At 52.2% G+C, this 1002907-nt stretch overlaps 307 protein-coding genes across 307 annotated transcripts; 153 read left to right on the top strand and 154 right to left on the bottom strand.

Annotated features, from left to right (window-relative positions):
• Window positions 1-630: 630 nt before the first annotated feature.
• On the top strand, window positions 631-1028 carry sft1 (Protein transport protein sft1; the record flags this gene model as incomplete). Its single annotated transcript, XM_032035358.1, has 2 exons — window positions 631-765; window positions 870-1028. 2 exons carry the CDS (start codon window positions 631-633, stop codon window positions 1026-1028), a joined length of 294 nt encoding a protein of 97 aa, XP_031885805.1.
• A 657-nt stretch (window positions 1029-1685) lies between these two features.
• On the bottom strand, window positions 1686-3473 carry CGGC5_v002357 (Uncharacterized protein; the record flags this gene model as incomplete). The annotated part of the gene is made up of 2 exons (XM_032035359.1): window positions 1686-3283; window positions 3353-3473. The coding sequence occupies 2 exons, from the start codon at window positions 3471-3473 to the stop codon at window positions 1686-1688; spliced, it is 1719 nt and encodes a 572-aa protein (XP_031885675.1).
• A 1595-nt stretch (window positions 3474-5068) lies between these two features.
• Window positions 5069-5844, bottom strand: CGGC5_v002358 (uncharacterized protein; the record flags this gene model as incomplete). Its single annotated transcript, XM_066150950.1, has 3 exons — window positions 5069-5130; window positions 5198-5398; window positions 5472-5844. The coding sequence occupies 3 exons, from the start codon at window positions 5842-5844 to the stop codon at window positions 5069-5071; spliced, it is 636 nt and encodes a 211-aa protein (XP_066009809.1).
• serA-1 (D-3-phosphoglycerate dehydrogenase) lies at window positions 5479-7182 on the top strand (the record flags this gene model as incomplete). The annotated part of the gene is made up of 1 exon (XM_032035360.1): window positions 5479-7182. The coding sequence occupies one exon, from the start codon at window positions 5479-5481 to the stop codon at window positions 7180-7182; it is 1704 nt and encodes a 567-aa protein (XP_031885803.1).
• A 2095-nt stretch (window positions 7183-9277) lies between these two features.
• On the top strand, window positions 9278-11721 carry MAM3 (the record flags this gene model as incomplete). The annotated part of the gene is made up of 4 exons (XM_032035361.1): window positions 9278-9513; window positions 9582-9808; window positions 9864-10533; window positions 10584-11721. The coding sequence occupies 4 exons, from the start codon at window positions 9278-9280 to the stop codon at window positions 11719-11721; spliced, it is 2271 nt and encodes a 756-aa protein (XP_031885808.1).
• Window positions 11722-11958: 237 nt separating this feature from the next.
• On the bottom strand, window positions 11959-13187 carry CGGC5_v002361 (Carboxy-cis,cis-muconate cyclase; the record flags this gene model as incomplete). The annotated part of the gene is made up of 3 exons (XM_032035362.1): window positions 11959-12797; window positions 12856-12964; window positions 13041-13187. 3 exons carry the CDS (start codon window positions 13185-13187, stop codon window positions 11959-11961), a joined length of 1095 nt encoding a protein of 364 aa, XP_031885676.1.
• A 1620-nt stretch (window positions 13188-14807) lies between these two features.
• Window positions 14808-15794, top strand: HQD2-0 (Catechol 1,2-dioxygenase; the record flags this gene model as incomplete). Its single annotated transcript, XM_032035363.1, has 3 exons — window positions 14808-14992; window positions 15052-15487; window positions 15546-15794. 3 exons carry the CDS (start codon window positions 14808-14810, stop codon window positions 15792-15794), a joined length of 870 nt encoding a protein of 289 aa, XP_031885806.1.
• Window positions 15795-16589: 795 nt separating this feature from the next.
• Window positions 16590-19901, top strand: CGGC5_v002363 (putative ankyrin repeat protein; the record flags this gene model as incomplete). The annotated part of the gene is made up of 9 exons (XM_032035364.1): window positions 16590-16807; window positions 16855-17345; window positions 17536-18592; window positions 18654-19050; window positions 19103-19366; window positions 19418-19498; window positions 19551-19580; window positions 19639-19761; window positions 19815-19901. 9 exons carry the CDS (start codon window positions 16590-16592, stop codon window positions 19899-19901), a joined length of 2748 nt encoding a protein of 915 aa, XP_031885807.1.
• A 142-nt stretch (window positions 19902-20043) lies between these two features.
• atnG-6 (ABC transporter atnG) lies at window positions 20044-25262 on the bottom strand (the record flags this gene model as incomplete). The annotated part of the gene is made up of 14 exons (XM_032035365.1): window positions 20044-20269; window positions 20327-20701; window positions 20758-20838; window positions 20891-21625; window positions 21672-21743; window positions 21796-21919; window positions 21979-22314; window positions 22370-22532; window positions 22587-23368; window positions 23425-23658; window positions 23714-23999; window positions 24095-24324; window positions 24415-24952; window positions 25038-25262. 14 exons carry the CDS (start codon window positions 25260-25262, stop codon window positions 20044-20046), a joined length of 4407 nt encoding a protein of 1468 aa, XP_031885809.1.
• Window positions 25263-27298: 2036 nt separating this feature from the next.
• CGGC5_v002365 (uncharacterized protein) lies at window positions 27299-27578 on the bottom strand (the record flags this gene model as incomplete). The annotated part of the gene is made up of 2 exons (XM_066150951.1): window positions 27299-27523; window positions 27576-27578. The coding sequence occupies 2 exons, from the start codon at window positions 27576-27578 to the stop codon at window positions 27299-27301; spliced, it is 228 nt and encodes a 75-aa protein (XP_066009614.1).
• A 2091-nt stretch (window positions 27579-29669) lies between these two features.
• CGGC5_v002366 (uncharacterized protein) lies at window positions 29670-30663 on the top strand (the record flags this gene model as incomplete). Its single annotated transcript, XM_032035368.1, has 3 exons — window positions 29670-29877; window positions 29944-30404; window positions 30469-30663. 3 exons carry the CDS (start codon window positions 29670-29672, stop codon window positions 30661-30663), a joined length of 864 nt encoding a protein of 287 aa, XP_031885696.1.
• A 1801-nt stretch (window positions 30664-32464) lies between these two features.
• Window positions 32465-34397, top strand: CGGC5_v002367 (uncharacterized protein; the record flags this gene model as incomplete). The annotated part of the gene is made up of 3 exons (XM_032035369.1): window positions 32465-32748; window positions 32808-34005; window positions 34059-34397. 3 exons carry the CDS (start codon window positions 32465-32467, stop codon window positions 34395-34397), a joined length of 1821 nt encoding a protein of 606 aa, XP_031885665.1.
• Window positions 34398-37175: 2778 nt separating this feature from the next.
• CGGC5_v002368 (Heterokaryon incompatibility protein 6, OR allele) lies at window positions 37176-38202 on the bottom strand (the record flags this gene model as incomplete). Its single annotated transcript, XM_032035370.1, has 2 exons — window positions 37176-37188; window positions 37490-38202. The coding sequence occupies 2 exons, from the start codon at window positions 38200-38202 to the stop codon at window positions 37176-37178; spliced, it is 726 nt and encodes a 241-aa protein (XP_031885667.1).
• Window positions 38203-38867: 665 nt separating this feature from the next.
• Ube3a (Ubiquitin-protein ligase E3A) lies at window positions 38868-42876 on the bottom strand (the record flags this gene model as incomplete). Its single annotated transcript, XM_032035371.1, has 3 exons — window positions 38868-40336; window positions 40388-42621; window positions 42686-42876. The coding sequence occupies 3 exons, from the start codon at window positions 42874-42876 to the stop codon at window positions 38868-38870; spliced, it is 3894 nt and encodes a 1297-aa protein (XP_031885666.1).
• Window positions 42877-44116: 1240 nt separating this feature from the next.
• CGGC5_v002370 (Cytoplasmic 60S subunit biogenesis factor REI1-like protein) lies at window positions 44117-45916 on the top strand (the record flags this gene model as incomplete). The annotated part of the gene is made up of 2 exons (XM_032035372.1): window positions 44117-44268; window positions 44377-45916. The coding sequence occupies 2 exons, from the start codon at window positions 44117-44119 to the stop codon at window positions 45914-45916; spliced, it is 1692 nt and encodes a 563-aa protein (XP_031885669.1).
• A 348-nt stretch (window positions 45917-46264) lies between these two features.
• Window positions 46265-47824, top strand: engB (putative GTP-binding protein EngB; the record flags this gene model as incomplete). The annotated part of the gene is made up of 1 exon (XM_032035373.1): window positions 46265-47824. The coding sequence occupies one exon, from the start codon at window positions 46265-46267 to the stop codon at window positions 47822-47824; it is 1560 nt and encodes a 519-aa protein (XP_031885668.1).
• A 309-nt stretch (window positions 47825-48133) lies between these two features.
• On the bottom strand, window positions 48134-49826 carry zc3hc1 (NIPA-like protein; the record flags this gene model as incomplete). The annotated part of the gene is made up of 3 exons (XM_032035375.1): window positions 48134-49038; window positions 49086-49169; window positions 49226-49826. The coding sequence occupies 3 exons, from the start codon at window positions 49824-49826 to the stop codon at window positions 48134-48136; spliced, it is 1590 nt and encodes a 529-aa protein (XP_031885672.1).
• A 742-nt stretch (window positions 49827-50568) lies between these two features.
• CGGC5_v002373 (uncharacterized protein) lies at window positions 50569-51741 on the top strand (the record flags this gene model as incomplete). The annotated part of the gene is made up of 1 exon (XM_032035376.1): window positions 50569-51741. The coding sequence occupies one exon, from the start codon at window positions 50569-50571 to the stop codon at window positions 51739-51741; it is 1173 nt and encodes a 390-aa protein (XP_031885670.1).
• Window positions 51742-52093: 352 nt separating this feature from the next.
• On the bottom strand, window positions 52094-52780 carry CGGC5_v002374 (uncharacterized protein; the record flags this gene model as incomplete). Its single annotated transcript, XM_032035377.1, has 1 exon — window positions 52094-52780. The coding sequence occupies one exon, from the start codon at window positions 52778-52780 to the stop codon at window positions 52094-52096; it is 687 nt and encodes a 228-aa protein (XP_031885674.1).
• Window positions 52781-54118: 1338 nt separating this feature from the next.
• On the bottom strand, window positions 54119-55984 carry CGGC5_v002375 (uncharacterized protein; the record flags this gene model as incomplete). Its single annotated transcript, XM_066150952.1, has 7 exons — window positions 54119-54584; window positions 54641-55204; window positions 55259-55283; window positions 55345-55367; window positions 55448-55544; window positions 55602-55699; window positions 55761-55984. The coding sequence occupies 7 exons, from the start codon at window positions 55982-55984 to the stop codon at window positions 54119-54121; spliced, it is 1497 nt and encodes a 498-aa protein (XP_066009826.1).
• A 1719-nt stretch (window positions 55985-57703) lies between these two features.
• Window positions 57704-58915, bottom strand: CGGC5_v002376 (uncharacterized protein; the record flags this gene model as incomplete). Its single annotated transcript, XM_032035380.1, has 1 exon — window positions 57704-58915. The coding sequence occupies one exon, from the start codon at window positions 58913-58915 to the stop codon at window positions 57704-57706; it is 1212 nt and encodes a 403-aa protein (XP_031885814.1).
• A 1225-nt stretch (window positions 58916-60140) lies between these two features.
• CGGC5_v002377 (RING finger protein ETP1-like protein) lies at window positions 60141-62327 on the bottom strand (the record flags this gene model as incomplete). The annotated part of the gene is made up of 2 exons (XM_032035381.1): window positions 60141-61352; window positions 61404-62327. The coding sequence occupies 2 exons, from the start codon at window positions 62325-62327 to the stop codon at window positions 60141-60143; spliced, it is 2136 nt and encodes a 711-aa protein (XP_031885815.1).
• Window positions 62328-63308: 981 nt separating this feature from the next.
• ubi4 (Polyubiquitin) lies at window positions 63309-64283 on the bottom strand (the record flags this gene model as incomplete). Its single annotated transcript, XM_032035382.1, has 2 exons — window positions 63309-63988; window positions 64046-64283. The coding sequence occupies 2 exons, from the start codon at window positions 64281-64283 to the stop codon at window positions 63309-63311; spliced, it is 918 nt and encodes a 305-aa protein (XP_031885816.1).
• Window positions 64284-68004: 3721 nt separating this feature from the next.
• CGGC5_v002379 (uncharacterized protein) lies at window positions 68005-70493 on the bottom strand (the record flags this gene model as incomplete). The annotated part of the gene is made up of 2 exons (XM_032035384.1): window positions 68005-68105; window positions 68159-70493. 2 exons carry the CDS (start codon window positions 70491-70493, stop codon window positions 68005-68007), a joined length of 2436 nt encoding a protein of 811 aa, XP_031885817.1.
• Window positions 70494-80207: 9714 nt separating this feature from the next.
• On the top strand, window positions 80208-82331 carry Fntb (Protein farnesyltransferase subunit beta; the record flags this gene model as incomplete). Its single annotated transcript, XM_032035387.1, has 5 exons — window positions 80208-80869; window positions 80983-81110; window positions 81278-81395; window positions 81672-81989; window positions 82079-82331. 5 exons carry the CDS (start codon window positions 80208-80210, stop codon window positions 82329-82331), a joined length of 1479 nt encoding a protein of 492 aa, XP_031885820.1.
• Window positions 82332-90545: 8214 nt separating this feature from the next.
• On the top strand, window positions 90546-91350 carry CGGC5_v002381 (uncharacterized protein; the record flags this gene model as incomplete). The annotated part of the gene is made up of 2 exons (XM_032035388.1): window positions 90546-90576; window positions 90986-91350. The coding sequence occupies 2 exons, from the start codon at window positions 90546-90548 to the stop codon at window positions 91348-91350; spliced, it is 396 nt and encodes a 131-aa protein (XP_031885812.1).
• Window positions 91351-96261: 4911 nt separating this feature from the next.
• MPG1 (Mannose-1-phosphate guanyltransferase) lies at window positions 96262-97631 on the top strand (the record flags this gene model as incomplete). Its single annotated transcript, XM_032035389.1, has 4 exons — window positions 96262-96268; window positions 96363-96406; window positions 96526-96672; window positions 96735-97631. 4 exons carry the CDS (start codon window positions 96262-96264, stop codon window positions 97629-97631), a joined length of 1095 nt encoding a protein of 364 aa, XP_031885813.1.
• A 680-nt stretch (window positions 97632-98311) lies between these two features.
• Window positions 98312-100524, bottom strand: gk (putative glycerol kinase; the record flags this gene model as incomplete). Its single annotated transcript, XM_032035391.2, has 4 exons — window positions 98312-99731; window positions 99793-100026; window positions 100272-100355; window positions 100433-100524. 4 exons carry the CDS (start codon window positions 100522-100524, stop codon window positions 98312-98314), a joined length of 1830 nt encoding a protein of 609 aa, XP_031885689.2.
• A 2084-nt stretch (window positions 100525-102608) lies between these two features.
• CGGC5_v002384 (uncharacterized protein) lies at window positions 102609-104393 on the top strand (the record flags this gene model as incomplete). Its single annotated transcript, XM_032035392.1, has 1 exon — window positions 102609-104393. The coding sequence occupies one exon, from the start codon at window positions 102609-102611 to the stop codon at window positions 104391-104393; it is 1785 nt and encodes a 594-aa protein (XP_031885688.1).
• Window positions 104394-105995: 1602 nt separating this feature from the next.
• CGGC5_v002385 (Fumagillin beta-trans-bergamotene synthase) lies at window positions 105996-106955 on the top strand (the record flags this gene model as incomplete). The annotated part of the gene is made up of 3 exons (XM_066150953.1): window positions 105996-106034; window positions 106120-106661; window positions 106904-106955. The coding sequence occupies 3 exons, from the start codon at window positions 105996-105998 to the stop codon at window positions 106953-106955; spliced, it is 633 nt and encodes a 210-aa protein (XP_066009685.1).
• Window positions 106956-108041: 1086 nt separating this feature from the next.
• On the bottom strand, window positions 108042-109888 carry sor8 (FAD-linked oxidoreductase sor8; the record flags this gene model as incomplete). The annotated part of the gene is made up of 3 exons (XM_032035394.1): window positions 108042-108324; window positions 108378-108657; window positions 108709-109888. 3 exons carry the CDS (start codon window positions 109886-109888, stop codon window positions 108042-108044), a joined length of 1743 nt encoding a protein of 580 aa, XP_031885686.1.
• A 1658-nt stretch (window positions 109889-111546) lies between these two features.
• Window positions 111547-112611, bottom strand: CGGC5_v002387 (Fumagillin beta-trans-bergamotene synthase; the record flags this gene model as incomplete). Its single annotated transcript, XM_032035395.1, has 1 exon — window positions 111547-112611. One exon carries the CDS (start codon window positions 112609-112611, stop codon window positions 111547-111549), a length of 1065 nt encoding a protein of 354 aa, XP_031885685.1.
• A 2020-nt stretch (window positions 112612-114631) lies between these two features.
• On the bottom strand, window positions 114632-115899 carry CGGC5_v002388 (Satratoxin biosynthesis SC1 cluster protein 4; the record flags this gene model as incomplete). The annotated part of the gene is made up of 4 exons (XM_032035396.1): window positions 114632-115103; window positions 115156-115529; window positions 115590-115694; window positions 115747-115899. 4 exons carry the CDS (start codon window positions 115897-115899, stop codon window positions 114632-114634), a joined length of 1104 nt encoding a protein of 367 aa, XP_031885684.1.
• Window positions 115900-117895: 1996 nt separating this feature from the next.
• Window positions 117896-119051, top strand: citE-4 (Short chain dehydrogenase citE; the record flags this gene model as incomplete). Its single annotated transcript, XM_032035397.1, has 4 exons — window positions 117896-118012; window positions 118129-118413; window positions 118479-118764; window positions 118873-119051. The coding sequence occupies 4 exons, from the start codon at window positions 117896-117898 to the stop codon at window positions 119049-119051; spliced, it is 867 nt and encodes a 288-aa protein (XP_031885683.1).
• Window positions 119052-119220: 169 nt separating this feature from the next.
• CGGC5_v002390 (Tryprostatin B 6-hydroxylase) lies at window positions 119221-121149 on the bottom strand (the record flags this gene model as incomplete). Its single annotated transcript, XM_032035398.1, has 6 exons — window positions 119221-119405; window positions 119467-119568; window positions 119623-119906; window positions 119955-120435; window positions 120496-120678; window positions 120732-121149. 6 exons carry the CDS (start codon window positions 121147-121149, stop codon window positions 119221-119223), a joined length of 1653 nt encoding a protein of 550 aa, XP_031885682.1.
• A 779-nt stretch (window positions 121150-121928) lies between these two features.
• Window positions 121929-123738, top strand: citC-4 (Dehydrogenase citC; the record flags this gene model as incomplete). The annotated part of the gene is made up of 2 exons (XM_032035399.1): window positions 121929-122135; window positions 122197-123738. 2 exons carry the CDS (start codon window positions 121929-121931, stop codon window positions 123736-123738), a joined length of 1749 nt encoding a protein of 582 aa, XP_031885681.1.
• A 1338-nt stretch (window positions 123739-125076) lies between these two features.
• brc1 (BRCT-containing protein 1) lies at window positions 125077-127656 on the top strand (the record flags this gene model as incomplete). The annotated part of the gene is made up of 3 exons (XM_032035400.1): window positions 125077-125705; window positions 125760-126975; window positions 127030-127656. The coding sequence occupies 3 exons, from the start codon at window positions 125077-125079 to the stop codon at window positions 127654-127656; spliced, it is 2472 nt and encodes an 823-aa protein (XP_031885680.1).
• A 252-nt stretch (window positions 127657-127908) lies between these two features.
• vps25 (Vacuolar protein-sorting-associated protein 25) lies at window positions 127909-128627 on the bottom strand (the record flags this gene model as incomplete). The annotated part of the gene is made up of 2 exons (XM_032035402.1): window positions 127909-128021; window positions 128087-128627. 2 exons carry the CDS (start codon window positions 128625-128627, stop codon window positions 127909-127911), a joined length of 654 nt encoding a protein of 217 aa, XP_031885583.1.
• A 471-nt stretch (window positions 128628-129098) lies between these two features.
• CGGC5_v002394 (uncharacterized protein) lies at window positions 129099-129972 on the bottom strand (the record flags this gene model as incomplete). The annotated part of the gene is made up of 4 exons (XM_032035403.1): window positions 129099-129431; window positions 129489-129632; window positions 129687-129798; window positions 129857-129972. The coding sequence occupies 4 exons, from the start codon at window positions 129970-129972 to the stop codon at window positions 129099-129101; spliced, it is 705 nt and encodes a 234-aa protein (XP_031885584.1).
• A 141-nt stretch (window positions 129973-130113) lies between these two features.
• CGGC5_v002395 (uncharacterized protein) lies at window positions 130114-131069 on the top strand (the record flags this gene model as incomplete). The annotated part of the gene is made up of 5 exons (XM_032035406.1): window positions 130114-130128; window positions 130336-130431; window positions 130549-130661; window positions 130715-130789; window positions 130853-131069. The coding sequence occupies 5 exons, from the start codon at window positions 130114-130116 to the stop codon at window positions 131067-131069; spliced, it is 516 nt and encodes a 171-aa protein (XP_031885579.1).
• A 663-nt stretch (window positions 131070-131732) lies between these two features.
• On the bottom strand, window positions 131733-132814 carry CGGC5_v002396 (uncharacterized protein; the record flags this gene model as incomplete). The annotated part of the gene is made up of 6 exons (XM_066150954.1): window positions 131733-131828; window positions 131882-132064; window positions 132128-132276; window positions 132342-132380; window positions 132440-132451; window positions 132772-132814. 6 exons carry the CDS (start codon window positions 132812-132814, stop codon window positions 131733-131735), a joined length of 522 nt encoding a protein of 173 aa, XP_066009623.1.
• A 396-nt stretch (window positions 132815-133210) lies between these two features.
• CGGC5_v002397 (uncharacterized protein) lies at window positions 133211-133690 on the top strand (the record flags this gene model as incomplete). Its single annotated transcript, XM_032035410.2, has 3 exons — window positions 133211-133259; window positions 133318-133558; window positions 133612-133690. The coding sequence occupies 3 exons, from the start codon at window positions 133211-133213 to the stop codon at window positions 133688-133690; spliced, it is 369 nt and encodes a 122-aa protein (XP_031885576.2).
• A 5779-nt stretch (window positions 133691-139469) lies between these two features.
• Window positions 139470-141025, top strand: ERG27 (3-keto-steroid reductase; the record flags this gene model as incomplete). The annotated part of the gene is made up of 3 exons (XM_032035411.1): window positions 139470-139540; window positions 139603-140122; window positions 140180-141025. 3 exons carry the CDS (start codon window positions 139470-139472, stop codon window positions 141023-141025), a joined length of 1437 nt encoding a protein of 478 aa, XP_031885577.1.
• Window positions 141026-141105: 80 nt separating this feature from the next.
• On the bottom strand, window positions 141106-142884 carry EF102 (MFS-type transporter EF102; the record flags this gene model as incomplete). The annotated part of the gene is made up of 2 exons (XM_032035412.2): window positions 141106-142323; window positions 142474-142884. The coding sequence occupies 2 exons, from the start codon at window positions 142882-142884 to the stop codon at window positions 141106-141108; spliced, it is 1629 nt and encodes a 542-aa protein (XP_031885574.2).
• Window positions 142885-145194: 2310 nt separating this feature from the next.
• Window positions 145195-146020, bottom strand: qcr6 (Cytochrome b-c1 complex subunit 6; the record flags this gene model as incomplete). The annotated part of the gene is made up of 4 exons (XM_032035413.1): window positions 145195-145259; window positions 145343-145459; window positions 145657-145768; window positions 145934-146020. 4 exons carry the CDS (start codon window positions 146018-146020, stop codon window positions 145195-145197), a joined length of 381 nt encoding a protein of 126 aa, XP_031885575.1.
• Window positions 146021-146693: 673 nt separating this feature from the next.
• Window positions 146694-147741, bottom strand: CGGC5_v002401 (UPF0664 stress-induced protein; the record flags this gene model as incomplete). Its single annotated transcript, XM_032035414.1, has 3 exons — window positions 146694-147200; window positions 147257-147431; window positions 147731-147741. The coding sequence occupies 3 exons, from the start codon at window positions 147739-147741 to the stop codon at window positions 146694-146696; spliced, it is 693 nt and encodes a 230-aa protein (XP_031885785.1).
• A 5648-nt stretch (window positions 147742-153389) lies between these two features.
• CGGC5_v002402 (4-hydroxy-4-methyl-2-oxoglutarate aldolase) lies at window positions 153390-154143 on the top strand (the record flags this gene model as incomplete). Its single annotated transcript, XM_032035417.1, has 2 exons — window positions 153390-153803; window positions 153868-154143. 2 exons carry the CDS (start codon window positions 153390-153392, stop codon window positions 154141-154143), a joined length of 690 nt encoding a protein of 229 aa, XP_031885839.1.
• A 2179-nt stretch (window positions 154144-156322) lies between these two features.
• rid1 (GTPase-binding protein rid1) lies at window positions 156323-158943 on the bottom strand (the record flags this gene model as incomplete). The annotated part of the gene is made up of 2 exons (XM_032035418.1): window positions 156323-157286; window positions 157337-158943. 2 exons carry the CDS (start codon window positions 158941-158943, stop codon window positions 156323-156325), a joined length of 2571 nt encoding a protein of 856 aa, XP_031885748.1.
• Window positions 158944-160218: 1275 nt separating this feature from the next.
• Window positions 160219-161336, bottom strand: APD1 (Actin patches distal protein 1; the record flags this gene model as incomplete). The annotated part of the gene is made up of 2 exons (XM_032035419.1): window positions 160219-160962; window positions 161022-161336. 2 exons carry the CDS (start codon window positions 161334-161336, stop codon window positions 160219-160221), a joined length of 1059 nt encoding a protein of 352 aa, XP_031885853.1.
• A 1200-nt stretch (window positions 161337-162536) lies between these two features.
• On the bottom strand, window positions 162537-165074 carry CGGC5_v002405 (putative acyltransferase; the record flags this gene model as incomplete). The annotated part of the gene is made up of 2 exons (XM_032035421.1): window positions 162537-164597; window positions 164850-165074. 2 exons carry the CDS (start codon window positions 165072-165074, stop codon window positions 162537-162539), a joined length of 2286 nt encoding a protein of 761 aa, XP_031885850.1.
• Window positions 165075-170528: 5454 nt separating this feature from the next.
• Window positions 170529-172719, bottom strand: FAAH-1 (Fatty acid amide hydrolase; the record flags this gene model as incomplete). Its single annotated transcript, XM_032035422.2, has 4 exons — window positions 170529-171643; window positions 171693-172291; window positions 172340-172417; window positions 172550-172719. 4 exons carry the CDS (start codon window positions 172717-172719, stop codon window positions 170529-170531), a joined length of 1962 nt encoding a protein of 653 aa, XP_031885849.2.
• A 2180-nt stretch (window positions 172720-174899) lies between these two features.
• On the top strand, window positions 174900-176642 carry CGGC5_v002407 (Smr domain-containing protein; the record flags this gene model as incomplete). The annotated part of the gene is made up of 3 exons (XM_032035423.1): window positions 174900-174932; window positions 175008-175647; window positions 175696-176642. The coding sequence occupies 3 exons, from the start codon at window positions 174900-174902 to the stop codon at window positions 176640-176642; spliced, it is 1620 nt and encodes a 539-aa protein (XP_031885851.1).
• Window positions 176643-177776: 1134 nt separating this feature from the next.
• On the top strand, window positions 177777-178751 carry CGGC5_v002408 (uncharacterized protein; the record flags this gene model as incomplete). Its single annotated transcript, XM_032035424.1, has 2 exons — window positions 177777-178504; window positions 178568-178751. The coding sequence occupies 2 exons, from the start codon at window positions 177777-177779 to the stop codon at window positions 178749-178751; spliced, it is 912 nt and encodes a 303-aa protein (XP_031885838.1).
• Window positions 178752-178966: 215 nt separating this feature from the next.
• CGGC5_v002409 (uncharacterized protein) lies at window positions 178967-180106 on the bottom strand (the record flags this gene model as incomplete). Its single annotated transcript, XM_032035425.1, has 2 exons — window positions 178967-179841; window positions 180058-180106. 2 exons carry the CDS (start codon window positions 180104-180106, stop codon window positions 178967-178969), a joined length of 924 nt encoding a protein of 307 aa, XP_031885645.1.
• Window positions 180107-180679: 573 nt separating this feature from the next.
• CGGC5_v002410 (NADH-ubiquinone oxidoreductase 51 kDa subunit) lies at window positions 180680-182287 on the bottom strand (the record flags this gene model as incomplete). Its single annotated transcript, XM_032035426.1, has 3 exons — window positions 180680-180852; window positions 180928-181915; window positions 182015-182287. 3 exons carry the CDS (start codon window positions 182285-182287, stop codon window positions 180680-180682), a joined length of 1434 nt encoding a protein of 477 aa, XP_031885644.1.
• Window positions 182288-182686: 399 nt separating this feature from the next.
• On the top strand, window positions 182687-183316 carry dctn6 (Dynactin subunit 6; the record flags this gene model as incomplete). The annotated part of the gene is made up of 2 exons (XM_032035428.1): window positions 182687-183076; window positions 183125-183316. The coding sequence occupies 2 exons, from the start codon at window positions 182687-182689 to the stop codon at window positions 183314-183316; spliced, it is 582 nt and encodes a 193-aa protein (XP_031885796.1).
• A 1729-nt stretch (window positions 183317-185045) lies between these two features.
• Window positions 185046-186365, bottom strand: nas-5 (Zinc metalloproteinase nas-5; the record flags this gene model as incomplete). Its single annotated transcript, XM_032035429.1, has 3 exons — window positions 185046-185804; window positions 185866-186012; window positions 186066-186365. The coding sequence occupies 3 exons, from the start codon at window positions 186363-186365 to the stop codon at window positions 185046-185048; spliced, it is 1206 nt and encodes a 401-aa protein (XP_031885679.1).
• Window positions 186366-193896: 7531 nt separating this feature from the next.
• Window positions 193897-194853, top strand: CGGC5_v002413 (Fumagillin beta-trans-bergamotene synthase; the record flags this gene model as incomplete). Its single annotated transcript, XM_032035430.1, has 1 exon — window positions 193897-194853. One exon carries the CDS (start codon window positions 193897-193899, stop codon window positions 194851-194853), a length of 957 nt encoding a protein of 318 aa, XP_031885797.1.
• A 7072-nt stretch (window positions 194854-201925) lies between these two features.
• CGGC5_v002414 (putative ankyrin repeat protein) lies at window positions 201926-202628 on the bottom strand (the record flags this gene model as incomplete). The annotated part of the gene is made up of 3 exons (XM_066150955.1): window positions 201926-202108; window positions 202217-202357; window positions 202458-202628. 3 exons carry the CDS (start codon window positions 202626-202628, stop codon window positions 201926-201928), a joined length of 495 nt encoding a protein of 164 aa, XP_066009838.1.
• Window positions 202629-203711: 1083 nt separating this feature from the next.
• Window positions 203712-204380, top strand: CGGC5_v002415 (uncharacterized protein; the record flags this gene model as incomplete). The annotated part of the gene is made up of 4 exons (XM_066150956.1): window positions 203712-203758; window positions 204028-204063; window positions 204117-204220; window positions 204319-204380. 4 exons carry the CDS (start codon window positions 203712-203714, stop codon window positions 204378-204380), a joined length of 249 nt encoding a protein of 82 aa, XP_066009839.1.
• A 1203-nt stretch (window positions 204381-205583) lies between these two features.
• CGGC5_v002416 (uncharacterized protein) lies at window positions 205584-208798 on the bottom strand (the record flags this gene model as incomplete). The annotated part of the gene is made up of 5 exons (XM_032027485.1): window positions 205584-206884; window positions 206932-207412; window positions 207485-207810; window positions 207859-208628; window positions 208680-208798. 5 exons carry the CDS (start codon window positions 208796-208798, stop codon window positions 205584-205586), a joined length of 2997 nt encoding a protein of 998 aa, XP_031876136.1.
• Window positions 208799-210569: 1771 nt separating this feature from the next.
• Window positions 210570-212190, top strand: ZEB1-8 (FAD-linked oxidoreductase ZEB1; the record flags this gene model as incomplete). The annotated part of the gene is made up of 2 exons (XM_032027486.2): window positions 210570-211007; window positions 211090-212190. 2 exons carry the CDS (start codon window positions 210570-210572, stop codon window positions 212188-212190), a joined length of 1539 nt encoding a protein of 512 aa, XP_031876138.2.
• Window positions 212191-212565: 375 nt separating this feature from the next.
• On the top strand, window positions 212566-214092 carry ataH (Acetyltransferase ataH; the record flags this gene model as incomplete). The annotated part of the gene is made up of 1 exon (XM_032027487.1): window positions 212566-214092. One exon carries the CDS (start codon window positions 212566-212568, stop codon window positions 214090-214092), a length of 1527 nt encoding a protein of 508 aa, XP_031876137.1.
• A 392-nt stretch (window positions 214093-214484) lies between these two features.
• On the top strand, window positions 214485-217209 carry bglI-1 (putative beta-glucosidase I; the record flags this gene model as incomplete). The annotated part of the gene is made up of 5 exons (XM_032027489.2): window positions 214485-214616; window positions 214661-214708; window positions 214756-215728; window positions 215777-216450; window positions 216502-217209. 5 exons carry the CDS (start codon window positions 214485-214487, stop codon window positions 217207-217209), a joined length of 2535 nt encoding a protein of 844 aa, XP_031876123.2.
• A 1041-nt stretch (window positions 217210-218250) lies between these two features.
• CGGC5_v002420 (uncharacterized protein) lies at window positions 218251-219543 on the top strand (the record flags this gene model as incomplete). The annotated part of the gene is made up of 2 exons (XM_032027490.2): window positions 218251-219321; window positions 219379-219543. 2 exons carry the CDS (start codon window positions 218251-218253, stop codon window positions 219541-219543), a joined length of 1236 nt encoding a protein of 411 aa, XP_031876124.2.
• A 755-nt stretch (window positions 219544-220298) lies between these two features.
• Window positions 220299-221093, top strand: gno (Gluconate 5-dehydrogenase; the record flags this gene model as incomplete). The annotated part of the gene is made up of 1 exon (XM_032027491.1): window positions 220299-221093. The coding sequence occupies one exon, from the start codon at window positions 220299-220301 to the stop codon at window positions 221091-221093; it is 795 nt and encodes a 264-aa protein (XP_031876146.1).
• A 242-nt stretch (window positions 221094-221335) lies between these two features.
• STL1-7 (Sugar transporter STL1) lies at window positions 221336-223166 on the bottom strand (the record flags this gene model as incomplete). The annotated part of the gene is made up of 4 exons (XM_032027492.1): window positions 221336-221458; window positions 221517-221625; window positions 221685-222577; window positions 222636-223166. The coding sequence occupies 4 exons, from the start codon at window positions 223164-223166 to the stop codon at window positions 221336-221338; spliced, it is 1656 nt and encodes a 551-aa protein (XP_031876147.1).
• A 1401-nt stretch (window positions 223167-224567) lies between these two features.
• On the bottom strand, window positions 224568-225878 carry yrbE-0 (putative oxidoreductase YrbE; the record flags this gene model as incomplete). Its single annotated transcript, XM_032027493.1, has 5 exons — window positions 224568-225101; window positions 225156-225217; window positions 225268-225369; window positions 225422-225533; window positions 225594-225878. 5 exons carry the CDS (start codon window positions 225876-225878, stop codon window positions 224568-224570), a joined length of 1095 nt encoding a protein of 364 aa, XP_031876125.1.
• A 589-nt stretch (window positions 225879-226467) lies between these two features.
• Window positions 226468-227695, top strand: gar1-1 (D-galacturonate reductase; the record flags this gene model as incomplete). The annotated part of the gene is made up of 6 exons (XM_032027494.1): window positions 226468-226525; window positions 226591-226675; window positions 226737-226902; window positions 226960-226989; window positions 227048-227345; window positions 227406-227695. The coding sequence occupies 6 exons, from the start codon at window positions 226468-226470 to the stop codon at window positions 227693-227695; spliced, it is 927 nt and encodes a 308-aa protein (XP_031876149.1).
• A 350-nt stretch (window positions 227696-228045) lies between these two features.
• Window positions 228046-230026, bottom strand: YUC4 (putative indole-3-pyruvate monooxygenase YUCCA4; the record flags this gene model as incomplete). The annotated part of the gene is made up of 2 exons (XM_032027495.1): window positions 228046-229679; window positions 229735-230026. The coding sequence occupies 2 exons, from the start codon at window positions 230024-230026 to the stop codon at window positions 228046-228048; spliced, it is 1926 nt and encodes a 641-aa protein (XP_031876127.1).
• A 642-nt stretch (window positions 230027-230668) lies between these two features.
• Window positions 230669-232305, bottom strand: CGGC5_v002426 (uncharacterized protein; the record flags this gene model as incomplete). The annotated part of the gene is made up of 2 exons (XM_032027496.1): window positions 230669-231438; window positions 231486-232305. The coding sequence occupies 2 exons, from the start codon at window positions 232303-232305 to the stop codon at window positions 230669-230671; spliced, it is 1590 nt and encodes a 529-aa protein (XP_031876128.1).
• A 3079-nt stretch (window positions 232306-235384) lies between these two features.
• CGGC5_v002427 (Glutathione hydrolase proenzyme) lies at window positions 235385-237136 on the bottom strand (the record flags this gene model as incomplete). Its single annotated transcript, XM_032027498.1, has 2 exons — window positions 235385-236705; window positions 236760-237136. The coding sequence occupies 2 exons, from the start codon at window positions 237134-237136 to the stop codon at window positions 235385-235387; spliced, it is 1698 nt and encodes a 565-aa protein (XP_031876148.1).
• A 1022-nt stretch (window positions 237137-238158) lies between these two features.
• On the bottom strand, window positions 238159-243332 carry fsa4-1 (Methyltransferase fsa4; the record flags this gene model as incomplete). Its single annotated transcript, XM_032027500.1, has 15 exons — window positions 238159-238276; window positions 238344-238606; window positions 238669-238753; window positions 238813-238915; window positions 238975-239084; window positions 239133-240415; window positions 240469-240583; window positions 240635-240734; window positions 240784-240847; window positions 240910-241245; window positions 241308-241450; window positions 242021-242278; window positions 242335-242804; window positions 242860-242986; window positions 243044-243332. The coding sequence occupies 15 exons, from the start codon at window positions 243330-243332 to the stop codon at window positions 238159-238161; spliced, it is 3864 nt and encodes a 1287-aa protein (XP_031876143.1).
• Window positions 243333-246596: 3264 nt separating this feature from the next.
• Window positions 246597-247802, bottom strand: FCK3-2 (putative glycosyl transferase FCK3; the record flags this gene model as incomplete). The annotated part of the gene is made up of 1 exon (XM_032027501.1): window positions 246597-247802. The coding sequence occupies one exon, from the start codon at window positions 247800-247802 to the stop codon at window positions 246597-246599; it is 1206 nt and encodes a 401-aa protein (XP_031876142.1).
• A 1668-nt stretch (window positions 247803-249470) lies between these two features.
• Window positions 249471-250503, top strand: CGGC5_v002430 (uncharacterized protein; the record flags this gene model as incomplete). Its single annotated transcript, XM_066150957.1, has 2 exons — window positions 249471-249839; window positions 249895-250503. 2 exons carry the CDS (start codon window positions 249471-249473, stop codon window positions 250501-250503), a joined length of 978 nt encoding a protein of 325 aa, XP_066009854.1.
• A 2933-nt stretch (window positions 250504-253436) lies between these two features.
• CGGC5_v002431 (Secondary metabolism regulator LAE1) lies at window positions 253437-254413 on the top strand (the record flags this gene model as incomplete). Its single annotated transcript, XM_032027504.1, has 3 exons — window positions 253437-253851; window positions 253919-254123; window positions 254170-254413. 3 exons carry the CDS (start codon window positions 253437-253439, stop codon window positions 254411-254413), a joined length of 864 nt encoding a protein of 287 aa, XP_031876132.1.
• A 454-nt stretch (window positions 254414-254867) lies between these two features.
• On the bottom strand, window positions 254868-259155 carry Ankrd44 (Serine/threonine-protein phosphatase 6 regulatory ankyrin repeat subunit B; the record flags this gene model as incomplete). The annotated part of the gene is made up of 4 exons (XM_066150958.1): window positions 254868-257727; window positions 257923-258203; window positions 258579-258996; window positions 259046-259155. 4 exons carry the CDS (start codon window positions 259153-259155, stop codon window positions 254868-254870), a joined length of 3669 nt encoding a protein of 1222 aa, XP_066009855.1.
• A 1430-nt stretch (window positions 259156-260585) lies between these two features.
• ATR9-2 (Short-chain dehydrogenase/reductase ATR9) lies at window positions 260586-261386 on the top strand (the record flags this gene model as incomplete). The annotated part of the gene is made up of 1 exon (XM_032027506.1): window positions 260586-261386. One exon carries the CDS (start codon window positions 260586-260588, stop codon window positions 261384-261386), a length of 801 nt encoding a protein of 266 aa, XP_031876134.1.
• Window positions 261387-265067: 3681 nt separating this feature from the next.
• On the top strand, window positions 265068-266442 carry CGGC5_v002434 (Satratoxin biosynthesis SC1 cluster protein 4; the record flags this gene model as incomplete). Its single annotated transcript, XM_032027507.1, has 4 exons — window positions 265068-265268; window positions 265325-265429; window positions 265486-265889; window positions 265944-266442. 4 exons carry the CDS (start codon window positions 265068-265070, stop codon window positions 266440-266442), a joined length of 1209 nt encoding a protein of 402 aa, XP_031876144.1.
• A 562-nt stretch (window positions 266443-267004) lies between these two features.
• ivoB-2 (N-acetyl-6-hydroxytryptophan oxidase ivoB) lies at window positions 267005-268518 on the bottom strand (the record flags this gene model as incomplete). Its single annotated transcript, XM_032027508.1, has 7 exons — window positions 267005-267198; window positions 267346-267436; window positions 267493-267704; window positions 267766-267816; window positions 267871-268109; window positions 268163-268176; window positions 268234-268518. 7 exons carry the CDS (start codon window positions 268516-268518, stop codon window positions 267005-267007), a joined length of 1086 nt encoding a protein of 361 aa, XP_031876131.1.
• A 4099-nt stretch (window positions 268519-272617) lies between these two features.
• On the top strand, window positions 272618-276569 carry CGGC5_v002436 (Transposon Tf2-6 polyprotein; the record flags this gene model as incomplete). The annotated part of the gene is made up of 5 exons (XM_032023698.2): window positions 272618-273414; window positions 273730-274532; window positions 274587-275889; window positions 276349-276458; window positions 276517-276569. The coding sequence occupies 5 exons, from the start codon at window positions 272618-272620 to the stop codon at window positions 276567-276569; spliced, it is 3066 nt and encodes a 1021-aa protein (XP_031879601.2).
• Window positions 276570-280705: 4136 nt separating this feature from the next.
• Window positions 280706-282109, bottom strand: CGGC5_v002437 (uncharacterized protein; the record flags this gene model as incomplete). The annotated part of the gene is made up of 1 exon (XM_032027509.1): window positions 280706-282109. The coding sequence occupies one exon, from the start codon at window positions 282107-282109 to the stop codon at window positions 280706-280708; it is 1404 nt and encodes a 467-aa protein (XP_031876139.1).
• A 925-nt stretch (window positions 282110-283034) lies between these two features.
• Window positions 283035-284568, top strand: CGGC5_v002438 (putative succinate-semialdehyde dehydrogenase; the record flags this gene model as incomplete). Its single annotated transcript, XM_032027511.1, has 3 exons — window positions 283035-283502; window positions 283567-284098; window positions 284231-284568. The coding sequence occupies 3 exons, from the start codon at window positions 283035-283037 to the stop codon at window positions 284566-284568; spliced, it is 1338 nt and encodes a 445-aa protein (XP_031876129.1).
• A 272-nt stretch (window positions 284569-284840) lies between these two features.
• Window positions 284841-286737, bottom strand: acr-2-1 (Acriflavine sensitivity control protein acr-2; the record flags this gene model as incomplete). The annotated part of the gene is made up of 6 exons (XM_066150959.1): window positions 284841-284875; window positions 285144-285253; window positions 285387-285870; window positions 285949-286361; window positions 286432-286612; window positions 286698-286737. The coding sequence occupies 6 exons, from the start codon at window positions 286735-286737 to the stop codon at window positions 284841-284843; spliced, it is 1263 nt and encodes a 420-aa protein (XP_066009856.1).
• Window positions 286738-288039: 1302 nt separating this feature from the next.
• On the bottom strand, window positions 288040-289472 carry CGGC5_v002440 (uncharacterized protein; the record flags this gene model as incomplete). The annotated part of the gene is made up of 6 exons (XM_066150960.1): window positions 288040-288061; window positions 288120-288208; window positions 289101-289106; window positions 289152-289184; window positions 289252-289264; window positions 289405-289472. 6 exons carry the CDS (start codon window positions 289470-289472, stop codon window positions 288040-288042), a joined length of 231 nt encoding a protein of 76 aa, XP_066009637.1.
• Window positions 289473-291851: 2379 nt separating this feature from the next.
• On the top strand, window positions 291852-293381 carry POGZ-3 (Pogo transposable element with ZNF domain; the record flags this gene model as incomplete). Its single annotated transcript, XM_066150961.1, has 2 exons — window positions 291852-293124; window positions 293176-293381. The coding sequence occupies 2 exons, from the start codon at window positions 291852-291854 to the stop codon at window positions 293379-293381; spliced, it is 1479 nt and encodes a 492-aa protein (XP_066009636.1).
• A 4586-nt stretch (window positions 293382-297967) lies between these two features.
• yeaW-1 (Carnitine monooxygenase oxygenase subunit) lies at window positions 297968-299321 on the top strand (the record flags this gene model as incomplete). Its single annotated transcript, XM_032026692.1, has 3 exons — window positions 297968-298277; window positions 298336-298631; window positions 298710-299321. 3 exons carry the CDS (start codon window positions 297968-297970, stop codon window positions 299319-299321), a joined length of 1218 nt encoding a protein of 405 aa, XP_031876801.1.
• A 632-nt stretch (window positions 299322-299953) lies between these two features.
• On the bottom strand, window positions 299954-300822 carry CGGC5_v002443 (uncharacterized protein; the record flags this gene model as incomplete). The annotated part of the gene is made up of 4 exons (XM_032026693.2): window positions 299954-300046; window positions 300111-300221; window positions 300274-300594; window positions 300655-300822. The coding sequence occupies 4 exons, from the start codon at window positions 300820-300822 to the stop codon at window positions 299954-299956; spliced, it is 693 nt and encodes a 230-aa protein (XP_031876803.2).
• Window positions 300823-301556: 734 nt separating this feature from the next.
• warA (Homeobox protein Wariai) lies at window positions 301557-303957 on the bottom strand (the record flags this gene model as incomplete). Its single annotated transcript, XM_066150962.1, has 3 exons — window positions 301557-301841; window positions 301989-303749; window positions 303799-303957. The coding sequence occupies 3 exons, from the start codon at window positions 303955-303957 to the stop codon at window positions 301557-301559; spliced, it is 2205 nt and encodes a 734-aa protein (XP_066009638.1).
• An 834-nt stretch (window positions 303958-304791) lies between these two features.
• On the bottom strand, window positions 304792-305640 carry CDH-1-4 (Cellobiose dehydrogenase; the record flags this gene model as incomplete). The annotated part of the gene is made up of 1 exon (XM_032026695.1): window positions 304792-305640. One exon carries the CDS (start codon window positions 305638-305640, stop codon window positions 304792-304794), a length of 849 nt encoding a protein of 282 aa, XP_031876859.1.
• A 4432-nt stretch (window positions 305641-310072) lies between these two features.
• Window positions 310073-311164, top strand: CGGC5_v002446 (uncharacterized protein; the record flags this gene model as incomplete). Its single annotated transcript, XM_066150963.1, has 2 exons — window positions 310073-310450; window positions 310787-311164. 2 exons carry the CDS (start codon window positions 310073-310075, stop codon window positions 311162-311164), a joined length of 756 nt encoding a protein of 251 aa, XP_066009639.1.
• A 254-nt stretch (window positions 311165-311418) lies between these two features.
• On the bottom strand, window positions 311419-313218 carry MIMI_L696 (Uncharacterized protein; the record flags this gene model as incomplete). Its single annotated transcript, XM_032026697.1, has 1 exon — window positions 311419-313218. The coding sequence occupies one exon, from the start codon at window positions 313216-313218 to the stop codon at window positions 311419-311421; it is 1800 nt and encodes a 599-aa protein (XP_031876831.1).
• A 6430-nt stretch (window positions 313219-319648) lies between these two features.
• FIGL1 (ATPase family AAA domain-containing protein FIGL1) lies at window positions 319649-321113 on the top strand (the record flags this gene model as incomplete). Its single annotated transcript, XM_032026698.1, has 5 exons — window positions 319649-319783; window positions 319834-320029; window positions 320090-320428; window positions 320482-320616; window positions 320701-321113. 5 exons carry the CDS (start codon window positions 319649-319651, stop codon window positions 321111-321113), a joined length of 1218 nt encoding a protein of 405 aa, XP_031876830.1.
• Window positions 321114-322175: 1062 nt separating this feature from the next.
• CGGC5_v002449 (uncharacterized protein) lies at window positions 322176-323025 on the bottom strand (the record flags this gene model as incomplete). Its single annotated transcript, XM_066150964.1, has 2 exons — window positions 322176-322715; window positions 322771-323025. 2 exons carry the CDS (start codon window positions 323023-323025, stop codon window positions 322176-322178), a joined length of 795 nt encoding a protein of 264 aa, XP_066009640.1.
• An 863-nt stretch (window positions 323026-323888) lies between these two features.
• Window positions 323889-325862, bottom strand: xptC-4 (Dehydrogenase xptC; the record flags this gene model as incomplete). The annotated part of the gene is made up of 3 exons (XM_032026700.1): window positions 323889-325579; window positions 325627-325683; window positions 325736-325862. 3 exons carry the CDS (start codon window positions 325860-325862, stop codon window positions 323889-323891), a joined length of 1875 nt encoding a protein of 624 aa, XP_031876805.1.
• A 2992-nt stretch (window positions 325863-328854) lies between these two features.
• On the top strand, window positions 328855-330460 carry CGGC5_v002451 (uncharacterized protein; the record flags this gene model as incomplete). The annotated part of the gene is made up of 5 exons (XM_066150965.1): window positions 328855-328908; window positions 328960-328988; window positions 329367-329517; window positions 329572-329706; window positions 329759-330460. The coding sequence occupies 5 exons, from the start codon at window positions 328855-328857 to the stop codon at window positions 330458-330460; spliced, it is 1071 nt and encodes a 356-aa protein (XP_066009868.1).
• Window positions 330461-330614: 154 nt separating this feature from the next.
• On the bottom strand, window positions 330615-331262 carry yddQ-0 (putative isochorismatase family protein YddQ; the record flags this gene model as incomplete). The annotated part of the gene is made up of 2 exons (XM_032026704.1): window positions 330615-330800; window positions 330867-331262. The coding sequence occupies 2 exons, from the start codon at window positions 331260-331262 to the stop codon at window positions 330615-330617; spliced, it is 582 nt and encodes a 193-aa protein (XP_031876832.1).
• A 756-nt stretch (window positions 331263-332018) lies between these two features.
• CGGC5_v002453 (uncharacterized protein) lies at window positions 332019-332458 on the top strand (the record flags this gene model as incomplete). The annotated part of the gene is made up of 2 exons (XM_032026705.1): window positions 332019-332223; window positions 332274-332458. 2 exons carry the CDS (start codon window positions 332019-332021, stop codon window positions 332456-332458), a joined length of 390 nt encoding a protein of 129 aa, XP_031876827.1.
• A 770-nt stretch (window positions 332459-333228) lies between these two features.
• CGGC5_v002454 (Uncharacterized protein) lies at window positions 333229-334041 on the top strand (the record flags this gene model as incomplete). The annotated part of the gene is made up of 1 exon (XM_032026706.1): window positions 333229-334041. The coding sequence occupies one exon, from the start codon at window positions 333229-333231 to the stop codon at window positions 334039-334041; it is 813 nt and encodes a 270-aa protein (XP_031876835.1).
• Window positions 334042-335476: 1435 nt separating this feature from the next.
• On the top strand, window positions 335477-336115 carry CGGC5_v002455 (uncharacterized protein; the record flags this gene model as incomplete). The annotated part of the gene is made up of 1 exon (XM_032026707.1): window positions 335477-336115. The coding sequence occupies one exon, from the start codon at window positions 335477-335479 to the stop codon at window positions 336113-336115; it is 639 nt and encodes a 212-aa protein (XP_031876836.1).
• A 2181-nt stretch (window positions 336116-338296) lies between these two features.
• Window positions 338297-339808, top strand: abfB (putative alpha-L-arabinofuranosidase B; the record flags this gene model as incomplete). The annotated part of the gene is made up of 1 exon (XM_032026708.1): window positions 338297-339808. The coding sequence occupies one exon, from the start codon at window positions 338297-338299 to the stop codon at window positions 339806-339808; it is 1512 nt and encodes a 503-aa protein (XP_031876828.1).
• Window positions 339809-340140: 332 nt separating this feature from the next.
• On the bottom strand, window positions 340141-341907 carry DIT1-1 (Spore wall maturation protein DIT1; the record flags this gene model as incomplete). The annotated part of the gene is made up of 3 exons (XM_032026709.1): window positions 340141-340970; window positions 341027-341440; window positions 341499-341907. 3 exons carry the CDS (start codon window positions 341905-341907, stop codon window positions 340141-340143), a joined length of 1653 nt encoding a protein of 550 aa, XP_031876829.1.
• Window positions 341908-343652: 1745 nt separating this feature from the next.
• CGGC5_v002458 (Fujikurins efflux protein) lies at window positions 343653-345132 on the top strand (the record flags this gene model as incomplete). Its single annotated transcript, XM_032026710.1, has 2 exons — window positions 343653-344552; window positions 344611-345132. The coding sequence occupies 2 exons, from the start codon at window positions 343653-343655 to the stop codon at window positions 345130-345132; spliced, it is 1422 nt and encodes a 473-aa protein (XP_031876825.1).
• Window positions 345133-346444: 1312 nt separating this feature from the next.
• Window positions 346445-348531, top strand: ptaK-1 (oxidoreductase ptaK; the record flags this gene model as incomplete). The annotated part of the gene is made up of 6 exons (XM_066150966.1): window positions 346445-346473; window positions 346546-346802; window positions 346871-347003; window positions 347055-347308; window positions 347357-347835; window positions 347893-348531. 6 exons carry the CDS (start codon window positions 346445-346447, stop codon window positions 348529-348531), a joined length of 1791 nt encoding a protein of 596 aa, XP_066009869.1.
• Window positions 348532-349079: 548 nt separating this feature from the next.
• LIP-1 (Lipase) lies at window positions 349080-351533 on the bottom strand (the record flags this gene model as incomplete). The annotated part of the gene is made up of 4 exons (XM_032026713.1): window positions 349080-350667; window positions 350740-350939; window positions 351002-351090; window positions 351182-351533. The coding sequence occupies 4 exons, from the start codon at window positions 351531-351533 to the stop codon at window positions 349080-349082; spliced, it is 2229 nt and encodes a 742-aa protein (XP_031876855.1).
• A 1174-nt stretch (window positions 351534-352707) lies between these two features.
• CGGC5_v002461 (uncharacterized protein) lies at window positions 352708-353657 on the top strand (the record flags this gene model as incomplete). The annotated part of the gene is made up of 3 exons (XM_032026714.1): window positions 352708-352733; window positions 352808-353059; window positions 353123-353657. 3 exons carry the CDS (start codon window positions 352708-352710, stop codon window positions 353655-353657), a joined length of 813 nt encoding a protein of 270 aa, XP_031876807.1.
• Window positions 353658-353818: 161 nt separating this feature from the next.
• CGGC5_v002462 (uncharacterized protein) lies at window positions 353819-355382 on the bottom strand (the record flags this gene model as incomplete). The annotated part of the gene is made up of 3 exons (XM_032026715.1): window positions 353819-354452; window positions 354518-355252; window positions 355321-355382. 3 exons carry the CDS (start codon window positions 355380-355382, stop codon window positions 353819-353821), a joined length of 1431 nt encoding a protein of 476 aa, XP_031876857.1.
• A 1482-nt stretch (window positions 355383-356864) lies between these two features.
• BOA1-6 (Oxidoreductase BOA1) lies at window positions 356865-358064 on the top strand (the record flags this gene model as incomplete). The annotated part of the gene is made up of 6 exons (XM_066150967.1): window positions 356865-356898; window positions 356951-357021; window positions 357087-357280; window positions 357331-357412; window positions 357464-357752; window positions 357802-358064. The coding sequence occupies 6 exons, from the start codon at window positions 356865-356867 to the stop codon at window positions 358062-358064; spliced, it is 933 nt and encodes a 310-aa protein (XP_066009653.1).
• A 1324-nt stretch (window positions 358065-359388) lies between these two features.
• CGGC5_v002464 (uncharacterized protein) lies at window positions 359389-361585 on the top strand (the record flags this gene model as incomplete). Its single annotated transcript, XM_066150968.1, has 3 exons — window positions 359389-359641; window positions 359694-360413; window positions 360693-361585. 3 exons carry the CDS (start codon window positions 359389-359391, stop codon window positions 361583-361585), a joined length of 1866 nt encoding a protein of 621 aa, XP_066009652.1.
• Window positions 361586-362272: 687 nt separating this feature from the next.
• Window positions 362273-364082, top strand: kojT-2 (putative efflux pump kojT; the record flags this gene model as incomplete). Its single annotated transcript, XM_032026718.1, has 2 exons — window positions 362273-362813; window positions 362869-364082. The coding sequence occupies 2 exons, from the start codon at window positions 362273-362275 to the stop codon at window positions 364080-364082; spliced, it is 1755 nt and encodes a 584-aa protein (XP_031876810.1).
• A 389-nt stretch (window positions 364083-364471) lies between these two features.
• Window positions 364472-366183, bottom strand: CGGC5_v002466 (Efflux pump FUB11; the record flags this gene model as incomplete). The annotated part of the gene is made up of 6 exons (XM_032026719.1): window positions 364472-364578; window positions 364631-364762; window positions 364820-365216; window positions 365268-365506; window positions 365553-365613; window positions 365662-366183. 6 exons carry the CDS (start codon window positions 366181-366183, stop codon window positions 364472-364474), a joined length of 1458 nt encoding a protein of 485 aa, XP_031876809.1.
• A 741-nt stretch (window positions 366184-366924) lies between these two features.
• On the top strand, window positions 366925-369253 carry CGGC5_v002467 (putative transcriptional regulatory protein; the record flags this gene model as incomplete). The annotated part of the gene is made up of 5 exons (XM_032026720.1): window positions 366925-367028; window positions 367089-367217; window positions 367287-367950; window positions 368007-368522; window positions 368573-369253. 5 exons carry the CDS (start codon window positions 366925-366927, stop codon window positions 369251-369253), a joined length of 2094 nt encoding a protein of 697 aa, XP_031876808.1.
• Window positions 369254-369367: 114 nt separating this feature from the next.
• CGGC5_v002468 (uncharacterized protein) lies at window positions 369368-369951 on the bottom strand (the record flags this gene model as incomplete). Its single annotated transcript, XM_032026721.1, has 2 exons — window positions 369368-369863; window positions 369914-369951. The coding sequence occupies 2 exons, from the start codon at window positions 369949-369951 to the stop codon at window positions 369368-369370; spliced, it is 534 nt and encodes a 177-aa protein (XP_031876812.1).
• Window positions 369952-371486: 1535 nt separating this feature from the next.
• Window positions 371487-373139, top strand: stcS-5 (putative sterigmatocystin biosynthesis P450 monooxygenase stcS; the record flags this gene model as incomplete). The annotated part of the gene is made up of 1 exon (XM_032026722.1): window positions 371487-373139. One exon carries the CDS (start codon window positions 371487-371489, stop codon window positions 373137-373139), a length of 1653 nt encoding a protein of 550 aa, XP_031876811.1.
• A 322-nt stretch (window positions 373140-373461) lies between these two features.
• On the bottom strand, window positions 373462-374881 carry CGGC5_v002470 (Secondary metabolism regulator LAE1; the record flags this gene model as incomplete). The annotated part of the gene is made up of 8 exons (XM_066150969.1): window positions 373462-373507; window positions 373560-373979; window positions 374031-374168; window positions 374242-374317; window positions 374368-374520; window positions 374571-374656; window positions 374732-374766; window positions 374816-374881. The coding sequence occupies 8 exons, from the start codon at window positions 374879-374881 to the stop codon at window positions 373462-373464; spliced, it is 1020 nt and encodes a 339-aa protein (XP_066009880.1).
• A 2479-nt stretch (window positions 374882-377360) lies between these two features.
• CGGC5_v002471 (uncharacterized protein) lies at window positions 377361-377951 on the bottom strand (the record flags this gene model as incomplete). The annotated part of the gene is made up of 1 exon (XM_032026725.1): window positions 377361-377951. One exon carries the CDS (start codon window positions 377949-377951, stop codon window positions 377361-377363), a length of 591 nt encoding a protein of 196 aa, XP_031876824.1.
• A 1249-nt stretch (window positions 377952-379200) lies between these two features.
• kojA (putative FAD-dependent monooxygenase kojA) lies at window positions 379201-380415 on the bottom strand (the record flags this gene model as incomplete). The annotated part of the gene is made up of 1 exon (XM_032026726.1): window positions 379201-380415. One exon carries the CDS (start codon window positions 380413-380415, stop codon window positions 379201-379203), a length of 1215 nt encoding a protein of 404 aa, XP_031876842.1.
• Window positions 380416-380962: 547 nt separating this feature from the next.
• Window positions 380963-382720, bottom strand: UGT2A3 (UDP-glucuronosyltransferase 2A3; the record flags this gene model as incomplete). The annotated part of the gene is made up of 2 exons (XM_032026727.2): window positions 380963-382575; window positions 382630-382720. The coding sequence occupies 2 exons, from the start codon at window positions 382718-382720 to the stop codon at window positions 380963-380965; spliced, it is 1704 nt and encodes a 567-aa protein (XP_031876843.2).
• Window positions 382721-384701: 1981 nt separating this feature from the next.
• CGGC5_v002474 (D-xylose 1-dehydrogenase) lies at window positions 384702-386000 on the bottom strand (the record flags this gene model as incomplete). Its single annotated transcript, XM_032026728.1, has 3 exons — window positions 384702-385384; window positions 385438-385881; window positions 385937-386000. The coding sequence occupies 3 exons, from the start codon at window positions 385998-386000 to the stop codon at window positions 384702-384704; spliced, it is 1191 nt and encodes a 396-aa protein (XP_031876837.1).
• A 567-nt stretch (window positions 386001-386567) lies between these two features.
• Window positions 386568-387387, bottom strand: FUS5-1 (Esterase FUS5; the record flags this gene model as incomplete). Its single annotated transcript, XM_032026729.1, has 4 exons — window positions 386568-387085; window positions 387134-387217; window positions 387269-387287; window positions 387346-387387. 4 exons carry the CDS (start codon window positions 387385-387387, stop codon window positions 386568-386570), a joined length of 663 nt encoding a protein of 220 aa, XP_031876838.1.
• Window positions 387388-388542: 1155 nt separating this feature from the next.
• On the top strand, window positions 388543-390704 carry aflT-2 (Efflux pump aflT; the record flags this gene model as incomplete). The annotated part of the gene is made up of 7 exons (XM_032026730.1): window positions 388543-388769; window positions 388829-388962; window positions 389013-389136; window positions 389189-389395; window positions 389465-389833; window positions 389883-390317; window positions 390374-390704. The coding sequence occupies 7 exons, from the start codon at window positions 388543-388545 to the stop codon at window positions 390702-390704; spliced, it is 1827 nt and encodes a 608-aa protein (XP_031876839.1).
• A 352-nt stretch (window positions 390705-391056) lies between these two features.
• On the top strand, window positions 391057-392685 carry Ache-2 (Acetylcholinesterase; the record flags this gene model as incomplete). The annotated part of the gene is made up of 1 exon (XM_032026731.1): window positions 391057-392685. The coding sequence occupies one exon, from the start codon at window positions 391057-391059 to the stop codon at window positions 392683-392685; it is 1629 nt and encodes a 542-aa protein (XP_031876840.1).
• Window positions 392686-392998: 313 nt separating this feature from the next.
• Window positions 392999-394819, bottom strand: CGGC5_v002478 (Cytochrome P450 monooxygenase TRI13; the record flags this gene model as incomplete). Its single annotated transcript, XM_032026733.1, has 3 exons — window positions 392999-393156; window positions 393213-393723; window positions 393779-394819. 3 exons carry the CDS (start codon window positions 394817-394819, stop codon window positions 392999-393001), a joined length of 1710 nt encoding a protein of 569 aa, XP_031876845.1.
• Window positions 394820-395813: 994 nt separating this feature from the next.
• On the top strand, window positions 395814-396644 carry CGGC5_v002479 (uncharacterized protein; the record flags this gene model as incomplete). The annotated part of the gene is made up of 3 exons (XM_032026736.1): window positions 395814-395909; window positions 395989-396219; window positions 396426-396644. The coding sequence occupies 3 exons, from the start codon at window positions 395814-395816 to the stop codon at window positions 396642-396644; spliced, it is 546 nt and encodes a 181-aa protein (XP_031876847.1).
• Window positions 396645-397783: 1139 nt separating this feature from the next.
• Window positions 397784-405820, top strand: alt5-5 (Highly reducing polyketide synthase alt5; the record flags this gene model as incomplete). The annotated part of the gene is made up of 4 exons (XM_032026737.2): window positions 397784-397996; window positions 398051-398195; window positions 398250-404596; window positions 404651-405820. 4 exons carry the CDS (start codon window positions 397784-397786, stop codon window positions 405818-405820), a joined length of 7875 nt encoding a protein of 2624 aa, XP_031876819.2.
• A 444-nt stretch (window positions 405821-406264) lies between these two features.
• CGGC5_v002481 (Uncharacterized protein) lies at window positions 406265-408707 on the bottom strand (the record flags this gene model as incomplete). Its single annotated transcript, XM_066150970.1, has 7 exons — window positions 406265-407208; window positions 407274-407484; window positions 407537-407616; window positions 407672-407765; window positions 407822-408253; window positions 408320-408488; window positions 408550-408707. The coding sequence occupies 7 exons, from the start codon at window positions 408705-408707 to the stop codon at window positions 406265-406267; spliced, it is 2088 nt and encodes a 695-aa protein (XP_066009664.1).
• A 939-nt stretch (window positions 408708-409646) lies between these two features.
• On the bottom strand, window positions 409647-411114 carry ARA1-1 (L-arabinose-responsive transcription regulator ARA1; the record flags this gene model as incomplete). Its single annotated transcript, XM_032026739.2, has 3 exons — window positions 409647-410435; window positions 410493-410606; window positions 410653-411114. 3 exons carry the CDS (start codon window positions 411112-411114, stop codon window positions 409647-409649), a joined length of 1365 nt encoding a protein of 454 aa, XP_031876820.2.
• A 1828-nt stretch (window positions 411115-412942) lies between these two features.
• On the top strand, window positions 412943-414130 carry CGGC5_v002483 (uncharacterized protein; the record flags this gene model as incomplete). The annotated part of the gene is made up of 3 exons (XM_032026740.1): window positions 412943-413179; window positions 413245-413732; window positions 413788-414130. 3 exons carry the CDS (start codon window positions 412943-412945, stop codon window positions 414128-414130), a joined length of 1068 nt encoding a protein of 355 aa, XP_031876816.1.
• A 558-nt stretch (window positions 414131-414688) lies between these two features.
• On the bottom strand, window positions 414689-416929 carry abfA-2 (Alpha-L-arabinofuranosidase A; the record flags this gene model as incomplete). The annotated part of the gene is made up of 7 exons (XM_032026741.1): window positions 414689-414960; window positions 415014-415146; window positions 415205-415699; window positions 415747-415925; window positions 415995-416071; window positions 416131-416707; window positions 416779-416929. The coding sequence occupies 7 exons, from the start codon at window positions 416927-416929 to the stop codon at window positions 414689-414691; spliced, it is 1884 nt and encodes a 627-aa protein (XP_031876815.1).
• Window positions 416930-418261: 1332 nt separating this feature from the next.
• Window positions 418262-419629, top strand: xynD-1 (Arabinoxylan arabinofuranohydrolase; the record flags this gene model as incomplete). The annotated part of the gene is made up of 1 exon (XM_032026742.1): window positions 418262-419629. One exon carries the CDS (start codon window positions 418262-418264, stop codon window positions 419627-419629), a length of 1368 nt encoding a protein of 455 aa, XP_031876818.1.
• A 277-nt stretch (window positions 419630-419906) lies between these two features.
• On the bottom strand, window positions 419907-422020 carry pho-4-2 (Phosphate-repressible phosphate permease pho-4; the record flags this gene model as incomplete). Its single annotated transcript, XM_032026743.2, has 5 exons — window positions 419907-420109; window positions 420162-421622; window positions 421682-421759; window positions 421833-421865; window positions 421993-422020. 5 exons carry the CDS (start codon window positions 422018-422020, stop codon window positions 419907-419909), a joined length of 1803 nt encoding a protein of 600 aa, XP_031876817.2.
• Window positions 422021-425371: 3351 nt separating this feature from the next.
• CGGC5_v002487 (uncharacterized protein) lies at window positions 425372-426351 on the bottom strand (the record flags this gene model as incomplete). Its single annotated transcript, XM_032026745.1, has 2 exons — window positions 425372-426256; window positions 426319-426351. 2 exons carry the CDS (start codon window positions 426349-426351, stop codon window positions 425372-425374), a joined length of 918 nt encoding a protein of 305 aa, XP_031876813.1.
• Window positions 426352-427090: 739 nt separating this feature from the next.
• Window positions 427091-428170, top strand: ACTTS2-0 (Trans-enoyl reductase ACTTS2; the record flags this gene model as incomplete). Its single annotated transcript, XM_032026747.1, has 1 exon — window positions 427091-428170. The coding sequence occupies one exon, from the start codon at window positions 427091-427093 to the stop codon at window positions 428168-428170; it is 1080 nt and encodes a 359-aa protein (XP_031876853.1).
• A 156-nt stretch (window positions 428171-428326) lies between these two features.
• On the bottom strand, window positions 428327-430146 carry CGGC5_v002489 (Sugar transporter STL1; the record flags this gene model as incomplete). The annotated part of the gene is made up of 6 exons (XM_032026748.1): window positions 428327-428747; window positions 428802-429440; window positions 429493-429585; window positions 429635-429806; window positions 429863-430016; window positions 430087-430146. The coding sequence occupies 6 exons, from the start codon at window positions 430144-430146 to the stop codon at window positions 428327-428329; spliced, it is 1539 nt and encodes a 512-aa protein (XP_031876854.1).
• A 1984-nt stretch (window positions 430147-432130) lies between these two features.
• aes1-5 (Acetylesterase) lies at window positions 432131-433379 on the bottom strand (the record flags this gene model as incomplete). Its single annotated transcript, XM_032026749.1, has 4 exons — window positions 432131-432556; window positions 432615-432906; window positions 432964-433224; window positions 433276-433379. The coding sequence occupies 4 exons, from the start codon at window positions 433377-433379 to the stop codon at window positions 432131-432133; spliced, it is 1083 nt and encodes a 360-aa protein (XP_031876852.1).
• Window positions 433380-434203: 824 nt separating this feature from the next.
• Window positions 434204-434834, top strand: FCF1-0 (rRNA-processing protein FCF1; the record flags this gene model as incomplete). The annotated part of the gene is made up of 3 exons (XM_032026750.1): window positions 434204-434239; window positions 434290-434382; window positions 434499-434834. The coding sequence occupies 3 exons, from the start codon at window positions 434204-434206 to the stop codon at window positions 434832-434834; spliced, it is 465 nt and encodes a 154-aa protein (XP_031876822.1).
• A 441-nt stretch (window positions 434835-435275) lies between these two features.
• On the bottom strand, window positions 435276-436637 carry CGGC5_v002492 (uncharacterized protein; the record flags this gene model as incomplete). Its single annotated transcript, XM_066150971.1, has 4 exons — window positions 435276-435747; window positions 435822-436320; window positions 436373-436409; window positions 436467-436637. The coding sequence occupies 4 exons, from the start codon at window positions 436635-436637 to the stop codon at window positions 435276-435278; spliced, it is 1179 nt and encodes a 392-aa protein (XP_066009886.1).
• A 3232-nt stretch (window positions 436638-439869) lies between these two features.
• Window positions 439870-441707, top strand: citC-3 (Dehydrogenase citC; the record flags this gene model as incomplete). The annotated part of the gene is made up of 2 exons (XM_032026753.1): window positions 439870-439947; window positions 440004-441707. 2 exons carry the CDS (start codon window positions 439870-439872, stop codon window positions 441705-441707), a joined length of 1782 nt encoding a protein of 593 aa, XP_031876860.1.
• A 1218-nt stretch (window positions 441708-442925) lies between these two features.
• Window positions 442926-444491, bottom strand: CGGC5_v002494 (uncharacterized protein; the record flags this gene model as incomplete). Its single annotated transcript, XM_032026754.1, has 1 exon — window positions 442926-444491. The coding sequence occupies one exon, from the start codon at window positions 444489-444491 to the stop codon at window positions 442926-442928; it is 1566 nt and encodes a 521-aa protein (XP_031876849.1).
• Window positions 444492-446603: 2112 nt separating this feature from the next.
• fdh-4 (S-(hydroxymethyl)glutathione dehydrogenase) lies at window positions 446604-447806 on the top strand (the record flags this gene model as incomplete). The annotated part of the gene is made up of 2 exons (XM_032026755.1): window positions 446604-446946; window positions 447046-447806. 2 exons carry the CDS (start codon window positions 446604-446606, stop codon window positions 447804-447806), a joined length of 1104 nt encoding a protein of 367 aa, XP_031876848.1.
• Window positions 447807-448245: 439 nt separating this feature from the next.
• CGGC5_v002496 (uncharacterized protein) lies at window positions 448246-448968 on the top strand (the record flags this gene model as incomplete). The annotated part of the gene is made up of 1 exon (XM_032026756.1): window positions 448246-448968. The coding sequence occupies one exon, from the start codon at window positions 448246-448248 to the stop codon at window positions 448966-448968; it is 723 nt and encodes a 240-aa protein (XP_031876799.1).
• Window positions 448969-449191: 223 nt separating this feature from the next.
• CGGC5_v002497 (uncharacterized protein) lies at window positions 449192-450110 on the bottom strand (the record flags this gene model as incomplete). Its single annotated transcript, XM_066150972.1, has 3 exons — window positions 449192-449283; window positions 449341-449721; window positions 449789-450110. 3 exons carry the CDS (start codon window positions 450108-450110, stop codon window positions 449192-449194), a joined length of 795 nt encoding a protein of 264 aa, XP_066009885.1.
• A 260-nt stretch (window positions 450111-450370) lies between these two features.
• Window positions 450371-451779, bottom strand: anmK-0 (Anhydro-N-acetylmuramic acid kinase; the record flags this gene model as incomplete). The annotated part of the gene is made up of 2 exons (XM_066150973.1): window positions 450371-451606; window positions 451690-451779. 2 exons carry the CDS (start codon window positions 451777-451779, stop codon window positions 450371-450373), a joined length of 1326 nt encoding a protein of 441 aa, XP_066009887.1.
• Window positions 451780-452471: 692 nt separating this feature from the next.
• On the top strand, window positions 452472-454216 carry STL1-6 (Sugar transporter STL1; the record flags this gene model as incomplete). Its single annotated transcript, XM_066150974.1, has 3 exons — window positions 452472-452718; window positions 452824-453921; window positions 453993-454216. 3 exons carry the CDS (start codon window positions 452472-452474, stop codon window positions 454214-454216), a joined length of 1569 nt encoding a protein of 522 aa, XP_066009888.1.
• Window positions 454217-454499: 283 nt separating this feature from the next.
• TBS1-0 (putative transcriptional regulatory protein TBS1) lies at window positions 454500-456545 on the bottom strand (the record flags this gene model as incomplete). The annotated part of the gene is made up of 4 exons (XM_066150975.1): window positions 454500-455456; window positions 455514-455913; window positions 455988-456417; window positions 456500-456545. The coding sequence occupies 4 exons, from the start codon at window positions 456543-456545 to the stop codon at window positions 454500-454502; spliced, it is 1833 nt and encodes a 610-aa protein (XP_066009693.1).
• A 637-nt stretch (window positions 456546-457182) lies between these two features.
• CGGC5_v002501 (uncharacterized protein) lies at window positions 457183-458437 on the top strand (the record flags this gene model as incomplete). The annotated part of the gene is made up of 2 exons (XM_032027141.2): window positions 457183-458182; window positions 458238-458437. 2 exons carry the CDS (start codon window positions 457183-457185, stop codon window positions 458435-458437), a joined length of 1200 nt encoding a protein of 399 aa, XP_031876459.2.
• A 442-nt stretch (window positions 458438-458879) lies between these two features.
• CGGC5_v002502 (uncharacterized protein) lies at window positions 458880-459391 on the top strand (the record flags this gene model as incomplete). Its single annotated transcript, XM_066150976.1, has 3 exons — window positions 458880-459100; window positions 459164-459265; window positions 459313-459391. The coding sequence occupies 3 exons, from the start codon at window positions 458880-458882 to the stop codon at window positions 459389-459391; spliced, it is 402 nt and encodes a 133-aa protein (XP_066009694.1).
• Window positions 459392-461299: 1908 nt separating this feature from the next.
• On the top strand, window positions 461300-461572 carry CGGC5_v002503 (uncharacterized protein; the record flags this gene model as incomplete). The annotated part of the gene is made up of 2 exons (XM_032027138.1): window positions 461300-461423; window positions 461490-461572. 2 exons carry the CDS (start codon window positions 461300-461302, stop codon window positions 461570-461572), a joined length of 207 nt encoding a protein of 68 aa, XP_031876475.1.
• A 541-nt stretch (window positions 461573-462113) lies between these two features.
• HIR1 lies at window positions 462114-465329 on the bottom strand (the record flags this gene model as incomplete). The annotated part of the gene is made up of 3 exons (XM_032027137.1): window positions 462114-462202; window positions 462258-464939; window positions 465002-465329. The coding sequence occupies 3 exons, from the start codon at window positions 465327-465329 to the stop codon at window positions 462114-462116; spliced, it is 3099 nt and encodes a 1032-aa protein (XP_031876474.1).
• A 624-nt stretch (window positions 465330-465953) lies between these two features.
• Window positions 465954-467335, top strand: NMRAL1-8 (NmrA-like family domain-containing protein 1; the record flags this gene model as incomplete). Its single annotated transcript, XM_032027136.1, has 3 exons — window positions 465954-465990; window positions 466197-466239; window positions 466294-467335. 3 exons carry the CDS (start codon window positions 465954-465956, stop codon window positions 467333-467335), a joined length of 1122 nt encoding a protein of 373 aa, XP_031876454.1.
• A 1825-nt stretch (window positions 467336-469160) lies between these two features.
• Window positions 469161-469651, top strand: RNF1-1 (Guanyl-specific ribonuclease F1; the record flags this gene model as incomplete). Its single annotated transcript, XM_032027135.1, has 2 exons — window positions 469161-469437; window positions 469539-469651. The coding sequence occupies 2 exons, from the start codon at window positions 469161-469163 to the stop codon at window positions 469649-469651; spliced, it is 390 nt and encodes a 129-aa protein (XP_031876463.1).
• A 1478-nt stretch (window positions 469652-471129) lies between these two features.
• CGGC5_v002507 (uncharacterized protein) lies at window positions 471130-473719 on the top strand (the record flags this gene model as incomplete). The annotated part of the gene is made up of 3 exons (XM_066150977.1): window positions 471130-471187; window positions 471321-471336; window positions 471406-473719. The coding sequence occupies 3 exons, from the start codon at window positions 471130-471132 to the stop codon at window positions 473717-473719; spliced, it is 2388 nt and encodes a 795-aa protein (XP_066009692.1).
• Window positions 473720-473965: 246 nt separating this feature from the next.
• On the bottom strand, window positions 473966-475226 carry CGGC5_v002508 (Zinc-type alcohol dehydrogenase-like protein; the record flags this gene model as incomplete). The annotated part of the gene is made up of 5 exons (XM_066150978.1): window positions 473966-474151; window positions 474213-474580; window positions 474635-474844; window positions 474893-475027; window positions 475181-475226. 5 exons carry the CDS (start codon window positions 475224-475226, stop codon window positions 473966-473968), a joined length of 945 nt encoding a protein of 314 aa, XP_066009695.1.
• A 1602-nt stretch (window positions 475227-476828) lies between these two features.
• Window positions 476829-477601, top strand: CGGC5_v002509 (putative epoxide hydrolase; the record flags this gene model as incomplete). The annotated part of the gene is made up of 2 exons (XM_032027132.2): window positions 476829-477377; window positions 477434-477601. The coding sequence occupies 2 exons, from the start codon at window positions 476829-476831 to the stop codon at window positions 477599-477601; spliced, it is 717 nt and encodes a 238-aa protein (XP_031876457.2).
• A 9190-nt stretch (window positions 477602-486791) lies between these two features.
• CGGC5_v002510 (uncharacterized protein) lies at window positions 486792-487321 on the top strand (the record flags this gene model as incomplete). The annotated part of the gene is made up of 3 exons (XM_032027130.1): window positions 486792-487050; window positions 487141-487230; window positions 487296-487321. The coding sequence occupies 3 exons, from the start codon at window positions 486792-486794 to the stop codon at window positions 487319-487321; spliced, it is 375 nt and encodes a 124-aa protein (XP_031876456.1).
• Window positions 487322-489139: 1818 nt separating this feature from the next.
• On the top strand, window positions 489140-492562 carry CGGC5_v002511 (Uncharacterized protein; the record flags this gene model as incomplete). Its single annotated transcript, XM_032027127.1, has 1 exon — window positions 489140-492562. The coding sequence occupies one exon, from the start codon at window positions 489140-489142 to the stop codon at window positions 492560-492562; it is 3423 nt and encodes a 1140-aa protein (XP_031876485.1).
• A 1469-nt stretch (window positions 492563-494031) lies between these two features.
• On the bottom strand, window positions 494032-495735 carry sorD-3 (FAD-linked oxidoreductase sorD; the record flags this gene model as incomplete). Its single annotated transcript, XM_032027126.1, has 5 exons — window positions 494032-494856; window positions 494909-495034; window positions 495088-495290; window positions 495350-495357; window positions 495407-495735. The coding sequence occupies 5 exons, from the start codon at window positions 495733-495735 to the stop codon at window positions 494032-494034; spliced, it is 1491 nt and encodes a 496-aa protein (XP_031876480.1).
• A 4061-nt stretch (window positions 495736-499796) lies between these two features.
• Window positions 499797-500339, bottom strand: CGGC5_v002513 (uncharacterized protein; the record flags this gene model as incomplete). Its single annotated transcript, XM_032027124.1, has 2 exons — window positions 499797-499999; window positions 500267-500339. The coding sequence occupies 2 exons, from the start codon at window positions 500337-500339 to the stop codon at window positions 499797-499799; spliced, it is 276 nt and encodes a 91-aa protein (XP_031876473.1).
• Window positions 500340-510597: 10258 nt separating this feature from the next.
• Window positions 510598-512071, top strand: vosA (Spore development regulator vosA; the record flags this gene model as incomplete). Its single annotated transcript, XM_066150979.1, has 2 exons — window positions 510598-510772; window positions 511116-512071. The coding sequence occupies 2 exons, from the start codon at window positions 510598-510600 to the stop codon at window positions 512069-512071; spliced, it is 1131 nt and encodes a 376-aa protein (XP_066009905.1).
• Window positions 512072-520809: 8738 nt separating this feature from the next.
• Window positions 520810-523672, bottom strand: vpr-10 (Minor extracellular protease vpr; the record flags this gene model as incomplete). The annotated part of the gene is made up of 4 exons (XM_032027122.1): window positions 520810-521894; window positions 521948-522730; window positions 522784-523504; window positions 523565-523672. The coding sequence occupies 4 exons, from the start codon at window positions 523670-523672 to the stop codon at window positions 520810-520812; spliced, it is 2697 nt and encodes an 898-aa protein (XP_031876479.1).
• A 444-nt stretch (window positions 523673-524116) lies between these two features.
• CGGC5_v002516 (putative amidase) lies at window positions 524117-526128 on the bottom strand (the record flags this gene model as incomplete). The annotated part of the gene is made up of 6 exons (XM_032027121.1): window positions 524117-524854; window positions 524905-524991; window positions 525042-525348; window positions 525412-525494; window positions 525885-525976; window positions 526026-526128. The coding sequence occupies 6 exons, from the start codon at window positions 526126-526128 to the stop codon at window positions 524117-524119; spliced, it is 1410 nt and encodes a 469-aa protein (XP_031876477.1).
• Window positions 526129-526719: 591 nt separating this feature from the next.
• Window positions 526720-527756, bottom strand: CGGC5_v002517 (15-hydroxyprostaglandin dehydrogenase; the record flags this gene model as incomplete). The annotated part of the gene is made up of 2 exons (XM_032027120.1): window positions 526720-527621; window positions 527678-527756. 2 exons carry the CDS (start codon window positions 527754-527756, stop codon window positions 526720-526722), a joined length of 981 nt encoding a protein of 326 aa, XP_031876484.1.
• Window positions 527757-528254: 498 nt separating this feature from the next.
• Window positions 528255-530148, bottom strand: CGGC5_v002518 (Fumonisin cluster-specific transcription factor FUM21; the record flags this gene model as incomplete). The annotated part of the gene is made up of 9 exons (XM_066150980.1): window positions 528255-528275; window positions 528462-528480; window positions 528541-529037; window positions 529115-529321; window positions 529379-529393; window positions 529449-529698; window positions 529747-529768; window positions 529824-530030; window positions 530082-530148. The coding sequence occupies 9 exons, from the start codon at window positions 530146-530148 to the stop codon at window positions 528255-528257; spliced, it is 1305 nt and encodes a 434-aa protein (XP_066009904.1).
• A 2999-nt stretch (window positions 530149-533147) lies between these two features.
• Window positions 533148-534769, bottom strand: CGGC5_v002519 (putative transporter; the record flags this gene model as incomplete). The annotated part of the gene is made up of 4 exons (XM_066150981.1): window positions 533148-533664; window positions 533717-534001; window positions 534301-534547; window positions 534601-534769. The coding sequence occupies 4 exons, from the start codon at window positions 534767-534769 to the stop codon at window positions 533148-533150; spliced, it is 1218 nt and encodes a 405-aa protein (XP_066009903.1).
• Window positions 534770-535646: 877 nt separating this feature from the next.
• CGGC5_v002520 (uncharacterized protein) lies at window positions 535647-536514 on the top strand (the record flags this gene model as incomplete). Its single annotated transcript, XM_066150982.1, has 3 exons — window positions 535647-535712; window positions 535766-535904; window positions 535955-536514. 3 exons carry the CDS (start codon window positions 535647-535649, stop codon window positions 536512-536514), a joined length of 765 nt encoding a protein of 254 aa, XP_066009688.1.
• Window positions 536515-541880: 5366 nt separating this feature from the next.
• CGGC5_v002521 (uncharacterized protein) lies at window positions 541881-543810 on the top strand (the record flags this gene model as incomplete). Its single annotated transcript, XM_066150983.1, has 4 exons — window positions 541881-541942; window positions 541996-542436; window positions 542490-542908; window positions 542981-543810. 4 exons carry the CDS (start codon window positions 541881-541883, stop codon window positions 543808-543810), a joined length of 1752 nt encoding a protein of 583 aa, XP_066009689.1.
• A 51-nt stretch (window positions 543811-543861) lies between these two features.
• MCH4-1 (putative transporter MCH4) lies at window positions 543862-545316 on the bottom strand (the record flags this gene model as incomplete). Its single annotated transcript, XM_032027115.1, has 2 exons — window positions 543862-544778; window positions 544836-545316. 2 exons carry the CDS (start codon window positions 545314-545316, stop codon window positions 543862-543864), a joined length of 1398 nt encoding a protein of 465 aa, XP_031876461.1.
• Window positions 545317-546895: 1579 nt separating this feature from the next.
• KATG2 (Catalase-peroxidase 2) lies at window positions 546896-550352 on the bottom strand (the record flags this gene model as incomplete). The annotated part of the gene is made up of 6 exons (XM_032027114.2): window positions 546896-548138; window positions 548420-548555; window positions 548667-549098; window positions 549347-549419; window positions 549840-549994; window positions 550055-550352. The coding sequence occupies 6 exons, from the start codon at window positions 550350-550352 to the stop codon at window positions 546896-546898; spliced, it is 2337 nt and encodes a 778-aa protein (XP_031876468.2).
• A 5380-nt stretch (window positions 550353-555732) lies between these two features.
• Window positions 555733-556863, bottom strand: CGGC5_v002524 (uncharacterized protein; the record flags this gene model as incomplete). The annotated part of the gene is made up of 1 exon (XM_032027113.1): window positions 555733-556863. The coding sequence occupies one exon, from the start codon at window positions 556861-556863 to the stop codon at window positions 555733-555735; it is 1131 nt and encodes a 376-aa protein (XP_031876470.1).
• A 366-nt stretch (window positions 556864-557229) lies between these two features.
• aclL-8 (Cytochrome P450 monooxygenase aclL) lies at window positions 557230-559410 on the top strand (the record flags this gene model as incomplete). The annotated part of the gene is made up of 7 exons (XM_032027112.1): window positions 557230-557277; window positions 557645-558200; window positions 558259-558442; window positions 558498-558611; window positions 558681-558951; window positions 559019-559182; window positions 559236-559410. The coding sequence occupies 7 exons, from the start codon at window positions 557230-557232 to the stop codon at window positions 559408-559410; spliced, it is 1512 nt and encodes a 503-aa protein (XP_031876469.1).
• A 734-nt stretch (window positions 559411-560144) lies between these two features.
• Window positions 560145-561737, top strand: CGGC5_v002526 (putative transporter; the record flags this gene model as incomplete). The annotated part of the gene is made up of 1 exon (XM_032027111.1): window positions 560145-561737. One exon carries the CDS (start codon window positions 560145-560147, stop codon window positions 561735-561737), a length of 1593 nt encoding a protein of 530 aa, XP_031876467.1.
• Window positions 561738-562120: 383 nt separating this feature from the next.
• Window positions 562121-563479, top strand: CGGC5_v002527 (uncharacterized protein; the record flags this gene model as incomplete). Its single annotated transcript, XM_032027110.1, has 2 exons — window positions 562121-562311; window positions 562372-563479. 2 exons carry the CDS (start codon window positions 562121-562123, stop codon window positions 563477-563479), a joined length of 1299 nt encoding a protein of 432 aa, XP_031876466.1.
• A 256-nt stretch (window positions 563480-563735) lies between these two features.
• KTXA-3 (Killer toxin subunits alpha/beta) lies at window positions 563736-568759 on the bottom strand (the record flags this gene model as incomplete). Its single annotated transcript, XM_066150984.1, has 7 exons — window positions 563736-564036; window positions 564072-564536; window positions 564605-564933; window positions 564993-566611; window positions 566671-567172; window positions 567236-567675; window positions 567736-568759. The coding sequence occupies 7 exons, from the start codon at window positions 568757-568759 to the stop codon at window positions 563736-563738; spliced, it is 4680 nt and encodes a 1559-aa protein (XP_066009686.1).
• Window positions 568760-569751: 992 nt separating this feature from the next.
• On the top strand, window positions 569752-571323 carry CGGC5_v002529 (uncharacterized protein; the record flags this gene model as incomplete). The annotated part of the gene is made up of 6 exons (XM_066150985.1): window positions 569752-569757; window positions 569869-570001; window positions 570252-570307; window positions 570551-570639; window positions 570705-571006; window positions 571064-571323. The coding sequence occupies 6 exons, from the start codon at window positions 569752-569754 to the stop codon at window positions 571321-571323; spliced, it is 846 nt and encodes a 281-aa protein (XP_066009687.1).
• A 13224-nt stretch (window positions 571324-584547) lies between these two features.
• On the top strand, window positions 584548-585200 carry CGGC5_v002530 (putative modification methylase; the record flags this gene model as incomplete). The annotated part of the gene is made up of 2 exons (XM_032025143.1): window positions 584548-584869; window positions 584929-585200. The coding sequence occupies 2 exons, from the start codon at window positions 584548-584550 to the stop codon at window positions 585198-585200; spliced, it is 594 nt and encodes a 197-aa protein (XP_031878290.1).
• A 585-nt stretch (window positions 585201-585785) lies between these two features.
• On the top strand, window positions 585786-587458 carry dotC-3 (Efflux pump dotC; the record flags this gene model as incomplete). Its single annotated transcript, XM_032025141.1, has 2 exons — window positions 585786-586428; window positions 586485-587458. 2 exons carry the CDS (start codon window positions 585786-585788, stop codon window positions 587456-587458), a joined length of 1617 nt encoding a protein of 538 aa, XP_031878288.1.
• A 4803-nt stretch (window positions 587459-592261) lies between these two features.
• Window positions 592262-593047, top strand: CGGC5_v002532 (uncharacterized protein; the record flags this gene model as incomplete). The annotated part of the gene is made up of 1 exon (XM_032025140.1): window positions 592262-593047. One exon carries the CDS (start codon window positions 592262-592264, stop codon window positions 593045-593047), a length of 786 nt encoding a protein of 261 aa, XP_031878287.1.
• Window positions 593048-593508: 461 nt separating this feature from the next.
• Window positions 593509-596372, top strand: CGGC5_v002533 (uncharacterized protein; the record flags this gene model as incomplete). Its single annotated transcript, XM_066150986.1, has 6 exons — window positions 593509-594001; window positions 594095-594207; window positions 594431-594577; window positions 594628-595106; window positions 595212-595323; window positions 595380-596372. The coding sequence occupies 6 exons, from the start codon at window positions 593509-593511 to the stop codon at window positions 596370-596372; spliced, it is 2337 nt and encodes a 778-aa protein (XP_066009896.1).
• Window positions 596373-596881: 509 nt separating this feature from the next.
• Window positions 596882-597769, bottom strand: CGGC5_v002534 (uncharacterized protein; the record flags this gene model as incomplete). Its single annotated transcript, XM_032025138.1, has 1 exon — window positions 596882-597769. The coding sequence occupies one exon, from the start codon at window positions 597767-597769 to the stop codon at window positions 596882-596884; it is 888 nt and encodes a 295-aa protein (XP_031878334.1).
• Window positions 597770-599622: 1853 nt separating this feature from the next.
• Window positions 599623-600587, bottom strand: CGGC5_v002535 (uncharacterized protein; the record flags this gene model as incomplete). Its single annotated transcript, XM_032025137.1, has 2 exons — window positions 599623-600277; window positions 600337-600587. 2 exons carry the CDS (start codon window positions 600585-600587, stop codon window positions 599623-599625), a joined length of 906 nt encoding a protein of 301 aa, XP_031878263.1.
• Window positions 600588-602524: 1937 nt separating this feature from the next.
• On the top strand, window positions 602525-603228 carry CGGC5_v002536 (uncharacterized protein; the record flags this gene model as incomplete). The annotated part of the gene is made up of 3 exons (XM_032025136.1): window positions 602525-602593; window positions 602684-602689; window positions 602752-603228. 3 exons carry the CDS (start codon window positions 602525-602527, stop codon window positions 603226-603228), a joined length of 552 nt encoding a protein of 183 aa, XP_031878262.1.
• Window positions 603229-604055: 827 nt separating this feature from the next.
• Window positions 604056-606782, top strand: CGGC5_v002537 (Beta-galactosidase BoGH2A; the record flags this gene model as incomplete). The annotated part of the gene is made up of 1 exon (XM_032025135.1): window positions 604056-606782. One exon carries the CDS (start codon window positions 604056-604058, stop codon window positions 606780-606782), a length of 2727 nt encoding a protein of 908 aa, XP_031878265.1.
• A 141-nt stretch (window positions 606783-606923) lies between these two features.
• On the bottom strand, window positions 606924-607714 carry CGGC5_v002538 (uncharacterized protein; the record flags this gene model as incomplete). The annotated part of the gene is made up of 3 exons (XM_032025134.1): window positions 606924-606966; window positions 607016-607502; window positions 607555-607714. 3 exons carry the CDS (start codon window positions 607712-607714, stop codon window positions 606924-606926), a joined length of 690 nt encoding a protein of 229 aa, XP_031878264.1.
• A 4158-nt stretch (window positions 607715-611872) lies between these two features.
• On the bottom strand, window positions 611873-613628 carry gloP-1 (Cytochrome P450 monooxygenase gloP; the record flags this gene model as incomplete). Its single annotated transcript, XM_032025132.1, has 3 exons — window positions 611873-612044; window positions 612105-613342; window positions 613398-613628. 3 exons carry the CDS (start codon window positions 613626-613628, stop codon window positions 611873-611875), a joined length of 1641 nt encoding a protein of 546 aa, XP_031878266.1.
• A 728-nt stretch (window positions 613629-614356) lies between these two features.
• On the bottom strand, window positions 614357-615421 carry CGGC5_v002540 (Ycf48-like protein; the record flags this gene model as incomplete). The annotated part of the gene is made up of 1 exon (XM_032025130.1): window positions 614357-615421. One exon carries the CDS (start codon window positions 615419-615421, stop codon window positions 614357-614359), a length of 1065 nt encoding a protein of 354 aa, XP_031878321.1.
• Window positions 615422-615828: 407 nt separating this feature from the next.
• Window positions 615829-616627, bottom strand: rhgT-1 (Rhamnogalacturonan acetylesterase RhgT; the record flags this gene model as incomplete). Its single annotated transcript, XM_032025129.1, has 2 exons — window positions 615829-616182; window positions 616241-616627. The coding sequence occupies 2 exons, from the start codon at window positions 616625-616627 to the stop codon at window positions 615829-615831; spliced, it is 741 nt and encodes a 246-aa protein (XP_031878322.1).
• A 1827-nt stretch (window positions 616628-618454) lies between these two features.
• On the top strand, window positions 618455-619480 carry CGGC5_v002542 (uncharacterized protein; the record flags this gene model as incomplete). Its single annotated transcript, XM_032025128.1, has 2 exons — window positions 618455-618686; window positions 618774-619480. The coding sequence occupies 2 exons, from the start codon at window positions 618455-618457 to the stop codon at window positions 619478-619480; spliced, it is 939 nt and encodes a 312-aa protein (XP_031878314.1).
• A 1219-nt stretch (window positions 619481-620699) lies between these two features.
• CGGC5_v002543 (putative enoyl-CoA hydratase 1) lies at window positions 620700-621542 on the top strand (the record flags this gene model as incomplete). The annotated part of the gene is made up of 1 exon (XM_032025127.1): window positions 620700-621542. The coding sequence occupies one exon, from the start codon at window positions 620700-620702 to the stop codon at window positions 621540-621542; it is 843 nt and encodes a 280-aa protein (XP_031878315.1).
• A 773-nt stretch (window positions 621543-622315) lies between these two features.
• On the top strand, window positions 622316-623512 carry CGGC5_v002544 (uncharacterized protein; the record flags this gene model as incomplete). The annotated part of the gene is made up of 1 exon (XM_032025126.1): window positions 622316-623512. The coding sequence occupies one exon, from the start codon at window positions 622316-622318 to the stop codon at window positions 623510-623512; it is 1197 nt and encodes a 398-aa protein (XP_031878316.1).
• A 220-nt stretch (window positions 623513-623732) lies between these two features.
• On the bottom strand, window positions 623733-625718 carry CGGC5_v002545 (uncharacterized protein; the record flags this gene model as incomplete). The annotated part of the gene is made up of 1 exon (XM_032025125.1): window positions 623733-625718. One exon carries the CDS (start codon window positions 625716-625718, stop codon window positions 623733-623735), a length of 1986 nt encoding a protein of 661 aa, XP_031878317.1.
• Window positions 625719-626685: 967 nt separating this feature from the next.
• GLYR1-1 (Glyoxylate/succinic semialdehyde reductase 1) lies at window positions 626686-627540 on the bottom strand (the record flags this gene model as incomplete). Its single annotated transcript, XM_032025124.1, has 1 exon — window positions 626686-627540. The coding sequence occupies one exon, from the start codon at window positions 627538-627540 to the stop codon at window positions 626686-626688; it is 855 nt and encodes a 284-aa protein (XP_031878309.1).
• Window positions 627541-628169: 629 nt separating this feature from the next.
• hbx4-4 (Homeobox protein 4) lies at window positions 628170-630899 on the bottom strand (the record flags this gene model as incomplete). Its single annotated transcript, XM_032025123.1, has 3 exons — window positions 628170-628275; window positions 628328-629291; window positions 629345-630899. 3 exons carry the CDS (start codon window positions 630897-630899, stop codon window positions 628170-628172), a joined length of 2625 nt encoding a protein of 874 aa, XP_031878318.1.
• A 1074-nt stretch (window positions 630900-631973) lies between these two features.
• DTR1-2 (Dityrosine transporter 1) lies at window positions 631974-633622 on the top strand (the record flags this gene model as incomplete). The annotated part of the gene is made up of 4 exons (XM_032025122.1): window positions 631974-632372; window positions 632426-632887; window positions 632950-633376; window positions 633429-633622. 4 exons carry the CDS (start codon window positions 631974-631976, stop codon window positions 633620-633622), a joined length of 1482 nt encoding a protein of 493 aa, XP_031878319.1.
• A 438-nt stretch (window positions 633623-634060) lies between these two features.
• ybfA (putative HTH-type DNA-binding domain-containing acetyltransferase YbfA) lies at window positions 634061-634588 on the top strand (the record flags this gene model as incomplete). Its single annotated transcript, XM_032025121.1, has 1 exon — window positions 634061-634588. One exon carries the CDS (start codon window positions 634061-634063, stop codon window positions 634586-634588), a length of 528 nt encoding a protein of 175 aa, XP_031878320.1.
• An 884-nt stretch (window positions 634589-635472) lies between these two features.
• On the top strand, window positions 635473-637052 carry MNT1-1 (Glycolipid 2-alpha-mannosyltransferase 1; the record flags this gene model as incomplete). The annotated part of the gene is made up of 3 exons (XM_032025119.1): window positions 635473-635827; window positions 635879-635982; window positions 636042-637052. 3 exons carry the CDS (start codon window positions 635473-635475, stop codon window positions 637050-637052), a joined length of 1470 nt encoding a protein of 489 aa, XP_031878269.1.
• Window positions 637053-637711: 659 nt separating this feature from the next.
• Window positions 637712-639122, top strand: aurO-1 (FAD-linked oxidoreductase aurO; the record flags this gene model as incomplete). The annotated part of the gene is made up of 2 exons (XM_032025118.2): window positions 637712-638326; window positions 638376-639122. The coding sequence occupies 2 exons, from the start codon at window positions 637712-637714 to the stop codon at window positions 639120-639122; spliced, it is 1362 nt and encodes a 453-aa protein (XP_031878268.2).
• Window positions 639123-640414: 1292 nt separating this feature from the next.
• CGGC5_v002552 (uncharacterized protein) lies at window positions 640415-640969 on the top strand (the record flags this gene model as incomplete). Its single annotated transcript, XM_032025115.1, has 1 exon — window positions 640415-640969. One exon carries the CDS (start codon window positions 640415-640417, stop codon window positions 640967-640969), a length of 555 nt encoding a protein of 184 aa, XP_031878275.1.
• Window positions 640970-641479: 510 nt separating this feature from the next.
• CGGC5_v002553 (uncharacterized protein) lies at window positions 641480-642091 on the bottom strand (the record flags this gene model as incomplete). The annotated part of the gene is made up of 1 exon (XM_032025114.2): window positions 641480-642091. One exon carries the CDS (start codon window positions 642089-642091, stop codon window positions 641480-641482), a length of 612 nt encoding a protein of 203 aa, XP_031878274.2.
• An 858-nt stretch (window positions 642092-642949) lies between these two features.
• On the bottom strand, window positions 642950-643492 carry CGGC5_v002554 (uncharacterized protein; the record flags this gene model as incomplete). The annotated part of the gene is made up of 1 exon (XM_032025113.1): window positions 642950-643492. The coding sequence occupies one exon, from the start codon at window positions 643490-643492 to the stop codon at window positions 642950-642952; it is 543 nt and encodes a 180-aa protein (XP_031878273.1).
• A 232-nt stretch (window positions 643493-643724) lies between these two features.
• Window positions 643725-645358, bottom strand: CGGC5_v002555 (uncharacterized protein; the record flags this gene model as incomplete). The annotated part of the gene is made up of 3 exons (XM_032025111.2): window positions 643725-643916; window positions 643991-644323; window positions 644759-645358. The coding sequence occupies 3 exons, from the start codon at window positions 645356-645358 to the stop codon at window positions 643725-643727; spliced, it is 1125 nt and encodes a 374-aa protein (XP_031878271.2).
• Window positions 645359-646676: 1318 nt separating this feature from the next.
• Window positions 646677-647267, top strand: CGGC5_v002556 (uncharacterized protein; the record flags this gene model as incomplete). The annotated part of the gene is made up of 2 exons (XM_032025110.1): window positions 646677-646893; window positions 646942-647267. 2 exons carry the CDS (start codon window positions 646677-646679, stop codon window positions 647265-647267), a joined length of 543 nt encoding a protein of 180 aa, XP_031878270.1.
• Window positions 647268-647301: 34 nt separating this feature from the next.
• On the bottom strand, window positions 647302-648554 carry TRM7 (tRNA (cytidine(32)/guanosine(34)-2'-O)-methyltransferase; the record flags this gene model as incomplete). Its single annotated transcript, XM_032025108.1, has 2 exons — window positions 647302-648398; window positions 648452-648554. The coding sequence occupies 2 exons, from the start codon at window positions 648552-648554 to the stop codon at window positions 647302-647304; spliced, it is 1200 nt and encodes a 399-aa protein (XP_031878331.1).
• Window positions 648555-648926: 372 nt separating this feature from the next.
• Window positions 648927-651272, top strand: MAK5 (ATP-dependent RNA helicase MAK5; the record flags this gene model as incomplete). Its single annotated transcript, XM_032025107.1, has 2 exons — window positions 648927-649166; window positions 649221-651272. The coding sequence occupies 2 exons, from the start codon at window positions 648927-648929 to the stop codon at window positions 651270-651272; spliced, it is 2292 nt and encodes a 763-aa protein (XP_031878332.1).
• A 338-nt stretch (window positions 651273-651610) lies between these two features.
• Window positions 651611-652546, bottom strand: lub1-1 (Ubiquitin homeostasis protein lub1; the record flags this gene model as incomplete). The annotated part of the gene is made up of 1 exon (XM_032025106.1): window positions 651611-652546. One exon carries the CDS (start codon window positions 652544-652546, stop codon window positions 651611-651613), a length of 936 nt encoding a protein of 311 aa, XP_031878329.1.
• Window positions 652547-652582: 36 nt separating this feature from the next.
• On the bottom strand, window positions 652583-656029 carry CGGC5_v002560 (uncharacterized protein; the record flags this gene model as incomplete). Its single annotated transcript, XM_032025105.1, has 1 exon — window positions 652583-656029. The coding sequence occupies one exon, from the start codon at window positions 656027-656029 to the stop codon at window positions 652583-652585; it is 3447 nt and encodes a 1148-aa protein (XP_031878330.1).
• A 1988-nt stretch (window positions 656030-658017) lies between these two features.
• On the top strand, window positions 658018-659271 carry CGGC5_v002561 (uncharacterized protein; the record flags this gene model as incomplete). The annotated part of the gene is made up of 2 exons (XM_066150987.1): window positions 658018-659077; window positions 659219-659271. 2 exons carry the CDS (start codon window positions 658018-658020, stop codon window positions 659269-659271), a joined length of 1113 nt encoding a protein of 370 aa, XP_066009707.1.
• Window positions 659272-660783: 1512 nt separating this feature from the next.
• On the top strand, window positions 660784-662710 carry CGGC5_v002562 (uncharacterized protein; the record flags this gene model as incomplete). Its single annotated transcript, XM_032025103.1, has 4 exons — window positions 660784-660888; window positions 660963-661310; window positions 661366-661882; window positions 661935-662710. 4 exons carry the CDS (start codon window positions 660784-660786, stop codon window positions 662708-662710), a joined length of 1746 nt encoding a protein of 581 aa, XP_031878328.1.
• Window positions 662711-663654: 944 nt separating this feature from the next.
• Window positions 663655-670059, top strand: CGGC5_v002563 (Protein MLP1-like protein; the record flags this gene model as incomplete). The annotated part of the gene is made up of 3 exons (XM_032025102.1): window positions 663655-663943; window positions 664010-669424; window positions 669479-670059. The coding sequence occupies 3 exons, from the start codon at window positions 663655-663657 to the stop codon at window positions 670057-670059; spliced, it is 6285 nt and encodes a 2094-aa protein (XP_031878325.1).
• Window positions 670060-670980: 921 nt separating this feature from the next.
• easM-1 (Cytochrome P450 monooxygenase easM) lies at window positions 670981-672835 on the bottom strand (the record flags this gene model as incomplete). The annotated part of the gene is made up of 5 exons (XM_066150988.1): window positions 670981-671402; window positions 671460-672173; window positions 672231-672330; window positions 672436-672555; window positions 672605-672835. 5 exons carry the CDS (start codon window positions 672833-672835, stop codon window positions 670981-670983), a joined length of 1587 nt encoding a protein of 528 aa, XP_066009709.1.
• A 1529-nt stretch (window positions 672836-674364) lies between these two features.
• CGGC5_v002565 (3-beta-hydroxycholanate 3-dehydrogenase (NAD(+)) 2) lies at window positions 674365-675422 on the bottom strand (the record flags this gene model as incomplete). Its single annotated transcript, XM_032025100.1, has 3 exons — window positions 674365-674658; window positions 674715-675298; window positions 675368-675422. The coding sequence occupies 3 exons, from the start codon at window positions 675420-675422 to the stop codon at window positions 674365-674367; spliced, it is 933 nt and encodes a 310-aa protein (XP_031878323.1).
• Window positions 675423-676982: 1560 nt separating this feature from the next.
• On the bottom strand, window positions 676983-678472 carry cpaO-3 (Beta-cyclopiazonate dehydrogenase; the record flags this gene model as incomplete). The annotated part of the gene is made up of 2 exons (XM_032025099.1): window positions 676983-678215; window positions 678269-678472. The coding sequence occupies 2 exons, from the start codon at window positions 678470-678472 to the stop codon at window positions 676983-676985; spliced, it is 1437 nt and encodes a 478-aa protein (XP_031878324.1).
• Window positions 678473-679941: 1469 nt separating this feature from the next.
• On the top strand, window positions 679942-681483 carry CGGC5_v002567 (uncharacterized protein; the record flags this gene model as incomplete). Its single annotated transcript, XM_066150989.1, has 6 exons — window positions 679942-680112; window positions 680181-680415; window positions 680482-680634; window positions 680695-680812; window positions 680867-680962; window positions 681030-681483. The coding sequence occupies 6 exons, from the start codon at window positions 679942-679944 to the stop codon at window positions 681481-681483; spliced, it is 1227 nt and encodes a 408-aa protein (XP_066009708.1).
• A 641-nt stretch (window positions 681484-682124) lies between these two features.
• Window positions 682125-684331, bottom strand: YUC1 (putative indole-3-pyruvate monooxygenase YUCCA1; the record flags this gene model as incomplete). Its single annotated transcript, XM_032025096.2, has 5 exons — window positions 682125-682952; window positions 683011-683345; window positions 683414-683562; window positions 683618-683877; window positions 683948-684331. The coding sequence occupies 5 exons, from the start codon at window positions 684329-684331 to the stop codon at window positions 682125-682127; spliced, it is 1956 nt and encodes a 651-aa protein (XP_031878284.2).
• A 1184-nt stretch (window positions 684332-685515) lies between these two features.
• Window positions 685516-686998, top strand: CGGC5_v002569 (uncharacterized protein; the record flags this gene model as incomplete). Its single annotated transcript, XM_066150990.1, has 5 exons — window positions 685516-685645; window positions 685793-685815; window positions 685898-686005; window positions 686055-686443; window positions 686491-686998. The coding sequence occupies 5 exons, from the start codon at window positions 685516-685518 to the stop codon at window positions 686996-686998; spliced, it is 1158 nt and encodes a 385-aa protein (XP_066009710.1).
• Window positions 686999-690651: 3653 nt separating this feature from the next.
• CGGC5_v002570 (uncharacterized protein) lies at window positions 690652-691368 on the bottom strand (the record flags this gene model as incomplete). The annotated part of the gene is made up of 1 exon (XM_032025093.1): window positions 690652-691368. The coding sequence occupies one exon, from the start codon at window positions 691366-691368 to the stop codon at window positions 690652-690654; it is 717 nt and encodes a 238-aa protein (XP_031878283.1).
• Window positions 691369-693766: 2398 nt separating this feature from the next.
• On the top strand, window positions 693767-696120 carry bglM-0 (putative beta-glucosidase M; the record flags this gene model as incomplete). Its single annotated transcript, XM_032025092.1, has 2 exons — window positions 693767-693887; window positions 693938-696120. The coding sequence occupies 2 exons, from the start codon at window positions 693767-693769 to the stop codon at window positions 696118-696120; spliced, it is 2304 nt and encodes a 767-aa protein (XP_031878282.1).
• A 763-nt stretch (window positions 696121-696883) lies between these two features.
• CGGC5_v002572 (uncharacterized protein) lies at window positions 696884-697843 on the top strand (the record flags this gene model as incomplete). The annotated part of the gene is made up of 1 exon (XM_032025091.1): window positions 696884-697843. One exon carries the CDS (start codon window positions 696884-696886, stop codon window positions 697841-697843), a length of 960 nt encoding a protein of 319 aa, XP_031878279.1.
• Window positions 697844-701827: 3984 nt separating this feature from the next.
• On the top strand, window positions 701828-702484 carry CGGC5_v002573 (Uncharacterized protein; the record flags this gene model as incomplete). The annotated part of the gene is made up of 1 exon (XM_032025090.1): window positions 701828-702484. The coding sequence occupies one exon, from the start codon at window positions 701828-701830 to the stop codon at window positions 702482-702484; it is 657 nt and encodes a 218-aa protein (XP_031878278.1).
• Window positions 702485-703141: 657 nt separating this feature from the next.
• On the top strand, window positions 703142-705107 carry CGGC5_v002574 (Lactose permease; the record flags this gene model as incomplete). Its single annotated transcript, XM_032025089.1, has 7 exons — window positions 703142-703311; window positions 703379-703504; window positions 703575-703678; window positions 703746-704329; window positions 704385-704725; window positions 704791-704863; window positions 704916-705107. 7 exons carry the CDS (start codon window positions 703142-703144, stop codon window positions 705105-705107), a joined length of 1590 nt encoding a protein of 529 aa, XP_031878281.1.
• Window positions 705108-705203: 96 nt separating this feature from the next.
• Window positions 705204-706556, bottom strand: Pm20d2-1 (Peptidase M20 domain-containing protein 2; the record flags this gene model as incomplete). The annotated part of the gene is made up of 3 exons (XM_066150991.1): window positions 705204-705561; window positions 705610-705662; window positions 705714-706556. 3 exons carry the CDS (start codon window positions 706554-706556, stop codon window positions 705204-705206), a joined length of 1254 nt encoding a protein of 417 aa, XP_066009918.1.
• A 777-nt stretch (window positions 706557-707333) lies between these two features.
• Window positions 707334-709235, top strand: CGGC5_v002576 (Sterol uptake control protein 2; the record flags this gene model as incomplete). The annotated part of the gene is made up of 1 exon (XM_032025086.1): window positions 707334-709235. One exon carries the CDS (start codon window positions 707334-707336, stop codon window positions 709233-709235), a length of 1902 nt encoding a protein of 633 aa, XP_031878333.1.
• Window positions 709236-709761: 526 nt separating this feature from the next.
• On the top strand, window positions 709762-711460 carry CGGC5_v002577 (putative transporter; the record flags this gene model as incomplete). Its single annotated transcript, XM_032025085.1, has 5 exons — window positions 709762-709904; window positions 709962-710180; window positions 710232-710487; window positions 710540-711136; window positions 711188-711460. The coding sequence occupies 5 exons, from the start codon at window positions 709762-709764 to the stop codon at window positions 711458-711460; spliced, it is 1488 nt and encodes a 495-aa protein (XP_031878356.1).
• A 140-nt stretch (window positions 711461-711600) lies between these two features.
• Window positions 711601-712634, bottom strand: CGGC5_v002578 (uncharacterized protein; the record flags this gene model as incomplete). The annotated part of the gene is made up of 2 exons (XM_032025084.1): window positions 711601-712430; window positions 712484-712634. The coding sequence occupies 2 exons, from the start codon at window positions 712632-712634 to the stop codon at window positions 711601-711603; spliced, it is 981 nt and encodes a 326-aa protein (XP_031878259.1).
• Window positions 712635-713245: 611 nt separating this feature from the next.
• Window positions 713246-716086, bottom strand: aclQ-2 (ABC transporter aclQ; the record flags this gene model as incomplete). The annotated part of the gene is made up of 7 exons (XM_032025083.1): window positions 713246-713450; window positions 713511-713653; window positions 713706-714212; window positions 714262-715177; window positions 715228-715673; window positions 715728-715817; window positions 715877-716086. The coding sequence occupies 7 exons, from the start codon at window positions 716084-716086 to the stop codon at window positions 713246-713248; spliced, it is 2517 nt and encodes an 838-aa protein (XP_031878285.1).
• A 1614-nt stretch (window positions 716087-717700) lies between these two features.
• Window positions 717701-718382, top strand: CGGC5_v002580 (uncharacterized protein; the record flags this gene model as incomplete). The annotated part of the gene is made up of 3 exons (XM_032025082.1): window positions 717701-717819; window positions 717885-718160; window positions 718250-718382. The coding sequence occupies 3 exons, from the start codon at window positions 717701-717703 to the stop codon at window positions 718380-718382; spliced, it is 528 nt and encodes a 175-aa protein (XP_031878260.1).
• A 336-nt stretch (window positions 718383-718718) lies between these two features.
• Window positions 718719-720301, bottom strand: sdnE-0 (Cytochrome P450 monooxygenase sdnE; the record flags this gene model as incomplete). Its single annotated transcript, XM_032025081.1, has 5 exons — window positions 718719-718917; window positions 718971-719557; window positions 719618-720036; window positions 720105-720227; window positions 720286-720301. 5 exons carry the CDS (start codon window positions 720299-720301, stop codon window positions 718719-718721), a joined length of 1344 nt encoding a protein of 447 aa, XP_031878261.1.
• Window positions 720302-722157: 1856 nt separating this feature from the next.
• Window positions 722158-723594, top strand: ZEB1-1 (FAD-linked oxidoreductase ZEB1; the record flags this gene model as incomplete). Its single annotated transcript, XM_032025080.2, has 1 exon — window positions 722158-723594. One exon carries the CDS (start codon window positions 722158-722160, stop codon window positions 723592-723594), a length of 1437 nt encoding a protein of 478 aa, XP_031878255.2.
• Window positions 723595-724065: 471 nt separating this feature from the next.
• Nor1-0 (Norsolorinic acid ketoreductase nor1) lies at window positions 724066-724909 on the bottom strand (the record flags this gene model as incomplete). Its single annotated transcript, XM_032025079.1, has 3 exons — window positions 724066-724237; window positions 724292-724407; window positions 724460-724909. The coding sequence occupies 3 exons, from the start codon at window positions 724907-724909 to the stop codon at window positions 724066-724068; spliced, it is 738 nt and encodes a 245-aa protein (XP_031878256.1).
• Window positions 724910-727948: 3039 nt separating this feature from the next.
• Window positions 727949-735798, top strand: Bref-PKS (Highly reducing polyketide synthase; the record flags this gene model as incomplete). The annotated part of the gene is made up of 11 exons (XM_032025078.1): window positions 727949-728351; window positions 728398-728515; window positions 728575-729022; window positions 729078-729161; window positions 729237-729360; window positions 729420-733696; window positions 733745-733822; window positions 733870-733944; window positions 734006-734346; window positions 734409-734886; window positions 734935-735798. The coding sequence occupies 11 exons, from the start codon at window positions 727949-727951 to the stop codon at window positions 735796-735798; spliced, it is 7290 nt and encodes a 2429-aa protein (XP_031878257.1).
• Window positions 735799-736573: 775 nt separating this feature from the next.
• On the top strand, window positions 736574-737900 carry CGGC5_v002585 (Protein TANC1; the record flags this gene model as incomplete). The annotated part of the gene is made up of 2 exons (XM_066150992.1): window positions 736574-736655; window positions 736735-737900. 2 exons carry the CDS (start codon window positions 736574-736576, stop codon window positions 737898-737900), a joined length of 1248 nt encoding a protein of 415 aa, XP_066009757.1.
• An 864-nt stretch (window positions 737901-738764) lies between these two features.
• Window positions 738765-739655, top strand: CGGC5_v002586 (uncharacterized protein; the record flags this gene model as incomplete). The annotated part of the gene is made up of 1 exon (XM_032025077.1): window positions 738765-739655. The coding sequence occupies one exon, from the start codon at window positions 738765-738767 to the stop codon at window positions 739653-739655; it is 891 nt and encodes a 296-aa protein (XP_031878258.1).
• A 436-nt stretch (window positions 739656-740091) lies between these two features.
• On the top strand, window positions 740092-741471 carry CGGC5_v002587 (uncharacterized protein; the record flags this gene model as incomplete). Its single annotated transcript, XM_032025075.1, has 2 exons — window positions 740092-740267; window positions 740325-741471. The coding sequence occupies 2 exons, from the start codon at window positions 740092-740094 to the stop codon at window positions 741469-741471; spliced, it is 1323 nt and encodes a 440-aa protein (XP_031878335.1).
• A 33-nt stretch (window positions 741472-741504) lies between these two features.
• Window positions 741505-742956, bottom strand: CGGC5_v002588 (uncharacterized protein; the record flags this gene model as incomplete). The annotated part of the gene is made up of 1 exon (XM_032025074.1): window positions 741505-742956. One exon carries the CDS (start codon window positions 742954-742956, stop codon window positions 741505-741507), a length of 1452 nt encoding a protein of 483 aa, XP_031878344.1.
• Window positions 742957-746741: 3785 nt separating this feature from the next.
• CGGC5_v002589 (uncharacterized protein) lies at window positions 746742-748418 on the bottom strand (the record flags this gene model as incomplete). The annotated part of the gene is made up of 1 exon (XM_032025073.1): window positions 746742-748418. The coding sequence occupies one exon, from the start codon at window positions 748416-748418 to the stop codon at window positions 746742-746744; it is 1677 nt and encodes a 558-aa protein (XP_031878338.1).
• A 485-nt stretch (window positions 748419-748903) lies between these two features.
• CGGC5_v002590 (uncharacterized protein) lies at window positions 748904-750634 on the bottom strand (the record flags this gene model as incomplete). Its single annotated transcript, XM_066150993.1, has 4 exons — window positions 748904-748917; window positions 749140-749297; window positions 750261-750540; window positions 750613-750634. 4 exons carry the CDS (start codon window positions 750632-750634, stop codon window positions 748904-748906), a joined length of 474 nt encoding a protein of 157 aa, XP_066009660.1.
• Window positions 750635-756807: 6173 nt separating this feature from the next.
• On the top strand, window positions 756808-758348 carry GPI18 (GPI mannosyltransferase 2; the record flags this gene model as incomplete). Its single annotated transcript, XM_032025072.1, has 2 exons — window positions 756808-757709; window positions 757880-758348. The coding sequence occupies 2 exons, from the start codon at window positions 756808-756810 to the stop codon at window positions 758346-758348; spliced, it is 1371 nt and encodes a 456-aa protein (XP_031878345.1).
• A 3051-nt stretch (window positions 758349-761399) lies between these two features.
• On the bottom strand, window positions 761400-762822 carry mae1-0 (Malic acid transport protein; the record flags this gene model as incomplete). Its single annotated transcript, XM_032025071.1, has 3 exons — window positions 761400-762489; window positions 762571-762742; window positions 762798-762822. The coding sequence occupies 3 exons, from the start codon at window positions 762820-762822 to the stop codon at window positions 761400-761402; spliced, it is 1287 nt and encodes a 428-aa protein (XP_031878310.1).
• A 3173-nt stretch (window positions 762823-765995) lies between these two features.
• Window positions 765996-772106, top strand: psme4 (Proteasome activator complex subunit 4; the record flags this gene model as incomplete). Its single annotated transcript, XM_032025070.1, has 3 exons — window positions 765996-766462; window positions 766661-771989; window positions 772044-772106. 3 exons carry the CDS (start codon window positions 765996-765998, stop codon window positions 772104-772106), a joined length of 5859 nt encoding a protein of 1952 aa, XP_031878337.1.
• A 1004-nt stretch (window positions 772107-773110) lies between these two features.
• Window positions 773111-773421, top strand: CGGC5_v002594 (uncharacterized protein; the record flags this gene model as incomplete). The annotated part of the gene is made up of 2 exons (XM_032025069.1): window positions 773111-773257; window positions 773314-773421. The coding sequence occupies 2 exons, from the start codon at window positions 773111-773113 to the stop codon at window positions 773419-773421; spliced, it is 255 nt and encodes an 84-aa protein (XP_031878343.1).
• An 826-nt stretch (window positions 773422-774247) lies between these two features.
• CGGC5_v002595 (uncharacterized protein) lies at window positions 774248-775931 on the top strand (the record flags this gene model as incomplete). Its single annotated transcript, XM_032025068.1, has 3 exons — window positions 774248-774806; window positions 774856-774921; window positions 774976-775931. The coding sequence occupies 3 exons, from the start codon at window positions 774248-774250 to the stop codon at window positions 775929-775931; spliced, it is 1581 nt and encodes a 526-aa protein (XP_031878311.1).
• A 1095-nt stretch (window positions 775932-777026) lies between these two features.
• Window positions 777027-778742, top strand: CGGC5_v002596 (putative transporter; the record flags this gene model as incomplete). The annotated part of the gene is made up of 4 exons (XM_032025067.1): window positions 777027-777313; window positions 777382-777465; window positions 777519-777702; window positions 777756-778742. 4 exons carry the CDS (start codon window positions 777027-777029, stop codon window positions 778740-778742), a joined length of 1542 nt encoding a protein of 513 aa, XP_031878342.1.
• A 644-nt stretch (window positions 778743-779386) lies between these two features.
• CGGC5_v002597 (uncharacterized protein) lies at window positions 779387-779749 on the bottom strand (the record flags this gene model as incomplete). Its single annotated transcript, XM_032025066.1, has 1 exon — window positions 779387-779749. The coding sequence occupies one exon, from the start codon at window positions 779747-779749 to the stop codon at window positions 779387-779389; it is 363 nt and encodes a 120-aa protein (XP_031878339.1).
• A 3862-nt stretch (window positions 779750-783611) lies between these two features.
• On the bottom strand, window positions 783612-785587 carry alt3-0 (Cytochrome P450 monooxygenase alt3; the record flags this gene model as incomplete). The annotated part of the gene is made up of 6 exons (XM_066150994.1): window positions 783612-783851; window positions 783910-783945; window positions 783999-784083; window positions 784137-784300; window positions 784359-785468; window positions 785516-785587. The coding sequence occupies 6 exons, from the start codon at window positions 785585-785587 to the stop codon at window positions 783612-783614; spliced, it is 1707 nt and encodes a 568-aa protein (XP_066009964.1).
• Window positions 785588-785926: 339 nt separating this feature from the next.
• aurL2 (Multicopper oxidase aurL2) lies at window positions 785927-787521 on the bottom strand (the record flags this gene model as incomplete). The annotated part of the gene is made up of 3 exons (XM_032025061.1): window positions 785927-786112; window positions 786168-786443; window positions 786496-787521. 3 exons carry the CDS (start codon window positions 787519-787521, stop codon window positions 785927-785929), a joined length of 1488 nt encoding a protein of 495 aa, XP_031878299.1.
• A 2301-nt stretch (window positions 787522-789822) lies between these two features.
• On the bottom strand, window positions 789823-791379 carry CGGC5_v002600 (uncharacterized protein; the record flags this gene model as incomplete). The annotated part of the gene is made up of 5 exons (XM_032025060.2): window positions 789823-790239; window positions 790373-790488; window positions 790594-790820; window positions 790885-790898; window positions 791032-791379. The coding sequence occupies 5 exons, from the start codon at window positions 791377-791379 to the stop codon at window positions 789823-789825; spliced, it is 1122 nt and encodes a 373-aa protein (XP_031878302.2).
• A 1915-nt stretch (window positions 791380-793294) lies between these two features.
• Window positions 793295-794674, top strand: ugtA1-0 (UDP-glucosyltransferase A1; the record flags this gene model as incomplete). Its single annotated transcript, XM_032025058.1, has 1 exon — window positions 793295-794674. One exon carries the CDS (start codon window positions 793295-793297, stop codon window positions 794672-794674), a length of 1380 nt encoding a protein of 459 aa, XP_031878303.1.
• A 382-nt stretch (window positions 794675-795056) lies between these two features.
• On the bottom strand, window positions 795057-795603 carry CGGC5_v002602 (uncharacterized protein; the record flags this gene model as incomplete). The annotated part of the gene is made up of 2 exons (XM_032025057.1): window positions 795057-795343; window positions 795402-795603. 2 exons carry the CDS (start codon window positions 795601-795603, stop codon window positions 795057-795059), a joined length of 489 nt encoding a protein of 162 aa, XP_031878305.1.
• A 6145-nt stretch (window positions 795604-801748) lies between these two features.
• CGGC5_v002603 (uncharacterized protein) lies at window positions 801749-802111 on the bottom strand (the record flags this gene model as incomplete). The annotated part of the gene is made up of 4 exons (XM_066150995.1): window positions 801749-801792; window positions 801848-801871; window positions 801901-801907; window positions 801962-802111. The coding sequence occupies 4 exons, from the start codon at window positions 802109-802111 to the stop codon at window positions 801749-801751; spliced, it is 225 nt and encodes a 74-aa protein (XP_066009811.1).
• Window positions 802112-803609: 1498 nt separating this feature from the next.
• CGGC5_v002604 (uncharacterized protein) lies at window positions 803610-805661 on the top strand (the record flags this gene model as incomplete). The annotated part of the gene is made up of 4 exons (XM_032025055.2): window positions 803610-803646; window positions 803703-804589; window positions 804645-805047; window positions 805099-805661. 4 exons carry the CDS (start codon window positions 803610-803612, stop codon window positions 805659-805661), a joined length of 1890 nt encoding a protein of 629 aa, XP_031878307.2.
• Window positions 805662-805873: 212 nt separating this feature from the next.
• Window positions 805874-806304, bottom strand: CGGC5_v002605 (uncharacterized protein; the record flags this gene model as incomplete). Its single annotated transcript, XM_032025054.1, has 3 exons — window positions 805874-805924; window positions 806033-806080; window positions 806146-806304. 3 exons carry the CDS (start codon window positions 806302-806304, stop codon window positions 805874-805876), a joined length of 258 nt encoding a protein of 85 aa, XP_031878306.1.
• A 635-nt stretch (window positions 806305-806939) lies between these two features.
• On the top strand, window positions 806940-808612 carry CGGC5_v002606 (uncharacterized protein; the record flags this gene model as incomplete). The annotated part of the gene is made up of 7 exons (XM_066150996.1): window positions 806940-807044; window positions 807111-807167; window positions 807221-807273; window positions 807329-807528; window positions 807591-807928; window positions 807968-808198; window positions 808250-808612. The coding sequence occupies 7 exons, from the start codon at window positions 806940-806942 to the stop codon at window positions 808610-808612; spliced, it is 1347 nt and encodes a 448-aa protein (XP_066009810.1).
• A 448-nt stretch (window positions 808613-809060) lies between these two features.
• On the bottom strand, window positions 809061-810194 carry laeA-1 (Secondary metabolism regulator laeA; the record flags this gene model as incomplete). Its single annotated transcript, XM_032025050.2, has 1 exon — window positions 809061-810194. One exon carries the CDS (start codon window positions 810192-810194, stop codon window positions 809061-809063), a length of 1134 nt encoding a protein of 377 aa, XP_031878347.2.
• A 1526-nt stretch (window positions 810195-811720) lies between these two features.
• Window positions 811721-812883, top strand: CGGC5_v002608 (uncharacterized protein; the record flags this gene model as incomplete). Its single annotated transcript, XM_032025049.1, has 4 exons — window positions 811721-811754; window positions 812249-812285; window positions 812468-812768; window positions 812824-812883. 4 exons carry the CDS (start codon window positions 811721-811723, stop codon window positions 812881-812883), a joined length of 432 nt encoding a protein of 143 aa, XP_031878350.1.
• A 719-nt stretch (window positions 812884-813602) lies between these two features.
• Window positions 813603-815183, bottom strand: CGGC5_v002609 (uncharacterized protein; the record flags this gene model as incomplete). Its single annotated transcript, XM_032025048.1, has 1 exon — window positions 813603-815183. One exon carries the CDS (start codon window positions 815181-815183, stop codon window positions 813603-813605), a length of 1581 nt encoding a protein of 526 aa, XP_031878351.1.
• A 1395-nt stretch (window positions 815184-816578) lies between these two features.
• Window positions 816579-818150, bottom strand: CGGC5_v002610 (uncharacterized protein; the record flags this gene model as incomplete). The annotated part of the gene is made up of 4 exons (XM_032025047.1): window positions 816579-817006; window positions 817082-817511; window positions 817567-817860; window positions 817938-818150. 4 exons carry the CDS (start codon window positions 818148-818150, stop codon window positions 816579-816581), a joined length of 1365 nt encoding a protein of 454 aa, XP_031878349.1.
• A 685-nt stretch (window positions 818151-818835) lies between these two features.
• Window positions 818836-820338, bottom strand: QDR2 (Multidrug transporter QDR2; the record flags this gene model as incomplete). Its single annotated transcript, XM_032025046.1, has 2 exons — window positions 818836-820169; window positions 820218-820338. 2 exons carry the CDS (start codon window positions 820336-820338, stop codon window positions 818836-818838), a joined length of 1455 nt encoding a protein of 484 aa, XP_031878289.1.
• A 331-nt stretch (window positions 820339-820669) lies between these two features.
• On the top strand, window positions 820670-821364 carry CGGC5_v002612 (uncharacterized protein; the record flags this gene model as incomplete). Its single annotated transcript, XM_032025045.1, has 2 exons — window positions 820670-821095; window positions 821149-821364. 2 exons carry the CDS (start codon window positions 820670-820672, stop codon window positions 821362-821364), a joined length of 642 nt encoding a protein of 213 aa, XP_031878354.1.
• Window positions 821365-821433: 69 nt separating this feature from the next.
• On the bottom strand, window positions 821434-822676 carry CGGC5_v002613 (uncharacterized protein; the record flags this gene model as incomplete). Its single annotated transcript, XM_066150997.1, has 2 exons — window positions 821434-822567; window positions 822656-822676. The coding sequence occupies 2 exons, from the start codon at window positions 822674-822676 to the stop codon at window positions 821434-821436; spliced, it is 1155 nt and encodes a 384-aa protein (XP_066010011.1).
• A 667-nt stretch (window positions 822677-823343) lies between these two features.
• Window positions 823344-825139, bottom strand: put4-3 (putative proline-specific permease put4; the record flags this gene model as incomplete). The annotated part of the gene is made up of 3 exons (XM_032025043.1): window positions 823344-823986; window positions 824038-824888; window positions 824948-825139. The coding sequence occupies 3 exons, from the start codon at window positions 825137-825139 to the stop codon at window positions 823344-823346; spliced, it is 1686 nt and encodes a 561-aa protein (XP_031878352.1).
• Window positions 825140-828291: 3152 nt separating this feature from the next.
• Window positions 828292-830853, bottom strand: ybiU-2 (Uncharacterized protein; the record flags this gene model as incomplete). The annotated part of the gene is made up of 2 exons (XM_032025042.2): window positions 828292-828459; window positions 828496-830853. The coding sequence occupies 2 exons, from the start codon at window positions 830851-830853 to the stop codon at window positions 828292-828294; spliced, it is 2526 nt and encodes an 841-aa protein (XP_031878353.2).
• A 4400-nt stretch (window positions 830854-835253) lies between these two features.
• Window positions 835254-836981, top strand: CGGC5_v002616 (putative MFS-type transporter; the record flags this gene model as incomplete). Its single annotated transcript, XM_032025040.1, has 3 exons — window positions 835254-835514; window positions 835568-835804; window positions 835857-836981. The coding sequence occupies 3 exons, from the start codon at window positions 835254-835256 to the stop codon at window positions 836979-836981; spliced, it is 1623 nt and encodes a 540-aa protein (XP_031878298.1).
• Window positions 836982-837211: 230 nt separating this feature from the next.
• Dclre1c (Protein artemis) lies at window positions 837212-839258 on the bottom strand (the record flags this gene model as incomplete). Its single annotated transcript, XM_032025039.1, has 2 exons — window positions 837212-839082; window positions 839213-839258. 2 exons carry the CDS (start codon window positions 839256-839258, stop codon window positions 837212-837214), a joined length of 1917 nt encoding a protein of 638 aa, XP_031878355.1.
• A 2318-nt stretch (window positions 839259-841576) lies between these two features.
• CGGC5_v002618 (uncharacterized protein) lies at window positions 841577-842640 on the top strand (the record flags this gene model as incomplete). Its single annotated transcript, XM_032025038.1, has 6 exons — window positions 841577-841706; window positions 841769-841788; window positions 841858-841921; window positions 841974-842014; window positions 842092-842445; window positions 842605-842640. 6 exons carry the CDS (start codon window positions 841577-841579, stop codon window positions 842638-842640), a joined length of 645 nt encoding a protein of 214 aa, XP_031878308.1.
• Window positions 842641-845790: 3150 nt separating this feature from the next.
• On the top strand, window positions 845791-847254 carry CGGC5_v002619 (uncharacterized protein; the record flags this gene model as incomplete). The annotated part of the gene is made up of 3 exons (XM_032025036.2): window positions 845791-846055; window positions 846118-846389; window positions 846451-847254. The coding sequence occupies 3 exons, from the start codon at window positions 845791-845793 to the stop codon at window positions 847252-847254; spliced, it is 1341 nt and encodes a 446-aa protein (XP_031878292.2).
• Window positions 847255-849901: 2647 nt separating this feature from the next.
• Window positions 849902-853630, top strand: CGGC5_v002620 (Calcium-transporting ATPase 2; the record flags this gene model as incomplete). Its single annotated transcript, XM_032025035.1, has 6 exons — window positions 849902-850566; window positions 850616-851007; window positions 851057-851487; window positions 851546-852691; window positions 852768-852983; window positions 853037-853630. The coding sequence occupies 6 exons, from the start codon at window positions 849902-849904 to the stop codon at window positions 853628-853630; spliced, it is 3444 nt and encodes a 1147-aa protein (XP_031878291.1).
• A 372-nt stretch (window positions 853631-854002) lies between these two features.
• CGGC5_v002621 (uncharacterized protein) lies at window positions 854003-854492 on the bottom strand (the record flags this gene model as incomplete). Its single annotated transcript, XM_066150998.1, has 2 exons — window positions 854003-854077; window positions 854163-854492. 2 exons carry the CDS (start codon window positions 854490-854492, stop codon window positions 854003-854005), a joined length of 405 nt encoding a protein of 134 aa, XP_066009792.1.
• Window positions 854493-854575: 83 nt separating this feature from the next.
• Window positions 854576-855370, bottom strand: CGGC5_v002622 (uncharacterized protein; the record flags this gene model as incomplete). Its single annotated transcript, XM_032025034.1, has 1 exon — window positions 854576-855370. One exon carries the CDS (start codon window positions 855368-855370, stop codon window positions 854576-854578), a length of 795 nt encoding a protein of 264 aa, XP_031878297.1.
• A 947-nt stretch (window positions 855371-856317) lies between these two features.
• CGGC5_v002623 (Thiamine pathway transporter THI73) lies at window positions 856318-857950 on the bottom strand (the record flags this gene model as incomplete). The annotated part of the gene is made up of 3 exons (XM_032025033.1): window positions 856318-856602; window positions 856656-857363; window positions 857411-857950. The coding sequence occupies 3 exons, from the start codon at window positions 857948-857950 to the stop codon at window positions 856318-856320; spliced, it is 1533 nt and encodes a 510-aa protein (XP_031878296.1).
• Window positions 857951-858697: 747 nt separating this feature from the next.
• On the bottom strand, window positions 858698-860914 carry phoD-0 (Alkaline phosphatase D; the record flags this gene model as incomplete). The annotated part of the gene is made up of 7 exons (XM_066150999.1): window positions 858698-859483; window positions 859554-859663; window positions 859716-859844; window positions 859893-859993; window positions 860053-860209; window positions 860263-860380; window positions 860447-860914. 7 exons carry the CDS (start codon window positions 860912-860914, stop codon window positions 858698-858700), a joined length of 1869 nt encoding a protein of 622 aa, XP_066009793.1.
• An 805-nt stretch (window positions 860915-861719) lies between these two features.
• Window positions 861720-863003, bottom strand: CGGC5_v002625 (uncharacterized protein; the record flags this gene model as incomplete). The annotated part of the gene is made up of 1 exon (XM_032027993.1): window positions 861720-863003. One exon carries the CDS (start codon window positions 863001-863003, stop codon window positions 861720-861722), a length of 1284 nt encoding a protein of 427 aa, XP_031875700.1.
• Window positions 863004-864246: 1243 nt separating this feature from the next.
• TRK2-1 (Low-affinity potassium transport protein) lies at window positions 864247-866820 on the top strand (the record flags this gene model as incomplete). The annotated part of the gene is made up of 9 exons (XM_066151000.1): window positions 864247-864283; window positions 864397-864517; window positions 864590-864726; window positions 864796-865083; window positions 865143-865187; window positions 865252-865590; window positions 865649-866478; window positions 866536-866568; window positions 866632-866820. The coding sequence occupies 9 exons, from the start codon at window positions 864247-864249 to the stop codon at window positions 866818-866820; spliced, it is 2019 nt and encodes a 672-aa protein (XP_066009794.1).
• A 379-nt stretch (window positions 866821-867199) lies between these two features.
• On the bottom strand, window positions 867200-867673 carry swnH1-0 (Dioxygenase swnH1; the record flags this gene model as incomplete). The annotated part of the gene is made up of 2 exons (XM_032027990.2): window positions 867200-867340; window positions 867407-867673. The coding sequence occupies 2 exons, from the start codon at window positions 867671-867673 to the stop codon at window positions 867200-867202; spliced, it is 408 nt and encodes a 135-aa protein (XP_031875696.2).
• Window positions 867674-868761: 1088 nt separating this feature from the next.
• CGGC5_v002628 (uncharacterized protein) lies at window positions 868762-870879 on the top strand (the record flags this gene model as incomplete). The annotated part of the gene is made up of 1 exon (XM_032027989.1): window positions 868762-870879. The coding sequence occupies one exon, from the start codon at window positions 868762-868764 to the stop codon at window positions 870877-870879; it is 2118 nt and encodes a 705-aa protein (XP_031875693.1).
• Window positions 870880-873501: 2622 nt separating this feature from the next.
• Window positions 873502-874500, bottom strand: RSB1-2 (Sphingoid long-chain base transporter RSB1; the record flags this gene model as incomplete). Its single annotated transcript, XM_032027987.1, has 2 exons — window positions 873502-874168; window positions 874223-874500. 2 exons carry the CDS (start codon window positions 874498-874500, stop codon window positions 873502-873504), a joined length of 945 nt encoding a protein of 314 aa, XP_031875691.1.
• Window positions 874501-875875: 1375 nt separating this feature from the next.
• Window positions 875876-878176, bottom strand: prtT-3 (Transcriptional activator of proteases prtT; the record flags this gene model as incomplete). Its single annotated transcript, XM_066151001.1, has 1 exon — window positions 875876-878176. One exon carries the CDS (start codon window positions 878174-878176, stop codon window positions 875876-875878), a length of 2301 nt encoding a protein of 766 aa, XP_066009998.1.
• Window positions 878177-878444: 268 nt separating this feature from the next.
• prlL-16 (MFS transporter prlL) lies at window positions 878445-880249 on the top strand (the record flags this gene model as incomplete). The annotated part of the gene is made up of 4 exons (XM_032027985.1): window positions 878445-878845; window positions 878928-879259; window positions 879326-879594; window positions 879653-880249. 4 exons carry the CDS (start codon window positions 878445-878447, stop codon window positions 880247-880249), a joined length of 1599 nt encoding a protein of 532 aa, XP_031875689.1.
• Window positions 880250-880698: 449 nt separating this feature from the next.
• On the bottom strand, window positions 880699-882127 carry gaaC-0 (L-threo-3-deoxy-hexylosonate aldolase; the record flags this gene model as incomplete). Its single annotated transcript, XM_032027984.2, has 8 exons — window positions 880699-880841; window positions 880912-881225; window positions 881297-881409; window positions 881461-881563; window positions 881625-881773; window positions 881840-881880; window positions 881947-881967; window positions 882028-882127. The coding sequence occupies 8 exons, from the start codon at window positions 882125-882127 to the stop codon at window positions 880699-880701; spliced, it is 984 nt and encodes a 327-aa protein (XP_031875690.2).
• Window positions 882128-882745: 618 nt separating this feature from the next.
• On the bottom strand, window positions 882746-883278 carry CGGC5_v002633 (uncharacterized protein; the record flags this gene model as incomplete). The annotated part of the gene is made up of 3 exons (XM_032027983.2): window positions 882746-882800; window positions 882851-882867; window positions 882904-883278. 3 exons carry the CDS (start codon window positions 883276-883278, stop codon window positions 882746-882748), a joined length of 447 nt encoding a protein of 148 aa, XP_031875687.2.
• A 295-nt stretch (window positions 883279-883573) lies between these two features.
• Window positions 883574-884993, top strand: tfdA-2 (Alpha-ketoglutarate-dependent 2,4-dichlorophenoxyacetate dioxygenase; the record flags this gene model as incomplete). The annotated part of the gene is made up of 6 exons (XM_032027982.1): window positions 883574-883795; window positions 883865-884037; window positions 884098-884176; window positions 884239-884625; window positions 884695-884750; window positions 884855-884993. 6 exons carry the CDS (start codon window positions 883574-883576, stop codon window positions 884991-884993), a joined length of 1056 nt encoding a protein of 351 aa, XP_031875688.1.
• Window positions 884994-885607: 614 nt separating this feature from the next.
• apdD-1 (FAD-dependent monooxygenase apdD) lies at window positions 885608-887260 on the top strand (the record flags this gene model as incomplete). The annotated part of the gene is made up of 2 exons (XM_066151002.1): window positions 885608-887001; window positions 887064-887091. 2 exons carry the CDS (start codon window positions 885608-885610, stop codon window positions 887089-887091), a joined length of 1422 nt encoding a protein of 473 aa, XP_066009999.1.
• A 120-nt stretch (window positions 887261-887380) lies between these two features.
• tdiB-1 (Indole prenyltransferase tdiB) lies at window positions 887381-888861 on the bottom strand (the record flags this gene model as incomplete). Its single annotated transcript, XM_032027979.2, has 2 exons — window positions 887381-887483; window positions 887573-888861. 2 exons carry the CDS (start codon window positions 888859-888861, stop codon window positions 887381-887383), a joined length of 1392 nt encoding a protein of 463 aa, XP_031875703.2.
• A 1029-nt stretch (window positions 888862-889890) lies between these two features.
• gedA (O-methyltransferase gedA) lies at window positions 889891-891169 on the top strand (the record flags this gene model as incomplete). The annotated part of the gene is made up of 2 exons (XM_032027978.1): window positions 889891-891102; window positions 891161-891169. The coding sequence occupies 2 exons, from the start codon at window positions 889891-889893 to the stop codon at window positions 891167-891169; spliced, it is 1221 nt and encodes a 406-aa protein (XP_031875699.1).
• Window positions 891170-891766: 597 nt separating this feature from the next.
• Window positions 891767-896971, bottom strand: ZRA1-5 (ZEB2-regulated ABC transporter 1; the record flags this gene model as incomplete). The annotated part of the gene is made up of 2 exons (XM_032027977.1): window positions 891767-893479; window positions 893570-896971. 2 exons carry the CDS (start codon window positions 896969-896971, stop codon window positions 891767-891769), a joined length of 5115 nt encoding a protein of 1704 aa, XP_031875698.1.
• Window positions 896972-898087: 1116 nt separating this feature from the next.
• avnA-1 (Averantin hydroxylase) lies at window positions 898088-899745 on the bottom strand (the record flags this gene model as incomplete). The annotated part of the gene is made up of 2 exons (XM_032027976.2): window positions 898088-898256; window positions 898346-899745. 2 exons carry the CDS (start codon window positions 899743-899745, stop codon window positions 898088-898090), a joined length of 1569 nt encoding a protein of 522 aa, XP_031875697.2.
• Window positions 899746-901690: 1945 nt separating this feature from the next.
• Window positions 901691-904696, top strand: apf12 (Cytochrome b5-like reductase apf12; the record flags this gene model as incomplete). Its single annotated transcript, XM_032027975.1, has 2 exons — window positions 901691-901804; window positions 901874-904696. 2 exons carry the CDS (start codon window positions 901691-901693, stop codon window positions 904694-904696), a joined length of 2937 nt encoding a protein of 978 aa, XP_031875702.1.
• Window positions 904697-905322: 626 nt separating this feature from the next.
• On the top strand, window positions 905323-907255 carry CGGC5_v002641 (LysM domain-containing protein; the record flags this gene model as incomplete). Its single annotated transcript, XM_032027974.1, has 5 exons — window positions 905323-905462; window positions 905520-905780; window positions 905869-906360; window positions 906427-906537; window positions 906607-907255. The coding sequence occupies 5 exons, from the start codon at window positions 905323-905325 to the stop codon at window positions 907253-907255; spliced, it is 1653 nt and encodes a 550-aa protein (XP_031875704.1).
• A 2552-nt stretch (window positions 907256-909807) lies between these two features.
• On the top strand, window positions 909808-912165 carry CGGC5_v002642 (Retrotransposon-derived protein PEG10; the record flags this gene model as incomplete). The annotated part of the gene is made up of 1 exon (XM_066151003.1): window positions 909808-912165. One exon carries the CDS (start codon window positions 909808-909810, stop codon window positions 912163-912165), a length of 2358 nt encoding a protein of 785 aa, XP_066009771.1.
• Window positions 912166-912221: 56 nt separating this feature from the next.
• Tf2-9-0 (Transposon Tf2-9 polyprotein) lies at window positions 912222-915555 on the top strand (the record flags this gene model as incomplete). Its single annotated transcript, XM_066151004.1, has 2 exons — window positions 912222-915062; window positions 915385-915555. The coding sequence occupies 2 exons, from the start codon at window positions 912222-912224 to the stop codon at window positions 915553-915555; spliced, it is 3012 nt and encodes a 1003-aa protein (XP_066009770.1).
• Window positions 915556-915676: 121 nt separating this feature from the next.
• Window positions 915677-916470, bottom strand: CGGC5_v002644 (uncharacterized protein; the record flags this gene model as incomplete). The annotated part of the gene is made up of 4 exons (XM_066151005.1): window positions 915677-916011; window positions 916063-916278; window positions 916354-916378; window positions 916432-916470. 4 exons carry the CDS (start codon window positions 916468-916470, stop codon window positions 915677-915679), a joined length of 615 nt encoding a protein of 204 aa, XP_066009775.1.
• A 2976-nt stretch (window positions 916471-919446) lies between these two features.
• CGGC5_v002645 (uncharacterized protein) lies at window positions 919447-920723 on the top strand (the record flags this gene model as incomplete). The annotated part of the gene is made up of 2 exons (XM_066151006.1): window positions 919447-919995; window positions 920046-920723. The coding sequence occupies 2 exons, from the start codon at window positions 919447-919449 to the stop codon at window positions 920721-920723; spliced, it is 1227 nt and encodes a 408-aa protein (XP_066009774.1).
• A 774-nt stretch (window positions 920724-921497) lies between these two features.
• CGGC5_v002646 (uncharacterized protein) lies at window positions 921498-923330 on the top strand (the record flags this gene model as incomplete). The annotated part of the gene is made up of 3 exons (XM_066151007.1): window positions 921498-922258; window positions 922304-922360; window positions 922625-923330. 3 exons carry the CDS (start codon window positions 921498-921500, stop codon window positions 923328-923330), a joined length of 1524 nt encoding a protein of 507 aa, XP_066009773.1.
• Window positions 923331-925442: 2112 nt separating this feature from the next.
• On the top strand, window positions 925443-926257 carry CGGC5_v002647 (uncharacterized protein; the record flags this gene model as incomplete). Its single annotated transcript, XM_066151008.1, has 4 exons — window positions 925443-925518; window positions 925569-925795; window positions 925845-925887; window positions 926169-926257. The coding sequence occupies 4 exons, from the start codon at window positions 925443-925445 to the stop codon at window positions 926255-926257; spliced, it is 435 nt and encodes a 144-aa protein (XP_066009772.1).
• Window positions 926258-937888: 11631 nt separating this feature from the next.
• Window positions 937889-939478, top strand: CGGC5_v002648 (Pro-apoptotic serine protease NMA111; the record flags this gene model as incomplete). Its single annotated transcript, XM_032028068.2, has 1 exon — window positions 937889-939478. One exon carries the CDS (start codon window positions 937889-937891, stop codon window positions 939476-939478), a length of 1590 nt encoding a protein of 529 aa, XP_031875615.2.
• A 3046-nt stretch (window positions 939479-942524) lies between these two features.
• Window positions 942525-944255, bottom strand: HET-E1-7 (Vegetative incompatibility protein HET-E-1; the record flags this gene model as incomplete). The annotated part of the gene is made up of 3 exons (XM_032028067.1): window positions 942525-943513; window positions 943562-943636; window positions 943694-944255. The coding sequence occupies 3 exons, from the start codon at window positions 944253-944255 to the stop codon at window positions 942525-942527; spliced, it is 1626 nt and encodes a 541-aa protein (XP_031875624.1).
• Window positions 944256-944273: 18 nt separating this feature from the next.
• On the bottom strand, window positions 944274-944788 carry CGGC5_v002650 (uncharacterized protein; the record flags this gene model as incomplete). The annotated part of the gene is made up of 2 exons (XM_066151009.1): window positions 944274-944397; window positions 944463-944788. 2 exons carry the CDS (start codon window positions 944786-944788, stop codon window positions 944274-944276), a joined length of 450 nt encoding a protein of 149 aa, XP_066009987.1.
• A 540-nt stretch (window positions 944789-945328) lies between these two features.
• Window positions 945329-947371, top strand: CGGC5_v002651 (uncharacterized protein; the record flags this gene model as incomplete). Its single annotated transcript, XM_066151010.1, has 4 exons — window positions 945329-945717; window positions 945776-945814; window positions 945968-947229; window positions 947316-947371. 4 exons carry the CDS (start codon window positions 945329-945331, stop codon window positions 947369-947371), a joined length of 1746 nt encoding a protein of 581 aa, XP_066009988.1.
• Window positions 947372-947444: 73 nt separating this feature from the next.
• CGGC5_v002652 (putative glutamate carboxypeptidase) lies at window positions 947445-949835 on the bottom strand (the record flags this gene model as incomplete). Its single annotated transcript, XM_032028063.2, has 6 exons — window positions 947445-947609; window positions 947665-948188; window positions 948303-948356; window positions 948409-948506; window positions 948575-948773; window positions 948932-949835. 6 exons carry the CDS (start codon window positions 949833-949835, stop codon window positions 947445-947447), a joined length of 1944 nt encoding a protein of 647 aa, XP_031875621.2.
• A 1009-nt stretch (window positions 949836-950844) lies between these two features.
• On the top strand, window positions 950845-952278 carry phlB (the record flags this gene model as incomplete). The annotated part of the gene is made up of 2 exons (XM_032028062.2): window positions 950845-951584; window positions 951681-952278. The coding sequence occupies 2 exons, from the start codon at window positions 950845-950847 to the stop codon at window positions 952276-952278; spliced, it is 1338 nt and encodes a 445-aa protein (XP_031875622.2).
• A 616-nt stretch (window positions 952279-952894) lies between these two features.
• Window positions 952895-953741, bottom strand: CGGC5_v002654 (uncharacterized protein; the record flags this gene model as incomplete). Its single annotated transcript, XM_066151011.1, has 3 exons — window positions 952895-952960; window positions 953498-953664; window positions 953711-953741. The coding sequence occupies 3 exons, from the start codon at window positions 953739-953741 to the stop codon at window positions 952895-952897; spliced, it is 264 nt and encodes an 87-aa protein (XP_066009984.1).
• Window positions 953742-955534: 1793 nt separating this feature from the next.
• On the bottom strand, window positions 955535-956047 carry CGGC5_v002655 (uncharacterized protein; the record flags this gene model as incomplete). Its single annotated transcript, XM_032028058.1, has 1 exon — window positions 955535-956047. One exon carries the CDS (start codon window positions 956045-956047, stop codon window positions 955535-955537), a length of 513 nt encoding a protein of 170 aa, XP_031875625.1.
• A 1402-nt stretch (window positions 956048-957449) lies between these two features.
• CGGC5_v002656 (ATP-dependent DNA helicase tlh1) lies at window positions 957450-961083 on the top strand (the record flags this gene model as incomplete). The annotated part of the gene is made up of 4 exons (XM_066151012.1): window positions 957450-958956; window positions 959022-960918; window positions 960981-961025; window positions 961080-961083. 4 exons carry the CDS (start codon window positions 957450-957452, stop codon window positions 961081-961083), a joined length of 3453 nt encoding a protein of 1150 aa, XP_066009985.1.
• A 1156-nt stretch (window positions 961084-962239) lies between these two features.
• Window positions 962240-964521, top strand: CGGC5_v002657 (uncharacterized protein; the record flags this gene model as incomplete). The annotated part of the gene is made up of 2 exons (XM_066151013.1): window positions 962240-963466; window positions 963559-964521. The coding sequence occupies 2 exons, from the start codon at window positions 962240-962242 to the stop codon at window positions 964519-964521; spliced, it is 2190 nt and encodes a 729-aa protein (XP_066009986.1).
• A 7921-nt stretch (window positions 964522-972442) lies between these two features.
• Window positions 972443-974709, top strand: CGGC5_v002658 (uncharacterized protein; the record flags this gene model as incomplete). Its single annotated transcript, XM_066151014.1, has 2 exons — window positions 972443-973031; window positions 973118-974709. The coding sequence occupies 2 exons, from the start codon at window positions 972443-972445 to the stop codon at window positions 974707-974709; spliced, it is 2181 nt and encodes a 726-aa protein (XP_066009989.1).
• Window positions 974710-975374: 665 nt separating this feature from the next.
• On the top strand, window positions 975375-978549 carry CGGC5_v002659 (uncharacterized protein; the record flags this gene model as incomplete). Its single annotated transcript, XM_066151015.1, has 2 exons — window positions 975375-975570; window positions 975638-978549. The coding sequence occupies 2 exons, from the start codon at window positions 975375-975377 to the stop codon at window positions 978547-978549; spliced, it is 3108 nt and encodes a 1035-aa protein (XP_066009990.1).
• Window positions 978550-981872: 3323 nt separating this feature from the next.
• Window positions 981873-982306, top strand: CGGC5_v002660 (uncharacterized protein; the record flags this gene model as incomplete). The annotated part of the gene is made up of 4 exons (XM_066151016.1): window positions 981873-981883; window positions 981937-982053; window positions 982112-982150; window positions 982216-982306. 4 exons carry the CDS (start codon window positions 981873-981875, stop codon window positions 982304-982306), a joined length of 258 nt encoding a protein of 85 aa, XP_066009747.1.
• Window positions 982307-982349: 43 nt separating this feature from the next.
• Window positions 982350-985017, bottom strand: CGGC5_v002661 (uncharacterized protein; the record flags this gene model as incomplete). The annotated part of the gene is made up of 5 exons (XM_066151017.1): window positions 982350-982355; window positions 982466-983538; window positions 983818-983935; window positions 984001-984813; window positions 984865-985017. The coding sequence occupies 5 exons, from the start codon at window positions 985015-985017 to the stop codon at window positions 982350-982352; spliced, it is 2163 nt and encodes a 720-aa protein (XP_066009746.1).
• A 1193-nt stretch (window positions 985018-986210) lies between these two features.
• Window positions 986211-988520, top strand: CGGC5_v002662 (uncharacterized protein; the record flags this gene model as incomplete). The annotated part of the gene is made up of 1 exon (XM_066151018.1): window positions 986211-988520. One exon carries the CDS (start codon window positions 986211-986213, stop codon window positions 988518-988520), a length of 2310 nt encoding a protein of 769 aa, XP_066009748.1.
• Between the last annotated feature and the right edge of the window lie 14387 nt (window positions 988521-1002907).

A 1002907-nucleotide genomic window follows, 5' to 3' on the forward strand; every position in this document is an offset into this window, starting at 1 on the left:
GATCCGAGCAGTGACACTGGACCTGACCCGTTCAAGGTTAGGTTCCCCTACGCTCGTAAGCAGCTAGGAACCTACCTAGCCGGGATTCTAGGCCCCCGTCAATCCCGCCGCCCCGTGGTGGTTTGCAGCAGCGACGAAGAGTGAGGTGCCCGTCCAGCCTCGCTCGCCTCGACTGGCCTCTGAGAACGCCCGGGCCGGCCATCGTCATTGTTTCGCCGCCAGCTAAACACCAACCACACCCGCCGCAACCCCTTTTGACGACTTCCAACCCTACAAACCTACGAACTGCGCGAAACAAACGAAACTATCAGCTGGGCAAGGGAAGAAAAGTACATCTGCGCACCGCTTCCCCTACAACACCGCCACAACCCAAGATTCCCCCAATCTGCACGGGAGGCGATAATACGTCCTGCGACACCGACGACGACGACGACGAAGCAATCCCGCCGCAGTCAACTTCCAACCCGGAACACAATCCCTCATCGCCGAACTCGACGGCAACCCGACCAGACGTCTCCGATACTCTCCGGCCTTGAACTCTCCGTGAGCGCACGAACGCCGTGATCGCACCCGCTCGACCCCCTATCCGTCCCGAAACCAAAAACACCACCAAACCAAAAAACCGCAAAAATGTCAGAAGCCTACGAGCGCGAGCGCCAGAACAACGCCCGCCTGGACGAGCTCTCCGCCAAGGTCTCCGCCCTCCGCGGCGTCACCGTCGACATCTACGACAACGCGCGCGCCCACGAAGTCATCGACAGCACTGTACGTCCGGCCCCTGCTGCTGCTGCTGCTACCCTCGCTCTCCCCTTTTCCGCACGTGAAAACCGCTAGAGACATAATCGCTAACGTTCCCCTCCTCCGCGCAGTCCGAAACCTTCTCCTCCATGTCGACCCAGCTCAAGGGCTCCGCCGGCCGCTTAACCCGCATGGCCGCCTCCGGCAACAAGGTCGCCATCCTCAAGCTGTCGGGCATCATCATCGGCATCTTTATCGTCCTGTTCTACATCTCCAAACTCTTCTTTTGAAGGAAATTACTCCGAGACGATTCTTTGGACGGGAAAAGGCGGGGCGTGTTTTCTTTGTTCTCTGGTTTGATACGATAGACCAGGGCGGGGCATGATCAACAGACCCAAGAGAAACGACAGGAGGATTACCACTGGGCGGAAGACGAAACATGGCGCCGGCTGCACTGATTTCCGGAGGTCACCGTGGGCTGGAAAGACGGACCCTCTCGACGGCGCAATGGAGACCGCGTAAGAGAACATACGGCGAGCAAAAACTTTGTTATGATGGCGAGGACGTTGGGCGTGGACGTTCAAATACCCTGCGCGCATGGATACCGGAGTTTTTCTCTTTTTTTGGACACTTTGGGGGAATAGCACAATGACTACTGACTGGCCGATTGTACTTACTGTAGCACTGCACACAATACATTATATGGTATCATGAATGTTCAACTTGGCTTGCTCAGTGTTATTTGCAAAATAAAGAAAAAGAGTATTCATCTATGACGCTTTTGCATCCGAAATACAGACATGTCACATGAAACCTCCCCGTCCACGTGTCCGTAATGCCATCCCTTACTTTGAAATGTTTATAGACTGGTGACGAAACGCTCCAGGGCTCTTGAATCTCTCGCCTTGGCCGCAAATAGCCCTTCAACTCGACTATGTTCCGTCCATCTACTGCCAGACGTTGGAAAACAGATCCTCGTTGCCGCCGATGGGCTTGGCTGATCCTGATCCGGCGGCCGGGGTTGTGCTGCTCGTCCATCCTCCAAACTCCTCGTCGGCCGCAACCTTGGGCGCGGTGCTGAAACCACCAGATGCTCCGGGAACGATGGGCGTGCTGGCAAACGAGCCAGAGGCACCCCATCCGCCAATATCGGCGCTGCCACCGAAACCACCAGAGGGCTTGGGAGCCTCCGGGGCCTTCACAGGAGCGGGCGCTGCCGCCGCGGAAGTATCAGGTGTGCTCCATGCGTTGGATCCCCACACGTCAGAACCTGACCAGTTGCCCGAGTTAATGGTGCTCGTGGCAGCCGCTGTTGGGTTGGGCGCAGGAGACGGAGCCTTTGGCTGGTTCGAGAGGTTGAAGACGGAGCTGGAAGCGGCGGCGGGAGCAGGGCTGGGGGCGGCGGCGGCGGGTTGAGAGGGCGAGGAGAGATCGAACAGATCACCCATGCCAGAGGATGCTGGCTGAGCGGGCTTTGGTTGCTGAGCGGGTGCCGGGGCAGGGGAGCTGGACCAGCCAAATCCACCGAAACCGCTGTTTGATGGTTGCTTCTGGTGTTGAGGGGCGGGAGCGGCGGCGGGCTTGGAGTCGAAGAAGCTGCCTCCGCCGAGGCCGCCAAAGGCGTTCGAGGAAGCTGGGGGCGGGGATCTGCTGCTGACGGGACTGGCTAAACTGGCGAACGGGTCGGCTGCGGCGGGTTTGGGGCTGGTGGTGTTGGAGAAGCTGAGGCTGCTGAAGGCATCGTTCATGCCGCCGAAGGACTGCTGCTGTTGCTGCTGGCCAAAGGTGGGAGAAGGCATGCTGCCAAACTGCCCACCTGGGACCTGAGGGGCTTGTTGCTGCTGAGGTTGCGGCTTCGGGGCAGAGGCGTAGAGCGACAGGATTGACTGCTTGAGGTCTGGCCTGGAGGGGGCTCCCATGCCACCGGCGTTGTTGGTGCTAGCAGGTCGTGGCGGAGCGGCGGGCTCTCCGAAGAAGTCCAGGCCCAACAGCGAATCCTTCGTGCTCGTGGCCTTGGGAGGAGCCGGATCAGACTTGGGAGGGACGACCTTTCCGGGCTGCGGGCCGGCGGTGCTTGCCCGGGGGATGGGATCACCGCCGATAAGATCGACCTGCGGCTGCGGGGCAGCGATGCTCCTGGGAGGGGCGGCGGACTTGCCAACCGAACTCTTGCGAACCGACTCCCGCCTCTCCACGTTCTGCTTCTCCTTCACGATGCTCAGGGGCACATCGTCGTCGCCGTCGGCGTCCAGGGTGGCGGGGTCGGGAATGGGACCGTCCATTTTCCATCTCTTGAGCTCGTACTTGGTGCGGATAAAGTTCTCAATCTTGGATTCGGAGGGAACGTGGCCGGGCGCCAGCTTGGCCTCCCAATACTTGTTTGCGCGCGCATTGCCCCAGCTGAGGATGCTCTGGAGTTGTTCATCGGTCCAGGAATCGAGGTCGACTGACTTGACTCTGCTGATGTGTGTGCCCATGCCGCGGTGGATGCCCGAACAACGAATGCAGATAAAGACACCGAGGTTCCAACTGGCCCATCGCGGGTCTGTCGTAGCGCGAGAGTCAGCGGACAGACTTGAGGTGGTCGGGGATCAGACGACGGGAAAAGACTCACGTTTGTTTCTCTTGCAGTCAGAGCAGACTTTGTTGCACTCCAGCTTCAACAGACTCTTGATGGTCTGCGAGTTTTGGGCCGCTCTTTCGGCGGCGGGATTCGGCGGCGGTCTTCGAGACATGGTGGCCTTTGTTCGAATGCGCGAGTTGATGGATGGGTTGTTCGGATTGAGGCGAGCGATTGGAGTTGCAAATCGGCGGGCAAGGTGTTGTAGTCGTAGCAGGTGCGATCGGAGAAAGGGGAGGAGGGCGCAAGATCGCAAAGATGACCTGTCGGTTGGGTCTTGAACGTCGTGTGCCTGGGATTAAGATTATGAGTTAACCGTATCCACGCGGCGCTGATACCAGCCAGGTAAGGGGCAACTGGGGGTCGAGACTGTACAAATCGTCCCTGCCTAAGGCAGTGATGACGGCAGTGGAGGTGGGGTCCTATTCGCTGTGGCTTTCACCTCTCAGCTTGCACTGGCCACTGGACGGCTGCGGAAATACTGCAAAGTGCCTAGCAGATGGGAATGGCCGGACAGGTGGCGGTAGCATCTGACAGGTGCCACTCAGTGGCCTACTAATTGACAATGGACCACTTACACATGTAACACTCAATGCCTTCAAAGCGTTTTATTCTCGGTTTATTTGACCTTCATACACGTCTCAATCGCAGCTCGCTTCTCCGTCTCTCAATCAGTCCAGACCAGAGGAAACACATCGTTACAACAACCCAGAAGGCGCAAGGCTTGGCGGCGGTCTTGGCCACAGCACGCTCTGACCTGCCAGCATAGTTTGGAAGACGGAAGGTTCTGTGTGGAAGAACCAAATAAACATCAGATAACAGATCTAAGATTCAATCTCGTACTCGAATCGGATTTCCTCAATGTGGTGAAATTCTGTCATTTTGATATCATCAACAGCCCAGGCACGCAGGCAACGGGATTTCCAACCCATGGTGATCAATCGCATGCTCAGCAGACAACTGTGACTGCATCAGGATTACCGGTGCCTACACACGGCCTTTAGAACTTAAAATGCTGCCTACCATGGTCAATATTGAAGAAACGCAAGACTTGCGGACCTGGCTTCTTTATCACTACAGGCAACTCCCCCCCTCAAAAAAGTGGCCAACTTTCAGAATTGGTTCATTGGGTTATGGGCTCCATGACACGTCTACGATTCTACTAACTCGCTCCAACCTCGGACTCCGAGGACCAAACCTTTTGGGTCACAATCTGCTATTGATTGAATTGTCACTGTTAGCATAAACTCCGAGCACGGCGATTTTTAATCACGCATCCTCAGTACGGTAAGATGACGATCACTGGAGTAGAGTCAAGTCTCCCATCCAGGTCCTCATCTTCTGTAGGGAAGACCCTAGAGATGCATATTGTGATTCCAGCTCACAGAAACATCCACCAATCGCGAAAACCGAGACCCTCGACGACATGGCTGGATCCCTTCCGACTGCTCCTTCATGTTGCAATGAGGCTGCTCCTCCAACGTATAGGGCACCGGCAGCGCTTACCGTAATTGACTCAGCCAGCATCAATGGCCGCAAGCAGGCCGCTGCCCCAAACATCGATCTCCCCAAGCTGGCCAGTGAAGATGCGGGGGCGGGATGCCGCTGCCGTAGTAGAACGTGGGGGAAGTGAGGGGTCGCGCGTCCTCACGCCCAACTTACACTCTAATCCGTCGCATCTTTGGTGTATCGCCGGGCGATTCTGCCTCGTCATAGGTAGGATGTGCTCTTAAACCCGCGTCTGTTCGCCTTGGGACGTGATAGTGCAGCTCCTATTAGCACATACCATTAGCTGGGGGGCTGCCATTGACTGCGTGGAGGGGCTCGATATCGCCTCACGAGTCACTGCCACCTCGGAATAGCTCTCCTCGGATCCGAACGAGACATGCAGTTTCCCGTTCTTTGTAGCTCCCTGAACATCGGACGTGGTCAACGTTGCTATGAGGGATTTTGAGGGGGTTACTCTGTATAAAAGCTTAGCGGCTGTCGCGTGTGTGAGGAAATAAAGTTGATGGCAACCCGCGATTACTGGCCTTCGTTCTGTTCTAGTCAGTATTAATCACTTCGTACCAAGCCAGCCTAATTGAACCAAATACTGCGCGCTGTGCCAAACCTTTGCCATGGCACCGTCGGCAATCGAAAAGATAGCTTCGAATATAGCCCCTTTTGCGACCGACCGTCCCCGGATTCTGGTCCCTGAGAAGGTGTCTTCTGATGGCCTTGCCCTTTTGAAGGACAAGTACGACGTTGACAACCGCACTGGCCTCTCCGCAGACGAGCTTGTCGAAGCGATTCCCAATTACCATGCCCTCATTGTCCGATCCGAGACGAAAGTGAACGCTGCCGTTCTCGCGGCCGGCAGAAAGCTTCGCGTCGTGGCCCGAGCAGGCGTAGGCGTGGATAACATCGACGTGGACGCCGCCACCAATCATGGCATCATCGTCGTCAACTCGCCTGCGGGCAACATTCTCGCTGCAGCAGAACATACGATTGCCCTCCTCCTCGCAACAGCCCGTAACGTCGGACGCGCGGATACCACGATGAAAGACGGCAAGTGGGAGCGAGGCAAGCTCGTCGGTGTCGAAGTCGGCAACAAGACGCTCGGAATCATTGGGCTCGGCAAAGTGGGTATGAAGGTTGCTCGCATGGCGATTGGCCTCGGGATGAAGGTGAAGGCGGTAGATCCGTACGCCAGCAACGAGATTGCGCGTCAAGCCAACGTGGAGCTCGTGGCCGACCTTCAGACGCTCTTGCCGGTAGTCGACTTCCTGACGATCCATACCCCGTTGATGGCCAGTACGCTAGATCTGTTGAAGGAGGAGGAGTTCCAGAAGATGAAAAAGACGGCGCGAGTATTGAACGTCGCTCGAGGAGGCGTGTACAACGAAGCAGCACTCCTGCGAGCTCTGGATGAAGGCTGGATCGCTGGAGCTGGTCTCGACGTGTTCACTTCCGAGCCTCCCAAAGCAGACTCGACGGCAGCCGAACTGACCAAGCACCCGAAGGTGGTTGCAACCCCACATCTGGGAGCGTCGACCGTGGAAGCCCAAGAAAACGTCTCGATGGATGTTTGCACCCAGGTAGCTGAGATTCTCCGAGGAGGCCTCCCAACGGCGGCCGTTAACGCCCCGCTGATCATGCCGGAGGAGTATCGCAAGCTGCAGCCGTTCGTGCGGCTCGTTGAGAAGATGGGTGGGCTGTATACGCAACACTTTGTCGGCAGCAAAGGCGGCATGGTGGGCGGTCGGAGGTTCGAACTGATCTACCAAGGCGACCTAGCAGGCACCTCCAACACCCGACCGCTCTTCGCGGCGTTGGTGAAGGGTCTCGTGTCGTCCATCACCGACTCTGGCGGGCGAGACGTGAACATCGTCAACGCCAGCCTCATCGCCAAGGAGAAGGGCATGATCATCAGCGAGACGCACAGCGGAGAGGCCAAGAACGCGGTGTATGCCAGTCTGGTGACTCTGCGGTCGCACGGCGAGGACGGCGAGCAGGTGATTGAGGGATATGTGTCGGGGCAGAGCATATACATCTCCAAGCTGGACCGGTTCAGTGCGACGTTCCAGCCGCAGGGGACGCTGCTGGTGCTGCACAACTATGACGAGCCGGGCAAAATTGGTGGTGTCGGAACGGCGCTGGGACGGCATGGGATCAACATCACCTTCATGCAGGTGGCCAGCTTGGACGGGGAGGAGAGGAGAGCAGAGGGCGGCAATGAAGCTCTCATGATCTTGGGTGTGAAGGGAGAGATTGGTGGTGGAGTTGTGGAGGATTTGCAGCGAGCCGAAGGAATCCTGAATGTGAGCTTGGTGAGGCTGTGAGGAGGTTTCGTTGGTGGTTGTGGATGTGGTGGTGGTGAGTGATTATGTGTGTAAGTGAGAGCTTGTCTCTAGGGCGCCCGCAATTGAGGAGAATAAGGTCAAGTGGGTTGCAGTTGCGAGGAGCCACTTGAGCAGCTGCAGGAGCTCTCATTGAGACGTGAGGTGGCCCCCCACGAGTTCGCGGAGCTTGGCAAAGGTTGAGATCCTATTGGCGAGTTGAGGGGCTCTCTTGACAAGTTGGAGACTGTTGGCGCAGGGCAGTGCAAGAAAAAAACGCGACCCAGACAAGGCCATTTGAATGCCTAACTAGATAGGTAGACGGGAACCCTGAGCAACAAGGTTTTTGGCAATTTCGCCGATGCAGGTTGTGCCACCATATCTCTCATCATCAAGCCCGCAATTGCGTGTTGCAGAGAGAGTTGACAAGATTGAGCTCGGGTGCCGGCAGAAGGCGGGCAACGCAACGTTGTTTCTGATTGGGTTTCGCCCGGCTCAATGCCTCCGTCGGCTGGTGCAACTCTTGCGACAACCCACAGCCCGGCAAAGGACGGGACGCACGAGAGAAGAAAAAGCAGGTGGCGCGGAGGATTTCTAGAAGGGGGATCGTTCACAGCTCAGGGTCTGTGAGGGAATGACGCAGGGTCCGAGGTTGGTGACAACTCGCTGACTCCATGTCAGTTTGGTCTGGACAGCTCATTGGGCACGTGGGCACTTTTCATGTAAGTGGACACTCAGATAAGGTCGGGTCACTTAAAGGTAGGCCACAGCATGCAAGCCGTTATGTACCTGGATTGTGGACATCTCATCCATGGATGCATAATTTGTACCCCTGCACCACGCGATTAAGGTGAGGTACCTGCTGGCAAGCTGTCCAGAGCCGCCCTCTGAAAGTCGAGAACTCGGGGTCAGGGACAGGCCACTAACAAGGAGCCCCAATCGCGCCGAACTGAATGTTAACCATGACTCCGGGTCGAAAGCTTCTGATCTTGTGTCAGTCAGCACTTTAGCTCTGTCAGACGTGTGTGTCTGTTTATCTCTCGTGTGTCCATGCAGAGCACGACCCGAGATAAGGATTAGTAGTAGGTTGGCCAAGACATGTGCTGTCTGTCTGTCGTCTGCTGTAGCTAGCTAGCTACCTTAGGTTGTCAGCTTTGGAAAAGACTCAAAGCGACGGGAGGCAGGTATGCACAGCACACTCAATTACCCCGGATTCTGCACAAATGCCTTATGACGAGACATTTTCCGTTCTTGCGCCAAAAGAAAGGCGGGGGGGGCCAAGCGAGACGAAGGATGGGCTTTTTGGGTTTCTCGCGCCAGCCGAATAGCCGTCCAGCGCAAGTCCAACAGTGCATGCCAGTCAGATTTAACCCTTGTGTCTACAGCAGAGATACGGATACATGCCACTGCCAGTGCCGGTGCGGGAGGTTGAAGGTCACTGCGGCAATGATGCATCATTCGCGCTCCTCACATCGCTGCAGCCCGCCCCCCCTCGACCGTTGATGACGCCAAGCTTGTGCGCCTCCGCAGGTCTTGATTGGCTGGCTGCCCGCCGACAGAGGAAAGCTTCCGGCAGCGAGCACTGGCAGTGGCAGTCGATTTCCACTAACAGACAAACACTGAACAGACCTCTCTGATCTTTTTTTTTTTTTTCTTAATTCTCATCCATCTCCGGTACTTACCTACCGGCCTATACCTACCTAGATCTCAAACACCCAGCTACCGTACCTACAATCCTACGATATTTTCTTCTTCATCGCTCCCCCATTGCTTGCCGACTGCTGCAATACCTGCGCCTCGAACCATCACCCACTGTTGACACCCACCTGGTCTTCCGATCTTGGCTCGTCAGTGGAGCTCACCCGCCTTGCCTGGTGCACACTTGCGTACGCACCGCAGCTGCAGGTAAACACAGAGTGGAGCCGAACCACCCTGAGTGCACCGAGAATCCACCTACAGCCTGAGGTCGTGCTGCCCCGTTTCTCTGTCGCCCGCGTCCGCCGCATAAAATGTGCGCTTGACCTTACGTCCTCTTCACTCGCACACTCCACGTCTATTACCACGACTACCGAATCTCTCTTCAATTGACGAGCCGACTATGGCCACGACACGGCCGAGAAGCTATGGCGGCTCCTTTGGCACCATCCGCACCGGCGTCCTTGGGATGTCCAGGGCCTTGACCCTGGGCATCTCTTCTGTCGCCGCTGCCCCCATCTACGCGAGAGGCGAAGGCGAATCAGAGGGTCCAGCAGAAGGCGACGATGTCTGGATTCTCTACGTTGCTTCCATGATTCTTGTCCTCGCCGGAGGCGCCTTCGCTGGCTTGACCATTGCGTAAGTTATCAATCCATCTCCTAATACTGATTGCCCCTGTACCTGTTTGCTGACCTTGGCAAAAACAGCCTGATGGGACAGGATAGCATCTACCTCCAGGTCCTGGCTGGCGACCCCGACGAATCCCAATCCAAGAACGCCAAACGCGTCTACGATTTGCTCAAGAAGGGAAAGCATTGGGTTTTGGTTACTTTGCTACTGTCCAACGTCATTGTCAACGAATCGCTACCTATTGTGTTGGACCGCTGTCTCGGTGGAGGTGTAACCGCCGTTGTTGGCAGTACCATTCTCATCGGTAAGTTTTGCAAATCCCCGACTCCGAGCTCAACATCAGCTAAGCATTTGCGCAGTCATTTTCGGCGAAGTCGTTCCCCAATCCGTCTGCGTCCGTTACGGTCTTCCGATCGGTGGCTTCATGTCCAAGCCGGTGCTCTTGCTCATGTGGCTTATGGCGCCCATTGCTTGGCCCATTGCTAAGCTTCTCGACTGGGCTCTCGGCGAGGACCACGGCACCACATACAAGAAGAGCGGTCTCAAGACGCTTGTCACCCTGCACAAGTCTCTTGGCGCGGCCGGTGAACGTCTGAACCAGGACGAGGTCACCATCATCAGCGCCGTTTTGGACCTGAAGGAAAAGCCTGTCGCCAATGTCATGACCCCCATGGGCGATGTTTTCACCATGGCCGAGGACACCGTGCTTGATGAGAAGACCATGGACATAATTCTGTCCGAGGGCTACTCCCGCATTCCAATTCACGCCACTGGTAAGCCCACCGATTTTGTCGGTATGCTCCTCGTCAAGATCCTCATCACCTACGACCCCGAGGACGCCCTGCAGGTCAAGGACTTCCCTCTCGCCACCCTTCCCGAGACACGCCCCGAGACGAGCTGCTTGGACATTGTCAACTTTTTCCAGGAGGGCAAGTCCCACATGGTCCTTGTTTCCGAGTACCCTGGTGCCGACTATGGCGCCATCGGTGTCGTCACTCTTGAGGACGTCATCGAGGAGCTCATTGGAGAGTGAGTAATCTCTGTCTGGCGCTTCTCATATTGTGCTAACACATTCACAGGGAAATCATCGACGAGTCTGATGTCTATATTGATGTCCACAAAGCCATCCGCCGTTTGACCCCTGCGCCCAAGGCCCGACCCATTAAGCGATCCACCGAGCCGTCGCCCCGGGTGATTCCTGAGAACGGCGATCTCATTGAATTCGATCGCGAAGTTCCCCACGAGCGCAATGGCTCTGTCAGTGCTATGAGCGACGCGCCTCAGCACCTGTCCAGCAGCCCCGGAAAGATGACGACCTTCTTGATGCGCAGGAGCTCCGCCGGCCCGGATGGGCGTCTGACCTCGACCGCCGTACCCGTGAAAGCCACCTTCGACGAGGCCAAGCAGCACCTGAAGCACCTTGGTCCTTCGAACCGCGCATCGAACCCCAAGAACACAAAGTCCACTACCGTCAAGATCAAGCCCGTCCAGACTGGTGCACCCCTGCACCAGGTGCATAGCCCTCCGCCTGCATCTGCCGGTCTTCGCCCTGCCTCCGTTGCTGGCGACATCTCCGAGGAAAGGCACGAAGAAGAAAACGAGAACACCCCGCTCATCCGACCCAAGCTTACCGGCAAGGGTGGCGTCCACGCCGTGCGTAGGAGCTACGGCGTCGCGGGCATGAGCGACACTCAGGCCAGGCTCGCCAGCAGCTCACCTCACCACGAAGACGACAAGGCAGCCGATCAGGTGGACTTGCCTCCGACTGTGCCTGAGAATGGCAGCAGTCCCGAGGCTACCCGCGGCGGCAGCCCCGAGGCCAGCCGCACGGATTTGACGATTATTGTTTCACCCGGGAAGGCCAGTAACTCGCCCAGCGTCACCAGCGTCATCGAGGACGGATCTTCGACTCCCAAGCGTAGGCCTCTTGTTCGAAGCGGTAGTATCAGCGAGAACGTGGTTGAGACAAGTAGTGGTGTGCGAAAGATCATCATCCAGGCCGCTAGTTCCGACTCGGAGGACAACGGATCGAAGGGCTCCTCTGGCCACCGCTCGCGTACCACTAGCCAGTCCAACATCCTGTCTAGTCAGGAATCCGAGGAACACGACGAGAATGAACACGGCGAAGCATCAAGTACAGCGCCGAGCACAAGTACTGGCGGCCAACAAGCCAGCAAAAAGAAGAACAGACGGAAGAAGAGAAAGGGTAACAAATAGAGGAAAAGTGCGTAGGGGATCGTCGAATTTCGTGCTTGTATGATATCGATAGTAATTTGAGCGGCTACCACGGTACGCCTTTTCTGTAACCTATACAACGGCACCGCGCACATTACACACCATCGCATCAATCTGGTATTCAATATTTATCATCAAATTTTTGTATTCTTATCTTATGTGACGTGTGAACCAAAGCATCCGGGGCTCTCTATATCCAAACATTACCCATCCATCTCTCTAGTCGTACCAGATGGCGTTCATGCCGAAACCAGGCTCAGGGATGCGCAACCTCGCGACGCGGCCCAGGAACTCGTCGTGCCAGCGGTAGATTTCGATCCAGCCCTCCTGGTCGTCGGTGATGGCCAGCCACTCGTCGCTCCAGTCGCACGGGCTGACGGCGTTGCTGTGTCCGCCGCTCGTCGGGGTGGGGTTCAGGCAGATCTGCCTCTCGATGTGGCCGTTGTCGTCGAGCTTGAAGGCGGCGATGTAGCCGGTCACGTCGAAGCTGTTGGAGCGCGCGGTGGCGAAGAGGTACTTGCCGCTGTGGGAGAGGGTGCAGACGTCGGAGCGGTACATTTTGCTGTTGGCGCCGGGGATGCCCGGGGGGATGAGGGGGAAGGAGCGGTGGGTGTAGACGGGCAGCTTGGTGGCGGGGTCGATCACGTACTCGCAGAGGCGGTTGCCGGCCTCCATGAGGGCGTAGAGGTACGCGCCCGAAGGGTGGAGGGCGACCCAGCGCGGGTGGTCGCCGGGGTCCGGGGCGTCGACGGAGCCGACGAGGTCGAGCTCGGGGGCGTCGGGGGCGCGCTTCTTGTGGACCCAGAGCTTGTTGGCGGTCAGGTCGGCGGAGTAGAGGTAGGTTTCCGTGGGGTCGAAGACCATGCCGTGGATGCCGGTGTTGGGGTCGTAGGGGTAGTTCTGGACGTTGGTCTCGAGCTTGCCGGTGGGGGAGACGGAGAAGATGTTGCCGTGGGAGGCGTGCTTGTAGAAGGGGTTGCAGTAGACGGCGTATGGCGGCTTTTGGGCTGCGAGGAGGAAGATTGCGCGGGTGTTTGTTGTTGAGAGGGCGGCGTTGGCTGTGGGTGTGGGTGTTAGTGATGGGGCTTTTGGGAGACGAGGTGAAGGTGAGCATACGGTCATGGGTCATGTCGTGAGAGGCCTCGTGGATAATCTCGGAGGGGCTCTTGACGGCGAAGCTGGACCACTTCTTCATGGCGGCGCCGTAGAGGTTCTTCTTGTCATGCTGTCGACGGGTTGTGTAAGCCAATTGGTCAATGGCAGACAGACACTCCGAAAGGAGAGAGGGTTCAGTCACTCACGCTGAAGGTCATCCATGATATGGGCTGTTCCTGGGGGATCTCGGTGCGCTTGACGAGCTCGAGGGTGAACTTTTCATCGTCGAAGGCGACGGTGAAGATGGCACCCGGGGGCGTCCAGGTGCCGATCATGAGGTGGTGGATGGTCATTCTGAGCGGCGTTGTCGAGAAGGACCTGGTGTATGTAGATGCCCGATGACGTGTGAAGAGGCGGGATGTTCTCGACAGGAGCATGGGCTGGATGCGTCACTGAGGCGCGAAAGGATGTAAGAGAGGAAACACGTGAAATGGGATGGGGGAAAAAAGGGAAGAAGAGGGAAAAAAGGGAAGAAGAGGGAAAAAAGAGAAAAGTCGCGTGTGGTTTTACGGTTCGGAATGACTAGGAGCGAGGGTTACCGGGTAGTCCCACCGCGGCAGCAGTACTTTGGAGCTCTGTCCTAGCTGGCTTATGATTATGAGAGGTTTCCACCTTGCATCGCAAAAGCTCTTTTGGCCCAGAGAAGGGGGAGAAGAAAGAAGCTCTCTCGTGCTGCCCCTCGTTTCCGAACCCCGGACGACGAGGGGCAGCGGTTTGGCATGCGCATGGAGAAGGGCGACCCGCTGGGATGTGGGGTTTTTGGAGAGTTGGAGGGGCCGTTCGGGAGATGTGGCGGTAATTGGGTGCTGAGAGGTCGCTTTCCGGCAGAGTGTTCTTCCTCCGCCTGAGCTGGGTTGTCTTTCGCCCAAGAGACGTTGCTGCAGTGCCGTCTTCAGGAATTATGATTTCACGGTCCGGTGGTGATGGGTTGATTATAATCAGACGAGGCTGGTTCGTTCGATTTGATCGGGGGGCTTCTCACAATGTGCATCTTGACATACTGCAGACTGGCGGTCGTCTGAACTATTTCTCTTCATGTGTGTTCAATTGTCCGATCTCGACCTTATGTCATTGGTATCATGATTCGAGATTCATGACCCAGCAAGCGGTGAGGAACCTCTTGCAAGCTGCGTTTCTCCCCGTACCCACGCCGACACGGCAGTGACACCCGGCTGCTGGACAGGAACTTGTCGGTCGAAAAGACTCCGTCAGCGGAGCCGTGGCTAGTCAGTCTTCCGAGGTTCTCATCGTATCCCCACCCAAACCCCCTGTTCCCCCGGGTTCTCCATCTTAGCTTCGCAAGTGTGGTTGAAGCCAGCCACTCAGGTTCGGGCAGAGACAAATAGCAGTGTGGTGGGGAGCAAACGCTCGTTACCTAGAGGAACTCATCTCATAAGAAGTTGTGTGCGTGAGACAAGCGAAGGCTTCGTCGTCGACAACTTCAAGCATATGTTCAACGGCATCGGCATAAACCAGCATTTGAATTGACTTTCTTCCCCTGCAACGTTGGCTCGTGTGTTTTGTCTTGGGTGATTCGAGGCTGGTTCCATTGCGACCCGCCATACAGAAAGTTTAACACACTTCACAAGTATTAATCAACTCAATGCTCCCGTTCCGTTGCCCGTTGCGATGTTTTGGTCTGTTCTATGATTTCGGTATTTTGCCTACTCTTAAGCTATTATTGCAACATGTTGCTGCCATTTTCTTCAAGAATACTCGTGCCTGGCTGCCGTCAAGTCGCAACATGTAGTCTTCGTCAACGGCCACAACTCACAACTCCCTTGTCACTAACACAAACCTGCGCAAGATGGACTTCGAGTGCGACAAAAGATGACGCCGGCAACAAACAGCCTACAGCCCATAGATTTGACCCTAACTTCACCCAGCGTGTCATTGATACCATGGGTCCCAACATGGCCCCTCGAAACCGACAGATCATGAGCTCCTTCATCCGCCACCTTCACGATTTCACCCGCGAAGTCGATTTGACGATGGACGAATGGATGACGGCTGTCCATTTCGTCAACTCCGTGGGTCAGATATCGAACAAGACTCGCAACGAAGCCCATCGCGTTTCCGACATCCTCGGTCTCGAATCGTGAGTCTGAAGTCGCTGTCCCAAAACCAGTCTTGTGATTGACGATAGACTACATAAAGACTCGTTGATGAGATTGCGAACAAAATCGTCACAGAAGGCGACCTCGACCCAACTTCGTCGTCCATCCTCGGCCCCTTCTGGTCGCCTGATGCGCCTTTCCGTGAGTTGGGCGACAGCATCATCCAAGATCCAGCGCCCGGCGGTCGGGTTTGCAAGATGCACGGCACCATCACCGATCTCAGCACGGGGAAGGGCATCGAAGGAGCGGTGTTTGACATTTGGCAGGCGTCGTCGAACGGCCGCTATGATTTCCAGGACCCGGAGAACCAAACGCCCAACAACCTTCGAGGCAAATTCCGCGTGGATGAGGAGGGAAGATACTGGTTTTATTGCTACCATCCGACGGCGTACAGTCTTCCCCGCGATGGGCCTAGTTTCAAGCTGTTGAACATGATGGATCGACACCCGATGCGGCCGGCGCATATTCATATAATGGTGAGTAGCATGTTTCCCTGAAGTGATTCAAGGTGGTAAGCTTACGCGATGGAAACAGGTCACACATCCAGAATTCAGGGGATGCACCACCCAGCTGTACCCCAACGACGATCCCTGGCTCTCAACCGACACCGTCTTCGCAGTCAAGGACGATCTCTTGTGCGACTTCAAACCTCTCAAGGGCGACGACAAGGCTGAGCTCGAACTCGAGTACAACGTCATCCTCGCTCCAAGGGATTACAAGGCCAAGAACACATATCCCAGCCCGCAGGATCAGGCCCTGGGCACTTGGCCCTGTGGTTGCTGATCTCCAATTCTTAGCCAATTTTCCAGTATGTCTTACACAAATGATTTAGCATGGCCAATAGAAACACACGAGATGTCTCCTGCAAGTAAGCCTCGGAGGAAGCCTGGGAGGCGCATGCTGCAGGCGTGTTAGACAAGGCCTCGCTTAGTGCTGCTGAAGTCGAGACCAACACGCATGTTGCCAAGTTCATCATTCTGTCCCCGTTCATCCACTTTCTCTGCTTGATTTGATTCGATTGATGCTCTCTCGTCACGATTGGCGCAACTCATGATGGAAACAGTGGAAGATACCATTGAAGGCCTTTGGTCTTTCTCAGACCACAGCGACCGGCACCATCAAAACGTCGAAGTCACGCATCCAGAGACGTGTCAGTGGGTATTTGGCAACTCGACGTACCATGAGTGGGAACAGGACGAAGGCAGAGCTCTTTTTATTACAGGCCCTCCGGGCATAGGAAAGTCATTCCTAGCGTCTGCAGTCATCGAAGAGCTCCGTGGGCTGAGATCAGTCGCGTACTTCTTTTGCGACCAGTCACCCGCCGCGACAGCTGATTCCTTTTACAAATGCATCCTAGCACATCTTGCGGGGGATATTGGCTCCAGTACAGACGTCCTGTCCCAACTGCAACTTTTGGTCAAAGAGGCTGGTGAGAGTGTTCTTGACGAGGGCCAAAGGCGATTTGCCTTGGATCTAGTAAGACGCAAGAATGGCTACCAGAAAAGTCCCTGTTTGATCATTGACGGGATACATGAGCTGAGAGACGACAGCTTGCTACATCTAATCTCGGCGGTTCGAATGCTTCAAGACGAGTACGACTTCAACATTCTGATCACTTCAAGATGCATATTTCCGCAGCTGGAGGTCCTCGATTCCGCCGGCACCCTGGAGATTACCAGTAAAGACACTGACGATGACTTGACACGATACGTCAAGCATCGTCTTGAAGACAACGAAGAGTTGTGGCATAGATCGGCAGAGTTTGTGCCCTCTATAATAGAAGGTGCGGAGGGAATGTGAGTATCCCCTAAATTACAAAGAAAAGGCAGCTAAAAGTTCGCAGATTCTTGTTCGCAACGCAGATCGTGGACTGCGTGCTAGAAACGTCGAACAACTCAGACGCCCGAAGCCCCGACGCGTGGAAGACCTTGGGCAGCAGCCTCAACACTCTCTTCGACAGGCTTCTGGACAACATCTTGAATAGACCGGATGCCAGCACTGCTTCATGCGCATTCAACTGGCTGGTCTACACTGAAAGGCCACTCTCGATGCGAGAGCTTCAACATGCGTTGGCTGCCAATGCCACAAGGCACCTCTGGAACACGAAAGAGCCTCTCCACCAGGCCGTCGAGCCTCTGTATCACACCGTCAATCCCAAGAAAATCTTATCGGCTCTGAGAGGGCTTGTACAAGTCGACAAGGGCACAGGAGTCGTTCGATTCTTTCACTCGGCGGCGGGAGAGTACTTCCGACAGCACGCTGAGCGGTTCCCGAACGCGCAGGAGATGATCACTGAGGCTTGTGTCAGAATACTGGCATTTGCGTGTCTTCCATGTGAGTAAGATTTCCTTCTCATGGTAGAGTACTTTTTCGCTCGGCTACTGTATCTTTATTGGACGACGACATTCATGACTACCTACGGAGAAGGCGACAAGGAGCAATGAGCACACTCTTCCCAATCGACTGTCTCTGGCTCGGAAACAAATGTTCTACCCAGGAAACATACTGATCTCTTCCTCTACAGCTCCGAGCGAAGCCAACTGGGTTATCGAAGACTCTTCAAATGAACCCAAAAGACCATCCTCAAAGTCATCCCACAACGAACCCGAGTCATCCGAGGCGACCTCTGAGAAGGCTTCATCCCGCAGTCCCTGGCTCCCTCGCATGATGGATAAGTTATACCACTCATCTCAGTCGTACTCTAACTCCTACCGGCCGCAGCACAACCCGTTCCAGGTCAAGCTACAGATGCCGGCCAATCAGGGTTTCTTCAGGTCAGGTAGGGAATACGAGGAGAAGCTGCATGTACAGCCGCTGCTCCAGTATGCCGCATGCAATTGGGGCTATCATGCACGATCGTGCCCCATGGATGACAACATCATGGACCTCTTGCAAGATCGGGTCAGACTTGATGGAATATGCCAGACGCTCACATACGAGCACAGTGGCTACAATCCGAAGTTCCCACGAGATGTGACTGGGCTTCATCTGGCGGCCTATTTCGGACTCAAAGATGCAGCGATCCGTCTCTTGGACGCCGGGGTACCTGCGAGCTCGAGAGATAGTTATGGCGAGACACCGCTATGGTGGGCAGCCAAACACTACCAAGAAGAAGTAGCGCGGTTTCTCAGTGAGAAGGACAAGGTCACGCTCCACCTCCTCATCCGGGCGAAGCAGACTTCTCTGGTCGAGTTCCTGCTTGACGTCGGGTACAACGTTAACACGACCGACATCGAGAAATGGACGCCCCTGCACGCTGCGACGAAGGAAAAGGATGCCCAGATGGCGGAGAGGTTGATCCAATCTGGGGCCGATGTCGACGCCACGGATGTCAATGGGGCGCGGCCACTCAGTCTAGCCATGGAGATGCGCAACTATGAGCTCATCCATATGCTGGTGGCCAACCAAGCTGACACGAAGGACCTTGATCTAGGAAAGATCCGAACAGTGTTTGGTCTGCAGGCCGGCGACTCTCTTGAGATATACGAGGACAGGCATCATGGCACGAAGATTATGAGGCAGATTCCGAGGGAGTTCTCGTGGACGTCGGATATGCAGGCCGACACTGGACGCTACTCCATGTAAGTGAACGGTGTAGATGCGCAGGTTGGATTAGGTCATGTCAGCTGACTATAATCACAGGAACCTCTCAAAGTTAAAGTTGACCAAGAAGATTCCTGGTCTTGAGGAGCTGGGGCTTAACCACCTGTTGGACTTCAAGAGAGAGCAATCGGTGCCGTTTGTGCTCCGAGTGGAACAGCTCACGGAGACCACACAGGAAGGAAGTGTTTGGATTTATTATCTCGAGATCGCGTTGCCATCGGCAGGCCGCGATCATGAGATCCATATTTGCTGGAATGTGACGTCCCACACCGATAAGAATGGGCTGCAGTCCTGGCGAACAACAGCGCACTTGAGCAACCTGCAGAGACTCTGGCTGCCTGAGAAAGGCAGCGAGCTTTTTCAGAGCTTAGTCTCTGAGGTTCAGAAGCGGTGGAGCTCCATTGTCCGGAATACCATCAACAACATAAATGGCCAGGTATACGTTAAACCACTTTCATAATATCAAGTTGGGACTTACAAGTATGTAGAGACGTGGTGAGGTGTTGGAGGCAAATGGTAGTGACCCGAACCTCTTGGGCATATTGCTGAAGGACGCTTTGAGGCCTGTCCATTATCGACGCCGGTTACAGACCACGGTGACCGAGGCACAAAAGTTTGCGACTGATTACTGCAACCGCCATGACGAGGTTGCCGACCTTGACGGGCTTCTGAAGCAGATCGAGGCGTTCTCTGAGGATGTTGGCAGCTACATCGGTCAATTGGATCAAATCACGAGAGATCTGATCCAAATGGTGAGCAGACACCAGGAGCTATACATTTGGATCGCACTGACATACATTCAGGAATTCAATCTGGTCTCCATCAATGAAGCCAGGCAGTCTGTGAAAATGGCGGCGAGTTTGAAGAGATTGAGTTGGATCACGGTGAGTAAACCGCGATACACATGGAGGCTGCGAATGCTGAGTACATTTTCAGTTCATCTTTCTACCCCTCACGTTTGTAGCAGTAAGTGAAGTTTAGTCTGGGTGTTTTATGGGCAGGTATGAAGCTGACCAACCCGTAGACTTCGTTCGGCATGAACATCGATATTCTCAGTGACGAACCCCCGTGGTACTATTATCTTCCGTTCGCTGGAGTCACCATCCTTCTCACCTCAGCCGTTTGGCTCATCTTCAAGTACAGCAGGGTAAGCATTTGCCGCTTTTTTCTTCCGTGCCTTGCTGACACATGTAAATCCAGTTGGAGGACATGATCGAGAGGTCGATGGGTAGAGTACTATCACGAAAACAAGCTGAGAGCGATGGACGGAAAACGTTTAATTTTTGAACGTTGATTCACACCCAGGGGTCATGTTTGGTATGTTCGGAGGAAGGGGTATAATTGATTATAATTACACTAATGGAGCTGCGATATCCGCATGTTGTACAGGCAAATGTGCCGCTAGTCTTACACTCTCAATATCTGCGGCTCAATCGGACGTGGTAGATGAGCGTTCATACAAAGCCTTGAACGCTGAATCCCTGTCAAGAAGCTCATGCGGTCTGCCATACTCGACCAATTCGCCGGCATCAACGACCGCAACTCGGTCAAAGTCCACAATGGATTCCAGCTTATGTGCGATGGCGATGATGGTCCAGTCCTGGAACCAGGATCGCAAGACCTCATCAATGACGTGACTTGACTCGTCATTCAAACTGTGTAAAAACGTCAGCGATTTGATAAGTTTGGAGACAAATAGCACGATCACACACCTGCTCGTGATCTCATCGAGAATCAGGACCTTGCCCTTCCGCAGCATGGCTCTGGCAAAGACCAAAAGCTGCGCCTCACCCTGCGAAAAGAACTTGTCGTCAATCAACGCATCGAGACCGCCCCGTTCCTCGACCTTGCCCCAGAGCTGCACCTTGTCGAGGGCCTCGACGACATCAGAGTCTGGCACGGTCCCGGTCGGGTCGATATTGAGCCGCACGCTGCCGTCAAAGATGTACGACTCCTGCGGCACGGCGACGAGATGAGAGCGCACGTATTCGTGGGGGAGGGTGGATAGGTCGATGCCGTCTATGGTGATGGAGCCGCTGTCTAGATCGAGCATGCGGAGGAGGGACAGCACTATGGAACTTTTGCCGCTATTGGTCGTGTTAGATACATGGTGATTGAAGTAAGGACGGGGTCAATTGCTCACCTGCCGGTTCGTCCACAAATGGCGACTTTTTGTCCAGGTTCAATAGACATGGAGATGCCTTTGAGAACAGTGCCCCCTGACCTGGAGATGAAGTCAGTGTCAATTCCATTTCGCTGTAACGAGATAGACTTACAGATACGATGCTGTAACATCGCGGAGCTCGACAGTCCCGCGACTGGGCCACACTCCCTCCGGCTCACGGAGCTCATCTGAGGCACCCTCGGGATTCGTGTTGGCAGCAAAGTTCCTCACCCTAGCCACTGCGCCCAGCGACACCTCGAGCATAACCCAAGACGTAATCAGCGCCTTGATCACGCCGCTGAAGGAGAGAACATTATTCAACGCAATGCCGATGAACGCAGGCCCGATCTGTTCTCGAAGGGTCGTCACGAGAACGATTAGGATCAAAGCGATGACTGTAATAGTCATGTCTACGGCGAAAGTCAGCCACCGCTGGAGGCAGCTGAGGAGATAGCTGGGCCGCTGCGAGTCGTCCAGGCGATGCATGTTAGCCGCCTGGAAAGCGTCTTCCCATTTGAATGCTCTGATGGTAGCGAGACCCTCCAGCGTTTCGATGAGCTGCGTGTAGAGAGGCGCCTTGTGTTCGATGTCGAGGAGGCGCATTTGGCGGGATGTGCGCAGGTAGAAGTGCTGGAGGGCGTAGAAGACGGGGACGAGGAAGGGGAGGATGACGGCCATGTAGCGTGAGGACACGGACATCATGACGAAGCGGGCGATGCCGAAGACGACGCCGACGGCGACACCGAGAGCGGCGGCGGGGAGCTCCATGTCGATGAGCTGGAGGTCTTGGCTGAAGCGGTTGACGGTGACGCCGCTGTCGACGGAGCTGTGGAATGACATGGGAGCGCTGGACGTTGTTAGTTTCACTGTGCAAATTGTAAGGGATGACTCACCGTGATGTAGTGTCCAGAAGAACGCTGTGGAAGTAGACGCCGGAGTGGTTTATGATGACGATGAAGAGGAACCTATCGCGGGAGATTAGCAGGAGCAGAAGCCACGGCGAAGAGGTGTCCGTACCACATGCTGATGAAGAACGAGACAATCGATCCCACGCCGAGAGCGGCGTAAACGCCCACCCACTTGCCGAGATCTTGGTTGGGTCTCTGCTCGTTTGCCTCTGTCCACCATTTGAGCCAGATGTCTGCAGAGCTCTGGATTAGTGATTGGAAGACGGTGGATAAATGGTGGCCAAGGCTTTACCGGGGAAGGAGTCGAAGAATGCAAACACGACCATAAAGCCGGCAAACATTGACAGGCTAAACCATCCCGCCGCTTTGGCATAGAAGCTGTACATGGCCCAGTCGCCGAGTTGACGGGTTGTATCCGCCTGTTCCTCCAGCGCGTTGATGACCGCCTCGGGGGGCTTTTCATTCCCCAGACCAGATGTATCTATGGTGGCGTCTTTCAAATTATTTGACACAACGTTTGGTTTTACTAAGCTGGAGAGTTGGCTGGCCGTAGACGCGAGTTCTGCGGCTTTGATTTGGCCGTCATCGTTGAGGAATACCACATCGTCGGCAAAGGGTAAGCGATGGGCTTTAAATTTTGTGTCAGCTAATACGTGACGCAAGGAACAGAGGCGGTAACTGACAGTCTGATGAGACTAGGATGACGGTCGTGTCATTGTTACGAAGCAAGCCGTTGCTACCAAGTAGGTTGCCGAACACGATTTCCTCTGTGCCAGAGTCAAGACCGCTAAAGACATCATCAAGTAGAAGAAGCTCTTGGCGTGCATACAAAGCTCTGGCAATGGCCTGTGATGGTTTAGCAGGGTGTTTTCACTAGTGAAAGGAAAGGAAGGAGCGTACCAAGCGATGCTTCTGACCCCCGCTCATGGAGATGCCCTTCGTCCCAGCTACTGTTCCGTCGCCATTTGGCCAGCTCGCGATGTCCTGTTCGAGGGCACATGCAGTAATCACTCTCCTGTACCAAGACTCGTCAAAGGCGCCGTGGCCGATGACGATATCACGCACCGTAGCGTTTGGAATCCAGGCCGATTGACCGCAGTAGGTAGCCCCTGAGAAGTTGGTACGGATGATACCCCTGAAAGACGAAAGTTCACCTAGGAGAGCTTTGAGTAGCGTCGACTTGCCGCACCCAACGGGCCCCAGAACTAACGTGAACGCCCGACGTCTAATGCTCCAAGATTCAATGTCAACGACAGGTTTGGCATCGTCAGACCAAGAAAAGGACCCCTTCACGGAGGCGACGACGTTCTGTGGGAGGCTTTCACTGCGTGTTTCGGATTTACAGACCTCTGCGAGCTCAACGTCCTGAATCGGCGGGGAAATTTTCATTGAGGTCTCTGGAGTTATGAGAGGTTTCGAGCGCCTCTTCTCGCTTATTGTGGCCACTCTGGTGTCGGCCCTCTCCTTTCCGTTCAGGAAGTCCTGGATGCGCTGGAAAGAAGTGACCGCAGTCGCCGTGATGGGCAGAGCCATGATGATGCCCGCCAGAGGCTGGTTCACCAGTGTCAAGATGGAAATGGCCGTGAAGGCTTTGGAGATTGTCAAGACATCGTCCGATCCAGAGGCGATTCCCGCAAATGTGCCGAGCGTGAGGATGGGAGACCATATCGGGGTGCAAATCACTTTTCTGCGTGTAAGTTGCCACGAGCAGTTCACAACTAGACAGGTGTGGACTTACTCAACATCATGGAGATGCCAAGGAGGACTCTGTACCTCTTGGACACGACCAACTCGGTGCTGCGGAGGTTCTGTATGACGGAGAATGCCACATCATTGAGGCCGGATACCTTGAGCCACTTGATGCTGCCGAGGGTCTTGGAGGTCGTCGTGACCCGGTCCTGCGAAGCCTTGATCCATTGCGCGGATGCTTTACCCGTAGGAACTGCCAAGAATCCCATCAAGATTATGGTGGCTTCAAGCCGGTTAGCTGTCACATCCGTGGAAGAATAGTAATGAAACTACTGTACCAAACACGAGAGCGACTGGCATGGCACACGCGGCGCCAAGCTGCCTGTAGATCAAGTAGATGCCGATGCCGATCTCGACGAGACCACCCCATATCTCGTGTAGCTGGTTGACGCCCTGGCTGATCTGCTCGCTATCGGTCCCGACCAACGTCAGCGCACCCGCAGGGCTGACGTTGGGCGAAGTCAAATCCAAACGCAGCGCCTTCTGATAGATGAGGGCGGTGGTGCTGCCCCTCAGCATGGCGGCCGTACGATGCGTCCGCCACTCATACTGGCCCGTCGAAACCTGCAACGCAGCGTGTTAGTTACTTACAACAGAGAGCCATCGAAGGATCCAAATTTGGACATCCAGTTCTAGAACTCCCTTCCGAACAAACTCACTGCAATACCGGTGTAGACGAGGACGTAAGCGCCTATCAAGCCAAAACCGCGATTGCGGTATTCCCGGGTCTGGGGCAGGCCGGCGAGCTCGATGGCCTGCTGGATGAGCAGCGGCTGTGCGTAGTTGAAGCTGATCTGGAAGAGTTTCGGAACGACGGCCGCGGACATGGGTCCCGCGAACACGCGGAGCCAGGTGCTGAACAGAGCGCCGGGCCTGGTCTTGTCGGGGACTTTTCATGTTGGCAGATAGATTAGCCCGCGGAAAGATCTTTCTCGGCCCTACGACGTTGACGTGGCCGTGGCAGCGGGAAATTAATTACCTTGGTCCCACGCGTCCGCCAGTTTCTTGTAGAGCGGCTCGGAAGCCAGCTTCGGGTCGAGGGGGTACAGGTCTTCTAGCTTGAGGATGTTTCTGTACCCGTTGATGAAGAGTGACGTCAGCCAGAAAAAGACGGAGCGGTTGAAGGTGCCGCTGGTCACTTCCTTGGAATATCCTTTGTGCTGCGGGACCAGGATGCGGCGCTTCTCGGTCGACTCAAGCAGGATCATCACGGCCCTCAAGGCCAGCGTGCAGGTGAAGATGGCCGGGATGGTCTGGTTCGGGCCAAGCATCCACAGAGTGCGAGCACGGGCGGTGTCCAGCAAGACGGACAGAAAGAGGTACGTCGAGAGGACGAAGGACGGCCTCACGGACCGGTCGTGTTCGAGCCATGATAGCAAGCCGACTCCCAGCGAGGCGAGCAGACCTAGAACAGCAGCTGGAATCGTTGCTCGGGTGTGCGTGATGGCGGCAGACGAAGTGGTGGCCCAGAGAACGAGTAGAGCAAGGTTGAGGGCTACCAAGCAGACGGATGCACACTTATTTTGCACGCTTTTCGTCAGCTAGAACACCCGAGGGGGAATTGACAGGAAAGTCAAATTTGTTTGCGGCGGCAGAACGAACAGCTTTGAGAGCACGCTGGGTGCTGGCAACGACCTTGACATCGGCCCCGGCGAGGCGCAGGGCGCAGGCGGGAAGGACCAGCAGCAGCAGACAATGCAGGGGAACCGCGAGAACGGCCTCCTCGAACAGCAGCGTAAAGTCGAAGCCGCCCCGGCACTCGTCTCCGGCCCACGGGCCGAGAGAGTCATCGACGCCGGCAGGACAAGCCGGTTGCGGGCCCCACATGTGCGAGCGACGGCACGCTAACAACGGGACAGCGGCTTCACCTCGTGTTTCAAGAGACTGAAAAGGGGAGGGGGAGCGAGATTTACTTCAGGAGCGGTACCCGTAGCAGATCTCTTTTTTCTTCAAACAAAACAACGACCGAATGTAACGTTTTGCTACTTCGTTTACTCGAGGTCTCTTCGTCGCGAGTAATTTGGGGTCCGTTGGTAAAAGAGAAGGGAGTGTCACAATTGCTTCACTGAGAGATGGGATTTCAGGTTTCCCTCGGGTTAAAAGGACAAAACGGCTCAAACGAAAGATCTTTTTTGAGTCAGAATCTGTTGGAACAGCATGGCAGAGAGGCAGGCCATCATGCAGCCGCCGTATTTTGCGAATTGCAATTGCATGCAATCACCGTAATCATAAAGCAGCAGCCTTAGGCAGAGCTCGCCATGTTCCGTAGTGTTCCGTCGTTGTGACAGCGCCGCTGCTCCGATGGTGTCGGGTGCATTCCAGGATCAGGATCAGGATAATGGACGTCTCGGTAGGCGGCACAGCGCAGGCTGCACAGCCACCCTGCCAATTGCCTAAAGCGGTAGCGGTCTCATCTTTTGCCTGATGGACCAGATGACACTCTCCGCCTGTCTACCTGCATACACAACGGTGCAAAGCGCGAGAGAGTCGGGTAAGAAAAGGGACGAAGAGGCTGGATGCCTAGAAACCCTAGAAAAGAAGGTAATGTTGCGTGGGAAAAATGCAGCATCAGACGAGTCGGCGTCGGTACTTCGACCTTGGCCGTCCTGTTGCGGGGGTGCAGTGCAGTGCAGTCTGGGTGACGATGACGGTGACGATGATGGACCGGCGGGCGCATCAACTGTCTGAGAACCGTCCGAGTCTTGGGAGGTTCATCTTGATGAGATGACTTTTTGGGATGACCGAGGCTGGTCTCATGTAAGTGCGGGTGGCGTGTGCAAAACGGCAAGGCGGACAGCTCTCAGCTCGCTCGAAAGATTGACATAGCAGCTTAGGCATAGTCGCTGGGCTTCGGTTCCGGTTTGGCATGTTATCGCCTTCGTCAGTCGTCTGAAGTCGTGAAGTTGGGTGGGTGGCCGTCTTTTTGCTAAATACAGACTCACACGATTCAACCCCAGACAAGCGTTTGCGGAGGATAGAGTCATTTGGAATGGGTGTCTGGTCAGGACTGCTGGCGTTGCCGGCGAACGCCAGCACCTACACGTGGGAACGACGTGAATAAGAAGGGAAGACCCAACCTATTCTGAAGTAGAGGACTCGTCAGCTCCCACGTGACCTTCGTGATGCACTGAGGCCATGGCGAGCTGAGCATCACGGCGATGACGGTCAGAGGAATCAGATAGACGGCCGCCACGTGAAGTTGATAGACACGCCAAGACGGGATCCGTTGGGGCATTCCCTTCTTCTCGGGTCAGCCAGCACAGCCTGAAAGATGGGCCTTTTCACTGCAAAAAAGAGGAGATGCCACACGGCAGCGAACTACCCTGAGCACCGCACGGCACGTCTCTCCTCTTCTCTCAGTCTCTCCGTCTCTCTCTCACATATGGGGGGGATGCACCCGGGGGAACCTGTGGCAAAGAGTGGAAAGAGTGGGAAGAGTGGACGCTGTGGATGACCCTCGACTTCATGCTCTCCTGCGTCTTGGGTGCTGTCTGATTTTCTGGCTCGCCGATCATCGCTGATGTGCTCCCGCCTCCTGATTCTCCATGATTTCCCAAACAGGATCGCAGCACATCCGTTCATCCCCTCCTCGCTAAGAAACTTGGCTTTTTTGTCATTCCCAAGCGCCCCAGTGATCCCCAGAATGTTGCTCGAGGATTTGTGGGATCATATGCCAGGAAGAGAGAAGGGGGAAGTTGCTGGCGGCGCTCGCCTCGGGCGCCGAGGAAAATCTCGACGAGGGACATCGAACCCAAGCATTTGGAAACCGAGCCTCTCTTTTCGGAGGCTGAGACTCGACAAGACCACAAATGAGGCCAGAAGCATCGCCATCGCCGGGGGCTGTTTTCTTGGCTCTTCCATTCTTAGCCTTTTTCTGTGATTCTCTTATTCAGACCGCACCCATTCTCAGCCTCTTGCGAGTCTTGGCCGTGTTGCGCGACCATCTCGACCCCCAACCTTGGTTCATTTCTTCGAGACAGCAGCCCTTGGCATTTCGATGCACGAGTTGAAACACCGTGCTTTCTTCGTTCTCTCTCTCTGTCTGTCTCTTTCACAACCTGCCAGGTTTCGCCAGGCTCGACCGGTTTCTGTCCAGGTCAGGCCCAGTGACAGGGGGGAAGGGGAAAGGGAGGGGCCCACCATTTTGCAGCGTCGCCTTTTGTTCTAGCCCTCGGCATTTAATGTAGGAAAAGGGGAATAGGGAACGGACGGGATGGGACGGAATGGCGCAGCAACCGCGGCATTGCAAACAAGCATCTCGCTAGGACTTTGACGGTTGGATGCCCGAATTTTTCTTGATTGCACCAGGCGAGCGGACAATGTTGCAGCAGAAAGGAGATGACTTGCTACGTTGATCAAGGAAGAAGGACCCCAGCAGGGGACGTCAAAGCCAAGCTTCACCGTATCGGCGCATCGTACAGTAGTGCGGCTCCGAAGACAAGCTCGTGGGGGAGCGTCTTACTTGACACACGCTATCCTACCGCGAACGGCCATCGAAGCCGGTTTACCCAGCTACCCAGTCTGTCTCTATCTCTCAATGTGTCTGTGTTGCATTCGCAGACGGTAGACGGTAGACCAGCAGGCCGCGGAATCCAGAATGTTCGCCAAAAGAGCAAAGAGCATGCCGCTTTCTTTCGCTTCTGCAACCATCTAGGGGCTTGATCTCCGTCGCGAGAGATCCCCCTGCTTGTCAAGAAACAGCCCAGGGTGCACCGTTGTAATTGTGAAATTTAGACTTTTTCGCTTCGTCCATGCCCTTCCTTCAGACATCATCCATGGCCCAATAACCCACTCTGGCGAGAAGCGGATTGATCATTGGATCATTGGATGAAGAGAGAAGAGAGTGTGTGTGAGTGAGATTGGCGGTTGCAAGAGACAGAAATGGCGTTCGCGACAGCAGCCAAGCGCTCGTGTTGGGCGTGTTTCATCCCAGGTTTGACAACCTGTCCTCCGATCAAACCGCCCAACCCCCAAACCCTTCCCTTCCCAGCAAAGTCCCATATCGCGCCCACCCCCGGTGGCTTGTCCCAGCACCCAAGCAATCGCATCATGGTATCGAGTCCCTACTATAGACAGGGCTGGAAGGGTTGCCGACCAACCAATTTGGGCCAGGGTGCATGGTTCTAAGTGCTTGTCGCCGCACCTGGGCAGCCACCGAACACCACTACGGTCTCTACCGTTTCCACCTCCATGTTGTACTGGACCACTCGAACCCCCCCGTTTGCTGCTAACCGTGCCAGAAAGAGTACATCCTCCGCAAATACACAGAGAAAGAGAATGAAGAGAGAGAGGAACCCGCTACGGCGGGGCCGTTCTGAATCACCAGCCGTCTGATCAACCGTCGCCCTTCCATGGCGGCTCTCTCACCGTGAACCCGGCACCATCAACCGCAGACGCACGGTAGCGATGCCCATCATCAATCGGCTACTTTGTCCAGCTTTTGCTCGTTGCGTCGTATTTTTGGGATATTGCCTCGTCTCCGCTTTCCCCGGCTCACGTCTCCTCCGGGGTGCTGGCGCGACATGGCGCCGTCGTGATGTTTGGCACACGCACATCCCATTCGCTCGCCAACGTCCTTTCCCTCAAACGTCCCTCTCCTCCCCCTCCGTCTCTACTTGCTCTGGGCCTTCCATCTCGTTGTCCAGACTCCCCTGACTCCACCACCCCATGGCCCCCCAGCAGACAGGCAGGCGGGAAGGAAGGGGAGTGACATGGAGGAGGAGGAGAACGGAGGAGGAAGAGGAGCATAGGCCAGGCCCATCATCTCTCTTGCACTGCCCTCCCGATGGAGCAGGATCACAAGTCTGTGACATGGCTTGACATGGTGACATTGGGCCTAGATAGTGTTCACCTCATTTGTTTGACAAGACGTCTCAATTCCTTGGCACTGTGACCTCATGGTTGTAGCCAGGGCTCGCCGTCTATTCCGGAGGGGGATCCAGGCACCAGATCCGACTGGGAGATTCGCAGGCAAGCTTATACTCTATATCTATCCCCATCCCGATCCGTTTTCCTTCCTGCCTCTTCTTCTCGGCACTCTTCAGTCCATCAACAACTTTACAATTCTGGTTCAGGTCCTTCTCTTTGGCTGGTCCAGCTTTTTCCTTCATCTCATTTCATTCTCTTTGGTTCTGTGAACCATCTTTTTTCTTGTAGATTTACCAACAAACCGTTTCCTTCTCCCTCCCTCCGCCTTTTTCACACCACACACACACACACACACAATCCTTCAAAATGAAGAGCTCTTTCATCCTCTCCATCGCGGCCATCGCCGCCCAGGTCATCGCCCTCCCCACCCAGACCGAGGAGCGTTCCGTGACCCTGCCCGTCCGCGACGTGGAGTTCGCCGCCAACATCGACGTCCGCCCCAAGCTTCGCCGCGGCCAGAGAGCCGCAGTCACCGACATCGAGGAGCGTGACGTCGCCGAGGACGACGAGACTGGTAAGCATATTGACATTTGTGGTCTTCGAAATCATACGGACAGACCCGACTAACACCTGATATCAGAGGACGACCTCCCCGCCGCTCTCTTCGCCAGGAAGAAGGACAACGCCGCCGCTGCTGGAGGAGCCACCGGAGCCGCTGCAGGCAACGCGACCGCCGGCGCCGGAGGCAAGAAGAAGGGCAAGAAGGCCAAGGCCGCGAAGGCCCAGGGCGCCAACGCCAAGGCCACCGGAAAGAAGGGCAAGAACGCCGCCGCTGGAGGTGCCGCGAACAACGGAACCGCCACCGCCGGTGGTAAGAAGAAGGGCAAGAACGCCGCCGCTGCTGGAGCCGATGGAGCCGCCGGAGCCAAGGCCAAGGCCAAGGGCAAGAACAACGCCGCCGCCGGAGGTGCTGCCGCCAACAACGGAACCGCCAACGCTGGAGGCAAGAAGAAGGGCAAGAACGCCAACGCCGCCGATGGAGCCACTGGAAAGAAGAACGCTGCCGGTGGCAACAACATCCTCAGCAGCCTTCTCGGTGATGTAAGTGACTCTTACGACAAGAAATATCTCAACTTGATGACGGATGCTAACTCTCTTGCTGCAGCTCACTGGTAACAACAACGCCGCTGCTGGTGGAGCTGGCCAGAACGACCCCCTCGCTCTCCTCAACGGCCTTCTCGGACGTGACGAGCACTCTGCTGACGTCGAGGAGCGCCAAGTCGAGGACGACGGCGCCGAGCTCGAGGACCGCCACGTCGAGGCCCGTCAAGCGGCTGACGACGCTGAGGACGAGGAGTAAACGGGAGCACATTATGCTTCCCGGGGGGCCTCTTAGGTGCCAAAGTCCAAGGACGGGGATGCGGCCGAGCCGGAGACATCTGAGCTTCGGCTGCCGACGGCCAGAGGAAAAGGCAGCTACGCTGGTAGAGCTGTTGCCCAAAAGCGTTGTTCATGTGTGTGTGTTCTAGGAAAACCGAAACACTTTTTTTTTTTTTCTTTTGTGGTGCGCGCAAATAGCCTAGCTAATTCTCAGAATGTGAGATGGACAGCGGCTGTTTTTCTCCTGTCGTTGCCGAGAACAGAGGAATTGTCATGGGTTTGAGACGGTGATTTTTTCTTTGGATAAGGCTTCTGCGGGGGATATCACTCATGGACGGGATTCTACTTCGAAAAGGCGTCATGTTCATCTCTGGGTTACAACTTTGTAAATGGATGGATTGGTGGCCTTGGAGGGGGGGAGTTTTAGGAAATTGAGTGAGGCGTGCACTGCAGTTTCAAGGGCCGGACCGTCTTGTTTTAGTGATGATAGATATGATACCAGAAAAACGGAAATCAGACAATAAGTTTTTCATACAACAGATGAGTTGCATTGTGTGAGCGCGTGCTGTTGGTGTTTGGCTTCTATTTCGGGGCTTGTGACGGAGATGGAGTCTGAGTACTGTGTCAAAGTCCATGAGGAAGGTCATGAGTGAGTGACTCGTTGAGTGAGTGAGTGCGTGAGTGAGAGCAGCAAGACAGGGGCAGCCATTAAGAATAAGGGACCAGGATGCAGCTCCGGGGTCGGCTTGCAGTCATCCAGCACGTGAGGCCAGTGATTGGCAGGCGATAAGGCACAGATTAGCGCCATAACTCAATCAATTGCACCCCTGCGAAAGCTGGTCTTTGCTCCGGCCATCTCCTGCCATCTCCTCCGCACCTCCACCGCGACAGCAACATCTTCCCACCACTCCCGGCCAACAAGAGCAACTCACCACGCGTCCACTCAACCTTGGGTTCCTAGCCAGGGAATTGGCCCGGCGTGTCGTCGAACTGGCGACTCATTGCCTGTCTTCTCATAGGCCGGGCCCAGCAGCTCCTCGGATCTCACATGGAGTCGACGGGCAGCAGTTGTATATTGCCCTGCCACCCTCAAAAGCAAATGCTTCTCTTCGCCTTGGACGTTATTTCCTTTCCCCCACACCCTTCTTCTTAGACTTAATATTTCCCCACTGGAGCTAGACACCAGCTAGGCGACTCTCCCGCGCTCGCAGCGACCCTTCACCTTCCCGATCGAGCAACGCCCTTGCTCCTGAACGGCTGAGAGAATGCCGCGAAAACGTGCCAGGCACCGCCAGCTCTAAGAGGCCAATTGATACGCCCCCTGCCATGATAGACAATGCCTGTGATGCTCCCATCCAGTCAGAGTGTCTCTCGAGACCTGCAATATCGGAGCTGGCCGTTGAGTCGTCATCGATAATCCACAGAGCACCAAAGAATGGCATCCGCCAAGACGCCAGACTCACATGCAAAGGAGGCAGCTTCCGCGATGCAAGGGCGGGTGCGCCGTAGGACCCAGCGATGCACGACTCCATTCGCGCCTTCGATACGACCTCGTCCAGGGGGGACACGAGGGGCAGATGCGGCAGAATGCCAAGAAGTTGAGCTCGATCGTTGTACATAAGGATCGGGACCCCGACGGGCAACCGCTGCGATGATCTTTTCTCTCTGCTTGGGACGCCGATCCAGAGGAAGAGCCTTGTGACCGCCTTCTCACACGCCTCTGCGCGCCTTCAATTGGGACTCTTTTGACTCGTTACGCGCCGCGCCTCGTGCCTTTCAAGATGAAGATTCCTTCCCTCTTCCTCTCCGCCGCTGGCGCCGTCTCGGCCCTCACCATTGCCGAGATCAACGGCAACAAGTTCCTGTCCCCGTACAAGGACCAGACCGTGACCAACGTCACCGGTCTGGTGCTTGCCAAGGGTCCCAGCGGTATCTGGATCCGTTCCACCGAGCCCGACGACGACGATGCCACTTCCGAGGCCGTCTACGTCTACGGCAGCTCCGTCGGAACCAACCTCACGGTTGGTGATGTTATTACTCTGGACGGCAAGGTGGCGGAGTACAGGTATGGAGCTTGCTTGTGCGCCCGTCCTCTCAAACATTCTCAGCTCACAACCCTGACAGGTCTACTACCAACTACATCTACTTGACCGAGATCAGCTCTCCCAAGAACGTCGTCGTCGTGTCCAAGGGCAACGAGGTCACCCCGCTCGTCATCGGCGTTGACACCCTCAACCCTCCCACCGAGCAGTACACCAGCCTCGACGGCGGCGACATCTACGGCGTGCCTAACGCCGTTGCTAATGTCTCCACCGAGAACCCTGTTCTGGACCCCAAGTCCTATGGCTTTGACTTCTGGGAGAGCTTGAGCGGCGAGCTCGTCACCGTCAAGAACCCCGTCGCGGTCACCCGCCCTAACCAGTATGGCGACACCTGGGTTGTTGGCGACTGGCCTGCGACCGGCCGCAACGAGCACGGCGGCATCACCATGACTGCCAAGGACTCCAATCCCGAGGCCATCGTCATCGGCTCCCCTCTCGACGGCACCAGTAACCCCGAGTCCAAGATGGGCGACCAGCTCACCGAGATCACCGGTGTCGTCACCTACGCCTTCGGCTTCTACCGCATCCTCCCCCTGACCGCCATCACCTTCGTCAGCGAGGCTGCCAACAACGCCCCGGCCACGACCCTCACCAGCAGCGGCGACTGCAGAGGCATCACCATCGGCGCCTACAACGTCGAGAACCTCGCCCCTACCTCCGCCCACCTCCCCTCCATCGCCGCCCACATCGCCGACTACATGAAGACCCCCGACCTGATCTTCGTTCAAGAGATCCAGGACAACACTGGCCCGACGAACGATGGCGTTGTCTCCTCCAACGTCACCCTCTCCACCCTGACTGCCGCCATCGAGAGCCACACCAACGGCACTGTCTACGACTTCGTCACCATCGACCCCGTCGACGGCCAGGACGGCGGCCAGCCCGGCGGCAACATCCGCGTCGCCTACCTCTACAGGCCCGAAGTCGTCGAGCTGTGGAAGCCCAACCCCGGCGGCAGCACCGACGCCAATGAGGTCCTTGCCGGCCCCACGCTGAAGTACAACCCCGGCCGCATTGAGCCCGCCAGCAGCGCGTGGAGCGCGAGCCGCAAGCCCCTCGCCGCCGAGTGGCGCGCCATCAACGGCCCCCAGAACAAGACCTTCTTCACCGTCAACGTCCACTGGGCGTCCAAGGGCGGATCCTCCTCTCTGCACGGCGACCCCCGTCCCCCTAACAACGGCGGCGTCGACGAGCGCATCGAGCAGGCCGAGGTCACCGGCGTATGTCTCCCCCATCACCCCTCACTTAAAGACAAGACTAACAAAAAACCCAGGCCTTCATCGCCCAGATCCTCGCCGAGGACCCCAACGCCCGCATCATCTCCAGCGGCGACTTCAACGAGTTCACCTTCGTCGAGCCCCTGACCACCTTCGCCTCCAAGTCCGGCCTGCTCGACCTCGACGAGGTCGTCGGCATCCCCGTCAACGAGCGTTACACCTACGTCTACGACATGAACGCCCAGCAGCTCGACCACATGTTCGTCAGCCCCGCGCTCTCCAAGGCGAACCAGACGCACTACGAGCACATCCACGTCAACTCGTGGGAGCTGTACGACAACCTCGTCAGTGACCACGACCCCTCTGTGGCGCAGTTCAACGTTTGTGGGTGCTAGACTGGGAAATGCATTAAGGGGCGATGAAAAGTATATGAGGATAATGTAGTAATGTTTGAATATATGCGCTATATCATTTTATACCATGTTGTACATACTTTTGACCTGTCAATGATGGACTGTGAATGAATATGTGAAAGAGACGGCCTAATTTTTCCTGTGATTATTTACCTGTCTACTTTCCTGTTGTCGTTGTCGTCATCGTCGTCATCGTCGTCCTCGTGATCCTCGTGATCCTCGTGATCCTCGTGATCCTCGTGATCCTCGTGATCCTCGTGATCCTCATCGTCCTCGTCGTCCTCGTCGTCGTTGCTAATTTTGAACACGCCCGGCGATCACCTTCACGGCAAGAATTTTCAGGGCCGCAAAGTCACCCTCGGCCACCAGCTCCTCAAGAACGCCGAGATTACCGCCCAAACAGTGGTCGCGCTAGATAATATTATTAATTGCTTCCTCCATGAGGTCCAAGCCGAGTTGATGGAGGCAGTAAGAGAAGGCATACCTCTCTTTTTGATGGCCTTTTGCCATGGAGACGACAGACTGCTTATTTCATGAACTATTGTCGTGGTAACCACCATCGCCGTCGTCCCTACTATTATCAATACGTCCATGCCCGGATAGCAAGACTGTTCGCAAGAGCACAATTTGGCCACATCGTCAAGTTTCTGCCAAACGAGGCTTGGCAGTTACATCACCTATCAAGTATCTGACTGTTCATTGTATTCTCGGACTTTTGGTATAACTTCACATGGCAAGAGGTGTTATCGTGTCCAAGTATGCTCACTCACCTCGATTGAATCATACAAACCAAGATCGGGGGCACCGAGTGAAGCGCCATCTGGAACATAGAAAATGGCCACGACGAGATAGATGTACAATAAAATCCCTGTAAGTTTGCAAACGTGGTACCTCGATAGAAGACTGTCTGTATTCAGTGCCTGCTTAGTTTTGTAGAAAATATTCTTTCATATTAGATGACGAAGCGATTCAGGAAGAGGTGGTTACAAGCAAGCAGGGTTCGTATTATACGCTGGAACAATTACCACAAAGCCCATCAACCGATGTATATGTCCTCCCACTTCGCCTTAGCTACAAATGGAGGGAATGCCCAAAATTCATCTGGCGTGTTTTCATCGAAGGTGTAACCCGTGAACATACTTTCGAGTGGAAGGAGGTGTTGCTCGGTCCCACGCACAACATCAAGCAGAAGATCCCACGCCTTTTCAACCCCGTTTCTAGAGTTGCCCCACAGGGCACCCAAGTCCTCTCTCAAGGTTTCTGTCTTCATTGCGCAGCCAGTGTGTTGTTTGGACTTCTCGGGACTCTTGTGTAATCCTAACATCGACCAAATACGTGAGAAATCCTCTGCCCATGTACCCGAGCCGTCAGATTTAAGTTGATGACCCTGGAAGGGATTAGAGTGTAGCTGTAGTTGCTCGTGCAAAAGCCGCGACAACTGGGCGTGCCCTTCAATTTCAGAATCAATCCTTGCCAAATGTTGCCATTCCTTAAAGTCTCGCAGGAGACTTCGATATCCCCTCGTCAGCGTGCCCAGGTCGTATCCCAGAAGTGTCTTGAGTAGATGATGTACGCCGAACCCTGCAGGTATCTCACCAGCGCGGATCGCTGGCATATGAACATTGAACAACGGGTGGAGCATTTCCCGAAAAATCTCCCATGGCAGTTCTGCCCAGTCGAACAAGTGTTTGCTAGATAGGTAGCTGCGCGCCCAGTCCCAACTGGCGTACGTGAGATACCTGCTGTAAATCGAGCTGACAGGTACCATGGATATTTGGAATGGTATTATGGGACTCGCAAGGGATCCGATCCATGTTTCCTTCGGAGCCGGTGTCCCTATCGATTGTCCCAAATCATTGTAGAGATCTACAAGTATGTGCACGATAATGGTAGGCCGCCTAGGAAGATGAACACCGGATGGGCTATTGTCAACATTCGTGTCTCCAAAATGTCTCTGATTTACTTCCATTTCTTTCGGCGTAGCTTCCGGCAACTCAGATGAACATGTAGCAGTGAAAGCCAAGTAAGATTCCTTGATCTTCTTACAGGCTTTCCTAACAGAAGCCCAAAACTCGGCGTCAAACCAACGTGCGGGATCTCTGTTGGCTAGAACCGTATTCCAAGCTGACACCATTAGGATCGCTTTCTTGTTGAGATGCATGGCCAAGCAACTAGAGAAGTTGGGTTTTGGTGGAGCGCAAATGCCCACGTACGTATACCTGGTCGAACTTGGCTGCGGCCGAAGCACCAACAGGTGGTTAGGGAGTCCCGCGACAACAAAGAGTTTATCGCCTTTTTGCGCCCATCTCGTAGCTGCAAGCTGAATCTCTCTTTCTTCTGCAGGAACGAATGGCGCAAAATGAACACCGGTGATTAGCCCGGGGGGACTTGTCGCCGCCCACAGCTGGCACTCGTCCAAGGAGTATGGCGAGAAGCCTTTCATTACGAGCCACCCATCCCGGTGAAATCTAACATAACCGTTGATGTTAGGTATTCGTATTTTATCCGCGTGATCGCAGTATAGACTTTCGTCTTCTTCTGTTTTTTCAGAGGTCCAGTCGATATATACTTTGGGGTTCTCGGGTACTACCACCGGTAGCCGAAGCGGTGCTGCCCAATCAATGTTCCAAGACGGTATGGCCTGGCCAGAGACTGAACCGCACATGGCGAAAGAATGCCACAGTGATCCGGCGTTTTCCTTGAAAACAAAGGCTGTGAGGCCCAAAAATATCTGACTTTGGTTCAGAGAGTAGTCGGGAATTAGCCCTCGACCCTGTGTCCCAGTCAACATGCCCAGCAAGGCGAATACCTTGTCCCTGGGGTCCGTCGCCTGGCAGCTCGCTGTTTTGATCATGAGGTCACAAAGCTCCTCAACACCCCTGAGTCTCGGTTGAATAGCGATTTGAACCCAAGGATGGGAGTTTACCAACAGCTCGTATGCATCATGTGCAGATTCTGACTGAAAGTCGGTAGCGCCCTTGTCAGGAGGTCTGATGAAGTCTTCCCACCTAGCCCCCCTTGATCCGTAAAGGACCCAAGCGCAACGGGCAGAGGCAACTTCTTGTATCACCCACATCCTAGTGAAGTAGGACAATTTGATCAAATCTTCTCCCAGTTCAAGAGTGTTTCCTTTCACGCTGTACTTCCACGGAACAGACGTCTGTGGCTCAGGATCTTTCGGGTCTTCACCGAGATAGATCAGGACCCTCTTGGCCATTGCATAAATGTTTCGCATGATGCCGACCTGATGAGATCTCTCGCTGTTGTTGTCTTGGTTGATACAGACAGCATCTAGCCAGAGGTCTCTGCTGTGCTGAACGTAACGAAGCCGTCGAAGGGCATTGGCACAGTTATTCGTGATGGCGAGAATGCCGTACCGTTTCCCAACGTATAATGTCCTTGGCCTAGATGCGTCTCCATTTTCGCCAGCCCAGGTGTATGAGACCGCCTCGTATTCCGGTTTGAACTGCAAATCAACGGTGCGTAGCTCGCAACGAAGCGGATCATGGTAGGAGCCAGGAAGCAGGGTAAGCAAGCGGATTCTGCGCGCAGACAGAGGCTCGTATAGGGACATGTGCGTCTCTTTAGGCATACCGTCGTTGATGCGCAGCAGTTTCGTCTCCACGCTCGCTTCCTTCCCAACGTTGTCGTCAGGGATAGGGGCCGTCTCCGTCAAGCCGCCTGTTGCGGGCATCTCCTCCACATACGGGAGGGAAGAGGGCCAACAGAGGCTGAACTCGGCTCGTGATGATGTCTCGAGAGGGTTGCCGGCGGTATTTTCCAACATGTCGTTTTCATCGATCATTCCAATTTCTCCACAGTTGAAGCACGTTGGAGCTCCTAGATCGTCTAGGAATTGAACATCCGGTCGACGGCACGTTGAAGCGTGCCAATTGATCATGTTGGTGTCGTCAGGCCTCAGACTGTACCCTTCTATTCTTTCAGCGTCAAAAGTTGATCAACGGGAAGAAGAAGAGCTGGTGTAGATAGAAGTAGAAGATTGATGGCGGAGATTCGTGTCAGACGAGACTGCACATGCTCCGACGTGGCTGTGCCTCCTTGCCAGGCTACCACAGCCAAAAGATCCAATTATCATCACTAACCCCGCTGCATTGCTCATTGGTAGATGGTTCCACCTGGCAAGCAAGCAAACAATGCCATCACAAAAAAAAAGTAAGGGCTCATGTGACTAGCATATTTTGCCTGCGTACTCGCTTTTATTGAAAAGTTGCCGAACTAGGAGCTACGATGGTATGTCTGCCGTCCCACCCGCAGGTTTATGGATTCCGCATGGCGGGACGACAAATTGGCACATCAGAGATCAAATTCTCATTTCGTCGCCTCAATCGACTTAGGAGCGCCGAGGATATCAAGCCTAAGAAAAACTCCATCCCTTCACCCATGCTTTTTACGACTGCTTCTCTAAAATACAAGTCTCCTCTCCTATCCGCTTTAAGCAAAACCAAAGCCCTGCGCATTCTCCAATGCCATAGAAAGCCTCTCTCTCAAGACCTCCTTGTCTTTGTACTCGGGCAGCAATAGTGTGCCGTAACATGTGTACGCGGTGGGTAAATGTCCGCCCTCGCCCTCTTCTTCGCCGTTTCTCTGCACGACAAATTGCAAGTTCTTCATTCCTCCCACCGGGACACGATCCGATGCTGTCACAAACTCCAGTAGCTTCCTCTTCATCTTCTCATCATAGCGCTTAACGATCGACCAGAAGTCGCGGACACTGCGGTGGCTGTTGTCCCAGCCGACATATCTAGCGTAACGGCGCAGCTCGCTAACGTCAATCTCCTGGACACCCTCAACAAGAGACTGGAGGAGTGACGGTGTCAACAGTTGCAGTGCCTTCGGGTGTAGGCACGCGCGGAAGCCACGCTCAAACGCCTTGTATTGTGGGCGAACAGAGACGTCTGTGAGGTATCTGATGTAGTCGCTCACGTAGGCGTTTCTGTTTTCGTTGGTGACCAGAGGGGCGTCCTCAGGATTTTCGCTGGTGAGTGATTTCCTCGCGGTTGCGTCAAACTGCGGCCAGCTGCTAGCCTTGGCGTCCATCTCTCTTGACACGGGCTGTCCAAACATGGATACCGAGAACTCGTAGGTGCGTGCGAAGATGTCCTCCACAGCTCCGTTGCTCTCGTCCCACTCCAGAAGAGTCGTGAGGCCCATGGCAAGGTCTGGCCAACCGTCGGCGATGTGATACAACTCGTCGACGGGTTCACCCAGAAGCTTGCGGTAAAGAACCTTGGGAAACGTGATTGGCAGCGTCAGGCCGTTGTATACGGCCAGTGACATGAGCAAGCCCAGGATTTCGAACTTCCAGACTGGTACGATGGAGCCGGGGACGAACCAGGCCATCCGCGTCCGCTCGTCGACTGTGAAGGCGCCGTAGTCCGGGTTGAGACACTCGGCCACTGCAAGTCTGAAGAACTCCTGCTGGACACCACCAGAATCAAAGCCCTCCTCGCCACCTTCCTCACCAAGATGAATTTTCAGTGGCCTGTGAAGCTCTCGGTCCTCGCGTTGCCACAACTGATCGAATGCGTCTCTGATGACATGCTTTCGGCTAATCTCGAGAATGAGGTACTTTGAAGACGCTGTCTTGAGAAGATCTTGCAAGACCAATTTATGGTGAGGGTTGGTGATGAGACCGCCAGGCGCAACTATCGCCTTCATCCTCGTCTGAAGAGAACTTGATTCTTCGTAGCTTCGGCTCATCTTTGAGAAGTTAATTGATCGGAAGTAAGAAACAAGCGTCGATGGGTCGAATATGAAGGGAAAGTCCAGGAGGTGCTTCTTTTGTCTGTGGGATGTATGGGAGAGCCAGGCAACTGGCATGTTGATTGAGTCCAGCCTGTCGGCGAAATAATCCACTCGAAAGTGGGCGTCTCCAATTAGAAGGGACTGTCGTTTTTGATCTGTCAAAAGTTAGCTGTGATGTTCAACTCGCTGGGGCATACACCACTTACACATGGCCGCAATGAGCGACAAGGCTCCGCCAAAGGAGCCATCGCAAGAGATTTCCGGCTTGCCATCCCACTCCTGGAGCAGGACGGTCTTGGCCCAGTCCAAGAGCAGGGTAGAAACCCTGGTTTCATGTCCAGCTCGTTCAAGCTGTTCCAACTCGGGGTTCGATGCCAAGTCTCCGTTGAGAGAATCCAACTGCGTGAGGAGAGGCCGCAGAGCATCCAGTTCCTGCTCATCATCATCAATGTCATCATCTTGGGCAACCATTTCTGCGAAACATTTGCGAGCGGAGATAGCTGCGAACAATCTTCTCGCTAGCCTCAGAGCAAGGTCATTCGAGAAGGCATCATCGTAGAGAAGGCAAAGCCAAGCTGGCTGCCGTGCCAGAGCACCACTTCCAGCCAGAGTGAGGCCGTTGGACCGGATGCGAGACATATCAAAGAGTGTCCTTGAATCGGTGATCAACGGAGCTGCCGCAACCAGAGCATGCAAACAGATTGACAAAAGCTGGCCCGCCTCCACATTGGCAAGTGATCGCTCGCGACGAAAGACTCTTGTGGTAGGAGAACGAAGCGACTGAAGCGATTTTGGCGCGCCAAAGAGACTACCGGCGGCCAGCCACAAACTGTGGAAGACTAGACTGGGAGCGACACGAGTAAGTCGCAACATGCAGTACCAGATAGTGTGAGAGTCCAGAAGTTCATCGTCCTTGACAAAGGATGAGACGAGACTTTGTGGGTCGCTGAGGATGTTGAACAGGGTCTGCTCGATGAACAACTTCCACTGTCTCCGCAGTCGCTTTGGGTATTTACCCCGAGATGTCCGTTTCCTTTGCATCTTTGGTCGATCCTTGAGTCCAGAGTATGTGCTAGTGATCTTGGCAGGATCCAGAAGGTGTAATTCTGAGGTGCCGTCGTCTTGCAGAATATCGCATAACAGGTCGACAACCTCCACATTCAACGACGTCAAGGATTGCGGAAGTAGACTGTCGGCCATCGACATTTCGACTGGCTCTTCGATCTTCTTGCAATCGTCGGCAGGGGCGTCAGTACCGACTGGCTCGGTTTGCGGAGGACTTTCCGACTCCGCTTTTGGTGCCTCAGAGGGAGCCTCTCCATTGGTCAAAGCCGGTTTAGATATTGACTCTGGTTCCTGAACAATCATGACCGGTCGGTTCTGTGATGGGACGTTGTCGAAGAACGATGGCGTTGACGGAATCTCCGGGATAGCGTAAGGGTTGATGTGCGATGCTTTTGGCGGCCTAGGTGGCTTCTCATGTTGACTACCATTTACCCTGGGAGACATTAGACCCGAGGTGACATCCTCCGAATACGATGACGTCGGGTATGGTTCGATAGACAGTTTCCTTTTCGGTTTTGAGTTGGCACGCACTCTCGCACTCGAGCTCCTCTTAGGTTTGCCTGGTCGCGAGTTGGGCATGGTTGGGTTCGAAGCATGGAGTTTCTCGGAGGCCTGCTCTAAGGCAGCGTCTGGCCCTTGTTCCACCGTTGGCACCGGCAAGTCGTTCTGATCCTTCGTATCGGCGTATATCACTGGCGATATCGCTTGAATCGGTGTCGACTGTCCCGACGGCTTTTGAGATCTGAAAAGCTCCTCCCTGCCAGGACTGGGCGCGGCGTCGGCCTCGAGAGCAGCAACCTTCTGGGACATGGCGTCCAGACCAGCTGGAGTGAGCCATTCCAGCATTTTGAAAGCAACGCTACCAAACACGTTGGCGGCGAAAGAGCGGTAGTCTTTGCTGATGGGTCGCTCGGTGACCTTGACGGGTAGTTGAGCGGTACCAGTGGAGGAGTCGAAATGCGACCGTTCATTGTGGGCGGATCCTGGACGACCGTTTCCCTCGGCTTCCGTGGAAGCCTTGTTGGAGTTGCTGCATTCGCCGTTCACGCGAACAGCAGAGCCTGATTTCCGGCGGCGGGGTTCCTTCGGGGTAGAGGGCCGTTTCGAGAATGGATCGGTAAACGCGGGGGCGGCGGGGTTTGGTGAGAATATCAGCGAGTTGACGGCGGCTGGTGGCTCCTTGGACGACTTGAGGTTTGGGCACAGTCCTATTTCTGGGTTGTCCTGGCTCGCCAAGTAGACAGCTAATGTCCTCGCACTGGTGGTGTTGTATCGTCTGATGGGGGCCTTGCCAGCGAGGCGCTTGCGACAGGAGAAGCAGGTGGATGTCGTACACGTCTTGGAGTCGCAGCCGTATCGCAGCTGGAGGATGTATCTGTAAAGGACCCAGTCAGCTCGTGCACCATAGGAGGGTCGCAGCAATACGTTTGGCGGCTTACATCTCGACGAGGATCTGGAAGTTGTGCCGGCGACTGGCACGGTGGATGGCGTAGACGCGCTTGGGGTTCTCGATGTTCTGGACCATGTCCTTCAATTCGGGGGGCGCATCGGGAGGCAAGCGCGCAAATGGCGCGTCCTCCCACAGACCGGCAAGGACATCGGCATCGAAGTTGTTGTCGGGCTTTGGCATCGTTTTCGGGGTTGGAGGATGAGGCGTGCCAACAAAAGGCAGAGAAATATCCCTTCTTCTGGGCCTCCTGTTGTAGGGTGAGGGTGACCCCGACGACGATGACGGCGGCGACGGCGACGAGCCTCTTGACACGGCAGTAGAGGATTTGGATGGATTATGACGAGTATAACTTAGGTATCTGTATGGCGCTAATGCCCACGCACTCGTGGAGTTGGATCGGGGCCTGTAGAAAAGGAAAGGATTAAGTGGTTGTGATGTTATGGGGAGAAGCAGCTGCCTCTGCCGACAAGCTGCGTCTGTATTCGTAAGGTAAGCCAGCGAGACTCCCTTTTGTGCACCCCATGGGTTGGGTGTAGAGGCCTCTCCACTATCCTGGTACCCAGCGCCGATGACTGCTGACCCTCCTCATCCGAAAGTCAGCAAAGCGTGCCACCGGATAGTGAAATGCTGTGCTTACGAAAGCATAACCCAAAAGCCAAGAACAACGGAGTTAGGAGAAAGAAAAGAAGAAGGAAAGGAAGGGAAAAAATGGCAGGCCGAGGATTATGAGATCGAGGTTGTTACATCTGGATGTGGTCATCCGCAGGTTTCAACAATGTTCTTGTCGGAGATAGCATTCCGTTGGCAAACAGCGAGGGAAGAGAAACGTAATCAAGAGGAGCGCAAAGGTAATTACTAAAGAGGCGACTTGTTTCGCATCTAATTAGTTCCATTGCTTCTACTTACGTGCGGTTTGCATTTGCATTTGCTGAGTCTTACCTCATATTCGGGAGGAAAGCAGCTGGACATCAGCCTTCAAAGATCCAGTGGCTCCACTGCAGAAACAGCACGCACCCGGCGAGAAAGACCCCCGCTCTCCAGGGTCCACGGCCAACTGCCAGGACGGGACGCGCTAGAGTTCAAGCCTTCCCAGTGGCCAGACTCCTCAGATCAACCCAAGCCAGGGCTCTGGGCTGAGTGACGTGCCTGAACTATCACTGCCCTCCAAACCCCCGCGCTAACCCACTAAAGCCCTGGAGAATTTTCCCTTTTAAATTCATTTTCCCCTCCGTTGCCTCCGACACCCATCACCCTTGGTCGCCCAATCTTTTGCCTCAACCTCTTCTTTTCTTGCGCGCACTCTGCAAGATCACATTTGCGTGCGCTTTCTCCCTATTGCAAAGAGCCGATCAAAGAGTCGAGAACCGATTTCAATCACCAGAAAAAAGAGACCACTTTACCTGCACGCGACAACTTCACCATGGAGGTGGCGAGCGTTGACGTCGCTGCCCTTGGTGCCTCTCCTCCCAATGGAGGGGCTACCGCAGCCTCGCACCCCTACACCTGCAACACCTGCGCCGTTGCCTACCGAAACATCGATCTCCAGAGAGGCCACATGAAGAGCGACTGGCAGTAAGTTGTCCTCATATTCCCACCTGCTTTGCTTCGTTTGTTGTTGCCGTTTTCTGTTTTCGCATCACCCCGCTATGACGCCTAGACCAACTGACATCATCCTTGCAGTCGCTACAACCTCAAGCGCCGAGTCGCCTCCCTTCCTCCCATCGCCTCTGAGATCTTCAATGAGAAGGTCCTTCAGGCCCGCGCTGCGCAGAGCGCCGAGGCCGAGAAGGCCATGTTCGAGCGCACCTGCGAGGCCTGCCAGAAGTCTTACTCCAGCGAGAACGCCTTCCAGAACCATCTCACCAGCCAGAAGCACAAGGTCCGCGTCGCTGCAATCGCCCGTCGCAAGGGCCCCATTGCCGACGATGCCAGCTCCGTCATGAGCTCCACCTTCTCCCTTGGCGAGCCCATCGCTGTCGAGAAGGAGCTGGATTCCGAGGCCGAGGAGGAATTCACTGCCGTTGTCGAGGGCCTAAAGAAGGCCAACATCGATGAGGCAAAGGACGAGCGCCCCTCTCCCGTCAAGCGCCCTTCGAACCCTCACCTGTCGTCTCAGGGCCAGCATGCTGGCGAGGATGTCAACATGAACCGCGAGTCCGAGTCCGCCACCCCTGTTCCGTCTAAGCAGGAGATCGCCTGGTCTATCAAGTCCTGTCTCTTCTGCAACTACGAGTCGCCGTCCGTTCCCCTCAACGCCAACCACATGGAGCGCTTCCATGACATGTTCATCCCCGAGAAGCAGTACCTGGTCGACCTCGAGGGTCTGCTGCAGCACCTTCAGGAGCGCGTCCACGAGGGCCACCAGTGCTTGTACTGCTTCAAGACCAAGAAGACGGCATTCGCTGTTCAGACCCACATGCGCGACAAGGGTCACTGCAAGATTCCCTACGATACCGAGGAGGTCCAGCTGGATATTGGCGATTTTTACGATTTCCGAAGCACCTACTCTGATGGTGGCGATTCAGACGATGAAGAGGAGGCTGACCAGAACGGTGGAGCGAAGCTGGGCCTGAAGCGCCCCACTAAGCTGGTTGGTGAGGACGGCGAGGAGGTTGAGGACGGAGCCGACGAGGGCTGGGAGACGGACAGCGACGCTTCATCGCTCGACTCTGAAGACCTCACTGCCTTTACCGCGGATGGCAAGTACGACCAGTTCGAGCGCTTGGACAAACATCCTCACCACTCTCGCGAGGATCCTCGTGCTCATCACCAGGTGGACGGCTGGCATTCTCACGCACACAAGCACACCCGTGCTGTGTTCTACGACGACTACGAACTGCACCTCCCGTCCGGCAAGTCAGTCGGCCACCGTGCCCACAACAGGTACTTCCGCCAGAACCTGAACAATTACCCCACTCCCGAGGAGCGTGCTGAGCGTGAGCGCCTGGTGATTGAGGCTGGCTCCGGTGACGAGATGGATGTCGACGGCCAGGAGGTGGCGAACACTGGCAACCCCAAGTCTCGCAACGCCCGCGCGATTGCTCGCAGAGATGCTGCGGGCATGACTGGTGTCTCGGACCACGCGAAGCGCGTCGCCAAGGAGGAGGCTACCAGAGGACGGAGCGCCGCCACCCGCTACGAGAAGAGAAGAGACTACAAGGTCAGCGAGAAGAACAACAACCAGAAGAACTTCTACTACCGCTACCAGGCCGGTGGTTAGACGACTCGCAGTTGGGATGAAGGGCGTTGGACGGGTTGTTTTCTTGTTTTCTGGGATGCGCGAGCCAACATGGAGTTGGCATGCATGATGAGGCTTTGATTAACCATGCATAACGAAGGTAGACAAAATAGAGGCCATTGAAGCCGAGAGTATCGTTTCTTGTGAAATGCGCACTTGTGATGGCCCAAGTTGAGTGGATATGCAAGTATTGAAACGTCAAAATTGCGTACATGCATAATTTTAGAAGTGAATCTAGCAATTCTTATCATGACTTTCATCCGTCCATTAATCCAGCTGAGCTCATACTAATCAAGAAATTCAAAACTTCAAACTTTATACGCTAAGACCATGAGGTCAGTCGCAGGAGCGCGGCGCCTCGCGTCCAGGCCCGCCACGCAAAATTTGCAGAGACGTCGAGCCCTCGACGACAGGCCTCCCACCAGCGCTCCCGCCCGGCCTACACGGTTTCGCCAAGACCAGTCCTCCTATCGCAGTGCAGACAACGATGTGAGAAGGCACCGCGGGTTTAATGAAGATGCTGCGAGGTCGCGCTTCCAGGGCGCGCGCGATGGGCCACCGACTCGCATGAACCGTCCGGACCCTAAGGGTAGCCGGGATGGCGTGCGAGATGAGCGGCGACGTCAGGACGTTGGAAGCCGGCAGAGGGTGTCATCGGATACTCTTGAAGTCCCTGAAAACTTTTTGTCCCAAGAGGAGCTGGACAAAATCAGCAAACCCGAAGACATCTGGGAATCAAACACAATGTACTACGTGCCGCCGCCCCGCGCACCTCCAAAACCACAACCGAAACCGACGAGGCCCCAACGGAAGAAGCTATCCGCAACGCCGTCATCCGACGACGTCAAGTCAGCCATCCTCGGTTTCCCCCCAAAAGACGCCGCCGCCACCCCTCCACCCACTCCTGCCGCAGACACCCCTACGGAGAGCGGTACAATCACCGCCACCAGCAGACTCTCCGCCGCCCACGCAGACGCAACCTCCTTCTTCCGCCAACCCCCGGCCTCCTTCCTCTACTCAGCCCAGTTCTGGAAGCAGCACCCGATCAACACCACCACCCCGGAACTCTGCATCATCGGCGCCTCCAACTGCGGCAAGTCCTCCTTCGTCAACGCCCTCACCGGCGTCGCCGAGCTCGCCAAGGAAAGCTGGAAGCCCGGCAAGACGGTGATGATGAACGCCTACGGCGTCGGCAAACCACCCACGCACTCGCGCAAAGTCACCCCCGACGAGAAGACCGCCAACGCCGCGCGGCAGCACGGGCTCGTCCTCGTCGACACGCCGGGGTACGGCCACGCCAGCCGCCGCGAGTGGGGCGAGCAGATCACGCAGTACGTCAACAAGCGCACCATGCTCAGTGGTGTGGTGCTGCTCCTCTCGGCGGAGAAGAAGGTCGGCGCGCAGGACGAGGCCGTCATGGGCCTGCTGGCGGCGAGCGGGCGGCCTGTGGTGGTGGTGTTTACCAAGCTGGACAAGGTCAGCGGCGCGGGGCGCGGGCGGGAGAGGAAGAAGGACGGGGGCATCATGCGGCGGTTCGCGGAGGTGGAGCGGTGCTTTGGGAGGTTGGGGGCCGGGCTGTGGGTGCCGAGGGTGTATCTTACCGCGGCCAAGATGGAGAGGGTGAAGGACGGGAGGACGTTTGCGGTGAACGCGGCGGGTATGGCAGGCGTGAGGATGGAGATTTTGGAGGTGCTTGGGTTGAGGCAGGCTGTTGCGCCGGCGAAGGTCAAGAAGGAGAAGCCGGCAGTGGAAAAGAAGGAGACGGTGCAGGAGGAGGAGAAGCGGGTTGCGGAGCCGGGGAAAGCAATGGAGAGTGATCCCAGGGCGTGGTCTGGGAAGACGATCTCTTTCGAAGAGCTGGAGAAGAAGTTTGGAGACTGGAGCTCATGAGATGGCACGTCTGTACGATAGTGTGTGGGAACCAAGATGGCTTAGATACCCTCTAGAAGACATGCAACTCACTGTTTGAATCCGAACGATGGGGCATCTATCATTTCAACGATAGGTTGGCAAACGGCTGGCTGTAGCAAGGAGCAAATCGTGAAGCATATTGTACGAGCTCCTTCATGTGGGTATTCTAGCTAATTAAGACACCGCGGATCATCCTTCCTTCGAAACCCGTCCAGAACTCCGCCCATGGTAGAAAGAAAGTCAAGTGAGTGACTTATATAATACAGTGTTACGGCCATCGTCGATCCATCAAGCCTTCTCAGTCTCCTTTTCTTGCCCCGTCGTAGCAGCGGTAGCCGCCGTGGCCACCGTCGCTGCCGATGCAGTCGAACGCGCCGTTCCCGGCCTACTGAGCGTTCTACGGATCTTCTTCGCATTCTTCGACTCGAACAGACTCTTAACCCTCCGCAAGCGAGCCCACCGCTCCTTGTCCTTTGCGTCGCGGGACTTTTCGTCATCTTCGCCAGCTGGTTCCGTAGCCGCACTGGGAGAGTCGTATGATCCGCCCGGGGTCGTGGGTGCGCCGCCGCCCTTGCGAACAGGTGTAGACGGTACTGACGCGCCTCTGCTGTGCCAAGACTTGTTCTTTGGGCGGTCGTCGAGAGCTCCACGCAGATAGGCGTCGTTCTTAAGCACCTGCGCTAAGCACTTCCACGCCGCCATGTCCGACTCGGATCCTGGCTTAGCGGTGCTGAGGCGTTGCGCGACCGGGTTCTTCCAGGGGCAGAAAAAGCGATGCTCTCTGATGGGATCGAGGTGGTCCATTGGTGCGGGGACGAGGACCTCGCCTTCGGCATTCACCTCCTTGCTCTTGAACATCCACAGGCCAAGTCTTCGCAAGCACGTGTGACACGAGGCGGAGTTTGGCACAGCACCAATACGAGGGTTTGTCAGACCCTGCCAGCCCGTCATAGCAAGGGCGAGAGCGACTTTGTTGGGTCGTTTTGGGTCTGGCGAATCTTTGGCGGGCGGCGGGTTTGTGAAGAAATCCTCTGGCAGTTGAGCAAGAACACTATCGACGTTCAACCCCTCAGGAAGTCTTAGGTTGAACTCATACGGCAAGAACGATTTCCTGGCGCAGAGCTCGTCGTATCTTTGTCGCAGCGCCTCCATGCTCAACTTGGCGTTCGTGAGAGATAACCGCAGCAATGAGTCTACACAAGTCAGCCAAGGACCCAACCCCGTATCTGCAAAGGCTTACCATCACATCCCCGTCTCCTCCAAAGACACTGATCAAGATGTGCTGTGACAATCAAGTCCGAGTACTTCTCCACCAAGGCTTCCTCTGCTTTACCAATCAGTTTAAATACCAGAGTTCAGCAAGGGATACCGTGGACCTACCAACGTCGGAAGCGACCAGTACGGGCACTTCCTTGCCATCGACCTCACGCTTGTTAAGCTTGACGACGAGCTCCTTGTTGCAGAGCGAACAGCGCACACGATCCTTTCCCTGACACACCCAGCCCCTCTTCGCCCATTCGATCTCGTTGACTCTGTCTGGCTTTGGCGTCCAGTCCGTAATCTCTTGAAAGCTTGCTAGCCTCTTGAGGAGCTCGTTTCGATCGGTCGGGGCGTATTTTGACGAGACCTGGACGACTGTCTCCTTGGAGTTGGGCGTCCATTTTTTCAGGACGACATTCGATACCTTTGTCGCGGCAACGCCGGTTGTGGTGTTCTTGATGGTGGCCCTCTCCGTCAGAGCCTGCAGGCGCCGGCGCTTCAGCAGGATATCCTCTTCAATCGACAAGGGCATCTTGGCGTTTGAATCCGTATTCGTGTTCGTCGTGTTCGATGTGCTCGCGGTCGAGGCTGGCAGGGACGTCGTCGAAGGGCGAGGAGATTCGGCCGGTAGACTGGAAAAGTCATCGCTGGACTTGGTCGACGTCGAGGACCTGCCCATCCCCTGGATCAAGGCATTGAACTTTCGTTTGGTAGCGTTCATCTTGAGTCAGTCGTTCGATGAGACAGCGGCTGTCGGCGTTTACGTCGGTTCCAGGTTTGGTTACAGAATCGGACGGATGATGGCGAGATGGATGAAGTCGACCACAGAACAATCCAGCTTGCGAGAAGGACGGTTCCGACTCGCTAGTGTTCGAACGAAGGCTGAGTCGTCATCTGCGTAGTGTTGCACTATGAAACGGGCCCCAAGAATAGGACGGTGCTTTGTCACTAGTCGCAGAGGTAGCCGCCCACATTGAAAGTCAACAAACGGCTGTTGCTGATCGGGCAATGAGCTTGCACCCCTGTCGCGTAGCACGCTAAGGAGGGGAGCAACCAACAGGCAACTGGACGTTCTGGACCAATGAGGTCCTACGTGCATAAATTCATGTATCGAGGTTCACGATAAGATAAGAGCATCTTTCGGATGAAAAAAAAAAGTCGCGGGGCAGGGATGAGGGACTGGGATAAGGAAGCCGCAAAATTTTTGGAGCGCCGACTTGCCGACATCCACAGAAATTTTCCCAGGTGAAGACCGCCGCCGTCAGTTCCATCTCTCACCGAGGAACTTGCTTCACGACTACAGACTCAATTGCTTTATTTTGGGGCTACGCCACACCACCAAACCTCCCACGAACCCGACGCACATGTCAGCCTCTGGTCCTCCCTCTTGGCTTTTCTCAAATAATTCTTCAAAAGCCTCTGCGACTACCCCCGTCACCGCGACACCGCAAACCCAAGACAAGATGGTCAAGAAGGAGAAGAAGGGTAGCAAGGCCACCGCTGCGCCCGCCAAGCAGTCGCCCCCCGACCAATTGATGGACCTCGTCGACGCCTTCCTCTCCGACAACGCCTTCACCTCCGCCCACCAGGCTTTCCAGAAGCAGCGCTCCAAGAGCGGATGGAAGCCCTCCAAGAAGCAGGCTGCTAGCCCCAGCCTGGTCGCCGTCTTCCAGTGCTGGCAGTCCACCGTTAAGGCTCCCGCGGCCAAGGAGGACGACAGCAGCGATTCCAGCTCCAGCTCCGATAGCAGCAGCGACGAGGAGGATGTCGACATGGCTGACGCCGGCGCCGAGAGCGACAGCTCCAGCTCAAGCAGCTCCAGCAGCTCCAGCTCTAGCAGCGACTCGAGCAGCGAGGACAGCGAGAGCGAGGACGAGAAGCCCGCGCCCAAGAAGGTGCTGAAGCGCAAGGCTCCCGAGTCCGACAGCGACAGCAGCAGCAGCGAGAGCAGCAGCGATAGCGACTCTAGCAGCTCCGACGACTCCAGCTCCGAAGACGAGGCCCCCAAGGCCAAGAAGCAAAAGACAAAAGCTTCCAGCAGCTCCTCTTCTGACTCCGATTCTTCTTCCTCCAGCTCCAGCGAGGAGTCTTCTTCTGACGAATCTTCCGATTCGGACTCTTCCGACTCCGACTCTGACTCCGACGGCTCTACGGCCGCCAAGGTGCCCCTCCCCGAATCCGACTCCGACTCCTCCTCTTCCGAGTCTGAGTCTGAGTCCGAAGACGACAAGAAGGTGAAGAAGAACAAGAAGGCAGACAAGACGAAGGAAGCGGACTCGGCCTCCAACTCGTCCGTCACTCTGGATAAGACCTCGCCCGAAGTTAACAGCGCCGCCGACCCTCCTTTGCCTCCCGACCCCGTCGCCTTCCGCGCGCAGAACAACCGTGGCAAGAACGCCAACGGCAAGAAGGTCCCCAACAAGCCCTTCTCTCGTATCCCTGACGTGGTCCACATCGACCCCCGCTTCGCCAGCAACGAGTACGTTCCCAACGACTACTCCAACCGCGCCCACGAGGACCTCATCGTCACCAAGGGCAAGGGCTTCACCAAGGAGAAGAACAAGAAGAAGCGTGGCAGCTACCGCGGCGGCATGATCGACATCACCAGCAAGAAGGGCGTCAAGTTTGACTTTTAAGTCTGCTATCGGCCCAGCGTTTACATCTGCTCTTTTGGCCCTGGAGTTTTGGAATCCCCCAAAATAACGTTTTCGGTTCATTGTTGCGAAGAGACGGGGTATTGAAGGGGGTGTGGTTGGTATGATTTAGCAGTTTCCATGTTAGCATTGCACTTCCGGACAAGAAGTTGCTCTTTTCCACTAAGAAGACGAAAGAGCTTGGTACGCGAAATAATGATGGTTAGAGCCGGCGTCGACTTTAGCGAGCGATGCCGTGTAAATAGAATAAAAGTTCTGTCACATTCCTCTACATTTGCTCAGTTCCTCCTCTCAGACATCCAATGTCAAGAGCGATCCATTCATCTTCCAAACATCATGGTATGCTTGGCCTTGATGCTTCGCTGATTTGCCTCTCCCGTTTGCCACAAAGCTCCTTCATTTTGCTTGTCAAGCATTCAGAGAGGACCCCCTTGATAGTCTTGCCACGAACCTCATCGATGCCCGTTTGCGCCTCGACCTGCTGTTGATTGACAGCCTGCCACTGCTCTGGGGGGCTCAGATCTATTTCATCCACAGACTGTCTGCAAAAGTACAACACCTTCGACATGATGTGGATATCAGCCAATTCCGCGTCCTCCATAGCAGCCCGTAGCGTTCGCCTGTTTGCGCTCTGAAAATCCAAATCAGCCTCTTCGAGAAACCGCCAGAAAGTTAACAAAATGCGGTCGAGATCTTTGATCGGCCAGTATTTGATGATGCGTCTCAAGACAATGCTGCAAAAGTCGATGCGAGCGGAAATCACCTTCTGTGTTGGTTCGGGGACGTCGGGGTCGGATGATAGAGTCAATTCGGCGAAGTAACAAAGGGTGGTGTAGCTGTTGGAATCATCCATGCTGTTGGCGTTTTTGTAAGCCCAAATCATATCCCAGAGCATAGAATGGTACTCTGCATTGGCAGCTGTGTAGAGAATTGGTGTCATGCCATCCACGTCCCGTTTTGTGACATCGGCGTGATGTTCGATCAGCTTACAAACAACGCTCTGGCAAGGGTGAGAGCTCATTGTAGCGTATGAGACTGCATTCCTGCCCAACTCACCTGTCTGGTTCACATCCGTGGCATACTTTCGTCCCAGCAGCTGTTCGATGAGATCCGTGTCCTCCTCGCAAAATTCCTCCTGACATTCTCCGAATCTCCTAACGCAACGTTCAGTTGAGGCCAACCAAGAAAGAGCAGTCCGGCCTGTTGCGTCTGTCGTAGTTCCTAAACATTCAACTGAAGGGGCCGAGAGAAGAATGGTAAATGCATGGATAATTGCTCTGTTGAGCGAATGATTCTTTGTTTGGAACCGGGATACCAGGAGTTCACGAGGGAGAGAACTCATCCTAGGTAGCAGCGCCAACAAGAAGCAGGGGTTCTTGTTATCGATGGCAAGTTCTGCGAGCAAAACTTCCACAGACCTAAACACATGACTATGGACCACCTCCTGATCGAGACGATACAATAGAGGATCGCAACCGTGTTCGGCTGCCTTTAGAAGAAGCCTGCGCAAAACAGTGTTGCCATCGGCATCCGCAACATGTATATCCATATTTGCCTGAATGAGAATACGAAGGATATTGTAGGTTGCCTTATTGCTGACGCTGAAGCAACCAAGAAGACGGACACATAGGTCTCGCCCGGATCTAGGGCTCGAGCCATGCTCGGTTTCAATGAGCCACTGAAGCGACGATATGCTTGGCTGCTCGTCAATTCTAAATGTCCCGAATTCCGATCTAGCATGTCCCAAGGCCTTCATTCGGAGCTTTCTCATGGTTTCCCGAGGAAGCTGCGGTATCACTTCCCAGTCCCCCTCGAGTAGATGTCATACCACGCCATCAAATCCAGAGTCAATTGCCAATGTCAGAATTCGAGTCAAGTCTTGAACGTTCGAAACCACTCTCAGGTCGTCGAATCGAAGAAGAACGTCAATGGATATTTTGTCGGCGGTTTCCACTGCTCGGCAAAGCTCGCGCCATGCAATGTTGTCAAATGAGTCCGCAGACCCAGCCTCCTGTTCAAATTGATGTAACAATCGGAAAACAGGTTGTCGTTTAACGAGATCATTGGTGGCGCAAAAATCCGGGAATACCACTTGATTCCACGAATCGGTCATCCCGCCATACTTTTCAGCTAGGATGGCAGGGAATCGTTTTCCATACGCTTTCCACAAATAGATGTGAAAATGAGCAGAGGCATGTTTCAAGAAAGGAAATTCGTCAAACACTTTTTCGGAACGCTCCTGGTAGTCATGGTAGTCATCTATGCGCTTCCAGTAGTCTCCTTTGCGCTCTTGCCTGCCACGAGGTGCAGTCGAGATGGTTGCGAGAATGGCAAGGTGCAGACTATCCTGGGAGAGGTACTAACAACAAGCAGCGGAGAGCACTTCTAGTGCGTTAGGAAGGTATGTCTCCAACACCTGATCACGGCGAAGGTACTGATCGATAGTGTCGTGGGATGGACGAAGAACCGAGTCGCCGTCCAAAACTAGGAGCCCCTGACAGCACTGAACGATGAGATCAATGTCCGGTAGATCGTCCGACTTCACATCGTAGCCGTACTCGGAATAACTAAGAGTCGCTAATGCGTGTTGAACTTCTTTCATTGCTAGCCGTGGGGTGGAGTTGTAGAAACGAGTCGACCCAAAAATCAATGAAAGCGTCTGTTCGGCTCGTTTTCTGTCAGCCTCCGGCGGTTCCCGAATCCTCTTCATCGTAAGATCGTAAGCATCGTTGACCGGTAAATATAAATAATCTGTGGTTAGAAGCAGATATCCCTTTGAATCGGCCTGCGAGAGGCTGCTCATGTAACGGCTCGCCATCAGAAAGCTATGGAGTTCAAACATTAGCTATTGCGGTCTGAAGATTCTTATGTATCTGCGTACCTTCCATTGGCCTCTTTGCTTACCTTGTGGACTATGGACTTTTCGAGCCCAGAGTCCGTGCCAATGATTGTGCGCAACCGACTCTGGAGACTCACTTGTTTCCGCACGAAGATTGAGATGTCGTCGAACGCAGCAATCTCGATTTCGTCCGTCGTTGCAAACATATGCTTGAACTTTGGTAGGCTTCTAGAGGTGCAGAAGAGACGGACGTCTTGGAAGGGCAGATTCGAGATTCTGTCAACGATCAGGTCTTGTACCTTCTCGTTCGCTTCATCCAGAACATCCAGGACTACAAAGAGTGTACGAGACATCGCAGATGTCAATCTAACAGCTGAGCGCAGCTTCTCAAGTGAAGGCGAAAATCCTCTTCTTGTGTCTCTGTGGAGCTGACGCAGCTCCTCGGGAAATGTCAGATAGTCGACCGAGGCTTGATGAAAGATACTTCGCTCGAGCTCATCCAATGTCTGGTCTGCCTGAAGTTGATGATCGCAATACAAGACTGCCACGCCCATGTTCGGGTTTGATTGAGAAAAGGTGTTGTTCAAGTAGTCAAAGACAATTGCGCTAGATGTCATCAGCAAATCCCCATAGATCATTCGAATTACAGGAGCAACTTACGCAATCACTGATTTGCCAGCTCCCGCTACAACACAGTTAGTAAGAAGGGTTCTTAGTGGCTCAAACGAAAGGTTTGGTGCACATACGCAGTCCATGACACCACAAGGTGCTAGATGGAGATTTCAGCCAATTGTTGAATTTTGGGTGACGAAGAATCCATGTGCCCGTGTTCCAGTATCCCTGTCCCACGATTGGAGAATACTCTCGTGACGTGGACCGAAATTGAGTCTCGTGATCCAGTGCAACGCCTCGCGATCTTCTCCCTGTTGTATGCTGCGTTTCACCACTGGAGTTTGATGGTTAGCCCAATGAATACACCGTTCGAAGATCCGCATCAGCTTACCGTCGATCTCCTGACACAAAGTCCCGCAGAGACCTTTGAGTTCTTTGAGACTTTCCGTGTTGTTTCCAACTTCGGACGCTACCCTATCTTGCAAAATCCTGGAAACACGTTGGTCAGCGGGCGTGAATCGTTGATGCTCTTGGATGTATACGAACTAACCTGCTGTTGTTGTCCAAGGCCAGCGACAACGATGCCTTTTGACGTTCGATCATGTCGAGAATTTTCTTGATTTCCTTCTCCTCGAAAGGCCACTTCAAGACGTTCAGGCCGTGACGAAACCCCTTGCTCGGACTAGCCTCTCTCGGAGTCAGCTTCTGATGGAGAGAAAGCAGAGTCTCCTCCAATAGCTTCAGAGGTCCTCCATCCCCCACCAGGACCTCCATCGTCGCCTGCCATACATCATCCGCGGAGGCATTCTGGAGTTCGTCAATGAGGGCTTTGCAGAACTGAATTTCTGCCGCCAGTCGGGCTCTGTCCTTGGTGGCATCCTTGACTGTCCGGTACAAGGCGATGTTATAGCTCCGATATCGCGATCAAGCTGGCCGTGAGGCCGATCGCTTCGGCAGCCATGTCGTTAGTAATGAGAGGTTGAAATGATCATGGTTCTCTGACGACTGGTTGCGAGAAAACAAGAAGAAAACACGGAGTCTGGAGATGAGGAAGAGAAATGTAGGTAGTTGGGAGAGATGCTTGGAAAAGTAGACTTAATCCCAAGCCAACGTCTGCATGCTGCTTTTCAGATATCAAAGCTCTATGTCAATGGTCACAGATAGGAGCCTTTGACACGCCGGTTATCCATGCAGTGAAGCTGCAATTTTCTGCAAGCCCAGCAAGTGCTCCACAGAAGCACCTCCGTTGTTGAATGGTGCCAACAAAGGAATGGGAGGAAAAGCACCATTGGACTGAAAACTTTCGAACAGTATGGCTGCCTGAAGCCCGGAAAAGAGAGAAGATGTGGCCGAAAGATCGTCCACTAAAGGTCAAGGGGGACCTTGAAAGGCCTTTGCCGTCAAAACTTTCAGAAGGGCCTAACACACAAGGACAACAGGCCTTTATCGCCTGAATATTTGCTGATGAGTTTTGCTATCCGAGCGGATACTTTCAGCTATTCGGGCGGGTAGTCGGCATAGAAGAAGGTGACGACGACAATAATAGGGACAGGGATAGAGACAGAGATTAGAATAGAGAAGATAGGGACGACAGGGACGACAGGGACGAGGTTGTCAGGATATAACCGGTGCACTTTGCTAAAAAGTTTAGAATGGAGAGAAGCCTGGCCGTCAGGCTGAAGCTGACTTACATGCCATTCCCGCAGGCAAATAAAGAAACCAGGCTAAGCTCTGCCTTGCTGTGCATAAAACTTTGGAGTAAATACTCGCTCGTGTATAATAAAGACCGCTTAAACTTCCTGTCCCTGCTCAGCTGCATTTCTTGTGTGCTCAATGTCTCCTATCGAAGGCGATAGTAGTAACGACAATCATAAGCACGGAGACGGGGGACGGGGGCGGGGACGGGGGCAATAACGACAAAAACGGCAACGACAACGAAGGCAAGGTAGAGTTATAGCCACAGAAAACTCAATAGCTCTAGCACGGGAAAAGACGGCGGTCTCATATATTCCACGGTATCACTGAACTACTACTGTTTTAGTAATGCCTTCTCCCGAAAACGCCTCGTGGATGCACCTAGACTCCAGCATAATTTCAAAGCTGTCACACCGCTGATAGACAAACACTCAATCTAATGATTCAAACATCTCCTCGCTTGCATCCTTGGGTGCTCAATCGTCTGACTCATCTCTCTTCCTCTTCCGCGACTCGCTCTGACCACGACTGGCCAAGATCTCGTGGAACCGCGTCAGCACACGCTCTTTAAGACCTCCATGGTTGAGATCGATGTGCGCTGCTGAAAGGCTATGAGTAGCGACCACCCGAGCAAGCGCGGCTCTGCGTTCAAGCCCCAGCTCCTTCAATTCTGGGGGGACATCCGTTATGACTTGTTCGAGAACCTGCCACAAAGCAGATCGACGATAGTGCCGGGCCTGTAAATCCTTGGCCATAATCTGATGTCTAAAGTATCCGAACATCGGGGTGATCACGCTGCTAGCCTTCCCATGGAGGTCGGCTTGGAATAGCTGGGAGACTGCAATGAGGGAATCCGCGAGTTCCTCCTTTGGCAATGAACGCGAAGGCATTTATCAAGCGGCTATTCCTGCCCCCCTTAACGTCTCTCTCAACATCTCTCAACTCTTCCCAAGTAAGATAGCGGCGTTGCTCCTTTGGTTCATCCATGAGCCCGAACTGCCTCAACATCCATGCGTCGAGCTTAAATCTGTTCTCGTAGCACCAGTCGACATCATACCAGCCGTCGAGAAATTCGAAGTCGTTGTGTGTAAATCGGTCAAACGGATGGAGAGGCTTGTCACCTCGTCGCGTGGACCGCACTTCGGTGTGCAGAGTAGCGAGCAGCACCGCCTGCGGTGTCTCCAGACGCTCTCCACGACGTCGAAAAACCACCATGACGTCTGGGGCGTCTAACATTGTTTGCCGTGCGCCACGGTGCTCATTAGTGACGACGCCGTGCATGAGCTGCATCGTGATCTCATGGCGAACTTGGTAACTGGGGTCAACCATGATTACTCCGCCATCGGTTGCAGCACGTAAGACTGGGTTCGGACGTACAGTGAGCCTGCCGACTCCCTCATCATCTTCTTCGCGTTCGCACAATCCGCGAATGCTCTCGCCCTCGAGATGCTCCCTGAGTATAACACCGATATATCTTTTATATCCGGGAAGGTTCGCCGCACTATCGTACGCCTCCAAGACCCATGCGCCATAGTATTCAGGGTTAATGGTTCCAAACCCGGTTGCAGTAGACCTGTGAAGGTGTTCGAGGGCAGCAGTCCGGCGACTAAGATGCCAGTCGGCCATGGCAGAGTCTCCGTAGCAAACTGCATCAACGACTATGGCCACGATGCATTGCTTTTTGTTGCCAAATACGGGAATAGGCGAATATCCAAGGTTTGTGCGAGGGGCCTCGTCGACCTTGCAAAGGAGGATTTGCCGGTCCTCCTTCGCTCCGCCAGAGATCGTTCCAACAATATTGAGTTTTAGTAGTTGGTCATCCTCGTACTGAATGGTCGGATCGAAGTTGGTAGGCTGCTGAGCGGTCAATTCTTCGAACGAGCGGCCGTCGGGTGTCGTTTCGTTACGCTTGTGAGAATTGGGGGCACTAGGGTTCGGGAAAGGCCGAAGTATCATGTTGTTACCTGCGGTATACTTCGCAAGCGCATCGTGCAACTTGGCGGACACCATGATGATGCTATTGCCAACACACGTGAATGAAAATGTCGGTCTGTGTCCAGCAGGAGGTGAGAGATGTCTGCCAAAATCCGAGGCAGGGAAAACTAAAGAAATACCCATACACTCTGACCGCACAAGGTGCAAACGAACCGTACCTTGGGCATCCACCCTTGGGCTGTAGCGCCACGCAGAGAGAAATTCAGGTGAAAGTTTAAACACTATCAGTTGAGAAAATGCGCACTCGAAAATTCCACTACTGGATCCCTCGAAAAGACGGAAGATAAGTGTTCTCCGACCTGGCGTTGCAGAAGACAATAGTAGCAAACAAAACGAACCCACAGACCACGCAAACGAAAAGAACCAGCAGAAGAGCGCGCAGTACTAGGAAACCTGCTATTGTATAATAAACTCGTTTCCGCCAACTGGAGCCAGCATCAGGCTGTCATTTGATACCACCTCCGTCACACCTGTTTAGCTTGACAACACTTGATCCGATGAAGGGATTTCTGCCGTAGGCACGAGAGACACGAGAAAGAGAAGTCTCCAGGTTTGGGATGGGGAAGATGGAACGAACGAGAACTGAGAAGATGAGATCTTGACAACTAGAAAGGACGCATGTCCGACAGGGGAAATAGCTACAAGGACTCGCGACCGCTTGAGCGCCCGCTTCTGAGGAAAGTAGGGTCAATCTTGCCCAACATATTGTGCCTTCCCGGGTCTTATACTCCCACCCCTTGTCTTCCAGCTTTGGATGTCGGTGTCGCTGGCCTTCATCCTTAGCTAATTGACGGCAGAATCACCGCCTCATTGAACGAGCGGAGGTTCATTTCCAGCAGAGATGCGTCCATGTAATCATTGAAGGATATTCATGCCGCGGGGGGTCCTGCATCGTAAATTCGAACCCATCCGGCCACTTGAATAGTGTCCTACCTCAACACAAGACTGCGAAACGAAGCAGCCCAAATACCTGGAGCAAGAGCAAGCACAAGTCTTCCTACCACTGACAGCTCCGTGTCAAAAGGCGTGACCGGGACGCCACTACCTAGCGTAACAGCCAGGCAGATTGCAGTGGCCTTGCAGCCAGAGTACAGAGCATGGCCAGAGACTGTGTGTAGATAGAATAATCGCTGGTGAATTCCAAGGTATCGCTGAATTAGTACTGCTGAGCTTCAATCATACCTGCCCTCGTAAACGCCTCGAAGATGCACCATAAACGCCATGGCAGCACGTTAAAGCCTCACTTCTTGGCTCTCCGCTTGCCCTTCTTCGCAACGCTAACGCTGCCTTCAGCGACCTCACCAGCCTCGAGCTGGCCCTCGTTCTCCAGTTCCTTGAGCTTCTCCTGCCCAGAAATAAACATGGTCAAGTCCCGATTCATCTCCTCCAAATCCGCAATCTGCAACTTGTACTCGCCGTCCTTCTTCTTCAACGCCTCGAGCTCGGTGTTGTTGTGCTCCACACGCTTCATCAGCCCCTGAGTGACCTCCTTTTCTTCTTGTAGAGCCTTGCCGAGGTTTCGTGCGAGTTCCTGCGACTTGGTGGCTTTGTTTCTGTCTCGCTCTGCGTCCCGTTCTAGCTGTGGGATGACTTGTGTCTTGAGACGATTGAGTTCTGTCTTGAGAGTCGCGTTCTCTTCCAGCGCGGCTGAAGCCTTTGCGGAGGCGGATTCTGCCGTTGCGGCGGCCTTTGACGCCTTGTCCGCCACCTTGCTGAGCATCTCCTCAAAGTACACCCGCTGCGACTCAAGTTGGCTCGTGAGAAGGTGGGTGTACTCCAGACCGATGTTATCCAACTTTGCCCGCGGCACTACATCCTCGTAGCCTCCTTCCGGTCGGTGGTGCTGTCCATTGCTACCTGGCAGCTCAACGACCTTGCCGTCGCCCTTGTCGCGGATGAGGCGATGGACCCAGGTATCGCCCGCATAATCCCAGACATGCTGCGTCTCGAGCTCAAGCGCGAAGCTGTGTGCCGTCTCTTTCCAGTGATCTTTTGCGTGACCACCTTTGTATCTACCGCAGCCGACGTTTCCGCAAATGAGGCAGATCCAGAGGTCGTCTGGTGAGTCGCATGAACTACAGAGATTTGACACGGAGGAACCAAACGGTTGGGTATACGGGTTCGACGGGTCGTATGTGGTTTCAGGGTTCGTGTGTCTGCAGACGGGACATCCTGAGCCCTTCCAGTTCTGGAGACAGTTGCAGTGGAAGACGTGCTGGCAGGGGATCGTCATGAGACCGGTTGTATCGTCCATACGTTCTAAGCACACCGGGCAAGTAGGTAATTCGACGAGGTTTGGTGTAGGGGGAGGGAAGGGTTTGAGGCTGCTCGACGCGGCGACAGAAGAGGACGGTGTAAACGGATCGTGGTTGAGGTCGGGGAACGTGCGGTTTTCTTTTGTCGGCGTCTCAAAAGTGATAGACTTGACGAACACGACGTGACAAACCTGGGCCTGGAACATATTAGTACGACCGCCACGTCCTATGCCGATATGACTACTCACCTCCATGCTGTTGAAGACCTTGCCGTCAAACTCCCTCTGCCACTTCCGCGCGCGCTCACTGTTGCGGAACTTGAGGAGGACCAGATACCGGTTCATCCTGGCGGTCATGACCATCCGGTAATGGCTGATGTCGTTCCGCCATTTTTCACCCACGTATCCTAGGAAATCTCCAGGTGTGAGGTAGCTCGGCACTGCCGGTATGCAGAGGGTTGTGCAGTCTACCTCTTTGACTCCATCGTCTTCTGACGGGTCAAGACCTAACTCTGGCGTCTCCTCCTCCTCGCGATAGAAGTGTACCACGCCCCAGCCAACCTCCGTGTTCTTCGTCTCTAGCGGCACGTACTTCGCCTTCGTTGACGTCCCCGCGAACGTGGGGCCCACGCCGAGCGCCGCCGACGAGCTGGCCGCTTCCGCCGTCATTTGCTCTCGCTGACGCTCGTCGTGCAAGTCGATGCTCTGTATGCTCAGCTGCCCAAATCTCCAGTCTCTAACAGCCGTTTCAGGCCGTATCGCGGCGGACGATGGCGGAGGTGGAAAGCTCTGGGTGCGCGCTCTCCACTGCCTTTCGGTCAACCGTTCGAGGTTTCCACCACTGTCCTCCTTTACAGGTGTTCTCGAGGGGCCGCAGTCAATCAGGCCAGCGTTGCCGGAGGTATTATGCGCTTGTGTGTTCGATCGGTAGGTGTCGGCGGGAAGGGGTGTTTCGTATGACTGCAACGGCGAGGGTTGCGGTCTGTGAACGTAGGATTTCTTCGCGGATTTCCTAGAATGTGTCGGAAGCTCGTCGAAGATGTCGATCCCTTTCGGCGGAAGCCAAACTTCTTTGCCAGCCGAAGAAGTATGTGTCTTGCCTTTAGATTGGCCGTCCGTTGGGCTGGGAGTCGGGTAGAGCTCAAATTTCAAGTGGTAAAAGAAGGACCGCATAGCCTTTCGCAACCCTGCGGGCTGACGCTCGTCTGTGGGTGCTGTCGTAGTGGCCGGCGTGCAAATCGGCTAGCAAGTGATGGTATAGAAACGAATTGTATTATGGAGGTAGAACGATTGTCACCGAAGCACTTCGTAAGGTTTGCTTAAGCTGCTCATAACAACGAGTGGACGGGGGTGTATTTCGGAGGAATAATTTAGGTGCAGGGTCTCTGTGGAAGGTGTTCCCCCACAATGGAACCCCACCGCGGGCACGGGTCCACTGGTCACGTCACTGATAAGGCGCCTGCGTTTCGCGGCCGAACCAAAGCGGTGCTGGACTGTCACTGCAGGCGCTGTGTTTCTTTTTCCCGATGGATACAGAACCGATCTAAAAGTAAGAAAGCTGCAGCGATGAAGACTACAACGATGGCAAATGGAGGTGACTGGCGACCACAGCACACGATAATAGACGCTAGAGACGGACGATGATAATGGGTAACGGATAACGGTAACGGACGACAGTGACGTTGAAAGACTACAGTGACAGGCGACAGTGTTAGACAATAGTGACGGACGAGGGTGACGGACGAGGGTGACGGACGCGGGTGATACATGACGATAGTGACAGACGACAATGATAGCAGACGACGAAGCAGGACGACGATGACGGATGATGACGGGCAATAAGGGCGAAGACGACAACAGATATAGACATCACGAGAGTGGACGAAGCTGCGCGACGAAGCAGAACGAAGACGCAGGAAGACGACGCAGGACGACGACGCAGGACGACGGCGGACGACGATGACGGACGATAAGAAGGGCAAGGACGACGACAATAGATACAGACATCACGAGAGGGGACAGATGTAGACTTCAATGGTCTGTATTGGCGCTATTGAGCGCGTGGTGCCTGATTTACCAGGCCCTAACTAAGATATCATCATGCCAATGCCGTAACCCATAACCCATGAACGCCGGTGAGGAAAGAGCCGCCGCTTACTGGCCTCCACGGAGGCGAAGCACCAAGTGGAGGGTCGACTCCTTCTGAATGTTGTAGTCGGAGAGGGTGCGGCCGTCCTCAAGCTGCTTACCAGCAAAGATAAGACGCTGCTGGTCGGGGGGGATGCCCTCCTTGTCCTGGATCTTGGACTTGACGTTGTCGATTGTGTCTGACGACTCCACCTCTAAGGTAATCGTCTTGCCGGTCAGGGTCTTCACGAAAATCTGCATACCTCCGCGAAGGCGAAGGACCAAGTGAAGGGTAGACTCCTTCTGAATGTTGTAGTCGGAGAGGGTGCGGCCGTCCTCAAGCTGCTTACCAGCAAAGATAAGACGCTGCTGGTCGGGGGGGATGCCCTCCTTGTCCTGGATCTTGGACTTGACGTTGTCGATTGTGTCTGACGACTCCACCTCTAAGGTAATCGTCTTGCCGGTCAGGGTCTTCACGAAAATCTGCATACCTCCGCGAAGGCGAAGGACCAAGTGAAGGGTAGACTCCTTCTGAATGTTGTAGTCGGAGAGGGTACGACCGTCCTCGAGCTGCTTGCCAGCGAAGATGAGACGCTGCTGGTCGGGGGGAATGCCCTCCTTATCCTGGATCTTGGACTTGACGTTGTCGATAGTGTCGCTAGACTCCACCTCGAGGGTGATGGTCTTGCCAGTGAGAGTCTTGACAACTGGGAATTGTTAGTACGGTACTGGGTGGTGTGGGGTCAAGGAAGTCGGTTACTTACAGATCTGCATGCCACCGCGGAGACGGAGAACCAAGTGAAGGGTAGATTCCTTCTGGATGTTGTAATCAGACAAGGTGCGGCCATCCTCAAGCTGCTTGCCGGCGAAAATAAGACGTTGCTGGTCGGGGGGGATGCCCTCCTTATCCTGGATCTTAGACTTCACATTGTCGATGGTATCGGAAGACTCCACCTCGAGGGTGATGGTCTTGCCAGTGAGGGTCTTGACGAAGATCTGCATGATGGCGACTTCTGAGTGGTTGTGATGTGATTGATGTAACTGATGGTGGATGTAGAAGTTGTCGCTGATGGACGAGTGCTTGTGTGGGATGGAAGACGGATGAATGTAGGAAGAGGAAAAGGCGTGGTGGAGGAGAGGTTGAAGTAGTTAAATAGTAGGAGGCAGAGGAGATACTGGGCAGGCAGGAGGCGGGTGGTGACTGACCGCGGCGAACGGAAGGTAAGGGAAGGCAGTGGGGGGCGCAGGCGCAGGTGGAGAACCAACCTGGAAGGTACCTTACTGCGTCCTTACCTGACGGTTATGCGGTGCACTGAGGCAGTACGGATATGCCTTGTGTCCTTGTCTGGGGGAATGGCGAATGATTCATCAGCAAGCAAGAGCGCTAAGGTAGGCAGGAGCAAGCCGGAACCCTCCAGAACCAAGTGGACCAGGAGGGTGCGGGAGGTAGCCAGTACCTTCCAGTCAGGCATGGACGGGTGCTGATTTCATGTACTCGCCACTTCTTATCTGCGCTATCGGGCCACCTCTCCCGCCGACCTGGAAAGGCTGGAACCCAGTTCTGCTGTGCCTGATGTCTCAGTTCGCAGCGCTGGACCTGCCGCTGGCCACTGACCACGACGGTTGGCCACTCGCCATCGCCGCTTCTTTGATCAGATGGCCTCGCTCATGCCGCCGTAGCCCCGAGACGCCATTCGACGAGTGGCTGCCGAGAGATCAAAGATCTGTTGTTTGTGATCAATGGCAGCTGCGAGATGCGAATCTTCAAAGAACTGGGAGGCGGGAGCGAGCTCGGGGGCCCGTCGGCAAGAACGTCTCGCGCAGGAGGGAGCCACTGTTTACTGTTTCCCCGGAGCCTTAAGCGTTAGGCAGTCTGTCACTGATGGGTCGCCGCCCCATCGCAACTCGCAACCCCTGCACCTGCTCCGCCTCTGCCGTCCACCTCGGACTGTCTTCGTCAGTCGTCATCGCAGACGACTCAGTCATGGCTGAGAAGCGTCGCCGAGAGCATTCACGGAGTAGGTCACCACAGCTGGAGGCTGGAATGTTTTCCCCCACGGACGAACCAACCTGCCAGACCGAGAAGGCGGGCGGTTAAACAACTGGCTGTCTTCGTTCTCGACGCTGGGCTAGGAATGTGTCTAACCCAACCGCACCGAGAACACCACCTTGACGATGGATGGCTCAAACTCAACCAACTCACAGACGCCAGACCGACTCAAGGCCACACACTACCATCCAGGCACTGACACTGTGAATGCAGTGGCGCCCCACCCGCCACCCGGATGCCGGCCATTTTCAGAAACACGGCGACGCCTGACTGGCAAAGCGCGTGCAATGTGTCACTACCACCACCTTAATCGCCACTCGAGAGCCTCCAGTCAATCTTTTCCTCGTCCGAAGAATCGCCTGCCAATCCCCCGATGCCTCTAAAGCTTCTCTGGACCTCATCGCTTACCTCTTCCAACGACTCCATCGGTTGTCCGTCTGCCTGCGTTGGCCTCGCCCAAGATGGCTTCGTTTCCACATCTCAGCGCGCCCGCGGTCGCCGAACAGTCACACCAGACCCCGACAGCTCACCCCGGTATCGCTATCGCTGGACCCCCGCATTTTAGCGCATGATGACGCCAGACGTCATTCCTCCCAACCTCTTGAGCGCCCGACCCTGATTTTACCATCGTTCGAGACCGACCGACAAACTGCAACCTCTTCGGCCTGCCTGCCCAACAATGTCCTTTGAATAAATTACCCGGGAGGAATGGGTGTGTGAAGAAATGTCTCTTTCACTGTTTCGGGAGCAAGCCACATGGATCATGGCAGGACGAGACCGATCAGATCCAGTCGAGAATGCTCCCCAGTGACGCATTCGTTTTGTCGGAGAAACGAGACAGAGGGATTGCGACATCGCCATTTCGACGCTCGGCCCTCGTCACGACGACTCACGGTCGGCGCCAGAGCCCGTATTGGCCAGCCGACCGACATCGTGGCACCCAAGTGCGAACGTGGCAGACTGGCAGTTCATGTCTGCAGCAGACGAACACCACCAACAGCACTCCTCGCAGCCAGCCACCGTCTTATTGGTTTGGCCTCAACGTGCCAAACCGCCAGCGCTGTCTCTGATTTGCTCCGATAAGGGTCCCCCTCCCCGACTTAACCCCGCAGGCGTTCGCGTTCTTGCGGTCAGCAGGCCATAAAGGTCAGTCAATAGTTCCAACTCAATGTCGACAGAAGTCAAAAAAATTGTTCAACGGGCGGAGATCCCGTGAGCGTCCCTGGAAACAATTCCGCGACCGGCATAGGGAGCTCAGTCAGCAGCAGTTGTCTGAATCGCATCAACCAGTGCACCGTCGGGAAGATTCGCCGCTACAGTCGGAGCAATAGACCAGGACCTCTATGATCAACGGCGAGGCCAATTGACTGAGGATCCAGGACCCAATCTAGCCTTGGAAAGCCTAATGTTGTCCTTAGATTCACAGCGTTACTTTCAAGGGCTGTGTTGACTGCAAGGGTCCCGCTAGATCAGGCCACGTGCCAGACACTGCGAGACAAGCTGCACGACCATCGTGAACCGCAGTATATGCTCAGTGGTTCGATAGAACCTATGCGGCGGCCATGAGAGCGTTGACAACAACAAGCAATCTCAGGCATCTCCCTACAGCGCTTTCTGCTCTCCGCTACTCTCATGATTGGGGCCTCTCAGTTCCTGGGACCACTAAACCTGTCTGTGAAGACATGGGCCTGGCGACCTGGCCCGTAATTGCGGGTTGGCTCACCGCTTCAACGCATCGTGAAGGGGGGTCATTGCGGTCAACTTCGTAGAGTATAAAGGGCGTATCGTCTGCCCGTCCCGTCCATGTCCGAATGCAACCTACCAGGCCCTCGCTCCTCGGACCGAGCAGATTGGCAAGACGTAGCTGTTCTGACTTGCTTGGTCAGTGACGCTGGTGTTGGGTGCTACCGTCCTGCTCTTCAAGCCTGGAGAGACCGCCGAGGCGAAGGTCATCTCTTGTTGTCTCGCTGGCTGTCACAGCCGCGTCAAGACACGTGTCCGCATGGCGTGGTCGACAAACAGGCCAAGAGACAACGAGGAACTCACGTTGGTTGCTTCAAGGTGTAACTGATGTGAAGGGCAAGAAACAATCTCTTCGATATATCGAATTTTGGCCTAACTACAACGGACATAAAAATGTCGAACCCATTCGGCCAAACAGAGCCTCTCCAAAAATTCTAGAAGGCGTTTTCATCCAAAACGTTCCCTTCTGCCACCCAGTAATTCCAAAAAATGCATATCGTAATCGTCTATGCTATGCTGTTTCATTTCCGTGCCTGTCGTGCCGGCATAATCGTCTCCGTTAAATTTGGTAAACAACAAAAAATATTCTTTATAGCGCATTTGTCGCGTCTCTCTTCGCCGCAGCGCAGCCGTCTAGCCAACGCGCAACTCCAGACCTCTCCACCACGTTGAAAGCTTCGAGTCATACATTCGTAATGAATCATGAAAAAGGGTCGTAAACACATCGAGACGAATCGTGTTGAGAGGTGACCAGCCGCAAAAAGAAGTGAAGTCAGAGGATGTGTGTGTGTGTGTGTGTCTGAGGGAGATCATGTGTAGTGTCTCGTTCAACGCCGTCGCTGTGACCCGTAACATAGGAAACAATGCCCACCCGGGGGCTTTTAAATGACCTTCCGAGAAACATATATCGCAAATTATGACACAAGATGGTTAGTTGGCGCGGATGACCAACTTCGACAGGAACTTGTTAGACAAGCAGTCAAAGTCGTTGCGGTCAAAGGTGGCCTCGGGGCGAGTGCGCAAGTACGACTCTGTGGCGGGGTTAGTATCGTCGCTTTCGGACGCCTAGTGTGATGAGACTTACCATGCTTGATGACGTGCTCGCGGACCTCAGTCATGGCCTCGCAGACGGCGACGTTGTTGTTCAACAGGTGGCCGTGCTTGGAGGTGTCCCAGTCCATGAAGGCGGGCAGCTTCTGGGAGATGGCGTGGAACAGGCCGACAATGACACCAACGGGAGTGGTCTCCATGTCGCTGCAGAACTTGTTGACGGCAGCGGGGTCGGGCACGCGGTAGTGGCAGTCGAACTGCATCTCCTCCCAGACGGCAAGCAGGATGGAAGCCAGCATGAAGATGGTGGGCCAGTTCTTGAGACGCTCACCGCTGTAGACACTGGAGTACAGGGCAGAGAGCTCCTCAAGAATCTCCTTCTGCAGCTCACGCCACATATCGGCCATGGCGCACTTGATCTGGAAGTTGATCATGACGGGGGCGACGGTCCGGCCGTAGTACTTGGAGTCCTCGTCGTCGATCTGGCCGTCAAGGCTGACCTCCTCGCCCTGGTTCTCAACAAGGGTGATGTGAAGAGTGAGGTTGTAAGCCAGGACAAGCTTGAGAGCCTTGCGGATGACAGGCATGCGCTCCTTGACGTAGTAGCGGTGAGCGGTCTTGAGGATCTCAGTGATGAAGGGGGTACCCTCAAAGTGGTCCTCAATGAAGTCCTCAAAGCCGCCGTCAATGTGCTTGTCGAGGTAGTCGGACAGAGCCTCGACGGAAACGCCCTTGGCACCAACATCAAGGTTACCGGTGCGGAGCTCAAAGTCGATGGGCTCCTGGTCGGTGAGGCAAGACTCAACCCAGTCAGCCTGGAAGCAGCTGTCGTCGGCGACAAAGACCTCGCGGACATAGACAGGGAGGGCAAAGCCATAGCCGTGAGTGATCCACATGAGAGTCTCGCTCTGGGCAAAGCCCTTGACGTTGTAGACGGAGACGCCACGGCCAAGGTGACGCTCATAGTCGGCCTTCCAGTCCTTCATGAAGTAGCCAATGTCCTTGATGTCAATGCGAGTGCAAGGAACCTGCCACAGGCGGGCGTGAGAAGGCTGGCAACCAGCGCAAGGCTCGCCCTTGTCGCAGGTCTTCTTGAGGAACTTGCAGCGGAGGCAAGCACGGAGCTTCCTGATCTCGCTGGCCTGCTTGCGCTGCTCAGGCAGGAGAGGACCCTTTCTGCGGCCAACCTTCTTGACCTCGGAGCCGTCCTTCTTACCGGTGGAGGTGCGGCGGATGACGGCCTTGGTAGACTTGGCAGTGACGGGGCTACGTCTCTGGCCCGAGTTCCTCCGGGCGCTGACAATGGGAGGCGAGGTGGCACCGGAGCCGCTGGCGGGCGTAGGCCGGGTCGGGGTGGTGGTCGTCGTCGTCTTGATGGGCATCGGAGCAACGGCGGACGCAGGGCTGACTGTGTCGTGGTTGTGAGCGTGGTTGTGGTTGTCGCCGAAGCAGTTGCGGTGGGATCCGGCGTCGACATATCCATCGGATTCGGGGGAGAAGGGCGAGATGGGGAACGGGGGAATCTCCTCATAGCTGCCGAGCTCAAACGAGTTGGCTCCATCCGACGAGTCCGAGTTGGTTCGCAGATGCAACGTCTGGCTGGGGTTGAAAATTGCCGCGTTGGGCTGGGGCTGCTGGAAGTGGTCAAAGCCGGCACCGGAACCCTGCTCGACAACCATTGACCATCCCTCTCCGTTGCTAGAGCTAGGCAGAGACAAAACCTCGAGGAAAGTACCGGTGGGCGAGTTGCTGCCGATGCTGTGGGAGAGACCCTCAATCTGCAGAGCGGAAGCGGCGGCCTGAATGTCGTGCCAGCTCTCCATACCCATGTTCCAGTTCATGGCGGGAACAGTCTCGTCCATAGGCGGCATGGTGTTGAAGGCGGATGCGAGCTGAAAGTTTGCGGCCAAAGCTTGAGTCGTCGCGGGGAGGAAGTCGATGGTATTCGCCTGGAAACCCGGGGCGTAGGGGTTGTAGGTGACGGGCATGTAGGCATCGGAGACGAACTGGGAAAAGTCCTGGACGGGGATGTGAGGCTGTTGCTGCTGCTGGTGCTGGTGTTGCTGAAGAGCCCAGTCGGTCAAGGAGTTGACGGGTTGCTGGTAGGGGGAGTGATGGGAGTGCTGGCTGAGAGGCGAGGAGCTGTGGGAAGGCGAGTGTGCTTGCTGGTCTTCGGGAGGACTCGAGACAGCGGGATTCGAGGCCATATCGAGAGGAATGGGCCAGATCCTCTGGGCGGGCATGTTTGCGACGCTCTGGGGGCTGTTTTGCGAGGAGGGGATTTGGGAGGCGTAGGAGAATCGGTCCCGCTGGTCGAACGAGGAGAGGTCGAGGAGGTCGCCTCCACTCGAATCGAAGTTGACGTTCATGATGGGTTGGGCTGGGCGGCTGGTATCAGTCGTTCGAAAAGATCGAACGGGTAGGTGTAAGTCGAGGAAACGGGACTTGGAGGAGTGATATGGGCTTGGACCCCAGGACACCGCTCTTTCGTCGGGGGCGTCTGGATGTGGATGGAGGAGTTGTCTGACCCTTTCTTCTGCGGAAGAAGGAGGTTTTGGGGGAGGAATGGTGTGGGCTGGATGGGATTCGGGTGGTAAGAAGGGCGAGAGAACAGGACGGGGCGCCCCAGATGCGGGCATGCGTGGGTGAAGAGGAAGGACGACGAGCCCGCGAAAGAAGCGGTGAGAGCTGCAGTCGAACGTCCAGCCCCGGCCGGGAGGAGGAGCCAATGAACGGGGCCGGTGCTCCTTCTGCAGCTGCACGAGTGTGGAGCGGGGGGAGGCCGGGGTGGTTGCTCCAATGGAAGCTGCTGCGGCCGGTGGTGAGCTCTTGAGAGACTGGAGTTGGGGGGGAGTCTTGGGGGAGGCATGGTGGGTTTAGGCGGAGGACGATGGAGGGGGGAGGCTTGTTCACGAGGGCCACTTTTTGCGACGGGGGCACCGGGGGGGTGGCAGGCGGACGGTGGACGGGCCAATCACCAGCCGCCACCGTGCGAGGGAGACGGTGTCTCGAGGGAAGAAGCACCGTATTTTGCCGGGCGAGTCGACGGCCACCACAGTGGCAGCAGTGAGTGGGCTGGCGGTTGCAAAACGTGTGTTAAACGTCGTGAATGGTGCCAGGCCCAGACGGGCTTGGCGCCGACGGCTACTGGACGAAGGGCCCCGTTGAAAATGGCTGGCGAGCCCAGTTGAAAAGCCCAGATATTGGACCAGACGGTACGAGAGACGAGACTAACGGACGCTAAGGGACCCATCAGATGGAGTACGTACCCCAGCCATGGAAGCCGCGAAGCGACAATGGAAACGTTCTTTCCGCCTTTGGCGAGCTTCTGAGATGTGGTTCTGCCCTTTCCGCGGTCCACCGTCCACTGAGCCTCTTCCTCCAGGTGCCTAGGTACGAAGCGAGATGCCATGCTAATGCTCTCGCTCAAGACACTCGCGGTGGAAGAATCAAGCAAACATGACTTCCGTCTTCCATCTCTGGAGTGATCGTGCAAGGTGACGATGGTGTACCTGTGCTGCTGCTGCTGCTGTTGCAGTGGGTTGCAGCTAGCTGCTAGGTCCTTTCGTCGTCTTGCCTCGTCCTCGACCAAGTCTGGCTATCGTCTCACACACACAGTCGCACTCACACCCACGCGCACCCAACCAACCTGGTCACCACTCCCACCACCACCACCACCAGTGACGACCACCACCTGGCACCACCAATCCTGCCCCTCCTCCATTGCGCAACTCGCAGCTGGCAAACCACACTCGTCCCGTCATCCACCCCGCGACTCATGGGCTTCGCGGCGAACACACACGCACGCACAAGACATCCAATTATCCAGATCGCTCCACAGGCTACAGGCGCAGCTGTCGTCGTGCTGGCCTCTGTGTCGTCGACCTGTCCCTGGAATAAGACTCCAAGACCTCAGTTGCCTACCTGATCCAGCGCCCACATTCCAGAGCCCTCCTCGTGCCTGCAGCACGCTGCCCGCAGAGTCAATCGTTTAAAACAGGAGGTTCCGGATGGCGATCTGCTCTGGTCTGGTGGGCCTTTGGTCGTCTTCCTCGTCGTCCCTCTCTTTCCGAACCAGGCACGCCAGCAGCAAGGCCTTCTTTCAAGGGTTCAATCTCCAAGGCCTGCCAGGTACCAGGCAATCAGTTCAGACCCCGAGCTGCGCGAGCTGGGACCGAGCAACCTGGGCCTGGATGGAGCTGCTGGAGGAACATCGGCAGTTGCAGGAACCGACGACCGGTTCGGATACGCGACCAGAGTGAGGTACCTCGCGAACTCGCCCGCTCGCCCTGCAAACAGCACGCATACGCTACACACGCACTCTGCAGGCCTCGCAGAGCCTGGACTGTATCTTTCGTACGCTGCTGCTGCTGCACTGCTGCACTGCTGCAAATCGACGGCGACCGCGATGGCGACTTCGCCTGCGACTGCCACCGTCTGTCCATCTTGCCTCTCGCTTCACGCTGCTGCAGCCGCCACCACCGGCCATCTCTAATACGCAGTAGCGGTTGTCACCAAAATTCGTCCGGCATCATCCATTCATCACGCTGACGAGGTCCCCCCCGATCACCAGCGGCACCTGTGCGTGCGCAGGACCGCAGACGGCGGCTAGCCCCGAGGCATTGGTCTGTTCTTGTGCAACGACACGGACGACACAGCCCACGGACGTTGGCCGGCGCCTGGCCAAGGCTCTGCTTTGCTCTACCTACTTAGTAGTACTCTACTGAGGTGATCAGCAATCGACCGTGCTCGCTACCGTACTACACACCATTCACCATTCACAGTTACGTGCTGTGGCCTGCACGGTGAGTGGCTGTCGCCGCTGCGGTGCAACCGCGACGACATGTGTGGACTGTGGACTGTGGACGTGTGCGCCATGCACCAGAGACAACGCACAGTGCAACGGCGCGGGAAAACATGCCCACGGCTGCTGCTGCTTATCAAAACGGGGGAAACGATCAGCTCACACGGCACTGGATCGGCTGTCAGCGGCCAACTCTATCTGCACCTCGCGTCAACGGCACATCGGCCCTCCCCTCTCACCTGTCAGTCAGCCTCCGCCCAGGGTCCAGTCCTGGAGCCCACTACCCGTAACGTCCGTATTGCCAGCGTTTTCAAAGAGTGGGATGATTGATTCCAGAACTGGGTCAATCGACTCAGGGAAAAACACGCACTATGGATATAATGCCATTGTTGTCCTGTTTCCTCAAGCGGCAACACCGACTACAAGCGTCCAAAGAGGACAACTGCCCGCTAGCAGCCTCGGTCGTTTGCTAAACCCTCGCCCGCGGGGAGAGAAAAACCTGGCTTCCCACTGCCCTCACCATGGTGCCAAGGCGACAGTGGCTGGGGGAGAGTCAGGACGGACCACAACTTCTCATCAGACCCTTCGGAGTTTTCAAGCCGCCCCCTACCACCGCAGAAACAGAGCCCCACGAACAAGGACCAGAGCCAGCCATTGAGAGGACACCTGTTGCGCTAGCCTTCGATCGCAAGTTGCCGCAGATCTGCCATGGCAGCATTGGCAAACGCAAGGATGAAAATCTTCTCGTACGGGCTCCAGTCGATTCTGGGTCTGGAGCCCAGACGCCTGCACCTGCCGTGGTAGTGGACGGATACCTCATGCGAGTACCTACTTGATGCCCGCAAGACGCCAGACGACGCAACCCAAGAGACGACAGCGCCGCCCTCGCGCTTGTGGTAGCCGGCTCAACAAAACCACCATCCTCACCACCACCGCCCCTTGTACACTCCCGTACAAACTTGTTTGTCGTGTACCCCTCGACCGATAGACCACAGACGGGCCCTACCTTCGCGGTCCTCGCCCCAGTCCCCGCTGCAGATAGACGATGCCACTATTGGCATTGGCTCAACCTGCCCTGCCTTGCTTGCTTGCCACAGGTGTTGCTCTCACCACGACGGCGACGCAAACTTCAGACCTGATGTTTCCGGCGCGCCTGTCTCCCCACAGACGTGGAGACGACGTGCATCCGATTTCTCCTCTTTGCAGACCCCGCCTGTTGCTGGGCTCAGGCATCTGAGCCTCGACAACGACGACTCCTGCATTGTTATTGTTGGTTTGCATCAGCCGGGCTATTTTCGAATGCAACGATGCCCTCGTCCTTGGCCGTCCCTCGAATTTAGATGCCTGGCCGAGTATTGCGACCTGGCGATACGCCGCCGCCGCCTCGATACGGGTTACCAAGTATACCGTTTGGTGGGGAATCTCTCGCGGGAATAGTTTCTTCCTGGCGGATTTCTGAATCATGTGTCCAGTGGTCCGACGGTTCGCTGTCACGGTTGTCACCCTCCCGGTGGTTGGCTGCAATCTTCAGTCTGAGCACGCGGTGGATCGCGGAGAGCCGGTGCAAAGACCATGTTGAGGCTTCAGCAGATCTCCCTCCTCTAGCTCGAACGACGATGAGGGGCACTGGGTGCACAGCCCGCAGCCTGTCAAACGAGCCAGTTGCAGATGACGAAACGGACAGTAGCACTCTGTAGTCTGTACAGGGTCCAGGCATCTTGCACGAAAAGACCGGACTTATCGCGCTGCAGCAGTGAGCGGCAAGCGGCCAGCAGCAGTTTAACACGACGCCCGATTCCCCACCCGTATCACGGATAATGTCTGAAGAGGGCCTCGCGATATTGCGAGACTGGCTAGCAATCAAGGTACATCCCGAACTCGACACACGCAACAATGTCCTTTGCCGTAACGGAGCGATCAACGTCGCAGGCGGGAGGTTCTTTTAGCCCTCGTTGCCGCGAGTGCACGTCTCCCTTATTGGCTTCGCCTGCAATTAAGGCACATCAGATCTACACCAAGATGGCCGTTCCCAGCTTCCCCTCCCTCCAATATGGGCGAAGACTACGACGACATCCAGACCCTGCACCCTGCATCGTTTTTCGGATAGTGGACGGACAAGACGATAGTTGATCCGGCGTGCCCACCCCGAGAGCTGCCATTCTGGACGACGATTCGTGCCACCTTCCAGCTCTCGGCAGCCTGCAGTCAAGGCATGAAAAATGGCACATCATCTTGCATACTCTACCTCTGACCAAGACGGTTTCTCATGAGTGCACTCGTCAGCGGTTGGCTGCTCCCCACGCCGGCCGCACGCTTGTTCGAGACCCGGGAAATCGAATTGGCGCGTGGTATGAAGCAGACATCCGCACAAGCCGACGTCGCACGAAGCCTAGAATCCCATGCTGCCAGATAGCTGTCTGTCTCGTCTGAGCTGCGAACCTCATGCTAAGCAGCTAAGGTGAATCAGTTCCATGGCCAAACCCGACCTGCGCCGTGTGGGGGGCGGCAGAGGGACAGCGAATCGTCCGGCAGCGATGCGAGCGAGAGTCATTTTTGAGTCTGCTATTGGTGCATCTCCGGTACCAGCAAGGGGTCGCTCAGGCACAGTCGCGTCTCCCCGCCATGCCCCGGGCTTTCGTGGACGGGAAAAGAAACCGGCTGCAAGCCATCCCCTGAATCTCGAATGTGCGGTGTGAGATTTTCTGTTTGATTGAAAACGCCTGAACTGCAGCATCAGCCAATGACCTGCCATATTGCCGAGTGAATATCGGCCGTTGGCGGGATTCGTCCGAGGGCTCTGTCGGCCTAACGTCTTCCTTGCATTACGTGATGCAAGTAATGCCTCTGGAGAGACAGGAGGCTAGGCGCTGTCAGATGCCAGAAGGCATTGGCGACGCATTGGGGCGATCGAGAATTTGATCGGTTCGTTGAAATCCAGCCATGGTTCTGGACTTGCCTTGTGGCAGGCTGCGAACAACTCAATTCGGCGAGACGATCTCGATGCATCTTGGAATGCGGGCGTGAGGCACTGATACCAAGCGGTTGTCGGGAGCGCCCACTAGTCCGACAAACGCGGGGCAATCCTACATTATGCCAAACCCCTCTTGACATCAGGCATGGAGGGGTTATCTCGACTGACCTCACCAGCCATGCAATATCTGGCGAGACCTAGCGATGAAAGGTGCCCATCGCCGGCCACAGGCACGGCCGATGGTGGGTAGGTCGGTCTCACTGTCCGAGCACCAGCCGGCGTCGAAATCCACGGAACCGTCCGCCCTTAGTGGGACGCTCGGAGCATGAGAAGTCTTGACCGCTTGTTCCGCGTTGAGTAGTGCTGCCCGGAGCTGAGAGCGAGGGAAAAGTTTCCTCAACGTCAGGCCTCTCTCCCATCGTCGCCCAATTCTGGGAGGAGGGGTTGGAGGGGTCGTACGAGGGGCAATTCAAGGCAAGCAAACCGGATTAAACTTTTCATTGTATCGGATTGTCCAGCTGAAGAATGGGTTCTTTGAATAGCGCTCGCCTTTCCAAAACAATCCAGGAATGGATTTTCTGGGGCCTCTTCATATGCAACCTTGATAACGATGTGTTGGCTCCAGTCGCATCCCGGGCAGGCAGAGTTGACCGCCCAGGGAGGGGGGTACATGGCCAACGCATGCATTTGGGGGCGTTTCGCAAGTCACGCCACGAGGCTGCGTCCTCTGCATTTTTCTTTCGCGATGCTTTCCCCATAGGACTCGTGGTTCGAAGAAGTTCTTCGCGCCCATGTGGATTGATGATTGATAATGCACGTTGATGGGAATCTTCAATCGGGGCGTCGTCGTTCCCCATCATTGGAATCGTTTCCGGTTGGTAGGTTGAAGGAGACACTGGAGAGAGAGAAAAAGTGTGTTGGTCCGCTGGGTCCGGAGCGGTCACGATTGCATCATGAGCTGTGCTGGTGGGTTGACGATTTGTTTGGATGGGGCCGCGGGCCGCGCGCAGGTGTCATTGCTGTTTCATGAGGGTTAGTCTTGTGTGCAGCGCGATCTCCACGCGGGACGAAGTGCGTGTTCCTGGCGATGGCTGGTGCGCTGGCTGTGGGTTATGGGACTTTGGGTCTCTTTTTTTGTCCATTTGATGAAGGTTGTTCCCTCGTGGTCGACAGCCTTACGGGCGTGTGGTGGTTCATGCCCGACGGAAGGTTTTGTGAGTCATAGGGGGAGAGAAGCAGTTCGGGGTTCTGGGTGCTGGAGTTCGTGGGAGAGGATGGGGATGTTCCTTGTGAGATGTGAGGGACGTGAGAGAGGTGTGTGCTCGTTAGTTGTGAGTGAGTGAGGTGAGTTGATGACATTTTTTTGCTTTTGTGAGGTCTCGTAGCCTTGGCGTGTAGTCAAGATTTTTGAGAGTTCGGCTCATGTGCGGTTCTCATTTCGCATGGCTTCGATGAGATGAACGCAGTGCAGGTGAGGGATCGGATGATGGGTGAGTGTGTGAAAACTTTACCTTGAGCATGGCAAGATGTTGCGTGACTGCGGTTTTCACGAACGTACTCAAGTCGGGTCAATGGTAGATTTCAGAGTTGGGTTTCTGGGTGTCAGTGATGATCGTCGATGTCCTCTTTGACTTGCGAAATCTGCTGGGTTTGGTCTGCAGTCTTAATCTCAGAGCCCGCCGTCCGTCGAGTCCCAAAATACCAGCTTTGCAGCTAGAAGAGACGTTCTTCGGGGTGTATGCACCGGTCTCCCGTCACACCGTTGGCATAATCTGCTGGTCTGCTCATCAGTTTCTCCAATGGACAACGATGTTTTCCTCATTCTCAGGGCAGAAGCTTTCTCTGTGAGGCATAATGGGCCTCACCGGGGGCGGACTCGCCTGCCACTCGGATGGTTGCGAAGCTCATTCTCCTCTGGTCCGTGAAGTTGGACGCACTTTCCAGCGGAAACACTTTATCCCTAGATTGGGAGCTTTGTACATCTTGCCGGTGGCAGTGTAGCCCATACGACGCCTGTTGAGTTTCTTGCGCGAGATTCAACCGTCGCGGATGTAGAATCGGAGTGGAACCGGAAGGCTCAACACAACCGAGGCGAGTTTTGGGATCATCGTGGGAAATCTGGTCTAAGGTGAGGAGCAGGTTTCTTGCGGCTTGGCTCATGGACGGCTTCACTCGATCATCTACAACATGAAGGCCCCATCCTGTGACCACAAATGGAGCTTGGAGTTGTCGGCAGTGTCTATCGAAGGGTCTACTTCGAGATTCTTGGCGTGGACTCTGGGTCAGTGCTAACTCACAGTTGTGAGTCTGGTGATGGCCGACAAAATGCTGCGATTGCACTTTCAATACCTTGGTTAGGAATGTGACGAATCATTGTTCAATTGTGAAAAGCACTCAAGCTGCTTTCTGGAATAGATGGCCCTTCTGCCTGCGTGTCTGCCTCGGCTTTCCTGTCCGTCCTGCCCACCTCCCATGGTACGTTTGCCTGTATCCTCAACAATCACCAACTGACCCAGAAGCTCCGAGGGCTCTTCCAGAGAAAGAGTTTTTGACCGGAGAGATACAAACGCAAGTCACTTTGTTCATTCTGAAGGATTTTCGATATCCGGGCAGTGTCCACCACACAAGTGTTCAATCCGCATGTCTTGCTGAGAGCCCCTTCTTCTCCCCTTGTGCTAAAGCGACTACGTCTCGCTTTCGTCGTCGTCTTCAATCACCTGTGTCATCGTCCTCCATCGCCGTTATTGTCATCGCTACCGCTTTAATCGAAGCGCTACGCGCGCCCGATCGAGGTATCCAGTGCGCTGCGATTGAAGAGATAGGAAAAACTGCGCTGCTAGCAAAAGTCGTCTCAGATACTGTTGTTTAATCTGTTCCTAGTCAACTGAGAACATGCCATGGCTGAAGGGGACCTGTAAGTATTCTCTGGAACTACTTATTTTCCTATTCGATACCAAACTTTCGAACATTTTGAGATGACAGATTTGTGAGTTTTGGACTCGATTACAGAGGACCGTGGCAGCCGCCGTGCAAGTACGGACGGAATTCGAATATGGAGCAAAGCTGGCGGTCTGCATCTGGACGAAGATGTCCACAGAAGTGAGCGCCATCCCCCGTAAACCTTTCGTAGGTGAACATAAATACAATTGAATCTTTTGAGGAGATTCTATTCTGAAAAAGGCGCCAGGGCATACATATTTGCCTTGAGCCCGCCTAGGACTACCTCGTCCCGCCACCTGCGGCGGTCGACGGTGCACGGCGAATACGGTGATGTTGAATCTCATTACGGCCATGGAATACCCTCTGAAAATTCAACAGTCTGACGATACGATAGAGACAGGATTGGCTGATATTCCTCTTTGTTTATTAGAAAAATGAAACCTTAGTGATACGATGAAGACTTGGCGTTTGGGGCTTTCCTTCTCAAGCCATGCGGTTATTTCGATGGTGGTTTGACTGACTTTGATGAACTGGAAGACATGCGCGGTTCAACACTCTAATTCATGTGTGTTGATTTAAAACGTGTCTCCACGTTATTGCAACAGCTATCTGCAAAACGTACTGTATATGTTGGGTGTATGTCACTAATGGGGAAGACCTGATTTCTCAAAAACCCCAACCCCATAGGCTGGCTGAGACATCAAAGCTCTCAATCGTTACCAAGAAAGCATGGCTTAAGCAGTCACCCAATTGTGATTTCCAAGCCCAGACCGATTCCACAAGTGCTTGTGATCCCTAATCCGTCTGCCGCTTCCACGGTGCTCTCGGAACCGTTCTTTTCGAAATGGCAATTATTTTCACCAAAGACCCCTTCATCTTGGAAAAGTCATTTGAGTACTAAAGCTAAGAGGAGAATGGGATTTGAACGCTCAGAATTTCACACGAACCTACACCCTCGTTGTGAACATCGTGAGATGACGTCTTGGTGGTGACAGAAGCTCAGGTCGGTAGTGGACGACAGGGGTCTAGCTCCCAGCCGAAGCAGCCAATCAGACCGCACGCGACCCACTTAATCGAACTTCCTTTCACAAGCACCAGCACTGGCAGCAGCGAGTGAGTGCGAGAGAGGGGCACGACCAAACCGCCCTCTCATCGCCCTTCACGCCGCCTCACGATCCAACAACTAGACGGCGATATACGACACTACGAAATCCCCGCCGACCATGGACACAGCATCTACCTCCTAATTTTATACAAAAAGCCTCACAAAACCACACCCCCCGCATCCTCTTCCAGAGTGAGATGAGACCCCGCATCAAACCTCTCAAACGCCGTCCCAAAGTCACCTTCAAGCGCGCAGCAGCAGACATGGCCGCCGCATCCCAACCCCAGGACCGCCCGGAGAGCGACGTGGACGAGGAATTCATCGACTACGAAAGCGAGCCCGAACCCTCGCCCGCCAGCCAACACAACCGCGCCGTCCCAGCGCTCTTCACCACGCCGCCGCCCGTCCGCGACGCCCTCCCAACCGCCACCTCCAAGCTCCAAGACGACACCCTCCGCCAGTGCCTCCCCTTCCTCGCCGCCGACCCGGGCAGCACCGCCGCCAACCTCGCGCGCAACGCGCACGGCGTGCCCGCCCTGCTGCGCGACAACCACGTCAAGTTCCTCGAGAAGCAGCTCGGCCGCTTCCCGGCGCCCTACGTCGCCGCCGACGCCAGCCGCCCGTGGTTCCTGTACTGGTCACTCAACGCGCTCGCGCTGCTGGGCTACGACACGGCCGTCTACCGCGACGACCTGATCGCCACGGTGCGCACGATGCAGAACCTGCCCGGGGGCGGCTTCGGCGGCGGGCACGGGCAGAACTCGCACCTCGCGACGACGTATGCCGTCGTCCTCGCGCTGGCGATAGTCGGCGGCGAGGACGCGTACGAGGTTATCGACAGGAGGGCGATGTGGCGGTGGATCTGCTCGTTGAAGCAGCGGGATGGGGGCATTCAAATGACGTTGGGCGGCGAGGTGGACGTGAGGTGAGTTTCTGCTTTGTTTTCTGCTGATGTTGGACTATTCAAGCTTCTCTCTACTTTTGGGTTGAAGTCCCTTGTCACACCTGCTATTTCTGACCACGCAAGGAGCCGTTCAGGGGAGCATACTGCGCCGCCGTCATAGTGACCCTCCTCAACCTCCCGCTCGAACTCTCTACCGACTCGCCGGCCTGGACGCCTGAGCGGCCCACGCTCTTCACCGGATTGGCGGATTATGTACGCAGATGTAAGTCATACCTTAGCCCGGTTGCCGCGTTTTCTTATGTGCGTGTGTGTATATGTGTATGTGTCTTGTTTGCTATGCTTTGCTTTGCCTGCCTGCCTGCCTGCCTGCAGCAGCAGGACGCTGCTTTCTATCGCTCCAGCGCTCACACCACCACCACTACTCTCAAGGCCAGACGTTCGAGGGAGGCATATCGGGAAAGCCGGATGGTGAAGCACACGGGGCCTACGCCTTTTGCGCGCTGGGCTGCCTCTCGATTCTCGATACTCCGCATCGCATCATTCCAAAGTACGTATCAATCCCCCAACCTCTCTTGTCCCTCTTCCTCCTCCTTCTCCGGCGCCCGCATAGACGCGGCCAGATGTCCGGATCTTTGCATCCCCTCCGGTCCACTGAGAAAGTGACATGGAAGCGGAAGAGAAGGAAAGACAAAAAGACCGCTCACCTTGCATGAGACTTTCAAAAGTAATAATGAGAAACTGACCTTTTTGGTGTGTGCCTGGCCTGCCTGCCCCGGTAAAGGGGAGGGGGGCACACGCACGCACATTTCTGCTTGCGAAATAGATACCTTGACGTGCCACGACTCATCTCTTGGCTCTCGTCACGGCAGTATGCCCCGGAGGGTGGCTTCAGTGGGCGCACGAACAAGCTGGTCGATGGCTGCTATAGCCACTGGGTCGGTGGGTGCTGGCCGCTGATCGATGCCGTGCTGAAGGGCGCGAGTGAGCTCGAGGAGGAAGAGACAGCGGCTGCGGATCAGCAGCAGTCGCGGACCACCCCCGCGGAAGGCAGTCTGTACAGTCGTGAAGGGCTGATCCGATACATCCTGTGCTGCGGGCAGGACTGTAGCAAACGTGGCGGTCTTCGTGACAAGCCGAGCAAGTAGGCGACATCTCCCCCCCTTTTCTTTTCCCTTACCCGAACCATAGTCGTTTGCCGTCGTTTGATTGCTGACGATGAAATGTGGCTAGGCCGTCGGACGCATATCACACCTGCTATGTGCTATCTGGACTGAGCTCGGCCCAGCATCGGTGGGACCTCACATATGTCAATGAAGACGAGACGATTCTGCCAGAGCCCAAGTGGGTGGTGTCGCCTTGCGCCGAGGGAGCACAGATTTTCGACGAGGAGGACCGCGTCGGGACGATCCACCCCGTCTACACCATTCCTCAGGAGAGCGTCGACGACATGAAGGCGTATTTTGCGGCAAGGCAGGGATTCTAGAGGGGGGGAAGGAGTTCGGACGCAGCAGGCGCCACCAGGCCGCCGGAGAGGCGACCGCCCTCCCCCTTCGATATTATAAGTCAGGAGGATGCGTCGGAGCTTCTTTGTGTCACGTGGGTTGTTAGAGATGAATAGGGGGTCGGTTCCGTGGGCGGAGGTCCTCCGTTGGAATTAGACTCCGTTGAAACGCGACGCGCCTACCGACGGCGGATCATTAAAAGGGGTGGGAATTGCGGAACGAACACGACGGGCCTGCAGCTTCGAAGGCCCGGCGTAAGAGATCTTGAACAGGGATCGTGCGCGGAGGGTTTGGACAACTCATCACGGCAATATAACGGCGCAGGCCACAATGCGCGGGCTGTACATGTCGAGTTCCAGACTGGGTCTCCGAAAGGGTCGAGGTGCATGGTAAATCCGTGCGCCATCTGCAGCACGCGAATCGACATATGATGGCACGGGAAAGGAAGAGTCTGTTGATGGCAGGTAATACAACGCAAGCGACGATTTGTGGCCCTCCGAGGATGTTCTGCCAGATTCATTAGTAGGCACGTACTGTCAATGGGATGCCCACCTTTCCTCCAGTCCCGCATTCAACATTCAACATCGCGATGGAAGAGGCTGTCTCCTCGGCGCCACTGCGTGGTGGCGGCAAATGCACATCATCCCCAGGCCGGGCCAATCTGGCGTCGCGAGTTCCTGCAACACGCCACTCTGATGCCTTGCCGTGCGGTTCTTGTGCGTGGCCGCCTACGCCTGTACTAGCTGACGGTTTGAGAACGACGTGGATGCTTGTCTTGGGGGGCGGCTGGCAAATTTGAGACACGAGGCAGACCAGCCCAGCCAGCCCTGGGACTCAGACAATACTCCCAGATAACCAGAGCGGCAGGCTGAAGAGAGACATTTTCTGCGCGCATGGTGGATGATCCTGGTAGACTGACCTAACCCATGGCGTCCACGCAAGGCTCGATTGGCGCATCTCGCTTTACAGCAACTGTGCAGGGCCTAGGCGCAGATGTCTTTGCTGTCATACATGAACAAGATGCAGGTGGCCCCTCTTTTTTCTTATTCTCTCTGTGGCTCCGATATCAAAAGACCCGGATGCCGTGTTGTGGCCGCAAAGCATGGCCGCTTTGTGTCTCAAGGAGACATAATATTTCCCACTTATCGTTGGGGAGGAAGTACGCGTTGTCGGCTGATACATGTCGACGAAGCGACGTTAGATTGGGTCCCGCCCGGGCGGACGTCGACGGCCAGCAGCATGACGCTAGACGTTCGCTGCTCTCTCTCCCTCTCTCTGGCGTTGCGTGAAAGGAAAGACTGGTTCCATGCTGGACCAGGCGATGGCGTGGCCATGGCTGCTGCGAGCAGAACGATAGAACGGCGGTCTGGTCTGCAGTGCAACGTACCAACGCGGGGTCCAGTCAGAGGAGCCAATCTCTCATTCTGTGCATCGCGTCTGGAGAAGCGTCCTCTCTTGCGACCGTCGAGGGTCTAATGGCAGATATCGAAGGAGCATGTTTGGAGCGGATGACGTTGAAAGAAGGCTAAGCATGTTTGTTTCTTTATAGCGGGGTGTGGCAGAAGTTTGGCTCGGACAGGTCCCTGATGTCTCGCCCCTCACACCCCTTATCGCCAACATTGGAACCCTAGGAGGGAAGCTCTGCGGAGGGAGGGGGGTGTCGGGGCAGGAAGGGTGTAGACGGTACACAAGAAGGGACAGCAGCGCAATCATGGGCTTGTATTCCCGAGCCACCGGATCCCGCAGGCGGTGGTGACAACAACCCGACGGTGGGTATTGGAGTCGAACGAGATGGAGACTGTGCAACGGGCGTCGAGGGACAGAGGAACGGTGAGGCCCATGATGGGGAGTCACGAGCTCTGGTGAGGCCTCAATGGGCCGTAGAGGGCCGGGGGATGATACGAGAGAGGACGAGAGTTGCGGGGGCTCGAGGTAGCGCTGGCAGTGTTGGCAGGGCTGCGGAAGAAAAGAGGCGCAAAAAACAGATGTCTCGGAAGAGGTTCCGGAAGCCGTGAGGGTATGCCCCAGGTCCATGTTCCTTGTCGGTGGTCCGGTTTGGTGATGGACGGCCGTGGTCCGGATGGGTCGTTTGATCACCGGATCTTGGATGACTGGGGGTAGCCCGATGCTTGATGAGCAGTAGAGTTTGGATCTGGTGGTTCTCTGTTGCGGTAATCGACGGCAGAAATTTGCGTTGACGCCTATTTGTCGAGGGCATGGCAATGTGTCATGGAAAAAGAGAAGCTGATGTATGTAGCCGTGAAGGTCACGTCACTCTCAGCCACCGCTGGGGCTTTGCGCAGCAGCAGCAGCAGCATGAGCAGGAGTCGAAAGGTGAGGCAACCTAGGTACCTAAGGTAGGTAGGTAGGTAGGGACGGCACTCCATCAGTGAGGTAGGTTTTGGGTGTAGCTGTCTGTCTGTCTACCTTGGGGCTGGGAAGCTGCGAGTGGGAGAGCTATGGATGAGGTCGGCGCCGATTTTGAGGGGTTGTGGGGACGGTGGGACGTCGGAGGGGCGGTCGATAGAGATGGAAGGGACCAGACAGGGTTCTGGAAGGTGCAATTGACGAATCAGAAGACAGGGCGGCGTCTACAGCGGCGCTAGTAAAGCTGTGATGGCAAACTGGAGCTCAGAGGCAGGAGCTACCCAGGCAAAGTGGAAGGAACTGGGGGGCTGCACCTGCGATGAGAGAAAAGATGGAAGTCGCAACTGCCAAAGCTGCCTCACCTCACCTCACCTCACCACATCAAGCAGGCGCCATGTCTCGTGGGTTCCTGATATCGAAGAGACACGAAGACGCGAAGACTCGGAGCCGCTGGCGCCTTCTTCAAAGTTCAATATTGTCATCCACTCTTTGACTCTGATTAGATCTCTGGCAGGAGGGCACGGGCGATTCGCTTCACGTTCCTCACCTTACCTTACCTGCCACCGTACTTTGGCGCCCCTCCTTAAGGTACCTTAAGGTAAGGAAGGTAAGCACGACCTTGAAATGCTGCACCTGCACCGCAGCTGCCGCCTGTTAAGGCAACTGCCTCGGCGCCTCCCCGACCTCTTCTTGCCTCAACGGAATATTGAACACAACTCCATCCGGACAATGAGGAAGAGTTCGTCCGCGGCAATCGCAGATTCACGTCAAAAGTACTGGTACAAGCACGTCGGCAAAGCGTAGGCGCCTCAGGTATGGATACCTTACCTACGTTACCTACCTGTGCTTTCAATGTGCAGAACAGGGTACGTTCCCGGGGAGGGTATGATGAGGTCAACGGTCAGGCAAGGTAAGGGTCGTCGTTTTATGAGAAAAGTACCGTACCTGGCTTGCCATTCGCAATCACGAATCTCACTGGAAGAGAGAGCGAGAGAAAGAGAAAAAGAGCGATATGGCTGGCAAGCTGGGTAGCATCTCGAGGCATGGAACAAACTGGACGTCCACCTCTGGCGGCACTGCCAACTCATCATTGCATGGCCTGCGTCGCTAACGCTCTGGCCCTGCGCTTCTTTGCCTAGTTCTGCCTTCGCGCGCGCACCAGTTGCAGCGCTGCATCTGCCTGCTGTCGCTAATGCTGCAGCACCACCACCACCACCACCGTCCACGACTCCTCTTCCTCAGTCAGGTACTTCTTTCCTTGGTACGAACACTCCTCGGTAGAAGTACCTCTCCATATCGCTTTCTTGCCAGGGGTACATCTCGACTCTCCACTCCTCCCCACGCTCTTCTCCTCCTCCTCCTCACTCACCAACAACGCTGGCAACAACGCTGAACCACAACCGCAACCACAACCACAACCACCATCGCGCCCACAGGCCCTCACCATGGCCACGGTTTTTCCCCCTCCACACCTCCTCACCTCACCTTGACCTCTCGGCTTGTCCCTCTCCCTCGTCCATTCAGAACGTCGCCTCCATTCGCCAACGCGATCCTCATTTCTGATCTCCCACACCTTTCGGTCCTGTCGCCGCCACGACCCCCTTTGGGCCATCCAACGGTCTGTCTTCGCGTGGCTTTTGGCTTCTTCTCTCGGCCCATCTGCGCCCTTCCCTCCGCACCCATTCCACCCATCGTCGGATGGACATCTACCTGCTACTCTGGCCTCACCTACTTACACCGCAGAGTCCATGAAGGCCTCTCTGGCTTGCCCTGCACCGCCCTGCCCTGGCAATCTGCGGCATCCGCAGTAAACAACAGACTGACGGGGGGAAATAATGGAGAGATGCAGATGCGTCTTGCAGATGGTCAACTGCCTATTGCAACGATAACGCCGCGCCCCCCTCGCCCTTCCAGGTTCTTCTGGCCATACCATGCTGCTCATCCCACCTTAAGGGCCAAGTCCAGCCAGAAAGAAGCTCGCTGTCTGTTTCCCCATGTCAATGGATCTCGCCCCCGTCGAACCCACTTCCAGTAGTCTTCTCTCGGCGCTGGCAACTGTTCATGCACGTCGTCCACCTCCCTCGTCTCTCACAGCGACAAGAGATGAGAGATGACCTCTTCACCGACCTTGCAATCTCGCCCGCGCGTCCGCTCTGCCGCCCGCCGGGGATGGGGCTACGCTCTCAGCGTTGGTTGGTCACCGCACGCCTGCCCTGAGTCCCTCATGTGCCGTTGAATTCAGTTCCCAAAGAGAACGACGCCAGTCCCGATACTCCAATCCGCCAGCGCCAGCACCGGCGTTAAACGGCACCGGCAGCACCAAAACCACAAGAAATCATCTTCAATCAGCGTCTCGCCGCCGACCGCTCCGCTCGTTCGCGTACACATCACTCGGAGTCGAAATGGCCTATTTTAGTCGGCACCCATGCTGACGCCCCGAGCCAACGAACGGCCGGCCGGGCAACAAGCGCTGATTCGCTGCTCCGGCCTTGTCCCATCACCGCAAGGAACAGCTGGACGGTGTACGGAGTACCGGTGTACATCACTCTACGGGGAATTTTCTCCATTTCCTCAGCCGCTGATTCGTCCAGCGCACGCAGGGCAATTGTCATTTTTGCCATCTCTGACTGGGCACAGCAGCTACACTTCGACACGAGACTGGCCAACAGGCCGTTTTGACTTTGATGATGCCGTGCGAATCGCCCGCCATCGCTGCACATCATTGGGAGCCACCGGCTGATCCCAAACGTGGCCCCGGCGCCTGGCCTTGTTCTTGCCCTGTCCCAGCTAGCATCATCGCATAGCATGGCGGGACCTTTGCCTGACATGGCACAGACACAGACGGACGAACCTGGGTTGTTCTGTGGCTGCCGCTTCTTCGGCTTCTTTTTCCTTCGTCCTTCTGTCATGGTCTCACAATGTCACCTTCCAACTTGCCGGCGTTGTCGTTCCAATCCCCGACCTCGCGTCTCGCAGCACAAGCGAGCAAGCGACAAGCGGGCCAGGGAACGCACAAGGGACAAGCCAAAGCCACAGGGGGAGCAAGCACTCGATCTCGACGTTGTTAGCGGGGGTCTTTTTTTTTTTTTTTTTTTTTTTTTTGGTCCCTCTCGACTCCGAGTCCGGTTCCATTTGCCCCCGCAGTAACGGTCGTAGACCGCAGTCAGTACATGCACGCAAGCCCAGCAGCCAATGTACATGGCCTCATCCGTACATACATGACGATACTGGCACTCTCTAGAATGCGAGACGATGCTCGGCCCGTGACAAGCAATTGGCGGTGGGAGTCATGAGCAACACCAACGACAACGACAGAGCAACAACACCAACGGCAAAAAGACGCACTTCTGACATGCTGCTAACGAATTGTCCACACACATGCTACGACTGCTAACCGGCCCTTTGCGCGCTGATTGATTGCAGATGCATTAGTCGCCGCTAACACCACATAGTGATAACTCGGACGTTCGATTTCACATCGAGAGGTCGTCCTTTGTTTCTTCCTCGCTCGTACCAGACAGGCATAGGGCCTCGCAACTCTAACCGGGCACATCCCTCCACGGAAGCACCAGAGAATCAAATAAGCATGCTCTGGCGTTTTGACTCGCCGTCAGCCCGAAACGATTCCATCAGTGACCAAGGAAACCTGGCCGAGGGACCAGCGTATGCCTTGTCCAGAGTTACTTGGCGCGTATACGGACATATGGCTGAGGGTTTGTCTCCGAGAGCTGCGCGCCGCGGTTACGATTGCATTCATCCATCGGGGCCAGACCGGCGCGCCAGATTGGGTCCTGACTCTCTGAATGGTTCCATTTCGCCACCGGCTTTGCATATTCGCAGCCCTCGTCATTCTCTTACTTTTTTCCCCCTTCCTCTGCAGGCTCGTTCGTCTCGAATTTGCCCTCTGGGACTGCTGTAGCCCTAGAGGAGCTAAAGCAGCCCAACCTGCGACCCAGCGGGCCACATGGTCGGAGGGACTTCGTCCAAAGTTTCGGCCATGTATGTTTGCATGTATCCGTACATGCTTCGAGAGGCGCGCGCCTTTGCTTGTGACGATGATGTCGTGGGCGACAGACTGGATCCAAAACAGAACGAAGTCTAAGTCGGCGGCATCACCGGCGGTAGGGTAACCCATATTGGCTTTACTCGACTAGACCATCAAACGCCACGAGCATTCAGAAGCCAGCAAACCTGCAATGGTATTATGGTTTCCGAGGCCTCTATCCGCTCACGGCCAACTCCCGTGCTGGACGATGTTATCGAGATACCTTTGGAACGTCTACCAGAAAGCGACTGCCACAATACATGGAGAGCAGAGCTCTCAGCCAGAGGCAGATCTTCGCCTGGGCTGCCCTGGAGGCCCTGGCCCTGGCCCTGCTCCTGGCCATGACCCAGCGATGATGCTGGTACCCCCCTCCCTCCTCCCGGTCCCCTCCTCCCCAATGTGTCGCGGTGGGGTGGCCTAGTCTCCAGCGGTTTTTATCAACTGGCAACGAGACGAGCCAACGCAGCAAAGCATGGGTCACACTCTTTCGAGAGCCGCATCGCCGCTTGCATCTCGAACCAAAAATTCAAAGAACCACCCCATTGTTCCATTTCTCGTCGAGCCCGTTTTTTTTTCGAGAACTTTCATACCTTGCCCAGTCGGCGCTTGTCTTTCCAGTTTCTCCAGTAGACGGAGCAAGCAGAAGCAAAGCAAAGCAGAGCAAAGCAAAGCAAAGCAACAGCAAGTGCATCAACCAGCAGGTCGTTCGTTTCCACGTCCCTGGTCTACTCTCCTCTTGTTTCCCTCCGAGTCTTGTCCCCTCTTCTACTAGTCTCCTCTCTCTCTCTCTCTCCCCGTTCCGGTCCAAAGTACTGCCCCCCCTCCTCTCGCCTGTCCGGTCCCTCATTTCCTGCCGCAGCCGCTGCCGTTGCCGCCGCTGCTTGTTATTACCACACGCGCTGCAACTGCACACTACCTCCATACGATCGTTGTCAAGTCCCCATGTATGATCTAATGTACCTTTACATATGTTGTTGATGTTGGCCCTGGATTGGATTTGACCTATTGCTGGACCACCCCTCCACCCCCTCCCTGCCCCCGCACTAGCTCATCGTCGAAGCCAGAGAGAAGGTGTAAAAAAAAAGGCAACCCTTTTTTTTCTGCAATAAAGCACACATGTCTCTCCGTCCATGGTTCTGATGTTTTCCTGCAACCCAAGAGACGGAAGAAGCCCTGGATACGTAGCTTAACTCACAACACCTCCCACACCCACCTGCGTCCACACACACACACACACACACAACGCACACACACACTTTCACCAGTACAACACATCAACCACCCCTTCCGCCGACTTTCTTCATCTTGTCCCCCCATACCTCATCAGGCTCAAATTCTCCCAGCTTGGAAAACCACGAAAACAGCTCAAGACTTGGTCCGGATCCCACCTCTTTTTCATTCTCTTCGAGCTACCATACATACTCGAACCCACCCCGGATTTCTGCCCTACGCCTTACATCACAACACCCCAGAGCGCTCTGGCGTGTGGTGCGTAGAAGCCCGCGTGCGAGACCCCCCGGCCGTCCTCGACCATAGACTTTTCGCTCGCCTCACCGTTGGGCTCGATTGCATCCCAAGGCCGCCTGGATCTTGGTCCTATTGTCTGGACAGCAGTTGCCTATTCTTCAGTTGCTTCACTTTCTTTTCCTTCTTCGGTCTGAGACAACATCGATCTCCCCCCTGCGCCCGAATCCGCATCTCGGGGACCCTGCACGTCTAGGACCAAGAAAAAAAGATTCGACCCGCCGCATACATTCCACCCATTGGGGAAAAAACGGTCAACATGGGAGGATTTTACATGCAGTACCTTGAGAGTAAGTGGTCAATTGACTTTTCCAGACACGTCGTTGAAACCCAATGCTTCCCTGAACCTCGTTCCCATCATCAATTGTCCGTACAAGTGGGGCTGAGCCGTGATGAGCCCTGGTGAACTGGGTCAGATCGTGTGTGCCTACCCCTGCATCTTGGGAATGACATGCGTTTGTTCCCAGGGCCCTGACGTTGCCTGGCGAGTCGGGACGTGGCCTCGTGCCCGCGGGATCGACGTCAGCTCTATGTTGCGGCTCCCAGTGTACGAGTTGCAGTGTTCAAAGACGAGGAAAACAGAAAAATGAATCGGATTGGGCTGGAATGCAGCTCGCCTCACTTCACCGAGGGTGCTGATCTTTCAGCTGCGTCATGATCGAATACAAAGAGTATCAAGGGCTAATCAATCCAATTTAGGTCTTTGCCGGCGCCGAGGATGGAGGGATCCTTCGTACGAGTGCTACCGTGATCCCAGTGGCTACACGTGCCTCGTTCTTGTCAACGGCCGTGAGTACCAGACGGACCTCGCCTACGAATCGGATTCGTTGGCGCAGGAAAACGCGGCCATGCGTGCCTTCATGGTGTGCCGTAACTTCTCCGTCAACGGCGGCATGCTTGCCCGCAACGGAATCGTCCAGGGGCTGCCCGCCACCGAGACCAGCGGCACCGCCCGCCGGTCCAAGAAGAGCAGTCGCCACACGTCTTCGAGTCACGGCTCCAGGGACAGCCACCGTCGATCGGGGCACCACTCCAGCAGTTCTTCCACGGCTTCGTTCGACTGAGTGGACAGCTTTGCTGCATGATGAGTTGGCAGCTGTAGGCTCTCGGTCTCGGCAGCGACACATGGCGGAGATAAAAGGGACTGGACGCACTCTGGTCACAGCATGGAGGACGACAACCGTCCTCAGGAGCTCGAGTGAGGAGGAGAACAGGGAAAAAAAGCGAAGAATTGGTACCAAGAAGTGGGCCAAAGGAGTGGGAAAAGCGACGCATAACTTCCATCTGCGACGACCTCATGACGACTTTATGACCTAGATTACGGCTTCCTGCGCGGCACCTCTGATTTCGATTTCATTCCCTTTGCAGCCCGGCCGGTACTCTTTTGAATTTCCAGACAAGGCCATTGGGCTTGATGACTTCCTTCTTCCCCTCCAGAATCAGCATTTCATTATTCAAGACCTTTTCTCTTTCTTCTCCTTCTTGATGACCAGGCGCTTTGGCTGGGGATTGTACAGTACCAGCCGCTTTTTCCGTTCCCTGCTTCTTTCAACCGGAACCATGCCCAGAGGCGACTCTGGCGGCCGACTTTCACTTTTTCTCATTATTGGACATTGGAGGTTTATAATCTTGCTTTCCATCATGGGGCCAGGGACGAAGGAGGCTATCTTTCTTGTTTTCTGATGACACGAATCCTCCACACAACAAAAGATTGCTACGAAAAAAGACCGCGGTGGGGGATGCTAGACTCTTTGGTTGAGCGAGAAAGAGAGAGACAGAGAGAAGGATGAGACCAAAAATTGGGAAATGATAGGAAAAGAAGGAGCGGGGGGAGAGAGCGAACGAGAGAGAGAAGAGCTTCGGACGATGCGTACGCGCAACAAGCCACTCCCCCTCTCCCCCGTCTGATGTGCCTCAAAAGCGAAGCATTTTCTATTCTGCATTTTTTGGACCAGCGTGGGAACATTGGTTTGGACTGGCATCTTGATTTTACGCCATGAGAGAAAGAGAGAGACAGGGCGGATGATGTATTGGGACGGGGCGGGATTTGCCGCCAACCTGCGGGGAGATGAGAGTGTTTGGGCCCCACGAGTTTGTGAAGCGAGGCTGGTTGGGGATTTTGGACAAGTTGGAAGGAGGAATGCAGGAGACGTGGACTTGATGAAGGGAATCACCACCGACACCCTTTCCAACGCGTTGATCTGCGGACACGCGGCTATGATGAATAATGACACCAAGACTTTACGACAAGCTTATGATGATACTTACAAGACCGAACAAAAATCAATAAACAAATAGCATTTCAGCGGCCTTTTTTGCACAATTCTTGATATTGCTTATATGCGCACGTGAACGGCGAGCGTTACATGATGTCGACATGGTCCAGTTTGTTGCCCCTTTTCTCACATCCCGCTCCTAGGTACCCTGGAACTGTCAGGTCCAGGTGCGGGATGGCGGTGGGAGGGATGGTGGACATGGTGGTGGTGTGACTCGGAAGACGCCGGACAGCCGCGCGGGTTTCGGGGGATGGTGGTGGGTTAGGGGTGGTGTCCCGGAGCCGATGTGGAGGGCGGACGGGAGGGACGCGGACGCGGGACGGGGGCGTGGGTGAGACGATGCCGCACTTTACATGCGTATGTATACACGGGATCGCACGGGGCAGATGATCAGATTGATTAGCTACCTAGGCTGGGCAACCGCGGTCCGGGCTGGGTTGGGTTAGGGTGAGTGGGCTTGAGTTTTCTAGAAATTAGATTTTAGATTCACGCTTGGTACCCGGGGATGATGGGGAGGAGATCGAAGCAAGGGGGCCCAGGCACTTTGACAGCGGGCGCGGATTGGAGACGGGTTTGGAAGCCAAGAAGTGAGGAGGACGGATGAGAAGGAAAAAGGAAAGAAGGTGTTTCCTGGCATCCCACGCGGGTCGTTGTGTTCTAGACACTTTTTTTTGATTGAGTTGTCTGTGAGACTGTTTCGCTAGCGTGATTTCACATCAAGAGGCAGCGTGTTTTGTTTGGGGATGCGGCTGGATCAGGGGAGCTTTGCTCGTTGTTTGATTTGGCGGGTGGTGCAGTTGGGATGACGGGATGTAGGTCTGCCGAGGTGTTTGTCTGGTGTTTTCCTTTGCATATGCCATTGAGTTTTATCTGCAGGTGGCATATTCGGATGATTTTACTTATTGAGAGGATCGGAAGTCGGGACACGCGTGGCAGATGGGAAGGGGGTTTTGCCGGGCGGGAGTCCGTGTGGCGGCCGGGCGGGCTGGGATTGCGGATGTTGTTACAACTTGACGGGGGTGCGATCACCCTCCAACTTGACCAGGTTTTTCGCAGTGAATTATTTCTCTGCTGGCCTTGAAGGGAAAACAGCGATAGAGGGCCATCCGGAGGGTCCCGGGATGTGGACGGCGCACGCGGCCGTGGTTTGTTGGATACCTACGGAGAGAGGACTGAACACGTACGTCATGTCGCAAGTTGATCAAGAGGGTTCCCACCTCTCTCGGTATTTCTCCCGCGCTCTTGATTGAAGGGTAGGGATCGAGGCTTTTGCGGATGTTGGGTGAAGCGTTGGCGAGACTGACGTTAAGCAAGTGTGGCTTTGCGGGTTGGACCCGGTGTTTTGGTGGTCACGAGGAGGTGATTTTTTATGGCGATGCCGGGATGGAGGGGTCCCCACTGAGGCGTTTTTGAGGCGATGGGAAACTTGGACATCCGTTGCTTCGGTATGTTGGTGACTTGTTCTTCCTGCATTGACGATGGCAATTGGCGAAGTTGTATTTTTAGGCGTTACCAATCGGAGGGGAAGGCAGAGAGGCAAGGGAGGAAATGGAAGGGAGAGGGGTGACATTGGAAGAATTCCCATGTTACGAGGAATGAGGAAAATCTCCGGGGGGGTAGTATTTTTGCGGCGGCATAACACGAGGTTTTTTTTTTTTGGTGCTTGGTTGCCTGACTGCACTGCGAAATGTGACTATGACTGCAACTGCTTGTCAGCACCGGTCCGTCAGTTCGTAACTGCCCCCATTCACGAGGTCGTCAGCAGAGGCAACCCGAAGAAGGCGGCGGTCGCGAGTTGAGTAGGGGGACGGGTCAGATGTCGGTCCCATGTAGGGAGGGACCCGGTTTCGAGGTTAGGTGCTCGGCCGGGAGAGAGTGTGTGATGGCGGATATACGCGCGGTCACCGGAGCGCGGCGGCGGTCCTTTTGGCCAGCAGAGTTGTTCAAGTGTGTTTTGAACAGTTGATCAGCTGACTGAATGCCACGGTTTCCGTCTGATTCACCCATCCATCCATCCATCCAGCGAGAGAGAGAGTCCAGACACTGAGCAGGCTGTTCAGTGCCATGGCTGGCTTTGAGGCACAAGCAAGGGGGAAGGGGAATTGGCATTAACAATTTCGCCAGGGAAATTGGGGGAGCCGTGGTCTGTCGATTTCGCAGGTCGGGGCTCCCCGCTTTTGTGTCAATTGCACATTTCAGCAGATGGTTCGGAGGGCCGAGGCGAGGCGTGTCCCCGGTGCGGTGGTACAAGGCCAGGCACGATTGACGAACTGACGACGACGACGACGACGGGACGATGACAACCGCCGCCACACAAGCCCCAGTCTGGTACTACTGCGTAGTAACTGTCCAGCGGCCAGCCAGCGTCTTTGAGAGGATGGAATTGGAAGAGAGATAGAGAGGGCCCCTGACAGCTGGGCGTAGCGTACCCTTACCTAGCCTCTTTTCCCACAAGGGGGGCCGCCATTGGGGGAAGACACGTGATTGGATCGTGAGATCACATGGGGGGACCACCGAGGGGGAGGGGAGGACGGTGATTGGATGAGAATGGGCATTGGCCTTTGGGTACGTACCGCGTGCTTGTGGCGCAGTACATGGGATATGCGAGTGGGCGGTTGAGTGTGGTGTGTGTACCTCTGGAAAACAGCAATGAACCTGTTCAGCGCACCTCGTATGGGGAGCAGAGGTGTTCTTGTTCGGGCGCAAACATCTGGACTGTCATCACCTTCGAGTCGGTGTCTCGTAAACGTGCAGCCCCTCGTCGTCTTGATTGGGACTTGTACCTGACGCTGCTCCCAGAGTCAAGGGACGGGAATGTGTCAGACATTTGGAGGCTCCCATAGTGCTCCTTGCTGCGCAGTAGTGTCCAGAAGCCCGGCCGTTAGCGCGCCTGTTCCAGGGGGGGAGACATGGGCCGGTTGGCGGGATTGGGGGTCCAGGTTCGAGGCGGTGCCCTGTGCTCTGTGCTGTGTGCTGTGTGTGCTCTTGCCTTGCTGCGCATCACCAGAGGCAGGCCACCTCGGCCAGCAGCGAGAGGATTCAGGAGACGGTACTCTCTCTCCTGTGCTGGTAGGTAGGTAAGGTATGTCGTGTCATTTTGAAAGGTACCTTTACTCTGTAGCGTACCGAACAAGTACCGCACCTGCACCTACCTCCCTTTGCCATCCATCCCAACCCGTCCCATCCCCATCCAACCCCATCCCCATCTCATCCCATCCAGGTCCCTACTAAGGTACTCAAAGCCCAGCTCTCGCAACCTCATCTTCCCGGCTTCCTCCTCCCTCGTTGACCTTACTTTATTCACTGCGCTCGCTCTTGCAACTTTTCAACCTGCTGCTGCCGCTCCACAACCCCTCTCCCAGGCTCCCGTGATCTTCACCCCCAAAGCCTCAGCACATCCTCCGGAGGAAGGCTCGCTCTTTGTACCAGCTCTATTAATTTTTCCTCCTTCCCCCCTTCGCGTCCTCGACCGTCGTTGAAGCTCGGCCCTTCGTTGTCAACCATCGTCATCGCATCGCCAATCGCCCACGCCCTCGTCGCACCTTCCACCAGCCTCGAGAACTTCTACGCCCTTTCCCCATTCGTACACTCGCTTGTTTCGCGCGCGCACCTCAAGGGAAAGCAATCGCCTCTCCCTTTCTGCTCTTCACCAACCCAGAGTCGATTCACGCATAACCACAACCCCCAAACTCCTCCGAGATGAAGGGTGAGTCTTGCCTGCCTCCTGCCCCCTTGTGCAGCCAACGCCCCAGCTGGCCTCTGCACCGGGCCATGATGCAGCATGCTGACGCGCGCAATAGCTATTATTCTCGTCGGTGGCTTCGGCACCCGTCTTCGCCCTCTTGTATGTCCTCTCTGCCCCTTTCCAGCTTGACGCGCGGCTTTCAGGAGAAGACCATCGCCAGTTCCTCCAGCTGCAAGACACTGGGCGAAAAGTAACACCCAAGCTGACCGCAATGCCAGACCCTCACCCTCCCTAAGCCCCTCGTCGAGTTCGCCAACAAGCCCATGATCGAGCACCAGATCGAGGCCCTCGCCGCCGCAGGCGTCACCGATGTCGTCCTTGCTGTCAACTACCGCCCTGAGATTATGGAGAAGCACTTGGCAGAGGTGGGTCCCATGAGCTGACGATCCCCTCCGAAGCCAGCTGTACTGACGATCCTCCCCAACAGTACGAGAAGAGGTTCGGCCTCAACATCACCTTCTCCGTCGAGACCGAGCCCCTCGATACCGCCGGCCCCCTGAAGCTGGCCGAGAACATCCTCGCCAAGGACGACTCCCCCTTCTTCGTCCTCAACTCGGACGTCATCTGCGACTTCCCCTTCAAGGACCTCGCCGAGTTCCACAAGAACCACGGAGACGAGGGCACCATTGTCGTCACAAAGGTCGAGGAGCCCTCCAAGTACGGTGTCGTCGTCCACAAGCCCGGCCACGCCACCAAGATCGACCGCTTCGTCGAGAAGCCCGTCGAGTTCGTCGGCAACCGCATTAACGCCGGCATGTACATTCTCAACACCAGCGTCCTGAAGCGCATCGAGCTCCGCCCCACCTCCATCGAGAAGGAGACCTTCCCCGCCATCGTCCGCGACGGCCAGCTGCACAGCTTCGACCTGCCCGGCTTCTGGATGGACGTCGGTCAGCCCAAGGACTTCCTCACCGGCACCTGCCTGTACCTCACCTCCCTCACCAAGCAGGGCTCCAAGCTGCTGGCTCCCCCCAGCGAGCCCTACGTCCACGCCGGCAACGTCCTCATCGACCCCTCGGCCAAGATTGGCAAGAACTGCAAAATTGGCCCCAACGTCACCATCGGCCCCAACGTCGTCATCGGCGACGGCTGCCGTCTGCAAAGATGCGTCCTGCTGCCCGGCTCCAAGGTCAAGGACCACGCCTGGGTCAAGAGCACCATCGTCGGCTGGAACAGCACCGTCGGCAAGTGGGCTCGCCTGGAGAACGTCACCGTCCTCGGCGACGACGTGACCATTGGCGACGAGATCTACGTCAACGGTGGCAGCATCCTCCCCCACAAGAGCATCAAGGCCAACGTCGACATCCCCGCCATCATCATGTAAAACCAAAACTCCACTTTGAAAAACTATACCAGGCGTCTCGGATCATATCCCCGAGGCGCCCCCCTTCAGCAAAGCTCTTTACACTTCTTGTCTGCGCGCCTGTTCTTATCGACTTTCTAATTCCAAGTTGCGACACGATTCACCACTCCACTCACGAGTCTCGAGCTTAAAGAAATGGGGGGCGGAACCAAACATTTTACATTTTTGGCTGGCGTCGGCAGGGGGAATCCATTTGGCGAGCACGAAAAGCACTTGGCTTTGCAATGTTTTTTCACACAGCTTTTTTTTTTCTTGGGAAGATGATTGTCCCATTTGCTACGAAAGCAGAGAACGGTATCGAGGAACATGCCCGTGATGGATATGCCTCGATCAGCCGTGCACGGAGGGGCCCGAATTGTGGGTTACCTCTGAGACAGATGACAATAAAGACGATACCTGTGGATTGCGCCCCAGATCTTATTGCGTTGTGTGTGTGTGTTATGCGTCTATCCTGCGAGTGTCGAACGACTGTAGGGTCTGGCGAATGACATTGCACGTTCCCCAAGTGGGCAGACCAACTGACTTGATAGGTATCCATCTAACCAAACATTCCTGATATCATCCCACGCTTTTTCTATTCTTCTATACATCCAACTCCAGTTTCCAGAAAAAAAAAAAAAAAAACATTCGAGGTCAGATTCTTACTCTAGATTGTCGCGCACCCAGCCCCTCGACATTTCAACCGCCTGCTCCCACTTTTTGAACATTTTCAGGTTCTTCTCGCGCTCGGCGGATGGCGTGAAGACCTTGCGGCCGGTCTGGTTGACGTTCTTCAGGTCGTCGAGCTCGTTCCACACGCCCAGCGCGAGGCCCGCGGCGATGGCGGCGCCGAGGGCGGTGGTCTCGCGCATGGCGGGGCGGTCGACGCGGATGCCGCTGATGTCGGCCTGGGCCTGCATGCACAGGTCCGAGTTGGAGAGGCCGCCGTCGACGGCGAGGGACTCGAGGGCGTGGCCCGAGTCCTTGGCCATGGCGTCGAGGATGGCCTTCGTCTGGTAGCAGGTCGCCTCGAGGGTGGCGCGGGCGATGTGGCCCTTCTGGGTGTGCTGTGTGATGCCGAAGAGGGTGCCCTTTGCGTCGTCGATCCAGTAGGGCGCGAAGAGGCCGGAGAAGGCGGTGACGAAGACGACGCCGCCGTTGTCTGGGACGGAGGCGGCGAGGTCGGAGATGTGGGCTGCGGAGTCGACGAAGTTGAGGTTCTTGACGAGGAACTTGACGCCGGAGCCGGCGACGGCGATGGAGCCCTCGAGGGCGTAGACGGGCTTGCGGTTGTTGCCGAAGTCGTAGGCGACGGTGGCGAGGAGGCCTGATTTGGAGATGACGGGCTCGTGGCCGACGTTGTAGAGGAGGAAGCAGCCGGTGCCGTAGGTGTTTTTGGCCTGGCCTGGGAGGAAGCCGCACTGGCCGACGAGGGCGGAGGACTGGTCGCCGAGGCAGCCTGCGATGGGGACGCCGGCGAGGGGGCCAGAGGCGAGCTTGCCGAAGGCGGTCGGGTGGGAGGAGGGGACGATCTTGGGGAGGGCGATTTTGGCGAGGTCGATGTCGAAGAAGGAGAGCAGGGTCGGGTCGTATTTGAGGGTGTGGAGGTTCATGAACATTGTGCGGGAGGCGTTTGTGGAGTCCGTGACGTGGATTGGGGGGGAGGCGGAGGCGCCGCCGTTGAGGCGGTAGATGAGCCAGGAGTCGACGGTGCCGAAGGCGAGGTGGCCTTCGTCGTAGGCGGTGCGGACGCGGGGCAGGTTGTCGAGGGCCCAGCGGAGCTTGACGGAGGAGGGGTAGGTGGAGAGGGGCAGGCCGCAGAGGGGCTGGAGGGCGTCGGCGCCGGGGCGGGCGCGGAGGTCGCGGACGAGGGGGGCGGTGCGGGTGTCGGGCCAGACGATGGCGTTGTGGAGGGGCTCGCCGGTGCGGGCGTCCCAGAGGACGGTGGTCTCGCGCTGGTTGGTGATGCCGACGCCGCGGATGGCGGAGGCCGGGTGGCCGAGGGCGGTGAATTTGGCGAGGGCGGCGGAGATGCATTCCTCGACGGAGGAGAGGAGCTCCAGGGGGTCGTGCTCGTGCCATCTGTTTGGGAAGGTGTGTTAGTGAGGATCGGGAGAGGGGGAGGAGGAAGGGGGGGAGTTACCCTGAGTGAGGATAGTGGTTTTCAAACTCGATCTGGTGCATGGCGACGGGGTCGCCGAGACCGTTGAAGATGAGGAAGCGGGTGGAGGTGGTGCCCTGGTCGATGCTGCCCACGAACCAGTGCTTCTGGAGCTCCTCGTCGGTCTCGGTGATGCCCGCGGGGAGGTGCTCGCCCTCGGCGGCGGCGACGCGGGCGCGTTTGGGGTCTCGTTGGTCGGACATTGTGTGTTTGGATCTGTGGTTGGTTTGTGTGAGTTTGGGGAAGAAGTCGTGAAAAGGGGAGGGCCAACAGAAGGGATGGGTATGATAAGAGGTAGTGAAGGCTAGGGCTATGGGGAAGGGGGGGGGTATCACGCGCGCCGATGCAGATTTGACGATGGGGGTATTTAGCTCGAAGGCGCGGAAGCAATGGACTTGGATGGCGGGGCGTGGGAATTTTACAATGGGGAAACGGGGAAGAGGCAAAGGTGAAGTAAGTACCTGGTTAAATACGCCGTCGGCCGAGGCTGGTGGTGAGAGATATTCCCGGGAGGCGTGGCCCGCGTCGTCCCGCTGGTCTGGGACCTGCGATGGAGCAGCTCGGTCTGGATTGATGCAGCAGAGCCAGAGGTCAGGGTGTGGATGGGACGGGAGCTGCTGACAGCTCGTCGTGGGGCAGAAGTAGCAGCAGCGCCGGGATGGTGGTTGTGGTAGCAATATGCGGCTGCGGTGCTAGTCGTGCTAATAGACGCATGCTTTCTCAGGATCGCCAGGGTAGTCGAATTCAAATTTCGGACGGACTGGCGCGGACGGGGGATGACGTCGGGCAGGTTAGCGGGCGGGGCTGTGTGATTGGAGGAAGAATTGAGGGGTTGCTGGCGTTGTGTCTCGCTGCATGTGCTGCTGCTGCGATTCAACGGCTGCCGCTGTCGTGGTAGCGCGGAATAGCAACGACGAGAACGCCATGGCGGGCGAGCAGACAACGGCGCTGGCGGCGTTGTCGGAGACGGCCTCGGTGAGTGTGGAGTTGGAGTAGCAGTCGTTGCCCGGGCCGGGTTTCTGGTTTTGGGGATCGCCAGGGGTCGTTGGATTCTGGGGAGTGATTGGGGAGCAGCAGTTGCAGCTGCTCTGGGGAGGCGCATATTTTTTTTTTTTTTTTGATCCCTTGTGATGGGTTTGCAGTGGTTTTGCGACTGCGGTTTTCCGAGATGCGTTTTTGGGTGGGGGTTTCGGTCGGGTCTTTCGGGGTTCTGGGACCGAGGATCCATTTAGTGTTCATGGGGTACCCTTGTGGGGATGATGGGACGGTTCACCGAGGGGTTGATGTAGCAGCTGATGACCTGTTCTCCCAACAACCGAGCAGGAGTAAGTGGCCGTGAATATGCCCAGTAATGGTACAGCAGATATACCAGCTGAAACACAGAGATCACGCTTATCCTCTCAGGACTTGGGTTCGATTCTGGGTCGGTTCACTTTTTATTTCATTTTTTCTTTTGTCTTTTTGCATTTTGCCTTCGTTCCGACAGATTTGGTCTTGTCCTTCTTCTTTGGGGCGGCACTCAAGGTCATAAAAAGGGCATTCCTTTTTATCATAAGAGACCCATAGTGATTTGTTATAACCATGTCCAGCTGGAGAGAGCGATGAAGGCTCTGCAGACGTGTGTTTCTCGCTCCTGATGTCTCAGATCTTCACCCAAGCTGGAATACTATTGGTTTTGAAGCAGTACTCTGGCCTTCCTTGCACGTCGCCCACTATGCCTGTCCCACCCCTAAGCTAAATAGCGAAATATCCTTGAACTACTGGTTCTTGACAACAAATTCATGAGTTCTGTTATCTCGCAAGCTCGTCAAACTCAAGCATGATATCTGTACGTCGGTCTGGCTCAGAGCAGTGAACAGGCCCGTAGCATTCCAATTGAAACATGATACGCCACATTAGTTCCAGCAAATTTATGACAGAACACTCAAGATTTCAATGGTTTCAGCAAAATTTTGACTCCTTTTGTAAAGGAGCCTTTCGTAAAGGAGAATCTACTTCGGCTGGCTGCTCTTCCAGCCCTCCCCCAATCCTTCTGTTACCCCTATTCCCATCATTCAGCAGCCTTCTATCTACCTTGAAACTGACCCATGGTCTTTTCTCATCATCAAATTCCTTGCAGACTATTTGAGGAAGGAAGTAACTGCTATGGATAAGACTGGCACCCGCCTCCATAGTCTATTAGGGCAGACATCGTGAGCGCTGAGCACACACCCTGGATCAACCACCCCGCGGGGTGAGGAGGGTTGTTGGCGGGTCCAGCAAGCAGTCAATGACCTTTTTGTGTTTTATCCTCTCCTTCTCTCTGGCGAGTTCGATCTTTTTCCAGAAACACGTCGCGATTTTGCCTTGTTTGCTGTCGAGGGCAAACAAACCGAGCAAACACCACCCGTTGTCTCACCAGTTGACGGACTGACAAGGTAAGAAACTCCTCTCAAACCACAGAATCTGAATTATCGAGTGATAATCTCGGCTTCAATCTTTTTTTTCGTCACGTTTTTATTGCGGTCGCGGTTTCGGTGGACGTCGACATGGCGTTGGCGGCGGCTTCAACCGTCGGCGATGCGTCTCGTCGGCTTCATCTCTGCGGTTGCTTTCATCGTCTCCATCTTCAGATTAGGCGTCAACTTGAGCGTCCCCCTGTTGTTTTCTGTGGTCAATTTTCCCACTATTTTTTCCTGTCCAAAAGTCCCAGTGCTGAGGCGAAGGACGGCGAGATCAACCTCCAGAATGCTGTTCTAACATACTATCAGACACACATTCGCTCCTTTACTTGCACAAGATTGTTCGTCAACACCAACATGCCCTTCCACAAGCCCGTTCGACACAGCCCCGGTCGCAGTGGTGTTGGTAGCGGCGTTAGAAGACACCATACTCGAAGCCAGCCAGCTTCGCCCCTCTCCCCTCGCAGGCCCGTTACTCCTGTTGCTGCTATCAAGAAGAAGGTCCGGTTCGCCAAGAGCCAGAAGACTCAGGCCAAGGCTGATACCGCCGCTATTATTGCCGAGTCTCCCTCTACTCAGCCCGAGGAACTCTCTGAGAAGGCCACTGTCGACAAGATGCCTCTTTCTCAGGCCGCCGATGGCGGTAACATTGTCAAGACCGCCGAGAAGGACAAGAACCCCGTCACTTTGACCATCAACACTGACAACACTGTTGCTTCATCTTCCGGCCTTCCCCTGAAGCAAGCTGCTTCGACAGCCATCAACACCAACGGCCTTCTCACCCCCAAGCCTTCTCATGACATCATCCAGACCGCCCAGAAGGGCGCTCCGGCCAGCCTCCTGGCAAACGGCCTCGGCCAACAGTTCGACCTTGTTGGAAGACCCATCGGCCAGTCCGACCAGACTCCTGTCGACCCCCTCGTCGTCGTCCTTGACCATTGGATTCGAAACACCAACGACGGCAGCATCGTTGAGGCCCCCAAGCTCCAAGGCTGTGGCCCCTGGGAGGTTCCTCTGCCTCCCGGAATGGACCCCGCCGTCCATGTCAACCCCCATTCGCCCCTTTTGTGCCGCTACCTCGACTGCTGGATTATCGGTCCTGAGGGAACTCCATTGCTGAAGGTTCACATTCATCCCCTCATGCGAGGCCGGCATACGGAGGAGTATGTCGCCAAGAAGTGGACCGCCTGGAAGATGATGTTTGCCTGGGTAGAGCACCTGGAGCAGTACGGCAAGAACGATGCCAACGCCCCCATGGATATCGTCTCCTTTGTCCGGAACAGAATCGTCTGGGAGGGGAAAATGGCTAGAGAGGGGGCCGCGAGAGCCATAGCGAATCGTGAGGACAGTGCCATGTTCGGCGGCAGAGACAAGTGGTATTTGCCTGCCGTCCGCAAGGGCGGACCCTTTGACAATATGTTCCGATCCATGATTGGCAGCGCTCTGGTCAAGGTTCACAATTGCGAGGCTCTGAAGAAGGCTGCCGCTCACCCCCCAGGCGACAACAGCATTGCCCACATCATTGCCAGATCGAAGTACGTCAACACCGACGCAGGTGTCAAGGATCCTGTCCTTGTTTCCGCCGCCAAGGATGTCCCCGAGCAGCCCAAGGAAGCTAACTCTACGGCTGGTGTTAAGCGTCCTGCTCCCCAGCCCGATACTGCCCAGCCGGCTGCTAAGCCCGCCCCGAAGCAGCCCCTTGAGGTCATCGTCGTCGACGACTCTGACGACTCCAGCTCCAGCTCTGACTCGGAGGATGAGCCCCTGGCCAAGCGCGCTCGCAAGAATCCTCAGCCTAAGCGTGCCACCAAGCCTGCCGCCGAGAAGACCGAGACCGAGGCGAAGCCTCGCCGCAGAGGCAGACCCGTTGGCAGCAAGAACAAGACCACTGCCAAGAAGGCTGCCGGAAAGAAGGCTGACAATACTGAGGCCAAGGCCTCTGGCAAGGAGACCGATGATGCTGTCGACAAGAATGTCGACAAGGAGTCCAACAAGACCGACGACAAGGATGCTGACAAGCCCGTCCGCAGAATGATCCGGATCAAGATCCCCGCAAAGGCCGCCGAGAAGCTCGCTGCCATGGCCGACGCCGAGCGCGAGACCGACACCAAGGGCAAGGGCAAGCCTGCAGCTGAAAAGTGAGAGGCCACCGCCGCTGGTAGCTACTTTTGGTGGAACTTTTGCGACAGAGTATTGGCAACGGGAGTCAAGGTTGGACCGAGTGGCTACGTGTTTTGATCAGATTGAGATTTGCTTTTGGACGACCAGGTTCAGGTTCGGCGTATGGACAGTTGGGCCAAGGATACCCAGAGCAGGTTGGGCTTGAGTTCCGGATTGTGTAGCTACAGACAGAAGCTTTGCTCTTTCGTAACGTATAAAAGGGAGTTTCCCACAAACCGCCGGTGTCCTTTATCGTGACTGGTGTGGTTTTGTTGTTTGGTCTTCATCCTCGTAGGTGCTCGTCGTCTTTTTGCTTGCGACGTATCTGTATTGTTTGTTTTCTTTATTATCGCCGCTGAGGTTTTGCAATTGTGTCTCAAGAGACGGTATTTTGTACCGAGGTTGCAAACAGAGTGATTATCTTTTGTGGTCTTCATCCTGACGTGTTAGGTCTTTATTTTCGTGATCCGAAGCAGATTGTCGAGAATTGCCCAACTATTCAACATCTGGTGTTTACTTGAAAAATTCGGCGTTGTGGTGAATACTGCTGCCTCGGAGGGAAGGGTACTTGAAGAGGCTTCCTTTAGGAATCTGTCACAGCAAGTAGGGAAAGTGCTGGCGGATATGCCCAGTGATGGCCTAACGTGTCAGCTGAACGCGAGATTCCATGTTACCTGAACTCAGAGCTTCTGGGTTCGAACCTCGCTTTTTGTCCTTTTTTCCCAACTCCTTCTCAAGCAATTTCTCTTTTTTTTTTAAAAAAAAAGAGGAAAAAGGAGAAGAAGCAGAAACAGACCGGGTTCCAATCTTTTGATTCCTGGTAGCCACCCACACCACTGGTCGGTTAACCAGTTGAGCAAGTTGGATCCGAGGCGAGTCCGATAGCGCCAATAGCAATCCAGGCATCCAATCTCACTATCAAGCTTCCAGGCAGCAGTGGTGGTGCAAAAGCGGAAGGTGCGAGATGAGGTGAGCTGGATATGAAGGCAACGTGAGTTGGGGGTCGATGGCCAAGCTCAGCTCACCAGACATCCGAGTTCTAGACCTCACCCGTATTGAAACTAGTCATCTGTTTGCTAGGCATTGGATTATGCAGCGAGACATTATGTAACTTGAACGTGTCTTTTGCCTCACAACTCGTCCGTTTGTGGGATCTTGTCCCGAGATTTCTCAACACCTTTTCAATAGCAGGCATGAAGAGTATCATTCATTGGGCCGGTGCCGAAATTGACAAGTCTCTAGGTAAGGCTGTAGCTGACCAAAGGAATCGACTTTACCATCTATGGCAAACACAGGTACTAGCCAAGAGAAATGCTGACACCAAGCCTCAGTGGCTGTTCCCAATCCTAGTCGAAGCTTGAACTACACTTTGCTTACCTAGGACAGGTAACCATGGAAGTTGAGGGTACAGAACAGTCTAAGATGTGTGTATTAAAACACCTCGTCTCCCCGAAAATCCCTGAAGATGGCGAACAGTGTTAAAGAAGGCCGTTTCAGATTGACAAGACCCCTTCAAGTCTTCGTTCTGCTTGAAGGATTGGCAACATGGGCAAAATCAATATCGAAAGCTGCCCCACGCTCACCATGGAAGAAGAATCAATGGGCTTCCATCTTGATGAAAAGGTAGGCAGTCGCAACCCCTTGGCGATATGTCGACCTATGAACTCAGTCTCAGTCTGACATTGCAACTATACTGACCTTCTTGCAGGAAACGCTTTCGAGGTCTCGACGATCTCCGCTTTATCACCTCAAAACGCTCTACCTCTTCACAAAAAGCGACTGCAAGACAGTCGTTCTTCCGCAAATGCTCTTCGCAATTTCCAGCATTCTCACCAACGGCTTCCGGGATCTCGACACCCCGCCCACTCTCACTTTGACCACCTTCTTCAAGCCCCTGATACACGCTGTGATTTGGATCTATGCCAATCTTCTTCTCGAGAACCTCGCAAACCAACGTCTTCCGGGATCCATGGTTGAAGATGCCGCAAACAAGCCCTGGCGACCTCTGCCATCGGGCCGGATAACGGCAGACCAAACCAGACGGATCGCGCTCCATCTCGTGCCAGCGCTCATGATCTTCGGGGCATATAGCGGCGCTTTCCGCGAGACGACGAGTTTCATTGCGTTTGTGTGGATGTACAATGATCTCGATGCTGCTGACACGAGCATATGGTGGCGGAATGTGGCAAATGCCTTGGGTCTCATGGCGTTTTCTGCGGGAGCCCTGGCGATTACGGGCGGGACGGTTGAGTATGGCCTGGAAAATGCGGCAGTAGTATGGATATTGACGACGGGTGCCGTTGTTCTCACGACAATACATGCCCAGGACTTGCCAGATGTTGTTGGCGATAGAGCGAGGGGGAGGAAGACGGTGCCGCTTGTTTGTGGGGATGGAGTGGCGAGGTGGATTTTGGCAGTGGGGGTCATTTTGTGGTCTGTGTTTCTTCCGATGTTCTGGGAACTCGGTTGGGCGGGCTACGCGGTCGTTGTAGGACTTGGGTTGTCTATGGTCTGTGGAACGCTCTGGAGAAGAACGGTGGATGACGATGAAGTTGTTTGGAAGATTTGGTGTGCTTGGGCCGGATTGATGTATCTATTGCCTTCTTTCAAAGTCTTTGGATTTTGAATGTAGATACATACCTTAGGAGGTTGTTCAGTGATGCCTCTGGGTTATGAGGGACAGATCGCATCGTTAAATCTCCATAGAGTATATGAAACATCACTAAGTCTTATTTGTTAGTGCTTGGTTGAAAAGGGGAGTAGACATGTTTCCAGTCTTGCTAAGACGTAACTTGGTCTCTTCGCTCGTTGAATACTGTGTGAAGCTTGAAGCTCAAAATAGCTAGTTGCCCTTCCCTGCCCCTTATCAACAAAGTAGGTTTGTTGAATTGGGGTCCGCTTCAATCTCGGAACGCCGTCTCTCGGATGAATGAAACCCAAAGAATATTACAGAAACTAAAGTTCAAAAAGGAAATGGGGGATGGGGGGGAGAAAACAGAATAATTCAGACGCGAAGTTCCCTAGACCGTCCAAGTTTGAGCAGAGCTGGGCGTCAGGGTGCTTAGAGGTGTTTGAAGTCCGTCTACGCTTCACCCACGACGTCCTGAAGCTCCATTACTTCCTCTAATCCGGCACGAATACTTCTACTAGTTGCACGAGACTTCAAATACACGCAAGCCATGATGGACCCAGCCTCAGATGGTGTAATAGAGAGTGCTTTGTTACGATGACAGGGAAGCAAGTCATTCGATAAGCCGAGCTACCGACATTCTCGTCTGTTGAGAGACACTTTGAAGATGAATAAGGTCATTGGCACTGGTGCCGGAAAATCTGCTGAGAATCGAAGTGAAAGTTCATGGTAGATGTCAATAGTTCCAGCTGACATACGTCTCACAAAGATATTTCTCAGCGACAGATCGACTTTGAGTCCTGAAATCGAGTCCGAACCAATTAACTTTATAACTACGTCGGGCTGGTACTTTTCTGCAAGGATGCCCGCGTATTTTATCTCGTCAAGCTGTTCGATTTACGTCTCGTGAGGCAAGAAGATTGAATTGTATTATATACGATTATGAAACGCTATGCAAAGTAACTGCCTCTTGTCATCATCACTCGTCGCCCCTCCTACATCTAGGCCTTGCAGAGACGTCCGTCGCTCTGGACGGTCCAGTCGTCGCTGCCGACACCGGTCAGAGCGTAGAAGGTGCTGCAGGGGTCGTAGATCTTCTTGATGGCCTTGAGCTTGGCGTAGTTGCCGCCGTAGAAGACGTCCTGCCAGTCGGCCTGGTTGCGGTCGGCCTCGTTGAGGTAGGCGCCGCCGCCGGGGGTGAGCTCGGCCAGGATGGGCACGATGGTGTCGGTGACGGTGGTTTGGCCGGAGACGAGGGTGGAGAAGTCGGCGCGGTCGTAGGCACTGCGTTTTGTTAGTCACTAGCTCTTAAGGGGGTAAAGATAGGGGTAACTCACGTTCCGACGACGGCGGAGAAGAGAGCCGTACGCCAGGCGGGGTTAACGGCGTTGGGGGTGGCGCTGGAGTCGCGGGCGACGTTGATGGTCAGGCCGGAGATGATGGCGCCGTTATCGAGGATGGACTTGAGGGCGGTGGTGAGCGTGGTGGCGGAGGCGTCGTCGGCGACGAGGGTGCGGGGCATCAGACGGCCGCCGATGTTGAACTCCGTGACGGCGGGCTCGGGGTTCATGTCGTTGTAGCTGTCCAGGTACGTGTCGTACTGGTTGATGTGGTAGTCTGGTTCACATTAGCCTAATGTACTCAACAAAGTTCGGCAGGATTTCTTACCGTAAGTGATGCCAGCGGCGTCGAGGGCATCGATGGTGGGCTGGAGCAGAGCCTGGAGCTCGGCCTTGGTGAGACCAGGGGCGGTGGTGGGCTGCATGAGGAACACACCAGGGCTCATGAGCCAAATGCTGACGGCACCGGCATCGACGATGTCAGGCAGGGTCTTGAGGTAGGTGGTGACAGCGCCGTAGAAGACGTCGTCGGTGACACCGGTGTTGGTGAAGGTCAAGTTGGCAGACGAGGTGATCATGTCAGGGTAAGCCTTGACGGTCATGGACAGAACAGCAGCGTAGACACCGCCGCCGCCACCGCTCAGAGCCCAGTAGAGGTCAGAGTAAGCGGTGGGAGTCGCGACAATCGTCTGGCCACCGGAAGTGACAACCTCCCACTCGAGAACCTGGTCAGCTCCAAGACCGTACTTGGAAACAAGAGGGCCGTGGCCACCGCCTTGGGTGTATCCTCCCGCGAGTCCAACAGTCGGGCTGTTACCACCGACAACAACGAGTCCCTGAGCGTGAGCAGCGGCCTGGGCCTCGCCGGCTTGAACACCAGCACCAACCTTGACAGCCTTGCCGGTGTAGGCAGTAGACTTGTAGTCAATGACCGAGATATCCTTAAGGTTGTGAGTCCACAGAGCCAGACCACCGGCACCGGTGGACTTGCCAAGGTAATCGTGACCCGTGTTACGGATGACGAGGCGGATGTTGTTCTCCTGGGCGAACTTGATGGTAGCGCTGTAGTCCGCAGCGCTGGTCGCCTTTACGGCGTACTGGACGTAGGTGCCGATGATGCAGCGGTCGGTGGGCTGGTTGAAGGGGTCGCAGCTGGAGTTGGCGAAGAAGGCGGCCATGACGGACGAGGAGGTCTGGATATGCGTCTCGGACTGGCCCCAGGCATTCTGCAGCGCCGTGCACTTGGCCTCGTCGTAGGAGCCGAAGGAGCTGTCATGGCAGACGGCGCCGATGGGCACGGTGGCGATGAGACGGCCGCCAACGGTGGTGTTGAAGGCGTCCCACTCGGCTGCCGTGGGCCAGCAGTCGTCGCCGGGGAAGCAGCGGCAGGTGGCGTTCGAGTCCTCCCTCTCTTCGAGGGGGTTGCCGAAGGAGCCTCCCGGCTTGCCGACGGAGAGGGCGGAAACGACCGCCGGAGCGAGTGTGAGGAGGTTAATGAAGGACACCATCTTGGACTGGGAGAACCGCCGCGAGCACAAAGGGGGTAGCGAGAGACTGGAGGTGAGGGAGGTGAGGAAGGGAAGGGAAGGAGACTTCACGATGCAACTCTATGTCTTGAACGCTACATATTTAACTTGGCCCAAGGACGTCTTCACTCACGAACCATAAACAACGCATACAGACAGGAAATGAGATGCCGACCAGACCGGGAGACTCTGACGATGGGTTTGATTAGCACCCATGTTAATATTGGCTCTTATGGCCCACGATGCCTACGCCTGTGCGATGTTTGGGGAAAGAAACTTTTCAGCTATTGGGACGGAATGGTCCTACGCTGCGGCGGGCCTGACTCTGCTCCCTGCCCAGGCTGGCGAGTTCGAGAGAAAGATTGACCGTGGCAGGGCCGGGAGACGGGAGCCGCGTGGCTAAGTCGTCAGTTGTGCATGCCTTGGACGGACTGAAGCGGACTGAAAGAGGGGGGAAAGGACTAAAGAGAGAAGAAGAGAGGGAGCCCGAGGGGCCGAGTAGGTCGGGCTTGCCGCAACAGACAGCCGGGCCACGGAACAGTTCCCAGATGCGGAGACTCACAGATGGTGGCTCTAGGTGGTAGGCGTACGACTGAGGTTCCAACAGCTCATGTGAGCTAATATAGGCAGGTAACATCGCAACATTGCTCTTTAGGGGTCGTCCTTGACACGCGTGTTGTGGGATGAGCAAGGACTGAACGTTATCTGCCAAGTTGACAAGAGCAGACAAGAGACTCTTTTGCACTAACACGCATCGGATCCGGGCAGGGGACCTCGCTGGTGGTGGTGCATGCGTACATACGCAGCACGCCAAGCGTCCCCAGTGGTGCGGCCGCCTCTAACTGCAAAAAGGTGTTAGAACATAGTGCTAGAGAGGAAGGAGAATGCTTGTCATACGGTTCATCCAAACGTGCAGTGTGTGTGGTTGCAGCAACAAGGTTGAATGCAGGTGGCAGTTGGACCGGGTGGCACCGCATGGAGGAGGGTTTACCCCGGGCCCTCCGGGTTGACGGACGAGACCCGAGCCCGCAACGGCGAGGACAGACCAATAGGCCGGCGCCTCTAAGCCCCGTGTGACAACTACATCCGACCGCCGATGAACACCAGCCGACTGGCACACTAAAACACCGAAGAGGAGGGGAGCTAAGTGATCCTTCCCGTCTGACAACATCGGAGCCAAATCGCATCGTATCGTCTCGTCCAAAGCTAATGCGAGTGAATTCTGTTGCTAGTCGGTGCCTTTCCTCCGGTAACTCCACACTAAAGCAGGCTGTCATGAATAAGTGTTCATCCAACGCCCCTGTTGTTGCGCTCAAAGACCCCGGCCTCCCGCGGGCCGCTCCCTGCCACTGCGTGACTCGTGACCCCTGTTCAACCCAGATCACGCACGTCAACTATTCGATAACAACCTCTCGCCCCCTCAACTCAATCAGCATTCGCCCGAGTCTTATCCGCGGTCCTGTCCATCTCCATGACTCGCACTCGACAGCATTGGCAAGGGTCACAACTTGTTCCTCCTGCCACAACCAACTCCTTCACACACGGAAGCAAAGGGCAACCCGCCGCAAGAGAGCCCGGGAAATAACGCGTTGCCAGCAGGCCCAGTGAAAGTGACAGTCCTCCGTCTCATCAGTCACTTCTCACACGTGCTCCAACGACACGAAACCGTCACCACCACCACCACCAACTGCACCGCCGAACAGCGGTAGGGAGTACAGACACACCGTCCACAGGCACCACAGCCTCCATGCCCGGGCGTCCGTTTCCGGCGTCCTCGTCCGGAGCACCCCGTCAACCACCAGGGCGCCAGACACCACCGGCAGCAGCACCCCCCACGACCGGATGCCCCAGAAGTACACGCACACGCAAGACCACGCCGGCACCAGCACCGCCAGCGACGCCCGCGACGCAAAGTCCCCGAAGAATAGGGGTATCGTGTTGCGCCCGCGCCCCGCGTCGCCCGCCTGGTCCTTGAGGTCCTGCACCTGCATCGTCGTGAGGATCACCGCGCTGATGATGCCCGCCCACAGGTACCCCTCGCGCGTGATGCTGTTGCCGCCCTCCGAGGCTGTAGCAGCAGCGGCGGCAACGTCTCCAATGGCGATCTTGAGCGAGGCCGTGTTGAAGAGGAAGTACGCCACCGCGATGATGGCGTCGCGGGCGAGCGTGTCGCCGCCGCGGAGGTCGTTGTACAGCCACGTCAGGATGAGGATGAAGACGCCCTCGCTCCAGACGCCGAGCACGTAGTTGAAGACGAGCACCGCGGGGATCGCCACGAGCATCGCCGCGCGCGTCTGCTCCTGCGTGACCTTGCCCGCGGGGATGGGCCGCCACGGCTTGTTCGCGCGGTCCTCCGCCACGGACTCGGAGCCCCTCTGGTTGGCCAGGTCGAAGATGAGCACGCTGTACCAGTTGAAGGCGACCACGAGGGGGAACCGCTGCAGCACGGCGAGCGCCGTCGCCTGCCCCGAGGTCAGGGGCGAGCCGGTCAGGCCGCCCAGGAGCCCGAAGGCGGTGTTGGGCGCCACGAAGGTGGAAAAGTTGCTCTCGGTAAAGTCCCAGATCAGACGGGGGATGCCGAGGAGGGCCTTTACCGTGCTGGTGGCTGAGGAGGAGGACGACGACTTGCTGGGAGCTGCGTCGTCTTCAAACGCAGCTCGTTTGAAGGTAAGGGGAGAGTGCTCCCCAATACCCGGTTGTGACATGATGGGTAATGTATGAGTGTATGCGAGTGTATGTATGTCTCCCGCAGTGTCTTGAGCTTTGTTCAAGGGGTGGGAGATGAGATGTGGACTGAGAGTGATCCGACAGTCTGGTACGACAGCTCAGAGAAGATGGAGATGGTTCTATTCATATGTGCCCTTTGGAAGAAGTCTCCATGGGCTCTAGATAAAGGCGGAACCTCCAACAAGTCGGGTCTGGACTGGACTGGACTGGAACCCAAGAAGGCGACTCTCTCCATCGTCGGCCATTTTGTCCCCGGGAACCGTGGCAAAACGTCCACCGCTTCATCCATCCAACCGACGTCCATGACACAGTCACGGTCGTGATGAGAGCCCGAGTCCTCCAGGAACGACCTTCATGTCTAAATTGTTAGGGGGTACATCTGGGTCGTCTTCATCCCCCCCCGGCCATGAAGGGGTCCTCGTGAGGGCATACGCAGAACCCGCGCATTCCATGGATGTGATGGGCACCGCAGCCAGCAAGCCATAGCGGGCAGGCGGCATGGCAATATGCAAGAGCCCCCTGAGCGATCATACCTCGACGAGGTGAGGCAAATAACCTCGTGGACAATATTGAGTGCAGCAGAGCCATGGGATGGCATGTGGCATGGCGGCGTGGCATGCGCATGCGCAGCCGTGAAGCAATTACCAACATGGGACACCGTTGGGAAACGTTCCTTGAAGCGGTTTCCGTTTAAGAGTTCGTCGCATTTGGCGCGTGGATTTGGGTTCGAAACTCCACCCCGTTCACATTCAACCTGGCTACCTTACGCCGGGGGCACGCATTCCCAAAGTCTAATAACCGCGGCCTTGGTTTTCTTGGTTTTAGAGTAGGGCCATTGTGGATGTCGTTGTGGGTTTCGTCCTCTTGGATTAAAGGTGCCTCTAGTGATGCGGTCAGTCTCCATGGAGATCGCTTGAGCTTCACCGGTAGTGCGACACCAATGTCGTAGCAAGCGTGATTAAACCTCGCCCCATGGATGATGCCGCGCGAAATAGTCGTCGAGAGCCAGAGAAACTCGCATGTTTCTTAGATAACACGATCCATGGACGTCTAAACTATGTTGAACAGGGCAGGTAGTGGGAACAATTTACCCAGATATGTGGAGCACAAGACACACACAGACTCAGTTCGTCTCGTTCTCGCAAGGTACCCGCGAAACGGGTATTGGTAAAAGGGACGTGTGTAGGTAAATCACACAGACGATTCACGATATGGGGGCCTTCCGATGATCTCTTGCCTCTCTCTCTTCCCTTCTCCTCTTCTCTCTCTCACCTTATCCGAGACTCTGCGCACGTGTACCCGTCGGATGCGACCATGGCTTCCATCGCCGTCCCGTTTGCTATGACTATGTAAGCGGGGGGCCGATAGCTTAACCGGAGCTGTTGACAAAACACACGCCGCACGCCCATCATTTCGATTCATTAGACTCGCAGTCGGGATATCCTGAGTGTGAGCGGAGGTGGGTTACCCCCGCCGTGGTTTTGGGTCCCTTGGGTTGCGTGTCTGTGGCCTGGCCCATCCGCGCGCCGCCCTCTTTCTCGCAAGGGAGACCATGTCCTGGGGACGAGAACCCCTCTGGTCGCCAACCAAAGTCAAACTGCCGTTCTCCGAAGCGGTGATCGACAGGACCGTGGGTGCGGTTTTTGGGCCTGCCGCTGGCTTGCTTGCCTGCTCAGGTGGCCTCTGTCTGCGGGTAATGGGAAGGGGGATCTATTGGTAAATCTCCCGGAAGTCTTTTTTGGTCTGTGTTCTTCGCGGTGTCGGTGCTTAAGGGGTTTGATGCAAGCAATCTGAGATCCTGGTTGTGAATCATTGGGTATTTGTGTGTTTAAGCAAAATAAACTACAACAGGTTGGGAATAAAAGTTAAGAAGAAACGACAAAAAGAGAAACAGAGAAAACTGTAACAAAGAAGATGAAACGTCAAGAAGTGGTAATATGTACAACATGTCTCGTAATAGAACAATCATCCCTCATATCCAGGCTATCCCGCACCGCCTCATATTTGTCTCCTCTCCCACGAATCTTGTGAAGTGGTAATGTCCTGCTGGACGTAAATCACCGGCCGGCTATCCCTGGGCGCGTCGGCGCCGGGGGCGTAGTGGCACTTTGTCGTGACGGCGGGGTCCTTGCTGCCGCGCTCCAGGTCGACGTACGAGACGTTGTCACCGAGCTTATCGTACGTCCTGCGCGGGTGGTGCACCCGGCTGCCCTGCGTGCTGTTCAGGTCCTTCAGGTGGATGTTGCCGCGGTCCGTCGACGGGTTCGTCAGCTTGGAGCCGATCTTGGAGACGGCCGGCTTCACGTAGGTCTTGAGCAGGGGGCCGAGCGTGGGCAGGCAGGCGATGATGATGCCGATCCAGAGCTCCAGCAGGCTAATGAGGCCGATGTCGTGCAGGTTGTAGACAAAGTCGAGGTCGCCGATGGTGGTGACCGTGTTGATGAGGCGCCAGACCATGATGGCGATGGTGCTGCTGGGTGTTAGTCTAGATTCGATCGATATGTCTAAGGTATGAAACTTACGTGATTCCCATGCCAAACATGGCGGTGACGGCAACCTTGTTCCGCAGGGGCATCTGGAGACCCCAGAGCGCGGGCATCGGGAGGGCGGTCATGGCGATGTCGACGACGATGTTGATGGTCACGGAGACGATCTGGTCGATGGTGATGTCGCGGCAGTGGCCGCCCTCGACGGGAGCCCACTGCTGCGACATGGGCGTGCAGCGGCTCATGAAGAGGATGAGGAACGCGACGCCGTACGCTCCCACGACACCCATCAGAATGCGCGACCAGCGCTTGAACTGGGCCGTGGCGAAGATGCGCGTGTACATCCACAAGATGGCGAACTTGATGAAGATGGTGCCCAGGAGCCAGGTGACGCCACTGGCGAGAATGAGCTAGATGATGGTGTAAGTCGAGCCCAGGCTATGAAGATGTAGATGAAGCGGAAAGCATACCTTGAACTGAACCGCATACTCGGGAAGAGTAAGTTCGTTGGTGTGCTTGCCCAGGCCGTTGTAGATGGCCCAGACGACAACACCCTGAAGCGCAATGATGTTTGCCTATGTCCAAGTCAGCCAGTACCCAACTAGACAGACAAGTGTTCCAACTTACGAATGCAAACCCAATCATTCCATCATCCCAGTAGAAGCCTCTGCGCATAATGCGCCCGGCCCAGAAGCGCAGGGCCAACGCCACGGCGTCAATGACGGTAAAGACGACGATCCATACCAACAGGGCAATGCCCCTCGAACCAGCGCCAGGCATGGTGGGCAAGCAAGCAAGCACGTATTATTAGTAGCAGCGAAAGCCGAATCCCAACCAACGGGACAAATTGTAAGGAGCGCGCTTGCGAACGTCTGTTGGTGCGAATCAAAACCTTCAAAGTTGAACAATCTTCTCAGCCGACAACCGCCGTGGCGCAAGACTTTCCGGGTGGGAGGGGGAATTCATCCAACTTATGGAGGGCGCAAGCGATCTATCTCACACACACGCACACAAGCAGGAAAAGACCCGAACACACTTAACACACTATTTCTCCCGAATCCATGGGCCACATCTCACACACCCGAGAGAAGCGATGGGGGACGGGCTGGCTTAGCCTTGCTTCGGCTGCCCACCACAACCATCCCACCAGCAGCACCTTCTTTCGAAACGTGGACTCCGTGACTATCAATCACATATCGGTAGAGGCGCAGAAAAAAGAGTGGACGAGACCGGTCGATGAGACACCAGTCGATGTGACCCTATTCGCGGTAGTTCCCAGCTTCGGATGTGGTCATATGAGATGCCAAGTACCGCACTTGCATACTGTACCTTACTTTGCCGTGCCATTAGTTCCCTAGCGCTTGCTTCTTTTTTGCCCGCCGTCAAGGTAAAGCTGCAGGAAAACACCTCCTTCCATGCCTCATCTGATCGAGACACAGCTGCACTAGTGTTAAAGAAAGATGGGATGACAGTGGGACATGAATCAAGACAGTGCATGCGCCCATCTCCACCACGCTTGCCTCGCCGACGACTTGCACTGCGAAAAGCAATGCCAGTATCTCTAGTCCTTTGGAGGACCAACCATCCGCGTGGTGTTGCTGCACGTGTGGATAATATCGATATGGGGGATCTTAGATTCCCACTCTCGACGAGGGGAGAGGGGGGGTCCATCTCTGCGTTCTCAGATGTGATCGGGAAACGCACGGCATGATGTTACGTGATGGACCTGGTTCCCTCTCTCTTGAGGCCGGGCTGGGAGAGATTAGATAGAGCAGAGAGAGGGATCACTTTGTGCAACTCCCCACAACTCTCGCAACTGACCCCGGCCCACCCCCAGGGTTGCGACGTTCAAGGCCCCTTGTCTCTTTCGTCAACTTCCAGTCTCCGCTTTAGACAGTTATTGCAGGGGTGGGAACCCATTCCAGGAAGTGCTCTCTCAGGTTTGGAGGTGGGGGGGAGTTTCAAAGTGGAGTCTCTGCGAGTTGATATATCAGAGTTTCCCACCCTTGTCCAACGAAGCTGACCGAGATCCACCCACATGTGAGAGAGGAGAAGAGGGCTGGCTGTCTGCAAGTCTTCGCATGCAGCAGCGACAGGCTAGCAGCAACACCACCTTCAGCGCGTCTGCTGTCCTGTTACAGCGAGCCATTTCCCAAAGCCTGTTCAACCGCGGTAGACCTTCTAATCAAATGCCGCGCCTTGCCTCGAAGGCCGCTGGTGGCGTCGCACCGAATCCGAACGGCCGCCGTCTGATGCGGTGCGTCTCCGGTAATTTTATGCAAGGCACAGGTGTCACTGCTGAAGAGTTTCATCAGCAGCAGCAGTGCTCCCCTCCCCTCTCTCTGCCTGCCTCGTTGGTATTGGTCTATGTTTGTCAGCGGGGATGTAGTTACTGTCGTCAACCGGTCAGCACCTTGCGTTGGCGACCATCAGACCAATCCAACAGGCGCAACGCTGGCTTATTTCGACGCCGCACGCTATCCCGCACCAAAGGCCTTCCTGTCGGGCTGTGTTCTGGCACCGTCGCTGCGTTAAGGCACCTCCCAGCTGCTTAAATCCGTCCGGCGTGGGGCTCGCCGGCTGGGCAACATGTGCTTTTGAGTTCCGTTTCCTGGGGATAAAAGACGGGCCCTGGGCTCGCGATGTTCTGTTCGATTGCATCCCATCAGTGATAGCTCCTTGCCCTCCCCCAATCTATCGACTCTTACCTGAATATCGCCACTTCCAGGATCCAGACTGCCTCGGTCGTTATCTCCGTTGAAATCAGTTAGTCAAAATGCAACCCCCTCTGCCCTCCGCCACGCCGACATGGCACAACGACACCTACGATGCCATCTCCCCCTCCCGGCCGGAGCTGAGAGCAGCGGGGAAGACGGCCATTGTAGTCGGAGCGGTACGTCCTCGCATAACCCCCCAGTTCATCCCACAGCTTTTGTCCCGATTGAGACAGCTCCAGCCCCCCCTCCATCTGTATATCATCAACTCTAACTCTTGTGTTCAATTCCAAAGGGGAGCGGAATTGGCCGAGAGACTGCCCTAGCGTTTGCTGCTGCCGGGGCGGCCCGAGTCATTCTTCTTGGCCGCTCAGAGAGCGCGTTAAGCACCACCAAATCCTCTCTGCCGCCGTCTGTTCAGTCCGAGACGTTCGTGACCGATATCACGAGCGAGGAGACGTTGATCAAGGTGGCAGCCGCGATCGGCAAGTGGGATATTCTTGTCCTGACCGCTGGCTACACCTCGCCCCCGTCCACCATCGCGGGGTCCACCTCCGACGAATGGTGGCTGAACTTCGAGGTCAGTTGCGACTCTGCACAGATCCCCACACCAGCTGCGACTCCATACTCACATGTGACAAAAAGACGAACACCAAGGGCACATACCTGGTAACCAAGTCGTTCCTGCCCACGGCTAACCCCTCGCATGCGTCTGTCATCGCTTTGACGACCGGCACCACGGCACTGCCGGTGTCCATGGTGCCCGGCCTGTCGCCGTACATGGCGTCCAAGCTGGCGCAGACCAAAATCGTCGAGTTCCTCGCGGCGGAGAACCCGAATCTGTTCGCCGTCACTCTGCACCCGGGCATGGTAGAGACCGACATCTTCAAAAAGAGCGGTGCCAAGGCGGAGGCCCTGCCGATGGATAAAGGTGCGTGCTGTCCCTGTCAGATACCCATATCTCACGACCTGGGCCGCTTTCTTTCGAGCTGCAACTCCGCTGTGGGCCGACCAGGCTAACGTCCGTGCCATGATGAAGTCCAACTCCCCGCCCATTTTGCTGTGTGGTTGACCAGCCCGGAGGCTGCCTTCCTGAACGGACGCTCGGTCTGGGCCAACTGGGATGTGGAGGAGCTCAAGAAGAGTGCGAAAGCGATTGAAGCTGGCCCGCTCTACACCAGCGGCATCAACGGGTGGCCATTCTCCCCTCTCGCTTGAACATTCAAGCCCAGGGGTTGTTCATAACTTGATTTAGATCATGTACAGTGTGTTTAAAGTGTATGCAGAATGATAAAACAAGAAAATGTGTTTATGGCAATTTGAAAATATGACAATAAGTGTACTGAGAGGCTGTGTAGTCAAGCGTTCCGTCTATTCATAGCCCCAGTCACCTCAACTCGAAACAGAGAGACAAGGGGCCGGGGTTGGAAGTAAACTGATCCCGAATGTCGTCAAAAACCCGAGTTCCAGTCTCACCGGGAGCAAGGCGAATGTGATATTTCTTGACCAACCTTGCCACCACGAACCTCATGGAGTCGGTGGCCAGGAAACGCCCGAGACAGCTGTGATGACCTGCAGATGCACGAGTTAGTCTCCATATCCGGCAACCACCACACGCGGGAGAGCTCCATACCTGTACCGAAAGGTGCGAAGGCGGATGCATTTCGGACCATCTCCGGTCGGGTGCTCCATCTCTCGGGGATAAACTCATTCGGCCGCTCGAAGCAATCCTCCCCTGAAGCAATAGTCAGTTAAAGAGAAGGCCTGAGCGCGACCAGACTGGACTCACTTCTGGAAATGACATGCCGAGGCGCAATGATGGTCGTGTTGGGCGGGATAAAGGTGCCGCCGATGGTTGCACCGTTCTCGGTCGTCTTCCTGGCTCCGCCCGTGAGCAGGGCCGGGTAGAGTCGGAGACCTTCGTTGATGACGGCGTTGAGGTGAGGCAGACTCGTCAGGGTCTTGAGGTCTGTCACGTCAACGTCCTTCAACTCTTCGTAGACCTTGTCAATGTGCTCCGGGTGCTTTGCCAGCTCGCAGAAGATACCAATCAGAGCGGCAGCAGTCGGTTCGCTGTGCATGTCAGTATTGATTGCCCCAAACCCGTCAAAGTATGCTCACCTTCCAGCCACAATAGCAAGCAGACTATCACCGAATAGCCAGGTTAAGCGGTCCTTCATCTCAGTCTGCCCATCGTCCAATTCCATGAGGTAATGGGCGAGGTCAGGGACAGATGGCTTGGGAGATGCATCGTCTAGTCTCACGCGCATCTGACGCTCGCACCAAGCGACCATGTCGAACCAGTCCTTCAGAACACCCACACGCGGAGCGAGCTTGAAGCCAACCTGAATCAACCACGGCGTAGGGCTGAACGGCCCAAGAAGGGAAAGGGCACGCTGCAGACGCACAATGATGTGGTGCCATTGCTGCTGATGCAGCATGTCAAAAGACTTGCTAAAGACGAAGTCGCCCATGACATCAAACCCGAACCAGAAGAAGAGGTCCCGCACTTCCGAAGGCTTGTTTGATTTGGCATTGGCCTCGATGCATTGATCAAGTTGCTCAATATACTTGAGAATCTTTGACTCGTGCTGGACAAGGGCTGCAGCGCGGCACGGCACGTCAGATAGGCTCACGATACCGAAGATCTATGGAGACATACCTTGAGCCGAGAAGCCACGGTTCCATTCACGACGTCGAGCAGCATGAATTGGCTTGACGCGGGTGGTAACGAGGGCGCGATCGGGATGCAGAATGTCATACCACTCTGCCTTGATGCACTCCGATCGGGGGCCATCCACAGCCATGAAGACTCCGGGGTGGAAGACGGTGATTTCACTGGGACCTTTGAAACAGTCAGTATTGAAACAAATGGTCATGTAAAGTCGTTTCTCTCACCTGTTCTGACAAAGTCTCCATATTGCTCGTGCAGGTCCTCCAGAACCAGGTGGTTCTTGCAGTCTCTACATGCCCATACGTGCCAGAGCTTCGTGATACGGGCGTACCACGGACCACGGAAGCCAGACAGACGATGAAAAAAGATTCTGTAGAGAGTGATACTGGCCAGAAGACCGGGGAGATAGCCAGCAAACAGCATCAACAGACACCGAGAAAGCTCGCCAATCAAGGTATTTTTGTAGTAGATGCTTGAAGCAATGAAGCAAAAGAGAAACCAAAAGTGGCCCAGAGCAATCTGAGGCGCTTGTACATGCCACTCTCCGTGAATGAAGAGGGCATGGTGGACGGCGAAACCGCAGAGCACTCCAAGTCCGGAGACGAGGATGCCTTGGTAACTAGAGTCAAAGAGGACACCCATCATGAAGACTATGTCGTTGATGCAACTTTCCAAGTCCAAAGTCAACAGCAGACCGCTCGAAGACCTTCTTTCATGTCTGGACTCGAGCTGGCTTACATCTGCCGCCCTCGAGCTGTGATAGAGCTCTGCATGGCTCTAAGTGCTGGGTCTAGCCCCATTAGTCGCCATCCGTGGCAATCTATCGTGAGTTACCTGAGGGGTCACAGATTCCCACGGCGACTGACTAGTGTCCAATGGCCGGATGGCAAATCACCACGATCGTGTAACGCCCATCATACCATCGAGAAGTTTGTACTGATTGATGTAAAGTACAAGCCCGTGTCGGCTCCGCGGTGATCCTTGGGGCATCCCGATAACCTTGATATCCGGGTACCTGCTGGGAGGCCCCCGGTCAGTGGTGCGCGACTCATGGACTAGGGGTCCCGGAGAAGTAGATGGGTCTGCGCCAAAATGCGTCGGGTCCATGGTGCAGAAACGTCGTCGTACGAATGCAACTCTGCGGTGGGACTTGATTCAACGGTACCTAAAACGGCTGGTCGGGGCGCCGTCGAGAGTTGGTCTAATACGGCGGCGCGGGGGAGATGCCGGAAGCATAGCGCGGCGCGATGGTGATTGTTGCTATGCACCAACGTCTGTGCCGCAATGCACACGTACCGGTCCCCTCGGGCTAATTGTTGGTTCCTTCGGGCTGATGATTTAACACTGGCTGAGCTCCGCTGAGCCAATCCTCCTGGCCTGCTGTTCACTTGTGTTGCCCAAAACTTCATATCTTTGTCAAAATGTCTGCAAAATACGACTTCGTTATCATCGGCGGTGGTGTTGCCGGCTTGGTGATTGCCTCCCGTTTGTCTGAGAACCCCGATATCCAAGTGTTGGTGTTGGAGGCGGGCGAGGACCAGACGGCGGATCCCAGAGTCAATATTCCCGCACTGGGGCCCAGTCTGGTCAAGACACCATCTGACTGGCAGTTCAAGACGGTACCACAGGTGAGTCTCTCCAACAATGTGGTGGGATGCTTCTTGCATTTGGTTCTGACTATTGATGCAGAGTGGCCTCGGTGGTCGTGAGATTGGAGTGCCTCAAGGCCGCCTGCTGGGTGGTTCCGGTGCTCTCAACGGCCTGTCGTTCACTGTCACGACTCGTGCCAACGTTGAGTCCTGGGCTAGCTTGGGCAATGAGGATTGGGACTGGCCCTCGTTCAGTGCTGCCCAGAAGAAGGCTTACTCTATTGCTTCTGATGAGGCACAGAGCGGTCCTCTCAAGCTGTCTCTGCCTGACAACGCCGATTCTTTCTGGCCCAAGGTCTGGCAAGACACCATCCGCGAGTTAGGCTTTCCCAATGTCTGCGACCCGTTGAGCGGGCAGGGCGTCGGAAGCAGTCTCACACCTGACACTGTCGACTCTGCGACAAGAACGAGGAGTTATGCCGGCAGCGCGTATCTGCAAGCCGCCAAGTCCAGGTCGAACTTGACCGTCGAGACCGGAGCGCTTGTGGAGAAGGTCGTCTTCAAGACTGGCGCTGGCGATATTGTCGCAGAGGGTGTCCAGTACACCAAGGACGGCGAGAAGAAGGTCGCTACGGCGCAAAAGGAAGTCATCCTCAGCGCCGGCGCCCTGAACTCCCCTCGCATCCTGGAGCTTTCTGGTGTTGGAAGCGCTGAGCTTCTCGGCGGGCTCGGCATCGACGTTGTGCTCGACAACCCACACGTTGGTGAGAACCTGCAAAACCATGTCATGGTCGGGGCAGCCTTTGAAACACTCCCCGAGCACGACACCATGGACGGGATCGTCCGCCAAGACCCCGCGGCGGTCGGGGCAGCCATGGAGGCGTACGGCAAGCAATCGGGCCCCTTCTCCAGAAGTGGGACTTCGGCAACGGCACAGCTTCCGCTGCCGGCTACCGAGAATGTCGGGGAGCTGTTCGATAAGCTCAAGGCGGAGGCGCCGAAGACGAGATCGACACCTGCGTTTACTGAAAAGCTCGAATCATTTATCCGCTCGGTCCTCACTTCGTCATCGGAGCCTTCCGGCTACTACCTCTCATTTCCGGGGTACGCCTTGTTCAACCCGGACGGGACGATGGCGGCGCCACCTCCCGGCGACGAGAAATTCTTTGCGTTCGGCCTGCTGTTGGCTCACCCGCTCTCGCGAGGCTCGAGCCACATCACGTCGGCGTCGTTGGAGTCACCAGCGGTGGCCATTGACCCCGGGTACCTGACTCACCCCCTGGACGTGGAGCTTCTGGCCAGACACGTCCAGCAGATTGAGAAGATTGCGTCCACGGAGCCTCTCCGCAGCCAGCTCAAGGCGGGCGGAAAGCGCGTCCCGGCCAAGCCTCTGACCGATCTGGAGGAGGCCAAGGACTTCGTTCGCAAGACTGCTGTCGGTGCTCACCACTTCACGGGCACCTGCTCCATGATGCCCCGCGAGCTCGGTGGCGTGGTCGACGAGAAGCTGCGTGTTCACGGCATTCGCAACCTGAGGGTGGCTGACGCCAGTATCGTCCCCATCACGGTCCGGGCGAACCCTCAGGCGACCGTGTACGCGGTCGCTGAGAAGGCTGCTGACCTCATCAAGTCGAGCCTCTGAGGGATCGTATCATGTTCGCGAAGTGTCATGTACGAAAGTTTGGATGCAGACCGGCATTTCTTGGTGATTTTGAAGCGAGACGAATTCGCTGTGCGAAGAGAGATGGATTATTTTGGGAATTAGTGGGGCAACATGGTCGGCGTGATTGAATCAAGCAGCAGTAAGGACGACATGATGCATGGACGATCAGGCCCTTAGAGATTGACAGCGTCCGACGAAGGAATCAAGAGGGCAGCAGATGGAGCTGTCGTTTGTAGGTAGTTGCAATAAAGTTGCTAGCGGCTGCGAGTTGTTTGATGGCCCGATCCGCGTCGGACCAGCTGCGTCAGCAAGCTGCCAGGTATCGCGACTTTGTGAAACACCTCAGATGCCACAACTTCAAATGTATCTGTACTTGTTCACCCGCAATTGCCCAGTCGTACGTGGGTTCCATATGGCTTTCTCGAACTTCTTTTTGTCGGCAAGTGTGTTGAGAACGAGGCAATAGAAAGAAGATTCTCGAGATAGATACGAGCGTCGCCATCGTAGTTGGAGAAGCAAATCTTGAAGTCCTCGAAGGGGGTGTCACCCCGCGAGAGAGTACGGCTCTCATCGTAAAGAACCACCAGAGAGGCAATAGAAGGTACGTCTCTCAATGCCATTCTAGGCATACGGTCGACGGGCAGGTGAGTGAGTGGAAATGACCTTGGACGCATCTTCTCTAATCTTAGGATAAAATTGTTCCTCACCGGAGCTCGAGCTGGTTACACTGGAGATGATGTGAATGACTGGTCTCGGTACTTTCTTCTGTTGTCCTTGCTATCGTCCGGGTCCTCGTTGTCGTCCATAATCGTCGTCCATAATCGTCGTCCATAATCGTCGTCCATAATCGTCGTCCGTGGTCGTCGTCTCAGTCGTCCTTGTCGTTGGGAGCTTTGGCTGACAGGTGTCACGCCCAGGCAGCGTCTGTACCTGTCAGACGCCCGTGCACGGGGCGCGCTTTTAATGGCCTAGAACGCGCTAGTAGTATGAGTTCAGCTAGTTACTTATTCCACTGTGGGGTTTGCATACATATACAAGTACCTCAGCGTGACAACGTCATGTGCTGCAGTGGTCAATTCGCGTGTAGTGTAGTGGGCCTCTGTTGAGCGCGTCAAGCCCAGTCGCGTCAACCAGGGCAAGAAATATCGCTGCAACCTACACAACCCGGACGGCAACGACCACGACGCCCAAGGACAACAACGCCAACGCCAACGCCAACGCCAACGCCAACGACAACGACGACGACGACGACGACGACGCCCACGGACGACGCCCACGGACGACGCCCACGGACGACGGCCACCACGCACGACAATCATGGCCGACGCCAAAGGCCTCTTTGCAGAATGCGCCTTTGCATTCGTGCCGTCCGCCTACTTGGCGCCTAAGGAGATCAGCGACCTTACGGAGATCGTTATAGGCCGCGGCGGCGAAGTGCTCGACCCGAGGCGCGACGGCTCAATACGCCTCGAGCAAGTTACTCATATTATCTCCAACACAATCGACTTCCCTCAGTTCACAGAAACCCAGGCCTTCATGATCCCTGTTGTCGAGTCCAACTGGCTCAAAGCCTCCATCCACAGGAACAAACAGGCCCAGGTCCGGCCCTACTCGCCCGATCCGCGCATGTTCTTCTCGAAAATCAACATCACCTGCGCCGACCTGCCCGAAATCGACAAGGAGACAATCATCGGGGCGACTCTTGCTATGGGCGGTATGGAGACTGCCGACGTCACCCGCCAGACCACACACATCTGCGCGCTGTCTATGGAGCATCCCAAATGTGTCACTGCTAAGGAGAAGGGACTCAAATGCAAGATCGTTCTACCCCACTGGTTCGAAGACTGCTTCAAACTCGGCAAGCGCATCGATGAGGGCCCCTATACCTTGCCCGACCCCGAAATCCTCAAAAACCCCGAGCTGCAAGCCGAAGTGCAAATGCCCAAGTACGATCACCTCCAAGGAGCAACGTCTACCATGCCTAACCAGCTCGTCGATAGCACACGCAGGGCTGCCACCATATTTCAAGGAAAGAGCGTCATGTTCTCGTGGGACCTTAGTATCACCCCGAGATCGTTGGAAATCGTCAAGCAACTCGTCATCAATGGAGGCGGCAGAGTGGTCCAGGATGTTGACGACTGCGACTACTTCGTGTGCCAATACCGCGACGGCGAACAGTATATCAAGGCCGCTCAATCGGGCAAGGATGTCGGAAACCTCTCGTGGCTCTACCACCTCATCACTCACAACGAATGGACCTCGCCCCTGCGACGACTACTCCACTACCCTGTCCCCCGAAACGGCATCGAAGGCTTTGAGGACTTCAAGATTTGCCTTTCCAATTACGGTGGCGACGCTCGTATCTATCTCGAGAACCTTATTCGGGCAACTGGCGCCACGTATACCAAGACGATGAAGGCCGAGAACACCCATCTCATTACTGCCCGCAGCAGTAGCGAAAAGTACGAGGCGGCTAAGGACTGGAACATCGAAACTGTCAACCACTTGTGGATCGAGGAGAGCTATGCCAAGTGCGAGAAGCAGAGCGTTACCGTAGCCAAATATTCCCATTTTCCCGTCCGTACGAATCTCGGCGAGGTTATTGGCCAGACCTTTTTCGACGAATCCAGGTTACGAGAGACGTCCTACCCGGGTGGAGAGGAGCATTTGTCCCCCGGTGCCAAGCGTAAGCGCAGGATTCTCGAAGCCGCCCAGGACAACTCGTACAACTACGGCCCTGCCGAGGGTGTCGTTATTGGGAGGCAAGAGGAGAAGGACGACGGAACCAAGGACGATGCGGTCGACGACAGCTTTATGACGCCTATTCGTCCCAAGAAAGGTGGTGCCCGCGGCAAGGAGAATGATACCCCCTCTGTTATGTCCACAGGAAGCGCAAGAAGTGCCAAGAGTAAGGCGCTCACCAACCTTCAACGCATCGCGCCAGACATTGCTCTATACGAGAAGGAGAAGAAGCGGGGAGCCAAGCAGGGCGGCCCCTGGGGTGGCAAGCGTGCTGCGGACCAAATTGACAAGGAGCGGGGACGGACGTCAAGCCCAGCGCAGGCGGACGACGGCGACGACGATGACGACAAGGACGACGACGAGAGACGCCCGACGAAGAAGCGGAAATCGGCAGGTCCAGAGGTGGAAATGAGGGTTGTATTAACCGGATTTACGAGATGGGTCAACAACAAGCACAAGGAGGATGTCGAAAGGGTTAGTTGTCTCAATTCCTCCATTATTCTATAACTAGGTACTAACACCCCACAGCGTAAGCTTCGCGATATGGGCATCCTCATAGTCCAGGACGACAAGCCCTCCGACTACCTCGCCGCCCCGCACATGGTGCGGACAGTCAAGTTCCTCAAGACCTTAGCAAAGGGGCCCACGATTCTCTCGTCCAAGTTCATCGACGAAGCGCTCGATAAGGGTGAAGCTCCTGACCCTGAAGACTTCCTTCTCGACGATAAAGAGAACGAGAAGAAGTTCGGAGTCAAGATAGAGACGGCTGTCTCCCGGGCTAGGGCGAATCTCGGCAAACTCCTGTGGACCGTACCGGTCTACTGTACCGAGCACATCAGCAACGGCCCCGATAGCTACAAGGCCATCGCAGAGGCCAACGGCGCAATGTTCAAGCTCTACCGCGCACGCAGCGGCACCACTATCAAGCCCACGACCGCCGAGGAAGATGGCGGCGCCGCGCCTGAACCCGTCTATCTGCTAAGCTCCAACAGTCTGCAGGAGCGCGCCCTTTGGCCCAAGTTTGAGGAGATGGCCCGCAAAGGCCACATGGAGCCTCGTATCGTCGCCGCCGACTGGCTTCTCGACGTGGCCATGACCCAGCAGGTGACGTTTGACGAGAAGTACCTCGTCAAGAACTTTTTCGAAAAGTCATGATGTTTTGCTGAATATTGCTACGCTCTTGTACATAATAGCCATACGCGCGCGCAAGGAGTTGATGGTCATTGCATCGGGAAGTAGAAACGCCGACGGTCCGTCGGCGTCGGTGCCGTTGTCGGTGTCGCTGGTGTTGATCGTTGCGGAAGTATACGGAGGTATACTGATGTATAATGTATGAATGTCGTTACGTCTTCAAGAGAATCGCATGGGAGAATAGCTACATCGTGCCGTCGTATCGTCGATAGGTAATCAGAAGAACTTGACACCCTGGGAGTCCTCCTGTCCAAAGATTTGAGCCTTGCCTCGCTTGACCAGGACCTGCAGCGCTTTTTGCAGTAAATCGGAATCGAGGCCGTGAAAATCTGTGAAAATTCGACCGTCAGCCGTGACTCTCCCCCACATCTCGGAACACCCAGAAAAGACTCACCAGTTCCCCTCGTGCCCTCGCCCTCCGTCAGCTCGTACAACGTCAACACAACCCCCTTCTGCGCCGTCTCGTCGATCCACGCCTCGATCGCCGCAGCCCACTCGTCCGGCGTGCGCCAGTACACCCAAAACACGTCCGGCGAAGCGGGCAGCTGCTCCGCGCGGCCGTCCTTCTTCATGAACTCGAGGACCTCGCGCGCGTCGGCCAGCGAGAGGCGCTTGTTCAGCGTCTTGTTGTGGAAGAGCTCCTCCGGGCCGGCTGCCCCCGATGACGCAGTGGAGGTGCCACCGAGGGTCGGGTCGGTGATTGCGATGGACGGGGTGGATGTGGTGGGCAGCGCGTGCGGGAGGGCGGCGGTCGGCGCGGAGGGGATGGCGGCGTTGAGGGAGAGCTTGAAGATGCGGTTGTGGCGGCAGTAGGCGAGGATCAGGTCGGACCATTTGACGAGTTGCGCGTGGTGTGTGGTGAGATTTGTTTGGCGGGTGAAGAAGGGGGGGAAGGAGTACTCCCGTGGGAAGGGGAAGGGGGCGGGTGTTGTCATTTTGGGGGCGGTGGTTGTGTTGTGGAGGATGGAGGTTTGAAGTCGAAGCTGAGGTGCCGGAAGCTTGGATGGAGGGGTTGGTGGGGTAAGGTAGATCTCGGTCGGGACTCGGTGTACTCGGTGCATAGGTGTGCAGTGGGTCCGATCAACAGGTGCGGGGTTATTTCACCCGCCGAAGGTCGGCGCCTAACCATAGGTACCGATGACATATCGGTACGGATTTGAATGGTATCTTGCACTGAAAACGCGTCAAGCATCACTCAAATGCGGCTCAGTCGAATGGCTTTGTTGAAAATACTAACTTGAGCGAAAGATGAGAGGATACCCTGATCGAATATTGCTGAAAGTACACCCAAAGTCTCAAACCCCGCGATTTATCAAGTTAAGCACAGTCAACCCGGCAATTAGACTGGCAGGACAAAAGAAAAGTTTCTAAATGTAAACAGATGTTTCATCAGAGGTTTTCCGATCTCATATGCTTTCCGAAATAGGTTTCGACAGATAATCGGTCGGCGTGTTGTGTTTCGGTGGTGGCTCATGAGCCTTTCGGTGATATATTGTGCTGACCCCAAGTGCCAACAACGTCATCCATGGTACAATCTGAAGGATGATATCCTCGAGCCGTATCCGAACGATTTGACCGAGCAGTACAGACAGTGTTATTCCGGCTGCAAGAATTGTATCTTGATACCTGTCATTTCGGTTGAGATGATAGATCGTGGAAGCACCTGCTCCATAAACGAGCATGGTGGTGATGAAAAGCCCTGGTGAGCCATCCCGCAGCTTCTCGTCGATCTCATAATACTATTCTTTCAGCTTCAATTCTCTCAGATAGGCTTGGTGGTGTTCACAACTGCTTACCTTGGATAATTCATTGACTCCAAGCCAACGGTTTATAAACCATGCCACAATTTCGACGTTTTCCCATTTTCTCAGATCATTTGCCCGAACAGCAGAAATGTTGAGGATTGAGGAGCTCGTTATTGCGCATATCGCAGCCAGCGCCTTCAATGGCTTGTTCCTCGCTGTTTTTCTTCTATATATCTTGGACCGACTCACCGCCGGCTGCATTGGCTCATCCCAGTCTGTCATTCTTTTGTCTTGATTCTTCGCATCATCTAACCTCTCGGCCTTTTTCAGCTCTCTGGAGCAGCCGTCATGGAACTCATAACTAGCTCCATTAGTCAGTAAACATGTTTTCTCCTTCTCTTCTTTGTGCATTTCCATACGTATCTTCGACTGTCCGCTTCTTACAGCCTGGTGTAGCTTCTCTGCCACCTATTCTTGACCACAATATGTGAAAAACGTCGTATGCTTCCTCGACGAGGCAAGTTGTCCCAGCCATGGCGTTGGGGTGTTTTCGGACACGACGGTGGCAAACAACCATCAGTAGGACTTTCGCCCGGGGGCTTGCCCTTTTAAACGTGTCAGATTCTGGGCCTGCTACTCTCATCAATAGGCTATCATCAACTGTGACAACAGAAATATGTCATCGTACATGGTCGGTATCATATGATTGGCCTACTTCTTCGGCCTGTCGGAGGCCTCTGTGGCTAAGCTGCCCAGACGCTTGTAGCTTGCCTGCTGATTAGCCTGACGGACGTGACAGGATATTTACAGACAGTGACCCCAATGCTCTTTCCCTCTTCCACCCTGGAAAACGGCCCAATTCGAACCAGAGCCGCGACAAGATCCGGAAAGAACGTAGGACTCCAGCAATGATGAGCCAGAATATTGGCCAAGGGTGTCTCCCACTCCCGGTGTAGGATGGACGAACTGGGGAGACTCGTGGCGAGGGATTCTGGTTCGTGTTTCTCCTTGATCAAATTTGGCTTTCTGCTTTAGAACAGTGCCCCCATCGCGATTTCTCCTGACAGACCTTTCGTGAATCAGGTTTGAATCTGCTAATCATCGCATCAAGCTCCCACTGAAAACAGTCCTGAGATCAACATCAGCTTTGGCGACTTTCTCAATTTCGATCTTCTTGTTGCTGGGGTTAAAGAAGCGTGGATTGAAGCATCCCCTGTGGCTTTGGTTCGTTCTTGCGATGCCATGTTCCTGTGAGAGTGAACTAAAGGGAAATCTAGGCTTTGGATCTTTGACTTCTTGGGGGCCATGATATTTTGGTGTGTCTGGTCTGCCGCTTTCAGACACTCCCATGCGTAAGCTCTCCGTTCCTGTTATTTGTTTGCAATCAAGATCATCTAACCTTTCTCTTTCTCAAGCTTTCAATTAACCGGTATTATATTCGCATTCTCTCTTCTGGCCTACGTGAGCGAAGGATTCAGATCGACGATCAACGAAATACTGTCTGCGGTACCGTTCGTGGCTGTTTCAGGCGCGTTCATGGCATCTATTCTGCTGAGCAACAAGTCTGCGTTGTTGGAAGATGGAGTCGGACAGGTTGTCTACACGACATTCATGACATTACGGGAGGGTTAAACGTCGTTCGGGGTTGAGGCGCAGATGCTTCACTCAATACCAGGCTTGAGTATGACACTATCACGACGACCCGAATTCTGAGACTACGAGGGATTGTAAAAGCATTGTCAACATATGGGGTTATAGAGGAGGCATAGAAAAGTTTCGGGAGGAAGAGTTTGCACATCACGGCGAAAGTCATGTTCTAACACGACTCAAACTACTTGTCTGAGTAAGATTTTCCATGTTATACTCTTGATCTGGATAAAATTTCTGATCTAAAGCAACATGGTAGAGTATAATCATCGAGCGTGCGAGACTTATTCCCAAGAATAATGATGATACTTCAAAGGCAGAAGTTCCAAAGCGCAATCATGATCTTCCTGTACGATATTCCCATGAATTGCTATTAAATTGACATGTTGACAAGATTCCATCGTCATCACTTTGACAAAGATCAGCTCCGCCTCCAAACCAGCTGTTCTCGGCTTGGTTTAGACACCAGACCTAGCAATCTGTGCATGCTGCGATTGACATCGAGTTATGCGTCTTCGCGACCATTTATTCTAGCCTTCTTGTCGAAATTTGCGCCCGAGAATCCTGTTGTTTCGTTAGGATTCAAGTGCAAGATGAGGGGTGAGATCAAGACGTGCGTGCCTTGCGTGACTAGCACAAAGAACGACCTCATGTTGGTTTCACATAGGCAAGGATCATATCTGTGTTTCCAATCTTCTGCTTCTCGTGAACCTTGAAGTACGAGCAAGTCGATGACCGGTGGTACTAAGAGAAAGGGCCAACAAAACGGCCCCCGGAAGAATCCGCAGGAGGATCACTTCGGCGGTCTGCCCAGTTATTGTTCCGGAGATCAGAGCAATAGCAATTCCTGCTACGAGGAAACTGTCTTGAAAACGATCGTGAAGTTCGTGGAGATGGTACATTATGGATGCACCAGCACCGTAAACAATCATCACCAGAAGGAATGCTTCTGGTGACAGATCGGTGTTGAAATAAATCACCTACTGTCAAATATTCATGATCAGTTAACATCTCCCATAAGTTTTGATCATAATTATCCAGACCTTTTTCATCATGCTTGCTCGTGCGAGATAGCCTGACCAAAACTGGCCTGCCGTCAGGTATTCCTCGTTAACGTTCGATCTTTCAAAACCTAAAGCATAGAAACTCAGGATAATCGTAGTAGCCCAAGCAACTGATTTGGTGATTGTCTCTATGGCATTTAGCCTAAGATCATCCTTATTTTCGTTTGTTATTTTTCGGTCCGACAAGACTGACGTCTCGAGATCAGCTTGAGATAAAGCAACGCTCTGGAGTCTACTCAGGTCCATATGTTAGCAGGTCGCGAACGATGAATAGGTTCATCCACTCAGTACTTCTCGGTTCTTCTGAACCTCAAAATGGTTCTGTCCCCTCTATCTCTCAAGCTGCAAGGTGGTTCGAGGAGGGCCTGGGCCAAACGAGTTGTGGTTTGTGCAATATCGACGAGCGCAATTATACACGTTGTCAGACCCAAAAGATCCATATCAAAGCCTCGATGCCTATGACTTCTGTATTGGTACCCTCGTGTCTTTTGAATGAATTACCGCGATGGTAGATTTGTGGCATCGAACAGTCTTGAACGTTGCGCACCAAGTCTGAATGCGACAGCGGACGACGACAGGGGAGCGGGGTTGGCAGCGTCAGACACGTCACCTACCTTATGTACCTGACATGCGCGCCGCCAAACCAGTGACGTCTTTTCTGTGCATACTGTTCCCTCACTCTGGGAAGCACAGCCACACACGGCCACTAGTAAACAACCACTAGTAGGTCCGCCGCGGGGGACGCTGTAGGTGTTCGTTCCATTCGCATTGCCTCTGCGCGCCATCCTCCCCTTCCACCTACCCACCTAGCTATTCTTCCACCTACTCAGCTCTCCTTCCGCCAGGTGTTTCCCCCTTCCCTCTTTGTTAATATATTTATTCTCCTTGGAGCCACGTTATTCACTGATCTTTCACCAAATATCTCAATTCGTTTTGGTATATCTTTCTTCGTTTTGGTATATCTTTCTTCGTTTTGGTATATCTTTCTCTCCGGAGTGGCCCAATTCGCACACATCTTCGTCCGCTACAACCAACTATCGATTCTCTCCTTCAGTACATACCATGGCGGGAGCCAGCTCGAACGAAACAGGTGAAATCGCCGCCGGTGAAGGTTGGTTTCTGTCTTTTCATTTGCAAACTTGACGCAATGCTCAACATGTATTCTCTAGGCGACTCAGCGGCCGATGGATCTGTCAATCTCTCTTGTGTCTCCGACGCTTCCTCAGTTACTTCTTCCCCAAACCATCATTCCCCGCAGCGCGTGAGCTATGCTTCAGGCGCTGCGACTCTCATCCGCAACCACTGGAAGGCGATCACCCGCAACATCCTGGCTATTATCACTATGGCTGCCTCCATCTTCGTCATGGCCGAGAGATCCAAACGCGGCTTCGATGATATTCTCTGGCGCAGGTATGTCTTGTTACATCCCAATGGACTCTTTGATTCTAACCCAAGCTTCGTAGCTTGTGGTGCTTCTCTATCGTCTGGAGCTGTCTACTTTGCTTCTGCTGGTCCCAGATGTTGAAGAGTCCTAACGCGTAAGCTTCCGCTCCGTCCATCTCACCCTCGCCTCCCCGTATTCATTTTCTAACATCGATTTTACCGCAGCTTTTTTTCATGGCGATCATACTCGGATTCTTCGTTTTGTCCAGACTGTTGGAAGGAACGGAGTTTATGTTCGACGACGTTCTCCCCGCCCTCCCCCTCGGCATCATATCCGGATCGTTCATGTCGTACCTGTACCTTAGTCCAACTGGCTATGGTCGATCGGGTGCGCGCCATGGACGAGGAACATGGCCACCAACTCAACGACATAAACACTGGCCCCGGAGCAACCGGGGAAACCGCCCAATCAGCAACCTAAGCAACAATGGAGACAGGGTCCAAACGGCAGACGTAATGTTGGACAATTTTTTGTCCAACATGGAAGTCTGCATTGTCCCTTTCATCACCGACAACGTCCCTCTGCAACAGACACCTTCCTGATGGCGGTAACTCTAGCCACTATTTACGAACGGCCTTTGGATATGGTCAACGACCGGCTGGTCATGATGTTGGCTGCGTGCGCCGCGTAGAAGGGATCCTTTTCTTTTCTTTTCTTTTTTTAATGATTGGTGCGAGATACCCTCTGATGGAGTTTACGGTTTGGTTCCCTCATTATGTTTCTTTTCATGGCGATCCATCACCATTACCCTCCATCTTTCATTCGTTCAAACCAGCTGCGGAGGATAAGACAGAACTACGAGCTTGGGTAAGAGGGTCAATGGGTTTGCATCAAGGGTTTGCATGCATATATAGACGGCGGTTGATCGTCCAAAATAGAGGCCCGGCCAAGTCTTTTTTTTCCTTTTTTTTTTTTTTTTTTTTTTTTTTTTGGTACACGTATAGAAACCATGATGGCGGTGTCGGCGTGGTTGAAGGCCACGCGAGGAAAAGTTCTGTTCGACTAGAGAGTCGTATCTCGCTGCTAGGTCGGAGTTAACTCCGACAAGCTACAGTAGCATTACGGCGTGGTCGGATTAGAGTTGGCGCCAACTGTACGTGGTTTGGCAAACTAGACGGCGCAACGAACTCTACCTTTGTACCTGTACCACTCTTTGAATCCTGTTCTCCCCACATACAAATGCAAGTACCCGTACATAGCAAGGACACCATACTGAAAGTCACCGCACTTGACCTTCAAAACAACCTATCACCTTCTGATTGCATCCTCTAAAGCGCTAAGAAACTATCGCCCGCTCGAATCTGACAATGAGAAGACAAACTTTCCGTCTAACTACTCAAGATACTAATATAATTGTGGACTACAAGTCAAGATGCTCGTCATTCCCTCCTTCTGCTATTCAAAGGCAACCAGGCTGCCATTGGAGACTGCCGTTGGAGACTGCCGTTGGAAGTGATTGCGTTAGCTTAAGTAGCAGTCAGAAGCAGAGAATCTCACTTTCCAGAGCTCTCCACCAATAATGCGACCTGTTGATCGTTGACGATGTACTGAGAGGTGTCGATGACGATACAGCGCAAAACGTCTTTCGGCAAGCTTTTGGGAGCGGCGGATTGTTTAAGCAAACAAAACCCACTAATTTACTCTGTACGCACATCACGCGTCATCTGCAATCGTCTGCCCATGTCATTGCTTGGACTGCTGAAGGTAGTGTTGCTGAGCGTAGCAACTTTGATCAGCTTTTTGGAGACATGACGAGCGTGGCCCACAGCTCCAAGAGCCAGCCAAACTCCGAAAAGATCGAAAAGATGGACAAGGAGCCCGACACCACTCCAGATTCATCATTCAGGGACAACACCACCAGACACGAGTAAGCACCACGGAGTCTGACTCTGCGGGACCCTCGACTCGTCCGGCACGCATTATGGGTGACGCCGCGGTGTTTAAGTACTATTGTTTAAGCGTTGGATTCGTCTACATGTGTGCGTTTGCCGTCTTCGGGATCTCGTGGCTTGTTGTACAGTTTTCCGACTGTTTGGCTCAAATTATTATGGAGTGAAGACATTACATCGACCGAACCCAAGCGATAGACACCTTTTTACATCGGTCTCTACGCGCTGTCCAAGGTCTTCGCACTCGGATTTGTGATACTTAGAGCCGTCATTGGTCTACCGGTGCCCGTCAAAGTATACGGGACGACTTTGCACCAAGCCGCGCTGAAAACGGGGTTTGCTGCCCTGTTGCGATTCTTTGCCGTGATGGCCACGAGGGTGATCATGAATCTCTTCTCGCAAGACATGACCCTCATCGATGGCGAAATACCTCAGCCTGTAATCAAACTTTGATCAACGCATCACTAGAGACTGGGATCGGGCTGGGCACTGCTGCAGTTGTGGCGACGTCTTCGTCGTATATCATCATCGCGTACCCCTTCATCATGAGCCTTTTGTATGGAATTCAGACGTTTCACTGCCGTACCTCTCGTCAGTTCCGATTGCTGAACTTAGAGGCCCTGAGTCCTTTGTGGTATGTTTACCTCCCTGGGAATTGCCGTGTCGATGGACAGCCAATCTGACTTTTCTAACCTTCTAGTCCGCGCTTCATGGACACCATCAAAGGCGTCGCCACTTTCCGCGCCTTTGGCTGGACCGAGCATGCGATTGTAGTGAAATCCCCTTGCTTGACACTTCCTACCCGCCTGCCTATTTACTGATCATGACTTAGGGCTGGCTACCTAGATTCGGTCCCAGGGATCGTGGTTGCTGTACTGGCGCTCTTCGTCGTGACCTTGTCCACGCAGCTCCGCTTATATACAGGTCTTACGGGCGCCAGTTTGATATCGCTCATGTCCTTCAGCAAAACATTGGCGAACCTCGTCCAGATGTGCACGTTGCTGAGACCTCCATCGGCGCGGTGAGTAGTCTCAAGTCGTTCTCGGACAACGCCACTCGCAAGTTTCGCGCAACAGAAGATGTCATTCCGGCTACCTCATAGCCAGAGAAGGGGATGATTGAAATCCACGGGGTCTCGGAATCATACAGGCAAATTAACCGACAACTTTAATTGAATGAGCTTTTGTTCTCATCATATATACTGTGTCGAAGCAAGAATCAAGTCTTGTCGTAAGACGATGTTGATGCCGAGTTTGCTCTCCGAGACATCACACTGAATATTGAACCTGGTCAAAAAGCCGCTCTCAATGGGCGAACTAGCAGGTCAGCTTTGACTTCTGCTGCTAAAGAGGCGAACGGCACGTATCTATTGACGAAATACGCGACAAAAGTACGATCAGCGGCAATTAGTCGATCCTCCTTTTGCTTGCTTCCTCGCCTGTTGCACTCTCTCCCATTTTGCAGCAGCGAAATGTCAATTGATGGCCACCCGCCCGCTTCACACGACTGATCGCGCCACCCTACGTGAACGTCTCATTGCTTTACCTCAAGATGCTGTCGTCTTACCAGACGGTGCATCTTTCAAGGCGAACCTCGATCCATTCTCCATTACGACTGATGAAGAATGCCAGAGTTTGCTGGAGCTATGTCGCATCGTGGTCATCAAAGCCGCGCAGAGCCAGACTTCAAGGCTAGAGGCGAAACACAACAAATAAGCTGGTGGGGTCTCAAATATTTCATCACACGAGTGCAACAAGCAGATAATCAGTGTTCTAAACCCCCAAATTCTTCAACATTTAATATGATTGCGCAAGAAAATCACCAACACCGCCCCAAGCCATATCGCCAACACGCCCTCCTCCATCAAATTTTGTACCCCTTTAGGTTAATCGCATCATTCTCAAGTAGCTGTGCAAGTCAAACAAGTCTTACAGAGCCTCAGAGATTAGCCCCGATATGACAAAGCCACCCACAACAGGCTAAAAGGGTCTGTTCAAAGTCACGATCGCTTACCACACGTCCAGCCGGTTAAGATATACAGTGTGGAGGAAACCCTTGCCAAACATATAGTAGAGAGTTAAAACGATTTGATGAGGCTCGGCTACAGATAGACCTTCATACTCGATGTGCTAGTACTTCTTATGCTAGCGCTGTTAGCCTCAGCCGTGTTCTTGCAGCTATGTGCCGACGTGGACCTCACTGCTGCCATTCGATGATATCCAGGCATTGCAGAACATCCTGCAGATTCGCACTCTGGGTATCTTAGCCAGCAGGTGGGTTGTATCCAGTCATTCCGAGGTGGTGCTGTTGTTGAGCACTATTTTCAGTAGGATGCGGGGTGCTACCTCGTGACCGAAGAAGACAGGACCAACATACGAGGCTATGAAACCGGGCGTCTGCATCATGCAAGACATTCTGCAGTCACTATCAACAGGATTGTCATAAACTGGCCATTTAGATGAGGAAACGCATAGGGGCGACACATCACCAGCGAAGTCATGCCTTTTCCGCTTGTCGCACCTCTGTGTATGCCCCAGCCCCTCACTGTCGGCACTTCCGATATGTCCGTTGGGATTGTTGCTCACTGCGCAGCCTTGGCCGACGATGTCATCAGGGAATTGTGCTCGTACTTGACAGCTTTGAGGTGGCAGGCGGGGGCTCAGAGGCTCTGTTGTAGTTGTAGCAATGCACTGCATGGGATGACTATAGAGTTTGGATTGGTGGCGGTTTCTGCGCGGACGGCTGAAGATTTCTCAGTGCCTCAGTGGAATGATTCAAGAGGATCCGGGAAGATGGTGAGGCTCACGATAGTCTTCTCGCGTGAGCAAATAGTTTGCCATGCTCTTATGGATTTGAAGCCTTCGAAACCACAAACCTATGGAACTTTTAACCTCCCGAGCAAGTCGGATCAATCAAATCAACCAATCAAGCCAATCATCAATGGACTTGCTTGAGCTTGTCGAACAAGCAAAGCAGAGTTAAGATGAAGGGGTCACCATTCTTTATGCCCTACCAGCTTGACCAAATTTCAAGAACTTTTTAGGGAAGCGTGTGCATGTTGCCGGGCAAGATTCCATTGGATCTTTTCTGGCGATCAACTGGTAGTGTCAATCAAGTCAGTCAAGTAGTCAAATCAAATCAAGCAAATAATTCGAGTACGTCCGATAACTCGGCAGCTCTTAACAAATCGAACAATCAACCAAATAGGTGGTGGGGCTTCGGACTTTTTGACGTCGGCTTGATTGATTGATTGATTGATTGATTGATTGATTTGGGGACTGATTGTCAAACAAATCAAATCGTCCTCGATTTGCCCCTCGGCGATTTGATTGATTTGATTCAGCCACAACTAACAAGTTGACTGAGAACCTCAGCAACCACAAGTACCTCGAATCCGTATTCGCATTTCTCTTATTCGGCATCCTCGGAACCAATCGCCAACGCCATCAACAGATCGGATCTGCAGGGTGAATCTGACAGGCACCGATTCCTGCGCCTCAATTCAGCTTATCTAGGGCCGGAAACCAAATGACACGACATGGAAGAGAGTGATCCCGGTATTGCGTCCTCGGTGTTGCTTATGTCGAACGACGCGGAACAGTCTCAGCCGCCGTGCGTCACCTGTTTTGACAGTGACAGTGAGTGACACATGTGATGCTTCGACCACCAAAAGATGGGGCCTGGAAGGACCCACAGGAGCATGGAACACTGCGAAAGCACTGAGCACAGCAATTCGATGCGACTTCCCAAAGGGGAAGCAACCTTTTAAAGCTCTGGCTGGCCCTGGCTGGGCGCCGCTACGTCCCGTCGCCGACGTTCCGTCCGAAATTTGGAGCGTGTGCACCGATAATTAAGACTCTCTTCTGCAGTCTCACCGCCAAACCTCAAACCCGACGACATCCATTCTTGCGCTTTTCCTTCTTCTCTTCTTGCACAATCTTTTGTTGTCATTCCATTTCTACCAAGACCCAATTGACCCGAAACAACCATGATTGCGGCACCCTGGGACAAGGTTCCGCCCCACGAACAGCTCTTCGTCCTCGTCACCGGCGCAAACAGGTGTGACATACCCCCTTTTGGCCTCCTGACTGCATCGCAACTGACAATACCCCCCCCACCAGCGGCGTTGGCCTCGGAATTTGCGAACGCCTGATCGACGACTTCCTCGCGACCCGTCCCCTCTCCGCCCACCTGATCCTCATCCCGACGACCCGCTCCGTCCGCAAGTCCCGCGAGACAATCTTCCACCTGAAGCAGCACCTCGCCCAGACGGCCACCACCTCCTCCGCCCTCCGCTCCCGCGCCGGCCCCGACTACCACCCCGACGACACCACCGCCCGCGTCCACCTGCTCTCCGTCCAGCTCGACCTCTGCGACCTGCCCTCCATCTACGCCTGCGCCACCACCCTCGTCGCAGGCCACATCGCCGACCCGACCGCCCCCGAAACGCACCCCTACAAGATCCCCCGCCTCGACTCCCTCATCTTCAACGCCGGCTTCGGCGGCTGGACCGGCCTCGACTGGGCCGGCCTCTTCACCTCCATCTTCACAAAGGGCCTGCTCCCCGTCCTCACCTGGCCGAGCTTCAAGCTCGCCCGCCCCGGCGCCGTCCTGAACCAGCGACCCGTCCGCTCCGACCTGGTACCCAACGAGTCCCCTGATAACCCCCTCGCCGTCGCCTCCGCTTACGATACCAAGCCTTCCTCCCCCGTTCTCGGCGAGGTGTTCTGCGCCAACGTGTTTGGCCATTACGTCCTCGCCCACGAGCTGCTGCCCCTGCTGAGCCGCGAGTCTGCTGACCTGAGTCCTGGGCGCGTCGTATGGACAAGCAGCATCGAGCCGCTGGCGCGCCACTTTAGGTTAGACGATTTCCAGGGTGTCGAGACGGAGGGTCCGTATGAGAGCTCGAAGCGGCTTACAGACGTGCTGGCCCTCACCTCGCACCTGCCGTCGACTAGGAGAATTTCAGAAAAGTATTTTACGCCCGAGGAGGAGGAGACTGCACAGCGCCTTCCCGTGCGGCCGTCCTTCTACCTCACCCACCCGGGCGTAGTCGCCTCGAACCTCTTCCCCGTGCCGTTCCCCTTCATCCTCTTCTATGCGTACAAGTTCGCACTATACCTCGCGCGGTGGCTGGGCTCGCCGTGGCACCCGGTGACGTGGTACGGCGGCGCGGTGGCACCGGTGTGGCTCGCGCTGCAGGACGATGAGACGCTGCAGGAGCTGGACGCGAAGAAGATCAAGTGGGGCAGTGCGGCAAGCGTAACGGGACGGGCGGAGGTGAAGAAGACGGAGGTCGAGGGTTGGGGGTGGGAGGGCGCCGTGGAGGACCGGGAGAGCCTCGCGCGGGACCCGGCGACGGGGGTGCTACGGAAGGTCGTGGGCCGGCATCCGCAGGCGCGGGACCTCACGCCGGACCAGATTGTGGACTTTGAGGAGCTGGGGTGCAAGGTGTGGGCGGAGATGGAGCGGTTAAGGAGGCAGTGGGAGGAGTTTTTGGAGATTCGCGGGGGTAGTACGGCGCAGGCTAACGGGAAAGCATAGAATTGTACAATGTTCATGACGGGGTATCGATATTACTACTACTATAATGCTAATCACACACACTCCTACTACTGTTACTGCTACGCCGCCCGCGTGCCCGCCTGGTCTGACCTCACACGGCGGAGGCTCACCCTATCACTACGCCCAAACAGGCCCAGCATCATGGGCAGCGGCACAATCAGGACGGCAAGAACAGCCTGGAAAATGAGCGCGTTCTTCATATTCCTCGGCGGAGACGCCGTCTCAGGGGCCTGCAGGGCATCAGAGATGATGATGAAGATCGCCCCGAGGAGCTGGCCACCCGCCCAGGCGATGGTGCTCGTGACCTCGGGCGAAACGGGGTGCGACAGCTCAATGAGCAGCTCAAGGGCCACGGGGACGAGGGAGAAAGACGCGGCACCAAGCACAGCAAGAACGACGTACGGCCCGGCGATGTTGCGCGTCTCGGGCATCCAGATGAAGACCAGGTAAGCGAGCCCAATCACGGGGACGGCGGTCTTGATGGCGAGGAGGAAGGCCTTTGTGCGGTCGAGGATCGGGGACGTGATGGCCGACGCGACCAGCCCGACCACGATCAGCAGCGCGCCCGCGATGCCGGCCTCCTCGTCGGAGAAGCCGTAGGGCTGCATCATCTGGTTGAGCAGCGAGGAGACGGAGTTGAAGAAGCCGACGTAGAAGGCGTAGGGGACGAGGACGAGCCACAGCTCGAGGGAGCGGGAGACGATGGCGAAGGACTCGCGGATGCCGAGCTTGAGGGTGCGCGAGGAGGGGGCGACGGGGGTGGGCGGGCGCGCGGGGATGAAGAAGGAGGGGAGGGCGGCGACGGTGGAGATGATGGAGACGTAGAGCACGCCGTTGGACATGTCCTGCGGGGAGGACACCCAGAAGGGCACGATGAGCTGGCCGAGGGCGGCGCCGAGCGGGTTCGCGAGGGAGGTGAGGGCGGTGGCGGCGACGCGGCCGCGGGTGGTGAACCAGAGGTCGGAGTAGCGGGTGGGCGCGGCGAGGACGAAGGGCTGGGCGAGGCCGGTGAGGATCTGGCCGAACATGACGACGCCGAAGTTGCCGCCCGTCGGGGACTTGGAGTGGGAGCCGGCGAAGCGGACCCAGTTGCCGATGAGGATGAGGGCGGCGGCGGTCATGAAGGAGGGTTTCGGGCCGCGGTGGAGGATCTTGATGGTGAGCGGGAAGATGGCGACGAAGGCGAACATGAAGGCGGTGGAGAGCCAGTTGATGGCGGACTCGGAGACGTTGTAGTACGTCGCGGCCGTGGAGGCGACGGGGCCGAAGGTGAGCCACTGTGATGGGTTAGTTTATGCTCTTACTCGGTTACAAGTGAGGTGAGATCTTTAAGTAGATGTGGCTTGCGCAGGCACGAATCACGATGCATCGATCCCCGTGTCTGAGACGGCAGATGAGTGTAAAGAGACAACATGAGAAACACTTACATCCCACGACACAATGACATTCAGCAGCGTCAACTGCGCCAGCCCGAACCAGCGGCGCTTGTACGTGCGGTACTCCGTCGCCGTGCCCTCCATGACAGACCCGTTGTCGTCGCCGCCGGCGACAGCATCGGAGTAGGGCTGCTGGTGGTGGTGCCCCGCGCCGGGGGCGTTGTCGCGGGATCCGGGCGTGTCCACATTGCGCAGCTCGTACTCCTCGTCGCCCAGCTTGCCGAAGCCGGGGCCGGCGGGGCGGAGGCCGCTGTTCGGCATGGCTGCGGTCTTCTTCCCCGCTTCGGACGTCGTGGTCGAGGCGTCTTGCTGCGTGATTGTCGTCGTCGCGGCGTCGGTGATGTTGTTGTCGTCGGTGGCGGGTGAGACCTTTGAGGTCTTGGGACGGAGGGAGAAGGGCATTTTTCAGGACGCGGAATTTGGGTCTGAGCCTAGGCCGCGGTCGACTGCTAAAACAGGGGAGGGGGGTCCTTTAGGGCGGTGGATTGGCGCGGGCGCGGGAGATGAGCTTAGGCTTGTCTTGGCGGCGGTGGTCCTTGAGTGCGCTTTTCGATTTCTCCCCTTGACTTTGCGTGCGTCCGATGTTGGCCTTCGTCTCAGAGTTCTGGGTCGGCGCGTCGTGGAGGGGGGCGGGAGATGGGGTTCCCGGCGCAGATGGCGATGGGAAACATGGGAGGAGCAAGCAGCCGGAGAGGGGAGAGAGCCAAGAGAGAGAGGATGGGAGGGTTGGGTGATAAAGGTGTTTAAAAAGGGCTGAAGATAGATGGACAGGGGATGGAGGGGGAAGGGGGGATGATGTGAAAAAAGGGCCCTGCAGTTGCATGGTGCTTTTGTTGGTGTTGCATCCCATCTGTGGTCTTGACTGTTCGGGGGAAGCGTACTGGTATGGGAATAGTCTTGCACATGTAGCCGAGATGATCCATGGGAGCACTGGGCAGAATAGCGATATGCACATTGACAGAGTCTGGAACCGAGACGGCTGAAGCATAGTGTAAGGTATCCATACATATCCATAGATACATACATACGTCCAGACAGGTAGACAGAAAGACAGACGGGTTGGTTTGGTTCGCCCACTCTTCCGCAGCGGCAGCACGTTCCGGACGGTTGCGCTCCAAGTTGGGAATCTGTATTTCAACCAGGGGACCTAGCGCCCGGTTCGAACCCACCTCGCGTGTCCCTCAATCAGACTGCGACTCGATTTCGTAAGTAAAAGAGTGTTCTGGAGCGGCGCTAAAATGGCTGTCATTGTAAAACAGACCACCGCAGAACCACAAGTGAGGCGGAACGGCTCTCTGCGAGCAGTGGCTCATGCTCATGCGAAAGGGGGATAGACCATGATCGCTGACACGAACCGGTGCATTAAGACACTCGAACCGCTGCCAGAAACCCAAAATGCTAGACAGCTCCTCGCAGTGTGTGAGCGGGCTGGAAGAGAGAGATAAGATGCTCACGCTTCACATGTCGTGTAATGAAACCACCTGCAGAACAATCCAGCCACCACCAGCACACTCAGGGCCGAGGAGATTGGGGCGTCAGATGGCCCCGTCGCAGAAGACGTCCGTTGGCTGGAACCGAAGTCCTGCGACGGGCCTAAACGGGCATAACCAGCTCGACATTGCGGGGAACGAGACCGGGGGGCCGGCTTGCGTGATTGGCCCGCTTCTCGGCCGATTTGATCGCTTTGGGGGAGGGTTCCGGGCGGAGGGACGGACGGAACCTGGAGGGGAGGGTCAGCAGGGAACGGCAGGCTTGCCGAAGACTGAAGTTCTTTTTTGATGTGTCTGGTCTGGAACTCTGTGCGCCGTTGCTACGACGGGAACTGCATGGTGCTGTCGATATGGAGTTGCTTGATTCTGGAGATGAGTCGTTGCAGAATCATTGATATCAGGAATGAAAATGTCCCTACTTTGAAGACATGTTGTGAAGAACATTTGGTGTGAGGGTTCTCTCGACAGAGGCCATCGTTGCGGTGCTTTGCCGCAGGGCAGCAGATGCCCTACCATCGGCTCCATTTCTTCGCTCCTTCATCGCGCCATCGATGCTCGTCTAGGGTTGCTTTGAAGGGATCTACCTTCTGCAGCCGCTCCAGGCAATCATACGAGTTTCCAGATTCGGTCTTGCGGTCGTGATATCTAAGGTTGCATCGTCTCTGATATCTCATCACGGACAACGTCTGAGGCTAAGTCAACAACTTACAAGTCGTCCTTCTCAATTTGTAGCTGATCGAGTGATCACTGATGGATCATCTCATCTCACGAAGGCGCCGAGCAACCCTGCTCCAAGCATGACAAAGAGCAACGGCCTCGGCGACGCTGCTTCTCACCATCGAAATGGCCGTGAGTAAATCAAGAGGAATCTATTGCGGGCGATGCCTATGGTACAAAAGACAAGGGGGTTCTGGCGCCGCATCTAACCAGCCAGGCCCGTAACAGAGCCGCAGGCCAAGCTCGACGCACACACCTATTGCGATACAGATTTGTCGATCCCGCCGGCGGGGGAGGGGAGGAGGCGAGACCGAGAATTGTGCTTTGCTAAAACGATCGTCTCGTCTCATCGCGGCATCCGCCACCACGTCTTCACATCGTTGCGGCCCATACCTTCTATCAAGATCTAAATGCCGATGCCGCTCCCATTGGCATCGTCATAACCGACACCGTGAGATGAAACTTCGCCGACGACCGCTGATTATCGTGACATGCGAAGGCACGTTTACTTGAGCTGGGCCCAGAGCTTGGGGGCGGCGCATTGGGTGGCGCAGTGGGCGAGGTGGAAGACTGGGCAATATGTCAGCCATGATCCTGTTTGACGGCCTCTTGATGTTTCCGAGGCCTCATTGAATATCCGCCTTGCAACTTACACTCCTCAACGCAGTCCTCCTGGACACCGTCCTCGGAGTCGGCGGCCGCCGTGACGCGCTCGACGCACTCGTCGTAGTGGTGCTTGGCCGGTGCGCAAGCCTTGGACTCCTTGCACGCTGCACACGCCCAAATGTCAGCATTTCTCATGTCCTCCATTGCGATGTGGTGTTTTCAGCCCGTCTGCGCGGTGGTCTGATGACGTCCGCGTCGATTTTACGGCATGTACGCAAAATTGCTCATATGCGTCATCGACTGGTATATCGCGATACGTAGATTCGGGTTCGACCGCGGGGGGCGGGGTAGGAAAACCGACCTTCCTCGATGGTGTCCTTGGGGTCGACGACCTCGTCATCGTCCTCCTCTTCCTCTTCCTCCTCTTCTTCCTCCTCCTCGTCGTCCTTGGTCTCCTCGGCGGGGGTCTCCTCCTGCGGACATGGTTAGCGGATGCCCGTAGCACTGCTACTGCACGAAATAGCTGCCGCAGCCTGCGTGATCGAGGTCGTTCTAGAACCGCAAGGGTCGCCCTTTCACTCCGGGCCACGGCAGCAATTTGCGCAGAAAGTTCGTCTCTGGTGTTTTTTTTCTCTCACCTCTTCGGCGGCAGGAGCCTCGGCCTCGACGGTGGCCCACGGCATGGCGGCCTCGGCGAGGTCGGTGATGGTGTCCCAGATACCCATTGTGGCAGAGGTTGTGCGGCTCACTCAATGGCTTGACGTGATGTCGTCGTAGATGGGGTGGATGGAAAAGGTCGTCGGGAGCTTTCGGCTGGTTGAGGACGAAAACTGGGTGTCTGAATCGGCTCGTAAGTTATTCCCAATTGGTCGTTTTTGATTGGCTGCGGTGGAATGGCTCATTGACGAATGACTAAGCGGGAAGTTGAGGTGCAGCCACATCACCCGCCAGCCACATCACTCGCCAGCTGCCACCACCTTGGGTGCACTGCATTTCGCGCCTCAGTTTTTGCGTGGTTCAAAGCTCCAAGCTAGGTACTGCCACCGTCACATGAAAAACGCTGCGCAGCGCGGCCCAGACAGGAGAACGTATCGCGTGGTTGCGCATGCTTGCGTACAAGCTCCAATGTTAGAGCCGGTCGTGGCGGCCCCGACCAGCTATTTCTTACAAGTCACCGTACGTACAATAGAAGTGCCCGTTGCCCCGGGGCATGCACCGTCTGCTTGGCCATATCCATTCTCTACTTTGATGTTCGTTAAGAATCACAGGTTCCGCCGCCGCTAGTGTAGATGCTGTCAGGAGAAGGAAAGTAAAACGAAAAAAGTACAATTCTGTAGGGAGCGGAATACAGCAAGGTATCGATGCAAAACGTTAGTCGTGAGCCGTCCCGGCAACCCATCATGATCTGTCCGACTCCTCGCGAATGTGATCTTCGAGTCGCATGCTGAGCGTCTGCGCCTGCGCCTCGTCGTAATCTGGTGGCGGCTCGTCCGGTCGTCGGTTCTGGCTGCCCGAGCTTGCTGACCTACTCACCGGCTGCTGAGGGGCGAGGTTGCTCGATGCTTCGGCGCCTCCGCCCTCCGTCGCCTCGTACGCCGGCAGCGGCTCGTCCGGGATGTTGACCGTTTGTCCCGTCTCCTGCTGTAGTCGCCTGACGTGCTCCAATCGCTCCTTCAGCTCCTCGAACCTCTGCCTGAACTCGCTGTGTCCTCCCTCCTTGAAGCTCAGCTTCAGTTCGACCCTCGGAATGTCGGCAGGCACGCCACCTCCAGGGACCGGCACGACGGTGGCAGACCAGTACCACGCGCCGAAGAATGGCGAGCCCACATACGTGTCGACACAGTTGAGAATAGGCGCGTGAAACGACTTGAACTCGGGGGTTGGCCTTGCGGGAATGTAGATAACCTGGAAAGAGCTCGTCAGCCAGCGCCATGTCATGGAGGCCATCGCGAATTACGTACCCGTTGCGTTGTGATGTATACCGTCCCGTCGCTGCTTTTTTGCGTGAATGGCGTCCGGCCTTGTTGCAAAGCCTTGGGTACAGACAGGTCGAGGCTGATTTTCGCATTGGACCTGTGTCTGATGTGCTCGTGAGGTAGGGGGTTGATATCACCCGTCTGAGTGATCATGACCCAACTATCGCCATGGTCAGAATCCAGTCGGGCCTGGGCGAGCTCTCGTTCCCTCTGGACGGTGCGGGCAATGGTAAGGGCATGCTGCTCTTGCAGATACTGGTCCGTCATGGTGGACGGGGACCGTGTGGGGTGGGAGAGCGAGCAGAAGAGGTCGACGGCGGGGTACCACGGACTCTGACCGGGATGCCGGCGTGGTGATGGGGCTTGGGCGGCGTGGGACGGAAGGGTGAAGGGGAAGCAGAGGCAGAGGCAGAAGCAGGAGTAGAGGCATAGGACAGGACCGGACACGGAGGGACGTACTTTATTGACATTTTGAAGGGGAACGGCTCTCGCAGCTGCAGCGCAGAGCTTCCTAGTTCGTCTCAGCAGCGAGTTGAGGGTTGCGTGGGAGTGGGCAAGGTCGGTAGCGGCAGGGCTTGCAGAGAAGCTTCGGAGATCTGGATGCTTGTGGTGGGGTGGATCCCTGAGGCACAGGGGAGGTACCTAGTAGCAGTGGGCGTGGTGCCGCGTTCTGGGCAGCGGCGGAGGCGGCGTCGGCGGCGTTGGCGGATGGTGGTGAAGGGCCTTGGACTCTGATACAGGTTGAGAGAGGGAGGAAGCAGAGGCCGGTCGATAGCGCCAGATAAAGAGGGCAAGGTAAGGCAAGGTGAAAGTCAGGTCGGCAAGGTAAGGTATGGTAGGGTTAAGGCCGGCAGGGTTAGTTGCGTGAGCCGTGAGGAACAGAGGTAGGCAGGTACACGGATACTTGGAGAAACAGCGCCAGTAGGAGTTGAGGTTGGAACAAGGCAGACGTTTGGATGAGGTACTGCTTTGCTCTGCCTGCTAGTAGGTGGTGTGTCTGCCTGCCCCTCTAGGCCTCAGAAGGGCGACAGTCCGAAGCTGCTAGTAAGACGACGGTGGCTGGGGAAGTTCGGATGCGTAGGTAATAGAGGTGGGGGCAGGTGCCGTGACAGACAAAACAATGGTGTGATGGGATGGGATGGCCAGGCGGGCAGGCAAGCTTGTAGCAGTCGACGCTCATCAACCTGAGGTGAGATGGGCGTGGATGCGGATAAGGTCGACAAGGTGACAAGGTGATGTACGAGTGCGTGCCCTTGTTGGAGGTGACGGGACTAGGTGAGGGAGGAGACGGGAAGTACCTGGCGGTACGAACGAATGCTGCCCGGATAGACAGCGGTAGCGGTGCCCGGACGGAAGACTGCACAGAACGGGCGGATCCAATGGGGACGGAGGGCGTGGTTAGTGCTCCCAGGTTGAGGTGACTGGCTGGTGTCTCTGTATGGCTGAGTCTTTCTGATTCTGTTTGTCTGGGTCGGGGGTCTTGGTCTGAAGGTTCTGGGTTTGGGTCTGGTTCTAGGTCTAAATCTGGAGAATGTTGGCTGCGGCACCGTGCTTTGGATTTTTGCGGCATGGACGGGAAGTGACGACGACATTGATCGATTGGGAGTTGTTTGATGTCTGGTGCTTGGTTGTCACTTGTTTGCTTCCGACATATCATCTTTTTCTCTCTCTCCATCTACCGCTCTGCCTGCCTGCTTACTGCGTCTCAGAGTTTGTTTGGCAGTAGAAGCTCTCTGAGAAGTAACTGCCCCAGCTTGTCCCCAACCTTTTTCCACAGATGAAGAATGATGGAGAGTTTGGTATCCGTGCGAATAGAATCCTTCTCGTTCGTCCGCCAGCTGCAGCTGCAGCGAGAGAGGTGTGGACGAGGTGCCAGCGACATGGGCCCTGCTGGTCAGAACTGCTGCAGCCCAGAGAATCTGGACGAATAGGCTGGGCGCTTGGCCGGGGTTGGCTGGGCCGGTTCTGTGCGACCGCTGCACGCGCAGAACCTGGGAGACTTTACTTTTTGTAGCGGCCACTATCCTGTGTCTCCTCCTGGGCTGGCTTCTGTGCCTGTGCGCGCACACTGCGTCTGCAGCAACATACATGGCGTCCCACGTCCGTTGTTAATGCAATTTTGGTGAGATGCGGAGCTTGAGGCGACGTCGTCCCTGCAGCCGGCCAATCGACAGCGCCCGTGGTCTGTACTTGATCTGATCCAAACGTCCTGCGTGGTAGTCGAACCGCAGCCAACCTGCCTGGCGGCGCATTTGTGGAAAAGGTGCTCAAGTTGCCCCGTCCCTTCTCCCAGGGAGCCATGTCCATGTTGATTGCTTGCCGTGATAATAAGACGTGACTAAGGACCGAGGACGGCGTCATGACTTGGGGTTGGGATCTCTAATCTCCAATACCCGGCAGGCCTTGTCGCAACAGTGACCGCAGACCGCAGACCGCAGAACCGGAGACAACATGTCGCGACTACCTATCCGCACCGACCGAAGGTAGGCGTTCTGTCGTGTATCCGTATCTGCAAAGGTACGATGGCCTGCGAACTAGGGACCTCGGGATGGACGCGCCGATCCTTTCGCACCCAACTTGAGCCAGGAACCCTCGTCTTGAAACAAGGTCTGCGAGGGGCAGCCGTCATGTGCAGGCCGTCGCATGGCATAGCATTGCGTTGATGTCGCCGCCGCCACGTCTGGATTGGCTCGGTGAGCCGCACTTCACCGTGATTGCAACGACAGTCAATGGAGGCTTCCGTTTGTTGCTTCGTGCCAAGGCATGGGCGTCTAGCTTGTCTCGTCGGATTTCCCAGAATGGAAGTGAACCATGTCGCTGATGGATTCGCCGAGATGATGGCCGTCATGTGAATCCAGGGACGTCGCTGTCTTGGTGCCTAAAGCTCACGAAGTCCTAGGGCAGACGACAAGTACCCGACGCGGGAGGATGACGGCTTGATAGCGAGGGAAGATACCAATCTGGGGTGATGAAGAGACACCAGAAGGAATCTGATATTGGGCACAAGTCTAGTGCTAGACCTGAGGCTTCTGTAGCGGCCTCCGAGTGTAAGGTGGTGGCTATCGACGCCCCAACGCCTTCAAGCCGACGCAACGCGTGGCGCGGCTTGTCTCATGCGGACAAATCCCAGAGTTGTCAAGTCATTTTGCGTGTTTTGGAAAAAGAAAGAATTCGCGCGCCTCCGAGTCCTGGGTGCTGACTCGTAAATTGAATGGCAGCGGTTCAGATGCAGGTTCAGCTTAACCCTCGACGCCCTTGCGACTCTTGCGTCTTCTCTAGGTCTCTAGACTCTTCAGTAGGGGTAGCGGGTTGTCGTCCAGTGTTTTGCCGTCAGACACGAGGATGATCTTCAGCGGGCCGGGACATTCCTTGACATGTCGATTGGCATTGGGACAGATGCACCATCGATGGGCCATACGTTGGAGAGAGACTCCAATGATGGGGGCAGATTTGCGGTTGCGGTTGCAGTGCGAGGGACATGCCATGGGCGCCGCCAACGAGGTGTTTCGCTCGGCAACATGGCTGGCCGATCCAGTGACTGGTCGACTGGACTGGACCCTGGGCATGTCCAGCACCAAGGGCTTGTCCATGTCCATGTCCCTGGCGAGTGAGCGTGGGCGTCGTCCCGCTTAGAACCCGGCAACAAACGGAGATCTCTGGGGGCGTAAGCAGGCCCCTGTTGAGTGGAGGTCGAGGAGCAACACTGGAGGTGGTTGACGGTACCAGACGGGCTCTGGAGGAGAGGACGTCGATGGGGCCAGTGACGAGAGTCCGTGTCATGTCGTTGGAGTCTCTGGCGACCTGGTATCTCCCGTCGATGCGCGATTGGTTGTGGTTGGTGAGGGGTAGGGCCAGAAATTGAGGCCAGTGTTGCATTGCCAATGATGGGCGAGGTCGATTTAGAAGACCAGGTGCAGCGGTTGCAGATTGCAGGCCGGTGAGGTGAGGGCGACAGCAATCGCATCACATTTGAGATCTCGGTCAAGAACTCTGTCTGGGAAGACCCTCCGCGGCAAGTCCTGGGATGAGATTGGATTGGATACCACACTGCAGTCGAAGTTGCCTTTACTTTTTTGGCCTTTACCGAAGGTGTGCGTGCGCAGCTATTCCAGGTAGGTACCTCCAGACAGGCCCATTGAATCGTTGTTTCCGTTTGCTTTTGATTTCCTCAAATCACGGCAAGAACTACGGACACCTTACCTGGGTATGTACCTTACTCCATGAATTCCACGAAATGGAAGGGGCGGCACCTGGCCAACACCCGATGCAACAGCTTTCTTTCTGTGAAGGGAAAGGAAGGGAAGGGGAGGGGTGGAAGGGAAGCCGCTGCTCCTGCTGGTGGATGTGATAAGTGCAACTGCAACAGCAACTGCGACTGCAACTGCCTGCACTCCGTGGTGACTTCCGCTTGGAATCATGAAGTGTGCGGTGCATGTGGAGCTGCAGGTGCGTCCGCCTATCGCCACGTGAGGCCGGCACGATAAGATTCTTCTTCTCGGAGGCAAGAACATGGACTCTACGTATGTAGGTAGGTCTTTCCATGTCTACAGGAGCAAGCAAGTGAGGCCGGAACCTAAGGCAGTAAGTCTTCTTCCCTGCCTTGCTTGCATCCCGTGATCCAATCCGTCCAATTGCTTTCTTGTTCCTGCACCGCCATGAGTTCAGCTCGGCTCGGCTCTGCTCTCGCACAGAAAGGAAGGGGCGACAAACTCCTCCTGGCCGCCAACAACGGGAATTGCAGGGTGTGTTGCTGCTCGTCTCCATCTAGCCGCAGCAACTCCCACAACCAGACGAGGTAAAATCTAATACCTCAGAGGTACCCGACTTTCACCAGCGGATCCAGACGAGTCCGCCCTGGACCAGCCAACTCATTCTTCGCCTCTTCATTCGTCTGTTCCAACTTTGACCGCCGGTCCGCCTGCTTCTGCTTCTGCTCGGTGCAGGTTCTGCCCGCCCCCTTCCAGGAACAGGAAGACGTTCCCCGGGCCACAGTCTCCATCTCGGACACTTGCAACGGTCCATTTCGAAGACGACCTCTCGACTCGTTGACCTTGCTTGGCTGATTCCCCGTCTGCTTACTCGACTACGGATACTTCCAACAAAATCTCGTCGTGCGGCGCAGCGAGCTGCATGGGAAGCGAGCGCACACAGAATATCGACTTTGCGCATCCCCCCGCCATACAAACCTCACTGCCATCAACAGCCAGTGTCAAAACCACTCCGACTTACACCTACACCACCACCGAGTTGCCACTCGCCCAACCACCCAGTCAAGCTTGCCAAGGACGGATGATACCTTACACAAGAACGGCTCGCAACACACAACACACGTTGCTCGGACATAATCCGCCAATGGCTTTGTGTGTCATGTCCAATTGAGCAGTGCAGCAGCCCCCGATGCTGCTGCAAGTTGCAACTGCACTCCAACTCCACAGTCTCACTTCGTGCTCGCCCGCGCCTATGCCTTTCCGGACTCTATTCCGGTCCGCGTCTGTCCCCTAGACCCGGTTGACGGGCAGCGGGCCACTGCTTGCTTCAGCAGCGCCTTATTCGAATCCAATGCACCAACGTCGGGTCGCCTCTCTCGCACCACAACGGAGGAGTCGTCGGCCTGCTTTCCCCTCTAGGCCGCCTTTACCAGGCCAATGCTGCTGCAACAAACGTCGACCAACGCCCCTGCAGGGAACAATTGCGCGAAGCACCTGGAAGGCCGCGCACCCGCCAAGGAGACACTGCATCTGCTCGAAGCTGCCGCAACGTGCCTTCCACACGTCCGTCTCCCCCACCAAACATAAGCCTCCAACCTGCATTCCAGCAAGTCCACACTGGCTTCTGGAACCGCCTCTGATTGGGCACCGACTGCCTCGGCGGCTCCCGAGCGTCGAGGATCCCCGAGCCCCGTACGGTAGCCGCGGCCAACTTCAGAGAGCCAACAACACCATTCAATGGCTGACGCTTGTTGTTGCTGAATCCTTCTCCAAATACTTGCTATCAATATCGCCTGACCGATCCTGCTGTCTTGATAACGCCATTGCCAAAGTCCAACTTTCTCGGCCGTCTCTCGCATTTCCTCTTCAGCTGTCCACCTGTTGTTGCCTATTGGCCGCTTTACGTCATAATGTCCGCCACGGAGGATGCCCGTATCGCAGCTCTCCAGAAATACACCGCCTGTGACATATCAGACGCCCTCGTCAAGCTCAAAGTCCCTGGGGCTGGATTCTTGCCCGACCTCCAGCTCCTCGGCCAATCAACCCCTGCAGATGCTCCCATTACCATAGCACCGGCGTCCACCATACTATTTGCAAGGAAGGGTGAAAAGCTGGAGTCGCCCCCGGCCAACATTCCCAAAGACACCCATTGGGCAGACATCACCGAGCCAGGAACCATTGTGATCATCAGGCAGCCCGATGGTCAGAAGAACGCCGTCTGCGGGGGCATCATGGCCGTCAGGATGAAGGTCCGCCAAGCCAAGGCGGTCGTCGTCGTGGGTCGTGCGAGGGATCTGGACGAACTGACCAGTACGGGCCTTCCCGTGAGTTGAGTCGATTCATGTTGCGTCCGGGCGGACAGCACCAACAGTGGCTAAATGACTGCAGATCTGGTCGCGAGGCATGTCCACCGTCGGCGCAGGGGCGGGGAGCTCGCCGTGGGCAGTCCAGGTGCCAATCGCCGTTGACGGGACAGTCGTCAACCCTGGCGATCTCGTTTTTGCTGACCCAGTCAATGGAGTCGTTGTCATTCCCAAGGACAAGACCGACCAGGTGTTGGAGCTCCTGCCGAAGCTGACGGCAGCTGACGACAAGGTCAAGGAAGACGTGCTGAAAGGCACGAGCGTCTTTGACGCCTTCAAGGCTCACCGGAGCAACCTCTAGCTCCTGTATGCTACTGCTGCAGGTTATGATTGGATTATGCAGTCAAGTCTTTGAATAAGGCGGTCAGACAACAGAAACATGCTCTGAACGAAGACGATCCCGCCAGCCACCGCCGACTTGTCCATTCAGAGCTCGAGTGCCCGTCACCGCGCTCCTGTGCCGTTGATCCTCCGTCATCGACTTGTTCTAATCACCCCCCGAAGAGGTAGTTGAAGGAAAGACGTCCATCCCGAAAAACCTCCCGTCTCCGCCCAACCAGCCAAGACCGCTTACAACCCTATATCCCCTGCCCGCCCATCGGTGCCCCAAGGAACGCACTGATCTTTTCTGTGTATTGGTATCCATCCCAAGAACCCTACCGAGTCCCAAAGGTCCCTTTTGCCAAACCCAAAACCCCGACTGTTGCCGGCTTATTCGGCATCTGGGCCCTCGTCGTCGGGTTTCGACACACCAGGGTCTCCAGGGTACCTGTCAGATATCACATTCCCAGCGACGGGGAATAATATCGAGGCCCGGGCGCTAGGACGTGGAAAAAATCCCTCTCAAAGAAAAAAAAGCACACACAAAAAGGCTCCTCTCGCTTGACAGAGTTTCGATTAGCATGATTACCTGATCACATGGGCCCGGGCTGGTCAATAGCCCTCCGACTCATGGTTTCGGGGAGGGAGCTAAGATTGATATCACTGCCACTTTTTTGGGAGCCGTATCCTCGCCTTTCTGTCCCGCCGTGTACAGATTTTCAGTAACGTAAACTCTTCCATGATGCTCAACGTTCCCGACGTTATCGTGTCTGTGCTCTCTTGCCTGACCATCGACACTGCCCCATGATGCTCGGGTAATCGTCTCGTAGGCTGGATAAACTCCAACCCAGAAGGCACCGGTAGCTCGCAGAAAGAGGCGTTGATGTGGCAAAGATCGTCGTCGAGGACCGTAGCCTGGTCTAATCACATCCTCTGGCAGACATGATACCATGCAGTAGTCGAGAGAACCCAAAATCTAGGGTAGATACTACCAAACCCGCCCTGTCATCTGTCCTCTGTCACAGGCATGTTCACCGAACCCTTCGCTAGAGACAGCCTGGTTTCCCAGCATCTGCCCGGCTACCTTTCCCGCGTACCAAGTAAGGTACCCTTGCAACTGTATTTCGATGAAGAATAATAGCAGTTGAGACGACGATGGTAGAAACAAAAATGGCGACGACAGTAAGGCAGAGTACACACGAGCCCGCAAGAGAGGTAGCAGGTCATCCGTCAGTCTAGCAGCAGCAGCAGCGGCAGGCGACAGAGTTAAAACAACGCCATCACAATCACTAAGCTTGTCTTCGTGGACCTCTGTACCAATGACAGCCACGGCGCGGCGTCCGAGACCGCGATGTGACGGAGCTAGACAAGACCAACGACTTGAGAACGCCAGTACATGCATCGTCACCCTTCAATTACTGAACCCGACAGCAGTGGTCCAATTAGTCTTGAACTTGACTCCCACCGTGACATCTTACACGTCGCAGCGTGCCATACATCATCATCATCATCAACCTCACGACATTGAAAAGTAATAACCCAAAATTCATAAAAACGAACGGCGCAAAGTTTGCTTTTTCTATGTATGATGATCATCAATTCATAAACGTTGCCCATTTCATGAGAAGCATTAGGCAGCATGATGGCGGTGGCGTTGGCGTTGGCGTTGTGTCCCTCTCCGTGTGCATGCGTGTGTGTGTTTGTATAAAAGAAAAAAAGTGGAAAAGGAAAAGAAAACCAAACTCTGCCCAATGTTCCCAACACCCCAATGCAAGACGACACACACACACACACATCACACACCCACAGTAGAAGGAAACCAAGCGGGAGGGGAAAAGGGAGAAGAGACCAAAAGACCATGAGACAAAAACACACTCGACATGAAAACTCCCCCAATCTCCCCAAATCAAATAAAAAAAAGTGTTCCTAGCAGAGCCAGCGCCGGGCTGAGCCGCGATTCGTCTCCAATCGGAGGATGACGAGGGACCATAGGCCTTGGGCGGTGGTGCTCTCGAGGCATTACTGACACTGAGGGGGGAGCCGACCACGTCAAGCCAGCTCTCTCCCCCATCCTGTTTGTTCATTTTGGTCCGGATTCATCTGATGTACAATAGTTGAGAGCGTTTTCCGGGTGACTCTTTCGGGGAGTGACGGCGTTCCTATGACAGCCAGACGTCCCTCTCCTTGGCAGGGGTCCGTCCCGGCTGGCGGTCCAACCCGAAATCGAGCTTCGGGATCTCAATCTTGGGCGCGGGCTCGACGGGCTTCTTGACCGGGCTCTTCTTTGCGGGACTAGCGCCCCGCGACTCCGGAGGCGGGCCGTAGCGGACGTCCCTCGCGTCCCAGCCGTCCTCGGTGGCGGCGGCGACCCAGCAGCGGAGGGCCTCGTGCACGCAGCCGTAGAACTTTTCTTTGCAGAGCCGGAGACTGCCGCCGAGGACCTTTTCCCAGCCGGAGATGCGGAGGTCGTTGCGAAGGGCGTTGCGCTGGTCCGCCGTCGGTGTGCAGGCGATGATGGCGTTCATCAGGTCGAGGTGGGAGGCGAGGTAATTCGTTGCATCCCACTCCACGCCACCCACGTATGGAGCGGCCGGGACGGGCGGGCGCTCCGAGGGGAAGTGCCTGTGCATATAACCATAAGGCTCGGGAGTGCTGCCGTTGATAATGGCGCTCAGGGGTGCGCCGCCCTTGGTTGACATTTCCGAGGGCAAGGCGATGACGTTCAGATGGTGGAGGAAGATCCAAAAGACTTCCTTGGTGACGCTTACGACCTCCTTGTTCCAGACGGTATAAGGGCGGTCTTTGCGCATCTCCAAAACGAAGCCGAGGGGCCGCTCTTCTTCCTTGGGCTGGGGGTTGCGCAGGTAGCCGAGCATCGTCTTGGCGCGGACGACACGCTCTGGCGGAGTGGCGGACTCGATGTATGTAAATAACACTGACGTGATGATGTTACGCGTGGTAAATTCACTTGGACCCTTCTTCTCGGGGTCGAATAGCATATGCAAAAGTTTCGGGAAGAGGTCGGCATGAATCGAGTGAAGGTACTGCAAGGCCAGGGCCGTGGTGCACAGGGCCTTCAGGCAGAGGAGGTTCTCATGGAGGAGAGCATCTTCATGTTCCTCTCTGTTGCATGTTAGTCCATCATCCTAGTCATCACTAAAGGGTAAACGCACCTCCACTCAACTGCCAGAATGCGGTTGAGCAGCCCGACAATCTCCTCCATACCGCCCTGCTTGATGAAGTCCTCGGTCCAGGAAACCGTCTCATTCCTCAGCAGCAGGCGCAGCTTGTGTAGCTTCCCGACCTCGACGAGTTCCGGCTTCTGCACCTTGCGCAGATACGAAACATAGTCGCCCGGCCCCTGGCCGAACTTGATCTTAGAAAGAATGCCGTTGCTTGCGGTGGAGCTCGCCGCCGACACTGGCCGCTCGCTCGTGACGCTCTCCGTCGACTTGCTCCTGAAGTGGCGGCCGATGGATGAGGAGTCGCCCTTGGACTTCTTCGTCGGCGAGCTGGACGCCGATTGGTCCTTTTTGCGTGAGAGGGTGAAGCTCCTTCCCCTGCTGCGTTTGGACTGCGAGACCTCTTCCTTGTCTGAGCCCGCATTCGGCGCAGCAGAGGCTGGCTCGTTGGCGCCTTCGTTGCCGGCTGCCTCCTTTGCCGCCATCTCGGCCCAGTCTTGGCGGATAAACTCCATCTTGATCGTGTCGGCGAGGTTCCGCATCTTGTAACGCTGGTTCTCGGGGATGTTGCGCCGGTCGAGCATAGCCTCCAGGTGCTGGTCGATCTCCTTGGGATCGATTGGCCGGTCTGGGGCCTCAACCGGTGATTTCGTCTTGGTCGTCTTTTGCGACATGGCCGAGAAAGCCGTGAACAGCTTTGGCCGCTGGACTTTGCTGGTGATCCTCTCTGACGAAGACGGCTCCCGACCGTTAGCCGGTGGCCTACTACGCAGGTCCTGTGTGGATTCGTGCTTCGATATCGCCGTGGACGGATGATACGACTTGGGCCGCTGCTTCTTGGGGGCCATGGCGTCATTTGACGACGCCTCGCTCCCGTATCGCCCGCTGCCGTGGTCAAACGACTGTTTCCCTCGCAGCCCCGTGCTCCCGAGATCCTGGCTGCAGAACTGCGCGTATATGGGCGGCGCGGGCCCGCCGACGCCGTTGGCGGACATGTCGGCGCTCGACGTCGAGCTCGGCGGGGTGCGGTTCTCCTTGTCCTTGGCCATGCGGCGCTCGTCCTCCTTCTCCTTGGAGGAGGTCTTGTTGAGGGACAGCGTCGACTTGGGGCGCGACAGGAAGCCGGCGAGGTTCGTGCTGGACTTTGTCTTCTTGGGCTTCTCGGGGGACACGTCGCGGGACTTGCGGGCTTCCTTGGTGAGGCCCTTGAGGGACAGGGTGCTGAAGGTGGATTTTGTCGGGGAGCGTGATCGGTCGCGTCGGTCGTCGTCTGGCAGCTTCCGCGGGGAGCCGCCCTGCTGGGAGTTTCCGTTCAGCTCGCCGAGGGCGCCGAAGCCTTCGGTGCGGAGGGGGGACGGCGGGGGCAGCATCTTCCCCTCGAGGCGGTCGTAGGCGGCTTGGATGTGTTGGGAGGAGGAGGAGGTGGTGGTGGTGGTTGTTGTTGTTGTGATCTGGACGGACGGCGGGGAGGTGAAGAGCGCGGAGCCCTCAGACTGGTTACGTCGGTGGATGAAGCTTTTGAGAACGGAGGACCTGGGGCGGCGGCCGCTCTCGACTGGTCCTCCCCCATTGTTATCGCCTTCGACAGCGGAGCCCATTGTCGTGGGAATGGGCTTTGGCTCGCGGGGGGGTGGTGGAGGAGAGACAGGGTCCTGCTGGTTCAGGTTTGGATGAAAACAATGCCCGGATGGAATGCTAGCCAAGTTTTTTGTGTGATGGATCGTCGCCCGTTGCCCAGTCTAGCGGAAAGGATATTGGAGAAGGGTGGGCGGCAGTTGGAAAGTAAAAACAACAGACGTCAGTAAGTCCAATGCTTTCTGTGTGATGATGAAGTCTCGCCCCGAACAGCTGTTGGTGCTTCGTTCGGCTCACACCATTGTTGGGGAAAAGGAAGAAGATGATGCTGCAACGCTCTTTTGGGAAGAGGGAGATTGGCGTAAAGCCAGACTGTCGACCCGGGTTGCGGAATTGCTATTGTTTGTCGTTGCAATAAGAAAAGTTTCGGGGGGAGGATGACGGGGGGAGAGGCGTAGGTAGGATTTTGGGGGGGGCGGCAAGATGGGACACACACACACGGGTAACGGGACGGGCTGGCAGTGCGGTGCTGTGCTGTGGGTGGTAAGGTAGGTAGTCGGTGAGCTACTCGTACAATGTGGTTGGTAAGGTGCTCGATGGTGGCCAGCGATGTTTATCCTGGCCCGTCGCCTGGGTGACGGGTGGGCCTTCCCCCCCGTTGGACGTGCCCGCCTTATCTTATCGGCCGTGCAACGCGCCTGCAGCTTGGGGTTCACTGCATTTTGGTCTGTTTTTTTTCGTGCGGGGCGGCCCGGCAGGAGTGGGGCCGCGCCGGCGGAGTCGGCGTCGAGACGGAGGTTGTAGTCTGGCGGGGACCTTTCGTTTTGTGTAGTTCTCCCAACGCCAGAACGTCATCAGGGTCCTGGGTCTTGTCTGCTGGGTCTAGCAGCATGACGTGCAGTTGATGGTGATTTTGTCAGTGTTGCACAGGATATGTATTCATATTTCGTGAGTTTACACAAAGAAGTAGGACTCGGATTCTTTGTTCAACAATGCATTGTATGTTGCCCTTGGCGAACACAACCATGTCTGGTAGATGCGTTGTATTCTTCTCTGATCGCCTCCATAATTTCGGAGCGAAAACATCATAATCGTTTGCGACGCTGGCGGAGAACTTTAAATCTTGAATTACCATCTGGCCTGCGAGGATTCACCGAATCCGTGTCTATATCCACCAACGCCAACCCAATGGTCCGGTTGTAATTCCATGCCACCACCGCGTGCCCATAACTTCATAGCCCATAGCTACATTTCCTGCCAACCAATGTCTCTCTATCGCCGGTATCTCCTAACCCGCCCTACCAACTCATCAACCCCTTGGCCCGATCAAACCCACCCCTCAACTGCGTCTCCGGCTTGACAACCTTCCCCTGCAAAATCGTATACCGCACCAGATTCTCGCAATCCTCCGGCTTCACCCTCGCCAGCCAAATACACTGCGCCGCCCCCACATCCTCCTCCTCCGGAAGCACCACCTTCGGCTGCACCTTAATCTCCTCTCCCTTCGCCCTCTCCACCTCGTCCAGCCCAAACGCGTCCGGCCGCCGGTACACCATCACGTTCGCACTGTACTTATGCCCGCCCACGTGACTGATAAAGTAAATCCCCACCCCGCCGGGCCTCTCGTCGTCCATGTCGCGGAACAGGCCCAGAGGGCGCAGGTGGCGCTCGAGCTCCTTGCGCAGCAGCGGCGCCGACTGCCCGCAGCGCGCGTCGCGCGTCTTCTGCGAGCAGAGCAGGATGAGCGCGCTGTGCGGGCACGGGCGGCGGGACATCTGCGGGGGGATTGCCAGAGAGGAAGCGTCGCCGGTCTCGGTGCCGTTTGTGGATGCGACGGGGACGGAGGCCGGCAGGGCCAGCGGCGCGAGCGGGTCCGTGTTCGTGGGCGCCTTGTCGACGAACTCGGTGATGAGCTCCGGCACGCGCTTCGGGGTGACGTGGTCGATGATGACGAAGGCGGGGAGGAGGAGAACGGTCGTGGGCTCGGCGTAGTCGTTGTGGTGTGTCGGCGTGGGGATGTTGGAGGCGGAGAGCATCAGTTTCTGCGGCAGTCAGCATTCTCTTCTCCTACACTTCTGCTATGCAAGAAATAGTAACATACCCCATTACTAGGCGCAGCAGCCCTCCCAATCGCCTCCATCACGCTGCCCTTCTCGTCCGCCACGTCCCTTACCCAGTCGCTCTTCCCCGTCGCCACGAGCGCGTGCGTCGCCCATCCCTTGACGTGCCCGTACAGCTCGTCGCCCTCGTCGATCTTGAAGCCCTTGGGGTACTTGACGTGGCAGCTCTCGCAGTCGTGCTCGCACTCGTCGCCGTCAACGGCCGGATCCGTCTTGGCGAAGAGCTCCGTGGCGGGGACGCTGGCCTCGCCGAGCGCGAGCTTGCGCGCGCCGTTGATGAGGGTTTTGAAGACCATTGTTTCGTCGTCGTCGGGATTTTGCCTGTCGGTCTCCCTTGCGAAAGAAGAAAGAATATTGCTGAATGGAAAATTACCCCCCTCCTGAGCAGAAAAAGGGAGAAAGGAAGTCGCGGAAGGGACACTTGGGTCCTTTAGTGTCGAAAGCCGCCTCTTCGCCTCAGGGCTGAATCGCGCCTGCCTTAAGCCCGTGGCGGGGGTAGAAAGGATCGGGGAACGGGCAACTGCGGCCGGCCCACCCGTTCGGACACTGGAACACCCTCAGGTCACAGTAGTGCGTCTCCGTTACCGTAGCTGTAGTGGCGGGAAGTGGGGTGGAGGGGGAATTACGAACAATACCGACGGGATGATTGGACAAACAGCACAACCCCTCCAAACAAAAAACCCCAACACAACCCACGACTCAAACGAAATCCGGAGGTAGCTGTTCGGCTTGTTCAACCGGCCGGTGCAAGTGGGATCTCCGCGCGCCGAGCCAATGGCCGTCTCCTGCTTTTTTATCGCCGGGTCAGAGACAATCGCTGTCTTCTCTAAGGCACTTCCGTCAGACGGGACCAACTCCCGCGCGGCTCCTTATTAATGCTTCCCTCCCCATGGGGACGGCTCGTATCGCCGAGTCTGACTCGGACTTATCTTGCTTTCTTCTCAAGCCAAAAGACAATCTACAAAAGAATGTGGCTCACTACAGCCTTTGCGCCGGCATTCCGTGCCGGGTCGAGGCCACGCGTGCGATTCGTCTCATATAGCGTCATACCAGCCACCCCCAACCGTCTCGAAATGTCCGTGACCTGGTGCGCCTTGGGTCCTTTTGAGTTATCAGATCCTGCCAGACGGCGGAGATACTCGGCGTTCTCCTTCTCCATCGCCGGGGTTAACTGTGATGTCGCCCCGGTCACTCCCCGTGGGTAACATTACCGCCGGCGTTGTCATCTCCAAGCATGCCATTGGCTCTGTAACAAACAACTTGCGTGTTGCGAGCCGCATGTTTCAAAATACAAAGCCGCTTACGTCTCCATGGTTCAAGTTTGGCCATTCAACTAATGCTAATTTGCAGACGAAAAATGGGAATCAATACCGTCCAGTGTCATCGCTGTCTATACACACAACACCTCTCTCCCCCCCCCAACCCGTTTTTGTATTAGTCGCACCATTTCGTGCACCTCCCCGTACATCCCTTAAATTGTTGAAACATGGTATACTTTATGTGTTCTTCTTGCGCGCCTCATTGTACTCCTCGTCTTCGCTCTCGTCAGCACCCAGCTCCATCTTGTGATCTCCGCTCTTCCTCCGACGAAGCTTCATGGCTTCGCGAATCTTCCTGCTAGCTTCGTCAAATCCACCGGCGGAATCCAGCGTTGTAAACCCGCTGATGGGGAAACCGCCCGAGTTGAGACCGCCACCACTGCTGCTGCTGCGACTTCTGGACCGGGAAGGAGGCCGCGTAGAGAAGATGCCAACACCGCCAATGTTGCTGTACGACTCGTTGCGAGGCAGACCACGGCTGGACTGTGTCGTCGCCCTCCTCGCAGAGGGTGGGGTGGCCGATTCGTAGGCGCTGGATGCGTCGCTGTCGCGGCGCGCCGGAGGAGTGCGCGGTCTGTAGCCGTCCATCTTGTACGGGTCAGCAACCAGACGCGTCTTCTCAAAGTCGGGGAACATCTCGGGGCCAAGGGTGTTGATAAGATCGGTAACCTGGACACTGAGCTCCGCTCGCTTCGCACGGAGCTGGTGGATGTTGTAGCTGGACGTAGGGTTCAGGCACAGGACCAGAGGCCTCAGTGACTTGAAGATATCCATGCCGACCTCGCCGAATCTCAAAGCAGCGAACGTAATGCCCACCATCAACGGCCACATGACAAGGTAAGTCGTCCACCAGGGCACCCACTCGGGAACGTGTCCCCAGAGGTGGTCCTTCCACACCTTGTACGTGACGATGGCCGAGTAGAAGTGGTACAGCGTAGGGGCGAGGAAAATGGCTACGAGAAGCTTCCACGTCGCCATGACGTCGCGTCCCTGGACCTTGACCGTCGAAGCAGCCAGTGCCTGCTTCGCCTTGCGAACGCTAGTGACCTTCGATGCAATAAAGACGGGGGCAAACAGCACTAGGCCAGGGAGCACGCCAATCAAGAGGACCAGAAGCTTTGCGATGCGGTAGAAGAGGGTGAAGATGACCTTGGGGGTGGACATTTTGGCGTACTGAACCTGGTGGTCGCGGAGGTTGACGTAGCGGAGCTGCTTATTGTATTCCTTGACCGACTTCATCACGTCCTTGATGCGCGGGTCGTCCTTGTATCGTTCGTACCCCATGGCGAGTCTGCGGTTCAGCTCTACCACCACAGGCAGTGGCAGCTTCTTTCCGGTGGGGTTGTAGAGACGGCGAGCGGCCTGGAGCATCATCAAGGTGTCGTAGTCGGGCGTGGAGACGGTGACAGCGCTCAAGGACTGGTAGACGGTGTCGAGAAGCTGGCCAATCGCCTCTCTTCTCTGGTTGTTCTTGTACTTGTCGACCAATTCAGGGGGAATCTCGATGGGGGGGCCGAACTCGATTACGGCACGACTGCGGAACTTGTGGGCATGGAAGTAGTTCATGCCAACGGGCACGATCTTCAGACCACAGTCGGGAGACTCGGCAAGGGCACCCAGAGCCATGATGGCGACACCGGCCTTGAGGGGCAGCAATTCGGTCCGGTCGTGGCTTCCGCCCTCCGGGAAGATACCAACGCAGCCGCCGGACCTGAGACGGTTGAAGACGGCCTCGTACACCTTGGTCTGGTCGATATGGGGGGCGAGCTTGTACTTGGTGCCCTGGAAGCCCTCGGCGCAGCCCTTGATGTTCTTGTTGGTGAAGTTTCCATTCTCGTCGATATCGTCACGGCCGGTCAGCTGTTCCATTGGCAGCTTGCCCTTGAACGGGCGCTTGAGCCGAATTTCCTCGGGACCAATGATTTGCGCAATATCCACACTGGCGCCCGTCTGCTTCTTAGCAGAGGGCAAGAAGAGCATGCCATGGACCTCACCCTCGCCCTGGCCGAACTTGGTGCCGACACCGCGGATGAGTGTCGGGTCATTGATGGGATCCGGGAGGTAAATGACACCGGAGGCGGGCTTGGCGGCATCCTGGGCGCGTCCGACGGGGACGGAGCCGACCTGGCGCGAACCCCAGCCGATGAATCCATGGACAGATTTTTGGGCGATGAGCAGGGAGACTCGGCGACCGGCTTCGTGGCGGAGGGTGCGCTGGAGGATCAGAGCATCGACAAACTGCGAAGCGAAGAAAATCGGTTAGCATGTGATGGACGAAAACTGGGGCAGGTGCAGGGATCATGAAGAGATCATTCTCGAGGTCTCGACCTGCAGCGCGCAGGAGGTTGAAGAGCTATGGGCTGCGATGAAGTGCAGCTATCTGGTCGAGTGTATCCGGGTGGAAGACTCCAGACCAAAGACAACAGGGAGGTCGCATGAACCACCCCAACAGCGTGGAAAACAGGAACGACAGGGAGGGGAGTCACCAACCTGATTCGCGTGGGGCGCGGCGACGAAGAGGATAGGACCCGTCTTGGGAACCTTCCAGGAGCCTCGAGGGTGGACCTCGCGGAAGAAGAGGTCGACGAGGACACCAAGAACCCAGAGGAAGAGGTCGTACTTCCAGTTCACCATGGGATAGAGCTCCTTTGGTGGGGTCGGGTTCGACACGCTCTGCGGCGCCGCAGCGGCGGCCGTTCCAGCGTGGTCGGGCATATCTGCGACGGCGCGTGTATTCGTATGGGTAGTGTTCAGCGAGGGGAGCCGATATATGAAAAAAAGAAGGGAAGAAAAACTCTCGTGCGCGCCGGTGGTTCGCTCGAAAGTTGCGCCACTCCCTTAGGCTCTCATCCTCGGTGGTGCGGGAACCTTCGGGCTGGGCGGCAGTGACGGCAGATAAGTATTCGAGCCCGTATCAGTCAGTCGTCAGAAGAGTAAAGGCAACGGATGAGGCGGCGACGTCGACGAGAGGCGGGTAGAGGAGGGAAAGAAAGCGGGCGACTGTCAGCGCCGTCGTCGTCTGGTGATGTTCGCGACAGGCGATGAACAGGAGATGGGAAGAAAACGGGAAAGTGACGAAAGGGAAGTTTCCCCAAATTTTGGGAGGGATGTGGCCTCTGGCGACCAGGGAATGCGCCGATCAAATTAGGCCCGAAGCCAATTGGTCCCGGTCCGGGGGGCCCCTCTCATGGTGCCCTTCTCTTTTGGGACGCCTCTCTTCAGAAGGGGCCCTTTCCGCCTTCCACCTTCCACAGCAGCATCCACCTGCTCTTCTTGTCTCTTCGCTGTTTTTCTGCCTGCTTCCAAGACACAAACCACGCGTCTTGGGCGTCTTGCTTTCTTCTTTTTCTGCCTCTTCCTCTGCTAAATCTCGCAAGTGGCCAGCCTCACAGGACCCTTCTCAACTGAGGCTTACTTATCTAAGTATCTCTGCAGCAAAAAAGCCCGGATCATCTCATCAGCGCTGAATAATGCGGGGGAGCTGAACTAAAAATACGGAGAAGCTCCCCCCCAGAAGTCCATCGGGTTGTAACATGCACTGCACGCGAGAAAGCTGGAGGCGAATTGGAGACATGCCGGGATCCTGCTGCTAGCTACATCACTACTCCTACTAAGAGCGCCCAGTGTACCCCTCATTCTCAACCGTTACCTTTTCATGCATTTTGTTGGGACGTCGCAGACTCATCGCTTGCTTGGTTTGCATCATTCAACAACTAACTAAGCAAGCTGCAGTCCCCCAAACAGGCCACCAATTCCGCATCCCGAGAGTTGTCGCGAGCATAGCCTTCCGTATGCCCGTCGTTCGGCTACGGAGCGGCACGCACATAACCTCGGGCTGCAAAACATGAGCCCGCTCTGAATCACTTGTCTGCGGTGTCTGGAAACGGCCCTGCATCTGATTGGACGAACCTCCCGTCTGCTTTCCCCGTCTGTGCTGCCATTGTTCTCCTGCGCCATCATTTGCAGCTAGATCCTGCGCCTAAAGCCTGCGTTAACGCTGCGAAGAATACGCCGCGAGGTCATTAGTACGTCAGACTTGCGTGCCAGGGGCCGCACAATCGCCAACGGCCCTGCGTTAGACTTGGCGTGCCTGGTGCTGTTCTACAATGTGGTTGGTCGTGCCATCCAGTCCGAGGTGAACCTGTTTTGCTAGTCTATGCTGATGTTGGCCAATCTGCACGTCCAACCACATGGGCTGATCGAGGCTATGTGAGGCTAGGCATAGAAAACATTGAAGTCCCATGCATCCTCGGCCTGTGTCACGGCGTGAGATAAAGGAGATTCAACGTCCACAACTCTCGCTGGATGCTTGTTCCTATCTCAGTACGGATTTAAGGCCGAACAGATGATATCTAAATGAGATCGCCTCGTTTTTCTATGTCTGCGCGGCTACATATCCTGCGTATTTTGCAGGAAAATATTAATAAGGGAGTCTCTTGCTACACACGTAGGCATGTGACTGAACAGGATGCCCTGCGCCCGAGCGATTGAAGAATTGTTCATATTGTAGGCCTGATAATAAACGCAAGAGCGGATAGCAACTGCCGTGTCTATACAAGATGAATACGTCGCTGCTTCAACAGCAAGCTTATTTTGGAAATATTATCGAATAAGTCTGCAAAGCTGTGGTTGTCTCCCGGTGGACGCCATAGTAGGTTGGACATCAACGACTTTGATTTGTCACAGAGGCATTGAAGCACGATGTAATTGAAAAAGCATATCTTCAATGCTGTTGTCAATCTTCACTGTCTCATGGGTATTCGTGATCGCGCCAAATCAATGAAGTTGATACCCGACACTACCACATCACAAGACTCACAGTTTCCTCTCGGACCCTGTGCCGAGAAGTCATTGTAACGTACATCATTGCTCCTCAAACTCCCATTTTCCGATCAGAAAATCTCTTCGCAGTCCATTGGGTCTGTCAAGCTCGAAAGAGAAGGTCAATAGCCCCCTTTAACGGAGCCTCACTCCCGTATTCATGAAGAAAGGCCACATCGTGACATTTCTCATGGAATAACATCATGCTAGAGCAAAATTCTTCTTCGGATTTACTATAACTGTGCAGTTCTTGCAGTTTGGTTTACGGAACAGAAATGAGTCCATGACTTTTGCGGACTTCAGATTGGAAGGCTCATGAATAACACGGACAATGTATCCGCAGTCACAACCACCAAATCCCGCTAGGAACGCATCACTGGTGTCAAGCTCACCGGCAGTATTGTCTGTCATCATCTTAGTGTTATTCTTTTTGTGGATTCACGAGCAACATCCACGTGGGCCGTATCATCGTACACAAGCAATGCACATCTCTATTTCATGGCGCTTGGGCTGTCACAAACATGGTCACTCGCGATGCTTGAAAGCCATCCTCTGTGTGGTGGAAGACAGGCTCACGGCTGAGGTTGGCTTTTATACAATCCCACCTGACTTCCACGTCGACCTGAGTTGACGAGCAGCTGTGCCTTCGGGAAACTCCCCATATCTCAGCTCTACTCCCTGATATTTCAATGACCAACACACCGAGAGGAAATCCATTTCAAGCGCGGGAATCTGCGTCTCGTTATCACCTTCCGTAATCATGAACCCAATGGACTTCTTTGGTGATGTCCTTCCGGGGTCCGTCGGACCGAGAGAACGCGGGTCTGATGCCCATCCATTGGAGACTGCAGCGGTCAGTCTTCCTTGAGGCTACTGCTAGTCATTTCCCCTGGCTGTTTATTTAAGGAATTATTCAGATCGGATCAAGGTGCATGCACACTAATAGGCATTGCGCGAGTTGTTCTTAGGTACATGTAGGCGTTGGTGTATTCTACGGTTTGTGTAGAACCCTAAGTTACTGGCGTGACGTCGAAATGTTGATTCTCTTTGTCGGGCAGCGTATGTTGAGTCTTTGATAGTGAATCTATAAGTAATCTAGAATCTACGTCGTAAGGTTCAACTACCATAAGTTGAGATTAGCCCCTTGCATCGTCAGTTATCGCGCATCATGCAAACGTATTTAAAATCAGGGACTGGGCTCAGTCTTCATGGCTTCAACACCCAAATGTGTGTCTCTTCACTGGACCTATTAGTTGATCGAACGCATTCTCCAAAGTCCAAGACGATTGCAATTTGGCTTATTGCAAGCAAGCCTGATAGATGGCATGTCACGCCATGACTCTGGAAGGCTCGCCGTCACTCACTTCCTCTTAATGTGAGGCGAATACTTTAACCCAGCGGGAGGAGAGCGGCGCTTTTGTCTACTGATCTGTCCAAGTAGATTCCTTACCTTTGCATGGATTGATGGAATGGTACAACTTAAGGGTGCCTTCAAGGCTGCATAATGAACGACCAAAAGATCTGACATCATTGCGCCGGCTGAGACCCAAGAAAATGAACCATTCAAGTTTGGACATATATTCAAATAACGTCACAGTCCTATTGTGCCGAGGACTAAACTAAGGCAAGTGTAGTCACTGGCAATGTAACTACTGAGAAAGCCAATCAAACTTGCTGTTGCATGTTGAGCACTCGGCGATGTACATTAGCCAGCGCCTTAGAACACGACTTACAACTGCTACTTTCACGAAATCTACTTTTCTTAGTGTGTCGTCTCCGACTCCGAGTTATTGATGCACATACAGCCCGAAGGATGTTCCTATCACGGCGTGACAGCCGCGGTGTTGATTTCCAGCTCGTCAGAGCACTGGTACCGTAAGGTAGTACCGCCATGAAATGGCTTAAGTCTAGAGAGAACGGAGACTCGAAAGCGCAATTGCGGTGTAATGTTGGGAAGTTGACGCGGTATATATGTATATGTGTGCGTAGACTTTTGCGATCCGGGCGGATGATGATAATGCGTAGCAATGAGGGGGATCATGATGATTTTGTGACTGACAATGATACAACGATAATGACGATGGAGACGACAGTAACAATAATTAATCAGCTTGTTGGTGATGAATATGAGTAATAGTCCGCCCAGGCAGCTGGAAGTAGTCGCCCGGATAGCGAACGTCTTCTGAAAATATTCATCCTTCCGCTGGACCTCCGGTGCTGATCCCGAATCCGCGGGGCAATCTCCGGGCACGGCAGAATCGCCGCCGCCGCTTGATAGAAAAAATAGAACAACACCGTGCGATGAAGCTGATGTCATCACTAACCACCTTCACGATTGGGGTCGCTGGATTCTGGCCGATGATCTGCTATACAGACTATCAACCCAATTGCTCCTCCTCGAACTCCTGAGCGCCAGAGCTCAGAGAGCACCGATACGGCACAAGCACCGCGTTCATCCTGATTGCCTTCCTCGAAGGAACAATCCCTCCGGGCGGGAGCTCGGCGACCGTCCCTCGGCGCGGACGAACGAACTCAACGTCGATGCACATCACCACCAACCAGCCAGAACCCCGCGTCCTCAGATCCATCGGTGCTCCTTTGCCCCTCTCAAGTGAACCGCCCCTTTACCCAGTATCTGTTCTCAACCCCGCCGGCCGTGCCTCCCTTGCAGCATCACGGCGCACCGGCGCGGTCGGCGCATGGAACGCAGCTCGCCCGCCCAAGCTTGCGTCTTTCCATCTGGACGTAGTAAGCAAACGAAACTTTATCACAACGTTAAGAAGCCCCGGCCCGTCCGAGCCGTGTACCGTCTGCATTGTGCGACCAGGAGAACATGCGTTGCATTTCACCACAGCCCTGTTCCCCCTCCCTAGCTGGGACGCAGCCTTTCATCTGGTGTGTAGCAGACAAGCACTATGCAGAGGCAGCTTACGTGCATATCGTGTCCAAGCTCCGGTTAAGATGGCCCGGGGCAATGCTCTATGCTCCAATGCTTCCTTTTCTCTCTATCCTCGGTTGAAGTCAAGGAGAACAGGGAGCATAAGCGTGAAATATGCTCTACATCTGGCCTCCCCGCCTGGGTTCTAGGCCCCGAAGCTATCTTCAAGCCTGAAGCCCCTCCATGGCAATTTTCGCATGGTTCCCTCGCATTGATCTACCCAGGGGGGTAAGATCCTGCGCGAGGGAACATCCTTGCTCCAAACCTGTGACAGCGAACAACTACCCCTCATCACTACAATCACCACTGTTCACCCATAATGAAGCATGAATTCAGACCCGCATGATGCGCTGTAAACCATAGGATAATTGTCTTGGTATATCAGAGGAAAAAAAAGGAAGGACAGGCATCTAAATGTCTATCAACGCAGCCTCCCCATCCTTGGCCATCTCGTCCTTGGCCCGCTGAATGACGTCAACCCAGTTAGGCGGCCTGCACCGCTCCTTAGCAAACAGCTCCTCGGCGTCGAGCCCGAACTCGAGCAGACTGTGCTCGTCCGTCCACTCGCCCATACCCATCAGCCCGACGGGAATCTTGCCCTCCGTGTCGGGCCCGGCCTCGCTGCCGCCGCCGGGCCGGTCGTGCGGCACGACGTAACCCGCGGGCACCGTGACGCCGGGCAGCCCGCAGAAGTTGCCCATCCAGACGTACTCCATGCTGCGAATGGTGCGGTCGCCGTCGGAGAGGCCATGGGTGAGCTCTGACTTGGACATGATGGGCCAGCCGGCGCAGGCGGTGGTGGGCGTGACAATGATCATGCCCGGGTACGTCTGCCAGAGGTGCGCGAGGTGCTGCATCAGCAGGCCGCGCAGCTTCTGGGCGAGGAGGTAGTCCATAGCGGAAGTGACGCGGCCGATGGCGAGAAGGATGCGGTTGCCGTGGGTAAGGTTCTTGGTTTCCGGGAGGAGGGTGGCGCCGTCGGTGAGAACTGTCATGGCGTGCGCGGACTGGCCCTCAACGAGGAAGGGGATGTCGATGGGGACGGTGGCGTAGCCGTGGCGTGAGACGAGGCGTGCGATCATGGAGCGGCACATGCGCTGGATGGCCGGGTCGGCCTGGGCGAACCAGGACTCGGGGACGCCGAGGATCTTGCCGCGCTTCTCAGACGGGGAGAGGACGAAGGGGGAAGCCTGGATGAAGTTGGAGTCCGGGTGCGGGGCGCCGATGGTCTCGAAGCAGGTGGCGAGGGACTCGATGTCCGCGGCGATGGGCCCGTTGACGGCGCACGAGTTAGAGTGGTTCGGGCAGGGGTGGAAGGAGATGCGGCCGTGGGTGGGCTTGAGGCCGTAGACGCCGCAGAGAGACGACGGAATGCGGATGGAGCCGCCACCATCGGAGCCAAGGGCAAAGGGCACGAGGCCGGTTGCTACGGCATAGCCGGCCCCGGATGAGGAGCCGCCAGTGTAATAGCCCGCGTTGTACGGGTTGCGGGGTGTTCCATAGATGGGGTTGTTACCGGTTGTGTCTGACAAAGTTAGTACCGTGTAGCAAAAAAGGGGGGAAGTATGGCGTACCGAGGCCAAACTCGTGCATGGAGAGCTTCCCAAGGATGACAGCGCCTGCAGACTCCAGCTTCTTGACGCACCAGCTGTTGATCGACTGACCGGGCTCGACCTGTGTGGTGTAGTCGTTGCGGGAACCGAGGCAAGTCCGGTAGCCGTCCATCTCGTACTCATCCTTAACCGCTGTCGGGACGCCATCCAAGGGGCCAAGCGGCTTTCCCTCCTTGTACCGCCTCGTCGAGGCCTCGGCGGCGGTCAGGACCTGGGTGACCCTTGTGTCGAACCACGCGATCGAGTGCTCACCTGGCGGGGCGGTGTCACGGCGGATCAGGGGCAGGATGGCGCGGGCAACGGCGAGTGGCGTGACCTCGCCCGAGAGGTACATCTCGTGATAGTCGGCGGCGGAGTAATACTTGAAAGGCCGCGGCTTGGACTTGACGGCGCTCTCGCGGTGCAGGACGGCCGGGTCTTTCGCCTCGTCCATAGGGTAGGGCAGGACGGTTGGGTCGTAGCGCGGTTCCGCATCCTCAATGTGTTTGCGGATCTTCCGCACGCCGCCAAAGCCCGCGTTGCTCCAGATGAAGGCGCGGATGAACCAGAAATATTCCATGCTGTGACGGTCAGAGACTTGAACGTGCCATGCCGCGTGACGGACTTACGCCCATGCTGCCAGCACCAAGAGCCAGCCCTTCAGGGGCGGATTGCTTCCTCGCTCATTTTTATACGGAATGGGTGGCCTGGCGAAGACGAGTCAGTCTCCTGCGCTTTTGTACGATCTCGACACGAACGGTGGTTCGTGCATCGCGGCGAACACATGGTCAAGACGGGCGAAGCCTGACAACAAAACAGAGCCAATCGAGACAACTTACCCGGCTAGAGGCACAGGGTAATTGATGAACTTCTTTCTGACTTCGGAGCTCATGTTGGACCTCTTGCGGACCGAACTGGGAGGGGAGATGGAGCCGAGTCCGGCGGCGTCGTGAGGGGGTGGTCGTTGGGATTCGGGATCAGACTCCAGTGTTGCCGATGAACATGGCATGGTGGTTTCGATAAGGCTGGGCGCCCGCGATGTGATACTCTGAGACGGATGGGCGATCCGGACCAGGACAAGCTTATATACCTTAGCTAGAGCTAGCCGGCTGGAGCTTAATGCGGCGGTGGAAGGGGAGAAGAAAAACCAAGGTTGATGGGACGCGGGCTGACGCTGGGATGCAGGCTGCGCCGGGACCTCCCTCGTCTGCGTATGCTGGGCTCGACCATGCAACAGGTTTGCGCCTGGGCCGTGTGATGCTCGCCACGAACCAACCGTCAGGGAGGGGCGAGTGGGAGGGCCGGATGGACAGGGGCAGTCTCTCCAACGGTCGAGGCCGTCTGATTTTGGGGATCCAATCGCGGGCAAGGGGTCGGACGGGCAGGATGGCAGCGTTGGGTGTCGTCCAGTCCGGAGGATGTCGGCCGGGACGACCAGCAGGAACCGTCGGTGTGCATACAGTATGCCGGCGGCGGTGGTGGGCTGTTACTATGTAAAGCTGTTTCCCGGGTAGATCTGAAAGTGAAGCTCTGGGGATGTGTTAATGCTGATGCAGTGGGCGCGAGGCTGGACGTTGCGTGTTCAGGTTGACTTTTTGATGCTTGAGTTCGGGATCCTCGGCCGGCCGCATTGGGAAATCCCTGCTGCTTGGACGTGCGGCGGTACGGTTCTGGACTTCGCGGCCTCGGTATGGGCCCAGATAACCTAGGTGATGAGGTGAGCGAGCGAGCGAGAAACTGCTTGGTACTGACGGGAGACTGAGCCTCTGGAGACGAGGCGGGCCCAGAAGGTCGTGTCATGCAAGGGAGATGAGTTGAAGCGACGTGAAGGTGTGTGTATCCGCAGAGGTTAATGACTGGCGTGAGCTTGTTCGGGTTTGGCTCTCCCGCTGACGAATGTTCAACCATGTAAGTGTCTGTCTCTGTGTAAGGTAGTTGTGTGGGAGCTGCATGTCTCACTGGGAAAATAAACACGCGGCGCATTGTATCTCAGCAGATCTTCGTCCGGTGACAAGCTTCCATCCACGGACAGGGACGGAGGCAGAGACAGACGTGGAAGGCGGCATTAGTCGCAGTGGTGGGCAGTGAAACCGTGAAACGACCAGGCACTAGGCACTAGGCACTAGGTAGGCACTCGGGAGCGACGGATCTCGCAGAGGACTCCCTGCTGCAGAGCCGTGATCGCCGCCATTGTTTCTTGTTTGCGGAGGCTGTGAAGTGTGAAGTGATGTGTTGTAACTGGTAGTGGTAAGTATGGGTAAGGTAGGTGGCATAGCATAGATAACAACCGATGGCATCCCAGCTGCCCCAAGTCCCAAAAAGAAAAGAGCGTTGCAGTTGCGGTCGTAGCTGCTGCGTTTGCCAGAGATTCAGTTCAGCGGACATGGACGCCGGACGAGACGATCAACTGCTGCTGCTGCCCGCTGCTCGGCCTCGGGACGGCAACCGCTAGCGTTGCACTAGAGCCAAATGGGAGCTTCTCCATAAAAGCGGGCCACTGACGTCGTGCCACGGTGCACCTCAGAGAAACACTCCGCGAGCTGGTGATTGGGCGCCGCACTGCTGGCATCAACCACATCAAGCGGGCAGTATGAGCCACGTATCTCCCACCAGCCACAGCACCGCACGTGCCATGGCGGGGCTTCAGTCTGAATGGGGGTGTGCAGTGCTGATGGCTTTTCCTCCGTGCTGAGACTCATCGAGGCGACCCAAGGCAATGACGGCGTGACCCATCCTCCTGGAACCAGCAGAGTCATTGACTTTCTGCCCTGAACAAATCGGACTGGGGAAACATGCACCTCGACTTCGACACCCCTATGAATCATCGACGTCTTCCGCGAGCGCGTGTTTGAGTTTTCCAGTCTCCTGGTAGCGCGAGTCCGGCTCAAATTTCGACGTCTGCACCCGCAATCGGAGAAAGCCCCGCAGCGTCATACTTCACTGGCGTCGGCCATCAAAACCCCAACCAACCTCATCGCCGTCCATTGCTGTTTGCTGTACTTGTATCGCATCGTACTACACGTCGAAAGGACCACAGCATAACCGCCCTCTGTCGCGATCGGCCAGTCTCTATCGTCTTGGCCCGACCAACCCAGTGAAACACCAGTGTCTTTCTCCGTCTCAGTATGAATAGCTTGCTTCTTTGGATTTCGCGACAATACCTCGAACCCTGAAGCCTGCCTGTATCTAATGGCATCATCATCAAAACTCGACGACCTGGTGGTAAGTCTTCCATGGCTGATGCGTGCACACTGCAAGCCACAAATATCTTCTAGACTGTTGTTAACCGCATCCCAGGCGGAGTTTCCCCTCCTAGACCCCACAGTTGTTATTGCAATCGCAAGTGAGCTGGACCTCAGCGATGCCGGCCAGCTCAACGACGTCCGGGACATGCTGCAGAGCCTTGCGCAGGACGTTCTGGCTGAAGAGGCCAGCGGCTTCAACGCCAGTGGTGTTCCCGATGCTCTCAGCTCTAATGACGCTGGCACGGACACCAGAGACAGCTCGACCAACACCTCTGACGGTCTCCACCTGAGAGACTGTGACTCGGCGAGAACCGGCGTCACGAGCCCCCCTCCCCCAGACGAGCTGGAGTATGACGTCCCGCGCATCAAGACCTTCGACGGCGACTCGGAGCAAGAGAAGCTGCTGCAGCTGCAGGAGATGTTCTCCGACCTGAAACCCCACGACGTCAGCTTTGCTCTCAAGAAGGCACAAGGTGATTTCCAGTCCGCTCTGGAGACGTTGCTGAACATTCAGTTCCTCGAGTCCATCGGCGAGCGGCCCAAAGGCATCGATGGGTTCTTCCAGCCGGAGCAGTCGAAGCCATCCGGCAAGAAGAGGGGCAAGGGCAAGAAGAAGAAGGACCTGCGTACTGATCTCTCGTCCAGCTCAAGCAGCATTAATGACAGCTCGCCAAACAATGAAGATAATGACAGTAAGTTCAACAGCATATTGATGAAGGGCTGAAACTAACTCGTCCCAGGAGTTGAAAAGATCCTCTTCATCGTGGAGAAGCTTGACCTACCCTTTGAAGAAGTCTCTGACGTGTTCGACTCCCACAAGGGATCCGTCGAAGGCACCATTATCGAGTTCCTGGAACGGTACATCAAGCAAGGGGTAGTCGTCGACGACAGTGACAGTGCCTATGGAAAGCAACACGTACACGAGTTGAAGAAGCAGTACCGCCATATACCTGAAAGTCTGCTGTCCCCGCTCGTCGAAGTCACCCGTAGCGACCATCAATGGACCGAGGAAGTTGCTGCCTTGTTGAACCGGTACTTTGGCAAGCTTCCAGCACAGCGCTTGAATATCAGCTACAAATTGGCCCCCCTGGCGAATGAGGAACTGGAGGGTTCGTCAGAGGGCTGGCAAAAGGTTGCATCGCCAAAGACGTCACTCATGTCTCCAACCGGGCGACCGCTTAACAGCCCGACGCTCATGAACAGCCCAACGTTTGGGCCCCGCACTTACAAACAAGCAATGGACACCGCCGGTATTCACCGCGATGCTAGCACCCATTCGTTCAGCACCGCGGGCCAGGTTTACAAGAAGGGCCACTTGTACAGACAGGCAGCAGGATTCTTTGCCGAGCGCGGCCGCGAGGAAGCAAGAAGCTTCGCCAAGGCCAAGAGCGCTGCTGCCGACATACACGTCGGCAGCACGCGCACCGCAAATGAGATCGACCTTCATGGTGTGGAGGTGGCCGATGGTGTCCGCATCGCACGGGAAAGTGCGTGGGACTGGTGGAACAACTTGGGGGAGTATAGGGCGCGAAAGGCTCAGGAGGGCTTCACGATTGTTACGGGCCGCGGCCTCCACAGCGCCGGAGGCGTCTCGCGACTGAGGCAGGGTGTTATCGCCGCTCTGGTCAACGACGGGTGGAAGGTCTCAGTCGGAACGGGTAGCTATCGCGTAACCGGGCGACGGTAGCGATCGGTTGGAGCCGATTTGGACAGCGGTTGGCTTGCTTGCGTCACCCCAACTGCATGCGAGACGCTCGGAGACTTTTTGGTGCCAGGCAACAGCATTAATGCCCTGAAACTCGCATATCCCGCCGGGTTCTGCATGACTTGACAAGAGAAGGGATTTAGAGCAGCGTTTGGTTTGGACACGACGGGTGCAATTTTTTGATGTCATCAGCGAAGATACCACTGGGTAACGACTGTTAGAAGGAGAAGGCACATGCACTGAGAAAGATGGACTACATTGAACGGATATACTTGGACGACGCCTTTACACATGGAGTCAATGGGTTTGACAGCAGATCTGTATGAATTTATTGGCTGTCATTGTCATCAGCGAAGCTGTCACGCTCTCGGCCTTACAAGCCTTGATTATCGCTTTTTCAGCCTTATCTCAAGTCCTTTCGATTCCTCCTGGATTTTCGCTCAGCGAGTGATTCTGCCTCTTGCTGAAGTACGCGTGTCACCCCCAACGTTGCATGGCTGAAAATGAGGCAAAGCAGGGGGGACTTTGGTCGTCGATCACCACACTAACTTGCTTCCCACGAAGACAACGCCGTATTCTCACCACCATCACAGCAACACAGCCCGTTAGACACTCGACCGCTAACTAACAACAGCCAACGTCAAACAATGGCGTGAACGGAAAAGAGTCGCTCGCCCCCTTGCACCGCCCAGCACCCCGCACCCGCCGCCCGCGTCCAATAAGCGACCTGCGCCGCACCAACAACAACACAGGGGAGGGGCTGTTTGCACGTACTCCAGGCACCGAGATTCCACAACACCTCACTGGCTACAACCTCCGCACCAAGCTTTTGACGACATGCTTCCAACAGAGTGGTGCAGTCAAGCCGGGCGAAAGATGCGGCTCTCTTTCTCTCTCCTGCATTCCTCGCTTGCGGTTCCGACTTGAGGGGAGGGGCTGGGGTTCAGTCTGGAACCGGGGCACTGCCAGCTTGCCTCCTTGGAAGGACTTCGGTTCCCTCCATCCATCTACCTGTTTGAAACGCCGTACTTGAATCGCAAAGCCTCAGTGATGTGAGAGGAATCTGCTATATAACCAGTCCGCCCTCCGCCGTGTTCATCAGATGAGTCCGTGTCAATGCATAACCAGCTCAACAACTCCATCCCATCATCCACCCAGGACACCTACCCTCACTACCCGATCGACATCGAAATCACCAGAGAAGCATCCATCAAGTGTCTCGGCACCTACAAAACCATGGCCTCGCCGACATCCGCCTCGCCCGCGCCCGCGCCGCCGGCCGCCGTCTCCCCGCGGCCGCTGCACCCCAACGTCTACCGTCCCACCACGCCGCCCTCCCCCACCGGCGCCGCCCCGGCAAAACCAGCCGCCAACTTCGTCCTCCGCACCGTCGCCATCCTGCGCGCCCTCGCCCTCGTCTTCGCCATCGTCCTGCTCGTCCTCGAGTTCGAGGGCCGGCGGCACTACTCCTTCGCCACCTTCTTCATCGTCGTCGCCTTCTTCCAGCTCTTCTGGCTCGCCTTCTCGCTCCTCGCGGAGATCCTGCCCGCGCAGCATCATGGGCGCCGCAAGGGCGTGACGCTCGACTTTGGGGTTGTGAAGTGCATCTTTGGCCGGAGCGGGTACCCGGACGACAGCGATGATGAGGAGGCCGGGATGCTGCTGATGGGGTTTGCGGGGGATGTGCCGCGCAAGTGGAACCGGCGGGATCTGCTGTTTTCGGTGGTCGATCTGACGCTCGGCTCGACGACGTTTGGGATTGCGGTGACGAATGTGAACGGGAATGGGCGGTGGTATGCGTGGGAGACGTTTCATACCATTGGGGCGATCGCCCTGGTTGTCGCGTGAGTTCTCTCCCTGTCTGTGATCGTTGAGAAGAGTGAGGTTTGCTGACTGGTGGGAAACAGGTCGTTTGAGTTTGTGATTGCCGTCGCGCAGCAGATTGCCCTCCTGAAGCGGGCCAGGATCCAGATCTCGCAAGATGAGGAGGGCGATGAGGACGCCGGGTCGCACAAGTACCGCATCCGTCTGCCCGAGAGCCCGGAGCGGGGCAGGCCTGCCATGTCTGTCGCTGCGCACACGGCGATCTGATGGTAACTCGTAGTTGGCAATAACTGCGCCGGCGTTACCTGCACGGAAGCATCAAGAGCGAAGACAGGATGCTTTGTCCAAGACTAGTGCCATCTGGAAAAGTAGACAAGGTGGAAGCGTGTGTGCGCCGGCAGTGCGCAGGGATCCTTCCAAATAGTCTATAAATCTATAATCTACATCTACCAAGAACCATGCAAATAGACCCTCGTGTACGTTTACTGCGTCAGACCCCTTTTAACCGCAACGTCAGCACCGCACCGCTCCCAAATATCCCGACTCGTCAGCACCGTCGTGACAAGCATCGCAATTCCAACAGCCCCAGGCCCGATATTGACCCACCCCAGAATGACACCCGGAATGAGGCAGTCCAGTGTGTCGGACACCACTTTGCGGCCGAGCGTCTTGACCTTGAACGCGACCTGCCTCCGCCACCTCCTCATCCCCTCGCGCCTCTTGACCACCAACGCCTTCAACCGCTGCCGCTCGGCGTTCAGGTCCATCTTTTCCGGCTCCTCCCCCTCTCCCTCCTTCTTCTCCTTTGCTCCCAAATTGTCGGTATCCACCGCGGGGCTCTGGCCCGTACCATACCCCTCGCCGTGCTGCGGAACCGGCGCATACGCAAACGCCTTGGTCATCCTCACCACGTTCGCCGCGATCCCGCACGCCAGCGCGAGAAACCAAAAGCGCTGCGCCTCCACATTCAACGCCTTCGTGCGCGCGGCGCCAAAGGGCGCGAGGCCGGGCACGCCGAGCAGGTCCGGCAGCGTGAGGGACTCGAGGCCGCCGTAGAGGCCGAGAAGGGTGAACCGCAGAATGTCGAGCCACACTTCGGCGCCTTTACCCGCGCCGGGGCCCTGGGATGGGACGGCGGTGTAGAGGTTGTAGGACGCGCCGAAGGAGTTGAGGAACCAGAAGAAGCGGATGAAGCGGCGGGTGAGGTTGAGATGGCCCTTGAGCGGGCCGAGGGCGGCGAGGATCAGGGCCGCGTCCAGGGGCAGGCCTGCTGCGGGGAGGAGGGCGAGCAGGAAGGGGTAGGTTGTCAGGATTGCCGTTAGGGATTGGAGGCCGCGGAGGATGCGTTCGAGGCCGGCTGGAGGATGTTAGTTTTGCGGTTTTGGGGAGATCGGGGGGGGGGGGGGGGGGGGGGGGGCGTTCGTGAGGGGCGTGGGTGAGTGGGATGAGATGAGATATTTCTGGGTGGGATTTGAGGTCTTGTTTTAGGATCTGACGGTGCTGATTGAGTTCTCAAGTGAACCCAAAATTGCAACGTTCGGTGAAGAAAAATGAGTGAGACTGAGTAACTCACCGCTATCCGAGCCAAAGGCGACGAACTGGTCATATTTGAACGAGGTCATCTTGAGATACCTCTGCGGTCGGGCCTGAAGAAATCGCTAAGTCGCTGCAATGCTCCCTCAATCAATCAGTGTGTCCGATCAAATTCTCATCCGACGTTCCTTTGAGGCGGTCAAGTAAAATCCCCAGGCCCGATGGTCGTTGAACAACAAAGAGGCGCCCCGCCGTGGCCGTGGTCGGAGGGTCTCTGGACCGGGTTGAGCCGAGTTTGAGGCGTGCGGTGTCCGGCGCTGTGGACCGGGATCCTGGCTGGAGCGGATGCCTGCTGAGCAAATGCTGCCCTTTGATTGGACGGTGGGCTTAACGCCGATGGACTGAAGAATGTCGGCAGCAGATTTGTGCCTGCGACTGTGGCCTTCTGATGTACCGCCAGGATAGATTCCAGGACGACTCATTCACGTCGGACCCGGGAACAGACATGATTTAACGAATTGAAACACATTGCTGATAGAGTACAAGCCAGGTCTGTCTGAACAAAGGAACGCCTGCGCGTGAGGGCTCTATCACAATGTACGATACTAATATATACAAGCCCTCTGGCGCGAGTCTACCACCATGCGAAACCCCTCAGCCTTTTACTGTCCCGGCGCAACCAACTTGCCCTGGGCCCGGGCATCGGGGTCCCAGCCGCCGGCCAGCGCGTTGGCGCCGCCGTTCTGCTGGGCAAACTCCTCCATCCTCTTCTCGAGCTCGGGGCGGAAATGCCTGATGAGACCCTGAAGAGGCCAGGCGAAAGCCTCGCCGAGCGCTGCCGGTCACGTTAGCATTGGATCCAGTCAAAGTCGTTGACATCATTGACGTCATGGAGGCGAGTCAAACATACCGCAAATGGTGTGGCCCTCGACCTGCTTGGTAAGCTCCTGGAGCATGTCGATCTCGCGCGGCCGGCCGCGGCCCTTCTCGAAGCGCTTCATGATCTGGTCGGTCCACTTGCTGCCCTCTCTGCAGGGCGTGCACTGGCCGCAGGACTCGTGGGCGTAGAAGTGGGAAAGACGGCTGATGGCGCGGACGACGTCGGTGCTCTTGTCCATGACAATGACGGCGGCAGTACCGAGACCGGACTGGCTGTCCTTCAGGGCGTCAAAGTCCATGAGCTGGTTGTCGCAGATAGTCTTAGGGAGGATAGGGGTGGAAGAACCGCCGGGGATGACGGCCAGGAGGTTGTCCCAGCCGCCGCGGACACCACCGCAGTGCTTGTCGATAAGCTCGCGCAGGGGTATCGACATCTCCTCCTCGACGGTGACGGGGTTGTTGACGTGGCCGGAAATGCAGAAAAGCTTGGTGCCCTGGTTACGCTCGCGGCCGAAGCCTGCGAACCAGCTGCCACCACGTCTGCAGATGGTAGGGGCGACGGCGATGGTCTCGACATTGGCGACGGTGGAGGGGCAGCCGAAAAGACCGACGGCGGCGGGGAAGGGAGGCTTGAGACGGGGCTTTCCGGGCTTGCCCTCGAGGGACTCGATGAGGGAAGTCTCCTCTCCGCAGACGTAGGCACCTGCTCCACGGTGGATGAAGACATCAAAGTCGTAGCCGGAGCCGCAGGCGTTCTTTCCGATCAGACCGTCGGCGTAGGCCTCGTTGATGGCGTTCTGGAGGACGGCGGCCTCGTGCACGAACTCTCCGCGGATGTAGATATAGGCGGCGGTGGCGTTCATGGCTCTGCCGGCGACGAGGCATCCCTCGATGAGCTTGTGGGGGTCCTTTCGCATGATCTCGCGGTCCTTGCACGTTCCGGGCTCACCCTCATCGGCGTTGACGACCAGATATCTCGGCTTGTTGTCCTTGTCCCAGTCCTTGAAGTTCATGAATGACTGTTTGGCGATGCGTTAGCATCAATTGTGACCCGGCGGTGTCTTCCCTTGATTGCCGCGGCAAATAGTCCGCAAGCCAAATCGCTGTGGCGACCTTACCCATTTCAATCCGGAGGGGAAGCCGGCGCCTCCACGTCCTCTCAGACCAGAGGCCTTGACCTCGCTGATGATCCAGTCGTGGCCCTTGAGAATGATCTCCTTCGTCTTGTGCCAATCGCCCATCTTCTTCGCCGAGGCCAGAGACGGGGGCAGACGGCCGTACAGATTCTGGAAAATACGGTCCTGGTCCTTGAGTCCGCCATAGGTTCGTACTGTCGCGAAGTTTCGGGCGGCCTGCGCGGCCTGCGCTGGTAACCGCTTCGGGGTAGCCATCGTGGGCGTTTGGAGGGGAGAGGTCGGGGGTGGATGGGGACGGTTGGGTCGGTCGGAGGATTTCGTCGTCGTGGGAAGCGAAGCTCTGCTGGGCCGGGTCGATGATGCTTAGTTTCTGTTGGCGTTGATTGGCCAATGCGGGTCGCTGAGTCAGCTAGACAGTCACGTGCAAGTCACCCATGCATCAACCGGGGTTATGCACTGGGGAAGGCTCTGGGGAAGAGAAGCTGTCGCTGCCCCACGGCAGTCAGTCACTGTTCATCCATTACGAATTATCGACGCGTCGACAACAGGCATCTTGCAGGGGCCTGCGATCGTCGCGCAGCTCAAGAATGCGTCTTTTACCGCCACGAAGATAGACATCATCTGGGCCGGAGCATCCAGCGCACAACGTTCAACATGTCGTCTAACAAGCGGCATTCTATGCTGCCCGCCGTCTCCAACACCGGCCCGCGACCTCCAGTCAACTTCTCCTCCTCTCTCACCGTTTCCGACAGCGCGATTCTTGTTGGGACGCACTCGGTTACGATACAGTCCGAAAGCGTACTGCACCCCCGATGCAAGCTCGAGTCTACGAACGGCAGTATACTCATGGGCCGCCGCTGCATCGTCCACGAGCGAGTACACATTGGCGCAGTTGGAGACGAGGAAGCTAGCGGAGGCATCGCGCTCGGCGACTACGTGATAGTAGAAGTCGGAGCTGTTGTCGAGGCAGGAGGCACAGAGATCGGGTCGGACACGGTGATCGGAGTCCGATCTCGGATCGGCCACGGAGCTATCATTGGGAAGGTTGGTGCGACGCCGTGTATGACAGAAGAGAGACACTGACGGCTGTAGAACTGCACGATATCGCCCCTCACCGTCATCAAGCCCGGCGAGAAGATTCCCGACTTCACTGTGGTGTACGCGAACGGCCAGAGACGGACGGATCGACGCGGCGTTGCAGATTTGAAGCACAAGGCGCAGGCGCGGCAGATTGATGTGCTGAGGAGGCTGATACCCAACAAGGCTGAGAAGTGGCTGAGTTAACAAAGTACAATGATGATACCCCGAATTCACGTCGATTAAGCTTGCGCTTTGAGGAGATGATTCAGTATCAGGGGTGTCTGCGCAAGGCAGGGGTTGCTTAATTGTGTCCCTGGATGTCAGCAGGCTATCGTCACAACTCGTCCACGAGGTCGGCAGGGGGCAGGGCTGACCTACATGAGACTGAGAGCAACGGCAGGAACCCAACTGTTCCTCCTGCCTCATCTACTGAGACTTTTCATGATGATTCCTAGCCAGCCTCTCTCCGCTGGTTAACCATGTCCTCACCATCAAGATAGGGGCAGGTTGACGCCAGCAACGAGAATCACTTTGCTCCATAACAATAGCAGCAACCAGTCTTCCTACTAAATGCACTCAGACAGTATGGAACTACAGAAGTCCAATCAGTGGTTCCTGTCAAGCTTTCCTATCGGAACCTATTTAGATGGAGGGCCTTGGCAGGAGATTCAATGCTTCATGATAATTGCGTTTGTTTGCTTCTACCCTTGCTGACAGCTGCATGATTCTGAATGCATCATGTCCTGGATCACTGACGGCCCGAATATTTCAGCATTGCGCTCAGACTCTCGTTATCGCAAAAAGAGAAGCTGATTCCAGACTTTCCGACAACAGTTAAAGAGGGCAACCTCGTCTCGTTGTCGTTAAGTAGTTGTCTTAAGTGGCATTGTCTCTGAAACAAGGTTAACCTATCACGGCCCCAGCTGAAGAACACCACCTCCAAGCTGGCGGTAGCACTCGTGTGCCGCCATTCGCAGGGGCTATATGATGTGACCAGTCCCGTGACGAGACGGTACAGTCGCCGGTATGTCCTTGTACAAGGCAAAAAGGCGTCAGTCTCGTCATGTGCCATAGGGTGGAAACAGCCATTGCTAGACCAGGGTTGTTCCTCACCATCTGGGCGGGAATTCTTGTGGGGTTTCTTTCAGCGATTTTGCGATCACGCGAGAACGAAATACACATTAGTGACGACGAAAAATCGTATCAATACACAGGGATCCCTGATTCGGCTTCGCAAATGCCATGTTGTCCGTGAGGCTCCCGTCGTCAACACAAGCTGTGATGAATGATGGATGCATGGCTCTGATTCTTGGCAGCCCTGTGGCAGCCTGACAGGCGGGACATGACCAAAAATAGCCCCTCCTTTCCACTACAGAACCAGATCTTAGGGGCAGTTCGTCTCTTCTCAAGCGCGCAAAGTTTAAATGGACAGCCCTAGCATGACACAGCTGGACCATCCTTAATCTCATAGGGCGCTCTGGGGCAAGCTCCATCCCGGCCAACGCAGGCGCAGCCGCACAAACACGGCTCGCATTCAATCTTAGCATGAGGATGGAAAGAAATTGCAACTTCAAGCAGTCTGTTCGAATTGGAAAATTGACGAATCATGACCAACGGGATTGCATTTCCGATGGTACAGACATCATACGGAATCCGTATCGACATTCTCACGGGCGCTTGGACCACGCTTAGACACTGAACTCTCGAGAGATGCGATGAACTGTTTGAACATGAAATATGGACTTGAACTCATATTATCTACAAGATTAAATCGAAGCTTCGGTTTCCAGAAAGCCTGTCCGCCGAAGAGGAATCTCTGCGCGGCATCTTAACCAGCCCACCGATCAAATTTCACGGGAACGCCGCAGGACCTCCTGTTGCCCACTCGTTTTGAATCCGGGGAACCCCTGTCCGAATAGCGGGGGGCCTGGATTTAGTGCGGGTGGCAGACCCAGAGGGTGTTGTCCGTCACGTCGATAGCCTTGCTGTCGACCTGCTTGCCGCTGCCGTCAAACGGGCACACGCGGCGCAGGCCGCACTTGATATCGCAGGCGTCCTCGTTGTCGCCCTTGCAGAGCGCGATCTCGTAGCGGCTGGCGTGGCGGTCGTAGTCCTTCTTGCAGCGGTTCGTGGTGACCTTGTACTGCGCGCGGGGGCCCCAGCCGTTCAGCGTCGTGAAGCCCCAGTTGTCCGTGTCCATGTCGTTCCTGTTGGCGCGGCAGTTCTGGTGCACGCCGACGTGGGTGTAGCCGTTGTTGCGCATGTACTCCTCGGTGAAGTAGTCGAGGATGAAGGAGTACGACGAGAAGTCGCCGTTGGCTGGGAGGGAGCCCGCGAGGCAGTCCGCGACCTTGCGGGTGTAGTACTCCTCGCAGCCGTAGCCCTTGTTGACGGCCGTGAAGTCGTTGTCCGTGGGGGAGTCCCAGGGGTCGATGTTCTTGTCCGTCACCGTCTCCATGGTGTGCTTCATGCTCTTCTCACCGACGAGCCATGTCCACTTGGTGTCCTTTGCGAAGCCCTTGGAGTTGTACAGCATGATGGAGTTGTAGTCGAAGGGAACGGAAGTGTCGGCGCCGGTCCAGATGTCAAACTGGTCCAGATGGTCCTTGTCGATGCGATCAGGCAGAATGCGGATGTACTGGTCTCGGTCGGGCCGCTGGTGCTCATGGGTGAGACCGATAACGTGGCCCAGCTATTGTGCGAAACGAGTCAGTTGAGTCTTCAGCGAAGCGCACACGATGTTTGTTACGAACCTCATGGCCAGGAGTGCCAGCTTCCAAGCAAGCCTTGTAGGTGCCGACACTGATGAACTTCTCCCAGGCGTTGGGGTAGTCGAGGTTCACAATCATCTCGCCTGAGTAAGGGGCGCCAAGTTGCTGCGCATAGCAGCCGTCATCGTACTAAATTAAAACTGTGAGATGGCGATCTTGAGTTCCTTCGGAACCATTCTCACCTTCTTGAAGTTCACCCAAGCCTCTTGGTTTGTCTTGGGAACGAAGCGGATGCAGGTGGACTGTTCCCACTGCCTCATGGCACCTCTGATTGAGTCGGACAAGTCGTGGGGGAGGCTCTCCAGTATGTAGGGAACGATTGCGGCATCCCACAATCTATAGGGTGCCATTGAGCCACGCTTTTCCATCGACATGGCCTCGATTTCAGAACGGTTGAAGATGTTCTCAGGGAACACAGCGGCTCGGGTGGGATGCGCGAGCGCAAGGGCAACCGCCGCCCCCTTCATAATAGTAGAAGCCATATTTCAAGGGACGTAAAAGAATGACGATTTAGAAATGAATGACAGATCTCTCTTAAAGAATGATAGAGATCGGAATTGATGTTGTTCGCACACGCGATAAAGAAACAGAACTTTAACAAAAAACGTCGGCCATGAGTACTTATACGAAACTTCAAACGGAACGATCGGGGCTTTAGGAGAAAGGAGTTTGCGGACATTCAGTGCGAAATGGGAGCATGAATAGCCAAGCAATCGCACGCAAACCGGCACTGCCACGCGAGGCCCGGATCCGAAAGAACTCCTCGTGCTTGAATCATGAGAGATTCTACGAGTGGAACACACACACCGCGCTTTTGGCGTGAAGTCAAATAAAGATGTCACGACTCGTAAGGCGCTCCCGGACCAGGACTCGTCCTATGCACGCGATGGGATACCCCATCAACAGTTGATAAACCCCAGTAATTAGATTGACGATCTACCAATGCGCCTTGGTCCATGAGCCCTCCTTTATTTCGAAGAGTGACCAGTTCAGCAGAGTGTCAACCACGTCGTCGATCAAACACCACTCGGATTCTCCCCCACCAGTCGGAAAACACCGAAAAAAAGCTTCAAGCGCAGGCCCTTACTCGTGTCAACGCAGCAGAAAGACCAGCATCAAAGATGCTTAAAGCAACACTTTAAACACATGTTGCTCTCGCGTGGAAAAGCTCCGATGTTTGGAATAGTAATCACGGGAAATGGGTAATGCAATCGTTGAACAGCAAGTCGATGATGCTACTTACCGAAACCATGGAGGTACAAGTACGTGCATGACTATCCAGCCCTCACGAATAGCAGAGTGCGATGAAGGAAACGGGGCTATTACGAGACTGTAGAAGTGAGGCGAGTCTTGCTTGGCAAGGGGAAACTATGTTATCCGTTTCAATCTCAATTTCAGGTCCAAGGACCTACTTAAGCAGGCTATCCTAAAGCTACTGCCCAGTGTCAATAAGCCATCATAGGCAGATTATTCGTTTCATCTCTGCGGTCTTCCAAACCATCTTAGGGTAAGCCCGCTCCCCTTTGATAAATGTTCGACTGCCTTGGTTGAAAACCTTTGTGACTCAAATGTCCTCTCCGCGCGAAAAACCAAGAGACTTACTGTCTTCTCAAACTGATATATTTTAATTCAAATAAGATCAGCTCTTGCAAGACAACGTTTTGTGCAATGGAAAGCTGGTATTACCTCTATTTAGTCTACGACGCCAATCTAGTTCTATCTATTTTAGATATACCAAGCCCAGAAACAATAACTCTCGTTCCTGTCTCGTGCTACTTTCCCCTATACCTTATCCCATGAACTGCTGATGGATTACACTACATATGTAAGGACGCGGAGTTTAGATAATCAGATATCCTCCATGAAGATCGACACTTCTAACTAGCGAATAGCGAAGTTTGCGGTTGAGCAGAATTGAGTCGATCTGAGCACTATTGTCCACCAGCAGCAGATGGGACAGTCGCAATGCTACAGAAACTATGCCAAACCAAAGGGCACACTTCCAAGTGTCGTTCATAAGATGTTCCTGATGGAGTTTCATGTACTAACAATACTCTCGCAAAGGAGGGTTGTCGCCAGGAGCCCTGTTCAACAGCCAGCTAACAAGGTCCTCGATCTGATCGCAGTGTCCAACAACCGGGGGAGGTGAGACATCGTGATTGTGAAGGTGGGTGGGGCCGCTAACACCTTTATGGTCCTTGCTGATCATATACATCGTGAGCATTTAGCGCAAGCCATAAATCAGTCGTCTTCATCATGAGTCAGAGACCTGAGAAGCTCCTCAATGATCCAGCTAATGCCCTTATGTTCTTCTCGTTCTTGTCGCGGTGAGCGGCGGCTAAGACGTAGACCTTGGATCTGAAGATCTTCTAAGTCGTGGGACATGGGGTGTGAGCTTCTTCCTGGCCGATGCCCCTCTTGCAAACTCCTTCGCGTTGCGGTCCAGAGCGTCGGACGTGGTAAGGGTACCTTAGCTGAAAGCCATTGAATATTTGTGTGTTCACGCGAACCAGTTGAGAGCATGGGAAAAAAGTCTCGCAACAGCAATGATCATACGTACATCGATAGATCTGGACCTCGCCGTGGTCCATTGGTTGTGGTAAGCTTTCGGATGGGCATTGCTTGGCCATCAGGGCCCGAGGAGAACGAGCCTTCTGTTCTTCTTCAGCGCAGACTTGAGCGTCGACATGCTGGTCTGAACAATGATGTCTATGTGGCTAGTGTCACAGTTTGTGTGTCCTTGAATCTTCAAAGCCAGACCACCAGCCACTGCCCACGGTAAATCATTGTTGTGACGAAACGAGCTAATTGAGGGGGACAAGGTACACAATTGACATCGGACTCAGGAGTCATCTGTAGCATTTCTACCTTCTGTACGCTAAACCAGCCGTTTCTAACGTCTCAGCTGGCGAGGAACTCCCCAAAAGGGGTTCAATCGGCAGCATATCATACTCACTACTGCTCATCAGTGTAGGCCTGGAAATTCCCATGCCACGGTTGCCCATGGATATTCACGAACTTGGAATCTTCCTGACGGGTACGCGTGGGGGAAAAACACGTATCCGTGGATAATCATCAATGATTACCCGTATGGGTACCCATGGGCATCTTTAAGCCTAAACTTGTGGTCCTCATTGCCGTTAACTCCACGCTCGGTAAAAGCAATATGGTAAGTAGGCTCGCCGTCTTCCGCCTATGAAACAGGGTTAAGTTCTTTGCGAGGTTGAGCAGAAAGGGTAGAACCTTGCTATCCTGCCGGAGGACTACTCATGTCAGGCCTAGGAGTCACTATTCACGTTCAATAGTCCTGTTCTGTCTTCCATACATTAATTTTTCTTATCGCCTTCGTACTGGTTCCCATTGGTCACCGTCGCTGTCCACATAGTTGTGTATGCTGACTGCCCGCCTAAATAGCAAAGCTCACAGCGCATGCCAGAGGCTGAAGTGGCCAAAAGTCTGGTTGGCGTAGCTCAGACAATGCAGACTGAAAGAATGAAGATGCAATTAATGAATGAAATGAGATGATCCCCAAGGAGTGTGATGAGAATGCGATCCCTTCAGCTTCAAGGAGTGAATGAAATGAGCGACTGAGATGTGATAAGCGAGCAGAGCTAATGAATTTTACACCAGTGAGACACTCCAGAAATACTGTATCTCATATGAAAACTTTCTCGCAGGCTCATTTCCGAGTATTCAAATTTGTCGCTCACCAGTTCCTCAGTCCGTACGGTCCCAGACTGCTGGGACTGTACTGTTGAACAGTGGACCAGACTCGCTTCATAATGAAGCTTTCATCACTGAGAAAGTCGCAAGTAGTCCCACAGTCATATCAGATATCATCATTTCTTCGTATGGGTTGAGCATCTAGCAAGAAACCTCGACTAATCACGACTTCACGAGATGTACAGCCTTGACATCTTCGGTTCATAAACTTATGAATGTAGCCGAACGTAATTTTTGCCCTGAAATTCATTTTCAAGCTCAGGATGCGCGCAAATCGCGTGTATAAAGGATTTCGAGCGGTCGACGGATCGCTCGGGTAAGTTTGAGACTATGGGCCCTCTGCGGTGGGAAGGCCCGGAGCGCTCTAGCGTCTTCATGATCGCCGATCGGGACTCGCGTTCGTACTGAAAAGCAGGCTTGTACACGATTGACTAAACTCATCGAGTGGAGAACTTTGTGGGCGAATGTATTTGGCGCGTTCATACTGGCGAGAGTTATTCCGGTTGAGATTTCAGAGTCTTGGCTGGCTTCTTGCCGACTGCTTGGCTTGCCATTAAGCCTTGAAGTTAGTGACTTCTCAAGAAATATTGCAAAGCAAGATATGCACGACTCTTTGACTCTTGGGAAACTGTTTCAGTCCCGTAGTAGCAATGAGCCTATTTCTGTTTTGGGCGTATTTGCTCTGTGGAAAGACCACAGCTACTGGGCTTGTGTCAACGGAAACCACATGCAATCACGGCGCTCTCAATAGCACATACCGAAACGCTGTCAATCCATGATAGATAGGAGATGGAAACAAAAAAAGACAAATCGACGACTTCCATAATCTATTTGCTGTCTTAGAAAGCTACAAGACTAGCTTAAACCAAGATTCAAGTGGCCTAAAGAGCATCGGATGACCACCTCAGTCTCCGAAAACAACATCATATATCATAACGACCGGAGACAGAAAGGGCTTAAGAGTTTGGCGGCGCCGTAAACAAATCATTAATTATGTGGTATGCCTTATTCTTTTATTGCAGCAAACCTGCCGCCGTGGCGTTCAATACGACTCGATATCTCATAACGCGTCTATTCAAAGTCCATATGACAATATAATTGCCACGTAGAGATTGGAAATTGTTGGACCCGAGAATTTACGTGTGAGACCATTTGGGCTTAGGCAAATTAGACTTCACAAACTTAAGTAACATAGACACAAAGTCTGGGTATAACTGAGAGTCCGGTCTTTGTTAAAACGATCTCTCAACTGCCAGCGTTTGAAAACTCAATACAACAAACGTAGAATCTGGAAGGCGGGCTCTTACGCATCCTTGGAGCTACATATTATCGCATCATTCAACCTAGGAGAATATGACGCAGGAGAAAACTTCGCAGTTCCTGCGCCAAGGCACCACGTCAAGTTCGCCTAATGCGTGGACGCTGTTCATAAAAGGGTTCCTAAACGGGCACGTTGACTAGCGCTCTCTCCTACGATCAGGATACATTATAAAGATACTGCTATGCTGCAAGGAATAACGAGAATGAAACAGTCTTCGAGAAACGTTTCCCGAGTTTCCGTTGAACCTTTGCCTATCCACTTACTGGCATAAGACACGGAACTACAGAAGAGTCAATTCATGACAAGGAGGGTGAGCTAGCTATTCTACACTGGATGCATGCATTCGTCTGTCAAAAATCGTGTCTTGACAACCCCATCAGCTTGATTTATGGTTTTGAAGTTACTGGAGTAAGAGGAGGCCATTGGCTACCCTAGAGTTAGCATAAAGCTGCGTCTACTGGCACTCTGTAACGGAAGCCGAGACGATACCGAAGCGCATGGTCGGCCACCGTGAAGTGGCAAACGCTGGGAACAGGACGATCAGAGCCGGTAAACGCGATTGCCAATTACTGAATACGAGCAATCCGCATTCCGCCGGCCGTCTTCTTTTGTCAAGAGTTTGGTGCAGCTCCCAAGACTCTTTGCTCTGAACAAAAACAAGGTACGCAGTTTGGTTGACCGTGCGCTCAATCTCTGATGATCTTGGCCAACTTGGGTTTCAACGCCCAGCCTGAACCACGAAAGGGGAAATGAAAACATTCGACGTTGGCCTGATTCGAACAGAGGTCGTCTACAAGGCAGAGATGCCAAAACTCTCGCGTAATCGTCTCATATCCCGGGGGATGAGACTCGTGCCAGTGCAACGTGCCAGTGCAACGCCGACTCCACCGCCCAATTTGCTCGCATCGAGGCCTTGACCTTGCCCTGGGGGCCTCTCAGTGTTACTAGTGTATTAATAGACGCGTCGAATGTTCGAATGTTCCACGTGTCTTGCCATGCTAGCTAGACGTCCAACTTCGTGCCCGTCATTGTTGAGAAACGCCGGTCGTCGGATCTTGACTGACAATCAACGACTCTTTCCTCGGCAAGTGCTGAGTGATCTTGAGGCATTTTGCGCATTTCGCATCTCATGCAGGTCAACAGGCAGCAGCTGAGAAGGGGGCTGGGGGCGGCATGGGCCATTTCATGGATAAAAAAAAGAATAACCACGACAGCCGACAACAAATATTTGGTTATCAATCCTCTCATGCGATGAGTTCGCTCTTCCCCAGTCAGTGACCTGTTGATTGGCGGTGTCGGGCAGACATCACCGCGTGTTGGTTCTCAATGTGACGGATCATATTGGAACCAACAGAGTGTGACACCCATCACACGCAGAAACGATGCAGAAATGCCCCGCATTCGTCGCAACCCCCAAGAGGCGCCACAGAAATTCTTCAGCGGCACTTGCCCCCCCTTGCATATCCGTATCGATTTTCCTTGGCCAACCAAGATGTTCACAACAGCGGATACGGTTCGTGCCGTGGGGGAAGCCGGAAGATGCTGCACTGTGACTGCAGTTGGTCATTACTCGTGTGCATATGTTGACGTTCGAGTCTGGAGTCTCTCGACACCACTAAGAATTAATTACGGAGAGCGACTAGTTGCAGAGATGGTTAGAACCGTTGGATCCCGCATTTAGGATCAGAAACGTGACCTCGGGCTTAGTCAGAAATCTCGCATCCCAACATCGGACTAACGTGAGAGATTGCCACACTTCAGGAGTGAGGGGGATTGAATCCATGAAAACAGTTTGAGTGTCAAAGTTGTCAACCACGCTGCTCAGAGGCTAGCAAGGGGATGAGAAGGAGCAGCAAAGAGGGGAAGAGCAGGGAAGAGGGCGAGAGGGCAAGGGAAAGAGCAAGGAAAATGGTGGGAGAGTCAGGGGTGAGATGGCCAGAAGACAAGGAGCAGACGACTATCGTCGACCGGAGGCTGGTCCGTTGACCGTTACCGGTTCCACAAACAGTGCACCGACACTTCAACGAGCCCCGACGAGAACAACCCCGGCCCATAGCAGAAATTTCGGCGCTACGTGGCGCAACTAGCCCCCATTCCGCACTCTCTTCCCGCTTTAAACCGTTGAAGAACTCTGGGTCGAGCCAAGGGTTCCAAACGAATGGGATCAATCAGGAAGTCAGAAGGATCGAGGTGGATGTGCGGGCGAACCAAACTTCCCGATTCCATCTGATCATCGCATGTGTTCTGCGGAATCCCGAATCGCAAACCGTGCGTGCCGCAACGTTAGCCGCCGACGCCGAGGATGCCGTGATGCCTTCGACCGGCATCAATAGCATGTAACCCTAAGCGGGTTGGTTACCCTGCCAAAACGGTGGCCATCAAAACCAGAGCCGGGGGGCTGGGACAGACAGCAAGGTCAGGGAGAGAAGAAGAGGCAGAACTTCAGAAGGCACAGACTCGAGAACCAAACATCATGGAAAAACGTTCAATCTTATATGTAGTAACAAGCGAAGAAGCTAGCAGACGGTAGATACCAATAACCATATAACAAACGCGGAGCGCAACCCCGACACGATCGGTTCTACAAAATGAAGAGAGAGCGAGAGAGGGAAAAACCTCGAATCCAGATGGGCCGACACGCCAAATGAGGTCCACACCCCCCAGTCTTGGCGGACCTATGGCGGCATTACCATGTCGCAGTCGTATCTTTTTTGTGAGCGGCTTCAGCGGTAGGTCGATTCAGAGTCTCCCGAGATATTGCGACTATCCACATTAATCCACCTGGCGTGAACTATAAATGATGAAGAGACCCAGGGAACTGGGAAGATGGCGTGTCCAAGGAGGATTTCGGATCGGCAATCTGGCGCCGTTGTTTCATGATTTCATTCATCATCAGGCCCTTCCGTCTTCGACTCTCGAGTCTTTGAACTTCTGTCGTCGTCGTCATCTTTCACCTCCCGCAAAGCATCATGGCTGTCCAAACCCTTAGCCCGACATCCTCCATCGCGAGGTTGCCTACGTCGGCCATCTCCAAGGTCAAGGACGCCTTGTCTCTCGCCCACCTCATCACCGAGAGCAACATCAAGGCCTATGTCCTGCCCGTCGTCCTCTTCGCCATGCTGAGCTTGGCGTCCGGGGGCGTCACCGTCAGGTCCCCCAGCTGGGCTGACGTCGCGGCGTCTTTCCCGAGGGCCCTGCTCTACATCTGGCTCTACGTCTTCCACTTCGACCTCAGCAACCAGAAGGACCCGGAGTCCGTCGAAGAAGATAAGATCAACAAGCCCTGGCGCGCCATCCCCTCCGGCCGTCTCAGCATCGAGGACGCCCAGAAGTGGTACGTCGTCGCCACCGTCCTCCTCCTGGTCGCTAGCGTCGCCCTCGGCGGTTTCCCCGAGGCCCTGGCCTTCATGGCCGAGACCTGGGTCTACGACTACGTCGGCGCTAGCTCCTGGTGGGGCAAGAACATTATCAATGCTCTCTTCTACTCGACCGGCCAGCTCGGCGCCACCCGTGTCGCCTCCCACTCCAACAACATGGCCCGCGCCGGCTACGAGTGGTGCGCCCTGCTCGGCCTCAACACCCTCACCACCGTTCAGATCCAGGACTTCAGAGACATCAAGGGCGACGGAGCTCGTGGACGCCGCACCCTGCCCCTCGCCATGGGAGACGTCCCGTGCCGCTTCCTCACCGCTTTCTTCATCGTCTTCTGGTCCATGGCCCTGTGCGCGTACTGGCAGTGCACCCCCCTTGAGTACATCATGCCGGTCATGATGGGCGGATACGTCTCGTTCCGCCTGCTCTTCGACCACTCTACCAAGGCTGACCGCATGACCTTCCACATCTACACTCTGGGATGGCTGCCGATCCTCTACTCTATTCCTTTTGTCAGCAAGCTGGGTTTCCTTAGATTTGGAGCATTGAACTAGAGGGATAGAGAAAGCACTAGAGTTAAATGCATTTTTCCTTGGTGTAAATAGATGACGAACATGATACCTTGAATATATATCCAAATACAATTGACCACTTTCACGTGAGATAAAGTTCAGTGGTGTACAACTGCATGAGATGCAAACGGGCAATTTGCAATTGAATGAATGAACGAAGGAATGGCATGACTAGCAAGATGGATAGTAGAAAGTCTTACCCGCCCGATCTAGATGCAGAGCTTGCGATCGATCCAGTCGGCCCCAAGGTGGTTTGCGCATTCGCCTTGTTTCTTCTGCGCTGCCTCTTCGCCCTTTGCTTTTCGGTTTTGCTCAAAACAAACGGAGCATGCTCATCGTTGCCCTCTTCGATGGTCGAAGTTCTTGGAAGTTCCAGCCGCAGGTGCTTTGAAGGTTCGAGAATGGACGTGAACGCACAGGTCGTCAAATGCCATGGCCCTAGTGCAAGCGAGGCCATGAAATCCTTTCACTGAACATGCCGAAGATATTCCAAAGACTCGATGGATGCGGTAGTCCCACAATCATGTCGTATTCTTTCCATTTCGAGTTCGTACGGTCTGACTCTTCCGAATTCGTGCAGGAGACCTCGATATTCTACGTCTGTGGAATCCCATTTTCGTAATTTCTGACAACAATCCGCGAACATGGACGTATTTGCGTTGACAATAGCTTTGAGATACTGATGCAATTGCACTCTCGCCTCACGTAACTTGTCTTCCGGCGATGGTGACATTTGAGAGTTGGCCGCCGTATCGGATAGGCGACCAAGAACCACGTGATTAGTCGTCTCAATCACGATTCCAAGACGTTCGAAGAAATGTTCATATGATAAGATGTCTTGGTTGAAGCATGCGGTCAAAATGTTCCGAGCAGCGCACGTACTGATGTTTGCTGTATCGCTCCACGTCTCCGAATGTCGAGGGCCGCAGGAAAACTCGGACATGAAATGAGTTGATACCACAGTCTCGACAGACTTCGGGTACAAGATGAGGAATAAGTATTCGTTGTCCCGGAAAATTGCTATCGTCTTTGAAGCGAGCCTCTTAATATGTCGCTTTTGAGCTTTCCACATGGCGGGAGGTTGCATATGCTGAGGGTAGACTTTTGCCTCAAGGACCATGTTTGGGCTCTGCTCAAGCCAGCTAACCAGGAATACGTCTGTGAGATGATCACTCCTTACAAAACGAAGAACCTGAAATCGGGAGTCCAACATGCGACCAACGAGACCACGCCGTTTCCGTATAGGCGAGACCTGAGTTGGACTGTTTTGAAGAGATCGGAGGGAATCCTCCGTGTCTGTCGTACAAAACATCTGTGGGGATGGTTGAGAAGTGCACAATTCTGGTATGTGAATATCACTTACTAGAAACCAGTAGTAGATGTAAGACTGGACACGAGAGATAGGGCGCGCTCTTACCTTCGCGGTTGCGGAACAATCTTCAGAATACCTAGGACCTTGGAAGGAATGAATAGCGTAGACGACTTGAGGTACGCCTTGTATTTGACGGCTATTCAGCCTCAGCGCTCCGCCATCGGAATGGTAACTGTCACTGGCAGGAGAGGTCTTGGCATTAGGCATCAATGCGGCCATGCAGTAAAGCGATTGCCCTGTTACTGTTAGACAAACGATGTTGATTTAATGCAATACCACTGAGGTCCATTGATCAAAAGGTGATTGTTCTGCTTGATTGAGGGATTTCCTCCTATACCGGTCCGAGCGGGGTTCTGTCTTGTATTTACCCATCATCACCGGTTCTTGCATATTATTCAATGCATTTCTAGCATCCCTTTATCCAGACACAGTCGTCAATCCAACAGTTACACCATAACACAGCCAAGGAGGTCTGAAAAGGAGCTGCAGTCTTGTGCACTTGACCACAAGAGACCGGTGAAATGAAGGTACGTATCCAAGTTAAGCTGAAGATGTCTGATGCTCGCGCTCAGTGTATTTTCTCCACTTAAACACAGGAATTAGTGAACCGATGACACCGCAACGCGTGAGACATCCATGGATATGCAATGTTACACGAACTCTCTGAGGCCAGTTTTCTGGGGGCCAGATCCGTTGAAGCCAATATGCCTGGGGCCAATTTGCCTGGGGCCAATTTCCCCCGAATCTAGGGCCCCCCCCCCCCCCCCCCCCCCCCCCCCCCCCCCCTTGGTGTAACATCTCAAGACACGCAATGCGCTTGTACCGCACGCAGCTTATAAACCCGCACTCCCGGACACCAACTTGGTGAGCTGAGCATCCAGAGAGGTCAAATCATAAACACCCAATCTCGTTATCAACTACAATCCACTTCTATTATTGTATCCACAAACCTTCTTCTTTGGGCGCGCGGGGCTGTGACCCCGCGTTGCTCACATTTCGGCGGACCGACATGATCATCGATTAAGAAGACCAGAGCCACCCTTCCTAGAAAATACCGAAGAACTTGATTTCAAAGTCGATTATCTTTCTTCCACATCGTTTCCGTTTGAGAATGGCTGGTCGTGGACAACGTCGTTCTATGAAACCTCGAGTTCTCTGCTGCTAGACCAGATTTTGGTCAATGATCCAGATCAAGAGGTATTCAGTGGCTACACAGACACTGAATGCATCTGGAAAAACTCTGGATTGTTGACTGAGGTATCAGCTCAGCAGTCATGGGAACCATGGCATTCAGAGGACAATGAGGTCAGCGCCAGCGCTCAAGGAAACATTGATCTCACCATGCCTACAAGCAAAAATCCTGATTTGGACAATTTCAACACTCTTTTTGGACCTCATTCCACCTCATGCTCTGTCATAGGGCCGAGTTTGTCTTCGTACACCATCGTACCCGCAGACTCCGACTCAGTCACGGGTGCGGACCACATACCTGATACCACATCCTCAATATTGCCTGCAATCACCTGCCAGTATTTTGGGATCGAGCCAGCAGAATCCGACGCGAAGTCCTACCATACCGAGGATGACAACAATATCTCGTTGGGAATCAACGATCTGCAATCCTTAGCCGAAGGCCTGTCAGCATCTACTTCTCCATTAACATCTGTGTCAACCGGATGTACACCGATTACTTCGGAAGCTGAAGGATACGCCCGTACGCGGCTACACTTCAAGCTGAACAAGAAGAAGTACGTTTGTGAGATGGCGGGCTGCTCAAAGTCATTTCTCAGCCCTAAGGATCTTCGACGACATTGTAACTCGGATACACACGCTCAGACGGACGCGGTGTCTTTTCAGTGTCGCTGTGGTTACTCACAGAGACGCAAAGATCACTATCGGCGGCATCTGCGCCAGAGCATGGGTAAAAGGCAATGCAAATCCACGCAACCCTATTTTCGCTGCATTTGCAAACATGCTACACCCGAGGACGATCTACTACAGCACTTGCAGCATATAACCACGTGCGCTTCAGGTCGTGGTATTTCGGGAAGGCCACGCAAAACGTGAGGTCGTCCATAGAAACTCATGAAATTGACAGAATTATCAGTAGCTGCATCTAAGGATGCAACTTCCGGATTCGCTAAGGAAAAAGCTCGTGTGTGAGGTTGTTGTGAAAAAAGAAACGTGCTTGGATGAGAGGATCGACGGTTTTCGAAGGAGGGCGTGCTCTGCTCTCGATTGCATGATCAGGTGGCGAGAAAGGCATCTAGACTCGCTGACGAGTCTAGGAGCCTTACTGTTTTTCTTAGTTCTGAAAAATTATTGTCTCTTTTGTCATCCAATCTCAGATGAGTGGAAGGACGCTACCTCGAGGGTTCGGGGTTTTAGGACTTCTTCCTTGGCTTTCATTCCGGGTACTCCTTGTGAGCGCAGTGAGTGGGTCCCTCTAGCTTGTAGCTAAGGGCTGGCGAGCTCCAGGCGGAATATTGTGTTTCAATTGATCAGGTTATGGTCACCAGAGTCAGTTACCTCTTATGCTGACCCAGCATGGTGTTGGGGATAGGGTCAGCGTTGATGCCCGCGTCGCGTCATACGGTTGGACACAGATGGAATATCTGCTAAACACAAACGTGCAAAAAAACTTGAAAAGAATAAAATCCCCTGTTATATCGAGCGACAATTCTGCAAAGAACAGTATTGCTGGTGACTGCCGATCCACTTGTCTTGACACAGATATATTCAAATTCGATGTCCACACTGGCTAAGATGCTGGAGGTGAGTTTCGAATAAAACTTGCGATAGAAGACCCTGATCCCAAGAACATTGATGGTCAAATGGTTGGGGCGAACTGACCTGTAGGAGCCGGAAATTTGAAAACCCTATACCAAGGATCGGGCCTCGTCTGTTGTCTAGGTAGATCTGCACAATCCATCTCATCATCCTACTAGGAGTGCTCTAGACTTTGTGTTCCCCAAAGAATTCAACGTTCACCGCAGAGCCCCGAATCCTTATGAAGGGCTTGCGCATTAAGATGGGATCTTCGCGCAGATGAATGAGATCGAACACCGAACCCGTGCTTTATTGTCGGTTGCATGTGACAGATAATCTAGTGGCCCAAGAGACGTTGATCCAAACACATCAGGCCCAGCTCTGCTTCCCGAAATCGACCACAAGCAGAGGTTCGCATGCAAAATGGGTTGCACTCGGTCTTTGGCTAGCCCGAAAGATCTCCGGCGACATTATCGTTCGAAGGCTCATACCGAAGAAGCAACCAAGTCATACGAGTGTCGATGCGGTTACTCAACTGCTCGCAAGGATCATTATCGGAGACACCTGAACAACATCTCCCATGGAAAGACTTGCGCGTACCGCAGGCGGCAGGCCCAACTTCCGGTGTATTTGTGAGAAAGAGGGCGCAGAAAGCAAGCATCTAAAGCAGATCCAACATGTCAATGTATGCCAAGCAGAACGAGGTGTTGCGGGTAGGCCAAAGAAGACTAGCGGGTAGGGCTTAATTGGTTTCAAGTTGATCTAGTAGTATCTTTCCGCAATTCTCCCGCAGACCGTTTGATAAATTACAACATCATTTCCCCTCGCCTGGATCATACTTAGCTTACAAGGAAGACGCCTTGTGTATTGTGTTTTCAACTCACTCGTATCGAAGCCATGGAGTGTTCGTTGCTTTGCTTTCTTGCTGATGTTGGAAATTCGTGATTTCGCCCGCGTACCAACACCTAACATAGTCGCGCAGGCAACTCAGGGTTCATGGTAGTCCTCGTCCTGTGCCAACCAATGTTGCCGACGGGCGCCAAACGGCTTGATCCGACACAAAGAGGAGGGTATTGAATGCGCATGCGGGGCAAGAAGCAAATAGTTCCGTCTGAATAAAGCTTGTGATCTGCAAAGCTAATATGATCCCCAAACCTTGATCTACAGGACGAACTGGCACCCAGAACGGACCAGAAGCTTCACTGTGCGTACTCATTGTCTTCAAAATTGACCTTCGCAAATGCGACTCTTGCGTTACTCAGAGTTCCCAGATGAGCCGTTCTCGTTGCTGAATGTTTACTCAAAGTCCTCTGAGAATTATGTGTGAGAGTGTGCTTGTTAAAGGAATTCAGCAAGCGACTTTATCTCTAATAGATGAAATCGAACACCGAGACTATGCGTGTTTCCGGCAGCCTTCCGGCAGACGTGAGAGTAGATCACCTGGTGATCAAAGAATCTTGGCCGCGCAATTCAAATCCCGTCCTTATTCGGGGGCCGCGGGAACTATAAGCCATTTCTGCAACAAAAGGAAACTGGAGGACGACATCGAGTTATGGGGACCGGAAGAATACAAGTTGAGTAGTCGAACTCTATGATTGCCCGCATATACTTTACCTAAATGAAAGCTTGTTGGATAAATGCGCTAGACAGCAGATCTAGGTCGTTTTCCACAGAAACTATATCAAACCTTAGTCTCCGGCGCCTAGAGTTTTACAGGTTCCCACATTCGGATGTTTTCGTATTGGTGGATGAAAGACGAGTATTCGTATCGAGGCTATGCCAACACCGTGTAAAGAGGGTCAATTGATGTGCAGATTCCAAGTGAAACATCCTGGCAAGCGATTTGACCAGGGCGCATCTCCAGTAATATTAGGGCGCGCCAATGTCCGGCGGCGACTTACATATTTGCCTGGAACATCGCCGGCGGCTGTTCGCGCTTGCTTGCATGGGCTCAGTCCAAATGAGCGCACAGTACACGTAGGCATTTTGAAACTGCCGTAATGCTGTATCGCCGGCTGAATCGACGCGGAGGTCAATCGCAACTACAGCCTTCAGGTCCACGATAGTCGGTCAAAATTAATCTGTGAAGGTTTATGAACATGAATCATCTCCTTCAGCTAGGCATGTTCTGCTGCAATTGAGATTGCAATTAATCGTATCCAATCGTAGCGCGTCGTTGCAAAGGACCGTGAAATCTATAAATCTAGCCTCTGGATCACTTGTTCAGCATTGGAACGTTGCCATTGATCTCACCTAAGCTTTTCTTTCTCATACCTTACTTGACCCAGAGCTCACAACAAGGAGAACGCTGTTTCTTTAACCAACATAAAAATGAAGTTCATCAACGCTCTTTTCCTCTTCGCGACCCTCGCTGCGGCTGTCCCGGCGAGCAATCAAAATGAGCCAGTCCCTGCAAAGCTCGAGGCCCGTCGTGGTCCAATTGTCTCGTGTGTTGGAAAGAAGAAATTCGGAGACAGTAAGTCATCATGCGACCTATTCAGATATCTCGGGGCAATTCTGGTCCGTGTTTTACTCGTTACTAACGTGAGCGCGAATCACAGCCTGCAGACAGAACGGCGAATGCTGCTCGGGTTATTGCTCTCCTGTTGGAGCTTGCGGAGTCAACTAGGATACGTGCAGGACTTGCACAAACCTATGTGCCAGTCATAAGTCAAACACTGGACGTGGCATGGCAATGATCTTCTCAAGCTGTATTTTATTGTGAGACCGTTCTGGTCTATGAAGCATGCACTCGTCTAGAATGAGACGAATTGCATGTTTTTGAGTGAAATCAATGAATGTCTTGCCCAACTCCAGCTCGCGCGATGAATCCCGAAAAGCCATATCCGTCACAAAGTTTCCATGAGTCAGTGATCAAAAATGCGGAGGATTTAATCTCTCTCCCACCGGCGTTCATGCCTTGAATCTCTCAGGCGCACGCTCCTCGGCGCCGTCCTGCGGGACGGCCTTCGCCTTGCCTCGGCCTGGCGCCGACTCGAACTTGTCCTTCCACTTCGCCTCCGCGTTGAACATGGACAGACACTGCATGGCCGAAGGCTTGCCGTAGTCCGGATCAGCACCGCCATCCAAGAGGACCTATTCCGAATTCGTCAGCCGTCAGGCTCCGGTATCCGTGGCAGCAACATTTCTTTGATGCTTCACGATGGGTGAATCCCGGGCAATCGCCCCGACGTTCTAACTTACCTCAATCACTGCATCCAGGCCTTTGAAGACGGCACCCGCGATAGGGCTCTGACGCTTGTCGTTCAACCTGTTAGGGTCCGCTCCATGTTGGATCAGGAGCTTCACTGTATCCGCGTGACCGTAGTATGCCGCCAACATCAACTGCAACAAATGTTAGCTACCGCCATCCGTGCTTTCCATATGCCGAAGCCCCCGGCAGTAAAGCCGCAAACTGCCGAGCATGGCGTTCGGGGAAGCTCACCAAGGTGTCTCCCTTCTCATTCGTCAAGTTGGGCGGAAGTCCGTCCTCGAGAGCCTCCTTCAGCACCGTCTTGTTGCCCTCCCGCGCAGCATTGTACATGCTGGCGGCCAATTTGATGGCCTCCAGCGACGGCGAGAATGCCGTGGCCGACGTCAGACTTGATCCGCTCATGATGATGTATGAAAACGATTTGCGTGCTTTCCTTTCGTAGGGCTGAGACTTAGCGATGCCAACAACGGCAGTGGTTCCCCCGCGATTGAAGGTGCCGAACCAATGTGAAGGGCGGAGTCGTCAGGTCAGCAACGTGCGCTATTCGGTGAAGTCGGGGCGAATCTTCGAGAAATCATTAGTAATCTGAGACATGATTGGCTCGGAGTTTGTTTGGAGGGCCTTCACCGCTAGCATCAAAGTCCGGCGTTTCCGTGCCACGTCTCATTTACTCTCACCGATTTTGTGGCTGGCTGCGATCGCTGGTATGTCGAGCTTTTGCGACTGAAAATGGAAGAAAAAGAGATGTGGCTTTAAGAAATTGCCAAAACCGCGATTTTGGTTTTTATTAGCTCTGTAGCTCTTACCCAAAAGTTGCTGCTTTCTATCTCGGCCTACCTACCTTCCTCCAATCTCACAAACACATTCTGGATGCGGTATTGACATCTCGGAGAGCAAAGCTTTCAATACAATAGTGACTGTTAAGGTTGCTTGCATAAGAGTTCTCGTCGGATGTCTGACGCCTCTTTCTGACGTTTTCGAGCGGCTTGCTACAGCCAGGTCATGATACATCCTCAGCAACAGATTCACAAACCCTACAGTTATGAAGAAGTTCGAGCAGCGATACAAGTTGGGAAAACACTTTCACAGATGCATGGCGAGCTCTTGGATGTGGGATATCGTGGTTGTTTTATAACGAGTCGCTATGGACGGCTTGCCTGAGGACATGCGCAGTGACAGAGTTAAAAGGACTGCGCCAATGGCCTTGCGGAATGTGTCTTGGGTGACCATGACATCAACTGTCGATTGAAGTTTCTAGAAGGGAAGGGAGCGAGTCTAAGAGTTTAGCCCTTCAAGAGGAATATGTCTTTGGCTCTCCAAGCTTCAGACACTATTTCTGAACCTAATTCGAACAAAAAGGCAGGCAAGTGCTACACTTTTACTAATGATAGAAATTCGTAGTTTGGACTTATGATCATAAATATCTGCTGACATGTTTTGTCCCGTTGGAACAGGTCAGGCAGAAAACTTTGCTTGGCCGACAATATGCCAGTGGCGATCAGATCCACCAACGTCATGTTGAAATGCAGGATGTAAGACCAATATTACTGGAATCTTGAGAGAGGTCGATCCGAAATCAGCAAGAAGTTTAGACTGGAAACTGGCCCCAAGTATGAGGTGAATGGCAGTCAAAATAATAATTGGCCCCAAAGAACATGATCCCAAACAAGCCCAGTCCATTGATACCTCGGTTTGGGGCCAAATACATTCTGGAGCATAAAGATCGGAAATGCTCCAGAGTTTTGAGTAGTTCATGAATTACAAACAGATAACAACCATCACGCAACTAACCCAAACCTAGCCAGGGCATCATCGAGACAAGCCTGATAATAGCCAAGTTAGTGTCCAACTCCAGTCTTTGAGTCTGGTGCGTACTAACATGCGCCGCAGAATGCAAGAAAACCAGCAGAATACGAACGCCTGCTTAGAAAAGGGAGTCCAGGAGCCGAAGAAGTCCTCATTAAGCCACCCGATGGATCGTTGGCTCGACCAATGTGCTAAGGCGGAACCATGGAACGGGCTCATACACATGCGCAAAGATCATACACACCTGCCGTATAGAAGGCCTGACGATGCTAAAACCTGGAGCCAGGCAGCCAACCCAAGCTCAAGCGGATCTACCTTGAGGTCCTGAAGCCTCGTTCTCAGTACTAGACGGTCTGTCTTTGAAGTTTAAATGTCAGGGCTAGGCGAAATTGTGGATATGGTTCGCATGAGTCGCGAGAAAGGCGAACAGAATTTTCAAACCGCCCTATAAAGAATTTGTTTTCAACTGTGCACACTCCCTATAGGCTTGTCTCAAACATGTTCAAGACTATTTTGAAAACCCCAGAGTCCACACCGAGACACGACCACTTGTAACAGTCCTACACATACGCCATCAACCATCATGACAGCCAACAATAACTTGAGGAAGGTCTTCATTGGTACGAATTTGTCCGTCCCAGACGTTTACAATCTCTGGGGATACAGAGGACAAACGCCAGCGGAAGCCAAAAGGCGCCTTTCCTGGTCATTTGTCCGGACCGAGATAGGCCGCACAAAGTACTATGGACATTACGTCGAGGGTGTGAATAACAGAGAGTTCAACGTCATTCGCGGTTACTTCGAGGGAACTCTTCGCATGCGCCCATCTCGGATCAACGTCGAACTCCAGTGTCCCAAAGGACCCGTACACAGACGCAGAAATGTCGTTAGTTGGGTGCGGACGGATTCCCCTAGGCTGCAACCTCAGCCAGGTGCACCGCAACAGACGGCCATGCCACAGAATCATGCACCAAACATGAATACTGCTGTCCCTCAGACTTCGGGAACAGTGCCGCAACAAGTCCCCATGCCGCAGAATTCTCACTCGAATATGGATACCCCCAATCCTATGCCTTTGAGAACACGCCCCAACCAAACGCCCGCATTGCAGAATACGCAATTGAATGAGATGTCGGGATCCGGCGGTTCGAGCCCACCCAACTACCAGCCTCTGCAGCCTCTGTATCCCGAATTGGGAAATCTCGACTCTGATCCGTCCTCAAATGGACCTGACTTCGGTTCTTCTACTTGAGTCGATTATGGGCTGAACGATGGGTTATCGCACCAGAGTGATGGAGACATGAGTTAAATACACCTGTAAGGCTCAACCCAGTATCCCAGCAGGAAGGTTAACTGACAAGATTGGACAGAAAAGATTGTACATAAGGGAAGAGACAGGAAGGGTTCGATAGGAGGTGATCCAAGGAGTCAATAGCAAGGATCACAACCGGGACAGTATAGTAGTTTATCTCGATGGAATGGTCCATGTCCTGAGTCCTGACTAGGACACAGTGCAGTAGTTTATTTCAATGCAGCGATATAGTGCAGTAGTTATTTCAATGGAACAGTCAAGGACCTGATAGACCGAAGCTCTACAGGCTCTATGAGACCAAACTTCTCCCAAGCCGCCTCAGTGTAGTACGTTGGTGTTTGCGGACCAAAGCCGATGCTAAAGACTCGGTCTACGTTTGCTTTGACTGAGTTGAACAGGGTTGTTGTCACTTCAACTTTCAGTGTGTTGTTGCCTGTAATGATGAAACTCGAAATATCAGCAACGGGGTATGTCGGGTCTACCGGCGCAAGCTCCTTCCCATTTATCCAAGCTCTCAAGGTGTTCAACACGGTTCCAAAGTTGATAGTCACGGCTACCAGGTCGTCGAAAACCCATTCAAAACTGGTGGAGTATGTGCCGACCCCGCTAAGGTGCTCGATGCCGGAAATATTTGTCCAAGGCCTCAGACTGTCCAACTGACCAACATCAATAGTAGTAACTTCGCCTTCCAAGGTGTCATTGTCGGCGGATGGGCCGTATGAGTTCACGATAAGATGCCAAGGGCTCAGAGTAATGACAGCTTGAGCTGGGCTGGCCGCAGGAGGGAGAGTAATCTGGGTTCCGTTGCTCAATTTCAGCCATGCCTCGTCAGATCCATGGAGCCATATGTCAAGGTCTTCCGAAGAAGGAATGTGGACCGATTCGACGTTCGGTGAGTGTTCAATGACGAAGAGGTTGTTTTCAGTGGATACCGAGAGTTCAAGTATGAGCGTTTGATGTGCCTTCAGCCCGACCCTCGTCGTGATGCCTGTAGAGGTGTTCTGGTACACAGCCAGAGCGGTCCTTTTTCCAGTCCAAGCGTCGAGAATGAATGGGGCTGTATTTGGGCGCGCGGAAAGCGAGATGTCAAAGGTTCCATGTTCGCCGGTGTTGTATAGATAGACGTAATCGCTCTGGGAGGAAGTGTTTGATGTCCAAAACGTGTAGAGGTTGGACGCGTTAGAGTTTCCATGTGTATTGGCACGCGGCAAAACGCCGTCGGCAATGAGCAGGGAGGGAGAAAATGCCTCCGTGCTAAGAAAACGAACGGAGTCGTAGGTCAGGAGTTCGTCCATGCTGGACGATACTTCTTCCTGACCGTTGATCCCGATGGTAACATTCGGAAGGGGCCCTACGATGTAGATCGGCAGACCACTTTGAGCGAAGCTGACAAGTGCCGAAGATGCGTTGGGCGTGATCTGTGACTGGTTGTAGATTATCAAGGCTGTGTATCCAGGTCCCTCTGGCGCAATAACTCCATCGACAACTTTGGCGTGGTCAGACACGAGGTTACTGGGGCCCAGATACTCAAATGTGTATCCTGAGAACTGTCAGTGAACAGTACTTCTACGGAAAGCTTGATCTTACCAAATTCATTCAAATCGCTCTTGTTGTACACACTAGCGCCAAACTTGAATGGAACCTCAAAGTAATAGAAAGCAAGATCAACTTTTGGAACGCCTCGCCACATGATCATTGAATTCCTTGCGGAATATGTCATGAGGTCGTTGAGATGTCTCCAAGCCGGCTGTCGAGGACCCCACATATCCGAGTATTCGTACTGGAAGGAAGTGTAGCCCGGCCATGTTGTCCCAGGATACTGCCCGCTATATGCGTAGCCATGTAGAACGACGTTGTTGACACCGGCGGCGAATGAACCATCAAGGAGGGCTTTTAGATTGGGGATGGTCTGCTTGTAGGTACTCCCAAGAACTGCTCCGAGCTCAGTTGAGATGACGTTGCGGCCAGCTAGATGAGCTGCTCCGGTGAATTGACGGTACTCGTTGATGCTTTCGGAGAAACCTAAAGACTCCAATTCTGGGACTTGGACATGAGCTACTGCTTGAATCTGGACAACTTCATGTCAGCATACGACATTTTGCAACAGGAAAAGAAGGAAAGATTAAGAACAAGCCCTTACCATATCGACAGGCATATTGTATGCGGGCTGTGTGGAGAGCTTCAAGCCCTTGGCCGAGGCCCAGGTGTTGTAGTGCTCCAAATACTCCAGATAGCCCTGGCCAAGGGCTGACTTGTAGTCTTGCACATAAGGCCCGCCATCAGTAGCGTATCCGCCCAGGGTGTAAGTGACATTATACGGCGGCAGGTACCCACCCCATGCGTTCGTGGCATGGAAGAGAATTGGGAGGTACTTGGTGATGCTGTAACCATTCAAGGTCTCAAAACGAGATGCTAGACCATCGGTCCACGGCAAAGCAGCCTGCATCTCCATACTGTCTTCCCAGACTAGATACGAGTCAGCATTGGGCTTGAGGCCAACAAGGAATTACGAACTGTATTCGCCAGCCTCCTTGACGAGAGAAGCTACCGTATGATCTGATAGGATCTGTTGGTCCCAGAAGTCTGTCATCTTTTTGGCCCCCTCGGAACTCCAGTGATCCACTATCCAAGAGCCGTTACCCAGGGCCGTCGTGGCATCCGCGATGGAGACACAGCTTCTCTGGTTTGTGTAACGCTCGTAGATACCGAAAATGATCCATGTCCCATTCCCTTCCGGGGAAATCCACGAGAGAGTACCCTGATTGGTAAGGTTGGTCAGGTCAACCAACGTATCCTCCTCGAGAACAGACATGTAGAAGTATTCCGCCAAGTGGACTTCGGTGACGATCTTCCCGGCCACGACCGCCACAAGGTAGTTGGCGCCCCACGGCTCTGGTGTATTCATGAAGCCGGTGAGCATGTTGTACTGTACGTTGGGCGTTGGCACTGGCCCGGAGTAGAGCTTCCCCGACGGAACCGTGATATTTCCATACACGAGCTCCTTGGCGAGGCCCACGGTCTCGACCACAGAGGGAACACCAGCACCTTGATTAGCACCAAGGGCTAGATCAAGCTTCAGACCATGGGCTGCAGTTGCGTTCAAAGCCGCCGCCAGTACCCCTGTGAAAGCTTCTGTGCCGAATCCGTAAATCGACCAGTCAGTCAATGCCGGGCCCAGACCGTAGTTGTAGAACGGGAGGAACTCGAGGCCTCCAGCTCCAACTTCAGCAAGATGGTTGACATCGTCAATGACAGACTGACGAGGAACTGAGGCATCAGGGAGCCTATCAAAGGTAAGAAGCGTTTCTGAAAAATGAGACCGAAAAGGTACATACCAGTATCGGAACTTTGGGCGGTACTCTGTTGATGGGTAATCGAATCCGGAGAGCGAAGCCAAGGACACTGACGCATGGCTGATACCGATAATGAGCACCAACCAAAGCAGATAGTGCATGGTTAATGAATCACAAGACAAAAAGCAAATCCTGTTACAACTATGTCTTGAAATATCGAAAATAAGAATGGTCGATGGTGACTGCCAGGGAGAGCGATAGAGCGACAACAGCAAGGCAAAAGTTTGAGATTGTCCGGCATCTATTGCCTCTTATGTCCTGTCAGACATACAGCCATCTTGATACGGGGAGGGAGCAGCGAGCACATGGCTGACGCGTGCATGTTTACATTTTACCCAGTCCTATGACTCTTTGGGGATGGTCAAATCTGGGGTACTTCGGCAGATGCAGCTCGATTCAGGGTTGCGATTGAAATTTAGGTAATTCTGGGGTGAATGCATGTCGGTACTTGATGTCGTACTCGGGGCGAGTACGGCGCGTGGATCAACAGCTAGAATGTCAAGGCATCGAGATGGAGTCGGGAGAAAGCATGGCGAGGACACCTCCAGAGAGCTGTGCCTTCGGTCCTTATCATGCTCGTGGGGTGGAAGAAAGGACGATAGATCCGGACTTGCTGCTTCTGATTTGATAGATAAGGTCCGTAGTCCAGTTGACACATGTTCGGCGGCGCTTCTGGTGGGGAACCTTGCAACTTCTCGCGAGTAATACGACGCCCGACGAGAGGATACGCGTATAACATCTACAGATCCAAATGCACCGCATCGTGCACGAATAAACTCCGGGAGAAAATAGAGCGAGGTAAACATGCCCAGTGTGGCACCTGACGGAACCTGTCTGAGAACGCGTCAATTGAGTCCTCAGCAGCGTTTGCAGTGAAGATTCTCACTCAAACTGAGCGCATAGTGACACATACGAGAAAGCGCTAGTTTTCAGAGCTGACTTCCGTGCGAAAAGAATAGACTACCAAGATGTATAGTAGTGCATCCATTCGGACTGATGATGTGGGAATAGTTAGTGGCTATGGATTATGTGTTGTCAACTTCCCATTTGTTAGATGGTCTTAAATTTATATCCAAGGTTTCTCGGCAGTATGTAAATCGGAATGTAACTTCTTCACGAGCCTCAAACCTACGTTGAATCACGGGGGGAAATCTGCGCAGTCTGAAAGGTCACCGTAGGTGGTGGTCAGGTGCATGTAGCTGGATTATCAAAGCAAACCTCAGGCGACCAGCCGGGTTAGCCCCGACAGCTTAAGAGTAAGTCCCGGAAGATTCCAAAAGGACGATTGGGTAAATCGGTGTGCATACCTGAACAGGAATGTGGTTTAGGAAATTGCAAGTAGAAAAAGCAAACTCCTTTGTTTTGACCAAGCATGCTGTCAGCAGGATCTCTAAACTAATGCCGCTTCCTCCACCAGAATCCCCTCAGTATGCATAGGATAGCGAATAAGGCTCAGGCAACTGGTACTAGTGAGCCTGACGAGGCGAAGATCGCCAGCTTGGCAGAGGGGATTGCATTTCTTGTGCAACGTCGGGAATACCCCTCGCGAAGGTCGGTTCACGCTCTGGGAGCGAATCGTTTTCATAAATAAGAGCAAGACTCTTGTAAACCTGTGATCGGTGTTTTAGAGCAGAGGATCGCAAACATCTATTGATCATGGTCATTGTACGGTCAACTTTGATTTGTTTGATCCTTGCAGGGGTTGTGGCTGCAGAGGGCCACTGCAAAGTGTACCCCGGCGATGATGCATGGCCCTCCGACGAAGCCTGGGCATCGCTCAATGCTCGAGTCGACAATCGTCTCCTCAAACCGCGACCGCAAGCCGCAGCGTGCTATCCGGGGTCTGAGTACGATGCAGCTGCATGTGCGACCATGTCAGCCAACTGGAACAATTCGTACACTCATCTCGACGACCCTATCGAGATGTTCTCGCCTGTGTACTCTGGCCTCACTTGTCTTCCACCCAATATTTACGACTCTGGAAACTGCTCAATGGGCGGATACCCGTGGTACGTTATCAATGCGACTTCGCCCAAGCACATACAGGAGGGAGTTAGGTTTGCAAAGGAAACTGGGATCCGATTGGTGGTTAAAAACACCGGCCATGACTTTTCTGGCAAGTCTGGAGGCGGCGAATCCTTGAGCATCTGGACGCATTACTTGAAGGATGTCGAGTACATCCCAGAGGTAACAGATGAGACCGAGGGATATGCTGGGGCTGCATTCAAATGTGGTACCGGCGTACAGGCGTTTGAGATTTACGAACTAGCTCACAAGCACGGGAAGGTCGTCGTTGGGGGAGAGGGCCAGGTATGTAATAAACACCTTCCTCTTCACTATCGCATTTCCATCGCATTTCCAGTCAAGAAATCCAACTGACAACCTCTATTAGACTGTCGGAGTAATGGGAGGATACATACAAGGCGGAGGCCATTCTCCTCTGAGTTCTCTCTATGGCACAGGTGCAGACCAAGCTCTGGCATTTGAGGTTGTGACGGCAGACGGGAATCTTATAACAGCCGATCATACCCAGAACTCTGATCTCTTTTGGGCTCTTCGAGGGGGCGGTGGCTCTACCTTTGGAGTCGCGACATCGGTAACTGTCAAAGTATTTCCGGATATGACCACCACAGCAGCGGCGTTCAAATTCTCCACGGCAGACGGCATTTCGAATTCTACGTTTTGGGCGGGCGTGCGGAGTTACTTTGACTACTTTATCGACAACGCAGATGCAGGAACATACTCCTATTTCCGAGTTTTGGCGAACAACCCGAGCCCTGGCCATTTTACGCTTCAAATGTCACCATTTCTCGCTCCCAATAAAACCCTAAAGGTTGTGGAGTCTTTGCTGAGCCCATGGCTCACAGACCTTGCGGACATGGGAATTAAGTTGGCCCCAAATATTACTGAGTACGACTCGTTCTACCCATCCTGGAAGGACTTCTTCCCATTGGAGGGAGTGGCGAAGGTGAATATCCAAAGTGGCTCTCGCCTCTTCCCCCGAAAGAACTTCGAGTCTGAAGATCTGAAACAAGCCACCTTCGATGCTATCCGCAAGTCCGTTGAGACAAATCATGTTTTCATTGGCTTCAATATGAAGATGGTTAGCCCGGACGATCCTGACAACGCGGTAAATCCAGCTTGGCGCGATAACATTCTATTCGCAATACAGCTGGGATCGTGGTCTATCAACGCCACCGCAGATCAGATTCTCAAGATCAGAGAGGAATTTACTCATGGCCACATGCAGCGCTGGAGAGACGTCTCCCCAGGTGCTGGCTCTTACTTGGCGGAGTCAGATCGCATGGAGCCAAACTTTCAGCAATCTTTCTACGGGGACGAGAAATACCCTCGCTTGCTTGAGCTGAAAAGGAAATGGGACCCTGAAGATGTGTTTTATGCTGCAACGGCAGTGGGCAGCGAGTTTTGGACAATTGAGACTGCCGATGGATTGCCTCATGAGAATGGAAGACTGTGTCGTGTCGAGGAGTAGCCAGGCATGGATTTGAGGACGTGGCCTCCGGGTCAAACTCTCGCGGGCTAGGGGGCGTTAGGGGAACCCGGTGGATGCGGGTGTACCTACACGAATGCAAAGTTCAATTTTATAGACGAGGCACCCACCGTGATGGCTGAACTGAACGGAGATGGCCAATATTCTTAAGGTTATTGATGGTGACTATTATAAGAACCCATGTCGACTCGCCGCACCAAACGCTCGAGCTTTGCTACCTGCGTCCCAAGGGGTTTGCCTTTTTCAACTGTCGTTCACCAGCCAAAACGCGTGGGAAGCAAACTGCCAATTCTAGTCTTTCAGTTGGATCTATGCACTAACACAGACGTTCGAGTCGAAGAAGAACCAACCGACGAAATGGAGTCCATCGTCGAGAATGTAACTTCGACAGCCCTTAAACATACCGGCGGCATGGAGTCCATCGTCGAGAATGTGACTTCGATCGCCAAGAATATCACTTCGAAAGCCTCCAACTACACCCACGATGAAGTGCAACGGATGTTAACGGAACAATATGCCGCAAATATGTCACAAAGGTCATATAGGCTGCCTACCGCGACAAATCACACAGGCTGGCAAGCTTGGGTTTGGCCAGCATTAGTCTATCTCGTTGGTTTGACGTGCGGTGTCGTAGCCGTCAATTGCAAGGAGAAATACCGCTTACCCTCTGTGCTCGCCTTCTGCGCCACCGGCATCGAGATCTTGCGATACGTCAGCGGAATCAACATGAACTATGCCGTGAAGGACACTTTACTCAAGGGCATCATCATCCAATGCATGGGCGCGGTAGTCATGGTTCTTCGCGAAGGATTCGTTCTCACCGAGGAGCAGAAGAGACTCCCATGGCCTCAGCGTGCCCGTGCCACTTATAAGATTGCATGGAACGGACGTTTTATCAATACCGCTCGGCAAGCCCCTGTCTACCATCTCATAAAAGACCAAGACAAGGAAAGACAGGTCCCATCGGCTGTAATCGAGAAGAGAAAGGAACTGGCCGAAAGAAAAGCCCAGAAGGCCACCACCGAGAACGACAGAAAAGACAACGAGATTGCCCCAGTCACCGATACGGCGAACAAGCAAGTCGCCGTAGAGCTTTGGAAGAGATTCAGCACTCACGCCTTGAAGATATGGAGAAATCATCGTCTTCGGTGGATGTTGGAAATGGTATGTCGAATACTCCTCATCATCATCGTAGACAACGCCAAGGACATCGTCATCGACAGATATCTCGGCTTCGTCTGGACGGACATAGAGGACCACAAGTCGGCAATAATCCGTCGCTTCCTTAGGGGGGACCATATCGAGCCCCGCGAGTTTTGGGTTCGTGTCTACTTCGCCTTCGAATCTATGTGGGCAGCCTACAACTGGTACAACCGAGCTCACTTGTTGTGCGCTTTATTCTTTGTCGGCCTTGGAATCGACGAACCCGAGGAATGGCCCCCTATGTTCGGAGACATCCGCCAAGCATGGAACATCCGCCGGTTTTGGAGCAAGTACTTTGACCGCCTCATTTACCGCACTGTCTGCGGCACTGGAGAGATGATGATGCAGGCCGTCGGGCTCGGCAGGGGTCCCTTCATGGGCAAGAAGCGCTGGCTGCTGAACTGCCTTGTTTTTACCATCAGCGGTTTCTTCCACGCTTACACGGATCACCTGGCCGGTATTAGGTGCGGCTTTTGGTGGGAAGTCTTCGCGTGGGTGGCAAACTTCGTTATCATCGCCTTCGAGACGTTGTTCCTGCACTATCTCAAAACGTATTGCCCAAGGGTATACCACGCGCTGAGCGGGAAAATTGGAAAGACCATCGGATTCGTCTGGGGCTTTTCTTGGGTCTGGTGGGTCACCCCGAAGAGCCAGTTTGTGACGCTCCGGTGCATTCCCTAGGTTTGATCAAGGGCAAAGAACGGATCGACGGACGTCAGTCATCTTGCGGAGGAGGTTGGATTCAGTGCGGGACATGAGTTATTGACGTTTCATGTTGTGTACAAAATCAGAGATTACCGAATGAATGATGCACGAGCGGCTCATTCGTGCTTTCATGGGTGATCTTGGTCAAACTTGTGATTGCCATGGCAAACCGCCGCGGAGAAATTGTGGATGCTCTGGCTGACGCATACCACAATTTCTCCACGGAGAGAATTTATTGATAGAATCTGAGAAGACTACAAGTATATAGTCTGAAAACATTACTAGAGCCTTTTGGAAATGCCAAAGCCCTTGCTGCAAGAGCTGCTTGATCGGTCTGAACCGAATTGACCGCTCGACCGTCAGTCAGTATGTCGGGAGCTCTGATCAACGTGCCACGTACCGTTATGAATCTTACTCTCGAGGAGAAGATTAGACTTCTCGCGGGCAAAGACACTTGGACGACACATGCGATTGACCGCCTCAAAATTCCAACTATCACAGTATGGCGCCACCAGTAATATGTGGGCATTGCTGACCTTTTCAGACCTCCGACGGGCCACATGGCGTTCGAGGAACGGCTTTCTTCAATGGAGTATGTGGGATTCTACCTGAAGCTTTCATCGTCGCTGACCTATAAAGCCTCCGGGGTGTCTGTTGCCTTCAGCCACGGCCATGGGCGCTACCTTTGACACCGAACTGATGCATTCCGTGGGCGAGATGCTCGCAGCTGAAGCCAAAGAGAAGGGCTGTCATGTTATCCTCGCCCCTACTGTCTGTCTACAAAGGTCTCCGCTCATCGGTCGTGGCTTTGAAGCTTTCGCTGAGGACCCATTCCTGAGCGGCACCTTGGCGTCTGCATACATCAGTGGCGTGCAGACAAACGGTGTGGGGGTTAGCATCAAGCACTATGCCGCCCATGACCAGTCTACTATGTCTATTGAAGACTCAATCAGAGTTTCGGAGCGAACGATGCGTGAGATGCATCTCCTACCCTTCCAGATTACCGTCAAAAACGCGAACCCGTGGTGCTTCATGACGGCGTACCATAGGATTAACGGTACTCATGCGAGCGAGGATCCATGGCTCTTGGGGGACATCCTTCGCAAGGAGTGGGGATGGGATGGACTTATCATGAGTGACTGGTTCGGGACGTACAGCACCTCTGAGGCTGTGAATGCCGGGCTTGATCTTGAGATGCCCGGGCCAGCAAGGTGGAGGGGCGAATTGCTCACGTGGGCCGTTTTGTGCCGCAAGGTCAAGGAGGCAACCATTGATGAGCGGGTCCGAAGTCTGTTGAATCTGATCAACAAGGTTCAGCCAGCACTGAAGCATCGGCGCGACGAGCGTATACAAGGTGATACTGAAGAGAAACGGCGGGTGTGCAGGAAGGTGGCAAGCGACTCAATAGTTCTGTTGAAGAACGAACGGTCTGTGCTGCCCCTCAATCCGTCTTCCGAGCAGACCTTTGGTCTAATTGGACCTGCTGTTCGGTTGCCTGCCGTAAGTGGTGGTGGATCAGCGGACTTAGTGCCGTACTATGTCAGTACACCGTTGGATGCTATTGTTGACATCGTAGGGGAGGGAAGAGTGAAGACAGCTATAGGATGCCATGGTAAGTGATGCTAGCTTGAGCTATCATGCTTATGCTGATCGATCGCAGGCCATCTCTTCACACCTCTTCTATCGTCCAATGTGACTGTTCCTGGTACAAATCAGCCTGGTTACATCCTTGATTGGTTTGAAGAGAACTTTGAAGAGAACCCAGATGCAACGCCTGTGTACACTACAACGACGACACAGGCGCAGATGTACTTCGCCGATAGTCTTCCAAAGGGCGTCCCCAGCGCGTACTGGTTGCGTGTGAAGACGTGCTGGACTGCCACAAAGACGGCAAAAGTCCAACTCGGACTTTGTGTTATCGGAAAGGGAAGACTCTATGTCGACGGAAAGCAGGTGATCGATCTTTTCACCAGCCAACCCAAGAAGACGATGCATACACCTATGTTCAACCAAGCAAGCATGGAGCTGACTGCGGATGTTGAAGTTGAGGTCGGAAAGAGTTATGAAGTCTGCGTGGTGCTTCGAAACGAAGCCGCCATTCCCGGGGTTGGTGCTCTCAGCGCAGGTGGATTGAGGATCGGCTGCTGTGAGAAGATTGATAAGGAGCAGGCTTTGGATGAAGCTGTGAGACTGGCAAAGTCTGTCAACATACCCATTGTGATAGCTGGACTAAACGCGGACTATGAGAGTGAGGCCGTTGATCGGAAGTCTCTTGACTTGCCGCCGGGGATCGATGAGTTGATTGAGCGGGTTGTTGCGGCAAACCCCAGCACTGTAAGTGTGTTACTCTCCGCGACTATGAACTCGTTCCCTAATGTATCCTAGGTTGTTATAACTCAGTCCGGGTGTCCTATAGCTATGCCCTGGATCGAGCAAGCTGCAACTGTTGTACACGCCTGGTTCGGCGGTCAGGAGACAGGAAATGCCATGGCCGACGTTCTGTTTGGTAAGGTCAACCCCAGCGGCCGTCTGTCAGTGACCTTTCCAAAGCGTATTGAGGATACGCCAGCTTTCTTGACATTTGGAAAAGGCCAGAGGGAGATCATGTATGGCGAGGGCGTTTTCGTCGGTCACCGATACTATGAGAAGGTCAAGACGCGCCCGCTTTTCTACTTCGGTCATGGCTTGTCATATACAACTTTCGAATATTCCAACCTGCAGGTGCCGAAGAGGGTACGGTTTGATAATGGCAGTGCGATGTCATTTGAGGTTACCATTGACGTGCGCAATGCTGGACTTCGAGATGGCTCAGAGACCGTTCAAGTATACATTCAAGACATCGAGATGACGTTTGACCGTCCTCGGAAAGAGTTGAAGGGCTTTACTAAAGTCTGGGTTGCGAAAGGAGACATCGTCACTGCCAAGGTGACTCTTGACAAGTATGCGTTGTCATATTGGAACGAAGAGTCGGAGCAGTGGCTGGCTGAGAAGGGCACATTTCGCATCATTATTTCGAAGAGTGGCGACCCAGAAGACGAAGCGCTGAGCGCTGAGATTGAACTGGAGGAAGACTTTAGTTGGCAAGGTCTTTGATAGAGGAATTCCAATCAATCCATTACTTTTCGCGATGAATCCCAAAAAGAGACCAGGACTCCATGGGTGCTTCTTAGTCTAACACTTTCCACAATCGGCATCCCGCGATGGTGATGTTAGTTGCATAAAGTTCATAAATGCACTTATACCGTAGCCGCATGAACTGTTGGATTGACGACTGTGTCTGGATAAAGGGATGCTAGAAATGCATTGAATAATATGCAAGAACCGGTGATGATGGGTAAATACAAGACAGAACCCCGCTCGGACCGGTATAGGAGGAAATCCCTCAATCAAGCAGAACAATCACCTTTTGATCAATGGACCTCAGTGGTATTGCATTAAATCAACATCGTTTGTCTAACATGAACAAATTCCGCCCGTTGTGGTGAAATATTCTCCGACATTCAACTCCGAATACCCCCGCTTTGAATTTCCCCGCGGGGAAATTACTGCAGCTGCTCTCATACATCACCAGCGTCGCGATGCCCGTACCGAATTCTGCACTATCCAAGAGAGCTTGTGATGCATGTAGGCAACGAAAGGTGAAAGTAAGCTTGTTTCCCTCGCCCGATTCATAGACTTGAGCGCGCCTCAGTTGAGACCCGATCGTTGCTTATTTCTGACATGCGATAGTGCGATGCAACTCAGCCATGCGCAAACTGCAGCATATCAAATTTAGACTGCACCTTCAAAGTGATCCCTCGAAAGAGAGGCCCAAAGACGCCTCGCGCAAAGGCCCAAGACCCGCCGCCTAACAGGCAGAGGACCTCTCGTTCACCGCAGACAAGAAGCGGTGACAATGGCAGACCTCAAGTTACATCAACAACTCATTGCGAGCCAGTCGGTACAGCTACTTCTGTCTACTCAATGATAGACTCAGCAACTCCACCTTCAAGAATACGAGGCGAACTCTTCTCAGCAATATTTGAATTACTGCCATCACCAACTATAAGACAAGTCGTTGACGAGTGCATCTCTCTGTATGTACTGCACATGTTCCCAGTGTGCCCAATTTGCCATGTGCCGACTCTTCGAACCATGGCTGCTGCTTACTTCCCAGTTCCTGGATCCGCGTCATATGTTGATGACACTGTACTCGATGAGGGTGCCGAAAAAGAAAGGGTTGCTGCCATGAGACCATTCACTCTACTCACTGCATTGTGCGCCGCTGTTGCTTCTATCTATCCAGACTCAATCCTGGCATACCGCGATCTGGTTGCGACACCTTTTTTGCAGGCATCGAGGAGGATAATGAAAGTGTATGAAGACTATGATACACAGTATCCTGATTCGAGCTCTTTGGCTATTCGCCTTTTCCAGTCGGCAGCACTCCAACATTCAGCTGGCAAGACGCCCTTGGCATGGCATGTTCTAAGCCAAGGCGGTCTGCTGGCTCAACATCTTCGACTTCATGACGAGCATGTTCTGTCAAAGTACGACCCTTTGGAATCCACTCTTCTTCGAAACAATTTCTGGATGCTCTATGTGTGCGACAAAGCTGCCATTTCTCTTGCAAATCGGCACGTCACATTACATGAGCCCTTATTCGACTCAACCATGACTATCAAGGAAAGCGACCAGACGAGGGTTCCCCTGCTCGACCCGAGCATGAGGAATGTGCCGGATTCCTTTGAAGACACTCTAATGGTTGGCTTCCACTTGATTCAACGTTGCTGGGCCTCGACTGGTCGTCTACTTCTGGCAGTTAGATCAAAGAGACAAAACACCACGCTTACCAGCTCGATGGCTGAAACGACATCAGCCACTGAAAAGGACGTACTGACTTCGATGTATATCGAAGTCATGAGCCTCTTAGACGACTTGCCTCCTTGGCTTAACTCGCCTGACACGGTCGATCTGGATGCTCAGTATGACGTTGCTTTCCAACGATCTTGCTTTTGGACGCAGAAGTCTCGGCTTATTGCCATGTTTCACGGCGTTAGGATTATGGTCCTTCGGCAATGCATCGAACACGGCCTGATGAGTCTCATTGGACTTAATGATGACCCGTTGACACTGGCTATGGAGCAGATCAATATTGCCAGGGACGTCGTGCATAGTCTGACAAGTGTTCCTTTTCAATACATTCAAACCAATGGAGAGCCTGGTGTGAGTGTTCTGTCACTTTTGCTTCGGGCGCATGACAAGCTAACATAATCCTCCAAGATTGAACTGATGCGCGTCGTTGGAAGCATTCTGCTCGAGCTTTCTCAAAATGTCGAAAACGATGTTGTTCGAGGTCGAGCCAGCTCCTTGCTGTCCTCACTTCTCGACATACTTGCAAGACTTGATTCAAAGGCATCGGAAGAATTGCTCAGCCAGCAAACATGAGCCCAATCGTATCAATCACCGCAGAAAGATCTGTAGTGTCAAGCGACCCTCCCCGAACTCCCCCGCATTTCTACCTGAGCGCTTGCAAAGCTCGCCTGACGCCATCAGCATTCTGCATGCCGCCGAATGCTATCGCGTGCATTGACCATGGCGCTAATGGGAAACGGCTCGTCTGTCGCCAGCAACGACGGCATCCATCGCGGGCTCCTCCGATTCCAGCAACAGACCACGCGGACTTGACTCTGGGCTTCTTTTTGTCATAATTCATCATTGATATCATGATCAAATATACGATCTGCAAAACTACCCGCAGGAGTATCTAGACCATGGGTAGCATTTGCTGCCAGGGCGTTGAAGCCAAGTTCGTTTCTGCCGACCCCCTCATTTTGGGCTAGGTGTAAGCCATGCATGCCAACCCCCTCTACCCCAACTTTTGATGACATTCAGTCGCCTAATGCGACATTCGCGATATAACGACTGGTCCAACGCCACGTGAAGCTTGGCTGCAACGTCCAGATTCTGTGATAAGGCCGCCCTAATAGGCCGTTAGGTTCACACGCCGCCGGTAGCTGCATGCGACATCGCCCGGCTCGAACCGCCATTTCCCGATGGCTTTCCTGCCGGCAACGGCTGTTGCAATCACTCTTTAACGCTTCGCCATTTGAACCCCTCTTCGCTCGAACATCCACCTCAAAATCGTCCTGCACCATTTTGTCCGACAGATTTGGAAGAAGGCGTCAAAACTTCGACTGAAAATGGCCAAGAACTCACAGAAATTGCCCGCATATCTTACTCGCCTATTCAGTCTCGCCGGCAGGACCGCAGTTGTAACAGGTGGCAGCTCAGGTATCGGCAAAGAAATCGCCCTCGCCCTGGGCCAGTCAGGCGCAAAGATCATACTCGTAGCCCGTCGAGAACCCCCTCTCGCCGCGACCGTCGAACAACTCAAGCAGCTTGGTGTTCCCACGACATCAATATCAGCTGATCTGGCTCATCTTGCGGATCTGAACCATGCCATCTCACGGATCAAGTCGGCGCATGGCGTGCCAGACATCCTGGTGAATGCGGCCGGCGTCTCCCATCGACCTCCGCTGTCGCACATCACCCAGGGAGAATGGGACTTCACTATTGCCGCGAACCTGACGGCACCATTTGCGCTGGGACAGGCATTCGGGCCTGGCATGGCGGAGAGGGGGAGGGGGCGTATTATTAACGTCGTGAGCCAGCAGGCTTTTCGTGCTTTTGGGAACAGCGGGGCATACGGCGCCGCGAAGGGCGGACTGGCTGCCCTCACAAGGTCGCAGGCCGAGGCCTGGTCTCGGAAAGGCGTTCTGTGTAATGCCATCGCCCCGGGGGTCGTCGAGACGCCGATGACGGCGGGGATTCTCGCTGATACGGAGAAGGCGGAGAAGCATGCATCGAGGACGATGATCGGGCGGAACGGGATCGTGGAGGACTTTGCTGGAGTGGCGGTTTGGTTGGCGAGTGATGCTAGCGCTGCAGTCACTGGGCAGACTGTGTTTGTTGATGGAGGGTATTCAGCGACGTAGAGAGGCGTTTTCTTGCATACGAGCGCATATTATGGTGTCGTCTGGAGCTGCATCAAATTTGAATAGGTAGAGAATGACAGCATGGCATGAAACGGTTGTCGGGATGCTAAACCTATAAACTCAGTGAAGCACGCTGGTATCTGATGCAATTTCACAACTAACTGTTATACGATGAGCCAATCTGCTATCGCTTCCTTGGTAATTCCTCGACCAATAATTGATAATACACTGTTCTCAGGAATTCAAACAGCCGCCTTGCTTGTAATAGCCTGACCACCCAAAATCTCTCTCATGACTTCCTGTTCCTCATGGCCACTCAGGTCACCGAATGCCTCGTCCATCTGCTCAAGGGTCTTGCCCATAGTCTAAACATCATGTAAGCGAAACATGTCTCATCATTGCGTTCCCCATATGAAAACTCACTTCAGGGACAAGGAAGTATGCCCAGACCGCAGCCAAACCACAAAAACAGGCGAAGAAAACGTAGGTGCCGAAGCCAATGCTCTCAATCATCGGCGGAGTAACGACGCCGCTGTTACCAATGTCAGTCTGATCAGGCCGGGCTCTGACGAAGATGCAGTCTATACTCACACTGTGAAGTTGGAAAGCCAGGTGACAGACACTGAGAACGCAACGCCTTTCGAGCGCATGCCGTTGGGGAAGACCTCGGGAGGAAGAGCCCATCCAAGGGATGAGTACGACGCGCCAAAGATGATGATGAAGAGAAAAGCCATGGCGACGCACGCCCAGCCTGCGGATGTATTCTCGCCCCACTGACTGTTAAACGTGCCGACGAGGGCCGCGATGACTACGAAACAAATCATGTTACCGATAGCGCCATAGATGGCGAGCGGTCTGCGTCCGATCCTATCGATGAGAACGAAGGCGATGAATACACCGACGATCTGCAGAGCGTTGAAGATACCGGAGAGAATGAGCGACATGTCGTCTGATTGGCCAATGTTTCTGAAGAGGGTTGGTGCGTAATAGATGAAGCCGTTCACACCTTGGAACTGCTGGAAGAAGGCGACACCGGCACCAACTACTGTTCGCCTCCACGTCTTAATGGTGAAGAGGTCGAGCCACTGCACCACTTCCAACTTGAATCCACGGACCCCAGGGTGGCGGCGCTCCAGCATGACGGCCTGGAACTTAGCCTCAGCGAGAATGCCCTGATACTCAGCCTGCACGCGCTCGTCTGAAGCTGGGAGTTTTCGAAGCTTGCACAGACTACTCAAGCAGTCCTCATGCCTGTCCTGCATGGCAAGCCAGCGGGGCGAATAGGGGAAGAGCTGGATCATGGCGCCGAGTAACATGGCCGATGGTAGCTGAAGGGCAAACGGCACGCGCCACGAGGCCTCGCCGGCGATGTCCTTGCAAGCATACGTGATCCAGTACGCGATTGTGACGCCTCCGACGATGGCGACGGACTCGAGAACGAGGAGCGTTCCACGGAGATGAGGCGGGGAGACTTCGGAGATGTACTGCATCGCAAGGACTGTGTCAGTCTCACCGCACCAAACGCGCCAGGGCACAACTCACCATTGGGGCCCCGAGGGCAAGTGTTCCGGTGCCAATACCTCCGATTGTTCTTCCGACAACAACGGTCGCGTAATTGTATGCCGCGGTCTGGATGATACCACCGATGCAGAAGATGATGGAACTCAGGAGGAGTGCTTTCTTCCTGGACCAGCGGTCGGAGATATATGGGTAGAACCAGCAGCCGATGAAAGCGCCGAGCAGGAGCATACCCGTCATGAATCCCTTGTTGAACTCGTTCGCTGCTTCCGGGATGACGGCGTGGAACTGCGGGAGAACATTGGTGATGCCCATAACGCCCTGGTCGTAGCCGAAAGAGAACCCTCCGAGCGAGGCCAGGAATGCCGCGGACAACATGTAAGGTCCGGAAGAGAAGATGCCCCTTACACCGCTCGGCCCGTATGGAATGCTCTTCGCGAGGATGTCGATGTCGATGTCGATGGTTGCCTTTCCCTTGGTTGGGTTATCATCATGTTCGGCGTACCCGTTGCCGGAGGGCCCCTCGGCGGCAGACTTGTCACTGGCGTCCGCCATGTCGACTGGCTTAAAGGAGAGGAGGTGATATTGAGAAGGAGAGGAAGTGATTACAGAACCCAGAAAGGAGTTCGTATGACTCTGCAGTGAACGGGGAAGAGCCTTTGACGGGACGTGCGTGGACACGGAGCTTTATATGTAATTACGGAGCTATCCTATCTCGACTTGGTGATAACATTAACATGGGAACGGGCAGGGGCCGGGCTCTGCGCTGTGTGCCGGTGCCGTGGTGTAGCGGGGACCCCGCAAATCCAGACGAATGTTGGGGAAATCTGGGGTTTGGCATCTTGGAGTTTTGGTGTTCACAAACGGGGTGAATTCCCACGTTCGGTCGATGGACGCCGCGCTAGCCCAGTTCCCGGGCGCCTGGACCCCGGTTCCTGACACCTATCTTGCGGAGGCAAATACCCCGTAGAGAAGTAAAACTGTCCGAATTCAAGGCAGAGAAGATTGTCTTACCCATCATGACCCTAGTTTCCCCATGGGGTGGGTGCATGGCAACGTCACCCAATAATGATACAGGTTTGGCGGCTGATTAGGCAGGGGAGACCACTTTGGTATGACAGTTCCTGCAGGAGATTAGAATCATGTGGTCGAATACTAATCGAAAAAGAGCGTGCCGCGTAATATCACGAAGTGGAACGAAGTCTCTCATCCGAAACCGGCGATCAATATGCCTCTAAGGTCCCCTACCAGCCAATAAGCAACATGCGGGGCGAAAGTCCGCTCTTTGAGCCGCAGCTCGGGTTTGTGGCGGGCCCTATGAGGGTCGAGTTATGAGGCAGAACCTCGGTAAACGACAATCGGACTTCATTTCATCCAATAGGGAAATAGTATTATTACTTGTTACTATACTAAACCAGCTTTTGCTAACTGACATTTCATGACAAAAGACTGTATGTTGTATGATGAAGACCCCACAAATTTCAACGGCAGGCGCAAACTCTCTTACAGCTACAGTCACGAGTACTATCGGATACATAACCTGCCATTCGAAAGTGTGATAACCGTCAGAAGAAGAGAGAACCAAGCAAAGCTATTTGACTGAAAGTAACGTAGGAAGTCAGTTTTCATCGCGGTGAAGGGAGGTGATGAAGTAAGAGGCTTGGAGATGGGAGGGTCTCGCTATCTTCTAGTGTCTCCCTTATGTTTTCAGGGTACTTGCCGGTCAGCCATATTGGCCTAAATTTCACGGCAGAAGGGTTGTTGTATTGGGATTTCAAGTCGTCATTTTGTCATCCAATATCTTAACAAAGATAATCAAGACGCAAGGGTTTCGTCGACGGCCTCAGTGGGACAACTGTGGGAAGAAGATAGGCCTACAAACCTCCTATCACAGCGTACATCTTGATCCAAATACTGAAACAAATATATCTATTGTAACTTTTTATCCATGCCAATCTATTTTGACGGGAGAGGCTTCAAGATCGGCTCTCCCGCCTCATCAAAGTACACCGGCTCTCCAAGACGGAACGAATGTTGCAGCGCACACGCAATCTTGCCCGCCTCAAGCGCATCGTCGGGCGAGCACGACAGCGGGCGGTCCTCCAGCACCGCAGTAGCAAACTCTGCAATGTCGTTGATGAAGGTCTTGTCGTACAGCGCGAAGGCGTCCGGGGTCGAGGCGGTGCGCACGCCGTGCTCGTCGCGGATCTCGACGCGGTTGAGGGTCGAGTTGCCGTTGATGACCGAGTGGCCCTTTGTGCCGCAGACGCGTGTGGCGGCTTCGAAACCGTTGGTGATGGTGCGGCTGAGGCGCGTGTGCAGGATCTTGCCGTTGGCGAACTCGACCAGGCCCCAGGCGTTGTCGGCGTCGCCGAAGCGCGCGAGCTCGCCGTAGACGGACTGCTGGCCGAAGGCGACCACGCGGTTGACTTGCTTGGCGGGGTTGGGGATGTTCTTTTCGACGTCGAGGAAGTAGCGGCCGGCATCGATCTGGGGGAGGTCAGCGTGTGTTTTTCGTTGGGGTTTGGAAAGGAAGAGACGCACCAAGTGAATACCTGCGTCGACGAAAATACCACCCGACTGCTCGGAAAAGGTAACGTAGAAGGCTGCGAAAAGGTCAGACAAAAATCTCTGGGTCAGACTATGGATGGCGTACCGTTCTTATCCTGAGGATCGAGGCAAGAAGCTTCTACGGCATGGATCTCTCCCAATTGCCCGTTATCCGCCATCTGTTTCGTGACGCGATAAGACTCGTCATCTGTCGAATGTTGAGCCCAATTACAGGACTAGACCTGCCGAGGGGAACTTACATCTCCGTGAGAAGGGGAGCAAAAACTTGAGGTGAGGGTTTGCCGCAGACTTCGCAACAACGTCCTTTGTCGTGATGATATCCACAGAGATGGGCTTCTCGCACATTACATGCTACATCGCCATTGTCAGCAGTCTCTCCAATACCACTGCAAGCATATCAGCGGAACATACCAGGCCCATATCGAATGCAAGGCAGATCAGAGGGGCGTGGGTAGCCGTCGCTGTCGAAATCAAGACGGCCTGCGCGCCGCTGCTCTTCATACACTCTTCCGGCGTCGCGAAGAACTTGACCGAGGGCGGAAGGTTGGCGGCGGCCCATTTGTCGGCGCCAGGCTTGGTGTCGCACACGGCCACGAGCTCGATGCGCGGCTGCTCGAAGGCCAGGATCTTGGCGCGCAGCGCACCGAGACGGCCGAGGCCGATGAGGCAGAGCTTGAGGCGGTTTTGGACGGCCATGGTGATGGTGATGGTGATCCAGGAGCACTGGGTGAGGAGCTCGTCAGGGCAAAGAAGGAGTAATTGTCACGATGTAGCTCGAGAATGGCTCTGTGACGTTTTCGCTGCTGGGGGACATTTTGAGCTGGCCGATCCGAGATATGTATCAGTTCCAAGGGTCTAAGATCGTCGTCGGCGTTAGCTCCGACTCCTGTCTAAGTGCGGGCGGAATTCCTCCTTGCGGAGCGAATTCCCTTTTGCGTTGTGTTGACCCACCGCTGGGAGATCGGCAATTCTGCCCGCTCTGACTTCCTGCATCAGATCAGCCGCAAATCTGGTCACGACCTGTCGCTATTCGGCATCTCCAGTTGATTATGACTCCGCAAAGAAATCTTTGCGCAAAGAGGGGAAAGTGAGAGGAGAACGAGGGGAAGAAACCGACAATGCCCCGCGGTCGGAGTATGACGACAGCGGGTCCTCCGTCGCGGCGTTATAGTCTGGTAGTGTCCCCCTGGCCCATCCCTTTACGATCTGACGCGTTTCTCTCTGAACAAAATCATAACTTCTTCCATCAATCTCTTTTGTTTCCTAGGAACAAGCAAAGGCCGCCATGTCGTCAACTTCGTTCAAGCTCAACACCGGCGCCACCATTCCCGCCGTCGGCCTCGGTAAGTCGCCCCTCCAGTCGCCCTTCCAGCAAGTAGGCACCAAGTCCTCATTCCACGACCTACAGGAACATGGAAGTCCGAGCCGGGTGAGGTGCGTAAGGCCGTCGCCTACGCCCTCAAGGACGGCTACCGCCACATCGACGCTGCTCTGTAAGATCCGAGAACTCCAGCTCCAAGCTTCATCCACCCGCTAACAATCTCCCCTCCGCAGCATCTACGGGAATGAGAACGAAGTCGGCCAGGGCATCAAGGATAGCGGCGTGCCGCGCGAGGACATCTTCATCACCAGCAAGCTGTGGAACACCCACCAGACGAACGCGAAGGAGGGCCTGCAGAAGACGCTTGATGCCCTTGGCACCGACTACCTCGACCTCTACGTGAGCTCCAGCATAGATCAGATTCCAATCGACTTACGCTAACATAGAGTCCGATAGTTGATCCACTGGCCCGTCCGTCTCGTCGCCGTACGTAACCCTCCCACCCCGACACACCTCACGATGTTCATCCTCTAACCGACCCCAGAACGAAACAAGCGAACTCCTCCCCGTCAACCCCGACGGCACCCGCTCGGTAGACCGCTCCTGGGACCAGAGCGAGACCTGGCGCCAGATGGAGGATCTCTACGCCTCCGGCAAGGTCAAGGCCATCGGCGTCGCCAACTGGTCCATCCCCTACCTCGAAGACCTGCGCAAGACGTGGAAGATTGTGCCAGCCGTTAATCAGGTCGAGCTGCACCCGTTTCTCCCGCAGCACGAGCTCAGGGCGTACTGCGAGAAACTCGGCATCCTGCTGGAGGCATACTCGCCGCTCGGGTCAACCGGTGCGTTGCGAAATCCATTCAGGGTCTGAAGCCATAATGCTGACGTTACTTCGAACCCAGGCGCCCCCATCATGTCCGACCCCGAAATCCAGCAGATCGCCGCCAAATACAACACCTCGGCCGCCACCGTGCTGATCAGCTACCACGTGAACCAGGGCGTCGTCGCGCTGCCTAAGTCCGTGAGCGAGGCGCGCATCGCGAGCAACAGGCAGGTTCTGGAGCTGTCCAAGGAGGACCTGGAGCTGCTCAACGGGCTGGCGGCGAAGGGCAAGGCGAAGCGCATCAACACGCCTTTGTGGGGCTTCGATCTTGGGTTTGCTGATTGGTATGGTCCCGTAGAGTCTAAGTAGAGATAGAGAAAATGGATGATTGCTAGAAGGCTTTAATTGGGAGTTCTCGTGCTTGTTGTGTTCGAGGCGTGACCTGTGATCACAAGGTGAGTGTCTGTGAAACAGTGGGAAAGGAATAGTGCGCGTCTCTGTCGAGTTTCAGAGCGTGAACCACCGAGTACGCCAAAGCTGTCTTGGTATCATGGATGGTTGTCTTCAACGTGAACCGATTTGTAGTGAACTCGGTGAGGCGCCACTTCTGTAGCTTCGGCGGAAGAGGAATACACTGAGTGGACATGATCAGGACAACATTTTGCAACACAAATTAATCAAATCATAAAATTCATCTCTAAGATCACATCTGTAAACATCTAAGCCTTGTACGGAGGAGGCGAAATACCCTCCGTAAGCGCCTTCAACCTCAACGCCAAAATCCTCGACTGGAACCGCGTCATGGGCAGGAAGCCCACCATGATCCAGAGGTTCTTCACGCCAGTCTCCCGGAAGGCGCCCCGATACTCGCCCTCCTCGTCGACACCCCACACCTGCCCGACCTGGTTCGCGACCTTGGGGCCCAGAGTGTCCCGGATCGAATCATTCAAGTTGGAGAAGCCAGTCGCAAACACCACAAGGTCGAACTCGCGTTCGCGGCCGCCACTGAGAATAACCTTGTCCTCAGTGAACCGCTCAATGTACCCCGGCTCGACCTTGATCTTGCCGTTGATGATGTGCTCGCACGCGCCGGCGTCGAAGTAGAACCCGCCGTTGCGCGTCTGGCCAAGGGTGCCGTTGCCCGTGCCGCGCTGGCCGCGCCAGGTGCGCAGCCCGCGGGCGTTGAGCGCGTCTAGCAGCGGGCGGTCGAGGTCCTCCAGCACCTTGGCGGTGCGGCGGCCGAGCTCCTCGCCGGGGCCGACGGGCGTGGAGAAGAAGAGGCGATCGTGCTCGGCGGGGTCGGCGCGGTTGCCGTCGGCGCCCGGGGCGTAGCCGCCGAGAATGCGCGGGACGGAGTGCGTCAGCGACATGACGTACGTCGGCGAGCGCTGGAGGAGGGTGACGTCAATGCCGCGGCGGGAGCAGTCGAACGCGGTGTCGAAGCCTGAGGAGGAGGTGCCGACGACGCAGACTTTCTTGCCGGCGAAGGCGGCGGAGCTGTCGTGCGCGGAGGAGTGGCGGATCTCGCCGCCCTTGAACGTGTCCATGCCGGGGATGGTGGGGGTGTACGGGACGCCGCAGAGGGAGGTGGCCATGACGACGTGCTTGGGGCGGACGGTGCGGGACTCGGTGCCGTTCTTGTTGATCTTCACCGTCCACTCGCCCTGGTCGTCCTGCTCCGTCTCGATGACGGTAGACTTTGTCCAGATGTTAAGTTCCAGCGCGGACGCGTACCAGCTCATGTAGAAACCCTGCTTCTGCGCCGGGGTGTACGTGGGCCACTGCTTGGGGTAGCGGAAGAAGGGCAGGTCGTCGGCCCAGTGAGGGAAGTGAAGGGAGAGGTACTCGTATCTCTTCTTCCACACGTCACCGACTTCTTCGCTGCGCTCGACGACGAGGCAGTTGAGACCGAGGGCCTTGCACCATGCGGCCAACGCGAGGCCGTTTTGTCCGCCGCCGATGATGAGGATCTCGGGGTCAGCTGCGTCGACTTCTTTTGCGCGCTGCGCCTCCCAGCTGATGGTGCCTGTCATGTGGCCGTCGGCAGGGGCGCGCTCCGGGAACTGCTTGAGCTGTTCGGCGACGGTGTGCATGGTGTAGATCTTCCAACCGTCCTTGGACAGGACGGCCTTGATGACGGCCGAGGCAACGACGAGGTCTGTCTCGAACGATACGACAAATTGCAGCTGAGCAAAGTCGTCGTAGGGGCGGTCGACTACGGGAGCCGGCTCGAGGAAGGCAAAGTTGGAGGCCTTGGTGGTGGGGAGGAGGTCGCGGGCCGCCTTGAGAATGGCCGGGCGGAAGTTGAAGGTCCGTTGGTCCCAGGTGAAGGACAATTTGTCACGCCAGACGCCTGCAGTTGCAGGTTAGATTTGTCCATGTTCAAGAAAAGATTGAGATGAGCGTACCATACTCGAGGAACAGGTCTGCAAACGCCTCTGCGTTTGCAGTGCCCAGAGCATCGGACAGTTGTCTGACGATACCCTGGGCCTCGGCCTGCGCGTCGCAGTCCTGTGGGATCTGGACACCGAGGACGTCGGTAGTGGGCAGGGCGTGGTTGTACTTGAAGTCGTACATGTAGTCGTCGGCTACCGGTGGGCGCTCAGCATTGCCATTCAGCTCTGCCTGCTTGACAGCAGCCCTGGCGGCGATGTCGACGCCGTTGGCCTCAGCATGATCGATGACAGTAGAGGGAGCCATTGTAAAATTGTGATTGAAGGATTTGTGCACTTGTCTCCAGGCTCGAAATGAAGCGCGGCGTCTTCGCCTTTCATATCGTTCTCACGACGCGAGAGCCAACTTTCGTCTCGTCGTCAAATGTCGCCAGTGACATGCTGAAAGACCCCTCCATAGAGGATTTAGACAAAGGGGGGAATTCTCCCCGCTGAGCTTTGGGTTCAGGACCAACAACCGGGATTTACACGGATTTTTAGACGAAGGGGGCCAGCCGGGGAGAAGGTTGGAAAGGTGCGTCTCCCCACCCCAAGTCAAATCCTGATGGGGGAATTCACCCCGTCCGGGAAACGCCAGTGGAGCTAAGATTGTCTCCGCATGTCGAGGATTTGGGGCTGGTGTGTGGGTGGTGTGGAGATGATGCGGGGGACGGGGTATGGGAGGAGTGCGTCGTCCATGGCACATCCCAGGTCGCGATGTCGCTTTTGGTGTCTGGCCTCAACGTCGTGCCGGTGCTTGCTCGGAGCAGCCTCACTTCATCCGAGGCTCATCGTCGCTGGCCACGCTTTCTGTCGTACGATCTCGACGTCTTCTTCTCGGAATATTCTCGGGGTATCGGTAGCTTGCAGAATGCATAAGCCATAAACCATAGAACACACGCACACAGCTTCAGTCGTCCTCGATGTTCTCCCTCCATTGGCGTTGCAGCGATTCGATCAACGCCGAAGTCTTCCATCCGGACCTCCGTCGCCACTTCTCCAAGAACTCGAGCGCTGCGTTCTGGTCGGCGGGGTGGTGCAGGTATGCGCCCCAGACAGCCAGGCAGTGTCGCGCCGTGAACCACGTGTTCTCAGCCCTCTCGTTCGACGTCGCCAGGCCCAGGACCATGAACAAGTGATGCCGAATGCGTCGTTCTCTCGCCTTGCTCTCGGATAGGTACTCGTGCGTGTGGACGACGTTGCGCGACCCGATCGCGTTGAGGACAATTTGGGCGATATGGTAGTACTGCAACCCTACGGCGTGGTGCGGCAGAAGCGTCAGGACCTCCGGAAAGCAACGGCCTTCCTCTCGCGACCGCTCGCGGAAGTAGATGGGTCGGTAGGATGCCGGTTTGGAAGCGTTCCAGTCGGCGATCTCGGTCTCGGAGAGGGCCACGTCGGAGGGATCTCGCGGCTCACAGAAGGCGCGCTTGAGGAGGAAAGCGAGGTTGAGAATGGACTTGCTTGCCCACGAGTAATCGTCATTGCGGCAGATGGAGACCGAGTTGGGGAAGCAGTCGAGTCCCGTCTTGAGCGGTATCTGCGTCGTCAGGGACACGTAGATGTCTTCTCGGAGACACAGCCAGCATGCGGCCTCGGCCACTCCTCCTAGCGTGGAAAACTCTGGAACCATGTTCAGGATGCGAGACGTGCCTTCTAAGTGGAAGCGATAGTCGTCCTCTACTCGTGGTTAGCATCGGGGATAGCTAAAAGGTCATGACGCTTACCGTCCATTTCCTCGTTCTGTCTCAGGAGGGCGACGGCTGTTAGCACGCTCTCGGTGATCTTCTGGCCGCCAGACATAGACGGTATGAGAAGGTTGAGGCATAGATTCTGATAGTGCAAGGCGAGGCCGTCGCCGTCTTCATCCCGGCACCGGTTGAAATGTCGTGCGGAGAAGGCGCATATAGAATATCGAATAATGAGATCCGTAAACGCCATCTGGGACACGACCGTCTCAAAGGTTCGTGAGGGATCCGCAACGTCCGTCCACAGCGCCATATGATCAGTGAAGTTTCGCACGAGGAGCGCCTCCCGCGGACTCAGTGGCGAGATCTCGTCTGTGAAATTCTCCCCCGAAGGCGGCACGTCCTCCATCAAGTAGTCCGTCGAAGGCGAGGTCTCGTTCATTAGGCGTCCCAGTGACGTGGAATCATCCAGGCACGGGTAGGCGTTCTGGCTGCTGGTCACGCTGCCCGCCGGGGCGCTCTCAGCCGACACGTTCGGGCCCAACGAGCCCTCCGCGTCCTCAGATAGGCGCGGGCTCTCCTCCTCGTACAAGGCTCGCAGCTCCGGAGTCTCATCATAGAACACGGCCGGTGCCGTCGGCAGCGGACAAGGGCGCCATAGTCCTGGAGGGGCGTGGGTGAGGGCGTTCTGTTTTGGGTAGAAGCGGAACTTGAGCGTCGGCTGGCGCACGCAGTTGATGCCCGCGTTCCTGCACTGCTGGCAGCCGCTTCTCCCCCAGTCGCACTTGCGGTGGCGATACTTGCAGGCCTGGCAAGCTTCCGTCGGTTTCGGGGCGGCGTCTCTGGCGGTCTCGTTCATGCTCGAGCACCGCGTTTGCGAGGCTCAGGAGGGCGTGCTGCAGCGTGCGAGAACATGCATCAGTCGCAATCGTTCTAGATAATAGAGCCCGCTCTCAAAAAGGCGACACAATCCGGTGTATCTCTGCCGATGGGATGGGTTGATGTTGGTCGTGAGTATGTAAGGTATCGTGGAGCTCGGCGGTCGCAAATGCCCCGGATTTAACTGTGAACCAGCTCGGGAATGGAGTAGCCCGTGGCCGGGAAATTATCGGCTCATTGTCGCTTGGGGAATGCGGGGTATTTGGGGTCACTTTGTTGGTGAAAGATGGGATTTTGACATCGGAGGTGCCCGGATTAAACTTCTCTCAGAATTTCGATTTAATTGTCGAGCCCTGTCCTGCTTATTCCCTTTATGTCTTTCCCGAAGCCATAGCTGGTCACAAAGACTCTTACGTGTCGCTATTAATGCCAATTAGCCCACAGAAGTTGACAACAGCCCGTTGGTTGATGCTTCTTTGTGAATTGACTTTACTACAGTCCAATTGTAGTTAAGGACGAGGTTTTCTCTCCGAAAAGCCTGTTGTCCCTGTGTACGAATCTGTTGGTGTGACAACGACTCCACCTGAATGTCTGCTTCCTCGATGATATCTGAGAATATTCGCAAAATCTGCAGGGCTTTGAAGTAGGTTTTCGTTTTTTTCAGTTGGGGGTCGTACATCAATTCTTCCAACTCGCTGTCGTTCTCGATTGACTTTGGCTATATTTATCAGGTTAATAGTGCTTTAGCAACGCGCTTGGGCTGACTTGCCATAACCGAAACCACGGTACTCAACTCATCTAACGTCTCGGTCCAGTCTTTGTCCCACGACCTGATGAACACAAACACCTGGACCTGAAGCGCTGCAACACCCGTCATCTGACCTGCTGGGTTAATGCCACTTTCTTTCCAATTGAACTCATGGATTGGATAGTAAAAGTCCCAGTCCGAAGATCCCGCCGTATCCATTATGGAGAACAACCGAAAGTTCCCAATAGGATGGCTATGGGGCGTCATTGCCAGCATCGTGGAGTACCTACGCTCAAGTAGCGAAATCCGTCTTCCGGAAGTGCCTGTAATACTCAGAGCCTCCCGCTCAAACTGAAGACCGTTTGTGAGAGATTCCGAGCCAGAAGATGTGCCGGCCATATTGTTTTCTTGGCTCGTGGCGTCACCGACCTCACCCGTGACGGTTAACGTGAATGACTTCATAAAGTAGACAAAACGTTCTAAAGAGAGCCATACTTCTTCTACCCCCAAAACTTGATTCTCAAGTGGTTGATAGAGTTCGGACGAATAAAGATCAGAGAGAGGCTTCCACGGCCCGGAATGGTGTCTAAGAAACGACATGTCACTGAATGCGAAGTTATTTTCAGATGATATAAGAAACATTCCTGCAAGATCTTCAAAACTAAGAAGCTTTTGGGAAAGTCGTATTCCAAGAGAGCTGTTCGTCTTTTAGTTGGAAATTTCAAAGAAAATATTGCCTGGATTGCTTACCAGATGATGCCATGTATGGGAGGGTGGCGAGCCGATGCGTTCTCGCCTGTAAAGCCCTGAACACAAGTAACCAAAACGTAAGCTTGAGGTTTCTGCTTAAGCTTGCATGGAGAAACGAGTTTGAAGACGCACCCCAGTACCAGGAGAGTCATTTATGTCATTTCCATGCTGCAAGATTTCTTGCATGTCAAATCCGGCTTTCGTCTCGTTATTTTCGGGCGGAACCACAGCAAAGAAAGCCCAAGCGTATTGACTTTCGCTCCGTCTATTTAATAGAAAGTCACCGTTTCTCGGCCATGTACACTCAGATGCGTACTTGATTGGTTTCCCGTTGGCGAAAATGACGGGCCTCCAAGACGGCTCATTCCAAAAGAATCTCCGGGAAGGCCACCGATCAACAAACTCATCAACCCAGAGGAGCAACACCTCAGTGACATTTGGGAGTCTTGTTTGGAACACGCTTTTTTGGTAAGCGATCAGTTCAACAGAGCCTTGCTCCAAAGAACTTATTCCTGTGGTGGGAACGATTCCCATGGAATGTGTTCCACATGATAACATCTGAAGTAGGAAGCCTTCGGCAGAGCCTCCGTCTAACCTACGATGTGAGCCCCGGCATTCCCAGGCGTCCCGTACGGCTTTCATCAGTATCGATGCATCCTCCGAGATGTCAACTGGGGTGTTGAACCTGTTCTGAAGTAGGCTGATGATCAGGGAGTGCTTTTGGTTCAATGCTTTCAATTCTGCGAGCTGTCGGGAGACATCCTCGTCAACTCGAGGAGATTGGTCCGAAAGCCCGGGTGAATTGCCCGTCGCTGAATGTGCATCATTCGATGGGTTGTCCGAGGTGTTGAGTGCTTCCTCCGTCGTGTTTGACATCAGAGGCGAGTCTCCGTTAAATCCGGACATTTGAACGATGTGCTGGGAATTAAACCAATGACTTCGTTTGTCGAAAGAAACACGACTGAAATTTGCGGTAATTTCTAGCCGGAGGCTTACAATAACAACTTTGAATTTTATGGCAGGGTAAAGGCGAGGGAAAAAGGACTGCACGGATTACATACGAAAGAGAATTCGAACAGCTGAGCCAATATGCGTTACGGCCCAAATGCGCCAGGTACTCGTGCATTTGTACTGCATGCCGCTGTGTAACGGCTGCTGTATTGAGGTTATTGATCAGGGCTGACCGAACTCTCAATTTGGGGAGTTTCCCCGAGACAAAGTATGCAAAGAACCGATTTTGGGAGTCGATTCGAACTGAGATTGGTTCGATTTAGTCACAAACATTATTTCAAATGAGTGATGTTGCTCAATGCCAAGAGTGCATGCCAGTTCACCATACATCACCTACGTATGCGGTCACCGTTGTTGCTAATGAGATTCATGCGACCTTCCGCTGTCGGGATCACAGCACAATTGTGCGATATTATAATATATTTATCTTACTACTGATGTAGCCTTTAGGCGCTACTTCTGCGCATTTTGGTGTGCAGGGTATACGTAGACGTCTTTCTACGCCTCGCCCACAACTTTACTTTTCTCACAACACCACACCCAATTACATCTACACAGCATAACCGCCAGAGTTCTTCTGTCTCGGCTCGCCCGCGGCCTCAAACGTGCCGTTCTCCAACAACCTCACACCCTGCGCAGATGAGCTGCCCGGCGCAACCCACGTGACGTTGTGGCCCAGCGACTGCAGGTAGCTAATCGTACTATTATCATACGAGTACTCGACATTGATAATATTCGGGCTAAGCTGGTCGTGCAGACGGGGCTCCGCCAGCGCCTGGGGCGCCGTCAAGTTCCTGTCCAACACGTTGTGCAGGTTCTGGATGGTGGCGGTAATAATACGACTGCCGCCCGCCGCGCCGATCACAAAGTACAGCTTGCCGTCGGGCTTCTCGACGATGACGGGGGAAATAGAAGACAAGGGCCGCTTGCCGGGGCGGATGTAGTTGGCCGGGCTGGGGACGTAGCCGAAGGCGTTGCTGGAGCCGGGGATGCTGAAGTCGTTCATCTCGTTGTTCATGATGACGCCCGTCTCGGGGACCATGAGCTGCGAGCCGAAGAGGAGGTTGACGGTCGTCGTGAGCGAGATGGCGAGGCCGCTGGCGTCGGCGGTGGCCACGTGGGACGTCCCGGGGGTCTCGAGGGACTCGAAGCCCTCGGGGTTGTACGCGGACACGTTTTGCGTGCGGAAATCCGAAATCTTGGAGCGCACCTCGGCGCCGGTCTCGGGGGAGATCATGGCGGCCGTGTAGTCGGACATGCCGTCGACGAAGAGCGGGTCGCCGAGCTTGGAGCGCTGGCCGTAGGCGAAGCGGATGGCCTCGTCGAGGCGGTGGACGGAGAGGTTGCGGCTGGCGGGGGCGCCGAAGTCCTCGTAGCCGGAGACGGTGTTGAGCGCGCTGAGGGCGACGATGCCGCCGGAGGGGGCGTTGCAGGCGGTGAGCTTGTGGCCGCGGTAGGTGATGTGCGCGGGCTCGCGGATGGCGACGGTGTAGTTTGCGAGGTCGGCGAGGGTCATGGTGCCGTTGGCGGCGCGGAGGGCGGCGATGGTGGCGTTGGCGATGGCGCCGGTGTAGAATGCGTCGGCGCCGCCGGTGGCGATGGCCTCGAGGGTGTCGGCGTAGCGCTTGCGGGTCATGGTCTCGTTGAGGCGGACGCGGTAGCCGTGGGGGGCGAAGTCCATGGCCCAGGAGGGGTCGTCGGTGAGGAAGTTGCCGTTGGGCGTGACGGCGTTCATGTACTTGACGAGGTCCTCGTTGACGCGGAAGCCGAAGCGGGCGATCTTGACGGAGGGCGCGACCAGGTCGGCCCAGGGGAGGCGGCCGTACTTGTTGTGGAGATACTCCAAGCCGCGAAGCTCACCCGGGACACCACTGTGCGTCGTTAGCATTGGCGCATTTTCTGTGAATGATCTTGTTGAGACTCACCTTGCCAGGCCGCCGTACATGCTGGCCGCCGTGTTGTTGGCGTACATGTCCTCGTAGGCCGCGGCGGGGGCCGTCTCGCGGAAGTCGATGAACTCGTAGGTCCCGTTGGGGGACCTCACGAGCATGAAGCCGCCGCCCGCAATGCCGCTGTGGTACATGCCGACAGTGCCGATGCAGAAGACGGTGCCGACGAGGGCGTCAGCCGCGTTGCCGCCCTTCTTCAGCAGGTTGGTGCCGATCTCGCTGCAGATGTCCGTCTCGGAGGCGACGGCGCCCAGCTTCGGGGGCCCGGCATACGTGCTCGGGGCCGCGAGGGCGGGCTGCAGGACGCCGAGGAGCAGCTGCGCGACGGCGGCGGTGGTCGCGAACGACTTCATGGCGATGGGGCTCTCGAGAGACTGGCTGGCTTGGACCGCGGTGTGAGCTTGTCGGCGGGGAGAGGTGCGCCTGCGTCAGAGACCGAGGACGAGGAGGAAGGGCTGGGCTGGGAAGCTGGAGTGGGAGGCAGGAGTCGCGGCAGCAACAGCAGCAGGCGCGGCCAAGCTTTATCAGGGAAGCTACCTAGTGATCGACTGTCAGTCACCGTGGTTGACCCATGGCCGTTATCGTTCGTGTGATTGGCATGGGTGTCAATTGCGCCCACAACGTGATAGGGAAACAGTCGTCTTGGTATCCATAGATTGGCTAGTGAGTGAGCAGGGTGGTAGGGAAGGATCCAGCAGGCTGGTCGGTCCGCTGCAGGTTCCCGTGCGACATTTTGGCAGAGCTTGTGTTGGAGAGAGTTCGTCTGATTCAATCGAGAATTGACAAACGTAACAAACAAGACGATAACTGGGGAACTGGTCCGGGCCAATCGACGTGATGCCCGGGGGGTGGTGATGTGATTGTCCGCTTCTTATCAGGCCGTGGGGATTTTTCCAGGAAAACAATTCTGCTGTAATTTCAGCGAGATATTGTTACCATTACGGCCACAAACAAGAACCTTGCGAGAAACGCCCGCTGCCATTGGGCAATTGGGCGCAACATGTCAATAAAGTGCCGATACCACGCTGATTGGAGGGCCCCACAGCGCGGTGAGCGCCCCGCATGGCCCCGCATCGAGACCCACAGCTATCGCGGGGACGCCGGCTTCGGCGGGGAACACTGCTGCTGCCAGCGATAAGCACCTGCCTTTCCGGGCGGTAGCGCCTCCACAAGAGCCCGCTCCCGCCGAGGGGCCCATCCGAGCGGCCCTCACCGAATCGCGTGCTCACATTGTTGACAAGACAGACAGACCTCACTAGGAAGACGAACGCGCGGCTTCACGATGTGTTTCTTTTACATGATGATCAGTGTTAGTGTTTTATCAGACAGACTTGATGGCATACATCCGTCACATAACCCCATACCATCACCCTTGTCAACCCCAAGGACTCGGCCCAAACTTTCCCAGGATGGAAACCTGAGGAGACTTCCAGATGCTCCAATCCTCAGACTTGGCCGGGTCCCCAAACGGCTTGAGGGCAGCGAATCGCATCCTGTCGCAATCGCATTCGTTAGCATCTCGTCTCACACTGTGAAGATACTCTCCAGTGCAGAACTCACGTGTAGTTCCCAGGCTCAATCTGCGACCCATTCGCCAGCACGCCGAACCAGAAGAACGTATGCCGGTACGACGTGTAGATCGCGTTCCGGTGCACGTTCTCCAGCGGGAACGGGATCACGTCAAACGGCCCGCTCGAGTCCGAGAACGGGCTCCAGTACTCGGTGTCGGACCGGTCGTAGTACGCCACCGACCCAATGTGACCGTCCTCGCCGACCGCCGGCGGGTAGCTCCAGTCGCTCTCGTTCCATCCGGCCTCGTAGATCTGGCAAGGGTGGTCAGGACCAGGTGCTCTTTCAAATAGCAGAATGGGGATGCGAAACTTACGTCCCATCGGAGCTCCTTGGATCCCCACTTCATCTGAATGGTAAGCCAGAGCCAATCCTCATCCTGCCAAATCTCATTCGTCCAGCTGTAAACCGTGTTAGCGATTTGCCAATTTCGTCTAAAGAAGGCAAGTTGGCAACTCACTAAGGCTTCTCTTCAATAGGGATAAAGTTGTACGTCGTCGTTGCTTTGGGGAAGCCGTGCATGTACATGTCGTCCATCTCCTTCTTCAAATCTGCCGCGAGACCTATTATGCGGTTAAATGTGTGATTAAACCCAGAATGCTTGGCGTCGGCAGTCTCTTACCCATGTACGGTATGGCGAGGGACTCATTGTTGCTTTCACTCACGATGACTTTCCCACTGTACAGCGGCAATCCTGCCGGGTTACCAAAGTCGGGTGCTTGGAACGTCACACTGCACTCGTTAGCCCGTCTTCCTCCTCATCAACATCAGAAGACATACCTGACCGTCTTCGACTCCCCAGCCTTGAGCGTAAACCCCTCAGGCAAAACAACCTCAACCGGCATCTCCCTCGGCTGAACCTCCTCCAGCGCCCTCACCCGTGGCGAGCTACTAACCGACGTATCAAGCGGCAGCAGAATCTCCATCCCAGCCCCGTCCTCCACGGAGAACGTATACGCTACATCCCCGCTCCCCTCGTTCCTCACCACAACCTCGTGAGAAGCGACAAAGTTCGCCGTGTCGTTCAGCGCGAACTTTTCAAACTCCAACGACGTGGTGGCGTTCACGACTTTGAACGCGTCGACCAGCCCCGTGCCAACCTGCGGAGGCGGAGCCGCCATGTCGAGAGCGCCGTCCCACCACTTCACCGTCTTCCCGCTGGCAATGATCCTCCGCGCAAGCATCTTGGCAAAACCCGGCCCGTGAACGGTCCGTCCGCCGTGCGCGCCGATATACAACGCCGCCACGCCCGCCACGTACGGACACGCCATACTTGTCCCGCTAAGCGTCGAGAAGCTATCCGTGGGATACGCGCTGAAAATCTCCCCGCCGGGCGCAGCGATATCCGGCTTGATCTCTAAATCGTACAGCCCGCCCCAAGATGTGAATGACGACGGGAGCCCGGCGAAGTCGCGCGGTAACCCTACGACGTCGTTCGGCCCGGCGGAGAAGTCGGCAGTGACGCTGGTCCCGGCCTTGACAGCCTCGACGATAGCTTCGCCTGAGTGCCTCTCGATGACAGCCAGCGCGCTCTGGTAGTCATCCGTGTACAGCTGCGCGAGCGGGCTCTCGTTGTTGTAGATGAGGATGTACCGCGCGCCCAGGACGTTGAGGTTCGCCTGCTTCGTCATAGCATCGCACCCGCCGCGCCGTACGAGCGCGACAGCCCCGATCAAGTTATGTGAGCCCTCCGGGTACGGCTCACACGCCTCAGCAGTAGCGTTAGTGTCCAGCCCGAGCGGCAGGATGGGCCACCCGGCGACGGACTCGGGGAAGTACAGCACGGAAGGGATGTATCCGATCCTGCTGGACGAGGTCTCATTGCGGAGGGCGAAGGTGGCTTTGAAAGCTGGCATCGGCGCAGACTCGCCCTCGACGGAGGCGACGGCGAGGACGTTCTTGCCGGAGGAGCCGGAGGAGCCGTAGAAGGGGCCGGAGTCGCCTGAGTTGCCGGCGGCGATGGTGACGAGGACGCCGCGGTCGACGATGCGGGAGGCTACTTCGGCCCAGGCGTTGTCGGAGAAGCCGTTAGGGCCCCCGATGCTGGCGGTGATGATGTCCATCTTTTGGTTGTTAGATCTGTGAAGATGTGTTGAGGCTAGGAAGTGGGGCTTACGCCGTCATCATAGGCTTTGAGGAACGCCTCAATGAGTGTGGCTTCGTCTGTTTCGCCTGTCGAAGTGAAGACTTTGTATGCGTAGAGCGAGGCTTCCGGGGCGACGCCGACGAAACTGACGACGTTAGTTCACATATTGGAAGTGATTCAGAGAGGGGCTGCTCACTTGGTAGAAGACCCCGCCACGATGCCCGCGACATGGGTTCCGTGGCCGAGAATGTCGAGCGGATCCTCGTCGGGCTCCTTCTCGCCCAAATCAGGCCAGTCTGGGAACCATTAACACCAGAATCAAAGTTTGAGTAACGAATCACCTACTTCCGTCACCAACAAAGTCATACCCTCCAGCAACCTTGAATCCAGTCCCGAATCCACCGCCGAGCTAGACATGCATGTCAGAACCACGACCTCATACAACATCTAAGCGGCGGATCAAAAGCTCACTGCAGGATGAGAGTACTGTATCCCGCTATCAACAACGCCAACCTTCGCGCCCTCCCCGAAGACTCCGTTCTCATGCAGCCTATTCACGCCAGTCGTGTGGTGCGTGGAGTAGTTCGCCGAAGCCGCGTCGTCGCTAAACGACCGAGCAACCTTGACGGGATCAAGCTTGACGACATGGTTGTGCCAAACCTTGACGATGTCGGGAAGCGCTTGGATGCTGGCTATGTCGTGCGTTTCGGTCTTGACGTATGCGCCGGAGAAGATGTCGTTTTGGAATGTCTTGACGACTTCGACGTCAGGTAAAGAGGCGATTGCTCCTTGAAAAGAGGCTTGGCCCTGTGTATATGGTGAGAGGTCGTTCGAATTGGCTGGTGGCCGAGGAGATGCGGTGTTTTTACCTGGGCGAATTCGACTATGTAGCGATTCGACACAGTGACGGAAGACCCATTCTGGCGCTTCGAGAGAGCACTAGTGCTGCCCAGAAAAGGGAGCACCGCAACGGCTAAGGTCCAGACCGAAGGCATGATGTCGGGAGCGAGACCTGGAGCTCAAAGTCCTTCTCATGCCTCCCTGCCTCACGCATCGAGAGAGCTGCCCCAACTTATATAGCAGAATCGCGCCTTTTCGGATCATCGAGAAAGGCATCATGCGATTGCATCGTAACATCTCGGCAAGTGTGCGTAGGCGCGGAACCTGCGTATACGGGGTTGCAGTCCGGCGGGTCTCGATCCTGTTTTGGACCAGACGGGAAGGAGACCGATGTGCCAAGATCTCGGTTGGTCGCTTGGGCCAAGGCTTGGTTGGGAGTTTGGATGTGAATACGATGATGGCACCTGTTGGGAGGTTACCTACCTTATTTGGACGGTTAGGCGACATGTTCCTGATAGAATCCCGCGACGGACAGGTTATTGGCCATGATCATGAAGTTAGCTCCCTACTCATATCAAATTTAGGTGAGAGAAACGAGGGGCAACAAGAAAATGAATCGAGCCTACAAACCTGCTGATGAAAGTTCGATTGTTTGAAATTCTCATTCGTGACAAGACAATATCTAACCACTGCAAAGCTCAAGCTTTAACAAGTTCCACAACCTTCATCTCTCTACTCGTACCGTATATCTTGTTCACCTTCAACCCCGCTCCGGCAGCCATTTGAGCCCAGTTCTTCGCCGTTCTCTCCTTCCCGCCAATGTCAAGCATGGTGAAGTCATACATGGCCTGCAACGGCTGCGGTGGGTCATCCATGACCATCTCAGCTACCAACACCCTACTGTCCGATCCCATGGCCTGGCTGAGATGTGTCAACATCTTACCCGATACCTCGTCGCTGTAGTTGTGAAGACATCGGCAGATGAAGTAGATGAATGCCTCTGCGACGCGTTAGCCAAACCTGGATCTTCTCCTCTTCAGGGTGACGATAACTTACTCTTGATAGGCTGCTCCTTGTGAAAATCATGACTCTGCAGCTTCACCCCCGCGAGCCCAGGGTCAGGATTCGCCGCAACCTGCTTCATAACCTCGTCCCGATCCTCCAGCGCCACGCGGTCATGCGGGATGAACGGGTTCTCCTGTAGGATCGCCTTGGTAATATGTCCCTTCCCGGCGCCGACGTCCACAAATAGGATCCTGTCCTTCTGCGCCGGATCCGCGATCCTCTCCTTGAGCCAGCTGAAACCGTACTCCTTCCCGATCATCGGGCCGTGCGTTACCGTGTCCATGGCGTCCATCACCCGCTTCAACCGCGCGGGCTCCTTGTGGCAGATCTCCCACAGCGTCTTGTCCGGCTCACCGTGGCCGTAGGAATACGGCGTGTGGTTTTGCTGCGTCGGCTCGCGGCGTCCGTAGTGGCGGAAGTACTCTGGCATTTTCACCGCTGTGAGGAACATCTCATCGTAGCTGTGTGAGAAGTGAGTAGCCGCACTTTGAACGAGTAGCTTGGTGGACTGCGTACTAGAATGTGGCCAGTCTCACTTCCAAGTTGCCAGGTCTATACTTCTTTGATACCTCCGAGTGAGATAGCAGCTCCTCGCCGGTCTGGATGAGTATGTTGCGCGCCACAAGAATCCAGGCATAACGTCCTAATATGTCTTAGGCTTCATGGAACCTCAGCTTGGGGGCTTGAATGTCATACTTACTGAGAATCGATTCATCGGCATCCACCCTCTTTGCCAGCTGCGCGTATGAAATAGTCCCCTCGTCTGGGATGTTCTCGAAAACGCCCCAGTCCATGAACAGTCTGATGGTCACGATTTCAACGTACGGGTAGATGCGGTTCATGGCGTCGTTGCCGTACGGCCGCGTCGCGTATAGAATCTTCTCCGCGATGAGCTCCATTTCCGGGGTTGGTGCTCCATCTCGATTTGAGTTGACGAGAGCGGACAGCTGGGAAATGAGGCCCGGAAGTTCGCTTGGAGTGATGGCCATGGTTGCGTTACGAAAGTTGTCGATGTAGTTGAGTGTTCTATGCAGTAAATGATGTCGGTTGCTGCAAGTTGTTCTGCTCATGCAGAGTCCGCATCGGGAAGACGTCCATCTCTTATATCCTCCAGCAATGAAGTCAAACCAGCCGGCAGCCATCGCCATCGTAAGCGGGCACCGGCCAGCAGTGGGGCACCGAAGACCGAGCCGGATGGGACGAAAACAGTAACCTTGTTCGCCTCCCCGAGCAGCGACGGCCGGTTCCCCCCACTCTCCGCCCGCGCCAAACCCGCGCCGTCGATAGCGTCCCGCCCCTCCTTCTCAGTCGGGAAAGACAAAGTCGGAAACTCTCGTTTCAGGAACCTTTCTCATCCGTCATTCTGCAAATGAGAGTACAAAGTAGGGCTACGTCGGTAGCTGTTCATTGGACGATATGGGCGGCGCACGCACCCAATCTCGGTTCCTTCGGTGGTTGGTTATTCAGCGCGAGGGCGTGTAGAGTATTTCGGCAACGAAGTTTGTCCGCTGAGGGACGGGAACGTGGCTTCCCAGTCCGATGAGTCTAATTTCACGTCTGGTGGGCGGCGTGTCCTCGGCATCAGAAGGAAGGCATGAGATGAGAAAGAAGGTATCCGAGCCAGCCAATTGGATGAGCCCCGTGTGAGTGGCCCTCATGCAAACCAATTTTTCTAATGATGTCCAACTGCAGTGAATAATGTCTAGTTAGATATGCCTTAGCGGTTTGTCCTTGTCCTAAGAATTTATTAGGAGCATTCCGCGACCTCAGAGTGCTACACATATATTTGTACTGTACGTATACGTTGATGCAACGAGGCGCTTTATGATCCGAATTTCTAGGAGTAAGATTTGAGAAACTAAAGTGTTTCATCCTCGCAAATATGTTGAATATCAAAGTCATAAGAGGGTTACCGTAACTCATAGTTGCTTAGACTTATAAAGAATTATGAGGCTGGAGGGTCATTCAATATAGGTTGTATTTACATCTTAAGCGACTCTTCCCATGAGCACTGTTTGTTTAGACTTCGAGATGAAAACAATATTTACATCAGCGAAGACAATTTGCATCAGATCCGCCGCAAGCCTCAAAGTCTTCACACTTCCCTAGCCGTCATTTCATGCCCCTAGACGATAAGTCAGTCGGAGGTGTGATGTATCTCCTAGTCACGAAATAGCGCGCCCCTGGCTTCTTCGGGTACCCTCTGGAAACGAATGACGCATGAAATGGGTCTCTTCACCAGCTCTTCGTCGACTTTCGTCTTCTCTTGTTCTTGCCCCAACGCCCTCTGAGATATTGCCTTGCAACTTGACGATTTCAGAAACGACAACAACGAACCTCTGCGTGGGGTGCCTCGCCACAGCCCATAATTGGGCTTCTCCTTGCCAATTCCGAACCATCTGGCGAGTGTACCGTGCTTTCTTGATATTCATAACCTGTCAGATTGCTGCTGAAGACCCTCCCTCCTTCTCGGCCATTGGCGCAGTTTCTGTCATCACACCAGATAAGATTCCTCGCCACAGGATCCGATGCCACCCCAAAGGATTCAGGATCGAGCAGAGCCATCCCAGATTGGTCCCATTCCATGCCGTCTTTTGCAGGTGCAAGCACGACAGACGTTCTGGACAGGGAGATCTGATCGTTATTTCTGTCCCAAGAATATAGCGTGCTGCATCCCTTGTAATATATTATATGTCGCAGTGGCTTCTTTTGAGGAAGAAACCTGTAGTCCTCGGCGACGTCTTTGCCTTCTTTGCATGCAACGGCCCCCGCCAGTTTTCCCGCTTTAGGGTTGTATGGAACAACGCCACCCAATCGACTATCAGGCCCTAGACAAGATCAATACTCGGGATGAAATGGTCTGAGTAGCTGCTCAAGGTTTGAATTGATGTGAGGGCAAAATATGCTGCCATGTCGTGTTTTCAGTGCCTCTAATGCAGCTGTAAGGGTTTGGTCGTTCACGCGGTCAGTCTGCCTGACGACGAATACTGGTAGAGTCCAATGAAACACAATACTAGGTTCTTTCTGAAGCCAAAGGCACAGGGAAACCGTTGGAGGGTTGATGTATCCGGCGTTGGCGGTAGCAGCCGCCGATATGGCCAGGTCGCTACACGTTTGGCATCTCATGTAAGTCAAGCTCTGGTGAGGCGTAGCTCCTCCTTCCGCTATCGAGCCAGTCCAACGGCCGACGTCCTTCAGAGAAACCTTGAGATGGGCGCAGAGATGAACCCGCCCTTGTGAGATAATACATTCGCGACCCACCGAGTTTCTTCTTCGCTCTTCTGATGAAAACCACAGTCTGGGATGGTATCTGTCGCAGCAGTAACACCACATTATGTGTGCCAGGGTTAAGTGATACAACTGTAACTCGGTAATTTCCATAGCTCGATGTTGTAGGCACGGTGTGCAGAACGAAACTTCCGCCGATCTTCGGACAGTTTCCTCATCTCCTCGGAACCTCGACTTGTCGAGGCGCGTCCCCGGTTGAGGGAACCGATTGTTCATGTACAAACGCCAGAAGGTGAACGATACCTGGCGTAGCATGAAGAGATCGGCTAGCTCTAACTTGTCCATGATGAGGAGTAAAATCTCGACCGCAAGATGGACGATCGGGCTGCGACGCAAGTTCAGTTCGAAGTTGATTTCCCAAGTCGAAGCATCTGGACGCTGCTTTTGAATTTCGTCGAAATCATCAGTATTGAGTTTAATGGGTGCCAATGAGGTAGTATCCTCTGGAGATACCCGTTGTATATTTGCCACACTGAGTTCTGGGTGACTGTCAAAATTGACGTCGTCGTTGTGCCCCGTTTGATCATCCTTTTGCATTGGGACCAGCGATTCGTTCAGTGCGGTTTTGATTTCGGGTTCTAAGGTGCCATGGACAATGGCCCTCGTTTCCTGCACTATTTTGAATAGTAAGGGTAAATCCATTAGAGTTGTTCTTTGGGATGACGGCATGATAAATTGCGAGCATCAGTTGAGAAAGCTTAGTGGGTGATGTGGTCGAAAGAGAAAAGCGAATTACAGTCACGGCCTTCTATATAACTACGATTGGACGGACATAAATGGATAATGTGTGTGGGTTCAATGAAATTTATGTGGACTCAATGCGGCGATGCCAGAAAGGTAGCTCAAGCCAATAGTCACAAAATATTTACCAGAATCACCAAGGTAGGCACGGAGGTATGAACGCGAACGTGCCCAGAACTAATTTAGTTTCAGAGAATATGCATAGACGTCTATTTGATTCTGTCTTATCTACCTATCACCGAAGGCGTAGTCGCGGTAGCTCGAATCAACTCATCCTCACTTGGTGGAGGTGTCAGCCGCTCAACCTTCCTTGTCGACCGCCAATGCACTGTTCCATATCTATAGAGTTCTCCAAAGGTTCCTGGTCTGTGATCTGCATCACGAAAACCCTCCTTCTTTATCAGATCTCCCAGTGCAGGCAGTCCACCTGCTGAGTTGTGATACACCTTGTACATGTGGCTGTTCTCAAGCATGTCCATCACAAATTCCTCGGCCGCTTTCCGTCTTGCCTCGTCCGGTTCATCCAGCCTTGTCGTAAAGATCTCGATCTGCTTGGCGCCGTCGTAGTCTGTCTTCATGGCCCCGAGAATGCCATTTTTGATCCCTTCTACCATGAACGCCTTCTTCTCGTAGAAATCGCGTCCATTCCAGCCAGTCTCTACATCAAGAAGATTCCTCGTCCGGTCCCCGATGAGCATCTGCGCAACGTAGTCGCTCATCTGCAGGACCTTCTCTTCGAAATTCCAATCGGCCATTCCGTCAGCGATTCCAATTTCTTGGATTAGTGGGTGCTTGTGGAAGCCGCGTTCGTTCGTGCGATCTCTCCAAAGCTCCTTGAAGCCGTCGTGCCAGTTTTTGATGAAGATGGACCCCTTCCTAGCGGCAAGCATGAAGTTGCCGAAGCTTCCCCATTTCTTCCTGATCTGACCGGTGATGATCCAGAGACCGATCTCGTACGGTGAGCCAGGGTCGGAAAGAGCGTCCCAGAACAGATCGTCGAGGTGAGTGTGCAGCATGTTGCCGACGTCCATCCATACGCCGCCATGCTCGAAGAGTAATGGGAGCCGAATAAGGTCTGACGCATGCTGGGCTTTGTGAGCTCCGTCCATGGTCATGTTGACAAGGCAATCGGGGAGCCAGTCCTTGCTGATGAAGTTGTAGACGTTGTTGGGGGAGCCATCGATGAGATCGACAAGCCGAACAGTCCAGCTGGGGCCAAGTTTGCGTACCCAGTTTAGAACGGTGCATCTGTAGCTCGGGTACATGGCGTCAATACCTTTGTCCCAAAATGCCCATACATTCTTCTCGGCGGTGATGGGGCGGAAGGTGTTGAGTTCTGCAATGATATCTGGGTCGGTTCTGAGGTCTAGTTGGGACCGTGGCACTTCTCGCAGGCCAGTGGCCTGATCTGGAATCGTAAAGTGTCGCATTTTCGAAAGTCGAGGATGAGATGGAGGACTGATTCGACTTTGTCTTGTTGGTTTCCTCGGGGGAAGAGGTTGCTGTTTTATACGCGAAGTCCAGAGGGCGAGGTTTGCTACAAGCTAGCGGTGGCGGTCAATCGATGCTCGTCGGCCCCTGACCACCATCGACCCCACCAGACAAATTTAACGGAAACCCCGCGATGTATACAACATGAACATTGACAATGCCACAGTTGCTGTAACAGTGAGTGCGATAGTTCATTGGAGTTATTTGTGAGAGGCTGGGTTCCGGAACAAATCTTGATCATCTGTTGAGAGGAAAATGTAGAGGTATCACCCCAATATGTTCTGTTTCGGCTTAGCGGCGATGAATCATCTCGACTCACAGCGCCCTGACTACACTTGTGGAGCTGCCGCGATCAGCTCAGGAACGCCGCCTATTTTTGTTCGTGCTCTAATTGGCAACGTCGATTTGTCTGTGAAACAACAAGCCCCAGCTGTCGATGAAATGTTCCGTTGTATTTTTTGTGTTTGGCACCTGCCACCGACGCTCACGCATGCGTAGGATTGTTGTCGAGGCAGTCGGTTCTCCGATCCGAAGACCTTCTAATTTTCCATTGTCTGCGCCGCTATACTTTCTACGTAATCAATCATTATCAAGGATTCCAGTAATAGTAGTTTAAACGAGCTTAGTAAATACAGCGAAGATAATACAGCATATGAATGTTTGTAATCGCAGGAATAGTAGCAGAGAAAAAAGGCGGTCTCCCGTTCCGGCCCCCAGCGACGCCCGGAAAGCGGCCCACTGTAGTTATGGGATCCCGCTCGGCACAGTGGGGTCGATTCACCGGCATCCGGCTCTGGCATCGGTGGCTAGGTGCCTTAGTCAGACCAGACCTGCTTGCATTTCATTAGGGACAATAAACACTCTTTGAATTTTATACTTTTGAAATGGGAAGACGAGCTCGGTTTAGGGTCTGGCCTCTCAACGCGAATAATTCCTCAAAGACGTGGACTTTCACCACAGTGGTCGACTTTCACTGTTGCCAAGTTTCGACTTCCATGTTTGATATATACCTATCGGGCGAGAACGAAAGGTAGTTCATTCCAATCGGCATTCACTAATCACTTTGCCAATGAGAGGACATACACGTCTGTGTCACAAAGTCGCCAGACCGCGCCTTGCTAGCAAATGAGTAGCAGATTTCAACGCGGCATCTCCGACTTGGTGAAGCTTGGCCTACGAAGGCCTTCTATACTTTGCGGCACGACGTTTCTTGGCAGTCTGCAGGAATGCGAAATTGCGGAAAGTTCGGCGAGTTTTGATGTCAGAAAATAGCCGCTGCAGTCATGCGCCTCCGAGAAGTTCAAGGCTGATTGACTCACCCTCCGTCATCAAGAAGATCTTCATCCTCTGGGAGATGCGAGCTTGTCTCACGTGTCCCCCTGCTCCGAATATTCCCGCGGGCTTGTCAAAGACTTGTTTGTAAGACATACCGTGCCTCCTTGTGCCTAACCGGAATAGGTCGACACACGAGGTACTGCGTACCTGCACTACATGCCGGGATTGAGCATAAGCGCTACGAATCCTTCAAGGAAACATATAAGTTCAGCTGAGTGGTGCACTGAAATCCCCACATTGTCGCTGCACTCCATACGGACTCGCCCTCTACAATGTCAATATCATATCTAAAATCTTTGCTATTTCGCAATAGCCCCACCGATGCGCCCTCAGAGCCATGGCTAGTCCCAGAGAAAGACACAACTGAGGTCTTGACCTTGCCAGATGGTCGCAAGCTCGGCTACTCACAGTACGGGCTATCAACGGGCAAGCCCATCTTTTACTGTCATGGGCTTCCCGGCTCTCGCGTTGAAGCCGGTCATCTCCACGAGGCAGCCTTGGAGACTGGCGCCCGCATCATCGCGACGGACCGCCCTGGCATGGGACTAAGCACCTTCCAGACCGGAAGGACGCTTTTAGATCACCCGAAAGACCTGGAACATCTCGCTTCTCACCTCAAAATCAACGAGTATGGAGTGATGGTAAGCTGAGCATGTTATTTCTATCCCGACATGCATTTTCTGACTTGGATATCAGGGCGTATCGGGGGGCGGACCATATGCTCTTGCCTGTGCGCGAGCCATGCCTCGCGACAAGCTGAAAGCTGTCGCCATCGTCTGTGGAATCGGCCCACCAGATATTGGCATGAGCGGAGCAGGGTGGTTTCACTGGCTCGGCTTCACGTACGGATGGCGATATGGCCCTCGCGTTGCGGGCTGGTACTTCCACCGGGAGGGTCAATACAACTTGCCAGATGAACAGCGTTTGGAATTACGTTTACAAGAGGCAGAGAAGAAGAAGGCGACTTTTCCGAGACAGGAACTTGGTCTCTGGTCAGACAGGGAGATTGTAACACGGATGGTCATGACCGGTCGGCAGTATTATCGTCAAGGAATTGATGGAGTGAGTCACGACGGGTACTTGTGTGGAACAGAGTACGGGTTTAATGTGGAAGATATTCGGACTGACCTGCCTATGCGGCTGTGGTATGGACAGCACGACACGTTTGTTCCTCCGAATCATGGGGTTCAGATCGCGAAGAGGTTAGGGGACCATGCTCACCTCCGACTGGAAGATGATACCCATGCCAGCATATTCTTCCGCTGGCGGAAGGAGGTCTTAGCCGACTTGGTCAAGCACATTTAGGTGCGAGGTGGCATTTATTGTACCTATGTAGCATATGTGCCCAATCACCGCTCATAAAATTTCCGCTCAATATAGTTACCATCTCCAACCAAATGGCATCAAGTATCTCACGTGCAACATTTGTAGCTTAAATAATGACGGGAGTCCTAGCTTGGAGTTTATCTCATGTTCGAAGGACTATAATTCATATCAAGGTGACTTCCATCCATTCCCCATGGCTCGTAACAGCCTCCCCCTCCATTTTGTCGTCGATGTAGGCGTCGCCTACGAGCCTATAGAGTTCGTGGCCTTTGGAGATCCCAACTTTGTTCTCTTGGCGGAGAATATACGACACTTTACCCCCAGCAAGTGCCATGACGATATCATCAGACCGTGCCTCGGCGTGAGCCATCCCTATATCTCCCTGATCTGTGCGTATGAACCTACGCCCAGAAAGGTTGGGAGCCAACGCGTCCAGAAAAGATTCATGCTTCATCTCAGATGGCTGAATGTCCTGTTCGGTGCTTATAGAATTATACCACCTGGAGTATGAGTCGAAGTTGGTTGTCGGGTCTGCTAACTTCCAGCCCCGATCTCCTTCAGCATAATCAACAGCTAGATTACCACAAAGCGTGCGCCAAAGTTTTTGTTCTTCCTCACTTGCCGTTTTGTATGACGCGGGAATATGACCTTGGAGCCCTGCCAACTGACGAGCCTCTCTGACGGTTGGTATTGCCTCAGGTATAGTGTCTAGGCCTGAAAAGGAGCATGGCGTTCCGACTTCGATAATACGACCGATAAGAATACCTCTGACAGTGGCTTGATGCTTGGAGTCGTCATAATAAAACTGAAACTCAGTTTCACCTCCTCTGGATAAATTGTAATGCGAGAGTGTCAACTGGTGGTCCACACATAACCGATATGTAAAGTAATTGGCCGGTTGTAGAGTCCAATCTGGGACGAACGACGGGAGGTCTAACGTAGTCTTATCTCCAGGGACAAAAACGCTGAAGATATCGAGTGATCTCGTCTGCAAAATATGCTGCTGTGTAACTTTGACAAAGAGTTGCGCAGTGGTGATGCGATAATCTGGTAGGACTTTGTGTTTGGGACCTCGAAACTCCATCCCAAGCATCTCATAGACTCTATCACGAGAGATATTGCAACTCCTCCGCCGTAGGTTGTGAAGGGTCTCAAGAAAGCTCCGCTCCGAATCGAATCTCAGGTCAATCAAGACATCCGTGTGAGTCATAATATCGAGGAACTCTTGCCCGCGCTTCATGATAGATTGTGGTCCACAGCATTGATTTTGGGCGTGTCGTCGCAACGCGAGAAATCCGTTTGACACCAGATCACCAGCTGTTATTGTTGACCCGTACTCAAAGGAGAAGCTTTTCGCAAGAACAAATTCTTGTACAGTCCACACTCGGAAGAACCAGTCTGCTCCGAAGAACCTGATGAGGCTGTTCTGGACTTCAGGTGCAGAGATACTCTGACCATCAACCTGGTCTATGTTAGCGAATAGAACCCCTAAATAAAGCTGTAGGCCTAGCAGATTGTGCTGTTGGGGTGCCATAAGGCGGCTTCTGCTTACATGTAGATGTGGCTCAAGTGCCGGGTCAAGGTGTGCGTCTTGTTGTTGAGCAGCGAGCCCAAGGTACTTGATAGCGATGTCCAAACCATCCCATTCTCTGCCCAGAAATACGACAACATGAGATGCACCTTTGTATATGTCACCCATCATGTTTACTTGCCGAGACTTTTCCATGTCATTGTTCTGGTCAATACACAGGCCATCGATCCAGAGAACGCGATCTGAATCATGCTGTCGCAGGTACGGAAGAAGCTCGAAAAGGTTGCCAGTGATTTGAAAGTCGACGTTGTTGACTTTGATTACTTTTCGGCGATGTTGATTCCCCCATACGTATGAGACTGCCTCATATCGGGTATTTGTGGTTGGTGAAATTTCAAATAGACTGCACTCGATTGGATCAGATAGTGTGCTCGCAGGTTTCAATTTGAGCAGGCGAATTTGGCCATCGGCAAGAGGCAGATGGACTTTGGTCTTGGACTGAGAAGTCATTTTCGCTGAACGTCTTTGGTGTAAATGACATGCTCCTTGTTGGTGCCTCCTTGGCGTTCTTCTTCAAATGAGGGCATGGAAAGAAGCGCGGGGACAAGTCCAGCGCCGAAGGATGAACTAGAATTCGTCGATTTGTCAAGTTATTTGCACGAGGCAGAGGAAAGAGAAAAGTGCGACAATTTGCTTGCTCATGGGTATGCCTATTTCTTATCGAAGGCCGCATGTATCCGTAAGCGCCGAAAGCAATTATTGACGACCATTCAGAGCCTCACGACTCGCTCATCTCGCTTCGTGGTGTTTCAAGGACATCCAACCCCTGGGTTTCGGGAAAATCTTATCTCCTTCCAGCAGCATGTTTGCAAACTAATATCATCACCATGCAAGCAACTAGCTCAACTCAACGCCTTCAGCACTTGCGTAAAGTCACCGATGCCAAATTAAAGCCGGCACAGGTGGGAGAGCGGAAGACTATGGCTCACGTTCCTGAGAGTATTATTGGTCAAGACCCAGGATAAAAGTCAAATAACAACTAGGGTTCATGTTCTAATATCAGCAGCAGGAAGAGCTTGCTTTATTTTGATTAAATCTGACCGGTTCGGAGATCATTCGGTCGCACATGCGCCTGCAGAGCAGAGAAATATTCTTTGGTAAGCACTGAAGCAGGCGGTAAACGTGGACAAAGGGACTCGTACCCGAACCAATACCAACCCATCTATGTCTCGCTTGTTTTGTGTTAGCTCTCTGGCATGACCCCTCATCACCATCCTAGAAGTTACCCAGCGGGGTCCAACATCGTCTCAGAGTCGTCCATCACCTGTGTCTGCGAAATAATCACCCCTGTTCATCCACGATTACAACAGCAACAACCATCATGGCGGAAGAAGGTGCCGTTTCCAAGTCCCCCTCGAGATCTACGAGGTCCGACACCGCTGCTACACCAGCTGCCGGAGATGAACAAGCTACCAACAATCAACCAACTCCAGGCCCCAGTATCGAGGCTGCTGAGCCGGCGGACGACGCAGGCTATTCTACTGACAACAGCTCCACCCAGTCCACCTCATTGTCATCCAGCGTCCGCGACTACTATTTCGAGAATAAACGACGATACCACAAGTTCAAAGAAGGCCGCTACCTGTTCCCCAACGACGATCTTGAGCAGGAGCGCGAGGACATGAAGCATGCTATGATTCTTCACCTATGTGGTGGGTCACTTCATAATGCGCCGCTGAAGAATCCCCAGAGGATCCTCGATATCGGGACTGGTACCGGTATTTGGGCTATCGATAGTTCGTGCATTCAAATGCTCTTCTGAAGACTTGATGTGAGAGTCTGAACTCGCTGACCGGCACATAGTGGGCGACGAATATCCGGAGGCAGAGGTGACTGGCATTGATCTCAGCCCCATACAACCCGAGTACGTCCCGCCGAACGTGAGTTTCATCGTTGATGACGTCGAGGCTGAATGGCTCTACCCCGAAAATTCAATCGACTACATTCATCTTCGGCACATGGCGCCAGCCATCAAGAATTGGCCCAAGCTATTGACAGAAGCCCATAGGTATGCCCGGACTGTGATTTGGAGGTCGATATGCTGACGACAGTAGGGTCCTTAAGCCAGGGGGCTGGATCGAGCTTCAGGACATGAAGTGGACATTCGACTGCGATGACGGGAGCATGCCGTCTGATTGCACGCTTCCTAAGTTCACTAGCCTCGTCAAAGAGGGTCTAGAGAAATTCGGTGTTGAACTCTTCGCAGCTGATCACCATATCGAACGCTTGGAGGCTGCAGGCTATGTCAACCAGGTCAACGACACGAAGAAGCTCCCTGTTGGTCCGTGGGCCAAGTGATCAGTGGCCGCTACAGCCAGGCGGCTGTTTATGATGGCTTACACGCGAATACCATTGCACCCCTTACAAGAGGTCTTGGCTGGTCATCCACTGAGGTCGAGATCTTCTTAGTACAGCTGCGCAAGGTTCTCATGAGCCCGTCCATCCACTCGTACGCACACTACTATTCGATGTCAGGCCAAAAGCCGTTGGAAGTTAAGTAGTAACCGATTCGAAAATTCGGATTCCTTTCAAATTCCATGCCATCATCTACATGATATCTTTCAGGATGGTCAGGTCTAGGATGGAACATCCTGCGGACATCAACTGAGGCTAGGGCGACACCACCTAATAAAAGGCTTGATTCCTTGATGCATGCTTGAACTACCAGATTAGAAAGCTCTATTGAATCATGAACATGGTCCTTCTCTCTCAGACATTATGTTGTGTTGCGAGGAAAAAGCGCAGTTGCTGCTTAGAAATCGTGGTGCCGATGTCGTTGCAATAGTTTCATTGCCGGCAGATAATGCTGAGGGTCTGGCGCTGCGCCCGCCTCAATGAGAGTGTCAGCTGCTCCCGAATTTCCCTTAATCCTCGCCAAGTGAAGAGCCGTGCGCCCTTCAGTATCCATCTTCTCCAGATCAACAGAAACCTGATTCTTCTTCTTTGAAAGCCTGCAAATATTGCGAACAATTTCGTCTTTGCCGTGTAAAATGGCCAGATGAAGCGCCGTCCAGCCGTAATTGTCAGTCTCATTTACAAAGGCAAAAAGCTCCTCGACAGCGCCCCAATGGCCTCCAACAACAGCCCAGTGAACGGCCAAGCGACCGTGAAAGTCTTTAGCCTTCCACTCAATTCCCTCCAGACCGTGGATGATCTGCTGATAGGTTGATGAGCTTATCCTGTTCAAGTGGGCAAGAACTGCAACGTTCCCCTCGCCTGCCGCCACATGAAGCGGAAACGCTCCATCCGTGCCTTGAACGTCAAATGTTGCGCCTGCGTCAGTGAGTGGGATAATGACGTTATCATCGCGGTAGCCGCAAGCATAATGAAGCGGCGTGTATCCCCGGAAGTCTCTTGAGTTTACGTCAGCCCCGTTTTTGATCAAATATTCCACCATATTCAGGCTTTCTGTCCTAGCAGCGTGGTGTAGAGGTGTAGAACCAGATGCATCGGGCTGATTAATCCAAGGGATATCTTTCCTGCATGTTGCGGGGTTCCCATTGATTTTCATGGCCTCGAGATGAACACTTGTCATGTTGAAGCGTTGTGGCAACTTGGCTGATAGGTCTGGTGGGTCTTTGCGCTGCCTCCAAGGCAGGCACTTCCTCGCATGAAATCTATGACACAACCGCGTCTCAGACTGCTCCACGTCATGTTCAATATCTCTGGGTTCTCTCAGATAATGCAGAAAGCCTTGGTGTCTGTCTTGGTGGGTGTAAAGCGTTTGCAGGTCTTCGAAGAGCTCGTCGTTACCTAGAATTCTAAGGCATGTTAAAAGTGCTGTTCGATGCTTTCGGAAATGTTGATCGAGATTCTTGCGTTGACCAGGGGTCATGTCCGACGACCAGCCATCGGGTTGGTGGCTTTCAGCTTCCTGATCCAACTTTCTACCCTCGACATTGATCAACCAAAGTTCGTCTTGTGCATCCTGAGCATGCTCGATTAAGAAGAAAAAGAGGTGCAAGAAGAAAGCTCTGCCCAGTTGAACTTCTTTATGAAGCTTGACGGAATTCAAATCATCGTGGTCTAGAAATAGAAGCTCCCAGTTTTGCGCTTTACGGGCCTTGATCTTTTCCTCGCATAGAACATCGAAGATTGCGAATGGTACTGGCGCTTTGTCCCAGAAGCTCAAAGGCAGTAAGAGGCTCAACGTAGCCTCGATCTCAGAGCCAAGCTCAAGGTCGATGAAAGTTTCAATGAGCTTATTCAAGTCCCCGTGCTTCAAAACACAGAGTCGGAGATTGCTCCTCAGAACATTCCGCCAGGTGATGTCAATCAAGATGTTCTCAATCTCCGCTCTACCTCGCACAGGAGACCTCAGCGTCTGTGCCACGGAACAGAAGAACGAATATAGTAGGTCTTTTGCGTACAGAAGATCTAGTGTCTCCTGAGTTTCGATGGCCCAGTGAGCCCTCTCAGAGCGTTGAGGCAGTAGCTCCGACACAGAATCTCGAGTGCGCCAGAACTCTCGCTCTCCTCGTGGAACGTCTGAGAATGGTCGTTTTTGTGGGTTGAATCCCACAATTCTGCTTGCCTGAAATTTCTTCGGCACGTCGTAAATCTCGTCTTTATCTTCTCGGGGAAGTCGGTAGTCGGTTATGTTGAACATGGTCTGCATAGCTTTTGGCGCCCAAAGACTGAGATCTTTACACATCTGGTCTCTCATATCGTTATCCGCCGGACATAGAATTCTCAGACTGGCTGGATATATCTTGTTACGGAGCCAGCTGTCATTCTCTGAGTTGACGTGTTTGAAATTCTCGGTGCCCTGGCTGAGCTCAAATTCCTGATCGGCTCCGCGCGCAGTATATGCCCACAGTGACAAGACAGCGTCGACGTCATCTGCCAAAACTTTCCAGGACTTTCCTTTGTGAGCCAATCGAAGCTGGAGAGACATCGCCGGATTCGAAATAGGAGTTGATATTAAGCCGTTGTGGATCACGTCAATATTCCAAAGGAAATCGCTAGTTCCGTCGACTCCAGTACCAGTAGGGTACAAAATCGACATCGTCGTTTCCATTGCATGAGCAAGGTTCAGAGCTGTCTTTGACGTCTCTCGCTGGAAATTTGCTAGCTTAGCAAGCTCTCGGCGTACGTCCAACAGCCGCGAACCCGACTGGGGCCTCGAAAAGTTTTCTTGTACCGCTTCAAGTGGATGGTATCGGGAGCCCCACCCCGTAACCACAGCCCATGTCCCAGGAATATCATGTTGATTTGCTTTTCCCTTCTCACGATGCCGCGATAGCGGGCTTGATACGGTATCTTCTGCGGTCCCATCATTTGGAGATTCAGGTTCCGTGGGCTGGGTCTCTTTGATAGAGGACTCGTTCGTCTCCCAGACATGCTGTTCTTTGACTAATTTCCAAGCTAGCCAGTCAATTTCAAAACCGGCGAGAAGCCTTGACTTCTCAAAGGAACTCGCAAATCCAGGTCTCACAAGAGCTCTTGCGATCGTCATAGCACCTACTGCAGCGAGCTGTGCCAGAGATGCTGCTGCGTTCATCGCCCGCAGGCCGACGAATTGGATGACGAATCCCACAAGACCAATGAGAACCCCGATAATGGCCATGAGTTGCAATGTTTTGTTGTCCTTTCCCTCTCCATAATCTTTGCTGCGACGAGAGGTGATGATTTCAGTTCGTGGTAAAGAGGGAAAGGTTGCAAAAGATTCAAAGACTTGATCACTAACGGTCTGCCCTTGCTGTAACCAATATAGACGGATCTCATAGCCTTCGGTGGGTTTGTATCGTTGCTCATGTGTACTACTTTCCACCACACGAGCACACAGAAGCAACCCTGCAACTAACAGGATGGTACCGCTAGCAGCAAGTGGGAAGGCATGTTCGGGAACAGCTTCGTCATCCTTTTTGAAATCATTGCGTATGTAAGATGGATAGGTCATGACCGCAAAGAAAGCCAAAACGCCTAGTTGAAGAATAATCCCCATGACTGCAACGATTCTGATAGCTGTCCGGCTATGGCTCTCGGATAGATTGAGGGAGATGTTCGGTGCTTCAGGGCCTGTGTTTCGAATGACGATCATGGAGGCTCCGTCGAGAGGATCATCGGCAGGTGTAACTTTGGAGCTCTGTAAGCCGGTCTCTGTTGTTGATCCGACGGTAGTTCCATTTGAAGAACCATGTATAGGATGTTGAGAGATATTGCCCAACTCTATGTTGCTTTCCGTTGAAGCCGACGCATTGCCTAACACACTTAATCACAATCTCCGACGAAATGATGGATGAGAGTCTACCAAGAAACATACCTCTGCCTCTGGGAAACCAGGCACGAGTGCGTCTCATACCCCGCCGCACTACCGTAGACCCAGCATTGAATTCATCTTCAACCACAGAAACGGAGGTTGACAGTCCATTATCAGTAGGTTGTGTTTGCCCTTCAAGCTTAGAATCGCGAGTTCCTTCTTTAGAGTCAGTAATTTTCCCTCATGGTGTAAACTACATACCCTACCTTCCAAGCTCAAAAGGCCATCCGTAATCGCTTGTTCCAGTGTCTTGAAATGGATTCTCCCACTAGTCTTGCTGTTTCTCTTCGCCAAATCTTTGGCGTTGTCACCTCTTGGTACGAGGCAAATGTACTCCCATACAGGAGCCAAGCCTTGACACCTAACGATACTCTCGCCATTGTACAACTCGCAAACCTCGCGTGAAGTAGAAGACATCAGCTCCATTTCGGCAACTGAGGTGTTCTCCTTCGCCCGGCCAATGATCGCCTTCAGCCGCATCGGCCCGCCCACGCGAATTGCGCTCACAATGATGGTGATAATCCCTAGCGGAGCCATGGCCAACGCAATACAGTCTGCCCAACCCAGTGATTGACTCATGAACTGCATAGTCGCGCGTTCTCCAAAAAGGGCAAGGACACTAGATCGATTAGCATACTACCCAAGAAATGGTACAGAATCAGACTCACGGCGCTAGATCAGAGAAGAGGTTGTTGGTGAAATCATCCAGAGCCCCAGCCTGGGCGGAGACAATCAGCGAGGTGAATGCGAGGCATGCCCATAGCCGGCGACGCGCCATTTTGGTCAGTTCCACCAGTGGATCGCTGCGCTCTACTGTACGAGACTGGTGCTTCTGGCTGGTAGTCTTTGGGGTGGAAATTCAATCGTGTGAAAGATTAAGAGAAGTTGGGAACAGGCTACGAGGGCTTTCAAATTGTTTTGGTATTTGAAGATGGACAAGGCTGGCGGCTAGAGCAGGGGCTCATGCAGGCGTGCTGACTGACTTTGATCACGACGTAATGATTGGTGAAGCGAAGGGGTTTGTTCCATTTCGATCAATCACTTCTTGGCAGCTGGGAGTCTGCCTCGCTAGCCTAACAGAGCTTTCGCAATTGGTCAACTTTGCATGGAAGTTGCGGGTTCGAGACTGATTGCGATTGTCGACCAGTATTCCACAAAGGCTGTCAGTTGACGGTTCTACCTGCGAGAACAAAATCGGCCATAATATAAAACCAAACGCCAGGGTATTATGATCAAGAAATGGACTATGGAATTGACATTAATGCCTATGGCGGGCTTAATCAATCATTTGATGCAACCCATCAACCACAATGCAAATACATTCCCTCTCACTCCACCCTAAGGTTACCTGTTTGAACTTATTAAGCGTAAGCAAGTATCCTAAATCTACGTAAAGTATCATTCTGGGCCTTTCGGCGTTCAGAATGATCGCCTCAGCTTCTTGGTGAAGGAAGCTTTCAGTTTTGTTACTCAGCCAGATAATTGTATTTGTGCGTGGAACCAGGCGGGGGCTGATCACAGGAAAACAACAACGATGACAGCGAAGACGAAAATGAAACATGTCATTGGGACAAAAGTGATAAGAATGATGATGGATATATCAACTACCATATTTAATTCATCAGGTGAACGGCTTATGGCGAATACTCCTTACGGGGTGCAGAACTCAAGTATCCTGAAAAGACAGCAGGGGAATTAGCAATGCACGCCCTGTGCGACTGCGCGAGACCGAGACATCGGACGAACCAAGTCCTTCATTTGTCATAAGGATATCTCTGACGTCGGACATATTTTGGCTAGAGGCCGAAAGTCAACTTCGTGGGCATGCAGTGGATGAAGTGGTCGGACTTATCATCTTAACTCCATAATAGCGGCATCTGTGGAAACACGGGTCCCCTGGCAATACGATCCAACAGAACAGAACTAATTGGTCTTCCGACATCAGGTACGCCCATAACGTTATGTATGCGGAGATTCTAGGGGGTTGGTTACCTGTAGAGTTGCGGAGTTTAGGCGGGTCAGTGTCACGAGGAGTGATGCAGGCGGCAAGCTTCCAGATTGCTTAAAGACGAGATGAAATGTCTCGATGAATCTTCCTATGACACCAACATTCGTCACCTGTCTTATCATACATTATCTTGCCCCTCCTTTGAGACTTGAAGAAACCCCAGACATACCAATCAGACACTCTCAGTGAGTCGCATCATCATGGCACGAAAATACACCAACAAGCTCGAGGGCAAGTCTGTTCTAGTTGTTGGCGGAACTTCCGGGATTGGATACGCCGTCGCAGAAGCAAGCGTCGAGTACGGCGCCAATGTCGTTGTGGCGAGTCGGACCCAGGAGAAAATTGACAGCACGGTCAAAAGACTCAAGGAGTCGTACCCGAGTGCTGCGGACAGAATCCGAGGTCACGTCGTCGATCTTCACAGCGACGACTGCGAAACTAGCATCACGATGCTGTTTGAGTATGCGACCAATGGTAGGAAGGACTTGGTGGATCACGTCGTGGAATCTGCCGGAGAGTTCCTCGCCAACTCGCCCACGCTCCAAAACGCCACGCCGGGCAACATTACAGACTTCGCCAGAACCCGCTTTATCGGCGTATCTATCCTAGCCAAGGTGGCAGGGAGCTATATGAAAAGGGAACACACCTCATCGATCACCATGACGAGTGGCGTACTGGGCTACAAGCCAATGCCTGGCTTCGGCATCAAGGCCGGCTTAGTCGGTGCCAAGGAATCGCTGGCGAAGGGTTTAGCTGTCGACATGGCGCCTATCAGAGTGAACCTGGTGGCGCCGGGTGCCGTACAGACTCCATTGCTGGATCATGCCAGTGAGAATATCCCGATGGAAAAGGAAGCTGTGGCCAATATGTACCGAAGCTCTACCCTCTTGAACAGGATCGGAGACCCGGAAGACCTGGCAGAGGCCTACCTGTCAATGATGAAGAACTACTTCATAACCGGAACTACCATCAACGTGGAAGGTGGCTTTTTGTTGAAGTGAGCGGATATCACGGAAGGATCCGGCGTTCGGCAGGCTGAGATGGCGATGCTGCCGGCTGGAGATCTGACGGAGCTAGCCCCGGTGACAGTCCGCTGGGAGGTGAAGAAAGGGAGCACCCTGTCTGGCGCCGGGCCACAATCCCAGGCGTCTGGGTGGAGCTAGTTTAACAGCCTTTGACGATGATATCCTTGACATATCGTCGGTAGATGGGCACCTCTTCTGCCATCTCTTCGGAATATCCCTAGCTCAAGACTTTGTATGAAGTAAACAGATGATGGACCCAAGCCAACAGAAGAGCTTTGACCAAACCTTGTGTGAACTTTCGCTTATGTAATACATCGTGATTTTGCTGCTGCCACGGACCGTTTGCCCCTGGCCTTTTCCCCGCGGGTTCTGGATTTCGACATCCGTCAACCCGTCACAACATTGACAAATTCAACCCTCTTTGTCTGTCTCGGAATGACTGTGCCTAGTTGCCGACTTTGTTTCTGTGTATTACATGGGTGAATGGACTTCCGGATGACAACGGCTTCACAGTCTGCGCCCCTGTCCGGGTTGTCTCGCCCTGGGAAGGCCGCTCTTCGTCCGATGCCAAACACACAATGGAGGTATGCGATTCTCTTTCTCCAGCAGTCCAATTGCGAAGAAAAGCGACTGACGTGAATGACGCCACAGTCGTTGAAGTACCAGCCTTCCGGTGGGAGGGCAACAGTACGACGCTGCCCGCCGATCCCCGATCCGGTCCCCGACAAACACCATCGAGACGCGACTATCCGGAGAGGTTTCCGGCCGAGAACGCGTTGCCTTCAGTTGGGAACCCGCGAATGCGAGACGGCCGGATTCGCATCTAGCGAACGAGGGCGATGAGCCGCCATCAATCAGCCCCGGCGCCACGCTCCTGAACCAGACCGCATTCTGGCCACGACGCCGGCTTCACGCTTGGGCCAGATTGTTCATCCCCACCGAACCAACTCCACAAATAGCTCGATCGTACACTTTTGGCAAGGACGAAGCTATAGACGCCGGTGAGGCTGGGATATGTGCTGTCAACATGGCGCGATAAATTGGGAATCGCGTGGTAGAGAAGCCGTCCAGAGACCAGTGGTCTTGGTGGCTGGTTATCTTCAACTCCATTGTCAAGCAAGACATTTTGACACAGCAACCGCCGTCATGCTGCGCAATGGAGTAGCCCTGTCGCCGCGGGAGTAATCCAATGGCACATCAGCGCTAGAGCGGTACAGGAGTTGGCATTCTATGGCAGGCGTGCTATTGAAACTTTGCTCCGCCGATGGATTTGGCACTCCGCGCCGGTAGGCGGCCTTCAAGAATCCTTAGGGCGTAGGGTGATTTACGTCCGAAATATTGGATCATGATCCGGCCCTGTTTGATGTGCGTTTAGATGTGCTACTTGCACGATCTTAGTCTGCAAGATGTGAAGCAGCTTCAGGCACCGTTGGAACCAACGGACCAGTCTGACCAAGTTGTCGGATCCTGCACCCAACCTCCGCTTTTACCTGATGTTGAGAAAACGTCGGCGAATCGGCGACGTCACAAAAGGTCCGAAGCGCTCCCAAGTCCTTTGCGCCACGGCGCAGCCCGCCGCACTTCAAAGGGCCCGTGGCTTTCATGCCAAATAGATGATCCCTTTTTTGATGATCGATGCTGCAGAACAAGACGCGCTCTGACTCAGCCATGATACCATTTCCCCTCGAGCTCTCGCCGAATCACCCTGATGACCACAACGGTTCTGCATGTTCTCACGTGTTTTCTGCTGGCTAATGCAGCCAGAATTGTGCTAAACATGGGCTAATTAGCACCGGCCACGCGGCAGGGAATGAAAATCAGGTGTTCCGTATCTTCGGAGCCGATTGATGCGAATCGTGAGTTCAACATTGCAGCCGAATTTTCCGACATACAGCGGGGTCAGGAGTGACGATGTCGAGCATCGCGAATATTCGGAGTGCATTCGATTTCCTGAGAGGGGGCCAATGCCTGTCTGATACATCTTACTTCTTCCGGCGCCCAAAGCAATGGGCCAGATCTGCTAAGGAGCGCCGATCCAGTCGGGACCACTCACAGTGTCTCACTCGCCCAAGAGCCCCCAGCACTATTACACTGAAAGAAAGAACTGGGTGATAATAATGGAATAAAGATGCTCATATTCCGGATGCGAATGAACATGGGGGGAGGAGGTCGTCACTGGCCCACTTAGCCTGAAATCGTAGATCTTGACGGAGCAACACCTAGGGAGACCCCGGACTGCCTTGGCCCCGGCCGGTCCGACGCCGCGGCTGTCCGAGCGAACCCTCTATACCAAAGTGTCTCTGTGGTGATTCGCCAATTCGCGTTGTTTGCACCACGCTGCTGCAGGAGAGCCGGTGCGGGAACGTACTATGGGTAGGCGAGAGGTGTCTTGCAACTGTGCTGTACGCTGCAGCGTACCTTCGTTCATCCCATGAATGCAATGCTTTTTCGTTTCTCCCCCGACATTCCCGGAAAGGAAGGACAGTCGTTAGGCGATGTCCCCGAGTGTCACTAGGCCCGTTGTAAGGTGTGTTGCAGTGTGTTTCCAACATGAGGCCAAGGAATCCCGCAGAGCACGGCCCATGTAAGTTGTGATGGGGGAAGAGCTGCCGAGGACGGCTCCGAGGTGCTTCGCTTCAGTCCTCGTATCGGGAGCACACGTGTGTTTGCATTCCGTGCATGCTGCACGCTCTGTCCAGACGGTGTCCAGAATGCTGCAGATGAGGGGCTAGAAAGAGGGAAGAAGCAAACGAAGAAACGGGTCCGAAAGAAAAAGCAATATGCAGAAGTAATCTTGTTCAAAATCACGTACGCAAGTTCGGCCCCCCGTTCACGAATTGCGTATGTATCTTTTTCATTTGTTTTGATTGTCGAGGGGTGGTTTCTCATATTCATCTGATCGGCTGATCGGCTTGTGGGCCACTTCTCATCTCCATCAGCTAGGGAAAAGTTGGGGAACTGCTCGACCGATTCACGACTCTGATCTGATTCCACTGACACAGGGAGATGAGAGGAAGACGCCGAATAGACTTCTTCCGTGAATAACTTTGTACACATTCTCTGTGGCAAGGAATCGAAGGCTTGTAACAGAAAGTTATGCCCACCAGCCCTGCATCAGCAGATCATGCCCATCTTTGTTCCCCTCATCCCCCAAAACTGCTAGAATGCCAGTGCAGACTGGAGCAAGTGAAACAAGTTCGCCAGCGAGCAAAAGTAACCTAGTCTATCCCAGCTGCTTCCGGAGCGACAGTACCACGTGTGCAGGGGCCCGATGCTGACGGCTAACAAAAGAAGGTCGAACCAAGCCTACGGGGTGTGGCGTGCATCGAAGTCTGGAGCTACTTTTTGTAGTTTCTGCCCTCGAACCCCCCGGTCGGGTTCATCTCGACAGCACTATGGGCGAGACCGACACACAGGCGGGATCATTTATCATACCCTTCCCTCCCTCCCTCCTTTCATCAGTCTCCCCCTTCTCGCATGTGGTTTGTCTGACATTCAACAACTATCGCTCGGGTTTGAAACCTTTTTGCCAAACGATCTCAGGGCAACTGCAAACGACTTGACGTCTCGCTCAACCCGCCTACGCAACTTGTCGAAGAGGGAGGAAGGGGGACTCGAGTATGCGAACGGGAGCGAACGCTCCCACATCAAGCGCCAATGGGCTCCATTCTTGATCTGCTCGGCAAGGCCGACAACCTCAGCGACCCCATGCCGATATTGAACGAGCGAGCTGCAGTGCTTGGCATGGTTATTTCTTTCCTGGCGGTCGCCTGGATCTGCGGCATCTTTCGACTTTACGTTCGATTCTTCGTCGCCCATTGCCTGGGATGGGACGACTTTTTCGTCGTGCTGGCCATGGTAAGTCGTCATCATGAGGGGAACAGGTTGCGATTAGATATCTAACATTCATTTAGCTTTCCAGCTTAATGTTATCAGCAGCGACATGTGTATCAACGAATTACGGTCTAGGTCAGCATTTTCTGACACTGGGCTTCGCTGGTATGGTCGCGTTTGTTAGGGTAAGAGTCCTCTCTACGTCGCATTGACATTGGATCCCGTCTGACCACTCCCACAGAGTTTCTACGTATGCGGTGGCGCATACGCGATGGCTACGGCCTTGATCAAGTTGGCGTTGCTGTTCCAGTATTTGCGCATGTTCGAGGCCGGCTCGAAGTCGCGATTCGTCACTTTGGTGGTCATCTACATCACCGCCGCTTGGGGTCTGGCCTACAGCTTTCTCGCCTTCATCCCTTGCTTCCCGGTCTCTGCATTCTGGAACTTGACAACCGTCACGAAGGACAGATGGGCTTTCGGCTCACACGATCCCGTCATCTTCGCGCGCACTTTCGAGAGTCACGTCGGCATGAACGTAGCGTTGGATCTCATCGTATTCCTCATTCCCCTTCGCCTGTTCTTGGAGCAGGGCCTGAGGGCGAAGTCACGTCTCGGTCTCTTGGGTCTTTTCACCATGGGAGTTCTGTAAGTTGATCAACTTTGCAACTCTGGGGTACATCCCGCTAATGCCGTCTGCAGTGTAAATATTCTGGGAATTTTCCGATTGATTGGCATCAGCCACTCCCAAGCCGGTACATATCCGACCCTGGACCCCTCATGGTACGGTTGCGTGCCCATTGTTCTCGCCGCCGTCGAGGTCAACCTCGCCACAATTTGCGCCTCATTGCCGATCTTCTGGCCCGTTCTTCAGATGAACCTGGGCAAGATCTTTATCACGAAAGAAATCGAGATCACATCTGAGGTCAGGCGATTCAGCGGCGACGAAGAGATGGTCGGCGAGCTTGGTGATCTTTCGCCACAAAAGTCGTTAAAGAGTCTCGGCAGAGACCCCAATCCGAGGTGGTCGGACATGTATGCCCCGTCCCCGGATCGTTCGAGGGCGATGAAGGTGCACGTTGAGGTGGAATCAGGCCACAAGCATGGCGAAAAGCTATTTGTTTCTGAGCGTTCCAGGCGAGTTCTTGACGACCACGAGTCACAAGAGCATATTGTTTCTTCCAATGTTCCATACGTTTAGTTAGATGATACCACATTTGATTTTCCGTTTCACCATTCAAGCATTCTCCTCATCGTCCGTCACAACGAGTGTCATGTTCACGTTCTAGGGGTCCAGAGTGACAGCTCATCATTTGTAATTACGCCCGTAAATCCAGCATATGTCTCAGCCCTTAGAGGTTTCATAGCCTTGGCGATGAAGCGAAGCCTTTATCAGATTGAGGAAGTCTCACCTCTTTCGGCCGTCTTCGGCGAAATGAGTCGCAGTTCGTCGGTGATAGGACCGTTTTTTGACTGGCTCGCGGAACTCTATCCGGTCACACTGACATGGTGGCTGATTCCACCTTTGTCCCGAAACTCTATTTCCAGCCTCAACAGTCCTCGCCAGCTTTCATTCGGAGAATGTCCTCCTGAGTCTATTGCTTGTACGTTAATACATATCATGGTGAATAACAATATCAGAAGATCGTTTCTTGTCCAATCACTGATTATTACTATCAAGAATGGTCGTCAACTGTCATTCGAGAACCAAATAGCCCCCTCACATGCAAACGTGCGCTAGCTGCGGAGGCTCCCAATTGAGATCACTGATACTCGTAGCAGAAGGGACCACCCCTGATGTCCATCATATCACTCACCACCATCTCCTTGCGGAAGTTGGGGAAACTCAACGGGTACTGTAGCGTGATATTCTCATAGGGCACATCCCCGAAGAAGTCGAATGGGTAGGCGAACATGGCGTCTGGACCGCCTATGACAGTCTTGCGCGCGGGCCAGTCTACGTACGGAGCGTTGTCAGTCGGCAGGTCTCCGAGTCAAAAATGTGGTCATATTCGTGAACTCAAATCGACCTCATGATGTGAGGGGTCGAAGAGAACAGATGAGGGAGGCAATCCTTCCGAGACACGAAATCAGGGACACTTACCAGTGCGCTGCCAATCGTTCCAGAGCTTGTCCACAGCACCATGCACCAGATAGAAGATCGGATCACCAGGGGAAGAGTACATGTCAGCGTTCTGGCCGCAGTTAGCTTGATGCTTGGGGCAACTGCAGTATTTTGACGTAAACTTACTTCCCCTACTTGGCCACCGATGCCCAAATGCATACCCGCATGGATTGTCATGCCGCTCAACTCAAAGCTGTAGCCCTGCATATGGTAGTTGAACTTATCAAATGTTGTCGCTGACAATGTTCGTCGGATGATCTCGTCAGACATGGCAGTCGCAACCAGAGTCGGGCTGAAGTCACGTCGAAGGCAGTGGGGATTATACTTGGTTGAATTGCCTGCGCATGCTGTCAGCCAACACCACGAAACATCATGATTGAGCTATGGCCGCTAGCATACCAACGCCCATGGGAACAGTCAGGTTCGCAAATGGGCCTTGCTGAACGCATCCTGGGGGTCACGTCAGTTGTGCGGGTCTTGACTCATGGCAAACGTTTCACGAACCTCCGCCCGTTCTGTTAGGAATTTCCGTTGGTGTCTTAGTGGGAAATTCTTCAGGGTCGCTAACGTCCTGGATGTACGGCCCGTTCCCGCCGAACCCATACACGTCGTCGAAGATGGGAGAGTTGACGAAAGTCTCTGCGGTGTTGTCAAGGCCGATGTCCCAATATGGCAGAGCGCCTTGGTACGAGCACTTGTTTCGCAATTCAGACTCAAAGAGGTAAAGCATCCAACGATGCCAGCTGCAAGTCATCAGTTCAACATTCCCTTGACTCTTGCTAGACATTATACACACGGAAGGAAAGTGCCCTAAACATTTCTTTTTGTTAAAACAACTTCCGTCTGAATAAATCCCATGAGACTAACCGTGAAGTGCACTTGCTCTGTTACAGAAATGTGCAAGCCTTGGAAATCGTCGTATCGAGACTTTGCACCAGCCCATTGGCCACTGGTCTCTGAAGGTAAAGACATGAGGCATCTCATGGCGGCGATGTAATCAAGCCTCTGCTCCATGGTCGTCTGCCGCCATTCTTGCCTGATCAGAGGGTCTTTGCAACCTTCTGAGTTAACATTCCCTGACGGAGCAGCAAGGACGTTATGCAGGGTAACTAGGGTGACGATAGCTGAACTTAGGTGTGCTGCGAACTGCATGTTGACGATACCTTAAAAGGGTGCAACTGAGGCTGTGCAACGCTTAAACATTAAAGTCTAAGAAAGCACGATAAACATTGAGCAGACATTCTCCTTATTTATCGTGGAGAAGGGGTCTGTGAAAAGCGGTTCAGTCTGACATCGGGCATGGCTGGCCAAGTGATCACTATCAACGAATCCAAGTCGCCCATGCCAATGCAGTCATCATGACCCTGGCGGTATAAGTTTGCTAATATCTTCTTCTGACAATTTTGATTGAACAACAGAACTGCCAGTGCATATACGCACTCGGCTTACTTGCTGATTTCAGCCTGCTGGAGTCGTTCCAATGCACGTTGGTAGCACTGCATGTTGAATTGGATGAAGTCCAGACTTCTTTGTGGTTTGGGTCGCCAACAGAACCCGGCTCAATCGGCGGGGACGATAAATGGAGAGTTCTCGCCGATGCTTGCCCTCCCCTGACTCTTCATTGTCTCCGCAAGGGCATTTGGGGGCGATGACTGCCCATGGGCAGAGAAATGAGCTTCACCTCAGATAAACGGTCTTGTGGATGCAAACTTTTACCAAATAGCACAAGCTTTGATTGCAATGCTAGCATACATAGTAGGTCAACCCACCGGCCGCCTCTGTCAGCACTCAAATGTCGGCAATTCAAGATGACTTCAGTGTCTACAATATCCGACGAGAACCCTGAAGCCGGGCGCGATCGGAAACTGGGGTTGCTCTTTAGCGTGCGGCGTCGAAAAATGGTAGGGTCTTTGCCCCTGTCGTCCTGCGGGCTCCATTTCGCGCACGAATGATAACCCAGTGGACGTGCATCACCGTACGAGTCGCGGCCACACAGTCCACGTCTGTGGAGTCTCACTGGTGGGACCCTCTCTTCACCTTGTTGATGGCCGAGCTGACGCCGGTGCCGGGGCCAGCATGGCACGTTTTGATCGTGTAGGGGAGTTTCCAGCTGGATAACGAGTGAAATATGATCAGAGCCCATATCAAAAGGCATCAAGCCTGACGGTTGCAAACGAACCAACGGTCGACGCCTTGTGCTGTGAGACCTGACAGGTTGCGTCATCGACGGCCCGGAGTTTTGTCAGTGATCACGATAGTAACTTACTTATTGGCACCTTTCTAGTGGGTGATCCCACGAAAGACAGGGAGTGTCAAACTCGCGCATCGCATTCACCACGCCTGTATTTCCCTACATCACTGTTCAAGCCCACTCCATGTTTCTTGCCAGTCCTCCCTCTTCTTCCCGATCCTCTCAAAGGTGGACAGAGCGCGCTTGAGTTGGCCCTCGTTGAATTTCAAGGCATCAATCACAAAGCATGACCAACCCGTATCCTAGAGAGTCTCTCATTGGTCAGATATGATGTTCATGATCAGTGCTCATGCCATTGCAATGCTGCTATCTTCCTGCATCTTCTTGAGACGTGGGGCTGGGAGAGGGTTGCTACACATACATTGATGCCTCAGGTGACTAAACAACTACCTGCGACTTTGAAGCCGTCAGAATCGATTCAGGTCTGACTTCGAACTATTTGATAATCTCCGCCGCTCTTAGTCTCTCCGTGAGCCGTCTAATAGATCCGAGATACTCCCCCGAGTCCGACTTTGTTCTAGGACTATTGTCCATCTCAGACAGTACTTTCTCTCCCCCCTGGAGAGCCTCCGCGTTTTGACCATTATTCTCCAAAGTCACAGCAAGATTCCAAGATGTGACGATAGTTTCTCGATGATCAAACCCCAATATTCCCCTTTTCAGTTGTAGGTTATGTCGAAACATTCTGAAAGCTTCTTCGCTTGTTTCGTATTCATAGGCTAAGTGAAGAGCCAGGTTCGACTCGTGCACGAGCACGTCTGGATGTGCAGGTCCAAGGATATCTCTCTTGACTTCAAAGACCTTCCGGTACAAGCTCTCTGCCTCGATATTCTTACCCTACTCTGAGAGAACACTAGCTAGATGCGCCATGCAATCCATGGTGGGGAGGCTTTGCGATCCAAGAAACTGTGTGCTTCGTGAGAGTGCTTCTCGCTGCATCTTTTCAGATCTCTCTTTGTCATCTGTCAGTGCCACGGCCACGGCCAAGTCACTAAGGGCATCGATTGTTTGTCGGTCATTTTCTCCAAGCAGCTCCGTTCGATCTTTTACAAGCTGCTCGAGGATAGGAATAGCACTTTCATCTTGATGGTACACCGCCAGACTCCATCCGAGATGTCCAGTGCTTTCCAAAGTGTTGACGTGTGTAGCGCCGAGGTGCTTCAGGTTCATCTCCCTTGACTGCTGAAACCTTGTCCTAGCTTCCTCATAGCTCCCCATCCAATGGAGGTATCTTCCAGTCGAATTGAGCAGGATTGCCTTGGTCCTACCGATATCTTGGTCTTCGAGAGTGAATGAATGCTGGAGTACGGATTCTGCGTGAGGTAATAAACCCGCACACTGGTTGAAATAATTCGCTTCCGAATATGATGTTGGCCTGGGAAACACGGAGTTGACGCTGTTCAAGGCACTAAGGGCCCATTTGTCAACGTATGAGGGCATCATCTTCCGTAGCCATAACTTAGTCGCAACTTGCACAAGTCGGTGCGTGCTAAATGTAGAGCCATTCTCATTGGCGTTGATGAACGAGTGCGCTTCCAGAAGTGCTGCGCTGTCTTCGAAGTCGAAATAGTCTTCTTCTCTGGACTGCAAAAGCTGTGCTGGAATTCCCTGGTTTTGAAAGAAGCTGATGAGAAATAAAAGTTCTGATGCCCTTTGATCTATGGTCTTAATTGACTCGAACGAAATCATCCATGTTTTTGCGACAGACTCCATGGAGCTCCCTGGCCGTGTGTTACGACCCGTTATGCATGGATAACAGTTAAAGGACCCACTCGGGCGTCGGGCGGCTAGGACAGGACATTTGTACTGCAGGATCACGGGAACAACAGGGACTCACTCGGTAAACGGAAGAACTATGGTCCAAGTCACGTGACGATAAGATAACGATCATATTGGATCAATATGATCCAACACGACTTGGGGGCCGAACGATCATTCTGGATCAGAATGATCCAGATCGACCCAAGGTACAAAGGAACATGTTCGGAATTAGACTTGTATATAGTATGACCCTGAGCCTGGCTCATGGTCAGACTTCCATAGCTCTTCAGCAATCAACTTAGTATTCATCCTCACGGATACTCTCAGCTTACCTTCACTGCGAATTACTTGTTGAGCCTAAGACTGATCACCTTAGCCTCTGACGACCGATCTACTATCAGCCTACGACCTACGACTCAGACCACGACCAAGTGTACTGTTATTACGTCTCAATCCCCAGCTTCTGTTAGCAGACCCTACTGTCGGATAGCTGACCGTAACACCGTGCGTGGTCTGAGAACTCGTGGCTCAATACCCGGGGGTCAAAGCTGTCACGGTCTATGGACCGGTGTTCGGCCTTCGGCAAGACCCTCAGCCACGACTCATTGGACCCACCAAATCCAATGGCGCATTCGCTAGAAGGTTCCAGGAATATCGACAAGGTCAATGCCAAGGTTATAAGAATGCCCAGGAAATAGGGAGGATACGGTTCTGTTTCCTGTTCTTCAAGAAGATTTATTGTACTCGTAGTAGTAGGCTAGACCAATGGCATCGACCTTGTCCTAGACCCTTACATTACAATAAATCTTCTTCCATTCTTTTTCTTTAGACTTCGGAACGCCCACGCGACACCGTAGTCGACGCAGACAACAATTAGTCAGTCGTCAGGTAGAAGGTCACTGCTTCGCAGGGCACCTCGTCGACAGTTCAGCAGTCATTCAGTCGTCAGGTAGAAGGTCACTGCTTCGCAGGGCACCTCGTCGACAGTTCAGCAGTCATTCAGTCGTCAGGTAGAAGGTCACTGCTTTGCAGGGCACCTCGTCGACAGTTCAGCAGTCATTCAGTCGTCAGGTAGAAGGTCACTGCTTTGCAGGGCACCTCGTCGACAGTTCAACAGTCATTCAGTCGTCAGGTAGAAGGTCACTGCTTCGCAGGGCACCTCGTCGACTATCCAATCAGTAGGAATCAGAACGAGTTACACTATTACGGAAGATCTCAACACATCAACGAATCGACAAGATGGCGACCAACGAAGGCATCAGCCCAACACCTGTCAACGTTCTGAAGACACAAAGCAGCAAACCTCGCCATAGCCTTCCCCACCCACCGATGTTCAATGGGTTGAAGTCGCAATGGCGCGGTTGGAAGCTAGAGATGGAGGGCAAGATCGAGGAGGACGCAGATGCGATTGGGAACATGAAGTCACAGTTGCGATATATATACACCCGTTTAGAAGGATCAGCCAAAACGAATATCACCACCTTCTACGAACTCGAACTCGGAAAAGAATACCCCAGGCCTCAGGCTTTGATTCGACGACTAGATCTTTTGTACGGCGAGAGGAACCGAAAGGACAAGGCTATTCAAGCTCTCCACACAATCCGGCAGAAGGACACCGAATCGTTCACCACATTCTACCCCCGGTTCGAAAAAGAGATTGCCAACGCGGAGGCCGAAGGATGGGAAGACTCAGCCAAGATATCTTACCTTCGAAACGCTCTTCACCCAAAGCTAAAAGCCCACCTCATCGGCTGCTCCCAGTCGCAACTTGACTTATATGAAGCATTCGCAACGAAATGCGAGGAGATCAGCAATCAAATGGAGTTGTTTGGAGAATGGACTTATGAGAAGAAAACGAACGCCCCGCAAAAGCCCACGTGGCCTCGTTCGCAACCCAATGCCGCTCCCACGAGAGACATGATGGAGTGGGAGCCCACGAATACTGTTCAAGTTAGAACATTCAACCCAAAGAGGAACATTACCGGATACCCCTCTCAGCGGCCAGAGGACCAATCCCTTCTCGGAAAACGAGCAAAGTGGGTCGATAAATCGGAGCTTGAGAAACGAAGGATCGAGAGGAGGTGTCTCCGTTGTGGAAGAGACGGTTGCAGGATAGATTATTGTCCGTTGGCAGCAGCAGTACCCCCATCTGGTCAGAAGACATCTGACTACAGAAGCATCGCCAAGGACAGAGACAGAGTTACCGAAGCCGCAGTCGAAGAAGACAACGAAGAAGATCAATAGGGACGCGCGGGAGTCACAGCTGAATGGAATCAGTTTCAGAATCAAGGCGGCATGGACCAAGAAGGGTTATATGTGAACATCGGAATCAACACAACATATTTTACCAGAGCCCTATACGACGATGGTTGCCACTGCTACATGTCTATTTCTTTGAAACTGGCCAGAAAGCTTCGACTCCCAACTATCGACATCACCCCTAGAGACCTTCTGCAAGTCTCACATGTTCAAAAACGAGCCATCACACAGGTGGCCTACTTTGATATCGATATCGACGGACACAAGCAGCAGAGAGTTTTTGCTTATGTCATCCCAGACCAAACGGAAGACGTCATTCTCGGTATCCCTTGGGCCCGCCAGCAAGACGTTCAAGTCAGGCCCCGATACAACGAGCTTTACGTTGGAACGACCGGAACGTACATTACAATCCGGCACTCCCCCACCTGGGACTCAGACCCTACGATCCGATCAGTCGCTGCAAGCACACTCACGACGATAATACGTTCTTCTCGGCGATCCCACAAACCGATCCAGATCTTCTCGGTTACCATGAAAGATATCGAAAAAGCGCTTGCTAGGTTCCAAAAAAAATCGACCGATCCAGCAACCAAACTACCAGCGCATTATCGCCATATGATCGATCTATTCAAGAAGGAAGTAGCCGACCGGTTGCCACCACACCGACCTGGTGTTGACCACGCTATTCAGCTCGAGAAAGACGACCACGGAAACGAGAAGCAACCACCATGGGGGCCCATTTACAGCATGTCCAAGGAGGAGCTACTAGTTCTCCGGAAAACCCTGACGGATCTGCTGGATAAAGGTTTCATCAGAGCCAGCAACTCCCCTGCTGCTGCCCCTATACTCTTCGTACGAAAGCCAGGAGGTGGTTTACGGTTCTGTGTGGACTACCGTAAGCTAAATTCCATTACCCGCAAAGACCGATACCCAATACCCCTTATCGCAGACACTCTCCGTCAGCTTTCAAAGGCAAAATGGTTCACCAAGCTGGATGTCTCATCTGCATTTTGGAAAATCAGGATGCGCGAAGGGGATGAATGGAAGACGGCGTTCCGCACTAGGTATGGCCTTTTTGAATGGCTGGTTACTCCGTTCGGCCTCACTGGTGCCCCAGCGACCTTCCAGAGGTACATCAACCATGTTCTGAGAGAATACCTAGACGACTTTGTTTCTGCCTATATCGACGACATTTTAATTTTTACGGACGGGACACTACATGATCACCGACAAAAAGTCCTGAAGGTGTTACAAAAGCTCCAAGAAGCCGGACTGCAACTGGATGTCGACAAGTGCGAGTTTGAACAAAAACGAGTCAAGTACCTTGGCTACATTGTCGATGTGGACTCGGGTATCAGTGTTGATCCAGACAAAATCGAAGCTATTGAGCACTGGGAAACACCAACAACTATTCGAGGCGTACGAGGATTCCTTGGATTCGCCAACTACTATCGAGACTTCATTCCGGATTTTTCCACAACAGCTGCGCCATTAACATACCTCACTAAAAAGGATGTCCCCTACCACTGGACCGATAATTGCCAACAAGCATTCGAAAAGCTCAAGACAGCATTAATAATGGCCCCCGTCCTGGCGAAGTTTGACCCTGAACGCCCAACTCGCGTGCAGCCAGACTCATCCGGATACGCTATGGGCGGAGAGTTATCACAACTGAACGAGACTAATGAGTGGCATCCAGTAGCCTACCATTCGAGACGATATACCTCCGCCGAGTCAAACTACCTCATCCATGACAAAGAACTCTTGGCAGTGGTGGAATGTCTAAAGCAATGGTCTGGAATGCTACGAAGCGTTGGGGAATTCACCGTACTATCGGATCACAAGAACCTCGAATACTTTATGAAAAAACAACAACTATCCGAGCGACAAGTCAGATGGGCATTAGAGCTATCACGATACAACTTCAGAATCGTTCACAGGCCTGGTAAAGAGGCAGTAGTTCCGGACGCGTTATCCCGCAGAGACCAGGACCTTCCGAAGGATGCCGACGATGAGAGGCTACGGGCACGCTACCAACAGCTCCTCGAAGTAGCAGAAGACGGATCCGTACAGATTCCAAGAACAATTACCTCGCTACAACCCCAGACGCAAATATCAAGTGGATGGGTGTCTGGCGGCGACAAAGACTATACTACCGACGAAAACGCGGACATGTCAGAGCCACCCGAAAGCCCTTTCATGGATGAAGAACTACGTAACCTCTGGGATCAAGCACTCCAGAACAACAATCGGTACTGGCTTATCCGCCAGGCAGTTTTACGATCAGACAGGCAGTTCCCGAGCAAATGGGGGCTCCCGATATCAATCTCCGAGTGTTCTATCGATAATGGAAAACGGCTTTGTTGGAGGGACCGTATCTGGATTCCATATTTTGAGCCCCTGCGTACTCGAATTATCCAACAATCTCACGATTCGACTGCTACCGGTCACCCGGGACGAGATCTCCTCAAAGCCATTATTAGCCGACGATTCACTTGGCCAGGGATGTCTAACGATGTCCGCCAATTTACAAGAAATTGCGACATTTGCGGAAGCAAAGCAGTTTGGAGAGAACGACGACAAGGGCTACTCAAACCCCTACCGATTCCAGACCGTCAGTGGACCGAAATCTCCGTCGACTTTATTACAGACCTACCTACCGTCAACGGCTATTCATCTATAATGGTAGTCACTGATAGGCTGTTCAAAAGCACGATATTCGAACCGATGAAAGAGATCACCACTGAAGCGGTTGCCAAGGCAATGCGAGACTGTTTCATACGGCATCATGGTTTCCCCAGAGCCATCGTTTCTGATAGAGGTCCGCAGTTTACCTCACTTATGTGGCAACGAATTTGTGCGTTGATGAAGATCCAAAGACGGCTTTCAACTGCCTACCACCCTGAGACCGACGGAGCCACAGAACGGATGAACCAAGAGCTTGAAGGCTACTTACGATGCTATACAACCTACTTCCAAGACAATTGGCCAGAATTGTTAGCTATTGCAATGATTGCCATAAACAATCGAACTTCACGAGCAACGGGAATGAGTCCCTTCTTCGCCACACATGGTTACCACATCGACCCAATCGAAGTACACGAGCCTCTTCGTACCACCTCCGACTCGCCTATTGCAAAAGGGGAGGCTTTTATTGCCAAGATCCGACAAGCCTCTGAAGTAGCGCAAGCTCTAATAGCTGACGCCCAAGAACACTACGAACGATATGCCAATCGATCGAGGCAACCCGCAGAACAATACAAAGTTGGAGACAAAGTCTGGCTCAGTCTTCGAAACATGAAAACCGACAGGCCGTCGAAAAAGATGGATTGGAAAAATGCCAAATACACGGTAACCGAGTTAATCGGATCACACGCTGTACGGTTGAATACACCTCCTGGTCCTCATAACGTATTCCATGTGTTGAACATTCGGAGGTCAGCGAATGATCCCTTGCCATCACAAATCGTTCACGAGCCACAGTTACCAGCCATTGTCGATGATAATGGACAAGAGGTTTACTATGTCGACAAAATTCTTCGCCACAAGCACAATAAGTCTACGGGAAAGGTTTCTGTGCTAGTAAAATGGTCGGGATACGAAAAGCCAACATGGGAACCGGTCACGGAACTGATGGAGACGGACGCCCTGCAAACATACTTATCAAAACATGAAGAACTCAAAAACTCTCTTCCGAGCCCTACAGAGGGAGAGAGGGGGTAATTGTCACGGTCTATGGACCGGTGTTCGGCCTTCGGCAAGACCCTCAGCCACGACTCATTGGACCCACCAAATCCAATGGCGCATTCGCTAGAAGGTTCCAGGAATATCGACAAGGTCAATGCCAAGGTTATAAGAATGCCCAGGAAATAGGGAGGATACGGTTCTGTTTCCTGTTCTTCAAGAAGATTTATTGTACTCGTAGTAGTAGGCTAGACCAATGGCATCGACCTTGTCCTAGACCCTTACAAAAGCGTGTGGCAGGCTAACGCTGGACCCACTACTCACGTTAATAACTCTATAGCCCTAACCCTAAAAAAAGGCTTTTTATAGCTTATAATTATCCTTAAAAATCACAGAAATTCCTATATAAGTATTATACTTATATATACTATAGTTACTTAAATATTTATAAACTTAGTTTATATAGAGCTTAATTATAAGAAATCTATAACCCTAACCCTAATTCTAAATAAGTAGATATTTGAAAAGATTTTTAACTAAATTTACTATATATTATACTAGTTTATATAGTTTATGAATAATTTAATATTATATTAATATCTTAGTTTTCTTAGTTTTTCTAGTTAAGGATTTTATTTTTTGTAAGAATTTCTAAGAAAAAATAAATTCTTAGAGAAAAGTAATTATTAATATTATATTTATTTAATTTATTATAAACTACTATAGTATATATATATAAGTATATAAAGGAAACATTCTTTTAGAACTTTATAATAGAGACTCTAAGGGTTAGGGTTATAGTTATATATAAAAAGGGAAATATATTTCTACTAATAGCGAGAAACGCTTATATATATATAGCTATATACTATACATAATTAATATAACTATATAGGAATTTTTGCGATTTTCAGAGCTTAATTATAAGCTATAATACTCTAATTTTAGGGTTATGGTTATAGAGTTATTAGCGATAACCCTAGTGGAAACCAGTTTCCTACATGGAAACCCAGTATTTTCGCCCCCTACGTGAGTAAGGGGAAGTTTTGCGCTTGACGTGGCTGACTAACGCCCCCGGGTAGCATGGCTTTGGCAACTTCGTTCCGCCGATACCGTTCGAGATATTCCTGTATTGTTTTCTGCCGTTTGACCATAAAGGCAACTGCTTGGTTGATGGCAAGAGGGATGTATTCGAGAGATTCGAGCAATTCGATGATATCCATGTCAGCTTCCTCTCGTTGCAACCGGAGAGTTACCAGTTGAATGCCTTCGCTCTTGCTCATTTCGCGTACGTTGATTGGCTTCGAAGGAATAGCCACGTCAACAGCGATGTAGCGGCTCCGAGTTGTAAACAGAAGAGAGCCACGACTACAATGCGGGATGCATTCGGACGGTGTCATGCCACACCTCATCCTTTCTTGAAAGAAACCATCGGCGTTGTCCACGTTGTCAATGACCATCAACCAAGGTCCAGAATGTCGGATTTCTAGCCAACTTTTGACCAGTGCGATAGCGTCTGAGCCCGCATCTCGATAGTTTATGAGATCACACTCGCGGGCAATCCGAGTGAAAGACTCCTCAAAACGCGCTGCTGTCGCCGCATTCACCCAGAAGACAGAAACACTCTCATCCCTCTTTCGTGTTCGATAGCAATGCTCTAGAGCTACTTGGGACTTTCTGTTTGATCTGTTAGACAGAGATACAAGTCAAACATGCAAACTTTCTCACCCAATGCCCCCAAGCCCATAGAGTGCCACCTTTGGCTGCGAATCCCTCTTGATGGAGAGAGTTTCATGGAGAGAGTTTCATCCAGAGTCTTGAGAATCTCATGACGCCCGACGAAGTTGATATTCTTATCAAATGGAACAATCCAAAAGGGGTGAGCGTGTGTCTTCTCCGGTTCCAAGGCGGTGGCAATATGAGTAACTTGGTGGAATATCAAAGCGTGCATATATTCCTTCAAGGTACTAGCAGCGTCGTCGATCTTTTTGTCGGATGCTAAGCTTTTCAGTGCTGCAATTCGTCGGCTCCATTTGGATGCGCCTTCCGCAGGCAGTACATTTTCGAGGATCAGATGGAGCTTTTTGATGACAGTAGAACAACCTATTACCACGGGTTTGAGCGCTATTTGCACATTCTCTGGAACTTTCTCGGCTTGGACCTTCCGCTTCAGTTTCTCCAAATCATTATTGATGAGAGGGAGGACAGTTGCGATCCGCTTGAGGTTTTCCGGGATGTCTTCGACGGCAGCGTCAAAGTCTGCAAGACATCTGCCACTTTAATACCAATTTCGACAAACTGTGCGATAGCTGCTACGAGGCCGACGACATCCATTGTGTCGAGATGAGGCGGGATGATGTGTGCGGGAATCCTCGGAACCGGTGCCAGAGATGCGTTTCGTAAAGTAGATGGCAAAGCCGTTTTTTGCATGCGGCATCGTAAATCAGAAAAAGGCGCATATCATCACCCCGCTCACCCTGCATATGTTTATGTGGAACCCAGCTGGGATAGGACTTTCGTGGTGTCATGCATGCTGACAAGATGGGCTGAAGTTTTGGGTCGGTCACTTAACTATCAATAATCTATCCCCAATTGGCCGGCCACTTACTTATGAAGTACTAGAATACCCAGAGAAAATCAGTTTGTTTTGAAACCATGCGCCAACCAATTTGGCTTTCGTAATATTACATCGACTAATGTTTTATTGTTCAACCGTCATCCTGACTGACCGGCGCATGTCGGGACTTCCTAGCAGGCTTCATATCGATGTTGAGTACGAAAGGTCATTATTGCCAGCCACGCCTTGTCTATGAGGGTTAGCTCAGGCTTACTGTCTCGTATAGGATGGCAGTTTCAACATCATGTGTGTTCCTAGCCCCTAAGTATCAAAGCACGCACGTTTGGGGACTTTTTCTCCTAGCTACGTCATGCCCGACTGATCGCAGCGCAGCGCCTATGGCCCCGACAGCTGCTTTCATGCAAACGTGGATAACCTAGCAAGACTTGATCCGGAGAATCAGTAGATCAATGTACAACACAAATTCGCCGCCCTTTGGAAACGACCTGTCTTTCGAGCCTAGGTCATTTCCAGCAGATGGATTGAGGTACAAGATTAAACCGTATAACTGGGCTGTTTCGTGCGGTACAGGAAATTACTCCATAGGTAATATTCACGAACAACCTATTAAATAAAATACAACAAATGGTTGTCTTCTTTCGCAGTGAAATAATCATGAAATAAAATGAACTGTGGAACGTTGGCTCTGCTAGCTTGAAACGGAGTTATTGAAGTAGCACCGGAACTGACTCAGGGCAATGTCTCTAATCAATTCCATTGGATGTGTAGTCTTCTGATGCTTTGAAATAATTGATGTTCTATCTCCCCTACATCTTAGCAATTGCCCGGTAGCAAGGATAGTTACCACGGTCTAGAGAGTTTCGAAGCTCTCTTATACGCTCCTCAGTCAACAACAACGACGTAGGGAAGTCTTTTGGAAGTTTCTCTCCCAATATCATACACGCAGCAGCCTGACTAGAGCGGAACGCCTTGACCATACCAGTAGCATGATATGCACCGCAGACAAATTGATGGCTGCGTCCCGCGAAGGGAAGTGGTCCGATGAATGGAAGGCCGTCTTGGGTGAAGCTGACAATGCCGGACCAGGAGTGATCAATATTCGTAGCTGCATCCGCCTTCGGGTTTGCAATGGCCTCGAAAGGGAAGCCGCGCAGATGTGCGTGAGGTGCTAGATCAGTCACAGTGTCGTCGCCGGTCACGGTACGTCCTGTGCAAGCGCGACCAGTGACGATGCCTCCGTCCTCGCGTTGGATAAGGTAGTCGTAGTCTTTGCGTCCATAGCGATACCAGACGGAGTACTCCGGAACTGTTCCAAGAGGAGACTGTCCATTGCTGTCGGCCGCCCAGTGAACAACATTTACACGGACTGGAGAGACGAAGGGCTGCATCTCGGGGAGAAGATAGCCCATCCAGGCGTTGGTGGCGTGAATGACCTTCTTGGCCTTGATGGTACCGCCTTTCGTCTTGACGGTAGCAAACTCCGCCCCGTCGCGATCCTCGATGGACTCCACAGCTGTGTTGGTCTGCATGTTGACCTTGTTTCCTCCGATGAGGTTCTCCCAGACCTTGGCGATCCACTTGTAAGGCCAGATAGAGCCCGCGGGGATGGTGATGGCTCCGATGCAGCGCTTCGATAGCTTCATCTGGTGCTGCAGAACATCTCTATCGGTATGAACGGTGTGAAGAGCGGCAAGATGAGGTGCGTGCACGCGAATGTCCTCTAGTGCCTTGAGGTCTTGTTCGAAAACTACCTGGTCGTAGTAGGCCTCAACACCAGTGGTGAGAACCAAATCACAGTCTGCGCCGTCTTCCTTCGTTGCTGCAGCGATGGCGTTCAGGTGACTTTGCTCAAATTCAGAGATCTTGATGGCCTCCTCGATTCCGAACTGGTGTTTCCGCTCGTTCCACATCGAGAAAAGCATCGTCTTGATGTGACCTCCATTGCGGCCGGTAGCACCGGAGCAGAGAGTTCTAGCTTCGAGGACGACGATCTTCAGATCTGGCCTCTTTGCGCATAGAGTGCGGGCTAGGGTCATGCCGGAAATACCGGTGCCAATGATGACGAGGTCGACAGGGTCTTGAGGCCATGGTGAATTGTGGTTCGCATAGGCGCTTGGGTTAACGTGCCAGTATGGCTTGGTCGAGTTGGCGCGAGGAAGGCCAGGGTTGACCACGCCTGGCGGGTAGATGCCTTCAAGTGCTCCAGACATTTCACGGTAGCTATATATGTTGAGTCAAATGATCTCGGGGAAAATGAAGAAGAAGCAGACCGAATGCACGGATGAAGAAGCGGCGACAGCGAAGGTAGCGGTAGACATATTGGGGCGTTCTTTACACATTAAATGATGAAGTAGTTAACCACGTTTTGGTGTGTACCTAGACTGGCCTGATGTGCCATGAAGCTCAACATGGTGACCGTGCCAACATCAACCCGTTTTGGGAAGGTTTAATGAGACCTTTGGGCTCTCCACCAAGCAATTCTGGGCCGGTCTCATCAATGGTGGGGCATAGCTGGACAACGGCATTTCGTGTCTTAGTTACCCCGCGTCACCCCTCCATTCTGCAGCTTATCTTCCTCAGCTTCGGCAATGGAATTCTAACACTTTTCATGCCAATCCACCCATTGGTCGGATAGATTTCCGAATCTCCGCCGATATCTGCCCGGTCCCTGGAAAGGTGGAACTCTCGATGCTCGAAAGGAAACCCCGACTGAGGTGGTCTCTCAGCTCTATCCCAAAAGAGCCCATGAGGTCCCCGCAAGGTCTCTTCGTACTTTCTCTTCCCAGAAGGACACGTGCTAGTCCCAGTCTCCTAACATGTGCATGGTTCATTTACTCAACATGAAGCATAGAGAATAGAATTACACTAGTCGTCGGAAACCCTGGCGCACCCTTCTAGGCTGCTGGGTTATCGGTTTTGTGACCTTGGTTTGAGAACCCACTCGTGAATCTCGTAGATAGCACATTGTTGTCGCAGCTACGTAACGGCAGGCCGGAAACATTTCTCTTCTTTTCACTTTCACTTTCTCGTCATCATCATTCCTGTTGATCCAGCCTGCAAGATGGGTCACACGTTCCAACCGTGAGTTATGTCTTCATTTGTCTCCGTCTCTTATTCTAGACGTGTATTCTAACCATGACGCAGGTGAAAGATGATACTCTTTTCATCCAAAAGTGCCACATCGATGGCCAATGGACAGAAGCAGCCACCGGTCAGACTTTCGAAGTCCACGATCCCGCTACTGGCCACTTGGTCGGAACATGTCCCGAGTGCGATGCGACAGATGCTGAATCGGCCATTCGCGCAGCCGAAAATGCGTTTGGCTCATTCTCGCAGCTCACCGGTCGACAGAGATCCAAGATACTGAGGAAGTGGTACGACTTGATGGTGGAAAATCTCGATGATATTGCCATCCTTATTACGTGGGAAAGTGGGAAGGCTTTTGCGGACGCCAAAGGCGAGGCAGTATACGCCGCAAACTTCCTCGAGTGGTTTTCTATAGAAGCTACGAGATCTTACGGCGATACCTTCGTCCCGACGACGAAGGGCATGCGTGTCCATGGGATCAAGCAGCCGATTGGTGTTTGTGGCTTGATTACTCCCGTACGTTCCAATATCGCTTCGCAAGACGTAAGAAATGCTGACTATCTCGTCTTTTGACAAATAGTGGAACTTTCCCGCGGCTATGGTGACTCGCAAGGTTGCTCCAGCCCTTGCAGCAGGCTGTACCGTGGTGCTAAAGACTCCAGGTGAGACGCCATTCACGGCCAATGCGGTAGCGGAGCTGGGCAAAAGGGCCGGTCTGCCGCCCGGAGTTTTCAACATTGTTACTGCTTTGGAAAATACGCCTAAGATCGGTCTCATCTTGACCACATCGCCGGCTGTTAAGAAGGTCTCCTTCACTGGCAGCACGGATGTCGGCAAGCTCTTGATGAAGCAGGCCTCTTCGACTATTAAGAAGCTCTCACTCGAACTCGGCGGTAATGCGCCCTTCATTGTCTTTGATGATGCTAAGGACATCGATTCCGCTGTAGCCGGCTGCATAGCTGCCAAGTTCCGGAGTAATGGGCAGACCTGCGTATGCGCGAACAGAATCTACGTTCAGAGTGGTGTCTATGAGCAGTTCGCAGCTAAGCTCAAGGACAAAGTCGAGAGCAGTTTCAAGGTTGGCCTTGGATTCGATGCCGAAGTAACACATGGTGCGTTGATACACGTCTGAGCTGTTGAGAAGGTAGCCCAACACGTGGATGATGCCATCGGAAAGGGGGCTACCGTCTTGACTGGGGGGTTGGCTATGCCCCATCTTGGAGAAACCTTCTATGCCCCAACAGTGTTGACTGGCGTCAAAGACACTATGGATGTTGCGGCAGCTGAGACCTTTGGCCCTGTCGCCGCATTATTCAGCTTCGATACGGAGCAAGAGGTCATACAGAGGGCCAACTCTTGTCGGGTAGGGTTAGCCGGATATGTTTACAGTGGAGATCTCGATAGGGTGTATCGCGTGGCAGAGCAGTTGGAAGTTGGAAAGGTGGGAATCAATACCGGCCTCATCAGTGACCCTGCTACGCCGTTTGGCGGTGTGAAAGAGTCAGGCTTCGGCAAGGAAGGCTCCAAATATGGCATCGATGAGTATTTGGTTACGAAAACCATCACCATATCTCATTTGTAGATGTAGATTGCACAGATTTTCCTAGTAGTCTGCCAATCTATAAATTTGGTACAGAGCTGACACTGCATGTATTGTAAAGGCCCATAAACAAAAGTTATACAGTCTCAGCGTGGCTGTGCCGGTGCTGCGTCAAAGAATTGACAGGTAAGTCGTCTTCTATGCCAACTACTTGCACTAACGGCCTATTCACATCAGAAATAGCCCCGCTTCAGATAGCAACTCCGTCCACCTCGCTCCTTGGTCTACCTTTGCCCATATAAGGGGTAGATGATTTATGCCTCTGAGTAAGTTGGCAAATCGGCTGCGACTATGATGCCTCAGCAACGATCTTCGAAAAAAGGCCCGATGACTCTCCAATGAGCTGGCAGCCGCAACCAAGAACGTTGCCCAGACTAGAACGTGCGTCCCCGGCTCGTGTTCTGGAATTTGCTCCAGAGTCTCCTTGAACGCCTCAATTTTATCTTTTCCATCTGGTGCGACTGCATTGCTCCCTGTTACCCCTTGCAAGTATATGTCGTGAGCTTGTTGCATCACGCGAGCGACAGTAGCAACGATAGACGAGTCTCCAGCCTGACCTTGAGAGCAATATCTAATACAGTCGAAATACTGATCCCACTGAGATTCGGAAGCCAGCGTTTCAATCCCTGCCAGCTCGCTGATGTATGGTGCGGCGTACACCCTGTTTCTGATATCATAGTCAGCTCTTGTTCGATCTGTACAAGTATGAAACGCAGTTTATGTCAAGTTAATCAGAGGAAGAATTGTAGCCACGATTCGAGTTCAGGTCAAAGATGGAGATGAATGGCGACAGAGCTTACTTCCGCACCTGGCGAACTAGGAAACCTCCGAGTTCAGTAGCCCCTAGCTTATGCTCGCCGCCAAGAACATTAGTTGCCGAGTGCAACATGCTGAGTATTGTTGAATAATCTTCCCTTCCAGTCACCATAGCCGCTACGAGTAGCACAAGGACCGCAACCGAGATAGCTTGGTTCGCTTCATAACTGCAACCTGCGAGGTTGCTTCGCTGCCGCAGGCCGTCAATGGCTAGGTTGTAAAGGGCCTGTGGACTATGTGGAGGCTCTTGGCTGATATGCTGTTGTTGAGAGGAATGCCGCAACCCATTCGTGTTGGTCTCTAAGTACCTAATGCCGTCTGTGTTCATGCCATCTCTATGAAAGGCGGATACGGCGAGCACTGCGTTCATTACCAGCTCATCTGCATGGGCCATTGGAAGAACAATGTATCGCCAGCCATTGTGACTTCCATCGATGGCCACCATCTCGCCAGCAATATGTTCAGAGACTTTTCAGGGCAGCAGAGTCAGCAAGGTTTTCAGATTAGGGCTATGAATATGCGATGATAGTGGGCTTCATTACTTACAGTGCAAAAGCAGCTCTCTCTTCCAGGAAGGAATGTCGTCCATGAGGCATCCCCTGAAAGCTTGGTCATCTTGGCCAATGACGAAGCCTATCAAAGGAGGACCAGGTGGTGATACATGGTCCCGGCGATTCAATGACATTTCTTTCTCATACGAGTTATGCAACTCGTATGGGTCAAAGGACCTTCTGGATTCAGTATCGAAAACGGGATCCACATATGTGTTGGTGTACTTTAAAACCTTTGCTGGACTTGGAGCATCAACACCTTCGCTCACGTCACCTATATCCGAAGATGTTGATGCATTGCCCCTCGTTGGTTGCAGACTCCAACATCCCGCTTGCAAATGGAAATCTCCAGAATATTGCTCTGAAGATAGGTTTTGGGTTGCCTTCGTCTTCTTCGAGTCTTCTCGCCTGACAAATACAGCAATGAGCACGTATGAACTATCAAATCTTGGGAAGCAGAAGAAAATCAGGTCAATACTTTTCACATAGGCTTTCAATGGTCTCGCCGGCCCATTTTCCGCGTGTGTTGACGCCATCGGCAAATCGTACTCTCACATTTGCGTCAGTGCCGCTGCAGTCCAAGCCCCGAGAGCTGCACTTCATGCATCGGGGTATCCTTCGGTCGCACGAGACGCGACGTTTCGAGCATTCGTAGCACCCTGCATTATTTTATCTTAGTTTAAGCTAGCTCCACGAAATTTTGAGGAAGATTGACCGCTGAAGCTGGCAAATAAGTTGGCTCACCTTTGACTTTTGGGCGGTAAGGACGCTTTTGTGGGGCCATCTCATGTCTTTCACAGCTAGACTGTGTCGTCCCTTTCTGCCTCTGCGTGCTGCTTACTGTGCTCACAAACGCGGCTCAAAGCCTGTCACCATCAAATCGGGAAGTAAACAGGAGATCCACGATTGTAAGTAGACCTTGGAGTTGCACATCGGATGTTCAAACGAAGCCTCGCAACTAGGACCAAGATACCCGAAGCCTCCGCTTTCCGGCGCCAATTGGCTACGGGGGCCGTCCGTTGGTGCGGGGGAAACTAGGATGGGGTGTGCGTGAAGTGGCTTGATTAATCTAGCTACGAGCGCCAGGCGCGGCTGGCTATAAAGTGGTGTGGCTGATCCCTTACGTAAAGGTGGGATTCAGGCTGGGATTCAGGCCTCAGGCCCAGGCCTAGCTAACTACTATGTTGCACCCCCCTTTTAGCTGACGCCTCTAGCGCCCTAAGTGAAGCTATTCCTATCTTAAAGCAGTAATCTAATTGATTATATAGTAGTTTTATATTATTCTTACCTCTATATATTATTCCTACTTTTCTATATTACTATTATTATCCTATCTTAACTTTAAAACACTTTTTAACTCCCTCTAGCTTTTATATAGCTAATTAATATTATAACTACTACTTAGGTTATCTCTATAAAGATAATTAGATAGCTACTTAGTATAGTTAGTATTACCTTCTATTTTTAACCTAAGTTAAGTCTCTATGCTAGTAACTTAGAGGTTTACTATTTAAAACCCCTTTATAGAGTTAACTTTTAACCTAAATAAATCTAAAAACTATTTACTTTAGTCTAATCTTAGATTTTATATTCTGAGTAGCTCTCTCTCTCTAAAAGTAGTAATCCTTAGGTTATTAATTAGCTTTATAATACTTCTCCTCTAATCTGCTGATTATATTAAGTTAGGTATTAAATATAATAGTTCTTAATTAATATTACCTTAAAGATTAATCTTCTTATAATACTTTTAAAGCTTAGCTAATTAATTTTTTACTCTTTTAAACTTTAAACTTATATTAATTTTATCTAACGTATATGCATAGCGAGTCGCCCATCATAGCGAGCCGCCCACTTTTCCTTAATTCTACACTCTTCACCTTCACAACAACCTTCCTCTACGTACGACCATGAGTTCTTCTTCAAATGAAAGTCGCATTATCCTTGCAATTGAAGCTATTAAAAAGGACCCAAAACTATCCGTTCGAAAAGCAGCTTCTATCTATAAGGTCCCGAGAACTACACTTCGCGACCGACGCGCTGGACTTCTACCACGACGCGAAACTCGTACGAATTCAATGAAGATGACTCAGGTGGAAGAAACTGTGATTCTTGAACGAGTTATTGACCTGATCGATCGAGGATTTCCACCGCGACTTGACGACGTACGAGATATGGCCGATTGTCTCCTTGACGAACGTGACGCGACGCGTGTCGGACCGCGATGGGCAGAGAACTTCGTACGACGCCAACCACAACTAAAGACGCGTTTTCGACGTAGAATCGACTATCAGAGGGCATTGGCTGAAGATCCTGCAATTGTGCAGGCCTGGTTTGCCCTCGTACGAAACACAATCGCGAAGTACGGAATACACGATGACGATGTCTACAATTTTGATGAGACGGGCTTCTTGATGGGAATGCTGTCGCACGCAAAGGTTATTACAACCTCTGACCGCCGTGGAAGGCCTCGTACGAAGCAGCCTGGCAATCGCGAATGGGTTTCTGTCATTCAGGGCGTATGTGCAGATGGCTGGGCGCTGCCTCCATACGTCATTGTTAAGGGCAAATATCACCTACTCTCATGGTATACCAATGGCCAATTCCCACCCGAATGGCGCGTCCACCCTAGCGAAAATGGATGGACTACAAATGAGATTGGCCTAGATTGGCTAAAACATTTTGAAAAGTGCACAAAGTCTCGCACGAAGGGTGTTAAACGGCTCCTAATCCTTGATGGCCACAACAGCCACAAATCCACCAAGTTTGACGATTACTGCAAGGAACACGGCATTATTGCTCTTTGCATGCCTCCGCATTCATCGCACGAGCTTCAGCCTCTTGATGTTGGCTGTTTTAGTCCGCTGAAGGCTTCATATGGCAAGGAAATCGAGAAGATGATGCGGATGCAGATTACGCACATTACTAAGGATGATTTCTTTCCTGCCTTCAAGGCAGCCTTTTTTACTTCAATAAGCAAAGAAAACGTACAAGCTGGTTTTAGACAGGCTGGCCTTGTACCATTCGACCCAGAAGCAGTTCTTTCCCGCCTGGATTTCAAGCCAAAGACGCCAACACCATCCAACTCATGCCCAAGCAGCCAGGGCTCCTGGGACCCAAAGACACCAACCACAGCACATGACGCCGTACGAAGCTCTGCTTCACTTAAGAAAAGAATCACTAGTCATCAAGATAGCTCACCAACTCATTTGTACGAGGTTGTTGATTTGCAAGCTAAAGGTATTAGCAAGTTAGCACACAAACTAGCTCTTGTTGAAGCCGAGTGCCGCGGGCTTCGTACGGCAAATGAGATACTAAGTAAGCGCCGGAGAGCTAAGAAAACCCAACTACGTCTTGGAGGGTCACTTAATACAGCTGAAGCTGAGGCAATACGGGTAGAAAAGGGGGTTGTTGATGCTGGAGGCGAAAACATGCGTCAAGAGGGTGCTCGTACGGAGGGGGGTGAATCGCGCGGGCGGCGATGTGGTAACTGCGGAAAGACTGGACATAATGTACGAACATGTCAGGTAGTTTGGGAGACCTCTGAAGAAGAGGCTGATGAGTAGTTTCAATTGATTTCGTACGATGTGGCTTAATTGACTTACACAAATGGCTGGAGGGTAGTGAAAGGTGGGCGGCTCGCTATGATGGGCGACTCGCTATGCATATACGTTAGAAAGGACTTAATTAAGATTAAGTCTTAAGATATTATCTTTAGATTAGGATTTATTATTATTTATAGGTAGTTTAAATAAACTTAGCATTCTAATAAAATTATAATACTTCTCTACTACTAGTAGTTTAGTGAAGCTATTAGTAACTATCTTATAGGTTAGGATATAGTTAATCTTAAAGTCCTTATTGCTGATATTATTAATAATTTAATGATATTTGATCTTAATGTGGTGTAGTTTAGGTAATTATTTACTTAATAAGTAATTATAAAGGGTATTTATAGAATCTATATATACCTAAAGAGGTAATTAAATAAAGATATTTATCCTTTTAAAGAGATCTGCGATATATAATAAAGCTTTCCCTCTAGGTATTAGATTTATCTACTTAGCCTTATAGGTTAATATAGCTATAAATAATTATAATGCTAATTTCTAGGTGATTAATATTCTTCTATATATAACTATATAACTAGCTATTAACTTACCTATGTTTTTATAATTAGACTAACTAGCTAGTATTATAGAATACTAATAATTTGAGGTTATTAATAGAGTAACTTAGACTATTAAGGTAGAGTGCTAATTATTATAAGCTAGTTATAGAGATATCTCTATATTAATCTTAATCGTTTATTATACTTTTTAGAGGTATGTTGTTGATCTTTAGTAGCCCTACCTATAGGTGTTATAATATCTAGTTATATACTATTTATAATCTACTATAACTTACTTAGATTACTTTAATATTTATATATCTTAGTAGGTATTTTATGTTATTCTATAATCTCTAGTAGCTAAGTATTGCTAAGGGGGTAGGGTATTTAGTTATATCTAGTGATACCTTTCTCTATTAATATATTATTAATATACTTAGCCTATAAGATCTAAAGTTATCTTATTTTATAGTAGCAAATAATTTTAAACCTAAGAAACTATTAAATGTGCTTTACTTAAATCCTTAATCTAAAAGAAGTTATATAAGTTATTTTTAAAGTTATTAACTTACTTAATATTAGGTATAGTAATAAGTATATTATTAATATAAAGTAATACTATAATGCTATCCTTATTAATAAGAATATAAGGTTCTTTTAGTAGTAGATTAAACCTTAATTATTTGAGGATAGTAATAATTTGCTTATATTAGAGAAGAGGAGATTCTCTTAATTTATAGAGAGCTTTTTTTAACTTATAGAACTAGCTAGATCTATTATTAAACCTATAGGGTTAGGTAATAAAGATATCTTAATCTCCTATAAGAATATTTAAGAAGGTTATAACTATATTAACCTAATAAAGTTTTAGATCTTTAAGTACTATAATTAATAGAAAGACTTATAGAGTAATAAGATTAGTAATAGCATTATAGACTGTTTTATTATCCTTATCTTGAAAGTTGCTATAAATAACCTATCTTACTTCAACTTTATTAAGTTTTCTATCTATAGTAACCTTTTTATTATATACCTATTTGCTTAAGAGATATTTAAGGCTGTCTAAAAGCTTTTTAAGCTACTAGTAATCTATCCTTTATAAGCTATTAACTTAAGTCTTTATAGTATTAAAGATAGCTAACTTTAGAGGTCCCTCTTCTATTACCTCCTATTTCCTAAAAGTTATAAGTAAGTGAATCTCTAAGCTAAAGGTTTATAATAAGTTAGATACGAAGAAAGTAAAAGTTGTTAACACAGGTATAAGCGTATTCAGGGGCGTAGTATATGCGCCTATATAGTATAGGGTTATAGATGGGCTTATGTTATGATAAAATGTGATAATCCTGAGCATTTATAGGCATTTAATCGTATAGAGAATAATAAAGGAAGTGATGTATTGTGATGACTCTTGTTGATGTAGTTGGCAGGTTATTTCCTAAGGTAGGGAAAAAGGAGGGGAAAGATAACCTGAAACGTAACCTGCTAAACTGCTAATTACATAAGGTGCTTACGTAACTATACATATTACATAATCAATATTGTAGTTATAGGTTATAATAAATAAAGCATTTTTATATAAGGTTTTATACCTTAAAGTCTATTAGTTTATTTTATATGTAATATTTAAGTAAGTAAGTATTCTTATAAGTATTATTATTATTAAGTTATATAAGATGTTATAATGTGGTTCATCAGTCAGCCGCGCATATCAGTCAGCCGCGCACTTTTTCCCAGACACGCTCAGTCATTAACCATTTAAACACTCAACGCGTAAATACTCTACAACCACAATGCCAATTTACTCACAAGAAGACAAAATCCTTCTTGCCATCGAGGCGATCCAATTGACACGTGCTGCAGGTCAAAAGCTAAGTGTACGGCGTGCAGCAAAGAACTACGGTGTCCCCGAAAGCTCCTTACGCGACAGAATGAACAACCGACCTCGACGCGAAACTACCCAACCTCAAAGACATAAACTCGATGCGATCGAGGAGAAAACACTTCTCCAATACGTTATTGAGCAGGATTCCAGAGGATTTCCTTTGCGCCTCGCCGGTGTGGAAGATATGGCCAATCTCCTGCTGCGAGCGCGTAATGGCGAGCCTGTTGGCAAGCGATGGGCCAGGCGGTTTGTGGACTCACAGCCTGCTCTGAAAACCAAGTTTAATCGTCCATACGATTATCAAAGGGCTCTTCAAGAAGATCCTGAGGTTATATCTGAGTGGTTTGCGCTATTACGCAACATGATGGCCAAGTATGGCATCCAAGAGGGGGACCTATACAATTTCGACGAAACTGGCTTCATGATGGGCATGATCACCGCGTCAATGGTGGTAACACGCGCTGATCGACGCGGCAAAGCAAAGCCTGTCCAGCCTGGCAACCGTGAATGGGCTACAGTCATCGAATGTATCAATTCGGGCGGGTGGTGCATCCCTCCGTTCGTGATCGTTAAGGGCGTATATCACCTTGCTAGTTGGACCACGGAATCAGGTTTTCCGGGCAACTGGGTGATCAAACCCACTGCTAATGGATGGACGGACAATCAGACGGGTCTTGACTGGATTAAACACTTCGACAAACACACTAAGAACCGAACGAAGGGCGTCTACCGGATGCTTATTATCGACGGCCACGAGAGCCATTTGTCGGCCGAATTCGACGATTACTGCAAGCAGAACAATATTATAACCGTCAGTATGCCTGCACATTCATCGCATCTACTACAGCCATTAGATATTGCCCTTTATTCGCCTTTAAAACGCGCATACGGTGATGAAATCAACCTATTCATCAGAGCCTCCATAAATCACATCACCAAGTCTGAGTTCTTTATTGCCTTCCACCAGGCCCACAACAAGGTTTTTAATGAGGAAAACATCAGGTCTGCTTTCCAAGGCGCTGGAATTTCACCATGGGACCCAGACCATGTCATCAAAAAGCTTGATGTGCATTTACGGACGCCTACACCTCTTATAGCCAACCCTTCAACACCACCACCTTGGCAGTCGCAAACGCCCTCTAACCCACAACAAACCGTCTCACAGTCCAGCTTTATCAAAAGTCGCATCTCTGCTCATCAAGGAAGCTCACCGACACCAATTATTGCTGCAGTTGAGCAATTGTCAAAGGGTGCGCAGGCAATGGCGCAATCAATCACTATTTTGACTGATCGGCTTCGTACCCTTGAGGATGCGAATGTAGCACTTGCTAAGCGCCGGAGGGCTAAAAGAACGCGGGTCCAGCTTGGAGGGGCACTTAGTATAGAGGAATCTCAGGTTTTGTGTTACGGTCAGCTATCCGACAGTAGGGTCTGCTAACAGAAGCTGGGGATTGAGACGTAATAACAGTACACTTGGTCGTGGTCTGGGTCGTAGGTTGTAGGCTGTAGTAGATCGGTCTTCAGAGGCTAAGGTGATCAGTCTTAGGCTCAACAAGTAATTCGCAGTGAAGGTAAGCTGAGAGTATCCGTGAGGATGAATACTAAGTTGATTGCTGAAGAGCTATGGAAGTCTGACCATGAGCCAGGCTCAGGGTCATACTATATATATAAGTCTTATATGAACAGTTCTGCTTGTTCATGAGCGCTGTGCCCCTTGTCACTATGAGCGCTCATTCTAGAGTGGGATGAGCGCTCATTCTAGTCTCCACTGAGCGCTCATTGTGGGTCCCTTATCTATGCTCATTCCTTATCATCACGTGACCTGTACCATAGTTCTTCCGTTCCTGAGTGAGTCCCTGTTGTTCCCGTGATCCTGCATAGTACAAATGTCCTGTCCTAGCCGCCCGACGCCCGAGTGGGTCCTTTAACTGTTATCCATGCATAACGGGTCGTAACATTTTGCTTGAAGGGAAACAAAAAGGGAAACGTCCAGCACCTCAAGAGGACGACGAGGGGGGTCCATCAAAGAGAGCCCAGCCAGCTCGGAGACGCTGTGGTATGTGTGGTGAGACTGGTCATAACGCGCGAACCTGTTCCAAAGATGTCGAACCCTCAGGAGATTCTGATAGCGACAACTAATAGTTGATTTAATGCGTTGTGGTTGAGAAATACTAGATGTTGTTGTGTACGTGGGAAAAAGTGCGCGGCTGACTGATATGCGCGGCTGACTGATGAACCACGTTATTAGTCTTTATTTTAATGGTTTAGCTAGTAGAACTATAGATAGAAGGTTTAAATCTCTTTATTAGTTACTTCTTAATTCTCTATATATAGTTAACTTTATATAAATCTCTAGTAAGAGATTAAGGGTTAAAATATAGACTAAATACTTTAAAGTTATCTACTAGGAATAGTAGAAAGGTCCTCTTCTAAACTTAGGTTAATAAGGTATCTATAAAAGCCTCAGATTAATAGTTAATATCCTATTTAATACTAAAGTTTCTAAAGACACTATTTTAGGTTTAACCTTTTAAGGTAAATACTAAAGTAGATACTTATGTAGTTAATTATGTAGTTATTTATAGTGTGTTTAAATACTTAAACTTATTAAACTTTATAGTATAATACTTATAATACTTAAATAAGTATTTATTATAATAAATAGGGTATAGGGAAGCCTTTTTATAATAGTAAGAGTATATCTTATATTTATGAAGGTTTTATAGATACTTAGAATTATAGGAAGTATATAAATCCTACTACTAAGTCTCTTTATTATTTATAGGCTTAAAGGGCTGAGTTTTCTTCTTTATAATAAACTTCGTTTTATTTAATAGAGCCTTAATACCTTAAGAAGCTTATTTATATTATTCCTTTTTGCTAAAGCCTCTAAATTCTTATAAAAAGTTATTATAGGTGTAAATTCCTAAAATAAAGTTATTCTCTATACTATCTACTTTAGCGTAATTAAAACATCTAAAACCTTAGATAAGTCTATAGGTAAGAGCTGTAGTTAATGAGTTTATACTAAAGCTATTTAGTTTATTAAAAGTTAAGTAAAGATCCTATATAAAGTCTTTAGTATTACTATAGTTAACTTTAGTTATTCTGTTCTAGTTATTATAGACTTTACTTATAGCTAGCTTATTAAACTTCTAGGTATATTCTTCAGTTTTAATAAAGATATAGAAGGCTGAAGCTATAATAGAAAGACTATTATTAATTATTTCTTCTAAGAGATTATATTAGATCTTCTATATAAGTAACTATCTAGGAAGCATAAAACCTATAAGTATTAGATTACCTAAAGATCTTAGATCTTTAACTACTACTACCTCATCTTCCTTAAAAACTATATCCCTATTATATCCATTTAGTATTCCTTTATCTATTAAGTAGAAGAGAAGTCTTATTACCTTAAAGGCGTTCTTAAGATTAATCTCCAATAGCTAGAAGCTTATAGCTTTAGTTAGCTTAAAGATAGTATTATATACTAGACTTCCTAGATTTAGTCCTTTACTAGCTACCTTCTATATAGGTGCTTTAGCTATAAGGTTAGTAGAAGAAGGAGGAGGGCTAGGAGGGCCTAACTAGGATAATCCCCTCTGAGCAGAGCTAGAAGAAAATAGGGTTAGATTACTAATTGAGGATATATTAATTTATTTAATTAGTTTAAGGTTTAAGAGAGGTTTAAGTAGTAGTTATAAGTAATTATCAGATAGTTATTAAGTAGTTATTACTATACAACTAGTTATAGCAATTATTAAATAATTATTAACTTTAGCAGCCTAAGGGCTGAGGAGATTTTACAAGTAGGGGACATATATCATAATAGCTGCAATCTCTACTTAGAAGTATTACTTCTAGTAGCTTAGTAATCTATTAATTACCCTATAATAATTACTAGACTATAAGGTTAAAGTCCTAATAGCTACTTAGGAATAACCTTACTGTCTAGTAGATAGATTTAGGTATATAGAGGGCTTATAACTTACGTAAAGTAGCTTAATTAATCTAGCTATAAGCACTAGGTGCAGCTAGCTATAAAGTAGTGTGGCTGATCCCTTACGTAAAGGTAGGATTCAGGCTGGGATTTGGGCCTTGGGCCTGGGCCCGGCCGACTACCGTCTCGCAGGGTGTGTTCAGATGCTGTCACACAGTGTTATCAGCCTGGTCTCATTTTACTTACCCGAATGGGAATGCGGGGCAGGCTCATATGTTTGAAAACACCGGAGACCCGCGTCGAGCCTTCTTATCACCGACAAAATGGCGTATCTCTGGGATGAAGCCCTATCATGTATCACAGCCGGGTCGTGAGAGATCGGCCTAGCTTCACTCCACCCGATAAGGGACCTATTGTAGTTCATGGACGTGTGTTCGAGCCAGAGACTCGCCCTATTTAGCGGCCTAAACTCCAGCACTCATCTTCAAGTTGCGACCGGGAGGGTGGGGCGATCAACGAGGGAAGCTTCCACAACTGGGCAATAAATTGCACGAGGTACTTTGCTTGAGCCGCGCCTTAGCTTTTGTCACGGCATCTGTAATGACGTCAGCTTGTTAGTTACTGCTATGTAGAATCTTCGATGTGGTCCCGTGGACCTGCGGTCTTGTTTCTCACAGCTCTGGTGGTCATAATCAAGATCACGTAAGGCCTGCCTCACCCTCGGGCACCCTACACATTCAGGATTGGTGCAAGAAATAACAATCGTTACTCATGCTGCCACATTTTGGACAAATGAAATTAGTGAAGATGAAATAGAACAGGCCAGAGCCAATGCTACCTTTCACCGCACTTTCCGACTTACACAGTAGGTAAATGAAGGATTGGTGGTGTCAGTCTTGATAATTGATAAGCTATGGTGTCGTTGGGGGCAAGCTACATGAAGAGGCTGCGTCCGGTCTATCCGATTATCGTCCTCAAGACGATTCTGGTTCTTCTCTAACACAAAGATGAAAGCATGAAGGTCTGGTTGTGAACGCCACCAGTCTTCGGGTACATGCGGGTGATCTCACAGATGGAGAGACAAGGATGAAAACAGTTCACGTTTACACCAGTTGCATCTGGGGAATTTGTCTGTCTAAACTGACAGATTTAAACCATGAAGCTATCTAAATCGCGCGGGAGGGGCTTGTTTCAGCATATCTTCTCTATTGTCCTCGCTCAGTAACCATCACTCTGTCTGAAAGCTCATGTTTATAGACTACGGACTGAAGAGATCCAATTGGTGTTATACAGCAGATACACCAATGTTCGCTGCTAAGAAGGCCAATCCCAGAGTGGTCGTGCGCTGAATGCGGGGTCAGACTGGCTGGGATCTAGTAAAACTGCAGTAGCCAATGGCCAGGTTGCAATTATCAGCCATGTCAACGGTCTAACACGCTTTGAGAAACTGCGGGGAGACCATCGAGAGATAAAGAAGTCTGAGTCCCATGGTTCTGAGGCGAAATGCTGTATTAGGAAGGAAGCCTGAGACCGAGGGCGTGTTTCTAAACAGCGAAGCTGCACACTCACATCCGTGCCATTACTACACCAAGGCGGCTGTTATGTGACGCTACCACACGTCGTCCTCAACGCAGGTTCTCATGTGGTCAATTCTTGAAAACATGGCTGACATTGTTGTGCCGTCAGTTGAAACAACGCGACAACTTTTATGGTGATACGTTCATGTTCTGGACTCATGTATCCTTACATACCTTGCGTGGGGAGCTGTCTTGGTTGAGCTTTATTGCCCAATTTCATCCTAGCTCCCGCTACCCCTCACCCCGTGATTTGAAGAACTTTATCAGCGGTTTTGCCGTATGTAGTGAATATTGAAGGCGTCTTGGGGCGGTGGTCCAGCCTTCGGAAGAGTTCGATCAATGAAGCTTCATGAATTATTAAAATGGTCTATCCATCCGTGCTTTGCATTCCTAGCAACTCTTTCCTCTCCTTGCACAACAACACACGAAGGAAATATTTGAACCTGTAAACTATCCCAGCCTCACTTCTGCTTAAACCTTATTCCATCTCATCCACTATCCAAAATGTCCGTACCTCTGAAGATCCCCGAGGGCAACATGCCAGCCTCCTGGTATCGTGAGCCGGCCTTCTTCGACTTCGAGAAGCGAGCCGTATTCTCCAAGCAATGGCTGATGATAACCCATCGCTCTCGCCTACCAGAGGCAGGAAGCTTTCTTCGCTTTGAGATGGCTGGCTTCGACTTCTTCCTCATCAAGGACAGACAGGGGGGGATTCACGCATTCCACAATGTCTGTCGTCACCGTGCCTACCCCATCCTCGTGGACAAAGACGGCCGTGAGGGCAAGAAGCTCATTCTTAGCTGCGGCTACCACGGTGAGCTTCTCCACAAGACTCCTTCTTCCGGGTACACCTTCTTATCGTGGCTTCGCAGGCTGGTCTTACGGTCTCTCTGGCAAGCTCGCAAAGGCTCCTAAGTTCGACGAGGTTGATGACTTCCGCAAGGAAGATTACAGCCTCTTCTCGATCCACACTCATATTGACAAGCTCGGTCTCATCTGGGTCAACTTTGATGCCTCAGACAACCCCATCCCATGGAAAGAGCTCAACGAGGGTACCGACGAGCAAGAACGTTTCCAAGATTTCAACCTCGATGACTATGTTTACGAGCGCACCTGGACCACCAATGGCGACTACAACTGGAAATTGGTTGGCGAGAACTACAACGAGGTGAGCGAACACAGCTGTGCATGCTCTCAATCGGTCCGACACGTCCAAAAAGACTTCCATACTGATACATACGCGTAGTGCTATCACTGTCAAGCATCCCATCCTGGCATCACCAAAATCACCAATCTCGATCGCTACTCAGTGGAGACGAAGGGACCCAACAAGGGGCGAATGGAACACTTCCCGCCTAACAGGGATGACATCAAGCCTGATGACGTTCAGTTCTTCGGCAACGGGGCCTTCACGTTCAACTACCCCAACACATCTCTGAACCTGTCAACGCCGTACTGGTTCCTCATGCGCGTCGTTCCCAAGACACCCACCACCGTCACCACAGAGTACGAGGTGTATCGGAACAAGAACTCACCGCGAGAGCATTTCGACCGCGCCGGAGAGTTCTTCGAGGGTATCGAAATTGAGGACTTCCATCTCATGAACGGTGTCCAGAAGAATCTGGTCACCAACGTGTTTGTCAACGGTCCCCTGCACTCGAAGCGGGAGTCGGGCACTATGGCCTTCAAGCGTCTACTGAAAAAGGACCTCGACAAGCATTGGGAGGCTGAGAAGAAGGCTCGGGCTGAGATATATCCTGCCAGGAGGAACACTCAGATTCACCCCAGCATCAATGCGGAGGAGAGGTTCTGCGGAGATATATGTGCTTGTCGAGCTGCTGCGGAGGCTGCAGCATAAAGGAAGAAACGGACCATGTACTTCTATGGATTCAAGTTGACCACCTCAAATACATTCTCGCGTAGTCCAGCCCAACCTGTTGAGAATGCAGAATGATCATATCGATCTTTATACAAGGGTTCAAAGACGCCGCTTAGCTTTAGTGAAGTCAACGGTCTAGGAGGATTGAATGTTAGTCAATTACATACCTAGTAGGGAACCTAGTATACTGCTACTGAGAAGCAAGAAAGAACGAGCAAAAAACCTGTTCCAGTGCTAGCCATGGTGTTTCGCGCTGCTGCATGAGTTGGCACCAGCGCCCATGGCAGCCTGTGAAAGTAAAAGCCCAGCTCATCAAAGGCACCCAGCCATCACTTTCCCAAGTCACTATTCGAGCTCACTCCATGTTCCTCATCAGCTCTCCCTCGTCTTCTCAGAACCCCCAATGGCGGACAAGACAGCGCACTTGACTTGGCCCTCGTTATTTCCGCTGGCTGAAACTCTTTGGCGGCGTTGCGCTGCATCTTTGAGTAGTATTGGACGATCTCCAGCTTCCAAACGTAGGCTATGGCTACCAATAGAAACAACAATGGCACGACGACTATCATTTTATCAGCAGCGTGACTTGGGTACCAGAGTAGAGCGTTAAGAGATCACTTACAGATGACGTACAGCGACCAGGCAGGAGCCGTGAGGAAAGATGCTACATCAAGCGCGAAGAGTGACGTGAGAAAGGAGAGAGGGAGCTGTGAGACGAATACGTTAGTGGAAGACTGTCTCATGAATGTTCTGCGTAGTAGAACGACTCACAAACCACACTGTGACAAGAGTAAATATTAAGACAATCTTGCCCTGTTTCACAGCTTCCATTCCTTGGAGGTTGGCTATATCACTCTCCACAAGCGTCAGAGTAGTTTTGACCTACGCGTCACTTGTTAATTATGGCCTTTGAGGGTAGTCAAAGATTACTCACTGCCTCTTGGGTCTGCTCCGCGAATCGGTCCATCTCCCTGATGTCACTAAGAATGTAATCCGTCTCAAGATCCCCGTTTGCAGAGGGCCCTGCCATTTGATACTGTACCTTACGTTGGAAGGTAGCCACGGTTTTCAGAATGTTAAGCTCATCTCTGATGTCCTTAATGTCGCACAATTGACGTGCTACCTTCCCAAGCGTAGAGCTGAGATGACCCATTGTCTGTTCGGTGGATTTGCCCTTGTTCTTGCGGTCTTCTCTGTTGCTGGATAAGTGATGGTGACCATATGCTTGGTTGAAAAGGCTTGACTCTTTTCTTCCCTGCAAATTCCCGTCAAATTTTCCATACTGCTTGAAACATACGGGCCTGTTTTTACCTACAATTTCGTTGATGGAGTCGGAGAATATCTGCCGGATAGATCGCTCTTCCTTGGGCAACCCGTTTTGCTGAGCATTTGCCTGGGTGCTGACAGGCCCTTTAGTCATGACCGAACGCTTTCTCTTTCTCTCGTAAGCTCCGATACAATAATTCACGATAACCTTGCTCATTTCGGTAGCCGATGATGGTCCAATCCGTCTGCTTCCATTCTTAATTTGTTTCTGAAGATGCTCAAGTATATTAGTGAAGAGATTGTCTTGGACATCATTCCTGGCGGAGGATGTGGAGGTTATGATCCATTCTGAGATACAATTGCGTCAATAGCTGGTTCAGATGCATTTTGACTGATGCGGTACATACTTTCGTCTATGATCCATATCCAAACTTGACTCACACGCAAGAGGGGCCAGTATTTCGGCTTTTTTGTGTCTCCTGGTTTCAAGTATTTGGTAACGACCTGATCATTATTGCGCAAATTTCTGTCGTTGCGCGAATCGTTATCTGACGCAAAGTGGTAGTAAAACTCATCTAGAGTTGCTGGTTGATGGATGACTGAATCCTTGTACGCCGTGAAGAGGCTTTGCCGCAGGTCGATCTCATCAAGAACTGACTCTTCGTCCGGTGGCTCCGTACCAGTTCTCGCTCTGGAGTGTCGGTCACCTTCACTTCCATGATACATTGAAAAGTATAGAAAGGGCATCTAGGAACACATCAGAATTGACAATGCACTTCTGCATTCAATGCGCACTTACGTAGATGGCTGAAGCACTAATACTTTCTTCACTCTTGCCGTCGCTTTGGTGATCGATCATCATGCTCTCAGACGGAGGGGCGATGAACGAGACTCTAGGGGCTTTCCCCTCTTTTCTTGAAAACTCCCCATCTGACCCTCCGCCTAAGCTCGTCATATTCCTGTTATCCACTGGGAAAAAAAGCCTTTGTCATATTGGCGCTCTTCGTTGGCTTGGAACCGATGCCAGCCCATGTCTTCATCGCTAATGTCTTTTGCAACACGTCGATCCTTCGAATCGGTAGGAAGACTTTTGTCTTTGACAACATAACGGGGTCTCATGAAGCGTGACGTTGACGTTCTGTCTGGAATCTCGATCCAACTGCTACGCAAAAATGATGCAACCTTCTCGGCTTCGTCTTTGCAATCCATTTGCTTAAGGACTTTCTTCACGGCATCCTAATTCAAATCTTTAGCAATCCGGCAACATTGTGGAGGCGTGGAGTGTCAACTCCGGGCTGGGGCAGAGGCTCTCACCTCCATCCATGTAATCTAGTTGATATTAATATGTCGTCTGACAGCTTATGCCCCCGAAGAGCAACTTACATTGCTTGCCGGTAGATGTATCCACGTAAAATCTGGACCAACTTTGAAGTTGACACCAGAGACATGGGGCGATGCTTGCTTGTGCGGATTGGGGTTGTACTCGAATTTCTGGAGTCTCTCAACGGTCTGTCGCACATTCTCCATCTGATCCGAGTCGTACAAGATCTCGTGCACATTTCGGAACTTGAAGAAGTTATTTTGAATGATAGCGGCGGGGAAGCGCTGGGAGGTCGCCTTCATAGGCTCAGTTTGCTCCGACAGGGCCCATGGGCTTGCTCTTCTCTCGGCCTTTTCCGGATAAAGATAGTCCAGGATATCCTCCAAGTCTTTCAGATCTTTCAGGTCTGGATCTCCATCTCTGCTTTGGTCAGATGATTTCTGTTCCGCCTGCCGTCTTTGCCGGTCGGGCTCACTCGGCCATGGCAGTGAAGCTTGAGTTTCTGCTGTTAACCTTCGAACCAAATTCAAACCCCGTTCTCTGTCCTCGCCGACTGGGCTGTCCTTATCGCCCTTTTTGTACAACCCTACTGCTCTAAGATAAGTCAGCAGCACTCGGGGGAGACGAGCGTGAATTGCCCATTCAACCAATGAGCATCCGTGGGGATCAAAGTTCCCTCGTATCTTCCCGGCCTGTTTCAACTTGCTGAAAAGCGCCAACGCAGTGGTGTGTCTCTCCAGGCGGTACACAGTCCAACACAGTGGCTCCTCGGCCTGCTGAAGTGTCTGATCTGGAGCAAAAAGTTCAATGAGGAATTGTATCAAATCTCTGCTCTCAGAAAATGGACAGTCTTCGTCCTTGTCGAAGCAAGAGTCGAACGCTGTCTCGCCACGAATGTTGGATTGTAGGATTCTTTCCGGTCTCATCAATTGAATCAGGCATTTGATGAGGTTCTCGTCCCGTGGTGCTGCAGCATTCATCGCGTGATGCAGTACCGTGTTCTCTTCCACGTCGATCGCATTGATATCCGGGCCAAGCTTCAACAGATCTGTAATGATATCCGAAGCCGTTAACGAGTTGCCGGCGCCGTCATCGAGCACAGTTCCACCACAAATGAGCATAATGGGCGTAATTCCATCCAAACCTGGCGTATCGATAGCTGATTGAATATCCTTTGGGGCTTGCCCTACCAAGTTTCGGAGCAGCTTTGCCACGATTTTGGGGTAGTTACGTCGAATTGCTGTCATCAAAGGTGTCCATTTTTCAAAGTCCACCATGCTGAGGCTCGCACCGACTTCTAGCAGGAGGTCAATGGCACTTTCAGTGCCATGATACACAGCCCTATTAAGCAGCGGCCATTCAGACTCCTTGTAGACCTTATTGATGGACTGTTCATGCGGCTTAACGAGCTGTCTCATCAACTGGGATTTCAGGGGCCATCTGACAGCTCCATCGAGGGGATATTGTCCATCGTGACCTCTCTTGGCAGCATCAGCTCCGGCGCTCAACAACGCTTCAATAATCGTCTCGTTGCCAACATCACTGGCTGCTTGCAAAGGCAACCACCCGGAGTCATCCTCGAGCTCAGGGTCGACTCCTTCTTGGAGAAGCTCGGCAGTCACGCCTTCCAACTCCTTCCAAATGGCGAGTAGAAGGGCGGTCTCCTTGGTATCCGAGCAGCGAATGTTGATCAAGGGCTTCCATTCTTTCAAGTTTTCTTCTAGATCCCTCAAGGCGGACACATCATCAGCTGCTGTGTTGATCAGTTTGTGCAAGAGCGTCTCTTTATATTCGTGCTGTGCTTCGTCCGGGACATTCCCTTTCTGTGGCTATATCAGTAGACTTTCGTTGACAAAGGACTGAGTTACCAACCCTCCAATTTATTATATCTTCAAATATAGGAGATGTTATCTGATCATCGTCTCTTCGGACATCATCTTGGAGAGTCTGAACATGTAGCAGCCCCGACGGTTCGATTCTAGGGGGGCTGTTGCTCTCAGAATGGCCTCCTGAATTGGAAGAGCCATGCATGGACGTGGCTGCAAGTGAAAAAGGTGACGGAGGTCAAAACATAATTGAATGTCAACCAGCTGGGTTGCGGCAGTCTCTTAGATAAAGAACATCAGGCTATGGACGTGCAAGAGACGAACGCGGACCCTCTCCTCTCAGTCACTACCAATCCATGCAGCCCTTTTGGTAACGACATGACGAATAACACGCCCAGAACTGCCAAGAGGGGCACATTACAGCAGGCTCCGGATCTCACTGACTGATGCGTCACATTTTGTCCATTTCTGGGTCGTTCATTGGCCAGCCTTCTCCCAAATCATGATCTTAATGTGAAAAAGATGTGCGATCTGATCTCGGCCTGCCCTTTTAGTTGAAATATTGAGTATTAGCGCTGCTCTGTCTTACGAAAGCCAATTTCGTCTGTCCGAGCCTTGCATGCTGCCCGAGACGAATTCTCAGTTGGTCCATAGTAGCATGATGGCTGCCACATCGCCTAACCGTCTACCTAGGTTTCTCAAAACCCTTGCGCCTGCTCACTACATTGAACAATCTTGCTCCCTTTAAATGAATCAGATATTCCACTATCTCTAGTGGCAATCAGTGTGTGTGTGTGTGCGACATTCTACGCCGATGCGTCCTTATTGCATAGGGCAAAGGGCGTCCTGCAGTCATGCGACTAGACCTATCAAACATATAGAGAGGTCAGATGTAGGCGCGAAGAGACCATCAACGATAGATATTTCCGTGCTTTAGGCGCGGGGTTTGTTTGCTTTAACGTCACTTGCGATAAGGTACCGCTACACCTGGAGGTATCATGATATTGGCTTGTCTGTTGAATCTACAAGTTCTGGACTTTCAGTCATCATCATCGTCATCATCCTTCTTTCCACCACCACCACTACCACCTTTCTTCTTATCATCATCGTCGTCATCGCCACCATCCTTGAAAGCATTTGGCGTTGCAGCCACCGCCTTGGCCGAGCCTGCTACCGGCTGCCCAGCAGTCGCAGCTACCGCCGCAAACTGCGCCGTCCTTGCATTCCCCAACCTCGCGGTAAACGGTCCAAACCCACGCTCGTGAAATCCGAGATTCGCCCCGGGATCGCTCGGGTTCCTCACTGCCTTCTCAGACAGCGCCCATCCCATGACCGCGTTCGCATTCGTGGCCTCTGGTCCCAGTCCCAATGTTGTATCGAGGCAGTTTTCGCAGAGGAAGGTGTACGTGAGAGATGTGGCGTTGACGGAGACGCCTTCGGCAATGGGTCGAACGGCAAAGTTGCCCTTGACTTCGGGCGGGTTATCTTCGTCGGTTGCCTGTCGGAACGAGGCCATCACGCCCCCGGCACCATCCGGCCACGCCGCCAGGATGAAGTTGCCCTCCATTTCGCCGGTCAAACCCATGGCGCCCCATCCGACGCCGTTGACGAGTGGGAAGGAGAGTTGCCCGATGAAGGACCCGGCTCCGGCGGTTCCGTTCTGCTCCGGGAGGGCCATGGCGAAGGCGAATGATGTTCTGGCACCGAAGAAGCGCTCCATGTTCAGGCCGGTGGCCTGGTCCACGAACGGAGCGCTCTGTTGAGCGGGGGTTGAAGTAGCATCGTCGCCTGCCAAGGTGATTGTGATGATGGAGAAGAAGAAGAGGGCGAAGATGAAGAGTTTTGAAGAGAGGAGGCGGGATCGGAGAGGGAGTGTTTGGGATGCCATGTTGAGCTGAGTGGATATGTGATAGAGCCTTTGTCTAGAATTGAGTGATTACAATTGAAAACTCGGCGGCCCGCGCTGGAACGAAACGAATCTAACGATGCGAGAACGAAGGCGCTGGAGGGCTGTAGACTCTACACGAAACCAAAGACCGCGAGGTTTCCATCACTATTTATCAACTCGAAGTCTATAAGGTCTATCTACCCCTCATCTCAAATTTTGCCAAGACGCCATCGCGATGTGACAGCTTCGTCTCATTCTCGCCCAAAGACCGGCTTAGTGAGGCCATGTTTGGGCTTAGATTAGCATCTACCCAAACAGCCATCAGATAATGAAAACTGCAACCGGCCCCCGTTCGGTGGGAAGTTGGCTAACTTTGGCGAGGAAATCCGGGGGATTTTCTCGGCTGCTATTAATAAACGGACCAAAGAGAGAAGGTGGTGCGGCAGGTTTTGGCGACACACTTCATGTCAAGGTGTCTGACAGCTGAGTCGTTTCGAATTGCCTGGGGTGGGGGCTGGTCGCGCATCAACGGCGGTTCGCAGCCAATTGGACGGGGTCGGCCCTGAACCCTTTGTTGTTTCATGACGTGAAAAATCGCGAATAGCTTCAACACGAGGCGGAAGATTATCTGTTGGAACTGCGGATGCAGGCTATTCATTGTGGTCCTCTTCTTAGTCTGGTTCCGAGGTCGAGCTGCGAGACTCCGCGGGTAATTGACACCAGGTGGGGTTTCAAAAGAACTTCCAGCCGCATTGTCATGAGGCACATGCACTTGTGAAAAGTAGCGTCGTCTTGAGTTGCATCATAGTTCAGAGAGTTATGGCCCCCATTCTAAGATTTCCACGTGAAGCCCCCGCCAAGATCGCCAAAGACGTCGACACTGCCCAGGCTTGGAGGCTTGGAGTCCAACAGTTGCGCCAAGCTTTCGGGATCGCGTCGACTTGTGAGTTTTTGACATTGAGTCTTGGCAACGGAAGATGCAACTTGAGAACATCAACCGTCCATCATATGGCATATTTTCCACTTTCATCGACAATGCATCACGGAGGCAGCCCTGCGTTCAATGAGCGGCAGCGTGCTCGCGTGCCCTCTTACCCCTTCAGGTCGCAGAAACTCGGTAAAGTTCCACCAACACCCCGCCAGCGGGGGAATAAACTATTCAAAGATCTCCGGGCCTAAGAATAGCGTTCCACCAGAGACCGACCGGCCATCTTCGGGGATGGAACGGGATTGAAAAGGGCGCCCGACAGGAATAAGAATAAAGATAAAAATAAAAGCAGCCGCGTTTGAAATGAGGGTCGCGACGATTAAGGCTGTCCAATGGGGTCCCGTCTCATGTCATCTCAACCGCTGTCGTTGGGTGCTGCCAGCGCTGTTGGGAGGAACAGGGGGTTCGTGGTTAGGTGCCCTGTCGGCTGGAGTTCCCCTCGCGCAGGCTGGGGTTGCCCCGTTCGTCTGATCAGCTCATGGGTGAGAGGACCACCAATCGACTGTTCTTGCCTGTCGTCTCTGGGATTGGACGTTCTGTCGATCTTGGCGCGGACGACTCGGGTATTTCGGATTCGTTACCAGGTGTCTTTGGTCTGGCCAAGCAATTTGGGGGTTGTATTCGGTTGTGAGGCATGCTGGTAGCGATGTTTGTGGAGCGTGACCTACGTGTGTGATTGATAATACGGTGAGGCCTCTTTGCATGTTGGAGGAGGCATGTTCAAAGACAACCTAACGCAAGACCATGGGAAAACGACTCTGGCAGATTGAAGGAGCGGGTTCTGCTGGAAATCGGTGATCTGTCCCTTCACGTGAAATGGTTTCATCAAAGGTCAGAACGATGGTGTGCCATCTGCTACAATTTCTCACACATTGTATGCGCCCTCGACCAGGTTGAGACTACTTTAGGTATCGTTGCCCGCACCTAAAAACAAATTAGAATAGAGAGAGTGACACCCAGATAGAACTAGTACAGCTTCACAGTCGTGGATATGAGGCGATTAGTATTCATATGTGAACAGAAGCTTGGGTTCACGATTCTCAGTCGACCGGTGTGTCTAGGTAGATTTCGCGTAATATTTCCATGGGACATGCCACGCTGAGGGGATTGCCAAAGATCATATGGGGCTGGTACCGCTTCCTATGGCGATGACTATACGCAGAACGGATAAGAGCCTTCCGTCTGCAGAGACGACACCCCAGAACTTGCCAGTTTCAACTAGAGTGATGACGAGGGAGAAGCAGCGCCTCCTTAAGCAGAGTCAACCATTAACCACCCTTCTTACATCCACGAGCAACTGCTCAGGTCTCCCTGTGGTTGTTGAAGCCAAGGGAATAACTTAGTTCGTTCGTCATGAAAGAAGATATTCCACTATTCCTCTTGTTTAATGTATCGATGAACAAATGCTACTCACCGCTTTACGGTTAACCCAATTCCGCATTATTTATGAATGAGTTGTGCTATTCGGGCTTACCACTACCTACCTCTAAGAGGGTTGTTATGCATGTCGTCCTATCATCAGTATCTACCCAAACAGCAAAACCTTGATGAAGTACGGTTTCTGAGGCAATGGAATATGCAGCAAGCAGGTTTGATAAATTCAATGCAACAGCACGATGAGTATGCCTGTTGTTCCGTTTGTCGGCGCTAGAAACGGGCTCCGCATCTTAGAGGGTCCAGACTCACAGAACATAATCTGGCACACCGCCATCCTCAACATCCCCGCCTGAAAGCGGGCTCATTAGATTGAGGCGTTGTGGCAGAGTGGTCTAATGCGCAAGACTAGAAATCTTGTTCCTTCGGGAGCGTCTGTTCGAATCAGGCCAACGTCGAGTTACTTTTTGCTCTTTCCGTCTCGAGGCGTTGTGTTTGTTTTTGTTCTGTTTCATGATTTTTCCCTCTCTGAAAAGACATGCCAGATTCTGCTTTTGGAAAATTCGTGTTGTGGGGCCGGGTTGAGACACCGCAACGGCGTGCTGCTGAGAGGGCTCGCAATTGGGAGCCGGCCGGAGTGAAAAGTGGGACGCCGTCTTACACCGGCCCCTGCCTCGTGCTTCCCCGGAATACCTCGCATCGCAGACTGCAAAGACACGGCTCTTCCTGCTCTGACCTCAAATTTGAGCGACTCAACTCGAAGACGCCACCGTGTAAGGCATCACGCCCATCTCAACCCCTGCGCAAGCAAACCTCGTGTCTCCCACCGCAGCCCCAAGATCTCAGACACCACGACCCATCCCACAACACAAAATCAGCCTTACACCACCACGAAAACGCCCAGTCACCCGTCACCGTCTATCAAAATTTAATCCGGACGGCATGACTCAATCCCGCCTTACCAACTCCCAGTCCCAGCCGTGCCAACACATACCATCCCACCCTCGTCTCGATCAACCCTCACCACACATTCCGTCGATCATTTTCTCGTCAAATCAAGCTTAACTCTTGTCCCCAGCTAACCTCCTCTAATCACCGACCCAAACACCAGCTCAGCCGCAGAGCTCCCCTCACCCCGCGATGTCGACAAGGGTCCAATCGCCCATCAAACGCCGCTAACGAGCGCCTCTCATCTCTTTCCCGTTGTCCAATTCGTCCGCGACCCTCAGCCGCACGCGCCGTCGCCGTTAGGGGCGTCCATCACTTCCCCTCACCAAAACCATGCTTGTCTTCACTACACGAATGCAAAATAAGCATTCGGGGCTAAGGTTCGTCCGGGCCAGGATAAGCATAACGAAATGAAGGCTGTCAGTCGCTTAAATCGCCCGGCTTGGTAGAGGGGAGGAACAGCCTGCTTGTAACGTGTTGAGTGAGCTGAGGTCTGTTGCTGGGGTGGACTGCTTGTCATTTCTTGGCGGGGCTTTTTAGGCTTCAGCTTTTGGGTGTTTCTGCCTTGAAGAAGTGCCGTGATGTCTGCTGAGGACTGACGGTGGGAAAGAAGCGTCGTGATATGCGGTGATTACATTCACAGCGGACATTGAATCGGTATCCCATGCCGCAGTCATACTCACAGAGACTGCTCCCCCGATAGACCACCTCACTGAAAGAAGGGAACACCGCATCATGTCAAACAAACCTCGTGAAAACAAGCTACAATGTGGCAAACAACCCTGCGTCCCTAGCCCTCAGCCCACCCGTCACCCCCAGCAGCCTGATTGCTCGCCCATCACCGTCCCCGTGAACGCGAAAGGAAGCCAGCTCGTCTATCATCGCGCCTCATGGCGTTTCCTAGCGTCGTCCGGGGTCACACAGAAATCTCCCGTCAAACTCCCCCGGCCCATGTAGGCTGATTTCCCAAGCAAGGGGGCCCAGGGGTATCTTCCCATTCAAGTCTTCCGGTTCGACATCGTTGTAAGTACGATAGTCGGATCTCCTGCACCATCAGATATATATACCTCCTCCCCATCCCCATACCTCCCCTCCCAAGGCCTCCTCACCAACACCACCATCATGCTCCTCAACTCCCTCCTCCTATCAACGGGCCTCGCCCTCGCCCTCGCCGACTCCTCCTCCCCCTACCTCGGCTCCCAATCCTCCTCCTCCTCCTCCGCGTCCAACCCCTTCCTCCTCCCCGGCGGCCTCGGCTCCTCCGCCATCTCCCTCGGCGCCGTGGCCTCCACCTGCGACATCGGCTACAAACCCTGCGACGGCAAATGCATCCCCACCCTCGGCACCTGCTGCAACAGCGGCAGCGGCGGCTACTGCGAGGCCACGAAAGTCTGCGTCTCCGGCGGCTGCTGCCCCATCGGCAAGACCTGCTCCGGCGCCCCGTCGGGGTGTTCGTCGGGTAAAGTCCTCTGCAACGGCTTCTGTATCCCCTCCGGCACGGTGTGTTGCTCTGATGGCGGGTACTGTGATGCCGGGGAGACGTGTACCGCTGACGGGTTCTGTTCGAAGGGTAGTGGAGGGGGAGGTGGTGGGGGGCAGTGTGCGGCCGGGCAGACGGCGTGCGGGACGGGATGTATGCCGGTGGGACAGGTGTGCTGTAGCACCTACTTCTGCGATGCCGGGGAGACCTGCGCGGGTGATAAGAAGTGCAACAAGGGATCTGGCAGCGGAGGAGGAGGCGGGAGCCAGTGTGCGGCCGGGCAGACGGTGTGCGGAGCGGGGTGTATGCCCTCCGGCCAGACGTGCTGCAATACGTATTACTGCTTCTCGGGGCAGACCTGCGCGGGTAACAAGAAGTGCAACGGTCCGGGTGGAGGTGGAGGCGGCGGCGGTGGTGGCGGAGGGGATGATAGTACTACTTCGACGGCGTTGATTGCGACGACGCGGCTTCGCTCTGCTACAACTACCTTTGACGATACCCCGAGCACTACGGTGTTGGGCGGTGGTGATGATGATACCAGCACCAGCACAACGTCTACGCGGGCTCTTGCCAGCGGCACCAGCGCCAGCACCAGCACCAGGGCGACACTTACGAATGCTGCGCCGACGGCAGCAACAACCGGAGGTGGCAGCACAGCCGGCGCGGCTGCGATGGGTGTCGACGGCGCCGTCTTGGTTGCTGGACTGTTGGCTGCTGTGCCATTGGTTATCTGAGAATGGTAGGAAAGGGCTTCACTTCTGGGGATGTGTAACGAGATGTCATGATTCGACCAAAGACCAATCAATTTACAATAAGAATGTAATACCTTCACGTTCATCACGCATGCTGCCAACGCCAGATTTCCAGCCTTTGATCCGGAACGCCAAACTTTTTTGTGTGCCGGTTTCAATGCAAGGGCGCCGTGTCAGTGCTACCAAAAGCAATGCCGCCTGCGCCTGTGAATGTGTCCCGAAAACAGAGAATAGTCTTACAAACACCTGGCCCGCATCCATTCAACATTGCGGAGCCCAAGGTTGAGCCCGTTGCTGGCCCACCATTTGCGCACCGGCTCCTGGTCGCCAATGCTGTCCTCCAAAGCTTCTTCGATATCGCACGTTCGGTACTCGACGCGCTGTTTCCGTCCTTCCATGCCGTCCAGTTCGCCGTAGGCAAACTTGCGCCACCACTCGAGCACGCCGATGTGTTGGTGGATCGTGGGTTGGACAAGCACCTCGCCATCAAATGTGAGTTTGTCGTCTCCCTTGAGCTTGCGCCAAAGCTCGAGGACGCCGACCTGGCCCCACCGCGAGGCAATCTTAGCTACACCGTCACCGTGGGCGATGGGAATGCCAGAAGCCATCCACCATTTGATGACATCAACCTGGCCATGCTGAGCAGCCCACAACAGAGCTTTCCCGGGACGCAGCACGATTCTTTCATCCTGCGCCGCGGCATCCCTCCACCATTCAAGAACCAGCAGATGTCCCTTTCCGCTGGCTTGCTCCAGGGCAGCCTCGGTGAAACGCAGAGGCAAACCGGAATGCCGCCACCACCAGTCGAGTACTTGGATAAAACCCATCTTGGAAGCACCGTCGACAGCCTCGGCGTCATATGACTGTTGGTGCTTGCCCCTAAAATATTTGCTCTCCTTCCAGTAATCCAAGACATCGGGGCGACCAAAATACGCCGAGGCCTTGGTCGGGAGAACTTTGCCATCGAAAGCATGCTTAAAGAGGTCGGGGCGGTTGGCCTCCATCCATTTGAGCACGTCGATGAGTGAAAACTTGATAAGAAGCCCAACCACAAGGGCGGGCAAATCGTGCAGTGTAGGGGGCGATTGGAGGAGCTTCTTGCAGATGGCGGTCGTGTCGCAGGTGAGGACAAGCCATTCTAGCTCGTGCTCGTAGACCTTGATCGGATCTCGCGAATCTTTCGGCTGCAGTGTCCAAGGATGCGGCATTGGTAGGTTCGTAAAGATTCCCAGGGCCTGCGCGAGTTCCCAATCGCCAGCATAGTCCAGAATGATGGTCCAAATTTCGGGAGGCAAGTTAGAGTAGACCCGCGGATCCCCAGTCGCCAGGTACCCAAGGTGAGTGACAACGTCGACGTCCCGGCCGAGGCCGAGGAGGTCGGCCTGGTTCTTGATGATGCCCAACACATCGTTGAATCCATTCCAGTTGACAATCCGCTTCGGGTTCTTCGGTGATCCGTCGTAGTGCCACAGAATCGGGGTCATGGCGCGTATCCAAGTCCACTTGCTGTTGATCTTGTTGAGCTGCCGTTTTGTGACGGGGTTCTCCCACATATGTGTGCTCATGCCGGGTACCAGGAGGATCTTCTTGGCAGTATCCCACCCCCTCAGTACCTCGAGAAGGAACGTATCGGCAATGCCCGCCATCATCTTGGAAATGTTATCCGCGTCGATCGGGGCCAAAACCATGAGATCGGCCCACTCGACCAGTTCGAAGGCTTGCTGGCGGTAAAACTCTATATCGTCGGCGTCGGTGTCGGCGGCGCGTACTGGAGGCAGGGGAGGACACATGGATCGGTTCTGCATGGTAATAACGGTCTGGCTCAATCGGGGGACGGTGTCGTCGACGATGGCACGCATCTCGATGGCGGAGCTCTTGGAGAGCCGCACGACGAGGGCTTGAGCCCATGATATGTCGCGGGGGCCGGTGGCGGCGACCAAAAGGTGAAGTTTACGGTCGCGTGGCTTGAAATGGAGGGAGGAGGACGAGGAGGCGCTCCTCGTTATACGGAGCGGCAGGGGGTCGGGAGGGTCCATGGCAGCATGCTGGAGCGACAGTCGGGCAAGAAAGTGACGAAGGCTAGCCGTTTCGGCGGCGTGTTTGAAAGGTCGGCTCGGAACGTCGACGGCAGATATGACTGTCGTCGTGCAGCGGGCGCTTTCGAATGAGGTTTGGTGGTAAATTTGCCCTGTGTCAGCGAGTTGAAGATTGAAGGCGGGTTATCGAGAGACGAGATCTGGGGCTCCGGGTACGATCGGGAGAACGAAGAACCGGGAAAAAAAGAGTCGGTGAAGGCGGTCGTCGAACGGGTCAAGGTCGAGTATCACTGAAGCCCTTATTGCAAGGTGAGGTGAATGTGTAGGAATAATCGCAGTGTTTGTCGGTCTGGGAGGCGTTGTTGCGTCGGTCGTTGGTGGTGTGGTGTTTGTGGTTGGTTTGCAGCCAGCAAGCAGGGTCGCGTTGGGTATGTGTGCAGGGCAGCAGTTGCAGATGGCGGTCCAGTAGCGTAGCAATTGTCAGAGTGCCAAATACGTCGTACGGTACGGTCGCGGCTGGGCTGGGTTGGTCTCAGCTCAGATCAGCGCGTCGGGGGACTCGTTCAGGCGATGGGAGGGAGAAAAGACATGGATCCGTAGCGACATGTGGCATCACCATGACGGGGGTGCGAATTCCTTAATTCCACCGTCGGGTCGCGGTGCATGCAGCCACCGACTCTGAAGCAAGGTGAGTCGCTGTCGCCTGTCTCACTGTCACGGTCAGGGCTCAAAAGGTGGGCGTTATTGTCGGTGTACGGATACTATGCGGTGCTGTGCAGTGCAGTGTCGCTGTCGGTGACCGGGAACAAGCAGGTCGTGTCTACGCAGCGCCGTAACCGTGGGTATCGAATGTTCGATGTTCGATGCAGGAATTCGGTGGTAGACGGCTGGAGCCTTCAATTCTGTTCCGGTCGCGATGATTCGTCGGGCGAAGAACTAGCGAGGCGACGATGCAAATTGTCCGGGGCCTTCCATGAGCCGACGACGACGTTGCAGGCTGCGGGAACAGGAACAGGAGACAGCAGTCGGGAATCGGAAAGACCAGGACGAGAAGTGGATCCGGTGCATGTGGGAAAAAAGGGTCGGGCAGGATTTCTGGAAAAATGGCAGGGGACGAGCGGGCATTTTGGAGGGGAAGTAGGAAGCAGCGACACTGGACCCGTCAACCGGAGAGGGGTTCCTGCCAACTACTGTTTCTCGCTTTTCCTTTTTTTTCTTTTCGCCTTTGATTTGGCAGGCGCACTGCAGTCAGACACTCAGTGGACGGACGGCCGGTGACGGTGACATTGTGGAACGGTGCCTCTCTCCAAATGGGAAAGTGGTCACCGCCTTCCTTTCGCTTTCGGCCCCCCTTCCTTCCTTCCCACTGTTTCTGCGCCAGAGACAGAGACTCAGGCGGGAAGGTGAGACCGGCACTGGCTAGCAAAAGGCAATTACCTAATCCGTCCCCGCCAGCTGCAAGCCCGTTCCACGCACTTTCCCAGGAGCACCTCCGGTCGCTACGTCACCGACGCCCCTTCCGCCTGAGACAATGCGACCAGTGGCGGGATGAAGGAGCCAACAGGCCCATTGCTGACTTTTTGCTCCTTCCTCTCGCATTCCGCCCGGAGACCGGAGGCTGTGCACCTAATTTTCCAGGTTGTGTGACTGCTCATTTGCATTCAAACTCACCGGATTGGCTGCCATCTTTTTTAATCTTGATGATTTGATGATGCTCTCTCCTCGTATTGCTGCTGCGTATTCGCTCCCCCTCCGCATCTCCTCAACGGCCGTGATGAACTCTAGCTGTCATCGCCCAGTCATCCCAACGTCCGTCGCAACGTTCCGCCACCTTCACCTGTCAGCAAGCGATCCCCGTTGTCAATCATGAGACACCCCAAGAACCCCCCGAGGCGTCGTCCAATGCTTGCCAAGAAGCCCCCCGTCTGCACCTCCAAATCTTGCTCCAAGATTAGCGCATCGCGACCAACCTTCCCCGGGTCCCCCGTGTCACCCGTCTCGGATGTCCACCGATAAGCTGTGATATCGTCCCGAGTTATTTTCACTCCTTCTGGAACCTCCATGCGAGACCCCAGTCGCTGAATGCGACAGGGGCACCAGCGACCCGACCCTTATTGATCCATTTATGCTGACATAATGTGAGCCCTATCGCCAACTTCACCAGACAAAGCCTTATCCCCCAGGCCAGGTGATGGAATGGTTTCTGAGGTAGTCTAGAGTAATATTGATGCAGTGAACGTATTCCGGGCATTCTCTTGGAGTTTGGGCTCAATATCTTCATCCGTTGACACATGTTGCCAAGTTCCACAAGACACGGGCCAAGATCAATATTCCCTGTATCCTCACGATCACAGCTTTCTCTCACTTGAGAACTTCTAAATTTCCTACGTCCGCGCAGCTATATTTGCTGGCTGCTTAAAGCCTTTGGTTCATGGGTGGACTTCGACTGAAGGGGACGTTTACGACGACGATAACGAGCACGCTGGACAAATAGTTTATCCCAATTTAAGGTAGCTGACATGTGGAATCGATATTAGAAGATAGTATCAACTAGGCTGTCTAGCCTCAGTCTACATCCCAACACCGTCCGAGTTCGCGGCCAATAACCCATGATATTCACCAAATCGAGGTCCTGTTTCTTGTCATGACTGCCGATTTAACTCATTCGATACACGATCGACAGCTATGTCTCTCCCTCGGAGTGCCACAAGAAAACTACTTTCTAATTATCAGGTGAAGAACGTGAGGAATTCGGAAGACGCAGGCGACTTTGGGAGGTCAGCAAGTAAACACGACACAAGATGCTTGATGTAGCGACTTGATGGAGGGTGACCATACCGTTTAATTGGATCAGCAATTTCCACGGGGCGAAGTATTCATGTCCAGTAGGAGATGCAGGAGGATGTCAATCAGGTGACAAAACAGCTCCGTACCAAGCTCAGCCTCCACAGGGAGGCGACAGAAAGAAACGATTTCTTTCATTTCCCCCATTTTTCGTGATGATAATGCCGCCAGCCACGACGTCTTGCCCTTAAGCACACCCCAACGAGAAACGATCCACAGATGGACACGATACGAAACATATCATAAGTGGACACGAAGATGCAAATACCTTTTTTGTATCCAAGAAAAATCTATCTGTCGGACCATCCTGATTTTGTTGGTGTACCTCAGACATGTTTGGGGCTTTCGGGTCCAGGAGCAAGGCAGCCATCGCCAAGCCACCACCAACGATTTCACAGGACTGCACAAAGCGCTCTCAAAGCAAGGCAAAACTATGCGCTGTCGGCGGGCGCTGCCTTGGCAACACCCTAGCAACACGAAAGAAGAGCGCTGGAACAGGAGGGTCATCCTCTTCTAACCCGCAATCGAGTGAGGGAGGAGGTGGAACGGACTCACTCTCGGAGGCATCCTCTGTTTCCGACGCAAAACGCGGCGAAGACAGGGGGAAAGATTGTGGGAAAAAATACGAATATCAATGGGTGTGGACATGTGTAAGTCGGCAATTGCAGAAACGCCGTCCCACTTCCAATACTAAGATGAGAACAGTGCCAGTGTGGCGATAATGGGATGAGTGCGCATACAACACCAGGCTGCCCAGAATGCAATATTTTCAGATGCGCAAATTGCCCGTTACAGCAAGTAAAGGTCAGAGTAGCCTAGGGAAAGATAGGTTGTGATGCAGCAATCAATAGGATAGATGAGGCCCTATGTCTCACAAACGGTATCACGAACACATGATAAGTTAAGAATGCCTTGGAAGGGTCGGGCTGATAGTTGTTCCTTGGCCAAGGTTTGACGGGCGAAGCATCGAAAGGCCTGGGTACCTTCACAAGAAATCCAGCATAGCTTATTCAACCTTAGCTTTACTCCGTTTACGTATAGCTCGACGCGGACGCCCTTTGCGCTTGGCAGGCTATACCCAAGAGCCATCTGAAATAAAACTGACCTGAAATTGAGCAAATCAATTTATTGACCTAGGTAGAAAGACTCAAATCCAGGGAGACGTCCTCCTGACCACCACCAAGGTGGCTTGAGCCATCACAAATGTCCCCTTCATATATCAAAACAAAAAGGCCACCTGTTCTGGTTGTCGCCGACCTTTAATAGCATACAAGCGTTTCGAAATGAATGGAACGCCATCGATATCATGTAGACTGTCTCGTAGAAGAGGTGCCTCTGCCTCGGCTTATGTTTTCGTCTGCTTGTTCTTCGGCAGCCTGATTGTCTGTCTCCGCCAGTGGATGAATGCTCCCCTGTCCGGAGTATCCAATCGCGGATGCGTGCATCAGGTATTGGGTCCGCCAAGCACCTGTCATGTTACACAGTGCATCAGGCAACAGTTATCTTCTCCTCACTCAGTTATCACTCTCTGGAGACCCCACAGCTGGATTTTGGCTTTCCGGACAAATACACTACCCGCCATGCTTATTATGCGATTATGCTGTCTGCAGGCTCAGGGGAATAGAACTTCGCGATGAGAAACATGCATTAAACTGTGACAGGCTTCTCCTTCGACTTTGCTTAATATTCGCCCCCACAATGCCATCCATGTCAAACGGAAAGGCGCCAAGTAAAGCGCTTGCAAGACATTATACTAAGTAATCATAAGTGGATAAAGAAAGCTTATAGCTGTAGGACCCTGAAGTCAGTATTCAGGGGCGTCTTCTTCGACATCATTCAGCGGTAAAACTTCTGACGTTCATAGCGGCAAAAGGAGGTTTATCTGATACATACTTAAGCCGGGTATTATATACGAATAACCGCGCCACATCAGAGAAATTGCATATCACTGATGCCTATCACTGGTCGAATTGTAGCACAGGGCCTCTGAATGCTTCAATTAACCTGACTTGTCCTGTTAGCCACCCTCGGAGGTGTGAATACTGCAGTATGCAATAGATAGCAATATCACAGGAGTGAAAAACAGAAGGGAAAGGTATAGAATTCCAAATTAAGTATAAGCGGGCGATAATTATATTTGACCTTTAAGCGGTTAGTAGAAGAAATAGCGAATTCTTTCATAATGACGTTTTGAAAGGGCATCAAATACTTCAACGACGTCGACGTGACAGGTCTAATATAGCTGATTCCTACTAGATCATGCGTACAACTCAAAAGTGACTTTATGGCTCTTTGTTAGCAACTGAAACATTCATTATCCAGATTGCGTATATAGGTTCATAAATTGTCGTACGTCCTCAGACGTGAGAATTCAAGCAAATCATCCCCGTTGGACGCGCACCAATCGCAGCACGCCCCGTGTCAAACCGCCTGGGACAGGAGCGAGGGTGAGAGTTATATAATCGGCTGCGCACTTCCAAATTGTTTCATTCAGTAGCACCACAATGATGATATCATACCATACGATCCCGTTATCCATTACCCTAACGTGTCGATAGTTTCATGATCGGAAAAAAAGTCAGAGATGTCCAACGCAAATAACATTCGGAAACGACTTCGGGAAAAAACACCTCAGGGGGAGCGCTCGTCCCAGGAAATGCATTCTGTCAGCTCAAATCTCCAGAAGCGATTGAATCCGGAGGCATCAGAGCTTCAGAACCTCCAAGACGCATCTTCAATACCAATGGCGTCAGTTCTTCACCATGTTCAATGCAAAACGCAGGCTAGCGGCCACACGAGGCACGAGCGGAGCACCATGTTTCAAGATGTCCCCCATCTCTTCAAGGGAGACAGCAGAGCAAGTGCCTTGAGGGGCAAAATACCCATTCATAGTCCTGGTAGAAGTTTGGATCCTTCTGGGAACGGCAACTTGATCGTTGTTCGACTATACGAATGCGAGAGCTTCCACAAAGATGTAGAGGACCACTTTTCCCGAAACTCGCCGCCATGCCTGGACCCGCCCATTCCTGAAGATCTTTGGCCCTATTTTGACGTTCTAAACGAGGACACTCAACCCGCGAAGTCAACAGGTGACGAGATCCACATATCCAAACAGCTTCGGCGCACAATGGAGGCTCTAGCAGACGCCGAATCGAACACACTGCGCGATTGGGAAAAGGAGCTTCGACCTCCTTATGTCCAAATTTACTACACAAGATCTTTCATAAGGTCGAGATTACACAAGGAACATGATAGGGACCAAGGCCGACATGCCATTCAGTTGGTGAATTATGTGGAAGACATATTCGGGCAATCATATGCCGAGGCCGAGATACTATTTTCCCAAGGCCTGGTAAAGAAAACCCACATGAACATGCTTTTCCGCCCTGGCGATATCGTTGTCAGTCTTGAAGAAAGAACGCCAAGGGGATTTGCAACTTCCGGAAGCTTACTCACATCGAAAGTCCCTTGGGAACTGCCATGCTTCAGCTGGGCATTCGATGGGAGCTTCACTAAACAGGAGAAAATCTTCAAACTTGAATGGCCACCAAACGATGATGGCCTCTTGAATATCGAAGGACTGTAGATGTACCCCTTGCGATTTGATCGAACAGGTAAATTCGAGGCTGCATTGAGGAGGTCGGGTCAAAAGATTTGGTCGTGTCGAGTGCGAAGATTTGTTGCCTACAACGCACCATCACCGCAATTTGAAATCCGTGCAGTATGAAGCCCTTCTTTCGCAGTGGAATACTTGAAACTGACATCACACAGTCCAACCCACGATATATGATCGATATGGAAATGTACAAGAACCTTCATTCGGATGATGAAAAGCATGAAGATTCCCCCAAAAGCATACGTACTTTAGCCTTCGAGATCATGTGCCGAGATGAACCTCCATCTGACAGCTTTTTGCTGCTACTGCCGCCGACTGTACCTGGGTTTGGCATGCATGACAAGAAGTGGAGTGAGCTGTTACCAACAAAAATCAAGTCTTTCAACTAGACGTGCCTAACTACTTCAATAGGAATTCTACAAGTCGAACACATCAGTGCCATCGAATGGAACAAAAATGCCTTTGAGCAGCTAGTTCTGGACTACAATCATAGAGAGCTCATTGAGGCTGTGATTCGGGGACACATGTCGTCAAACATGTCTCCCGATATTGTCGAAGGAAAGGGGAAAGGCGTCATAATTCTTTTGCATGGTGGGCCTGGGACCGGGAAGACACTGACAGCCGAGAGCGTTGCCGAACTAGCAGAGAAGCCACTATACCGGGTAACCTGTGGAGACATTGGAACAGACCCAGAGAAAGTTGAGAAGTATCTTGAGTCCGTCCTCTTTATTGGGAGTGCCTGGCAAGCGGGTAAGTATTCCAGTCCGTTCCTTGGCCACCTAGATAGATCTGATGCGATGCAGTCGTCTTGCTGGATGAGAGTGATGTGTTTCTTGAGGAGCGGGAAAAGATGGACCTGAAGAGAAACGCTTTGGTGTCGGTCTTCCTCCGTGTCTTGGAGTACTATGAGGGTATTCTGATATTGACATCTAACCGAGGTATGTGATTAACAACGTGAGACTAACGGGCTCAAAGCATTTTGAAATCTTCATATTGGAAAGTGTGCTAACGGGGAAGATCAGTTGGCCACTTCGATGAGGCTTTCAAATCACGCATGCAGCTAACCCTGCATTACCCACCGGTGAACCTAGAAGGTCGCAAACAAATTTGGGATAATTTTATCGATCTTTTGGAGCGGAAGGAATTGGAATTAGAAGTATCGTCTGAATCGAATCGTCCTGAAGGGGAAAAGGTCAATATCGCCGTGCTGAGAGCAAGACGAGACGCACTGGCTGATTGTGAATTGAATGGGCGGCAAATTCGGAACGCCATTTCGACTGCACGTCAACTCGCCAGATTAAGAAACAAGGCGATGAGCTTTGAACATTTACAAGCAACTATAAAGACCGTCAGCGCTTTTGAAAAGTACGTAGAGCAGACACATGGCCACAGCGCGGCGGAGTATGCTCGGTCAACTCAATTACGACTTGAATGATGTGCGGAACCTTGGACAGTAAATGGATGACAGGAAGCCGGAGATAATAGCAGAACGGTTAAACCATGGGCGCAGAAATATCATTATTTATTTAGGTTTCACTGCGTGCGCCTCTACGTTGTCTTTCAATCCTGATGTAATTTCATGGCGTCGAATCGGAGACTCCCAGAGACACATAGTACAGTTCAGGAGACTGGTAGATGATGGAGCGGAAGCCTACTTCAGTGGGACATATACTGCGATTAATGACGATATAACTAGCTACGAAAAGACTTGGCCCATTGAGACCCAGTGAATATTGACTTCACACGAGGACGTCTCATCTTTCTTGGTAACGCTTCTCGTCGTACCTGAATGATCTGCCCCCCTGCGTCGATGATGTCGTTAAACTCTTCCCAGGATCTATCGTAGCTTACAATCAAGACTTTAATCGACAAGCGATTCAAGTTGCAATGGCCCACTAATCGCCGCAGCAGACACTTTAGACGACTGCTCTCTTCAGGATTTGCGAGAACGTCCTCGGCCTCGACAATGATAACACATGAGCCGAGAAGACCCACTACAGAAAGAAGAAGATCCAACCATTCACTATCCGAGTGCTGTGATTCTAACTTAACTGTGCTGAAGTTGCTTGGGCAAGTGACTAGAAGATTTGGCATCATCTTCAGGAACTGATATAGCAGAGTTCGAATGACATCAGTGGCGCTCACAGATCCGTCATCCAGAGGACAAGTAGCTGAAAGGTACCAGAAGACCCGTTCTGACTGAGGTTGTAGGTGACTTATGAGCTCTGCGGTTATTTGTTTTACTCGCGCTTGGGCTCGTGCCTGAGTCTGTAGAATAAGCAATGTTGATTTTGGCGATATCACCCAGTTGCCGATGCTTCGAAAGAGCTCCGCCGTGCTTTGAGCTCGATTCGACCACGAGTGTGCTCGGCGAGCGAGAGACCTATGTTTGAGGAGAGCTGCTTCTGGCGTTCGTGCCGGTTTAAGTGCTCCCAGAACGTGACTGAATTGCATGTCTTGTAGCCAAGGCTTCATGTCTCCAATGTCCAACTGCATCTTAGTGAGACTGACGGTATCTCCTACCAAAGTGATCAGGGAGTAATCCTTTATTGAAGTATCGGGGAAATGCAATCTTACGTTTCGCGATTTGCAGTACCGAGCCTACCATTGTCGCCAATCTTTCCTGTGCTGCTCTGAACTCCAGCTGCATCTGATGAAGGTTCTTCTCGCGTTCTTGAAGTCTCTGGCTTTCACTTTGCAACATCAGATTCATTTCCCGCACCTCCGACTTGAGGCCAATGTTGGAAACACTGTCGATAGTCTGGGCGCAAAGTTTGATCTGGTCAACCGTGTCTTTGTAGCTGAGCTGGAAGGGTTTGAATAGAGCCTTGAACACGCGACTAGCAGGTCCCATTTTATACCACTCGAGAGCTTGTTTTAAAAACAACAGGATGTGAGTGTAAAGTTTGCCAATGGCATCTTTCATTTGTTCTGTTTGGTAGAGTTCGGCGCTGACCTTCGTCATGGGTAACACCTCGGATATCATGGAAAGTGCCTGTGAGAATTGTTCTACAAGTTCGCCATGGCTGATGATACCCTGCAATGGGTAAGTCATATGCTGGGGTCATGATGAGGGGATCTGTTCGACGAACCATTAAGACAAATTTAATGATGCCCCAGACTAAACCCACATATTCGGGGTGATGTTGAGCCAGGGTATCGAGTACTTTCCCATAGTGCATCACCCTCGAAGAAAAGCCATTTATCCAATGCATTTTGCCGTGTTTGCTCCGAGATGCGCGATATTGGGTCTCCAAATCTTGAGTCGTCGCACGCAAATCATCTAACGACGTGCGCTTGGCTCTACTGAGCCAAACAAGTGTCTCGCTATCCGCCTTGAACTCCATTTCGAGGTAGCGCACTGCATCTTGATATGCCTCAGCTGCGATATCTCTCGACCTTGTATTTTGTATCAGCTTTCGCAACGACTATTTTGTCGAAGAAAAACAAACATCTTGATCTTTTCTGCTGTAAAATGCTTGCCGCAGGGACATGAATGTCGTGTGAGTAGACTCGATCTGGGAGGCACGACATAAGCGCCCTGAGGAAGGCGGATTGTTGTTCTCCCGCAGTTGATAAAATTACGAGGAAGCGGGGTCTTTGACAGCGCCTGATCGAACAACGTCTCACCTCTCTTTGATTCGCTCGCCTGAGATTCTGCCTTGGACTTTTGAGTATCCCGGGCAATGCCTCTAATTTGCTCCGATTCGCTGGCTGCCCTGCTGTGCGTGTGGAACAAATCTTGGCCTACAGCTATTGGACTGAGTTACTTACGCTTACTGGGGCTGTGTTTGGCGGCGCAGCATCACCAGACGCGAGATAAGCACAGGTCTCTACTATCCTATTTCCATCATTGCCCTGTGAATAAGACTGATACGTGATTGTTGCGGTCAGCAATGGTCATATGATGATTCTAAACGAGACCCTTATATGTTCCGCACTCATCTTTCCGCGTTGTCTACCAATGACAAAAAAAGTCCAATAATCTACGATCTGGCTATGTCATATAACGGTGCAAAGCGGGAGGTTGATGGCAGCCATGTGAAAGGGTAGAATAGGGGAACGAGCAGAGGGTCATCGTTTAGTCACACATACATCGTAGATACCCAAAGACAGAAAGAAGGAAATTCCCTAATCCCGAAGAAGGGGCACACAGAGGAGAGCGTCGAGCTATGCACGAATGCACCGACACGTTTCAAGACCCATACCCTTATCCGTGTCTGGACTTGATGAGATCAGCAGCTTTCTCGCCAATCATGTACGCAGTGCTCTGAGTGTGAGCCCCAACAAGCAGGGGGATGATGCTGGTGTCAGCGATGCTGAGATGGCTGGTGCCGTAGACCTTGAGGTTGGAGTCGACAACACCACCGAGGAGACGAGGCATCATTGAGGCGGTGCCACAGCTGTGGCCGTTGGAAGCGTTCAGGTTCTCCTCGTCCACCAGCCACTTCTTCACTTCGGCATCAGACGCGCGGTACTTGCCGGGGACGAGCTCGACAGGGCCGAGGCCGGAAAGAGTCTTGGAGGTGGCGAAGTGGTTGCGAATGTACTGCTGCATGCGAACGTGGATCTCGAGGTCGATAGGGTTGGACAACAAGCGGTAGTCAAAGATTGGGTCCCCGAAGGGGTCCTTGGGGTTGATGTTGACGGAGCCACGAGAGAAAGGCTTGAGAAGGATGGAAGTTCCACGGGGAGAGCCCTGGAAAGGATGCTCAAAGATGGCAGACTTGTCCGAGAGGAAAGACTTCAGGAGAATCTTGTGCTGAAGAATGTAACCGGCGATCAGGCTAGGGTTAAGACCATCTGGCAGATAGTATTTGTGCACGGCCTGGAGTCCGAGTTGAAGGCTGAGATTGGCAAAATGGCTGCCAGTAAAGCTGCGTGCAGGGAGCAGAAGGCCACCAGAAATGGTTGGCGAGGTAAAGGGACCAGTGTTGTGGGCCTTGTACTCGGCGAGGGCTTCGGCGCGGAAAGTCGCGTTGGTATGGATGGTCGTCGGCGTCGGCCACACATCCTTAGTGAAGTTGTACAAACTGACAGTGTGGGAGTGGTCCTGCAAGTTCCATCCGACACCAGGGAGATCGATCAGAGACTTGATACCGGCCTCCTCTACGACCTTTTTTGGGCCAATACCGGACAGCTGGAGGATGATGGGCGTGCGTGTAGCTGAGGCAGAGAGAATAATCTCCCTCTTGGCCTTGACATCGAAGGTGGCACCGTCGCCGAAACGAGGCTTGACTTGAACGCTGACAGCCCTCTGGGTCAGATCCTGCTTTTCAAAGTTGACCTCGAGGCCACGGTGGAGAGGCAGCAGGTGGTAGTTCTGACGAGGTTGGATGTATTGATAATGCCCGAGACCACTGAAGCTGCGGTTGAAGGCCCTGCTGGGGTCGTATGAAGAGGGAATCCAGATCAAGCCGTAGGCATTACCATTGCCGTGCTCCTTCTGCACCACGATGCCATCGCGCTCGGACCACGCCTTCCATTCGTATTTCTGTCCCGGGTACTGGTATCCCGGCATGCTCATGTAGATGGGTGTCGTGTTGCCATAGGCGGATAGGTCAAATGTCATGCCATACTCGTCCTGAATATGTTGAGGAGGGGGGTTGAAAGAGTGGCTCTTTTTGTAATATGGAAAGACGCTGTCCCAGTCCCACCCTGGGTTACCGAGTAGAGACCAGTTGTCGTGATCCTCTTTGCTCCCGCGGAAGAAAATTTGACCGTTGACGGCAGAACCGCCGCCGACCACAGCGCCATTGGGAACGGGGAAGACGCGGTTGTTGGCGTTGGGTTGCGGCACGCTAGTTAAGTTGTAGAGGAACTCAGCGGCGGGGATGTTGAACGGCGGCATGAAGGAGTCATCCACAGCAATACGTCCATATTCGATTACCAGCACGGTTTCTGTTTCGGTCAGAACTACGTCGACAGACATTAACCTGAAGACACACTCTTGGGGTCCTCTGAGAGGCGGTCAGCCACGGTCAAGCCGGCCGGTCCTCCACCGACTGATGAATGTTAGCTCAGGTCTTGCAAGCGGCAGTGAGAAGAGGGGCTTACCAACGATGAAGTCATACTCGGGCAGTAGGTCCTTGCCGTCGCGCTTGACGATGGCGGATTGGTAAGAAGCGGGGACAGCCTGAGCAACGGCTAAGAGTCCCCATAGACAGATCAAAGTTCGTGGCATTGTGAATAAATGACAAAGTAGCTCTTAACAGATGCGTACACCGAAAGTGACGATGGGGTACTACAGCCGTTATCTAAAAATGTTCTGATGGACTGTCAACCCCACCTTTGCCTTGTAGCCAAGCTCAGCGCCTTTCGCCTGCCTAATCCGTCAAGTCGCCAAAGCTTCCGATTGTCGGGATCTCTTCTGACGTATCGACCATAAGCACCTTGGGACTATCACAAAGCTTGGCGAGATCTGCATCCGGGCGGCGCAGGCCTATCAACACAAAAGTCTGGGCCGCCGACACTTTAATCTGACGGGTCGCCCTACTACTTTGGCAATCAGCCAAGGGGGATGGCGCAATTGTCACTTTACACCCTTTCTGGACGTTCTCGAAATGGAACAGCTGAATGGATGTCAAATACAGAAAGGAATCATTACCGCCAGACAGGTCGCGCTTTTTGGAAGTACGGCAAAGGAACTCGAGCATTGAAAACAAACTATTCTCATCGCCAGAATATGTGAAAAGAAACATGACCACTCAGTGGCAGGATCGGCTAGGGCAGGGCAAATGAAATATGAGTAGAATGTTTGCTGGTTGCTAAGGGTGGATTGGCTATGTGAGATGATGCGCCCGTCTTGATTGTTTTCGGGTTGTTATCAGTGAGAAAGTGTGTGCATACGTCCTGTGCCATCGAAAGAAGAGGTTGCCTAAGTGGCACATCGTTCTATCTCATAAATGGTAATAGGAGGTGTTATGGGGCATTGAGTTACAAAGTCACAGTCTATTGCATTGACTGATCCTGGCACGGGTTCCTTACTATGGTTGTTCTTTTGATGCATTGGTGTTTCCTGCTGAACTGTGTTCTCGAGGACTTCTATGATTCTGGGTTGGTAACCAAATTAGGTAAACAATCGGCGAGGAGTAGACTTTTCTTCAGAATATCTGTCCTGACTCATTCACTTGGGTCATGGAAGACGCTATTGGAATAGATCGAATTCTTACTTACAAAAGTGCGAACAACCCATACCCCAGTTGGTTTCCCGGGCCTGGACCGGTCGCGACTGAGATTAATCAAGTCAATCCATGCAAGCCGGCTTTGTAACTCTAGCAGCCGTTAAAGCACAAATACGAGACGGCTCTAGACTCGTAGGGACGAGGAGGGGTTTGTCACGATGGCCTCAACCATGTTAATTAGATGTCGGGGACCGACTTCGCCTCGGAGTCGGCTACAAAACCTTATTTCCAGAGATACCTCCGGCGGTGACACGTCAGCGTGCCATCCTGTCTATCGACAACTTGACTCTACCAGGAACACCTGTGATGAGATCGTCCTTCGAGACCCCTACAAAAAGCTTGCTCTTACCTCAACAGGCAATTGTCCTCACAGCAATGGCTTCAATAAACCACATTTTCCATTTTCGAGTCACTCGTCTTGCTGTGTAAGTCACACCGGAGCGAACGTTCATTGAAAATCGATATAGACGAGGATCTCATACACTCGATGGGAGAAGATGCCGTGATTGTACACCTCGAGTACTTCACAGTTTGAATATGATAACTCGAGTATCGTCTGACTGTTCTCTCGAAAATAAGCGCCCTAGGACTTTGCGTACTGAGAACAAGCTTTTTTTCGCAGTAGCGGCGACTTTAATCCGTCCGCTATTGACAAGCCTATCCTCACAGCCCCCTTAGGCTCTCTTCATAACCTTGGCCTGGTCCGAGTAAAGTTTGATTACGCAATCGTTCTCCCACAACTGCTAAGAGCACATGAGGCATTCACTGGAATAATTTGATAATTAGGCAAAATACCTGAAGTCAATAATATGCGCGCTGTCCGGGTTCAATGAGCATAGTTAATCTAAGTTGGTGTTCTTTCGGTCCTTAGGAATCTCATACTTAGGTCTTCAGGGGAAGCCCTAGAGGGCGCCTTGACTTGATGATAGTAGGATTACCTCGATCCGGGCACTTTCTCGACGTCTCAAATTCCGGTCAATCATGATATAAATACTCAGTTCCCAATAAGCTGACAGACTGAAGAGACATTCCCAGCTCGCGAACCTCAGAGACTCAACACTTCTCTCTTCATCTAAAAGTTACACATATCTTACAAACGAGTCCTTCCGCAGCTGAATCACCTCATCTCGAAAATGGTCTCTCTTCGCGTTATTTCTCTTTTCCTTGCCAGCTATCTGGTTGCTGGTGTTTTTGCTGATGGGGGAAGTGGCGTTGCTGGTTGTAAGTTGATTCGATACATACACCCGAGAGTAACGCTAAGAAATCACCAGCTGCTTGTTCCAAACAAACTGATTGCTGCGCTTGTGACGTTAATGCTGGACAGCAGTTGACTTGCAAGGGTAAGTTCAAGCCAATCCGATTGTTTACTGAATGCCTACTTAATGGTTCACAGTCGCCGCAGGGCAAACCCGAGGAACCTGTCAAACCAATGGCTTCCCGTGCGCCAACTCCTGCAACTAGATTACTTGCGCTCGGGAGTGGTGGGCTCAAGTGCAATGTTTGGCCGGAACCTGGAAGACAATGTGGGCCTGTTATCGCGGTAGCTCTGTAGCTCCCTATGGTAGCACTACCATGCATCCTAGAAATCAAAACCATCAAGTCAACTTTCTTTGATGAATAAACAATAATATTCATCCAAGTTTGTGTCAGTCGTTGTGCTATTTAATGCCATTTGTTCATTCCGACTATATTTTGGCATTTAAAAAATTCTATATCTGACCACAGTTGAACGAATTGGAAGATAGAAAGATTGTGCTGACTTTCTACATGTGTTTTGGAGGAAGCGTGAGTTCCAAGGAAGCGAAGGAGCCCCTAACCGAACGGCGTTAGTGGTCAGTGCTGGATGCGAGTACCCCTGGAAACAAAAACCCCAGCGACCCCACGTCGTCACATTGGAAGCTTCTCCTTCCATCATCATGGGCATAGAGACCAGCATAGTTGTGTCGAATCGCGGCGATTGATGTCCATGAAGGGTCTGGCTACTCACCGAACATGAAAACCAAACAACACTCAGTCTGCGACGAGTGCAGAAGACGAAAACTTGGTGTAAGGGCCCGCAGATTATGTGAAAGACCTGACTGACCCCTCGTTTGGCAGTGCGACGGCAAGCAGCCATCCTGCTCTCAGTGTGTCTTGTCCGGCCTCGGCTGTCCAGGGTACAAGAAACACATTGTATTCCGACAACCCACGTCACCCAGTTCAGTCGCTTCAGGCCAACGAAAGAAGCGGCCACGTCAAAATAGACGCCCTAACAACACAAGTCAAAAGCCGATACCTCCGACTCGGGCTTTGACTTGGCCGCTCAGCGACGTGCTTTCACTATGCATACAAAACTTCGTCCCTGCCAACGAGTTGGGATCAATGTCCAGTAACTCAGCACTTTCACAGTCTAGAATATGCGGAGCATGGGTGGAAGTTCTTCCAGGACTTGTCGGAGCAGATGGAAGACATGACGGACCATTATCCTCCGCTATCAAAGCTCTGGGGATTTCACTAATCGCCAGAGGCCCCAGCGGGCGAGCCCCTGTTCATGAAGCCATTGCAGCGCACTCATCTGCGCTGAAGGCTGTAGGGCGCCTCCTCCCACACGCCAACGATGATCCGAACAACTACGACGAGATATCCGCGGCTATCATGTGCTTGTTCCTGTCAGAGGTGTGCATTGCTGGCCCCTATTTCGCCGAGTACACTGACAAGAGACTGTCGCAGAAATTCTTTCCCACATCAAGCTCTGCAGCAACAGTGCACGCGAGGGGCATCGGGGAGCTCATTCAACTCCGCCCCCCTCAATTCTACGCATCAGGAACACCCCATAAGCTTTTTGTTGGATTCCGACCAATTCTAGTATGAAATCACTGTGTTCATCTTCATGGTCTTATCTGTGCTAATATGTCAGATTCTCCACGCCTTTGACACCCGGAAATCGACCTTTCTCGGAGCGCCTGAATGGAAAACAGAGCCGTTTTGCGGTGTGGTTCAAGATCCCTTGCAGATTCTTTTGAGCGAGGCCTGCGCCATACCTGCCATCCTTGAAATGCTTGATCGCTGCAGCGACAAGAACGGACTAGTCGCTCGTCAAGCTGTTACCCAGTTTGTGGAAGCTATCAACCGCCTGGATCGCTGGCACAAGTCAGTAAATATGACTGTGGGAGACTTCACGCCATTTCCAGAAATTTCAGCGGCCGGGACCAACTTCGAATTCCCGAATATCACCGTGGCTAATTCATTGAGTCACTACTGGGCGTTCTGGATCATTTGCGCCACTCAGATCAAGCGATTGACAGCACAGCACCCAAACATCTCAGAGGACTATCTCGTGATAGACGGCGAGCGCCCCGAGACCGAAGCGGTGACCCGAAAGGTTCTCCAACTGTCGAGTTATATTCTTTCAAGTACTGGCTATTTGATGCGAGAGGATATGAAACTCTATGGCACAGCCTCTGCCTTCTTTCCTCTACACATTGCGAGGAGTGCGTTGGAAATGTTTGGAGGTAATGATGAGGCCATTTGTGAGGAGTTGACGAAGAACGCCGAGATCATACACCAACGAGGATATGATGATGTATTATTGCATATAGGCACAACACTGCTTAGTTGATCTTCGGTTTTGAATAGATCTCGTCAGACGAGGGTCAAGTAGATCCGGATGTGTTTGAATGGCGGGAACGACAGGACTAAAGTAATATCCAAAAAATGGGCACAAACAACACTCTGCTCGCCCTGCCAGAAATGTCTGATGCGATCGCAAAGTCTTATTTGATATCGGTGCTCTTGACCACAGTACCGAATGCATCCGCAATCTCGGCCAAAGAAACCTTCGTCAACTCCACAGCGCTTGTTCCAGGGATATTGCGGTCACCGACCGCATCTTCAACAACAATCACGTCCCACCCTTTTTCACTAGCCTGTCGAGCGGTCGTTGAGATACAAACGTGGGCCTGCAGAGGAAAGGAAAGTCAGTCCAGTACACTCCCAACAAGCTTCCTTCGATGGAATCATCTCACCATGTATCCAGTCAAAACCACCTTGTTCCTTCCAGTAGACTTCAGCAAATCGTCCAAGCTTGTACCGGTGAAGGAGCCAGGAAATTGCTTGGTGACCAGGCTTTCCCCCTCGAGCGGCTTCAGCTCTGAAAACTCCTCGGCGAGGTCGGTGCCAGGAGTGAAGATTGGCGCGCCAGCTGGCACTTCGTGGACGACATGGATGACCGGGGCATTTGCGGCGCGATATTTCTCAAGCAGGGAGGCAATCTTTGCCCGAGATGCTCCCACCCCTGAGACTGCGAGCTTTCCATTTGCGTACTCGTTTTGAGCGTCGATGATAACCAGGACGCTGTCACTCGTGGAGGCCGTAGATGCTGGCAAGCCAAGCATGGAACGCATAGATATTGCAGACGTCATGGTGATTACTGTACGCCGAAACTTCGAGAAGGGCTGTTTTGCACAATTGATGATGTGAGCAGAGAATACGGGAAACTGTCTGACAGCCTGGACTACCGTGGGCTCTTAGTTCATATTCATACAGAAACGTGCCGGGATCTCGGTCTGTGATGGCGGGCATGGGTTCCCCAGTAGTGGATCGCGCTAGGCCAGGTAAGGTAACATATTCCGCCAAGACCAGTTTTCCCCACATGTTGGAGAATGATCGAGGGCCTCGAACCGATAGTAGATGGCCAATCGGAATCTACCAGAGTTTGTGATGAAGGCTGGAGATGTCTTGGCGAATAATGAAGCCTATTTTGGTCAAGCGCAGAGTCTTACTTGCCCAGGGACACCTATTCACCGCTGCTCGTCCTGCACCACGACGACAGTAAAGCTCATGACTCAATGACACCCATCAGCAGGCTCGCAAAGAATGCTTATTGTTTCTAAGCTTGATAATCTCTGGTCTTTGACAACTGACAAATCTTCTTGCCGATTAGTGATGGCTCGTAAGCATGATTCCCAGTTGATGATACGAGCAAGTTATGGGGCCGCAAGCGGATCGATGTGTCCCGGGTTGACACAGGATACTGATTCAATCAGCTAACAACAGGAGATTTCAATATCAAAACCAACATGATCCTCTAACCTCGAAGGTTCTAATTAACTCTGCATGCAATCATCCGCGTCATCTTGCTCCTTCACCATTACACGTGCCACCTACCTACCTAGAAAATGCTAGGCCTCAGCGGTTGGAAACCGCTCTTCTTCTATACTGCTGCCTTCCTCAATGTGGCAATCCTCCCCAAGCACCTGAAGACCGGTGAGACCAAGATCAAGGGCGCTATCAAAGCCATACCATCCGATTCAGAGTACTCCATCCCCAAGGCGATTGTCAAGACGGCTTGGGACGGCTGTAACTCCTTGCTTCTCACTTTCGGTAAAATTCATAAAACCCTCGTCGTGTTAGCGAAGTTAACCATCTGTCAGGCCTGCTCAACCTGAAGTGGGCCAAATATGGTGCCCCCGAACTGATGGAAGAGAAGCTGGCAGTTTGGATAAATGTGATTATTTCTCTGTACATAGGTATCCCTTACTTCCAGGTCGGCATGAAGCTGCCTCTCTTTACCCTGTGGGGTGGTCCGATTTTGACTATGATGGCCATGCTTTTGTGATAGAGGCGAAAGGTTGCTTGTTGGTTAAGACCAATGACAAAACTGCAAGTCACACTTTGTAAAAGGCACATTACTCGGAGAGTACCATGATGATGGCGATAAAACATAGACACGGGCGGCTTCTCGAGTGTAAATTCCTGGGTATCCAAGTATCGCGAGCATCACACTCCTAACATTCCATAAACATACTGCCTGGCAAGAAGTTATTGTCAGAATGGTTAACTCGTACGTGAATTCTCAACGTTTGAGTGATAGTTAATCTCATAATATAAACGCAATCAACCACAATACCAGATCCAGGACCTAAGGGCCGCCAGATAGTTTTAGAGGTCAGGCGGGGAAGCTGTCGCCAATGACCTCATTCGTACTGAAAAGTATATGAATTGACTTTAACGTTCTTGTTATTAAATCCACTTTCCGGCCCACGTAAAACTGGTGTCTAGTCATAGCGGGGCTACCAACCACCGGATGCTTTGGGGTTGGTAATCGGCCGCTTATATGGATTTGTCAAAACGGCCGTTGCTGAATCATGATTGTTCGTTGTAAGCCATGGGGTAGTCAGACGTGAGAAAGCCTTCTTTGAAATCTCCGAGAGGCGTCGGAGCTTACACAGTCCATACCCTTTTATATATATAGGGTATTTCGAAACAAGTCTTTCAACGAACATGAACAACCACGGCACCATCCAGTAGCTTTCGCCTTCAGTTGCATCATCCATCAATAATCCCTCAACCCGATCCAAAGACAGGCATTTAAACAAACCTCCAGCGATGTCTTCCGGAACCTCCTTCAAGCCGAAAGTGAGCATCACTCACATCGGAACTGCGACGGCTATCCTCGAGATCGATGGCGTGCGCTTTTTGACCGACCCCTTCTTTTCGCCAGCAGGCACCACATGGGACGTGGGCATCACTATCCTCAAGAACACCGAAGACCCTGCTCTCAGGCTTGATCAGCTTCCTCCAATCGATGCAGTGCTCCTGAGCCACGAAGACCACCCCGACAATCTCGACGAGCTGGGCCGTAGGCTGCTTGACGGCCGACACGTCTTCACTACCATGGACGGAGCCAAGAATCTCGCACCTCGCCCGGCGGTAGTTGGCATGAAGCCATGGGACACTGTGGAGAGACGCATCGGCGGGAAGGTCTTCCGCATCACGGCCACCCCGTGCCAGCACCTGCCCGGCGGTGAATGCATTGGCTTCTTGGTATCCTCTGATGACTTCGGGATTGGACCGAACAATTTACCGAACGCAATCTACTTCACCGGCGACACGGTCTTCATCGACGAACTGACCAAAATTGCCGACAGGTTCCACATTCCCATCGCCATGATGAATCTTGGGTTCGCCCATGTGCAGCTTCCCGACATGGACACGCCGCTGCAGATCACCATGGACGGCAAGCAGGCGGCTCGTTTATTCCGAGAGATCAAGGCGGATCACTTGGTGCCCATGCATTACGACAAGTCGTGGGGTCATTTCACTCAGTTCGAGGAAGGATTGGCCAAGGATTTCAAGGATGAGGGTGTTGACGACAAGGTCAAGTGGCTGAAACCAGGGGTTCCGGTTGAGATTATCTGACTAGCGATGTTGAAAACCTTGATGTACTAAAGTGAGTAGCTGCGAGGTTTTGACGTTTGTCATCGGAAATATTGAACTGGAGTTATCACAGAATTTTCCATCATCATTCAGGCTCATAAGACACCGAAAATCTCACGGACTCTCATTGCTCGTAAGATTCACAAGACTCAAAAACACAGGGTATCGAAAGCACAAAAGCCCAATCATCACTGGGGCCAGCCAGACAAATGCCATCGTATCCCCTAACCATGACCATGTTGATCTAATTTACGACACGAAGCTTTCAGTGCAAAGCGAACTTGTAAATAGACCGTTTTTTCGATTCAAGACAAGTGGTTCATACGAGTTTCCTGTTCGGTGTTGGCGGCGGAGTCCGTTGTCAATTCTCCCTCCTAATTTTCCCCTTGGTATACCCTCCTTCCGCATTTTGAATAGACTATTGAACAGGGTTGATCATCCCACAAGTCTTGAATTTCAATCAGCGCTAGGTCATTATTAGCAATGTAGGCCCCTTTGTACGGAGAAGTGATACATCGTGCAATCAAATGGGCACCAAATGAAAAGATGAGCTCCTTGATGTACCCGGATCAACCTATCAATGGAACGGTTTTCCCGTGTGAAGATGGAAAATCAAGGTTTGCATTCGCTCAGATTCAGGTTGCATACATCCATTATCAAGGTCTGACGTCTAGACTAGAAACATAGAAGCGAAGGATAAAAGGCATTTGAGTGCGTTTAAAAAGTCTACTGCAATGCTGCACAACCCAATGTGCAGCCACCACACAATTGTAGACCCCAAAACAACACTAGATACTTACAATTCGCTCTAGCCTACGTTCTAGAATCATGTGTATAAAAAGCCGCACCATGTCAGGGGAGTCCCATCCCGTCTCCCACCCCCCCTCTTCACCCTCATCCCTGCCAGGCTGCCACTTAAAACCCAAGCAACCTTGCAAAAGATTCAACCGTGCCGCATTTGCCTAAATCGCAAACGGGAAATCCGATCAAAAGGCTTATGAGTCTGTTGTCAGCCACAGGGAGCTAACCGCAAGAGAGGTATCAAGTTCAAAAACCCGCAGAGACGTTGTCACAATAATGAAATTATCAACTACAAGAATTGAAAATTTGGAGACTAGGAGAATCAAATCAGGCAACGCCGCAATCCTACGACGCAGCTAACAGCTGACCACATGATGTAGAGCCACAACGAACCTCATTGTGTAACTGTTTCCTTGTCGAGTGTGTTTACTCGGTCATCTCCAGCGAAGATAACTAAAGCGAGATATCAGGTCGGCAGACTATAAATTTTGGAGCATTTCTCATCGTTTGCAGTGAGAGTGTCCAGTCGCTTACACCGGACAAAGTCTGTCACTGGCTGGTCTCTCTATCTTAGTGTATTTCTACTTTGCCAATCACCCTCTCTTCTGTCACCACCATGACTAGCCTCAAACGAATCCTCATCACCATTGCCGCCGCCGCGGTCAGCGTTCACGCCAGTCCGCTGTCCGCCGATTCCACCGCAACGGCCATCATCGGCGCCCCGGAGCCTGCTGTGACCGAGGTTTCGAAGCCGCTTAAAGGAAAGGAGCTTGAAGACTTCGTCCCATACACCCCTGAGGGAGCCATCGACGTCACCAATACGACACTGGGCTTCGAGTTGGTTAAGTTCATCGACGCTCATCCCGATGCCAACGGCTTGACCAAAAAGAGCGGCCCCTGCGGCCAGGGTGATTGCCCCGATTTCAACGCTGCCTTCGACTTCTTCTCGCAGCGCTACGTGAATGCCGTGAACGGCGGCGCCATAGTAACTTGGGGCTACTATGGCCGCTGGAACGACTGTGGCCAGTGCGGAAGGATCCAGATCAGCGGCGATGGATGCTTCGACTTCACTTCGTGCGGCCGCAAGCAGAGCATCTGCGTCGACACAGGCCACGCCAGAGCCCATCGTATCTGGCATGACGTCGGTCACAAAACATGCTACAACGCTGCTCGGGCAGATCTCGGTAACTGCGGCGTCGTTCTCACGAACTCCATAATCTGGTACCCGACCGGGGAGACTGCGTGCAATTGGTAGTTAAGTAGAACCAATACTGTCACGACGATGGACTGTTCTTACTACAGAAAGGGCATCATTTCCTGATTGCCTGGAAGAGGATGCAGGGAAGGGAGCGACAGCAACGGTGGGGGCTTTTCGTAGCTAGTGTCTGAATGGCTGTGTGGTTTAACCAGCAGGGCTATTTGCTCTAAGAACCCTTGTGCGTTGAAGAGAAGTTGCTACTGGTAATCCAAATCGCTGTTTATAGGAAACAACCAACAAGAACTCGAAACACCAACATAAGCTAGCTTCAGGAGTCTCACGCATAACCGAGTACTGTCTGCCATCCTATTTACCTTATGTGACCGTCTAATTTTCTTATGTGTGCGCGGCTAATATTATCATTCCTGTGGACTGGATTACTTCTAGAAGACGAAGATAGCGACGCGGACGACGAGGACAACGGTAGAGACGGTAAGAAAGACGACAATAGAATCGGTAAACACGATAGTGACAGTATGGTAGAGTAAAGCTACAGGAAAACCAATTGCTATAGTACAGAAAGAATTCGACGTTCTCTTGATTATTATCTATCATGATAGTCTCACTCTACTTATTGATGTTTCTGGTGTTTCTTGTTTTAATGAAGTCTTGAACGAAATGGCAAGGGACGTCAAGAGGACCTTGCGAATAGGTGGTACTACTATCGTAGCATGTAATGAAAATGGATGTCAAACAATGCCTTTCGCAGTCGCCAGTGGAAGAAGTAAACACGGCTGGATTGAATTCGAGAAGAGTTGATGTATCGTCACTTACCTAACTAACTTCCATGGCGGGCGTGGATCGTGGTAAAAACCGTGATTCTGCTTCTAGACCAGGCGTCGGCCCATATCCCGGCCCCACAGCCGGCCACTTATGTAAGATGTCATCATAATTCCCCCATTTCTCTCAATCGCGCCTCGGCTTCACGCCCATCTCGATCGGTCCCGCATCCACCAAGGATCTCGGCAGGTCTATCGTCAAACTTCGGATCTTTGTCCGTGCGCTCTTTCACACGTGATGGTTCCTGGCCTGATCATGTCCTTCGCCGTCTCACCCATTGGCGCGGCTCGACTTTGGCGACCCATCGAGTGGTTAGTTTTGCTGAGCTGGACTGGGCCTGCGGGAACGGAAAATGCGCCAGTCGCTGGCGTGCATTGCGACCTTAGCACGGCTACGTCGGCACCGGACTCTTCCTTGTGACCGTGTGGCTGTTAAGCGCTCCATTGGCCAATTTGAGCGAATGCGACCGTCGGAAAATCCGCCAGAACCAAGCTTCCGGCCAGTTCTGAAGACATCAGCGCAGATGACTGAAATATCTCATCTGATTGTAGAGGTCGTTGGTTTTGAGGAGAGATCGTCGTTAACTTGAAAGATCTTCGTTTATGTGAAGCGTTGACAGTTGTTCTAGACATGATTTGAGGTGCCATCTGCGTGTTTATCCCATGTGTCGCCGAGACGGCAGCTAGCACATCCCCGCAAGTTCTCTATTGTTTTCTCCAAAACAAGCATTTGTCGCATTCCGCCATTGGGCACAAATTTCTTCGCCATGATTTGGCTTTCTCCACACACTGGGGTCGGTCCGGGGTCTGGGGTCTGGGGTACTTCGGCATTCGAAAAACAACAAGTTCAAGATCAACAGTTGGGACGAGATCTACCCGCCTTCAACTGCCTTTCACTAGATCATTTTTCTATGCGATCAAATTGTCTTGCTCGTGAGATATAATCGCGCAGTCTTCTGGAGGAACGCCATCCTTCTATTGGACCGCTTCATCTCTAAAGACAAGGACTGCCGGCGCCGGTTCTGTTGCGATGGATTTCAACGCCAACCCCGCACCCTAAGCCAATTCGGCCATCCGCTTCATCAATAATGGTACATTGTCAAGGCGAGTCCAAGCGGACGCGTATCACCAGTGGGGAAGGTTGCATTAGTCAATCAATCCGATCTGCAATTATTGGAGGAATTCACCGTCACTGGAGGACCGCGTGCCACCCCTTGCTCTCCATTCAGGAACGAGATGTCTTCATAGAAATCATGAATAAACAGGAAGACTTGATGAACATTGTCGACACTTAAAAGGCCAAGCATTGCCCAGCTTCTCGGCATCGAGTCTTAGAAGCTCACCAGGCGATCCAGCTCCACCGTTCTGCTTCTCATTCCCCTGCCAAGACTGATCCAAGATGCACGTCTTCTCTCGACCAAGCCTCCTGACCCTGGGCCTCGCTGCCACCGGCTCCCTGGTATCTGCTGGACCTTGCGATATCTACTCTTCCGGCGGCACGCCCTGCATCGCGGCTCACAGCACTACCAGAGCTCTTTACAGCGCGTACTCAGGTTCGCTGTACCAGGTCAAGCGTGGCTCTGATGGCGTCACCCTCAACATTGCGCCCCTGTCTGCTGGCGGTGTTGCCAATGCTGCCGCTCAAGACACCTTCTGTGCCAGCACTACTTGCCTGATCACTATCATCTACGATCAGTCTGGAAAGGGAAACCATCTTACTCAAGCGCCGGGAGGTGCCTTCAAGGGCCCAGAGGCGGACGGCTCCGACAACTTGGCCAGTGCTATCGGTGCACCCGTCACTTTGAACGGCCAGAAGGCTTATGGCGTCTTCATCTCGCCCGGCACGGGATACCGCAACAACAAGGCCAGCGGCACTGCTACCGGCGACGCGGCCGAGGGCATGTACGCCGTCCTTGATGGAACTCATTACAACGGCGGCTGCTGCTTTGACTACGGCAACGCTGAGACCAGCAGCACCGACACTGGCAACGGTCACATGGAGGCCATCTACTTCGGTGACAGCACCGTCTGGGGCACCGGTTCCGGCAGCGGCCCATGGATCATGGCTGACCTCGAGAATGGCCTGTTCTCCGGTGTCAGCTCGGGCAACAATGCCAATGACCCGAGCATCACCACCCGCTTCACTACCGCGGTCATCAAGGGAGGACCGAATCTGTGGGCCATTCGGGGTGCGAACGCCGCTTCTGGATCTCTGTCGACCTACTACAGCGGCGTCCGTCCAACGGCGTCTGGATACAACCCCATGAAGAAGGAAGGTGCCATCATTCTCGGCATTGGCGGTGACAACAGCATTAGCGCCCAGGGAACCTTCTACGAGGGTGTCATGACATCTGGATACCCCACCGATGCCACCGAGAACTCGGTCCAGGCCAACATCGTGGCGGCCAAGTATGCTACGTCTTCCCTCGTTAGCGGACAGGCCCTTACCGTTGGCTCTTCCTACTCTTTCCGCGTCACCACCTCCGGCTACACCGACAGATACATCGCCCACACCGGCGCCACCGTCAACACCCAGGTTGTCACCTCCTCTAGTGCCACAGCTCTCAAGCAACAGGCCAGCTGGACCGTTCGCACTGGTCTCGGTAACAGCGGCTGCTACTCTTTCGAGTCCAAGGACACTGCCGGCAGCTACATCCGCCACTACAACTTTGAGCTTCAGGTCGCTGCCAACGATGGCACTAAGCAGTTCAAGGAAGATGCCACCTTCTGCCCTCAGTCCGGCCTCAACGGCCAGGGTCTGTCCATCCGCGCCTGGGGATACCCTACCCGCTACTTCCGCCACTACAACAACGTTGGCTACGCGGCGAGCAACGGTGGTGTTCACACCTTTGACTCTGCAACCTCATTCAACGACGACGCCAGCTTCGTTGTTGCCTCTAGCTTCGCTTAAGGATTCTCCAGCGTGGAGTTGAGATAGTTTGCGGCTGAGTTGTATCTAAGTCAACTAAGAAATAATGATGAAAGAGAATGCATTATGAAAGCATATGCAACTTAGGTGATGATCAAAAAGGTGTGATGAATATTGTCTAGCATTTGATTCTTTCTAGCAAGAGTATCATCCAATCTCCATGCCCATTATTATGTGTAAAAGCATATCACGAAGCCATCCCGAAAACGCCTTATCCCCGTATGCCATGCTTCCAAGAAATTGCATCCACCCGTGAGCCCTGATCTCCATTTTCCTAGCCAAAACCCAAACTAATATTAGTGAAATAGTTTCACTTAGAAGGTGGAAGCGTCGGCAAAGCCAATAGCCTTGACGGGCTGGAGCTTAGCAAGCTTCGTCAACTTCTCCTTGGCTGCCTCGCCGAGGTTGGCACCCGATGCACCATCCTTAGGGCGAACCTCGATACCGCAAGGGTACATGTGCTCGATTTCAACATTATCACCAAGGTCAAACAGCTCAGACTTCTCACGGAAGCACCAGGGCTGGCCGTTCCTCATGACCAGATCATGCGTGTCCCGCACATCGCGAGCGTGCAGGGAACGGTATCCACCGTCAAGAGAGACGGCAATGCAGCTGTGCCAGGGAGTGCGAGGGAAGCCCTCAGGGTTGTGCTTCTCGACAAGGAGCGGCATGGACAGCTTGACGGCACCGCTGGAAGGGTGGATGGAGAGACGGACGTAGTCGGGGCAGGTGGCGAGGATGATCTTGGTGAAGGATTCTGCGCGCATCATCATCTTCATGGCGACCTCCTTGACGACCTTGCGGTACTTGTGCCCGGAGGTAGCGTGCGCGGCGACGGGGCTGTTGCGGAGATCGACCTCGAGGAAGCGGATGAAGCCGCGGTAGGTCATGAGGGTGTCGTTGTCAGTGTCGATCATCTTGCGGACTTCCTCGAGGGCATTTCCGAATTGGGACTCGAGTTGCTTGCGTGCCTCGTCGACTTGGGTCATATACTGCTCCTTGGTCATGGGGCCGAGGCCGTCGGTCATGCCCAGGAAGTCCATCACACGGAGGAGCTTGATGCCCTTGTAGCCCTTCTTAGCAGCCATGTCCATCAAAGTGGATCCGTACTCCCAGGTCTCATCGTCTGAGATACCGACGACGTCTATCGAGGGCTAGTATCAGTAGCGGAATTGAGGCTAGGGATTGGGAAAGACATACCGTTGAACACGAGACCGTCGGTGGCAATGTGGACCTCGGCGCCACCCTGGTACACCTTGCCGATGTCAACGCAGAGGGCATTGAGTCTGGCAAGCGCAAGGTCTTCACCGAGATCAGGGAGAACACCAATGACCTTGTCCACGCGGTTGATACTCTTCCACGGGAAGGAAGGGATGATCATCTTGATGGGAACATTGTCACGGATGTACTGCTCAACACGGGGAAGGAACATCTTGCGTCCAATCCAGGTGTGCTCAGTCTCACCCTCGGGAAGGATGTGTCTGCCGTAAGACTGGAAGATGTCCATGATCTTGTGGGCAATCTCAGTCTCGGAGGACGCCTCGGGAGGAGGTGTGGGGATATCAGCAGGGCTCTGGAGCCTGATCTTCTCATCATTTGCAACAATGAAGTTATCTGCAACCCAATAGTTAGCTACTTGTGTGGATGCAACGTTGTTGGTGGCGCTGCTTACCTTGGCTTGAGGCGGCGTCGAGTGACAGTGCGGGGCCCGTTGTGATGCTAACGGCTCGCAGAGGGCTCTTCAGGTCGGATGGGTTGATTGGAGAGCCGGGGACGGCGTCGTCGGATGCCAAGTTGATGCTGAAAGCTCTCAGAGGACTCTGGATCTCGACTTCGGAGGAGTCAATTGGGGAACCGATCTCAAGGTCGGAGATCATGTTAATGTTGAATGCCCTCAAAGGACTCTTGAGCTTGCTGGTGTCCACAGGCGAGAAGCCAGTGTCGAGGGTTGCGAGAACGCTCTTTTGCCAGCTCAGAGGAGCTTGGACTTGAAGGAGGGGCTTGGGCTTGGGTTTGTCGCCCATGACCATCTTCTTGGGGTCGTCATGGTTGGGAGCGACGATGGGAGCGGTGACAGCCATTGTAATAGACTAGGAAAGGAAAGGATAGGAAAACAGTGGGTATATGACTCTTGAGAGACTGATGAGAGAAGCTGAATCTGAGGAAAGGAGATGCAGCGATTATTATATGACTGAGTCGTGGTTTTGATTGTAGTTGTTGTCTTGTTCCTTCAGGTCCAAATCAGGCGCCTGGTGATAATCTTCTTATACTTCAAAGCCAAGTTCTAGAAGGCTGAGGCCATCTCCACCTGGCTGCCAGTACGCCGAATGCATACAGCATGTTGAACGGAGACTTTCAGACCTGAGTACTGGAACAAAACGTGGCGCCCGGACTAGCCCGGCTGGGCACCCCAGAGGCCCCCAAGCTGAAGGCTGAACACGTCGAACACGCACAGTCTGGGCCAAGAATTCCCCATCATTCCCCATTCGAGCTGTGGCTGACGTTCTGTCGTGCGAGAGTGGTTGCATTCTGACTTAAGGTTCAGTCAACCTCAAAATAGGAATGGGACCGGGCGCCACGTTCAAGATCGAGGCTCAGGCTTACCTTCGTGTCGGTCATGAACGGGCATACCGAGCGATTGTCACCGACGACAGCCGATCAAACTGGCTTGGCCGAATGGTATGGAACCAAGTGCGCCAGGAAAACATGCCGGCTTTCGTCATTCTGTTACGAAATATTGTGCGAGCTCTCGTATTCTGTAGTTGCTATTACCCTGCGAGAGCACATGTATTCGCTGGCAGTTGGTCCCGGGGATATGGTACTTGGATTCCGTAAAGTTCACGCCTGAGAAACCGGTGGGCGGGAATTTTGTCCGTCAAGTGGGGACGGCATGTATCGTTGCACTTGGCAGAGCGGATGCGATCTTGTCGATCACTGCATGGCTCGTTTATACAGACAGTAAAATAGTGCAGCTAAAACAGATGTAGAAGCTCTGGCCATTGGCTGAGACTTCAGTTTTGCCTCAAACGGTCAAGCAGGCTCGCTATAGAAAATATTATGACTTGCATGGTAGAAAAGTATCAGCCAAGCCAAATATGTGGCTCCCTTTGTCAGGCCTCATGGCAGGGGTCTCCATCCTTGTCAGCCATGACACTTGGGGAACTTGTCCAATCACAGTCTTCCCGCTAGATCGTATGCGATCATCAGATGCCAAGGACATCAGCAGTTTACAAGGACATTCCCGCTAGGATGATACCGCCTAGCCGTAAGCGCTTGTCGTCGCTGCAAGTAACTAGCCGTCGGCAACTAGTGCCAGGCCAGGCATGATCAGCCCAATTGCAAGACACGACATATTCTAGCGCTTCTTATTTGCATGTCTAGGCACCGGCAGGTTCTTAGGGCTGGGAGGGAGGGCAAATGCACCGAAATAATCTGTCCGACCACGATGGGAGTTTTTGAACGCCCCGGATTATCTGTTGTGCTTGCTGAGTCTAGGCTGGTAGAAGGCTTAGCCTGGCTTCGCCGGCGTCGTGGTCGAGGCTGGTCATGGCTTGTGCCCAGTGCTTCTAAATCCGGTGCATATCGACTTTTGACAACTTACTCGCCGTGAACGGACCGGCAACTTTGCCATGAAGACGCGGACTCGAGATGGAGTATTTTCTTTTGTTAACACTTGGCCATGCCCCCGCTCGTTGACACCGTGAATGCTTCATCAAATTCCAGCTGTCATTTTCTGACACGTCGCTTAGTCCACGCTTTCCGCGGACACTTTGACTGAATCATTTCTTTCTGCATCATCATAACAATCATAGCCAAGTTCATTACCATGGAGAACGTCGTCCGTCCACCCGCAGTTGAATACGGGGCGCAAGCCGCAGATCCAGACCAGATGACCTTGACCGATAATCATTACACCCACAAGCAGACCAATATGCTGAGCAACCAAGAGTTCCAACCATACGAGCCCGATCAGAGGCATTCAGAAGGCCAGCAATCATCAAGCCATACCGATGAGGAAAAGTCTGAGGCTATCGTCGACGCGCCTGACGGAGGCTTCGTTGGTTGGCTGCAAGTCTTGTCTGCCTTCCTTCTCGTGCTGGACGGCTTTGGCTTCATTACAGCCTTTGGCGTCTTCCAATCCTTCTACGTGGAGAAGTTGCACGGCTCAACAGCGTCTGACGTCTCATGGATTGGATCCATGCAAATCTTCCTGCTGTTTCTCCTTGGTACAGTCAGCGGAAGGGCCATCGACGCGGGGTACTTTAGGACTACACTATTGACTGGATTCATCTTTCAAATCGGTGGCATCTTCGGCGCTTCCTGGTCTGACAGGTACTGGCAACTACTACTATCTCAGGGAATTGCGACGGGTATCGGCAATGGCATGCACTTCACTGCCCTCGTCTGGTTAGTCTCGCAGTACTTCACCAAGAAACGCGGCCTTGCTCTCGGCATCAGCTCCTGCGGTGCACCCATCGGAGCTGTCATTTTCACCATCATGGCACGCCAGCTAATCCCTGCGGTGGGCATCGCGTGGACTCTCCGCGCTATGGGCTTTTTGGTGCTCTTCAACAGCGTCATTATTTTTCTCATCTCACGACCAAAGGAGACGAAGCGTTCCTCTGGGCCACTCCTTGAACTGGCTGCCTTCAAGGAGCTACCTTATCTGCTTTTCACGATCGGCATGTTCTTCACCTTGCTCGGGGCGTACTTTGCATATTACTATGTGAGCAGGCTTGATTGAATGTGCGAAATAATACTCTTTGGTGCTAACTCCTCTGCAGGTCCCTCTTTTCGGCCGCAAGAATCTTGGCCTTGATGACAACGGCGCTTTGACGATTTTGATCATCATGTCTGCTGTAGGCATCACAGGGCGCCTGATTCCCCCGTACTTTGCCGACAGGTCTATCAAGCCTCTGAGGACCCTGGTCATCTCGACCCTCCTTAGCAGCCTTAACGTCTATGCATGGATCGGCGTGCACTCCACCACTGGTCTCACTGTCTGGGTCATTGCTTACGCCTTCACCGTAAATGCGGTGCAGACTCTGTTCACGGCATCCATGGGCGAGGTCACATCCGACATGTCAAAACTAGGCGTCAGAATCGGCATGGTCTTTACTGTCGTCAGCTTTGCCTGCTTGGCTGGTCCACCCATCGGTGGAAGCCTCGTTACTCTCGGAAAAGGCGACTTTCTGTACGCGCAGCTGTTTGCCGGCACAACCATGCTTGTCGGTGGACTTCTGGTTGCTCTTGCGAAAATCAAGCAGGTTGGCCAAAAGGACTTCTGGAAAATCACTCATTCGTAAACTTCTTCTGCAACACGGCAGCTTGGAATTTCGTGGACGGCAGGCGTTGAGCAATTAATTTGTTTTAGGGCTGGGTTTTACTGATGCATTTACACGGGGTCTAGCATGTTTCTAGAGTTTTTGGGCATTTCTTCTGGGCAAAATACGCCCATAGATTGATATGACTTGCATTTAAGAATTCACAATGGTGGCGTCCCAAGCAAGTCTCAACGGTCCCAAGACAATAGTTCTTCGGTGATGTTCTACCAGGCATGACAGCGCTGGAAAGGACTTGGCAATCATGCAAGGTTGTAGATCATCCGTCACTTGTACACCGTCGGGTTCCTGCCTGCAACGTAGCATAGAGTGTGAATCCTGCCGCAGCAGTGAAAAGCTCATTCTTTCCAACGATGCCTTGTGATGCCTCGTGAGACTCTAGCGCATGTCTGGTATGATCATCATGCATGCCTCCAACGTCGTCAGGTCATCTGGAACTCTTGGTACCTTCGGGGGCTGTGATATCTGAGTCATCCTGGACTTTCCGCCCAAGACACTCGACAAGGATGTACGCTATTCCATGGTCGTACCATTACTCTATCCCGTGGGCTCTGCCCTGCAAGCTGTTTTCGGGCTGCATTGGATAAGCTCGTATCTGCGGTCTCTACAGAAACTGGATGTAACGCATATTGACTTGCGTCTGGAACGCGCCTGTCCTGCTTTACTTCTTTGGTAGTTTGCGCTTAATCCGTTCCGGGATATGCGTCCAAAAGGGATACCGTGGCGCTGGCTAACCCAACCAGTTTTGCAGTAGCTCCACGACGGTGCAGCCATTGCCACGACGCAAACGTAAGACAAACTTAGGCTTTCTTGTTCCCAACGCGTTTTTTGACCGCATTCTGAGGATGCGTTCCAAGACACGCGATTCGGACCCCAGAGTCGGGTCGCCCGAGCTGAGCATAGTCTTGGTCTAAACAGTTAAATCCTTCCCTTTCGCTCCCGCGCTTGGCATGCTTAGCGCCACGAACCTACCCGATGTCCTAGAACCAGGTCGTGGACATCTCGGAAACTAATTCAGGCATGAAGTTAAATTGTGGCTTTGGCGAGGTGTTCTCAGCCGCAGGCATTGCTGGCATCTAGAATATTGTCGCCGACTAGTCCGGCCCGTCCGCATCGTGCATCGGGGTTTCCTGGAATAACATAAAGGTCAGACGTTCGTGTGCCTTGAGATGCCATGGAACACCGAGTCTGACCATCATCAACTGTATTCTCTACGCAATTGGTTTGTGTCCGCAAAAGGGACTGCTTTTCTCTATCGTATACCTAAGTCGGTACAATGAAGTTCTCGGTACCAGCGGCGCTAAGGTATGTTCATGTTCTGTGGTCCGACTCAGCTCTGGGGGCCGATTTCAATCGCCGGCGCGCTAACCTCCCCAGCTTCTTCGGTCTTCTTTCTGGCCTCCCACATTCCGCAGAAGCGCATTCACAAGAAGCCCGCACACAGACCTCCGTATCTTACGTAGCTGCAACCGGCTTGCCTCGATGGAGAGACTACGACCCCGCCGGAGACAAGAAGGAAGCCCCATGGGGTAGCCGCACATGCAAGTCAAACCCGGAAAATGTGCCTGACACAGGCGTTGTTCGCAAGTATGAGTGGACAGTGGAGAGAACCTGGGCAGCCCCTGATGGATTCGGTATGTGTCATTGCGCAATCCTTCACTCGGACCGTCCCGTTTCTCACATTTTTATCGTTGCATTGCAGAACAAGAACTTCTCCTTGTGAACGGACAGTTTCCTGGGCCCCAGATTGAGGCGAATTGGGGTGACATCGTAGAAGTCACAGTCCACAATAACATCACTGGTCCGGAAGAGGGCACAGCTATCCACTGGCATGGGTGAGTTTCCAAGCTCAGCCTGCTTTGAGACTCTCACTGACGACCGCATAGAATCCACCAGCAAGAGACCCCGTGGATGGATGGTGTCTCTGGCATCACCCAGTGCCCAATAGTCCCTGGTGAAAGCTTCACATACCGATGGAAGGCCTCCACCTATGGCTCAAGTTGGTGGCACGGCCATCACGCACTTCAATATGCCGGAGGGCTATGGGGGCCAATCATTATTCACGGTCCAACGTTCGTCGATTACGATATTGATCTCGGCCCCATTATGCTTTCCGACTTCTACCACCGAGATTACGAAGGTATCGCGGAGGGCGCCATCTCGACTAGTACTGATGAAAACGTGACAGTCCCACATTCGGCCAACCAGCTCATCAACGGCATGAATCCGTACGATTGTTCTCTGTCGCCCTACCAATTTCCCTCTATCACCGACGCCACATGCCACGACAATGCTCCTAAGCCACAGTTCATGTTCCAGACTGGCAAGACCCATAAGCTGCGCCTCATCAACACCGGTGCCCAGGCCATCCAAGTCTTTTCGATTGACAACCACAAGCTTATTGTGACAACGATGGACTGGACGCCTGTCGAACCATACGAGGTCGATTACATCGCTCTCGGTGTAGGTGGCAGAGCTGAGGTGCTCGTCAAGGCTACCGGTGACCCCACCTCTGCGTATGCCATGCGCATGAGATCGCGATGTGCGACCACATACGTCAACGAGACTATCGCGACTATTTTCTATGACCAGGCTTCGCCAACCGCTGTACCCGTTCCCGCTGCACTTGAAATTCCTTATGCACTTACCAACTCATCTTGTGGCCATGTAAGTCGTACTTGAATCCGGAATCGCGATGTACATCATGCTGACAGGGTTTTGCAGTATGACTTACCAAAGGTGAAGCCGCTCTTCAGAAAGCGCGTCGCGAAGCCTGACATGACCGTCTTCTACAATGTGTCTTACAAGACAAATGCAACCGGCAACTGGTTGTGGCTGATGAACAACGTTTCCTTCCAAGCAGACTGGAGTCGACCTCTCTTACTGGAGGCAGCCGACGGGAAGACGGACTATCTCTCCCAACCGCAGCACATCCTCACAACTGTGCCCGATGACGTACGCCACGTTCGAGTCATTGTTCAAAACACATTCTCCATTCATCCGATGCATATCCATGGGGGCAACTTTCAGATCCTCGCCGAGGGCGACGGCATTTGGAACGGCTCCATCACCAACAAGAAGAACCCAGCTCGCTCCGATACGGAGCTTCTTCGTCGAAACGGCCATCTTGTTGTTCAATTCGACACGAAGAACCCTGGTACCTGGAGCTTTCACTGTCATACTGCTTGGCATGCCAGCCCAGGTCTCATTGCCAACTTCCTGGTGAAGCCCAAGGCGGTACAGGCGTACGACATTCCAACGGCTGTCCGAGATGGATGCGTGGCTTGGAACAAGTATCAAAGCTCCGGGGGAGAAAATGCTTTGCCGTTTGACAGTGGACTCCGGAAGAAATCTTTGTCATGATCCTACTTTTTTGATGGCTAAAGGTTTCCTACGGCGGCGCGTACATTGGAAGCAGTTTGGCGTTTGGAGCGATGTCTTGCGGCCCAAGAGCTGACTATAATCGTAATCATACTTTGTTGCTAACTAAATATTATGAAACCTTAGTTGATCTCGTCACTCAATCCGCACCTCGCGCTCCGCAACATTTTGAAGCCATATTGCAAGTTCGCTCTCGTCGGGCACGCTAAAGTGCAACACTCCAAGCCTTTCTACCTTGGAGAGAAGTAAACCGCAATACTGGTTAGTGTTAAAGGCTGTGTTGAGACCGGTAGAATCATTCGTAAAGAATTTATTTCTCGCCCGCTGAGGGATGATCGTCAAGACCTGGCCCTACAAAAAGAAATAAGATGTCTTGTTCAAGGTAAACATGGTCTAGCAGTATTTACAGAATATGCTTTTCCCAGAATGTTCAGAAGAGAAACAGGCACCAAAAAGGACAGCCAGAGAGATTCAAAAAGGGGAAAGGTCAAGGAGAGTCCAGAAAAGAAAAAAACATGCTGCCCGCGTCCTCAGATCTGCCCGTAGAGCTGCATCTCGTGGATGATGGCATCCCGGTACGCAATCATGCCGCGCGTTCTCGGGTGGAACGTTTTGATCTGGCGCGTGGGAACCCACCAGTCGATGTCCTGGATGGTCATGTTGCCACCGCCGAGAGCACGGTTCGTAGCATTGAACCTCGCGGCCGCCGGGCCGCTGGGGTCCTCGGCGACGGCTTCGGCCATGCGGCACTGCCACAACTTCCATGGGTCGCCTCCAGACGATCCCGTGACGCCTTCGCACTCCTTGGCATCCGGCAGAGTGGCGTTGCCCGCCTGGATGAGGGCTTTCGCCTCGGCCTCGTCCTGGGCTCGGGACCGGACCGCCGCTGCGGACTCCGCATCGAAGTCCTTCCAGCCGCTGAGGAAGAACCATGTGTCCTCCCGGTTCTCGTCCGGCTCGTGGACGTCATCGCTGGAGCACCAGCTGTGGTCGGTCCCGTCCCTCGGATCGAACGAGTTAGCGATGTTGATGAAGCGCACCGCGGTCTCACCCCACTCCTCGTTGGCCTCGTCGACCGCCTCGCTGATGGCAATGTTCGTCCGGTAGACGAGCTCGAACATTTCGCTGCGCAGCTTCTTGGTCAGGTACACGATGCGGTTGAGGGGCCAGTCAGAGGAAGGCTTGTATCCGCCCCACCAGTAGTGGAAAGAGGAGTCCTTGCAGTCCTCTGTCAATGTATTGAAGAAGACCGGGTAGCCGGCGACGTATAGCATGATGTCGGTGCCAGCGTCGTGGCCCTTCTGCAGGACCTTCGTATAAGCGGCCTTCAGCTTCGCCTTGAAGCCGTCGTTGCCCTCATCCTGGATCATGGCGAAGGCCCTCTCCTGAGCGTCCTCGCAGTTCTTGCGGTTCGTCGATCCCAGTCTAGCTGTGTTCGGGGTGATGATGCAGTACCATACCAGGTCCGAGAAGCCGAGGTCGTTACCGCCGATGGTGAGCGTGACGACGTTGGTGTCCGCGGCTGTACTCCAAGCGTCGAGCTTCTGCATCAACTCGACCGTGGTGTCGCCGGAGCAAGACTTGGGGCCCTCCCACGCGATGGAATCGTCGTTGAGCCACTTGTAGATGAGGTCACCGTAGTTGTTAGATCCGACACGGCACGCGTCGCCCGATGTCGTCCCTGTGCCCATGCCGCTGGCGTACGAGTCGCCAAAGTGCGCGTAGCCGGCCACGCGTGTTCTCGCGCTCTCGTCGTCACCGTCCCAGACGACATAGTCGGCCATGGGGCACGAAGTGATGACTTGTCTCTTCGTGCCGCCTCCGCTGGCTGGCGGGCCGGTGGTGGCGGGGTAGGGGATCACCTTGTTGCAGCGCTTGCTGAAGAAAATGCCGGCGGCGACGAACGAGTACGTGTCGGCATTGTTCTCGCTGTAGTCCGCGGGGCATATACCCTCGACAATTACGCCGTCTGAGTTGGTAGTTTGGCAGATGATCTTGTCAGGAGTGGGCAGGGTTCCTGATTTCTTGGGCTTTGCCTTGTATGAGACGCAGGACCTGTCGAAGGTTCCCCTTGCGAGTGCAGTACAGCCGTTGTAGCCGTAAGCCACGTCGAGAGCGCTGATCACAGTGTATCGTCAGTAAGGTCCCACGGGAATGGTGAGAGGTGGTTTTGAGAGGTGAGCTACATACCCTGATTCTTTGTTCACGCCGTAAGATGTATGAGTCATCTCGTGGAGTAAGATGCCAGACTTGGCCCGCTGCGCATAGCGAAGATCCATGACATCGTTATCGCAGGCGTCCAGCGTCGCTGAGGTCGAATCGCTCAGGAAACCGCCGTTGTCTTCGAAGAACGCGTCGCAAACGTTCATCACCTGCAAGTTGTCGTTCATCTGGCGATCCCCATTTGTATCAGTAAATCAGTTCAAACTATTCGTCGTAAGGGAGTACCCACGGAAGCCCACCAGCCTTTCTTCCAGCACCCTTCTTTGGTTTCGTCGCAGGTTACCGTGACGGTAAACTCTGGCGATCTACCACTGAGAACTAGAAGGTGAACATGCCCACGTCAGTACCTGCACAGACCGCCACAAGCCAACATAGGCTGATTCTCATCAGATGCGGATAGTCCACTCACTGTCTGCCATGCGACGATAGCGCTCCTTGACGTTGTCACCAAAGTCGTCCTGGTCTCGAAGACTCTGGGAGAAGAAGTGGTTGTAGTAGTCGCCGAATTGCGGGTCGCTGTACGCTTCGATGGCCATCGCATACGCCCACGACATCTCGGTGCGGATGATAGTCTTTCTCTCATCACTACACTCACCTTGGCCCGTGGCAAAGTTGACGGGCACCATGACGGGAGGGTCCGCTCGTGCAAGAAGCTGATGTGAGACGCTGCTCTTGTTGCCGGCATCGACTGGTGATGCGTGAACGGCAACATGGGAGGCGAGCAGCACAAAAAGTGCGGGAACGAGTGACAAGAGATTCATGCTGAAGAGATTCTTTAGGCACTGAACGATTGTGGGAAACTGAACGAGAGATGGGATCACCAGTTGAAGCTGGCCTCTTCCCTTTGATCTGTGACTTGGAGAGAGAATTAACTGGGCATTAAGAGAGACTTATATACGCTTCTAGATCGCAATTGAATCAACCAATACTTCAGAAACTCCTGTACAGTCCCCGTATTTCCTCTCTCTCTCTGCCTAACTGACATCCACTTCACGAGCCTTCATGAAGCTGACATCCAGATGCCGCAGTAAACTGGCAAAACGCCGTAGACCCCAACTACAGCTAGCCATGCTATAATTAGGATAATACACAGCATTCCTCAACTCAACTCTCAACTTGCTGCCCATGGCACCTCAGAAGCTGGCATCTCGACGCAGGAGTGGGCTGAGGGAGTTTCCGCAGATCCTAATAAGACCAGGAAGTATGCAACCAAGTAGCAAATAACTCAGTAATTTTTAATCTAACTTGCATAACCAAGTGAGAATAATTAAATGTTGGGGGCGTGACGGGATTCAAGGCTCTTGGCCAAGACAAGGCCAACATGGGTTGCCTGGCTTGAGAGTTGTTTTCGGGCACTCGTAACTCTCTTCTCAACCTTGTCAATCCTCACGTTGACCAAAAAATCATGATACTTTGTGGCAAGACAATACCGCAAGTGTTCACAACCTCCGGGCGCTTACTGTGGGGGAGTAATCGTGGGGTTGTATTGGCCGAGGGCGGGCCGGGAGCCAAGGCCACTTCTTCTAGCCATTCTATTCAGCCAGTCAGCACTAGAATATGTATCACACGACGATCGGCAGAACAAGCTCCATCCAAACGCGGGTTGTATTGGTCAGAGCCGGGTTTCGTTCCTGAGAAAATGCCGCGCATAGCCATCCCGCCTGGCCGAAGGATTCGGGCTGTACATGCGGACGGGAGGCGCGGGGCGGCCAACGCAGGTGCCGGGTAAGGCTGACATCAATTTGAAACGAAGGAGGAGATGGTGGGAGCGGAGGGAGCAAACGACGCAGCGGGAGTTCAACATAAACCTCCACTCGCTCTCAGCAGCAATCTCTCGATAACACGAACTTGGACTCCCCATGATCGCACACGTCCGGTCCTTTTCCGTTGCATTACCTTCCGAACCAAGACATATCCAGCCCATCTATACTCAATATGGCAGTCCCAAACTGGCTCAGAATGTGCGTTACTTCTCCAAAACCCATGTTCTTGGGCACAAGTTGGCGACCCTGACTCGGCGAACGTCGCGTTCTAGTGTATTCCTACTGCTCACATTCGCATCGTTCCTGCCTCAGCTCCAGCGGTTGTGGTCGCGTCGTGACAGCTCAGGAGTCAGCCTCTACTACGTCCTCTTCAACCTCTTAGTCGCGACTGAGCTACTCACGATCGACCTTACCCTTTTGACGGGCGCCGAAGACAGCGATGTGTTCGTGCACCAGCCCGCATCCCTCGGCGACTGGTTGAACCTCGCCCAGTTTACCATTGTTTGGGCTCTATGGGTGCTGATGTACGCATTTCCCTCGACGCTGCACAATCATCAGGTTGCTAACAAAGAACTCGGACACCACAGTCTCGTTTCATGCATCGTGTTTTATCCAAGCGATGAACCTCGGGGCGTGCCCGCCAAAGTCTCTGTCATCTACACGACGTACCTGCTCATCTCTCTCGTCCCCCTCATCATTGTCACAGCCAGCCCATCATCTAGGGAAGGCCGCAGGTGGTTTGACGCTCTGTTCCTTGGCTTCCACACCTACTTTCTGAATCCGATCATCACAATCTTTGGCATCGCTGCTTTATATGCGGAAGCACGTACAATTCGTGCGCGCCCTGAAGGCTCAGGACTCGGTTCGCTGAGCGTTGTGGGCCTCGCGGCGCAGGCGGTTGTGTTCTTCATCGTAGGAGTTGCGTGGCCTGGTCGCTTGGTCTGGCCCTTTCCGATTTTCGGGAGGGCGTTCCTCGCCTGGATTCAGATGGTCGGGTTTGTGCTCATCGACTACATTATCTTCGTGATCGCTCAGGCGGACCTTTTGTACATTGCCATGCAGCACAATGGATGGCATGCGGGGGTTCAAGGTGGAAACGGCGAAAGGGAGCCTTTGATTTGAAGTGGCGGGGGCAACCTATATATCTCAATTTAGGCCAGATTGCAGGGCGCGAACACAAATGAACATATTTTACTCTAATCGCATTTCTGGGAGATTGAGAATCAATTGGTGAAGATTTCCTCAAGTAATGCGGTCAGATTCCAAGATCTGACGACGTGTAACTACTCGATTATCGCGAACTCAACTGGCTTCGCGCTGGAAACTACCAGCTTCGGCCGACCTCCATTATCAGATGGCTCGGTGACATTTCCAGCTTCATAGCACGGCAGCTTGACCACCGTCTCTGCATGATCCTCCATGATTCCCCAATCCCACCAATCAATTGCAGCCTCCTCAAAAGTGCAGCGAAAGACGTCACCTGGGGCCATATCCCGAGGCAACTCCGCGTCGTCGCCAGAGAGGGTCTGGGTCGTTGTCCAGGTCTCCCCCGGCCGTAAGCTCGTGAAGTGCTTGTGCTGCCCAACACGAACGGAAATGTCCGGCTCGTCGACGATCATGAAACCAGCGCTGGTCTCTTCGAGCTCGCAGGATTCGCTGGTCTCTTCGAGCTCGCAGGATTTCCAGGCACCGCTCTCAGCACTGCTACCGCCTGGAGCATCACCTCGCCGACGGCGATAGAGTTGAAATCCTCCAGGCTGTTGATCAGACACCAGAGATAACCAATGGAATGTCACAGGCTGGTCGCCACTCCGCTCGACGCCTTCGTACTTGATCACGATCTCGACGTCGAAGTATCCACGGCCTCGCAGTGTGGGCGGGCACCGAAGTGACGCCGAGAACATTGGCGCCCCGGGACTGTTGCAAGATTAGACGCCTAGCTCGTGTAAAAAGACCATGCATAAATAATACTGGATACTCACACTCGATCAGAGGTGGCCAGCGGCACAGGCGATTCCGCCTTGCGGCGAGCTGCTGCCTGCTGCATCATTCGCCACCTGTGCTCCTCCGTGTTCGCCGCCACGAATCCCACCTGGGCTTCTCTGGCCGCACGTTCGGGCCAGGCTACCTCCTCTGCCACTGCCGTGAAGGTGAGGAGTGCTCCCCCGGGCATGATCAGCTGGGGCTGACCTTGCCCCTTTTTGGCACGCGGTCGGGACCTGAGTCCTGATGGAAGCAGCGTTCCAGCCTTCATCTCAAGTCCTACATTGTCTTGCATACTGCCCCAGGCCCACATACCGATCTCAGCTCCTGGAAAGACCAGCGAGTACGTCTCACCTGGCTTCAGTACGCGATAGTATCGCTCAGGGAGATCCAGTCTGGTCTGGCTCGTCTGCTCTCTGGGCCCGAGTTCAAATAGGTTAGCTTGATGTTGTCCGGATACGATCAAGCTGTCGATAGTTTGTTCTGGTAATACTACGAGACCCGACTTGTTGTCCACGAGTACCTTTTCGAAGGTGCCGTTATCCTTGTGGCGCACGAGAATGCACCTGTTCTCGGCAAACGCGTTGGTGTACATGGACCACTGGAAGATACAACGTCTGCCCTTGCTATCATCGTCTGCGGCGCGGTGTATGGTGCTTATGATCGGGTACGGCGTGGTGAGCGAAAGGCGCTGGCTGGCTTCAAGTTTCCAGGTTATGCGTGGAGCGCTAGGTCTAAGATCATTGCGGTCAGCATTAAATCTGTGAATGGAGGTCCGTAACTGAGAAGGGGATGTGATTACTTTCGGTCCTTCTTCCCCAAGGACACAAATGAACCCACATCCGATCTTGTCGTCTGCGCCATCGCGAAAGCAGCTTGCGGATTGAAAGAATGCAGTGATTGTAAAGGCTTCACTAAGAATAATGAGGTGTTAGTGCTTGACGTCAAATAGATTGGTGGTTAGAGAAGAGAGTCAGCCTGCATTAAGTAGTTACGAGTAACCAGATCAATCTGGACTTGCTTATTGCGATACCAAAGGTTCTATAAATAGATTGAAGTCGATAAGTAAATATGACGTATTAACACGCACTAATGCTTCAGTCTACTGTTTATCTTCAGCAAACAACCAAATCAAAATATCTATTGTTTTTTGCGGTGTGGATTCAAGAGGGAAGACGGGCTCATATTCATCAAGTCTCGCTACCGTTCATGTCCATCACTACTACTGTCTCCGACAGGAGGACTTACCTTAACCTGGAAGTAAGCAGACAATAAAGCCGCCCAGACATAGGAAAATCAGGCGGTCACTTATTAATGGTCTGTTGACATAGTAATCACTATTGAATTATTTCTGGTGTGCCGGTTCTCCCAACCCCCACCCTCCGCCCCCTTTCTGGCGGAAAACGGGCCGATTACAAAGGTGATATGCGAAACTAGTAACTCGCACAAGAATTGGAATGCAGCCTCCTGTTTTGAGCGTACCCGGCATCTACCTACTTCAAATGGCTCTTTGCACAGACTTAGAGGAGGAGAATGTCGATGGAAGTCAGATGAGCGGTTCCATGGTTATTGTTTAATTACATATCCCTGATATGCGCAAGCTAACTTGCAGCAAGTTCTCCTGCGAGACAGCTGAGAACGCACTCACGTAATTAGGACATGCATGCATAATACATGAGCGCTACTGAGAGCTGTTTATATGATATCTGAGTCCACCAAGTCTAGGTCAAATACGAAGAGATGACCATATGCCCAGGCTCATAAACACTGGGATGGATCATCCAGTTCGTGTGTTCCAGGTCCTATTGAAAATAAGGGACCTGCACTGCTTCTGATTTACCTCGAGCTGACTTTGTCTTTCCAACTTCACATGATCATGGTGTTCTCTTGCAGGACAATCAAACTGGCAGAAGACTCCACATATTCATGCGCCATCAGCCGGTTTCTAGACGGCCTCTTGGCTCCGTGATACTGGTGGACTCAGAATAACACGATCCAGTTGCCAACCAGAGCTTCGGGCCCCCGGGGCCTCTTTGACGCCCGAGATAAATCATGAAATGCATGAAGCCGCATCATCACACATCTATTGAGTCGCGCGGAGATTGTTGCTAGGGCGGGCGGAGGTTTTAATCGAGCCATCTTCAGGTGCGGAGTTTCCTTGTGCATTACAAAAAGTGGAAACCAGTTTACGACTCACAAAGTCCGCTCCGCCACAGATTCTACCACAGGGACGACACACTATATTGTAACCTAAATATAAACTTGAAAGCCATGTATGGGGTGGTAAAACCATGTCAGTAACCTCTCCAATCAAACTCTTCCCTATACACTGGGTTCTTCTTCATCATGGTTCGTGTCGCGATTGCGGGCGGTACGGGAAGTATGTTCTCTTCATACCAATCTATCAAAAGTTGCTAATCTAAGTTTTGTAGATGTTTCTGCCGAAATAGTTCACATTCTCGGTCAGTCCGGAAAACACGAGGTCGAAGTTTTGACCCGCTCAGTACGTTGAACCTTCGCCTGATGCTTCAGCCCGCCTGGCTCATTTCTCACTATATCTTACCACAGGATACGCCCAGGCATGCCGTTGAAGGCGTCAAATTTGTCCAAGTAGACTATGGAGATAGAGATGATCTTCGAAGCAAACTTACAGGGGTGCATACCGTACTCTGTTTTATTGGAGGCATTGAGATGCAGAAGCGCATCATCGACATCTGCGTCGAAGCCGGGGTCAAGCGCTTCGCTCCAAACGAATGGGCAACGTAAGTCAAAACAGTCTGTGTTCAGGAGCTACAGCTCATGTTTCAATAAGTCGGAGCTACTCTGGCTCGTTTTCCTTCCAAGACAAAGACATAGTCTATGAGTACCTAAAAGAAATCAATCGCGAAAAGAAGGTACGAGCCACGGTACAGCAAATGTGGAATTTCCATCACTGAAATTGTCAGATTCTTGAATTTTGCCTGTTCCAGCCAGGCCTTTTCATGAATTACCTCAGCTTTCCTCATCCATCGACTGTTCGTCATGCGCTTTATAACTCCATGTTCGACGTTGAGAACCGTCGAGCCCTCGTCCCAGAAAAGGGCGATTATCGCCTCACAATGACAACCATCCAGGATCTTGGCAGAGTCGTTGATGCTGCTTTAGCATACGAAAGTGCTTGGCCCGAGGTTGGGGGAATTTCCGGATCCTCAATTGCTTGTTCCGAAATCATCAGAGTTGCGGAATCCATCCGAGGTAAGTTCATTCGTAGCTGAAACCGTCCGAATGCTTAAGGTATGTTCAGCAGGCAAATTTGAGATTATCACCATTCCCCAATCGACACTGGAGGCTGGTAAGCTGGGAGTCGCTTGGGATGCTCAGTTGGAGCAACCGTCTCATCTCAAGATCGACCAAGATTGGGAGTCATTCACTCACTCCTTTATCGCTGAAATCATCCGTGGTGCGTGCGATGGCGCCTGGCTGGTCTCTGACGATTGGAATCAACTTCTTCCCCACCTCGAACTCACCACCGTGGAAGAATTCTTGACAGACATATGGAAGGACTAGAGAGGTAAGACCAGTATGCAGGACTTCGAGGACAGAAATTAATGTTGCGTGGTTCAACGTAAATTACGCCATGACCAGGTGATGTAAAGGGATATGAAAAGCGTGCAAATGAGAAACAATGACTCATGCTCCCTTTTCCTGGTCTCTGGTAGGTTTTTACATCTCGCATGAATTCCTTGTGCTGAATACTTTAATGGAGAAACCCACTTTGCTTGAATTGCCGGATTGGAGGCTAACTATCGTCTACATCAGGCGGCTCAGTACATGAACCAGAGGAATGCGCACCGTCTGGTCCTACTGTCCTCATCTTCGGCACAGCGTACGGTGCTTATTTTTGAGAGAGGAATGGTGAGCGAAAGATGGCGACTAGCTTCGACCTTCTGGTATCCATGTTGATGAGCACTCGACATAAAGCACCACAGTTAGTATTAGACACCAAATAAAAGCTAGTGGCGGAGACGATTACTTTCGATCTTCTTTTCGTAGAGCTATGAGCGGGCTCAGGCCCCAGTGTGCCGTGTCCCTCATTGTGAAAATCGCAAGTTGATCGGTTATCTCGCTAACGTGTCAGTTGGCGCTTGACTGTAGTATCGCGCTAGCAGAAAGTTGGCCTGCAGCAAGCGGGTTAAATAATGGCGAGGTATCGCATAGCTTGGCATCCGTTACTGCAATACCAGAGATTATCTACAATGATGGTACCTAGTAAGTAGATATTCGATCTCAGCCTACGAAAAGGGAGGGTGGTTTTGACGGCATCTCCTCAACGTAAACATCAGCATCAAAATCAAAAAGTATCTGACACTGCACTGCGTTCAATTCCCTCCATCTTATCCAGGGCTGTTTCGCTACCTAGTTAAAGCGGATCCTCCGTCCCCTAGCCTGCAGATGGGACCACATGCGTTGCTCCTCGGATAGAAAAGGACCGTTCTCCCTGATTTGCCTCAACACGACTCCCCATCAACCTGCATCAACCTGCATCAAAGTGCCCTAACTGTAAGTGCTTATGCGCAGGGATCATTCCTAACGAGCGTCCGTCCACTTTTGCATTCACTTGCGGTGTATTGAACACAATTATAATCACCACTCTTTTAACACGCATCAACAAGACATGGGCCTAAAACAATCTGAAGAATTCGATCGCCCGAGCAATGTGAGCTTTTGCGAAGGGTGCTCGGTTATCGTCTTCGACGATAGCGCCGATGGCTTTTCCGAAGGCATGAACTGGAACAATGAGCCAACCCTGCGACATTCTCGAGAAGGAGGCAAGATCATCATCATGAAATCTGTTCGCAGTTGGATAGATACACTGCCCGACTTGCCCAGAATGGCTGAATCTGCCAGGGCTGGCTGCCGTATGTGTGGCTTCATTCGAGAACGGCTTCTCCAGCGGAACATAGGGTACAAGGGCGAAATCTTTGTTAACGGGGCATATCTATGGGGCGGACAAGGAGATGCAAATGACGTCTCTGTCACAGATCCTGGTTTGGCTTACTGGAGGTGCGAGGCGTACAAGGTCGAGGGAGGGACGCGCTCGGCCCAGCTTGCAGTTCTGAATTTTGACATTGAGACTAGCAACAGTAGGTTACTCAGCTTATCTGTTACAATCCGCTTCTAACGACTCTGTGAAAGATGACCTGCTTCAATGGCTGAGGGTTGACGCGAAGTGCGCCCCAGAGCCTTTGGACGCGGACACTGTGGAGTGGCTCAAGTCAGAGCTTCGGAGCTGCGATAACGAATGCGACCACGTCAAACCAGCATCGCATTTCTTACCAACTAGACTGATTGACGTCGGTCAGAGCGAGATGGATGTCCCACGACTCATCTTCACTAAAGACGCTTTCAATTTGGGAACGATTGATGATCTGGAGTATGCAGCACTGAGCTATTGTTGGGGACCAAAAAGAGACGCTCTAAAGCAGGTAAAAACTACGAAAAGTACCATTGCAGCCCACTGTCAAGGAATGCCGCTTAGCTCCTTGAGTCCTGTCGTGCGGGACACAGTCAAGGTTTGCTGGGCGCTCGGTATTCGGTACCTTTGGGTTGACGCTCTTTGTATCATCCAAGGAGACAAGGAAGATTGGGACCAAGAGAGTCAGATGATGGGCCACGTGTATTATTCTTGCTCCGTGGCCATCTGCCCTGTGTCCTCGGAGTCTTGTCTCGAAGGCTATCTCGGAACACGGCCCAGAGGTATCGACGTTCCTTTTGAGTCATCGCGCCGCAAGCACATCAAGGGCTCCTACAGGCTCATTATATCTTCCACGGATCTTGACGAAGTTGCGATGGGGGCCCCTCGTCCCGGCCCATCACTATATGTGGATCTCCAACGCTCTTCGTGGGATCGCAGGGGTTGGACCTTTCAAGAGCTGGTCCTTTCACCGCGCATGATCGTATTTGGGCCTTCTATGTGCCATTTTGTCTGTGAAACTAAGACAGTCTCCGAGAACGGGCACATTGCCACAGATGCAATGCATGGTCCATTGAGATCTGTGATGAATCAGGCTCTCGGAAACTGTGTTGCCGACACAATCCACTCAGCGTAGAGCGTGCAAGAAGCATACTGGCAATGGACCTCAGTGAATGAAGCCCAGAGTAGGATCTGGAGATATCGAGAGGATATTTTTCCAGGGCTTTCCGGTCTTGCTCAGGGATTCGCGACGATCACAGGAGACACATATCTCGCAGGTCTGTGGAAAAATGATCTCCACCACCAGCTGGTTTGGGAGATCTCACGGCCGTTAGCCGGCGACCTAGCCTCACTAGTACACAGCTTGCAGCACGCAGATCCGTACATCGCTCCTTCATGGAGCTGGGCATCGAGGAGAGCACGCTACGAGAATCTGCCCGACAGGCAATTTTCGATGTCTGTCGCTGCTCAAGAGGCGACATCTGCCGCTGACGAAAAAGAAAAGACGTTCTTCGAAGTTGTCACGCAGCCGAGCCACGTCCGCCCCGAGTTTGCCCTGATAGACTACCGCATAGACCTCCAAGGTAGCAACACCTTCGGATCTGTTAGCGGGGCCTTTCTTCGACTGAGGGGCAAAATGTGCGCTTTTCCTTCGGATGTCGGAAGAGAAGCTTTGGGGCCCAGTGGTGACTGTCGTCCGTCCTACGGGAAGTTCTCAGGCGGAATCGGAACCTGCATGCTGGACTGGGGAGTCAGCGAAACGTCAGTGCAGGGACCAGAGAGCATGCAACTATTTTTGATATGCAGCTGTTGCTCACCAACGTCGCAATGGGGCAAAATGAAGTGGCTTGCGGACTGTGATGATGAGGACTACGACGACTGGGTACCGAGTGACGCGGAGTTAGGCGACAGCTCGTTTGCCAGCAGCTATGAGAGCATCGACACGTGCAAGTACTGCGCGGATCCAATGCACAGGCGGACTGGCTGGGGTCTTGTTATTCATCCCATGGAGGAGCTCGGAAACTACGCGCGAGTTGGAGCTTTTGTCCTCTTTGCACATAAAGGGGGGATGGATCTCTTCAAAAGCGAGCCGGAGGAGATAATACTCGTGTAGCGTCACTTCTGTCTTCACCTGAAAGGACTCGATTGTCAAGGCAGGATTAAATTTGAGCCACATGCGAGGCAATGGTGAAGTGGAACTTGAATTTCACAACAAGTCGGCATGTCGGCAGCACCCGGTCTCAGATTCCGATGTTTGGTGCTCGGCAGCGGCCCGTAGCGGGCGGAGACTTTGCTACAGACAAGCATTTGATCCCGATCTTGCGCCTGCGAACTCTGAGGTTCAAACGGCAAAAGAAATGAAAAAAATGTTAGGTACTTCGGCACGCGAGATTTAGTGCCGACTAAGCCCGAGCTCCCCTTATCTCAACGGACTAGAGGCATCGTGACGCCGCTTTTCCTTGATAGCCGTGGAAATAACGCGGAAATGAATGTTAATCAGCCCAAGAGGGCGATAAAAACTTGCCGTTCATGGAAAACCCGAGCAGATTAATAATGGTATGGGCTCCAGTGAGGGTCCATGGATGAGGTCACTAATCTGTTGCGAAGATTTGCATCACAATCATGACTCAACCCCAGAGCTGTCATCATCTTTTTAAGAAACGCTCATAGGTCAACAAGTTTCACGTTGCATTGATCTAGGAACATCACTTTGACCAGATAACGCCAACTCTCCCCAGACAACATTCATTTCAGCGGGTGGCCTAATATTCCCCGGTCACAGCGGAGAGCAGCCCAGACGATGCAGTCGCTTCTCCAATATAGGCGGGCAGGGGTCGCCGCCCAGGCTCAGATCGACAGAGACATGGGCGCAGCAGCGTCTTCCTCACAACCGGCAAGTCATCAACGTCCCAAAACAGGTCAAATTTTCGACGAAGAAAAGGCTCATCCAGCGCACCCAGAAGAGAGGCCAGGCCAAGTCCTAGAGCCGACCAGCGACAGCAGCGCCGAGTCCAGCAATGACGAAGACATCGAACGCGTGGGTACGACGCGGACCCAGTATTCCGAAGGAACTGCTCTCGGTCGGGTTCTCACCGGCATCCACGTCCGAGACCGCACCGCCCACGAGGGTCATGGCGGCCGGGTCTTTGTTGTCGGATGGGCGGGACCGGATGACCCCCTCGACCCTCACAATTGGTCCTTGGCGAGACGCATCGGCGTGACGCTCCAGATCTCCGTGATCGCGCTTTTCGTCGGCGCCGCTTCCGGCATCGATGCGACCGTGCTCCCGCAAGCTGCGAAAGACTTGGGTGTCAGTGAAGTCGCCGAATCTATGGCGACAGGTAGGAAACCAGTCGGTGTATCTCGGCTAGAATTTTGCTGACAATCTATCTTTAGGCCTTTACCTGGTTGGTATGGGGGTGGGCTCGCTGATTGCGGGGCCCTTCTCAGAGACCTTTGGGCGCAATGCTGTTTACATTGTGTCGATGGGAGTCTTCATGTTGTGGATCATGGCATCCGGTTTGGCTCCCAACTTTGGCGCTCAAATTGCGTTCCGATTTCTCGCAGGTTGCTCCGCGTCCACGCCGCTAGTATGTTCTGGCGGTTCAATCGCGGACATGTACAATCGCGTTGAGAAGACGTGGAGTTTCCCACTTTACGCGATCACCTGTTTCGGAGGCCCTATGATAGGTGCCGTGATGGGCGCCTATATCGGACCATCACCTCTGGTGAGCTGGCGCTGGACCGAGTGGACGATGATGATCTGCTCCGGCCTCGTTCTGGTGCTCGTCGGGCTGTGTATGCCGGAGACATATGGCCCGTTATTGCTGCAGTGGAAAGCGGCACACTACCGTCGCATCACTGGAGATAACCGCTTTCGGTCTGAGCACGAGATCGTTGATGCAACACTGTTCACCCGACTGAAAACAAGCATGACAAGACCATTCCTCATGCTTACTGAGCCGATCATTATCGCCACGACGCTGTACATCACCGTTGTCTACATCGTTCTCTTCACCTTCCTGGTTGGCTGGCCGGATATCTTCGAAAAGACATACGGACTCGACCAAGGCCTCGCCAACATCATCTTCATCGCCATGTTTGTCGGCACGCAGATCAACTTTGCGTTTGTCCCACTCGTGTACCGCATGACGGTGAACAGAATGAAGCGGACCGAGGACGGATCTTTTGAGCCGGAAATCCGACTGTGGTACGCCATGTTCGGAGCCGCCATTTCTGTCCCCGTATCCCTGTTCTGGCTGGGCTGGACCAACTTCGCCAGCATCAGCATCTGGTCGGCCATTTTTGCAGTCGTAATGTTTGGGTACGGCGTAACGGGCATCTTCATGTGCGTTTACATGTACATCATCGACTCATACGAGATCTACTCGGCCTCGGCACTTACGTTCGTAGCCTTGATTAGATACATCGTGGCCGGCGGTATGACAGTTGTGGGAATTCCGTTCTACGACAAGATGGGAACGCATTACACGCTGACGATTCTGGCGTGCATCGCCGCGGTACTTGCGCCAATCCCATATGTGCTGTATTACTACGGTCCCTGGATTCGGTCGAAGAGCAAGTATGCTGTCTCTGTGAAGACCCAATGAAAGGAGCTCGGGTCTTAGGTAGACTAGTCGCAGGGGAGTTTGCAACGAAGCCTAGGAGATCAACGTACCTGACAAACCCTTCGGCAGACCTTGTCTCATCGCGATCCGTCTTCATGCTTGCTTTGGCCATGCACTTTGGAAATCTTGTAATTATCTATCTCTCATCCAACGCAATATGTAATTAGCTAGACACTGACGCCCTTTCCCGGATACAAGGGCGTGCCGGCGATTAAACAATACCACCATCACCACCACCATGTCTATTGGATATGCTTGAATGCGTGCCTGTAAATGCAATTTGAAACCCCGTTTGAATCCCTTGACGCCTTGCTAGAATATGCATCTTCCCCGTGATGACTGCTAGTCATGAACCATTCTTTTCCCAAACATTACTCATCATCTTCACTTCCAACCTTATCCACCCAGTTTTGTGCCTTTGACGCAAATAGTGCAATCATCAACACTAGGACGCCTCCTGAAAGAGCCCCGAGTCCAGCTGCGACGTTTGTTTAGCGAAAGTTCTAGTTAAAATGAGATGCACAACTCACTGATAGTAAAAGCCCATCCAACCCCGATGGCATCAATCATGGGGACCAGACCACCAACAGCACCAGCTCCAAAACTGTATTGAATGATATACTTGCCGCTGATCACAGCTGTGCGATGCTCCGGAAGAGCCTCTGCAATATTGCTTAGCAATTTCACGACTAAGTGACGTAGTCGAGCCATAGACTTACCGGCTGAATACGTGTTGAGACCACTAAATGACCACATGAGTCCGAGACCCTGCACGAAGGAACTGATAATGGGTAGTGGCATGCCGCCAACCTCCTTTTGTACACTCCAGCCATACAACAACGTACCCACAGGCAAGATGACAAAGATTGCTGGCAGACTGGCCCTCAACCTGTCCTGGGGCAGACGAAGTCCGTTGCGCTTGCGGATGTACCTCTTCACGGTGTGATCCGAGAGCCTTCCTCCAAGAGTACTGCCCAACAAGAAACCGGCGCCTGGTGCCAGGTAGAAGAGGCCACTGATCAAGGGTGAGGTCAGGCCGAAACGAGGGTTGATGACGCGTCGGACGGAACTAAGAAGACCATACTGGTTGAAGCCCAGCAAGCCGCAGGTGACATTCTTTATCCAAATTTAGCGCGCGAATAAGTATGATTGAGGATGAAGGCTTACCGCAGCCAGAATGTTGGGGTATTTGAAAGCCCTCAAAACGCCCATGGGGTTGAATGCATGCATCACCTCCCTGACAGAATGGACAGGGGCCTTCTCGGGGACTTTCAGGTGCGTGAGCTCGCTTGCTCTCGGGACGAAGAAATACGCCAGTATCAGGCCAATGAAAGTCATTCCAGCTTGAACGCCATAGATGATTCTCCAACTAGCGAATGCAACAATGACGCCGCCAGTCAAAGGTGCTATAAAAGTCAGAGTTCGTCTCTTGAAATCGACGTTGTAGCCCACCTATCGTGTTTGCAGCAACACAGCTTCCAAGAAAGAACCCCACTGCGGTACCTCGAGTTGTCTAACGCTGATGTTAGATCCTGTTATTGTGCTGGTTGTGCTTACTCACCGGCTCAAAGATGTCCGCCAAGATAGTCTGTCCCGCAACGAGGAAAAACGGACCCGTAGTTCCTCCAATGACCCAAATGGCGGTAAAACAAGCCAAGTTGTTGGACATCGCAGATCCGATCGAGCACAGAGTCAACAGAGAGTTTGCCAGCAGGTACGCGGTCCTTCGGCCCAGGATGTTGCTGGTTGGGAGCCAGATCAAAGCCGACAGGGCCATGGCGATGAAAACGCCGGCATTAGCCGTGCTGATTGTATGTGTTGAAACACCAAAATCTGCAGCGACCTCTTTCGTCGCTGTCAAGATCGAGCTTCCAGAGAAAGTGACCGGCAGGGCCATCCAGCAGACGACGAACAGTGTAACCCACTTGCGCCAAGTGGGCATTTCCATGACCACATCATCAACGGCAGTGGGCCGGGCAGGCTCGGACGCGGCCGGGATGGGGCCGGAAAGCGGATCGGAACTTAATTGCGGCATCGTGACGGTAGCCATCTTGTCCGGCTTCTCGGCAGTCTGAGTAGCCATGGTAGCGAGCGTAGCATTGAATGAACCAACAGCCAAAAGAAAGGGATATCCAGCGATTTTACAGTCGAAACATCAGAGCGGTCACATATGGCTCGGGGACCCAGCCGGGTATATACCCAGCGAAACCACTCCGCCATTCGGAGGCCCCAGCCGGCACCGAAAAAAATTCACCATTTTTTCGTCGTATCCTGTGACTCAAAGGTGTCGATAAGTGGGCCTTGCATTGCGAGTTTTAGGTAGGTCACAAGCGAGGTCGGTTCGGGGGGCGGAAAACTTGCACTGATAGCGGTGGATTTCTTTAAGCCGCAAGTCTTTTGTTCATGTTTCTAAGTCGGCAATTCATCATGAAGCCGACTTGACACAGTGAGACAGCCGGAGATATTGTGGGGATAATGCAGACAGGAAAGACTCGGCGAAAACTCAGATCATGCCGAGAACCGTGGGGCACTGACTAATCTTTCCCCCGGCGTAAGATTCAATTTTTGCCGATAACCTCGGGCCTGCTGACCTTTCTTCCTTCAACTGGTCTGAACTAGACGACAAAGACAGCGATCAGACGTAGTGCTGACAAGCTATTTCCAGCGATTCTGTCAATGTAGCGGTCACGTTCACCAGGCCCTCTGACGCAGGCTTGAGTCGCTGAAATATCTACTGGCCGCCTCGGCGTTTGGCCATCTTCCCGAGATACATCGGAGCCCACGAGGACACATTCCCGATTCGGTAAACTTATCGACCAACACCATGGCCTCGGAAGGGGACATGTCCAGTGCGGAGGACAGGGTCTTGTCAGTATCTGCATCGGCTTCCAAGAGTTCGAACCCGAAGTCCAGGACGAAGCCCATAGCGTGAGTCTCGCGATTTGTTTATTGTCAATGATCATTGCAGTAATTGACGTCGGGTTGTAGGTGTTCTAGATGTCATTCACGTAAAGTGAGATGCTCAGGTGGGCACCCATGCGATAACTGCCGCCAGGCAAGTAAGGGCGCGGAATGCACCTATCCCAGACGCAATCGTATGATCAAAGTGAGCCAACGGTATGTTGTACTGAGTTTGCATTTGTATTTACATCTACCCAATTGTGTCGTCTAATACTCCTCACTCAGATATATCGATGATCTCATAGCCGAGAACCACTGCCTCAAGGGCCAAAATGCCGGGCCTCGACATGCCGACACTCATACTCAAGCCGCCACCATCCTTCCTGACATTCCCACAGTGTCAGCAAGAGAGACTGTTGACAATGGCATTGCTGTACCAGCCCCGTCACTTGACCAACGTCCATGGTTCTTTGATATGAACATCCCACACACCCCTATCCTCATCGGCGAGGCATCAGACGCTGCATTCGCCACTCGATTTCGGCAAGCAATCGCAACTGGAGATCATAGCCACATACCCAGAGTTAACTATGCAACTGATGAACGACTATTGGCGTTGTCTGACGTCGACTGCCCGTGGCCTAGTCCTGCAAGGGCTCGCTTTCTGGTCGGCGTTGCCTTGAGATATGTTAGTCGATGCTATCACATCATCCGCAAGAGTCTCATCTTGGACGGACTAGAGCAGACACTTCAGAATCCATCTGAAAGTGACACTCTTCTGAAGAGTAAGCTCTGGGCATTATTCGCTATCGGCGCCATGTATTCAACACGCTCAGCGACATCTGAGCGAGACTTCCCCGGGATGGGCTACTTTGCAAGAGCCACCAGAGTGCTTCGTATCGTCAGTGAGAGGCCCCGGATTGACGTAGTTGAGCTTAGACTCTTGCTCGTAAGTGTCGCAGCATGCACCATAATGCCATGTTTTACTAAGCCCGACCAATATAGTCGTTTTATTCGTTGGCACTCAATCGCCGACATACTGCCTACACCTTCGCTGGCTCCGCAACAAGACTTGCCGTCGTCATGGGTCTGCATCTCAACGTCCCTGAGTCCCAACTGCGAGACGTCGCCGCCCGGGAACATAGAAACCGGGTGTTCTGGACAGCATACATATTCGACCGAATGTGGGCATCGAAGCTGGGTCACCCCGTCTGCGTCCAGGATGTCGATATCGAGGTTGATCTTCCATCTAACCCTACGGTTGACGAAAGTATCGCGGATGATTTTGCGGATGCATCATACTTCGTCGCCAGTGTCAAGCTCGCGCGGGTTCTTGGTAAAATTGTGCCGTTGATCTACCGCAGACGGAACCAGCAGATGTCGCTATCCCACCGGGTACAGGAAGCGTTGAACGACCTCCGTGGTTGGGTTGAGGAATTGCCACCTCAGCTTCACATCGACCACAAGGTCACATCAGAGAGAATGCAGAAACCAATCTCGCTTCATCTGAACTTCAATCAAGTAAGTCCGAACGTGTCTCAAAGTGAATTTAAATTCTACTAACAACCAAGTGCGCCGTGAGCGTTACCCGTCCCATTCTACTCCACGTCCTTCGCACCCACGTGGCGTCATGGGGAACACCATCTACTCCTGAGCCACAGATCCCTGGAACAGCAATGACTCTTGCTGAAGCGTGCATTCGCTGTGCTAGACACTCGTGTCGCCTGTTGACCGAATGTTGGATTGACGGATCATTTGCAACATTCGACTACTTCTATACCCAGTACCTCTTTTCCGCCTCCACCATTCTCGCCATATCAAGTCTTCTCAACGGCAAAGAAAGTCAAAATGATCGAGAACAGTTCGAAGAAGCGGCGCAATTTCTGTCCCAGCTGAGAGACAACGGCAACTTTGCTGCCGGAGAGTTCTGCCAGCATATCGATGCTATGAAAGCAATGATGGCTGCCGCTCATGCTCGCCGTGGCGGATACTCGGTGACAGGGGACACTTCTACGCTACTTGGCGACGAAACGGCCACTTTTGGCGATGCGATGAACATTGCGCAGCCCTTCACAGCTCAGAACACCACAGCCGGCATGGCTCTTGCGGAACCGTCTCTACAAGAGTTGCTGGCACAGCCCATCCTGGACCTGCAATTCATCGACGCATCTATCTACAACGATGGTGCGCAAGGGTTGTATTGGCCAGATATAAGCCCAGAGACTTGGACGCCGGACTGGACTGCAGCTTGATTAATGATTGCATGTTATGTGGCAAGATCGGTACTAAGTGCTCTTCATCTTCGATTGATACATGGTCGGTGTCTTATGAGCTCCCATCTTGGTCTACTGGCTTCCAAAGAAATATCACCAAAATCTAAACGGCACTGCCAGCCTCCCAGCCGCGTTTGGAGCCGCAGTTGGCGAAATAGCTGAACCACTTGCTTGGCCTCCGCTGCCAGTCGACTGTCCCGTTTCACCAGTTGCTTCTGCTGTCGTCGTTACAGTACCCGGTCCGATTGTGGATGTGGTGGTGCTTGGCGCTGCGCTCCCACTCTGAGTGCCATCGCATGCCACTTCGCCTGAGATGAAGGTGTAGCTGGTGCTGCATCCGATTCGGCCACACGTGCCCTTGCACGGAAAACTGATGTACTCAATGGGTACAGGCGTCGGGCATCCGCAGCCCTGAGTCAGGGTGGAAATCGTGATGCATTGAAGAACCATGCACGTTGAGCATATCTCAAGTGTCTCTGTTGCAGTCGGGCATCCTGTCTGTGGTGATACAGGCGACGAAGTGATAGTACGTAGGACGGTGGTGTCAGATATGACGTCGGATGAGGCTTGAGCCACGATCGGCACCGCCCTATTGTTGTCAGCTGCGTACCATTAGAGATTTTGTACGCGAGACCTTACGCTGAAATTATTGCGAGAATGTGGATGGAAGCTTTCATATTGCCGTTCGTGTGTGTGAAGTCAGACGAGAGGGGAAACTCTGGCTGGGGAAGTTCTGCAGGAGCATGATATATCAACTCATGATGGCAGGTGACTATGGCGTTCTCCGCTTGAAGATCCCGAACGTCATTCGTCGACTTGGTCGGTGTAGCAATTCACCAGCCTTTTTGGGAGTAGGTGTCTTGGCTTGCAAGGGCGCAACGGCGATGGACTCGTATCGAGCTTCATAGCGCGGAGATCCATCTATTTCGACCTATCAGAGGCCCCGAGACAGATCATCAAAATGTTACACCAAGTTTCATCGCCAAAACAATTTTGTTTATCTTCCAAGAAATCGGGAAGATCAGCCATTCATTTTTCACAACTCATCTATGTAAAAGCAGTCGAGGGCTATGTATTGCGCTCGTGATCTGATTGGTAACACAATGGAGACCCAAAGTCCGTTGAATTACGTCAGGAACACAGGTTGATGATTTAACGTCTCAGCCGTTAACAAATATCACCATAGGTAAGGTAGGTAAACTCAGACAATGAGTTTCAAATTCATTATTTCGTTCTTCTCAGTTATCCTTGTGTAAATTTGGTCGAATCATTTCAATGCACCAGCCCTGGCGGCTGGTCCAAACACCTCAAGATTGCCAGACGTAATACGCCATCGGAAAGCTGCGAATAGCGACCGACCTCAGAAGGGATCCTATTTCCAAGCATGGTATGAACGTTCCCATAAGGTAGAAAATCTCTTAACCAGATGGTAGAGAAATACCTACTGTAGCATTTTACCCTGCTAATTACCCCTCTGTGCCTAAGTATCATCATCGTTGTTGTCCTTCCTGTCGGTTTTGCTGGCTCTATGATGAACCGTTTTATCCTTATCCTCCCGAATATAAGACTAAAGGTCTTGTAATCCAGCTTTTCAGCCTTTCGATATAGGTGACCCATGAATAGGCGGTCCGTTCAGTTGATACGACTCTAAAATGATTTTTAGCATGCTGACTTGTAGAGATCATGACACCACGGGCAAGTCTCAGCCATCCTCAATTCCCCAACCAAGGCTTTGTTTTCGAAATGGTTACCGGTCGCAGACACTGGCGGAATAAATATGCATTACACATAGAAGCTAAGCATAATAAATAAGGAATAGCTTACGCTAGAGACAAACGTTGATACTAGGGGTGACCCGGATATCCTGCCGAATACGAACAACATGGTATCGATGTGAGCTGGTCCAGTGACGATGGAATTTGAGTTTTCTGAGTCGCACCAAAAGCGCGGGGTTTCTTTGAGATGAACTTAACGACGGACGTCGGCAATTGGCCTGCACATCGCATTGAGCAACGCGTCTCCTCATCCAAACGAGGAACGAACGCGGGGAAGGTGGAACCGAACCCGAGATTTTGGAACTGGCTGCCGCCCATCAGACAAAGAAAGTGAAAGCTGACAGTTTTCACTCCGACCATCTCATCAACATCACCAGCTCGTGGACCAAAATATCAAGTCACGTACCCCATCAGGATTTCGGAGCCTCTCGGTCAGAATGGAACTCATTAAAACCTCGGAAACATGGCGACTTGTTGCCTTAGTCCCATTTCTGGGCTTAGTTTACGGCGCGTACTCCATGTACAAAGCGCGCAGCTTCTTTCGACGGCTTCAGCGCCTCGGATACCCAATGCCCCCTCACCACCCTATCTGGGGTCATCTTGGTGTGATTGCGAGCGTCATGAAGGATCTACCGCCCGACCTCATGCCTACAGTAGCTCTTGGCGAGTACTTCCGCCGACGGTACCCTCATCTGGACCAAGCGTTCTATCTCGACCAGTGGCCCCTCTCGAAGCCGATGCTTGTCCTCCTGTCCCCGGATGCAGCACGTCAAATCAGTCAAGGTGTAGCGCTACCAAAGGATCCAGGCCAACATGAGTTCCTCACACCTTTGACCGGCGGCCACGACTTGGACACGATGGAGGGCGACGAGTGGAAATTCTGGCATAACGTCTTCAGCCCCGGCTTTCGTGTCTCGAACATCGCTGCTTTGGTGCCGAACATGGTAGAGATGGTCAGCGTCTTCTGCGAACGTCTTCGTCAGCAGGCAAGAAGGGGTGACAAATCGTTTCACTTGAGCCCAATGGCGCTCGATCTCACCATGGACCTCTCCAGCAAATCGATCTGGGATCATGAGCTGCACAGTCAGACCGGATACAATGAGTTTTCCGCGGCTTTAGCTTCGCAGCTGAGCTGGCTTCACTACTATGGAACCTCACCACTGAAGGACTTAAACATCCTCCGTCCATTCATGCAATGGTACAACGCCCGGCGAATGGACACCTACATCGACAGAGTGCTGTCTCAAAAGCCGAGACCTGGTATGAGAGACAAGACTGGAGCGATTTCGGTATTGGACACGGCCAATATCCCGCAAGATCCAGTTCATGTCAAGGTACTCCCCAAGGTCATCCGCTCCCAAATCAAATTCATGATGCTTGCGGGATATGACACCACTGGTTCATCAATAGTATTTATGACTCATCTTCTTTCAAAACATCCAGAGGTTCTTGCGCGCGTTCGTGCGGAACATGACGATGTCTTGGGTCCGGATATCTCTGCGGCACCAAAGTTGATAGCAGCCAATCCAAAGCTGCTGAACCTTCTGCCTTACACAACTGCCGTCATCAAGGAGTCTTTGCGGTTCTACCCTCCTGGAGCAACCTCGAGATATGGAAACCCTGACTTCCAAATCGTGATAGAATCGTCGAAGACGGAAGGCAAAGACGGTGTCACAGGGGGCACTTTAGCTCTACCGACCGATAGAATTGTCTGTATGGCTATTCATCATGGCATCCATCACAACCCACGCTACTGGGAGAGGCCCCATGAGTTCATACCGGAGCGGTTCTTGGAGAAAGCCAAAGACGATCCACTTCAGCCCCCCGCCAACGGCTGGCGCCCCTTTGAACGGGGACCTCGAGCGTGCATCGGGCAAGAGATGGCATTGACTGAGATCAAGATGGTCTGCGCTATGACTGCGAGAGAATTTGATTTCAAACCTGCGTATGACGAGATGGGACCTCAGCCTGCGCCTCAGATCGATAATGACCATGTGTATTTGGTCAGTCGTGGAGGAGCTGCGAATCCGAGTGGTTACTATCCCTGTCGAATATCATACACGACAAGGCATTCAAACGTGCAGCCTTGAACTGAAAGCACAGGCAAAGTGGCTTTACAAGAGGGACTTTACAACCAGTACTTCAATTGATCTGGGGGAGACGACAAAAACAACGGTCGGCACAAGACGAGAGTTTGGACAAATGTATGTCAGTGGTTGATTCGAAATTAGGACAAGATAAGATAGCCAACGCCACAACAACACATTAACCACCCAGGGAATGAATCATATGTCTTTTGAGTCATCTACCCGATGCTTATTGCCGGGGAATTCCTTTTCCGGTCGGAATCGACATAAAGTGGTAATGAGTGGTGATGATACAGATTAGGCACTGAACTACTCAGTTGCATGTTCAGCCTGCCTGCTTCGATACCGGTTTCTGCCCATACACGACGTGTCTAACGACAAAGGTTAACGATCTATTACACGAACTCTGATAGAGAAACTCACATGTCGTATGCACCATTATATGCACCTTCGGTCATTTCCCTACGCACCCCCTCGACCTGTGCTAGAACGTCGGCCTCGGAGCGTCCCAAAATACCACAGAATGCCCGTAAGGTGAAGCCTTCTAAGCGTTCCAGCATCTGGGCTAGATTTGCGGATCCTAACTGTTGGTAGTACAAGCTTTTGGGCCAGGGGCCGAGCGGAATCTTAAGTTTCTGGTGGAAGGTGCTTTTGAAGCCGACCTGCTTGGCCCACACTTCAACCTGTGGTCCTGGACATGGATCTCGTCCTGAAATCCTCATGACCTCTAGAAACGTCTGGTTCCATGACCAGGTAACGTGATCTCTTGTGTAGGAACCGACATCTGAGTACACTTCAGGGTCCATCTCATGGAATTCTGCCCAGCCTCCCGGCTGAAGATGGCTCCAACCGACGTTAGAAATTGAATAGCGCTTTAGATGGAGTTTGACATACTCATAGATATTTTCCATCAACCGAGGCCAATCAGCGATGGATGCAGCCATGAAACGACAGAAAATGAAATCGAACTTCCTATCTTCAACCCAAGGGCTTTCCACATCGTCGACTTTGAACTTCACATTCGGAGGTACCCTGCCATCTCACTCTTAGTTATTTCTGTTCGCACCACCATCAGCGACAGTGTTCTCAAATATTAGTGACATACCACGTAGGCTGGATATTACTCAAATCAACGCCGACCACTTCGGCGTTCTCAAAGATGTCGCCCATCTCAATCGCCCCTTTTCCATAAATGTTAGGCAAGTGCTATTTATGTGACAAAGACACTCACAAATGCCAGTTCCAGTTCCTGTATCCAATATTCTCTTCACATTGCGTCTGTCCAGAGGTGCTAGGAACAATCGATTGCCAATAGCCTTCACCATCATCGCATGCGCCATGTCAAGGCGGTCAATCTCAATTTTATCGTTCGGTAAGACGTATGCTTTCATCGTCAGATTGTTAGCGAACTTCGAAGGCTGGCTCTGCACTCACAGCCGGATCGAAATGCGTGATATCGCCGCCCGTATTCTTCCGGATAATCAACGACACTCGATGATAGTGACACTGTATAGTTAGACCTGTGAATAGCACTGAGTCAGCAAGCACAGCGAAACTACCAAGAGCAGTGGTGGGTTATGAAGGAGTATGCACACATTCGTCCCCCAAACATAGAGTCATCGTCGTCCATCTGTGCCAAGTAGTCAGCGATATCGGTTTACAGAGACAGTCGAAGTTACCAAATCATCTTCATTCTCCAGAGGTGATGCTGCATAATCGGCTGTATTCGAAGAGTCGGTAGTCATCTTTCTTGGCAGTGAACCGCGGGTGTGGAGAGGAGAAAAGGTGAACGTGACGTGGTAAGAGGCGGTGTGCGGGCTCTAAATAGGTCTCGCCCGACCAGAAGACAATCGCTTAGCGACTTATCGCGCAAGTGGTCTTTGAATGCATGTTTATTGGTGTTGGTTTGGAATGGTTCAGGCCTGTGGATGGTCACGGCTTGGCTGTTAGAAATCACTTACCCCTCATCTTGTGCCACACAGCCGCATGACACGCTCGCCAAAGTCCCACAGACATTCATAACTCTGCTTCGACCTTCGTAATTACCTTCTGACTTGTAAAGTCCTGAGACGTCTTCATAATGCGCCCGCTACTAGGAGACACACGGGAAAAGAATAGTGGTTGTCTTATGCATTTGAGTTCACTTTCTCGCGATCTTTCTGACGTAAGGCCTTCTTTTCATGGCCTGCGCATGAATGTCTGCCATAGAACCTTCCTTTCTATTGACAACAAAAAAGCCGGAAATTTCAAATATCTGTGTCACAACCATTGCACTATTGCTCCGGCCTCTATTCCAGGTCACAACTTAGTCCATCATTCAAGATTTGTAGAGTTACCGCGGGTGCCACATGTTATCCAGCTTGATCTGTTTTGAGGCAGCTTCTTCGTCTCCTTAATGCCCGAATCTTCCTCAAGAGGAACAAGGGATTTCTACCTTGATTTATCTTTCAATGAATATAGTTGCCGGGTAGTGTAGATTAGGCTAGTGGACTTTCTGGCATTTTACGATTAGGTTTCACGGCCCAACACCTCTGTGGCTAGCCTGATGCCATCTTTCTGCTGACCTTCTGGTATTTAAACACAAATATGGTGCATAACATGACAAGTAACGATTGAATATTTTAGTCTTCATATTCCGCTGAAGAAGAATCATCATGATCTGCAAATTTCGTCGCTTTTCGCTACTCCTCCCCAAGCTCCGCACTAAGATCTGGGACCTTGCAACTAGACCGACTGGCATTCGCGGGGTTCAATATTTCTCAATCTTGCCACTCCATAGACCTCCCGAAAGATTTCAGCATCATGTTAGCAACCGACTGCAACCACAGCAGAAGTTTCTCTTGGGTCCTCCTATGCCCACTAGCGACACAGCAAAGCCATCGTGGGACAATAGCGAATCTACATATGCGATCGACAGCGGGTTGTGGACTGCCTGCAAAGAATCTCGCGCGGCAATGTACCGCCGTCTTAGGCCAGAAGAATGGTCCGACTTCTCACAGCAGCTGAAGGAAAAGCCACACCTGCGTTGGGATATTGTGTTCTGGAGGAACCCCAAACATTTCGATACGTCAGCGACATTCATGCTGAACGACATGCATACCAATCGGTTTGTAACCGTCTTCCCGGCACGGGACCTTATTTTCATACAACCCTACAACCACCCATTCAACCCTGCATGCATTTACGATGCGATGCCATTCGCTGCAGGGGACGGTGCTTGCTTTGGAGAATTGTCCCACGTAGCCCAGGAATTCGATCCTGCATGGAATGTCGTGGAGCTTCGGGAGTATCAGCGACATTGGAAAGCAGCTGTGCTTGAAGATGAAGACTGCCTGACGCGTTTCCCTGATCGACCCAGAACTTACGAGCGATACGACACTTACGACCAACTGGTGACGGTCAGTCAGAGGAGCTGGACAAAAGGTACAAACTTCTGGCTTGTGGATCGTCGACTACGCCGAAAGCGATCACCACCGGCACATGAACATCTTGAGAAGGCTCAGATTGTTTTTCATGGAAACGATTGTCGATTTCTCGCCATGCCGGAATGGAGGCCACAAGGATCAATCCTGCGAATACCCGCCAACGAAAAACCAGAACCTTGAAACAATTTGGGACTTTACTTTAGAGTTGGATCAGGTTGGCTCAGAACAGGCCATAGTCAAAGTAGAGGAGGATATTTGTGACACGACTTTCGCGCCCAAGATCTTTGAGGGGGTAGATACTGGGTATGTGAGCCGATGGGGAGTCATGGTGCAGGAAAGTACCAATTAGTCTTGGGAGCTGTGTGTCAAGCTATGTCATGACAAATCATAATATTATCACCGCTGGCTGGTCATGTTCTCGACCTGCGCTGGAAGATTCCTTGAATATTGCCACCCAACATCTTCAAGCTAGTTCCCCTCCCACCTGTGGATTCAACATGGCTTTAAGCACGTCGTTCCGGTCAGTGTCAGAGGCCTGAGCGCAAGAAGCAGACGCAAGTCATTTCGCAAGCGGACCTGAACCCATGTAGTGCGAGATATTTGTGAAGTATATTGAATGCAGTATAAGTTGTGGGAGTGTGTCCGAAAAGCGTAGTGTACAAACGGATGGTAGAAATGCAAGCTTGCTGTCAACGTCCCCACTTTCCTTTCCACTTCGTCTCATCTTTTCCCGTCGCAATTCATCTCATCCCTTCACCGTCAACTGCCAATCGGAGTTGTAGTTCTTTCACCAGGGTTCCTAACACGAACTGACCGGTGAAGTGCGTGAAGCCTGGCAAAATTCCACGCCCGGCCCGTAGATCATGTATCCCACGTAGACGTCAGGCATATGTTGCAACGTGCCTGCGCTGTACAGTCCACAGGCTGAAGTGATCTGCCCCAGCCCTTGTCCGTAGTCGTTCGCGCTGATCACCGCGTCCGTATCCTGGCTGTAATTACAGACGAAGGCGACAACATCCCCCTTGAAGACGTACAAGGATCTGCCATGCGTTATGCGGGCATACCCCCCACTCTTAGCATCCATCAGAGATTTGAGACCCGCGACAGCGCTGTCGCAATTGGCGGGGTTCATCTTCTGCGTACAGCCACACCAAGTGTTGCGTCTCCGTTGAATGCGTGCAATCCTGGAAGGGGGGATGGCGGACTTTGTGGACTCATCATCGGAATGGGCCATGCTCTTCAGAATTGATGTGTCAGGTGACTTGACATGAACCTCATGACCTGTGTCATTGTAGTACGCCATGTAAAAGCCATCAGAAGCAGCTTCGGGAAGGGTAAATGCCGCTGAAAAAGCGGCGCAAGTAACCAGAAGACTGATGATGAGTTGCATTGTGAATGACTAGGTAATATCGAGCGTGTGTGTGCGGGATCTCGGTTATTCGGAAGGCTGAGTGATAGTCGTGGCAGGATACTGAACGTTGGTGTCAATGGTTGCTTTTATACCTGATTTGCAAACATCCCCCAAGAGCCGCTCTTCACATGTTTTGTTAGTGAGCGTACATCGTTGAGACAAGACAGTGATCATTACCTCCCTTAGTACGGCGATCAATCATTCGCAGTATACTCCTTTTTCCTTGACTGTGGCTGTGGCTCGACATTGTGAGTGTGGCCGGTAGTCGTCGTGTTAGGAAGTAGGATGTACTCTCACTGGAGTGTGGAGGTTGACGATGACGTTTAACACATTGCGCAACAGTCCGGTTCATGGGTACGACTTTGATCCCTCGGGTACCCAAGACACTCCAATAGTACCTGGAAATATAACCGGGGACACCATACACATGTGTTGGCACGATGTCAGTAACAATTTCAGAGACAAGCGACTTCCCCTTTCCCATTTTGGTATGGTCTTGCAGAAAACGTCGAGCCGAACGCATCGTCACCAAAAGATTAGATCCACTTGCAAATCATGGCGATCTGACAACGGTACACAATGAAAGTGTCTTGGGTTTTGGATACCTATACTCTCACCTGAGATGTTGGTCGCTATTGAACGCCAATGATCACATTCTCAGACATATCTTGAGATAAATAGAGGGATGTACAAGTAATAACTTGACAAAAACATTGAATAACGCATCAGGATGGCCACAATGACAATTGCTCTACTTCAAGACGGTAATCAAATTTACGTTTAGTGTCTTGCTATAGACGAGGGTACCTTTCCAACATTAACTTGACGCCTCCTTTACCAATGAACATGTAACGTACAGGAAATCCTAAATACGTATGAAGGAGGACATGCAAGCCTGCAGTGACATTCTATTGTAGTATTCAGAGTAGGCCAGCCCTTTTTTCTTTTAGATTTTGACGTCCAGAATATGGTTGTTAGATCACGAAGTCTAAAGAACCACTGGCAATTGATCTCGGCGAGCTGGTAAGCGACCACGTTTGGACACGCCGGGTACGATAGATGTCTTTCTTCAATGATATTGAAATAACAAAACATAGGCGCAGAAATAAATGAATTCTTAGAACCCAATGGCACTTCCCTTAGCCTAGCAAACATAGACTCGAAAGTATCAACGGATATGAAGCATCAGACTATGAAGCGAATGTCAACATAATACACCCCTCAAGCCTCACAGCTGGCTGTGTCCGAATAAATCGTCGCCTCTGAAACTCCTCCCTGTGTCATTCAAATGGGTTCTTGTGTTAACCGTCACAATGTCCTCCCTCAAAGAAGACAATGTGTCCTTGACAGATGAAGCTTGAGCTACTTCTATCAACGATAGAATCCTCTCGGCTGCGAAGAAGACTGTATCGATCTTACCCGACATTACAGAAAACATGCGGCCATGTCGTGAAACTGTACATGTGCGATCGTCATGCGCCCCGACAGCCTTAGTCTTGATGGCAAGTTGTGGGCCGACGTATCGGAAAAGCCGGGAGAATGACGGGAGGTACTTCTCAATTTGCTTTTCCATGAAAAATCGTTTCTCCTTGATGACCTCACTGCATATACCATCGCGAACAGCTTGTGCTTCTTCCGCCGTAGCGAATTGGCCCAGAGGCGTATGTGGAACACTGGATAAAGTGAAAAGTCCAGGAGCTTCGGTGGGATAGACTGAGCAAAGCGGCCCGTCAACCAATGTTAGAGCTGGAAAGTCTGGCGGGCCTTCGTAGTAGAGTAGTAATGTCGGCTCATAGACAACAGGGATATCGGGTTTGCTGTAGTGGCCCCAGGTGGCATCGATGGCAAAGTCGAAGCACTCGTCGTCGACATATACAGCGTCTCCTGCATCATAAACTCGACGTATGCGATGGCCCAGTTCTAGCACGTCTTTCAGCTCCGCCTCGAAGTAGGCGCGAGCCTTAGTAAGAAGAAGCACGCGCTCAGAGGTGCACACGACCCCAGAGACATTGGTGAGCTCAACACTAGTCGGCAAGGCCTCTGTAAAGTGGACGCCGCTCGAAGCCATGATGGTTCGATATGTGCCATAGTCGAGAAGTGAGTCATGGGTGGGGACCGCGTAGATGTTGTTCGGAACGCAGCGGCTAAGGTCGGGGTATCGCTCGATGAAGCGTAGGAAGCCGTCTCGAGATTGGATGCGCGTTTCGCTATGTCGGGGATAATGGAAGCCCATGTGGAGGCGAAATTGGTTGTTGCCTGAAGCCTCATGTAACAGACGATCGTGCTGCTCAAACAACTTTACCCTGAATCCGAGGGCGCGAAGAGAGGTTGCAATGTGACAGCCATACCAACCGCCTCCAATGATGCCGAAGCTGAATGGCTTCAAACCATATTGGCGGGGTAAATGGAACGGCGCAGACTTGGGGATGGATGTTGGCTCCATTGATCGGGAATGATGAAGGATGACGCCGCAACAGTAGGTTGGTTCACGGAGGGCAGTGTGGACGGCCCAGCTCTGGTCATGCGTCGGCTGACATGAGGACTTCAATTCTATGTGGCGACAATCACCTACTGTGACTTCTTACCGGTTCCGCGGGGACCTGAGTTGGCTTATATGCCCTTCGAGGACAATCCTTAGTGCCTGGGACCAGGCAGTGCCAGCGCCATCTGACGTATTAATAGGAATGACCAAGACTGTTGAGGAATACAAGGCTTCCTCCAGCGGTCCGTCACGCGCTTTACATGCAGACTTGTCAAGTAGCTCTCACGTACAACCGGGTCTAGTCTCGTTAAAACCTTTCTCTCGGTTTTCGACCCATCTTCAAAGTTTGTCCGTATCGCAGTTCAGAATACATCGTGTTCACTCGTTCTCCGTCAATTTTCGAACCATAATTGCCATTTGGGTGGGGACTTGAACAGGCAGATTTAACCCATAGCTCCGGTGCATCCCAGTTCGAGATATTCAATGAGCTTACTGATCAATACAGACGCTACAAGAATTTCCCCACAAGACCATACGCCAAATCATGGAGACTTGAGACCGCTTGTGGCCCAACGGTGACAATACCTGTCGTGAATAGACCAATTATTGCCGCCCCAACCAGCCATAGATCTAGGTTGCTTGCGCGAAGAGCACTCATCCTCATGTCTGCAGTTTGAAGATGCATGGGTCGCAGCTCCCTTCCACGATCGTCCAATACACCACTTGCTCCATTCTCCTTTTTGGCAATCTCATCATCGCGACAGATCTCGAATCTCAGTTCGTGATCGTACATAAACTCCTCAATGAGATCCGCCGCGAGCACCTTTCGGCGACTCGCTAGATTCGCAATGCGTTGCATTCGGAGCGCATTACGTTGAAAGTGACCTTCTTCATCACGCATGAGTTTTCCAACCTTCTCTTGAATCTCCGCCGGAGTGAAAGTCTCCTTCTTCACGGATAAAGCTACCCCAGCTGAGTCAAGAGCAAGAACTCGGGGCAGCTGATCTCCATAAATCCCCATGCTGAGCATGGGAACGCCGTGCCAAAGACTCTCGTTAGCTGACGAGGGTCCAACATGGCTGAAGAAGAGCCGAGTAGAGGGGTGCGCAAGTACTGCTCGTTGAGGGGCAAAGTCGACAAACTTGAGATGCGGATGCTTGTTCTTGAGGAGCTCAGTGCTACCAAGAGTGATTTGGCTGCCATCTGACATGGTGTGAATTATACTGTCGGTCAGAGCTGCAAAGGCAGCCTTGCTGGCGCCACGTATGGCCCACAAAACACCATCTACGTGGCCTGCATGCAGAGTAGAGATGATGCCTGCTTTTAAGCTTTGCAATCTTTCGCGAGAGAGAATTACATGCGTGCCGAATGCGACGAACATGGTCCTGTCGTGAGTCTGGTAGAACTCGGAAAGCTCTGCATCCAACGGAGCGTATTCATCTGACAAAATTGGTCCGATGGCATGTAGCAAAGGTGGCGTCTCTTTAGGCGTCTCAAGGCCAACGAAGGAGTTCACCAACACCAAGTGATCCGGCTTAGGTAACATAGGAAGCATACCCAGCCCCTTCTTTGCGCGCATTCTCTTTGTCGTCAGGAAGAGATCGGCGAAGGCAATTGGGTGCTTCAGCAAGTATATGTCTTGGTTGAAGCGGTCCCACATGCTCGCATGCTCGCTGGTCTGAACCCGGGGCTCAAGACCTACGCGGCCAGGGATGTAGGGCACAGGGCACATGAAGTACGGCCACTGGGGCCACATCGTGGCTAGAGGGAGATTGTACTCTCTCTGCATGTCCCGAGCTGCGTCGACGTGGAAATCCGCAAAGAGGAAGTCTGGCCGTGTGGTCTCGACGACACGCTTTAGGTTTTCGTAGGTCTCGGACCAGAAGGCGTCGAAGAACTTCTTGCCCTCGATCCAATGTCGAAGGCCATTGCCACTCCAGCTCCACTCGCTAAAGAGGATGTAGAGTTTGTCTTCTTCCTCTGGTGTGATGGCACGTCCTATCACATGAACGGCGGAGACAAACGGATAAGGGTTGGCATAGCCCTCACGGCCAGCAAAAGTGGCGAACTCGATGGTGTGTCCTCGTTCATGGAGATATTTGCAAACTTCGAACATGGGAGCTGTCAAGACGAAACGTATTAGCCTTGAAAATATGACATAACCATCAGACTTACCTGAGTTTGTTGAACCACCAGCTGTAACAACGACTAATATTTTCCGCGGAGGGAGGAGGGGCGGATTTTTCTTTGACAGCGCCATCGCCATGAGATGAGGGTATAGTCCTGCGATTCAGACTGAAAAGACAATTTGTAAAAAGGGAAGAGCAAAAAGAACGTTTGGAAATGACGTTCAATGGGGGGAAATCATTCAGTAGAATGACCTATTCCGAATCCACTGAGGTTGTAATGAGCCAAATGTCAGGAAACTTCATGCACTAAGAGTTGCCGATATTTCCCAGAAACTGCAAATGGGCAGGAAGTTACCAAGTTAGCATTCGAGATGATACTTCTACCTTGGTTCGACTTGCGTCCATGAATTCGGCTGCCTTGACGTGATTCAGTCTACAGGAACTGATGTGATCAGGAGTAACCCCAAGATAGAAGGTGGGCCAACTGCCTGGCGGTATGAGTGACGTTAACAAGGTCACTTATCTCGCCAAACTGTCTTATTGGAGGAGTATGCTCGTGATCCTGCAGAGGAAGTCCCAATCCTTCAGAATGACTAGGCTCACTGTCGTGTAAACTTCACACCCCTGTAGCCTTTGTATTTGCTAGCGGTTGCGGGGGTTTCCACGCGGAAGCGGCGTTGCGGCTGAGGAGCTTGTCGTTCGTCCCATGTGGTCAAGCTGCTAAGCATTGAGCCTGTAACCAAGCGAGCGACAGTGTGAGGAATGCAACTGATGTTTAGCCTGGCTGCAGTGTTGTCACCCACCTGGACAGTTGTGTGTGTGGGCGGGATGGACCTGCCGACACGCCGTGAGTGCAACGTCAGCGAGATTGTCTGACGTCGTGGGCCGATTACATCCCTCAGGATCTGACAGGATTTTATTGATTGGTCAACGATTACAAGACATGCGGTTAACGAACCATAAGCTTGCCTTTCGGTTAGACAGCTGGGAAAAAGAGTTCTGGTCTAGGCTCTGCGGAGTAGTATCCCTGTTCGATCCGTTAAGCCTAAGTTGATGTAAGCGAGGGGATGAGGCATTCGTCTCTCCCTGGCAACTTACAACCCACCATACGCTGACACCGAGAGACGTATCCCGTACGACAACGGAGGGCTTCTTCGTGGGTCGGCTGAGAACGCCATAGGATGGCTGGTGTGGGGTAGATCAAGGAGAGAAACAAGGCGCGGAAGGTTGATTGATGTTTCGATCAACCCCGACTAGTTGCGCATGGCGTTATCAAGCATTGTGGCTGGCAACAACTTGCTGCACCTAGCCACCGCCGTGCAGCTCCGAGACAACACTGTTGAAACTTGGCAAAGGAGACAGCTTTCTCCGCCAAGCTGCGGAGACGCCCGCATATCCGGCACTGTTCCCGCCCAATGAGTTGACCCCCGCGCCACGAGAATTAGCGTCGCGAGATTTTATCCCAAACGGGCTACACTAGACAGGGATACGTGAGTGATGCCCCTGCAAATGATAGGGCTGGCCAATGAACACGGATATCACAAGATTGGGTCCCACAGTGATATTTTGGTGTCGTGGATTTCCCATGCTTCGATCCCCTCTCGCGGGTGCCTAGACTCCAGTTAGTGTGTGACAGGTGGCAGGATATTCATCTAAGCGGTACAGGATCTGACGATGCACTAAGTATCGAAGGAAGTGGTGGCTTTTTCTCGCCTCACACAGACATTTCTTTCAAGCCTATTGCTGTGCTCTAATAACGCCCCGAGAGGTCGCTCTCAGACTACACCCCCTATCACCCCAGGAGGCCCTAGTTTCATGGTCCCGGAAAATGAGTCCACTACGTCTATGGAGCAAAAGTCCTTCCAGCATAATCCGGATCCAATCCGTCGGAATGGCGCTTCGGTTATCGATGAATCAATCATTGCCCCGTTGAGTCTTACGAGCTTCCTTTGATCCGCCTCATTGAATGACGGGCAGGAACATCGCAGCACGCTCAGACGACATTGGAGTCTTCACGAAGCTTAGACTTGCCATGGGGTACAGATGAACTAGTTGCGGCTGAATGTCTAGTCTACAGCTCTTACGATATTTCATGTAGCTGCCTGCGAAGTGGCATACTTAGCGCCCGTTATTGAGAGGGCTCTCAGGATCGTACACGTCAGTCGTGATGACATCTGGATACTCCATCATGCCTTGCTTCAACACCGCCTCGATGATTTCCATCGTAACAATGGTCTCGTCCAAGGGCAGGATAACACTCTCCAGCTTACCGTCCCGCAGGCATCTGGCACACTCGTCTGCCTCCCAGTAGAGCCCGCGGCCCCAACCACCTCGCCCGCTATCCTGTGGGAATGGGCTCTCAATGGTCTCAACCTTGCCACCGCCATCCGTCTTAATCACCTTGTAGCTGTGCGGACGGAAAGCCGGACCGCAAATTTGGATCTCGCCATCTGACCCCTGGATCTTGATGGCTGGGCCGCCTGTGAAGCCAAAGTCGACACCTGATCCCAGTCGGAGAGTTGTCATGCCTATCCCCATGGTGTTTTGCTTCGGGAATTGGACAATGAAGCTGGCTGCCTCGTCGATGCCTGTGTGATACTTGCTTACAGCCGCCGCAATCGGCGCAGGTGACTCCTTCTTCTCATGCGGCTGCAGGTGGTAGAGGATCTGCATGATCCAAGTGAGAGAGTATACGCCCAGATCAAACATGGCACCGCCAGCCAGGCCAGGGTTAACCATACGGTCTGAGTCATTGAAGTCCAGCCTCCCATCTGGGAGGTTTCGATGAATCGAGTTGTCGGCTGTGAGGCTCCGATTAGGCACACGAGAGACAATACGGTGCGGCAGCACTCACCAATGACTCGATAAACAGTTCCAATAGCCCCAGCCGCTACCAATTCCCGCACCTTGGTGCTCAGCGGGAAAAACCGCGTCCAAACTGCTTCCATGAGGAACAGCCCCTTCTCCCGTGCTTTGTTGACCAGCTTTCTGGCCTGAGCAGCGTTGACGGTGAATGTCTTCTCGCAGAGAACGTGCTTCCCGGCCTCAAGTGCCAGCATGGCGTTCTGGAAATGATGGCTCACAGGGGAAGCCACATAAATTATGTCTACATTCTCATCCGCCACAAGCTCGCGATAGGAGCCGTACGTCTTGACGGTGGCATCGCTCGGGGCCTGCACCTTGCTGACAAACTCCGCCGCTTTCTGCTTGGAGTTGGAAGATGCGACAGCGACTACCTGATGACGAACGTCATGTACGTCACGGGTAGCTGGGTCAGTAAGGAAATCTCGCACGAAATCTAAAGTTTTCAATCAATGGGTACTACATCCACCTCGGATTTCTGAGGAACTCACTTGTTGCGATGTGGCCAGTGGCCATGATGCCCCATTTTAGTGTGAACTCCGTCGTGGACCCCATTTTGAAATGCGTGGAGATTGCGGTGATGAATGTTAGTGGGAGGATGACGAGGCAGAATTTTGACATAGGTATGCGATTGCGATTGCGACCATGTGTAAGGGAGCGTTGTTCGGTAAGGACACATTTTGTCTGTTCCGAGCATGTCGGACTATCTTCGGGGTCAGCTGGATTTCATCCCTTGCATCTTGCTCTTGGCGACCACCCAGCACAACCTTTGTCGGCCAGCTTATCGAGGACATCAGATCGATCGGAAGTCAATTGGCCTTGATCATGGTTGGTATTGATATAGTAGAGTCTTGCTATCCGGGCGGATAACTATTGTACTAGGGTCTAATAGTTTTTATGTATCAATAATGTATTATTTTTATCATCCCTATCGTCCTTGCTATCCCTGTCACCCCTCTCGTCCCTATTCCTATCTTCATTACTATCGTCGTCGTTATTGTCCCTATTACCGTTAATATTTACTACCAGCCTAGATAGCTAGGAATATCCGCTCAGATAGCAAAACTCGGATCGTAAAGTGCATCAATTGCAAAACAATTACATGACGCTACAAAGTTCCTCTCACTGGGCTTTCATAGCCTTCTCAATTCCCCTCTCGATCGTTTCAACCATCTTGTCCGTCACATCCCTAGGGGCGGTCGGAATCTCGTGCCCTGCAGGATGCTTCCAAAACTGCCTGGTCTCCTCACGAGACATCTGCACTAGCTTCATACAGGTTTCCAGGTCCTTGTCTTGAGCCCCAACTAAATGCACCGTTGGAATTCCAAGTACAGGCTTGCCTGCTTTGTCGATATCATTCTCACAGTATCTCAGAGTGTTCGTCTCCTTAATCTCCTTCTCCGAGAAAGGAGGACCACCACAAATGAAGACTGCGAACGCGAACGGGGAGGGGAATGTGTCCCTCGCAATCAGCATGGAAGCAAGAGCCGCGCCCTGAGAGAATGCCAACACGCCGTCGAATGGGCCTTCAGACTTCACATATTCCTCGAGATCATCCACCGCTTGAATTATGGTGTCGTACTTATCGGTATCGTAGTATGCGAAGTACTCAGCATTGGGTCCGGCAAGGAGATTGATACCTACGCTTGTTAGTTTCGAGTCAAAACGTGTCTGTCAGAACTTCACACCTGGAGCAGCTGGCCATTCTAGGGCCCCCTCCACAAATTCGAACGTTGCAGAGAAGCTTTTTGACAAAGCACTGCGTATCGCGGCTGCGTAATGTGTTAGTGAGAGTTTGTGTGTATTCTAGGTATGTAGCCCACCAGTCTGAACCTGGAAGATCTATGTATTGTCAGCAAATTGCGTGTTGTGGATGTGACCCACGAGTAGCGAAACGAACCTTGCTGCTTGTTCCCATTCCATGAAGGCAAAGGATACGCATTTTTTCCGTTGAATTACACTTAGCCAGTTGAAAAAGAGTTTCTTCCTGCACGTTCACAGTCTTTGTTGGAAATGTGAAGCCTTTGGGCCAAATATCAACTGAAAGTCAGAAAGTAGTCCCGAAATTGGAATTTGGTACTTCGACAATCTAATTGGTGACACAACATACTGACACAAATTTGATATCACTCATGCTTCTACTCTCCGCCGACGACCGGATGTGCTTGAAAATCACATTCATGTTCCCAAAAAAAGAATGAGTCCTCCACAAGAATTCTTCCCCACGTCAAGCACCTCATTGGCGTCGCCTCATTTTCAGCCACGCCTTTTCCTCTGCCGGTCCAACCCAATCCTTCAGGATCCTACCCGTGTGCTAGCCTTTGCGCGTCTTGCATGGTCAAAAGCTTGGAAGCGGCCACTTGAAGACCCCTGACGAAGTGCGACCCCATCGAAGGATCAGCAACCCTGCCCCCGACTAGTCAACGCTTACACCTACGCCAGTAGGGCGCCGTCAGCTTGCGTGATGAAATGGCATTCCGTCGTTTCCGCCGGCGTGAGACACTAGCATTCAGCACCTCAGCGCCTCAGCCTTCAAAGGCTGTGCTGCCTCGCAGGCTCGAAGCTCAATCCGGTGCCTGTCTCCCAAGCTGTTTATGGAAACAGACACGTGTAGCAACTGTCTGAAATGGAGTGGTTACTGATAACATATCACAAGTCGAACGACAAACGCGCGGGTGAGCGCGGTGTGAGGGTTTCCGTCCTTGTTTCATTATCCTCTCATCATTCTTCGTCTGTAATGTGTCAGCGTCGCATCAGCAATACCCATGCCATCTAGACCAAGCGAGCTGCAAGGGACCTCAGCATAGACGGTGTGAATTTCGTTAGTCGACTTGCTCCAGTCAGCGTGCATAACTCCCTTTAGACGACTGCACTCTCGATACGGGGCAATTGCCCGAGCTTTTCTGTCATGTCTCAATCAGGAGGACACTGGCGGCCGGTGTCGCTCCCTCCCCTCCGCACCGCACGTTATTCGGGGTATCCTGAATATCCCCAGCTTCCTCCGATCACCCACGATCCGTTGCACGACTTGTATCGAGTCCCTTTCCTAAACAAAAATTCATTGTATCAAGCTGGACCTTACATGACGGAGTCAAGGATGTCTGATTCTGTCGTGGAAAAGGCATCCGTGACCGAAAGGCATCGCGACACAGCATACGATCCAGCAGCAACCCAGGCACAAAATGAGACTGTTTATGATCCGTCAGCGGGCTCCGCGGACAACACGATCAACGATGTCCCATTGACTCCCACACGGGCAGAAGAGCAGCCTACAGAGAAGAACGAGTTCATGAGTGGATGGAAATTATACATGCTCACAGCAGGGTTCGTCAATTTCAACTTCTGCACCATGTAGTTATTATTGCTGATGGAACCATACCTAGAATCTGGATTTCTCTATTTTTGTCTACTTTGGAGACGACAATTGTTAGCACATCTTTGATTGCAATATCAGATTCACTAAGCGGCTTCGAGCTTCGAAATTGGGTCGTGACGGCATATTTCCTCACGTATACTGGTACGATATCTTGGGGGACTGGAGACGCGTCGCTGACTGCTGAATTCTAGGTTTCCTGGTAATTTATGCAAAGTTGGCCAGTATCTTCGGTTCGAAAACAATGTTCATCTTCGCTTTGACAATGTTCACGGTATTCTCAATTGGCTGTGGATCTGCAAGTACCATGGAGCAATTGTGTGCAAGGTTCCATTCTATGGAAGAGTTTTCAGTCACTGACTATGTGCAGGATTATTCTGCGTGCATTCCAAGGAATCGGCGGCTCAGGCATCTACTCAATGGTGCTAGTTATTGTACCAGCACTCGTTCCCAAGACAGAGTATGGAAAATACATCGGCATTATCTCCTCCGTCTTCGCCCTCGCTAGTATCACTGGCCCTCTTGTCGGCGGTGCAATTTCTAGCAGCACATCGTGGAGATGGGTATTTTTGCTCAAGTACGTAATCCGTTAGCTTCCCAGAAGCAAAAACATGTAGTAAAGCTGAGTGCTAATCCGTCCTTGAAGCGGACCCCCAGGCTTTGTGGCCATCCTCCTAGTTGCGATATTCTTGCCAGCCAGCAAGTCGGAACGTACCACGGACTTCAAAAATAGAATGAAAACCAAGTTCTCTCGAGAAACAACTCGACGTGTTGACTTCGTCGGAGCTGGCTCCCTACTGGGCGCTTCTGTGCTTCTAGTCTTCGCTCTCGAGTCAGGTGGTACACGTTACGCTTGGGATAGCTCGGCTATATCGTCGACTTTCATCTTTTCAGGCATTCTATGGATTGTTTTCATAGTCTGGGAGATTCGTCTAGAGCGGAAGAAGAATATGCCTCAGGAGCCCATCTTCATCATGGGTCTTCTGAAGGATCGCCAGTTAGCCAGCATGATGTTGTGAGTTAATTTCTCATCGATGTGTCCCTGCGAAGCTTACCGCAGCCAGTACGACTTTCTTCATCGGCTTCCCCTTCGTCACCATTCTCTTCATCATTCCACAAAGAGCCCAAGCCGTCTATGGCCTCAACCCAGTGCAGTCAAGTTTATCTGTCCTTCCATTGTTGCTCACCTCGCCATTTGCCACAGCAATCTCTGGAGTGTTGACATCAAACTACAACGTACCCCCCGCATACCTCATCCTCATTGGGTCTGTCATCCAGCTTATCGGAGTCGGTCTTTCAATTAGCATTCCGCTCACGGGCGACCACATTTCTGCCTCACAATATGGCTTCGAGGCCGTCATGGGAGTTGGCTTCGGATTGACGCTCAGCACAGTCCTGACTCTAGGGCAGCTTATTGTCAGCAAAGAAAACGCTGGAATCGTGATGGGAGCTCTGACTCAGATTCGCGTCCTTGGCGGTACTATTGCACTAGCAATTTGGTAAGCTTTGCCCAAACAAGAAGTTTTAGAAGCAAGTTTGCTGACCTGTCCCAAAGCTCTGCAGTGCTTTCAAATGACTTGAGGGCGGGGCTTGCAGGACTCATCAAGCCTGGCGAGCTCGGCCAAATCGCCGAATCCCTGTCATCGATCAATGACTTGGACCCGGAGCGAGCCGCTGCAGTGCGACTCGCGTTTGCGACCGGGTACAAGCGACAATTCCAGATACTGACTGGCTTCAGTGGATTAGCTCTGATGGCAGCATTGTTCTTGTTTAGTCGCAACCCAGTCACCGTCAAAGGCGCGACCTCCAAAGAAGCCCAGGGCAGCTCTATTGACTCGTATGAGCTAGCCGGGAGAGGGTCATCAGAGGAGCAGAGGAATGCTTGATGATCGGACATGTGACATAATTATATGCAGGCTCATGTCGAACCTCGCAAAATAGTTGTAGAGAGTGCTTACTATGCGAAAGGTAGAGAATGCATTAGCCAATGGGATGATTTAAGTTTTGTGACTTGCTATCGCGGACCGGTGATATCATGCGTTCCGTCTCCGAGACTTCGTTTTCCGTCTTCAAAGGAATGCTGACCGCATAATGTTGTAATGCCACCTTCTAGAAAGAGGTCAGTTTGACGGGGCTGCGCGGGGAAGCCAAGGCATAAGCCGATAAGAAGATGATGTATTTACAGCCGAAGCGCTCTGCTCTAGATTTTGTGGACGCAGCACGTTGTGCTTCTTCATCATGAATCTTAGTATTTTATCGCTCCTAGCACTGGCGACCGGTGTCCGCTCAGCAGCCCGCAATGTGTCGCACTCTGACAGTCTTAGTGTGCAGACCTCCACCGGGATATTCACAGGACTGATTGACACGGATTCGCCCAATACTCGCCAATGGCGATCGATTCCTTTCGCGGAACCTCCTGTCGGGTCGCGGCGCTGGCAAGCTCCTGAGAAGCTACAGCCCTCAACCAAACACCAATATGCGACGAAGTTTCCGCCTTCATGTCCACAGTTCGTGACGGCCATCGAATCTATGTGGAACCTACCTCTAACAAAGGGCAACTTGATTTACAATGGAGCCCAGAACGATACGTCGGGTCTGGTAGGCGAAGCAACGTCTGAAGACTGCCTGTACCTCGCGATCTGGGCACCCACGAGCCCGCCACCTAAAGAGGGGTTCCCTGTTCTCTTTTTTATGACAGGCGGCGGCTTCGTGATGGGTGGCATTGAACTTCCCTGGCAGATCCCTACGTCCTGGGTCGAGCGGTCACAGTCAGCAATCATCGTCACAATAAACTACCGCGTCAGCATCTTTGGCTTCCCTAACGCGCGTGGGGTGGCTGAAGGGGAGCAAAATCTCGGAATTCTCGACCAAAGATCCGCTCTCGAATGGGTGGAAAGCAACATCGCGGCATTTGGCGGCGATCCGAATCGTATCATGAACTGGGGCCGGTCGGCAGGTTCCATCAGCGCGGACATCCACGCCTACGCTTACCATGATGATCCGATTGCTCAATCATACTATATGGAGTCAGGAGTCATGACTGGATCCTATTCTTCGGGCCTCTTGGAGGACCCATCGTACTCCAATTTCACCTTCGTAGCACAGCATGTGGGCTGCGAGTCTCCTTGCGGCCCCAACTGCGAGGACGACGACGGCGCCGCGGAACTTGACTGCATGCGCCGCGTAGCTTTCCCGCAGATCATAAACTTCATCGGACAGTACGGTGATCGAGGTGAAACGCCAGTTCTATCTTTCGGCTTGATCCCCGATGATCGCATTATCTTCCGCGACTACGATGAGCGCGCTGCGGCGGGGAAAATCGCTCTTCGCCCGTCCCTCATCTCCATGACGGCCAACGAGTTCTCATCGCTCACTCCATGGCCAAAGGATAACCTGACCGAAGGTCCTTGGCAGGCGCCGGTCACGGCCATGGACGTCGCGTGGGTGTGCTCGGCTTTCAATGCCACTGCTGCTCGCAACCGTCTGAGCACGTCCGAAGCCCCCGTCTTCAGGTTTCAATATGCTGCCGAGTTTCCCAATTTGAATGTGTACAGTTGGCTGGGCGCATATCACAACAGCGAGACGCCTTTGTTGTTTGGGACGTACGACCTGTTGGATCACATCGCGCCAACGACGGATTTCCAGGTTGAAGTTAGCAGGGCAATGCAGGATTATGTCATGGCGTTTGCGGAGGATCCGTATCATGGACCGCAGAAGAAATTTGGTTGGGAGCCGCAGGTTGTCAACGAGACTAATGGAGGGTTTGTACTTCGTTTTGGAGCAGGCGAGAAGGCGGTCCAGCGCATCGATGGGGTAGAGTTAGATGGAGTGTGTCAAGGGTTGGCAGAGTATGATCCATTCCCATGAGCCTGTATTCAAGCAAATTCGGGTTGAAGTTATTTCTCAATCACTTCAGTCCAATTCAAAGTATAATTGCTGTGCCTCTGCCATGGTCGTTGTCGTTGTTGTTGTTATCGTCGTCGTCGTCGTCGTCGTCATCATCATCATCATCATCATTACCATCATTGTCACCTTTCCTGAGAATATTATCCCTACCAGTTAAAGTTGTTTGAATTTGAACACTAATAACTCTGCCTAGAAAAGACTGGGAGGCGACACAAATATCCTTCTGACTGGTTCTCAAAGTCATGGCTACTACATATTCTATGTGAAAACTACATCAAACTCTCCGAAGTCGGATATAGCATTGTTGAGGAGGGCGTAAGATCTTCTGATGGCCCCACGGGCTGTTCAGCATATCAGGAACAGGGAGAAACTCAAAGTTCCACACAAGAAGGACGAGAAATATGCGTAATTGTTGCATGGCTAGTTTTCTGCCTGGAAGTAATAGTCAGCAAGTGATCTCTGATAGAATGCATGTTTCTTCGACGTACCAAAGCAGCCTCGCGGTCCCAGAGAGAATTGCATTCTCGTCAATGCTGCAGAGTCAAATTCCTCCACGCCATTTTTGTCTTTCTTGATCCATCTCTCTGGCATGAAACGCTTTATATCCGTCGTGGCAAAAGCATGTCCTTTGCGGCGTTCCCAAGCTGCCCGACTGAACTCGCTGCGGACATCATCTGTTATGTCTAGGGGCTCGTTCATGAACTGAGCATTGCACATGATGTGGGATCCTTTCGGCACATGATAACCCAAGATGGTTGTGTCGACTGTGGCAGAACGAGCTAGCAGGGGCACAGTATTGGCGAAACGTAAAATTTCTTCCAATGCGCCATCAAGATAGGGAATTGAGGTGGATAGAATGTCAGAGGCAGATGGCACAGATCCTAGAGGCACAGATGAGAAGGCATCTCGAAGGCTCCTTCTCAGCTTTGATTGCTCCACTTGGTTATCAGCCAGCGTTTTGAAGCCCCAACCAAGTGTGATGGCGGTTGTTTCGTGGCCCTGATGCGAATGTTCAGTATGGGGTCGAATTTGACAGGCACGCTGTGTCACTTACCGCCACCAGCAACATTGCAAGTTCATCGCGCATTGCTGTGCCACTGGATGCTGGAGAGCGTTGCCCAGTCTTGGCGAACGCGATCGCCTCACGCCGAAGGACTAGGTCCATGGCGCAAGTGTCTCCTTCGTCCTCAATAATTATGTCGCCTTCACTTGTGAGCTTCTCGAAGCGTAGACGGGCTCTCGCAATGAGTCCATCAATCTCCTTATCCTTAAAGCTGCTGTAGTATTTGTATTGCTTTGACTGTCGAATCCACCAGTGATGCTTGGCTGGAAATGGAGATCTCATGATTCGCTCAATAGTGCCGTTGACGTACTCGATTGCATGGTACATGATTGAGCGAGGCGCTTTGGAAAACTCAATAGGCTCGTCTTTGTCAGAGCCTGATGCAGAATGTTCATTTTCGACCGCCTTCATCTCGTCGCGGAGGCCAGTGAGTCGAGTTCCCAGCATAGCGATCCAGATGGAGTCAAACGCTGCCAACTCCAGATCATCCAAAGCCTTGAAAGGGTGTTCGCTTGCAAGGGCACATTTCCGACTCCAAAGGTCGACTAACTCAGACGCGCAGCGATGCACATTTGGAGCGACGACCTTTCGGAGAAATTGAGGCGACATGACATCCTGCCACAATCGCCTCTGTTCCTTGAACGCCGGGTTTGAGAGCTTGACCATACTCGCCTCAGGGACCAAAGGCTCGAAAAACGCAATGGTCGATGGAGCCCGATCGAACTCTCGAGTTCGACGGAGCAGTATGTCTTCAGTCTCCTGGGGATCGTCGATGAAGATGAACGGGCGCGAAAATGGACGCAAGAAGATCTGGACGATGGGCGAGTTCAGATTGCGACATTGCTGAAACGAGAAGCTTGCGATTTCTTTGGTTTTCTTGAAGTGGGAAAGAAGTCCTGGAAGATCTCCAAGGATTCTCTGCGCAGATTCTATATTGTATGGGATGCCAATGTATGGCCTGGGTAACGCCCTTCGATACAGAAGCAGAAGGCCACAAAATAGTAGACCAATAATAACCAGAATGGATGCCATGATTGATGGATGTCTAGAACGGCAAAACCGCACTCTTTTGCGATACTATTTGATCGTAGCACAAGATCAAACGATATAATTGCCAAATCGTGCCCAGTGAGTTTTGAATCAACATTCAACGTGAAATATCTCGACTGTGGATGTACCAGCGTGATGTGCGTTCGCTTCAGTACATATCAGCCATGTTACTAAAAGATTGTGGTCCACTGGCCATGAACCCATAGGAAACATCCGATATGGTGTCACGGAAGAACACGGCACAGCCCTGGCGAGACATCTAGCGTGTAGGAGACGGGAGGGTTGACATCTCAGTATGTCATAGCCCTCGAAGCCATCTCAGGCAAGGCAACAGGATATTGACCTGATGATTCTATTCCCGTCCACAGCTCGATGTCGGTTGATCGTGGCCCACTAGCAAGCAGGAATCTCACAGCCCCAGTTGTGTTATTTCGAAATATCGTTCTATCAGGATGATCTTGATTATCTCTTCATGTTGCATTTTATTTCGCGCTTATTTCTGACGCGCTTTTCCTAAGACGCACCTTTCCTGAAATGGATAAAACCTCGCGAAGAGTGGGTCAGGATGTGCTAGGATTGAGAGGCGTGCGTCTTATTGCGGAGAGGGGCGTTCGCTTCGCAATTTCGACACGGAGGGTGATTGTAAACAAACAAGGGGCTCCATCCACGACCCGCCAGGTTGGTGTGGATGCAATCCGTGAACACGGCGCATGGCAAACTCGTGAAGCCAACAGTCCTGTCATCACTAGCGACATCTGAAGGACTCCTTGCAGTTGTATCCTGGCTAGTTCCAAATCTGCCTATCAACTCTCACCATCACCAGGCAGTAATGGGCAAGCTGATTCTTCCGAAGTATATTAAAATGGTAAACTCAGGAGATGCATACCACACGGGATAAAGTTCCGAATTTCGTGGTCACCTAATTCAATGCTCATCGTCTTGTCTCCACTTGTTCTTACAACCTTGAACCAGCAAAATGGCTGCTCCATCGACCTGCACGCTGCACAACTTGACTGGCAAGTTCAGAACCAATAAGCAGCTTTCAGACAGTTCTGATCCGCTTCTTGCTATTGTTAGTACCTAGACAGACTCTGACACGAAGACATTTTCTCCTTCCGTGATGCGGGCTACTGATTTTGCAAAACAAACAGCAAGGCATCAATTGGGCCATCCGTAAGGCAATGGGTGCCGTACCGATTGTCATCAACATCAAGGCCTGCCCCCCTGAAAATGGCGTCGACGTGATCGAGGCCGAGAACGTCATTGGAGGGGGAATCCACAAAGCCAAGGAGCGTCGTTTGCTCAACTGGGACGTCGTTGAGCGTACCGATGCCAACTTTGGTCGTCTCAGGGTCCAGAATGGATGGTCGGCACTGTCCGATGTAAGCATTACCCCTCCCCCACCTCACTAGCCCTGCAACATCCAAAATTCCAACCCATATTCTGTGAACCCTGCGGATAAGTCCCTTGCATGCTGGCGTAACTTCATTGGAGATCGTATGGAAGGATCCAAGGGAACACAGTATTGCGTGTTAATGGTCACATATGTTCACCGGCTGTATTGCGTTGAGCTAATTGAGTGGGGCAGATCAAGGATAAATTCCTCACAGATGGGCTTCAGAAGGAGCACAGTCAAGAATCTGTCATCATGATCAAGGTTGAAAATCTTGACCACGCATGGACTCAAGAGCAAACGTGGGGGTTCGAAGAGATTGACGGTATCAGACGTTATGTTCGTAAGATTGTTGTGACGAAGGAAGGCAAACGGGAGACGGCCCGCCTGGTCTTCGATTATGAATTAGCCTAAATAGTGCAGAACGGCGTAATTGCGCCACTGATAACAACTTAATGTTATTGATCATGTCTTAAGCCACATCCATGGATATGAATTGCCACTGTACATTGTTAAATGGAGTCCCAACATATCAAATGAAATAAACCTTTGTAGATTCAAACCTACCATTTTTACTGCAACCCACCTCCACTTATTCAATCCCCTGCTAGGCGTCCATGCCTGCAGACATCTAAAATGGAGAGAATAGTTAGGGCTGAGAAGGCCGGTTCCAGACACTGACAAGCCTTGGCACTAACGACACTAAACTAGTCACTTGAACCGGGCCATCGTGCCGCTCAAACGGCTTCTGCCTAGACCATGCCCGCCTCCATAATTACATGATGGAATCCTCCCGCGTACGGGCTGATAACATCGCCGCCACCATTCCCCGGCAAAGTTGCCGTGCTTACACCTTGTATGAGAGACACAAATAGCGACGTTGCGTGGTGGATCAACACCCCGTTGAAGCTATTTACTAGACAGGTTAGATTTGATCAGCCTGTCAGTCTTGATGCAAGACAACTTCAGGTTGTCATGATCCTTTGGTCAACCTTGCTTAGTGTCCATATTCTCACGGAAGGATCTCAGCTGCATCTCCTTTACGATGATACCTATTCAGGCGACAGGTTACTTCCATGGTGAGATATGTCTCATGGTGGCACGGTATGGATGTGATTCATACCTCGAAATGCTTGTTTCCAATCCTGAAATCAACCCCCCCGGAGAAGTCACAAACGTGGTTGATAGTTGTCACTCAGCCTCACCCGATGGATGGGACCGGCAGGCCATAGATTGACAAGTGAACAGGCAGATGAATCAGTCGGCACGCCACCATATCATCGTATAGCCGCTGAGATGAGGCCATTCCGGGAAACTCCACCGTAGTAGCAATACCATGATTTCGTCTCTCTTCAGCTTGCACACTGATATCAAACTGACGAATTTGATATAAGGCCAATCTCACCACGAGGAAGTTTATGTGGTCAATCCAAGTCATACTCACCTTTGATCATTCCATCATTCAGCAAGCCTTGATTCGTTCAACCGAGTGAGGGGTATCCTGGACACTTCTCCTTTTATTCAACAAGATTACCATCAACTCATCTATCACCATGCCTGCCACAACCACCCACAATAGTGCATCTAGCACCTACGACGAAGACATTGCCATTATTGGTATTGATCTCAAGTTTCCTGGTGATGCCTCGACTCCCGAGGGGTTCCAGAAGCTTTTGCTCGAGGGTCGTTCTGCCCTGAGTGATATCGGCAAAGAACGATACAACATTGATGCTTTCTATCATCCAGATCCCGAAAGGGCTGGTGCTGTAAGTGAACGCTGGTGTTCCCTGATTTATCACAATCACTAATGATATTCCTAGATCAATATTCGTAAGGGACACCATATCAAGGGTGATCTTGCAGCTTTTGATGCCCCCTTCTTCTCTATTCCGCCTGCGGAAGCGGCGTGCATGGATCCTCAGCAGCGAGGGCTGCTGGAATGTGTTTACCGCGCCCTGGAAAATGGTAAGCTTTCGTGATCAGCATTGGAGTGTGTATCAAATGCTAATAGCATGTCAGCTGGTATTCCCATGGAGAAAGCTGTTGGTTCCGATACCTCTGTCTACATTGGGTGCTTCACACGCGAGTACGATGGAGTCATTACGCGTGATCCCGAGCTCGATCTTAGATACCTGGCAACTGGTACTGGTACTGCCATGCTGTCCAACCGTCTTAGTTGGTTTTACGACTTTCACGGTGCCAGCATGACTCTTGATACTGCTTGCTCGAGCAGTTTGATGGCTTGTCACTTGGCCTGTAACAGTTTGAAGATGGGAGAGTCTTCTATGGCCATCGTTGGCGGAGCCAATCTCTTCTACAACCCGGACACCTGTATTCCCCTCACTAGTCTTGGCTTCCTTTCGCCAGACTCAAAGTGTTATAGCTTCGATCACCGTGCCAACGGATACTCTAGAGGCGAGGGTTTCGGTATCCTCCTCTTGAAGCGTCTCTCTGATGCAGTCCGCGACCAAGACACCATCCGTGCTGTCATTCGCAGCACTGTTGCCAACCAAGATGGAAAGTCACCTGGAATCACTCAACCCACCAAGCAGGCTCAGGTTGACGCTGCCGAGACAGCCTATCGCCAGGCTGGGCTTGACCCGAGTGTGACACGGTTCTTCGAGGCTCACGGTACCGGAACCCCTGTCGGAGACCCCATCGAAGCCAGCGCCATTGCCCAGGTGTTCAGCAAGTATCGCTCTCCTGAGGAGCCTCTCATTGTTGGTGCCGTTAAGTCTAACATTGGTCATCTTGAGGGCGCTGCTGGCATTGCCGGTCTCATCAAGGCTGTCCAAGTCCTTGAGACAGGAGTGATCCCTCCCAATATTTGGTTCGAGAAGGCAAACCCCAAGATCCTTCCTGAGTGGCATCTCAAGTTCCCCACAGAAACCACCCTGTGGCCGACTGATGGTCTCCGACGGGCTTCGATCAACTCCTTTGGTTACGGTGGATCCAATGCCCACGTCATCATGGACGATGCTTTCAACTACCTCAAGGATCATGGCTTGAAGGGTCAACATTGCACTACCGAGCTTCCAAACAAGAAGCTTTTGGGTGCTCCCAAGGTTGAGATCTCCGAGCCAATCGAGGCGAATGGCCACTCTAACGGCGAAACCCCTGGCGCGAACGGACATAACGGCGTGAAGACCGAAGAGTTAGGAGCTACCAACGGCCACAGTGCCGGTGCCACCAAGACAAATGGAAGTCTTTACCCGAACGCTGCAGACAGAATTTTCGTACTCTCCTCTGCAGATGAGAGCGGTATTGACCGCCTTGCGGAGACCTACCAGCAGTACCTATCCTCTAAGAAGGATCAGATCGATGATGAGGCCAAGTACCTCGAGGATCTCAGCTTCACTTTATCGTCTCGGAGATCTCAACTCGCCCATAGAGCCAACATCGTCGCACCTAGCATCGATGCCCTCATCGAGAAGCTTGGCGGCAAGCTGACAGCTATCAAGGCCGGCACCAAGCCCAAGCTTGCCTTTATTTTCACTGGACAGGGTGCTCAGTGGTACGCCATGGGACGTGAACTCCTCGAAGTCCCTTCTTTCAAGGAGAGCCTGGATTCTGCGTCAGACTACCTCCATGAGATTGGGTGTGAGTGGACCTTGACCGAGGAGCTCATGAAAGACGAGAAGTCTTCCCGTGTCAATGACGCTGAATTCAGTCAACCTCTTTGCACTGCCCTGCAGATTGCCTTGGTTGACCTGCTGACGAGCTATGGTGTCTCTGCCGGTTCAGTTGTTGGTCACTCCTCCGGAGAGATTGCTGCAGCGTACGCTGTTAGGGCCATCTCCAAGTCAACCGCGCTGAGACTTGCTTTTCACCGAGGCGCTCTCTCTTCTCAACTGTCCCGTGGTGAGGTTTCTCACACTGGCGGCATGATGTCGGTCGGCTTGGGCCAAGCTGAGGCAGAGAGCTACATTGCTGAGATTGAGCAATCCAAGACTCAAGTTTTAGTTGTGGCTTGTGTCAACAGTCCCAAGAATGTCACTATTAGCGGTAGCGTCGAACTCATCGATGCTCTCAAGGAGAAGCTTGACGAGAATGGTGTCTTCGCCCGCAAGCTCACTGTTCAGAACGCCTACCACTCCCCGCTCATGGAGCCCATCGCTGCCGAGTACAACCGTGTCATTGGCAAGATGAAGGCTGGTGTTTACGCCAATGACTCGGCTCGCCCGACGTTCTACTCTTCTCTCGAGGGCAAAGCTATCGACATCAGCGCTCTCAGAAGCCCTGGATACTGGGTCAAAAACCTTCTCTCCCCGGTGCTCTTCTCCCAGGCTCTCTCCGCGCTGGTCAACGACTCCAACCAGAAGACAAAGAAGCTTGGAGCCAAATACAAGGGCACACCCATTACCGAGCTTGTGGAGATTGGTCCCCATGCGGCACTCAAGGGTCCTGTCAGAGAGATTTTGGCTCAGCTCTCCAACACCTCTTCTGTGGCTTATGAGTCAGTACTCGTACGCAAGCAGTCCGCCACAACCACCCTTCTTCAGACTATCGGTTGGCTATTCTGCAAGGGCCATGACATCGATTTCAATTCAGCCAGCGATGCTCAGCCTAAGCTTCTGGTAGATCTTCCCGGCTATCCCTTCAACCACACCAAGACCTTCTGGGCCGAGAGTCGTCTGAGCAAGGGCTACCGTTTCCGTCAGCATGCTCGTCATGAACTCTTGGGCGCTCCTGTGCCTGATTGGGACAAGTCCAACGCCATCTGGAGAAACTGGATCAGGGTCAACGAGAACCCGTGGGTCAAGGACCATCGTGTCACCGGTGCGACCTTGTACCCTGCCGCTGGCATGCTGGTGATGGCGATTGAGGCTAGCGTCCAGCTAGCAACACCAGAGAGAAAGATCAAGGGCTTCAGGTTCAAGGAAGTCTCTTTACACATGGCCCTGCGTGTACCACTCAATTCCGATGGTGTTGAGACTCACTTCCACATGCGCCCGTACGTCGACAGCACGGCTTTAGCTGCGTCCAACTGGAGCGAGTTTGAGCTTCGCAGCTATGAGAACGATGGTTGGGTTGAGCACTGCCGCGGTCTTATCCAGACGGAGTACGAAGTACCGTATACGCCGGTCGACAACGGCCTCGAGGATCGACTTTTCGCCGAGCGTTGCGTGGAGACGGTCCGAGATGCTGAGACATCATGCACAGAGGAGGTCCAGATGAAGCAGCTTTATGAAATCCTGCAGACTGTCGGCTTCGACTTCGGACCTACCTTCCAGAATCTGTCCGACGTTCGCATCGATGCCCAGCGCAACTCAGTTGCCACAGTCACGCCTCCGGATATCAAGAGCAAGATGGCCTACGGTCACATTCAGCCTCATTACATCCACCCCACTACTCTCGATGGTGTTATCCAAAGCGTTGTCGTCGCCATGACCATGGGTGGTAAGGAGATGGGAGAGGTCATGATCCCCACTTCGTTCAAGAAGCTCTGGCTTTCTGCAGACGGCGCCAAACTCCAAAGCCCGCACAGGGTCCACGCCCACGCCAAGTTCCTTGGTCTTCGCCAGGCTGAGGCGACCTTCACTTCCATCGATGCAGCCACCGGAGAGCCTTTGGTTGTCGCTGAGGGTTTTGTATCTACCGCGATCGCTCAAAACTCTTCCAACAATGGTTCTGACTCCGGCCGCCATCTCTGCTTCAACATTGACTGGAAGCCTGACTTCAGCTTCGTAAACCAGGAGATCGCCACGCGCACTTTCCTTGCTGACGAGGAGCTTCTCAAGTTCGACCCATCTGAGCTGATCAAGAACCTGGAGACATTGTGCTTCTTGTACATGAAGAGATACATGAAGACTGCCACTCCTGAAATGGAGAAGGAGATGAAGCCTCACCACCAGAAGTACGTCGACTGGATGCGCTGGCAGTTTGAACGCTATGCGGATGGCAAGAACTTCCATCTAGACCCCGACATGGATACTATCGCGGAAGATGACACTTATCTCAAGGAGCTGGAGGACAAGATGGATGGCAAGTCTCCAGAGGCCACCCTTGTCGTCGCGGTAGGTCGGGCGATGCCGGATGTTCTGGCAGGAAAGCTTGATCCTCTCCAGGTTCTCTTCGCCGAGAAGCGCGCGGAAAATGTCTATCGCGCCGCAACCGGTGCTGCCATCAGCTACCAGAGGCTCTCAGCCTATGTGGATGCTTTGGCCACTAAGGAGCCTGGCATGAAGATTCTCGAGATTGGTGCTGGCACCGGTGGCATGACGCATCCGATGCTGGAGACCCTCACTCACTACAAGGACCCCAACGCCAGCGGCATCCGCTTCGCTAGCTACGATTTCACCGACATTTCCCCTTCATTCTTTGAGAAAGCCAGAGAAGTGTTCCACTACGCCGTCGACCGCATGAATTTCAAGACGCTCAACATCGAGAACGACCCTGTTGCCCAGGGATTTGAGCTTGGCAAGTACGACCTCGTCGTTGCTGCAAACATCTTCCATGCCACGCAGAGCCTCGATGTCACTCTAAAGCACGTCCGTAAGTTGATGAAGCCCGGTGCTCAGCTTCTTCTGTACGAGATCACCAATAACACCCTCATGCAAACCGGTTTTGGCTTCGGTTTGCTGCCCGGTTGGTGGCTGTCTGAGGAGAACTACCGCCAATGGAGTCCCCTTCTCAGCGTGCCGGACTGGTCTGAACACATGAAGCGGACCGGGTTCACTGGTGTGGATTTGTCTTTCACAGACTACCATGACCCCAACAACCACGTCAGTTCCCTCATGGTCGCCACTGCATCCACCGGAGACGCCAAGCCTCGAGCTCGTCCAGAGGTCATTCTTGTGACTTCTTCATCCTCAGGAATCTCTGACTCTGTTGCTGCAAACCTTGACAGAACCCTTGCTCGGCTGGGTGTTGAAAGCCGCATCTGCTCGCTCCTCGACCTTCAGGCGGACGACTTCGCTCACAAGGTCTGCATCTTCCTGGGTGATCTGCAGGCACATCCATTCTTGTTGGACATGGCGCCTGAGCAGTTCGATGGCCTGAAGAAGATGGTGACATCTGCCAGTGGTCTCCTGTGGTTAGCTGCTGGTGGTGGCCCATCATGCAAGACTCCGACCGCGGAGCTAGTGACTGGCTTCTCAAGGACCGTCAGAGCGGAGAATCCCAAGCTGAAGTTTGTCACCTTGTCGCTTGAAAATGGCAGAGACGTTGAGAGCATCTCCAAGTACACCACTCAGCTGTTTGATGCTATCTTTCTTTCTGGAGATGAGTCGGTCGTGGACAATCAGTTCGCAGTGGTTGATGGAACTATCCACATCCCCCGTCTGGTGGAGGCAACCTACATGGACAAGGCCATCAACGCCAAGACGAACAAGCCGAGACCTGTTGAAGCAGAGTTCGGCTCCGATCCCAGCAGAGCTCTGAAAATGGTGGTCGGATCGCCTGGTCTTCTTGACACGCTGCATTTCATTGACGATCCGCTATACGAGCAGTCTCTCGCGGATGATCAAGTAGAGTTCAAGGTGATGGCGAGTGGTCTCAACTTCCTCGACATCATGGTCTCGCTCGGTCAGGTGATTGGCAACCAGATTGGTATCGAGGCTTCTGGTATCGTCACTAGGGCTGGCAAGGACTCTCCTCTCAAGCCTGGCGACAGAGTCGCAGGCATGCTGAGAGGTTCGGTCAAGACCTACGCTAGGACCCCTTACAAGGCCCTCGCCAAGCTTCCCGATAACCTCTCCTTCATCAATGCGGCCACTCTCCCTGTCGTTTTCGTCACCGCCTACTGCGTGTTGTATGACATCGCAAACGTTCAGCCTGGAGAGACTGTCCTAATTCATGCGGCAGCCGGCGGTGTGGGCCAGGCCTGCATTCAGCTTGCCCACCTTCGCGGCGCCGAAGTCTACGCTACTGTGGGATCCCTGGATAAGTGCGAGCTTCTCCAGAAGGAATACGGCATCCCACGAGACCACATCTTTTCCAGTCGCGACTTGACATTTGCGCAGGGTATTAAGCGCATGACCAAGGGCAGAGGCGTGGACGTCGTTGTCAATGCTCTCTCTGGCGCAGCTCTTCGTGCCTCCTGGGATGTCATTGCTCCCTTCGGTCGCTTTGTTGAGATCGGGAAAGTCGACATTTACTCGTCTGCTCGTCTGAATATGGAGAAGTTCAAGAACAACGTCCGCTTCGAGTTCTTGGATGTCAGCTACTTTGGCGAGAACCACGAGGATTCCTTCAACAGGGTTCTCAAGGCTATCATGCAGCTTGTCGCTGAGGGTAAGATCAGCGAGCTGCGCCCCGTCACGACATATCCTCTGTCGCGTGTTGAGGAAGCGTTCCGATACATGCAAAGTGGTGCCCATTCCGGCAAGATCGTGATTGAGCCGCACGATGACGACAAAGTTATGGTAAGTGTAGACCGACAACTGCGCGCCATGAATTGACGCTAACTCAGTAAACAGATTATGCCGAGCCAGAAGCCAACTTACCACTTCGATCCCAATGCGTCTTATGTTATTTCCGGTGGTCTGGGTGGTCTTGGACGCAGCATGGCCAGCTGGATGGTCCGGCGTGGGGCCAAGAATCTCATTCTGCTCTCCCGTTTCGGCCCCGTTCGTGAGTCAGGTCAGAAGCTCATTGCCGAGCTTGAGTCCCAAGGTGTGCGTGTCGTCGCTCCACCTTGCGATGTGACCAGTAGACAGACTCTCGAGCACGTTCTTGAGGACTGCCAGAAAGACATGCCTCCGATCAAGGGATGCATCCAGGGCTCAATGGTTCTCAAGGACGCCGTTTTTGCGAACATGACCTTGGAGGACTACGACACTGCTGTTCGACCCAAGGTGCATGCATCTTGGAACCTACACGAGGTCTTGCCAAAGGACATGGACTTCTTCATCCTCCTTTCCTCTGGCTCCGGTATCGTTGGAAAGGGCGGCCAGGCCAACTACTGTGTCGGCAATGCATACCAGGATGCCCTTGCCCGCTACCGCGTCAGCCATGGCCTCAAAGCTACTGTCCTCGATCTCGGCATCATCCTGTCAGTCGGCTATGCCGCCGAGAAGATCGACGTCATGGGCCATCTCCGTGCCCAGGGCTATGCTGCTCTGAGAGAAGAAGAGTATCATGCTCTTTTGGACGAGATCTGTAACCCGGCCAACTCAGTTGCTCCTCTCGTTCGATCCCAGATCTCACTGGGCTTCGAGATCCCCGAGACCCTCCGGTCCAAGGGTATTGAGTTCCCTGGCTGGATGCACGAGCCTTTGTTCAAGCATATCCACCAGATTCGCACGATGGGTGGCAACACCGAGGAGAGCAAGGACTCTGTAAACTACAGCATGTTGCTAGCTGGTGCCGAGACCCTTGAGGCTGCTGAGAACGTCATTACCAAGGCCATCGTCCAGAAGCTCTCCAGAGCTCTGGGAATTGACGCTGCCACTATTGATTCATCGCAGCCCCTGCACGCGTATGGCGTTGATTCCTTGGTAGCCGTGGAGTTGAGGACTTGGTTGTCGAAGGAGATGGGCGCTGAGGTCGCCGTTTTTGACATGGTTGGCGACTCGACTATCAGATCACTGGGCACCTTTGTTGCTGCGAGAAGCACATTGGTCAGAATTAATAATGGAGAGAATTGAGTCGGGGTATTAGACGGGTCGAAATGTACATAAGGTAACTGACTAAATTTGTATATAGCTACCTTAGACTCTAACGGTACTCGTTTCATGTTTTCGTTTCAGTTGCAACTCCGGGAGCCTGCATTCTTCTAATGACAAAATTCAAATCTTGCCCAGATGCCAGTGCGCATGATTTCCACTCCATCTCAATAAGAGTTTTCGACTTTCACGCGACTAGTGATCACTGTGATAACGGCAGAGACGAGGGCGAGGACGACGAGGACGACGACGACGACGAAGACCTCATTGAGTATGATAAGAATCATCAAAGAAGAGAATAGTGAATATGATATTATTAGTAGTAGAGAGAAAGAGGAATAATAATCGCTGAACAATGCTCTACCTAATTACATACCTAGCAGCTAGAGGTATACGGCCGAAGAGCAAATTTCCCATTCAATAGCTCTAGGTTCTAATCTTCCTGGTAGTCTTTGTTGCGTCCCCTTTCTGCCAAGAAACAAAGTCGTGATACCCAAAGTCCGGGTGATAATCCGCAGGCTTCAGCTTCCCAGAGCTAGGGAGCAGCCTGCCCACGGTGTTGGTGAGAGCACTACCAGCAGCGCTGCGTGCAGTGTTGACCTTATCCCCTGCCCAAGACTGGATGCCAGAAAACCAGCCATTACTCTTGGGCTCAGCTGCCTCCCGCTCTTCCTTTAGTCTCTGTGTCTCTTTTTGTCTGTAGAGAAGGTTGTGGTTGACTTCAATGAAGAGCCTCTCCCACATTCCAATGCGCTCTTCTGGGAGAATCTTGCCTTCCTTCTCCCATACCCAGTTATTCTTCGCTTCCTCTAATTGGTAGAGATCAGACTCAAAAGGAAGCTGGTGGAGGACCAGTTTATGATCGGTATTGGGGTCAATCGGCAATCCTCCGTGAACTGATGCGACAGTCCCACTGAGCGTCTCATACGTCGACGCAATGAAGTCCTTGTGGTGAGGGTCTTCGACTTGGAGAGGGAGGCTGCTCTTCTGCAATTTGTACCCATTCTTGGTCAAAGCAGAACATTCCCAGTCGCCATTGTCGTCCAATCCAAGACCATCGTAGAGATAGCGAATGCGTACAGATGGGTGGATGAGTTCGTTGGGTTCTTGAATGACGTCTTTTCTGCCATCCTCCATATAGGACCCAGGCGTGCGCGTGCCAGCCACAGTATTCCCACCCGTGACGGTCTGCCAAGGGTACCAAAGAGCGTTGTAAGCTTTGTCGGGGATTGCGGTAGTCGCCGAAGGGCTGGAGATGCGACCCTTGCCCCATTCTCGGGCCTCGACAGATGGATCGAGGGTGTAGAAAATTCGCTTCATCTCTGGGGTAGAAAACTCAACTCCAACTGAGGCGAGTTGATCCGCCATCCCTGCAAGAGATGGGTGTTAGTCACTTGCTGACTGCTTCGTCAAGGGAAGGCGAAGAAATACATACATGCAAGCGCAATGGTCGCGATCTGTTGATCCTCAAAACCCCCGCCGACGTTACTGTGGCTTCCTGGAAACCATACTTGACGAAGATGGGTGGTGGTGTTGCCCCTCTTGCCCCAAAGAGTGGGGGAAAAGGCAGTCCGCCATTCATCGAGGGCTAAGGCGTGGAATGCGTGCTCGACATTGGGGTGAACATTCAAACTGGCGAATCGAAGCTAAAGACTGTTAACTGAGATGCCTAATACAATATTATGGAAGATTGCTTACTTCATCGGCGCTTCTATCGGTGCGAATCTTCTCCCAGGGCATCTTGGGCCAGCCCAGGCTGCCGACCGTATCCCAGACTCCTGTGTACACATGTTAGCTAGATTCCAGAACCTTTGTCCCTTCGTGGATACTGACCGACAGCCTGAATGGTGACAACAACTGGTGCAAAGTACCAGTCTGTCTTGCCATCTCTCTCTTGCAATGTTCTCTCGCAAAGGATCATTTGATGCTACAGATCAACATGTCAGTATCATCATCATATGGGATAGAAGTCCTCTTGCTAACCTTCTCCAAGAAATCGCGATACTTCTGGGCCATGGTAATCAAGTCCATGCTATCGACGTCCTGCTTCTTACACTTTGTAATTCTGTCGAAGAACTTCTGCTTATCCTCGTCGAGTTCCTTCTGTAATGTGACATGATCTTTCCTGTTATCTTTGGTCCGGAATCTTTCCAGTCGCTCGTAATTGGTGAGGGTAAAGCCAGCAAGGTGGTCTTCGATATTGAACTTGGTACCAGGCCTCCAGTTTGGAAAGTTCTGGTAGTCATGGAAAATGTCACCAAAGTTGGCGAGTCCGACACGATTGAGGAGACCGATGTTGCAGACCATGCCCGAGACGGATCGCGCGGTGAAGGCACCTCGGGAGAAGCCTACGATGACGAGCTCATCGCCTGGGTTGTAGTTGTCGCAGATGAAACGGTAAACGTCGGCGACATCCTAAGAGAAGAGTTTACTATGATTATCCGGCTCAAAGACGAGCATTCACAATGCAGATGAGCTCACCTGAATAATTCCCTTCCCTAACACTCCGCCCAAGGCTTGTGCGACCTTGGACTCCTCGGTGCCTGCGCCGCGGTGGTAGAACACAATCTGGGGCATGCCGGTGCAGCATTTGTGTGCGACTGCAGCCGATAGCCGGGCAACATTTGTGGAGATGTTGCCTTGCTGGTTGCTGTAGAAGCCCTTCCATCAGCGCCTTCTTTCTCAGCTCCTACGGTGATACGAATACTGACGAGTTATTCCAAGTTCCATCACAGCAAATCACCAATCTTTTCTGGTTCGCATACTTGCTCGTTTTGTGGGCGCATGGCTCAAGCTTGGGGCCTAGTTGGGGAACTTCGAGTTGAATCTCGGAGACCCATGGGTGGTACTCAGTGGCGGGATCGGTCATGTTGCGATTAGCGACTTGACCGGGCTTTTGCACACGATCTGAGCATGTATTGAGTTTAATGAAAGAATTGCCGTCCATATATGTCAGGGCAAGAACGTCTGGTTGTCGAGAAGGAATGACATGATCGCCGTTGTCAATGCCGAGCGCCCGCTGTGAGACAATATTTTGCGAGCTATTTCAGAGTAATCTTCAAGGGGGATCGAATCATTTCCTAGGATTGACTAGTATCTGCATGTGGCTTGTTGATGTCTTGTCAACATTTCACATTGGCATTGAAGACCGAACTTTCGTTCCAAGATTGAACACTCGTGGATGAGAGCCCAGCCGCTCCGGCCCTCTGCAGGTGAGTGATGCTCGCCAGCGCTGATGAAATCCGCAGCGACTGAAATTTTGCATTACGTGAACCACTTCACGACAACATGACAGCTTCCTCCAAAAGTCGGCGAATTATGTTAGTGGATGTTCCATTCCTATCTCAATCATAGGCTTTGCTTGCTGGGACAGCTTTTGCTGAATGCAGCTACCTCAGGATCATGATGTGATTGGTCAATTCATGATGTGGATCATGTGTGAATGAAGTCAAATGCCTGAGCAGCAAAGGTTGATTCAGAAGGGCAAACAAGGTGACGTATTTCTGAGACATGATAGCTCAGCGCTCAACAGACCAGGCAGCACATTTGAACCGCGAAGAGCTATGGTTATTGATCAACTTGACTCCAGCTTTTCTAGCATCCGCCGAGGACTCTTCTTCCGCGTGTGATCTACCGATCGTCTAGCCGATTGACACCCGCCTGGGTGAATCATCGAAGAAACAGTAGGGGTCTGTGCCGCGGGTTCCACCCAATGACAAGTCTACGAAGAGAATGATTTACCGGTTATTTCTGATGAATACGATTAGATATTACGTAGTAAGCTAGGTCTAGAATAGGTGATGCGCTTTTAGCCGAATATGATGGTGAACCCCATCCCTCCTGCGATTTCCCTCCAAGTGTCTACCCGCCCACTACAGGTGTCATTCACGTTGTCCATGCTCACTGAGGCCCATTGATGAAGGACGATGGCGCGAGCTCTCTCAATGTTTATCATGCCTTGCCTTCTCTCAATTTCCATGAAGGCATATCTGGCAAGCCCACGGTCGTGGTCCGTGATGGCCTCACAAGCAGCCACAAACAGCGGCCAGAGAAGCGCATTCACCGGCCCCCCAGAAGAGATCACTGCTACACAGCTCTTGAGTGCTAGATAGCAGTTCGTTTGGACAGCCGGGTGGTTGACTGGGTACCCGTATATAGAACGGTTCAAGTACACCAGTGCACTATGGCGATAGGCGAGCGAGTTGTGGACCATCGCCTGTAGAGAATCTTGTGCGCCTGCCTGTGTCTCAAACGGCGTGGTGATGTTCTTTGGCAGTATTGGTGGTACCCACTCTTGCAAGGCGTTCTCAATTGCTCTGGATGTTGCTTCGTACTCCGTGCGTAGCACCGAGACCTTGGATTGTTGGTCTGCGGTTACGGCGGATTCCAAGTCGCCCTTCAGGGCTTTGAGAGAGCTGAGCCGATACAGAATAGGCCAGAGATCTCCAGTCATGCCTAGAAGAGGGTCTCCAAAGGTTGTCCGAGTCAACTTCGGAGATGGCAAACCTAGGGGATACTCGTGGTCTGAGTCAGGCGTGGCCGATACTGGGCTGGCAGCGAGTGACAAGGCCGCAATGACGTCGTAAAATTGAAATGCCTAGATTCCGATTAGTACTTGAATTGTATCGGTAGTTTTTGCAGTATTGAGACCAACCTTTTCGAGGAACTTGACGCTCTGGCTCTTTGCCGACTTGGGCATGGAGCTCAGAACAACAAATGCACTCCGAAGGTGCTCAAGTACCATGTTTGAGGACCCAGTGAGGGTGAGCTGTGTTGGATCAGTAAAGTTCCAACAAGAAGGGCATGGAACTTACCGATTCGTAATACACGAGCAACATGGTCGCTGCCAGTACTTCCTCGTAGCGGCAATTCTGCTGCACGAGACTGAAGACGCCCTCCGCTGCCAGAACGCGAAAGTTGGATGAATGCTTGGAGTCCTGCACACCCATATACTCAAGGTGTCCCTTGGAAAAAGCACACATGGCGTGCAAGACAGGGGAGTTCTCGGAAGCAAGTGGGAGAATGAGCTCTTGGAATGAGTTGTCCGGCTCCTCCGTGAAAACAATGAGATGTGATAGAACAGTGCAGAAGTGATGAATCAGTTTCCGATCTTGAGTGTCATCGCTGAGATTGAAGAACGAGGGATAGGGCAGCTCGAGCATGGAAGTGAGGCCTGGCTGAGATGTTGCGGAGGTAGTAATCAGTTCCTGCGTGAAGTCTGAGCAGGAGCCTGGTTCATCCATGCTTCCAAACTGCTCGAACAACCTTGAGTCCATTTGTTCTTCAGAAAGATCAAACTGGCAAGACGAACTACCCCAATCAGGTGTGTCGCATGATGACACACTGGAAGTGGAAAGGGCCACTTCGGAGGATTCGACGCAGGGTTCTTCGGGGAGCTGTCCCCAGGCGTACTCTGCCCCGGTCTTGGGCTCACGGCTCAGTACCGGGGCCTTTTGACGCGGCTGGGAAGTGATCCCGTCGGCTCTAGACCGGCGCCGATTGACTGGGAGGTAGACACAGTCCAGACCTCTTTCTTCGCATCGTGTGCACTGCGGTCGTCTCTCGCAGCACTTCTTTCTTGCGTCTTTACTTGAGACAATGTCAGTGGGGACTTCCACTGCGGCGGAAAAGTGGCATACCATGAGGCGCAGCCTACAGATTGAAACTCGTTAGCGACAAGTAATGGTAAGTCTGAAATAGAATGGAGATAACATGCCTGTTCGCGTCCTCCTCTTGGGCACTTTGGGAGGCATAGGCTTTGCAAAGAGTAGCATTGTGGCCTACATCCAAAAAACAAAACGTCAACTGAAGAAGGCTGTAAATATCAAAGGCTTGGAATAAAAATGAGTTTCGCCCTCGGGATGAACACATAGCTTGATCTCATTCATAATCATAATCTGGGCTTGCGTGGAGACTGTTATAAGAGAAAAGCCACTGGCGTGGCTGATGCGAAGGCATCGATTAGGGCACACCATCACCAACATGGATGATGCCCTCACATCGACTGAAGGATCTGCGGGCACTCAATGCTGCCGTCACTTGCCATGTGGGAAACATGTGGCCATGATGCATCATGCAGGTCAAGTTCGAACGGTTTCAGAAGCTTCCCCTCCTTCTAGAAGCCACAACTTGCATGCTATCATATCCTATCTGAAGTGACAGTGTCACCCAAGACAGGTTTTGATATTACCCGGCAATCTTATGCCGGAAGATATGGATTGGGAGGGCAGACAGAGCTGAACGTTCGCAAGCAACGCCACGTTGGTGTTCTAATGCCCGATCTGATTTTCCCTCCTAGGCAGCCAAGTCCGGAAAACTGACCAGATCTGTGATCTGTTCCCTGAAGGGACTTTACGCATCTCCTCTATCACTGTGAAAACCTCATCAGTCGCCTGATCAGTTGGCTCGTACATCCAGCCGCTGGACATTACCCAGGGCATCTCCACTGTCCGTTGCCGGTTCCAGGCAGAGATCGTCTCCAATGTTCCCAATCTAGACCGCTAGAGGTGCTGCGACCGCTTGTCCTGTGACCTGTCATGCATAAGCTTGGGTTCCTGAGGATATTATTCCCCGGGTGGATGTCAGACTCTGACGATTACGGCGAGTCTGAGGTTCTCGCTTGAAAAGCCATGCGGGGAAATTTCCCATCCCACCGGCACGAGTTGACACTGCAACCCAACTACAGCTGTAATACCACGACATATCCAATCACGCAGTGAAGCTAATCACAACATGAGAGAGGCACAGCTGTATTGAAACGATCGGCATGACCGTTTTTTCCCCAGGTTTCTCCCCCACACTCCGGTAGAGCTTCTCTCTGCCACTCATTGGCGCGCCTCGACTCTAGCCCCCAGCCACAAATCCATGGTGCGGGCTCTCGCGCGGGCTATTGGAGCGCAAGACAAGACTCCTGAGCAGGTCTGCGTAACGGTCTAAGTTTCTGCAATGCAATCGTGGCTGCGAATCCTCATGCGAGCGAGACAGCTCGTCCCCTTTACGCCTGCTGTCGGTCGCCCCGAATTGTATAAGACAGTTGTGGGGAAACTAAAGTTCATGTAAAGCTTTGACTTCGATGCAACTTATGCGGGCGCTTCAGGAGGCAGAATGGCGGTCGTTTACTTTGAGACCAGTTGGGCGATCCTCAGCACAATCGGCTTGGCAAACGTGCTCTTCGGGTTCATGATCGCGGGCATCACCGCCTTCTCCCCGGTCTCGCTTATCCCTATCATCGTATCGGCGGCTGGCGCCACTGCAAACGGCCTCTGCTACTACAGCTTCTACGCAGATTACCCTATCCTGAACACGGCGATATCGTCTGCTTTTGCGGACTTGTTGTGGATGGTAGTGTAGGATCATTCTTTTTGTGCAATGAAACAATTGTGTTCATCGATGCTGATCCTTGATAGGTCCAAGAGGCCGGCATCTCGTTTTACAGCTATGCCATTCTTACCAAGGTCTTAAGGAATCGGGACCGCGTTGTGTTTATGTCCCTGTTCTGGTTCATGATGGTCGCCATCTTCGTCCTCAGAATCCTCATTCTCACTGCTCGGGTGAAGATCTTGGTCAACGGCGAGTCGCAGCTAAGAACAACAATCAACGGGCTGCACGTGGGCTACTTCACCTCCATGGCACTTCTAGAGTGCGTTGGGGCGTATTTTCTGTTGCGCAAGTTCGCGGAGGCAAAGAGTCTGTCCTTGGGAGCTTCAATGGTACCGACTCTCTTCCAGCACCTTATGCGGAGCACCGAAATTCGCCTGGCGGTGCTAGCGTTGATTGGAATAACGCGGGCTGTCGCATACTTCTTCCAGCCTTCAATCCAGAAGGCCGAAACTGTAGCGAGTCAGATCGACCGCTTTGTTTACACTTTGGAATGCATGTTTCCTGTCATTATCTTGTGAGTCTTCATTCTGTGATCATGGCCACACTTGTGGAAGCTGACAATATTCAAGCATTGATATCCTTGCCTCAAGGCTCGTATTTGAGCAGAGTGCGCATGACAACTCGTCTTTCCAACTTGCCGCCAGACGGCATACACAGCACGAACAATTACCGCGTGGAAGCGCAACGTATGTGACAACGTGGAGTGGAGGCCATACAGGCAAGTCTCCGGTTCGGAGGGAGTCAGGAACAAGTCGTTCATCCTTGTTTACGTCCGAGAATGTTGGCGAAACCATCTTTGTGGAGGACATCAACGAGCAGGGTCTCGCTGAAGCTCCTCTACCATCCGGTATCACCAAGACGATTGAAATCAAGATTGAGAAAGCGGCCAGAAAGCCTTTCGACAAGGAATAAATCATCAGGTTTATTAGAACCATGATAGTACATGTAATCTTAATACCTTTGGCAAATGTCAATCTCGTCATGCCCTATCTAAATGCTGTCGCTGGATGCTCTCGGTGAAAATGGCAATTTCACGTGTATAGCAGCGAACGCAGAGGCGACATGGGAGATTCTCAATGCCCTGGGCTACATGAGCTTCAAAAATGGGTTCTGACCACCCATATCCGGCCAAGGGTTTGCACTCGTCGTAGAGGTTTTGGTCTAGTCGTGGCTTACAACATCTGGGGCCTGGCACATTCTCTGTTAATGAATTCCTCGGGGCCATGTACTAGGCGCGGGCCGTGTTAATATTCCTGACATTTAGAAGAGATTACTAAAAGGGATTGAGTGTAATTATCTACTAAAGTGCTGTAGGAACACCTGATTTGCAGATGCTCAAAGAAGAATTGAATTCCAACATCATAGCAACGCTATCTTATCGCCACCTCCGTCACCGGTCTCAACCCCGTCCTCGTTGGAAGTGATAAACCAGTTTCCACCGGAACTTTATGTTCGCACAACGAAGCAGTTCTATACCACCAGAACTCCAACGCCAAACTGACCCAGTTCAACAGTGAAAACTCCTTCGTCATCTCCAGAGATATTGAGTACAGCGGGTGGAGCAATGACATCAGGATTTTCGACGGAGTTGGCGTCGTCTGGGCCGGCAGTGATGGAAGTGAAAGAAGCCTCCAAGCTCGCCTTACCAGGGACCTGAATGCGAACCTCAGTCGATTTTGAAGCGTAGTTGGCAAGCTTGACAATGACTTGGCCATCTGCCTTCTTGCTCGCAGCCCACCAAACTACATGAATGGTCAACGATTATTCCAAGGGATGAGGATGTTGAGTGATTTACCTGGGTTGACCTCCACATCAGCTTTGACAGGGACAACAACTTCGCCATGATTAGTGGCGAACATCTTCTTAACATGGTACGATGGCGTGCAGACGATGCCATCTGGCTTGTTGGTGAATGGAATGAGGTTGGGCTAGTCAAAAATACGTTAGCTGACTTTGCGGGTTTCGACGAGAGGAAGAATTTCTCACAGTCCATTGACCATTGACGGGGTCGTAGTTCTGCAGCGTGGGCGCATAGGCAGCCAACTTGATCATGTCCGCGTTGCGCTCCCACCCCATCATGTAGACCGCCTCAGAACAGGCACCTCTCATGTCAGACCACTTGACGCCCCACCTGGCGTACTCGCCGATGAAAACGGGATGAGCGCGGTCCCAGTCGTCGTAAAAGTCGAATGCATTGATGTAGTTCTCCGGGACGTTGTAGTCGTGGAAGTCGAGCCATGCGCCCTCGGGGATCGGGTCAGGCAGGCAGTTGCGGTCGGATGTGGATGTGAGGATGGTGAGTTGCGGGTATGCCTCCTTGATGGCGTCGAAGAATTGCACGAACCGTTGCTTGTAAGACTCACAGCCACCGGCGAGGTTGTCTTCGTTTCCAATCTCGACGAATTTGAGTTGGTATGGCTCCGGATGCCCAAGAGAAGCGCGAAGTGCACCCCCAGAAGTGTTGATGTCACCGATGACGAACTGTGAATGTTAGCTTGCGACTGGATGATAAGCAGAAGGTAACCAACTTCTATCTCGCGAATCGCGTCGTCAACATATGGTTCAAGCTCTGTCCCTACCAATGGCGGGAGACCTGCAAGCCCAAGACCAGCCCAAACATCCAAGATAGGCTCCATAGACATGTCTTCGCACCAGTGGAAGTACTCCATGAGGCCAAGACCGTCAGTGTTGACATATCCCCAAGTACCTGTACCAGCGTGAAGAAACGATTAGCCTCGTCGTATCAACTTTGCAACGGCATGGGATCAAGACCTACCCCAACGACCTGGCCGGGATTCCAGAGCACCGAGTGTCTCGTTCCACTTCCATCGGTCGTCCGGGCCGCCTCCCTCTCTATGAAGAGATTAGTAAGTCTAGTCAACTCAGAGGACAAGGAGATTTAGGTGGCTTACAGATTGTTGCCACCAGGAAACCTGAGAAACTGGGGGCTGAGATCGACAAGGGCTTCCGACAGATCCACAGTCAAGCCATTCTGTCTTCCCTTGAACGTGGGAGGGAACAGGGTGGGGTAACCGAGGTTAATGGATCCGCTGGTCAGAGTCTCGGCTAAGATTTCGAAAACCCGAAGGTTGTCACCATCGGGGGCCGCTGTGGTCCAGAAACCGGCCTCGTATCGGGTCCAGGAATCGGCCTTAGAGTCCACAGGGATGATGGCCCAGCCGTATTCAACATCAGTCTCATTGCCCAGGAGACGAATCTTGACATCGCCTTGGAAGTCGCCACGAAGCCAGAAGGTGCTGTTGTAGTAGCCGCCGTCGACGATGATACCGCGGTACCCAGGGTTTGCGACGCCAGTGAAGCCACCAGATCCGGGAGGGACAGTAATCTTCAGAGACGAAGTGATGGCGCTGGTCAATGGGGTGTCGACGTCATGAGAAATGCTAGCCGAGCCATAGTGGACAGTCCAGGGATCGAGCGTGGTCACCTTGCCCTGGAAGGCGTTGTTGCGGAGTTGCTGTGAGTAGAGACCTTTTCATAGTATTAGATTCGTGACGAACCAACCCCGAAGGTCTGTCGTGTAAACGGTGAAGACTACGTACCTCCGTCACCGCTGTTACTAATGTCCTCGAACATGAGTCCATGAAGCAGGGGACTGATCTCATGGCCAGGGCTATCGGGATCAACCTGAAGCAGGAGTGCTCCAGTAAGGGTAGCCATAGCCACAAGACCAAAAAGGCGAGAATAATGCATCGTTGAATCTTCCTGTGGGGACTTGGCAGAGTGCTGGCGTGGATCACAAAGGCACAATCACCAAGCAGGATTTCCGATATATACTGACAAGAGGAAGCATTCCTATTGAACATGTTGTGATTTCTCTGAATCTTCAAATCGCAAAGTGTTTGAAACGCCCCAATTGCATTTTGACGTCTGTCGTCCTTTGCAACTCTGGATCTGGCGACTTCCCGTCTCTTGACAATGGTGTGCCAAGGCAATAATACAGTTAAAAGAAATCAAGTGTTCTCATATTCAAGAGTCAAAGCTGTGATTGGTGGTTAAATAGATTTTTTCGGCTAGAGATCTGTGTTTGTTGTTGCACGAAAGACATTTTGCAGTTTTCATAGAGAGACTAGTCGTCATGCCAAGACTTGTTAAGGTGTTAATATGAAGGCCAAGATCATTGAGACCAATTGGAACACAAGCGAGAAGACTTTGTAGAGGTGTGTAAGGTCAGCGCTCAAAGTTTGGCTCCTCTAGCCGCAAGCGCCGGGATACGCTCCTCTCCCCAGCTCGCGGATAGCGATAACGTGATGGTTTGTGGGGTAAGTGGGCTCACCCTATTTTGGCCTGGATGTATTCTCCTACCGTCCCTTTCTCATGTAATTTGAGGCGAGATTTACTTCCAGCTGCGCGCTTCTATTGTGGAACTCATACGAATGCAGCTGTCGAAGGCCGAGTCTGCGCGTTATTTCATGTGACCTGGGCGATAGCGATTCTCTCTCGTGGGTGTCCTCCGAGGTCCGAACGCAGAGATGGCTAACTTCACAGACTCATTTTAGTAGGCCTTTGGAGTCAAAAATCATGTAGGTGCTGCAGTGAAGTAGGATTTGGCACATTTATTGCTTGTGATCCGGCGGCGTATTTCGTTTGTGTTGCGTCGACACCCCTGTCACACATGCGCTCTTAATGACAGTTTTGGAAGCGATCCTAGAGGTGTGTTGGTGGCACGAAACTGCGAATGCGACTTTACGAGAGCATCGGTATCTTCAAAATAAACACAATTGCGGAGAAATCGTCATGTCTCCACGTTTTGTTTCTTTGATTTGCATCTTTCCCGGCTTGGGACGGGTAATCGATGCATCCGCACCAATGATGATCCAGCGTTTGACATCGCGACGCAATGGCACGTAGAGTAACATCTCATTATTCCAGCCTCGGGCAATAAAATTAGGTAGAAGACTTTTCTAAATTCTACGTACCTTTTAGTATAATTATGCTGGTCACTCTCCAGTCATCTGCTATTCCAATGCGAAGGATCTCAACCGCTTTCCGCTGACCTTCATCTCTCCGACCACCACCGCCGCCATGACTAAGACGTCTCAAACTTCGGCCATCATGAAGTCTTTCCTCTTGATCAGTGGCCTTCTGTCCGCCATTGGTCGTGTTCAAGCCGACAATCCTATCGTGCAGACACAATACACAGCTGATCCAGCACCCCTTGTGGTCGGGGATCGCGTCTACCTCTTCACCGGCCACGATGAAGACAACTCCGCCAACTTCGACATGCGCGAATGGCTCCTCTTCTCCTCCGTTGACATGGTCAACTGGCAACACCACGGGTCGCCCATGAACGTGGCCACCTTCGCCTGGGCCGAGGCCAATGCGTGGGCCGGGCAGGCCATTGAGCGCAACGGCAAGTTCTACTTCTACGTCCCGACGACCGCGATCAACGGTAGCATGTCCATCGGAGTAGGCGTAAGCGACACCATCACAGGTCCCTACGTCGACGCCATCGGCGCCACTCTTCTCAGCAACGGACAGATTGACCCCACGGTCTACATCGACGACGACGGGCAGGCGTACATGTACTGGGGCAACCCGGATCTACTGTATGTCAAGCTGAACGAGGACATGATCTCATACAGCGGGGAAATCACCAAAGTGGACCTCACTGCGGAAGGGTTCGGGGCTCGTGAAGGCAATCCGTCGCGTGCTACCACCTTCGAGGAGGCCCCATGGGTGTACAAGCGAGGCGATTTGTACTACATGATTTTCGCCGCAGTCTGCTGTCCCGAGGACATCCGATACTCGACGGGTCCGACTATCACGGGGCCATGGACCTACCAAGGCCAGATTATGCCCACGGAAGGCGGCAGCTTCACGAACCACCCAGGCATCATCGACTTTGCCGGCAAGTCCTACTTCTTCTACCACAACGGCGCCTTGCCTGGAGGCGGAGGCTTCACGCGTTCTGTAGCCGTGGAAAGTTTCGAGTACAACGCCGATGGAACGATTCCCCAGCTGAAGATGACAACCGAGGGGCCGGCACAGATTGTTAACGTGGATCCTTACGTTCGTCAGGAGGCTGAGCTCATTGCATGGTCGGAGGGAGTCGAGGTCGAAGCGTCCAGCGAAGGTGGGATGAGCGTCGCATACATCAATGATGGAGATTACATCAAGGTCAAGGGGGTTGACTTCGGGGACGGAGCGGCATCTTTTAGTGCCGAGGTTGCCTCTGCGACTGGCGGTGGGAACATCGAGTTGCACCTTGACAGTATCTCTGGTCTTCTTGTTGGTACGTGTGATGTCTCTGGGTCTGGAGGATGGCAGTCGTGGACGTCTGTGACCTGTCCCATTAGCGGCGCTGAAGGGGTCCACGATCTCTTCTTCAAGTTCACGGGTGATGGATTGGACTATCTTTTCAACTTTGATTGGTGGCGATTTGACAAATGAGCGAAGGACAAAGTCTGACTCGCAGTGGGATGTGTCGACACATTTTGTCCATAGGTGGCATTCAGTAGTTTCATTGACAGGCCTACGGCCGACTTGTATTAAGTTTCACAACAACGAATGAGGGTATGAGTAGTCTATGTGTCCAGAGAAGGCGAAAAGATACAAGAAACAATTTTGGGTACAGGTGGTAAGAAACGACAGGTCTCATCGTCGAGACGGACCTTGGTCTCAATCAGCCAGTCGTTGGTAGTGATGCCATTCATTTCACTTGGGCCACTTAGTTGGCCATGCCCCAGCGGGGGGCGTTGACGATCAGACCGGTCAAGCAGCCGGAGATGATACCGGCGGTGGGAAGGGTGATGATCCATCCCATGTAGATCCAGCCAACCATGCGCCAGTTGATTGAGCGCCAGGTACCGGAGCAGAGACCAACACCGACGGTGGCACCGGTGATGCACTGAGTGGTAGAGACAGGGAGCTCTGCCGATAGGGTTAGAAAAGGCGTTCCATTTGGACGACGAGCAAAACTTACTAAGACGGGTGGCCAGAATGATGGTGCAAGCAGCACCCAACTCCATCGAGAAACCACGAGCGGGAGAGTGGAGCGTCAAACGGTTACCCAGGTTGCGCATGATGTTGTATCCGTAGGTCCAGATACCGAGGGCGATACCAGCACCGCCGAAGCAGAGAATCCAGATGGGGACCTCGGACTTGCTTCCGGAGATCGCGCCGGTGTGCCAGATCTGGTAGATGGTGGCGTAAGGGCCGATGGCGTTGGCGACGTCGTTGGCACCATGGGTGAAGGAGGCAGTGCAGGCGGTCATAACTTGCATGAAGGAGTACAGGAACTCGGCCTTGTTGTCATAGTGCTGAACGCGGGCGTGCATCTCCTCGAGATCACCGGTAAGAACGCTCTCCTTCTTCTGCATGTTGATGATGTCCTGGTCGACACCGGACAGGAAGACCTTCTTGAGCATCCAGAAGAGCACGGGGCCAGAGAACAAGGCGCCCTCGGGACGGGGTCCGACGATGGGCTTGTGTTTGTAGTCGTTGTTGCGGGCAGGGGGGTGAGCCTCAGCGTCGGTGTTGTCCTGGACGACCTTCTTCTCACCGTCGGCTGAGCCGGACTCGACGTCGTTGCTGTGGGTGTGAACGACACCACCGCGGGCGGCATCAAGCTCTTCCTTGGTCAAGTGGCCGGAGTAGAAGTCGCGGATACCACCGGAGGCACCCTCGGGCTGGACGGGAGGCTCAGGGCGGCGGAGCAGGAGGGGACCCTGGGGAATATGCCACCAGCGAAGCTGCCAGTCATCCTTAAGGACGATACGGTACAGCCACGGGATGAGGAAGATGGTGACGACGAGGGCCCATGCGGCACCAACGCCGATAATCATGCCCGCAGTCTCGGCATCGGTAAAGTTAACCTTGATGGAACCACCCTTCCAGACGATCAACATGGTGAGCAGCGAGGCGGTGATGCCGAAGTAGACGGGAGCGAGCATGAGACCCTTGACGACGGGGTTCTTGCGGAGCATGACGCCGTACTTGGTGATGGTGAAGATGATGGCACCAAAAGCACCGGCGAGACCAGGGGCGATAATCCAGGCGAGGAAGACGGAGACTACACCAGAGTCGATGCTGCCGCTTTCTGAAACCCAGTGAATGTTCTCAGCGCCAATGAGGGCGACACCCATGCCGATGACACCACCCATGATGGAGTGGGTGGTGGAAACAGGGAGACCGATCTTGGTGCAGAAGGTGAGGTAGATAGCGGAGGCGGTAACGGCGCAGCACATGCCGAGCATGAGGAGGGCGGGGTCGTCTTCGAACATGTCAATGTCGACGATCTTGGTGCGGATGGTGTCGGCTACACGGGCACCGACACCGACGGAGCCGGCAAATTCGAGGACAGAACCGAGGGACATGGCTTGGATGTACGAGATGGATCGGGATGAGACCGAGGTGGCCCATGAATTGGCAACATCGTTGGCACCTGTGAAGAAGTCAGGTTAGTTTGGTGATGAGATGAGATGGAGGTTGATGCTGACGTACCAATGTTCCACGCGTCAAGGAACGCGAAGATGGTGCCGATGGCGAAGATGTAATCATACTGGTGCAGAGTCATCTTGTCTGCTGGCGCAAAAGCGCAGGAATCAGTCTTTGAATGCGGTCGTAAAGAGTGTACTAGACTGATGCAAATTACTGCAACTCGGGTCCGAAGAAGAGACCAAAGACCCTTAGGGTGGCGCGGAAGGCAAGGCCGGGAGGGTTGATGCTGTTCGAGAAGTCGACATGGAAGCGGGAAGACAGGGCGGGCAGATGCAGAAGATATATACCATCCGCCAGGTCGATTGCAGGCGAACCATGGTCCATCACAAGACAGCCCACCATCTTGACATGCAGCCTGGCAGTCATGGTCACGCAAGGTATCAACCCGTGTACTGCTCGGGCGTGGGAGAGAGCCCAGCTGCGGCGGAGGGTGCAGGCTTCAGACCAACATCGGCCAAAGTGGAACAAGGGCATGCCACACCCCATTCTGCAAACCGTAAATCCGCCGACATGGGCTCGCCACTTATGGACACCATCTGCAGGTGCGGCGGACCCGTCGATGGACTTGGATCAGAATTTGACGACGGGTACCTCCCTGGAGGAACATACTTGGCGCAGGTGTTCCAGGTGTGCCTCCTCTATTCGGAATAGTCCATCAAATGTCAAAGATGTTGAATGATTGAGACTTCGTTTTTGATTTCAATGAACTGAGTAATACTGAGAAGCAGTCATGAGCGTCATCAGCACTGTTTGTGAATCTGGCGACTAGGCTTTTCCCACGAACTCGGAGCTTCTGGGAAAACCGTACTCTGATACTTAGCACAAGAATCAGGAACACTTTCAGATACACGGCGATTTCAACTCAGGAAAACATTGTGCATGATGGTGGAGCTCTTTCGGTGGCAGAAAACGTATACATGGGACGACGAGCTGAGGGCTGGGCTGTCTTGGAGGATGTATGGGTTGGGACGGAATGGGCAGCTGGTATCTGGGAAGATGAGCATACGACTGACGGCCACCCTCCACGTGCGAATGACAGGCCTGGAGACTTGACGAGCGTTGCAGTGCGTCTGCCGGGATCCTCAGCTTTCACCACATCTTCGGGGCCATGGTTGCTCGTTGGTTCGACGAAGGTGGCAGCAGGTGGGGAGCATGATGAGCCCGGTCTTCGATGAGGGACCCTAGGGTAACCAATGGTTGTCCATAGTTGCACGGACTTCTCTCATCTTCAAGGCGTCTAAGCAGTAAAATTGAAATTCTGTGAGTGAGATATCGTGAGGACGTCAGCAGCAGCAGACGGGAAACAAGGGAGACGCGTTGCCCAAAACAGCCACCGAGGGCCGCTACCGAGCGATGTGAATGCACCATGGTGGGGCCTCCCAAGCGACTTGGCGCGCCAAGCGCCAAGACTCGGGCTCACAGGAAGCGCCAAGCGCGCACGGCAAGCCATGGCCCCACTCCCGGTCCCCTGGCAGGACCCGCAGCTGCCGAATCACGGGCCCCGATTCCCCCACGTGTAGGCTCCCGTCCCTCCCTGTGGCCCCCGTCCCGTCCAGATCCCCGGACCATCCATCCCACTCGTCTCGTTAACATCAATGTCCCTCCCGAGGCCTTGCGCGAGTCGCCCACTCACGGCCAACTCAAAAGGCACGCATGCTTGGAATTTCTATAAAACACGCTCCCCCGCCAAGCGGCCAAGACCTCGAGTGCCTCCAACGAACGCTCCGCTCGTCATCTCTATCGAATGTCATTTCCTTCCTCCTCGCCCACCTGCTCAGCTTTCCCCCGCGGACTGCCTGACAGTATCCCCCCATTCGTCTTTCCGCCGATAGAGGACACGGGTCCTCCTCCAATACTTCCTAATACAGCTAGAGGCCCGATTCCCGACCTTGATCAACCTGTCCTCCTCCAGTGGACTCCTCCTCCGCCGTATTTTATTCACAGTCACGAGACTGTCCATTCAGTAGCAGACGGCCCGATGAACTGTCGATTCCTCGGGTAGTAGCCTGCCCATGCCATTCGGGACGATACATACCAGTACACGATTGGCCCACAACCGTCTACATACCCCGTCGTGTCACCATAGGCACACAACGCCCAGCCTACATATGTACCGCCACCCTGGTATTGACTACCGTGCCGCACACGCACCCACCGTACGCGATCAAAAGTCCAAGACGTCCAAGAAACCCAAGCAATTACCAAGTCGATTCGATCCTTCATACCTAGCGAATCAGCATCCGGTATCCAAGCCCGTGGTCTTCTGAAGATTGCCCAGACCTGCCAGCAGCCTGGCTGTGCTTTTCTTGGGCTTTGCACTTCAATTGCCCAGACGAACCTAGAAAAGTCTTCAAGTCTTGGACGGGTTGACTTTGGTGAGCGAACGACGGGGTGACTGTCGGCTCACTCAGGGCAGATGGAGAGGATTGGTTCTGTTGCGTCCCTGACAATTGACGTGAATTTTGCCGTCATGAGGTAACTTGAGGCTTACAGCTTTCTTTTGGTATGGCCTGCTCATTCATCGTTATCGACGATTCTTCGCTAATCGGCAGACATGACCGGTCGGCCTCTCCGTCACTGACAGCCAGCGTGTGACAACGAGGCGGCATCTCTGATCACTGTTGGTGATCGTCAGTCAATTTGCCAAACGTGACCCAGTGACTTACTCCGTCAACGGAGCTGCCGATTCTATGGCTCATCATGAGTGAAATCCACCCTGTACAGGAACATGTTCTTGCTAGTTATGAACATCCCACTGTGCTTAATCTCCCTATCACGGTTGATTCGACTGCCCAGTGATCGATATTAATATCAGCCACTGTAACCGTCCTTGTTCGTGAACAAACGAGGCCTATTCTCTCTGTATGGCGTGGTTCCGTGATTCAAGTGGCATACTTCGGCACGAAAACCTGCCTTTAACATAGTGAAGGCAGTAAAATCATTTCAGCACACTGAAGTCACAATGCTCATGGATTTGACCCCGCTTCCTCCAGCTGAGCGCCAAAGCCTAATGTACATGTATGAAATCCAAGTGCCAGAACTCCGAGGTTGCTTCAGCCATGATGATTGGCTTGCGCAGTAGAACGATGCATGTGATAGAAGCCTTCCTAGTATCATCCAGTCATTAGTCGATTAGCACGCCATTCGAGCAAGCGAAAGGGGCAATGGCACTGCACCCCTGGCACAGCATGCATAGAACCTACCGGCAAGGCCGACGGGGATAGTCGTCCTATTTGCCTCCTGTCACGCCTTCTAGAACATTTCTGCGTCTGCGTGCATACCTGCAAGGAGGGGTATCTGCCTCTCGTGCACCCCATCCGTCCCAAAGCATTTGTATGGAACGTAGCGACGCCATTGAACATGAGTTTTGCTAGTCGGGCAGTGTCTTTCTCTTATCCGGGCAGTGTACCCTATAATCTGAAAATATAGAGAGAACAATAGCAGTCGTAATAAGGATAACGACGACGACAACGACGACGACGGCGAGAATAGGAAATGTAGTCGCTTTAGAAACATGCCAGGGATTACACACGTGTGTGTGTGGACACTGCCCGGATAGCCAAATGACACTGCCCGACTAGCAAAGCTCTTGAACATTTCCCCATGGAACACGACCTCTCTTCGACAGCGGATGTGTTTAAGCCTTTCAAACGATGTCGTTAGTCATTGCCGTCAATAATACAATCGGCATTATCAAAGTAAATTGGCCAAGTTCTCTCTCAACTTCGCATCCCCTTCATCATAACCATCTTCTACCAAATCCGCAAAGTTGGACCCATACCGGTTTGCTTCATCCAACAGCGCCACAGCAGACAGCGCTGCGTAAGCCTTTGACTTCAACCTATCCTGAACCCCATTGTCCGTGTCCTCTTGCCACATCCGGTGAGCCTTCTCAAAAAGGCCATCGAAGTCGACGTCAACAACTTTCCATCCTTCGAGGCCCAAGTCCTTGATGATTCCAATAATCTGGTTCGTCGAGACAGTATGACTGGCGAAATACGCCGGGCGATTCCGATACCTTCCAGGGTCACTGAGCACAGCGACCAGAGCCTCGCCGTTGAGGGCATGGCGACTCATGCTGTACTTCTGGTCCCCGGAACCGTACCTCGTAACCACCTTTTTCTCCCGATCAACCCAAAATATCCCCTTCTTGATCGTCCAGTCATACCATGGGCCGGTAACAATCGCGGTCCATGACAATCTCCCCTGAGACTCGGCAACCACCCTCTCCAGTTCCCGCTGTGCTTCCAGCTTGGGGTTGAAAATGAGAACATCCTTGGCGTTAGGGTGGAACGTGTTCCCGCTGAAGTCCGGTGTGATGATGTGTCTCACCCCGGCGGCGACGACAGCCTGGAGGATGGCTGTTTGGTGGACGGATGCTGCAGGGTTGAACGCTTCTACGACTGCGTCTTGGCATTGCAAAGCTTCAGTGAGCAATGCAGTGTCAATGTAGTCTGCTTTCACAACCCGCACTCCGTCCGGCGGCTGTGACTTGCTATCTTTGCGCAGAACGCAAGTGACGTCGAAATCTGCGGCAACAAGTGAGGAAACCAGTACCTCTCCGAGGGAGCCCGTGGCCTGGAGATCAGGAGTTTGTTGTTACGTGTTTGGCTACTATGGAGATGGCTGAAGGGACTTACACCTAGAATCGCGACCTTTTTAACATACGCCATGTCTAAGTCACACTTGAATAGCCGCAGTTAATGACAGAGTATTGGCAAAGACCTAATGTCTATTTTCCCACTTCGCCTCTATTTACAGGTACTCACCATGACTATTTATTTCAAAGTGACTTCATGAGAAACATGCATTTTTGATTACAATGTCGACTTAATCCCTACCAATATCGCCATCACTGTGCTTGGGATATCTGTTAACGTTTTCAAGGGGTCATAACGTTATATATCCAAATGGCAAATGCCACGGAATGCCGCGGTGATATTACTTAACATCTACTTTGGGCTAGTTCGTGGCGCACAAAAGATCCAATCCAAACGGCGGAACACCCACACCGACGCCGCTCCGCACGCGGGTAGTTTATTAAGCCGTGTGGCGTAACCGTGCTTACCAATGTCCCTTGGCCCTCACAACGTATTATTCAACGTAACCCGTTTGGGTGGCTCGGACTCGCGCTTCGCGATATGTCTTCTTTTCGCCGACCCGGGTTAGAGATCGTCAAGACTTTCAGGGGGCGGCTTTAGTTTCACATTTCAAAGGATTTCGGCGCCGAAAGTATGCTTAGAAATTTCAATCCTCTACCGGAAATCTTCACATACGATTAAAGAGACAGAGTTCTAAGCTGCAATTATGAGCTATCAATCAATAACGTTATCTACCAAAAAGCCCCATCCACATCTGCAAACAGACCTGCATTGTTTGTATGCTCCCAAATCATAACAGTTACTTCCCAACATGTCTTCTATGAAAGCTCTCATCACCCAAGGCAACGGCGTTGTCTCCGTTGAATCCACCGCAATCCCGGCACCCGGCTCCGGAGAAGTCCTCGTCAAAGTGCACTACTCCGCCCTCAACCCCACCGACTGGAAATCCGTCAAAGGCTCCCCACCCATCGCCCCACCCGCCCCGGCCGGTCTGATTGTCGGCGCCGACTTCGCCGGAACGATTGAGGATCCCAACGGCTCTGCTTGGCGCAAGGGTCAGCGCGTTGCTGGCTTTGTGCAGGGCACCAGCCAAAACGGAACTCCCGCAAACCCAATCCGCGGCGGGTACGCAGAGTATATCCCCATTGAAGCGAGTTTGTTGTTCGAAGTTCCCGACAATGTGGAGCTGAAGAGCGCTGCGACTGTCGGTCTAGCTCTGGGGACAGCAGTACAAGCTCTATATCAACGTCTCGGCATCCCTGAGCCGGGATCAGGGAAAGGCTCGGAAGAGTGGGTGCTCATTTACGGCGGTGCGACTAGTGTCGGAAACTATGCCATTCAGTTGGCAAAGTTGAGCGGCTTGAAAGTCATCACCACTGCCTCGCCAAAGAATCATCAGTTCTTGAAGGAGCTGGGAGCGGACTTCGTGGTCGATTATCACGGAGAGTGGGTTGACGAAGTCAAGAGAATCACTGGCGGGAAGCTGAAACGCGCTTTCGACACTGTGTCAGAGCACGGCTCAACATTGAAGATCGCGCAGGCACTCGAGGGGAGTGAAGGAGATCACGTTCTTACTCTCATTCCTGTGATGCCGCCCGCAAAGGAAGAGATCAAGGCTGTTAATTCTTGGGCGAAGATTGAGTGGACGATCGTTTACACTGTGTTTGAGAGGGCTCTCCCGTTCCGGTTTGATAACTGTGGAGACGAAACGCCTGAAGACAAGAAGGTGTGGGAGAAGTATCTGAAGCTTTTGCCTCAGCTTCTGAGAAATGGCAACCTGAAGACGAGTAAGGTGAGGGAGCTTGGCGGCTTGGAGACTGTGGTTGAGGGCTTCAAGCTCTCTGAGGAGGGTAAGGTCTCCAATGAGAAGGTGGTATTCAAGGTCTTGTAGATAAGGTAAGCGTCGAATATGAATTTCTCGCATTCGGCGAAGCTACTGTTCTGAAAAATTCTGGGCAATGATTCTTGGTAGAAATAGAAAGCTACTAGAGAAGCTTGCTTCGCATAATTTCAATGGCTAGTGTGCCAAGCTGCTTGCCTATGTGGATCATGAATGCTCCACTTGTACCTTCTCCTTCTCCGAAGACCCAGATACAGTCTTCTCAGCATCCGCACCGGAGATATCCTGTCCACTCTTCATAGCCTTCTGCATCTCCTTGGCGACCTTCACTGGGTTGCGACCCTGAGTGAAGAACTCATCAATCTCCTCCAGGCGGAAATTGCTAGTTTCGGGATAGAAGAAGTAGATGAGCGGGATGAATGCGAAGTTGGTCACGACGAAGATTAGGTACGCCTTCCACTGCAATCGGTTGATGATGACCGGTGTAATCATGACGACGAAAAAGTTCCAGAGCCAGTTGGAGCTGATGCCGACAGCGGTACCGCGGGTTCTGGCGTGGAGCGGAAGAATCTCGGGGACAACCACCCATGGGACGCAGTTCATGCCCATGCCGAAGATGAGGTTATATCTAAAACCTATTAGTACTACGTAGACGAACGAATAACCATACTCGTGGACTTACAGGAAGAAGAACGCGACCGAAGCCGAAGCGCATGCGTGCCCGTTGGAAAACCCCACTCGAGAGAGGAGAATCGAGATCATGAGCATGCAGACGCCCAACCCAGCGCTGCTCCAGATCATTGTTTTTCTGCGACCCATTCGGTCCAGGGTAAGAGCAGGCAAGATCGATCCAAACATAAACATCATTTGAACACATCCGCCAATGATCTGGGCCATGTGTGCCGTCATTCCCACATTTTGTACTAGAACGCTGGGAATGTAGTACACCACGAGGTTAATTCCGCCAAGCTGATTCATGAACTGCGCTCCCCAGGCAAGAATGACACGTTGTCCAGTCTTAACGCGATCGTTCTTGAAGATGCTCATGAAGGACGACTGAGTCTTCTCAGACGCTTCCAGCTCAATGGCATGGTGGATGGAATACACCTCCGCGCGGATGTAGCCATCCGTGGGATCTTTGTCAAAGACATCGCAAAGAACTTGGACGGCTTCTTGTTCGCGGCCATGCTTGAACAGCCAGCGGGGTGATTCGGGAAGAGCAAAGACCAGAACGATGACGACGAGAGCGAAGATGATCTGGAAGGCGAGCGGGAGGCGCCATGCAATAGGCCCACCGACGAAGGACATTCCAAAATCGAACCTGGTTCTTGTCAGCATTCATGACCGAAGCCAGTGGCGCAAAGGTCCAGTACCAGTAAGCAAAAACAATGCCTACACCCACAAAGAGTGTCTCGGCGGAAACAAGACGGCCTCGGTACTTGCGGTCGCAGAGTTCAGATTGGTACCTGTTTGGAGTTAAGATAGTGAGCATGAAGGCCTGGTAAGGACTCTTACATCGGAACTGTGGAGGTTTTCATGCCCGTGCCTAGACCCGTCACAAGTCTTCCAATGACAAGGTGTGGAACCGTGAACGCTGATGCTTGCAGCGTGGCGCCAATGATGACCAGCGCCATGGCGGTCCAAATTGTTTTTCGGCGTCCCAGTGTCTCTCCGAAAATGAAGTTCACTGTTGCTCGATGGGTCAGCTTGGGCCTTTAATCTCAAGTGTTCGGTGGAACGCACAAACACAGCCAGCCAAGCAGCCTAGGTTGTAGCAGGATACGATGATGCCAGTTTCTGAATCGGATGGGTGGTCGAACTGGTCAAGCCAGTCTTCCATCTGAAGAATTCCTCCGAAGACGCCTTGGTCGTAACCAAAAAGCACAAAAGCGATTAACTATGAGGGGATAAGTCAGATTGATGCGAACTTTCGGCGGGAGGAGTGCTCTGCTGTTGAGATTACTGACGCAGCAAATCGTCACACCCGTCTGGAGGCCTTTGCCTCTGCCAAGGCTGAAAAGCGCCATTATCGTGTGGTTGGGTAAAACAGCTCTTGGTTGTTGACTTTTGAATGATTGTCTTTATCCTGCAGTGAAGTAATTGAATCTGAAATGTTGTCGCGTGTGTTATCCCTAATCGCTTCAAATGGGTTTACCCCATTGGATTCCCCAGACTCGTGATGGCGGCCAACCGGAGTACAGTCCGGGGTAAAACTGGACCCCAAGAAGTTTGATTCGGGGATAGGTGCGGGGAAGATCTACTCTCCAGAAATGGTAATATTTAGCTCGTTCGTAAAACCCGGAGAATACCCTGTGGGCGGCCGTTGAAGGTTCACGACTCAGCTGGAAGAAAGCACATAAACTCAAGCTTATGCGCTTGCAGTTGTCCCAAACTAAATCCCGGCGCCCTTTTATACTCTCGACCCGGAACCGAGGCCATCGGCGGCGGGCGGACGAGCGGGAGGCGGTCTGCTTCCCCACGGTCGCAGAACGTGGTACCGCACCAAGATGTGGTGCCAAAATAAGTGATCTGCACGGCATCTCCTCCACGCGATGTGGAGTATCTCATGGCTAGATGCGCTTGGAACGTCCTGTTCTGGCGCGTCACAGCGTTGAGAGCTTTGCTGGAGCAGACATTTGCCGGGGGAGCAACCATGCATGCGGTCATTCGTACAGCTCTTGGGCACGATGACGTCCTCGCATTGGATGGGGTTGGTTTGCAAAAGCAAGCATAACTCGTGGCCGCCCCACTACCCAGGCCGCTTCGTGAACGGGGTTTGCGCCGATGTTCGTGGCCATTGGGTTGGTGTTGGAATTTGCTGGCTATGCGCGCCAATCAGGAGGGTGTTCGTCCCACCAGCCACCGTGATATTTCTCTTCCGTCGAGTCAAGCCTAAAATTCCCGGTTGGTCTCGCGTGGATAAACCACTGCGAAATCGTAGAACGACTTCATGTTTCAGCATTCATGCAGCCGTGCGAATCCAGGAAAAGAGTGGATTTGATGGGCTTGTGGTCTCGTGGGCTGGGCAAAGAACCCGAGACTACGGGACCACTGAGACTCAGCATGGCATCCGACTCCAATCAGAAAGTTATCCGATCGAATCATAAGAAAAGCCCATATGATTTGATGCCTGCACATGTGCTGGGGCGCCTAGCACAGCGGGCAAGACCAGAACGACAAGCCTGGATATGCACATCCGCTGCTGACAGCTGCGTGGTTTGAGATTTCCGAAGCTTGCTTTTCGTTAATGTTGCACTATTCTCGGCCAGAATATGAGATGCTGAAACTTGTAAACACTCAAAGGGATACGACACCTCATCGGATATTGGCCGATATGCCGGCTCCGGTTTCGGGCTGTCCATTGACGAGCCCCCACTTCACGGTCCGTTCCGGTGTTCCTCTCGGCGCCGAGCCACCCGCGATGTGAATGCAGAGAAAGGATAATGTGGAAATACTCCTGATGGGTGGGAGGCTTAGGATACTTACACGGACAACTTATTATCACTTTTGCCCATGTCTTTCATGCGAGTCCAGGCCGACACTGAGCGTAGGCCGAGTAGATGTGGAATGAGACCATGAGAATGGCGCGCGAGAAATTGCAAATTGAGCTGTCGTTGGCATTGATAAGCAAACTTGGCTTAAGTTAAGGGCTTAGCTAGCCGAGCGGTGTTAGTTAGCTATTCGGGCAGTGTACTCGTAAATGCCTAAAACTTTAATGAGAACAAGAATAGTAGGGAAAACGACAGGGATAGCGAAAACAATAACGACGATGAATGACGACTACGGCAGTGATAAAGACGGTTATAGCGACGAGGGCAGCGATAACAGCGATAAAAATACGTATGGGAAACATAGCCGCTTCACTAGGTATAGATGTAGGATATACGGATTACATACTGCTTGTGATGTGGACACTGCCCAGCTAGCAAAACCCTACCTCAAAACCTGACGGGAATGGGTGTCGGCACGAAACACGCCCACTCACAAGAGCTCCGTACATGGCTTCTACTCCTAACTTGCGATCCCATCAACCCATCGAGTTCCCCACGATGAACTAGTGTTATGCTTCTCACCGCACTGTCCGCTCTTTTGAGCCAAGAACTCATCCACTTTGGAGCCAAGCAGCTGGGAAACAGTGTATGTGATGTGCCCCGAGTTGTACCAGAAGTATTCACCAATTGGCTGGCAGCCGTACGAAGCGTAGTTAGTCGCAATATCCCACGCATTGTACTTGGGACAGAACGATGTGGTGTTGGTGATGCCGAAAGTGGCCGCATTATCGAACACATAGGCGAGCCAGGTGTATGTGTCGAACACCAACGCAGTCGCCCCGGGGTGTGTTTCTGTGAAGGCTTTGGCTGTTTGGTTGAGAACATCGTTAAAAGTTTTTATCATCGTCGTGTTTGGCTTTCGAGTAGGATCGCTTTGTGCAGCAGGCTGTCCACAGTCAGAAGGGGGCTCATAACTTCAACTAAGATCCGACGAAAGGCCATACCGTCTTGTCCAGAGGGGGTAAGTTGAGGAAAAGGTAGCTACGATATCCAGCTTCATGAACGATTTCAAAGGCTTCGAACTGCTCTACGATGACCGCAGTGTACAGCTCTTCAAAGTCTGTCAAGTTTTGAACAGGAAACTGGAAGTTGGCCATGTCGTTGATGTCATTTATTCCAATGAATGAAGCTACGAGGGAGCTTTTGGTGTCTGCGTTGATGACCGATTTGCCATACTCGTCCCATTGAGATACTTGATTTTGGAACGATATTGTGTAGTCATGGTGGAGTGGAACACTTGGTGGAAATTAGCCGTCTAAGAAGATTATCTGAATCACCGGATGCTCAGCTCACAAAGTAGTGGACACATCGGCGCCAGCGAATGCAAAGTTCCATAACTGAATCTCGCAGTCTCGTGGCAAGCCTTCCTTGCAACCAGTAAGTTCTTCGATCCAATTGGGGCCACCAGCTGATGAGGTATTTTGCCCAGGAACAATGCGGTCCGTCAAGAGCTGTTCGGGAGTGAACGATATGTTGAGCTGAGAGCCGATGAAACTGTATCCCCAGTACCCTTCTGTTCCTTGCACAAATGTGTAAGAATCTCCGAATGCAAGCCTAGGTGTGTGTCTTGTCAGTGCGGGCTCAAGTGGTGCGACCGCGACTTACACGTAGTCAGTTTTTTGCCAGTCAAAAGAGGCCTCTACCGCTAGAGGAGATGCAAGCACTGTTGTGGAGGCAAGCCCAATCAGAACTGCCAAAGAGACGGACATCACGAGGACATCAACACAGCACAGGAGATCACGGTTAGTGAGGAAACATCTTGGTGCCCCGTGTGAGGTACTCTCTGGTAATTATAGGATTTTTCTTTCGCAATTTTCTTTCACAATCCTAGTATTCGCCCGCCGCTTCCCCGCCCCAGGAGAATCAAAGTCTGTGGGGTGAGATCAATTGCGAGATGCAGAACCGGATGAGCGGGTTCGAATTCATGAACTAGCACGTGGCGCACGCGGAAATATTTGCGTCCACCACTCAGCGCTGTGTCGGGCCTGGCCGTTGAGGGGAAACCCCGGTAGGGAACGACCAGGGACGCTAAAATTATGTCGCAAAAGCTATCGTGTCAAAAGCCCAGTTGACTTCATGAAAGCCTCACACGTTACTTTTGCTGTTGGGTTCACATTTGAATAGTGATGGACCTGCCTTTAGGAAAGAACTGAGTCAGATGACTTTCTTGTCATTCATTTATAGTTTGCCGCTGATGTATGAATACTCGAATTGTAGATTGATTTCATAAGGAGACTGAAATCAAACTGCATTTATATCTATGGACGATCTGATGTATCGACATCGTGAGCTGGTCTGGAACATGAGACGAGAAACGGATGAACTGCCGCCGCCGGACTCACTCGGTGCCGAGACGGATCTAGACCCACATATTGTGCGGACCCGATCAGGATGCATAACTTTGTGCACGGGCGCCGATAAGGGTGGCATTTCTCACCGCCTAAAAGTTCGCGGCAGAAAAAGTCCCAAGCGCATCGCATCGCTGCATCAATCTTCCCGCCCATCCAACCATCATCCGACCAAACAACAAAACATGGGTGTCGCCAAAAAGACGAGAAAGTTCGGCCAGGTAGGAGCTCTCCAAGCGGTTCGAGATGTATTTTGTCTGACGTTCTTCAGGCTAAGCGCCTAATCGGCCGCCGCCACGCTCTTGCTGCCAAACCGACCGAAGCAGAATCGAAGTCGACGACCAAGAAGAACGATGCCGATCTCGTGCGACACATTCCCCAGGCCCCGTCAGGACTCTACTTTCAATCGAACCAAGACCTGGGACCCCCATACCACATCATTCTCGACACCAACTTTTCGCGCACACGGTCCGCCACAAGATCGACGTCGTCATGGGCCTGATGGACCTCCTCCTCGCCAAGTGCACACCCGTCGTAACGGAATGCACGATCGCCGAGCTTGAGAAGCTGGGACCGAAGTTCCGCCTGGCGCTACGCCTCGCGAAGGACGAGCGGTTCGAGCGATTGAGGTGCTCGCATTCTGGCACGTACGCCGACGACTGCATTGTCACCACCGTCACGAAGAACCGCTGCTACCTGGTTGGAACGAACGATAGGGCTCTGAGACAGAAGCTGAGGAAGGTCCCGGGTGTGCCTTTAATTGCGGTCGGAAAGGGGAAATACTCTGTTGAGAGGCTGCCCGAGATCGCTGTTTGAGGCTGGAGGACACTGCAGAGAAATATCGACGTTATTGCCACGAAAATACATCGGAACATGGATTTGTGACAGGGCCACAACTATTACGCAGAGTGCGTATGGTGGCCTTTGTTCTGCGGAAACTTGTCAAGTCACCACGGTCTACCCGGGGAGCGATTATCAAGCCCATGACTGGACTCGTCAGAATTAGAGAGGATTGCTAGTCCAGGCAGCCGGAACTCCCACGACTACTGGAGAGGTCATAAAACGTCCACACTGGTTAGTGAACAGCAAGCCAAGAGGCTGATACGACCGGCGATAGGAACTGGGGATGAAGTTCGCATGGACATGAATAAAGAAGCAATCCATTGGTAATTCTGTCAGGCCCGTGATCTTACGCAATAGGACCTGAGATGCTGGCATGAAAGATCCTGATAGACCTCCAGCAATAGTTTACTTCATTCAACGACCTTGCCTGATGGTAGTCTCTCTCGTCACCATGATTTGGTTCCTTAAGTCTCTCCGGAGTTCCTGGCCCACGTGCCCTGTCTTCGGCTCCGCTGTCACATGAGAGTAGACCGCAGGCACAGCCCCCGATTGGCTGGCTATCATATCCTTGAGCACAAGCTCCTCGGTGCTGACCTCCCTTTGAGTATTGTTGCTCTTTAGCTCCTTGAAGTTGCTGCGGCCAATCCCTGATGAGCTCCCGTATCGCGGGTAGGCGCTAGTCCCGCTCTTGTGAGCGGACGACAGCCCGGCTCCTGGGAGCCACTTCGCGAGCAACGGCCGGAGGGTTGGTAGTGAGGCGGCTATGATGGAGGTGTTGAGTTCGATGGCGGACCAGATCGCGGCTCCGATGTTCTCCCAGGGAGGGTCCTCGCTGTAGACGGCGGTGCGGAGGGTGAACATTCTGTAGACGGAGATGATGCACACACTACCCACCAACGTCAGTTGCACATCACCAAAAGAAAAATTGGCTGATAGCCATAGTTAGAGCCCGGCACTTACAAGAAGCCGAGAGAGAAGACTCCAAACAACATGGCCTTCTGCTTCGTAGGAAGCCGCAGCTTGAGAACGGATGGCAGAGGAATGCAGAAGATCATAATGTCCGTGGCCATGCTCATGGCTGAGGAGAAATACCAGATTGGGAGAGTGTTGAGACAGAAGCTGGCAGTGCTGGGAACGATGATGGAGATTGGCAGGCATGATGTGCCGAGTAAAGTTGCCTGAGCGCATGCCCACAGGACAACAAACACCATTGCCCAGAGGCAGATTCTCTGAACTCCCTTGGAAGGAAAGACGCGTCGGTATTGGAAGAGAAAAGAAACCTTAACGACGTTCATCCCCATGTTGTAATGAAGGACGGCAACAAGCAGGAACTGATGCGCTGTAAGCGACTGGGTGTCATTTGGGATGCCACGCATGACAGGTTGTCTCACCTTGAGTTGTTGAAGCGTTTCTTCCAGCGACACATTTTCGACATGCCTTCCCATGCCATACTTGACCTCTGCATCGATCGGTCAGGGTTGTCGCGGGGAGATTTGGAGTGAGAAACTTACCAAGGCAAGTCGCGGCTGTAACAACGATTGCGAACAACTATTGAAGATGTCAGGTTGGGTAATAGACGAGGCCCTTCTTTGGGTCTTTTCTCACCTCTGCAATCACGATGCTTAAGTCATCTTTTCCCGCCGTTCTCAGAAGTACAAGTCGTGTGTAGAGTCTGAGCGAGAGAATGGCCGCTGAAGCAGCGACGAAACCGATCGCAATACCGCTTACAATGTGTCCGTTTGACTCAGTGCGAATCACAGCAGGCGTGGTGGCCATGGCTGCTAATACTGATCGCCAGGCGGAGACTTCGAAACCATAAAGGGGAAGATCAAAAGATCCACAGATCCAGTCTTGATCTTCAAGGACCCAGGTCAGTGCCAACGTCTTAGCCTTATACTGAAGATCTCGACGATCAGAAAGGCCAACTCTTTACATAACCTTGGGGGCCATCTCGCGACCATGAACCACCTCCTGCGTCTCCTGCAGAGGGGCAATGCTCTATCTGTTTGGGCAACACTCGGAGGAGACTTCTACTCTGATCCAGAGAATGGCGAAGTGTGTCTCTGCATGCAGGGGTGATGTAGCCGAGACGGCAGGAACGGAAGCACCTGCATCTCTATGGCGAGGGTTCGTCTCATTTGAGTCTGGGTCTACTGTGACTGCCCGTTCCTGGCTGCAGTCACAATACAGTGGAAAACAAGATTTCTGCTCAGGAGCCTCAACCCTGCTGTGCCTCTCATGTCCCGAGCTTCCCGAATCTTCAACGGTTCTTCAGGGAAACTGGCTTGGTTCAATTAGACATACGATTGTGTCCTGCATTGCCGCAGGTCTCATGTACGACATCGAGCCTGAGTTCCACGTCTGCTCTTCATGCGGCCTTCGATCGGGCCCCTTTCCGAATGTTCTTCTACGTCAAAGAAACGAATTCCTATTTCATGTGGCGATGCCATCAAGCCCCCCTATCCTTCTGATTATTTCACACATACGAGACCGAATTATCATTCAAAGCTCGGCCGATTCAATTTCTTCTTTCGGCCGTTCCGTCCATCCATCCATGGTTGCATTTACGTTATTTCAATCAATACGACAGCGCACGGACGATGTTCATGATTCCAGTCTACGTCTGTACGGTACATTTGCTCGGGCCCCTTTCTGCGTAGAGCTTCGCGGGGGTTGAGGTATGTGATAGCCTAGATGCGACCTGGTGGGTTCCAACGAGACGAACTTTGCTTAACTCCCCTTTGCCCTGGAAGACCATTGGATCCCGGCGATAGATGCATGTTTCCTGCCACTGCCAGATTGCCTACTTGCCTGTCTTTGATGGCTGAGGAAAGAAGAATCTGATCATAGAAGCAACCCAGGCGCACCTCGATCCTGGCTAAAGCGGCAACCTGCTTCAACGGACCCTGTTCCGCGAGATGTGCCTCACACATGCACTAGCGTGTTGTCGGTAGAAGTCAGGATTTAGCCTAGCAGTGTCTGTTGCGACTGAGACCGGGCCAAGTGTCTTGAAGTGGACGAAAGATGGAACAACCCTGGCGGGATTACATACTCGCTGTCGCTAATGATACTGCGCTGCAGATGAACTTGTTGGAACGAAATTCTCCAAATCCAGGGTCATCTTTCGATTCGATGAAGAAATGCATTTTATGGGGTCTGCCGGGGTCGAGCGGGGGAATTGGGCCCGGGGTAAAATGCAGAGTAAGGGTCTTGGACCAATGGAAGATCAGAGGGGAGTGAATACGCGTTCCAACAACTTCCCACGGTGCAACGCCACAGCTCGATCATACCAAAGATCTTATGGTGTGTTTCCTTTGGAATAGGAGGAAGATAGGGGAGTCTCATAGCGCAGAATCCTTCGCAAGCCACCTACCTTTTCAATGCGCACAACTCCGATCACCAGAGCATTCGTTGCGACACTGACGGAGAGTCTCTTAGGCTCTGTTATCCCCAGACTGACCCTTCTTTTGGGCCCCATACAGACAGGGCTTAGCCTTATTCTTAATCCAACTGTCTTCTCTCACCGGGACCCGCCTGCAAAGGCCACCGTTGGCGCTAACCCCAGAGATGCCCTCCGCCGCCCCTCTTTGCAACCCGCTGACAGGGATCACCCTGAAATACGAAGCATCGCCCTCTAGCCGAAGGAGACGTTTGACGTGGTGGGGTTGCCCTCGATGTTTGTGAGCGTTACCATGTCCGCACTGACCTGGAGATCGGGGACGTGTTCGTCTGTTGGTGTCAGTCCCGCCTCTGCTCCGCCTCGGGCAACATTGACGGGTCTGCTGGAAGTTATGGGAGAACGGAATGCGGGTAGATTCATGGGGTCTGACAATTGACAGCCGCATTTCGTGCACTGATGCAAGTAGCTCTCTTCCTCACGCACCATCCTTTTTGAGGAGAAGTCTTGCTGGACTTTCTATCCGGAAGAATCTTGCCGGTCGGTACCATCTCTTCGATGGATGTGTCGGCACATGCAGTAAGCGATAGCAACATCCAACAGGGCGTGCGCCTCCTTTGACACTATTTGTATTGATAGGGACTTCCTTACTTAAGTGACCATAATGGTGATTGGTGAAATGATTTAGCAGTCTCGATGAAGTCAGGCCATTAAAACTTGCGGTCCCCGTACGGAGGTGCCATTCAAAAGTCCTTGCCCACGCCTAGAAGTAGCTGTGGGTCCGGAAGATCCAGTATACTTATAAACCTAGGAAAGTACATACGTTATCAGATAATCCGAGCGGTTAGGGGCTTATAGGTAGCCCTATAGGGGCGCGAAATCGAGATTATTCCGAATCCTTGTACCTCTGAGTACTGATAACGTTAACGGGGTATTTCCAGTACAAAAGTCTTGGCATTTCGGGCAGAAACTTTTGAAAGGCACCTCCGTACATGTCCGCAGTCTTTGTGGCATGACAGCGCAGGAAGATATCTCCGATGTAATGTCGCTTAACCTTGTCTATTCGTAGGCCTCAACGCCAAGTCCTGTCTCTGTCTACCAGGGGAGGATTAGCGCCGCTCATAAACCAGGTGCTTTTGCTTGCAGCATATGTCAGCTATTGGGTCTGGAGCAATAACCAAGGTCGCGTCCCTGACAGCATGTTGTTCTCCAAAGTCTCCGCATGGAACTGCGGTCGAAGTCGTACCTGGTGAGCAATGAGCTTAGAATACCCATACGATTGACATCTACTAGGTGATCTCTGCCCAATGGGGACGCCCGGATGGTTCCCGGGGTAAACGTCTTGAAAGCCCCCAATCCGACATAGGAGCGCATGAATAAAGCATTCGTAATGGGAAACGACTTCGATTGCAGAATCTCCTCCCGTAAGCGGTTTAGTCGACCGAGATACCCAGCCCGATGGCTCTTCACCACGTGAAGTGTGAGCCATCATCGGCATCTACAAAAACAAGCCGCCCTCCCATCCAATAAGCAGACCATCCAGACCACCCAGCCACAATCCTGCGTCAACCTCCATCATCAACGGCCGTCACTCTTTCTACTTTGCCCAAGATGATGTTTTCCAAGGCTTGGCCAGCAGCTGTCCTGCTGTTTGGTGTCGCTTCGGCCCAGGACAAGACTTACGACTATGTACGTCCATCTACCGACCTCTATTGCCTCAATGATGTAGCTGACACTCCATACAGGTCATTGTGGGAGGAGGTACGGCTGGATCAGCTCTGGCAACACGCCTGAGTCTAGGCCTGCCGGATGCCCAGATCTTGCTTCTTGAAGCCGGCCCATCTGCCCTCGATGAGCTCCGCATCAACGTCCCAGGTCTACGAGGCTCCATCCTGGGGACGAACTTTGACTGGAACTTCACCACGGTTGACCAGAGCGGTCTCGGCGGTCGCCAGATTCTTGTTAACCGCGGCAAGGTCTTGGGGGGCTCATCAGCCATGAACTACCTTTGCTACGACCGTGCTTCGTCCCCGGAGTACGAATCATGGGCTGAGATGGGTAGCGAAGGCTGGACTTGGGACGTCATGATCGATGCCATGACCAAGTCGGAGAACTTCACCGGCTCAGACAAGGATACTCGCGGTCGGACCGGTCCTATCCGCAACACGTACAACCGCGTCATCTATGATGTCCTCAACACATGGCAGCCGGCCGGTAGTGAGCTTGGTCTTCCTATCAATGAAGAGGGTAACATGCACGGCAACCCCATCGGCATCATGTTCCAGGGCACCAACATCAACAATGTCGACTATAGCCGGTCTTACAGCGCCAACAGCTACTTGCCTCTCGCCGGTTCTAACCTTGTTGTTCAGACGAGTGCTCAAGTTGTCAAAGTTAATCTCGAGAAGGCCTGCGAAACTGAGTACGTCGCCACGGGCGTAACACTCGCTGACGGTAGTGTTATCAATGCTACCAAGGAAGTCATTCTCTCCGCCGGCTCGGTGCAGAGCCCTGGCCTGCTTGAGCTTTCTGGTATCGGTCAAACTGCAGTGCTTGAGGCTGCTGGCGTAGCCCCTCTGGTCGACCTTCCTGGAGTCGGCGAGAACTACCAAGACCACATCCGTACTTCCAACGTGTACCGTCTCAAGGATGGCATCGACTCATTCGACAACCTCATCTTCGATGCCAACGGCGAGAACGCCACTGCTGAGCTCCAAAAGTGGATCGATGGAGAGGTCTCTCTCTACGACTACACCTCGGCTGCCTACGGCTTCCTAAACTGGGGTCAAGTCGACAGCCAAGCCCAGGCCGACATCATTGCTCTCGCCGAGACTGCCGTCGGCGCTAGCACTAGCCCTATTGACAAGAAGAAGCTCGAGTTCCTGAAGAACGACGCCGTTCCGGACTACGAGCTCATCTTCGAGGCCAACCACGTCGGTGCCGCTGGGTACCCTGGCTCCGGCAAGTTCATCACGGTTTTCAGCACTGTCATGCATGCCCTCAGCCGCGGGAATGTACACATCGACCCGGCCAACCCGACAGGCAAGCCGATCATTGACCCCAAATACCTCAGCAACGAACACGACATCAAGGCTGCAGCGGAGGGCGCCAGGTTTGCGCGCAAGATCGCCGAGACGGGCCCTATCTCTGCGATGTGGGAGGCCGAGACTGAGCCAGGCCCAGATGTCCAGACTGATGAGCAGTTTAACGAGTTCGCAGTCAACACGGTCAACAGCTTTTACCATCCTGTTGGCACTTGCTCTCTTCTGCCTCGAGATGACGGTGGTGTTGTAGATGCCGATCTTAAGGTCTATGGAACTACCAATTTGCGCGTGGTGGACAACAGCATCATTCCCATCATTCTCTCTGGTCACATTCAGACGGCTGCGTATGGCATTGCAGAGGTTGCTGCTGCAAAGATTATTGCCCAATCTGCCTCCGTATTGTAACAAGATACCAGACGTGCTTGTACATTTATTTACATTGATTCCAAGACTGTCCTAGTTGGTTTAACTAATAAGACTCTTGCCTGCAAATGTTGAAGGCCACTAGTCCAGGCATCCTAGCGACTTTGTTCGGAGATTTTAGTCCGCAGCTGTTCAGTGTAAAGGCTCGTTCCCATCCTATTAGACTAGAGGTCTGACAAAGTCTAAAACTTCCTCAACATTTCGAATTACGCGGTGACTCTCAAGCTTCGTTCCATCGTCCGAGTCCGAGTTATCGTGTGATTCAGGGGCGTACAACAATGCGCGCAACCCCGCTCCCAAAGCCCCCGTGATGTCTGCTCTGGCCGAGTCGCCGACCATCAAAATTCGGTCTGCCTCATACCCTAGCATGTCGATGACAAATTGGAATGCGCGCCTATCCGGCTTACTGTATCCTATCATCTCTGAGCTAATCAGACAGTCGACGAGAGGAAGTATGCCAAGAGCAGCCGCCTTTTCCACCTGGTGTTTCTGTTGTCCATTTGTGAGGATGACGACGGGTATTCCCATAATTTTCAACCGTTGCAGGGTCTCCAGGCTGTAGGTGGTTGTACTGTATGCGGCTCGGTAAATTGCCTTGTATCTGTCGCGAAACCTTTCCTCTCAGCCTGTGATGGAGTTGGAAGACGAAGAGAGGTGAAGAAATCCCGGACCTTCTCGATGTCTTTCTCTTCGTAGGTAATTTTGTTTGCGAGATAATCATCGTAGGCGCGATTGAGTGCACGTTGGTAAACGAGGTTGAGCAATCCGATGGAAAACTTTTTTAATCCGGGCCACATACTTTGCATTTTTGCCATGGCCTGTATCGAGGAATAAGTATGGTCGAATAAAGTACCGTCTAGGTCAAAGATGACCGCATCGAAAGGGCGATCATTCTGCGTGGGTTTGGCGGACATGGCCTGTGTTCTTTGCGAAGTTGGAGCAAACTGAGCCGTTTTGGATGGGCAAGAGGGAAAGCTGAGAAACAAACGTTGCAAGAGAGGAAGACACAAGAAAGCCCAAGCCATTACCTCCTTCCCTTCTAACTTTTTCCTTCGCAGTTTGACGGCTGGAGAGGCACCTTTTCGGTACGTAGGCTTACATGCGTGCGTTATGCGGCTGGAAATCCACGCTCTGCAGAAATTTTCCGATTAACCTCAACACCGCCTAAATTGCATATTTATGATCTAATTGATGATGCTGTTAGAATGTCACTTCATGCGTTGCATCTCTTACACTTTTCATCGCCTTTCTCAGACCCTTTTGATCCTCAGCACCCACCGCTACGTCGGCCAAGCTGACGCCGGTGTCTGGGTCCTCGTACCAACTGATGATACACATCTGCCCGCCCAAAAACTCCTCCTTGAACTCACTGATAAACTCCGCCCGTGTCTTCTTTAAACTGATGGAGAATGAAGACCCACTCCAGAAGCCGCGGCTGGTAAAGTGACCTTGAAGGAGAGGGAGGCACAGAGACCCGGATGTCCTAATGTTGAGATCAACAACGTGGAAATGGGAAAAGCCTTCTTCCTGTCTTGAACCGTTTGCTGCGTGGCCGTTTGGCTTTTGTCCGTTTGTCGTTGGTGCCGTTTCAAGAACGTCAGCCCCAGCGGGTCCCACGTAACCATGGCTCCTTAGCCAAACGGCAATCTCCTTGACCAGAGCGCCAAACTTCCTCTTCAACTCGTCCTGTCGAGCATAGTTGATCGTGCTACCAATCCAGGCCTTGTCGTCATCAATCATTTGCTCCGAAGCCGCGAGAAAAATAGGGTCGCTCCCGTCGTCAGTGACGAAAAACGTCAGACCGTAATCTCCAATGGGGTTCTCAACCAGGTCCGAGAGTACAAGCGCTGCAGGGCGCAGGTGGACGTTGGAATCTGTGACTGAAGACAGGAGCTTGCGAAGGATCCCGTCCCTGAAATCCTGCACGACCTTTTCTCGGTCTTCCTCGGTATTGATGATATAGGTGCCCGCCCCACCAAACGTTTGTTGGTTCTTGAGCACGAACGGAAGGGGATGCGCCTTGAGGTCGGCGAAGATCTTTTCACTCTGCTTTTCAAACCATTCACCTCGAGCACCTGAGCAGGCTTGAGGAATGACGAACTCCGCCGTGTCACCTTTGCACAGCGTGCAGCACAGTCGTGCCTCTCCTGCGAGTCCATCAAGCTCCACAATCTTCGACTTGGGCGTCGGCAGCCCAGACTCGGCCAGGGCGGCTTTTGAGTTGAGGAACCAGTGCGTCTCAGGCGGGACAATGAGGTCATAGTCTTCCAAGCCATCTAGAACCAACTTGTATGCAATTAGGTCGATACCAGCGTCCTTAATGGGAATCTTTGATGGGCCGGGGCAGAAAATGAGATCTGGCCGTTGGTTTTTGGCGAGAACTGAAATGGTCTTGTGGGCTTCATCTTTGTCATGGGCCTTTTGCTTCTCCGTCTCATCGATGTTGAAGAGGACAACAGCCGTGTCGCCGCTGATGAAGGCGTCGCGCTGCGGTATCAATGATAGATACTTGACGGCCAGCTCTTGCTGCTGCTTCTTGTCCCCCGCGTGGCCGTTGGCTGATCCCTCTTTTGGGATCGAGTTGAAAGGGCTGTCCTGATACAAGTATTTCGCGTTTCGAGGGACGTTGGCGCTAAGCTCGGAGGCGGAGTTGATTCCGCAGAGAACTTGCGCTATCTTTTTGTTCGCATTCTTCGGGCTTGCTCGCCGGTAGAGGTCGGCGAGCGTGGTGTCGAGTTTTATTGTCGGCAGATTCGTCATTTTCATCTTGTTCTCCTCGAGACTATGTGACTGAAGGGCCGTTCACAAAGGAGAACCACGACTCTAATAAGTTCTGGTGTTGTTCAAGTGAAGTCAACCTGCAGGCGCATGTGGATCTCGCTTGATCTCGCAGGCAAGGGGGAATTAACGCGTACGCGACCGCACCTCAAGCTCCCTGATGTGGCTGCGCTACGATCGACGTGACCTCTATCTCGCAGAATGATTGGTCACTAGCGCAGATCCTCCTAGCATTATGGAGCAGTTCATCCGTTGGGAAGATGACGCCTCAGCGCCCAGGAGCGCAAATCCTGTTCGACATATTGATGTCATTGTCCGAAGCCACGTTCGCAGGGGGCGGGTCGGGATTCGCTTCGTTTACAGGGCAGACAGGGGCACAAGAACTGGTCGTGCGTTGCAGCACCAACATGGGTCACATGTAAGACGTTTGACGTCGGCTTCAGAGCGTTAGAGTCGCTCGTTTTCTCCAAGGCAAATGGAACATTCTTGGGTGAACATCGGTTGTCAATGTTACCTAGATTGCGGCTGCTGGGCTAAGCTAGATCCTGCGCGCCGATTTTGCAGCCCTATTCAGGCGGCTCTTGGCAAAGTTGCATCATTAGCCCAGCCAATATGTAGCGCAAACCCCGGTCGCAGAGTAGCCGCGGCATGCCAGACTCTGGTCAGCGATACGTCATCCTGTGAGACAGCACATCGGGGGAACTTTTTTTTTTTCGACATTGAACGGGTTTAGCTTACCTTATGCTTGGTTTGAGGAGCGTTTTCTCCGGCGATTGGCCGTGGTTAGCTTTCATAGGATGTCTTTCGTTATTCCAAAACCAAGTGCTTTGGGTGAATACTGAACCCTTACAGCCCCTCTCAAGGTGTGAAGAGATCCGATGGTACAATCATCAAACAAAGCGTCCTCCACGAGCTACGTACTCAACGACGTATTGTGGGCTTAAGACTGATAATCTCAGTAACTTAGTAGTCAGTTCACCAGGCATCACGGAATGATAATTCTCTTGCGAATGCTACAGAATTCCAGATTGCGTGTTCTGTATTTGCAGGTATGCAGCGATATGCTATTGACTATACCACAGTCTGCATGCTGATCATGGGACCAATAGGTTGGCAAAATTTGCATCGAAGAACTTACCCCTACGCGCCGTGCAATAACCTAGCCTTAATTAAAACCTGAATGTCATTTTGGAGGCCTCAGAAACAAAGCGCGTATTTGGCAGTTACCGAACACGATTGGGCCTCCGATTTCTGACGTAGGTGCCTAGACAGAGGCGACTCCGTCTAAAATGATCCAAACTCATTGCGTGCGGTACTAAGACCCTGTCCAATGCAACTATCCGCTGTTTTTGCAGCGCTCAATGGAGGAGAGGGTGAGTGGTGATGGCCACGCCGGAGATTCGGGTTTGTGAGCATGTAGTTCCTTACGGAACCGGTCGAAACTCGTGTTTTGAACCCGTCGACTGTAATAATCAAGAAAACAACGACAACGCGGGTATGACAAGACCTCTATGTTGACATTTGCACTGCCTCGGACGCGTAAGTAATCGCTAGATAATAGTTATCAATAGTGGGTCAAATCCCAGTCTTTCTCTTCGCTTTTTCAAGCTAAGAAGATGTCAGTGAGTGTATGTAACTTATCACTCTACATCCTACGGAGTTATACTTAACCCCGCGTCAGCAGCTAGCATGGACTTCTCCTCTTCTACGGTACGGCCAAGATTTCGTACCGCAGTCAACCTCAGAACAGGCCGCGATAACTGTAGAAGGGTGTGCCCATGAAGACACTAGAGCATCGGCTGGCGATCATGCATACGCGGCGCTTATAGTAGTCAGCATGTCGCGGACAATAGCTGCTATCATGATGGAAATCCGGTATCTTGTCATATACATTATTGCATACTAAAGCAAGCAGCTCTTGGCGATATAGACGTATAAAAATGCCATATGCATGCTACTCGATACTCACCACTCAAAGCAACCTAAACATCAATATCCTCCCAAGTTGTCGAGTCAGTCACGCATACGTCTGTCACCGTGAACCCCTGAAAACAACGACTTGCTCTAACGACCATGACGCTCAATGTAACGAATTCAACCATGATGAGAGGCGTCGCTTGGTTCGGCCAGCCTTACAATGTCTCTGTCATCAACCTACCCGTACCAGCTATTGTCAACCAAACAGATGTTGTTGTCCGGATCACCTCTTCCGCCATCTGCGGGTCAGATCTCCACATGTATCACGGATTTGGTGGCTCTCCCGAAGTTCCCTACGGGTTTGGGCACGAAGCCGTGGGCTACATCTCGAGCATCGGAGATTCTGTGACATCCCTCTCCGTTCGCGACTATGTTATTATCCCAGATAACGCTGACGATGGCCACTGGGGTCCTTCTCATCCTCTGTCTTTCGGAGTTGGTAACCCAAACTACGGCGGCCTGCAAGGTAAGTTTCCATCCGCATAAGGTTCTTACTTTTGAAATACCAGAAATGTGATCTTTTCAAAAGAACTGTCAAAGCTGACCATACTTGCCTACTGAAAAGCTGAATACGCGAGAGTCCCCTTTGCCGACCAGTCAGTCATTCCCATTCCGATCAACTCCACCAACACCACCGCCGAGCTCGACTATCTCATGATAGCGGATGTGTTCACAACCGGATGGCATGCACTTACATACTCAGGATTCCAAGCTGGAGATACAGTTGCGATCTTTGGCGCCGGCCCCGTTGGCCTCTTGTCTGCTTACTCTGCCAAGCTGCGCGGTGCTTCCAGAGTGTATGTTGTTGATCGCATCCCTAGCCGCCTTGAGCAAGCCCAGTCTATCGGTGCCATCCCCATCGATTTCTCTCAGGAGGATCCTGTCGGGACTATCCTTAGACAAGAGCCTGATGGCGTCACTCGCAGCGTTGACTGCATAGGATTTGAATCTGTCAATGCTACCGGAGGACCCCACAATGGGATTGTGCTAGAAAACATGGTCGCAGTCACCGCCACCTATGGAGGAATGGGAATTGGCGGCGTCTATAACGGCGGGGCGAACAGCACGGAAGGGGCACCTTACGCAGGAATGTTACCTGCGCATATTCCCGTACCTGTCGCCTCACTGTGGAGGAAGGGCTTGTCCGTCGGAAGCGGTATCGTTCTGCCCTTGATTCAGGCACCGCCTTTACTCGACTTGATCATGTCTGGGATCGCCAAGCCCAGCTTCGTTGTCACGGCTGAAATTGGAATTGAGGAGGCCCCGGAGTACTACCGTCGGTATAGTGATCACTTGGAGAACAAAGTTGTCATTCGGTTCTCTTAGATGGATTCGCTGTAGTGATTATGATTGGATGGGACCGTCTTAGGGGAACTGGGCTGCCGTCTGTCACAAGAACTCTCAAGTAGCCAATGCACATATACTTAACGATTCAGGATGAAATGGATCACTCTACAGCTATCTTCCCACAGACTAGTCTTCTTGCCAATTACGACAAGCGGAATGTTGAATCCCTTGCGGTCTATTTCAAAATGGTGCAAGGTCAGTGAAGTAAGTGTTTACTTATGACTTTGCATTCTACCACCCGAGACAGGCCGAATGGTCTTATCATGCGACATTAGCTCAATGAGGGGCCCTCTATCAGCTATCCTGTGAATTGCGGCACAGCACTTAGGTTCGCCACGAGCTGATGTGGCCTGCACCAACAGACCAACAAACCAACAGAATGAGGAAGGTGATAACTTCAAAGAGTTTAGCTTCAAGTATGAATGGTACCATCCTTGGGTCTGGACCTTCAGCCCAGAGGACTACTTATCTGGCCGCCAAGCCGGTCATTCTTCTCAATTCTCTCGAGAAGCAATCACCTCAAACTCTCAACTTTCATCCGCATCCACATAAAGCCCTACCTCAAGATATCATGTCCAGCGAGGACGTTCCACCTCCTCCCTACGTTGCAGACACTGCTACGCAACCGATCAATCGACCCCCACCTTTTCCATTGCCTTCGGAAGTAACGGCACATTTTATCAACCTTATCCCAGGATCAGCACCATTCACCTTCGCTTACCCTGAGCCCTCGGCGTTGTGGCTAAGTCGCGACATTCAACATGAAGACTGGGCTGCTTTTACCTCAAACCTCGTCAGAGCCGGGCGTTCTGATACCACCGGCGGCACACCCCTTCCAGCGGATTTGAAAGGGCAGCAGCCACCGGCGGCTACGCAAGGCCTTGAATACGAGGAGCAAATCAGCCGCATGCGCGAGGAGCTCGCTCGATGGGATGAAACATTTTTCAAGCCTCGAGGAATGAAAGTCGTCTCAGGCGAGGATTATCATGTTGAAACACAGATATCGTCCTCCCAGGCCCAAAATGGCAGCTCCGGAGGCGGTGCCAACAAGAGGTGGAACTTTGGGCCGGACAAATTTGGCTTCCAAATCGGAGGCGCCCTGTTGGGAATCGACATGTCGAAACCCGCAACGGACAAGTGAACCTCATCTGAGGTTTTATCCCATGTCGAAATGCACACGACAGGCATATTTACTGAGATACACAGCTGGAAGTCTCAGGGACGAGAATGTTGAGTCCACTTCAATTCACGGATGAAGTCCATTCAAAGTCACGATTAAGTGGGAACGTGAATCAATATATATGGTTGGTTACTGGGACTTATAATGTTTCCCTGTGACTTTTCCCGACCGAATGAGATCTTCTTCAAACGTTTGACATGAAAACAGTGAGAATTGCGCCATAAGCAGTTGTCACCATCATCATCTCCACGCTGCTGACTTTTAGAAAGGCAGACACTAGACATGAGAATGTCACAACACATGCTGCTATGACTCCCAACTGCACTTCTTTACTATTCTGGTATGAAAGTGTCGCCAAGGGGATCACCACGAAGATTCCGACCAACCCGGTCATGAAGAATCGAGAAATCACCTCGGCGATCAGGACGGTATTTTGGTAGGCCTTCTTGCCCGACATGCGAGTGTTCTCGACGCTTTCTGTGTCCTCTGCCCACCATCTGGAGAGTTGTCGGTACCCTAAGTAATACAAGCACCGCCGCACGAAGCGTTCCATGGGGTCTTTTCGCAGGCGCTGCCCTAGGTCTACTCTAAGAAGGCGGGTGTGGTACATTTGGTAGGCCGTTCGATCTTTTCTTAGACTTGCGTGTTGTTCATCATCGATCAAAGATGATGTTTCCATTCCCATGATGTTATGAAATGCAACAAGTGCCTCATCTGTATTTCCATGAGCTTCTGGAAATGAGGCCAGTCCCTCGTAGAGTGACTGCAAAGTCGCACTTACCATATTGCCTCAGCAAGTCGCGAAGCTTAGTTACCAGTTCTTGATTTATGATCTTGGTTGGCTCTGGTGCTGGTGACACGCAGCTCCATCTGGAATCTATGCCAAGACGTGCGCGTGAGGGCGGAACTTCGGCCAGACTCTTTCCTGCCTGGTAAACTAGACGATTGAGTTCAGATATCTCACCTTCGAGGAATCGAAGGTTCAGTAAGTGAAGCGTTCTGAAGCGGCTGAATCCATACAGTGTGACATCTTCATCTGCGGTGCTGCTTTCCCAGTGAGCGCGGAACTGCTCTTGAAGAGCGTCGGTGTCCAATTCCTCCATTCGTATCACGGGCTGCATCCAGGGAGAATGTCCGAGATAGGAACACGACTGCAATTGGAAAATCTAAAATCCAAGGCAACGGTAGATATATGTGGCGCTGCCAGTCTGCCTTGCCTTGAATTCTGCCTAACTACCCCGCGGTCCGGGTTCATATGCAGAGAAACATTATACGACGAATGAAATGTAGCCGACACCAAAAGATAAGGCGTCCATGCCCAATTCGAACCGGTCGCCAACGATTGTTGAGTACGGCTGCTCAATCACCACTTGTTATCGAAAGCACTACCATCCACGTAGTTCACCATTTCAGTCACCCAGCCCAGCGTCTCCCGCCCTTCGCCAAATTTCATACCTTTGCTCATGACCTTCCTATAGTTTTCCCCGGGGTTCACTTTACCGAGAACGTATGGTCTCCGAGTCTCTACTCGCTCTGGAACTGGTATGCTCCGGCCAACAAGAGCTTCCATTCCTTGCCATGCAAAGGTTACGGCTTCCTTTGCACCACCAGGTATACCAGCATCATCCAACATGAACATCTTGACCCCGGGAAGGTGTTCTTTCATGTAATCTGTGATGTTGGGATTGTACGCCCCTCCACCACACATAAATACCTCGTCAACCTGCTTCCCCTCAGGACCATACCGGCTCCAATGGTCCACTATCGCCTGAGAAGTGATTCTAGTGACAGTAGCAACTACATCATCGGCAGACAGTCCACGAGCCTCGGCGTCGCGTATAAGGTCGTCTGCCAAGGTGTCGCGGAACACTTCGCGTCCCGTTGTCTTCGGCGGGTCCCACGAAAAGTAAGGAACATCTCTGATGAACTTGTCAACGAGGTCCTGACACACTGTTCCGCGCTTGCCCATCACTCCATCCTTGTCGTATTCCATTCTACCATTCGTATAGTGCCTCACAACCGCATCAATGAGTGCATTGCCCGGACCGGTGTCAAAGTCGTATGCATGATCAGGCCCCTCAGGTGGAATGAAGCACACATTCGCAATACCGCCAATATTTTGGCATGCGCGAAGCTTTCCGGGATGATGCAGCAATAGTGCGTCAAAGAAGGCAATGAGGGGGGCGCCCTGACGCCCAGCAGACTGATCCGATACACGGAAGTCAGTCACGGTGGTGATTCCAGTGCGTGAGGCTATGATGGTGCCCTCTGCCATTGTGAGGGCAGACTTTGGAACGCTCTCTTCCGGCATAGAAGCAAGCCAAATTGTTTGTCCATGAGATCCGATCGCGTCGATGGACTGAATATCAACTTCGCTATCGTCACAGAAGTTCTTGGCGGCCGCAGCGAAAATCTCCCCTAGAAGAACGTTGACTTCTGACAATTCGGAGGCTGAGGTTCTGTCGTGTTTGATGATGTTGAGGACTCGCTTCTTGATTTTGAGATCCATGGGAATTTCCCCATATTTGAGAAGGGAAAAGTGCATCGGCGATTCTGGTGTTTCTTGTCGAAACTGACAAAGAGCGCAGTCGATGCCATCCTAAGAGAAACTTAGCTTTCGACTAGACATCGAGTTCAAACATCTTAGACGACTTGATGTTCTATAGATCATGTTTGACGTACCATCGATGTGCCGCTATTCATCCCCAAGATTTTCAAGTCCAGCGGTTGACCCCTTGAAGGGCCATTCGTGATCTTGTTTTCGGCTGACATGTTAAATTGTTAAAACGATATTCAGGAGCTTGTAAAGATGGTCAACGACTCAATCAGCTACAGCAGACAAAGAAGCTTCCCTCGAAACCTTGACGTCGACAGCATTGGCTTGGTCCTTATTTATTGCTTGCCGATGGTCATCAGCGCCCAAAATCAGGCTGATGCGGGGTTAACTTGTACACATCAATGCTAAATAAGGCTCGACTGGACGTAAGGGCCTGCCCACGCTGCAGCTGTACATCACGGCTCGGTGGAGAAACGGGGAAGCGGCTACACGGCTAAGCGGCTAAACGTCTACACGGGGTTCTTCGGCTACATGGTTAAGCGGAACTCCCATAGTAATCACTTGGCAATGCACGCTTCTCAATCCACTAGGCACGCACGACAATGGGCCCGTGGTTGTAGAATCCGGGGTTTAATTGCGGGGGGGTCTGTAGGTAGGTTTGGAGAAACGTCGGTACTTGAACAAACAGAGGACTTCGTTGCCCACGCCTAAAGCCGACTGCAACAGAAGAACAAGTATCTTTGGCTTCTCCCACGTTCTCATCGGAACTTCTATCTAAACCACCACTCGAAGTGTGCAATCGCAATCATTTCGCACAGCCGCAGTCATAGATCATTGGTTGGGCGCCTTTGAGCCACATCGTTAATGATTTGCGACGTACATCACGAACAATACATTTATCACCAACATGAACTACACCACCTGGTGGAAGCGCCTTTCGGCCAACCAGCTGAACATTGCTATCCAAGCCTTCTCACTCATCAGCATATTCTTCGAGGGTTATGACCAAGGCGTCATGGGAGGCGTCAATGCCTCGCCTCGATATGTTGAAGAGGTCGGAATCGGAATGGCTGATGGCACTGTCACAGATACTGTCCATCAAGGAGGCATCGTTTCAGTTTATTATCTCGGCTGCATTTTCGGATGCTTTGTTGGTGGGTGGGCGGCAGATCGAATTGGTCGCATCAATGGGTATTCCATTCCATGTATTCTGCTGTCTCCTACATGTACACGCTAACGTCTGTCGAGTCTTTTCATAGGATGCATATTCTGTCTTATTGGAGGAGCTCTTCAAGCCGCAACGCAATCCAGCGACTTCATCATCGTTGCCCGCGTCATCACAGGTATCGGAACGGGGGCTCTGAGTGGTATTACACCAGTAATGGTTGCGGAAACATCGACAGCTGAACATCGTGGGAGCTTCCTCGGTTACGTCTTTATTGCAAATTACCTCGGTATCTCCGTTGCGTACTGGTTGTCATTCGGCCTTGCTTTCGTTGATGGGGGAAACTCTGACGTCCGATGGCGCTTCCTTCTGGCCTTCCAGTGCTTCCCTGCCCTGCTCCTCTTCCTCGGTATCAAGATGTTGCCTGATACCCCTCGGTATCTTGCATCGGCTGGCAGATTTGACGACGCTCGTGAAGTTATTGAGCATGTTCGTGGAGGATTCGGCCCCGACGTTGAAAGAGAGTACCTTGAGATCAAGGCCGTCGCCGAAGAAAGTACAAAATCTTCACCTATTGAGTTTGTGAAGATCCTTTCAGGAAACGGCTCAAAGCCTGGATTCAATCTAGGCCAACGTGCCTGGCTTTGCCTGCTCCTGCAGATCATGGCATCTTGGACCGGGATCACGGCCGTGACGGCGTACTCGCCGGTTCTACTGTCACAAGCCGGATACACCGAGTTAACGCAAAACGGTCTTGCCGGTGGCCTCAACACGGTTGGCATCGTCGGGACCATAATCAGCGCCCAGATCGTCGATCGCCTCGGACGGAGAAAGTGCTTAATGGGCGGTGCCTTCTGCCTCTTCACAGTCAATCTCATTGCAGGGTCTCTGTACGAAGGGTCTCGTTCAAACCCTGACAAAGCTGCACAGTTTGCTCCTGCCGCTGTAGCCATGCTATTTCTGTTCAATCTTTCATATGCCGCCACGTGGGGGACAGTGGCGTTCCTTATCCCAACAGAGGTTTGGTCTTCTGATCTGCGTGCACAAGGTAATGGGTTCGGGATCACTGGATGGGCCATTGGAGTCGGCATGACAACTCTGGTGAATCCCATCATGTTCGACGTCTTGGAAAACCGCACTTACTTTCTGTTTGCCGGCTTGAATCTTGTCTGGATACCCATTGTCTATTTGTGTAAGAGAACCCCCCCCCCCCCCCCCCACCGACATAATGCCTGACATTGGCCGGATACTGACCTACTTTAGTTTACCCCGAAACCTCCGGCCGTTCACTCGAGTCGATAGATGCCCTCTTTGCTGCGAACAGTGTGTTCACTTGGAATATGGAGCGTAATTATAAGACCCACAGCGATGTTCTCGCTAACCGCGGACGTGGAAAAGAGGGGAATGTCTTCGCCGATGCTAGGACCGTTGAAGATGCGGACTTCAAGCCCTCAGGTCAACACGTATCGCACAAAATGAATGCGTGAGAAAGCACATGCGGATGATAGCCATGTGTTTGTTCCTTGGGAATTGGGCCACTTCGGCGGTGTGCTTACATATCACTTGATAGTTCGAGACAGTAAGGTATCATCACGTGAAGTCATGGAGTAGATCTACTGGCTAAGATGCTTTTTCATGGCTGTCATTAGTGTTTGACTTCCCTATTATTCTTATCTTCTCCACCAGGCCAGATCTGAGATCCACCCTTATGCCAAATCCAAATCAAGTGTCTGTCTTTTCGCTTGTTATTTCACATCTTGATTTCAGCTTTTAACTTTGGTCGTCGAAGTACGGAAACTGACTCTGATACATGTTCAGACTCCAGTCCCAGTCACTTAACAGGTCGTCAGGGATCTGAAATAGTGGTGACATCTCAGAACTATCTGGCAGCCCAATGATCGTCGTTTCTGTGTTAGTGTCTGCAGGCATCGCTTCCGTAAACCCGTCCGCAGCCGAGTTGTTTCTTTGCCCAGAAGTTCTCGCTGCGGTATATTGCCGCGACAACATGTAATCGTCGATGGTATCAACCTGTTGTCGGAGCTTTTGACCCGCACCTGCCCGTTGTTGCAGGAATGATTCGAGGCCCTCAAGCAGATCTGCCATGGAGAGAAGCAAACTTCTGACGCGTTGATATGAGCTCTCGGAAAGCGGACCTTCCATGACGGAACCAAGAATGTTTCCGATCGAACCGATGTGGTATACGAGAGGAGTACTAATAGCGCGCTGGAAGGTCTTCGGAACTTGGTGGAACGCTGTCAACACCTCGTTGACAACGGAGCATTTCTTATCCAGACCGATGTCACCTTCCAGGGACAGCAACGCCATGCGCAGAAGTGCAAGCGTTGCTTGGATGTTTGCTGCCTGAAAGCCGTATATGTCCTTTTCGGCGACACCGGTCGCCAGACCGAATTCTTTGAAGCGATGGTGCAGACCGCAATGGAGACTGTTCACTCGCTCTTGTAGTCGGTGCGTCTCCAAGCTTGAGTGGCAGTCTCCGAATAGATTGAAACGAGAGTGCCGCGTTCTCAGTTTGCAGAGTACGTGCTCCAATATGCGGTAGAGATCTGTGGTGAAATTCCACCCGTCGATCCAATCCGGATTGCCTGCTGATGAAAATCCAGATTGATCACCTTCAGGATACTCGACTCTTGAGTGAGCCTCCTGGAAATGAATGCAGCCATCCCAAACGATTGACGTGAATACGTCGAGCGTGTAAATGGACCAGTACTATTACAATCTTAGCCACTAAAATGTCTGCCAAGCAGATGGGTCAACAAAACTTACCAACCGCCGTCTCTCCTCTTTTTCAACCCTAAATAGGCTTGCTGGCCAAGACGACTCTTCATGCCAACCCCATGTTGTGACCATCGTAAAGTAATAGCCAATGTACATGCGCATTACTTTGATCTTGCCATCTTGAAGGCTTGCGAGAGCTAAAAGCGCGCAGGCTCGTAAGGTATCGAAACTTTGACTGTGCGAGAAGTCGGATGGCAAATTATCATGCGCAGCTTCAAACAAAGTTTCTGGCGTTATTGCTGTTGAGTTTCCCAAACGCTCCCTCGGGAAGACCAGCGCGCCATCACGGACGCGAGCTGAGACCAAGGAGCAGGCAGCCATGATCGTACAGAAGAAATCGCGGTTTCGGGTGTGCTCTTCAGCAGCCATCCGCTCCTCAAGATTCTTCCTATCGAAGAAAGGAAAGCTCTAATTCTTAGCTCGATGATTCCATCAGAATGACAGCCCATCGAGTAGACTCACATAGGGTAGACTGTTTCGAAATAAATTCCGAGCAATTCTTTGATCAGAGGGGTTGACACTGAAGCAAATGCACACCAGGCTGGAGCTAGCGTGCCTGTGGGGAGTTTTCCCCGTCCGATATCTGTTCTGTCGCGTGATGGCTTAATGACGGGGTCGTGAGACACAGGCTCTGGAGGACCATCACTCTGAGGCTCCCGATTTGAGGGGACAACAGTCGCCGCTATGCTGGAGTTTGCTTCTGTATGCTCGGGATCTGTAGTGGATTTCGGTTCATTTACCGTGCGCCCAACGCGCTCCAATCCGCCCACATTGCCCCTTTTCGATGGGCGGGACAACTGGCATTCAATTCCAAAATCGACGCAGTTCTGACATTGGCTCGGGGCTGCTTCGCTGCTGCGGCACTTGATCCTGCGTCTATGGCAATAGTCACCTGCAATAACCTATCAGCCACATCTACATTGCAAATATCATACGCCTGGGCACCGCCCGAAGTGGAAAAGGGTTCGGCGTACAGGCCTTCGTGGAGCGAAGTTGACGTTTTTGGCGTGGTTCAGGCATTGCAAAGACGCTGGAAAACGTGGGACGAGTATTTCGTTGAGCAAGAGCCGCGAGATTATCATCCGATAGAGCATAATGGTGATAGATTAGACGGCAACTGAGCTTGTGAAGAGGAGGTCAAGTGTGGGGGAACTGTATGATTTGGAGTAGCGCGGCTAAGCCACAGTGGCTGTGCTTTCCATGCAGGAAGTCTCCTGGTGGCTTGGAGTTCTTGTGTTTGTGAAGGGTTTATCGTTGGGTACCTACATGCAACTTACCGTGTCAATAGAATTATCACTCTGGCTGAAAAATTGCGAAGGACCATAGGCTTGACCGTCGCTTGCAGGAACAAAGTCACGTAGCCCCGCTCAAATCGGGCGCATGCAGTCACCAGGCTGGATCCCATTCCTCCTGGAAGAGCCGCTGTGTCACTTCTCCCCTGGTTGTATTCACATGGTTCGGAGGGATGTAGATCCGATGGCTGCTGATGTGACGCACCACCTCTCGTTCTGTAATCACCAGGCAAGGCTCTGACCTTTCCGTCCCTCCCTGGAGAAATTTTCCCGTGCTTATCTATCGCCGAGAACCGAAAACAGCCCATCTTCAATCCTTTCTTCTTGTTGATGCCCTGTCCAGACTTTCTAGAGACTGATGCGCAATGTCCGACCCGGGTATTTACACCATTGGTTGGATCTGCGCCATCACGACAGAGTTTGTCGCTGCCAGAGCATTCTTGGATGAACAGCATGACGACCCACTATCAATCTCGCAGCATGATAATAATAGCTATTCCCTTGGTCGTATGGGAAGGCACAATGTGGCCATCGCAGCTCTACCCAAGTCGGAATATGGCACCACAGCCGCAGCTACCGTCGCGAGAGATATGATCCACAGTTTCCCGAATCTCAAGGTTGGGCTTATGGTTGGGATAGGGGGTGGCGCTCCGAGCAAAACGCACGACATTCACCTTGGTGATATTGTCGTAGGGACTCGCGACATAAACGCAGGTAAAGGAGGCGTGGTGCAGTACGACTATGGCAAGACGATACAAGACCGGGAATTTTCGATGACGGGAAGTTTGAACCAGCCTCCGCAGTCATTGCTGACGGCAGTCAGCAGCCTTGAAGCCCGGCATATGATGGAGGGCCACGACATCAACGGCAAGATTGAAAGAGTGCTAGAGAAGTATCCTCGTTTGAAGAGGAGCCATCGCCGGCCCCACGTCACCTCCGATAGGCTCTATCTACCGCACATCACGCATTCTCAGACAGACTCCTCAAACAACTGCAGTGTGGTTTGCGGAGGAGACCAATCTGAAATGGTAATGCGAGCTGAGAGAGGCGTCGAAGATGACAACCCTGCCGTCCATTATGGCCTCATCGCCTCTGGGAACAGGTTGATGAAGGACGCCAATATAAGGGACCAACTATCGAAACAGACAGGAGCGCTCTGTTTTGAGATGGAGGTAGCCGGTTTGATGAATCATTTTCCCTGTCTAGTTATTCGGGGGATTTGCGACTATTCAGATACCCACAAGAATAAGGAATGGCAAGGCTTTGCAGCGATGACGGCAGCGGCTTACACAAGGGATCTTTTGGAGGAAGTTTCAGCTGCGGTTGTCAACAGGGAAGACAACCTTGCAATGGCCATTAAATCTCGTTAGTTTGAAAGCTCCCGGTTTCATCTCTACCGACTATACTGACCCCCCAATAGTGGAAGCTTCGCAAAGCTGGCAAAGGACATCTATCCAGGAAACAAATCGTACTGCCAGTGATATCCGGACTTCTCAGCGGCACACCGATCTTCGGAGGTGGTTGTCCCCCCCAAATTCCTCCACAAACGCAGACAGCGCCAGGATTGTCCGACAGGAAGGCACTGGCTCTTGGATATTTGACGAGCCTTCTTTCATTTGACGAGCCTTCTTTCCAGCTATGGCGGAGCGGTTCCCGCCAACATCTTTGGCTGTATGGACTATCTGGATCCGGTAAAACCGTCCTCAGCACCACGATATTCGATCGACTCAAGAAGGAAGATGTTCGATGCCTCCTACAGTTCTATTTTGATTTCCGAGATCCCAAGAAACAAACGATGGATGCTATGCTTCGAGGACTGCTCTACCAACTTCATTTATCCACCGGTGGGACTGTTTCTGGCCTCGACGCCTTGTTCTCTGAGTGTTCGGACGATTATAGTCAACCTGCTTTTGAAAAGCTCTCGGGTTGTTTTTATGATATGCTGAGGAGTGTGGAGAGTGCCGTCATAGTGGTGGACGCATTAGACGAATGCGTCACACGTTACCCGTTGATTCGTTGGATAAGAGATTTGGTATCTACCAGTGACCTCGGACATGTAAAGATGCTGCTCACTAGTCGACCAGAGTACGAGTTTGAACATGAGCTCGGGATAGTTCTGGGGCCGGAGGGTTGCGTTCCTCTAAGCAAAACCGCCATCAATTCGGACATCCGGTCGTATGTGGAACAAAGACTTGACAAAGATGCTGGGTTTCAAAAATGGACAACAAACCCTGGCATCGTCAAATTAGTGTGTGATCAGATTACAAGCAAGGCGGACGGGATGTAAGTGATCTCCACTACGACCACGGTCTATCCAAGAGACAAATGACTGAACCAGTATTGCAGGTTCAGATGGGCAGCATGCCAACTTGACAGCCTGGAGAACTGTCTTGATCGAGAAGGCATTGAAACAGAGCTTGACTCACTGCCCCGAGATCTCAACGAAACGTACGAACGAATTCTCAACAACATCTCGCTGACGCTGAAATCCAAAGCGAATCGCCTTCTTCAATTCTTACTGTACTCAAAAACACCTCTTACATTGGAAAAGGCCGTGGACATCGTCGCCGTTAGGCGGGAATCCTTCGACATCGCAGACAGAATGCCACGGCCTGAGGAAATACAACGAATATGCTCCAGCCTTGTGACATCGGTGGTAAATGGAAAGGGGCGGCACAGAACGATTCAACTTCAGCTCGCTCACTCCTCCGTCCAGGAGTTCCTTCTCGGTCATGCAGATGTTGGTTTACAGCCCGCAGCTAGCATCAATCTCACGCGAACTTGCCTGGCTTACTTGAGGGGCATTGCCTTTCACGAAGCTAGCAGAGGAACAGAGATGCTTGGCAACGGCAAGGGAAAGGGACCACAATGTATTGGGGAGGAACCCAATTTCCATTTAGGGTTCCATGCAGCAATCAGTTGGATGGACTATGCCAAGAAAGCAGACGAGCAGAAATGCACTGAGCTAATTACAACAGCTGCAGAATTTTTGCTTGATCAATATTGTTATACCGCATGGTATCAGCAGTATTGGCCAGCTGAAAGTGTACAGCATGAAGGCGGTCCGTTGTACTTTGCCTCCAAACATGGCCTCCGAAACCTCGTTAGGGAATTGATTTCTCGAGGTGAAGATGTTAACGACCACAGTCGGAACGGCCCCCCGATTTTTTCCGCTTCATCAAACGGCCACAAAAACATTGTGGAATTACTCATTGAGAATGGAGCAGATCTGGATGCCCGAAGCAGCTATTGGGGGCAGACTTCACTTGAAGCGGCCTGCAGAAATGGTTATAAAGCCGTCGCAGACCTTCTTCTGGACGCGGGGGCAGATTGGAGGACCTGGGACGATCAAGCGCATCAGTACGCTGTCAAGCCAGACAGCAAACAGCGTGTCCGGTCTCGTTACACGCAGGTGACTACTCGCGTAGTTGAGGGAACGTGTCGCGTTGAGCTGGTCCAAGGGTTGAAGAGGAAAAGAGAAGCAGCATCATCTCAATACTCAGACGATAACGTCACTATTGTGGGATCGAGCGCTCAAGCGATGAGTTCACGGACTCGGAGTACACCCCTACTACAGATCGATGCGGCAACTATAGACCGAGACCACAATTACTGCGGTCCGGTCGTATTACATAGGGTAGGCTGAACCAAGGCTAATTAGCAGCAGCAGCTTAATATCTTGAGAGCTTCTGGGAACTTAATCTCACCAATACAAAACAATGAGAGTTGAAACCGAATAAACAGTTGATTTCAAGAGGTAAGTATACCTCAATTCCCTGCGCCTATCTTGTCAGCTGCAGCTCACCAGGCAATGCAATTAGGAAGTCGCTCCGTCTCTGGTCAAATGCTTTGTGTAATCATTACGTCAATAAAACCGTCCAAAAGTTCCTATCCTACCTCAATACAGTATCTCGTTCTCATCTCGGGTGGAGAGTCAACTGTATGCTTGTGAGGAGCTGAGTAGTGGATCTACCTTACCCACAAGGGGGCTTGGGCCATCATCCGGGATGTCTTCTCATTCCTTAGGCACCCGGACTCACCCTCGTTCCTTATTCGCTCGCTCGCATCAAATCCCAGCCTCAGCTCGATGTTGTCTTATCACTATGATCAGTTGTCATCAACGCCAAGACTACATCCTGCTCATGAGGCAGATTATTGCCCAAATAGTTTTACAGCTCGCTAGTTAGCCTCCACAAGTGTGCGATGTTGGCTTTTGTCTCGCATTCTTTCGTGAACACCAGAATCCTTCGGGGAACTTTAGATTATATTCAGGATTTGCCAAGAAACACAGCCAGAAATGGAGTTTCTATATTCATGATCCAGGTCCAAGCGATCAACCAAAATCAAGTATAAGTAGTACCTATATCGTCTAACTAACATTCATCTATCTTCCTCTATCAGCATCAACCCTTCAAACACTCAACCGTCCTCCCACATCCGCATTCTTGTCACCTCACCGACCAATTACACCATACCACCACCATGCTCTTCTCCAAGACCATCCTCCTCATCGCCGCGGCCGTCGTCCCGTCCGTCATGGCAGGCTGCAAAGCCGGTGCCCCCTTCCAAGGTACCTGCCTCAGCTGCACCTCCGACTGCCACGACAGTGAGTTCACCATCGCGAAATCAAGCTCAAAATGTGAATCGTATTTCTAACATTGACATTCCACAGACTACGGCGGCCCTGACAGGCAGTCCGCTCTTCAGCGTTCTGGATGCATGACCGCTTGCCTCATCATGTGCGACGACTGCTAAGCTGCTCACTTACGCTGATACGATGCGTGGAGGGCAGTCGCCACAACGCACGAGTTGTTCGTAGGGTCTCGGAGGTGGCGGCTAGGGATATTTGACTTGGAGGTTAGAATGGAAGATGACTTAGCCTGGCAATTCCTGTCAATGAAAGTCAGATGTAACCTAGACTCCAAGATCATCCACGTCACAAATGACCCTCAATCGACACAAGAGCCAGTGCGCATGTCGACAAACAATGATCTCAACACCAAACTTGGTTAAGAATATGTGATTCAGAGCTTCTGCTCAAACTACCCTCACGACCAGGCCCCGACGAGAGTTGAAGCGTAACAAGTAGTTATCTTCCTCGCCCAGTGTCCCCCAACAAAACGAACCCATCCTACACAAAGCGTACGCCGACTCCAAAAGCCTTCCTCCCAGCGACCGCGCCCTTTCGGCGACCCCTTTTCTCTCATCATGTCAGGTATACTATACAACAATTGGTTCTCGTCATTAATACAGCGGGAAGGATATGAGTTTTCTGTGCTTCTTCCGTAGTCCCCTCTCACTCGATGTCCATACCATCGCTCTCGAGGTTCAGGTCGAGAAGGCGGGCGTATTGGATCGTCAGTCGTTGAAGTTCTCGGAATTTTCCTGTGGCGACGTGTTAGTAAACTTGGACTAAAGATAGAATAGTGGCGAGACATACCGAGGATCATTACGACGCCCTTCAGCAGCTCCTTCCGGTCCCAGCCGCAGATGTCCTCCTCCTTGCTGAACCAACCCCGTCCCGTCTCCTTCTCGTCCTTGTCCTTGAGAATGCCGCCAATGAGACTGTTGAGGAGTTCCTCGACCTTGCCGCGATGGCCCTCGGCACCGATGCGCTTGGCGTACATGAAGAGATACAGACGGAATTCATCCCTCGCATCCAGGTGCAGGGCGGCGGCGATGCGGTTTTCGAGATGGGCAATGCTGACCGTCGACTCAAAGCCTTCGAAGCCATCCTTGGAGAGCAGCATCTTAACAATGCGCTGCAAGGTGTATGCGCGGCCCTTGAGCAGGAATTCGTTGGTAGTGTGACGCTCGAGGTACGGGATGATACCGGCAGAGACATTGGCGGTGTCGGCGTCCTTCGGCTTGGCGGGTGTGACGGGGCCGACGGCGGTTGACTGAAGGGCACTAATAGCGGAGTCGTTGCTGTTCCAATATTGAGAGCCGACAGCCCACCAGGCCTCGCTGACTCTCTGCCAGCAGTACATGTCACGGGTATAGTAATAGCCATCGCCGTTGGTAAGGGTGACAACGATATGTCCAGCCGAGTTCAACTGCGCCGATGTGATGCCTGGGCCTGGTGTCGTGGAGTTGAGGTTCAGCGTGGTAGTAGCAAGCTCGAGAACGGGGCCAAGAGAGACTGGTGGGTGAATGGCTGCTTGCCTCTGCACATCCCAGACGTGACATAATCCGACAGCGTTGATGCACAGGAGATAATTGTGGCGACAGTCGAGGATGACGGGCTGAGACTCCATGATGATTGGGTTCATCAGCCGACGACCGGCGGGTGTCCACGTGAAGACACTGCCGTCCTCGCAAGCTGCCGCCCAGAAAGTCTTGTTGCCAGTGACCAAGATGACCGCTCTGGGGAGGTAATCCTGCCACAGCAGTGTTCCACGCTTGGTAGCTGAAATGTGAGATGGATCCCTAATCTGAACTGGGTTTCGAGCTTCCAGGATGATGTTCTCCGGTACCTTGGACGCCTCGTCGGTGCTACTCTCAGGCAGCAGGACGCCCCGCTCCAGGGGACGTACGATTTGTGCTCTGACCTTGGGAACAGCGAGGCGAATCTGTGCAAAGGCGATTGATGGGTTTAGCACTGCTGGACGGAGGTACTCGGGTGTAGGTACGACTCCATGTAATGCTGGCACGACTGAAGCTGGCTCAGCTCCATCCACACCGTTGAGCACAACCGCCGTGGGGCCGGTGGTTGCTTGGCGCTTCGACGCGTGTTCTTCCTCTTCCTCGCCTTCGATTGCCGCTACCTTCCGCTTGTTACCCAGAAGCATGGCGGCAACTCCTCCCTTGGGAAGACCGTCAAATGGCCTGTCGAGATCCAAGATCGTTTGCGGGGCATCGTTCTGTGCTGCCTTTGATGAGGTAGATCCGACAAGTTGTGTCTGAGGGAGGGATGATTGACCGGTGCCTGAAGCAGATACCAGAAGAGGCGCCACACGTTTCCTGCCGTCCTTTCCAACAGTCACCCGCGACTTGAGTTCCTTGACTCTCTCCGCCGACTTGTCTGCAGGCTCTTCTGTCGGCTTCTCCTTTTCCTTCTCGGGCTCGACGTTGCCGTTGGTTGGCTTCGGTGTTGACGTGCCCGTCGCCGATCCGCCAGGCTTTGTTCCGTTCGTCGTAGGTGCTGCATCTTTCGATGGACCGTCACCCATGAGAGCCCCCATTCGTGATTCAGCGGCCCTGGACTCGCCGGCCTTGCTCTGATTCTCCAGGTTGAGGTTTTCGATATCTTCCGCGATACCCATACCCTTCCTCGACGCCCCGTATTTTTGCAGCGCCTTGTCGTTCTCCTCCGCGTTGGCAACCCATCCGAGCTCTCCGCGATCGAATTGTATGCCGACCACAGAGCCGTCGAGACTTGAAGCGAAAATCGTTCCGCCGTCAGGGGACCAGGCCAAGTCCGATATTGACTTTCCAGCGACATCCTGGAGGATGACAACCGGTCTGCTGGTATTGGTGTTCCATATGCTCAGCGTCTTATCCTGACCAGCTGATGCGATGACCGTAACAAGGCCGTTGTTATCAGGATTGTCGGCAGGGTTTTCGGTATGGAACAGGCGGGGGGAGAACATGCAGACTTCGGTCGGGCCCTCGTGGCCGATGAGGTTGATCTCACTATCCCATCTTGTACGCTCTATTATGGCCACGGAGCTGACTGGACCGTTCACGGCGTTTGGCGCCGCAATGTGATTGCCGTCGGGGGACCAAGAGCATCTGCGGAAGTACGTCGTCAACGGCGAGCTCTTAAATGGTGCGCTGATCGTCGTCTCGAGCACGAAGTTGTTGACCATGTCATGTTGTGTCGCATTCGGTGCGGGAGGAGTGAATCGGAAGATCTTGATGGTTCGGTCGTCGGAGGCAGTCGCGAAGAACTTGTTTGCAGGGTCAAAGGTGATTCCCTTGACGTGACTGGAGTGGACGGTGATTGTCTTGAGCCTCTCGAAGCTGTGGCCGGACCACACGACAATCTTGGAGTCGAGACCGACTGAGACCAGTATGGACGAGTCGAAAGACCAGGCGAGGTCCTGAACATCGTTCTCGTGGCCGACTAGACGCTTGTATGTCTTCCAATTCTCGACCGGGGGAGGTTCGGAGCCCAGACCTGGGGGACAATGTTAGAGCTGCAAACAGCGGGGCGCATCGCGATGGAGTAGGGCGCATTACCGAATGAAGCCACGGGAGGGCTCTTGTCGAGGTGGTAGACGCAGATCAGCTTGTCGTCGGCGCCGGAAGCAAGGTAGCGACCGTTTGGCGAGAAGCGGACGGAGTGAATGGTGCCCAGGTGGTGGCTCATGTGGCAGAGCTGTCGCGGCTTCTTCTCGGAGCCTTCGATGGCATCGCCGTAGATGGCCTCAGTCGACCAGACGCGCACATGTCCATCACCGCCCGCAGTCGCGAGGCGCTTGCCGTCGGCGGAGACGTGACAGCTGTAGACCTCGAAGTCCTTCTGCTCGCCGCTATGGCTCAGCCATGTTGGCTTGATGACGCGCATCGCGAACGGCCCGAGGGCATTTAGGGGTGGATTGGCAACCGCAAGGAGAGTGTGAACGAGGCTTGGTAGCGTGGGCGGTGGGTGTCGATGCGATTGTCGTCGTCGTCGTGACACGCGGCGATGGGGTGGGCGGTTGTGGTGTTGAGGACAATTAATTAATTGAGGCAAGCACAAGGCGCAGAGGAAATTGGGGCTTGATTGGCATCCAAAGAAAACGCGTTTTGCGGAGCCCTGACGCCCTGCTTCGCGTCACACTCAGTCCCAAGCTTCAGGTTCTCCGTTACGCTAAATGGGCCGCATCCAATTGCTCCCAGCGACTTTCTTTTGGTGCTGCTGCCACTGCGAACCTCCACCCCAGCTCACCTGAATGGCAGCTAATGTAATGCTGGGACACGGACCATCTCAAGCTCAGGCGCCTTATGTAAGGTGGATCCTAGCACTGGACTTTCTCCCTCGGGTCGGAATATCAGCGCTGCCGATATTCGTTGACATGAGGCAATCCCTTATCCCGCCAAGCCAATCCCCGCCGGCGAGATGTCAGCCCGCTATTTGCCCTTTTCCATCTCGAATTATCCCACGCCGAGGGGCTAATTAGCCACAAACCGGCGTCTTCATTCCTCCATCATGTTCAACAACCGCGTCCACGGCGTGAGCCACGGAAGTCCGCCATGCTGACGCTGACAAACTCCGCGACTACTCTCTCATTCGTAATCTGCGTCAATACAAACGTTATGCTGGCACTCAACGCCATGTGCACGCCTCCCGATTCTCCGCCAAAGGGCGTTGACTAGCCAAGAGGATTCCGATATCATGGACTTCTGCCAGACTCGCGTGGTTTCAAGTTGCAGATATAACACTTGAGACAAGCCCACTACACCAGGCTTGGCTCCAGATCCCCAGCATTATTATCGTATTTACAGCCTTTCCATAGAATTTTACCAATATCTCACATCATCCTCTACAGAAACCTCGTCATGTCTGTTTCCAAAAAGATTCTCGTTGTCCTAGGCGCAACCGGTAACCAAGGAGGTTCTGTTGTTCGAACCTTTCTCGACGATCAATCGCTGGCATCTGAGTGGCATGTCCGTGTAGTCACCCGCAACACCTCGTCTGCTGCCGCCACTGAGCTGGCCAACCTCGGCGCGGAAATGGTGTCTGGTTCTCTCGACTCCGTCACGGACCTGCGCGCAGCCTTCAAAAATGCAACTGCCATCTTTGCCGTCACAGACTTTTGGAGCGTCATCCAAGATCCAGCCGTCGGCCAGAAAGCGCAAGAGAAAGGCGTTCACCCCGCCGTCGTCGCTCAAGAGACTGAGGAGCAATGGGGCTACAACCTCGCTGCCGCTGCTGCAGACGTCCCCAACTTGGAGCGTTTCGTCTTCAGCAACCTGCCCGGTGTCAATGAGTTGAGCCACGGGAAGCTCAAGCATGTGCACCACTACGACGGCAAGTGGAACATCGTCAAGCACATCGAGCAGACCTATCCTGCCCTGTGGCCCAAGACGTCCCAAATTTTGGTCGGGCACTACAACTCCAACATACTTCCGGGCTCCTACTTCGTCCCGCGCTGGAACCCCGAGACCAAGCGGGCCGAGTTCGACGGCCCCACTTCGGGCGACGTCCCCGTGCCGTTCATCGATGCGCCGAAGAGCACGGGCCCGTTCGTCAGGGCTCTGGTCGTCGACGAGCCGGCTGGGACCATCCTTGCCGCGTACGACGAGTACCAGTCGCGTTTCCAGACGGCAGACGCTCTTGCGCGCATCACTGGTCGAGAGTTTGGCTATGTCCAGAAGAGCGTGGACGAGTTAGCCGCAGGTGACCCTTTGGGTTTGGAGGTGCCTCAGACTCACCTATTCGTGGATGAATACGGCTTTTTTGGTGAAAAGGTCGACGGATGGAAGGACAAGCTGACTTGGCCTTCTGATCTCAAGGTTAAGATTGAGCCTCCCAGTCTTTCCAGGTGGTTGGAGGAACAAGACTGGAGTCCTGTGTTTGCATCTGCATAAGCTGTGTAGGAGGTCAACCTCAACCGGGCTCACCGCATATTTCCTCCATGTCGATAGACATTCCTCGCTCTTGACCTTCGCTAATCCCATATCTCTCAATTCAACATCTTTCCTCCTCGTCCAGCTATCTCTGATCTTGATAGCCAAGGAATTCGCCGCTCGCCGACCAGCTATCTTGAATGCCATACCTGTACTACACGCACAATCAAGCCACTTCGTGATATCGTTTGCCACACCACACGCTGTCAGTCGAAGGGATCAGGATAACTACCACCTTCCCAGATGCTCATAAACCCGGCGTTGATGATGTTGGCCTCCCCCGCCACAAGCGAAACACCTCATTTGTCTCAGGGATGCTATGCCCAATCCAGCACTTGATCCGATGCGGGCAGAACAAACAGCGAGCAGTCAAAACTGTCACATGCAAGCTAAGAAGCTTGACATTGGCGAGCGACGAGCGGACGTCTCCGGTGTTGATTTTTGACGATTGAAATAAGTTTCTGGGTATTTGCCAGGCATCGGGTGAGCGGCACATGCCCCTGCACCATTAGCAACGAACGCTGTCAAGCTTGTTTTTCTCCAGCAGGGCATACGATCATCGCGGTATTTGAACCACCAAGAACAAGAATGGTGCGACTTCAATTGCCATATTCCTTATCTAACACGGCGATACAGCGGTCGCTTTCGCGTACTGTTGAACAGAGATCCACCACGAAAAAGCCAAGACATCGTCACCCAAGAAGCCGAGTCCCCTTCCTTTCTCTCGCTTCTTCCCCACTCCAGCCTCTGCCGATTCCGAATCCATGAGACGAACGCACCCACATGGCATCCACGCTTGTAACCCTATTCAGAAGGTAAAATCATGCCAGCCTCTCACAGCCGAGCCAAGGAAATCACCCAAGCTCCGAAGCGCGCTTAAAAGCCAAGTTTTGCCCGGTTCACGACGAACCCAGGACCCTCGTGGGCAGAATGATAGGGACAGCCCGACAATCGCAGCGTCCCTGCGGACTCCACCACCGCCGGGCTTAAACCCATTTAGACAGCTGCTTAAGAAATAAGGACCCCCCGGTGGATCGGAGGTGGCCGCAGGGTGCACAGGGTGCGCAGGGCGGCAAGGGGGGTCCTCCTCCAGTGCGGGGATTCGCGCTGCGTGGGTGCGTGGGTGGGACGGGATTCACGGGAGACACGGGAGAGACTTCCTCACCGGGCCGTCGACGGCGCCCTCCTGTCCTCTAGCCCCAGGAGGAATGAGAAGTTGGCGTTGCAATGCCGTTCGGTAGATGCGGCCTGACTAGCGCACGACATCCTCCACCCCGTGCCCAAGCCACCAATGAAGACGGAGGAGCAGAGGGCAGTTCAATAAGGAGTGATTTGGCTTTTTAGCTTCTATTTTCCGCTGTTTGCTGGGTCATGTCGCTTGCGATTCCGACCAACCACGGCCGCGTTCCTGGCCATGCGATAAGATCCTTACAACACACCTTCCGCTTTGAGTGACCGGCGATCGACAACGCGACAGGGAAACCCGGCGCTGACAGCGCAACGCAACCCCAATCAATCATCGCCGCCGCTCACGAGCTGTCTGCCCGGCTCCGTCAGCTGGGTGGAGGAAGGGGGGAAACCGGTGATTGTGCGTTGCATCTGTGACGGGGAACAATGTTCGTGTAGTCGTCTCCCTCGGAAAGTCCAAAAATTCCCCATCCATTGTGGAATTCGTGTATAAAGACGGTCCACCCCGCGATGTCTGGTTGAAATCTCCTCTCTCTCGCCAGGCCAGTCTCACACACTCACTCTCAGTCTCTACTCGGAACCCCCGCCCGCCGTCAAGATGCAGCTCCCCGTCGTCCTCGTCTCCCTCTTCGCCCTCGCCGTCTCGGCCGTCCCCGCGGCCATCGAGAAGCGCTCCACCACCTGCGGCAGCACCACATACTCCACCGCCCAGGTCAACGCCGCCTCCAACGCCGCCTGCCAGCACGTCCAGGCCGGCACCGTCGCCGGCTCCTCCACCTACCCCCACCGCTACAACAACTACGAGGGCTTCGACTTCGACGTCAGCGGCCCGTGGTACGAGTTCCCCATCAAGACCAGCGGCGTCTACACTGGAGGTGAGTCTTGTTCCCTGTGTGTCTTGTTGCGCTTCCCTGCCCCTGTGTTGCGGAAAGCGTCATCTGTGTTATGTTTGACCAGGACTAACGAGTACAATAAGGCTCCCCCGGCGCCGACCGTGTCGTCATCAACGCCAGCTGCGGACAGGCCGGCCAGATCACCCACACCGGTGCCAGCGGCAACAACTTCGTCGGCTGCTCTGGCACTTCTTAGATGTGCAAAGGCATCTAGGACTCTGTGAGCGATTGGGGGGTATGGGAGGTGACAAGGGGTTTTATGGATTATGAACATATTTTGATTCAAAATTGAACATATGGACGCTTGCTGCGTCGCTATCTACCTATTTGTCTGTGTTGCATTTGCTCCTGTGGTCGTTCACGGTCGTTCACCTCGTGTAAGATGCGACGTACGACTTATCGAACAGCTGGACCTATGATGTCAATGAAACCGACATCTACTTACATCAGACTAGCCACATGTTACAAGTACAAGTATCAACGAACCGGTGGTCTGTCTCATGGTGAAAAGATAGTCGCTTATGTCCGTCATTCGGAGAGGGATAAGTCAACCATTGCTTGTGAAACTAGACGGTTCGCAGTAGTCCAGTGCCCATCAAGACAGTGGTCGTAAATTGTAGTCAACGTGGCAAACAAACAAATTCACCTGTTACGTTCATAAAATGGTTTTAGAACAACAGTAAACTTCAAAGAGCAGGATTCATTCGCTAATCCTCTACTCAAGCTCGCCTTACACATCAGTTTCCGCATTGCCGAATTCAATGCAGCAACATGTCTGAGCTTTCAATTCCCCTTTTTCCATAGTTGTTCGATTAGTTTGGATGGACTCCGCACTGAATGGAAATATTACGGTGAGCGAGATCTCATGTTTGAAAATGGAAGAAAACGACAGGAACTGGCTTTAGGGTCTTTGTACACTTGAGTAACCCACCAAAGATCTTATGCTGAACACTCGAAATCAACGTACAAGAACGAGTTCAGTCTCACTGCTTTCCATTCAACCCTGATCTTGAAAGGATGGCTAGTCATCCTGCATGATTTCACAAAGTCGACTGGGCTAGAGAAGAGTTGCTCACCACCTTCTTCAATTTCTCTTCAACATAACGCAACAGTAAAAAGAAAGGAAGAAAAGCCGTTGAGGTTTGCACACCATACAGGCTCGCGCCCTTCAATTAGACTCGAGCTAGACCGCCACGAATTAGACGATGTCTTGGCAGGGATGATCCGTTGAGTGTGGTCAGAAAGGGTGATAGTTCCTCCGCTTAGTACGGCGAAGGCTGGGGTTGAAGTACCCAGTGCCACACCGGCGAATGAAGAGCCGTGCTAAAGTTCAGCTCTCCTGTACAACTGTCAGAAAAAGATCGACCTGGATGCATGTTGTTTTACATACAGCCAATCGTCGCAATTCTTTCGCCTCAGCCACTTCATAATGTGATGTCGGCCAGCATGTCGCGAGAACGAGGCGTTCTTGGCATGATAAGGCAGACATGGGATGATCGAAAATAGGCGAGGAAGACCGTTTCACGGCCAGCGCTGCCAGATATATGCCGCGAGTGCAGCTCACGTTGCGCTTGGAGAGGTCTAGTCTTTTGTTCCATTTTCGCCCACTGCACCGTTTGCGGGGACGTTGTGCATAGCAAACCGACAAACATTCAATCCCTAGCAGCGTTTGCGATGATTGAAATCACTGTCGGGTACGTGGCCGGTATCATTGCGGCGGCCATCGTTGTCGGTAGGTACCCTTCTGTTTCGCAGTATCTACAAATGCTCTGAGAATTGGAAAAGTAATTGACTTGAACCTCAAGCCCAGGTGTGGTGTCCAACTGCCGTTGCTTTGATACTAGCGGGTTTGCTCCGAGACACAGAGACCGCTGCCACATGGTATGTATCAGCTATATTGACGATTAGTGAATCTTTTGGGCAGGCATACTGAGGAATGTAATGATGCAGGAACATCGCCAGTCGTATTTTTCAGCGAACATGGTGGCCCACCATCCTCCAGTCCGATTCGGTTCAGAGCCATGGCGCCCGCCTCAACATCACTATTATCTCCTGGACGGTACCCATCATCGCCTTCCTGATCGCTGTAACTGGTGTCATCACCCCGTTAGGTCTTTACGAGGAGCTCGGCACACTCGAGCCTAAACTTGCCTCGTTTTCATACGTCAAGGACATTGGGTCTTTTGGCATCGCCACGTCACAAAGGGGACATCACAACTTTTCGCGTACCTGTAGTCAGGGGCAGACTTACCTCCTACAAGGACCCGTGCCATGCCCCTACTCTGGTAATATCGTCACGGTCACCAACAGCAGCGGCAATCTAACCTTTCACATGCCTTTCGGCTACAGCTCGAAGATCGACCCACTTGCGATGGAGATATTCTCCAGCGGGACGAAGAATCGGACGACGGTGTCTAACTTCTTTGACATTGAATGGCGCCAATTAACACAGACAACACGACCTTACGTCGACAACGGCACTGAAGTGTCCGTAGGGGCGTATAACCAGCTGGAGAGTCACATCATGGATCCAACTGTGAAGATTGTCGAAGGCCTGATTGTTGACGCGACCAACGGCGGTATTGGTTTCCGCAACCACACGGTCCCCACCGACATCGAGCTAGGCGCTAGTTGGTCTGAAGACTTACTATTCATCGAGCCAATCGCAAGTTGCGTCAACCTGAATCTGACACTCGATTTCGAAGTCAATTATACTGCTTCATCCTTCTACAACTTCGACAAGCTCAGACTTACTGACCGTGGGGGTTTCGTGAACCTCAACCATACGTATCCTTACTACGACCGCGAACACGCACAGTCGAACCCAGAGCTCAAAGCCAGAGCCTACAAGGCAGGCGTCCTTAACAATTTCTACAGCATGGTATATCTCAACGTCACAACTATGACCAACGCGACAGCCGGCACCAAGGCGTTCTCGTACCTTGACTCCCATCTGGGCAAGGAGTTTCTGCTGGAGGAGGATAGCTTCATGAAATACCGCGGGCTCGGCCTCAAGTCACAGTATGGCAACTACCTCGACTTCATCAGCCCGGTGAGCTCTAACAACAAAGTGGTGAACTGGACGAATCCATACCACGTCAGTCAAAGTGACTTCTCGATTGCGGAATTGGTCTGTGCTGGGGCTGGAAACGCAGATATTGCCAACATCTCCATGATCTACGTGGGATGTGGCTTGCTGCGCGGTGCACCACAGAGAGTAGACGGTGGTAACAAGTTGGCCATGTACGAAAACCATAGCAAATGGTCCTCTCCGCTGCATTCCTGCGCCGCCGCTGTCCGAGCAATCATCAAGACGGTCAGTTTTACCGTGAACGGCACCACTGGACTCGACAGCCTCCAGGTCACGTCTATTGAGCCAAAGAACTACAGCAGCCCGGATGACTACCCACTATGGGCGGCGGAGAACTCTGGGTTGACCATGGATGGGATAAGTTCCATCTGGGGAATCATTTCACCCGAGTATGTGTCTCGGCCGAATATTTCCACTGTCAAGCAACGAGAGTTCCATCTTCTTGGGAAACACGGCGCTTTATCTCTTTCGTCACTCGAACCCACGTTCGGCATATCGAACTACAATCTTCCTGGGAGTAACTTCGCACTAAGCATCATGGAGCTACTCTTCACCGATTCCGGCTTTGACGGAGCGCTTGATGAAGGCTGGCCATTCGATCTGGCTGGCGTCTCAAACATCCCTATTTTTGAGCGGTGGCAGTCTCTATCTTCGGATGCGGATCGCGTATCAGACATTATCAAGCTCCTCTGGACTGATCTCGCGGCGTCGGCAGTGGTTGGGACAAAGGGCACATTAGGGCCCGGCAATAACAAGGCTGATGAAGCGGCCAGAATTCACGTCAATCCATTTGGCCGGAGGATCAAGTATCATGTTTTATTCGGAATCCCGGCGTTCATTCTTCTGCTGGTTATGTTGTCGATCCTGCTTCTACTGGTCGTAACAACTGTTTTCCGAACATCAACAATCGGTCTTCTTCGACATCGCCTTCAGCAACTTACCGTAGGCAGGGTCTTCACAACATTTCTGTTTCAAAACGACAGTAATATGTACATGTCGAGCAAGGAGTGGAGCAGGGCTAATGGCCGCAAGACCATCTACCTCGGAGGACTACCCGAAAAGGCTGTGATAATTGAAGATGAACGTCCTACGCAGTACGAACCCGCAACACCGGCAGAGGAAGTGAATGAGGCTTTGATGAAAGGCGAGACCAAGCCAGGACATGAAACATGATCTCCGATGGGTACACATGGTTGAACGGATGGAGGATTAGCTTTGTCGGCTTTATCCCACCTCGAAGTTCCAAGTGAAAGATCGCTGGCGGGTTGCCGGGTGCTTGTAGGTAGAAGTTGTATTCCTTACGTTGTATCTATCGGAAGTTGTGTTGTCGTAAATAGACAATCTGACCCTTACTATTAGATACGACTACGGAAGATTGTAGTTTTTCACTATTCAAAGCGTTTTTCTCTACATAGGACATCAAAGCTTGTACACAAGCTTCGTCGCAGAGATATTGCCATCGCGGTACTCCTGGAATCCTTTCGAGACTCCATCGAGGCCCCCAGGAATAACCTTGGCCTTGTTGGGTTTGATCTTACCTTCCTCAACCCAACCAGGGAGCTTCTCAAAGAACTCGGTTCCAAGCTTGTGGTCTGCCTCATGCGCCTATCTTGGTCAGTGACTGGAAGAAGTGCAACGCTGTGCGCACGTAGCGAAGATGGCTTACCGGCCAATGGAAGCTGCCGTAGCGATGGTCCTTCAAGAAGGCAGTCCAGACAAGCACATCGGTCACCTTAGTTTGCTTGGTGACATCCTCAGTGTTCGCCTTTCCAGGTCGTACAGTGCAAAGACCACCACTCTCATCGATTGCTCGAGACGCCAAGCCTGACGAGGACTTGTTGCCGATGGTGTCGAAGACATACTTGAGACCAGGTGCCGCTTGCTTAATGGACTCGACAACATCGTCGTCGTGGTAGTCGAAGGCATGCTTCGCACCAAGGGATTTGACAAGGTCGAAGTGGCGTGGACTACACGTTGTGATGACCTTGAACCCGTGAAGTACAGCAATTTGAATTGCATAAAGTCCGACACTCGCTATTTATTATTAGTCGGAACGCATGCATACTCATGTTTGGGGAAAAGACTCACAACTACCGCCCCAAATGAGGACAGATGTATCTTTCCCCCCGTCTCGAGGAATCGCGAGACAATCTTTGGAGAACAGCGCAAGCCATGATGTCATGGAAGCAAGCGGCAACGTGACCGCCTCCTCGAGGCTGATGTTCTTCGGGACCCGGAAGCTGATGTCGTTGTCGGCCACGGTGTACTCGCTGTACCCTCCGATGCCTTTGATTTCTCCTATCCCACAGTCAGAGTTGTCTAAATCAAGCTTCTAAGGCAACATACCTCCCCAAATCAGCCCAGCGATGGTGTCGCCCTTTTTGAGCTTGTTCACTTGATCACCTGTCTCTTCGACTGTTCCGACAAAGTCGCACCCCAGAACCGCACCATCGCCAAAGGCATTCCCGTCAAAGGACTGGACTAGCCGATGTGAGAATTATGCATCACTTTCTAAATTTGGGGTCATGTACTTGCCATCTGTAGGGTTCTGTGCGATGTGTGAGATTTTCACAAGAGCCTGGTTGGATGCCGGCAGGGGAATCGGGATTGACTTCCTGACCAACGATGGTTTACCGTTAGGCGCCTCAACCACAAGCGCTTGGCATTCTTTCCCACTCATGTCTGGATATTTTGACAAAAAGATACCGTATCAATGATAAAAGAGAGTGAAGGGAAATGGGTGAGGAGGCTTTGGAGAGATACCAGACGAACGTTGGCCCGATATATATCAAACTCTCAAGGTGCGTAGTCTGTTCTTGTTCATCAGAAGTACGTCATGAAGGCTCGATAATCGCGTGTCTTGCTGCTGCGGGGTTGATGGCTGAAAACATTACAAATCGGTCTCGGCCGGATAGCAATTTGCGGGCCGGTCGACACCAAGAGCCAAACATACAAGCCGGAGTGGGGTCGGATGCCGGCCGGCAGGGCCCGATCAGTCGGGTGGGTACCGGATTCTGGAGGTGCAAGTGCAAGCGCAAGCGCCAGGCGTAGTAAAGGATGAACGTGGTCTGGATGATAGTCAAAGCTGTGGAAACCCTCAATCACTGCAGTTTAGTAGATCAGGTGACGTGGCCTAGTACACCAGGTCCCTCACGAGGCGGTATCTTTTCTTTCAGTTGAAGTGGTTCATCCTTTCTTCAGAGGGCGATTACTAAGGATGCACCAAGTGCGCCGCATGAATTTCTCATCTCCCCACGGTCTGCTAGCTGGCGCCAGCTTCTGTCTGAACATATTCGTCTCATTTGCGACTCTTCATCGTGGCCGTCATTGGCTCGGCTGGTCTATTATGCGGGACAACGGCAAGCCAACTCAATGCGAAGGGAATAGAGCAGACCGAAACGCAGGAACAACAGAAGTATCGTCAGCGCTATGGGTTGTTGACAGTGACATTGATTCATGCATTGATAGTTTGATCCCCCAGAACCTTGCACTCGGATCTTCGGAATAAACAGTACGTTCCCTTCGTCTAGCTGTGCATTTCTGTCCTGGGGAGGTATTTGGAGTTTCTACCTATTCAAACTCACCCACCTTCCAAATCGAGCAATCTTCTTACAACTCTGGTACCAAAACCATAGAAGCGGCGACCGAGCAGCTGGTCGGGGCATGATGTTGCCCAAGCTTCCTGTCGAAGACTGTCAACTCGAGCTAAACCATCCGACTCCCTTTTCTGTCACTATTGATTCAGAGCTTCTGAAAGTCACGGAGCAGAAGCTTCTCTACTGCAGATTTCCCGAAGAACAAACGGATTTCACTGACGACGACTGGTCTCAAGGTGCGAAGGTTGCACGCATTCGGGAACTGGCAGAATATTGGAGAAATGAGTACAACTGGAAAGACCAGGAGGCAGGTTCCCCACGTCTCAACTCTATCACTTTCTCTTCATGATTGTAAGGCTGACTAGGCACAGGCGCGAATAAACAAAACGTTTAACCATTTCCTTGTCAAAATTCAAGTTCCTGATTATGGCCTGGTCACGCTGCACTATACCCACACTAAGTCGCCCAACCCGGACGCCATCCCGCTCTTATTTGTACACGGCTGGCCAGGTTCCTTTCTTGAAGCTAGCAAGGTCGTTGAGAAATTGACTACGACCGATACCGAAAACGACGATTTCCCATCATTCCACTTTATAGTGCCATCCATCCCTGGGTTTGGCTTCTCACCTGCCCCCTTGAGGTCTGGAGTTGGCCCTGCAGTGGTCGCTCGTGCGTTCAAAGTCTTGATGACTGATGTCTTGAACTACCCCTGGTTCGTAACTCAGGGAGGCGATCTTGGCGCTTTCATCACTCGCTGGATGGCAATTCAGCACCCCAGTGTTATACGAGCGCAACATTTCAATACGTTCCCGGCGCCCACCCCAACTTTCGGTGCCGCGCCCTTTGCTTATCTTCGCCTGCGTATGTCCGGCGTACTCTACTCGAAATACGAAAAGAGACTTTTGAAGACTCGCAGTGTCTTTCACAGAGACCAGAGCGCATACATCGACATGCAGGAAACACGGCCTCAGACTTTGGGCTTTGCACTCGGCGACTCCCCCATCGGTCTTCTGGCGTGGTTCGTGGAGAAGCTTCAATCTTGGATCGATGTACCCGAAGCATTGAGCAATGATGACATCATCAACTTGGTCATGATGCACTGGATTCAAGGGGCAACCCCAGGTTTGCGCTTCTTCAGAGAGGCGTTTGGAGATAAGCGGGAAGCTGATAAAGCCTTTGACGGGCATCTCAAAGTTCTCACAGGCGTGAGCATCTTTCCCGGAGAGATCCTTCCGGTCAGTACAAGTCAGATAAATGTGTTGTGTTTGCTTCGCTAACTTTGAGTCTGTAGTGTCCAAAGGACTGGGCGAAGCAGCTTGCGAACATCATCTTTTGGCGCCAGCATGAACATGGCGGTCACTTTCCAGCTCTTGAATGTCCTAATGACTTAGTCAATGATATTCGGAAGTTTCTGTCCTCCAAAGAAATGAGAAAGGTTCTAGCCAAGAATGGGAGATGACTTTCGGCCGGTAAGGGCATTTGAGATGCACGGGGCTAATAGGCGAAGATCTTTAGTATGATCTAGCAACCGAGCGGGGTGTGACTAGAGATTAATGTAGGATGGATATGAGCCAGAAGGTGGGATGATGTAGAAAGTTTGGAATCGTGCGAGACTCCGTCTCACGCTGGCGCCAGCATGTCACAAATGAGACCCTCGGGATTTCGGACCGATCAGCCTGCTTTCGACTTGACTCGGAATAGGGGAAGAAACAGTGAATGAGAACGAGTATGAAAGTCGTTTTGAACCTCCTAGCTAGAGCTGAAGCTGGCTGCTGCCGTCCCAAGTCCGAGTGCGAGATCCTCGCGGCTCCATTCTCAGTGTCAGCATGCTGCGGCAAGTCCGTAAACAGACAACCTCCGTTCACGGGATGTCATGACAGAAATGCAAATGTTCCACAATTACGGACGTATGCACAGACGTCGAGACGTCGTGCCGTACATTGACGTGCGTCCCACCTGCAGCGGATGGAGAAACCATTGGGAGCCGGTTGGACCGATCCTTGACATGCCCGTGCCGGGGAACCCGGCCTAACCCCGTGCTCGGGGATTAAGGTGGCATTGGAAGCCCCGTTCCGTAGTGATCATTCTGTCAAACCGGCATGCGCCCCGTATACTTCTGTTCGTGTCTACATAAGCGAGAGCTTGCGGGCGTGAAGCGCAGGCCTTTCTTGAACCGCAAACAAGCGAACAGATGAAGGGGCGAAATTGTATATAATCATTTGTGTGTGGCTAGGGATATAATGAGGCGGCATTCATTGCAAGGATCAGAGGTCATGTCAGTCAACGTCAACTGGAGGCTGTGTGAATCTGCCGAGATTGCTGAGACTTCTTCCCACACCACACGAATAATATCCCCGAAAACGTCAGGTTGCAGCCGTCCGTCCTGCTAGTGCATACCCACACCCAACAAGAAGACTGCAACCATAGTCCAATGAGTAAAAGAAGCATCGTTCCAGCAACCCTTCCTCACAGTTGCTTCTGGTGTTTGTCCTCGGGTTGTTGTCATGTGGTGTCATTGTGCGGGTTCAGCGGAGAGGATCGAAAAGCCGAATGTTTGGGGCAGCGAATGGTAGTGCGCCGAAGAGCTCTCAATCTTTTGTACTCTGCGACGATCCTGAAAAATCTTTGCTTTGGCATTGTGATATTTTCTGCCAACTCGATGACGATGTTTGATCCTTCCTGGAACGTGTAAACCCCTGAGCGTTCGTTAAGCTCATCTCTGACAGCCGGGTACAGCCGGCTGAAGGCTCTCTCTTCGTCATCCGTCATTCTTCGGTATTTTCGTTGATAAGGGTTCATGCTGTGAGTGCAGAATAGCGTGTCGCTGCTGAGTTGGGATCTTGAACGAGGTTCTTCACGTCGTGCATTTGCGCCCTACCTCGAACACCGCAAGCCTTATATATCTGATTCTTCAACCCGCTGACGTTGGGCTGTGTGCTAAACTCCTGATAAGAAATGAAACTGGGCATTCGCGGATCCTCAGCTTAAGCATATGCAGCTTTCTGGCATAGACATGTACAATTTCGAATGTCAATGCCCCACATCGATTAGCGACCAACAGCAAGGGAGTGGAAGTCGGTGAAAGGACCCCGAATTCTACGTACACCACGTCATGGTCAACCTGCGACGAATTAGGAGAATTGGCATGCCGTTCTCGACCGAACCTTGAACGCCGCGTGGAAGGGCGGCTGGAGCTTGTTTTGGGTAGCGCTAAGATGATGGGCAATTGGGCAGACACTACCAGCCCAGCAGGGCCTCGCATGGATCCTTGTAACATTCGAGCTGAGACATTGCGTCGATTGAGGATGCCACCCTAGGCGGAGGGGGATGTGGTCAACGAATGGTGCTGCCCGCAATGCCCGTTCCCCATCCGTCGTTTGCCCCGTGTGCGTCAAGGGACGTGTTCAGCTTCACACCAGATACCATGGATTTAATTCGTTGAAGTGAAATTCAACATAGTTTGTAGAATAGTCCATCAGAGTAACAGCATTTTTTTATAAAGCCTTGAAAGGTAATGATGGCATAAAACGAACATGCCGTGCCAATGAGCACAGATGACGTGGAAGTTGAACCCCGAGAGACCACGAACATACTCATCGTGACTTCGAAAGCCAGGATCCAGCCTGTCGAAATGTCTCCTGAGCTTCCATGTAGCTGCGTCGTGCAAGATCAAGCACGACGGCGTCATTAGGCTCCGTGCCATCACCATCGCCGCTTGCCAGGACCGCTATTACAAACCACATGTGCATCTAAGACTGCATATTAGCGATGTTTTTGTGCCACCCTATCAAATTTGCAGACGTACAATAGCAGGCTCTGTTCTCACCATCTCGGCAAAGTTATCTGTTTTCCAGAGCTTGTTGCGGACGTCTAGGTAGATGCAGTCTTTGTGACTATATCCAATTCTCTCCCAGAACAGCGAAATTCTCCGTACAGACTCAGGTGAAAGCGCTGCCAAGATGTCAATCAAGAACTGTCGATATGATTGAGCACCGCATTGCTGAAGTATTCGTCGTATAAACGCCGCAGCTCCGGAATGAAATAATGCTCTAATGACTGGTCCGTTAGGCTCTGGCCTGGGTCTGATGTGAATAAGAGACATATTTTATAGGATAAAAGCAGCGTCGAAATAAATGGTGGTTGTATTGACACAGAAATACAGTCCAGCTGGAAGCTCCCTTCACCTTTATACCATGTTGTCGGAGCTAGCCATACCCATCCATGGATACATCAAAGCGGAAGCTGAGCTCATACACAAAGATTGGCTGATATTTCCAGCTAACGCACTCTGTGTGCGTTCGCAGGAAGACCACCTCACGGATCTAGCGGGATAGTGTTCTCGACACTCGGACAACTGTGGCGCAATGCTGCTTTCAGGAATTTGCATGGAATTCAAGTGGCGACTCGAAGGTATTGGATCATCGGAGCCCGACACTACTCAAATCCTGTATGGCTGAACCGGTTTTATTTTCTTGAATCTATCAAGCCCGACCTTTCGTAGCATTTGTACCTGATGCCATCTTTGCCGTGAACCACGGAGGAACTTCCCAGTCCGGAAGCTCGCCAGCAACTTCGCACATAGCGCTCTCAATCAGTCTCTGGAGTTCTATGCAATGATCTTCCGCCTCTTTAATGGTAATGGAAGTAGCTTGGTTTCGCACGAACACCAGTCCCTTCAGCTCAGGCATGCGCATTGCAAGTTGTCGGATGGCTCGGGCAGCCAAATTAGAGACAGCGCCTTTGACTATGCCATTGCCCAGTACGGAGTTGTCGATCGCTAAGTATCTGACGACACTTAAGTCCGTCGGATTGCATAGAGACAAGGCGGTAAAATACTGCGCGGATGATGCCATGAATCCTTTCGCCGGGCCGAAGTGCAGTATGTCTATTTGGGGATCGAAGAATATCTTGGGAGGACCAGCTACCCCGAAACGCAACTTGTAGTATCGCATAGCCTCTTGCCTCGACTCGCGACAGGTGTGTAAGTTGGCTGGTATTATTGCTGGCGAGGTCCCCCAGCTTGAATCGTTCATTTCGAAGAGAGAGGTCGTGCTACATCGAATTGATACGATCCGGGTCCTCGGAAGGCTTAGGCGCCAGATCATTAAGCGAAGCTCGACAGGAAGCTTGAGGAAGAGATGCTTGATGCTGTCAGTTTGATGATGTACCTAAAGTAAGGGCATAGAGGGGACTACACGGCTTACAAAGTTCATGTTCGCGACGCTGTTATCTCCATACATCTCTGAAAGTTGCGGCAGCTGGTGTAACTTGAAAGATGAACCCAGTCAAATAATGCACAAGAAATGAAGAAAACTACAATTCATCGAGGAATGATATTCGACGATGAGTTATTCCATGGTGACGGCCGGATTGCCTGAGTCGTGCAATCGCAGCCCCTCGAAAGCCGAGATTGTCCCGCAAGGGGCTTGCGACGGTCTTCGACAACATGTTGGGCGCGCAAACAGAGGCTTCTCAAATTCGATGCGCAAGCTGGGGTCCATCAGCAGGTAGAAATCGACGAAAAAGAAAAGAAGTATTCTGATCCCTTTCCTGAGGCGAGGGGTTATTGCCCGACATGTAACTTTAGTCTAGACCATTGTATTAACACCAAGATACTTGCAATGTGCTAACGACCAACCAGTTTTCCATTCAATACCTAATCATATCTCATATTCTGTTTTTCATGTTGTCTTCGGTTACACTGAATCGCGATTGGTGCGCGATTGCGTTACTGGTCTCAAAATATGAACAGGGGTTCTTGTGCATCAAGTCAGCCGCTGCCGCTTCAAAAGCTAATTTACCCAATGTCCAAGCTACTGGCTGGGGACCAATACCAGTCGTCTCGCCATAAATCCACTTTGTCCGACTCGATCGGACTCGGAAACAAGGTAGTTGGACGTAATCGGGGAGACCGAGCTGCGACTGATCACCGACATGGATTGCCACTGGGCAGCATAGTCAGGGCCCAGGCAGATAAGATCGTGCATTCTCCAGGCATGAGTGGGCTTCGACTTGGAAGACCTAATGAGATAATGACAGGAGACTCGCAAGGTCATCAAATGCAGGCTACCCCAGTTCTGTCACCTGTCAGAACCGAGCTTCAACAGGCTTAGCTGCACCACATCGCCATCCCATCACTTGATCAGCGTACCAAAAGCCTCCACCGGCTCCGCGGGTTTAGGCTGTGAAGCTTCTCCAACCGCTGGGTCAAGGGATCCACGGGCGATCTCTCTGACCTGGGAATTTAGAACTTGATGCCCAGCCTCACGCAAGACTTGTGGGCTCTCGGACAGCCACCAAACTCAGGCAGCACCGATAGAAGTGGCCTGATTTCGCCAGGAAGAGGAGAGTCGGTTTCAAGTCAGCCAATCAGTTTCAAGTCAGCCAACCAGCTATTTGGCGTGAGCCCTACGTACCTGAATGCCGGGTTTGGGCGACCACGCCACAAAACATAGTGTAGCTGGTTGTGTGACGATACGTCCATCTCTTGTTGCAATGAATCTTCATGATATCGCCACCACATCAGCCTTCCTCGTCAAATGGACTACCCTTGTTTGTGGCGGCCTCCTTCACCCGATAACTGGTATTGCCCTTGGACCCTGGCGCTCGAGCACCGGTATGAGTCCCACGCAAGCCAGCGTGGAAAAGCTCCAAGACGTCGCAGATGACTCGAACAGCAAATTGTGGTACATATCTACGCGAACGGAAATAACACACTAGCATGCGTGTGTGGTGTATCCAAATATCCATAGTCCAGTGCTAGAGCTGTTCATTTTCTTCTTTCTAGGACTAAGGTGCGTGTGAAGCGCCAACGTCAGGTTGCATGTGGACCATATCTCGTGCTTGACCACGTGGAGACTGAAATACTTCCAAGGAGAAGATGTATCATCACTGCGTGCTGTAGATTTCGAGGTCGCCGACCTAAGCTTGCAGGTGTACGAGGGATGCGGTACATTGGACCACCTTCCGAGTGGATTGCATGCGTCTGAAGGCCAGTTGCAGCAAAATGGATCGTTTGACAGAAATCTCAATATCGTTGATAGGTGGAAGCGAAATAGGTATCGGGATAGGAAGCAGGGGAAGGGTGGTATGGCGGTGTCGGACAGTGATTAGGGCCATCCCAGACCCTGGTAATGTCAAGGAGGGGCTGTCTACGATGTTTCCATCACCACTATTGGGGACCGGTGAAGATACCCATCCTCTCAAATACGATATTTCGAAACATGCGAATTTTGCTGTCTATTGGCCAGGCGAGAGCTACGGATTCGGAGATAGCTCCGGCCAAGCTTCAAGCCCATGAAACTGACGTGGACGCAAGCGGGGCCGGCCGGCCTCCCTAAGACAAATCGTGGTGTAAATCAAACAGAAAAATATGGAAGATTCGGTAGAAAAGCAACGAAAAGATGCCCAAGGTTTAATTGACTATTGAGCACTTCAATACCCGACCTGATCACGTAGAGACATAGCCAAGGAAGAGATGTAATAAAAACACGAAGAAGTCATAAGGGACGACAACTTCCAATGTTCTCATGTCCTATCAGACGTATGGCCTCGGTAATTCTTTGAAGCTCAATCATTCAGGTTTCGCCTAATCATCACCTCACCGGCCCTTAAAACACGTGGGCCATGGATCGCTACCCTTGTGTCAACAGATACAAGTACAACGTCAACTGTTCATCTTGGGTGTGGGTATATCGCGCTCGATGTGAGGACTGTGACATTGCAAGTCATTTCAAGGAATAATCGGATAATTTCTGACTTCGAGCAGCATAACCGATAATGTGTCTGGTGTAGGACAAAGCGAAGATCGTGTGCTTTCGCCGGGTCAGAAGGATAAGCTGAAAGGGTCACGCACGGTCGGTAGCGAATAGTCATAATGATTACCATATTGTAAGGGGCTGGCCCCTAGGCTTGTTCAACGTAGAGGTGCCGTCGATTGACTATTCTAAGCTGAAGAAGGAGGAAAGGACTTTACAGGGATAGGCGCCTAGCATCAGTGATGCAGACCGGGGCTAGGCGGTGTGCTACAGCAGAATAGTGGATCCGGCGGAGCCGGATCTCGGTAGCTGCTCCGGCAAAGCCGGAGATCTCGGCCGGGCTCTAGCCCGTGACACATATGAGCATTAAACATCGTGATTGAATCTCCATTCAAGTATTTGAGAAAAGAGTGGTACACACAGGTTCAACAGTAAACATTGAAAGCATATGTCTAGGTAGAGAACCGCTTGCGAGTAAGAACAAGAAAACAAGTTGGCACTGCTCCCTAGACACTCCCTTGCTTCCACTACCCCCAGTTCTAGGCCATTGAGGCCCGAGACTGAGCGGCACGTAGCTACATCTAGGAGGAGTCACATCCGTCCACAGATGGGCAGGGGTGATATCCGAGCCACCTGCACTGAAATGCCTGTTGATGATCATACGTCAACTGGATCTCCACCCATACGTCAGAGGCGGCTATTTAACTATTTTCAGGGAACTCATCCCGTGGTCATGAGAATCATGGTGCTCCGCGTGAATGGGTCCACATGGCCTAACATTAAAGCAACCGGTGGCTGGGTGCCACCTGTTAGGCGCCCCGCAAGCTTGATACGCGGCAAGTGTATCTCACCTCTGCACTTGCTTGCTGTTGCCACATGTTTTCAAGGGTCTGTCAGAATGCGCCTTCAGATTAGTGGTCTGTTGCACGAGTAATAGAAAGAAAAGGCACATGTCTTGGGCTATCGGGTGATGACAGACTCCTAAGGGGCCTCACTCTTTCACGTTTCATCAAGTCCGGTACCAGGTGTGTGGCCTCTTAGAAGAGCAGACGACAGATCCGAGCCCCCTTGCACTAGTAAGACTTCAGCTAGTAGAAATTGTCGAGAGCGGCACGGAGCCATACACGCACCCCCAGTCGTTTGGGCAGCCATCTGTAACGTAGAGGTCTAGCCAAGAGTGGCCACAAGCGGTGGCCATCAGGCTTTCAGCACAGCCCTTACGTTTGGATTGGCAGCTGAGCCAATTCCCCTGCCTTCACTTAGCCCACATGCCTCGTGACGGGTACACAACCCCTTTGATGTTGAACAGCCTTATATGTAGCCTCTATGCGACCTTTCAACGAGTAGACTACGTGCTCGACGTAGAATCTGAAGCCTTTTCACTGGTCATTTTACGCGCCAAAGGTGGCTGGCCCTCTCTCCCTCGTTCCAAGCTTTGCCCAATAAGGGAAACACCTCCGCTTGTTGCTGGAAACGGCCGTAAGACTGGGTTCCAAACAAATTGTGGACATCACATTGAAAGATTAATTTCTAGCTCGGTCTGAGTAGTTCACCGCTATTACGCCCGCGATACATCGGGGTTGTTGCGGTGGGGAATGGTAAACTACAGAACATTCACTGTGAGAAATTCACAATCCGTATGTCGATCAGCAGACTTCATTTGATAGTTTTGACTGGTGCTGTTAAAGGCAAAGATGATGGGGTTCTTAATTAAACAGATCTCTTGCACTGATGGATGTTTACTGCACAAGACTGCATGTTGATCTTCAATGACCATGAACATATCGCCATCACTTAACAACATGTACTTGTGGCGTATACTGCGAAACTCATCTCATCGTGCTTTTAGTTATTTTGACGAATGAAACTGAAACCGCGATGGGTCTGTGTCACGATGGACCCAGCCAGTAAATTTGATGTTCCGAGATCATGACTTTCAACCTTTTAGGCCGTGACTCGTTGATCATGAACTTTATCTGATTCTAAACTGTTTGAAAAATTCTCTTCAGGTCATTGACTTCGGCTCCTTTGCTTACTTTCTATCATTGCCCCTATTCTGTCGTTCCTTTTGTTAAGTATATTATTCCTACCTACCCACTTACGTAGTCAGGAGATTTAGTTCGGAAAGCAGATCGTACCTATGCATTCGAAAGAGTCGTAAATTTGACAACGATTTTGACAACGTTGAAAGTACTTCCAAGTTATGGCGCGTGTAAGCAATAGAATCCAGCCTTGAGGAGGTCGTGATTCGTGAATTGCATAGACTGGATGGGGAAAATCGAGGAACCCTGGCCCGACGAATGAGCGACTCGAGATCTCGCACAGTGCGCGGTCGGTGCTGCATTGTTCCTTCGCTTGCCGTCGACAAACTTGCATCTCAATGAAGAATACCGAACAGGAAAGCAATGCGCCGTCATTGCTACCCACCGTGCATCGTTGTCAGGAAATGAACCGGTAATATCAACTACACAGTTTCAAAGGCGGGGTGCAGCCTGGGAATACTCGTCTAAATCTGCAGTGAGATTCACTAGTCGTCTTCGATGGCCCGATTGAATGCATTTCTCCAGCTGCGGGAGATACTTGATTGGTTCTATATCCGCATTGTGTAACTCGGCACCAGGAATCGATCCAGAAGCCGTCCTCTTTTCGGATAGCATAACCATTTCGTCTAGCCCTGAGCCATACTTGATGTCACCTCGCGTCTAAGAATGATGGCGAGCCCATGCTGAATGCAATCTTTGTCGGTAAACTAACACGTTTAATTAAAGTGAAAGTCGGTGAGCATTTTAGTATAAATGGGTTCCTAAGCCTTGCCCATCCTGCTCGGACAGTCTGTTCCGACCACCTTTGGGACTTGATCTGAAAAGCACGACCCATTTGTTGACTATAGCGATGGCAGAAACGGTTCTTGTCTTCGGCGCATCCGGAAACATCGGAGTATCTGCCGTTATCGGCGCCCTCCAAGCCAAGCGCAAAGTCATTGCCGTTGTTCGGAATCAGACAAGCGCCGAGAAGATATTCGACTACGTTGAAACCCGCGATGGAATCTCGATCGCCGAAGCGGACATCACATCTGAGGACTCTGTTAGAGGTATCGTTGATCAAGTTCGCGCCGGCAAGCTGCCGCCGTTTCAGCATGTTTTTGCGTCTCGTGAGTACTTCTTCGCCCCTTATCGTTGTTGATTGAGGCGGCCTCTGGTATTTGCTTCGAGGACATGTGATTGATCCCAACTTCGAACAGCGGGTGGTCTTTATTGGGAGACTAGCCTGATTGATCTCGAGATTTCTGCTCTTCATGAGATTATGAAGATCAATTTTGAAACTTATCTATGTGAGTAGCCACTCACATATGCTGAGCTCCTCGTGAATTTTCGAATCTAAACAATCATACCGTAGACGCATACCGTGCAACTGTGCCCTAGTTGTTAGAAAAGGGGGTCTCAAACAGCTCTTGGACGATGTGTTCTGGCGCCTCAGGTGATATGGGTCGGCGAGCAGCTCCTGCTGTAACTCAGGGAGCTTTGTTCAGCATGGCCACTGTGGCTGCTCGCGATAATCTAGACACCAACATACGCTTCAACGAAATCTACCTATCCTATCGAGTTCAGCACCACGTCAACTTGGAAGACAAAAAACAGTTCCTCGGCCTGGCGCATCTCCAGACTTCGAGGGAGTTTGCCCCACTCTACGAGCAACTGTTAGACAGAACAGACATCAGGAGCAAGAGGGTTAATGCTATTAGCCCCGAGGACGTGGTTAATTTGAAGTACGAAACTCGTTACCGAGACTTCTGAAGGATGGCGGTGAGCGGCGTGCATGCGGGAGTCACTCACTTGGGCCGGAATCTCGTTCATCGACTGTCTGTCGTGGCTGTCCAGATGAAGGACGTCGTGTTGCGCTAGTTCTGGGTAAATTTGAAGTTAAGGCGTATCTACACAAAGGGGCTACTTAATTGGTACCTCTGGATTGCTGTGTAGACATCCGCATCTAAGTAAATAGCTCACAAGCTAGAGACCTGGTAATTTTCGTGTCGCATGGGTCATCTCGCGAAAGACTCTTCTTGGGCTCCCACCACATACAGTTCGTATTGCACTCAAAAAGTTGAGACTGACTCCAAAAAGGAATTTCATGACGAAATATGGTTTCGCCTGGAATCGAACGCGAGAGAAGGCAGCGGAACAAGACTGGAGGAAGACAACGGACTGTTTCGTCCGGAATCTGCGGGGTTGAAAACTGACCCCTGCCCTTTATTCAGAGGCAGTTGAGCGCGGATGTGTGGATCGGAAGGGTTCGATCACATGTGGAACCCAAAACGACGAAATCAGCATTTGTTTATTTGAAGGACATCTGAGGCCTACATGCTGAGGATCTGAGTATTCCGAGTCTCGACAGAAAACCGCCAAAAGAAGCATCATAGTCTGCCAGGACACAACTCCACGGCTTCCACGGCCACGCGGCATTGGTTTGCCAAGCAAAGGAGACGGTTCAGTCTACTGACGTGGCGGGGAATAGGCGGCCTGCTTAGGGCTGACCTACAGGGATCTTGCATGCAGATAACACGTTGGACCGAGCTAGAATCCTCCATGGGCCGATACTACATTGCTTCGATATTGACGGCAACATCGAATCATTTTGTTTCCTGTTCATGTCAATTCTGTCGACTAAAGCTGAAAGGGAATCAACGTAGCCAAGTTCGCTGCTGAAAGAAGTTGCTGTTGGCTTGTTGCAGTCATTCCCTGATTCGATAGCTCGCTGGCACCATGCTATGTCAAGTTCTGGCGCGTCCCATGGTCTGCTCACTTGGATGAAGAGGCCTGTCAGTGAACATCGACTTTGATGATGATCTTTCAGGCATTTGAAGTCCATCTAAGGCTGATTCCAACGTCGATGTCCCCAACTCAAGTTGCCAAATCTTCCGAACGGCTCCCTGTGCGACCATTCCGGCGGCCATCCCATCTGCCTCATCCCTTGAAAGAGATGAGATGAAGGCCCGTGCCCTCAAGGCATGAATCGGCCAAGTCGGTGGTGGTTGATTGACTCGCCAGGTATTTTAGTTTCTAATAATCTCCATCCGGTCTTAACGAAAACGAGTAAAAAGTCCACAAAACGTCGCGCTAGCGCAAACTCTGTCGGCAATGTCTTGCCAGCATATGGGCGGCGATCTCCGCTAATTACATCATCAGGTAAGACAAAACAACACCGGGCCTCGGGCCTGAAAAACTCAACCTCATCTCATCAAGATGCCCGGCATGCGACGACGCTCGACTCTCCGATCCGTCGGAGAAGAGGTGAACTCGAGTTCATCCCAATCTGTAGCGACCGATGCTCCCGAAAATATGAGTACCGATGAACAGCAGCCCGATGCCGACCGGGAAACCCCCTCGCCGGAGCCTCGTCCTGCGGCTCCGGCGCGGGCGCCGACTAACGCGACGAGCGCCAGTGCGGCAAGGAAGCCGCCTCCGAAGCCCAATCTGATGACCAGACTCGGTCTCGATGTGCCAACAGTCATGATGATGTTCAAGGGCTCATTACCACCGATCATTGGTATCAGCATCTACCAATCGACACCAGTTGCGCAATACTTCACCACCCTGGGCTACCTCGTGCCCATTATCTCAGTCCTCGCTCTCGCTATTCTCCCGCGAGGCAAGTATCTTCAGAATCTGGTCCTCAATGTGTCGGGAATTTGCATCGGTGCCGCAATTTCCATGCTGGCCCTGTGGACTGGTGTCCGAGCGCGACACAACACCGCGACAGCGGAAGAGTTGGCCACCGGCTTGCCCATCTACAACTCGAGTCAATCAGCTGTTTGTGGCATTTGGCTGTTTTTCAACATCTGGGTCTCGAACACGCTGCGTGCAAAGTATCCGGCTATGAATCTCCCCGTCATGATTTACTCCATCTTCATGAACGTGGCGTGCACGTTCGGGCCGCTTATGGTGACGGACGCGTCCGCAGAGTCATTCGTGAGACGACTTCTGGTGGCTATGCTCTCTGCTATGGGCATTGCTACCGGTGTTGCCCTCTTCATCTTCCCAGTGTCCAGCCGAAAGGTTGTCAGTGCTGAATTCAAGGGGGCGATCGGGTTGGTCAGAAAATCGATCAGACTGCAATTGAACTACCTGCAGGTTCTGTCCAGCGATGACATGTTGGAACGCGAGCCAACGAGAGCAAGCAGCGCTTTCAGGAAGAAGCCGAAGGGCCCCGAGATGACGAAGGAGGCCAGGGCTGCGGGAGAATTGAAGGGTACTGCTTTAGCTATCTCGGCTCTGTTCGGAAAGATGCATGGAGACATGGTCTTTGCCAAGAGAGATATTGCGTACGGCAAGTTGGATGCCAAGGACATGAGCGAGATCTTCAACCGCCTGCGGAGCATTATGATCCCACTGAATGGAATCAGCACTATTGTCGACATTTTCAGGCGGGCGGCTGAGAAGCATGGATGGGGTACGAGCGACGAGGGCGGCGACACTGACATCGAAAAGTCCTTGGAGCAAAAGGTGTGGAACGATATCATGCTGCAACTCTACGAACCATTCGAAATTCTCACCGAGGCTATGGACCAAGGATTGGAACACGTGGGCATCGTGCTCGAACTTACACCGAAACCCAAGAAGTCAAAGACCGCCGATGTCGAAATGGAGGCTGGGGCGAAGGCCTTGCCCAAGCCAGGCGAGTCTGGGTTTGCACAAGTTCTCGCGGACAAGGTCCAGGACTTTAACGACAAGAAGGGAGAGATGCTTAAGGCTTGGTTGAAAGAGAGACGGGAGGCCACTGAGCTGGAGCGACAGGAACTGCACCTCAAGCGATTGGAGACGAGGATGAAGGAGCGCGACCAGACACAACTCTATGTCATGCTTTACATGGAGAAGCTCATGCTTGCGCTTGGTGAGGCGGTTCAGGACTTGGTCATGTTTGCTGACTCCAAGGTGGCCGACGGAACCATGGGCAAGAAGCGCTTGATCATCCCCTCGCAAAGGCGCATCATGAAGTGGCTGAGAGGTGCATGTAGCACCCAGGACGGAACACCAGAGCAGAACCCGGACATGGCGGACATGGGCGCCAATGTTGTCTACGCTGGTGATGGATACAACAAGAAGAAGGACCCCGAGCATCTTCCCGCACACGGCGTCTGGCAGCATTTCGGCAACAGGCTTCGAAAGATCTCGGCATTCGTCGGTTCAGGAGAATCAATGTTTGGCTTCCGTGTGGCAGTGGCGACGATGACTGTCGGCATTCTGGCTTTCCTCAAGGATACCCAGACCTTCTTCAACGAGCAGCGTCTCGTCTGGGCCATGATTATGATTGCCATCGGAATGACGATCACTGCAGGCCAGTCCATCTTTGGCTTCGTGTGCCGTGTTGGCGGAACACTCGTCGCCATGATCTTCTCGTACATCATCTGGTACATTGTCGTTGAGAGAACTGCTGGAGTCATTGTCTTCCTCTGGTTGTTCACATTCATCGAACAATACTTCGTCCTCAAGTACCCCAGGTTCATGCCCGTATGGCTCATCATGATCATCACCCAAGTTCTCATCATCGGTTATGAGCTTCAAGTTCAGAAGATTGGCGAAGTCGCCGCTGCAGCCACAGGACAGCCGTACTACCCGACCTACCTTCTCGCTCCTTATCGTCTTGCCTGCGTCGCTGCTGGATGTGCCATCGCATTCATCTGGACCGTCTTTCCGTCTCCGATTACGGATCGCCGATGGCTTCGCATGGACCTCAGCGCTTCTCTCTACCTGCTCGCCAACTACTTCAGTGTCATCACAGAGACCATCAAGGCCACCATGAACGACACCCACGGAGACATCAAGATGCCGGGAACGCCCGCTCAGAAGATGGAGAAGGAGAGACGTCGCATCTTGGGCAAGCTGTTGCTGCTGCTCCCTAGCTTGGACAGCCATGCGCAGTGGCAGAAGTGGGAGCCCGATATCGGCGGCAAGTTCCCCAGGGCCACCTACGAAGACATCATCAGACGGTCTACGAGCATTATGCGCTATCTGACATTGATCGCGTACACAATTACCTGGAAGCCTCGCGATAGACCATCCACGGCCTCGTCAGCGAGCGATCGCCAGTGGCTCCGTGCCTTAAACCAAGTCCTCGCTGGCATCGAACCGACACAGCACACAATCCTCTCCACGCTCACCCTCCTCTCGAATTCTTTGCTCTCGGGCCAGTCGCTGCCTCCGTTCATGCAACTCCCACGACCCAATGAACTCACTCGAAAGCTTCTTCACCTCCGAGCTCCTGAGCCCGAGCCGCAGCCAGGCATCCAGAGAAGGGGAAGCGAGTTGGAGCACAGGCTGGTCACTGTCCACACGCACACAGGCGAGGAAGTCCGTTCGACGACTCGCAAGCCTAGCGTCACGAGTGACAATTCAACACTGGCAGGCATGGCCGAGCTCGCGGAGACGATAAGCCCGCCAGGCAGCGGAAGCATTCTCGACGTCAAGAATGTGGAGCAGCATGGGTACACAGAGTTTGCGGTGCTACAGGTGTGCAGCTCACTTGTGTGCGACGACCTGGAGGGACTGGTTCGTGCGGTCAGCAGTCTGGTCGGTGTGGTGGACTTCAGCTTCAGGGTTAACGGCAGTGAGGCGACCTTGAGTAGCAGTGAGGAAGACGATGTGACGGGAAAGGCGAAGAGGCATTAATGAAGAAGTAGACTGTCACGAGCGCTTAGCTTGATATTCCTTGATACCTAATTGAATCATTCATGATACGCCCGCTGCCCACTCAAATCATCAGCACTTTTGTATTCCAATGTGTTTGTATCTCCTGCGAACCCGCATGTCTTTTGACCCAGCGGAATTTGGGCACCTTGTTGAGACTGTTGCCTAGCCTCTCGCTACCTACATAAATAAGTACGAAGGTTTGCTGCTCGTTGCGAGAACATCTTATTCTTTTGAACGTCTGATTCCTAAACACCTTTATCAAACCTGCACGTAACCCTGCAAACGACAACGACAGGGACGACGACGACAACAACAGGGACGAGGACACGTCATCCTCGTTCGAATTCTTTCAGTCTTACCAACAACACCACGCTACAAATTCGGTCGCAGGCAATCTCACTTGACCCCCATTTGAGCTTCCGCGACACCATCATGAATAGTTCTACGTTTCCACTGTTCTCCAAGCTTCCCAGAGAGCTCCGGGACATGATCTGGGACACTGCTCTCCGTCCCTTGGAACACGGTGTGCATTACTTCTCTTTACAAGAATCAAGTCATACGGGGCCGGCGGTCGAGCTCTGTAGCACCAAAAGCGACCAGAAACTCTCAACCTACATGCTCACACGCGGTCTTCTAACATCTTGCAAAGAGTCACGAGCTGCAGTTGAACGATCTCGACGCTACGCACAGAACACGCCGAGAATCATCACCTCCAAACTTGACGGAAAAGTACAAATGCTATTCTACTGTGAGTCTTCGGACATAATCATCCTCCGCATCGGTTGGGGTAAAACAGGACACATGATGCCAAAATGCCTGGCAAAACCAGAATCCGACAAGGGACACTTTGGAGCACCTCCCCGTTTCCCCAAGCACATCGGTCTTGAGATCGAGCTGGACGACTACTTATGGCTGGTGCAATGGGGGCACTCACCATCAAATCGCAGCCAGCAATATCAACAGGTCAGATACTTTGTGGCTTCTATTATGGATTGGGTGAATCACGGAGCCACGTTGTACTTTTTCTTCCCAGGATACGAACGCGATCGAATGAAGCGTGGGAATCCCGAATCATCTCAAATTGAAGGGCTGGTATTCAACGACGGCAAGTATAGATATCTGCCGGTCTTGCCATCAAATTGCCTAGAAACAGAGCTAGTTTGTACATTCATTACGGAACTAAAAACACTATTCCGCGAGAGTTATCAGCCAGATCCTTGCGCGGAATTGGATTCCTCTCTGAAAGTGATGGCTCGACAGCAAATCTCTCATGAGAGGACGACAGGGTAGGAGCTGGCAGTTATCCTTCGCTTGGGGAGAGTTTGAGACACTTTCAGTAGAGCATAAATACGAAAGAGATATCATTTGACATCACATATTGGGTGATTTGAGACTACTTAGACTATATCTGATAGCCCGGTTACAGTGACCATCCGGATACAGTGTGTTTAAGCAGTTATCGGACAGATACTCTGCGGGTTGTGGAAAACATCCTTTGGATCCCAAACTGTCTTGATCTGCTCCAACGCCGGGACATTGCCCTGCCAGTACGTCTCCTGCGCATCCCTCAGTGACGTGTCGACAAATCCAGGGTAAGTTCCAGTAGACTCCGTTGGGACGGTGTTGAGGATCTTCCGGTGGAAGTTTTCGAGGAAGTTCTTGGTAGTCTTGCAGTCTCCAGCGGCGTAAGATTGGTAGAACATGAACTTGTCGCGGTGGGCGAAAGCCGTTGCGCCTGTGGGAACCTCTGAGATGGCACCGCCCACAGCCTGGAACCGAATGGACCAGGAGTTTTCCTCTGCTTGAGACTCCGATAATTCAAAGAGTTTGGCGATTGCAGACCGAGAAAGTATGTCGTCCGGAGTGAAGCCGAGGCCCTTGGAAAAGAACTTGCCAGGGCTAGCAGACAAGTGACGTGACTCCTCGGCTGCGTTCTTCGCAATGGAGCTGTCCCAAGTCTCCTGGCTGAGGGAAGCAGCACCGCCAGCCGGGAGTCTGCCCATAATGTTGGACTGATGAAGCTCCTCCCATGAACCGTACCACGTAGCCGAGATGCGTACGCCTGAAGGGGTCAAGGTAAAGTCGGTGCCGAGTCGGTTGTCCAGGGCTGGGTCGGCGACCAGCGTCTGCCAGCTATGGAATGCTTCAACCTTGTCATCCAGGTTGCTGAACTTCAAGTCGTTGGTGTAGAAGAAAACCTCCTCTGGGGCGGGGTGCGTCTTCATCACGAACTCGGTGACGATGCCAAAGCCAGCGCCCGCACCTCTCAAAGCCTGAGGGAGGAGTCAGCATTATGGCATCCGACTTCTGGCGGGGAGATCTTACAAAGAAAAGGTCGGGGTTCTGATGGTTGCTAGCCCTCGTGACTGTGCCGTTGGCAGTGACAACCTCAACTTCCTCTACATGGTCCAGTGTGGTTCCCCACATGCGAGACATGGGCCCAATGCCTCCCTTCACAATGTCAGAACACTGGCACACCACAGAATGCAAATGCAGAGACTTACGACGGTGGCGTGACCACCAATCCCGATGCCTCCACAAAGGCCATGGGGAATGACTCGCTGATGAGCACGGAGGTGCTCGTCAATCTGCCCGAGCCGCGTACCGCCGCCAACTCGAACGTTCCGAGAAGGAGTCATCATGTCGACGGAGGTGTATTGGAAATGGTGCATGTCAATTGAGATGGCACCATTCTCACCGCCAAGGCCTAGGAGATTACAGTCAGCACATTTCGTACCTTTGGCGAAAGGTTTGCTTTAGGCTCACCATGGTTCCTGTCGAAAGTTAGCAAATGTCAACAAGCAAGGATAGCTTGGTATTTACCCAAATCCGTGTCCGCCAGCCTTAGCCTGGACCTTGGTGTCGTGCTTGAGAGCACACTTGACGACGCCCGCAACCTCCTGGGCATCCTTTGGCCTGATGATAGCAGCCGGGACGGAGCTCTGGCCGAGATTGAACGGCTGAGCCCATTCGGCCGTGTTACCGAATCGAACGCAGTCGTCTCGGCCGGCGCACACATCATTGAGGCACGCCTCGAGACTTGAGGAAGTCGGTGCAACGATAGGGCCAGACCCGAAAAGGTACTGGGCAATGACTGCTCCGCCAGCGAAGGTCAGGGCAGCACGCCACGTCTTCTGCTCGGTGGAAGCCATGTTGAGTTGTAGAAAAGTTTAAGGAAGGAGTCTAATAACAGAGTGCAGTCGACTGGATCCATAATTCCTCGGACAAGCGAATGTCGAGCTCTTATACTGACGAAGATTCAGCCTGCCGTCCCTCCTGCCGGTCGTCGTACGGGTATGCGGCGGCCCGCATCGGCGATCGGCCTTGGCCCGGAACGGCCAAGTCTGTCTGACTTCCGACGGTGTAGCCGGGTTCGGGATGAGACAGCAATGGCGAAAGTTTACCCCTCGACGAAAATGCCGGAATCCGGTCTGGCGGTTCCACGATGTCTGACGACCCCTCACTTCCACGACGATCATTCGGATAAGACGTGTGAGAAACTCAGACAGCATCCTGATTTGGGTATTCCAACGTGTCCGACGTACTCCCACAGTTGACTAGGCCACCTACAGATCGCCTGTTCCAGATAATCACGTCAGACGAGATTGGTCATGTTTCAGTTGCTCAAGAAGAGACATGTCTCAAACGTCGTCGACTGCATTCAAAGCAGCTTCCATGGCCATTGTTGCGTCATTTGCACAACGGCAAGACCTCCTTCCGACGATAATCCCGCGTGCTTGCATTTGTTGAGAGCTTTGGATCCAAAAGATCACTCCGCTGTGTCATTGAAAACGCCTTCCCCTCATAGCAGAAGTTATGGATCGTCAGCACATGCTAATTTAGGTCTCGGTCCCATGCGGTGATCGTGACGTCGTTAGGGATAACGGTAGTCAGACGGTTGTAATTGCTAGTGATTGTGAATTCACAGCCGCAGACTCAAACTTCCTGGAGCGTCACATGCAGAATCTATTGATGTAGATCGTCCTGCCCCCGTCACGGAGTCGTCTCGACCCACCGGCAGTGGCTCGGCCCCACTGCCGGCTGTTGAATGATAACGACGACGAGCTTCAAAGTGGGATGGAGAAATAAAGCTCAAGTCAACAGAGCGCAAGTTGCCGTATGCATGACTAATTCTGGACGTGCATGGAGGTAAAGGATTCTTTTGACTTGACCAGAGTAGTGACCCCAGTCGATTTGAAAAGGACGTGAAGTCGTAATTCTAGGATCTCGCGCAAATGTGTTACACAGTTCATGACACAACTGCATTTCGCTCCTTGAAAGATGCAGATATTCCCATCGAGGTAAGTAGATGTCCCTTTTGATACGATTTGACATCAATTGGAAGCCGGTATGCTTCCGCGAGCGCGCTTCCGCGCCCATTTGTTAGGCCTATGAATCATGGCCGATTCTCGTCCTGCCCAACCTACAGCTATCACCATAACAAGCCACCTCCGGGCTCTCGTCGTCACTAGTATCGCTTGATCCAGTAACATGTATGCCAAAGAGCCGAGGCACTTTGTATCATGTCGATCAATTGCCTTGGACCAACTTCAACCCTGTTACAGTAGTAACATCTTGTGGCTAATGGGCTTGATCACCAAATCTGTGTCCTCGGGGAATCGACATGAGATAACTCAAGAGACCGATTGAATACTCCTATGTATGCATGGCTATGTCTTCTGTGTTCTTAACTGCTTCAATCCAGGAAGACAATAGGTCGTAGAAATAAAGATAAAGGCCACAACGACGAGGGACGACAACATCAGACGATAACAACGGGCGCTAAAGATAGACGGTAACGGCAGAATACGACAGACAATCGTCCACGCAACGATTCAAAGCCTTTCGCACTCCGAGACAAGTTGCAGAATCTGTGAAAAAAGCACTTGCTCTCTCTACAAAACGCAACACGAATGTCAAGATAACACCCCACGAGGCATGTTGGGAACTCCCAGCCTCTGATCGCGGAAAACTTGAATCATCATGACCATCCGACAACGTACCCAAAAACTTGTTTGGAAGTTCGACAGGCCATCAAAAAACGATTCGACACGCCATGACAACTTCGTAGAGACAGTTACTCCACGCGTAACGCAGATAGACCCACCTTCCCTTACGAGTCCTTCGCACCGTCAAACGCCGTGAAACAAAACAAACACCCCATCGTGACGATCCTTGAAACCACTCCCATATCCAATGTTTCTTTTCACGATGGAACAGTCGGTAAGAGGATTGCAGAGGGTAGTCTGCCCCCACGAACGTCTTACCACCGCTTCCACCAAGAGACTGAATCCCCAGGCTTCTTGTTACTATACCAAAAGCATACTGAACACCCCCGACATCGCAACTGCCGTCGTAAGGTAACCTACCCTCGCGGATTATTCCGGTCTCGAAGACTCTGGCAACCGCTCAGACCGCTCCCTCCAAGACCGCGCGCTCGATAGCCTCGGCTACCTCCCTCCCATCCCCCATCCCCTCCCCCACTTGCCTTCTTTTCATTCCTCCCCGGCTATCCTTGACCATGTATATATCTTCGGGTCGTTCTCGGTATTCGAACATCGTAGGATCGTTTCGTGGGACTCGTGTACTAGTTTTCTTCGTCTGTCTGTAGAGTGGGACGAGATGAGGGGGTGTTTGTTGGGGTGGAATGGACAATGGACGATGGACTCGAAGTCTCGGATGGAACGATCGGTAACGACGATGGACGAAGGACGAGATGGCAGAAGAGATCAGGGACGGGTGGGCTATCGAAGAGGTGATGCTCGAAGACGCAACTGCCGCGAGGAATGCTAGTTAGTCTAGTTAGCCAGTTGACTGTATCCCGGCGGAAGACGCGCATCGACACTCGTCACGCCAACTCCCGCGTTTTCCTTCGTTTCTGTTCGTTTCAAAGCCGTTAAAAAGACTCAGCCAAAACCGGATTCCGATTCAAAGATTCGAACAATAATGATAGCAAGTTCTGTAAACTACGTATCGCAAACCCCGGAGCAGATTCGCCCATACAAATACCGCTCCCATCCCCCTTATCCTGCTTCCCTCCCCCAAAGTCTACTGTAGATCTCACAAATGACCGTTCTCTAGCGCAACCAGAAACACCTCCCGCTGGGCCAGACGGCGCCGGCGGACGGTTAGCATAAACCAAGCGGCCGTAGACTCGCGCATCCCTCCGGTACCGAAACACTCTGAACCAAGGAAAGAAAAAAGACCGCACCAGAGCACGAAGAAAAAGCCTCCGAAGGCCAGCACAGGAAATGCACCGCACGACTCTGGCAACAAGCTTCTACAGGTTTCAGAGCATCCAGACTTGCTTCTCTAATGGTTGAACTATGCCGGTGCCAGAAGACGCACCCGTCCGCGGCATTTGTCTCGCTAGGCATCACCCCCCTCCCCCCTCGCCCCCCTTTGTCGTCGGTGACGGTTTTCCGGTACGCGACGATTGCCGGCATCCCTACCGTAATCTAATAACATTTGGCAGCAATATATTCGAAGAAATATGTTACGTGATCCTGGAAGGCAGAAAAGTCCGCCTGAACTATTCTTGGGCCCATGGTTCAATTTCAGCCTAGCAAATATTGGATGCCACCTGTGGCGGAGCAAAGAGTCTCATCTGCCCAAGGCTAAAGAGACACTCTCCGGGGATTCGTAATCACATAAAAAGAAAGCACAACTGGTCGTATTCTGAACCTTTTCGTCTGTGCATCCATCAGTGCACAGTGACACCGGCAGTCGAGTCCCCCGCATGTCTGAGCGGTCGAGTGGAAGTGCGATCGATCCCCCGTCGCCCGGCCTGAAGGGAACATCAACGGGGAACCGTTGGTGCTTCCGTGACATATTTGTGCATGCGTCAGCCCGCTGACATCCCGATATGATGGCGTCTTTTGCCACTGATGATGGTCAAACTCGACAAGTCCGGCGTGATGGGCCTACGTTCCGTCCATTGGATGCCCCGATCAAACCACTTGCTGCGCATCAACGGCCGTTGGAACCTCCGATCGTCGCCTCCCGTACACTCGACGGCGCGATCGCCGTTTTGTCTAGTGCAAATGCACGGGAGTCGCATTCCAATCTAGATAGTCTGGTCCACCGCATCGCACGTACGAGGCCGCATCATGTCCGCAAACTCTGCAAATCACACGATCGCCAACAAACCGGCTTCATGCCTGAACAGTCGAGCGCCCAACTCCACCCGGATCCGAAGCTGCTGCGCTCCTCATCACTCGCTTGCAGACCGCCCACCGCTAGCTGCTCTCGACTGAGATTGTTGGTACCTCAGCGTCGCATCGTACACCGGTTCAGAGGGCGATGTAACGGCGGCTTGCCGAACCGTCGTTGGTGGCGGTCTCTGTGAACTGGCGAGGGGAGTGGCCGGAAATCCTGGGCTGGCAAGCCGAAGGTGGCCGCGGGTGCGGATGGAATCTGGTTCGTTTGTTACGAAGGGCCAAAATCGTTTCCATCCGTCGCTTCAAACGAAACAATTAAATCTCCGGGCCTAACCCGTCGAAATGAGGAGAAGCCGGCAGGGCGATCGGATGCACTTAGAGTTGCAGTACAAATTGTCCGACCAGAGAAAAATGCTTCGCTAAAGGGCCTCAACCTGCAGAAGCGAGGGAGGGCAGCGAGGGACGCGAGGTTGGTGATGGAAAGATGGTGTGGAAGGTGGGGAAACGGTGAGTGAAGACTTACGAGAGTCATACACGAGATGTCTGCGCCGTGAGGGATGCGGTTGACATGGGAAGAGCTTGGTCTTGGGCTTCATCAGGTAATTATGGCTTGGAAAATAACCCAAAACCAAGGAAAGCCGTGGGGAAAAGATCAATATTTGCCATGTCGTCGAGCGCCCGTTGTCGAGGTCCCCCAAGGTGGCCTTGGAAGTGGGCAATGGCAAGATTGCCTAGGCAGGGCACAAGGCGACCGGCTGCAATTTGCGAGCCGCGTCCCGCCCGGTGTTCCGAGTCCAAATCAGGATTCAGGCGAGAAGCGAGGATGGGCCGGCCCCCTTGTAGGGCGTCAACGATGGTGGCACTGCGTTTGACAGAAATGCAAGAACAACGGGAACATATGTGCCCAAGGCCGGTGGGACGTCGATATGATAGACGAGGCATCGGATTGTACCGTCTGAAAGCATTTGCAGCCTGCCGCAGAGGGCCACACCCTGGAGGTCGCAGTGGCGGCCGCAGACAATATGCTGTCAAAGAGCATGATGCAGCCAGCCAAAGAACGTCTGCACCAGCAAAATGGCACCGCCGTTGAAAGATGCGGGCTGGATGACATGGCTGCGAATAGACAGAGATGGCCGTGCTGGAGCTAAAGGCTCAAGCCGATCGTCCAGCGCCTCGTTTGGTTCCGAAGTGGCATGTTCGGAGATGTTGACCAACAGGTGTTATGGCCATCTGTGATACCGTGCTGATGCTGATCACTGGTGAGCCATTTAGCGCAGGACCGAGCTCTTGTCGCTATTTTGGCACTGGCTTGTCGTTGATCGCCCCCAGAGAGCTCCAACCGATATCAGGATAGTCTGTCGACAGAATATTGGGCAAGATCTTCTGCTCGGTTGCGAACTCTCTTTACAGCATTGACTGCGTGCTCATCGTCGCAACACCGTGTGACCAGCCACGAGCGAAGAATGATTCGACCGCAGCATTCGCGTTGCGGCAATCCTGATCACCGGTGCTAGATTGATCTGCGGAGTGCTCCGCACCGTACGCGACTCTCATCTGCACACTGCTGGCGACTTTCATCCGCCAGACATCGTGAAAGATGAAGCATTGTGAACGCCGCTAGCTTCTCGATGAAATCCATTGGAGTTGGATAACTGTTCTCGCGGAAAATCGTGCAGAGGCATCGGGCTGACCTACGCTGCCAGCCCAAAATAGCCAAAACAGGGCAGCAGTCGCAGCGGCGCATGAAACATGGGGCAGTCAATAAAACGTAGGTGACATGGGTTGCTCTGGAGTCTCGAACGACACCTTGCCTGGGGTTCGGAGATTCGAACTTTTGGCGAGAACCCCAAGTCGTGAACCGGCTGGCAGTCTGCCCAACCACCCTTGATCTTGGTTACTGGCTCGATACACAAGTCGTTCAAGTCGCAGACGAGTCCAGCGCGCCATTGTCGCACAAGCCCATCGTTCATTTCGTTATCTCGCCGGCAACGTAGCAGCACACCAGAGCTCGAAATGTCACAAACGACAACCAGCGCCAAAGAATCATCCCTGACCAGTCCATCTGTCGCCTCTCGTCGCTCGGAAGATTTGTCGGAAACGTTGGACCGACGCGGGCAACAGTTTGGCTCTACAGGGATACTTTGGCGACTGACGTGACATTGGGGGTGCACCATTGCCAGACTGACAGGCACCGGGGTGATGGTGGGACCTGGCAGAGTCCCTGAAGATGCTGGGCAATTGGCCCTTCTTCAGCGGAACTTTGCGATTCGTGAAATGGATCCCCAGTGTCAGCGTCGAATCGCCTAGGCGCTGCTTGTCGAAACGAGATTGAGTTTGCCAGGGACGCCTAGCTTCGTGCGACAGCGACCCGCCACGAACGGGCGATGCGGCAACGAGCAATACCGGCTTCGTCTGCTGCGGCTTGAATGCCAGTGGATGAGACGATGAGCGTAAAGTCGTTCGATTAAGGTTGGGACCTTAACTTTGCAGATGTCTGACAACGCCAGATGTCAGTCAACGTCTTTGTTCGTCCCGCGGCCGGCAAATGTCGCACAGAGATTCTGTTTGCGAGTAATATCGTCTGAGCACTGCCTCAGTGTCCCACATGGCACGGAGTCTTCCTTGCATCGTGCGACTTGCCTGGCAGGCGGAAGCGCAGAAGTATCTGATCGCAACTGCTTCGAGCCATGGTTAGGTACACCGTCCACCGGAGGCGCCGATCGTTCTGTTGCATAACACGTTGCGACCAGCTGGTTGGCTGCTGTGGGCGAGCGCGGGCAAAGTATCAGAAGCACATGCAGCCGTCGCGTTTCTCGCGGTACAATGGCACCGCCTGGATGGAATGGCCGCGGGAGATTAGCAAATCTCTCGAGCATCTGATTCGGCAATTCCTCCGTTGCCGCCTCTCCGTGGTCAATTGACATCACGACGTCGCGGCTGGGCTCAGAAGGCGGCCGACTGAGTGTCCGACATGAGCATGTGAGGACACAGGGCGGTTAAGCGACACTGAGCGTCACCTGGGATGATGTTCAACCATGCGTGACGAGATAGGCGCTTGCTGTGATGATGCAGGTCATTCAACATCAAAAGCCTAGACTCTCGATACGCGGGGTCTGGCTAATTGACCGTCGGTGACTCACACCATGTTCGTAGATATCCCGTCGTCTCGATGCTGGGCCTCTGCGGGCCAAGGTTTGACAGGATGCACCCGAAGCCGGTTGGGACCCTAATGACGGGGCGCAATCCCGCTTTCAGACAATGCCCAGGTATTGGTGTATCGGCCGAGTCAAATATCCGACGCCATTCGCGAGGGCCTCCCGTGGAAAGCCCAGCCACATCGGGTTGTGGGTGGCTTGAAATGACAAGCGGTGGGTCAGGGGAGACTTTGACGGGGGCGTGACGGGAAGCTTGCCAACTCCCGGTATTGCGTGCAGATGGGCGATTTCACAGTCAGGCCCGGCGACTTGACGTTGGACCTTGTGGAGCAAAGACACATGTCGAGGACATCGCGGAAGCTCGAAGAAAGAAATGCCGAGTTGATCTGCGGGGTCCGAATTAAACGGTTGCACAATGCGATAGTGCATGAAGGACGGATAACGGTTGATGTCATGCCGTGGTTACGCCCGGGACCTTGGACGGGAATCTGGAGCACTGCAAAATGTCGGCTGATAGGAGCAACAATCGGAAGCAATTGCCCATGCCATCCGTCGCGTCATATCAGCGGGACAGGCTTGGCCGCCCAAATCAGGCCCACGATAGCTGTCAGACAGCGGATGCTGTTGGATCATGGCGCTGACTGGTGCTCTCGTAAGGTGGCCGGGTCTTGACGTCTGCTGAAGTTGAGAAACGAAGTGCTCGGGTGATGTGCAATCATTCCTCATTGGGATGAACTGGGTGTCGGGGCCCATTCCCGTGTCAATGCCGCGGACGGCATAGCCCAGCGGAACGACCTCAGGCCGGAGCCGATTATAGAGGGGCGGGAAGCGTTAGACGGGGTCTAGGCCTGGTGACGTGCATTTTGTCAACCACGGATTGTCAAGTGTCAAGACTGAGCCCTTGCGGTTGTGCGAGCGGTTCTGCTTGGCAACTAACATGGTAAATACTGACCATCGCTCGGCTGACAAAGTGAGGCGGGTGGTTATGACGGATCGCGACTGATGTCGACCGATTTGGTGAGCTTCCGAGCTTCTCGCTCTCGCTTCTTTCGTAGCCCCTCAACCAGCGTCACCATCTGGGAGGAAAGGGTATCCATTGTGTATTTCAAATCACGAGACCAGACAAAAGCGGCGCTGATCCAAAGAGGCAGATTGGGTCCGAGGTGATACCCGTGAGGGATTTGCAAATGATTGCAATCGTGCCATCATATTGCTGCGTTGCGTTGACGGCAGAGGCTGTGACGCCTTGTCGAGGAGCATGTTGTCTCCCTGCAGTAGACGAATATGGGCCCAACGGCTGCAGGGGCGTTTCGAAATATTTTCAGAAAAATGGTGCGGTATGTACTGTACACAGCAGGTGGCAGATGGCGAGTTGACAGCGGATGCATAAACGGGAGCCGGTGAAGATCTGGGGGATGAGGCGATCCCGTTTTGCTGTGGAGGGCGGCAAACAGGGGGCGAAGGTATGGAATAGAGTTGTGCCGTCATAAGTGCGAGGAGCGGCGCCAGGGATGGTGTTCAAGCGGACGCGAAACATTTGTCCACCCTCTCTGCGCGCCTGTTGGTTCCGTAGCCTTGCTCGGTGGTCAGTGACATGCCGGCCGGTGCAGCACCAGAGCTCCGTGTCGACTCTTGGTGCGGCGCGTCCTTGTCAAGCCTGCTGACCAAGGGAACCATCAGCGGCGAGGCGCCGGGGTTCGGCGGATGGGAGGCGCGGAGGGATCCAGGAGTGATTCGAGATTGCACAGCCTTGCGGCGCCCGTTTGAAGGGGCACATGTTTGGTGTTGTTGAATTTTCGCGTGCCCACCGGAGAGAGGAGAGTTTCCTTTTTCTCGTCCCGCGGACGACCCGCCCGAAGCCGAAGGGAGCTGACGGGAAGCTCCCCACGAATGATGGAGACGGTACGGGGCTTCTGAGGAGAGAAGGGTCCGTAAGAAGGATGCGAGGCTTTTTGCGACTCGTCAATTGAGAAGCTTCACAGTGATAGGTCGTCGTGCCCATGCCAAGATGAGGTAAATCTCCGCTATGCCGACATCCGCAATTTGACGATCCGGTTGACAGAAGCCGAAAGCGCGAAGCGACAATGTGACGATACTGGAACGGAGATTGGAGATGAACAGAGTCAGAGGGGTGCAGTTGAAGAGGATCTTGGGCTCGTGGAGTCGTCGGGTCGAGGGCGATGGACTGGAGCCCCCATCCGCCGGTGTTATTAGGTGGTGCTGGACGCTGTATGTCAGAACCTAGGGAGGTGAGGTCCAGTAAGGCGCTGGCCAGGGACGGAGGACGGTCCGATGGGGAAGGATGTCGGACATTGCCGCAGTGAGGTCAGCAAAGTCAGACAGAGTGTCTCGCGACAGTGCCGCTGCAATTGGTCGAGGGCGTGATGGGCAGCAGATGGTTTGATGGCAGTCGGGCCCGAGGCGATGCTGATTGACGGGGCCGTGAGGTAACGTTGGCAAGGGAAGGAGATGACAGCGGCAGCGGGTGGAAGGGGAAGGGTGAAGGGGGGGGGGAGGAGAGGGGGACGGGGGGCTTGCTTGCTGCTGGGGCGGTAGAAGGACGGAAGCTTCTTTGCTTGTTCGATGCAGATGAGGAAAGTCTGGAAGGGACAGCGAAGGGTGCCTAAGGAAGTTAGAGGGAGGTGAGGTTGTCAACGGATAGACGAATGGGAGACCTGGGACCGGGGGTGAAAGAGGACGGAGGGGGAGATAGTGTGGCCGGATAATAATGGACGGGACGGGATGAGCACTGGAGTTATGCACGTTGGAAGAGGAAGGGACGTTGGAGAGTTGATGTCTCTATGCCTGCGGTCGTCGTTCGTCGTTCGTCGTACCTGACAGTTTGTCATTCTGCGCACCTCACACTCACCTCTGGGCTGTGTCGTGCCTGCCTTGCCTGGCTGTCTGGAGGGGGAGCAGGAGGGGAGGTGGGCTGCCTTGGGACGGGATTGGCAGGACGGGAAGGAGCGAGAAAGAAGCCGAACGAGGGATGCCAGTCGAGGGCCAATGGCGGAGCATCACTGGCTAGCGCGAGAAGAAAACGGTGGGGCTGACGCCGTTGCGATTCACATTGTTTTGATGATTGCGCGCACTGTAACGGCGCCCCAGTTTGTTGTGTTGAAACACCGTGCCAATTGTGGGGTTCGGACGACTTCACACACGTCTAGGAAGACGCCGGACGACGAGGGAAGGCAAGGCGCTGGCTGCACGGATACCTACGACAGTCAACGCAAGGTAGGTAAGGCAGGAAGGGCCGCCGGATACACTGGTGCGGGCAGGCACGCAGGGACAGGAAAGAGCAGTGGAGGAAGGAGAAAGTGAGAGGAAAGGAAAGAGCACGCTTGGCGCTTCACTCACTGTGAGAGGCAAGAGACACCTTCTCCGTGCCCTGCTCCTGCTCCTGCTCCTGCTGTCCGACTCGACTCCCATCGCGTCCTGCCCTGGCTGCGAGGCTTCCTCCTGAGCGTTCCTTGGTCCAGAAACAATCAAACGGAGCGCGACTTAATTGCTGCCGGGATGCCAACAGCACCTGTCCCTGATCCCAACCCAGCCCGCTGACATAAGGCCCTCCATCCATCAATCTATCCGTACCCGTAAGGCACGGAGAAAGATGCCCTACGCAGATGCAGATACAGTGGACGTGAACCGGCGGCTGTGTCTGTGGCCCTCCTCTCCTCCTAGGGCGAGAGGTCAAAGCCCAGGCTGGGGTCAATGACAGCTGTCAGATGAGCCACTCTCGGAGCAATGAAGCCTGTGACAGGCCCTGGAGACTCGAGAGGCCCTAGAATAGCCGTACACTAGAGCGAGAACGACACGACATGCCCTGCTCGCTCGCCGTGCGAATGACGCCCAACAGGGTTGCGACCGGCGTGGTTGCGCGATGGAAGGCCCCGTCGGACGACGAGAAGCCTTCCTGATCAAGAGAATTGTGTTTGCGAATGATGCCCTGGCCTACCCCGTGTGTCCGTTCACCGAGCCCCGTGTGGAGATGGGGAGGCAATCGGAGGTGGCCGGGCAAGGAAAAGGGGGACCGGACGAAGGAAGGAATCGTCGCCGTCGTCGATTAGATGTACGGATAGGTGAAGACTGAGTGCGAGCGATAGCGATGATAGCCTTGCAACCCAGCAATAGCACCATCGCCAACCACCCCAGAAGGAGATTTGATCCCGAGTCCATCGACAATCGTCCAAGCAAGTGTCTCAGAAGCTTCCATTCATGCCTTGATGCCTGCCTTCGACAGCTTCTTCCGCCGCGCACAGACGGCCGAGTGGGGCCTGTGGACTTCCGGACCGGCCACGGTACAGGGATGTACTGGCATCAGGGGACGAAGGGCAGGCCAGGGTTCATGGGTGTTGTCTGCGTCATGGGTCCAGTCAGTTAAGTGTCTCTCGACTTTGTGAAAGGTACCTACCTGGTGTGCCGTACCGTACTTTGCACCTTGTCTCTGCTATATCCAATGTCCAAAAGTCCGCACAGCAGGGGACCTGAGGACGAGCTCCAGAGCCGTGCAGCATCGGGACACTGGATGATGGGCGATGGATGGGCAGGTACACAGGCGTCTCTCGTCTGTCCTGGGCGTCACCGTTCAATCGTTCATACCTGTCTGTTACATCTGCAGACTGCGCTCCGCTGCACTGCACCTCAGTGGGGGACGGGCAAGGGGTAAACACCACCATGCCAGCCCATGCCCAGGTGCGCTGTGGCACTAGTGCTGTTAAGGCAGTGAAAGTGGACAGTCGAATTGTGGAATTGTTCTCCTCTGCCAAAGCACCTGCATCAAACGGGTCTGCTAACTCGATTCTGGACCTGGGACGATGATGACGGAGCGTGGCCTCTGCAAATCTTCACCAAGACGAGAAGGCTCCAAGACAGCTCTTGCGGTGCTTGGACGCGATCATCCTTGATATTCCCTCCCAGATGGGGCATTATTCTTCAGCTTCAGGAAGAGGAAAAAAAAATTGAGATGCATGTGAGGTGGGATGTGGGTGACGGCATGGATTGAATACCCCCCCATCGTCCATCGTCGGTCGCATGTGCAACCGCTGCAGTCCCGTCTGCTGCAAGTGCAACGGATGGCATGGCACGACGGGCAGCAGAGCAGGGCGGGCATGGATAAGGTAAGATACCTACCTATCTCCCCGTCTTTGTGTTGCCTTGCCTTGGGTACGGATATCTCTGCGCAAGAGGGACCCAATGCGCGATGCGATGGCCGTATGCAAACAGGCCCTGCTTCCAGGCACATTGGCCAACTTCACACCTGACCTGACCTTACACGGCCCGTTCAACAGACATTTCCATCCTGTTGCATTTCTTCAGTGCGTGGCATAAGATGCAAAGTGCATGCCTGCCCAACGCGCCTGCCGGCCTGGCTGTCTTCAGGGGAAAGCATGTACGGTAATTGGCTGACGGGATCTAAGGAGGCAAGAAGAGATGGAAGTGACGGGAGGTACCTACCTTACCTCCTGCCGCGACAATATTACAGCGCGCTATTGTCCCAGACAGATGGAGAAGCACCATCGGGGTGCACCTACTTCATCTCACTCACCCAAGGAAGGAAGAGCCAGGAAGAAGCAGAGAAAAAATAAAACAAAACGGTCAGGTACTCCGTACAGGAGGCAGGTACCTTGGTTCCTTCCCTGCTCGCTTTGCGCACGGGTCATGTACCCTCTACTTCCGCGCCCGCATCCACAGCCCAATCTGTCCTTCATCGAGTATTCGTACCTCCCTGATCCAAGACGGGGCAGGTACGTACCCTGTCCACCTCAGGATGGCCCCGGACGCCTCGCTCGCTCACTGGGACCTGAGGTGGTGGTGGACGTGGACTGGGCATGACAACACTGGACACTGGACTGACCGGCCATCTCGCCGCCATGATCCATCTGAACACCCCTTCCCTTGCCCGGGTCTTTTCCCTATCCACGTCCAAGGCAAGGCAGGGCAGGGCAGGGAAAGGCAAGGCAAGACAAGGCAAGCCTGGCCAGGGTCCCGTCATGTCCAGGGCACTGTCCAATGCGTCCCTCTTCCAGTGCAATGTGCAGTCTAATGCCTGCCTCTGCCTGCCTCTACCTGCCTTCCATCCTCATTACATGCTGGCTGCACTGCACTGCACTGCACTGCATCCACTGCATACCTTACCTACCTCCACAGTCCAGGTATCTCCGTAAGGTAAGGTAGGTGGTAGGTAAGGTAGGTAGGTAGGCAAGTACACCTCACATAACGAATGCCGTTGTACCTGCCTCAGGATGGACCTCTGTGCAAGGTTGAATGAACGCACCTGGGAGGGAAGGCAGGTACTTGCCTACCTACCTACCTACCTCACCCTACCTTACCCTGCCTTACCTTCCCTTCTTTCCCTTTACCTGACCTGACCTTGCCTTCCTGACCTGGCCCCGGGTGCTGCTCTGCGCTGTTCTGCTCACCCCGTCCGTACCAATTCGTCTCTGCAGCTTCCATCTCGACTTATTCATCCCTCCTCCCAGTCTGTCTCTTGTCATTTTGCTGCCCAGCCATCGCCAACTCAGCCCGCAACGGCATCAACGCTTCTCCAACACCACATAATATCTCCGGTCGAGGGTCCACGCAAAACACACAATTGCAGCATCCGCCTCGTCTACACTAGTGCTGCCAACTCCAACACCTCCCTCTTCCCGTCTCTGGCCACCAATCCATCAGAGAGATATCCACACCACAGACCACAGACCACAGACCTCGTCAACGACTTCATCATCTTCTTGACGCCGCCCAAGACCACACGCCCCCCCTTCCCAGACATCTTTCTCGACCCCGTCCAGGCTACCTTGTTCAATATCTCCTCTCGGTTGCATTCCTTGCCTTCCATAACCTTAGACCAGATCCACTGTGGTGCTCGACCAGGACGCTTCAACGGCTTTCAAAAGTACCTCTCCAGTGGCCTGTGTCCTCCTCGTCCATCTCCGTGCTTCATGCGCCACCGACTCGGCCGCACGGAGCTTCATTCAACTCGAGTCTCCCATCGGCTCCTTCCATCAACCTCCGTCTTGAACCATCTTTCTGTTCACATCTCGACTGTCCCCGGCGACAACACCAGGCCCGAGTCCTCTCGGTCAACTGTCCAGGCAAGAGACCCCGTTCCAGCTACGACACTTACTCAACTCTCTCTGAGCTCCCAAACGAGCCTCGTACACACCGTCTCTGGGTACCGACTTGCCTGCATATCGCAAACCTGCTCCAGGGTACTCCAAACTTGGCTTCGTTGACCGCCCCCAAGTCCCGTTGTCGCTTGACAGCTCGCCTACTACCAACGACTGCCACCGACCAGGGGGGGAGGCGACAACCACTGCCAAGGGATTTGCTTCGCGGCACAGACCAGAGCAGCGCAAGGATTACTACTCCTCTTTCCCAGCGACAGGGGCCCGGTCTCGTCCAGTATTTGACATTTTGCACCCTGATATAAGGCACTACCTTGCCTTACTCAACCGTCAACTTCTCTGTCTCTCCAATCCTTGCCCACCTAACCCAACCTGCGAACACTTCCGCCTTCTATTCAACAATTTAGTCTTTCGATACCAGCATTTAACAACTTTGATCGACCATTATTCCTACGGTTGATGGGGTCTTCGCCACCATTTTCTGCAAAAGCAATCGTCTTTCGTTCCACGGAACGAAAGAACTTGGACCTCTATTTCCTCAAACTCAAAAACACTATCCAAACGCCTTCGCCATGTCGAGCCAATTCTACGACTACAGCCAGTCCATCCCACCAAGGCCATTCCAAGGTGATCAAACCATGTCTCAACCAACGCTTGGCCACAATGGAAGCGCACCAAAGCCGAACCTGTGGCTGCGCATGGTGCAACAACCGCGTAATGCGAAAGTTGCTGGCGGCAAGGATAAAGGTACGTTCTATTGCGCTTGATGTTCTTCGCACATACACTGGCTCTCGCCTACTCTCCGCCTCGAACTCTGACCTCTTGCTCGCCCTCTACCTTGCCTCTTGGCTTGGCCTCTGACCAGCCCTCAGTCTGCCTTCTAGCCTATGACCGATTGGAGGAGTAGGCTGGAGGGACGCGAGAAGGTGGAGGGGGGAGGAAATTGAAGACCAGAAACTCGAAAGAGCTTTGTGGCCGAGATCGCCTGTGTAATCATCCTCAAGCCACGAAATCGGGCACTCAGTAGCCGGATGGGGCTGTTGATTGTTTTGCTCGCCCGTGGAACAACGTTTGTTGACTAGCTTCGCAGATACCAAGCCCATCGATCCTCCACCCGTTGTCGAGTTGTGCGTCAACAAGAACAATTGGGACTGGGGCAGATATGGAAATCCCGAGGCCGTCGTCCACAACCCTCACCTCTTTCTCACGTGCGAATTGGTCAGCGTCGATTCTAAAGACAACGACAAGAAGGAAAAGACGGATCTCTCCAAGGCCCTTCAAGGGGTGACAGTGTCTTCTTTGCACAAAGTCAAAGACCAGCATGGCAGCGATGCGGCTTATTTCGTTTTCGGCAACCTTTCCGTCAAAGTGCAGGGGACCTTCCAATTACATTTTATCCTCTACGAGATTTTCAACGGGGAGGTTTGTTTTGAATGGGCCGAAGTCCTGTCGGAGCCGTTCGAAGTCCATTCGCCGCGGAGTTTCCCGGGATTGGCGCAGAGCACGACATTGACCAAGACTCTCAGCGACCAAGGGATCAGGGTGCGCATTAGAAAGGATTCGCATAAGGTCCGCACGGCAGCAGATACCGCGAGGTTTGCGCAGGCCGTCACTCAAAAACGAAGATTCCACGAGGACTCCCGACCGACCGTCGTCAAACGACACCGCGGCGAAGCAGCCTCAGTCATGCCGCTCCAGATGCCGCTCCAACAAGCAAACAACTACGTTACTTCGGGGGGCTCGCAGCATAGCCCATTTGATATGGCACAAGTTCAGCAACAGTACGCCATGGCGCCAACATCCTTGGCCAGCTACCCTCTTACGCCAGCAGCTACGGTAACACAAAGCCCGCCACTCTGGTCGAACCCAAACACTCTGACGCCGAACTCGGCCGGTGGTTTGACACAAAGTCCGCCACTCATGTCGGATCCATACGAAAGCATGATGAGGATGGGGGACAGGGAGGCGTCCTGGAACGCGCATGCAATGTACAGGCCCACATCGCAGATGGGCTACCGATACCCGCCCCAAAACAACGTCAACTAGCAGAAAGTCGAAGTTTTGTACGGCTAGGCGATTTTCGAGTTTCGAGCAACAAGGAAAATGTCAAGTTTTCAACAACAGCAAGGAGAATGTCGAGTTTTCGAGCAACATGGAGTTTACTTGGATCGAATCGATTTCTGCGGAAGCACTGTCCTGGGATTGCATACTTGGGTAGACAGGCGTTACGGGTTTAGGATGAAGATACCCCTGGGTTCCTTGGGCAGGAGAGGCAGCATCTTGGGGGAAAGATGGCACATCACAACACAGCAGCATAAAACATCATCCTTTGTCGACAATGAAGACCACTTCTACTCATTCAGGCGTGTCACCGCGTTGTTCCTGCTATCCTTTGCCGCGCCGTGAAGCCACCGGACAACGACGGATTATCCGGGTACTTGTCCCTTGGACAGCGTTTCAAGTAGTAATGTGGGCGAGTCCAGGAGCTATGGAGGAGTGAGGTGAGTGGCTTTACCCCTGTCATAGTCCCCACAGCGATGCTACTTGAAACAAGAGTGTGGGAGACAGATTCGGAGGATAGCAAGGGGGTTCGGGGAGGACCCTGATTGCAGCTTCAGTCAGCCAGTGTCGAGTCACCTCGAGATGGCCTTGACAAAGTGATATTGACGCACGAAGGGGCTAGACCAGACTGGCGGTGCGAGTAAGCATGTTGTTGTCTGGGTTCATCTGTGGGACACCAAGGGCAGAATCCTTAATTCGAACAAGAAAGGCTAATGGCTGGGCTGGGTACAATCACTTGCAGGGCGTTCTGGCTGCGCAGTCTACGTGGCGCATGCGCAAGAAGCAATGCGGAAGTTTAAAAAAGAAGACCCGGCATATGACACAGTTTGGTTTGGGAACGAACCCGACTGACTGGGGCAGGTTTAGGTTCTGGGTGAGTGGATTGGGTAAACGGCCCGTCAAGCCCAAGGAGTCCAAGGAATCCATGATTCAGGTAAGCTTTTGGGGCGAGTCAGGACGATCTGGGAGGCATCAGACGGAGGGAGAAGAGAGTAAAAGTTTATTGCTTATTGATAATGAATTGGAGCTTTGATCGGAGGAAAGATCACAATGCGGAAAAAAGGGAGGGGGAGAGGCTCGAGCGAAGTGGTGCCGTGGAACCCATCACACACAGTTTTGCTACTAAGGTACTAAGGCAAGGAAGGTAGTATGTCAGTGTATCCGTCAGAAGGGGATGAAGGTTTGCTGGAAGGGTTCGATGAGCAGCCCTGCAGCGCTCTGATGGCGGATGAGCAGGGCAGGAGGGCCGTGAACAGTCGGGGGTTAATTAATCTGAAGCGATGACAGGCAGCGGGTTCCTTGCACGGTGTAGGGCGCCTGCCGATTTGGGGACCGCAGCTTCAGCGCATTGCAGGGGGCAAATATGGGGGTTTTTTGGTCGAGGCTCAAGAGGGAAGGAGATTTCCGAGAGGCAGTTGCAGTCTGCCGGGTTGACCGAGTAAGGGCACTCTTTTTGTTTACTCGTCGCGCCTTCTCTTACGGATGAGGCACTCACATGCGAACGAGGTAACAGCGGTGCCTGCCTGCCTGCTGCGGCGTCGCGGAGGAAGGAAGGCAGGTGCACCAGGGCAGTGTGGTGTTTCTGTTTCTGCCCCGCTATTGCAGCAAACTTCCATTGAGGTGCCTTCCTTCACTGTACGGATTGTGACCTCAGGCAATGGAAAGTGGGTGGGTACGTACCTAACAGGTGCTTGGTCGCGTTTTCTCTCCCCCTCCTCTCCACTACCAACTCCTCCAACACACCTCCTGCACCGCACCGACGCGATCCACGACGACCGCAACAACACGACATCGTCACCCGCGCGGGAATGCTCCTCCTTGCCTCAATTCTTCTGCTGCAATGAATCACATTTCCAGCCATCGTCAACTGCACAGCCACGCCGCATACACTCGCTGCGTCTGACGTATTTGTCAACGCTTCGGTCCGGCAGGCGCAGCGGCCATCCCAGCCAGCCATCCGGACGATCAATCGCTCCCCTGCCGCTTGGCCTCTGCTGAAGAACAATGCGACGCATGAATCTGGCCCTCTGTCGACGTCTTCGAGCCATTCAGTCAGAGCTTACCGGTCTCCAATTGCGTCCCGGATGATCGTCCCCCCATCCATGCCGGCCGTGGCTGTCGTCCCATCTCTGACCACCCGTTCATCCACACCACCTCCGAACGGCCGGACCTGGACCTGGACCGGGCCCCGACTATGACGTGGATGATCCCGACATCTCTGTCGATGCATGGACCACGAAGGCAGAGATCCGGCTGATCATACGGAATCCAGACGCTGATACAACTCTCTTCGCGGGTACTCAATGCGCCAGCGACGGCGGCAGGCGACATGAGCCTGGCAGGGCTGGTTAGACTCGAGCCGCCTCGTCGATCCTGCCGCTCCGCACCGGCCGTCCTGCGTTCCGGCGCCCGAACTCCGATGACTGTCTCAGGGTTCACAGATCGGGCCGCCTGTCGCGCTCTTTTCTCCGATGGACAGCTCCGCGCCGTTGGAGATCGCTGGCGGGATCATGAGGCTCAACCTAGGCGTTGTCTTGCCTGCCGCGGCCCATTCTGAGGTGTTGGACTCTGAACGCCACCCGCTAGGCTCTTTCTCGGGTGCTGCCGTCACACTCAAATGCTTTGGAGGCTGCCACCGCCCGATTGCCGCGGCCGACAAATGCGACTGTTTGCACCAATCTTTTAGCGCAACGTTCGATAAAACAACTGAATCGCCTGTATCTCAGAACATTAACTGGAGACAGCCGCTGCAGTCGAGATCCAGACCCGAGCAAGATCGAACGTCAAGCAACACAGCACCCCGGCGATGGTTCCCTACATCATAGATAACTTGCCTTTTCTGGCCGCCCTCCCGGACAAATCGCCGCATTTGTCCACAACCGTTTGATGCACGCTGCCTCGATCGGAACTCTGCGATGCCGCCCTAAACGTCGAGGGTCCCTCGAACCAAGCGCCAGGAATAATGTGTCCCGGATGCCGGCTGGACGCATGCACACCTGCCGACGACAAGGGCAGGCGAGACACCTTACCCTCCATCTTGAGCATGACGTTCGATCTCGTCTGATGTCCGCCATCCCGTCTTGGTCTGTCAACATGGGCTGAATACTAGACGACGGTTCGGCTTCTGCCATGTTCCGATGACAGATGACACGCACAGAGCAGCCGCTCTGGCGGAAGACTTGCCTGCCAGAGGGCTTCCATCCATGCGCCGTGTCTCGAACTTCCGCTCCGCCGCCGTCTGTTCGTGGGGGAATGCCACCCCGGCCTCCCTCCCCACACCGCCGAAACCCTGGCCGAACTATGCCAGAGGCTGAGTTGCTTCAGGATCCTTTCTGCCAGAGTCTGGCCTCGCCATGGACTTTTACCGCCTGTTGACTCCAACTTCACACGGCCAGCACCCCTCACGAAGGCCGAATTCGAAATATTCTGCCCCTTCTTCCGCAATCACTGCCCGCTCTGTCAGCGACACAGCGCTGTACAACAGACGGCCTGCTCGCTTGTCTCGCTTGGGCCCCCACACCCTGGGCGATGGAGGGGATCTCCGACACAGCTGACTGCACGCCTTAAACTCTGATTTTTTCTTTTTCCAACTTCCGTTTTGCGGCTATTGACGTTACGAGATCTCGGCTGCGTACAGGCATCTCTGGATGATCGCCATTCGCCTTATTCCGATGCAGTACCGACATGGATTTTGACTCCCCAGCCTGCTGCAAGCCACTCGAGGTGTGCTCATGTACCGGTACAACCACGTTGAAGGCCCGTTGTATTGGGTACATCTGCTGGCGTACCTGAACCGCACATACCCAAGACTACTTCTGCGGTGCAGTGCAGCAATAGCAGACAGCACACCTCCATTGGCCTGCAGATAAGCTTGCATTTACACACCACCGCCCACGCCGTCCACGCCGTCGACACGCCCTCTTTGCGCCCCCAACGCATGGCGAGAGCTGTTCTGGGTGTGGCGCCAACGTGACAGGAATGCAAAGTCTGAGACAGGCACACGAACTCTGCTGCGTGTGAAATGGACATGACATTGAAATGGGTAATCGACAAGGGCTCAATCCCCGAATCGGCAAATGAAATCCAGAATGGGCCTGGCAACCATCAGCGTCTATGCCACGTCGGAGAGACAAACGAGTGTCGATGCGCTGGAAGTGATGCCACTCGAGCTCGCCATGCAGCTTCTTGGGTCTTACCGATTGGGACCTGCGCGTTCTCGCGCGATGCAGCCAGTCCGCAATGGGACGACCGTCGATTCACCTTTCCTTCTTTGCCATTATACTCACCGCAATTATGCTCGTCTGATATCTGCGAGCTAGCTTTGCTGTGGCCTAGCATGCTGCTCGCTGCGCTTCTGCGTCAACGGTGGGTCATGGGCGGCTGTTCTCCTTCCCCTCACCGGTCCCCGCCTGCCCACTTGTCTATTTACCCCGGGCTCGAGTTAGGCTGGCTCGCAGCTCTCCATTGTCATGGGTGCGCGGGCGAGGCGTGCGCTGCCGGAATCGCGACTCCGAAAAGTTGAAACATTGTGTGAGGAGGGCCGATTCAATCAGGCCCTTCGGTACGTCGGGGCTTTTTACCCTATGTTGAAATCCCAGGATCTCAGGGAACCCCGGAGTTTGTGCGAAATTGATGGGTTCCGTCGTCTCAAAAAATCGTTCGATTGAAGCTTGAGAAGGGATGGCCCGTTACAATATTGAGCAGTAGCTCATTTCGGTGACATTGATAACGCCGATCCAATCGACGGCCTGGATCGCACAGGACATGTGTCAAACCTCATCAGCGCCAGCTTAGTGTGCCTGCCAATACTCGCCTCTTGGCTGGCAACGAGCCAGGTTCACGTTGGCCGCGTCTCAGCCATGGACTCCCGGACTCCCGTGAAGCTGCCTGCCGCAGAGTCTCCGCACCATTTGTGTCGCGCGCTGCGACGTTCTAGACCTGAAAGGTCCGTCATCCCGCCAACACTATGGAAAGACCTGAATCTATTGGCGGCTGCGATCTGCTTTACAGTCCTCGGGACCCAGAGACGGGACAGTCGGTCGGTGGCATTAGACATGCCGTCCCCACGCTCGCTTGCATGCGGAGAAGCTTATGCGTAGCAACTGAGGCTCACCTCTTTCACCGGTTGATTGCCAACTCCAGGCGATGTTACGGGGTGTCCTGGAAATGGTGATGTTCCCATGGAAATAACGTCTTCGTATTATCGCCAATCCCGTTTGACATGCTTAAGACAGTCTGATATTGCTGTCAGATTGCCACCGGTAAGCCAAGTGGCTGCCAGCCACTGCCGTCCTCGTCTCGCGAAGCGCTTCAGTCGATCTTTGGCAATATGGGGAAGTAAGACCCCATTCAATGGCACGTGGTCAGTGCCAGATCTTAGCTGAACGTTGCCTCCCGTGAGATCAGCGGTGGCTAATAACGTTTTGTTGGTGTTGGTTGACGCCCATGCGCCGCGACGCACATTGCCACAACAGAGTGTGGGTGGGCTTCTACCAAGTGTGGCGGCAAGGCGGCCGCTCAAAGTAGTGATCTGCTTCCCGTCGTCCGGATCATCTCGCCGTGAGGTGGTGGGATCAGCAGGTACGGATTTCCAATTTGAACTGAAGCGAGCTGGGCTTTGGGGGCGAGGTTTTATTTGGCTGGGGCAGGGATATGCGTCGGCACTGTGCCGGTTGGGAAAGCCAGGGGTTTAGGAGGGCGTTGTTGGTTCGCGTCGCGGTGGCGTTTCTTGATGTGGCGCGTGGTGAGGGTCGTGATCGGCGCGTGTGGTTTTGATATCCGCAGTTTAGATAGATGATTTCTGCACCATCTTAGGAAATGGAGACGTATCTGAGGAAGCGGAGACGTTGCACAAGATTGATAATGTTTGGGACTGTGGGATTAATGAGGATTCTGTGACCGAGCCATTGGCGACGCGTTGCCCGCGTGTGGTTGGCTGTGCCAGTTGCGGCATGCTGAGTCTGAATCAACACAACCTAGTGTTGACCGACACTGGTCAAATATGAGAAGTCATTAAAGAATAGAACCATGTCGTCAATACACAAAAAACAAACGGTATTTTGCTGGGGTTATTGTCTACCGAGTACCGACGCATCTCTACCTGACCTTGGCCTTTCCCAGGTGATTGCCGTCTTGGTAGCGACATAAATACTGAAGAACAACGCACCCTGATCGGCCCTCCAACAACAAATGTCTTGGGGGAGGAGTTTGATTACTGGCCGCTGGTGTCCTTTCGTTTAGAGGCTGAGCTGCTGAGATGATGTGTTGGCCTAGTGGACGATGTTGAGTAGACAGGGCTTGGACTCCTGTTTTTCTTCACTAGTTCTAGAGTATTCTAACCGTTGAATGAATGCTTGAATTACTTGACGAACAGGTCCTCTATAGAGGTGGGCAAGCCCCTATTATATATAATAGACGTCTTACTAGCTGTTACGGTCAGCTATCCGACAGTAGGGTCTGCTAACAGAAGCTGGGGATTGACACGTTATAACAGTACACTGAGGTCGTGGTCTGGGTAGTAGGTCGTAGGCTGATAGTAGATCGGTCGTCAGAGGCTAAGGTGATCAGTCTTAGGCTCAACAAGTAATTCGCAGTGAAGGTAAGCTGAGAGTATCCGTGAGGATGAATACTAAGTTGATTGCTAAAGAGCTATGGAAGTCTGACCATGAGCCAGGCTCAGGTCATACTATATACAGGTCTAGGGTAGTTTCCTTACTCTGAGGACCGATGTCTTCCGAGCGGTCCCCGGGTGTGGACCGCTTTCTCCATGTCGGTCCTAGGTCAGGACCGCTTATCTCTCGTCGGTCCTTCTTATCATCACGTGAATTGTACCATAGTTCTTCCGTTCCGAGTGAGTCCCTGTTGTTCCCGTGATCCTGCAGTACAAATGTCCTGTCCTAGCCGCCCGACGCCCAAGTGGGTCGGTCAACTGTTATCCATGCATAACGGGTCGTAACACTAGCTACACTCTTAGCCCTATGCTACTGTGGCTCGACCTCTATTTAATACTAACGAATGATTAGGAGCATATGTTTAGAGGCAGTGAAGACGGTGCTCGCAGTGAGGTGAATCTGTGTTTACGGATTGTCGAGTATCTTAGGGTTGATGAAGTGTTTGCAAGCCCATGGGAAGTGAATCATAAAGTTCAGCAGCAGAGACATTCTCTGCCGCGTCCATCTTCAACAACCCATCCTCAGGAACCATGCTTCCTCATTTTCGTTAATGTTGAATGTTCTCAGATGCAGGAATCTCGTGGAGGCTTTTTATTAAATAGTAGCTGGGGACGTTGCGCCTTTGTGTGAAGGGTAGGGTATAAAACCGAGGGTTGGAGCCATGATATGTAGAGGAGGAACACGACATCATTCTCTTCACTTGGTTCTTCGGCTGTTGTCAGTGGCATCTTCGATAGAAACTGAGCGTTGGCTTGTTAGTCCGTAGAAGTGGGCGAGGCGCCGGGTTCGGTTTTTTTACTGCGGCGCTGTCTTGGATTGCTCATGCTCGCGGAATACCTTCAGGACGACTTAGTTGATTGAAGAGGGTGGGGGGCTGGAATAAGCTAGGTATTTCTTATGAGGCAAGAGAATGAGATGTTCAAAAGTTTAACGACTTGCAAAACAATGAGGAATAGCAGCCATCATATTGTTGCCTATGTTGAGTAGTTTACTGCTGGCAGGTGGTTTATATACTCCGATGAAATCTCCCTGTCGAGTACATGATGTAAGGGCATAGTGTTTCTTTTCGTAGGTTCTATATAATTGTTTGAGACATCGTCCAGGCGGTCTCGACTGATAACGTCTCTTTCAACCCCATAATCTTCTTGACTTTGCATCGTAATCTTCCATCGACTGTGGACATTTGAGCTGGCGGGTGCAGATGCAGTTGTTGGGTTGTCAAGAAGCTTGACCACGGGAATGAAAGCGGCCCGGACCTCTCTGCAAGCAAATGCGACCCTTGGAAGGGTGTAAGTTGAGGGATTTTTGTTGAACCACGACCTTGTGAGGGGCGTAGTGTTGTTTGGGTCGAAAGATGGTGGTAGCAAGCGTGGTCCTCGCTGTGTTGGTAGTTCATGTTGAGGATCGACTTCAACGCAATTTGACGAAACCCCTGTAGTGCTGGAATGATGGACGGAGAAATAGTTGACTCCGTTTTGAGGAGGGGTTACTGCCGTCTCCCAGATCTGATCTCTCAACTCCTGGGGGAGAGATGAGAAAAGGGGAAATCCAACTTGTGGTGTATTGATGAGCTGGGCCTCCATCGTGAAAATCTCGTGTTGGTGATTTCGGCAAAGGCTGGGCGGAGATCGAGGGGTAGGTAGAAACTGAATGTAGGTGCCAGACTGTGTGGTTGGCACATGATGTCAAAAGCTCTTTTCTTTTGGGGGTTAGAACAGTCGCTTTTTAAACACTTGCTTAAAGCTGCGCCACTTTGAACATCAAGGTCAGTCCAATAGTCAGTAAGGGTCACGCGAATAGGTAATTGGTCGAGCAAGCCCAGAGAGATTCTGTTGAGTTGAAACTCGGCCATCAGTCGACAGGATATGTCGGTGGACTAGAGGGGACATGATAAAAGTGGAAACACTCTCCTGTTGATTGCCGAACTCAGTGAATTATCATAAAGGTCTCTAGTTGGTAATGCTTGGAAATGGCATGACGCTTCCATCAACTGGCCTGGGCCAAACAGCTCTTTACACTGGTGAATTCTTTGTCTTACTCTAACGACTATCCTCATGACTGCAAAGTCGAATTGGACCCCACAGTACTGTTAGAGTACTGCAACACCCACTTCCCTGTCTCATACACGTCAAAGCTTTCCTCCTTAGACGGGTCTGCGTTCAACTTCTGCGCCTTCACCCGCCAGATGTAGCTTCCAGCCGGGATAAAAGTCTTATTCGCATCAGAACCATCCCAGTACCAGTTGCTCGCACGGCCCCAAACAGCATCCGATGTTGTCTGCCACGACTTGGCGACTTCCTTTCCGGAATCGGCATCCACGATGTAGATGCTCAAGTTCCGTGTTTGAACGAAGAGCGCGATCCAGACTCCGGGAAACATGTTGTCGGCGAAAGATGCGGGGACGTCTTTGCTGGTGTCCAGGGTGCAAGTGAAGACGCGGCCCTCTTCCATGCGCACCGGCGATGAAGATGTCATGTTCCACATCATGAGGTATGATGTATCCCGCTTGATGATGGGGAGTGTTGCAAGCGGAGCGCCGAAGCCAGTGTAGGGAAGGGTCAGGTTGTTCACGTCGGCTGAGCCCTCTGCCTCGATGGCCACATAGCCGCCAAAGAAGGATACACGTGTCGCAGCTTCAGGAAGGTTCGGCTCCTTGGTGAGTGCGACGGAGACAGTGGATGATTTACCAGGCTCAACCTTGATGGTCGGTGGGGTGACGCTGACGTCGGCGTAAACTGCAGTGGCTTCGCCTTTAGTGAGGTTGTAGCCATTGGCTTGCTTGAGAATGTAGCCGGATGCTGCACCGACGTGGCTCAGATGGTACGTAATGGCCTTGGTTCCTGTGTTCTTGATGCTGAAGCTGAGTTCTTTGGGGCGGTTGGCCGTGTCGTTAAAGGAGAGCGCACCGGTGCTGAGCACTGTTGTGGAATGTACTGCGTTCCATGCGTCCAAAAAACCACCTCCTTGTTGGAACACGGGAGCCAGGAAGTCTGAGACCGCACCCTTGCCGTCGTTCCACTTGACCGGGCGAGCGGTGGTAGCAATCACAGCCTGGATCTCTTCGGGAGTGTAGTCGGGATGGTTCTGCCTCACGAGTCCGGCAACGCCGGCCTCAAATGGAACAGACTGACTGGTTCCTATTGCGGATTGTCAGTATTCAACCTCCAATCTTGAGAGCTGTTCCACTTACCACTCACGACGCCGTAGCCTCCGTACTTGCTCGGAAATGTGCTGATGAGGTTGCCGCCAGGGGCAAGGACGAGGGGCATAGCGCCTCCAGTGAGGGTCGGACCCCAACTGGAGAAACTCGAAGCAAAGTCACCCGTGAGATTGTTCGCCCTATTCTCCAGCTGAATATTGGCAATCGAAGCCTCATTGGCGAGATAGACCTTTGAGGCAGGGTCTTTGTGGAACGCGTTCAGTAGCTTGACTCCAACGTCGTACTCTACTGTGGCGATGCCCTTGAGATTGGGATCTGAGCTGTCTTCGTAAAATCCGGGACCGTCTGCAACGGTCCAGTTCTTCGTGGCGTAGTAGATGATGTACGGAATTCCCAAGGCCTTCGTAATGGAAGCATCCGCACCACTAGCATCTGTCCAGCATTGCGAGAGCGAGGCGAGAATGACAGTATTTGAAAGATCAGTTGGCAGGTCTGTCGGACTCGGAAGTGGCTGACAGTCAGTAGGAGCATCAACTTCCTTGTTCGGGGACCAGATGGTCAATTGGTTGTTCGCAGGAAGATCATATGGCAGACCAGGGACAAATCGGATCTCTCCACCATCTGTACCAGAGGTCCAGTTTCCTTGCCAAGTGAGGTATGGGGTGACGGTGTTGTCGGTGGAGCCGACGGATGTGATAGCATCTGCCATGCCGGGACTGACGCCGGAGAAGACTCCTGGGCCTCCGTTGCCGCTTGGAAGAGAGACATATGTGCCATTCTTAAAGAGTCGCGTGGCTACAGCAGACCAGGGATCTTGTGGTTGTTAGCACTGACGAGTCAACTAGAGCCTTCATGAACAACTTTACCTTCAGGAAAGGCTTGACCACCACCAAAAGAGCAAGAGATAGCGTCAACACCTCGATCAGCAGCCTCCAGAAAAGAGTTGATCAACATATCGTTAGTGCTGCCTCCGTTGCAAGGCTGAATACGATAAAGCTCGTAGGTTGCATCAGGTGCCACGCCGAGAACACCGTAGCGAGCTTCGTCTCCATTGGCAGCAATGACGCCCAAAACGTGAGTACCGTGAAAAGAGCAATTGTCACGGACATCATTATCGTTGTCCGTCAGATCATGCGCATAGCCAATGTCCACCTTGCTGAGGCCCGGGACATCCACGTCGAAGCCGCTGTCAATAACAGCGATGCGCACGCCTTTGCCGGTAAAGTTGGCTGCGTGAAGCTTGGCGACGCCATTGTCAACGTGTGTGGATAGAGTGTCGACTGCTCCGTCTCTGGCATGGAGTTGTGGCAGGTCGCGCTTGACGTATGTTCCAAAATCACGGCTAATGCGCCTGTCGTTGTAGAGAGTTGGCTGAATATTGATAACCGGCCAAGCCTTCTTAACTCCGTCGATACCCTGAACAGTCGCAAGAACAGACTTTTGGGCGACTTTGTCGTTATTGCATTCTAGGTTGAAGGAGGCCCCCTGAAACACGGCGTGAGTGAAGTAGTATCGCTTTGATGCGGTGCAAGCTAGGCCAGAACGAGCGAGTGAAGTCTGGACTTGGTTGTTCAAGTTGTCGGCGGTCTACTGCAGAGTTAGACCTATCCCAAGTTTTATGAAAATAATTCCAAGTGTTTATCCTACCAACTGAGTTGATCCGTCAAATTCAACCACGAACGCATCCTTGTAAGCGGCAGCCGCCAGAAGAGGAAGGCAAGCCGCGATGGCGGCTTGCGTAAAGAGGGACTTCATCCGGGGCTGAGAACGAGTGTGAGAGTCAGAGAAATGACAGCTGAGGCTGATGGCCAGGATCTTCGACAGCCAAGCACAGGACAACAGGTGATTTTGTACAAGATGCTGAGACTGACTCGTGCAACTATCACGAACCCCCTAGCGCAGGGGCCAATACGATCGCTCTCGCATATTTCTCTAGTTTTCCCATTGGTCGAACTCTAACATATTGGTTACAATTACCGGACCATCCGTGATAGGTCTTTACCGGATTTAGTGGATACAAAGCAGTTAATATGGGATGAACTGCGCCCGAGAATTCGGGTCAGTCGGATTATGCTTATGGTCAAGTGCTGAGTGGCATAAAGACGGACAAATGCCCTCCCATTGTCCGCGCACATCGTGCCATTTCCTCGGGTACTTCAAATAGCTTATGAACCAATACCTTATGACAAGAACGACGCCTCAAAGACTGGGATCGCAAGCGTATCTCTCCAACGACTCCTCAGAGCAAACGTACCCCGGCCACGGCGCGTCCCACGGCCCCTCAGCAGTCTCATAGTTGTGATACTCCGGGGTTGAGGTCCAGCGAAACAGGTCTTCCATCGCCGACGCGACGCGGATCAATCGCGCCTCAGAATATTGCCGCCCGTAGATGCAAATACCAAAAGCGGCGCCGTAACCGCTCTGACCGATTGGCACCGACGCAACGGGATATCCAGCATACGAAGGGATCGAGGCACAAGCGTTATCGTGGCCACCAGATGGATCGTTCGGCACCAGCAAGCCGTCAAGTTCAATCACAGTGCCGTTATCGAGGATGTACGCATGTCCGCCGTCAATGACCTCGCGAGCGGTCCTCCGGCCCCAACCGAAGGCTTTCCAGAACTCGTCGCCCATGGTTCCATTCGTTGCGATGGCGTTGTCGTAGAAATCTTGTCCTGAAACCGTGTTGTACCACCAGGTACTGTTGCCAAGGGCGCCAGTAGTGTCGTTGTGTGCATCATTCCATGCTGCCATTTCTGCGAGGCTGCTCATTCCATGTCGCTCGTCTGATTCGAGGAACGTCCAATTCTGGAGAAATTCGCCATATGCCACGGCAAGAAGAGTGTTATAGGCGATGAGTTGGCCATATTCTTCAGGCACATCAGCTGGCTGACCAAAGCCGTACTTGTTTGCCACGTTCTCAATGTTAGGAATATCCTAGGTATCACATTAGCTGGGGCGATGACGCAGACTGAGAGAGGGCCTACAGTGATGTTATAAATCTCGGCTCCAGCAGCTCTCAACTCATGAACGCGGCTCTCATATGCCTCTCGCTGACCCGGCGAGTTTATGGCCTAGGATCACGTATGTCAGCGTTGCCACGACTGTGACTGAGGGAACATACGCCAATCGTGGACCAATATGGATTCCACGGAAGACCGAGTTTCATCCCTTTAAGAGAACTCTGATCGGTGACTTCAGCGGCAAATCCGTCTTTAGGGTAATTCCGAAGAGCCTCGAATGTTAGATTGTCGAAACGATCGGGTCCGGCCATGATGTCGAGAAGAACTGCAACATCGCGCATCGAGCGAGCCATTGGTCCAGGCGTGTCGTGGTAGAAGCTTCCAGGGACAACACCGTGGCGGGAAACCAGCCCAGGAGTAGTCTTGATCGTGTAAAGCCCCAGTAGCGCAGCAGGATGAACCAATGAGCTTAGATGCAGGTGTCAGTATGCGAATGCGCGATTGCAGCCCGATAAAATCTTGGAAACTCACCCATGAGTTTCAGTTCCTAGGGCAATAGCCACCTGGTTGCTTCTCACCGAGACTGCAGAGCCACCACTACTCCCGGACGTAGGCTGAGTAAGGTTAAATGGGTTTCTTGTCTGCCCCACGCGAGTTAAATAGCCATCGGAGAAGTTTGTGAGTGCCCGGTGGTCAGCGGCCTCTGAGAGAGCCGTGTGCCCGAGTAGAACGCCACCTGCCTGTCGAATCTTGGACACAATAGTAGCTTCAGATGATTATCTTCCACCCAGTAACACAAGACCGCCTTCGCTCGTGTTGTGTTTATCGTCGGTGTAGATGTTATCTTTGACCATGAATGGAATACCATGTAACGGGCCTCTGATCCCCTTGGTGTTTCGCTCATCGTCCAAGCTAGCGGCGATGGCCGGGGCGTCTGGGTTCACCTCACTAACAGAACGAAGGACTGCATTTGTTTGCTCAATACGAGCTATATAGCAGCTTACTAGGTCCTGACTTGTGAGATTCCCCAGACTCATCAAGCGCTGAAGAGTGCCGATTGTCGCGTCTTCGATGTCGATTCCCTTGCAAAGGGGCACTATTTCAGTCCGGTTAGAGCAAGACCAACAAGTTTACGAGACACGTACTGGGGAACGGCGAGTCTTCGCCACGCGACTCATGGATCAGCGAACATAGAGCCCCCGTGGCCAAGCTAGACGCTAGCACGGCGACTTTCACGAGCGATCCCATGCTGACAAAAGCCATTCCTCCAGCCTAACCTTGAATCAGACATCAAAAACACAATATGGCATCTAATGGATCCCATCGGGCATGACAATGTTCTCTCAGATTTATAAGTAATCCGCCAAGTCTTCTTCAAATTTGCCGCGGGCCTTATCAATGGTCATCACCTAGATAAGTTGCCGTCGCCGATAACATCGGCCCTGGTCCGGTTCTCTCGGTGAGATGACTGATAAGGCTGCCGGCGCGGCATTCAGGTGGGGCCGGCCATCGGAGAGTCAACAAGCTTAACCTAACTTGTGTCTAGCCGGCGGCTACAGCTGCCGTTTCCGCGTTGGTCAGGGATCTTCATCCCTCCGGTATCTGTGGAGCCCCAGAAGTCGGACATAATCCCGATTTATTGTCATTGAAATGCGGAGCTTATCTGCAGTGGAGCTCTCTGGAAGGTGACACGCTTGACGCGAGAATCATGATGGCCAAAAGCCTTTCCGCGCCGTCACAAATCTCGGTCTCTCATACCAAAATTTTACGGCCTCGCGTGAGCACCTCCAAATACCAAAAATAGTCCATGAATTGGCCAAATGCCTTCCGGGATCAAACTCAGTCTCTCCCAACAGCCCACTTCGTTGCGTCCTTCAGCCATGTAAACACCATTTCTGTTCCATTCAAGACATTCCTTGCCATAAGACCCTTCTTCGGGTCTCTTTCGGGACCCGGGTCATTGAAAGTCTGCACCAAGCGCGTATTATTCTTGCCAACCTCTAGGATGGAGCCGCCGGGGACTCCGTCATCCTCGGCGCACCGAAGCATTGCCTCGGCGACCTCTTCCGGAGTTACCCAACCGTCCTGGCTCTCGTCCAAGTTGATAAGCTTCTCTGGATGCTCCGTCCATAGAGGCGTACGGACAACGCCAGGCGCGACGGCATTGATTCGGACTCCATCCGTCTCCTCCAGCCGAGCTAAACTCCGGACAAAGCCGGTGATGGCGAACTTGGACGCGGAGTAAAGTGGGGCGTTGATGTTCGGCACCTGACCCGCGACGGAAGAAATGTGGACAATTCGCTTGGGGTTGCCTGGTGAGGCCTTCACAGCAGGAGGGAGCTTTGCGTCCGTGACTTCTTTTGGGTGAAGCCAGTAAGAGATCGCCAGCTGCGTGGCTCGAATCGGGTGCGTGATGTTGATATCCAGCAGCTTGTAGTGTCCTCCGTCAACGCTGTCCTTGCTCTCTGATGACCCTGGAGGATGCCAAAAGTTCGACCAATGCGGCTCATATACGCCTGCTCCAGGACAGAGAATGTCGAAATTCCCAAACTCGGCGAGAGTCGCGTCAAACATTTTCGACAGCGCTGGCCATGAGGTGACATCAGTTTTGACGAAAATTGCTCGGGGATTGCTATTGTGCTTCGAAACCAGCTCTTCCGCTTCAGGTCTCAGAGCCAGGTCGGCAATTACGACATTGCAGCCGCGCTTGAGGAGCAGCTCAGCAAAGGAAAAGTTGATACCTGTGTGCAGCGTCAGTGTCAACGCGTTCTTGATGTCGATTTGTGATGGGACCGACCGGAGCCTGCTCCCGTGACGATCGCCGTCTTTCCAGACACGCTGAAAGGCGTGCTTTGCTTTGGTGTGTTGGCAGCCATAACGTATGTTGGTTCTTTTCGATATAATAAGATCACGGATTCTTGAATGTTGAAAGAATGATCTGAAAGTTTTGAGATGACTGAAACTCTAAGTTGGAATGTCTCAACATAAAAAGTACCATGGGCTGGGTTCCCCTCTCGCTCGGTTTTCTTGCCGTCCAATATCCGGGAAACTTGCCCTTTCAGATGACCAAGGGCGGGGTTCGATTTGCGTCTGTTTGAGGCTCTTATTGGACGGCTCTAAAAAGACGCCTTTCGGATCCCATTTCACCGAGTCGACAGGGCAGCTGAGACATGTGTACGGCGAGTATCGCTCCAACGCCCCCACGATGCAGCTTGACGGGTGAGGGGAAGCTACCCCGCAACCCCGCAGCGAGACACTTTGACCAGGATAGCCAGCGGGAAACTGTAACCCTCAAGCCTCGGAATAAGCGGGCATCATCAAAATAGGAAGCGAGGAAGAAAAAAGAGTTGGTATATTCGAATAAACCTCCGGATCTAAACACCTTGCGAACTCCGCTGGGTATCTGGTGTCATCAGCCGTTGAACGCTGTCAACCACGGAGCTAAGCTTTCCCAGAGAAACAACGGATGATGTCGTCGAAACTCGCGCAAACAGACCCAATGTTGACACCAATTGTTTGAAAATCGCTGCCTGATCAGGATGCAACTGAGCAAAGACTGCTGTAATGCAAAATGAGCTTACAGCAACTTGAACAAAGTGGCTAGGAAATATGATCTTTAGTTGCCATCGAGTAGACGCAGGTGGCGCATTTCAAACTTACCGGTTCATGCTGGTTGTGCTGGGATCCATATTGATAATGACGTTAAGAACCTCAGATGCGAATTGCGCAACAATATGCTCCGACTTGCCAAGAGAGATGTCCGTCCCCGCTTTTTGAAAAAGTCGTCCGTACGCGAAGAGAGCCATTTCGAAAAGAAACAACTTAGATGGGTAGCTGGAAACGGGAACCGACAACTTTGACGTGTCTGAGTGTGTACTGTTGGGAGTCCAAGCAAATATATGGTCTTCCCACCTTCTCGTCTCGAGCACTTCTGAGTTGAATCTTTGAAGAACCACAATCCATTTCTCGGCACGATCGCTCACTTTTGCACCTGAGTTCGGATCACGAACGTCCCCTGCCACGTGGAGATCTTCAGACATGCGAGAGCAGAGCTGGGATAGCCGGCAATGAGCGTGGAAATCTCGAAAAGTTGCAGTCACACCGGTTTTGTCGCATTCGGTTAGCGGGTTATGGTCGATGAAGGCGTCGCTCAATGACTGCATGCTCGTGTTGTTAGAAAGTAGATATGCATTTTTTTTCACTATCTCCAGAAGACTCGACGGCAAATACTGACAGAAAATTGTCCCGAACGCATTCTGAATGCCTTTTCGATGCAGTATAGAAGCCAGAAGCCTTGTCGAAGTTGATCGATCTCGCTGTCAGTCTGACATAATTGACGGATCGCAGTCATGCTGTTGAGTCTCAAGGCTTGAGCGCAGGAGACGCAAAGACCCAACACGCATGAAGTTTGCTCTACTCTATATTGCAGTGTGGCGATAAGCTTCAAAATTGGAACATTAGCTCATACTGTTTCAGATGGTGCTCGAAAGAAACTCACCGTCGTGAGTAAAGCCTGTGAGACAATTAGACCCGGGACAGCATCGGAGTTCGAGGTTACAATTAGGTACCTTGAAGACCAAGATTGATGGCCTGGCAACAAACATCTTCTCCATTGCCAACAAGGCCTCCTGGTAATGTGAACTCCCGCCAGTATCGTTGCTAGTTGTCGGGCTGGAGCGACTGCTCTTTGAATAGTTGAGATTGCCGATAGCCATGGACGCAAAAACCAGAGCTCTCTTAGCCGGATCTGTGACACCCTCAAGGATAACCTCCTGGTAAAGACGAGACACTTCAATTTCCGAAACATAAATGGCTCCCCTAAGTCGAATTAGAAGTGAGCACTTCAAATCTGAAGACGAGACGTACAGGTATGGCTGAGAAAGAAACGCTGCGCGATGTCTGGTCAGTACAATGCTGAGGAAGAGAAGATCTTGAATCGTTACCTTGGATGAACTGAAAGTGGGTATCGACATGGGGCGAAGGTATGCCCGTATCGTCGAACAGGTCGAGATATTCCTGAGTCGTAAAACACTCCTCAACAACTTCAAGCAGACGTGCGATGAGTTCACTGGACGTTCCATCGAGGTTTCTCCGTCTGTTTAGGAACAGTTTTACCATATCGAGTGTGAGACTGGGAAGATGGCGTGGGGCTTAAAGACGATTCAGCGAATGTTCTCCCTGAGGATATGGCCCAGACCTACAGTTTGAAGACGCTGGCAAGGTGACAGCGTGATTAGCCTCGAAGGCATCAAGTTGCTGTGACGACATGTCGAAGTCCACCCAGTTTACAGGCGACAGTTCACAGAAAGATGCCGATGGATTTGCTGCTTGATCCTGTACATAAGAACCGGATGTCCAACCATTTTCTAGCGTTTCGGTTCCAGGGCTCGTAGTCATATCAATGTTGCTCAAAATTCCAATGTTCTCTGCAGAGCTGAACGACCTATTTCCTAGGGAAACCCAGATATCATCCTGGGGCGCAAAAGAATGAGAAACCGTGGTATTTTCAAGAAGCTGGTCGATTCCAGAGAGCGATGAAGGAGTAGAAGAACTCGCTGCATAGATGACGTGATCCGCTGCCGTCGAAGTTACTATTGGGTGCGACGCATGAGCGTTCAAGTCGTCAAATGATTGTCTTGCTCTAATGGATGAGCTTTGGCCTAAACGTCGGTTATTATCGGTAGTCAACGTTGAAGAAGATGGCTGCTTAATACTGCTTTGGCTCGATCGGCCCCTTTTCTTCGGGGTCAAATAGACACAATAAGATGCGGAGGACTATAATCAGTCAGAAAGGTCGACTGCATTCGCAAAAGCTACACAGGTAATGCTTACGAGGCACTTTTCGCAGCTTGGTCTGCCTCCATCGCCTGGAATTTGTAAGAAGACATCCAAGGTATCCATCGAAGATTCTGAGCAGCTTGACGTACACTTTCGCTTTCGGATTTTGCATGTCTCGCATGCGCCTGGCCGGCGCTTATACACTCGCCCTCCCGCTTCAACTGAGTTTGTTGTGGTTGGTGAGGACATGGCATGAGAGCCTGGTTAAAGACGCGTCGGCTCAATTCCTCTTCGCAAAGATCATTAAATCCGAGGACTGCGACGTTGAAATTGAGGGGCTCCAAATGAACTCTTTTGAACCATCCAACGGTCGTATGATGCGGCTGGTGACCTCCGGGCCGTAATACCCGAGTAGGGTCGCTGAGTGCCACTTGCGAATGACATTCTGGGTCAATCCTATGAAGGAATCCTTGCGTGGCGAATGAAACAAAAGCTCATGGGTCTCGCTCTCGCCTTGCACGCAACATCACAAGTGCCTTTGGAGGGTGCTGTAAAACCTAGTATTGAATACGTCTTCAGTGCTAGGTTTATGGATGAAGCAGCCAGTCGGAACTGAGGCCCGTTGTTCTTTGGGAATTCTGCCCTTACCTTGAATAACCTTGAAAGCTTTATGCATCGATGATTCTAAACCCACTAGATCTAGTCAGCGGATGGCTTCTGGACGACACTTGGGACCAAGGAAATGGCGCCCGCATCCCGTCTCGGGGCTGGCCCCACAACCCGCAGTCATTGCGCATATCATTGATGAACAAAATCGATGGTCTGATCATATTAAAGGTTGTCGATCGTTGTGGTTGCTCACCCTCGATACTGTTTCAGCCGAGGGCGCTGTTCACCTGATGCGCCCTCTGCGATCCGCCTCGTCGACGTTGACGAGCATTTAGCTGATCATTTGTAATTTCATCTGCCCAGAGGCCAATGCGGATAATTTTAGACATGAACCAGTTCGGGGATTAACTTCGGCTCCAGCCTCAACCCCATAATTCGGCCGTGAGAGGAGCCGTAATGAACTTTGCTTATTGACAGATCTTATCCAGCTTCACACCGTTCCTCGACTCCCTTAGGTACGCGCAGTTGTTATGCGTCGCTAAGTGGATTTGACTGCGCAATTGTTTGGGTACAAGTTCAAAGTTGCCTGGACCCTGAATGGACTCTGGGCAGCTCGGAAGTCCGAGGTTCACGAGATTGGGATGAGTGGCTCTCATGTCAACGCTAGTTAACTCAATGGCTGGTGACAATGTTCAAGCTATTGGCTGAGAGGCAGTGGGTCGACTGACTTGCCGTGTTTTCTATCCGAAAGACCTCAAAACAGAATTAAGCCTCCCGCTGGGATCTGAACCTGGATTCACAATGTCAAAGGTTAAGCTGACTCGGTCGTGGGGTTGGCAACTTTGCACCTTGAAAAGGTCAGTGCAGGAACTAGCATCCTTGTCATGCAACTACCCCTCACCAACAGCTTTTCGTAGAGGACTGATATTTAAACTTTGACGATTGCTTTGCTTTTGGAAATAAGGTGCCATCGTGGCGTGATCTCATCCTACGTGATTATCGCTGTGAACGCCTTTGCTGTGCCAAGATCATCAGCGTTGCTGTCAGAAAAAACATTGACCATATCAACATCAGCCCTACCTGAGCACCCAACGTCTTTAGGTCCCTGATTCAGGAGCTTAGTCTTATCCTGCTCTTCTAAGAAGTTGGACTGAAAGGCCGCGTAAACCCAGTTCCCCCGTCCCTCATTGTGGCCCGCGCGGGGAGGCATTCCGCGGAACATCAGTTCGGTTTGTCCCTTAACTTTGGGAACTACCCTGCCGGCAGGCAAGCGACCCCACATCAATCTGATATATCCTGTGAAAGTCGATATTCGACCTCTCGCCAAGACCACACGACTGCTAGCCTTGGAAAAGTGGCCGGTTCACCATGAGGCTATGCCTACCAACGTTCGAGAACACTAGGTGTCTTTCCATTTTGGGGTCAAGTCCGGTCTCGGACCAGGGCTGGTCGTCGCTGGAATTTCCGGTGGCATCGGAAATGTGGTCTTACTTCTTACACTAGCGTTACTAGTGAATTGACGGGCGTCTATTCGTTGGCATTGCGGCCCGGAATTCCCGTATCAATAGGTTCTTTAGCTGATACGACTCATGGAACCAGATGCCTCTCCCACTCGGATGAATCGCGGCCCATCTTAGCCACGGATGACGATCGGTGTCTGGTGCATTGTCATGATCACATGTTCTTTGTAATCAACCGTGATGGTTGATAATTTCGGCGAAAATTTCTTGTATCGTTGTACTACTTGTCTCTGGTGGAACCAGCAATGCAGAAAGAGAACGGAAAAGCAGCAAACGACGACCGAAAAGAATTGGAAGACTGGTCCGTATAATACTTGGGTGGTAATCAACGAAGAGCACCAAGCCCGACCTGTGCATTGTCTATGTCGCAAACAGCTTTACGGAGTCCCCATCAGCCTCCCGTAGCCGTTGTCTATTGAGCCTTCTGAACAGAAACCAGGCAAAGTGCGCGGATAACATGCACATAACGCAGAATCCAATACTACTGCCGAGTCCGACCAAGAAACGTGGGCTGTCAGAATCAGGCCATAGGTAAGCCGTATAGATGTTTGCTGCGACTGCAGAAAAGTTGACCATAGCCATCGTAACAGCTTTCTTTTCGTGGGAATCAACGACATTAGCAGCAGCCCAGCCGAGAATAATGCTGCCTGTAGAGTATGAGCCAGCAGCGAACAAGAAGCAGGCGACATATCGGGGCGCCACACTTGTTGTTGCACAAGCTACAGCAAAGCCGACCACAGTAAGGGCGTTGCCACCATAAATGTGCCAGGCGCGCTCGTCGAACCGTCCAGAGGACCAGGATAGAGCCAGTGCAAACATTGCGGCAAAGACGTATGGGGGTGATGTTAAGACCAGTGTGATGGTACGATCGTATCCACTGCTGGTTATCAGATAGGTGGATATGATTAGAATGGTGACTTGACACTTACAGGGTCTTGACAATCGTTGGGAAAAATTGATTGAAGGACATGGCTGAAAAATGCATGTTTTGCATGAACATGAACAACCAAACCTTGTAGTCTTTCAAGGCGCTCATCAAGCCTTGGATCGGGGTCTCGTGCTTCAACTCGTTCATGTTCTCCTCTTCCAATCGCATCACGCTGCAGGCATTCTCCTCAGCCGTAAGCCAACGGGTCTTGCCAGGTGTATCTGGAAGCAGGAAAATGCCTCCAATCGCCGCTAGGAAGGTTGCTGATCCCTCGATTATGAAGAGCCTGAATATTGGTCAGCATTGAACCACAATCGTATATTGTTGAGTGCTCGCCATTGCCAGCCGTGCAGGCCTTTCGTTCCATCAAGACCTGCAAAAATGCCCGCGGTGATCAGCCCTGAGAAGGCACTTGAGCTGAGCTGCCCGCAGTACAGTATGGCCAGGCGCGTCGCAAGCTGAAGTGGTCAGAGTTTGGTCGCTAGAAGGCATAGACAATCTCTCACCTCGGATTTCGTATAAAATCGGCTCAACAGGTAGATGGCGCCCGGGTAAAAAGGAGCTTCGAACCACCCGAGCAAGAACCTCAGAACAAGAAGATGGACGTAGTTGTCTGCCATAGCCGTGAACGCGGAAACTATGGCCCAGCCACACATGCAAACACCCATGTATACAGACGGCCGAACTCGCGTCAAGATCATGTTCGATGGGATGCCGGCGGTGAGATAGCCAACATACAGGATAGATATGCAGGTGTTGTACTGTGTACCTTGGAGGCCCAGATGGTCCGAAATCCCATTGAGTTTGGCTTGAGGCAGTCCATTCCGATCCCCTAGGAAGGTTAGTCCAGATCTCCGAAACATCAAGATCACAGGATTCGCTTACAGTGGTTGAGGAAGTACAAGATGAAAAATACTGGCATCATGCGATAGTCCAATTTTCGCAACAAAGACCTCTGAGCGACAGGGTCTATGTTCGAAACCTGGGCGTTCCCCGGTTTCTCCTTGTCTTCGTGTTCAACCTCAGTGGTTGAGGGTTTCGTCAGTTCAGCCATGATGTCCAAAATTGCAACGATCTTGGAGACACTGGCAACAGAATTGAGTGAGACCTTGGAGTAAACGACATATATGTAGGTGCGCAGAGCCGCGAGCAAATAATTCTGAGATTGACCTTCGGAATGCCAAGATGGGGTTGGCCCATCCGTATCACGCCCCATCCCCTTGCTCCGTACCCCGTACCCCATACCCCACGTCCAATACCCCGCGATTGCTACGTCCGCACCACGGCGAGAAGGATCGGTCAATTCCCGCAGACCGCTTGTATCTCTAGCGTTGGTGGCGTGGTTCTTTATCAGGTGCGGGTGCTCGCCGAAGGAGGAATTGCTGAAGGTGCTGGCTGTCACTAATTGCATTATCTCATGATTTGCTCCCTTGTTACGTACCTAATAAGTAACAGGAGAGGTTTCAATGTCATATGTGGGTAATGAAAACTTGTTGCGGATTTAAATTGAACGGTTTGTCGTGAATAACCCAGGCACTGCCCAGCTGTTGATGGCTACTTGGCAGTGCCTACGTTCCTCCCCCAAGAGCAAGGATGGCATCAGTTTTCATGCTCATAGTCTTTTTGACAATGACATCTCTCTCTTCGAGTCATCCTGTTCTTGAGATGGGGAAAAGAGCATCTGTCAACGTTTCTTTCGATGAGTTACCTCTTGAACCTTCTGACCCAAAGTATTCGGCCTGGGGACTTTGGGGCAAAAATGACCAGTTGGGTAGAACAAACCTCATCACTGCAGAGGTTACCCGTCAAGCTGCTGTGTCAAATATCCGGACTGGGGAGGTGATTCCTCTGAAGTGGGTTCCCGGTTCGCGAAGTCTGGAAGGCAAGGCTCACACCATGACAGCTTGCCACTGGATCAACCCCTGCGTCCCATGAATCCGGCGCGGGCGAAATTGAAGCACAATATAATTGTCAAGGAGGTTTCCAACGACGATGAGGTCAGCTGCATATACACCGGGCGTCACTAGAACATCTCTCGCTGACCTTTTAGATGTCCATCAACACCCAGGCTTCTACTCACTGGGATGGCCCACGGCATATGCCATACTTGGAGGGCAGAAAATTCTACAATCATATCACCCAAAACGACATATCGGGACCTTACAACAACACGCGCATTGGCATTCAGAGTATGTATAATGACGGCAATCGCTTGTGATTCTTGAGCTAAGTCTCGCAGACCTGGCTGAACACCCCATTGCTTCCAGGGGTGTCCTTCTCGACTGGGCGGACTATGCCGCCGAAAAGAATATTTCTTACAACGCATTCGACAGTTTCGAAATTCCATATACAGATCTGCAGATAATTGCTGATTCACATGAAATCAAGTTTCAGGAAGGCGACATTTTACTCATTCGCAGCGGCTACCAGCTTCAGTATGAGGCACTCAACGAGACGGAAAAAGACCAAATGGGTCTCCGAGAGGGTGCTGATTGCAAATACATGGGGGTGGCCGGAAGTGTTGATAGTGCTTGTTGGCACTGGGAGGCTGGATTCGCCGCTGTGGCCGGAGATACTAACGCGTATGAGTCGTGGCCTCCCGTCACTGAGGGTGGTAGACTGAAACTGCACGAGGTATTTCTGTCAGGCTGGGGCATGCCCATCGGTGAGCAATTCAGCCTTGAGGCGCTCTCCAAGAGATGCAAGGAATTGGACCGATGGACATTCTTTGTAACCAGCCAACCGCTCAACTTGCCCGGTGGAGTCGCGAGCCCCGCGAACATCATGGCCATTTTCTAGTGCGTGCATGTAATGCCCCCGGGGCACCCACGCTGCAGAATGCGGATGGCGCTTCTAGCTAGTCTAACAATGAAAATGAACTAGCAGTGCCGCGTAACCGTGCCAAGAATTCACCTGTGACCGTTCATCGCTGACAGCAACCCTACGTGCTCTCCACTGCTTGCACCTAAATGCTAGCCTGTTCACCGGGTTCTACTCATTCACACCAGAAACACTGCTTTCGAATCATTGACACTGTTCATGTCACTGGAGTTGTCTTAATGGAATCACCACAGCGCCAAGTTTTACGTCCAACATGCGCAAGATGCCGAATGCGCAAAGTGAGGGTCAGTAACTTTTTATCCCACCGGCTGCTGAAGCTCACTTTTTTCCCCTATCCTTTAGTGTGACGGACAAATGCCGAGGTGCGGTCCCTGTGAGCAAGCCAACGTGGACTGTTTGGTAGCCGGTGTGTCGAGTTCGAGCCCCTACAATCGAAGGTACGATACAGCCCCCTCAGTTGCAAATGTGTATCTGATCTTGTGCAAGTTATGTTGAGTCCCTTCAAGAAAGGGTTCGCGAGCTCCAGAAACAAGAGCAAGAGGTCAAAGCCCTCCTAGATAGTAAGCGCAAGGAAGGTGGGCGCCCGACGGCTGCTGAAGATCTCAGTCCCGGCAATCATGATATGAGAAGCCACTGGCCTGATGCATCACCAAATGAGATCGGTGCTCCCACAAATGAACACGGTATGGGGTAATTCATCCCGTACCCATAAGGATCCTCAGAGACGTTAAGAACAGTTCAGATTCATTGACCTCATATTCGCGAAAATCAAGACCGAGGTAGCAAAGTCGAGTGGGACACTTAGCTGGCCTCCCAGTTACCATCGGAACACGACAGCTTGTACAATATCGAATTCATTGTCAAGTCTGTCACCGACTATGATAGACTCATTGTTTGAGACCTACACGAGAAGGTCACTCTCCCGGTACCCGTACATCGAAGGACATGTGGTGGAGGGTCTGAGAATCAAAGCTCTTCAAACCATTGCTTCTCCAGAGACGAGCATTTCTCCAGAGGAATCATTTCGCGCGTATGCCATAATGGCCACTGGAGCGGTTTATCGGAATCAGGAACTATGCGTTCAAAACATCGAAAACGACGAACAGGGCCTTGTAAGCCCTAATGACCTTTTCGCTGTCGCAATGCGAGACATAAGCCAAGTCAACCTTCTTCACGGCATCACTGGTATACAAAATCTTCTTCTCATCACCCGGTATCGCCTGTTCCAAGCAATTGGTGCTAGCCTTTGGGATCTGACTTTCCTCTGTCTCAGAGCATGCGTCGCCTGCAATTTTCATCTTCGACCGATGCAACGCGTGCCCGCATTCGAGGAACAGATGCAACGCCGCGTATTTTGGCAGTGCTACGGTGTTGACAGATACGTGAGCACGACTCTCGGCAGACCATTCGGGATTGCAGATGACGATATAACGGTTGCGCTTCCAGCAAACCTGGACGATGCAGACTTGAAGGACGCTCAAGTCTTACTACCATATGCGTCACTGGACGAGCTCGTTCAAAACAGAAACCCGTCGAATACTTTGACAAAGATGTCATTAGCAATCTCGCATTTTCAGCTCCGACAAATAAGTTCCCGGGCTTTCCGCGATTTCGGAAGGCTAAGGCATGTCGTCACCAAACACAATCACCCTAGCGCCGATGATTCAGGTCGCAAGAGCGTGACAATCAAGACGGAGGTCTGGAAGCTATACTATAATCATCTCAAAGAACTCTTAGACTGGAAGTGTCGAAGCAGACAGTATCAACAAAAACGTATCGGATCAACGTCAAACGACAGCAGTTTCTTGAATGATGGAAGATGGATTGACCTTCATTTTCACCAAGAACAGCTCTTTCTTATCTGTCTATCTATGAAATCCACGCCGGCCACCTCTGAGTTCATTGAGCCGATCGATCTCATCGATGAGCTATATGACGCGGGTAGCAACGTCATAACTCTCTATTCAGAATTGGCCGGAGACGCCAAAGTCGAACCCACCGCGGGAAGGCTTTATCGAGTTCTCACAGCCGGGTTCTCGATCCTTTACACCATAATTATGGAATTCCAGACTCGATCAGACGGGTCAGCACGAAAAGATGGGACACCAAGTTTATACAAGGAACCGTCGCCTCGTGGAAGACTTCTCGAGTGCAAGGCAATGTTGAGACTGTGCACCAGAACAATGAGCCGCATGGCCGAACAAGTCACTTCTCAACAACTGATCCCAAAGTACGTGGGCTACTTCGACCTGCTTTGCCGCGAAGTTCTCAGAGTCGTCTCCAGAGAGGGCGAAGTATACAGCGGTCGACAGCTCACAGCTACATCGGCAAACGGATCGAATGCAGCTCAGCTCAATTCAAATGAGACGTATCCTATAGAGGTCTCACCGGGATGCTTCTCAGACGACTTAATCACAGCACAACTTGCTTGCCATCTGCCCACCGAACACCTGCAACCCTGCTACTGCGCCGTCTATGAGGACCCTCGGGCCCAACAAGCCGGTTCAGTCCCTGCCACCTGGCTCAATGCAACGCATAATGGAGTGGGCTTTGATGGAAGCGATTTTGATTTAGGTTCATTTGTGGCAGAGTGGAACGACTCTACTGTTTGGGAAGCCTTGTTTGGAGACTGTCAGAGTCAAGCAGACACCAACTTCATTCTGATGTAGCCAACAAGACATGAAACAGGCGAATCTCTTGATCTGATTCCAGTCTGATGCATGACACCAATCGTGACATTCCGCGATGCAGGCCCGGCTGGGAGGCTCGACTATCGTGATATCGGTTCTGTATCGAATGAGCTGCCTGCAACGCTATCTTCTCGTCTTCAAATATCGGTAAAGGGACGCGGGTAGTCTGCCGTTCCATATTACCTGTGCTGTAGTGGTTTCCGTTCTTCGTTATGGCGTACAAATGCAAGACTGCATCAAATCTTGACTTGTGTAATGCCAAGCCCTTGAAGTCTATGCATACTCGTGACAGGTATTGTGAGCACTTATCCAGCGTCTCCGAGAGAGGGGCACTCAGCTCCTCATTTTGGGACATCCTGTCTAGTACTCTCGTGCTTTTCAGACACAACATGCCAGCCCTGTAGACCATCATGCCTTTGATCCAAGAGACCAAGGGCTCCTCCTCATGTAAAAGCCGCCGGAGTAACATGATGGACACAAATAGGCAATACTTTTCAAGAGTGGTAGATGCGACTGCTGTGTTTCTCAACATTAGAGAGACCATATCGCAGAGGTATTCTTGGTCGAGCAACCGCTGCACCTCTGTTGAACAGTTCGCGGGCTGAGAGCTCCTAAGATGACTGATCGAGTGGGCTAAAGGCATAATAGAGCTTTCGCACAGAGGCTCCGTGAAACTGTCCGCCAAGTGCTGACTATGAGCAACCCAGTACTTCCAGACATCACCTTCAACTTCTCCTGAAGCCACAGTGAAGGTTTGAGAAGACTGCTAGTATTAGCTGTGACCCGCAGACTTGCAGCTGATTCTGCGTTCTCACCTGATGTGGAAATTCACTGCCAGTCAGGCTGGAAACTCTGGATAAGGCGCGGCAAACCATCTGTTCCAGCATGTATGTACAAAGAACGGCTCGTTTAGTGCTGATTGGGGGTTCTGGGACGTCTGATGAAGGGCACGAATTATGTTCGCATCCCATGCTGATTCTGACAGCAAGTCCAATCAGATGCCATGTGCAACCTACTGAAGGCCGGCTCATGCTATATATAGCCAAAAGTAGTATTGTCCGGACTTGATCCCAGCTTTGTGAATGTTTGAAGATCTCCTCTAGATGACTGAGGGCCAGAAGGCAGAGGTTGCCTTCAATCTGGGTGGCAAATGAAATCCGGTGACCTTCGATGACAATACCAATGGCAAGAACGCAGAATATCTGAAAGCGCTCTGCGGGGCTAGCGTTTACAAGGTGTTGTATGTTGCGGTCGGATTCACATTGCGTCAGCTTAGCTGTCAAGACTTCTATGTTAAGAAAAGGATAACGCAGATGGAATGCTTTCTTGTAGGTCGCAAGAAATGTTACGCCCTCCATGATAATAAACTTTTCAATCATGGCTGGCACGGCAAACTGATCGGAGTTGATACTTTGGGGATGGAAACATGATCGCAGATGAGACGAGCTAATTGGGTCACTCCCATCTGCGGACAGAATCGCGTAAATCACCGACATCGTACTGAACAAGCCGCTTTCGCTTCGTTCGTTCATTCTGCTGAGCGAGACTACTGTGTTCGCACTCACTGGGCAGCTTGGGTGGTCCTGTAATTCGCCTGAAGCACTGGGGAGATCATTCGCAGTCCTGACGTGTGGCGCTAAACCTGAATCCATTGACATGGTTGCTGCTGGCGTGTTGGCTGGGCCTGTACCCATCGGCTGTGAATATTCGGCCTGTGTGGAGAGTGACTCAAGCTCGGCTCGTTGCTTCTGGATGGATTGCTCCAAGGCCTTGACCTTTGATTCGAGAATCTCAACAAATCTGTGTCGAAGTCAGTCATGTCCGCGGGTCTGGTGTGGATGGTGAGCGGATAGTACCCTTTCGGAACCCGCTGGCGCTTCTGCCTGGAACAAGACTGCAAATCCAGCACATCCGGCACACCGCACTTTCGGCCTGTCTTCGCACAATATCCGCAACAGGGTAACATGCGGTCACACTTCGGATTGACGTCAGCTATTGGCCCTACTAGAATGGTCGCTCAGGAGTCAGGGGCTTCGATACCTTTCTCTTGCCCTTCCTACATGGGTCACACGCCACCGGCATTCTAGCCTGCGGGGACCCGCTCCCTTCACTCATTGTGCCGTGGAAGAGTTTTGCGGTATGTCCTCTGAAATCGATGGATGATACATGTAGGAGGGAAAGATGCTCAGCAACGAAGATAGCTGGACATCTGCGTCCGCACCTGTTACTAGCAATGAGGTTTGCGGAGCCGGTGGGATGTGCGGGGTTATCGGGCTAGGTGGGCCTAGTTGCTCAACCACTGCTTGTTCTTCCGTCACCTCAATGCGGGACATAGCCGAGATGTATCTAATAACTTGACGGATGTATTTGCGGACATTTGCCGAGCGCAAGTCACTTTGCGGATTACAACCGAAGCCTGCCAGCTCCGTCTCATGCGACTCTGTTGGTCAACTTGCATTCCACGATGCTACGTTCACTCTCGACCAAGTTCCAGTGTCCGTCAACCTAGGTTTTATTATGCCCACATCCTCATACCCTGATGTGTGAAGATCGCTCTTACGGAAAATCTCTTCATGTCTCATGTGGTTGGTTGTTAATTACTGCGGAAAATTTCCCTCGCATCAGTTATTCGGCATGGTCAAATTCTCAAAGCAAGCGGACGAAATCCGCATTCTCACGGCTAATGCCATGTTGGGGTGAGACATTACCTGTCTGTTCATAGCAATGACACTAACACCGAAGATCAAAGATACGGATACAAGTCCGATCACTTCTGGTTCGGAATTCATGAGCACCGCCCTGATGCTATTGTTATCGACTCTGGCAGCACGGATGGCGGGCCATTCAAACTGGGCATGGGCAGAAAGACAGTTGCCGATGAATCATACATCCGCGACCTAACGCCATACATCACAGCCTGTGCCCACTATGGCATGAAGCTCCTCATTAGCAGTGCCGGTGGTGACGGCAGCGACAAGCACGTTGCTGAAATTCTCGCCATTGTCAACAAGATTATTGAGGACAACGGCTTCAAGTTCAAAGTTGCCACAATTGGTGCCGCGGTTCCGAAGGGCCTTATTCGGCAGAAGCTCAAAGACGGAAAAATCAGCCCCTGTGGGCCTGTTCCCCCTCTTACCCCCGAGGATATTGACTCGGCCGTTGATATCGTCGCCCAGATGGGACCTGAGCCGTAAGTCAAGTCAGAACCAGTCTGAGCAGAGCTCTCACTCACCTTACCTTCAGGTTCATCAAAGCTCTCGAAGAGGAGAAGCCAGACATCATTGTGGCAGGCCGCGCATACGACCCTTCGCCATTCGCGGCGTTCTGCATGAACCTTGGTGTTGAGCGAGCCCCTGCGTTCCATCTGGGGAAGATTCTCGAGTGCGGCGGCCAGTGTGCTGTTCCTAAAGGTCGCTCGATGATTGCTACGATTCGGAAAGATTCTTTTGACCTTACGCCCTTGAACCCTATTGAGAGATGCACCCCACTCTCAGTAGCAGCACACTCACTCTATGAAAAGACAAGGCCAGACCAGCTTCCTGGCCCAGGAGGAGTGCTTCATCTTGATCAAGCACAGTACAAAGTGCTAAAAGATGGTCGAACGACCCGCTGCTGGGGATCCCGCTTTGTTCCAACTCCGACTTATCAAATCAAGCTTGAGGGTGTGTCCCTTGTAGGGCATCGGGCGATTTTTATTGGTGGCTTCCGGGACCCAATACTCATCTCCCAGCTAGACGACTTCCTCGAGAACCGGGTGCGAAACTACACCCGAGGACTGTTCCCAGAGCTCGATAAATCCGATGATTGTCGTCTCATCTTCCACGTTTATGGTCGGAATGCCATCATGGGACCTTTGGAGCCGAACTCTGAGCCTGCTCACGAAGTCGGCGTGCTTGGGGAAGTCGTTGCCCCTACAGCAGCGAAGGCCATGGCTATTTGCAACAGTGCCCGAGTCTCCTGCCTCCATCTCTACTACCCTGGCATTCTTGCGACTACGGGAAACTTCGCAAGCCCGCTGAGTCCACACGAGCAAGACGCAGGTGCCGTTTTCAAATTCAGTCTGTATCACTTGATGGAGATCGACGATCCGACTGACCCAACCATCTTTCCGATCAAGTCATCTACGGCCGGCGCAGGCACGTTTGTGAATGACGAAAACTTTGGCAAGCAGTTCTTCAACCTCGACAACTTTCTGAAGATCTCCCCGGAAGAGATCAAGACCAAATCCGTTCCGACCGGTCCTGCCACAATGAGAGACGTGGCAAGCGTTGTGCGGTCCAAGAACAGCGGGCCTTTTGAGTTGACGTTTGACATTATGTTTGATGATGAAAAGCACTATCAGCGTGTCAAGAGGGCCAATGTTCTCACTAACGAGACCATCAAGAAGTTATATCAAATACGGGATGAAGACATTGTTGTCAACATGTATTTTGATCCGGCGCTGGCATGGAAGTGTACTATCAGACGGCCATGGGCACAAGGAAGTGTAGGGGAGCGCGATACTTTGGGAACTGCACAGCACGCACCATTGTTGTCCGTTGCTGTGCCTGCTGTTGGGGCCTAGCTGCTCCCGATAAATTCACATGTGTCAAAAAGAAATTCCAATGAGAAGACCCTAAAACCTTGCCGCAATTTTCCACCCAACTGCTAGGACTCGTACGGAGGCGTAGCAGATGAAAGCCAGGATGTAGGAAGCCCCAGAGAACATGATTAAGCCGTTCCAATTCTGGCCGTCCTTCCCCGACTGCAAGATGGCGCCTCCGATGGGAAGGCTGCTCAGCGTCCCGAAACTTGCCATCATCATCGCCGTTGACAGATACCGTCCGTAATCTCGCGCATCACATAGTTGCCCAAGGCATACCGGGACAAGGCCCAAGTTACTGCCACTTGCGAAACCGAACAGAGCAACGAAGGCGAGGAGCATGGGTCGAGACCCTTTAGACGGCAGCCACAGGCCAAAGACAGTGATGAAACACATGGCAATGGTGATGAGAATGACGTTGAAACGGCCGTACTTGTCGGCAGCAAGGCCTGGTAGGAAACGCCCAATCGCGGAGCCAGCGTTCAGAATCGAGAGGATTGTGTAGGAGTGGACAGTACTCTTCTGTGTGCTCGCTGCGTATGAGATGATGTAGGTGATGGGTACGAATAGACCCCATTCCATGAAGAAAATGCCGACTGCTGAGAGGGTGAACTTCACATTCCGAAAAACGCTGAAGTCTGGCCAGATGGAAGTTGGTCCGTCCTTCTTCGGAAGCCGAGACCGGATGAACAATGTCGCAGGGATCGTGAGACCAAGAAGGATAAATCCCAAGATTCTTGCTGTCGGGGCGAAGCCAAGTGTGGGAAAGAGGTTCTGGAGCAAGATGGGATATACGATTCCGCCAATCGAGCCGGCAGTCGCGGCAACACCAGTCGCAAAACCACGGCGGTTGTCAAAGAAGTGGGCAATAGCGCCGTATGATGGGGAGTTGAGCAGAGCGCCGCCCAACCCACCAAGAATTGAGTAAGCAAGTAGGATTTGATAGTACTCTAAAGTCCCGGTGTCAGTCAGCCGCCTCATGAGTATTTTCAGTTGGTGGCACGTACCTTTACACAGGCTTAACAGTAGAAGACTCGCTGAGATACACATGCCACCGGCAACGACGAGTCCACGGGGGCCATAGGCGTCAAACAATGGCCCAACTTGGATGCCGACGAAAAAGACGATAAAAAGGTACAGACTGAAAATCCATCCAATCTCCGAGGGCGAGTGATCTGCCAACTGATGTTCTGAGAAATACGACTCGAAGACCGCAGCAGAGTTGATGAGACCGAAGACAGAAAGCATAGCGCAGAACGATCCGAACACCACTAGCCACGCACTGAGACCGCCTTCCGGGAAGGTCAGCTCTGTGACACTGGATGCATCCTGGCCTCCATAGTGACTTCTGTCCCTTTCCCTCGATCTTGATCTTTCTTCGTCGTATGACGTTGTCTCTTCGTACCTGATGGCCGATGTCGCCGATGAGCCCGGGTTGTTGATGTTTCTCAGTAGTATGGAGGAGGTCTCCACCGCTGTTTTTGACATCTTGTGTCTGACGCAGTGTAAGTTGGGCTTAATGGGCCAGGCGAGAGCGGGATTGGTGAAGTGCGTATCGAAAGAAGCGGTAAAGACAGTTGTCCGAGTATCACGGATATTTGCTCAGCTAATGCAGACAGCCCTTTTCGAAATAGTCCGAGATGGGGGTTGCTGAAGATGTCGCTTTGCAGGTGAACTTTTACAAGCAGGGTGAACAACAAAAGCTTGTAAGTGTAAGAAAATGGAGTTCATAAAACTCCGATTTTGAAGTTAGCCAAATAGTTCATCGGGTCCACCTGCACGTGCTGTTGGTCAATCCAAGAGACGCGGGAGGAATCCATCGGTCTCCGGCTGTCGCTTTATTTTTGCCATTCCCGGCGAACTCGTTACGGCTAGCTTCTCTGCAAGACAACCCCGGAGCGGAGCTCCCAAAGCATGCTGATTGGTGAGAGCGGCGCTCAAGTTGTGTGTCCAGGCTGCAAAGCCGGCTTTATGATGATGAATTCGAAGTCAGGTTGAACGTTTATTGAGAAAGTGTACAACTTCATTCATCATCTTCAAGAAATCCATCTCACAATTACCGGTATGATTCTGCGGTGGAGTGAATTTGCAGAACGACAGCAGCAAGATGGAAGCCCCACATGGTCAAATTTATCAGCTCATCAGCTTCGAGACCTTTGTCCGTCTAAATCCGTACATAACCGATGTGAGCGCAGATCCCGGGATATCATCGCCAGCTGAGAACATGTTTGTTGAGCAAAATGTAAGATGCAACTACGATATTAGCAAACTTCGCGTAATTGCTCTCGCATACGAGTCTGGCTCAACTACTGGGATGTATAATGAGTACAGACTTCGACAACGGCAACGGCGACAATGCAATACTTCAACAATTGGATATCAAGAATATGAAAAAGAAGAACGCAGCAAGAAAAGGACATTAAGCATGTTCAGAGGAGGTACTCGGCAAACCTATTCCAAATAGCCAAGCTTTCGAGTGTATTATGCGCTGAAATCACCAACCGACTTCCGAGAAATGCAACTGTTCCATGTCGCATCGGCGGTTCAGGACCGAGGCCGCAATTTTTTCAACACTTAGAGTGTCATTGCAATGGGTATGTATCCAGTCTTTGTGACCAAATATAGCTTCTCAGGCTTCAGAGGTGAGCGTGTTGAAGATACAAAGTTACTTAACACACCTATCAGCACAAATAGCATGGCGAGTTGGCAACAGGCATTGTTTCAGGAAAGGTTAGATAAAAATGGAAACCCATTTGGGTAGCGCAGAGAAGAGAAGGGAAAAAGCTAAATATGCAATGTCAGGTTGAAATGGTGCACATGAAAGCCACGGGCCCCAAGAACAGCAAACATGGGGAAGCAAGACATAAAAGCACTGGCATCACGAGCAGAGAGCACCCGATTATTGAAGAAGATTCTCAAATTCTGTGTAAACTAGAAAAGAAGTATGTCCGTGAAGAGTCAAAAGTGTACTAAAACCAGAGTAAAAGTTTCCCACCCAAAAACTCCAAGCCGATTTAAACCCCCCTTTCATAACAAAGAACAAAGAAAAAAAGAAGGCATAAGGTATCTATTTCTTGACCTTGAGGTCGAAGCGGTCCAGGTTCATGACCTTGTCCCACGCCGCGACGAAGTCCTTGACGAACTTCTCCTTGGCGTCAGACATGGCGTACACCTCGGCAATGGCGCGCAGCTCGGCGTGCGATCCGAACACGAGGTCGGCGCGGGTAGCGGTCCAGCGCTGCTCCTTGGTCTTGCGGTCGGTGCCAACCCAGGCCTCGCCGTCCTCGGCGCTCTTGGCCCAGACGGTGGAGATGTCGAGCAGGCTGACGAAGAAGTTGTTGTTGAGCTGGCCCTTGGTCGAGGTCAGGACGCCGGTGTTGGAGCCGTCGAAGACGGCGCCGAGGGAGCGCAGACCGCCGACGAGGACGGTCAGCTCGGGGGCGGAGAGGGTCAGCTGCGCGGCCTTGTCGACGAGGATCTCCTCGGTGCGCGCGCGGGCGGTGCCGCGGCCGTAGTTGCGGAAGCCGTCGGCCTGGGGCTCGAGGTAGCCGAAGGCGCGGACGTCGGTCTGCTCCTGGGTAGCGTCGACACGGCCGGCGGAGAAGGGGACGGTGACGTCGACGCCGGCGTCCTTGGCGCCCTTCTCGACGGCGACGACTCCGCCGAGGACGATCAGGTCAGCGAGGGAGACCTTCTTGGCGCCGGTGTTGAAGCTGGTCTGGATGGCCCTGAGGGCGTCGAGGACCTCCTTGAGCTGGGTCGGGTTGTTGGAGACCCAGTTGACCTGGGGCTCGAGGGCGATGCGAGCGCCGTTGGCGCCGCCGCGCTTGTCGGAGTGGCGGTAGGTGGAGGCGGAGGCCCAGGCGACGGAGGCGTACTTGGAGACGTCGAAGCCCGGCGCGGCGAGGATGTCAGCCTTCAACTGCGAGATGTCGGCATCGTCGATGAGGTCGCCCTCGCGGGCGGGGAGGGGGTCCTGCCAGGGGAAGGTCTCCTTGGGGATCTCAGGGCCGAGGTAGCGGGAGACGGGGCCGAGGTCGCGGTGGAGTAGCTTGAACCAGGCCTTGGCGAAGGCGTCAGCAAGCTCGTTGGGGTGGTCGAGCCAGCGCTTGGTGATGTTGAGGTAGCTCGGGTCGTTGATGAGGGCCAGGTCGGAGGTGAGCATGGTCGCCTTGCGGAACTTGGTCGAGTCGAAGGGGTCGGGGTAGTCGAGGGTGCCGTTGGCAGCCTCCCATTGGTGAGCACCGGCGGGAGACTCGACGAGGACCCATTTGTTGTGCAGAAGAGACTCCAAGTAACCGTTGGACCACCTGCAGGTACATGGGTTAGCATTTGTGTGTGTGCGTGTGTGTGTGTGTGGTTGTATGCATGTGTGTGTATCACTACATAATCACCCGACGGGGGCCAAAAATAGATTTTCACGCCGCCTCTTTTGCCTCCCTGCAAGTCTCTCTCAACGTCTCTTCAAGACCTTCTCAAAATGACCGGTCCGGCATATGAGAAAAGGCCTCAAATATTGAGCCAAGAAGAGGGGGAAAGGCAACTCCGACATGGGGGATATGCAGAGGTCATTTCATTTTTCATCACTTACTTGGTGGGGGTCTTGGTCCAGACGACCTCAAGACCACTGGTCATCTGGTTAGGACCGTTGCCATCGCCGACCTTGTTGTGCCAGCCAAGGCCCATCTCGCCAATGTCAGCAGCTTCGGGCTCAGGGCCAATGTTGTCTGTGGGATTTCAATCATCAGCAGATGCTCACGGCACAAAGGAGCGGTGAAGCGGTGGGAACAGCCTTTCACTAGCTCCGGAATGAGCACGGGAAGAGAGAGCAAACTCACCACTCTTGACGGCACCGTGCGTCTTGCCGAAGGCGTGTCCACCGGCAATGAGAGCGACCGTCTCCTCATCGTTCATACCCATGCGGTCGAACGCGACGCGGATGTCCTTGGCCGAGGCGGCGGGGTCGGAAGAGCCATCGGGGCCCTCGGGGTTGACGTAGATGAGGCCCATGTGGGTGGCTCCCAGAGGCTTCTCGAGCTTGTCGGCGCGCTCGTTGATGTCGGTGCTGCCGTTGTAGCGGACGTCGTTGCCCTTGGGGACGAAGGTCGTCTCGCCGCCCCAGTAGACGGACTCATCGGACTGCCAGGTGTCGGGGCGACCGCCGGCGAAGCCAATGGGCGCGAAACCCATGGACTCGAGGGCGACGTTGCCCGTCAGGAGGTACAGGTCCGCCCATGAGATCTTGTTGCCGTACTTTTGCTTGATGGGCCCTATCAGAGGAGATGAAATTGTCAGTCTCGGTAGAGCAAACAAATGCACTCATCACAGAGTAGCATCGGGGGCCAGAGTTTCTCCACCAGCGAGACATCCCGTTGTGCCTCCACATCCGCATCCCAGCCACCCGTGCGGCGGCGTGCGCCGTGATGTGGCGAGTGAGTCGATGATGTGCACGAACAGGGATTCCCGCCTCGGGGGTGGCTCCGGCCAGCGAGTGAGGGACCAGGGATTTGCGACTTACACAGCAGGCGGCGCGCCTTGTCGAGGTTCTGGTTGTCGGGCCAGGAGTTGAGTGGAGCGAAGCGTTGCTGGCCCTGCAAGAGAGAGAAATCCAATATTAGTAAACGGCGATGGACGAGACGAATAAAAGTGATGCGACCGTGTGATAAGATGCAAGGCAGAGGCAGAGGCAGGGTCCGCTTGTGTGCAGTGCGTGTGGAGCAGAGGACTCAAGGAGATGCCTTAGCAGCTCTTGGCTCTCGTCCGGGATAGGACGAAATCTTCCGGGTAGCCAATTGATCTCCCGCGCGAGGCAAGAAAAAGGAAGGAAACACAGAAGGTGAAAATTTGTGAAATGAGCCAACGAAGTCCGATGTAAACAACGGACAGGGGCACACAAGAGGGGAATTTGGAATCAGGAAAGATGGGGCGCCCATCCGGGGCTCATCGGAGGGCGGGGCGGGGGCAGAGCGAGGAGGTGACGAAGGAGAGAAGACCGAAAACAAACGGCTTACCATTCCACCGCCACCGCGGCCGTCGATGGCGCGATAGGTGCCGGCGCTATGCCAGGCCATGCGGATGAAGAGACCGCCGTAGTGGCCAAAGTCGGCAGGCCACCAATCCTGGGAGTCGGTCATGAGGTCGGTGAGATCCTTCTTGAGAGCCGCGTCTGTGGTCCTTGTTAGTGTCGTGTTCTTTGCTCAAGAGTCATGATGAAGCTTCAACATACAATCAAGAGAGTTGAAAGCTGCTGTGTAGTCAAAGTCGCCGCCGTACGGGTTCGTCGCGGGCTGGAACTGACGAAGAACGTCGAGTCTCAGTTGGCAGGGCCACCAGTCGTGACTGCGAGTGCCGCCGCCAGCCTGGTTGCTGATGGTCGAGCATCTTCCAAAGCCCTCGGCGGTGGCTCTCTTGGGCAGAGAGCTGTCGACGCCGCCGTCGCGTTTGGCGAAGGGGCATCCCTCACCGGCGACGGCCGGCAGGATGGTTGAGGCTGTCAACAGCCAGTTTGACAGTTTGGCGTGCATGGTGAAGAATGTCTCTTGCTTCTGGGACCTAAGGCAAGCTCCAAAAAGAAAAGAGCAAGTGAACCGCCGAGATCAAGTAGTCGGTTCGAGACTTGGTGTGAGACTCAGAAGACGACGACTGTTGAGTTGGTCCGGGAGATTGCTCAGAAACACGAACTCTGGAGATGGGACGAACCCAGGCATATGTATGAAACCCGGATGCAGTCGCCACAACTCTCGTTCAAAGGCAACAAGGGACCAAGAAGGGAGTGGGTTTCCTCTGTTCCTCTTCGTGGTCGGTGACCCTTTGTCACTCACGTGGGAATATTTTGGTTCCAGTGAGATCCACGATTAGTAACAATGCAAAGTACCAAGGCCGAGTCTGAGCCGCGATGTCTTGTCCTTCCCCAAGGCCTAGCTGCGCAGTACGTGAGTACCCAGTCTGACGGGGGCTTGGTAATAAGCTTCCTACAACGGCAGTCATGTCGGTATTGCCCTCTCCCAAGGCTGCAACCCCAATCACAAAAAAGGACCAAGACCTGGCGAAACCACAAAAAGTTGTTTAGCGGATATCCTTTCAGCAGGTGCTAGACGGGTCTTTGCCAAGTAGTCGAAAGGAACCCCTGTGTAATCCCTAGGAAAGGCGCTGCATGGTATATACAAGTGACATGGGCGTGGCAGGGACATGCAGGGTTTCGATCCAAAATAAGCGCTTGACCAGTATACCGCATTGTACAATCTCCTTTGATTGGGATGGGCGACACTCGCCAGCGAATACTATGTGCTACACAGGAACGCCCCGGTTTTGGAGCCCCCGCTTTACACACTTTTTGGGAGGGGATTGTCGCTAGCCGAAGGGCCATCTGGATGAAACCTACGCCGATTGCCTATGGAGTTGGACGAGTGTGCGCCGGGGTGGCCATGGCAGGGCCGGGAATGAGCTGGGATGAGGCCGTCCACCCGTCCGTAACAGGCATAACGTCACAAATCCGGGGAGCTATCGTGACCTGTGCGATGCGGGCCGGTGCCAAGTCACTGGAAGAGTAAGGTGGTAGCTGGGCCAATGGCGACCAATTATGACATGACAGTTTCCAAGCGGGCACTCTTCGTCCACTCTCTTCTTGGCTGAGTGACTGAGCGACTCTTAAGCGACTCCAGTCCAAGAGTCCACTCCTGAATATAATAAAGTTTGGGGCCCCTATACCGACTCGTGCCATTGGGCCATTAGGCCGTTTGGTCCTTGGGAATTCACATCATTGCCTTGTAAAGACGAATAGAAGGCCCCCGTTGTCGGATCATTACCCAGCTGTGCGGAGGAACCCGCGCGCAGCGGCGTAATTGAAACCTCCGTCATCCTCGACTACAGATGCATCTTGGCAAATAAGCTGTAAGGCCCCCCTACCGCGAAGAGGAGTTGAAGAGGAGAACCCTGCTGGCCACGCTGATTTGCAAGTAGGTACAAACAAGTACCTGCCAGCCTGCCCGGGCTTCTGGCGTCCCAAGAGCTCAATCACGCACGCATGCTACTGTTTGCTGTACACTAGCAGCAGTAAGGTTAGGTTTCTCCCCTGATCGAGGATCGAAAGAGGGAGGGAGGGCAGCTGGCCGCGGCCGCGGCCGACACACACACACATTGCGCATACACGCAACCGTAGCACACACACACACTCAAGATAGACACATGGGACGAAGGAAGCTTTTTCATCAATCGTGCATTGACTCAGCCCTATATCCATCACCTGTAGTTGGAGAAGGTTGGAGGCCCTGTGGCTTGGAGGAGCACCCCCGCGCGCGGGCGAGCCGCCGCCGACCGTCCATCCGCAGCCGGACTTGGACGGTTTTGACAGGTTTGCGAAACGGCGTGGGATGCGCGTAGGTTTCCCTCCCTCTTGGGTTTCTGCCCGCAGGCCACCCCAAACCATCCCCCAAATGGAAGTTACCTTGTTTCCATGCAGCTAGACCTGTCGGCCGAAAATCCTGCGACCTCGGGTATGCCCGGTTAAGGATGGTAGATGGGCGACAGACGGGCGACCAGACCCTGAGCGCAGCACTGCATGTTGTGAGCGGGCTGATTGCGCTGTCGCCGACCAGGACGTTGCAGTAAGCAGAAAAAAAACAGACAAGATAATAACTACAAAATTACTACATTACAAAGCAAAGGAGCGCAAGATACAGAGTACATAGCCCGCGAGTAATAGTCCGTACAGCCACGACAGCTATAGCCCGCCAAGAGCCTTGGCACGGTGGCTGCTCATCACATGCAGACTTGTGACTTGCGCTGTCCCCTGCTGGTGAACGCAAATAAGGTCAGCTCAGAAACGCTGCGCGACTGCAAATCTGACGTTGGTGACTGGCTGGCGACGGGATGTGATGACTTGCGAAGTGCATGTGTGTGCTACTCTGCTTGCGTGTTGCCGCCTGGCTTTGCTCTGCGTCGCGCAGCACTATTTCTCTGGGCAAGTTGAATTTTTGGAATATGCAACGTGCATCCCTGCGACCGTCATGTTGGGCCAACGTGGGTGATGTGGTCTCGGCCGACACCAGACCAACCCACTTGCCGATGTTCCTATTGGCATCGGACCATCTTGGTCTCGGCATCTAAACATTCACCAAGTCGCAACGCCAACGACGGGAAATATGTCCGAATTTGTTCGTTGGAGCCGCCCGTCGTTGCCCTGGGCATGCCCGTCAAGATATGGTTGACAGACAAGCGCCCCCCAAGTCTCAACTTCTCTGGCGGCGTGGGTGCGCGTGGGTGGTCCGGTGTTGATGGCAGACTTTCTGCTGTGTTGCAAAGCATGGGATTCTGGTGCAATGCGCGTGAGGGGAGAAATTTCAATCCAGCGTTTGGGCCAATTTCGCCATTTCATCTCACACCCTCACATGCCCAAACTTACCCAATGATGAATCATACAGGACCGCCCCTCTTTCACTATCGTTAACGCAAACCTTCAGACGACACCCGATTATAAACCATAACAATCCTACTGGCCGCTTCCAGCTGTTGCATGCCGTGCTCTCCGACGGAAATGAATCAAGCCGCCACTCTGGCAATTGACTTTTAAAGGGCAGGCACAGAATCGCGGTTCTGACTTGCAGGCAACCGAGGCGGGCTGAGCTTGATCCGGTTAAGGTGGTTGCCTCCATGTGACGGGTTTGGTAGGTAGTATAGCGTTATTCGTTCTCGTGTACTTTATTTCGGCTCCGAAACTCTGTGCTGATAGTCTGGAACCGAGGGGGTAGCGCGATGGTACTCTGGAAGTACAATGCCTCCGGGGATGATATTTGCTCTTTCATGCGGTCGCGCGAGATACAGTTTGGATCGGAAGGGGCAAGCCGTTCGTTGACATGAACCGGTCGCGTCCGCATCCGTCTCGGACCCCGACGGGGATGTTGGGCGGGTTCCGAGGAGCGTCTGGTCCGTGATGTGAGGACCGTGACTTTGGGGGCACACATTCCATCAAGACGGCCATGAAACGACGACCGCAGCGTTGTGAAGTGAGACGGTAAGCATGCACCGTTGGACTCTGAACATGAGTTCGTGTACGAGTTCGTGATACTTGCGGTGAGTCGCAGCCCAAAGGCTATGATAAGAGGTGTACGGTTTCAGCTGCACTGCATCGAGATTCTCATGGCTTTACGACACGTGATATTATTCTTATCAACACAACCGCTACACTAGTCAGTTGAACCATTCAGTTTGCATTGTTGTGACGCCTCAGATCAAGTTTGTTGAACTTCTATCGCCCTCATTCATTGTTGAGAGAGTCTTCACTCTCCAGTCCGAGACTGTCGCGAACTAAAACGACCCAGCGAGTCAGAGGATTGGGCATTCAAAACGGTTTTGGATTGGTCTTAGTGTTCATTCATCCCTATTTCCCCAAACGGATGTTTGTGGTCTCATGAGAAATTTCCCATTGGCTACCGTTGTAAGCCTCGTTCAGGAGGCGCCTCTAGCCGGTGGGCGGCCGCGCCGCTGGAATGCCGTTGGCGCAGCCAATTACCGGCATTGGGGCGCAGAAACCGGTTAGTCGTTAGTGTTAGAATCAAGGTAGCCTACCAAACTGGAGACTTGTTGCATCTGCTCATATCAACATGTCAGTTTGTCAGTTCGGAAAGCAATGGATGCAGGTCTCACGCACGTGTAAGATTCCGCCGAGGCTTTAAGCCACACTATTCCGCTTGGAAGAAAGGGCATGTGTTCTGCTCTTTTCAAGAAACCAATCGCAGCGTATGCATTTGTCATAGTAAATGTTTTGGAATCAGCTTGGAAGCGTGACCTCCTTGGTGTAAGCTAAAGTGGCAATGCAGATGCAGACACGTATTAGCCAGATTGTTATTTTCAAATATTCTTGGTAAGACGGGACTAGGTGTCAACAAACCGACTATTCCGTCCTCATTCTTTCCTTCATGCTTTCTACTGCAGTGCTTTTTTGCTGTTATCTTGATCATGTCCGAATTATCAGCGTTGTGTCTATTTTCCAACTCTCGATGTCATCCTCAAAGCCACCCACGTGGATGCAAAAGCAAGGCTCTCTCCGAACTCCCTACAACTTCGTTCATCCAATTTCGTTCATCCTTCTTCAACTAGCGCAATTCAACCCACCTTTCTTTACTCTTCCATGCAAGCCGCAGATAGTCTACCTAGGCAGTTAGTAAATGGATTGCGGGGTTCGGCTGCGTCCCGCGCGCTTCTCTCACTCAGCTTGCCAAGCGAGCCTAGCGCGACAGCTTAAAGCTGAGCTCAGCTTTACGAAATCACCGCAGCACCAACTGCCGGTGCCGTCTCTTCCGTACGTACCAAAATCACCGACTGCCTAGAGCATGTTGAGAATCCATAGCTCCGACTGCCCACCGCAATACCCCAGGCCCCACATCGCCCCGGAGCCGATAAAACACACCAAAGGAGAGTCCGTCCGTCCGTCCGTCGTCCACCGGCCCGGGGCGCTGGGCAGGCCGACGCTAGATCCCACCTGTCCCGAGTCATGTGGCTGGTGGAAACCAACAAAGCGGGCCGCAGCAGCCCCTTAAACAATGCAGCAAACGTCGTTTATGTCTTCTATCTTAATAATAACAACCAACATGTTTCATCCGAATTGAAGAGCGGCTATAATCATTCTAAAACAGGGCAGAGTTGCACATGGGATGACTCGCTGCCACCCAGTTCCTTGGCCCACGCTTTTCAGGGGGGCATATTTCCAGCCTTATTCTCATTGATATTGATAATCGCATCTTTTGCCCGTAAATAGACGTTTGCCAAGACACACATAGCCACGATTTGTCATTGAGGAATTCTTGGATCTTGAAGGAATGGCATTGCAGACCTTTGTTACCGATTAAATCATCGGCTCTTGGGACTTGTTTTACAAATATCACTTGTTTCCTTTTTTCTCTTCTCCCTTCAACTTTCCCCTGCCCCTGAGCGCAGGCCACGTTCCAGACCGTCAACAAGCCTTCGTGCGAGGCGCGCGGCTTCTCCTGTTCGACCCCTTTCAGCCTCCTCCTCGAAGCTGCACCGCTCGGTCCACCAGTCCAACCATGTCTCCGCCCTTGCGCCTTCATTCGCGCGAAAGAGGCCGACGCTGATGTCGATGACGTCGGGACGCCATTTGTCGTGCCAAAAGACCGTCGCACCGCATTTTCCACAGAACTCCCGAAGGACACCGGGAGAGGAGCCGTACGTTTGCAGGATGCCTGAAGGCAGGGCGTTAAAGTCGAGAGGCATGACGGCCTGCCGGCCGTCGGGGCTGGGGACGTGGAAGAAGATGTTGCTGCGCGGGACAAAGGCCCACGTCTGGATCTCGAAGCCGGTGATGAGGCGGCAGGAGCGGCATGCGCAGGTTCCTGCGAGGTATTTCGTCCCGTCGGCGCGAATCCACCACTTGTCCTTTTTGGCGTTGCCCATGAACTCAGCAGAGTGCGAGCAGGCGGCGTATTGCAGGTCGGGGTAGCCAGAGTGCGGAACATAGCTCTTTTCGTCGGGGCGGGTGATGTGGAAGCTGACCGTGCGACAAGCGCATGAGGCTGGCATCGATTCTGGGCTTAGAAGGGACGGCACTGAGGGCAGCATCTCTTTCGAGCCGTTATCGCCGTTGTGTTGAAGTATCTCCATTGTTTGCCCGTCGATCTCCGAAAGCCATACCGAAATGCCACCGTCCTTTGTGTCGGGCACCGAGGTATGCCGGACAAAGACCGCATCTCCGTTGGCACCGTTCCCGGTGGCATCCGTAATGACACCCGTAGCAGCCTCCCATATGACAGCTATGACACCAACGCGGCTTCGAAAGACGTGGCAACCGCAGGTCGAGCAGAAGTACCTCGTCCATCCCTCAGCACCTTCATGCTTCGTGAGACCTTTAGAGACATCGGGTTGCTCAATCGGGTAGTAAGACGTGCAAAGAACACCGCTGGAGTGGCGGTCGACATCGCTGTGATTGATTGACAGCTTCACGGGCCCTGTCTCTGAACATCGCGCCTTAACTTGTTGCGCAGTTGCCCCGCAAAGGCAAGAAATGCTCAATGTCGATACCATGTTGCTGTGAGATGAAGAAGCCTGAAGAGACAACAGGCCATCAGGGTTGAACACAATGTATTTAATAGTTCATCGATCTCACGATAAATTCGTCCTATCTTGAACGTCACCAGACTTGCTCCCGACGATCCCCGCACCGGCGGGGTTGGGAAGTAAGCTTCGGGCCAACCGGAGCCGAACCGTCCAGCCGGAAGTGGAGAATTTTCCGAAGTTTCGGCGAAAATAATGCCCCACAACGATCGGATCCGCCCCGCCCTAGGGCGTGCTGGCCGGAAATACGGGTGATGCGCCGAAGCTATGCATTTGGGCCAATGATGTGCCGGGATTGGTTTCAGGCTTGGAGAAACAAGTTGGAGGCGTAGCGGAATGTCGCTCGAACGGATTCTCGGTGTGGCTGATGTTCATGGAATCAAGGTGAGGAAAAGCTTTACCGAGAGAGTTGGCTTGTGGCGCTGAAGCACTTGTTCCGGGTATGCAGACGCGAAGGGAATAATCTGTCGCTATAGAAATACCAAGAAAGCCTCATCCAGATAGAATGAACCAAATGATTCCTATTGTGATGCTAATCTTCGAAGCCGTATATTATTAAGTTCCATATTTGCGTCCTCCTAAATCCTGTAAGAGACGCCGCGTCTGAGTTCGTCCACGATGGCTGTGCTAGCCTCAGATAACACTGCCGACACTCCGCTAGCGCACTTAGGATTGCTTGCATTCATTCTTGGGGGAAGTAAAATCCGTGTTTCGCCATAAATCCGAGCTTTATGCTGACATCCAAACCCAGACTTCAGCGTGGACGCTGTGGAGCGTCGTCTACAACCTATTCTTCCACCCACTCGCTCGCTTTCCAGGGCCCATTCTCGCTCGAATATCACCGCTTCCGTATGTAATTGCCCTGCTCCGTGGACGCATCCCGTTCTGGGTGAAGGCATGCCACGACAAATATGGCCCCGTCGTCCGCGTCTCGCCCAACGAGCTCTCTTTCGACAATGAAGCTGCATGGAAGGATATTTACGGAAGTCGACCTGGCCACAAGAACTTCCACAAGGACCCCATACATGTGGGAAGTATCCAATCGGTGCCTGGTGTATCCACGATTACCATGGCCAACGACGCGGACCACGCGCGGCAGCGTAGGGCGCTTTCGCATGCATTCTCCACCAAGGCTTTGTTGGAGCAGGAGTACATTGTAAAGTCGTACATCGACGTGTTCTCGCTGAAGATGAGGGAGTCTGCCAAGCTCGGAAAGCCTGTGAACGTCATTGATTGGTTCGCATACACAACGTTCGATATTATCGGAGATATGGCTTTGGGAGAGCCATTCGGGTGCTTGACAAGCGGTGGGTCTTAAATCGACTATCGTTTTTCATGACTTGCTTCTAACGGTGCATGGTATAGAGGATTTTCATTTCTGGGTACCGCTCATCAGCTCATCCATCAAGGCGGGTGCCTTTGAACAGGCTACAAGACGAATCGCTGAAGCGGACGGCTACTTCCAAAGGCAACTTCTGAAGTTGATACCTGGGCGCATTCGAACTACCCGGATACAACACCTCGAGTATAGTAGGGAAAAGATCCTAAAGTAGGTACATTGTGGATGAGTTATTACAACAGAATGCTGATAACTCCATTGTTAGACGCATGGCTCAGTCTGGGTCAGATCATAAAGACTTTCTTTACTACTTGCTTAAGCAACAGGAAAGTGGGTCTATCAATGAGAACGAGGTTATTGTCAATGGCGCACTCTTCATGTAAGATGTTTGATCGCAGGAACCCAGAAGTGCCCAGTATTGAGTCGAACAGGGCTGACAACCTCACAGAATTGCTGGGACAGAAACAACAGCAGGCTTCCTTGCGGGGCTTTTCAACCAACTTCTGCGGCATCCACGAGTTTTACACAAGCTGACTGACGAGATACGGTCGAACTTTCAATCCGACGCTGACATTAACTTCGAGGATTTGGTCAAATTGCCTTATCTGAGTGCGGTGATTGATGAAGGCCTGAGAGTCTTCCCATCTGCACCGATTGGGTTTGTGAGGACAGTGCCACAAGGAGGTGATACCGTTGACGGGGCGTTCATACCAGAAGGCGTATGTCATTGCTCAGACTTGCAATGGAAGTCATGAACTGATTTTCTGGCTGACATCGTTTTGGCAGACAACTGTTTCTGTGCCAATGTGGGGTGCCACGCATAGCGAACGCAACTTCAAAGAACCCTACAAATTTCTGCCCGAGCGCTGGCTAGATAAAGAGAACAGCACCGACAAGTTTAGTGCATCAAATGCATTCTCTCTTGGGCCACGAGGCTGTATTGGACGCAAGTAAGCTACTCTTAGAATTTCCTCATCGAAGCCTTTTGCTGACCAAAGCCAAGCCTTTCGTACATGGAGATGCGTCTAATCATTGGCAAATTGTTGTGGCACAACGACATCCAATTTCACGGAAGTAACGATGCGTGGAATCCTGAAAAGGACTATCCCGGACTAACGGTGTACAATAATTGGATGAAACCGGGACTGTGGGTTAAGTTGACACCTAGACAGGGCTAAAGTCTTCGTGTTTGCCCCGTTTCCTGTTCATCGGCGGGCTAGATAGGATCAACTCATTCTGTTGTTAAACTGTGGTATCATTGAGGCTACGTTCTTCCGTGATGTTGAGACCTGTATCTCAAAGTTTGGCAAAGACAAGACCGTTGACCAAGCGACTTGAACGAAGTAGGCTCGTGATAATGTCAACCTCATTTCATAAAGAGGGCAGATGTGCAAGAATTTTCCGACTTATGATCTAGGTTCCTCATTGACAGCATTACCAAGTCCCGATGATAGTTGTGACAGTGAATTGCGCATGATTCAAGAACCCGGGGCCGTCGTCCGGAACATGTCGGCAGCAGACCGAGAGAGTGGGGCCGAGTAGCAAAATGCAACGCTTTAGTTGACTTGCACCATCGACTCGACAATGACGTGCTTGATCGAAGGATGATAATGGTCAGATTCAAGCTCTTGATACGTCCGCCACCAGCGGAGCTTCAGTCTCTTATCGGAAATGTGTGGATGCTCCAATTGAAAAAACTCTTGATCTCTGCACCTTGGCGCATCATTCTGGAAAATATCGCCAGCCACCGCAATCGTTCGCTCTCGGCGTTGATGATGTGCTCAAACAGGGCTTGCTGCATGACCGATAAATAGTGATCGTCCGTCGCTGCATGACTCTGGATCGTGTCTGGGATCTCACCTCCTTTCTTGATTCCCGTTTCCCACACTTGAACCTTCGGCAACGTCACAACATGGCCGACATCAACGGAAAGGGGCCGGCGGATGGCCCCGCCACCGATCTCCCCACCGACGCCGACAAGCGGCCCGCCTCCATTACCTCCGCTCCGACGGAATCGTCGCCGGACCACCTACCGAAGAAGCAGCCTATGTCTGGCGCTGATGTCGCTCTGGAGCTTCTCAACGAGACCGGCCCTCTGGGCTACGCCGTCGATCCAGAGCTCAATCGCAGCCTCAAGCGCCGCATAGACACTCACATCATGCCGCTCATCTGCATTGTGTACTTCCTCCAATACATCGACAAGACCGCCATTTCCTACGCCAGCGTTACTGGCATTCAACAAGACACCGGCCTTCACGGCAACCAGTTTAACTGGGTCGCATCCATCTTCTTCTTCGGTCAATTGGCTTTCGAGTTCCCGACGATCCGTCTCATTCAGATGTTTCCTCTGGCCAAATACACATCAATCAACATCATGCTTTGGGGTCTGGTTCTCGCGTGCCTTGCTGCGTGCAAGAGTTACGCCGGTCTGCTCGTCTGTCGCTTTCTCCTCGGAGTGTTTGAAGCTGCCGTGGTACCTGCATGGGTCCTATTTACCTCGCAATGGTACACGAAACAAGAGCAGGCTTTTCGCGTTGGCATCTGGTTCTCGGTCTGCGGAGCGGCGCAAATGTTTGGCGGCTTCTTTGCATACGGCGTGGCTGTCCATGTTGGCAAAGACCCAAAAGCTCTTTTGCATGGATGGCAGGTCATCTTCCTCTTCCTCGGCCTTTTGACTGCCGTCGTGGGCATTGCCTTCTGGTTTATCATGCCTGACTCGCCAGCCTCAGCTGCCTTCCTTTCACAAGAAGAAAAGGCCGCGCACTTGGAACGCATCCGCGACAACGAACAAGGCATCGGATCTCAGGAGTTCAAGTGGTCGCATGTCAAGGAGGCGCTGACGGACACCATGACTTGGCTCTACGCGTTCTGGATCTTCGCCGCCAACATTCCCAATTCAATCGCGACAAGCTTCGGAAACATCCTCGTCAAGGGTATTGGTTACTCCAGCGAAGAGTCATTGCTTCTGGTCACACCTCTTGGCGCCTACGAGATTGTCGCCCTGGTGGGTCTGACATGGCTTGCCATGAAGACACGGCAGCGACTCTACTGGTGCATTGCGGGCCACATCCCCGCGATCGTGGGTGCCATTCTCATGGCCACGACGTCGAAGGTTCCCGCACTGATCGGCTACTACACCTCAGGAGGTATCCCGATCGGCTGGACGACGATCCTGGGTCTTCAGTCAACCAATGTTGCGGGATCCACTAAGAAGGTTACGGTGGCATGCATTGGGACGATCGCGTACACCGTGGGTAATATCATCTCCCCGCAGACTTTTCAGGCACGGGATGCGCCGCGGTATCTCCCTGCCAAAATCTCCATCTGCATCATCTACTTCTTGGTCACTGTTGACCTGTTTGTGATGCGTTGGGTGTTGGAAAGGAGGAACAAGAAGCGGGATGCTGAGAAGGCGGCTCTCGGGGATACTTACAAGGTGGAAGAAAATCACGAATTCTGGGATTTGACGGATCTTGAGAACAAAGAGTTCAGATATGAGCTTTGAAGAAAGAATTTTCTGGCACGTACCTATGTTATACCTGAGTATCAGACGAGAGGAATGATGATATCCCCGACTTACTTGAGTAAGTATTTATGTCCACAATGGATCCCATGTCTTCTTGGGGAAAAAGAATTCGCTCTCTCTTGCGAGACTTGAAATCAAATGATTGAAGTCCATCGTAACACTGGTAGAGACTCTGTCAGAGACTCTTGATGGTTCAAAGGGAGAAAAGTCGACATGGGCTGTTCTCTTCTGAGCCTGGCGCGAACTTACGTAAGGCGGGTCGCATTGCAGCTTCTAAACCCCCGCAGTAACTAAATCGCTGCCTAGAATCGATCAGGTTCATACCTCAAGCATACAGTGTGGCGTGATGAGAATCGTGAGCTATGAGTGCCGACGAATTCCGCGACAGTGTCGAAAGTGGCGAGACGCCAGTCGACAGCCATGATCGACTGTTGCGAATAGCATTCATCTACTTGGACGAATCGGTGTGGGATGGCAGAGGCGTTTTTGATATTGTTGATCGACTTCACACGCGTGGCTGGTCATTTGGCAAGGGAGACCTAAAATTCAATCGGTAAGATTCTTGAGTAGAAGGAGCTATTTGGGTGAGAAGTAATGAGCTGACAATAACAAGCACTCTGGACCTCTTCTATCTCGCTCAACTCGTAGCCGCCATGTACCGCTCCTCGGATCAGGATGAGGGTATATTTGCCTCGCCAGATGAGTTTGACGAATTCTACGTCGAGCATCACGACCTGCTTAAAGAGGATGCGTGGCGAGAGTACTACTCGTCTTCTCTCCTTTCACAGCCAACCTCATCTCTCTTCTACCGCCTCCCCGACCTGCAAGATCTCCCGGACTCGAGCGACCCCCTCGCGCAGCCACGCCACAAAGGAATAGGTCACCTGACAAAGCTTCCGCGCTGGGCGCACAACGTTGTGCGCACCTGTCGACGACAGCCATCCCTCCCCGTCGAGACCGTCACTCAGATAGCCCTGGACACCCTCGAGAAGACCATTTTACGCCTGCGAGAGGACTATCCCAGCGTCCAGCCGTACTCGGAGACCCAAGCTCGCTTCTGGCTCAAGTACATGAAGATAGACTCTCTTCGCGAGCCGTCGAAGGAGACGTGGAACCCCAACGACTTCGGCATCTCTGTTGCGCAGGGAGCCTTCGACGTATGGGCTTGGGAAGCGCATTACTCGCGGGAACGATGGGAGGCCGTCGACGCGCCGCGACTTGAGCCGGATCTGGATGGCACGCGCGAAAGTGAGGTTACCTGGTGCGGGTTGCCCGATGGCGGGGTGGGTGAGATGGCGCGAAGCCGGGGATGGGAGCCGGAGGTGGGGAGCGAGGAGGAGGTTGCTTTCCTCGCGGCTGTTGCGGTGAAGGAGACGGAGGGCGTCGACATGAGAGATTTGAACTATGGGATGCGGTCGCACATTCTCCTTGGATTGATGGGTGCTGCTTTCGGGGCCGACAAGGGACAGCAGGTGGAGGAGGTAAAGCAGCGGATGGTTGCTGGTGGAAGAATTGACGATAATAGGGTCGAGCAGTGGATTCGAGAGGCGCTGATGGTCATGGAGCCATACGTGCGCAAAAAGGACGGATGGCCTGCCTCTGAACAGGATCGGAGTGAAATGCTGCGACATATTTTGGTGGAGAATGGACAGCTGTTTGCAAGATGGAGCCTCTCGGAGTCTTCCAAAGAATTCAACTTCGAGCTGAAACCAAGGATATAGAACCAGATTAAGGCAGGAACACAACGATACCAAATGAACAACTGTTTATTTTCTTTATGATATTATGTACTATGTTGATATTATCCCACGTTGACTATTTATATACGCTTCAAACTGTTATTCCGTACAAGAACCAAGTGCCAGCTGACATCCCGTTCCGCAGTAAGCATTCGTGCTTCCACAATAACCCCACTCTGAGCAACAATCGCCGAAAGCAGACCCAAGACAGGTTGCGCCCTCGGGATCACTGGTCGAACTACATGTGCCATCCGTCGAAACCACTGGCCCTGACTCGGTACATGAACCAAATGCAGACTGGCAGCCTGTGCTGCAATGCGCCGTTGTATCGCCGCAGTAGCCGTACTCTGAACAGCAACCGCCATACCCACAGCCAGCACAGGTTGTCCCTCCAAAGTCGGCACCACAACGGCCGTCGCCTGAGGGATTTGACGAAGCTGACGGGGCTGCAGAGCTCGAAGATGACGTGGTACTGCTGGAAGTCAATGATATCGAGGCCGATGAGACCGACGACGAAGACGTCCCCATGGAAGCCAGCACTACCTCTGTTGTGTAAGTCGACTTAGTCACGGACTCAATGGTGGTCGTGAAAGTGACAGTGTCCCCAGGACCCCATGGCTCAGGCGAGTAAGTCGGCTCTTGCGAGTACGTCGTGCTCTGTGTCGTTGACCGACTGGGCAGGCTGGGCGTGTCACTGACGTACTGCCGTCGACGCAGCTCCGGCAGGTCGTCCGCCATCTCCTCCGGGGTGGACCGCTTCTTGGCTGGGAGGAAAGCAACGCCAATGTCATAACCAGTGAACTCGCATGACAGCTTGGGCCCGCCGGCCGACACGATGGCCCGCTCGACGCAGCCGTCTTTCATGAAGAAAGGCAGGTTGAAGTAGGCGCCCGCGTACTTGGAGGATGTGCGCTCACGCCAGTCCCAGCCGGTCAGGGCGCCGCAGCCCTTTTCTTCAGACTTGAGGCGGGAGCCACCGTCGGTGCTCCAGCCATCGATGTTGTATACTTCAAACGTGTACCAACCAAACGCAGTGATCCTGTGGGTGAAGTCAAGTCAGATAAATGCTCACTGGAGGTAAAACGGAAACAGTTTGTTCTAACTTACCAGTAAGCACAGTCGGCCTTCGCGGTTGGCTCAACCACGACGGTAACCGCGGTGGTCGGCGTGGTCGTCTTGGTTGAGGTTGCGATGACAGTAATGGTCTCTGTCAGACCGAACTGCTTAGCGGTGAATGTTGATCCGTCGTAGTCAGATGGGTTGGTTGGAGCAAACTCCAACGGAATTTGCTTCCCGTCAATCATGGTCTGATCGGCTGCTTGTTCGGCAGACAGAGCCGCGGCGATATCTGGGTCCATAGAGCATTCAGGGCTACCAGGCGTCGTGGTTGTGGCGGTATCTTGGCCGTTGCAAGCAGTACTCGTCACGCAGCTAGTCTGTTACGAAAGTCAGCGCCTCGTTCTCACCCGAAGACATCCTCAATTGCTAGACTTACCTCCGTTGTCCGTGTGGACGACTCCATGTACCAGGCACTATAACTGGTGACGAGATAAGTGCAGGCCGACGCGGTCACGGGCTCCTCGCAGTTCTCGCTGCTGTCGCCACCGTCGGTCCCCTGCGTGTTTCCGCACCCGCCCGGAATCAGACAACCCACGCCACCGCAGGACGACAGAAGACATGTCGGCACACAACCGAGGACGCCGCAGCCTCCACCGCAGCCAAAGATACCGCATCCACCGTCGCAGCCAAATAGTCCACAGCCGCCGTCGCAGCCGAAGATGCCGCAGTCGCGGGTTCCGCAGCCTGATCCAGTGCAACCTGTGGAAGAAGAGGTTGGCGTGGGGGTGACAGCGACGGGAGGGATTGGGACCGTGGGGTCAGGGTAGTCTATGGAGTAGGTCGGCTGGGGCTGAATAGTAACGGGGAATGAAGTCGGGTAGAAAGTGACCGGGGGAATGATGACTAGGGGCACGTCCGTGTCGGTGGAAGTGGCCGGTGTTGGGGTGGTGACGGGAAAGGTGGCGTGGTTGGGAGGAAGGGTGTACACGAAAGACGAGGGAGTAATGCTTTGTACGGGGTTGATACTGTAGTGTGCTGTATCCGTCGATTGCAGCGTCAGGGGTTGGAGGCTGACGTCGGTCATGGTGAAAGACGGGACGGAAATCGTTGTTGTCACGACGTACACACCGCCAGCTCCAGAGGACAAGAGGGTTGTCGTCAAAGCTGGCCAGCTTGTGACGGTATGAGTGGCACTAAGCGGGTATGGAGGGAAGACGACGATGCACGGAGGTTCGCAGCCTACCAACGGATCGTCGGAGTCCCAAATGCTCGGTGGAGGATACACGATGTTGGAAGACGAGCCGTAATCGATGCTGTCGCCGCCAAAGCCTTGCAGACCAATAGCCCAGTCGATGATTCCCGCAAAGTTGAGGCTTTCGTAGAGAGCCTTTCGGTCTGCCTTGAGGTCATCGTCCATGTGAGCGACCCATTGGGTAGAGTCGTATACGGCTATGTTCGACTGGCTGTCTTCATCAAAGTACGACGAGTACGATTCGATCGACTGCAGAGCTCCAGACGACGTCATCCAGGTTCCGGTTCCCGCCAAGATGGAATTTATCTCGGCGTTGGCGATGTACCCTGCAGTTCCGGTGCATGGTCCCGGATACGCTCCGGAGCCGTCGCCTGTGTATGTGCACATGGGGCCGGTGCAGCCCGGTGTTGTCATTTGGAACGAGCGGCCGTAACTCGAGACGCCAACAGCGAGCTTGTTTGACGGTACACCTGCCTTGGTGATCATGGACAGAGCGAGGAGAGTCTCAGTGATGTTGGTGTGAGAGCGCAGGCAGTTACCCTCTGGGCAGCCGTCGATTGCGTACTGGTTAGAGTAGTCCCACTGGCCGTGAAGATCATATGTCATATAGACGATGTAGTCAGCCAACTCTGCCATTTCCTCGATATGGTAGCCTTTGAGATACCAAAACGAAGCGGGCGCGCAGAAGGAGACGGACTTGTCGGAAGGCATCGCCGCCCTCAGCTTTGTGAAGAAGGTGAGATAGTTCGCGGCATCCTCGGCCGTGCCGGCTGGGATGTCGGGAATATCGGGGGCAGCGGGATCTGGGAGTTCTTGGTTAGCTACCTATGGTAAGGTGATGGGTCAACCCTATATGACTTACATTCCCAGTCAATGTCAATGCCATCCAGGTCATTATCTTGCACAAATGCAACGATGTTGGCAATAAAGATGTCCTGGTTGGCGGGGTTAACGGCATCTCGGAAAATGAAATACGTCGCCGGCTCGGCTGAGAAAGCCCAGCCGCCGAGAGAAAGAATCTTCTTGAACCCAGACATTTGCTGGAATAACTCCCACTGCTCCTGGATATGGCTGACGTCGATGGCATAAGTCCCAGTCGTGACGACTCCGAATGCCAAGTGGATGTGCGTGTACGGGGTCACATCCATCGCAGTGATCTTCATATTTAAACACGGACGATCCAAGTTGTAGGCTTCAAAGTACCCGATGCTGATGGGCTCGGCCGGAGCTGATCCGACGACGATTTCAGTCCCACAGTTGGAGATGCAGCCGTTCTCGCCCTCGGCCGATGTACCAGGCGCGCCGGTCTCCGACTGAGAAATGGTGCAGAAGTCCTTGTTGATACCACATTGACCGTGCTTGTTCTGAAGGAGGTAAACAGATTAGCTGCGATGAAGAGTTGATGGAAATGGAGGTATGATACGTACACAGCAGGCATTCAGGGGACAAGGGTTCAGGCTGGCGAGATCGACACCTGCTCCCGGCTGGGTGGTTCCAGGCTTCTGTGGGCCGCACACAGCGTTGGCAATGGGAGCTGGCATCGGAGGTGCACCGGAACTAAGGCAGATGTACTGGTAAGCTTGCACATTCGAGCACCCCTGCCAGCCCCAAGTCTGGGCGTTGAAACTCTCAACCTCGTCATTGGTCAGACTGTTGGCTGCACCCAAAGAAGAGCAGCTGTCGCCAGGTACAACGTAGTAGGAGAAACATGTCCCATCTGAATTGGGCTGCGGGCGGAAGTCGGGAAGATCTCCTGCTGAGCAGCAGACGTGCTGCCCCACTTGCAGAGTCGAGCAGAGTGTCGAATCCGGATTATAAGTGGTGAAGTCGCTCGCGGAAATGCCACACTCCGCCGCCAAGCTCGCGCCTAAATACATGGATTAGTCGTCTGTGATTTGGCGGAGAGTCTCCCATGTGAAATACTCACAGCTATCACCGGACACGACCTGAACAGTTGAACATTCAGCTCGTCGTTGAAGCATGTTCGACCTGCTAGACTTCGATGAGGCGGTACCGGCGGTGCTGTTGGCACGGGTACTGTTGCCAAAGCTCGTAGTGCTATTGTTGGAGATACTTGGGACTGACAGCGTAATATCCTGCCAGTCCTCCACCTTATCGAAAGAAGTGACGCACTCGCCGGATGCCCAGGTCGCCACGGCATCCTGTACGAACTTCAGATCGCGATCTCCGCTCACAGCAATACCAAGGCTATATCTGGAGCTGAGGCCGTTCTTAGCACATATTTGCGCAACGACACTGTCAGAGAAACCAGTGGTCTTGATCTTGCTGATGAACTGACGCAGCACGGATGACGGGATATCGCGGACCCCGGATCCCGCGAAGAGACCAAGAGCGACCGTGTTGGAGTATGCGAAGGTGGTGATGTCGGTGCTGTTCGACTCCCGTCGAGACAAGGAGGCGGCGAGCTGTTCTGACGCAGCTTCAAAGTCCTTTAACTCTGCTGGTATGTTGGTCACGTTGAAAGCCAACTGCAGTGGCTCTTGGACCTTGTTCACGCTGCATTTCGGCAGACAGGACGGGCCTTGGGTGGTGTTGCTGCCAGTGACGTTGCTTGCGCCCACTGCGAAGCTGGCGGTGCAGGCGCGAACAGTCTCGTCCTTGCGCAAAGAGTTCGAGGTGTTGAAATCGAGAAGCATAGTTTCGTTGCACATTGACAATCGTCCGAGTCTGGGATACAGAGTCCAATTGCCTGAGTTCAAGCCGGACTCATTGCACCCGGCGGGACAGCGGCTGAGAACCAAATCGACGAGTTCTGGAGCGAGCGTGTTGTTGCTGATGGCTGCTGGAGCAGCTGAAGTGGTTGCAAGTGGATGTGCTGCCAAGTAAGAGGCGAGCTTCTCAGACCCATTCTCAATTGCCGTGGCTGGATGGGACAGCATTAGGGTGATGGCCACCACCCCGGCCGCGATAGACCGTGGTAAAAATCTCATTGTTGATATGAGTAAGGAACGTGAATGACAGGAAAGGGAATGCAGCAAAGACTGGAATGAACGTGGTGCCGAGGACAAGAGCAACAGGAGGGATCGTGTTCGAGCCGTGATAGAATACTTATCAAGACGGCCTTCTCAGACTACAGCAAAGGCAGGCTGGCGAATACCTCCAAGACAGTTCAAGTGCATCGTCAACTGCCATAATCCTGGTCGGCGAACTGCCACGCCAGACATGGGTTGACGCTGGGTCCCGACTCCGCTGCGCCTGAGTCTTACAGATATGCTTATGTGTTTTTGCCTTCTTGTTCGTCCCGTCCCACCAAAAGTAACATCTTGTTTCCTTACGTCTTCGGGCGTGAATCTGCTTCAGGCGTGGGCTATCCGACGCCAGGTCTAGAAGTCTTGGCTGCCGATCGTCTTGCACGAACGACATCGTTTGGTCCGTCTAGTCCTTAGCAGAAACATTCTGCAAGGGTGAGAAAATCGCGCTTATGTGTTACGACCCGTTAGGCACAACACGTTGGAACAACCCCGCCTGGGATCTCGGCGGCTAACGCGGAACATATGTAAGCAGTGACACAGGTGTAACCAGAAACCATCGGAAAAGGAAGAACTATGGTACAGGTCACGTGACTTTGGGAACAGTACGGACACAAGACAAGGATGGATATGTTGGATATGAGCTATCCCAGCTATCCAGCATCGTAAGGAACTGTTCGGAACCTGTATATAGTATGACCCTGAGCCTGGCTCATGGTCAGACCTCCATAGCTCTTCAGCAATCAACTTAGTATTCATCCTCACGGATACTCTCAGCTTACCTTCACTGCGAATTACTTGTTGAGTCTAAGACTGATCACCTTAGCCTCTGAAGACCGATCTACTACAGCCTACAACCTACGACCCAGACCACGACCAAGTGTACTGTTATTACGTCTCAATCCCCAGCTTCTGTTAGCAGACCCTACTGTCGGATAGCTGACCGTAACATTATGCTAGTGAGTTATTCAGTCGTCAATTGTGGAGGAGATGCGATGCCAGTCACCACCGCCTGGCCTGGCCCTACGAAGAGGTGGAGCAGTTCGCGGCCCCTGCTAATCGGTGCCTAGAATTCATCGGGGACGGGCCGACCCCTGTTCTGCACGTTTGCGGCTACGCTCCGGACAATTCTCTGCCTAAAGCAACTTCATTTCCCAGGGACGCAGGGAGAACGCCATGGATCTGAATCCTGGCCGAGTAATGGTGCGATTCGTACACCCCATTCTGGAATCGCTCTGTTTTGAGTGAAATGCCATTGGTTGGCACGCACTTGAGTTACAATATCGACGCGTACACCCTTGCTCGCATCTGAACCAACTGACCTCTCGTGCCAATATTTCACGCACATCGTGAGGCCATGAAGTCAGACAAGTCAGATCTTAGCCCTTGAACTTGATATCGGACTGTGATCGGATATCCCGAGTAACTAACTGATGATAGCGTCCGCTAATAGTCTGCGTGCCAAGTCCCCGCGCTGCAGAACCTAGCCCGCTGACTTTTGTTGCTGAGGTTTCCACCTTGGTTGCTACTGCACAATGACCGAGGCTTGTAGCCTGATTGCTCCCTTTTGTATCGCCCGACTACCTTATTACTTGGGTCGGGATATCTCGCTGGTGTAGTTTCGCTTCTTTCCCACTATTTCCCATCTGCCATGGCAGTCGGTCCTTCAACTTTCATTACTATCTCACCATAGTCATTCATTTCTCGCTAACAACTTCAGGATGAAGTTCTGGGCTGTTCTCACCTTTGCAGCGGCCGTCGCGGCTGTCCCGTTCGAAGGTGTCTCTTTGCACAAACGTGCCGGAGCAAGAAGCCATATTGGCTATCGAATTGTCTCCAAGGTAGTTCGAGTTCTCCGACCCTTTCGCCTGCTGTTCGAAGAGGGATGACGTTCTTTGATTTTTAGTGCTGACATGTTACAATATGCCGAAGCCGACGCCATCAACGACAATGATGGAAAGGCTGTGCAGTCGCTCGGAACCTCTGGTAGACAGCTGGGAACCGGTACCTACATATCCCCAGCATTCCAGGACTTCCCAGAGTACGATCCTTCCAAGGGAATACCCTGGGACTGTGTCGTGACTATGGACGCCGATACCTGGAGCGGATTGAAGAAGGCTTGGATCCCAAAAGTTTATGAGTTCCCGGAAGACAAGGAGAAGAATCCGGACAAGTGCAAACCGCTCAACCTGTGGACCCCAAGATGGAGTGAGTATCTGACACCGCTGTTGGTCATTCGTTCCGTCGCTAACGCACCGCCTGAAGAGGCCAACCGAAAGCGCTTCTTAACCAGCCTGGACTCCTCTTTTACGGAGGAGAACACAGTCCTTTTCTCCAAGGTCTTGGGTCATGAGGAGAAGATTCAAGCCCTGATTCCGCCAGCGATCGTTGATACTGGAGTGGTCTACATGTCTCAGTGTGCTGAACGAGAGACAGAATCCAATAAGCAGATTGGCAGTCTTGGAAGCGTTGATTGGGACACTGAAAAGATGGAGGGCTGGAATTTGGGCTCTGATGCTGTATGATTGAACCAAGGAGCCGTCAAAGGCTGTCGCAAGGTTCATTCGGGCCCTCATGTTTCGAAATGTTCTGCGCCAATGCCAACCGAGCTCATTGTTCGTCAAAAGCCACTGACATGCACTTCTCGCCTTCCTGGATGGCAGAAGATGATGATTTGGCCGCTGGACGATCATTAGAAGAGATGGATGAGCCTGATGATTGCTTTTCCCCGCCTTGAAATGTCAGATCTGCATCTTTGATTGATGCCTCATTAGAACCGAGTTAAAGCCCTCATTTCGGCTTTCACAAGATATTCTATAACTAGGTTCTCAGTTTCTACCTTCGATATATCATAATGACTGGTATATAACAAGGTGATAGCACCCTTTGCTAAATCGTAGCGGTGTGAAATACTAAGTATCATTTTATAAAGAATTCTGTTGTGAATTTTTATATAACTAAAGGGAATATAAAGACCTTTTCTTTTTCTACTTTAATTTGAGCTAGTCTCTTGAACTACTATATCTTTAAATAAGGGTAATGATAGTAATTAGTTCTTAGAACTATTTACTATACTTTTCATTAAATATTTTATTAATCTCCTTTATATTATTCTTATTTTTTAAGTTCTCAGTAATCTTTTTAAATTTCTATTTAATTTAATAGAGAACTTAGTTTTAAGAGTTTTCTAAGAGTTTAATATATATTATAAAGAAGTATAAAAATGTGAGGAAATAGGATTATAGCACTAGGCACTAGCGCTAAGCCCTCACTAGGCCTCTACTGAGGTTTAACTAGATTAGTTAGCTAGGCCCTAAAAAGGGGCGCTGCGCGCGCAAGTAGCTAAAAGGGCTAACTTACCTAGTTAATATTAATTAACCCCTATATTACTACTACTTTTATCCTTCCCTAGCCTAGCTACTTAGGCTATAACCCTTATAATTAGGTAAGTTCTATTTACTATAGGTAGCTAGCTTTAGAATAAGTAGTAATATAAGATTAAGCTATTAAGGCTTTACTAATACCTCTATAGCGCTAAATAATGAAACTTTTACTTCTAAAACATCTCTAGCTATTATAAGCCTTAATATAGCCTTCTTTATTAAACTTATTATAACTATTTACTAGTAACTTAACTAGAATAATATACTTATTTAGGCTTTATCTATACGCTTTATATTAGTCTATAAGACCTCTAAGATAGCTTAGGCTTATACGTATAAGTATCTACTAGTATATACCTATAAAACTCTTATTGAAAATAGTATACTAACTAGCTTAAATCTATAATTAGCTAATAGTAATAGAAAATAGTAATACCTTCTAGCTTAAAACCTCTAAGTTATAAAAGATCTATTAAGTAATTATAGTTAAGAGTAACTACTAAGTTATAAATATAATAGTAGTACTACTAAGCTAGCTTTATAGCTACTAAAAGCTTTATATAAGCTAACCTTTTAGTATTTATTTATTAAGAATATATTAACGCTAAGTTTTAGGAGCGCTAGCTATATAGTTTACTTAATAGCTTCTATTAGGGAGCTAATTAGTAGCCTCTTTAGTTTTTTACTAAGTAGTTAGTAGTATACTAAGCCTTTAGTATAAACTTTAAGAAGTTATAAGCTTATACCTATATATTCTTTTTTTAGCTTTTACTTTAGCTTCAGTAGGGCTTTAAATATTAAAAGTTTAATATATAATAGCTATATACTATAGCTATCATTATAAAGTAGCTATAAGAGATAAACTTAGAGTAGTATAGTTACTATAAGATAGCTAGTAAGTCTTTAGCGTTATAAGTATAAGAGGCTATTATTAAGCTAGCTTTAAAGCGGGTTTATTTTAATTATAATAGCTCTAAAGCTAGTAGTGCCTACCTACAGTATAGTGAGCTAGGCTACTAAGAGGCTAAATATTAAGCTAATCTATAATATTAAGAGTATTATAAAAAAGGCTACTTTACTAACTAATACTATAACTATTAATAGGTTACTAAGCTTTTAATAAGCTTAAGTAGTCTCTATATTAGTATTAATACTATATAGGTATACTTAACACTAGTTATATTACTAATCAGTAAGATTATAAGTTTATCTACTATAGGAAGTATATTATAATAAGATAAGAGAGAAAACTTATTAATGATAACTACTAAGTATTCTACTTTAAGTAGAAAACCTTTTAAAATATCTAAATACTTATATTCTAATTTTCTAGATAACTATAAGAGATATAAAAGTAAATATATAAATATAAGCTTAATTAATTTATACTTTATCTATATTTTCTACTTTTTTTATACTTTAAGTTATATAATCTCTTAAGAGAAAATAAGCTATTAAGAAGAAGTTTAAGAGTATTATTGTAAGGGTCTAGGACAAGGTCGATGCCATTGGTCTAGCCTACTACTACGAGTACAACAAATCTTCTTGAAGAACAGGAAACAGAACCGTATCCTCCCTATTTCCTCGGCATTCTTATAACCTTGCCATTGACCTTGTCGATATTCCTAGAACCTTCTAGCAAATGCGCCATTGGATTTGGTGGGTCCAATGAGTCGTGGCTGAGGGTCTTGCCGAAGGCCGAACACCGGTCCATAGTGTCACGGTCTATGGACCGATATGAAGCTTCGGCTAGACCCTCAGCTATGGAATACTTTGGAAGGTTACAGAATATCGTGGAAGGTTATGAGAACCTTGTCGGCCCTTACTCAATGGAAGCTTCTGGAAGAAGACTCACATGTATTTAAAGATGAGAAGGGCACCACTCTTTCCCAGAATGGTTCTTCTTTTCCTCCAGCTTGGAATGCTCGTAGTAGTAGGCTAGACCAATGGCACCGACCTTGTCCTAGACCCTTACACATAGACCGTGACAATTATCTCTATACTATTTTACTCTATTTTTATTTTAATAATTAAAGAAATATAATAAGAATTGAAAAAGAAGATAAAAATAAAGTTAACTAAAACTAGTTAAAAGAACTTAAAAATACTTATTTTTATTTAATTTTTAAAAAGTAAGAATTAATAAATGTTTTCTATAAATAAAACTCTTCCAAGAGAATAGTTGCTAAAGTTATTAAGGAGAATAAGAAAAGTATAAAAATAAATATATTTCTTATTTACTTATTTAATATTTTTTATTATAAACTAATTAGGTTTTTATCTACTTATATAAGCTATTTCTTCTTATAATAATACTTAATATTTATGAAAATACTTACTTAGCTTCTTATTTTTAAATTTAAATTATTAAAAGTTTTAAAAACTTTACTTCTTTTTATATATCCTTTAAGCTTTTTATATAACTATTAAAGAGAGGAAAACTTAATTAATTTTATTTTATAACTATATTTAAAGTTATATTTAGCTTTTAAAGACTTTAAGGTATTAGCTTTACTTTAAGCTAAGTTTTTAGCTATCTCTTGCTTTAATTAAGTAGTATTTTTATTTTATTTTTATAGTTTTTTAATATATTACATATTAAGTAGTAAGTATCTTTTTAATATAGTTAGAAGCAAATAAGGGTTTTAAAACTTTATTTTCTAAGTAATATTTTTACTTAGGTTATTTTATATAAAAAAGAACTTATCTAAAGTATAGTTACTTAGTTTAGTAGGATTCTTAAGTAAATTAAGCTTTTATTTTTATCTCTTTACTTTTACTTAGTATATAGCTTTTTAGAGGTTTTCTTTATTAACCTACTATTTCTACTGCTTTTTTATATTTTTAATAGGATAGTCCTTTCTTTTAATATTATTTTAATAAGTTAAAGGCTTTAAATCTCCATTTTTAATAAGATTATTTAAGTTATAAGTGTTAACATATAACATTCTTTTATAATAATAATAATAATAATAATAATAATATAAGAATAATAACAACGCTTAACTTACTTTAATATTCTATATAAAATAAACTAATAACATTTAAGGTATAAAACCTTATAGAAAAATACTTTATTTATTACAACTTATAACTATAATATTGACTATGTAATACGTATAGTTACGTAAGCACCTTACGTAATTAGCAGTTTAGTAGGTTACGTTTCAGATTATCTTTCCCCTCACTTTTCCCTACTAGAGGATGCAACCTGCCAACAACAACAAGAGTAATCACAATACATCAATTCCTTTATTATTCTCGATACGATTAAATGCCTATAAATGCTTAGGATTATTACATTTCATCATAACATAAGCCCATCTATAACCCTATACTATATAGGCGTATATACCACGCCCCTGAATACGGTTATACCTGTGTTAACAATTATTATTATAGTTATTATGATTTTATATTTATTAATATAAATAAATATATAATATATTTTAATAAAGTATAGCTTTAAGTTACGTTTAGTTATTATTTTTATTGTTAAAGTAGTAATAAAAATTAAGATATTATAACTTAAGATATATTAGTAACTTATAAAGTTACATTTTATATTAATATTAATTATATTTAACATAAATAAATAGTTATGAGAAATTCATCATTAATAAATATTTTTAAAATAAATTATAATATAATAATTATTAAAATTACTTAGTTTTTAGTTTTAAAGATAATAGCTTTAACTAAAAAGATCTTTAAATAGTTTTAAGTTTAAATAATTTTATTATATTTAGAAACTTAGTTAGTTGATTAAGGTCTTTTGTTTAAGCTTTTAATAAAGATAGTAAAATCTATAAAAATAAAAATATAGATAACTCTTTTTAGATTATTTAGAAAAATATAAATTCCCTTAATAAACCTTCCTCTATATTTTAGCTAAGTCTTATAAACCTTTTTAATTAATAAACTAATTAAATTATAAAGTTTATATAAAATAAGTTTATTAATAAGTCTTTTATGTTTAATAAATTTCTAATTTTTATTATTAAGGAGTATAGCTAGTTAAAACTTACTTTTTGAAAGAAATAATCTTAAAATAGGTTTTAAAAGAAGGATCTTAATAATTTTACTAAATATTACTTCTTTTTCTATTTTATTAGTTCTTTTTAGTTTTAAAGTATTAATAAGATTAAAAGTTTATTTTAATATTTAAGTTTTCTTTTTATTTTTTTTAGTTAAGAAGTAAATTTGTTTTTATAACTAGCTTTTTTAGTAAGTTTGAACAATTTTTAGAGTAAGATTATAAGAAAAAAAGTTTTTTTAAATAATCAGAATATCTTTAATATAATATATTATAAAATAAACCTTTTTAGAAAAAGACTTTCAAGCTTTTTTTTAACTTTTTTAAGATTTGATAGCTTTAGTTGTTTTTATAAGAATAAATTAGTTTTATATATGTTTAATTAAGTAATTATAAACTTAAATATTATAAAATTAAGTAAATTAATTTTAGTTAAATTATTAAGTTATATTACGTTATATTAAGTTATATGAACAAAACAAATTAAATTAAATCTTTAAAGTTCTATTTATTAATAGCTAAGACTTAGGAAGTAAAAACTTAATTAAATACTTTATTATCTAATATAATATTTCTTTTTTCTATAAACTTATAAGAAACTTTATTTACATTAAAATTGTTATAGTCTTATAAAACTTTAATAAATATAAATTAAACTTAGTTAATATTTTATTTAAGAATCTTAATAGCTTAAGTCTTTATAGTTTTATAGCTATGCTAATTTTTAAACTAAATAATAATAACTTCTTAGTTAAGCTTACTATTTTACTATAACAAAGTAATAATTATTTAGAAGATAAAAAGCTTCTTATTTTAAAATCTATAAAATAATATTTTTAAGAGTATTAAATTAAATTACTTTTTTAACTAGCTATTTTTTAAAAATAATAGCTGTTTTTGAAGTTATAATCTATATAGCTTATATATAAATATTAATTATATAAGTTATGAGGGAAAGGCTTAAGACTTTCTTTATTAACTTTAACTAAATAGATTAAAGCTAAATAGTAGTTTTTCATAACTAAAGAAGAATAAGTAACTAATCTTTTAATTAAGACTTTCTAATTATTTATTAGTTTTATTAAGTTAAAAAGTTATTAATTTAAAAGTTAACTTTAGAAGTTTTTAATACTTTAATTAAGTTTGGTTTTTGTTTTTTAGTCTATAAAGAAAAGAAAGCTTCTTTTTTAATATTTATAGAAGTATAAGAAATAAAATATAAATAAGAGTAATAATCTAAAAAGTTTATTTCTAAATAGCTTTAAAATTAAGTTAATTTTAAGTTTATTAAAGTTTTTTTAAGTAACTTATAAATATTAGTTTTTATAAATAAAGCTATTTTATATAAACCTAATTAATTAAATCTTAATATAGTTATTTAAATAATTTAAAAGTTAATTATAATATTAAAGTTATATTTTATAATCTTAATTTAAATATTATTAGCTTTTTATAAAGATCATAAAATTATTCTATAATTTAAATTATTTATTATTAAAATTATAAAAATAATTTAATTAATCTAGTTATTTAAAAGGTTTTAGTAATTTTTGTTTATAGCTTTATAATACTAAATAAAATAAACTCTCATTTATAACTAAATTTGCTTATTACGGTTTATTTAATTATTAACTTAAAAAGGCATATTTATATAGAAAATAATATTTAATATTTTTAAAATATTAATTATTCTTATTGTTTTTATTATAGTTCTATAGCTTTTAAGAAAGTTTATAATATTATTTTTAATAAAACATAATATTTTAACTATTCTAAGGTATAATATTTTAAACTTTTAGAGTTTGAAGATATATACTTTAGAGATTTTGTAATAAGATTTAATAGAGGTTAAATAGCTTTATATTGGTTTATTTTTTAAAGAGTCCTCTTTAAATATTATATTAATATTAAAAGTTTTATTTTTAGAAATTGTTATTTAAAAACTTTAGTTTTTATAATTACTTTAGAACTTTAATTTAAATTTAAAATTAAAAAGGGTTTCTTTTATTAAAGTTAATAAAAAGAAAAACTTATAAAAAGACTTATTAAAATATTACTAGTAATTAAATTAGGTTTATTACTAATTATTACTAGTTTAAATTATCTATTTTAAATTAAAATTAAACTTCTTAACACTTGAGAACTTAGTGATATTATTCTTTAAAAGATATCAGTAAATTAATAGAAAAAGAACTAAAGAAAGGTTTTTCTAAAAAAAGTTAAAATAAAAAGACTATATAAAACTTAAATAAAGTTAATAATTTATTAATAGAAAAAGTAATAAAGGAATTCTTATAATATAAGTTTAAAAAAACAATAGAGAGTAAAGAAAGAGATAAAAAAAGAAAAAGATATTTTTATTATTATTTCTATCTTTATGTTTTTCTTTTATTTAAAAAGTATATTTATATTTATTATTTTTCCTCTTTTTTATTATTTTAATAATAAAGTTATTTCATATTTTACATTTTTGTTTCTCTTTATAGAGGAAGTTTAGCTATTATTAATAGTAGTTTTTGTAGCTTTATTGTATAATACTTCTCTCTTATAAATTAAACTTAAGATTTAATAAAGTTTATAATAAAAATATAATATTAATTATAGATTTTTAAAAAAGTATTTTATCCTAATTACTTATTTATTATTTAAGAATATGAAAGAAAAATAATAAAAGAAATATCTAACTATATTTTCTTTTTTATAAAATTAATATAAAGTTATTCTTAAAAAAGAGAAATACTTTTAGTTAAGTTTAAGAAATATTCTTTTTTTTTATAAAAATCAATATAATTATAATACTTTTCTTTTTTTGTTTTTTATATTTGTATATTTATAGTAACTTATAATTTAAAAAAGCTAAATATTAATATGTTTATATATAAATATAATTTAGATTTTAAGTTTTTTAAATTCTTTACTATTTTCTCTTATTAGTTAACATATTATTAGAAACTTTGTAATAAGTTTAAATAAAGAGAAGTGTTTTAGAATAAATTGATTAAGTTTATTTTTTTTAAAAAGTTATAAGAGAAGTAAAATAAATTTTATTACTTTTATAGCTTTAGTTTCAAGAATAAAAACAAAATAAATTTACTTTATTGTAGTTATTTTTAAATTATTATTATAATAACTTATAATAAAGTAATATAGTTATAATAATTTTAAATAAATAAATAGTAAACTAATAAAAAAGGATTAATTAAGTTTATATAGAACCTTATGTACTTTTTTCTACTTAATTAAATACTCCTTTTCTTAAGGTTTTTTAGAGTTTAATAAGTTTAGTTAATTTTTAATTCTAAATATGTAAACTATTACTTTCTATTTTAGGAAAATAGAGGTTAAAAAAGTATTAACTAAATTTCTTTTAATATAATAGTATTTAAATTACATTTTTTTAAACCTTTTCTATTTTAGTTTAATAGAATAATATAAAATAACTATAAAAGAAATACATTATAATAAGTTTATTTACTCTTTTATACTAATTATGAATTTTATAATAAAGTAAAAGAGAAAACTTATGAATTATACTAAAAATTCTACTCTAAATAGAAAACTTCTTAAAAATATTCAAATACTTATGTATTAATTTTTTAAATAACTATAAAAGATATAAAAGTAAATATATAAATAAAAGCTTAACTAAGTTATATTTTATTTATATTTTTTATTTTCTCTATATTTTAAGTTATATAATATTTTAAGAAAAAGTAGATTATTAAAAAGAAATTTAGTAGTATTATTTTTATAATATTCTACTTTATTTTTACTTTAAAGAATTAAAAAAGTATAATAAAAATTGAGAAAAAGAATAAAAGTAAAGCTAATTAAAACTAGAGGAGCTTAAAAATACTTATTTTTATTTAATCTTTAAAAAATAAGAATTAATAAACCTTTCTATAAACTAAGTTAAACATTCTTAAAAACTTTTCTAAGGAGATAGTTACTAAAGTTATTAAAAAGAATAAGAAAAGTATAAAAATAATTATATTTCTTATTTGTTTATTTAGTTTTTTTAATATAAGCTAATTATGCTTTTATTTACTTATATAAGTCAGTTCCTCTTATAATAACGCCTAATACTATTAAAAAATACTTATTTAGCCTCTTATTTTTAAGTTAAAATTACTAAACATTTTAAGAACTTTACCCCCTTTTAGTATAGATTAAGAAGGATAATATATTAAAGCTATATAATTACTTATTAGAAGATAACTAGCTATTAAGTATTCAGGGGATAGTAAGTAAAGTTATTAGTATATAAGTGAAAAACCTAAGGCTATATAGAAGCTAGCTTAACCTATTAATATATAAGTAAAAAACCTAAAGCTATATAGGAAGTAATAGATTATCTTTAGTACTTAGAACTACTAAATACTTAGAGGGCCTCTAGTGAAGCTAAGTATATATAACGTATATGCATAGCGAGTCGCCCATCATAGCGAGCCGCCCACCTTTCACTACCCTCCAGCCATTTGTGTAAGTCAATTAAGCCACATCGTACGAAATCAATTGAAACTACTCATCAGCCTCTTCTTCAGAGGTCTCCCAAACTACCTGACATGTTCGTACATTATGTCCAGTCTTTCCGCAGTTACCACATCGCCGCCCGCGCGATTCACCCCCCTCCGTACGAGCACCCTCTTGACGCATGTTTTCGCCTCCAGCATCAACAACCCCCTTTTCTACCCGTATTGCCTCAGCTTCAGCTGTATTAAGTGACCCTCCAAGACGTAGTTGGGTTTTCTTAGCTCTCCGGCGCTTACTTAGTATCTCATTTGCCGTACGAAGCCCGCGGCACTCGGCTTCAACAAGAGCTAGTTTGTGTGCTAACTTGCTAATACCTTTAGCTTGCAAATCAACAACCTCGTACAAATGAGTTGGTGAGCTATCTTGATGACTAGTGATTCTTTTCTTAAGTGAAGCAGAGCTTCGTACGGCGTCATGTGCTGTGGTTGGTGTCTTTGGGTCCCAGGAGCCCTGGCTGCTTGGGCATGAGTTGGATGGTGTTGGCGTCTTTGGCTTGAAATCCAGGCGGGAAAGAACTGCTTCTGGGTCGAATGGTACAAGGCCAGCCTGTCTAAAACCAGCTTGTACGTTTTCTTTGCTTATTGAAGTAAAAAAGGCTGCCTTGAAGGCAGGAAAGAAATCATCCTTAGTAATGTGCGTAATCTGCATCCGCATCATCTTCTCGATTTCCTTGCCATATGAAGCCTTCAGCGGACTAAAACAGCCAACATCAAGAGGCTGAAGCTCGTGCGATGAATGCGGAGGCATGCAAAGAGCAATAATGCCGTGTTCCTTGCAGTAATCGTCAAACTTGGTGGATTTGTGGCTGTTGTGGCCATCAAGGATTAGGAGCCGTTTAACACCCTTCGTGCGAGACTTTGTGCACTTTTCAAAATGTTTTAGCCAATCTAGGCCAATCTCATTTGTAGTCCATCCATTTTCGCTAGGGTGGACGCGCCATTCGGGTGGGAATTGGCCATTGGTATACCATGAGAGTAGGTGATATTTGCCCTTAACAATGACGTATGGAGGCAGCGCCCAGCCATCTGCACATACGCCCTGAATGACAGAAACCCATTCGCGATTGCCAGGCTGCTTCGTACGAGGCCTTCCACGGCGGTCAGAGGTTGTAATAACCTTTGCGTGCGACAGCATTCCCATCAAGAAGCCCGTCTCATCAAAATTGTAGACATCGTCATCGTGTATTCCGTACTTCGCGATTGTGTTTCGTACGAGGGCAAACCAGGCCTGCACAATTGCAGGATCTTCAGCCAATGCCCTCTGATAGTCGATTCTACGTCGAAAACGCGTCTTTAGTTGTGGTTGGCGTCGTACGAAGTTCTCTGCCCATCGCGGTCCGACACGCGTCGCGTCACGTTCGTCAAGGAGACAATCGGCCATATCTCGTACGTCGTCAAGTCGCGGTGGAAATCCTCGATCGATCAGGTCAATAACTCGTTCAAGAATCACAGTTTCTTCCACCTGAGTCATCTTCATTGAATTCGTACGAGTTTCGCGTCGTGGTAGAAGTCCAGCGCGTCGGTCGCGAAGTGTAGTTCTCGGGACCTTATAGATAGAAGCTGCTTTTCGAACGGATAGTTTTGGGTCCTTTTTAATAGCTTCAATTGCAAGGATAATGCGACTTTCATTTGAAGAAGAACTCATGGTCGTACGTAGAGGAAGGTTGTTGTGAAGGTGAAGAGTGTAGAATTAAAGAAAAGTGGGCGGCTCGCTATGATGGGCGACTCGCTATGCATATACGTTAAGTAAAGAACCTAAAGGTTTAGAAAGAAAAAGACTAATTATAGGTGCTATAGAGGGTTTAAATCCCTATATAAGTAGGAGTTCTTTTTTAGATTAATAGACTTAGAGATTAAGCTTTCTAGAGGGGGGGTATTATAAGGAAATAAGATTATAGCGCTAGGTGCTAGCGCTATGTTACGAGCGGGTCAGGGCAACCAACTGTGGCACAAAGCAAAAGCTTCGATAATGACAAATCCGTTGTCATTGTCCCCTGTTCTGTACTATATAGTTACGAGCCTACAGTGACCAACTGTAGCGGTCGTAACACGCTAAGCCTTTACTAGGCTTCTATTAAGGTTTAACTAGATTAGTTAGCTAAGCTTTAAAAAGAGGCGCTATATATATAAGTAGCTAGAAAGGCTAACTTATTTAGTTAATACTAATTAACCCTTATATTATTACTACTTTTATCCTTCCTTAGCTTAGCTACTTAAGCTAGTTATAACCCTCATAAAAATATTATATTATTATTTTTAACTATAGAAATATAACTAAACTATTATTAAATATATAATAAATTAGTCTTTTTTAGATATTTAATATTACTAATAGTAAGAACTATATGAATTAAATAAGAAGTAACTATATATAAAATTTATTTTAAAAAGTTTTAAATTTAAACTATAGTATAATAAAGAGTTACTTCTCTTTAGCTAAATAGTTTAAAAATCCCCTTTATATACTTTATAGGTTAGCTATAGAGGTTATGCTTGTTACGACCGCTACAGTTGGTCACTGTAGGCTCGTAACTATATAGTACAGAACAGGGGACAATGACAACGGATTTGTCATTATCGAAGCTTTTGCTTTGTGCCACAGTTGGTTGCCCTGACCCGCTCGTAACAATGCTCTCTCTATATATTTCCTTATTAGAGTTATATAGTAGTTAATAAGGTGTGCCTCTAGGCAGCAAACTATAAAGAAGAAAAGTTAGAAGTGAAGAAAGAAATACTAAGCATAATAGAGCTAGTCCTCTTTAGTATTTTCTATAGAACTAATATAAGTATTTAAATACTATACAGCAACATAAGGCTGCAGAAGCTATAAATATAAAGAAAGAAATTACCTCTAATTTCATAATAAGAAAAAGGTTTATAGGATCTGGTAATGAGTGCAATTTGGCAGGTTGATTATCTATTTGTCTGGCTGTAATACTTAAGCCTTGGTTCTTTCTTTCTCTTTTTCTTTAATCTGTGCGTGCCAGGTTTGACATTGTGCATTGTGTCCAGACTCCAGGTGCGTTGCGTTTCCGAATAACCAGTCTATGCTTTGCACATGCAACTAATAAGTAATGCTAGAGAATCTTGATGCGGACAAAATGTTTTGCCGCTTTGCCCGTTCCGTTCATGACGATTCCATCGATCTGATTCCGATATCGCAACATCTTCTGCCGCCACAAGACAGGCGGAGTAACCCTGGATTTACTGGCACGGCCTCTGAAGGAGCGATAGATCTCACTCCAGGCGTGTTAGGTCTGATGGAGGGTTTCTGCTCCGCGGGGTACCAACCATTTGCCGCCTTCGGGTTCAACGAGAGTAGTGACGCAACTTGGAAAGTAGGTACCGATAGGCCACATTCCTCTAAATCGAACATGAGTGTTTTCTGACCGTGACAGATACGACATCAAACGTGCCCTCTGTTTGATGGCAGCTTCCCTGAGATTTTGGAGGACATCGACAGCGGCAAGCTCCTCGGCCCTTCTTGGCCGTCTGAGGACTCCCCAACAACTGTGTTAGCTACCGGAAGCAACGCAAATTTCGCTCTAAGTAAGGGAAACAAGAAGTTGCCATCATTGAAAGACTTCCTTTATCCAATTTATATGGCTGAGAACGCAATGTTCTCCCGGTCTCCGGATTTCGCAGTGGTGCAGTTATCCCCTGCAGTTTTCCATCCCATGGGCGTCAATCGACTGTGCGACAGCATTGTCAATTTCTTGCAGCATGGAAACGCCATAAAGATCGATGTGTCATCAGTCAAAGAAGTTCTGTGTTCCTCAGAGCCGTAGACTGGTGACTATGATCGTGCCATCTTGTCATGGGCTGTCAGCTGTCCCAATCCACCCCGCGCATCAGACGCCTGATCCCGTTGGACAGCCAGAGGGCGAATTGACGCTTCCAAGCCTTGCCGACCTATCTTTTGAGAATCCCCCAACATCACAGACTGGATTCGTGTGCTCTCTTCCGCCTCGCGCTGTGTCAGACGAGAACACAACCAGCATCAGGTGTTACAATTACAACACCGGTCGCAAAATTCCTGAAGAGAAGGCTCGAATCGTTGACCTGGACTCCAACGACATAAACGTCACAACACATAGCAGACACCATCTGGTTCACCCAAGTAAGTCCCTCCCGAATTTCCCTGCAGAACCTCAATAGATTGACTGACCATTGGTGAAGCTCGCTTGGACTCACTCACCGTCCGTGAATTGGCAAGAATACAAGGCTTTCCGGATGATTTCGTTTTCTACGGTTCCGAAAGACAACAGTACGAACATGTCACTTTCGCGCAGCCACCGGCGGCGGCAAGAGCGGCTGCAGAGTGTATCAAGACCGTCATCAAGCGGTTCAGAGAGGTGAAGCTTAGAGATGGAGAAGGTTCCCAGCGACCGAACAAGCGTCGCAGAGAGGACAATGGCCCGAGCCAGGAGGTTTCTAGAGAGGGTGCGTAGAATGGATTTTCTGATTTGCTTGTTGGATGCCTCGAAAGAGACGCAGTATCTGCGCTACACTTTCAACACTGCTCGTTGCTAAACTGCTTATAACATAAACCAAAGCTCTCGTGAATTCTCACGAAGCAGTGATAGAATTTACTCCCGACAGGAACAACATGCCGTACATTGAACTGCGTTGCACGTTTTCAAGGTGGACATAATCGGGCGTGTGATAAGATATGGCACTTTGAAGTTTTTACAATGTGCTGCACTGATTATGACCAATTTTCGAATGTTGATCAGGCTCAAACAACATCGCGGACAGGACTTCATCATCAGCTGTGGGCTCGGCACTCTCCAACCGAGTCAGCACAGCTTGTGGAGATCCGGGGCTCGGTCGCGGATCCGAACCGAACCGAATGAACCGGGGTCTCCACACCCGATCCTCATCAATTATCGAAACGGACGCGAGAATGATCAGATTCTCTTCCGCAGGAGATCCAACGCGTCGTGAAGGATCATCTCCTGTGGTCTTTTTCTTTTGAACTTGAGCGAACACCATCGTTCTCGTTCTTCCGCTCTCACCTTTACCTCTCGGTAGCGATGGAGAACACGACCGCTCCGCCCGTGGATCAACTTGACGACAAGCATCAACGATCCGAGTCGCCGTCACAGACCGCAATTGAAAATGACGAGGGACCTCTTCCACCCCTGGCACCCGCTACGACAACAGCATCCTACGTTCCCCCGCCACTGCCACCATGGCGTCGCAAGGCAATCATGCTCGCCCTTTGCCTAACACTTCTCCTCTCGGCTCTTGACATCACGATCATCGCGACTGCCCTGCCGACGATCGCGTCCACACTGCATGCCTCGGCCGCGCAGTATGCTTGGGTAGGCAGCTCCTATACGCTCTCCAGCACGGCATCTACACCAGTATGGGCTAAGATGTCAGACATTTTCGGTCGGAAGGGAACCATCATGGCTGCGGCGGCGACGTTCATGGCAGGAAGTCTTGTTGCGGCGCTGGCTGGCTCGATCTCCGTCTTGATTGCCGGGAGGACGATTCAAGGCTTGGGTGGTGGAGGCTCGTTGGTGCTTGTCACGATTGTGATTGGGGATTTGTTCAAGCTGGAGGAAAGAGCGAAGTATTATGGCATGACCGGCATCGTTTATGGCATCGCAAGTGCCGTCGGGCCAGTGCTCGGCGGAGTGTTTACTCAGACCATTGGCTGGAGATGGTGTTGTGAGTGTTTCCTGATTTCGTCTGCTTTCTTGGGGCATGTTTCTAACCTGGTACAGTCTACATCAATCTCCCCTTCGACGGAATCGCCCTCATCGTCCTCTTCTTCGTCCTCAAAGTCGGAACTCCGAAAGAACCTTTCATGACCGGCCTGCGCGAACTCGACTGGACTGGCTTTGCCCTCATCATCGGTGGGACGATCTGCTTCCTCTACGGCCTCGAGACCGGCGCGGGCGGGCTGCTGCCATGGGACTCGGCGCAGGTGATTTGCCTGATCCTCTTTGGCGTGGTGATCCTCCCTCTTTTCATGGTCTGGGAAGCCCGCTTTGCCTCGAGCCCAATAATCCCGTTTCGCATCTTCCAGAAGATCACCAATGTCGCGGCTTTTACGTTCTCATGCATCCACAGCTCCGTGTTCATCTCCTACGACTACTTCCTCCCGCTGTACTTCCAGGTCGTCCTGGGCTTCCCCCCAATTATTGCTGGTGTCTCGCTCTTTCCGCTCTTGATCCCGCTCACGGTCATGACGATGCTCGGCGGCCTGTTCACGCGAAAGACAGGCAACTACGTCGTCCCCATCTTCCTCGGCGCCACGCTCATGACGCTCGGAAATGGGCTCTTCATCACCTTCGGCACAACCCCGGACTGGGCCAAAATTGTCAGCTTCCAGATCATCACCGGCATCGGCGCGGGTGTGCTCTTCCAAAGCCCGATGATTGCCATCCAGACTCACACCCATCAAAAGGATATGGCAGCTGCCATGTCTGCCTTCACGTTCTTCAGGTCGCTGTTCTCGTCCATGTCGGTGGTCATTGGGACGGTGCTGCTGCAGCGGAACCTGGGAGGAGGAGGGTTGACGGCGCTTCACTCGGAGGAAACATCTGTTCAGACGGAAGGCACGGGGAAGGAAGATTACGTCGCTGCTTTGCATATCATGTGGGCTTTCTTTACTGGTGTTGCTGGGTGTATGATCGTTGCTGCTTGTTTTATCAAGCCGAAGCCGAAGAAGTCGTCACAGACGTCGGCGCCATAGTCTCGAATTTCCGTGAATTAAATCTTTAAAACTAGAATCACACCAAGACTCAGCTGTTAATAAGCATTCCAATTCGCCCTATTTACCTTGAAGCCGTAAAAGCCTATGTATTAGCGTTTCCAACCAGAACCATGCATAGGTGTACAGGGCCGCCGAAGATCGAGCATATAATTTAGGCAATTGATACACGGGCATCACGAATTGATACACGGGCATCACTCTTATCCGGGCATCACTTTTAAGCCCATCTATTGGCCCAAATTTTTTGTTAGTGCACTTCCATTCTGCTAATCACCCTACAAGTATTACCGCCCAAAACATTCTTTCTGCCACTTAGCCCCTAAACCCCGCAGTTTGACGCGTCGTAACAATCTGCATCAATCTTCAACGAATCTATACAAATTCCATCCATTACAATGGCTTCGCCTATTACAGTATCTGATTCGTCATCCCAATCCCAACGGAACCGAAAGCGTCAAGCTCAAAGTCCCAGTTCTTCCAACCAACCTCGCCCCGAGAAACGTCAACGGCAACACAGAGAACTCCGGCATCCATCACCCACACTCTCCACAAGTAGTAGTGGTTCCAGTATCAGCCCATACTACGGGGCCGGTGATGATAGAGCACTTGATAACATCTTTGCTTCACACCCTCAGTCATTCACTTCCGTCCCAGAACCTCATGGACTCCGGGGACACGATGATGCTGCTATCGACACGTATAACAACCACAAGATTTGGCTCTCCCTTCAATACCCTTCCGGTCTCCGCTGGCAAAAGGTCAAAATGCCTATGCTTGGTCCAGAATATGGCCGATTACCTTCTCATCAATGGAGCCGCCCACAACCAACTACCGAACAACGCGAACCAACTCCCGAACCAACCCCAACCGAGTTTACATCTGCATTAAACATTATTCGGAAGGTGATTGGAAAAGAGAGGGCCTTAACTGAGAAGGCTGCTCGGGCATGTGAACGCGTCCGACGATATCGAGAACGAATGGGTTATTCACCCCACTCTTCAGCAGCAACTTCAGTTGCCTCCAATTCTCCTCCACCCTACTCGCCTCCCCGCTCAGCTCAGCCTTCGGCCAGTCCCGCACCTTCAACCACACCACGTTGTTTATCCGAAAAGTCCTTCTCACCATCCCCAATCACAATTCCAAACCCACCGATTCCAGGCGACCCAGAACCCTCAATGGATGCCCTTTTCGACCGAGTCAATACATTTGCAAAAACGCATGGGTTTGGTCTTGTACGACGTAACGGCCTTTCACGTAAGGGTCGAAAAGTCAGGTACACTTTTCAGTGTGATCGATTTGGTGACCCTCGTCCAAGTGAGGGTGCTGGTATTCGACAACGGAAGTCCCGGAAATGTGGGTGTCAATGGATGATTATTGCAGAGGCCCTGGAAGAGGGGAAGTGGCTTTTACGTTGCCACCCAAAGTCCGAACACAGCCAACACAACCATGGGCCCAGCCTTGATGCTTCTGCACATCCATCACACAGAAAACTGGATGAACCCACCAAAACTGCTATTGAAACAACAAGCCGCCGTGTCGGTATCCGGGCTCGCGATGTACGTGCTGTTGTCCAAGAACAGTTTCCCGACTCTACTTTCACACAACGGGACATCTATAACGCTAGGGCACTCATTAACCGCGAAAAATTAGATGGGTACTCGTCAACTGCGGCACTGATTAAGCTTTTTGATGAGCGCAGTATTCCCTATGTTGTGAAGTGGGCGGATGACAATTCCAACCGGCTCGTTGGTCTTGTATGGACCTTTCCCTACTGTCTCCAGATGTGGAAACGATTTCCTGAAGTTATCAGCTTCGACAACACATACAACACTAATCGTTTCAAACTACCGTTATTCCAAGCAACGGGACACACATGCCTTGGGTCCGTTTTCAATACAGCATTCGGCCTTATCGATAATGAGCGCCTTGAAGGGTTTCAGTTTCTTTCCGACAGCATACGTCAACTTGCCATTCAGAACTCCATTCGCCAACCTGATGTTATTATCACCGATTACGATAAGCAGATGAAGAATGCCTTAAACCAACAATTCCCTGGAGTACAGCAGCAACTTTGCATCCACCACATCAATTCCAATGTCCTTCTCAAGGCTAAACAGAAGTGGCTAAAGGATAAGAATCACGATAGTGATTCCAGTGAATCCGAAAAGGAGGACCCATCCACAGCTATAACTGAGCTTAATGATGAGGACCGGGGATGCATCCGTACCCCAGCAAGTAACAGTATTCCTCATACCTATCGTGGGGTCCTGGATATGTGGAAGCTTGTTGTATTTGCTGAGACCGAGGAAGCCCATGAAAAGGCCTGGGCCAATCTCTGCAAGGAATTTGATGACCAGAGGCCAATTCTGCGCTACTTGTATGGGACATACATGCCTGTTAGGGCACAATGGGCCCGCTGCTTTATTCGCCACTACCGGAACTTTGGTGTCCGTGTCACTTCAGGCACTGAAGCAAGCAACAACAACATCAAGGGCTACCTACTCAATGGCCTCAGTCATCTGTATCGGCTTGTCGATGTCATGCAGGATATGATTGGGGACCAGAAACAGTCCTTTGTTCAAGCTTGTGCCCAGGACGAGGTGCTGGCTAGTCGGGAGTACAGTCGCAGTCGGTCTGAATACCTTGGCGACCTTCGGACCATGCTTTCATCAAAGGCCCTAGGTCTGATTGTGAAACAGTACCTCTTAGCTAAGAAAGCCCTGCCGACTGGTCGGAACCCAAAACCAGTTCCACTTGGGGATTGTATGGATGATTGTTCGGTGTCTGTGGAGTATGGTATCCCGTGCTGCCATAAAATCTACGAAAAGCTCGTGGACTCAGGCTCATTTAGTAAGTGGGAAGTTCATCCACGATGGCGACTACGGGAGACCACTTCACAGGACCCATACCGTCGGATCCTGGACCCAAAGATTGCCGGGGCTCTTCGTGGAAGGCCCAAGAATACTGCAGAGGTAGTGCCCCCTAGGTTGGCCATCCGTGAGGAGGAGAAAGGCAAGAAGCCGCCTCGGAAACAGCCTCGGAAACAGCCAGCCAGTCAGCCTTCATCAGGACGTCGACGTGGGCGACCACCTGGAAGCCGGAACAAAACGGTAATAGGAACTACATCAGGGCAATCTAATCAAGTAGGTTTATCCCAGCGGCAAACGCGGAGCCAGGGTGTTCTTCGTACAGGTCAAACAACGGGTGTGCGTATGAGTGGGCGGCAATTACAGGCCAGTATTCGCCGGAGGCGGAGTCAGTTGGAACTGCTTGGGAGTGATGAGGAGTAAATGGGATTTAGGTGTGTTTTAGGTTACTAGTATATTGAATGGATCGTATCAATTGAGATTTGCAGAATAGCCAGGTGAAGGCCCATTTGAGATTTGCAAAAGTAGGGGTTGTGTGGCTAGTTTGGCAAATCTCAAAAAGCCTCGTGAGGAGCAGCAGTAAGCGCAGTAGGAAGAAAATAGCTGAAATGGTAGCTGTTAGGAAGCGACCGCTCACCGCCTTGGGCGAGAAGTAGTAGTGGGCCTGATTTTATTTGGGCCAATAGATGGGCTTAAAAGTGATGCCCGGATAAGAGTGATGCCCGTGTATCAATTCGTGATGCCCGTGTATCAATTCCCATAATTTAAAGGACGTCTGGTCTTCAAACCCATAGCCCGCCCAATCACAGGTTATCAACTACTGAAAGAAATTACCATCACCCTCAAAGTCTTCTGAACATCCCAAGGACAGTTTTCTTGTTGCACTTGTTTTCACATACAGCACAACTAACCAAAACCTTCGTGGATCAGTTGCCGTCGCCGAATAATAGCCTCCAACTTTCGTGTCTTCGAAATCCTGCGTAAAGGTGGTCACAAGGAGCATTGAATACAATTATAAAACCACAAGTACAATTAAGGTAAGTATTTCGGCTTCGTAATTCCTGATTGTGTGACGACATTGACTTTTTTTCCACCGCGCCAAACAAGCCTCCGAATCACTTGTCGTATTTTGTGCCTTTCTAATCCCTGGGTAGGTGTATATTCAATTTCAAATTCGAACTACTTCTCATCAGCAACAGTGATATCACCTCACCTCAACAGGTGAGGGACAAGGCTGCAGGGGAATCATGAAAGTTTGATACCAGTCTTTCCGTGTAACTTCCTTCAACCACCATCCTTTTCTCGGGTAACGCTGCACCTCTCCCTCCATATATCATAACAATACCCCGTTCCTCCAAAAGCGGCATCATTCAACAGGGACCTTAGTGGGTCACGGTGTTTGCTGACCATGTTTGTTACTGTTTGCTCTCGTCGGTTGACCGCAGCGTCAACCTGGCCCACTTTTCTTCTCACCTCGAGTTTAGCACAGCTCCTCCTCTCCAACCTTTCAAAGACAAACAAATCATCCACTCAGAACAGCCTTGCCATTTCACAACGAATTTCATTTTGCGCGGCCCGCATTCTAAAAAGTGCAAAGGTCTTGTTCAGGAGCGCCCAGATGATGTCGTCTCCCTACGAATCCGTTTCCGATGACAGTCAACAACCCACAACCGATCCGATGTCATCCTCGTCAGATTCACCGGAGACCTCCTCCGATGAGGAGGATGACTACCAAGGTCTCAAGATGTCAGGCACGCACTCACTGGGGCTGAACAAGAATTATGTCCTATCTTGGAGACGACTGCACGCGTTTCGCGAGTTCATCCAAAATTGGTCAGAGATTCTAATGTACTTGCCTCCTCGACGCCAATGCTGATACCCACATGGGAAGGACGGTATCATCGCGGCGTTTGACATGGATCCCCGATCTTTCTTGCCGGTTTGGGACGAAACGACGCCAGGAGTAATCCGCATCACAGTGCATCGCAACATCGAAGGTCAACGAGAGCTCGTCGGCTTCATCGTTCATAAAGCCAAGACAGGAACAGTCGAGATAGCCAACTTCAACGCCAACCTTTCTATGGATGATTTGAGCATCGGCGGCTCAACGAAGAGGAACAATGATAAGTTCGCTGGCGTTCATGGTGAAGGATTCAAGGTTGCAGCCCTCGTCATGGTCAGATCTGGGATCCCAGTCCGCATCCAATCCACATCTGCAAACTGGAACTTCGGCTTCAACGGTGTCAATAAAGATCGATTCTATTGCAAGATTTCAAAGCCTAACACAAGGAATGTCGATTCTGAGACGGCCTCGCTTACACAGCAGACAATGGGAGGAACGCTGCGATCCGATCTGGTGTCGTACTCTTCCAGGGACGTGACAATCCAGCTCTCCCATCCAGCAACGGGCAGAGGATACCGCAACCCTATTTCTGCAGACGAGTTCCGGGGCTGGACGACCGTCTCGCTTGACTTGAGCAACCCCGATCCCGACAAAATGATCCGAACACAGCACGGAGACCTAGTCCTCGATGAGAGGTTTGCAGGACAAATCTACTTGAATGGGTTCAAAGTGAGCGCCCCTACTCTTGGCAGCAAATCTTACAGATTCTGCTACAACTTTGCGACTGGAAAGCTTGGTCGTGATCGGGAAAGAATGACGTCTCACGACAAAGAGGCGGAGACGCTGGCCAATATCTAGGAGACAGCGGTGGCAGGCGACCATGGCAACCTTGTACAGCGTTACGTCGAGCTTTTCAGTAAAGACCCTGTTGATATCATCTCTGCTGAGAAGGCATCCAGAGTCTTGGCCCGACGCATCAGGACCTGGCTGAGAACTAGTCAACTGGGCGGATTTTATTATTCGGAAGGCTCCGATTCTAAGCATGACGGTGGTCATCAGGTGAGAAGGTCTTGGCACAAGAGCGAAATGCAGACAGATTGCTGATGAATGATTTATCACAGGTTGACATCTTTCTGAACGATATCAAGAGGCAGCCTCGAAAGCTGGCCAAAGAGCTGGGGCGACTTCTTGTAAAGTACGACTGCGCCCGAACCCCCCAGCAGGAATGAATCCGTCTGTTCTCGTCATCCCAGCCTGTTGGTAATGTGGATGGCTACTTCGGTCTTAACATTTCCCGTATACTGAAGTCAGTTTTGGCAATGGATACAGCACTTTCTGGAATTCAGCTCCAATTCGTACAAGGTGCTGATACCACCATCGACCTGCACTTTGACCCGAAGAGTGGGGTGCTTCAGATTAATCATAGATGGCTCAATTTCGAAGCCGTTCATGTCGAAACTCCATGCGAGTTCTTTGAGATCGCGAAGCATGATCACGTTGACGACATTTTCTACTGCGACCATGTGGTAGAAGATTTGCTTGAGGTTGCAATGAACCATATACGGGACTATGTCGACGTTTCTCCTTCCAAAGCCATCGAGCTACGACGCCAGGCTCGGGAGTACATTCGGCAGACCCCCAGAGGCGTCCAAGTTTCAACGACTTCCAAGGCTGGCGAGCTTCAAGTCCACTGGCTCCGAAACAACTACGAGATGGTGTCCAGGAACTACCTCGAGAAGAAGGTCTGCAACGTCAAACTCCATAGTCTCAGCATTTGTGAGACAAGACGTGAAGACCTCATAATCAACACGGGTAAGTTGCACACTATTATTGCCTCAACAGCTAATAATAAGTCGCACATAGAACACCTGTCTAGTGCCAGGTGCGAATGCCCTTCGACGACAGTCCCGCTGTCGCAAAGCTGCGTCCTCTTTGCAAATCTCGACCCAAATGAGGACTACGTTCCGGTGGTTTGGCGTGAAAGAGAGACTGCATTCACTGCGTTTCCTCCTCAATGCGTACGCCCCCTGGATAGATCCGAGCCTATTACGCCTCCAAGCGGTCGCTCTCATTCCGTGAGCGTGGAGACGGAGTCTGAAATTGATGGAAACGGACTCTGCATACGACAACGAATCGTCAGAGATAGACATTTACTCAGAACGAGACGTTTACTCAGAGGGAGACATTTACTCGGGGCAAGACATTTACTCGGAGCCAGACATTTACTCAGCTACACCATAGGCTCGTGACGACCCGCCGGTGGAAGAGGGCCTGGATAGAGGAATGCACGCTCGTGAGGAGGCCATTTCTGAGCGTATCTGGCAGAACGAGGAGTTCCCTCAGCTTCGGTCAATTGTTCTCACTCCACGAACATTGTGCCGCTGCGAGGTGAGTACAAGCAGAGGAAACATTTGGTGGCTTTTCTAAGTGATGCCTAGGAAAACGACATGGATATGTTTCTGGAATCTAGCCTTTACGACAGTCGTCTGGACATTGAGTTCGAAAAAGACCGATACTATGAGATTCGAGACAGTTCTCAGTGTTATCCCAATTATATCGCTTGGGTGCACGACGTTCACGACGGGAGCGCAGGATGTGTCCAAGAACGTCATCTGAGCGTCACCAAGTTCTCGATTCTTCGGCAAGAGCACCTTTTCCGGGGCGGAACGAAGCTGAACGAGAGCGCCGAGATTGCCGATTTGATGCTGCACTTTTCGTCTGTACAACATATGGGACAACAGACCGACGCCGAGGTTGTCATGATCAAGGACATCACATTTGCCAAGGCCCTCAGCACGAGCTTCAGAGTCAGATATCGCCCTGTTTTTCACACACATTCATGCGTTCCAACCAACGTGGACGGATCCTCGACGACAGGAGACGACGGCAAGAAGGAGTTGTCTTGTCGCTTTGCTAGGTCAGTGAGCGATGAAACCGTCACGGTCACACCCATCATTCCGAAGCATCTAGCCCGAGAGGAACGGCCAGAGTGAAAGGGTTTCTCAAGCTCATCCCCAGTCAGTGTCTTCGATTTCACCCCGAACGTTCTTGGCCCATTGGAAGGGTTTGCCGAGGCGGGATTCAATTCGTTCGCAGCTATTGGATTTGATCCAGAGCACAGCATCAGTTGGAAAGTGCGTACAAATTAATTTCTATATGTGGAAAATCCCCGCCTAACTTGTCAATCTAGGTGCGCTATCCAAATTGCACTGTCTTTGATGGTTCTGCTCAGCAGCTCTTCAATGACTTGGGCTCGGGAACTCTGGATACCCCCCACTTGCTCGCAGGGGACCCGATCAAAGTTTCCTTAGTGGCAGGACGGAACACTGACCGATGCTCAAAGCCCAAGATTGAACCCGAGCTCAAGGAGAGCTTTCTCGATCCACTTGACATCATGGACTCCATCACGAAATCAAACTTTGACCCGGACTTTCAGGTCCTTCAAATGCCACCTGGGGTATTTCACCCCAATGTTTTTGAACGGTTCTCGTCCACAATCTTTCAACTTCTCGAAAAAGGTGAGACAGTATGTGTCAACATCTCATTGCTGCAGAGTTTCGGCTGCGCCCGTCAGCGGTACCTGGTGAATACCGTTGCCTCGCGGTTTCCTGGCTTGGCCGTTGTACCCATCAAGCTCGCAGCCCATCGAACTGAGGATGACGAGTTCACGCTCATAACCGATCTCATCAAAGACCTGAGCTTCCTCAACCCAAGGCAGACGGAATCTTCAGAGGAGGTGAGAGGTCAGTTCATATGCTCCCCATCTGGGGAATTAGGGGGCAGCAACGTGTCACCAAGTTACGTCTACAACCACAACACCATCATCAGGCGTTCGGAGATCGAAAGCCTCCGTATATCTCCGTCCTTCAATCTCAGCCACTTATCCCCTGGAGATGCAGGCGATTCTCAACGTCAGAGCTGCTTGACCGTTCGCGAGATCGCGAGAATCCAACATTTCAAAGACTACTTTGTGTTCTACGGTTCGCCTCTCAAGCAGTTTGGGGATGTTAGAGCGGCACAGCCTCCACCGGTGGCAAGAGCGATTGCAAACTGCATTGCAAAATGCATCAAGTCCGTTGTTGAGAGATCCGGGGGTAGGGATTACGGAAACAAGTCCGATGATAATGAGATCGGAGACAGGTCCGAAGGGGAAAGGCCGAGCAAAAGACGCAGAGAAGAATAACGATTGGTTGAGCTGGTGAATTCACAGGTAGATATCCACAGTGTAAAATCAGAGGCAAATAAGATTGTGAAGCCTCATAGATAGAAGCTCTTCAGCGTGAGCTGTAATAATAGCATGTAGAGTTCACAAAAGTCAAACTACGAACAGAGTTGATGCCTTTCATTACTACGCTAATACACTGATGCGTCTCCTCAACTGCGTCCTAATTTCCAATTGGGTATCTCGTTGTCATTCAATCATTCATCAGTAAGTGTTCGTCCGTCTCATAACAAGTCCACCGTCTGCTTAAGCATGAAGAAAGTCCTGACGCGTGTCTGAAACGCTTCGCAGGAATCTCGCCAACTATTACACAACTGTCAGCGGCTTGACCTTAAGCTCATAAAACGCATTACACTCGCTGACCTCACCAAGACAAATGCAGTCTATGGATCAACTGACACTGCTCGCATGTATTGCGTGATACCCGAAGTTGCTCCATAGCACGCATGGCAGTTGACGATGTCTTTATGTCATTCGTGGGGTCGCTCAACTGCTGTTGTAGTCGCCGCATCCGTCACTAGGCTCGTATTCAATGTTGATGATTTCGGTTGATTTGCGACAGCGAGGTCTTCCAGCCCATGACAGTTATTGCAGGAAGACATCCTGGTGAAAGCAAGCAGCTTGTTGAGGACGGCAAATTCCACTTTCAGCTTGATGCTGTATACCAGCGGTTTGCTTGTGGTCTGGAACACGAAAAAGTCCATGTATTCCAGCACACAGAGTGCGGTGTCGAGAAGGAAAACGAGGACGAACATGGCAACAAGATAGCCGAGCAGTACTTTCGCTTCTCGGCCCTTGAATTCGAACAATGATTTGAAGTTGTGGAAGCCCATTCGTACGAAGATCGCGGTGATAATGGTCTCTTGTACGGTGAAAACCATGAGCGACACTTTTTCGAAGACGCTGAATCGCTTCGTCCACGCCGGTGTATCAATCCCTGACCAAACCAACGAAAATAATACGGTTTGCGGTATGTGTACCAAGCAAACCGTTGTGATAATCATTGCCAGGACCAGCTTTATCGTCAATCGGTTGTAGACCACCAAATGTAGCCGCGACCACATCACGACCGACTGCCCCGTAACCATCATGTACCACCCAACATGGGCAAACGACCCTGGTATCGGCGTCTTATGTGGTTGGAGGAATCGGCCTAGGCCCCCACACGCGTGGAACAGAATCCCCGTGTTGGCGACCAGCATGCTCCAAAAATACCGGCCGCGTCGTCGTCGGAACGTCGTGAAGATGAGGACGTAAATTTCAATCGCGTTGTACATGCCCGCGGTCGCCAAGGCCGTGATGGCGATGCGGTCGGCCTCTGAAAGCTTGTCTCCGATGGCTCCCTGAACCTGCGCCATGATTCGAAGGTCGCGTGGCGATGGGGCATTCCCAATCGTACGGGACGGCGCGCGACGGCCGTTGTGGATCCTTTCTCTCGGAGAACTTCCGTGGGGTGCGTCGGGCCCCCGGTCTGTTCGTATATTCGTTTTATTTCGACGTTCGCGATCGAAAGGGAGTCGATTATCTGCCCCAGACAAACAATAATCTCCGAAACTGGGACGGCGGGGCCAAAGAGAAATACATTTAAGAACGAGGTCGGACCGCACTGACGGGCACGCGGGTTTCAGCTGCCATGCGTGCTTCCCACGTTGGAAGTTGTTCCCTTCCGAACACTGCATAAGGTTTTGGGTCAACGAGTCATTCGAATATCCTATGGCCTGTATCAATTAGGCCAACGGTCCGTCTCGGGATCGCTTTGTGATCCTTCGGACGGATCTAGGAGCGCCATGGTGCCTGTGCTAATGAGGGGATTGATGGCGCAGTGTCTGAGCGGCGTAGATCTTGCATGTTTTAATCGAGGAATGGCCCTGCTCGGCAAGTTCCTGCCTTTGCGTCACAGATCTTATTGACACATTGCATTCATCGCGAGGTCTTCGCTTGCTACGCAGGGACACTTTATAAAAGACATTGTTCTCGTTCGGCCGAGATGAAAGCCCCACGGGCTTTGTTCGGCTTCGCTATTGGGACTTCTGCCAGCCACACCATCTTCCACCGGGTGTGGCTTGATGAAACTTGTCATTTACGGGACGGTGAGATCTGCCCAACGGATCAAGGTGTCCGACCATCCATTTGCCATTCGATGAGGTGCGCCAAGCACTTGGTAAAGGCTATTGAGAAGCTTTAAGCTCCTCGGGTTCCAAAAGGGCTCTCCACTCCGGATGTTATCAATGTGGAGTCAAAGTTCAATCTTGAAGAAGCCGGCTGCTCAGCTTTTTTTTTTTTTTCTTCTCGCGTATCCAGTTAAATATCCAGTATAGTCAATTACCCAGTAAACACACTTAATCTGCGTGTGTAACTCTGTTTCGTTGAGAGTCTCTCAGGGTGGAAAATCGGGCTTGAAAAAACAGGCAGATACGATGATAATGAAGCTTAAGATGCCCTCGTAATGGCACGCCTTCGCACCGACTGCTCAGCATCTTTGTGGTGAGGGCGTCTGCTGTGCTCAAAGTGGTGTCTTCTGTTTGATGTTATAGCATGACTGATGCATCTCATTCCATGTGTACGTCCCTGCTTCCGTGTCTTAAGAAGCCTTTGGGCTACTAGATCATTTTCTAGCTTCTCGAGTCTGGCTTCTGCAATCTAGCTTCCGGAATCTCGGTAGGTAGCTGAGAACTGGTTGGTTCTCATAGAAGAGGTTGCTTATAGGCGCTCGGTCAAGAAGATGACCAGCTTGCCTTCTTCGCAATTAGCTTGATGTTGGTCGGATCAGTGTTCAGTCGCTCTTTGCTAGGGTGTCATGAAAGGATACGGCGCAGTTTGTGAATTAGCAAGAGGCACTTCAAGGATAGATCCGTCGATCTGCGGATTAGTCCGAAGGTTGGGTTCGAATGACAAGTTCGTCCAGTGCGATCGCAGGTGAATGCAACGTTGCGGCGCGAGGAAATCCGTCATGTTAGTAATAAGTCAAGCAAATCAAGTCAGGGTTTCACGCAAATTCATTGGGTTCCTGAGATAGAAGTAACTAAATACAGGTTCAACAAAACTCTGACCCAGCTCTTATTCCGGATTTCACAACATGATGCTTCAACGGCAAATGTCCCGGATGTGAATTAATCCTTATGAATAAATTGGATGATATACCTGTCGTCTGCCCGTTCTTCGTGTAGTAATATTCTTGCTTGCAATTTCTCCTGTGTACTCTACATATATTTTACAATCTCACAGGGTTTGTAGCCTGCGCCGTTGGCAGAGACTGTGACTCCTCTGCTGGTGAAGCCTCCTCCTCAACACAGCCTTGCTGATCGGAAAGCCCGCCGTAGAAGCTTTCTTGGTATGCGGCGTCTAACTGGCGTTGGAAGTTGGCGTCGACAAATGGTACCTCAGTCTTCTCGTATTTAACGTCAGATAGCGCTTGAAGAGCATTATCGGGAAGGGATTTCCACCCAATGACGTCCCTCCCATAAACCTTGTCCCCATCGGCGCCGGTAAAAGGTGCCATGGCATTGTCGTGAATTTGTATCTGGGGACGGGTGGGCATATCAACGCCAACGCCAGAAGACTTGAATGTGATATCGCCAGCTTTTGCAACGCCCCATTTCAGGTGATCGGTCGTGAACGAGACGCCAACTGGCCAGGCCGAGGTTGCATCGTCAACATCGCATCCCCAGCGGTTGATCCAAACAACAATACTAGCCCAGTAATGTGTGTGGCCGTTGTCGTCCCCTTTCGCCCACCGAACTTTCGGGAAGTAGTAGCTGTACATTATGCCCACTCGGCCCTGGCTTACACCGCGGCGGACGTACACTTGGCCGCCTTTGCCGTCGCCACAGCCGTCCCTTCCACCTCCAGTCGGTCTCAAGCCAGCACTTTTCTCCTAGGTCAGCTTCTCGTAAAGCATATGGAATAGCGGTAGTGCGGTGCTTACCCAAGATTTCCGCTACTATCTACAGCTGCGTAAGGGTCGCAGCCTCCCGATACGTAGAGATTGGGGTTGAAGCGAAGTTCAAGCTGGCCATCGAATCCAGGGGAGGCATTTTGTGTGAAAGGCACAACCTTGTCGTGATCGATCCAGTTGTGACCACCGGAATCGTCGCCAGCACGTGGTAATACAGACGATGTCACGCACCTCAGAAGGAGCAGACACCCAAGGAGCGGTTGAGAGTTTCGGAACATCATTGTGTTGTCAGACGTAGTCAAACTGAGGTTAAAGAGAGGTCTGATCTTGCCAGGCTTGAATTGAGTCACGGTCTACTTATGTCTCGAAGAGTAGTTCTCATCGACGGCTATGCCCAGGAGGTGTGATGCTGTCGCCAAGCGTAGTGAAATTGCCAGCCTCGCTGCACAGTTGTGACTTACTATTAATAACCATCCAGGGACAGCAATAGGGTTTGGAGTTTTGTGATTGCGATCCAGTCTCTCTACAACTTCTGTTGATTTCACCGTGTCATCAGAATTATTTGTCCCGCAGCTGTTCGCAGCCTCAAGACCTTCCGGCTGTCAATTTCCATGAGACTTACATGAATCTATTTTGACTTTTTGGTATCTTTAGATGTTCATCCCATGCCTTTGATCGGTTTTCTTTTTTCTTTGTTGTGGCTAGGTCATTGACTCAGATCCCTGACTTCTATTAACACAGAGTGCACCCCTAATAGATCCCATCCGCTCCTCATGTCCCACGCATCAGCCACACCCGGAGAGGAAAAAACACTCCGGAGACCGATACCGAAGAGCATGCCAAGGTAAAGACATTTATCAGCAAGCGATTGCGTTTTAGTGGCTGACTCGCAGTCGATGCTCGTTATGTACATAATTAGGTGTCCTGATATTGTTGTGTTTCGCGCTAGGCTCGAAGTCCTCGATTGCGTGCTTCTTCTACTCCCTCCGACCCGGTATCCACCTTTTGCCTCGCGCACATTTCTGTAGCAGACACAATCGGCTGCTGTCTTCCTCTAACGTACCTTACGGGATTCACTTTTTTTTTTTGTTTTTGGAGACACTAGCGATAAGAGGTAGGCAAGGGAGACATCCATTATCCTTCTTGCGTGCTAACTTTTCTTTCGCAGTTCTTTGCCTGGAGGCGCACCTTTCTTACTACCGTATTACTCTGACGAGAAAATATAAAAGAAAAAAGAGACACATCCACCATATCGGCTGTAGATTCACGGAGCGATGATGGAAAATTGGTAAAGCTATGTTCAGAGTGCTTTTATCTTCTTTGCAACACAACGTACAGGTCTGATTGATAACGGCGGTTCATTCAATTGCATCGCCGCTTGATAATCTCTCTGGCGCTTTCAAAATCCCTATTTACCATATCTGCTTTCTCTGCATGATTGCATCAGGTTTGGGGGTATCTACGGTCATATTGATGCGGACCAACAGCATGTCTCGTTGTCTGTGCGGGACAATTAATCTGATTGAATCTAAATCGGCGAGACGGGAGTGTCCGGCTGAGCGCTCCGGGCAATCTTACGCCCCGAACGCCCCGGGCACTAGGCAGGACAACTCCGAACTTATCACAACAATGCAATTGATTGGCAAAAAGAGTTGAAACATGGCAATCTCCGGAAAGGATAACCTGGTGGGACACGTTATTGAATTCATTAAATATGCTTCTACCAGCGACTTATGACCACACACTGTCCCACTTTTATCCGCATAGGATTATTATGCGTATGCTCGGACCTGCTCATGACATCAGAGCGAGTCAGCTATCAAGTAAATCTCGCCATCTGGGAGGCTCACTATGGTTCTTTTTCCTTTATTTTCAGCACCGCCTCTTAACTAAGGTTCACGTCTTAACTCGAATGATCTATCTATATTAGAGGAGGCCGACAAAATGCCCGGCGAAATTGGTTATTGGGAAAGGGAGATCTAGATAATTTATCCAGAGGCGGCGTGCTTAATAACCTTGCAAGATGGCTCAGGAGCTTTGGGGGCTGAAGATAATAGATTGGCGTTCTAATTTTAACGGAGTCGTCAATGACCATTGTGAAGTAAGGGTCTTTAAATACAGCAGCTGGAGGCAGTCCTGCATGTGTCTTTCATCGATAGACCCGTCCGCATAACCTAGCCACCTACCTGTGCTTTGTATCTATTTCTATTTAGTCGCAATGCGTCTCAGCTTTGTGCCCAGCCTGTGGCTCACAATTGGCTTGCTCTTAGAATCTACTTTTGGCGCAGTGAGTTAAACCCCCTCGTCCCACGTCTTATCTTTGGATATGGCACTTATGATGCGGTCTTGATCGCTTACTGACCTCGCGATTCTCTAGATTCTCGTATGCCAAAAAGCCCCGATTCTCGAGCTTCTGTGGTTCTAACCAAATGCTTCTTACCATAGGGAAATGCGGCGTACACCATACAAGACTCTGCATTAGCTAAATCGGTCTTCACAAATGGCTATGAAAATGGGAAGAAAGCTCTCGTTCGAGTCGTTGTAGACTCTTTCGACTACAAGATTACAGCCAAATCGGCGTGGAACGCTCACGACAGCACGCCAAACCGGTTACATCTCAACGAAATAATGATGGCACTCTGGAAGGACGACGGGCTGGAGCCGGGGGAGATGGTCACTGTCGAATTCTCTTGGATTGTCAATCAGCCCACGAAAGATGCAATTGCCAGCGTTCGTAGTCAGCGCAATGCAGGCTCCTCTGACACTGTTAGAGTCACTGAGGGAGAGACAGGATGGGATACACTAATGGGCTGTCCATTCGGTGGTGTCGCCCAGAGATTGGCAAGCGAGGCTGGGAAGTCAATTTTCTCCATCACGGTGACGGACGCCGGGCTAGATGACATGACTTTTGAGTTCGAATGAAAGAGAGAGATCGAGGAGACTCCTTAGCCTTGGATGACGTATTCAAGTAGTTTAAGAAATGTTTTTGCCTAGTCTTGATGATAATCAGCACCTGCCAACCCCTGTTATCTACTGATTCACTCCAGCTTTTGGTTTTGAATTTGTTCCTTCCCATCAGAAACTGTACTTTGAAAGGACTGGTTAGCGTCGCGAGATTGTCACGAGGACCTCGCTATTATGGTACAAGGTATTGCGTATGAGTGTGACAAGCAATGGGTAAACAATATGATCACAACTCCGGGTAAAACCTTTAGACTTCGTCTGGTTGCGGACCATGACAAAATTGCGGTGGATATCAAGGATGTCTATTAGATAAAATAGAACAGATTGCTTCCTATTGAAGTCGTACCGTAAGGGTGCTGGGCCAAGCTAAAAGGGTAGATCCATTGATCCGCGGATTAGTCCGAGCCCCGAAGATTAGCATCAAATGAGCGAAACCGTTCATACCATTCCAGATGGATACAACGTTGCGGCGTAAAGGAACCGGCTAATACCAAGTAAACCAAGTCAAATAAAGGCTAGAGATCGTCGCATCGCCGCAGTTCCCCCGCATTCTCTTCTTCTGGCCATTGCTACTGTCCAGATTCAGAACCACACTTTTGGCGCGATTGTATGAGAGCGGAAAATTTAGTCGCTTACAGAGTTTCTCGGGGTATGAAGAGGCGAGATAGTACAGTACTGTTTCGAAAGAACACAGCGCATATGGGTTCTTACTAGTATCAAATTTTCTGCTCTGTTGGTGGAAGCAAGTCGTCAAACATCATCAACTTTGCAGAATTTGCCTCAAAATGCTCTTGAGACCTAGCGTTATTTTATGGCTTCTATTTGGGATTGCCAACACTCAGTTTCCTGACGGAGAAGAACTCGATAAGCCGGTGTCGTTTCCAGGGACTCGAGAGAGAACGAGGTTGCATGCTGGATGGCGCTTCTGGCGCTCTGATTCGATTCCAGATGGGGTAGTCTATGAGCGCCGTCCGGACGCCAACGGCGATGAATTGGTCGAGCTGAAGCCATGGATCATGCCTACCGCGAACGAGTTCATCGCCGACCCTGCCAATCAGCACCAAAGTCCTGATTCACAACCGGCAGTGAACATCAACTTTGCATCTCCGATATTCGATGATAGCAACTGGGAAAACGTCACGGTGCCTCATGATTGGGCTATCAAATTGCCTTTTCTAACTGGCAGTAGCCCGATCATTCCAGCTGCGATGGGTCAACTTCCGGTTCATGGTGTAGGTTGGTACCGCCGAGACCTGGTCATCGGAGACAACATCAACGACACTATTCGCTACCTGGACATCGATGGCGGCATGTCTTACCCAATGGTGTGGGTCAATGGCAATCTGGTTGGGGGTTGGCCATTTGGATACAACTCGTTCCGCCTGAATATTTCACCATATTTGAAAGAAGGCAGCAACACCCTGGCAATCCGCACGGAGAATCCTGCTGGGCATTCGTCGCGTTGGTATCCAGGCGCCGGTCTCTACCGCAACGTCTGGCTGACGACAGTTACATCCGTACACGTCGGTCACTGCGGCACCAAGGTCATCTCTCGCGATGTTTCCAAAGACTCGGCCACGATTGACTTGTCGGTCACAATCCAGACATTCAAAGACTCTATTGTGGGAGCCAATGAAACACAAACCACAGTTTCCATCATCAGCGAAGTCTTTGAGCTCGACTCCGCAACTGGTCAACGACGCCGAGAGCCCGTGGCAAAGTTTCCCTGGCAGACCCTCAACTTGGCTGGCAATCACACTGAGACCAACTCCTCCGTGATCATCAACATTCCTAAGCTGTGGGGACCACCTCCCTCGCAAAAGCCCAGTCTCTATGAAGTCGTCACTACATTGTATGCTGGAAAAGATACACAGCAATCCGTGCTCCTGGATTCCTATGAAACCAGGTTTGGTATCCGTTCTGTGGTCTTCGATCCGAATAAGGGAATTATCGTCAATGGCGAGCATGTCTATCTACAAGGTGTCAACCAGCATCACGATCTCGGAGCCCTAGGAGTGGCCTACAATCACCGAGCTGCAGTCAGACAACTTGAAACACTGCAGGAGTTGGGTGCCAACGCAATCCGACTATCACATAATCCTCCTGCACCCGAGCTACTGGATTTGACAGATAAGATGGGCTTTCTGGTGATCAACGAAATATTCGATAGTTGGTTTGAAGGGAAAGCTGACCTAGATTTTCACTTGATCTTCGAAGATTGGCGAGAGCCTGATCTGCGCGCTTTGATCCGGCGAGATCGAAATCACCCATCAGTCATTCTATGGAGCTACGGTAACGAAGTCAAGGAACAGTCCAGTGACGACGAGGGAGCGGCAGAGATTTCGGTGTACCTACGAGATATCTGTCACCAAGAGGATCCGACTCGACTCACCACATCGGCTATCAACTTTTCTTCTCCGAACTCGTCACTGGCTCAGACTCTGGAGCTCATCAGCATCAACTACCATGGTGAGGGCATCAGGTACGGCCCAGCGTACGAGTACCTGACCGGGAATAAGAAGACGCCCCAATACGACGCTTTTCATGAGGCCTTTCCCCACAGGGTCATCACGAGCAGTGAATATGCGTCATCTCTCAGTCTCCGAGGGTCTTTCTCGTTCCCTGTCACGCCGTACAATAGTGCACCGGTCAACAGTACAGATGGAGATATTCCAAACGAGAAGGGCGTTAGTGCCTACGAGCTATACACAGCCCAAGCTGGATCATCGCCCGATCGGGTCTTTCTAGCCCAGGATGAACACCCGTACGTCTCTGGTGGCTTTGTCTGGACAGGATGGGATTACATTGGGGAGCCCTACTACCACAAGGGCACCAGAAGCGGGAACTGGGGAATCGTCGACCTGGCTGGTTTCAAAAAGGAGCGATTCTGGCTATACCAAGCTCGTTGGCGACCCAACTTTCCAATGGCACACATAGTTCCGCACTGGACCTGGCTGAACCGAACTGGGGAGATCACGCCCATTCACGTCTTCTCATCAGGTGACCAGGCCGAGCTCTTCGTTAACGGCGAGTCGAGAGGTCGAAGAACTCGCGAGAGTGACCCGGGTTTCTATCGCTTCAAATGGGATGACGTGACGTACGAGCCGGGAGAAGTGCACGTTGTCACTTACAAGGATGGCAGGAAATGGGCAAACGACACCGTCAGGACTACGGGCGACGCTGTTGGACTTCGATTGAAGGCTGACCGTGACAAGATTGTGGCGGACGGCGAGGACGTTTTCTTTATTACGGTCGAGGTCGTGGACGCTGACGGGAATGTGGCACCGTTGGCAAATAACATGATATCGATGTCCGTCGCATCTGGGCCAGGCGAGATCGTTGCCACAGACAATGGACATCCGGGGGACTTTACAGCGTTTGCGTCCAAAGAACGAAAGGCATTTCATGGTCTACTATTGGCGATCGTCAAGTCTACCAGTGCAGGGGACTCCATCATCACAGCAAACAGTACCGGATTGAAGTCTGCGAGTCTTCTTTTGATAGCTATTTAATACTGTGACGAGACAATACAAAGTCGTGCTTTTTCGGACGTGAACCAGGTTTCTCTGTAATTATACAAGCACGTTTACAAATTTACTGAACACGGTATTGTCGAAATTTGTACAAGCAATCGGCGCAGTCTCCTACCGATACTACGAGCCAAGTTGTATGAACACCATCAAAACCGCTGCGTATCTGGACTGCTGTCAGCTGGGCGCGGGCTCGTTGGGGCTAGATAACTTACGCTGCAGTGGCTCCAAGAGCTTCAAAGGGTTTGGCCACCATGGCTAGGGATAAAACAAGAAGGAATATGAAGATAAATACGGTAATCACAGCAAGCTTTCCCTTAAGATCACCCATAGCCTGGAGAATCCAGATGGGTGTCAGGAGCATGACCACTCCAATGGCAATAATCACTGCCGATGCAAATGCGTTCATACGTTTGTCCGAGTAGTAAGTTACTTCTCGGGCATCGTAGCTGGGTGCTGTGTTTTCCCGATGCCTCCACACTGGTAGTGTTCTGAGTCGGAGGGAACTATCTATGGCTTTCCTCAAAGGAGTCTTTTCCGTGTATGCGACTGATACGAGATCTTCCTTTTCCAGATAGGCTTGCTCCTCGTGCGCAATTGCTGCGTAATCGTGGTTGAAATGCCAATTTTGGACGTTCTTTCGATCTCTCTTTGGAGCCTTTGAATACCGTCTTAGTGCAGACTGTTGAAGGATGAGCTCATCTAATAACTATTAGTGAGGGGGTCAAGCAACTGGATCATTGGAATTATTCACTGTAATGCCTCAACTTTTCAGAAATTGCTTTAATCAAAGTAGAACGCCCTTCAATATCTCCTCTTAATGTGCCATTGTTGAAGTCTGGGGCATTTGCCGCCATCGTGCCCTTATCTACGTCTTGAAGCTCCTCCTCAAGCTGCGCAATCTCATCTTGCATCGCGAGCGCTACCCTCACATTCAACTCATCAAACCGTCGGAGAAGGAAGAAATTATCTTCTGAGGAGATGAAGTCGGAGTATCCTTTGTACCCTATGTATTTCCACGGCTTTTGGTGAACCTCGTCATCCGTCGGCTTCTCATAAGCGACGGTGCTTGGCGGTCGGCTTGATGTTTGACTGCAAGTGGCCGACCGCGCTGTTCTAGAACTTGTCGATGGTCGGTCCAACATAGTATTTGCGGACATATAGCTTCTTCTACGGCTCCCGAATATAAATATAAGGTGTTGGTTTGAAATTCGCGCATTAGGCTTGTCGGCGGCTGTGGAGGGGCGGAGTGGTCAAATACCCCTGCACAATGCTGCACCTGGCTCGCTGGCAAGGCATCCTCCTGCAGTTGGTGTCAACATGTCACAGCCACTTGTACACTGGGGCCATCAGGTGACGACTGCATAGCATACGCAATTGGTTGGTAAGAATATCTCCATGCAGACTTGCTGACATAGCCTGCCGTGGATGCCACCCTACAGCTTGGTCAGGCTCCCCAATTTACTAACTAGTCGCGCGATGCTATTCTCGCTTTTGAGTCGCTGGAGGCAGCCTGGCTTGATAAAAGCCCATTTGTCTACCTGTGAGGCCATCAGCTATTTGGAGTTGTGTCACCCACCTATACAAAGCTATTCCTGCCTTTTCACTATTGACTCGGATCCTTGCTGCCACAGCACACCTGTTCAACCTATTGGCCGATTTAATACCTAATAAGCTGAAACCATGGCCGCAACTGTCAAAAGTCCGCGACTTGCCTTGATGGGCGAAGAGAAAGTCAACACAGAAAATCTTGACAATGCATATTCATCAAGAACGGGGCAAAGTCAACGAATTCGACAGTACCACTCAGATTCGACAGGCGCATCGGCTGCTGTGCCTCGAACTATCCCCGAATACATCCTGGACGCCCCAGTTCCGGGTATGAGAGAGATCTTAGGGGAAGTCAGGAGGAAAAAAGATTGCACACGAAAGGCAGAAGCACCACCGACTGGCCAGCCACAGACACAACAATACTTCCAACGCCGACAACCACGAAGACAAAGCAACCGTCCAGACCACCCTGGCGACGAGGAAGACAGTGATTCTGATAGAGAAGACAAACTCAGGAAGACCTACGGTGGGAACGACGAGAAGATCCATAATTGGAATCCTTACCAGGTCACGAACGAAAGGGCCTTCGCCCAGAACATGACGCAGGTTATGCGGTCTCCAAATCTGCATAATGAACATGGTACATGATAGACTGGAGTGTATTGATAGAACGATAAAGTCACAACCTGTCCGAGATATAGTTCCCCCGTTGATAATGACCGTGTCATGGAAGCTTTTTACTTCATATGACTGCGCGCTCTTGGTAATTCAGTCAACTCAGCCCTAAGTCTCGGGTGCCCAGACGCGGAGAAATTTGTACCGAAGGAACTTTCGGCATAACGCACCAGATCACAAACCCAATAATTGATCTTCTCATCGATTATTACGTTCCTCTTGTCTCACGCGGGACTTCCATAAACGCAGAGGAAACACAGCGGACACGCAGGCGGTTGAAGGTAGCACGTCGGCAGAACTGAAACATCCCTTATGTCCTGATATTATGGACACAACTTTGGCTGCCTGTCTTTTAGACGTTTTCCGTTTTGATGCCATTAAGGCAAAGATCTAGAATTGTTAAGGAAAGTTTAATGTGCTCAGAATCTGAATCAGCGTGAAACTTATGTACAGGCCGACCACGTTGCTACCTAAGTAAAACGCCATAATGCCACTATGAAATAGCGGTGAGAAGACTTCTGAAGCACGGGAAGAATGATCCCTCGCCTACCTATCCAGTGATTGACCGTATAAGATTCTGGCTGCTCGCAGCCTCTATCGGTCGAGTAACGTGCCACGCCTTCTAGGTGGTCTTGGCTGCATGAGGCAGACGGCTGCCTCACTGAGGCTGCTCGGAGAGCCTGGCGACCGACACTGCCCCAAAGCCCCGCACATACTTGGAAGCAAGTGCAAAATACAATGGCTTCTTTCACATCCTTATATCTTTACGAGTCATTCTGTGTTCTTGCGCAAGATTCATCCGGGTATACTTTGCCGACACTCCTCGAGTACTCCGATATATCGCCTTTTAACTCGTGCAATAGCAGCACAATCTTCGAATCTTTCGTGCCGACAAGTCAGATCAGGATGCGGCCGCCCGAAAACCTCACGACTACTACCGTCGACACTCCCACAACTTTGAAACACTCTTCGAGCACTGTCACCAAAAGAAAAGCCCGACATGATGACGATGCCCACATTCAGAATGTATCTCATCACCACCAACATGCTGATGAGCTTGATATTTCCCGTCCTGGCTTTCGGGAAGTTCTTGCAAATGTTACAAGGGTAGCAGCCGGTACGAGAAGCGCTGCAACACCACCAGTGAACCAGCCCCATGCATCGCCCCACAACCGACGTCTGCTCCCAACGAGAAAGTTCAAGAAGAAAGGCCGGTCTAGAGAAGACAGCGACAGCGAATCTGAGTCCGAAAACACCAGCCGACGGGGGAACAATGACGGCCAGTCTGCTTCACGCCAACGCGAGGAAGAATCTGAAAGGGTCGGGACCATTGGCTCAGCTGAATATCAACAAGGCGTCCGTCAAAAGGGGTATGACTGGATGCTCAAACTAAAGAAGGCCGAAAAGAAGTATGAAGACTTCCACAGAGAGTGTGAAAGGAACCGGGCAACAAGTTTGGAAAGACGAGAAGAATTGAGTCGTCACAGTTCAGCATTTGCTACGGATGGGGTTCCCCAAGGCTTTTATTTCAATTCCAGTTTTGTCTATCCAACCTTCCACTGGATGGAAAACTGGGAGAGGCTCCGGCAAGCACATTTCGATAAGATACTCTACGCTTATATCAAAGCTACATTGGGAAGTGAGTCTCCAATGGAGTCTCCTCATATACTTGACGACCTCAAAGAACTTGTTGAGGCCGTAGAGTCAGAAGTGGTGCGCCGTTTGGGCCACTTTGATCGACGCAGAAAACCTGACGGTGTTGAAAAATCTAGAGATTCGACAAATCATATCGAGTTGATTTGCTCATTGATCGACGCAATGTGTTTGGATTTACTGGAAATCTCTTCGGCTCAGCCTGCTGAAACATCGGACGTGGACATTCTCAAACAGAGGTTGAAGGAACCCCATGTATCGGACAGGTCAATCGTTGGACATGTTGCGGGTGCATATGTCGATAAGATCATCGCAAGTGTTGCAGGCGACGGGAAACGACTTGGCACCTTCCATCAATCTAATAAGCTGAAGGACAAGCTTTCCTCCAAGCACAAGCGCCCCCCTGCCATCTATCTGGGATGGATATGCGACACACACTACCTGTGCGTGCGGGATGATCTTCGCAAAATGCAACGGGAGCTCAACGACAGCCTGAGAAGCTCGCGCCAAATTCGTCAGGAAATCTTCCGTCCAGGCGACGAGAAGTCAGATCTTGTGTGGTCCGTTTTGTGGAGCTGGGATCAGCCCAAAATTCTTGAGGCGTTATCACTGGGTGAAATGAAACAACTTGGGTGGTTTTACGATGGGAAACGTGACAACTTTTGGCAGTATAAGCGTGGTCCGGCAGGGGTGCATGATCACGAAACAATCGACGGCCCTTTTTTCCAGGTGAGCATGACTGAGGAAATTATTGGTATATACTTGTCGGAGGGCAACTCGCTTACGCTGGAATGAGATTCTTGATGGTCCAACAAGGAGGACTTTTAGCTGTAGGAGCGTCCATGGTTATTTGGTTGGGAAGATGGCATGCCGCATCCATTCCAAGGCCAGGTTTGATTGCGATTGATGTGGACTGAAGGGGATCTGCCCGGGTGGCACGGGGCGCGGTTTCTTGGTTCAAGTTTGCAAGATGTTGCATTTTTTTGCGCAGTTGGTGGGACCGAAGTGAAAACTTTCACGTGGATGGGAACTAAAGTGGCAACGTGACACGTTCGGATCACCTTGAGGTTGAGGGTGAGAGGGTGATCAAAACTACTAGCCATTATTTATGATCCCACATATGTTATCCATAAATGTATCCAGTCCTCCCTGACGCCGATTCCTATCATAAATCGTGACCATGGTCGTTCATATTACACCGTGCCTTTCCTTCTCTTGATCTCAATCTTCGCTTCAACGGGCGGTACGACCGTCACGCCGATCCACTGCGGTTTCGGCCTCTCAGACAGGGTCTTCAGCTCGTAGTTCAGCAGCAGATTGGCGACAACCATCTTCAGCTCATGGGCAACGAAAAAGCGGCCAGGACTGCAAGGGGTTAGTCTTCAGGGTTCCAGGTTTGCGACAATGACAGCGAAATCAACTCACCACGCATGCCTTCCATGGCCGAACGCCAGGTGGGCATCACTGGTTGTAACCATGCCCAGGTTCTTCAATCTCAGTCCCTCTTCCAAGTTCCTTTCCTCCTGCGGCTTGGCCTCATATGCTTCCCTCTCTCGACTCGTCCTGAAGGCGTCGTATTCCAAAGCATTCGACGTGAGCTCGTCATCGTGGTGCAGGCCCTCGAGGTTGACAGTAAGAAATGTGCCCTTGGGCAGATGCCAGCCCTCTTGCTCATTGGTAATGCCCTCCTTTGCCACGACCTTGCGCTCCATCAAGGTGCAGCTGAAGTTGCTTAACCTCTGACTCTCACGGATCGCACTGTCCAGTCGGTATAGTCTTGACAACCCGTTCTTCGTCCATTGCCCGCCCTCTTCTTTCAAAACCCTAGCTGCCTCCTCTCGGATGCCATCGATGTAGCCCTTTGCTGGGTCGGATGCTAGCAGGTCAAGGACGATACTATGGCCAGTGATGACTGTCGTGTGGATTGCCGCAAACTGAATCGGCAACAAGCGCTTCGAGATAACGTAGGGGTCCAGTTCGAAGTAGTTCTTCTCGGCCTTGGCCATGCGGATGTCCCATGTGATGAAGTCCTCCGGTGCAGCCCAGCTGTCGTATTCCGGATCCCCCGCCTCCTTCTTCTGCATGTCGTGTAGTCGCTTCCTAATGACGGGCAGACTATGCTTCGCCGCCTTGCGCCACAGCCACCAGTTGGGGAGGGCAATCAAGGGCCCAATGATGGGTAGCATGATCTGCGGAATCATGTGCATGGCAAAGCAGTTCAGGATAACCTGGTCTACGAACGAAACCATGGCCTTGCAGAACTCCTTGTTTCGGCATATCGTGTCGCCGACCAGCATCCTGTTCGTTACAGGCGGAACGATGGTCAACCAGGCATCCCACAGGCTAAGTGTCTTCCAGTTATCAGTGTCGGTACCGAACGCCTCGTCGACGGCAACAGCAACCTCCTCTTCAATGCCCGGGACAAGAGTACTAAGGTGACGCGCCAGACTCTTGTGGATCACGCGCGTATGCCAGACGTCGTCCGCATAGACCTTGCCTAGGAAGTTGTAGTCGCTATATAGTACGTCATTGTGCGCTTCGTGGGCGGAGACGATCGAGTCGGGGTGCTCGAGCAGCCATTTCGTGAGGGATCGGGGGAGGACGATGTCGGGAGCCCTGCTCGCAGCGGCGGGTACGACGAATGCGCGGTTCTGCTTGTTGTACTATGCTTGCTGTCAGCATTTCCTTTGTCGCATGGTCAGATGGCCTGTGACATACCTTCTGGTACCCCTCAATGACCCAGTCTCTGTACCGAAAGATGTAGTAGTAGAAGTTCTTGATCCGCGCGACAGTTCCCTTCCCATGGCCAACGACTGGAATGTTTTCAGGGTACGTAGGCTTCCATGTGTGGTCGAGAATGAGCAGCGTGACGAAGACAAAGAAGAGGGATCCGAAGACGCGCCCGGGCGTCAGGGAGTCGGTGATGTAGGCGTGAAGGCTTCCCGCCATGGTGGGCAGTCGGTCGGTCTGCTTCCTCTTGACAGCTTGTCGTCGTTGTTGTTATCGCTTCTGTTCCTCAAGTCGTCCTGAACATGATCATCTGGAGTCCGGAGAGGGAGCGAAGGGTTGGTGGAGGTTAAGTTGCATCGTCGGAGTTTAGCAAGCAGCCGCTACCGATCAGGAGTCGCCAATTGGTAATGTTTCTTTGCTTCAGGTCAATGACGCTCTGGCGCTGTCAAGGACTCAAGCTTGCATTCCCGTCCGCGCTAAAAGACGAGCTGCCCTCCCTGGAGGGGAACCCCGGTCCTGAATGCAGCTGGTGATTGGGAGTTGGCGGTGTAAGCGAAGCACGCTGTGACCTGTTTCAGGTACGTGCCGTGTCTGTCATCGTTCTCGGATCCGGAGCTCTTAACACTTCATCACCCGAGTCATATGTCGAACTGTTAGACATGTCCAAAGTCTGGGGGAGGTTTACTGCTTTTGGTGTCTCGAACCTTGCCGTATTCGGCTAGATCTGCTTGTTGGGTGTCCAGTCTTTCCCACTGAACTGGCTATGCATCGAGGGGCAGAGGGGACAGCTCCGTTAATCGTGTTCCATGATACGAGGAAACATGATATTTGACAGCTGCTTACGCTCATTCATACACGTTGACTCGTTCATATTCTCAATCGACTGATTCTCAGGGGTAATATGTAACAGCAACTTCGAGAAGCTTATCTACCCCGAATCCCCCTTCTCATTTCAACCAAAGTCTTCCGACTCTTCCGCCAGATCCAGACGCCCAGCAGACGCGCCCAGAAAGACACTCGACACTGTCAAACGACCCTGTATCAAACGTCCTCCACGTCCGCCCGCCATCAACTGTCACATCTGATCCGGATGGTCCGACCGCAACCGCGACATTGCAGAGACCCGGAGCCCATGATGAACCCGACCGGTATCCGCCCGGAAACGCCTCCGACGCCGTCCACGTTGCGCCTCCGTCTTCCGACCATGACGAGGTGTATGTTGAGCCGTTGGCAACGTTGAAGTCCCCGCCGACCGCGATGCCGTTGAGCTCGTCCTTGAACGGCACCGAAAAGACGCCAGCCGATGCGCCACCCGCAATTGCGCTTCCCGAGACGTCCCAGTTGTGTCCATCAGCACTTCGAAAGACTCTGCCGGGGTCAACACCACCAGAAGCAAGATACCACCGACCCGCAGCGGTTGAGATGCACGTCCCGCTGGCAGCAAAGCCGAACTCCCCTTCCAACGCAGGTACCATTCCACTGGATTCAACAATCTCCCAGGACTTTCCTCCATCCACCGTCTCGATCAATCGAAACTTGCCATCGACAGGATCGCTAACCGCAAGGCCTCTCTCCTCATCCTCAAAGTCGACGCAGTTGAAGAATGCCGCAGCCTCTTCATTCGCAAACGTTTGAGTCCAAGACGCGCCTCCATCATCGGTGATGTATACGCGTGAATCCGCCCCCTCGCCGATGGACAGGATGACGGCCTTCTCAGCGGAGAAGGCTTGCACGTCGCGGAACTGAAGCTCTGCATCTTCCGGCGCGAGTGAAGGTCCAACCGATGACCATGAGGCGCCGCCATCTGTGGTGAGCAGGACGGTGCCATTCGTGCCAGAAACCCAGGCAATCTTGTCCGAGACTGGCGACAGACCTCGAAACTGCTGCTTGCTTCCCGTTGGGAGAACCTCCCAGGCCAGATTGGCGTGTCGCGATGAGATGCCGATCTTTGGATTGAGAGGCGACGCGATCGCGAGGGCCGCGAAGCCGAGCGAGAGAAAGCTGCGCAACATGGCTGATGAAGTGATACGCTCAGTGGGTTTGCAAGTAGATGAAGAGCCAACTGGCTGCGATGTTTGTTTTGTCACCACATCCTGCCGGGTTACACCGCCAGCCTCCTCATTTCGCCGATTCTCTATCGCGACATCCTTCCGCAGATCATTGACGACCTTCCCAATCGGGACGTCAATATCGTGATGCTCGGGTCCTGTCCCACACCGCGCGATCCCGAACCGTGGACTCGGGTACCGGCAATAGTTGCTCTTTTCTGGCAACCTGACTTTGAATTTTCCTAAGCAAACAGAACACCGAACTTCAAGAGGTATGTGCAAGAAACAAAGGCGCCCTCACTCAACCCGCTGCCACACCCAAATGCTCAATCTGAGAGCCACATGCTGCTCGCTACCAGAATGGCGATTTCTCACAACCCGCCATTCGTAAACTCTCCATTGGCAATAGCCTCAGTGATCTCTTCGTCCGCCTCAAAGTACCCCGCCAGATCAGTCCTCTTCTCGAGCAACAAGTCAACGACCATCCTGCCAAATACCTTCTCACCCGCGAGGCTCAAATGGGTGCGATCAGAACCACCAAGGTTGTAGGCAGTTGAGTTCTCCTCTCCAATGGCGTTGACGTAGTCGGTGCTCTCCATGTTGAGGTCGAGCCACTTGATCTTGCTCTCCTTCGCCGCAGCAATTGTTTTGCCGCGCCAGTCGTGCAGGTTCTGCACCACCTCGCCATCCTCAAAAGTTCGGCGAGTGAGCGAAGTGATGAAAATCTGTCCTCGTCGGCCTTGATCGTCGCATTATTCTAAGTAGAATAAGAGAAACACTCACGGGTGTGGCTCCAGCACTCTTGAGCTCAGCGGCGATGTCAATCAAATTCGCCCGGAACTCATCCAGCTCCATGACCTTCTGGTCATTGTGTCCGAATTGGACAGTGACGATGGGCTCGTAGTCGGTCTTGGTGTCGTTGATGCCCTGCAGAAGCGAGTCCCAGCGACCGTTGGACTTCCACGAGACGGTCGTCGAGCCGGACTTGCCTCTGTTCTCACCCTCAGCGGGCGATTTGAGGTAGGAGAGGAAGCCGTTGCCCCAGCCGCCGTTCACAGCAACGGTGGAGTCGCCGATGAGGAAGAAGTATGGGTCCTTCGCGGCGCGAGGTGTGGGTGAGCCTGAGCTGAGGGAGGCGGCGAGAGCGAGGAGAAGTGTGGCGGACTTCATTGTGAACGTAGTGATGGATGCTTCGTTGACTTGAATGGATGAGCTGTCTGGCTTCACGAGATAATACGCCAGGCTAACATCGAGTTCTTATACTCATCAACTCCAACATGAACTTCGACCATATCACTGAGATCAGGTCTTTTCTTCAGATCTCCTCCTTCCGTATCTGCAGGACGACAGTGTCTCGGGAGAGAGAAGCCCAGAACGATGTTCATTGCAACAAAACACTTCCAGATTCGCATCGTCAGCTCCCAGTCATGCCGTTCCGGGCCCCGTAGCCGTGCATTCCACCACTCGTATCTGGCCCATTCGGCCGAGTCTTGCAACTGCAGCTGAAATTTCTCCAAATCAAGAAACTTCACGCCGGGACTTTGTGACGATCAAGGTCTGTTAGAATGGGAAAGCATGCAACAAGACACAATGCAAAAGACTGAGACGGGCGAAGGACAAGCTCACCCGCCACATCTTTGCACCGAAGCCACCATGGCAAAGCAGCCCAGGGTTCCATCAGACCCCCAACGCGGACAGCTCCGCTCGTCCTAGCCACATGGCATAGCAGATCTCCTCCCAATTTCAGACGAACAGGGTGGGTGTTCCGGTGAGCCTCAGCGATCGGCAGTCGTTTTTGACGCTTTCGGCCTAACTGTCGTCTTCCCTAACGGTGGCCGGGGTATGTCCCTCGGGTTCGCTCACCACGCCGAAACCGCGGGACATTTCTACCCCACAGCGGGCTTGTCAGTTTGCGTGGCATGGCATGGCATGGGGGCCGGCAGGCGAATAATCTTATTTAGCGCCGGTGTTTGGCGTTTATTAAGACCTCTAGATGGATTTTCTCCTTTTGAGGGCTTACGGCAAGTTGACCTGCGATATAATCGTCGTAGACGAGGTTGAGTATGCTGAGGTTGAGTCTGCAGGCGCTACTAGACGAAGTCAAGTGCCGACGACCCATAGATCGTCGTGAGAGTGGTACGATGACCAACACGGCAACATTTTGACTCCGGTTTTACGACTGAGAATGACACAATACTGGTCATGAGAAACATGGGCTTGTTAACTGGCGTCCCAGGAGACGTTCAGCCAAAGGATACAAATGCTACTCGAGATGTTGGCAAGAACGGTGATTACGCGCAACTCTGGAATCCGTTGGAGATTCGATTCAATTCGCAGCAATGGTCCGTGATCTTCGTGGAAACAATATGGCCATTATCATGGAATTTCGTCTGGATCTGGTGCACAGAACAAGTTTGCTCTACAGATACGGATACTCTTCCCAATACAGGCAGACGGGTGGATCGCGCGGTGGATATGACGTGCTGCATTCACCGGAAAGGCCCCCGTTAGCGCCCGCTCACTTAAAATTGAAGGGAGATGCAGCGCTTACCGTCTGCATGTACTCTTCAGTTTCACCAGAGATCCCTAGTTTTTACGATGGCCTACATACACGCTAAGATCGATTTCGGGAATCCTTAATGGGTGTCTGCGTGCTTGGCGCTTCTTATCCCGGCAAAGTGGTACGACATCCCTGCGGTTGTTGATAACGAGTCCATTCCCAACAGACCGGACTACTCCAGCCGACGATGGTTGGCTGTTAAGGAGTTGAAGAAGCCTATGGCTTGAAGCTCGTTATAAAGCTCGACGTTTGCAGATAGACTTCTAGTTCTGCAGACAACATCTGTTTTCGTTCAGTGGTGTCACGTCGTTCTTTTCTCCGGCTGTTTGTTTGCCTTCACACTCCTTTGTTCAACTTCGACTTCAAATCCAATATTTTTCAGCCAACCACTCATTCACTGACAGTATCCCTTTCGAAATTCACCATCAACATTGATCATGGGTATTTTCAACGTTTTGCTCTGCGCCAGCGCAGTCAGCGCTTACACCGTCACCAACGTTGGTCGATTCATGTTGAAGAATATTGATCCCGTCGTCATCCCGGGCCAATATGCCTCCCACATGCACACTTTCTTCGGATCCGACGCTGTGACTGCCAACACCACGACCTCGAAGGAACTTCAGGCTGGTTGCTCCACTGCCGAGAACCCCAACGACTACTCTTCGTATTGTAAGCACGCCCTGAGGTTTCATTTACTGCCTTCTTCTTCAGCTGCTTCCTTTGCCCATGCTGTTCTTAAATCGCTAACTTAGAAAGGGGTTCCAACTCTTTTCTACAAGAACTCCACCGGTACCTTTCCGGCTCCCATCTTCCGCTTCAGTGCCTACTACGTCAGCATCGACAAGGCCGAAGTCGCCATTCCCCAGAACTACAAAGCCGTCGTTGGCAACTCCTCCGCCACCTCCCAGGACGGCGTAGAGAACCTCGCCGGCATTCAGTGGTTCTGCGACCACGGCGGCCAGGGCACGACCGATGGCAAGGATGCCGCCGAATTTCCTTCCAAAACCTGCCCCGCCCATCTCCAGACGATCCTCCTTTTCCACGACTGCGTGAACGAGACCACCCTCGAGTCGACCTACTCTGGTGTCCAGCACTGGACGAAGACCTTCCGTCCCGAGAACCGCTGCCCACTCGGCATGAAGAGAATGCCGCAGCTCAGATTCAGCATCCGGTACGACTTGCGCACCGCCCTGCCTGACGGCTGGGACGGTCCTGCGCCGCTGGAGCTGGCTTGCGGATCTTCGTACTGCACCCACGGCGACTTCATCAACGGATGGCTCCCCGAGGCTGCTGAGAATATGCTGAAGGCGAATGACAAGAGAGACTTTGCCGGTGTCGATGGCCCTAATGGAAAGTACAACGCCGGCACTCTTTGCAAGACAACCGCTGTCGATGCGGACCCTGAGCATGGCACCTCTGACTATGCGAAGAGCAAGGAGATCTTGGCCAGCCTGAAGGGTTAAGATGAAAATATGGGAACTCCGCGGCAACGGATGTGTTGCAAGGCAGTCCGCCGCAGTCCGTTTTCATCTTAGAAACCGGGTTTCCTCCCTTGGTTGGTGGCTCTACTTACTGGTCCCATTCAGGTCGTAGCCCTCTCAGCTTGGGATTCTTGGCACGGCTTTTTCTTTTTGGCAATTTATCATTTGTAATATTGTAGCAACAACACTAATGTTGTCCAAAAGATATTCGATTCTCAAACTACTGAGTACCGAACCATCCAGGGCCTTGAATATCACTCAGAGCGGTGTAGCTGTTGTGAGATGACACAATGCAACAAGTCACCAGTTTCTAGGATGACGATGATGAATGACAAGTCCTCAGGGGTCACACTGTTACCAACAGACTCCTATTCTGGAATGCCTAGGTCCTTGTAAGTATTTTCAGCTAGTTGGCCCTGTGTTGTAAGTAAGCTGGATACTAGCCTAAACCGAAAACTTGAGCTAAACTGAGGTCGGGACTTGAAATCCGGGCGTTAGTTCGGGCTGGCCGGGTGCGGAATGCTTCCTTGACCGGTGCTTATAAATGCAATGTCCTCCTAGCCATACCAGCGATGGTGTTGAACTGCGATCACATCCAATCGTACAAATGGCTTACAACTCAGGAATTCAGGAGAAGTCCTATGAGTATCATAGGTTAACTGTAAAGCTGAAGGAGAAGCCCGGCTGTGCTAGAGTAACTTCCGAGCACAATTCCCGAGGTCTCACACCAAGACCCACTCACTCCCGATGCTCATAACAACCGAGAAAACCAACTTCCGAGCCTGCAATTATCACAAAAATTGGATCAAATTCTCCGCCCATCAGACGTTTTGCGTTGAATCGGTTCTAACTTACGTAAATTCTCTGATGCGCGGAGTGTGGTGCACTGTGCGGCTACCCAGTTGCTTGACTGGAGAAGGCGTGCTTTCACCGTTCACCGATACAGTCAAGTCTCATTCACACCGATGTAAGACATGAGAATATCAGGCTGCCAATCATCTTGGGATCGGGCATACAGGTGTTGAAGTACCTAATATCTCGGGCGCAAACTTGACTGAGGGGTTCAAAACGCGGGGAAGTCGGTTGAATGACGGTGCCTCGGTTGAAAGTTTATTATATCTAATCACGGCTTTCTAGATCCATCTTCTACATCATCGATAGTCATCGTCGATACAATTGATTCGAAGTTCAGCAGTTCAGTATGGCAGACGCCGAACCTAACTCAGTGCTCGTCTCCAAGACGTCAGAGGGCATTACCACAATAACGATCAATCGCCCTCACCGGCGCAACGCAATCGACGGTGCAACCGGTCGCAAGCTCACGGATGCATTCCTCGCGTTTGAGAAAGACGACACGCAAAAAGTATGCGTGTTCAATGGCTCAAACGGCTCGTTCTGCGCGGGTTTTGACCTTCACGAGGTTGCAACCTACCATAACCCCGACGGAAAGGACTACAAGGGCCCCATCATCGACGAATCCCATCGCGTTGATGGGCGAAATATCGGCCCCATCGGTCCGTCGCGTATGCAAATCAAGAAGCCCGTCATCAGCGCCGTGTCAGGTCATGCGGTGGCGGGTGGGCTGGAACTCTCACTTCTCGGCGACATGCGGGTTGCCGAAGAGGACGCCGTGTTCGGCGTGTTTTGCCGCCGGTTCGGCGTGCCGCTTATTGACGGCGGCACGGTCCGGTTGCAGGCTATCGTGGGGCTGGGCCGGGCTCTGGACATGATCCTCACCGGCCGAGCTGTGGGTGCGCAGGAAGCACTGCAGATGGGTCTTGCGAACCGAGTTGTGCTCAAGGGCAAGGCCTTGGAAGAGGCTACGAAGATTGCAAGGCAGCTCTTGGCGTTCCCGCAGGCCTGCATGAACACAGACCGGGCGAGTTGCTATTACGCAGCGTACAATGCCTCGTCGTTTGAAGATGCCCTGAGCAGGGAATTTAATGCGGGGATCAAGGTCATTAGCTCGGAGAGCGTGAAAGGCGCGGCACGATTTAGCAAGGGAGCTGGTCGACATGGAAGTTTTGAGGAGTCAAAACTTTGAAGCTTCTATGGCAACGGGCCCACGGTGCGGTTTGCTTCGGCTCGGAGCCCCATGTTCGCACGGCGGGTTCAGCAGCACACCGACCACATTGCAGGCAAAGATACCTTGCAAAACCGATGTCGCAATGGCTGTTACGGAGCTCGGTGGGTTCAACAAATCATGTCTCGGCTAGTGTAGGGCGAAGATGACATGCCGGTCGGCAAGGGCGTCCAATGCCAACGGGCGTCGTAAGGCGCTGACTGGCACATGTAAGAGACTTACCAGAATGATTAACTTAACTTTGACTCATACCGGATTGTCGAACATGAGGCCGGACCACTGAGAACGCTGGTTTCCGATGGTGTGAGTGTGAGTAAGTTGTTCGCACAGGAAGTCCACCAGTCGGTAACACTCCGACCCCTGCAAGCGGCATCGTCTTCGGTTTTGGCCTCTCGGGAGTTCATGTCTGCGCGGAAGTTTTAATACTAAGACTACGACGGATTGCTCCAGGACTCAAACCTTTCAATGTTGGACTTAGTTTCAAGACAAATCGTCTTGATTGTTAATACATCGGGATTCATTTCCCATACTCACGACCCGGCGAACATCTTGCTTTAAGAAGCAGGCTTGGCATGGCCTTCTCACACCTAAGCTGCCGACCGGATCGCCGGTATGGCCAAAGATTGGGCTCATCGATTCCCAACCTGACGTGCGGTCTATGTGCTGGTCACACAATGAAGAATCTTACGAAACGCATATCAACTTTGGCTGCAACAAGTTCAAAAGCGACAATTATGGACATTAATATCGACAACCACTACACATCGAAGGTCTACACTTGCGGTACCACGGTATCAGGCTATGTCTCGATCAATCCCCGCCACGACACAGCTTTCAGCTCAGTTCAGATCAGCCTCCAGGGGAAGGCAAGTGTTCGCATCGATGACACATACTCTTCCAGGCAGACATCACAGATTCTGTTGAAAGTCGATATGCCGGTGGCGGAATCGGCATATCCCGAGTCAAGAACATTCAAAGCCGGAAAAACATACAAGATACCCTTTCGATTCATCATTCCCAACCAACTAACAGACGCTGCGTGTCAACACGACGTCGAGTCAACGTCGATACGCGATTACCACCTGCGGCTTCCTTCCAGTCTAATAAGTTGGCACAAGTACGACATGGCTCCCAAGCTCTTGGGCATTCGGTATCATATCAAAGCAAAACTTGTGCGAGAGTCTGGTCCGCAATGCCCCAGGCCGTCTGAAGTTCTCTCAGAGGCTCAATACGAGATCAACCTACTTGCAGCATCTCCAGAGGAACCGCCACTAAGTGTCAACACACGGGACTCGCAATATCGCGTTATCGAATCAAAGAATGTTTCAAAGGCCTTGTTCTCGGGGCCGTTGGGCCGTGTCACTGCAGCAGCGGCACAACCGCCTACAATCCACTTGAGCCGGGACGGACGCAGCGCTGGCAGCTCCTCTTTTCAAGCGAACCTTATCTTTGAACCGTCAGTTACAAGTGTTACGCCGCCGGAGGTAGTTTTGCAGTCGGTCAAAATTGTTGCGCAAACATGGTATTCGACAAAGGTCATGAACGGCTTGCCCAACATGGGCTCCCTTCGAGAGCCTTTCAATATTTCGGCGCGAGTATTGTGGGAGACTCTGGAATACGAGTCTTGGAAACCCAAGACGCTTCCCGATAGTCAACATTCTGCAGAGGCGAAGGAAGAAAGCTGGGATTCGGCACCGCCGACGCCTTATTCAACGACTTTGCGAGCTGAGTTTCGCCTGCCCACTGAGAAATACGTTTTCCCGCCGACCTTTCACTCATGTCTGATATCAAGAACGTACGCCTTACAAATTAGCATGGGCGCTGGCGGTACTGACATTAGCCTGGTATTGCCCATTCAAATTGCCATGGAAGCGGACGAGCAGACGACAGCGAGGCTGCAAGATGCGGAGTTGCCGGTATGGCGACCATGATGGGTTGCTAATAGCCCCTCTGAGGGTGGAGATGCAAGATGTGCTAACATCTTGAGCACAAGTAATGATATCGGAATTGGGTTTTGGTTACCGGCGTTTGGAGTGGTTTTCGAGGCGGCACCGGAGTTAGGAAGAGCGTAATCTCAAGTCCTTGAACAATCAAATGTTGATAGTTTTCCTAGCCCATATCTGTACATACCAGCAGTCATCGCTCTTGTCTTTAGCAAAGATATATCTCACCATCCTCATCAAAATCTGAATATCGGTCCCCGAACTCCTTTTGACATGCAGCTTCGTCGCTGTCCTCCGTCTCGTAAGACAGCCAGGCCTTTGGCATAAGCCCACGACTTGGTGAAAGCCATCTCACTGTTGACAGAAAGCAATCTCCGACAAATTGGAAAATCTTGGGATGCTCCGCCTCAGCCCCGTCTTCGACAGGTTGGGAGTGGACGACATGGACTCCACCCATAGGGCGCGCGAGGTATGTCGCTGCCCAGACATTTTGAAATGCCAAGGGCGCATACGCTACATCTTCAAAGTATTCTTTCGTAATGGGGCGCTCAAATTGTTCTTCATCACGGAAGTGCTTTCTTCTGAGAGGAAGGGAAAAGACTCGGTCGCCAAGCCCGAGGTGGTCAGGTCCAATACCGACGATATCGAATGGCAAAGCATCCGCAGGCGGATTGTCTACGTCGCAGGTGAGAACACATCGGTGCTCCATTGTGATAGAAACCATTTGAAGGGCGCAATTCCAGCCTGGAACGGTGATATCTGGATCGTTAAAAATGATCTCCTTGAGAAGTTTGACGATGATTGGTGCAAGTAGTTCATCCTTCTTCTTTTCGGCATCATCCCAAAATTGGCTCGGATGAACGAGCATGTCAAGCATCCTTCGGGGACTTTGCTCATGAGAGGAATTTGCCATTGTCGGTATCGTCTGGGCCAATTCTGCCAGCTCTGCTGCAGCGCTCTTGAGGTTGCTGGAAAGCCGCTTGTCGCTGTACATATATGCACCGGCCACGAGGACGTAACAGAAACGACCGGCGAGGCGTTCTTTGACATCACCATCATGGACTTTCGTATTCATGCCGGAGAGTCCTACCTCCCAGATGGACTGAAAAGTCCGTCTTATCCACTGAACCACGTCCGCTGGTGATAACTGATAAGAAGGGAAAGTTTCGCTTTTCCATGTGACCACAAAGGGACATACTCGGTCTTCTTCTGCAGATTCAAATGAATCTTCCACCGCAGTGCCGGCACTTTGACTCCGAAAAATGCGACCTAATCGGGTTCGAATTCGATAGGCAAATGCCCCTGACGAGGCAGGAAATCTTGCAAGGGCGCAGTGAACCAAAGGTGGTCCAATCGCGTTAGCGAGGTTGACCCAGGGTCCACAGCGGACGTCGTTGCCTTCGAGCCAGAACGCGTGGCGGTGGTACTTGACAGTCCAGTTCGGCACCCATCGAGGCAGCAAATCCAGATCTGGATGGGATGTGCATCCTCCAGTGGAAGCTGACAGCCTAGCAGAAGCTTGGCCAAGCATCCAACCTAGTTTGCCATTAATGGCTAAGGAGTAGGCGAAGAGGATGTAGATGTCAGCTGTTGTCGCCTCATAGTTAACATACGTCTCGTGGGAGCGCCAAGTCCGAAGATCTTTTGTTGGGTCCCCCGACTGTTCGGTAGCCAAAGCCTGATGAACCCACTCCACGGTTACGTTTCTCACGGCCATGTCCTTTGCTAGAGTTGCCAAGGTGAAAATCCGGTCTCGAGGGTTCTGGCACTCGTATTCGTCGAATGCGAGCATGAGACTGGTGAATTCCATCTCGTAATATGAATATGTGGCGACATGCTTGTAGAAGAATAGGTTGAATACGGCGTCGAGTCCCTCCGCTCGTTTCAAAAGCTTTGGACCAAGGATTATTGCATACTTGAAGTGCATAAGTTGCAGTGCGTTCCGACCGACATCATAGAGGTGTTTCGAGACTGCTCCACAGTAGACGACTGTATTCCGGTTGAGTACCGCCTCTTGTATTACCCAGCGGCGACTAAACCATGGGAGATGCAAAGCGTTTTGAATGCAAGGAGGGTTATCTCCAACGGGTATGTCTTCATCCGAGGGGAGAGAACGCAATGCTTCTTCTGCTTTCTTGTCGTGGCCCAGCCAAACGAGTACACCCTTGGCCTCGGTGTATATAGCGGTCATCATGGCGATATGATGGCTCTTTTCTTCGACACTACATTGATCGATACAAACGCCATCAGCCCACAACCTCCTTGGGACTGTAATTGCAGAATTCGAATGATCGTGATCATTCATAGCACCCAGAGGGTACTCAGTGTGTCGAAACCGGCGGAGAACTTCGCTCAGATTCTGAGTGATGGAGAAACTGTATTCCATCTTGTCATTCTCGGCGGTATCTTCGTCGATGACGATAATTTGGCAGCAGAATTCGGGTGATCCCCAGACGTAAGAAACGGCCTCATAAGTCCCCTTCGCTTCTTCGAGCTCAACCTCGAGTAGTCGGCACCTCAATATATCGGTATTGTGGGTAGCTGGAAAGACTTCAATGATGCGAGTACACGTCTTGGTTGACAGAGGCGTGTGCCTGTACGCTTTCGAAAGCGCTCCACCTGGCTTTGTCGCCATTCCTAATCTGCGGGGTAGTGAGAGAGATGGTAGGATTGAACGGAAGGGTGCATTGAAGGGGGTGCACTGCTTGGCGTGAAGATGGGCCGATGCGCTCGGAAATGATGGTTTTGCTGAGCGGACTCCAGGCTGCGGTCTAGGCCGGCTGGCAAAGCTGACCATCAATGCAAATGCAATTGTTCTCATTTCGGTTGATTGGAGCATTCGCAATTATTTGTCCTCCGATTGGTGACTGCCTGCGATTCAGCGCCTAATTAGCTTCTTCTCGTGATTGCTGTCTCAGGTCAGCTCCTGCGAGACCCTCGTCTCAATGCCAGCCACAGTCTAGTAGTACTTTCTCGCCCAACCAAAACCTCTTAATTCCTGAGTCACCGGTTGTCCGGCTCTGTCTATTATCCCTTGCGATATGCACCCGCCGTGTCTCATCGTCACACGAGATGAGGACAAGAAACACCTGTACTCTAAGGCCCAGATTGGAATCAAAGAAAATCCATCTACTCCGTCACAACATTTCTCAAATGATGTATTATCTAGGATTTTGGAAGAGCTTGTAGACCGCAATCATATCCTCCTCATTAAGACCAGCCTCTGTAGCCTCCTTGTACACCTCTCGGCACAGCTCGGCGTATGGTGTTCTAACATTCGCATCCTTCGCTGCTTTCACAATCATCTGAGTGCTGTTATAGCAGTCCTTCACTGCCGCCTGCGGAGCCCAGTCGTTGTTCACAAGCTTGGGGATCTTGACCTTGGTGTATGCTGAAGCCATTGGTCCGGCGTCGATGACTTGACCAAATGCTTCCAAGTTTAGCCCCTGTGCCTTCGCCAGACTAAAGGACTCGGCAAGTGCGGCAGTCATATTGTTGAGATACAGGTTGACGGCGTATTTGGTCTTCAAGCCGAAGCCGATCGGGCCGCAGTAGATCGCTGCGGCGGTGAGGGGTTCCACATACGGCCGCATCTGCTCCGCGATTTTCGGATCCCCGGCCAAAAGCCCCACAAGTCGGCCCTGCTCCGCCGGGATCTTGCTCCCGCTCACCGGCATCTCAATGAAGTTGCCGCCTGCCCTTTGAACTTGTTCCGCCACATGTTTGCTGATGTCGACTGGTATGGAGGCCGTGTTGATGAGTGTTTTCCCGCGAAGTGCTCCTCGGAAGTCATCGTTGAATATTGACGTTAAGGCTGCGTCGTCGAAGAGCACGGTGAAGATGACGTCGGATTGTTCAACCACTTTCGCTGGTGTCTCGCCAATCTTGGCACCGGCTTGTGTGAGCGGCGGATACTTGGAAGCCGTCCGATTCCAGACTGTGACGGCGAATTTGCGGGTGAGGTTCAGGGCCATAGGGGTGCCCATGACCCCGAGGCCAAGGAAACCGACTCGCATGCTGTAAGTTCGCGAGAAGAGATACCGAAACAGTGTTGTGTATCTTGAAATCTTTGAGATGGCCGCTGCTCAAATAATTGAGTTGTGATGGAAGCCGAGAGTATCCGCGTGAGCAGGGTGTTGGTTGAGATACAGGGTTCATCAAGGTTTGTATGATATCCGGAACACATACACCATATTGGTCTCTTCCGTGATGATTCGCCGCAAGTCTGCAGGGCGCAGCGGCGTGTATATGTTGTTAGTTTCACGCCCTAGGGCGAGCCATCATGGTGGATCGTTACATGACGGTGAACGCGCACGAACGCAGGACCCATAATAATCATGTCGATTTCTCCCTACGCCTTACGGCTGACGCGATTGGGTCTAACAAGAAGGGCGCACACAACAGGCCGCGCAGACAAAGAAATTGATGCGAATTGACTGGATCATAGTATCAATGCCTTCCTAATATTGACGGATGTTGGCTGACTAATCTTCTCCGATATCGCAACTTTCGCAACGCAATTCAGCGATCGCCGAGTGGAAAGCCAAACGGCAGCAGAGACAACTTCCACTCCTTCATGGACTCATAACTCATCCTTCCCATTAAACTCATGAAATATTCGCGTTGAAAATGTGAATTAATGAAGTCATGCAGGAGGCGGATTGTCATCTTCTTGCAGAATACCCATTTCGCGCTTGAACTCGCGGAGCCAGTCTGGGTTATCGGCAGGAGTCTGATTCCAAGGATCATCGCTGGGTCCATTAGCATATGTCCATTCATCTCGAATTGTATGATTTCACTTACTCTTCAAACGAGATCCAACGCGCCTGATGTTGAAGTTCGGCGTCTGAGGGAATATGTCTGTTCGGGTTTCGCGGCGACGTCGTGATCTTGACGAACCGGACTAGACTCAGGGCAAGACGCCGATAGCAGTTCTCTTCGTTAACGAAGAACGTGGTGCGCGTGTTGAGTCCCGGCATTTCGGCATCAGCACCTGATGCAGTATTGCCAGTAGCGCTGCTACCGACGACGTCAGCTTCAGGGCTTGAGCTTCCTGTGTCCATGGCGCTTGACTGGCCAGTGGGTTCTGTAAGGGCAGCGCTCAGGAAATGCTGGTTTCCGATGTCCAAGGTAGGGGAATCGGCAGATTCTGAAGGAGGAAGCTGCATCCGTTGACGGAAAGGTGCCAGCCAGTGCGTTGACTCGTTGATCAGGCCGTATAAGAATGTGGAAAACGTCTCGGATGGCTTGGGCGACGATGGCATTGTCCAGCAACTTGATGCAGAATCAACTTGCTGGACAATGCTGCACGCCTCGCGCTGAAGATCCGAGTCCGAGACTTCGGGCTCGATGAGCTTCGATATGTCCACGTAGCTTTGGAGTTGTTCTTCTAGGGCACATTGGTCAAAGATGTCGGCTTTTCCATTGATGCAGAGATATGTGATGCGAGACCTCCTGGCTGTCTTCAACGGTCGAACTCGGGCTTGCTTGACGATAACATCCGACGACATGAGCAAATCTCGCAGCCAAGAGCTTGCTGGGGTTACTGGCTTCTTCGCGAGAGATGTAGGCTCCGAGCCGAAAATAATGCAGCAACTTTCGTATAGAAGCTCGGCATTCGTAGGCATTCGGCCATTCGTGTTTTGGTAGTCTGTGGCGAAGTGGTTGATTTCCGTCTTGATCAACTCAAAAGCGCTGGGTGGCGTCTCTGGAACGCCTTGTTTGGTCGTGAAGGGCCATGGTGAGTACCGCTCCATATGGATCATATCTGGAAAGTGAAGGTCAGCCATGGCATACAAAACTTGAGAGGGGAAGACTGACAAGGCGCCATTGAGTTCTCAACCATCTTGAGAATATGGTCATCAAAGCCCCAGTCTCCATGCCACTCCTCCATCGTCTTTCCATCCTTGAAGTGTTCGGCGATGTGATCGATTCTGTCAATCCATGACCCCATCACCAAAGCACAGAAACCGCAGCGAGATCTGATCATCTCATTCTCATGCTTCCAATCCCCCATGGGCCATCTCAGGAACTTGGCATCATGCACCAACTTGAGATGCTGCTGTAGATGGTCCTTCCGGTAGAACGTTCGGTCTTCAGGCAGTCGCTCTTTGCAGACTGAATAGTTGTGCTTCTCTAGGTGTTCTTTGTCCGGGTTGGCATCACCACAGAAGACACAAACGAGCTGACCACTTGCATCAGCGACGGTTGGCCCTGTTGGCGAACATTCCCACCGCTCCAGAGACAAGTGCAGTGACTTCTCGTGACGTTGCCAATTGTGCTTTGTCTTGAAGGTCTCGGTACAGAACGTGCATTGATACATGTTCATGGTCTGCCAGAGATTGCTGGGGCCTTTTCGTTCTGGTCGTGCCGCAGCACCTCGTCGCCTCCTTCGCTTGATCGCAGCTTTTGCCAGGGGATCTGATCGCAATGATGCGCGAGAATTGTGGGAGTATGCTGAATTGACTGAGCTCCTGCTCGAATGTGATGTTCCCGCACTGCTTGCCGACGAAGCGTTATACAGAGACCTCGTAGGAGCGCTGTCGGTCAAAGATCGATCTGCTGGAGTGTCGGATCCAGGTGGTAGGTCGTACACAGCATGTGCGATAGCAGATGCCAATGCGGGCTCGTGCTCAGGCGGCGACACTTGCCAACGCTGAAGAGGGTTCATCTCGTCGAATCCTTGAGGAACACTGCTTCCACCAATGTTGATGGGCTTTGAGGTGGCTGAAGTGATGGCAGGGGATGGGGGCCGTTTGGGAGGAACCTTGAATCGGTTGCGTCTCCGAGTGTTGGCGAGCCAATTGGTGATCTGTTGTCTGCTAAGACCGGTCTGCCGCTCTAGCATCTCCATATCGGCGGTTGAAGGGTATGGATGGTGATTGTTGTTCGAGAGCCATGCTTTCAGAATCCGGAGAGACTTTGCAGAGAACCGAGTCCCGATTTTGGGCGGCGTGGTCATCTCTGAAGCTGGGTTCTCGTCTACACCAAGTGTTGTTGTTCCGGTGTCGAGCAAGTGCCTCGCAGACTGCCCATCACCAATTGCCTCCGAAAACATGAACATTTCTGCGTCGTCGAAAGTTGTACTTGTGCTTGGCATCCCCGTTTGGGTGTTGGCGAGGCTGGACCCTCCGGTCACGGCGGGGTCAAAGAGAGATCCATCTTGCTGGTGGGATGAAAGTCCTGCATTGCGCAGCAACTCAACTGCATCCAGATTTTGTAAGTCTTGTAGAAAAGAGTCGTCTCGAATAGGTTCCGGGTAATTGACTTGAGACGAATTGGTCAACTGCGCTTTGAGCAAGTCAAACTCCAGCGCGGCGGTGAAGTCGCCGACATCGCGTGCGTTGTTGTCATTGGCTCGACCGCGCTTGTCCATGGCTGACCGAGTTGTGTAAGTGCTTGGAGAGATGCATTTGACAGGTGCTGCACAATGTCATCTGTTAGTATGAGATAGGATAATAGTTCGTCCGATGCGATGGCCTCATAGAAGAGTCATCTTGCTCGGTCTTCACCCCACATGAGCCGGCGTCATATCCGGTGTGCGGGGCATAATTGCACCGAGTCATAGGCTCACACCCGGACCTACGATGAGCCAGTCGCCATTTTAACCTCCTTCGTTAAAAGAAGTATGTATTACCGGTCAAGAAGACGTTGAGGTACTAATAGTACTGTGAGCAGTAGCTTCAACAAAGTTCTGACCCAGATTACAGATTCTGGAGTTGTGTCTCATCGAAGATCACCATGGGCAGTCCCTGCTCGGCCTAAGCGCCGCAAATAGCCTTCGGCCAGCGACACCCAGACACGGTCTGCCAGCCATCACAATGAATTTTGGTCCATCTTGACTATCCGGCGTCCCGGGGCCGAGTCCGGCCAAAGTTTCCATTCCGAAAGACCCATCTCTGGTGAAATTCGGCGACCGAGCGGCTTCCCTTGTCCCCGGCCGATCTCGGAGCCGGAGCGAGACTGAACCCATCAGGCCTGCCACAACACTAAGAACGCGACTCGCTAAATACCTGGCCAGTCTCTCGGAAGATGTCCGACGAACTGCACTGGGACCGGGATGAACCCCCACACGCGGGGAAGAACGCCCAGCCGGGACAATGAGCTTCTTGTTCCAGCGAGTTTCTGGCGAGACTGCAGGGGCTTTAATGGCGATCTTAAATCCAGTCACCGACGTCGGAATGGTAAGCATGGGGAGAATGGGGCATATCCGATGTTTGACCTGCTTAACCTAGGCAAACTACTGCCGGATAACGCTGCCGAAGATCTTTCTGCCCGATCTTTGTGCCCGGTGAGAAGTGCCGGCGCTGGTGTTTGAAAAACTTGAACGTGCATCTTGACAACTCGCCAACTCGTCGCGAAGCAGCTAAATCATACCATCTTTCCACAAATCCTGAGTGGATGACGAAAAGAACCCCAATTGCTTGTCCCGCGAAGACAAGCCCGGAACATGTCGCAAAACCAACATGAAGACGACTCAAAGTCGGAGTCGGTGGATGTGGAGCCTGACCGCCACGACTTGCGACTGACGACATCGAACGCGGAGAAGAGCGCGACGATTCTGCCTGCACCGAATGAGGACGATGCTCAATTGAGCCGCCAAGACACGGAAGCGATTTATGCCAAGTTTTCGCCGAACCGGAAGAGACTTGTCACGGCTGTGGTGGCTTGCGGTGGAATCTCGTCAACGGTGTCCACTCTGCTGCTCTTGGCAGCGATTCCCGAAATTGCGGCCGAGTTCAACACTAGCGGAAGCATCATCAACGTTAGCAATGCCATCTACACGGTATTTATGGGTATCAGCACCCTGTTTTGGGGACCTGTGAGCCAGGTGTATGGACGAAAATGGGTAGGTACCTGGGCACTAAAGTGTTATCGAGGACCATTGGCTGACTTGACAAGCCATGCATTCTGTCTGCGGCTGGATTCTTTGGGTTCTCCGTGGGAACGGCGTTGGCTCCTAACCTTGCCGCCTTCTTCGTTTTCCGTTTGTTGTCAGCCTTCACGGGGACAGCTTACCTCGTGCTGGGCTCAAGTTGTATCAGTGACATTCACAAGCCCACAGAGAGAGGGACAGCCCTGGCATGGTTCCTGAACGGCACACTGATTGGCCAATCCTTCGGTCCCTTCATCGGCGGTGTCATCGTCACATATCATAGCTGGCGAGTCTTGTTTTGGTTTCAATCGGGGTTAGGAGGACTCACAACCGTGCTTGCCGTACTTGCTCTTCCAGAGACGAGTCATAAGATGAGATCAAAGGAGTTGGAAGGGCTCGACTTCAAGACCAAGGTTGGAAAGGTTTGGGATTGGACCAACCCTTTCCGAGTCCTTGCATTGTTCCGTATTCCGAAACTTCTGGTGGCAGTAAGTCTTCATTCCGTAATTGTTCGTTGGCTGGGCGTCAGTATCTGATGACAATCTCGTAGGGAATCGCCGCCTCGTCTCTGGTCTGGAATATGCAATCACTCTTGACACCCATCCGATACGTCATCAACCCGCGCTTCCACCTGACAACCCCTCTGCAGTCCGGTCTCTTCTTTCTTGCACCAGGAATCGGCTTCTTCACCGGCACATACTTCGGCGGCCGCTATGCAGACCATACTGTGAAGCTCTGGATCAAGCGTCGAGGCCACCGCCTTCCCGAAGATCGCCTGCGCAGCTCCTTCGTAGCCATGGGCATCGTGATCCCGTGTGCAATTCTGATATACGGATGGGCAATCGAGAAGGAGAAGGGCGGCATCCCGTTGCCAGTAATTTGCATGTTCGTGCAAGGTTTCGCTCAGACCATTTGCTTCCCCAGCATCAACACGTATTGTCTTGATGTGTTCAAGGGACGGAGTGCAGAGGTGATAGGTGATTACCCTTTCCCACAGTCGAACTTCAAGGTGACTAACTAGGAAAAAAGCTGGGAACTACTTCTTCCGCTATGCAATCGCGGCCGTTGGCACGGCTGTGTGTCTTCCAGCTATCAACAGCATCGGCGTGGGCTGGTTCAACACCATCACAGCCCTGTTCGTGTTTGGGTCCACAGCAGCGGTGTTTTGCGTCGTTATGATTGAGTCGCGGAAAGACGAGAAGAGTTCTGGCGAAGGAGTATGAATGAAACGAAGCAATAATTCAAGTTCGTGAACTGTTGAGGAAATTCGTGTGATCGACCCTGTGCCGAGTCCAGTCCACCTGCAGTCGCGCAGTACGAGCACGCGGTCTACGTGTCTACGTGATAGGATGTCAGATTTTGGTGACGAAGGCGGTGTAATTGGGCCAGTCATCTTTGTGTTTCTAGCGCCATCTGGATCAATTCCTGCAGAAGTCCCCTGAAACCTAGATTGACATGCAGCATGCCTAGCTGCCGATTTAGTGGCGGTCTGCGCCCTTGAAAGACGCGGACGACATGCCCCGCACTAATAGCCTTTCAAGGTCGCAATGGTTGAGAAAAGGACATTCATAAGACATGCCAACCCTGCATAGGAAATCAGTTCAACTGACAAACCAAACCCAAACATTACAAGAATGAGCCTTGACCACCAGTTAGCAGCGATGAAGTCCGAAAACCAAGTCAACGGCACTGCCCAGAATGGGGTCGCCATACGAAACCACCGTCCAGGTGACATGGGGTTCATCACCTACCGTCATGGAACAATTTACTCCAACGAGTTCGATTATGGGTCATCTTTCGAAGCCTTCGTCGGCAGAATCACGTCCGATTTCATCACAACCTTCGACCCTACATCAGAGCGTTGCTGGATTGCGGAAAGGGATGGACAGTTCCTGGGCTGCATCATTCTCATGAAAGATCGCGACACGCCGGGGCGAGCGAAGTTGAGGTGTTTTCTCGTCGAGAAGAGGGCTCGAGGGCTGGGTCTAGGAACACAATTGATGAAGCTCTGCATAGACTTTGCAAGAGAGGTCGGGTATGAGCGGGTGGGGTTGAGGACGGACAGCAACATGGTGGGAGCAAGGAGGATGTATGCCAAGACGGGCTTTAAGATACTGGGAACAGAGGAGCATCGGACCTGGGGTGAGCATATCCTGAGTACCGGTGAGAATTGGGAAATGGAGTTGTAGCAACGGCATCAATGACATGGATGGGTTGGACCCTTGGGTGGGCATTGGGATATTTTATTCCCAACAAGATTTGGCTTTGGAGGTCATTGTTCAAATTCTTTCATCCAATTGACAACAATGAAGTGCAAGAATGACATTTCATTCATCACAAGGACACATGACATGTTTTACGAGGAAATTTGAGGTATCTCAGGACATGTAGAAATATCAAAGAAGCCTGCACTCCAGCAGATGGGTACCATCAAGAAACTCCCAGAGGCAGGAAGGCATCAAATTGGAATAACATGATCTTCTCATAGCACGAGTTTGCCGCATTGTTGAAAAGGTCTGGTCATGTCTTGGAAAGGTTGGTTACTTTGGCTGAGATCCTGGGGCCTGAAGGCTAAAGCTGCTTGAACCCCTGACGTCATCGAATAAAGGTCTGAGTGATGCATTTCTGAAGTGTCCTTGACTTTTGTTTAACTGTCAGAGATGACGTAATTGTCATTACGGTCACGTTCTTTCCCAGGCTTTCACCCAAGTTCCAGGCGGTTGGGCGCCTAAGGCGCCTAAGGATCTCGGTGAACGGTCTGGATCACCAAGTCACGTGTGAGCTGCCTGAGAACAGGTCGTTGCTTCCTCTTTTTTGCGCTGTTGAGAGTTAAGCGAGACGCTAGCGTCGTTTGAGGGCGGCTTGTTGTTCTTCGTTCGTGGTTTCCCAAGTCAACCATCTCTTCTCCTCCACACCACCTCAGATCAAAACTTCACCCCAACAACAACCCTTCACCTGAACCAAATCCACCAAAGAACTGTCTTAGATCAACGACAAGCATCCGTCTGATTTCTTTATTCCACACAAGTCACCACGCGCGCCTTCTCGACTGATCTCTCGTGAATCAGGCGAGATGGCGCTCCGGACCAAATCATTCGTTTCCCTCCCTACCTCTTTCCTCCTCCTTGCTGCCATAACCCTCTTCAACCTCCCTTTCGCTCTTTCAGCAGGCCTTCAACTTTGGGATGCTTCTCCACGCGCCGCATTTGTCGCCCTTGTCTCAGAGAACCAACTTGAGCAGATGGTCGCCTCTGTTGGACAACTAGAGCAACGCTTCAACGGCAAGTATCGCTACGACTGGGTCTTTTTCAGCCACGAAGAGCTCAGCGAGAAGTTCAAAGAGGCTACATCCAACGCGACCGGCGGCACTGTCACCTACAATGTCATCCCCAAGCAGCACTGGTCTATCCCTGCCTGGGTCGACTCTGGTCGCTTCGAAGCTGGCTTGGCGCACGCTTAGGCAGTGGGCGCCAATAAAGCTGACGTCTGGACCACCCACCACAAGCGACGCTGGTCGGCTGGTCTCTTCGCTCGCGAGAAGCGTCTTGATGCCTATGACTGGTTCTGGATGGTTGAACCTGGAGTAAGTCAAGTCCCTTTCCCCTTCCTGTTGTTGGTTGGGCTGACAGGACTACTCTCCAGACCCAGTTCATGTGCGACATCAACGTCGACGTCTTTCGCTTGATGAGAGATCGCGACATCGCCTACGGAGTCAATGAAGTCATGTTCGAAGACACCTCGGAGCCCAGGTCCCTATTCCAGAGCACCAAGTCCTTCATGGATGAACACCCCGAGATGGTACAGCCCCAGGCCGACATCAGCTGGATCCTTGGCCACGACGGCACGCTCGGCACTCCTACCATCAACGCCCGCTTTGACGAATTTGACGATAGCTTCTTCGAATACCGAGGCTGCAACACCAGCCAGATGATCAAGGGCGGCGTTCACCCCGGTGTTCCCCAAGAGGCTGACCCTCAGCAGTGCGAACCGAACACGGTTGCCGATGCCTACACCACCCGTCTTGCTGCGGACTACAACCAGTGCACCGTCGACGCCCCCATCGAGATTGGCAACCTCAAGTATTTCCGGGGCCCAGAGCACAAGTCGTACTTCGAGCATCTTGACAACGCCGGTGACTTCTACTACAACACCGTCAGCAACGTGCCTGTCCACTCGTTGAGTGCCACCATGTTCCTCCCAAGAGACAAGTTCTGGCTGCTCGGCGATATGGTCTGCGAGATGCACGGCCTACACAGCTGCCCGCCCATGCCGCGCCAGACCCTTAGAACCGACGCGCTTCAGGACCAACCTGTCATGGCTGACGTTCTCGGCAGCACCATGATGAGCCTTCCTGAGGGCTTCAGCGGTGTCCGGGAAGAGCTCCACGGCCGATGGGAGAACTTCGTCGAGGACTTCGATCGCCAAGACAAGATGCCGCACTCCCTGACGGGCTGCACCTGCACTGAGGAGCGTACCTTCAAGAACGAGCAGTGGTACATGGAGATCTGGGTTCAGTCCCCTTCCGGCCGCGACATGTGCCGCATTGGCGAGCTCACCTTCGGGCTCCGCGACTATTGCGCCGCGATGCCCCAGGAGCATGAGCTTTCCATGGAGATTCCTGTCACCCGCTGGATCGAACGCATGATCCGCTAATCAAGACCGCCGGCTAGACTTCAACCTTTGACAACCGGGCGACTGAATCGCTTGAAAGAAGAATAACGGATGGACGCAAGGGAGGTTTCCAAACTTGGGATTTGTTTGTTTCGCTGTACTATTTGACCTACAGAGCTCCTCTTAGCACGATAGCCATCCCCAGAGAATTACTGATGATTCATACTTACTGTCCTGCGCGTCTCGCATGTGTCGTTGCCCTCGGATGTCCATCCTTGCCCAAGAAGGAAAACACAGGTCCGGGTACCGGCGCCGTCTCCGGACGTTGCCGGCCCCGCATCCAACCTCACACCCTTATCTGCTAGTGCTTACAAGTCCAGGCTGCAAGATACCGCTCCTCTCCCGATGGGGGAAACAATTGTCTCAGTCCCCCTGTGTCTAGCTCCCCGCAGAAGCGAAAGATCTTTTGGGCGCCAATCAGCAGCGCCAAATGTCCTCGGGGAGGATCTGCCATGGTAAGACACGCTGATGGGCGTTTTTGGATGACAAAGAGTTGGCTTCGGAGCTGACGGCAGGATTTCAAGCCATAAAGCTGGCTGTCAGATTTATTTCAACGATGTCTGCATGGTATCCTATTTTCCATCGTTTCTGGAATCTTTGCTAACAAACAATCGACAACAGCGCGACAATTCTCGAACATCATGGGCTCCCTCACCACCTTGGAAGACTTCCTCGAGAAGCACCCCTCGATCAAGACCTACTCACCTTCCGATGAGACTTTCCACTCCCTCCGCCAGACCTATGTTTCTACCCCCGCCATCCCGCGGCTGATAGCCCGCCCTCAATCCGCTGAAGATGTCGCGGCTCTGGTGTCCCACTGCAGCAAGACCTCGACGCCCTTCGTCATCCGCTCGGGTGGGCATGACATGTCAGCCCGCTCAACCGTCGACGGCATCCTGCAGATTGACATGCGTGACATCAAGTATGTCAACGTCTCTTCCGACAAGAAGTCCGCTCGACTTGGAGGTGGCGTCTTGAATGGTGATCTGCAGGCTGCGCTGGAGAAGGAAGATTTGATGACGCCGACCGGCACGGTGGGGAGTGTTGGGTACGTCGGATGGGCTACGCTGGGAGGGTACTCTTTCTTCACCGCGAGCTTGGGTATGGGAGTTGATCAAATTCTCGGAGCGAAAGTTGTGCTCGCGAATGGAGAGCTGATCGATGCCGACGAGGAGCTGTTGGTTGGCATCCGAGGTGCCGGGCCTGCTTTGGGTGTTATTGTTGAGATTGAGATCAAGGTCTACCCAAAGACCGAGGTAACACTTTTTCAAAATGGCGGTTGAGGTGGTACTAACACACCTGCAGATCCAAGGCGGTCTCATCATGTTCGACTCAACCGACTTCGAAGGCACCATCAAGACGTTCTGGACGAACTGGGCCAAGCTTCTCAAGGAAAATACCCTGCCAGACCTACTTTGCATTCAGCCCGCCGTTGTCGAGGTTCCAGGAATTGGAAAGACATTCGCCTGCGCTTTCACCTGGAACGGTCCTGCGTCGGATGAGTCAGACACCTGGCTCGAAGAGATCTGCAAGCTCGCTCCCGTGGCAATGAAGATGGTCGCACCGACGAGCCCCTCCGCGATGACTGCGCAGGTAACAGCGTTGACGTCCCCGACGACGATTCCCGGCAGCTCCTACGGCGTGAGCACCAAGACGCTTGCCCTCTCGGAGGATATGGCGGACTTGTATGCCGAGTTTGCGACGAAGCTTCCTGGAGACGGTGCGTTGCTGAGTATGCACCAGCTGCGTGGCAAGGCATCTCGCGATGACCATCTGCCTGGCGTGTTCAGATGGCGCGAGGAGCACAACTTGCTGGAGATCGTCGGGCTTACTATCACGAAGGAGAAGAGCCAAGAAGCCAAGGAGTGGGCGGATGGGTACAGGGATGCACTGGTCAAGTTGGATGGGGTGATTGAGGGCGGGTACTACTCGCTGCTGCCGAAGGGGCAGTTCGCGATGGAGGTGGTTTATGGGGATCACTGGGAGACTGTCAAGAGGTTGAAGGAGAAGGTTGACCCAGGGAATGTCTTCAAGTTTGCATTCGGGAAATGATAGGCTTGAATGGCGCAGTTGGGTGGCTATTTCAGTATTCCACTGAGTCCATTTTGATGATATCTTCTCTCTTCCATGCGATTTCCACCTGTCAAACTCAGTTTGGCTACCTTTGTTGCCCTTCCTCACCGTCCTTCCTCACCGTCCTCGCTATCCTTGCCTTCTCTGGCCCTCACTGGTTTCGCAATTCAGATGTTGTAGTTGATGACGACGGGCTTGGTTTTGATTGAATGGACAGTTTCATCCCAGTCCCAGTTTGGGATCCCGGCTACGTCGTGCTCCTTGCAAAGCAGACGGTACTCCATGCGCTGGATCTTGTTGGAATCATTGAGGTCCATTGTAACAAGGATGACTTTTTTCTGTGTTGGGCCGACCGCGCTGTCCACGTCGATTCGTGCAGAGAACAGCTTTCTGGAGGCGAATCGTTCGAACCGGCAGGTGATCCTTCCTCGGTCAACAATGATCCAGGTAGGAATAGTGACAATAGTCCATCCACTTCTATTTCGGTCTGCTAAAGCTTTCTCGTGACTGGCGATGACCTCTTGCTTGCCCTTCCATATCTTTCCGGGCCCTGGATGCCCAGGATTAAGATGACATCGTCGGCGTACCAAAGTCCCATCTCGCCGATGCGTCCGGCGTCAAGGCTCTGTAAGTAGGCGCGAACTCTTTGATCCAGTGTCTTCCGAATACCATAATCTCGGGAGTCGCCTGACATTTCTTCCAGGAAGCGGCGAAAGCTCTCTTCTTCGTCAGGAGCAGCCATTTGGACGTCGATCTCTGGTTCGGCTGCGGTGTGGTGGTTGTGGTTGGCAAATCGGCTGCAGTGAATTTTCTTGAGATTGGGAGGGTGGAGGAAGGAGCGACACCACCGTCAGTCAAGCAGATCCGGAGAGGCAGGAGCAGGAGCAGGAGCAATTGTGGGGCTCATAGGCCAAGGTGAGCTCGACGTGAGTAAAACTCTGGCAGGGTGAATAGCAGGAAGCGATGCGCCTCGGGGAGGAGACCCGCCCGTTCGCCTGTGATGGTTTGCCTATTGGACTACGATAGGCTTCGCCTCCGTATATGGCTCTTCATCCCATCTACTCACATTCACTATCCTCCAGGGTGAGATTCTCGTCGCCGGATCGCCTTCGCCTGGCGTCTATAAAGTCTGAAGTTTTGCCCTTCAATCCTCCGAGATCTCTCACCAAACATCTCAACTTGCAACAACTTTCCCATTCAAACCACATCTCACAAAGCACACTATCCATTCGTCTGGCACCAAAGGCTTCCCAAACAAACTCATCGCGAAGATGTCACAGCAAGAGCACCAGATGTCGGCCACCGACATCCGGAAGTCCGTCAGAAACTTGGTCACTCTCAGGGGTAGCGCGCACATCACCATCGCTACGCAAGATTCCAAGTTCCGACAGGAGGCTTACGAGCACACGCTCAACTACCTCTCCGACTGGGCCGACTATCACCCCAATGGCTTCAAGGAGTGGTACGTCGAGAACATCGACATGCTGCGCCATACCGAGGGATTCGCGCGCCCCGAGGGCAGCCTCACCGGTCACAAGGGCATTGCGGTGGCCTTTCAGAAATTGGATCGTCTGCATCGAACGGCCGTGCCCATCATCATCCTCATCGACCGCGGCCGCATCACTTGCCACGTCGAAGTTTTCCTTCGCTCCAAAGATGGCATCGAATTCACGAAGACCACGTATGTCTTCATTCTCGATCTCGACAGCAGCTGCAGGTTCCGGCGCGTCGAGCAACGCATCATTCGAGAGACGAAATTCCAGATGGACGAGCTTGACAAGATGTTGGAGGATTCGAAGAGCAGGCGCATCTACCAATCCTTCTGAGCACGCAACTAACGTGGCAGGACCATGCGTTCAGGAGCAATTGAAACGGAGGATAGGTGCATTTTGCAAGGACATGGGCGGGAGGATTTGATATCATGACGGGGTGAGAAATAGCACTTTGGTCAGGCAGGAAGCTTGGGACTTGGGCAAGACAACCGTTCATGTACTCAGACATCATTCATCAAGAACACTCACTGTGTTTTAAAAACAAAAGGAGATTGCAAAATCACCTTCCCATGAAAAGATTCAGGATTACTACTGCTGCTTCTAATTGCCTAGCACTCTTTGCAGGGTAACTTCAAGCTCACAAAACATTTTCTTTTCCATACGTTATCTTAACTGTGAAAATCTTTTCGGAATTGCTGAAAATGTCTCTTTCCAGATTAGGTCTTACCAATGTTGAAGGGTCTCCGTTGTGAACAACGTAGCAACTGAGTAATCCATAATTGACTATCATGGACAAGGAGGTCGTTCCTTGCAGCTTGCTCGTCCTCCACCAGAAGACCAGACTTAAATCTGGAATTCTGAGTAGTCGCCCTCGGAACACCTATGAGGTGGGTTCAAGGGGCGGTACTTCTTCGCTCCGATATCTCTGTGTTCCATACGGATTATCTTGTTGTCATCGTCGAGGCTGATAATCCAGGCAATAATTTGCTCGGTACGGACGTTTTCGGCAGGGATGTCCTGGCTCATCTCAACGATGGACGTGACGTATCCTTGGTCTACAATCATGTAGTCGACCTCAAAATAAACGGGTCCGCTGGCTTGCATCTCGGTGAAATGGGTAACGACTTCTTTGGCGCCATGGCATATGCCGCCCAAACGAAGCGGGACCTGGACGAATTCGACATCGTCCGCGAGCCAGGCCTGAACTGTAGACCACCGGCTCCAGCTGATGGCGCTGATGAACTCTCGCATAGCGGTCTCGTGGATGCTTTGCATGGCGATATCGTAGGAGCGGCTGGAGACTTCCTTCTCGAGGCGATCGAAGTCCTCGCGGGACGCGGGCTCGGGAGGCTCGGGACTGCTATTGTTTGCATCCCGCGAGCGGGGTGCAAAGACGGGGATGTAGCTTGCCGTGGTTCCCAGGCTTTCGCTCGAGGGTGTTCCGGGTGTGTCCATGGTTTCTATGACGAGTTAGGATTTCAGTCGTGGAATTTTCAGAGGGGAGGATGTCTTACCTGAGGAAGTGGTTGAATCCGTATCCGTGTATTTACGGCGCGTTATGGGTCTTTCGAGACTTGAGAGCGTGATTCCGTCTTTTTCGATTCCTTTTACCATTACCGAGTCAGTCTTGTTGTTTTGGGGATGGAGACTAGGTGGTGGCTTGCGACAAAACTTTTGGGGGAAAAAGCGCGGGGAGAGGGTGGCGCGAATCCACCGCTTTGGGTGCTTGAGAACTTTGTCGGACGACGCCATTCTACCAATCATAGCAGATAGATGCCAAATATGGCCAGCCAGTCGAAGCATCTCACGTGGAGTTGATCCAACTGCGCACCTGGAAGGCATGTCTGGAATTCTGTCTCAGGCGGCAAAGCTTTTCAATTTTCTGTGGGTAAGACCTCACGTATACAACATCTGGCCCTGGGAGTGAGGAGTTTTAGTAGACAGATAATTGAGGCTATTTACGCGCATTTGCTCATGGAAAAGGTGTCTCTGAATTCATGATAGCTATCTAGCTCCATGACTGCCTAGTATCCCCACTGATGATGCCCTCCGGATATTATGTGTGTCTGCCCAGCGTTGTTGTCCACGTAGTGGGCAGTCTTCAGAGCAGTGATGGTGGTGCCGAAGACGAAGTCAACATCGACGGTGATGAGCACGGAAGGTGGTGAGAACGAAGAAGACAAGAACGAAAGGCGAAATAGGCAGCAGATGTTTTCGCTCAAATCTGGCAACATATTAGAAGTGCTTTTCTGGCAAGACGCAATATGCGTCAACAGTGAAACCTACCTTGCTCTGGTTCCTTAGTCCTCCCGATCAAGACAAGTAGTCAACGGTAATGGCGTCCTCCTCGGCCTCTTCGACGAGAGCATCGAATCGCTTTATTCCTCCCTTGTGCTCCTTTGCTTCGCGGGTGGTAGCGCGGGACTCGTAACGCTCGATGCGGTTGCCTTTGTCCAAATCCATGATGATAACGCCGTGGTACTCATTGAAGATCTCGGGGTTCTCGTCATCGAAAATGAAGGTGATGACATGGCAAGTGACGTGGCCTCTGTCCACAACAACTATGTTCTGGACGGTTTGCGCCCTCTCCTCGCCCCAGCCCTCAATCCCTTTCTTTACCATAGCCGCTCCAATATATATTTCACCAGGTCCTTTAAGGGCTTCGATGGCGGTTGGGTTGTCGCTGAAGAAGCTCATGGCGACATCGACGTCGATTTTGGTGCCACTGGTCGCGCGGAAGAATTGACGCACCATTTGCTCGATAGCTGGGCGCATAGCACGGTCGTGAGACGAACCAGCCAGTTCCGCGACGTATACATCGAAGTCTGCGCGGTCGTACTCGTCCTCGGTCGACATGATGGTTGCGATGGCGGATGCGACGATGACAGAACAATTTAAACCCCTTTGGCAGGAGTCAGAAGAATGGGGGCGAAGGAAAAGGCAAGAGCGGCCATCGGTTAGGGCGAGGCAAAAGGTGAGATGCTGTTGTGGAGACGGCAGGTAGGTTGAACACGAACAGCGTGCGAGCGAGTTTTTTCGATTTTTTCACCTATATGCGAACAGAAGAATTTTCAATGGAGTATCAACATTATTCGTCGGACTCGACCACATAATACTCGCTCCTTCTCGTTTTCCGCACCAAATATTCGAAGTCCTCCACGGTCCCCCTTTGTCTTATCTCCTGCCGAGTCGTAGTCCGGAACTCGACACGCTTGAATTTGTACTCGTCGTCCAGGTCGATAATAGCCACCTCGTGCATTTCTCCAAACAGCGTGTCTGCCTCGACGAGATCCAGCGTCGCGTCGTCATCTCTTCGTCGATCTCGATCCACAAGTTGGTCAGGAAGCAAGTTACCCGCCCTCGGTCCACGAGCACCAAGGTAGGCACCGTGACGCGCCGCATGCCGTCGGTCTTCTCTCTGATCCGCTCGATCACCAGGTCAACGTCTTTGTCGATGATTTGGTTTGGACATCTGAAGCCAAAGATGACTCGGGCGTCATCGTTGAAGTAGCTCTTGACGCTCGTCCAGCGTTTCTCGTTGATGTCGTCGAAGAAGATGCTGATTTTGTTTTCGATCTCGTATCGCAGGGGGCGGTCGCGTGAGTCGCCGGTCAGTTCGTCCGCGAAGACTTGGAACCGTGTGTGTTGGTTTCTTGAGCTCATGGTGCGCTTGGGGGCAGGAGGAAGCTGCGATTTGCGTTTGTGGTTGATTGGTGTGTCTCAAGGAAGATGTGCTTGAGTCTGTTACAGTACAACGAAACTGGGCGAAGGAGAAATGCCTCTGTTCCGAGGTTCGCAGCTGAGTTTTCAGAGACCTAAGTCGTAACGGAGATGGTGCACGGGAGAGAACAGGTTTTCAGGGCGGACTTGCTCCAGGGTCAAGCCGTCAAGGATGTCCTCAAGGGTTGTGATAGTTCCTTCCACTTGAAAATCCACCCGGGTGGCAGGTTATCAAGTATAATGGACAGACGTTTGCAGGGTATTTCCGTATAAGCCAGCCCCTCTCCGTATGCCATTTCTGTTCTTTTTGAGGCAGTGTACCCAATCCCATGCAATTCATAACAGGTTCCTTCCAGTCCGGCCTCAGATGGCAATCCATCATACATCCCCTTGAATACGAACCTTGAGCTTCTCACTCTGCAATGCAAGAGCGTCGACGCTGGCTTCTCCAAGGTGCTCCATTCCCAACTGGCGCCATTCCACACGCTTGACCTTCATCTCCGCGTTGAGGTCAAACACGACCACCTCGCGTACCTTGAGAACATCGCCGAATACAACCGCCGGCCAGCCCACAAAGGGCGCTTCAACAGGCTCCTCGACGAACATTTCGCCGTCGTCCTTGTCGTCCTTGTCGTCCTTGTCGTCCTTGTCGTCCTTGTCGTCCTTGCCCAGCCACCTGTAATACGTCTCGGTATACGCGGTTATTCGGCCGCGGTCGGCGATAGTAAGGACAGGCACAACGACGATGTCGGTTTGCTCCTGGAGGTTGGCAAAGTGCTGAATAACCTCGTCGTGGCCCTTGAGGATCTCGCCGTCGAGTGTGGTATCTAGACCCAACACCATTACAACGTCGTGGGCGTACCACTGAGTAACGCGGTCGTAGTCCTCGTGCATGAGGAGACCAATGATGTGGTCCCGGGCCGTCTCCTCGAGGGCGCGGCGCAGAGCAATGTCACGAGATTCCCCGGAGAGCTCGGCAAGAATTCGATGGACTTGCTCCATAGTGGGACGAAGGTCAAGGCTCTGGTCCAGGTAATGTCAGCAAGTATTAGGGTGAAAATTGGATGGGAACAAGCTCACATTTCTTTCGATTGAAGCAAGTTGAAAGCAAGTCTACTGGGCAAAGACAAGCTGCTTCTGGTTGATGCCAGAGTCTTTGTACTTGTTTGTTGGTGAGAAGCTCAACCTGAAAGAGATTCAGGCAAGAAGGCGGAAGGAAAATTTGAAGGAGGGAGCATTGTTCCCGCTCCTTCCTTGTTTTGAAGATAAAGCGTCTTGTCGTGCGTGTCGGTCAAACTCGACAGAGGACAGGCAGCCGGACAGCTCACTCTACTCAACACGACAACGCGGAGAACGAGGAGGAAAGTTGCATGTTACGCAATCAAGTCAGTCTGTAGCTTCAGTACTCTTCTTCCTTAGATTTTGCGAGATCTACTTTCTTGATCCGTCGTCTCAATCATCGTTATTCTCTCTACTGTTGTCGTCTGTCGAAGCGACTGAGTGGACGGAGAAAAAATAAAACAATCCGACTTTTGAGACCAAAAAAAGAGAAGAAAAAAAAAGAGAATGGTCCAACAGTGGCGCTATCGAGGATCGAACGATGCGTGCCATGAGTAGCCGCGGAACGTCAACGCAGGTCGCTAGTCATCGCACAACCACCCCTCGACCATCTGGCCGGATGCTTGTTGGTGACAGAATCAGAAACGGACGTTGCCCATGAGGGTAGGTACCGCAGCTTCACCTTCTGTGGTGGGGCCTAAGGCAGCAACCATCTATCAAGTTGGCTGCCTGCTGGGTAAGGTAGCCTTATTGACTCCAGCCCATGAGCTGAAAAGATGTACGCGAAAGATGCGGTCTCCTTCGAATACATATGGCCGAATCTTCATGCTCGGATAATTATCGTGAGAATCCTCCAAGACTAGACCACGTTCAGCGCCCGGAGCTCAACCCCACATTCCCCCGCGTGGCGACGATCGGCACGGGACCGAATCTCCCCATCCGGACCAACCTTACCAAGAGCGGTATAGCAAACATACCCGGCAAAAGAGGAGACACAAACATAGAGTTCACCCCGGCAGGATGGGAACCTCACAGACCCCAACCCGGGCGGCGAGAAATGACGTTTTCGGACACAACGCTCGATCCTCCCGTTGTCTTTTTTGGCGTTTATTTAAGCCTCGTCTAGAGTTTTGCGTACGTCTACGGACCGGGCGCTGCGCCGACAAGGTTTCAGGCATTTTTCAACTACATCTCCGTCCTCCCTTGCGCCACTGAACACCGCCCTGGGCAGCAAAGGAGAAATCCCACAGTACCAGACACGATGCCGAACCAGATGCCTACGAAGCAGTGGTACAAGGACGACTACCTCATCTCCACCGATCGCTCGCTCCTCCAGCTGGATGCCATCAATGACGCCTTCGACTCGGAGTTGCTGTGGTGGGCGAAGCGCGTGGATGAGGGCGTGTTGCGGCGGATGATTGATAACTCGCTGTGTCTAGGCGTGTACAAGCTTCCCCATTCCACCTCCCAGATTGCAGGTTCGTCACTCTGTTATTGTCCTCTGAATGAATGCTCACATCGCGCAGGGAAGAAGGGGCCTGAGCTGGTTGGCCTCGCGAGGGTCGTCACGGATTACGTGAGCTTGGCGTATCTGTCCGATGTGTACGTGCTGCAGGCGCACCAGGGCAAGGGCCTCGCGCCGTGGTTGATGGAGTGCTTAAACGAGGTCCTGAACGAGTGGCCCGACCTACGGCGATTCCTCCTCTTGACGTCGTCGCCGCAGGCGAGCAAGTTGTATGAGAAGACGCTGGGGACGACGGAATGGGGGGCGTCACATGACGGGAAGCTGTATCTGCTGGAGAAGCGCGGGCCCGCGATGCCGGATGGGCCGTCGGATGAGGACGACTATTGAGACCGTCGGAGTGGTCTTGTCGCGGTTTTATGGCTTATACCTTGACGGAGGTCTTGCCGTAGGCTCCGCCGGCGGCCTTTCTCAATTCGATGGCGCGCTTGTAAGGGGGTGCGGTAGGAGGCTGGACAGGGTCGAGAGAAACGTGGTCTTCAGGCAGTTGGTAGGAAGCATCAGAGTCGAATGCTGAAAGGTCGCCGCATGCGATGAAGGGTGCAATCCATCTGATGTGCTTCTCGTGGTCAGTGGTCTCGTCCGTCTCGTCGTAGGCTTCGACCTCGACAATTTCGCCTTCGCCCTTGGTCGCGGAAGCGGTGGGGGCAGTATCCCAGGTGCCAGTGAGAGGGTTCTGCATGAGCGCATCAGCGACAACGGGAAGTTGGGCCGTTCTCTCCTCAACCATCTTAGGCAACTCGTGGCCCACGCCGAGCGGGTTCTCCAGGCTAGCTTGGAAGCCGGCGGGGGGCTGGAAGTTGATGCAGACGATGAAGGCCTCGACACTGCTCGCGCGGGAGGACCTGGGCTTCGCCACGATGACTGTCTCGAAGAAGACCTTGAGCTGCGCGTAGAGGAGGTCGACGTTGCGGCCGCGGAAGATCTTGGCGACGAACTTGCCGCCGGGCTTCAGCACGCAGAGGGCGAGGTTGAGCGCGGCGAAGAGGAGTTGGGACTGCACGTAGATGTCGAGGTCGTGGAGGCCAGTGACGTCAGGGGCACCGTCGCTGATGACGAGGTCGACGGGGCTGGAGGCCTGCTTGCTCTTGGTCGTGGCGTCGTAGTCGGAGTCCAAAGCCTTCAGGAGCAGGGGAACGGTGGCAGGGTGAGTGATGTCTGCACGCAGGGTGATGATGCCAGGCAGAGGGCTGATGGGCTGGAGATCGATCGATACAATCTTGACGTCTTTCCTGGGTTGGGGCTCTTGAGCTTCGGTCTCGGCTTTCTCAGGTGCCTCGGACTCAAGGGCAGAGGGGAAGACACCAAGCATCTCCTGGCGGAACTTGGCCTCGCGATCCTGCCATGCCGAACGGCCGAACTTCTCGCCCTTGATAAGGACACGAGACAGGACCTGGGACCAACTACCAGGGGCGGCGCACAGGTCAACGACTCTCGTCACATTGGCGAACAGGTCAAACTCTACGAATGCATCAGCACGGGAACTTCATGCATGGCGGGGTAAAGTGAGTCACCTTCATCGAGCTGCAGCAGCTTGAATGCACTGCGTGCACGCCAGCCTTGCTCCTTGGCGAGACGGTAGTAAGCATCGCGCTTGTCCTTGGAAGATTTACCCATGGTGACGAGGTGTTGGTGTTGACGTGGCTGATGTACGATCTGGTGGGGGATGCTTCAATCGGCAAGACACAGCGAGATGGAGGGGTAGATTTTTGGAGGGGTCCAGTTCCAGCGGCAAAAAATTTGCTGCAGCGGTGACGGCGGCCGTAGGGCTGAATTAAGCTGTGGTCGGTGCGTAGTGCAGCTCCACACCGGGGACCTTCTCGGGCGAAGTATGTTCCGGGTCCGCTAAAATTTTCTGGCAGAAGCACTGAGCTCTGGCGGCAGTTGCTGGGCTCGAATGCTGCTGGAAATTTGCTGCAGAATTTCCGCGGGGCATTTTCAGTCCGAACACCCATCACGAGGACAACAACCACCACAACCGCTGCCGCCATGGACCAACTCAAGAAGCAGAAGAGAAAGCATCAGCCTTCCAATGCCAGTCAGGCACCCCAGAAACGCCAAAAGTCCGGCATCGTCAAGACCGCGCCCAAGAAGCGCAGTGTCGCCGTCAGCAAGCTGCCATGGAAGAAGGTCGACGTGCCCGAGATGTTCGACGATGCGGAGGGTTTCTACGGCTTGGAGGTGATTGAGGGCGTTGACATCGTCAAGAAGGGCGACCAGGTCGAGTTTGTGAGTATTTGCCCCCCTTGGAAGCAATCCCAACCATGGCTGACCACCCCAAAGGTGACTGCTCTTCCCACCGCCGACGAGATGGACCAAGACGAGTTCGAAGGCTTCAGCGACTCTGAGCCTGCCCCTGCGCCGGCCGCCGAGAAGGAGGAAGTACAAAAGGAGACAAAGAAAGCCAAGAAAGAGAGGGCCAAGAAAGAGAAGGCCAAGAAGGAGCAAAAAGCAAAGGATAGCAAGAAACCTGCCGACTCAACAGACGAGCCCGCCGCCGAACCGAACGCCGATGCCCCCGAAGGCGCAAAGAAGAAGGAGAAGAAGCAAAAGCAGAAGAAGACACAGCCGAAGCCTGAGGACGCCAAGCTTGAGAGCAACGTGTTCACCGCCCTCGAGGCCGCAGAGGAAGCCGAAGAAGACCTTGACATGAGCCAATGGATCGACCTCGGTCTCTCCCCGGCCATCGTGTCCGCCATCGCGAAGCTCAAATTTACAAAGCCGTCAAACATCCAAAAATCCTCCATACCCGAGATCCTCGCCGGCCACGACGTCATCGGAAAGGCGTCCACTGGTTCCGGTAAGACGCTCGCGTTCTCGATTCCCATCGTCGAGGACTGGATCGAGAAATTTGACGCCAAGGACGGCGAGAAGGACACCGAGCACGCCCCTACCGCCCTAATTCTCTCCCCGACGAGAGAACTCGCGCACCAGATTACGAACCACATCAAGAACCTCTGCGCAGGCCTCACCAACGCCCCCTTCGTCTGCTCCGTCACTGGTGGTCTCTCCGTCTTTAAGCAGCAGCGCCAGCTCGCCAAGGCCGATATCGTCATTGGTACACCCGGCCGTCTCTGGGAGGTCATTAGTTCCAGCACAGAACTGTTGTCCGGCTTCAAGAAGATCCGCTACCTCGTGGTCGACGAGGCCGACAGGCTGCTCAGCGAAGGCCACTTCAAGGAAGCAGGCGAGATCCTTGACGCACTCGACCGCGAGGCCCTCGACGAGGATGAAGACAAACAAAATCTCACACCGCGCCAGACCCTCGTCTTCTCCGCCACCTTTCACAAGGGCCTGCAACAAAAGCTCGCAGGCAAGGGCAAATGGGGCTTGATGTCGGAGGAGGAATCGATGGAGTACCTCCTCAAACGCCTCAACTTCCGCGAAGAAAAGCCCAAGCTCATCGACGTCAACCCCGTTGCGCAAATGGCCGCCGGCCTCAAGGAAGGCCTCATCGAGTGCGGCGCCATGGAGAAGGACCTCTACCTCTACACCGTCCTGCTCCTCAACCCGAACCGCCGCACCCTCGTCTTCACAAACTCCATCTCCGCCGTCCGCCGCCTCACGCCCTTCCTCCAGAACCTCAACCTCAACGCGCTAGCTCTCCACTCGCAAATGCCGCAAAAGGCTCGTCTTCGCTCCGTCGAGCGCTTCACAGCCACGAAAGAGGGCACGACGTCCGTCCTCATCGCCACCGACGTCGCCGCACGCGGTCTCGACATTCCCGGCATCGACCAAGTCGTGCACTACCACGTTCCCCGCGCAGCAGACATGTACGTCCACCGCTCCGGACGTACGGCGCGCGCAGAGCGTACAGGTCTGAGCATCATCCTCTGCGGGCCGGAGGAAGTCGTGCCGACGCGCCGCCTAGCCGCCAAGGTGCACGCCGAGCAGGCGAGCAAGAAGAAGTACCTCATGCGCACGATCGACATCGACCGGCGCGTCGCTTCCAAGCTCAAGCCGCGCGTGGACCTGGCCAAGAAGCTGGCGGACGCGACGCTGGCCAAGGAGAAGGGCAACAAGGAGGACGACTGGGCGCGCGCGGCGGCGGAGGAGCTGGGCGTCGAGTACGACTCGGAGGAGCTCGAGAAGGCGGGCTCCTGGGGCGGCCGCGGCAGCCAGCGGAAGAAGAAGCTCAAGGAGAACCAGGGGCTGACCAAGGCGGAGATGGGGGCCATGAGGGCGCAGCTGAGGGAGCTGTTGGCCAAGAGGGTGAATGCGGGCGTGAGCGAGAAGTATCTGACGGCGGGTGGTGTGGATGTGGATGAGCTGTTGAGGGGTGGAGGCGGGGATTTCCTGGGCAAGGTTGATGGGCTTGATATCGAGGACTTTTAGATAATGGATGAATGGAACTCTGGGATCATCTGATGCACATTTTTGACGTTGCCAACGCCGGCAGCTCCAAGGCATGTCGCCACTCGCGATCACGGGCACGATTTTATCGAAGCATCATTGTATTCATTCGGTCTGGGTCCATATCCTTCCTAACCTTCCACACCAATTTTAGTTGACCATCTCTGACCTAGACCAAGCCCTTTCCTCGGGCGGAAACATTGCAAACAAAACCTGTGCCTACCATCGGCGAAAAGCAAGAAAAAAGTCATCAAAACTAAACAAACGTCGCAAACCAATCTTAGTGTCGTAATCCAACATCATCCCCTCGCTCGTGTACCCTATTTGTATTTGTATAGGAACATGCCAGTATTATCGTCAATGTCGAAGTCCTTTGCCACGTCGAAATCTATTCCGTTAGGGCCAAAGAGATCTGGGCCGTGGGCATCCGGGCTGTGAGCCTCTTGGCTATCGACTTCATCGTTGGCATTTGGGCCATCGATATTGCTGTACCAGTTCATGTTGAACTCTGACTCTTCGTGCGAGTCTTCTTCTTGCATCTCCTGATCGGAGTCTTCGTCTTCCGTGTCGTTGCTGCCCGGAGGCAGGTAATCCGCGTCGGGGTGCTTTCCAAACTCTGGGTCGCCCTCCTTGGGGAACGGGTCGGTGAAGGGCTTCGGGGAGCGTGATTGGAAGGTTGGACGAACGGTGTATGCTCCTCCGGCCGCAAGCTCTCGCAGTCGGTGGAGGTATGCCCCGGCGTCCTCTTGCGGTACAGCTCTCTTGGGCGGGGGGTGGCGGGGAGTCGCAGGCGCTTGGTTGGAAGCCTGCGCGACGGGATCTGATCGAACCCACGGTTCGCGGTCGGGGGTAAGGGACTCTTTGTCCATGAAAATGCGGTCGGCCACGCGGCGGCGGGGGGTCTTGATCTTTCTGTCCTTCGGGACGGGCTCGGGCTCGGGTTCTTCGTGGTTGACATTTTTCTTGATGAAGTTCATTAGCTGTTCGAGAAACGCGAGGGGCAGATCGTTGTCGTCCAGGAACTTCCTCGCGCATTCTTCGGGAGTCTCGTCGGCATGGTAGATCATGAGGAGGGGCGGTTCGCCGTCTTCGATTTCGACGTCGAGATTCCACTGCATTGGTCTCTTGACCGGCGCCTTCCGCGCGGTCTTGGGTCGATCCGGATTGCTGGTGACCGGCTGCTTGCGAGCAGTCTTGGGGTGCGCGGACTCGGTGGCAGTAGTCTGCGGCTCGCTGGGCTCCTCTACCCCTTCCATAGACTGATCCGTCTTGATGGACGGGGACCCCGGTTCCTAGCTGGGGCCCTTCGGGGCTTCGCCGTTGGGGAGCTTCTTGGGAGCCTTTTGCGCATGACGAGGGTGGCGGACCTTCTTGTTCCCGAGTTTCGGAGTAGGAGGTGTTGGCGGTGGCGGGGCAGGCTCCTGAGTGATTCGGCGACGAGGCTTCGCAATCTTTCTTTCCGGAAAAGCTGCGAAGAGTGGATTGGGCTGCGTCTCTTCGGTCTCTTGCTTTGCGGGTGTTTGGCCCCGAGGCTGCGCGATCTTTCGGTCTGGAGGAGGTGCAAGATTCTGGAAGAACGAGGTGGGCTGCGTCTCTGCGGTCGCTTGCCCAGTGGATGTGTTAATGGGGACGTTGAGGGTGAACGCGGAACTTTGGAGCATCTTCTTGCACGCCTCTTCTCTCCTCAGTGTTTCCGTCTCGATCATCATCTTCCACTTCTTTTGCTCCTCCTCTCCCTTCATTGCATCCAGCTCGCGGTCCACTTCCTTCTCGAATTCTTCGCCAAAGAGGTCTGCCATCGTTTCGTTCTGCGGCTCAGCATTCTCCATGGACACATCCCCAGTGGCGTCCGACGCGGGAGAGGGCGCAGGTCCTTGGGCGGGAGATGATCCAAACAGAGAACCGAAAGATGACTTTCTGGCCGATGACGCTTGAGCTGTCGCAGCCTCACCACCAGGGGTGGTAGCGACTAATCCTGGAATAGCATTGTTTGCGGGAACGATCCAGTTCTTGGGCGGCTCCGAGTGTTCCTGGGCAGTCGTGTTGCTGCTCGAAGCGTTGGGGGTGGCAGGGCCTGGAAGAGCAATCGTCGCGGGAACAGCCCAGTTGTTAGCTGGTTGCGATGGGTTCTGGCCGGTATTGCTGCTGCTTGAGCCCGTCTTAGAGGCCGCATCGCCAGCTGTCTTGCCTCTCAGGTGCCGGTTCTCAGCTCGGAGTCTGTCACAATCCCGTTGGGTTCTCGCCATGTCCCCCTCTAGCTTCTTGCGCTCCTTCATGAAGTTCGCCTCCTTCATGGTCTTGGCATGCAAGAGACGCTCCATCTCATCGTACTGCGTGGTGTGACTCTTGATCATCTCGGCCATCTTCTTGTTCATTTCCGACGAGTCGTGTCCGCCGTTCTGCAGTTGTCTCTTCTCCTCGTTGAGCTTGTCATTGGCGGCTTGGTAACCCTTTCGCAATCTCTCTCGCTCGTTATCAAACTCCTCTCTCTCGTTGGCGAGGGCTTGTTGCCGCTCTTCAAGCTCTTCCTCGAGCTGCTGCATCTGCTGCTGTACCAGTTGCTCCACTTGTTGTTGTACCTGCTGTTGTACCTGCTGTTGTACTTGCTGTTGCACTTGCTCTGCCATGGCCTGCCTCTCTTGGACAATCGCCTGTTGCTGTTGGGTAATCTCTTGCTGGTGTTGGGTAATTTGTTGGTGATCGGCAGTATTCTGGGCCTCCTGCTGGTGCAACGTTTGAGTCCACTGCGCAAGCTGCTGTTCGCGGCCCTCCACATCTGCGAGAGACTGGTTCTGAGTGGCCGATTTGCCCAGCTGGTCCGCCTGAGCCTGCACTTCTGCCTGTATTTGAAGAACTTCCTGCTCACGCTGGGCGATTTCTTGCTTCTCATTCTCAATAGCTTCCCGATCTTGTTGGACCTGGCGCTTCTCAGTCTCAATCGCTTCCCGGTCTTGAGTGAGGTCGTTGCCAAGCTTGGCGTTCTTCTGCTTTTCCTGCGACAAAGCCGTTGACAACCGTTGGACTTGCTGGTTGATGTCGGTACCGACGTTGGTGCGGGCCTTCTTCAGTTCCTCGAGCTCCTGGTTCTTCGTTGCAAGCTCCTGACTCTTCTTGTCGTACGAGTTTCGGATTTTTGCGACCTTGCTATCATCATATGCGGCTTGTTCCTTGAGTCTATTTATCTCTGCGTCCTTGGCGGCAATTGTTTGCTGTGCGTTGTTCTCGCGAGCCGCAAGCGTCTTCTTTTGCTCATCGACCGCCTGCAACTTGTCAAATAAATCCTTCTCGGTGATCGCCTTGTCTTTATGCCAACCGTCATATTCCACGCGCATCTCATTCTTCTCTTTTTCAAATTCCTCCCTTTCAACTCGAAGTTGGTCTTGTAGAAGATCTTTCTCATGGTTCATCCTCGTTGCGTACTCGTCCTCCTTGCGCTTTGCCAGTGTGGCCTCGACCTTGTTCAGGGTTTCGGGCTCGTGGATGACATCGAGAAGCTCCGCAGGGATGTTCAGAGGTTTGATGATATTCCGCAGGTTTTTGTTCGTTTCTCTAAGCAGTCTGTTGCTTGCTGACATGTTGTCGTTTTCGGCTTTTTGGTCCTTGCCGACCATTCCCTCAAGCTTCTCAACCTCCTTCTTCAAGGACTCGACCTTCTTTGCTTGCTTTTCGTGACTCTTCTTCCACATTTCAGCTTCTGACCAATGCTCGCTAGCCTTGAGACCAAGCCTCCTGGCCTCGTCTCTGAGCTTATTCTGCAAATCGCGTACTTGACCTTCGTAATCGGCGATGAGCTTGGTGTTCCACTCGTGGAGGTCTTGTCTATCCTCAATTTGCTTCTCCAAAGCCTTGATCTGGTTGTCCTTGTCCTGAAGCTGGTCTTTGATCGTCTGGATGGCCTTCGACTCGGGCTTGTATTGTTCGAGTTGTTCCTGTTGTTCGACAACCTTTCTCTCTAAATCCAGAATGGTCTTCTGGACCTTCCAAGACTGAACTTTGTTATGGACCTTCTCCTGTAGTTTCTCGATCTCTGCGAATAGCGCTTCCTCACGCGTGTCCCACTCGTTCCTCTCGTTGGTTTGAAGCGACACCAGCACGCCGTTGCGATCGCACTGTTGGTCCAATTTTGCTTCCAAGGCCTTACAGTTGGATTCCCACTTCTCGCTTCTGCTTTTCCACTGGTTCCTTTCGGTCCTCGTGTCGCGGTAATTTTCTGTCAACTCATCGATGCGCTTCTTGTAATAAGTGCGGTCGCTTTCATCCAGAATATCGACGGGCTTCTTGCCGCAAAGGGCGCGAAAGGTGTCCTGGATAACGATGGAGAAGGCGCAAAGTTTGCCCAAAACTGTATGGTGATCCGTGATAGTGACGAGACCCGAGACCAAAGCTTTCTGTATCTTAAACAAGCCATCGAGAAGTTTCTGAGAAAGAGGAATGATGGCGAGTATGCTGTAGTTGTACGCTGCCTGTTGGATATTGGCGGCTGTCTCGGGCGAACAGGACAGGGACGGGGTGAGGCGACGGAGAACGGGGTTCAGAACTTGAACAAAGAAGAAGGCTAGGGAAGGGATGATGTGCAAAAGCAGAAAGATCATGAGGATCTCCCAGAAGTACTTGACGACGAGGTGTGAGAGGAAGTCGTAGGCGTACGGAATAGCTGTGACGAGCCACATGACCACGGAGAGGGCGAGGAAGCCCTTGGTGACCAGAGGCCATGGGTCGGGAAGCTTTCCCTCGGCCATTTTGGACGCTTCTCGGGGTGATCTGAATGTGTTCAGGCGATAGGTAATTGATAAAAGTGAGGTGGTTGATGATGGGGTGGTAAAATTCGTGTGTGAAGTGTTGAAAGTGAAAATGGGAAGAATCCGTGAAGAGTTGGGATTTCTGGAGAGTGGAAGAAGTTGAGACTGTTTTCTTTTTCTTGGATGGGATGGGAAGGGCAGGTGGGTGGTGGGAGGGAGGCGATGCAGGTCAAGGCAGGTCGAAGTCGGGTGGGAAGGCGCGTGTGCCTGGGATCCGGAGGGCGCGCCTGCCACGTTAGGGGAGGTGCGGAGGCAGCGGGTTGAAGAGTGCAACGGGAAATATTTACCAGTGTTTTCCCAGCTTGCTATACAAGAGATACAGTGGTATTGAAGTTTCAAAAATGCTCTTGTCTGCGAAAGGGTTCTGATTTGGGTCGAAAAGGGGAACTTCGTCGCCGTCTCGAAGAAGTGAGGCTAAGTCCGGACTCCAGGGCCGGGTATCTTCAAATGCACAAGTCTGCAGGGATCTCAAGTGTCGATTGACGATTACAGCCGTCTCCATTAGCATTTTCAATCCTACCTGGGAATCTACGTAGTTATATGGGCGATGACGAAGGCCAACAATGGCACCTATCGCAACCAAAGGTAGCCAGCATCAGGAACCAACGCCTCTCAAGGAGGTCCATTGTTGATTTTCAACAACCGTGGAATATAAAGAAGACTGCAGTGCTTCTTGCTTTCACTTGAAAACTTTAACAATAGGATTGTTCAGGGTAGCGGGTGCGAACAGCAAGTACCTAGCATCCTCTGGGCTTCGGCATTGCAAGCCCCAGAGCCTCTTTAGGAGGCTTTGGAGCAGCTTGGGGCTGTATTTGCACACCATCTGCGCTATTTGCAGGACCTCAGCACTGTAAGGTACCTCAATGGAAACTAAAGAGCTGGCAGGCGGAAGGCACAGGCAGCTCCGCTTCAAACTTCAAAGCGGTCAAAGAACACTTGCGAGCTCACATCAAAGGCTGCCCATGTTGTTTGAGAGAGCTTCAGGAGACCCACTTTTTTCGTCCAAAATGAAAGTGTTGTTTGTTGCGCATACGGTGTGCCTTGTGTTGTCTCGGTGACAGATTGCGATCTGGTGATGATGAGGTGAAGTCGCAGCTGACCGAACCTTGACCGAGCGTTGACCGACCCCCACCGAGATAATTGTGGAAGCTGACCGGCCGAGAGCCTGGGTCTCTGCGCCACAATCCCATCGACCCCAGAATCCGCAGTGCCGGTGGAAGAACGGACGGGACGGGACGCCCAACCGTACGAACTGCACCCTGATGAGGCCCGTCGAGGCCCGTCAACCTTAAACATCTGGATTGCCTTCGGTATTCGACGCCTATTGGTCGAATATACGATTGACAGAGTTATGATTTCAAGGCGCCAGATTATCAGATGTTAAATCGTCACGTGTAGCTTTATCGATTTTACGGCCTTCCACAAGTTCAGGGGTGATAAGGCAACAGTGTCCGCGTTGATACTCGAAAACTACAGTAACACTTTCCTCAGAACCAAAGCGTTTGAGTAGAGCTTTTGGTATCCGAACAGACAGAAACATCATTCATTTTCCTCGAGGCTGAAGACCCTGAAAACGAGCAGTGGAAATTACCAGTGGTAGCTGCAGACCAGTTCGGATATGTGTGGTTTGTGTTTACACTTGACGAATGCGGAACGCCTTGTCGCTGTAGTAGACTTGTTCGAGACCCCGCCCGTTGCGTCATTGAACCTACTATCTACGGACTGCAAAGTCTCAAGGTTTTTGAATTTTCTTCTCTTTCCCCAAATTGACAACATCGCCGGTCACGACGTGAACAGCTGAAATTTCTTAAAGCCTCGAGATCTCCCTCAATCACTGGATTCCCAATTAGTTGATCAGACAGCGGTGTCTTCAACAGCAGTCCTCCTCACCAAGCATCTCTACCAGAATTTTTGTTCCCATCTCGAAAATGGCCACTCTCCAGACACCCTTCCTGAAGCAAGCGGTTTCGGCGATCACGACGGCCAAACCTCTTGATGTAGCCGGGGGCTGCTTTTCCCCTGATAACATCCAAACAACTGGGGAAGTTCTCGATGCCTCAATCAACGAGACCCAACATCAATATCAAGAAAGCCGAAGATCCAACGATTCCATCAGCAGCGAATCTAGCGACTCCACCTCCATCAAATCCACCAGATCCATCACCAGCGAGTCTTCCCTCGAATCGTCTGACACCATCACCGAGCCCAGCGTAAAGAACATAATCTCTTCCGAGGAGACAACGCAAGATACCTCTCCTGTAACGCAAGGTTCTTCGGGAAACACATCCAGGAAGGGGTCCCGGTCCACCAGCTGTGACCCCAAAGTCAAAATTCGCCGGCAGGAGCGCCTAGAGCTCAAACAACTAGAGCTCAAAGAACAAGATCTCGATGAAATAGTAAAGACAGTGGTCGAAGTTGAGCAGGCAAGACGCGAGTCCGTCCAAGAGGCCGTGGGGCTTATCAAAAATTTCGTCATGGGAACCTGGGAGACCGAGTGCGAGAACGGCCACGTCAAGATCACCTGCGATGTCACAATGAACCGAATGATGGAGATTGGTCGTCTGGAACAGAAAGATGGGTGGCAAGAGTGTCTCAAGCTGGTCAAGGCACCCGTTATTCACGACGCAATAGGCCTGGGCCTCTGGCAGGAGCTGGCCAAACAGGTACTTATCAAAGACGCCCTGGAGAAAGCCGCTCGGGAGAAAGCCGCCCTGGAGGAAGCCGCCCTGGAGAAAGCCGCCCTGGAGAAAGCCGCCTCAGAGGAAAAGATGGCCGTGATAAAAAGGTCACCGGGTGATCTCTTCACGGGGACTGATGCCCACAAGAGGAAGAGAGAAGGCTCTATCCAACACGAGGAACGGAGGGCAGTGCCGAGGTTGGCGACGAAATCCGACCAGATCGAGTCGGCTCCAGCAGACGAGCAAGACAGTAGCAACAGCGACGTTCCTACATCCCTCGTTAAGCTGAATCAAGGCACATGCCCGACGTGTAAGCGTACGTGCGCTTGTACGCCTGGCGCAAAAAGGGACAGCATATCGAGGCGCCTATCTTTGCGATTGACGAGTTCTTTTGGAGATATGGCGGGTGGTTATGGAGGGAGATTTACGGCGTGATGCCTGGGGTTACCAGGCGACTTTGAAGGCATCATCAGGCGGGATGAGGAACAAGATAAGAACCGGTGAGGCTTGTGATGGCGGCGAAAAGTCAGAGTTTAAGAAGTAGTTGACAAGATTGAATGATACCACAGGGCGTAGATCCCACACGATAAAGTTTGGAAGATCACCTTGGCGACATCGGTATATTGTGCAGCATCGAAGGGGCTGGCCCAAGAGGTGCCATGCTCAGAGCGAGGTGAGATTTGCGTGGCGTCTCTTTCCATGCCGCATGTGCGCTTGATTGAAGATTACCTAAGCAGTCTGGCCGATCTGATTACCTAAGGTATGGTACCTTGCTAGAAGGTCCGTGCTGATGACCCGCTCCGTTCGGCCAAGTAGGTCCATTGGCTTATGTCATCCCTCGTCTTGGGGCAATCCCTTCCATCGCCGGCTCCGTGTCTCTGAATCCCTCCTCCAACACTGAACCCATGTTTGTTTGGCCCCTGTCAGCACTCAAAGTCCATCCAGGCACGGAGGCAGGCCGCATGGCAGATGGAGCAATGCTTCTTTCAACCTCACGCTAAGTGGCCCTGCCAGCAATTTGACGCTGCACGCCAAAGACAGCCGGACATATTTTTGTCGGGCACTTCTTCCTTGCTCAACCAATGGCCTTGGGCGCTCACGTTTGAACTGCTGCAGGTCCCTGTTTGTGGCGTTCGCTGGCGCCCGACTCAATTTCGCGCGACCCATCATCGTCAACCGTCAACGTGAAGAAGAACCCCACAGCAAGCTCAAGAAGCGTATCCGTACCTAGGTTTTGTGAGTCAACTTGGAGGAGTTGTCGGAGTCGTGCCGAAAGGATACTGCCAACTGCGGTATCGGAATCATCAAGCGCATCCTGCTTGACGCAGTCTAGCAGCCTCTCCAAATCGCATTGCCATGTGTGCCAACGCTAGCCGCTCTCTGGCCAGCAAGGGTTGTCTTTGATTGCGCGACGCCATGCCGCTTCAGCTGAAAATCGCGTGGAGACGCCGTTATCGTGTCTCCTATCCCCAACGGTCGACAGTGTGATTGCGAGACGTTCGCTCGGGATGCTGGGTGCCAGTCTCCAGATGCTCCAGCATGCTCCGTGTTGCCGAACCACCTCGGTTCTTCTTCCTCAGATGAGTTTAGTCGCTCTGGTGCCGCGAGTGGAGTTCGTCCCAGGCAGAATCGTTCAACCTGACTCCGTCATTCGCGGGATCAGATCACATTAAGGTCGCCCTTGGCTGCTTTTCAGCTGACAAGGGGCGCGGGCTGCTTTGGCGCTATCGTGACAGGGGTAAAGTGTGCCTCATGGAGTGATCGCCCATCAAACCACCAAATCTGCCACTCCGCGATGCGGAACTAACTCTTCCAGGGGGTGCGGAATAGGATGTGGCTTGATGCGAATTCGAGCTGTATGCCTTCCCCGCGCCTATCTTCTTCTTCCCCAGGAGGGGGTTTGCTGCGTTCTCTTCTCTTAGACATCCTCTTTGAGGGCCCTCTCTGTCACTATTGTCCCGGCGTCTTCGTCGTTCCATTCTTTCGGCCCTTTTGCGTGGTTCTTTGATTCTGAATATGGCTCGGGTATTGATACCGTCTTTGTTGTCTCTGTACATCAGCGGTGTGGCAGCGGCTGCCAACATTGTCTATGTGACGGACCTGTCCATCTACACGTTACTGGTAAGTTTTGGTTCGCATCAGTTCCCTCAATCCAACTGGAGATGCCCTCAAACACCGGAAGCTGACATTACTAGGCACCATGCGCCCAGACGGCCATCTCATACAACATCTTCTCTCAGACATACTCGGCCTGCGGCGAAGCTCCAACAGATCTGCAGTCATGCATCTGCACGAAGAACAACAACCTGGCCGCCATCACCTCGTCCATCTCCAAAACCGTCAGCTACAGCTGCGGCTCATCAGCTTCAGACGACCAGACCAGTGTCGCCGCCGTCATCAGCCAGTACTGCAATCCCGACTCGTTAATCACCTTCGCAACGCCGACAACAAACATCGTCACGCAATATGCGACTGACGTCCCCGCCTTCTCCAACATGGCGCCTTGCGCTCAGTCTGGTGTATCATACGCCATCAGCTCGATGGTAAGCTCCGTCCCGGTGAGGGTGTCGTGGACGCAGACCTGACATCCATCTTCAGACGTCCCTGTGCCCCGAGCCAGCCAGCCTGATGGCGCCCTGCATCTGCGCAAAGAACGACAACTCGGCGCGCGTGAGCCGTTCCATCGCGTCGCTCGTGCGGTACTCGTGCTCCAACGCGGCCGACGTCACCTCCGCCGGCGACTTCTACGACGCCTACTGCGCCATGAACAAGGGCACCACCGCCTTCCCGACGCCGACGCCGCCGCCCGGCGACATGACGTACTACATCACCGCGCTCTCGCAGTACAGCTCGCTGGTGCCCTGCGCGCAGTCGGGCATGTCGGACGCGATGTACTCTATCTCGAGGGACCTCTGCCCGAGCGGCCCGAAGGCGCTGGCCTCGTGTATGTGTCTTAAGGACGGCGTGACGGCTATGGTAAGCAACACGTTGACGTCGGATGTCAAGTGGTATTGCACCTCGACCGCGTCGGCGGATATCTCATCGGCGTTGGGTGTGCTGGATTACTACTGTAGCGCGGCCAAGGGGGCGGTGGTCGCGACGGTGGCCGAGTCAAGTAGGAACCTATGCCCAACGCTTTTGTGTTTTTGATGGGCTAACCAATGCAGTTGCTCAAACTTACCCCACCGCGAAGACGGGTACGGGATCAGGGACTTCGGGTGCCCAGCCCACGGGCACCGCCACCTCTGACGGCACATCCGGCGGCGCGGGAACGAGCTCGAGCCGCCCGGGTATCGGGATCATCATTGGCAGCGTTATCGCGCTTGTCGGAGCGCTCAGCATCGCCGGCCTCGTGGCATTCCTCATCTACCGCCGCAGGAAGAAGACCAAGCTGCCTCTGGCGTCGACCATCGGCCCGCCGGACACGACTGGGAAGCCTGAGCTGGGCGGCACCATGCTTACCGAGCTACCACCCAAAAGCCCCTCGATGACCGTTTCTCAAGTAAGCTCCCCGCGACCAGATACCATCTCGCCGGCGTCGGCATACGGTGGCAGTGGATTTGGACAGTCGCCGGTAGGGGCGGAGCTGCCTGGTCAAGGCCACACGCCCCCTGTGCCTGAGATGCCGGCGAACACCAACGGGCAGCTGCAGCCCGGCGGACAGTATATGCCCCCTGAGCTTCAGTCTCATGGAGGCTTCGGGAACCAGTATGGACAGAGTTTGCCTTTACCGCCTGAGCTGCAGGGTGGCGGTTACGCGCAGCCTCAGGGGCAGACTACGCCGGTAGAGGCGCACGGCCAGCCGGTTCATCAGGCGTTCGGGGCACAGCAGGCGAGCTATCAGGTACCGGGTCAGCAGAGAGCGGAGCTTCAGGGGATGGGATGGCACTCGGGGCCGACGCCCGGGTATTCTGAGCTGGATTCCGGTCATCAGAGACGGTAGCTGACATGGGCATAAGGATTAGAGAGATGTTAGACTTCCGAAGATTGGTAAATAATGGATAATGAAACACTTGAACATGACGGAAAGATATGTGGGCGTTCATTCAGATTGTGGGATAGTAATGTCGTGGTTGACCTGACGGCAATTTTGCTACAGCAGTTGTTGGATTAGACATGATACAATAAATTGACAAACAATTCATACTTCTAACGCAACCCCACAGGTGCACTCTTTTGATAGCTAAATCTCATTCTAGAGTCTCATAAAAGCCTTCAGACAACTTTCATCAAATTTGATTGGTTAGAAGAGGACTTTCACGCATAGTTCATCGTGTGTTCTTCTCCCAGCTGATGAACGCCACCTCACCGAGAATTCTCACCGACTTTACCGAAAAGGTCCTCGGTCAGCGGCTCTGACTTCATTGGACCCACCGACGGCCACAGCTGTGGCTGAGTCATCCGGGTGATTGTCGGTGAGCCAGGCAGCTCCAAGCTCTGTGCGCTTTGATTGGCCCAAAAAGCGCCTTCGCTGTCACCCTGTTGCTGGATGCAGCTTCTCCAGGTGGACAGAGCAGCCTTGCATCCTGCCCAGGTGCTCAGGCCGCCCAACCCAAGAAAACATCGGTCGCGCCTGGCCAAAATCTTGCGATTGTCGTCTCCTGTCGTCGCTTACAATCACCCCAACTTTTCGTCGCCCATCACCCCTTCGACGACGCCTCGATCACCAAACGCGGCGTTTGGGTGATTGCCGTCTGAAGACACGGCTTCGACTCTTTATTTCCTTTGTTATTGTACTATTTCGAGCCTTCCCCTGTGCAAGACACCTTTCGACAGGCGGGGTGCCAACACGCGACGCCATCACCACCACTCGACTTTTCGATTCTATCCCTCCCTCGCCACGATTTCCGTTCGATGTCGAGAAGCAGAATCTGAGACAAAATCATAATGGCAGCGGCGGTGGACGTCGGCTACGTAGCTGGCCACCTCGGCTTGCCTGAGTCGACTGTGTCGACCGTCACAACCGAACCTACCCCCGAGCTCGTCGCAAGCCTTCTCGAGGCCGTCATCTCCAAGGCTCGCGAGTACGATGAGCTGTATGCGCAAAAGCTGCAGGTCGACATCGAGCTCGAGAGCGCGAACCACAGTGCCGAGTCGAAATGTCAGAGTTTCAAGGCGACCGCCGACAAGGCTTTGAAGGACGTGGAGGAAGTTCGCCAGAAGCTCAAGGAGGAAGGTTTGTGCCTGCCTTCCGTCTCCACTCGTTAGTATGTTCCCATCTTGCTGACCCCATGATTCCCAGAGACGAAACGACAAACGGTCGAGAATGAGCTCCAATCCCTCAAGTCCCGTGGTTCCGACTACGATTCCGAAATCACGACCCTCCGTGACCGTATCGAGTCCCTTCAATCTTCCAACCGCGCAAATATGGCTCTGCTGGAGTCGCGCAATGCCCGCGACTCTGAGCTCTCCGAGGAGCTTGCGAAGCAGCACCAAAAGAACGTACAACTGAACAAGGAAATCACATCTCTTCAACAACAGGTTCAGAACGCACAGGCTGCGGTCAGCAGCGCCAAGTACCGCGAAGAATCCCTCCAGCAACAGCTCGACCTTGCGCGACGCAACAGCGAATGGTTCGAGACCGAGCTCAAGACCAAGAGCGACGAGGCCTTGAAGTACCGCCGCGAAAAGGGAGCCCGAATCGCCGAGCTGCAGCGTCAGAACGAGGACGCCAAGTCGAACATTGAGGCCCTCAAGCGAAGCGAGCAGCAACTCCGAGACCGTCTCGATGCCGCCCAGGCCAAGGCCGAGGAGGCTCTGACCAAGGTTCAACAGCAGCAGGAGGCCTTTGCACGCAGCGAAGAAAGCTACAAGCACGAGCTGGAGAACAAACAGCGAGTCGTCGAGATGACGAACCAGCTTGCCGACAGCCACAAGAAGCGCGTGCAGACCCTCGAGGGTGAGAAGGAGTCTTTGAAGGAGAAACATTCCAACGAGATTCGAAGGATTCAGCAGGAACTTGAGAGGGAGAAGGAGACGTGCCGCGAGCTTGAAGAAAGGATCACGCAGCTCGAAGGCGAACTTGATCAGGTCCACGCCCGAATGGAGCAAGGCCCTCCTCCCGGCTCCCCCGCTCCTCAGACTCCTCGCATGAACGGTTCGCTGCTCGGTCGCCCTGCTTCGCCTTTCGCAACACCTGGCTCTGCCCGTGCCAGGTCTGCGATTACCGCCACCCAAGCCATCGAAGATTTATACAAGGTCAAGGGCCAGTTGGCCGGAGAGAAGCGCCGGAACCAGCAGCTTGCCGAAGAGCTCGACAACATGATTGCGCTGTTGGAGGCCAAGTCCCCCGAGATCGAGGAACTGCAGAATGAGGCCGACTCACTGAGGGCCGAGATCACCCACATGTCTGAGCTATCTCAGACCAGCTTCGAGGAGCGCGATGCCGCTAAGAAGAGCGCCAGGAAGGCAGAGAGTGCGCTGGCAAACGCCCAAGCTGAGTCCAAGATCCTCCGCACTCAAGTCCGCGATCTCAGCACCCAGATCCAGATGCTGGTCTTCAACATGCACGCCCGCGAGAAGGGTCTTGACCAGCTGACGCGCGAGGAGACTGTTCGCCTCGAGCAGCTCTCCCGAGGCGAGATCACCGAAGGCGCGCTCTCCGACATGTCCGACACCCACCAGTTCATCACGCAAAAGTTCGTTGTCTTCAAGGACATCCAGGAGCTTCAAGCCAAGAACCAGGAACTACTTCGCGTTACCCGCGAGCTTGCCGAGCAGATGGAGAGCGAGGAAGCCGTGGCCGCCAAGAACCAGGCGGTCGAGGACCACCAGGCTGTTGAGCGTCTGCAACAGGAACTCGCCGGCATGATTAACGAGACGAAGTCACTGAGAACGACAATGGAAAGCTTCAAGGCCGAGCGTGACATGTTCCGCCGTCTGCTTCAACAAAAGGCGTCCGCCGGGGAGCTCGCCTCTATCTTGGGTGGCTCTGAGGACGGTCAACGCCTGCCGCTCGCTAGCATCGAGACAGAAGATGGCGACGGCGTGTCCCCATCTGCTGCTCTCCGCGCTCTGCAAGTGGAATTTGATACTTATCGTAACGACGAGGAGTCTGTTCGACGATCTCTCAGAGAACAGATTGATAGACTCTCGAGCGAGAAGAACAGCCTGCAGGGCGAGGTCGCCAAGATTTCCAGCCAAATTACTCTGGCTTCCGAGCGATACGAGATGCTTCACTCCAACTTTGTTGCTCTGCAGAGCGAGAACAAGGAGCTTCAGAAGCGCAATCAGTCCCTGTCCGAGGACTCTATCAAGCAGGAGATCCGGACGCAACAGGTTGCTGAAGAGCTGGTCGACGCCAAGGGCTTGCTGGAGAGCATTCGCAACGAGGCCGCTAACCTCAAGGCGGAGAAGAAGTTGTGGAAGGATATTCAGGATCGCCTCAACCATGACAACGAGAATCTTGTCCAAGAAAAGACGCGCCTCAACAACCTGCTGGCTACTCAACAGTCAATGCAGAATGAACGCGACATTACCGAGTCCGAGTATAGACGAAAGACCCAGACCAAGATCGACAGTCTCGAGCAAGAGCTCAACGACACCAAGAGGAAGTTGTCAGACGAGATGGAGGAGGGCAAGAAGTTGCAGCTACGAAAGGAGTTTGACGCTCGCGAGGCGCAGAAGCGGATTGACGAGCTATCTACCAGCCTCAGCCAGATTCGCGAGGAGCACGTCGCAATTAAGACCAGCCGGGATCATCTCCAGGCTCGTGTTGACGAGCTCACCATCGAGCTTCGCAGCGCCGAGGAGCGCGCTGGCAGACTTGCGCCACGACCCACACCTCGACCCGGCACCATGGCGCCGCCTGCACCGACAAATGAGGAGAATGAGGCCGAGGTTCGCGAGCTCATCAATGAGGTCTCTGACCTCAAGAGGGAGCTTGACATGGCCAAGGCTCACCTTGAGACCGCCAAGGAGCAGGCTGAGTCGTACAAGCAGCTCAGTGAGCAGAACGAGGAGGCCTTGTCCGAATTCACTGCCTCACATGACCAGTTTAGAGAGGAGATGGAGTCGACCCTGTCTGGCAAGGACGCCAAGATCAAGGAGTTGGAGCAGCGCGTTGAAGACCTTTCTTCCGAGCTGGCCAATTCCAACAAGGAGCTCTCTCACCTCCGCGATTCCCAGGCTGAGGTGGCCCGCAAGTACGAAGATGAGAAGACGATTTTGGATGACGAGATCAAGCGTTTGAAGGAGGAATCTGAGCGCCACTCTGAGGCAGCCAAGTTCCACCAACAGGATCTTCGTGCTCAGTCCGAGATCACCGCCAAGGCCCAGCAAGACTACGAACAGGAATTGGTCAAGCACGCCGAGGCAGCCAAGCTGGTTCAGCAGCTTCGGACCGAATACAACGAGCTGAAGAGCCAGACTGCTACCCTCAAAGCCGAGGCCGAATCTGCCAAGGTTGCTCTCACCCAGAGTGAAGGATCTTGGGAGGAGCGTCGTCAGCGACTGGAGCAGGAGATGGCTGAGATAAAGGCCCGCCGCGATGATGTGAACGCTCAGAATAAGCTTCTACACGAGCAGCTCGAGAGCATCACCAAACAATTCTCGGACTTGAAGCAGAGCAGAACCGCCTCTACGGACGACACCAACGGGGACACTGAGGGTGGCAACGACAGTGCTGCCGACGGCCTTCGCGAGCTCAACAACTACCTTAGACGCGAGAAGGAGATTCTTGAAGTACAGTACGATCTGAAGGTGCAGGAGGCCAAGCGCTTGCAGCAACAGCTCGAGTATTCTCAGTCTCAACTGGACGAAGCTCGCTTGAAGCTCGATCAAGAGCGTCGTTCCCAGTCCGAGAGCGGGCAGGCGTCCATTGCCCACAAAGACCTCATGGAGAAGCTGAACGAACTCAACCTTTACCGTGAGAGCAGCGCCACCCTGCGCAACGAGCTCGCCCAAGCACGCGCTCAAATCGCGGAGAAGAACACCAAGATCGAGGAGCTTGAGGGCAAGGTCCAGCCTCTCGAGGCCCGGATTGAGGAGCTTCAGACACAAAAGGGCTTCCTCGAGGAGGAGATTAAGCAAGTTCAGGAGGACCGCGACAGATGGCAGAAGCGCACCGAGGGCATTCTTACGAAGTACGGCCGCGTCGATCCTGCTGAAATGGAGCAGCTCAAGCAAACCATCGCTGATCTCCAGGCTGAGCGTGATGCTCTCAAGGAAGGCGAGGGCCCTCTACGAACTGAGCTTGAGGAGGCGAAGCAGCTGCTAGAGACGGAGAAGGCGGGCTGGCAGAACACTCGCCAGCGCATGACAGAACAATTCAAGGAACGCTCGAGAAAGATCACCGGCGAGAGGAACGAGGCACTTACCGCCAAGAACGAGGCCATTGCCGAGAAGGATGCCGCCATCGCCGAGAAGGAGCAGCTTTTGCAACAATTGTCCTCCGCAAACACCGAGCTCGAGACCACGAGGCAGAACCTGCAGGCCACGACCCAGCAGCGCACCGAGTTTGAGCAACAGATTCAGAACTTCCAGCAGCAGGTGCAGAAGTTGCAACAAGAAGCTCAGGCGAATGGCCAGACCGCTCAGCCACCCGCTGCTGCCCCCCAGCCTGCGTCTAATCCGTCCTCATCTGTATCTACTGAGGTTGTTGCCCAGCTTGAGCAACAGCTTACGGAGATCCGCACCCAGCTCGATGCGGTCTCTGCCCAGAAGGCAAGCGCCGAGCAGGAGCTCGAGAACCTTCGCGCGCAACTCCAGACAGTTGTCGCCGAGAGGGATCAGGCCGTCCAGACTGCACAGGAAGCTGCTCAGTCACAACCCCCTGCTGCGGCTGACGCTGTCCAAGCTGCCCCGGCAGAAACGGCTACCACGAACGGTGCAGGCGGCCTGACTGACGAGCAGCGCAAGGTCTTGGAGGAGAAGATCGCTGCGGCGGAGGCCAAGGCCGCGGAAGCCGAGCGCAAGGCACAGGAGCTGGAGGAAAATATCCAACAGACCATTAAGGAGCGATCGGACAAGATGCGCAACGCCTTGAACGAGAAGCTGCGTCAGTCACGCGAGAAGCTGGATGCGGAGTTCAAGACCAAACTGGAGCAGGAGAAGATTATCTGGAAGGCCGAGAACGCCAGCGCCGCCCCGAGCAAGCCTTCAGAAGAGCAGCCCGCCGTTGCTGCTACCCCTATCAAGCAGCAGCACGATCCCGATGCCGTTCCGACAACACCAATTACAAGCACTCCTGGTGGCACAACAGATCTCTCACAGCTGCCTGATGCTGAGATCCGAAAGTTTCTGTCCACTAACCCGACGGTGCGGAGCATCATGTCTTCGAATCTGCGTAAGAAGCTTGAGGAGCAGACTGCCAAGGTCAAGAGTGAGACGGAGACGACTTTGAAGGTCGAGTTCGAGCAACGGATCAAGGACGCTCGCGAGGAGGGCCAGATGCTGGCGCAGAAGAAGTCGGCATTGCAAATCAATATGAAGGACAACCAACTTCGTGGCGCCAACGCCAAGATCGAGGTTGTCTCTACCGCTGCTACCCAGACTCCTCAGAGACCCGTTGGCGAAGTCTGGGAGGAGGCGAAGGCTGCCAAACCAGCTCCCGCACAACCCACCCCCGCGAAGCCTGCCGCCAACGCGCAGCCTCGCCCCTCAATTTCGGCACCGTCCGCTGCCGCAGCGCCGGCACAAGGCGCTGCAAACGCAAGTGGTAAGTTCTCTACTGTCAGTTCTCAACATGTTCATGGTTCTAACATAGGTCAAGCACCGCCGGCCGCGACCAACCAGGCACAACCTGCTGCTCAACCACCGAGCGCCATTCCTCAGCCTGGCAGCGGCATCCCTCAGCCATCGAGTGGCATTCCCCAAGTCAAGCGACAGATCCCCGCTCCTTCGGATAACAAACAAGCAGCAAATGCTGCGGGCAATCCGTTCGCTGGCACCAACGCTGCTCAGCCGAATCCTTTTGCTCAGTCAGACCAGGGCCAGGCTAACCCCTTTGCCCAAGCTGCCCAAGCACCAGGACAACAAGGCCAAGCCCAGCAGCCTGCGACGCAGAATCAGCCGGCCACACGCAGCACCGGCATTCCCATGCCTGGACAACGTGGAGGCGCAACTGCCCGTGGCCGTGGAGGTGCTTACGCTGCTGGCAATAGAGTGTCGAGTGGAGGAGCCGAGAGAGGTGGAGGTGCCGGTCGTGGTGGACGTGGCGGTGCTAGAGGTGGACATGCTTCCGCGATGAACCCTGGTGCTAATGACTTCCAGCCTGGAAACAAGAGGCCGAGAGGAGATTCGGAAGCGGGGGGAGCAGGCGGCGCCAAGAGGGCGAGAGGAGGTGGTCACTAGAGGCGATCACGCGGAGCATGTGGTAATGGAAGCGGTATCTGATGTTCATCATACTGCATGTATTGATATGGCTTTGGCGGCGGAGGTCTGATGACACTAGGATGAAAAAGGGGCAGACCAGGTGGTTTGCCGGTGTGTATAGCTACAACATACTCGAAAATGGATTTTCTTATGTCTTCAAACGTTATTTTCATCCTTGATTACCGCGGCATCAAGCGCAACACCACCTTATTAACCATAAGTTGCACACCTGCATAGTTGACGACTCGTGAGCCTCTCATGGTGTTGGGCGCGTAAGTCATGTCTCGGCCAAAGCAGCAACTTGTTTCGCGCGCGTTGAATGACGTACGTCCCTCTTGGTTTAGACAAACGGACCGTCTCTAGGGGCCTTGAAACATGGCCAAACATCCCGCAACTTTAAATCGTACATTTGCAGCGGATGGTGCCGCAGAGACTAGACGAACAGGGCCCCACGACTCAGGGTTCTGCTCTTAGCACAAGTCCGCGCGTAGTGGTTCGGCCCCATTTCCGGACCCAGCTCCGGCCCCGCCCCGGACGAGGACCATGAAAAGTTTTCACCTTGATTTCCACACCTCTCTCTCTCGCGCTCCATAATCTGCTCTGCGTCCTCAGACCTCCAACAATTTCCAGCCAGCACTGGGTTTCAAATCGCCCGGCTAGCTCAATCGGTAGAGCGTGAGACTCTTAATCTCAAGGTTGTGGGTTCGACCCCCACGTCGGGCTCAATTCCCGTCAGCGATTGAAGCTTCCAGTATTCTTTTTGCCTTGTTTGGCGTCGTTGTCGGTTATTATTCTTGTGGCTGATCTTTGTCTTTCTCTTGTCTGCAAATGCCCTTGGTCAAACAGCATGTGTCCTGTGTTGAACTTTTCTTTTGTCTACCTGTTCTGTATCACGTCCCTTCATAGCTGAATCTCAGGTTCCCTCTTCTTACAGCCCACAACAGTCTTGACGTCCGGCACGAATCTGCTCTTGAACATGCTGCCCGGCAGTTTCTCCCCAATGATCTTCCAGTCATAGTTCATGATCAGATGAACCATCACAATCTTCATCTCATTGCTTGCAAAGAACCTGCCTGGGCACGCATGCATGCCATGCCCGAACGCAAGCCACTCGGGGCTTGTCGAGACGAACTGCCACCTGTTCTCCTGCCCGGGCTGCTCGCGCATCCGGAGGAACCTGTGACCGTCGAACTTGTCCGCGTCGGGCCCCCAGATGGCCGGGTCGCGGTTCTGCCACATTGAAATGCTGACGTGGACACCTTTGGGGAGGTGCGTGCCGTCGGAGAGGGTTACTGGGGCCTCGACCTTGCGATTGAACATGTCTACCGAGCCCCCGTGATGTTAGCAATAGATCTGAATCAGAGTGTGAGGTGGCTTACGAGGTCCGAGAACATGTAGCCGCGCCGTCTCCTTCAAGCAGCTGTCCATCAACTTGAGCTTGTACAAGCTATTCTTGCTCCACCCGTTTTCCTCTCCGAACACTCGCACGATCTCCTCTCTCAGCTGCCCAAAGTACTCCGGATTCGCGAGAAAATCATACATCAACGCAGTCAAGATGGAGGACGTCGTGTGAATCGCTGCAAAAGTCAGAAACAGCTGCCCGGCAACGACGTCGAATTCCCGCCCGCGCCGGACCTCCTCGATCCACGAAAGCGAGTCCTTCGACTTCTCGTCGGCGTCTTTTCGGGTCTGGCTGCGTGCTGCCGCGAGCTCGGGCTCCATCAGCTCCTTGGCTAGCGCGATTTGGGACCGGAGGAGGTTGAGGGAGGGGAGGAAGCGGTGGACGAGCGGGCGTAGGAGAACGGGCCACGGGCGGAGATCGCGGCCGGCGGAGAGGATCAGGGAGGCGAAGGAGATGGAGAGGGCTGCCCATTGTTTTGAGCGCGCGAGGCGGTCGCCGAGGAGGATTTTGGCGGAGAGGCGGGAGGACAGCTGCAGGGCGACAGGGAAGAATTTGACTTCTTGCCATTCTGGGGATTTCATTAGTTTGAGATAAAGACTGAAATGGAATTGGGGTGGGCAACCTTTGGACGACGGGAGTTGCTCTTTGAGGATGAGGTTGGTTTCTTCGCAGAGACGTTCGGTTATGTGCACTGGCGGGTTGTGTTAGCCATTTGCTTGACGGAGACGAGGCGGAGAGGAGGTAGTACAGAGTTCCTGGTTAAGATTCCGGCGAATGGCTTCTTGGATTATTTCGTCTTTTAGACCGTCTTGAAGGACGTTCAGACCGGGGTAGCGAGTAAGCCAGTGCTTCAAAGTTGATCAGTATGTCTTCTTGTAAAGGCGTAGAGCGTTGACTGGAATGCGACTGGCTTGAAGATAATGATAAGTAAGAGAGTAAAGACAGATACATACTCTCTCAATGAAGCCAGTGAAAGTGAATCGTTTGTCATTCCTAATCTCTTCGGACATGCGCGGGTGCAACATGACCAAGGGGCCGAAAGGAGAGAGGACCTGAAATGGTTTGCCGTTTGTCTACTATCGATCAGAAATGTTTCTTCACTCAGTCTGAAGCCAGTCCCACCTGCTCAAAGCCATCTCTTAGTAGTTCGAGAGCATCCGAGTTCCATCGCAGCCGAGCTTTCTGATAAGACCAGTCGCCGCTTTCTTGGCCGATGAGCTTGAATCCGCGATACGGCCTGTCTTCCCTCCAGTACCAGCCAAGAACACCGACGCACACCACCAAAAATGCAATGATAGGCAGTAATCCCGGTTTGTGTCCCGCCAATCGGGTGACCAAGTCCACGGTGAGCATGCTGATAGATTTGCTGTCAACCCAGAGAAGTGTTCGGGCTGCAATCTGAGGGTATTACAATTGAGTTTCCGAGAACGAGAACAGTGAGGGAATTACCCTCCGAAAGTAAACTGAGCAATCGAGTCCCCGTGACTATCGGTAGTCGTCAAAAGGTGGCAAACCATCCCACTACCAGTGCGGGGGAACAGCCGTCGCCTTATACTACGACGGACGGTTCTGAATCCGGACGATTCCGTGGAACCATTCAGAGTTTAGACGTTAGAAAGCCCATGGAAAGTATCGTGGTCGCTGTGGATGCGACCTTAGTCATTTCGGTGGTCGGGGGCCTTGACGCCGCCGTGGCCGTGGCCGTTGGAGATACCCGCCGGTCTCGTCTGTGCTGATACAACTCCCGAAAGTTTATTTTTGACTACTCGTGCGATCGGATGAGGAGGCCCGGAGGGATACACTCGCTAATCTTGGGCCTGGTTGTAGATCTACTCTATTTTAGGAAGTGCTGCGAGTTGCGTTTGTGTTCCCTATTCCCTGTTATCTACTAGAGCAATGGTGCTACGAATTGCCTGACACCTTTGAGGGACTACTCGTTGTGAAGTCTATTAAGATGTGCCTATAGTGTCTTTGTTCGTCTTGTATTTCTCCTAAAGTCCAGCCCATTCTCGGTGGACCTGAATTTGATGGATACCTATCTAGGCATGTCATATTTGCAGTCGCTCGGGAGATTTCTAGATTCAGAAGTCCCGAGGGTGTCATTGGAGAGTTGTCAACGTTGCTTTCGCAATGCCGAGAAGCAAGGATACAAGCCCACACCGCTTGGGTTGCATGCCGACAACATCGACCACCATTCATCTCGAGTCAAAGCACACCGCTACTTGAAAGTCAAGGCATCTTCCCTGCACAGACATGCCATGCGAACAACTCGCACATATAAAAAGACCGAAAACTCCAACGCCGCCTTGGTTGAAGCGACGCGGCCATCAAACCCGACTGTGGCAAAAGAGAGTTGTCTATTTCGTATGCGTGTAATCAACACGCAGTCTTCATCAACACCCTGTCATATTTGTTTCAAATGATTGTGACACCAAGCAAAAAGGAAATCTTGAGAGGGACGAGACTCGAACTCGCGCGGGTTGCCCCACCAGGAAACAGATGTTAAGCTGACCTTAACCTGGCGCCATAACCAACTCGGCCACCCTCCCAGATACGATCTTCGGAAACCCTTGGATCGCTGGTGGATGCTGGGGTAGCCGCGGAAAGAATTTGATATCCCCACGATAGTCAAGATGATGTGGAGTTGTGGAAAGCGAGGCAAATTTGCATCGTTGGATTGGAGTCTAGTGCGGTGGAGCCGGGGGCTTTCAAGCTTCTCGAGGATGGCGTCGACCCGCCAAGTCCATACAGGGGTAGTTGAAAGTCAAAGCCAGATCCGCAACGTTGACCATGTTTCGGTTGATCATGTTCCCAAGGTTGATACTCTGCGCAAAGCCTACGACGAACAGACATACTATGTGGTATCGGGAGTTGACAAGCAACTAGCCGCGCATCCCGTGCTCCTTGAGGTTCACCACCATCTTCTCTTCCTCCTCTACCAGATGGTGGTCCTCACCAGCCCCACAAGACGGGTAAAGCAGGTGCATGGGCACTTCTCGTACTCCCAGTGACGAATTCTTCTTGTTTCCCAGCATCATAGCCTCGACGATGTTGCCATCACCAAACTCTGGCTCTGTGAGCACACGCATCATGACACTAGCAAGTTGCTGCGGTGTCATTGACAGGTCATCGGGACGAATCCGGTCGCGACAGTACTCGGGTTGGAAGATCTCGGTCTGGCATGAAGTCAGTGCACAGCCAACATTTTGAGCGGAGGCAAGGAGGAGCGTACGTAGGTCGCTCCAGGGCAGACGGCTGCGACTCTGATTCCGACTTCTTTGTGGAGCCGTCCAAGGCTCTTCACCATACTGATGGCAGCGGCCTTACTGGCAAAGTACATTGGTGTGTGAACCGAGTGAACATATGCACCTATGCTGGCTACCCAGATCATATTGCCTTTGATGTGGCGGTTCTGGAGCCAGTAGTCAACCGCAATCTGGGCCAAGCGGATCGGGGCAATAGTGTTGACGCTGAAGGTCTGGTACTGCCCGATCTTGGCGTTAGCGTCGTCTTTCGCCAAGGGAGAGACGCCGGGCAGGGTCCAGAAGGAGCTGGAAGGAGGCTCGTAGAGACCTGCACCGTTGCAGATGATATCGACCTGAGGAAATGTCTTAAGTGCCGTCTCCCACAAGGAGTTGATTTGACCCCAGTCGGCGAGGTCCGTCTTGTGGAAAATGGCGTAGGCTCCATTTGAGCTGGCGTTGTCCTTCGCGTACTTCTGCACCGTGGCTTCGGCATTGGCTGTGAGCTTGAGGTCGGCAATGACCACCGAGCAACCGGCTTCTAATAGCAATTGGACGAAGGCATGGTTGATACCTTATGCGAGAAGAACAAAAAGTTGAAGTCAATCCAAAATTTGTTCTAGGGTTTGGGAAATTTACGTACCTGAGCCACCGCCAGTGACAATGGCGAACTTGCCCTTGACTTCGTAAGTAGACATACTGGAGAAGTAAATGTGTCGCGTGATTAAAAGGTGACTGTCTGTGGTCGACGGGTACAGGCAGAGAACCGAAAGTGTTAAATATAAGTGAAACACTGCATGACATTCGGCGATTTTCTCAAGACTACAGCAGCTCCCACATTAGATCGTCGCCAAACTGCAGGAAGAGCGGACCCGGGCCCCGGGTGGGATGACGCGGCTGGGCACTATGAGAACCCCGCATCGACGCCGATTGTTTTGAGTTGATGTGAGTTCTGAGATTTTGACTTGGGCGCTTGTAGACCGGAGTATGCAGCCGAGCCAACGTGGCTGGGTAAATGATGCAAGGTCCTTAAGAATCGAGTTGGTCATAGCTACTACGTGGCGGCAGCTAAATGTTTGTGGAAGAGTTTAAGATCGAAATTCAACACACAAAGAATTGACTCTTTCTTTCATCATCTGGAAGACCCAGCCGGCTTAGCTGGAACCAATCTTAATGTTGAACCATTTCTTTGTGTTAGTTTTCCAATCACATCGTCAAATACTTTCAAAAATCAAACGTCTTTGACAATGTGACTGCTTTCATATTACGAGAAGGCAGAGGAGGCATCAACGAAAACCTAGTCTGCATCAATATTGTACACCATTTGAGGGTCAGTCCTCAAACAGTTTATATCTGATCGCATTATTCCACTCCGTGTCTAGTCTTCTCGTCAAGCTTACTGATATGTTTATTTCATCACTTGATCCCCATGTGATAGATCTAGCCCACTGATTTCTTAATAAATCAATGAACATTCGCCTGCAGAGTAAATCTGACCCGAAAGACCTCCGTTGTTGTTCCCGAAAACCCCTGCGCCAACACGGCCGGGTCATATCATCCCTGTGAACCGTTGGTTCGCATTAGCGGGGGTTGATGGAAATCGAGACCACCAACACGAATGCAACAAGGTTAGATCGGAGTCACATCCTATTTAGGATAGAAAAAGAGGATCGGACACCGGGGAACGCGGCAAATGCCTCTCCAAGTGGAAAGTTGCGGCAGTTTCCACTGCGGAGTCTCTTTTCCACATGTCCTGATTTCTGCAGCGCAACGGCGCGCGGCCGCCTGTGCATGTGGCGGCATCGGAATGCATGTTGTGGGGACTTCACCGATGAGATATGAATGCTACGTCTAGTACCATTTTTCTCGCTTTCAGGAAAGAGCCTCGCGAGATACCGGAGTATGGCTGGGTGTGGATAACAAGGTTGACAGATCTTCAGACACCGCGGCACAAAGACTGATCTTTCCACATGTTTTCCACCTGACAAGTTGGCAGATCTGCGACGTACCCGACCGCGATCGCGATTGGAGTGCCCCGCCACTTTTGACGGCCACTCAGTGCGCATTTATCGTTAAGTGCATCGATGTGGTTATTCCTCCGACTATAATGGTTCACGGAATTGAGCACCGTGATCAAATTAAGTCTTAATGTTTGAAATATGTACATGAAACGGACAACTCCTGAAATTTAAAGCCAGTCTCCAAGACACATGGCAGGGGAAAAGTTTCCTTGCCGATACCATTACCTCTCGGAATGATTAGAGGCTTGCTACCAAGCTGGGCAAGAGGACGTTGTTATACTCCCACACAACAGTCGAAAAGCCTGCGGAAAAGGCAGCTCCCGTATACCAAGTAGAGAGGTGACCCTGAAGGCCGACCTGCTTCTGGATGAAACCGGCACGGAGGTCATCAGCCGTCACGCGCGGGTGCATCTTGCCGTGGTTTGCGAATGCAGCGAAGCTGAGCGAGCCGTTCGAAGCGGGAATAGTGCCGGCCTCGATCATCGTATCAATGGACTGACCAATAAGGGTCTTCATGCTCTCGGAGGTATCACTCTCAGTGCCAACTGCCGTAAACTGGAAGAGATTCTGGGTTCCGCCGAGGTAGTCAATGCGGCCGACCTGAGAGGGAGTCGGGAAGACTGTGTTGTTGCTGGAGCCGGTCTTAGGCAACCTGTTTGAGTAGGCCGTGCTGAGTTGTAGTGAGGGGTGCTGAAGGATGCCTGCATAGACTGTGGCGAAGCCGAACTTGTCGAAGACCTCGGATTCAGTCTCGTCGAGATTGAAAGGTGCCATGCTCTCTGCTGTAGGCTCAAAGGCGACGAGAAGGCGTTTGGCTTCTATGCAAGTCGACTTGCCTTCCGCCCCAGTAATCTCCAAGGACACGCCGTCCTCAGCTCGACTTGATGAGGAGACCGTACTTGAGTACAATACGTCGTCGCCCAAGAACTCTTCGATGGCCTCGTACAGATCGTACAAACGTCCCGAGGCCGGAACAGCGGCGGCACCGGTTCCCAACAGAGCGCGAACCATAGGAATGCCAGAAGCTTGTACAACAAACAATGTGGGCACATCCATGGTGTTGCCGATGCCCTGGGCAGTGGAGTCCCAGATCTGCGGAACGGCAGCCTCGAGGTTGTACTTCTCGACGAAGTCGACGAAAGGCATCAGCAAGTCCTCAGGAATAGCGTCTGGCTCAGGGAAGTTGTCGAAGCCGGGCAGAACCATGTCCTCATACTGAAGAATGACATCGAGATATCTCTGTAAGGCGGGATACATGTCGTCGGATGCAGGTGCAGCAAAGTCTGTCGGCTCGCCCGTCCTGAAGTCGACGTACTGGTAGTCGAGTGTCGTAAACTGCATCGACCCGCTTGTTGATACGTTCATGCGGTGAACGAAGTCGAAGGTGTCCTTGTACTCCATCCAAGCCTGCACTCCAACGTTGATCGACTTGTTTGAGACTGGGTCATAGTAAGAAGCTGTGTGACCGCCCTGTTTACGAATGTCAAAACGCGAACAATAGCAGAGAGATCCGAGAAACTCACAAGCTGGGAGGCTTTCTCGACAACGACCACAGTCTTGTTATGATCGCGCAGCCACACGGCAGCATGAGCACCAGCTGCACCACCACCAACGACAACAACGTCTCGAGAGATGGTCTGGGTACTGCATGCTGGTGCACCAAGAGTTCCCCGAAGGAGGAGTGTGGCCACGAGGGGCAAACCTGAACGCATCTTGTTGGCATGCATGTCGAACAAGAAACGCCACGCCCGTACTGCACGTTGCTGGATGTGCCTGTGACTGCTGCAGTGTGACTCTTTTTGAGGACCACGGAGATTTTAAAGATCAAGCCGGTAGTCGACTTACACCACCAATTCGCCTCTTTCGCTATCCCACACATGCCGGCAGCATGCCGATATGAACAATGGCGTGGAATTCATTTACCGCGGTACACTATTCCAAGTAGCAGCGAACAATTTTCAGTTCGGATCCCACGCCGGAGAGTCTTGGCCGCTGCTGTGCCTCTTGGATCCTGCCCTTTGGGACCATCGCCGCTGCAGGCCGGAAATTGCGATTGAGGAACCGCACACATCACACGTTGGTGTCAGACGACGGTGACCAACAGGAAGAATCTCCAACGATCGAACCACTACTACAGTTGCACGCATGGTCGCATTCAATCGCATCCTTCTATGGGGCTGTGTTGGGATTGAATGCAGGGGTCAAGATGCCACATTGGTCAACCTCCCCGGTGGCAACGTCTGTCTTCCGATCTCCGTGGTTCTGCCCGGGATATCCGGTAGCGGTTCCGGACCAAGAAGTCTCGCTCTTTAAGTTTGAAGCTGCGAAAACCGCCCCCAACAGCCTGGGGTTCTCACCAGGAACATATTGCAAGAGGTATGACTGATCATTTGAAGGCTGCCACAGGCTAAGAAGACATCCGCAACATTCACGAGAAGTCGTCCCTAAAGCTTCCAGGTAAAAGAGACAGATTCTGAATTGCTGTGACAAACGGATTATTGCTCCTGACGCGAACCGTGTGCATGAAGGATTCGATGCTCTTGTTCACCGACGGTTACCACGTGGTAATCCTCCTTTTTCTTCTTCGTGCCAACCTCCTGTGGCGAAATCAGATCAATGAATCTGGACAGGCCAATCTGGGAAATATCCCCCGTCGAATCGCCTGAAATGAGGGATAAACACGTGTGGCGCCCAGGTATTTCCGCCCTTGCGGCTTGTCACTTACGTAGTCCTCATCTCCTGCGAGAGAGATCTTTCCATGCCATGGTCAAACTCATGATGTATCATGCAATCTGTGAGGGCAAGTCCGATACACATCTGCAGGTCGGTGGCGTTCTTCACTCACCACACTGCATACAGTGGAGCCCCTTTCCAGGTTCCAAATGAACACCTGTAATCCTGATTGGATCCTTCGGCAGGACAAGAGGTTGTTCTTCGCTCGACCCTGGTAAGTGGGTGGTGACCGAGACGGTTTCGAGTCCGCAAAGAATCAACTTCCGGATCAAGTCTCTTGGTTCTTCATCGGGATGGTCTTGCGATCAAAAGAGTTGGCGTGTGCAAAGGGAGGAGAAAGTTGCCCTTGTCTTTTAAACTGTCGAAGACCCACTGTGAGCAGGATAGTCATGGTTTTGGGACATGTTCATCGAAAGCACGGCCATCACTTTCAACCCTTCCCCCTCGCCGATCAATTGCTACAATGGACGGCCAGTCCCTCGAGTACGCGAATGAGAGTAATGCGGCCAGAATCGTCGGCGTTGTCGGTGCCTTTCACTTTCTAGCAATCACTTTCGTCTCTTTGCGTATCTACGCTAGAGTTGTCGTTCTCAGAGCCTTCGGTTTGGATGATGCTCTCATTGTCGTCGCTGCTGTATGCTTATCCTGGAAGATTTGCACAAGTACTTCTGAGACACCCTAGCTGACTAGTTTTGGACCAAGCTTCTAGCACTGGCATCGTGGATTTGCCTAGTCCTCCAGATACCACACGGCCTCGGCCGTCATGCGACAACGATAGCTGTTGACGAGCGGATAAAATTCGAGCAAATCACCTTCTGGAAGACAGTGATTTCGGATGGAGTGGCCATGGGATTGTTGAGAATTTCCATGGCATACACCTTGCTCCGACTAAAGAGGGACCTCAACTGGTACCGGTGGTCGTTGTACACCGTGATGGGTATGTTGTCTAAGCCAACATTGGTCGCTTGAAAGACAGCTGACAGACTTTTGCTTCTTTCGACAGGCTTCGTTGTTGCGTATTCAATCCAAGCTATAGTCTGGCTGTTTGTTTACTGCACCCCTTACTCTGGATGGTGGGAGTTCCAATGGATGAATCCGTTTGATCCAAGGTGCCACGACTTCAATGTCTTCCTCAACCTCACATACTGGAACATATGTCAGTTAAAACTCTTACACTAGCAGGGTATTGAACAAAACCTAACCTGCTTATTCTCAGCGTGCAATATTTTCACCGACGTCTGCTTGGGAGCTCTGCCCATTCCGATCATCTGGAGCCTGAAGATGAAACTTCGAGTCAGAATCTATGTGATAGCAATCCTCAACTTGGGATATTTGTAAGTGCCTTCAATCACAAAATCCTGTCTGTGCTGACGTTCATCAATGGGAAGCGCTGTATTGATGGGAATCCTCAAAGCCGTGTTTATGCTTACAACCGGCGGTGCCCCTGACGCTATTTTTGACTATTGGGTTCATTTTTGGCAAAAGTAGGTCGCTGAGCAATGGAATATCGAGTCTCAAGTTCTCTGCGGCTAACCCGAAGTACCTGTACAGCCTCCAGCTCAACATCGGTATCATAGCAGCATGCGCATCCTTCCTCAAGCCCCTCGTCGGTCGCTACTTGAAGATCAACAGCTCTGCTGGCTACTATCCCAGCTACGAGAGATACAATCACAGCGGCCGAACACCACTTGGCGCCGGGACGGGTGGGAGTAAAGCCCAAGTCCACAGCAAAAGGCGAACTATGATTCACGAAGGAAACCTGCAGGACGAATACGAGCTGCAAAAGAGGGATGCAATGCATATCAGAGAGCAACAGATGTCGCCGACCACAACTGAGATCCATGCAGGGCGTTCTATGAGGAACTTTGGGGATACAATAGGCTCTGTGTGTCCCTCAGGCGCAGCCTCAGACACAAACAGTGAAGAGTTGATTTTGCAGAAGACGGAGCCGGCGCAGGGAATTGTGTGTACGAGAAACTTTACTGTACATTACAGCAACAAATGACATCATTATTGACGTGAGCTGCAATTGAGTCGAATATTTTGAATGGCTGGAACAGCAATGCCTGGCTCAGACCGGACGGAATGGCTCTCCAGCGGCCAAACATTAATGCAGATCAGTCTGGTCTTGCTGGCAAAACTGCCGATGACTCAGAGAAGAACGCATTGTGCAACCGAAATCTAGCAACAAGTACCAAATGCTGACTTCTACAATCTTCGCTTACCTAACATCTCTTGTTCACTGATAAAGAGGCGTCTCCAAGGAACATGGGATGGTGGGAGGTCAGCCCGGACGCATAGCTCCGCAAAATATTTGGCAAGCCAGGGGCGGGGGCCGGAATCAGGGGTTAATCTTGCGACAATATTAATTGATTCCTTCCATCGCCCCGAAAAAGCAAGGTGTAATAGTCTATTCCAGATACGTACTTGAAGAAACTGCGCATGGAATCATGCCCCCCTTTGCCAAAGAAACGTGTGCTGCCGCCCCCACCAACACACACCATGAACTGAGGAGCCCCTGAGATGCTTGTGTGAATACCGCGTGCCTGACTGGAACCAACCGACTTGGCCGCCCCGAAAAACGAATGATCAGTGCAATAGTGATCAAGTTGATTATTAATTGGCCTAGGATGATGATTATTTACTCTATTGGGGCACCTTCAGAGTCGGGGTATCGCGATAGGCCGGGGGGAGTACGCCCTCAAGGGCTGCCTTGATCTGCAGCGCAAGGGTCCGTGAATGCCATCGATGCTGCTGCGTGTATCCACCCATGATCCAGTAGTTCTCCATGTTTAGATGGCGCTTCCACATTCCACGGATCTCGCCCTCCTCATCAAGGTTCCAGGTAGCATCGAGACGGGCCGCGATGTCCTCTGGGCCGAGAACGTTCTTATCTCCGTTGACCTTGCCATCCGTGTTTCCACCGCCAAGGACCTCGGCAGCGGTCTTCCTGGCGTCCTTGTCGGCAAAGCCGGTGCACCACAGAATGGCATCCGCGTCAACGATGCTGCCGTCCGAGAAGCGGAGACCCGTCTCGGTGTACGCCACCGGCTCGGCTCCCGCTTTGAGGCCGGCCTTCCCCTCAGCAATCAGGCTTGTAGCACCGACATCGACATAGTGCCCACCGGCACGCTCGAGGAGGTTGTGCATCAATGCACAATCGGGGTCGCGACTGTCGAGAACAGGGAAGCCTGCAGCGGCGAGAGACGCGTAACGATCCGGCTCTTGTAGCGCTAACTGAGCGAAGAGACCGCGGCCGAGTTGACCGTCGATGCATGCGGGCAGTGTCAAGAACATCCTGTCGCCGGCCTCGACACCAAAGTTGTACGCTCCAAGACTGCGGGGATTGCAAACATATTCAACTGGCACAATATAGGTCGGTGAGCGGACAACCATGGTAATCTTCAGACCAGTATCGTGACAATCTTGCAGCACGTCGAATCCTGTGTTTGCAGAGCCGACGATGATCGCGGACTAGGGGCTCGCGCGTCAGCAACCAGAAAGTACTGGCCTCAAAGGGAGAAGATCTCACCTTCACACCCTTTTCCTTCAAAATAGTGGCGTTCTTGTAATCCGCCGAATGAAGTCTGACGCCCTTGTAAAGATGCTCGTTTGCAATCTTCGGAGTGTACGGCTTCTGGGATGAAACCCCGGTTGCTTGTACGAGGTGCTTAGAGATGGCAGTACGCTCTCCATCAGGAGTCTGGAACTTGACAGTCCACAGCTTTGTCGATTGATCATACGAGGTCGCCTTGATCTTGGCCGAGGTGATGATGTTGAGGTTGAGGGCTTCCACATATCGTCGAGCCTGCTCAGCCAACTCGTCTTTGGTGAGCAAGTGATCCCCACACAGCTCCTCGGGGTAGTCTTCATAAGAATGACAAGATTAGCAAGCTCTCTGGAATATGATGGACGCTATATGTATGCTGACTTACCCAAGTAAGGCAGCTGGCAGAAAGCGGTCGGCACATGGAACTTCAGATAATCGTATCGGAGAGCCCAGTTGTCACCCACTCTGGCGTTCCTCTCGGCCATCACGCTGTCGACACCAAAAGCTTTGAGACGAGCGGCAAGGGCACACGCGCTGCAGTGATCAAGATTAGCTTGGATCTCTGCACAAACATGTGTGGGTGACCTACGCATTGCCTCCGCCAATGATGAAAACCTCAGACTCAATGGTATCCATTTCCACTAACTGTCTCTTGGGTGCCTTGAGAAGACTTTCATCTTCGGGATGAATCTCAAGATTCTCTAGCTTGGTACTTAAGATCCAAATCTTCCACTCGATATTCTCCTTTGAAACATCGGACTGGCGCTTGACGGGAAGAAGGATGAGTCTGCTGCTGCAGGTGGCGGCTGGTGAGGCGGTTCTGAAGGTCGCCGCACAATCGATGAATTGCTGGACTAAGATCAGCTCTTCTATTACTTGCCGATTTGATCAATCGTCCGATGTCGTATTTGCTACCTACCAGTACTGGGGTAGCCGGGATGAACTGAGCTGAGCCACTGATACTGAGACCGCCAACGACGCCCCTCAGTTGCGTAGTCTCCAAAAGTCCGGCAGCAACGCCAGATGGGGTGGAGAAGCTCCGTAGATGGTATGTTAGAGCAAGCTGGTCCTTCCAAAAGGCCTGGTCAGGAAAGAAGCATTCCGTAAGACGAGCGGCATCGCGGATTTCCAAAGCAGCATTGAATGCATTCAACGTGAACTGGGCTTGTTTTGTCGGTTCGTCGCCACCCATGGAACCCTCTTGCACGGTTCTGGGGGCGATCATAGGGACAGGATTTTGGGCCATCATCTTCCGCAGATCCCCGAGCGGGGGGTATTCGATGGGAGCCTTGACCGGTTCCATGGCTTTGGTTCATCCTTGCGTCAGTAACGCTGCCGGCATTGGAGGTCGAAATCACCTACCTGCAGTCATAATTGCGTGTCAGTAGGGAGTGAAGAGAAGTTAATGTTGCATACAGCAGGTGAATCTTGGGTCATCAGCCGCCCGTAATGAGGGAATTGAACATAAAGTAGTATCTGCGACGGAATCTGACCGTTGCAATCGGCAAGCGCAACGGCAAGCGGGGACAAGAATCCTTCTGCCATCCTGTAGTGCGTTGCCGTTTAAGAGCCCCTCTTTGGACCCCTTGCAAGTTCTCTCTTTCAGGGTATCTTCCATTAGCGTGCAAGGGTCGCGGACCAGAACCCGCTTCCGAACTGCTGATTCTACCTGGTACCTGAGTCGCGTCCCCGGCGCCAACATGAAGCTGTCGTCGTCCTCGGTGGAGTATGCTAACATTTTATGGCACGAGATGTGAACAACCGTTGAACACTTGGGGTATGCCATCCATCCGCAACCCATATTGACATTAACGGTGTTCCTCAACTCGCCGCTTTGGGCAGAAGAATTTCCGAATCGAGCTCGCGGGTGCCGAGACGCTCCAACCGTAGATAGTTCTGTTGTGATAATTGGGCCAGTCCCATGTACCAGGAACTGATGCTTTCCTGCAGGTGTTTCTGCCCGCACTTGGTACTCAAGCACTTTTGCATCGTTTACAAGGCACAAATTACGCGGGCGAGCTTATGGGTGATCTATGCGAGAGGAAAACCGTTATCCTCTCTCGAGGATCTTTCTTTTACTCAAGCTCTTGTGAACTCAGATGACATATCATGCTGTTGCGCGGGATAAGCGTGGTCGCCGTTGAATCTTTCGCTGATGACACAGAAGTAAATGCCACTAGTCAGGCGTCGCAGATGAGGAAGCCTTGAGTTTGACTCAAAACCCGGTACAGGCAAGTCTGTGTGTAGATCCTGATCCTCTCGTTGGCTACTTACGTTTTGTCTGCCCGACCATCATCTGAACTTTTACATATTCAACCCACCGGCTAACTCTACACAGCTGTCTCACCCTTACCCGGGGCTCTGCCTGTCCAATGACTCCTTACGCGTAGCATGTAGGTATATGATCGGTTGTCTCTTCGTCTGCGGCACTCCCTCCAATGCGGAGACAGAGCTTGCCGTTCATTCTATCAACTCTCAACCCTCGCCATGTCGTTGTCATCGGACGAGCTAGAAGCCCTTCTAGCCTCACCAGCGCTGGCACCGCCAGAGGGTGTCACGCCGAACTTCGACAACCCGCCCAACCAAAATGACCTTGCCTGGGCTGTGACAACAGCATGTATGGTGATTGCCACACTGTGTCTATTTTTGCGCTGTTACGCACGTTTGTGGATCGAGAAGAAAGTCCGCATCGAAGAAGGTATTGCGCCCCTTTCAAGATTCAGCGCCGTAAAAGTTTGAGGTTTAGCTAACACGGTACAACGAGTAGTTTTGATGATTCTGGCCTATGTGAGTATTACAAACAAGCTTTTGTCTAGAACAACCTTCCACTGGCGCTATGGATAACTCCGCTGACTGTCATTTCTAACAGGGAGCGTATTGGGGCACCGCGTACGCCGCTTACGGCATGATTTGGACACCAGGCTATTATGTACACACATGGAATCTCCGAAACAAAGATCTCATTCAACCTCTATATGTGAGTTGTCTATAAGCGTTATTTGCATTGCACCACTAACCCGCGAAAGTTGATTCTTGTTTATGGATGTTGTTACTCAGCCGTCCTGCCCCTGATCAAAACCGCTATCCTTCTCGACTGGTGCCGAATTTTCACCGCTGGCGATAAACGAAAAAGTGTGTTCTGGTGGTGTTGCATGGGCGTCGTTGGCTTCCAGTGTCTCTGGGGAATACTCTGCATCATTCTGCTGAATATACAGTGCACCCCTCATAACGCAATCTGGGAATTCTACTTGCCTAGCAAGTGTTTTGCCCTGCCAAAGGTAATGCTCACGTCGGCGAGCGTTCAAGTTGCCACGGATATTGTGATGGTCCTGCTACCACAACGGATCATTTGGGGACTGCAAATGAATCTGCAAAGAAAGATCGGAATCTCGATCATCTTCGGAGTTGGCATCTTGTAAGGATATCGATCCTGTAGTGGGATTACTCGCTAACAATTGCCAGGGCATCGATCGCCGCTTGTTTCCGTCTCGACCATACGATCGCGTTCGCCCAAGCAGCAGACACAATGTACTTCATCGGCCCCTTATTATTCTGGGCATGTGCCGAAATGACCTGCGGCTTCTTCATCCTCAGCGTTCCCTGTTTGCCAAAGATAATCAGAGAATCTGGCCTTCCCCGCAAGATGAAGAGCGCGCTTGGCATCAGCGTAAAGACAACAAACCCGTCGGACCAGAAGTCATCAGACTACGCGACTGGTTCCACACCGCAGCGATCAAAGTCTGGACTCCACGCAGACAGCTATTACAAGATGCGGGATGACGGGGTGTCTATGACTAATTTTGATAGATCGGAATCGCAAGAACAGCTCCACGGGGGCCCTTCTGGGCAGGATTCCACGCGAGATGGGAAGCTTGGTGTACAGGTCACCCGCACAACTCAAATCACGGTTACTTCGGGGTCAAGGTCTGGCAGCGACACGGACGAAAACATGACCCCTTGGGCTAAATGAGGTGATCGGAGTGGTATCGGGATGTGGGGTGTTCGGCCGACCAACTTCGGAAAGCCGGCCGCACCCGAGCGGCCCGTATTTCTAGAGTTGACAGGTCAGATGGGGAAAATTAAATAAATCAAAGTGACTTGCAGGCAACTGCACTGTCGTAGTGTCTACCCGGCGAGCTCTCCTACGCCAAGCTGCTTCTGCGTGCATACTCTGCAGCTTTGGGGTTACGATTGAGCTTTGCGATAGGTAGCTAACGAGAGATTCCGCACGTTCGCTGTGTCATCGTTTGTGATCGACTTCTTGTAGCTGGTATTCCATTGCGTGTGTTATTCCTGCGTGAACAGCATCTGAAGTGCATCAAAACCTTGGAGAAATGCGTGCAAAGGACCACTGGAAGCGCACAAAGTCCGTGCCAACCAACTTGAACGCCCCAGGAACTTGGAGCGGTTCGTCTTCTCCGTACCACCAATGAATGACAATCCGGGCTCCAAGCTTGACCAAGATCCGCTGGCGGCAGATTTGACGACGTTCGGAACGCACGCCAGGGCTTATCTAGCCAGCACGCTCCCTGCTCTTCGGAGATTCGCAGTTACGCGCGGGCTGGAGACCTACACCAAAGGGTATCCACTCTCAGTGTCCATTTTCCTCCTTCGACATCTAGGCAAGACGCTTTCTCGCTTCAACATGTCGTTGAAGGACTCCTATAATGGTTTGATGGCATTTCCAAAGCTGGGAACAGGAATGATAGATAGGGAACATGGCTTGACAAGACATTCCGTGACTGAGAATGGGGACAAGAGTGGTTGAAAACGGTCGACTTTAGCAGTAGGATCAAACAGGGGAAGATTGCAGGAGATGTTTGTTTCTAATCATAAATGTTTCTGAAGTATACCCTTCACCCCGTGGAAGAAAGTTGAGTTCTGTGGCCTTTGTGTTTATCCTCACTGTATGGTGAGCGCTTCGTCTGTTTAGTACTCAGTTTCAGCCTTGCGCATAGGTACCAAATAATTTGATTTGTTGCTACAGAAACATTGTCGCGTCTCTAGACTTTGAATAAAGCTCCCTACGGGTTGCCATTCTCAGGAGGCCCTATGGCTTGCTACGGGGGTCTCCTGGCGACATCTTCACACTAGGTTTGCCAGAGGCTTACTGTCACCCAATCGCACCAACAAAACCAGGCCTGCGCATTTCAACAACTTGGCCAAGAAGCTTCGTCCCACACCAGCCGCTACGTACTGATCTCTTTCTCTCAATGAAATATTCGGCCTTGTCTATTCAAAGGCTTCTAGCAACGGTGGTCCTTTTCTGCGAAGCTACCGGCAAGCTCGACCGGCAGTTTCAGGAAAAGAGACGACATTGAGCCATCCGTGGCGGCTAGATACGCTGTTGTTCATGATCAGCTCAGCCTCAAGGGGCCTATTAAGTCTCAGAAGGGCCGCTTTGAAAAATGCGTGCTGTATTTCATTGTAGTAGATATCAACACTGTTGAACGTTAGCAAGATTACCGGGAATGTGATCAGAGGGTATGCCGACGCAGGCACCAAACTAGGATATTTGAATTGGCAAATCAGTCCATCGCGAGCTGTGGCAAGTATGCGACTCACACCAACGGCGTCCTTTCCAAACTTGCTTTTTACACGATTGCCGTTGCTGTCCTTGGCAGCGCATTCGCCCGAGGACTTCGTACACTGACGATGAATAGGAAATCCAGGGGCGAGACCAGGGTCAGTGGTGAACCAATTCGGAAAGGCACACTGCAAATGATTCATCAACCAGAGGTTTTATGTAGTTCAGCCTTGATTTGGAGCGGTTATACGCACACAATATACGTTCTGACCCTAGTAAATAGTTAGAACCGCGTCATACGATAGATAGTAGATTCGAAAATTCACATTATCACAGCTGAGAGCCGGGCTTTCATAAGTACCGTGGTTGCAATACATGTCGAACTGGGCGGCGGTCGATCCTGCGAACATCGCATGAAGCAGAGCGGAAACTCTCACCATCTTGCGACTATGTTGGTCTGATATGAGGCTGGCGTTTCATGCAAGCTGTGTGGTAAGATATGAAGTTTCTAGTGGACTAGGTGATCATGACAGTGAAGGCAGACTGGTACTAAGATTATATACAAAACCTCCTTGGAGGAATATCCGTTTTACTGATGCGTCTTTGTAAAGTAGTGGAACTCGGAGGCTTAGTAAAACCGACGCTGGTGCCTCGGTCAATAACTTCCGCTTCTTTGCGAATACCGAGGGCGTTATCTAGCCGAAAAACTCAATTATGTTAGGAATAGATGTTGTCCTAATACCGACTACAGTTGTTGGCTCATAAACCACGAGTCAAGACAGGGAAGTAAATAGTTACCTGCTTTGTAAACGAGTCAGCAGGCAATCAAATGTACTGTCAAGATGCGATTCACAGACTGCGAAACCCGACTTGGACTTACCTATGAGGTTGATCGTTTCGACTCACCGACTTTCAAAGCACAAGCGTGTCAGAAGCCCCCCACGAATAGTATAATAAATTTGTGTAAAGCTTGCTAAGAATTCATTTAATGAAGAATAACTAGATGTTCATGAACCCGCAGACGGTTCTACCTGGGGAGTGAATCATTTGTATATGGCAGAGAAGAGCCTGGAGTTCCTCGTTTGCCAATGTCACAAACGTCAGGAAGAGAGATAGAGCACCAGAACCCTCTAGGGGAGATGTCCGTAACATGGGTAAACTATTCTTGCTAACTTCCGCAGAAAGCCGCAAGGTTCACTTATTCATCGTCAGAGATGACGGTGTTGGTCCTGAGTCAGCCACTGAGGGGGGCGTAAAAGAGACCCAGAAACATAATGCCAGCATCTCTAAAGATAAGTACACATCACATGTGCTTATTGGAGGTCATAACGAAAGGGGAGCCCCTGAGTGGGTCAGGGGTGCATCAAGGATGGTGTTCGCTCCGAAGATGGCACCCCAAGGCGCGCATCTGACCCAAGAGCAACTTGGGAGTGAGGTGGTGACATCAGAGGTCAAGATGCGATGACGGACCGGAACGCAGATCATTGAAAAGGAAGTGAGATAACATTAATTCCCGAGAGATTTAAGTCTGTGGAAAATTTTGGATTTGTCCCGTACTTGCACTATTGATCCGCGCCAGAGCTTTCGCAACGCGTATAATATGTAACGATAAATTGATTTTCAACCTGAAAACTCTTATTTTGTACCACGGGCCTGGAAAACTACTCATGGGCGATAGTAGACTCGTCAAGATAGTCTGTGGTCTATCAGTTTCGAAGCTTATTGAAGAAATGACCAGAGCCTACGTCTAGGAGCATGTACGGTGCTGCAGATGTCAACACCTTTTTGTCTCAGAGAGTTCCAACACTTCTGGCAGTGTTTGGTTCTTAGGTAGGGCACTGAGCACAATCAAAGTTTTATAGACATAAACTGAGAGCAGGAGAAAAAGAAGAGTGCATCGATAACAACAATACCATGATCTTGATACGTCATTTAATCAAATCAAAGTCTGACACCAAATCTCTCACCATTCATTACTTGTACTTATTCTCTGTCTGAACTGGTATTAACACAACCATCAAGAAACGAATATCGAAGGCGTGAAAAATTTCCCAAACTGCCCAACTGCCCGGGCTTATCTCTCAAAGCTGGGTCTCTCAGCTGGGAGCAGTCACAAATCCCTTCGCCATGACCTCCTGAATCCCCTTTGCCCACACATTGGCCATCTTGACATATCCTCCATCATTCGGGTGTCTCGTATCGTTCAGGTCATTAAGTGTTGGTGCATCTGGGCTTCGCATATCGACAAATCCAAACTTTGCGCCGGATTGTTGGAACTGAGCTGCTACTGCGTTGTACTGTTCGTTGATCTTGACACGGCACGCGTCTTGCTCCGGGACTTTGTTGGCGAGGATAGATGTCAGGATTACCGTCGATCCGGGGCTTTGTTGGTAGATCTTGTTGATCATCGCCGTAACGTTGGCTCCAGCATCTGGAACCTCCCCGCCTTTGTTGCAGTTGTTTGTTCCAGCATCGACGAGGACCAAGTTCGGCTTTAGCATGGGAACGGCTTTGTCTGCTGAGTCCGCAATTTGGGCGATGCTGAAACCCCCGGTCGCTTCGACAGCATTGTCTACAAAGTTGCCGTTTGTTCTCGTGCCGACATAAGATACAGTCATTCCCTGGGCGACCAAAAGGTCTTGCAGGTCTTTGCGATAGCTGTTGCCGGTGGTAGAGCCTGTACCGAACGTGACAGACGCACCAAGTGCCATTATGCGCAGCGGCACAGCTGGAGCTGGCGGAGCCTGCCGGGGAATATTTGGGGCCGCGAGCGCCCCGATACCGCCGAGTAGCGTAACGAGAGAGATGTGCATCGTTGATGAGTTTTGTCCAGGCCAAGCTGGTCGAAGAAAGAAATGACAGAATGAAGGTGTTCAACACGTGAAAGACAGTTGCGAATCATCCAAAGGCATGGATTTGGATATTCAGCTGTACTTATTCGATTGCATGAGCCCATGTTGAGGCGTCCGTGCTGTTCTAAGTTGGGCTGGTCTCTGATACTCGCACGGAACCGGATGCGGTTTCACTCTGCCTCGCTGTGTAACAGTCCAATACCATTCATCGCTCAGCCCCACTATGATCTAGAAACTGGACAGTAGTTCGGGACGATGGAAGCTTGGTGCAGATGATCGCCAGGCACCGCAAGAGGGTTTAGCTCACTCGCAGCTGAGACGACCTGGTGTTGCCTGCAGGAACAACTTCTCGAGGCACCCATCGTTGCCAGTAACATTGAACGTTTGCCGAGATCCAAAAGCTTGTATTATTAGAAGAGGTGTCTTTTCCTCTATTGGACGATCCTTCGTGCCTGTCATGGATGGCGAGTCTGGATGTGGCCAGTCAGAAGAGCAGCAAGGGCGATAGTTAGATTCTAGGAACCGGTCAGGCGGAGAGCGAACTTCCCCTATCACTTGTATCCTTCCGTTGACAAATCTTTAAACCCAGTGGTAAAACTGCGACTGTCCACGCGTGCCTAGACCTGCTCTCATGGTCACCTGGTAGAATCCAGTACGGCTCATCGCACAGGACAGACCATTGAAAATACGGCGAGCGCCACCCCCGCAATATGTTAAGTACGAGGCATTCGCACCCGAGGCTCGATTTGCGATGTTCGCCAGGATGAAGACCCTAGGCCTGCAAACAAAAAAAGTGCCCGTATTTATGGGAGCAATCGAAAGGTCCTTTGCGTGCGGAAAGCCGCAATCTAGACTGTTTAGCTGAGCAATCGCCGCAAGGTTCCTCCAGATTCACAGTCGGCTCATCACGCGAGTGGCTACATATCCCTGAGTTCCTGCAGAACATGAAACTTGTCACATGCCAGTTCGTTTTATGTCAGGGGCCGCATGGATTGAAGACGACGATCAGACGGAAAGCTGCTCTAATTCAAGCCGAACTAGCCGAGAAAAACGTGGCAGAGATTCAAGACATTGAAACTCAATTACATTGATGATTATCGGTGCGTTATCGCCTTGATTGTCGAAGTAGATCAGTCACTACGCTGTCGCCGCCTTCACAATCATGGCTGGAGCTGTTTTCTTTTTGTTCGGTTGGGGAATATCTAGGAATCGCAATACTTCTCTTACAACCAAAGTCCTAGTCTCCTGGGATAACTCGTTCCACCCAGCTGTTCTTATTATTGGATGCTCTCCAAAAGCTGGAAAATCTGTTGACTCGTTACTCCGTGGGACATCAAGCAAGACGGTACATTATCTTCGGATTTTGCTCAGAGTGCGCTGCAGCATAGCAGTTGAGAAGTCATGCATCTGCCCACTCAACGGCCGCCATTAACAACTTGCCGTGACGCTGATCCGACTTCGCACGCCTATGGAGCATGGATTAGTCCTACCGACATGGGCCCGCGAAGATTCAATGAGCGGGTGCAACTGCGCAATCCGGAATGCGGGGGCTTAGAACTGTGAAGTCCGTCGTAGACCCCGAGTGGTCCCACAAACTGTGTTGGTAACTCTAACCGGTGTTTGGACGAAAATCCACCCTCATTGGAAAAAACGGTGAACTCCTGGGGACAAGCTTATCGAATGCCTGTCAGTCGAAATCAACCAAGCGGGGGCCAGGTGGAACCTTCGACATCAAGACCAACAGTTGCGCCATTTGGCATTTAGAGAGTCGTATGCTCTCGCTGTCAGCAGACTCAAAGTCCGGGAATTCCCCGGGCAAAATGAGTCCACATATCCACCAAGAGAACCACCCCCAACCTTGCTTCGACCGCGGTCGACGTCGTGGCGGAGAGTCGCCGATGCGGAGGGCGCGGGGTAGGTCGGAGAGGACCCGCCGGCAGTCGTCTAGTTTGTCAATTGGCCAATTGGTTTGATGATTTATCACCCCAGCCATCCGAGTTAACATTACGATAGTCATCGGACTATTCTCCGATCTCGCCAGTCAGAGCCGGTTAATGTCGAGTCATGAATCCACAGTCTGCATGTTGTCTCCATGACTTTTTGTGAATAGGACCGATTGAATGAGGTCCATTTCGGGCCCTGCTTCACCGGGAATGACGTTGATCGGGTACAGTCACCGAAAGAAAACAACGGAAGCCCGGTTTCAATCGCCGGGTGCCATCATGGGAGGACTTTTAAGAGCCGGCTATCCCCATACCATCAGGCGAGCTCACTTCTTGTTGGCCCTCACCGGCATCTCACAGCGATCTCAAAGGCTCCCCGAACTCACAGTTCAGTCAACACCAGCCAGAGATCCAAGATGAAGACAGGCGTTCTCCTTGCGGCCGCTCTCAACGGCGCCTTGGCTGCCGCGCAAACCAACGGGTCTGCTCCGTCGGAAGTCCCTTACTACGGTCGTAGTCCTCCGGTCTACCCCTCTCGTAAGTGTCACTCTTAAAACAGGTCATGGTAAGTTTCTAACATTTCTTAGCCGCTGGTAACGGCACCACCAACCCAAGCTGGGCGGCTGCATACCGTCAAGCTAGAGCTTTGGTGGCAGACCTGACCGTCGAGGAGAAGGCGAACATCACCCGAGGATGGACCGGTACTTGTGTCGGCAACTCAGGCGCGATTGAGCGCCTTGGCATTCCGTCTCTTTGCTTTGCGGATGCTCCTGACGGAATTCGCGGTCAGGAGTTCGTTTCCGCTTTCCCGGCCGGTATCCATGTCGCGTCTACCTTCGACAAGGCGTTGCTGTACAAGTACGGCAAAGCACTTGGTGACGAGTACTATGGCAAGGGAATCAACGCTGCTCTTGCCCCTTGCGCAGGTCCTCTCGGCCGAGTCGCTCGCGGAGGCCGTAATTGGGAGGGACTTTCGAATGATCCTTACCTTGCTGGCGCCGGCATGGGCGCAATTACCCGTGGAATTCAAGATGCGGGCGTCATCGCTACAGCCAAACACTGGCTGCTGAACGAACAGGAGTACCGCCGTCGTATCTCTGACCTCGGTGAAGCCATCAGCTCCAATGTTGATGACCGTACGCTCCACGAGCTTTACGTTTTCCCCTTCATGGATTCTCTCAAGGAGGGTGCGGCATCTGTTATGTGCTCTTACCAACGCGCCAACCACTCATATGGCTGCCAGAACTCACATCTCTTGAACGGTGTTCTCAAGACTGAGCTTGGCTTTGAAGGCTACGTTGTTAGTGACTGGGAGGGTCAAATGACTGGAGTGGCCTCCGCAAACGCTGGATTGGATCTGGTCATGCCCGATGCTGGGTACTGGGGCGACAAGTTGGTCGAGGCAGTCAACAATGGTTCCGTCACCGAGGACCGCCTCTCGGACATGGTCACGAGAATTCTGGCCAGTTACCACTACCTGCGCCAGGAGCATGCTTTTCCCCAGTCTGCTATCCACTCCAACTTGCAGAAGGCCTACCCCGTCGACGTTCAGGCCGATCACTCCAACTTGATCCGTCAGATCGGCGCCGCAGGCACTGTTCTCGTGAAGAACGTTAACAAGACCCTGCCATTCAAGAACCCCAAGTTCCTTTCCATCTACGGATACGATGCGACAGTCAAAGCTATTCCTTGGGAGAACCCTTCTCGCTACGGCGGCGGCTATGAGGTCAACTTTGGCTGGGAAACATTCAACGGTACACTCATCACTGGTGGTGGTTCTGGCGGCAGCACGCCCCCATACGTCGTTTCGCCTTTCCAGGCCATCCAGGAGCGCATCGCTAAGAACAAGGGTATTCTTCGCTGGGACTTCTACTCCGAGAACCCGTCCCCCCCTTACGTCAACTCTGAGGCTTGTCTCGTGTTCATCAACGCGTACGCCTCGGAAAGCTTTGATCGCCTGAGCTTGACCGATGAGTTCAGCGACAACCTCGTCAAGAACGTGGCTGCCAACTGCTCCAACACCGTCGTAATTGTTCACTCTGCAGGCATTCGCACTGTCGATAAGTGGATCGAGCACGAGAACGTTACCGCTGTCGTCTTCGCCGGACTTCCTGGTCAGGAGAGTGGTTACAGTCTGGTCGATGTCCTCTGGGGTGACGTGAACCCCTCTGGCAAGCTTCCTTACACGGTTGCCAAGCTTGAGTCCGACTACGGCGACCACCTGAACTCGAGCGCTTCGGATGACTACTTCCCGGAGAGCAACTTTACCGAGGGACTGTACATCGACTACCGCTACTTCGATGCCCAGAACATCACCCCCAGATACGAATTCGGCTACGGCCTCTCGTACACCACTTTCGAACTCGCTGATCTGACTGCCGGTCTTACTGCCGCTGCCGACACGGCCGAGTACCCCGACCCCGAGATCGCCATTGTTCAGGGAGGACATCCATCTCTTTGGGAGACAATCGCCGTCGCCAAGGCCGCCGTTACCAACACCGGTGATGTCGAGGGCGCAGAGATTCCCCAACTCTATGTTGAGATTCCTGGTGGCGGTGAAGATACCCCCGTCCACCAACTGCGCGGATTCACCCGCATTTTCCTGTCCCCGGGACAGACTTCTCGTGTATCTTTTGAGCTCACACGACGTGATCTTAGTGTCTGGGACGTTGTAGCTCAGCAATGGCAACTGCGCAGGGGTACCTACACCCTTTGGCTGGGCAACTCCAGCAGAAACCTGTCTCTGAAGACGACTATTGAAATCAAGTAATTGGTAATTAGAAACAGTCAAAAGTTACTGTTAATGAAGTCAATGTAATTTCAGGAAGCTGTTCTGTGAAGTGTGTTTGCATGATTCTTGCAAATAATCAATGGCCTCTATGATTGATTCGTGTTGCCAATCAGTCAATATGTGCTGGCGCCCATCGAAGTTTGGTCATACATTCTCCAGGCAATGAGAGCAATCGGAGATACCCAGCCAAAGTTCAACATTACCCCGGGGAAGGTAAGGCGTATGCTAGCTATGATTTCGGAATTATCTAGCAATTACTTTGTAAAGCCGAACTGCGCCAGGCTCTGTCATTTATCCTGGGAATGCGAATCATCATGCTGTGCCTAACCACATGTTCGCCCGCACTGATAATAATAACCGCTGCTAAGTTTGGATTATAAAGCTTAAAGAGGTTCCGAAAGACTGAATTGTTGTGGAGCGCACTCCCAAAGACCGTGACCCAGAGCCGGAGAGACGGCTCGGCGCTAGTCAAGCCACCTAGCCCAACACAAGGCCCGCGGCCATCGTTCGTCCGTGGAAATAGCAAGGCATCCTGGATACCAAATTTGGAGGTTAGCACAGTTTACAACGAGTTTGAGATGTCACTGGTTCATAGTTGTAACATAAAAATGGCCAAGACACGCTGCATTTTCATTTGAGTGAAAATCGTCAGTTTCATCATCGCACCGCACATCCGACATTTTTGAACTGCCTTCAAATCATATTATCACATTACATCACCACAAGCTGTCGAACTTTCGAAATGGCCCGAGTCCTCATCCTTGGCGGAGCTGGCTACATCGGCTTGGCCGTCGCTCAGGCTCTCATTCGTTCTGGAAACTACACTGTCTTTGCTACTTCTCGAAGCGACACGAAGACCAAACTTCTTGCATCAAACGAAGTCAAACCTCTTATCGGAGAGTTGTCTGACATCACCTTCGTCAAGGCTATTATCGCGGAAAACCGCATCGACGTGGTTATTGATCTTTCCCAAGCCTACAGTGACGCGACCACGATCCTTGAATCTGTCACTGGAGCTGCTCAGGATAGGGCCTCCAGGCTTGCCACGGAGAACTCCATTGGGCCCAAACTTGGATTTATCTACTGTTCCGGATCATGGGTCCATGGCTCTCCCCGCGATCAGCGCATCAGCGACACCTCGGTCCCCAGCACATTCCTTGCTGCAGACAAGCCCGCTACAGCCGTCGCTTGGCGACCGGCTCACGAGCAGGCCGTGCTGAAGTCTCGGGACAACTTAGATGTTGCCATTGTTCGGCCCGGCGCTGTCTACGGACGAGGCTCTTGGGTGATGACAGCCTGGTGGGGCAAGGTGCTGGATGCAGCAAAGAGTGGCGACGAAAACACCATTGAAATCCCTGCCTACCAAGAGACTCTCACAGGAGTCGTTTGCGTGGACGACCTGGCCGACGGTTTCGTGCGAGTTGTGGACCGTCTTCCCACCTTCGGATCTTGGCCTGTTTTCGACTTTGTAAGCGAGACGATTTCGATTTCGACGATGATGGAGGAGGTGAAGCGTGTTATCGGCGCCAAAGGAGCACTTTCTTACGTTGGTTGCGATGGCAATCCCTTCTTCGAGGCTCTAGCGTTGATTTGCAATGCGACTTCAGGTCGTGCGAGGGCTGAGCTTGGGTGGATTCCGAAGCGAACAGAGTTCGTGCGGGACCTGCCGCAACTTGTTGCTGCCTGGGAGGCATCGCAGTAGTAGTGATTCAGATGAACAGAGATATCAAGCAGGGCACAAGAACCATATGGATACATGTAGTTTACAACAGTTCAATTCATAGAATAACGAGCCCAAACACATATCTATGCAGCCGAGAGAAGCAAAATTCTCGAGACACATCCCCTTATTGAATTATATTGATCTCTTTCTTTGCAACAGCAAGCGTCTACAGATTTGGTGTGGGTCATGTTCCCGAGACGTACTTATCGTAGACAATCCCTTCGAAATTCAAGATTGAAGAATCCGATGCATCGAAGGAATATTCACTTATTGTATCGTTGATGAAGCCGTAAAGAAACCCATCCATCGTCGTTGCGATAGCAGAGAAGTTCGCCACCTTTAGCTCCCCAGATTCTCTCAGCTGAATGTTTGGTATGGTTTCATTGCGCGGCCCAATTATGCGACCAGATATTGTGCCGTTGTGGAGGAAAGGATGAGGTAAACATTTTCTGTCCAATTATTGCGCATCGTAACGGCAAATTGTTGTTTTGACTCAGCTGCCGAGAGCTCGGGAAGCATGATCCCGTCAAGGATTTCGGAGCCTAATCTACGTCGTTAGCATCCCAAGAGAAGCAAACATCGGTAAAGGAAGAGGATGCTGTAGCATACCGCGAGTCCAAGTATCATTTGTCCCGGCTAATGGATATGTCGCTTCGAGCATGGCATACTCTGTGCTGGCAGCGTCGGTCTTGCCCGTCACTTTGGAAACCAAACTGACTCTGTCTAGCTCCACACCGCGTAGTTGAGAAATGATGGCAAGACTTGTTCCCGTCGTGAGATTTGGCAAATGGTCGTCCACCGACGTTGGAACCCACTTGTTGCTGTCATTAGAGACAAAAACGTGGCCGTCTGAATCTTGGTAAGCTAGGAGACGGTGGACTCCGAGCCGCTGGAAGCCTTCCTCGTCGTCATAGAACGATTTGCTTATTGAAGCTGCTAGTTGCTAATTGAGAGATGCCGAAAGATTTGCCGTCGCAACGGAGGTTCTTGAGTACCATTCGACACTCCCTCTCTCACTATCATCTCTGATACCATGAAGAATTCTGTCAGTCCCGAGGTAGACGACCATAGTGTCGCCACATCCCCAGTCCGCGCACGAAAGAGCCGCCAATGGGGCGCCAGGTGGAAGCTCGACTCTTTCCTCTTCCTTCGAAGACGCGAATTTGAGTGTCAAGTTGACGGATTTCCACTCTGATGAAGTTGTCATTCGATAGCGTGTCATCAGGGCGCCATTACCGTCCTGAAAAAGGACAGTGTGCTGCATTGACCCATTAATGGTTCTGTTCGCGGCTGCAAGCCTCGTTGTGTCAAGAATGCTTCCTACAACTTGTGCACTCTTGGAGGGGCTTTCCCCTTTTTGCAACCCACCAGCAACACCACCGGCGATGGCACCGATAACCACTAGCACACAGACGACGAGTACTGTAATGAAGATCCGTCGCGACAGACCACAAAACTTCCGTCCTCGTCCTCTCCTTACAGCATCAGTGTCCGAACTCGGTGGTTGCCCATCTGATAGCTCATAACTCTCCCCTGGAGGCTTGTGATGTTTTTTCGTGTCTGGTTGAAGATAGCGACCTTCGTCGTCCCATCTGTTGACTCCGGGGGTAGACTTTACTTCAATACCAGACATCGCTTCGTGTGGTTGTCGAGGATTCCACTCGAGAGTGCTATAGCCTTGTGTAGTAGCCATCGTTCTGGGATCGATACAGGTACTGGTTGGGATACGTGTGTCATGCGGTTGTGGGAGACTCCGTAGAAGACACATAGAGAAAATGGGGAAGCAGAACTAACTGTTGTCATTGTTATTTATTGCATTTTTTCCCACTTCGCGTCCGTCTCGTTATCAGTACTTAAAATAAGATCAGGCTGCGGAAGATTGACGTCAAGCTCAGCCCCAACTGCAGTATTGCAAAGTAGATAAGAATTGGGGGCTTTTTTGTTCTCATTGGAAGCCTTCTCAAAAGCAATTCCAAGTATCTCTAAAGGGAACGATTCTGGTCAGCACTAAGGCACGTACTCCTGCACGATTGAACGTCAGGTGTGAGGATTGTTTGTTGGTTCAATGATCGTCTCTTCAGCCTGCTGAAACAGGACTTGCCAACGCAGCTGAAGGACTCGGCGAAACAGCCCACATCAGGCTTTCCAACACAGTGAACTCGCCTCGAGCTCTCGATATTTCCGCAGTGTGACGTCTTTCCCCTACACTCTTGGCATGCGCGATCGATCGAGCACCCTACAGAGAACACGTTTTTTTCCAGTGCTAGAGCGATACTTTTTCTTGTGGCTATACATTCTTCCTTCCTATCGTCGTTGCTGCTGTTGTCATCGTTATCATCCCTAATTTCATCGTCGCTGCTATCAATCCTGTCATCACTTCTACTGTTATTATCTTTGACCTAAGTCACCAAGTCTGGGGTATATAGGGGTACATTCACTGGAAACCTCGGCGGTCTGGCTTTTATTGTTTCCATTTGACAATATTCAAACGAGGTTTATACTCCATGCATTGATTCAGGTAGACGGTGCGGTAAGAAAGTGATGACTTGGCTTAGATCGATTGATTTGAGAAGTACGGTCCAGGATTCAAAGTATCTATGAAACTTCTGAATCTCCCCATGGGCCATGTCTATTATGCAACTATGATCGACGCTCTCTGGCGGTTCCAAAACTTTCTCTTCCTTGCCCTTTTAGCGGCAGAATCGTTCGTGCGCTTGTCGGACTGGAGCTCTTTGATTCTGAATAATTCTCCATACTGACTTTCTCGCTTTTGGCTTAGGATGTTGTAAAATTCCACAAGAACCTCATGGTAGCGTGACTCGATGATCTCGTTGATGCAGAGATCTTCGATTTCTGCCTGCTCTTGAAGCGACTCGACGTGTCGTTCAGAAACTGTAGAACGTGCTTGAGCAAATATGCCTGGATGGGCCTGGCGATCTGAAAGCCATTCGGCCGTCGAAGGCTCGTCTTCACCCGCTCGGAAATGAGCGATATCGTAAAGATGATCTTGTAGATCTCTGATTGATGTATCGAGTTTTCGTGTGGCGTATTCATCCATGCAAGCGATCGCGAGATTTGAGTAAGCCATTTTTGGTGAGTTTGACTGGACAATATCGAGCGATGCGAAAACAACTTCTAGGTAAGGCGACGCTTGTGATGCAGAAGACTTCAGACTTGGACCTTCTCTGAGTATTATATGCTTTGGGACTTTTGGGGTTTTCAGGGCCTTCCTATGGCCACCAACTTTTCTTTCATGCCATAAATATTTAATCTTCAGTATTATCTGTGATACCTATGTTTTTTGATGACGAGGAATCTTCACCGGACTTCCAAAGAAATTTCCTTTGGCCTCCAAGTTTGAGGTCATGGCCAAAGCTTTGCGGCAACCAAGATCTCACAAAGATTTCCAGGGAGCTGTCCAGGCCGGTCTCAAGCGGCCTCTCAGCCCTGCCAGAGGTTTCACTGATAGGATAAAGGGAATCCTACACAACAGCATTATTCTGATTAGTCCGATGAAGAGAACAAATTTCAGCCTCAAGCTTTGACCTCAACCTTTGCGTCACGACACTCCTCTGGTAACATGTGCCGAGGCTATTGTCATATTACTGTTGAACTCCCCATCGCCTCTGATGGCTAGCTGCCTTGTAGAAAACAAGTTGCTTTCTAAGCCGTCTCTAAGCCGTCAGTTTCATACCATGCTTTCTTCTCAGGTAGGTACGTACATCAAGAGACGCCAAATCCAGTATACGCCTGCCACAGCTAATCAGATTTCTTTGGCCAGAGACTTGCAGTCCTTGGCAGGCATTGGCGCATTAGCGCCGCTTCTGCTGACTAAACTCCCTAAAATGGTTTCCCCCTGCATATCGCAGTCATCAATCTCTTTGACAACATTACAAGAACTCAAATCCTTTCATCGTGATATCCGTTTACATCTTGAGAAAGCTTAGCTTTTGAGACTGCAAAATGTCTACTCAAAACCTCGAAACCGACCAGGATGCGAAGACCATCTACAACTACCATCGCATGGGCATGCCCCTCCGCCCCGCCTCCGCCGTATTCTGCCTCTGCAGCCTGGATACACGCGTAGCTTCCCGCGCTGCTCAGCTCTTCCTCGACGGGTACGGCGACTACCTTATCTACTCGGGCGGTGCAGGAAAGCTTACGGAGAGTCGTTTCTCAAAGCCCGAAGCTGAAGTCTTCGCGGAAATCGCGCAGGGTATGGGCGTTCCGCACGACAAGATCATTGTTGAGCCCCTGTCGACGAACACTGGCGAGAATGTGCGCTTCACGTATGCATTGTTGAAGGATAAGGGATTGAAGGCCGATAGCTTCGTCTTGGTACAGAAGCCTTACATGGAGAGACGCACTTATGCGACATTCCGGAAGCAGTGGCCTGATGCGCAGACGGAGTTTACGGTCACCAGCCCTGAGTTCGGGTTTGAGGATTACTTTGACGCAGAAAACCCCAAGGAGCTTGTCGTGAACATCATGGTGGGAGATCTTGTAAGGATTCGGGAGTATCCAGCAAAGGGGTTCCAGATTGAGCAGGAAATTCCAGAGGAGGTGTGGGAGGCCAACTCGAGACTCATCGCTGTGGGCTATGATGGACATTTGCCATGAACAAGGTCACATATCTGACGCTTCGATATCGTCGATCAGTTACTAGTGGAATCATCATTCCGATGAGTTGCAGATTACAAACATTGAAGTCACGTTAAGATACTGGGTCCAGCAAGGGCGTGGGGTACGGGCAGTTAGCGGGGTGTGGGAAAGCCGGCCCGCTGTGGGATGAAGTTGGGATGAGCCCTTCATAGGTTCCTGGCCTCAGAACGGTAATGAGACGACATCTGATTCACTTGCGTCAACTGCCGGTCCTGCACGCTGTCTTGATGTTCCGTTTGATTTCTAGTACCTAAACTTCCGATATCTCGCAGGGTAATCCCTCCTCCTCAACTCGTGTACGGGTTTCAATCGGCTCAATGAACATTTGATCTCCAATGTCTTGGCGGATATACGACGTCTCATCCCACCAAAGTTTGCTCTACTCCGTACTTAAGGTTTACGGTAATCCGTGCGCCCGACTTCAAACGATTCCTCGTCACGGGGCTGGCTTGTGAACACTTAAATCTCTAGGCCGTCCTACAGATTTGACATACAATAGCTTGTCGCGTTCTACTGGTTGGAGCAAGTGTGCTGTTTGACATTCATTCTAGATTCACTCTTTCTTCTCGCATTGCCCTTGACTTTCACTCATTAGCAAGGGCGAATTCCTGCATCATGATTCGAAATGCTCTAGGTCGTGGGGCTAAACGGGTCCAGGCTCAATCAGCCCAAGCCGAAGCCCCCCAATTTGCGGAGGTCACCTCGTGGAAGGACCCAGGGTTGAGAAAGTTGTACTTTTGGTGTGCCATCTTGATGGCCATGTCTGCGTCCACCGGTTTTGACGCGTGAGTTCTAACGACTGACTATTTTTTTGCGACGGAACGAAGTCAAGCTAATCAAGCGCAATTGCAGGAAGCTTATGAACACTTCCCAAGTAATGGATCAATGGCAGACTTCATTTGAACATCCGACTGGAGGACGACTTGGGATCATCGTTGCGATTCTCGACATTGGGTCTCTGTGCAGCTTCTGGATGGTGTGAGTCTAGCAGAAGAACGGGTGTTGTCAGAGAAATTGAGAGGGACTGATGATCGACTCAAACGACTAGGCCATTCTTTGCGGACAATTATGGCCGCAAGGTACCCATTATCATCGGCTGTGTCATTGAAACCATTGGAGCATTCATCGGCGCTTTCTCGAGCAGCCAAGGAAGTATGCTTCAGTTCAAGACCCCCCGAATTATTGGCAGCAAAGGCTTACCATCGAATCAACGTGACAGTGTACATGGCCGGTCGCTTCATCCTCGGGTTCGGCAGTTCGTTCAACGGAGCCGGTCTTCTCATCGCCGAGATTGCTCATCCCCAACAACGCGCCAAGATTTCTGCCATTGTCAACTGCATGTACGGCGTTGGATCCACGTTCTGCGCCTGGCTCGCACTTGGCACCATCAAGATTTCCACCGAGTGGTCGTGGCGATCCTTGACCATCCTTCAAGCGTTTCCTGGACTTCTTGTGCTGTCCCTAATTTGGTGGATACCGGAGTCCCCCCGTTGGCTTATCGCCAAGGAGCGTTACGAGGAGGCGGAGCAGATGCTTGCCAAATACCATGGAAACGGAGACAGAACAAACGAGACTGTCGCTTTTGAGTTCCGTGAGATGAAGCAAACACTGGCTCTGGAGTTCCAACATGGGAGGTCAAGCAGCTACTTGGATTTTGCGAGATATGCTGGAAACAGGTACCGAGTGGTTATCTTGATTTCGCTGGCAATGGTGTCTCAATACAGCGGTACTAATCTGTTTTCTAACTACGCCAACAAGATTTACGAGGGCGCTGGTATTAATGACCAGACGAACAAAGTACTTGTAAGTCGCAAGCACTCTCAAAGAATCCACGTACTGACCACCTCGGCTTCGATAGCTTAGCGGCGGCCAAACATTGATGTCACTCGTTGTATCGGTCGGATTCTCCCTCACAATCGACCGCTTCGGCCGTCGGCCGCTATTCCTTACCGCCACCACGGGGATGGTTTTCATGTACATGGGCTGGACGATCGTCAGCTCCCAATACGAACGAACTCATGACCTCGGCCGGTTTGGATATCCACAGATTGCCTTCATTTGGCTCTTCAGCCTATCTTATCAGATCGCATGGACTGGTATCATGGCCGCCTACGCATTGGAAATCATGCCGTATAGCCTGAGAGCTAAGGCGGGGGTCATCTCGACAATTTTCGTCAAGGGATTGATTGTTCTTGGGAGGTGAGTCAAGAAATGCACCAGTACTAAATCATATCTGGGTGCAAGATACTGACGAGTAATACCAGCTATACCAACCCAATCGCATGGGACAATTTTACAGCGGCAGGCCATGCTTGGGTTCTTGCAATGTTTTATACCGTAAGTAAATAGTATGACCTCATACTCTTTGAAGAATTCTGACATATTGCAGATACTAGACTTCTGCTACCTGCTGTTCGTCTACTTCTTTTATCCGGAAACGAAGAACCTCACACTCGAAGAAGTTGCCAGAGTCTTTGATGGAGACGACGCAAAGGTAGCGCAAGTGGATATTGAGGAGGTCAAGAAGGAGTTGGAGGAAGAGCAGAAGAAAGGGGCACAGGTTGACGTGAAAGCGCTATGAAATCTTATGTGTCTGTCTTAGAGACCTAGTTGGTCAAGCATTGACTACGATGCATGATTGTTCTACAGATAAATGTTCATTAAATCTACCTTATTGCTACTTCTCATCCGGTACGTCAAAATCCGCCTTTGCACCCTTTGCAATAGCATCGTCCGTGAGAACACGGACGGCAAGCATAGCCATACCCTTGGCACACTTGATTACCGCAGCATGAGCCTCATCCGTCGCCGCCGCAGCTGCAAACTTCGGGTTGTGCCCTGCGACATCCGGTGATGTTGGGATGACAAAGGCGCCGTGGAAACTGGGAACGAGGTGAGATACATTGCCCATGTCTGTAGAGGCGTTGAACGGCTCAGCCTGGTGAAGCTTGATGGTCTCCCCGATAGCCGCCATGTCTTCGACGTATGTCTTGCATAACGTGTCGTTGGCGCGAAGGTTGGCATACGTCGGCGCGCTGATGATTCTGTCAGCAAGAGCAGCGGAAGATCTAGAGGTAACTTACACGATGTAGTTGATTTCACAACCTGTGGCGGCAGCACCAGCCTCAAGACAGGCCTTTGTCCTCTTTAACAAAGCATCGGCGCGAGCAATCGTTGGGCTGCGCACGTTCCAGTTCATCCTGGTGTAGTCCGTAATGACATTGGGGACGGTGCCTCCAACTTCGATGACACCGTGAATTCTCTCATCAGACTGAATTTGCTGTCTTAGAAGAGCGACGTTGCTGTAAGCTGCAACCGCTGCGTCCAGCGCATTCAAACCCTTCCACGGCTCACCAGCCGCATGCGCCGGCTTTCCGCGGAACTCGACTTTGAACTTGTGGCTTGCAATCAGCTTGAAGCCTGCCAAACCCGACGACCCGTCACCACTTCCGCCTTGGTGCGCTGCTGTGGGATGGGCCATAATAGCCGCGGCGACATCTTCAGGTGGGTTGAATGCGCCGGCATCGATGAGCTTCGCCTTGCCACCACCGCCCTCTTCTGCTGGAGTACCAAGAATGCGCAAGCGACCGGGGATCTTCAACTCTGACAACGCCTGCGCCGCTCCCAGGAAAGCTGCTATCGATGAAGTCGCGATGAGGTTGTGGCCACACGCGTGCCCAATGTCAGGCAAGGCATCGTACTCGGCACAGACAACGACCTGGCGGCCACCGGTGCCGATCTCAGCTTCGAAGCTAGTTTCTAGACCATACGTGTGCCTCTTCACCGTGAATCCCTGCTTCTCGAGATAGTTGGTGATTGTTTCGTGGGCGAAAAATTCCTTGTAGGCGGTTTCCGGGTTTGCGTGGAGCGTCTTGTTGATATCATTGTGTAGCGACGAGTTCAGGTCGTCGAGATGAGAGTTGATGATAGCGCGCGCCTTTTCGAGATCGAACCCCTGCGTTGTTTCTAACGCCTGGTTGGTGGTCTGCTCGCTTGCAGGAGCAGCGGCAGGGATCTCAATGGTTGACATGCTGGACGGCTGAGGATGATGTGGTTGCAATGTCAACGACGCAGAGTTCAGGATCGCAGAAGACACACTTCGAGCTGAAAGGAACTCAAAAACGGGCAAGCTCTCTTTTTGACAGATGGGCAGCCGATGGACCTCAACATACGACTCTCGCCACGTTCCAGAATAATCACGGTATCTTTACGAATTACAGCATCATGAGCCGGGTGCGGAGCAGCGCTATCAATGAGCAAAGAGACAGGGATACTCCAACTGGAGAACTGGCGCAAGAGCCCACCGGCAATCGGAGCTCTCAACTTGCCGACCACCAAGACGAATCTGCAAAAAGATAGCCGACGGTCGGCAGTTTTGGCAGCATTTTCAACCTGATAAACAATCCGCCCATCGCCTAAACGGCGGCGCGCAGGCGACGACAGCCAGCCACCTCCACTTGGTTCATCTGATCAGTCAGTCGACTTTATCTCTTTGACCTTCTTTGAGCACAAAACACAACGCTCTTGTCTCGTCGGCTATTTCGAGAGCAAACTGTTACACAACAGATATTCGCAGGAACACAGGAAGAGCCCGTTGTATATCCATCCAAACGAACCCACATCAAAGCGCATGTCCATCCATATGCGCGCCATCGCACACAAGTCACAACGAGTCGCTTTGAGAACCGCCTAAACCCAAACACCGGTCAAAGGGCCCCCAGCTCTTGGCCTCCACTCTGACGCCTCAGAAACCCGCGACAATATCGCCGACACAGCCGACCACTGCTCAGTCTTTAGGCGACCGCCAATGAGCTCTTCGCCCACGGAGCACGAGGGGAGCTCTCCTGGTGGTGATAGCAGTAGTCCGGCGACTGCAGCCGACGATGCTGCCGCGGCTTCCACGCCTGATGACCACCATGCCGCCGCAGCCGACGAACACGCAGAAGAAGCCGATCCCACCACCCACCCGGGCACGGCGTCGGCTCCGGCAATGCGCACGGGCGAGGGCCGGAGTGGACCGCGGTCGAGGAACGGCTGCTGGACGTGCCGCACCAAGAAGGTCAAGTGTGACGAGCAGAGGCCGAACTGCCATCGCTGCACCCGCTTGCGGCTCCTGTGCGATTATGCACCCCGCATGAAGCTCACCAAGCGAGGCAAGAAAAGCAAGGATCGGCTGCTATCATCCGTCTCGTCGGCTGCGTCTGGAGAGGTGAGGTCGCCCGGCTTGCCGAGATGGGCGCAGGCCGTCGCGGACCTGGACCAGAGCAAGACGCTCTCGCTCTTCAACCCGTCGGCTCCGACTACGGGCGTATGCGCGTTGGATCTGTCGTCGGCTGATCACGAGGCGATCCGCTACTTTCGCACGAGCTTTGCTAAGCTCAATCACACCAAGAACCCGGACTTCTCGCTGTACTCCATCATGTTCGACATTGCGCAGACGGATCCCATGGTCATGCACGTGGTCCTCGCTCTGGGCGGAAGAGAGCTGGAGTTCCGCCGCAACAAGGATGCTGAGGAAGCCCGGGGCCCGAGAACGCCTCTGCAGCATTACTCGTCGGCGTTGAGAATGATGGCTGACACCATTGGCAGCGACGGTAACGACCCGCTGGATCTCGATTCAGTCTGCACGGCGTTGTATCTCATGCTGCTCTATGAGCAAAAGTATGGTGACGGAAAGTGCCAGGGTCTTTCAAACCATCTCACCGGCGCAAGCTTGATACTCCAACATCGATTCAAAGATCTGCTTCTCCAACTACCGGCCCCCTCGCCCGAGACCAGCAGGAAAAGCTTAGCCCTTACCCGGCGGGGCCAAGACGAGAACGGATCGCGGCTGTCGCTGTACTCGGCGCGCATGCTGGTCTGGATTGCCCTGCATGATGCAGCTGCAGCATCGTACGGGCTAGGCGGGCAGTTGAACTGCGCTCTGCACAAGATCATGGGCGCCCTGGATGCCGGCAACGGCATCACTCGGACCGGGATCCCCAACAGTCCTTTCCAGCCGCTCGACAGCTTCGAGAGGTTGCATCGCTTCTCGAACCCGCTGTACCGCAGCATGTGGGCAGATGCGTATCCTCAAGCCGAGCTTCTAGACGACGTCGAGAACCGCAACGTGTACGCATTCCTCGGCGCGTGCAGCCAGCTGCGCTTCATGATTGCCCAGCTTGCGAACCTGTCAAACGACGAGGACGAAGCTTCGCAACAACAGCGCATCATGGCAGTGGACATGACCATCCAGCAAGTTGGCTGGAAGTTCACCGAGCTCCTCGAAGTCGCAGCGGAACTGTCCATCAGCACGGACAACTCCCACCGTCTCGTCGCCAACATCCGCGGCATCGTCCCACACTACCATGCCGTCGTACTCGAGTTCCTCCGCCTGACTCGCTTCAACGAGACCCCGATGCTCTCCACACGCCAACGCAATGCCCTCCGCGAGATCATGAACCTGGCTTTCCAGGCCTTCAAGCACGAAGGCGAGGAGTCCATGACACGCATCGCGTGGCCGCTGTTCATGGTCGCGCTGGAGACGGATGACTTGCTGCACCGGGAGTGGGTGCTCAGCCGGTTCCAGGGCATGAGTCGGTTCGGCAAGAACCTCGACCGCGCTCATGCCTTCTTGAAAGAGATTATTGAGATGCAGAATAAGCTGGGCAGACGAGTTGATGTGCGCGAGCGGTTCCAGTCCGGCGAGGTGGGGTTGTTTGTTATCTGAGACCTCCGGTAGGCTGCCTGGTCTTTTTGACAGCATCCCCGCCACTTGAGTCTTTCAACCAATGCCGTGCGTGACACGATGATCCGCCCCCTTGGACGTTGGTTTCCCCGCATTGCTGAAGGATCCGGCCGGGGTCGTGGACCATGGCGTGGGATCGGCTAATGTTTAAATGCAAAGTCGCGTCGGCTATCGTGTGTTATCAGCGGCTATCAGTCACGCGGCGAATTCGATGGAATAACACCACGAAGTAATCCGGACGACGTCTATCACTGCCGCGCGGAAACGATTTCCGTGGACAACCAGCTGTGCGATTCCGCATTGGGACGGCCGGGTTCGGACACCCATCCTGTCGAGTTGAGCTGCTGTGATAACGATCACGCGTTCACCGTCTTGGCTTCGATGTCGGGGTGTTGCTGATCGACTTATAAGATCTTCTTCACCCATCGTCCCTGCGTTGCATCTGAGTCGCAACCCGGAGTTCAACCTACTGCATCCTAGCTCCCTTCGCCTTCAATTGTCCGCAAAGATGGCGGAAGAGATGGAAAAGACTCCCATCGACGATGTCGGTCAGGCGGACCAGACACTCAAAGACATTGGCGAGGGGTTCATCTCTGGCCAAGGCTTGACCCCGGAGGAGGACAAGAGGATCCTTCGCAGGATTGATATGTGGTAAGTGATACCTCTGTGCTCCAATCTTGGAAAGCATTCATTGACTTAGCATCACAGCCTCTTGCCTGTCATGGCTATGTCGTACCTCTTCCAGTTCCTCGACAAGTCCGCGCTGAGTTACACCGCCATCATGGGTCTCAGAGACGACATGGGCCTTTCCGGTTCCGAGTACTCCTGGGCGAGTAGTATCTACTACTTCGGGTACCTCGTCGCTTCATACCCTGCCGGCGTCGCTATGGTTCGCCTCCCTGTCGGCAAGATGATTGCCACTTCAGTGTAGGTTAAGCCCTTGGCTACATAATTGGCGAGTGCAGGCTAACATCTCAGTCTTGTCTGGGGCATCATCTTGATGTTGACCGCCGTCTGCTTCAATGCCGCCGGCTTGCTCGCGAACCGCATCATGCTCGGTGTGGCTGAAGCGGCCATCGCACCCGGCCTGTCCATCGTCGTCTCCATGTGGTACAAGCGCTCCGAGCAGCCTCTGCGACATGGAGCTTGGTTTCTCGGAAATACCATCGCCGGCATCTTTGGCGGCGTCGTGGCTTACGCCATCGGTCATATCGACAGCATTGCTCCTTGGAAGGTTTGCCGCTTCCCTTTCCATGCTTATCGGCAACCGCTAATTTCATATTCAGGCCGTCTTCCTCATTTTCGGAGGCATCACCACCGCCTGGTCTTTCACTATCTTCTTCCTCCTCCCCGATACCCCCACCAAAGCCCGATTCCTCAACGAGGCCGACCGCATCAAGGCTATCGAGCGCGTAGCGGAGAACATGACCGGCATCAAGAGCGACACATTCAAGTGGAACCAGTGCATCGAGGCCCTCACGGACATCAAGGCCTGGCTTCTCTTCACAATCCAAATCAGCGCGCAGATCGCCAACGGCGGCGTCCACGGGTTTGGGTCCATTGTGATCAAGGGCATGGGCTTCAGCACGCTCAACACCCTACTGGTGCAGATGCTCGGGTCCGTGTTCCAGCTCGTCTTTGTGCTGATGGCTACCGGAGGAAGCACCTTTTTCAAGAACAGCCGCACGTACTGGATGGCGTGGAACCTGGCTGTGTCGATTGCAGGCGCGGCCATGGTGAGGCAGATCACGCCCGAGTTGAAGTGGGCGAGGTTCATGGGGTACTGCTTGACGATCGCGTACAGCGCCAATTTCCCGATGATTTTGTCCATGTCTTCGGGCAACTTTGGCGGGTTCACTAAGAAGACTACTGTAAACGCCATGGTGAGGGCTTCTTCCAATTTTCTGACGACATTTTAGGACTGACTCAGACAGATCTTCATCGCGTACTGCGCCGGAAACATTATCGGCCCTCAGCTCTTCTTCGAATGGGAGGCACCGTCATACAGGTCTGGATTCCTGGCCATGTTGATCTGCTATGGCATCGGAGTTCTCACGTGCTTTGCGCTCCGATACTATCTCATCTGGGAGAACAAGCGCAGAGACAGCATCGGAGAGGTTCTCGATGTCGGGGTCGGGGACCATGTCCCGCTGAACCTGCTTGACAAGACGGATAAGGAGATTCCTCAGTTCAGATATGTGTACTGAGGTATGTTGTCACGATGCAGAATGAATCTTCAGTGGAGTCAAAGATGTCCGAGCGAGGCGTAGGCATCAATCTGTGGAGCAATAGGACTGATTCTATTCGATTCTCCCGATAAATTGTGATACCATAATGGAACGATTTTTCATTCCAGTTCCCAGACGAGTGGCTCCTCGTCCCTCATCTCGCGCCATCGATTAGTTGCCCTCATCACATCCTCACAACCCTTCAGTAGGAATCCCCATTTTGCGACGAACTTCTCAGTGACTTCCCAGCCATCCGGATGCCATGGATCCGACCAGGCTATGATGCCCGGTTGGTCGCTACATTGAGTGCTGTCCGAGCAGCCCACGAGATCGATGCACATCTCATGGTGATCGTAGCTATCTCGATAGCGAATGGCGTTGTCTCGCATGCCCCCTGACGGGAATATGTCTATCCATCTTTCGTGCACTGTCGAATTCTGCAAAGCAGTAGGAAGCAGTGTGGGCGGGATCGAGGACGGGGCGGGGAAGAGGGGGGTGGTATGGAGGTCTGGGGTGCAGGGGCTTTCTAGGAGAGAGGTGAGAGAAAGAATGTGAATGTTGGTGATTGTCGCTCGAAAGACGTTGTAGTAGACCAGCGGGATGAGATGGTCTCTGTATAGGGGGAACCAGTTGGCGGGATTCCGATAGTATGGTGGAATCGTGCCGGGGAGTTTCGATTTTGCCCGAAGCTTTGAGGTGGATGGGCGATGACGCGACGAACGGACTATCGCATGAACTTCTTGTGCGTCTGCTACCTCATTTTCATTTCCAGAAGACTTTGATTGGTCTTCAGGCCCAAGTTGGCATGACTTCGCTGGCGGGACCCATTGGAGAATCTGGATTCTAGGCGCTGAGCCAGCAGTTTGGACCGCCCTCTCCCATGAGAAATCTCCGTCACTCTGTGTTTGACTTTGTTTCTTCTGGAGAGCTTCTAGGGCTTTCTTCTTTCCTGCTCGACTATTCCGTCATCAAAGCTCGTTGGAAATAGGGTAGATTACATACTGTGAGCTCGAACGTTCAAGCGATTCTGTCTTTTCCGTCGCTCTGCCCTGTCACGAAGCCCAGTCCAGTCGTCATCCGGACACTGAGCCTCCCCAGAGTGGAGCATCGGAGGGAGAACATTGACAGGCACTTTCGGGACGTGGCCATGCATGATGCCCAGAATTCGGGTGGACGCGTTGTTGAAGGTTGTGATACTGCAGGTTGCTTACGGCTTTTGACCTAGAATGAACATACGTGAAGATTTTGGAGTGTGCAGTCAAAAGAATGTCCCCAGTACTTATCTGCTTACGGCTTGGAAGAAGTAGATGGTTGTGCAGGGATTAGCTGCGGCGGTGATCCTCTAGGAGCGACACGATTCTGCAGTGTGCTTACAACGCTATTCCTGATAAAGATCACTGTCATCAATGGCTTTCATCAGCCAATCAAAGGAGATCGAATCATTTGTTAGACCAAGAATCTAGCCACCGAAACCAGCCGTGGCATGCACACGGGGCAACTTCATTCCGAGTGTGTGGAAAGCTCCGCCGATGTGAGCCACGATGAAGCGTTTGCTTGTCCTAACAGTCTAGTTGTGAAAGATAGTGGGTGTTCCACGTAAGATCCATTCACTGTTGCACATTGAATACTGAGAAGCCTGCCAGAGGATTGATGATGGGACAGGACCATCCGACGATGTTGCGAATCATCCTTGAGATTCATTGATGTTTAGACTTTTCTATAACTACAGGTGATGATACAATCTTCTATCGAAAGAGTACGTTCTTACTCCTGCGAGGCCGTCTCGGACGACTCGCCCTCTTTCTCGGTCTTCTCCTGCGCCTTCTTTTCAATGGTAGTCTGCTTCTCCCACATGGCGTGGTAGCGGCCTTGCAGAGACAATAGCTCGGAATGCGTGCCGCGCTCGACAATCTTGCCCTTGTGGAGGACAACGATCTGGTCGGATGTGGTGATCGTGGACAGCCGGTGGCTGTTGGATGTGTCAGCAGGAAGTCACTTCGTTGAGTATGCAAGGTGGGAGTCGACTTACGCAATCGTGATGGTAGTTCGTCCGGCAGTCACGCGCTCCAGGGCATCCTGGATCTGTCGCTCGGTGTGAGAGTCCAGAGATGCGGTAGCCTCGTCCAGCAGCAAAATGCGGGCGTCTTTCAGAATAGCTCGCGCGATGGCAATCTAGGGCATGTTAGAATGATGTATTCTGCACTTGGGGGCGGGGTATACGTACTCTCTGGCGTTCACCTCCAGACAACTTGAGACCACGCTCACCAACCTTGGTCTCATATCCATCAGGGAAGTTGAGAATACGTTCGTGAATGTTCGCGGCCTTGCAAGCCTCGAAGACGTCGGCCTCGGACGCCTTGGGGTTGGCGTAGAGGAGGTTGTACATGATCGTCGCGTTGAAGAGAACGGTATCCTGCGGGACGACACCAATGTTCCTGCGGAGGCTGTCAAGCTTGAGATCCTTGATGTCGTGGCCATCAACAGTGACAGCACCCTCCTGGACGTCGTAGAAGCGGAACAAAAGCTTGAGTGAGGTCGACTTGCCGCTGCCGGACTCTCCAACGATGGCAGTCTTGGTGCCGGGGGCGACGGTGAAGCTGACACCATCGAGGGCGGGATCGCCCTTCTTCGTCTGGTAGGAGAACTTGACATTGTTGAAGGCAACCTCTCCCTTAGGAGACGGCAACGCGATAGCATCGGGCTTCTCGACGATACCGGAGGTTTCTTTGAACTGCAACGCATCAGTAGGTTACTCTCAAGCACTGGTGAGGAGGGCTTACGAGATCAAGCATTCGCTCCGCTTCGATGAGATTGTTCTGGAGCATGGTGTAGTAGGTGCCAAAGAAGTTGAGAGGGCCCTGAAGCTGAACAAAGTAGTTGATCAAGCTGACGAACTCGCCGACAGTCTGCTCGCCAATGGAAATCTTGTAGGCTGACACGGCAACGAGCAGTGCGGTTCCGAGGGAGAAGATGGAGCTCTGCGTAAGGTTGAGACCGTTGAGGGACCACTGCACGAGTCGCTCGGCCCTCTGGTACACCACGACATGCTCCTTGAATCGTTGCGTCTCTGGAACGACAGCGTTGTTGTGCTGGACCGTCTCGTATGCCATGATGGCGTCGGTCTTGATGGCCTCCATCTCACGCATCTTCGTGGCCATGTCCCTCCTCTGCTTGCCGCGGTACTTGGCGACGTAGATAGTGAGGAAGATGTAAGACCACATAATGAAGAAGACGATGATGGTATAGAACGCATCATACTTGACGAAGAAGAAGACGCCAGCGACGAAAATGTCAAAGACCATGGGGAACACTTGGAAGCAGAAGTTCTCGAGGAACGTGTTCATCGCAGCACCGCGGCTCAGGGCGCTGGTGACCTCACCAATCTTCTTGTTGAGGTGGAACTCCAGAGAAAGGCCCAGGACATGCTCAAAAGCGGCGCAAGAGAGCCTGCGGAAGAGAGATTGCGAGACGGGGATCCAGAGGACGGATCTCAGAGCACCGAGGATTCCCTGGTTACCCTGAAGCGCGCGGAAGACGACATAGAGGATGATTTCTCGGTAAGGAATGCCACCGTGGCCGAGTTCGTCGACGAGGGAGCCGAGCAAGACGGGAGCGAAGACGTTCACGGTGCGCTGCAGGATGAGAATGACCAAGCAGAAGACGACGATTGCCTGGTAAAGAGGTGAGTCCTTGGGCCTGGATACAGTCAGCAGATGAACTACATTCACAGCGTTCGGCCGCCTTACCAGAGATAAGGGAAGAGAACTTTGAAGCCAGCAAAGTAATCGAGCCAACCGGTGCCCTGGACCTGTTGCCTGGGTCCAGCGGGCGGGCCGTGAGGGTGGGCGCCTCCATAATTGGCCGAGCCGTTGCCGTTCTGCAGCAGGGATTGTCGCTCTTCCGGGGTTGACCTAGGCGTTGACGGTCTCAATCGGTATTCCCGGAACGCCAGCGCGATAGACATGAACAGGATGAGTGCGATCCGGGCGAAGCCTAGGGAGGACAGAGAGTCTAGAAGGGGTTTCGACACTCGCAGGTAAGGGTGCTCCGAGAAGAAGAGGGCGGCAATCACCGCTTCGAAGAGGATGGCGACGATCCAGGCATAGGCGTGGCATGCAGTCGGCACCCATGGTCCCTCGGGATCAGGAAGCAGGCCAGCGAGGAAGTAGAGGAGGACCGCGACGTATGACGCCTATGTTTCGGTCAATTGGCTGCATCGCGAAGATCAGCAGAGGTTGGCACATACAATGTAAGCGGCGAAGGGAAAGTCGACCTTGGCCGGGCCCTCATAGTGGCCGCCGAACGCCTCACGGACGGCGACGATGGTGCTGGCAAACTGGGAACTTGTGAGCCTCGACGAGATCTTCGCCTCGATCAAGATGAAAGTCTTCTCACCAGAACAGCGGAAAGGATCAGTTGGAAGAACCAGATGAGGCGGTTGTAGAACTTGCGCAGGGCGACGGCCTTCTCGTCCGGCGCGTCCCGGCGCGGTCCGCCACGTCTTTCGCGCCAGAACTGGACGGACTGGGCCCCCAGCAGGGCGACGAAGAGACCGCAGGGATAGAGGTAGAAGGCCACCTGCAGCCCCAATTGCATCCCCGCCATAATTTGGAGGCGCTAGTTGCGATGGTTGGGCATGGAAATGGGTTCGGTTTTGATGGAAAACGGTTGGGATGGCATCGGAATGTTCTGACTGGACTTCTGTTCAGATTCTCCGACGAAGAAGCAACCTCCTTGTTCAACGCCGCGCGCGCACGGATGACATGACGGACAAGCACGCGGACTCCGTAAATTACGTCAGCATCTCCGAATTAGTCATCAATCATGTTCGCCAGTTGATGCAAATAGTGAAAGACAAAAAGATGTTCTTCATACTTCTGTTTGTACATAGAATATCTCATCGATAAGAAGCCTTTTTGATACTTTGATGTTTTTTCGAAAGCGAATTTGATTGTACTCCTCATTAACAAGTCTTTCGGTCAACAGTCGGTGAATAATACCTCATGTGTGGAAACTCCGCTGGCCAAGATCGCCACACTAAATCGAATACAGGGGTTCAGGCCTCCACCAACATAAGGCAGAACTATTCGGCAGATTGTTACAGAAAAACCATTCAGCGCTCTTTCAAGCCAATATCATGCATTTTGAACGCTGCGTACTCAAGTAAATCGAGAAAAGTGTAATGGCATTCCCGGAGATAGGAGGCTCACTAATCCCCGACCGACTATCCAGGATCTCTGAATGGGGAAGCAGATCGTACAGCTTTTGCTTTCTTGGCCGGGCCGAACCGTCGTGCCACGTCAAAGTTCGTGACGCGGTAGCCTGGAATATTGATGTTGCATTTCCACTTGGACAAGATGGGCGACAAGGATTTCACAAAGCAGGGCTTTTGATTAATTCGTAGTTAACAACTCCCGTTCGCTGGGTTCCGGCTGTTTACGCGGCTCATGATAGGCATTTAGTTCTTGCCTATGACTTGAATGCCGACGGACTATTCCATGATCCTACTTTCATGGAATGAATCGTGTAATCAGTCTGTGGGTGACTTCCTGGACAATACTACGTCTTGGGAATGATTTAGTCGGTACCGATCTGAATGAGGCTTAGTGAGATGCCATCGGCACGTGTCCCTGTTGATCACAAACATTGGCATTGTGGAAAAGGTGAGCGGTCAACTATTCAAGTGGATAGCGAACCAGGGAAACTGACTGATGCTCAGCTGTACAATGACTCGCCACGGTGAGTGTCAAGTTAAGCAGTTGAGATTATGAGTTCAGTCTGTGAATGAATCTGGCGCTACTTCGAAGCAAATGTCAATGCCACAAATCGAATGACATTGCGTGTACAACGCGACGTGAAATTGCCCTTGGGCATGGCTTGAAAACCAAAACGCATCAACTAGCACTCAGTTCAACTTCTAAAACAAATTTGATCAGAGCGACAGTGGATAGAGCTAGAGAGGTGGATATCTCCATATCTCAAGACCCATATTCATCGGTGGGAAGAATCTACCAAGGGTATTGACAGCCTTACACCGTCCGTGACCTCCGATCATAAATCATCTGTCCGTTCGACACGTAGCCAAAGGGTCCAGGCTTCATCGGTCACTATATAAGTACCTCGCACTGCCATAGCTGAAAATGTTGCCCGCCTCTCAGCTGTTACATCACCATCTTTCCCTTCGCCTTACGACCCGATCAAGTCCATAATATTGTTAATATGAAAGCCTGCAAGGTTCTCCTCCCGTTCACTCTCCTAGGCACTGCCCTGGGAGTCGATATGGCCAAGTACCAGGCTGGGTCAGGCGTCGACGCCTCTTTCGAGCCGTTCCTTGAGTCGTACGTCAATCCTCTTCATTCCTGGGTATATTTTTATTTCAAGTGCTAACTGAAGGTTTCCTCAGTTTGTACGCTTTCGCCGAAGACCACACCTCCACCGACACGTTCACGGACTTTTTCGTCCCGGACACGGGCCGTCTGATTGTGCTCGAGAACACAGCGGAGGGACCGGACGCGATTGTCAAGCTCAAGCAGGCTCTGCTCCCCACAACAGGCGAGAAGCAGTGGAACCATCTGCCGAACGCTACGACGGTGCACTCGGAGACTTCTACCGAGAAGATCTACAATGTGCTCGGTGTTATCCAATCGCGATTCACCGGTGGCAACTGCTCGGTTGCATAGTAAGCACTCTCCCCCGCTCTCGGCCGAGTTGCCGCTATGACATTTAACGACGGTCGGACTCTGCTAACAGATCATCTGCACCTAATAGCTACTCTAGCCGCTTCACCGTGCTCAAAGACAGCGACGGAAAGGTCCGCAACGAGGCTCACAGCGGCTCGCTTGTGTTGTACGATGACTACGTCGTCGACCCGCCTCATTCGCCGACGAACATTCCCTGCTAAATCAATGCGCAACATGCGGCTAAGACGATGTAAATGTGGTGTAAATACGCTTGATGGATGATGAGCTTTGGATACTAGATATACCTGGACGACATGCATAGTTTCAGTTGCTGTTATGAGCATACCGCTTCAATCCCTAGAGCTATTGCTCAGGCTACATCCTACATGAACCCCAACAATTACGACATAATGACACTCCACTCTATATTCGCCTCTCTGAAACCTTTGTCATGCCTTCCTCTGGCCAAGAGATGGCGCTGAATCCGTCCCCCAAAAGTCCTTAGCGTTCGCGATGATTACCGATCCGTTCAGGAAGTGCGAACTGGCCTTCAAGTCTCAATTTCGCACTTTTATCCGCAGACCCTGGCTCCCTTTTGCTGGGAATGGAATGATGTAGTCTTGGTTGAGGTCAATATCTCTTTCCCGTGTGGTATCGAATAACTCGAGCGAAGGACCCTCTTGGCCGTTGTAAATATCGTATTTGCGGATGATTGAAGCAAGCACCATTGACATTTCTTGACGTGCGAAGTTCATGCTGTTGCGATTGTCAATACGGTAGTCACTGAAACCAGTGCAATAATCACGTACCCAATGCAGTTTCTAGTGCCTCTAGCAAATCCGATGAATCCTTTGTCAAGTCTTGGGTTGTCGATCCATCGCTGAGGGCGGAACTCGTGGGGATCTTCAAAGGCCTCTGGATTCATGTGCGCGATCTGTGTAGTCATATTTGTCGACGTCCCTGGAGGGAGGACATACTCCTTTCCTCTGCGCTTGTCATGGTAAACGATAGGAACATCTGGCGAGACTCGAGGTAGCCTGGAAACGACGCCAGGGTGAAGGCGTACTGTTTCTTGAATGATGGCACTCAAATACGGTAGCTTCTCGACCTTTGCGAAGGATGGCACTTTTTCGGGGTCAGGAAGGGCGGCAGTGATCTCGGCTTTGACTTTGTGGAAGACAGCTGGATTGGCGAGTAGTTGGTAGATGGCAGCTTGTAGTGTGTATGCTGTTGTACCCTCACCAGCAAAGACGACAAGCTGTGCCTCATGTGCAAGTCGTGGAATGGTTTTCTCTTCGTCAGGGAGCTTGCTGTTTAGTATTCCCTCGAAGATCGTGTTCTTCGCACTGTCAGGGTTTTTCGAGTTTCTGATTTCCTCAACCTTTTCAATCCACATCTGTTCAAATGTAAGCCAAAAATATCCTGAAGTTTGAATCTTTGGGTATCGGCAACGAACCATCTGTTTGTCCCACATTTCTGTCAATGATGGGATGAACGTCTTGACGGCCCACGGTGGGGCTAAAGCCAGCAATGTGCCGACCCAAGGAAAGTGGCAGAAAGTGTGGCTGAGGATAAAAAATACGTCCGTCGACAACATGTACGGCATGGCGAAATCGCTCTTCTCCAGAAAATGAAACGAGTCACCGAATGCGTATTCTGTAATCAGGTCGCTTGTGAAAGCCCGGAAAACGTAGTGCATAGGCAACACCTCGCTTGCTTTGCCAGCATCTTGCATCCGCGCAAGTAACTTTTTCAAGTACTCTTGAATGATGGGCTCCAGTCTGCGAATACTTGCCGTAGAGAAGAATCCGCTGATGGCGTTACGACGTCTTCGGTGCATATCATGGTCTATAGTTGCGACGATGGACTCCGCAGCTGACGAAGGGAACAAAGTTTGGTCAGCTAAGGAGAAGGTTCAAATGATGAATTAATTGTCGGCTTACTTCCTGTTCGCCTGCCGGTAAAGAAGTACTTGTTTGTCTTCCGCCCCGGTCCCGGAAAGATGGAGTCGATGAAGTCTGGATCATTGAAGTGGACCTCGTGAGGGTTTATGCGAACGATGGGGCCTGCGGTTATGTTTAGTTATTGGCTATGTCGTTGGTAAGATGTGGGAGGACGACGCACCGTATTTCTCATGCATTTGGCCGATCTTCCGGTAATATTGACCCCCAAGCACGACATCGTAATAGATCTCATACCAATAGGTCACAGCTGGGATGTTCAAGAAGTTGTTTAGCAGAAGTATCTTGAGTTATGAGGAGATACAAATTGGCAATCTCACCGGCAAGTCTTGGTCCTGGAATACCCGAGATCGGAGAAAACAACACTAATCTTTTGTCAAATCCTGTCCCTCAATGAAAATTGCCCAAGGGCGGTTTCATTCTTACAACGATACGTGATGAGCAAGAAGGAGTACACAAGCCACACGGCCAGAGCCGCATAGAGTGTTGAAGGGCTTAATATCCCTCCTTCTCTCCATGTGCTTATGAGACTGGCCACAAAAGGGTTCTGGCCGAAGCGTTCGAATGGTGACATGATCTCCTTCATTGATGAGGATAGCACATAATTCAGGCCAGGCCGAAAGATCAGCTCTTTGTAAACCGTTGCAGGTTTTATTCATATTGTATTGCCCGTCTTCGACATGTTTACAGCATTGCTCACGCACTATTCCTGATACTGCCTGGTTCTTCATGATGCCATTCAACATCCGGAGTCCTGCTATCCTCGATTTCGATTTGACGCAATATGCAAGAAGGAAGCTAAAGCCGTATATGATAGTGACCATGAAGAAAACATGTCGTTTGAATGAGCGGGGATTCTGAATCATGTAGGCACATCAAGGGGTCGGCAGGAACGGGGCGGCCCGGGGTTGACCCGTTGATTACATTGACCCTGGCGAGCACGCTATCATGCATGGTCAGCAACATCCACCACCGACACCATGCTCAAATTCAGAGTTTTTTGATTGCCAAGATTACACAAACCCGACATTCTCCTCGGCAAGATTGCTGACGCGCATAGCTTACGGTGTAGTGTTATGTAGGGGTCCAACAGTTTTGGACATGCCGCGTAGACGGGCGTCTGGCCGCAGTCCCTGCAAAGTTAGTCTTCAAACACGACTCCATGTCCGAACATTAGATGGGAACAAGATTAAGGTCGCAGACGAGGCAATAGTCAGCTTGGATGTCCACCGAATGTCGTGAATGGCACTATCGAAGTTGGATCTGACTCAGATGTAATTCACAGGACTTGGATGAGCTCCTACCTTCTCCACAACGTGAAATGGGATAACTTAGGAGAGATGAAGAGGACTAGCTGCCGGGCGTCCCGGGGGGATCTCGGTTCGTCCGATGAACTCATCGAAGCTGGGCAGTGGCTATTCATTCTAGACATCAGTAGGATTCGATAGCGTGTAAAGCCCCTTTCGACGTGGGCTGATCGAGAGATCGTTGAACTCAATGAGGAACGACCAGACTCATACTAAACTTGCATGTCTTCGTTTCTTTATGAAAGATAATTCTTGTTATTTTGTATCAATCACTCTGTGTCTATCCGACCTTTTCAAGGAGCCAATCGTGTTGTCAACCTTGTCGAAACTTACGTCTATATTTCAGATTCGTCCGACATGCAGGCACATGCATCCCTTCTTCTCGGCATAGCCACGGCTTTGTCGCAAGTCTCTTCGGTCACCGCTGCGCCTTTCAACGGCTCCACATCCCCTGCAAACTGTCGCTATCTTCCGGGAGACAGACAGTGGCCAGATCCGGCAACCTGGAGAATACTCAATGACACCGTCGGCGGCAGACTCATAGCGGGTGAACCGTTGGCGAAATCTTGTCACGGCGCTAGTTACGATGCTGACGCCTGTGCCGACATTCGGGCGCGATGGACCGAACCAGTCACATAGTCAGTCAACCCTTTGTGGACCGAGATTGCGCCCTCCAGAAGAACAGCCCATTGACATTCAAAACCAGTTTTCAGGATCCTGTCAACGTCATGTCACCCTACTGGCTCAACAACACCTGCAGTCCCTATACTTCACAGAACGCGTCCTGCATACTAGGAAACATTGCATCCTATGCTATCAATGTCAGCAGTGTCAGCGATGTTGTCGCAGGTCTGGAGTTTGCCAGACAGAACAATGTCCGTTTGAGCATCAAAAATACTGGGCATGATTACATTGGTCGTTCCAACGGTGAAGGGTCTCTTGCCCTGTGGACGCACAATCTCAAGGACATCACATTCTTCAACTACAGTAGCGCTGTGTACACCGGACCTGCAGCCAAGGTATCCGCAGGTGTTCAGTTCTTCGAGGCCTACGCTGCAGCGGCCAGCCATGGACTCCGAGTTGTTGGTGGGTTCTGTCCCACTGTCGGCATGGCCGGTGGCTATGTTCAAGGCGCCGGACACGGTCCACTAGGAGCTACGTATGGACTTGCTGCTGACAACACGCTGGAGTTCGAGGTTGTAACTCCAGATGGGAGACATGTTGTGGCATCGCGTACAGAAAACCCGGACCTTTACTGGGCACTGAGTGGTGGCGGAGGTGGCACTTATGGAATCGTATTATCGTTGACGACCAAGGCACACCCCGACGGACAGGTCGCGGGAGGATCCCTTGCCTTCGACAACACCAACGAAGAATCTTTCTGGGCAGCTATTGAGAAATGGCAGCATCATCTCCTTCTTCTAGACCAAATTCCGGGTTTCACTACTGTCTGGGGATTTACTAACGCATCATTCAGTATCGCTTTTGCGACTCTGCCCGGAGGCAATGCTTCCGGGGTGGCTGATGCGCTCTCGCCTTTCCTCAAAGAACTTGACAACCTCGGCATCGTCCCTTCGTCGTATGAGACCAGCGACCGCTCAACCTTTTACGAACACTACGAACACTACACGGGCGATATGCCCTATGGGCCGTACACTACAAACGACGTTATCGGCGGCCGTCTCATTCAGCGATCGACGATTGAACATAACGCAACCAATCTAGTTGCAGTCTTGCGAGACATCGTCAATTCAGACCTTCCCTCAGTGCGTGTCAATGGCATCGCCGCAAACGTAACGCATGCCCGCGCAGGAAACAGTCCAGGCGATAACGCTATTCTTCCAGCATGGCGCGAATCTCTGTACTGGCTCAATGTTGACGTGTTGTTTGATCCTGCATCTTCAGTGTCAGACATTCATGGAATTCAAGCGCAGGTCAACCAGTTCCAAGATCGCCTAAGGCCTCTAACGCCTGGTGGAGGAGCGTACATGAACGAAGGCACATACGACAATGTGGATTGGAAGACGGACTATTACGGTTCAAATTATGATAAGCTGCTACAGGTCAAGAAGACCTATGACCCAGAGTTTCTTTTGTATTCGCACACTTCGGTGGGGGCTGACGAGGTTACTGTGGCCTCTGATGGGCGCATCTGCAAGAACTAAGAGCTTGATCACGGTTTCATGCTGGTGTCAACCGCGCGGTGGGTTCGTTAGACTGCTATGTCTGCGATCGCCAATCCCCTGAAGTAGCTCTCTTCACAGATTTCTTTTCAATTTTCCAATTGTATTAATAGCTGTTTTAATGAACAGAAGGCCCAGTATGATGCCAGACAGAAAACCTCATAACTGGTAGAATAACGTTTTCCTCCTTGCCAAAGTCAATGTCACAAACGACTCGGAACTTTCAAAAAGCTTCACGAATTGCTTGATGCGACTGGAAGTAGAGTGCACCAAATCGCGAAATCTCACGATAGTGTTGCGTTGCACAAATCAAGAATTCTGTGGCTGAACGGTCTCATGCTAAGTTGCGCAGAATACTTTCTTTTTCTATTCTCTTTTCACCTCCCATCATTGGGACCAGAAATCACAAGCTGTGCCTTGCTTTCGACTGATTTTGAACCAATGATGCTACTATTACCAAGGTAGCACAACACCATCCCACTGGATCAACTTCCCGCCGTGGCTGTCCCTTGTAGCCGAGTCAACGACCTTCACGATTCCCTCAGTCACATCTTCAACTTTCAATGGCGCTTGCTCATGACCAAAGTAATGGGCACCATTGTTTCCAAGGTCCGTTTGGACCCAGCTGAGATAGCTGTCAGTACGTTCGTCCGCAAGTGCACCGGTTGGCCTGTCTTACCCCGGGTCGATGGGAAACGCAACTAGCTCCGGCTCTTCTCGGTGGATAGCCTTGGTCAACCAATGTGCAACGACTTTGGATGTGCCATAAGCTGCATTTGGCATGTCAAGTTGGTTCTGCAGGTTTATTAGCGGACGACCTGTCCACGAGATTGGTGCAGTATCTTACTGTCAACCAGGCCGAACACGAGCCAATTGTAATCCACTTGCCGTTCTTGGATTTCTTCAGCAGATGCAGCGTTGCTTGGTACGTAAAGATAAGACCGTGGACGTTCGGCACGTAGTGGCCTTCGATATCTTCGACTTTGATCTCGGACACCTTAGGCCATGCAAAACAGACACCGGCATTGGCAATGACAATGTCAAGGTGATCAATGGCCTGCGCTTCCAGTTGTTTCACGGCATCTAGACCGTCAGCCTTGACTGTGATGTCAAATTTGACAAGTACCAGGGAAGACCCCTTGGCTTTGGGCAGACTAGCCAGGGCCTTAGATGACTCGTGATCGGGATCACGAACCGTGCCGATGACGGTGTGATTAGGCCTAGCCAGATATTTCTCGAGGAGACCTTTGCCGATGCCGCGATTGGCCCCAGTGATAAGCACGATTGTTGGTGCCATTGTTACTTTTCGCTTGGGGCAGACTCAACAGGGCTGAATACACAAAGAGACACCGAGGTGAACGAAATCCGTTGCAGGCTTCTGGCTTATGGAATATCCATGGCCTTCAAATATCAACTCAAACATTCTCTCAACGCGTCATCGTCGCGTAACGCAGCAAATGTTGACCTTTCTGATGCACTGTAATCCGCAAAAGGCTGACAAATTCAGACTCAGTGGACCTCAGGAGTCTTGCTTACCGGGCAGCTTGGCCAAGCATGGTCACGGCCGGGATTGATGATGTTTGGAAGGTAACGGGTTTTGGCGCCGAAACTTGCTTGAATGTCTGTCTCATTACCTGGCATCGCATGTCAAAGCCGGCACCCTACTCGACCTGCCCCGAAGTCTCCTTTCATGCTGGCTGCAGGGTATCAATTGCAACAACATCATTTTCATTGACGGTTCGTCGCAACATGAATGCGACACAGTAGCTGGACCATTAAGTCCCACCTTTATTGAATGGAGGGATCACTTCTGCATGGTCAGCGTCTCGCAGATTGCTACAGACAAGCTTCCTAGTGAAGGCCAAATGCTGACCATGCATACTGCAAGGATGGACGGAAATGGGATCTATTGCCTCACGTGGGGGTCCGATTGCGTGCGAATGGGTCCCCATGAATCTCAATTTCGCTACCAGAACGACATGGAACGATAACGCGGATGACGACGACAACGATAAGGGCCAAAGATTTCCATGAACTCGGGTTTGTGAACAAAATAGAAAGTTTGGTTCCGTCAACATGTCAGCACAAACTCAAAGCTGTAAGCTCGAATGTCAAGGGGAAGGGGCATTGAAACTATCTCAAGACGCAGTAGACGCAAGGGAAAATTCAATTGGATTGCGTAAGGCTTGTATTTAAAACTCACAGATGTCAATAGTGAACTTAACACATTTACTACGTCTAGGTATGGGTAGATTGTTTCACGTCATATCTAATCAAGAGCATGGCGAATAAAGTTTACCATCGCTTGCCAAATCTCTTTGGATCCGCTACCGCTCAGCACAGTGAGATGCCCCTTTCCATTGGCAAGATATAGCTCCTTTGGTCCTTCAAATCGTCCGAATGCTTCTTCCTGCTCCTCGGCTGGAGATATGTCATCCAGCTCTGGAACGATCATTTGAACCGGCGTCCGAACGAGATAAAGAAGCTCCTTAGGTCTGAACAGGGCCAGTTTGTGGTACGTCTGCAACGTAATTCGATCTCGAAAGTTAGGTGCTCCACGGTCGATAACGGCATTCATAAAGTTGTATGCCTCCATGCCCCCTGGTCCCCCGGATCCTGCCATGCCGATGGGGTTCTCACCTCTGCTGTTGAAAGGAGGCAACGAAAACGGTTCGTTACCACGAAGCTGGGACTGCCGGTCTCTGATGAGCTGTGCGAATGCTTTCTCTCGCTTCTCTGGTTGGATGAAACTAAAGATGGGGCACACCATAACCAAAGCTCTCACCCGCCGAGAACTACGCCATCGATCGTTTTGTATTCCACCTTCTCCCTTAGGGCTAACATTCCGGAATTTGGATTAGAGAAAGAAATACGTATTGAAAAGCGCGAGGTCAGGACTCTTGCAATTCCGGAATGATTTCGCAGGGTAGACAATATATTTGGGATGGTTTGACGTAGACAAGAGTGCCCGCAAGAAGTTTGCGGAAGCCCTCGTACGACGTCTCAGGTTGGGCAAACAAAATGTATATCCTTTACTGACAGATGGACTTGAATGAACTACATCTGAAGTTTTCAAATGCGCCACGGACGATTTATGAGAGCCAAATGGCAGACAGCTGTACCACGAAAGTGCGAGGCCACCGGGCGATAACGGCACATGCTGAACATCCGGGATCGTCCTTAGCAGACCATCACCTCCACCCACGTTCCAAACTCGCGTATCTTGTGGTACAAGCCACGTGTCTCAGTGTTCGGGATCAAAATACCTGTTGAAACAGTTCTAGCCGACGTATTTGACACCACTGCAGAATATTCTTACGACATCGATGTGGCCCACAACTTTGCGGGCGGGAGATGCCCCCGGACGGCCCGAGGCTCCTTCCTTGGCTCCGTTTGTGTGCATGAGGCCCTTGTTAACCACCTCAACTTCTGATATTGGGCGTAAGTTGATCAGGCTACCGAAGTCCCTCACGTACTTCTCGTGGGTTAAGTCCCGGTGAACCGCGACCTGGCCTGTTGCGAGGGTTCGGTTTGCATCGTCAACCCGAGAAACTTCGTTGATACAGCATGCGACCTGGCTGACTTTGCAGCAAACGGTTCATTCCATGTTGCAACATCATCGAGGCTGGTCAGCCTGAGTGGGTGTAGTAAGGATAATTCCCACTTCAGGGCGTCGGACGTGTGTCGTATCCTGCTTATCTCTATACCATAGCCACAAAGTGCCAAACACCGCGCACAACGCCATTGGGGGCTGATACTGCGACATCTTCAACGAGACAACACGGCTAAACTGGGAAGACTACGACTCATGGTCCATGTTCAAAACGAAGGTTATCTGCAGGGGTCGGCGATTCGCGATGTACGGGGTAGCCACCTTGCAATCAGAACGGCACTCGATGTGGTATTTCCAACCCCCGTCATTGAAGGATTCTGCACGTCTGGCCAAGTTTCGCGATCTTCTGGTTTGATAACGCCAGAGACAAAACCTTATTCGAGCCTTCGCCACGATGGCGACACCAGTCATAGATCAAAGGTTGTGACTCGTCGGGCGGATTGTACAACAGGTCTGGCCAGGCAATTTGCAAGGGTTACCGAAGTGGTTATCGGCAAGCGAGTGAGCAGCAAAGATGACCACGGAGATAGGCAATCGCGAAGACTTGCAGGTTTCTCTCAGTGTCGATATGAATGAAAGTCTCGGCTCTTCTCGCGAACCGAACTCATTGTCAGACGTTGTTCTTTGAAAGCAGAGAAGCCGCAATACCCATCTTTTCGTGTTGCTCCAAAATTCTGTCTTCAAGATTCAATCTTGTTCAGTTGTTTGAACTACTGAGGCAACATGTCAACCTCACAGCACCCGAAGGAGCCTATCGCCATCATTGGCATTGCCTGCCGACTTCCTGGCGGAAACACCAACCCTCATAAACTCTGGGAGTTCCTCAAGAGGGGAGGTATTGCCTCGAACAAAGTTCCTGGATCAAGGTTCAACATCGACGGCCACTGGGATGGCTCCCAAAAACCTCGCACAATGCGGCCGTTGGGAGGCATGTTTCTTGAGGAGATTGATCCTGCCGACTTTGACGCATCCTTCTTTGAGATATCAAAGACGGAAGCCATTTCTATGGACCCCAACCAACGGCAAATGCTCGAAGTAGTCTATGAGGGACTTGAGAACGCTGGAATTCCTCTGGAATCTCTGGATGGCGCCCAAGTTGGTTGTTTTGTTGGATCCTACGCATCAGGTATGTTTGGAAACCCCAGAAAGTGCATTGTGTTAACGAAACACAGACTACGGTGATATGCAGGCCAGAGACCCTGAAGATCGGCCCGCTGCCATTACCGTTGGTGTTGGAAGATCGATCATGGCCAACCGCTTAAGTCACTTTTTGAACATCAAGGGACCCAGGTAAGAACCATGAATTATCTTCTTTGCTCGAGCTCGGTTGCTGATCACTAATCTTCTAGCATGACTATTGATACTGCTTGCTCAGGCAGTTTGGTGGGAATCGATGTGGCCAGCCGCTATCTTCAAACTCGTGAGATCGACGGAGCTATCATTGCTACAAGCAATCTCTACCTCAACCCTGAGCACGTTATGGACATTGGTGGCGTAGGCCATGCTCACTCACCCACTGGGCTCTGTCATACTTTCGACATCTCTGCCGACGGATACGTGAAGGCCGAAGCTGTTAGCTCCGTGATTATCAAGAGACTTTCCGACGCTATACGCGACCGCGATCCCATCAGAGCTGTCATTCTTGGGTCGTCCACCAATAGTGATGGACGTACACCGGGCATCGCCAGTCCCAGCGCCGAGGCTCAAGCAGCTGCCATTAGAGCTGCCTATGCCAGTGCTGGCATTACCAATTTTAACGACACGACATATCTTGAGTGCCATGGAACAGGGACACAAGTCAGTCGGTGCCCGCTGATAACGCTCATTCCGTGATAGCTGACGATTATCTCAGGCTGGCGATCCTACGGAGGTCAAGGGCGCTGCGTCGGTGTTCGCTACCAGTCGATCTGCGGATAAGCCACTTATCATCGGCTCGGTCAGTATCCCAACTTTTTCAGGGTAGTTTAGCTTTCATTTTGGCCATCCAATGCTGATTATGATTTTATGTTAGATCAAGAGCAATGTGGGGCACGCTGAGCCATCAGCTGGAATCTCAGGTCTCATCAAAGCTGTGTTGGCTACTGAAAGCGGGTTGATCCCCGGCAATCCTACTTTCGAGAACCCTAGTCCTAAGAGTAGGTTGACTTCGTCGCGATGATTTCTCACGATTTCAACACTAACAGCTCTTGAACAGTCGATTTTGTTGGCTTGAAGGTGAAGGCGTCCCGTACTGCCCTTCCTTGGCCCACTGGTGCTCCCCGAAGAGCCAGCATCAACTCATTCGGCTACGGCGGCTCCAATGCGCATTTGATTCTCGAGCAACAAAACATTCCTGGTGGTCCGCGTCATATTTCTTCGTATCTTCCGGACGATGCGGAGTTCTCTCTTGAAGACGATGAGACAGAGAACCCGTACATTCTTGTACTCTCGGCCAACGACAGCGCCACCTTGCGCGCCAACATCAAGGCTTTGTCGAGCCATCTCATCAACCCCCGCGTCAAAGTCGATATTCGCGACTTGGCCTACACGCTCTCAGAGAGGAGATCACGTCTATGGCATCGAGCTTTCCTGACGAAGCGCAGCCTGACTGAGTTGGACGAAAACTCCTTTGTCGTCGGGAAGAAAAGCTCCGAGGCACCAAGAGTCGCCTTTGTTTTCACTGGCCAAGGCGCTCAATGGCCTCAGATGGGCAAGGATCTTCTGCGTTATTTCTCATGGACTCGTCAAATTCTGGAAGAACTTGACAGTGTCTTGCAAGGTCTCCCAAATCCTCCGAAGTGGTCTCTCGTCAACGAGTTAACTGAGCCACGCACTGCGGAACACCTTCGCCAACCAGAGTTCTCTCAGCCACTCGTGACTGCGCTTCAGCTTTGCCTGATTTCGGTACTCGAGAGTTGGGGTATCAAGCCGCAGAGCGTCATCGGCCATTCATCTGGAGAGATCGCCGCTGCTTACGCTGCGGGCTTTCTTGATCGGTCGGGTGCTATCATTGCTTCTTTCTATAGAGGCCGAGCCGCACTGAACCGTCAAGAGCACGCTGAGAAGGACGTTGGCATGCTGGCTGTTGGTGTTGGCGCTGATGCTCTCGCGCCTTACTTGGAGAAGTACGCCGGTGAAGCTTGGATCGCTTGCTTCAACAGCCCTAGCAGTCTCACTGTATCTGGCAAGCGAGTCCCCTTGGAGGCTTTAGCCACTGACCTCAAGTCAGACGGTCACTTCGCACGACTTCTCCAAGTCGACTTAGCGTATCATTCACCTTTGATGGGAGTCATTGGTGAAGAGTACGAAACGCTGTTGTCAACAGGCTTCACCTCATTTGGAGGATCCCCAGATGTATCAATGTTTTCATCCGTCACTGGATCCAGCAAGACCACCACTACCGATGGTGCCTACTGGAAATCCAATATGATCTCGCCCGTCAGATTCAATGAAGCAGCGCAAGCAATGCTCTCAGGAGATAACGGTCCCAACTTTCTCATTGAGATTGGCCCATCTGGTGCTTTGGGTGGTCCAGTCTCTCAGATCTTGAAGTCCCTTTCGAACGGATCCGACATATCCTCTGTTGCTGCATGGTCTCGAGGCGCCAATGCTGGAAAGACAATTTATGATCTTGCTGGGCGCCTGTTTATTGCTGGAGGTGGCGTCAACCTTGCCAAGGTCAACCTGTATTCTTCGGGCGAAGCTAAGACAACGCCCCTCCCAAACACCATTATCGACCTTCCTAACTACGTCTGGAACCACTCAGTCAAGTACTGGCATGAGAATGCGGCAAGCAAGGACTGGCGATTCAAGCAGTATGTCAATCACGATCTTCTGGGAAGCAAGGTACTTGGAACGACATGGCGTTCGCCAACTTGGCGCAAGCTTTTGGATATTGCGGACGTTCCGTGGTTGAAGGACCACAAGATGGGAGATGATATCCTCTTGCCGGGTTCCGGCTTCATCACGATGGCTGTCGAAGCACTCTACCAGAAGACAAGAGCCACCGCACCAGACGATGTCGTCGTCGCGTCTACGAACAACTTGTCTTATAGACTCAGGAACGTTCGGTTTGACAAGGCGCTGGTACTCGAAGAGGGAGTAGAGGCGATCATCACACTATCCCTCACTCAGCAACCCGGAAGCAAGGATTGGCATGAGTTCCACGTTGCCACCAATACGGCCGGTGTTTTCATCGAGCATTGCTCCGGATTGATTCGTGTACAAGAACCCATTCTCGAACGCCTGACAGAGGTCGACCGTCGCCCCCTGGAGTTTCCCACCACCGCCAAAATCTGGTACAAGGCCCAGACCGCCATCGGATACGGATTCGGTCCCGACTTTCAGAAAGTGAAGAAAGTCGAATCAATCAGTGGTCAGCGACACAGCCGCAGCTTGGTTTCCCTCGAGGAGCCCAAGTCGAAGTGGTCTCCCCAGTCATACTACCCAATCCATCCAGCATCTCTAGACGGTTGCTTCCAAACCGTGACGCCCTCTCTCTGGGCCGGAGAGCACAGTTCTTTGAACGCGGTGTTGGTTCCTTCGGTCATAGATGATTTGGTAATCAACCAAGTCAATCAGGGGCTATCAGAAGGCTTGTCTATCGCGAGTTCAGATTACTCCGGTCGCGGGCGGCTGGAAGAGGCCAAGAGCTACTTTGCCAACTGCTCAATTCACGATCCTACAACCGGCGCACTTCTTATGCAGATGCGCGGTCTGCGTTTTGCTAAACTTGATGTGGTTCCCAAGCCAGACCCTCATATTTTCGACCGAGTCAGCTGGAAGCCTGACATCACATTCTTCTCCCAGGACAATTTGGTTCAGCACAGATCCGAGTTTACTGCTGGTTCTATCATCGACTTGATTGCACACAAGCAGCCGAGATTGCGAGTTTTAGAGTCGGACTTTGACGCCAATGATAAGTCTTCTGCGTGGTTTCAAGGCAACGATTGGTCATCGAGAGCGGCTTACACCCAATACGACTATGTTTCAACGAATGCGAAGCTTCTGGTTGGAATTCAGACCCAAAATGAAGGGAACAGAAACGCTTCTTTCAGCCTCATTAACCTCGAGAGCGGAGATCTCGGCTTGCCAAGTGACGCTATCTACGATCTCGTCATTGTCAAGGTCGCGGACAAGTTGTCTTCGAGCGTGGACCAGTTCTTACAACGGCTCAAGAAGCATCTCTCGAGTTCTTCGCACACTCTCATTCTTCAGCCCAAGCAACCAGAGCTAGATGCTGCTGCCCCTGTGCCATCCCCGAGATCCACCTCGCCAGATTCCGATGTGCCAGCAGATCCCAGCACGCCCTCGGAGTCAGCCGGATCTGATCTGCCGCCAGAGACCCCTGTCACAGATGTGTCCATCACGCCCGAAGAGGAAGTCGAACTCAAAGAGAAAGGTCGATCGTCAAATGTTTGGATGGACACAGCTCTCGAGAGCCTTCTCGATGCGAACTCACGCCCAGAACTCCATGGTTTCAGCGTCAAGCTGCAAGGGTCTACATGGACACTATACAGTTTCGCGGCGACCAGCGAGGAGCCACATCGGCCTCGCAACTTGGACATCGTCCGGCTTTCTCAAGGTGCTTCAGATGTCGAGCCATCACTGAAAGAACAGCTGGAGACATCTGGGTGGAATATCACGCAGCGATCAGACCTTTCCGCAGACCTTTCCGCAGTTCAAAGTCTCTCGGCTGACTCCACCGTTCTCATTCTTGATGAGCTTCACAATCCTGTTCTCACCAATATTGATGGAGAACAATGGTCTGCGTTGAAGACTCTCGTCAGTTCGGGACGCCCTCTTCTTTGGGTCACAAAAGGGGCGCAGCTCAAAGTCACTGACCCAGACCTCGCTCTCGCTCATGGTCTTTTCCGCGTCATCCGAAGAGAGGATGCCAGTGTCAAGATCACCGTTTTGGATGTCGAGTCAAATGTCGGACCCAACACTGCATGGGCCATCAAGTCCGTCCTAGAGACTACATGCCACAGTGGCACGCCGAGTGTCAAAGGAATTGTCGAGACGGAATTCGCTGAGCGAAATGGCGTTCTATACGTGCACAGAGTTGTACCAGATCTGAGAGTCAATGAGTTCAAGCGGGCTGAGCAGGAGGGATCCGAACCTGTCTTGGGAAAACTGCACGAAACCAAGGCCGCTGTTCAGCTCCGATCGGAGCGTGTCGGAACCTTCCAGAGCCTCACTTGGAACGAGACAGATGTCGCTGAGGTTCCTGTTGAAGAGGGCACAATCGAGGTCGAAGTCTTTGCTGTCGGTGTTAACTTCAAGGACGTCGCTGTTTCCATGGGAATTGTGCCAGAGAATGAGTACACCATTGGATATGAAGCAGCCGGCATTGTCACGAGGCTTGGCCCGGGGGTCACAAAGTTCAAGGAGGGCGATCGAGTGTGCTTCTTGAACGGTGGTAGCTATGCGAACCGCCTGCAAGTGCCCATCGGACGCGCTCACATCATCCCTGACTGGATGAGCTTCGAGGTTCGTGACCAGTCAGACTGAGATGATACTGTGCTAACTCTGACCTAGGATGCGGCAACAATTCCCTCCGTCTACCTGTGTTCCATTTACTCACTGTTCGACATTGCCAACTTGAAAGAAGGCCAGGTAAGACCCTCGCTTGATTCCTCTCAGAATCAAGCTAACAGCCGCAGTCCGTTCTTATTCATTCGGCATCTGGCGGAGTTGGAATTGCGTGTATTCAGCTTGCTCAGTACAAGAATGCAGAAGTGAGTTCCTGGCGCCATGGCCTTTATCATCTCAACACTTGAAGGTGAACATGTGTGCTAGATCTATGTAACCGTCGGTACGGAGGAAAAGCGCCAGTTCCTCGAGGAGAATTACGGTATCCCCCGAAGTCGCATGTTTTCTTCTCGCAACACGACATTTGCAAAGGAAATTCTGGCTGCAACAAACGGTCGTGGTATTGACGTCATCATTAACTCTCTTACCGGCGAACTTCTCGACGCTTCATGGAGAATAATTGCCGACGGTGGAACCTTGGTTGAAATTGGAAAGAAGGACATTGTCGACCGCAATACCTTGTCTATGGAGCCGTTCGATCGCAACGCTTCGTTCAGAGCCATGGATTTCTCCTACACCCAGGACATCCGGGACCCTTTGATTGCAAGGTTCGTATTTTGCGAAAACCCCCTTTTTATTGCACACTAAGAAGTACTAACTCATCACGCAGGCTTTTGGATGAGGTTTTCGCCCTCGTCAACAGCGGGCACATCAAGCCAATTCACCCCATTACAACCTTTGGTTTTGATGCAGTCCCTGCGGCTTTGGCCTACATCCGCAGCGGCCGTCACATTGGCAAGGTGGTCATTTCTGACGGAAGCAAGAAGGACGTCCAAGTCCCCATTAGGCCAGCGACACGGAGGCTCAAACTTCGATCGGATGCTTCATATGTCATTGTTGGTGGCTTGAAAGGTCTCTGTGGATCTCTCGCCATTCACATGGCACGACACGGAGCCAAGCACATCATTTCTGTGAGCCGCAGTGGCATCGACGACGTAGCTTCCCAGAAAGCAATCAAGAACTGTGCTGCCTACGGCTGCGAGGTGTTGGAGGCTAAGGGTGACGTTACGAACCTTGAGTTCGTTCAAGACGTCTTCAAGTCTATTCCTCGGGTGGCCGGAGTGATCCAAGGTGCCATGGTTCTCAGAGTAAGGAGCACCTATCGCTACATGATTCAAGTACTGACAGACGTCCAGGACAAGCCTTACGAGACCATGACTCTCGATGACTACCATACCGCTATTCACGCCAAGTTTCACGGTACATGGAACTTACACCGCGCTTCGGAACAACTTCAGCATCCACTTGACTTCTTCACCCTGCTGTCAAGTATATCCGGTATTGTTGGCAACAAGGGACAAGCCAACTACTCCGCGGGAAACACATTCCTCGATGCTTTTGCCGACTATAGGCGCGCCCTTGGCCTTCAAGCTAACTCGGTCGACCTCGGTCTTATTCAAGATGTTGGCTACGTCGCTGAGCAAGAAGGCTTCGAGGCTCGCTTCGACACTCGCCAGTGGACGCCTATTACTGAGGGAACCCTTCGCAAGATTCTCAGCTACTCCATTCTTCAGCAAGACAACGCGTCTGCTCCTATCAATCCTGAAAGTGCCGCGCAACTCGTCACTGGTATCGGCTTCCCGTTGCCAGAGGACTCAGATCTCACTCGTGATGCTCGCTTCGGATACCTTTTCCAGAACACGGGCACAGGGTCGGATGGCAAGGACGGCGGTTCAGGCAAGCAAGGGGATGAGACAATCCGCGCATTCCACGCCTTGCACAAGTCAGGTGCTGACAGGACGGCTCTGGTCAAGGTTGGTGTTGAGGTGGTTGCATCGCAACTGGCCAAGATTCTCCGCTTGGAGACCGAAATTGAGCCTGCTAAGCCTCTGATGACGTTTGGCTTGGACTCGCTTGCGGCAGTTGAGTTGCGAAATTGGATTCGTTTGGAGCTGGGTGCTGAGCTAACAACGCTTGACATCACCAACGCAAGCTCCCTGAACGCATTGGGTGACAAGTTGGTGTCAAAGCTGACACAAACCTCTGTGGCCAGCTCTTGATTATCAGCGTTTTGATTTCAAGTAGTAATTAGTGGCACATTGCACGATGCCACGTTTTAAATCTCGTTCACGGTGTCTGGTCGATGACTGCAGTCATGGTCTCGTCGCGAGTTTGTCTATCTGGGCTGTTATTCTAGCTCACCGAGCAGACTATTATCTGAAGCTCTTTCTTATAAGCTATTAATATTGTGGCAATCCCGTCGTTGCCATGACTATCATTATGGTTACCGTCATCACCATTGTCGCACGTAGTCTACTGTAGTTATCTACAGCGAATTGACTGATAGCTTTAATTGGATAAAGATCTTTTCCAATGCCTCTTAAGTTGCCCTTATCAGCGTCGTGTGCAGCTAAAGAAACCCCAATGTGCATCCAGGACTCAATCACAAGTCCTAGCAAGAGCCTCTATTGCGACTGGAGAGTACCCAGCAATGATCAATGACGCGCCCGCAGGGTCTTATGGCGCAAGATTATCAGCTGATGCTACTCAAATGATTGGATGAACCCCCTGCCGCTTAACTGAAGCAGCCAGTGTGGATATCAAAGCCTTACTCAAGTCAGCACTATCTCAGCTGGCGGATTGGCTGTCCACCGCGGCTCATTGGACCGGGTTACAGGACCCTGTCACCGGCCTATCTTGCCGCTCGACTGAATTGAAGAAGGTTTACGAGGGTGTTGCTTCTTAAGGGAGGTGTTGTCCAACTCTTGTTCCACGCGTATGTCAGCTCAACCTTTTATCACAGGATCTCGCCAAAGCCGTGCATTGCACCTCAAAATGGAACTTCACATCGATTTGGCTAGTGATCGGACGAATCGTCGCAGGCTGCAAAACCGCATGGCACAGCGCAAATTTCGTCGTAAGTGAAGGCCAATAGCGGAAAGCTTGTTCGATGGCAGAAAACACTTTCATATCTTATCTTCTGACCGTAAATACAGAAGCTCGCGCAGAGGCTTCCAACCAACACGCGGCAGATACAACTCCGCCACTTCACGACGCCTTGGATAACGATAGCGTCGGCATCCCGCTATCAGGAACACAGCTGGGTTTCCAACATGAACCACATATTTCTCCTCAAGCAACTACAACTCAAGCTGTTTACCATACAACAGCGTCGCTGGGCCAGACACGGAGTGCACCCTTCGCTCAGAACGCAGGATCCTCCGCTGGTAGTGACAGCCCGGGACTAGGTGATTTCACCTTGATCGAGACCTATTTTCCCAGCGGCAGCAGTTCGCTATCTAGCTATCGCACCCAATTTGGACATTCGTTGGGCTTCGACACATCAAGCACATCGCAGACGAGCCAGGCTGATGTGGATTATTTGCTTGGGCTTGCCTCAAGCGGATTCCGTGATAGTCCAGGACAACTGCATCCAGCCCAGCACACCACGGCCAGAGTGCCCAAGGTGGTTGAACAGCCGGAAGCTACCGCCGCAAGAGCTAAGCCAGATTCATCGGGCCTGACTGGTAGATCAAGCTCCGATGGCAGTCCCACCCCACGCAGCGATAATCCCTCGTCCTCTTCCGGATCCTCGCCCAGTACTAGCGGCGGGGCACTAGCCGGTGCATCTCCATCATCCGGAGATAACCAAACCCCTGTTGCTGATCGTGGGTGGCTTGGAACTTTACACATTGCCGCACGTCGAGGTCATGAGCGAATAGTTAGGAGGCTCATGGAGCGTGACGTCGACTGTAACGAAAAGGACAGTGACGGTCGGACTGCACTAATCCACGCATCCATAGACGGCCATGAAGCAGTTGCTAGAATATTGCTTCAGGCGGGGGCTCGCATCAGCGACCTTGACCGACGAAAACGCTCAGCCTTACATTGGGCTGTTTTAGGAAGTCATGAAGCGGTGTTGAGACTACTCCTCGAGTACTACACACAAAGAAACTGGGAGCATGGCTTAGATGCGTATGATGAGCTTGGGTGGACGTCGTTACACATTGCCGTTGAGAAAGACTTTGAGAGTGCCGTCTTGGTGCTATTGGAGGCCGGCGCTGACTTACACGCAAAAGCACGAAAGACGTGTGAGGGCGATAATGACGAAGGGGATACCAGGATACAGGCCAACTCTCAGGACGTCATCAAAGATCGATAAAGAGGTAATGATTAAGGTCCACTACAAAAAAGAGTCGTTGCGCTTTGGGCCTTCTTCATGATGGTGTCTGGTCGGATGTAAGGAAGTTTCCAGTCTTTTGCTGCTTGAAGATTTACGAACAGTTGCCACTTTGTAAGACGTATGCTCAGATAATTAAGCCGGTGACCTACCTTACTGTTTAGAAACCGTCTTACAAATCATCAGTTCTGCAGAGTACCAGGCTCCAAAACCCCAACGGAGTTTTCACCTGTTGGTCAGAATCAGGCTGAAGCAGCCCCTCAAACCACTCAGACGGGCAGCCTGCCTTGCGTTACACTGCCTATGACTGTTTCTAAGGATAGCAATTGGCTGCTGGGCACAAGCAATGATTGGTGGACTTCGAGCCATCCTCATAGATGCTGCATTTCTCAGACACATCCAGCGAAAATAGCCTGCGGCTGATGGCAGGCGCCGTCACACAGCCGAGATTATAGGTACAGGAATGAGAAAAGACGCCTTCGAGTACAGGCTGAATAATCAATGGGCAGGCTTTACTGCAAGTCTCCTTGAGGCTGGTCAAGGCTGATTGCTTTATGGCTTGCATAGTTGAACGGATAGAGAGGGTGTGGCCGATAAATTGTTCCAATTCGGCACATGATTACTGGAATGGGAACGTTACCAAATAAGCAGCGAAGATATAAATTGCATTCCATAGCCTCTCCATGGAGCTGAAATAAGTCGCAATCGAGAAACTACCACAAAGTCTTTCTTCCCTTCTAAGTTTTTCTTCTTAGATACTATTTACAATTTGTATCGATCTGATCCCGCAAACATTCAATCCTGACCTACATTCTACGCCCTCTTATCAGAAGCCATTCCATCGTCATGGGACATCCCAGAGGAACCAAAACGGCATCAGCCAGTGCCGTTGCCGCCGCCTCATTTGGCACCGCATTCATCGACCCCACAGGCATTTCTCTTCTCACCTGTCTCGGTGCATCTACTGCCGCAGTCATCGGGACGACCTACCATGCCGCCAAAGCCATCTCCAAGTGCAGCTCAAAAGCGATGGAGGAAACCCGCGAGAAGAGAGCAAATGAGCAAGCACTGGCCCTCGGCATGTCACCTGAAAAGCACATGCAATTCCAATATGAGATCGAAAGTACTCTCAGGCGTCTCACTTCGTCCCTGGAGGGATCCTTCGTCTCCGGGGTTCTCCTGATTGGTCTTCCGTACATGGGCATCACTTGGGCTATCAACACTGCCGAAACCGGGTACCAAATCAAGCGTCTCAAGACGCTTGTCGACAGAGCTGGTGGCAGGAGAGCTCTGGTGAGGACAATTTCGAAGAGAAATGCCGCTGCTCAAATCGCCACTGGTGCCGCCGTCAAGACCGCAGTATTGTCAGTGACTCTGGGTCACGACTTTGACGCTGCCATGCAAAGCATTGCGGGTCACTTTGACGACGTCGACTACAAGGAGATGTTTCTCGATACCGGCGACGAGCACAAAACATGGCTAGAGCATTCCGTCATTGAAACAACGACCAACTTTGTCGACCAGCCACAAGAGGCGATGAAAAAGATGTTGGAAGCTGCCGAAGGCGACTTTAATGGGCACACGGAAGCTTGGAACTGGGAGGAGGGGCATTCAACCGAGGATGTGGTGGCCCTCGGAGCTGTGGTTGCAGTCGTCAACAAAGCTGTCGATTGTGCAGTGGATGATCCCGTCCACAAAGGCATCGATAGGGCCACGGGAACTGCAGAGAAGAGGTAATTGGGGTTCCAGTCCACTTGAGCCGGCGTTCTGTGCATTAGAATGTTGTTTGATGAAGTTTTCGAGAAATCGCGTTGCATCCAAAGAAGATAGATATTATTCATTAGATTCAATAGACAAGTCGTAGTTGTGTTCCGTCCAGTGTCTCTTATCAACTTCAACACCTTACTCGGGGGACCTTAAACGCGGGATGCCCCACATGCCGCTGGTTCAGCGCTGTGGCGGCCCAGGCACGGTGCGCTTTTTCTATGACGACATCCCGGCGCAGGGTTCCCATCTCACTCGACGCGTTGAGAGCCGACCTCATCTAATTGATTCCTCAGCCATGCCATCAATTACGGGCAGAATAACGTCGATTCTGCCCCTATTTAGTCGCCAGTGGGGCACAAGACGGCTTGTCATCCCAATTGCCCAACATTCAACCCGATACTTCGCCATGAAGCGGACCGCCACAGCAGCAAGCCTGACGTCGGGGGCAAAGAGCACCAAGAAGCCCCGGCCGGCGGTTCCCGAGTATCATCTTACACCTTCAGTGAGAAATGAGGATGGAAGTGTCGTTTGGCCGGCGCCGGAGGACAAGATGGAGGCGGCGAGGAAGTTCATTCGTGAATGGTGATCCCTGACTAACCTTGAAACTCACTCCCTTACGTTCATCTCTAACTCATCCAGCGTCGCCGCCGGCAAACCTACGCTCATAATTCCCGATAAAGACGCAGATGGCCTCACATCCGGCGTAATCCTGCACCGCACTCTCGTCCTCCTCGGCCTTGATTCCTCTCTCATCTCATCCTACCATCCCCCCAAAGGCACAAACATCCACGATGCCTCCTGTCGCGAGGCAATGTCATCACACAACCCGGCCTACATCTTCGTCCTGGACCAAGGCTCGCGCCCCGGGCCACCTCTCATCGACGCGCCCCATCGTGGGATAGTGATAGACCACCACCACGCCCTGGAGGACGACCACCCTAAGGACTCGCTCCACGTCACAGCATGCAACTCGCCCCCGGTAGCAACCAGCTCACTCCTCACCTACCTCATCTGCCGGGAGCTACACGAGGGCGTACAAGAAGCTTGCGACTGGCTGTGCGCGATGGGCACGCACGGCGACCTCGGCAACACCTTGAAGTGGGAGCCACCATTTCCGGACATGAAGCCCACCTTCAAGACGTACACCAAAAAGGCCATCAATGATGCCGTGAGCCTCATAAACGCGCCGCGCAGGACGGCATCTTACGATGTCCCAGGCGCATGGGACGCTCTCCTAGCCGCCAACTCCCCCAAAGACCTGCTCTCAAACAAAACTCTCCTCGCGGCGAGGGCGGACGTGAACGCAGAGGTGGAACGGTGCACCCACACGCCTCCGAAGTTCTCCTCTGACGGACGGGTGGCCGTCTTCCGCATCAGCTCTCAGGCGCAGGTTCACCCGGTCATTGCGACGCGCTGGGCGGGCCACCTGTCTTCGGCCAGGCTGGAGGTTGTGCTGGTCGCGAACGAGGGCTACCTCCCCGACTTGGTCAACTTCTCGTGCCGCATACCGCGGTGTGCGAGGGCGAAAGAGCCACCAGTGAACATCATCGAGGTTTTGAACGAGGTTGCTGCCAAGTCGGAAGACGCAACCCTGCGGGAGAGATTGGGGCACTCGTTTGCGAGGGGTCACAAGGAAGCGAGCGGAGGCATCGTGCCCAAGGCCGAGTTCGAGGAGTTAATGGCCGTGATGGAGGTTGGGAAGAAGGTCGAACGGGAGTCACCGAAGAAAGCGAGAGACAAGCCGGCACAGGGGAATACTTTGTTGAATTACTTTGGCAAAAGCTGAATCGCTATCAATCATCATCCAAGACTACTACGTCTATGGAAACATCCCTCTTGGCGCATTCGCCTCCAAACCGTCCACACGCGCCGCCTTGAGAATGATCCGGCTGAGCCCATCGTCATACGTCACCCGCGGCTCGTCCTCATTGATCGCATACGGATTCATCCACTTGGCCGAGCCATCGCCCTCGCTGTTGAAGTGCCTCCTGATGGCCAGACTCCAGCTGAAACTGCTCATGCTCGGCCCACTGAAATAGCTCGACCGCGCGAGGACCTCGTAGTCCAGCGCGCCCTGCTGGTCCCACGACATGTTCCCCAGCGCGGTCGCGAGCGCGGGCTCGTCTAGCAAGTCATTCTTGCCGACGACGACGATCCCGGCCTTCTCCTTGGCCTTGGCGGCGAACCGCTCAATATCCTTCTTCTCGCCTGTCGCGACGTATATCACACGCAGCCCGAGCCCTCCACACGTCGCGATGTGCCAGTCCGTCTGGCCGTCGAAGCCGGCCTCAGCCTTGAGCCACCCGCTCCGTGCCGCGTCGTCCTCCGTCCGGAGGTGCACGCCGCAGTACGCCCCGCGGGGAATCTGCTCTCGCGGGTCGAGCGTCGCCGCGAGGTCGAACCGCTCGCGCATCGTCCACATCGCCTCCGCCGCGAGTTCCCTCACGGAGGGAGTTACCCTCACCAGCCTGCCAAGCGCCGTGCGCAACCCTGGCTTCGCGTAAAAGTCAAAGCCGAGGAATCCCGCGGTGATGGGCACCAGCGACGGCGTGTTCTCGACGTAGTCCTCCTGCGACTTGAGCCACGCGTCCAAACTAACCCTGACGCCTTCCTCCGTCTTGTCAGGGCTCTTGTCCGACCGTGCCCCGGGAACGGTGAACTCCCCCTTCAGCGTGGCCTTCACAGGTGCGTCTTCGGGCGTCGGGTAGATCTTCATCTGCGGGCAGTGCTCCCCCATTCGGCGCAGGAACCACTCCTTGTCGAAGAGGTTGTCGTAGTCATAGTAACCGTTGCTCTCGTCCATCCAGTCGAGGTTGGCGTCGGTGCGCTTGACGTAGGAGGGCATCACGATGTGGACGCCGAAGAGCATTGCTTCGTAGAGGAAGTCGAGGATCGTGCCGCGGACGTTGCCGAGTCCACCGCGGGAGTGGCGCATGTGGAGGACGATGTCGTCGCGCCACGTCGTTTTGTTGCAGAGCTCGAAGATGCGGGAGCCGTCGAACGGGCCGCCGAGGTCGTTTTCGAGCCACTGGGCTTGGAAGGCGGCCTGGGTCAAGGGGGACTGCAGGGTTTCTTGCTGTTTTGACCAGCCGCTCCCAGAGTTGCTCTGGTAGTCGGAGACGGGTATCAAGTCCTCGACGTTGGCGGAGGCAGAGTAGCGGTCATCGTCGTCGACTGGGGCAAACGTTGCTCCCCGTCGTATTGAGAGGGCGACGGCCCAAAGGACGACGACGGAGAGCAGAAATGGGGCGAGTTTACTTAGTAGAGACATCTTTGACCTGGGCCATGTTGACGGGAGGCGGGAAGATGGAGGGTCGGCTGTCGGGGGAGGGCACATATACGTCTCCTGATCGGGTGAGATTCAGCACACCTTCAGACTACGCAGCCTGCCCGTCATACAGGAGGATGATTTCGGAACGCTTTCAGCATCTTTTGCCCTGGAATTCCTCGCTGCTTCGCCGGCTGACACCCCCTTGGAGAGCCGGAGGAAATCACTCGATTCCAAGTGGCGCACTCGTGGAATCCCATCCTACAGCTACTTCATTCATCATTCGCTTCTGGGCGAGCAGCCCATTTTCACGACAACAGAACACCGCGGCCCGAGTTCAGTGTCCGGAAGTGGACGCCTATCATGTCGATCCCGCTCCATTGAGGCCTCGTCTTTCTCAGAGTCAGCTATTCGAGCGTTGAGACCGAATGCAGGACCTTGCGACCCTCGTCCATCATCATCATTTCATCAGTGCCTCGTGGGCGGACTACCCTTCGCATGGCATCGACTCCCCGGGCCGAGTCTAGTATCCGGAAGTGGATGTGAAACCTCTTAAGAGACCTATGTACTTTATGCTTCTAAGCAGACAGTGTAGGAATGTAGAAGCAGCGGGGCTAGAAGCCCGATGTCTCGGCCGCCAGGGAGAATCGGCAAGCAGACACTCGGGTTCCAAGACGGACGGCACACTTTACTCAGCATCTCTTTACAATCCGTCATTCTTCGCTTTCTAGTAAATTCAAGTTGTAGCACCAACTCTCCATTCTTTAGAAGCCAACGTATTTCTTAGATACTTTTCCAATCTTTAGACTCCACCATGCTTCCAGGGGTCCTGAGCATAGTACGGTAGGTACGACAACCTGATGGAGAGCGACGGTACCATCCATTTCGGACCTCGAGTTGCAGCGGCCGTAGACCCCGCTACTAACAGGCCGGGTACTTCTTAAGGCCCGCTAGTTGAGCGTTGCGATCGATCTTGGTCGATTAGAGATGACGAAGAGTGAGACACAATACTGAAGTTTTCCGTTTTCGGAACCGAATCACAGGGATCTGGTTTAGGGACAGATCCACCCCTTCTTTCCACTTCAAGCCTAGGATAGTATCTCGCAAGGATGTAGCATCAGCCGCACACAAGTGGAAGAAGACCTCCGAGTTGATCTTGCTGTAGCGCCCTCACCACCGTTGAGAGCTAATGTACCTATGCGCCGATGAATATGAATAGCTGTTGCCATTTGCACTAGGGAGGCCCAACTCCTACGTGGCTACCAATACCATCCTCAAATTCATCCTCGCGTTAGGCTTTTGAAGACAAAAAATGAATCACAAAGAGTAAGTGAATGGGGAAGCAAGCTTGGGATTTGTCGTTCTGAAAAGAAACGTTGCGATGTCTCTGCTACAAATATGATTGTGTCTCGAGGTGATATATGAGAATAAGCTGCTTGAATAGTGCACATATCCAAGAAGAGCCTTGTGTTGTTTTTCTTCATTCCGGCCGTGTCCCCTGAGCTTGCGTGAACGACCTCAGGTTCTTACATGAGCTTGGCTATCCTGGCGGGTATTTCTAGCTATCTGGGCGGACAGTGTACATTGACGATATCGGAAACGACGACAACGACGATAGAGACGAGAGAGGCAATAGAGATAATAGGGTTAGTAGGTGTCATGATAGTCATAGCAAATACAGCATAAGGTTCTGATCTTCTCGTTGCCAGTCGCCAGTAACCAATCGCCAGGGTACATCTGCGTAGCTGGCTGTATGCTAACGGCGCGCGCCTCTGGCTACTGCCATTGGCGGTAAAAGTGAACTATTTGTAATGCCAAGAAACCAGCAGAATTTGGTCCATATAGCCAGCACCATACGACATCCAGCCTGTCTTAGCCACAGGCGTGAAGGGGGATTTTGCACAACATCATGACTAGATAGCCCTTAATCTGAAGGGATAGAGTGCCCGTATATACGAACAATTGGGGTTATTATGCTGCTTCTAGCACTGGTTACTGATGACTCGCAACCAGAAGATCAGAGCCTAAACGAAATTGGAGATATCACGAAAGAAAACAAAAAGCTTTTAAAACAAGTGAATTGGAATTGAACCTGAAAATACCAGAGATCATTTATGTTCCAGAGCCTTTTTTGATTCTTAGTGAAGCAAATGAGCTCAAACATTGCCCCAAATGCCTCGCCCAAACTTCTCTCGCAGTCCGTCCTTCAAGCCGGCATGGTGAAATCACGAAGATTGCGAGGGAGTAAGCCTGAGAAGGATACCAATGAAAAGTACGGCAGCAGAAGTGAACAGAACAGATCGACGTGTTTCTCAGAGTATGTATCGGAGATGATGCTCCAGCCCCCTCATCATATTCTCATCCACCCATCATACCTATCCACAAACGCCTCATACCCGCCCTGCTGCCCTGCCATCCCGCGGCCTGCCTGCTCCATCTGTGACATGCCGCTCCCTGTCTCCCTCCCATACTCGCCATGTTCCCAATGCCCCGTGAGATAATACGGCTTCACCCTTGGAACTCCTCGGCGACGACTGGCCACCATCGAGGACCTCGTCGTCACAGCTGCCGGACGGGGTGGCCTGTAGTCGTCATCGTCAGCGTAGCTGTAGCTCCGCCGCGAGGGCAGAACAAGGCGGAAACATAGACAACTGCATTCCCCCATAGCTAGATTTCTCCGCGGCTTCTTGCAAAGTCTGGACGTAGGTAGGCGAATAGACCTGAGAATAAGTTATTCAAGAAATGTCTTCTTTCGACGGCCCATAAACCAAAAGAATGATCTAAATCACTGCCGTAAAAAGATATCAAGGTCTTCTCGCAAAATATAACATTAAATAACCCCTCAAGCAACATCTGCGGAACCCCCGCCCCTGATTCACGACGCTCTCCCCATAACCAGATACGCGAATCTGCACCTTTCTTATTCCAACCCAGCTACTTACTGTACATGCAACCCAGTTGCATCGAATCACTGAATCTTACTCACGTAAAAGTTAACCGCCAAAAAGAAACAACCCGTTTCAGCCCTCAGCCTCGTCACTGGGCAACTTCAATCCCTTGCAGTCACAACAGCCTCAGCAGCAGCCCGGAAAGACTCACTGAAAGCATCGATAGTGCCGTGACGTGCCTACAGACCATCTCGAGAGAAGCTCAATTCATACTTACAACCGACTTCAACGGGCTTCAACGAAAACCACAAAAACCTTAATGAAAAAATACTAACCCCTGTTCAGCAACACATCGAAGAGCTCAGCCTCGAAAAGTCGTCGCACTCGCACATCGCACTCGCTGCGACGACCCCCGGCGCAGATCCCGCGCCCGAAAGCGGGGGGATCGCCAGCCAGGGTTGACAGGCACAGGTGGAGGCTTCGCACCCGGGGGCACCCCGCTTTTGGCGTTGGTCGGTTGTCTGCATCCGGGCCGTCGAAATGCGGCAGAGGCCCCACCAAGCCCTGCTGCGCGAGCCCGACGGATTCGCCGATCGCCTACTTCAGGCTTAGGGGAATCGGTGAAGTTGGTTGGCGTAATCCATCGGTCATTTCGATCAGTCAAGGCGCAAGCAAGCGTGCACAGCATGTCAATGGAGAAGACCAGGATTGTGGTTGTGCCAAAGCACGTGGTATCAAATTTTAACTGGGTATGCCTATGCTGGTGTTGATAATAATACAGATACAAAATGGTACGCTGGATATTTTGCCCAGCTCTGGTTGCTGTGTGATGCGTCTGAACGCCTGTTCCTGGTCCTGATTCCCATGTCCGTCCTGTTCCTTTTCCGTAATGCCCGTAATTTATGCTGCAATCGCCCTGCGTTGAGAGATACGATGTCCCCAATCGCGAATCTTCCTAACAAAACTCCTCTTCAAAACAATAGGTTCGGGTGCTTTCTTGAGACCGTCCAGGTCGTCCGCCTCCATGGCGTTGCCGGCTGTGACTGATTCGCCGCCAATCTTCGTTTGCCGCCTATGCATAAACGCAGCGCCGGATGAGAACGTCCTCTTAGGCATGACAGGCGCCAGCTGGGCCATAACCTGCTGCTGCGCCAGAGGCGGCGAGCTGGGTCGGCAGAGTTCCGAAGACATGACGGGGAAGGTTGAAGCTCGCGCTCGCTCGGTGACATTGCTCATGGTACGGGAGTGGGCAGGACGAGTATTTGTCGCGTTGGTACCCGACGCTGCCGCCCAGCCTTGGCCGTGACGCAACGATACCCACACAGAGGTGATGGTGATGAGCAATCTGGTGGCTTCATCGACAGGATGCGTCTCCCGTTCGGTGCTCGACAGCGCCGACTGGGGTGATTGTGATGGCTCGTTGTCGCCACTCATGTCCAAGCTGAACGGACGAGTAGGGGGGTATCGACCAGCAGACTGCGTGACGGTCGTGTAACTGTCGAGGATTTCGAGGTTGGCAGGAGTCAAAGTCGCCATCACCGGGTGCCTTCGCAGTTGGGGGTCGAGAATGCTGAAGGTGAACTTGTAGTCGGCCGACGCCGCGGTTGCCGTTGTCGCGGCGGCACATGTCGCGGTCGAAAGCGGCCTCGCCGACCTCTTTGCCCATCGGGCCGTGGTTGTTTGGCCAGTCTCATCGACGTGAACAAAGTCGTAGGAACCGTTACTGGTGGGAATAGCCGTCCATACCGCGCCGTCGCTCAAGACAATCTCGGCCTGATCGGCGGATTCCCTCCGCTCGCCTTCCCTGCGGTCGCTCAGCGGAGTGATGACGGCAACCAAGTCACGCTTGTCCAGATCCTTCTCATCTCCGTCCGAATCGTCGCCCGGAGTGTCGTAATCCTCACTCTTCGCCAGAATGAGACCGTTCATGCCCAGCTGGCCCTTTACTCTAAACATCTTGGGAAATTGCCGAGCGAGACGAGGGACCATAAAGGTTCCGGCAATCGTGCTTGAAGGAAGAACGTCGATAGCAGGCATTGGCCGTCTGTCGCTCGAAAGCTGCTGGAGCTGGAGCAGGAGTCGAGGTCGTAGGTGCACGAAGCGACGCTGTTTTGTGCGAAGCTTCGGCGGAGGGTATGCCAGGAGGTAGTTGGTGCCTTGTCTCGCAGCGCGACGCGACCTCTTCGACCGCTTGACGGTGCTGCTGTCGCTGACCTCTGATACCAAGCTGCCCTCATCCTCGCTGACGCCGTCCAGGCCGACCTGTGATTCCTCGCCTACAACCGTAGGCTGCTCTTCAAAACGTACTGTCAGGTCCTTGCGCGGGAAATAATCCGAGACAGGGCGATTCCTGCGTACGCTTGGGCGAGGGGCTGGCACAGGGTTCTGGAGTGACAGGCGGCGGTTGGGTCGGGTTGTGCGGTTGTCGGTGTCGTCGTTGGAGATGGACGTACGCGGCAGAGGGGATGCGCCAAGCGACGAGCGCAGGAGGATTCGTCGTCGCGCAGGCTGAGGAGCATTTGTAGGTTTGTTAGAGTATTCGTGCCCATGCAGGCTAGCGCCCGAATGGAGGAACATGGTTATTGTTAACTCGAACTGGTTGTAATCGGTGTTGAACTCATGGACGCCGTCGTCGTAGACAAGCCGACTCGTAGAGCTGGAGAATACTGCAGCTTTAGTATGTTCCCCGCGTTTCCCCAGTCGAAATGCAGCGTCGCACCAACAGGGCAGTGCAGGCTGTTATCTTTTGAGGGTGTAGGGATGCTGGTTCGGAAGTTCGTATGAATCGGGCGAGCTCTCCACTTGCCAGGTGGTCAGGAGGGGTGATGCAGCTCGCTTCTGCTCAAGGGGCCGGGTTTGCGTCAAAGTGGTTTAATACCGCAGATGAGCACCTTTGATGAAGTGTGCCTGACGTCTGATCGATCGCTGGGATTCAAACAAATGGTCGACACGACGACAGAACGAACGGTTCCGGCAGAGGCGTTGCCAGAGAACAAAGGAAGATGATGAAAAGGGGGGTGAGACGGGATGTCTCTGGGTTTTAGCTGTAAATGAGCGTCGCCCTACAAGTAGTGGGCTAGTGGTCTAGTGGTCAGCCCAGAGAACCCTTCTTCGTTGCGGCTCAGCGAAGCTGTCCTTGAACGATATTAAGACGAGGGAGGAGTGGTGGGCTTTAATGGGCTTGACAGGCTTGACTCGTAAGCGGTCAGTGGCACCAGGACCCAGTATTTGGGCGTCCGAGGGCGCGGGGTGGGCTGAGCTGAGGTGATGAGGGTGGACAAAATAGAGAATGGCGTACCGGAATCCGAAGTATAGCGGACTGGGTCCAATGGGATGAGAGCCCGGTATGGCGGGTTCTCGAGGTGCCGGGAAGAAGAAGCGGTGTTGGATCCGTATGCAGCAGATGCGTGGCAGATGTAGATGCCTGGTTGAGCTGGATCGAGCAGGTCGGGGATTCTTCACCGCAACGAGTGTGACGATGTTCGCTGGCGCACCGGACGATATCGGCAGTAGACGTGTTGTTTCGAGGTGATATCGTCGTAATGAGGATGTAGGGCGCGGGCGAGTCTGGCCTGGGAGGGCTGGCAGGTAGTAGGGTTGGAGAGTTGGAACGGTGAAAGTGGGAGAAGGTGGTAAAAGAGAAGGCCGCCAGGGTCCAGATAGATGTAAGTAGTAGGTAGAGAAAGAATTGCAAATGCAAGGGTACCGGCAGGCCAGGCGAGGTGATGTAGGTAAGGTACGTCCGGTTGTGAGCAGCCGTCGGGGTCGAGGTCAGTGGGCTGTCAGATGTACGCGCCAGGAAGGTCTTGCAAGTGAAGTCACACACAGGGAAGCTTCAGTCGGTTGTTTGGTGTGGGTTGAGCTGATGGAGGGACGGAGCCGGAAGGGAAAGGAAATAAGGACGGTGGAGGGCCCCTCTTCTTTTTTTCCCTTCCTTCTTTTCTGCTGATGTGCTTTCTGCCAACTCCGGCAGCCGAACTGCAGACCCAGGTGCTGGAACAGTGGAAGAGAGTTTGTGTGCCGTCGGGGTGAGAGGGATTCCCTGTCCTTTTTTTGGGATCCAGAGAGCAGCAGACGGGAAGCAATGGTCGCCGTCCGGTACGTACTGCGTGTGCTGTGCTTGGCTGGTCCCAGTAGTGCTGGTACGCGTGGCGTCGTGGTGGTGTTGTACTTGTACTTGTTTCGTTTCTTTTGGTTTAAGAAGGTAAAGAAAGTGTGCTTGCCGCCTCTGGGGCAGAAACAGGGCGAACCAGTCTGCCAAAGAAGAGAGATGGATAGAGAGAGATGGAGAGAAAAGCGTTTGCGTGAGACGACGATGCGAGGGAGAAGAAGAGAAGGAGGAGGAGGAGGAAAAGAGAGAGAGGAATGCGGGAGAGGGGTACGTAATATTTGGTGTGCGATGGGTGACGAGCCAGGTACCTTGCCTTTTCGAGCAGGAGGACCACGACGACGAAGACGAAGACGACGACGACTGCTGCCAGCGGGGGAAGAAGGGAAGGGAGGGGGGAGATGGGGGGCCTGCTGAGGGGGCCAGTGGGCGGTGGGCACTGTGGGCACTGGGGGGAAAGGGCGGTGCGGTGCAGGCGGGAGGTGAGGCGCGCTTTTGGGGGCAAGACCCGGCCGACTGGGTGACTGGGCGTGCTGCTGTGATGCTGCTTATGCCGTGCTGTGCTGTGCTGTGCTGTTGTGTTGTGCTGTGCTTCGTGCCTGTCAGTACTAAAGCTGCGTCTGTCACCTGCGTCGCAGTGGGTTCAGCGAGGGAATTACCTACCCAAGTCCCAGATGAGGTACATACCTCCACCAACAAGTCCTCTCTCCCTCGCTCCGTGGACCGTCACAGGCTCTGCTCGGTGCAGGCGACAAGCCTTGCAGTAAGGGACACGTACTGGCACAAGGCGTGGTACGTACTCACCTCCTCGAAGCGGAAACCAAGGGGAAGGATTGTGGAAGCGCACGGGGCTGTGGATGCTTGAATGTAGGCTTATTGCAGGCTTGCCTTGCCGGCAGGGCAGAGAAGAATGCTCTTCATTTCTCCCACGCCAGACTCCAAGCCCGTTCCCAAAACTCAAGACGCCCGTTGTCTCCCACTGAGGTGGCACTCCTACTATGCAGTAGTTGTTTGGTGGCTTCTTCTCTACTCGACCTAGGTAGACATGGCCTAATCTGCAGCCGTGGTGCGAACCGCATAGCGCCCACCCAAGGCGCTCGTTCGTGCAGGCGCCAGTTCCAAGCCATGAATACGCTCAATCCCACTTGTAAGCCGCGAGGTGCACTGCACTAGAGCAGCTTGTTTAGCTGCCTCGTCTCGCTCGTCTCCGCCATCTAGCGCACATCGGTCGGATTTGAGACTGTCTTGCCGTCGTCTGGCCGTTTGACTCCTCGGCATCCGCGACTGCCATTGTGGTGCTCTGCACTCCTTGTCTGGTTTGCTGGTCTGGCCCTCTCTCGTGGAATGTGCTGCGTGTGGTATTGGTATTACTCAACTCTCACCTGTGCCGTCTGTTGTGTTGTGATTTGTGTACCTCATGCCGCGGCACTTCCTTTCCCACTGCTGACCACAGTCCACAACTCTCTTCGCAACTCAAAATCAGAAAAAATGTCATCGACCAGGCACCGCTGCTTGCCTCCACTTCGTCTCTGCGTCGGCTCCTCGGCGAACTGCGAGGCCCCAGATCAGACGGACGGGGGTCACAGGCCAGACTCCAGCGCCCCAGCCTCTTCTCCTCCTGGCTCATGTGGTCAACAGTTTCCGCTTCCACCTTTGCGAGAATTGTGCAGTCCTGTCCTGTTGTGCGAGGCGCCGGAAAAGTAAATGAACCGGCTGGTTTGGATGACAGTGTTTGGGGCGACGCGGATAGGACAGGCTGCTCGTCGCCGCTGGTGGTGTCTCCAAGTTTCTTCTGATCCCCGCGACCATTCTCAGTTCACTTCTGTTGCCCCAGTAAAACACGGCTGCCGAGAGGGAGGTGCCCGGCGAATCGAAGACGCCCTCTCAATCTTCAGATCGTCTTGTTTCTCAACTCGTCCACTGGGTGTGACCATGGAAGCTTGCTGCTAAATTGAGACCTTGGACTTGGGGCTGCGCGTCCCCTCTAGTTGTCGAGGCGGAAGGGATATCCCGAATGCAGCTACTGCGGAGCTGCGTGCTCGCAAACTCGCCAGCAGGGAATGGCCTTGAGCTGCACCCGCGCAATTCGTTGCAAAAACAACACGGCCATCATGGGCCGATTTGGTTCTCAAATCCGGACGTCCTGGTATCCGTCTTCTCATGTCAGTCGTCATCGGTACTCACCGTCGCCAATCCGGTAGACAGACCACTTTGACGACCCTGATATGCCAGACCACCCAGGTATCAAGGCAGCGGGTGTCAGTCAGATGCTCAGACCGTAAACCGGATCGCTGGAGCCCTTCACCACGGCCTGCCGTCTGCGAACAAGCAGCCAATGGCCGCTGGAGCCAGGTGTGCCACCCCGATCGGACACTACCTGCAAATACACACTCAGGCTGCAGCTCGCGTGGCCGCTGTGGTGTGGTGGGTTCGTACTCGGATTGGGCAGCGGGTAGCTCGGGGTCCCCTTGCAAACCTCGAGCTTGGTACCGCACAAGCCACCACCCGTCCAGTAGCGTACCAAAAATCCTTCTTGAACAGATGCCAGCCGCTGGGCATCCCAAGTCGGCAGTGTCAAAGTTGTGTAATAATACTGCTGGAACAGTACTAATCAGCCCAATGCTGCGTTGTACTGATGAAGATAATCTGCTGGCTGCTTGTCGTCGTGGCTGACGCTGACCTGGCGGCTTGTCTACCTTGGTTGACTTTGAGACTGGCAACAGGCCTGTGATGCACCGGCAACACCACTTCGTTTTTGATGGTGTTTAGCGACGTCTGCGTATGGTGACGAGCCCGATCGTGGACGGGCGGTTAGCCTTCCTGCCAGACTCGACGTGTGAGACGTCTCGAGCGGATAACCTCGTTAGATCAGACCGTCCACTGATAGGCGTCCGCACCTAATGCGGTTGGCAAAGCCAAAAGGAACCCGAGGATTTAGGGTGCTCTGCTAGGCGTGACACGTCGCTGGGCCCATGGTTGTTGGCAGCCAGAGCACAGAGTTCACTGACATGTGGAAGGCTATTGCTTCTCTGTATCAGGCGCTTGTTTCGACCTGCAGTTGACAATGGTAGTGCCAGGCGTGCCTGGCTGCTGATGTGGTCGCAGACGCGCAGTAGTCGCTCATAGTCTAAAACAGGATAACAGTTGCGATGCCCAATTGCAGACTCTGTTGCAGCAGCCCAACAAACCAGACGGTCTGGACTTGCGGTCTTGTGAAATCTCAGCCGTGATGTGCCCGTGCTGTTGTGGTGCGGTGGAGAGCGGGACGCGAGACTAGGGCCTGTCAACGGCGGAGACGGCAAGCTGACCTCTCGAACAAGACGAAAGCCCCAAAGCATGTGTACTGCGTAGAGGCAGCTAACATTGCACCATTAAGACCCCATTGGCCGAGAAATAACAGAAGAGGTGCGGCGAACGCGCGCAGACTCGGACTCGGCTTCCCGAGATTGGCGGGGTACTTTCAGTCGAGGGAGGACTTGTTGGTTAGAGCTGCGATGCGACCTCACCACCTGCGTCTCGAATCTCTCGATCGGCCACTAGGCGGGCGAGAAAGCAAGACAGGAGCTGATATGCAACGGCGGTGAGGTCAGGCCGGGTACGTATTGTCTCTCGTCTCTGCGGGTGTCTTGTCTAGACGGCTGTCAGTTGGCGATTGGCGACATGAAGGCCGAATCGGATAAGAAAGCCTCGTCAGCGCAGAGACAGGCTAAGGAGGAAAAGGTGGTGATGTTCATCGAAATCGCGATGGAGGGTGTTCAGCCCAACCCGGTGATTGAATGCCCGAATTCACAGTAGCTAGGATACGGAGGATTAGGAGACGGTACCGGTACGCTCGCGGCCGCCAATGCTCTTGGCTGCCGGTTCCCGCAGGCAGATCGGCTGTCAGCAAGAAGGACGGCGATTCTGCCCGATGCCGTTACTTGGGTCACTGGATCAGCGACCTTGGTAAAGAGAGACGGTGGCACAGGCTGATCTCCTCTCTTGGGTGGTAGCAGGGCAGGGCGGTAAGCTCGCAGCCGAATGCCTCCATTCGGGGACTTCAGGGTCAGGCACACAGCACCCACAGATGAGTGCTCGCCGAAAGCCAGTGCCTCGCAGCGAGGCGAGCAAAATAAGCTTGGGCGCGTCGGAAGGAGTCGAAGTCAAGACGGGCCAGCCAATGCGGTGCGTGTCTGGGGTGCCGAACAGACACATGGGCGAGGGGTCTCTGGTCGTCCGGTGACGCTTGTTGGCGGCGAGGGTCTCGTCGTTGTCTGCCCGGGGGCGAAGCTTAAACGGAGAGGAGACTTGACATGTCTCTTGCTCGTCTCAGAATGGTTTTTGTCGGTACCCAGGTGAGCGGGTGGACAATGAGATTGGGTTCCACGGTGCTTGGTGTGGCTCGTCGAGGGTATCGTGGGTAATCTGACTAGAGGTACCTTACCCCAAGTCTCGTCATAGGGCGACGGGCGAAAAAGGTCGGACGGTGCAGGCAAGTTTTGGATGGGAAGGGTTCGCTGGGCCGAGAGCAGCCGGGGAGCCATGTGAAACAGAAACAGAATGATTTGTTGCAGGCGAATGGAAGGTTTGTTTCCAGGTGGGAGCAGCTGGGATGGACGATGGTTTGCTTCACAGGTGTTGGTGAAGGCCTCGACGGGTGTTCATGTGGCCGTCGTATTTCGTACTTCCATTTGTGTTGTGTTCAGGTCGTACCTTGCCTTCGATTGGATGCACAATTCGGAAGGTGTCTTCCGATGACAGCCTGCGAACACCCGCCCAACCAAGTGCAAGTGCAAGTGCAAGAACGAAGTACCGCTGTGCCTGCAACGGAAGTGCAGGTGCAGATGCGGTCTCCACTTGGTGGGATAGGTGAGGTGAGCCAAGTCAAACAGGGAAGGCAGCAGCGGGGGCGGGGAGGAGCAAGTGCCTGTTCGGTGAACGCCGTAGCGGTCGGGGGAAGGAGCAGCATGTCGGCGTGCACCTGCTTTCCGCCCCGACGCCGCTGCTGGCAGGATCGGGGCCGACTTTCCTTCCTTGACGGAATTCACACTGCGTGTCTCCTGCCTCCCGACTCCCGAATGCACCTTCCTGTGCCTGATACCCGAGATAAGGCACCCGTCCTCACGTGATGAGACTAAATGGCACCACCATCAGGAAGGCACGAAGGTACGCAGCGTGGCAGCTAAGGCAGGCATGGTCACAGTCGCTCCTGTCTAATGCGCTTCTGATCACATCTCACTGTACCTACTGTCCATTCTTGCCAATCGTACCTGCACATGCTTCACCCTCCCGTCCATCATCTCAGCCATCTCATCCGTCCATCGGGCTCTCCTAAATGACAGGAGCGACATGGGAATCTGTCTGGGCCGCCCTCCAACTCTGAGTGAACCCACCACCAACCACTCCTCTCCACTTTGATCTGTCCATCCCGCCAACTGCAGCAGCACACGGCGGATCTCCCGGGAGTTGAGGTACTTTCCACAGCACGTGAGTACTCTGCCCGGATACATTGTGAGTGGCTTGCCGTTGGCTTGCCTGGAATTCTAAATTGGTGGCTCACCTGCATCCCTAGCAGCCTAACCTGTCCTTCTGTTGGGGGCTTCCCGGCATGTCATTTCCTCCTTGAGGCGCATCATGGGATGCCAACATTGCGGATCATGGTCAGCACAAAAGTTATTCATGTCTTCTGATGAAGTCCATTCAGCCTCACTGCCGATGCCCCATTTCCCCGACCCATGCCGCTGGATGCGGCTGTGCTCTTTTGCATCGACATCTCTAATCAAAGTCCCTATCTGTCGGCCTCCAATCAAGTCACTGGAATGACATGGACGACATGCTCATTTTCGACGCTCGCCGTTCAGGGGCGCGGGGCGGCAAATTCAGGGGAAAGACCTCCTGTAGCAGCCCCTCGATGTCCATGTCTTCCAAGTTCCACTCGCTCGCCAGCCCTCAAGATGACGGGAGCTGGCCCTAAACCGGCCATTGAGCCCTGCCAGTGGACCATGGGCCCCCTTTGAGCCTCTGCTCAGACTTCGCCACAGGGGAAACGGTCCCCATCGCGATCACTGTTGCGTGGGAGATGAGGAACGAGACGGGCCAGGAGGTTTGAGGAGGATCTGCTCAATGCTCGAGGCTGGAATTGAGGAGTCGCTAATTGCCATCCCAGTCACCCAGTCCAGACAGCGGCGAGGTGCCCCTGACATGCCCCCACCCGACGTTCGTGGAGCTCTTCACCGTCCCGTCTGGAATCCACAATCTGCGGCTCTCTGCACCAAAACGAACGCTTGGAACGCTTCCAGAAAAATCAGAGGGCTGAGGAAAAACAGCAAGAAAATATCTCAGCCCACAGTGACATCCGCAGTAACATCAGATCGACCCGCTCCTGGAATCCTGGATACCTAACTCTGTAGGGACACTGCCGACCCCGAAGTCCGGCGCAACAGCCCATCCATCCGACCCAGAAAATATTATGCAAGACAAAAAAGTGACAAAGGGACAAAATGGGTGGACAAAATGTCGGATCGGATTCTTGCATTGCCCCGTGCGCCACTTCCTCCAGTCATCCAATTGGCCAGGTGGCACCGCGTGTCCGGCACGGCGCGGCTCGCGACCGACTCGCGGACATGGAATTGAACCTCACACTACAGCTTAAGCTCGCAGCTCTGCTCTAAGCTCCTTGCAGTGACATCGAACCACGCGCGGGACTCGACCCAGCAATCAAACTTTGAGTCTTTTGTTGCCTGCCGCCGAACTCCCGTCTCCAGCGAGGGCTGCTCGGCCGGTGACATCTCTCTGCGATTTACCGAGCGCCCCGGCCTCCGTCTCGGCACACCCACCCATCGCTGCCATCACCACCACGGCCTCCGACGTCATTCAGTCATGTTCGCCCGACATGACTCCAACCCGCGCCAGACTCTGATCGCGGTGTACCTGGCCTGGAAGGGTCTGCTGCTGGCCATCGCCGCCGGCAGCGCTGTTGCCCCGTCATACGACACCTCCACGACCTTGATGCTCAACCGCAGCGAGTCCGGCTTGTCGCTCGTCACTCGCCTCACCCGCTGGGATGCCATCTACTTCACCCAATCCGCCAAGCGAGGCTACGTCTACGAGCAGGAATGGGCTTTCAACGCCGTCCTGCCCTACCTGGCGTCTACCCTCGCCGGTGCTGCCCGCCGCCTCGGTCTTGGCGATGATGGCAGCGGCTCCCTGGAAGCGGCCTTTGGCATCGTGACGTCCCACGTCACGCATCTCCTCGCCATCCTCACGCTGTACTCTCTGACCCTCCATCTGTTCAACCGCAAGCCTCTCGCCTTCCTCTCAGCCCTTCTCCACATCCTCTCGCCAGCAGGTCTCTTCCTCTCAGCGCCCTACGCCGAGGCCCCGTTCGCGTTCCTCACCTTCCTGGGCTACAACATCCTCGCCTCGGCCTCAGCGCAAAACCGCGGCTCTCTCCCCTGGTCTGCAGCGCAAATTTCCGCAGGCGCCGCCTTCGGCCTGGCCACGGCGTGCCGCTCCAACGGGCTCCTCAACGGCATCCCCTTCGCAGCCGAGTGCATCATCATCGTACATGGCCTGCTCGCCAGCCCTATCACACCCGCAAGCGTCACCGCCTCCCTCGCGGCTCTGTTGGCGCCTGGCGTCGGAGGCGTCCTCGTGGCCATGGGCTCCGTCGTCCCGCAGTACCTGGCCTGGGTAAGGTACTGTTCCGGCGCATCCGAGGCGCGCGCATGGTGCGGGCGGACCGTGCCCAGCATCTACTCCTTTGTACAGGAACACTACTGGTATGTATCCGCTCTCGTCGTTCCATCAGCCCTATCCGCGACCCTTGATTTCTCTTCCTGCCTGCAGTGGTTGAGGTACCCGTTCGGTACTTGCGGAGATTTACGGGTTGGGTCTTTGACATACTTAGAAATCGGTGGAAAACTTTTGCTAATCACCGACGCATCACTAGGGGCGTTGGGTTCCTCCGCTACTGGACCCCCGGCAACATTCCGCTGTTTGCCTTGGCCACGCCGGTGTTGGGTTTGCTGATCGTGTCGGGGTTGGATGTGCTCAAGAGGCCTTCGGGGTTGGGGCGGAGTCCGACGGCGGAGAAGGGCGGGACGACGGGCAAGCGTCAGAGTCAGAGTCAGAGTCAGGCTGCAGCGACTGGTGGCGCGATGACGGCGATGGGCACGAGGGAGATTGTGGTGCTCTCGCTGGCGGCGTCCCAGGTCCTGCTGGCCGTCTTGGCGATCACGACGTACCATGTCCAGATCATCACACGGATCGCGTCGGGATATGCCGTCTGGTACTGGTGGGTTGCGGACTGCCTGCTTGACCCCCAGAGAGCTGCCCTGGGACGCAAGGTTGTGACTTTCTTCGTCATGTATGGCGCCATACAAGGGGCCTTGTTTGCTTCGTTCTTGCCGCCTGCTTGAGGTAGATACCCCTGGTCGTCCAATAGAGTTTTGATAGTCTCATGATTTGATATCAGATGTCGTCCAGCGGGGATATGAGATGGCAAGTTTTCCTCGATGTAAAGTTTTTTGAGTGACAGCATTCTTCGGCAAGTCTGGAAAGATATCAAAAGGGTCCCGGCGGGCGGGATGTCCTTGGCCTTGCTTGGCATCGAAGGGTCGTGAGGACGGGATAAGGTTTTGTTGGGCATAAGTGTAGTCCAAGCCCTAGTAGGGGTCCCTCGAGGCATGATGTATGATGTCAACGCTTTGTGAGCGCGGGATTCTGAGCTGTCATGTTCATGCCAAGAAAGCATGCTTGGGATGTTGGATCGGGGTGACGGCATGGGTTCAATGTGATGGCGGTTGCTTATTCATCCCTCGAGGATGGCGAGGGTGCTGAGTGGGTGGATGTTTGGAGGTCATGGGATGGAGGATGAGTGTCTATCATGCAATGGTCAGCTCTAGAAAGTTTCTTGCTTGCTTCGTTGGCATGGATTTGTTCCAGAAGATCCTGTTTTGTGAGGTTTGTAGAATGCCGGTATGAGGCAGTGTGTTTTGTCGTTGCGTGCAAGCTGAGATTCACGACAGTAACATCAAGACTAAAAAGACCAGGCCAATTGAACCGGAGGTATCTGTAACGACTTGAATTCTTTTGTGTAATAATTATGCTGTGCCATAAGCTGTGGTGATTGCCCTGCGCTTTTCCAGAATTGTGAATATTTGCTTGTAACATGTGTTCGGACAAAGTATCAGCCAGACTTCTTTTATTTGCGAATACGTTGCAGTCGGTCAACCTCAGCCTCTTCCCGGTTCTGACCTAAAGTTTGTATGAAGATGACCTATTTGAAGGGGGAATGGACTCGCAACCATATCCCAGCTTCACCAGTCTCTTCGAAATCGTAATGACATCCATTTCCGATACACGTAGACGCGCGTATTCAACGGCCAGTCTCTCAGATCTCTGCATAACTGGATATCCTGGTTCCTCCAAGCCAGCGTTGTAGGCTCATATGCCGAAGAGATAATGCCACAAGCATGGGTCCAGACTCCAGCTACAAGGGGGTTGCTCCGAGTATGCAGCAAGCCAGTTGCGCGCGCAGGTTGACGCCCTGCGAGTGCTTCGCTCAAGAATCTCTACCATACCAATTTTCATTCAACCAAAACCAATCCAAACTACAAGGCTCTGATTCTTCCCAGTTAATAAATATCTTTCGGCGCTCGCGCTCACTGAAATGTGGACATTTAGGAGGACATTTAGAAGTATGTTGTCGGGTGTGTTGTTGTTTAGCGAGGTATGGCTGACTGATATCCCACCGTATCAACCGTGGAAAAAGCATGCATGCCCAATAGTCAGTTTGATCTTTCACAATGAGTCGGATTATTGCCCGTCGTTCGGGGTTCGAAAGCCACGGCAGTGTGCCTGTTGGGTGGAATGTGTGGAATGTGTACTTGCAAGCGAGAGCGAACACTATCCGTGACGACGTTGGCAGCTCCTTCCGGATGTGGTTCAAGATCTCCCACGGCATGTTGAGGAGAGTGGGTTTTTGAATAGAGTGCCTTGTCAGGTCTCCCTGCCGTACGACTGGTAATGACGTTTCCATTGTAGCAGCCACTGGGTATAGAAATACCAATCAGATAGACCGCGTGAAGGTGAATGGCTTAGGGATATGTCTAGGATGAAGAATTGAATGCGTTTCAGTATTGCTTATAATTTAAATCTGTTATATCGGAGATGACAGCGACCTATGTGAAAGACCTTGATAGGTCGAAACCATCAATTACAATAGGATTGATCATCGTTATGTACGAATGGACCTTGAAGGTCCAAGACTTAAGGTATAGGCAGCGATTTGGACCATCGAGCTCTCAGTGCCTTACCCTAACCGGCCAGACAGAGCATCCTTTGAGTCTCAACGGTGCCACATGCTTCGTCGACTTAGGTGTGAGTTGCAAGTCGCCTTCAGGTGGGAATCAGAGAAGTGCTACGAAATGGCGATGTACCTCTTGACTGAAACAAGCGACACCTTCACTCCAAACTTGATGGACGAAGTCAAGTATTTTATGTAGATGATTCGACGACGCGACGATCAGAGGAGTGTGATTTTGAGTTTCACAATAGAATTTACGACTCTTTCACATACCACATGGCCTAGGTCCACTACTCCAACATAGAGCAGACGCCTCCTTGTCTGGGCGGTCGCAAAGGAATGAGTCTGGAAATGCATGCTCAGTTGTAGTCGTTCATCATAAGAAACGATGTTTAAATGAACAATGTGATGTGAGAGTGCCTTGAGTGAAGGCTCAATGAACAGCGTTTAACCCACAGTGTGGACTTTGCCTTGCTCCAGCTTGCCAAACGAGACATTAACAGCGTTCAACTTCTAAGGTGTTCCATCAAGAGTCTGATCTTGATGAAAGTCTGAGTCTGTGGCACAGGAACCAGACAACGTTCTTCCTACACAAGAACCACGCTGTGCTGAGGTGCCCCAATCTTAGTCTGATCATCACATCGAAGACAGGTAGCTACGTGAGATCTTCCTCAACCCATCCACGAGCGAAACCCTTCAGCTGCTGCGCTCCTATGCTGGTGAATACAGGCGACGGTTAACGGTACGGCAGGGCGACTTCCAGGGTTAGCTGGATAGATCTAAAATATCGCGAAGACGATGAGCACGGCATCGAAGTACTTCGAGAGAGACAAGAAGTACTTAACAGCATACATGATTACCAGGTGGATCGTCTGCTCTCTATCGCCAGTGGCACAAGGACTCTCTGGCTGAATCGACAGACTTTTTGGACAGGAACTTCACGATAGAAAGATATCATTCAACAGCGTGATGATCTGCTACCCAGATGTTTCCCTAAAGAGATTACTTTTCGATTCTATCTATCAAACTATACAAATGCCTCTTTCAGGCGGGGTATCCGGTCTAAGTCTATATCATTACCAGGACGGCGGCTCTATCCTGTCCACCGTCCAAATTACCATTACGAGCTCCAAAAGAATCAAATGACGACGACACACGCATCTTAGTCGCTATCTTCGTCGCGACCGGGCCAGACAAGCTTCCTCCGCACCACCGCCCTGGCGCAGCAGAACCCAACAAACAGCCACACCGCCACCAACGAAATCGTAAACACCGTCGCCAACCACAGCAGTCCCTCGCTCCCGAACGCCTCGCCGATGCGGATGGTGGCGACCGTAAACCCCACATTGGGAAAGACGAAACTCCACCAACTCAGATGGAACGAGTGGTCCGGCATGCCGAAGACAGTTGACAAACACGCGGACGAGAAGAACCAAAACGACAACCCCCAGAGAAAGACGGCGGTGAAGAGGGCGACGGCGCGGATGGCGAAGGCGACGGTGCCCGGGTTCTCCATCTCGGTGAGGTAGGCGGCGGAGCGCAGTGACGCCGGGACCAGCGAGCCCTCGGAGGCGATCAGGCGCGGGACGTCGGCGGCCATGGAGACCAGCGCGGCGGCGGTGAAGCTGGGCGGCCCGACGGCGATGAACATGCCCGGCCGCTGGACGGGGAGGCCGACGGTCATGAGGCGGGAGAGGTATGTGGCGTACATGAAGGCGGAGACGAGGAAGCCGAGGCCCTGGGCGGCGAGGCCGGCGCCGAGCATGGCGGCGGCGTGGGCCGGGGGCTGGGAGCGGCACATGAAGCCGGCGAGGGTGCCGGTGAGCATGACGGGGAAGATGGGCAGGATCCAGGCGGGGGTCATGCTGTCGAGGGAGAGGCGGCGGCGGCCGGTGAAGAGGAGGTGGTACATGCCGACGGAGGCGAAGAAGGTGACGACGAGGTAGAGCCAGAAGGCGACGCGGAGGGTGGTGAGCAGCCAGGGCCCGCATTTGGGGACGGCGTAGTGCTGGATGTTGGAGAGGGCGGCGGCGAGGGAGAGGAAGAAGGTGGGGATGAAGAGGGACTCTGAGGGGTGGGTGATTGCCTTTGCGGGGGCCTTGCGGAAGAAGGAGAAGCGGAGGCAGAGGACGAGGGTGATGAGGAAGATGAGGAGGATGTCGAGGAGGAAGACGACGAGGCCGATGGTGTCGAGGCCGGTGAAGCGGTGGGGCGTCTCGGCGAGGAGGAGGGCGATGCCGCCGGTTGACATGCTGCGAGTGGGGGGTTAGCTCGGGGTCGTCGGGGCCGATGCGGTCGGAGCCGGCGCCGGGGTGGGGGAGGGGAGGTCTCACGTTAGTGTGTACCATGCAAAGGTGAAGTGGTGGATGCGCTCGCGGAGTGAAACTTTCTCGAGGATGGTGTTTGTGCGGGAGCGGGTGCGCGAGATGGTCGCCATGAGGGCGTTTTGGGGCGGCGCATCCGAGTTGCCTTGGGCCACCGACCTGGTTGAGGTCTTGGACATGTCTGGGGGTTGTTAGTGAGGTTCGATTTGGGGATAGGGGAAATGATGGCGACTTACTTGCTTCTTCATCTACGACAGCCATGATGAAAGTTGGAACACATTGAGCGTGTGAATTTTGTGAAGTTGTAATGGATGCTGATGAAGCTGGAGTGGTGGTTTTGAGAAAAGTGGTGAGGTGAGGTTATCGACGTCACCGCGCTTGCACCAGTTTCGGGATGGGCCCTGTATTTGATGTGGGTTGGGACGGATGAGTCAGCTGTTGTGCTGTGGCGCCAAGGTGGGGGTCACGCCAGAGGGCAGGTAATGTTTGGGTGACGAGAAAGGGGGCTCGTATGATGCTGTGCTATTTATCGAGGATACGACGTGGTCTGGGCTGGGGCTGTGGACGAATATTTGTAGGTTGGGTTTTCTTTTGGGCTCCTCATGGTCCATGGAAATAGACGGGAATTTGGGCGAGAAAAAGTTAGATCGGCAGGCCATGGTTCGGTAGGCCCGATTGAACCCGGGCCGGAACGGTGTGGCGTCGGCCTCGGCGCCGAGTGGTCGGGCGGGATTTCGCTTTAGGTGATGGTTTGGATGGGAGACGAGAAATCTGACCAGGTGAGTTTCCAAGCAACAGAAAAATCATCCTCATGAATTATGATGATGGGTTGTGATGGTGATGGTTCTACACAATGGCAGTCAAAACATGACATTGCGTCATCCAAAGCTCTAATAGATGCGGTTTCCAATTGAGCGTGCGCCCACATGCGATTCCCATCACATGAATTGCGACAGTCTAAAAACAGCGCCGACGATGCGACAATGACTTGCTGCGACTACTGCTTAAAATTTGGGGACGACCCGGCACTTGTTCGCGCGATGCCCAAGGTACGATAAAGTACCGGGCGTGCAGGACCCCTTTTTTTCTGGACCCTAACTTTGTTCCATGGCGGCGACAGGATTTTTGACGGGAACGCAAGAATCCTTCCCGGGTGTCATGTGAGGTGTCTTTTGTTTCTTGGGATGGAACTTTCCAGGTGTCGGGTTACAGGCGCAGGCAGATCAGAGACAACGCGGCCTACCCTCCACCTCAGCACCTCACACCGATCGTGACACTGAAACACGGCTTGGCTTATGGTGGTTGAGGGAGGCAGCAGGCCTGGGTGCGAATTACTGCGTAGTGTCCGAGATGGTGGCTGCGGATGATTGCGTCCTCTGGTGTCCGCCTTCGGCGAGCGGATTGGCAATGGGAATTCGGAGCTGGGAACGGGGAAATCCTAGGGACTCAGGGAGTGACAAGATGCGAGGAGCATTGGCCACATTCAAGGTCCAGGTCCCAGGATCCATTGTCTTTCTGTCTGTCTGCCGGCAGTGTTCGGCCGGCTCCCCGCTCCGAGTCAGTGGGCAGAGGGTGGTCCGGTGAGGCCTGACTAATCAGTAGACACTGGCCAGAGGCTGATGGAGTGGTCGCAGATGCAGGTTTCAATGTTGATACAGAGTAAAGAGGAGGCGGACGATCCATCAAGAGGTGGCTGGAGATGCAGGTAGCCGTGGCGGCGGCAGGTCTGTTTTGTGCGGTGCGGAGTGAGGGTCGAGGGGCCGTTGTTGGTGGTGGCCATGATCGCGTGGGCTGCAAGGTGGTTGGCCCTGGTCGCAACGTGGTTGGAAGACAATGCGACGTGTTCTGGCGATCACGGGGCTGTTGGGGGAGGTGTTCGTCGGGAAGCGGATGTTGGTGGTTCATGCTGTGGGATGTGAGCGGACGGCCGGTTACTCGTACTCCTTTGCGTTGTTTTCTCCCTGGTGACGCGGGCATATCATGGAGGAGACAACATGGCCTCCTGTTGGTCATGTTTGTCAACTGTGCTGAGATCTGGACTGACTACAGAAGGTGCTTAATTGCTTGATTGCTTGCTGGCGAGAGCTTCATGTCGTTTGCTTGCTGCATGTCAGAGTGTCGTTGGTGATGGATGTGACGGGTTGGATCTCCTGCTTCCTCAAGTGGAGAGCTTCCTGGTTCAGTAAATGTTGCAGCAAGTAGCGTCCATGTGTCTGCCTGGCTAAAACAGGTGGAAGAAACATGGAGGTACATAGCCAGAGGAAAGCGGCTCGCTAGTGCGGAGGGAGGGAGCACTGGCCCTGCGCAGGTGCAGCAGCTGCCACTGCACCCGAGGAGAAAGTGGAAGTCGCGGACGGGGAGTGGGGCGATTGAGGGAAGGGACATTTGGGAAAGAGCAGGTGCACCCAGACAAGGCTGCCAAGAACGCGTACAGGTGGAAGGTGCTGTTCGTCACCACTCACTGCTGCTGCTCTGCGATGCTCCTACTGCTCTGGGCGGGCTGCTTAAGCTTAGCGCGCGCCGTCAGGGCAGGCAGCCGAGAGAGTGAGGTGGACCTACCTTCGGTGGGGTGGGCACGAGGTCCCTCCCTCTCGATGTACCCCTACTGCAAAACACTGCTGCAGAATACATGGTCGTCCAAAGCTCTATCTTATGTAATGCGATTTCCTTGGGGGAGCTGACCTCACTGCTGCTCCGTGTGGCCAGCCCTTCCCAGCAAAGGTGAGGCCCAGGCTGCCCTCTGCTGCATCATCACTCGCACTGCCTGTGCCTGTGCCTGCACTGCACACTGCACACTGCATTGCACCTCTCCTCTGTCCCGCCTGCGCCTGTGTGTGTCGTTGTCTGTGGTTGTGCTGCTGCTGCTCCATGTGTGTGTGTCCTGTCCTCACCACAGTATTCCCGTCCCGCCTGCCTACGTCCATCTTCCCACGCCCACGCCTGGCAGGCAAGGTATTTGACCAAAAGAACACCCGACCTCCAACATCACCTTTTCTTTTTTTCCCTACTCTCCTTCTTTTCGTTGCATCCCCCACCGCCGCCCATTGCCTGCCCCATTTCGAGGCAGAGGGGAAACTGCATTGACCACATTCCATCTTTCCGCCGGTGATTGGATTTCCAATTGACCACCGCAGGATTGTCAGCATCTCTACCTGTCCTGCCGGCCATCGTGGACTTGCCCGACGACACCCCGACCGACCGTGGACGCCCAGCTCTTCCCGTTAAAATACCTTGGTTGGTGTGGAAGCGGGAGCTGGATACATCCTGCCTGCACCTGTGCGACCACAAAGTAGCTGCCACTACCGCCGTCTGCCATTGCCCCTCCGCTCGGCCCTCCCCCATCATCTTCGTCGCCGTCGTCGTCTTCCTCGTCGTCGTCCGCCGTCCTCCTCAACATCGAGCGTAGACGGCATCACTACACAGTTACACACACAATGGACGAGACACCGGGGCCCCAGCCCTCCAACCACGCTGCTGCGCTGTCAGCCGCCTCGACAGCACACTTCCTGTCGAGCCACTTCGCCTCCGTCGACACCATCTCGCGGTCCAACTCCCCCGGCCCTCCCTACACCAAGACGGACGAGGACGACAAGAAGCGCTACCGTCCGCGCACCTTCAGCTACTTCAACCACCTGCCCTTCCCCGTCGAGAAGGAGGAGCAACGCGACGCCGCCCTCGCCGGCATCCTCAAGCATCTCTACATCGCCATCAAGGCCGAGGACTTCAGCCCAGGCGCACTGCACTGGACTAGAGAGCTGCAAGGATGGCTGAACCTGAAATTCGAGATGACGAGAGAGCTGCGCTCCACCTTGGCGAAGCTCTACTACCACCTCTGTCTGGCCCCCGGTTTGGACCCCAGCACCGCCGACCGTTTCTTGCGCATGGTCGTCGTGCTCACTAGGTGTGTCCATCGTCCTCCGCCGTCCTTCGTCGTCCTTCGTCGTCCTTCGTCGTCCTTCGTCGTCCTTCGTCGTCCTTCGTCGTCCTTCGTCGTCCTTCGTCGTCCTTCGTCGTCCCCGTCGTCCCTGTCGTCCCCGTCGTCCTTCGTCGTCCTTCGTCGCCCCCCGTCGCCTCTGTTGCTAACATCCGTCATCACCAGGAAATACCACTACCTCAAGCCCGTAGACGACCTCCTACTCGACTGGCGCCCGCTATGGAGAGAAATCAAGGCCCTCGTTCTGCCATCCGAAGTTGCCTCACATCAAACCAACCGACGTCGATCGCAGAAACAGCTATGGAAGTTATGTTTACACGCCCAGACATACTTCGACCCGAAAGACCGCAAGGAGATGCTCGACGAGTTCTTGCCCTACTTCAGCACATCCGACGTGTCCAACGCATACATCGTTGTGGGCACGATCAACGCCTTGCTGCCAACCGACGCGGCCCCCGAAAACGTCCCTTGTTCCCAGCCGCAGGAGTTCATGCCCACACTATTCCACCTGTGGTCTCTGATTGCGCGTTCTAAGAGCTTCGACATCTTCTTTATCGACCTATACTCCCGCATGGCGAGGGACTTCCTGCAGTCGACCCACACTCCCTTCGACGCCCACGGCATCTTTACCCAGGAGCAGTCTGAGTGGATCTTCACGGCTGTTCTGCGCCTGACAGAGATCCCCGTTGGCCAGTCAAACTCTCCGTACTCGACGCTGGATTACTCGTCCGGCTTGGGTCTGTACCTGGAGAAGGACAAGAAGAAGTACCCGACGGCGTACATGATTGCCAGGTGGATCGTTTACTCTCTCTCGCCCAAGTGCCTGGAGCAGGAGAGTTCAATACTGGCCAGCTTGGAGGGTTTGCTTGAGGCCATTGATACCTTCTACCACCCGTCGAATGCCGGTTCTTGGACGACCTTCCTCGGCCAATTCACCGTCTATCTCACCGACATCTTTGTCTCTCGCTGGAACCGCGAGAAGAGCGGCGAGCTGGACACACCCGAAGACCGCAGGATCACACCCGCTTTGAAGGCACGCTTCGTCACAGCTCTCAAGGAGGTCACATACATGGGTCTCTTCTCAAAGAGCAATAGAGTCGCTCACTACTACTACGCGTCTCTCCAGGGCCTGGCCTACCTGGAGCCCAATCTCATCTTGCCCGGCGCTCTGCAGCGATTCTACCCCAGCTTGCAAGGCTTGGTTGAAGTTCACCGTACTACTTCAAGTCTGAACGGCCTGCAGATGATCGCCAATGTCATGTCCAAGACCAAGGGCTTCCGATGCCACATCACAGCCCTCCTCGCCTTGGCCTTGCCCGGCATCGATGCCAACGACTTGGGAAAGACGCAGTACACACTCAACTTCTTTCAAAGTGTGGCTTACAGCATTCCCATGGTCCCGTTGGTCAAGGACAATGACTCGGTTCATGACACTAGCCTGGCCATGCAATGGGTTCAAGGCGAGATGGAGCGCATGGAGCGCGAGGGACAGGATATTAAGCTCGACTACGAGACTGAAATTTCTGATGAAGACGAGGCCAACATCTTGAGATCCTCGACGGCTGGACTTGGCGAGTTCGTCATTGCCCTTCTTGGCAAGGTGTTCACATTGCTGGAGAATTTGCCAGACGCCTCTCATATCAGAGGAGGCACTCCAGAGGACAACGTCATCAACGCCTTACCCGCCGCGCTCTCTCCTCTCTTCGCATCGTTGTCGCCTGAGCTCTTCGACACCGCTCTCGAAAAGCTCTCCTCATTTGTATCAACACACGTTGTTCACCAGGCGAGGGATGCCATGGCGTGGATCCTCAACGCGCTGTGCAAGGTCAATCCCGAAAAGACGCTCAAGGTTTTCATTCCGATGCTCATCGTCAACATTCGCAACGAGATCGACTACAACCACGCTGCTTCCGACAGAAGCAGTGGTACAGACTATTTGCCTAGAGATCGTGCATTGGTCTGGCATGTCAGCATGCTTGGCATGGTCGTCGTTCACGTCGGAAACGAGGTTCTGAAGTACCAGAATGAGCTCCACGACGTTGCCAAGTACATGCAAGAGAAGTGCCGAGGTCTTCCCACGATCCATATCTCCAATTACATTCATCATCTCCTCCTGAACCTGACGCATACCTATCCCATCGATAGCGCTCTTTATGAGCCCGATATCATTAAGCGTGGCCTTGACGTGGGCGACTGGGGCAAGACCACTTCTCCTGCTGACCTGACCATCAAGTGGCACCGGCCCTCGGCTGGAGAGATTCAGTTCGCCGTCGAGCTGTTCGACTCCCAAACCAAGGCAGCCGCGCAGAAGCTGGATTCTTTGATGGGCGAGCATCCACCGGTCAGCCGTAAGGGCAAGAACAAGGAGTGGTCCGACGAGGTTTCAAGACTGCTGCAGCAGATTCGCTTGGTGATATCTGGTGTTGCGACTCTCTTTGATCCTCATCGTGCGGCCGGCGAGACGGTAGACGGTGCGAAGGAAGACGGTGATGGCGACACCCCGATGGATGACGATGACCCTCTGGCCGAGGCTGCCGAAGATGAGGAGACACGTCCTCAGTACCGGTACGACGCCGGCTATCTTCTCACCGAGGAGGACCCAGCTTACGGCAAGCTGCATGAGTTGAGAGAGGACGTCGGTCAGCTGTTATGCCGCACGCACGATTTTCTCAACCAGAAGCAAGAGGATGACGTGTCTTGCTTCACCGCGCTCTACGCCGCTTACCGCACATGGATCACCGACGTCGGTATCGAGCGCTCTGCCCACCCGTTGGAGAGACACCTTCGCTTGTACAAGTCGGACATCTCAGCCTTCAAGATTAGCGGTCTTCGCAAGGTCTACCCGCGTCCTCTACTGATCAAGCGTGCAGACGCGTACCAGCTGCTGCGAGTTAAGCACAATGCCTCCGCAAGGCAGAAGAGCGAGCTGGACAGGAAGCTACTTCTGAACCTAGCCCAGTCGTCCGTGTCTTCGTACGCCGACGTCAGGCGGGTAGCACAAAGCGCTTTGGACTCGTCCCTCAAGGCTCTCATCGGCGGTCGCCCCCTCGTCATCCCGGTCCTTATCGAGAGGCTTCGCGTCGCCCTGGACGAGATCGACCATGATCGCATCAAGGGTGCCATGTATACTCTCTTCTTCACTAGTCTCCTGAGGACCATCGTCAAAGACTGGCGGTTTGCCCCGGAGGCCCTTCGACTTTACTTAAAGGCAGGCACTATCGACAAGCCCAGCATCCAGCAGCTGGGCGCCACTGCGCTGTTCCCCCTATTGGATTTCGGAAAGCCATTCGAGCGGATGATCATCGTCAATCAGGACCTTGTGGAGCAGATCCGTCCTACGGAAGACTGCTCTCGCCCCATTGACAACCGCCACAACTTCATTGTCCAGCGTCGCGAACGTGTCGAAAAGAAGAAGGCGGCCTTGGGCTTGGAGCTGGTCGATATGGCCAAGGAGGCGCACTGGAAGATTGCCTCCCGATGCGTGATATTTGCTACCAACTTGTGCCTACGCTTCGACACCTTGGCACCCCCAGAGTTCATCAAATTGGTCGCGCAAGGTACGAACGATACCCACCCTGGGCTTCGGGCTAGTTACACGTCTGCCTTCACCTCCGTGTTCGAGGCCGTCGAGATGCGCGCCGCGTATGACCACGACTACCGCAACTACTTGTTGGAGAAGGAGAAGGATCGGAATAAACTGGCGATAGAGGTGAAGAAGGGCGACAAGGACTTTACCGACCGCTATCTCGCGGCCTTCGCTGATTCCGATCCCAACAAGGCTGAATACATGGTGGACTCCGACCATCCCGGATGGCTTGTGTGGGGCAAAAAGTTCCTCGCCTCTCGTGCGAAGCCCGACCCCTTTACCGACTACGACGAGCGAGAGGCCGCCGTGCGGTCGCAAATCGGCAAAATGCTGACGCGCGACTGGCTGAAGACCTGCTTCGACTACCTCAAGCAAGAGCCCCGCGACGCGGGCGCCGATCGGTTCCGTATGGGCAACGTGTACATGCTCATGCACGTATTCGATCTAATGCACTACGGAGGGACGGAGATCACGCTGGACGACGTCAAGGAACTCACTACGGACGTATACGGCGACGGCAGTGATAAGCACCAGCACCGGGCGACATCAGAGATACTGGCGGCACTGATGGCCGGGTCTAGTGACGACCCCCTCGAATTCCGTGATAAAGTGTGGGGCTTCGCCGCTACGTTGATGTTGAAGATTCTCAACGAGGACCTGACGCCGGAGAACCTGCAGTACTGGGTCTCCTGCCTGCATCTGACAGTAGATCCGAAGGACCCTCGTCGATCTCACGAGTTGGTCGATACCCTTAGTGCTTTCAGGCTGGATATGTCGTCCAATGCCGCGTTCAAGGAGTCGAGCAAGGTGCAAGTGCTCGAGTTTATTATCACTGACGCTGGCTGGCACTTCCGTCACGAGAAACCGATTCTCGAAGACTTTTTGGCTCATATCGACCACCCGTACAAGACGGTCCGTGAGGCAATGGGTCGGGTCATCGCTACCATCTACCGCACCAGGTACCACGAATCGTTCGAGAACGTCGACCGTTTGCTGGAGGCAAACAAAGAGGCCTCGTCTCTGGGAATTCGCCCTTACAAGTGCACCGAGGAGTTCGACGCTACCATGCGCGAGATCTTCGATCGACTCGAGAAGTGGCGTAAAGAGCGTACGCCCGGACAGCAAACGCCGTCTTCCTACACCTCCGGATCGAAGACCGTCTTGACTTGGCTGGACAGTACGCTTTCGTCTCAGGAGTGTACTCAGCTGATGCCCTTCTTCCCGGAGCCTTACATGGAGCAGCTCCTCCACATGATGGATGTCAAAGAAGACCCCGAGCTTATGCGTCTCGCCTATCATGTCTACCGTCACCTGCCCAACATTCCTTTCCGCGTAGGCGAAGATGGTCCCTTCATTGATGCTCTGGTCAGGATTGGCAAGTCTGCGACCAGCTGGCACCAGCGGTTGAGATCCATGGTCAACATGCAGGTCATCTACTTCCGTCGCTTGTTCCTCATCGAGAAGAAGCAGCGTGACATCTTGTTTGACGCTGTCAGTGACATGCTGGCTGATGCGCAACTTGAAGTGCGATCTTGCGCTTCTGCCACTTTGGCCGGCATGATCAGGTGCTCGCCGAAGCGCATCCGCGATCCTACCATTCAGCTTCTGAAGAAGCGCTACGAGAACGAGTTGCGTCTCAACCCCATGCCGAAGCGGAAGCTCCCAGGCACCGAGACGCCGGTCGACACCACCAAGCAGATCGTCCGCAGGCATGCGGCTGTCCTTGGTCTGGGTGCGCTCATCGAAGCATTCCCCTACGCCACTCCGCCGCCGTTCTGGATGCCCGAGGTTCTGCAAATTCTGGCGACTCGTGCAGCTAGCGACCCGGGAGTCGTCGGTAAAGCCACCAAGGCAATTCTTTCCGACTTCAAGAAGACCAGACAGGACAGCTGGAGCGTGGATCAGAAGGTACGTCGGCAGGCCACATGTTATTTCATACACCAAGCTAACAGTTGCATGCAGTACTTCACTCAGGAACAGCTTGAGGACCTGGAGGGTGTGTTGTGGAAGAGCTACTTTGCCTAAAATGGCGCTGGACGAAGACGACGGGCGACAACGCCGGACGAAGACGCCAGACGAAGACGCCAGACGAAGGTGCCGGACGAAGGTGCCGGACGAAGGTGCCAGACGACCAAAGACGGGCGAGGACAACGAGAGAGACGACGGCGAGGATTACGACGATAGAAGCATTGAGGCATACTTGAACAGCAGGCTTTTCCGTCGTAGTCGTGTAAAGTGGGCTTGGTCATTCATAGATGTACGGTTTTGAAGGCATGCGTGGACGATGATATCCAACTGGGTTGCATGGCTCTATTAGACGGGGTCAACGGATGGATTCTGGGATAAAGAGAGTGTGTATTGGTGAGCTAGTTTCATAGCTCATACATCGTTTCTGCCATTGGACTTTGACGAAGCTCGGGTGATCACTGTGTGGAGAGTTCCGCGGCGACGCAACGTCAGGCAACTCGCGTGGATTTCTCCGGCTAGTTTGCCCAGTTTGCAGCTTATTTCGGAAGGTTATCGTGAACTTTATTTTGAGGGAAGCCAACGTTCTGGAACAAGCTGATGCATCCAGACCGGGGCCCCATTTACGATTCACGCGAGGCCGCCCTCTGATTGCTGGCCTTATATGAAGATGCGCGCAGCGACAGGGAAAGAGCTCTCGCCGACGCCGTTGTCAATGTTTCAGGGACCCAGTTCAGACGTCTGAGACGTGTACCGGCGGGGTGGCGCGGCCGGGGGCCAATGACTCGGCGCGCGCGTGTGAAGCGCAGTGTCGTACCGGATTGCGGGTCGTTCTGCCGGAACGAGTGAGGCGGGGCCCTCAGCTGTCGGTGCCTCTTGTCATGACTTGACTCGACTTTGTTGACGATGTATAAAACGGATGAACTGGGACCTTGAGGGACGGTTGGTTCATCTCAAGTTCATCCAGCCTCTTTATTCAGTCTTCTACACTACAGCGTTGATCGCCCAATTTTTGTTTACTTTGCTCCAAAGCCTTGTTTGAATCATATACCCAAACCAGCAAAATGAAGTTCACGATTGTTGCCACGAGCGTTTTCGTCGCTCTCGCTTCCGCACAGGCCTCGACGTTCCTGTGCAGAGACATCAGCAACAACGTGATGACGGATGGAAGCATTTGCACCGGCGCCGGTGGAAAGGATTTCGGCAGGGGAGTAAGTTATCATCTGACGTGAAGAGCGTAGAGGGAGAGATGCTGACTTGCGGTTAGATCTGCTGTATCGCCAAGTCGAACGCTCTGGCGCAGAGCCGATTTGATATTAACTGCGACGATAAGCTGGGTACCACCCAGAACACCGGCGAGGCTTGCCAGCTTTAGAGGGGATGTGAAGTAACGAAGGGAAGGTTTGGAGGGGCTGTTGGACAATATACCCGGTTGAGATTGAATGCTTGCGCATGTGAAGATGATGATTGTGATTGTGATTGTGGAATATGAATTGTATGATGGATAAACGAATACTGATTTCGCATCATATCAGAAACAACTCGAGTCTGGCGGCGATGCAGTTGTTCATCTCGTGAACATGTTTGACATACTCGACCAGTGGTGACCAGACAGGGTTTCAACGTCCTATGATACTGATTACCATTATTGGGTCTATGACTTGTACCCAGCGACTCCATCGCACCCACTCTCTTAGCTATCCTAGTCGTGCCTATCACCTAGACAAGTAGCCAGCTGGAGACGATTCGGCCCCATGATCGCGGATGCGCTCCGGCGAGAATCTTGAGATGCGGCGGATGTCGCAGGAACTCGGAGGAGATGCACCGGACAGGGACATGGTACCCCGGCATGTAAAAACCTCATCGAACCAATCTTCGCGCTTGTGATTGTTGTCGCTGTTCTTCTTGTGCTGGGTTGAGAGCACGTCATTGAATGACGAGACAGCGGCACGGCTTCCGAGTGGGTGATGACCGGCCCGAACCGATTCAGCCGGCGATGTTGGATTTGGAGTGCGGCATCGCTCGATTCATCAACCTCTTGCGCCATATCTACTGATGTTTGCGTTTTGGGCTTAGCCAAAGAGTTTCCTGTTTAAAAGCTGAGACGAAAGCTTCGAGGACTTCGTCCAGCTTCACAAAACATCAACCCCTCGTCTTCCATTGAATCGTCGTAAAACCCCAAACTTGGGAACAATTGCAGGATGAGGCTCACGCCAGGGGTCGCATGCCTCAGCTTGGCGTCTCTTGCAGCCGCAGACTGGCGCTTCCGATCCCGCCCCGAACTTGCCGCTCCGAGGCTCAACATCACGGTTCCGGCCGACCGTCGTGCCGTGGAGAAGGGCTTCATTTTTGTGGCGCCCTACGAGGGCTTTGAAGAAGGCCACAGCGGCCCTGTCCAGCCGGGAGCTTACATCTTTCGAGACGATGGAGAGTTAGTCTGGTCCGGCATAGGACACCATTCCGGATGGGTCGCGAACTTCCGCCCCGATACTTGGAACGGGAAGCCGTACTTGCGTGCGTTTCAAGGATCGCTTGATGGAAAGCACGGTAGGATGTTTGGCTACCACACGCTCCTTGGGCCCGACTATGAAGTCGCCAAGGTGGTCAAGGTCGGATCGCACCGGCTCGTCTCGGCGCACGAGTTCCGGCTCGTTGACGGGAAGACGGCCTTGGTGGAGACGCCGGTCCCGCGAACCGTGTCGTTGAAGCCATGGGGAGGGACTGCGGAGCAGAATTGGATCCTCTCAGGGGGTTTTCAAGGTACGCTTTCCTCCGTTTTATGTCAGTCTGCTGCTAATCATTCTTATAGAGATTGACATTGACACCGGGGAGGTCATTTTTGAATGGGAGAGTTTTGACCACGTTGATCCCAAGTGTGAGTGATTGAACGCCGGGGGTCGGTTGGTTACCTATGGCTTACTCTTCTCAGATAGCGCTTTCCCGCTCAACTTTGGAGCCGGTCTGCCTGGAAGTGGCAAAAGTGAAACGGATGCTTGGAACTATTTCCACATCAATAGCGTCGACAAGGATGAGGAAGGAAACTATCTCATATCGGCAAGAAACGTCGCGGCGGTCTTCAAGATCAACGGAACCAGCGGCGAGATCATCTGGCAGCTCGGAGGCTTCCACGGAGGTTCTTCATTTACGCTGGCCAGCGAAGACGTGTTTGGCTACCAACACCACGCGCGATTTCGCAGCCGCTCCGCAGATGGAAAGATCGAGATCATCTCTCTGTTCGACAATGGAGCACACTCGGCGCCCGAAAAGACTAACGCGTTTTCGCGAGGTCGTATCTATCAATTGAACCACACCGACGGTACTGCGAGAGCGATCCGGACGTACGACGCTCCAGATGGCCTGTCGGCGCACACGCAGGGCAGCTTGCAGATCCTGCCAAACGACAATATCTTCATCAACTGGGGCCAGTCAGGCGCGGTGACGGAGTACAGCCATGAGGGCAAGGTCTTGTTCCACGCGTACCTTGACTCGGCTCCGAAGGGTATCTTTACGCAGAGCTACCGTGGCTTCAGATACAACTGGACCGGAACGCCTGCTGAGGAACCTGCTATCGTGACTTTCAAGGGTGATCGAGATGGTGAATTGGATGTCTACGCCTCGTGGAACGGAGATACGGAGGCTGCCGCGTGGAGGTTCTACGCCCGATTTGCAGCGAAGTCTAAGGAAGATCTCTTGGGAGAAGTTGAGCGCGAGGGCTTCGAGACCCACACCAAGTTTCGTGGAGTAGCTGTGGCCGATGACATCGCGATTATTGCAGAGGCTGTTGGGAAAGATGGGAGAGCGCTAAGGAAGACGAGACCTGTCCCGATTTCCTTCGACTTGGCTAATCCGCCTTCTGAGCCGAAGTGGGGGAGTGACGAACTGTGAAGCAATTGAAAAACACATGCAGACTTCGGTGCATTATTTGTAAATCATTGAAGGCAACACGTAGGTCATGAGAAACATGTAACGGAAATGAGATGGAAGAATCCACGTTGAGCAGCCAGAGATGTAGAATCCGAAAACTTACCGTATCCCATGGCGAGGGAATCATCAGAGACAACGAAGCGGTCGGTGCTTCAAATGGTTTCCGAGATATGCCGTCCCATAATTCGGAGCATCTACTTGACCTCCCCATGCGGAGAGGAGGATTCAAACCTTGAACCACTCCAAGGCGGCTCTGCTGGGCGCGATCATAGCTTCCGTGCCAAGTTAAACATCGAGCCAGATTCCATCTTGTGTTGAGGCGCTTCGGTCAACTCCCGAGCACCAAGAAGTCTTGGAGTCTTGGGGATCTTGGCCCGCCATCTTGGCCCGCCCGCCGCGCTCCTCCCCTCCAACCATTCTTGGTCTTCATTCGACGGGTTTGCCGCCAAATGTTGAAATCCTCCCTGTTCCCGACTTTCAGGTCGGTCGAGGCGTCGGATGTTTTGCCATCTTGGTCTTTGAGAAGACATGTATGGTTAAATCTCAGCGGCTCTGCGAGATGCACGCCGAGCCCGCCCAGACCCTAGGACGCCTTCACGACGGGGACTGTACTTAGACGAACCCGCTGTAGCTAAATGCTTGCAAGAGAATCAACGACTGATTAACCTCGGATGATGGGAAGATATCGGAAAAGAAATCAGTGGGACTTGTGGAGGCGGGCGTGGTAGATGATCACATTCATATTGTCTTGGTTGGCAAGTCGACATCCACGTTGGAAAAGACCCCATCTGCTGAGAATGCTGGCGTGGAGCATCTCAAATCTGGAGGCGGGGTCTGGGGAAAATGAGGAGGGTTAAAGCGGAGAGATATGGGGAGACGGGGCAATGCGAAGCGAGATCCAGTCTCAACTGATGCTGTTGTTCAACTGTCCTTCGCCGTCTACTTTTCCTTCCCTTTCTTTATAAGAAGCTCCTTGAGTTCCTATTTCTACATCCGAATTTATTCTCTGATTTATCTCATTCTCAATTCATGTCAATCTCAGTTCCTTTGCAAGATATGGTTGCCGAAGAAAAGCCCTCCCAACATGCTGGAGGCACCGCCCCCCCAGGTGCCGTCGAGACCAACCGCCCAGATGAGGTCAACAAGGAACCGTCAATCGTCGAGGCAAATGATGGGGACGGAAAGGGGGAGCTTCTGCCTTCTCCGGAGGAGCAGATCGACGCTTTGGGCATCCCAAATTGGAGAGAGCTGGAGAAGCAGGTCGTCAAACGCCTTGACATGACTCTGATGCCATGCCTCTGGGTCTTGTATCTGTTTAACTACTTGGACCGTGCCTCCATCGCGTAAGTCACAAAGCCCCTTGCACAGAAGTACATCATTTGGCTTCAAGCTGACGCACATCGCATCATAGACAGGCTAGACTCAGCAGCCTTGACGAGGACCTGGATCTGAAAGGGTACCAATACGGCACTGCGGTTTCGATTCTAAGTGTTGGGTGAATTTTCTTGCACCTTCGCAGAACCTCTTTGAATGTTAATGCCTTGGTAGCTACGTTCTTGGCCAGATCCCTTCGAACATGATCATTGGAAAGGTGCGGCCTAGCCTGTACCTCTGTTGCATGGCGCTGGTCTGGTCTAGCGTCTCCGCTGCCACTTGTGGTGTGAAGAACTACCAAGGGCTCATTGCCGTGAGATTATTCTTAGGAGTGGTCGAGGCACCGCTGTTTCCTGGTGTACGTATAAAGTCAATCTTGACAGTTTCTATGACTAATGATCCCGGTTTCAGGCAATCTATGTCATGTCTTGCTGGTATACAAGGAAGGAGATGGCGCTCAGATGTGCCCTTCTATACACTGGCCAGACACTCGCATTTTGCACCGCAGGACTCATTGCTGCCGCTGTCTTCGGTACGCTTGAAGGGTCGTACGGTTTGGCTGGATGGCAGTGGCTTTTCATTGTCCTCGCGTCCACTGGTGCAGGACTTGCCATGATCGCCCTGTTCATTCTGCCCGACTATCCAGACTCCACAACTGGAAGTGCACGTTGGTCAATGACTGAGGACATGCGCAAAGTCGCCGCTGCTCGCATTCTTGCCGATCGAGTTTCCACCGCGGAGGCGAAGACTGGTGTATGGCACGGACTGAAGATGAGTGTCTTCGATTACAAGATGTGGCTTCTCGTCGGCATGAACATCGGCATCTCGGCTGCCTACGGGTTCTCCAACTTCTTCCCCTCCATCGTTCGCGGATTTGGCTATAACAACACGATCAGCCTTGTGCTCACGGCGCCCCCATACATCTTCGCCGCCGCTGGATCCCTGGTCAATGCCTGGCACTCCGACAAGACTAAGGAGCGTGGATACCACTTTGCGGGACCGATTGCGTTTGGGTGCATCGGCTACATTATTTGCCTCGCCACCGAGAACCGCAACGCCCGCTATGGTGCATCTTTCATCTATGTTGGCGGCATGTACTTCGCCAACCCCTTGATCAGCACCTGGACTTCCAATACGATGGGCAGAACCCCTGAGAAACGTGCCATTTCCGTCGCCCTCGTCAACGTTTTGGGCCAAATCGGAAATCTGATCGCTCCCTACTTCTTTGTCGACTCTGACGAGCCTCGGTATCGTTTGGCGTTCATTATGATGATGGTTATGGGCTTGATCGCCTGCGTCAGCGCCATGGGCCTGAAGCTCTACCTGCATCGATCAAATAAGAAGCTGTACAGCACAGCGGTGAGGAATGGGACGGTTTATCAGCCATATGTTATGTAAGGTATGGACTGCCTCTGGTCATTGGGCTTGACAGAATACGGGCATACGTACAAGCAGGAGCCAAGGACATTTCGTCACCGAAAAACAGTGGATACTTGATCCAATGGCAGTTTACGGGTTATTGCAATAAATCATGTTAGCATGCTGTTTCGAATCGCAAGAAGTGAGAAATGGGGACATGGACAATTTTTGTGACTGAGATTGAATTCGGTAGGTCTTTTCGTCGTTCAGGATGATTCCCAAACGGTGGGTTGGCTCTGCAACTATAATTTAAACTCAGACTAAATCGATATTCGTAACCATAAGTCAACAAAGAGGAGTAGAAGGCCGACCAGGCTGCGAGAGAGAGTCACAAATGTATTGGCGAAACAGTTATCCCCGTCTGTCCATTGCCTTGTCTGAGGTTCTGCTTGAGTATCGTGATCTTTACGATGCCTATGTGATCTGTTCGCCCCTACCCCTTCTGCTCGCGGAATCGACTCTGAAATTGCGGCCCCCTACCGCCCAATAGTTGCCTTTTCCCACGAATGCATTTAATTCCATTTGGCGGTTTGAGACGAGAAGACCTGTTCCACATTTATGGTTAGCCTCCAGATCATCGGCATTGTGCGTAAAACTTACAAGTTCAGAAGGCTCAGAGGAACCTATCCCAGATAGGTGCTGAAGCTCGATATGTGCTTGATACCAACGCTGGCCGTACACTCCTTCCCAGCGTCAGCGTAGTATCCTACCACGGCACCACCAGTGCCCTTGAGCAGAATGATAGTTCGATAATCCCTAGTGCTTTTGATGCGCACGGTGCCGGCATTGTTACAGCCGGGAGCGGAAAAATAGGCCGCGAGGGCAGATTCAGAACAGGACGTTACGCCATCTGTGGTCGTACACGACCCAGACTTGGGAGTAAACCATTTGGAGTGATCAACCGAAGGGTCAACGACGGCGCAAGTGGTAGTTTGAGCTGCAGACGCAACGATGAAGGCGGCTAGGGACAGAATGTTGAGTCTCATGGCTGGGACAGGGTCAAAGAGCTTTTGAATTGTGAATAATGTGGCGGGGATGTAATGATGATGATGATGATGACGACAAGAGAGTAAGACTCATATTTCTGGAAATCTTTCTGGCTTTATATAGTAGTAAATCATAGCAAAGACATTTATGTTGCTGTTGAACATTAATACGGCAGTGGTGACATGTTCGGCCTCATGTGTTCCTATGGTGTGACTTCACTCCTGCAGTCGAGTACTGATGTGATCTATCATCTTGCACTTTCATTGCCAAAAGTCTGAGCCTGAAATTATGCAGACCTAATTTGTGGCAATACTTTTATGAGCTGGTGTCGAGGGCACAGTGGGGTCAGTACGGGCCGTACCGAACTTCTCTTGGAGTCTATTCAAACGCCGCATCCAGTGCGATGATAGTTGATTATTTCTGCAAATAGAAAACGCATGCTCCTTTCGCCCATGACATCCCGCCGGCTCGCGCGTGCCTGAAGTCATTGGCATTGACCGGGGTATTGGCTCTGCAGCATTCAGAAGCTCTTCATGAGTACGTGGAAGTACATTTGACACCGAAGATAGATTTTCGTGTTGATGCAGTGAGGCTATGCGGGCTCGAGCGGTCGGCGAAGGTGGCCATAGGGGTTGAGCTAGTATCTCGACAAGCGCTGGAGGCTTTTCTCCAGATATACGAGTTTGAAATTGAACCCTGCTCACGAGCATTTGAGCTTGAGCAGCGTCTTAATTTACAGTGACTCGATGACAAGGGCATTCACGCAGACTTCCCAACAAAGGGAATGAACGCTCAAGTCTGTGGCAGACGCTATCAAAGTCCGGACAAGTAAAGCAGAAGGATGACACATACAAGATGTCATGTATTTCGAGCACCTCTTCGACCGAGATACGACCCAGTAGTAAGACTGCATCCCAGTTAGACATCCCGCCGGCATCTGCATGTCTGCCTGTGGGCTGCGTCGCGGAATTTCTCGGGTGTGTTGTACAATTGTTAGTGGAACGATTTATAATTCAAGCTGGATATGGTAAACCATACTTTTGAACTGTAGGACCAAAGTTAAACTGTTGGAATACCCCTGAGCGTCAATCTGACGCTATGCAGTAATTTATTTGCTGTATTTGTGAATTATGAATGGTGTAGAAACTTATATAAAGCTGTCTCAATCCCTATCAGCTTGGTCGTTCATTCCTCATCAACCTCATTGTTACAAACTCTCCCAAGACACAGTTGAATCACCTGTCAATACTTCTGGCTCAATCTTTGTTCACCTTCCAATATGAGAGCCGATATTTTCACTCTTGTAGCCTTGGCTAGCACAGTTATTGCCCAGAACGCAGTGACCTGCCGAGTCATCGATCCTATTGAGTCGCGTACTAACTGATTCGCCGTTGAGTCTGGCAATTGTGACACCTCGGGTACTCTCAAAACCTGTGGCCCGTCCGGCAGCTCAATTCAGGGCTTCTTTTCTTTTCCTGGCTGCAATCTAGCCGGCGCTTTGCGCATCAAGAACCACGCTTCGGTCAATGCTATCACCCAGCTCAAGGGTATTGGTGGTTCTTGGGTGGCATACTCTCTTTCAGCGGGCGAAGAGTACACGACAAACCTCGGCTTGAGCCGTGTGGCTAGCTATACCAACTTTCGCTACAGCAGGTACGAATTGTTTTCCATATTGGTACTATTTGACTAGGGACTGACGAGAAGTGCGAACAGGGCAGACGCAGTGAACGCGACGTCCAACTGAGTCCGAGGTAGGATTGGACTCTTCTTGCGGACGCGAGAGAGAAAGAGGGATAAGGGGCTGGGAGGTTCCGTAGCTGATCATAGTGGGGAGAGAAAATAACAGAACGAGTGTCCTGTGATGCGAGACAGAATCAGTGATGTGTAAATAAATAGGACGTTGCATTGGTTCCTGAAATTCTTGTTACTATTCGCTATGCTTTTGAGGCATCGTTGAGTCCGGATGCACTGCCTCTTACCCGCCATCGCTAGCTCAACACATTTTCTCCTCACTGAAGCCTACCAAACACTCCAATCAGTTCCATTGCCGAAGCAGGTCACGTAATCTGAGTTGTCTACAAATATCATGGCGCTTATTCAAAGTCGCCGGGTCGATCAATAAGACTTTGCGTTCGAAAATTCGACTTCCGTGTTGTTTTGATACCGCTTCCCACGTTGACGTGACCCAGGTCGGTACATCTACATGCAAAGTCGCAGATATTGTGAGTTCAGCTTTCTCGCCTAGAACAGCATATCTGAACATGAAGCCCTTGTGCACACCAGCTGCCCAGACTTCCATAGTCCTGAGACGGGGCATGCGTATAGCTGCTTGACTTGCTGCTTGAAGTAGGTTTGCTATGCTGTGAAGACTCAAAAATTGGTCAATCTGGCAAGTAAGTACCAGGTCGGTGAGTTTGGGCCAGGACACAGCTGGCGGGGTTTGTATTGAACTGGCAGAAGCCTCCATCAGCACATTGCAGTGTCTGAAAAAGTCATTCGCATCGATTGCATGAGATATTGCGAGCCTTCTGAGACAAAAGCTGCCACTGACTGCGGCCGAGGTCAAAAGATAATTTGGTTTCTTGGCATAGAATCGCTGTTTGTGAAGCCGTGGGGATTGTGCCTCCCATAAAGACACCTCTTGAATTGTCGAATAGTTTGATCGTTAGGAACAGCGTTGCGTTCGCCCTGTCCCTCTCAGCCTGGCCTAGCCGTGCAACTGCAAGCCATGGTTCGTAATTGATACGCTTGACTTCCGGCAGGCTTTGCAGTATGTCTCGCATAGAAATGGCCGATAGGTTGCGATAAAAGGTTTTCTGGATGGAAAATTCTTGAATCACAGGTACTCTAGGAAAATATGATTTGCGGGTACTTCCCACGTGCAGGAGATTTCCGATCAATTGCTCCCTGGCACCTCGAGGAGAATATGTCGGCCGATTGTGAGCTTCACATCTACCGGGATGCTGGTGCTGTGAGTCGCTAGGGGAGCTGGCGCTGAGCTCGAGTGTTAAGCCTCCCGTCTTCCAGCTTGAAAGTGCAGAGAAAAGTGTGGTCAACTGTCTGATGAAACTCGCATCGTTCCAGGTGGCTGTGCGTGCGTCTTCTGGTTGGTCGCAATCGTCACAAGAGTATTCTCTCAGCCATAAGTGGAAGGAGATCTTCTTGACCAGTGTTTTTCGGATGTCTGTTATATATCGTTTCATCAGAGTACGATCAAGAGTTGACGATTGGAAGTTCAGGGTCTGCCATATTTGCGGTTCGAAAAATGTCTGCCATTGTCGAGACACACTTGCCAATCTGGATAGAGAATGCTTTCCATGGGCCAAGCTGCCGAGCTCTTCCAAGATCATTAGTTGGAGCTCCGCTGGGATTGCCGTCCATCGAATATCTTGCATCGGATTTCTTCGGGGAGAGGCGTGCTGGGGTAGTTCTACTCTTGAACTACGTCGCATCGTGAAAGCATTGGCCGCAAATGGGCGGATGGCGGGACTTGCAAACGGGATGGGGTGAAACAAATAATGCGTAGTGAAAAAATTACCGAAGGCGGAGAAAGGAGTGGAAAAGAAGTTCAAGGGCGAGAAGGTTCTGTATAGGATGCACGTGTTCTCCAGGTTCGCATTTGACGTTTATGAGCAAAATCCCCAGGGTCACCCAGCATTAAGCTTTCTGCCATCAAAATACATATTCAGAGTACGACGCTGCTAAGGTACCTGCGAGGAACCTTAGACAATAGACTAGGACTACATTAGAACGACATTCCTCGGTATCTGTAATGAGTTCTACTATTCGAGGGGATACTTGTAGCGTGATACCTTCAGCAGAGAGCCGCATAAAACTTTTATTTTAGTCTGGTTATTACTTCTATCGACCCTGTAATCTACTGTTCTTGTCGTTCTCATCATATTTCTCACCATCGCTCTCATCTTTATTGTCGTCGTCGCCCCCGTCGTTGGTATATGGCGCCGTTGTCGTTTCCCGCTGTCTCCTCCCGTCATTATTCGCATCCGTCTGCCCGGCTAGCAACGCTTCATCGAGCTGCGCATTCCAGATCAAGGACATACAGGCATCAAGGAATTTAGGTATATGATGCTCAGGATGTGACTATGTAATGTAAGTATCACTGAGTATTAGGGAATCATGGATGGGTATGTTTTGTTACAATTACATAATTCTTAGTTACACCCTCTGGCGACATCTAACCATCAACGGCACCTTCTGCCAGATGAGGTAGATCCTTTGCTTGCTCACCCAATCTTCAGCCATGTCGACAAGCTCAAGATCAAAATTCCATAGAATCTTGGCCAAAACGATACGCAATTCTGCATATGCCATGCTAGAGGTGTTGTCAGTAAGTCTCCAATTTGGGGCCCATTGCGACTCTCTCACCTCTTTCCGATGCAGTTTCTCGGACCAAATGAGAATGGCTGACTGGCATACTTGTCGTCCATGCTGAAATCTTCATCCATCCATCGCTCAGGAATGAACTCTTTGGGATGTGACCAGTTGAATCCTGAGTGAGCAGCTGAAAGTTGATGGACTCCAACTGCGGTCTGCCAAGCCGATCTTGTTAGCGGTCTTCACACAAGTACTTATGGGCTATGCACATACCCCTCCGGGAACCCATTTTCCGTCGATATCTTCGCCGGCACCAGGCACGAAACGGGGTAAAGCGCTGGGGCTTGGAGGATATATCCTCAACCCTTCCTCAATGACTGCCTTGAGGTATCGCAGCTCACCGGTCGAAGTCATCGTGATGTCCTCGTCTCTCGTAAAGGCGTTGCGGATCTCCTGTGTCAATCTTGAGTATTTCTCAGGACTCCGACACAAGAAGTACGTGATGCCGGACAGCGCGGTGGCAGCCGTACCGCTGCCAGCCACGATAAAGGCCGATGCCATTCTGACGAGGTCGGCATTGCTCAGGTCCGCTTGAGAATTTTCCAGAATGTAGCTCATGAAATCCTTCTTGTTCTCGGTGGCCTGAAGCCTTCGCTTGACCTTCCCAGCTGTGAGTTCGCCATGCTTCTTGAGAGCCAGTTTCTGAGCCTTCGGAGCGAGCCACTCAAGCCACCCTTCCACGCCGTAATGAATTGCAAATTGATACCGGACAATGCCCTGAGCTCTGGTCCCGATAACCTGGAGCCATGGCTGGGATGCATCGTCTAGACAGCCAGCGGCCTGGCCGAAGGCCAAATCGCTAATAATATCAAAGGCAGCCAGACTGAACCACTTGACCAAATCCTGTGGGGCGCCGCTCTCACTGGAGGATCGTAGCCGATCTACAAGTTTGTTGGCGTAGAGTTGCAGAATTTCCTCTTGTTCTCTCAATGCACGCTCGCTAAACGCTGGTAAGACAGCTTTCCGGAGTCTGGCATGTGGCTCCTGATCAGCGGTTACAATGCCGCCATTGCGAACAGCTGGGTTGGTCACACTCGGTCCAGCGATTCCACGGCCGTCAAAGCACTTTGAAAACTCAGGGGAACGTTGACCGTAGATCTTCTTCCAGGCGGTGGAGCTGGTGTATGATAGCTCATCTGGCGCAATTCTGACCACTGGGCCGTACTGCTCGTGCAGTTCTCGAATTCTGAAGGCTAAGCTTCCTTTGAGATTGACGAGGTTCCAGGGAAGGCGGCTTATTGCCCACAATTGAGGACCGGGATAATGCCGAAGCGGATGGAAGTAGATGTTGTAAGCGGCGCGACCGACACCATAAAGGATCGCCTACACATATTCAGTTAGTGCCCTTATCAGGGAAGTTGCCTACTCACGGAGACAGCGAAGAACAGCAAGATGCCTGCCGCGCTAGAGGCACAGTGCACCACCAAATGAGACATTCCCATCACGGACAGATGTCGACCAGAAGTAAAGGGAAACAAATAAAACAAAGTTCCCGTCGCTTGGCCAATGCCAAGCATCACGGCTCACACCGTTTTATGTTCAACATTGAGATTTTCCTGGTTTGCGCTCGCGAGTCAGTCTTTTGGGTTAAGGACACCAGTGACAGTTCCACCCCAGGAAACGTGCACAACGGCTTGAACATGATTCAACAATTGAAGAAATTGGATCCCTGTAGCGGGTCCACGATTGATTGTGATGTCGTACTCTGTGTGCTCTTCAAACCCCATGATGGCAGTGAGCTCTATGGATATCAAAATATGTCTATGAATTCATGATTACGCTTAGTCATCCGCCTCAAAGAAATGCATTACTGTTGGCGCGTCTGTTGAGTTGCCCGTCGAGTTGCCGCCAAACTGCAGATACCCAGCCGTATCCAAGAGGGGCAAGACGGCAATGTCTTTGTAATCTCCCATGACCCAGACAGTCTGCATGCCCATCACCATGTGTTGCAGGATGTGGCAGTGGATCTAGAATGTTCGTTAGTTCCATGTCTCACGATGAGCCGAGCAGAATGAAACATACCATCCAGACACCGGCATCTTCTACGCGCAGACGCCACGCTCTCCAGCCAGCGTTAGCGCCAGATGTCGTCTTTTCGCCGTATCGGTAAAGATTCGTTGTGTCTCGCTTGACCGGGTTGTAGTTTTTCAGCTTCTCCTCATTTTCTGTTTGGTTGTATGTTCCGTTGCCACTTCCAATGTCCCAGAAATGTCCACCATGGGCGTGGAATGGGTGGAAGTCGACGCCACCACCATTGTTGACGAGGGAACCAGTGTTGTGCCAAACAATCTCAAGAACCTGCAAATTGGTAAGCGTATGCCACAGACGCCAACTAGTAATAATTGCTTACCTCGCCAAGCTTCGCAGGCCAAGTCAATGTTGTTGGATCCCAACCGTTGTTGTTCATCGCAGCTGTGTAGTTTGGCATCGCGGCTTCCCCTTGTTCATAGATGTTGACCAGGTACGGCTTATCACCAGGGAACGGTGACGAGGTCTCATTCCACTCCAGTCCGTTGATCTGCCAGATGATTGATTGCGTAGACAACTGCCGGCTGTCGATGTTGATCGTGCGAGTCACCTCACTTGCCTTCGGAAAGTTGTTGGGCACCAGAGGCTCCAATGCGTACTCAGCCCATTCATAGGGCTTCGTGGAGAACGTTAAAGGAGGAGTCGCGGGCGCCTTGTTAATCTGAGTCGTGGCCTTGTAGTATCGCAGGACACCATAGCCTTGGTAGACCTTTGGCCTGTCCTTTGTTTCCATCTGGATGAGGAAGTCGCCCGTTCCGTTGAGCTCCTCCTCAGTCTTCGCCTTGAAGATGACATCAAAGCGCTGACCCGAAGACAGTTGCATGATATTCTCGGAGTGAGGCTTGGTGTACGCGCCGTCAGCAGAAATGATGGTGAAGTTATCGTGGCCCACAATGCCCAGTTGCACCATAGAGATGGCCGTGGCACCGATGAATCGCAGACGGTAAGTCTTTCCAGGCTCAACGTTGATGATAGGCAGCTTGCAGCCGTTTTGGCCAGCTGTTTCGTCGACGGAAACCCCAACACCATTGATAAGGACCGCGTTGGTCTCGCCCGACCATACGAAAGGCGACGCAGTCAATCCCTTTTCAATCTGAGTGTCGGTCTTGTTGTAATAGTCGGAAAGCATGATGATTCGCTCATCGTCATATGCGTAAGGAGGCTCCGCACTATCCTCGATGATCAAAGGCCCGGCGGCCGTCATAGCCTGAAAGCCTACATGCGAGTGATAGAAGTAAGTACCGGACTCTGACTTCAGAGGGAAAACCTCGTAGTCGAAGAAGCGACCCGGTGGGATGGGCCATTGACTCGCAGACGGAGTGCCATCTGAAAAGGGCGCCATGCGCATGCTGAGTCCGTGCCAATGCATGGTAGTGTTGTGGTGTTCCATGTCGTTATATACTCTAATCCAACTCCTCTGTCCGGGCGGGAGCCTAAGTGTTGGGCCGTAGAGAGTCCCATTAACGACAACCGACTCCCGTGTTTGGCAACCAATTGAGACGTTCTGTTGAGTGACCCTCAAGATATGGTCGGGTGTGAAGCTGGCGTCATGCGTTTGCATACCTCCATAGTGCCCTGGAGCACCATGTCCGCTGGCGCGCGGGGCCCAAGCAGAAACTTGGGTCAGGCAAGAAAGGAAAGAAACGAGCGAAACGAACGGACGCATTGTGGATGACGGGCAGAAGACGGACGGGCAGAAGACGGACGGGCAGAAGACGAACAGGTGGGAGGAAGAGCTTGGGATAAGATATGTTTTGTAGTCAAACGAAATGGGGGTGTGGACGACCGCCTTACACCTCCGGGGTGCAGTTCGCAGACGAGAAGAAGCCGCAAGATTCGCTGGTGGATGCAGTGGAACGAGACGCAGGTACAAAGGAGATGAGATGGGAGAGGAACGATATGGGGATGCACGGGATGACCGAAGCTACTGCGTGTGTCCCAATCTACAGTCAGGCTTGGGAGTGGTCATGAGAGTAAAAGAACGGTCAAAAGGGCACAAGATCTTCCACCTTGCTTTCCCAGCCGATGTTTGATGTTTCTTCGCCATCCTGAGAGAATCAAGGCAGGAATGCAGTTGTTGTCGTCGTCAACGTCCGCGAACCCCTCATTTCAGGTCGGACAACCTTTGTCTCAAGTCTCACAGCAACAGGCCGTCCGATGTCTGTACTAGAGCTAGTCTGTATTACACGAGCCATCAGGCATTCTTCCCGCCCCGACGTGGTAACGAACCCGAGTACCTTCCGCCCCTCCCTTCATACCGACTAACACAGTTACCGTTGCACTCACCTGCAGAAAGCCTACCAGCTCGGGGGGCCCTTCACGTTGTCAGCGGGCGGAACGTTTTTAGCTCTGCAAACATAAAGTCTAAACACCCCAATCGGAATCGCAGATGAGTCGGTCGCCCGCTTGAAGTGGGGTGCAGTGATTCAGTTGCCGGCAATAGGCTTTTGACGATCCATGTAGTGATCTTAAAACTGAATTAAGGCTGCTTGGTCCGTTGACTGAGGCTGCCTTTCCCCCATTCACAGCGTTGCATTTGCGTAGGGCGCACTCGTGTCCGGAACCGTCGGAGTCGGCGCCTGGTTACTCTATATCCTGGGGCAGTTCCACTCTATCGGTTCGTCTTAAGATGTGCATGTTTGACTCGAGAGCCAAGACAACTGTCGCGCCTGATGATGTTGCTTGGCCAGTGCCATGCATCTGTTCGCTGCACGGGTGTTTCCCGCGGGCAGCCAACACCATACTGATGAAATCGTCATTGGGCCTCATTCGAGAGATCCAAGTATTCGTGGTGTCCCCGTTGTTCTGTCCATTGCTCTGTTCTGGGGATGAGCAAGAGTGCGGGCACCAGCTGGTGTGCGGGCATCGCCGACGAGATGTTGATGAACCTTGTCAAACCTTATTCCATCTTCAACCAACCCCACAAATCGGCACTGTGCCTTCCTTGTTTGTTAAGGCGGCATAAACATCGTAATCACCGGCCACAGTGACGGAAAATCTAAAGTGCGAATGATAGAGCGCACTATCGCTTATCTTCCCCGCCCTGGACTGTCAACGAGTCACGCATCCACGAAAAGCAGCGTCACAAGATCCTGGCCATTGATTTAAGGGGTTGAATAGATGTATTAAAGGATAGGATAGATTGAGTAGCCTGCTGTTGGCAGCATAAGTCGGAACCGCCGATCAGCCGAGCCGACTTCTTCGCCCAGCATCCAAAAACGAACGACAGACCCCAACGACGAATATCCAACGTCAAGCACCAAAAAGTGAAAAGGCAACCGAAGTGAGCAAAAGTCCTAACCCTGCATGACATTAGACATTCCCAAACCGCAAAGTCGAATTGGACAGCCAACGATGACAAGAATCCCCATGGGCGTTGATGGGATCATTGTCTGGAAAGTCCATGTTGAGGCAAGATGGGAGAGTACCAGTACGTGGCAATGACTGCCAACTATCTAAAGCACATGGACTCCGTTGGACCGTTGGGGCCCAATTGAGAAGGTGGTAGTAATGTGGTCTTCCATCATTGTAAGTCAAGAGGAGAATTTTCGCTCGCCTCCACTGCCTTATGGCCGTGATCAGATGTTTTGCCGATAGCTTGCTTAGGCGGAACAGCGTTGAAACGGCCCATCTCGTTGTGGTTATCGCCTTAATTGCAGGGAGTTGCGCTGCTCTCCGCGCCGACTGCACCCTTGAGTCTCTCGGAGAGCTCAACGACAATGACAAGAGTGACGGTGTGCACCGCCTTCTTTGCAATGTACAGAACAGCAGGTCCAGTCGTCTGAACGCCGGACTTGATCACGTCGTAGAAGCCTTCTTCGCCACCGCCGTAAGAGGAGGCCTTAATGCGGAGTCGGTTTAGCATCTCCCTGGGGAGCGTCATTAGAGTCTCAAGATCGGCCTCAGCAATAGCAACACGCCTGATGACAACTCGAGTGGCGTGCTCTTGGCTACCGGGGACGGGGGGATCGAGAGTGTACTCGGTATTGCCGCCAGTGTTTCGATACCACCCTGTGAAGACCACCACCCTCTGAAGACCACCGCCCTCCTGATTTATGCGAACCACCTATTGATGAGCCAAGTCAAGTCCTTACTCGGTCAAGCGAGGACCAGCAAGGGGTACAGTGGTGTCAAGTATGGGCCTGAGCGAGCGGCACTTGGACTTGACGGTCCTCAGAACTCGGGCGGACTGTCTTTACCATGGCTTGGAGGGATGCTTCAGTCTGAACAGCACACACGATAGCTCCAGAGCTGGTGGCACTTTTGACGGCGTTGGAGGTGTTGCCATTCGCCATAGCACTCTGGGCGCCGGCCACTGTGGAGAGGGCTTCTCCGGCGACAGAACCGACAGCTCCCTCAATACCGCCAAGACAAAGGCGAGACTGTTGAGTTGACCAATTCAAGTCTCACTCCAACGAACTTGAGAACCTGAAAACACCAAGGAATCTCTTCTCGTTGCGACTCTTTTGAAAACCCTTGCTATAGTCCCTGATCGGCGCGTCGTCCGGCGAAAAGCTCTCCAGGCGAAAGCCATTGTGTGCATTGTCGCCTTTGTATCCAGTCTCATTGCTATCGGAGCTGTTGTCATTGAAACCATTATCGTTCCTGCAGGCTTTATCACTGTGGAAGACGGTCCAATTGACACTGCTGCCCGTAGGAGTTAGTACATGCCAACGGATTCAAATCCAGTGTCGGCGGCTCGGAGACTAACGGGTCGAAATTGACCTATGCGTTCGTCGTCAGCAAAGGTCTTCGTTTGAAAGGCCTGTGATGGTTCAACTGCTGGCGAAGGTAAGGATATATTGCTCGACAATGTGCCATTCGCTGTTCTCGATGCATTCCTCATCCATCTGATCACCTTTCTCGCCATCATCACCGTTCGGGTGATGGAGATATTTGTCGCCAGGGTAGCGACCACCTCGATGTTAAGCCCGTTGGTAGTGAAAAGCTTATATCGGCATGAGATGTTCGTGAGGTTTCCCGCAAAGGGGCTATTGAGCTTGATGAAGGCAACGTCCTGGTAAACGCTGACAAGCTTCTCGATCTGCGTGGCGGTGGTAACGATACGCCTCACCCCAAACTTGAATATATGTAGGTCCGTTGGTGGTGCTGACCGAGGCGTTGTAGCCGATTTAGCAGTTGATCTCGATAGCTCCCTGAACACAGCGACTTCAGTTATACACCACATGTCCTGCATTAGTGACATCGTCGCAACTGATGAGCCACCCAAGACCCAAGATCCAAAAGCTGCGGTCCTTGCCGGCTTTGAATTAAGCCTGGATCTGACAGCAGCTGTGATCTTTTACACAGCCCTCTCTTCACATTTTAAAGTGAGGGAGGAAGAGGACAACTTACATCGAAACTTGCGGTCATCAGCAAAATTCCGGAGCTTGACGCCAAGACGACACAGACACAGTGCCTTTGTCAATGTCATCGGGAAAGACGGCAAACTCTGCACGTAAATTAGGGTTGAAGGACCGGTGCAAGAGAACGAGGTTTCAGACACGAAACGATGGTGATTGACGGCTGATGACGGTGAGATGAATATGCTCGGGTGTCAGCCGTCAGCATGACAAATGCAAAACTTGCCTCGGGCTCTTTGTCTCGTAACTGTCGTTCGTTTTCAAGGGGTAGTCGAAAGCAATGACGCACAAAGGTCGAACTCAGCTGAGCTTCAGAATTGAATTTTGTGCCGTGTTATGAGAAAGCAGGAGGCGTGAATCAGTATCCCTTCTCAAGACCCATTGATTGACACGCGCAACCGGACCCCGAAACATAACACTTGAATCAAGTTGAGTCTCTCTCATGCCAATGAATGTGGAGAAAGCAACCTCTTGTGTCGGTCACTTTTTCACAAATTAGCCTTGCTTGTCCTTGCCTTTGGAAAAAGTGCCAAAAGTCGAGCGGACCTATGAGGATAATTTCAGGAGCAGACGAGAGGGGGCTGGCCTCACCTTGATACTAAGCAATGTCTTGTTACTCAGCGGATATTGCCGTCGCTTTGGACTGATGGCAACAGAAACCATTGCCACCAACGAACACGGGCCCGCACCCATATCTTCCCTCCGTCAACGTCTTAAGCAGGTTAGTTTACCATGAAGACTTTTGATCGGCTTGCCTCTGCAGAGCTGCGAACGATTGTCTGGTGATTGCTCAGATTCATGACCCCGTCGCTTCTGGCTAAGTGTCCGGAGGGCTAGGCGTTTGATTTTCCCTATGCTGTCATACTTATCTTCTTCGTTTTCTTCTTATTCAGTGACACTGATATTATTGATATTGTTCTTGTCTTTAATGTCATCATCATTGTAATCATCATCGTCGTCCTCGCCGTCACCGTCGTCTGTGCCCATCATGAGACAAACACAAGTTTCCATGGGTTAACGCGATGCTGTTCCAGTATTACGAAAATGAGTTTGACATGGAATAATATAGGGTTGAAATACATGTCCAAATATTGCAAATAAGCCTATGTAAAACCATAGCTACGGTCAACTTGAGAGCCTCTTAAGGGGCAAGAGTTGACGCTGGTGAAAGCTTTAACCCTGGAAGCTACTTAAAATAACCGTAGTATATCCATTTTATTCTAGTGGGATTCCATGTACGTATCATCTGTGATCGTTTTCCACTAGTTCTGTAATTTGATGTTCGATCCTTAGTAACATTTTAGCCGTGAGACGTAAATCTTTCCAAAGGAATTAATTCGCAATTCTCCACAACTCAGTGCTTGCCCATGATCATCATCGGATTAGTGTAACGTCCAAGTCACGGGTGTTTTAAATTGAGGGGTATAGTGCCACGAGGAACACTTTCAGGCAAGATTGTGATGGCGGAGGGGTCATGCCGAACCCTGAGCCGGTCGGCCGGTGGTTTTGCCATCGACGGCAACCATCATGCAGTGACCCGCAATAATCCACCTACCAATACCCATCTAGCTGCATCTTATCCTTGGACTTGCGCCAGATGAATGCAACATCTCCGTTAGTGCTTACCATCGGGGAGGGGGATGCCCGGTCCCACAAGATGTTATATACTGAGACATCAGAGCCTCATCTCCCGAGTATTTCACGACAAGGTGCAGTTGTATCCTCGCCAGGCTCATCCAACTCATTCAATCTGACGCAATGACTGTGACTGAGACATGCGACGACGTCAAGGGCTCGAGGAAGCCTTTGCTTTTGATGGCTGCGTTTCCCATCGATGGTCACATTAACCCTCTATTCACCATTGCATCTCACTTGGTTAAAGTCGGGTACGAGGTGGCATTCTCCTCTCCATCGGCGTACCAGTCCAAGATCGAAGAAACTGGTGCTGAGTATATCCTCGCCGAAAACCCAATTACCGAATCAGTCTTCCTCAACTTTCGCGACGCTTCGCAGTTCCCGCCGGGCCCTGGAAGACTTGCGGCGCAATACAAAGCCATTTTCATGGATATGCAACCAACGAGAGCCAAGACCATTGAAGAAGCCCTGGTAGTGCTGCAGGCCCGCGACCCGCACCGACAAATCATCGTTCTCGAAGATGTTTTCAACTCGGGGTTCACGGCTTTCAAGTATGGCCGGCCTCTTCCAGATGGAGTCAAGAGACTGCCCAAGTCAATTGGGTTTGGCGTCTCGCCAATCTTGGCCGAAAGTCAAGACACCGGACCGTTGTCGCTAGGGCTCTGGCCCGACTCTACAGAGTCGGGACGCCAAAGGAACAAGGCACTGTACGAGCTCGTGGAAAGAGGCCCCATGAAGCTCTTGTACGATGCTTGGCACGAGACTCTGAAGCAATGCGGCTGCAAAAACATCCCCGATGGCAAGATATGGAGGTCATTCTACACGGCGCACGACTCTGTCCTTCAGCTCTGCTCGCCGAGCCTTGAGTATCCTGTTTCCGATTTGCCACCATGCCTTCAATTCGTTGGTGTTCTGCCTCGCAAGCCGCTGAAGCTGGGCTTCCAATTTCCCTCATGGTGGTCTGAAGTTGAGAAGAGACAGGAGAACAACTACCGCTACGTCATCTTTGTATCTCAAGGAACTCTTAACCCACTCTGGTCGGAGCTCATTATCCCTGCCATCAATGCCTTCGCCGACCGCCCCGAAGTCTTGGTTGTAGCCACCTTGGGAGCTGTTGGCGCCCAGCTTCCGGCGGAAGTCAAGATACCAGCAAACGCTCGTATCATTGACTACCTTCCCTACGATGCGATGTTAGAGTACACGGATGTCTTCATTTCCAATGCTGGTTACGGAACATTGACTCATGCTGTCAGTAATGGAGTTCCAGTTTTACTTGCTGGAGAGAACGAGGAGAAGATTGAAGTCACTATGAGGGCTGTGTATGCAGGTGTTGGACTCAGCCTGGGCACACAGACACCGACAGCGGAACAGGTTAGGAGGGGTGTGGAATGCATCTTGGAGGACACCAAGTACAAGAAGGCTGCGATGAAATTGAAATTGGAGAACAGTGATTTGGACGCGTTGTCGGCAATTGAAGCAAAAATCAGGGAGATGACGGAATGATGCCTCGCATGTTGGGGTCTTTGTAGCTGGAGGCTTGTGTGCTTGGTTTGCAAAACCATCCGACATTGCATGGAACCGCGCGGTACAAAGTCCGAAAATGAATATAGATCATGCGCGTCATTTAAATTCATTTGTCAAAAAACTGTGTATTCTTAAAGACTCTAGTCTTCGACCTCGCCACTAGCTGGAATTGCAAACGAGGGTAATATGCTGTAACATTTCTGAGGAATATGGTCGGCTGTTTCGACATTCCCGTCCACCTGCCGGACCCGAACACGAAAGCTGTGATTTCAAGAGAAGTAATTTTTCAATGGGTATCGTCAAGTCTTGCAGGAGCCACCCGCTCCGTCTTCGTGCTTCGAAACGAAATGTCTCTGCCGGCTTAGCCGCAGGTGTTTGAGCAGTCGTGCTTCTCAGCGTTGTATCGTGAGTGACACTTGCACTGGACGTCCTGGACAGGGTAGCAACGCGCTGCCACGGAGCCACGGCTGGGATCGTTGGCGTTTTCGTTCTTGTAGTCGACAGTGAAGCTCTTGCCCAGAGACCCGAACTTGCGGTTGATGTAGAAGAGACCGTTGCCCTTGCGAAGGCCGTTATTGCAGTACTCTGCGGGCTCGTTCCGTTGCCAGTGGTCGAACTGACCGCAATCAACTCCATAGTAGGGGTTCACTGTTCGAATGTTTGTCAGAGTCCGCATGGTATACAAAAGTTAGGCGCTATGACGTACAGGCACTGTCGACCAGGACCCAGGGGTCGACATGGTCGTCGAAGCAAAAGTCCAGAAAGCACTGAACGCGTTGGCAGTCGCAGTAGCTGAAGCCGCAGTCACGCTTTTCGAGCGCGAAGGGGAGATAGTTGGGGGACGAGATGCTAGCCAAGATCGGGGAGGCCATGAGCCCGGTGAGGAGGACAGAAATGAGACGAGACATTGTAAATTTTAAAGAGAGTGGTGGGACGAATGAATGACTGAACGTTGTTATGAACAACAAGAAAAGGATGAAAAGCCGTGTGGGTTGGTGTTCCTAGCTGCTCGAAGACGGATCAGCTTTTGATTCTTATATCAAATTCCCGAATGCGAGCATCACGGCTGCGGCCGAGCCATGCCGGATAGTCGGTGCCGTGGTCCACCAGATGATCAATTCGAGAAGGAAGTAATAAGATAGACTTCCGACAGACCCAAACCGTTGGCCTGTGCTGTTGCTAAATATGAGCATCGCACGATTCGTGGCACTTATGCTGCGGCCCGGGCGGTTGCACTTGCCCGGGTCTTCAACCCTCTGCAACCCAGATTCGCGTGGCACACATTTAAAAGTCGTGGCATTGAGTTTGCTGTCCACATTAGAGTTGAATTAAGCTGCGATCTAGTCTATCTACCAGGCCTGATTGGAAATTCGAAGCATACCTCTTCAAGGTTACCAAAATCAATTCAGGATGGGAAGGTGAGTAAAGAACTTGACGCAAGACAATCGATAAAACCAGCAGTGAGCAAACGTTTGTCTCCTGTCACCTCCCACTCTCTTAGGAAAGTGGGAGGCCAAAAAGCGTGACTCGTGATTGCGGCAACGAAAGCGAGGTGCCTAAATTATCCCAAAAGGCTAATGTGGATCCGATCGTCTCAAGTTCTCATCCGAGTTCCCGATGTCACCAAACGAGTCAAGGAATCCCCCGGTGAATGAGCCTTACGGTTAAGCTGACGGCGCCCTAGGGCTGCTTTCGCAACCGCATCCTCCGGATATGTCACTGTCGCAGAACAATGCAAGAGCTCAGCCACGCATAAGGGGCCCCTCTTCGCCGGCCAGCGCATGCCCGCACATGCCCGCGCCTCAAGGCCCAAATTAGTCCATGCTTTATGACAATCTCTCTCTGCCCAGGCCGTCTTTTTGTTTCGGGTTTACACTTAGCCGCCACTAAAGTAGCTGGTGGCAGAGCGGTACCCGCTTAGGTTTTCCTTCTCAGCCACATGGGGTACGAGGAATATCTCGACTTGTTGGCTGCAACCCGTCAACTCAATTGATTGTAAACTCAGACTGAGCTTTCGGAATAAGAGCCAATTGTTTCCGAAGCATATTTCATCATTTGGATTTCTCGTGATGAAAGCCAAACAGGTCCGTTGTGACGGCACGACTTTAGATAAATCTCCTGATGAGGGGTATCTTGGTCCCAATCGTCTGTAGACGTGCAGAACCACGACTTAGTCATGAGATAGAAGGAAAGAGCCTACTCGGCTTTGACCCCGCTGGATCCGCGGTCTTCGCATTTATTGTGTTGAAGCCAACTTAGACGAATATCGCCCGGGTTTCCCTTTCTGCATCGATCCGGAGAATCTATCATGTACCCGTACACAGGTTGCAGCAATCGGGACCATGCATCATCATCCGGCGAGCGACAGCTCCCAAGACTGTGGTATGTGCAAAGATTCAAATCCCATTCCTCATTTTCGTTGCCTCTTTTAACGTGTATTTCGTAGTCCGTGAAGCACCAAATGCATGATGTGATCTGGTTATCGCGGCGTGTGTCGAATCGCTGGTCATATGAGGCCATTGCTATGCTGTGTAATGCCGGTATAAAGTTTTGGGGGTTCATCAAAAATGGAGCTTCACACACTCCTGATGAACCACAGATGTGTGTGCAGACTGGCAGGTCTAGGTTATCAACGACCCACGTAAATATATTCGCTGGGCATGGTGGGCTGACGACATTGTGAACACGGCAAATGAAAAGGTTGTTGCCAATCACCTTGGCAAAGGTTCTGTGTGTAAATCTCCAGGTCTTCGAGATCTGTTTAGTCAACGATCTGGTCGCTGATTTTTGTAGATTCGGGGTGGTGTGGCTTTTTCGTAGGTAGTGGTCGAAGGGTGCGTAGTATGCATTTGTTTGAACATCTCTTGCAATTTCGATCGAGCTCTCAAGTGATTTAGCAGATTTTCCATGGGATTCACCATAGAAATGGCGGTTCATGACTAATTGAGCTTCAGAAAACGTGACTCTCGGCTGAAAACTATGCGACCCATTGCATTCAGGAATCCAAAGGAGAGGGTCGGGAAGACATTGCAATCTTGGCGAATGTTCCTCGTCGTCGCACCCGTACCTTGTCGACGGCCATCCGTGATCATAATCGTCGTTTCCAAAGGAAACATAGCTGTTGGAAGGGGCGTTTGTATCGAGGCGCTGTCTCTCTGGAGACACATCCAGCAAAACAAGCTTTTTACATCTGAAGCATAGAAATCGGGCTGGAACATCCCTTTCTAGTAGTAAGAGGAGTTCAAGTCGTTCTTCCCTATCGATTTGAGGAAACGTGTCTTGCGGGCGCAATGCCGTGAAGAATCCTTTGCAAGTCAAAGATAGAGAGATGTTGGCGATCGTGGGCAGTTGCTCAGCAATCATGAAAAAGATCTCAGGAGGGATGCTGAGAAGTCCGTGGGTCCCTAAATAATCTCTGAACTTTCTGTTTCTTGGGTCGGGTGGCGACATTTTCGGTTGGGGCGACTTCGAATGGCACAAGAAAGCTACCTCCATCATACACTCAAGCCTGGGAGGGCTACAGTTATATATCCTGGTTACTTGGGAACCTGTTGGTCCGAACATTAGATGCGCCATACTTCAGACTTTTCAAACCTTATCATCAGTACCAGCATGAGCTGAAGCTTCCTGCTAATTGACATGTTTTGCGTGCTGGAACGCCCCACACTGTGTCTCCCACACAAGAGGTTCCGCCTTCCTCGCACTATCATGAGCAATTGAATGTGTCAACTGAAAATAAATCCTGAAGATATAATTTTACATGAGGAAGGTGTTTCCGAGATGGGCTGACAGAGGACGAGAGAACTTCATCAGCACAGGAATCAAAGGTTTCACTCCAATGCCCTCAACGTGCTGCAATGAATAGATCTTGGAGCGCCTAGCAATTATTGCTATGTTCAGAAATGCTCGAAAGATTGATGTTCCAGCAGCTTCTTCGACAGCGAGAACCACAACGAGAGCTCTTTAGTCTTCTATCCCAAGCGCGGGTCTTTGTTTTCAGTCCATGTTCTCGCAGCAGGCCACATTGCCCAGGCATCTGTGTCTAGACGTGTCTGCTTTGTTCGCCGCCTTCCATGCAGGTTGAGTCCATGCAGGAGAGAGAAACCACATTGCAATTGATCTTTGTGTTGAATGCGAACCGATCTCACTTCAGGTGTCAGATTCTCAAAGGGAAAGAGCAACAGAAATTTCGTGCACTTGCCTCAAAGGCGGGGGAGCCTTTCCGAAGCACCTGGAGATGGCAAGAACGTTCGCCAGGGCCTTCCGGATCTGAATATTACAGAGTACATATTAGATGAATTCCAATCTTCGTCCTTGGTCACCATCGTCCTTTCACCCCATCGTTCTTGCTCATCTCCGTCCACGCGCGCACACACACACACACACACACATCGCCCAATTCCACACCGACCGCCAACGACCAACACCATGTCCCGCTCGCGGCCATCAGATCCCACGGCTGGGTTTCCTACTCCAACCGTCCAAGCTGAGGTGGCCTTCATCTTCAAACTCACACAATGGCTCGCCGACCCGAACGCGGTTTGCTTCTCTATCTATCTTTGTTTACTTGATTGCGACGTGACTCGCAAACGAAGTCATCCCAGTCGGAAGGCGGCTCTGGTACCGCGAGCCTTTTTCAATCCATCTACTAACGCCTCTCAGGAGAATGAACTTTCCTTCGAGCATCATTGAAGTGTTATGCTACCACTGATCATTGAAGTTTAATCAAGGCTGTGAGGTTAATACCTTATGCAAATTGCAAAAAGCAATTATCTGTCTTGAAAAGCCTGATACAACGTTATTCGACTCTTCGAAGGTCTGATGCAACACTGCAGTCAAGAAGTTATTCTAATGATGATGAAGCGGTGATATGCCTTCAATGTGTGACTGTGAGATATTTGTACAGCTTTCATCGCTGTACATAATGTTGCCCCGGTCCTCCGAGATGGGAAAACCTTGGCAATTGGAAAGGTCTCAGGGCATGATCTTCCGAAGGATTGATCAATATTCAAGATTAGCTTTGAAATAAGGTAGCCAAAAACTAATCAAAACGGCATGAGTCAATTTCAGCTACATAATGCTTAGTAAGGTCCAATGTACTCAACAGTTCCTGGTTTCTGTATCAAATCCTTACCGGGATATGAGGCGTCAAGGATGCGTTGAAAGAATTTCCGATAACATCGATGCGAGCCTGAAAACCTTGGAAACCGCGTTTGTACCATGCATTTAAGGCCGCAACTCCATCTCGGTTGGCAATCCCTCGATAATTTCTCCCGTTCTCCGTGATGATTGAGCCATGCTCTGCGTACTGTACCTGGATTATCAAACGTCTCCCGGCTTGATGGCAAATACATGTACTCATACTCATACCCAAACCCAAACTCAGATACCTCCATTCATGATTCAAAAATAGGGGCGTAGGCGGCGACAAGTGAAGTCCAAAAATCGTCATCTGGCATCCGAAATGCCCCGAATCTATGATATGTGGTAAGTTCGAGGCTCCAGCCGCGATGGTCATCCCCCCTTTTGATATTGATCTCGTAATCTGTGAAGCAAGTCTTACACGATCCGATTCCTCGATCGGGATGCACATCCCATTGGGGGTTGGTTGCAATAATTCTCAAGCTATGTAGCTCGGGAATACACGCATTGGCTGACGAGCCCCGTGACTGAGTGTAAGAGCAGCCAAGGATATGTCTACAAACCGGAAGTTCGAGGCTATCGATGACCTTGGTAAATGCATCCAATCCGCAGGGAGGCCCAACAACTTCGTGATGGCGACATAGGAAGAGTTCGTTTTCAATGACTTTGGCGGTGGTCTTGTGCATGAAAGCCCGTCGCGTTGTGTCCGTCGCAGATAAACACGTGGCCGTACGTCCAAGACGCCGTTGAATCTGTGGAATAGTGCCCCGCAGCCGCAGACTACGCCTGTTTTCTGAAACATGTTGTTCGAGGGGAAAGTGTGTTGTCGTGCTCCAGTCACGGAGGGATATGTCCCGGTCAAAATAGACAGTACTCTCGAGGCAATCTATCGGGAGCCCGTATCCAGGACCATCAAAATGGCGTTTCATGACCAATCGTGCTTCAGAGAAGGTGATTGTTGGCTCGTTCCCCCCGGGTCCTCGAACGGCTGGTTTCCATGTGAGAGTTCTCACAGTCTCAGTCCATCGGAAAAAATCCGTCTCGTCTATGCAATCCCTTCTCTCCCAATCCAGGCGTAGCTTCCGAGACTCCGCGATCATGTGGACCAAGTGGTCGCATATTGGGTGAGGTTGCGTCGACTAAAATTTGTTGTTGCGATCGAAGGGCTGAAGTCGTAGGCAACCGAAGCAAAGATAGTGTCTCTTAGCGTCTTTTTCGAGGAGTAAAAGAAGTTTGACTGTATCTTCTTTCCCCATTGTAAGAAATTTGTGGTCGGGGCAAATTAAGGCGAAGAAACCCTTACAGGCCAGAGCGAGTGACGTTCGGGAGTTGGCGGTCAGTTGGTTCGCCACGATCAAGAGGATCTCGGGCGGAATGTCACACAGTCCTCGAGGTCTGCGTATCGGTAATTCCCCATCGCGATTTTGATTCTTCTTACACGTATTGCGCTTTTTACGTCGACTGGCCTTCGTCATGCTGGCTACTGGTCGTACCTGTGGGATGAAGCCGGTATCTTTCGCGACGAGCACAAAGCATGTTAGTTTTTTTTTAAAGCTTTTGCCGTCATGCCGAGGCCACGTAGCCCAAATTTCGTTCAACATTCCGCAAGATAGACTGAGCTGGACATCCAGGCGATAAATAAAGCTCACGTGGTCCTTAGTGGGCCATGTATCATGTTGTCAAGGTGGTTGACTAAAGACTAAATTGCTTTAAAATGAATTGATTTTCCGAGGTCGTGTACCCAAAAACCATTTCCAGCACGTTTTTGACTCGGTCACATTCAAGCCATGTTCTCCATTACGCCTTGGTCTTTGCGCCGTGAAGCCTTCCTCTGGCTTTGTATGCAGTATTGTGGCGTCACGGCTACCGTGGTTCGCAGTACGCCATAACAGGAATAATATCGCTGAACTCCTAGTGCTGAAATACCGGCACGTTCAAATGTTCTTTCGAGGGTGCTGCAGAAGCTCGCGTTAAACCTTCTCAGCGCGAGACGAAGCTTTTGAAACTTACTCAGATCATTTGTCCCATTGATGTCTCGACAATAGTGATTTTGAATTTGTCACGCTTCAGCTAGCGGAATACGTTAGTGAGTGTGCTGCATATTGTTCACCCAGAAGAGCGCACCTGAACGGAATATCCTCCTGGGTAATTGGAGTCGAGGTACTCTTTCAGCTGGCTAGAGCTTACTTGGGATGCGGAGATGAATGCGTTTCTGCTTCCGTCCTTATTGCTTTGCCACTGGACCTTGGGGGTGGATCGCAATTGTCTCGACATTATGAATAAATAAGTTCCAAGGTTCGAGGGATTGGTATGCCAGAGGTTTGCGACCCAGTTGCCTGCTCTTCCCAAAATATTTCAAGGCAACGACGAGAAAAACAAAGCAACCTGCGGGAAAGACCGGGAGAAAACCATAGGAAAGTTGCGATTTGCCACCTTGCGCAGACAACAATCACGAGATAGTCCAAAAGGGAACAGGATTCAGCAAGCTTTTGAACATCACATCGGATCTCACCGCCTCCTGTCTTGACTGCACGTATCCAGGCCATGCAGGTCGCCGCTGGTCATGTTTACAAAATGGCGAGGTGTTATCAGTCAGTACCCTGATTGGACGGCAGTCGCTCTCATTTGCGACCCATGCGGCCCAGACGGCTTTGCCGCTCGCCTTCATGCAAAGTGAGTTGGCTCGACCAGGATGATCATGCTACTAGCACCTAAGGAGTCAAATATTGGCACAGCCTGGAATTAAAGGATGCAATCATGGGCTCACTGTACCACTCATAACGCAGATAGCCTACTGGTCCGCCTGCATACACTGCCACAAAGCTGCGCCAGGAAGGCTGGCCAAGTTCGGGAACAGAACGGGCGATGGACAACTCCTTCACCAGGGCAGATAGCCTTTGTAGATAAAATCCCCGTAGTTGGCAGCTACGAATAATGAACCCTCGAAGACTCTTCTTTGCCAAGCAAAATCGTTTGGAGAAATCGTAAAGTCCAATCAGTAGCTAATCTCGTGGGTATCACTTATCGAAACGGCCACTGATCGTGAAGCAAGCGCCGTGCAGTAATAACGCCAAACGAAAAACAAGACGTAAAAGCTGAATTACGATTATGTAGAAATATTTTGCGTCAGTGAGCGCTGAGAATCGGCCTGCATAAGCTCTCACTTCTCGAGTCTCCACTCCCATCAATAATGCTTGCATTGTGGATTGAGGCACACATCCTCGCTTGTACGTGGAAAGAGTGCTCTGCAGTCTCCAAGATCTGATGTACCAGCCCAATCAAGTGTCTGCCCTCTTTTCGGCGCATTCAATTGACCATTGGGTGGCTCCTGTACCGGGTCGTGCGGTTGCCTTGCCTATTCTGCCTGGCCTTATCAACCCTCCGCTTCTCGCCTTAAGCCCATCATTGAGCAAAGTAACCATCGCAGTGGTAGGGCAAAAGACAAGGCTTTCCTAAAGAGGCCAAGTCGTAGTGGCAGAGAGTGATAGAATAGAATAATTCCAGCAAATCACAAATGCAGGAGCTACTCCCTCTTCTAGCGCACACTGGACAACGGGCGGGTTATTTCAACCTTTGATCGCCCTCTTCTCTGGCCATACAGTGGCCTTGCCCCGTTTCCACGTCTCCACGGAGACATCACCCTTTGACGTCGTTCGCTGCCTCATCCAACTCAATCGCTGTTGGCTCAACAACCGTCCGCTCTGTCATTATTCGCATTTGCCAACATCACTGTGGCTAGTGTCAACTTCTTTGCAGCCTCTCCATCAGGCCAATGGTTACTAGCACCGATAGGCTCTTTCAAATGGCTGGTTAGCCTCACCTGTCATTAGCGTCAAGATGTCAGCAAGCTTACTGCATACCACAGCTACGGCAAGAAGACAGCCCATCATGTCTCATGATGCTTCCCAGGAGTTTTCGGGGCTCATGAAACTAAAGCCGTCATCAAAGCTTATCCTGGACGACCCGGAGCGCGTTCAGAAAGTGCTTGACAGAGGAGAAGCATTCAGGCTGAAGAGAGACAGGGACCGGCAAGCGGTTCCTCGGGTGAACGGGTTTAATGGGCAGATGAATGAGGACTCCGATGATGACGATATAGTCGAACAACTTGGCCTACAACTTGACCAGGCAAAAACCTCGAATGCCTTGGAGCCAGAGAAGCGATTTATACCACAACCTCAGTTCGACAGAATCCTGACTTTCGAGTCGGTCTATAGGGTTGTGTCTAGTCTTCGATGTTTCAGAAAGGAGCCGAATAAGAGGGAGCTTGCAAAGCAAATATACTACGGCAACTCGGATGGTTCGAAGGGTCCTGCCGTGAAATTGTTGGCGGTCCTGGTGGGCATTGACAAGGTGGAGGACTTCGCCAAACACTTCAAGGACGGGGTCAGAGATAGCTGTTTGCCGCTTCAGCCAACCGGTGCCACCAAGGACCAATTCCTCAAGTGCCGGAAACACGGCATGCACAGCACTATCAACAGTTATCTCCGCCCACAGATCCGCGAAAGCTTTTCGCAGTGGTCTCATACACTGAACGCGCCGTTCATCAAGTGGGAGCCATCGTTGCATTCGCATTACGTTTTAGAAACCGGAGACATCATTCCTGTGGAGATCATTGACAAAGTCACACAGGAAGACAGCTCGGACACCACGCAGAAGGATGCTCTTTCTGGTGGGGGTAATACTTACGGAGGTTTCAGTGAAGTCTATAAAGTCAAGATCCATGATGGGCATTGGGACTTTGGGGACCATGGAGTACGTTATGTGTTTCCGAATTTCCAGTTACTCAGCTAATCTTCGATCTGTTCAGATCCGACACCCTCAAGAGTTCTTTGCCTTGAAAAAGCTTACATCCCACAACCGAAACAGTTTCGACCTGGAGCTGTCTTCCTTGTTGTTCACTGGAAACAATTATAAGAAGAAGCATCTGATCCAGCTGTTAGCAACATTCGAGGTTGTGAATCCCGCTGCTGGCGGACTTTCAACCTATTACTTGCTGTTCGACTGGGCTGAGGGCGATCTGAGCAAGTTCTGGCAAAACAACGAACGTCTCGTCGGGAATAAAAAGCATTGTCTGTGGATGGCTGAGCAGTTTCATGAGATCTGTGAAGCTTTACAGTGTGTTCACAATGATAGAGCCCCGACCATGCGTTATTTGGAAGATCGCGACTCAAATCAAGATCTATATGGACGACATGGGGATATCAAACCAGGTGTGTCAAACTGTTGTTGCCAACGAGATCGAGTTCTCTAACACATTCCAGGAAACTTTCTCTGGTTCCACTCCAATAGCTTTCCAGGTCTGTTGGCGTTGTCGGACTTCGGCCTGGGAAGATTGCACACCCAGGTGTCCCGGTCGAAGCAAGATCCAAGGAACCTTGAAAGATCAGCATCTTATCGTTGCCCTGAATTCGACCTCCCATTTGGCCAAGTTTCTCCAAGATCCGACATCTTCAGTCTTGGCTGCGTTTTCTTGGAATACGTCACCTGGTTCTTTTATGGATTCGATGCTGTCGAAAACGTCTTCCCTGGGAAAAGAATGGAGAACGATATTTATGGTTTCGAGTCCGATATCTTCTTTTCCGTCAGGGACAAACGGGCGCACATCAAGCCATCAGTCTTGGCTTGGATTCACAAATTGCAACACCGTCCCGACTGTTCATGGTATCTCTGGGAATTGTTGGAAGTGATCAAAAACGGAATGCTCGAGCCCAATTCAGACAACCGCATACGTGCCAATCAGCTCACGAAGAGAATGCACGAACTCCTGAAGGCTTGTAAGGGTGAAGATGACTACTATCTTGGGTCACGATGGCCCACGAAGTGAAGAGATTTGCATCAGTGGCTCGGCAAATTCAAAGTTTCATTATTTCAACGACGGAACAATGACCGTCCTTCTTTCATCGAGGACAACGTCTCTCTAGTTCGTTCCAGCACCAACGATGCTTTTCCCAGTTTGATGGGCTCAAACATCTTTAACGTCAATTAATCAGTAAGACATGGCGCAGCATCGCCGAGCTCATGTTTCTTATCGCTGACCTATTCGTTATAGTGCTCCCTGGCTTCTTTTTCGAGCTTTTCCATTTCACCCTATTGAGTCGAGGATTGTCAATTGCTTTTGCATAATGTACAGGGAGTAGCATGGCGCAGAAAGAGAAATATCAGGGGGGGGGGGAGTGGGGGAAGATTTGCTCTTACCTGCTTCGGCGGTCTAGAGAGCATAAGGATATATCGATTGTTAATAACCTTGGGTGTTGCATACGTTAGACTAGATATCACCAAGCCATAAGAATCTGATTTGCAGTTCATACCCTCACTTTGTAGTTTTTCTCGCCGAACATCTTGTCCAGGGTGTCCTTCAGCTTCACCGGATCGTGGTACTTGGTTCGCATCGTCTCACGATGCCAGTCTGTAGTTGGTGACTCCTTGGAGGGAGGTTCCTTGGATGGAGGTTTCTTGGAATCGGCCATGCTGCATAACGTAACGTGTTTTAAACAGCTGTTGCCGGATTGTGCACTTGGGCCGCAATGATTCACTGCGTTCTTGAAGAGTGTGTCTGCGATTTTGCTGTGCAGCGATGTTCTCGGTACAAAAAAGACGAAAAAGTCCGAAATAGAAGAGGGACGGGCTCCGGGGGAGGAGCACAGGCTCAGCGGACCAGAGGCTCAAGAGTCAAATCGTATGGGTCGCACATGCGAGTGGTGTGTCTCGCGATTGGAGCTGTCTCTGCATGCTGCATGGTACTATTCCCAATGGCCGCCGGACAACGCATACATGGGCGCTGCCGGCTGCTCCACTACCAAGCATGTCATGTCGAATGATGCGACTCGCGACCTGCAAGAAATCTCACGAGCGCCCAATCGGTATTGGAACCGTCACGGCCTTTAAGCACGATTGCTTAAGGGGGGCAGAGGGCGTTCTAGATAAGCTGCAGGCTTTCAGCGAGGCGGGAGGAGAGGCGTCAGAGTGGTTCGGAGAGGGGAATGTGCAGATAGCAGACTGTTTAAAGCGCAGGCGATTACCTGCGCTCCCGCATCATCTCTAGGATTACAGCGTCTTTCGTCAATTGCATAGCGCCATAATCTCACTTTCACCGGTGTTAGCAATGGACCTCCCTCATGAGCCCAGAGAGTGGAATGAGTCCGACCTGAAACTCTTCAGATCAGGAGAAAGAAAAGCAGTCGTTCTAAGAAGGCTCAGTAGCGATGAGGTAGGATGGAAATTGGGTCATATTACTGACGCCAAACACTTGACTAATACGGTTTTACACACACAGGGCACATTTAGAGAAGAATTGAGTACGAAGGAGGACTGGGACAACTGGTTCAGTCGTGTACGTTACGGCAATCGCCATCACCTTGTGACCATGGACTTACCGGATTTCAGGCCCCGGGAGTATCTCCATCATGGGACAAGCTTCTCCCAGGGATATATGTGATGTAAGTCAAAAGACGCCCCCGGCCATCAACTCATTCAGCTGACTCTTGGGTCTAGTATGTGCAGTAGAGCTGGTGCTATCTTCGAGGAGGAGGGGCAAGCGCCGGCCAATTATCTACCGATGCCAAAACCCACATGGAACCGCATCACAAGGGAATTTCATGTCCATCGAGAAATCACCAGGACCATTTTGAGAGATGTTGCCTGTTTTTCTTACCTGCCACATCACGATCTATATTCTCGTCAAATTAAACTAGGTGATTAATCAAGCCCTTCGCAGCGCAGACCAAAGACTTTGCTAAGCATGGCTTGTGATTAGGCTTCACCGCACGGATGGCTACAACTTTACCAAACGACTTGGCACTGTCGTCTACTTATATCCCGAGCACCGGCTCCACGTTTGCAGTTGTCTACGGGTGCACCGAGAAACAAATGAGTGACATCGAAGCAAGAATCCGGAGGTCGAATGAGCAACGGCACCATCCATTATTGATGTCAGGTATATTCATTGAACTTGAGCGCAAGAGAGTGATCTTCTCCGTTGACAAGTTGGTGGACGAGTTCACTCTGAAGTCCGACGAACTTGAAAGCGAACCCTGGAATATGGACCCAAAGGCAGACGAAGACGGACAAAAGACACAAAAAGACTACTTGAATGTGTGCCGGCGCAGTCGAAGTCTAATTGATCATATCCAGGCTTCTAAACGCCAGCTCTCAAAATTCCTAGATGAAATCGACGAGGTTGCCGAGGAGCTTCAATCACTGGGTCCAGAGGCCAAATGGGCTGAGAGTCCTGCAATGCAAACAAAGCTGGGAGCAGTCGGTCGAGATATGAGGAAACGTGTTCAGGACATTATCCGCGAGTATGATGACAACATTGATGAGTGTAACAAGGTCGTCTACAATACGTCTCTTGCTGTGCAAACGGTGAAATGCTCCTGTTGAAACTCGAAAGTTCTATTAGCTGACTAGCAACAGGTATGGAACCACAAGATGAGACAAGACTCCTTGACAACCACGCAAATCTCCAAAGCAAATCGAGCCATGGCCTTTGATACTCGGCACGAGAGTGCGCAGATGAGGACAATCGCCATTCTCACCATGATATACCTACCGCTCTCGAGCGTGGCGGCGATCTTTTCAATGGACATGTTCAACTGGGAAGCCGGCGCAGGGGAGTCCATCGTGTCAAAACATATCTGGCTTTTCGCGGTGTTGACTGTAGGACTCACTTTCCTGACTCTCGTCGCCTGGCGAGTCGGCACTCAGCGCTCGAAGGACGTTACAAAGAAGGCAGACAGGTATTTCGCCGAACTTCAGAGACAGGGCAGCTTTGTCTAAGTGAACTCGTGGGGCGACTCTGTGCACCGAGATAGAGGATGTAATGGAATGGGACATTCCTGAATCAACGACTTCGCAGCACCGGTCTGTTCACTAACACTTGCAATGCCATCTAGTGTTTCTGTGTCTGCGCAACCATACCTATTTTTTGTGTACTTTGTGTAATAGCTTGGAGGTATGCTAGCAATTATGACGGCAACAATAATACCATCCCAGAAAATGACGACAACAATGGCGGGCAGTGACGACACTAACCACGACGATACTAAGAACGATAGCAACAATAGCGACAACAATCACGAAGACAACGACAGTTTAAAGGAGTATACAGGAACTTGTATTAAAAAGTAGTCGCTCTAATAACATCAGGTGCCCTGACTCCGCCTGCTCTTACTGGATTCCTCCTGTCCAAGGCTTTCTCCTTCTTTCGGGACATGTAAGGTCAAAATTAGGCATCTTCCTTCTCAGCACCCAGAGGCTTACGCCCGTAAATCACATATCCATTCCAATAGGCGTGGATTTTGGGATTACTCAAATCCTTTCGAACCTGAGCGCACAGAATCATCGTTTCCTCCTTGGACCAATCCATCTCTCGAGTCATGAGAGCAAGTGACATGCCCTCAAGGCCAGGGAGAAGGGACGCCTGAGTCCACATACCTATGTCTTTGAGCTTCGGGTCCTTGGGCCATGGCGACATGGGGAAGCGAATGCGCGTCTTCCGAACATCCTCGAAGCCAACCTTTCTCATAACGTCGTCGAAAGTCTCGGTGATGTTTGCTGGGCGTCCAATTTTGTCGGCAGCTTCGGTTAACATCTGACTCCACTTGAACAATGCAAGGTCCTCAGTCAGAGAACCGTCGTCGGAGGTAAGTGGCCAGCGGCTGTCCTGGATCTCAAGGTAGCCGCCGGGCTCAAGCGCATCGTAGGCTTGCCTCATCATGGTTTCCCATCCCTCGGCTGTGAAGGACATGTTCATATTGCGGCAGAGGATAAAGTCAAACGGTTGGGACCAGGTCCACTCCTTGTCCACGTCGTCAACTTCGAATGCGCAGTTGGGTGGCACATAGGCCGGCTGGATTGGACTGAGGTCGACGCCGATAACGTGGGCGTCGGGATATGCGTCAGCATAATCCATGGCCCAGGCGCCGGTGCCGGTGCCGAGGTCAAGAACGCGTTTGGCACCGTCATTCTTGGGGCAGGAGCAGAAGCCGTCGTCGAATACGATTGCCCAGAGGTGGTTGATAATATCGAGACGGTCCTGCTCGCGGGCATCGTTAGGCAGGTAGTATTTCCCCTCGCTGAGGCGGTGGTAGGTACGGCCGTTCTCGCGGCGGTAGTCGAGGATGCTTGATCTCAGCGAGGCCTGCGACTCGGTAACCCGCGAGAAGCCGGCGACTGAAGAGGCATCATCGCTATCAGCAGGTTCGTCGGCTTCGATGTCGGCGGCGCCTGTCGCAGCTGCGGCGGCTGTGGCTTGCGCTGCCGTAATCGTGGTCACGGGAGTGGGCGAGGTTGCAGTGGGAGAAGCAGTGGCAGCAGGCGCGGCAGCAGCCTCCGCGGCGCCTTGTTGCTGATCGGTCATCTTGTTCTTTGTAACTCGAAGATGTATGAGTACCAAACCACCTTGGTTCTCGCCGAGCGCTGAAGAAACGTGCGTTTGTCGGGCTTTAAAGGGGAGGGCTGGACTACCCCTCTTCGCCGAGCCATTCTCGTCTGCTTCAAGTCTTCAACTGTTGGTTCCGTCTCCACTTTGAATCTGCAACATGGGGGTAACCGTACGTTCATTGCACCGTCTTACAGGGGTAGCTGCTTCCCTGGAGGCTTTTCAGGTCTCGCTTCTGGTACATGGTGGTGTCAATTGGTGGATCTGCAGCGGACCTTTTGCCGTGCTGAAGAGCTTTCCTTTGACCTTTGCTGTCGTTCGCGGTTTGTAGTCCAATCTAGACCATTGAGCAAGCCACGCCATAAGAATCCAATCGAAAGTGATTATCAAAGTACTTTTCTGACCTGATAAGTGGAAGGTGAGGACCCTTGTCTCACCAGTCCCCAGCGCAGTCTCGGATGTTGTCGGCATCTGGGAATAGCCTCACATGGCAGACCCTGAATCTAGGGCGGGAAAATGTGGAGCCCAACGGTTCCCCGAATTGCGCAAAAATAGCAGCACAAGGACAGTGCTCAACGGGCTGAGTGTCTGTGGAGAACCTTGCCTTATCGCTGCGCAACCCAAACGCCTCTTCAGCTTAACGGGTCGGCACAGTCACGGCCGACCTCATTTCGTGCCTCAACTCTATTTTCATTGCAATGTGCTTCTCTCGCAAAAGGCGGCAAACTCGTCAATTTCGTCAGTCTCGAGAGAAAGACAAAGAAAAGAGATGCTGTCGCTGGAATGGATGGCCGAGGTGAGGTCACGGGCGACGCTTGTGCTGCACGGTCCAGGTGAAGTGCCTCGATGAAGTGCCCGCTGAAGAAACATGAAGAAAAAATAAAAAACGATAAGCATGCGATTGCGCGCCTAAAAAAGAAGCTTGTCGACGCCAAAAACGTCGCGTGCTCTGTCCTTCCCGTTCGAAACACCCAGCCGGACAATCATGTGCTTGGTGGGATATGAGACAATGACGATAAGAGAGCATTGAAATCTCTCAGGATCTGGGGAAAGCAGAGAGATTGTTGGGCAGGTTTAGGGTGCCGGTGACGCAAGCCGCCTGTTCCGAGTGCTCCCACCGTATCTCCTCTTCTATTGTGACGAAAGGACAAAAGAACACGAGGAGGGCGGTGTTTATGAGCAGATGGATCCGGGGGATGAAACATGACGGGAAAACACACACACACGGGAGGGGAAAGCATGTCGACAACGGATAAGAGGGGGAGACTAGAGACACGTCGAGTCGAAGGGGGCGCGATATCTGACCGTCCGCCCGGCCAGCCAAGCTCAGCTCATCCATCTATCGTCAGAGATACCGTCCGTCCCTGCGCTCTTCTTCGTAGGTTGTCTGATAAGAACATATGCTTGGAGCATGGACGCCATCATCTTGTTTTTCTTATATGACGAACAGAGGGCACCAACGCACAGAAACTTAAATCAAGGAAAAACAAGAGAGAAAAAGAAAGATGGAGAAGAGAGGGAAGAGACGCGACGGACAAGGTGGGAGGACCTGCTGGTACTGGTTCCCCCTCCCCTCTCTCTGCTGGTTGATTGACGAGTGCTGATTGATGTTCACGGCCTCGGCCGCACCGCACACCACCACCATCAAGTCCCCGTTTCATTCTTGTCCTCCTTGGTCGCTAACCTGGAAAGAGAAGGGGAAGCTAATACCAGCTACCTATCCATCAATCACTCAAATTTCCCCTGCTTCTTGCTGCTGCTGGTCCAGCCCAGCCCTTTTGTTTTTGTCCGACACCGCTCCTCTTGCTGATTCTGTTGCTCGCCATCCAGTCCAGTCCGCGCCCCTTGTGACCTTGCCATCCGCCCGTCCATCCAGTCCATCCATCCAACCCGTCCATACCCCCTCGCGAAAACCACGTCACCTCCCACATTTCTCTTCTCAACAACAACAGAAAAACACCTTCACATCTCCCGTCTTCTTCGTCGCGAAGCTTCTTTTCTTTCCGTTATCCAGAAATAACTCTCCGCTACAGCTCCAGAAGCTATCTCCCCCAAACCCCCGTCTCCCAGGTAAGCCCTTCCTCACCGCGCATCCCACACACAACACAACGCAACCACCCACTCCAAAGCGCCATCCACATCACGGTCGCGCAATCCACCCCCTTCTCCTCCCGCAATCGCATTCACCTCGCCTTGATCGAGTCAATCTCTTCTCCCTTTCCGCATTCGCAAAACCCTAACGCGACACCCAGAAAAAAATCCGCAAAAATGGCCCGCGAAGGAACCCGCTCGCAGACCGGCAACTCCAAGCCGCGCGTGTTCCCCGTCATCGACACCGCCCCCGTCCGCAAGCCGCGCTCCTCCACCACCACCACCACTGCCGACAAGCCCAAGAAGAGCACCAGCGCGACCAGCGCCGCCGCGAAGCCCGTCGGCATCACCAAGAAGAAGGCCGCCACCACCAAGAAGGAGCCCACCGTCGCCCAGAAGGCAAAGTCCGTCGCCAAGTCGGTGTCTACCAAGGTCAGCGGAGCCACCAAGGCCGGCAAGAAGGTATGCCCTCCTCTGAGGATCCATGTAAAACTTCATGAGACTGACCAAAATACAGGAGACCAAGCCCAAGACCGCCAAGGCAAAGGCCAACGCCCTCGAGCCCGTCGCCTCCTAGATGTCTTTCCCGCCAAAGCCATTCTACTGCGTACATCCCACGCGATGTTTCCTTCTCCACGGAGACTTAACGACGCGCGCGTTTCACCTCTTCACACCCACGACGTGTTTCTTTTCCCCCAATGATGAGAGATACCACCTTTTTTGTTTCCCCCTCCCCGAGTTGAGCGTGCGGGTTTTTTTTAGGGGTTTGTTTTGGGCCGTGGGTTATTTTACGGGATACACGGGATTTCTTCACGGCTGGGTTTTAACGAGGGTCTGCTGACTGCTGCTGCTTTGATGATGTTGTTGTTGTTGTTGCCGCCTTGGGGGGAAGGCAGGCTTACTTTTCAAACGAGCATGATTGGTTTTGGGACGGGTGTAGTGTGTTTACGCGACGGACGGGAGACCTTGAAGACGAAGGGTGTCTAATACAGAAACGTTGATCTGCTGCTGCTCACATCTCTCGGCTGGTCGTGGTGTTTTTGAATGACCAAACCGTGACTGCCCTGATATCAGCATCTCAGACAGGCATGCAACTACGATAGGGGCTTCAACTGACGGGACATATTCAAACCTCTAATTATGCAGACGTGAACGAGGGTGGTATCTATATAGGCCCCATGGTAGACTCTTGACTCCCCCCTTTTTTCCCCATGACCCGCGCATTCCAACACCATACCTGCCATCCAAAATAAAGATGCCTCCAAACCAGTACGCCGTATCATCAACATTGACGTCTCAAATGGGAAAGTGCAGCTTCTGCTCCGCCCATGGGATCTGGTACCAATTCTCCCAGTTCTTGCCCACACGCGGCCCCTCCTTGATGAGCTGCATCTCGCGCACGCCGCAGAACATGCCGTTGCGGCCCGTCCGCTCCACCATCTTCCACCCTTCCCTACGTTGGTAGATTTCCTCTTGGAACCGCTGACCCTCCACCACCTCACGGTGTGGGTTTGGCGTGGGGAACCGCGAGAAGTGAGTAATGATGCCCTGAGGTAAGGCGAAGAGCCTCTCCCAGTGGCGGACGAGGCGCTCAAGCCGTTGCGTCCGCTTCCGGTATGCGACGCGCACGTAGGGGTTGACAAACACGCCCGTGTCCATCTCTCCGGCCTTCTCTGCTACGGTCGAGACGTCCGCCAGGAAGAGACAGCATTCGCAGGCATCAAAATACACCTCGGGCTCATACCGGAAGCGCACCGGGGCCGTGGCGTTGTGGGGGTGATCCGGGTTGATGACATGGTGCGCAGGAGCCTGCCAGTCCTTGGTGGGCAGCTGCTTGTCCATGTTCTGGATCCATTTGGCCTGCATGGCCACCATCCCGCCCCAGCAGCTCTTGACGGGGACCGCGTCTGTCTGCGAGACCATGGCCTTGCGAGAGATGCCCTGGCCCGCGTTGGTGAAGTAGGGGAAGATGGGGATGCCGTTCGAGTACCCCTGCGCGTCTCTCTGGGCGTAGAGGTCGTATTCCGTAAACACGTTCCAGTCGAAGTCGATGGAGCAGGCCGAGAGGTAGTGGGTGCGCCCGTCATCGCCAGTGTTGGTGCTGAAGAGCAGGTGGGCAGCATCGACCGGCGCAAACATGGCGTCGTTGAGAAACAGGATCTTGTCGTACTGGACCACTCCGACGTCGGGGTCAAACTGGTCGAGGGGGTATAGTGCGCGGTTGCGCATCTCGGCGAGGTAGGCGAGGCGCTTCAGTCGCTGTGTGCCGTCGGGCATGGTGATGTGGGGGAAGATGTTGTAGTCGACGTGGTCGTCGATGACGATTTTGTGCTTGCTCGGCACATTCTTCTTGAATTCCTCCAAGGCAGCGGCGCCTTGCTCGCCGCTGTCGTTTTCGTAAATGCTCAAAAACACGTTGTCCTCGCCAATCATGTGTATCAGATCCAGAATGTTTTGCGCCCACTCTCCGCCGGCAATCTTTCCTTCGGGGTCGTACAGGCTGACTGCGATGAAGACCTTTTCGTTTTGGAGGTTCGCGCAGCCGGACAAGCTGTCGGACACCAGGCATCGTTTCCGCAGGTCCTTGTAATGTTTCGGGTGGCGGGTGTAGGAGGGGAAGAATATGGGCGTCGTGACGAAGATGAGGAGAAGGAAGATGAAGGTATATCGCAGTAGGAGTCGGGGGAGAGATCGAGGTTGACGACGGAAGGCTCTCAACACGGCTCGTGGCCTACCCTTGAGCCAGGCCAGAAGAGACCCTTTCCTCCTTGACCGAGATGGTGGTTGTGTGCCAGGCAGCAATGGCTCCTTGTGTTCGTCGTCGAGGTCGAATGCTTCGGAGGACGAGCGGCGTTCTTCGTTGCTTGGACGAGCCATGTTTGCGGTGGTGTCGTGCAACGCCGACTTGCGTGTGGAATAGAAACGAGTTTCTGGTGGTCGGTGGAGGAGTAGCGGTGTCTGCAATAATTATAGGCGACGAGAGGGGTAAGGGCGGCGGCGCATGTGGCTTGTCTCGCAGACGTGTCGCAGGAATGTGAGGTCGGATGGCGATGCAGGCTCGACGTGTCAGGCCCGGCCGAGGAAGGATGGCTGCGTCGAGGAGCCAAAGAGAGGCACAATTGAAGGGAAGAGAGGAAACTATTAGGAAGCAAGTACGGATGCTCGCAGGTTCATTACAAGGAGATAATACTAGCCCCTCGTCGTCAGGGGAAGGAGACAATGAGGAAAGGCTTTGAATTGAAGGTGGAGGAAGGGCGCCAAGACCAGACGGGAAAGGACGATTTTGACGGCTGCCGCTGAACACTGTATCCGTAAAACCAAACCGAAGGTTTGGGGCAGTCACAGTGGATGGGGAGCACATTGAAGGTTCCATCTGGGCACCCTAGCGTCCGCCCTGGAAAGAGCCCCGCCTGCTGTTTGTCTTGCCCGTGGTTCACTTGATCCTTCAGCCTGCTGACATTCACAAAACCACCCAACCAAACAGCAGAAACAAGCATCATGCACCGCTGCGGCAATGCGGCAATCCCTGGTAAGGATGAGGGATTGTCCTCTTTCAAATTGCACTCGTCTCCATCAACACTGTTTCGTTTTCCTTTGTCACCACCACCGACTGAGTAGATGGATGCCATCATCGTGGAACAAACATGCAAAACACATGCGCAAACCACACGAGATCAGCGTGCCATTGATTTACTTCCTCCTACCTTACCCTGAGCAGCATGACAGCTCCCGCCCCGAACATGCAGGTAGCTACACAAACCGGGCGATGTGCTGCAACATCGCCACCAATTGCAGCCACAGACACCACTCCAGCTTCACACAAACCGGGAGAGCCCTCTCGCTGTTAGCGCCTTGGCCTCCCCCAAATTCCCTACCAAAATGAAGATCGCGGAACGCTATCCCCAGTCAAGATTAGCTTCAAGGGACACTGCCGACGCCCGGTCCTGATCCACTCGATCCCGCCTTATGTAATCACATTCTATTCTCACAGACTCAGCAAGACGGGAATCACGGCCTCCGGCTTCCACCACCAAGTACCTCACAGCGTTTTCCTTTTTGGGATGCAACCTGTCACCATGCACTTGGAAGAACTTGGTTTACAAAACATACGAACCAGTGAATCCTTGTCTGCATTCAGCCACATTGTCAATCGTAAAAACCCCGAAACCTCAGCAAATCTAACGACATGATGGCTGGCGTATGACCCTTGTGAAGGCGAGAAACGTCCTGTCTCCATGACATCCTGGCAAATTCTCCCAGAAGGCACCCCTTCTACTTCTTCTCGTCGTAAGAGTAGGCGCTGTCCGTGTCGCTCTCCAGATCCTCCAACTTGCCCGACAACTTGCCCTTCTGCGCGCGCAGCTGGCCAGCAGCGAACTTGTTCCGAGCCTTGACCGAGTCCTTGTTCAAGCGCTCGAGCTTGCCCTCCATCTTCTTGAGGCCCTTCACGAGCTTCGTCTCTCCCTTACGCAGCGCACGCTGACCCGTCTCAAACCTTTCCATCTCGTTGCACAACTTGGAGATGCGACCGGTCGGAGTCTCCATCTGCGCTATGTCGGCGCCAAGGAGGCTGACCAGCAACTTCTTGTCCGCGTCGGGACGCTCCCAGATAGACAGCAGTTGATCATGCTCAATATTGGTGTTGGCGTAGAGAGTGAGAAGTCTGCAAGCGCACGCGTGCTGCGCAAGTTGGGCATTGACTGTCGGCATAATTAGCACATGATGCGGTTGTAGGTATGGTCCAGTGGGATCATGGGGGAGGGAGGAGGGCCAACCTTGAGTTACCAGGGCCTTCATTGCCTTGGCATCCTCCTGGAGGGAGACTGCCCGGTCATTGAGCTTCGCCGTGGCCTCCGTGTACTTGTTGTGGTGGTCTCTGTCAAAGAGGCTGGCAAACTTCTCCCACATGCTTCTGTTGAGGATGGCAGTCTTCTCCTTGGGGTTGGAGAACTTGGTCACCTCGGCGGCGGAGTCGGACGCCTGCTGGGCATTGCTGTGGGCTTCGGTGGCACATGCCAGGATGGTGGCGTGGTTCTCAATGGCCCATCGGACCCAATCATTGAAGATATCGACATCCCGTCTGCGGTTGAGTGATGGGATGAGCTTTCGCAGACGCCATTTGTCTCCGGAGGTCTCGGCAAGCAGCTCCGAGGCAGCGGAGGAGGTGTAGGTGGGGGTGTCAAGGGTGACATCGCAAGGAACAGTCTGGATTGTTGTCAGGTTGTGAATGGGGGGGAGTAAAAAGGTAAGTAGGACGTACCTCCTGATACTTCTGCTTGAAGCGCTCTATGGCGGATATGGCGGAATCGTCGTCGGGGGTTGTGCCGTTATAGTAGTAGGAGCCCAATCCCCAGTTGCCCCAGGACCAGGAATTATCATTTTTGACAGTGACATACAAACGCAGCAGCTTGTTGTACTCGAGAAGGCCTCGCTCACGGGCAGGAGCGTTGCTCATGCCGCGGACGTGCTGGGCGGCAGTGTTGAAGGCGTCCTTCAAAATGACACGGGCCTCGTCGATGTCGGCGTATGTGGCTGTCTTGTGGGTGAAGCGGATCTGTGTGAAGGGTCAGCCTGAGATGGAGGAAGTTCAGTGTTGAGGTTGTGAGGGGATCCGCGATGAAATTCACATACTCCGAAGCGCAGCAGCTGGACGCGGTCAGAGCCCTTGGCATTGGAGGCATGCTTGGCAGCGGGAACGGAGACGACCCAGCTCTCGAGACCCTTGCGGCACTTGGCGAGAGAGAAGTACTGCCAGAGGCAGGCGACGTGCGCGGGGATGTCCTTGGCGGCAAGGAAGTAGCGGAAGTCGAGATCGAAGCAGAGCTTCTCGTCCTGAGGAGCCATCTTGGCGGTGCTGGCGATCGTGAGACGCGTGATAGGGAGGAGTGGGAGGGAAAGAGAAGGTGAGGTCTGAATGTGAGAATGGTGAAAAGGAAAGAGTTTTGTGGTTGACCGGGACAACACCGTGAACCTTGGGAGAGGGGGACGGCGTCGGAGGGGAGGGCAGGTGCAGAGATTGAGATGCGCCGCGAGGAAAGGCCGACGCCGAGTTCTCAAGGTGGAAGCCGCCAAGGTCACGGGTCGACGCGTCGCTGGGAAAGAAGGTGCGAGATGCGCTTTCCGCTTCCCAAGGCAGGAGTGAGGCAGGCACCAGTCGACCCTCGCTCACGTGGAAGGAGCAAAGGAAGGAGGTGAGGCCTTTGTTTAAGATGAGGAAAGCACAACTCAGGGCCTCCTTCCTCAACCTCAACCTCAACCTCATCTCACGAGGAAGGCACCTGCTTCAACTCCACCTTCCGCCGGCAGACATCAGGCAGCCGGACTCTTAACTAATTAGTTCCATGCCATTATCTGCCTCGTATGAATTCTCTTTGGCTTCACCCTCGTCTCGTACTTGAAAACTCTCGGAACCTAGGATTCAAAGAATGCTTTTGTCTATCTACAAATCGCCCCATTTCAAAGTAAGCTCTTTGCCATTTGCCCATCGTCCTGGTCACGTTTGTGACGAATATCCAACCAGATTCGCAGCTCATACCCGCCCTGCAGCCTCCTGACGCCTCCATCTTTCAGCAAACTTCCACTGCACGCCAGCAAGAAGAACAGCGACGGCCTGTGCCGCCACGCAAACGGTGAAGGCCCATCCAACGCCAATCGAGTTGACCATCGGCATCACGAAGCTCGTGCCCCCCGCGGCAAACAAGCACCTCGCGAGGTTGAGGCTGGCGCTCGCTGCCGCGCTTCGGCCAGGGAAGATGTCCACGAGATAGGTCATGACCAGCGACTGCGTGCCAATGGCTGTCCATCCCGTGACAAACGTCGATGCAATGGGCACCGCAATATGCACCTTATCTGGAAAGTTCATGGTCCAGCCAAACACAGCAATCGACACGCCTTGGAGGAGCGCAAAAACGGGCACCAGCCGAAGACGTGCCTTTTCAATTGGAAAGTCGGAGTCGTGGCCCTGCTCTCCGTATTTTGCCTTGACCTTCTGGTAGTCCATATCCAGGAACTTGCCCGTCGCCAACGTACCAATTATCGACCCTGCTCCGTTGGCGATGAAGGTCAGTCCGATGTGCGTATCGGAGAGCCCGTACTTGGTCTTGAAGAGTGTGGACATGGCGGTGATGCTCATTTGCCAGACGGCGTAGTAAATGGCGAGGAAGATTGTTATCGGCGCGGCCGACTTACTGAAGAGAATCCGAATGGGTGCTGTCAAGTCGACCTTCTTGCGAGGTGCCGTGCTGAGCGTCGTTTCCTCGACATCCCACTTCACCTTCGTCGTTCGCTGGTAATACACCAACGGGTACTTCTGCAGCAAGTTCGACGGCGTCCGCCCACCGTTTCCAACAACCGATCTCAGCGTCTCTGGCAGCAGTAAAACCAGAAACAGCAGGAATATTCCGCAGTAGATGGTCAGAAACCAGAAGATGCTCCTCCAGCCCAGCGACCCCGCAAGAGCACCCCCAATGACCGGCCCGATGGCCACAGGAGCCAGCAGCCCAGCCTGGAAAACGCCCATGAAGCCCCCACGCTCCTCGCGCGTCGTGATGTCCCCAATAACGCCGGAGCCTATGGCGATCGTGCTTGCGCTGCCCATGCTCTGGACACACCGGAGAATGATCAAGCCGGCAAACGTCTTGATCTCGGCGAGGCCGACACACGCTCCGAAAAAGACCAGGAAGGTGCCAATATAGGCGACCTTTCGACCTTTGACATCGGAAATCGGACCCCAGAGACTCGGGGCGAGGCCTTGGAAAATGAGATAGGTGGTGACCGTGAGATTGATTAGCTCGACGGAGACATTGAGGTCATCTGCGATGGTGGAGAGGGCCGGGAAGTAGATGTTTGACGCAAATCCGGAGACTAAATTGGTCAGCCCTCATTTGAATATGTCGTTAAGTAAATACTCACATGTGGCCGCCGTTGACACTAAAAAGATGATCAACACTTTTTGGCGTTTGTCAAAGATGCTGTACGGTGTTTCCACCAAGGGCATTCCCGATGCGCTTGGTTGCTCCTCATTGGTAGCCATTTCGTGAACATGAAGAAATTATTAGGGGAACGAGACTTTTTTTGGTCAATTATCATCCTAGACTGGCGCAACAATGAGATTGCGTCTTTCTTTATCAACTTCTCGACCCGATCACTCTTCGCTGTGGCGTTCGGAACGAGACCGGACCTGAGCCCCACATTTCCGGAGTTGAGCAACTCAACTCCGGCGTCGAGGTTTGAAGAGATCAGGTTTGTAATTGGGGAATATTGCCGGACGCGAGATTTTCCTCGCACGTATCTAATAGAATTTTGCCGTAATTTACAAATTCTAAACCTCGAAATAATCAGTTCATTGCTGTGCCATCACGAGAATGGCAGGTGCGCAAGCTACGGGTGAAGGCGTCCCATCCTTTGGCAAGCGCTTCGCCATTCTGAACCTCGACTTAATGGCAATCATGTTCGACAGCATCAAGAAAACCGACGAAGGCGAGCTTTTCATATCAAATTGCGTCCGATGGAACGAAGCCGTGCACCAGCATCATCCAAGGCCGCTCACCATTTTCACCACTCTCTGCTTTTCAAACTACTCCCAACCGGAGCTGGCAAGACCCTCACCATTTGCAAACCTTATTGATAAATTCGGGGACTTTGTGAAAGGCTCCCCAGAAGTCCAAATCGACAAAAGCTTGAAGCTGGACGAAAAGGACATTGTTCTTCACAAGACGAGGTGGTACGCGGGTGCTGGGAACGGGTTGGAGCAGATACTGAAAGCGCAGAATATCAGCACGGTTGTCATTGTGAGTTGTCTAAAATCTGTGTACTGGTCTAGGACTAAATACTGTTGTAACAGTCTGGCATCACTCTTTCCGGCGTCGTAATGAGCACTGTATACCGCCTGTTCGATCTCGACTACAATATTTACGTCGTCTCTGATAACGTGATGGAGTTTCCGGGAGAGGGGAGCGCGGAGCTGAGAGAATGTCTCCTCACAACTCAGTTGAAGAATATGAATGTAGGGATTATTACACTGGACGAGGCCTTGAAGATGCTGGAAATGGCTGGGTAATAGTACTTTTCATACATCGAATGATTATCATAACTGATCTGGAGCCTCCAGACTTCCATGACCCCATCCTCAGCCTCCATGTGTGCACAAAGTGACAGCATAAACCATCGTCCCATACTCGTCAAGATCTTCCAGCCACATGTCAACCCGCTCCCGCCGCTTCTCCGTCTCTGCCTCACTAAACCCCTCTGGCATTGGCCAGAGCTCTTCAATCCGGAGACCTCCATCGTTCCACGCCGCAAGCTGAATGTTGTACTTGACCTCCCAGTCACGTCGGTCCCTCGCCTCCCATAGAGACTTGCCGCCCGGGGCGAGAAGCCCTCGAAGCTCGGTAGCAAGATGACTCGAGAGACCGTCATTCGTTAGGAGGGCACTGTCAAACATGCACATTGTGAACACCACCCTCCTCTTCGTTTCCGCGACGATCCATTCCTCCCATTTCGGCCTCGCACCCTGCTGCTCTGCGACACACGCGAGGCCCCTTCGCGCCGTCTCGCACGCGAGGTCTTGCGTGTTCATCATGCCCTGGTGCAAGAACGTCTTGTACTCGCGACCGAGCCGGAAGAAGATGACCATCGCGTAGATGAGGTACGCCTGGAAGGCCGCCAGCAAGGCCATGTCGTCAAAGGTTGTCTTCCTGTCGTAGAGTTTAGTCATTTCCCGCTGGAGAACCTCCGCGATGACGCCCTCGCTGCCTGGATGTGGGTTGGCACACATGCGTATCACTGATAGACATGTCGAAAGGGGCACACTGGATGGGGAGTTTAGCTGCGACCAGTGGATGAAGGGTGGAACCCTGCGGCCGCGGATTGCGCAGTTCGCGTAGGATTGCAGCACCCGATGGATGAAGGCAGATATGCTGGGAGTGTACTTCTTGACTGTCTGGCCGGGCAATGGTACAAAATTGTGCAGCCAACGATTCGCAATATCGTCGGGGTTGATCGGGCACGTGAGGTTCAGGTTGGAAAAGTCCAGCTCAACTCCGGTGTTGGCCGGGGGAAGCGGACCCGGCTCCGGAGGGTCATGAATACCAGCGGCATCAGTCGGCGCCGCGCTTGATGCCGAGTAAGCCGAGTAGACCGAATCATTGGACGCGTCATGCTCCGGGGACGGCAGATGGTTGTTGCCAGCGTCCCTTCGTCCGGGCGTCTCCGTGTCGTCGGCCGGACCTGAGGGGCTCAACTCCGGCCGAGACCGCGTTGGCTGCGGCGCGGTGTGACTTGTCGGTGCATATGCACACGGGAGTCCCCGCTGTTCACACCGCGCGCAACATCCGGGCTTCCGATCGCACTTGGCTTTGGCGGCGACACATTGGCGGCAGGCTTTCTGTCGGGAGGTTGAGTATCTTGCTGATCGCATCGCTTGGGCAGCAAGCAAGGTGGGCTTCAACTCCGATTGTCGGTTTCTCTCTGGCTACAACACAGGGACCGGGCCGGCCTTGTTTTGTCTGGCGGCGCTAACAAACTAACGTAACGAGATGAGGTCACGGCTTGAGGAACTACCAGGAATTAGACCGCGCACACAAACAGATGAAAGTGCAGGGGACGGACGACTCCGTTTGAACCCCGCATAGTCGCCGTGCGGGGGAGGCTAGTTTACGTAATTTTGTGTTGGGGAATGCGAGGAGTTGGAGCACTGGAGCGCCGCGATGGAGTCGACATGGACACGCGGACAAGTCTCCGTCTTGAGGATGGGTGGTGCTTGGCCTGGGGTTCTGGGGAAGATGTGGGTTTGCCGCGGCTGGACACGATGGGATCGGATGCTTGTCTTCGGCCAAGAGGAAGCCGGGCCACGGCATGTTGGGCTCTGAGACTCCAAGAATGGTTTTGAAAGACATGGCCTGACAAAGGGAGGCGAGGTTCACTTGGGTTACACCAGTCCATCACCGAAAGAGACACACACGGTGAGAGCATTGTGGATGATGAAACTTTTTGTCATTGAAACGATAATTCAGGTATCTTGTAGATCACTGTGGCTGTTTACCACATCTTCTCCCAGGTTCTGCGGGCAACAGACATCTCGGCCAGTCTTGCTCTCTCCACCTCCTCAATACCACCCTCCTCCCAGTGCCTGCACTCGGCATCGACCTCGGCCTTTCCGCTGAGCAGGTCGGCCTCCTTGGGCTGGACGAAGCGTGTGCGCTTGAGGACCTTCCAGATGACAAACGTGAAGACGCCAAAGATGAAGCCAAAGTAGGACGTGATGAAGCCGCGGACGCTGAAGGGGTAGAAGTTGTCGAAGCCGACAAAGATCAGGGCGAGGAAGCCCAGAAGCAGGGCCAGGGCGGGGAACCAGGGGGTCAGGGGCGCGATGTAGGGCAGCGTCTCGGGAGGGAAGTTCTGGGCGACGCGGGCGCGGTAGAAGCCCATGTAGGTGATGAGCATGAAGGTGTAGGTCATGATGAGGGCGGTCGTGGTCAGGTCGACGAACCAGAAGAAGACCTCGACGGCGGCGTTGGAGGAGACGAGGAAGGTGATGCACGAGATGAGCGTGACGGCGAGGACGCAGTAGATAGGCACGCCGGCCTTGGTGCACTTCTGGAGGAACTTGGGGGCCTGGCCGTCGCGGGCGAGACCGTAGAGGGTTCGGGAGCAGGAGTAGAGGTAGGCGTTACCGCAGGACCTAGGCGTTGTTAGTATATAGTAGAAGTTGGCAGAGCAGAAGAAAACTCACCATCCGGAAAGCAGGATAAAGGCGTTGATGATGTCGGGAAGAGCCTTGATGTGCAGGTTCTTGATACCAACAACCCAGGGGGAGGCACCGGCACCGGGCTCGCCGTTCTCAATGGCACCCAGCAGACCGGGGTCGCGGGAGGAGCAGATGATGCCGACGCAGAGGACACCGACGACGTAGAAGCCGACAAGACGGTAGAAGATGAGCTTGGCGACGCGAGGGATGGTGCGGCGGGGGTTCTGGATCTCGCCAGCGGCCAGGGCAATCATGTCGGGGCCGGCAATGGTGAAGGCGGCGTAGATGACGACCTTCCACCAACCCAGAAATCGACCCGTCGCGCCGTCGGTGAAGTAGGAGTGGATGTAGTTGCCGTCGCCCCAGTTGCGGAAGCCGTAGGCATCGTGCATGGGGTTGCCGCCGGACATGGTGACGAGGGTGACGAGGCACAGGCCGATCAGGAGGACGACCTTGGTCGAAGCCATGATGAACTCAGACTCGCCGTAGTACTTGACTGCAATCAAGTTGACGGCGACGCACGAGACCATGGCGACGGCGATCCAGGCGGCGGCGTTGATGTCGGAGTTCCAGTATTGAATGACGGTTGCGACGGCGCTGTATTCTGTACACACGAGCATGAGGCCGGCGAAGAAGTAGGTCCATCCCATGGCGAATCCGAGAGCAGGGTCAACAAAGCGAGAGGCGAGTTCGAAGATGGATCCGCGGATGGGCAGGTAGGCGCACATCTCGGCGACGGACAGGTTGAGGGGCCAGATGAAGAGGAGACCCCAGAAGGTGTATCCGAGGACGAGGGAGAGAGGGCCGGCCTTGGAGAGGACACCGCCAATACCGACCTGGAAAGGGGGTTAGCTTGAGTTGAAAGTGAGGCCATCATCGCGGGAAGCAAACATACCCAGAGACCAGTACCGATGGAACCTCCAATGGCCATGAGCTGCACATGACGAGGGCTTAGACCACGAACGGTCTCGCCGTACTGCTGTGCAACGGCGGCATTGTTGCCCGACTCGACCTGGCCGAGCTTGTTGCTATTGGTGCTGTCGGCGCGGGAGAGGCCGACAGTCTTTTCTTCCATGCCAGCAGCCATAATGGCGGGTTGATGCTGGCAGTGTGGTGTTTTGACTCAAAGGTCTAGGGTCCGAATTATTCTCAGAGAAGGACTGTGGTGAGAATAGTCTTTCTTCGGACTCTTTGTGCTGCAGGGTCGGCAACTAATGCTCACGACGCCGATCAGACCGTTTGGGATAGGGAAGACGAGGACACCGCGGGAACCACAGGCCGAAGGGTGAGAGCGAGACAGGCCGTCTATTTCTATCAGAGATGCCGGAAGCAGTTCGCAGGCTCGTGGCCCCTGGCTTGCCTGGTTCCCCCGACGCTACCTCCTCTGCGTCGTCCGCGCGGATCCATTCCCTCCCCGGCTAGCCACCCAACCTTCATCTGACGTCTCCCGGTTCGGCGGTTCCTGGGATGCGCGTGTACTGCACAGCAGGTGTGCGCGCGCAGTGCGGGAGGTGAGAGAGAAAGCGACTACTACAACGCAGTATGTAACTTACTCGGGTCATGATAGACAAGACCAACCGTCGATGGGGCCCCATCTGCGTACGGCAATAGGGTCCCCACGCAGATAAGCAGAAACGGCCGGGGAACGCTTGTGAATGGGTGGCAGCTGGCTGGGGCGATCAATGGGTGCGGTGGGCGCGGGGGTGAACCCTTGTCGGAGCAACGTCAGGGCGGCCGATACCGACGATAACGGAGCAAAGACCTTTCCAAAAGATGTTCATAATGCTGTGGTTCCAAGGGTGGTTTTGGTTGATCTGTGAGTAAGAGTTGTGAGTTGCATCTTTTGCCCCCCCCGGTTGCTCCCTCTCGTCTCCCATGTTTCGCCGCAGTCCCACCGTTGATGAGATACCAGCGGCATCAATTGCATGAGAATCACATCAAACATTGGGGTAAGACGATGAAGAATGGTCAATCGGTTGCCGACGATAGCCACTGATCCGAGAGACTAGGGAAGTGTGTACATGTAAACAGTAAAAATCTCCGATGTAATATCAGGTACTGCTGTATCTTGTTTCGATGGGAACAGTCCCACGCAGACAAGCATTTTCCGCGTCTCTCGGCTTCCTGGATCGCCCAATCGTCGCTGGGGAAAGGACCTCGGCCATCATGTCAAGCCTTTGGCCCGTTCACCAGTCTGTCAGGCTTGGCAATGGGTCGAGACCATCCGACGTCGGATTCGTTCAATGGTCGTTCACTTGAACATGGAGAAACAAGCCACTATCCGACGGACGTCGCTGGCCCTTGGAGCCTTGGAGTAAGACTCCAGAGACAAAATGAGAGGCAAAACTTGGGGCGCAATCCCTTGGTTGCTTGGCTGCCACACTGCCGAAAGATAATAATTGACCGCGTGCTGGGCCGGCGGCCACCCCGATAATGGTGTGTAGCGTTGCATGTTCTTGCTTGGCAAGATGGCACATCAGGCTTCTTAGCTGTTGCTGTTGCTGACAGCAGCAAGCGGCAACGAACGAGCATGTCTGTCTCCCGGAACCTGAACATGCATACCGGCAGTGAGGTAGGTATTGAAGGACCTGAATGCCCTTCAGTTCAGGTCTTCCAACAGGGGGCGGGATGATTTGGCAGAGCGTTCCAGGGCATCCTGCACAGGAACATAGAAAGCGGGTAGAACCCCGACCGGCCAAACCCAGCACGGCATGGCGCCCTCCCCATCGCGGTTTGGCGGGAATGTCGGGACTGACTCGCTGGCTGCAGGCTGCATAGGGCGCATTTGCTGCCGTTCAGGTTCTTCGCCCTGCTGCAGAGCAGAGCTGGGAAGAAGAAGAGACTTTCAAGAGACAAGGACTAACCGTACAGAGTAGAGTACTTCCGCACAACATCATGTTGGACTTGCCAAGTCTCGGTGTCTCTGCCAATGAAAGACGCAGCCAGAAGGCTTCCAGAACGATAGCAAAATCAGACGACAGTGGAGTGAGTTTCAGGCACCGGAATCCCAAGGACCCTTGACCATATTGCCAACTTGATGCCCAGTCCTGGCAATCCAGCCAGTGCCCCCAACTGCCACCCACATCCGGGGAATTGGCTATCACGGAGCGCCGCGTGCACTCGGCGGCGACACTCGACCTGGACGAGGTTCCTCTTTTTTGGCGTGAGCTTTCATTACGTACTTTCCGTCGCGTTATGGGTCACGCCAGAACGCTAAGAGGCCAAGATAGGACCCAGACCGAGAGGGGTTTTTCTCCTCGCTGGCGCGCGACAGAAACGAACGATGGGCACCGACCGGTCAGAGCTCGGATCAAGGGAAGATAATGACAGACCGGAACGCCGATTGGCAACAAATGGAAACCGGGAGCAGACCGCGGGGGAGCGCGCCGCGTGGGTACCTGCGTGTGCGGCGATGGCTCCGCGCGCGGCCTCCGTGTTTTGTTGTATTCGTGGTGTTGTAGAGTTGATGTTCACATGCAAACACACATTGTTGCGGAACGAGATGCTGTGTGAGAGAACCGAAAACTATATACTGGTGTCTCCTATCTCACCTCCAACCTCATAAAGGGCGTGGGTGACGACCAACGAGTCACACGGGATGAATTGACAGCCCGAGATGTGCTCTGCCGGTTGAGAAATGGCGGCAAAGCAGGGGCCGGCGGCGGTCCGTCTCGAGAACTGGTGAACCGGGAATGCGTCCCGGTCCCTGTCTGACACTGAGCCGGCAACGTCCCGGCCGGGACTCAAAACCAAGCCTCCCCATGCTTGCAGCTTGTGATCCTCCTCTAGTAGGCAGCAGTCATCTTGATCATTGATGACACTTTGCGATAATGCGTCCGAAAGTCTCAACCAACCGACGAAATTGAAAACAAAATGGAAATTGGTAACAGCAAAAAAGAGAATGCATCGCGGCCTCAAAGCGGGCCCTGCCAAGCTCCATCAATGCAATATGTGTGTGTCTGATAGTCTAGGTACGACACGTACCAATCGTCGACTGTTTCCACTACATCTAATCGCGATCTATCCTCGACAGATCCCGTCTCGTAACGTCGAGTCTCCGTCATCATCATCATCTGGGCATACATGTCTGCTTGCTTGCTTGCTTTCCAGCGTCACGTTGAAGGGGGCGGTCTCACAAAATTCCTACTCTTCCTCACTCTCTCCATCGTCTCTCCTTCTCTCTCTCAATCCGACCGACGAATGGCCAGACTGCAGGGTATCATGGTAAGAAAACGCAATCTAGACATCCGCCGCGGTGACCGTGACTGTTATGGTATCCTTCTCGTTAACCTTGGAGGCCACGGTCTCGGTCTCAAAAACGGTCTCCGGCTCATGCTCATCGTCTTCGTCCTCATCCTCGTCGTCTCTGCCCGACGAAAGACGCTTACCGCCACGCCGCCACCGCCCCTTCAACCAACGCCGTCAGCTCTTTGCCCCATTCACCTTGGTCTTGGGAGGCGCTCCCTGCGCGCGCGGCGTCCGGTCACCGCTGCTCCGCGTGCCGTTCCCGTTCGTCGGGATGTAAAAGTCGTAGCGGTTGGGGAACAGGATGATGTTGGCGAGCCTCAGAAGCTCCTGCTCCGACTCCGTCCTGGACTTGTTGCGTAGGCCCTCTTCGTCGTCAATGTCCATCGCATCACCACTCCCGTTCAGCTCCCTCTTGGGCGATGCGCCGGCGGGCTCGACGTCGTACGGCGCCAGACCCATGGCCCTGAGGCCGTCGACTCCACCGTACTCCTCGACCTCCTTGGCACCGGGACGGTCCTGGTGCGAGGCCTCGCTGCCCAGGGCGAACAGGGTATCAAAGTCCGGTCCCGGCTGCCCGGTCTGGAAGGCCTTGCGCTGGCGGGCGAGGAAGAGCGCGTTGGTCTGGGTCAACGGGCACACGGGGGTGTAAGTCAAGAGGGACAGCTCGTTAGACTCGTTTTGCAGTGAGGGCGGGACGCCGAGTCTCGTGCCACCCGTGATTATTGAGTAGGCCTGGTCGCAATGCCAGATTACATAGTCGCCCGCCTGCATGCTGGGCAGAGACACCAGGCTCCTCCGGAGATGCAGATGCGGGTGCCATCGTTCCGTGATACGCTGCGCGTGGCCGGGAACGGCGCCGTGGATGATGGTGTTGGGCTCCGGGTCGAGCGTCCAGTTCGACGCGTCGAGGTAGGCGGCCCATTGATCCGCCTTGCCGCCGTCCGGCTGCTCCGGCGGACCGCGTTTCGGCGAGAAGAAGGGCCGGAGCAGGAAGTATGCGGCCACGAGTTTGGGCGAGGGGAGGACGCGCACCATGCCCTGCTCGACCTTGGTGAGCGCCAGTACGCCCTGGAACATGCGGAAGATGCTGCATGCGCCGGCACCGTTGTACAGGTCCGTGGTGGCGCCGACGCGGCCGGCCGGGTCCCAGGGGTCGTACGACTCCCAGTCGCCGCGGAAGACGGCCTCGTAGGTGCCGCCGCGGCCGTAGCCGTCGGGCTCCCAGCGCTCGAGGCTGCCGCTGTCGATCTGGGCGATGACGGCGCTGGCGTTGAGGGAGTCGGCGGCCGAGTTGCCGTTCTGCTGGCCGACGGCGCCCAGCTTGTCGTTGTGGATGCGCAGGCGATCGGCGTAGCTCACGGGGGCGCGCGTGATGTGCAGATCGTCCGTCGACTCCCAGAAGGACATGGCGAACTTCTGCGCGCGCAGCATGTTGGGATGCGCGCGGGCGCGGACCTGCACCGGCGTCCAGAAAAGGTCGATGCAGGTCGGGTCGTGTAGCGCAGGCGGCTTGAACTCGCGGTTCTTGTCTAGATACTCATGCGTCTCCTGCACCCAGCTCTGGGCGTCGGTGGGAGAGACGATGCCCTTGATCACGGCGACGCCATACCTGCGCAGGCGGTGGGCGAAGGCCTCGACGCGCACGGGGTCGTTGATGTCGGTGAAGTTGATGGAGGGGATGAGATCGGAGCCCTTGGTCTGGATGTCGGCGATTTCGGTCCTCAGGGCGTCGAGGAGGCGGCGCCAAGAAGCCTCGACGGCGGCTTCGTGGCCGGCGATGAGGCGCTTCTTGACGCCGGCGAAGCGCGACGGGAGCGGAATGGGCTCCGCGCCGTAGAATGAGACGACGGGAGGCTCCATGCTCTTGGGGAAGACCTTGCGGCTTGCTGCTGGTGTTGCTGCTACTGCTGCTGCTCCAGTTGGAGTCACAGTCGACGAGCGCGTCGTCGCGGCCGAGGTTGCAGCAGTGGTGGCCGCAGACACGGGAGAGGGAGAGGTGGTGGTGGTGTTGGAAGAAGAGAATACGGTAGTAGGGGAGACGGAGGTGGCCCGGGACGCGGCGGCAGATGACGGCGGGGAGGTCTTAAGAATGCGGGCGGACGTTCTGCGAGAGGAGCTTTGGGATGATGTTCCTGTGCCTAAACCACCACTAGAAGAGATGGAGATAGATCCAGACCCAGACCCAGATGAATGACCCCTGCGACCCTTCTTCCCCAGACTCGGCCTGGAGGGTGGTGGCTTGTTGTTGACAGACGCAGCAGCGGAAGCTGATGTTGTGTTGCCACCAGCTGCTGGATGATTCGACAAGTTGTCCAGGTTCTCGGTCAGGGTCGCTGAGGGTGAGAAGATGCCGGCATGTCCATGTCCATAATCATGTTCATGTAAATGTACTTCTGCATCTCCAAATCCCCCTCCCCCTCCCCCAATTTCCTGCCCACCACCACCACCACCAACAACACCACCCCCTTCTCCTCCTTTTCCGCCCTCCCCAGTTGCATTTACATTTGCGGGGGGCGCCTCAGTGGGGCCAGCGGCCCAGCGGGCCTTCATCATCCGAGCTGCCGTTGTTGCCCAGAGTCTGAGATGAATGTACACAGCAGTTGTTGTATCTCCTGGTCCTGGTGATTCCTGTGGCTAGTAGAGATACTCTGCATCCATCAGTACCTCAAGTCGTGTGCCGTGCTGCAGTCAGCCAACAGAAAGAAGCAAGGTCTCGACTGATACGTAGGTAGGTATTGGCAGAGACTAAAAGTCAGCTGCCGACTGATGAGTGGAAATGGTGCAATAACGGTGTCGGACCAAGTGTTCCTCGAATCCAATTTCGGGAGTTGTTGACCAGGGCAAATCAGATCCAATCCAATCGTCTTCGACCCCGAGCCGACCGGGCGACGCGCAGTAAACCCCGTCCGTCGTAATAATCCTCTTCTTATATGTTGCGACCCGTCTCGTGATGCCACGAACACACCACAACGCCCCGGATTCTTCAACGGTTTGGTGATCCCCAAGTGGTGGAAAAGCCAGTCCAGCCAGCCTGTCAACCACAAAAGACGCGGACGGGAACCTCGGCGGCGCAGGAACAGGCCTAGTCCAGAGGCAGCCCTTCGGGGGATTTTCTTGACAGCGGTTGTAGTGCCGAATTGAGTGCAGAATGGCACCTCGTGACCGTCCCAAACAGGGCAAAGCCAGAGGCAGCGGACGTAGGATACCGAGAAGAAAAAACAACAAATGGATTGCGTCTTGTTGTAGACTTGGTGAGCGTGAAGATGAAGTAAAGCTGGTACGGAGAGACAACAAGAACAGCAGACCTTTTCCAACTAGAACAAACCATCCGGTGTGTGAGTACTCTGGGGCATCACGAAGCCTTTATCTGCATCCATCCATGATGGGGGGTGCACAAGAATGTTCCCACAATTCTTCCATCGGCATCTTATTCCATGATTCCACGATTCCCATCCCCAGTCCAGCCCAGACCCTGGCATCAATCAGCGTGGCCGCATTTAACGGACTCTGGGCCGACAGCTTGGGCCCGCCCGTTCTGTTTCTGGTTCTGGCTAAGCACCGCACTGCACCCAGAGCATCTCGCTTCACGAGGGGAGGAGGGGAGCAAGAGGGTCCGTCGACCCCGTCTGCAATGAGATAGATTGCTTCTCATTGCACCATCGCCAAATCGCCGGGTGAAATGACCCCCAAGCCGGGGGTGCCGACGCGGGCAATACGGGCGATACGGGCTACATTGGCCCACGAGAAACCTCAAACCTCCGTGTGTGCTGTCCGCCGGGCCGCGAACCCGCGCCACGGCTAATATGCGGAGTGTCGCTCTTCACGCAGACTGGCCAGAGTCCGCCAGAATGGAGAGGGCCTCTTCGGCCAGACAGGCCGTTTGTTCCAGCGCCCACGCTCGCATCCCTGCTCTGATTCCCTCTTCTCAGTGGCTGCTGTGTCCGCGCCATGGACGTATCGGTACAAGCTCCTCCTCATATGCAGGCGCGCCGTGTGGCCCCCATGCTCCCTCTCGACGCTATGTACTGTCCTCATAACTCACTGGGAAAAGCTGGACGACGAGCCGTTGGCAGGAAAAGTTTGGGTCGCGTACGGGACGAGCATGGACACCGAAACCACAGCGGCGGCGGCGGCGGCTTTGGCTTCTTCTCTCTGGAGGCATTTCTGTTTTCCCATGGCCGTGTCCCAGCTGGCTGATGTTCGGGATCTTGCCGATCTTTCCCAGCAAACGGCCCTTGGCCCCCATTTCTCGTCTCGATGCTGGTTGCCCCTACATAGTATGTCCATGTCCAATGGTCCAATGCACCGTCCCGTGTCAATCCAGGCCCTGGACTTCGGGATGCATTGCGCCGCAGTTCAAAGATGGCGATAAGACCTGTTGAATCGCGCCCCCCAGGATGGCGGGTTGCATGTGACCGTCACAGAGTTCAAGCATCACAAAAACCTTTTCGTACGCCATTACGACGTCTTGCACCGCATTGATAATTGAAGACTGCTATTGAGCTTGGGACGTTTTCGGATGCGAACATGACTGGAAAGCACACCGGCTGAGACGGACCCGAAGAGCTTACAGGACCGAAAGGGATGTCAATCAATCGCTAATATTTACTGCGGGATAATGCTGCAACGTAGCAGCCCCCGCTTGGAGAACACTTAACAGAGCTGAGCATGAGCCGTCGACCAATTGAAGAACAATAACGGATGGAGGTGACGACGCCCAGGGCTGAAGAATCGGATATGCACAGTTCTGAGATGAGGCGTCAAGGTATTTCCAGTGGCAAACATCACGAGGCGCGTAAGCCTACATACCAGAATGTGAAAGTGATGCGGCGCTGAACATAGGTTTTGAATGTTACCGCCTGACGCTGCAGCACCAAATGGCGTGTTTATTTGACACAGACACGAGAAACCCACCGGCACAACGCGTCTTCTTCCCGCCAACGTCAAAATAGCAGACAACTGCTACTGCTGCTTTTGCCTTTGCCTCCTGGTTTCATTGCCTGTGTTTCGTGCGGCTACACACGCCACCTGTTCGCCGCTTGGTAATCTTGGATGGGTGCTTGATTGGGGTCTGGTCTGGTGCCTCTGCATCAATCCAACCCATCCCGCGAAAAGCCTCCGCACCCAGGCTGGTGGCGGCCCCCAACGACGGTCATAGGCTGCTAACTCCCCGAGCTTCCGTCCGCCAATGCGGGGGCCTCTTCCGGTGCGCTTCTTACTTGCGCTCGCGGGGTGAGCCTCCGACGCTCCAGTGAACACCCGTCAGACGTAGGAATGTGGGTAAAGGCGGCCCGGGTCTAGCCAAGTCTGTGGCTTGATGAATGCTTGGCCCGTTGGCGAGGTTTTGGCTTTGGTGGCTAGCAGAGAGTACGAGGCATGCAGCTGATCTCTCGATCCAAATGAAGATATGGTTGAATCCTTGGTCAGAAGATGGACTTCTCCGCACAGCAGAATGTCCGTTCGCCCAGTCGGTTGCCCTTTTGATGCTACCTCGCCTACAGCCAGTGCCAGAAAGACAACGCAGAAGCGACGAACAACATGTCCTGAAACCCGCTGCTCCTCCAGACTCGGCCGATGGACGGACTCAAGGTTAGCGTGCCGTCTCGCGATGCAACTTCTGAGTAATGAGAAACAGATAGCGGGTGGTGTGGTGTTGAGTGCGTACTACGTGCAGAAACGGGCATGCTGTGCATGAGATGGAGGCACTCGGACACGTCCTATCGCCGACTACTTGGGATATCCTTCGCGAGATTTTATCGAGCAGAAAACACACACGCAAGAGAGATTGAGTCTTTGACCGCGAGCAGAACATCTCATGTCTATTCGCTTAGCCTTCTTCCCTCGCAGCTTCAACTCGCTTCTCTGCATCGCCAGCAGGCGGGACGGGTTCGGGCGAAACATCGAGTGCTGCAAACGCCGACTGGCACGGATGGTGCCGACAGGCAGACCCAGGCCGACTTCGTTTGCACATTCCGAGCAGGTGGAAAAGCCTTGGCGTCATGATGCCACCTGCGCGGGGCCATCACAATATCGACAGCGTTGCAATATGAAGAGACTGCAGACTAGCGCACCTCTGAAGCCTCTGAAAGGTCGTGAATAAACTTCCGCTTGAAACGCTTTTGGCGAGTCGCCCGTCGTCTAAGCAGGGGCCGCCAGGCTCAATTTGCTGCCCGTCCGGAGTTGCCAGAACTTTAGGCTTCGGGCACGAACCTGTATGTGATCAGTCAACGGGCAGGGCATACTCTTTTTATCTGGGGGAGGCAGTTCTGGTCACTGTCGGGCACATAAACTTTCGTCTCTTCGGCGGCGTTGCACCCCGTCGTCGTAGTTGTGTTTACTGCAAACAAACACGAAAGACTCTCTGCCCCCGCCGAACCCCCGCGACTGGGGCGAGCCATCTTGTCTCCCTACACCCATCCTCTCTTGTCTCTCTCTTGATACAATGAGACGCAGCTACGAGTGCCAGGGGGCACCCCACAACAGCGAATAGCCTCATCCAGGGGCCATGGCGCCAGTTTCAGATGGCGGCGGGGAGCTAGCAATCAGCCCTACTTTCTTCACCCTACCTTGAGTCTGCTGGTCTCCTTGGCGCTAGAGTTGTTAATTCCAATAGACTTTTTGACGCTTCCCAAATCGTTCAGTGATTGTCGCAGCTGCCACCGAGCCTCCCGCAGACCGCCAGCCCAGGGACGGCGTGGCCTTCCTGCCATGTCAAAAACAAACTTTTCGAGCCTTATTCAAAAGCAATGGGGTCTGCCGTTTTGGTATCTTGTTCAGACAATGATGTTGGGGTTTTACGGGTAGTTGTTCTGGCAGCACACCGGCCATCTTTAATTTGACCTTTGGGTTACTACAGTTATATCGCGTTCGCTCTCTTGAGTCTCTCTCTCTATCTCTCTTTTTGTCTCTGTCTTCCTACCGCTCGGTCGACTCACCGACCATATACTACAAACATGAGTTCGACGACTTCGTCCCGTGCCAGCCAACGGCCGGTCTCGGCCGACCTCGCCGGCAGCATCTACCTCATCACGTCCGATGGAAAGACGCTCAAGCTGCCCATGCCCAGCAACTCGCCATACGATCCGCTTAACTGGAGCCCTCGAAAGCGAATCGTCGCTCTATGTGTTATCGCGCTGTATTCGGTGGTTTCCATGATGGAAACACAGGCTGCTAGCCTAATGTATCGCTCGCTTGCTGCCGAGTTCAACGCAGGGGTTAGTCGCTGGAAGCTATCTTGACCACAGCGGTGTAGACTGACACGTCGCAGCAACCTGACAAATACCCGTTGAATATCCTCGTCTCGACGCCCAGTACCATCTTCCTTGGCCTCGGTGCCTTCTTTTGGATTCCGTTGTCAGTGGCTCTGGGAAGGCGGCCGGTGTTCCTCCTTGCTTCGGTCTGCTTGACTGTCGCTACTGTCCTAGCGGCAAACGCGTCTGGTTTCTACCAATTGCTTGCAGCGCTGAGTCTGCAGGGGTTTTCTGCCGGCTTGAGCTTGAGCGCTGTATGTTCAAGACGATGCTCCTCGTCGAAACTTGGGCTAACCTTTGGCTTAGGCAATGCTCATGGTGATTGATCTCACTTTCATTGACGAGCGACCGAACGCGTTGGGCTTCTTCTGGAGCGTGGGATGTGGTCTCGGCCTTCTCTCGCTACCAAGTGTCACTGCTCTCTCGGAATCCGGATGGAGGGCTTTCTACACAGCCTGGGTAGTTCCCTGCCTAGCCCTCCTCGTCTGCGTCTTCTTCTTCTTCCCCGAGACCTACTTCGTGCGCCCGGCCATAGCGTTTGACGGTCACGTCCTTGTACAAGGAGGCTCGGAGAAGATCCAGATGTACGATGACTGGGAAGCCATCCCGGGCGGCAAGGCTGCTGCCATTGCCGCAGTCACCGAAGTGCCCCCTCCTGAGACGATGTGGTCGACCATGGTGCGTCAGTGGGGAGTTCGCAAGGGCGGTGCTGGCTTCAGAGAGATGTGGAATTGCTACCTGCAGACACTGCTGTGCGCGGCCAACCCCCTCGTTTTCTGGGTTGCCATCCTCAACGCCCTCAACTTTGGCGCCATGATCTTCATCGGTGAGACGTACGCGATGGTGATGGCGCAACCGCCGTACAACCTTCCCGAGCGCGTCATCTCCATGGTGAATCCCGTTGCAGCAATCGGATCATTCCTTGCTTGGCCCGTGTCGACTATCCTGACATCCCGGGTTGCTCGGCGCCTTACACTCCGTAATGGCGGAATACGCGATGCAGAGCACTATCTCATCGCGTTCCTACCCGCAGTACTTGCCGGCGCAGGCAGCGTATTCGTCTACGGCCTCACGGTAAATTACAAGTGGAACTTTATCTGGATCTTTGTTTCTTATGTCTTGAACGCTTTCAGTGCCGCGGCGTACGGTATCGCCTCCACACTCTGGGTCACCGAGGCCTTCCCCCGCTGGGCCGCTCCGGCGATGATCATTGTCGGAGGAGGTGGATACATGTTGAGTTTCGCAACCTCTTATGCTGTTACCCCGTGGCTCAAGTCACAGGGCTACCTCGGCGCCAGTTTCGAGCTGGGCGCGATCTTACTTGTGGTGGGTGGCATCGCTGTGCCGCTCGCGTTCTGGGGAAAGAGCTTGCGGCAGTATATCCATGGAAGATGGGGTGTATCGGAGGCCGGCGCGCTGCGTCCACAGTAGAAGTGCGTCGACGAGCGGAAAACATCTCCTTTGTTTGGGCGGAGGTGTGTGTGTACCACTGGGTGCAAGGCTGGGATGCAGCAGCGCTGCGAGCCTCGATCCGTAGTCCTCAGAGCTCATCAATTGAGCTGAACCAACCGTCAATGATAATCATAGTCTCTAAGCATTATGTCACTTATTTTGATGCGATATGGTGCGGGGTATCTACAAAGTGAGACGCCGGCAAGTTTCTATCTTCCTCCTAGCTCCTTATCAAGCGTTGTATGATGGTCAAAGGTGGACAGCAAACCGATCGGGGTCCACTCGCCCCCAACAAGATTCCTCGCCATGTTCGAATATGCATCCGCTCGTACGCTTGAAACTCCACGAGACGACGATGGTTTGCTCTTCGAAGTGCCGGCGACGGAAAACTCTTGGCTTTTCCGGCCCCCTCCGTCTGAACAGCCCCGTCCCGACCGGATGGGCGGTTGCGACGTCACGGACCCGGCGGTCGCATTGTTCACGGTCCTTTCGGGCTCTTGAACGGCTGTCTCGGATTCGGCTGCTTGATCTGTTTGCGAGAAATGCAACGTTGGCATGTCAATGTCACCCTCAGAGGGTTGACTGGTGTCAATGTTTTGAGACACCCGTTGCTCGAGCGGTCCCGCATTCCGGCTGGCGAACCTTTCCATTTCGAGGTCATGTGCGAAGCTATCACCAGAGCAAAAGTTGCCGAATAGAGAATGGATGGTGATGTTATCCCTAACCCAGTCTGTGGGATTGACGGTGCAAGGCCAGACATCTTTCGGTCGGAATATTCGGACGAGGTCGCAGAGCTCTTGGTAGGATGAGTGCCGGGAGTAAGGAAAAGTGATAGTTTTCGGCAAGGGTGGCTCGGAATCGGTTCCCGTGCTGAGGAAACTAGAGCTGGGTGGTTGTCTCTTTTGCCCAACCGACCGGAAGGCATCGAGGATTGCTGCTTCGTTCTTCTCTCCAAAAGATGAGATATCGATGTCGAGAGACATGTTCCGCCCGGTGTTGACCCCAGTTTCGAGAAGCTCCCGGAGCAGCGACCCTGATTCCTGAGTAAGATCGCCCTTTTCCTTGAGCAGGGCCAGCACGGCTTCGACGTCGGCGGACGACAGCGTGTCCAGCTCCGCGTCCCGCTCCAGGTCGTCTCCGCCCCCGCCGACACCGACCTCGGCAATCTCGGCTCCGTTGGAAAGATGCGCGACAAGGGGTTGGATGGAAACGACTTTTGATCCTCGAACAACAGAGCAAAAGTTGCCTCTCTCACAACTGTGAAGTCGAACGTGCTCGTCCCGTGTGAGACAACCTGGATGGGGTGTATTGCCGCATATGTAACCAGCCAACGCCGGCGCCTCAGGGCACAGATGTATGGACGAGCTGAAGCGATCGTTCGAGGCTTTGCCAGTCAACGAAGAGAAGACGCGCATCTTGTAGTCATCCACATGGATCCTGGATCTCAGGGCCTTGGACAAGGCAATCCAGACTTGCTCGTACCCGTACGTCCATGCTTGGATGTGGAAGATGGTGTCGTCGGGATACAAGGCCACCTTGCGCAGCAGCTCCGCGATGCCATTGGCCTTTGTTTGAAACGGTACGTTCTGGATGAAAGAGGTGTCGAGGTAGATCTTGTCAAGCGTCTTGATGCCACAGGTGTACTCAACGACTGCTGGGTTTCTGGCGACGGCATTGACGAACCACGGTTCGCTTCGGATGTCACCCGTATAGAGAACGGCGTGATGGGTGTCCTCGATCAGGAACATTACAGAACCAGGGCAGTGGTTCGCATCGAGCAAAGTGACCTGGATGCATCTTCCGGGAGCAAGCTCGAGGGTGGTGGGAGTATCCAGGGGCAGCGGTTTGAGGAGATTCTTGAGATGCTTGTACGTCTGCACGCGAGCCTCCAGAATACCCTTGGCGTAGTTGATGCGACAGGGATAACGTTCAAGACGGAGGAGCATCTCCCGCGTGGCTGCGGAGCAGTAGACAAACGGAGAGCGGAGGCTTTCCAACCCTGCGAGGTGGTCGCTGTGGATATGGCTTAGGAAGCACGCCAGTGGCGGATGATGGCCGGCATGTTTCCGGAAGAAGTCAACTGCAACGCAATTAGCAACGATATTTCGAGGGAAAAGGCGCGTCGGGGCGAGAGGCAGCGGGTGAACATGAAGCTATCACGCGGGCCCCAGGGTCACAGTGATGCTACTTTTTCGTCAGCAAAGACTTACTGCGAATGTCAGGAAACTCTGCGACAAGACCATTGAATGTGGACATCGTGAGGAGCTTTCATTTTTCTGATGCGAGTCCAAGTCGGGGCAAGCAAAGTATCTGGTTGCCGACGTTGAAGTTGAGAAACGACGTCGCGTGAGTGAGAGGCCGCGTGAAGGAAGGAGCGGCACCAAACGAGAAAGGAGAAGGCGCCTCCGAGACAAATCTGTCGCATGCCAGATGGAGCCGGCTGGCAACAAGCGTTTTGGCAAAAGTCCGGATAAACGAAGTGATTATATAATACCATCCACCAGTGGCTGCCCGGTGCTGTAGGATCCACATCTCCGAGAGACCCGCTTTTACGGCTCCGATTCCGGATCCTGCTGGCCGAAGCATGCTCTCCTGCAGCATTTACGAAGTTATAGCGCCAGAAAGCAGAAGGCAAACAAAGAACATTTGAATTAAAGAAGTTGGATAGATCTTAGGAAATAGTTCGCGACTTGGTAGGCTGCCCGTGTGCCAGTTACTGATCACATGAGCATCAGTCTTGCTCTTCTCTTCTCGCTCTCTCTCACTTTTGTCCCTGGCCCATGCGCCCGGAACGCTGGCCGGTAAATTTCCCGACTCGAGCATTAAAACTAGAAGATGCTTTTGGTGAGGTGACTTTGAGTGGCTCCAGACGAGCACGGGTACATCACCCACCGATCCAACCATCACCAACTGTCCATGTCCTTGAACCTTGACGGGAAGTCCACGTCTTCCCGAAACTCTGTTCTAGCCGAATGCTAATCGATCACAACGCCGTGAACCTTCTCAACTTTGTTCTCGATAAGGATGTGTTCAGCTTTCTCCAGGCCAAAATACGGGAAAGGGGCCTTGTGCTACTTCTCGGACTGTAAAAACGACCCGAGAGACAGGAGGGTCAACGGGATTCCCCGCTTGCCGATGTGCACCAACCAGATGGAATCATTAGACGAAGTCTCAATTTCCCTGCCTCCTCATGTGGATTCCATATGCACGACATGGCTCAAGGGTCCACAGCTCATGGATGTTGAATCTCCTTGGGCTGCTCAATCAGGCACCGCCGCACTTGCCATCAAGCCAGTCAGTTTGGACTTGTTTCGACCAGTCACATCAGATTTTCCGTCTCACTGTGAGTGCCCGGAGACAGAAGCCCGCAGAGCTGTTGTTGTGTTCAATGACGGCTGTCGTAATGTTCCATGGCGCATCCGTCATGCAGATGTGACATTGATAGCTCAAGTCTGGATTGTGAGTAGCTGGAGGCATTCCAAGCAGGGAAATGTCCCGCAACTTAAGATTTCTGGCGTCCGTGGCTTTAGCCGAAGCAGGGGAGGACTATACCCACAAGGATGCCTGCCAGGACTAGCAACCCACGCGCGGCTACTTACTCAAGAATGCCCCCGGACATGTCCCTAGACGCTGTATTTGTCGAACTGTCAAGCTCCATGTATCCCCCGCGGCGACTAAAGCCTCGATTGTGAAGGCGTGATTGAATTCGACAAGAATGACACTGATATTCTTGTGGATTTAGATGCCTACAAAAGCGTCTAGATGTGTTTATCAGCCCAGGATAGATCAACAGAGGAGAACTCAAAGAAGTGAAATAGAGCTCATACATCACAGAAACGTCTAAGCATCATCTCGTGTATCTTTAGTTTTTGGATCACCTCCATTCGCCCCGTCTTCAACCCCCTGAAAACGACCATCACCCCGCAAGTAGTGGTGTGAGCTCCGTAGGGCCGGGGATCACGAACCAACTGTTCCTCAGAAAGGAAGGCCACTTCGAATGAAGCGAATCAACGGCCTTCAGAGGTCCCTAGACCAATATGCAAGGATCAAATGCATGGGCTTTGATCGTCTATGAGGGTCAAGAACCACACTGTTGTGGAGATAGTCGGAGGAATTACGAGACCACACAAGTTGGTAAGCATTGTCAAGCGTTGGGAGGCTTACCATGGGTGTTCAAATTCAACAATGAACAGCTTTACTAGCAGCTATAGCCACGCGGAACATTTTGTATGACTCGCTGCTCTGTTCCTCCAAACAGGCGAAGGTTGCCTAGAAGTCAGCAGGGCAGGCGATTTGCAACCATAGAAGCCGTTTCCCGGTTCAGCTCCCTGACATGTAGTAATGCGGCAGAGTACCCTTGAAAATGTCCGAGCGGTAGATGTCTTGAAAACTGCGGCTTCCTTGGCTTCAAAAAATGCTGCCCTTAGAAATTCCCATCCCGCCTTTCTTATTAAACTCCTGGCGTGGAACGCTTGTCCGAACTGCTCGACTCGCGCGTCCCTTCGTTTCCAAAGGGCATGGGGATGACCGATTTACTTGTGTTTGCACGCCAAGCTACTGGCGAAGCTATAGCCATGGAACTCAACCAAGCTCAATGCAGAGCTCTTGGAATCAACGCCGGTTTTATGATCTTCATAATCATCATTATGGGAATGCGAATGTGGGCAAGGCTTGTCATCACGAAAGCTATTGGCCTCGACGACAGTAAGTAGATTATTTGAAGAGACTGCGTCATAGACACGACGATACTAATTCACAGTTGCCAGTCATGATGGCATTTGGAACAGTAAGACACCATAAGAGGAATCCGCTCTTCTCTCCGGGTAATGCGAATTTGCAACACTGACTTGTTCAGTTGATGACAATCGCGTTATCTATCACTGTAATGATTTCGGTCGTTCGCGGTATTGGAAAGGCCAGTGAGTTCTCTTTCTCCAACCCCAACTCCTCGCCATTACTAACAAGAACCAGGAGCAGACATTCCAGCAGAGACTTGGGAGCCAATGCTTCTAGTGAGTGACGTGATTTTCAACATATTTCTGCATCGAGCTCGCAACGTTCAAAAAGTACTGACAGCAATGCGGTGTAGTCGTTTTGGGTCTCTCGCTTACTGTATGCAATCGCCATGGTGCTCGTCAAGGTCGCCCTGCTTCTGTTCTACCTGCGCCTTGATGATCGACTACTCATGAGATGGGCGGTCCACAGCCTCACAGTGGTTGTCATCGGCATGGGTGTAGGGCACTTTGTTATGTCTGTTATCGAGTGTAGTCCACCGGAGGTCTTTTGGACATCGAAAGGAGACCGCATTATTTATATGCAACAATGCATGACGCAATCTAAACAGCAAGCATTTTGGGATGCTGCCGGTATTATCGTCATCATCACAGATATATGTCTTTGGATCTGCCCGATCCCTATGATTTGGAATCTCCAGCTTCCCAAGGTAAGTCGCCTTCCCTCACTGCTGAGATACGCGCATTCACATGGAACCAGCGACAAAAGTGGGCAGTCTCGGCCGTGTTTGCCCTGGGTATCATATCAGTTGTTGGTGAGTGTTGAGTAAAAAAGCATCGACTTCCTTCCGCTTACCATAATCTCCCAGCGGGATGCGTTCGGTTCTACTATGTGCGACAACTAGCAAACGAGCCAGAGCTCTATCAACAGTTGGCTTACTCCCTCGTCTGGTACGCACTGGAACTTTATGTAGCCATCTTCTGCGGCTGCTCCTCGGCTCTGAAAGTGTTTTTCAAGAGGTACTTTCCGACTCTGTTGGGCTCTTCCTCGTCCAGAACAGGGTATCCTCTTGACAGCTGCGGAAACAATGGCACCAAAACGAGGACATCTCATCCTTTGACCAACCTATCTGACAGACGTCCTGGAAACCATACAGTAATCTCTTCCGGGGGTCGAGGAGGGGGAGTAACGGCGAATACAAGAAATTCATCGAAGAACGATAGCGAAGAAGCCATCATTTTGGGGGAACGTGGAATCCAAAAACAGACGGAAATTCAAGTTAGACAAGAGACGGCGAGAATGTCAAGTGATTCAGAAGGCAGGCGCCCAAGGAGCGGCTCACATGACAGGCCAAAAGCTCGATCATTCGTGGTGTGATTGAGGGGGAAGTTATGAATGGGAAAGGGGGAAGAAATGCAGTGCTTGACAATAGAAGTACTGTGGAATCTGACGAATGATGCTAGAATGAGCGTTTTGGGGCAACCCCCAACCAGAATACAATAGACGCTATCTACGGTTGAGACCAATTCGATCGGCTTCTCATACACCGTATGACCATCCTAAAGACGCCTAAGTTTTGTTACATCCATATCTTAACGGTGATGATCCTCCAAAGTTGTTTGGCCCGCTGTTTCCCGCTGCCGTTTCTCTTCCACCGTCAAGTCACTACTAGCTGACCCAATTCTGACAGTGGAAAAAAGACTGGCTGCGGCACTTGCTGCTCCTACTCCAACCCAAAACGCCGATTTATAACTGGACCTGAGCCCGGAGTCGCTTGTTTGATGGACAGCTATGTCCGCCATGCCCAACCAGAAGCTGATTCCAAGAAACAGTAGACTGTTGATGAGAGCACCAGCAAGCCCTTGATGATGTTGAGGTAGAGACGTTGTTATATATACATTGCTGACGGTGAAAGCAATGTCGATGCCAATTGTTGCACAGACCATAGACGGAAAGACGTATGCCCAGTAGCTTGGATCTTCTGGCATAATGGCAAAGAGTAGAACACACACAATACTTCCACAACCGGAAAGGATCAGAAGAAGCCTTCCGGGGAGTAGGTGGAGAGTGAAACCTCCCACGAGCCCGATTGTTACCCCGCCAGCAGCCAGGGGAACATACCAGGCAGCCGTAAGCAGTGGCGATGCGCGGAGAACCAACTCAATGTAGAAACTGCTATAAAAGAGAAAAAGCCCAAAAACACCATATGTCAACCATAGGGCCAACATCAGAGTCTTGATGTACTTTGTCGAGAAAAGATCAGGCGGAAGAAGCGGACTGGATGCGACGCATTTCTCGATGTAAAAGCCGATTGCCAGCAAGAGAACGCCAACGATAAGGGTGACCAGAATCTGAGGGCTTTTCCAACCCTCTGGAGCCTGAGAACTGTCTGTAAGGGCGTAGATAAGAAGCGCAAGACCTGGTACGATTGTAACAGTACCAAGCCAATCCATCTGCACTTCATGCTTGTTGCCATAATCTTTCGGAATGGAAAAGAAAGAAATAGCAATCAGCACACCCAATATCATGGAGCCGACCCAGAAGTACCATCTCCATGACAAGTATTGCCCGGTCAGACCACCGATAAATATGCCGAAAAAGAAGCCGATAGGAGCGAAGGAACCGTAAAGTGCGAACACGAGATTCTTCCGAGGTCCGGGTCGATAGGTCTTGCCGAGCATCATCATGCCGGCCGGAAGGACCGCAGAAATCCCCAAGCCTGCCATGGCTCGACAGGCTATGAGCATGACGTAGTTATGGCTGAAGCCGGACAACAGGGTCCAAAGGAAAAACCATCCAAGACCAATGTTGAACGTAATATAACCTCCGAACTTTTCGCTTACTCGGCCGAACGGGAGAAGGCAGGCGCCAGCGACAAGGGAAAACACACTCGATGGCCACGTCTGGGATTCGCTGGGGATATTAAGATCGGATGCAAGCTGGGGCAGGATGATGTGAAAGCCACCGACGAGATATTCCTGCAAGATTGGGGTCAGCCAAATAGCAACTGTAGTTGGGCACGTTGACCAGATAAACTTACCCCCATTAGCATGAGTCCAAGTAGTGAGGAGCAAAAGCCAACCTCTGATAGCCAGGACCCAAACACTGCCGGGCGCTGCCGGCCCAGAACTTCGACATCTATGTCCGTAGGGGAAGGGGAGTCCTCGGCGTCCCTTGTTTCTGTTGTTCGACTTTCTTGCGATGTCATGTTGTACTGCCGATGCCGTCCGTGAAAATTGGGTCAGAGAGTGTCGGAAGACTGTTTTTGGTTGAGGTGTCTGGAAAACGTCCTGGTTGTGAAGTAGGGAGTATGGCTTGATGGCAGCAGGTGCGTCTTCGACAACAGGATAAGTCCGGGGATTCGACCTTCATATACCTAGACATATTTTCAGGAAAACCCCAGTCTGGTACGCTGATTCGATTTAAAAACATCCCTCATCACGCGAGACGGGACCAGCAACAAGTGGATCGCCATTTCGCGGACAATGACTGGTCGTGCTGTATGCAACATGTTCAGGAAGGGAAAGATCATGACAATTGCGCCGCAGTTTGTCATCAGACGTCCATGTTTGGCGCAATGATTATCCATTTGCGGTTAGTCGGGAAAGGATTCTAAAAACAAAGCTTCCCGTAAAGAATTAAATTTCCTGATAAATGCGGTCCAGAGAGTCGTCGCCTTCTTCAACCTAGGACTGGGGCTCAGGAGCAACCCGCTGTGTTTGAATCAAAAACATGCTCACAGATCGTCTTGGTGCTCGTGCAGCAGAAGAGCTGCTTCAGTGCTAAACCCTTTAAGGGTCGTCGGTGCGCTGCATTCTTCCCGTCCCCACGTCATTCCCATTTCGTCCATCAAATGCGCCGCCATTCAACTCAGTCTCTCAGTTGAGAACATTTGCGCGCCCAGCCCCTGATTTCAACACACCAATGCCGACTATGAGAAGGGAAGTGCCCGAAGCGGAAAATGCGGCCAATAACGCGTTCGAGAAACGGCTGCGCAACTTGCAAGAGGCGAAAACGGAAGTGCGATGAAGCCCGCCCCGAGTGCGGCCCCTGCATGCGACGTGGTCTTGAGTGTGAAGGGTACACGAAACCCCTTCGGTGGGTGAACGATACCACCAGCATTCATCCCGTGGATGGACCAGAGACCTCGCGGCCTACGGATCGGGGGTTGGATACTAGCAATGTCAACACCCCTCCTTCGTCATCCTACCGCGTTCCCAACGACAAACCACAGAGCCGTGGGTTGGACGACGACCATCCGCTTCCGCCACGTCCAGATGAGGATGGCCTTGACGGGCTGGACAACTTGTTCGAAACTTGTACGTTTTCAACTTTTTAAAACCTTTCAAAATGTCGGTGTCGCAGCCTAACGATCGCTCAGTTTTGATATCTGGCCTTGGCAAGCTGTATAACGCGGAGACTCAGTCTTGGATCAGGCCTATCTTCGAGGATATGGCATCACAAAGCAAGGCCCTCAGAATAATTGGCATCGCTATCCAGAGCTATGTCGATGATGGGTGCGATGACCTGTCTGTATCTTCCATGGAACGTCTTGACCTTGCCCTCCGAACATTCCGCGCTGAGCTTGCTAGCCAACATGACGACATCAGGGCATCAACTGCCTTTGCCGGTTTGATGGTCTGCTCTTTGTGTGTAAGTGACAGTATTTGAAACAGGTAAACTGACTTGAAAACTGCGATGCTAATGAGCGTAGCTCTTGTTAGCCCGTCCTTTTACGATGTATGTCCAACTTATGGCAAACTTATACAACCTGGACGCCAAAATGCACTTGTTAGAGCCAGGCCCCGGGCGCGACCTTCCAACGCTTCATATGTTGGAGTCTATGTGCGTGATGGACTTGCCGTTGTATGTTGTCGGCCGAGTAAGCCCCTCAATCGGGCTTTGGAAGCGCTTCAGAAAGACCCAAGACAATTGGCCCGGGGGTAGGATTGGTGGAGTCGAGGTTGGTATAGGAATGCCCCGATCTCTTATTGACGTACTGGCCGACATACCGGATGGCCCTCAAGCAAGTGTCGAGTCCAGACTATGGATATGGCCCGGTGAAATCGGCGAATTCATACAGTGTCACTTGTGGGACTGTTGGCGGTTCGCGGGCATTCTCGAAATTCGCAGAAGAAAGAGGCTCCAAGACGGACAAGCTCAGGAGGAAACCCAGTTCGCGCCAAATACAGGCGTGATCATGTGCCGACTAATTTCTGCGATGGACGCTATCTACAAACATATCCGCTTTGACCTTGACCGCGAAAAGTACTCGCTGATACAGAACGGGATGGTGTTTCCTGTTATAGCGGCCAGCTTAGAGTTTCGAGAGCTGGGCGCCCATCCTGAATGGAAAATAACACTGGAAAGTTTCCGTGAACATTTGTCCAAAAGAGACCCGTTCAACTTTCTGAAGGTCATATTTGAGCTGCTCGACGAGGCACAGGCTTCAGGGGCAGAGGTCTTCGACATAAACGAAGCAGCACGCGGAAGAGGAGTCGAAGTTGTCTTGTTTTAGAAACTTTGTTGGCCAAAATGTCAGACATGTTAAAGTTGCGAACGAATCCATGCATGAATGAACAAGCTTGACTTTAGGAAGACATCGCATACCTTTGACCACAGTGCAGTGCGTAAAACTTGTTGCGTCAGTAATTACACGTCAGTAAACCATCTCAGGAGGATTATTCCCCAACCTCACCGCCAGGCTGAATAATACCTTACGTGCTTCCACAAAAGTTTCTTCTACTTCTTGGCTCGTCAGCAGGTCTTCGGGGCAGCAAATTGCGCGGCATGATGGGCACATGTCCCGTGCAAGATATCTTAAGCAAACGCCTGGCTCGGAGTCAAAGTATCTTCCAAAGATTTCTAGTCAGCATGTTTTCGAGGAAACTCCCGTAAGCTGCTGGTGTGATCATGACCTCTGAGATCGTCATGAACACGTTTCTATCGCCTGTGTGAGCCAGTCAAACTGCGATATAAGTACACGCCAAGTGTGACGATGCTTGGGCTACTTTTCAACGTCGCCCACCCTCATCCTCGGGCTGAGCACCGGCTGCAACGAACCAATGAAGCTCTTAAGGTCCGTGCTACGAAAACGCTTCAATACGCCTACTATCGCGATATCTTAGGGGGTGAAGAAAATCAATCAATAAACCGCTCGTCAAGATGAGGCGCGGCCGCGCGGAGTCATCATTGTTGTGTTGGAAAGTGGGTAGCGTTGAACTCTAGAAGAATGAGTGACCCATCGAGCCCCAGTTGAGTGGATGTGTATGGAGCTCTGCTCTCTGACACAAACAGGATGAGGCCTCCTCACCAAAATAAGAGTACCGGAAGATCAAGCGAGACAAGGACTCCAGGTGATCATCAACAGGGGCCAAATTGATTGGTAGCGACCGGGCGTTGATCCCAAGTGTTGGTTTTGGTTCTGTCGCGAAACGTGGGAATAAAATTTGCCATCCAGAAAACCTGACAGAGTCCGGCGGTTGGGGTTGACGATGATGCCGCCAAGTTACAATCCGTGACAGCACTCCGTCGGCTCGGCGTCGGCTGAAGGAGCTTGCGCCGGTAGCTTCGTCAAAAGGCCTAGGTGACAGCACTAATTGCCGACATATTTACAGGGGGTCGTAAGCCCCGGAAAGCAAAACATCCGGACGCAAAGCAACACCGGCTGCGCAAGTCAAGAATCGCATTTCGCTGTGCGCAAAGAAACGGTGTCAAGTTTGCTATGTGGCCGGATTTGACGCGTCGAGGGGGCCAACATAGGCTTGGCTTTGTGGGAGAAAGCATGATCAGCAAGAGAGGGGCTCGCGGCTCGACATGACCGGTCTCGTGCTGGCGGCGGAAACGACATTTCGGTTCGACAGTCAGACTGTTGGACTTCTTGGCTCGGCTGTGTATGTAAGAGATGGTCGCTTCCTGCGCAGAACCACGCCGTCATTCTTGCGCGAGCGAAACATAGCGTCATTATATGGAAACTGAAAACGAAGAAAGGATGGCAAGAGGAAACGACTTTCTGTGGCCAAGAAACAAATGCTACGAGGTTTCGCGTTCTGCTACAAGCCCCAGTCAAAGCGCTGCGTCGGTACCGTACCGTACCGTACCATACCGCGCGGGAGGAGTCCCCAACAGGAGTTCATGAAGGCCGATGGCGGCGATGGGAGGCGGGAAACACGGTGAGCCGGGTGGAGATACCCCGCTTGAGGTGATTGCAAGTAGGATTTCGCGAATCAAGGGCGACAGGGAAAGATCAAGCGAGGTCGTATCAACCGCACACGTGCGCCGTCTGACCTTCCATTTGAAGCTCCTGATGCGCCGCCAACACCGCAGAAGAATGACTTTCCCACTGCGTCTGTCAAATAGAATTCCAGACCCCTCTTTCGCCTGACTCTTGGCCTGTCGCCGGCGCCAGGCCAGAAGCAAAAAACCTCGCTCGTCTGAACCGAGTTTGTCAGCGCTGTCAGAACGGCTAAACCTTCCCCCTATTCTCATGCTCGTCTGATCTTGCCATCATCTCGCTTAATCTTTGCCAGAAAATCCCTCGCCTGCGCCAAACTGTGCTCACAAATTTTGCCAATCTCCGGCTCATCTTGCTTTTCTCCCTCGCGTCCACCTTCCCCTCCCTTGAAGCTCTTGGCATCTTCCACATCCCGCTGCTTATGATCATCATTCTGAGCTCCTTGGAATCCTCTCTTAAACTGCCAAGACTGCATCATGTGCTGTCCGTTGGTCTCTGAGGCTGACCTAGACTGCCACCGGCGGGCCTTCACTCCACACACACCGCAGAATGCCTGCTTGTTTAAGCTTGTCGAGAGCTCCTCGGGCCCCATCCCTGGATACCCGAGCTTATCAGATCGCATCAGAGGCTATCATTTCGTCAATATAATGTCCGTTGAATTGTGGCAGTGCTGAGCCAGCCGGGACCGTTGACCTTTTGCGTTTGCCGCTCTACTGGAGAAGTGGAGAGCTATGTCTCTTCCGGTTGACAAGATGGTGTTGTATGGCCAGTCTGGGAGAAGCTGCAGGAGGGAGCCCGGAGAAAGCTGCCCTCTCTGCAGACGCGCAGAAATATTCATATTGCTTGGCCGCCGCTTCTTCGGCACGCCTTGCTCCAGCTCGACAACACTTTCTCATTTCCACCAGCCCATACATGACTCCAGTAGCTCATGATGGCTGACAACTTTCTCAGCCCCAATCCAAACCCCACACATCCGGACTCCCGTCCGCGGGCCGTCAGCGATGCCGACACCATCACCCCCGACGGGACCAATCCTTTCTTGACCCCGTCCGGCACAACTGCTGCCCCCAGTGCCGCCCCAAGCTTCGTTCTTGAGGATCCAGACTCGGCTCTTCACCCAGACCCTGGAACAGAGCACGACTTTCGCGTCGACAACAACCCCTTCGCGTTTTCCCCCGGCCAGCTAAACAAGCTCTTCAATCCCAAGTCTCTATCGGCATTCCGAGCTCTTGGCGGTCTCCAGGGAATCGCGCGGGGCATCCAGACCGATGTCCGCAGCGGACTCAGTGTTGACGAGACCGGCGTCAAGTCCACAGTCTCGTTCAGCGACGCCGTCGACTTCGATTCCAAACCTGCGACGCCAACAGAGAGGCACGCGACCACATCTTCAACACCGTTCGCCGATCGCACGCGCGTTTACGGTCGCAATGTCCTCCCACCGAAGAAGGGCAAATCTATCTGGAGGCTCATGTACATTGAGCTCAGCGAAAAGGTCATCATTCTCTTGACCGTCGCTGGTATCATCTCTCTGGCACTGGGTTTGTACGAGACTTTGGGTGTCGAAAGGCCGGCAGGCTCGCCGGCATCGGTCGACTGGTATGTCCTTTCCACTCGATTACATCACTCCAGGCTGACAGTCACTCAGGGTAGAGGGCGTGGCCATTTGCGCCGCAGTCATCATCGTCGTCGTCGTCGGTTCCCACAACAATTGGCAGAAAGAACAGGCATTCGTGCGATTGAACACCAAGAAGGATGATCGTCAGGTCAAGGTCATTAGGTCAGGCCGATCTCTCATGATCAATGTGAATGAGATTCTCGTCGGAGAAGTTCTTCATCTTGAGCCGGGAGACATGGTGCCTGCCGATGGTATTCTGATCGAAGGCCAGGACTTGAAGTGCGATGAATCTTCGGCTACTGGCGAATCCGACGTCCTCAAGAAGACCGCCGGTGACCAGGTCATGAAGCTTCTCGACACGAAGCACAACAACCTCGACGACCTCGACCCATTCATCATTTCTGGCTCGAAGGTGCTTGAGGGTAGGTTCCTTCGGACCAGTGGATGTGGAAATGTGCTGATTGGCTCTAGGTATGGGCACGTATGTTTGCACTTCTGTCGGAGTGCACAGCAGCTTCGGCAAGATCATGATGTCTGTTCGCTACGATGTCGAAGCCACTCCCCTGCAGAAGAAGCTGGAAGGTCTTGCGGTTGCCATCGCTAAGTTGGGTGGAGGCGCATCCGCCTTGATGTTCTTCATTCTTCTTTTCCGATTCCTCGCGACTTTGCCAGAGGATCACCGATCGCCAGCAGACAAGGCATCTACTTTCATGGATCTGCTTGTCGTCGCAATTGCGATCATCGCAGTCGCAGTGCCCGAAGGATTGCCGCTGGCCGTCACCCTCGCCTTGGCTTTTGCGACCACCAAGCTCCTGAAAGAGAACAACCTCGTCCGAGTGCTCCGCGCCTGTGAGACCATGGGCAACGCAACAACCATTTGCTCAGACAAGACGGGAACGCTGGTGAGATCCGCAACAAGATCAAAATCTGCAAGGCGCACACTGACTGACTTGGTCACAGACAACGAACAAGATGACAGTGGTAGCCGGAACATTCTCGACGACAAGCTTCACAGCTCTGGCGCAATCCGACAGCGAAAAGTCTACCGATGGCACCGTCCCTGTTTCTACATGGGCCTCATCTGCACCCACGGCAACCAAAGAGCTGATTGTGCAGTCAGTTGCGGTCAACTCAACTGCCTTCGAAGGCCAAGAAGATGGCCAGGCTACTTTCATTGGATCCAAGACTGAAACAGCTCTGTTGTCTCTGGCCAAGGACCATCTGGGCCTGCAATCGCTGGCAGAGGCTCGCGCCAACGAACATGTTGTGCAGATGTTGCCTTTCGACTCGCGGAGAAAATGCATGGCTGCTGTGATCAAGCTTCGCGACTCCAACAAAGGCTACCGTCTTCTGGTCAAGGGAGCTTCGGAAATCCTGCTCGGGTACTGCTCGTCTCAGGCTAACTTGGAAACCTTGGACGAGGAGCCCCTGGATTCGACTCAGCGACAAGCCCTACAGAACACCATCAACCAGTATGCCAGTCGATCATTGAGGACGATTGGCCTTGTCTACAAGGATTACCCACAATGGCCACCTGCCAGAATGCCTTCGGAGGACGGCCATGTCAAGATGGACTCTCTGCTGTCTCTTTCCGACCTCACCTTTCTCGGAATTGTTGGTATTCAGGACCCCGTTCGACCGGGCGTGCCTGATGCAGTCCGCAAGGCCCAACATGCCGGTGTCACTGTTCGTATGGTCACGGGCGACAACGTCATTACGGCACAGGCTATTGCAACGGAGTGTGGCATTTACACGGGCGGCGACGGCGTGATCATGGAAGGACCTGTTTTCCGCAAGCTGTCTGAGGGTGACATGAACGCTATTCTCCCAAAGCTTCAGGTCTTGGCTCGTTCATCCCCGGAGGACAAACGAATTCTCGTCACCAGATTGAAGGCCCTGGGAGAGACGGTAGCGGTGACTGGAGACGGCACGAATGATGCCCCAGCTCTGAAGGCTGCTGATGTCGGATTTTCTATGGGTATTTCCGGAACCGAGGTCGCCAAGGAGGCGTCGGCTATTGTTCTGATGGATGACAACTTCACTTCCATTGTGACAGCTCTCAAATGGGGCCGTGCAGTTAACGACGCTGTGCAGAAGTTTCTCCAGGTAAGCAATCTTGCTTCAGTTGTTGTGCGAAGTCACTTGAATCAACCAGATTGACTAACTCCTCACTGTTGCACAGTTCCAAATCACTGTCAACATCACAGCAGTTATGCTTGCCTTCATCACAGCCATGTACGACGACCATATGGAGCCTGTACTTAAAGCCGTCCAGCTGCTTTGGGTCAATTTGATCATGGATACCTTCGCTGCCCTCGCGCTTGCAACCGATCCCCCGACCGAGAAGATTCTTGATCGGCCTCCTCAACCCAAGAGTGCTCCTCTGATCACCATTAACGTGAGTTGACCCTGGACTGGCAGATGATCTTGTACTGACAACCATGGCTGCAGATGTGGAAGATGATCATCGGCCAAGCAATTTTCCAGCTCGTCATCACTATCACGCTGTACTTTGCTGGTCCAGAGATTCTCAACTACGATCGTAACAGTGAAGACGAGATGCTGCAACTCGATACGATCATTTTCAACACTTTCGTTTGGATGCAAATTTTCAACGAATTCAACAACCGTCGCCTGGATAATAAGTTCAACGTCCTGGAAGGTGTTCATCGTAACCAATTCTTCATCTTCATCAATCTTTTGATGGTTGGTCTGCAAGTTGGCATCGTCTTCGTCGGTGGCCGTGTGTTTGAGATCAAGGAGGGAGGTCTCAATGGAAGCCAGTGGGCTATTTGCCTTGTTGTTGCCTTCATGTCCATGCCTTGGGGAGTTGTCGTACGCATTTTCCCCGACGTTTGGTTCGAGAAGGCGGCCAAGTTCGTCGGCAGGCCCTTCGTCATCGTCTACAGAATTCTGGGAAAGGGCTTCTCAGCGATCGGAAGGCTCTTCAGGCGCAAACCTAAGGCGAAGGATACCGAAAGCACCGACATACCTGCAACTGTGGTGATCGCTCCACCAGAGGAGAAAAGTCAGGAAAGGGGATAAAGAGAGGAAGACAAAGTGTTTAGGCAAGGAGCATAATTGCTCATGATTGCAAGTTTCCGGCACAAGTATGCGAGGGGTTGTTCTGCTTTCAGACTGCATCGCGGCGTGACCGATGAGGTTGCGATTCTAACGTCAATCGAAGTTATGATCCGGGAATGGCTTACAAAAAAAGGGGCGTGTAAGGGGCGTGTACACTATGGAATACCAACTGTCGTTACTTAGTTCAACCATTAAGAATTATATAATATTATGGCAGTCTATGTCTTATAATGTTCCTTGTGACCCTTTTCTCCAGAGCTGCTGTCAAAACAGCTCAGCATTCTGTCATAGAACCTCCATAGCCAGCTTTTAGTGATAGTCGTAGCGTGCTCCCTATGATCTCGGCCAGGTATCGCTGACGGTGCTCAAAGTGCTTTGGGCCCTTTTGTTTGATCGTTTCGTTTGCAACTTCGATCATGGTTAGATGTATCTCCTTTGGCATTTCCAATAGACGCTTTGCGTCTATCGTGACATCTGTTGATTCTTGGCTGACCAATACAGGAGCGATAACAGCACTTTTCATGAGAGACAAGCAGAAATGTTCCAGAAGATCATTGGCGACGAGGTACGTCGTGACAGCCTCTAGAGACGTTGCGTCAGCCACCACCTCCCGAAGTGGCCGAGACTGGCCTCGAATTTTTCGCCAGGTCATCTCTGCAACCTCGAGCTCGTGAGTAATTGCATCTTCGGTCAGGTGCAATGGGTCGCCGGCGGGTGGTCTATCATAGGCCACATTGCGACGAAGCCACGAGTTGTAAAACATCGATGATAGAATCACTGGGATGAGTACGACGTAGCCTTCCCATCTTGTCGCCGTGACCATGGATGCACCACCACCAATTACGCTACTCACAGCACTGACCAAAGTGTAGATGTGAACATTGCGCGTCCGTCGTTCGATAGCCTTTACGGCTCGGCTACCCTGGAGGCGAGGCGACTGGGCCGCGATTCCTCGGTGCTGAGAAGCTCTGCGGAAGATGTAGCCGACCATCCAGAACTAATCAGGCCATAGAGAGCAATTGGGGCATTGCCGAGGTAGCCTGACAAAATGTTGCTTGCAAACCACGCTTGGCGATTCGCCCCTCCAATCGCCATGTATGTGCCGATACTAATGAGAAATGCGCCGAACCCACTGCATATGTCTAGCCCGAAGCGATTCGCGATTTCGCTTCCAAGTTCTCGAAAATTCGTGTCAAGAAGGACGTCGACGTCCAGCGTCGGCAGACTTCGTTGGAGACGCTCCAGCCTTTCTGCTTTCAAAGCAGCCCTCTCATTACGGAGGAAGCATACGTTCTGCCAACTCAAGAGAGTGTCTTTGAGGGCCAGAATCGATACTACCAATGCCAGCGTGCCGCCCAGGGCCATGAAGACGATGGCATATATAGGCACAGGAATCTCGTTCCAGACGTTTGCTGCGAAGTCTCCGGCATTGGCGAGCTCGAGAAGACCCATAGTGCTGAGTAGAGTGTTGCGCAATCGTGAAGATATTCGGGGAATCCATCGCCGGCGGTGTTTCGTCAAATTTGCTTGTGTCGGTGCATAGATAGGGGAACTCGGTACAGGCAGTGTCGTATCGGTTGCGGCCTCGGATTGCTTCTCGGTTCCTCTCGATGCATCTGCCCTAATCGGCTCTTGGTCTTCCAGTCTGGTCGTAACACTTGAGTCGCCAAGTGAGGCGATATCGGGGGTTGCTGGTTCCATCGTGTCCATTGAGTCAAATCGTCAAGGGGGTACGTAGAACAGAATGAACGGAAGTGCTCCTCACAAGACCCGCAGCAAATATGTAAGAGAGAGAAACAAGAACTTGAAATTGAAGAAACGAAGGACAGAGTAAACACACTGGCTTGTGGAGGTGGGAAAAGGGCTAGAGTGGGTATCGTGGCGGCTCACATCTCGGATGTCAGGCGACAGAAAGAACAATCAAAAGCCCCGTGAACCTCCGGACGGTGGCCACCGGGGACCTGACATCAAATACTTGGTCAGGCCCAGGCGCTCGGCCCGAAATAATGGGCCTTCTAGTGCCACGCAACTCAAACGACGATCGGAGTTCCAGGACCGGCAAGGTTCAAGCCATCACGGTTATCGGCACGGGAGGCAATATTGTGATCACCCTAAAAATAGGCGCCATAGGGCTGGATCGGTCCACCCCAAGCCCACACTGCTTCAAATCCGTCAAGAACGAATCTCGGGACTCCGGGGTAAGGACTGAGCGAATTGCAAAAAAAAATGTTTCACCCTATAAGATGCAGGGGGTCACGGAATCCGCGGGGAAACTTGAGCTCCTTCAAAGCGCGCCCCTTCGCGACATAGCCCAGACATGCAAGACATGCCGACTGCTTCATGCTTTGAACGAAAAATGTTTTCTTATCGAGCCTCAAACGTGCCGGCTTCCAGCCGCGATTGATGCAGTTCATCTTTCAATTTTGGTGCCAATTTTGAGGTCGGCGATGATACCGGCGGTATCGAAGATTCGTCGCTTAGCAAAGGTGAATTCGGCGACATTCATGACACGCAGTCATCGAATTCAAGGGGGAAAAGCACTGGATTGAACGCTTTCAATTGAATTTTGGCTCATAGCTGTTTCATACTTTCTGGATTTTGTGCTGTCTGGAGAGCGTTGGTATGTTTACTTGCCCGCAACACTGAGCTCACAGGGTGTACCGAAACTCCTTGTTCAAGCGATCCGTCATATCGCTGAACTCCACATCCTTGAGATGGCCAAGTTGTCCGGTCCGCACGAGATTGTCGCGACGCTTGTTTTCCCAAACATAGTAAAAGCGCAGCATCAGGGTGAAGACCATTGCCAGACCGCAAGTCACAATGATAGCAGTCTTGGCGGGGATGTATTCAGGTGCGGACTCCGCAGTAAAGGTCAATGGCCCGATAATGTTGCCCACACAGAAGCAAATTAAAAGAGTGGCATTCATTGTGACCTATGTCACAGTCAGCGTTTCTGCATGCTACTTGAAAGGGTGAGAGGGCTGACCTTTTTCGTATGACCAGCATAGTTCGCGCCGACGAGCGAATACAGCAATGGCAAGGTCGCACCAATGCAATTCGTCATATAGTTGCCAATCAGTTTCCCGGCTTTGTTGTCGGCTGGCAGGAACGCCATAAGGGCTGCTCCGATGACACCAGGTATCAAGAGGCAAATGATGTTCAGAGCACGTTGGTTGTATCGCCCCGCAACGTTGGTTGCAGCCAAGATCGAGACGATGCTCACGGCACCCGACGGAATGGATAGAAGTGCGGTTTCCTTGGAAGTGTATCCGAAACCTTTGATGATCGTTGCTTGAAATGAAGACACAGCCCCGTTGGGCACGTTTGACGTGATCGTGATCATTGCAAGCAGGTATGTCTGAGGATCAGCAAAACATTCGATGAATTGCGGCCACTTGAACTGCTTATTTTCGACACCCGTCTGGTTGGCTCTCAGGCGCTCGATAGCCCACACCTTTTCCTCAGGAGATAGAAATTTGGCGTTCATCGGATTATCTGGGAGCACAACAATTACAGTGATACCCACGGCAACAGTGACCAGACCGCATATCAGAAACATGATCTGCCAAGAAGTGAAGCTATATCCATCGTAGTGTTGAAAGCCGAACGAGATGAGAGAGCCGACTATGACGCCGCCGCCGGTACCAAGGTACCAGATTCCCATGCGAGGAGGTTGTTCCTGGCGTTTGTACCACTGGAATTATGAGCAAGCCATCCTAGTATGTGCAAAGATCAGCGTACCATGGTTGTGATGACGATCAATGAAGGTGCAACTGCACTCTCGAAAACGCCGAGAAGAACTCTTGTAACGACAAGTCCGGCCCAGTTGTGGCAGGCCGATGTAACCGCCAGCACCGTTCCCCATAGGCAGACCATAATGCCAATGTACTTTGCCGTTGGGTAGTGCTGCATTCCCCAAGCGTGAGGGAATTCGAAAGCAAGATAGCTAACATAGAAGATCATGGCGAGTTGCGAATATTGATCGCCAGAAATGCCAGTATCCTTCTGGAGCCCCATGACGTTGGCATAATTGATCAAGGTTTTGTCGAGATACTGGAGAATGTAGCATGCAAACATGAGCGGCACGATTCGCCAGTCAATCTTGCGTTTGAGTCTCCGCTCCTCTTCATCAGTCATGGGGTTGACGTCGCCGCATTGTCGCAGGAATTCCAAGGCAGCATCGGCGTTTGACACGTCTTTTACCTCGCCCACAATTGTCTCCGGCTGAGCTTCGCGTGAGCTCGCTGACTTTTCGATATCGAGCTTCTCCTTCGTATCCATCCTGAATATTTACCGGAAAAGGTATGTAGTTCTTGCAATACAGCAAACTGGCGAAGGCATGATATTGATTGAAGCTTAAATGTCCGTCTCGAACTAGACGAAATATTATAAAGCAGCCCCAACCCCGCCCTGATAACAGTTGCTCCATGACGTTCTTGATTCTGGAGATTGGCGCTGGCCATGTGCATCTGCAGAAGACCCCCATAGATAAGTTCAGCGATCGCCAAGGACATTTGGTCCGGACCAATGGGAAGGCTAATTCAGTACTGTTGGCCATACTGCTGCAGGAAGGTGACCGGGGCCGGGGTCGGCATTTGTTATCTACAACTGCGGAAAAGAATAACCCGAAGATATCGGCTATCAGAGCACACTCTGATGTGTCGATGTTACCTCCTCTCTTTCTGATAAGAGTCGTTTCTTTGGGCGTCGGCATTCGTTCGGCGATCGGAAATTGTCGGAATAACACGTCGGAATCTAGCTGTGGCAAGTGGTGTGGCGGTCCGTGGCTGACGGCCATAACCAGGCCTCACTTCACCCGTTGGAGACTCTTCCCTTCAACACACATCAAGCCAATCAATCCATACAGTTATTCGTCAAAGTACGTGATATCGCTGTATTCACCCTGCGAAACCAACAGAAATCCATCAAAACCAATCGTGTAATTCCACAGGGATGGAGTAGGAAAAGGATACATCAGTCAGATAGAGAGTAACACATTACATTATTTGTTCACGATTTCCCATCTATCTATGGTGAGTCGTATTTGAGATAATCGCCAGATCCGGTGTCGTGCGTGATGTTTGTCTGCACAACCCGGCCGTTCTTCAAGCTGCCGCTTTCGGCGATGCCACCAACAGCAGTAGTGCCATTCTGTCGGTGCAACTTATTCTCGCCAGCAATGACTGTGAAGTTAGCGAGCGAGATCTCGTAACCTTGCTTGATCCTTGTGGTCGGAATTCCGAAGAACGAGGCGTTGACGGCATTGTAGTCGATGCGAAGCTCGTAGTATCCTCTGTAGAAGAGATCCTGCCACTGCAACTCGCGGTTTGCGTTTGTGAGCCACGCAGAGCCGACATTCGCGTTTGCCAAGGAGATGTTTTGGCCTGCAGGGCACGGCGAGCTGACTGCAGATCCCGCAAACTCCACACCCACGGATCCGGAACCAGTGTTCTGGTCATACTCGTGCTCGCCGAGCCAGACAAGGTCTGAAACCCATGAGGCGTGCGAGTCACCGGCGAGAAAGATGTTGTTGCTCACATTCTGCTCGTAGAGAACTTCGAAGGTGCGGTTGCGGTTGGCCTGGTACCCGTCCCATTGATCGGTATTGAATGGATTCTCGGCTCCAAAAGACAAGCTCTCGTTCATTCGGCTAAAGATGATCTGGTTGCCAATGACGCGCCATTGTGCGCCACGAGTGGAGCTGTCGCGAAGAGTGCGATAGAACCAAGTTTCCTGGCGAGGTCCCATCAGGGAGCGACTTGCTTCATTCTTGATGGAGTTGACATAGTCAGTGTTCCAATAGACATCGGTGATCTTGGCATATTTGTTAGAAGGTGATTCGAAGCGGCGGGATGAGCGTCACGGGTGACTGGAATGTGCTTACAGCTCGGTCATATTGCCGCGTGTCAAGCATGATCAAATCGAAAAGGTTGCCGAAGCTGAAGTCTCTCCAGATACGGAGGTTGTCATCCATGTCAACTTGGCGGATTGGCACTGCGAAAAAATTAGTTGATGCTCATACTCGGTCGAGCAGACTGTGACGGACTCCACTCAAAATACGCACGAACAGCGTTCATCTTGCGCTGGTCAACAGAGACGCCCCCATCCATGATGAATGACTCTTCAGTGTTATTCAGCTCTGAAGCTCCGTCTCTCCACGTATTATCAGAAACCTCTGCGTCTCATTAGCCTGGCTCAATGACATGAATAGGGCCACACTGACCATGGTCATCCCAGACTGGAATCCAGGGAAATTGTTGATGACTGGCAAGCAGATCCAGATCCGTTCTGTAAGTTGCCAATCGTTTTCGATAGTCGTAAAGGCTTTTAATAAGTCAGCAGGTCATGGTTCAGATATGAAAACAGCGTAAGCGTGTACTAACGTATAGATCTGGCGGTCAGGCAGCGGGATGCGGTCCAGAGAGTTGCCCCATCCGTACTCGCCATTCCCGTACTCGTAAATGTAGTCACCTAAATGGACAACATAGTCGACTGAGTCCTTTCTCACCGGGTTTCCATAAGCGTTGAAGAAACCAAAAGCTGCATAACCATCAGTTTCTAGAAATTACTTGCGGCCGAATGAGTAAACCCACGGAAGTTGCTGCAAGAGTACACTGCAATTCTCACAGGAGAATCAACCTTTGCATCCTTGGAGGGAATCGTCTTGGTACGGCCGACGGGCGAAGTATTGTTGGAGTTGCAAACGGAGAACTGGTAGTCTAGGAAGTGTTAAAATACGACAATCAGGAACAGATGAGGCATATACTTGCAATAGACAGTGTATGGTGCCAGTTTCTTGGCCTCAACCTTGACGGTGAAGTCAACATCGGAACTGGTGTATGCTGTGCCAGAGTCTACGACCGTGGCAAGCTTGTCGTCCGTTGCAATCTTCCAGTCGATACAAACTGGAGAGTCGCTCTTCTGCACATAGGTATCGGTGCTGTGGTCGTAGAGAGGAACGTAACCGGAGACGGTTACGTTACTTTTATCGTTGTCCATGTTCGGAGCGACGCGGGTCCAGAGAATGACACTATCATCGTAGGGATCGCCTGATGCAACACCATGGGTGAAGTTGAGTTTCGCCGGATCCCATGGAGAATTAGCATACGTGCGCTTTGCCACCTTCCTGATAGAGATACCAAGAGATGCATGGTGTTTGGACGGCGAAAGATAGTTCAAGTTCCCAGTGAAGGCGGCCGATGCCGTGATGGCAAGGGCAAGGGCACTGACCGCAGATTGAAGCATGATCGCAAGGTGATCAATCTGCAACCGACCAAAAATGAGCGAAAGCTGCTGCTGCCAGAAACGACCACCACTCGGGTGTTCTAACGGAAAACCGTCGCCTTTATGAAGAATCCAAAAGCGTGGAGTTCTGCATCTCGAGCTAAGACTAGTTTCCGGAGCTTCCAGTCAATCGGGATATGGAAGCTCGCCGTCTACACGCCTCCAAGATGAGCAAGCTCAAGCTCGTGGGTAATCATGTGGCAGATGATTGGGCAATTGCATTCAAAAAAGACGGCAACTCAATAATCTCGCGTTCGATGACGACTTTGCTCAAGGATTATGGTTGTAGCCACCGCGATGGACCTCTCAAATCGGGGTCTGCGCCGGGGGGGGAGGACAGCATATCGACTTGCCACGGAGATTGCTGCATGGGACGAATAGGATGCGCAAAGAAGCTGGTACGGTTGTACGCTGATCATCGGCACGTGTCGCCGGTCGCATTGGTAATTGGACGGGCTTGGCAGGGTGGGGATTGCGGACCGGTTCATCGGCATGTCATCTTCAGCGGGGTTCCTTGGAACCGCGGTTGAAATGTCCGATGTTTCCCAGACACGGATTGATCAAGACATCCTGCGCAATGCTTGTTCATCCCGATAAATGATCGGCATATCAGGAAAGAGACGACCGTCGTCTTATCAATTGACAGGAGAAGTTTGTATGGCGTTTTGGGTCTGTAAGATGGAAAAGACGCAGACCAAATCGAAATAAGATGATGACTGACAGCGAGGGGATGAACATCCTAAATCGCATCTGCCAGCTGCGTTTCCTAATCTTCATGGGCAACATCCATCCCCAACAATCTTAGTTGTTCCTCTTCGTCTTCATCGAGTACTGGAATGATGACACCCCTCCGAACGAGGTCCATTTCATCCCATACACTGTCGTTTCCGTTGACCACAACTGTATCCCTCCCGTCGCAAAGTATCTGCTTTCCGGAGTTGTTGGAATTCTCCAATACTTGGCATGTAACCCATGCCTTTCGATGCTCAAGCCATGCAGCCGTGTATAGCGGCCCATCATGCGATCTCTCCCAATCTCCAGCAAAGAGCTTCAGCTGAACCAGCTCCTCGCCCACTTTTTGTTTTCGCAAAAGTTCGAAAAGTTCCATCCCAGTCGTTTTGGTTAGCAACGGGCGGGCCATGTTGTCCAGGTCTTCACCTTCATCGCTCAACCATTTACTCCTAGGCGACGTCGAGCTTTCGTGTTGTCTTCGCTGCTCACTGGCAAGTTCCAAGTTTATTGTGAGTCGTTTTAATCGAGGGTAGTGCGCGGCCACTGATTGCAGCTCTTCAACTGGCCAAGTGCCATTTCGGTTGAGGTCGGTGGTCAATTCTTGTAGATTTGGCGCCAAATCACCCAGAGTGGCAAGCTCCTCTGCCGTGAGAACCTCCCGTTGATAATAGGAGCTCTCGGGCTCTCTTAGTTCGAGACGAGCAAGCGAACGAGCATGGTGCCCCACTACGTCAAGCACAAACTGGGCCTGCCTCCATCCGCAGCCAGAAATCCAAGAAAGATGTCCCAACGAATCGCGTGGCAGCCCAAGAACGAATTCTCGGACGTGATGAACTCCCCGAATCGTCAAGGACGTCAAGGACTTGAGGAGTGGGGGGAGCCGAATGGCAACGACAGAATGCCCCCTGATGTCTCTCAGCGCAAGCTCTCGGATGTGGGAGAAGTCCATTGCGTCTATCCACTGATCGAGGTTTGTCTTATGCTTCTGGTCATCGGGAAGGTCGCGCCATTTATAATACCTAGTCGCCAAGTCGGACATGTACCTCCAGAAGTAGTTGCCAATGCCATCCGGAGCCCACCTGTGGGGGTAAGAGGGAAATAGCTTGCTAGGTGGCTGAACCCTATTCCACTCCTGGTAGCCAAAGGCGTAGCCGTCAAGTTGGAGAGACTCGAGTTTGAACGAATAACGAGAGCCGACAGGGAAGTCAAATGGGAAGTTATACCTGTCAGGATGGCTAGAACAACCAAGCAGAGTGACTCGAAGTTTGATGCTCTTGAGAGTGGTGCTATTGGAAAGAAAGTCGTGGACTTGTCGCATTGTGCGAAGAGGAGACCGCCGCGGTGGGAATTCCACACGCGTCGTTTCCAGACCGCCTGGAATCGTGGTATCAATTTCTAACATCTCATCTTGGGGTATCGTTGAAGCCATCGCTGAGATTGCAACGCAGGACAAGATGCCGCAAGCTACTGTAATGAGCGTGGCGTTCTGACGCATGGCCTTTTGCAGCTGGATGATTATGAGCTTTCTTGAAATAGGTTTCAGGCTGGAGCTATAAATCACTGCCTAGTGTAGCTGACGAGTTTTGCCTCAGAGTTTCGAGGAAAACGAGGGCCAAAGTATGCCTGTTGCAGGATGTTTGCTACAGTCTACGTCATCTCTAGGCACCAACGACGGTTGGCCCAATGCGATTGGTCCATTGGCAACAAGCCTTAGCAGCTCAAGAGCCTTGTGAATAACACCGATGATGAGATTCTGGCGACTGGTAAGATGATTGTGTTATTTAGGCGGGTTTTGCATCAACTCAGCTACGCTATTGACAAAATGGCGTTGATCATGCCACAAATAAGATGCATGTCAACGAATGGCCACGCCTTGTTAGACAAACGATGTTGATTTAATGCAATACCACTGAGGTCCATTGATCAAAAGGTGATTGTTCTGCTTGATTGAGGGATTTCCTCCTATACCGGTCCGAGCGGGGTTCTGTCTTGTATTTTACCCATCATCACCGGTTCTTGCATATTATTCAATGCATTTCTAGCATCCCTTTATCCAGACACAGTCGTCAATCCAGCACGCCTACCATCTTAGGGATAGTGAAGCCTCGGAGTTCATTCCGGCCAGGTGAAGTACCGAAGAAGACACGACTTAGCTCCGATATAAGAATATTCGCCAAGCCCTTGGCGCGTCGGTTCATTTGGAACATTGATTGGACGTGATTGTGAAGCAGACCAACAATTGGACGTTGGTTCTCGGTTTATGTGGACACTAAAGTCTTGGCGTGCGCGTCGATTTCATACTTATGGATGCACGTATCCGTATCCATGTCGCGTCCCTTTCTTGGCTGGACAGGAGCAATTGAAAATACCGCAGGCAGAGAGGCCGCCGTGCCACGGTTAGTGCACATGCCCTGAAATAAACATCAGCCCCCCACTGCGCTTCAATTCCCTGCAACCTCAACACCACACAACCTCTCAAAGACCACGCTCCTATCAGCGCAACTTGAAGTCATATCTAAGCCCACGTGCATTTTACTACCTACCCACCACCTCACCGAACCATGTGGAAGCCGAAGCTGAATTTCATATCCCTCCATTGTAAGTTACACTCCTGGCTGGCATAATTATGCTCCTCGTCACCGCCTGCATTTTCTCTTGTTGAATATGATGTACATGGGTCCCAGCTAATGGCTTATTTTTGTTATCTACAGACACATGGATCCTATTTTGTAGCCTGCTTTCATTTCCTGTGCTGTATTCTGCGGGAAATCTAGCGGCCATAGATGCCTTTTTCTTTGGTGCCAGTGGTTCGACCGAATCCGGTCTCAACACGTAAGTCATCAAAGTCACTTGAATGCTATGTCTTTTTCGTTCGTATATGTCATACTGATCATGATACGGTAGAATCGACGTCAAGGACTTGAAGACTTACCAGCAAGTGTACATCTATGTGATCCCCATGATCACTAATCTCATGTTCATCAACATTGTGGTTGTCGTGGCGCGTCTCTACTGGTTCCAGCAGCGACTGAAGAACATTGGTAAGAAGTGAATGCGTCTTCTCTTAACGCAGCATTCACAGCCTGGAAATACTGACGCCGTACTCAAAGCCAAAGAGCGGACCCTAAGCCGGTGTGCCGAAGATCTAGAAGCGGGTCCTCCCGACCAGGAAGCCGAAGCGAGAGGTCGCAAAAGCGCCTTGGATGAGACACATGCCGAGCAAAAAGCTGTTCAAACTGGCCCTTCGGAATCGAAGCAAAATGAAACCGTGGATACGGGGCTTGCATTTGGTCCCAGAGCAACCACCATCACCTTTGAGGAGAATCTCCCCAACCGCGGCCAATCCACTGCCGATAACGCAGTCCTCCACGTCCCAGGACCTCGAGACCGCGATGATGGTACGTAATCAGTCAGTTTGACCTTTCATGGGAACCGGGCTAAGATCTTTTGTGCACAGGCCAGTCCATGATTGAAACTCGCCAAGATAGAGAGAGCATTGATGGTATGGAGGCCATAGGTTCCGTCAAGGTCATCCGAATATTGAAGCCGCTGACCCGCCGTTTTAGACATTGATGCGATCCGTCCCGTTGAACCAGTCGCAAGCGGCTTGTCTCGGCGACGACCTCACAACATGGAAGGTCCTGCAATGTGCGCCGCTCGCTCGATGGAGAAAGTAGCTTCGTCTGTTCTGGTGCTTGGCCACTCAAAGTCTCTCGACCGTGAATCGCGCCGTTCTGACTTGTCCACACGACCCCGGCCACCACGCACAGCAGATCTCCCCTACTTGTCTCGCCAGGTGACCGTGGGCCGCAATTCCCAGTTCTTCCACCTCACAGAGCGAGATCGTGAGCTACTTGGCGGTATCGAATATAGAAGCTTGAAGCTCCTTCTGAAGATTGTTTTTAGTATACGCCTGCATAACCCCCCACAATATCTAAACAGATTTGGCTGATTTAGCGGTAGGTTACTTTATCGGGCTTCACGTATTTGGAGTCATCTGTCTCTTGCCTTGGATTCTACACGCTCCCCCAAAATACAAATCATGGCTTTTGGAGAACGGACAAGGCCAAGTATGGTGGGCCTTTTACTCTGCCCAGACTATGGTTGATAATCTCGGGTTCACCCTGACCCCGGACTCGATGTCGACATTCAAAGACGCCACCTGGCCAATGCTCGCCATGACCTTCCTTGCGTTTGCGGGAAATACGATATATCCAGTGCTCTTGCGACTAGTCATTTGGATCATGTCAAGGGTCGTGAACAAGAAGTCGGCCACGAAAGAACACCTTGAGTTTCTGCTCGACCATCCCCGCAGATGCTACACTTTACTCTTTCCGAGCCGACCCACCTGGATCCTGTTCGGCATTGTCTTCTTGCTCAACTTCATTGACGTTTTGTTGATCATCGTTCTGGATTTGGACAACCCTGCCGTCAATGATTTGGCAATGGGGCCTAGAATCCTATCAGCTTTATTCCAAGCTGCGTCATCACGTCACACTGGCACTTCGACACTGAACCTATCCCTGGTCAACCCCGCCGTGCAGTTCAGCTTGTTGTGCATGATGTACATCGCGATCTTCCCGATAGCGATTAGCATTCGAGCATCAAACACCTATGAGGAACGAGCCCTTGGCGTCTACGAGGCCAACAGCCATCTGGATGAAAACAACGGGGCTTCGTATGTTATGACCCATGTTCGCAACCAATTGAGCTTTGATCTCTGGTACATCTTTCTTGGTACATTTTGCATCTGTATCGCAGAATCGCAGAGAATCATGGATCTCAATGAACCAGTGCGTACCATATTCACCACTATCCTCGAGAGCCAGTGCTGAGACTTGATTTCATAGGCATTCTCAGTATTCCCGGTCTTTTTCGAAGTAGTGAGCGCATAGCAAGTAACCCACCCATCTCTGAATGTTTTGTATCGCTCACTTTACCCGTAGTGGCAACGTTGGGTTGTCCCTTGGGCACCCTTCGGTCATGACATCACTCTCTGGCGAGTTCACTACTTTCAGCAAGCTGGTCGTTTGCGCCATGATGATCCGTGGTCGACATCGTGGACTGCCATATGCCTTAGACAAGGCCATTATGCTTCCAAACCAAGGCCGCCCCCGACAAGAACATGGGGTTGAACCTGTTGAAAACAAAGCTCACACAATTACGCCAACCATTAACCAGGCTCTAGCCGAAGATGCTCCAGCAAAGCGGCACCTGCAGTAATGCATGCAATCACGGGTAGGACATGCTCTTGAGGAAGCATTTGCATCCTTCTGAAATATTCGTCTCATGGAGCCAGGATCGAGGCATCGTAGCAGATAGAAAGTTAATAATACAAGAGTAGTCTGAAATCTTATAAGCACCCTCTATGATTTTGTGTGTTGGCCTCCGCGCTAAATGCCCTACGCTGCTGCGCATTATGCATAACGTATGTGACATGAGTTGCTTGACACTCTGAAGAGCAATCTTTTGGTAGGCAACGAATCAACCAAATAGTGCAAGAAGAGTTGATGATCACTGTTCAAGCAGAAATTCCGGGGATTTCAAATCAACCCAACCAAGATTGGGTTCTGACTGTTTCCAGCCCAGACGATCCTGCACGAGTTTCGAGTATGTCTTGACCTCTTCGATCGGATAACTAAGAAATGGAATTTCCTTGATACAATTTGTTAGCTCGGCAAGCCCTTCATGAATATCTAGTGAGTTGAGGAGCTGGCTTACCTCTTGACGATGAACGCCACTGCACATGAACATGAGGTGTACGGTGCGACATCCATTTGACAAAGAATATTCTCCAGCTCCATGATAAAGACTGCCCAGCATGATGAATGCCTCTCCAACTCTGAGTTCGGCATTCTCAACTCCCTTCGTCCCGTCTGGACCAAAATCTGGCTTCTCATCGCCCCAAAGGTGGGAGCCAGGAACGATGCGGGTTGCACCATTCGCCTCAGTTGTGTCGCACCCGGGAACAAAAAGACCCAAGAGCATGTCTCGACCTTTGGAATACTCATCTGCCTTGACATGTTTGGCATGGTGATTTTTATCATCACGATGAAGCTTTTGCGCTTTGCATCCAGGCTGTGAAGACATGGTGATAGATATCGAAAGAAGAGGATCGGACCGCTGGACCTTTGGCTCATCGCCATACCAGATTTCAGTTTCAAGACCGATGAAGTGATCAGCAAGGCTCTGTCGAATATGATCTCGTAAGTAACGAAAGTCAAGATGATGGATGAGATAATAGTTTTCTGTATACCTGAAAAAGGGCATCGGAGAAGAACCTTTCTCGCACTGTCTGGCTTCGACCTATTAGCCTGGTGCATGTAGCAGTTCCTCCATTCAAAGCGCCAACTGTGCTGCCCGATTGAGCGCGGGAGGCATCGAGATACGACTGGACTTCTGCGTTTGCTGCCTTAATCGACGACAAGTTGGCAAAGTCTTTAACGACGACACACCCATCGCGTTCGATGGCACCAATGAAAGATTCCAAGCTGGCATCTCGAGAAAGTCGCTGCACCATTGTGATGTTTGGCAATAGTAATTAGAAGGTAGGTCTGGTGAGTTGACCGGTCCGCTAGAGCTGAGCTGTACGTATGGTTGGAGAAGAAGAAGAATGTTTGGAAAGGTCATTTTTGAATGGCGAAACTGATATTATATGGGTCAAGTTACTACTGCCGTAGCCTTCCACACACGAAAGAGGCAGGTTTGGGAGGCCAAAACGGGTCTGATAAGCAGACGCAAAGAACTCCAAAGATTATGACTTGACCAGGGCCGCCGGAGATAAGTTGAGGACTACCTATCTATCTTGCATGTGTAGGTGCGACACACAGTCATCAGACTATGAATCAGCGGAAAACTAAATTGCGTGCGGCCTCCAGATCAGAGCACTTTAACCCGATATCTTGCAGGCAGGCACCTGACCCCTCATGCCAAGCTGTGGATCGGCTAAAATGCCGCCGTCCATGATTGAAGAGAGCTGACTGGATTAGCTAAGCTTTGCAGATGGACTCAAAACCGGATCCTGGGATCAGGCAATCTCAGCTGATTACAAACTGCAAGAACCGAAGGCGGGAAAAATGGCCGAACCATCTCCATCCTCGAATGGCGATGCGACTGGGGTTGAGCAGATCGCAAATGACCTCTTCAAAATCTCGTTAACGGAGAAAAACAAAACAAATTTGTTCGCAGATGCTTTGGATCGACTGGCCTGTACTCACGAAGAGGCCGAAATTACCCTGCATAACCTCCAAGCTTGGGCACCCAACGTGGCCAAGTCATTCTCACAGCGAACTTCAAGCACCATCATTCAAACGCCCTTTCGAGTAATTTGCTCGAAGCAGTCAGTTGAGAACCCAATTGGAACCGCGACGGAACCTAATCCTCAGGGCATGCATCCATTCGATGCTAGCTTTGTCCTCAGACAATACCTCGCCATCAGCTACAGCTGGCATAATTCGGGATGGCCCGCCACACCCCATTCAGCGCCCGCTCCTGGCAGTATTTGGCCAATTGGCAGGCGCTTCGCAGAAGCCATTGTATCTGAGCGTGGGCATGTGCGAGAGGGTATGTGGATGGACCAGATCTGCATCGACCAAGAAAACAACAGTGAGAAGCAGCTTGCCATCGCGTGTATGGATGTCATCTACAGGACATGCAGAAAGCTAGTGGTTCTTCTTGAAGATGTTGAGCTTACAGAGGATGAAGCTGATCTGTGCCAAAAGTATGAGGCCTTCGCCTATGAGCTTGATCACCAGCCGCAGGACTCTACGGAAGCCACTCTGCTTATCTCGTTGCATGATAAAGTTGCGGCGGCTCGATGGTGGCAGCGATCTTGGTGCTTCCACGAATTCGTTGTCGGTGAGCCATGGAGCGACAAGAGGCACCAAACTGTCCACAATACTGTGTTTGTAATTGGTCTTGGCGAGACAAGAACTCTGAGGGTGGAGTGGTCGACTTTGCATTCCATCTTAGCAACAGTCACCATCCAGTTAGGCCATCGAAACGAACACAGCCAGTACCTCAACCCGATTCTTGCCGGCTTTTCTAATCGAACTTCTCCCCTTGTGGAAAGCCGCCACCCTCGAGCCGGTGCCCTGATTTCTAGCTTCATGGCCCGATTCAACGCCGTGTGTCAGACAGCGTGCACAATGCCTGGCGACAGGCTTTCCGTATGCATCAACCTAATTGGAATCGGCCTGGTATATTTCCGGCAGCATGAACCTACCGAGGACGAGGTGTACCACCTTGCTGTACTGCTGTCACTGGCGGCAGGAGAAAAGGTCGTTTTGTCGTTCGTTAATACAGAGCCGCTCAAAGTTTCAGGGAAAGTGTCATGGATAAATAGATCCATTGCGGCAGCTGATACGACGCTGGACAAGTTTGCTCTTGGAAATGTCAAAGGCATTCACAAAGTTTCTGCAGACCGGTTGGAACTTGACATGATGTTTTTTACTGGCTCATTTACAGGTTGTAGCGAAGAAGAAATCAACGCGACCTACAGGATCTTCCCGGGCGCTATCAAGAGCACTCTGCCCCCCCTCAAAACAGAGGCCATGCGAATGCCAGCATTCCGTACCGACGAAGAAATGGAAGTGCCACGTCGTCAGTTTTTAGCTTCAATATTAGCGGGCGGGGCTGGCCTTGCAAAGCGTATCTGGTCGCAACTCCAAGGCGAAGTGATTCGTTGGAATTACAACACCGGGATTTTTGCGGATTTCGAGATTAACGACGACCTCCGAATGCCGTCTGAGGAGTTCCAACGGGCTATCCAAGAGAAATCGAGAGATCAAGAGGACGCGTACTCTATCGAAGCAGCTCTCGGTCTCATAACATGGATCACCGACCCGCGGTCAATCTACTGGATGTCTGCTCCTATAGCCCGAATCAAATCTACAATGGAGGGAGACGTTGCAATTCTCAGTCAATTCTTGTTGACGCAAAATTTCAGTGCAGTCAGCTCTGAAAGTCAGATGCAAGTTGCCGTTCCAACCGATCTGGTAGATGGGGATTGCGGATGGACCAGGGCATGGATTCTGATGCCATCGACCAGCGGGAATGACAATAAGGAATGGAAGGTGGTGGCTAAAGCACTTTTGCTGGGCGAAACTGACCTCGGCAAAGAGGCAAGAAGGAAGACAGCTGGAGGGACCGGCCTAGCCGTCTCAACTCGAACAGGGCAAGTTGTATTGGGATAATAGCAATGCGTTGGATACTTGTATGGCAGCTGTGATACAACAATAATAAACAGAGCGGCCGCCGCGGCCTGTCCATGGATGCACACTGTAATCCGCGGTTTCCTCTACAACCAATTAGGTGAGAGTATGCATTGATTTCAGATCCTTGATGGCGAAAGAAAGTGCATGGTCAAAGTAAGGCCGAGTTCACGTCCGCCCGAGTTGCAGATTACTCAACCGCACCTCGTTTCCAGAGCCAGGGAGTTGGAATGTTCTTTTGACGATACAGAATGAGCTGCTCCATATTTAATACCTTAATTTGGAACAACTCTGATTGAAGAATACTTGAGTCGCTTACCCGTAGCTCTGGAAAATGGACCGAAGGGCTGGAGGCGACGGCGTTGCGTTAGGAACGCTTAACAACGATTTAACAATAAGTCATTAGCTCAATCTGTCTTACAGGCGGAACAATGCTCGAGCACAGACCATATACCAACGGACGCGCTAGCAATAAGCATGTTCCCATTGAGTTTTGGTCAGCTTGCCGAAAGACAAGATACATGAACCAAGCCACGAATCCTACGACCGACGGTCTTTAATGTGGATACGGGGCGCAGTGGAATGGAAGGGACTAAGAAAAAACGGCGGAGTACATAGAGACACGTCATCCCCATCAGCTGCTGACAGTGTGACAGTCTCCTTTGAAATTTCTCTCTGGCACTGAGCGTGCCGCTGCCTTCGATTTAGGCGACCCGCGCTATCTCATCACATTCTCGAAGGTGTATTTTTGACCTTATGCTTTTTTGTTTGCCACATGTCATTCGCCATAATCTTTTGAGATCAAGGGCTTGGGGCATAATCGTGTACTATGATCCCCGAGAAGCGAGTCCGCGAAAGCACGTCCAAAGTCCGAACTGGATGCAGCACCTGCAAAGCCCGCCGAGTCAAATGCGATGAAGGAAAACCAATTTGCCGACGTTGCGCTATTGGAAATCGAAAATGCGACTATAGAACAACACGTGCAGCACCGCCACGCCGTAACGTCATCACGGTCTATTTGCCCCCTACGAAAAGTCAACCAGTATTCGTCGCAAGTAACAGCGGCCTCGATTTCTTCTCACAGAATCTTGCCTCAACTTTAGATGGACAATTCGACTCCGAGTTCTGGAGCAAGCTTGTCTTGCAACTATCACATTCCGAACCTTCGATTCGACACGCGGTATCCGCCATCAGTCTCATCTATCGTGACGTCGAATCATCTTTGCAGCATCCGGCAGGCTTCGTCAATGCCAACCCCGAGGCTCGGAAAGAATGGAGTTTCGCAATTAAGTCTTTGTCAGCGCGGATTGAGACTCACCCCAACTCTATCTTGGTTCCTTTGGTTTGCTGTCTTCTATTCACGTGCATTGAGTTTCTCAGGGGCAATGCCGAATCTTCCATGATTCACATTCATAGTGGTTTCAGCATTCTGGCGCCTCTCCGCCCCAACCGTGAAGGATCCCAAGACTCCACCGCAGGGTTCTTGGCTCAGGATCTCAACGACATCGAAGACTATATTGTTCCAATGTTCTCGCGTCTTAGCGTACTGTGTTGTCTTGCTGGGAGGGTAACCCCAGCGATATACGCACATTCGGATGAAGGAGAGTCTCCTCATAAAGACCTTGATAGTGCCAGACGGCGACTGTTCGATATATCAGACACCTGCATCCGTTTTGTTCGCGCAACCGGTCCCAAAGCGGATGCATTTCAGATTGGCGTCGACGACCTTATTGAACAGGCGAAACTTCAAACAAGGCTAGACGCGTGGCACCAGCGACTAGAGGACTTGCTGCAGCGGATTCAGACTACCGGCAAACCCGTCAATCAGAACGCAGTCAACATACTCTTAGTAAACTACAAGGCCATTTACATCTGGACGCGAGTCTGCACCACATCTCAAGAAACGGCCACGGATTCTTACCAAGCCGACTTCGAAGAACTTATACATTATGCGGAACAAGTAATCAAGCCAAAGCAGGAGATGGCAACACCGCAACTCCTATCTTTTGACGTGCAACTGTTAGGGCCCCTGTTCTACGCTGCGCTGAAATGCCGTCATGCCGCAGTGCGAAGACGAGCTTTGGAATTGTTGAAGCTGGCACCTCGACGAGAAGGTTTATGGAACGCCCATCACGCATACCTCACAGCCAAACGAGTGATCGAGCTGGAAGAAGAACATCTAGACCGACACGGATTGCCAGACGAGACTTCCAGACTCCATGGCTTGCCCCTGCCTGATGACGAGTCGCGGATCTACAATGTATGCGAGCTGCCTTTTGACTTTCGAAAGTTTGATCAAAGCATCGTGCCTAGCCCGACTTATCCAGGCACGCTTGAAGCAATGTTCCAGACGAAGCCGTGGGGCCTGCTAGGGGAGTTTCAGACAATCACGGAGTACATCAAGCTATAAGCCAGGGAATACATGCCAGTCTCTGTCGGGGTCAAGGCAAAGCCGAGTAATTGATCAATCACTTCTTGAGTTCCATTGCTAAGACTCCTCTCTGAATACAATCTAGTCTATCGATCTACAAAGGCTCAAAGAAAATGACAAGGAAATCAAGATCTAGACCCTACCATCACACATTCCCTTATAGCTAAACGGTATCAAGCGGGATGCTTCTGTATGTCTTCCATAGACGAGCCGCTCGCGGTAAAAGCAGCACCTCTGGACTGCTTGATCGACCAAGTCGCACTGTTCCACTTGCCACCAAACGCAATACCCGGGCTCAAAATCGTCATTGCAAGAACTGCCAGGATGATCATCGGCCCCTCCAAGATCATAAATGACACTTCGTCGTTGGCAATGGGTCCGTCAAAGCCTTGCTGGAGTTCCGCAACACGATATACCGAGCGGATGAAAACGAGGACAACAGCTACGCCCAGTGCGTATTGGAACCAGACAAACTTCTTTGTGCGCCTCAAGTCAATGAAGCGTGCATCCTTAACTTCCTCGCCCGTCTTGCGGAGCCGGATCACGAATTCAAGCCACAGCAGCATGAAGGTGAGCAGCGAGACGACTTGAAACACAACTCCCGCGACCATGATGGCCCTGCCTGTCTCACTCCCAGAGTGATCGTCAGCCGTGGCTGCAATTCCACCACCGGCACCTTGTAAAACAAGCGAAATAAAATCGCTAGTCATAAATGTTATTGCGTAGGTGCGCGGGCTGAAGCGGGAAATCTGCTGGCCGTGGACGATGATTATGCGGGAGAGGCAGAGGTAGAGGGCGCCAGCAAGGAAAGCGGGAGCGATTGTCAGAGGGACCAGATAGCTATAGAGACTGTCAGCAACGCTGTTCGTAGGATCAGGGGAAAACAAAGCTTACATAATGAAATTGTTGAAATCGAACGGGTTATCGTGAAGCATGATTCTACCTGCGTAACCGACAACCTCAAGAATAAGGCCGCAGACCATGCCGACCATGAACCCCCAAGTCGTGTATCGAATGCCAAGCCCGATCTGAGCAACAAGGAGCAGACCAAAGATGGCGGCATAGACGGCATTGCCAGCAAGTGTTGGAAGGTATTCAACTTGAGCGCAGCTGAGGGGACATGTCTCCACAGTGCAGTTGGCATTGCTTAGAAGAGGGCAGGTGTTTGACATCTTGGCTGCGAGTTGAACAATCTTTTAGGAAAATAATAATGGTAAAAGGAAGGACAGTCGTAGGTGTATTGGATTGCACAAGTGGTGGAAGGTCCGAATCGATCATTACAGAGCGCCCTTGCTGTATAAATACATTTACATTCTTCTCACTCTCTGTAGCATCACCATTGAATCCGAGAATTCCATTCCCTAACTGTCACTGACCTCGTTCTGAAAAGGGTTAGACACGTACGAGATCCTTCTGCAGCACGTGCCACGAGGCTCAATTTCGACTCCCGCGTTCCATGATTCGCTCCTTCGCAACCGCCCTTTCAGATGCGAGATTGCGAAGCAACGAAGCCACGAGGCTTAGGAGCCCGAGAGTAAGCAGGCAGGCAGGTAAGCGTTGAGCCCTTCCGCCATCGCTGCGCTGTCTAGCTAGGACTGGCCAAGCTACTTCGAGCAACAACACATGATTGGCTAACAGCCGAGATCTCGTAACTACCTAACCAGAAACAATCTAGTAGGTGCCTCACCAAAAATAGTCTCGTAAGTGTCTAACTCAAAAGGGAAATGTGACTTTGACAGGCATTCCGGAGAGTTGATGGATGAACTGGGGTTTCACAGACGATAGGTTCATTTGCCCGCTACGCAGTGCACATGGCGGTGGCGGTGTAACGGATATGGGGTGACTCGGGCGACGGTCGGCAGGGTAATTGACGTGGATGTCTCGGTGTCAGCTAGCAGGTTATGTGTAGAGATATGGAAACACTCCGAGAAACATCAATCGCGGTACCAATTGCTAAGAGATCTTGGAAACGCATAACATAAGCCGAGAACGAGATTGAAGCACAGTTTCGTTGGAAACAGAAATGGAACGGCGTCACCCGTACAATCTTTAAGCAAAGGGACCGCGCCTGCTGAATTAGAACCATGAAGCCCTGGCAGATAATGGAGAAATAATATGGAGAGAAAGACAAATCAGTGATGAGCGAAGGATCGATGACATAGGGCTATGTACTTCGGGTCATGGAACGAACCTATCGTCAGTAGTCCCTTTTCTGTGCGCTGACGCGTCTTTCGCAAGGTAAAAAGAAAAAGACCCCGAACCATCCGGACGCAGTTTCCGGGCACCAAACACAACGAGCTGACATGCCTGGTACTTCAAGTGGCTTTTCGGCCTCTAATTTGATGTTTTTGTTAGTAAATACATGCTCTGAGATGGACCAAGCATCGGCTTCTCACCTATTATGTAAAGCTTTCATTCTATCGTTCTACCCTGGAAGGAAACAACCAAAATCGGCGTGAATCATTGAGCAAACATAGTTTAGGTCGCATTGCTTACTGTTGAAAACTCTGCAATTACTTCGTAGGCTACACAATTCATTGGCCGGAATCAGCCAGCGTACCAGCCCAAATCCATGCCATTCACCATTGAATTGAAGAGGGCTTCCACCTCCCGATCCGAATATGACGCCATGGCTGGCATCTCGGATGGAATTCCGTCATCCGTGTCCAAATCTCCCAGGACGACGGCAAAAACACCTGAGAGGAGCAATTTCTGATCTAAGGCAAGATGTGCCAGGAGGTTTGTACTTGCGACGTCAAATATCTGCATCGCCAATGACACCAACCGGAAGAGAAGCGAGGAGGGCGCTTGTCGCCGAGGAAAGGTTACCACGTCCGCGGTGGAATAGCATAAGGCCAAGATCTTCAAGTTTTCATCGATGATTCCATTCTTGTAGCATAAGACGAGGAACATAGTCGCGAAGCTGTAGGAGATCCACGTTGAGTCCACCGAGTATTTGATGCGGTTGATTGCCTCAATGTCGGGAGTGTATCTGCCCCTAGGCAATGAATCGATACTTTTATAATGTCTCCAAGACCGGTCTCTAGATTGCTCTGCGAGTGCGAAAATAGTCAAGGCCGCCGTGTGCAGACTGACCTCCAGCGCCTGGAGCACGTAGATGGATATCTGGCCCTGGCCTCCCGACGGCCGAATGAGTGGCGATAGACATGCGCTGTTGATAGAAAGACGATAGGATCGCAGAGTCGTAAACGGCATCTGGTAGTGCTGGATTTGGTCGCCGATGATGGGATTCCAGTCCGTCTCCCACGTGTCTAACTCCAGATTGACCTGTCGCAAGCAGTCGGCATCCAATGAGCGCGCATTGGGGCTTCCGCTTCGTCGTGTGGCTCGTTTAAGAATAGACACAAGTTCGCATGTCGCTGAGCTCCTTGTGTCATCGGGATTGTCGTTTGACCTGAAGCGGCCAGCAACGGCCACCACCGGATCCGGGTTTAACGTCGCCGGGAGGCCGCTTGAAAGCGTCAAGGCGGCATCGCAGGTAAGCAGATTTATCCACACACGTAGCCGACCGACATCTTCCAGTGTCGGGAGTTCGTTGTTGTCTGACTTGAAAGGGAGCACTGCATCTTGGTGTAATCCGAGGAAAAGGGCATACCGAATGGCCAGACCCAGCATGCTCCATGCTGAGATGGCGTTGTACCTGATAGATCTACTAGAATTGCCAATATTGTCGACGGGCATCCATTGTATATACAGCAGTATTGCGCGAATGTGATCCAGATTTACATCGGCCAAGTTTGGTTTCAAGAGAAGACGGCTTAGGGAGTGGTCCAAGAGTGAGATGAGAGCCATGTAACGACGTTGCGTCTCGGTTGTAGACGTACTGGTGAAGCGGTATCCGATACAACAGACGGATATGAATAGCGCCGGGCAGGACCGCCTGATGATGGCCGCAGAGGTCTGGGTTTGTGGGCATAGCACCGGTGCCCATTTGTGACAGTGATCGAAGAAGGTATCGAAGGTTTCTTGGGCTTGCTCCATCGTCATGACGCCACAGATTATCGGATCCAAGGCTTCGTTCTCCACGCTCATGTCGTGGATGTCGTGGCGCAAGTGGCGGAGCATAGACATGGGAGTGCTGAAGTCCACAGAGCCGTGAGCATCGCTTCGGCGCCCCGGACTAGGATTTTGGAACAACGCGGGCCCGCTGGCGAATATCTCATCATTGCGGATCTTTGGTCGCTTGGAAAGGGGGGATGTCGCTGTCACGCTGGCTCTATCGTGCCATCTTTTCGTGCCCTGCGGCGATGGGCCCGGCGGGTTTGCGACGTGCAGATCATCGAGACCCGAATCTGGAGTTCTGTTCACTCGGGAGACGACAGCGACGGCAGCACTGAGGTTGCTCACGGTCGCTTCCAGCTGGCTGATGCGGCTGGCCTGCTCATTGACTTGCTTTTGGAGCCGATCAACTTTGCGGGCGCTTCGGCTAGCGGCATCCACGTCATTGAACCCTTGCTCATTGGTAGCGGCGGTGAAGGAGCATTGAACACCCGAGTGGGCGCATCGCCGACAGGGTTGCCGGGCTTGGTCCTCCGGTGCCGATGCCGAGGCGCCGGCACTGCTGCCACCGCCAGGCCTCGAGCACTTCTGCTTGCGACCGCGGCATTGGGCACAAGCTGCGCCAGATAGGATGGTCAGCGGATCATACAGCAGAAGATAGACGAGTAGGAAACACGATAAAGATAGCAGCATGCTGTACGTGCCTTTCGAGGTCCGATAGATCTTTGCCGAGGGTGGTCCGCCGGCGCCCCAGTCGGTGTCGGCCGCAATCGCCTCATCGACCGCGAGCTCGTCGTTAAAATCGGCACGCAACCGACTGTGATCCATGATTTCCTGGCCGCTTTCATTACCCAGGACCCGGCTGCCGGGGGTGTCTTATTTCTCGAGAAGGATGCCATGAACAGCGCTAATGGTATCAAGGTTCTTATCGCTGGTCATCGGGCCAGTGCCGACAGAGCCGACGTTGATAACGGCGATAGCGACACAATGTTCGTACGGCAGCCCGAAGTACTTGAACCACGGGGACGGTTCACGACAGCCCAGACTAACACAGGCGTTCCAAGCCCTCATCGAGGGACAATAGCCAGCTTTTATCATGCCACCAGCTTCCATCTCGTCCGGCGAGGCGCCCAAAGACGCGTCTAAAAGCCCAATGGACGACAGCAAGAATGTCGAAATGCAGGTGGGCAGCACCATTGAGGTTCAAGCCCCCTTTATGACCGACGCTGTGCACGCCGCCGAGTATGTCGAGTATCTGCGCCTCAAAGACCACTTTACGGCCGATCCCAAGGCGCATCGGAGCATGATCCTGCGCCTCGATGCCCGCATCCTGCCCTTCCTGTTCATGTACTACCTGCTGAACTCGATTGATCGGTCCAACGCTGGCAATGTCAAGATCTACACCTTCATGGAAGACACCAACATGACCAATACCCAATTCAACCTGGCCTTGACGTGGTTCATCATCATGTATGCCATGTTTGAAGCTCCATCCAAGTGAGTCATCTTCCTACCCTACTAATGGTGTCTCGTTTTGTGGTTTCCCTCCAGCGTTGCTGACCTTTGCAATGGACGATAGCATGATGCTGCGTCGCATTGGTCCCCGAATCTGGCTGTCATCGCTCGTCATCTGCTGGGGGTGTGTTACTCTAGGCGGTGCCTGGGTCAAGAGCTACCACGACTTTGTCATCTGCCGTGTGTTGCTTGGACTGTTCGAGGCCGGAATGTATCAAGGTTGCTTCTACACGATCAGCTGCTGGTATCTGCCCAACGAGCTGCAGTCCCGTTGCGCATGGTGGTACTCGGCAACTTTGCTATCTGGTGCTTTTGGTGGCCTACTAGCATACGCTGTTGGTCCACTTCAGGATCATCACGGCCTGAGACAGTGGCAGTGGCTTTTCATCATTGAGGGTATGCATTATCAATGCCAGCTGGCCATTTGGATGGGAATTCATTGCTGACCGAGTCTGTCTCTAGGTTGCATCACCGTCATTATCGGTAGCCTTGGTCTCCTACTATGTGTAGACTTCCCAGAGAAATGGAGCTCCCGATGGTTTAGCGCAGATGAGATGAAGTACCTCAAGTTGCGTGTCAAGTATCGCGATGGTCCCGTGCCTCCCGACTTGACATTCCGCTGGAGTGTCTTCTTTGAGGCCGTCAAGGATTGGAAGACCTACCTTGTCGCTTCTCTTCTCGCCTTTGGTGGCTCCGTGCCCACATACTCGGTCAACTACACTCTGGCAACGGTATGTACCCCGAAAAGCCCATTGATGGAAGTTCTCTGCTAAAATTCTCTCGTGAAAGATGGTGAAGAGTCTCGGATACTCCGCCATCCAGGCCCAAGCTATGACCTCCCCGCCCTACGTCTTCGCCTTCTTCTGTGTCGTCGCCATTGCTTTCTATTCCGATCGGTATCAATGCAGGGCCCGGTCGTTGATCATCAGCTACACGGTGGGCACGATCGGCATCGTCATCTTGTGGCCCTCTTTGCATTATTCAAACCTTTCCGGGCTAAGCTACTTTGCTCTGTTTCTTGTCATCGCCGGCTACAACATGCAGGGCCCGGCAGTCGGCTCCTGGCTCGGCACCAATGTGCGCAACCCGGCCAAGCGTGCCGCAGCCATGGGCTGGATGTCAACCTGGGGCCAGCTTGCTGGCGGTTGTATTGGTGTCAACATCTTTGTCAGCCATGAGGCCCCCACATACCGCTCCGGCTTCATCACCATCATTGTACTCGTCGCTGTAGGTGGTTATGGTGCCTGCATCACCAACTGGTACCTACTTCGCCGCGCCAACCTTCAGAAAGACCGCATACCCCCAGAGGAACTAGAGGGGAAATACACAGAGAAGCAACTGGCCGAAATGGGCGAGTACTCGCCGTACTTCAGATACGTTTTGTAAGGTGGATTGACTGGCTGATCCCTGAACCCAAATCAGAGAAGAAGGCGGGCCTAGACGAAAAGGTATGGCAGCTATCAAAACACTACATGTTTGTCTTGAATTCATGAGCAAGTGAGCATATGCTCACTCTTAGTATTCTTTAATGTATCATAAACCCATTATTCAACCTGAAACTACCACAAAGTCCTTCTCTTTTTATCAACGTCCCCAATATACAATAGCACGCAGAGTCTGGACCGAGGGCAAACATGAAGCATTATGTAACTGGGACTTAATCGTCAACAAAAAAGCTTCAAGTCACTGAGTTCCTTTGCGACGTTCTATCACATGTCCTGTGAAAAATTAGGTTTCCTGCACGTCTTTGGCTCGGATTCAAGAGACTTTTTTGGAACTGTTACGTTATGTTACTAAGCTTTTGTGCTGTAACATTCCATCTCTACATCTGAAAACTACGCCGTTTCAGAGTATTCTCCCTCCAGCTCGATCATTTCTTTGAATTGCGACATTAAATGTTCCCCCTCCGCTTCTCCCAATCTCAGTAGTGGGCGTCTGGGATCCATTCCATATCCGTGGAGTTTGTGCAAGACATACTCTGCGTGAGCATAGTGTTAGCCAAAGTTACATCATCCCCATCTTTCTGATAAATGCCAACCACTACTTACTCATACCCCTTACACCTGCAGGCACAGCCGCCACGTCGGCATTGGATAGGATGGACTGGATTCTCTCTGCTTCCCGCTTCTCATCGTCTGTAAGACCAGGCTTGTTGAGAAGTGCCCACAGCCGCATGGAGGCAGCAGGAGCGAAGTTGGGGATGCCGCTGACGGTTCCATGGCCGCCGCACTTCATCCATGGCGTCAAATCAGAGATGAGCCCGTCCAAAAGCAGGAAGGGATACGGTCGGCATAAATTGACTGACGGCTCGCTATTGATGAAGGATGATAGGCGAATCAGTTTTGCGACGCTGCCACCACAACTATCCCAAAAGGTCAGTCTACCAGAGGTCACGAGAGAACACAGACGTGTCCCATCATATTTTTCACTTACGTGAGTTTGACACCGCACAAGTTAGGCGCTTGACGTATCACCGCCTCGATGATCGCCGATGACATGTCCAAACCTGCCGAGTTTGCCGGAAAGTTGTACAGGAACAGGGGAATCTGGGGATTTGAGCTATATCCATTTACTATGAGGGCAGCGGAGTCACTGACCGGTGACTCTTTACATATATCAACGTAATACTGAATGATTTGTTCTTGGTCGGTGCCCAGGCTAGCAGCGTAGTAGGCTGGGAGAATGACCAGCCCTGCATCTCTGTGGGTTGCAAACTTAGCCATGGATTAAGGTGCAAAGTAAATCGTTGCTGAAGACTTACGCCCCGGCATTGGCGGCTGCATGTGCGAGTCTGATAGTCTCTCTGGTGCTAGAGCCACCCACACCTGCCACAATGGGCATGTCCGTCATGCCAGCATTGTCAAGTGTGCGTCTAATGAAGTCAATGAGAGCAACGCGTTCCTCTGGTGACTATGACTCTTGATGGTTAAGGCAAGATCCCGCACATGGAAAATGGTTCAGATTGAATTTGCGTACCAAATGTACTGCTTCACCCAACGATCCCGCGCACACGGGGTCTGGACAAGTCAGTGGAGGTGTTTCACAAGATAATCAATGTTCTGCAGGAAACTTGGGTCACTCACTGATTCCCCTTTTGGCGAGGTCTTGCACAATGTCTTATTAATATGAATCACGTTATGTTAGGAGAGGGAGCAATAGCTAACTGAGTAAATGCTTCTTGTACGACTCGTAGTCGATTTCTTGGTCGTCAGTAAAAAAGGTTGGTAAGGGTCCGTAAGCCCCTGGCTTCAACATCAGGCCCATCGCGATGGTTTGTATGTAGGACGAGGTAGCAATGCTTGTGATCTTGTATCTCGAAAAGTAGTTACTGAATATGATAGATAAACTTGGTCATCAAACCGAGTTCAGCTGGGCTATCTGTAAGATAATGAGGTACAGCTCCGTGGAGGTGGTGGGTCGGTCGGTATCAACCCGAGCGGCCCGCTGGCCGATGGAACCGAGAGGTCTTATCATTCACGTCACATCTTTCACTGCATATGTGGGGCTGGGTCGGAGAATACCTGAATAACCTCCACTTTGAAGATAACAACTACGAATGAAATACTCTGTACTGGAACTAGCAGGGATGTCTAGCCTGGGTAGGTATCCATAGTCGTGATTGGAATTTCATCCTGATCCTCAATCCACTCCCGCCCATTTTGCTCAAACAATGCGTACGTATGATTATTTGATTGCGATCCCATTGGATATCAGGACGCGTGCGGATGTAAACCTTTCATTATTGAACTTTTTGTGTTCATCTGATGCAATTGAGCTTCGTGCAGCCAGTTTCAGCCGTATCTATGCATACTTTGGAAACCCCACATCCACCGGGTGTGAGAACACAGGGACTTCTCTGTCGTGAGTAGCACACTTAAGCGGTCACAACTTAGAAGCCTTTTGAATTGTCTGGCTTTTCCGCCTGAATGCGCTGATCCTAGCGAACGTTAGCTCCCAAGGTGCCACGGGGACGAATATTGAACGAACCTCTCGTCATCTGCCAGCTAGAACAAGATATCCTGTGCTCCTTTCCAAAGGACCAGCTCTCCTAACGCTCTGAGGTTTTCGGCACCCTCAATGATAGTCAGGAAATGATTTGCAGAAAGGGAGCCCATCTTGCTCGCAAATGATACGCCGCCGTAGCAGAAGAGCAATTCCGTTTCAGAGTAGCCTCCGGGGTAGAAGAGAATTTGTCCTGCTCCAGGGTGGCTGGTGTGGTTTTCGAATCCCAGGCTGAAGTCCTGTTCACCCAGCGGCACCCAAACCGCTTCGCCGCTCCAACGTACGTGAATGAGTTGTTGCCCGTATGGTAGCAGATTGCGAAACACAGCCACTGTCTTGGGAGCCGCCGACTCAAAGGCCGCCAAGAACTGGTACGGTCCAGCCGTGGTGAGAATCTTATCTTGAGACGTCATTGTAGGAGGGTGGTTTGTCAAGCTGCTGCGCTGTTCACGGAAATGAGGTAAGGCAGGTTCGGGAGGCCTGAAGATCAGTCGCCGCAGCATACGAATTTTGTGTGTTTCTGTCTGAGGAAGGGCAAAAGCCTATCGGCTCGGTCGGCCAGCGGAGGATCGGTCCGGTCGGCAGTGAAGCCGCTGGATGGGGTCTCGACTGTGGTGATATATTCACCGGAGTTCTGTTGCTGATACTCGATCCATCTGATAATTCCACGTCGCGAGATACGCATTATCGAGCTAATCAAGTTCCACCATGTCCGCTGTTACGATGATCCAAAGTCTTCCGCGGAGGTACGAAAACACGTTTCCGCCTAATGAGCAGCAAAGGATCGGGGATCGCGGCGGGAACCACCAGCAGATTCACGAGGGGCACATCATCATCACTCCGGTCCTGCGAGACGAGCAGTCATCCTTCGGCGCTCAAATCGACGGAATTGACTGGTCACTCCCGCTTCCCGCCAACGATATTGAAAAAGTGAGCACACACGATTGAGGTTTGGCGAGTAACGCAACTAGGCCTTTCTAATAAGCTGAATATCAATAGCTTAAGAAGATTCAAGACAAATACGGCGTCTTGATTTTCCGCAAAACTGGCCTGGACAACAAAGGACACATAGAATTCGCACAGAAACTAGGCCAAGAGCTTGAGATCAACCCTTTCTTCTATGGTATAGAGAACGACCGCATAGGTGATCCACTACTGTGGGACGTTAGCAAGTATGCAAGGCTTCGTACCTGATTTGGGAGTTTACACGACACTGATTGGATTACTTGCAGTATCAACCTCGACGGCACCACTGTACAGCCCAGCCAGAGACGATGGGATCACAGCTTAGGCAATGCTTTGTGGCATACGGTCAGTTCCAACATCATAACATAAGATCGTATCATGGTAAGTAGTACTCACACAACGCACAGGACTCTTCTTTCCACCAACAGAGATCAAAGTACTCACTGTTACTATCCCATGGCAATCCCGCCAAAGGCGGCTCGTGGACTCATTTCGCTGATACGGCACGAGCTTATGCTGATCTGCCCCGATCCAAGAAGGATGAGTTGGAGGATCTGATTGTCGAGCATGACCTGTGGCACTCTCGCCGTTTGGCCTCCCCACAGGCCTTTGCACAACCTCTGGACAACGAGCGAGCGGCCGAGAAGTCGGCATACCACCGTCTTGTCCAAATTGGGCCGGACGGGAAAAAGACACTCTATCTGGCCGCGCACGCCAAGCTGGTACTGGGCCGCAGCTTTGAGCAGAGCCAGAAGCTGATTTGGGAGCTCATTGATCACTGTACACAGCCAAAGGTAACCCTGAAGAGAACGCCCATAAAACTGTCCTGAGGGTCTATGCGTAAGGCCGCTGACCTGTACTAGTATGTCTTTAGCATGGAGTGGTTAGATGGTGGTGATATGGTGTGGTGGGATAATCGGTGAGCATTTTATTCATTTCTTTTCCCTCATCAATATGAGTTCCTGCTTTCAACTCTACAAACAATCTATCCCATGCATTTTACTGAGATGTGACAACCGGTAGGAAATCCATGCATCGCGCGAACCCCTACAACATCGACATGACTGCTCGTGATGTGCGCCGAGCTACCGTGATCGATGACGGGCCTCTGGCATTTGGAGTAGATGAGAAGCAGGTATTGAATCACGAGAAAATCAATTAGTATGTCAGCGATGAGCAGTGCTTTCATATCGGTCAGATTATCATGGGCGGAAAGGTCGAAGGAAGTCTGCTAGGGCTACAAATGGCCGCAGCTTTAGTGTAAGCGCTGTATGGAAACCTACTTCCCATAAAAGACGTGGAGGACTCATCGGGAGCAATGCGCAAGTCTTTAAACACCTAGTGTAGAGCCGGACTCGACTCTCATAAGCTAGAGTTCATCCGTGCGTGCGGTGGTGAAGAAAATCGATCAACGGGGACCCGACTGGCAGGATTTGGAGTATTGTCCGGGCAGATAAAAGAAATCGTGTCTGTGGAGTAGTAAGAACTTTGTCATGCGGCTGGTCCCGTGCGGTTCGTTCTTTGGCGATATTTGCATGAAGCAAGACTTACCTCAGATAAACCTAATTAAAACCCGTGGACAACGAAGGTGGGGGAAGTGATAATGTCGCCGCTGGTCGCGCCATTTCTCTCATTCTTCATCTATTTCCCAATAACAGCAAGCCATTATCACCACCTGAACAATCTCTTCCCTATCTCTTCCCTACGATACCCCAAGCATATTGCCACATATACGTGAACCCCAGCCGCAATCAACCACCAAAGACCATGCAGAAAATGGAAAAGACTCGTGTCGTCATTGCAGGTGGAGGTCCGGTTGGCTTGTTCACGGCCTATCTCCTTGCCCGCCAGAAGATCGAGTCCATCGTCTTGGAGAGGCGCCTAGGCGTTTCTGACCACCCCAAAGCACATACGATCAATCCCATGACGCTAGAAATATTCCGCCAGGCAGGCTTAGATGTTGCTTATATCCGAAAACATGCAGCGACAGCCGAAGATGCCGGACTGGTGCGTCTTGTTTATAGCCTGGCCGATGCCGAGATTGGCTGCTTCCCCTACGAACGCCAAGATGACAAGGTGCGCACTCTGACACCCGAGCCTTTGGTGAATTGGCCACAGCCAGAGCTAGAACGCCTCCTCGAGAAGGCGGTAGTGGAGACCGGCCTCGTTCAAGTCAGGAGGGGCTGGCAGGTGGATGCAGTCGACATTACGGATGTGGAGGGGACTGGCTGCATCGTTTCGTGCAGTCCCAAGGGACAGGATCGCGACATGAAAACACTCAGCATCGAGGCCGATTTCGTCATTGGTGCCGATGGCGCCAATTCGACCGTGCGGGATAAGACGGCCGGCATTGAGTTTGAATCCTTGGGAACAGGCCATGCTTACCAGTCAATTGTCTGTAAAGGCAGCCTGCGCTCTGCGCTTCCGCCGGGTCGCGAGGCCATGCTCTACTTTTGCTTCCACCCCGAGCATCCCAGCGAGTTCATCGCACACAATGTCGATTCCTCATTCGTCCACGTCGTTCCTGTCATGGACCCCGCGTCAACTGGTGGACAACCCAAGGCACCACCAATTGAGGCCTGCCTTCCAGGTCTGCAGTACTCGGAGGTCCTTCGTACTATTTGGGAGACTGCTCCACGGGTGGCATCCTCGTACAGCGATGCAACGCTCCGTGTGTTTCTTTTGGGAGATGCTGCCCACAGCTTGCCGCCTCAGGGTGGTCTCGGTCTCAACACAGGCATCGCCGATGCACACAACCTGGTGTGGAAACTTGCTGCCACAATCCAGGGGAAAGGCACCCCGAGCCTTCTCGCCAGCTTCACCCGTGAGCGTCGACCCGTTGCACTGGCAAATATCGAGTACTCCAAGGCTAGCGAGGCCGCCTTCTACTCCGTCAGTACCATACTGGTGGGCCTTGCCCTCCAGTACAAAGAAGCGAGGGCGCAGGCGCCAGATCTCACCATGGATGGATTCCTCCAACGGCCCGCCGTTTCGGCTACGGCAGTTGAGGCAGTCACAGAGGCGAGCAGACATTTCGACTCTCTAGCTCTCCAGCTCGGATTCATCTACGACGATCCGTCTCGGACGCTGTCTCTTCTTGAAAATCCAACGGTATACGTGCCACGAGCATGTCCTGGAGCAAGGCTGCCGCACGGGACCATCAACGATGGGTTATCCCTTTTCGACCTTGTGCCCTACGATCGATTCACCGTGCTGCACTTCGCGAATCCAGCGTTCGCGTCCTGCCACTGGGCAATTGATGTGGCAAGCCTTGGTCTGCCCGAAAGTTGGTTTGAAGTGGTCCCGGAAATCAAAGAGGGGAAGGGAATTATTATCAGGCCAGACAACCATGTTCTACTGCATGTGGACAACCTGGTTCAGGCGGACAATGCGGTCAAGAAGTATTTGGATAAAGGGAAGTGCGCGTGAGCTACAGTATACTGTCAAGAAAAATAAGATTGATAATATTTCCCGACCTCATTCCATAACCAAACATGTAACCTAAAATACAGCCTATCGTAGTGGAACATATCACCCAATCAACAAAGCTCACGCCCAAAGCCTTGGCCCAAAGTAGGTGCTTAACCCTACACCCTTCTGAGATGAGGAAACCGATGCCATAGTATGTAGACCGATCTCTGTGTCATGCTTGCTTTTTCGATGGAAACGAAGAGGAATGAGTTAGTATGGATAAGCATTCGGAAGCCCAGTAAATCCTTTTGGGGCAAGGATGATACTTACAAGGCATCTTTGACAGCTGCTTTCAAGTCGTAATCACCCATCATCATCCCCTGATTTTGGAGTATGCGATCATACCTCTCAACGACTCCAGCCTTATCGCGCGCGTACTGCCACATCGGGACGTACATTTTGACTTGCGGGACATTCTTGCCCTGCATCATCTCAAATGCGAAGCAGAGCCCGCAATACTTGCTGTCTGGGTCGTTTAGTGGCTTTTCCAGGTCGTCCATGCTGGCTTGGGGAACGTCCTCCATGTCCATCAGCAGTGGCCAGACTTGCGGTAGGAAATCTGTGGAATGAGCCAGGCGGCCACCCAAGGTGAAGATCTGGCGGGCTGAGGCGAGTGAGTTGGCATGTGTGTGCGCGTATATCTTGAAACGAGGTTCCATCTCATAAGGGAGGCAGTCAATGGCGAGGAAGTATATGTTGATGTTTTCCTCGCCGTAGGAATCGAGGAACGTTCTCAGCAATGCCCAGGCGGCCAAAAAACCCTCGTTACCCTCTGCAAGTCGTGCAACGATAGACTCGGTGATGCTCACCAGGCTTCGGCCGGTTGCAAGCGCTTTGAGTTGCGGAAATAGGTACGCTTTCATGCCGATGGCCGCTTTTCCATCGTTCTCTTCGGATTCGAAGTCAAACCCGGCATAGCAGATCTGTCGCGGTAGAGCACCTGCGGGGCTACCATTGGCCGTTTTATCGACCAAGCCCGCCTCCTCCTCGGCAGTGAGAAAGACAGAATCAACAAAGGCATCCAACCAGGTGCGGTCTGCGCCGCAAGAAGACGCCAAATTCTCCAACTTCTCTCGCAGTCCTTTCTGCCCCAGGGGATCCCCGCCTAAAGTGCTAGGGTCCACCAACGGTTGCACTGTAAACCGCACCTTGGGCGGTTGGTGAGACGCAAAGGCGAGGCTTGCTTCGTAGGGCGAGTGATTGTGCGTCAGAATATAGTGCAGCCTATCAGCCGTGGTGGGTGGCTGCTTGAGGCGGGGGGCCACAGCCTCACGTACGAAAGCGAGATGAGCGTCCTGGATGTAGGCCGGGTAGGCGCCCGTCCAGCGTAAGAGGGAAGACAGAGTGCTGTGGAGGGTGGGGAGCCATGAGGAAATTAGCGGTTCTCCTTCAGCAGAGGCGGAAAATTCAATTTCGTTGTAGATATTTCTCTTTGAGGCGCCGCTAGCGTGATGGAGGGTGGTTAAGTCGTGATTTTTCATGGCGAGGTTGCGTGTGTCAATTGTCGTATCCTGGCTGTCTGCTTGGCTGGTATTCGCGCTGATGTTGCCTGTTTCCATTTTGATATCCAGCTCTTTGCTTTCGGAACCTAACGTGATCATAGGTCTCTTTGTGGTGTTCGCCTGAGTCAATCTTTCTAGGAGTGCATGTCCTGCATGCCGAATGTCGCAAGAGGTTACCCTTTTCGGACTCGCATTAATACATCAGACCGTCACCGACGAAGTAACAGGCGCAAGGAAGGCCAATATTGATATACAAAATATAGTAAGAAATCAGGATGAAGAGAAAAAAAACAAAAATAATCAAAGAAATGATCGAAATGGCTAAGTGATTTCTGGAATGCGAGTACGCACGCGATCCGGGCAGCCGGACTGATCAGGTACGTATGTAAATGGGGACCAGCCTGTTCTTGACATGTGAAACGGGACTAATGACAAAATGGGCATTTGAGTCGCGCTGAGAGCATGGCCTGGCAGGGCTGGACTCGAAGTCTAAATACACGTTTCATGCAGATTGAAGAGTTCTGTTGAGCGAACTGGTGGGAAAATCAAGGTTTGGGAACTGATTGTACAGGTGAAAGGTTCACGGGCCCTAACCTTGTTGACAAGACTTCGTCATAAAGTCAGTTCGGGGTGGGGAACTCCTAATAAGAAGTCTAACGGCCCCTTGACCATGTCCATCGTAGTGGCTCTCAGCACGAACACGAAACACCAAGAAGTTCCTCGCCTCTACTATCACAAACCCTCTTCGATACCCACATTTTCAAAGCGAACTGCACTTACATCACTCGACCCCGAGTCTTCCGATCATGTCGCCAGCGGAGGATATCAACACCATCTTCACTGTACTACCTTCGAGCCCGAACACGATGGACTGGACCTACGCTCATCTCCGCCAGGACAATCACCAAATTTTATTGATGAGGCCGAACTTTCATAGGAATGGATTGGGAATAACACCAAAGAGGACAGGCTTTCGGAGCCCCAGGAAACAGTCAAATAGATGATGAACGAAGTAAAGAAAAGTGATGCACAAAGTCCTGAGACCGTTGACAAGTGAGAAGAAAATATTCGCACTCCTCAATTAACATGGCTACGGCAGAACAACAGATCACCAAGCTCCGGTCCCTTCTGGACTTACTAACCACCTCGGTGAATGACCTCATCACCGAACTTTCCTACTCTCCATCTCGCAAGCCCATGGCCGACATCAAAGCCGACGTGCGCATCCCGAGAGGACCAAAGACAGAGGAGGCCCGCAAATGCATCATCGCCGCCGCAGGCTCACTCGAGGCGGCTGTTCTCACGCCACAATGGCGTCTCGGTCACCTGGCTCATAGCTATTTCGTGTCGCGCGCACTGCATATGGCTGTCGAATGGGATATACCCCAGTTGCTGGCGGACAGCGGGCCCATGCACCTCGACACCCTCGCCTCGAAGACGGGAATCGTCGATACGAACAAGCTGGGACTCGTGATGAGGATGTTGTGCGCGCACCATATCTTCTCCGAGACAGCCCTCGGCGTCTTCGCCAACGACGAGGCATCGACCGCCCTGGCGACCGATGAGCGGCTCGCCAACTCGGTGCACTACGCCTCCTTTCTCTTCCCTACAGCCGACGTGCTTCCAAGTCTTCTCAAGGACCCAGTTCTCTGCGCCAGCTATGCCCCTAGAGATTCGGCTTTCTCCAAGACCATCGGCAAGGGCATGGGCCAGTTTGAGTTCTTGAACGCGCATCCCGAGTGGCGTGACTGCTTCAACTTATGGCTCGCATCGCTGGGGGAGTACTTGCACGGGCTGACAGACGTGCGGGGGTACCCCTGGGAAGACATTCTCCGAAATGGTGCCGTGGTCGTTGACGTCGGCGGAGGGCTCGGCAGCTCGATTCAAGCCCTGCGAACTAACTTTCCCGACCGCCAGAACGATTTTGTCGGCATCGTCCAGGATCAGCCCGGCATGATCGAGCACGCCACTGCCCACTGGCAAAAGACGGACCCGCGGGCCTTGGCAACCGGTGCCGTCAAGCTCACCACGCACGACTTCTTCAACGAGAACCCTGTCAAAGGCGCCGATGTATACTGGTTCCGGTCGGTCATTGTGGACTGGCATAACGAAGACTTGATCACCATGTTCACGCACATCAAGAATGCCATGACGCCCGGAAAGTCGCGGCTGCTCATTGGCGAGTACATGATGCACCCAACATGCGGCGACACCATGTTGCCCAACGCACCGCCCCCTTTGCTAAAAAATTATGGTGAATTCCAGGCCATGGGGCTCATCGGAGGGTTTGTCCTTACCGTTAGTCCAAATGGTTGTCAGAGAACTTTGAATGAATTGAACAATGTTGTTGAGGCAGCTGGCTTAATTATTGCTAAGGTTTGGATTTGTTGTGGCTTGGGGAACGTGATTGAGTGCTTGTTGAAGGAGGACCTGTAGATGTCACGAGTGACAGACAGTATCTAGGTACTTGCCAGACCTTTTCAATCGACTTTGTTTGTACTTCGGGAATATTCATCTCCACACAAGCAGATCTGAGGCTGAGCTACCCATGGCTGGGTGTACTCTGGAAGAACGGTTATTCTTTCACAAACAATTGAGGTACTCATGAAAATATGTGCTGTGTTCAAAACTCAAATCTTATAGCGACACCCAAACCGGCGTGATAGGGTCACAGAACTGCGATCGATGTCGAGAGAAACCGTCATTTAGCGGCAACATGACAATACTATTGAACAAGTATGGCGTGACTTCGATGAAACTATTTAGAGACACTCATAATCTCTCCAGATGTTGCAGTCTGTAGTCCTAACGTAGTGATGAACTTTAGTCGGAGTTACTAGAGAGCTTTTAATAGCCATCATAATTGGCACGGGTTGTGTTGAGCACCAGATGTCAATTTTGAGATCACCGCTTAACTATTTCATTATGGCTGGTTTAAACTAAGTATGTCGATTGACTGGTGTTAGATCCAATACTGAGGTTTTGCGGCTGGCTTTTGCATAATGAACTCCACGGGTACATCCTGCTCCCATTCTTCACCCGCATTCAAAGTATCCAAAGCTTCCTCTACTGCAGGGTCAATCATGCGAGTGTCGTCAGTATCATATCCGTCGTCATCCCAGTATCTCTTCGCATTGTCCCGGAGCACTTGACTGCCACCCATGATGGATGACCGAAGTGATCTAAGCGCGCTGGCTCGTGACGCCTGGAAGGAGTTGCCCGCCAAGTTCCTAGACTTCCTTGAGGGATGTCTGGATGACCCATTGCCGAAACTCCTTTGCCTCTCCGTCACCTCAAGATGGTTCCAATCTGCAGTATGATTTGGGCTGCTACCATTTTGGCCCGGTGGTGATGTGGACGTTGGTGAGTTGCCACCTTTGTCTTTCTTGGGCTTGGGGACACGGAGCCAGTAGAAACCCAAAGCAGCGATGGCATTGAAGAACACAAATGCGAACAAAATACCCAAGTCTCGCCAGCGGTTGCTGAACTCCACTTGCACCCCAGCCAGCACCTGATTTGTATTGCTCGTTGTGCAGAAACTGCAATTCTCAGCAGCGGCCGGATCGGCAAGATATCCGCCCGTCTGGGAAGCAAAGGGTTGCAGGTACTGGCCGCAGTTCTGCCCCGGCGGCGGGTTGATGTGTAGAAACTCATTGTTCTCGCAGTGGATGGCCGCATTGGCGAGACCTGTGCCTAAAAGCCCCTCAACAAGATAGGTGAATGGGTTGACGCGATACACCCAAACCCAGAACTTTGGAGGCGTGGCGAGAATGCCGTTGAAGATAAACATCATAACAAACAACAGATTCCCGATACCGGCGGCTTGGTCGGCGAGGTTGAAGGCCGCTCCAATCATGTGCCCAAATGTGCTGGCCTGCAGGAAGAAGACGAGCATGAACAGAAACGCCAGCCCGCCACGTGCGGCGGTCTCGTGTGTCTCTGCCGCATTGCGGTTCAGTCCAACGAGGTAGTACCATGCCAGGAACGCCGGAGGGGCCATGACCGCGTTATAGGCCATCTCGACAACTATTTGAGCTCCCATGAATGCGGACCACGAGTACGTGCGTGAGAGTTGCTCGCGGCCTTCATAGAGCGTGCGTTGCGTCATGAACACGGGTACGCTCTGCTGAATTAGGTTGAGGTGTGTCGTGAGGAACATGAAGATGGCGATGGTCTGGATCGTGATTCCCACCTGGGTGTTGGGCAAGTTGAGCAGAGAGAGTCCAATGAAGAGGGCCGCGCCGAAAGTCAATAGTATCTTCGAATAGATGTAACTTGGGTTGCGCCAGTAATGTCGCGACAAACGCTTAGTAACCTCGGAGAACTGGACCGCCAAAGGAGCGGCGAAAGGGGGATCCTCCTGTTGCTGCTGTTGTGTTGAGTGGTGGTACGAGCCATTTCCTTTCTCTTTGAGTCGGGTCAGGTGGGCCTTGACTTTGCCATACTCAGTGCTCTTCCGCCATGCGCTTGGCCAATCCACGCCCTTATTTCCACCCTCACTGGCGTGAACTTGGTCGAGGATGTACTCAGCCGGATTCTGTCCCTTCTTTGGTTGTGGTCCGCCATTGCGGACAAAATAGTCAAGCAAGACTTTGGCGTTGCGTCCAATCTGGCCAAAGTAGACGGTCCGTCCGCCACGAGCAAGAAGAAGTAGTCTGTCAAACCGCTCGAAGAGCTAATGTTTAATTACGCATTGTATTAGCAGTGTACGGATACAAGTAACCGTTCGACCGATCTGTGCCGAGGTGGAGTGGAGAATACTTACAACTGCTGACGGTTGATGGATTGTGCACAGGATAGCCTGCCCATTGTCCCTCAACGTCTCCAGCAGAGTGCAGATGGACAAGCTCGTCTGCGAATCCAATCCCGAGGTGGGCTCATCCAAAAAAAGAAGTAGTGCGGGACGAGCAGCCAGCTCAACGCCGATTGTTAGTTTCTTCCGTTGTTCCACATTCAAACCCTCTCCAGGCACGCCGACTACTGCATCTGCATATTCGCCCATGCCCAGAATCTCAATGACTTTATCGACGTACGCGATCTTTTCCTTGTGGGAAAATCGAGAAGGCTGGCGGAGGACAGCGCTGAAGGTAAGTGCCTCACGCACCGTTGATGTAACTAAGTGTTGATCTTGCTGTTTGACGTAGCCCGTCTTCTGCTGGAAGGAGGCGTCGCGGGGGGCCCCGTCGACCAGCATCTCGCCCGTCACCACGCCAATAGATAGGCGAGAGGCGAGGGCGTCGAGGAGGGTGGTCTTGCCGGCGCCCGAGACGCCCATAAGCGCAGTGAGCGTCCCCGGCTCGCACCACCCGTCCACACAGTCGAGGATGCGTTTCGTCTCATTCTTCTTGACCTTGATTTCGTAGCAGACGTTGCTCCAGTGGAAGATGGCTGTCTGGCGATCGATAGACAACCCACCGCTTTCGTTACCGCCAGCAGTATGGTCCCCGAATCTGTCACGTTGCCGCGGCGACATATTCCAGGCTTTAACCGGAGAATTTGTGATTGTGCTGGCCGTGTCCGAATAGTGCAACCTCCTAGCCCTCGTGGTTGGAGAGCCCCCATCAGTGTACGGATACATGCCAGCAAATCCTCTTTTGACAATGACGGGTGCAACAGGTGAGACCGGCAGGGATGCCATAGGAATGCTCGTACTGGTGCTCGGCGCCTCCGTCTTTCCCCTGGTGATGTGATCCTCCACATCTTTTGTGCGCCCAATTGGGATCTTCCCCCTTGGGAAGACAAGCATCTCCTGTTTGCTCTTCTTGCTGCTAACGAGCTCCGTGGCTAGAAGGTGCAGCAAAAAGTAAGCGGCCGAAAATACAAAAATGAGGCCGACGTTCCGCCAACGGTGGCTATCCGAGTACCCGAACGCATTGGTAATGTACGCGCTCCCATCAATGGAATTGGCACCTGCGACACCTCCTTGTGCGGCACACACACGGGTTTGCGGCATCGCTCCTGCATTTTCATAGCCTGGGCCAGACGGAACAAAGAGTTTGCAAGGGAATTTCCGTCCGTGGCCGAATTCGTTGATCATGAGGGCCTCAAACCCATACGCCACGGGGCTGACCTTGGCGATCCACGCTGTGTAAGACTTGTAATACATCGGCGGAACCGCAAAACCCGTGTACAGCGACAGCGTGAGCAGGACTATCGTCGATGGGGCCATGGCTGCCGTGTGGCTCTTGGTGACAGAAGCGACCAGTCGGAAAAGCAAGCTCACGGCAAGAGTCATGGCGAACTGAACAAGGACGAAGAATAAAAAGGACCAGGCATCCGTGCGCAGGTTGCACATCCAGTAGAAGAGGGTATTGACCGTGATGGCGTTCAGCAGTTTGTAGGGTAAGCTCATGACCAAGTCCGCAATAGCCTCAGCCGAGGCGTGATACAGCGCATAGCGCACATGTTTCTCGACGATGTCGCGCTTGGCGTACAAGGCCGCAACCTCAAGCACGCATCCAAAGGCGTTGACCAGCGCGGCGGTGAACATGAGGGTGCTGCGCGACTTCATGGACTCGGCAGTGTCTGGCAACCGGAAGAAAATGCTGGCCACGATGAGAGTCTGGAATAGATTAATGACGAGCATCATCACCGTCATCTGTGGCGCCGCCTTGAGCAGCGCGAGGGCGCGCCAAAGGCACAGCATGACCTGCCGCGGGTATGAGACGGTGTAAGGTGACTTCCACCGCTGCAGCCCCGATTGATCGCTTTTCTTGCTCGCCAAGAAGTCGGCATAGTGGGTGCGTGAGCCGCTCAAAGAAAAGGATGCATCGTAGGCGTCTACTTCCTCGCTAACGTGGTGCCGGTGACTGCTCGTTCGCCACGCTTCAGCGAACTCGTCAGGGGTATGCGGGACCTTTGCCTCGTGCCCGGGCTTGACGATGCCTTCACGCTCAGCTGGGCTGGTCATGGAGGTCAGAAAGTCTGGCGTGGTCTGGTTCCGGGGACAAACGAAGCCCAGCCGCTGGAAATATCGTTTGGCTTCCGTTGTCTTGCCAAAGTAGATCTGGCGTCCATCATAGAGGACCAGGACCTTGTCAAACAACTCGTAGGCCATCTGTGGGGCCTGATAGATGGCCACTGCGCTCGCCATGCCCATGATGTCGCTTTGGATGCGCAGTGTCTTGCAAAGGTCGACAGTCGCGGCGCTGTCGAGCCCGCGAGTGCTGTTATCCCAGCACTGAATCGGCGCAAAGCTTAACGCCGCCTCCGCGATGCTCACGCGTTTGCGTTCGCCACCCGACACGCCACGCACCGTGTCACCGTCAGTACCACCGACGGGTGTCTCCATCGTGTGCTGGATACCAAGCATGGCCATGGTCACGTCGCGCACCCTCCGTGCGTACTCATCAGCGGTGAGTCCCCCGGGCCGAGTCTTGGGCGCCCTCGCCCGCGCCGCGAAGAACAGCGTGTCCGCTACCGATAGCGCCGGGAAATGAACATCCTCCTCGGCAGTGTAGATGGCGTCGCCCTTGAAATAGCGCTTCATCTCATCGGCACTCACGCCGCGGTAGTTAAGGTGGGCGGTCTCTGCAACTTGTGTGCCTTGCGTATCTCCTGCAATTGTCCGCAAGAAGGTCGAACACCCGCTGCCCGGCGGACCCAACACACACAGCATCTCACCGTCGTTCAACACCCCTTCGAGATTATGTAGGATGCGCACTTGCTGGCGCTTCATGCGCAACAGACCACGCATAGCCGCCACGGCCGTGAGCCACCAGGCGTTGCCTACTGTTTGCTGGTATGCTGTGTCAGCTCCGTAGCCTGAGATAGTGAGCTTGCGGAATGCCACTCCCGCCTTGCGAACTTCGCAGCTGTCGGAACGGAAGCGGTAGAATGACTTGGCCCACTCTCGCGCGTCGAAGTTGGCGCCGAAGGGGTCGAGAGGCCCATCCTGCTTCGGGGCCTTTGAGGCGTCAAGGGAGCCTTCTTGGGTCGACGACGTCGTGACATCGCCACCTTGTTGATCAAGGAACTTTTTGGCGAGCTCGACAAGGTCTGTTATGGCCTTGTACTCATCCGCAGAGATGTGGACGGAAGGGGGTCGATTGTCACTGGGGAGGCCGGGAAAGCTGACGAGAGAGTAGCGGGAGTGAGGCGGACGCGAAGATCGACCCGCCGGCCGCTCGTTCTCCGCCATACCATCGGCGGGGCGCGCAGTAGCCATGGTTCTTAACCACAACGAAATGCGGATGTGACCAGGTGTTGATATCGGCCGGTAGAATGATAGATTTGGTCAAAGAATTGTCGATCGCTCTCCAAGATTATTAAGTTGCAAAGATTAAGATAGAGACTCAGGTGGAATGTGATGTCGACCTTCAGAATGTGAAATGACTCAAAGACGCAAGACGCAGCCACTTTTACCACATCTTGTTAGTGCTCATCAAGTGTGATCAAGTGCTGTAAACATCCAGTGCAATAGAACATGAATCGCAATGAAATTGCAGATGTAATCTATATGGTAACCAGGCATGAATGTCGGCGAAGAGAATTCCCCTCGAGGCTCCCGCTCCGTTGCCCATCATCGGTGATCAGATGAAACTAACCCCGAAATGGTAAAAAAGGGAATTGGTTGAAGTCAAGGCGTCTTTAAGTTGACAAGACGTCAATGAATGCGAGTATGTCAATTGAAAGTCCGGCCCGTCTGTCAAAAGAACTCCCCGACACCCTAAAAGAGACAAAACGGAAAAACAAAAACAAAGTGTGGCCGCATAAAACTTTCGGGTTCGTATCAACGCGTCGTAAAGTCTATTTGAATTTGCCCGGAGATTCCCGGAGGTTAGGTGGGAAGAAAAGAGGGTGTAGGGCGCTGAGAGAGACTGCCCTGACATGGGAATCTGTCGGGAGACCTGGGAATCTGTCGTCATGCAGCCTGATGAAGTAACCGGTCTACCGGATGCTCTTGAGGAACGCTAAGATGACAGCATAAACTCAATGGTGCGCTAAACCTATCGTGGTAAGAGATGGCGATTTACCTTATTTCAACATCCTTTTACCCACTTTATGCTACTTGAAAATCACAAGTAAAAACAATAACACTATCGAGGTGCCACAACGACCGGATCAGTTGAACGTCCCTGCGCAATAGAGAGCGCGTGGTCTGCGCTCAGGGGCCGGTGGATGTGCATGCAAGCACTTAGTGCTGCTGTCGTGCAGATTTTATCGTTCGTAGGTCGAACCAAGAAATCACACTTCCGGTAGTCAAAATTGTTTAATTCAAATCAAATAACGTAGATCAATTGAATTGCTTCACGGGACCTTCTTCGACGTTTACATTGGCCATTTAGTGACCCTGTTGAAATTGACGAGTGACTAACTTCACCCAAAGCGGATGCTTGTCCCAAATCCCATAACTATTCTGATCCAACCACTTGAAGTGGGGGTCAGCCAGCTCAAGATCGAAGTTGTACAGCAGGCTGGTTATGATGAGCCTCATCTCGGGATATGCAAGGCTGCGTCAAATGTAGTCAGTAATCACGGCTCCTCACACAGAGGGACAAGACACCTAAGAATAAAGAATAGACACGAGAATTTAACTCACTTCTTGCCAATACAATCTCTTGGGCCCGCGGAAAACACCTTGACACAATTTTTCCGATCATCAGTATACTTGGCGGGCCGGTCGTCGTCGCTCAACCACCGCTCCGGTACAAATTCCTCTGGATCAACAAAATTGTCTGGATGATGCGCAATGGCATACAGCGGAATGTCAACGCGTGTACCCGCCGGCACGTAGCGTTCGCAGACGACACGTCCCCCTTGGGGTATCATGCGCGGCATAGGCGTTGGCGCAGGTGGATAGAGACGCATGGCTTCCTCAATGCACGCGTTAAGATACGGCAGCTTTCGCAGATTGGTGAATGTAATGTCTTCCTGCGGATCCTTGATGGCAGTATCGAGCTCAGCGCGCAGCGTGGCCATCTTGGTCGGGTGAGTGAGCAGCAGGTAGCTCAGGGCTGACGTGGCAGCCGTGGTAGTCTCGGTCCCACCGATCATGAACGTTGCAGCATTGGAATACATCTCGGCGCGCGAGATGCCTGGTCGCTTCTCATCGCCGCTGCTTTGCATAATCATCGACCAGATGTCGCTACCTGAGTCGTCGCCGCGGTCCAGGCGCTTATCAACGCGATCCATGGAGAAGCGATTGTGCCGGGCGCGGCGCTTACCACTGCTTCCCCAGATAGATCTGAGGAGCAGCGGGCCCAGGGGTGGGTGCCAACCCATCATTGCCATGCCGACCGTAACCGTCTTGATGGTCGAGTACGTGTCGCGAACCCACTGGCGAGCAGACTGGTCGTTATCGAGCATGCCGAGAGGCTCGCCATACATAAGGTCGCCCATGATGTCAAAGGCCAGGTAACTTAGCCAGGTCACGAGATCCACGCGGCCACGAGAAGAAGCAGGCTCGGCATCCTCATCGGCTAGCTTGCCCATCAAGTTGTGGACATGGCCCTGGACGAGGCTCTCCTGCTTGAGCACGGCACGATCGGAAAAGGCATGCGAGAAAATCCGCCGCTGCCGCTGGTGGTTGGTATCGTCGGCACGCACGATGCCCTTCTCGGGCGCCGCCATGTCCGGCCCCAGTCCGACAAAGTCCTTGGGTATGTCACCCCCACCTCCCGCCTTGGCATAGATGTCGTGCCAAGCATCCGGGTGGGTGTAACTCAGCTCATTGGGGCCGATGCGGACAATGTGACCGTACCTTTTGTGCAGGAATAGTAGCCAGCTGTGGTTGGAGCCATTGCCGCGGTGCCAAAGTGAGTAAACGGTGGTTACGCGTCCGAGCAGAGGGCCTGGGTATCCCGCCAGGGGATGGAGGGTCAGGTAGTAGATGGTGCGTAACACGAAAACTCCGAAGATGGCCAGACCGATGGTCCAAAGGAGCTTCGGAAGGTCCGGCAGGTTGGACATGTGAATGTTGAAAGGTATGCCAAGAATCATTTTGTCCGCGTTGGTGGATCCTAGATCGAGGTGCTGGGTATGTTCTCACTCTTGGTTGCTGCTTGTTGCTGTTCCTCCACGTGTTAGTTATTCTCCGTACGGTAAGGCGAGTACGAGAGAAGAAGATGAAGAGAGTCAGTCGTCTCTGTTCAAGGTCGTGGACATGACAATGGTAATCACAAGTTCGCCTGATGACGGCAGAATTATGACGCAAGCAAGGCGAAAGCGAAATGGAATAGGATTTCCCCGACATAAGTAAACTATGGCACGGGGAGGCTGCCGGAGTCCGACGCCGAAAGTGCCGTCAATCACAAGGCCGAGGAAGCCGACAGCTGTTCGGGCATTGGGGTGAGTGCTTTCGGTCTTCTTCCTTGGTTGACCAAGGGCCCTGGAAGCTTTCTCACGCAACTTCCTGAACTGATACCTCTTCCCGTCTGCATGAAGTGGCTTAATTACTCTCAGTTGCGAGTGCCGGGCAGAACTAGTTATTAGTAGGTGCGCCGACTCGTTACGTCAAGACGGCATCTTGGTGGGTCTTTAGACCTGCCTCGACCTGTGCCTTGCGCAGGTCAAAGTTCGGAGAAAAGGCTTTTGCCAAGGGCCAAGGCGTAACGTGTCAGCGCTCGGACGACGTATATCCAGCGGAACGATCGTGTTCGTTTTGTTTTTTCCTTCTTTTTTAACCTTTCGGATTACTACCAGGTCTCTGGAACCATGGCGTTGATGACAGGGAACATCCATCGTGCACGAGCATGATCGCCGTGCACACCTAACCTGGCCATGAAGTAAGTGGATGTTCGGACGGTGGCTGGCCGCCGGGGAACTACCGACCCAGATTTGCCAGGGTTAACCGGACAACGGCGTCATTTGTTTGTGCCGGTCCGATGGGGACATCATCTAATACAGAACATTTCCAAATTGGAACAAAAGTGCGAAAATGCCTATGAGGTTATTTTCCAGTTGGGATTACGTGGGACACAAAGTTCGACGCGCTGGAATGCGCATACTACACCGAGAAGTTGGAAAACAATGCCTTTCCTGCCGTGCCAGCGTCATACATATAGATGTAAACACATCGTCCCTGCAAAGTCCATGAAGACCCGAAGCTGTCAGAACCAAGTCATTGGATACATGATCTTTACGAATAACGAAGCCAACTCATCATCCTCAGCTATCTGAAAGCGTTGCCACAGCCTGCCTATTTACCTTCTTCTAACAAAATTAATTCCTACTTTGTTTTTTGGTAGCTCTGGTAGCTCCATTCACTGCCATGTCTGCCTTTCACTATCCGCCGTCGCCGTCTTTGCCTCCGACCCCACCCAGAACCCCTCCTTCTTTGAAGAGTCCACAAGAGGATGTGGACATGGGCTTGAGGTCGCCATCGCCTCTGCCCTCAAGGTCCCTCACTGTTCCCCAACTGTCAGCTGAAGGCGTCTTGACGCCACCAATTACTCCGGTGAAGACACTACATCCCATGAACACAACCTCCTCGACAATCATCAACTGCCCTATTTCAAAGGCCAGCTTCCTGCTTGCCCAGGCTTCTTTGGCAACTGAGCTATCTGGAGCCTCATCAATGGCTGAGTTCAATCTCCGAAGCCAAGGGTCACTCCCAGCCGGAACACGAACACTCCAGTTCGGCCCTGGCCTTGATGGATGTTTTAACCGCACCAGAGGGTTTCTGGGAGGTCGAGAATCAACTCAAAGCCGCACCGCTAGTAGCAAGGCCTCCCCCATACGCTCAGGTCAACGCCTGCCAGTGTCCCTGGAGCCATGGGAGGCGGTTCATGGAAATCTGCCCCTGCTACTCAGAGCGGGACGAGTGCGTGAAGCTGTCGACGCCCTGGGCAATCGTGCGGAAAGAGTCATAGATGCATGGGATGACTTGGAACCGCGTCACCTGGCTCGGGCGGCGCTAATTCTGAGCGCGCTGGCCCACGCGTACATGTTTGGTGAGGAACAAGGCAAGGGAAAAGACGGACAGTCTCTGGTCCCGCGCCATATCCTTGCTACGTGGGAGAGGGTTTGCGAACGATTGGGTAGAAGCATGACTGGTCGGGTATGTACGGATCCATGTCCTCCAAACACACCACCCACACAAAGAACCATAGCTGACTCTCTACGGCAGGTGCCCGCTGATGATGTTCTGAACAACGCTGTGGGCGACAAGTACTTCAGTCTGAAGAGTACCTACTTTGGCCTGCCCGAGGAGCGGCTCTCTTCGGGGCTCCAGGGCAGGATGGAGGGCGTTTTTGCGCCCGCGCTATCGTCGATGGCGCTCGCGCAGAATAGCGTGCTAGCCAACCAGCCCGACCAAGTCGCGCGGTGTCTAGAGAGCGTGGCGGCATGTATCGTAAAGTGCGCCCACGTCTTCGACGCCATGACTCCACGCGATACTGCGAACTTTGACCCTGTCGTCTGGATAAAGACCTATCCCGCTATGGGTCGCGCGGTGACGTCCGGAGAGTTGGGAAACAGTGGCGTCGATGCACCGCTATTCCATGCGCTGGACGTCTTTATCGGTCGCCAACAGGTCAAGGGTGATTTGAGAGGGATGCAGAGCGACCGACGGGCCACGCTACCGACCAATATTCGCGCCTTCTTGGATGCCCTTGGGGATGACGCCGGAAGCGTCAGAGATTACGTCGCCGCTGCCCGTGCCCAGCTAGAACATGTTCCCTCCGAAGAGCAGGCGCAGTACAAACATCTCTCCGCGGCCTGGGATGGGCTTTTGCAATTGTACGTCTGGTTTCTCGAACGGCACCGCGTCAAGGCCGTTGGCATCACGGGCGTAACCCTGAATACGGGGCGACATTCGACCAGCAGCGGCGTCAAGAGCGGCGACCAAGACAAAGCCATGAAAGATGGAAAACCAAAGATGCGCCCCGAGGCCATGCTTAGCATGCAGATGAAGAAGGGCATGGTTTCACGACTGGGCGGTCGCCCCCTATGGCAGGATGCGCATGTGCAGTCGCACAGCGTCTATCGCGGAAGCGTGGTGGTGGCCGTGAAGTTGGATGCAACTTTGCCGCTCGAGCCAGGTGATCGAGTCCAAATCTGGCCGCCGAGAAAGAGAAAGACGCTGAACAGAGCATCCTCACACCATCGACGGTTGCGAGGCTCACCTTGCCCAGAAGATCATGATACGTCGTCAGGCGAGACCGATGATGATGGCGAGCCGAGGTTCTACTCCATCGCCCGTGTCATCCCAAACGTGTCCGGTGCAGCGATGGATTCTGTAGGAGGAGCAGGAGGCATGACCATCATTCTGACAGTCGCTCAACACTCGCCCGAGGGGCTAGTATCCTCGTTCCTCAGCAGCGCTGAGCCAGGCACACATCTGCGCCTTCGGCCTTGGCCTTCTCCCCGATTCCGCCAGCCCCGCGACCTAGCCGTGCCGCTTGTTCTTGTTGGCCAGGGTGTGGGTATCGGCCCCTTGGTTGGCTTTCTGCACGACCGCGCGACAAAGAAACAGCGCCTCGATGATACCCAAAACGAAAGCGCCGGGGAGGGAGAGCTGCTCCTCGTGGTGGCTGCCAAAACACTTCGCCACGTCCCCTGTTCACTCGACAGCCTGGAGGAACTTACCAGTAGGCTGCCACTGACCATAGTCTTGGCTCTCAGCCAAGAGTCTCATCTGAAGATCCGTGGCGGCATCTGGACAAAGCTCCCCCAAGGGGGCCGACGTGTGACGCGTCATTTGACAGACTATCGAGACTTTATCCAGCGTCTTGTGAAGGAGAAAAAAGGTCATGTCTTTGTCTGCGGTAGCTCTGACTTTGGGGTTACGGTGATGAATACTCTTGGACTGGGTCAGTTGCCACAGCAGCAGCAGCAGCATCAAGAAGGCCCCCAACTACAACAAGCAAATTACGGACCCGACGATGGCAGCCCTGTTCACATACCTTCACCTCCCCCGCATTGGAATCAGTTGCACCAAGACCTCTTCACCATGGTCAAAAAACCAAACCGCTCAACACCCTCCTGCTCACCCACCGCATGCCGTTCGGCCTCGTCAAGTGGTCCTAAAGGTCCCATTATCAGCCTCTCCAAACTTGCAGCCCATAACTCTGTCAAATCATGCTGGATCGCCATCGGCGGAACAGTATACGACATGACACCCTTCCTGGCATTTCATCCTGGCGGCCCGAAAACGCTTCTTGAGTCAGCAGGCACCATTGCAGACGAACGGTTTGCTGAAACACACGGCGGCCCTCATGCCCAGGAAATCAGAGGCTATCTCGAGAGGCACGCAATCGGGCGTCTGTCTACAGCTACCACGGAACTTGGCAGGCAAACGACTACGGCAAAACTCTTCAAAGCCCTGGTGAGAATGCAAAACGCGCTCACCAACAACACTGCTTTTGACGCAGGCCGTGGATCAGTACCCACATACGCGTACGAGGATTCCTTGCTCGTATTCGCCGACGGCCTGGACGGCTTGATATGCAGTTTATCGGACTTCGGCACTGATAAGAGTGCCTCGGAGTTGAGAGAAACCATTTCAAACACCCAGGCGTCACTCAGAAACGCTTTCAAGGCCCTGAAAGACGGGTCCAAGCGTTTTCTAATGGCTGCTGGCACGAAGGGCGCCTCTGCCTCATCCTCAACCCTGCTGGACGAGAGCGAGGCGTTGATCCAGAGGCTGCACAGAAAGCCCATCGAAAGGTTACATGCGGCTATGAATGCTTGCAAGAAGGGTATTAGTGAGGCTGAGGTTGGGATGAATGCCGACAGCAATGCCAAGGTTTGCGATGCCTGTTATGACGAAAATGGTGATGCACTGAAGCGTGTTTTGGAGGGTTTCTGTATCAGCCTGACAAGCGTTGCCAAAGACTTGCTCACGTCACCGCGTTGGCCATCGATGTCGGCAGATCCGCCGAGCCTGAACAAGAGACCCTCGGCTGAGAGGAAGATCTCAGCGCAACGAAACTTGCGATGTCAGGCGTAACGTTTTCAGTTTTGTGATATTCGAGTCACTAGACCTGCATTAGACTAGCATGCCTGCCCATAGCAATAGAGACATAGTTCTTGATCACCATTTGTTTTGCTTGGACCTCTGTGATGACTGACATCCGTAAGACGCTCAGCTGCGGGCAACCAGTTAAACAGCCCATTGGACCGGTAGGGCAGAGTAAAGCCCTCTCCCTACGCCACTCAGGTACCCTTCAGGGGGTCTGCGGCAACGGCGAGGGTTGCACCCTTGCCGCCGTGGCGTTACATACGGTTCACATCAGCGGGCCCAACTCGATCAATCCGGGCGTACCTTGCATCTTGGCACACGGCGCTTCGTTTTCTTGAATCGAACTGGACACGGTCTTTTTTGACGGGGACTTGACAGTGAACATGATCCCAGCCAGGATCCAACTCTGGCGATGGCCGACACTCGCTCACTTGATCCTCGAGCAAGAGGGACTCGGACACATGAAGCCATGCGATATCAGTTGAGGCCATCCTTCAACGTTAGGCTTGAAGCTTTTCTTTCTCTTTGCCCTCTCCCACAACCACTTTCACAATCTTGAATCTTCATCTTTCGTCCTCGGGCTGTCTGGCTCTACCTTGGACCGATTCACAGTCATGTCGCTCTTTAGAAAGATCTCCATGAGCGCAGCCTTGTCGTTGGTCCCATGTTCCTCTGCCTTTGTCTTATGGCCTCTTGTCGATACCGAAGGGCTCTCCAATGTCCTCAATATCACGGCGACTTGCGTCACTGCATTGTAAGCCCGCACCAACGTACAACACTGACAAGGCGCCTAGCTAACCTGCATCCCAAGAAACGCAACTGTGGACTGCAACCAGGACCTCTACCAATGGACCGTCAATGCAGACAGCGTCTGGTGGACCGCCGAGAACACCACTCAGCTCTGCACCGAGAGCTGCCTCGCCTCTAGCCGGCAGTGGAAGGAGGATGTTGCCGACGCATGCGTTGGCGAATGGCTCCGCTCCGGCCGCAGCTACGTTGAGGCAGATACTCTCTCCGGCCGCTTCGCCGAGGGTCTCGAGCTCGCGTGCACTCGATCCTCAGCCGACGAGTGGTGCTTTGTCGAGTCGCAGGATTGGACGGGCTGCTGCTCCAGCCGACCCCTGGTGCTCGAACCCGGGTAATGTGACAGCCGAGAATAGTCGCATGGCTAACCTTTACGACGATGACCTGCTGTGTTCTGAGTGTTTCCTGAAACTTCTACATACCCGCATCGAGTCTGAATTCCTCCCCGACGAGGACCACTCCGACTACCTCGTCGAGCAGTTCCAGGACATCCAAAACGTCTGTCAGACGACGCTGGTCGCCGACATCTCAACGCGCAAGTTGCCCGCCTATCCGACGGCCGACATTCCCACGCCGACGTATGGAGTTGGGCCGGGCACCGTCACGGAGACAAACCTGCCCGGGGATCCCACCGAGCTGGCTTGTTATGCCGAGGAGAACATCCTCGACGTGCTGGTAACGACAAAAAGCGACGACTTCGAAGCTTGTAACGACGTCGCGCTGTATAACGGCGTGGCAACGGGATCTGTCCTTGTTGCGACGGGCAACTCTGCGTGCTGGGTTGAGTCGGGAGAGGTGTGTGGTCCTGAGCCCTGCCAGCTCCTCCGCGTGCACGAGGGCCAGACTTGGTGAGATGAGTCTCCTATTTTATCCCTTTAGTAGAAACGAACCTTCAGCTTACACAATATCCCCAGCGAATCCATCGCCACTGCTGTCTCCAATGCGACAGACCCCGTCAACGGAGCCCAGCTAGCAGCCTGGAACCCAAACATACTTGGCGCCTGCGACTATCTCGTCCCAGACCAGTACGTCTGCATATCGTAGGCCCTCCCGTCAGATTCATCCCTCATGACCAGAGACTAACGGGTAAACAGTCGCCCCGGCGGCTCCTGGATCCCCCCAGCGATCGAATCCCTCCCCGATAGCTCTGAAGGCCCCGTCCGCGGTGGCCCAGGCAGTACGCCGACCCTTGAAATTATCGACAACCCATCGATCACCATTGACCCCTGGCTGCTCCAGGAGGGCTTAGCTGCCGACTGTACGCGCTACGTCCTCGCAAACGCCGGCGCCAACTGCTGGAAGATTGCAAACGATGCGGGCGTGGAGCAATCCCGCCTCTTCGAGCTCAACCCCGTCCTCGGCGCCAGCGGCGAGTTCTGCGACACGAAGGTGTGGCGGGACTACTATTACTGCGTCGGCGTCAACGGCGAGGGGAGCCCAACGACCACGAGCGCCCCGCCCGCAGCCACTACGACCTCGGCCGTCCCGAGGCCGACATATTCATACTGCATCGGCATTGGCTCAACGTCTTCGCCGGCCCCAACGACAACAAAGGGAGCGGACCCAGCTAAGCCGATGGCAACGCAGGCGGGTATCGCTGCCAACTGCAATAACTTCGTGGAGGCTTTGAGCGGCGATGGGTGCTGGAAGTTGGCGAATGATGCCGGCATCGAGTTATCTTTGTTTTATCAGTGGAATACGGTGCTTGAATACGGTGCTTGGTGCCAACGGGGAAAACTGTAGCACCTAGATATGGCCCCAGTACGTTTACTGCATTGGGGTGAGTGGTTGAGTAGGTAGGGGTGGCGTCGACTTGCATTATGAATAGTCGTCAATGATAATTTTGATTGACCATCGACTGCCACGAATGTGTGATTAAATGGGGGTAATACGCTGACAGGACCCTTGCATCATCAGCAGAATGGTGGTGGTTCGTGAAACGTAAAACCTGTCTGGCAGGCAGTCCGAGCCGTTGTTTGGGCGTGGTGGGTCGATCAAGGTCAGTGAGGCGACATTTTCATCCTCAACCACATCTGTGAAACTCATCTCATCCCGGCCAGAATATCAGACCTGAGTCTTGGTGTTAAATTTCAGAAGACGATATCGCTGGGGAGTGTTATCTCGTTCGTTACTTGTTATTTCTTCTTTTTCTGCTTGATCGTATCTTTTTCTTTGAGTTTTGCTATCCGGGCGGATACTTCTGGCTATCCGGGCGGATACCCCACTTGTTCGACCAATCAGATCAATGCGATCGGTCGGCGCCGCCTCCGACTTCAACGTCGCGCGCAGCCCGAATTTTTTCTGCCAACTTGCCAACGAAAAAATATGTGTAGAGTAGCATAGCCGACGAACGCAGCAGTCCTAATAGCTCTTTTGCTAAAAAGTCAAAAACCAGGCTCGCCGGGATCTGTCGATTGCCGCGATAAAAATCCTAATTAACAAAAAGTCGAATGATTACGTAACATGCCATTTTCCGGCGTCTCCGAGGTTTCGCCGTAGCGCTTATCGTATTGGCCGCATCCAGATAAAGAGTGGGGTATCCGCCCGGATAGCAAAACTCATTCTCAAACCAGACAAGAATGGAGATCTTGTGCTTATAACAAAACTCCTGATAATAGCTACTTAATCTAAAGCCAGCTCGCCTAGCTAGCTAGAGCTAGTAGCGTGGCCCGACGGCACGGGTCGGGTGTTACGGTCAGCTATCCGACAGTAGTGTTACGACCGCTGCAGTTGGTCACTGTAGGCTCGTAACTATATAGTGCAGAACAGGGGACAATGACAACGGATTTGTCATTATCGAAGCTTTTGCTTTGTGCCACAGTTGGTTGCCCTGACCCGCTCGTAACAAGTAGGGTCTGCTAACAGAAGCTGGGGATTGAGACGTAATAACAGTACACTTGGTCGTGGTCTGGGTCGTAGGTTGTAGGCTGTAGTAGATCGGTCTTCAGAGGCTAAGGTGATCAGTCTTAGACTCAACAAGTAATTCGCAGTGAAGGTAAGCTGAGAGTATCCGTGAGGATCAATACTAAGTTGATTGCTGAAGAGCTATGGAAGTCTGACCATGAGCCAGGCTCAGGTCATACTATATACAAGTTCTGCACAGTATCTCTTGTGGTGGCTATGTAGGATATCCGTGCTATCCAACATATCCATGGATAGCTGGGATAGCGGACATATCCAACATATCCATCTTTGCCCTGTATCCGTGCTGTTCCCGAAGTCACGTGACCTGTACCATAGTTCTTCCTTTCCCGATGGTTCCTGGTTACACCTGTGTTACTGCGTACATATGTTCTGCGTTAGCCGCCGAGATGCCAGGCGGGGCTGTTCCAACGTGTCATGCCTGTCGGGTCGTAACATCGGGGCAGGGTAGGGTTAGGCAAAACGAAAAAAACGGGATATTTTTATTCACATTTCAATGAAGCAACATATATATGTTACGAGTGGGTCAGGGCAACCAACTGTGGCATAAAGCAAAGGCTTTGGTAATGACTAATCTGTTGTTATTATCCCCTGTTCTGCACTATATAGTCACGAGCCTATAGGAACTAACTGTAGCGGTCGTAACAATATATAGGTACACAAGGTATTAAACTGGATAGTTAGATTGATAGATAGTAGTAGCAGCGGTAGTGAGCTAGGCTAGCGAGGTTGATAGAGGAACTAGTGCTATGCTATGCCCTTAGGGGCATCAACCAGCTCATTGTTACGACCCGATATGCAGGAATAACAGATAACCAACCCACTTAGGCAGCGGGCGGCTAGGACAGGACATTTGTACTGCAGGATCACGGGAACAACAGGGACTCACTCGGTAAACGGAAGAACTATGGTCCAAGTCACGTGACGATAAGATAACGATCATATTGGATCAATATGATCCAACACGACTTGGGGGCCGAACGATCATTCTGGATCAGAATGATCCAGATCGACCCAAGGTACAAAGGAACATGTTCGGAATTAGACTTGTATATAGTATGACCCTGAGCCTGGCTCATGGTCAGACTTCCATAGCTCTTCAGCAATCAACTTAGTATTCATCCTCACGGATACTCTCAGCTTACCTTCACTGCGACTTACTTGTTGAGCCTAAGACTGATCACCTTAGCCTCTGAAGACCGATCTACTACAGCCTACCACCTGCGACCCAGACCACGACCAAGTGTACTGTTATTACGTCTCAATCCCCAGCTTCTGTTAGCAGACCCTACTGTCGGATAGCTGACCGTAACACTTTGATTGCTCCTGTTCAGTAAGTTGACCATTGAAACCTACTAACAGTACAGACAAGAATGTCTTCACGCGCCTCCGCCAAGTCACCCACTCCGGGAAGCTCTTCTTCCTCCAAACAGCCTGTCAAGAGCCTGGCTGAGGAACTCGAGGGAGCTCCGATGGCAGTGGACTCGGACGACGAAGTCACCCTCAAAAAGGAAACCTACGACAAGCTTCGAGCCCGAGTCAAGAAAGGAGACGACGACATTGCTAAGGTCCAGGCCATGTACAACGAAACCGCCAACGAACTCCAGGGCCTCAAACAGATGATCCAGGAGCTCGGCAACGGACCCCAGAGACTTACGGACCTCGAAAACGGAATCGCTCGCCTAGGAGGACAAGGCAGCAACCCTCTCATACAGGAACTACAGAACGAAGTCAACACCCTTCGGGCCGCTGCCAACATCGTCACTACCCCCACTGGAGGACGACAGAAACTCAAGCTCAGCGCCCCGATCACCTATGACGGCACCCCTGGACAACTCAAGTCATTCCTGATCCAAGTCAAGAACTACCAAAACTTCCACCATGGAGACTTCACCAGTCAAACCGAGAAAGTCGTCCATGCCGCCACTTACCTACGAGGACGAGCCCTCAAATGGTTTGAACCCATCCAGGAAGAATTCCTCAAGTACGAAACCCTGGACGAGTGCTCCACTGAGACCCGAGACATCTACAGCAGTTTTCAGGGATTCGAAGATGCCCTACGATCTCTCTTCCAGGACCCCGATGAAAAGCGACAAGCTGAAAGAGATCTCGCACAACTGCGACAGACTAAGTCAACCAAGGAGTACGCCGCCATGTTCAGACAGCTCAGCATTCAGCTCGACCTCACCGAGGAAACCAAGATCTTCATGTTCTATCAGGGACTTAAAGACGAAGTCAAGGACGAAATCGTCAAGATCGATCGCCCCGAAGACTTCCTTCAGTATGCCGACCTCGCAATCAAGATCGACAACAGGCTATTCGAACGACGCAAAGAAAAGGGCGAAAAACGACAAGGACCCAACACGGGACGCAAGTACCAGTGGCAACCCCAGCACAAGTTCAACAACCAGCGGAACGACAACAGACCCCGCAGCAACTGGAACAACAATCGACAAAGCACCGCTTACGGACAACACAGCGGACCCATGGATCTCAGCATGATGACTAAACCCAACGACAGGAAGCCTTGGAACCCCAAGTGCTACAACTGCAACAAGCAAGGCCACATCGCCAAAGACTGCAGACAACCCAAGAAACTTCCCTGGAAACCAGTAGCCGAACGACCTCGACAAGTCAACACGATTGCAAAAGCCTCACATGCATCCCAATCTTGGACCGGATGCTACGACGATGACTGCCGAATCCACCTCGAAGACAAAGAAATGTCAGGACACTACCCAAGGGACAGCAACCCTGGACGATCCGGATACGACATGAGTGCCCCGGATACTCGCCCCAGAACCCTGGCAATGATGCATTCCAGCAACAGCAGAGTCGCCAGAAAGCCAGTTGAACAACTCAACGAGATGCTACGAATCCAGCGACTAGAACCAATCACCTCACATGAAGATGCCCGACAAACGCGTCTACGCCAACAAGAATCAGAGGAAGAACCAGAACATCAGCATGATCCTCTGACAGAACAACAACTTCTCAGTATGACCAGCAACTGGACTTTTGGAGAAGGCGAAAGCTCATCCTATGACTCGGACGAACCTCGCGATGTTGCCCGACAACGTGCTCAGACAGAGATCACCTATGGGTTCACCCCCAGTGTGGACGACTCTAGCTCTGAAGAAGAACCGGACGACCAGGAAGACAGAATTAAGCAACTCCTGAAGTACCAGGAAATCGACATGCTTCAAGACAAGCAACAACGCCACTTTTACGGCACCTCGGCAACCCAACGAGACCGGGATTGCACCCCTCAGCTACGCACGGAAGACCATCCCGCACTAAGAAGCAACCACCGACTTCACCGAACCCTCTTCTGGTCTCAGTGTTTCCACGACAAATGCAAAGAACACATGGGAGAAAAGCACGACTACCAATTCTACCCCAGAAGACACAACGACGAGCCCATCCGCGAGATTTACTCGACATCCGCCATGATCGGATGGACCATGGTACTGTTCGAAGACCACCTCGCAGTCTTCAGACCCAGCCCCCAGTTTCCTATGAGATGCCAACATGACCACAACATGAAGTGGGACGAACGCCAACAAGACGAGTGCCAAGTACACTACCAAGAAAAAGCACGCGCATGGAGAGTCATGAAGAACGGACCAAGACCCCCGCAGATCAAGATCCGCGAGAACAGCCTCACGAAGGCACGACGAGAAGGAAAGCAAATTACCTACCCAGGACACTCAGGGCAGTCAAAAAACTAGACTCGCCTACCGACGAAGAACCACGACAGGCAACAAGGAAAAGGTTCATCCACCAAATGTCACAAGGACACAAGAACAACATAGAACTCGAAGTCACCATCAACGAACAAACAACACTCGCGCTGATTGACAGCGGAGCTGAAGCTAATTACATCGCCCCTCGAGCCATCAATAGGCTAGAAGTACAATGGGGAGGAAAAGAGCGACCCTATCAGTTACACACGGCAGAAGGAGAAGAATTCAAGTACGAAGGAGGTACCATCTACAATGAGACTGCGCCCCTCGAGATGAGCTACCTGAATCGAAAAGAAAGAATCCAATTCGACATTGCCGATCTAGGAACATACGACATAGTGCTAGGATTACCCTGGCTACGAACAAGTAACCCACGGATAGATTGGAGCAAAGGCCAACTCCATTGGGACCACGACGACTCAGTCCCTGAGCAGCCCTGTCAAAACCAGGCCTCAAACGAGCCGATACAGCAAGAAACAGCAAAACGATACATCTGCTACCTCAAGGCAAAAGAAGCCACGTCACAACCATTGACAACGACGGATCTCGAACAAAAGAATGATCCACTTCTGTCTATCCCAGAAGAATACAGAGTTTACGAGAAACTCTTTGCAGCCGAATTAGAAACCGGACTGCCCGAACACACCAGCTTCGACCACGAAATACCCCTCAAAAAAGGGAAGGAACCACGCTTCAACAAAATCTACGGACTCAACCAGACAGAGATGGAAGCCCTAGACCAATACCTTGAAGAAAACCTCAAGAAGGGATACATCAGACCCTCAACGTCACCAGCAGGAAGCCCAATCCTGTTCGTACCCAAAAAGAACGGAAAATTACGATTATGCGTCGATTACCGTATGCTCAACGAGATGACGATCAAAAACCGATACCCGTTACCCCTCATCGACGAAATGAGACGACTCCTCCACGGAGCCAACTGGTTTACAGCTCTCGACCTCAAAGGAGCCTACAACCTGATCAGAATGAAGCAAGGTGAAGAATGGAAGACCGCCTTCAGGACACGAAAAGGACATTTCGAATACCTCGTCATGCCCTTCGGCCTTACCAACGCCCCTGCGACTTTTCAGAACATGATCAACCAAGTCCTACGCAAGTACGTCGACATTTGTGTAGTAGTCTATCTCGACGACATTCTCATCTTCTCGCCAACACTTGAAAAACACAAAGAAGACGTACACCACGTCTTACAAGCCCTCCAAGAAGCCAAGCTGTTGGTCGAACCTGAGAAGAGCGAATTTCACACACAAAAAGTGGAATACCTCGGATTTACCATTACTCCCGGCAAAGTCTGCATGTCAGAAAACAAAGTCAAAGCCATCAAGGAATGGCCGGTACCCAACAACCTCAAGGAAGTCCAAGGATTCCTAGGTTTCGTCAACTTCTACCGCAAATTCATCAAAGACTATGGCAAGATCAACGCGGCCCTCACAAACCTCAGCCGCAAAGACACGCCCTTTACATGGGAAGAACCACAACGAACAGCATTCCAGAAGATCAAGGACCTCATCGCCAGTGAACCCGTCTTGGTCATCCCAGACCCGACAAAACAGTTCGAAGTAGAACCCGACGCATCCGACTATGCGATCGGGGCGCAACTATCTCAACGGGACTCAGAAGGACGACTACATCCGTGCGCCTTCTTCTCTCGCAAGCTCCACGGACCCGAACTCAACTATCAGATCCACGATAAGGAACTCATGGCAATCATTGAAGCCTTTAAGGAATGGAGACCCGAGCTCTCGGGAACCACCCACGAAGTACTTGTGTATTCAGATCACAAGAACCTTTCACACTTCACGACTTCGAAAGTGTTGAATAAAAGACAGATTAGATGGTCGGAATTCTTATCAGAATTCAACTTCCGAATCATCCACCGCAAAGGATCAGACAATGGCAGAGCCGACGCTCTTAGCCGAAGGCCGGACTACAACGTCCCGGTACCTGAAGAAACCCAGGTGATTCTCAAAGGAAACAACGACGGAGACCTCGTGCCAGCAACCAAACTCTTGATGATGGCTGGACGATCTAGTACTAGCCTGACTAGCGAGCTAGACGACGAAGCTATCATGGAATTTCATGCTCGCCCCGCACACGGTCACCAAGGAATCACCAAAACCTGGAAACGACTACGACAACAATATGGAGAAAAGGTCACTAGAGAACGTGTGGCAAAAGCAATTAAGGATTGTGAGGTCTGCCTCAAAAGCAAACCCGCTAGACACCAACCTTATGGTATGCTACAACCTTTGCCTGTGCCGCAAACCGCCTGGCAATCCATATCCCTCGACTTCATCGTCAAGCTACCGAAGTCTCGAGAACCCCTTACGGGAACACACTTTGACAGCGTTCTTGTCATTGTGGACCGACTCACGAAGTACGCCTACTTCATCCCGTACAAAGAAGCAAGCAACGCCGAAGAATGTGCCTACACATTTCTTAAGTACATCATCGCCAACCATGGAACACCCAAGGAAATTGTGTCAGACAGAGACAAGATCTTCACCTCCAACTTTTGGAAGTCAATCATGTCACACCTTGGCATCAAACAATCAATGTCCACTGCATTCCACCCGCAGACCGACGGACAAACAGAACGAATCAACCAGATCCTCGAAACCTACCTCCGCGCCTATGTCAACTACAACCAAGACAATTGGGTTGTACTGCTACCAATAGCCCAGTTCGCCTACAACAGCGCAGTAGGAGAAAGTACCAAGGAATCCCCCTTCTACCTCAACTATGGATTTGAACCTACCGCCTATGGAGAACGCCGAGCAGGCCCAACTGCAATCAAGGCTGTCGCCTCAGTACGGCAAATCAAGGATATCCAGGAAAACACACGCAAAGAACTCGAATTTGTACGACAAAGAATGACAAAATTCAGCAACAAACGAAGGATTGAGGGACCAACCTTGAAAGAGGGAGATAGCGCCTATCTCGTACGGCGAAACATCAAAACAAAACGACCAAACGACAAACTCGACTACAAAAAACTCGGACCTTTCAAAATCTCACGAGTAATCTCACCAGTCAATTATGAACTCGAACTCCCGGAAACCATGAAGTGTCACCCAGTATTCCATGTCTCATTACTCGAACCAGCTCCACAAGGATCACGGACGAACGACCTCATCATCGTGGAAGACAATGAACCAGAATACGAAGTAGAACGAATCATAGACCACCTCAAAGAGCCAGAAGGGTATCGATACCTCGTCAAATGGAAAGGATACGGACACGAAGACAACACATGGGAACCAGCCAAAAACATCACCAACGCAGCAGAAGAACTCACGATCTACTGGCAACAACACCAAGAACGAGAAGTCACACCGGCACCTGTTATACTAGTCCAGAAGAACGCTGGATATAAGCGAATCAAGCACCCACATCGCTTCACCGAACCACCAACAGAAGCAGATCGACCACGACAAGGAAAACCATTTATTCGCCTAGGAACACCAGAAAATAACTAGGACTCTCCCGACAAAAAATTCGGAGTAGCAGGATTCCAGTCGAACAAAGCATCCACATTCGAAGCACTCCAAGCTCCCGTTGACTGTGCCTCCAAGGTAGCAGCCGACACGTCCTCCGAAGATTCAGCAACAGCTGCTTTACCTTTCCTAAACACCATTCGCTTCTCTTCCCGCAATCGCTCCAACTTCGCTAGCGATTCGTTCAGTTCCGACTGAGCTTTTTGATAAGCCTCCGCCTTTTGCTGCAAAGCAGCAGCCCTTTCACGAAACCTCGCCTCCTCCGCCACTTCCGCCTGATCCAGACGATCCGACTCCGCCACCAAACGATTTACTGCCCACCACAATCAGTAAGGAACTATGCGACACGGCCAAGAGAACCCACGAGTACAGATCGCATCCTCAGAAGCATCGCAAGGAATAGCAAGACGATGACAAGTCCCGCAGATGTCGGAATCCGGAAGAAGCAAACAGCGCACACCACGCGAGCGACAATTCGAGCAAGGCATTTCGTTTTCAATACCCTCGTTAATAAATCGAAGAATTCGGAACAAACGGCGACGAGTCGAGGCACCAGAAGACTTTGGTTTTTGAACGCGACCTGACATGGTGTCAGCATCATGAGTAAATCAGGAAACACGATTGACGGATCCCCAACCTGGGACCAACGACCTACTTATGTTGGGTCTTGAGGACAAGACCTTTGGAGAGGGGACCTGATGTTACGACCCGTTATGCATGGATAACAGTTAACCGCGACCCACTCGGGCGTCGGGCGGCTAGGACAGGACATTTGTACTCTGCAGGATCACGGGAACAACAGGGACTCACTCAGGAACGGAAGAACTATGGTATAGGTCACGTGATGATAAGGAATGAGCATAGATAAGGGACCCACAATGAGCGCTCAGTGGAGACTAGAATGAGCGCTCATCCCACTCTAGAATGAGCGCTCATAGTGACAAGGGGCACAGCGCTCATGAACAAGCAGAACTGTTCATATAAGACTTATATATATAGTATGACCCTGAGCCTGGCTCATGGTCAGACTTCCATAGCTCTTCAGCAATCAACTTAGTATTCATCCTCAGGATACTCTCAGCTTACCTTCACTGCGAATTACTTGTTGAATCTAAGACTGATCACCTTAGCCTCTGAAGATCTGATCTACTGTTAGCCTACGACCTATGACCCAGACCACGACCAAGTGTACTGTTATTACGTCTCAATCTCCAGCTTCTGTTAGCAGACCCTACTGTCGGATAGCTGACCGTAACAAGTTGGTTGCCCTGACCCGCTCGTAACACAATGACAAATCCAACCCGCGTAGAGGGGTTGTGGGTTCAATTCCCGCACGCTGCGTCGGTAGTGTGATTGTGCCTCCCACACTACGTAGGGCGACCCGACCGTGGGCAGGCTGTGATGTGGGTTGGGGCCCCACTAGCCTGGAGTTTCCCTGTGTTATACCCGACTATTGCCGCTTGGTCCTCGGCATAGGGACATGCCTCTTGGAGGGGAGACATGGTGTTACGACCGCTACAGTTGGTCACTGTAGGCTCGTAACTATATAGTACAGAACAGGGGACAATGACAACGGATTTGTCATTATCGAAGCTTTTGCTTTGTGCCACAGTTGGTTGCCCTGACCCGCTCGTAACAGCCTAGTGTAAGGGTCTAGGACAAGGTCGGTGCCATTGGTCTAGCCTACTACTACGAGCATTCCAAGCTGGAGGAAAGAAGAACCATTCTGGGAAAGAGTGGTGCCCTTCTCATCTTTAAATACATGTGAGTCTTCTTCCAGAAGCTTCCATTGAGTAAGGGCCGACAAGGTTCTCATAACCTTCCACGATATTCTGTAACCTTCCAAAGTATTCCATAGCTGAGGGTCTAGCCGAAGCTTCATATCGGTCCATAGACCGTGACACCTAGGCAGGCCAGTCCCACTGCTAACCCCCGCAGGCGCTCAAGTGAAGATGTGCCTACCTGCATGGCTCTCCCAGAGCCTGTATGAGTTGCTACTCAGCCCGGTCCTGTCTTTCCCAAGAGGAGGAATAGAATCGCTCGAAAGATAGCAAAATCCCTAGAAGGAGGAGGATAGTATAGAGCACAGAACGCCAATCCCAATAAGCATATAGAGCTGGCCAACAGGGAGCACCATACATATAAACAGCCTCAGTAGGAGTAGCAATAAATATATTCACCGATAGATAGATGAACAGATGAATAGAGGAAGAGGAGATCGAGGGTAGAGAAAACGGGGGACGCGTAGGAGATAGAAGAGGGTTGGATAGCCTTAGCTATCCACGCGTTTGGTCTAGGCGTGTTTGTCCGCGAGAAGTAAGACCCTGGCCGGAAGCGGACTAGTGTATGATGTCGCGTTAAGAGTGAGACCAACGCGTCAAGTAGGGGCAAAACAAGAAGGCCAGCTAACCATAGGACAAACTATCACAAACTCCATCGTCCCAGATAAAGAGTATATCAGGGCACCAGTGAGCAGACATGCGCGCAAAGCCTCAGTCAGTATATAGACATTTGTAAAGGGTAACAGGAAGCATGTTTGCTTGTGGTATACAGCAAGATGTGCAACTCAGACAGCGCAAATTCATCGTTAATGGGCAAGGGAGAGCCAAGGGAGGACCTCAGGTAGGTCCGGGGCCCTGTTGGTCCCGACCCACTCCATCGGAATAACCCAGGGCCCGACAGCCGTTGATTATGTAATAGCCAGTTGAGTATTGTCAGGCCCACATTGCATAACCGAGTCAAGCATCTCAACTATGCAATCCGGTACTGCTTCCTAATGTTGGATTGACGACTGTGTCTGGATAAAGGGATGCTAGAAATGCATTGAATAATATGCAAGAACCGGTGATGATGGGTAAATACAAGACAGAACCCCGCTCGGACCGGTATAGGAGGAAATCCCTCAATCAAGCAGAACAATCACCTTTTGATCAATGGACCTCAGTGGTATTGCATTAAATCAACATCGTTTGTCTAAAACCTAACCCCAATATGGCCTATTTGCATCTGTTTCATGTAGTGTAGCACATCTCGATGGATCTGGCCAACTTGTTAGACAAACGATGTTGATTTAATGCAATACCACTGAGGTCCATTGATCAAAAGGTGATTGTTCTGCTTGATTGAGGGATTTCCTCCTATACCGGTCCGAGCGGGGTTCTGTCTTGTATTTACCCATCATCACCGGTTCTTGCATATTATTCAATGCATTTCTAGCATCCCTTTATCCAGACACAGTCGTCAATCCAACACAACTGGCCACTTATACTTATCATCATCAATCAATACACAGTTATGCCGTTACTCGCTGGTAGCCACGCTGTCTATCTGACATGGTGCTACGTAGCGCTGGGTATTGCTACGCCCACACCCTTCAAAGCCGCCAGGGATGGTGTCAATTCCTTCCGCAATTTTCGGCAAGTGTGGTTCTTGGGGGCCCCTCATTTGGTCAAGGTACCTGCACTAACGTGGATGAGCGGGAAATACTTGTGATGCGGTCTGGATCTGTTAGTGAGCGCTGGCCCCACTGAGTGGAAGCCATGTTTAGATACAACCTGGGCCAAGCGATGACGAATACGGCGTTGACAAATCGCTGCGATGTACGCCGATAAGCGCCGACACATCGGGTCTGGTAATACCCATTGCCCATTGATAAGCAGCGATTGGCCCAGTTTTATTGCTCCAGCCATTTCCCACTCAGCTCGACCGATTCAAGATCTCGACACTCCTGCCGCACTGTTACCATATTATGGAAAGCGATATCATCGACAAGAACTCGGTTGGTGGTTCTCGAGCCTTTTCAGGGTACCGGTGGACGTACTATGAGTCTTTGCCCGAGGGCCCGATTCGCTCGCGAGCAGCGGACTTTTTGGCGTTTGTACGTTGGGAGTCACTGCTGCAATACGCAAGTTTGAGGCGGGATTTCAAGAGCTGCCACCTACTTCCTCACGTTGGCCTCGGCCACAATCACATGGTCCGCATCATCGAGTTTGTTGACCGCGTACGATGGGCGGCACGTTTGCGGCTACCTCCTCTAGGTTCCCCAGACCCAGCAGGATCTTCGGAGGACTCAACAGGTTTAGCGGAGAGTTGCGAGTACAACGCCATGTCTTTGGTGCGACAACAGACCAACATATCAATTCCCAAAGCCTACGCCTTCGAGGCGAGAGGGAACACTGATGTGGGCGCATCATTCATGTTGATGGAATGCCTACCAGGAAATGTGGGAATGGACTTGGGCATGACAATACCACCAGAGTACATGCCCATGTTTCTTCGTCGCACTGCACAGATACACGTAAGTTGGTGATTGACTTTTTCAGTTGCCAGTCAGCTAACTGTACACAGGTTCAACTATCCACGGTGCAACTACCCATGATTGGCACGATCATCTCGCGAAATGATGACGGCACATACGAGCAAGGTCCTATTCGGGGCATTGGTGGACCGTTCGGTACAGCGACTGAGTTCTTCAAGGCATGGGCAGCTAAATGCAGCTTTGGCATGCCGGCTGACCAGCTCCAAGTTGCATGTGGCGAGTATGCTCACGAAATCATTCCCTCAGTCGGCTCCTTTCCCAAATCTGTCAGCAACCTTGCTGAGAGGCTTTCAACCCGCGACTGCGGCCCTTTCCCTCTCTGTCATGGTGACTTTGGCCACAACAACATCATCTTTGATGATGAATATCGCATTCTCAGCGTGATTGATTGGGAGACTGCATTCGCTGGGCCGTGGGAAGTCTTCGCAGATTATCCTTTAACCCTTTCAATAGTTCCACCAGCAATGGACGCGCCGTGGAATTACGAACTAGGCAATCCTATTTCTCCCGATCTCAAACAGAAGCTTGCGGATCAGAAGGCTTACATTGAGGCTGTGAAACAAGCAGAAACTGAGCTGGGAGCTGGAGGCCGTTTCCTGTCTGAAGCCTTGGGTAATCAGAAAACACAGCAGTTGATGACGGGGATGAGATTGTATGAAAATGGCAAAGTGGGATGGTATTCTAAATTGATAGAGAGTTTTGCTTAGATGCGTAATGTTGAGGTTGGATTATTCTATCTACTGCAAGAGCTACAACGAACCTGAGGCAAGTGGGTTAGAGTCTAGGTAGGCAGTCAAATACCAGACACTGTGGACGCCGAGACTACCAAAGCGAAGGCCGGGCTTCCGGGACCGCCGCCGTCAATGGGCTTCCTCCTTGCGCGCCGCGCTCGTCCCTTCCTGACACCTTCTTCCCACCCGCGCCTGCCCGCCCCTCTGGCGTTGATTCGGCCGATCGCCGAAAGGGCAGGGGCATACGTGAACAGATGCTTGGGATCGTTTTGTATGCATCCTAGACTACGTCAGCAGAGTGCCGGCTAATCGGACGACACTCGCCCCGCGTCCGCGCACAACAGCCAGGTTCAAGGGACCAGCTGGGCCACGTGCCGCAGAGTCACGGAGGGGTTGTCATCTATTGTGATAAGTCTAGTGCGCGAACCATCTTCAGAGGTACTCTGCATCTCCCAAGGCAGCCGCTAAAATGCTTCGCCATCTCGCCTTGGCCTGTTGCTGGTCGACAGAGAACATAAAGAGCTGGACTTCCTCGGCGAGCCTGTTTGTTCTGTAGTACGGTCGCCGACGTGACGACTCTTGCATTTTCAAGCGTTTGTCTGTTCTGCTAGCTTTCTGCACCTTTTCCCACACAAACAACATCGAGTCTTCTGCATCTCCGCAGAGTACTCACAGTCGACCAAATACACGAAAATCACTTGTTTCGACACTCCAAGCATCGCCCCCACTTAGGGAGCAAAGAGACCCGCCATGACTAGAAAGGCGCCCAGTCAAAGACTATTCAACAGCCAGCCGCACCCGGATGGCTGTGTTCAAAAAAGAGGCTTGAAAAGGAAAATCGAGGATTCGTCCCTGCCCCCCAAGCGAAGCAGGGCTCTTGCGCCGCCACGAGCCGGCAATGCCGGCGAAGTCCCTAACAACGCACACAATCCTACAGACCTTTGGTCGCCCGAACGCAACGCTTCAGAGAACACCGGCAAACCATCTGGGTCGACTCCTCGCTCGTTTGAACCTCGCAGCCCTGAAGTCGACCAGACAGGGGTCTTAATAAAGCAGCCGGAAACACGCCCGATATCCCAGGAACAGCTCGTCGCCGAGGTTAAAGGCATATACGCTGGCCTTTTCATGGTCGAGAGCAAGTGCATCGAGGTTGTCAATGCGCAGGGTACTACGGAGCCGCCACCGAAGCTAAATAACGAGCAGTGGCAGGCTTTGGTCGCGCTCCACCGAACGCTACTTTATGAGCACCACGACTTCTTCCTGGCATCGCAGCACCCGTCCGCGAGCCCCGCGCTGAAGCAGTTGGCGAGCAAGTACGCCATGCCGGCGCGCATGTGGCAGCACGGCATTCACTCGTTTCTAGAGCTTCTGCGGCACCGCCTACCTTCATCTATGGACCATATGCTGAACTTCATCTACTTGGCTTACTCGATAATAGCGTTGCTTTATGAGACGGTGCCGATGTTTAAGGATACTTGGGTTGAGTACTTGGGTGACCTTGGGAGATATCGGTACGTCCATGTTCATGATATTTGAGTAAAAACTAACCTGTTTAGTATGGCTATCGAAGGCGACGACCGGAAGGACCGTGAAGTTTGGACATCCAACAGCAGGTATTGGTATTCAAAAGCAAGTGATAAGGCACCTACAACAGGACGACTATACCACCATCTTGCTATTCTTGCGCGGCCACATAGGCTCCAGCAGCTCTTCTATTACTAAAAGAGCCTCTGTGTCCCTATTCGCTTTCAACCAGCCCGCGAGAGCATTATGACTCTTTTTGCCACCCAGCTCCAAGATACTGATGATGCTTTTATCCAAGCCCATGGTATCCTCTTCTCTGGGCGTAGCCAAGAACTCGCACCCCCTGTGGACAGGTTCATCGCCAATCTTGATAACTATATCGGACGGACGACGCGACGATGGATGGAGAGTGGGTGCCATGTTAGCATCACACTTGGCTGCTCCCTTCTCGAATACGGCAGCGAATCTAACGTCCTTATGCGATCGATCAAGCCAGGGGGTACACAGGGAGGTCACGCTGCCGCCCCATCCCAACAGTTTCTTGATGCCCTGGACTTCACCTGCCGCACACACGACGTTGTCTTTCGACGCTTCGGCGACCCAAGCGTTACCCCTTATCTCCACGTTACCCTCTCTTTCCTCTACTACTTTTCAAAAGTCGCCGCCATTACTTATATCGAAGCCAAGATCCCCTGGAAACTTATCTCGTCTATGCTCAACGCCCTGGTCGGTACCTGTTCAGACTTTGATAGCATTAAAGATACGAAGTTTCCCCCGAGGAAAAGCCCACGACCATTGCCGGACGACTTCGCCCAGCGCGGTCTCGTTTGGGCAGAGAACTACTACCCCGACGACTGGTTCACTGCCGCGATCGATTACGACGAGAAGTGTTTCGAAGTAGCGTCCATGATGGAAGAGAGACAGTACCGATGTCTATGGTTAGGACATCGCATAGCAACATCAGCCTCAGGCAGGTGGCTGACGTACGACAAGCATACGAGGCAGTTCAGTGTCGCGGCGCAGTATGATGTCGACATTGACGGCTTGACAACGGTCTAAGGGACAGAGCTTGCCGCAAGTCAGCTGGACAGACGGGGGAGCGGGGACGACGATGGTGTGGATGTTCCGGATGCGCCTGCTTAAGTGCTTTGTCAGCTTGTCGTTAGAGGGATCTTGTGGCCGCACTTTGAAGAGGTCGATTGCCAGAGAGGGACATGGGCCAGCGGAGTTTAGGCGTCTAATTTGGCATAATACAATTGTTTCGCAGTCATAAGAAAGTGCCCAGATTCTCTGCCCAGGAGAACGGCCTTCGGCCACGGCTCGTTCAGTGATGGTCGGCTATCAGGCTCCTCGCCCCATATGCTGGCTGGCTACGGCTGGCATACACAACCCTGAGTCTTCAGGCCTCCACAAGCCGGTCGCCGCCACATGACCCAATCATTGGCCGTAGGTTTCGAATCTTCTGCGATTCATCTCGTGCGTTCCCATGTGGTGATGGAAACGAGTATGGCTTTCGAGACACGACGTCCCTACGAGGACGCGGGATGACAAACCCCTGTTAGCTTAAATGTGGAGCTATGGAACCATATCCAACCATAACGGCGAGGGGGGGCGTGTTCGACGAGAGCGAGGCCAACCATTGCAGGCATTCGCCTGATGCACGAGCAGACTGTGTGGGTGGCCGAAAGTGGCCACGGTCACGGCCGCTTGGAGATGATGGTGTGGGACGACTGGGCCTGTGGCTTGGATATCCCCGCTGCAACGAGGGGATGTGGGTCGCGACAGAAATCGGACGGCCTAGCTGCTGCGTCCCAACAGAGATGCGAAGGCAACGGGCAACGTGGAGTACCTTGGGGTACACGACGGCTCGCGGGGGCACCGGTGGAGACGAGTCAGGGTTCGAACTGCTGCGCGCTAGGATAAACGCCCCACTCCTCGAGATCGCGCCGGATCTGCATGTCTAAACCCACGACGAGCCGCCCACGCGTAACGTCAGGTTACGTGCGGCCCTCCGTCGCAGGGTTTATTGATTCGATGAGATGTCTGTTGTCCAAGGGGGTGCGCCGAGAAGAAGTATCATGCTGGGTCTTGGAGCACAATGGCTAGCAACGGCCTCAGAAAGAGGCCGTGGAAAGACTTCTTTCGACTACTGCCGTGCCTCATCAGCGCCTACAGCCATGTTGTCGGCACATGAAGCCATTGGCTCTCGAGGGGCAGAAGATCCCCTCGGACATGAGTCAAGCCCCCTGATGCATACCCCGTACGACTTGGAAGAGACCTCCAACATGGCGAAGAGGAACCCTGACCAGTTGTTGGATTGGATGCAGCTGCAGACTGATGTCGAGGGGTGGCTTCCCAATTATCAGCTATGCATGCACCTACAAGCCACCAAGTGAATGATTGCGACGACCAACAGTATCTGATATCTATAGCTACCGTGTTTTCACCCTAGTACGAGGGGGATACAACTGCCACTCAGCATGTTGCTGCTTTGCCCCGTACTCCTACGTATCTGCCGAGAGAACCCTCTTTGACGCTAACGAGGTCGTTTGTGCGGCATACCCCAGGCTCGCAATCATGGACTGGTGCACTTTGCCTCAACGAACCAGCACCAAACGAGCTCCGAGATAGGTTGGCCGGTAAGGATCCCTGCGACTAGCGGAGAACAACTACCCTGGCCACAACTTGTTGTCAAGTCGTGTGCCAGGATGATTATATGTCAGATATGCACCTTGGCGGCCAGAGGCTCGCCCTTGGTTGGGGTGGTTGGGAGACACTCTGAGTCATCTTGACTCCATTCAGGTCGACGTATAACGAGAATGCACAAGACAACCAGGATTATTACCTGCTTTGCTGGTTGGTGCCTGCCATCAACAAACTCAGAGGAAAGATGTTACATGCCGCGACCGTCAGAGGAACGATGGGGCCGGTTACAACTTAGAGCTGGCTTCACCAACCAAGCCCGTTGGTCCTAAGAGCTCACACGCTTCCACGGGAGGAGTGTGTCAGACGATTCCCATGTGGGTTGTGCTGTTGTAGGCTATTGTATTCGAAGTGACCGTGATGCCTCGTGAGGTGATCCATATGAAACCCAGATAAAGACGCCACAGATCTTTCACTTGCCGCCGTAATTTCTCCCAACTCCAATACTCTGGTGTATTGAACGCCAATATGCGAAGTCCAGCCCGTGGGCGAGTTCCAGCCGGTGGGCTCCCGCTCAAGTATCACAAAGGCGGCGCACGTCGTGGTGAGTACTAACTTCTCACAGAACTACGAACTTATTGACAAAAGCTTCAGTCAACCCAAAGGCTCTCGATAAGACACCCTATTCGAGATTAGTCCGCACTGTGTTCAAGACCCTTGGGCACGTACTCAGGAGATCGGAAATCTATCGATGGTTCGAACTAAACACGGACAAGCCAGCAATAAACAAAGAATGGAAAAGACACGTCGAAAAAGTTCTCATCGAACTTCCCTGTGTCTCATCTGCAGCCGACGCCAAAGGGAATGAAAAGTCGCTGCTCGTAAGTACTCCACGTCTGTCATTGGTCGGTAGCTTATGCGTTCCAATAGATTTGTGACACCTGCATGTTCTATGGAATACCTGAATGTGATGGTAACTTTCCTTGTTCTGCATGCTCAGAGGATGGTCTGTCGTGCGAAGGCGAAGGCGGAGGCCGTGGAGCAGAGTGGGCTGAGCATGAAGACGAGATCTTGCTCGGAAAAGTCAACTTAAGCAGATACTGCAATACTAATGTACCGCGGATTTTCGGGCGAACAGAGATAGCAGTGGTTCATCGTTGGATGTATTTGGAGAGAAGAAAAGGCCAACACCATTTGTGCGACTACTAGGATCTAGATAGTGCACTCAACCATTTACGTGGGAAGCGTCCACAGAGAATGGAGGTGAGAAGCCAAGTCAAAACCTAGAGCCCAAGCTCATCGCACCAATGTCTTTGCTCGGTTCCACTGGTGAAACATCCTGAATTTCCAACCCATGCATGCAATATCTGGCGCACACGCCCACGATGTAAGCTTCTTTCCTCGAGCTATTTGAATTGATGCCTCCACAGACCCGGCGCCGGTTCGGGCAGCTATAATGCATCACAGGAATCTAACTGCTTGTTGGAACACCGCCATCCTAGAAAGAAACCAAAAGGCCCAGCCCAGTCCGCTTCCATAGTGCGTCCAAAGACGAGTTAAGGTGGAAGGTCCCAGGGAAGTGTCTCAAATGACGAGAGAGCCATTCGATCATCGATGCCTGGTCAACGCCACTTGTCAGGCTCATATGGACCCCTTGTGAATGCAGCGTGGTTGTAGACGAAAGGGCGTGCAAGATGAGAAAGGAGTTCATCTGAGTACTCGTGCTATTTCGTTATGGCGGTGTTTGAATGCAACGATCATCTGGTGTCTACGTAGAGGTTCCCTTGGTTGGCGTGCTTTGCGCCCGCGCATGCAAGGAAAGGTAAGCGAATTCAATGCCCAGAGCCTTGATGGAAGCAGGCCCCCTTCACGGAGCGGCCGATGGCTGTGGCCTGCGTGCATATCATTCGAATGGGGTCGACGACTCTGTCGGAAAGTCACTTCCGCCTGTCCAAGACTTTCCAGTGCGGGGCGGGGCAGGAGGCGTATCTCTTGCCGGCATGACGATGGATTGGCGGTTATCATAGCTGGCATATGGAAGGGAGGCTGGGCCATGCATGGTATTCACATCTTGGTTGGTTTTCAAGACGACCGGTTCTGACAGCCTCGCTTAAAAGGACCTTATCCATTTCATCGTTTTGGAAGTATGCCTAGATTGGATGGAGGCCTTAGGGCCAATCGTTGTGATTCCAACCTTGCACTACCATGCCTTGGCCTCATCTTTGGTGCAGGGTACGGGACAGGACAGGGTAAATGCATCCATCGCGCCTTAATTGCTGGTTGGGGCTGCTCCAGTATGACACAGACACGGACGAGGTCAGCATGCGTAATTATCGCTGAAAAAAAGTCACCCGCGCGAGGCATTGGGAAATTCGGGAGGCTGGTTGGCTAACAAGCCTTTCTTCTCGCGTCTCATTAAAGCTCATCTGGACCTAGGCATACATGGGCTTCATCCATTCTCATTACCTTAGGTTCATTTTCTTTTAGCCAAAGTTCCTCTTCTTGTTACTCGTAGAAATTATGACGTCTACCGCTAGTGGATATATATTTGATCCTGAAGAATACTTCAGCCCGTACCCTGTTGAATGCCAGCCTTCATGGGCAACCGATTCGTCAGGGTTCTCAACAGCTATGCGCCTGGACCAGCGGCATCTGCAGAATCACCCAGGCGAGTCATCTGTGAAGTGTTTCAAGTTGTAAGTTTCTTGCTAGATAAGTGCGTCGTGATTGAAGCTTATCAAATCGAAAGATGTCAGAATGCTATGCAGACAGCGTTGTGCGAGATACAGTCAGAACAATCTGAAGTCATGAGGCAATTCCAGGAGCAACCTGAGACAATGTCATTTCAAGAGGTAACTTTACAAACGTTAGCCGCCCGTACTAAAGCTTACAGTGGTACAGCTTCTTCATGCCGATATCAATCTTGTTGACGATGACACGTTTCCTCTGCCTTTAAAATCACTCTTGCACAACTCAACAAGAAGTTACGGCCCTACAGAACATGTGGTGGACCCTGATGAGGTCACCTCTCAAGCCGACGTGGAGCCGCTCGGAGACGACACAGCACCACCCATAACCCAATATAGAGTTCGCCTAGCATGTCTCGAATGCAGAATGGCAAAGGTGCGACCAAGAATTCTGTTTAACCCGAAGTTACTAATTCTTTACGTTTAGCGAAAATGTTCTAGTGTTGAAAGCTCAGGTGCTTGTAGACGCTGTAGCATATATGGAAAGATTTGTTCGTTTGAGCCCCAATCTCAAGCCGAAACCCAACGCATAAGTCACAAGGCGTGTCTCCAATGCAGAAAAGCGAAGGTGCGACTAAGACTTCAATTATTCCCGAAGTTACTAATACCTTACATTTAGAAAAGATGTTCCGGTATCGAAAGCTCAGGCTCAAGTACTTGCAGACGATGTGAAAGACATGGAAAAGATTGCTTGTTTGAGCTCCGAAAGCCCTACACTAGGAAGTCGAAACACAACGTCGCGAATCAGCACAGCATGCGACTTTCGCAAGACTGAAAAGGTCAGAACTATCTCAAGTACTATTAAAGAGATTTTACTAACTCTTCTGGTCAAGCATCGCTGCCGAAACATCGGAAGACATCAGTGTGACAACAATATGAAACATGGGCAAAGATGTCTGTTCACCGTTCAGTTCCAGTTTGAGGAGGGTGCCGACTCAAGTCCAAACCCAGTAGCGATGGTTCTTACGGAAGATTGAGACAGGTCGACTGGAAGTTAGTTTAGGAATGTGTTGGGTATCTACTCTTCCTTGATGGATTTAGCGAAGGCTTAGTCGCATTACACACTATGAAATCTGTTCAGCAGTCGTCTGCTATGCTACAGAGCATTTCAACCAGTTCAGGTGCATATCCTCAGCATCCGTCAAACCGACCGCTAATCGTCTTTGACGAAAGTGTCGATTTTGGTTCTCAGAAGATATCTAGTAAACTCAGCAAAGAATAAGCTTTGTAGATTGCTTGCAATATTGCCTCTCCTAAAATCAGAAGCCATTTGTTCTTCCACTCGCCTGATTTTTGTCCACGATATGAGGCTGTACGCGATAGAACTCCTTTTGTAGCCCTGGCGTCCTTCTGGAGATCTCTTGCAGAGGGGAGCAGACTGGCGTGCAGTCGTTGAAGAAGACAAATAGAGTTTGGCCGGGATGGTCGGGGACCAAACGGTTGCGCAACGTTGCAGTCGGCGTACAAATGCAGGTCCCAGGGTGCTTGCTCTCAATCGGGTGAAGCATGCAGCAGAAGGGCGAAGACTGACGAGCGACGTGTTTGCTGCGTTTGCGTTTCCAAGACTTGGGGTGAGAGTTGAACCGGGACTATCTCCTTTAGGAGGAAGCAAAGGGCGAGAGGTAGCGTTACCTTCCTGTGGTCGCCTGAATCTGTTGATGTTGAGAGGGCCCCCTTGTCGCGTCGGCTGCAGCCAATAAACAAAGCGCAGCATTGTACTGGTGGCTGGCACTCAAGCAATGATCACAGTCATCCTGCAGCCCATGAACCAACAACTTCCAATCGGCTGCAGCAGATCCAATCGACTGACACAAGTATTCAAGTTGTCCGGCCAGTCTTTGTTCATGCCCTTGCGCACGCTTGCAGGTGACTGCATGCTCAATCCTGGTGCAGAACGCAAGTCGAATTCCGCGGGCTGGCCGATTGTCCAATGATCTCTGATGTTCGAGGGCGGAGTGTGATAACCCTGGTATGACGCGGTTCCGACGTAGATGGAAATTTCGGCACGTCGCCTTGTACCTTAAGGTACTTGCCATGGCACCTCTTCATGAGATGAATGTGCTGGCCCGTCTGGTACGGCACGCCTCCCGACCGCCGTGGGTATTAGCTGCCGTACTACAAAGTACTATCATCAAACGAACAAGCTCCAACGTGAGCGACAATCCCTGTTCCTTGGCATTGACCGTTGGCTGAGCGCTGTTGCTCTCCGCTTTGAGCTCAGGTCCTGCCCGTCATCATCCTCGACCCCGACACATAATTATCGGAGTAGTTTAAGAGCGTGCTGGTACCCAAGGACTCAAGTAGCTCTCTGCGACCAACGTACCCTTTTCCAAGACACTGCTCAAAAGCTTCTATCCCATTCATTAAGTACGACATGGCTACAGCAGCAAGCGAAGAGACTCCAGCGTCGGATTTATCGTTCAACAATTTCACTCATCTGACTTTCGAGCTGAGGGCCATGATATGGAGGCTTGCAGAACCCGATTTCCAGCTGCATCGGCTGGTAAGAAAGGGACCGGGGTTTTGTATCGTCTCTCCGCCGCCCCCTATCACCCTCACCATATGTCAAGAATCCCGCATGCTTTCCCTACAACGATTCCAGTCCTTACCACGAGATGCCCACAACCCCAACGCCAGACATGAAAACGAGGACGGCTGTCGTCCGTATGAGTTAGAAACCGGGCCCGAAACGGCGTTTTGCGACCCTAACACGGATGTCATCGTCATGAGCGATGTGTACTATTGGTGCAGTGTCGAGTACTACATGGCCCGTTGCTCTTCGAACCCATGGGCGGTGTTCCGGAACGTCTTCATGCACTGGGAGTATTACAGTGACGTTGGAAAGCTCGTCACCTGTTTTCCGGGCCTTCAGACTAATACGTACACTTGTCCCGTCTTGCCTAATGAGAAGCTAGGCTGCTGGATTGGTTCCCGACCAAACTGTCGTCCAAGGCAAGATTTCTTCGACGAAGAGGAGGCAGCAGGAGGAAATGGCTTGGAGGAATCTATCAAAAACAAAATTGACGATAGCCCGATAGACATGGACACCGGAGACCTGGCGGGGGAGGATACAAAATGTGTGGGGCGGAGGGCACCATTTCTACAACAAACGGAAGTTAACGTGCGCTTCGCGCTGCTCAGAGAAGTGTGTCAATGCAAAGAGGACTCGCCTTGTTTGGAACGGTTATGGCCGAACGATGGGGGGAAGCTGATGAACAAAAGCATGTCATGGCGGGAACGTGATATGGCGTATGGTGGCTCTGTTCCTGGTCTCAAGCAGGAAGAATAGGCTGCTGAAGATGACGTTGCCTCTATGGGATATACTAAACGCTGCGGTGTTCTGCGCGATACTTGATAGGCTTTTGATAGAGCATGTGAAGACACTTGGTTCCATGCCTTTTCTCAACTTACATGCATCGATTCATTTATGCAAAGTAGATAGTTTCTCGGCGACCCGCGAAAAGAACTCATGGATGCTTTTCTCATCCAGATTTCCATGAACCCTCGCGCAGAAATTCTGCCTTGCGACCACTAGTTATCCAAGCCGGCAGGAACGAGCTCGGAGCGATCTTCATACGGAAGTCTCTCTGGAAAGGCACAATGAGGCGTAGTGTGTGGCAGCCATCGAATAGCTGACCAATGGCAAGTCCGTGTTTGTGGACCACTAAAATCAACTATTTATACACCGCTGCTCCCAGTATTCATTTCGTACCTGTGTCCTGTTCATATTCTTTCTAGTCCATTCCCAACTATACCTTACTATGGTTGTCGTAACACGCAGCCAGGCTCAACGCCGTGATATCTTTTACCCCTTCCGGAGATTACCCACTGAAATTCGCGTTTTGATTTGGAAAGAAGCTCTGCCTAAAAGCCAAGTTCTTCAAATCAAGCATAAATTATCGCAACCAGGCCTTTTTATCTCGTCGCCAACGTTACCATTCCCTAGCATCTGCCAGGAGTCTCGCGAAGTTACGCGAAACCAACTACAACTCTTCCAACGTTCTACTCTCGACAACACGAAGTCACTTTATTGTAACCCAGAGACGGACATTCTTTGGGTTGACGACTTCGCTCCCGCTGACTGCATATGGTGTGACCAACGCCAGCAATGGCATCAGCATTTGCAATGGCTCGACGAACTTCCGCTAGCATCGTTCAGGCACGTTGCCACCTGGTCGCTACGCCTCGATTTCAATGCCTTCGGCGTCAAGCTCCCAGCATTGGAAGACATCCTTCTGCATAACTATTCCCTACCGCTATCCAATCCTACGCCAAGTTTACCATCCAGCTATGCTTGCTGTCCGCCGAATATTGTTTTGATGAAAAACGGTCGCTCGCTTGGTTACTTGCCGAAGAGACGCAATAGGCATGTTGGGACAGGGTGCCTACATGGTCCGATACAGCATAAGGTGGTCGAGGTCGAGATGAAACTAGTTCGGTGTAAACTTCATGGCAACGATTACACTCTCGACGGCTATTACTAGCATATTTTTCCATGTGGAGATGTGCATCGAGCACTTGGATGTACTCATCGCAGGCGCTCTAGTTATTGACTTCACACCGCGTCATAATAGATATTTCGGTTGATCACCCCAGCGTTGCTGTTGACCGTGTCATTGGACTGAACTCAATGCCGTGCACTTTCAGCATTCAGTTCGGCTATTCGTCTCGCGAATCTTGGTCCGAGGCTGCGCTCATTCTCGTATACAGGCCCACAACCGCGCTTATGACAGGAATGACTTCCGATCTCTCCTTCCGGGCGACGGGTGCCTGGGAAAACATGACTAAAGCTATCAACGCGCACTTTTTTCCATGAAATGACCCAGGTGCTACAGCCTGCAGCTCTTCGGGTCCCAAAACCGCCTCGTCGCTGTCACAAGTCACACAGGTATTCGCTTCAACCACCTGCAACTTACCACAACCATGAGCGACGATGACTAAGATATGCCCCTCCTGCACCTCAGCCGGAACCATCGCACATCCATCATGTTGCAGCTCTTCGACGTAGCAAATGAGCGTAAGCAGTAAGAGCATTTGAAATTTCGGTCGTTCATTGCCGAGCTCCAGTGCGTTCAGCCCAAATGGCTCAAGTTATACCGCAAGTCGATCAACCCCTTGAGGACTGGGTACCCGGCGGCCCTTACGGAGGATATCACATCAAGGGCGCCACAGTTCAAGGGCGCCACAGTTGAAGACGAACCGCGGTTGTGTCGCTCTTGATGAAGTCGGAAGAGAACATCAAATCGGAGAGGGATGGGTGGACAAAAGATGGGAATAAACCGATGCTCGTGGCAGGGTTGCGGGGTTACCACATTTGGGGCTATAAGCCTTCACTAAGGGACTGGTCTCGACAGCCTCGGTTGGAAGGACCGATCCGGGTCATCGTTTGGAAGTGTGCCTAAGATGTTAGGATGTGGTCTTAGAGCCCATCGTTGTGATGCTAACTGTGCACCACCATGCGTTGGCCTAATCATGGTGCAGGAACTGAATGACTGGGATGGCTAGACTTTGCGTGTGCGTGAGTCACACTGAAGTCACAACGGTAAAAACGTCCATGCCAGACTTCACGTCCATCGTCCACCATGTTTTCTGTATTGTCACGGATTAGCCATGGGTGTTAGGGCTCTCACCGCCTCCCCAACAATAGACATGATTCGGTCCTTCTTTGCTGCATCGCACTCCCTGAGAGGGATTGTAGCCCGGCTTCGATCCTCCCAGCCCATGCTATTTCGTCAGCCAGGCAGTTCACAATCAGGGGCTGCCCACCGCAATATATTACGAAATCCTCTGGGGAACAATCACGCACACCTTCTGCAGTCATAACTCTGGCCAGTGAACATGTGGCGGTAGGGCCACGGGGGAAATGATGGTCCTGCATGACAATCATATTGCTGATCAAATCGCGTTGGCTGGGGGATTTAACAGTGCCCACATATTGAAGTGTGTTGCTTGTGCAGCAGCGGAGAGCCAATACATTGGCTCTGGCTCATCTTAGCCTCAACCTATCGTCACAAATAGCATCAAGCCAAGCCTGCATACTTAGCTCCCTATTCAGTTTATTGCTACTCTACCCTGTTTCAAATGTAACCCTACTCAGTCGCTGGTCATTTCACGCATAAGGTCAGCTGTGGTCCTAGCCAACATCTGCTAGCACATAAGAGAGTTTATTGCTTTGTTTGTCCGACATCCTGCGAATATATCTCACAGCACATGGCTTTCTAAGTTCATTTTCAATCTGTTCTCTCATCATCAGCATTGACTTCGCATCGCCGGTACTTTCAACTCAATCGGCCTACGATCTGCACATCATGTCATCAAAGTGGACTTTTGCATGCGCACATAGTAATCACGACCAAATAAGCGAGCCGGCGGACCACAGTCATAATACCACGGCTGAGTTATATCATCTATATAAAGTCAACGAGAGTGTGGCATTCAGTCAACTGTTCCCTGACGAAGAGTATCAAGATTGGACAATAAGGGAACTGCATCGCCGGGCTATTAAGGCATCTCATACGCTTACAACGAAGAAGCGAATCCGCGTCAAGGTTTGCCTCTCAAAAGCAGTCGAACTACGTCAAACGGTTTCTACGCGCTACAAAGATGCTCCGGTAGAGTCACGGGTGCAACATCATGGGTTTCTCAGCTTGATTCAGAGCATTATCACGCTCTTGGAAGCGGTGCCTGGCCGCATACGCAACGAGAAGAATGCCGACGAGCCCAAACGGGTCGATAGAATGGTCAATCAGTATCAGGTGCTTGAATGCGAAGACGGCGACAATCCCGAAGATTCCGAATGTTCAGAGAAGTCCGACAAGCACGAGCGTCCCGACGATTCCGGGCACGAAGCCGTCAGTATAGAAGCCGATGTGGCAGCCGAAGCATCGATCCGCGAAATTATTTACCTTCAATTTCTCGAGGATATACAGAAACGGGTTGCTCAGGCTGAGGATGGAATCTCTCGAGCCGAAGCAGGACGTATATCATTCGCGACGGCTGCAATGAGTAAGTTCATTATATGCCGTCATAGATTCATTTTACTAACAACAGAAATCTGCTACTTTAGTATTAACCACGTTACTCCGCGAAATCAAAACAATCGTCTCGGTTGAAACTCTTCTAAACCCATCCTGGTTCAAGAGCTCCGACCTAGAAAGACTTGTCAAGATTCCACTGCAGCTAGAACACATCTCTGCCGGCTACTCTTACTGGCAAGAGCTTCAAGATTGCGTCAATAATATATTCATGGACGTTGAAGACATGAGGTATGTCCTGCTACCACAAGTGTTTTTACCGAAGCATAGCTAAGTCAACTTTAGCAAGCCATACTTGGAGTTTGAGCATGACATCCAAGAGCCCATGGCGCCCGTGTGGCACTTGTCGAAGGAACAGCTTCTTCCTGCACTTACGCAATCACAAAAAAAGAAGAAACAGAGTCATTATTCAATTTCTGAGCTTCCCATCACAGGAATCATAGCTGTCTCCTTGCGGCGTCGGATCGAGCGGCGATTTCGAAAGGACAACACCCTGACCAACCGTGTCGCGTTCCTAGTCAAGACGCGGATCGCACATTGCGAGAATATGTTTGATGTTCTGGTGGAGATGCAATTGCCACGGTGTCTACATGAGTATTGCGCCGTACAGCGCTCGTGCGTTTCCGCTCATAAGAGGCTTTCCGAGCGCGCTCAAGACGATATACTTCTGCTTATCCACATGGCGAGTCTCGTTGAATTCGCTTGTGCCGTGCTTAGCAAACTCGTGCTAGAGTTCAGCGCTGAGATCTCTCTCTTTGCATACATGTGCAAATATGCGGAATTCAAAGGCACGCCACTCCCCGAAGTCCCGGGAGAAGCATTATACAACGACAGATTCAGCCACGGGTTTCTCGGCCAGGGGATTCCTAAATCGGAATATGCTTGCATCAAAGCAATCAATCGACTCATTCCGATTTGTCGGTTTTGCGATAGACAGGAATTTATCCCGCCGCCTGGACTCCCGACATGTCGCACTGGTTGGAACTTTTGTCCTCCGTTGATGGAGAACATCCTCTACTGCGGAGGTCGGTATACGGTCCCGTTGGCTAGAATTCTGGCAACGGCCACACTTGAGGAAATCTTGGAGAGGGAGCAGCGTATCCCCGCCATGTTGATGAAGACATGTTTGCGCAATGCAATTACCACATGGGCTAATAAACCAAGCGCAGAGAATGGCCTCAAATCGATTCACCTGCCTCACCAGTCGCCAAATTTGGCTCTGACTTTTATAGCACAGCAAGACCCAGTTACGCTCCACGACTGTACGAAGTTTCTTATGGGAGAGTTTATCGCTCAGTGGGATGCCAAGATGTCAGATACGAGAAGCTGAAATGGATACAAGGTCTACGTTCTAGAAGATGTAACCTTTTTTGGTGGGCTAGAATAACATTGAGTGACACTGAAAAATTCAACGGAAGGTTTCATTAAATTTGTCGAGCGTTATGGCACGCTCCGTCTTTTGACTATCGATAATGCTATTCTTTCCGATGCCAGCTGGAGTCAGCCAAGTTTGCTGTTAAGACAGAACATTTGTACTGCAGGATCACGGGAACAACAGGGGCTCACTTGGGAACGGAAGAACTATAGTATAAATTACGTGATAATAAGATAAGAACGATCAGTAGAGCGTAGCAAGGAGCGCTTAGTGATTAGTTCGTTTCGTGTTGATCGCTAAGACAACTCTAGCTACTGTATAGAGAAAGTATTGATCGCGGATGCGAAGAATAAGCAAGCGCCGCGTCAGCTTCCTACAAAATCACTTGTGGGCCTTGTATTACTAAAGCTTCAGTTGAGGCATGCGGGTTGGAAATATCTCACTGCGAATCATTGCCATCACTATGTCGCTTCGAGTAATCCCCGTGCTTGCTGGCAACGTGGCACGGGCCACAATAATTGGGAGCACCACTATGGCCCATGCACTCCAAAATCTAGGGTTGAAGCGCCCGCATCTATAGGAGTTCTTCGATGCTATGGACGTCGCCTGCTGCATGCACGCCTCGTGATGAAAAGCTGAGCAACCCTTCGGTTCAAGCTTCCAACTCTAAATCCATGACCCCGTTAGATAGGAATCCAGCCAACAGTCGACCAATGATAACCTCAGGGATCCCTTGTTTTCAATCTGTTTCTATCCCTCCTTAGCATGCTTGTTAACTAATACGGCCAGCATCGACGCCACGACGTCTGCTACTACTTTCGACACTTGCCCGTTAAGATCTATACTATTATACGTATCGACTGGGAAATGATTTATCTCAAAGAACACACGCACGGGATCACACAAGACATCGCAATGGGCATTGGGATATCGTCTAACACACTCTATCTGTAATGATTGTCAATCTCCCGAAACAGATTCTGATACACGTCGCCTGACAATCGAAAGTGCTCGAACAGCTGATTAGCGCCTTTTTCGTTGGTGTAATATCCTCCGTTAGGTCCGCTGGGTACCCAGTCCTTCTGTATGCTGGGTTGTAGGGGCGGGGCCTTTCTGGGGGTCCGTTGTGTTCGAAAACCACGACGAGGTCGACGTGTACTCTGTGTACTGCGATCCCGTGCATGACTTTGGTTTCTTGCGGTTCGACCCCAAAGCTGTCAAGCATACGCACTGCGACGGACTCCAGCTTCGCCCAGACCTTGCAGCAGGTAGGCATACACATCACGATGCTCGTTAACTGAAAAGAAAGCTAATTTGACTACAGTGGGTCTTCAGACTCGGATCGTCGGTAACGATGCCGGGGAAAAAGTCAGCATCCTGCCCGCCATCATCAGTCGCCTTGATCCCAATGCACCTACTTACGGCCAACGATACTGCGACTTCAACACCTGCTACTACCAAGCTCATGCATCTGCCACTGGCGGTAGCTCTGGCAGCCCCGTTGTCAATATCGATGGCTTTGTGGTAGCACTGCTAGCTGGGGGACGGACCGACGATGCCTCTACCGACTTTTTCCTACCTCTTGATCGACCCTTGCGGGCTTTACGATGCCTCCAGGCAGATAAACCGATCCCTAGAGGCGACATTCAGTGTCAATTCCTATTCAAGCCTTTTGACGAGTGTAAACGCCTTGGGCTTACTGATACGTGGGAGGCAACTGTGCGACAAGCATTTCCAAGTGACAACAACTTGCTCGTTGCAGAAACAGTGTTGCCAAATGGACCCTCCAACCATAAAATTGAAGAGGGGGACATCATCATGATGATCAACGGAGAAATCATGACCAAATTCGAGCGCTTTGACGACATTCTCGACTCGAATGTGAACGGTACTATCCGTCTGCAGCTTCAACGAGGGGGCGAAGATCTTCAATTTGAGATCGATGTTGGAGACTTGCATGTGATCACTCCGAACCGCTTCGTCTCCTTTGCCGGTGCCATCTTTCACACTCTATCCTATCAAATGGCTCGCCGCTATGCCGTTGCTTGTCAGGGAGTTTTCGTCTCTGGCGTCGTCGGAGCTTCAAGCTTCTTCTATGTCGGCGCTGGCTGCATAATACTCAGCGTGGGGAACACGAAAGTTCCAGACCTAGACACCTTTGTCAAGGTGATGGAAGCTATCCCGGACGAATCCAAAGTGGTTGTCTCGTACAAGCACATCGCTGATTTACACACCCTCCATCACGAAGACATTTGTATCGATAGGCATTGGTTTCCTAGAATGGAGTTGGGCATAAGGAACGACAAAACCGGACAATGGGACTTTGTCAAACTGGCTGATCCTCTCTCCCCGACCGTTTCTGTCCCTGGCTCCGCCCATTTCACCAAGCTAGAGAGTTTGGAGTTGAGACATGCGGCTGCTGCCGATGTAGTGCAGAGCCTCGTCCATATTGACTTCGTCACACCCCTTCAGCTGGATGGTTACCCATTTACTAGGTGTTGGACCATGGGGCTGGTCATCGATGCTGAGAAGGGTTTGGTTGTTGCCTCGAGAGGGCTTCTGCCGTTCGACCTATGTGACGTGAAAGTCACGATCGCGCATTCAGTCACTGTTTCTGGCAAGATTTGCTTCCTTCATCCCTTGGAGAACTACGTCATCGTCCAGTACGACCCTCAACTTGTTGGAGCGCCTGTCCGAAGTGCTCGTCTGAGCACTGAGCGCATTTCGCCGGGCACGTTGATCAATTTTGTTGGCTACAATGAACACCGAGAACTTGTTCACACTTCGACGACGGTTACTGACGTGCGCTCTGCGGAAGTGCCAGCTACCTCTAGTATCCCAAGATACCGCACACCTAATCTCGATCACGTCACGGTCGACACAAAATTGAGTTTGGCTTGCGGCAGCGGAGTGCTTGTTTCAGACAGTGGAGTAATCCAGGCCCTGTGGTTTTCTTATCTGGGGGAATGGTCAAATCATTCGCACAAGCACATGTTCTATAACATGGGCCTCGCCACTTCCGCTCTACTTCCTGTCGTATACCAGGTCCGAGAGGGCATCATACCGTCTCTCAGGATGCTGCCTGTTCAGTTCTCTTCTATTGCACTTGGCAAGGCGAAGCCCAGAGGCTTGTCTGACGACTGGATCGGCAAGATTACGAGAGCCAACAAGACACGCCTTTTCATGGTCAGTCGACGCACGGTTGAACGAAGTGAACAAAGCACACCGCTATTGGAAGGAGACCTTTTGCTTACTCTGAACGGAAGATTGGTTGTTGAGGTGTTTGACCTCAACGCCATGTACAACCATGAGGTCCTTGACGTCGTCGTCATTCGCGAGGGTCGAGAACACAGACTCAAAGTCAATACTGTCACCACCGACGATGTGGAAACCGATCACGCCATTTGATTCTGTGGCGCCATATTGCAAAGACCTTACCTTGCTGTGAGACAACAGCTCAGCGAGCTACACAGTGACGTTTATATCACATTCAATGACTTGGGCTCACCTGCAGATCACTTCCACCTCAAGCCCACTGACTTCATCACCCACGTCGATGGTCATTCGACACCAAACTTGGAGGTTTTCTCTGAGATCACTAAGAAGATTCCAGACAATACTTGTGAGCAGGACTACGTATTGAAGCTGGCGCAAGTGCTGACTGTGATACAGACTTTCGGTTGAAGATTGTCACTTCGAACAACGTCCGGAAGGTGGTGACCATGAAGAAGAACGAGCACTACTTCCCCTTGAAGGAATGGATCAAGGATGCATGCGGCTGGAGAATGGAAACCTTCCGTAGTTAGGTTCTAAGCGAGGTTCGGGAAGACTTTGTAGCTTGCGTCGGTTGTCACCTCATTTGAATCAGTCCACTGTCATTTCAGAAAAGACGGTTTTGTATTCGGCGCGTCTTAGGATACACGATGTTTTCTTTTGCATGCTTTTCGCCATTTTGCTTCCTCTTTCTCCCTTAGTGCATGGGAAACATTTCCTACCAGGGCTCAGCCGTCCTATTAGTGCTATGTACTGGATGTTTGTGGCGCCTACTAGCATCTGTGCGATGTTTGCGATTATTCGAAAGGATAGCGAGTGTTTCGTGATACTCCTATTTGCCATATGCAATCGTGAAGGGTCACTATATTCGGCCTTGTGAGAAGATACCAGCCGGAATCATGCGTGAGAGAACCAAGGCTGAAGCGGTGATCTCTTTGCAGAGCGGCAACGGCTCACTCTCTTTCGACGACATGGCCAAGTGTTTGAAGTAGCAACGCCGCCTGCCTTGCTTCCTCATCGATGACCGCGTCTGTCGGCTCGTTGTTATTCCACACGCACCGGCCTTCAGAGTTCTCTGCGGTTTGAGGCGCCGGCCCCTGTCCCCTATGCCACGACGCCAGCGACAACCCGCAGAGAATCGTGTTGAGAGAGTCTTTGAACTGTATGTCCACTCATGCCCAACCCAATGCTGGTCATCGGACGTCATGAGAAGAGGCTGATCCACGGTGATAGCTGGCGCCTGCATTTGAGACTCGGGAGGCGAAGCTCCTGGCCGGTCGAAAGAGGGCAGGTCGGTGGGCACCGCTGCTGAGCCAAGCGAGGAGGTTTTGGGCCTAATTGTGCAGCTTGGCTGGTTGCTAGTGGGGCTCTCACTGTCGCGTGTCCAGTGAGCCTCAGTGTCCTCGGTAGGAGAATCCATATTCGACGTGAAGGTTCTGCCTCGCTCGGCCGAGGGGAGACTGGTGTTACGACCCGTAAGCAAGGATAACAGCTAAACGACCCACTCGGGCGTCGGGCGGCTAGGACAGGACATTTGTATTGCAGGATCACGGTGATGATGATGATGATGATGTATTTAACGTCCGTGGTAAAGAGGGACGTGCCGGGCAAGGCCGACATGGTCTATGCTAATCTAAATTATTTTACAGGGTATCGTCTTCACCTAACGTTCCTGTTTAACGAGTCGGGCAGATTTCAGTAAAGAAGTTGGTCGCCTCCATCCATTCGCATAGAAGAGAGGCTCCCTTTGCTGTGCCTAGAAGAAAATCAACGCTCACCTTCGCCATCTTTTGGCGAAGATGGCGTGGCGTGGCTCTACGGCCACGCTTGCAGAAGTAAAAATGGACTGGCGTCTTAGGTTTCCCACAGCTGCAATTTAGCAATGCGTCTTGATGAGCGAACCTCTCGTGGTATACTGCAAAGTCTCCGTGGTGGGATCTTGCCGCATACAGCCTACCTAGCAGATGCCGAGGGAGGCAAAGTTCGGGGGGCCTGGGATAGGGAACTATTCCAATATCGGAATATTGTCGAGGGCAGAGTGACGGCCATCTGCTAGCAAAAGCCTGAAAGGCAACTGCTTTAGACTGCCGTTTTAGGTGCGCTAATGTGGGCTGTGGCATTGATTCTGGGGTATGTTTGCAGGCCTCCTTGGCTAGAGCGTCTGCTTCCTCGTTACCTGGTATTCCTGCATGTCCAGGGCACCACCATATATACACCTTACCAGGGATCGTCCAGCTGGTCCGCTCCCTCTGAGCCCAAGACGAGGCGAGCTCATTAAAGGCTATAAACCTAGATTGGCTGGTTCCTGCGCTCTGAGACACGAGTCTGGTTGCAACTGCAAGATTATCGAGGCAGACATGAACATTGTCTGCCATCGGCGCTGTGGGAGACCTCGTGGCTTCTAGCAAGCCCTGAAGGGCGGCTTGTGCTTCTGCGTCGAAGACCTCTGTTTGGGAGCCGAGCGATTCGGATCCGCGGAAGATCTGTCGTGTGGCCTGGTATCCTATCCAGCCTGCTCCAGCGGAGGTTCTGTTACCATCCGTCATTTGGGAGCCGTCGGAGTAAACAACAATATCCCGCTTTGAGAACGTTCCCAGTCTGCTTGTAAAGTCGAGGGCTGATTCTTCTTTGGTCTTTCCAGGCTTGTAGCCGACCCTGTGGAGGGCTGTGTGCCAGTCTGCTAAGCGTTCCCAAGGTGGATGTTGCAGCGGGTCAATATATTCGGCATTGCCATCCACAAGCCTTGCCATTCGTCGTAGCCTAGAGTCTGGTCCTGGCTTGTCTCGGAGTCTGGTCCGGAGGGGGTGTCGTTCGTCGAGGCGATGGATACGTATGGAGGCTTTGTTGAGCTTTGCGTCCACTATCACCTCTGCAGGGGGCAGGGCAGCCTCACGCTGTAATATCGGTATAGGCGTGGTTTTATATACGGGAAATGCGGCTCTAATAGCCTTGGTTTGTGTGATATCGAGTTGGTGGAGCATGCCGTTAACTCTGTTTGACACGGTGCGTCCATTCTTAACTCGATTCTTACCAGGCCACCATGCTTCTAATGCGTAGCACTGGATAGGTAATATGCAAGAGGTAATAGCACGGCAGAGGAGATATGCCGGCACGCCCCAGAAAGTGTTGCCTAGTCCTCGCAGTCCGTTGACTACTTGGCATGCTTTAGCGCAGAGGTCTCTCACATGAATTCCAAAAGTGAGTCTTCTGTCGAAGTGGACCCCCAGCCATCGTAGAGAGGAGCCTTGGTTAACAGCTTGAACTCCCAGTTCCGGTCGTAGAGATGGTCAAGCCCGGCTGGGGTCTCATCAATATCCTTTTCAAGCTGTTTCTTATTCCTCCCTTTCCGCAGGAAGTTCTCTTGCATTTTCAGCCACTGGAACTGACCGTTATACCGATCAGCCATTTTCTGGGAGATGCTGAGCCTCGTCGGCTCATCTTTGTTGGGCAGCTTATTGTTGACGATACTTCTCGAGTAGGATATGTTGTCGGTGTGAACATCTTCGGGTGATATGGTATACTCGCTGAATCCCGGGTACTGTGTAAGCCCCTGCCGGATTTCAGGCTCACTGCGGCTGACAACTAAAATCCGAGCAGTGGTGTCGGTGACCGCTTGTCGGAGCTCGCCGAGAAAGCGGACCATGGAGGTGCCACTGTTTCGGGTCTCCTCCACGCAAGTGCATTCGTCCAGCCCGTCCAAGACGAAGGTACAAGAGGGAACAGCTTGCAAAACCTCACGGAAGAGCTTGATGATGGTCGCTCGTGTTGTACCCTGTTCGTGTTGGGCTAATCGACTCTTGTGGACCACCTCTAGAGCTGCCTGGCTCTGCAATAGTACCTGAGCAATCCACGACCTTATTGCCATGAATGGATCGTCGCGGCCCTCGAACGTGGACGACAAGAAGAAATGTGCAACAGGTGTTTGGAGACTTGACGAGAGGACTTCAACCAGTTTAGCACAAAGGACAGTTTTGCCGAATCCCGCAGGACCGTTGATCCACAACATCTGGGAGGTAAATGCCGGTGTGTTAGGCGAAAGCCAGTCGCGGATGATTTTCCGGGTTAGTATCCATTCGCACGTGCCGTCTAGCCGCCTTTGGATAGCATCATCGTACAGATCGTTCGGGGAGGGGCAACCGAGCCATGTACGCAGGTCTCGTTTTGTCTCAGCTGAAGCTGTTAACAAAAGAGCGGGGTGTACCGGAAAGTTACCCTTACCTCTCATCTCCTCTTCTGCTTTGAGCAGAAACGCCCGAATCTCAGCAACCCAAGAACCCTCGACCGGAGAATTATCTGAACATCATCGTTAGATTGGCGCGGCAGCTAGTGGTTTTGGGGCATTGTCCGAACCGTGTAGGTGTGTAGGGCCATTGCGCGCTCCACATCCTAGACGTGTACCAGTTGCGTCGTCAGGAGAAACAACGCTATGCAGATACTGTACCAGGGTCGCAAACGTCTGTACGTGCTCTGTGCGCTTTGCCTTCCCGTGCAGCGCCCAAGCCACCTGCCGCAACTTTGGATCTGTCGGCGCGCTCTGATGAGGCCGGGCTAGCCGGGTAGAGACCAGCTTATTTTTCGGGAATTCGCCGTCTGCTAGGGCAGGCCGTTGGTCGATGGTGTCGTCTGCACCGCTACAGAAACCTTGAATGCTGACCAACAATTTGTGAACTATCGACAACTTTTGCGCATCATCGAGAGCGGGGTGGTGGGTATCGGACAACTTCCCGTCTTTGATGCCGACAGCCTGGCCCCATTGTTCGAGTCGGTGCTTGTCGGCGTCGAACTGCGCGGCGAGGGAACGAGAATCGCGGCCGTAGTTTTTGTAGGAGGCAACCCTTTGGACAGCTTCCAAGCAAGTGCTGAAGAGGCCAGCAAGACCCGCGACGCCAACCGCCAGCCCCACTGGTTCCATGGCGACTTGGGTGAGGTGTTAGAGATCGGGTTGGGTGGCATGCGGGGATGGGTGCCTCTTCATAATCAGAGATTCCTGGCGCAGCCTGTCATCCGAAGCACAGCCACACAAGCCGACGGACGTTTCCCTCCATGCCACGTCACTGGATTGTCTCGAGGTCAGCCCGCCGAAATGCCTTGGATAGCGGTGCCCAAAAAGATAGCTGACCTGTTTGTGTCACATAACGTCATGCGTCTCGCTGATTGCGCTGATGTCACTGCGGGCGTCAACAACGCAACCGTCAACTGGATAACCAGTCTGAGGCAGATGCTGCCGACCTGGTAACCCGAGTCAAATATCCAAGGGGATGCGAAAGAGCACTCTTTGCCTACTGGCACACTGTCAAGGGCGTTCGTACGGGTGCCATGATCGACAAGACCCTCTGGCACGTGCTTAAGGTTGAAAAGCACAAGCAAGAGGCCAGCGGCACTGTCATGCTGCGCGTCGCCTGGGTTGGATCGCCAGAAAGTTCGTGGGAACCTGAGGACTTGCATAACCCTTTCCCCTCCCCCTAGCAAGGAAGCCGCGCTGGACTGCCTGCGGATCATAGAGGCTTTCCTTAGCGGTTGGTGCGGGGAAGAAATGATCATTGCAACTGACGGCCCCTGAGAAATGCATGCCTCCTTAGGGCGAGCAGGCGCTGTCGGTATTTTATGTGCTGCTAGTGTTGTCAGATCCCGTTGCTTATTGACGGGCGGTGCTTTTCTTCACATGGGGTATCGTGGAGAACATGAGGCGAACTCGATATGCAGTCATCAATGAATGCCAATCAAAGCGATTGACTTACGTTGCGCTAAGCTCGGTAAGCACGCCTGATCTTCCTGCTTACGCATAGCATAGCCTTAACATTGAATACCATGGCTGGACTGGAAGACGGCCGTACAATGTTCCTCGTTCTCCCTAAGGCATTGCACAGCCCCAACCTGTATTTATTCAAATGCCACTGTCTGACGCCCCGCAGATAACAACGCACAACCTCAAAAGGCTCAATATCACGGAAGAAACTATGCGTCGCAGCTTGAAATCTTTGCACAATGACATATTGCGATTTTTGTTCGGAGCTCACTGTAGACTCTCTCTTATATCAGGATGTGAGATTCCACGACAATGTCAAATCCCTCAAGGAGAGCGCCGAAGCAGGCTGTGATTTCTGTGGTCTTTGCTGGGCCAGCATCAAGGCCCAGTGTATGCCTCGGCATCTTACCGAGCTCCTGAACGGCGAAATACCGAGCTCACTTGACGACTTACAAGAGGACCAACCTTGGTATCCCAGCATCTGGCTTCACGGTCAAATCGTGCCTATCGCATCGGACAGTGCAAATGGCGTTTGGATCACTTGCGGACGAAGTCGGGCTTCTGTCTTAAATCTGCCAGAAACCAACCCTCCCGGATCCCCTCTGCAGGTAAAGCTATCTTCTTACGCGTGAGTTTGCAAGCTCAATTGATTCAACACCGAGTGGCACCAGGCTGATAGTTGTAAGTGTCGCCGGGTCTGCAGCTGCTTCGATATATCCCGAACGGTGCGTCGCTCTAGACCCTAATCCCAAGCTTTACATCTCTTTCGCTCTCTCCCGATTAAAGACTTGTCGCGAGAGACACACCCGCTGTGCAAGACCAACGTCACTATCGATGCCAACACGGGTTATTGAAGTGGGAACGAACCGTAATTCTAGGCTTCGAGTTACAAATGGCCTTTGCGAACCATACATGGCGTTATCGTATTGTTGGGGACCCTCGACGGATACTGTCAAATTGACTCATAAGACATATGACGATTTCGTCATCGAACTCCCGGAACAACACCTGACGAAAACTCACCAAGAGATTATTCAGTTTGCCCGTGCACTTGGTTTTCAATACTTATGGGTCGATGCCCTCTGTATCATCCAAGGTGACGAGGACGACTGGGCTTTTGAGTCCAGACGCATGGAACAGGTCTATGGCAACGCGTCTCTGACGGTTGTGGCCGCACGCTCCCCAGACGCGCGACTAGGCTTCATAAAGCCGCTGACTGGGAAGGAGAGGCACCCATGTCCAATTCCCTTATCCCCATCCAGTAATGATGTTCTCTACATCGATCGGCCTACCAACCAATCAATTGGTCCTACGACCGCCCGCGGCTGGTGTTATCAAGAAGAGTTCCTCTCCAGATTCACCATTCAGTTTGCTGAAGAGCAAATTGTATACAATTGCCCTACCTGGAGCTCTTGGGAAGACGGTACAAGCAGCATTTGGGGCTCGCCCGGTATGCCGCCCCCTCCAGTCTTTCCATCCACAGCTACAGATGTGCGCATACGGAGAGAGGAAACCCTTAATTCGTGGTATGCGCAGATCGACAACTTTACCCTCCGCACTTTATCGAACCCCCACGACGTTTTTGCTGCCATGGCCTCCCTTGCCAAGCTCGCTCACGGCGCTCTGGGGTCTCATTATGCAGCTGGGCTATGGGAAGATGACATCGCCAGAGGCCTTCTTTGGAAACCACGTCACCACGTACACCGTGGCTTCCGCACTCCTCCTGTGCGCCCTCGTCCCACTGAATTGGCTCCCTTTCCGGTCGTACGAGCACCATCATGGTCATGGGCTTCAGTCGAAGGTCCGATATTTCATCAACACACGCGCAGAAAATTCAAAGATTTCGAGAAGCCTGGCTTCATCAAAATCAAGCGACATCCGGGAAACAATAGATGGACAGTCGACGAGTATTGCGATGTGGACGCTCTTCACATGCCACACTGCGAGCTCAGTCTGGTTGGACATGTTGCTAGAGCATTGGTTCTGGACACACCCGTGGCTGACTACGTGTCAAACAAACAACGAGATTGGTGGAAGTTCTGGTGGAAGACTAAGGCTAAGTCGTACGGGGTCCTTCTTGCTGATGCAGAAGAGGCATGCGCAGATAGCAGCACCTTGAGTGAAAAAGTAGTCGCCATTGGTATGTTTGATGTGCCCGACGAGGCAACCAGGGAGGTGTGGTGTCTGAACATCATAGAGAGGGAAGGTTTGATGTTAGCCAAACAGGGAGAGAAGTGGCAGCGGGTCGGTTGGTTTGCACTGGAAAGGGTTTCATGGTTTGATGGGCGAGATGAAAGTCATATCAGCTTAGTATGATGCAATACCGCAGGGCGTAAAAGTAAGGTAGTAATGTTATCATGCTTGGTTGATACTCAACAGTGACTTTGTCACTTTCTCAATGGCTTCAACAATCTTCCCGATCCACTCGTCTGCACCTTTCGTGTCTTTCGCCTCCATACACTCCACAACTCCAGGGAAGATAACTCCATCGTATCCATACCAAAGTCCTGGAGCAAAGATCTGATAAGTTGTCAGCTACCTGCTGTTAGGCATTAGTAGTAAGGATGGTATTTACCATATGTCGATACCACTCTCTCCCTGGCAAGCCTTCTCCTTTCGGCAGCAAGAAATGACGCTCAAGGCTCATGTAAGTTTCATTTACACCGCTATCAGGTTGCAGACTCGTTGAGCAGGCTTTGGGGTCTGACTTCGCGTCCACTTCGAGAGCAGCGGCATGAAAATGTCTGATTGCTTGGTTGAGGGCAGAGAGACTGAGCTCACTTCCGTACTTGGTCTTCAGCTTTTTTGAGTGATGTGCAAGAACCTTTGGATACTCCACAGCCTCAAACAGAATGCTTCCGGTACCAGCGAGCCGAACAGTAAGAAGTCCCCATAGCTGGGACATGGCAAGATGCTTCTTGAAACCCACACCACCAAACTTTTCAACCCAGTAGAAACTGTCATAGTTGGAGTGATAGGGGTAAACTCCTTGACCCTGGCGATTGAACAGGAGGTCGACGGAGGGAATGCCAAGATGGTTGAAGAAGACTGTGTAGTCGCTCCCGGTTCCCATGAGGTCAAGCACTGGGGTCGGCCGCCCTGGGTCGGTTCGACGTTGATCACCAAGCCAGTCATCCTAGACCGTCTTGCCTTCATGGACCGGTGACCGGATCACTTGGGTAACATCCCTGAGGACGCTAGCAAGTAGCGGACTTCCTGTGACGCCGAGGACTTGGCCGCCATTCGTAGCCTCATCGACGTTGAGGTCTGGACGGAAGTCAGTCACATTATTTAGGTGGCAACAGCTCTCTAAACTTACACGCTACGCAGTTTTTGCTTAGTTCTTCTTGGTGGTGTTCACTCCATTCGGTGGAACCCACCAAGCCGTATTCCTCATTGTCCCAATTTGCCAGTATTCTATGCCACGATTAGCCGTTGGGTTCGGAAGGAATGGTGAGGCCTTATTCTGCTCTTCGACAACTTACATCTTGCGATACGGCTTCCAACCTCTCTGACAGAGCTCTCCCAAAGCACGGGCGACCTCATTCATAGCGGCTGTTCCACTGACGGGGTCGATGGCACCACAACACCAGGAATCGTGATGATTTCCCAGAACAATACTTTCGTCTGTCATACCTCGAATGGTGCCTATGACATTATAGATCGGAGCGTATTTGTAAGTTCCTACCGCACATCGAAGTCAGTATTGGCCATTCTTTCGTCTCGAATAATTTTGCATTGGAATCGACAGAAGCATCATGAAGAGTAGGATGAGACGAAAATTCACATCGACCGGGAAACAGTGTAAAATCCATTTATCTTAGATGTGGAAGGACCCTTACCATGGTTGGCTATGGATACTCGCACTTTGCTTGGCCCCGTGCAGTAGTCGACATCAGCAAGACACCCTTTCCAATCACTCCCTTCGCCGCCCATGGAAACAGGACTCAGACCGTTCCCATTCAAGGCCTTCAAGAATGGAATAGCATCGGCATAGGATATTGGCAGAGATGGTATTCTCGGGGTTGCGTATCCAGGATCTTGACGTTCGACATCAGTGCCAGGCAGACTAGGGTACACAGGGGTCGTGGGGTCTCCAACAGCTATTGAGAAGAAGTCGACGCTTCCTCTCTGAATAGATTTTGGGTGTCTAGCTGGTCCATGTGGGAACGGCTTGTACCCGTTGGCTTCGGTATACTGCCCGTCTTCTTGTGGATCGTTATACAGGATAACAGCAGCCGCGCCATACTGCTCTGCTGCGCGAACTTTCAAGCCTCTGAAGACTTTGGCGTACTTGCAGATAACGATTTTGTCCTTGACCGAGATCCCCTTTGATTCAAGAAGTTCAAAGTCTCTCAACTCTCCAAAGTTTGCGTAGACCAACTCGGCGCGTGCCTCGCCGTTGGCACTGAAGCCGTGGAATGCCGGGAGACCATTCTTGGGTGATGACGTGGGATCTTCAGGAACCTCGTCTTCTGTCAACGAAGCCTCGAATGCGACTTGTCCGTCGGAGTCGAGGAGCTGCAAGCTTTGTGACACGGGAAAGTTCTGAAGCACGTCGTATTGTTCCAATTCTGTGGGAATACCGTATGATCTCCAAAGATCTCGGATTCGTGTGGCGTGGGCGAGATCGCCAGCGAGGTGAGGTTCTGCGCTATATTCTTTGGACCAATAACGCAGGTTGGCTGTTGTAGGCGTCTCCAGCATTAGCTGTTCCGCCTCTTGTGAAGTGACTTTTATCTCCATGATTGTAAGGGGCTGGCCCCTAGGCTTGTTCAACGTAGAGGTGCCGTCGATTGACTATTCTAAGCTGAAGAAGGAGGAAAGGACTTTACAGGGATAGGCGCCTAGCAGCAGTGATGCAGACCGGGGCTAGGCGGTGTGCTACAGCAGAATAGTGGATCCGGCGGAGCCGGATCTCGGTAGCTGCTCCGGCAAAGCCGGAGATCTCGGCCGGGCTCTAGCCCGTTACAATGATCACTAGTTGTGTTACCAGTGCAGAGACGATAGATCCCCGCATAGGGAAGCATGACATGCAGAGGTTGGTCAGAGTAAGCGATATGTGTAGAGGGATGCTTCCGGTAATTAGTCCAATTACTGCCCCACTTCAACGCGGGGACGTCGGAGACCCAGTCAGAGATAAGAGAAAGTTGTTAGGGTGAATCGAGACACCTTGAGCTGTGTGCATAATGAGATGTGCACGAGAAGGGCAGCGAACCTGAAAGCGACGTAAACGCGCTATCGAGATAGACTTGCACAATACAGAAAAGCAAAACCGTAATTTTCCCGGGATTTGTCAAGCGATCTGGCTTTGATCGAGTCTGAAGTGGTATGCGAGCTGAGTTCGCCAACTCGGCTCAATACGGCGGTAAGTGACGTTGGAGAAACCGCAAAGCGTAACTATCTTCTCTGCTGAACATGACACCGTCTCCAGGACCAAGACGTGGCAATTCCATCTCATGCAGAGTCAAAGACATGCGTAGGCTACTTTCTCGATTTTGTGACATGTGCGTGAAATTTCCTGCTCCTTTTCAAGTTTATTACTGTGCTCCTTGCAGCTTCAGTCCAATTATCTAAACACTCCTCAGCTCCACCCATCAACAGCAAAATGGCAGGCTAGGCACGATTCGTATCCGATCTGGCTGAAGCCAGAGTACAGTGGTGGGATGACAAGGACGTGTACGTTCGCTGCCCGGGATGCGGAAAGATTCACCACCACAGTTTCGACGGTCGTTATGAGCCACCGCTATGGAGCATGTCGCACTGCGATGTGACGGGTCTCGAGGCGGGCATCCTGAGGTACAAAATCGTCTTCCCCTTCGATGTGAAGTCGGGTGACGTGGGCTACGAAATTGACAGACAGAGAGCCATGTTTGTGTGTGGAACTGCTGACCCCACGGCGTACTTCGGCGAGTTGGGGGAAGAGCAACCGAAACCCATGGAGATTACATTCGAAAACCGAAAGAAGTGGACTGACGCGAAAGAACAAGTTCACTATAGCGAATCCATGACAGGACTCCCTGGCGGCTATAGCGTCGAAAGAATCATCGTTGTGGTGAGCGACCTAGTTGAGGGAAGAGTGGAAGCGGTTCGCGGGTATCTCGAGTCATCGCTAGACGCAGATATTTTTTTACATGGGGTAGAAGCCCATCGCGTTCCTCAGCTCGATGATTACGACTCCGATAGCAGCAGCCGAGAGGGCAACGAGGAGCCGGGGAACAAGATTCACGTCACTGGCAATACAGCGCTTCACTGCGCCGCGTGCGAAAAGTCAGATGACATGGTTCGGCTTCTCCTGCAGAAAGGAGCGAAACCAAACGTGGTTAATGCGGCTGGAAGATCTCCGTTGATGGAAGCCGCCCTGTGGGGAAGGCTGAGGAACGTCGAGCTCCTCTTGGAGTATGGCGCGGACACCGAGACGTACTGCATTCGCAATGGTCAACTACTGCGTGCAGTGGACTTTGCGATGCCACTGGAGGAAAACATTGCTGAACGGTAATCTTTGGCCGGGGGGGTCTACAGAGAGAATACGCCTGAGAGGGATCGCGACCGAGCTGCAGATGTTCGTCTGTTGCGCGGAAGGGCTGAAAGCCCCCCGCCAGACCGGGAACTGGCTGGGTTTGCTTTCCATCAGTCCCCGGACAATGAAAGGTCCCTGGTGATGATCGCGACCTTCGACATCCCAAATAAGTGGAAGACCGTAGCCGTGCTCTACAGAGGTGGAAGGTTTCCTGGGGTTGCGGCGATGAGCGGCTGGGGCCATGGGGAGAAGCTTGACATTCAGGTCTCCGGAAAAGATTGGACCCAAGAAGTGTACGACCTCTGCGAGAGAATTGGCTTCTCGCTGCGACCACACGACAGAGACCAAGGGAGTCGGGGGAAGTACCATGCCTGCCACGCCGAGAAGCAACTAGTCGCTTATTTTATCAGCAAACACCTCCTACGCGAGAATGTTGAGGACGTGATTGCATTGGAAAATCTCCGTCTCGACGATGCTGATGACCATGCAAAACGGGGACAGAACGGCCGGCACCATAGGGAGAGGCTTCCGTCTCTCGAGCATATCGAGCCTCCGGTCACTCTGCGTGAGGCAGTTATCATGACAAGCCGTCCTGCGTGTGACGACTGTCGGGAATTTGTGGCACACGTCAATCGTTATTGCAGATTGAAAATCAGGTTGTGTCATTAGTGCGTTAATAATGGATGCGACACGTCTTCGTGGGTTGTTTTGGTGCAGGTCTTTTGTAGCTCTCGATATGACAGGAATACGATGAATGTGTGTACTTTGACAATGGTGGGCCACGCAAATCCAGGCGTGCGTCCGCATCAGATCCCACGTTCTGCGCCCGAGCGAATGGTCTTTGATGCTCAGAAGCGCGCCCGCCAGACGCCCGTCGCTGGACCTGTTCATGGCAGAACAGCGGTGCCGCATCGTCCAGCAAGCATCATAGAGCCTGGTATTTTTGTCTGGCTCGCTGTCCCTGCCTGGCTGCGGTGATTCAGTGCTTGTTCGCGACGTGCTTCTTGGGCAGCTTCTTTTGGCGCACTACCGTGTCGGTTTGGGCGAAAACTTACCGCCGAATATCTGTACCCTTCGCGTCGTTTCTGGCGCCGTCGATCCCGCTATCGGCGTCTGTAACAGCGTCGGACAGGACGGAGGACAGTCGGGCTCGGCTTGCTGAAGAACATGGAGAAGCATCGCATGTACTTGCCGGTCGGCAACTCCTCACGACCGCAAGCTGTCAGCTTGCGAGCTGCCGGTCGAAATTGCAGGACCGTTAGCTTCGGGAACACACGGGCGTGTATCAAGGCCTGATGGTCACGCCGGCTGGCGATTGCTGCATGTTGTGATGAGGCCTCGGGTGGGGGGTCTGCAGGGGGGGTATCAACGGGTTGGAGCTTGGGAGTCCGTCCACCAAAGGCTGCTGGTCCTTTTTACCACAGTGCAGATCGACTATCGCTGTTCGTGCGCGGGCTTCGAGTGAGGGACAACAACCTATCGATAAGCAATCCTGCGCTTCTTCGAGTGTTGCTGCGAGGGTAGGCATGACTGAGCGCGTGGAGCGCGTGATTGGCCGGTATGCCTTTAGAGACCTGCATCTAGGCACCTGCGTGTATGGCCATTTGCGAACGCATTCTAGGTTCTCCGCGGCGTGCTAAATTTCTCCGGATAATATGGGTTTGCTCGCTTCAAGGGCCAGTCGATGACGCGCTGCATCGCGGACTTCACCCTCAGTCATTCCCTGGAATGACCGATTGTATTGAACCTGCTCGTGCTCAATTCTGACAGGAGGTCTGTTTTCTTCCGTTTCGAGATAGTGGCCCAGCCGTAGGGAGAATGCGCCTTTGGTGTCAAACATGCAATACACTGGACGCTTGCCACCGCAAGAATCCGTAGCACTTCCTACCTTCATAGACGTTCCTTTCACGATGGAAGGGATCTTCTTCTGCCCTCCCTTACGACCCGGGGCCTTATTGCGTCGGTGGGATATCGTCGGTTTGGCACCCTTACGCAGTCCACCCTCGCCACGTGTTCGTCGTCGATCGCCACATTCAGACGGTCTTCCGAAGACGGCTTGCAGAGCATTAGCACAGACCCTGGAGACGGACGCCATACTTACAGGTCGACTCCTTGACACTGAGCTTCTTCATGGCCGACGAGATGTTGCTGTATGTGTCAACTGTCCTTAGGCAGCGATCAAGCGAGGGCTTCGCAATGTTCCTCAGGCAGAACGTAGCACGTGATCTCTGTGGCTCACGCCCCCAGGGCGAGACAAGTACTTGCCGCGCATGCGCATGTTCCTCTCTCGCCAAGGACAATCTCTTAGATACATATTCGTTACAGTGGCTACATACATTGTCACCTACTTGAGTGCGCACGGGCCACCCGTCCACGCGACCAGTCGTCCCGCGCGACCGACGCGTTTACGGTGCTTACTTTCCTTATTCAACACCTCATCACGGCCGACTTCTTTTGCAGAGGAAGCGCGACTACAAAAGCCGGGATTAGAAGAGGATAGCAGGCAAGACTCGCTACTGAAAATAAACTAGGACTCTTTTGATATGGAGGCTACGATGGTCGGAGCGGGCGCGCATCGGGAATTGATTACGAGAAATGAAGACTTAGGGCCGATTGCTATGGACAGTGTGGAACATGAGTTGTTCGGTGTGGAAAACATGGACTGGGAGCGTAGTACCTACAGCGGTACGCAGTTAGATATGGAAGGAATCGACTGGGAGCCGACTCCCACAGACCACATGGAGTTGGATTCGTCATCTGCGGAAGACATGCACGGGCGACTGACCGACCGCATAGACATGGACTGGGAGCAGACGGGCCCTGGAAGGCCACGAGATAGAGAGACACACAACATGCAACCATTTGTCCTCAAGGCTGACCCTGTGACATTTGCTGAGAAGACTGTCGATGGAAATTGTGGAAGTTAGGTGGAGATTCTGTCACGAATGATATCGTCATGACCGATCTTGACGATTTGGATGTTGATATGGTTGATGCTGACTTGACTGGCATTGATATTGATGTCGACATGGACGGATGTTGACGTCGACGTCACTGACATTGCCACTATCGCAACTTATGGCGCAGAAGCTTGGTTCCCTGGGCTTTGGAAGCCGAACCGCGTCCCCACCCAGCAGCGCCCTGGCACTGTCCCCGTCAAACCCTTCTGTTCCACGAACCAGAAAGGACATCTCCGCTTACTTGATAGAGCAACTCGCACCGGCATTCGGGGCGTTCTGCCTGCGTGGCATACAACCCCTATCGCCGTACTCCATCGAGAATCCGAAATTCCGCCTGCCCATATCACGCTCGAAGCCTGTCGCCTCCGTTTCGCAGCGAGGCTCGGCCGACTCGACCCGTACCATCCGCTCGTTCGGCGTCTGTATCGACAACCTCAGTGTCGTCAACGCCCTGGAGGGATACGGCAAGACGCCCTTATCCTCACAGAAAGCCATTCTTTAGGCCAGGGAGTACATTGCCTTGGCAAGCTCCCCCGTTCACATCCACTGGGTTCCCGGTCATTAAGATATCCCTGGAAATGAGTTAGCAGATACGCTCGCGAAACAAGGAGCTTCGATGGCTCTTCCTCACCCTGTCCCGTCAGCTACGATAGCTGGCGTGAAGCACCTAGCATGGAAAAAGATCACCAATCACTATCAGGACTGGTGGCGCACGGGTGAGAGACCCCGACGCTACGCCTATAACGATCTTCGACCAGCACTTCGATGCCCTCCAGAGCTGAAGCTCCCTCGAAAACTCCTACACCACGTGATCGCCGCCCGCTCAGGGCATGGTGTTACTCAAAGCGGCCCTTTCCCTTGCAAAACCGGTTTGTGTACGGTGGTTCGCACAATGAAATCAACACATGTGGATTGCTGATTAATGAACATAGCCCTGAGCTAATGAAAAACTATGCAATACAACTTCATCTGCTTGCTAGCACTTCTGGATCCTTCTGTGCATCGTAAAGAATCTTCCTCATCGAGGCGTAGAGCCCATCCTCTGACCTGTTCCACTTACGCCCATTAGGAAATACTTTCTTTCGAAGTTTATTTGCCCATGGCACAAGCGGCTGGTAGTGCGAAGTAGAGCTCTTCGTAAGCTTTTGTTGAAAGTATTGCTCATCAGCAACCACACCCATCTTGAGCTCAGCCAACGTATTATCGCTCTCGTAATTCCACCTGTCAAACTCGGTTGGGCCATCATCTTTGCCATTTGCATCGTAATGGATGCAAATCCAGAACAGCACCCAGAAGAACGACTCGAGATCGTGCATGAACGAATGCTGTTCGCCTAGCAGCGCCCCAATTGCCATAAAGGCCCTCGTGCCGGTCTTGCCCTTGGCACCCGAAGCACCCTCTCGTGGCTCCCGAATCGCTAGGTCAAGGTCAATCAAGAACGCAGGCCAGGATGGGTTGCCACTGTCCTCATTGATCATGAGATTATTGATGGATATATCTCTGTGGAGGATGCCTGCTTTATATAAAGACTCATGACCCTCAATGCAGCCTACCAGGGCAGTAAGTAGTGCTGATCGAGAGCTCGCTTTATAGAGCAAGACTGTATAAAAGATCTCCGGTCAGTGTGAAGAACAAGACACTGAATCACACCATGCCGAACACCAGAGCGGTATAAGTTATTAGGCAATGTAGACTGCTATGCTATTCAGCCTAACGAGCCACTGAAGCATCAAAACACTGTTTGCCCTCTCACGCCGCCCTCTACTAGGCTGGTAATTCAACGAAGGACCGGCCGCACCCATACATAGGTGTTCGTTACGGTAGCCAGTAGCCATCGCTTCCGAGCAGCAACTTCCACTTCGAAATCTTAAGCAAGAAGCACGTAACAACCCTGGATACAACATACACGATCTATTTTGCCACGAGTTGTTTGGGTCAGGGGATCTTGCGACAGCGCTGTTGCAAAAGATCATCAAGGAAAAGACAGTATTCCTTCTTAATGGTTTAGATAAAGTGTGGAATTTTTTAAAGGACGACATGCGGCGATTTCTCTAAGAGCTTCTGAATCAACCCAACTTAATCGTCACATTAAGACCGCACGTAGTGTTACCCCGTAATCTGGGTCTCGACCTGGAACTTGAGATAAGGGGGTTCTACGCAGCATAAATACGCTCGCGTCCACGTTAGCCGGCTCTGGGGGCCAGTTTAACCCCTTATATTGCAATGCCAAGGCATCACAAGCACTTATTCCATGCAATGAAATATGTCGTGCTAAGCGGGACGCATCCGATGTACGAACAAACCCTGACACGGACCGCTAGCCTCGTGTGCCTCTACTATCGTCAACGCACCAGAAGACTTGTCCGATCTCGATCTGGAGGCAATTGCAAGCGCTGCTCTGTATTCCTGTTTCGTGGTGTGCCCCGAGACCCTACTCAGTTATTCCATGCCGGAACGCGTCGAGATACGGCCATCCGTGTACAGCCATTGGCCCGACCCGTCCGGAGCCCCACCCGTCACCCCCTGCCCGACTTGGAAATCTCGACGCGTTCCCTAGGGTCTCTGATTGGCTGGCATTGACATGAGTGTCTCCACCATCAATTGAAATCTCGACGCGTTCCGAAATGAAACCTCGACGAGTTCCGAAATGAAACCTCTTCTCCTGACTGATGGCTTGTGAACTGGAACGAAGAGTATGTCAACAGCTTCTGCTATAGAGAGATAAAAAAGAAGAAGAAGAAAAGTAAGCAAGAAAGAGAAAAGAAAAAACGGGTTTAGGGAAGTAATGATTAAGAAGAAGAAAGCAGGTGAAAAAAAAAACCGCTTTATAGTACACTTCTATTGTTGAAGAAGACCGGTTGAATCGGTCTACAGCGAAAGATGGCTTTCCCATCTCCCCCTCCGTCGTCGCCGCAGCCCGGGCCTATGGTACCGCACAGCTTGACGGACAAGCAACGCCGGCGCCTAGAAGCCTTGCAACTGCATTTCAACGAGCCTGAGCCGGTCCTCATCTGCCGGCCTTGCGGCTACGCCTTAAAGCCGTTCGGGGAGCGCGTGAGCCGCCACCTCGCCGAGAAGCATGAGGTTCCCAAGCCACAACGCCGTGGGCTAAGCGCTCTGGTGAAGTCCCTACAGCTAGGGGACCCGAACGACGTTGCTCTTCGTCCCGACGGCCTCCCGCCTCACGAAGCGCTGACGGTCACCCGTGGCCACGCCTGCCGCCGCTGCAGCTACCGGACGGCGAGCGATGACCTGATATGCCGCCACATCGCGAAGTCACACGGCGTCAAGGGCTTGCGGAAGACAGACGGCTGGCAACGGGACCATATCCGCAGCGGCGTCCTGCTACAAAGCTGGTCGCAGAACGGTGCGCGGGGTTTCTGGATAGCCCAGCCTACCGCGGCGGGGTCAACGACGCCCCGCGAGACGGGCACTCCTGATGCCGATGATGTGCCCGCCGCCCAGCACGCTCTGCTCGCCGCGGCTCACGATGCGGAAAGAGCCCACCTCGCCGGCGGTCTCCGTGCTACCGCTTCTGCCACGGGGCCTGTCGATATTGCATTCCAGACCGGCTGGATGCGTCGCACCGGCTGGGATCTCATGTTCGACGGCGCCCGCCGCGACTTCCTCGTGAAGATGTCGGAGCTGCCGGACGCCGGCCGGCACGTTGAAGACGACATGCCCCTTGCGAGCCCCCCGGAGGACGAAGCCCGGCTACGACGTATTGTGTCAGCCGTGGACGGCGTCTTCAACCGCTGCGAGGATACGATACGCTCCATGGATATCTCCATGCGCTGTTGGCTCCGCAGCACGGAGCCTCACCGCCCGTACAAGGCGCCATTCGAGCTCGTCGGCCGGCAGGCCACCACGTATAAGTACCGCAGCCTGGTCAAAAGGCTTCTGTGCTTCTGCATACGGCTATGGCGCCTTCCGCTAGGGACGCGGCTGTCACAGTGCCGGAGAAGCCTCACCATCGCCCAGTCACGCGCGCTCGACGCATTGTGGTCCGACGAACTCTGGAACACCCCACGCCCGGATGAGGCCGCGGCCGCCGCTAGCCCTGCCAGGTCCGGCGCCGTCCTGGCTCACGGGGAGGCAGCAGATGCAGACGGACGGCGTGTGTTGCGCAGGACAACAAGGATGAGAGCACGGGGGATACCGTCTCATCGAGCGTCCAACTCCCCAGCTGGTGGAGATCTCAGTGACGATGAGAGCGACAGAAGTGCGGCCGAGACTGATGATGAGAGTGACTTTGAAGACCTTGTTAGTGAAGGCTGGGAGGATTTTGATGGGTTTGGCCATGAGGATGCGAATGCCAGCAGCCATACAGATACCACCGAGGACGGCTGGGCAACCGACGCAACAGCCAGCCCCCCACCATTTCCAGGTCAGTCTCCTTTTACCATTTCTCCCTCCCTTTGCTTAGCAGGTTTACTCAGCAGGTGTCTACAGATTGGAGTCCAGCGGGCGGCTACTTCTCATCCGCACTCGAGGATCTCACGCTGCGCCTGCTGTACTTCCTCATGACAGAGGAGTTTGAGGACGGCCAGTCCAAGTCAACCCTCCTGGTCTACTTCGGCGGAGTCCTCGGCCTCACGTCCGACGGGTCCGGGTTCCGGCGCCCCGGGAACTACACAGCGAGCCTATCAGCGTTCATCTACTGCGCCCGCTTAGTCGTCGTCGAGGTGTTGCTCCCCTGGACCAGCCACGACTATGTGAGCTATCCAGCAAGGCCCCGCAGCGGACAGCTCGACATACTCAACCGTGTCCGCCGAGAGACGATGTGCCTGGGGTCGCAAGCGCCAATCGGCGAGTTCCTGAGCCTCCGCGCGTATGGGCGGGTACTAGCTACTGCTGACGGGCCTAGCTTCCGCTTTGACTGGAGCGACGACGGCCAGACGATCTCCTGGGACGACGGGCGGCTGTCCCTGCAGCAGTTCCGGTCTCTCGCGCACAAAATGGTCGAAACTGTAGCTGCAGCCGTCGAACGGTTGATGTATGGCTGGCACCCAGTTTTTGATCTATCCAAGACCAAGGATCGGATGGTCAACACACACCAAGGCTATTCCTTCGTCTCGGAGCCGGCGAACGGCCTTCAGGAGGCCTACCTGGACCTCTCGCAGCGAGCGTGTCTCTCCAAGATTGATGGCCTCTTGTCCAAGGATGGTTGGGTGGTGCGCCGGGTGCAGCGCTATATCAACGATAGTGAGGCGCTGCTGTCTGCACTGTTCGCACTGATCCACCTCACTGGGGGACAGGCTGCGCGAGGATCCGAGCTAACAAGTGTTCAATACCAAAACGGTACATCTACGCCGCGCGGTGTCTATATACATTCCGGAGCACTCGTTCTTATCACGAGGCATCACAAGACACGGCATACGACAAACAACGAGTTCCAGGTGGCGAGATTCCTCCCGACTGCCGTGGGACGACTTCTCTACCTCTATCTCGTCTATATCCGGCCCTTCACAAGCATGCTTACCAGAGTATGCCTCTGTGCGCCTGATACGCCGGGGACCTCCATCTTGTTTGCGTCTCACTTATGCCCAGACACACCATGGTCGACCGGCAAGCTTTCCAAGGAGCTCATGAGATCTACAACGCAGTTCACAGGGCAGCCAATCAACACTCAGACATACCGTCAGCTATCGATCGCCATCACTGAGCGGCATGTGAAGCAGATACACACTCTGTTTGACCAGTATGACGACAGGAGTCGTGATGCCCCGGTGGAGTCGGCGTTCGCTTGGCAGAGCGGCCATCGCCCGTTCCAGCGGGCCATCACGTACGGACTCGACGGGGCATACCCAGACAGCCTCCAGCCGGCGTTGCTGGACAGATTTAGATGGGTTTCTAGGCAGTGGCATAGCTTCCTTAGGCTTGAAGCACCCGACCACCCAACATGCGCGACAACCCAGCAGATAGAGAGTGCACCACCACAAAGTGAGGTATCTAGTATCCCAGCACCTCATGCGACTGCAAACGATGGTCAGAGCACGACGCGCAAACGACAAGAGTCGCCAATAGCTTTAGCAGCGCCTACGCTCGGATGTCATCACCCAAATAAGCGTATACGCTTCACTGCGACTTCGGGGCCCAAGGAGACCACCACACATAGTGTCCCATATATCAGTAATCCCCAGACGGAGCCAGATCCCGATAGCGGAAGCGAGGACACCAGCAGCGTGGAACTCCAACATGGCAGCATAGACCCAGGAAGCCCCCAACCAGAGCCGGGGACCAGGGGGGGAAACAAGGACACACACAACGCAGACCCCCAGAAGCAAGACACCATAGAACCGTTTGTGTTTAATGCTGAATTCTCGATTGCCATCTGCAAAAAGTGTCGGTATGCAGTCATCGGCAACGAGGTCTTGTCACATCTCAGAAACCAACACCGGGGCATTAAAGCAGCCGAAAGAAAGGGGATCGCAGACCGCGTGCAATCACTACAGGGTATCGTCCGCAGCCAAACCGAGTTACAGTCATTCCAATACCCAGACGCCACAGTTGAGCCAATTGCCCATATTGCGCCGCCGCAGCCAGAAGGGTTTCGTTGTCACGAGTGCAATTACGTGTGCCGCCGCGTGCGGAACATGCAGCAGCATTGCCGAGCAGAGCATGGGTGGGCGAATGATTGGCAAAAGGGGGGTAACGTTCGTGAGAAGGCGAAGGTAGCTAGAGTCTTACCGTGGACAACAGGGGTGCTATGTCAGCGGTTTTTCCTAACGCGCGCCGGGAGCCAGTGGTTCGAGGTCGGGCGGGGGTTAGGGGTAGCTGTTGAAGGCAGCAAGCTAGCATAGTATAGGTTAGATAACTCAATGTAATTCATTTCATACCAACACTATCATCAGGGTTACAATAGCTAACCCTAACCCCAACCCTAACCCTGCCATTACGTGGGCGATGGCTTGAAGTCAAAGCCGTTGTGGCCACCACCAGAATTGAAAGTGGGGCCAGGGAGAGGGGGGGTCAAAGCCGGCACGTAGAGGGGGTACAAAGCCGTAGAGATTCCCCAGAGTAAAATAGACAAAAGTAGCATGCAATTGAAGCCACAAACCGGGTCATTACGGGAATCCAGTTTTCAGTGTTTTGTTTCGCCATTTGAGTCCAGAAATAGGGAAATAGGGCAGTAGATATTTTTGTGATGTCGTCCCGATCCCCGCATTAACCAGCCAATCACATAACAGGGCCACCAGCCAGGCCAGAAAGCCCGACCGAGCGATGGAACGTAAGCAGGGAGGAAAGTAGATCAAGGAGAAAGTATATGGAATTAAGGGGCAGGAAGGTGAGTTTATAAAGAGAGGACAGGAGGAATCAGTCAGAAACAGTAGATAGAAGAAAGTAACCAATACATATAGCCAAAGATGGAGCCATTCGTTCACGACACGCAGTATTCCATTTTGATATGCACGTTATGTAAGTATGCAGTCGTAGCCAACGAAGTCACAGCACATTTACGCAATCACCATCGGTCAATCACCGCCAAGGCCAGGAGCAAGGTCGCCGGATTAGTCGGCGATATTCCCGGCATCATCCGCAGCCATGCCGATTTGCAGTCGTTTCAATACCCAGACTCCACAGTCAAACCCATCGCCCACATCGCACCACCCCAAGTCGATGGATTACGTTGCCATTCATGCCGTTATATGTGTCGCCGCGTGCGGAACATGCAGGAGCATTGCCGGGTGGAACATGGATGGCAGAATGATTGGCAGAAGGGGGGTAATGTGCAGAAGAGGGCCATGGCAGCAAGGGATTTGCCGTGGGCGACGGGGGTGCCATGCCAGCGGTTTTTCCCATCACGCGCCGGGAGCCGGTGGTTCGAGGTCGGGCGGGGGTTAGGGGTGGCCGTTCGAAGCGAGCCATCGGGGCCGGGGACGGACGACACGGCGTGGTTTGTCGCGTTGCATGAGAACCAAGAGAAGCGGTTCGAGGCCGACGCGCGCGAGGAGGTTAGTATAGTAGACGAAAAGTTGGAGCCGAACGGGTGGTTATACCGCGTCGGGTGGACGAGGGATTTGGAAGGGTTGAACAGGACGCAGTTGCAGGAGGCCACGCAACCGATCGAGGACGGCGAGGAGACGTTACGAAATATGTGGGCCGTGTTCAACAGCGTCGCGGACAAGGCACGCGCAACAGCAGCACCGCACAAGGTCGGGCACGACGCGTTGTTCGAGGCGGAGCGGAAGGAGATCGGCCAGAAGCCGGTGCGGCCGTTCGATAACCGCATGGAGGACGACACGTGGCAGCGGTACAAGGAGGTTTGGCGCAAGATGGTGAGCATATGGTTCCGCATGGACGAGTGGCCGGAGCGCGAGCGGCCGCCATATCGGTTCACCATGCGTCAGGGGTTGTTGTGGGATGCGTTCACCAGCCGTTTCGAGGCGGACGTCGGCAGCAGGCAGGCCGCGCAGGCGGAGGAGGTCGAGAGGATGTGTTTGGACGCCATCATCGCCATCATCGAGGACCCGTACAAGCAGAGCCAGAAGGAGAGCGCAATGATCGGCGCGTTGGCGGTGTTGGGCATCCGCGAGGACGGCGGGTGGCACCAGGCGACGGAGTACACGACGAATTATTCAGCCGTGATCAAGGTGGCCAAGATGTTCGTCGTGTACCAGGCGTGGTTGGAGCGGCAGGACGAGGTGGCGGCGTTGACGGCGACCAAAGGGGCCGAGGCGGCGTACGAGGAGGCCAGCAGCGTGTTCCATTTGGTGCGCGACAAGGTGCGGCGGTTCATGACGCGGATGCCCGGCCGGCCGGACGACGAGCCCAGGGCGATGAATTGGATTTACGACGCGCGCACGTACGGGATGCACATCCGGTTCAACACGGTGGCGCCGGGGATGGTGGATTGGAGCGGCGACCGGATATCGTTCCGACGGGTGCAGGTGCGGGTATGCGAGTTGGCCGAGATGTTCCACGGGTTAGCGCAGGAGGCGCGGTCGTTGTTGGCGCAGTTGGCGGTGGTGGATGGGCATGGGGACAGGGGAATGAGCACGGCGATGAGCATGGCGATGGGTATGGAGGCCGATCAGCGTTGGCAGCAGCGTTGCCCGCCATCAGGTGGGAGAGCATGCACGACGACCACAGCCAGGACCGGCCGGGGTATTCGTTTTTACACGACGACCGCAACGAGGCGTGGGTGGGCAAGGGGAAGGGGTGGATCGCACGGCGCATCGCAGAGTCGGAGGCACGGCGGCGGGCGTGGTTAGACCCGACGCGAGGGACGGCGGCGGCGGCGGCAGTGGCAGCAGCAGGAGAGGCGGAGGAGGCCACGTCCAACCACAGCAATAGTCACCACCCGTACCGCGAGAGGACGGAGGAGGCCACGTCCAACCGCAGCAATAGTCACCACCCATACCGCGAGAGGACGGTGCAGGCATACAGACAAGCGTTGGAATCGTTCCGGGAGCGGTTGTGGATGTTGATGCACATGGTGGCAGGGCAGCCGGCGCGGGCGCCCGAGTTAGCAGGCATCAGACACAGCAACACGGCCAACGGCGGGGTCAGGAACGTGTTCGCACACGACGGCATGATGTGTTTCGTCACGTCGTACCACAAGAATTACCGCCAGACGGGGACGGCCAAGGTGATACACCGGTATTTGCCGCGCGAGGTCGGCGAGTTGTTGGTGTGGTATTTATGGTTGGTGTTGCCGTTTTGGCAGCAGGTAGGAGGCATCATCCATCAGACGGACCGGAAGAGCGCATTTTTATGGGCGGACGACGTGGTTGTAAGGGGCAGGGCGGCGGGCGAGGCGAGCCGTGATAACACCAGGGGCGACGAGCGCCGCAATAACACCAAGGACAACGACGCCCGTGACAACACCGAGGACGACGACGAGTGGTTAGGGCAGATGATCCAATGGGGAGGGGTGCAGTCAAGCAAGTTGTGCCGGTTGACGAGTCAGTTGTGGCAGAGGGCAGTAGAGGGCGTAGCAGAGGGGTGATCAGGCAGGGCAAGGCGGGGCGAGTAGGCGCCGTACATAGGAGTACGACAGTTTAGGGTAGGGAGTAGGGAAGTATAGTAGTAAAGGATAATAGAAAACAGAGCATCAGATGTTTTTTCACACAGAAAGATTTAATAGCACAAGAGAGCAGGAGGTGGAAGATGACAAAGAGTAACAGAGGGGATGAATAATAAGCAAGGAGCAAGAAGGGGGGAATGCAAGGAGCAGCAAAAGGTATAGGCAACAGTGGAAGGATGGAAAGAGCAGAGAAGGGGGCCGGAGAGAAGGGAAAAAACAGAAGTAAAAAGGGGATGTAAGAGCGTAAATATAATACAGATGTAGTGTTAAAGATTTCAGGGCCAGTTTTAGGTTAGATAGCGTAGCAGAACAAAAGGGCAGAACAGTAAGAGGTCAGTTAACAAAGGCGAATTAGTAAGAGTATTGGAGTTATAATAAAGCAGATTAGGGGGCAAGCAGAGGGAAAGAGAATAGTATTAAGATAATAGGAAAGAGTAAAAGATTTATTATAGAAAGAGAGCAAAGTACGCCGAGAAAAATTACAGCCAAGAAGGGGTAGCAAGGTCAACAAGAGAGGGGGAATTAAAGAATCACATACCAAAGATAGCAGAATTATACAGCAGACAGTAGTTAAAGATAAAGGGAGGTAGAAAGAAGGTAGACAGAGAGAAATCGAAATACAAACAGATGGAAGACCAAGGGGGGAAGAGTAAAGAAACAGATCTCAGTAAAAGAGAAGGAGGGAGATTGATTTAGCAGCCCATAGAGGTAGAGTATAGGGGAGCCAGGGATAGTACACAGTAAGGGTCAGAGATAGGTTAAAGAGAAGGATTAAGGTCAGAGTAGGAATCAAAGTCAGGAATACAGCAAAGAGAAGGGTTAAGAATAGGGCAGAAATAGAAGTCAGCAATAAAGTAAAGTTTAGGAGGGATAGAGTAGAGAAAAAGTAGGAGATAGAGTAGAGAAACAGATAATAGAGGGGATATACAATTAGCAAGCAACAAGAAAGGGGGGATCCAAGGAGCAAAGGAAAGTAGAGGCAAGAAGGGTAAAGCATAGAGAGGAGAGAAGGGAGGAATATAAAGAGCAGAGAAAGAGACAAACGTAAAGAGGGCAAGGATAGGAGCGAAAAGGGAACATAGGAATATAAGCATAATATAGACAGATACAGAGTTGAAGATAACAGGACCAGTTTTAGATTAGATAGCATAGTAGCATAGTATAACAAAAGGGCCGAGTAGTAAGGTGTTCGTCCGTAGAGGCGAGTTCATAAGAGTATAGGAGTCATAATAAAGAAGATTAAAGAGTAAATAGAGAGAAAGAGATAAGGGAGTAAGATAGTAAAAAAGAGTTATAAGTTATTCACAAAACAACAAGAAAGTACGACGAGAAAGGTTATAAACCAAAAGGTTAGAAGAGTAAGTAAGAGAGGAGAAGTTAATAAGTAACAAACCAAAGATAGCAGATTCATAAGGTAGATGGTTAATGTATATAATAGAGTAGGAAAGGGAAGAAAGGAGTTAGAGGGAGGAAGGAAACATATACAGACAGGATAACAAGGAGGAATAATAAGTAAACAGAGTTAGGTAAGAAAGAAGGAGGAAGGTTCATATAGCAGCCCACAGAGGGAGAGCATAAGCAAGTCAGAGATCGTACAGAGTTAAGGTTAGGGATAGGTCAAAAGGAAAGGGTTAGGGATAAAGCAGGAATTAAAGTGAGAGTTAGAATAAAGGCAAGTATTAGAGATAGGTCAAAAGTAAAGTTTGGGATATATTATAGGGAAAGGGTTAGAGATAGAGCAGGATTAGAAGTTAGGATAGAGTAAAAAAAAGGGGTGAGGGATAGAGCAGGAATAAGAGTTAGGGATAGAGCAGAAATAAAGGGCAGGATTAGAGTAGAGAAAAGGATAAAGGATAGGTTAAAAGAAAAGGGTCAGAGATAAAGCAGAAATAAAGGTGAGGGTTAGAATAAAGAAAAGGGTTAGGGATAGGTTAAAAGAAAGTTAGAAATAGAGCAGAAATAAAAGTTGAGGATAGAGTAGAGAAAAAGGTAGGGGATAAGTTAAAAGAAAAAGGTTAGGGTTAGAATAAAGAAGAGGGTTAGGGATAGGTTAAAAGAAAGTTAGAAATAGAGCAGAAATAAAAGTTAAGGATAGAATAGAGAAAAGGTAAGGGATAAGTTAAAAGAAAAAGGTTAGGGTTAGAGCAGAAATAAAGGTAAGGGTTAGAATAAAGAAGAGGGTTAGGGATAGGTTAAAAGAAAAGGGTTTGGGATACAGTAGAAATAAAGGTGAGAGGAAAAAGGGTTAAGGATAGGGTAGAAATAGAAAGTTGGGAACAGAGCAGAAATAAAAGTAAGAGTTAGAGTGGAGAAAAAGTTAAAAACAGAGTAGGAATAAAAGTTAAGGATAAAGTAAAGGAAAAACAAGAGGGGTGTTTATATTAATAAAGTAAGGTAGTCAGTATAAGCAGGCATAAGTAAGAGAGAGAGAGATTCCAGTCCAAAGCCAGAGTCAAAAGTTCCAATTCAAATAGAATTGTAAAGGCATATAAGGATATAGATGAAGATAAGGGGGTAAACAGGACGACAAATACAAGTAGATAGGCAGCATTATACAGAATTCCAAGTTCATAATATATACAGATTAAATAACACCAAGATATAGAAGAATAGTAAGCACCAGATAAATTAACGAGAAAAATACAGATGGAATAAAGGATGAGCAAGAGAGAGAAAGAAGAAGGAAGAGAAAATATATAGCAAAGAGGTTAGTAACAAAGCAAGAGTTAGAGGGATATAGACAAAGCAGGAGCAAAGCAGAGACAAGGGAAAATACAAAAACAGGAATTTAGATAGAGAAAGGACGGCAGGTAGATAGTAAAGGCGTTTTAAGAGGGCAGATAATCAGGAGTAAGAGAGGATAGAGAGAGAGCAACAGGAAAGGGTTAGGGTCAGAGGGAGCAAGAGAAGGGTTAGGGACAGGGGAACAGGAAAAGGTTAGGGATAGAGAAAAGAAGAAGGTTAGGGATAGATGAAAGGAAAGGGTTAGGGATAGATGAAAGGAAAGGGTTAGGGACAGAATAAAAGAACAAGGTTAGGGACAGGTGAAAGGAAAAGGTTACGGCCAGGGCAGAGGGAATAGTCATGATTGAAGATGAAGATAGGGAATATATTTCAGAGATAGGGGTGGTTTGGTTATTTACGAAAATTTACGAAATTGGAACAGCAGTTAAAGAGCAAAAAAAGAAAACAGGAACAGAAAAAGAAAAGGAAAAAGAAGAGAGAAGAAATCAAAACAGGTTAAAGGATAGAAGAGAGTATTATAGTTAGAGAGGAAGGAGTAGAGAAGTGTAGTAGGGAAGCAGAATAGAAAACAGAGTATGAGACGTTTTTACACAGGAAAGGTTTATATAACAGGAGAGGGGATAAAGGAGATAGCAAAGAGTGATAGAGGGGACCCAGGGTAAGCAAGGGGGAGGAAGAGAAGAATGGAAGGGTTAGGGATGGATAAGCAGAGATGGGTGGGGGGGAAGACGGAGGGGAAGGGTTAGGAACCAAACAAAATAAAAAGGTTAGGGATAGATAGGAGGAAAGGGTCAGGGACAGCGCAGAGAGGTCAATCAAAACAGCAGGAGAATAAGGTATACATACACCACAGGGCAACACAGTGCATAGTCAGGTTCGAAGGATTTGCGCAAGGTGAAGTAGCGTTCAGTTCGTACACATCACAGAGAAGCGAGAAAACAAAGCATGTATACCAGATAGTTTTGAAGAGGACAGGGAGATATATAAGGTATCAAAATAAAAATTAAAAAGATGAAAAAACAACAAAACAAAAAGAAAAAGAGAAAGGAAAAAAGACATAAAAGTAAGAACGGGAGGTTTAAAGTAGATACAGACAATATATCAAACAGCACGAGGTCAGAGGCATATAAAAAAGAGGGAGCAAAGAGAGGGAACATTCACACATATATAAAACGTAGTATAAGTAGGATTAAGGTAAGATAAATAGAGATAAGCATCCGAAGTTAGGGTTATACATTAAAAATAGTTAGATTTTAGGGTTATACGCAAAATTATACCATAATGAGGGTACAGAAGCCAAGATAATGGTAATCATTCAGGAAATGCAAAAGGAACGTCGATATATGGCCAAAAGCAGAGTAGCATAATAGAGAAACGAGAGGAGATAGTAAGAAGGATATAGTTAAAGGGTTCGCAGTTATATAAGACATACATAGATGTTTCATTCATTAGTAAGGCCATATTCAGAAGAGAAAGAACAGAATCAGTTTATACATCATTCAACATACGGTTCAGTAGAAGCAATATCAATCCAGAGAGGACGTTAAGATAGGACAATAGCAGTATATAAGATGATTTTCCATGCATATTTCAAGATTATTATAGTTATTACAAGAAGAATAAGCAAGCAGCAGGTTATATTATAGATATAGGTGACAAAGACAATATAGTTTAAATATTAAAACGTGCCCACAAGCCCATGGCACATGGTGTATAATCAGAGTAGTAGGATAGACAGGTCAAAGTATAAGGCATTTTGAGATCATATAGTTCAATATGAAAAGAGAGTCAAAGAAAGAAAAGTCACAGAGGGAATAAGGAGTAGAAGAGCAGCAAGAAAAAAGAGAAGAAGAGGGAGGGCAAGAGGTTTAGGGTTGAAGGAGAGATCAAGCAGGGAAGAAGAGCAAAGATATTAATTTAGGGTTAGAGTACAAGTGTAGTTTGCAATTTTTAGGGTTAGATAATAAATCAGGGTTAAAGGAAAGGTTAGAGTGATGGGGAGGGGGAAGAGAATGAAGGATGATAAAGGAAGGTTTCATAGTCACCATTTAGAAGGAATTTTAGAACAGAGGAAATAAAGTAGAGAGAGGTAGGGAACAAGTAAGACGAATAAACAGAGAAGTTAAGACGAGGAGGTAAGCGAGAGAAACAAGTCATATAGCAGGTTAAGTTATTTAGTTATTCGTAAGTTCACATTTAACACGGACAGGAATGGAAGTTTAGAGTTATTATTGTAGGAGTAGGTAGAAATAGATAAAAGAAAAGGGTTAAGGTCAGAGCAGGAGGAGGTAGTCAGGAACAGATAAGAGGGAAGGGTTAGGGATAGACAAGGAAGATTAGAAACAAAAGGTCCGGGTTATAAGAATAGAGTGAGGGAGCAGAAGGGTTAGGATTATAATTCAAGATGAAGAGGAGAGGAGTATAGGGAAGGGACAAATGGGGAAGAAAGGTTAGGGATAGGGCAGAGAGAAAGGATAGGGATTGATAAGAAAGATGAGAGACAAAAGGTTAGGGTTTTTTTGGGGTTAAGGGTGAGAGCAGAAGGAAACAGTCACAGTTCAATATAAAGAGGACAGTAGCGTGGCCCGACGGCACGGGTCGGGGCAGGGTAGGGTTAGGAAGCAGCAAAAACAGGCAGGCAGGCAGGGGCAGGGCAGGCAGGTCAAAGGTCCAAGGTCCAAGATCCAAGGTCACGAGCACGAGGAGAGAGAGGGATAGGATCACAGGCGGGCACAGGCAGGCACAGGCAGGCAGGCATACTGCTAAGCTAGGTAGGTAGGTAGATAGATAGGTAGATGGATGTATAGATTTATTTGTAGCTAGCTAGGCAGGGTAAGGCAGGCTGTAGTGACACGCCCTTGGGGGCATGAAGCAACGCATGCCCGTGAGGGCATGGAAAGCTCGACGCCCCTGGGGGCATGAAGCAACGTATGCCCGCGGGGGCATAGAAAGCTCGACGCAACGCATGCCCGTGGGGGCATAGAAAGCTGGACGCCCCTGGGGGCATGAAGTAACGCATGCCCGTGAGGGCATGGAAAGCTCGACGCCCCTGGGGGCATGAAGCAACGCATGCCCGTGAGGGCATAGAAAGCTCGACGCCCCTGGGGGCATGAAGCAACGTATGCCCGCGGGGGTATGGGGGCTTCAAGTGTCAAAAGCCCGATGCCTCATGCCTGGGGACATTGTCCAACTCACGCCCTCGCGGCCAAAGAACAACTTACGCGTTTGGGGGCTTCGCAGGCCTCAACCAAACCCCGCCGTACAGCTTTCATCTAGAAGCCGCATTAACGTTCGCGCATCTACTTACCTTGTCTTACCTTAGGAACGTTATGTTCAAGCCTAGCTAGCTGGTCCACGTAAGGGTTTCCGTCGAGCTTCGTGGTGATGCACATCACGTCGATTGTTCGAGAGCCGCAGGCCTCTCTCTCCCTTCGCGGGGAGTATTCAGATTGAGAGAGAAAGATGGATAATGTAGTAAAGCGTCCGCAGGTGGCTATTGAGCAGCACGCATGTATCCGTAGCGCCGTTACTTTCCTCTGTATTTCATCTAGAGATGGCGAGATGAAGATGGGATGAAGAAGGAAAGAGAAAACCAGGAGCGCGTCCCCCCGGGGAGGAAGCAGAGTTATCCACGCGTTTAATGAAAGGGTGTTTGGCTATGAGTCAGCAAGCGCCTTACCGGAAGCGGACTAGTGCATAACGTCGCGTCGGAAGGAAGCAAAATAAACACGTCAAGCCCTGTATGGAGAGGAAAGACAAGCCGCTCCTATGATCAAGTCCATTATTCTAGACAGGTGAGACAAGTATAGAGCAATGGCCGGGCTATATGTGCGTGGAGAGGCCTGGTCGGTCAGCCTAGGGAAGTGAGAGGAGTAATAGCCAGCAGAAAGGCATGAGAAAGACGGGGAGACGCGTCCACGAAGTAGCATAGTCGGGTGATGTAAAAATAGAAGGAGGGGGGGGTGTAGACCCTGAGGGAGGTCTGGGGACAGCCCTTGGACGGGAGCGGACAGCTCTTAGAGTCTGGAACAACTGCGACCCCGTGCCGGAGGCCGCCCCACAGTAGTTGATTATGTCAGAGCCTGTTGAGCATCAACTGGGCGAGTCGCCCCTCGAAACCCAGGGTTAAAAGATGCAAATAGCGAATAGTTCCACGCGTCATGCTGTAGCTAGTAAAAAAGTAGATCGAATAGCTTATATAGATAATATAGAGGTGATTTAGAGTTGAAACGGGCAAAATCGCTCATTGCAGCACTGAGACGCTTTTTTTTCTGCATTTTATCACAAGATGTATTTGGATATGCACTAAAAGTGTGTGCCACACAAGACCGCCATCCAGTCCCAATAAGTATACACATCCAACAGATATGCTGTATTAGTATCATGATGAATCTTTATATCGTCATAAACAGATGACCAGCTGGGCTACACATACCCTTATGTGTAGTGATAGTCAGCCCAGATTAAGCTAGAAGAGCGTGTATTGCTCCTCATAACAGACCTCACGCTGGACATCTCCCTACTAGAACAGTCGTCCGCCTAGGATAGAGTATATGCAGTATAGCCAGACAGGGCTCCAACTCACCATCCCACGCTCGTCTCATGCTAGAGGCACGCTGAAACCCTACTACAAGCTCGCAGGACCTGAGACGCAGCCTGTAGAGGGCGTTAATCCTCAGCATAGAGCGTACGAGACAACACGGCTATCCGTTCAAGGGCGATGAACAGCGGGTACAAGCATCCACGGCATTCACAGTTGTAAGTGCATATTAATTCCCTGAGCCGTTGTGGCTGGCTTGTCGCCGTGCCGCTGGCCGCTGGCTGCTGGCCGCGCCGCGCCGCCACGGCTGGCCCGCCCTCGCCTGGCAGCCTAAAGCAGCAGTCTCAGCCAATCACATCCAGTCATGCTGAATACGTACCCCTTTTTTGAGTACCATGTTCCCTTTTACGCACACCCACATATCTCATCTCACCAACAGCACTCCCGCACCCTCTTAACCACTCAACCACCCAGTCCTAAACCACCACCCTGGAAACAAAGGGGGAAAAAACAGGAAAACCCGATAGTTTCCTCCATCAGAAAGTGCACATCACCGCAATGACCAGAGTGCCCGCCAACCAGCGGAAGAGGAAGCGTGACGAGAGCGACGATAAGAAAGCGGCTACGGCAGCGCCGTCAGGGTCCAGGAGGCGGGTGCGGGCCAGACGAGAAGACGAGGCCAGCGCACCCTTCACAGAGACCTCGTCCGCGCGAGAACGGGCACAACCTTTCCTCCTCGCTGTTGCTAGGATGCCCGTTGACATGCTCAGCACAGCCTGGAGCGTCGGAAAGAACCGGCCGATCAACGCGGCCCACGTCCAGGAGCTGGTACACGCATTCAGGAGCGGCGGGCTGGAAAGGCGGGCGCCGGAGAACCGTATCGTCGTCCTCTGCAGCGCCGAGGAAGTCAGGCGTATGCTACAGGACGGCGGCGACGAGCGCGACGAGGACGACGAGGACGATGAGGACGACGAGGATGACGAGGACGGCCCTCGCGAGCTATCCTTCCTGCGCTGGGCCGAAGTCAATGGGACCAAGGCTGAGGTGATGGCCGGCCAGCACCGCATCCAGGCGCTCCGCGAGTACGTCAAGGAGACGGGCGCGCCGGGTTCCAATCTGTGGTGGGTGTGCGAGCTCTACGATAAAGGTAGGAAGGCCCTCCCCATCCGGCTCACCAGAAAAAAGCATGAGGATGTTTCACGAGAGACTAACGGACGACATGGACACCTGAAGACCGCCTGCCGCGCGACCTGAACATCAAGCTGCGTGTGAACCGGCGGGACCCAAGCCTGCCCGACAACCATGGGCAGATATGGATGCAGCTTGCGTCCATCGCCTGCACGGGAGGGCGGGACGACGAGGAGCTAGGCGGGGAGGACGCAGCTCAGCATGTTGTTGAGGCGCTCCGCCTCGGCGGCGAGAAGCACTTCCCAACGCGGAGGCTCATCACGTTGTGGAACCACCGGAGGTGGCGGCGCGTCATAACACAGTGGTGCTGCACAAGGTTAGGGTTAGACACCTTTAACATCTCATATTTTGAGTGGATCGCCAGCCTCCGCATCGACGAGTACTGGATTGATGCCCTCAACGAGGTCCTCAGTGTCCTGGCCGACCTGCCAGCGGACGAGCGGGACCACATCACGCCTGCCGACTGGGACAAGCTCTCGACCTGTCAAGCCGCCCCCGACATCACGAGCGTCTTCTACTGCACGTCCGGGCAACAGCAGCAGCAGCAGCAGCAGCAGCAGCAGCAGGCGGGACATAATCCGCGCGCGCGGGTTGATGGGTTCCTTGCGACGCTGGATGATGATAGCTACTGCCTCATCCACGACCACGTCGTGGAATCGTTGGTGCTCACGTTCCCCGACCTGAGGCGTATCCTTCACTGTAGGAAGATAGAGATCCAAACGGCCGTCCGCGTGCTCCGTCATGTGATCCGCTGGATCAGCCCGGAGCAGGCCGCAGCCGTCGACGACGTCAGGCCTAAGGATAGGAACAAGCCCCTCCTCCGGGAGCACCTGTCGATAGCGTTGGACCAGCTGGCCTCACGCAGAGGCTGGGCCCCCAGGGCCTTCCCTGCAATCGCGGCCGTCCAGCTCCAGAGACGCGTCCTGGACCATGTGCGGGATAACCTGGCCGAGTTCCGGGCGCCAGAGCTGCTCCCGCTCCTGGACGACGACGCGGTAGCTGAGGGGAGGGATGGCGACAACAGCAGCTCATACGGGCATCGCTTCAACAACATTACGTGGGCACGCCTGCTAAAGCTAGTGCGGCAGTCGACCGACAGGAAGGGCCACACGCTGCGCCCCTTGTGGAAGACGGAGCGCGCGACCAGGGGGAGCGAGCGCCAGGCCCAGGCCTCCACCCTCGTGCGAGGTTTCTGCGCCAGCCTGTCCAAGCTCGCCGGCCAGCAGGACGTTGCGGCCATGCAATTTGCCCAGCAGAAGGCGGAGGAGCTCGTCAACAACTACTTCGCGCTCTGTAATAGTTCCGCGGCGGCGCTGGACTGCCCCGATAGCCCAAGCCAGCCAACGCAGGACGCGCCCGTCATCACCACCAAGCGGTCTTCCCGCCAGCGCCAACGTAGCGGCGGCGACGACGACAAGGACGACGACGACGACAACAAGGACGGCGACGACGACGCTCAAGACGTAGCACAACCCAGCCGTCGCAGCACCATTCCTTCTTCCTCGTCGCCGCCGCCGTCACATCAACAGTGGCGCCCTCTGCCATCACCTAAGGCGCCAGCAACCACAACTGGCCAGAAACCGGTTCCACGCTGGAAGCTGGGGCTCAGAGCCGGAAAACCGGCTCGAGCAGCGTAGCAGTGATGACCGCGTCAGCACGCTTGAGGAACCCTTGCATCCCTTGCATCCCTTGCATCCCTTGCATATGAGATGATTAATATGACAACTATGGGCCCTTAGGAGAAGCAGCCAATAGAAGATGTCCCAGCAATGCTTGCGCCCGCAGAGCACATACCATAATCTAGATAAGGTTTCGTATTCCAATACGAAGTGTAACCCTCAAGGTGTTGATCAGCTTCATGCCCCGGAGGGCATATATATGAATAAGATAGCCTATTTCCATATGGTCTCTGTGAGGTAAGACTCCACTATCCCTCTCATGAGACTGTTCAGAGGTTTTGCTTATGTTAATGAGGTACTGAGCTGTCCAATCAGGGCTTGAGTTCACCCTGGGGGGGCAGGCCAGCCGCCAAGGGGGGCTGAGGGTAGGTTTCTCGTCACCCCAAGAACATACAGCCAGCACATACTGCATATCTGCCTCCCACGCTTATGGTAGGTAAGGAGGTGTATAGAGAGGGTAGGATATGACTGGTAGGAACATGTCCACAGCTACTGAGGACATGTTGGTGGTCTTGCGTAGTATACAGTGGGCGTTTCGCATGAAACCCTCAGCCGACGTCAAGATTACACATAACTGAGACTATGAACAGCAAGGCCCAGTGTTGCGCTGTTACTATATTGAGATGTCTATAACATACGAGGCAGATGCTGTTGCTGAGCCGCCGGTGGACAGTGAAGCCTTTTCTGACGTAGGTACTGCCTCTGACCTGGGTCGCGATGAGTTCTTGGTGCACGACCAGCAAGACGATGAAGGTGTCGACAGGCGGATCGGCCACCGGTGGGCGGTGGACCACTCCTCAGGACACCACAAGTTCCAAGGTATATAGGCGGAAGGGGCAAGACCAAGAGCAAAGGAAGAAGCTGACTTCTCTCGCCCCTTCCACAGCTAGACGCTTCATCAACAAGGTCCTCAACAACGATTTCGAACCGGCCGATGCCCTCAAGATTCTCCAGGAGAAGCATACGATCGATTATGGGTCCCGCGCCGGAGGCAGCGCCCCTGCGAAGCCGACAGACTCCTTTTTCCCGCAGTTCTTCCTCGACTTCTTCAGCATTGTCGGTAAGCCGGGCAGCCCCATCACCAAGAGCGACGGGCCCGTCTTCGACAACGTCGAGTTCTCTCTGGAGAGATACGCAGCGCCTTACAGCGCTAAGCACGTCGACGGCATCTCGTTTGACATCACTGGGCGTACTTTCAGGGTTGCAAAGGCCGGTACCCGAGAGGTCTGGTTCATCGTCATGCACCCTCTGGCGGACGAGGCGTCCGGGCAGCCGGCCGCCGGGCGCGAGGGGCCGCGCGAGAGACAGACGGCTTTGGATAAGAGTGGTATGCCGGCTAGGCTGGCGCGCGAGCTAGCCGCGTACATCGTGAGTGTCTTCCAGTCGCCGCAGCTGCTTGGCGAGGGGGTTGAGACCAGCTGGCGGCTGGGGATAAAGAACACCCAACGCATAAGCCCAGCCAAATGGCAGGTCTTCCAGCAGCAGTTCATGGACGGATGGGCCGTATGGGCTAGCACGCGCGACCGCGATTCATACTGGCGACGCCACGAGCCAGCCTTCCACGCGTACGACTACGGGGCAAATATCGAGATCCAGATCAACGACGAAATATACAACCTACCACGCGAGCGGCACGTATACCATGAGCAAGAGGAGGAGGAGGAAGAGGAGGAGGAGGAAGAGGAGGAGGAGGAAGAGGGCGAGGGGGAGGATAACGGAGATGAAACCAGCCAGCAGAGGGCTCAAGAGCTCTCTATCAACGAGGGATCCAGTAGTAACAGTGACGCAGGGGATAGCATAGACTACCAGCAGATGCTCAGGGATAGCAAGGGCCTACAGAAGTTGATCACAGAGCTTGGCGCCCGCTTCGACCTAGGCGGCATCGCCGCTATATCATATGCGCTCGCTGCCTGCATCAATAGCGAGTCAGACGGCTCGCAGACGCGCTGCCTCCTCGCCGACCGCAACATGGTGGCGCAAGAGTATCCCGGCAGACGCGACTACACCTTCTACCCGCAGGCCTTCCACCCCACGTACGGGAACTTCTCCTCCAGCCGGCCGCCCGCCTTCCTCGACTCGCTCTACACCGCCCTACGGGGAAACATAAGCGACCGCAACGAGGGCGCAGACGTGCTGTCGTTCGGCTACTTCCAGGGCTACTCTAACATTAAGAGAAGCGTGCGCCACAGCGCAAGCGCCCTCCTCGCGACGAAAGGATATGCGACGGCGGCGCTGACGGCGCCAACGTCCCTCACGTCCGCCACGTCCTACACGAGAGACAGGCGGGAGAGGCTGCTGCGTCGCATCCGCGGCGATCTCACGCCTGAGCAGCCCGAGGAGTCCAAGCCGTTCGCGCGAGAGCGGCGGCAGCTGGACATCGCCATGGAGAAGGATGAGGTGGCGTACCGCATGGAGCAGGTCGTGTCCCTCCACATACGACACATGCATGGTGCTGAGCGTACTTTTGAGAATGTGATCCGCCCCATCTTTCAGCTCATACGCTTCTTCCTGACAGAGCATGAGTCATACGTCCACATATTCCGGTCCATGCCAGTGGACGTCTTCCCCGGTATTATGTCCGCCTACTGCCGCTTGTTTGAGCTCGCCATTAGCGAGATGGAGCGGCGTTATGTTGCTGGGGGCGAGCGCGGCCTCGACCTCGCGCACTCCGAGGGCGTCGCGGTGCTGGACCGGCTCGGCGGGTATATCTTCACCGGACACGAGCGCCACCTACCGAAGACGGTGCTCCGGCCGCTGGGCACCCTCGACAGCCTCCGGGCTGGGGCGTGGCCCTACATCGACCCAGCCCTGCTGGACCTCTGCCCAGCTGGGGCGGCGAGTGCGGTTATAGATACGAGCCGGTGGCCGCGCTCGGCGAAGACGGGGAGGCTCGTGCTACTCCATGTCAGCGAGCTCCGCCACCATTATGGCGACCGCATCGTCTCCCACCGGGAGACCGAGATCTGGTTCAGCCAGCTGGGACGGGACGCATTCAGGAGCCACGCGGCCGTAACGGAATTCGCGACGGAACTCCTGCGGGAGATGTGGATCCCGCAGACTAAGCTGTTCATAGGTAGTCAGCTGCGGCGTAGGCTGCAAGAGGGCGGCGACGCCGGCGGCATACCCACCACCTCGGGGCAAAAGGAGGCGTGCAAGGTCGCCATTACAGCGTGGGAAGCAGCGCCGGACGCCTTCACTAGCAAAGCACTGCAGCGGTTGACAGAGGGACTCACGCCGGGCGGCCCGCGCGTGGTGATGGCCCCGTCGAGGATGCGCCCCAGGCACGACTTCACCGCCGAGCTGGTCCGCGTCGTCGTCACCGAGAAGGGGCGGGCCGCATTCGCGCCGGCCCACGCCACGTGGCCGGACCACCTGCAGGCGGCTCTAACCAGCAGTGGCGGACTCAAGCCTAATGAGTGGGCCTCGGTGCTGGCCAGAGGACTGCTCGTAGCCGGCGTAGAGTGGGCGCCCGATGCCGTCAGAGGCCGTCTAACGTCCACAAACATCGTGAGCCTGCGCGGACGAGAAGGCACGTACGCTGTGGCTACCGGCCCGCCGGGCTCGCTAAGGCGCGCCGCGCAGGAGGCGGAGATCAAGCACGAGAAGGCGCTGAACGACCGGGCGCTCCGCCAGACACGTAGAGCCATCAACTTCAGCGACAGCTTCCCTTTCACCAACGTCCCTAGCCTCATTACGAATGGTTTCCTCCAAGCCAAGGCGATCTTCTCTGGCAAGGGCGACGCACGGGTTCTGGATAATAATCTCTGTGGACATAATGATATCATCCATTACCCTTGAACACTGATTCATTCATAATGAGATCGTCTAGACCAGGGAAACATTTTCGACTCCTCTACATGATATTATCCATCACCCCTAAACCCTGATTCATTCATAATGAGATCCTCTAGACCAGGGAAACGTTTCTGACTCCTCCATTCCATCTACTGCCCACCACATAGACTCAATCTCTTCAGGGCTATTTGCGCACAGCTTCTGGTTGGGAGATGTTGTCCGCTGTGAATGAAGATAAAACCCATCCACCATACAGTTCCCTAAGTCGATTGCCTCTAACCTGAGGTTATGCTGGAGACTTCTGAGAAGTGAGGACCACGTCTTTCGCCCCCCTCCGGTGATATCGACAGACTCGAAAATAAGCTCCCGAAGCGTGTCTCGATGCCCCTCTAGCAACATCATGAGCTCGTCCTTCGTGCAGTCGACGAATTCGATACACAGGCTCTGTAGGCCTGGAACTCGAAGATCCTCGGAGAGCCTCGGAAACTGCTGCCTTTCGTCGCGGAGATTGAAGTGTAACGTGAGATTGGTCAGCGTGGGAAAAAGACGGAGAAAACCGCAGAACTCTGGACACCAATTGGAATCCGCAGCCTGGATTGGGTCGGTGTTTGAAATCAGTTTCTTCACATCCCTAAGGCGAGGAGTTAGGTGAGGGGGTGGAATGGTGTTCGCATCTAGAGCAAGTTTGACTCGCATTTTCTCACATACGACCATACCCACTGGAGAACTCGGGATCCCGTCCGCTCTCCCATAGATAAGCCAGTGAGGGCTGGAGTAGTAGTCGGGTCGGTGACGACCGGCGAATGCCCGGTGTTGTATGTTTTGCCTTTCTTGGCTTTTTTTTTTACCTAACTTACTGGCAGCTTCAAACACCTACTCAATTATTCCATGGAGATGTTGAACCTACCATTACGTCCACGATAGCTATCATCACGTCTTCGATGGCTACTTTTTTTCCCAATGATTCTATGCCGGAACGCGTCGAGGAGTAGTAGTAGTAGTAGGTAGCAGGGCCCCGCGACACAATATATGTGGGGTTAGGGCGAGGAGGAGAGAGAGAGAGTGGTGGTGGTGGTGTAGGGTAGGTAGGAGGACGACACGTAAAGAAAGGGACCTCACACACACGCACACACACGCACAGATACACACACATATAGGTATATATGTATATGGATAGATAGGTAGATTGATAGATAGTAAGCTAGCTAGGTTTGTTTGATGGGGGAATCAGTGACCATGCCCCCGAGGGCATCAGTCGTAACCATGCCCCCGAGGGCATCAGTCGTGACCATGCCCCCGAGGGCATCAGTCGTGACCATGCCCCCGAGGGCATCAGTAGTGACCATGCCCCCAAGGGCATCATCCAGCTCATGCCCCCGAGGGCATCAGTCGTAACCATGCCCCCAAGGCCATCAGTAGTGACCATGCCCCCGAGGGCATCATCCAGTTCATGCACCCAAGAGCATCATCCAGTTCATGCCCCCAAAGGCATCAGTCGTAACCATGCCCCCGAGGGCATCAGTAGTGACCATGCCCCCAAGGGCATCATCCATCTCATGCCCCCAAGGGCATCAGTCGTAACTATGCCCCCGAGGGCATCAGTAGTGACCATGCCCCCGCGGGTATCATCCAGTTCATGCCCCCGAGGGCATCATCCAGTTCATGCCCCCGCGGGCATCAGCCCGAGTCAGGCTAGAGGAGACCACCACAGAGGACTTCCCCCTATCCTGTGGGCTGCCTCAGGGCTCACCGCTATCCCCTATTCTCTTTCTGCTATACATAGCTGATATCCTAGCTGATAACCAGAAGCTACGGTTTGGCTATGCGGTTGACATAGGCCTGCTAGCTACTAGCCCTTCCCTGGAGGGAAACGCTAAAGCCCTCAGTCAGGAGATAACTCAGATTCTCGACTGGGGAGCTGATAATAAGGTTGCTGTTGGTTTGGCACAGGCGGCAGGAGGTGCGTGGGTGTGGTTACTCACTCTGCATATCTGCAAACAAAGGGAAACTGAAATGCAACGGAAATTGATGGTTCTTGATTGTCTTCTTCTTCCTTCTTCTCCGAATGACCGCTGTGGTTACGTGCCGTGTATATATACCCGGCACGCCGGTGCGGTCGGGATGTGCCCCGGCGGCACGTGTCATGCGGCTTGGCAGTGTGGCTCGTCGCCCTGAGGCCGCATTAGTGGCAGTTGCCGACAACTGCCATAATATCGTTCCGACAATTTCACAATCGACATCACTTGCATGTGTGATTAAGCAAAATGAAGACCTCTGCACTCACACTAGCTGCTGCTTTCTTCAGGTACGCCAGCAATATTTCCTTACCAGAGTATTATCGACTCCCTATTTGTAGCACCGCCCTTTCTCAAGAGTTGCTTAGATGTTGCTGCGCGGACGCGAACGGCCAAAACGTTGCTGTCATCACAAGCCTCTGCCCAACAAGGGGCGGAGTAAATGTGTAACAGGCTAGGCCTGTCACATGGGATGCTCTCGGCTATGTTCGGCACTGAGTAAGACATCAAGGGATAGGATATCAAGGGATAGGACATGAGGGTCGAAGATAAAAGGACACGTAGATGCAGCTGAGATGAACAAGAAACCTTCCTTCCTCATCTGAGGATTCTCATTTGAGAAAGGAAGTACGAGTTGCAACATTGCTCCTACCAACCCTTTGCAAAATGCAGACCTTTTTGACGATCTATGCATCAAGCTTACTTACAAGCTCACCGACGAGGATTGCGCCAAGATTCAGCAAGGTTCCAAGGGCGACTGCATCGTGGACGTCCAGGAAACAGGCACTACATTGGTCATGACAGTCTATGCATCAGCCACGGTCACGCCCACGGCGAAGCCTGAACTGTGAGCTGTAGAGGCCACCTGTGGAGAATGAGATGTGATTTCACGTAAGCTACAAAATGCTTTGTTAATAAGACAAATGATGGGGAGGTGCTGCATTTGGATGCACTCACTGCCGGCGGGACAACAGCACGCAGACATTTTGAGTCTGCTCAAGTATGTATGACTAGTGCTGACCATGTTAGTTTATGACTTGTCCTTGAATTTCAACCGAAACATCGCTTCATGTTATCATGCTCCGTTGCGCGTGTGACAAGATTACTATTTGAGTGGGCAAGTAACTATTAACTATAACTAAGAAAAGTGCTTACACGCAAGCAAAAAAAGAAAAGAAGAAGCGGATCTAGCAATTTTCCACTACAAACCGCTAAGTCAATCCTGAATTTGACCCATCTCCTTCATCACCAATATCCACAGGCTCCGATGTAACAGTCTCCGTTTCTGCATTCTCACCAACAGACAGTGGAATGCCCCAATGGTTAGCCAGTTGCTCTTTCCATGTGTCTACCAGAACGGTTTTCACTCCCTCAGTCGCATAATGAGCCACCCATACCTGCCCATCCTCGGGCAGCACATCTACGCTCGTGGGCACGCGTACAATCTCCGCCTCCGGTCCGACGTACATATCATCTCCTTGCGGCGGACAGCGTAACCATTTATGTGTCGGACTACACACTGGCGAGGCTTCGGAGCCGATGGCTCGCAGGTTCTTGAGGCAGTCCGGGCAGAAGTCGCGACGAAAGCAGTAAGTGCATTGGTAGAACTCGGTTTCGAAGTCTGCCGTCTTCTGACATTTCTTGCCGTCGAAAGCCAAGCCATCACAAGTAATAGTGATGAGGTCTTCATCGTACGCCTCCGAAGAATGTTGATCTTCCAAGGCATCAAGGCGTTTCTTGATTAGAGAGTGAACAATCTCCACGTCATCAACACTGCAATGAGCAGATTTAACGCTGTTTTGGTCATCGTTAGACTGTATCTCTCTCTCAAAATATTCGGAAGAAGTGAAAGACTCGACGTAAGACTTGGCGGCTTTTATGCGGAGAAACTGCTGCGAACCGACTGTAATGTGGATCCTTGATTGTGAGATTGTCTCATCTGCCAGCTTGATCGCAAGTTTCATCATTCGTTGCTTATTCTCCTCAGTAACGTCAGGGAAGTCCTTAGCACTGAAGCGTAGAGCAGACGTCACAAGGTCCGGCTGGCCCTGGAGGGATCTTGCCACCACCGCGTTTTCCATGTCGTGATACTGAGACAACGTGCTTTGGAGGATGTAAAAACCGAGGTGGTCGTTCTCAGACCAGTCGTCAGACAGGATCTGGATCGCTGTCTCCACTTGGTACTTGAGAGCCTCCCTCGCCTTTTCCTTATTGCCATTTTGAATGTGAAGAACACCGAGGTATCCAGAGCACGGGTTAGAAGATAAGTAGGACATGGAGTCGTCTTTGGCCATCTTTGCCAAGGTCTCCATTTGTCCCATATCTGGCCCCTTCTGCACCATGTTCAGGAAGTAGTGCTTTGCCAGTGCTGAAATGGCACTAAGGCGAACGGAGGAAAAGACTGTGCCACCTACGTGGCTGAGCTGCTCCTGACTTTCTCTCCAAAGCATCAGGGCGTTATCAACTAGCTCTGCCTTTTCGGATGGTGCCGTAGTTGACGAATTCGCAAGCTGGTAGGCCGCAATACCTTGGTCATATAACAACACGCCGCGGACTTCGTCGTCAATATGATAGTCAGCTTCCTCAATTGTGTCGATGGTGCGGTCTTGAACTGGAGATAGGTTTGACGTAGCGGCCCTCATAGCGGCTTTGATTCTGCTTAGAAGCTCTGGGTTGTTTTTGGCCACATCAAACACCCCTAGAACAAGTGACTCATGATCGAGGTCCTCTGCAATTTGCTTCAGTACACCGAAAGCCTTTTCTGCTGTATGTCCCGTGGGGAAAATGCTTTCGAGTACCTCCACGGTTTTCTCAGCATGCTCAAGGGCCAGTGCGGCTCTCAGTTGTCCAAGTTGTCCTTCCATCAGCTGCGCCGAGTTTCCAACCTCGCCAGCGGCCGAATAGTGAGATATTGCTTGTCGCATGCCGCCGGTCTTGTGACAACACTGGCCTAGCAATAAGTGCAGCGCGGCCAGGTCTGTGGGTTGCGGTTGTGGGCAGGCTGCCTCTTTCGATGCTTCGTCAAGAGCTCGTCCCAGCTGGGCAACTGCATCTTGGGTTCGCCCCCGAGCAAGAGAGGCCACTCCCAAACCGCGATAGCAAAGCCAACTAGGGTCTTCCTGTTCCAAAGCGCGGTCGTAAAATGAAGATATCACATCCCAACCACAGCCCTCCGACAAGGTTGCTTCCGCCAATCGCTCATACCAGAGAGAGTCAATTTGTGAGTCTGAAAGCCCTAAAAACCCTTGACACCAACTATTCGTATTGTTCCAGTAGATTGAATAATCTGAAATTGCAGAAGATGACGGAGATGAATTTGTACTGTCATTTTCGTCGTTGACAGAAGCATCAAGCTGCGGGGTGACTGCATTGTCCTGTTCAGTTGGTTAGTGGGCCTTGATCTTCACGCCTTGCAGAACTCTATACACAGGCTACTCACAAGGGCTATGAACTGCCTGAGCCACGTACAAGCATTTGTGACTTCCCAACTCCGATCCCTCAGAAGGCCTTCCAGGACCGCAATCGCAATCGGCTTGAAGTAGCCCCTCAGAGGACTGGGAGCTGTTTTGACATCTGCGCGCCATTTTCTATCCATCCGTCGTACCACGGCTGGGTCGTCCAACCACAGACGTACGTCTTTGATCTCCTCCGACGTCCAGTAACCTTTCTGAAACGTTCTCTTATGGTTTTGAAGAACTCTATCGTCTTGAAACATGTTTTGCAAGTTGAGTCCAATCTCGGACTTCTGTTCACTTGACAATTCACCCTTCCTATCGTCCTCGAGCACGCGAAGTCTATCCAAGTGATAGGGCAACCAGTTTAAGAGGTAGATGTCGATGGCTTTAGTTTCTTCCACAGGATCCTTTCTGAAGTACTCGAATGCGCGAGTAACAATGAAATGATTCGCTTCGAACTCGTCTACCGAAATGTGCTGACCTAGAGCGTGGAAAGTGTTGAAAGAATCTCCTTCGAAGTTGAACTGGAACTGATTCCGAAACGCTCTGTCGGCGAGAGCCCAAAAGAAGTGACCGCACTGCTCTCGGCTTGCGCTTTTGATAGAGATGGTCATGCTGATAGAAGAATGGTCTTTGACTGTGTCCGGTAGCCCCAAAGCGACCGCGCCCTTCCGCAGGAACTCTTCTACCTCATCCTGGACACATACGTTGTCGTCCTCGAGCTTCAGGATGGCAGAGTAATTCGTTTTGATAGCGGATTCAAGCCACGGAACAGATTCGATGCCTGAACCTAAAGCCTTCAGGGCCTGTTAGTAGTTATCCCCAGAGTTCCGTACGATCTCACATACCATAGCAGCTTCGAGCTCGTCCACTGTTAAAGAGACGTTGCTATACACAACCCACTTGAGAAGTTCATTCAATTCGGAAATTTGCTCAGCAGTGAGGGAGCGCTCCAAATCGTTGATGACCTCCCCACGGGTGCTCGTTGCCTTATTCAGCATCTGATCCAATTCGTCGATCGCCGTGCGTTTGCTGAGCTGTTTGATCACTTTGCCAAGCTCTAAAGTGAGTGACGAATAGCTCCCTTCTGTTTTATTCGGCAGCTTATTCAAAATCATGTCCTTGACCTTTCGCTGTTGCGAATTTGACTTCGTGTTCTGCAGAATCCCATAACTACTGAGTTCACCCTACTCAGTTATTCCATGCCGGAACGCGTCGAGATACGGCCATCCGTGTACAGCCATTGGCCCGACTTGTCCGGAGCCCCACCGGTCCCCCCCTGCCCGACTTGGAAATCTCGACGCGTTCCCTGGGTCCTCTGATTGGCCGGGATTGACTTCAGTGTCTCCACCTTCAATTGAAATCTCGACGCGTTCCGAAAGGGAACCCTGACCCTAACCCTAACCCTGCTACCTGCCATTACGTGGGCGATGGCTTGAAGTCAAAGCCGTTGTGGCCACCACCAGAATTGAAAGTGGGGCCAGGGAGAGGGGGGGTCAAAGCCGGCACGTAGAGGGGGTACAAAGCCGTAGAGATTCCCCAGAGTAAAATAGACAAAAGTAGCATGCAATTGAAGCCACAAACCGGGTCATTACGGGAATCCAGTTTTCAGTGTTTTGTTTCGCCATTTGAGTCCAGAAATAGGGAAATAGGGTAGTAGATATTTTTGTGATGTCGTCCCGATCCCCGCATTAACCAGCCAATCACATAACAGGGCCACCAGCCAGGCCAGAAAGCCCGACCGAGCGATGGAACGTAAGCAGGGAGGAAAGTAGATCAAGGAGAAAGTATATGGAATTAAGGGGCAGGAAGGTGAGTTTATAAAGAGAGGACAGGAGGAATCAGTCAGAAACAGTAGATAGAAGAAAGTAACCAATACATATAGCCAAAGATGGAGCCATTCGTTCACGACACGCAGTATTCCATTTTGATATGCACGTTATGTAAGTATGCAGTCGTAGCCAACGAAGTCACAGCACATTTACGCAATCACCATCGGTCAATCACCGCCAAGGCCAGGAGCAAGGTCGCCGGATTAGTCGGCGATATTCCCGGCATCATCCGCAGCCATGCCGATTTGCAGTCGTTTCAATACCCAGACTCCACAGTCAAACCCATCGCCCACATCGCACCACCCCAAGTCGATGGATTACGTTGCCATTCATGCCGTTATATGTGTCGCCGCGTGCGGAACATGCAGGAGCATTGCCGGGTGGAACATGGATGGCAGAATGATTGGCAGAAGGGGGGTAATGTGCAGAAGAGGGTCATGGCAGCAAGGGATTTGCCGTGGGCGACGGGGGTGCCATGCCAGCGGTTTTTCCCATCACGCGCCGGGAGCCGGTGGTTCGAGGTCGGGCGGGGGTTAGGGGTGGCCGTTCGAAGCGAGCCATCGGGGCCGGGGACGGACGACACGGCGTGGTTTGTCGCGTTGCATGAGAACCAAGAGAAGCGGTTCGAGGCCGACGCGCGCGAGGAGGTTAGTATAGTAGACGAAAAGTTGGAGCCGAACGGGTGGTTATACCGCGTCGGGTGGACGAGGGATTTGGAAGGGTTGAACAGGACGCAGTTGCAGGAGGCCACGCAACCGATCGAGGACGGCGAGGAGACGTTACGAAATATGTGGGCCGTGTTCAACAGCGTCGCGGACAAGGCACGCGCAACAGCAGCACCGCACAAGGTCGGGCACGACGCGTTGTTCGAGGCGGAGCGGAAGGAGATCGGCCAGAAGCCGGTGCGGCCGTTCGATAACCGCATGGAGGACGACACGTGGCAGCGGTACAAGGAGGTTTGGCGCAAGATGGTGAGCATATGGTTCCGCATGGACGAGTGGCCGGAGCGCGAGCGGCCGCCGTACCGGTTCACCATGCGGCAGGGGTCGTTGTGGGATGCGTTCACCAGCCGTGTCGAGGCGGACGTCGGCAGCAGGCAGGCCGCGCAGGCGGAGGAGGTCGAGGAGGTTGAGAGGATGTGTTTGGACGCCATCATCGCCATCATCGAGGACCCGTACAAGCAGAGCCAGAAGGAGAGCGCGATGATCGGCGCGTTGGCGGTGTTAGGCATCCGCGAGGACGGCGGGTGGCACCAGGCGACGGAGTACACGACGAATTATTCAGCCGTGATCAAGGTGGCCAAGATGTTCGTCGTGTACCAGGCGTGGTTGGAGCGGCAGGACGAGGTGGTGGCGTTGACGGCGACCAAAGGGGCCGAGGCGGCGTACGAGGAGGCCAGCAGCGTGTTCCATTTGGTGCGCGACAAGGTGCGGCGGTTCATGACGCGGATGCCCGGGCGGCCGGACGACGAGCCCAGGGCGATGAATTGGATTTACGACGCGCGCACGTACGGGATGCACATCCGGTTCAACACGGTGGCGCCGGGGATGGTGGATTGGAGCGGCGACCGGATATCGTTCCGGCGGGTGCGGGTGCGGGTGTGCGAGTTGGCCGAGATGTTCCACGGGTTGGCGCAGGAGGCGCGGTCGTTGTTGGCGCAGTTGGCGGTGGTGGATGGGCATGGGGACAGGGATAATGAGCACGGCGACGAGCATGGCGATGGGTATGGAGGCCGATCAGCGTTGGCAGCAGCGTTGCCCGCCATCAGGTGGGAGAGCATGCACGACGACCACAGCCAGGACCGGCCGGGGTATTCGTTTTTGCACGACGACCGCAACGAGGCGTGGGTGGGCAAGGGGAAGGGGTGGATCGCACGGCGCATCGCAGAGTCGGAGGCACGGCGGCGGGCGTGGTTAGACCCGACGCGAGGGACGGCGGCGGCGGCGGCGGCGGCGGCGGCGGCGGCAGTGGCAGCAGCAGGAGAGGCGGAGGAGGCCACGTCCAACCACAGCAATAGTCACCACCCGTACCGCGAGAGGACGGAGGAGGCCACGTCCAACCGCAGCAATAGTCACCACCCATATCGCGAGAGGACGGTGCAGGCATACAGACAGGCGTTGGAATCGTTCCGGGAGCGGTTGTGGATGTTGATGCACATGGTGGCAGGGCAGCCGGCGCGGGCGCCCGAGTTAGCAGGCATCAGACACAGCAACACGGCCAACGGCGGGGTCAGGAACGTGTTCGCACACGACGGCATGATGTGTTTCGTCACGTCGTACCACAAGAATTACCGCCAGACGGGGACGGCCAAGGTGATACACCGGTATTTGCCGCGCGAGGTCGGCGAGTTGTTGGTGTGGTATTTATGGTTGGTGTTGCCGTTTTGGCAGCAGGTAGGAGGCATCATCCATCAGACGGACCGGAAGAGCGCATTTTTATGGGCGGACGACGTGGTTGTAAGGGGCAGGGCGGCGGGCGAGGCGAGCCGTGATAACACCAGGGGCGACGAGCGCCGCAAGAACACCAAGGACAACGACGCCCGTGACAACACCGAGGACGACGACGAGTGGTTAGGGCAGATGATCCAATGGGGAGGGGTGCAGTCAAGCAAGTTGTGCCGTTTGACGAGTCAGTTGTGGCAGAGGGCAGTAGAGGGCGTAGCAGAGGGGTGATCAGGCAGGGCAAGGCGGGGCGAGTAGGCGCCGTACATAGGAGTACGACAGTTTAGGGTAGGGAGTAGGGAAGTATAGTAGTAAAGGATAATAGAAAACAGAGCATCAGATGTTTTTTCACACAGAAAGATTTAATAGCACCAGAGAGCAGGAGGTGGAAGATGACAAAGAGTAACAGAGGGGATGAATAATAAGCAAGGAGCAAGAAGGGGGGAATACAAGGAGCAGCAAAAGGTATAGGCAACAGTGGAAGGATGGAAAGAGCAGAGAAAGGGGCCGGAGAGAAGGGAAAAAACAGAAGTAAAAAGGGGATGTAAGAGCGTAAATATAATACAGATGTAGTGTTAAAGATTTCAGGGCCAGTTTTAGGTTAGATAGCGTAGCAGAACAAAAGGGCAGAACAGTAAGAGGTCAGTTAACAAAGGCGAATTAGTAAGAGTATAGGAGTTATAATAAAGCAGATTAGGGGGCAAGCAGAGGGAAAGAGAATAGTATTAAGATAATAGGAAAGAGTAAAAGATTTATTATAGAAAGAGAGCAAAGTACGCCGAGAAAAATTACAGCCAAGAAGGGGTAGCAAGGTCAACAAGAGAGGGGGGATTAAAGAATCACATACCAAAGATAGCAGAATTATACAGCAGACAGTAGTTAAAGATAAAGGGAGGTAGAAAGAAGGTAGACAGAGAGAAATAGAAATACAAACAGATGGAAGACCAAGGGGGGAAGAGTAAAGAAACAGATTTCAGTAAAAGAGAAGGAGGGAGATTGATTTAGCAGCCCATAGAGGTAGAGTATAGGGGAGCCAGGGATAGTACACAGTAAGGGTCAGAGATAGGTTAAAGAGAAGGATTAAGGTCAGAGTAGGAATCAAAGTCAGGAATACAGCAAAGAGAAGGGTTAAGAATAGGGCAGAAATAGAAGTCAGCAATAAAGTAAAGTTTAGGAGGGATAGAGTAGAGAAAAAGTAGGAGATAGAGTAGAGAAACAGATAATAGAGGGGATATACAATTAGCAAGCAACAAGAAAGGGGGGATCCAAGGAGCAGAGGAAAGTAGAGGCAAGAAGGGTAAAGCATAGAGAGGAGAGAAGGGATAGGGAAGAAGGGAGGAATATAAAGAGCAGAGAAAGAGACAAAAGTAAAGTGGGCAAGGATAGGAGCGAAAAGGGAACATAGGAATATAAGCATAATATGGACAGATACAGAGTTGAAGATAACAGGACCAGTTTTAGATTAGATAGCATAGTAGCATAGTATAACAAAAGGGCCGAGTAGTAAGGTGTTCGTCCGTAGAGGCGAGTTCATAAGAGTATAGGAGTCATAATAAAGAAGATTAAAGAGTAAATAGAGAGAAAGAGATAAGGGAGTAAGATAGTAAAAAAGAGTTATAAGTTGTTCACAAAACAACAAGAAAGTACGACGAGAAAGGTTATAAACCAAAAGGTTAGAAGAGTAAGTAAGAGAGGAGAAGTTAATAAGTAACAAACCAAAGATAGCAGATTCATAAGGTAGATGGTTAATGTATATAATAGAGTAGGAAAGGGAAGAAAGGAGTTAGAGGGAGAAAGGAAACATATACAGACAGGATAACAAGGAGGAATAATAAGTAAACAGAGTTAGGTAAGAAAGAAGGAGGAAGGTTCATATAGCAGCCCACAGAGGGAGAGCATAAGCAAGTCAGAGATCGTACAGAGTTAAGGTTAGGGATAGGTCAAAAGGAAAGGGTTAGGGATAAAGCAGGAATTAAAGTGAGAGTTAGAATAAAGGCAAGTATTAGAGATAGGTCAAAAGTAAAGTTTGGGATATATTATAGGGAAAGGGTTAGAGATAGAGCAGGATTAGAAGTTAGGATAGAGTAAAAAAAAGGGGTGAGGGATAGAGCAGGAATAAGAGTTAGGGATAGAGCAGAAATAAAGGGCAGGATTAGAGTAGAGAAAAGGATAAAGGATAGGTTAAAAGAAAAGGGTCAGAGATAAAGCAGAAATAAAGGTGAGGGTTAGAATGAAGAAAAGGGTTAGGGATAGGTTAAAAGAAAGTTAGAAATAGAGCAGAAATAAAAGTTGAGGATAGAATAGAGAAAAGGTAAGGGATAAGTTAAAAGAAAAAGGTTAGGGTTAGAGCAGAAATAAAGGTAAGGGTTAGAATAAAGAAGAGGGTTAGGGATAGGTTAAAAGAAAAGGGTTTGGGATAGAGTAGAAATAAAGGTGAGAGGAAAAAGGGTTAAGGATAGGGTAGAAATAGAAAGTTGGGAACAGAGCAGAAATAAAAGTAAGAGTTAGAGTGGAGAAAAAGTTAAAAATAGAGTAGGAATAAAAGTTAAGGATAAAGTAAAGGAAAAACAAGAGGGGTGTTTATATTAATAAAGTAAGGTAGTCAGTATAAGCAGGCATAAGTAAGAGAGAGAGAGATTCCAGTCCAAAGCCAGAGTCAAAAGTTCCAATTCAAATAGAATTGTAAAGGCATATAAGGATATAGATGAAGATAAGGGGGTAAACAGGACGACAAATACAAGTAGATAGTCAGCATTATACAAAATTCCAAGTTCATAATATATACAGATTAAATAACACCAAGATATAGAAGAATAGTAAGCACCAGATAAATTAACACAGAACAAGCCGAATAAGGTTCCAAAGACAACCATTTTATCATAAGGTCAGGGGCATGGCAAGAAGGGGTAGCAGGACACATTTTACCAGTAGGCAGGAGTACAGGGGAATCAGGTTATATATTAGTTAGTTATTTAGAAGAGGATTTACAATATAGCAGTAGATAGTCGATAAAGCAGGGCGTTAAAAGTTATAATAATAAGGAAAGAATTAATTTAATAGAGAGAGTAGGGAAGAAAAGAGGTATTAGTAGTAGAGGTAATAAAGGAGCAATACAGCATAAGCCAGCAATTATATAAGAGGAGGTATAAGGGTTTATATAACAAGAGGGGTAACATAGGTAGGAAGGATAAGATAATAAAGGGAGAGGAGTAGAGAATAATAAGGATAACAGAGGGGTTATAAGAGGAGAAGGCAAGAGAAAACAGGCCAGGCAGTTAGATAGAAGAAGGCATACATATAAGAAGGAGAAACAGGAAAAGAGAGTAAGAGAGGGTTAGATTAGTAAGAAAAGGGTTACAAGATAATCAAAAGACAGTATAAGTTGTAAGTTATAGAGGCATAAAGGAAAGAATTACAAAGTTAAGAAGATATAAAGTTAAAGAGGATCAATATTTTAAGGTTAAGGATAGATAAAAGAAAAGAATAGATAGTTAGAAGTAGGGATAAATAAGAGAAAAGAGTAGGGGTAAAAAGAAAAAAAGGATAGGGATAGATAGAGGAATAAGTTAGGGACAGGTAAAAGAAGCAAATTAGGAATAGATTAGAGGAAACGTTTAAGTATAGGGGAGCACCATAAGGACGTAATTCAGATAAAAGGTGTTTAGAATTATAAGGATATATATAGTAGGGAAGAGATTTAGTTAATAAAGCATAGGAATAAAGTAGAAGTTTAAAATAAGTAGAGGAAGGAGAGTTCAAAGTAAACAAGTAGTAGCAACAGAAATATTTCAGTACATATAAACGAAAACGCCAGGAAATACAGGATATAAATAAGATAAATAAGTTAGGGATAAGGGTTAAGCATTAATAGAATAGCATAAATACATCGTGTAGAAGAGGTACATAGTAACATGGCGAAAATCAAATATAGGCATAAGTTAAAGAGTAGAGAAAAGAGGGAGATATAAAAGGGAGGATATAACAGCAAATTGTAGGGTTAAGTATAGGAGCATATAGTTTATATTATAAAGCAAAATAGAGAATTAAAGCAGACGTCCAAAGTTTAAGGTCAAGATTGGATAAAAGAGACATAAGATAGGAAGAGAAAAGAAAGAGAAGGAAAGGCAAAAGAAAAAGGGGTAAGAGATATAAGAAGTAGATATCAAATAGAGGTAGACAAGAGAGAGTAAGATAGCAACAAAAACAATAGGAAACAAAAAGACAATCATTTAGATAGGGTCATAAGCATATACATAAAGATAAGCCGTTCCACAAAGTTTATAAATAGAGGAGTAGTACAGCAAAAGCCAGTAAAAATCGAGGAGGAGATAGAAGAGTTTAGATTTAGAGAGGTACGATAAGGGTTAAGAAGAAGTAGAGGAACAGGACAGGTTAGAACAAGTAAGTAACAAGGGTAGAGGAGAATAAAGATGAGAGAGAGGTTAGGGAGAAGGAGGTAGGTATTTAAGGTTCAGGTAAGTAGGAGTATAGCAGGTAATAAAATAAGAAATAGTTAGGAAGATAGTTCGGCAAAAGTATAAGTATAAGGAAGATAGAGATAAGTAGCAGGAGAGAATAGAGCAGAGAAGTAGTACGATTAAAGGGGATAGATAGGGAGAGATAGAAGAGGAGAGTAAATATTGCGAGGCAAGGGACAGAGAAAAGGAAAGGGTTAGGGATAGAGAAAAGGAAAGGGTTAGGGATAGAGAAAGGAAGAGTGTTGGGGATAGAGAAAGGAAGAGTGTTTGGGATAGAGAAAGGAAGAGTGTTGGGGATAGAGAAAGGAAGAGTGTTGGGGATAGAGAAAAGGAAAGGGTTAGGGACAGATAAAGGCAAAAGGTTAGGGATAAATAGAAGAAAGAGGTAAGTAAGGGAAAGGGGCAAGAATAAAATAGTAATAGAAAGATATAGTCAGGGTTATAAGTATTTAGAATTATAAGGACGTTAGAAGCAAGGAATAAGTTTAATTAAAGGAGCAAAAAGGATAGGAGAGAGGTTGATGATAAGTAGATAGAGGAGATTATAGAATAAGGAGTTCATGGCAAGGAGAATATTTCAGTACATAGGGACGAAAGGGTCAGGGAATAAAGGGAGTAAAAATAATCAACAAGTTAAAGTTTAAAAGAGGTAGATAAAAATATAGTAAGATAAAGCGTAAGTATAAGTTAAGGATAAGAGAAGGCGTGAAGATATAAAAGGGAAGAGATAGTAAAAAGGAAGAGGTAAGGTTTAGAAGGGCGTAGTTTACAATACAAAGGACGAACGAGAATTAAAGTAGAGGTCCAAGGGAAAGGATTAGGAGGAGAAAAATACGGATGGAATAAAGGATGAGCAAGAGAGAGAAAGAAGAAGGAAGAGAAAAAAGAGTTAGGGGTAGTATATAGCAAAGAGGTTAGTAACAAAGCAAGAGTTAGAGGGATATAGACAAAGCAGGAGCAAAGCAGAGACAAGGGAAAATACAAAAACAGGAATTTAGATAGAGAAAGGACGGCAGGTAGATAGTAAAGGCGTTTTAAGAGGGCAGATAATCAGGAGTAAGAGAGGATAGAGAGAGAGCAACAGGAAAGGGTTAGGGTCAGAGGGAGCAAGAGAAGGGTTAGGGACAGGGGAACAGGAAAAGGTTAGGGATAGAGAAAAGAAGAAGGTTAGGGATAGATGAAAGGAAAGGGTTAGGGATAGATGAAAGGAAAGGGTTAGGGATAGAATAAAAGAACAAGGTTAGGGACAGGTGAAAGGAAAAGGTTACGGCCAGAGCAGAGGGAATAGTCATGATTGAAGATGAAGATAGGGAATATATTTCAGAGATAGGGGTGGTTTGGTTATTTACGAAAATTTACGAAATTGGAACAGCAGTTCAAGAGCAAAAAAAGAAAACAGGAACAGAAAAAGAAAAGGAAAAAGAAGAGAGAAGAAATCAAAACAGGTTAAAGGATAGAAGAGAGTATTATAGTTAGAGAGGAAGGAGTAGAGAAGTGTAGTAGGGAAGCAGAATAGAAAACAGAGTATGAGACGTTTTTACACAGGAAAGGTTTATATAACAGGAGAGGGGATAAAGGAGATAGCAAAGAGTGATAGAGGGGACCCAGGGTAAGCAAGGGGGAGGAAGAGAAGAATGGAAGGGTTAGGGATAGATAAGCAGAGATGGGTGGGGGGGAAGACGGAGGGGAAGGGTTAGGAACCAAACAAAATAAAAAGGTTAGGGATCGATAGGAGGAAAGGGTCAGGGGCAGGTGGTAGTAAAGGGTCAGGGACAGCGCAGAGAGGTCAACCAAAACAGCAGGAGAATAAGGTATACATACACCACAGGGCAACACAGTGCATAGTCAGGTTCGAAGGATTTGCGCAAGGTGAAGTAGCGTTCAGTTCGTACACATCACAGAGAAGCGAGAAAACAAAGCATGTATACCAGATAGTTTTGAAGAGGACAGGGAGATATATAAGGTATCAAAATAAAAATTAAAAAGATGAAAAAACAACAAAACAAAAAGAAAAAGAGAAAGGAAAAAAGACATAAAAGTAAGAACGGGAGGTTCAAAGTAGATACAGACAATATATCAAACAGCACGAGGCCAGAGGCATATAAAAAAGAGGGAGCAAAGAGAGGGAACATTCACACATATATAAAACGTATAAGTAGGATTAAGGTAAGATAAATAGAGATAAGCATCCGAAGTTAGGGTTATACATTAAAGATAGTTAGATTTTAGGGTTATACGTAAAATTGTAACATAATGAGGGTACAGACGCCAAGATAATGGTAATCATTCAGGAAATGCAAAAGGAACGTCGATATATGGCCAAAAGCAGAGTAGCATAATAGAGAAACGAGAGGAGATAGTAAGAAGGATATAGTTAAAGGGTTCGCAGTTATATAAGACATACATAGATGTTTCATTCATTAGTAAGGCCATATTCAGAAGAGAAAGAACAGAATCAGTTTATACATCATTCAACATACGGTTCAGTAGAAGCAATATCAATCCAGAGAGGACGTTAAGATAGGACAATAGCAGTATATAAGATGATTTTCCATGCATATTTCAAGATTATTATAGTTATTACAAGAAGAATAAGCAAGCAGCAGGTTATATTATAGATATAGGTGACAAAGACAATATAGTTTAAATATTAAAACGTGCCCACAAGCCCATGGCACATGGTGTATAATCAGAGTAGTAGGATAGACAGGTCAAAGTATAAGGCATTTTGAGATCATATAGTTCAATATGAAAAGAGAGTCAAAGAAAGAAAAGTCACAGAGGGAATAAGGAGTAGAAGAGCAGCAAGAAAAAAGAGAAGAAGAGGGAGGGCAAGAGGTTTAGGGTTGAAGGAGAGATCAAGCAGGGAAGAAGAGCAAAGATATTAATTTAGGGTTAGAGTAGAAGTGTAGTTTGCAATTTTTAGGGTTAGATAATAAATCAGGGTTAAAGGAAAGGTTAGAGTGATGGGGTAAAGTAGGTCAAAAGGTCAAAGAGAAAGTGTAAGAGAAGGGAGGTAGTAATAGAGGAAAGGGAATTCAACAGGAAATGAAGGGATAAAGACAATAGAGGTTATGTAGAATAAGTCAGAAGATAAGGGAGTCCGCAGGTCAAGACCATATTAAGATAGGGTTAGCAGAAATGGCGAGGAGGGGGAAGAGAATGAAGGATGATAAAGGAAGGTTACATAGTCACCATTTAGGAGGAATTTTAGAACAGAGGAAATAAAGTAGAGAGAGGTAGGGAACAAGTAAGACGAATAAACAGAGAAGTTAAGACGAGGAGGTAAGCGAGAGAAACAAGTCATATAGCAGGTTAAGTTATTTATTCGTAAGTTCACATTTAACACGGACAGGAATGGAAGTTTAGAGTTATTATTGTAGGAGTAGGTAGAAATAGATAAAAGAAAAGGGTTAAGGTCAGAGCAGGAGGAGGTAGTCAGGAACAGATAAGAGGGAAGGGTTAGGGATAGACAAGGAAGATTAGAAACAAAAGGTCCGGGTTATAAAAATAGAGTGAGGGAGCAGAAGGGTTAGGATTATAATTCAAGATGAAGAGGAGAGGAGTATAGGGAAGGGACAAATGGGGAAGAAAGGTTAGGGATAGGGCAGAGAGAAAGGATAGGGATTCATAAGAAAGATGAGAGACAAAAGGTTAGGGTTTTTTTGGGGTTAAGGGTGAGAGCAGAAGGAAACAGTCACAGTTCAATATAAAGAGGACAGGAGAGGGGATAAATAGGGGGGAAAGGTTAGGGATAGATAGGAGGAAAAGGGTAGAGATAGAGCGGAGGGAACGGTGAGAATGAAATGGAAAGAAAACGTTACAGATGGAAGAGAAGTATTTAGCGTTAATCCAGATAGAGGTCGTCAGGAACAGATAAGAGGAGAGGTCAGGGATAGACGAGAAAGATTGGAAACAAAAGGTTAGGGTTATAAGCGTAGAGGGAGAGAGCAGAAGGAAAGAGTTATAATTAAATATAAAGAGAAGAGGGATTCGGGATAGGTAGAGGGAAAAGGTTTAGGGTTAGATAGAAAAAAGAAAAAGGAAAAGGTTAAAATAGAGCAGAGGAAATAGTAGTGATCAAGTACGAAGGAAATGGTAAAGATAGAACAGAAGTATTTGGCGTTCATTCAGAGAAAGGTGATTCATAATAAATATAAGGGAAAGAGTAAGGAAGAGGTTCAGTCAAAGGAGCATAAGGAGAAGAGCAAAAGTTCAAAACAAACAAAGCAATAGAAAATAGAAATAGCAGTCAAAAAGGAAGAGGAAAAGAAAGAAACAAAAGCAGAACGAAAACAGGTTAACAGGTAGAAGAGTTAAGAGGAGGAAGGAAGGAAGCAAAATAATAAACAAAGAAGGAAGCAAAGTGATTACATGATAAGTTCACGTCAAATATGGACAGAAGAGTTAGAGAAAAAGTAGAGATAAGACAAAGGTTCAAGAAAGATAAAAGCAAAGGGTTAGGGATAGATGCAGAAGAAAGAGATAGAAGGTCAGGGTTATAATAGAGGGACAGGGTTAAGGACGGAGAAAAGAACAAGGTTAGGGACAGATGAAGGGAAAAGGTTAGGGATAGAGCAGAGGGGATAGTTAGGGTTAGATATGAAGAAAACGTTAAGGATAGAACAGACGTATTTAGCGTCAATCCAGAGGGATAAAGATGGTTAAGAATGAACATAAGGGAAAGAGTAAGGAAGAGGGCAAAGGTTGAGAAGAAATAAAGTGGTTAAAATGACAAAGTAAATAGTATAGTTTACGCAGACATAATTACACAGCAAAACGCATAAGACATATAAGAGTAGGAGAATAGGATGGAAGCAAGAGAGGCAGGTGTTAGGGTTAGGGAGTATATTTCAGAGAGAGGGGCGGTTTTATGGTTTAGAAGATAGGGATAGGAGTTAAGGAAAGCAAAAAAAAAGGAAAAGGGAAAAATAAAATCAAAAAGAAAAGAAGAAAGAAAAACAGGTTAATAGGTGGAGGAGTTGAGAGGGGGAAAGGGATAAGGATAAGCAAAAAAAGGAACAAAGAAGGAGGAAAAGGGATTAAATGACAAGTTCAGGTTCGATATAGGCAGGAGGGATGAGGAGAAAGTAGAGATAAAAGGTCAGGTTGGTGGCAGGGGGGACAGGGGTGGAGATAGATGTAAGAAAAAGGTAAGATATAGAGCAGAAGGAGATAGTTAGGGGTAGATAAAAGCAAAGGGTTAGGGACAGATGAAAGGAAAAGGTTAGGGACAGATGAAGGGAAAAGGTTAGGGATAGAGAAAGAAGATAGAAATACAGGTAAGGGATAGATGAGAAATAAAAGGTTAGGGACACATAGAATGAAATAGGCAGGGGCGGACAGAGTTAGGGTTAGAGATAAAATCAAACAAACAGGTTCGGGATAGATGGAGGGAAAAGATTAGTAACAGTTGAAAGAAAAAGGGCAGGGAAAGGGCGGGGAGGTCAAGTCAAAAGAGCAGGAAAACAAGGTATACATACGTAACAGGTTAATACAGTAAACAGTCAGGTTAGAAGCATTTCCACAAGGTGAAACAACATTCAGTTCGTACACATCACAGAGGAGGAAGAGGATATAGTATATATACCAAATAGTTTTAAAGAGGTTAGAGTGATATAGAAGGTATAAGAATAATAAAAGAAGAAATAAACAATTGATGAGAAGAAGAGAAAAGAAAAAAGGGGGAAAAGGGGGGGGAAGCGAAAGCACAAAGGTAAAGATGGAAGGTTTTAAGCAAATATAGACGGTATATCAATACGAAGCCAGAGGCATGTAAATAAAAAGGAGCAAAGAGAGGGAACATTCATACAGGAATAGAGCGTAATATAAGTAGGTTAAGGTAAGATAGATTGAGATAACCGTCCGAAGTGAGAGTTGTTCGTTAAAGATGGTTAGGATTAAGGATTACATATGGAATAAATAACGACAAGGGTATCAACACAGACGCCAAGGTAATGATAATCATTCGGGAAATATAATAGGGATATTCAACAGGGGGCCAAAAGGAGATAAGCATCCCAGAATAAAGAAAAGAAGAACAATAACAAAGATGTAATTTTTAGGTTCGTAGTGATACATAAGATAGATAGACGTTTTATTCATTAGTAAGGCAATATCCATAATACAAACACAAGAGCCGGTTCATATATAGTTACATACAGAGTTAAGAGAAAGCAAAGTCAAGCGGGGTGGAGGAGGTCAATATAAGATAACAGGAGTATAGTTCAAGATATAATCAGGGTTTATATATTTCAAGGTTATAGTATAAATCAATAAAACATAAGCAGAATGCAGGTTTTATTACAGGGTTCAAGCAGCAAATAACATACAGGTCATGTATCAAGAAGTGATTCGTAATGCCATCAAGGGTTACACACAATCACAGTAGTAGGATAGATGCAATGGGGCATAAGGCATTTTACCACCATAAGGGTTAATATTATAGGGGAGTTAAAGAGGGGATAGTAACAGAGGGAATAAGCAGTCAAGAAGCAGCCAGAAGGAGAGAGTTAGAGGAAAAGTAAGAGGTATAATATAGAAAGAAATAGTAAGTAGGTAAGGAGACCAGGGATTTTAGACCCAGAGTGATATAGTACAAAAGGTCCAGAGGAGCAGTAGAGAAGGTAAACCAATACACACACATATATATATATATATCATATATAGACGTAAGGGTCAGGGTTTCAGGTTAGTTTTAAGGTCAGATAACAAGTTAGTCAGAAAAGAAAGGCAGAATAATAGGAATAGGGTGAAGTAAGTAGAAAGTAAGAAGAGAGGCAGTAAGACAATAAAGGTAGCAATAGAAGGAACACAATTCCACAGTAAACAAAAGAGGTAAGCATAATAAGGTATGTTTAGGGTAAGGAGTGATATAGAATATAAGAAGAAAAGAAATAAAGATAAATTAGTAAATAGGATAGTTAAGACGGGGAGATAGGAAGGCAAAGTAGTTTATAGAGAAGGAGGGAAACATATTAATTTACATTTATTTACAAGTTCAAGTTATATATATAGAGGGGTAAGAGAGAAAGTAAAGACAAAAGGTTAAGGTTATACAAGACAAAAAGGGTAGGGTTATACAAAAGTTTTTAGGGTTAAGGTTAAATAAAAGAAAAAAGTTGGGGACAGATCAAAGAGAAAGGTTAGGGATAGACAAAAGGAAAGGGGTAGGGTCAGAGGACAAAGACACAGTTAGGGACAGATAGATTTTAAAGGGTTAGGGACAGGTAAAAGAAAAAGGTTAGGGACAGAGGAAAGAGCAAGGTTAGGATTAGATAAGAAAACGTAGAGACGAAAGGGTTAGGATAATAGTAGAGGGAGAGGGGTAGGGATAAATGAAAGAAAAAGGGTAGGGTCAGAGCAAAAAAGAGATAGTTAGGGACGGAAGGAAAGGGTTAGGGTCAGAGTAGAAGGAGACAGTTAGGGACAGATGAAAGAAAAGGGTTAGGGATAGTGCAGAGAGATTAAGGTTAAGGTTAGTAACAGGGCAATATAGTGCACAGTCAAGTTCAAAGCATTTGCCCAAAGTGAAATAGCATTTAGTTCGTACCCATTAAGGAGAAGGGAGAGAATAAAGCATTTATACCAAATAGTTTTAAAGAGGATAGGGTAGTACATAGGGTATGCGGGAGGAAGAAAAAAAAAAGAGAAAGAAAAAAACCAACAAAACGAAAAGAGAGAGATGAAGGAAAAGAAACATAAAAGTAAGGATAAGAGGTTTAAAGTAGACACAGACGATGCATCAAATAGCATGAGGCCAGAGGTATATGAACAACAACAAGCGAAGAGGGGGGATATTCACACATATAAAAAACATGGTATAAGTAGCAAGGTAAGATAAAACAGATGGAGTTAACCGTCCAAAGTTAGGGTTATATATTAGGGTTAATTAGAATCAAGGGTTAGATATGAAATAATACAATGATAAGGGTATAGACCCCAAAACAATAATAACCATCCAGGAAATGCAAAAGGAACGTCAGTTTAAAGCCAAAGGCAGAATAGTATAAAAGAGTAATAAGAGGAAATAGTAAGAAAGAAATAGTTAAAAGGTTCGAAGTTATATAGAACATATATATAGACATATCATCCATTAGTAAGGCCATATTAACAAGAGAAAAAAACAGAACCAGTTTAATATGATTCAACATTAAGTTCAGAGGAAGTAATATCAAGCCAGAGAGTACGTCAAGATAGAACAATAGCAGTATACAAGATGGTTTTCGATATATATTCCAAAGTTATTATAGTTATTATGAGAATAATTAGTAAGTAGCAGGTTACATTAGAGATATAAGTAGTAAAGACGATATAGTTTATGTATTAAGAAGTGTCCATAATACCATAGCACATAGTGTATAATCAGAGTAGTAGGATAGATAAGTAAAGGTACAAGGCATTTTGAGATCATATAGGTTCATATCGAAAGACAGATAAAGAAAGAAAAATAACAGAGGGAATCAGAAGGACCAAAGCAGCAATAAAAAAAGGAAAAGTAGAGTAATAAGGTAAAATAAGCAAAAGATTCAAAGAGAAAAAGTTAGGGTTAAGAGGTAGCAATAGAGGAAAAGAAATCCGACAGTAAATAAAAGGATTTTAACAATAGAGGTTATATAGAATGCGTTAAAAGATAAAGAAGTCCGCAGATCAGAACCATAAGAAGATAGGAGTAGCAAAAATAGCGAAGGGGGGGGGGGAGAGAATAAAAGATAAGAAAAGAGGGTTTCAGAGTTACCAGCCAGAAGGAATTTTAGAACAGAGGAAATAAAGTAGAGAGAGGCAAGGAACAAAAAAGATCAATAAATAGAGAAGTTAAAATAAAGAGGTGAGTAAGAGAAATAAGTTATTCAGCAGGTTACGTTATTTGTTTGCAATTTCACATTTAATATAGACAGAAAAGTTCAAGGGAAAGTTTAAATGAGGTTAGAGTTATTATGAGAGGAGCAGGCAGAAATAGATAAAAAAGAAAAAGGGTTAAGGTTAGAGCAAGAGGAAGTAGTCAGGAACAGATGGGGATAGAGACAGAGAAGGAAAATTGCAACAAAGGGTTAGGGTTAAAGAGTAGAGGAACGGAGAAGGGATAGAGTGGAGGGAAAGATTAGAGATAGATAAGGAAAATAAGAGATAGAAAGTTAAGGTTAGGAGAGTAAAGGGAGAGAGTAGAAAGAGACGGTTATAATTGAATATAAAGGGGAGAGAAGTAGAATAGAGATAGATAGGGGAAAAGGGTTAGAAATGGATAGAAAGAAAAAGGTTAGAGATAGAGCAGAGAGAACAGTAATATTTACATATACAGGAAATATTAAAGAAAGAACAGGAGTATTTAGGGATAATTTAGATAAAGGTTATTTAGAATCAATAGAAAGGAAAGGTTTCAGAAGAGGTTCAGTTCAAGGAGGATAAAGAGAGGCGCAGAAGAAGGAAATAAATAAAGCAATAGAAGATAGAAATAGCAGTCAAAAGGAAAGAAGAGAAGCAGCAAACAAAAGCAAGAACAAATTAACAGATAGAAGAGTTATGAGGAAGAAAGAAGCAAGCAAAATAGATAAGAAGAAAGGAGGCGAAATGATTCAATGGACAGTTTACATGGAATATAGACAGAAGAGATAGAGAGAGAGTAGAGATAAGAGGTTAAGGTTATAGCAAGAGGGGAGGGGTTGGGATAGATTCAAGAAAAAAGATTGGATATAGAGCGGAAGGGGATAGTTAGGGGTAGGGTTAAGACGAAGGTCGGAGAGAGATAAAAGGTCAGGGTTACAACAGAGGGAGAGGGTTAGGGACAGAGGAAAGGAAAAGGTTAGGGATAGAGAAAAGAACAAGGTTAGGGACGGGTGAAAGGAAAAGGTTAGGGCCAGAGCAGAGGGGATAGTTATAATTGAAGATGAAGATGGGAAATATATATTTCAGGGATAGGGGTGGTTTTGTTATTTACGAAAATTTAGGAAATTGGAACAGCAGTTCAAGAGCAAAAAAAGAAAACAGGAAGAGAAAAGAAAGGAAAAAGAAGAGAGAAGAAATCAAGAGAGGTTAAAGGATAGAAGAGTTGGGAGGGGGTGAGGGGTAAGCAAAAGGAAGGAGAAAGAACAGGGCAAAGTAATTGAATTAGAAGTTTAGGGTGAAATGTGGAGGGAAGAGATG

Source organism: Colletotrichum fructicola (genome assembly GCF_000319635.2).
Source record: "Colletotrichum fructicola Nara gc5 chromosome Unknown KSG_Nara_v1_contig01, whole genome shotgun sequence".
NCBI classification, from domain to species: domain Eukaryota; kingdom Fungi; phylum Ascomycota; class Sordariomycetes; order Glomerellales; family Glomerellaceae; genus Colletotrichum; species Colletotrichum fructicola.